This window comes from Homo sapiens, chromosome 10 (genome assembly GCF_000001405.40).
Source record: "Homo sapiens chromosome 10, GRCh38.p14 Primary Assembly".
Taxonomy (NCBI): Eukaryota; Metazoa; Chordata; class Mammalia; order Primates; family Hominidae; genus Homo; species Homo sapiens.
The window spans coordinates 1132806-2270854 of NC_000010.11; the positions used below are offsets into that span (position 1 = coordinate 1132806).

Sequence of the window (1138049 nt, forward strand, 5' to 3'; positions counted from 1 at the left end):
GGCTGAGGCTGAGGCTGAGGCCCAGGCCGTGGCTGTGGCTGAGGCTGAGGCTGCTGCGGTCTCAGCAGGTGGAGAGTCTGGGAGGGTTCTTGCTTGAGCAGATAGTGGCTCCTTCACGCTGGCGAGGCCACTGCCTAAGCTGCATTGGCGCTGGGAGTATCTTCACACCCAGAAAGGCAGACCATTTCTCCACTGGTTACTTAACTTTCTCACCTTCCTCCTTAAATAGCCTGCGATTATTGTCTAAATTTCATAATGTTACATCTTCAGTGAATTTAAAAGTTCATGCTCTATTAGTATCAAGAATCCAGATAGAAATGCTTACACATTGCTGTGATTTCACCAAAACGCCAGGGCACTGGTCTCCCTTACTATCCATAGGTTTACTGTTTTTCCCTAATAACTTAGAATTTAAAAAACTATGCTAAAATTTGGGAACACCTGAATTTATTATATGTAACATATACAATTCATCTTATAGTGGGAAGAAGCTGAAAATGAAATTAGCCAAAAGTCTTGTGTGATTTTTTTTTTTTAATTAAAAAATTTTTTTTTGTGACAGGGTCTCACTGTGTTGTCTAGGCTGGTCTCGAACTTCTAAGCTAAAGCAGTTGCTCACCTTTGCCTCCCAAAGTGCTAGGATTATAGGCTTGAGCCACCGCGCCTGGCCAAAAGTCTTGTGTAATTTAAAATTAATTTTAGTAGAATATCTTTTATTAAGCAGCTTTTGGTCAAAATGAAAATGAACTAAGCAGGTCTTTGGAGATGCAGGAGCTCTGTGTGGAAGTCAAGCTAGAGTTTCCTGGGGCCTGTTGGTTTGTGGGCTGAGTGGAGAATAGTGAGGAGCTTCCTTGGGTATCTGGTCATGGAGGCTTCTCTGAGGTTAGTCAAGGCACCAGGAAGTGGTGGGGAGAGTTTCCAGTGAGCAGAGTGCCATAAGCAAAAACAAGGTGAGCTTGGCACACTTCAGGTGCTGAGATCAGAGTGACCAGAGTGCAGGTGAAATGTGGTGGCCCCGGGGGGCTGGGGTGACATGCAGGCACCGTCCCACCCAGAAGCTCTGGGGAAGAGTGTGGATTTCATCCTCTGCACCTGAAAGGGTGAAGATCAGAAGTGGGGAGACTGCCCAGTCATCCAGGTGAAGGATGTTGGTTGCCCGGGCTGTTGTTGGCAGTAGGATGGAGAAAGAGGATGGATTGAGATCTAAGGGTTAGAACAGGCAGTTCTTGCTGGAAAGAAGTGTTCTTCATTCTACAGTTCAGAATAGGAAAGGTATTGACTGTGCAGGCATTTCTTAGTGTACTCAAAAGATGTTTCAAGCACTGACAACCTAAAATATATGATCAGGATTTTCCCCTTAAAGAGTTGATGATGAGTTAGGAAATGTCAGTCACAACTTGGAGACACCATTATCTTAGCTAAGTTCATCTGTCACCCATGCTGATGAGCACCTTGCCCCCCCCCCACTCCACAGACTCTGCCTCCCTCTCACCTGGGCACCACGTCTACCTCTCACATGGATGCTGTCGGAGTGGTCATGCCCTGGTATGTGACACCCTGTCTAGGCATGATTGATTGGGGGTGGGAGGGTCTCAGGCCTTCAGACTTGGCTTGGAACACCACCACTAGCTCTCTTGGGCCTGTAGTTTGCAGATGACAGACTGCAGGACTTCTCAGCCTCCATAATCACATGAGCCAGTCCCTCATCACAAGTCTTTGTGTATCTATATACATCCTATTGGTTCTGTTTCTCTGGAGAACCCTGACTAATACAGTGACCTATTTAGTTAATGGTTCTAGTACTGTTTGTTTTCCACATGAAATGAAGTAATCTATTTGGATCCATACCTCACACCAAACAAAAATGAATTCCAGCATTAACTGTTAAATTTTAAAGGAGAAACATCAAAATTAAAATTGTTTTTATAACTTTAGATTTATTAAAGTTCTTTAAAAATGCATTAAGCATACTAGAAAAGATGGATGAATTCAGCTACATTAAAATTAAAAGATTCTGTTCATTATAAGACACCGTTAGGGTGAAATGATAAACCACAAGTGGTAGTTGCAACATATATAATTCACAAAGGACTGCTATCCAGGATAGTGAACAAAATAAGATTTTATATATCTATAGGAGAATTGGAAATTGAACAGCAGACCTGAATAGGTATGTAACAAAAGAGAAAATATGAGTAGCCAATAACAAAATACAGAAATTGAGAACTTGAAAATTAAGGCCAAAATGAAATGCCATTTCACAGTCATTAGATTGGAGGGAAAATCTGTGGAGCATATATAGACTATTGGAACTTTGCACCCTGTTGGTTGGGGCCTAAAGTAATACAGCAACTTTGGAAACATTATCTTGGAAGTCTGGCTGTGTGCATACCTCTGTGCCCAGCACACTAGGTGTGTGTTTAGAATACGGTTGATTATGCTGTAATGTCTAGAGCATTTGCATTAGAATCGTCTTGAGTGTTTGTTAAAATGGAGACCTCTGGGTCTCTAGAAGCTACTGACTCAGAATCTCTGGGGAATGGTGACCTGCCTTTTATAATAAACATGCTCTCACGTGGGATTCTGCTGTCCAGTTTGAGAACCACTCTTCTAAAGAACTTGAACATGTGTTGGGAGACTGTGCAGGGTGATAGCATCAAACTAGAAACAACACAAACATCCACAGGGGTAAACTGGCAAATCTACACAGAGTTAGCACAGAGCGGTAAAATCGGAGAACACCACGCTACACTCAATCCTTGATCTTAGGAACATAATGTGGAATGAAAACATAGGCACTGAAGACCACAGACATATGAAACCATTTTCATAAAGTACAAAAACAAGCAAAACCAAACCACGTCTGCCAGTCCGTCTATCTAATCCGTGGTCACCTATTTTGGGGGCAGAGGGTAGGATTGGGAAGAGCTCAGAATTGGCAGTGTTTGGTTCTCAATTTGGATGGTGGGAACATGTTTTTTTGTTTTTTGTTTCTTTTTTTTTTTGAGACAGTGTCTCACTGTGTCACCCAGGCTGGAGCGCACTGGCTCAATCATGGCTCACTGCAGCCTCGACCTCCTGGGCTCAATCGATCCTCCCACATCAGCCTCCCTAGTAGCTGGGACTACAGATGCATGCCACCACACCTGGGTAATTTTTGTATGTTTTTGTAGAGTCAGGGTTTCGCCATGTTGCCCAGGCTGGTCTTGAACTCCTGGGCTCAAGCAATCTGAGTATTCATACTTTATAATACTTTACAATTAGAAGGAATTTTTTATACTATTCCTTCAGTGTACCTAATATTATATAATTAAAAGAGTAAGAAATTCTAAAGAGAAAGTGTGTGTTATTCCAAAGATGGATAAAGTGAGTGCTGATAAGATGGGGGATTTATACCAATATTTTTTGATAGCATCAGTTTTAAACTCATCATTGAAGAGCCATATTTTATTCACTTCACATATTAGTACTTTTTCCATTTATAAACATGTAGTTTTATTATTCTAAGCTATCTGATATTCAGGCAGTGTGCACATTTCATAGGAGGAAACACAAAGCCAATTTTGCTCCAAGATAATGTCCTTGAGAAAATGGTCACTGAGGAAGTTGTTGAAAGGCAGTGTGTTACACTGTGTCAAAACTGGGCTGCTTTCAAATACATTTTAGAAATCCCAGCTTTAAAGTAGGAAATGTAATAAGGATTTCATTTGCCAGGTGTGATCATAAAACAATAAAAGTAGTTTTCTAATGTTGCTCATAAACTGGGACTGAAAATCATTTCAAATCCAGGAGACAGTCCAAAAATGGTTATTGAGCAATGGCCACATATTGGAATAAAAATTTTTATTTTCAGTCTGTGTTTTGGGAAAACAGCATTTCATTGCATAGGTGGATAAGTTCTAGAATATTGGCTAAACATATAATCATTTTCTATAATGCATATGCATTACAAAAGTTTTCTAGCTCCTGAAGTATTATGGAGTTTTCTAGCTCCATAATACAAAAATGTTCTACTGATAAACGTTATTTTCTTTCTTTTTCAGTAATAAAATTAATTGTATATGTTCTCTGACCACTCCCTGTCTGAAGGAGCTAATTTTAGTTTTCCTCTCTTTTGAAACAGCTTTGTTCTGGTATTCTGGTGTAACAGACAACACACCAGACATATTTAAGGTATAAAACGTGATTTCCTTTGACAGGCATTTACCATGAAATCATCCCCACAATCGAAATCATGCACAATCCCCCAAGGAAGTCACCCGGGCCCTTCCGTGTTCCCTGCACTGCCCCTCCTCACCCCCACTCCACCCTTGGGGAAGCACTGGTCTACCTTCTGTCACTAGAGATTAATTTGCATTTTCTATAATTTTGTATAAATGCAGTTATACAGTATGTATTTTTTGGTTTCTTTCACTTAGAAAAATTATTTTGAAAGATTAATTTTATTGCATATCCCAATCTATTTCTTCTCATTGTGAGTAGGATTTTGTCGTGTGGATAAACCACATTCATCTGTTTACCTGCCGATGGACATTTAGATTGTTTCCAGTTTTTGGCTATTTCAAATAAAGCTGGTATGAACACTTGTGTGCAAGTCTCTGTGGTGACATGTTTTCATTCTCCTGGGCGAATTCCTGTAAATGCTGATTTTGAACTTTGAGAGCCTGCCATACCTTTCCCAGTGTGACCATTCTAGAGACCTCTGGTTTCCATTCCAACATGTGAAAGAGCTTGGAAGTCGTTTCTCTCTCCCTCACCATAAAAAGGCAAAAAACAGAAAACAGTGATTTTTCTTAGATCACAACAGAGAGTTGTGGTCACAGGGCAAACTGGTGACCCAAAACCGGAGAAACAGGCAGATACAGAGAATGATGGCTTCCGGAAGAGCAGCTGCTGCAGCCAGAAATGGCTCGGGACCCCACATGGGGCCATGGAGGCATTGACAGAGGCTGGGGCTGGCTGCGGACGGAGGGCTCCCAGATGTCTGGTCTGCTGGCTGCCTCAGTTTCATGGGTTCTCTTTCCAGGAGCACCACCAAGTTCCTATGGTGAAGACGGGAGAAGGACCCCCTCCTGTGTGGTGAGGGGAGGGAAGGTGACTGTGGATTCAGCTAGCGCTTTCTCCCTACAGACCCACTCTGCAAGGGCAAGGCCTTCACCAGCACATCTGACCTGGGGGGAGGGAAAATCACTCGGCTGCAGCCTCTTAGCCTTCCTGTCTCAGGGGGCAGTACCTTGAGGATCATTTGTGAAGGTCACAGCCACAGACGTGTGCAGGCCCCCTGAAAACACAAGACCAAATCATGGGACTACAGACCCCTCCCCTCCCCTTTCCCTCCCCTGCCTTCCTTTTTCCTCCCCTCCCCTTCCCCTCCCCTTCCCTTTCCCTCCCCTCCCCTCCCCTCTTCTACCTGGCCTCACAACTACACAGCTCCTGAATAAGGACAGTCAAGGGGGCCACAGCTCTGACTCTACTTAAGAAGGAGTTTCAAGGGAAATCAAGACAACAGGGGAGGCAAAAGCAAAGACACCAGAGGAGATTGGAGCCTTGCAGCTACAGCAGACAATGAGCCCAGCCTCCCTCCTAGACAGAGGCATAAAACCTCACACCAAAGGCCTGCTTACCTCAGTGCCTTCTGCTGAATACATCATGTTTAGCTTTCAGCTGAAGATGAGAAGGCATGCCAAAAGTCAAAACACAAGAGACAAAATATCAGAGCAGACTCAGATATGGCAGAGACACTAGAATTAGCAGACACGAATTTAAAAACACCTATGATGAGTATGCCAAGGGCTCAAGTGGGAAAAGTGAACAACAAGCAAGAACAGTTGGGTAATGTAGGCAGATAAATGGAAATCCTAAGAATAAAAATACTAGAAATAGAAAACACTGTAATAGAAATGGAGAATGCTTTTGATTGGCTCTTAGCAGACTACACATGGCTGAGAAAAGCATCAGTGAACTTCAAGACAGGTCAATAGAAACCACTCAAACTGAAAAGCAAAGTGAAAAAAGAATGAAAAAGGCAGAATGGTATCCAAGATTTGTGGCACAATCACAAAAGATAAAATATGTGTGTTTGGGAATACCAGGAGGAGAAAGAGAAAGGATGAGGTGAAAGATGTAAAGTAATAGTTGAAACCTTTACAAAATTAATAGGAAAAACCAGACTACAAATCAAGAAAGCTCAGGGAATAAATACCAAACAGATAAATACCAAGAGACTTGGTCAACACTTAGGCACATTATATTCAAACTGCAGAAAACCAAAGACAAAAAGAAAATCTTGAAAGAATTCAGGGCAAAAATACTTTATCTATGGAGGAACGATAATAATAATGACATCAGATGTCAGGAACCAATGCAACTAAGAAGAGAATAGAGTGAAATGTTTAAAGTCTGGAAAGAAACGACCATCAATAAAGAATTTTGTGTCCAGAGAATTGTCCTGCAAAAGTGAGGGAGAAATAGTTTCCGAGACAAAAACAGAGGAAATATGTGCATTTATCTGTATCCTGCAGTTTGAAAAAAATTTACCAGTTAGTTATAATTACTTTTAGTACAAGTTCTGTCAGATTTTGTACCTTGGGATAGTAGCAGTTGGTTTATTTTCTTACTTTGATGTACTGTGATGGTGAGAACCCTTACTACAATGTATGACCAAAGTGGGGAAGGTGAACTCCATGTTGTTCCTGATCTGAAAGAGAAAGCACTCAGTATATCACCATTAATTAGGATATTAGCTCTATGTTTTCCACAGATGTTCATCAAGTTGAAGGAGTTCTCTTCACTGATTGCTGAAGAGTTATTAACAGAAAGGGATGTAGGATATTTTTTCCGATTTTTTTGGTGTTTATTGAGATAGCCATGTTGTTTTTCTTTTATAGGTTGTTAATATGATTTATATTAATGGATTTATGAATGTTAACCTTGCATTTTTGAAGATAAACCCAGTTTTGACATACTGTACTATTTTTTATATTGTTGCATTTGATTTACAATTATTTTGTTAAGGATTTTTGTGTCTATGTTCATGAGAGAGACTGGGCTGCAGTTTTCTTCTGAAGTCTCTGTCTGATTTTAGTATCAGCGTAATGCAGGCCTCATAGAGTTGGAAAGCTTTCCCTATTCTTCAGTTTTCTGAAAGAGTTTGTGTAGAATTGGTATTATTTTTACCTTAAATGTTTGGTAGAATTCATGAGTGAAGCAATATGGATATGGAGTTTTCTTTGTGAAAAGGTTTTAAACTATAAGTTAAATGTATTAGATGTGGGGATATTCAGGTTATTGATTTCTACTTGAGTTAAATGTTGACAGCTTATGTTTTTCAAGGAATTCTTTCATTTCACCTAAACTATTGAATTTATTGGCATAAAGTTGTTCATATTATTCCATTCTCATCCTTTAATATCTGTAGAATCTATAATAATGTCACCTCTCTCATTCCTGATATTGGTAATTATGTCTTCCTTTGTTTCCTGATTAATCTGGCTGAAGGTCTATCAATTTGATTGATACTGTTAATGAACAAAATGTTGGTTCATTGATTTTTCTATTTCGTTTGGTATTTTATTGTTTTCTGCCCTGATTTTTATTATTTCCTTTCTTCTCATTACTTTTGAGTTTACTTTGTTCTTCTTTTTTCACTTAAGGTGGAAGCTGAGATCTTTGATTTAAATCGAAGTTTCAAAATTACATTTCCATATCTAACTGCATAGTTGGGAACTTTTAAAATAGGTGACACATTGTGTGTTTTTTTTGTTTGTTTTTTGGTTGTTGTTATTGTTGCTATTGTTTTTAAGTGAAAACATTAGGAAAAATAGTCACAAAAACATAAAAGTCATCTTTACCAGAATGAAACCATGTTTCATAGCCCTTTATCTTTATGAAACATTGTACAGTTACTTTACAGTTATTTTCTGTTTTTTTTTCTCAAGAATGGAATGTGTATTTTTCAAATGTAAAATTGAACTTAAATTTAAAACATCATAATCTGGAGTGGTTGAAATGTGCCTCTGTTTGGGAAATGCAGGGGGATGATTAATTATCCTAATTCAGTGCCATCAGATGCAGCCGTGGGTGCTCAGACAGCTCCTATGTCAGGCTTCCCTTTTCCAGCCCATTTGAAAAAAGAGAATGGGGCTGGGTGGTGCGGGGCTTGGTACCTTTCCATGAGGCCAGGGTGTCCTGGTGGCAAGGCTCTCAGCAAACCTCTCCTCCCAGCCACCACAGATTTTCTTCTCTTTCGTGCCTTTCTGCTGTTGCTGTCTGTCCCAGGCCACATGCTGTCCTCAGCAACGGAATCATTTAACGACGCTCCCAGCCTCTGGCTTTACATTTCTCTCCTTGTAGATAAGTTTGTTTATGAAAGGTGTTATTTTCTTACCAACAGCTAAGATGTCTTGAGGGACTGATTAATGATATTCCTTGCCCAAACTAAAACAGGCTGAAGCAGCGTTGTGCTTCCATTTCTTTCTTTCTTTTCATTTTTTAGCTGAAGTCTTGTGCTTGCGTTGTTACTTTTAGCTTCACTGCATGGTTTTGCAGCATCTTTTGAAGTCACATATGGACTTGAGCCCACTGAACAAGGGAGGACCACACTGTTGCCCTTTCTGGGTTAGGCCCCTCCAGCAGGCACTGAAGGTATCTCCAGTTCTTGCATAGCTACTTCAGGAAAGGGTGAAATGCCGACCGTGGGCGACACAGCAGGCCTGCAATAGAGATTGCCCAGGAATTGTCAGTATCCACTGTAAGGAACTCACTCCACGTTTGATGTATTTGGGAAGCAGTATGTATTTCCTGTTAATTTTCTAGTTCGTGGTTATGTTCTGTATTTCAAAGATTTCCAAATGTGCCAGGAAAGAGGAACCCCACAATATTCCATCCAAGTAACGACTGCCTGTGGGATGAAGAATCCATTTAAAATGGTGTCTCTTCCAGTAGCTCTGTAAATGACTGGATGCTCTGGAGAGTGGGTTCAACGCTGTCAGAAAACAGTGCATGACTAGCGCAGCCCTCCTGAGTGAGCGACTGGTGGGGACTGTGGCAATTCTCCTGAGTGAGTGACCGGAGAGGCCCGGGCAGCTCTCCTGAGTGAGCAACTGGAGGGTCCCGGGCAGCTCTCCTGAGTTAGTGACCAGAGGGGCCGGGGCAGCTCTCCAGAGTAAGCGACTGGTGGGACCGTGGCAGTTCTCCTGAGTGAGCGACTGGTGGGGCTGGGGCAGCTCTCCTGAATGAGTGGCCAGTGAGGCGATCCTCCCTGCTGATTTTGTAAGGAAAGAGCCTTACCAGACCCCAAAGACCACTCCCAAGGGTGCCTTCAGACATAGTCTCTGGTATTTTTTTAAACTAATATTTAAATGTTACCAACATTTATGAAGCAAAAGGTTTAAAATTCAGATTTTTGACTTTTCTTGCAAATATTAGAATACCAGACAAAACTGGGCCAGCATCTCCACATTGCAACTGGTGGAGCTGCAGAGGGGCCACCCTGTCTAGTTACCTGAGCCAGGACCAGGTCAGCATCATCCTTAACCGCCGGAACTCTTGCAGGAATTTGAATTTGCACCCTATGAAATGCATGCTGGCCACTTTCTAAATTTTCTCTTTGAGCCAACTTCTGTGCAGATCCCCAGACTCTGCCACCTGGATGGCATGGATGTCCTGGATGGCAGAAACTCATGATATCAACATTTATTTTTCCACAGCATTTTATTATGAAAATTTTCAAACCTACAGAAAAACTGAAAGATTTTTTTTCAGTGAAAGCCCATATTTCCACCACTTAACTTTATGATTAACATTTTACATTCCTGTTTTATCACATATTCGTCTATTCTCTATCCCTCTACCAAACCATTTTATCTTTAGATGTTAGTTTTTAGGGCAATTTTAGGCTTACAGCAAAGTTGAGCAGAAAATGCACAGTTGTTGCATATCCCTCTGCCCCCACACATGCGTGGCCTCCTCCACTGTCAGCATCCCCCACCAGAGGGTGCACTCATTACAATTGAAGAGTCAGCATTGTCACATCATTATCACCCCAAATCCACAGTTTACATTAGGGTTCACTCTCGGTTTTGGACATTCTATGGGTTTGGACAAATGTATAATGACATGGATCCATCATTTTAGTATCATGCACAGTAGTGCTGCTGCTCCAAAGAAACCTCTGTGCTCCACCTATTCATCCCTCCCTCTCCTCAGCCTTGGCAGCCACTGATTTTTTTAAAAATTACCTTCACTTATAGTTTTGCCTTCAGAATGTCAGAGTTGGAATCCTACAGCATGTAGCCTTTTCATATTGGCTTCTTTCACTTAGCAATAAGCATTTAAGGTTCCTGCATGTCTTTTCATGGGTTGGTAACTCATTTCTTTTTGCTACTGAATCATATTCCATTGTCTGGATGTCCCAGAGTTTATCCATTCACCCACTGAAGGACATCTTGGTTGCTTCCAAGTTTTGGCAATTATGAATAAAAATGTTATAAACATCTGTGTGCAAGTCTTTGTGTAGACATAAATTTTCAACTTCTTTGGGTAAATACCAAGAACAGCAACTTTTGGATCATATGGTAAAAGTATGTTTAGTTTTTTAAGAAATTGCCATACTACCAGATATGGTTTGGCTGTGTCCTTACCTGAATGTCATCTTGAATTGTAACTCCCACAATTCCCACGTTTTGTGGGAGGAACCTGGAGGGAGGTGATTGAATTACGGGGGTGGGTCTTTCCTGCACTGTTCTCGTCATAGTGAATGAGTCTCAAGAGATCTGATGGTTTTAAAAAGAGGAGTTCCCCCTGCACAAACTCTCTCTTTGCCCACCACTATCCATGTAAGACTTGCTCCTCCTTGCGTTCTGTTATGATTGTGAGGTCTCCCCAGCTTTGTGGCACTGTAAGTCCATTAAACCTCTTTTTCTTCCCAGTCTTGGGTATGTCTTTATCAGCAGCGTGAAAACGGACTAATAAGCTACCTTTCAAAGTAGCTGCACCATTTTGCTCTCCCACCAGAAGCGAATGAAGGATCCCGTTGCTCCATATCCTTGCCAGCATTTGGTATTGTCAGTATTTTGGATTTTGGCCATTGTAATAGGTGTATGGTAGTATCTCATTATCGCATTGTTGTTTTAATTTACAATTCCTTAATGACATATGTTGATGAGTATCTTTTCATGTGCTTACTTGCCATCTGTATATCTTCTCTGGTGAAGTGTCTGTTCAGACCTTTGGCCCATTTTTAAGTTGGGTTATTTTCTTTTCTTTTTTTTTTTGAGACAGAGTCTCGCTCTGTCACCCAGGCTGGAGTGCACTGGCACGGTCTTGGCTCACTGCAAGCTCCGCCTCCCAGGTTCATGCTGTCCTCCTGCCTCAGCCTCCCGAGTAGCTTATTATTGAGTTTTAAGAGTTCTTTGTATATTTTGGATAACAGTCCTTTATCAAACGTGTCTTTTGCAAGTACTTTCTCCTATCCTGTGGCTGGCTCCAGGATCTGTAGTGATATCCTCTATTTTGTAATTTTGGTGATTTGTACCTTCTGTTTATCTTTGTCAGCCTAGCTAGAGGTCTATCAATTTTATTGATTTCCTTTTGGGGGTGTGGGGATGGAGAAGTAGCTTTTTGTCTCATTGATTTTCTCTCTTGTTTTCCTTTTAAGTTTAATTAATTTCAATTTTTATCTTTGTTATTTCCCCTTTCTGCTTGTTTTGGATTTACTTTGCCTTTTCTAATTTCTTGAGGTAAGAACTTAAATGATTGATTTCTTTCTTCTTTTCTAATATAAATGTTATGTGCTATAAATTTCCCTGTTGGAATTGCTTTAGTGATATCCCACACATTTTGGTGTGTTTATTTTAATTTGTATCCAGTTCCATGCATTTTAAATTTCTTTTAAAACTTTCCATTTGACGTATGGTTCATTTAGAAGTATGTTGTTAATTTCAAGCACTTGGATGTTTTCCTGTTCTTTCTGCTATTGATTCTAATTCTGCTATTCGTTTGTTCCACTGTGGTCAGAGAACATACTGCATGATTTCAATTATTTAACATTTCCCAAGTTTTGCTTTTATGGCCCAGGATATGTTCTATTTTGTTACAAGTTTGATGAGTGCATACAAAGAATCTGTATTCTGCTGTCATTGGATGGAGTCTTCTGTAAAATTCAATAGATCTCATTGGTCAATATTGCTTTCTTTTATATTTTTGATGAATTTTTCTTGTACTATAAATTGTTGAGAGTGGGGTGATGAAATTCTCAGTATAATTGTGGATTTGTCTATTTATTCTTTCAACCTTGTTTTGCTTCATGTATTTTGAAGCTCTGTCATTTGGTGCATACATATTTAGGATCATTATGTCTTCTCATTTATCCTTTTATCATCATGTAATGTCCCACTTTATCCCTAGTAATTTTATTTGCCCTGAAGTCTACATTTTTTTGATATTAATATAGCTACTCTGGCTTTAAATTTTTATTTATTTTATTTTATTTTATTTTATTCTATATTTTGAAACAGTGTCTCTCTCTGTCACCCAGGCTGGAGTGCAGTGGTACGATCATGGCTCACTACAGCCTTGAACCCCTGGCTCAAGCAATCCTCTTGCCTCAGTCTCCCTAGTAACTGGGACTACAGGCATGTGCCACCATACTTGGCTTGCTTTTTTAAATTAATGTTTGCATGATATATCTTTTTCCATCCTTATCCTTTTTGTTTCAAGTTAAGAAAAAAGATAAGGGTGTCTGAAGTGAGTTTCTTGTAGGCAGCATATAGTTGGGTCAGGTTTTTAAAAAATTCATCCTGCCAGTTGCTGACTTTTAATTGCTATATTTAGACTAATTACATTTAAAGTAATCATTGATATGTTAGGACTTAAGACTGTTGTCTATTTGTTTCCTTTATCATTTCTGTTTTCTTGCCTTATATGTTATTTGGACTTTTTTTTACAATTCCATTTTGATTTATTTATAGTGTTTATGAGTATACTGCTTCATATAATTTCTATTAGTTGCTTTAAGTATTACAATATACATACACAACATCACAATCTACTGGTATCAGTATCTGTCTTAGCACTTTGAGTGAAATGTACAAAACTTACTTTCAATTAGTTCAATTTGTTCTTTCTACTTTTAAAATATTGTCATGAGTATTGCTCTGACAATAAAATTGTCTCAAGTATTTGCTCTGCATACATCAACCACATCGGATGGTTTTCTCATTTTTGCTTCAACCATCAAATATGATTTTAAAAACTCATGAGGAAAAGAATAATGTGTCCTATTTATCCCTATTTTTACCTATTTATATGTTCTTCCTTCTTTTCTGAGGTCCCAAGTCTCCTCTTACTCTAATTTCCTTTCTGTTTGGAGAGCTTCCTTTAGCCACATTTTAAGTATAGGTCTACTAGCAACACATCCCTTTATATATTTTCATCTGTAAACATCTTTATTCCTCCCTCATTCCTGAGGGATATTTTTGCTGGATATAAAATTTAGGGTTGACAATCCTTTTAGCACTTGAAAACTGCTGTACCACCTTCTATTGGCCTCCATGGTTTCAGATTAGAAATCTGCTATATTTGAGTAGGTTTTCCACTGTTGGTAATATGCTGCTTCTTCTTGGCAGCTTTTTTTTTTCTTTTTCTTTTTTTGAGACGGAGTCGCGCTGTGTTGCCCAGGCTGGAGTGCAGTGGCATATCTTCGCTCACTGTAAGCTCTGCCTCCCAGGTTCACATCATTCTCCTGCCTCAGCCTCCCGCGTAGCTGGGACTACAGGTGCCTGCCACCATGCCCGGCTAATTTTTTGTATTTTTTTAGTAGAGACGGGGTTTCACCATGTTAGCCAGGATGGTCTCGATCTCCTGACCTCGTGATCGACCCACCTCGGCCTCCCAGAGTGCTGGGATTACAGGCTTGGCAGCTTTTAAACATGTTTTTATTAGTTTGTAGTCTTTAGAAGTTTAGTTACAATGTGTCTTGGCATGAATTTCTTTGGGTTTATCCTGCTTGGGACTTACCAAGATTCTTTAGTCTTTAGGTTTATGTCTTTTGCCAAATTTGGCCAATTTTCAGCTATGATTTCTTTGAATCATTTTCTCAGCCCCACACACTTTCTCCTGTCCTTCTGGGACTCTGATGGCATGAATTTTGATTTTGTTTTTGTTATTGTTACATTGGTCCTTGAAGCTCAGTTCATTTTTTTTTAAATCTATTTTTTTTCTCTGTTGGTCAGACTGTGTAGTTTCTATTGTTCTATCATGAAATTCACTGATCCTCTCTTTGGTATATTTATTCTGCCATTGAGCTCATGCATTGAGTTTTTTTTTTGTTTCAGTTGTATTTTGGGGTTCCACAATTTCTGTTTGATTCTTTTTGTATCTTCTATTTATTTGCTAAGTCTTTCTCCTTTTTCACTTTGTTCAAGAGTATTTGTAATTGTTATTGTCTTTGAGTGGGGGGTGATTCTGGTCCTGCAGGAGGGCACCTCTCAGGCCACTTGGTGTTGGCAGAATGCTCACTGTTTGCTAGTGCCACTCAGAAGGGTGGAGTGCATTTCCTCAAGTCTCCTGGTGCTTCTTAGTTTTTGGGAGGTGGGTGAGAAACCCTGAGTTGCAGGGTGGACAGTGCTTCCCCAGGCCTCACGGTGTGTGTAGGGGGAGGAGGGAGACCCTGGGCTTGTGAGGGGGAGAACATTTATCCAGGTCACCTGGTGTTGATGGGCCCTATTCATCCTTGCTGGCACCCCTGGGGGTGGGCACGGTTTGTGGTGGAAAGTCCTTCCAGCGCTGCCTGGTGGGCCCTGGGCCAGAAAGGTTTTCCTGTGCTGCCTGGTGCCTGTAGCTGTCCTGCTCAGTCCCTGTCTGTGTCACCTGATTCCTGCTGGTGTTGCCCGCTGGTGCTCTCCTGAGCCACTGGTGCCCATGGGTGTGGGGTGGGACGCTGGGCCTGTGGGTGGGGAGTGCTTTCTGGGCCACCCATGCCAGAGGGGCTCCTGGTTGTTCCAGCTGACGTGGCTGCTGAGGTGCTTCCCAGGGCCACTTGCTGGTGCTCAGTAGGAGTCAGTAGACCCCAGGACTGTGGGTGGAGACTCCACCAGACCACCCAGTGCTGCAGAGGCTCCTGGCTGACCTCTGCAGGCACCATGGACAGAGCAGAAAAGTATCCAAGAAAGATTGGGCTGGTTTCTGCCGCTTGGTGGGGTTGAGTAAGCTGGAGGTCTGGGCCTGGGCTGCCTTCTGCCCGCAGGTGGGGGTGGGAGCACTCGGATGCTGCCTTTCCTCAAGTCCTCAGGGCCTCCCCACTATCTGCTCTCCCCCTCCCACCTGTCAGACCCTTCCTTTGATTGTCACCTCATGGGGAGGAGCAGGGAGGGAGGAGTCTGTGCTGTCTCGTCAGAATCAGAAGTTGTTAAATCTTAACAGTGTCGTAGGAGGAAAAGTGGTTTTAAAGTTTGATGAAATCCAAATAATCAACTTTTTAAAAAGCCTTTAACAACTGTCTGTCTCCTGTGTAGGGGTTGTCAAACTTTCTTAAAGGGTCAGATAGTGAATATTTCAAGCTTTGCGGGCCATGTGATCTTGGCTGGAACTGTTTGAGTGCTGTGGTAGCATGAACACTACCATAGACAGTATGCAAATGAATGGGCGTGGCTGCATGAAAGCCACCATGAACAGTATGCAAATGGATGGGCGTAGCTGTGTCCCAGTAAAACTTTATTCAGATAAACACGCCGTGGGCTGGGTGTGGTGGCTCACACCTGTAATCCCAGCACTTTGGGAGGCTGAGGTGGGCAGATCACCTGAGGTCAGGAGTTCAAGACCAGCCTGGCCAACATGGCGAAACCCCGTCTCTGCTAAAAATACCAAAAAAATTAGCCGGGCATGGTGGATCTCAGCTACTCAGGAGGCTGAGGCAGGAGAACTGCTTGCTTGAACCCAGGAGGCAAAGATTGTAGTGAGCTGAGATTGGGCCACTGCACCTGAGCCGGGGCAAGAGTGAGGCTCCATCTCAAAAAAAAAAAAAAAAAAAAAAAGCCGTGGGATGGATCTGGCCCAGGGGCTGTGGTTTGCTGACCCCTGGTCTGTAGGATAAAACTGGGTGTGGCAGTTGACACCCCCATGATTGGGCCCTTGCAGTCTCTGTGGCTCTACCCAATTAGATGCTGACCTGAAGTCCTTCGTGCATTAGGCTGTGGACCACGCACCTGGAACAGGCTGTCTCCCTCTCCCTAGCCGTTCTGTGGACCATGGGCCTGGGACACGCTTTCTCCCTCTCCAGCCTCCTTCTGGAGAGAATGTGACTCACACATTAAGATTAAGCCTAAAGATCAGGCCACTATCAACCTTTTTGACCCCTCTGATGCTGGCACTCCCTCCAAATGTGTACCACAGTATCTGTGTCTGTAATATTTTACTGTCATCGTTTGTTATATTTTTACCATCATAGAGACTGTGGACCTATCGGGAACCACGTCTCTCTCCCGGCATGACACCTAACTTGTGGCAGCACTGACTGAAGAAGTGCTGACCTGTGTTCCATTCAGACTTAGTTAAAAAGAAAATGCTTGTCGGGTGACTGGAGGAGGACGGGTTCTTAAGCGAGTGGAACTTGGCCCGGTGGCGTTGCCTAAAGCTGCCGCCCTTCCTGGGCTTCTGCATCTCATGCTCATCTCCCAGGTTCCTGCCCCTCTCACCTCACCGGCCTAGGAGATAAGCGGCCTCCATCCCTTACAACTATGCACAGCATGGCAATTCCCCACAGAGACCGTCTTTTCCCCTTGATCCTAACTCAAAGCATAGGCAGTTTTCCCTGACTCCGTTTATGTTTTCTGCATAGGGTATTAGGGGCTAGTTATCTCCTCAGTACATTTCTCTATATCTTGAAAAGAAGCTTAATATACACAAAAGCAGCAACTACAATTATTCAGCTTATACATTGTCAGTAACCTGTCTTCCACCATATTATACATTGTCAGTAGCCTCTCTTCCACCATATTATACATTGTCAGTAGCCTCTCTTCCACCATATAACCTCACAGTTAGAACCATTACATTCCCATGGCGCGTCCTAGGCACAGTCTCTCTAGCCTTAGAAAGCTAACGTCATCTTAACCTTGCAGCCACAGCCAGCAGCTGTGAAGACCGGGGCCAGAGGAAGCTGAAGTGTGGTGAGCGGGTTGCTATGGCAGTTATCAGCACTTTCAAATATCACAGGGTGGAAATTGCTTCGCTCAGCAGTGTCCGTTTTAATCTGCACATTAGTCCTTTCTGCAAATCAGCGCATGGTAGGAACCTGATCTGCTGTTAGATTGAGTGGCTCCACGGTCCCTCTTTGTGGAGGGGGAGAGATAAGAGAGAGGGACAGTTCCCAACAACCTCTGCCTCTTCTGCCACCATGGATTCCGCTGACAGGAGAGGCTTTCTTGCCACTCAGGAGCCTGTGCGTCCTGGACAAGCTGGGACGAGAGCTGCTGGGCGGCGCACACCGGGGGCACAGGCCACTGGATCATGGTTGGCTTTGTCCTCAGGCTCCCTTCCCAGGGATGCTTCCCTCCTGATCCATCCTCAGACAGGTGGCCCCCTCCTGACTTCCCTCCATCACACACGTGTACACATGCACACACACGAGCACACACGAGCACACACGTGCACATGCACCACACAAAATGCACATACGCACACATGCACCACACAATACAACCATGTGAGCGTGCACATGTGAGCACACACACCACAGATATACATGCATATGAGCATGCACAGAGGTATCCACACACCACACACATACATGCACACGTGTGAGTGCACACATGTGCCCACAAACGACAGAGGCACCCTTGGCCCTGTTCTCTGCTCCAGCTGCAGAAGCCCCTGCCCCCGCTTTGATGGTGTGGTTGTGATTCACGGAAATAGTCAATCCAGTATCTGCCTCAGCCCAGGGCAGAGGGGCGTGACGGACAGACGCCCAGGCTTGAGCGAGTGTGCGTGCGGACGTCTGGGTGCGTGTGCTGCTGAGCATGGAGGGCCAACGGATCCACATGTGACAAGTGGAGCGCTGAGGTGGGCCTGGGCACTTTGTGGTGAAATTTGCAAAGGTCTATGAGACAAGAGGGAGCCCTGGAGAAGAGGCCCCGGAGCACCAGGTGTCCTAGAGGGAGGGTCAGAGATGGAGGCTGATGGTCACAGGAGAGAGGAAGAGGGCAGAGTGAGGAAGGATGGGAACGAAGAGGAGAAGATGGGGTGGACCAGCCGAGTCTGTGAAGGCCGAGGTGGGCGTGCAGCATCATTTTCTACCTTCACAAAATGTTCTCTATGAGAAGCACCAGTAGAGCAGTGAGGCTGTATCCTGAGAGCAGCATTGGGCTCTCTTAGTTATTCACAAAGGCCTGGACCCGGAGGGACTGAGTCCACGGAGTTCCTCCACGATTCCTCATTTCCTCCCGGGCGCTGGAGCCTGGTGAGCCAGGTGTGGCCACAACCCCTGGGATGAGTCAGTAAATCTGGGGCTTCCCACATCCATCTGTGGCATGGAGGGAGCCATCTCTGGACACTACCAGAATGTGGTCAAGAACCCAAAAGCCTCATGAGCAGGGGTGTGGTGGGGAGAGAAGAATTAATACTGCCTTTATCAGCCACTCCATCATGCATCAGGTAGCACCATTTACACCTCGTCCGGAGAATGCAGCCTTGTGGCTTGTTTGCAAAGAACAGTGCTTGTCCTGTAAGTCAGAGCCTCAAAGAATGAGTTGATTTCAGGTTCTGAAATATCTCTTATGTTTTGGTTCAGGAGTTTTAGTGAAATAAAAGATGGATCTAGTTTGAACTGGTTCAACAGGTAATCACAAGTTGAGCTGATTCATCTAGAAAAAAGATGACTTTCTGGGCTCTTTCATTCTTTAGTTTGGTTCACAGCCTCGTTAGACATTAACAGAGGAACCTAGTGAGGGTTAGTGTGGATAGGAGCGTGTGTAACCTGTGTGGCATGCAGCCTTCTCAGCTAAACATGGACCTCAACGCCCTTCCTACCATAGCAGCCACAAGCCAGAAACATCAGCCACTGTCTCTGGAGAGCGCCTGGCTATTTGGGTCTCATCTGTCTCCAAGATTTGATGGGTGATTCACTCAAGTACCAGTGCTGTTCACGAGAGCCTTCCAGGCGGGGGGTGTTGTGCAGCTTCTACGTGTGTTAAGAGTAGGGCCCAGGACTGCACCCAGCATTGACCTACAGTTATTTTTTGTTTTGTTTTATTTTATTTTTTTGAGACAGGGTCTCACTGTCACCCAGGCTGGAGTGCAGTGGCACAATCTCAGCTCACTGCAACCTCTGCCTCCTGGGTTCAAGCGATTCTCCTGCCTCACCCTCCCGAGTAGCTGGGATTACAGGCGCCTGCCACCAGGCCCAGCTAATTTTTGTATTTTTAGTAGAGACGGAGTTTCACCGTGTTGGCCAGGCTGGTCTGGAACTCCTGACCTCAGGTGATCTGCCCACCTGGGCCTCCCAAAGTGCTGGGATTACAGGTGTGAGCCACTGCGCCCGGCCTGACCCACAGTTGATGGTGGACCATGGGCTTTGATGCGTCAGTCTGGTGTCACCGTTGGAACTGCAGAAACTTTTATCTGGAGATGTGAACGGAAAAGGGGTTGAGTGTTCTGAGAGCCTTCTGCACGGGAGCAGCTCCAGTCTCAGTCCATATTCCACGGCTGACCACAGAACCTGCCAAGAGCTGTCCTCGGGAGCAGCAGGCGTCCAGCGTATCCTGCCGCCGCCTGACCCAGAAACTCCATGATTTTATGTCCTTTATCAAGCAGACAGAATTCTCCATGGTTGCTGTTGTTTAAAAGCTATGGCTCCTGATTAAAAAGTCATGAGCATGCCGTTAGCAGAGCTGAGCCCTCAGTTTAGGGAGCTGAGGATCGAGCATCTGATGTCCTTGCAGGAGGCAGGGCGTTCCCCAGATCCGAGGGGTTCAGATGCAGGACGGCCCAGCAGAGCAAGAGGATGTGTGCCCCACGGCACACAGGAGGCAGGGGGTTCCCCAGATCCGAGGGGTTCAGACGCTGGACGGCCCAGCAGAGAGGATGTGTGCCCCACGGCACACAGGAGGCAGGGGGTTCCCCAGATCCGAGGGGTTCAGACGCTGGACGGCCCAGCAGAGCCAGACAACATGTGCCCCACGGCACACCGAAGTGAACCACAGAGCAATGACTCTGAGACAGAACTATGAGGAAGAGGCAGAAGCTTTCTAACTCAGTCTCTCCTGGAATCCAACTTAAGAAGAGCCCTGCCCGGCCTGCACTCACCGTCAGCGCACTCCCACGCGTGCACACAGGGGTAGACAGTCACGGCTTCTGCACTGGATAACTGACGCCTTGCAGAGAAGTGACTGAGCTCACAGACCCACTTGGAGACATTAAACGTTGGCTTGGGCAGAGAATGGATCAGGAGCTCCTGACCACCCCAGTTCGATTCTCCAAACCTGAGAGTAGGCATTTGTGCTGACTGGCAGTACCCAGAGGGCCGACATCTGTTGCCTGCAAGGATTGACTAGGAAGCTGGACAGCTTTCAAGTACATCTAACAGTCATGGCAAGTCTAATGCTGGTAAATGGTGCAGAATCAATCATGCAGTCCAGTTTTGATACAGTTCTAAAACCTCATATTCCTGACTAAGGAAGCCAGAGGTAAAGGGACAATGGTCTCTTTCTTCCCCTGAAGTTATTTCTGTTAGCTGGTAAACCAGAGACCACATGAGAAAGAGAAGAAACAGGTTTTCTCGGAGGTCTTTCCGGTGTGCAAGGCCTGCCTAGACAAAATATGGTTCAAACTCCGCCAAAAATGTTCATAGAAGACACATTTGAGATCATTTGTTTTCTTCCTGCCTTTCTGGGAAAAAAAGAATTGCTTTGTTTTGTGAATATATGTACACATCAGGTATAAAAAAACACGTAGGCTTTGGTTTGTATTCAAAGACTTCCAGTGAAACTGCGATAGTCCAAATTGCACCGTGTTGTTTTTCAAGGAAACACTCAGTACAGCCACGCAGCCTGTGCAGGGCGACATCGTAGGGGCCTGGGGTGGGAAAGGGCAACACCACCGCACACCCCCACCCCACTGGTGTCTCTGTCCCTCCCACGGGCCCTGCCCGCCTGACTCAGACAAGGGCCAGCCTCAGTTCTGGCTGGAAAGAAGTCAGCCGTTCCCTCCCCATGTCTCCAGGTGCCTTCTCAGTCCTCCTGCACAACTTCGTTCTGTCTTTTCTCTCTTCTGTGCTGATCTGTTTCCCGTTGTTCTAATCGCTCCCCTTTTCTCTTCCCCAGGGCTCTGGCTCTCCAGGTCCCCCTCCGGCCTCTGTTACTCTCATTTGTCTCCCTTGCCTGCACTCGCTGGATTCTCACAATTCATCCCACACGGAGCACCTGATGGCCTTCCTGCCAGCGTCAGGGAGCAGGGCAGGGGCGTGAAACCCTGGGAAAGTGAATGGAAGCTCCCGGGGGGCTGCCCAACATGCGCCTTTGCAGATCTTCAAAGACGCTCGCCAGTGATGCCAGGACGAAACACTTTGCAAACTTCTCTTCTAAGAACAAACCTTCACCAGACATTATCTTTAGTTAAAAAGCCAGTATTTTAACTTTTTCTACCTATTGATTTTCTATCTATCGATAGCTTCTTATCAGGACAGTGTCCTGAGCAGTACAGGAAAATATGTACTTATACAGGATATTATAGAATTTTCTGAGAAATAGGAAAATCTATTTATTGGCGAAAGCTGCTGTGTGAGTTTCCTGGGGCTGCTGTCACGAACACAGACTCAGAGGCTGAACACAGGTTTGTTATTTCACAGTCTGTGGGTTAGAGTCCGACGCGGTGTCCGCTCAGTGATAGCCGGGCCCCTTCTGGCAGCTCTGGGGAGATGCCATTTCCCTTCCAGCCTCCGGGACCCCCTTGGAGGTCCCTCCCATCCTCACAGCCACAGATGGCCCCACCTACCCCATCCTTCCCTTGTCCAGTCTCCCTCTGCCTCTTCTGCCAGCTTCCATGTAAGGGCCCTTGAGGTTACATGGGGTACACCCAGATGATCCAGGACAGCCTCCCTATTTCAAGGTCAGCTGGGTAGCTACCTCCTTTCCCTGAAGCTTTAATCCCTCACCATGGAGTGTTACGCAGTTGCAGGGCCTGGGATGGGGATGAGGATGTTTTTGAGGGACTATGACTGCCTACCACAGCTGGTATAAATCTTAGATTACACTGAAATAAATTCCTTTTCATGACCAGCATATGAACCAAACTAATCATATAATGTTTGAAAAGATCACTGTAGCTTTAAATTCTTTTATGTACTTATAACATGTTAACATCTGCTAGGCTTTGTAATAACTCTTTCATCTTCAACCATTCTCTAAAAATGTGTTTTCTAGCCTGTATTAGCTCTCTTTTTCTCTCCAAACCAGATAACAGTTGTTTAGCAGGAGAAGCCTTTCTCTGGGTCTCAATTTCCGTCTCTAAAATGAGATTTTTAGACTTCCTACCAATTTGTCATAAACATCAGAGTGATAAAATATGGTCTCTGTTGCAAAAAAATTTGCAATATTTAAGGGGAGATAAGAGATCTCCCCAAATGTTGAGAAATTTTGCAAGATTGCTTATATTTTTATTTGACCTTCTCTTTATAGAAATATCAGTGTTGAAGGGCGTGTAGTTCATATCCAAGAATTTACCTACAAGTGTTAGCCTAGGTCAGGACCTGCCTTTTCTAGGAAGGCCTGAGCTGTCTTTGGAGTGGGTGTCAGTGCAGGCTGGGGAGCCGGAGGAAGTGGGCCTTTCACCTGGCTGTGTTCATACTTTGCTGCAGCAGCTGCGTGGTTATCGGGTTGTTTGGGAGTTTCGCAGTTTCTAGTTCTTCCTGAGGCACTGTGTGGGATTCCATCTCATCCCCACGCAGTGTGACATTTGGGAACCAGACAAGCGGTCTGTTGCGTTAGAAGGTGCCCAGGGGAAGATCCATGGACAACCCTTCACCTGGAGATTTAAAATCTACAATAAAGAAAGCATCTTGAGACCCCTGAGATGCGTACCTGGTTTTATGGCCAGAGCAGCGTCCGCATCTTCATCTCTCTCCATTGGCTCTCCCGCGATGAGTGCCTCCTCATCTCATGGGGGCCCTCCCCTCTGCCCCCAGCCGCATGGCCTCTTTTCGATTCTTCTCTGTAACCTGCTATGGTTTCTGCAGAGGCGCCCCACCTGCCTGCCATGGAGGGCCCTTCCTGCCTCCCCTCTGATCCTGTCAGGACAGGCCTGGAGCTTGTCAGTCACTTATGTCCTTTCCTGTCCTGCGTCCGAGTCATCAGCTTGGGTCTCCAGCTACCCTGGGGATGTGGAGTGTTGGGGACGAGGACAGGGCTGCCTGACCCCAGCCACCCTCAGGCTCCGCCCCATGTCCCAGGGCAGGCTGGGTTCTGTGGCTGTGCACCCTGGGCCCTGTATCCCCAGTGCAGGCTAGGCTCTGTGGCTGTGGCCCCTCGGTCCCGTGTCCCCAGGGCTGGGCTCTGTGGCTCTGCCCCCCCACCCAGGTCCCGTGTCCCCAGGGCTGGGCTCTGTGGCTGTGCCTCCCGGGCCCCCCCCGGCACTGCACGGTGCTGTCATTGGCCTGTCAGGGCCCTGATGCTGTTTGCTTTGAAACATGCCCATCAACAGCCTCTGTTAAAACTTCCCAGGCTTTCGATGCCCCGATTGAAGGAGCCCACAGGCCTGCCTGGGCCTCATTCATTAACCTTGTCCACACTGTTCAGAAGCACAGAGACACTCATCAGCTCAGTGGCGAGGGTTTTGTTTCTGAGCCTGAGAAGCATGTTTGCTGCTGCATCTGATTTCCTTCAATAAACTTGAGATCACGTGATGGTGAGACGGGTCAGGGACTCCAAGCAGGGTCTGGAGAAGAGGTGACTGTCACGCAGCACTGATGGCAATGCTCACGCTGCACACGTGTGTCCTCAGTGGGTCCGTGTGGTTGAGTGTTCTCCTGTGCGAAGGGAGCCACCTTTAGAGGGCCCCATGGCTGTTTGTGTGGACACCTTCTAGAGGAAAAGGCCCCTGGGGTCTGTGATGCGCATCTGAGGAACAGGGCTTCCCTGGGGCAGGGGTCCTAGGAGGTCATCTTCTCGCTCCTCTTTTTCTTTCTCTTCTCACTTTGCTCTCAAGGTCAGGGGCACTGGGGGGTGCAGCCACGTCTTCACAGCCCTGTTGTGGGGGCGGCCTTGGGTGGAAGAGGCCGCGTGGGTGCTGGAGCCGGCCGAGGGTCCCATCCCATCACCGCCCTCGAGTGACCACAGCAATCAGCACACACCCCAAAAGCACCCTGACAGTCACTACCAGCAAAACACACTCGAGAGAGGGTTTTGCATCACGACACGCTCACCACGGAGGCGAACAGCTCCCGAGTGATCCCGTGTGTGTGTGTGCAGCATGTGTGCACCTGAGAGAAACAGACAGGGAGAGAGACAGAGACAGGCAGGGAGAGACAGAGATAGGGAGAGACAGAGACGACAGGAAAGACAGAGAGACAGAGTGAGATAATAAGATACAGAGAGAGAGATGGACAGGGAGAGGCAGGTAGGGAAGGACAGAGAGACAGGGAGATACAGAGAGAGACAGGGACAGAGAGAGGTGGGGAGAGACAGAGAGGCAGGAGACAGACAGGGAGAGACACAGAGAGAGACAGGGACAGTAAGAAATAGAGATAGAGACAGGGAGAGACATCTAACTCTAAATGTGGCAGAGGCTGGTGGGTGTGATCAGGGTCAGGGGGCATGTAGGGGGTGGCGAGCAGAGGTGCTGGGGTCTGTGTGGGAAGTGAACGACTTACCAAGCTCAAAGGCAGGAATGGAAGATCCCCTGTATGGAGAGGCCGCTGTTGACTTGCAGGTTGACAGCTGACTCCTTCTTTTTCACCTGCCACAGCCCCTGTATAGGGACCAATCATAATTTTTTCACTGAAACATGTGCAGGCAATCATGGGGAGAGGAAATGGCCATTTGGGGGTGGGGGGAGACTTGGAGAAAACCAGGCAGAGCTCTTGGGTTTTGAAGCATAGGGGAGCTTCCTAGGCTTTTGAGAGGGGGACCAGTGCGTTGCAGTTATTTCTGAGGAAGAACCATCTTCACCGGCTCATCCAGGATGGAGGGTGGAGGAGGAGCTGTCACGGCCAAGGGACTGAGGAGATGCTCGTGATGCCACCTCAGGATTCTGCAGAACCTGGCCTCGAACTGAACTCTGGAGAGAAAGAATCAATGATGACTGCAAAATTTTGAGAGTGGAGAACCGAGGAAGAAGGAATTGAAAAGTAAAAAAGGGAAAAAAAAGATGATTGAGTTCAGTTTTCCAAATGTCAGATTTCCAATCTATGAGGGACGTGGCTAACGTTTCCTCCAACAGTCATCGAAAGCAGGGTCGCCTTTGGCTGGCGCGGCGTGAGGGCCGCACCAGGGCAACAGAGAGTGGCCCGCTCAATGCCACGTGACCTGCACAGCCACAGGGTTCCATTTCCTTCACGTTTTTTTTCCTTTCTTTCCTTCCTTCCTTATCTCCCTCCCTCCCTCCCTCCCTCCCTTTCTCTCTTTTCCTCCCCTTCCTTTCCTTTTCCTTCCTTCCTCTCCTCCCCTCTCTTCTTTTCTTTCTTGGAGTCTCACTCTATTGCCCAGGCTGGAGTGCAATGACACAATCTCCGCTCATTGCAACCTCCACCTCCTGGGGTCAAGCGATTCTCCTACCTCAGCCTCCTGAGTAGCTGGGATCACAGGTGCATGCCACCATGCCCGGCTAATTTTTGTATTTTTAATAGAGATGGGGTTTCACCATGCTGGCCAGGCTGGTCTGGAGCTCCGGACCTCGTGATCCGCCTGCCTCAGCCTCCTAAAGTGCTGTGATTACAGGTGTGAGCCACCGCGCCCAGCCTCCTTCACTTTTTTTCAAAAGCGAGAGCACCCTCATGTACACTGGGAGCTCACTTGAGCACCTTGGTGCTTCACCAGTGAAGGAGGGCTTGGGAGCCGCTTTGACCGTCATTAAAATAGCATTTCAATGATAATACATCAAAAATGTAGTAATATGAAAACTGAAAAACTCCAGTGATGTTTCAAAGCAATGCAGTTTAAAAAAACCAATTCAATCCATTAACCAAAATAAACTTGGGGGAAACAACGCATTTTCTATGCTGGCAAGCAGATGGCCAAGACTGCGTCTGTCTGGGGTGAAAATGCAGGTTGCATCCTGTAGGAAGCCAGCATAGGGACGGGCTGCTCACCTCCCAGGGCGGCAAGGCAGCCGCTGACTCCAGCAGGCCTTGAAACCTCCCCTGCAGACGTAAGAGCATCGTCTCAGGCAGCGCGGCCGCCAAGGTCTCACTGTATCATTCCAAAGCGGGCGAATTTCGAAACATCCAGCTGCTGGCAGCAATAGCAGAACCCACCATGAGGCTCCAGGCATTCGGATGCCGCCAGCGAGGCCAGCAAGCCCACCTCTCCCTGAGCTGCAGTTCGGCTTTCTTCCTCCACAAGCAGGGACGTGGCTTCAGGAACCCGCTGGAGGAGACAAGGGGCCTCCGTGGTCTCAGCCCTCGCTTTGCGCATGGGCTCTGGCCTCGGCACCTGGGCATCTCCATCCTCCCGAGGGCAGTCGGAGGCTGAATGTCTTCAACAGGAGCACAGGCAGGAGAGAGAGAGCTCAGATGTGCTCGAGGCCGGGGTCCACCCCTGTTCTCCTGTGAGAGGGAGGCTGTGAAAATCCAGGAGACAACATCAAAGCGTTGTTTTCCAACACACTGGCCTGCGCGCCCTACGCTTTATGCAGATGAGGGATGGCGCAAGCACAGGCCTGCGCGCAGGGCTTTAGGCAGATGAGGGATGACGCAGGCACAGGCCTGAGCGTCGCACGCTTTGCGTAGATGAGGGATGGCGCCGGCGCAGGCCTGAGCGTCGCACGCTTTGCGTAGATGAGGGATGACGCAGGCACAGGCCTGAGCGTCGCACGCTTTGCGTAGATGAGGGATGGCGCCGGCGCAGGCCTGCGCGCCACGCGCTTTAGGTGGATGAGGGATGGCGCAGGTGCAGGCCTGCGCGCCTCACGCTTTATGTACATGAGGGATGAGGCAGCACAGGAATTGGCACAACCTGAAGTCAGCTCTGCAGCTTTCCAAGGTATGAATGCCCGGGGAGCCAGCGCAGACCCCAGCACACCCCCTGGGCCCAGTGTCCCTGGAAAAGGACATTTCAGCTGAGCTAGGAAGGCTGAGAACAGTTTCCAAAGATACCTGTGATTCAGGTCTCCATTTGTGTCCCAAATGAAAGCGAGTGAAATGAAATATATATATATATAGTTTTTGAGGTTTTGACAGACCCTAAGTCATAGTAGTTTAAAGTAGACAAAAACTATTTTCCTCCCCAATGTGAAACTGTTTTAATTAGTGAGGATTAGTTTCAATGGTGAATGATAGAAAACCCCAAATAATAGAGGCCAAAACCCTTGCCATTTGGAGTGTCGTCAGCATTTCAGCAGGAGATGATGTAAGTCACAAGCCCGGGCTCTCTGGTCAGAGCTTGCATTTTGACAAGATCTGCAGGTGACTTATAGGCATGCTAAGCTTTGAAATAAAAGGGGGGTTTACTTCTCTCTCATATTTAAGTCTGGAAATGATCTCCCAACACTCAGTATTTGCCCCAGGAAGTCAGCAAGCCAGGATTTTTTTTTTTCATTTTCCAGCTTCGTTCTGCGTGTCCTGTACTCAACAGTCATCTCATGCTGCAGGGTGGCTGCGTGTGCTCCGTACATCACACCCATATTTCAGGTAGGGACGGTTCCCGGAGGGTGCTCAGCACCATGCCGACTACTGCTGGCTGGCACGTTCGCACGTGGCCATGTCAGCTCCAAGGAGGATGCTGACATCCTGCTGGCTGGCACGTTCGCACGTGTCCATGTTAGCTGCGAGGGCCATGCCGACATCCTGCTGGCTGGCACTTCCACAGGTAGCCATGTTAGCTGAGAGGGCGATGCCAACATCTTGCTGGCTGGCACGTTTGCACGCGGCCATGTTAGCTGCGAGGACAATGCTTCTGCAACTTTTGGTTTCTTCCCTTTCATCCTCCCACCCCTGACCGTTTTTGCCTGGGAGCAAGTGCCTAATAAATTACCTGCACTCAAATCTTTGGCTCAGAGACTTTCCGAGAGAACCCAAGCTGAGGCAGACAATGAAATCAACACTACCAGCCACTTAGCTGCCAGCTGGGTGGAGAGTGGGCTGCTCTTCCAAGACGCTTTTCAGCCTCTGAAGGCTCATTTCCAGAAGGTCCTGTCTATCTGGGCTACTTGCTTCCAGAGCAGTTGCATCTGGCTGGATAGCTAATGAGCGATAAGGCCTGCAAACCTCAAGCCACATCTTTAAAGATGAGGGCCCTGATGTTCCACAGTGTGCGACGTTACTGGGGTCCAGCCAGTTATGTTCTGGGAGCTGCCTGAATGAAAATCAATTTGTTATTTTAGTTGGTTGGCTTGTTTAAAAAAAAATTAAATAACAAGAAATAAGAAAAAACGTGCAATGGCTTTGAGGTAGAACAGAAAATCCAGTGAGCCCTCTCTGTGCCTCTGGCAGAAGAAACTGTGAAGATTTGCATTTAGAAAAACGCCTCCTCAACTTTGGCGGCACCTGATGGTTCATGGTTCCTAAAATTAGAAAATGCTAGAGCCTTGGTTCTTTTTTTTTTTTTTTTGACGGAGTCTCACTCTGTCACCAGGCTGGAGTGCAGTGGTGTGATCTTGGCTCACTGCAACCTCCACCTCCTGGATTCAAGTGATTCTCCTGCCTCAGCCTCCCGAGTAGCTGGGACTACAGGCGCCCGCCACCATGCCTGGCTGATTTTTGCATTTTTAGTAGAGATGGGGTTTCACCATGTTGGCCAGGATGGTCTCGATCTCTTGACCTCGTGATCCACCCGCCTTGGCCTCCCAAAGTGCTGGGATTACAGGCGTGAGCCACTGCGGGAGCCTTGCTTCTATGCGAGTATTTCGGAGACAATTAGACAAACATCCCACAGCCCCATTTTGAAGCCTGGCATTGTGTTGGCTGCAGTGAATTCTGGGGGTGGAGGTGGCTGGAGGGAAAGAGTTGGGAGTCTTGTTTTGTTTTGTGTTTCCTGGAGAGTTTTGGGTTCTGCGGGATAATATGTGCTTGCAGGTGCAGCAGGAGTAGCATTCTCATTTCTCACGGCAGTTCAGTCCCTGAGCAGACGGGAGAGGTGAAATAGAAACACACATTACAGAAGGGACATGCTTTCTTAAGGGCACGGGGACCGTGACACATTGCTTTGATGAACGGTGATGGAGTCACACATGGGGAAATTCAACATGGACACACCAGTCTCGCTATGGAGACATCTGTGTTGTATGGGAGCTAATGGCTTTGAATGAGCCCATATTCATTTTTCTAGCAGTTTTGATACTAACATAAAGAGAGAATGTGTGTGGACAGAGGAGGCTGTCCTGCACGGACTCTGGGTGTACTTTGTGCCAGTGACATTTTGTTCCAGAGTGATTTTGCTTGTTCCAGTTTTTCTGAAAGGAAAGCTTCCCCACAGTTTTGGGGACTGCTGTTTGTCTCATGCCACATGTGAGGATTTGTGGGGTCCACAGTCTGCGACTGTGCTGTCCAGCATCGATTCCATTCACACTGGTTCTTACTTTCAAAGTCTATTCTGTTACAGGGAGAAGACTGCACATATAACACAGCTCTGCATGGAAAACCTTCCGCCTGGAGGGGTGGCTTCCTAGAGGTGTGGCGTTGCCCTCTGTCTTGAACAGGCTGTGAGCCGTTTTGTCATTTGGGGTTTCTAGATGCAAACAGCAGAAGCTGCTGGCCAATTACCAAAGGGAACGTGCTGTTAGGATATCAGGGCCTGGGAGCTGCAGCAATGTGGGCTGACAGCAGAGAGCTAAGGCACTTTCCGAGGTGACGAGCTGGGCTGCTATGCTGGAGACGGCTGGGCAGAAGCAGTTAGCAGGGCATTTCCTTGTGTCCTTATCTCAAGAGTCACAGTTTCAGGAGTGAGCATCTCAGAGGTCAGGGTTCATTCACATGCCACCTCCCTTCTCACTGTGTCATTGGGGAGGGGCCGTCTGGACCCTCTGGCTCCTGTGGCAAGAAATGGTCCCATCAAGTCATCCAAGGGCCTGGAAGCCTCCCAAGGAAAGCAGGAGGGCTGGGTGCTGAGCAGCGTCCAGCAGCAAAGGTAGGCTCCAGCCCCGCAGGTGTGGCTGCGCCATCCCAGGGAACGTGCCCCAGCAAGTGCTGGTGCTGCTCTCACTACAGGTGGGGTTGGTTTCACTGGACAGGTGGCACTTCCTCACCTCTTGCCCTCTGGACCCACGGCAGGCACTTTCCAGGGCACATCACGTGGGTGTGCGGTCTGGCTGCTGGGTCCACGCGGGTTCTCAATCATGACCTGGCTTGCAAGCTCTTTCCACAGTTGGATAAATGAAGCCGTTGGGGAAGTATCCGCAAACTCTTACAGTGAGTATGTGATAATGACACACGCGTGGCCCTTCTAAGACCTCCGCTAGGCATTATCAGTGACTGTGCTCGTGAGCGCTGACCTCCGCTAGGCGTTATCAGGGACTGTGCTCGTGAGCGCCGACCTCCGCTAGGCGTTATCAGGGACTGTGCTCGTGAGCGCGGACCTCCGCTAGGCGATATCAGGGACTGTGCTCATGAGGGCGGACTTTCACCAGCCACGCTTCCGAGGAGTGGAGTCTTTCTCAGCTCTGCCTCTCCAAGATGACCATCTTGTGAAGACGATGCGTTCTTTATACACAAGTTCTGTGTGTGTGTGTGTGTGTTCCACACACAGGACCAAAGTTGAGATAGGCGCACATTTTCTTGGTCCCACTTGTGGCCCCAGTCGGCTGTCAGAAGTGGGTGTGCTCCACATGTACCCACCATGTCAGGGCACAGTGCTCACATTTCACACCTCAGCAGGTGCCTTGATGTTGACCAGAGGCCCCAAAATCATCTCTTTCTATGACTTCTAGATCTTAGATTCCCAGGAACTGGGAAATGCAGTCAGTATCTTTTGGGTCCAAGAAACTTTGTCAGAGCCCTTGTGGGAGAACCATAGATTCTCACCAGATAAACAGAAGAGCTTCGTGTTAGAGAAACCCGCCTGTCTCCCCACATTCTCAGTTTTCTGGAGAGCAGCTGAAAGCCATCTGGGTGGAGATTAAGAGCTCCAACCGTGTAGCTTTGATGTATCGGGCAAGTTGCTTAAGCTCTTTAATGCTGTTTCCTCATTTATTGTGTGAGGCCAAAAATACCCATTCCTTAAAGTTGTGAGGATTAAAAACAGTAATGAAAAGTGAGTGGCAAGTGCCGAGTACACAGTCAAGTACCTGATACTTTTTAGTGTAAGGTAAGTAGCAAGAAAGCATGAAATTTATTTTCATTTACTCTTACTACATGTGGTAAACCATCTATGCACAGAGCACTGCATTGGGTGCCATGAATGACAGAATAAGAGTACCAGGTGCATGAAAAGCTTAAAAGACAAATGAGACAGAGCTAGGCTGCAGAAGACTTAAAAAGTTGATGTATTTAACTTTTAATGGACACACTGTACATGTTTATGGGGTACGATTTGTTGTTTCCATGCATATCTGTGTTGTGTAATGATCCAATCAGGGTAGTGTGTGTGCCCATTTCCTCAAGGGTGGATCATTATGTGTATCATCGTGCATCATCATGTATCATGCATGTACCATCATCATGCATCATTGTGCATCATCATGCCTGTATCATTATGTATCACCTCATGCATATATTATAATGTATCACCTCATGCGTGTATTATCATGTATCACCATGCATGTATTGTGCATGTGCCATCATCATGCATCATTGTGCATCATCATGCCTGTATCATTAATCACCTCATGCATATATTATAATGTGTCACCTCATGCGTGTTTTATCATGTATCACCATGCATGTATTGTGCATGTACCATCATCATGCATCATTGTGCATCATCATGTCTGTATCATTAATCACCTCATGCATATATTATAATGTGTCACCTCATGCGTGTATTATCATGTATCACCATGCATGTATTGTGCATGTACCATCATCATGCATCATTAGGCATCATTGTGCATGTATCATCACCTCATGCATGTATTATGTATCACCTCATGCATGTATCATGCATGTACCATCATCATGTATCATTATGCATCATTGTGCATGTATCACTGTGTATCATGCATGTGTCATCATGCATCGCCCCATGCGTGTATCATTTCTTTGTGGTGAGAACACTCAGAAGCCTCTCATCTCGCTATCTTGTCATATATGCTATTTTATTGTTAACCAAAGTCAGCCTATTGTGCAGTAGAACAATCTCTCCTCATCCCCTGTCCTCATCCTCCCCTCCCAAGCTTCCATAACCACTGTTTACTCTCTGCTCCTAGGAGATCAACTTAAAATTTTGTGTTATTTTTGGATTTCACATACAAGAAATCCATACAAGAGCTCCATATGAGATCGCTCAGTACCTGTTTCTCTGTACCTGGCTTATTTCGCTTAACATGATGTCCAAGCTCATCCATATTGTCACAGATGCTGGGATATCATTTTTTTCATGGGAGAATGGTATTCCATTGTGTATCTACACCACATTTTCTTTATTCATTCTCCGTTGTTGGGCACCAAGGGCGATTCCATACCTTGGTGATTATGAACAGTGCTGCGATAAGTGTGGGGGTGCCGATGTCTCCTCAACCCATGGATTTCCTGTCACCTGGGTCTTTACCCAGCAATGGGTTGCTGAGTCCCATGGTAGTTCTATTTGTGTTTTTTTGAGGAACCTCTCTGCTGTTTTCCTGAGTGGCTGTAGAGAGCTATAGAACTTTAGGTCTGTGAGAGATAAGTCCTCCAGTACACATGCCATTTTCAGAAGGGCAAACTGTAGCCCAGGAAGGTCAGGTGCCTTGACCAAGGCAGGCACAGTGAGAAAGAGGCAGTGTTAGGACCGCAACTGATTTTCCTCTCCAGTCTCTTTTGTGAAGATTGGATGCTAAGGTCATATAGGAAGCACTATGGAATATGTAGGAGGTGCTCAGTCTGTTTTGTGAAGATTGTATGCCAAGGTCATATGGGAAGCACTATGCATTATGTAGTAGGTGCTGTGTGCCATACATTAAGATTACATTGTAAATAGCAGGCACTATGTATTGTATATTAGCATGATGCACTGGGTCCTGTTGTCTGGGAGCCTGGCACCTGGCAGCTTCAAAGAACTTACAAGGTCCACAGGAAGGAACCTGGGACAGCCCAGGGAGCATCACTGAAAGAATTGGCCTGGAACAGAAGCCCCACAGCTCACCTGGGGGGAGCAGGGGGAGGATAGGGGTGAGGAGGGAGAGGACCAGGGGAGCAGCGGGAGGACCAGGGGTGCAGGACGAGCACTGGGGGTGCACGGGAGAGCAGGGTGCAAGGACCTTGCTGGCTGAGAAGACAGCGGGAATGGCGGGTCCTGGGAGAGGGGAGGAGGGGAGGCAGGCCACCAGCCACCCTGACTTCAGCCAGGAGACCCATTTCAGAGGCTCAAAGGGTGGAGATGGTGCAGCCATAGTGGGAAGCTGAGCCCCATGCTGGATGCTCAGATTGAGGGGGCTCCTGAGGGGCTGCGTTCCTCTCTCCAGGGGCCGTGGGACGGTGGCTGCTCATCTCACAGGTATTTATTGGGTTTTTCACCACCTGCCAGGACTTTGCTGCCCACGTCACACATTTCATGTAACCTGTAGGTGTAGAGGCCTCATTTTCAGACAAAGATGAACTAAGAAAGTGTCTTCTCGGAGGTCACGGCTGGAGCCAGATGGTCAGGCTCAGGCTGGGGCTGGCTTCCCTCGATGTGATGCACGGCTCCCATGTCACGTTTCCCTGACTATCAGGAGCTCCCAGAGGCCAAGGATGGGGTGGCCGCCTGGACAATTCAGACCTAAGGAAGGGCTCCTGGCCTCTTCCCTGAGAGCCTCTAAGCTGACTGCTCTCTTCCTGCTCAGCAGCTCATGATCCCCGGTGGCTTCCTTGAGCTGGGACTTGACTGAAACCCCTGGGACTGGCCCTCCAGCCACCCTGACTTCAGGGGGTCGAGGTGCTCACTGGGCCAGTGCTCAGGAGGCTCCGTGCCAGCTGGAACACCGGGAAACCCTCTATCTGAATCTTTGACCCAGGGAGGAGCCTGGAGAGGTGACGTCCCGGCAGGCCTCTCCCGCAAAACCCAGAATCAGAAGTGGCCACACCAGGTCCGGCACCCACGGCAGCAGCAGGAGCCATTTCTGGGACAACTTTGGGGATATACTTGTCCTTCCAAGTGAAAGGAGCTTAAAAAGACCCCTGAGCAGGAGAGAAAAAGTATCTTCAAAGAGAACTCCCTTCATCTTGAAGAAAGTGTCTGCGCTAGCCTCTTGGCCATTGCGCCGCAGTAGAATCTTAGGCTCCGTCACTCCTGTGACTTAATTCAATTGGCATCGGTATTTTGAAAATAATGATTTTTCCTAATTGTAAATGTGAAATGTATTATAGAAACGTCGTCCACAAGCCTCTCACTCAGAGAGAGACACCGATAACTGTTTCTTTCCATGGAGTACATTCCACCGTCCCGTTTTCCCACCACACCGCGTGGCCTGACGCTTTCCTCTGTCATGAACGGCTCTGATACAACGTGAGATGAAATTCCATCTCAGACATGCACTGTGATCACTCACCCCTCACTCCTCAATGCCTGTGTGTCATTGAGCACCTCACCTGTGCTATATATTTCTCTTTAGGGTCACAAAAGAATTGCTCTGTAATCTCTGTGGGCAAGGAGATTTCTCCCGAGTTTGATTGGTTTTTCTGTTTTCTTAGGATAGAAATTTTTCTAGCAGTCATTGGTCTATTGAAAACACAAATAAGCTTCACTTCATACACTAGAAAACTTCATAATATAAGGTTTATATTTGCCATGAGAGGAAACAAAATGTTGTCTTAAATGCATTCACGTACCCTAAGAAAAATGGTATGAAACGGTCAAGGAAAAGTTCCTTCTGATAGTAAAAAATTCACCCCCTTATTAAACCAACAATGAAGTTGCACTAGATTAGAGTTTAGTTCCGAAACTCTGTGCTTTTAGATATTTGGTCCGTTAGGATTTCCTGGTGGGGGGCACACGCGCGTAAGTCTCTTGATGGTGGGGCTCTGGTTCTCTGGCCGAGACCACAGATGTGTCTCCAGGCAGGTACTTCCTCTGCAAGTGTCTGATGACCACAGTGAGGTGGGTGTGTTGATAATAATCTACTGTCATAGACACCTTACCTTATTAATACTGCTAAACCAGGAAGGGCACAATTGATATTCTCAGGTTTTTTAATCCTTTAAGAAGAAAAGATAATTAAAAAAATCTTTTCACTCAAGAAGCATACGATAGAATATGGTGATACAGACAAAGGGTAGGCCCACTGATTCGAAAATTACAGATTGAATCCCTGAGACAAATATCTCCCCTGCTTTCAGGTAGATTACTGTCTACAGGTGGGATAACCATGTATAAAATTATGTCAAATTGTGTTGTGGTATGTTTTGATTCCTTTGAAATAAGGGCTTCTCCTTTATCCACACCACTATCAATGAAGAGTTATTGACACTCTATTAGCCAATCATAACAACCATTATTTATTAGTGACTATTACATATCAGATATTTTACACACTTTATTTCTAGTCTTCCAAAAACCCTGCATGAGAGCTGCTGTATTTTTTTTTTTTTGAGAAGGAGTTTCTCTCTTATTGCCCAGGCTGCAGTAAAATGGCGCAATCTGAGCTCACTGCAACCTCTACCTCCTGGGTTCAAGCGATTCTCCTGCCTCAGTCTCCCAAGTAGCTGGGATTACAGGTGCCACCACACCTGGCTAATTTTGTATTTTTAGTGGAGACGGGGTTGCACCGTGTTGGCCAGGCTGTTCTCGAACTTCCGACCTCAGGTGATCCACCCGCCTCGGTCTCCCAAAGTTCTGGGATTACAGGTGTGAGCCACTGCACCCGGCCTGAGCTGCTGCTGTTCTTACCTGATAGACAGGAAAGCACATTGGAGGTATTAGTTGGCCAGGTGGTGGGGCTAGGCTGCACATCCAGGCCGACTTTTCTCCACACGGCTGTAAGAATCCCACCGCCAGCAGCACCTCCCAGAGGATCGCACTGTCCAGGCGCTAATGAGTGCTTTTAGGTACAACTTGCTGTGTTCTGTCTCCGTATGGCCAAATTAAGCATTCAGTTTTAATTAAACTAATAAGAGGTGTCATTGGATATGATTAGAAAGGTGTGGCATGTTCTGACACCCAGTAGTTTTAAGTATCTTCATCTGCTGCGTGGCTTACGTGCACCATAATGCCAGGACCCAGTGAGTTAGGTTCCCGCCGGGCACAGGGCTGGCTCACAGGGTCCCAGCGGGGGTGGAGGTGTGCACGGGTGGCCTTGGCATGTCCTCAGCCTCCCCTGTGGGCTGTGGGCTGCAGGCTGGGCTGTGCCTGTATCCGGGCAGCTTACCGAGGGCTCCCTGGTATGACTTCCTTTGAAGCCCATAGCGCCTCGTGGGGCCGCTAGAAGTTTGTGTTGCAGGAGGAACCGATGCACCTTCCTTTCCTTTTGGCTTTGTAGTGCTTTCCTCGTTCATTCATGAGCCCCAAGAATAGAATTTGAAGGCTTACTTTTTACGAGGCAAATCACATCTCCCGGCTCGGAAGGGCCAGGGCAGCAGGGGAAAGAAAGTTGTGCAGATTCGAGTCTTGAGTGACCCATGGTGGGGTGCGGGGGGAGGCGTTCCCTGGATGCAGCTGAGCAGCCCTCGGTACCTGGCCACGCCCTACAGTGGCCACCCCACACCCCCCCAGTGCCTTCACCACCACAGCCCCATGCCCCTCTCCCGCCTTCACCACCACAGCCCCGTGCCCCTCTCCCACCTTCACCACCACAGCCCCATGCCCTGATGTACTCCCAGCACAACCTTGGGAGGCTGAGTAAGCACCTGAGTGGGAAGAGGGGGCTTCCGAGACCATGTATGTCCCACAGCTCCAGGGACGTGTCCGGCATTTCCATGGGGGTGTCGTGTTTTCTTGTGTTGTCTAAGCCACTGCTGTTTCATCGTCTGCTAAAGCAGCTGAAATGGTTCCCCAAACGGAGAGAACACTTGGCTAAATGTGCTTTGCTGAGGAATTCCTGCCCCTCTTACACCCCCACTCTCCGATGACACCTGGAATTGAGCTGGGGCCCCAGAGCCGCCCCTTGGCTGGTCAGGGTGGGTTGTTCACTGCCCGTAAGCAGCAGCCATGCCCCTGTCCTTGGCCTCTGAGCTGTGTGAGGACGGCTCACACCAGCAATGCCGAGATTGGCTCAGGGTGTCCAAGTGCACATTCTATTTTGGGGAATTCTATCCACCGAAATTTATTGGCTTGTATGAGAAGCCATGATCTTCGCTGTCTTTTATTTAATGATACATAATGTCCACGTGAACCAGGCAGCTTCCGGCAGCTCCAGAAGAGAGCAGCAGAGTTCGAATCTTCTGTTTCATCCTGAGCCAGCAGCAAGGGACTCCCAGGAGGAGTCGAGTTTGATGCCTGCACTCCTCCCTCGGCGGCCAAGCTCGCCCCTTCCCCAAAAGTGCAGGGCCCTGAGGTCTCTTGCCTCACGACACGTCCAGGTGGCAGGCACCATTGGGGCTGCCATTATCCACAGATGAACTAGCAAACTTGAGGGAGTCTAATGCTTTTCTGAAATGACAGCCAGAAAGTGGCAGAGCTCTCTCATTCCAAAGCCCTCTCCCCTCCACACAGAGCTGGCTGCATGCGGGGCTGGGAGTTCCAGGAGACAGGGAGGAGGCACCAACGTCTTCACTTGCAAAAAACTCATGCTCAGCATAAAAGTCTTAACGTGGGAAGCCACCAGGCATGGCGAGGTGGTGTGTCCCCTTGTGCACATCTGTGTGCTGTAGGGGACACCATTCGGGGGCATCGCCAAGAAAAACGAGCAGGGCCAGGGCCGATGGAGGCCAGGGTTAGGAGGGCCCTGGAGGGATGGGCAAGCACACGCGAGTGGTGATCAAGGAGTGGTGATCAAGCCGCCCTCAGGAAGCCATGACAAGGGTTCAGGGAAGTTGATGAAAGGCCCAGATCTGGGCATCACCCGCGCACGGAGGGCTGAGTGGGCAGGAGAGGCCTGAAGACCAAAGAGCACTCAGAGCCTGGAGAGCAACCGCCCAGGGGATGTCCAGGAGGCTGGCACGGAAGGGGCTGGTACCCACGCCTGATCACACAGCTCCTGCCCCTGCTCCCTTCTGAGCCTCTTGTGTGCTAAATCTAGCACACACACACATATGCACACAGACGTACACATGCATGCATGTGCAACACGGCACACACATGCACACACATGCACACAGCACACACATACACATGCATACACACAATACCTGTGCACACAACACACACATGCACAGAACACATGCACAGCACATGTCCATGAGTGCAAAGCACACACATGCACACACATGTCCAATGCACACACATCATATGCTCACACACATGCATACACATGCACACAATGCAACACGTGTACACATGTGCAAAGCACACACATGCACACTCGTGAGTACACACTCCCCACAGAGTTCTGACTGGAAATGCTCAGGCAGGAGCAGCATTGGAAGGAGGCCCCTGGCGGGCACAGAGACAGGACATAACCCACACTAGCCCAGGACACCATCAGCTCCTCTATCCCAGGCTGTTGCCCTCGGAAGAGCAGTGGCCCCTACCCCGTGGGATCCCTCATGCCCTCCTGCTCCCCTCTGTCTGAGACCCACCAGCCCACCGTTGCATCTCTGGGGTCTCTTCCCTTTCCTCTCATGCGGAGCCATGCGCTGTCCCCCGGCCCAGACATCCGTGTCCACACTGCTGACTGCCCCACCAGTGGCGAGAGCCTGCCTGGGATCTTCCCTTTACAAGAAAGAAGAAAAGGGATAAATACTTATTTTTCCTTCTCAGGGACAGTAATAGTGGTCATTTTCCTTTCCTTTTCTTCTTAAACATCTCATTATGGAAATGTTCAAACACCTGCAAAGTAGGACAGAATGAGCCCCAGTGCCGTCATCTCTGGGCCGTGTCCTTTGATCTGGTCCCCACCCAGCCTCCCACATCCCACGCTGATTCCTTTGAGGCAAACATCGATGACATCTGGGCATTGGATTCTGAAACGTGAGTGTGAAGGAGATGGGGCCTGTGGCTACTAAGTCTGCTCAGAAATCGTAGACTTCGGGGAATTGATCACTATTTTGAAATGTCAGAACATGCTGACAGGGAAGAACGTAGTCGAAGTTTTGCTGTGACGAGGGTGCGTCTTCAGGAAGAGGCTTCTGCAGCATCATCCTCAGCTTCTCATAAGGCGACATTGGTCACGCTATTCTTGGTTATTCCATAAAATCTTGGCATCTTGTGATGTGTTGGTTGTTTTTTTATATGTATGACTAAGCCTAGCATGCCAGGCCCCCGGGACGCTGATTTACAGGCTGTGTCCTCTCAGTGACAGTGCGCAGCTCCCGTTTTCTCCATTCTGCAGTAAGAGCTGTTAACCACACAGAACTCACTGCACACAGCGGCAGAGGGAGCAGCTCCCCTCCAGCCTCTTGGGCTCTCCTCGCCTGTTTTCTGCACCAGAGAGTGAGCTACGGGGCAGCCTGGCCTTGTCCTTTCGTTCCCTCAGCCACTAGCACAGTGCCTCGTAGGTAGTAGGTGCTTAATAGATGTTCAACTAAACTCCTTTCAAGCTACATAAAGTACCTGTATTTGGCTTCATGAAATTGCATGAGAGATTTGGCTTGTGTTGGTTGAGTGAGAAAAAGCAGCTCCCGGGGCCTCTGGTGATCAGCTTCAGCCTTGTGCATATCTGCTCCTCCCTCTCCGGCCTCCCCCCACACCTGTGAGACCCTAGGTCATGCTTGGCCAGGCCTGGCAAGGAATTTCTGAATCTACTTTACATTCTTTTGAAAAATGATCTGGTGTGGAGTTAGCTGCCAAGGGAGGCCAGGAGGTTTGTGTGAGGTGCTGGAGGGATCGGGAGGGCTGGGCAGCCCTAGGGTGACGTGGGGCCCTGAGTCCCAGGCCCTGAGCCTGTGGGCACGAGTGGCAGGTCGACTGGGAGCAGTTGCATTGCACCGGGTGCTGTGACTCTTAGATGCCCATGTGCCCTCGAGCCCTGTTTAATTCCTCCTCCATCAGAGGGCACGGGGCAGGACGCAGAAGCTTCGACATGGACTGGCTGTGTGCAGGGGCCTGGAGAACAGAACGTGTCGCTGGAGCAGTGTGTGCAGGACCCGCCGGGGCGCAGCACCCCTGTAGAACCGCACGGGAGCCGCTCGCAGGTGGAACACGTGCTTGCTGCGGTGCTAACTTTGTGTCCAGGCACAGAATCGAGCCCGTTCCCAACCCGTGAGTGGGTCCCTGCTGTGTTCATCTGAATAAGATGAAATGAAGCACTGGTGGAGGTAGCATCCCGGGTCTCAGCAGTCATAGGTGCGCGTGAACACAGGGCATGCGCTCCACCCGCCGTCCTCAGCGGCGCACACGCACAGGTGGTGTTCAGAGTGTGACGACAGCTGGGGTTTGTTTGTTCGTTTGTTTTATGGAGACGCAAGGTCTCAAGGTCTCACTCCATTGCCCAGGCTGGAGTGCAGTAGCATGATCACAGCTCACTGCAGCTTCAGCCTCCCAGGCCCAAGCAATCCTCCCAGGCCCAAGTGATCCTCCCACCTCAACCTCCTGAGTAGCTGAGACCACAGGCTGCTACCACCACACCTGGCTAATTTTTGTAGTTTTCTTTTGTAGAGATGCAGTCTTGCTGTGTTGCTCAGGCTGGCCTCAAACTCCTGGCCTCAAGTGATCCTCCCACCTTGGCCACCCAAAGTGTTGGGATTGCAGGTGTGAGCCACCACCCCAGGCCCTGATATTTTTGATATTGACTAAATACTGAAAGGATAAAAAGCTCCTACCGAGCTGACCATGAGGTTGTCTCTTTCACTGTCCAGAGAGGAGTGCTGGGGGCCCGCAATGCTTAGGGGCTGTGGATGAGAATGTGGACAATCACTTTTCCCTGTGCTTGGCTTCTCAAGCAACCATCTCGTACCTCAGGGATAGAGCTGTGGGCTCATGGTCTATGGAGAAGCCATGTCTTCAGGACAGAGATGGGTGTATGTGGTCTATGGAGAGACCACATCCTCAGGACAGAGCTGTGTGCTCCTGGTCTACAAAGGGGCCACGCCCTCAAGACAGAGCTGTGTGCTCATGGTCTATGGAGGGGCCACGTCCTCAGGACAGAGATGGGTGAATGTGGTCTATGGAGGGGCCACGTCCTCAGGACAGAGATGGGTGAATGTGGTCTAGGGAGGGGCCATGTCCTCAGGACAGAGCTGTGTGCTCGTGGTCCTCTCCCTACCACTCTACTCCAGCCCCCTGACTCCACACAGCTTCCCCTTCCCATCACTCCATACCAAGCCCACTCCTTGACCGAGCCAAATGTTCCATCCATGAAGATTCATGAGGTTATTTCCTTCGGTGTGTGAGGCACATTCTCCTGTGGTCCTGAGCTCTGAGCAGTGGGAACATGCAGAGGTTCTCAGCCACCTCAGTTTTGGGTTTTGTCAAGCAATGTGTAATCCTCACAGGCCAGCAGATGGAGGCCAACTGCTCTGGGGTCCTCTGTATTTGTGCTCATGATTTTCCTCGGTCTCCTCCCGGCTTCATCTCTGTTGATGAAAGGCTTTCTTTTGGGAAAGCTGGCCCTTTAAGGGCAGTGGCTTTCTGAAACCCTCCAGGGAGAGTGCATTTCCGTCATCAAGTTTAACCCAACTAACGGAACTGGATTTAATAGATTCAAAGCAGGCTGGGTGTGGTGGCCCACACCTCTAATCCCAGCACTTTGGGAGGCTGAGGCAGGTGGATCACGAGGTCAGCAGATTGAGACCATCCTGGCTAACACGGTGAAACCCTGTCTCTACTAAAAATACAAAAGATTAGCTGGGTGTGGTGGTGGTGCCTGTAATCTCAGCTACTCGGGAGGCTGAGGCAGGAGAATGGCGTGAACCTGGGAGGCGGAGCTTGCAGTGAGCCAAGATCTCACCACTGCACTCCAGCCTGGGCCACAGAGCGAGACTCTGTCTCAAAAAAAAAAAAAAAAAAAGATTCAAAGCAGACGAAGGCGTGTCAATCACAGAGCGGTGTGTCAATCACAGAGCATAAGGACCACTGCTGTGGCCACTTTGTCCTTCAACCCCACACACACCTATCAGATTTTGAGAATCAGAGTGGATGGTGGTTACTTCCTTTGGGAACATGCACTTAGCTGAAACCTCTCACTAAGATGATTTATCATCAACTTCAGGTTTCATGCTTTAAAAAAATTCTCAACAAGAAAGAAAAATGACATAGGAGACGAGGCTGTCTGGGGTGAGGGCAGGCGTGAAGAAAGACTGGGCAGATGTGTGAAGCCGTTATGTTTGGAGGGGTTACCAAGAGGCAGACCCCCCCACTGGCAAGAACGAGGGCCTTTTTGGGTAGGAGGGGCTCCTCTGTGAGTGACAGCAAAGACCAACCCCAGGAGCCACTTCTGGGCCACTAAGAGATGAGGCTGGAGACCTTTCTGTCCCTGAGCCATTAAACCATCCCTCCCAACACTCTGATTCTCCATGCTCAGTGACTCTGGCCAGGGACCACTGAGCCACCTTGCAACTCTGACGCCTTTGAGGTTCATCTTGAACCCTCTTTACACCTGCAGGTCTTCTTCATTCTCTGCCCATAACCCTGACCCCTTGTTTTGCTGTCTATGGGGTAATTTATCATAAGGCCCAAGAAATGAGATGCTCTTTAGGGCGCTGACAGCCCACCCGGAGGAATGGCCCCCACCTGTGGATGAGGGGGAGGCATCAGAATCTTCTGGGGTGTTTTCAGAGCCCCCCCACCTCCACCTCTGCCCCCATCTGAGACCCCCTGCACCCTCCCTTGAGTGGAGAATCACTGTGGTTAATGTGAAACACACAGACAAAAAAAAAAAAATGCAGGCACCCACGGCCTGGCCTGAAGGGAGGTAGGGTGGGACTGGAGACGCGGGGTGGACGAGAGCAACACCTCCAAACGCAGGCACCCGCAGCCTGGCCTGAAGGGAGGTAGGGTGGGACTGGAGACGCGGGGTGGGTGAGAGCAACACCTCCAAATGCAGGCACCCGCAGCCTGGCCTGAAGGGAGGTAGGGTGGGACTGGAGACGCGAGGTGGACAAGAGCAACAACTCCAAACAAGACGTCTTATCCCGGCCCCTCCGGCTGCAGCATTGGAGCCCCGTACTCAGCATGGCTGTAATTTTAGTCTATTTCCTGGGTGACAGTGAGAAATCAAAGTCCCTTCAGCCAGCACAGGGATGTCCCTTTCTGGGCCTGCCATGCCCACAGTTAGGTCCCTGGAAAGCAGCAAGATGTGTCACGGGGAAAACACTCTACTGGATTCTGGGGTGCTCAGTCCACGCAGACTGACATGGAGCTGTGGCGCAAGCCCCCGAGACGTTTAGGAATCCCTTACACCCCAGTTCCCACCTGGCTTAGTATTCTACATAAAATTACCAGCCACACCCGTGCTCCGTGTGTTATGGCAAAGCTACGGCAAATCTGGGAGAGGACTCAGAACATCGAACATCTCAGATTTCATAACCCTTCAACCCCTCAAGCCTCCCTCAGCAGCCCTGGGAAGTAGGAGGCTAAGGCTGTGTTCACACACTGGTGAGAAAACTGAGGCGCAAAGTCACGCACGCAGTGATTAATTCATTTTATGCAGTTAATGGGAAGCGGGCTCAAGGCTCGGAGGGAGCTCTTTACACGTCCGGCCCTGTGCTATTATAATGAGTTCATTTACAGTAAATCTGTAAGGCTAATGTCGGGCTAGTAACTGCTGCTCAGGCAGAGGCCACTAGTCGATGTGACCATTAGAAAAAGGAAAAGGGTTTGTTTGTTTGTTTTGAGACAGAGTCTCACTCTGTCACCAGGCTGGAGTGCAGTGGCCTGATCTCAGCTCACTGAAACCTCCGCCTCCCAGTTTCAAGCGATTCCCCTGCCTCAGCTTCCCGAGTAGCTGGGATTACAGGCATGCGCCACCATGCCTGGCTAATTTTTTGTATTTTAGTATAGATGGGGTTTCACCGTGTTGGCCAGGCTGGTCTCGATCTCCTGACCTCGTGATCCGCCGGCCTCTGCCTCCCAAAGTGCTGGGATTCCAGGCGTGAGCCACCGCGCCTGGCCAGGAAAAGGTTTTAGAGCTGATTGTGTCCCTTCTTTGGGGTGGGTGGACACATTGTACAGTCTTGAGACCCCCAGAACTTTGCTTGATGAAAAAGGCCCAACAACCCAGGAAAGAACAATTTTACTGAATATTTTTATTTACTTAACAGAAACATTCACTTATTAGATATCACTGAAGTGCAATTTATAGAACTTAGAGGCAAATTAACATGTAAATTCATATTTTAAGGTTTTGGATTTTTTTTTACAAATATTACAAATGTACATCCATTGATACAATATTGCCATTCTATCATGCTTTTTATGTACATACCTTCAATTAGAATTACTATGTGTTAAGTTCATTTTGCTTACAAAATGCTGAAAACTAACGGGGCACACTGGGAGAGATTTTTTTTTTTTTACCGATGCATAAACTGCAGAGAGATAGAAATCTAGGGCCTGTGTGAAAAGAGGCACTGGGACCAGGTGATCTCGCCTTGGTGTTTAGGGAATGCTCATCCCTCCAACCTTGGCTTAGGATGATGAGTTGGGAAATAAAGTGTTCCTCTCACCAGGGTTTGATCTGTCTGCGGTTCCCGCAGGAGTGATATTGTTTGGTGTGAATCTCTAGAGGCCAGCGCGGTGGCTCATGCCTGTAATCCCAGCACTCTGGGAGGCCGAGGTGGGCAGATCACTTGAGGCCAGGAGTTCGAGACTAGCCTGGGCAACATGGTGAGACCCCATCTCTACCAAAAATACAAAAATTAGCCAATCTCATAAGCCGGTCTCAAAAAAGTAAATAGATCTCTAGAGATGTGGCCACCAGCGTTCCTTCTGGTGGGAGGTCAGAACATGTGGACACATTCAGGAGAGTCCAAAAATGACTGCAGCAACTCCCTGTGCACAAGGCATCAGGAACCCAGCGGGGCTCCCCCAGCCCCAGCATGAACCTGTTGTGTGGATCCCTCGTGGGGGGATGGTGCCTGAGACCTCCTCCTGGGTGGGGGCCACGGCAGCAGAACAAAGGAGCCAGGAGTTTTGGGACAGGGACTAACAAGACAGCAAGAAAGGGAAGAGGCGAGGAGGAGAGAAAGGGTTGAGAAGGGAAGCGAAGAGGCTGAGGGGAGAGTGAGCGGAGGGTGGTGCTGGCCGCCTCTCAGGCTTCCCAGAAACAGCCTGAGAAGGAAGCTCCTCTGTCTCCACCGCATCTCTGGTTGGTCCCTGTGGCCTCTGCTCCTGCCTCCTCACTTCCCCACCATCCTTCCTTCACTTTCTCGGATTCAGAATTTGTGGGAGAAGTTTGACGGGTCACCAGCAGCCCAGTGTTTCCAGAAACAGCCCTGCTCCTGCAGTGGCGAGGAACCCAGACAGCGGCAAGGCCTACACCGTGTCCTCCAGCCACCCGCCTAGCCCCACACAGTGGCAAAATACCAAAAGACCCTAAAATACCAGCGAGGCGGGGGGTGGTCTGTCCCTGCTAAGAGCTGCCTGGGGGTGCTACTGCCTCTCCTGCAACACAGGGCTTCTAAATTTCCACCTCCAACCGCGAGCTCTGCAAAAACTGCAGGCGAGGACAGGCTTTGGAGGTATGTGGGATGGCGGCTCCCTGACATGGACTAGGGGACTCTGCAGCCTCCCTGAGGGCCGCGGGAAGCCCACAGAGCCTCACCGGGTTCTGTTGGGTGTTATGAGAGGCGGCTGCAGCGATCCAACGGTAGTACATAAAAGGAAAGCCTCTCAGCTTCCCTTTGGTCTCTGTTAGAAAGTGATACTTATTGTATTTTGGGCCAATTAGTCAGATTATTTTATTAGAATGGCTTCTTAAAAAAGGGCATATAAGTTTCCCTAAATTAAAAATGTCTACTTTATGTACGTCTCAAATGTCTTCAGTTGTTTTAAACAATACACTATAGACACATCTTGAAATTTATTATCTAAAAATAGGATTTCATCAAAATAACTATTCTGGGCATTGATATCCTCTGTATTTACTGTTTATGGCTCTCCAGACGTGATAAACATTATATCCAAAAAAAAAAGCATGCGACTTTGTTGATAAGAAAAGCTCCCTGTGAAAACAAAATGAGATGGAGAAATATGATCTGTGTGTTTCTTTGAAAAGGAACCCAGCTTGATGTTTCTGAGGAACAGGACTCATCACAAAGTCAGCATGGTGTGATAGATATATACAGATGTAAAGAGAATCACAGGAATGGAAAGGAAACAATAGCTATCGACCTGCACATCCTTTCCTCAGCAAAAACAAAACCCACAGAAACCCTAACTCTATCCCTTGATATCACACACGGCTGCAAAACCGGGGCTGGAGGTGGACAGCGGAGGCTGCCTGGCCGCGCAGCCGTTCCCTGCGCCCCGTCCTGCAAAAAGGCCAGAAACCACCAGACACTAACTTTTTGACTAAGAACCAGGCCGGAAACCACATTGCTGATCTTCCTGATGGGAAAGCAGTGTGTGTTTTGGAGGCAGATAAAGGTGGTGCTGGTTTTATGAGGACTTTTGTAGGGGCCTAAGCAGGCATGAATATAGACTACAGAAAATCTGAAGCAAGGGTATGAATACAGACCACAGAAAATCTGAAGCAAGGGGCTTGGCGGTGTCAGGTGGTGGGAAGTGCGAGGAAGCCAGACGGTGATTTCGAGGTGGACTTGGAGGGGCGGGCCTGACTTCATCAGCCCCCCTTGTGTCGTGCCCAGCGTATTTTCAGGGTGACAGAAAGTGACCCATCCCCTACTTGTGTCGTGCCCAGCGTATTTTCAGGGTGACAGAAAGTGACCCGTCCCCTACTTGTGTCTTGCCCCCTCACTTGGAGGGGAATGGGTGGCCACTCTTAAGACCAATTCAGTGGTCAAAACTGCAGGGCAGACATGGCCTGAAAGTGGTGCTGGGATGTTCTGACCTGGACCTGAGGGCGAAATCCTCAGGCTTCAACACGAGCCCTTCCATCTCTGCAGAGGTGGCACAGCCCCTCCAGGCACATCCAGGGCTGTGGGAATCCTGGGACCTGGGTCTTCCAGGCACACCTGGGGCTGTGGGAATCCTGGGACCCGGCCCCCCCAAGCATAGCTGGGGCTGTGGGAATCCTGGGACCCAGCTCTTCCGGGAACTCTTGGGGCTGTGGGAATCCTGGGACCCGGGTCTTCCAGGCACACCTGGGGCTGTGGGAATCCTGGGACTCGGCCCCCCCAAGCATAGCTGGGGCTGTGGGAATCCTGGGACCCGGGTCTTCCAGGCACACCTGGGGCTGTGGGAATCCTGGGACCTGGCCCCTTCGGGCACTCCTGGCACTGTGGAATCCTAGGACCTGGCCCTTCCTGGCTGGGTCAGGCCCTGCCAGTTGGGAGCAGCCTGCGTGTGGCGTGATCTGGTGTGGCGTGCCTCCTGCGTGTAGGGTCACCCTTGACTGCCTCGACTACCTTCTCCTTTCACTACCCAGGGCCTGGGACCCTCCTTTCCTTACGTGGGGTCCCCTCTGCAGCCCACATCCCCTCTGACAGATCCCTCCACGGAAAGGCTCCGGCACCTCAACCTCACTCTGGCTGCATTGGAAACTCTTCTGTCGCTATCGGCCTTCTCTGAAGAGCTTTAATCTCTCCTTCCATGGAGTCTCCTGTGGACTTAATACACGAATCCATACACTTGTACTAATGGGTAGCATGGAATTAATGTGTGGCTTTCTCCAGATGTGGATGTTGATATTTCAGTAAAGTCTGAGTTGTTTCTGGAAGGTCAATGCCTGAGACAAAACGAATCCCAACCCCCCAGCTGTGGCTTCATGATGCTGGCCACTGGGTGGCCGAGCGCTTTCCGAGTCCCGTGAATCAGACCCTGCGTCTTCCCTGTGACAGTGAAATCTGCTTACAACACAGGCCCCCTCGCTGCAGAAACAGCGTGATTTGGAGCCCACTGGGACAAAGCATTATATGCTTCTCTAGCCAACATCTCAGATGAAGGTGATTTGAGGCCTGGGTGGGAGACTTCAGCCAGGAGCTGGCCGTGCTCCCACGCATTCAGGGGAGCGCTCACTTCTGACTGCTGCGAATGTCTGAGCCACCCATCACCTCTCGACTCTAAGTTCTCTAAGCTTCATCCTAGTGATGTCAAGTTACCAGAACTTAATAGAAACTGGTCGTTTGAGCTTAGCTTTTGCACTGAATTAAGATTTCATTTATTTTTGTGATTTTTATAAAAGATTAATGTGAGTCCTTTATTTGAAAAAATGTTCTCGTATCTTTTGAAACTTTATCTGGAAGAAGTTGTCTACTCCAGTACCTGTTTTCTTTTCTAAAAGAACTCGAGTGATAAATTTGGCCTGATTTTAAATCCCAGGAAAAGTTTCTTTTTCCATACTAATATCTCTACTTCTTATTATCTTGTAACAAATAGCTACAACTCAGTTTCATTTCTGCCTTCTCATTATGATAACTGTAATTTATAGCACTTGACTATGTACAGCACAATGTTATTCTTGCACTTTCTGGGGTGGTCAGCTGGGATTCTTTCCGGGAAGCCCACACCCCAGAGGTGGACACCACCATGCTTTGCCGTCTGCCATCACTGTCATGAATTTCAGAGATGGATTTTTTAAGTTGGAGAAATGAGAGACTGGCTATCTAGCATGATGAATGTTAGAAATGAGTTCTCGGAGGTGAGATGACAGCAGCTCGAGGTACATGGATTACGTAAAGATACTTGGAAAAGAGCCTGACCCCGTATGAATACAGCGCCTTGGCTCTCAGGGATGATGCTGTGGGCTAAAGCCCCCATGTCCCATCTCCACTGTGAGCTGAAGGTCTCTGGTGTTGGAAGCCTGCTCTGAGGGTCACAGAATCCTGCCTCTTACATTTTTTGACAGCTGAACTTTTTTGGGGTCTTGTCCTGCAAGGTGTTGATTGGAGAATCTGAAAGAATAGAGAGCTGGTAGCCTCTCAAGCTGAAGGTAAAGGTTGTTTTGATTTTATTTTGTGCTTGCTTTCTAATGAAAATTTAGTTAAAAAATCAGAATTTGATCAAAGACTTGGTCTCCTTATTACCTGGTAGGGAGGTTATAGGGTGGTAGCTAACCCTTACACAACCCAGACCTCAGTGGCTCTTAGTATCGGCCACCATAAACCAAACGCCATGACGGACTGAACAGGCATGGGCCAGGTGTTTCCGGGCTCCCCACATCTGCAGCACGCGTGGGCCGGGTGTTTCCAGACTCCCCACATCTGCAGCACGCGTGGGCCGGGTGTTTCCAGGCTCCCCACATCTGCAGCACGCGTGGGCCGGGTGTTTCCAGGCTCCCCACATCTGCAGCACGCGTGGGCCGGGTGTTTCCAGGCTCCCCACGTCACAGGTCTTAACTCTGCCTCGCAGGGGTTTTGGAAACTGTTCCTTCACTTTGTGGGAATGGCTTTCGTTTCTCTGGTTCTATTTTAGGTGTTCGGTAATGTCGTACATCTTAAATCTTTTTTGAAAGGAGGTGGAGTATAAAAACCTAAATGAATAGTGAAAATAATAGAGGATTCTTATTGGTTTCTCTGGGGCTGGGGTGGGCATGGCTTTTCTCTTCATTTGTGGCTTATCTTCATGTGCCCCCTCAAGCTAGTGAGACCCCAGCATCACCAAGAGGCGCACGCAGGGGTGGGGTGCAGGGACGGGGCCTGAGGCTCACTCCTGCCTGGTGTCGTGTCGGTGCCTCCTTCCAAGGCTGCAGCTAAAACCCCTTTGCCTGAATGGAGCCCCTCCCTCAGACTCCACAGGAAGAGTCGGCGCTAACTCAACAGTGCATGTGCCCCTGGGTGTGGGGGACAGGGTTCTGGGGCCAGCGATCTGGAAAGAGGCACGTTCTGAATTTGTGTTGTTGCTCGTCCAAACATTGCACACTCGCGTGTTTCTGGGACACCAAAGTAAAACGAATGCAGGGAACCGGCCGACCCGCCACGTCGCCCCCCAGACACGGTCCCATCCCTCCAGCGTCCCGCTCAGCTCCAGCAGCCAGGAGCCCGCAGCCTAGAGAGTCAGTAGAAACTGCTGCTGCTCCGGTGGTTTCCTCACCCAGGTGCCCAGGCCAGCCTTCTGAAAGGCCTTGAACAGCTGCTGTTTCACAGACTGGTAGGTGTGCGCCCCCAGCTTGGCCTCACAGTACATGGAGGGCGTGTCTCCAGGGCTGGGTGTCCGTGTGCTCAGCTGCGGACAAGAAGGAGAAAGAGCCAATCAGACACCAGCAGAAAAGGAGCTTCTGCTAGGTGAGTTTTACATGCCAGGCATCAGCTCCTGGCCTTGGCCTTCTGCCTTTCTTTCTCCCACTATTACAGAGAGCAACTGTGACCAGGTCCTCTGGCAATTCCACAGGAAACCTAGTCATCAAGGAAACCCGCTTCATCTGAGGTGTGAATGATGAATGAGCGGATAAACTTGACTGCTACTAAAAGTATGAACACTGTGCAGGGGCTCCAGGCAGGGTTGGGGACAGAGGGGGACAGTGGGAGCTAAAACAGCATCACAGTGGGCAGGGAGCAGGCTGGTGAGAGTCATGTTGTCGGCTGAGCAGGAGGATGATGGAGCTGGGGCGTTTCCTCTGTTAGCTTTCTGAGGTCTGCCAGGCAAAGCTTTGCAGCAACACAAGACAGGGATCAAATGCAGCTCTGATACCCCCACCACGGGGCAGGGAGGCCAGGAGGGAAGAGGATGGGGCCATGGGGGAGCTCCAAATCCCACAGCGGGTCTTCCAGGGAGGCACTCACCGGGGGGTCACCTCGAGCATGTGCAAGAGGAGAGGGCCCTTTTGCTCAGCAGGACAGCATCGACGCTTCCCTGACCTTCCAAGTCTCCAGGAGAAGGGAGACCCCGGCAGTGCCCTTGAGCGGACAGGACAGAGGCTGAGAGCTGCAGGATGCTGGGCGTCTCGGCCAAGCTCAGAGCTAATATGTGCAATTCTGAGTGTCCTCTAAGTTGGCTAAAACGTTTATTTTAGGCATTAGTATGCCTGCCCTCCTCTACCAGTTGACAAATCAACACTATTATTCCTGCTTGGATTAAAAAGTGTGGAAAAATGAGAGAGGCATTTTTTATGTGTTGGCTGGTTTTTCTGTTATTTGTTGTTTTTGGTTACAGTCTATGCTTTGGAAATGCATACAGATACAGATTTTGATTTAAAATCCAGAAATATTGCTGTTATCCCTACTTGTGAAGGAGAAATTTGCTCCTAATTGTGGATGTCGTGGAAATGCTTGGGCTTTGGGGTTGGGGAGAAATTCGAATTCTGAAATTCATTACCTGTGAAATTTTGGGGAAATTACACAATTTTTCTGAGTGTCGGTTTCCTGATATCTAAACCGGGAATAGTATCGACTTCAAAAGTCCCCAGGAGCTGCTTCTGGGACACCCCGAACAAAGCAGGTGGTGCCGTGCCGGCTCCGTCAGGGGTTCAGCAATGAGCTCCTTTCCTGCTTCTGCAGCTCCAGCCTGGTCTGGGGGCGGTGCCTGGGGTAGCAGGGTCTCAAGCCTACAGGGGAAACGCTGCTGGCCTGGGCAGCTGGGAAAAGGACATGTGATGGGCGCTGTGTCGTGCATCTCCCTCCCTGCAGACCAAGTGTTGGCCTCTCCCAAGAGCTTGCTCAGGGCTGGAGCCAGGGTCTGGCTGGGTCCAGTTTCCCTGCAAGGATGGGTGCGACCTACCCTGCCATACAGCCGCGCCCACCGTGCAGACAGCACGTGCTTGCAGAGCCGGGATGGGCCCCCACAGCTCCTCCGCCCAGTGGTGGCGTTGATAATCTCCAGGTCCGCGCTGCCCACGACCCAGTTCATGCTGAAGGGGGGCGACTTCCCCGGCTGGCGCGCCTCGGCGTCACTCACGCCTGTCGGGGAGATGGGGAAAGGCGGGCGTTAATATTCCTGGCCTCACACGGGGCTCCCCCAAGGGCAGCTGCGGGGAAATGGAGCCTGTATGTGAGTGGGAATGGTCCTCCCTTTTCATCCTCAGGACTGGCCAGTTCACGTGTCACCCGCAGGGCGGAGGCTGCAAATTGGGCAGGATCGTGGTGGCCGCCTCGGGTCCACGGCGTCGCTGCACCTGCGTCAACCTTCTAATCGAAGATTTTAATAGTCTGGTGATAATATAGCTCCGTCCAGATTCCCCCCCCTTCTGTAAATATTAGTTGAGTGAATGAATGAACAGAGCCACGTGGAAGTGATCTGAGAGTGTGTTTATCAGGCACCTTTGCAGGCCCCGCTCTGCTGGAGGCAAAACACCGGGGCTAGTAAGCAACATGCAGCTCCCTGGCTCCCTCGGGTTTACAGTTTAGCTGATGAGAAAAACAAAACAAAACAAAACAATAAAAACCAGGCAGAAATGAGTGTAGGATCAATTGATCCGCAATGTGATCCTGAAACCGCACTGGCTACAGAGTGTTTGAGACTCAGTGCACAGCGGAAATATGGGGCCTTTTGTTCGAAAGTTACGAAGAATTTCATGATGACAGTGGGGCGTTAAACCAAGCATGGGTTCGTCTAAGCTCAGGTGCCTGTGTGAGCTGCAGGGCTGCATGCCCACGATGCTGGTCCTGTCCAGAGAGAGCCGGCATCTTCAGGGAAGCCCTCGTTTCAAAAGTGTTGCCTCTTGTGTGCTTGGACTTTTAACCCGGACCATACAGTCCTTGCAGCCCAGCTCACAGTGCAGAAGGGTGGATGAGGAGGTCTCCACTCTGGGGTGGCAGCTGCTTTGCAGCTGGGGGTGGTGCACTTTCTGGCTTCTAACTGTGGCCCCAGCCCTGACTCCTTGAGGTGCTCCTGTGCTGATTGGGGCTTCTGGACATGCTGCCACAAGATGTCTGGAAACTCCAGGGGGCACCTGCCGAGACCCTGCCCTGTGACGGCCTGAGGATTCCAAAACATGAGATTCCGGTGCAGCTGAGCCCCGCCAATTCATTGTCTCTTTCAGTCCCTTCTGAAGGCTGCATTTGGCAATGTGACCCTCGGGGTGGGGAAGGCATCAGAGGAATACAGGCTATGGGACGCCAGAGGCAGCGTCCTGGGGACAAAGCCCACTTCTTCCCATGCCCAGGGCTTCCTCATGGACCCAGCATGGTGGACGTGGCCCTCAGACGTCCATGGGTGGTGGGGGAGGCACGTGCTGTTTGGCCCTGTCTCTGCTCAGAGTCTCATAGGAAGATGCATGGTCCACACAACAGTGAGTCGGCAGGGAGTCCAGGCTCCCACTCACAGCAGTGGTGTTGAGACGCTTGGTTTATAACCCAAGATCCCTTGTCCCATTGGTGCCTCCTGAATCTCCCACCTCCCGCGGCACCTGCATGGCCTCTACCTGACGCGTTCCCCAAGCCCAGCTGGCCGGGTGTCTCCCTCTCATTCATGCCTCCTCGCAGATCAGCTCTGCCTCTCCAGCCCTTCCTGCCTTCCTGGCCTGCTGTCCTGTGGTGCTTGGAGGCGAGCGGGGCCCCTGAGTTCTCGGGGGCCCGTCATGCATCACGTGAGATGGCGGTGCCTGCAGAGAAGAACTTGGCGTCTTGGCCAGGGCATTGCATATAGGCCAGCCAAGTGCCTGCTCAGGTCCCTGGGAAGCCACTGGCTATTGGTGGAGAGGCCCAGGTGTCAGCATTGGTCTGAGAGCAAAGACCTGGTGGGCTGAGCTGGTGCGAGTGGGTTCCCGCCATAGCAGACTCCCGGGAGGAAGCTGTCCCCACGTCACGTGGTAGCACAGCTCATAACACCTTCCTGGAAGCAGGCTTCATTTAAATTCGGGGAAGACCCACTGACTACAGAGTTGCACAGCCACAGACCCCAGATCCTCTGCTGCTCCCAGCTTCATCCACGAGCCTGAGCTCTGTGGACAGACTGAGCACATGGCCCATTTGCCAACCACTTCGAAAGTCACCTGGTGAGCTTCTGCTGGCCACAGACAGGTGATGTGGGACACCCAAGCGAATCCCGTTCATGTCAGCTCTTCCTTTTTCCTTCAAGTGATTCACGGTGGCAGCTGCCACCCCGAGAGCCGGGAGGGACAATCTGGCCCGTTGGCCGCTGTGGCTGTCCTACTAGGCAGGGGCCGCCTGGGCAGGAGGAGCCAGCCACCAAGGCCAGGGATGACCGGGCACTGGGAGAGGCAGTCACTACCCTGATCTGCGTGCACTGGGCAGCCTCCCCTCCTCCTCCCACTCCCGTCACCAGGCGGCCTCCCCTCCTCCTCCCGCTCCCATCGCCAGGCGGCCTCCCCTCCTCCTCCTGCTCCCATCCTTCTGGTCTCCATGACCATCAGGGCCAACCACTGAGGTGCCAAGCTGCAAAGTCTGAACTCAGAGGAAAGCCTTGGGAGCCTGAGGTCTACACAGGACCTCCTGGTTCCTTGTCAGGATGCCCTGGCTCCGGCCTGTGCCCCTCTCCTTTCTCTTTGCGGAGGACGTTGTGGGCAAGTTGCTGCTAGCCCTTGGCCAGCTGCCGTCTGACGGGGTTTCCTCCCAACGCTCCTGGCTGCCAGGCATGACGAGGCCCAAACACCACCGGGAAGGCAGCTGTGAGGACGTGGGTGTGAACCCAGCACGTGCACTGCTCCACACTCCGGGGACAGAAGGAAGGAGCTGGTGGGGCAGCGAGGGAGGCGCTGGCGGGTGGGCTGCGGGGTCGTCCAGCCTTGCATGGGGGCTTCTTCTCACCAGGGTGTGGTCCCATGTGTCCATATGTGCACAGGGAGGACAGTGTCTGCTGTAAATAACATCTCAGCTCACCTGTGATGACGTAAATCACACTGTAAATCATTCAGTTCTAACTACAACAGCCCCGCAGGCTACTGTTTAACATAGAAAGTGGTGTAAACCCAGGAGCAATCTTCAATATCCAAGCCTGTCCATGACCCCGGAGGTGGAAAATGCACCCCAGGGGCCTCTCCCACTGACCAGGAACCAGGTGGCTGGAGTTCCAGGCAGTTTGAGTTCTGTGGCCCGAGGTCATCCTCCACTTACCGCTCTGTGACAGGTGACTTCTCTACTTCACGAGGTGATGTGAAGATCAAACCAGGCAAATAAGAGCACTTTTGGAGCACCCAGGCTATGAATGCTGCTGTTTTCATCTGAAGGAGGATTTGAAGGCCAACTGCAGTTTGTTTCGTGTTCTCCAAGTCACACAGATCAAAAATGTTTCTAGTTAGATCACAGGGAACATTTCCAACTTAGTTACAATCACCTAATTGTGTCCAGGGAACGGAGGAACCGACCAACAAGCAAAGGTCAGTTCCTTGTTCCTTTCACGGAAAACACATTCTGTTCCCTTTATTTGTCCTCTGCAGGGGACAGGACCATGTGCTTACGCTTTGAGCTTCTAGGGAAGGGTCTGCTCCCCTCTGTGTTCTGCTGGCAAAAGAAAAACTTCCCAAGGCAGCCTGGAAGAATAGCAGTCCTTTTTTTTTTTTTCTTCTACCTTCTTGTCTTTTTTTTTTTTAATAAACCTTCCATAGAGAGATAGTGTTGGGATGTTTCCTGAATACTCACACAGGCAGTAGTTTCTGACATCGCTGTGACTAATATCTGCAGCTGATCATGCCCGTGGAGCGGGAACCACGGCCCAGATCCCTGGAGTCTAATGTGCAGAGAAACGGATGCTCATGGATGCTCATGTCAGTCTCACTATTAGGTTTGCCGTTAATGACTCTTTCCATGGAACAGATCCCTTATGGTGAGAGGAAGTGCAGTCAGGAGCGGGCTGCTTGCTCTGAGGAACCAGAAGTTTCCTTCTCCAGTGCGGCCAGCAGCCAGGCCCTCTTCCCACGCTGGGGCCCAGCCCTCCCGCACCAGGTGCCCAGGCTCCAGGAGGGCCATCTCTTCCTCACCGACATGGAAGGGCCATGGCCTCGTGCGCTTTCACTCTCTTTCCATTTCCCCGCAGCCTGAGTCACCCTCAAGGAGGTAACTCCCTGTCCTGGGATGTCTCCTGAGGACACTCCAGCATTGGGACATCAGGTCACTCCAGGCTCTTCCTTTCTTTGTTTTATTTATTTTGGCCTGGGGGAGCCACTTGGTTTCTCAGGAGCCTTCTGCTCATGTGTGAATGATCTCTCATGGTGCACTGATTTTATAATTTTCCACCAGTTTCCCAGGTGCCGTACAAAGACATGCAGAGCCTTCTGGGAGCTGGTCCAGTTGCTTGCTCATGGTGTTCCTGTCGAGCACCTTCCTGGCCGTGGAGAAGTGGGTTTCGAAAGGGTTGAAGGTGTTAGGGCTAAACTTTAACTCAGCTGGATTGCATTGCTAGCGGTAGTTGTGGATAGAGCCAGACAAGGTGAAGACACATGTGCTCAGGCCTAGAAATGAAAGCCTGGCTTGTGTTTAATTTTAACTCCTGTGGCTGGAAATGTGAAAATGCATTAACTCCTGGCTCATTCCTCCTGAAGTGGGCATCGGCTGATTGAAGACGGAACTCGAGTCCCAAGGACAGAGGGTGTCTGCAGCTGCAGGGGCACCTACTCAGGCCTGTCCCACCCTGTTCCTCAAGATAACACAGCAGCACATACCTGGTGACCCAGTCCACCCAGAACACATGGCCCTACCTCCTTCCCCAGAACACGTGGCGCTACCTCCTTCCCCAGAACACGTGGCGCTACCTCCTTCCCCAGAACACGTGGCGCTACCTCCTTCCCCAGAACACGTGGCGCTACCTCCTTCCCCAGAACACGTGGCGCTACCTCCTTCCCCAGAACACGTGGCGCTACCTCCTTCCCCAGAACACGTGGCGCTACCTCCTTCCCCCGAACACGTGGCGCTACCTCCTTCCCCAGTTCACAGCACAAAATGTCTCCTGGAGGGGATTCAGGGAATCTCCAGCAGTGAAAGGTGCCAACAGACCTGTGGCGATTGAGGGACAGAGCCTGTGTCGTCTGAACTCAGAAAACGTGAGCATCAGGCCAGCTGAGCTCCAAGGAGAAATGCGTCCTCCTGAGAAATTGCACGCAGGAGTCTGAACTCAGAAAACATGAGCATCAGCAGCTGAGCTCCGAGGAGAAACGCGTCCTCCCAAGAAATTGCACACAGATACCCCAGTGCTGTGGACAAACACGTACACGTGCTTGCACAGGGGTCCCACGCTTCTCACTCTGCAGGCCGCCCTGTGAGGCCAAAATTCCTGTGAACCTCTGGCATCCAGAAGCTACAACAAATCCAAATTAACCCTGTGGAACACTTCTGTGATGCACCTCCTGCCTTCGGTGTATGGCAACACAGGAACGATACTGTGTATTCTAATGTGGTTTCCACATGCACAGAAAATTGTACTTTTGTAGGCTGTATTTGTTTTAGGTGATTGCTGTAACACATTGCTACATGTGTTGGCTTAAAAGAGCAGAAATCTGTCCTGTCGTAGCTCTGGAGGCTGGAAGTCTGAAGGTGTGGGCAGGGCTGTACCTCCTTCAGAGGCTCTGGAGAGACCCCTTCTTGACTCTCCCAGCCTCTGCTCAATCCCAGGCTTCCTGGCTTGTAGCGGCTTCACTCCCATCTCTGCCTGCATCCTCACCGGCTTCTCTGCATGTGCCATATCTCCCCCGCCTCCCTCTTCTAAGGACAGAGGTGGCTGCAGGCAGGACCCACTGAGATAATTCAGATCATCTTCCATCTCACGATCCTTAGTTTACTCACATCTGCAAAGACCCCTTTTTTCAGACAAGGTAATTTACAGGTCAGGGATTAGGACTTGGCATCGGTGGGGGCCATTATCCAGCCCACTGGGAGTGAACTTCGGGACTGGTCTAAGGACGGAGTGAGCAGCGCTCTTCCGGAGGAGGGGCAGCCCCACGCTCTGGGCCCCACACTTCGCAGAACAGGGGTTTGCACGCTCTGGGCCCCACACTCTGCAGAATGGGGGTTTGCACACTCTGGGCCCCACACTGAGTAGAATGGGGGTTTGCACGCTCTGGGCCCCACACTCCGCAGAATGGGGGTTTGCACACTCTGGGCCCCACACGGCGTAGAACAGGGGTTTGCAGGTGGCAGCTCATGGGCTACTTCTCCCCGCATCTGTTTCTTTCCCTCTGGACCTTCTGTGTGTGATGAGGACCAGCGGGGCTCACGGTCCAGGAGGGTGGGGGGCCAGGGCTGCCCAGAGAGCAGTTCTGTGCCACTGGCTGGATGTGCAGAGCAACCTGGGGATGCACGGGGCACCCGGCACGTGCACCTGCTGAGTGAGGGTGGCCTCCGTTGGGTAGGACCTTGGATTTGAAAATCTGTGTAGGAAGCCCAAGGAAGGGTGAGGAAAAAAGGTGTCCCTGAAACACTGTGTAGCCTGGTGGTGAGCAGGGTCGGGCCCCACGTTTTTTTAGTAATTGCTCCCAAGCGGCCTTGGGAATAACGCCCTCGCTACCTGAGCAGCTTCTCCCTGAGCCGTCTGTAATGGAACCACGCTCACAGACGCTTGTTAAACCTGGTACGTAACTCAGGGATGTGTTGCATTTATTAATTTGTAAATATACCATGCAGCATATGGGCCATTCATCTCTGAGAACATTTTTTAGGGAGCTGTCTTATTTCAGAGTAGATCTGTATAGGAATAAGCTGGTCTCCCGGAGCCTTTGACATGAATATTCTGCCAGGTTGTCTGGTGTACAGAGATCAGCCTGATGAGATTGTGTGACCTTTTTGCTAAACACACACAATCGTGTTAACAGTGGGCTCTGGCAGCAGAGCAAAGCTGGACTCACTTCTGTGACATACTGGCAGTGTGGCTTCCGACAAGTGAATTAACCACTCCTACCAGCACTGCTTCAACTACCACCGTGATCAGCACAACCACTGCTGTTACATCACCATTACTAGGACCGGTGGGGGTGAATCCACAACTCATCTATGAAAGTGAGTTTTACTGTGGCTCGCGGAGCTATAAAAAGATGCCTGACTTGAAGAAAATCCTTATTTACCTTTTTAAAAAGGCATTATGTAAGTGAGACGTTACAGCATTTCTTCAAAGTGAGCCTACTATATTTACAAGGTAACTTACTTTCCCAAAATTAAATTTACACAAGACATCTCAGGAGTATAATTTTTACATGCAGTGAGGCAAGTCTGTGTCACTGGGTAGCACTGCATTTAATTTTGCAGAGTGAATGAAATAGCATGGCATCTGGGCCTGCACAGATTCATAAAGCTAAAGGAATCAGAGAGATCTCCTGAGTTTTCTATATGGCCAGACACGCTGCGGGGTCTTTCTCTCTCTCACGCACACCCACACACCCTTAATGGAAGAGCTGGTAAATTTAATGTGGACTTATGGATTTGGGGTAACTAACTTCTAAGGCTGTATTAATGCCGTTTTATTCATTATCATTGATATGAATGTCTTTATAATTGCCAGTAATTTTATAGCTGCTGTCTTGCTTTGATACAGCACATTTATAAGAAACATAAAAAGTACTATGGAGGCTGGAGATGGTAGGGTTAACTGAGGATGGACAGCTGGTTCTTTCTGCTGTGAGATAGTCCTAAAAACTTCTGTGGGTTCGGCCTGGCACGGTGGCTTACGCCTGTAATCCAGCACTTTGGGAGGCCAAGGCAGGTGGATCATGAGCCATGACCACCCTGGCTAACACGGTGAAATCCTGTCTCTATTAAAAATACAAAAAAAAATTAGCCAGCCTGGTGGCGGGTGCCTGTAGTCCCAGCTACTTGGGAGTCTGAGGCAGGAGAATGGCGTGAACCCGGGAGGCAGAGGTTGCAGTGAGCCGAGATCGCGCCACTGCATTCCCGCCTGGGTGACAGAGCGAGACTCCGTCTCAAAAGAAAGAAAATTCTGTGGATTCCTGCAAGCCAGAAGGGAATATGAATGTTGAAAACACAGAGGCCATGGTGGCTTTTCCTCGCCTTCCCTCATGTGACTGGTTTGAGGTGGAGGTGTTGAGGGTGGAAGGCAGGCATCTGCAGGGTGTGGAACGGGCCACGCTGGCTGCACCGTCTGTGAATGTCCCGGGTGCAAGTTCTGCTGGGACAGCAGTGATGTCCGGGGATGCCAAGGCCTGGGCGGTGTCCTCTCAGGAGGGTTTGTGCCTCCACTGATCTCCAGGAACTTTATTCCTAAGAGACCACCGAGGAGTCGGGAGGATGGACGACCGCTCAGGTTCCCCCGAGGTTAAAGTGCAGAGGCTCACAGGAGGCTTCAGAAGATGTGAAATTTCCATGGCAGAGGAAAGAATCTGCATTTTTCATTTTTCAGCCTGATAATGACATGACTTTTGGCTTCTGTAAGGATTGTCATTATTTCAAAAGATATGGGACAAAGGGACTTTGGGGGAATGGGGTCTTTTGCTGTTCCAAATTATGTATTTTTGTGCCCTAGTACTCAAAATGTAGTAATATGCCAGGTTTCAAACTGGATAAAAGTGTGGCTGGTTTTCATTGCTCTTCAGTCGGCATTACTCATTTGAGATTGTTTTTCTTAAGCCCAGATAACACATGGAGTGTTTTCTGGAGAGTGAGTCCACCATAGTTAGACTCTGTCAGTGTTTGTCTGCAAACGCTGTCTCACCTTCGTTTTTGAAGGATGCTTTTTCTTGATATCAGATCGTAAGTTGAGATTGTTTTTCTATCAGCATTTTAAAGATGCCATTTCATTGTTTTTTTGTCTTCTGAGAATCAGTTACCAGTCTGATTTAGCTCCTTTGAAGTGAGTTTGTCTTTCATTTCCTGACTGCTTTTAAGATTTTTTTGGTCTCTGTTTTTCAGCAATTTAACCACTGAGATGAGAATTAAAAAAAGTTATTCTTGGGGTACAATGTGCTTTTCAAATCTGCATTTGGATGCTTTTTGTTTGTCTTGGAAATTCTTAGTTGTGATCTCTTTAAATATCTCTCCTGTTCCATTACTTTTTCTGGAACTCTTATTACATGCATTCAGACTTTCCTGCTCTCTTCACTCTCTTTTGTACTTTCTGTGTGTGATGGTTCATTTTATGTGTCCCCTTGGCTAGGCTGTAGCACCCAACTAGATTAACTGCGAGATTAACCAGCAGTCCCAGGTATTGCTGGGAAGGCACATTCAACGCGATTAACATTTAACTCATTCGACTTTGAATAGAGCAGGTTATGCTCTGCAACATGGCTGGGCTTCGTCCAATCTGCTGAAGGCCTGAAGAGCAAAGACTCAGGTTCTGTGAAGAGAAATAAATTGTGCCTCCACATGGCTTGTGGACTCTAGACGTGCCACTGCCACTCCTGCTGAAACTTCCAGCTTGCCGGCCTGCCCTGTGCATTTTAGACTTGCCAGCCTACACGATTGCATGAGCTGATTTCTTAAAATAAATATCTATCAATCTCTATCTGTCATCTATCTATCATCTATCATCTATCTATTATCTATCTATCTAATCTATCTATCTGTCTGTCTGTCAGTCTATCATCTATCTATTCATCCATCCTCCATATATCATTTCTGCCTTCTGTGCTGCATTCTGGATGTTTTCTTCAGAACTGTGCTCCCATTTATTAATTCTCTCATGTGCTGTGTTTATTTGGTATTGAACCATCCTCTGTTAAACAAATTATTTTATTTTCTGTATTTCTGAAATTCCTATTTGGTTCTGTTTTTTTCTGAGCTTTCATCTCTCCCCCTAAGTGTTCCATCTTGCTTTAGAAAATGTCCTTTCTCCTATTGAGCGTGGTCATATTAGGGTCTGTGTCTGAAACTCCAACTGGAGTGTCTGTCCTGCTGCCTGTTGTTTCTTCTGCATTTGGGTTTTATCTCCTGTGTCTGCTTGTTTTTTGTGTGTGGCAATATTCTATTTATAATTTTTTGTAGAGTTATTTTGATCTAATGAGTAAGAGGACCATCTTAATTTAAGTCAGGAGTGGAGACCATTTCAAGCTATAAACACTGTAAGGGGCTGTTTGCCTTGAGCCCACCTTGGCCCTGGGAGGCAGGCCGACCCGCCCCCTTAGCCTCCCGTGGGTGCTGAAGCACCTCTCAGCCCTTCAGCTTCTCAGGGACTCTTACAGGAAAATCTCCCCTCCCATCCCTGTCCTTCCCCAGGTCCTGGCTTGGCAACTCTTCCCTCTCCTGTTCACTCTTGTGGCACTCTCCTTGGTGCCACCAAGGAGAATTGCAGGTGCCCCTGCCAACATCTCCCACCATCCTCAGGGTTTGTGGTGCAGTCCCATGGGGAGTGGGATTCTCCAGCTTTACAGAACCTTCAGGGAACCATCATTCAGTATCTGTCAATGCTGTACACAGTTTTTTTTTTGTTTTTTTTTTTTTTAAGATAAGGGTCTTTAGTCCCTTGTTAAGTTTTATGACTGGCAAACATTTCTCTCTCAGAATGGCAGAGTTTTGCAGGCCTGGGTGGGAGAGCACATCTAGGCAGAGACGACGTTGAAAGGTTTTCATGCCAGAGAAAGCTCAGAGTTTTGACTCCAGGGGTGTGGCTGTGAGCAATGAGGGATGTCCATGGAGAGGCTGATCCTGGTTCAGAAGAATTGGGATGGTGCTATCAGCCTGAGGCTTCTGAATCCATGGAGAGGCTGATCCTGGTTCAGAAGAAGAGGGATGGTGCTCTTAGCCCGAGGCTTCTGAAGGGAGGTATGGCTCACTGCAGCAGGGTGAGGCTTTCTAGCCCCCGAGCCAGCAAAGCACAGTGGGGAGAGTCTGGCATCCTAAGATGATGGTGGGGGCCAGTTGGCTTTTATGGCACCGTCCTAGTCTGTGCTTTTCCCGTTAGCCCTGTGACCACCTTCGTAACCCCACTGAATCGAGGCCCATGTGATTGTTTCAGGTCTGGGGAACCAAACAGCAGCCTGAAACCAGCTGGAATCTTCCCTTGGTGAGAAGGGAGAGGAAGCCCGCTGCAGCCTTTCCAGAGTGCCTCTCTCTCCCGTCCGCTTACCTCACACTCTCAGCCCAACCCTGCCTGTTTCCCAAAACCCTGTGGGAGCCCTTCTCCCAGCTCCATTCCCTCATTCCTCTAGGACTCTGCGCAGTGTCACCGCCACACTGAGAGTGCTCCTGATCCTTTTATTAGGGCTGAGGGTCACTTTTTAATCCTTCTTTTGCCTTTTTTTTTTTTTTTTTTTGACAAAGCACTCATATTTTGTTTGTCCGTCTCCCCTACTGGAATGCAATCACCCTGAGGTATGGATTTTTGACTATTTTGTTCACTGCTCTATTCTCAATGTAGGATTGTGCCCGGCACTTTGTAAATCATCAATACACATTTGCTGAATGATTAAGCAAATGCCTGGATTATGCTGATCAATTTCTCGATGTTGGATACATTTAATGTATTGACAATGGAAGTATTTTCCTGGAGTTAATGATACAATTCTCAGGAGCAATGTAATTAAGTTCGTTGCTTAAATTCTACTGGGAAACAATTCCTTAAGATCATGGTGGAAATTAAATGAAAATTAATTATTATACAAAATATTTTTAAAAGGATTCTCCAGAAAATGAAAACAAAGTTTTTCAATAATTTTATATTTATCATAAGCTATGTGCCATCTAATTTGCCTAGAAAGTTCTGTGCTAATCTATAAAAATGTCTTATTAAGTAGTTCTTTGTTGAATTTAACTTTTTTAGTTTTCATGAAAAGATATTAGGATTTCTTTTCTTTCTTTCTTTTTTCTTTCTGTAGACATGGGGTCTGGCTATGTTGGCCAGGCTGGTCTCAAACTCCTGGCCTCAAGTGATCCTCCCACCTCAGCCTTCCAAAGTGCTCGGATTACAGGCATGAGCCACCACGCTTAGCTAAGACTGCCTTTTAGATTGTTCTAGCAAGATTTATAATTTTTTCCACCAAAAATTCCTGCAAGGGCATGGGAAGATAAATTTCTAGCTCTAGTGACTGTAAGAAACAGCAGGCTGCTAAAATATTTCTGTAATGCTTATGTGTTTATTACTAAACATTTGTAAAAATTTTGTAGGTTACTCCAAAATAGACCTCTGTTTAATGTAAAAATAATATTGCAAATCACTTACCATCTGGATAAAATATTTGCTACTGCTTCACTATGTTATTTTGCAAAATACTCTTAATTATCATTAATTTCAGAAATTTCTCCTGAATTAAAGAGGTCTGATACTCCATAGAATTTTCCTCAACTTAGTGTGACAACATTTTGAAAATCTGGACTCATAAAAAAAATGGACATAAATGGCAACAGAGAGAGACTTTGAATGCCAAAAATAGGTGGCATTGGGAAATTTCAGAAGCTATTAGTATTGGTACACATTTCAGTACATATGTGACTTCACATTTCAGTACGTATCTAACTTCTTTTCTGACAAATGGTTTTGCTGTGAAACATGGATGCCTGAAAGGGCTTCAGACGCCCCAGCTGGCCCTTTTCACACTCCAGGAAATTGTGTGCTGTGGAGGAAGACAGCCCGTGCTCTCCTCTATTTTATCACCAGCACTGCAATGTTCATCACGTGAACATAAACCAAGAGTCTTAAACAAGTCATGGTTCTAACAATCAATTCTCTGGGTCCATCTCTCAGATTTCATGTTCGTTGCCAAGACCTTGAGGTGGGCTGTAAAAATAATCACAGTTTTATCTTCAGTGTGGACTAAGAAATTAATCATTGACAACATATCTGTTTAACATGCTGTTAACACAAACAGCGAATTTATCCTACCCAGATTTCTTTTTTTCTTGATGAAGAGAAATAAAAATTTAGCCTTGATGTTGAAAGCTCAGAGAAGCATATATCCTCAGCTTGGTGGAACAGCCTGTCAAAGTGGCTATTTCATCTCACTTTTTCCTAAAAGGATGATTATTCAAAGCATAGAGTTTTATTAATTACTATCCCCATCATTTTGTTCATCTTACTGAATTCACTGAGAAGGACCAAGGGCAAACTCCTTTAGGCTATCTGTACTCAGGAAATAATGCAACTTTTGCTGAAGGATTCAGCGTTTGAGACATCCTCGAAATGGGCTTCTGGTCCTGAAGTTTTGCCATAGATTTAGACTGGAAAGTGCAGAATTTTTCAAGTATATCCTTCAAGAACATTACTATGCATCCCGTGACTGTGTGAGTAAGGGTATCTTTTTCAGCTTGGTTGCTTCTTTTTAACTCAGAGCTGATTTAGCCATATCTAAATTGCTGGGCCTCATTCTGCTAATACATAATCTTCATCTTCTAAGGCAGTTCTGCAAACTGACCTTGAGGGAAGCTTCAAGCAAACTTCATTTGCTTATTTGAGGGTGCTTTTTATTATTATCCCTGTGCAAGATCTCTCTCTCTCTTTCTTTTGGTGCAAGAAATTCTGATGATTTCTTTTCAAAATTTGCATGATTGGTTTTTAAATGTCCATCAGGAACAATGCAGGGACAGCTTAGGGGTTGCATGCAGGCAAGGTACCAAGATTTAGGCTCATTTGCATCTGCAAAATAATGAAAACCAGATTCCCAATAAGCATGTAAATGGAGGCTGAAATATTTAGTCAGGCTGCACCGGCCGTGGTGTGGCAGGTGCCACCTGGGATCGGAAGCAGACAGGTGTCTCTCGGGCTTGGCTATTATCTGTGCCACTCAATGATGTCAGGTGGATCTGAATTTCTCTAATTGCGTTTTCTAAAATTCACTGTGTTCACACTTAGGATTGGACATTCCTGTTTTTATTTATGTTGACATGTTCCCAGATGGACACATGATTGAAAATCAGCACTGGGAGACTGGCTGCTGAGGGTGACATGCCAGTGCCCAGGGAGGGCAAAACCTGCTCCGTTGACGGTGGCTTGGGGAGGGCGTGGTTGCATTTGTACTCCATATTTCCTTGTGCTGCGCAAGCTTAAATAAGCCCTTCAGTAGGTGCTGGACAAAGAGCGGGGATGGCCTAAGGAAAACGCGCAGAAAAAGAGTGCAGGAGCCACTTGGCAAACAGGTGAAAATCCTCTCCTTTCTGGGGCAGAGGTTTTCTCCGTTTCCCCCACATATCTGCCTGATTCTGCCACAGGCAGGCCCTTCAGAGAGCTCTCCCACTCCAGCAAGGGAGGCTGACTCAAAGACCTGGTGTTCTGCAGGCCCAGCATGAGGCTGGCGGTGATTCGGAAACCCACCCCCCCGCTTCCCGCTGTTCCTGTGAAAGGCCAGGAGTCGCCTCCTGTCAGTGTGTCCTTCACAAAACCCTCCCAAGACCACTCCCGGGGCTTTCTAGGGCACCTCGCAGCTGCCAAGGGACTCTTCATCCTTGCAGCTGGCTGTGTGCCAGGCAGCCCGGGCAGGCCCCAGGTAACGTGGGGAAGTAGAGGCTTGGGGAGGCTCGGGTCTCTGAGGACATCTGGGCTGTGGGGAATCCTGGTGCGAAGCCGGCCCAGTACTCGCGGAGTAACCTGGCAGCCTCTGGAGGGTGTGGAGGGCCCGGGGCCCTGGGTTCCGAAGACCCGCTCTGGCCACGTGACCTTGGCGCCCCCCGCCCCTCCTCGCCCACCTGGCTCTTCCTCAGCATCGCCTCCTGTGGGCGGCCAGGTGGGCAGGTGGGCAGGTGGGCGGCCAGGTGGGCAGGTGGGGCCTCTTGGGTGAGCCCAACACTAGTGATTCTGTTTTCAGAACTCCTTCAGACACCGCTGTGAAAACAGCACCATCACACAATCACGAATTCACATCAGGACCTGGCCTATTGCTATATGCAGAGAGATGCTGAAACCTTTCATTTTTTCTTTTTAAAATCGTAGGACTTTGCCCATTAAATCCTAAATTGCCACTAGCCAACATGGATGAAGTCTGCGAGGGATGGCACCGCCGGGCACACCTGTGTCTGGCCTGGTGGTGGGAAGGAGGTGGAGGGCCCCCGGGAAGGGGGTTCTTACCGCTGAGGAGAGGCCGGTTGTGCCGGTAGGAGGCGGGCAGCTGGCCGACACCCTCCATGCGGTGGCTCATGACGCGTGCGAGGTGGCCCGTGTGGTGCAGGCTGCCCACCACGATGCTCTGCAGGTACACGGGCTCCACGAAGTGGGACAGGAGCGCGCCCTGCAGCCCCAGGACGTTCCACCTGTGGGGAGAGCCAGCAGTCAGCGGAGCCCCACCCAGGAGCCCAGGGAGCCTGGTCCTCTCTGTCCGTCTGCGGCCTGGTCCTGAGGACCTGTCAGTCTTCCCATCGTGCGGACCTTGGGGAGCTCCCTGGGAGTGCCCCAGACCCAACCCAGCCATCACTGGGGCTCTGGGGACACTGTTGCCTGGGACTGGGCTCCACAGGCCCATGTGTGCTAACAAATGCTGCTCTCTTTTCTGAAAATGAGTCGTTAGAGTGGAAACTGTTATGTTCTCTGTGGGACTTAGAATTAGATTTTTTTAAAAAGATACTCTGTCCCAAAAGTGAATCTGAATTTTTCTTTATATTAGCTGGGAAATACTATAAATGGAATTTGTTTATTTTAGTTTAGGGAAAAATACTTAGTACTCCCTTTGTCCTTAGCAGTCAAAATGACCTATTGTGTTGAAATTACATTAACAAATGACCTTGTTTTGGTCTGGGCATGATTTTGGTTTCAGAAGCCCAGATTGGAGATGAACAACAAGGCCATTTTGTTTGAAATAAATATAGCTCTGGGTGAATGTTTTTGCTTCCTCAAGCAAAAATGCCAAGAGCACTGACATTTTTTCCCCTTAAATTTGGGTGGCAAGAGGTTCCATGTGTGTGTTTTTTGAAGCAACATTCTATGGTTTCCACTCTAAATAATGTGCTTAAAATCCTACCTCCTTCAGCAGCAAGCGTTACGTAGCTAATTTCTTACATCATTGTTCTTTTCATTAATTAACATTTCTCCACTGTTAGAGCAATTACTGCCATCCCCGCATGCAGCGTCTCTTTTCATGATTAATAAGGAGTCATTACATTTCCCTTCCCGAAGCAGTCAATTAACACAGGATTCTTTCCATTAATTACCGAATCTACCTGGAGAGTAATCTTCTCCGAGAACCCGTGATACCAATTGCTTTAAAAAGTTCTCTTTAAATTTTATTCCAAAAACACAAGCAATTTAGCCAGCGATATTAATTTGCCTCAGAAGCATCTCCATGAATGAGAAACATCTTTTAATCTCATGCAAGAAAAGGCAGCCATCTGGCTGGTGGGGGTTTCGGGGAGCCGCTCTCCCTCTCTCCCTCTGCAAATGCAGGTCATTAAAGTAATGTGCTCATCTACATAAAACTCAAATGGAATATAAAAGGTAATATTTATATACAAACAATTTAGTCCTACAATTTAAACAGTCATTGATTTTATGAAACATTTACTTCAGTCTATCAGATTTGCATAACTTCATTTAAAAAAATATTGTGGTCATTTCTACAAGTCACGGTGCTTCTCCCAGAAAGCAAGGGAAGGGCTGGCCACTGGATGTGCGAGCTTCTACCAGAGGGGTGAGGTCGGGCGCTCTGAAGGGTAGGATGAGATGGAGGCCACAGAGCGCCTGTCACCGAGGACCTTCATTCCACAGAGTGTCTGCCTGGATCTCGGATGGTCGTAAGCCACAGAGCACCTGTCACTGAGGACCTTCATTCCACAGCATGTCTGCCTGGATGTCGGATGGTCGGAGGACACACAGCGCCTGTCACCGAGGACCTTCATTCCACAGCGTGTCTGCCTGGATCTCGGATGGTGGGAGGACACACAGCGCCTGTCACTGAGGACCTTCATTCCACAGCGTGTCTGCCTGGATCTCGGATGGTGGGAGGACACACAGCGCCTGTCACTGAGGACCCTTCATTCCACAGCGTGTCTGCCTGGATCTCGGATGGTGGGAGGACACACAGCGCCTGTCACCGAGGACCTTCATTCCACAGATTCCACAGTGTGTCTCCCTGGATCTTGGATGGTGGCTCTTCAGAGTCAATCTTTTCCTTGATGTTCACCGATAAGTCAGAGAATGGCAACAAATCCTGGGAAAGGAGATTTTTTGTAACTGAGCTTTTCCTTCAGGGAACAATGGGAAGTGTTTTCTGTTTGTTTGTTTTGTTTTTTTTTCAATAGAGACATGGTTTTGCCATATTGCCCAGGTTGGTCTTGAACTCCTGGGCTCAAGCGATCCTCCCACCTCAGCCTCCTTAAGTGCTGGGATTACAAGTGTGAGCCACTGCACCTGGTCTTTGTGTGTGTGTGTGTTTTTTTTAGACAGGGTCTCACTCTGTCACCCAGGCTGGAGTATGGTGGTGCAAGTGGTGCAGCCATAGCTCACCGCAGCCTAATTATTTTGTATTTTTTCATAGAGGCAGAGTCTTCCTATGTTGCCCAGGCTGGTCTCGAACTCCTGGGCTCAAGCCATCCACTGAACTTGGCCTCCCACCGTGCTGGAACCACAGGTGTGAGTCACCGTGTCCGGCCAAGGCTGACATTTTTGAGGAGCGGTTGAGGGATTTGGCTTCTTCCCTTGACTCTGAGACCAGAGGACAGACCAAAGGCTGGGAGGAAATTCAGCAGTGTGGCCCTCCTCGGGACGTAAGATGCCCGTTCTCAGATTTGGAGATGCCAGAAAACAAGGCCCAGGAAAGGACCCCGTGCAGGGCCCAGGGCTCCGGGTACTGTGGTCCCAGTGGGCCTGTTAATTCTCAGACTGTTAGTGCGTCTTAAAATGTCTTATAAAGCAGGGAAAGGTACATTTCCGCCATCTGTAACAAAGCACCTTCGTGAAATAAGCCACGAGTTAAAAAGTAAAATTGGGATTCCTGGAAGAGACGCCTCCGTGTTAGAGGCCGTCAGAGCACGGGCTTTGAACAAAACTTCCGGAACGTATGTGAGTGGCTGTGATGCTGCAGGACCGTCGGAAGACAAATAACTTCTCTATCTGGTTCCTACCTAATAACCTTTACAATAAAGAGGAAATCAACCTTCTCTTTGCCTGGCTACCAGAGATTAAACTTACTCTGCTAAGATGATCAATAAAACCAAATGTCTTTCTGAATATGAGCTGGAGAATTTTCAGCATTCAGGATTGAATGGAAAAATGCCTCTCCTTTTGTTCAAACAGCTGATATTACTGCAATGTTGACAGAAAAAAAACCCATGTCTAGTTTTCAATATAGATAATCCCTAAATAAATATATTTTTGTCTCTTTGTCAGTCATTGAAATACCACAGATAAGTGGGGAAGGTCTTGGAAAAAGGCTGCCATTCTTTAGCCAGGAGATGCAACCTGCTCACTGAGTCCAGGCTGCAGCCTCCAGGCCACAATGGAAGGAAAGACAGGTCTCCGGTGGGTTGACGACACCTCAGGCTGTCCCTGCAGGTGCGCCGGCATCAGGCAGGGAACAGGACCGCCCTTGCCTGTTTTGGACGCTTTGGTTTTCCGCCGTGACGCGGCCCTGTGAGGAGAAGTAACTCTCTAAAGTTACATGAAGCCTGCAGCAAAGTCCTCAGCTGCCACCCGTCCCGGCGTCTGCAGCTCTGCAGGGCTGGCTGTCAGGCCTGCTGCTGGGATCATCTGGGAGCTTTGAGGATCTCCAGAGGTCTGGCTCCCCCAAGGATTTTGGTGTGACTGGGGAGTCAGTGCGGCCATCAGCTTTCTCGGTGCCGCCCACGTGATTCTCCTGTGAGCCAGGGTTGAAGACTTCTGCAGCAAAGCGGCACATTTGGAGCCAACACAGTCAGGTACCAGTTAGGTCGTGATGCTGGTCAGTGGGGCCTCCCTTGACCGTTCTCTTGCTGCTCTGAGCGACTGTCTTCTCAGTGGACCTCAAAGTGGGATGTCTGGGCCAGCCATGGAGCATCACCTGAGAAGTTGATAGAAATGCAGATTCCTGGCTGCACCCCGGAGCTGCTGGCTCTTGAACTCTGGGGTGAGGCCCGGCAGTGCAAGTTCTAAGGAGGCTCCAGGTGGCTCTGAGGCTGCTCAGTTCGAGAACCACCGTCTCCGTGTTGGTTCTGGGGTCACAGTAACTGTATCTACCTTTCACGGCATTGGAAGAGCACAGGGGACAGTTGAATCTCTGGCCAGTCTGGGGGTGACATTTCCCTTCCTCCACACCCTACCTCCAAACCCTGTCTCACACCTTCTTCCTCCCACCTTTTGACAAGACAGGTAATAAGTCTGAGACGTCTCTGCATACAGGCCCCACCCCATTTCCAGGCCACTCAGACCTATTCTGGGGGCCTTTCAAGGTGAAATAGAAGCCAACAGCCTTTTGACTCAATAACACACCTGCTAGGAATTCACCCAGCATCTGCATTCTCAATGGAACGCCTGATATATGGATGGGGCCAGTCTTGAAGGGGCTGTTTGTAATTGCAAAGCAGACAAAGCACGGCAAAGCAGAAATGGGAAATCACCTGAGTGCGTCTTAACAGGGAACTGGTTACATAAATGATGGTGCATTATTGACACCCTGGCCTGCCTGACCATGGGTCCCACAGCTCTCGTGCCTCTGAAGCGGGCCTGGCTTGCTGGGACACCCTCAGGGCCAGGAGGCCACAGCTGCCCCACCTGCACCTTCTGTCGCGTGGACGCTCCGCCCCTCACTGGCTCCTGCCGGCCTCACCCGTCACATTGTGTAGGACGCTTGTGACTGCTCTAAAACCACAGGGCTTTCAAGCTGTCCCCTCCAAGGTCCCCTCCTGTGTCCAGCACCATCGTGACTGCCTCCTGCCGGGCTGCCCCTGCCTGGCCCTCAGGTGCCTGTGGTTTAAATCTCCTGGCATTGCTGAGCACGGGTCTGGTGTGCAGATGGAGGTGACTGATGCGTAGGAGGAAGCTGATGGACAGTTCGTCCCTTCGCCAGCAGCTGTGTTGTGTTCAAAGGTGGAAACAAACCAGCTAGGCTCTCAGTGACCCCACCCAACAGGCATTTCCTCAACGTGACTGTGACATCCACAGGGTGGGCCTGCACCTGCCTTGAGCCTCTGCAGCTTGGGATGCCTCAGCCTGAGGTGCTGGGATGATGCCACCTGGGACTGGGTCCCCTGACCTCCTGGGTTCTCCCTTAGGTCCCGGCCGCCATTCTGCAGAGACTCCTGAGTCCGTGAAGTGGATCCAGGGCCTCCAACCGCCCCAGCTGATCTGCCAGGAAAGGGGTCCCTGCTGCCCGGGGGCTGCCTCGGCTGGCGCCACGTGGAGATGAAGTGAGCCAACCCCCGAGCTCAAAGGGAGGGCTTGGGAGTACACGAGGGCCTTGTTGTTTTAGGGCCACCTAAAACAACAGGTTTTAGGTGGCCCTAGGGTTCTGAGGTGCTTTGCTTCACAGCAGGAGACAACTCACTGGAGCCCGTGGCACAGCCTGAGGGAGACAACTCACGGGAGCCCGTGGCACAGCCTGAGGGAGACAACTCACTGGAGCCCGTGGCACAGCCTGAGGGAGACAACTCACGGGAGCCCGTGGCACAGCCTGAGGGGTCTCTGGGTTGCCCACAGCTTCCCCAGGAGCTCACACAGGTCAGGCCAAGGGGAAGGGAGCCCAGTGCACACCCCCAGGCTCTGCGGTCCGAATGCTTGTGTTCCCAAAAATTCACATGGAATCCTCACCTCCCAGAGTGCTCCCCAGCCCCTTCCACCATGGGAGGACGCGGCACAGGGTGCCGTTACCACCTGGGAAGCACAGCCTCACCAGACGCGGAAACTGCTGGAGCAGAGACCTTGGCTTCCAGCCTCCAGCGCCAAGAGGAGCGGATTCCTGTCGTGGGCCAGCGTGTTCTGCGTGGTGGCCGGGATGGACCGAGACTGGGTAGATGCCATCCTGACTGCTGACGTTTGGGACGTGAGACATCTGGGGGCATGGGGCAGCCCGCTGCGGCCAGGTGGGGTCATGGGGCAGCCCACTGGGGTCAGGTGGAGGTCACGGGGCAGCCCGCTGGGGTCAGGTGGGGTCACGGGGCAGCCCGTTGGGGTCAGGTGGGTGTCACGGGGCAGCCCGCTGGGGTCAGGTGGTTCACGGGGCAGCTGGGCTCAGGTGGGGTGGGTGGGATATTCAGCCGCTTCCGATTATTTTCAGTAAATTACTTCCAGGCCACACATATCTCATTTCTCTTCTGAAAAACCCGTCTCAAAAACTCCCTTTCTCTTGATATTTCTCTGGCCAAGTCTACCCTGCAACACGCTGGTAAAATGTAAAATTCCTTCGCACGAGAGTGAAGAGGATGATCCCCAGGTGCGTCTCTCCATTCCCGGGTCCTAACGATTCCTCCTTAAGCCGGCTACCTGCGCGGGGGCCACGCTCTCCCACTGGGAGGATGGTTTCTGGGACATGCGGCGTCTCCTCCTTGTGCCTGTGCGTCTGAGAGAACTGGGGCGTCTCCTTGAACTGGGACGTCTCCTCCTCGTGCCTGTGTGGTCTGAGAGAACTGGGGCGTCTCCTCCAACTGGGGCGTCTCCTCCTCGTGCCTGTGCGTCTGAGAGAACTGCGGGGTCTCCTCCTCGTGCCTGTGTGGTCTGAGAGAACTGCGGGGTCTCCTCCTCGTGCCTGTGCGGTCTGAGAGAACTGCGGTGGCCCCTTGTGGGCCTCTTGGTTCTGGGGACAGAGGACACTTTTCACTCAGCCCGGGGACCTTTGGTTCTTTCTGTGAAGATGGCGCCCATGAGATGACGCCTTGTGACTCAGGTACCTCAGCCCTGCGCCTCCGTCTCTGCGTCTCTGTATTGGGTTGGTGGCGTCCACACTGTCTGCGTCGTTGCTGAGCATCCCAGGTCCCCACTCAGCCCGGCCTCGTGTTTTCTCTTGTCCTCCTGACTGGAGTTCCAGTTCTTACCTTGCAGATGGTGCGCTTGTCACCCTCTGCCGTCTCCACAGCATCTGGGCCGGGTCCCCCCAGGAACTGGGCTCTGGTCTCAGGAGCTGTGGCCGAGGTCGGTGGTGCTGGTGCAGGAGGGCAGAGCCGCGAAGGCAGCGGGGCTGCTGATTGTTTCATTATTACTTTTTATATTTGATAAGTGTTAGTGAATTGATCACTGCTTCTTTCCTCACTAGAGGTGTTATGTCACTTAAGGCCGGGCGCGGTGGCTCACCCCTGTAATCCCAGCACTTTGGGAGGCTGAGGCGGGTGGATCACTTGAGGTCAGGAGTTTGAGACCAGCCTGGCCAACGTGGCGAAACCCTGTCTCTACTAAAAATACAAAAATTAGCCGGGAATGGTGGTGTACGCCTGTAATCCCAGCTACTCGGGAGGCTAAGGCAGAGAATTGCTTGAACCTGGGAGGCAGAGGCTGCAGTGAGCCGGGATCACGCCATGCACTCTAGCCTGGGTGACAAGAGCAAGACTTCATCTCAATCTGTACAATTTTACTCTTTTAAAAGGAGTAAAAATATTTTTAAACCAGACTGGGGGAACTTGGGGTTCGGTGTTTAAAAGCAGTTCTGTTAGGAAGGACCTACACTCTGAGATTAGAACAATGAACATCACTCATTTGACCTCAGTGGAGTCAACAAATCATGGAGGAAGGCGTCAGAATTGTTCCCAGGTGGGCTGCGTGGCCAAGAGGAGGCACGAGAAGCTGTTGTTGAGGGAACATTGAGCAGCTGATCTCTAGGTGGGGGGAGACGGCACTCTGCACAGGCTAAAATTTAGGTTTAGAAATCAGCCAGTGCCGTATTCCCCAGAGAGCAGCTGTAATTTCTTATGGTTCATTTTCATGGAGAAAGTTTTAATCTGTTCATTTAAAGACACATTGTGATCAATAATCAAGCTCAGGTACTTAAAATTAGAAACCATATCTGAAGGAACATTAGTTCCAGGAGATTTAGATTTTTTATATGCCGCTCAATGTTTGATTAATCTTAGAGACAAAAGCTAAAAGCACCTCTGCAGTTTTCCTCATTCTTTTAGGAGCCTGGGGTTTGGCTGTTGGTGAGAGTCTAGCCTGGCTCCATAGAGCTGGAAAAACAGGCCGCGTCCACAGGCCTTCAGGATGGGACTGTTAGGCCTGCGGTGTCCGACCCTCTTCCCATGCAGGGGCAGGGTTTGGTCTCCAGGGCACTCCTAACCTTACCTTGTGGCTTTGCAGGTCAATTCTTATTGACCTGTGACTACCACTTTCTGCAGTTCCATCCCATCTTCCCAGGGCTATGGTGGTGGTAGGATTTTAGGAATCGAGTTTACTGTGACTTTATCTGTTCTCTGATTTCCTGAAGACCGGATAGGTGATTTCTCTCACCTGCCAGTGCCAGCCTCCTAGGGCTGCTGTGGGACAACCACAGTGGGGTGGCTTGAAACAGGGATGTTCCCCCAGTTCTGGAGGCCAGAGTCTGAAAAGGTGTCTGCAGGGTCGTGCTTTCCCTGGGTGCGTGTGGCTGGTGCCACCCCCCGGGGTCCCTGTCCTCCAAGCACCCACTGGCTCTGAGGTCACAGAGGAGGCCAAGGACACCTGGGTGTGTCTGTCCCTGGCCCCAGCACTCAGGTGCAGGCAGCCGGGCCCCATGCTGGGCTCTGTCCCTGCCTCCCATTCTCTCACCTCCCTGCTTCCCCAGCCCCTTTGCATCAGCACGAGGCCCTGGGCGGACTGAGGTGCCTCAGGGACATGGGACTCTAGAGCGTCCTCTCATGGCCTGGACCCCCAGTGGGCCTGGCTGCACATCAGGCCGTTTCCTCTGGGCTGGTCTTAGCCACCAGGCAGCACCCATGGGCTCTTAAGTGGTCATGTAATTATCAAGTCAGTCGTGTTTGCTGAGCCCCTGAGATGTGAGGACACAGTTCTAAGTGCCACAGGGAGGGCCTGGTTCCTGCCCTCTGGGAGGGCCTGATTTGTCGGGGGAGACAAGATGGTCACAGACCATTGGCCCAGGAAGAGGGGCTTCTGAGCAGGGGCTTGGCCCACAGCTTTCTCTGCTGGGGCGCCCGGAGCCTGATGAGTGGTCGGTGCTGTCAGGGCACTGAGGCAGGTGGGGTGGGGGTTCTGCCCAGTAAACAGGCTCAGGGTATCCTCTTGTGGTTCATCGTGGGTCCCCAGATACCACGGTGGATTTCAGATGCAGTGAGGGGCGTGTGGCTGCCAATACCCCCAGATCCTTCTGAATGGCGGAGAACATTAGGTGTGCATTGTGGGAGACACACAGGATGGAGACAAACGACTCGTTCAGTGATCCCCAGAGCAACGCTGAGGGCGCCTGAGAGGGAATCACAACCCCATCAGCACAGGGTGACCTGCCTCAGCCCTTAGGTGTGGGGATGGCTGCACTATCACTGACACCCACACCCATGCCCACGCCTACACCATCACCCATGCCCACACCTACAGCCTCGCCCACACCCACGCCATCACCCACACCCATGCCCATGCCTACACCGTCACCCATGCCCACACCTACAGCCTCACCCACACCCACACTATCACCTACAGCAACACCGTCACCCATGCCCACACCTACAGCCTGGCCCACACCCACACCATCACCCACACCCATGCCCATGCCTACACTGTCGCCCATGCCTACACTGTCACCCATGCCCACACCTACAGCCTCGCCCACACCCATGCCATCACCCACACCCACATCATCACCCACACTCTCACCATCACCCACACCCATGACCACGCCTACACCATCACCCACACCCACATCCACACTCATGCCCATGCCTGCACCGTCACCCACACTCACATCCACACCCACACCATCACCCATGCCCACACCTACAGCTTGGCCCACACCCACACACCCACACCACACTGTCATCCACACCCTTTCCCAACTTGAGTGCTCTCCTGTGCCCTGGTGCACTGAATGACTGTGGCCACAGGAGGCCAGAAGCCCACACAGAGGACGGAGGGGACATCAGATGATGTGTAAGGAAATGTGACAAAAGGTTTCTCCACAATGTTTTACGGCTCATTCTAAGCCACTGGAAAAATTTCAAGATTTCTATCACACACTTTCATATTTTGCTGTAAACTGATCTTACCACTGACATTGTGAAGTGAAATCTATTATTATTCATGGAATTCCGTACCCAGAAGAAGGTCTGCTGTCACCCAAGAATATCACTATGGGTATTATTGGTCCTAAAGGTGATGCCTGTGCATTACTTTTGATCTGTAGGTGGGAAGTAATGTAGCTGTGTTGTTTGTTTGGATCTTTTGATACAAAAGATCATTTTTCATTGATATCAAAGGGAAATTGCAAAGAGAATGACCTATTTGTCTGGCGGACACACTTTCTGTACCTTAATGATACATACAATTCTATCCATTTATTCTCATTTTAATACATGAAAGTGGCACGAAGTCGGAGATCAAAAGCCAGCCAGACATTAATCTCATGGCTGCTCAAACAGAACTGCGTCTATTCCCAGAGAAATTTCTAAACGAAGAAGCAAATATGACCACGGGTTCCCGGCCTCGTGTGGGATGAGACTCGTGCTGTCTAGGAGAGAAAATCTGTAGGTTTCACTGGTTTTAGCACATCCCTAAAATGTATGAGCAGCACACATACCTCTGGAGCCCTGGCCAAAGTTAGTGGCTGAGCAGAAGACACGTGCTTCGCCTCCATAAAGTCGTCTGCGTGGCACGTCAGAAGCCTGCAGTCCTTTCAACTTCCAGTTCCCAGGGCATCATCAATCACGTCGCAGCGATTCCTATTTCACGTCATGGCCATTCTGACAAAACAGCAGGTTTCCTTCGCTCATGAGTGCAGTGAGCGGTTCCTGGATGCTGACCGTGTGGAGCACTTTGTACCTCGTGGGGGTGTAAAGAAGCCTGGCAGGAAGCCTGGCAGGTGGGCCTCAGGCAGATGGAAAGGTGGGGACAGTTGGAAGCAGCCCCTTCCCGCGCTGGGGCCTCCCCGTGGTGTAGACGTCTCCTCGGGACGAGTCTCAGTGGAGCCATCATAGCCAAGTCAGCCGGTGCTTGAAGGCTGCTGCAGCTAGCACCTGGGCAACGCGGAGGCTGTACTTGCCAGCCTGTGCCAGGGAGGCTCTGGGCACTCTCCCTGCCAGCCCACCAAGGTGTTGCCAATGGCGCTGTGAGGGGTTCAAAACCCTTGTCCTCTCCTGCTGTGGCTCAGCCTCCCATCGCTCCCTCCCTCCCTCCCTCCTATCTATCTTCTATCATCTGTCGATCAGTCATCTAATCTATAATCTATCATCTATCTAATCTATGATCTATCATCTAATTTTCATCTATCATCTATCATTATCATCTATCATCTACCTATCATCTGTCATCTATTATCTGTCATCTGTTATCATCTATCATCTATTAACTATCATCTGATCTATAATCTATGTATCATCTGTCATCTTCATCTATCTGTCATTTATTGTTCTATGTATGCCTGCTATGTGCTGTATCATCTATCTGTCATCTCTATCCATCTATCTGTCTGTCATCTATCGATCTATGTATGCCTGCTATGTTCCTGCACCCACTGTGCCAGACACTGAATGCATGACGTGGAATGAGACAAGGTCCCCACCTGCCAGAAGCTTAGAGTTTGGTGGGAAGCATGGATTCTAAGGAGGGTGAGGGCCTCCCGGGTTCAGACAGTGGACTCCCAGCAGCCTCAAATATGTTATTTCTGGACGAGACCATGGTATGCTGCTCACAGTCAGCTCTCGAAAGAAAGAAACAATCACGTGTGTAGCTTTCCAATTTCCATGGTGTAAGCACCATCACTGTGGCCAATTTCAAGGGCCCAGTGTGAGGTCACTGAGCAGGTTTGGGCAGCGATGAAGGGGTTTGGAAAACAGCAGGATTTTGTGGTATTTCCACCACACAGATATAAGAGGTGTAAATAATTTCAAGAGCACAAATAACAGTAAAATAATTTGGAGTGGTGAGTTTTGAGTACCTGTTACCTTTGTTTTACTATATTTAGTTCTAAGTTTATGTAATTTAGTTTTTAATAATGACTTATTTGACAACCACCTTTCAAAACTGCCTGCACATCTCACCATGGCCCTCAGGATGACGCTGGCTCCTGTGCATCCTGCGCCGGGCATGGTGCCTCACGTGAGGTCATTTCCACGGCCACGTGTGTCCTCCTGCCGCTTCACAGACGGTGACTTCCACCTCCATGTCCTCAGACTCCACTCTCCACAGAGCCCTGACTGTCATTAACTCCCTGACTTAGAATATTTCATCCGTATTTGTGTATGAAGGGTCCTTTATGTTGAATGTTATTTAAGCCCTAGGTTTAATTTTTGTTTTTGTGCAGGATAGAAAACAGATGAACACATACGTTATCAGATGGTCTCTCTGTACAAATAATGCACGGCCCAGATGCTTATGGTCTGGAATCATTAGCATAACATATGCTGCTGCTCAGAAACGGCAAGTGCGGCGCAATTCTGAAACAGCTCCTGCCTTAGCAGGTACATCCTGGTCTATGCTCAGGTCTGATTTTGGCAGATACACAAGTACCTTCTTGCCAAAGGCTGTGTCCCCATGTCACTGCTTGTGCCTGGCCCAGAGCAGAGGCTCCGAGTGGTGGCACCACTTCTGTCATTGTCGGGACCATGGCTGCCCCTCCTCCCCCTCCTGCTAAACCAACAAGGGCTGTTGACTGAGGGCCCCCGAGGGCCACTGAGTGCACCCCACAGTGGCAGGCACCCTGCAACCAAGTGTCCCTGAGTCCACCCCACCATGGCAGACACCCTGCAGCTGAGAGGCCCTGAGTGCACCTCACTGTGGCAGGCACCCTGCAGCCAAGTGGCCCTGAGTCCACCTCACCGTGGCAGGCACCCTGCAGCCAAGTGGCCCTGAGTCCACCCCACCGTGGCAGGCACCCTGCAGCTGAGAGGCCCTGAGTGCACCTCACTGTGGCAGGCACCCTGCAGCCAAGCGGCCCTGAGTCCAACCCACCGTGGCAGGCACCCTGCAGCCAAGCGGCACTGATGAGCCCTTGGAGGTCAGAACTCAGACGCAGAAGCAGACAGTACCTGGAACTGAACCCCTGCAAGCTCCATGCAGAGAACAGCGTGGCAGCACTCGAGGAGGGAAAGGCTTTGGGGAAGAGGGAGGGAGGCAGAAGGAGCAGCTCAGGGAGCTCATCAATGAGGGAGGGTGAGTGGAGCAGAGATGAAGAGATGAGATACACACAGCCAGGGAGGAGGATGAGATGGAGAGGGAGAGACAGAGACACAGAAAGACAGAGACAAGCAGACAAGGACAGAGATAAAAAGACAAAGAGAGACAGAGATGGGCACACAGAGAAAGAGACAGAGAGACAAGGACAGAGATGGAGACAAAGCTAGAGACAGACAGGGAGAGAGATACAGAGAGACAGAGGGAGAGACATAGAGACAGACGCAGAGACAGAGAGAGGCCGAGAGCGAGAGGAGGAGGGAGAAGAGATGATGGGGACAAGGGGAAGCCAAGTCTAAGACAGGAGAGAACCAGTACCAGAACCAGAAGGTGGCTGGGCTTCGAGGGGCCTGGGCCAGTGGCTAGGGGCATTTCAAGCCTTGCCTGTGCCCCCACACCTGGGCACCCCCCTGTCCACTGCACCCCTGTCCTGTCACCAGACTCGGGGATGAAGCACTTGTGAATGGAGAGAGAGGACGCAACTCTGTTCTAACCCGGCAGGTGCTTAGGATTAATTCCTGGACAAATTCAGGAATTCTCACTCTAGCTGCCCAGAGCCACGGGTGTGACAATTTCCACAAACTTGTATTCTGTTTTCAAAAGGAGTCTAGAATCACCCCCAAATCCCGGACACTGAAAGCCCCTGGCCAGGAAGCAGTGTAGACCTTTGTTTTTCAAGGAGATTTTGTTACAGAGAGACAACCCTGCCCCTTGAGTGGCCACTGAGTGCTTGGACCTGCCAGCGTTGTGTGGGTTTGCATCTGTGTCCAGCATCTCGTGGGTTTGCACCTGTGCCCGGACCTGCCAGTGTTGCGTGGGTTTGCACCTGTGCCCAGACCTGCTGGCATCGCGTGGGTTTGCACGTGTCCAGCATCATGTAGGTTTGTACCTGTGCCCAGACCTGGCATTGCGTGGGTTCGCACCTGTGTCCAGCGTTGTGTAGCTTTGCACCTGTACCCGGACCTGCCGGTGACACATAGGTTTGCACCTGTGTCCAGCATCGTGTAGGTTTGCACCTGTGTCCAGCGTCATGTAGGTTTGCACCTGTGTCCAGCGTAGTGTAGGTTTGCACCTGTGCCCGGACCTGCTGGCGTTGCATGGGTTTGCACCTGTGTCCAGCATCGTGTAGGTTTGCACCTGTGCCTGGACCTGCCAGCGTTGCATGGGTTTGCCCCTGTGCCTGGACCTTCTGGCGTTGTGTAGGTTTGCACCTGTACCCAGCGTCACGTGGGTTTGCACCTGTGCCTGGACCTGCCGGCGTCGCATGGGTTTGCACCTGTGCCTGGACCTGCCAGCGTTGCGTGGGTTTGCCCCTGTGCCTGGACCTTCTGGCGTTGTGTAGGTTTGCACCTGTACCCAGCGTTGCGTGGGTTTGCCCCTGTGCCTGGACCTTCTGGCGTTGTGTAGGTTTGCACCTGTACCCAGCGTCGCGTGGGTTTGCACCTGTGCCTGGACCTGCCGGCGTCGCGTGGGTTCGCACCTGTGTTTAGTCCACCATCTATGGATGTTGAAGATCCCAGGGACGGCCAAGTTTCAATTCTGTAGGTGCTAATTTACTTCATTTTTCTGGGGCACCAGAGAGTAAATTTAGAAACCCAATGCTATCTTAGGGCACCAAGAGAATTTCAGTTGAGGTGAAAATTACTGCTTTTTCCTCATCATGAATAGATGAAAACATTGTAAAGGAAGAATACATTTTCTTTTGAAGAATGAGCTATTTGTCGACAATGGGCTGTTCCCTTTGATGCAGAAACCACGGCTTTGGTCCACTGTCATTAGGCTGACCCTGTGGCTCCCCAGCCAGGAGTGCCCAGAGCCAGGAAGGAAAGGGCACCATTTTCCCCAGCTCTCCCACGATTTCCATGAGAAGGTGGAACCATTGTTGTTAGGGCTGGGGTTTCATCTGCCTGGAGTCCAGAAGCCGGTCTGTGTAGATCCCGGGGAGCAGAGCTGTAGGGGCCTGCAGGGGCGGGGGCAGGTGCGGCGGGGGTCTCCCGTTTTCTCCTGGGCCCTGTGTCCCCTGATGTCACCCCCCTGACCTCCAGCCCCTTGGGTTTTGTGGACGGGCCAGGGCCCAGCACTCGGGCTTAGGATGGGTAAACAGTTGTCCTGTTATCTGTTGGGCATATGGCAGGTGCCTGTCCCATGCAGGCACTGCCTGCCCCATGGGCATCTGTCTGTGCTAGAACCCCTGGGTGGCTGCGTTTTGAAGAGGATTTTACGGGGGCTGGCTGTGCGCACCCTCTCCCTTCTCTCCGTTCTCTCCCCAGATCGTGCTGTGGTTGTAGGGAGCCCAGGACCCCATGGGCACAAAAGCCTCCATGCAAGCATCAGAGGTGATGCCCCGGGTCCTGCTCAGGCCTTCGGCTTCCTGGCCCTCCCCACTCAGCCTCCTTCCTGCACATCCTGGGGACCAACCTTTGCATCTCCTGCCTGGCTCCACCACAAAACGTCCTTACAGAGGGTCTCAGGGCCACAGCCTCGTTGGGAGTTGGGGGTGGCACCCGGAGACCACATTTGCACCAAATGCGCTGTTTTCACTCCAGCTGCAGATGACAGAGGAACAGGACGACCAGAGTGTCCAAGGGTGTTCTGGGTCCCTCAACCCAGACTTCCTGTGACCACATTGTTGTTAGTTTATCAGGCTTGTGGGGAATTCATGGCTCTTTTAGGGAAACTCATGCTGTCCCCACACCTGTGACCCCTATTTTCCAAACCAAAGTTACAGAAATGTCCTGCATTGGGGATGGCGCTTTCAGGGCGTCAGACCAATGTGGGGGAGGTCTAGGGGCTTCAGATCAACGTTGGGGAGGTCTTAGGGCCTCAGATCCACGTTGGGGAGGCCTCAGGGCCTCAAATCCACGTTGGGGAGGCCTCAGGGCATCAGAGCAACGTGGGGGAGGCCTCGGGGCCTCAGAGCAACGTGGGGGAGGTCTCAGGGTGTCACCAACGTGGGGGTGTCACCAACGTGGGGGAGGTCTCGGGGTCAGATCGAGGACGGAGAGGTCTTGGGACATTAGACCAAGGTTGGGGGAAGTCTCAGGGCATCAGACTAACCTGGGGGAGGTCTTGGGGCATCAGACTGAGGTTGGGGGAGGTCTTAGGGTATCAGACTGAGGTCAAGGAGGTCTCGGGGCATCAGACCGAGGTTGGGGGAGGTCTCGGGGCATCAGGCCAAGGTAGGGGGAGGTCTCAACGCGTCAGACCAAGGTTGGGGGAGGTCTTGGGCAGAGCAGCTCAGGAGCTTGGGGCGTGGCAGCGACTGGAGGTGCTGGGAGGGAGGCGGGTGCCCATTCTGCAGCTTCCTGCTCCTCTGCACAGAGCTCAGCCGAGGCCTCTCATCCCGAGACCTCCACATGGAGGCTTTGAAAACTCCATCCAAGAAGACAATATCTCGGGATGGTAGGGGAAAGGTGTTCCACCCAGCTGACCTCAAGGCCTTTGGCTGTCCCTGGACATTAGTCAGGTTTTTGTGGAAAGCCCAGTGGGGAGGGAGGCCCTGGCTTCTCGTTAGCCTATGGCCACCCCGACTGGCCGGCAGCCTCAGGCCAGGCTGTGTTTGCCCCATGCAGCCACAGCCTGGGGTTGCCGGGCCTTGCTCGGGGCTGTTTGCCTCTGCAGCGGCAGCCTCGGGTGGCAGGGCCTTGCTCCCTCAGGGACTCGGGGTGCCTTGGCCTCAGGGTGTGGGACTGAACATGTGGAATGGCTGTGGAGTTCCACGGCTCAGGCACAGGGCCCTGACCGCATGTGCCCAGCATCACTGACCTCACCAGAAGTGGGATGCAGGGAGCCTGGGGCTTGGCACTCCCCACCGGCCGCAGCCAACATCCTCGAGAGGAAGCCGTGGGCCTCACCTGGCGATCTTGTCCGTGCAGGACATGGTGATCAGCTGCTCCCCCAGCAGGACGCCGTCCCAGGTCTGCACTGCGCTGGGGCCACGCACGGGGACCGTCCCTTCCCCGGACTCGATCTTGGTGCGCAGGTGCCCGCGGAACTTCCTGACGAGGTGTTTGCTGCTGTGCACTAGGAGATAAAAGGGCGGGGAGGGGTGAGAAGAGGGAAGCCGCCTTGGTTTTGGGAGGTGGGAGAAGAGGAAGGACTGCAACAGAGGTCAAAGGGCCCCTCACCATGGCTGGGCGTTTGGCACGAGGAAGGGGCTTCAGAAATAAGCGCCATGTGGGGTTGGGCTCCAGAGCCACACCATCCCGCCTGGGCCGGGCCAACTTCCCAGTCAAGGGTCAGGGAGTAAAAACCCCAGGCTTCATGGGCCAGACTCTCTTTTCACCAACACCCGCCTCTGTTGCGTGAGTGCAGCCACGGCCTGGACCGTGCTCAGGCCAGTAAGGGGCCACCGCGTCCTCAATGCTTCATTTACAGATGCAGACTTGAACACGCAGTTGGACGTGTCGTTTTCAGAGGTTGTGAAACACCGTTTTTCTCACTTTTCAGCCATTAAAAATGTAAATATTTATGCTTAGCTGGAGGGCTGTGCAGAAATAGGTGGTGAGTGGGACTCAGCTCTTACCCTGGTCCAGGTGTCAGTCCCGGCTCCATGGTAAGCTGGCTGTGTAACCTTGGGAAAGTGTCTCAAAGTCACTGTGACCCGGTTACTTCCTCTAATGACGAGGGTAATAGCAGTGCTTGCCGCCCAGGCTGTGAGGAGTCGGTGAGGTGGCTCCTGTGAAGGTGCTGGGGTTGCCTGGGCACCTCCACTCTTGCTGTGTCCCCTAATTACCAAGGGTCGCCATGGGCAGGAGCTCCGCCAGGCCCAGAAGTGACGGAGCGTCTGGTGGGTCTCTGTGGGTCCCTCAGGTGTTCTGTGTTCTCCTTTCTAGGGTCCCCTTGACACCCCCCGCCCCCCTATACCACATTCCCCACAATTACTTGGAGAACTAGCATGAGCAAGAGGAAGCTTAAATTTATGTTTCTCTTTCTTTGAAAAAATTTTGTATGTTTTTGTTTTGTTTTGTTTGAGATGGAGTCTCGCTCTCTTACCCAGGCTGGAGTGCAGTGGCGCAATCTCAGCTCACTGCAACCTCCGCCTCCCAGGTTCAAGAGATTCTCCTGCCTCAGCCTCCTGAGTAGCTGGGATTACAAGTGCTCATCACCACACCCAGCTAATTTTTGTATTTTCAGTAGAGATGGGGTTTCGCCATGTTGGCTAGGCTGGTCTCGAACTCCTGACCTCAGGTGATCCGCCCACCTCCGCCTCCCAAAGTGCTGGGATTACAGGCCTGAGCCACTGCACCCAGCCAAAATCTTGTACATTAAATCTGGATTATATTGTAATATGGAAATGGCCCACTGCTTTGCATTTGAATTATATATAAAATAGTATAGTGATTATATCATTTACATACATATGATAACGTAAGTGAATATTAAATGCTTTCTTTAGAAAGTTCCTATTGAAGTTTTAGAAGCTGTGGAAATGCAATTTCCCCCTCACTTTCCCCCACTGACAGTGCTTGATATGGCTGGGATCCGTGTCCCCACTGAAATCCATGTTGACATGTAATCCCCAGTGTCGGAGGTGGAATTTGGTGGGAGATGACTGGATCATGGGGCGGATTTCTCATGCCCAGTTTACTACCGTCCCCTTGGTGCTGTCCTCGTGGCAGTGAATTGTTCTCATGAGACCTGGTCATTTAAAAGTGTGTGGCATCAGCCGGGCACGGTGGCTCACGCCTGTAATCCCAGCACTTTGGGAGGCAGAGGCGGGCGGATCACGAGGTCAGGAGATTGAGATCATCTTGGCTAACACAGTGAAACCCCATCTCTACTAAAAATACAAAAAAAAAAAATTAGCCGGGCGTGGTGGCGGGCGCCTGTAGTCCCAGCTACTCGGGAGGCTGAGGCAGGAGAATGGCCTGAACCCAGGAGGTGGAGCTTGCAGTGAGCCGAGATTGTGCCACTGTACTCCAGCCTGGGCGACAGAGCAAGACTACGTCTCAAAAAAAAAAAAAAAAAAAAGAGTGTGTGGCATCTCCCCCGCCCTCTCACTCCTGCTCTGGCCATGTCACTTTCTGCCATGATTGTGAGCTTCCTGAGGCCTCCCCAGAAGCCAAGCAGATGCCAGTATCATGCTTCCTGTATAGCCTGTGGAACCTCAAGCCAATTAAACCTCTTTTCTTTATAAATTACCCAGTCTCAGGTGTTTCTCTAGAGCAATGTGAGAATGGACTAATACAGTGCTGAATGGTAACTAATGCTTGGGTTTATATAGGAACTTTCTCCTAAAGATCCCAAGTAATTTCCAGTGTATTTTCTAATTGTCTGTAAGAGCTGACATTCTTTCACTATACATTCATAGTACTTAAGGCTATGCCTTGGGAAGAAAGATCGCTGCATTCTTTGGAGAAAAAACCCTTTGAGAGGCTTCAGATGGCTTTTCACTTTGTAACCAACTAGATACTTGATGAGATAAAATTTGGACCGGTCTTTGAGTCATTCACGGAAAAAAGAGCGAATGAGAGGTATTGAGCCTGGGCAGGCACAGCAAATAATGCCCAGCTCTTCCCCAGATAAAGCACAAATCTCTTCTTTGCAGCTTTAATGGTGATGGTGATGATAATGGTGGTGGTGATGGTGATAATGGAGGTAATGGTGGTGGTGATGGTGTTAATGGAGGTGATGGTGATGGTGAAGATAATGGTGATGATGGTGGCGGTGGAGACGGTGATATGATGGTGAAGATAATGATGGCAATGGTGATGATGGTGATGGTAATGATGGTGGTGATGATGATGGTGATGGTGATGATGATGGTAATGGTGGTGGTGATGATGGTGATGGTGATAATGATGGTAATGGTGGTGGCGATGATGGTGATGGTGATGATGGTGGTGATAATGGTGATGGTGGTGGTGATGGATGATGGTGATGGTGGTGATGATGGTGATGATGATGGTAATGGTGATGGTGATGATGGTGGTGATGATGGTAATGGTGATGGTGGTGGTGGTGATGATGGTGATGGTGATGATGGTGGTAATGGTGATGGTGGTGGTGGTGATGATGGTGATGATGGTGAAGATAATGATGGCAATGGTGATGATGGTGATGGTAATGATGGTGGTGATGATGGTGGTGATGATGATGATGGTAATGGTGGTGATGATGGTGATGGTGATGATGGTGGTGATAATGGTGGTGGTGGTGATGATGGTGGTGATGATGGTAATGGTGATGGTGGTGGTGATGGTGGTGATGGTGGTAATGGTGATGGTGGTGGTGATGGATGATGGTGATTGTGGTGATGATGGTGATGATGATGGTGATGGTGGTGGTGATGATGGTGATTGTGGTGGTGATGATGGTCGTGATGGTGATGATGGTGGTGATGATAAATTGAACATAAAATAGTTCGTATGACTCAAAACACTTGGTTTAAACTGACTTTTTGCAGGTGGGGTCTTTATGAACATCAACTTTCTGCGGAAGGCAACATTGAAAGCATGGAGGAGCCATCACACCTAACAGTTTCCACAACATTACCACAATATTAGGGACTTTACTCTTTCATTTGGGGGATATTTTCTCAGGGAATGTGGTTGTTGCTGTCCCTCCATTTCTGTTATAGTATTCTTATATTCTCCCAACGTTTTAACTATTGTGGTCTTTTTCGAGATCTTGAAAGTTGCCTATTATATTGTAAGGCCTTTCTAAATTTTTACCAGTTGCTACTGCACAACTAACTTTCCATGAAGTACACTTGATAGCCTGTTAATGCCATGACAACAGGGAGGCCCTGCTTTAATTAACAGCTAGTTCCTAGGAGTTAACCCAAAGCTTTCAGGTTAGACTAATTTTGCCTGAGGAGCCAGGTGCATGAGTTGCTCCTGAGTGTTTATTTTTGGAGGTGTTCAGTCTTGGGATGCCTTCTCCACAGGCTCCCTGATGAGTTTGAGCAGCCCCAGGGTGGCTTGAATGTCGGTGATCCTGCAGAGCCCATTTCCTCTGGCTCTTTCCTGGCTAATTGTGAGAGGTGGGAAGGAGTTGAAGATGCCACTTAAGGCTGACAAAATGCCAGTCCAACCAGCAATTGCAGTGAGCTGGCCATAAATGATCTGTAGTGGATTTAGAGTGTGCCTGAGACAGTGAAAGTGTAGAACCTCAAACTCCTGACTGCTGTGTCTACATAGATGCTCACAAATCCATCCAAACATTCTGGTCCAATTCTGACAGTCCAAGTCATCAGACTCTTCATTACAGTGCTTATTAACCTATATAAAACCCTAGATAAAACCCTTGTCTTTTGAGGTCAATATCAAGGTAAATAAGGATAGTTTTTAGATGCTCATTTCTTTTTTTTTTTTAATTTTATTATTATTATTATACTTTAAGTTTTAGGGTACATGTGCACAACGTGCAGGTTTGTTACATATGTATACATGTGCCATGTTGGTGTGCTGCACCCAGTAACTCATCATTTAGCATTAGGTATATCTCCTAATGCTATCCCTCCCCCCTCACCCCACCCCACCACAGTCCCCAGTGTGTGATGTTCCCCTTCCTGTGTCCATGTGTTCTCATTGTTCAATTCCCATCTATGAGTGAGAACATGCGGTGTTTGGTTTTTTGTCCTTGCGATAGTTTGCTGAGAATGATGGTTTCCAGTTTCATCCATGTCCCTACAAAGGACATGAACTCATCTTTTTTTTATGGCTGCATAGTATTCCATGGTGTATATGTGCCACATTTTCTTAATCCAGTCTATCATTGTTGGACATTTAGGTTGGTTCCAAGTCTTTGCTATTGTGAACAGTGCCACAATAAACATGTGTGCATATGTCTTTATAGCAGCATGATTTATAATCCCTTGGGTATATACCCAGTAATGGGATTGCTGGGTCAAATGGTATTTCCAGTTCTAGATCCCTGAGGAATGACCACACTGACTTCCACAATGGTTGAACTAGTTTACAGTCCCACCAACAGTGTAAAAGTGTTCCTATTTCTCCACATCCTCTCCAGCACCTGTTGTTTCCTGACATTTTACTGATTGCCATTCTAACTGGTGTGAGATGGTATCTCATTGTGGCTTTGATTTGCATTTCTCTGATGGCCAGTGATGATGAGCATTTTTTCATGTGTCTTTTGGCTGCATAAATGTCTTTTTTTGAGAAGTGTTTGTTCATATCCTTCGCCCACTTTTTGAATGGGGTTGTTTTTTTCTTGTAAATTTGTTTGAGTTCATTGTAGATTCTGGATATTAGCCCTTTGTCAGATGAGTAGGTTGCAAAAAATTTTCTCCCATTTTGTAGTTTGCCTGTTCACTCTGATGTTAGTTTCTTTTGCTGTGCAGAAGCTCTTTAGTTTAATTAGATCCCATTTGTCAATCTTGGCTTTTGTTGCCATTGCTTTTGGTGTTTTAGACATGAAGTCCTTGCCCATGCCAATGTCCTGAATGGTATTGCCTAGATTTTCTTCTAGGGTTTTTATGGTTTTAGGTCTAACATGTAAGTCTTTAATCCATCTTGAATTAATTTTTGTATAAAGTGTAAGGAAGGGATCCAGTTTCAGCTTTCTACATATGGCTAGCCAGTTTTCCCAGCACCATTTATTAAATAGGGAATCCTTTCCCCATTGCTTGTTTTTGTCAGGTTTGTCAAAGATCAGATGGTTGTAGATATGCGGCATTATTTCTGAGGGCTCTGTTCTGTTCCATTGGTCTATATCTCTGTTTTGGTACCAGTACCATGCTGTTTTGGTTACTGTAGCCTTGTAGTATAGTTTGAAGTCAGGTAGCATGATGCCTCCAGCTTTGTTCTTTTGGCTTAGGATTGACTTGGTGATGTGGGCTCTTTTTTGGTTCCATATGAACTTTAAAGTAGTTTTTTCCAATTCTGTGAAGAAAGTCATTGGTAGCTTGATGGGGATGGTATTGAGTCTATAAATTACCTTGGGCAATATGGCCTTTTTCACGATATTGATTCTTCCTGCCCATGAGCATGTATTGTTCTTCGATTTGTTTGTGTCCTCTTTTATTTCATTGAGCTGTGGTTTGTAGTTCTCCTTGAAGAGGTCCTTCACATCCCTTGTAAGTTGGATTCCTAGGTATTTTATTCTCTTTGAAGCAATTGTGAATGGGAGTTCACTCATGATTTGGCTCTCTGTTTGTCTGTTATTGGTGTATAAGAATGCTTGTGATTTTTGTACATTGATTTTGTATCCTGAGACTTTGCTGAAGTTGCTTATCAGCTTGAGGGAATTTTGGGCTGAGACGATGGGGTTTTCTAGATATACAGTCATGTCATCTGCAAACAGGGACAATTTGACTTCCTCTTTTTCTAATTGAATAACCTTTATTTCCTTCTCCTGCCTGATTGCCCTGGCCAGAACTTCCAACACTATGTTGAATAGGAGTGGTGAGAGAGGGCATCCCTCTCACTGTCTTGTGCCAGTTTTCAAAGGGAATGCTTCCAGTTTTTGCCCATTCAGTATGATATTGGCTGTGGGTTTGTCATAGATAGCTCTTATTATTTTCAGATACGTCCCATCAATACCTAATTTATTGAGAGTTTTTACCATGAAGGGTTGTTGAATTTTGTCAAAGGCCTTTTCTGCATCTATTGAGATAATCATGTGGTTTTTGTCTTTGGCTCTGTTTATATGCTGGATTACGTTTATTGATTTTCGTATGTTGAACCAGCCTTGCATCCCAGGGATGAAGCCCACTTGATCATGGTGGATGAGCTTTTTGATGTGCTGCTGGATTCGTTTTGCCCGTATTTTATTGAGAATTTTTGCATCAATGCTCATCAAGGATATTGGTCTAAAATTCTCTTTTTTGGTTGTGTCTCTGCCAGGCTTTGGTTTCAGGATGATGCTGGCCTCGTAAAATGCGTTAGGGAGGATTCCCTCTTTTTCTATTGATTGGAATAGTTTCAGAAGGAATGGTACCAGCTCCTCTTTGTACCTCTGGTAGAATTCGGCTGTGAACCCCATCTGGTCCTGGACTTTTTTTGGTTGGTAAGCTGTTGATCATTGCCTCAATTTCAGAGCCTGTTATTGGTATATTCAGAGATTCAGCTTCTTCCTTGTTTAGTCTTGGGAGGATGTATGTGTCGAGGAATTTATCCATTTCTTCTAGATTTTCTAGTTTATTTGCATAGAGGTGTTTGTAGTATTCTCTGATGGTAGTTTGTATTTCTGTGGGATCGGTGGTGATATCCCCTTTATCATTTTTTATTGCATCTCTTTGATTCTTCTCTCTTTTCTTCTTTATTAGTCTTGCTAGTGGTCTATCACATTTTGTTGATCTTTTCAAAAAAACAGCTCCTGGATTCATTAATTTTTTGAAGGGTTTTTTGTGTCTCTATTTCCTTCAGTTCTGCTCTGATTTTAGTTATTTCTTGCCTTCTGCTAGCTTTTGAATGTGTTTGCTCTTGCTTTTCTAGTTCTTTTAATTGTGATGTTAGGGTGTCAATTTTGGATCTTTCCTGCTTTCTCTTGTGGGCATTTAGTGCTATAAATTTCCCTCTACACACTGCTTCGAATGTGTCCCAGAGATTCTGGTATGTTGTGTCTTTGTTCTTATTGGTTTCAAAGAACATCTTTATTTCTGCCTTCATTTCATTATGTACCCAGTAGTCATTCAGGAGCAGGTTGTTCAGTTTCCACGTAGTTGAGTGGTTTTGAGTGAGTTTCTTTCTAGTTTGATTGCACTGTGGTCTGAGAGACAGTTTGTTATAATTTCGGTTCTTTTACATTTGCTGAGGAGAGCTTTACTTCCAATTATGTGGTCAGTTTTGGAGTAGGTGTGGTGTGGTGCTGAAAAAAATGTATATTCTGTTGATTTGGGGTGGAGAGTTCTGTAGATGTCTATTAGGTCCACTTGGTGCAGAGCTGAGTTTAATTCCTGGGTATCCTTGTTAACTTTCTGTCTTGTTGATCTGTCTAATTTTGACAGTGGGGTGTTAAAGTCTCCCATTATTATTGTGTGGGAGTCTAAGTGTCTTTGTAGGTCTCTAAGGACTTGCTTTATGAATCTGGGTGCTCCTGTATTGGGTGCATATATATTTAGGATAGTTAGCTCTTCTTGTTGAATTGATCCCTTTACCATTATGTAATGGCCTTCTTTGTCTCTTTTGATCTTCGTTGGTTTAAAGGCTGTTTTATTAGAGACTAGGATTGCAACCCCTGCCTTTTTTTGTTTTCCATTTGCTTGGTAGATCTTCCTCCATCCCTTTGAGCCTATGTGTGTCTCTGCAGCTGAGATGGGTTTCCTGAATACAGCACACTGATGGGTCTTGACTCTTTTTCCAATTTGCCAGTCTGTGCCTTTTAATTGGAGCATTTAGCCCATTTACATTTAAGGTTAGTATTGTTATGTGTGAATTTGATCCTGTCATTATGATGTTAGCTGGTTATTTTGCTCATTAGTTGATGCAGTTTCTTCCTAGCCTTGATGGTGTTTACAATTTGGCATGTTTTTGCAGTGGCTGGTACCGGTTGTTCCTTTCCATGTTTAGTGCTTCCTTCAGGAGTTCTTGTAGGGCAGGCCTGGTGGTGACAAAATCTCTCAGCATTTGCTTGTCTGTAAAGTATTTTATTTCTCCTTCACTTATGAAGCTTAGTTTGGCTGGATATGAAATTCTGGGTTAAAATTCTTTTCTTTAAGAATGTCGAATGTTGGTCCCCACTCTCTTCTGGCTTGTAGAGTTTCTGCCGAGAGATCAGCTGTTAGTCTGATGGGGTCCCTTTGTGGGTAACCCGACCTTTCTCTCTGGCTGCCCTTAACATTTTTTCCTTCATTTCAACTTTGGTGAATCTGACAATTATGTGTCTTGGAGCTGCTCTTCTCGAGGAGTATCTTTGTGGCGTTCTCTGTATTTCCTGAATATGAATGTTGGCCTGCTTTGCTAGATTGGGGAAGTTCTCCTGGATAATATCCTGCAGAGTGTTTTCCAACTTGGTTCCATTCTCCCCATCACTTTCAGGTACACCAATCAGACGTAGATTTGGTCTTTCCACATAGTCCCATATTTCTTGGAGGCTTTCTTCATTTCTTTTTATTCTTTTTTCTCTAAACTTCTCTTCTTGATTCATTTCATTCATTTGATCTTCCATCACTGATACCCTTTCTTCCAGTTGATCGCATTGGCTACTGAGGCTTCTGCATTTGTCATGTAGCTCTCGTGCCTTGATTTTCAGCTCCATCAGGTCCTTTAAGGACTTCTCTGCATTGGTTATTCAGTTATCCATTCATCTAATTTTTTTTCAAAACTTTTAACTTCTTTGCCATTGGTTCGAATTTCCTCCTGTAGCTCAGAGTAGTTTGATCGTCTGAAGCCTTCTTCTCTGAACTCATCAAAGTCATTCTCCATCCAGCTTTGTTCCATTGCTGGTGAGGCACTCCATTCCTTTGGAGGAGGAGAGGTGCTCTGATTTTTAGAGTTTCCAGTTTTTCTGCTCTGTTTTCTTCCCCATCTTTGTACTTTTATCTACCTTTGGTCTTTGATGATGGTGATGTACAGATGGGTTTTTGGTGTGGATGTCCTTTCTGTTTGTTAGTTTTCCTTCTAACAGTCAGGACCCTCAGCTGCAGGTCTGTTGGAGTTTGTTAGAGGTCCACTCCAGACCCTGTTTGCCTGGGTATCTGCAGCGGTGGCTGTAGAACAGCAGATATTGGTGAACCGCAGATGCTTCTGCCTGATCGTTCCTCTGGAAGTTTTGTCTTAGAGGAGTACCCGGCTGTGTGAGGTGTCAGTCTGCCTCTATTGGGGGGGTGCCTCCCAGTTAGGCTACTCGGGGGTCAGGTGGAGGCAGTCCACCCGATCTCAGCTCTCAAGCTGCATGATGGGAGAACCACTACTCTCTTCAAAGCTGTCAGAGAGGGACATTTAAGTCTGCAGAGGTTACTGCTGTCTTTTTGTTTGTCTGTTCCCTGCCCCCAGAGGTGGAGCCTATAGAGGCAGGCAGGCCTCCTTAAGCTGTGGTGGGCTCCACCCAGTTTGAGCTTCCAGGCTGCTTTGTTTATCTAATCAAACAACTAACTCGGCAATGGCGGGCGCCCCTCCCCCAGCCTCACTGCCGCCTTGCAGTTTGATCTGGACTGCTGTGCTAGCAATCAGCGAGACTCCGTGGGTGTAGGACCCTCCGAGCCAGGTGTGGAATATAATCTCCTGGTATGCCATTTTTTAAGCCTGTTGGAAAAGTGCAGAATTAGGGTGGGAGTGACCCGATTTTCCAGGTGCTGTCTGTCACCCCTTTCTTTGACTAGGAAAGGGAATTCCATGACCCCTTGCGCTTCCCGGGTGAGGCGATGCCTCGCCCTGTTTCAGCTCAAGCACGGTGCACTGCACCCAGTGTCCTGCACCTACTGTCTGGCACTCCCCAGTGAGATGAACCCGGTACCTCAGTTGGAAATGCAGAAATCACCTGTCTTCTGCGTCGCTCACGCTGGGAGCTGTAGACCGGAGCTGTTCCTATTCGGCCATCTTGGCTCCTCCCCCTAGATCCTCATTTCTAAATGAGGATGTGCTTTAGAAAATTGTTCAAGTGAATCTTTTATTTTTAGGGGAGAATCAAAAGGAATTGGAGACAAACAACAAGAGGTTTGTCCCCTGGGGAGCTAAAGATTTATCTAAAAAGCGATGCATGGTTGCTACCATCACAAGGGGGAGAGAGAGCACCAAAAATGAAACAAACCACAGGCATGAGAAAAGAAGAAAATATTTTTAAACACCAAATAAATTTTAGATTTTCAAACTGTCTTCAAAAGGCATATCCCAGAAAGTCTGCCTGTGAAGCAACCTAGTATTCATTGTAATAATAATATCCACAGAAGTTACCATGTGTCCACGTGGGTGCACTTTGCCATATTTGATTGATGATGATGATGATAGTGATGATGCTGGATTATAAGGCCATTAAAATTCATTATCCTGCAATGCACGGATATTATCATATTTTGCATATTTCTGTAACTCAATGGGAAAATCTGAAGCAGGAATTTAAGGAACTGTATTTTATATTCCCTGACTTCCTATGGGATTTTCGTTAAATCTCTTCAACTACCTTTCTAGTCGTTGAATGGAATTGGCTTAGAACAAACGTACTAGGCTCATAGCATGTACTTGTAGGTAAATATATGACATCATCTATTTTTCTTGGCATTTTCTGGACACAGACTGGAGAATTTAAGCTGCTAAGTTCTCAGAAAATGGCTGTAAGAACTGAGTTTACCAGGTTATTTAAAAACCATGCCAAGAAAGAAGAATTTGCAGGCAGGTCGTTGGTGGGTTGGGAGGAGAGGAGCTGCTCAACCACAGTGAAGTACAGAGATCCTCATCTTCTGCTCCATCTGGGCTCTTTCAGAACTGCCTGAGTTCTATCCCAGGCCTCCCAGGGCCACTAAAGGACCCGTCGCCCTCGTGAGTCTGTGCTGACAGCAGTCATTGGAACCCTGACTCTAACATAGACACACACAGCATGTTCTCCTGGTGTGGGAATAAATGTCTTTCAGGCATTTGTCCCTGCCTTAACTGACCTGGCCCCTCTAGGTCCAGGGGAAAGCCACAGATGTGGCAGTTTTGAGTCGCTTGAGATGAATGGAGTAGCCCTGGGTCACATGACATTGAAGACTGAGTCTGCGGTCTCTGTCGCGAAAGCAGCTTTCCCCTCGGTCGCATGCGATGCACCACGAACACTTTTCATTCCTGCCTGTGATGCCACAGAGCGGGGAGTCCAGCCATAAGCTCTGCCTGGCCTCTGCAGACAGGCAGGCTACCAGGCCGTCCATGCCTCCAAGCCCTTTCTACAAAGCCAGCAAGGAAACAAATGCCCAGTCTGAAGAGATGATTTAAGGAGTTCAAACCTGCTGGCTCAAAACCCGACCTGTGCTCAGAAAACTAGAGTCTTGGATGCCCCTCTGCCCCGAATGCATCAGAATCTCGGCCAGAGTGCATGGGGTGAGCTGCATTGGTAAACACTGGCCTGGGACCCTGATAGATAAGCCAGAGCTGGAAACAACAAACTTGAATGCCTTCCGAAGCTAGCAGGTGACACAGCTCCCAAAATACCTGAGACCAATTGGCATTGATACCATGTCTGAGGCCTCCAGGAATGGGGAATTTATGATCTAGACAAATGTTTTTGAGGGGAAAAATAAAATAGGGCCATCTAGAATTTCTCGAGCCACATGCATCCCAGGAAAGTGGGGCTGGATGGCAACCCCAGGGCCCTTGTGTTGTGTCTAAGACTTGGAGCCCCTGAGCCTGGGCCTCGGGTGGCTGGGGCTTGGGGAATTCCTGGTCCTGCTGAGCTGTTGGAGCAGGTTGCTGCCGGGAGCCAGCTGCTCAGCAGCCACCAGAGAGTCAGAAGTGTGCTCCTAGAAACCCCAAGTCAGACTCACTTCTCTCCTGGGCCTTTACATGATACTTACTATCATGATTATTTAAACCTATCTACAGAAATTTTTTCTTATGCCCTACTCTGTGTTCCTTCATTTTTAAAAGAAGGGGGAACAATCTTGGGCACCAAACTTCTTTTTGACTTAATCACGTCATAGTTATATTGATAGATCTGATGCATCAGATACGTGTCGTGTGCTTGTGTGTGCACATATGCTTATGTATGTGTTTGTGTGTGCACATGTGCTTATGTATGCGTGTTCATGTGTGCACTTGTGCTTGTTTGTATGTGCACGTGATTACATGTGTGCACATATGTGCTTCTGTGTACATGTGTTTATGTGTGTGCGTGTACATGTACTTATGTATGTTTTTGTGCACATGTGCTTACGTGTGTGTGTGTGTGTGTGTGTGGGTATATATGTGTGAGAAAGGGAGAAGTCTGGCACAGTTGAGAGAGGGGCTAGCAGGCGTGGCCACTGTGGAGATGCACAATCGCTCGATGCAGGCCAAAGGGGAGACTGAGGAAGGGATGAGCTCAAGTGACCAGGACCAAGCACTGTGCTGGTGAGAGGAGACATGGCAGGTCCAGAAGGGGCCAGAGGCAGAGAGCACTCGAGAAGACTGAAACCTCTGTGCAGAGTCTCCTTCGGTTTCAGATGAGCTCCTCTGGCCCCCAGCAAAGGTCTCGGTGGAGGGGACTGAGCTCTCTGCACTCTGCGGCCTCTGCATTTGTGAGAATAACATCATGGCCCTCAGGGCTTCCTTTGTTCCCTGGGCTTCTTTTGGGAATGTGGTCCTCTGAATTGGAGGGGCAGTGCCGCTGGGTTTCTGCAGGGTTAATCCATAGGAGGGAGGCAGTGCCAGCTGCAGACCTCTGGGAACAGTGCAAACTGGATGTGTCCAGCTCCCGCCGCCAGCCTTTCCTTTGGGGGCTTGTCACCATCGACACTGCCCTTGGCTAGCCCTGGAGGAGCCCCTCACAGCAAAAGCCTGGCCACTGGCATCCCCTTATCCATGGTCCAACCCTCTTTAAAGGGTAACAAAGACATACACCGCCTGAGTTAGCAACGTGGAGACCCCTGCCTCTTATTGTAAAGGAGCTTAAAGCATCTCTCTGCAGGGGAAATGGCAGGAGTTGTTCCTGAAGGTCTCTGCCTTCCTCAGGCAGTTCAAAGGATGCAGAGCCAGCTCTCTGAAGGGTCCTTCCAAGCAGAGAACAGCAGGAACTTGAGTTCTCCTGCCTTTACTGAGTGACTTTGGCAGATGAGTCCCTGTTATAGGAGAGTTCACCAAGTACCTTCCTTCTCCACGCTCTCCAGATGGGAGAGCGGAGGAGTGGCACCAGCCCAATGCAGAGGCACAGCACAGGCAGGAGTTTCTCAATTTTGCCTGGCATATCTGCTGCAAAAATGTGAGAAAAATGCTTTATTTTTTCTCCTACCAGCACCTGCCACTTCTTAAAAGCACCATGAAATAAAAGACATCTGTGTCTGGAAGTGAACCTCAGGGTGCCTCGGAGAACGTATTTGTTTTTCTAAAGCACAGACATTGCAGTAGAAAGTGAGGGCTGGCTGGAGAGGCTGCAGTTGGTGATCGATGTACAGAGATGTGGGAGGCCCAGTGGACTAGAACTGTCCCCTGGGGAGACCACGGGGTCTCAGGCGTGGACAAGGCTCCTGCTGTTCTCACTCAGCCCTCTCCCAACTCCCACCAGGGACATATTAGCCAAGGAAGAGGCTGGATAACTCAGCACCAACCCCAAGCATTTGGCGGGACTTTTCCTCTCAATTCTGAGGGTTCCTAGCTGGGTCTTTACGATGCCAACCCTTTAAAGAAGAATGGAAAGATAATTCCCAGTAGCTGTCCAATGGACCAGATTTCACAAAATTCCCAATAGCTGTGCAGTGTACCAGATTTCACAGTTTTATAGGGTGAGCTGGTATCATGTAGCTCTGGCTTGCTGAATATGTCCAGTGAAAATGAAGCCACTCCTGGTGGTTTTTCTGTCTCTCTCTTCCTGAGTTGGCCTGGTAGTGGGGGGTGCCCTGTGTGATCTTGTGGGGCCACACTGGGCTCCCTTCCCTCTGGGGAGGGCTGTGTCCACTTCTCAGGTACTCAGGCTGCCCCTGCCTCTCTCTCCCTACTGCAGGAAGTTCCTTTAAAAGTCCCTGAGGTTGAACAGGCTTCCTTTTCTTCATTCCCAGTTTGACGGGATTCTCTCATTTAATTTCCAAAGGGTGTGGAAATACTACCCAAATTCAAATTCACTTACAGAGAACCCTATCCAGCCATGCCAGAGGATCCACTTACAGAGAACCGTATCCAGCCATCCCAAAGGGAAAGCAGTGGGGCTGGAGGGAAGTCCGCAAAAAGGAGGAGGAATGTTTCTGGGCCAGCATCCCATGTGAGGACTGCAGAATCAGGCTAAGCTCGTGTGAGATTAAAGACACCATTATCCCCACACCTTCTTGTCTTTGGTGGAGGCTGCATGACAAGCCTGACAACAGCAGGGCATAACAAAAATGCTTAATTTTCCTTACCTTGGTAATTAAACCACCATGTAGCCTTCCACCGGAGGAGAGTCAGGCCAAAGCCAAGCCTTAATAGCTGTGTGCTGTCCATGTATGTCTGCCAGAGATTTCCTCCCTCATCAGGACTGGACTCCTCATCATACACATATCACATACACCACACACACCACACACATAGCACACACACCGCACACACACCGCACACATAGCACACACACCACATACACCACTGCATTGCCTGCATTGAAAGATCTGCCTGGAGCTGCTTCTGGAAAGGGTGTGGGAGCATGTGAATGTGTGTGCGGTGTATGTGATATGCACGTGGTGTATGTCGTATACATGTGTGTTGTATATGCTGTGTGTGGTGTGTGTGGTCTGTGTGTGGTGTGTGTGGTATGCGTGGTATGCATGTGCTTGTGGCATGTGTGTGGTATATGTGGTGTGTGTTTGCAGTGTATGTGGTATGCATGTATGGCATATATGGCATGCGTGTAGTGTACATGCTATGCATGTGTATGTGGTATGTGCTGTGTGTGATGTGTGGTATATGTGGTATGTGTGTGTGGTGTATGTGCTATGTGTGTGGTGTGTGGTATGCATGTGGTATATGTGGTATGTGTTTGTGGTATATGATGTGTGTGGTGTATGTGGTCTGTGTGTGGTATATGTGGTATGCATGTGGTGCTTGTGACGTGTGTGGTATATGTGGTGTGTGCAGTGTATGTGGTATGTGTGTAGTGTATGTGACATGAGTAGTGTATGTGGTATGTGGTGTGTGTGGTATATATGGTATGTGTGTGGTGTATGTGGTTTGTGTGTAGTGATATGCATGTGCTATATGTGGTATGTGTGTGGTATATGTGGTATGCGTGTAGTGTATGTGGTGTGTGTGTTGTATGTGTGTGGTGTGTGTGGTATACATGTGTGGTATATGTGGTGTGTGTGTGGTGTATGTGGTATATACATATATGTGTGTGACATATGCAGATAGCACTAAGCAATAGGATTTCATCATTAAAATGAAAGAGAGGAGTTTCCCTGAAGCACCTTTTCTTTTATCATGGAGTTGCTGATGTCAAGGGTGGCTTCAAGGGAGAGCCCCACCCTGCCCCACGCCCTGCCCTCCGACCCTGGCAATCGCAGCATCACTGCCCTTTGCTGATGGAGAGGACAGAGGGGCAGGGGCTGCGTGGATGCGTTCTGTCTCACCTCCATCGATAAATGCTCACAGGGCGGGTTTGCAGTGGAACTTTATAGTTCACCTGGGGAAACCCCTTTGCAGGGAATCACTCATCCCTGGCTTGGTTGCAAAAGCTGAGCTTTTTTCCTCCCCAACGCTGTGAGCAAAGGCAAGCAGAGCCAGTGAGAATTTGCTCCCAGCCTGCGTAACTCTCACTGGCCTTCCCTTCATTCCATTTTCCCAGCCCAGGACACAGGGATTGTCTGAGTTATTAAAGCAGAGAACTATGGCAATTAGGTAGCTAATTTTAGGCCTCAGACTACTCTTCTGCCAATCACTTGAGCATTTCAGACTAAGATTTTGGAGGCATGGTTATCCCACTAATTGTAGACTCAATCCCCTTCCAGTACCCAAGGGCCCCACACACCGCGCCCCTGCCCTGGGCTGTGAAAGCCCAGGACAGAGTCCCAGATAGAGGGAGCTGGGGGCTGTTGGCCTACAGAAGGTAAAAGCATGGTCTCTTACGGTCTGTGGTGATCTCGTAGGGAGAGTGGAGTCTTGCGTCTCCACAGGGGGAGGTGCTCACGTAGAGATGGAAGAGGATGTTCTCTCGCAGCCGGTAGCCACCTTCTTTTAACCGCACGAATATCGATCGCTCTGAGTCCTCGCGCCGCTTGCTAGGGTCACAAAGAGGTTTGGGGTCATTTATCACAAACCAAACCAGAAATGTTCCAACCAGGTGAACGCTTGAGTCCTGTTTTGTAGAGTTGTTCCCCAAGTTTTCCTTTATATTTTTCCTTTTTTTTTTCCTTTTTTTTTTGAGACGGAGTCTTGTTCTGTCACCCAGGCTGGAGTGCAATGGTGCCATATTTGCTCACTGCAACCTCCACCCACTGAGTTCAAGCAATTCTTCTGCCTTGAGTATCAAGTGATACTCAGCCTCCCGAGTAGCTGGGATTACAGGCATGCGCCACCACGCCTAGTTCATTTTTGTATTTTTAGTAGATACAGGGTTTCACCATGTTGGCCAGGTTTGTCTTGAACTCCCAGCCTCAGGTGATCCACCCACCTCAGTCTCCCGAAGTGCTGGGATTACAGGTGTGAGCCGCTGCGCCTGGCCCCCAAGTTTCTCCTTCTTCACACCCCATAGTGTGTCTTTCCCCTGTACCAACACTTCTAGAACAGGCAGCAATGAAACTACGTGAATGCGAACATGACTGGCAGAAACCCTGCTTTCTTACCCCCGCCTTGACATTTACCTGTCAGGGTTATTATTATTCTTTTCTAAAGATAAGGTCTTGCTCTGTTGCTGCTCATGCTGGAGTGCAGTAGCGTGATCACGGCTCACTGTAGCCTCAGCTTCCTGGGCTCAAGTGATCCTCCTGCCTCAGCCTCCCGAGTAGCTGGGACTACAGGTGCACACCACCATGCGAGGCTAATTTATTTACTTTTTTTTAGAGACAGGGTCTTGCTTTGTTGCCCCGAGTGGTCTGGAACTTCTGAGCTCAAGCGATCCACTTGCCCCAGGCTCCGAAAGTGCTGGGATTACAGGTGCGAGCGACCATGATCTTTTTTTTTTTTTTTTTTTTTTTTTTTTTTTGTGACGGAGTCTTGCTTTGTCCCAGGCTGCAGTGCAGTGGTGCAATCTTGGCTCACTGCAACCTCTGCCTCCTGGGTTCAAACGATTCTCCTGCCTCAGCCTCCTGAGTAGTTGGGATTACAGGTGCATGCCACCATACCCAGCTAATTTTTGTATTTTTAGTAGAGATGGTTTTGCCATGTTGGCCAGGCTGGTTTTGAACTCCTGACTTCAGGTGATCCACCCGCCTTGGCCCCCCAAAGAGCTGGGATTACAGGCGAGAGCCACCACACTGGGCCCCACCATGATCTTTTACCAAGCCATTTTTTCCCACTGCTGTTCGCCCACATCTATCTGTCTACACACCTGTGATTCTGTGGATTTGCCAGTGCTGCTCATGGCCATACCTCACAGTGGACTGTGGGTTTGACGTAGCCTGAGTGGGCAGCTTGTGTGTGATTAAAAGGAGGAAAAGAGCTGTAGGAAGGCCTGGGCTCCGTCACCAGCACAGGTGGGAGTGGAGAACCGTGGCGAAACGGCTTTCCTTCTGCATCCAGCCATGACCCAGGTGGGGCGGGAGAGTTCCCAGCCTCTCTGATGGTGAATGATTTGCCTGTTGCAAAACTCCCACCAGCTGTGAAGCTGGAGCTGAGCAGCCCCACCTCTGCCCCATCGGAGTGGGCGCTGAACGAACATGCCTGCATTTCCTTCTTCGGTGTTTACCCTCTGTCTCCCGGTGTTTACTCCCCTCTCCCTCCCGGTGTTTACTCCCCTCTGCCTCCCGGTGTTTACTCCCCTCTCCCTCCCGGTGTTTACTCCCCCCTGCCTCCCGGTGTTTACTCCCCTCTGCCTCCCGGTGTTTACTCCCCTCTGCCTCCCGGTGTTTACTCCCCTCTGCCTCCCGGTGTTTACTCCCCTCTCCCTCCCGGTGTTTACTCCCCTCTGCCTCCCGGTGTTTACTCCCTGTGTCCTGGTGTTACTCCCCTGCTTTCAGGTGATCCACCCGCCTGGGCCCCCCAAAGAGCTGGGATTACAGGCGAGAGCCACCACACTGGGCCCCACCATGATCTTTTAACAAGCCAATTTTTCCCACTGCTGTTCGCCCACATCTATCTGTCTACACACCTGTGATTCTGTGGATTTGCCAGTGCTGCTCATGGCCATACCTCACAGTGGACTGTGGGTTTGACGTAGCCTGAGTGGGCAGCTTGTGTGTGATTAAAAGGAGGAAAAGAGCTGTAGGAAGGCCTGGGCTCCGTCACCAGCACAGGTGGGAGTGGAGAACCGTGGCGAAACGGCTTTCCTTCTGCATCCAGCCATGACCCAGGTGGGGCGGGAGAGTTCCCAGCCTCTCTGATGGTGAATGATTTGCCTGTTGCAAAACTCCCACCAGCTGTGAAGCTGGAGCTGAGCAGCCCCACCTCTGCCCCATCGGAGTGGGCGCTGAACGAACATGCCTGCATTTCCTTCTTCGGTGTTTACCCTCTGTCTCCCGGTGTTTACTCCCCTCTCCCTCCCGGTGTTTACTCCCCTCTGCCTCCCGGTGTTTACTCCCCTCTCCCTCCCGGTGTTTACTCCCCTCTGCCTCCCGGTGTTCACTCCCCCCTGCCTCCCGGTGTTCACTCCCCTCTGCCTCCCGGTGTTTACTCCCCCTCTGCCTCCCGGTGTTTACTCCCCCCTGCCTCCAGCCATGACCCAGGTGGGGCGGGAGAGTTCCCAGCCTCTCTGATGGTGAATGATTTGCCTGTTGCAAAACTCCCACCAGCTGTGAAGCTGGAGCTGAGCAGCCCCACCTCTGCCCCATCGGAGTGGGCGCTGAACGAACATGCCTGCATTTCCTTCTTCGGTGTTTACCCTCTGTCTCCCGGTGTTTACTCCCCTCTCCCTCCCGGTGTTTACTCCCCTCTGCCTCCCGGTGTTTACTCCCCTCTCCCTCCCGGTGTTTACTCCCCTCTCCCTCCCGGTGTTTACTCCCCTCTCCCTCCCGGTGTTTACTCCCCTCTGCCTCCCGGTGTTTACTCCCCTCTGCCTCCCGGTGTTTACTCCCCCCCTGCCTCCCGGTGTTTACTCCCCTCTCCCTCCCGGTGTTTACTCCCCTCTCCCTCCCGGTGTTTACTCCCCTCTGCCTCCCGGTGTTTACTCCCCTCTCCCTCCCGGTGTTTACTCCCCCCTGCCTCCCGGTGTTTACTCCCCTCTGCCTCCCGGTGTTTACTCCCCTCTCCCTCCCGGTGTTTACTCCCCTCTGCCTCCCGGTGTTTACTCCCCTCTGCCTCCCGGTGTTCACTCCCCTCTGCCTCCCGGTGTTTACTCCCCTCTGCCTCCGGTGGTTAATTCCCTCTTGCCTCCGGTGGTTAACTCCCCCCTGCCTCCGGTTGTTAACTCCCCCCTGCCTCCGGGTGTTAACTCCCCTCTCCCTCCGGGTGTTAACTCCCCCCTGCCTCCGGGTGTTAACTCCCCTCTCCCTCCGGTGTTTACTCCCCTCTGCCTCCCGGTGTTTACTCCCCTCTGCCCTCCCGGTGTTTACTCCCCCCTGCCTCCCGGTGTTTACTCCCCTCTCCCTCCCGGTGTTTACTCCCCCCTGCCTCCCGGTGTTTACTCCCCTCTCCCTCCCGGTGTTTACTCCCCTCTGCCTCCCGGTGTTTACTCCCCTCTCCCTCCCGGTGTTTACTCCCCTCTCCCTCCCGGTGTTTACTCCCCTCTGCCTCCCGGTGTTCACTCCCCTCTGCCTCCCGGTGTTTACTCCCCTCTGCCTCCCGGTGTTTACTCCCCTCTGCCTCCCGGTGTTCACTCCCCCCTGCCTCCCGGTGTTTACTCCCCTCTGCCTCCCGGTGTTTACTCCCCCCTGCCTCCCGGTGTTTACTCCCATCTCCCTCCCGGTGTTTACTCCCCTCTGCCTCCCGGTGTTTACTCCCCCCTGCCTCCCGGTGTTTACTCCCCCCTGCCTCCCGGTGTTTACTCCCCTCTCCCTCCCGGTGTTCACTCCCCTCTGCCTCCCGGTGTTTACTCCCCTCTCCCTCCCGGTGTTTACTCCCCTCTCCCTCCCGGTGTTTACTCCCCCCTGCCTCCCGGTGTTTACTCCCCTCTCCCTCCCGGTGTTTACTCCCCTCTGCCTCCCGGTGTTTACTCCCCTCTCCCTCCCGGTGTTTACTCCCCTCTCCCTCCCGGTGTTTACTCCCCTCTCCCTCCCGGTGTTTACTCCCCTCTGCCTCCCGGTGTTTACTCCCCTCTGCCTCCCGGTGTTTACTCCCCCCCTGCCTCCCGGTGTTTACTCCCCTCTCCCTCCCGGTGTTTACTCCCCTCTGCCTCCCGGTGTTTACTCCCTGCATCCCGGTGTTTACTCCCCTCTCCCTCCCGGTGTTTACTCCCCCCTCCCTCCCGGTGTTTACTCCCCTCTCCCTCCCGGTGTTTACTCCCCTCTGCCTCCCGGTGTTTACTCCCTGCATCCCGGTGTTTACTCCCCTCTGCCTCCCGGTGTTTACTCCCCTCTGCCTCCCGGTGTTTACTCCCCTCTCCCTCCCGGTGTTTACTCCCCTCTCCCTCCCGGTGTTTACTCCCCCCTGCCTCCCGGTGTTTACTCCCCTCTCCCTCCCGGTGTTTACTCCCCTCTGCCTCCCGGTGTTTACTCCCTGCATCCCGGTGTTTACTCCCCTCTCCCTCCCGGTGTTTACTCCCCTCTCCCTCCCGGTGTTTACTCCCCTCTTCCTCCCGGTGTTTACTCCCCTCTGCCTCCCGGTGTTCACTCCCCCTCTCCCTCCCGGTGTTTACTCCCCTCTGCCTCCCGGTGTTCACTCCCCCCTCCCTCCCGGTGTTCACTCCCCTCTCCCTCCCGGTGTTCACTCCCCTCTGCCTCCCGGTGTTTACTCCCCTCTGCCTCCCGGTGTTCACTCCCCTCTGTCTCCCGGTGTTTACTCCCCTCTCCCTCCCGGTGTTTACTCCCCCCTGCCTCCCGGTGTTTACTCCCTGCATCCCGGTGTTTACTCCCCTCTGCCTCCCGGTGTTTACTCCCCTCTGCCTCCCGGTGTTTACTCCCCTCTCCCTCCCGGTGTTTACTCCCCTCTCCCTCCCGGTGTTTACTCCCCCCTGCCTCCCGGTGTTTACTCCCCTCTCCCTCCCGGTGTTTACTCCCCTCTGCCTCCCGGTGTTTACTCCCTGCATCCCGGTGTTTACTCCCCTCTCCCTCCCTCTGGCGATACTCCCCTCTCCCTCCCGGTGTTTACTCCCCTCTTCCTCCCGGTGTTTACTCCCCTCTGCCTCCCGGTGTTCACTCCCCTCTCCCTCCCGGTGTTTACTCCCCTCTGCCTCCCGGTGTTCACTCCCCTCTGCCTCCCGGTGTTTACTCCCCTCTGCCTCCCGGTGTTTACTCCCCTCTGCCTCCCGGTGTTTACTCCCCTCTCCCTCCCGGTGTTTACTCCCCTCTCCCTCCCGGTGTTTACTCCCCCCTGCCTCCCGGAGTTTACTCCCCTCTCCCTCTCCCTCCCGGTGTTTACTCCCCCCTGCCTCCCGGTGTTTACTCCCCTCTCCCTCCCGGTGTTTACTCCCCTCTGCCTCCCGGTGTTTACTCCCCTCTCCCTCCCGGTGTTTACTCCCCTCTGCCTCCCGGTGTTTACTCCCCCTCTCCCTCCCGGTGTTTACTCCCCCCTGCCTCCCGGTGTTTACTCCCCTCTCCCTCCCGGTGTTTACTCCCCTCTGCCTCCCGGTGTTCACTCCCCTCTGCCTCCCGGTGTTTACTCCCCTCTGCCTCCCGGTGTTCACTCCCCTCTGCCTCCCGGTGTTTACTCCCCTCTGCCTCCCGGTGTTCACTCCCCTCTGCCTCCCGGTGTTTACTCCCCCCTCCCTCCCGGTGTTTACTCCCCTCTGCCTCCCGGTGTTTACTCCCCTCTCCCTCCCGGTGTTTACTCCCCTCTCCCTCCCGGTGTTTACTCCCCTCTGCCTCCCGGTGCTTACTCCCCTCTGCCTCCCGGTGTTTACTCCCCCCTCCCTCCCGGTGTTCACTCCCCTCTGCCTCCCGGTGTTTACTCCCCCCTCCCTCCCGGTGTTTACTCCCCTCTGCCTCCCGGTGTTTACTCCCCTCTCCCTCCCGGTGTTTACTCCCCCCTGCCTCCCGGTGTTTACTCCCCTCTCCCTCCCGGTGTTTACTCCCCTCTCCCTCCCGGTGTTCACTCCCCTCTCCCTCCCGGTGTTCACTCCCCTCTGCCTCCCGGTGTTTACTCCCCTCTGCCTCCCGGTGTTCACTCCCCTCTGCCTCCCGGTGTTTACTCCCCTCTGCCTCCCGGTGTTTACTCCCCCCTCCCTCCCGGTGTTTACTCCCCTCTGCCTCCCGGTGTTTACTCCCCCTCTGCCTCCCGGTGTTTACTCCCCTCTGCCTCCCGGTGTTTACTCCCCTCTCCCTCCCGGTGTTTACTCCCCCTCTGCCTCCCGGTGTTTACTCCCCTCTGCCTCCCGGTGTTTACTCCCCCCTCCCTCCCGGTGTTTACTCCCCTCTGCCTCCCGGTGTTTACTCCCCTCTGCCTCCCGGTGTTTACTCCCCTCTGCCTCCCGGTGTTTACTCCCCTCTCCCTCCCGGTGTTTACTCCCCTCTGCCTCCCGGTGTTTACTCCCTGTGTCCTGGTGTTTACTCCCCTGCTTCCTGGCCATCTACCTTCTGCCGGTCTTGCTGTTTTCACACGTTCTGCCCCATGGGTGATGGATTGTGTTCTGTGGGGCCCTGAGATCACACAGGCAACAGAACAGACATTTTCTCCACAGGAAGTCCTTGCGGCATCCAGCAGTCTTCCTGCCTCTGTGCCTGCACTCTGCCCACAGCCACCATCCCCCACTGCCCCGGCTGCCTCCCCCAGGACCCTTGGCAAATGTATCCCAAGCCTGGGCCCCGGCACAGGGCCTGTCAGCCACGTGGCTGCCCTGGACTCCCCCTCCCCTGTGCTGGTTCCCCATGCAGGGCAGGCGTCGGGTGCACCTGTCTGTGGACCCCCCCAGCTGGTGGCACAGCACCAAGCATGTAACCAGCTCCTGGTAAATATTGGTCCAGTTGCCTTCTCTGACACAAACAAGAGTGAGGGATCTTGGTGATAGTCCCAGTTGAGCAGGTGGACATTTAGGAGAAATCCTTCCCTACATTCTGAGATATTTCTGTTCCCCCATATCCAACTCCTGCTGCACCCCGCAGGCCTCAGGGAACTGAGGGATGGGTTCAACCTGTGGCTCCCTGCTCAGAGGCTCAGATAAGAATGAGCTGAGTGTGGGCTGAGCACAGTGGCTCATGCCTGTAATCTCAGCACTTTGGGAGGCCGAGATAGGGTGACCACTTGAGGTTAGGAGTTTGACAACGTGATGAAACCCCGTCTCTACTAAAAATACAAAAATTAGCCAGGCGTGGTGGTGAACGCCTGTAGACCCAGCTACTCAGGAGGTTGAGGTGGGAGAATTGCTTCAACCCGGGAGGCAGAGGTTGCAGTGGGCCAAGATAATGCCATTGCACTCCAGCCTGGGCGACAGAGCAAGACTCCATCTCAAAAAAAAAGAATGAGCTGAGTGTGTTAAGGTGTTGTTTTCAGCAGCGTCTGCTTAGGGCTACACGTGGGCCTTTCTCCTTTTGTGTGGCTTTTGCACAGCTAATGGGCATGGAGATGACCCTTGCCAAAGCCCCCCAAGGTCCCATTACTCGTAGATTTGAGGAACGCAGATGGCTTCAAGGGATGTGAAAGAGTAGACAGCAGACACAGGAGGGAGCGTTTCAGGAGAGGAGCCCACAGTGAGCCCTTGGGACTGAATGGCCCAGCCTGGGGGTGTGTCGCGGAGGCCACGTGCTGCAAACCACCTGGGTTTTGCTCCTCTCTAAAGTGTCTCAGGGACAGGAGGCTGCCCCATGACAGCCACCAATGCCTGATGGCCAGAGCAGGCCAGGGAACCCTGGGAATCCCAATACTGGGGCACAGTTCTCAAGGCCTCAGCGGCCTCTTCACATGTACTTGGCACAGGAGGCAAGAAGACAGCGCGTCTCCAAGCCACCCCTTGGGCACTGCACTCACGTTCTCTGAGGGCAACGGCGGAAAAGGGGGCAGTGCAGGAATGTGGGGGGCATGGGGAACCGAGGCCAGGAGAGGGTGGCCTTGCCCGGAAGGACGAGGGCTGCAAAGGTGTTTTCTGGAGGGAAACGTGGAGTAAGGAGGAAGCCTGGAATTTTAGCATCTTCCCAGCGCACACGGCGGCTTTATTGGTGTGCCAGGGATGTCTCTAGTCTGAATAAAAAGGGATGCTTTCTGGCTCACCCTGTGCCAGGATAGAGGGAAGCGTGTTCTGAGCCAGGCATGGGGCCCCATCTGCTCCCTGGCAGCCCCCAGCCGCGGCGTCCGCCTTCCCTGGAGCCCGTCCCCAGCCGCTCACCTCAGGTGCAGCTCCAGCTGCGTGTAGAGGAAGTGCAGGAACGCCCGCCGGGCCACGACCTCCGCGTGGCAGTCATTCACCACCAGCCCCTGGTCACTGAGGTGCTCGCCGCTGATGCACTTGGTCCCCGAGGACAGGGCCACGACCTGCGCCTGCCGAGCATCCAGGCCTGGGGACACAGATAGCATCAGAGCAGCGTGGCCCACGGCCCCCGTCTCCCTCCTCCTCGGTCTTTTCAGGGTCTCACAACAGCGGTTTCCCTGGGTTAGGAAACCTTGGAAACACTGCGTTTTGAGAGCTGGGAAGCGAGGCTTCTGTGTGCTCCAGGCTGTCACGGGTGACCGCCCGCCTGAGGGATTCCCATCTACTTCATGGTGGCCTGAGACAGCGCTCAGAGTGCCTCTGCTATCCTTAAGGTTGCTGAAATGCTCCTTAGGCACCATAGGAGCAGAGTTTTGAGGTCAAACTTACTACCAGGACAGTTTTCTCCACCTGAGTCCCAGGTCCCCTGTGAGTGGGAGCAGTGCTAGCTGCGGCCTGGGCTTCCTGCCCAACCTCTAACCACCTTTGTGCTTTCTCCTGTCCTCCAACGGGATCAGGGCAGGACAGGAGCTGATGAACCCTTCACCCTAACACAGAAACACAGGACAGGAGCTGATGAACCTGTCATACTAACACAGAAAGGAGGCTGGATGTGTCATTTTAACCATAGTCAAAGGAACCCCATCCACAAAAATGATACTCTCTTCAGGGACTGAAAACAAACAACAAAGAAACCTCAAAAACAACCCCCAACGTAATGTCCTTAAAGTATAATATTCATCACTTTGTTTAAGGAGGAGAAGCTGGAAGACACAAGCCAATGTTTGCTGTGCTCTAACAGGTCTGTGTGGATGTGTATTTTCTCTGCACTTAGATGGTGAATTCCTTGAGGACACGAGTCAGAATTTCCACCAAATACTCCAAGCAAGGGCTCCCTAGGGAGTCCGTGTCATTAGACGGGTCAGTGTTGCCGATCCAATAACAAATCCATCATCCAGGCCCTTCGGCTGGAGGTGGCAGGAATGTTGCGGGTGCCCAGGAGCCTTGGGATGTGACAGCCACTGGCTGGGCCCGGATCGCAGGCCAAGGGAGGGCAGCACGGAGACGCGTTAGCCGCTGACCGCGGCCACGTCCACAGAGTTACCTGTAAATACACGTCCGGACCATTTCTTGGAAGAGGTGACACACAAATTAATGTCACGCCAGAAGCAGGCCTCCCTCCCATCTTAAATAAAATCGACTAATTAATGTCACGCCAGAAGCAGGCTTCCCTCCCATCTTAAATAAAAACAGTGCTGGCTGGTCATGAGCGCTTCTCGCTTCTCACACACTTGTTCCTCTGATGTGACTTTTTCTCCCCTGAGAACTTAGTTCTTGAGCCCTGAGGGCATCTGCCCTCTCTGGGCCTCACCGTGGGATCTTTCTTCGTGAGATAAAAGGGTGGTGTCAGCAGCTACCAGTGACAGCCAGGGAGAATTCGGGGCCGGGAGGGACCGAGCACTGGGGAAGTAACCTGCAGAGGCCCAGCAGCATCCTTGCCCCCATGGCTCTGCAGCTGGGGTCTGTCTGTCCAGCCTCCTTCCTTCCAGGCAAAGCGGTCTAGCACAGCCCCCGCCTCCTGCCCATGTCCACTGCTCTCTCCGCTCATCCCAGCTTCTCCCAGCAGCCCCCGTTTCTGTGCCCGAAGAGAACTCCATGGTCCTGGTCCTGTTGTCTACCCACTGCCCCCTCCCTGGTGGGACGGGACTGCTCCTGAGCTCAGGAAGTGACCAGACTTCCCCACGCCGCTTTAATCAGAACAGGACACGACCAGCCGCCCTGAGGTTCCTCCCCCAGGAAAGCTCGTGAGCAGCTGCCGGGTTCCAGGTCCAGGCCTCCTCCTCTCTCAGCCATCCTGGGTGCGGGGGCTGCCCCCTAGCGGGGGTCCCAGAAGTTGACGAGCAGATGGGACCAGGATCTAAGGCTACAGGGAGCTGGGGTGGGCAGCTGCTACTGACTCTGCCAGGGGTGGGAGCCACCATCTCACTCAGGCCGTCAGTGACATGTGGACTGTTGAGAAATGGTTCACAAGGATGACATCGTGATGCAGAAACCACCCCTCAGGTTCCAGCTTCGTTAAAGCTGGTATTTAGAGAAATGGGAAACACATTGATAACGATTCCTAACCAGTTTCAGTGTTCACGACCGGTGCGCATGCAGTCTCTGGTGGAAACGGACAGCTCTTCAGGAATAGGTGCTGTGGCCTGTGAGGCCCCGGCCTGCTCCTTCTCTTTGGATTCCGTGGAAATTGGAGCTGTAGAAAAAAGCAACTGCTTTCCCTTTACCCCTCATTGATTCCCAGCTCCGTTTGGCTCCAGACTCTGCCACACTCAGCACAATTACGTGGCCCAAGAAGTGTTTGCATATTCAGTTTTCATGATTCTCACCCCCACCGCCAGCACCACGTTCCCAACACAGGAGACGCGAAGCCTGGACCGAGGGAGATGACGCGGTCAGAAACGGCTGCAGCATGAGATGTCGTATGAGAAATGTCGCGGAAGTGCTGTACATGGAATGTCACCAGCATGACAGTGAGGGAGGAAAAGGGAGAGACGGACTCACACCCAGGGAGCTTCTGCACAGGTGGCAGGAGGAGGCGTCCTAGGCAGAGTGGGCATGGTGGTCAGAGGCACGGATAGGAAAGGGCACAGGCATATTCTGCATAATCTGCGTATTCTACGGGCCGTTGGAGCCCGTAGGAGATGTGTGTGGGAAAGTGGCGAAGCTTCAAAGGTGGGTGGAAATCAGTCACAGACGCCTTGAGTACCACCCTGAAGATCTAGCTCTTCACCAATAGACAATGGGAGCTGTGAAAGGGTTTTCCGGAAGGACAGCAGTACTGTTGCCCATGAGTGAGTGCTGGGTTGCACAGGAGGAGAGAAGGGGCCAGGACACTGGGTGGGAGGCTGGGGCTGGACATGGTGCATGAGGACTTAGGAAGCACCCTCAGGAGTGGATTGGTGGGAGGGACCCAGAGAGCACAGCAAGGACCGAATCCACAGGATTTGGGAAATTTACACAGAAGATGAGGGAGAGGAAGAAGCCAGAAAATGTGCTTGAGTACCACACATTACAAATGAGAAATAGGAAGATTTTTATTTATTTACTTATTTTTTGTTTTTTCTTTTTCTTTTTTATTATACTTTAAGTTTTAGGGTGCACATGTGCACAACGTGCAGGTTAGTTACATATGTATACATGTGCCATGTTGGTGTGCTGCACCTGTTAACTTGTCATTTAACATTAGGTATATCTCCTAATGCTATTCCTCCCCCCTCCCCCCACCCCACAACAGGCCCCGGTGTGTGATGTTCCCCTTCCTGTGTGCATGTGTTCTCATTCTTCAATTCCCACCTATGAGTGAGGACATGCGGTGTTTGGTTTTTTGTCCTTGTGATAGTTTGCTGAGAATGATGGTTTCTAGCTTCATCCATGTCCCTACAAAGGACATGAACTCATCCTTTTTTATGGCTGCATAGTATTCCATGGTGTATATGTGCCACATTTTCTGAAACCAGTCTATCACTGATGGACATTTTGGTTGGTTCCAAGTCTTTGCTATCATGAATAGTGCCACAATAAACATATGTGTGCATGTGTCTTTATAGCAGCATGATTTATAATCCCTTGGGTATATACCCAGTAATGGGATGGCTGGATCAAATGGTATTTCTAGTTCTAGATCCCTGAGGAATCACCATACTGACTTCCACAATGGTTGAACTAGTTTACAGTCACACCAACAGGGTAAAAGTGTTCCTATTTCTCCACATCCTCTCCAGCACCTGTTGTTTCCTGACTTTTTAATGATTGCCATTCTAACTGGTGTGAGATGGTATCTCATTGTGGTTTTGATTTGCATTTTTCTGATGGCCAGTGATGATGAGCATTTTTTCATGTGTCTTTTGGCTGCATAAATGTCTTCTTTTGAGAAGTGTCTGTTCATATCCTTCACCCACTTTTTCATGGGGTTGTTTGATTTTTCTTGTAAATTTGTTTGAGTTCATTGTAGATTCTGGATATTAGCCCTTTGTCAGATGAGTAGATTGCAAACATTTTCTCCCATTCTGTAGGTTGCCTGTTCACTCTGATGGTAGTTTCTTTTGCTGTGCAGAAGCTCTTTAGTTTAGTTAGATCCCATTTGTCAATTTTGTCTTTTGTTGCCATTGCTGTTGGTGTTTTGGACATGAAGTCCTTGCCCATGCCTATGTCCTGAATGGTGATGCCCAGGTTTTCTTCTAGGGTTTTTATGGTTTTAGGTCTAACGTTTAAGTCTTTAATCCATCTTGAATTGATTTTTGTATAAGGTGTAAGGAAGGGATCCAGTTTCAGCTTTCTACATATGGCTAGCCAGTTTTCCCAGCACCATTTATTAAATAGGGAATCCTTTCCCCATTGCTTGTTTTTCTCAGGTTTGTCAAAGATCAGATAGTTGTAGATATGCGGCGTTATTTCTGAGGGCTCTGTTCTGTTCCATTGATCTATATCTCTGTTTTGGTACCAGTACCATGCTGTTTTGGTTACTGTAGCCTTGTAATATAGTTTGAAGTCAGGTAGTGTGATGCCTCCAGCCTTGTTCTTTTGGCTTAGGATTGACTTGGTGATGCGGGCTCTTTTTTGGTTCCATATGAACTTTAGTTTTTTCCAGTTCTGTGAAGAAAGTCATTGGTAGCTTGATGGGGATGGCATTGAATCTATAAATTACCTTGGGCAGTATGGCCATTTTCACGATATTGATTCTTCCCACCCATGAGCATGGAATGTTCTTCCATTTGTTTGTATCCTCCTTTATTTCATTGAGCAGTGGTTTGTAGTTCTCCTTGAAGAGGTCCTTCACATCCCTTGTAAGTTGGATTCCTAGGTATTTTATTCTCTTTGAAGCAATTGTGAAAGGGAGTTCACTCATGATTTGGCTGTTTGTCTGTTATTGGTGTATAAGAATGCTTGTGATTTTTGTACATTGATTTTGTATCCTGAGACTTTGCTGAAGTTGCCTGTCAGCTTAAGGAGATTTTGGGCTGAGACAATGGGGTTTTCTAGATATACAATCATGTCATCTGCAAACAGAGACAATTTGACTTTCTCTTTTCCTAATTGAATAACCTTTATTTCCTTCTCCTGCCTGATTGCCCTGGCCAAAACTTCCAACACTATGTTGAATAGGAGTGGTGAGAGAGGGCATCCCTGTCTTGTGCCAGTTTTCAAAGGGAATGCTTCCAGTTTTTGCCCATTCAGTATGATATTGGCTGTGGGTTTGTCATAGATAGCTCTTATTATTTTGAGATACGTCCCATTAATGAAGAATGGCCAAATTTGGGGCTGACCGATTTAATTTGGGGGAAAGGAGAGGGCGGGCGTCATCATCTCTCCCCTCGGTGCCATGAGGGTGATGAGGCATCAGGCAGCATAGTGAGGTGGAGAACAGAGCTCAGTAGCAGTTGAAGACTGCGAGCAAAAACGTGTCAAAAACAGAAACGGCACCAACCAGCATTCAGATAAACACGCTTTTCTTAACACCCCCATCACAGGGGACAGCGCGAGGGTGCTGCCACCATGGCGGGACCACAGGCAGGTCTAGGGCCCTCATACCTATGGGGAGAAATGGGGTCCTTGGTTTATGGGCATCACCCTCCAGGTATAAACCAGTGGTATTTGGGGCTGTGTCAACCCTGCACAGAGGTGTCTAACATTCTCCTTTTTCGGTGCTCTGGTTCCCCACATGGAGATCCTTGATTGCTGGGATGGGGGTGAGGCCATGCCAAGCCGTATGGACACCAAAAATGCTCTGCACTCAATGAGCAATGCTTTGTGTAAAAATGTGCCCAAAGCCAGGCCGCCTTGCAGCAGAGGCTGGGTCGGGGATGCTCCAGTAGGGGCTTATTAAGTCAGGAAGACAGGATGGGGCAGCAAAGACGCCAGGCGAGGGGAGGCTGTACTGAGGTCCCGTCTCCAGCTGACCAAACAGGAAGCTCTGGAGTGTGAGGCAAAGGTGTGCGACGTGTCAGTCATGAGCTGTGGGCACTCCCAGGCGTGCAGGAGGTGCAGGAAGACTTAGGAAGTCCTCCTGAGGTCCCGTCTCCAGCTGACCAAACAGGAAGCTCTGGAGTGTGAGGCAAGGGCGTGCAACGTGTCAGTCATGAGCTGTGGGCACTCACAGGCGTGCAGGAGGTGCAGGAAGACTTAGGAAGTCCTCCTGAGGTCCCGTCTCCAGCTGACCAAACAGGAAGCTCTGGAGTGTGAGGCAAGGGCGTGCGACGTGTCAGTCATGAGCTGTGGACGTTCCCAGGCGTGTAGGCTTCTGGTGGCTAGGGCCATTCTCAGGAGGAGGCTGCAGCTGTGAGCTGCTCCTGGCCGGTACTCGGAGCCAGGAGAAGATCAGGAAGCCCAGGATGGGGCGGCTGTGGTGCCAACAGCATTTACTCCAATCCTTCCAATGATGCTGTTAAGCCAATAAAATGCAAGTTTGTATAGAAGCATCACTCCATACATAGTGGCTATTGGTGATCTCTTTTCCTATAAATGGCTATTGAGAGTAAAACTACTACTCTGTAAGACAACATGAGAAGTAGTCACAGAAAATATACGAATTTCTATAGAATAAGTGGAAAAGCTGGCCAAACAGCAGGGCTCCTGCACCCCCGCCAAAGCACCAAGCACAGTGAGTTTTGTAGAATTCGACTGAACCTTCAAGTAGCAGATGGTTTCAAGGCAATTGTAAGTGTTCTGGAGCATATAAAGACAAGAGAAGCCTTCGGGTTGTGTGTTATCATGGAATGCCTAAATCATTGCCATACTGACGTAGCCTGCACAACAAAGCAGACAACAGAGGACCCTCAGTTAGACAAAATACTAGCCATCAAGTAGCAGAGGAAAAGAGCACTACAGTACGTCCCTGCAACATGGGCTTATTTCTGAAATGTGATAATCAGTTATATTAAAAAATTAAGGCCAGGCACACAGTGGTTCACACCTGTAATCCCAGCACTTTGGGAGGCTGAGGACAGTGGATTGCTTAAGGCCAGGTGTTTGAGACCAGCCTGGGCAACATAGCCAGACCCCAAGTCTACAAAAAATACAAAAAGTAGCTGGGTGTGGAGGCGTGAGCCTGTAGTCCCGGGTACTTGAGAGACTGAGGTGGGAGGATCACTTGAGCCCTGGAGGCGGAGGTTGGAGTGAGCTGAGATTGCGCCACTGCTCTCCAGCCTGGGTAACAGAGCAAGACCCTGTCTCAAAAAAAAAAAAAAAAAATGGATTTATATGCAACACAAAAATAGGCATAATTACAGACACTGATAAGGCATCTGACAAAATACAACAAATGCTTTTGATAAAACACTGAGTTTTTATCAAAACTCAACTCTGTCAAGTGGAACAGAGGGATTTTTTTCCTGAATGTGATTTTATGCACACACACACACACACACACACATACACACGAGTATCATGCTCTATGGGGAAGCACTCCAGGCATTTTTATGACCATTCAGGAACATCTGCTGCAGCCATTGACGAGCACAACAAGAGAAAGAAATTAGCTCTGTAGTAATTGGAGAGGGGCAGGTAACACAAGCACTGTCTGAACATGTTATGATTCTGTGTCTGGAAACCTCCAGAGAATCCAGTTGACATACTGCTAGAAACAATGAGAGAGCTTAATATGGTGAAAGCGTTCCAAGTTAATATACAGAAGTCAATAACTTTCATAGAGACACACAGCAACTAGAGAGACACTGTAAAGGAAAAATGACTCCATTTATAATGGCAGCAAACGAGATAATAGGAATAAGTTTAACGAGAAATGACCAAGGACTATAGTGAATAAAACTTAAAAATCCTATTGAAGGACACAACAAAATTTAAACAAACAGAAAGACTTGCCACATTTTTGGATAGGGAGGTTTAACATAATGAATCCTCTCTAAATTGATTCATAAATTTAACAGGATTCCCAAAGAAACAGCAATGGTGCTTTGTTTTGGACAAGACACCTGGTTAAAAAGTATAATTTTGTTTTGCTTTGCCATTGCTATGGCTTGGGTATGGTTTATTTGTAGCCAAAACTCCTGTTGAGATTTGGTCCTCAGTGTGGCGGTGTTGGGGGGTGATGGGACCTAGTGGGAGGTGTTTGGGTCATGGGGTGGATTCCTTATGAAGGGCTTGGTGCTGTCCTCAAGGCGGTGAGTTCTTGCTCTGGCAAGATGGATTAGTCTTCAAGGAAATGGGTTCGTTCCTGTGAGAGTTGGCTGTAATGAAGCCACGATGTCCCTTAGTCTTCAAGGAAATGCATTAGTTCCCATGAGCGTGGGCTGTAATGAAGCCATGATGCCCCTCTGGTTTTCTCTTTACAAGTGTCTGCTTCCCCCTTGACCTTCTCCATCATGTTATGATGCAGAAAAAAAGCTCTCACCAGAATCCACTGCCATACCCTTAAACTTCCCAGCCTGCAGAAGCATGAGCTAGATAAACCACTATTTTTTATAAAGTACCCAGTCTCATGTATTCTGTTATAGCAACACAAAATGAACTAAGATAGTTATTTGTTTTTAACTGGGCAAGCTGATTCTAAAAGGAAACCCAGAAAATTCTGAAAAAGAAGGCTAATGCTGGAGACAAGCCCTAGTGTACATCAAGCAGGTTATAGAGGCTCCATGCCAGGTCACTGTGGGGATGGGGTGTGAAGTGAAACAGGTGGAACAAAGTGGGGAGTCCAGAAATTGACCCAACACGTGCAGGAATTTAGTATAGGACAAAGGTAATCACATCTCAAACCACTGAGGCAAAGAGAGACTATCCAATTAATGGTATCTAACAACTGCATAGTCATCTGAGAAATAAAATTGCATCTTTATCTGACACCATGTACCAGAGTAAATTCCAAATTGATCAATGTTTAGATGTAAGAAATGAAGAACTGTATTTGAATGTTTACAGCATCTTTACCCATAATTGCCAAAACTTGGAAACAAGCAAGATATCTTTCAGCAGGTGAATGGATAAATCATGGTACATTCAGACAATGGAATATTACTCAGCACTAAAAATAAATCAGTTATCAAGCCATGAAAAGACATGGAGGAAAGTTAAATAAAAGTTAAGTAAAAGAAGCTGATCTGAAAAGTCTACATATTATATGATTTCAACTACAGGGCATTCTGGAAAAGGCAAAACTATGGAGATATGTAAAAAGGTCAGTGGTTGCCAGGGGATGAGGCGGGGAAGGGATGAATAGATGGAGAACAGAGGATTTTTAGGGCAGTGAAACTACTCTGTTTGATGGTACAATGGTGGATCCATGTCATTATACATTTGTCCAAACCCATAGAATGTCCAACACCGGGAGCGAACCCTAACACAAAGAATGGTTTTTGGGTGATTAAAGAAATAAAGATGCATATGTCATAAATAAAATAAGGGATAATGTATAAACTTGGTGGGTGCTATGGTTTAAATGTGGTGTTTTCTCCAAAATTTATATTGAAACTTAATCCTCATTGTGGTGGTATTAAAAGGTGGGGCCTTTAGGAGGTGATTAGGGGATGAGGGCTCCACCTTCATGAATGGATTAATACCCCTATAAAAGAGACTTCAGACAGAGTCCAGCCCTCTTATGCCATCCATCCCATCTGCCATGTGAGGATACAGTGTTCCTCCCCTCCAAACGATGTAGCAACAAGGCACCATCCTGGAGGCAGAGTGCAGCCCTCTCGACACCAAGCCTGCTGACGTCTGGATTGTGGACTTCCCAGCCCCCAGAACTGTGAGCAATGAACTTCTGTTGTTTATAAATGGCTCAGTCTGAGGTACTTTGTTGCAGCAGCACAAATGGATGCAGACACAGGGCTTCTCCCCAGCACATTACCCATCTCTAGACAATGTCTGGGAATGGGCTTTTATTATTTACTTGGAACTAAGTCATTCTCAGCCTGTTCCAATGTTTTAAAGGTAAATTTCTTATACTGTATCTGGTTTTGGAGGAAAAGGATTACCAAATTTCTAAGAAGAAAACTGAAAGTAAAATATACCAAATAGCATCAAAGAAATACATTTCAAAATTATAGAAGATATAGAGAGAAAGGAATAATTTTTACTCCACATGTAGACTGCCCCAAGGGTGTCATGTGTAATTAACTCTGCCTCCCTATTTCCTAGAACTGTGCCCACTGAATTTAATGACTCAACAACAGGGTTTCCACAGCTTGCCTTGAGAAAGACTCTTCCACAGTTTATCAGTGCTCAGTGTTAGGAAACCTTCTTCAGTGTTCAGCCTAACTGATCTTCTGTACAATTTCAGTCCACTTCCCAGACTTCATCTTTAAAGCTCCCAGTCTCCTTGTGGTTGGTATTCTCTGAATACTCGCAGTGAATATCATGATCGGCCTGCAATCCCACATCTAGTCATTATTTGGTCAAAGTCTATGTTTTATTTTCAATCTTTTCCTGCAAGCCAATTTTTTTTTTTTTAAATCTTCTGGTGTTTCTGCTTCCATTCTCTATATTTCCTCTAATTAGTTCGAAATCAGGTAGATTTTAAAATGTCTGGCTTGGGGACATCTTGTCTGTTGGGGACATGATTGGACTGAGACTGAAAGGAAACAGCTTTGCTTTTGACAGGGGAGATTTTTCTTCCACTAGGGTCTTGATTTATGGCTTTCCTCAGGAATCAGAAGACACCAGTGTCTCCTGGGCTTTTATTCTCTAAACATTTCAAATGCATTGATTTTGGAAGGAAAACAAGTTATGTGTAAATGTTTTGTGCTCTCCTCTATGAATGACAATACATCTGGGGAATATCAGATAACAAAGCACTGTAGTCAGAGTTTAACAGGCTCTAGGGCACAGGTAGCCCTGTTTCTGCTGCTTACTTGAGGCAAGAATTTAATTGTGTTCAGTTATCTTGTTTGGAAAAAGTTTTTAAAGATTAAAGAAAATAATGCGAAGTTCTTAACATGTGCCTGATACACAGCAAAAATGCCGCCATCTTTAGCTATTATGATACATATATTTCTGTTCTCTTGTAATCATATTTGTTTTTCCATCTGCAACCAGGATGTTTCTGTGACTTCCCTTGCTAGAATAACACACAAAAAACCATGTGTTCCATTATTAACTTCTACTGACTATGAAGCACATGTTCTTGCAATGAGAACAAGAGGGCTGGTGTGGGAAAGCTTAAAGACAAGACACGTTCAAGAACACCTTTCAACTAAATCTGACCATGGCATTGCACCATGGGCCAAATAACAATTCCAGGATGAGCACTCGCTTGCTTTAAAGTATCAAGGGCATATTTTAATGTATTTCCATTTGTTTATCCATCCATTCATTCAGTGGGCATTAAACACCTACCTTATTCAAGGGAAAGAGGATAAAAAACTGTGCAGTCTCAAAGCTCCTTTCACAGCACATGCTCACAGGCAGGGAGAAGGCAGCATGGCAGGAGAGCAGAAACTGTCTGTGGTTGGGCTACACCAGCTGTAGGGACACCTTCTCAGAGGATGGGGCAACCATGGACATCAAAGCCAGTGTTAAGAGAGGGAGAAAGAAGAGACCTGTGTCCTGGACTAGAAGGTGTGTAACCACTGGCCACGTAAAGGAGGAAGAGTAGCTGAAGACTGGGAGCAGCCTGCATGAAAACAAGGAGCTCTGTGGTGAGGATGTGGTGGCATCTGTGGTTAGGATGCGGTGGGCTCTGTGGGTAAAATGTGGGATCTGGTTAAGATGCGATGGGCTCTGGGTTAGGATACGGTGGGTTCTGTGTTTAGGATGAGGTGGGCTCTGTGGTTAGGTTAGAATACGGTGGGCTATGGTTAGGATGCAGAGGGCTCGGTGGTTAGGGTGAGGTCGGCTCTGTGGTTAGGATGTGGTTAGGATGCCGCGGTCTCTGGTTAGGATGCAGTTGACTCTGGTTAGGATGCAGTGGATTCCGTGGTTAGAATGCAGTGGGCTCTGTGGTTAGGACATGGTGGGCTCTGTGGTTAGGATGTGGTGGGCTCTGTGGTTAGGATGTGGAGGGCTCTGTGTGGTTACTGGTGTAGAACTCCAGTGCCTGTGAGGCAGTAGTAGTTTCTGGAGGGCCTCCTGTTGTATGGGTGACATCACCAGAACCGTCTACCTTCTTCCCAGGTACTCCTGAGTGGAGATGATGGGTAGAAGCCTTGCTCACCATGTTGTCTTCACCAGAACTGGGAGAATTGCTCTCTGCATAAAAGATGTCAAGCAAGTTTTGGCCATTCTTTCTTATACTTGTGTGATCAGAGGAATCTTTTGGTCACTGTTGAAATCACAGATGTGGCTCCAGTCTCCTACAAATCGAGAACCCCAAAACTATTGAATGAGCATCTCCTTGTGAGGTTCCTGAAAATCTGTTTTTAGGCAATGTTTTCAGGTTATTCTTATGGTCAGGTGAATTTGGGGAGCAGAAGTATGTGAAAAAAAGCAGATGCAGAATATTCACTTTTTCACCTGGCTGTGTGATGTCATTGGATGCAGTTTGGGAATAGGTGCTCTTCACTGAGGCAGATTCTTTGGTTTGGCAATTTGAAAGAGAAACCATTGAATCAAGGGGCAGTTTCTCTTGAGCGTTGCACACATATGGTGCTCAATAGATTGTAGGCATCTACAAAGAAAACCCACTCTGTGGGCATCCACAGATGCCATGGTCCCCATTTGCTGTACCTGAGCTTCAAAGAATGGTGGGCAACTGATTAGTGAATCCCAAATGCTGACTCTGTCCAACTGTGTGAACACGCTGTGAAAGCCAGGGTTTCTCAGCCTCAGCACTTAGTTGTCAGGATAAGCACAGTAATCACATACTCATTAATTTCCTTATAAAATGCTCCCAGAGGACATGCCACCCTCACTTTCAGGTGCTGAGACTGCCAGTCATGCCGGGGCTCAGCCCCAGTGAGGGAGCAAGCGGGGCCAATGCTCTGAGCTCCTCATGGGGCCAAAACATGAGGGAGTGCTTGGATCCAGGAATGTCAGAAATGAATAACTCTGCTGTTTTAACACTCATTCTTTTTCCTTCCAAAATGGCTGGGGCTTGCTTTGTCAACACAGATTCACATGTTGCTCTGACAGGAAATGAGGCAATCACTGGCCCTGGGTGCCACGTCACGTAGCTTGTCCTCGTCAGTGCAGCTGACGCTCACCAAGCCTTCTGTGCCAGGCACATGTGAGCGCTGGGTCTACACACTAATCAAACATGCTGCTCACTCCACATAACATACAACACGACAAAGGCATTGAGAGAGCCCAGAAACCATGCCAGGCTGACGCTGGCTGCTGTCCACCTGTGATGGCCTCGGGCACTGTGGCCCCCACTACAACCCAAAGAGGGTCAGGCCATGGACAGGGATGTGACCAGATGTCAGCTGGTCAACGCTCTTTGCTGTTCCCCATCAGGGAATGGAACTTCTCCAAACCTGATGGGCTGTCGGTGAGGTTAGAGGTAAGAGGGAGGAAACTGAGGAGATGCCAGTGACCTTTCTGTGGGCCTTGGGCAGGGAGCTGGCTGCATGGTTCGCTAGACAGTGTGACCTCATGAGAGTGGAGGGGATCCCTCCCAAACAGGTCACACGTGTGTCTGTGACTCATGGTGGGTCAAACACACTATAGCCCCATCAGCGGGCAGGACAAGTTGGGCCCTGACACAGGCAGCATCCAGGCAGGCAAGCACATTGACAACCACATGTCAGCCCTGGGAGCTAACGGTGTTTACATGACAGTGGCACATCTGGCACATTCTCCTACTGAATTAACTTGACTTTTCCAAAGTATACTTGCGGGGCATGAGAATGGACAGGCAGATGCAGCAGTATTTGCTGCTGCACAGACCTCTCCACACTCGTCCCAGCACAGTGCTCAACTTGGAGTATTGCCCAGTATTACAGCTCAGTAACGAAGAGGGACTTGAAGCTCCAGGAGATGTGAGCAGGCACTGTGGATGCCTGCACCAGTGTTGGTTTTTGAACATCCAGCTCCAAGCTGTCCTCCCTCACTGGCTCTGCTGTGGAGACTGAGATGCAAAACTCTCCCTTTCCAACTCTCCCCGCTACTTCCTGCACAGCTGAGTGGCCAGCAGCAAAATCCTGACCAAAAGAAGTCTGTGGGATGGAACATGTCCTCCTCCTGCCCTGATGGGGTCTGGGAGCATGACCTGCAGCAGCGGGTGGGATGAGGAGAGGTCAGGGGGCCACACACCCTGAAACCACAGGGGCCTGAATGGCGCCTGCCACCACTGTCTGGCATGTGGGCCACTGTTGGTTACTGAGACAATAAAAAGGTGCGTGTTTGCAACACTGCTAATCAGCTATCTCACTTCCTGCAGCCAGTGGCATTCTGAGTGCATAAAACCTCAAAATACATAGAATTTGGGGTAGGATACCACATATATCAAAAGATGGGGCCAGGCGAGCTTATGAGAAGGTTATTAGTTACGATCCTCAACATCAACACTGCAAGGGTTTCACTGGATATAAATATGGTAATTACACATTTAGTAAATATATTTAATGCCCTGTTCCTACCCCCAAGAAAGAGGTAGAATGACAACAAACGCTTTGCAATTAATAGATTGAAAAGTCTATTAAAAGTCTATTTATCTCCTCATTTGCATTGGGCTGAGCAAGCTCTTCACCCCATATCAAAGGAACAAATAGGAAACACCTGGTATGATCGATGAACGGTCTCTTCTCCTACCGAGGATGGCTGACAAGGTCTCCTCACTGGCACTAAAACCAGAAATAATGAGAGCATGAAGCCCGCGCTCATAAATAATTCATGGACTAAATATTGTAAGTGACAGTGCTTTCTTCATTTTTAAGCAACCACTTGGTATGCTTTTGTTCTGTTTTTAAGAAGATCATATTTGAATCAGCTCAGAGGCGAGCTGTGTTCAGGCCCTGTGAGCTCCACGCCCTCTCTGCTGACCTCTAATACTTTCTATTCTTTTCTTGACTGAGGTGTGAGTTCCCCTGGGCTCAAATCTGGCTGGTTAGTTAGAGCACCCATTCTTGGGTAATGACCCAACCACACAGGGAGGCACTGACCTAAGTTGGGGAGGCCGCCCTGAACCCACTGTCGATTGTAGCTTCATACTCTCCTCCCCTTCTCTGCCCTCCACTGAGCTTGTCATGGACTGGCTCCTCCCTGAGCCACCTGTTGCCAGGATGGCCCCAAAGCTGAGACTGCTTTCCTCCATCGGGAGCTCCTCCTCAGCCCGAGACCCCACTTCCCTTCCTCTTCAGGGTCAGCACTCAGGGATCAGATGCCCATCCCCTCTCTAACCTGGGAGCCTGCCTCCATGCACACCTCTTCCTGTCATCAGTGTGATGAAGCTGCTGCAGGGGCTGGGTCCAGAGCGCTGTGCATGAGGACTTCAAAAGTCCAACGGAGCAGCAGAAGGAGACACAGACACACTGTGCAGTGAGGGTGTGTGGGAAAGAGAGGTGCGGAGAGAGGAAAGTTTGGTTATAACAGCATAGGGCAGGAAGCCAGGAGACCCTGTGTTTCTTGGTGTGAATTACCCCCAGGTTCCAACGTGGATGTGTCTGGAACAGCACCAAAGGTTCCTCCAGTGTTTCCGCAGGGAAGTCCTTTCAATATCACCTAATGCAGATGGACACATCTTGAAAATTTAAATATGGGGTCTACTGGGGAAGCAGGGAGTGTAAACCATGACCCCAGGTGCACACATTTGAAAGTCCACACTTACTTCAGAGGGTTACAGCTTCACTCAGTTTCACATTTGTTCACTAATTAGCCTGAATCCTTTAGAATATCTTTATTATATCTCCATCCACACAGTGGGGACCCTGTCAACGATGATTAACTCCTGCTCACAGATAATGCACAGTCATTTCCTGAAGCTTCTTTCTTCCTTCTCCTTCCCTTTCCTAGCTCTCTCTTTTTCTCTTTCTCTCTCCCTCCCTCCCTAACTCTTTTTCTTTCTTGCCCTCTTTCTTAAGTGTGCTTAACCATAGCATGGTTAAGGTAAATATAAGAATATTTTAGCTTGTTAGGAAGAAACTGCATCAACTAATGAGCAAAATAACCAGCTAACATCATAATGACAGGATCAAATTCACACATAACAATACTAACCTTAAATGTAAATGGGCTAAATGCTCCAATTAAAAGGCACAGACTGGCAAATTGGAAAAAGAGTCAAGACCCATCAGTGTGCTGTATTCAGGAAACCCATCTCAGCTGCAGAGACACACATAGGCTCAAAGGGATGGAGGAAGATCTACCAAGCAAATGGCAAACAAAGGCAGGGGTTGCAATCCTAGTCTCTAATAAAACAGTCTTTAAACCAACAAAGATCAAAAGAGACAAAGAAGGCCATTACATAATGGTAAAGGGATCAATTCAACAAGAAGAACTAACTATTCTAAATATATATGCATCCAATACAGGAGCACCCAGATTCATAAAGCAAATCCTTAGTGACCTACAAAGAGACTTAGACTCCCCACAATAATAATGGGAGACTTTAACACCCCACTGTCAACATTAGACAGATCAACGAGACATAAAGTTAACAAGGATATCCAGGAATTGAACTCAGCTCTGCACCAAGCAGACCTAATAGACATCTACAGAAGTCTCCACCCCAAATCAACAGAATATACATTGTTTTCAGCATCACACCACACCTATTCCAAAATTGACCACATAGTTGGAAGTAAAGCACTCCTCAGCAAATGTAAAAGAACAGAAATTATAACAAACTGTCTCTGAGACCACAGTGCAATCAAACTGGAACTCAGGATTAAGAAACTCAGTCAAAACTGCTCAACTACATGGAAACTGAACAACCTGCTCCTGAATGACTACTGGGTAAATAACGAAATGAAGGCAGAAATAAAGATGTTCTTTGAAACCAAGGAGAACAAAGACACAACATACCAGAATCTCTGGGACACATTCAAAGCAGTGTGTAGAGGGAAATTTATAGTGCTAAATGCCCACAAGAGAAAGCAGGAAAGATCTGAAATTGGCACCCTAACATCACAGTGAAAAGAACTAGACAAGCAAGAGCAAACACATTCAAAAGCTAGCAGAAGGCAAGAAATAACTAAGATCAGAGCAGAACTGAAGGAAATAGAGACACAAAAAACCTTCAAAAAATTAATGAATCCAGGAGCTGGTTTTTTGAAAAGATCAACAAAATTGATAGACCTCTAGCAAGACTAATAAAGAAGAAAAGAGAGAAGAATCAAATAGATGCAATAAAAAATGATAAAGGGGATATCACCACCAGTCCCACAGAAATACAAACTACCATTAGAGAATACTATAAACACTTCTACGCAAATAAACTAGAAAATCTAGAAGAAATGGATAAATTCCTCGACACATACACTCTCCCAAGACTAAACCAAGGAAGAAGTTGAATCTCTGAATAGACCAATAACAGGCTGTGAAATTGAGGCAATAATTAATAGCTTACCAACCAAAAAAAGTCCAGGACCAGATGGATTCACAGCCGAATTCTACCAGAGGTACAAGGAGGAACTGGTACCATTCCTTCTGAAACTATTCCAATCAATAGAAAAAGAGGGACTCCTCCCTAACTCATTTTAGGAGGCCAGCATCATCCTGATACCAAAGCCTGGCAGAGACACAACAAAAAAAGAGAATTTTAGACCAATATCCTTGATGAGCATTGATGCAAAAATCCTCAATAAAATATGGGCAAACCGAATCCAGCAACACATCAAAAAGCTCATCCACCATGATCAAGTGGGCTTCATCCCTGGGATGCAAGGCTGGTTCAACATACGAAAATCAATAAATGTAATCCAGCATATAAACAGAACCAAAGGCAAAAACCACATGATTATCTCAATAGATGCAGAAAAGGCCTTTGACAAAATTAAACAACCCTTCATGCTAAAAAAACCTCAATAAATTAGTTATTGATGGGACGTATCTGAAAATAATAAGAGCTATCTATGACAAACCCACAGCCAATATCATACTGAATGGACAAAAACTGGAAGCATTCCCTTTGAAAACTGGCACAAGACAGGGATGCCCTCTCTCACCACTCCTATTCAACATAGTGTTGGAAGTTTTGGCCAGGGCAATCAGGCAGGAGAAGGAAATAAAGGGCATTCAGTTAGGAAAAGAGGAAGTCAAATTGTCCCTGTTTGCAGACGACATGATTGTATATCTAGAAAACCCCATTGTCTCAGCCCAAAATCTCCTTAAGCTGATAAGCAACTTCAGCAAAGTCTCAGGATATAAAATCAATGTACAAAAATCACAAGCATTCTTATACACCAATAACAGACGAACAGAGAGCCAAATCATGAGTGAACTCCCATTCACAATTGCTTCAAAGACAATAAAATACCTAGGAATCCAACTTATAAGGGATGTGAAGGACCTCTTCAAGGAGAAATACAAACCACTGATCAAGGAAATAAAAGAGGATACAAACAAATGGAAGAACATTCCATGCTCATGGGTAGGAAGAATCAATATTGTGAAAATGGCCATACTGCCCAAGGTAATTTACAGATTCAATGCCATCCCCATCAAGCTACCAATGACTTTCTTCACAGAATTGGAAAAAACTACTTTAAAGTTCATATGGAACCAAAAAAGAGCCCGCATCACCAAGTCAATCCTAAGCCAAAAGAACAAAGCTGGAGGCATCACACTACCTGACTTCAAACTATATTACAAGGCTACAGTAACCAAAACAGCATGGTACTGGTACCAAAACAGAGATATAGATCAATGGAACAGAACAGAGCCCTCAGAAATAACGCCGCATATCTACAACTATCTGATCTTTGACAAACCTGAGAAAAACAAGCAATGGGGAAAGGATTCCCTATTTAATAAATGGTGCTGGGAAAACTGGCTAGCCATATGTAGAAAGCTGAAACTGGATCCCTTCCTTACACCTTATACAAAAATCAATTCAAGATGGATTAAAGACTTAAACGTTAGACCTAAAACCATAAAAACCCTAGAAGAAAACCTGGGCATCACCATTCAGGACATAGGCATGGGCAAGGACTTCATGTCCAAAACACCAACAGCAATGGCAACAAAAGACAAAATTGACAAATGGGATCTAATTAAACTAAAGAGCTTCTGCACAGCAAAAGAAACTACCATCAGAGTGAACAGGCAACCTACAAAATGGGAGAAAATTTTCGCAACCTACTCATCTGACAAAGGGCTAATACCCAGAATCTACAATGAACTCAAACAAATTTACAAGAAAAAAACAACCCCATAAAAAAGTGGGCAAAGGACATGAACAGACACTTCTCAAAAGAAGACATTTATGCAGCCAAAAGACACATGAAAAAATGCTCATTATCACTGGCCATCAGAGAAATGCAAATCAAAACCACAATGAGATACCATCTCACACCAGGCAATCATTAAAAAGTCAGGAAACAACAGGTGCTGGAGAGGATGTGGAGAAATAGGAACACTTTTACACTGTTGGTGGGACTGTCAACTAGTTCAACCATTGTGGAAGTCAGTGTGGCGATTCCTCAGGGATCTAGAACTAGAAATACCATTTGACCCAGCCATTCCATTACTGGGTATATACCCAAAGGACTATAAATCTTGCTGCTATAAAGACACATGCACACGTATGTTTATTGTGGCATTATTCACAATAGCAAAGACTTGGAACCAAGCCAAATGTCCAACAATGATAGACTGGATTAAGAAAATGTGGCACATATACACCATGGAATACTATGCAGCCATAAAAAATGATGAGTTCATGTCCTTTGTAGGGACATGGATGAAATTGGAAATCATCATTCTCAGTAAACTATCGCAAGAACAAACAACCAAACACCGCATATTCTCACTCATAGGTGGGAATTGAACAATGAGATCCCATGGACACAGGAAGGGGAATATCACACTCTGGGGACTGTGGTGGGGTGGGGGGAGGGGGGAGGGATAGCATTGGGAGATATACCTAATGCTAGATGACGAGTTAGTGGGTGCAGTACACCAGCATGGCACATGTATGCATATGTAACTAACCTGCACAATGTGCACATGTACCCTAAAACTTAAAGTATAATAATAATAATAATAATAATAATAATAATAAAAGAAACCACCATCAGAGTGAACAGGCAGCCTACAGAATGGGAGAAAATTTTTGCAACCCACTCATGTGACAAAGGGCTAATATCCAGAATCTACAATGAACTCAAACAAATTTACAAGAAAAATCAAACAACCCCATGAAAAAGTGGGCGAAGGTATGAACAGACACTTCTCAAAAGAAGACATTTATGCAGCCAAAAAACACACAAAAAAATGCTCATCATCACTGGCTATCAGAGAAATACAAATCAAAACCACAGATACCATCTCACACCAGTTAGAATGGTGATCATTAAAAAGTCAGGAAACAACAGGTGCTGGAGAGGATGTGGAGAAATAGGAACACTTTTACCCTGTTGGTGGGACTGTAAACTAGTTCAACCATTGTGGAAGTCAGTGTGGCGATTCCTCAGGGATCTAGAACTAGAAATACCATTTGACCCAGTCATCCCATTACTGGGTATATACCCAAAGGATTATAAATCATGCTGCTGTAAAGACATATGCACACATATGTTTATTTTGGCACTATTCACAATAGCAAAGACTTGGAACCAAGCCATATGTCCAACAATGATAGACTGGTTTAAGAAAATGTGGCACATGTACACCATGGAATACTATGCAGCCATAAAAAATGATAAGTCTATGTCCTTTGTAGGGACATGGATGAAACTGGAAACCATCATTCTCAGCAAACTATCACAAGGACAAAAAACCAAACACTGCATGTTCTCACTCATAGGTGGGAATTGAACAATGAGATCACATGGACACAGGAAGGGGAACATCACACACCGGGGCCTGTTGTGGGGTGGGGGGAGGGGGGAGGGATAGCATTAGGAGATATACCTAATGCTAAATGATGAGTTACTGGGTGCAGCACACCAACATGGCACATGTATACATATGTAACAAACCTGCACGTTGTGCACATGTACCCTAAAACTTAAAGTATAATAATAGTAATAATAAAGAATATTTTAGCTTGTTGAATAATAGGAGAATGTGGCTTTACACACCCCAAACATTGCCTGGCATGCAGGTAAACACTGGATGCTAGTGTCCTTTATTTTTTCACCAACAAAGTTAGTGTTATGCTTCCAGTAAAAAAAGACTCATAGTCAAAGAGACCAGAATAAAATGAGTTTAGTTGTGTTGCTTTGAGATATAATATGGCGTTGGATTTTCTTTTCCTGGTGAAGCCTTTTGGACAATTAGATTGAAGATAGAATTGAATGCTCAGTTATGAGTTAATAATCAGAAAAGTGAAGAAGTGTTTGAACAGCTTTGATTGGAGTACTAGACCTTGAGAGTGTAGCAAAAATATTTATTTTCTCCTCCATTTCTCATGTATTTCCATCTACCCATTTCCTTACTTGGGATAAATGAAGGCATTTGGTGAGGATTTAACTCACGGCCAGGGCTGCCAGTCCTCTCCTTAGTTAATTCAGCCTTGAGGGTTTTCATCCGCACCCTGTGAATTATTCCAGGCTAAACTATTTAAATGAGCCAGGCTAAACTATTTAAATGTTCGGGTGGAACAAATGTCCAGTCATTGATTTTCTTTTCCTCTCCATTTTGAGGAGGGATGTTTAGTAGAAATGTGTCAGCATTCACACTACGCAAGGGTCAGCACCGGTTTAGTGAAATCTGTCCTGCATTTTATAGTTTAAACCTAACAGTTTAAACCAAAGATTTAAAATCAATTGCCCATCAGCGCTCCTTATTGTACTCAGCCGTCGGCCTCCGTGAATCTTAATGTGCCTGAACAGACCCACAGAGACACAGCATCAGCTTCACATTTCTCGGTATCCACTTAGTAATCATTAAGATCAATTCCTTGAAATACAGATGATAATTCACCATCTTTCATCGCAGCATGAGGTTTCTGTTTAGGGATTTTTGTCCAGTTCATTTGTTTCAGCTTATCTTCCTCATGCCCGACTGGATGCAAATAAAAAGACCTTGCTTTTAATTTTAAGATCAAAGTGACTGCCAGTCATTCAGGGGAGACAACGGAAGGAAAGGTTTTGAAAAATTGGGGGAATAAACTCCTTATACTCCGCTTCTCTTAGGTCCTTGTGAAGATGAACTTACACAGATGCTCTTTGTATGATGGAAAGAGAAGTTTTAACTGTATTTAAACTGTCATGGTTTCTAAAGTGCAAATGGGAAAATCATGTTTGATAACCAGCTTTATCTGGTACAACACAATAACACAATTCTTTATTCAAGCCGAAAGCGTGGCACAGACAGTACGGACACATTTCTTTACCTTATGTGCTCATTTTAGGTTCAAAGCCAAGCATATGCAGCAAAACATAGTCTACATTTCAAAACTTGGAAAACTTATGCTCCATCGTGGAATTAATTGGCACTTTTGTATTTTTCCTAATAAGAGAGGCCGGACCACTTCCCTCAGAAGGGTTTCCTAGTTGTCCTGGGCTGTTTTTACAAAGTTGAACTCTACCAGGCTGTTTTCAAGAAATGTGCATTTTTCCAGGGCAGTTGTAAGTCAGTCCAAGAAAATTGTGGAGCGATAAAGCTGGACCTTAGTTTAAATGGGAAAGAATATTTATAAAAGCCATATTTTCAGAATATGTTTTGTAGGCTAGACTAGCAAAAATTTAAACATGACCCCCTAATGTACTCTAGAAAACTCCTTTTTTCTAGTTATTAATAAACTCGAAAAATAATTTCCCATAAAGAGGTAATGCATGGTCACCACCGGGCCTTGATGCCTGCTTCCAAAAGGAACCTGGAACTGGGAAGGATAAAGGACCATCAGCTCTACATTTCAGCTCTGCCCCGCCCTCAGGGCATCAGGAAAGCCACTTGGCCTCTTCATCTTCGTGTCTGCATTTCCTGAAGTGTTAATAAGAATTCCTGCCTTCCCCACTTATCGGGGTTATGTCAATCAAACTGATTAGTGTATGTAAAAATGCTGTCAAAATTATAAATCTGCATATTAAATGCAAGGCATCACCATCAACAGCCCCTTTAAGAATCATTCGCTCATGAAACACAAGAGTTTCTAAATAAAGCGGTGCCCTGACAGTTTGGCTAGTAAGTATTGTAGGGGTTCAAGAGGATGGGGGAGAACATTTGCTTCTCTTTTTCCAGTGAAACGAGAGGATTCGGGAGGGAACAACGCTGAACTACTGTGTGATGGAGAGAAGGGGTGAGTGGGACCCATGCCCTCCCAGAAGACGCCCTGAGCGGGGGCCCAGGCTCTCCCGGAAGACGGCCTGAGTCAGGTCCACGCTCTCCCGGAAGACGGCCTGAGAGGGGGGCCCAGGCTCTCCCGGAAGACGGCCTGAGCCAGGTCCACGCTCTCCCGGAAGACGGCCTGAGAGGGGGGCCCAGGCTCTCCCGGAAGACGGCCTGAGCCAGGTCCACGCTCCCCCGGAAGACGGCCTGAGAGGGGGGCCCAGGCTCTCCCGGAAGACGGCCTGAGCCAGGTCCACGCTCCCCCGGAAGACGGCCTGAGAGGGGGGCCCAGGGTCCCCCGGAAGACGGCCTGAGCCAGGTCCACGCTCCCCCGGAAGACGGCCTGAGAGGGGGGCCCAGGGTCCCCCGGAAGACGGCCTGAGCCAGGTCCACGCTCCCCCGGAAGACGGCCTGAGAGGGGGGCCCAGACTCTCCCGGAAGACGGCCTGAGTCAGGTCCACGCTCCCCCGGAAGACGGCCTGAGAGGGGGGCCCAGGGTCCCCCGGAAGACGGCCTGAGCCAGGTCCACGCTCCCCCGGAAGACGGCCTGAGAGGGGGCCCAGGCTCTCCCGGAAGACGGCCTGAGCCAGGTCCACGCTCTCCCGGAAGACACGGTCCACGCCCTCTGAGAAGATGGCGTGTGGGTCGGCGCCGAGAAGGAGTGGTGAGAATGAGAACAAAGCTTCCCAGTGGAAGAGAGAGCAGCTGTCTTCGAGGTCAGGCCTGGGAGGGCCCAGCCTCGTGCCTGTAGGTCCGGTGCAACAGCGCATGTGCTCCTGGCATAGGGCTCACTGGATTATTTTAAGTAAATGGCTGTGGTAGTTGGCCAAGCATCCTGCTCTCTGGGGAGAATGCCTGAGGGTGGAAGCATTTGTTCAGCATGAAAGATGGAGTCCCACCCTACAGGGAGGAAAGGACCGCCTGAGAAGGGTCCAGGGCCGGCTGGGACCCCACCTCATTGGCGCTGTGGTGGGGGGTGGGGGGGGGGCCGTGCCCACAAATCCTAAGGAGACCTGAGCTGATGGAAATGGGCCCTGGGCCGCCTTCCCATCTGGGCGGGAGCCTGTGGGAGAAGGACCAGCCGGCCACCACCGCAGAAGACACCAGGCCAACGCCTACAATACCAGTCTAACGTCTCGTTCACAAGTGTGTGTATTCAGACGAGAGCCATCAGCAGGACACGGGAGAAAGACCACGCGAAACAGAAAGCCACTGCCCCTGGCCTGGAGGACACGGGCCAGGGCGTCTCCTCAGAGGAGTTGAGCAGAAGTTACAGCTACAGAACAAGAGGCTCCCTTGAAAAAGGAAGAATGGAGGATAAGGGAAAGATTTAAATAATGAAAATAGGTTGCAAAAATTAGGAGGGAAAGGCAGTTTATGAGCTGTAGGATAAATTTAAGAAATCTCCAAAAACATCGAGTAAAAGAATGAAGAGACAAATTTTAAAAGTAAAAGCAGAAAATTAATAGAGTGTTGCAAATTTAACAAAAATGCGTGTAAATGAAGGAATTCATAAAACAAATGACATAAAACTATACAAATAGCTTAAATATGTCAAGAGAAGTGAATGGCTCACACCTAAACATATTCTTAAATCCAAGTTAAAAAAAAAAAAAAAACCTTTCCCCCTCCCGGGTAGGTGTGGGTGCTGGTCACTGCAGAGAAAATGTGAGGCAGGTCAGAAATATTGGATAAAAGATAATGGAAACATTACTTCAAAATACTGAGGGAAAATAATTGAAAGCTTAGAATTCCCCCCTGGGAATCTATTGAGACGGATGACAAGCAAATCAAGGAATTTTGAGATGTGGGAATATTCACAAAGTTGATCTCCCATCGTTTTAGATGATGCTTCTTGAGGAAGCTCTCTATGAGGGGAGACAAAGCAAGGAGGAAGACAATGATTCCGGAGATGGTGTCCCACTGGAAGAGCAGGACGCCGGGTCTGCAGAGCACGTGCCTCGATGGGCCTGGCCTGGGAGTTCTCTGGGAGAGAGGCAGGTACCCTCTGTGAGATGCTTCCATAGAAGCCTCGTGACTTAGCACGTATGGTAAAGGCACAATCTTCCTCTTTCTTTTTTTTCAATAAGAGAAAAAAGAAGACATTCCAGAAAAAAACACGCACAATATTTCAAAAGCGATATAAGCAAGTCTAGCAACACAAGTGAATCAAACTTAAACACAACACAACTTGGAGCTGGGGGTGGAGGCGGAGCCTCTGCGTGTCCTGACGCCAGGCAGCCAGGCTCCCTTCCCAGCGGAACTGTGCTGGGAGGGTTGAAGGTGGTTCTGCTTGGCTCTGTAGTGGGAATATCTGCAACACTCTCATCAGATAGATGCTGTTCAGCTGTTACAATCACTCAAAAGACAAAGTAGAGAAGACTTAATTATGGGCATAAGAAAGGATATAAATACCAGTGATGATGGTGTAAAGATGTAACACGTATAATTGAGAGAGGCTGGCTAGTGGGGAAGGGGCTGAGGGCTGCCACCCTCAACGCACAGAACAGGGAGTGAAACCACACCCAAATTTGATGCAATAAGAAATAAAGGTTTATCTATAATTGCACATTACAAACATAATAATGGAAAATGAAAAAAGTATCAAATGTTAATAGCATGAGTCAATAGATGTTATCTAGAACTGAAAATCTAGAAATATAGAAGTATGTAGTACTTAGAATCACAAGAAAAAAATTTGAAATGGTTAGAGGTGGCTTCTGAGAGTGAAGGGGAGTGAGGGGTGGAGTGGGAGAATACGGCTTTTCATTCAGAAGTTCTTTAGAATCTTTACCATATGACTGCATTAATTTGATAAAAATAAAAACTTCTGTTCATAAGTATATATTTCTGTGATTATATTTCTCATAATGGCTAAGAAATGGTCTCTGATTCATAAACAGAACTTTCAGGAGCTAATAAATGTGAATGAGTTGGCATCCCATCCACAGGAGGGGCAAATCAAATTGTGTTTTATTTCAAAATAAGTTTAATTTTAAAACATTGTGACATATACAGCAACTAGAACAAGACATATTACTCTGAGAATTTCTTAGGTATTTGCTTGAATAACTGAACTAGAATTAAGATCAAATGGCACATCAACTTTAAGTAAATGAGTATCTAAAAATGTTTGTATTAGTAATTTTGCACATTTCTAATTTTTTAAAATCAGTGTTTGTCTCTTTACAATAGGAAAGTAAATTTAAGCAAGTTATTCTTCAGCATTCAGAAGTCACTAATTAGTGAAGCTCTACCTTATGAAGTCTCATTTTCATGTAGTAAATTTAATTCATATAGATAAATTGCCTACACATAAAGCATTGTATTCACTGGCAACTTAGAAGTATCATTTCCCCACAAGCCTCTAAAACATTACTATTTTCCACATGAAGTTTGACAGTAGCTTCCAAAACTTGCCAGATTTGTTTCCCAGAAAGATGGAAAGATATTGAGTTCCAGCGCTGAGAAATGCTACAAACTTACTTTCCAGGTCATACTGACTTATGCCTCTGGGGCTGGAAGTGCATTGCACAATAAGGAAGCCAGGGTGGCTGGTGCCCCTCCCCTCCCCTTTCTACTCCCTCCCCCTACCCTTCCTCCTTTCCTTTTCATACCAAGACACTAATTTAACCTGAGTTATTCAGAAATCTGTAGCAGAAATCTGTGTAACACTCCACATTTTAAAATTTACCAAAGTTTTGTTTATATGGACCAGCAACCCTGTGTGTATGTAATTCTTTTATAGTTCTTTTATATTGGATTTAAATTGTTCTGTATGAACCATTCCCCACTAGAATATAAGAGCCACAAGGGTAGGCATTTGGTCTCTTGTTCTGCTGATTCCCCAGAACTTTGTATGCCAGGCACTGACTAAATAATTTGTAAATAGTGCCATTACCAATAATTAACTAACACTTACATGGTACTTGCCATGGGCTAGGTAACTTTCTAAGAGCTGGAAATACATGAACACATTTAGCCTTCAAAATAACCTGATCAGGTAGGTGTTGCTGTTATCCCCATTTTAAAGGTGAGAGAACAGAGTCCCAGCGAGGCTCAGTGGCTGGTCATGGGTCGCAGAGCTCTGTGCAGGTGGGGCTGGATTCTGTGCTAGGATGATGCTCTTGGCCTGCCAAACTCACTGCTCCCTCAGTGAGACTGCTGTACCCTGAGTGGGGGCTGTGTCTCTTCCTCACAGCCCCGTGGGCCTACAGAGCAGTGCCCAGTGTATGGCGGTGCCCAATTGATGGCTGCATGCTGGAGGATGAAGGAATGGTCACCTCCAGCAGGGATGAGCTTGGTGGAGGTGAACTCTTAGCCCTCAATTTAGAACATTCCTAATTCCACAAAGAGGCAGGTGTCATCTGTGTCTGAAAGGGGGCCAGTTGCTGGTGGCCAGGGTGGGGCTGGTATATTTATATACTGGATGATGTGTTTATAAAGCAACTTTACCTTTCAAAGAATCTCATATTCTAGATCTTACCCAGCTACATTGTAAGAAAGCAGCTTCATTTTCATTTTACCAGGAGGCCCACATTGGGAAGATCACACAGCCAAGACATGGTGCTGGGTTCCAGTGTTCCCACACCCAGCAAGATTGGAGAGGACCCTGCTGGCCCAGCGTGGCTGAGAACCATGCCAGTCATTTGGTCCTTTATTTTGTAACATAAATATGTTTGTATGTCAGCTCGATGGTCTTTTTCCGCCTTAGATTTTGCCGGCACATGCAGAGCAAGTGTGTGTGTGAAACTTAATCCAAAGGTCAGTTACTATTTCACAGTAATGACTCCCAAGTGTGTGAGAGTGTAGTGAGTGTGACGAGGAGGTCATTACACACTCGTGAAAAACTCTGGAAATGGAAATGGTTGAATTCAAATAACCAGCTGGCTTGTTATTAATGGGTTGGTGGCTCGTTGTTTCCACAGGGCCGATTGATCAAATTTAGCCCTCATTCATCTTCCCCCATCCTGGCTGACTGGAGAGGACGCCTTCTTGGCTCTCAGCATGCCCCTCGCGGCTGGGTCACCCTTGTTTCTCAGAGTGGAATTCCCTCCCTGAGTTTGAGATGGGGAATCTTGGCAGAAAGGAGAGCGTTCGGGGTGGGTTACACCCCAACCAGAGGAACTTAGGACTCTCAGGAGACGTGGGTCCTCCGGAAGGGGCTGGCCAGGCCCCCCAGAGACGGGGGATGCCCAAGCAGAGCTGGGCCCCGGCAGCCTAATCACAGCACCATGGTCAGGATGGCTTTTCCTGCTAATATGCTCTGGCCACTGATCTCTGTATATGCTATAATATTTTGTCTTTCTTTGTCACAGCCTGTTGTGGAAGAGAGAGCCTTTTGGCCTCCAAGATCAGGTAGATGCTAATGCTCCTTTCTTTAGAGATGAAAATGCCCACAGGAAAAGAGGAGGTGGCTACCTTTGGTCATGACGATTCCTGCCAGCGCTTTATGGCGGGCGTGCATGGGCGTGAGGTCCGTCGTCACCTCGCGGAACTTCTGTGTGACCAGCTGGGATATGGAGTCTGCGAATTCCTGAAAGACACAAGCACAGGCCTCCACGTTGGGCTGAGCAGGTGCCGTGGAGGATGATGGGGCACTGTCCTCCCCGTCCTCACAGCCTCATCCCCATGTGGCCACACATGGGCCTGCTCTCCTCCCCTCCTCACAGCCTTGTCACCACGTGACCACACACGGCCTCTCCCTGGCTGTGCCCCCAAAACTCAGAATCATATTGAGTGGCTTATGAGTGGTTAACCCCAGCATTGCTCTCAGCAGAAACCCTGAGCTCTGCCAACCTCCCCATGGAAACAGTGTCTACTTCCTCTCCCTGCCTCTCAGAGCAGTGACTGGAGGAGTCTTTCGGCGGGGAGGGAATTTTTATAGGGATGATGGGCCACCGCAGTCTTCTGAGTATTCCAGAGCCAGTGTCTACACAGCCAGCAGTCTCAGGGTGCTCTTCTGGCAAAATGGCTGGCGCTGTGGCTCTCTCCACAACTTCTTCTCACCTTCCTGCACATGCACACAGATGCACACATTCACATGCAACACACAACACACCTAGGGCACACGTGCACACACGAATATGCACACACATGCACACACACAGACACACACATACACATACACGTGTGCCCCTGCACACCCCTTAACATAATCTGATTAGTGATAAGGTGACTCCTGGTCTCTGGGAAGACAGCACACACAGTGTGGCTCTGTGGCCGCCCTTTCCCCGGCTCCTCTGGGCCCAAGGCTGCAGCACTGCCCTTTCCTTGACATGGGGCCCCAAGCTTTTCTTCGGGGGCAGTTTGGCTGGCATAGCCGTTGCAGGCCTTGGAGTAGGGAAGCCTGGTTGGACCCTCAGTTCTGCCACTCAGGAGCCTGGGTGAGTCGTTAACTCCTCGGAGCCCATTTTCCTAATTTACAAGTGAATCATCTTCATTTCCACCTTATGGTGTTTTCGTAAGGATTAAATGCAATACGGTGTCTTAAGTGCTCAGCACAGTGCCCCACACTTGGTAGGAAGTGCTCAGAGATGACGGCTGTGACTATTACTCTTATTATTTTCATCATTATCATCATCTCCCCCAGTCACCACAGGCATTGCCTGAGCCTCTGAGCAGCCAAATCAATTCATCATCTCATCCAGGAGGCAGGAAACAGTCCCTTTTCCTGGTGGACTGGGCTTCCCCATTACCACCAGGCATGTGTTGATGTTGATACTGTGCAGCATTGGGCCTGGTTTCCACATTTCCACCGGGCGTGTGTGGACGCTGATGCTGCGCAGGCATTGCTGCTGATAAGGACAGCTCTCTGATTAATAACGCTAAGAAAGATAGACAGTTTTTAAAAATCCCACTTGTAGGCAATAAAACATGTTTGTGTGAAAACAGCCCTGCCTGCCAGAAGCAAAAAACATGCCACAAAACAACCTAGCACCTCTCCCTCTTAATTCTTCTGCAGTCAAGGGCAGAAGTGCAGGGCCCGGCGCAGTCTCCTCTGCTCACCCCGGGGTTTGAGGGCCTCAAGCCGCTGTAGCCTGTAAATGATGTCAGCTACTTTTCCCACTGTGTCGTGAATCAATATGGAAGCCCCACATAGGACAGATTGCAGATGAAAGGCACCCCGACCTTTCAGGGACTGCTGTGAGCCTGGAGTCTTCCTGGGTGCTCCCAGTCCAGGCTGCTCCCAGCTGTCCTGTCTTTCGTGTCTGGAATCAGGTCCAGAGAGGGAAACCTGTGTCCTGGACACCCCGTGTGCTGTGTCCTGGGGCTGCTGGAAAAATACCCTTAACTGGGGGTCTTTAAACAACAGGGATTCATCCCCCCGAAGCTCTGGAGGCAGAGATCTGAGACTGAGGTGTCCAGGGGCGGTGCTGCCTCCTGAGGCTCTGGGGAGCCTTCCTGCCTCTCCTGGCTCCAGGCCTCCGGGCGTCCCTGGGTGGTGGCCGCATCACTGCAGTCTCCGCCTCTATCCCCACGTGGCCTTCTCCTCTGTGTCTGTGTCTGCTCTTCTGCCTCTTGTAGGGACAATTGTCATTGAATTTAGGGCCCACTTGGGCAATCCAGGATGAGGCCATCTCAAAGTCCTTAACTTGAGGATATCTGCAGAGAACGTTTTCTCAGTCACCGTCATGGGGTTGGACGTGTCTTTCTGGGGCTGTTCAACCTGCTGCACCCTCGTTTACTCTTTCAATGCATGCTGTCAAGGGAGAGCGTGATTCTTAATTTTTTTATTTTTCTTTGAGACAGGGTTTCTCTCTGCTGCCCACGCTGGAGTGCAGTGGCACTATCACGGCTCACTGCAACCTTGAATTTTTGGGCTCAAATGATCCTCTCACCTCAGCCTCCCAAAGCGCTAGGATTACAGGCTCCAGCCACTGGGCCAGGCCCCTGTGATAACCTGGTCTTCCTTGGTGCCCAAATCACACACAGTTGCCATGAACGACGTCCACAAGGTGGGTGGCAGGCGGGAGCCTTCGTGATGGTCCTTGGTTCTCCCCTAGAAGGCTGGCTGCCCACATCTAAAGGTCAGGCCTGGCTGTGAGGTTGTCCGGCCCCGCCTGTGCCCCCCACGACCTTGCACGCTGAGAGCTCTGAGCTGGGGTGGAGAAGAAGATGCAGGGGGACAGAGGCCCACAGAGTCCTGGAGCCCCAACAGGCCTCAGCTATCACCTCAGGCCTCGAGAAGTCAGCTTCTCAGCACCATGACAGACGGTGAAGGTGACATAAGCAGCCCCACCACAGGCTCCTGCAGGGCGTGTGCTGCAAGCCCCATCCTGCCAGGACCTCCCGCATCTCCCAGGGAAAGCATCCGGGCACAGGGTTGATGGGGCAGCCCTGGCTCTGGGACCGGGTGACGGGTGGGACCTCTGCCAGGCCCGGGGCTCGTGGGTTGCCAGCAGGTCTGGGAGGTGGGGAGGCTTGTGCTGGGCCTTGACTTGCAGTGCTCATCCTCACCGGCCCTGCAGAGGGGACAGGGCACTGAAGGGCTTCCCACTGGGAAGAGGGTCTAGAAAGCCTTGTCCAAAGCTGATGTCTGAGATAAACCTTGAAGGATGAGTAGGAGAGCTTCCCTTTCTCAGGTGACAGAATGCAGACTGCTCTCCCGCCGGTCCGCCCCACGGCACATGGGCAGGCGAGGGCAGCACCGATCAGCATTGCTGCACAGGCGTCCTGGACTCCAGCCACGGGGACACTTCCCCAGCTCAGGCAGTGGCCATGGCAGCCTGGGGGCCACATCTGTCCCACGGGGTTCACTGTCGTTGCCAGCTCTGGTATCCGATTCTGGGTGATTCATGGGTGTTAATGTTGATTCAAGGACAAAACTACATCTTTTGCTTCTAAAACAGCTTTTCTGGTGCCAGGCATCTGATTCCAGCACACGCTGTGCTCCAGAGTTATTCCCAATGACGTGTGTAGCTCTTTGTTTTTTTTTTAGGATGAAGTTTCAAATGTCTAAGAAGTGATAGCTTGTCCAGCACAGGAGGCCTCTCTGTGTCACTTTGTGTCTGCTTGAGAGGCTCCAGCACAGGACATCAGGATGGTCTCAGACCACTGAGTCATAACAGTGCATGCAAACACAGATTTCACTGTGGAAACCTAGGGAGTGCTCTGTCCCCTTAGAGATGGGAAGACACACAAACAGTGACAACAGGGACTCATTCTGAGCAGGCGCGGTACCTGCCCAGGAAGGTGCCAATATTATCCTTTTTAGCTATTGAAGCAACGCAACCAGTCATACAGCAGGGGGTGGCAGAGACGGGACGTACCCCAGCTGCCTTGACCTTGACCCTTGCACTGAACTGGTGACCAGATTGCTCTGAGGAAAAGCAGGATCTGAACTCAAGGATGGCTGCAGGCTTCACTGCCTCTGGGTGCAGGCTGGAGCAGCTGCGGCCGGGACACGGGTGAAGGCGGCTGGCACCCCAAGAAGGCAGTGGCCCTTGGAGGGGGGCCCGTGGTGGAGCCTGGCCACCCACTCTCCGCACCCTGCAGGCCTGTACCCCTGCCCTAGGCTCCCACTATGAACCAAGCAGCGTGAGCCCTGGCCGCTCCCTTGTGGGGTCATTTGAGGAACAGCTGGGGTGGAATGAATCACATTTGGTTTGGGCCTCAGCATTTCCACAGATGAAGGCCTCCTTGACTCACTGGGGAGGGCTTGCATGGCCAGCAGATGCCAGGTGGAGAGTGATGCTCAGCTTTCTTCTAGAGTGACAAGGGCCCCTGGCTGGTAGAGATGGCCTTGAACTGACAGAGCAGAATGGAGATATTGCTGGCCGGACAGTTCCACCCACCCCAGCTGGAGGAGGTGGGAGGTGCAGCTGACAGCCAGGAGGCCATGGCACCCAGGTGTGCACATTCAGTCCTGCAGGGCGGCTCCAGGCAGCAGCCATGGCGCCCTCAAGGGCAGGGCACTTCCTCTCCCCAGGTCCACACATTCCCGACTCCACAGCCAGTCTTTCTTTCTTTCCTTCTTTTCTTTTTTTTTAATTTAAGTTTTAGGGTACATGTGCACAATGTGCAGGTTAGTTACATATGTATACATGTGCCATGTTGGTGTGCTGCACACATCAACTCATCATTTAACATTAGGTATATCTCCTAATGCTATCCCTCCCCCCTCCCCCCACCCCACAACAGGCCCCGGTTGTGATGTTCCCCTTCCTGTGTCCATGTGTTCTCATTGTTCAGTTCCCACCTATGAGTGAGAACATGCAGTGTTTGGTCTTTTGACTTTGCAATAGTTTGCTGAGAATGATGGTTTCCAGCTTCAACCATGTCCCTACAAAGGACACGAACTCATCATTTTTTATGGCTGCATAGTATTCCATGGTGTATATGTGCCACATTTTCTTAATCCAGTCTATCATTGTTGGACATTTGGCTTGGTTCCAAGTCTTCGCTATTGTGAATAGTGCCGCAATAAACATACGTGTGCATGTGTCTTTATAGCAGCATGATTTATAATCCTTTGGGTATATACCTGGTAATGGGATGGCTAGGTCAAATGGTATTTCTAGTTCTAGATCCCTGAGGAATCGCCACACTGACTTCCACAATGGTTGAACTAGTTTACAGTCCCACCAACAGTGTAAAAGTGTTCCTATTTCTCCACATCCTCTCCAGCACCTGTTGTTTCCTGACTTTTTAATGATCACCATTCTAACTGGTGTGAGATGGTGTCTCATTGTGGCTTTGATTTGCATTTCTCTGATAGCCAGTGATGATGAGCATTTTTTCATGTGTCTTTTGGCTGCATAAATGTCTTCTTTTGAGAAGTGTCTGTTCATATCCTTCGCCCACTTTTTGATGGGGCTGTTTGTTTTTTTTCTTGTAGATTTGTTTGAGTTCATTGTAGATTCTGGATATTAGTCCTTTGTCAGATGAGTAGATTGCAAAAATTTTCTTCCATTTTGTAGTTTGCCTGTTCACTCTGATGGTAGTTTCTTTTGCTGTGCAGAAGCTCTTTAGTTTAATTAGATCCCATTTGTCAATTTTGGCTTTCGTTGCTTTAGACATGAAGTCCTTGCCCATATTCACCCAATACAGGAGCACCCAGATTCATAAAGCAAGTCCTTAGAGACCTACGAAAAGACTTAGACTCCCAAACAATAATAACGGGAGACTTTAACACCCCACTGTCAACATTAGACAGATCAACGAGACATAAAGTTAACAAGGATATCCAGGAATTGAACTCAGCTCTGCACCAAGCAGACCTAATAGACATCTACAGAACTCTCCACCCCAAATCAAGAGAATATACATTCTTCTCAGCACCACACCGCACTTATTCCAAAATTGACCACTTAGTTGGAAGTAAAGCACTCCTCAGCAAATGTAAAAGAACAGAAGTTATAACAAACTGTCTTTCAGACCACAGTGCAATCAAACTGGAACTCAGGATTAAGAAACTCACTCAAAACTGCTCAACTACATGGAAACTGAACAACCTGCTCCTGAATGACTACTGGGTACATAATGAAATGAAGGCAGAAATAAAGATGTTCTTTGAAACCAAGGAGAACAAAGACACAACATACCAGAATCTCTGGGACACATTCAAAGCAGTGTGTAGAGGGAAATTTATAGCACTAAATGCCCACAAGAGAAAGCAGGAAAGATCTGAAATTGACACCCTAACATCACAATGAAAAGAACTAGAGACACAAGAGCAAACACATTCAAAAGCTAGCAGAAGGCAAGAAATAACTAAGATCAGAGCAGAACTGAAGGAAATAGAGACACAAAAAACCCTTCAAAAAATTAATGAATCCTGGAGCTGGTTTTTTGAAAGGATCAACAAAATTGATAGACCGCTAGCAAGACTAATAAAGAAGAAAGAGAAGAATCAAATAGATGCAATAAAAAATGATAAAGGGGATATCACCACCAGTCCCACAGAAATACAAACTACCATTAGAGAATACTATAAACACCTCTACGCAAATAAACTAGAAAATCTAGAAGAAATGGATAAATTCCTCGACACATACACCCTCCCAAGACTAAACCAGGAAGAAGTGGAATCTCTGAATAGACCAAAAACAGGCTCTGAAATTGAGGCAATAATTAATAGCTTACCAACCAAAAAAAGTCCAGAACCAGATGGATTCACAGCCGAATTCTACCAGAGGTAGAAGGAGGAGCTGGTACCATTCCTTCTGAAACTATTCCAATCAATAGAAAAAGAGGGACTCCTCCCTAACTCATTTTATGAGGCCAGCATCATCCTGATACCAAAGCCTGGCAGAGACACAACAAAAAAAGAGAATTTTAGACCAATATCCCTGATGAACATTGATGCAGAAATCCTCAATAAAATACTGGCAAACCGAATCCACCAGCACATCAAGAAGCTTATCCACCGTGATCAAGTGGGCTTCTTTCTTTCTGCTTCCTTCCTTCCTTCCTTCCCCTCTTTCTCTCTCTCTTTCTTTTTTTCCTTTTTGAGACAGAGTCTAGTTCTGTCACCCAGGCTGGACCTCAGTGGCATGATCTCGGCTCACTGCAACCTCCGCCTCCCAGGTTCAAGCAATTCTAGTGCCTCAGCCTCCCAAGTAGCTGGGACTACAGGCGCGCGCCACTATGCCTGGCTAATTTTAGTTTATTTTGTACTTTTTAGTAGAGATGGAGTTTTGCCATGTTGGTCAGGTTGGTCTAGCACTCCTGACCTCAGGTGATCCTCCCGCCTTGGCCTCCCAAAAGTGCTGGGATTACAGGTGTGAGCCACCACACCCGGTCCTTTTTTTCTTTTTTTTTTTTTAAGTTTCAACTTATATTTTGGGTTCAGTGGGTACATGTGCAGGTTTGAGTGATGCTGAAGTTTGGTGTACAAGTGACCCAGGTAGTGAGCACAGTACTTGGTAGTTAGTTTCTCAACCCCCTCCCTCCCCACCAGTATTCCCCAGTGTCTGCTCTTCCCATCTTGATGTCTGTGAGTACTCTTATGTTTATCTTCCACTCATAAGTGAGAACATGTGGTATTTGGCTTTTTCTGTTAATTCGTTTAGGATGACGGCCTCCAGCTGCATCCATGTAGCTGCAAAGAACATGATTTCATTCTTTTTTTTTTTTTATGGCATAGCCTGTTTCTCAATCCATTATGTCCTGCCCTGCCTCAGTCTCTAAAACTCCTTCCTAGGCCCGAAAGGTTTCCTATTCCCCTGTTTGGAGGTCCTCTCCCTCATCTGCAATCCACTGCCTTTAGAACTCCAGCAACATTCATGTAGGGGTCGACTCATGTTTTTTCCTGCATGATTACCTAGCAGTTCATGTTTTATGGTGTGACTCCTATGCAGTGCTGCATCTGTGGCTGGGAGCATGGCTTGGATGCGTTTTGCATTTTCGTGGTCCTGCCATAGCACCATGAGTGATCATGGCTGTCATCAACCTCTCGAATGAATGACTGCGTGTATGGATAAGTGAAACTCTCAAGGATGAATTATCTAAAAAGTAAAATTTCAGAAAAAAGTTGGTTATTTTTCCCACCAGTTATTATCAGCATTTTTTTCCCCAACCTTTTCACACTGTCTTCATCTGCTGGGGCTGCCGTAAAAGAATACCATAGACTAGGCAGCTTAAGCAACGGAAATTAACGTTCTTAATGGTTCTGAAAGCTGAAGCCCAAGATGATGGTGTCGGCCAGGTCAGTTTCTTTCTGAGGCCTTTTCTCTTGGCGCGTGGGTGCTGCCATCTTGTCATGTGCTACATGAACTCTCCTTTGTGTATGCATGAAGACAGAGCAGGACCAGACTCCATGGCATCATTTGTTTGTTTGTTTGTCTGTTTGATTTTGAGACATAGTCTCCCTCTGTTGCTCAGGCTGGAGCGCAGTGGCGTGATCATAGCTCACTGCAGCCTCAACTTCCAGGGCCCAAGTCATCCTCTTAGCTCAGCCTGCCAAGTAGTTGGGACCGCAGACACAGGGTGCCATACCTGGCTAATTTTTCAGTATTTTGTAGAGGCAGGGTCTCAATGTGTTGCTCAGGCTGGTCTCAAACTCCTGGGCTCAAGCAGTCCTCCTGCCTTGGCCTCCCAAAGTGCTGGGATTACAGGTGTGAGTCACCGTTCCTGGCCTGTGGGGTCATCTTTAATAAGGACACTAATCCACTGGATAAGCTGCCTCAACTCCATGACCTCATTTTGCCGTAAGTACTTCCTTAGGGTTTTGGACTTGCTTGGGCCCTGCCATCCTTTCCTTGTTGCCTCTTTCTCTCTCTTGGAAAGGGACGTCTACTCCATGCTTGGCTCACTGTTATATTTTGGGAACATGGAACTTGTTTGGGTTCCGTGGTTCACGGCTGGAGGGGAGAGCTCAGCTTCAGGGTGGGCAAATTGCACCCCGAGTCCCACCCATTCCTGATTCAGGTGAAGTTTTGTTGAGGCTCAGGACTTCACACCTTAGTGCTGATGCTGGAATGAGCTAAGACTTCTGGGGCTGTTGGGATGGGATGAGTGCATTTGCCATGCAAGAAGGATGTGAATTTGGGGGAGGTCAGGGACAGGATGTTCTCAACTGAATGTCTGTGGCAGCATCACCTTGTTGGCTCAGAGTGAGTGAGCTCACTCTCCGGTGTCACCTCTTACAAGAACACTAATCCCATCAGATCAGGACCCCACTCTCATGGCCTCACTTAACCTGAACTACTTCCTTAGAGGCCCCATCTCCAAATACAGCCACACTGGGAATTAGGGCTTCAACATATGAATTTCGGGGGACACAAACATTAGTTCCATCAAACAAAACATGATGTCACCTGAGCGGCTCCCTTTCTGAACCCATGTCATGTGTTAGCCTGGTGGGTACACCTTAGGGGCAGGCACCACTTGCTCTCTGCCCCTCATAGGCTTTATCTAGAAACATGTGGACATGCAGGTGTGGACTATCCCTCCTTCCTTGACACATGACATCTCCTTGCTTCCAGCATCTAGGAGGGCTGTGTGACCAGGGCTGCCTGTTGAGTGCTGGAGAAAATTGTGTTTGCCATTTTTAGGTGTGGATCCTGAAATTCCTAAGTGATGCTCCGTGAAATTCCTAAGTGACGCTCCGTGAAATTCCTGAGTGATGCTCCGTGAAATTCCTGAGTGATGCTCCGTGAAATTCCTGAGTGATGCTCCGTGATATTCCTGAGTGATGCTCTATGAAATTCCTAAGTGATGCTCTGTGATATTCCTGAGTGATGCTCTATGATATTCCTAAGTGATGCTCCGTGAAATTCCTAAGTGACGCTCCGTGAAATTCCTGAGTGATGCTCCGTGTTTGCCTCCTAGGCTCTTTTCCTCCTCTTTCTCAATCCCCCGTTTCTCTCTTCCCTCCCTACAAGCTGGATTCAGAGAACCCCAGGATGGAGCCACGAGAGGGTTGGGGCCAGGGTGAAGGAATTAGCTACAGGCTGAGCACGCACGGCTTATTTATAGTGCGCCACTGGCTTTGGGGGCCGTGGGTTACGGCAACAATGTTATTTACTCTGAGTCATAGAAGAGAGAAATCCATGAGAAAAAGACAAAGAAAACGTGGCAATCAAATTGAAGACTTATGCAAATAGTGCATGAAATCTTACAACTTATAAATAGAAAATGTCTCTGCACCATAACTCATGATTGATTTGACATGTGTGGTGGATCCATGATGAGTTGGTCTATTGCTGATGTCACACGTTTGGTGGGTCCAGATGATGACCTCATCTCCACTTAGGGGCTCTTCAGGCCTGGAGGCAGGTCTTGAGCATGTGCTGGGGGGTCCCCAGGCCTCAGGAACTAGCTCCTCCTCACTGTTCTGCTGGCCAGTAGAAAACATTTTTGTTATGAAAGTAGCCATTATTAGGGCCTCACCTATGGAATGCTAGATTTCTGTGTGTTGGTGGTTTGTGGATTCAGGTATGCAATAGGAGGCCCAGGCAAAGCACCATGCGCTTATATGCTTTGTGCTGGTCGATCCTGGTCCAATGGAAAGATATGGATTGGATAGCTCCAGCACTTGTTTCTGAGAATCTGTCCAGCTCTCGTGCAAGTCCAGCCTTGGTGAAAGACAATTTGCGTGATTTCTCAGCACGGTGCCAGCAGGGCTCAGGAGCAGCACCGAGGGGTGCACAGAGACTGTCACCCCAGAGTGCCCCAGCATCCTGCCCCTCAGGGACCGCAGGGCTGCATGGGGAGGATGTGGCACTAGGTTCCTGGGTGACTGCTCTCGCTACACTCCTAAGCCCAGGAAACTTCCATGAGAACTTTTTTTTCCGTTTAAAAAGCCAACCCCATCTCCTCCTCTATAATCCTTTTTTCTTTATTCTTTACATTTTAAATTGAGGGGCGCTTGACATTTATATGAAGCATATTTTTCAACTAACATTTTATAAAGGCAAATGTAAAAAGAGAAAAGCAAAAATTTAAAAAACTTTCCTTACTTTGGGTGGTGAACTAATTAAAATGTAGAGAGATTTGTAGTAAGCTGGTTAAATTTTCTCTCTTTGATATTTAACCAGCGTGATTTCCCATGACGGCTTCAGCAAGTCTCACCTCCTGGCTGGGGTCCCCACAGGTTGGCACAGCTCAGCTCCAGTGATAACCTCACTGCCTGAGTAATTAATCTCTTTCTCCAGGAAGTGGAGTTAGAATGGGTTGTGTTGGGGTCCCATTTACTAACTGCAGATCTTCCTCCCCTCCCTGTCCTTTCGAGACCACCTTGGTGTTTACGTGGTGCTCAGAGACCTGAAATATTTCTGTGCTTGGCCACAAACCCGTCTTACTGATAACCAACACAGCTTTCAACACAGATCTTGCTTTTTTGCACTGCGTCCTTCCATTTCCCCAGTGAAGCCCTTTCCGGGTCTCTCCACAGAACTGTGTCTACTGTGCCACAGGTATTTTAAGTGATTGGTTTTTAATTAAATCACATACATGATTGCAGCTCTATGTAGTTTTCCATAGTTGAATTACTGTATGTAAATGATACTGCCATTGATGACATAGGGTGTTAGAAGCTAGACAGCAGCTTAGAATTCAGATAGGGAGACATACTTCTTTAACACTAGGGATGTTTAATGTTTTAATCACTTGGGATATAATATATACAGTCAACTTTGGTTACTGCAAACCCAACTAATCAGACTTTGCAATAATGTGATTTTCTTCCCCACCTGGCACTTGGTTTACAGGAGAAGCAGCTAAAGTGCTCAAAAATAAGCTTGTGCCTGATTAATTTTTTGCATGCAAATTACAGAATATGCTCATGGGCCTGCAAGGGGTTCATTTCATCTCCTAGGATGGATAAATGCATTCAGATTTAGTGTTCTGAGCACATGGGCCAAGTTATATTGCATGGTCCCTTTCTAAAATAAGGGAAGACACTTTCCCATAACCCAGAGAACTGAGTTATCTCATTGTGTATTATGACCAATCCGCACCTTCCCATCATATCTTTCAATTCGGTGCCTACGTCAGAAGCTCTACAGAGGCTCCTAGGGTGCTCAAAAACCATGTGCTTACTAGTTCCGTCCACTTGAACTTGCATCACAGAAGGTAGACAAACCTGTGTTTCTCTATGGAGGTCAAATGCCAGCTCCTTTATAAAGGCTTCCCAGCATGGGAACCCTTGGTGTCTTACAGCACTTTCAAGCTGTGTCCTTTCCTGGCATAATTTGTATGCTTGTCTTTCTTTCTCCTGTACATGTCATACATGTGTAATATACCACAGACCTTGTGGACAAGTGGTTACTGTTTCTACTGACTTTCTATTGGTTAATAGGAGTTCTAGCTAAGGTCATTGAAATCGTGCTACTTGCCAGACACTTTCTAAATGCTTTAGGTGCATGTTTTCAATTAATCCTCATAAACCACTTTATAATTAAGGGGCTGCAATGATCTCTATATTTGTTAACAATCCTGTGAATTAATGGTAGTGTGCACAGCTTAGGACACGTGTCCTACAAGTGGCTCATTGGTGGGGTGTTGTCCATCATGAGAATAACTGGTGTGGACAGCCTATGGCACATGCCCTCCATGTGGTTCATCAGAGGAGTGTTGACGATCTTGAGAATGACTTCTGTAGACAGCCTATATGGCCTGTGTCCTTCATGTGGCTTATTGGTGGAGTGTTGATGATCGTGAGAATAACTAGTGTAGACAGCCTATAACACATGCCTGAGCAGTGGAGTGTTGTCCATCATGAGAATAACCAGTGTAGACAGCCTATGGCCTGTGTCCTTCATGTGGCTCACTGGACTTGTACAGATACTTGCAGGAGGAAGAGGCCACTTCTGGGTAGGGACTGGGAGTGGGGTAGTCAGGGAAGCCTCCCTGGAAGAGATAGTTTATGTGATTCCTTCAAAGCCCAGAAAGAATCTAAATTGTCAGGGATTAAATGATCATAAAAACTTAGTAGAAGCCATAGCCTGAAGCAGTTCAGAGGTGGAAACATTTGTTTTTGGGATAAGAACAAAGAGTAGATCAGTCTGGCCTGAGTAAGAATTTGTGCAGAGTAGTTATGAGAAATTAAACTGAAAGGGCCACTCACTACAGGAGAGTGTAGGGTCTCGATTCCAGGCCAAGGAGTTCATCTGTTAATTCATCAAATATTTATGGAATGCTTCTCAGGGTCAGACACGATTATACCTGCCAGGGATACATCAGCACAGAAACAGGCAGAGATCGCTCCCACGTGAAGCTCAGACGTTACCCAGGCACATGGATGTCCTTTGAGGGACCCTGACCGGCAGGGTGACAGGGCTGGGTCTGCAGCTGTGTGAGGGGCCACATGTCTTGGTGAGGACAGTGATCCAGGGCCTGGCACCGAGGGCACGTCTCAGTCATGGTAAGGTCAGCAGTTTGTTGTTTTGCTTTGCTTCAAGCACCCTAGATGTAAGGTGAATTATGAGGATGCTCTCAGGGCTAGGAAGGTTAAACTGTTGCACTGGACCTGCACTATAGCTGTTACTACCGATGGCTGCCTCCACCCACAGCACGGGTAGCACCCTGCGAGGCTCTCGATTGAGATCCCTGCTGGGAACTGTTAACACATTATTTAATCCACCCAACAACTATGTGAAGAACCGTCCCATTTTATAACTGTAGCAAAAGAGTTTTAGGGAGATTTGGTAGCTCGGCCAAAGATCTAAAGCAAGCAAGTAGTTGAGGCAGAAATGGGGTTGTTTCAGGTCTGAATCTGAGCTGTGGCAGCCTATCTTCATGGACACTACCTGATGCTCTTTTGAGGTGGATTCCCAGAAGGTCTCGGAAAACAAATCCAACCATACACTGTAAATCCTCGAGATATAGAACTCAGCACATCTGTGGGGTCCAACTCCAGTCCTTGAGTGGGAGAGGAAGGTGGGCCTTAGAGACCCTCATGGTCTGGCCCACCTTCAGTCCTTGAGGGGTGACTTCCCCTCCAGACAATATCAGGAAGGCATAGGTTGCCATCCAGATGCCCCAGCTCCTGCAGAGGACAGGTGAGTGGCTGGGGAGGGGACGAGAGAGGCTGGACTGGGGGCAGGTGAGATAGTGCTTTGCAATATAGAAAGCCCTGCACAGAGAGACTCTAAAACCTGTTCAAAAAAGCCTGAATAATCAACAGAAAAGTCATCTGCAGCATAAATTCTTTTTTATATATGAAAAAGAGAGACATCCAGCTGTCCCCATTATTGTTGGTGATTTAGCCATTTAGAAAATGCCTGCTGAAGGGTCTCTTGGCAGCGGGGCAGGGTTAATGTGTCTTGCACCAGTCTTTCATGCCTCCCAGGAAAGAGCTCACACCGTGGGGAAACGCGCCCTCCTGTGAACCCTTACAAAGCAGCTCGGCTTCTCGCAGGGACGATGGTGGTAGGTGGGACTGGGTGGGTGGGGGTTCTGGAGAATCCTTGGTGATGCCCTGAGGCTTTGCCTGGCACCCTCAGAGCAGAGGTTTAAGATACCCAGCCTTGAAGCTATGAATGCACAAATGGGCACCGGCTGCACGTTGGACCAGCAATGGTCAGAGGAGAGGGTGTGTGGTTTCTCGTTACACAATAGTGATAACCAGGTGCTTCCAGCTCCAGGGTTAAGTGGGGAGTTGGCCCCATATTTGATGAGCTGTGCATTCCCGTGCTTAACGGAAAAGCAAAGCAAAAGGCTGCTCTGTTAGCTCCCACTTTTTGTTGCCCACATTTTGCCTATTGGCTCCGATTACCATGGCAAATTACCAGCATTATTCACATTGGAAAATGAACTTTAAATGGGAACATTGCAAGACTCAAACTTTACTCATTTCCAACACTAATATTTTGAATGGCATGAATAAATAAAATGTGCTCAAATTTGCAGCAGTAGTCCTCAGGGTAAAATTGACATTCAGCCAAAGTGGTGGGATACTAAAATCCATAGATTATAAAGGAGAAAGCCTTTAGTAAATATTTTCCTGTTGAAATCCTGTCTTTGGGTTTATACGGCTGAAAAATCAGAAAGGTTAGATTTGCACGTGGGTGGGGCAATGCGGAATCCAGGACCGTTGCCCCGAGTCCCCAGGCTCCTTTCCCCTTTGAACTTTGTTTCACAGCGGGGGCGGGTGGTGGGGCAGTGGGGGCGGGTGGTGCCTCACTGGAGAGAGCCAAGAGGGGGCTTGGGAGTGCAGATGGCAGAGGGACGCAGGGCCAGAGTCCACATGGAGGTGGGACACACCTCGAAGCCCCCTCTCAAACAACACACCCCGTCTAGACCCGGGAAGTAGGAGAAACACTGCCAGGAGAGTCCAGCCAAACACAAACCGAAGCCTCCGGGATAATCAGAGAAAATGGAAGATGATCTTCCCTGACTTCCATCTTCATATCCCTTTGTGTTTCTGTGGAAGAGGCAGTCTCTATGTCATGTAATGAGCCCTGTTTTCTGACAATTACAATAAAGCTTCATTAATTTCAAAATCAGGGACTGGTAAAAACCGATGTCCAACCAAATAGTTCAAATTATCTGACTATTTAATTATTCTAAATCTCAAATTACCTAAAGGCGGATGGCAAATTTGAGTGAAGGCATGAAAAGGAAAAATCCCTTATTGTAGCCATTGTATGGTGGGAAAAGCCCTAAACTTGGGATCAGAAGAACCAGAGTTGAGTTCTGCCACCACCTTCCCCCAGCTGCATGACCACTACGGGGCAATTGGGGTCTCTGAGCCACGGGTTCCTCTTCTGCAAGAGGCATCATCATAATCACTCCTCAAGGCCAAGGCTCTGCATCTTGGCACAGAGATGTACGCCTGCAGCATCCTGCACTCGTCTCTTCCGTAGGAACAGTGCTGGTGTCATAGGGGTGTTAGGAGGTTGGATGACAGTGGATGGAGGTGCTTAGCCTGGTACCCGGCACTGTTAAGCTCAGCATCCAGCACTCAAATACCAGCTGCTGTTGTTATTGCCATTATCATCCAACTGTGTGCAAACATAACATTTTTTTAGAAAAAATACAGAAATAACTCACCCCCACGTGCCTCATCCTTCAAATTAAAGTAACCTGTTTAAAGGGTACATTTTGATACAATTAAGTATGCAGGCAATGCAGTTTTGAGGAGGCGTATGTTGGGGTGACCTTTCCTGTGACTCACTTGAAGTTGGCCTCTGTCTTGGCTAACTCTCTGACTTTGCTGCTGCTGGTGAGGCCTGTCCCCCACGACTGTGCTCACAGGATGGTCCCCTTAAAAGAACCTGAATAACGAGTTGAATCATAAGGAAATCAAAGCTACATAGTTAGCCTTTTAGAGTTTTATTCTTAATTCACAAATAATAATTGTATATATGTATTGGGTGCAATGTGATGTCTTGATACATATACACATTGTGGGATGATCATATCAGGCTGACATAGCCACCACCTCAAAGACTTACTGTAATGAGAGCATTTAGAGTCCTTTCTTTTGGCTGTCCTGAAATACATGATACATTATCATTAACTATGATCACCATGCTGTGTGACAGATCCCCAGAACCTGTCCCTCCTGTCTACCTGAAACCTCGCGTGCTCTGACGGACATCCTAGCCCCTGGTAACTGCCTTTCTCCTCTCCATTTCCGTGAGAGTTCTGCAGCCATGCACATAGATGCTGGGTAGATTTTGGACCCAAAGCCAACCTTAGGAGGAAATTACACATATATCAGCTGTTCCATTTAGTCACTTTTAGTGAAATCATCAGTCTATTTTTGGTGAGGAAATGCTCATCAGTGAAACTGCCTGCTCACTCTTTAATTACATGTACCTTTATTTCTGTTTAAATTGGAAGCTAGAGTCTGAGGCAACAGCACATTCAAAGGTTAAGTTAGTGTGCTTTGGAGTTATGCCGTCGGCTGTGTGGCCCTCTAAGCATTGTTTTCTGATCTAAGCGTTCCTTCCTCTCTGATTTCACAGCTTGGGTGTGTTATTTTGTGACTGCTGACACAAACATTGTCCTCGTCAGACTGGATGCCCAAGGACAAGGACTCAGTGTCACTCCTCATTGCAATCACAACATCCACTGAGTGTGCATGGTGGGCCCCCACCCCAAAGCACGCTTGCCTCTGGGTCAGCTCGTGCACTGCTGTCTCTGAAGCCCTACCCTAAAGGGAAGCCTGAAAGGAGCTGAGGGGGTGTCTGTCAGAGCCCTGACTGCAGACAGGCTCGGCCATGCCCAGAACGTCACAGACACCAGTTCTCAAGCATTTCTGCTTTTATTTCACCCCCATCCCTGTCCCTCGGGGAAAAGAATCAATCAGAATTTATTGTGCAAGGCACTGATGAAATACAGGGCAAAATAAGACAAGGTCCTCTACATAAAGCAGCCTAGAATACGAAACAGGAAACACAAAATACCATGTGATAAATGGCAGCTGACATTTCTCAAGGGCTGACTGCATAGCAGGTGCTCTTCCAAGTAACAGCGAGTGTCATTTCTGTTCATCCCCGTTGTATCCCTAAGAGGCAGTTACGATTATTGTCCTGTTTTACAGATGAACAAGCCAAGGCTGAGGAAAAGAAAACTCCTTGCCCAGCACACAGGCAGTAAGTTGTGGGTCTGGAAGTCACACTAGTTCCATGAGGCCCCACAATGCGTGCTGCCTCTGAGACGCTGAGGAGAGAGAAGAGATGCCTTGGTCACAGCTCCCACCCTCAGATGAGATGAGCCTGCAGGTAGGAGGCCTGCCATGGCAAATGCTGCCTCTTAGATGAATTGGGGTAGGAGAATGACCCCCAAACTCCTGGAGCAGGCAGGCAGCCACCTGCATCAAGACCACGGGGTACTTCTGTGGGTCTTAAGCCCTTTCCCCACTCCCTGAATAGGGGTTTCTGACAGAGGATGCCGAGGCACTCTGACATGTGACGCGGTTGTCTAAACGCTGGTGTAAGCCAAAAATAAAATTCTAAGGCCCCCCAACCATCCAAATGGACCCCTCTTCTCAGCCAAGGGCATTCCAGAGTTAACCTGAAAAACTGGTTCAGACATGATGGAAGAGGGGGTCGGACATGCCTCATGATACCTCCCTCCATTGTGGAATTCAGGAAAAGCCAACCAGCCTTAACATCAACAAAGACCTGAGTCCGATGAGAAACAGTGACCATCTGTTCCCTCCAAAGCCTGCTACCCAGAGATCTGCATGGTCAAACCCTGGTCTCCACACCCCTTATCCTAACCCAGACCTTCCTTTCTACTGATCATAACTCTTTCAACCAATTGCCAATCAGAAAAATGTTATGACCTGGAAGCCGCTGCTTTGAGTTGTCCCGTCTTTCCAGACTGAACCAATGTCAATCCTACACGTATTGAATGATGCCTCAATTCTCTCTAAAATGTATAAAACCAAGCTGTGCTCCGACCACACTGGGCACATGGCGTCAGGACCTCCTGAGGCTGTGTCACAGGTGTGTCCTTAACCTCGGCAAAATAAACTTTCTAAATTGGTTGAGGCTTGTCTCAGATACTTTTGGGTTCACGTTGGGGACCTGGAAGAGGGAGGAGGAGGCCTTCAGGGGGAGGCCTCTGCCCACGGCACCGTCAGGAAGCCCGAGTCTGCCACGGCTGCTGGGTGGGACAGACCAGGGTGCTCCTGACGGGCAGACCCATCCCACTTTCTGAGGTGGAAAACCAGGCCTGGGCCTCCCACTGCCCACCTCCTGCTTCCTCTCACTGGCTCCGTGGCCAGGACCCGTTCTCTCTGCCCCTCGCTTTGGTCTATGCAGGCCTCATACCACGCATTGCTGCTGGGTGACAAGACAGCCCACAGGATCCAGCCCCTGGGGGGACCGCCCGACCTTCACTCCACGGTGGGTGTGCCACAGCCAGCACGCAGGAGCAGGCGTGTTCCACACCAGGGAGGGGCAGGTAGGCGTTCGCCAAACAATAGCCTCTGGCCTGCGGCAGGAAGGCCCTCCCACGTGTGCAAGGAGATGCGTTAGAGCAGGCACGGCATACATAGGCACATACACGGCATACATAGGCTGGTGGCTGAGCACAGCTGTAACTTCCAGGGTTACAGACATTGAGGCATTTCAGTCTTGTGTTGTTAGCATGTTTTAATCCGACATAATTAGTTACAGTAAAGAATCCATCTAGGGAAAATGAAGAAAATACGGCTTTAAAATGAAGGATCTGTATAGAGCAAAAGCAGGGACTGAGTCATACGAGGCTGAGTCTCTCTTGGTGCCTGAGGCTTTGCAAGGTCAGGAGCTGACTACCTTTTCCCCCATGTCTGACAAGTGGATTCTGTCCTCTGCATGTTGTTGTTTATTTTATGAATCAGCCCCAGCCATTGTCCAGCTCACGGGCACCTCCAGCAGAGAGTGGAGGCCTGCAGGGACTCACAGGTGACCCACGCCTGCAGCAGAGTGGAGAAGGGCCTCCCTCCTGGTCGGCGGAAGGACATCGACATTGAAGCCAGATGCTGGGGTCCCCAGGACCAGGTGTCCACACCCCCACTGCACGGATGAGACAATCAGCACAGGGAGGTGGGCTGGCTCGCTGACACAGGCTCAGGCAGTTGGTGGGATGCTTGGAATGAAATCCCTATCCCTATGTTTAAATTCTAGCTCCAAAATCTGGGCTCCTGACCACAATGTTAGAGGTGCCTTCCAAGGGCTTTTCACTAATTGAGGATTTCAAACAAGCCTGAGATGAGAGATCCCACATTCAGCCTTGAGCAACTGAGGGTTGACGGTTGTGTGTGCTGACATCTGTCTGTCTACCTGTTGATTATGTAAAGTAGTCGTCCACAGTTTCCTAAATCGTTAAATATCCACAAATCTGTTTACACACATTAACGGTAGTTACTGCTTTAGCAATCAACTTCAAATTTGAATACCATTAAAACACAGAAAATAAACTAAAAACCACATTGGGAAGATGCATATTTCTGTTTTTTTGTGAAACTGGTGCTTTCTGGTCTACTCAGGAAGATATTTTGAGCCCGGGTTTAATTAGGATCTTTAAATTCTCATTTGTGTGCTGACATGAGGGTGCAAACAGATGAGGTCCTCCGTTTGGGGCTGATTCATGGTTATTTGCATTCATCTGGATTTAAAAAGATAAAAACCAGAAGAATCATTTCAGGCCATCTAGAGAAAGAGATTCCCTTGGAAAAAGTAGTTGTTTCATAAAGAAAGTAATATTTACTTCCCAGCTTCTGTTAAATTCAAGAAAAGCCTTTAAGTGAGCATCTAAGGAACGCCAACCCCTCTTCTGCAAAATCACCAGGGAGGCTGATGTTACACAGGCCTCCAGTGCCACAGAGGTGGGGGCCCTCAGACCTCTTTGTCCCATGACTTTGCCCCTGAGTCTTTCCCTATCCTGAAAGCAGGATCTGGAGAACAGAAATCAGTGGATGAAAATTGCCAAGTTGTTCCCAATGCACCTGGGTCCCTGAGGCAGCCTGGGTGCCGCTGCTGAGCATCCTGCAGGCTCCCAGAGGAGCGGGGTCGGAGCTCCTTCACAGCTCAGTGTGTGTAGAAAACGCAGTCCTCTGGTCCATGTTCCCTCCTCACAGCAAAACCACCAGCACCTCTGTAATGCTGTGTTCCCTGCACAATCCTGCAATATTTTTGTTTATTTACATACCCGATGTCCCTGGTGGAGTGAAAGCAACTGCATGGAGTGAGCGCCCCACCAGGTCCCAGAGCTCCAAGAAAATCCTGCGAAAAGTAAGCATCTCAGACGAAGCCACAGATGGCCCACCTCGGCCGGGTGAAGTTTTAAATTTGGACAAACATGCAACCAAGACGGCTCCTGTGGTGTCCTGGAGGAAGCCGAGCTCAGCCCTGCAGAATGCATGGTGTGTGGGTTCCATTAGATTTCCATCTGGTGTCTGGAGGGCCTAGAGAAAGCCAGGAGAGGAGAAGGAGCCTGTGTTTCCCTAGAGAGGACCCCGAGGCCTGGCTGGGCAGAGGCTTCATGCCTGGCACTGCGGCAGGTCAGGGGCTGTGTGGCGGCAGAAGGCATATCGTGGCTGTGTCCGTGGAGCTGCGCCTTCCAAGTTACCAATTCCAGTGGGGCTGTTCGCGTCTGCCACCAACTTTCCTAAGACTGACCTCGCCAGCCGCTCAGAAAGCAGCGTTCACCACTATCGGCGTGCGTGTGTTAAGCTGACTTGACCTTGTCTGCACTGGGTGTTTCCAGATAGTCTGGGAGTGGGTAGGGGAGGGCACCTCACTCTGTGACCCAGGCTGGTCTCGAACTCCTTGGCCTCAAGCCATCCTCCCGCCTCAGCCTCCCACAGTGCTGAGATTACAGGCGTGAGCCACCGCACCTGGCTAGAATCTTGTTTTTCACTCCCAGGGAGCATTGAAACAGAGTAGTCACAAAATAAATGTTTAGAAAAAAATTTAAAAGTTGCATATATTACTGTCGCAGGATTAGTAATTGTCACTCTACTGTGAAGCCTTTTTATCCCCCTCACTTAGACAAAAGGCTTGTGACCTGAGGCCCTTCTCTACTGAGTGATTTTCTTTCAAATCACAGCATGCATAGACACTCAGTATATCTTTTCCGATAAAATTAGGTATGTGTTTTCTTCATACCCTGTTGCACCAGGAATCAAAATGTCTGTATCACTCTCAGGTTCCGTCGCCCTGAAACCTTCAAGTTCTGTCGCCATGAAATCTTGCTGGGTCTTGTCACTGCTCCACGGGACAAAATGTGATGAACAGAGGTGGTTCGGGTGCCGCGCTTCTGAGAGGAGTGACTTGGGTCTCCCGGCTGAGGCTGCGATGCCACTGCCCGCTGACGGCCCACTTGCCAGGATGTCCTGGCCTGAGGACACCCCAACGGGGAACAGAGGTCGAATGACGTGTGGCTGCTCGGAGCCTGTTCTCCAGAGAAAGCTCCTTGTTCGAGGAAGGTTTCTGACACCAGAAATCATTCTGGTTTCTTGTCAGTAACTGGAGGGGAAAATCCAAAGCCTTTGTTGCTAAGATACATAACATCCTTCCATGGAGAGAGGGAAGGAGAGAGAGGGAGAGGGAGGGAAGGAGAGAGAGAGGGAGAGGGAGGGAAGGAGAGAGGGAGGGGAGAGAGAGGGACACAGGAAGAGATGCAGAGGGAGGGAGGGAAAGGGGGGAGAGGAGGGAGAGAAAGGGAGGAAAGGAGGGAAGGGGGGAGAGAGAAAGAGAAAGGGACATAGGGAAGGAAAGAGAGAGGGAGAGGGAGGGTAAGAAGGGGGGAGAGGGGGAGAGAAAGACAGGAATAGAAAAAAGAGGGAGGGAGGGAGAGAGGGACGGGGAGGGAGAGAGGGACGGGGGGAGAGGGACAGAGGGAGGGAAGGAGGGAGGGAAAGAGCAGGGAGAGAAGGGGGAAGAGAGAGGGGAGGGAGGTGGGGGAAGAGGGCAGAGAGGGAGAAAGAGAAGGGAGGGAGGAAGGGAAGGAGAGAGAGATTTCAAAGCAGTTTTACTCTTCATGTGGTCTGTTTTAGCCCCGTCCTCCTCTGCCTTTCTTCTTGTGTGTGTTTAAAAGCTATTAATCAGTTTTAGAAAGCAAATCTCTGCCTCTGTTGTGAGCATCTCGATTTTTCTTTTGCATTTTCAGGGCATTCTCGCTGGAAAGGCTCAGTCATGCTGGACAAACTATTATACCAGTGGAAGTCTGTCCAGTTTCTGATAAAACCAAAACTAATTTATTTTTTGTTTATCCTCCACTACCTTTGACAAAGCTTCCTCTGGAGATGTGTATCTTCATTCCCCACTCCTTTCTATGTCATCTCTTTTTGTTTTGTTTTGCAACTGACAAGGGGAAATAAATCTGACACCAACCTCGGAAGATGGTAATGCATTCAAGGCTTTTCTTCCCTCTCAGATGTGATAAAAATCTTGCCTAAAACCATGTCCAACCTTTTCAGCAGAAAGTCCAGATGGCTTTGCAGCCTGTAAAACAGACTTTACTCACTGATGCCTCTCGGAGTGTCGGCAGGGCAATGTCTTTCTCGCAGCAGAAATGCAAAACAAAAGACAGCATCTGTGGCTTGCAGGGGGGCGGGGGCATGGGGGAGCTGTTGGTCATCTGGAAGTGCAAACAAAGAAAAAACTTAGAGCAAGCTCAGAAGAGAACTTCCCATGAATGGGAATTCCATCAGGTGGGCTGCAGGGTGAGGAGGAGATGGATGAAAATCAGCTGCAGTGGGTACGAGAATAGATCATTTGAGATGAGGAAGAATTCAACTTTTCCACCATTGAAGATGAGTGACTGCCGATAGAATCAGCTCTGTGGTGGCCACATCTCTCCATCGGGGTGTGCTTGCAGTTCTGTTGGAGAAATTCCATTTCTGATGCCAGCCATGTGCAGATGGCTGAGGCTCACATGAGCAGTGTGTGTGCAAGAACAGAGGCCCAGGAAGACTTGTGATGCCTGGGACCTGGCGGGGTGACGTGGCTCCTCACTTACCCATCTTCAGTGTGAGGATGAATTCCTCATTTCTGTCAGCCACAGCTGCACACTCTGAGTGTGTGCTGATGGGCCCTTGACTCACCTGATGGCGTTTCACCTTACAGCTGGGGAAACTGATTCTCGAAGAAGGCAGCAGCCCCTCGCGTTGTTTGACTGATAACCAAGCAGAGGGTTCCAGTGATGTCGACCCTAGGACTTCTCCGGCTCTGACATGACTGTCTCGCTTCCCCCATCCAGCGATGGTAACCGCTGGGTCACACTGCCTTGCCTTTCTGTTATCTTGCCCCCAACGTCAAAGCTTTGCTGAGCTCATTATTACACCTGTGATGGAATTCCAGTCAAGCCATCTCCTTCCCTGAGTTGAAAATTGCTTCTCCCCTGATGCCAGCCCTAATTAGCGCTACCCAATTCTGACAACCCATGTGCCCACAGCATGGAGTGGTGGCTCTCAGCCCTGCCTGCAAATTGTATTCTCCTGGGGAGATTTAAAAACTGTCCCCTGCCAAGGCCCCGACCTAGACCAATTGTGATAGGATGCCTGGGCTGGGGCCAGGATGTCTCTGTTTGTCAAAGCAGATTTCTGTGTGCAGCTGGAGTGCGGAGTCACTGGCAGCAGGTAAGCAGCTGGCTTCTGCGGGAACGGCCCACATCCTTTCCTGGTGAAACATGTTGAATATCTTCATTACGTGTGTTCCTCTCACTTCAGGTGTGGAAATGCCGGTGTTCCAGGAAGGCCAGGACAAGGCCTTTCTGTTTGAGGTCATGGCGTTATGTCTGGTGCAGAGCTCGACATATGACGTTTGTCGCTGTTGGTTGGCTGATTGATGGGGCCTGGGGAGTGTGAATGTGACATGGGATGTGGGAGAGAAACATCAGAGGAGCTAAAAGCCAAGAAATGACCTTCAAGGTGCTGCAAAATCTTGGGAAGAGTGTGAGAGTTCGGTGCAGGAAGATATGCTGGGGTTACAGGTATTTACATCCCAGGCATGTGTTGAAGTGGATTGCTGTGCACTTTTGACCTCTTTAAGTCATTTAGGTGATAATCAGATAGAACATAACAATTTCACCAGGAAATGTTGGGGACAACATCAGAGATGTCCGATGCAATTTAGGAGAAAGAGTACAACGGACAGGGAGGACAAGAGGACCCTGAGTGCCGCTCTCTCTGGTGGTGGGAGTCTGGGCTCTGAGCTGACGTGTGCGCCTCTGTTTCTTCAATGACCTCTCTTGATACGATTTTGGATCTGCCTCTAGAATCCTGACTTATTTAGAGATCAGAAATAGCAGAATGCATGAAGGGTCTCATTAAGAATTTTTGCTTTTTAGAATTACCTAAGTTTAAAATACAGAATAATGATAAATGGTTTTATTTTATTCTTTCAAAATATTTTTCAGAAAATAATCTCTAATATCATTGAATATGGGAGAAGTACAGCTTCTTTAAGACCCTGTTGATTCACAGACTGTAGTAGGAAAAGGTGGCCTATGTGTGGTGCAGCAGTAAGCTCTTGCTGTGTAATGACCATCCCCAAGCGCAACGGCTCAGTCAGCAAGCATTTGCTCCTCACTCAGGAGCCTGTGGTTGGACTGGGGTGGGGTGATATTGACTGGCCTGTGCAGCTTGGCTTCCAGCTGTGCTGTGGGGTCAGGCCCGCTCCATGTGCAACTCCCTTTGGATCAGCCCCTCTGGAGACCCCTTCCTGTCATGGTGCTGGCAGATGTGCCAGGGTCCAAGTCCACCTGCTCAAGTGAACTTCAAACCTCTGCTTATTGGGACCCTCCAGTCCCACTGGCCTAAGCAGGATCCACGTGTAAGACAAACATGAATGGGAGGGGAAAGTATGTTCCCTCCACAGAGGAGGGAGAGAAGGCGAATATTTACTGACCTGTAATCTAACCCATCTCAACAGCTTAGTGTGTGCAGACTGTAGAAAAATGTGAAGGCTCCAGGAAGTCTGTACTAAAGCTTTCATTCCCCACTGCTGGTCTCTCACAGTAGAGATGCTGCTTAACCCCATTATCGGAGGACAGGACTGAAATGGTTATTGGCTACTGATGATTCCATAACGTATTCTATGCTTTTCCAGACAACTGCCACATTGAGACACCTAACTGGCGGCAGAGAATTGAGGGACAGGCCTGGTGCATGGGAGTCTTCCTGTGGTGCTGTGGAGTACAGAAGGCCAAGTGCTCCATCACAAACGTTGGGGGAGGGCAGGGGGAAGGGGTCAGGATGGTTGTCTGCAGCTTTGCCTGGGACTCTCTGCATTTAGCATCTTTCTATCCACAACATATGTAATGACCCCAAAACTCCTGGGACACAATCAAGTGTGGAAAGGAGGAGGCCCTGCTGTCTGTGTTCTAAGCTCAACAACATAATTGGAAAATGGGAGAGTAGTTTTTAGCCACCCTCATTTCTACTGCAAAATTCCTTTTTCACTCATCCCTTTCTCCTTCCTTACTGCCAGAAAAAATACACTCCTTCTCTGCTCCCAGCCTGGCTCCTTGCTAAGATGCTCGGTGCTGTCCTGCCCGCTGCCTTCAGGGCAGTAACAGTCTGTCTTTTCTAACTCCCATCTCTCCAGTATTTTATTTGTGTAATCTTTCGTGTTTTCCTTTTCTTTTCCTCCTATACAAAATACCTATCTAAACACAAACAAAAATAAGTATCCTGGATTCAATAGTATCCTCCAAATTTAGGTCTACCCAGAACCTCAGAGCATAATGTTATTTGGAAATAGGGTGTTTGCAGATGTGATTAGTAAAGGATTTAGAAACGAAATTATCCTGGCCTTAGAGGAAGCCCTAAATCCAGGGACTGGTGTCTTTATCGCAGGGAGGAAGGGAGGTGTAGCCCCCGTCGGCCTTGGGTATGGAGGGAGGCGTAGCCCCCGTCAGCCGTGGTTATGGACCCGCAGGTGTTATGTTTCTTCACTGCAACTGAGCCCCATTAGCTCAAAGCTTGCCAGAGCCAAACTCAAGTTTTTACACATCCAGTTATTTTAAAAATAGCCCAAACAAGCAGATTTTTAGCCGTTGAAATGGTACCTGCTTGGCATTCCCTGTGAAACCTTACCATAGAGCTGTTCCCCACTGATAAGGTGGGGCCTTGTGGTTATAAGACCACTGGCCGTTCAGACCCCGAAGAGCCCTCTGACCCAGAGACCCCCGAGGGTGGCTGCGTGGCATCGCCTGGACAAGGAGCCCCCTCTGAACCCCTCTTCCCAGCAGCTCCCTTGCCCTCCTCTCCTCTTGGAACAGTCTTAGGCCATGACAGATGCCCCTGCATGCAAATCTGTCCAAGCGCCAGCCTCATACAGCCTGTGTGCGCTCCTGCCACCGGGGGGCACACCTTTTTCCTCGGTAAGCCCTGAAACTCCCCCAGTCTAGAGACGCGGGCACAGCCAGGACAGCAGCAGCCATGGAGGCAGGGGCTGGAGGGATGCAGCCGCAGCCCGGGGCAGAGGATCCCCAGCCATGGCTGGAGGCCAGGAGAGAGGGTGGGACAGATGCCCCTTAGAATCAGAAGGAACCAGCCCTGCCCACACCTGGAGGTCAGCTCTGGTTCCAGAGCTTTGAGAGAATAAACTTCTGTCATTTCAGCCACCTGGGTGTGCTCACTTGCTGTAGCGGCTGAGGAGCTCTCACAAACACAGCCTTGCTTTCCACTTCCCTCCCTCCTATTTGAGATAGCAAAAAATGGACCATTCTGTCATTTATTCATTTCAGAAACACACACATTGTCTCCATTGTGCCTCCCACATGCCAGGCAGCAAACGAAACGGACAGAGATCTGTCATTCCGGGAGACTAAAATGTAGGGAGTAGATGCTATTGAAAAAAATAACACAAGTTTATAAAGACAAAATGAAGTTTCTCACAATGGCTTTGTAAACACAGCTTGGGGAAAACAGCCGGCTATGTTTTTATGTTTTTTTGCCAAGGAAGGTTTTTTGGAGTGGCTGGACTTAAGGGTTTCCATGGAGTCTGCTCTGGGTGATCCCGGGGGCACATCCCAGGGCTGAGCAGATGTTGTCTATTGAAAGTGAGGTTTTCCCTTCACCTAATTTACAGCCTATATTTGAGATGCTATTGCGCTTAAAACCTAGGCAGGATGGTATGCACAAAATTCACCTTGAGGGAGCCCAGAGAAGACTTCATAGAGACAGGCAGTAGCCAAACTGAGGCAAGGAAGGGCCTCTTTTTTGGAAGAAACAGGACACACGTGGATGGAGAAGACACATACTGGGCTCAAGCAGGAGCTCCCCTCAAGGGCACGTGCCCCACTGCAGAGTGCAGTGCAATGCTGCCGACTATCCCATGTGCGACGGGAATTTTTTTTTTTTTTTTTTTTTTTTTTTTTTTTTTTTTTTTTTTTTTTTTTTTAGATTTGCCCAGGCTGGAGTGCAGTGGCACACTCTTGGCTCACTGCAGCCTCCACCTCTGGGGCTCAAGTGATCCTCTCACTTTAGCCTCCCGAGAAGCTAGGACCACTGACGTGCATCACCATGCCCGGTTAAGTTTTTATTTTTATTTTTTGTAGAGATGGGGTTTCACTATGGTGCCCAGGTTGGTCTTGAACTTCTGGGCTCAAGTGATCCACCTGCCTTGGCCTCCCAAACTGCTGGGATGACAGGTGTGAGCCACAGTGCCCAGCCACAATGCCATTTTTATTTGATGTTGGATAATGATTCTCCCTTATGATGATAGTGAAGCCAGCTGGAAGACACATGCTCTTAAATGTCTTGTGTGTTAAGAAGGAAAGCGTAAGTGACTAGGAGACCAGATCACAGGGACCCCAGCTAATCTGGGGAGTCACGAAGGGGCCCCAGATGGGGAAACCCACAAGCAGAGCCCGGAAGGCATCAGGAGCCTGCCTGCAAAAGCCAGGAAGTGCAGAACCAGTGTGCGTAGAGTGTGAGGGGCACCTGCCTCACTGGGGGACGTGGACGTGGCCACAGCCCCAGCCTGGACTGCCCCTCACATGTCAGCAGGGGTGTCCTTCCCCTGCCCCTGGTGAAGATCTAGCAGACTCCAGGCATTAGAAAATTCTAGAGTCACTTTAAGTCGCAAGCAGTGACTCCTTTGGTGATTTTAAGTGTGCAGCCCCGTATGTCATCCACTAGTTTGGACGGTATGCAAATGAGAACTCTGCCCTGGCTGATCGCCTGTGTGAGATTCTCAGCCCTGACCACAGGAGGATGAGGCTGTGTCCTGCAGACCTCATGGGGAAGCTGCCCTCCCATCCCACACTGGTGCACGGCTTGGTGCAGCAGCTTTCTGTAGGACGTGGAGCTAAGGACATTTCATCCATCAGACTAGGGACTCTTCTGCCCCTGGGCTTCGCCTCCTTCTGCTTCCTGACCTCCTGGGTTACGATGCAGCAGCAGCCTTTGGTTTGGGCTCCTGGGCAAAGAGAGGGTCCCACAGTCTGGTCCCCTGTGCTTCCGGAGGCCATGCGGACACCCTGGCCTCTTCCCTGCTCTGTGTCTCCAAGTGAATAAAGTGCAGTTGCTACTTGAATGTGGCTCATTGTCCTAACGGCCACTTCACGCCTGGCCATCAACCACATGCTGGAGTTACCTACCTCACCAGGGGGGCCCGGTGGAGGACCCTGGAGGCAGAGGTCCTTTTCCTTGGTTCCCCACCATCCTGGCCGTACCCACCACACTTGTCTCATCTCGCAGGGATGAGATTTTCCCACTCTGCCCTCCAGCTGTTTAAAGATCCTTCCCTGTTTTGGTGCTTTTGGGATTTTTAAAAATAAAAACTATCATAGTTGCCTCTTAAGTAGTCTCTCTGCTTCTCATCTGTCTTCCTTCCAAACCCTTTTAGCCTTGCTGGTGGCTTAAGTTTTCTCACATGCAGGTATAATGGCATCTACAGATGGATGCCCATTGAAGGCTGCCCTCGCAGCAGGGATGGTTCTTCCACATCCCCTCCTGTTCCTACAGTGACGGCTGCTCCCAGCCTCTCACACCACACCACACAGCCAGGCTGATGCCAGCTCCACGCCCCCCACACCACCTCTCCTTGGGGCACCCCCACGCCTCTCCTCCTGACATTGCTGGGCTCACACAGACACCTCCTCCTCCACTAATCAATTCCCCCCATGTGTGCTCCTATAACACTTAAAAATATCTTTCCTATGTTACTCATGACACGGTATAATTTGTTCATTCGTTCAATGAATATTTACTGAAGACCTGTTCAAAATGCTTCTTTAGCTGCCTCCCTGAGCATAGCAATTGTATCTTCCTCATTTTAAAATTCCTCGTGGGCTTCATAGATGCTCAGTAAATATTCACTGAAAAGGGATTTGGATTTAAAATCAAAACATACAGATGTGAATCTGCTGCCATGCACTGTCTGGCTGTGGGCAATCATTTACCCTGCTCTTGGAGGCTTGTTTTTCTCATCCATGAGATATTACAACCCCACTTGTTCTTTCACCTTGATGTGGTCACTATGCCAAAAGAGAGGACATGTAGGCCAAGGTGCTTAGAAGATAAAGCAATATGCAATGTAAGATGCTGCTGTGATTGTCAGGGTTGTGACATGCTTCTGGGATCAGTGATCAAGGAGCTGAATTGGCCCTGGTGTCCACTCTATTGCCGGACCGTGGTGTCATCTCCCACTTAAAAACCACTGGTTCTGAGAGGAATTGACCAAATACAGGGCACATAAGCACTGGTCAGAAAGCTCACTCCTCTTGGTAAAATACTGAGGAATTACGGAACGCTTTCTTGTCTCTTCAGTTATGGTACTGATGATAAAATCGTGGCACAGGGATTTAACAGGTCCACACGGTTATGGACTCTGTGCGTGCTAATTTTAAAGATAACAAGATAAAATGTTTACTTAATTCCGTTAAAAATAAAATACAGAAGTGACTTAACTGCTGAATGTTCATAGAGATGAGAAAAATTAAGTGGCCAAGCAAAAGTCATCAACTCTGGTTACCACCAACAGAGGGGGATAGCAGCCTTTGATATGGGGATAGGCTTGAACAGGTGAATTTTAGAACCTAAATAGATTATAAATGGAAGTGCTTACATACATTATTGAAAATGAAACCCATCAAAATATTGAATATCAATCAATGCCCAATATAAAACCGTTAAGAAAATCAACCTTAAACAGAAAACTTTCTTTTCTTGATGCTTCTCTCTTCTCTCTCTCTCTCTGTCCCTCCATTCCTCCCTCCTTCCCTCCCTCTTCAGGGTTCATTAATTTGGCTGATTAAATACTAGGGTGACTGCTTAGGATTTAGAGTAAAGACCAGGCATCCCTGAGAAATCATTATGGATTTCTTGTGGTTTATTTCCTGTCATTGAATTTTGTGCTAACACCTCTGGTATAATCCTGCCAAGTAGCTAATTTTTAACAAATAGACTATATTTTAAAGCAGTTTTAAGTTCAAAGCAAAACTGGGCAGAAGCTACAGAGATGTTCCCTGTACCTGCTGCCTCCACACATGCACCTGCTCCTCTATTATCAAAGTCCCCACAATTGGTGACCTTACAGTGACACATCACTACCACCTGGAGCCCACGGTTCACAGGAGGGCTCACTCTGGTGTTGTGCACTGCATGGGTTTGACAAATGTATAAAATGTATCTCCCATCTAGGGAGGAGCCAAGATGGCCGAATAGGAACAGCTCCAGTCTACAGCTCCCAGCCTGAGCGACGCAGAAGACGGGTGATTTCTGCATTTCCATCTGAGGTACCAGGTTCATCTCACTAGGGAGTGCCAGACAGTGGGTGCAGGTCAGTGGGTGCGCACACCGTGCGCGAGCCGAAGCAGGGCGAGGCATTGCCTCACTTGGGAAGCGCAAGGGGTCAGGGAGTTCCCTTTCCTAATCAAAGAAAGGGGTGACGGACGGCACCTGGAAAATCCGGTCACTCCCACCTGAATACTGCGCTTTTCCGACGGGCTTAAAAAACGGCGCACCACGAGATTATATCCCACACCTGGCTCGGAGGGTCCTACCCCACGGAGTCTCGCTGATTGCTAGCACAGCAGTCTGAGATCAAACTGCAAGGCGGCAGCGAGCCTGGGGGAGGGGCGCCCACCATTGGCCAGGCTTGCTTAGGTAAACAAAGCAGCCGGGAAGCTCGAACTGGGTGGAGCCCACCACAGCTCAAGGAGGCCTGCGTGCCTCTGTAGGCTCCACCTCTGGGGGCAGGGCACAGACAAACAAAAAGACAGCAGTAACCTCTGCAGACTTAAATGTCCCTGTCTGACAGCTTTGAAGAGAGCAGGGGTTCTCCCAGTATGCAGCTGGAGATCTGAGAACGGGCAGACTGCCTCCTCAAGTGGGTCCCTGACCCCTGACCCCTGAGCAGCCTAACTGGGAGGCACCCTCCAGCAGGGGCACACTGACACCTCACACTACAGGGTACTCCAACAGACCTGCAGCTGAGGGTCCTGTCTGTTAGAAGGAAAACTAACAAACAGAAAGGACATCCACACCAAAAACCCATCTGTACATCACCATCATCAAAGACCAAAAGTAGATAAAACCACAAAGATGGGGAAAAAACAGAACAGAAAAACTGGAAACTCTAAAAATCAGAGCGCCTCTCCTCCTCCAAAGGAACACAGCTCCTCACCAGCAACGGAACAAAGCTGGACGGAGAATGACTTTGACTAGCTGAGAGAAGAAGGCTTCAGACGATCAAATTACTCTGAGCTACGGGAGGACATTCAAACCAAAGGCAAAGAAGTTGAAAACTTTGAAAAAAATTTAGAAGAATTTGTAACTAGAATAACCAATACAGAGAAGTGCTTAAAGGAGCTGATAGAGCTGAAAACCAAGGCTCGAGAACTACGTGAAGAATGCAGAAGCCTCAGGAGCCGATGCGATCAACTGGAAGAAAGGGTATCAGCAATGGAAGATGAAATGAATGAAATGAAGCGAGAAGGAAAGTTTAGAGAAAAAAGAATAAAAAGAAATGAGCAAAGCCTCCAAGAAATATGGGACTATGTGAAAAGACCAAATCTACATCTGATTGGTGTACCTGAAAGTGATGGGGAGAATGGAACCAAGTTGGAAAACACTCTGCAGGATATTATCCAGGAGAATTTCCCCAATCTAGCAAGGCAGGCCAACGTTCAGATTCGGGAAATACAGAGAATGCCACAAAGATACTCCTCAAGAAGAGCAACTCCAAGACACATAATTGTCAGATTCACCAAAGTTGAAATGAAGGAAAAAATGTTAAGGGCAGCCAGAGAGAAGGGTCGGGTTACCCTCAAAGGGAAGCCCATCAGACTAACAGCTGATCTCTCGGCAGAAACCCTACAAGCCAGAAGAGAGTGGGGACCAATATTCAACATTCTTAAAAGAATTTTCAACCCAGAATTTCATATCCAGCCAAACTAAGCTTCATAAGTGAAGGAGAAATAAAATACTTTACAGACAAGCAAATGCTGAGAGATTTTGTCACCACCAGGCCTGCCCTAAAAGAGCTCCTGGAGGAAGCACTAAACATGGAAAGGAACAACCGGTACCAGCCACTGCAAAATCATGCCAAAATGTAAAGACCATTGAGACTAGGAAGAAACTGCATCAACTAATGAGCAAAATAACCAGCTAACATCATAATGACAGGATCAAATTCACACATAACACTATTAACTTTAAATGTAAATGGACTAAATGCTCCAATTAAAAGACACAGACTGGCAAATTGGATAAAGAGTCAAGACCCATCAGTGTGCTGTATTCAGGAAACCCATCTCATGTGCAGAGACACACATAGGCTCAAAATAAAGGGATGGAGGAAGATCTACCAAGCAAATGGAAAACAAAAAAAGGCAAGGGTTGCAATCCTAGTCTCTGATAAAACAGCCTTTAAACCAACAAAGATCAAAAGAGACAAAGAAGGCCATTACATAATGGTAAAGGGATCAATTCAACAAGAAGAGCTAACTATCCTAAATATATATGCACCCAATACAGGAGCACCCAGATTCATAAAGCAAGTCCTGAGTGACCTACAAAGAGACTTAGACTCCCACACATTAATAATGGGAGACTTTAACACCCCACTGTCAACATTAGACAGATCAAGGAGACAGAAAGTCAACAAGGATACCCAGGAATTAAACTCAGCTCTGCAACAAGCAGACCTAATAGACATCTACAGAACTCTCCACCCCAAATCAACAGAATATACATTTTTTTTCAGCACCACACCACACCTATTCCAAAATTGACCACATACTTGGAAGTAAAGCTCTCCTCAGCAAATGTAAAAGAACAGACATTATAACAAACTATCTCTCAGACCACAGTGCAATCAAACTAGAACTCAGGATTAAGAATCTCACTCAAAACCGCTCAACTACATGGAAACTGAACAACCTGCTCCTGAATGACTACTGGGTACATAACGAAATGAAGGCAGAAATAAAGATGTTCTTTGAAACCAATGAGAACAAAGACCCAACATACCAGAATCTCTGGGACGCATTCAAAGCAGTGTGTAGAGGGAAATTTATAGCACTAAATGCCCACAAGAGAAAGCAGGAAAGATCCAAAATTGACACCCTAACATCACAATTAAAAGAACTAGAAAAGCAAGAGCAAACACATTCAAAAGCTAGCAGAAGGCAAGAAATAACAAGCTAGCAGAAGGCAAGAAATAACTAAAATCAGAGCAGAACTGAAGGAAAGAGAGACACAAAAAACCCTTCAAAAAATTAATGAATCCAGGAGCTGGTTTTTTGAAAGGATCAACAAAATTGATAGACCACTAGCAAGACTAATAAAGAAAAAAAGAGAGAAGAATCAAATAGACGCAATAAAAAATGATAAAGGGGATATCACCACTGATCCCACAGAAATACAAACTACCATCAGAGAATAATACAAACACCTCTACGCAAATAAACTAGAAAATCTAGAAGAAATGGATAAATTCCTCGACACATACATCCTCCCAAGACTAAACCAGGAAGAAGTTGAATCTCTGAATAGACCAGTAACAGGATCTGAAATTGGGGCAATAATCAATAGTTTACCAACCAAAAAGAGTCCAGGACCAGATGGATTCACAGCCGAATTCTACCAGAGGTACAAGGAGGAACTGGTACCATTCCTTCTGAAACTATTCCAATCAATAGAAAAAGAGAGAATCCTCCCTAACTCATTTTAGGAGGCCAGCATCATTCTGATACCAAAGCCTGGCAGAGACACAACCAAAAAAGAGAATTTTAGACCAATATCCTTGATGAACATTGATGCAAAAATCCTCAATAAAATACTGGCAAACCGAATCCAGCAGCACATCAAAAAGCTTATCCACCATGATCAAGTGGGCTTCATCCCTGGGATGCAAGGCTGGTTCAACATACGAAAATCAATAAATGTAATCCAGCATATAAACAGAGCCAAAGACAAACACCACATGATTATCTCAATAGATGCAGAAAAGGCCTTTGACAAAATTCAACAACCCTTCATGCTAAAAACTCTCAATAAATTAGGTATTGATGGGACATATTTCAAAATAATAAGAGCTATCTATGACAAACCCACAGCCAATATCCTACTGAATGGGCAAAAACTGGAAGCATTCCCTTTGAAAACTGGCACAAGACAGTGAGAGGGATGCCCTATCTCACCACTCCTATTCAACATAGTGTTGGAAGTTCTGGCCAGTGCAATTAGGCAGGAGAAGGAAATAAAGGGTATTCAATTAGGAAAAGAGGAAGTCAAATTGTCCCTGTTTGCAGATGACATGATTGTATATCTAGAAAACCCCATTGTCTCAGCCCAAAATCTCCTTAAGCTGATAAGCAACTTCAGCAAAGTCTCAGGATACAAAATCAATGTACAAAAATCACAAGCATTCCTATACACCAACAACAGACAAACAGAGAGCCAAATCATGAGTGAACTCCCATTCACAATTGCTTCAAAGACAATAAAATACCTAGGAATCCAACTTACAAGGGATGTGAAGGACCTCTTCAAGGAGAACTACAAACCACTGCTCAAGGAAATGAAAGAGGATACAAACAAATGGAAGAACATTCCATGCTCATGGGTAGGAAGAATCAATATCGTGAAAATGGCCATACTGCCCAAGGTAATTTGCAGATTCAATGCCATCCCCATCAAGCTACCAATGCCTGTCTTCACAGAATTGGAAAAAACTACTTTAAAGTTCATATGGAACCAAAAAAGAGCCCGCATCGCTAAGTCAATCCTAAGCCAAAAGAACAAAGCTGGAGGCATCACACTACCTGACTTCAAACTATACTACAAAGCTACAGTAACCAAAACAGCATGGTACTGGTACCAAAACAGCATGGTACTGGTACCAAAACAGAGATATAGATCAATGGAACAGAACAGAGCCGTCAGAAATAACGCCGCATATCTACAACTATCTGATCTTTGACAAACCTGACAAAAACAGGCAATGGGGAAAGGATTCCCTATTTAATAAATGGTGCTGGGAAAACTAGCTAGCCATATGTAGAAAGCTGAAACTGGATCCCTTCCTTACACCTTATACAAAAATCAATTCAAGATGGATTAAAGACTTAAACGTTAGACCTAAAACCATAAAAACCCTAGAAGAAAACCTAGGCATTACCATTCAGGACATAGGCATGGGCAAGGACTTCATGTCTAAAACACCAAAAGCAATGGCAACAAAAGACAAAATTGACAAATGGGATCTAATTAAACTAAAGAGCTTCTGCACAGCAAAAGAAACTACCATCAGAGTGAACAGGCAACCTACAAAATGGGAGAAAATTTTCGCAACCTACGCATCTGACAAAGGGCTAATATCCAGAATCTACAATGAACTCAAACAAATTTACAAGAAAAAAACAACCCCATTCAAAAAGTGGGCGAAGGATATGAACAAACACTTCTCAAAAGAAGACATTTATGCAGCCAAAAAACACATGAAAAAATGCTCACCATCACTGGCTATCAGAGAAATGCAAATCAAAGCCACAATGAGATACCATCTCACACCAGTTAGAATGGCAATCATTAAAAAGTCAGGAAACAACAGGTGCTGGAGAGGATGTGGAGAAATAGGAACACTTTTACACTGTTGGTGGGACTGTAAACTAGTTCAACCATTGTGGAAGTCAGTGTGGTCATTCCTCAGGGATCTAGAACTAGAAATACCATTTGACCCAGCCATCCCATTACTGGGTATATACCCAAAGGACTATAAATCATGCTGCTATAAAGACACCTGCACACGTATGTTTATTGTGGCATTATTCACAATAGCAAAGACTTGGAACCAACCCAAATGTCCAATAATGATAGACTGGATTAAGAAAATGTGGCACATATATACCATGGAATACTATGCAGCCATGAAAAATGACGAGTTCATGTCCTTTGTAGGGACATGGATGAAATTGGAAATCATCATTCTCAGTAAACTATCGCAAGAACAAAAAACCAAACACCGCATATTCTCACTCATAGGTGGGAATTGAACAATGAGATCACATGGACACAGGAAGGGGAACATCACACTCTGGGGACTGTCGTGGGGTGGGGGGAGGGGGGAGGGATAGCATTGGGAGATATACCTAATGCTAGATGACAAGTTAGTGGGTGCAGCACACCAGCATGGCACATGTATACATATGTAACTAACCTGCACAATGTGCACATGTACCCTAAAACTTAAAGTATAATAAAAAAAATAAATTAAAAAAAAAAAGTATCTCCCACTGTAGTACACACAGAGCAGTTTCCCTGCCCTAAAATCCCCTGTGCTCCACCTACTCAGCCCTCCTTCCTCCAGCTCCTGGTAGCCCCTGATCATTCCACTGTCTCCATGGTCTTGCCTTTTCCAGAATGTCCTGTAGATGGAATCATACAACATGTATGCTTTCTGGATGGACTTATTTCACTCAGCAATATGCATTTATGTTTCCTCCCTGTCTTCCTTCTTTGTAATGCTGACTCATATTCCATTTTCTGGATGGATGAGAGTTTGTGTATCCACTGGCTTACTGAAGGGCGTTTTCGTTGCTTTCATGTTTTGGCAACTATGATAAAGCTACTATAAACATCCATGTGCCTTTTTTCTGTGTGGACACAAATTTTCAATTCATCTGGGTAAAGACCAAGGAGTGTGATTGCTGAACCATATGGTCAGAGTATGTTTAGTTTCATAAGAAAATGCCACGCTGTCTTCCACAGTGGGTGCACCATTTTGCACTCCCACCAGCAGCGACTGAATTTCCTGTTGCTCCACACCCTCACTGGCATTTGGTGGTGTCAGTGTTCTGGGTTTTGGTACTGGTATCTTAGCATTGCTTTAATTTGCATTTCCAGGTAGCTAATTTTCCATCATATAATTTATTTTTGTGGGTGATTAGCAGGTCAGGGAGCTCTTTAACACAGACTACCTCTATTTCTATTTTTTTTAGAAAGGACAGGATAAATAGAGCATGGAATGCACATTTTTCTCTAGCACTTTATTTTCTCAGCTGGAAAAGTGTTGGAGAAGTGGTTTTCTAGGATAAACAGATGCAGTTTCTTATAAAGTTGATTTTGGCAATGATCAAATTCCATCAGATTCCTAAGATTTCCTACAGGGGAAAAGTCCCCAAAAAGGCAATGATTTTTTTATAAAATTCAGTTCTTTAACTGATGGATATTTAGACTAACCGAAGTCCATGCCTCTGACAGCAAACCACACAGACATTTTTGTGTGTTGGGTTGTAGGAATTTGCACTTGAAGGAATGATATTTGGGACATGTCTGAGGTTGCCTCTAGGGGGTTCAAGACTCCATACCCAGAGGGTGACTGATAAACATTGCCTGTCATGTTGGGTATTGAGCACCAAACTTCATCCAGAAAGAAATGTGCCATTGCTGGACAGTGTAAGATTGCCTCTCAGCGGATCCTGACTCTTTGGTCTGAATCTCACCCCATGCCTATAGACCAAAATCCTCCATGCCGACTGTGGCCTTGTCATTGTGGAAAGTGCCTTTTCAGCCGGGCATGCACTGGCAGCGCTCCCTGGGATACACGAGGCCTGTCTAGTGGGCCAGGGCTGGCTCCTAGGTTGGGGATTCTGCAAGACCTGTGAGTGGTCCTGGGAAGTCCGGTGGCTACCACTGGGATGTTTGTTTCTGGCTTAGGTTTAATATTTGAAAAGTTTTGTGAAATGTGCCAGGACGGATTATTATCATTCCAACAACAGAAATTTCAGCATAATTACATGTTAACATTTCCCCTAAGCACAAGCCTCCCTGGTTCAGGGCCTGGCAAGGCAGGATGAGCCACTAGGCTCTGGTCTTCAGATCCTAGAATCCAGGCTGGTGGGGCTGGAGAAGTCAGCCCTGGATTTTGATGGGAGGGAGGGGCTCTCTGGGGTGTGGCCCATCTCCCTCATGAAGCACTGCAACCTCTCCACTTCCCATTTGCTGCTCTCCCGGCCCCTATTTTAATTCAGGACATTACTGAGATTCCCTTCAGTTCCCAGCCTCTGCAGCTGTGTGGACTGCCACCTGCGGGCACACCTGGGGCCGCATCATTCCACCTGGAATCTCCGTCTTCAGCGTCTTCCATCCCTGAGATTCCAGTTTCATTTCATCCTTTGTTTCCATGCTCTCTGGGTCTTCATGTGTTTCCTTTAACTTCTATCCTTCATTCTCCAATTTCATCTGCTTCTCAGTGCTTGATTTCACCAAAGTCTCTATGATTTCCTGCTGCTTTGTTTATTAAGTCACTCATCAGATGTTGAATGGGGCCTATTTTGGACCGAGCACTGTGCCAGGTGCTGCTGTCACACTGAGTGAGCAGTCTGAAGGTGTTTGCATTTACGCAGAGGTACAACTTCTGACTTCCACCATGCCTGGCACTGAGAGACACTCCCAGATGTTAAAATATTCACCAGTCCTGGAGAAGCAGCTGGCACTGAGGCTCAGCACTCCTGCTAACCTACGAAGATGTTGGAATCAATGAGAAAAACTTCATTGACTCTGAATAACATTCCTTCATTGACTCTGAATAACATTCCTTCATTGACTCTGAATAACATTCCTTGGATGAAAGAAAAACAGAGGAAGAAGAGATAAGAATCCATCTAAACCTACTTTCTAAGCCCTGGAGGCCCCAGAAGTGAAAGTCCTCAAACACAAATTATTTTACTAATTTACTGAGCAGACATTTCTGGAGAGCCCACTCGGTGCTGGGCACTGTTGCAGGCATGGGGGTAGTGATGGGGTGACAGTGGAGGCTGCTGCGCTCCAGTCGGGACTAGGTCCTCACGGTACCTCTGGAGGGGATCTCTGTGGTTGGGACGGGGATAAGTGGAGAGGGGAGGAGGCTCTCCAGGCCCCTGGCGCCTCAATCTCCTGTCCCGTTTCACTCTGACTCTCGTTTCCCCAAGGAAGAGGCAGGGAAAGAGGAGACAGGATTGTAAAGACAAGGAGTAGTTTTCAGTAACTTGGATTAAAAATAAGTTGAGGTTAAAGGTTGAACTTAGTGACAATATTTTGACCTACAAGAATGCAAATTACGTATATTTCAACTTAATAGCTAAAATGTGTGTTTTGGAGTAAATGTGGATTTCGATTATTCACATGATGTTGCCACTGGTCTGCCACAATCTAGATCTGGCTATAGGCAAATGAAGACTGAGACAGCCTCAGTAGCTCCAGAGCTGGGCAGCATGGAGCCGTGAAGACCAATGCTCATGGGGGTCACTCAGGAGACCTGACTATAGATCCAAGTGTTGCCTTTAAACAGTTGTGTGATCTCAAGCAAACCTCATTTCTCCTTCCATGGGGAATGGTGGGCACACCAGCTCCATGCTGGTGCCGGTCCTGTCCCCTGCCACACATGACTGAGTGCCCACACCAGGCACTTGTGGTGCTGCTGATGGCATTACTTTTGTTTCTGGTGTCAGTTTTGTTTAGGCTTTTGGGGAGGAAAAAGCCTAACAAAAGGCTTTCCAGGAGCAGGGAATGGCTGGGGCCCATGTGAAGCGTCTCCTGGTTTGGTAACAGGTGCGATCCTTCAGATGCTCCCCAAACATCTCTAATAAATGCTTAGTGGGTTCTTCCGGGAAATGAAAAAAAAAGACACCTGACGTTGTTGTTTAATATCTGAGTACACCTGCATCTTCCATGTTCAGATACTCTGAACTCAGAGGATAGGTGAAGACCTGGCCAAGGCGCCTAGAGTGTCCCCCTGCCTGCTCCATAGAGACCCCACCACACAGATGAAGACCCTGAGTGAGGAGAAAGCCTGCAAAGCTCCTCAACCCTCCCCTCAGCTCTGTCAGCCCTGGGTTCCAGCAAAGACCTTGCTTCTTCTGTCTCCCACTGGGACCCCTGTCACTGCTACCTGGATGCTTGTTCCTCAAGCTGGCACCCGAGCTACCATCTCCGCCCTATGATGATGGAAGCTTAGTTAAATGAAGCTCTTTCTGGAGCCAATGGGCTGGATCTTAAGCCTCCCGGAGAATGTGAGTGTAATTTAGGAAAGTGGAAGGAATGATTGAGTCTGTGTCCTAATCCCTGAGAGTCTGTACTCACTGAAGTGAGCAGCCTAATCCTCCTGGTACCTGCGGACTCAGGATGGAATCTTTAATTACCAGAGTCTCATTTCTGCTTCACGAGCACTACCGGAGTAGCATCTGTCGCTCAAATAAACTCATGTGAAAATAAAGTATTAAAATCAATAATTCAGCTTGGAGGTGAAATGGAACAGAAAAATAACTTTCTGGCTTGCAGTGTCCTGGATTTGCAGGCGGCAAGTTTCACTGACTCTTGCTTCTCCCTCTCCTTGGAGCATGCGAACCTTGGTGGGTGCTGGCTGGCCTGCACCAGAGATGCAGTGGGGGATGCAGCTTCCACCAGGGTGTGGGGGATGCACTTTCTGGAAGAAAGGGCAACAGCCATACCTTCTTCCAGCAGCTCCTGTGGCCACCTCCAGGTCAGAGTGAGCCCCCGGCAGGCCCCAGGCTGGCTCTGAGGCTGATGCAGCAGGTTCAGTTATTCTGCTGTGGCCTGAATGTGAGTTTCTCTTCACTTCATCACATTTTGGCTTCAACACTGAACAGATTTCAAAGACCACCTGAAGTTCCCTGTCTCCAGGACGTCTCTCCTGATTTCTCATTTCTGGAGTGATTGTGAAGAGAGCCAAGTTTACCAGTTGTTTATAATTTCACTCCAGGTGCGGTGATAAGCATGCACATCTCCCTTTGGCTGTCACAGTAACCCTTTGAGGTAGGCGCTGCCACGTTTCCCATTTAGAGGGGAGGAAAAAGACGCAGGGAGGTGAGGCACCTGCCCAACCCGCATGGGCAGGTGGGAACCAGGGTCCAAACCTGGCCTTCCTTTCCTGCCTATCTTTCCTCTGCGGAGGTGTCACTGCCATGCTGCACACAGCTGCCATGCAGTGCTCTGTTCCAGATGCCTGTGCCTGTGACCCCTCTGCCCATGAGGCTGGGCACAGCCACTGCTGCACTGAGCTTTTGTGTCTTCCATTTTGTGTGTTTCGCCATCTTTTTATAGATGGTGGGGGATGGAGTGGACACAAGAGGGCGGCAGGAGAGGGGTGGGAAGATGTGATCTTGGGGTTTTCTCACCATTTCACCTGACCAGAGGCCAGAACGTCATTTGGAATTCTTCGGCCTTTACATCCAATGATACAGTTGGGGCCGTTCATCCATTCCTCAACAAGCATCTGCTGAAGGCCTGGTGAGAGCCAGGAACCAGCCGTGGAGTGGGGTGGGAGTGCCCAGGTGAGTCCAGGGTCTCAGGGTCTTATCTGTGTGGGGGAGGGCCCATTGGGGGACAGCTTTGGGGAGAAGGGTGAAGGGGGATGGGCCCTGAGTGCCTCTGAAGTGACTCAGAGCTGTGGCCTGAACTTCTGAAAGATGCCCCTTCCACCTGTCCCCCATCGCCACTCCTTGGGCCTTCCACAGCCAGGGGTGTCCTGCTGCCTGCCAGGGGGTCCCCACAGTGGATGACAGATGGCAGAATGTTCATGAGGCCTCACTGAGTGCCAGGCACTGGGAACTAAGTGGTGGAACTGGGACTGCCCATTCCAAAATGTGTCTCTGCCATTCACGAGCGACTGTCCCTTTCAAGTGTGGGCCAATTGTAGTGACAAGAGTCCCTGCTCACAGAAAGCACCAATGCTTCCACAGCAGAGCCAGCCACTGTGAGGCACCACCTCCTGGGATAACAGGGGAAACACAACTAAAACAGGGCACAGGGTTACCTCTGCCCAGCCAAGATGGTTTCCTGCCCTTGGTTAGAGGGAGGGTGGGAGAACGACAGTGGCCCCACACACCACAGAGATGACACCTGCACACCCATCCGAGTTAATCGAGGGGCCTTGCTTGCACAGTGCAAACTTCCATTGTGCAGAGGTTTCACAGAAACATGCTTGCATCAACCTTCCTTCTGAGGTTGTATGGACTCCCAAATTCCTGTGGCTGTGGGTCCTGCCTCCCAGCGTCCTCCTGCAGCCAGCTGGCAATGCCAAACACCCACACCATGTCTTTTGCTAACTAGTAATATTTCTGAAACTCGCTATGTCTGAAAACCAGTCACTTGGAACATTCTGCAGGGCAATCTCCAGCCTCCACTCTTGAGGAAGGAGAGGCAGTTGTGGAAGCCACACAGCCCGTGCCACAGCTCAGGAGCCCTGTGGACCTGAGGCTCGGAGACATCGGCCCTGGCCTTAGGACCTACTCACTTAGGAATCTCACATTCTGGATTCTTATTTTGAACTCTGTCTTCCCATTGCTCTAGGAACCATCATAATCATTTTGAAAACCACCAAGAGGAGAGCTGCCAACCATCAACACCTGCTCCCCAGCAGAGCTGAGGTTTCTCTGCAGCCGCCTCCCTTTCAGTAAGGACATCTCCCCTCGCAGGTCACCAGCCCTGCCCACAGCTGGACTCTACTTGCCCCGTCCTCCTAGGAAGTCCCTTATGAGAAGCAAAGCCAGACAGACTATAGCTGGGGGCCCTAAGTCAGCAGACGGGCCCTGCCCTCCCTGGTCTGCCCCTGCAGCCAGTCCTTCCTCCTCCTCCTCCTCCTCCTCCTGGTCCACCTCTTCCTTCCCACATCGGCCCTTCCACGGCCAGTGCCCCTCCATCCTCCCCACTGCCCGGCCTCCAGGGAGACCTCTTCCCACACTTGCCCTGGCCTTCCGGCCGCTTCTGACCCACGTGACAGACCTGAGCTTAGGGTTTCGCAGGAGGGTCTCAAATACGGCATGCGAAGGTGCAGAGCTGAGTCTGAGGTGCCCAAGATGTGATGATAGTCTGCCAACCACCTGACGGGAGAGGGGCCCCTGAGAGCATCTCTGTTAGACACGACCCAAACAGAAGCAACAAAAGTGCTCCCGGATGTCTGAAAGCTTCAGCGGCTCTCCAGGAGGAACATGGCCTCGGATGCCTGCACCTGGGCTGCTCTGAACACTGTGGGGTTCAGAGTGAACTCAAGGCCCTGTCTGGCCTTAGATATTTCACTGTTGGTGCAAAATTCCCCAGAATTTATTTTATTATCCTAATGGGAACAGGGAAGTTCACGCAGAGGGTGTCAGCCGCACTCTCCACCCCTTCCTGATCATCACCCTTCTCACGGAGAGAAGCCGCCCCGAGGTTCCAACATGACGAAGTAGCGTACAGTTAAGGGGTCCTGGGCAGGGAGCCCTGAGTTCCTCTCCCCACCGAGTCTCTCTGGGAGTTTGGGAAAGTGGTCAGGAGGGGAGGCCAGGGATGATTTGAGTTGGTGCAGACTCTTCTTCCCCTCAGCGGGGTGGGGGCTTGCAGGGAGAGATCAGGAGGCAGCTCCGGAAGAGCCGAGCCAGGCACCAGGTGCTGCAGGTGACAGGGTGAGGGTCTGCAGGGGCTCCTGGGCCTCTGCATCAGCCCCAGCCAGCGCACATGGCTTCCAAGGTTTCCGCCTTCATTGATTGCTGCTGGGGCACCCAGCACGGCTGAGTGAGCGCAAAGCGTCCTGAGCGTGGCGTTTGGCATGGCTGATGTTTCCAAGCCTCCCAGCAAGCCATACATCATGAAATATTGATATGGTTCCACTAGACTGCTGCACCTGACATTTGATTTATAGCTTTAGGTGTTCTTTTTTAATTCTAAACAGTCAATGAGGGATCAAAGGAAATGTCATATTTGTAGGGCTCAAGCTCAGAGGGGCTCCTCGGAAGCCAGGAAGGGAGGTGCCGTGGTTGCTCCCACAATGGGCCCTACCCTGGCCTCCCAGGGAGGGGCTTTGAGGGGCCCCTATGCAGGTGAAGACGCCCCTTCCCTATGCCCCAGCATCTCAAATATTTACCACGTTAAATATCAGCCTCCAGAATATTGCCTTCATTTAAGCTTTTCACGTTCCAATGATTTTTTATTATTTCCATCGACCAAAATAAATGAAGAAAATGTTTTAGACTACACTTGAAAGCATGTAAAAATCAATAACTGGATTTTAAAAGATTTAAAATGTCTTGAATACATTCATTTTCAAACATTTTCCTCTGATCTTTAAATAGCTTTTCTTGGAGCATAACAGTTTTTTGAAAAGTCAAATATGGAGCATTAAGGGTATAATTACCATTTTAATTATAACTCAATCATCCTATCTGCTTTGCATAGAAATTAAGGCTTTTATGTCAGGATTTTGGGCACTCACAAATGTTCAGGAGCAATTAATGTTAAAAGTTTAATTTTTTTAAAGACTGAGTGTGAACTTTGCAGTTCTTAATTTCCTTCTTGCTCAGATGGGGCAGCAGAGATGCTCCCACTTGCCGTTTAATTTTTGAAGCGAGTTCATTTCCCCTTCCGAGTCAGCTCCCACATCCCTGTGACAGGCGGCGTCACACAGCAGGGAAGGGAGTGGATGGTGCCAGGCTGCTGGGCTTGGGCCCTGCTCTGCCGTGGTGATGGCGGCTTCCCTGAGTCCAGGCTCGCCTCACCCAGCTTCCTCACCCATAACGTGGCCTTGTCGCAGCCCTTGCCTTGTGGGGTTGCTGCAGGACTCCTGTGAGTGGCAACGTGCAAGGTGCTGATGGCAGTGTCGGCCACGGTGCATGCCCTGTGCTGGCCTCATTATTTTCCAGAGTCCCCTTTTTGGTTTGATCTAAAATAATCCCAGTCATTCTGGGAGTCATTGGTTTTCCTCCTACCCGGAATAGGATTGTTTAAAAAATGGTACAACCGTAAATCTTATGTATTCAGAGCAGTACTTATTAGATCACAAAACAGCACAAAGCCCTGAGAATCTCGCAGAAGCAGGGCCCTCTATTGCTGTGCCCTCCCCACACCCCATGTGCACTGGCCTGGCTATAAAGTGACAAGGCTGCTTTCAAAGTCTTTATTTTGCATTAATGAAAATGCCATTTGGCTAAAACTTAACTAGATTTTCATTGAATTTTGCCCTGAGAAGGAAATACTAAAATGATAGATTTTCCCATTGTTTTTCCGCGAATGAGTAATGTGCTTAGCTCCTCACTCCGGAGGCATAAGGTTGCAGTTTTGTGTGCGTGTGTCTGTGCATGCTTGTATGCAAAACGCAGCCTGGACATTTTTCTCCCAGTTAAAGCCCCGGTCTAAGATCTGGTCCATTTCCTCTTGAGCTGCCACTGCTCAGGCTGGAAGGAAAAATCATTTTTATGGGCACTGCCGTGGCAAAATAAAATAATTCCATTTTTAGAAAGGCTGTGGCGTAGGCCCCTCCCTTCCTGTATGTTTTTGCTGACAGCCTTGCTCTGCTTCACTTTTAGCCGATTTTTATGTTTTTTAGTTCCCTCACTTGTGCTTAAAGTCTTACTTATATTAGAAAAAAATGAATGGAGGCAGGCAGACATAATTTAAAAATAATTATTATGCCGTATCTTCTATACCTTGTACCAGATAATGTTCCCTGAGACTTAATCACTGAATATCACTTACATAATCAGGCATAATCCCAAGTGTAATTACAAAACATCCCATAATCTCCACGAGCCTGACAGGCATAGTCGATTGTCTTCGTAAGTTGTTGTACGGATTTTTCTAGAACACTGAGGGTTTCACATAATTTTTTAATTTTTGGTGAAGGGAAATTATTAAACATTTAAGTGAACATGATTTAGTTTTGATGGCTCTGGGAGAGTCTTATATAAACAAGATCACTTCTGGGAAGACATCCCTTTCTTAGGCGCTATCTTCTGGTTTGGGTTTGGTGCAGGAGTTGGCAATGTTTTTGGGGTAAGTCCAATTCCCTGATGTTGCTGGTGCATCCATCTGCCTCTCTCACTCCTTGGGCAGTACTGAGGGCTCCGTGCCCCTGGGTCCCCCAAAAGCCCATCAGCAGGGGGCACAGGCAGGGGTAGGCCTGGGGGGGGGTGGGTCAGTTTGTGTGGCTCTGGTCTCTGTGGGCCGGCCACGCCCCTCCATTGGGGGCCCAGCTTGTAGGGGTGGCTGGACACATGGCTGCCTCTCTGCACCCCAGCCTTCCCGTCTTGAGCTTGGTACCCATCCCGTCACTTCCCTAAAGCCTGCCTACTCCCTACCAGTGCCCCTTTACTCGACCCTCCCTCAATCCCCGGTGTGAGTGCCAGGTAACTGCTGGACCCTGATCTATAAAAACACTAACATTAGGAGAAGGCCCTGTCTCCTCTGACTGGGTGTGAAGTGTTGGCCACTCATAAACCTGCATTCTGCATAGCTGGGCAATTTAAGATGGTGAAGAATATACTATACTTTTGTTAGACACTGTAAAATCTATGTCAGTTTCTGCTACTTATTATTAGTTTCACAGTAACACAATCAATCAAATAAAACAGCAAAAAATCCACCCACAGAGAAGCGTGTAGTCACAGGTGACGGATCCTGTAACAGGAACGTGGTAAAGCCCATCATGGTATGATTTGGTACCATTTGTTTATTTTTGCAACCTCTTACAGCCCATAAGATACTAGAAGCTCCCTTTAAATTCAAACACTGACAGCTCCCTGCAGAATTTGAGAACCATGCAGGAGTGAGAGAGATCATGGGCTGGGCCGGAGGGATGTGGGAAAGCCAGACCATTTGCTAGAAACAAGCAGTACCATTTGCACTCCTGGTGTGGGGAGTGGTTTGGATTCATTTACTTATTATTCATCCATGCCTTTGTGGATTTCTCAGTGCACACATCATCGCAGAGTGCTGGGGTTCAGATTCCACCTGATCTCTCTGGGCACTGCTGTCCTCGTGTACAAGTGGGGCAACAATACTTGCTCATTCAACTCAGCATTGATACAAAGGCTGCTCGAGACTGTGTTTGGGAATGCCTTCTGTGACCTCTAAAGTGTTGTCAAAGTATAATTTGTCCCTGTCAGAAGGAATATCGGGGAGTGTGGGAATCTCTCGTTACTGTGTTGGCCACAGTTGGAATAATCTAGTTCCCACATCTCCACTGGAGAAAGCATCTCTCAGATCACACCCCACAAATTCCCGTGGTGGGTAAAGGGTCTGCCAGCCTCCAGACAGGCATCTGTTCCAGCAGAAAATGACCCAGGGTAGATGGACCGTGCTCCAAAGGCTTATGAATGTGGCCAGCGGCCTTAATTTCTGTCGTCTGCTTATAACTCCATCCAAAATCCTGGCTGGAGATGATAAAAAAAGATTCAAGGAGCTCAGAGTAAGTGGGACATGTGACCTGCTCAGATGCTGACCCATGCCACATTGTGACAGTGACGAAAACAGAGTGAAGAATAAGGCCAGATCTATAGGATGGGGCTGGTGTCTTAGGAACAGACTTCCTTACACACAGAGATACAGCATATAGTATAAGAGCAGGGACACCCCAAAACAATGAGGAAGTAAGTTCAGTAAAGGTTTCTAGGCCGACTGTCACAAGAAAGCATGATCTTGCCTGTGGATCATACCTCAAGATGTATTATGGGTAGGTAGAATAAAACAGAAAAATAGCACAGAAGAGCAAACATGAATGTTTACCAAACTTCCTGGGGGTGGGTGGAGAAGATCTTTCAAAGCATAAAAGCAGAAGGATAAGTCATACAGCTGACAGATAGATCACCTGGAAATTAAAATTTTCTCTGTATCAAAAACCCTCCATCATAATCAAAATAAAAAGCAAAATAAAAGACATATTCAGATAATAGCTATGGATTAGCAAGATCTCAAACAAAATGATTATAATCACATCTTGGTTGATAAGAACTCATTGCACAAATTCCTCTTATATCAGAACTTGAAAAGAGTCTATTCCATGACGAATGGATAGCTGGCATTTTTCCTTCTACAGAGTGTTGGGGACTATGCAATGCATGTTTCCCTCTTTGTCTTGAATGCCAAGGCATTCTGTGCCCTGTCCGAGTACCTACCTTAGCTTGTACTTACTTCCTGGAACATGACTTCTGGGAATTAGACAGTATAAATGTAATGATGTAGCTGAATGCCTGGCTAGTTAGAGAGTCGCCATGTTGTCTTTTCCTTATGAATATAAATATTTCCTTTGTATGGATTCCCAGCAGTGGGACTACTGGACCAATATGTGTAAACGTTTCTAAAGTTTTTGGTGTGTATTGCCAAATTGTTTTGTGCAAGGTGCAGCCCACCAGCAGTGTGTGCACATAACACTATCCTCACCCTCTACAGCATTGGGGCTATGCTCATGTAGACCAGGCCTCAGCTCACCTCTTACTACTCCCTTCCCATTCCTCATTCCAGCATCTTCACATCTTGCCTCCATCCTCAGACTCACAGTGGCCTCCAGCCGCCCAACCACTCCCATTCAAATGGAAAGCATGCATTGAAGTTGAGTCCCTCCCATGAGGCTGGTAGGATGCTTCTTGCCATTCTGGTGTCCCATGATGTGCTATGGAGAATGGAGTGAGTCTCAATAAACATCATTGTCTTTAACATAGCAAAGTAGGGCTCCCCAAAAGTATGTGAATTTTAAAAGGGTGAAGGCAGTGATTTGTCCAACTAGATCATCCAGATTTAGGGTCTGGTATCTAGCATCTTTCAAATCACACCATGTAGATGTCACTTTGATTTTAGGGGTGTTGGGCTTACTGAGGAGGCCAGTATCTGAGCTCAGGCAAGACCTCAATTTCACGTCTTAGGGTATCTCCTTGGTGAAGGCAAAGTGCCCCCTCTCAGGCTAAGAAAAACCATTGGACCATGGTGTATCAGATAGTTCTTAGTCATAATATATACAAATTTAACAACTATCTGCAAAGTGAGAATTTTTCCACAATGAATTATTTGGTAGCTTTGGTGTTGATTTTATAGCTGTCCTTCTGCCAGAGAACAGCGATGCTGAGATTTGCTGTCAGTCTGTTGGTCCTATTTTTCTATAATGAGAGATGATGTGGTGAGCTACAAAATAAGAGACAGATGATAAAATAATTCCTTAAGAAAAAAATATTAGAATACAATGGGCCGGCAGGCAAATGATAAAATGCCTCTTTCCTGTTTTTTAAGCACTGTAATAAAACATTTTGGAGGTGGGGCATTGTGGATGTGCAGTGCCGTATTGTAATTGTAAACAGAAATGAACTGGCCCAGATTCAGAGCCTGTGGCAGCACAGGGTCATTGGGATTCATTGTTCAGTGGGAACATATTTTACTGTGAAATGTTCTGATGACATTAGAATGTAAAGTTCCTACAACCTAAACAACAGGTTTCATTCTGACTTCCATCTGTCATACTGAGGTACCATATGACTCTGTAGTTAAAAACCAGTATAAATAATTTGGAACCCAAATCCATCCCATTGGCTCTTTATAGTTCTCCCCATATGATGGTGTCATACAGATCTCTCCTCCTACACACTTTGCAGAAGCACTGTCCAAATCTTGCCTCATGGAAATCACCTCTTCTCTCTTGCAGAGAGCAAGCCCATGATGTTGTCCTCATCCGGAAGATCCCTGCCTATCCTGCCTGAAAACAGCCCATTGAGAGCAAAGGTGACTGCACTGCCTGCCATCCTCAGATACAGAAGTATGCTACTAACTTTTAATTTTAATTTTTTAGAGACAGGGTCTTCCTGTCTCCCAGGCTGGAGTGCAGTGACACGATCCTAGCTCACAGCAGCTTTGAACTCCTGGGCTCAAGTGATCCTCCCGCCTCAGCCTCCTGACTAGCTGGGACTAAAAGTGCTCATCACTGCGCCCTGCTAATATTTTCAAATTTTTTTGTAGAGATGGGGGTCTCATTATGTTGCCCAGGCTGGTCTCAAATTCCCTGCCTTAAACAATCCTCTCATCTCAGCCTCCCAAAGCGCTGGGATTAGAGGTGTGAGCCACCGTGCTACTGATGCTACTATTTTAATATCCTCCTTCTCTTAAACAAATCATCATACTCTGTTCCAGGGAGAATTTCCCAGCTACGAGGGCTTTTGTCTAGGTTGAAAATGGCATGGGTTGGTAAGCCCTGTACTCTAATGTAGAAGGAAGGAGGCTAAGTAGGTTCCATGGACATCATTCCTGCCTGTGGGCATGTGTGTCCCACAGCTGATTGGGAAGGGGAAGAGAGAGGAAGGGAGCATGAATGAGAAGGGGAGGAGAGAGGCTCTGGGGGAGGACTTTGGGTTCTCGGTGAGGGATGAGAGCCACAGAAGACACAGAAATGCTCCCTCTGCATTGTTTCCATCCTGCCTCCTCCTCCCTCCTCTGACCACCCAGCCCTGGACTCAGGAGACACCAGTTGGTACCTGGTGATATTTCTAAATAACTCAGGGCAGAGAAACTGCAGGATTCAACATTCCTGGCTGTGTTTTTAATGAAGCCCTTGAAGCTTGGTGAGAGGTGATGGGAGAGATGGATATAATTTCGGATGGGCACTTTCTGTTGGTAGAAAGGACTCAGCCCATTTGTTAAGAACCTTGTCTTGGGAACTATTTTGTCTTTTTCAAAAAACTCAGTATAGGATGGAAGAAAAAGCCCAGGCTTCAGAGCAAGGTGGACTCTAGTTTAAATTCAAATGCTGCTCTGACCTTCTGTCTCTCTCCTTGTACTTCTTCTAATTCTCCAAACTGAGTATTTGAGTTAGATTTCTTCATGACTTACTACAGAGGTCTTTGGTTTAGGCAATGTGGCAATTAATCTAGGTAGTTTAGGGAGATTTACCAGATTGGAGAATGATGAGAAAAGAAGAGATGATACCTATGAGGCTAATATTGAGGAAGGAGAATACAATATTAACAAAACAGGCAAGGGAATTTAAGCCATTTGGTCATTTGGAGCCATTAAGTGAAGGAAAAATGGAAAATTGACAGATCATAAGAGCCACTGGCACATCACCCACTGTAATACAATATTATCTTCTATGTCCAGAAGAATGGAAAGTCTAGAAAAAAATGTTATACTCGATACACTCTATTCAAGAAGAAAAGGTATGGCATTTATAATTATTTCTACCCAAGTTACTTAAGGAAAAAACATTTGGCATTAAGTGTATAATTTTAAATTATTTCAAAATTCAAGTTAATGTAATTGCTCTCTTTTTCATGATGTACATAAATAAGATGGCATCAGTAGCCCATACTTGGAACAGATTTGATTCAACTTTCTGTACCACATTTGGCACCAGGAGAAAGCTGACACTACCCTGATACACTTACTACAATGGTGTTATTAGAATCAGGAAAACAGTACCCTTCTTTGGTTGGTTAGTGGAAAGTTTTTAAAAAGTATATCAGAATTTCAAAAAGTATTGAAGGTTAATAAAGGAGGAAAGCCCTTTTTGTTTTGTGAAATGAATTAACACAGTAATACATTCAGAACTGCATCTGAATCTGAGGAAGTCTATCTAAATTTTAGTTAATATTGTCATCATCCTCTTTATCATACTTCACAGATTCTATGGGATACTTTGAAATTGTAAAAAAAAAAAAAAAAAACACTGTTAGGATATGTATGACGAAAATTACAAAATGCTGACAAAAAAATCAAAGAAGACCTAAATTAATAGAGAGACATGCCGTATTCACAGATTGGAAGACTGAAATAGAAGAAATGTCAATTATTCCAAAATTGACCTATAGTGTGGTGCAATTCTTAACAAAATACCAGCAAATATTTTGTAGACATAGACAAGCTTATTCTAAAATATGTATATAAATGTTTAAGTCCTAGAATAACTGAAATGCCAACTTTAAGAAAAAGGAGAATAAAGTGGAAGGAATCACTCTACTGAATATTAAGGTTTACTCTATAGCTATAGTAATTGATCATGTGATGTTGGTGGATGGACGGATGCATGGGTCCATAGAGCAGAATAGAGAACCCAGTAAAGGTACAAAGGTAATTCAGTGGAGGAAACACAGCCTTAAAAAAAAAAGTAAACTGTAAATCCCACATCTCCATGTCTTATACAAAATCTTACACAAAAGTAACTCAAAGTAGACCACAGACGTAAACTATAAAACTTTTAGGAAAAAATAAAGGAGAAAATCTTTGGGATCTAGAGCAAGATGAAGATATCTTAGATTCAATACCAAAAGCACCATCCATAAAAGGAAAAATGGAAGAAATGGATTTCATCAAAATGGAAAGCTTTCATTCTGTGAAAGATTGCCTTAAAGGGATGAACAACAAGCCATAAACTGCGAGGAAATATCTGCAACTCACTTGCCTGACAAAGAACTAGTGTCTAGACTACACAAAGAACTCTCAAAACTTATCAGCAAAAACAAACAATTAAATCAGAAATGGGCAAAAGACACAAAGACTTTTCAGAGAAGACGATACATGGATATATGGATAGGCACATGATAAGATGCTAAACTATATTAGTCATTCAGGAAATGCAAATGAAAACCACACGAGGTACCATATGAGTCCACACATCACGGAATGGCTGTTGTGAAAAGCAGTGGCCACAATAAAGGCTGAGAAGGGCCCGGGTGGGTCCCTCATGCCTTGTCTGAGAGGTGGAACAGTGCAGCCACTCTGGAGGGATGTTTATTATTAAACTAAACGTGATTACAATGCAAACCACCAATTAAACTCTTGGGCATTTACCCCAGAGGGCATGGAAATTTATGTTCACACAGAAAATTTGTAGTGATGTTTATAGCAGCTGCGTTCATATGAGCCCCAAACTGGAATCCGCCCAGATGTTCTTTCACAGGTTAATGCTTAGACGAATTGCAATGTGGCTTATTGTGGAATACTACTCAGCAATGAAAAGGAACGAAATATGAATGAATGCAAGACCTGGATGAGTGTGTGAAGAATTATGCTGAGTGAAAAGACATGATTCCAAATACATACTGCATGATTGCATTTATATAATATTTATGAAATATCAACATTATAGAAATGGAGAACAGACCAGTGGCCACCAGATATTAAAGTTATGGGGAGTGGGGTTGGAAGGTGGCTGCATGGTCATCAAGGGGCCCTGTGGGATGGGTGATCTGTGTCCTGACAGTGCAGGTGGGCACACAACCTACACCTGGGATAAAATTACATGGAGCTAAACAAACGCAAGTACAATTAAAACTGGGGAAACGTGAGCGAGCCAGGGGATTGTCAATGCCTGTCTGTCTGTGAGGCGTTGTGCTCCGGCTCTTCAAGGTATAACTACTGAGGGACACTGGGCACAGGTACATGGGCTCTTTCTGTACTATGTCCTAGAACGCTGTGAATCTACAATTGTCAGAACTAAAAGCTTAAACATGCACTTACACTCACACGAAGTTCTGGGCCTCACGCCAAACCTACAAATCTGTACTCTTGGGAAGGGAAGCTACAGTGTCTGCTCCACATGCTGCTCAGGGGTTCTGCAAAGGACCCAGCCTGACATGTCACAGATAGTGTCCATGAACCTCCGTGGACACAGAGTCCTCTACCGGGGGGTCCCTCCTCATGAGAACATCCCGAACGCTGGGGCCATGACAACTTCATGCCGCACCTCTCTTCACCTCTTCATGAGGACTTCCGACTGCACGCCTAACACTTTGCTTCCGCTCCTGCACCCCAAGTGTATTCTATGCTCTCACCTCCTATGTTTTAGCTGTTTGGGGCGAGGGTTCATATCCTCACGTTCCAGCAGCACTCCTGCATGTACTGGATAATTCTGATGTTTTCCTAGGGAGGGACTGAGTAGCACTCCCGCATGTAACTCACTGCAAACAGTTTGGGTGAAATGTAAAGTGGAATTGGAAGCTGACTTCCTCCATATTTAAATATTTCTGTCACTCAGGAAAAGAAATAAGAAAAGTATTCAAAACGGGACAAGACCCCGGGACCCCATCTGTTTTTCCAGCTCCGCCTTCCTCCTCCATGGAGACTGTTCACCAGGCGGTTGTGAGACAGCCCCTGAAGTCCTCCCACATCTTTCTTGTACTAGAGACTCAAGCTTCCTTCTCAGTCCTGGGAGAAGGAAGACCATGTGGGACGGAGGAAAGCACTGGGCACCTGCACTTCTGAAAACAGATGCCTAAGAGCCATCGACTGCCATTAGAATATCCGCACCTGAGAACAAGCTGTTCATTCTGGAGGTGAATTAATCATCCCAAAGCCCGGGACATAGTGATTCTCCTGTTTAAACTCCTAACGCCTCAGAATATAGTTTCTCTAAGTTTACAATACTTGCTTTGCTGAGATAGTTTACTAATCAACTCTCTCACAGGAAACCATTCGAATCGAAGAGAGAAGGCAATAAAAAGTTAAAACAGTAGATATGTAAACAGTAAGATACTCTTATCTTGGAAAACTGAATGCAAGTGAATTTGACCATTCCCCCCATACTTGGTAAAACTTACCCATTTTGGTGTCTTGTCCACAGAGTGAAACACACAGAGAACAGGAAGTCACTATCTTCAGCTTTACTGTGCTGCTAGGAACTTTGCAGCACACAAGGCTGAGCCGATTTTAACTCACTAATTATGATGCTCTGGGGAAGTGCCTTGGTAACTGACTGAGTCCCTCACTAGGAAAACATCAGAACTATCCAATAACTCCAGGTGGGCACCCATGGAGGGGCAAAAGTGTAACTGCTGAACTATCTGAACCATTCTGTGACGTGGGCAAACTGAGAAGGGTGATCTGGCAGGAAAGGCGAGACCCCACGAGGGAGATGACCCTGTGCTAATTCCGTTTCTGTCACTGTCTTTCTATGAACTCTGAAAAGTAACCATTTCTGTCACTGTTTTTATATGAACTTGGGAAAGTAACTTTTCTCTGGATCCCAACATGAAATTTGACTATTTTTATAAAAGCCGAGGAAGATGGAGGAGGAAATGAGCAGAAGAAAAAGAAGAAAAACAGGAAGCACAAGAATGTTAAACCCATAGGGCTCCTTCCCACAACACAGTGCCTCCTCACAGCTCAGCGTCTCCTCACAGCGCCTCCCCATGGCACGGCGCCTCCCGACGGCACGGCGCCTCTGGTAGCACAGCCCCTCCTCACTGCCCAGCGCCTCCCCACGGCCCAGCGCCTCCCCACGGCCCAGCGCCTCCCCACGGCCCAGCGCCTCCCCACTGCCCAGCGCCTCCCCACGGCACAGCGCCTCCCCACTGCCCAGCGCCTCCCCACTGCCCAGCGCCTCCCCACTGCCCAGCGCCTCCCCACGGCACAGCGCCTCCCCACGGCCCAGCGCCTCCCCACGGCCCAGCGCCTCCCCACTGCCCAGCGCCTCCCCACGGCACAGCGCCTCCCCACTGCCCAGCGCCTCCCCACTGCCCAGCGCCTCCCCACTGCACAGCGCCTCCTCACTGCACAGCGCCTCCCCACGGCACAGCGCCTCACTGCACAGCGCCTCCTCACTGCACAGTGCCTCGTCACAGTTTAGTGCCTGCCCACAGTTCAGCGCCTCCCCAAGGCACAGCGCCTCCTCACAGTTCAGCGCCTCCCCACGGCACAGCACCTCCTCACTGCCCAGCGCCTCCTCACTGCACAGCGCCTCCTCACTGCCCAGCGCCTCCCCACGGCACAGCACCTCCTCACTGCACAGCGCCTCCTCACTGCACAGCGCCTCCTCACGGCCCAGCGCCTCCCCACGGCACAGCGCCTCCCCACTGCACAGCGCCTCCCCACTGCCCAGCGCCTCCCCACTGCCCAGCGCCTCCCCACGGCCCAGCGCCTCCTCACTGCACAGCGCCTCCTCACTGCACAGCGCCTCCTCACTGCCCAGCGCCTCCCCATGGCACAGCGCCTCCTCACTGCCCAGCGCCTCCTCACGGCCCAGCGCCTCCTCACTGCACAGCGCCTCCTCACTGCACAGCGCCTCCTCACTGCCCAGCGCCTCCCCACGGCACAGCGCCTCCTCACTGCCCAGCGCCTCCGCACTGCACAGCGCCTCCTCACTGCACAGCGCCTCGTCACAGTTTAGTGCCTACCCACAGTTCAGCACCTCCCACGGCACAGCGCCTCACTGCACAGCGCCTCCTCACAGCTCAGCGCCTCCCCACAGCACAGCGCCTCCTCACAGTTCAGCATCTCCTCACAGCTCAGCACCTCACAGCTCAGTGCCTCCTCACAGCTCAGCGCCTCCTCACAGCTCAGCGCCTCCTCACAGCTCAGCGCCTCCTCACAGTTCAGCATCTCCTCACAGCACAGCACCTCCTCACAGTTCAGTGTCTCACCAGTACTCAGCGCCTCCTCACAGCGCCTCCCCACAGCAAGGCGCCTCCGCATTCTGGGGGCACGGATTGCAGGGAAGTTGCACTGGAGGAAATGACATGCGAGGAAGCCTTACAGTAACCCAGTCGGGAAATGGTGGGACCCACATGAAGCAGCTCAGCAGGCGTGGAGAGGCAGCGCAGGCTCCGGAAATGTTGAAATAGAGGAGTCAGTGTGTGTTGGAAGGACAACACCCATGACGTGGAGATGAGCGATTGTGGCGGCACAGGGACCCCTCTATGGGAGGCAAGGAGGGATTCTGGAACCCCTGACTGTAGTCAACGAAGGGCAGCATCCAGGAAATTGGCAGTTAACAGCAGTGGAGGGTGGAAGGGATAGGACTGCAAAATGGCATTGGCCTCGAAGAAAGGCTCTTAAGGGTGGAAAAGTGGGTTTAGAAGTTGTGTTAGGGAATTGGTAGACACCACGCCAATGTGATGAAATGAGCAGACACTACCTGAAAATCAACCACGTAACGTTCAGTTATTCCATTCAAACCCGCGTCCTGTTTTTTTTTCTTGAACAGTGCAAACATTATTACATACTTCAATTATTCTTATCATCATATTTTGCAGACATTCCTGGAGCGGGACAGCCTCCTGGGAGTGTTTACAGAACAGAGGGGATGGGATTATGCCAGCGTAAAAATCCCCCTCCAGAGCTTGGCATGTAAAACTTCGATTTCATTTTGCTTACCAAGAAGCAGTACAAGGCCAAGCGTAGTGGCTCATATCTGTAACCCCAGCACTTTGAGATGTATGAGGCAGGAGGATTACTTGGGCCCAGGGATTTGAGACCAGGCTGGGCAACATAGTGAGACACCCGACTCTACAAAAATAGAAAAAATAACTGGTCATGGTGGTGTGTGTCTGCAGTCCCAGCCACTTGGGAGGCTGAGGTGGGAGAATCACCTGAACACAGGTGGGAAAGTCAAGGCTGCAGTGAGCCATGATTGCACCACTGCACTCCAGCTGGGGTGACAGAACAAGACCCTGTCTTAAAAAAAAAAAAAAAAAAAAAAAAAGCAGGTCTGCAGAAGTTAGTTGCTGTGCTAATTTATGACATATCTGGTTCAGACACACTGCTCTGATTAAATATGAAGTTCACACCCCAGTGTGGGCAGCCTGTGGCAGGTATGCAGATAAAGGATTTAACAAAGCACTGCGATATTACATTTCAGCACGACAGAGAGCATCTCGGCAGCTGTCTGCATTCTGTGCCTGCTGCCAGTTGAGATGTGAAAATTGTCAGACTATTTCTAAATGGAAATCTAGGCATTCACAGTAATGAACATGTGAATAAAAAAATAAAAACCTCTACTGTTAAATTTGTTCCAGTGATTCTTAAGAGTTTAAATGATTAAATCTCTAAAAATGTATCCCTTGTTTAAGCTCTTTCAGACCAGAAGCAGGATGCCCTGACCTTTTGAAATTCTGAACCCACTGTCCATGTGCGAAGGCTGTGGCCTGACCTGGCTGGGTGCCTGAGTCACACCCAGGGCGCCTGGGTTCTGTAGAAAATGTCTTTAGGCTGAGTGTCTTGGTCTCCTGACCCTTGCTGGGATCCAGGTGGTGGTTTCTGCCCCATCAGCTCCCCTGCACTTGGCTGCTCCATCTGGGTCCTCTAGTGGGTGTTGGTCTAGAGGGTTCATTAATCCCTCCGCCTCCCTGATGGCTGCTTTTAAGATCTGTTTATTCGATGGTGTGGGACAAACAACATCCCTGCCAGGCACTGGTCCCTGATTCTGGAGCCGCGAACCACCTGGGGGCTTGGTTTGTTCTGGGAAATAGGACTGGACAGAAGCGTTTGTAAGAGTGGGCGGGACCAGGCAGGGGTGGTTATCCCGATTTGCTGATGCTCCTCATGAAGGCTCCGGACCAGGGGCTGTGAATCAGGGCCTCAGAACTACTAAAGCCAGGTAGAAGAAGTGCCTTTTTTTTTTTTTTTTTTTTTTTTTCTCTTAAACACATTTAGATAGGACGGGAATGTTTTCCAGGGCTGGATGACCTGTTCAATGATGCATTATCTCTTCCCTTGCATGGTATTTTATGATTTTGGATATTTCTATGACAGTAGGGAATACCTGGATAATCAGTGAATTTTGCCCACGTTCTTTTGTGTGTAAGGGTGGTAATAGAGACTTCTTCCCAAGGAGGGCTGAGTCAGGGTCGATTCAGCCATGGGCCGTCCTAGGGTGTTGGCAGGCATCTGAGAGGCAGCAGGTAGAGGATGTGCAGCTGTGAGCCTTTCCCGGCTTAGGCTGGCCATGGTCATGGCCTCAGGGCACCATGCTTGGAGCTGGTGACCTTCGATTGCATGATATGCACCCCAAGTACTTTAGAGCATTCTCTCCACATTTGCATGCTCACTCATTTATAGAGGATCTATAAATCACTCTATTAATTTGTAAAACATATACAAAAATATAAATTTAAAATGATGAGATATGCTCAGACAGGAATAAAGATGAATTTCCTCAACCTGATAAACAGCATCTACAAAACTCCCACAGTCAACACCATGTGAAATGGGGAAATGCTGGGCTTGTCCCCTGAGAGCAGAACTGGGGCAAAGATGTTGGCTCTCACCAGTGCTGATGGTTCTACTCAACGTTGCACTGAAGGTTCCAGATGAAATGCTTAAACCCTTAGAAGAAAGCACAGAAGTAAATCTTTGTGCTCTTGCTTTAGGCAACGATTCATTAGCTAGGACACCAAAAGCACAAGTCATGAAAAGAAAAAATAGATAAATTGGGCTTCATCAGAATAAAAAAGTTTGGTACTTTAAAGGACACCATTAAGAAAATGAAAAGACAACCCACAGAATGGGAGAAAATATTTGTAAGTCATATATCTGATGAGGCACTGATAAGACATTCTCCTATGTCTGATAATGGTATGATATACCCGAATACATAATAACATTTTATAACTCAGCAATAAGTAGGCCCAAATAAAAATAGATCAAGGATTAGAATACATATTTCTCCAAAGAAGACATAGAAATGGCAAATGGTACATTAAAAGATGCTCAATATCATTAATACTTAGAGAAATTAAAATCAAAACTACAATGAGACACCATTTCACACCCACTAGGATGGCTACAATCAGAAAGATAATAACAAGTGTTGACAAGGATGTGGAGAAATTGGAACCCTCATACATTTCTGATGGGATTCAAAATGATGCAACCAGCTTGGAAATTTCTCAAAATGTTAAATACATTTTAACTCATCAATCCTACTGCCAAGTATATACCCAAGAGAAATAAAAACATATATCTACATAAAACCACATATTCAAGTGTTCACAGTGGCAATATTCATAATAGACAAAAAGTAGAAATGACCCAAATGTTGGATGGATCAGCTGACAAATGGATAAATGAGATTCTGGACATCCATACAGTGGAATATTACTCAGCTATAAAAAGAAATGAAGTTCTGACGTATGCCACACCCTAAAGACACCAAACTTAGAGAAGCCAGACACAAATGCTCACTTATGTGTGATTCTATTTACCTGAAATGTCCAGAATAGGCAAATCATAGAGACAGAAAGATCAGTGGTTGCTAGGGGCCAGGGGAGGGGAAAATGCTAACAGGTTTGTTGTGAGGTCAGAAAAATGTTCCAAAATTCCTATCCAAAGATAAGAATGATGGTTGCAGAACACTGTGAATATAGTAAAGACCTTTGAATTGTACTTTAAAGGGTGATTTTTATGGTATCTGATTTATAGCCCAATTAAGTTGTTATAAAAATGCTGAGATCAAAGTATCAGTAAAAGTTCTAGATTTTTTTCCTTTACCTCAGTGAATCATCTACATATCGCACACTTTGAAGACTTTAACACACTACACTAGTGAATTCTGGACCCATGTATTTGGAATTATTCAGAGAGCTTTTAGGGTTTTTCAGAGATTTCCTTCCCCATGGTATGGTGGTGGCTATTTGAACAGTTTGGGAAATTTTCAGAAAAGATACTCCTGCAGTTGTCAGATTGGCTGCAACACTTGGCTTTGGTTGACAGGGCTCAGGGTGCCATCTGCCATTTTCTTCAGTCATATTCATCCGAAGAAGTCGAAGTCTTAAATCTGCAAAGCAGGCAAGAATGGACACACTTGCTGGGTGTGGTGGCTCACGCCTGTAATCCCAACACTTTGAGAAGCTGAAGCAGGCAGACTGCCTGAGCCCAGGAATTTTAGAGTGGCCTGGACAACATAATGAGACCTCATCTCCACAAAACAATAAAAAATTAGCCAGGTGCGGTGGTGGACGTCTATAGTCCCAGCTACATGGGGGGCTGAAGTAGGGACAGAAGTGGGAGGTTTGCTTGAGCCCGGGAGGTTGAGGCTGCAGTGAGCTGGTGTTGCACCACTGCATTCCAGTCTGGGTGATGGAGTGAGACCTTGTCTCAGAAAAAAAAAAAAAATAAATAAAAAATAAAAGAGTAGATAGACTGGCTAACTAGCATCAGTTTTGTTTTTTTTTTTTTTGCCATCGAACAGGTGTTAAATATCTTTTGTTGATTAAAAATATTACAGTAAAGAATGGCATATTTTTGATATTTTGAGTTGAGAATTCAAAAGTCTTCCAGAAAGCACAAGACGTTGGCCCCCTGACCTCAGAGGAGAGACACATCAAAGAGAATTCCCCATGTGCAGGACTGGAGACTTCCAATGTCCCTCCCACTCTAAGTTGTAATTCTGATCTGTGATGGCATCTGTCCAATAGAGACACCACTACTGGTTAATTTGATTAATTCAGATGAGATATATCAATTTATTTGAGGAAAAACCCCAAAGCTTCATGTGATTTGTTTGACTAAATTGTCTAATTGATTAAGTTGTAAGAATTTCTCTGATTACATTGGAAGCAGAGTTACCGTTTTCCCTCTCTCTAGATTTTGAGTTGTCCATTTTTCCCCATCCCCGCAATCAATGGGAGAGACAACTTGTGTTGATGGTGGCAGAGCCAGCGATCTGACAACCTTCCTCTGTTAGCCCAGATTTCTGGTCTCCAGCCCTCTCCTGCTATTGAGTTTTGACTCCAATTGCAAGTGGCCATCTCAGAACACAAATCCCTCAGCTCATAAGAGAAAAGTGCTTGATCCGTTTCTTATTCAATTGCCAAGATCATTTCATGTGCCCCAGACTTGGCTGAGTTAACTCGATTTCTACTAGCTTTTCTCCTGGTTTTGATTAACTTTGATGCCATAATTGCTTAGTTTGGAGTCATCTGATGTTACACAATCTTTAGGCACCTAGTGATGCTTTGCTGGGAAGAAGCTGTGGTCTCAATGTGTGCCAGACCCTCTACCTTTGTCTACCATGGCCCTGTGAGCTGGGTGCCCTTACCATCCAAATTTTCTGCAGCACAGTGGGTCACTTGCTGAAAGAAGGCCTCACAGGGAGAGCCAGGGTTCAGATCCTGAGTTGGGCTCCCAGGTCCAGGACCTCAACCACCACATGAAACTGCCTCTCTGTGCTCAGATGGGCCCCACTTAATTTTGAGGGTATTTTTTAGTCTCTAGAGGTAATTTTCCTTACACCTCAGCACACTGTTTTTCTCATCATATTAATACATGATACCTGTAATAGGCAAAGTGTGTATGTGTAACAGAAAATTTTGTACAGAAAAAGCATGCAGAAAGGAGGCTGGGGAAAGAGACGATGATGATTTATCAACTGCAGACCTCAAAGTCCAATAAAATGAAAAGGAAGCAGCAGCCCGTGAGCTACTATCTGTGGGGCCGATGGTGAGAGGAGCCGTCTGAGGTGGGATTGCCTGTGCCCTCGGTTCATCCAACTTACCTGTAATGCCACAGGGATGCTAATTCCTAGGGACAAAAAGGCAGCCCAAACCTAAAACACAATTCCTGCTTCCTTTGCTACCCAGACTGATGAAATACAAACCTCTCAAAGAAAACAGACATCAAGCACCCCAGTGGTCTTTTTACAAACGCCCGTAGCCCCATTATAGAAATGCTTACACGGCAGGTTACTCAGACAGGCCGGAACAACTAGACTGGACACACAATGAAGGTTATTTCTGCCAAGGTGTGTCTTTAACTTTTCAGGTAGGCAGTAGGCAGGGGCCATGGCAAGACGCAGACTCATGGGCAGAGGCCGGAGGCTGTTTTGTGTTTCCTGGAGCAGCGGTACGGCGGGAAACATGGAAGAAGCGGCGGGGTGGCCTAGGTGAGTGTTTAGTAATCTCCAGAAAGTGGAATAATTAATTTGTTAACTAATGACATTCGTATGGAAGAGATCAGGCCGCGGCTTTTGGTCGAATACATTTGAAAATATTTTATCAAACGCCCTGCTTGCTGTGACTGTCAAGTGCCATGAGCAGCGATGTCTAAAGCTGTCATTGTGAGGCTCGTGGACTCCTCACTGTGCTTCCTACAGAGAAATATGCTTCCAGAGAGTAGGAATATTTCTCCACACGTGGGTGCACACACATGTGCAAGTGTTTGTATATAATAAATACATTTATAGTGTATTGCATGTTTATATGTGTACATATATATAAATGCATTTATTATCATTCGTATCTGCAAATCTGGCTACTCACATGTAGGTTCCTTGGTCAAGATTTATAACTTTAATAGATGAATCTTTAAGATTGCAAGGCCGATTATTTTCTGTGTTATTTGAAGTTTTCCTTTTACAAATAAAGTTTCTTCAAGAAGTCAACAATATTTGTATAGAGTTAAAATTAGCCTCTTATTTTAATGTTTGATTTTTTTAAAGGGTGTGTAACGTCTTTGTGAAGCACCTGTGTGTAGCTGGGCCATTGCTGCAAAGGGTCCTCACTTCTGGGACTGGAGCTGGTCCTCATTCCTCAGTGCTTTGACAAAACCCTCAGTGCATCTCCAGAATGGCACCAGAAGATTAACTGTCATTATTTGTCCTCACTTCAAACTCTTCCCAGAGCTTAATTCTAACATTTTATCATGACTAAAAATCATGTGGGGCCCTTGTTAAAAGTGCAGCCCAAGATAGTATGGTTTGGTAGCTCTGGGTTAAGTGCCCAGGAGCTACATTTTAAACATGACACCCAGCCAAGTCTTACGTGTGTGCGTTACAATTCAAACTGTGAGGTCTTCTCAGGGGCAATGGGTTTGTCTTATTTGTCTCTGTGTGTTCCAGCTACCTGCGCCTGGGGCAGATAGTACTTATTGAGGATGTCTGTGAGATGAATGGATGGATGGAGGGAGGGAATGATGGAAGGAGGGATGGAGGGTGGGAGGGATGGATAGAAGGATGGAGGAAAGAATGGAGGAATGGATGGAGGGAGATATGCAGGGATGGAGGGAGGGATGAAGGGAGAGATGGAAGAAAGGATGAAGGGAAGGCTGGAAGGAGGGATGAAGGGAGAAAAGGATAGAGGGGTGGATGACGGAAGGGATGGAGGGAAGGATGGAGGGAGAAATAGAGGAAGGGATGGGTAAACAGGGAAGAAGGGTGGGGGGTGAAGGAATGGGGGAAGGGTAGAAGGACAGATGGATGGATGGATGGATGGAGGGTTGGAGGGAGGAAATGATGGAGAGAGGGGTGGAAAGATGGATAAGGGATGGAAACCTGTCTCCTGGCAGGAAGGCTTGACTGCTTGCAAGCCACTGGTTGGGCTATAACAAACTTGGGCCATCATTTATATCTTTTCTAAAACCTGAGGAACATTTTGACATGTCTTAAATAAGGATAAGTGAGTCCCATCCTAAATAGGAAATACTCTGTCACTTTTCTCTGATTTCAAAAGCCATCAAAGCAGAATGTGCACATCCCGATTACCTCATTGTTTCTGCACCAGCTCACTGCCAGGCTTATCCTGCTTGGCACATGCAAATTAGAGAGATGCCTGCGTTACAGACCCGCTGCAATCCCCGTGTCTTCACACTGAATTTGGAATTGAATAGTGCTAAATGGGTCTTCACATTTGGCTTTGGTGGTTAATTTGACCATGCATAGCATGTTTTCATATTTCTTCATGACAAATGTAAACATAATTAGCTCTTATTCAAAAATAATTTGGTTGTAGAATGCAGTGATTTCTAAACATGTCCTCCATTTTAAGAAACTCTAATATGCAAACATTCGAATTCATGGAGTGCATAAATTCAGCATCTATTCTTCTCACAGTGATTCTTGGCTTTGGGCTTCACTGCAGGAGGCCTACAAACAATGGGATCCTGTAACGCATTTAAGATGTTACCCACTTGGCAATAATTGGATGACTCTTTAAGGAATGTAGTAGCACCTCCATTAAAGCAATTATCTTGTTATTGTGTGGCTATTTCCATATCTGTTTCTCTGGTTCACTGTTTCTTAATAAATGTTATCCTGTTTATCTTTGTTTCCTCAGTGTCTTAAATACCCGGTTCCTAATCAATGCTTTAGGCATTTAAGGGTATTCTCACACATCTCTGTATCTCTCAACACTTCTGAAGCATCATGGGAAACCCACCCCTCATATTTAGGAAATGAACATCCTTACAGTTAGGCAGATCATCCTGTATTATGATGTACGAGTACCACATAGCCATGGGAGGAAAATGAAGGGTTTAAAGACTCCTTGGATATTTCTTCATATTATAAAATAAGAATGACCTTTGCAACTCTACTTAGGTTCAGCTGCTTGTGAATTATGAGGGGTTCCTCAAGGAATAGACATTTCCTAGAGCCTCCTCACCCTCAGAAGACCACAAAACTTCTCTGCAGAAAGTGTTACGCTTTCTTAGTCCACTGAGGACTCCCTGTGTCAGGTGAAGTTTTATTATTGTCCTTAGCATTGAAAGAATTGCTTGCAGGATGTTTCAGCTCATTTCTTTCCATCGTCGTTGGTGATTCTCAGTGGTGGTAACCTTTACAGTGCATGTGTGGTCTCCCCCTCTGCTCCGATTCCTGACTCTTTTCTTCTTTTCCATCTAAACAGAGTACACAGCTCTGCCACAGATAATGAGTCCAGATAGCCAAAAATCAACGGACAGGAGATTAATGGACTGGGTTATTTTATAACTAATCCAAATAAAGATTTTTCCCTTTTTTACTTAAAGATTTCTGTGTGTGTGTGTGTGTGTGTGTGTGTGTGTTTTAGATATAACCAAGAATGAACTTTTCCAAAGGTCACTTAATTACTAGGGGAAAATAGAAAGTGGTCCAGATAGTGCATGTTTATAAGCATGTGGTGTATGTGTGCACTTGCCTCCATATTAAATTTTTGGGCCAAATAATCAAGTATTAGGAAACACAAAATACCCAGAGTGATTCTCACTCAGGATTTAGACTCTAACGGCAAGCTCTAATGGCTCACCTGCATGGACTGCAATCAGAGAAGGTGCACACTCACCTTAGATGGCAGGCTGGGCTCAACTACACCAAATGCTGGGCATCCCACTGAGTAGTCCAGCTTTTCAGAGTGGTTGGTGTCAGTGATGCCATTGAAATGCTCAAGAAATGAGCTGAAACATCCTGCAAACAATTCTTCCATGGTAAGGACTACAATAAAACTTCAGCTGACACAGGGAGGCCTCAGCAGACCGAGAAAGTGTAATTTTTTCTGGAGAGAAGTTTTGTGGTCTTCTGAGGGTAAGCAGGTGCATGCGCCGGGGTTACCCATCCCTCCCACCGAGGCCTCATATCACCTCAACTTTACCCTGGGGCTGGAGTGCAGGGATTAGAATAAAATTTCTGATACCCATTGTTTCATTTAGCCACTCCAATTATTGATACGATTTTACTATATTGATTTTATTGCATTTAATTCCCATTTCAAATACCAGGAGAAAAGGAATTGGGTCATAAAATCTTTAAGATATTTGGTCAGACTATAAAAGGGGGTGCCATTAATTCACAAAGAGGAGAAGTCATAGGATTTGCTTCCCAGGTCTTGGCCCAGCCCAGCCTTCTTCACCTCGTGCACACTATACACACTGGATGCTCTGCTGAAGTTGTGTTGTCACCTGGGACTGACACGTGCTTCTCATGGCATCATTTAATACTGTCATGGTGCTTTGCAAAATGGGGTAGAATCATTGGAGAAAATCATCATGGCTGAAAATAAAAGCATCTATTTTACATGAGAAACATTCACTGAAGCTAGTCCATGTGGAAGGAACTTTGAGGAAGAACTACATTGCCCAAACTCTACAGACAGTTCGTTAAAAATAGGGAGTGTCTTAAGGAATGTGGCAGGCATTTCTCCTTTTATTCATGCTGGCAGACTGATAAGTGTTTAACCGAACATAGCTTCAGAGCTTCAGCCCAAATGCTTAAATTCACTCAACCAAAAGCTCAACTGTCTTGGGCCGCACAGTTTCAGTGGACTGTTCCCAGTTCACTGAGTCTGGTCCATAATAACTACATTGCAGATAAACTTCATTTTTGAAACCATTTTTCCCCATTTCCAATTTCTCTTCTTCAGATCCCTATCATATAAAATTCTCAGTTTTAACTATTTCCTCAAAAACAATCCTGTAGAGGCAAAATGCTGAAACAAGAAAACCAGGCCACCTAGTCAAGTGAGGTGTTGTTTAGAATGACGCAGGGTTTTAAAATGGCAAGAATTCTCTATTTAGGTTGGCCTCAAACATGGACCAGCTAGTTCTCAATTAGGCAATTTCTGTCTGTTTCATAAATGAATCTAAAACATGAATGGAAATGGTGGCTCCTACGTGGGCCAGCTCACAGCCCCAGCCTTAGGTCACCCCCCGACATTTTGGCATGGTGGATAGAGAGGTGGAGGAAGGATTTCTAGGCTGAAAGAAGACAAATCTGCCCCTTCTTCTCCATCAGCCACCAGGTTCCAGGTTCTGGAAACAGGGCGGTGGGTGGGCTGTCTGCTTCCTTGCATGGGCTGGAGGGCAGGGTGGCTGTGAGCTCACTCACCCCAACATTTGTCTCATTCCCAGCAGCTCCGGACCTTGAGGGCTGATCTTCCCAACTCTTCTCCACATTCCAACACCAGCAGCCTCGGCTGGGTCTCATACTCTGGATTCAAAGCATCGCTTCTCTTGAGAGGCTTTCCTTATTTTGGTTGGATAGGATGTATCTTTCCAAGTTTCAGACAGTGTTTCCTGTCTGTTGGGTTTCTCCTCCCTGGACCCCACACTAGCCGGGTTGCTCGGCCACGCCCTGTGCTGAGCCGAGATGTCTTCCTGCCACGCCTGTAGCTGAGCATGGACCCCACAGCCCAGCATAGCCTCTTCTCAGGTTAACCCTGCCCCATGGAAAGGGTGGGTCAAATCTGCAGTTTTCAGAGCTGGCAACATGGTGACCACGATTCACACATGGCTAAGTGCATCCTGCACCTTGCATTGACCCGAAGTCTACGGGACTAAGGAGAAGCCATTTTGTTTTGGGTCCCATTCCTGCCAACTGCACTTTTAGGGGAGGAGTCACTCAGAGCCTTCGTTTCATTCATGTAATAGGTTGTGAGGAGGTGGAGACAAACTCTGGCTGTATTTTTACTGTTTTCACTTTCATCTTGCCTCTCACATCCCTACGTTTGCTCTGATTACAGAAGGGATTAAAAACAGATAAACAAAATCAAACAACACCAAACACAGCATAAATATCAACCCATCCAGGCTGCAGTGGATTCTTGCCAAACTTTGAAAATTCTCCAAGTCAATACTCCCATTAGAAAAGAGCTTTTCTGGCCATGAAAAGCTGAGCAGCAGCGATCTGCAGAGGGAGCGGGTGTGGGGCTGCTCTGGCCCCTGCTCTGAAGCCCCACTGGGAGCTCAGAGGATGAAGAAACATCCATCGATAGCAGGTGCCAGCCCACCCGTGACCAAGTGCAGACTTTCAAAAAGGAATGCATTCCCAACAATATGACACAGAAGGTTTGGAATAACTGCTTTTGATAGAAGTTTTGACGGTTTTGAAGCTACTCTCACAGCAGCACTCCTGCATTCTGGCTTGGTGTCTCCAGAGGGGCAGGGGTGGGCTCACAGCTGGGGGTGGGCAGTGGAGAGGGAACATGCCACACCTGTGATTATCAACTTTCCTGTATGCTGTGGCCCCAGACAGCCTAGAGCCACGTGGGTCCGGAATTGAATCAGCACCCACCAGAGAACCACGTGCCCCACAGCGGCAATAACCGGCATCCACCAGAGAACCACGCGCCCCACAGTGGCAATAACCAGCATCCACCAGAGAACCACACACCCCACAGCGGCAATAACCGGCATCCACCAGAGAACCACGCGCCCCACAGCGGCAATAACCAGCATCCACCAGAGAACCACACACCCCACAGCGGCAATAACCGGCATCCACCAGAGAACCACACACCCCACAGCGGCAATAACCGGCATCCACCAGAGAACCACGCGCCCCACAGCGGCAATAACCGGCATCCACCAGAGAACCACACGCCCCACAGTGGCAATAACCGGCATCCACCAGAGAACCACGTGCCCCACAGCGGCAATAACCGGCATCCACCAGAGAACCACACGCCCCACAGCGGCAATAACCGGCATCCACCAGAGAACCACGTGCCCCACAGCGGCAATAACCGGCATCCACCAGAGAACCACACGCCCCACAGCGGCAATAACCGGCATCCACCAGAGAACCACGTGCCCCACAGCGGCAATAACCGGCATCCACCAGAGAACCACACACCCCACAGCGGCAATAACCGGCATCCACCAGAGAACCACGTGCCCCACAGTGGCAATAACCGGCATCCACCAGAGAACCACGCGCCCCACAGCGGCAATAACCAGCATCCACCAGAGAACCACGTGCCCCACAGCGGCGATAACCAGCATCCACCAGAGAACCACGCGCCCCACAGCGGCAATAACCAGCATCCACCAGAGAACCACACACCCCACAGTGGCAATAACCAGCATCCACCAGAGAACCACGCGCCCCACAGCGGCAATAACCAGCATCCACCAGAGAACAAAGTGTCCCGCAGTGGTGATAATCAGCATCAGGCAGAGAACCACATGCCCCAAAGCAGTGATAACCAGCATCCACCAGAGAACCCTGTGCCCCACATCGGCAATAACCAGCATCCACCAGAGAACCACGTGCCCCACAGCGGCGATAACTGGCATCCACCACAGAACAAAGTGTCCTACAGTGGTGATAATCATCATCAGGCAGAGAACCACATGCCCCAAAGCAGTGATAACCAGCATCCACCAGAGAACCATGTGCCCCACAGCGGCAATAACCAGCATCCACCAGAGAACCACGTGCCCCACAGTGGCAATAACCAGCATCCACCAGAGAACCACATGCCCCACAGCGGCAATAACCAGCATCCACCAGAGAACCACGTGCCCCACAGTGGCAATAACCAGCATCCACCAGAGAACAACGTGCCCTGCAACGGCGATAATCAGCATCAGCCAGAGAACCACATGCCCCACAGCGGCAATAACCAGCATCCACCAGAGAACGACGCACCCCACAGCGGCAATAACCGGCATCCACCAGAGAACCACGTGCCCCACAGTGGCAATAACCAGCATCCACCAGAGAACCACATGCCCCACAGCGGCAATAACAAGCATCCACCAGAGAACCACGTGCCCCACAGTGGCAATAACCAGCATCCACCAGAGAACCACGCGCCCCACAGCGGCAATAACCAGCATCCACCAGAGAACAACGTGCCCTGCAACGGCGATAATCAGCATCAGCTAGAGAACCACATGCCCCACAGCGGGGATAACCAGCATCCACCAGGGAACCACGTGCCCCACAGCGGCGATAACCAGCATCCACCAGAGAACAAAGTGTCCCTCAGTGGTGATAATCAGCATCAGCCAGAGAACCACGTGCCCCAAAGCAGTGATAACCAGCATCCACCAGAGAACCAACTGCCCCACAGCAGCGATAACCAGCATCCACCAGAGAACAAAGTGCCCCGCAGTGGCGATTTCCTTCAGGCGGAATGGGGCTCTTTTGTGATAACTTTTTCCTGAGCCACTTTCACCCTCTCACTCTTCTTTCTGATGTGTGCACCCCAGGCTCATTGATCATGGTATTGCTACATTTTCTTTCAGCCAGGTTTTGTCTGGAATTTAGTCAGAACTATGCTGCAGCTGTGCAGGAATGTGTGGTTGGCTGGCAGTGCCCACATCTTGGGGTGTCCCAACCTCCTGCTCACTCTCAAAGATGGGCAGTTACAGTGAAGACAGTGAGAGTCAAATCCAGCTTTTCATGAATTTTTAACCCTCTGCCTGGATGTCCCATTTTATCATTAAAACCACCCTGTGATAGACCCCCTTCCTCAGCTTCCCCATGCCATGGAGAAGGCTGAGGCAAGTCCCTCAAACACACACATGGCCCCACAGAACCAGGACTGACACCAACAGGGCCTTGACTCTGAGGCCTCTGCCCAACTACCATGCACGCCGCTTGGTTGTCTGCTCACATTAAACATTACAGCATCGAGAAACATTCAGGGAACAGTGACTCCTGACTCCTGCAGTCTTCTTCAGGTGGCCATTCCTAGGGAGAAGGAGGAGCTTTGGGAAGCCAGTCTTTCCCTCTCTCCTCCTCTTGGAGATCGCAGACCCATGGGAGGAGAGTACCCTGAGATGCTCTCAGACATGGGTGGGGTGGGGGTGGAAAGTCTCAGCCTCATCCAGCCCTGCCTGTGATGGGCTAGCACTTGAGGACATCAGCAGCACTCTGGCTCTGAGTTAGGAAACCTACCGCCCCAATCGTTCAGCCACCTTTTCTGCATCTTTGTCCACCTGACTGTATTGCAATGGGGTGACAAGCTGATTAGGAAAAGAGGTCTTTTGCTGTGATCAGTTCTCATCTTCTCTCCCACATTTATTACTCTTTTTAGTTAGTCCTTTTTTTGAACACAAGTCTCCTCCCTGCATCTCAAAAACAAGAGCCTTGTTTGTGAATCACATAAGAAAGTGATCTCCAAATTGGGGAATGCACAAAAGTTGGAGAAAAATGTTGGAACTTCAACTTAAGAGACTTGTATGATAAAAAATGCTTTTGCAGACACAAGAACAGGGTGTGGTCATGACCTGCTGGTTCCCAACAACACAAGGAGAAAGAATGGAGCATAAAAGACAGATCTAGGGTGAAGAGAAATGAGATCTATACACAAGACATGAAGTTAGTCAGGGCTTTTCTGACATTGGAAGTCATAGGAAGCCTGTACATAAAAACCAGGTTTTCAAACAACCCCATAAAAAAGTGGGCAAAGGACATGCACAGACACCTCTCAAAAGAAGACATCCATGCAGTCAATAAGCATATGAAAAAAAGCTCAACATCACTGATCATTAGAGAAATGCAAATCAAAACCACAATGAGATACCATCTCACAGCCGTCAGAATGGCTAGTACTAAAAAGTCCAAAAATAACAGATGCTGGCGAGAAAAAAGAATGGAATGTAAATTAGCTCAGTGGGAATGAGCTAGTGGGAATGTAGATTAGCTCGGCCATTGTGGAAAGCAATTTGGCAAATTCTCAAAGAACTTAAAACAGAACTACCATCTGACCCAGCAACCCCATTACTGGGTATATACCCAAAGGAATATAAATTGTTCTACCATAGACACACAGGCACGCGCATGTCCATCGCAGCACTATTCACAATTGCAAAGTCATGGAATCAACCTAAATGCCCATCCATTGTGGACTGGATACAGAAAATATGCTACATATACACCATGGAATACTATGCAGCCATAAAGAAGAACCAGATCATGTCTTCTGCAGGAACATGGATGGAGCTGGAAGCCCTTATCCTAAGCAAACTAATGCAGGAAAAGAAAGCCAAATATCCATGTTCTCACTTATATGTGGGAGCGAAACACTGGGCACCTATGGCCACAAATGGGGGAGCAACAGATACTGGGAACTACTTGAGGGTGAAGGGTGGGAGGAGGGTGAGGACTGAAAATCCACCTCTCGGGCACTGTGCTAATCACATGGGTAACAAAACAATCTGTACACCAAACCCCCACAACACACAATTTACCCATATAGCAAACCTGCACATGTACCCTTGAACCTAAAATAAGAGTTAAAAAAACTCAGGTTGTGCAGGAGGCATCTGTGTGATTGAGCAGGGCTGGGTCCTCCTAATCATGGCTCTCCCACCTGTGGCCGTGAGTCCTCACCCAAGCCACCTGCCTCACAGGATTTGGGTCCCATTTCTGTAAGATAACGGACAGGGTCAATGTTTCTAAAATTCTACCGGCATCCGATTTACTCATCAAACCATCAGACCAAGCTACAAGGCAGGGAAATAGGTTCCTTTGTTCAGCAGCGAGAGGACTCAGTCAAGGTCATGTGTGAACTCTTGGAGCCTGCGTGGCCGTCGCGGCAATGACCTGGTGAGAAGGTGATGCCTCAGCATGCCCAAAGCTGCATGGCAGGAGAAGGAAGGGCTCAGAATATTTTTCCTGGTGTTGTTTGGGAATAACCCTGCCTTTAGTAAAGAATTAAAGTTACACTTACAGAGGGAAGGTAAAAGGCAAGAATTGTCACAAAGCATAAATGGGCGCTGAACGCTGAGTATAAGAGGGGAGACGCCTGGGCAGGTGACCTGACCCGCCAGGCCGCTGCAGGAGGCCGACCCCAGCACCCTTCTGGCAGCCACAGGGAGTCGCACACGGACCCCATGCCTTTCACAGACTGTTTCCCAGGAGGCAAAATGTCAGCAACTGGTGCTAGGAGGGTGGTCAGAGTGAAAGCCGTGGACATGGCTGTGACTTCTGGGACGGGCACGGCGAGGCACTCTCACACACACTGTACTGTGGGGCCCCAAATAAACCAGGAGGTTGGCGTCAGCACCCACATTCTATGAATGGGCAGGAGAGGAGCCCTCAGCCTGGCTGTGCTGGGGGTTGGGCCAGGCCCACACCCGTGTGCCCGCTGTTTCTCCATGTGGCCTTCATTGTGTTTCCGAGCTCCGTGCATAATGTCCTCCCCGGCCAAGAAATAAAACAGACTGTGGGACTTGGTGGCACCAAAGAGGCAGGTGGCCCCCTCAGGGAACACAGCTGCCCAGAAGGGCACATGGAGGAAACCGCCGCAGCCTGGCAGGTGAGCCAGGAGGGCACGTGGAGGGAACCGCCGCAGCCTCGGGTGTGAGCCAGGAGGGCACGTGGAGGAAACCGCCGCAGCCTGGGGGGTGAGGATGCTTCACTCTTATGCCAGACCCACCTGTCACGGTGGTCCCCCCTCACGAGGCCTCGTCAGACCCAGAATGGTGTCAGCATGGGCTGGACTGCACAGTCCAGGGACTCTTTCATGGGCCAATGCCCTCTGACCTTAGAGGTGCTCAGAGAAGCTCCCTCCTTTGGAAACCCTGGCTGCTCCGCAGGTGAGGTTGCTCAGAGTCTGCATATGTTGCTCCGGACACCCAGCTGGCAAGAGGCAGAGCCAGGCTCAAGTCCACATCCTCCAGCTTCCCAGAAGGCTTTCCTTTGGTTCCATCAGAATGGACACACCAGGACCTTTTCGGCACCCTGTGGACACTCCTGTGACCACAGTTGTCAGAGCTCAACTGACCCCATGTCCTCCTGCCCTTGGGAACTGAGCCAGCCCAGCCTCATGCACACGGCTCTGCTGGTGACCTGGATTCCCATCTGGGGAGCTGGCTGGACAGAAGGGCTGCTGCTGTGTTTCCCCCCGTGACTCTGATAGTGAGGACAGCACCCCTTCTTTTTTGAGGGACAGGACAAGAATTGTAGGGTCATGTACAGAATCCACATGGACGCATGACTCTGCCCCTTTCAGTCTATTCTTAGCATTTGAATTCCTGTTTCTTGGCATTGAAATCCAGAACAACTTTGCATGGATGCTGCAGGCCGACACGTGTGCTTGATGGAAGGATATTCACTTAGATTTCTCAGTTTAGATAACTGAATAAAGCCTCCACACCAAACCCTGCAACCTGAGAGCCATTTTACTAAACACTTTTCATTTTACTAAAATCATCACAAATGAACCGTGGTTAAGGCAAAAGAGAGACTGCCGGCAGAGGATGCCTTCCACCACTGTGTGTATTATCATCATGATCAGAAGGAAAATGCCCTGTATTTTTTTAAAGACCCATTCACACTTAGTGTTTGTATAGTAACTGTTGTTCTGTTCGCCTTTAATTTTGAATACTTGAGTGAATTCACAATTCCACCGTGTGCATTAATTTAGAAAAATGCATTTTAAAAACCTTTAATCGTGGTGCCGTTGTTACAAACTCTCATTCCACTTTATTACTCCCCATGCACCGACAGGGTCTCAGATGTATGGGTGAGAGAGTGGCCAGAATGTGGCAGTGAAGGAGATGGGGCTTGAGATTGGGAATAACGAGTTCGTCTCTCACCAACCGCGAGAACCCCTCAGCCCCTCAGTTCCTGCCCCTCTTGTGGGTGCTGTGAACACAGGTGCCCTCCAACTCTGGGGACCTGAGGTTGTCACCGCGCTTTACTTAAAAATGCAGCATATGAGACAGTTGTTGTTGACAGGGGCATGAACTGGCTTTCAGTGTTACTGAGTCTTGCTCTTCAGAATGATCTGGGAGCATTTGTGGGGAGGAAGACATAAAATGCCTCGAGATGTGGCATATTTAAACAGATTTGACCCCCAGCCATGCTGCAGGCTCCAGCCTTTACAGAGGCACTTGGTACTAGGGAACTAAAGGCAAGAGCAAGGCCATCAGAGGCAGAGATGCCAGGGGTGCCCCACCCCGTCTCCTGCTCCAGACACTACCTGGGGCAGCAGGCCGGGAGCCAGGCCCATGTCAGGCGAGGGCACGTGGGTCCTTGCCTTCTCCCATCTGCCCAGGGTCCTCTGTTTCCCATTGGTTTGGAAAGCTAGAATTTAATGGAAAATACTACAGGAGTGAGAAAATATAAGCTCCAGTTTTGGGCAAAATGCTGCAGATTGCATGTCAATGGGGACGTGTGCCTGTTTGCTGCTCTTCAAATGTTACCAAGAAAGCAGCCCCCAGCATATGTGCCCATATTGGATACATCATGTTGACCTATGGACATCTTAACACGGGTTCTATTTTCTCAGGATGTGAGAACTGCATGTGAACATTCCATCACAGATCCTTATTTTCAAGATGAGGAAGTGCAGGCCCAGAGGGGCCCAGGACTGGCCCATTCCCTTCGGTTCTGCTCTGACTTCCCAGCCCCGCACGCCAGCCCTCAACGTGTTACTCCAGAAATGGGATTAGAGGAGCTCGTCTGGATTTTCCCTGAAATCCCTTCTCCCTTTCCCGCCTTCCTGATCATAAAGTTGCAGTGAGTCGTGTCAGAGGACCGAGGCCTTGTCTCCCCAGCCGGCGTCCCTGGGACAAGAATGAGATTGCCAAATGCCACTCTGAGCATGGTTCATGCATCTGCCCGTTTCATTCTCCCAGCTGCTCTGTGAGCGACTGCTTTTGGTATCATCTCATTTAGGAATGAGAAGAAACCAGGGCACGGGTACTTGGCACTCAAGGGCTTAGGTCCCACAGCTGGTAAGCAGATGCAGGAGACTGGCTCTGGAGACTAAGCTCACCACCTTCTCCAGGGCTGTGGATGGCAGCCGTGTGACCTGTCCCCTGCCCAGGAGACCACTGAAGAGCACACAGATCAGGAGCCAGGAGGCCTCAGCCCTCACCTCAGCTCTTCACGCCCATCGGCTACGAGACCCTCAGTAAGACCACGGGTGCCTCGACCCGGCTGGTGCACAAGGAGCACAGCCATCAACGCCTCCCGACAGCGCTCACAGGTAACGCCCTCCTCTGGACCCCACGTACGCAGTGCACCGAAGGCACCCCCAGTGGACACCAGGATTGCTGAGAAGGGAGCTGAAATAGGCTCAGGGTAATTGGGAGATGAATGGGAAGAGAGAGGCAGTAAGAGATGGAGGGAGGTAGAGAGATACAGGAACAGAGAGGGATACGGAGACAGAGACAGACACAGAGACAGAGATAGAGAGAGATAGGGGTGGAGAGAGACAGACAGAGACGGAGACAGAGAGATACTGAGAGAGAGAGACAGAGACAAACAGAGACAGGGACCGAGAGAGACAGAGACAGAAGAGGGAGACAGAGACAGAGCGAAACAGAGACAGTGGGAATGTGAATCCCGGGCCCCTGCAGGGCTATCTCGGTCCTGTGGTGCAGTGATTTGCTGAGCACGGGGTGTGCCCTGCATTGCTGGGGGCTGGGGTGGGAGTGGCTACAAAGTCATTTCTCATGGGAGGAACATTTCCCTGTTGTTTCTAAACTCTCAGGAAACTGTCTGATGTCTCTAAAGAAACCACTGTTGCCTGTGCTCGTGGAAAGCTGATTCAGGAAGGGGTCTGGGGAGTCTGGGATGTGGGTTTCCTGGGTGAGCGGTTGAGGGGCCTCTGTGGTGACTCTGAGCCTACAGGTCTTGCTGCTGCTGCCACTCCTGGGCTGTCAGGCGACGCCTGAGCCCTGGAGCCTGTGACTCTTGCCAGCCTGAGCAGTGCTTGCTCCCTGCGGCGTTGGCCCAGACTCTGTCTGGAGTGGGTGGTCTGGGGCCCTTGGCCGGGAGGTGCCTCCCTCGGCTGCCTCCATCTGAGGCCCTCCCTGCAGCTCTGCCCCCTACCCCTTGTGCCCTGCTCTCCTCCTCCCACCCCCTCTGCTCTGTCTGCTGTCTGTTTCCAAGGGAACCTGAGTTGACATGGGGAGAAGCAGAATTAAGGGCTGTGAAGGCCCCGAGATGGGGTCCAGGTCCCGACTGCTGGCTTTGGGCTCTATCTGGGCACCCTGAGACTGTGTGAGGATGGCCGGGCTGCTGCTGAGGCCAACGCTGGGAGCTGAGTGCCCATGCACCCCAGGGCTGTCCCCTCAGTGAGCCCAGCACCCATCCACCTCAGCTCTGGGGCTCATGGGAGGCACAGGCAGGCATGCAAGCGACAGCGGCCCAGGAAGTCACCAGGTGCTGCGAGAACGATGGAAAGAGGCCTGTGTGACAATGGGGGAAGGAGAGAGGGCTCAGGGGAGAGGGCTCAGGGGATGGGACTATGGACTCAGGGGAGGTGTCAGGCCTCTGAGCCCAAGCTAAGCCATCATATCCCCTGTGACCTGCAGGTACACATCCAGATGGCCAGTTTCTGCCTTAACTGATGACATTCCACCACAAAAGAAGTGAAAATGGCCTGTTCCTGCCTTAACTGATGATGACATTACCTTATGAACGTCCTTCTCCTGGCTCATCCTGGCTCAAAAGCTCCCCTGCTGAGCACCTTGTGACTCCCACCCCTGCCTGCCAGAGAACAACCCCCCTTCTTCCTTTACCTACCCAAATCTTATAAAACAGCCCCACCCCTACCTCCCTTCGCTGACTCTCTTTTTGGACTCAGCCCGCCTGCAACCAGGTGAAATAAACAGCCATGTTGCTCCCACAAAGCCTGTTTGGTGGTCCTTTCACACGAACGTGCATGAAATTTGGTGCCGTGACTCAGATCAGGGGACCTCCCTTAGGAGATCAATCCCCTGTCCTCCTGCTCTTTGCTCTGTGAGAAAGATCCACCTACAACCTCGGGTCCTCAGACCGACCAGCCCAAGGAACATCTCACCAATTTTAAATCCAGTAAGTGGCCTCTTTTTTACTCTCTTCTCCAACCTCCCTCACTATCCCTCAACCTCTTTCTCCTTTCAATCTTGGCGCCACCCTTCAATCTCTCCCTTCTCTTAATTTCAATTCCTTTCATTTCTTGTAGAGACAAAGGAGACACATTTTATCCATTGACCCAAAACTCCGGCGCTGGTCACGGACTTGGGAAGGCAGCCTTCCCTTGGTGTTTAATCATTTATGGGGACGCCTCTCTGATTATTCATCCATGTTCCACTGATGTCTGATCTCCGTGGGGAAGCCTGCCTTGGTCATTCACCCACGTTCCCTTGGTGGCAGGTCAATTGTGGGGACGCCTGCCTTGGCTGCTCCCCACAACCAATTCTCCATGCCTCTACCCTTCCCTTTAAACTTGCCTCCTTCACTATGGGCAACTTTCCACCCTCCATTCCTCCTTCTTCTCCCTTAGCCTATGTTCTCAGGAACTTAAAACCTCTTCAACTCTCGCCTGACCTAAAATCTAAGCGTCTTATTTTCTTCTGCAACACCACTTGGCCCCAGTACAAACTTGACAATGGCTCTAAATGACCAGAAAACGGCACTTTCGATTTCTCCATCCTACAAGATCTAAATAATTCTTGTCGTAAAATAGGCAAACGGTCTGAAGTGCCTGACGTCCAGGCTTTCTTTCATACATCCCTAGTCTGTTCCCAATGCAACTCATCCCAAATCTTCCTTCTTTCCCTCCCCTCAGTCCCAATCCCAAGCGTTGCTGAGTCTTTCCTCTTTCCAATCTTCCTTTTCTACAGACCCATCTGACCCCTCCGCTCCTCCCCAGGCTGCTCCTCGCCAGACCGAGCTAGGTCCCAATTCTTCATCAGCCTCCGCTCCTCTACCCAATAATCCTTTTATCACCTCCCCTCCTCACACCTGGTCTGACTTACAGTTTCGTTCCGTGACTAGCTCTCCCCCACCTGCCCAGCAATTTCCTCTTAAAAAGGTGGCTGGAGCTAAAGGCATAGTCAGGGTTAATGCTCCTTTTCTTTACCCGACCTCTCCCAAATCAGTTAGCGTTTAGGCTCTTTTTCATCAAATATAAAAATCCAGCCCAGTTCATGGCTCGTTCGGCAGCAACCCTGAGATGCTTTACAGCCCTAGACCCTGAAAGGTCAAAAGGTCATCTTATTCTCAATATACATTTTATTACCCAATCCGCTCCCGACATTAAATAAAACTCCAAAAATTAAATTCCGGCCCTCAAACCCCACAGCAGGACTTAATTGTACACCTCGCCTTCAAGGTGTACAATAATAAAGTAGAGGCAGCCAAGTAGCAATGTATTTCTGAGTTGCAATTCCTTGCATCCACTGTGAGACAAACCCCCGCCATATCTCCAGCACGCAAGAACTGGAACGCCTGAACCGCAGCTGCCAGGGTTTCCTCCAGGCCCGTTTACCCGAGAAGCTTGCTACAAGTGCCAGAAATCTGGCCACCGGGCCAAGGAATGCCCGCAACCCAGGATTCCTCCTAAGCCGTGTCCCATCTGTGCAGGACCCCACTGAAAATCAGACTGTTCAACTCACCTGGCTGCCACTCCCAGAGCCCCTGGAACTCTGGCCCAAGGCTCTCTGACTCCTTCCCAAATCTTCTCGGCTTAGCGCTTGAAGACTGACGCTGCCCGATCACCTCAGAAGCCTCCTGGACCATCACGGATGCTGAGCTTCGGGTAACTCACAGTGGAAGGTAAGTCCGTCCCCTTCTTCATCAATACGGAGGCTACCCACTCCACATTACCTTCTTTTCAAAGGCCTGTTTCCCTTGCCTCCATAACTGTTGTAGGTATTGACGGCCAGGCTTCTAAACCTCTTAAAACTCCCCAACTCTGGTGCCAACTTAGACAATACTCTTTTAAGTACTCCTTTTAGTTATCCCCACCTGCCCAGTTCCCTTATTAGGCCGAGACACTTTAAATTATCTGCTTCCCTGACTATTCCCTGACTATTCATTGCCGCCTTTTCCCCCAGTTCAAAGCCTCCTTCACATCCTCCCCTTGTATCTCCCCACCTTAACCCACAAGTATAAGATACCTCTACTCCCTCCTTAGTGACCGATCATGCACCCCTCACCATCCCATTAAAACCTAATCACCGTTACCCCACTCAATGCCAATATCTCATCCCACAGCATGCTTTAAAAGGATTAAAGTCTGTTATCACTCGCCTGCTACAGCATGGCCTTTTAAAGCCTATAACCTCCCCTTACAATTCCCCCATTTTACCTGTCCTAAAACCAGACAAGGCTTACAGGTTAGTTCAGGATCTGTGCCTTATCAACCAAATTGTTTTGCCTATCCACCCCTTGGTGCCAAACCCATATACTCTCCTATCTTCAACACCTCCCTCCACAACCCATTATTCTGTTCTGTATCTCAAACATGCTTTCTTTACTATTCCTTTGCACCCTTCATCCCAGCCTCTCTTCGCTTTCACTTGGACTGACCCTGACACCCATCAGGCTCAGCAAATTACCTGGGCTGTACTGCCGCAAAGCTTCACAGACAGCCCCCATTACTTCAGTCAAGCCCAAATTTCTTCCTCATCTGTTACCTATCTTGTCATAATTCTCATAAAAACACACGTGCTCTCCCTGCCAATTGTGTCCAACTGATCTCTCAAACCCAAGCACCTTCTACAAAACAACTCCTTTCCTTCCTAGGCATGGTTAGATACTTTCAACTTTAGATACCTGGTTTTGCCATCCTAACAAAACCGTTATATAAACTCACAAAAGGAAACCTAGCTGACCCCGTAGATCCTAAATCCTTTCCCCACTCCTCTTCCACTTCCTTGAAGACAGCTTTAGAGACTGCCGCCACCCTAGCTCTCCCTGACTCATCCTGACCCTTTTCATTACCCACAGCTGAAGTGCAGGGCTGTGCAGTCGGAATTCTTACACAAGAGCCAGGACCGCGTCCTGTAGCCTTTCTGTCCAAACAACTTGACCTTACTGTTTTAGCCCAGCCCTCATGTCTGCATGCAGCGGCTGCCACTGCCTTAATACTTTTAGAGGCCCTCAAAATCACAAACTATGCTCAACTCATTCTCTGCAGTTCTCATAACTTCCAAAATCTACTTTCTTCCTCATACCTGACGCATATACTTTCTGCTCCCCGGCTTCTTCAGCTATACTTACTCTTTGTTGAGTCTCCCACAATTACCATTGTTCCTGGCCTGGACTTCAATCCAGCCTCCCACATTATTCCAGATACCACACCTGACCCTCATGACTGTATCTCTCTGATCCACCTGACATTCACCCCATTTCCCCATATTTCCTTCTTCCCTGTTCCTCACCTTGATCACATTTAGTTTATTGATGGCAGTTCCACCAGGCCTAATCCCCACACACCAGGAAAGGCAGGCTATACTATAGTACAAGCCACCAGCCCTCCTCTTAGAACCTCTCATTTCCTTTCCGTTGTAGAAATCTATCCTCAAGGAAATCACCTCTCAGTGTTCCATCTGCTATTCTACTACTCCTCAGGGATTATTCAGGCCCCCTCCCTTCCCTACACATCAAGCACGGGGATTGGCCCCCGCCTAGGACTGGCAACTCTTAAGTCCCTCTTAGAGTGGATAGATGATCTTTGCTGGCAGAAGACCCTTCAATACTTTCACCCTGATGAAGTTCTATTCTTTCCCATTCTTAGGGCACCCTCTACCTCTCCCCAGCTATCTCCACCACACTATCAACCTTACCCATTCTCTCCTAGCCGCTTCTAATCCCTCCTTAGCGAACATCCGCTGGCTTTGCATTTCCCTTTCTTCCAGCGCCTACACAGCTGTACCCGCTTACATGCAGACCGGGCAACATCTCTTGTCTCCCTACACTTCTGAACTTCCTTTAACAGCCCTCACCTTTACCCTCCTGAAGAACTCATTTACTTTCTAGACAGGTCCAGCAAGACCTCCCCAGACATTTCACATCAGCAAGCCACCGCCCTCCTCCGCACTTACTTAAAAAACCCTTCTCATTATATCAACTCTACTCCGCCCATATTTGGACCTCTCACGACACAAACTACTATTCCTGTGGCCACTCCGTTATGTATCTCTCAGCAAAGACCCACTGGAATTCCCCTGGGTAACCTTTCACCTTCTCGATGTTCCTTTCCTCCTCATCTCCAAAGCCCAACTACACACATCACAGAAACAATTAGAGCCTTCCAGTTCCGTATAACAGACAAGCCCTCTATCAATACTGGCACACTTAAAAACCAGTAGTTATTGCTAGGAAGACACCCTGTATTTCACTCCATCCTTGGCTACCTTCCCCTTGCTCATCAGACTCTCCTCCCATGCCCTCTTCTTGTTTACTTATACACAGCCCCGTAAATAACAGAGGTTGCTCGTAGACACTCGAACAAAACCGTATCCAGGCCATCACCAATAATTCTACAGGACTATTCCACAATATCACCCCTTACCACAAAATCATCCTTCAGCTTAATCTCTCCCACTCTAGGTTTCCACGCCACCCCTAATCCTGCTTGAAGCAGCCCTGAGAAACATCGCCCATTATCTCTCCATACCACCCCCAAAAATTTTCGCCGCCCCAATACTTTACCACTATTTCGTTCTATTTTTCTTATTAATATAAGAAGACAGGAATGTCAGGCCTCTGAGCCCAAGCTAAGCCATCATATTCGCTGTGACCTGCAGGTACACATCCATCTGGCCGGTTTCTGCCTTAACTGATGACATTACTTTGTGAAATTCCTTCTCCTGGCTCATCCTGGCTCAAAAGCTCCCCTGCTGAGCACCTTGTGACCCCCACCCCTGCCCACCAGAGAACAGCCCCCCTTTTTCCTTTACCTACCCAAATCCTATAAAACGGCCCCACCCCCATCTCCCTTCGCTGATTCTCTTTTTGGACTCAGCCCACCTGCACCCAGGTGAAATAAACGGCCTTGTTGCTCACACAAAGCCTGTTTGGTGTCCCTTCACAGGTACGTGCATGAAAAGAGGAGCCTCAGGGGATGTGACAATGGGCGAAGGAGAGGGGGCTCAGGGGAGAGGGATCGGGGAGCAGGGCCCTCCTGGGCATCCTTGGGATGGGGAAGGTGGCACCCCATGTGCTCTCCCACATCCCCTCTCCTCTCTCGGATGCACCTCTTTCCTTTCTCTGGTTCATTTAAACGTTGGCTTTTCCCAGTTGCCATCTCCTTTAGCTGACCCTGTCCTTTTTGGTGTAATGATGAGTCCCAAAGGAAGGGGGCTCAGCCATCCTAATGGAGCCATTGTCTACCCCAGGGAGGCTGTAGGCTCTCTGCTTACAGAGCCACCTTCCCATGGGGAGCAAGACCCTCTAGCCTCTGAGCTCCATGGAGGTACCCAAGGCGGCACCAGCCCAGGAGGGCAGTGGAGCCCCTGCAGGCAGGTGACCCGATCCTCTCCAGCTTGCACCTCCCTGAGGGCTCCCACGAGGCTCCCATGTGTTCAGGAGTCTCCAACCACCAGGACATGATGCCCAGGTATGTGTCCCTCCCCTGGCTGCCCACCTCCTCCCACACAGTCGGGCTCTGCAGTCTTTCAATCAACTCTTCCCTGCCAGTCAGCCCACCGTGGTTTCTCCCTGTTTGGAACTAATAACAAACACTCTTGTCACTCTTGCTGTGCTAAATCATAGACCTCTATTTTAATGAACAGTGTTCTGTGTCCTCCATCAGCCTAAAGCCCTTGGGGGCTGGGAGGATGGAGCAGGCTGGAGTCTTGAGGATGAGCCCCAGCCCCACAGAAGCTGAGCTCTGCTGTCTGTAACTGTCCTCCCTGCTCCACCCCTCAGTGACTAGACTTTGGACGTGGGACTCAGGTCTCCGGAAACTCAACGTCCTTCTCTGTAAAACAGACCTCAAAAATTTTAAATGAGCGTTACTGTGCATGTAAAGCACGTAGAATAATGTGTGACCCAGATTAAGTGCCTGGGAAATATTAGCTGCTAATGGCACTGTTGTTATCATCAGTAATCATGGCTGTGGAATAGAGACAAGTGGTGAAGCTTGGCTCACAGGCCCTGCTTAACTAATGGACAGTCATATTAACCATATTTGAAAATTCCAAACATGGTATTGGGAACCTATAGGCTTAAATACTTATCAGTTACATATTACAATTTCACCTAACATGTTTTAGTAGGAAGTAGGGTGGCAGAAGCTATTATATAAATGTATATCGTACATTGCATACATTGTATAAACATACATTGTGATTGCATGTACATTGCATAATGTATGCTGTACATTGTATATATGTTGTGTAAACATATCACAATTGTATATACATTTTATACATATGTTATAGAAATATATAGCATACATTGTATATACATTGTATACATGTATAGTGTATAAATGTATATCATACATTGTATTTACATTGTATAAATGCATAAATGTATTGTTAAGCATCTACAAAGCCTCTAGTGCCTCATTAAGGAAGGATTTTCTGAAAGTTTTTTTTTCCATGTGTAATGACAATGAGTGACCTCTCGCTCTTTTTCTGGCCGTCAGCACCTCTTTCACAGACCCAGGACACGAAGAAAGCCAGAAGGTTTGGGGATGGCTGGATCTGCAGGACTGTTTTTCCTTCCCTAAAAGAGCACCTTGCCTTCCTGCATGGACCACAGGATGGTGTGTGTGGCCACAAAACCCAGAAGGTGAGGTGCTGAAAGAAAGCAAGCTGCTGGGATCATTCCTGCTTCAAAGCAGGTGATGTGGCCACAGGCGCATGGGAAGAATGGTCCCAGAGACACAGGCAGCCAGCTGGGGTGGAAGGGCGTCCTGGGGACCCACCCCCTGGAGGGCTTCACAGAGAACAGAACCGCCTGGGGTGAGCTGGTGGAAAACAACAGAACTTCACACAGCCCCAACGATCCATTACCAGGACCCAGAACCTCAGCTTCAACGAGGCTCTGCTTGTCCCCAGTGACTGAAGCCTCCCAGGGCACTTAGCTGACCTGGGGATGATGGAGGGGAGTTGGGGCTTTCATGCTGGCCTTCCAGGGAAGCCTTAGGGCTGGCCCAAGTCTGGAGGAAAAGCTGCATGTAGGAGTGACACCATCTTAAAGCCCATTCTTTGGAAGCCATCATGATGAAAAATGGCACACACTGTTCTTCAATCTCACCTCCCTCCAGCCTTCTCAAGCAAAGCAACAACAACACACTCATCACCACTTCTAAGACACGAGAACTAACTTCAAACAAGCCAATTGTGAAATCCTGATTTTTCTCCTTAAGTAAGTTATGGAATTATTGAAAACCATTAGGAAGGAAGGGCTGATTCCTACCTAACTGGTCTCTCTTCAGTCTTCTCCCTGAGTTACACACTGAGACCTTTGCCACGACAGAAATGACGTTCGTTTTAACCCCGGATTCCTGGGCTTTATGGTCAGGAGGGTTCTTCTAGGGCCCCCACTCACAGCAAGCCCTTTGTAATTTTACACGTAAGTGAAATCAACAGTGACTGTCTGCACAGGGGGTTAAAAGAGTTCCTGTCAGCAAAAGGGCAGAGACGTGAAACCGAACTCAGGACACTGCAAAGATGCTTGGCTCCTGGCCCACTTGTGATTATCCCTCCTCCATTCGATTTATTCACAAAGTGAGTGAGACTGAATGGCTGGTTTCTAGCCAGAGGGGACTTCAATATTTGAGTGAGGGAGACAGGAAAAGACCCAAAAATCGTTAGTGTCCCCACCCTAGGACACTGGCATATCCGTGACCTCTCTGAGTGCTCTGAGAAAAATGAGGGAGGTTGGTGGGCACAGTGGCAGACAGGTGGCTGCTGGAGTCTCCCTCTTCCCACGGGACCCTCCTGTCCCTGGCACCACAATCTCACCTCCTTTCTCACTTTTCAGTTGCAAGGAGGGATGCATGGTTTTTTTAGCAAATAAAATATAAGACATCTGGTTAAATTTGAATTTCAGATAAATAATTACAATTTTTAAATGTAAGCTTGTCACTGTATTTTATCTGGTAACCCCTTGCAAGGAGCCTGCAGACCCCAAGCAAATGTCTTCCCTTAATCTAGAAAACACCTTCACCCAGGATGGGAGCGACATGAGCCATCAGGCCTTTTATTTGCTTTTAATATACTTTGGTGTGGGCATAAGTATCTTAAATAATTGAACCTGTAATTGCACCATAAAAACAATGATGCTAATACAAATAACAGCCAACAAGCATGGAGCGCGTACTCTATTGTTGTAGACACACGAGCCCCAGAAAAACTCTGTGCAGAGGAGAAAACTGAGCCACAGACATGTTAGCAACTTGCTGAATTAAAGACCTTTTGGTAGGTCTCTGAAACGCTCACACAGGACAAGCAGGTTTTTCCTACGTTTGCACAAAGCTCTGCTGACTGTAAGTCTTTCTCTCTGGTGTAGATCTATATACACACATATGTGCATGTGCATCCTGCACAAATAGTGTGTGTGAGAGAGGAAGTAACAGAGAGAGAGACAGACAGAGAGAGAAGGAGAAAAAAATCACCCTGGACTTAGCTCTGGGCATCAAAGAAGTGGCTTCATCTTGACTTGCTGCCTCAACTGATTGAAGCAATCCCAATAATTGGTCATGATTTTTCTGCAAGGATTCAGCTGCGTATTTCTTGGTGTGGGGACAGAGGATGAACCCCTCAGGCTTTCCTCTCACTATGGTGTCTCTGGTGGGAACAGCTGGGGATGCAAAGCCATTATGATGTCGGATAGGAGAGAAACCTGCTGTGCCCTCAGCCCTTGAGGATTGCTTGGTGAGAATGCGGAGCCAGGTCCATCCCAGGAGGAAAAGGCCCAAACTCTAGGCAGCTTCTCCCAGGGACTTCACAGACACTTTTTATGTCTTGAATACCTGCATTCCCAGACCCAAACCCACAGTTCCCAGTTCAAACACCTGGTTCTAGTGCCTTTTCCGCTGCCCAGGGATGCCCCAGGTGCCACCGCTCCCAGTCTCTCCAAGTCTTTACGCAAATATAAAGAACTTCTCACTGGCAGGGAATAATTCTTACAAGGCTGTGTGGCAAATGGAAAGTTTTTTTTTTTCAGCAAAACAAAGATTCTTTTAACATTTGTAGAAAGTCATTCAAGGAACTGTTTCTGAAGGCACTACTTTGGAGTTTGGACTGAGTGTGGGAGAGTGCGGGGTGAGGGTGTGTGGACAACAGGGTGTCTTTGCCTGACATGAAAATTTAAAAAACAAAGAAATAAAGGGGGTACTTGAGGGTGAAAGATAAACTCACAAACAAGTCAATAAACTTCCTTTTCAGAGTTACTGAGCACACAGGTGACTTTTACTGATTTATTTATTTTTACTGGCATTATAGTTTACTTTATTCTCCTTTCTAAATAGTTTTCACAGAAAGAAAATGCTGAAAAGCATTCCTTTATGGTTGCGTTTTTGCTTAGGAATTCTTTTGATGCTAGGGGTGGGGAGCAAACTGAAGAGAGATGTAGGTTTTGTGATTTTATCATTTTTTATGATGATGCCTCCAGGTAGCACATATTTATATCCTGACACAGTCTTGTTCTTACTTCTGAGTACCCAGTTAACCTAGAGGAGTCTTGAGTGGACTGCAGATGAGGAGAGCATGAGGGGTTTGCAATGAGCCAGGCAGGTGCACCTGAGCAGGCACTGCCCCTATCAGCTGATACTCATGGAGAGGAGACTGGCCTGCAAACCCTCTGCCAGTACTGTAAACCCTACATGTTTAGGTCTGGTGTGAGTTCTAAGGAATCTGATAAATGCCTGCCTTTGTCACTCTGGCTGACTCGGATCCCATGAAGCTGATGGGTTAGATGAGTCTGATCCTGAGAAACACCCCCGGGTGCAGGAAATAGTGAAAATCAGATACGAAGAAGCCACACCTGTGATTTTAATCTTTATGAAAATATCATGCTTCTGAACTTCCTCTTTCAAAATTCGGATGACACACAAGTCTATCGTACGTCATCTTTACCACTGGAGGGTGGCTTCACGTGTTTATAAGGAAGCTGATATTGTGAATCCCAACCTCCACCACAACGCTCACCCTTACAGACACACTATTGCAGGTCTCCGAGGGCCTTTGGGAGGCCCTGCTTCCTGCGAGCTGTCCCGGCAGGACAGAGACTCTTCCCGCCGCGGCCCTGCCATTCCAGGCTGAGGCTGTGAGCAGCACCATGACAAGCTCCAGCCGCAGTGGCTCTCAACAGTGTGGGTCTCTGACCACCCGACGAGCTGGAAGTGCAGACCGCTGACCTCCCTTGAGAACCTACTGGGTTCTTGCAGTAGGCTCCTCAGCGGTGTCTAAACACGCCACTCAGATGATTCTATGCACCATCACATTGGAAACTTTTTTCATTGACTGTTACTTAATGAGAAGACTTCCCTCCGGGATGGTTCTGAAGCTTCCTTCATAGGAGCAAGCCTTTGGCGGAGAGCACTGAGCAGACGTGCAGCATCTTTGCTGGCTTCTACCGAAACACCATGGATCCAGACGTGGTTTTGTGGTCCTGCACGTGGAAGCCAGCCCTGCGTGGGGTGAGCCTGGGACTGTGGGCAGAGAACCTCAAGCACCGGGCCGGCACCCAAGTGCAGAGACTGCATCGTCCCAGCAGGAGGCGCTGCTTCCAGGCTCCCTGGACGGACTCCGGGAGGGCGGCCTTTCCCCCCAGCCCCAGAGGTGGGCCTGCCCTTTTCCGAGCGTGGGACACAGCCCAGGAAAACGCATGGCTTGTCCTCCAGACACAGGTGCTAACAGGGCCGTCAGACAAGGGCCAGGGACTCAGGCTTTTAGGAATTTCAGCTCCAGAGCCACCATGCAGTGGGACCAGGGGTCTGCGTGGACAGGAAGCAAGCTGTGTAGACGGGGGTCCATGAAGTAGAGACAGGGTTTTGGGGAAGGTTGGGGCAGGGCAAGGAGGAAAAGCCACATTTACAGCAATTTCTGAAGTCTTTTCATTTTTTCCCCCTGAATCACATCCATAATAGGATTTGAATTTAATAAACTGCTGAAGGTTCCTGGCCCTGAGTCCCAGTGTCCTCCCAGCCCCCGCCCAGCTGTGGGTGTGCATGGGGAGCGGTACGAGGGAGGGTAAAATGGGCCCCTTGGACGCCGCGTGCAGAGCAGAGATGAATGGCCCGAAACCCTCGCGCTGCTCTGCGCCCTTCGTCATCCAGTCGGGGTGGTTAGGGACTGTCAGAGAAAAATAATTTAGCGGCCATGGCTCTAACTGATGTGCTGCATTCTGGGGTCAAATGACTTTTACAAAGTAGTAGTGCTGCCTGGTTTCTCCATCGTGAGAGCTCAGGGCTGACAACATGAAAGAAAAAGGCACTGCAGCCAGAATTCACTGACATTCTTCACATTTCACATGAGTGGGACGCAGGAGGGGGGCTGGGGAGGGTGGAGGGATGTTTCCTGCTTAACAGATTCAACAGAAGAGTGGCAGGCTCAGCTGGGTGAGCAAGGTATCCCAGCGACGGGGGACACGCCCCAGACCATGGGTGGTGGGGCTTCTCAGAGGAGGTGGCAGGAGACCCGAGCCTGCCAAGGTTGCACCTAAGGTCACGGGCAGCATTAGGAGGGCTCTCTCCCAGTCTCCCCACCCCCCCATCCCCCCTCCCCCAGGCTGCAGGGGTGAAGTGGCTTCCAGGACGGTCACTGGCAAGTTTAAGCTACAGAGAGTGTAGAAACAGGGTGAAAAAGGAAGAGAGAAGGGAGTAAATAAGAAGGAGGTGTAAGAAAAGACCAAGCCAGGCCCCAGCGCCCTTGTGAGGAAGTGCCCAGGGACTTATGTGGAAGCCATCCTTGCTGTCTGCCACCTTGTTTTTACTTACATTGTGTTTTTATTTGAGGGCGAGTTTGGACGGCAAGACTGATGGAGATTGTGGTCTAAATGCCTCTAACCCACTCCTTAAAATGACCACCGGATGTTCCACAAGTACTTGAAAATGAATGAATGGCTTCCCGAGAGGCAGAAGGCAGGGGTGTGCCCTACCCCACGCCGGCCAAGAGTTCAACAAGCATTGGTTGACAAGTGAATAGTGAGCACTTGAACCCAGTCACAATTCAAGATGAGGGCTCTGCCATGACGCATGTGGTCTGTGTCACCCTGCAGTCTCCCTGAGCAGTGTCTGAGGTTCGAGTGGGACCCTACATTCGTGAAGAGATTTATCATCTCCCCAGGCAAAATAACAGATTCTGTCCTAGGTGTTGTGATGTAACAATGGTAGCGATCACAGCCATAACTTACAATTATTGCATACTTACGACGAGTCCCGCACTGGGCTAAGTGCTTTTTAACTATGTGAAATGTTTCTTTCCTTGATTGATGCCAAAATGAATAAAGATAATTTTCTGTATCTGCTACATTAGTGATGCCCACAGATAATTCTGAACATGATAAGAGAAAAGATAATTTGCATAAATCAGCCATTGCAAGACTTGGCAGGATAAGATTGTTTTAAAATGGTATCAGAATAGTTTCTGACAGATAGGAGGCAGGAAAATAGGGTCTGGAGGCAGGAACATAAGGCCGGTGCACACTGACTTCCTAGAGCTGAATCAAATGGAAATACTTCAGCGATGACAGGAAATGTCCTCTCCATTTACACAGGGCCTACGCCGAGTAACCAATGGAAATCTCTAGAGGGTATTTAAACCCCAGAAACTTCAGTAACGGGCTCTTGGGCCCCTGTGCTCAGGTGCTCCCACCCCGTGGAGTGTGCTTTCATTTCCCAGAAATATCTGCTTTTGTTGCTTCGTTCTTTCCTTGCTGTGTGGGTTTTGTCCAGTTCTTTGCTCAAGGCGCCAAGAACCTGGACACCTCCAACCGGTAACGCCCAGACAGTTGAGAACATGTCTGGAGTGAGTGAAGGTAATCGCAGGTTAGAAGGCGGACCCACAGCTGCGCAGGAAGGAACCGGAGGGGTCCTGCCGGGCAGAGTGAGGCCCAGCTCCCCACTCTCGCTCCGGCCTCCTCGGCCTCCCAGCGCGATTCTCCCTTGGACCAGGGACCCCGTCTGGATCCTGCCGGGCTGGCGGCCTCTCCGGCTGCTCCCAGGCACAGGGCGCCTCCCTGGTGGAAAACTTGACCCCAATTTTACCCGGCACGACCATCCGACCCTACGCGTGGAGACCCAGTCACGGACGAAACCTGGCACGGGGGACCCGTCCCTCCCCCTGCAGACAGAGGCGCCCTGGCCGCTCCCCACCCGGCCTCGCTGTCTCCTCCCGGGCAGCCGCATTGTCACCCTCAAAACCGCCGGCAGCACCTGTTCTCCCATCAATCACCTCACCAGGCCGGGAGACATTCTTTCCCCTCCCGCTCCACGCGGCCTCTCCTTCTCCGAGAAGCCTGGACGCCACTCCCAACAGGGAAAGGTCGGGGTCTCCCCCGCGCCCCCAGCGCCGCCCGTTCCCCCTGCACCCGCCGCGCCCCTCACCTGCGGCATTGGCGTCCTCCTGGCCCTGCCGGGCGCGTGGCCGGGCATCTGGATGTCGAACAGCTCCTGCAGTGCGGCCTGCGCGGCCTGACCCCGGGCCAGCTTCTTGCTGCGCCCCGAGCCCTCGAACGTCCTGCCGTCCACGCTCACGGCCATCACGAAGCTCCGCGCGCGCCGCTCGGCCGGTTCTGCCAGACACACGTAGCGCAGCCCGGCGCGCAGGCGGTTCAGCAGCACCACGGGGTTGCGCTCGCCCGGGGCCGCGGGGGTGGCGGGGGTCGGGCCCACCAGGTCCAGCGCGCGGCACAGCAGCCGCCGTCGCCCGTAGGCCGCGGACAGAAGCGCGGCGTCCCCGGGGCGGCCTCCCGCGAGTCCGGGGCGCGGCGCCGGGGGCTCGAACTCCTGGAAGAGCGTGTCGGGGAAATCGGCCTGGTCGGAGGTGAAGTCCGTGCCGGGGCCCGGGCCCCCGCCCATGGCCAGGTGCGCCTGGCAGGCGTTGGGGAACTGCACGAAGGACCTGAGTGCCAGCTCCGCCGCGCGCATCTTGGCCTTCTTCTTGGTGGGGCCTGTGCCCTCGAACGTGAGCCCGTTCACCTCCACCGCTACCGCGAAGACCGGGGCATGCACCGGGCCCGTCTGCGACACTGTCCGGTACTGCAGGCCCGGCCTCAGCTCGTGCAGCTGCACCAGCGCGTTCTTGGGCGCCACCGACCACGACAGCTTCTTCCAGACCAGCTGCAGTTTGCACAAGTGGCCCCCATTCCCCTCCTCCAGCGGCCGCTTCCTCTTCGCGCCGGGCGCGCCGCCCCGGGCCCGGTCCCCGGAGGGCGGTGGCCGCGCGGCCAGGTTGCCCACGTTGCGGTTCTCCTTCACCTCCGCGCTGCTGGTACCTGGAGGGGAGAACAGACCAGTCAGGAGCCTGGGCGGGCGCCGGCAGGTCGATGGGCACAGCAGGCACTCCCTGAGGGTCCCCGTCCCAGCGACCTCGCCGCCCGCGCCCCCAGGTCAGGCCTGAGAAATGACTGTGGCCGCCAGAGAGAGGGAGCCCCTGGGAGCCTATGGCCCATGCGGGGAAGTAGCGTCCTTGGTCCCTTGCTGAGGGCCTGTGGCTAGGAGCTGTCGTCTTCTGGGCTGGCTCCTGTTTTAAGTGAGGCTGTGTCTCACAAACAGACAAGCGCCCCTGACTTTGTACAAGTTTTGGGCAATGTCAAAGGTCAGAGAGGCCTTTCCCGGGGTGGTGTGGTCTAGTGTCCCCCTTCCCACCTGCTACAGGGACCTCCAGGCCCGGTGCCCAATGCCCCCCCAATACTGAGGGTCAGGGGGTCCGGCCCCCAAACTCTACTTCCTCACTCACAGCTAGAGGCAGACAGGTGGTGTCTCCTGAGAACTCCCTGGAGGAAACCCTAGGAGCTGGCCCAGGTGAGGCACTGCGGCCTTGGGGTGAGTCCCTGGCCTTTCTCCTGGAGAAGGGGCACACCTATTCAGTAAATACGGTTGGTCCTCTGTATTCCTGAGTTCCCCATCTAGGGATTCAACTAACTGTGGAGAGAAAGTATTCGGGAAAAAATGGATGAATCACTACGGAACGTGTACAGACATTTTTCTTGTTATTAGTCCCTAAACAATACAGTATAACAATGATTTGCATAGCGTTTACACTGTATTAGGCAGTATGCGTCATCCAGAGATGATTTAAAGTACAGGCATGCCTCCTTGTTCGGCTTCCCAGGTATCGTGTTATTCACTAATCCAAGGTTTGTGGCAACCCTGAGTTGAGCAACTCTATCAGCCCACTGATCCCACACCATGCGCTCACCTTATGCCTCTGTGTCACATTTTGGTAATTTTTTTTTTTTTTTTTTTGCGACGGAATCTCACTCTGTTGCCCAGGCTGGAGGGCAGTGGCGCGATCTTGGCCCACTGCAACCTCCGCCTCCCAGATTCAAGCGATTCTTCTGCCTCAGCCTCCTGAGTAGCTGGGATTACAGGCACCCACCACCACGCCTGGCTAATTTTTGTATTTTTTTAGAGATGGGATTTCACCGTGTTGGCTAGGCTGGTCTCGAACTCCTGACCTCAGGTGATCTGCCTGCCTCCGTCTCCCAAAGTGCTGGGATTACGGATGAGAGCCACCGCGCCTGGCCACATTTTGGTAATTCTCAAAATATTTCAAACTTTCCCATTATTATATCTGTTATGGTGCCCTCTGATGCCTGATCTTTGATGTTACTATGGTGATTGTCTTGGAGTGTCATGGATCGCACCCACTTAAGACGGCAAACTTAGGAACTGTTGTGAGTGTTCCCACCGCTCCACGGACCGGCCGTTCCCTCATCTCTCTCCCTCTGCTCAGGCCTCCCTGAGAAGCCCCAATATTGAAATTAGGCCACTGAATAACCCTGCAGTTGCCCCTAAGTGTTTAGTGAAAGGAAGAGTCACTCCTCTCTCACTTTAAATCAAATGTAGGGAGAAGGCATGATGATGGCCAAGATGGGTCAAAATCTGGTCCCTTGCAGGAACCCAGGCCACTTGCTTGGTTTCTGCCCCTGGGAGTCTTACCACCTTCATCAGACTGGCAAGCACTTTAAAAAGACCTGTAATGTCGCAGTGTTTTCAGGTAGGTACCATAGGTCGGTGGTCAGGAGCACAAGCACAGCTCCTTTGGAAAGCATTTTGGGAGCTTCGGGCAAGAATAAAGAAACACACACCTTACTCAGCAATTCTGCCACTGGAGATGCATCCTAGAGAAACCTTCATACACAGAGGCAGAACTGAACAAAGGTGTGCACTGCAGCATGCTTTCACAAAACTGAAAACTTTGAAAATGCCCAAGTTTCTATGGTTAGAGGAATGATGAGTCATCAGTGAAATAATCACACTACAGAATACTATATAGCAGTTGCATGTAATGGACTATGTCTGTATGCTTCAATGTAGATGAATCTCAAGAAATAGGATGCCAGATAATAAAATTGACTTGCAAAGTAACCCATAGGATAGGATATTATTATAAGAACACCGACGTTCTATATTCTTCATGCAGCCATGCGTCTGTGACAAGGCTGCTGATGCGTGGGTAATAAAGATCCAGTCCAGTCTCCCCTGGAGAGTGTAGGAGGGAAGTGCAATGAGGGGCTGGGGGGTGACTTCACGTGTGACTTCAGTGCTTTATTTCTTTTGCAGAAAATGCTCTGAAGTCCATTTAGCAAAATCATCATTTGCCAGCTGGGGTGATGAATGCATTTGATGATGATTTAATTTTTCTGGACTGACCATCCTGGACCACTGTTTTCTGGCAAAGCTGTTCCATTAGGGAATCTCAGCCATGGATGGCCCCACGACCTGCTGGGTCCATACTACCCTCGCTGGTGAATGTGCTTCTGGAAGGCTCCATGAGGGTTTACTACAAAATACTCTGAGAATTATGGTAGTGAGCTGTGCCCTTGCCCCACCCTGAGGCTTGGCTCATGCAGAACCTGGACTTTGCTGCTTCCCATTGCCCCAGTCAGCCCTGGGGAGGGTATTAATGTCCGATTTTCTCAGTGGGGAAGTTCCTTTACTGAGGTTGCAGAGTTTATTAGTTGGTCGCAGTGCAGTTCAGTCCTAGGCATCGGATCACCCTCGTCTGTGTTGTTGCTGTAAAGGTGATTTTATGGAAACTGATTACTTCCATCATTGTCTTGGCCTATGTACAGTAACACCCTTTTCTGGGCCCTCTGGAAGAGGAAGATGAAGCTGAGCCCACAGGCTGCCCCACGTGTGACCGGATGGTGAGCTGTCCCAGGCAAGAACACACAGGCTTCCCTTCACTCATTGGCTTTGTCCGTGGGGACAGGCTCTTCTGCCAGGTGTGGATGAGTTTTTTCTCATTAAGCAAGTGGAAACTTGAGGCAATTTTTACAGCTAACCCACAACTTAGAAATAGAGGTTGAGTGCGGCTGGATGTTGACACGTGCATCTGCTGGCCATGTGGCCCGAAAGTCAAGCAGGAATGAGGCCTGGCTGGCCCAGCCCCACGCTCCCCGCCCCTCAGCTTATGACATCGTTGTTGGAGAATAATAAAAACATACATTTCATAGGCACAAAAGATGCCCTTGAAAATCAGGCACCTTTGCGAGGTATCCTGACATTGGAGAATGTTCTTCTCACGTTGCGCGCTGCCTGCCCGTTCAGCTCGGGGTGAAAACATCCGGCTCTTGGCCTCAGCTATCACCACCACCTGGGTTCTCCTGCCGAAGGCTCTGGGCTCTGCTTTGAAAGTGCTCTCTGTTTGCTAAAATCTCTATTTCTCATTTGAATTTTTTGAATTGTGAGGTGGCTCTGTTGTTTTCTCTGGCAATTATGTCTAAAAAAGTATTAGGTTTGGGGAGGTAATTTTGTTCAAAATGTGGATCTGAGAGCTTGATTAGTTATAGGTGCACAACATTCATTTACAGTTGATGGCGGCAGAAACCGTTACCTTCTGAGGAGAAAGGGCTGAGTGCAAATGCTTTTGTTAATCATTATGCACTTTGGGTATACATATAGCACTGCTCTACTGTTGAGTGTGTTTCAGGCCAAGGGTAAGCAGATGAGATTAACCATGGGATTTTCCAAATTGAACTTAAAGATGGAGCAAAAAACCCAACAAGATCAACCCCCCAACCCCATACCAGATTGCATAGAGATTTGCCTGGTACTCTGTAATTTCTTATTGATTTCTCGCAAGGTGGGGATGGACGAGACTGTCAGTGTGATTACAGTGGCTGGCGTTATTGCATGACCTTTGCTGGATCTCAGATCAGAACTCACAGCAACGCTTTGCCGCTAGCTGCGCTGAATGCCTCTTCCTGACTCAATGTCCTACGACTCTCAGAATTAAAGTTTTCCATGGTATAAACCATGAATGTCAGATTGTGGTATAAGAGCCTCTTTCATAATAATCAATAATTGATAATAAGAGCATACTTCAGGGGCCTGTCCTGGACACACCAGCTGGGCCCTCTGGGGGGTGATATCACCTGATTAGGGTTTGGAATCCTCTGCACAGGCCCCGATTCCCATTTCCCTGACGTGGGAGCCCAGCACAGAGGCCACAGCCCAGCGGTGGCCTCTGCATGGAGCTGTGGGGAACGGGGGCGCAGGGGACACTCGGGCTCTGCTCCATCGTCCAGGGGTACGTGACCCTGGGCAAGTCACTCAGTCTGGCCAACTGATTTTTTAAGGCAGAAAATGAAGATTTAAAAAATATTTGCCTTACAAGTTTCTTACAGGGACAAACGGAGGCAGCACATCAATGGGCTGAGTGAGAGTCGGCCGTGAGGGAACATGGGACGCATTTTGAAAACACAGCAGGGAAATGGTGGGGCAGACACTTCTCATCCTCCTCTCAGCCGCATCTCGCCCACCTTGCTTCTCTCTGTCCGGGCCCTACTTCTCTCCCTGCTCATCTTTTTCCCTGAGCTTCTCCGTGCACTTTGCAGGAATTCCAGGGAACCTGAAAGAAGGGTTTCCAGGGCCTCATGTCTGCGAGTCGCGAGCTGTGGCTGGGGTTGCGTCTCCCTCCTTGAGAGGAGTTTTTGAGGGAGTTTTGCTCCCTCAGAAGGGCCGAGAGCAGCATTAGCTTTTCCACACACAACAAAGCCTCCTCTCTCTCTCTGGTTGGCAAGGCAAGAATTCGTTCTCACAAAACCTTCCAGAACCTACTGAGTCAGGTAACAGTGCAGGTGCCTGAGGCATACGAAGGGAAAAACAGGCTTTGCCTCTTTGGTCCCTCAGGCCCAAGTGGGAGAAGCCTTGACACTATGACCCTGTGACAGTCCTGGGGCCGGGCTGGGTGAGGGTGGGAGCCGAGCTCGCCCTGTGGCAGTCGTGGGGCCGGGCTGGGTGAGGGTGGGGGCCGAGCTTGCCCTGTGGTCCTGTGGCAGTCGTGGGGCTGGGCTGGGTGAGGGTGGGAGCTGGTCCTAGGGGAGTGGCGCTCTGGGCTCTGAGGCTGTTGGAAAATGGAGGAGCTCACGTCCAGGTGCCGCCCCTGGCGGCCTCTTGCTGTAGTGACTGCATGTGAACCACTCACAGCTTTAACGCCGACTTTACAAATTAACTTTTTTTCCTTCCACACGGAAGGTATTAAATGTGTTAGACTCCCCTCCCCGACCCAGGAAATTGGTCTCATTTTTTTCTCCATATAATCAACAGGTTTCTCACACTCAGTCATCGTATATAAAAACCTAGAGATAAAACATCAGGAGACCAGGAAAACACCTGCCTCTAAGTAGAAAGCTATTGATGGAAAGCTATTGTTGACGCACCTGCTTGGTGGGTCTTAGATCCGAATTCCTGCACTCACCAGGGTCTCTACTCAATAGGCCACACCCTGGGGGTGAGGGGACCTGGGGGACTATCGGCCTCCCCTCTTCATGCTGCCCTGTGGAAGTTACCCCCTGGATTGTGTCCCAAACCCCTCACTCTTTCTCTGTGCGCCCCAAGTCTGGGTGTTCCCGCTGGCCAGCAGGGAAGATGATAGCGGCTGTTACCCACACAAAAGGCAGTGGAAGGTGCAGGTGATCATTTGCTTGACTGTGGTAACTACTTCACTAAGTGTAAGTGTAACGAAACATCATGATGTACGCCTGAAATATACACAATAAAATACATTTTAAAAAGTCAGCCTGACTTAGGCTCACAAAGCCTGATTAGCCCACCAATGGCAGCTCTGCCCTTTTTCCGAGAGGGTGGGCATGGCCACGCCCCTCCTGAGTCATCCCCTCTGTCTCTGATCCCTAGAGCAGGCACACTGAGCTTTTCCCTGGCTCCCACTTTTTGTACTTTGTCCCTGTCTTCTCTCAGGAAGCTGTCTCCAAAGCTCGAGGCACAGATTGGTGAATGGACTCGTTGTCTCTGGGGCACAGAGGTGGATTCCAGTGGCTGGGTGCTGGCAGTGTGACCTGGCCCATCACGCGGTTCACAAATGGAACCTACCACATGGGCCTTGTTAGATCAATGGAGACAGTGCGTGTAACAGTTTTAGCATTCTCTGTCAAATGTTGCAGACACTCAGAATGCGTGATTTCAGCAACACATCAAAAAGATAATTCATCATGATCAAGGGGGTTTTATTCTAGAGATGCAAGGATGAATCCGCATCTACAAATCCATAAATGTGATTTACCACACAAACAGAACTAAAAACAAAAAACATAGGGTCATCTCGACAGATGTATAAAAGGCATTTGATAAAATCCAACATCCCTTCATGATAAAAACTGTCAACAAACTAGGCATTGTAGACACATACCTCAAAATAATAAAAGCCATCTATGACAAACCCACAGCCAACGTCACACTTAATGGGGAAAAGTTGAAAGCATTTCCCTAAGGACTGGAACAAGATGATGTCCACTCTCACTACTTCTACTTAAAATAGTACTGGAAGTCCTAACCAGAGAAATCAGGCAAGAGAAAGAAATAAAAGACATCCAAATTGGAAAAGAGGAAGTGAAACTATCTCTGTTCCCTGATGACATAAATGTGTGTATACCTAGGAAACCCTAAAGACTCCTCTAAAAGACTCCTAGACTTGATAAATGGCTTCAGTAAAGTTTCAGGATACAAAATCAATGTATAAAAATTAGTAGCATTTCTATACATCAATAATGTTTAAGCTGAGAAACAAATCAAGAACTCAATCCCATTTACAATAGCCACACACACAAAATAAAATACCTAGGAATACATTTAACCAAGGAGATGGAAGATAGCTACAAGGAGAGCTACAAAACACTGATGAAAGAAATTGTAGACACAAACCAATGGAAAACCATCCCATGCTCATGGATTGGAAGAATCAGTGTTGTTAAAATGTCCACATTGCCTAAAGCAGTCGGCAGATTCAATGCAATCTCTATCAAATTCCAACATTATTTTTCACAGAATTAGAAAAAACAATCCTAAAGTTCATATAAAACCAAAAACAGACCCTGAATAGCTAAAGCAGTCCTGAGAAAAAGAACAGATCCAGATGTATCACATTGCCTGACTTTAAATTATACTACAAGTCTATAGTAAGAACAGGATGGTATTGGTACGAAGATAGACACATAGACCCACGGAACAGAGAACCCGGAAAGAAAGTGGTCCGTCTCCAGCCATCTGGTCCTCAACAAAGCTGACAAAAATAAACAATGGGGAAAGGACATCCTAGTCAGTAAATGGTGCTGGGAAATTGGCTATCCATATGCAGAAGAATGAAACTGGACCCCTATCTCTCACCATATACAAAAATTAATTCGACGATGGATTAAAGACTTAAACATAGGACCTGAAACTATAAAAATCCTACAAGAAAACCTAGGAAAAACTTCTGGACATTGGCCTAGGCAAAAGATTTATGATGAAGGCCCCAAAAGGAAATGCACAAATCCAGAAACAGACAAAGTGGACTTAATTAAACTAACAAGCTTCTGCACAGCAAAAAATAAAATAAAGTAAAATAAAAAAGTAAACAGACAACCTACAAAATGGGATGAAATATTTGCAAATTATGCCTCTGACAAACGGCTAATATCCGGAATCTGCATGGAATTCAAATAACTTAGCAAGAAAAAACCAAACAACTCCACAAAAAATTGGGCAAAGGGCATGAACAGACATTTCTCAAAAGAAAAAATATAAGCAGCCAACAAACATATGATAAAATGCTCAACGTCACAGGGGAAATGCAAATTAAAATCACACTGAGATGTCATCTTACCCCAGTCAGAATGGCTATTATTAAAAAGTAAAAAAAAAAAAAAAAAAAAAAATCCAACATGTTTGTGTGGATGCAGAGAAAAGGGGATGCTTGTGCACTGTTGGTGGAAATGTAAACTAATTCCACTTCTATGGAAAACGGTACAGAGATTTCTTAAGGAACTAAGAATAGAACCACCATTTGACCCAGCAATTTTACTGCTGGGCATCTACCCAAAGGAAAAGAAAATCATTACATAAAAAAGACGCCTGTACGTGTATGTTCACCTCAGCACTATTGACAATAGCAAAGACATGTAACCAACCTAAATATCCATCAACAGTGGATGAATAAAGAAAATGTAGTACATATACACCATGGAATACCATGTATCCATAAAAAAGGGTAAAATTATGTCCTTTGCAGCAACATGAATGGAGCTGGAGGCCATTATCCTAAATGAACTAACTCAGAAACAGAAAAGCAAATACTGCATGTTCTCACTTATGAGTGGGGGCTAAACGATGGGTACACATGGACATAAAGAAGAAAACAACAGACACTGAGGACTTGAGAAGGGGGAGGGAGGAATGGGTAAGATTCGAACAATCAGCTATCAGTACAATGTTCACTATTTGGGTAATGGGTACACTAGCAGCCCAATCCCCACCAGGGTGCAGTATACCCACGGGACAAACACGCACATGTATCCCTAAGCCTAAAATAAAATTAAATTAAATTAAAAAAAAGTTTTGAAATGACCTATCAAATGTTGCAGGCCCTCAGAACACATTAATTGTGACCATGAAAGACACTGTAAGCTGCCAACACCTTTTGAGGGCATGAAGAGGGAGGTGTGGGGCCCATCTCACAGGGTGGTGCCAGGGATTTGGGATCAAGAGGTTTGAAGGGCCTGCATTATAAAAATGATGTGATTTGGAAAATGCATTTATTTGCACTTGGAACAATTCAAATAGACAGTTCAAAATAGAGTATAAGAATTGGTGATTCCTTTAGTCCACTCCGAAATTTATTATCCCAAATAATTATTATTCTTGCCGGTCATAATTGCATACTCATAGTATATTAGAGCTGGGAGTAGGTCTGCAAGAAACTCATATGCTTACACCAGGGCAGACGGGGAACACTTGCTATGTTAGCTGCACGTCAGGATTCTTAGAAAGGTTTAGCATCTAACCAAGGAGATGAAAGATAGCTACAAGGAGAGCTACAAAACACTGAGAAAAGAAATTGAGACACAAACAAATGGAAAACCATCCCATGCTCATGGAATAGAAGAATCAATATTACTAAAATGTCCATATTGCCCCAAACACTCAGCAGATTCAATGCCATCCCTCTGTCAAATTGCCAGTTATTTTTCACAGTTAGAAAAAACAATCCTAAAGTTCATATGGAATCAAAACAGATCCCGACTTGACAAAGCAGTCTTGAGAAAAAGAACAGAGGAGGAGAGTACCACTCTCTGTCTGTCTCCGTGTCTCTCTCTGTCTCTGTGTCTCTCTCGGTCTTTGTCTCACTGTGTCTCTCTGTCTCTACCCCTGTTTCTGTCTCTGACACACACACACACACCCACCCACACACACACACACGCGCGTCTTGTTGGTAAAGGCTCCTCAGAGTCACTCACTCAGACTGGAAACTGATTCTTACCAACCCCTGGAGGGCTCCAGCTGGTAAACAGTGCCTGAGTGTGTAACATAACCAGTGCGTGTACGAGTGTGTGCCCGAGCATGTGCCTGTGTGTGCACATGTAATTGTGCATGTGTGACTGTGTGACTGTGTGCATGCGTGTGTGTGTGCATTATGTATACTTTGTGTGGATGTGTGTGTGTGCATTTGTGTGTACACCTACATCAGCTGGGTGGGAAATGGCAGGGGAACTGAGCAGAAAGCAGGATGGCATGGTGGCCCTGGGAGACAGCACAGCTCCCCTGCCCTCTTGCCCTCACTGGGGCTCACACCACACTTCTTCTCCCTGGAAAATTCCTGATGTGGACTCCATGCACCTTTCCTAATGAGACCACGTGGACTCCGCGCACCTTTCCTAGTGAGACCGCGTGGACTCCGCGCACCCTTCCTAGTGAAACCGCGTGGGCTCCGCGCACCCTTCCTAGTGAAACCGCGTGGGCTCCGCGCACCCTTCCTAGTGAAACCGCGTGGGCTCCGCGCACCCTTCCTAGTGAAACCGCGTGGGCTCCGCGCACCTTTCCTAGTGAAACCGCGTGGACTCCGTGCACCTTTCCTAGTGAAACCCGCTTCCAGTGAGACTCCGTGGGTGGCATCCCGGCCACCCACGCCCTGGCATGTCCTCCTGCCTCTGCACCCCAGCCAAGCACCTCATTCTGGAGACCTCTTAGAATGAGGCATCTGTGAACTGTGGCTTCTCTGAGGTCTTTGTGGGCGGCACCAGGTTTTCAGAGAGCTGCACGTATCCTTCCACTGTAGAAATTAGAGAAAAGCAGGCAAATAATTTGGAACTATTGATAAATACCACAAGCCAGGGTCATAGGACGATCATGAGCAATTTGAAAACTCAGGGAGGCATCTGCATGGGAAAATGCAAAATGAAATGATTTCCATCCACTTCTCCCACGGGCACCCTCCAGAGCCTCATACGCACGTGACCTTGTTTGATACGGTGTCCGGAATGTGGTGCTAAGTCTAAAGTTTTAACGCATTAAAGGACAGCATCTGGGGGAGAAAGGCCAACGCTTTATATTGTCATGACTGTGGTGAAACTTTTGCTTTCCAAGTGGAAGCTGTTCCGGTTGTGCAAAGCCGGATGGCCTAGGCTGCTGTCTTTCAAAGGTGGAGAGCATGTGCGGGTGGGGCCAGGCCGGGTGGGTCTGCCCTCCCTCTGCCCGCCGTATGCAGCGCTGCGCTTGCTCCAGAGCTCAGGCATCCTCTCCTCTGGCTCCCGCCGTCCGTCCTCTGCTGGGCCGTTTGCACGCCCGGCTTCCCCTGTGCGGTATCATTGGGACCGCATGCATCACTAATGACGCTGCGTGCCTGCGGGTCAGACGGGCTCCCGGGAGTTAGTCAGGCAGCGCGCCACGCTACATTGGAAGAGATAATGTTGCTTCTGGTGAAGGTTATTCTGCGGCCGAGCAGCCCTTTCCCTCCATGAAGCCCCACTTAGGGAGGGGAAGGCAGGTGCCTGGGTTCTCCAGGGCAAGGCAGAGGGTCTGGAAGCGACAGGAGGCAGGCTGGGGCCGGGGGTGGGAGGCAGTGGCTCCTGGCATTTGTGGAGTGGACACTGGCAGGCTGGGCAGCTGCAGAAGGGCCTCCTTCAAAGACTCGTCACGCAGGACCCCATGGGGCTGGGCCTGTGGTGCATGGGACTCAGGAAGGAGCAGGTGCGGCTGTCAGGAAACCTCTTTTCAGCACAACTCCAGGGCCCAGGGCCGCCTTTGTGCCGGGCAGCCTTGGGCTCAGCTGGTCCTCGCAGAACTGGGTCGGATCCCAACCTCTGGGCGGTGGTCAGCAGAGAGGTTACAGTGGCCAGATGGCAGGGACTCATGGCTGCTCAGTGTTGGAAGAGAAAACTCCTCAGAATTAACTGCCCCAGGGCAGACACGCCTTACAAACGTGGAGTTGTTCGGTCCACTCAGCCCAGACCAGCCTGTGGGTGATGGGCTTCCAGATGCGGCTCCCAGGCCCACTTCCCGCAGGTATAGGCATGGTGTGTGCCCTGTGAGCCTGTTCCCCGCTCTGCACCCTTAGATGAAGGGCACTCAGTCCCAGACAAAAGCCATGACCCTGTGAGGTTGTGGGCATCCAGCATCCACAGGGAAGCACATGGTATTCCCCAAAGGTGCAATACACGCCAGGTGGGATGAGAACTGTCCTCGTATTGGAGCCCTTAGACACACAGACTCACAGGGTGTGAAACACGGGAGACCGGAGGAGGCAGGGCAAGGTCATGTGTGCTCCTACCACCCACCCTTGCTCCTGACATATGTGCGTGCACACATGTGCACAGATTCACACGCCACACACATGCACACACGCACACATGTGCACACACATGCACACACGCACACACACACCACACACATGCACACACACACGTGCACACACCGCACACATGCACACACATGCACATGACACACATGCATGTGAACTCCCACACCACACACGTGCACATACCACACTTGCCACACATGCACACACGTGCACAGACACACACCACACACATGCACACACACACATGTGCACACACACGCACACACACGCACATGACACATATACACGTGAACTCACACACCCCACACACGTGCACGTACCACACACCACACATACCACATGCATGAACACACATCACGACACACACACACACACGCACATCTTTTTCTACCTTCCCGTGCATCTGGATTACAAATGGATAAGGCCGCGCTGGCAATGCCACAGGGATCTAGGAAGGGAGGGCTGATTCATTTGCCGGTTTGTCTTTGAACAATCTATGAAAATAAAGTAAATAAACAGCATCTACACAAAGGGGAGCAACTAGTACATTGGTTGAAAATGAGACTCCTCAAGCATTTCAAGAGCATTTTAACTACCATAAATAACTTAAAGTTATTGTTACCTCTAAGTTTCTACCCATTAGCATGGAGGCTCTGAGAGTTACATAATGTTCACAGCCCAAGGCAGCTTGGCTGCCAGGACAGAGCCTGAAAGGCTTCCAGAAAGTCCAGAAAGTCTTGGCCTCATCAGGCCCTCTCCTCTCCTCACTGCCCAGTGTGGGGGTTCTTATGGGAGGGCAGGGGGAAGGAGAAGCTCCTACGTGGGGTGGGCACGTCCCTCTCTCAGGAATCTCACGGGCAGAGCAGTAACTTTCCCATGTAGTCAGGTGGTTTATTTCTCCAGGTCTTGGCCTCTAGTTGCTACAGAAAGGCGGCTGCTGCACCTCTGTAAGTTTGAAACCATTCGCTCCGCACCCCAAATGTCCTCTGGCCCTTGCTGAAGCTTCATTTCTTTTTCTCCTGAGGGAGACCAGCTCCAGCCGGGATCCCAGCAGCTCCAGGTGTGGAAGAGGAGGAAACAGTGAACTTCCCCTTCCCACGTGTTTCCAGGTCCACACGTCAGGCTCAGCTTTGGTGGGGCAGGGGGGTGGGTGGGGGGGGTTGTGTGCTCCTGGGGTGTGTGTGTGCGCATGTGCTTGTGTGCTCCTGGGGTGTGTGTGCGCTCCTGGGGTGTGTTTGTGTGCACCCCTGGGGTGTGTGTGTGTGGTGCGTCCCTGGGGTGTGTGTGTTTGTGTGTGCTCCTGGGGTGTGTGTGTGCGCATGTGCTTGTGTGCTCCTGGGGTGTGTGTGCGCTCCTGGGGTGTGTGTGTTTGTGTGCACCCCTGGGATGTGTGTGTGCGGTGCGTCCCTGGGGTGTGTGTGTTTGTGTGTGCTCCTGGGGTGTGTGTGTGCGCCTCTGGGGTGTGTGCTCCTGGGGTGTGTGCGTTTGTGTGCGCCCCTGGGGTGTGTTTGTGTGCGCCCCTGGGGTGTGTGTGTTTGTGTGTGCCCCTGGGGTGTGTGTATGTGCGTGTGCTCCTGGGGTGTGTGTGCACACATGCACATGCCTGGTGTGTGCTCCTGGGGTGTGTGTGTTTGTGCTCCTGGGGTGTGTGTGCACATGTGCATGTGCGCTCCTGGGTTGTGTGTGCACACATGCACATGCCTGGTGTATGCTCCTGGGGTGTGCATATGTGTGTGTGTGCTCCTGGGGTGTGTGTGCGCATGTGTGTGTGCGCTCCTGGGGTGTGTGTTTGTGTGTGCTCCTGGGGTGTGTGTGCACACGTGCACATGTCTGGTGTGTGCTTTTCACTTTCTCTATCCCAGATTTCAGAAGTAGTGATCAATAAATGGACTCATCTGGAAATTTTCCAGTTTGGGTCACCAGAGAACAGAAGCAACCTGTGTCAAAGCTTAGCTTGAATCTCAAGCTGTGCTAGAGAGGGAGCACAGAGTCTGGGCCCAGCCCTCTCTAGTGCCGGCACACCCTCCTCCTAACCCCCTCCTTCCACGTCTAGAAGAGAAGGGGTCCAAAAGAGGGCATTGACCTTCGCTCTGGTCCTGACACTCAAAGGCTGTGATGCTACTTTTGCAGAACAACCTCCATTTCCAGTATAGTTAATTATTATGCTGTCTGGGAAGGGCTGTGTTTCCCACGCTGATGGCAAAGTACACGGCTCCCCTTGCAGACCCCTCCCACTGCCTCTTGTTGGTCTGACCAGCAATCCCAGGGTCACCTCGCCTCCTCCCCATCCCGTGACAACAGGCGTGTGCTGACCTCTTCCTGGTTGAAAAAGGAGCCATTTGCCAGGTGGTGTTAAAATTTGAGGAGCTGTTCACATGGTGTGGAATGTCTCGTCTTCTTTGTTAAATGCCTGACAATTTGCTGTGAACCAGAGGCCAGCTCCTGCAGCCACACACTCCTGGATCCTCACCCCTGCAGTCTGCTCCCGAGATGCCGCTCAGATCCCTTTCCTAAACCAGCCTGGTGCCATCCTGAGGACACTGCTTGGCCCCTTTCCAGTTTCATGTGCCAGAAATATTTGCACGGTGTAGGGGGGCTCCTACCCAGCCCTTTCCTTGTTAAATACTTGTACAAACCGCGCTCTAAGACACCGTGACCATTTTTCTTTCTGGTCTGATGGAAAAACAAAGGAAGGAGAGGAGAGAATAGTCCAAGAAAACTGGTTAATTTCTTGGAATAATTTCTCAGTCCCAGAGACATTACTGACACTTTCCTGCCCTTTAGGTAAGGAAGGGATGCCAGGTGAGGATGGGACTGCAGGTGCGGGTAAGGTTCCAGGTGAGGATAAGATTCCAGGTTAGGATGGAACTGCAGGTGAGGATGGGACTGAAGATGAGAATGGGACCACAGGTGAGGATGAGACTGCAGGTGTGGGTAAGACTCCAGGTGCGGGTGGGACCACAGGTGAGGATGACACTGAAAGTGAGGATGGGACCACAGGTGAGGATGAGACTGCAGGCAAGGGTGGGACTGCAGGTTACAGTAGGACTCCAGGTAAGGATAGGACCTCAGATGAAGACAGGATTGTAGGTGGAGATAGGATTCTGGGTGAGGACAGGACCTCAAATAAGAAAAGGATTCCAGCTGAGGACAGAATTGCAGGTGTGGGTGGGGTTGCATGGAAGATGGGGATTCTGTGGAGGAATGAGAGCAGATACTGTCTCTCCAGGTAAGACCAAACAGACCCTCCCAGATGACCCCAGGTATCTCAGGTTTTGGGGACTGCAGGGGACCCCTGCACAAAGGATACAGGGGCCTTTGTGTACTTCGGGGAAGGGAAGTTGCTTACTGAGGGTGTCGTCATCCTCCGTGTTTGTGATGCCAGGACTCAGGTGCTTGAAAGGAGCGAGGAAGGTTGACAATATGCTTACTTTATCTGGAAAGAAAAGAACAGGAAATGCACTTTTGACATGGAGTTGCGGAAAAACTCAATGCTTTTATAAGTTCTTATTACTGAATGTTGGACAAGGGAGGTGGAGAGGTCACTTTGGTTTCAGCCATTTCATTCTGGTTCAGTCTTTTATTGAATATCTGACAGCATTTTATCAAATTCCTCTCTCCACTCAATTTAAAACTCTACGATTTCCTTCTTTCTCCTTCTCTTATTTTGGCATCCCCCTTCATCTTGCCCATGTCCCTTAAAACTTGCTATCTCCAGGGCGACAACCTTGCATCTGTTTACAAAATCCTGGGTAGGGCAGAGCCTTCTGTCGAGATCATTTCACAGAGATGGGCTAAAACAAGTAAAACAATCTCACAATTAAAAGAGAATGGTGCCAATAAAGCCAAGACTATCTTTTCCTATTAGTGCAGAATTTGCTTTCTGGGCTTGACATGCATTAAAAATAAAGGACCTGTCACTTAGCGGGTGTTTGGCAGAAGTAGAGGAGGGGAGGAGGGAGCTAGCGGTGTGGGGCAGAGCATGCACAGTCCTCCCGGAAACGGCCAAGCGTCCTCAACGCGGTGGCTGGAATTCCAGGGACTGCCTCTGCCTGAAGCCTGTGGCCAGGTAAGCAAAGGCCAAGCAGGTCCTGCCTCCTGGGTCCCTACCACAGTGAGTGCAGCACAGCTGTGGAAATAGATCCAACCAGGAGATGCCGCTCTTCACCAATAAAGTATGCTTTTTTACTCCCATGGTCTCAGCAATTTATTTCATCAATAGCGAGATTAAGGAATGGTGGGTTTGAGGTATGATTGAGAGAAATAAAAATGACTAATAAAGGGATCCAAAAGAAAAGCTCCTTAATTTGGAGATTTCCACCACCTAAATGAAGCCACCGCACTTGGGAGTATTGGTTCACACGGCAGAACTCACTGCACTGCAGAGGAGACGCCAACAGAGACACAGCACAGGGATCCCCTGGCTCCCAGACATCCTCCAGCCCGCACGGTTCACATGTGCCATTATGAACCTGGACCACACTGATTAAGACGCCCCAGGTGGAAATGTCAGCGTTGCTCATCCAACACGGTGCAGAGCGCGACAGAAGCATGTCCTAGCATCCCTGCTAAGTTCCAGGGCACTGGCTGTGGTATTGGCTACTTTGCTAAGTGGGATTCTTCCCTCTGTTTTGGAAGCTGTGGATATCCGCGGACGGGATTTCCCAGGAGGTCACTGAGTTTACATCACCCTGTAACAAGGACGGCTGTCCACAGGTGCCCCACCGTGGCACTGTATACCTCCTTCAGTGTGATTTCTCAAGAAAACATGAACTGCTGGTTTCATCTGCCCTTGGCCTTCAGGCGTCCAGACTCAGCCTGAAACTGGCTCTTTTTCTTTTGAGGCTGAGCCTGTTTTCTCCTTAGCCAAGATTTCCAGAGTCCAGGAGAGTTCCCATTGAAATTCATTCGGGAGCCTGTTAACAGCTGTTGTTTCCAGTAGGGACGGGCAACAGAGAGAACAATAAATAACTCAAATATAAAATGCCTTTACCTTCTTTGTTCTACCGAACAAGAATAAACCAGGGAAGGGTTTGCTCTCCTAAACCCTTGCAGCCGAAGCTAATTTACTACCAGAGAATGAAATATCTTGCTTGAATTATAATTTCATTAAGGGAGTCCAATAATGTTACACTAAGAGTGTGAAGCTCAAATGATTCAGTCTGGAGGATCTCAAGATGAAATTACATTTTTAATAAAGTAGGGCTACCAGCCAAACACTCACAAAAATGCACTAAACTATTTCAGACTTTACTTTAGCAAAATTGTAAGATATTTAAGGATTGTTTTAGATCCATCAAAGTTGTTACTTTCTGATGTTGTTAGATTTATCAAATAAAAATTCAGGACATCCAGTTAAAATTGAGTTTTAGATAAACAATAGACAATTTTTTCATATATAGTCATTTCTAATATTGTGTGGGACACACACATATATATTTGTGCATATACACACACACACACACACACACATATATACTTAAAAACCTTATTCATGGTTTGTCTGAAATTCAGTGGAAGGCAAAGGACTTCAATAGACATTTCTCCAAGGAAGATGTACTAATGTCAATAAGCACATGGAAATGTAATCAACATCACTAATCATTAGGGAAGTGCAAATCCAAACCACAATGAAATACCTCCTCACACCCATTAGGATGTTTATTAGAAAAACAAAGCAAAGCCAGAAGATAATGTGTTGGTGAGGACATGGGGAAATGAGAGCCCTCCGGGAATGTAAAATGGGGGAACTGGCAGTTCTGCCTGCTGGCGGGTCAATGCCCAAATAATGGAAACTCAAGGAGAGATCTGCATCCTCATATCCTCGGCAGCATCGTGCACCAGAGCCCAGAGGTGGAAGCAACTCAAGTGTCCTTCAGTGGATGAGTGGATAAGTGAAATGCGGTACAGCCAAGCAACAGATTAGGCAGCCTTAAAAAAAGGGAAATCCTGCCATTTGCAACCAGTGTGCATGAAACTGGAGGACCTCATCCTAAGTGAAATGTCAGGCATAGAAAGACAAATACTAGTGCATGGTCTCACTCACACGTGGAATCTAAAAAAGTTGAATTCACCGAAGCAGAGAGCAGCATGGTGCTGCCAGGGTCCATGGGGTGAGGGGAGAAAGGAGAGAGTGAGGAGGTGTTGGTCTAGGGTACAAACTTCCAGTGATAGGATGAATGAGTTTTGGAGTCTTAATGTGCAGCATGGGGACTCTGGCTAATAACATGTATTGCCCACTTGAAATGGGATAAAAGAGTGGATTTTAAGCATCCTCATCCCCCACAATGGTAACTATGGCTGGTGACAGATGTGTTAATTAATTTTTGGTGATCGTTACCCAATGTATATATCAATTCATCGCATTGTACACCTTGAATATATTCAACTTTTATTTGTCAAATAAACATTTTAAAATTAAAATAAATATGGAAAAAACAATGGCAAAACAAAATCAAATGTAACTGGGCATCCTGTATTTTCTCTGACACTCCTAGTTATGCCTAACCAACTTCTCTTTCCACGAGTGCAGTGGACTTCAGATTTCATGGGACAGCTTGAGCAACCAAACTGAAGCAAAGGAAACAGAAGGCCAGCAGAATTGCTAACACTTATTTATTGCTAACAAGTACACCTGAAATTCCAACTATGATCTGCAATCACCGTGAAGGCACATAAGCTCTGGGAGAGAAGCAATTATTTCCAAGAAAGGGCAGACCGCATCTTTAGAGTGTTCTTAGAAAAGAGGTGAAGAATTACATTTTTAATATAGAAAAAGTACAACAGAAGTTCTTTGGCATCAGGGCCTCTCTTTGTGGTTTCCTCGGAACTCATTGTCCATTTGGGATCTGATGTATATTCTGTTAGTTCAATACGAGTGGAACTCTGATATTCAGCTAATTCGATTTTTTGCATGTTTCTCATTGTCATCTTTTGGAAATCTGGTTTTACTCAAGCTTCTGATGAAAAAAGGATGCCATACTTTTTTTTTTTTTTTGCCTCAGTTCTGGACCTTCGGAGTGTGCCAGGAGAAGCTGCATCACAGGGCTCCCCACGCTACCGCCGCCTCCCCACCCTCTGGGTAATGCCTAGAAGAGGCGGCTGGGCTGGCCAGGTGTTACTCTAGAAACGTCAGGGGTCGGCTGGGCACTCCCCACTCCTCAGCTGCTCACATCCTGGGTTCTTGAGCTCGGGCTCCCATCATCGAATATGGACCAGCTGGAAACTGACCTGGGGGACGCAGTGGCCTGGGGCCGGCCCTGGTCTAAGAGTCAAGAGTCTTTTTCAGGAAAGGTCTGATGGCCGTTTTTAATGTACGACTTGTAAGTTCCAGGACACTTGCTTTATAAACCTTGTTACTCACTGTGGAATAAATGGCATTTACCTGAAGCAATTTTATGTATTTTAGGGGGCATCTGGGTGCACATCTGGAGGGCACAGCAGCCCTTGCCTGGAACCACGTGCAGCCATGAAGTGCAGTTGGCATCTGCAACACTGAGGTTCTGAGGTTATTGTCGGTTTTTCATATTACGACCGTTTGGGAGAATTACTACACTGTCAGGGCTGAGGGAAAGAGATACTCACTGGAATAATTTTTAGGTATTTTCAGATTTCCTAATCATCTTGTTTAGAAACAAAATGTCCTGAGTTAATAGTTTACTTATTGTTTCTTGTTAACATCTTGGGGTGAGGATTTTCCTTGAGTATGATTAAAAAAAAAAAAGCGATGGCTTATTTTCCCTGAAAGGCACATGTGGATATGCCAGCAGTTTTTCATGCAATATCAGGAATTCATGAGTCCCCTGAATTCATCGCCTTCCCCAGAATGCTTGATATGAATTATCAGGCTTTAAGAACATGTGGTTGAAGTATTAGGTGTTAGTGTACTTTGAAAATCAAAATAACTGCACATACTGAGGATACCTGGTTACTTGGTTATTAGTCACACTGCATAGTCACTGGGACACGTCTTAGCTTTCTTGATGTATTTATTCTGCAAAGAATCTGAGACATTGAGAAGTTAGCGGATGTGCCCAGGACTATCTATAAGGTCCTCAGCACGTCCCAGGCTTCCAGCCTACAGTTGCCTTCCACACTGAGCAAAGGCTGCTTAAGGAGATCCTCATTTTCCTATCTTTTTCTGCCCGAGTAAAGTTTATCCTTGTAGTGGCTGCTGAATTTTCTGGATTTTTCTTCCTTGCCTTTGCCTTTGTTAAATTTTATTGAACCTTCTATGTTTCATTTATCCTATCTTTAAGATCAGAACAGCATCTTTGTTTCTCGGGCCACAAAAGGAAGAATAGTGCAATAAATAGTTTTTAATTCAAGTATGAAAAGCATTTAAATTTAGGGTCTGGTTAATATTTTGTAGAAAAATCAGATGGACTCTCCTCTCTGCAGAAGTAATCACATACGATGTGTTCATAAACAAGTTACTGGGGTTGGCTAAAAGCCCCAGGGATAGACGGTGCAGAGGAACATTCCCTCATTGTGAAGAAGGAGAGCCAGTTCTCTACGCTTCCCGGTCCAAGGACCGTGACTCAACACCATTAGCAGAGTGGGGCACAGTGAGTTTTCAGTTCTGTCTTACCAAATTCTTTCTGATCTATTGAAACCAAAAAGGGAAATGGTAAGTGCATTATAGCCTCCTCCAAAGTGAGTCTGGAGAAGACAGGAGTGTGTGAAGTGATCTTGAGCCCACATCACAGTCCTAGAAAGGGCAGGAAGGAAGGCTTTGCTGGCCGTGAATGGACAAGCCTCTGGCCAGGATGAGGGAGTTGCAGCTCACCAGCTGTCTCATTGTAAACAACAGCAAAACTGGACAAAGTCTATGAAACAACCGTTTTCAGAGTTTGGATGCCAGGCAGTGCGTGACCATTGTTCCTGAGAAAAGGAAAGCATGAGAGTGCACCCCACAGCTCCACAACTTCCCACCTGGAAGCTCTTTTCAGCAGTAGAAAAGTGGACCTGGAGAAGAACACAGCAGCACTGATAAGTTGAGAAGGCAAAAACCAAAGTTTGCACTGCTGAGACAACTAGAATTTGAGGGCAGAAGGAAGCTGCTTCAGAGATCTGGTGGGGCCACTGCTGGATTTGGTTGAGACTCAGCCCCACATGAGAAGGAGAGACTCAGATTTCACAGAGAGCAGTGGCTGGGGACCTGCGAGCTGAATGAAAATTCAAATGATGGCACAATGCTGAAAGTCTGGCATTCTGATCAGGCGGAGTCATAGATCACTGAAGAGCTAGGATTCAGCTGGGATTGTAAAAAGGTCATGTTTTAGGACTAGGAATACTCTAGTCCTAGATTAAGAACTGCCGTGAACATGCGCTAACAAAGACTTAAAACAAGCTTTGAAATCATCTAGTTGATCATTTCAACTAGAAACTGGTCAGTAATAAACTACCCTTGGTCAGTAATAATCTACCTGCTAGAAGAAAACTCAAGGAACACCGTGAAATCCATATTCTGAACAACATGGTATCCACAAAGCCCAGCAAATAATGATAGAGTAATAGTAATGACATTGCTAGAAGTGAGAAGCAGCAGGAGAATATGACCAATCATCAGAAAAAAATATAGTCGAAGTAAAAAGATCTAATGATGCTGAAATTAGCAGATAAGGACATTAAATAGATGTTAGAAATATTTTTAAGAATTTAAAAATAAAGGGGATATGATAAGTAAATAGATGGGGAATCTTGGTAGAGAAATGGAAACTATATAAATAAAACAAAAATTCTCAAGCTCAAAAACATAACATTTGAAATGAAAAAATTTACTGGATGGGTTTCACATTGGATATGTCACTTTGCAAAACATATCAGTAAATTTGAAGGCAGATCAATAGAAACAATCAAAACTAAGCACAGGGAGAAATAGAAAAGGTGAAAAAAGTGACAGACTCAACGATCTGTTGGACAATATAAAGCAGTCTAACTTATGTATAATTGGAATTCAAGAAAAAAATGGAAAAACTGTTAAGGTAGAAAATATACTTTAAATAATAGTTTAAAAGTTTTCAATTCTTTTAGACACATCAAATCACAGATCCAAGTATCTCAATCAAACTTACATAGAATAAATCTGAAGAAGACTGTACCAATCAGCACAGCCAGATTCCTGAAAACAAAAGATAGGGAAAGTATTTTCAAAGTAGCCAGAGAAACAGGACATCTTACATACAGAGCAACTGCAATGAGAATGACAGAATACAAATCAAAAATTTGCTAAAAGACTATTAACTCTTTAAATACAAGATAATGACAGTGTACTGTAATGTTTATTGTATATTTAGAAAATATATAAAAAGAGCAGCACACACCTTGGGATGGGGTAAATATAATTATTCTGTTGCAAGTTTCTTCCTTTGATCATGAGGTAGTTGGCTATGATAAGTTAAACATGCATGCTTTAATCTCTAGATCAGTCACTAAAAATAATACAAAGAGGTATAGCTAAAAAGTCAACAGAGAAGATAAAATAGAATACTAAAAAAGATTGATTTGTTGAAAAAGGCAAAGAAAGAGAAACAAAAAAATTGAATAAACAGAAAAAAATTAGCAATATGGTACACTTAAATCCAAATATATCAGTAATTACATTAAATGTAAATGGACTGAGTACTCCAATTAAAATGCAGAGATATTCAAATTGTATTTAAAAAACAAAACTTATATTTTTTATTGCTACAAAAACTTACTTCAAGTATAAAAATATAGACAGGTTAAAAGTCAAATGACTGAAAAAGATACATCATGTAAATGCTTATTTTAAGAAAGATGGAATGGCTATGTTAACAATAGACACAGTAGTTTTCAAAATATGAAATATTGCCAGGGATTAAGAAAGACATATCACAATGATCAAGTCATCAAGATAATATAATACTTGTTGGTGTTTATGCACTCAACAGAGTTTTAAACAACATGAATAAAAAACTAGCAAAATGAAGGAGGGTAGAAACATACATAATGCTAGTTTGAGATTTTAACATTCCTCCCCTAGTTACTGATAGAACAAGTAGTGAGAAAAAGGTGGTATAGAACAAAAAATTAGAAGAACTCTAACAGCTAACTTGACCTAAGTTACATTTATAGAACACTGTATAGAGTATTTGCTGAGATGGACTGTACACTACAAAATAAAAAAGGTCTCAATAAATTTTATAGGTTTGAGATCATAAAAGTATATTTTCTGGCCACAATATAGTTATGTTAAATATATGTAACAAAAAGATATATGGAAAATCTGTATATACTCAGAAATTAAGTATCACCATTGTAAGTGACCCAAGAGTTAAAAGAGAAATCACAGGAAAATTAAAGCCTCTTTATTCTCAGTGATAATGAAAGTATAACATAACACAATTTGTGAAACATAGTTAAAGCAATGCTGAGAGACATATTTTAGCTCTAAGTTTATGCTTATATTAGAAACAAAGAAACGTCCAACATTATCTAAGCTTCCACTGTCAGAAGCTAAAAAAAGAGAGTACATCAAACCAAAGTTGTTAGAGGAAGAAACTACTAAAATTAATAGTAGGAGTCAAAATAGGAAGTGGAAAAAAATAGGGAAAAAACCCTAATGAAGCAAAAAAATTGGCTCCTTGAATAGGTTTGATAAATCTCAAGTTAGATTAATCATGAAAAAGGAGAAAAAAACTTCCATGTTTTCTAATTAGAAATAAATGAGGGGATCTTACTATAGTTCCTGCAGTCATTAAATAAGAATATGGGAATAATGTAAACTATTGTATGCTAGTCAGTGAAAAACATATTTGCAATGGGAACATTCTTTGAAAGGCAAAAACTGTCAAAGTTCACTGATGGAGAAGCAGAAAACCAGAAGAGTGCAATATATATTAAGTAAATTTAATTCATAGTAAAAACAACCTCACATGTAAACTAGGCTCAGAGAGCTCCCTCTGGTGAACTGCAAGAAATATTTAAAGAAGAAATTATACCAATTCTGTGCAAAATTTTCTAGAAAAATGGAAGGGGGTGGACTATCAAAATTATTTGATGAGGCCAATGTTAATCTAAAGCCAAAACCAATCAATGATGTTATAAGAAAAAAAACCTACAGACCCATGGTCCTCACGAGCAGATGAGTTTTTAACAAGATATTAGCAAATCAAGTTCATCCCTATATAAAAATGTTAATGTATCATGAACCAGTGTGGTTCATCCTGGAATGCAAGATTGGTTTACAGTTTGAAAATCAATCAATGTAATTCACAACCTTAACATAATAAAGGGGGAAAAATAATAGTATCTTAAAAGATGCAGAAAAAACATTTGAGAAAGACATGCCAAACCTCCACACTCATATTTACAAGCTATTGCTAAAATAAGTTAAAGATAAATAAATAGAAAGATACACCATTTTCACAGAATTCAAGATTCAATATTGTTGTAATATCAATTGTCTCCTAATTTATCTATAGATACAAAACCCATTCTTCATGAAAATTCTCACCACACAAAGGACTAGAAGAAAATTTCCTCAAATTGATACAGGACATATCCAAAAGTTATAACTAGTATTATATTTAATGACGAAAGAGTGAATGATTTCCTTGTGGTACTGGGAACAAGGCAGGGATGTCTGCCTTCACCACTTCTATTCAACATTGGACAGAGGTCTTAGTTAGTGTCATAAGGCCAGAAAATAAAAGTCATAGAGATTGGAAAGGAAGTAGAACTGACTTTATCCTCATGGCATGATCATATATGTAGAAATTCCTAAGGAAAGATGAAAACAACTACCAGAAATAATAAGTGAATTCAGCAAGGTCACAGGACAGAACTCCAATACACAAAAGTCTACATGCTTCTATGTACCAGTAATGAAAAAGTGGAAAATTAAATTAATAAACAATACTGTTTGGACAAAAAGGTATAAAATACTTAGGTATAATCTGAAGAAAAAAAAAGACATGCCAAACCTCTACACTCACATTTACAAACAATTGCTAAAATAAGTTTAAAAAGACCTCAATAAATAGAAATGTATGCCATTTTCATAGAATCTAAGGTTCCATATTGTTACAATATCAACTGTCCCCTAATTTTTCTATAGATATGATTCGATCTCAATCAGTACTCTTGTTGAAATTGAAAGATAATTTTGAAGTTTATATGGAAATGCAAAAGACCCAGAATAGTCGAAACAATATTGATACTGCAGAACAAATACAATGTAGTAATGGCGTAAGGCTAGATAAATACCAGTGGAACAAAAGGGGAAGTCTAGGAATAGAATCAAGTCTGTATGATCAACTGATTTTCAACAAAGGTACCAAAGCAAGTTGATGAAGAAAGTCTTTTTAATAAATAGTTCTAAGAAACTAGACAACATATTGAAAAAAATGATTCTGAGCCCTACCTCACATCATATGTGAAAATGATCACAAGATGGATCACAGACCTAAATGAAAAAGCTAAAACTATAAATTTTTAAGAAGAAAATTGAGGAGATTACTTTCATGGTTTTCATTTAGGCAAGGATTTCTTAGCTAGGAGATAGAAAGCACTAACTACAAAAGAAAAAAATGACAAATTAGTTTTCATCAAATTGGAAAAATTCAGCTTGTTGAAATACACTGTTGATTAAGCTAAAAGGAATGGATAGATTGGGATGATATATTTACAATCAAGATGACTGTTTTGTATCCAGAATATAAAAACTCTTGCAACTTAATAATAAAGGATAACAAATCTCCACTTATAAAAAGTGGGCAACATACTTGAACAGAAACTTCACTGTGGAAGACACTACAAAGACATACAAATAGCCAATAAGCACTTCCAAAAGACCAGCCTGGGCCACATGGTAAAACCCCATCTCTACAAAAAATACAAAAATTAGCTGGGTGTGGTGGTGGGTACCTATAATCCCTGCTACTTGGGAGGCTAAGGTTCAAGAATCGATTGAACCGGGGAGGCAGAGGTTGCAGTGAGCTGAGATCGTGCCACCGCACTCCAGCCTGGGTGACAGGCAGAGTGAGACTCTGACTCAAAAATAAATAAATAAATAAATAAATAAATAAATAAATAATAAATAAAAAATAAAGGCTGACGGCGCTACATGTTTACATGTCAGTAACCATGTGGAAAATCAGAGCTCATCCCCTGGTATAGTAACTTCAAGAAACTTTGGAAAATGTCTTGGTTGTTAAACATACACCTTTCCTACGAATTACCACCTCCACTTCTAGATATTTAACCAAGATAAATGAAATGTATATGTTCACAAAAAGACTCACATAGGGATATTTATTCAAACTATTCGTCACAGCTTAAAATGGGAGATATTCCAAATGCCCATCAAGAGAAGAATGGATACATTAATTGTGGTGCATTTATACAATGAATTACTCTTCAGTAAAACAAAACAAAATGAGTGAAATATTAAAATTTTACATTATGATATAGATGGATTTCAAAAGCATTATGCTGAGCAAAAAAGTCTGGGCACAAAAAGGAATATGCAGTGTGGTTCCATTTACATAAAGTTCCAGGAGGCTTTCAGCACTCCGTGGAGAAAGCAGAGCATGGGCATCTCTGAAGGGTGCTTGTAGATTGTGGGGAAGAGGCGGAAGTGGGCTTCTGCTGCTGAAATGAAAAGATGCTGTATTTAGATGGGGCATGTGCTACATGTGTGTCTGCATTTGTCATTGGACTGTAACATGTGCGGTTTGTACATTTTGCTGTATGTAAATTATACTTCCATTATTAAAAACAATTAAAAACCAAAAATCATGACTGGACAAGAAAATAAATGATGTAAAGCAAGCCTCAAAGAATTGTTGAATCTATAAAGAAGAAAATTGAGGATGATAGATATTAAATGAAGATCTCTGCTAGGAAAGCATATCTGCTTATGCCTCTACTTATCGGACTTTGGGTTTCCGTTTTCTTTTTTATTCCCCCTATTTTATAGATGTGAAAGCTCAAATATATTAAAAAGCCTTAGACATTGCAATAAGAAAAATTACAGTCTCAAAGACAAAGTCCTTCAGAGCCAACTTTGGATTTGCAGATCCTCTGCATCTACATAAAGTGAAGGGGGAGTAACCAGTGAGGGGCAAACAAGAGCTCCAGAAAGCTGCAAGCTGGGATCAGAACTGTGAGCCTCAGGCCTGAAGGAAATAATGTATACAGTGGTCCATTTCCAAGACAACGTGCCTTAAATCGGCTTAGGTCAGCAAACTACAGAAAAAACAGGATATACTAGGCCCTTGCTTGGATAGCCAACACCTGCTTTTTGGCTCACCCCCTGCCCCCTTAGTTGCCCTCACCTGAACCAAAGAAGTTTAGTCTAAGATGAAAGTTTACTAGCCTGCGAAATAGCTCATTTTGTCTGTTCTTTTCAGCCTGCCCAGCTACTTAGGTCACAAGTCAAATACCTGAAGAGCCCCTGAGCTGACTGGGATTGCAATGCATTGTGGGTTGCAATAAAATGCAGTAAGACAACCCTAAAGAAAACACCTAAAGCTCCTGCCCAACAACCAATAGGCGATGTCTGGGAAGACTGTGACCCCCCCATAGTGCTCAGCCTATGAGGGACTGGGGGAGGGACCTGTGCACTAGGGGATAAATTGCTTGTTGAAACTGTGCTAGGTGTGCCTGCCCATCAGACACCTGATCTTGCAAGCCCATCATTAAAAGACTCACTATCGCTGTTCTCCGGGTCTCTAAGTCCATTCTTTGGGTTTGGACAAGTGAGTTTGTTTCTCACAGGCCCAACCACACATGCCTTGGTGGTCTCTGAGGCCTCAGTTTACCCACGATGATTTGAGGGACTGTGAAAAGATCAATGTTTTTGGAGTCCACTTTGTGGATTGAAACTCTGTTTCATTTACAAACAGTTTATCAAACAATTTTTAGCAAGTATGATGAAAACTTAAAAACATCTTTTGGTGCGTGATGTTATGTCAGTTATCTGGAAACTTATTCATGTGAAATAACACATTGGCTGGAAGTTTCAATAAAAATGATAATAAAATGATAACTGCCAGGATGTCTAAGAATTGGATTTTTTTTTTTTTTTTTTTTTTTTGTGAGACACAGTTTCACTCTGTCACCCAGGCTGGAGTGCAGTGGTGTGATCTTGGTTCACTGCAGCCTCAACCTCCTGGGCTCAAGCGATCATCCCACCTCAGCCTCCTGAATAGCTGGTGCCCACCACCATGCCTGGTTAATTTTTATATTTTTTGTAGAGATGAGGTTTTGACATGTTGCCCAAGCTGGTCTCAAACTCCTGAGCTCAAGCAATCTGCCTGCCTCACCCTCCCAAAGTGCTGGGATTACAGGTGTGAGCCCCCGTGCCTGGTCAGAATTTGATCTAATACTCTACCTCCTAAAAAGCACTAAATATTTCATAGGATAGGCTATTAAAAATACATAAATCGAGCACTTTGAGTCTGTCCTTATTTCAAAAATTGAAAGTGAGGTTTGCACTTCTGCCTTTCCCTTTTGTGGGCCATGTCCATTCCACATCTTGCAAAGCTCTGCACTCCTGAACAGTTACATAACCGGGATTGGGGCTGACAGTTGGAGTCCACAGAACTCTCTTGGTGCCCTCAGGCTACAATACTTCAGCCTCTGTTACAAGTTTCCTTCTCATGTTTTCCTTTTGCCAAAACACGCTCTGACAGATGGCCTCCCTCAGGCTTGACCCACTTTCTCCATAGCTGTATATTCGAACAGAATACAGGTATGTCTTCAAATGGATGCACTTCTATCTAAACACAAAAGCAAATCAGTGTGGACAGGTGGAATGCCCTGAGAAGCAAGGGGATGATTAACCTCCACGCAGGCAGGAGGAGGAGTAACATTGCAGACGAAAGGCAAGGAGTTCGTCTCACAGGTTTTTAGGAGGAACATGGGTTTTACAACGCCATCTCCAAGCTCCCGTCCTATGAACAACACAGGGAGCTCAGGCAACTTTTAAAGAGATTCTGGGTCTGCACTGTGTTTTGTAAAACACGAGAAGGTTTGATTCTTTTGGTGAATGTTTCCTGGCAATTTCAGAGATGGATTCATAGGTTTGGTCCTGAAAGCGTCCAGTTAAAACGGAGGTGGCCTGCGGTGTCAGCCACATGTTCACTGTCATGGGCTGAATGATATCCTACAAGAATTCATGCTGAAGTCTAACCCCCCAGTCCCTCAGAATGTGACCGTATTTGGAGAGAGTTTCTTTAAAGAGGTAATTGTGTTCAAAAAAAAACATACAACTCCTAATTTCCTTCTCAAAGTCCCCACATTTGTAGGAAGTAGTCTCTCTGTGAAAGTGGCAGTGAGCCTCTGGCAGTGACAGGAGCTCCTAGTAGCTGTGCATGTAGAAACATCACTTCCAACTCATAGGGCTCAAAGCAGGGCTAGCAACTAGTCGCACAGCCAAATTTGAGCTATTGGTGGAATGTGTCCATTTTTCATGGTTTAATTTCTTCTTCTCTCTGTTGGTTAAAATGTTTCTAGTATTTTTTAGTTTTAATTTTTGTGGGTACATAGTAGGTGCATCTATTTATGGGACACATGAGATGTTTTGATACAGGCGTGCAATGCATAACAATCATATCATGGAAAACGTGGTATCCATCCCCTCAAGCATTTATCCTTTGTGTTACAAATAATCCGATTATACTCAGTTATTTTAAAATGCACAATTACATTATTATTGGCTCTATTCATCCTGTTGTGCTATCAAAAACTAGGTCTTTTTCATTCTTCCCAGTTATTTTTTGTGGGTACGCATTAGCCATCACCACCTTCCCCATCTCATGGTTTAATTTCTAAGGCATTTTGTTCTCTTACCAGGTAGCTTTCCTCAAAGCCAGGGCACTGGGACATTCCTGTGTCAACACTGGGACCTGTGACAGGGCACGGTTTTCACAGCGACTATGGTACTGTGCACAGTCTCAAAGACCACCCAGGCCACGCGTTATGCACCACGCTCCAGCTAACCTTGGAAAAAGCTGAAACGCCAACACAGACACACACCAGATTGTTCTGTGTGCCCTTCCAGATGTGAGCGGTGGGCACAGATACAGGTGGTCCTTCAAATGATTGATGGGAAAAGGTGACTCCTTGCAAGAAAGTATATTTAAATTAGGAAAATAGTCTAAAGGTGTGTGTTCACACTTCACAAGGAGAAACTCACAGCTTTCCAAAGGATTAGCCAAGGCTCAGCCAAATTTGCAAAGTTCTAGACATGAGTGCTTCTCCTGGGGGTGGAGGCTGCAGAAGTTGCCTGACATCATCCTCGTCCTTTCAGGGTGGTGTCCTCCGTGAACTCTGCCTTAGGGTGTAATCATTAATAGCACTTGCTCCACTCACTCGTCCCAGGTTTAGAAGAGAAAGCGCAGAGCCATCCCACGTATGAAAGAAGCTCCTTTGGGAGGCAGGTGGCCTGAAGGCAACCACACTCTAATCCCCAATCAGCTTCTGATTCCAAGGCCAAATTCCTCACGTCCTACTGGAAGCTTATCTGATTGTTCTGTAAGATTTCTGAGTCCATCTACTCAAAACTGGACAAGTATGTCCTGTGAAGATGCAGTGTGTCCTTGTTCCTCTGATCCACTTAACGCCATCCACCCGGGGCCCAGCCTCAAGGCCCGCGGGTCACCTCTGCCTACCTGTTGCCCTCACTGCACCTGTTAAGTGCCTCAGCTTCTCTAGAGGGTCCCTCCTGGTGTTTCTCTGCTCCACAGCCTGCTCCTGCTGCTTCGGTTCTCATCTGGGCTTTGCAATAATCTCCTATTCATCATGTTCACCAATCTATTTGTTAACTGGTTGCCAAAGTCATTTTTCTTGAGTGGATGTTGTGCAAAGGCCCAGGAGGGGAGAGGGAGTGACCTCGTGGAATTTCACGGAGGTTCGTGTGACCAGTGCTGGGGGGTCAAAGGTGGGTCACGAGCCACAGAGGAGCAAGTCAGGCCCACTGGGCTCCCTGCACTGCATGAAGTCACTGACAACCTGCCTGGGGCCTGAGGAACGTCAAAGGGTCTGAAGCCAGGGCCTGAGATGAGACTTGCATTCTGCAAAGACCTGGTAGGAGCGTCTAAGGGGAGGAGCTGCTTCCCCTCCCTGCTAAGGAAGAGGGTCACCCCATATACCAGGACTCGCTGTGCACAGGTCATTTTTTCTTTTCTTTTCTTTTCTTCCTCCCTCCTCCTCCTTCTTCTTCCTCTCTCTCTTTCTTTCTTTCGACAAGATCTTGCTCTGTCCCCAGGCTGGAGTGCAGTGGCACAATCACAGCTCCCTGCAGCCTCGAACTCCTGGGCTCAGTTGATCCTGCCTCGGCCTCCCAAGTAGCTGGGACTACAGATGCGTGCCACCATAACTGGCTATTGTTTTATATTCACTAGAGCTGAGGGCTTGCTATATTGCCTGGGACCTCGGCCTCCCAAAGTGTTGGGATTACAGATGTGAGCCACCGTGCCTGGCCAAGATTTTTTATTCTCCAAGCCTAATCTGTTCTTTCTGAATTCACTGCTCAGAGCTCCGGCCCGACAGCTGATGACACCGTCTTGAATCGAAGCCTAATGCACAAGTCAGGCTTTAAGCCCCATGGTGAGTGGGTGAGCCAGGGACCTTGGCCACCTCCCTCCTGTCTCCAACCTGGGACTCTCCGACGGTCCTGGGAGGAGCTCGCTGAAGGCCTCAGCTTCACAGAGGTCCTGACAGTTCCTTGATAAGAGAATGGCAAGGTCCTTCCTGCCCTCCTCTAACTCCTCCAGCCCTGATGACCGCAGCCTCATACTTGCTGTTACTGCCCAGCCCAGGGGGCAGTGATGGGCCGCCAGGCACTTCTCCCCAGCGGGGCGTCTGCTCCCTGAGGGCCCAGGCTGCCTCCTCGGCGCCTCCAGGTTCCAGTGCAGGGGCTGTGAGACTCTTCTGAGTGCTGGACCTCCCTATAGCTGTTGTCCTCATCCCTGCGACGCAGACCATCCCGGCGTCGCAGACCATCCCTATCTGCGTCCTGGGCAGCTGCGGGAATCCAATGAGACAAGGACCGGGAGTGCAGCAGGGTGGGGGGCTGCCCTCCTGTGATGGCCAGGCTCGGCTCACTGTGTCTCATAGCGGCTGCCTTCAGCGCCCCCGGCTTCCCCAGGCCTTGCTGACGCTTGCCCTTCTGAAGCCAGTCATGACCAGCACTTTGCTTTATTTTCTACTGAGCTTCTTTGAATCTGGAAGTGCGGCATCGTGAACCCTCCTAGCAGGGTGCCCTGTCCTCCGCTGACCGGACTGAGCCACATTGTCTGCTCTGAGTCCATGTTTCTTCAGCACTGGTCCAAATGCGGGCCATTTCTCACCTTTTCTACGCATTAGACATTCTAGTTAACTGGAAAGCGAGCAATGATCGCGTAAGTAATTTGTTTAGAGAGCAGGTCAAAGAGTTAATAGCTGAGCTTGCAAGTCTAAATCTAATTATTTCCTCAGCACTGAGCTCCTGGCTGGTACACGGGATGGGTTTTATTATTTTGAGCCTCCCGACTCTTCTCCTCGTGCGACTCTCTCCAGCCTTGAGAGTGCTGCCGGACTGAACTTCCCATCCCTGTCCCCACCCCCTCGGTGACCCATCGCAGCTGCACGGGTGGGCGCCCACGCCTCGGCCGACGCAGCCTTCACGCCCGTCTCTGGTGAGTTTGGGCTATTTGAACAAAGGATAGAAAAGCCTGTCATTCATTACTTCCATCATTCATTTGTTCAACAAAAAGTTGCCAGGCACGTGCTGTGTCCCAGGATCGAAGAATCCGGCCCTGAGCTCCTGTCCTGCTCCATTTCCTCCCTGCCATCCCCGCCTGCAGTGTCCCTGTGACGCCTACTAACCGCCCGCCTCTCCCCTCCCGAGTGCAGGCTTCCTGGGTCACCGTCCTCCTCTCCCCTCCCGAGTGCAGGCTTCCTGGGTCACTGTCCTCCTCTCCCCTCCCGAGTGCAGGCTTCCTGGGTCACCGTCCGTCTCTCCCCTCCCGAGCGGAGGCTTCCTGGGTCACCGTCCTCCTCTCCCCTCCCGAGTGCAGGCTTCCTGGGTCACTGTCCTCCTCTCCCCTCCCGAGTGGAGGCTTCCTGGGTCACCGTCCTCCTCTCCCCTCCCGAGTGGAGGCTTCCTGGGTCACCATCAGCCTCTCCCCTCCCGAGTGCAGGCTTCCTGGGTCACCGTCCGTCTCTCCCCTCCCGAGTGCAGGCTTCCTGGGTCACCGTCCGTCTCTCCCCTCCCGAGTGGAGGCTTCCTGGGTCACCATCAGCCTCTCCCCTCCCGAGTGGAGGCTTCCTGGGTCACCATCAGCCTCTCCCCTCCCGAGTGGAGGCTTCCTGGGTCACCGTCCGTCTCTCCCCTCCCGAGCGCAGGCTTCCTGGGTCACCATCAGCCTCTCCCCTCCCGAGTGGAGGCTTCCTGGGTCACCGTCCGTCTCTCCCCTCCCGAGCGCAGGCTTCCTGGGTCACCATCAGTCTCTCCCCTCCCGAGTGGAGGCTTCCTGGGTCACCGTCCGTCTCTCCCCTCCCGAGCGCAGGCTTCCTGGGTCACCATCAGCCTCTCCCCTCCCGAGTGCAGGCTTCCTGGGTCACCATCAGTCTCTCCCCTCCCGAGTGGAGGCTTCCTGGGTCACCATCAGCCTCTCCCCTCCCGAGTGGAGGCTTCCTGGGTCACCATCAGCCTCTCCCCTCCCGAGTGGAGGCTTCCTGGGTCACCGTCCGTCTCTCCCCTCCCGAGCGCAGGCTTCCTGGGTCACCATCAGCCTCTCCCCTCCCGAGTGGAGGCTTCCTGGGTCACCGTCCTCCTCTCCCCTCCCGAGTGGAGGCTTCCTGGGTCACCGTCCGTCTCTCCCCTCCCGAGCGCAGGCTTCCTGGGTCACCATCAGCCTCTCCCCTCCCGAGTGGAGGCTTCCTGGGTCACCGTCCGTCTCTTCCCTCCCGAGCGCAGGCTTCCTGGGTCACCATCAGCCTCTCCCCTCCCGAGTGGAGGCTTCCTGGGTCACCGTCCTCCTCTCCCCTCCCGAGTGGAGGCTTCCTGGGTCACCGTCCGTCTCTCCCCTCCCGAGTGGAGGCTTCCTGGGTCACCGTCCGTCTCTCCCCTCCCGAGCGCAGGCTTCCTGGGTCACCATCAGCCTCTCCCCTCCCGAGTGGAGGCTTCCTGGGTCACCGTCCTCCTCTCCCCTCCCGAGTGGAGGCTTCCTGGGTCACCGTCCTCCTCTCCCCTCCCGAGTGCAGGCTTCCTGGGTCACCGTCCGTCTCTCCCCTCCCGAGTGCAGGCTTCCTGGGTCACCGTCCTCCTCTCCCCTCCCGAGTGCAGGCTTCCTGGGTCACCGTCCTCCTCTCCCCTCCCGAGTGCAGGCTTCCTGGGTCACCGCCCTCCTCTCCCCTCCCGAGTGCAGGCTTCCTGGGTCACCATCAGTCTCTCCCCTCCCGAGTGCAGGCTTCCTGGGTCACCGTCCTCCTCTCCCGTCCCGAGTGCAGGCTTCCTGGGTCACCATCAGTCTCTCCCCTCCCGAGTGCAGGCTTCCTGGGTCACCGTCCGTCTCTCCCCTCCCGAGTGCAGGCTTCCTGGGGCAGGGCTTCGCCTGCTTCCTGCAATTGTGTCCAGGGCGCAGGAAGCTGCCCAGCACAGGCAGTGGCACTGACACGGGGTGAAAGACCATGAGCGCTCCTCGGGACATCTGGCCTTTCACCTGTGCATGGTTGGGAGGGAGACGGGTTTCTTCCTTGGTCCTCCCACTCGCTCCTGTTTTTCAGGGCCCCTCCTCTCCCTGTGGAGCTCCAGTGAAGACCCCTCTCCAGGAGCCCCTAACCCCAGTTCCAGATAAACCTTCTGTTTTTCCTAAAACTGTCAGAACCCAGTTCTGGTGCGGAGGTAAGACAACTCAAAAACGTGTATTTGCCGTTTCTTTCTTTGAGAAATCTGTAATAGGCTAAGGAACAATTGATCAATATAAATAAAGTTTTAACGGTGGAATTTCAGGTATCAGCATAGATGGAGAAGAGACTTTCGTGCCTCTGACCCTCAAATTACCCAGCTCTCGGCTCTGCGTGGATTGGCGTGCCCGTTTACCTGAGAGGCCAGGTTCACATTTGGGAAGAAGAGATTTTCTCCCTCCGCAGCAGCAGCGCAGCCTGCACGAGGTTGCTGGGGGAAACAGACCGCTCTGTCTTTGGGGTCTTGATGGGTAGAGTGGTTTGCCAGAGAACCACCGAAGAGCCTTCCAGGGACTTCTAAGAGTGGGCACTTACTTCAGCCCTGGGAAATCTCTCCTCAGAGCCTGGCACAGGTTTTGGTATCAGCGGGGCCACGACAAATGTTCACTGAATGAGTAAATGAATGACATGGAATGTAGGAAACACGAAATAAAATGAACTGAGAAGATTTGCAGGGACTGGTTATTTTGTCCATCTCCAAACACAGAGGAAACACCCTGACTCCCCCTGGCCGCCTACAGGGGCCAATGGCAGTCAGTCCCCTGTGCTGAAGTGCCGGCTGTTTTCTAAGAGGCTGAAGGAGGGTATTTATAGTTCATGGGTAACAAGGAGAAACCACCTCTGGAGATCTCCTCCTCTCTCAGAAATCTTTGCGATGATATGAAGAGGGATGGTGTTTTGGGCCCGTGATGGGTGACGCCACCCCAGATTTGCAGATGAGACCCTTTTATGGGACAGGTGGGCACTGGTCAAATGACATTTATAAAGAATCTGGCCAATCATATCTTTTTTTTTTTGGCTCCTGGTTTTCATTACCACTCAGCATTTCCCACCTTTCCGACTGAAGCTCAGTCAATTAGCAGGGTCTAGCAGGGTCCCCGGCCTGGTGCCTGGGGTCCCTCTGCCTCTCAGCTTCCCGGGAAGTGGCTAATGAGTGCTGAGATACAAGAGGGGGAGTGTGACAGATGCTCTGTGGGGGTCGTCCTGCTGTGTGATGATCACGCCCTGAGACGCATTCGTAAATGTGGTCTTTCCTACGTTCAGGGTTTTTGTAATATTATTTGAAGGATGTACCAGCTTGTCACTGAGTGTGCCAGGGAACCACTGACCAGGGAAGTTTATTTGTGCTGTGTCACTAGGACTATGAGTAATAATAACAACAATAATAATGAAACAAAGGGAAGAAAACCCAGCAGGGGGCTGCCCTTGAGAGTGCCCTGAGGGACACACAGGAGGCCCTGGTGGGAGGCTGCCCCAAGGAAGCCTTGCATTCTAGGATGTCACAGCCTGCATCTGGCCTGTGCTTGGGAGGTGCCAGTGCAGCCACACTTTCCATTTCTGTCTCTTATTTTGGAGGTTGGCTTTGAGGGATGAGGACAAACGTGAGGAGCGAGAATTAGCAGGTTCAGATCAGGGGAAAAGCATGAACCGCAGATGGAATGGGGTGTGTGGTGGGCAGGGTTGGAGGCACCGCTGAGCGTGGGCAGAGAGGGGACAGGCTCCAGGGCTCTGCCTGCCACGTGGAGCCAGCACCTGCAGCTGTCCTGCGTCTGTCTCTCCTGCGTGGGTCGGCAGAGCAGCGTGGGCTCCCCCAGGCCAATTCCACCGCAGGGCTGAGCCCTGGGCCTCCCTGAGTCCGAGTCCGGGCAGCAGTTTTACCATAAAAGGCGCATTTAGCAAACACACCTCAGGGCCTGGACTCTGTGTCACAACTTCCTGAAGTGCACAGAGTGAGACACATCGTGGTGAATCGCTGGCCTCTCACTGCTCCCAGCAACCAGCAAAGCAAGTCACGGCAGCACATGGAGATGGATTTTCTGGGAGAAAGGCAGCCGCAGTGCTCTCTACTAGATGCCCTGAAAATCAATCTGCAGCCCACTCCAGCCTGGTAAAATTAGATCTAAAACTGGTTAATTTAGTTTCAGGAGTGTTTTCCCACCTGATGCCAGGCCTGAAGACACCATGCAGTAAAGCACCCTGAGCTACTGCCAGCCCGTGCTCCTCCTCTGGGTGGGGACAACGCAGTGCTCCATGGCACTGAGGGGCTGGTGCCCGGGACGAGATGGCACTGCTCCCCTCCCCACCTGGTCACTGAGAGCCTCCTTTTCATGCTGTTCTTCTGCGTTCCACACGGTTTGTAAAAAGGCGTGGCATGTGGATGGTTTTAATTTGCTTGAGTGGGAGGGCTTATGGCTTTGGAGTTGGAGCCCTGGGACAGCTGAATGTTCTAGAAAGCAGCTGTTTTGCAGCTAAGGCCTCAGCGACGGCTGAGTCAGGGAGGGCCGGGAACGACCTCAAGGCAGGAGGGAAGAAGGCCTGAGAATCATCACTGTCTCCACCGGAACCTTAACCGCTGGGGCCCCTGACCACGATTGGAAAACTGGAAAGAGCAAGCGCAGTATCAGAGAGTCCCAGGACCCCTCGCCAGGGCCCCAGCCTGGCATGAAATGGGATTACATGCCTCCCATTGTGTGTCCCGGCAGCCACAAACACCGTCAGGCCCAGCGTCACCCTCCCCACCTCCCGGATGAGAAGGAGCCTCCGGAGCAGCTGAGGGACCCACTGTGGAGGCAGCCGGGTGGGGGACGGCCCGGTGTGTGTGGTCTGGTCGTGACTTTCCCACAAGGCATCACCCATGGGAAGGAGGCGTGATGATGGTAAGCAGCACAGAGCCCTGCGGGGACCAGGGTTTTGGAACACCCCGGCCTTCGGTCATGCTGCGGGAAGCCTGGGTCCTCTCCCTGTCAGAGAAGACAGCTGGGTTCTGGGGTTTCACAGCACACGGGTACCCCCGGTTCCAGGACTGACCATGGAGGGCAGGTGCCAGCGCTGTTCGGGGCCTCCGGTGATGGTCCCAGCTCCCTTCCCACAAAGGCCAGGTGCAGCCTTGGAATCCTCTGACACTTGGATCCCCATGGATTCAATGGGAGCTCGCATGCTGTGAAGACCGCGGTGCATTTTAAACGGCACCAGCAAGGAGGCTACACTGTGTATCCCGTGTCCCCATTTCTACCGAAGAGCGGCGGCTTCACGGCGGTTTGGGAGTGGGGTCCAGGCTCTGTTCTGCAGAGTCCCTGTTTTTCTGTGAGCCTCACGCTCTCTAGAGGAGAATGAGCCACTGAGCAAGCAGTTTCTTGCTTGTCTTTAGAAAACTGCAGCGAGGCCTGGGGAGCGGTTCCCAAAGTGTGTTCTGCCAAACACAAACAGGTGCTAGTGCCCAGAGCATTTCCACGAGCGTGTACTTGTGGAGGGCTGAGTTCTACAGAATTAAGCAGATTTCTTTATGGAAGGGCTTCCCGGGGCTTGTAATGCACATTGTGCTGATACAATTTGAAAATCTCCAAAATGGAGTAAACACACAGCCTCTCTCATGACCTTGGAACTCGATTTTCATGAGCATCTCACGGAACTTCTGTTCCACGAGACAGACTGGAGAAGTGCTGACATCTGGGGTGTCATGAGGCCTGGCTAATGTCTTGGGAACTGCCCTGCAGACATTTCCTAAGTGAAGCAGCAGACAGACCTCATTTAGCCTGTGCTGAGCCCCAGGATGAGGGGTAGGGAAGGAAGGCTGTCTCATTCTGCTCTGGTCCAAAGTCAGTGTTTACGCGTGCGCGCGCCGGTCTGGCCAGGGGTAGGGCGCCTTCTAAAATCTACTTCTGAGCGATTTGCTCATCAACCGCTATTCTGCACACACACGTGGGGAGCCTGCCACGTGCCCACTCTGCTTTGCCTGGTGGGGTCGGGGGAGAATAGAACAGAGGGAGTTTCACTGAGAAAAAATGCTGTGTGGAATTGGTGCGTGGTTAGCATAAAGGAAGCCACTTAGCTCACACAGGCCTGGAAATGCGGGCTGGTGCAGTATGTCATTTACATCAAACTGTGAATTCTCAAATATGTGAATCAATCAAAGACGGCTGATGGAGGGGCTCAGCCAATGGCGCACACTGTCATCGAGTCGGAGGCGGCCCCACTTCAGTGGAGAGTCATCCTGCCTTCCTCGCCATCAGCTCCCATCTCCTTCTGGTCAGAGGAAGCCTCCTCCCTGGGGCCACCCCTCCTGCCCCGCAGCTTCCTGAGTGGATGAGGCTGACCCCTCAGCTCCAACGGGGGCTCTGATTAACCTGATCAGCATAAACCTACTCTCCTGGCAAAAAGGGACTCCACAATTTGCAGTGTCCAGTGTAAAACAGAAATGTTCGAAAATCACTAAGAATTTCAAGATGGCGCCAGCAGAGCATGAAGCTGAGGCCGGGACCTTCCAAGTGGAACTGGGCCGGCTCCTGCCCCACGCCCAGATGCCACCCTCCTCCCTGGTGTTTGTTCCGTGAGGGGCACAGGACTCAGCTCAGGGCGGCGGAAGTCCGTCTTCCTGCTGGGGCAGGTGCGCTCGTGCGCCTGGAGCTCTGCTGGGTCCTGCAGGCACCGTGTGCGGCTCTCGTGGAAGCAGCCGGAGGTGGGGATGGAGAAAGGCCGGCTGCTGCCTCCACTGGACCCTGACCCCAGCCGCTGCTCAACTCGTTTTTTCTTTTCTGAGCCAGCCGCTGCTCAACTTTTCAGTTCCAAGAGCCAAGATTGTGCCTTCTAACACTTGCAACCAAAGAGGTCCTGATTCGTACAACCCTTGTGACCAAATATCTCAAGCGTCTTCTCTGGGCTTGGAGTCCCCCATGTGTAAAGGGGCAATCACGATGTCTCTTTCAGTCATTGCGGGGGCCCTATCTGGGTCGTCACTCACACCCCGATGCAGGAGCAAGGCTAAGCTTGGTCCTGGTCAGGTGTGGACTGTGCTCCTTGAAATTATATATACGTTTTTTAAGGGCTTTTGCTACTTTTGTCAGTGAGAGCCATTCTCATTTATTCCTGCCTTATTCATGCCAGAATGAACCAACTTAGGCAGCAGCTCTGGGTGAGCTAACGGGGAAGCCACTTCGACAAGCTCAGAGCTTGCACTCCACGTGAGGGGCCCGGCAGCTGCCCACTCTGAGGGAGGGCACCGTGGCCCCGGGCGTAGCTGATCTGCAGACCCCCTAGCTGTCATTCTCAGAGCTGCAGCCTGGGACCCACTCGGCCTGCAGCAAGGACAAGTTCCTCTGTAACCCACAGGCTTTCTCATGCAATGCAGTATTGGAGGCACGTCCCTCCCAGTCTCCTGTTGCCCCTAAATCTGCTTTCATTCATCATTGTAGTGCTCCTACAGTCCCCACGTCCTAGCCTCCCCTGCTCCTGCCTCCCCGATTGGAGGCAGTTAGAGCACACCTGTGTCATCTGGGTGTGTCTGCAGGGCACTGTCCTGTGAATATCAACCAGGCCAGTAGTTGTGGGGAGCGACATTGCACCCCAGGGTCACCAGCCACCCCCCATCCACTCTCAGCAAGCCAGGGTCAGGGGCTTCCTGTGGTGCAGGGGCTTCTGTGTCCCCACAGCTGGAAAGCTCTAGGCCAACAAAGATGAAACAGCTCCCAGCGCAGGGCCCCTGCCACCTAGGTGCTTTCCTAAAGATGAGCTCTAGAGGCCAAGCTGCTTACTTAGTTAAAACAAGCGTTTTGGCTCAGAAGGAGCAGGAGAAGCTGCTGCCAGGAGCTCTATGCTTGGCCATGAGAGCAGGACACAGGGAAGGGCATGGAACGGCTCACGGGGGACCTCGGGAGATGCCCAGGCTGGTCTCGCAGGCCCTACCACTGGGGACCTGATGGGGCTAAGCATCTCCCCTTGGCAGGTGCTGAGATGCCCCTCAGTGCCCAGCACAAATAATTCTGCAGAGATGCTGCCCATTTGCCGGCTGCCATCCAGCAGACGCCAGGGAGACGCTGCGTGGTGATGAGTGCGCAAGAACCAGCGTGGGCTCCACTCCTCCCGCCTGTGCCCTGAAAAAAGTGTGTCATTGTGTCACTTGATTTTCTCAGTGACAACCATGTGGGGCTCTGCAGGTAGAAAAGTGACCACTTGTGTCAGGCACTGAGCTGAGCTGAATCCAAATTCAGCAAAACCTCTCCTCTCTGGTGCCTGGCGAGTCTCTTAAAGCTGCTCAGAGACCTGTAAGCTCGCCGGCTTCGGGGCAAGTTCCTTCCGTTTGACCGGCCAACAGTGACATTCGTGGACCCAAAGGACCCTGGACAGACCCCTGAGGGAAAGTGATGGGCAATTGTTTTGAACTCTCCAAAAGGGAGCTGGAACAGAATATATTAGGAGCAACTTTCCCATCCCAGCGAGACTTGGGTGAATTCCCCGGGAGCTCACGCTTTCTACATTGGTCCTTTTCGTTAGATTGTTTAAGGACACGCAGCTTGTTAAAGCAGCAGGACCCTGTGTCCCTTTATGTGCAAATTAAATCTCAGGTCGATGCCTCCTACATACAATTCCCGGCGCCTGCGTGGAGGATCGTTGCGTCTTCAGAAACTGCTCCCAGCTCCGAGGGCTCCCAGAGCCTGTGGGGTCATGCGGGGGCCCAGCTGACAAACCACAGAGGTAACGGGGCAGAGGTAACGCTGCCCAGGCCCCATTATGCATGTTGATCCTGTGCCAGATGCAGTAAGAGGCTCAGTGCTAAGGAGAATTCACATTTACCACACCTTGACTGTGTTCCAAAAACTCATGAAGCATTCATTGATTTAGACATGTTCCCTCAACCACTGCTCGTGGGGTCTTCTGAGCTACCTACAATTACTCTCCTTCCAATCTTGAGCTTCAATTTGCTGAAACTCAGGCTGGCTCTAGCGCCTCCACAAAATGAGAGATCTCCAGAAATAAGGGTTCAAGATTCAATGTGGTCAGGAGTTCGGGACCAGCCTGGCCAACGTGGCAAAACCCTGTCTCTACTAAAAATACAAAAATTAGCCAGAGGTGATGGTAGGGGCCTGTAATCCCAGCTACTCAGGAGGCTGAGGCAGGAGAAACACTTGAACCTGGGAGGCAGAGAGGTTGCAGTGAGCAGAGATCGCACCACTGCACTCCAGCCTGGAAGAGTGTGAGATTCAGTCTCAAAAAAAAAAAAAAAAAAAAAAAATTTAAGATGTTTCTTGGGAAATGTACCAGAATCCACCCACATCTTTACAATGTATGTTGAAGCCTCTAAGAAGCTGTGCACCAAGATACACCCATTTATTAAACCCCCTAGATACACCTGTTTATTAAACCCTTCGCCAAGATGCACCCATTTATTAAATCCTTCTCCAAGATACACCTGTTTATTAAACCTTCCGCCAAGATACACCCATTTATGAAACCCTTCGCCATGATGCACCTGTTTATTAAACCCTTCCCCTAGATACACCCGTTTATTAAACCCTTCGCCAAGATACACCTGTTTATTAAACCCTTCTCCAAGGTACACCCATTTCTTAAATCCTTCCCCTGGATACACCCATTTATTAAACCCTTCGCCAAGATACACCCATTTATTAAACCATTTGCCTAGATACACCTGTTTATTACACCCTTCACCTGTAGACTTGGGCTATGTGTTATTCTTTTTAAAATCTCCAGCCATGGTGGAGGTGTGGATTTTCACTGCGATGAGCTTGCTGAAGGATCTGTGGATTGCAATGTCACCCTGGCCCTCACCCAGCTGCTCTCCTTGCAGGTCTGGTTAGCCCAGGGCCTGCTTCCTTCTGTGTGTGGGCCCTCCCCAGGGGCTCAGGCAGGGAGCTGAAGGACACACCTCACTCTCAGGACACTTGCTGTCTGTGATCACCTTGCCAAGGTACCTGCTTTCCATCCAGCTCTAAAGCCGTGTGGGCTCGGTACCCGGGAAGGAGAGAGTGGCCTGGGGGACCTCGTGGAAGGCTGGAGGGGTCACTGAAGCCCACAGAGGATCACCTCCTAAAGTGTCTCCTTTCTTCTTCATCTCTGTGGCTTCCCTACCTGGGGACCACTGGTCGCTAGAAATAAACTTGGCCTTGACTTTCCCTCCTATGGGTTGATGGGTCTTTCAAACTTTGGTGGAACTCCCAGACAATTTAATTTTGGGCTGTGTTGGCTAGGGATGTTCCCTTTTCCCAGGTTGTCTGAAATAAAGAAGGCTTTGGCGGGGGAGCCCTGGCACCCCTTGTGACTGCTGTGAAGGTGAGTGCCAGGGTGGATCTGGGGCTGCCCACGGGTTCGATGACACCAACGCCCTTTCCCCCATTGTCAACCCCCTGGCCCTGCAGTTGGGGCCCTGATTCCTGCACGTCCCAGGACTGGACGAGGATTGCCGGCTTTCCTACTTCACAGATGATGAATGGGGGGAGTGGCCACAGCTTGCAGGAAAAGAGGAGGAGCTTATGCCCCCCTCGCCAGAAGCAGCCCATCCCCATCCTCCCCAGAAGCAGCCTTCCTTGGGATGGCCAGGGACGCTGGTGATCTGGGCCCTGGGGGATGCGTCTCCTCCTTTGGCTGTGCGGCTGCATAAAGCAGGCATCCATAAAGCCCACTTATTTTTACGACCTTGCATTAAATTAAATGTGTTATTTTATGCAGGTGCTTACAAAGTCCACTGAGTAGCCTCTGATGGCTCCCTGGTTCCCTGACACAGTGGCAGGACTGGCACAGACCGAGCGGACCCCATACTGATTTGCTGTTCTCGGGACAGCACAGGAACAGCCGGGCAGCACCACTGACTCCTGGGAAGCAGGACGATGACCTGCAGTCACCTGCAGCTCCTGTGCTGTCCTCTGTCTTCTACAAGTGCCATTGGAAGGGGTCCCGGGTCCGACGTCTCCGGCGTCCTTCTGAGCCACTGCTACTCCTGAAGAGGGTACAACGGCCGGGGTGGGGTCTCTGGCTTAACCCCTGGCGGTGGTCCCATTGGTGACCCACTGGCCTTTTTCTCTGCAGGGCTAGGCTGCCCTTAAAAAATGGTTTCAGGTTGAGAGAGACTCAGAGGCTTGGGGAAGTTGACGGTAGGGGGCAGGGAGTCATTGCTTCCTGGGGCCTCAGCCTGCATTCTGTTGGATTATGCCTCAGCCCAGGAGTCCCGGCTGCCCTTCCTCGGGGCATAGTCCTAGCCCAGCACTGGCAGAGACGATCTTCCTGGGGCTTCTGAGAATTCAAGATCCTGGCATCAGATGAGTGACGGTGTTCTGAGAGAGCTCAACCTGCTTCCCAAGGTGGTGCCCTCCCCCACCTCCAGGATGGAAGATTCTCCCGAGCATGTCCTGGGGGTTGCTCTCGCCCGGCCTCCATCCCCAGGCCCTCCTTCCCCTCTGCATGACTGTTCTGTGGGGGGAACTGGGCAGACAGACCCAAAGCCTCCCAGCAGAAGAGAGAAGTGAGGAGGCTGGAGGCCAATGCTTTCTTTGACTCTAAAATGAATTATCTCAGTATTATAGAAAATATAAAAATATACAATAATATTTAAAAAGGAAATTGCATTGTCACACACCCCACCTTCCAAGGGCTCACACTGTTAATTATTTTGCAGAATATTTTATACTGTCTTAGCTTGAGAGGCAAGATATTAGACGAATAGAAATTGGATTTAATTTGTAAATATGGGTGCATGCATCCTTCTTAATGAAGCTGAGATCATGCTTTACATGGTTTGGCAATCCCCTTTCCCATTTAATATTACATTGTGAACATTTTTCATTATCTAAAATATTCTTTAAAACACGAGTTAAAATGTCTACATAACACATTCCAATGAAAATATATCCCACAGCATGGTCGACCATTCCCAGATTGCTGGATATACAGGGAGCATCAGTGTTTTTAGATATTGTGTAGATACGTGCTCACATGTGATATGCATATTATTAAGGATGCTGCACTGAACATCTTTACACATGAGTCTTGAACCACATCTATGATGATCTTTCAGTTCACACTCTTAGAAATGCAATAGCTGAGCGAAAGGGAGTCAAGAATGTCAGGGCTCTCGATTTCCAAAATCAAATTAGTTTTACAGTCACACCGAGTCCCAGGGCCACCCGTCCAGCATGAATATGCCCATCTCACTCAACCCTTGCCAGCCGTGAGTGCAATTTTAAAAGCTTGCTGCCCGTCGGAAACCAGAAAGTCACCCTATGGCTTTGACCTGTCCTTGTTGGTAACCAGGGAGGCTCGGCTGTTGTGTGTCTTGGTGAGCCTGTGTGAATCCTTTGTTCACTGGGCTCTGGATTTCACTTGCCTCCCAGCCTCTGTGGACTGAGAGAGACCACGGCCACACACTGGTAGCTGGGAATTGTGTCTGCACCAGCACACAGGGAGTGGCCTGGGTCTTGCTCTGTCTGCCTGGGACCCAACGCCTGCTGCAGGCTCAGAGGATGAGGGTGGCCGCGGCTCCTCACCCACTGTGGCTGCAGCTGGGCTGGCCGGGTTGTGTTCCAGAGCTGCTGGCTCCGTGGTGGTGGCGTCAGTGATTGCAGAGGAGGCTGGGCCGGCTGTGCTGCTCTCTGGGGAGACCTAATGAGCTCCTGCTCACTCCTCAGGCTGATGCCCATGTCTCAGTCTACCCTGGACCCTTGGACATGCTCTGTTCACACCACATACCCCTGAAGCACGCTTGGCCCACGGAGCCCCCGCATCCAGCCCGGGGCAGGTATCTCTGCCTTCCTCGACCCGCCCTGCCTGACAGCGGGCTCCCACCTTCGTCGCCCCGCCCTGCCTGACAGCGGGCTCCCACCTTCGTCGCCCCGCCCTGCCTGACGGCGGGCTCCCACTTCGTCAGTGCATTCTGCAAACTTGACTTGACCTGCAGCCAAACAGAGAATTTTTCTCTTTTCAGATGTTTCATCTCTGTGGCCACCTGAACCCCATCTGCGTGGGGCGTGTGGCTTGGCCATCGCTGTGGCAACGGATTCTCAGTGGTGCTGAGGCCTGGTCGTGGTCATGGTGCTAAGGCCTGGCCGTGGTCATGGGGAAGGATTCTCAGTGGTGCCGAGGCCTGGCCGTGGTCATGAGGAAGGATTCTCAGTGGTGCCGAGGCCTGGCCGTGGTCATAGGGAAGGATTCTCAGTGTGCCGAGGCCTGGCTGTGGTCATAGGGAATGATTGTCAGTGGTGCCGAGGCCTGGCTGTGGTCATGGTGCCGAGGCCTGGCCACGGTCATGGGGAAGGATTCTCAGTGGTGCTGAGGCGTGGCTGTGGTCATGAGGAAGGATTCTCAGTGGTGCCGAGGCCTGGTCGTGGTCATAGGGAATGACTGACAGTGGTGCTGAGGCCTGGCCGTGGTCATAGGGAAGGATTCTCAGTGGTGCTGAGGCCTGGCCGTGGTCACAGGGAATGATCCTCATTGGTGCTGAGGCCTGGCTGTGGTCATAGGGAAGGATTCTCAGTGGTGCCGAGGCCTGGCTGTGGTCATAGGGAAGGATTCTCAGTGGTGCCGAGGCCTGGCTGTGGTCATAGGGAAGGATTCTCAGTGGTGCTGAGGCCTGGCTGTGGTCATAGGGAAGGATTCTCAGTGGTGCCGAGGCCTGGCTGTGGTCATAGGGAAGGATTCTCAGTGGTGCTGAGGCCTGGCTGTGGTCATGGTGCTGAGGCCTGGCCGTGGTCATAGGGAATGATTGTCAGTGGTGCCAAGGCCTGGCTGTGGTCATGGTGCCGAGGCCTGGTCGTGGTCATGGGGAAGGATTCCCAGTGGTGCCGGGGCCTGGCCGTGGTCATGGGGAAGGATTGTCAGTGGTGCCGAGGCCTGGCCGTGGTCATGGGGAAGGATTCTCAGTGGTGCTGAGGCCTGGCCGTGGTCATAGGGAAGGATTGTCAGTGGTGCTGAGGCCTGGCTGTGGTCATGGGGAAGGATTCTCCTCGCTGCTGCCACGAGCACAGTATCAGGGATGGAAAGGTTTGGGCCAGAGGACTTCTCAGGCTGAGATAATGTAATCTCATTTCCTGAGAGCAAAATAACAAAACAAGGAGTGATGTATTCCCTTCTCCAGGCGGGCAGACAACAGAGATGTCAATTAAATCTAAAGGCCTGCTCCTATTCAGCAGAAAATGGCTGCTGCTCTAGAAATATTACGACGTTAAAAGGAGATCACTGGAGTCTACATAACTGTTGATGGTGTAGCATCTGCTCCAACTGCCTCTCCTCGGTGTCTGCCACAGCGGCTGCGGTGGTTTTCCTGTTTGAAGACCCCCTGTCCTCCTTCACTTTCAGGGTCAGCCAGTCTGTGCTTTGATTCACCACGGGGATGAGCAGGAATCGTCGGTGCAATTTTACCTGCGTAAACAAGCGAACCTTCTTCCACTGAGCTTCTGCCTTGAGACGTCTGTGAGTGCCGCCTGATCACTTGGTGAGCAGCTGTTTCAGCTGCCCGGATGGAGGGCAGTCCAGTCAGTTACGGCCTCTCCCTCTCCCGAGCTGCGCCCTGTCCTCCTGGAGGCGAAGGGCTGAGTCTCAGATCCCGGACTTTGGTGCAGAGCAGGAAGACCTGTCCTTGGTCTGCTCCATGCTGTGCTGGTGTCTGCGCTCCTCCCTCAGGGCGCCTGCAGGGAAACTGCATCCTGCTCTCCTCTCTGCAGCCTTTGGGACCAGGGCACGGCCATCCAGACACGGCCTTAGCTTCCTTGTCTCTCCTGGGCCAGGTGGGCAGGTGAGATGCCTCCCCAGCCTCCGTGGGCCTAGAGAATCTCAGGGGCCTGGTTCAGGCCTTCTGCACCTGTCTGCTCCAGGCTGCATGGTGGCTGAGGCACAGGTGCGTCCGTGAGGCTGCGGGGCAACCCTGGCTTCGGGGGAACACAGTGCTGCTCCTTCAAGTGCACCGGAGGCTCCGTCGTTAGCCCACCCGTCCCCACCAGCCCAGGGCGGGACCAGCCCACAGCACCACGTCCTCTCCAGGCCACCAGTGGGAGGTTCAGGAGAAACCAGGGCTTCCAGAAGCAATGTTCTCCTAACTCTTACCCAAGTTACTGCTGGACCCAAGATTCTGTGAACCCAAAGCGGGAATTTGAAGCTTTTTCCTCCTCAGGTGACTTTCTGACTGTATCCCTGGGCCAGGTTAGCTTCACTAAAGCGACAGGCACCACAGATGTGGTCCTGGGTGGGTGGTGGGGACGGGCGGTCCGTGCTGAGTGGACACGTTGCAGCAACACCACAGAGACCCCACAGTGTGTCGGGTGTGAGCTCCGCCGGCAAGAAGCGGATCGAACCATCCGTGCAAGGCCACTGTAGGTGCTTCCTGAAACGCCATTTACGAAGGTCGTAGACGCAAGTGCCTGACCTACAGCAAGTGCCCCTCAGCGCTTGATAAATACACACAGTTCTGCAGCAAAAGCTATTTTGTTTCTCTGCATTTTCAACCAAAATTTGAAAGACATTGCTTTCAGCTAGCAGTATAGATTTCTATACATAAAGACCTGAAAACTGCTATTTAAAACAGCCTTTACTCAGAGTGGACTTAGAAACGACGCATCAGGCTGAGAGGAGCAGAGAGGCCTGATGTGTTCATTCCCTTCTTGCCCCGGTCAAGTTATCAGGAATTTGAGGAGAGTGCTTGTCTTCCGAGAAATTCTCAGACTTCAGGGCATGCGTTGGGGAAGGATGTGGTCAAGATGTCTGTGCCTTGTCAAGGGCCCTTTTCTCCGCTGAGCTGAGGCTCGGGACGATGCTGGACGGGTTCGGAGCGTGCTGCATCCTGCGAGCCCGGAGACCTCGGGGCTGGTTAGAGGATGGCTCAGTTCCCAGGAAACCCTCGGGTCTTTAAAAGGAAGTCGCAAACCCTGTTAAAGAGCTGGACTTCTTTTGTCTGTTTACTGTATCGCCTTGAAGTCTTTACTGAACAGTTGATTAAAAGATGTGTTTTTTTTTTGAACAAATAATTTAAAAAATTTATAAATCCATGTTTAAATGAAACCTGGGCTTTAGCTATGTGAGGTTGTGACTTTATTATTATTATTATTTTTGCTTTTAAAATAGTTCTCTATTTTATTTTAAAGCAATTATATCCATACATTCAAAAAAGTCCAAAACAGCAGAAAATATTTCCTTTGAGCCAACGCATAAAGCACAAAATAATCCTCATATCTGCCAGAGGATGGGCCGGACCGCGTTTCAGGTAATCAACTCAGGAGCAACTGAAGGCTTCCGAGGGTAATGGACCACGTAATGAGTCAATTTGTGGTTGCCAGGTGCATCCCTGCTCAGACCTGGGCGGGGCAGGTGGGTGTGGGGGCACGGCTTTCGGGGCTCATCCTCCCGCACCACCTGTGGGAAGCTACGTTGCTTCTCTACGTCTCAATTTTCTCCTCTTTACTATAAAAATAGCAGCTACCTCATAGAATTGTCTTGAATATCAAATAAGGAAATCCACCCGCAGTGTTTTTGTGACTTTAACGTAGGTTCCTTTTCCTTGGTTCATTTCCCTGCTGGTCCCCAGCCGCCCACCCTAATGGAGAGGGGTCTTGCCCACTGCCTCAGGGCTGGCGGGAGGGTGGATGGGCCCTCGGGCTGTGGGCTCCATGGGGATTTGGGCATGGCTGCTTCTCAGCAGAGGAGCCACAGGAGCTTGGCAGAGCCCAGCCATGCATACTCTAGAATGGTCTAGAACGGTCTGCAGGCAGGAGACGGGTGTTAGAATCCACCCAGGTGGCTGACAGCCTAGGAACCACTTGAGCAGTTGTTGTATGGTGAGGGCGCAGGGCCCAGCCAGGGCAGCAGGGGTCCCAGTGAGAACATGAGTGGGAGATGGTGCAGGAAGGGGGTCCCCAGCCAATGTCCCAGCCCCAATCCCGACACTGACACAGCACTGGGGAAGGGGGTGCTCTGTGGTTAGAAACGGCGTCGGGTCTCGCAGAATGGAGGCAGAGTTCCAGAGCAGGAAAGTCTATTTCATCATGCCCAAGCTCTCGGTCTTGAATTCACACAAAAAACATGTGGGTCCTAACAGTGACCCAGCCAATGTCAGCAATGGCTTGTGTAACTGGAATACCATAAATTACAGCTGAAGTGCACACAGCCTGTGTCGTGCACCTGCTCGGGTCTAACCATCTTATGAAAGGGTCCTCCTATCGGCCCTGTTTTGCAGAGAAGAAACCTGGACACAGGAAGCGCAGCCGTGAACCCTAGGGCAGGGAAGCCAAGATTCTCACTCAGGCCCTGCCCCTGGGGCCGGGCCTTCTGTTCTGCCCAGCGACCTCTCAGCCTCACCTTGAGAATCTTACAGACTGAGCGCTGATGATGCTCCCGGGCACAATGACAAATTCATCGTTTTAATTTTTTGGTCAAAACCCAAATAATCTTTAGTAAAAACCGATTTGTAAATTATGCATCCATTCTGCCATGATGGATAGAAAAGTTTTGCGATACCCAGTGAACACTGGGGATGAGTTCAGTTAAGCAGGTAAAGAAATCCTTGTCTTGCAATTGCAGGTCTCACGGTGATGTCCTCTCAGTGAAGCCCAAAAAACAATGTGTGCTCGCTGGGTGCCAGACCCACATCAGGGGCTCTATTCGTTCTTCAGACGCTGTTCAGGTCCCACTCCCTGGAAGCCTCCCTGATACTCCTTTCCTCACCAGCTCGGCTCAGGGGGCTGCCCTGCACAGCCATGGCCTCCAGCCAGTTATCCTCACTGTCCTGGAATTGCTCAACCTACCCCCAACCCAGGCTTCGTTTCCTTGATGGGGGGAATACAGTAAGCACTTAGCTGATGGGCAGATTATTGGGAAAAGCTGAGTGTCGGGAGAAGCTGAGGCAGTGCTTGCATGTCTGACATAATGTAAAAGAGTCTTAGAACATGTCTGGTGGCCAGGGTCTAAAACCCCTTGTGGTCTTTGGAACACCAAGCTCTGTGCTAAAGGGTGGAAGGCTACCCTGACGTACCGTAATCTAAGCCCAGGGCATAAAATCCCTCGTGGCTTGGATAGAATCCAGGGCTCGTGGCTCTGGAATGTGTCTAGACTTGCTGACTCCTTGCTCCTTGCTCTCCCAGGATCGATTATATCTTGAGTGAAAAGAACCTGCTCTCCATTATCTCAGGTAGCAGAGCAAATGCTAAACTGTCACAGCTGTAAATCACGTGCTTAATGCAACATGCCCTTTCAACCTCCACATTCTCATCACCTGTTTCTTTGTTGGATTACCAATAAATAGCATGTGCTCCCAGAGCTTGGGGCCTTTGCAGCCTCCATGATCACGATGGCCCCTGGTCCCACCTTTACTTCTCAAACTGTCTTTTTCTCAATCCTTTGACTCCACTGGACTTTGTCACCCCCATGACCTGGTGTTGGGTCTGATCACCCCAACACAGATGGACAGAAGGATGGATAGAGAGACAGCTGGCTAGGTGGATGATGGGGGCTGGATGAGTGGCTCATGGATGGTTAGATAGATGGATAAAGGAATGGTGAATGAATGGATAGATAGGTGGATGGATGGATGGTGGATGGGTGGGTGGCTATATGGTGAATGGATAGGATGATAGAAGGTGGATGGATGGATGGATGGATGGATAGATGGATGATAGATGGATGGATGGATTGGGGAATGTTTGGGTGGATCATGGGTGGGTGGATGGATGGTGGACCAATGGATGGATGGTGAATGGATGGGCAGAGGGATGATGGGTAGATGGGTGGATGTATGGTGGATGGATATAAGGATGGGTATATGTATAGATGGGTGGGTGAACAGATGGTGGATGGATGGGTGGATGGGTGGATGGATGGGAAGATAGATGGGTACAAGGGTACATGAGTGGTTAGATGCTGGATGGCTGGGTGGGTATATGACGATAGAATGGGCAGATAAATGGTGAAATGGATGGATGGATGGATGGTGGGATGGATGGGTGGATCATGGATAGATGGGTGGATATAAGAAAGGGTATATGGAGAGATGCATAGATGAGTGGATGAATAGATGGTGGATGAATGGATGACAGATGAGTTGATGAGTGGATGGATGAATGGATGATTGATACATGAGTTGGCCAGATAAACACGACACCTCTTCCGCATGGTAAGAAATATTTGGGAATAGGGTGACTCTCTCTAATTAAGACTTCAATTACTTTTTTGTTTGAGTATGTGTCATGAAATGATAATTTGATTGGCTATTTCTTAGTCATTTCATCAAGTCAATTCTATGCAAATAAGAAAACTGCCATAATGAAGCAGATTAGCTATTTATTAAAATTAAAAATAATTTAATTTACATTAAGGCTAAAACTAAATTAGAAAAGTTATTTGTTTGATTCTATTGATCATAGAGTCAAAATAAAATTATCATCTTATGTGAAAAATTATCACTTTCTCAATTGCCACCTCTTCCATGCAGCCCTATTTATTGCCCCTAAAGCAGTAGTGTCTCTCTTCTCTGAGCATTGATGGAACTCCTAGGGTAGTCATATTATAGAGCCTGGATATGAGGCTGATTCTACCACTCACCAGCCGTGTGATCACAGCCTACTGGGTGAATATCTCTAGACCACTCCATAAATGGGAAATAACAATAGGACCAAACTCAAGACCCGCCATGGGGCTTAACAAGCAGTACACATGACATCACTGTGCCATCCGTGAAGATCTAAGTAGACATTACTTCTTGTGATTGCCTGTCTTATTTCCCTCCTGCAGGTTCTTAGATGGACTGGTCTGTGAATCACATGAACATATGCGGTTCATATTCATAAACACTTATTCACACACACACAGATATGTACACACATGTACATTTGCATGTAAGACAGGATTTGGCAAATAGAAGATATTTTTGAATAAATGAATTATTGGGCAACTCATGCTGCCAAAAGTTGAGAGATGAAACTAAATGAAGGCCCAACTGGGGTGAGTGTGCCTGTGGGTGTTTGTTAAGGGGACGCCAATCATTCTATTGCACTTCAGTTATAGCTGGTTCCTCCTCTAACCTACTCTGGGGTCCAAAGTCAGCACAGGAGGCCCAGAGGAGTGAGCGCCTGGCCATTGGCAGGCCCCTGTGGGTCTCTCTCCCTCTGTTGATTCACAGCCTCCCTGTGGATGGGCCGTGGGGAGAGCTAGAGCAGGTAACTGGCTGGGATCCAGGAAAGGCCCTTGTGAGGCTGCACAGGCAGGGGCCCTGGAGTTTCTCACCCAGGCTGCCCTGATGCACACAGGTCCGTACCATGCACCTGGCTCCATCACCACCCTTGTGGGGTCTGGGATGATGGCAGTCAACCAGGTGCTCCACTCCAGAGAATGGGGCCCATGAACTCACTCAGTCTCCATGAGAGCCAGATCCCTGCCAGTAAGTCACGTGGTGAAACCCCATTAGGTCAGCCAACCTTTTCACATTGGCAGCGCCCAGCTTGCTGATGTGGGAGAGAGAAGGTGTCGGCCTGGGGCATGACCATCCACAGCTGAGAAGGGAGGTGGGTGCAGCACGGGTCCCCCTGAAACATTCCATGTGGAGACATCAGACCCCCCGGCTTAGGAGTTGTTACTGCAGGAGTGTTTGAGAAACTGTGTGGATGGTGGCCTGCAGTGTAGACCAGATAGTCAGGAAGCATAGATCAGATGGCCAGAAAGTGTGGGATATAATAGATGGGCAGGAAGTATAGACCAGATGGCCAGGAAGTGTAGATCAGATGGTGTGGAAGTATAGACCAGATGGCCAGGAAGTGTTGACTAGATGGGCAGGAAGTGTAGATTAAGACAGTCAAGAAGTGTAGACCAAGACAGTCAAGAAGTGTAGACCAAGACAGTCAAGAAGTATAGACTAGATGGTCAGGATATGCAAACTAGATAGGAAGTGCAGAACAGACAGTCAGAAAGTATAGAACAGTCGGTCAGGAAGTATAGACTAGATGGTCAGGAAGTCGGTCAGGGTAGATGACCAGGGAGTGCAGCCCAGAGGGTCGGGAAGAGATCTGATGAGCGATTTCTAAGGCACTCTGCTAATTGCCCTGCATTAATTATCTTACTGACTCAAAAGAAGGATGAAGGGTTGTGGAAGGATGGATTTTATTATCATTCCTATTTTACACGTGAACGAACACAGTGGAGTAAGTGATATTCCTAAAATCACATCAAAACAGGCAGGTGTGGAGTTTGCACCGTTTGCCTGACACATGGACAGGAGTCTGTGCTCTCTTTTGTCTGGGTTCTGTATTGGTGGCTGGGTGGTTTTTGCCTCCCCACTCTTCACTCCTGTGCTATGGGCCGGCGTTGCACCTCCTGGGGTGGGCCTCACTCCTCTGGACTCAGCGCCCTGCCTGGCCTGGGCTCTGCGTGCTTCTTAGGGTGTGCCATGGCTGCCCCTCCAGGGCTCACAGTAGATGCCTGCATGGCAAGTGGCAGCCATGTGCGTTGAGGCCACGCGCTGTGGGCCCCAAGGCACCTCAAAGTTTAGGCAGGAAGAGCAGACGCCAGGGTGCATGGGGAAAATGGCGGACAGAGATCTGCATATTTGTTTACAGATCACAATGTTTAGAAGTTTTAAAGAATAAGCCCCTTGCAGTACATTTAAAAGCCGATGAAGGTCACTCCACATCCTTTGCTGAGATGTCTGGGGAGACTTGACTTTGGAGCAGACGGCCCAGGCAAGGAGGTTCACAATTGCACCTCCTCTGTCGGTGGAGGGACGTTTCCGTAAACCAAAGGGAGTCGCCCATCTAGGATCAACTTCATCGTGTTAGTTATGGTGTTTTGTTAAAGTGTCCACAGAAACCAAGCAGCCTAGTCCTGGTGTGGGGAAGTGTCTCCTTAGAATTTCAAGTCGGCTATGAGCACCCCTGGAGTTCCCGGGAAAGACGGTGGGCTCAGGGTCAGGCCTCGAGCTTTAAGATGCAGCGGGGACCTGCCCTGTGGCTTTGCTCTGTCCCGGGCAGTCCCATCTCCTTTCTCCAGGGCTGCTCTGGCAGATCCCCTGCCGAGACGCCACGGGGGAGCCTTGTTGTATGTGGGTTCTGGCTAGAGGCAGACGAGGCCCAAGGTACCAAGGAGAAGCTCTGATACTCAAATGTCACTTAACTAATTTCCTTCCACGCACCAACAAAATAATTGGAATGGCATTGACAAGGGGAAAAACAGCCCGCAGTAAAAAGCAGTTGTCCGAAGCTTCTGGTGTCTTGAGGAAATTATTTCCGCTATTATCTTTCACACAGGGCTCTAGACTGGCCAGAGTAGTCCGTATTATTATGTGACTATCCAGACTATTTCCTCCTCAGTGCCCTAGCTAGTTTTGGGCCGAGCAACACTGATACAATAGTGATTTTAAACTCAGTGAGCATTCCAAAGTTCAGCAAATACATCAAGCCTTTCAAAGTTTCTGCAGGATAACTGAGAAAAAAAAAAATCTATGTCTTGATTTTTGTCAGTTGTCTTGGAAAATTTCCCTTTTCTGTTTTGTGCGTGCTGTCGGAAACCAGCCAAGTGTGTCCTGCGCCCCTTTGGTATGTAGGCTGCATGGTCGAGGAAAGAAAAGGGTTCACTTGGAACCCTGGATCTTGGTTGCATAGTGTGGCTAAGAAAAGGGATGTTTAGACAACACTGGTTTTCAGAAAAATGAAACTAAAGCAGGAGCCTAAATATACACAAAAATGTACAGTGATGTGTCTTTTTTTTCTTTTTGAGACAGAGTTTTGTTCTTGTTGCCCAGGCTGGAGCACAATGGCATGATCTTGGCTCACTGCAACCTCCACCTCCCAGGTTCAAGTGATTCTCCTGCCTCAGCCTCCCAAGTAGCTGGGATTACAGGCACCCGCCACCACGCCCGTCTAATTTTTGTATTTTTTTAGTAGAGATGGGGTTTCACCATGTTGATCAGGCTGGTCTCGAACTCCTGACCTCATTTTATTGATCATTTTATCTTTTTGGTGTCTAAGAATCTACTCCCAATTTAATATATAATTTTAGCTTAGAATTTAATGTATGGACAGTGGAAACTTACTATCAAACACTTTAAAAAAATCCAGCAGAATCCATATGAGAAGTTTATCTTGGCTCATGCATATGCTCCCCTATGTAAACCGAGTTATAGCAAAACCACGGGCCACTTTATGGAGGGCACAGCCTCACTGGGCGGAACCGGTACCCAGAGGGACGGTAAGCCCAGATGGTTGGTGCTGCAGTAAATTAAGCCTGATATAGAGATGTTTGTGGGTTTTATTAAAGTCTCATGATGTCTCTAAGCAGTTCTTGTTATATAACAGAATGAATTATATCGTCCAAGGTTATTGCTCAGATAACCTACTGGAAATGATAGTTTTCCTCCTTCATCACATGAATCTAAATGTTAACTAAGCGCTTGTTAGCTTTTCACATCACATCGGAGGGATTCGTTAGCTCTCACATCTCTGCATATGTGTTTTAAGAGTCTTTAGATAAAAGATGAATCAAAGTGATTCAGTTCTGTAAGTTTTGGACTAGAAATCAGAGTCTCTCTGGACATCATCCGAGTGTAAAATGTAGCACAAATTGCCTTTAAAAATTAATAATTTACCAAATCTATCAGCTATGCCCAGTCTGGCTTGAGAAGATAAGTAAAATAAATATTGTAAAGTCAATTTTTAATAATCTGTGGCATGAAATTTAAGCACAAGAGAAAACATTTAGCAATTAAGCAGGAACATTCGGTGCATGATTAAATGTGAATAATAATACATATTTAAAGGCCTCATAACTTACCTGCTAGCAGGAAATATTTAAAGTTCTAATCTACTACACAGCACAGCTCATGCCGTTTCTTTGTTTAATGAGCTCTTGCCTTGTGATTTTCATGTTTGAGCAGTTACTTTGTAAGTATTTTTACATGGACAGCTACGTGTAAGGCTGACAAAGAGTAGCACAGACAGATATGTGGTGGGGGATTGTCAGGCCAGCGCAGCCACGGAAAATAATATGATCAGATCCTTCATCATGCTGGTAACCAGTGGTTGGCTGTATTCATCTAATTATTGAGACAGCACATTCACATCCGAGGGATTTTATTATAAGAGGTTTATAAAATTTAGAGTTGAAGCTGATCTGTCTCTATCTACCAAATAGAAGCTGGACTCAGGACCATGGTTTTTCATGATGAAGAATCAAATCCTTGATAAATGATGGCAGGTCCTCATCTTCCAGAAAGAGGGAAAAAAAAAAAAAAAAAAGGCAGAGGAAAGGAAATAGCTCGGCTGAGAAACAGAGAGCGAGTGAGCACAGCGCTGACAGAGAGGGAGCCGCTGCCTGCCGCTGAGAACACAGGCTCTGCACCCAGGGCACAGAAGCAGGAGAAGATGTAATTCTCGAGGACCACATTGATTAACGCCCGCCCAGGGCTAGCCACAAATTAGAGCCCCGTCCTGAAAGAAGCAGTGCTATGTCTTGTAAGGCATGCTTCCAAAGGAGCTTGCATTGCACACACCCCGGAGCAAACCGGCAAGTAGAGAAGACGGACACTTCCCAATGAAAGCGAAATGTTCCTGCCTGCCCTGCGCCGCTCGGTTCTCCTTCCTCTCTCTGCTCTCACAGGGTGGTGTTACACCTCCACTGCTCTCCATCTAGTGTGTTTGTGCAACACTCGCCTCCAGGGGGAGCTCGAAGCTCTCCCGCCCTTCACCTCTGATCAGAGCACTGATGTGAGTCAGGTCCCCAGGATGGTGGGGGCACCGGCTGGAGGAGGGCGGGGGCTCCTTCAGACCTGCCTTGATTAACCCGGACCAAAGGGGCCCTCTGCACTGGAGCGTTACAGTCAAAGCACAGCCTGTGCACCTGCCCGTCGGTTCCATAGTGTTTGTCTGCTGCTTGGTTTGTGGGACAGGTGGCTGGTCAGGATCTGCAGGACCTAACCCCACCCACGCTCAGCTGTGAGGAGATTAAAGGGTCTCAGTGTCTCAGGGTCAGGTTCCAGGCTGGCTTCTTGCGATTTCACAGAAGTCACTAAATCTTTTTGGGTAACAATGGGCTTACTCCTAAAAGCAGTGGGAGGTTGGGGGTCAGGGAGCAATTTGAACTTATTCTTCTCTAGATTCTCTTTCATTACAGAGTCTTATTCACATTGAATAAATGTTTATTCATACCTACTGTGGGCCAGACACTATCCTGGGCCCTGGGACTATAGCAGTGAACAAAGTGGACAAAAATCCTGCCTTTATAAAATGCACATGCTGAGAGTTAAGACTCACGATGCTCAGATGGGGCTGCTGTTGTGGAAGTCAGGAGAGTCCACGCTGTTAGTGTTGACTGTTTGTTTTGTCCTTTCCATTGTAAGATTCACCCCATTGCCTCCTAAAGTGAACCCCAGGGCAGGGAACATGTTGACAGGGAGGTGGTCTAATCTAAATCCAGTTAGAACACTCGGAGAGCTCCTAGACTGAAACAGGGAGAAGGAAGCACATTTTGGATGATTGTATTTGTTCCTTGATGGGTCTGCTGAGGAAGAGCTATGTACCCATTGCATGTGCTATTTCCATCTCAGGTTATTTGAAGAGAATACAGAGGAGAAGCAGCCCCAGGTACCTACTCTAGTGGCAGAGTGGCAGGCTTGAGGTGCCTGCATCTGAAAGCTGCTGTGAGTTAGGGAAGCCCCCACCAAAAGGCCCAACAATGGGCAACATCCCCCATCAAAGCCATGGACATATCCCTGGCAACAGACTTGGCTCTTAACTTCCACGAGTTTTTAAGCCAAGGTTGGCAAGAGGAATAGAACGGGGACGTCAAGGTACATCAAAGGAAAGATTCAAAATATATGGAATCCATGAGGCCACATAGGATATTTCACAGCTTTATGCTTTTCTGATAAATCCTGGAAGACTTAATATAAGGTCAGGAGTTTTCAGTGCTCTGATTCGGTAAATTTATTTACAGAGACAGCTGTCCGAGGGTGGAATAAGGACTCGGGAGTGAGAGGGAGGCACTGTCAACACTTTCAGGCCAGACCAGCGGCTCACGCTTTGGAGACCGGGGCTGCAGGTGAGGGCACAGGTGGACCTCAACCCACCTGGACACTCCACCAGAGGGGAAGGCACAGTGAGAGGCAGTGCCCTGTGGCTGAGCTGACGGCACTGGTCTTGGGGCAGGGAGAGGAGCCCGTAGGTCACAATGGCCTTGGTGACCCCAGCCTGCAGGTCACATGTCCCTTACCTGGGAGCCATCTACTCTGGAAACCATGGATACCTACACATCTGTGCAAAATTGACACAGTGCCTCAGTTATTTGGGTAAGGCTGACCAGTGAATTCTGATAAATTGCTGTAACAATGACCACCCATCTGTCAATGTGTCACCAAGCATAGGCTGTATACACTGTGCAGACTGTAAGGATCCACTGGGCTTTCGGCCTGCGGCACCCAGGTATGAAGGGCATTAGCGTACCTCCTATGGCCACACGCAAACTCCGCCTGGGGTCTACCCCATCACTCTCCACTCCATTTTGCAGATGGAGCCCACCGAGTCTCCCTAGAAACAATGGCTTGGATCCTGGGAGCAGTGGCACCCACCTGTCTGGTTCTTATGGCCGAGAGCCCTGCAGCTAGATGTTCTGTGAGCCTGTGTTCCCATTTTATGGAGACTCAGAGAGGTATTTGCCTTGTGCATTTCTCCTGGAGCTTACATCACTGAAGGGGACCCTTGGCCAGCAGTCTCTCTGCTCCGAGTCCCCGAGTCTCCACAGGTGGCCATGGCCATTGGGTTCCAGCTCAGCTCCCACCTTTGCCACCGCCTTCCCAGCCCTCGCTAAGCTGGAGTCCTGGCCCGGGCCCTTGTCCCAGCTTCACGCCATTGCTTACACCCTTGGCCCCCTCCCTTCCTGAAATCACTGTCCTTCTTTTCCCCTCTAATCTGAGTCCTGTTTATTCCTTAAAACTCAGCTCAACTCCCCTGTTCTCACTGAGGGATTCTGCAAGCCTCCTAGAAACCCCTCCGGCCTCCTGGCTCCTGAGCACCCGGCCTTGAGCCTGCAGCCACCTTGCCCAGCACTGCTTGGTCCTGGCAGTGTGGCTGCTGCGTGTTCATGGTGCTAGGGGGACTCAAAGGTTCTAGGGGAGGCAGGGACTACTCTTCCTAGGCCTAGTTGTCTTTGCTACCTTCCTAGGGCCTAGTGAGTTCCATGCCACTGTGTATGCAGTAGGTCCACTATGTATGCAGTAAGATCACTGTGTATGCAGTAGGTCCACTATGTATGCAGTAAGATCACTGTGTATGCAGTAGGTCCACTATGTATGCAGTAAGACCACTGTGTATGCAGTAGGTCCACTATGTATGCAGTAAGATCACTGTGTATGCAGTAGGTCCACTATGTATGCAGTAAGACCACTGTGTATGCAGTAGGTCCACTATGCATGCAGTAAGATCACTATGTATACAGTAAATCCACTACGTATGCAGCAGGACCACTATGTATGCAGTAAGACCACTATGTATGCAGTAGGTCCACTATGTATGCAGTAAGATCACTGTGTATGCAGTAGGTCCACCATGTATGCAGTAGATCCACTATGTATGCAGTAGGACCACTATGTATGCAGTATGACCATTATGTATGCAGTAGGTCTACTATGTATGCAGTAGGTCCAACACATATGCAGTAGGTCTACTATGTATGCAGTGGGACCACTATGTATGCAGTAGGTCCACTGTGTATGCAGAAGGTCCAACACATATGCAGTGGGTCTACTACGTATACAGTGGGACCACTATGTATGCAGTAGGTCCACTATGTATGCAGTAGGTCCATTATGTATGTAGTAGGTCTGCAAAGACTTTGCTGATTGATCTGAGGAAGGATAAGAGGATATGAATGTTTTTCCTGTGGCTCTGGGAGTAAGAAGCGTTTAGGGCTACACACCTAACTACCTCCTGGCCTAATGGATGCTCTGTGGGCCTGTGTGAGAGCAAGAAGAAAGGCTGAACACCCCTGTGAGAACCATGTCAGAGCCGTGGCTCCAAAAACCACGCGAGATGGCATGCTCTGAGGCCTCTTCCTCGTGTTTAATGACTCGTGGCAAAGTGTGGATTCTCGCGGATATTTACAAATGACTTCCGTTTACCACCGGACAGTTCTATTGCTGAGTGGTCTGATTTCCTGGATTATGTCCTAAGAAAGTTTAGGACAATGCCCCTAAAGTGGTCATTTAGTGCCCACGGAAGCTTGGTGCTTTGTGTGTCATGATGGTGCATCAGGAGTTTGCAAAAAAAAAAGAGAGAGATAAATAAAAAGTAAAAGGCACAGATGGGGCATGGACAGCTTCTCATTGCTTGTTCCATGTGATGGAACTCAACACATCTGCTCTGCTGCGGAAAGCATCTTTGCACTAATTTGTTTGTCAGTGTCCATTGAGAGGACGATCTGTCATCCTGTCGCATTTTGGTTGCCCCGAGATGTTTGAAGACAAGGCTAGCCACAAATTGGAACTGTGGCCACTGGGGAGTAAGTGGTGGAAACCACCAGCTGTTCTAAGTAACATCAATTGTGATTTTTTTGTAAAGATGAAATTTCAACCTAAGGTCTCCAAAAGCATTTATCAGCTGCATGAAAAAAAGCTAATCACCGTAACAGAAGAGTGAGTCTCTTCTAACGCACGTCCTGGGGTGCGTGCGTGGAAGCCTTGTTACAGCTGGAAAAGCAAGAGAAGGGGGTGGTCAGAATTCAATGAGCCTGGAGCCTCTGTTTTGCTCCATGGTATTTTAAGTCTTTCTGGTCAAAGGTAACAAGCATTATCCTGTAATTGGACTACGGTTTCAGGAACAAGAATTGAGATTTCATTGTGCTACTGCATTTGATTTCCTGATCAAATGCTGTGATCTGGTCATGGTTCTCCTGCCCTATATACCACCTGTTTCTCAGGATACTTTACGCTGAATGGCATTCATTTATTTGGGTTTTTGTTTCCCTGAATCCATTTTAATCTTCCCGGAGCATAGAGACTATGCTTTGTCCTAGAACACAATAGATGCTCAACAAATGTTGCTTTGATTGAATCAATTCAAGTTTGTATCCTTCAAGCAATACCTGAAGTATCTAATCTTTTATACTGAATGTGTTGCTGTCCAGGATTCCAGGGATTTGCTTGCATACTCCCAGTCCTCTGTCACTGGGCAGGTCTCTGTGGAGCACCGCGGTGTGGGAGCCTGGGCTCGCTCACTCCGCTTAGATCTTGTAGAAGATGGTTGGATCTAAGCAGAACCTTCCATCTACAGCCTCTCAAGTTGCCAACCCATAAAAACCAGCTGTGCTCCTGGCTCAGTAACCCTTCAGTCCTTGCCTTTCTCTGACTTCTCTTCCTTGTCAGCAGGTTAGTTTGTAGCCTGAACTGCATGATGGAGATTGAGCTGGATCTATTTTAATTGCCATGAAGACATCATGGGCAGGAAGCATGCATGCTGGAATAGATTAGCAAACATTGACTCCTCACGAAAGCCACAGCCTTCCAACTGCAACTCAGTGGTCAGAGGAGGATGAGCAAAAGTGGAGGACAGAGAATGACCCGACGTGGAGCTGAGCGGGTGAGGGCTAATCTCACAGAGGCATGTTACTCAAAAATGCGGAAACAGGTTCTTTCAGGAGGTTAGAGTTTCCTTCCTCGACTCAAGCAGTCATTCTGAGCATGTGGCATTTGTCAGAAGGTTGTGTTTATGTTTTATGCTTGATCTATAATGACACAACAAAACTCATATAGAGAAGGGGAATCAAGATCTGATGTGTAAAAGAGCCTGTGGTTTAAAATATGGAGGTATTTTGGGCTCCCTGGTGAGAGGTGAGGCCAAGCAATGCAGCACACAGATGAGCTCTGCAGTGCCAGCCTCATTAGGTCGGCCTGCGTGGTCCTCTGAAATGTACAGTTCTGTTGTCGTCACTGTGTATAAACAGAACAAGGAGAGAACTGCCTTATTCCTGGGCACTGGCCTTTTTAAATCCTTTCTTTTTCTCTTTAAATTTCATGTTCCCTTGTCATTGTTGCTGTAAAACCGAAGCCCTCTTCTGCGTGGCGATTTGGAGAACACAGTCAGCATGCACACACATCATTCTTCAGGTGCAGTTATGACAGAAGGATGGTCCTGTCTCATCCCTACACCTGTGAGGCCTCAGTTCTGCCTCTCTCCCCTGTTGTGGCCTTGGAAGGAAAAGCCTCCAGCTCTGAGTCTGCTGCCAGGTGGAGGTTCTTCCATTTGATAAGGTGAGGAGCGTGAATGGATGGAGCTGAGCTTCTGAGACTCGGAGACCAGTGAACCTGCTTGCCACCCTGGGCAAGAGAGCCCAGGGGCTGGCCCAGGAGAGGCGGCAAGGCTGTGTGCAGACACTTTGCCCCTGGTTGACTCCTGACGGCGCTTACTCCACCACTGCATCCCTTCTATACCCTGCTTCTCCCTTCAGACAAGGGGCAGACTCCTAAGAAGGCAGCTTTGTGTTGGACAAAACACAGTGGGGACAGGAACCTAAAGCAGTTGTGAAAGAGCCGGAGGACCCCTGTCCCCAAACCCTGCCCATCGGGAAGAGGCCACAGAGCTATGTGTCGGCCCCACGCTTGGGCAGACCACTGCAGGCACGTGTGTACTCCGCTGGGCTCCAGGGGCCTGATTTTTTAACTTATCCCTGAGATTGAGTTATAAAATTTAGATCCTCCATAAGTAGACTCACATGGAGTCCCAGCTGATTTCTGATAAGGGTGGAAAAGGAATTCAGTGGAGGACAGGTCACCTTTTTAGAACATGGTGTGGGAGTTCTCAGATGTGATGCTGAGTACAATTCATAAAAGAGAAAATGCAGACATCAGACCTCATCAGAATTAAAAGCTGTTCTGTTCTGCAGAAGACTCTGTTAAGAGGGTATGAGAAGCTCAAGATTAAGATAAAGTATTTGCAAACCACATGTCTGGCAAAGGACTTATGTCTAAAAAAATATAAAGAACTCTCAAAACTTAGTAACAAAGTCGGCAATACCATTAGAAACGGGCAAAAGACAAGAAAAGATGTTTCACTGAAGATGATATACAGTTGGCAAATAGGCATATGAAAAGATGTTCAATGTCATTAGCCATTAAGGAGATGCAAATTAAAACTACAGTGAGATGTTACCATATACCTGGCAGAATGGCTTGATTGAAAAGTGGTGACCACACCAAATGCTGGTGAAGATGTAGGGAAACTGGATCATTCATACGTTGCTGGTGGGAAAGTAAAATGTTACAGCCACTCTGGAAAACAGTTTGGCAGTTTCTTATAAAACTAAACATGCAACTACCACATGACCCAGAGGTCACATTTTTGGGCATTAATCCTGGAGGAATGGAAATTTATGTTTGCATAAAAAACTGTACATGGATGTTTATAGCAGCTTTATTTATAATAGCTCCACACTGGAATTAGTCCAGACCAGGTGTTCATCAGTGGTGAATGGTTAAACACACCATGGTCATACACACTGCTCAACAATAAGAGGAAATGAACTATCTGTATACACAACTTAGATAAATCTCCTGGGAATCATGCTGAATGAAAAAAGCCAGTCCCATTTTTTTTTTTTTTTTGAGACAGAGTCTCATTCTGTCACCCAGGCTGGAGTGCAGTGATGCAATCTTGATCTCGGCTCACTGCAACCTCTGCCTCCCAGGTTCAAGTGATTCTTGTGCCTCAGCCTCCAGAGTAGCTAGGATTACAGGCATGCACCACCACACCCGACTAATTTTTTTGTATTTTTAGTAGATATGAGGTTTCACCATATTGGCCAGGCTGGTCTCGAACTCCTAACCTCAAGAAATCTACCTGCCTCAGCCTCCCAAAGTGCTGGGATTATAGGAGTGAGCCACCACACCTGCCTCCAAAATGTTTTTATGCCTATTTTTTTTTTTTTTGACAGAGTCTTGTTTTGTCACCCAGGCTGGAGTGCAGTGGTGCTATCTCGGCTCACTGCAAGCTCCGCCTCCCAGGTTCACGCCATTCTCTTGCCTCAGCCTCCAGAGTAGCTGGGACTACAGGCACCCATCACCACGCCCAGCTAATTTTTTTGTATTTTTAGTAGAGATGGAGTTTCACCATGTTAGCCAGGATGGTCTCGATCTCCTGACCTCGTGATCCGCCCGCCTCTGCCTCCTAAAGTGCTGGGATTACAGGCATGAACCACCACGCCCAGCCTTTTATTCCTTTTATATGACATTTTTGAAATGACTAAACTATGGAAATGGAGAACAGATTAGTGGTTGTCATGGGTTAGAGATTGGGGGCTGGGGATGGGAGGGAGGGGGGTGTGCTTATGAAAGGGACAACATGGGGACCTTGTGGTGACCGGATGTTCTGTGTTCTTCACAGTGATGGTGGACGTACAAGCCTCCACCTGTGATAAAATTACACAGATTTAAACACATGCACTTACACACACACACACGCAATCCCACACACACATACACACACGGACACACACACACACACGGACACACACACACACACGGACAAGGAAACAAGTCAAACAGGAAATCTGAATAAGGTGGGTGGAGGGCACCAGTGTCTATATTCTGGTCTGAATCAGGTGGGTGGAGGGCACCAGTGTCTATATTCTGGTCTGAATCAGGTGGGTGGGGGCACCAGTGTCTATATTCTGGTCTGAATAAGGTGGGTGGAGGGCACCAGTGTCTATATTCTGGTTGTGATGGTGTGCTCTAGTTTTGCTAGTTGTTATCATGGAGGGAAGCCGGGTATGAGGTATGTGGGCACTTCTGTAATGCCTCTTACAATGGCATGTGCGTCCATAAACTTAAAAGTCTAATTAAAAATTGTTAAATGCTTACAGGGTTATATGAGTTTTATGTTTGCACAAATCTCATAATCAAAATCTTAAATCATGATCATGAACTGCAGTGGTGCTCCTGGTGCTGTTTTAGCTGATGAAATTACATTAACTTGCCTTCCGTAGGATAAAACGCTCATCACTCAAAAGTGTACCTAACAGCCTGCAAACAACATAAACTGAAACCTTTAGTATGCAGATGGAAATTCTCATTCTCAATAAGAAGACTCCGTAAAGAGAATATGGTAAAATATTAGCCTATAGATTTGGGCCCAACCCACATGGATGCTGCAGACGTGAATGCAGGACAAAGGTTATTGCTCTCTCTGGTACACACATGAAGCCTGTCTTTCCATGAGAAGCAGTCTCTGTGAGCTCTAGGCCTTGCAAGAAGCATCATTCAGCTTCTATATTCTGCTGATATGTTTGCTTAAATGAAGATGCATTAGATATGAATCCTGCTGGGCTGGTCTGCACCATACTTATTAAGACAGTCACTTTGAATACCTGATTTTAGGAATCCTGCTAAAGATTAGATACAATCTTTCTCTTCCTTATCTAACTGCTTTTTTCTATAACTGCTATTTTTGCTTTTCCTCTTCTCTTTCCCTCCTCTCTCCTTTTTCCTCCCCTGTCTTACTCCTCTCTCCTCCCCTCATCTCCTTTCCTTGTTGCTAGCAAAACCACTCTTAAATAACAGCTAAGGGAATTTCTCTAAACAGAAATGAAATAATAACAGAAGAAGGCTTAGGGCTTCAAAATGGAAAGAACAACATTGAAATGAGTAAAAATCGTGCTAAGTATCCTTTTCCTCATGTGGCGCTCTCTATATATAGAGGATACTTACGACAATTGGATTTAGAAAGTATGGAGTGTAAGAGAACTAAGTGAAAGTGAACTTTCTATGCTTTACTCGAAGTGGCAAGGCACTGATGTCAGTAGACCATGGTGCAGTGTAGTTGCATACTGAGATACAAAGAGCAACTGATAAGAAAACTGTAAAAGGCAAATACTAAAAAATTGTGAATAAATCAAGGTAGAATCCTTAAGAATATTCAAGTAAGCCACAGTAATGCAAAAAGGAAATAAGCAGAATGAGAGGCAGAGGAACAAACAAAACAAATAATAAAATGGAAGATTTAAGCCTTGATATGTCAATAATTATGCTAATTGTAAATGGCTTATAACACTAATTAAAGACAGAGATTGGCTGAGTGGATTTTTAAAAAACCCACAAAAACATGATTCAACAATATGCTGTCTATGTAAAACTCACTTAAATTACAATGACATATATGGATTGAAATTAAAAGGATGGGAAAAGATATACTGTATAAGTAGTAATTAAAAAATCAGTAGCCAGGTGTGGCGGCATGCATCTGTAATAGCAGCTACTTGGGAGGCTGAGGCAGGAGAATCACTTGAATCTGGGAGGCGGAGGTTGCAGTGAGCTGAGATCATGCCTCTGCACTCCAACCTGGGTGACAGAGTGAGACTCCGTCTCAAAAAAAAAAAATCAGGAGTGTCTATATGAAATTATATAAAGTAGACTCATAGCCAAGAAAATCACTGAAGGCCAAGAGGGAAATTATATAATGATAAAAGGATCAATCCACTGGGAAGACATAACTATCCTAAATTTAGTGCATGTTCCAAACAACAAAACATCAAAATATATAAAGCAAAAAGTGACAGACCTGAAATGAGAAGTAGGCAAATCAATAGTTACCTTGGGGTCTGTCAACACCCTACTGTCAGTAATTGATAGAACTCCTAGACTAAAAGTCAGCAAGGATATAGAAGACTTGAACAACACCATCAACTAACAGGATCTAATTGACATTTTAGAATATTGTCACAGGATATGTCACAGAATTGCCATCAGCAACATAGAATACACATATTTTTCAATTTCTTCTGAAACACTCATCAATATATACCATATACTGAGCTACTAAACAAATCTCAACAAATTTAAAATAATAAAAATCATATAGTGTGTTCCTTGACCATAAAGGAATTAAACCAGAAATCAATAATAGAAAGACAACAGAAAAGTCTTCAAACATTTGGAAATTAAACAACACACTTCTAAATAACCCATGTATCAGAGAAAAAATCTCAAAGGTAATACAAATGCATTGAACCAAATGAAAATGAAAATACAAAAGCCACAGTGTTAAGACGCAGCTAAAGCAGTACTGAGAGGGAAATTCATAGCACATTTAGCACTTATACATATTTATAATTGATCTAGACTGCTTACATTAGAAATGAAGAAAGGTCTCAAATCAATGGTGCAAGTTTCTATTTTATAAAACTATAAAAAACAAGAAAAATAAACCCAAAGCAAGCAGAATTAAAGAATAAAGATGAGAGAAGAAATCAATCAAATTGAAAACAAGAAAATAGAAAATCAGTGAAATGAAACTAGTTCTTCCAAAAAATCTATAAAACTAAAAAATGTCTTGCAAGACTGAGAAAGATACACAAAGAGAGAAATACAAATCTCTGGTATTAGGAATGAAATAGGTGCTATTACTACAGAACGTGTAGTTTTTAAAAGAATAAGGGAAAACTATGAACAATTTTAAGTTCACAAATTCCATACTTAGAAGAAATGGCTTGTAGAAAACCATAAACTGCAAAAACTCAACCAAGATGGAATAGCTAACCTGAATAGTCTTATAACCATTAAGTGAACTCATAATTTAAAATCTCCCAGGAAAGAAATATTCAGGTTCAGCTCCCCGCCACACTTCAGATTAGGTCAGGCACCCACTTCTGCTTTAGTTCCTGTTCTTTTCCTTCATGCCATGCATCACAGTTCATTATAATATATTAATATGATTATCTTATTAAGCCACTCTCCCAGAATCCTATAAATTCCATGACTATGTTACTTATTTTATGTCTCCAGCATAAAGCCTGACACCTCATGGAAAATGCAGAGATAGTAACTGAATGAATGAATGAATGAATGATATCTTTGAATGATAGAAACATAGCTCTCAGGGTGTCTTATTTAACTTGTGATATATTGAGAAATTGCCCTAGAATATCAAGATGGAATTTGTTTGGCTTGGCAATGTCTTCATCATTGACAAATATTAGCTCATGAGGTCAGTCAAGGGCTGGCTGGCTAGAGGAAAAAGTAAATATAGGTATGAAGGAAGCTCACGCCCCTAATTCTCTGAAGTTTTACACAATAGAGTTTGTCTTCCATTTCATGAAGTCTCAGCCCGTGACTGTGACCTTTACCTTTTTACTTTTGCTAGAAATATTTTTTCATGAGGGTATTTTAATCTAGGATGCACGTTCACTTATCTAAGTGAAAAGTCCCAAGTCGAAAAGTTCCAAATCTCTTTAATGGAGGTTGCAATTATGACTTATTTCCTTTGTCTGGGAACATAACCTTGCTGTCTGGCTGTGGTACAGATTGCCATTCAATATACTTATATGAGTATGCTTAATATGAATATGCTTATTCAAAGCTTATTCAAAGAATCAATGCAAAGGTCCCCAGGGCTCCACTTTCTCTTTTGCTTTGCATTGTTATTGATTATTGTCCTTGGGGAGATGGTCACCTTGGGCAGGGAAGGCCCAGGCATCCCCCAAGGGCAAGGGTGGTTCTGCTCAGCTGGAAGCCAGAATCTCGCACAGCCATAGCCTCTTCCTAAATATCTCCTGAACAATGAATACGTGGTTCAATGGATCCTCAGTTTTAAAGGAGATCCCAGGTGAAGATGAACCTGGCTGATATACATCCTTAAAAAGAAAAAACTAACAAGCCAAAAAAATCTCCCATTTTCTAAAAAAATCCTGGTCTGGAAAGAATTCAAGCCATGTCAACTCCGATGTAAGCTTTGGGAATGGAATTATCATAATCAAAGAGAAAATGAAGTGAAGAGAGTAGGAAGAGGAGTCATGCAAGGAAAGGCGAAGCTTGAGAAAGAACACGGTGGGATAGCCAGGACCACAGCATTCTCCGAATTGTGGCAGCTGGTGTGAAATGAGGGCTGGGGTCTCTCGTGTGTGCCCAGGACATCTTGCATGCATGGAAGTGCTGCACTGGCCAATGTCATTCTCACTGCCCCACAAGCCTGCAGGGAGGACGTATGGTTTGCTCTGTGACTGATTTTAAAGTGATCTCAGGGAAGAATAGGAAAAGGCAGAGAGTATTGTCACCAGGGAAGTGGATTAAAACGTGTGGATAAGCTGCTGGGTCGAAGTCTCCTGCAACCCTCATCACCTCCTTACAAAAGGAATCAGTCCGGCTTCCCAGATGCGGACGTTCAGGTGGTGAGGTTGTCGGTGTTGAGGTTGTTGTTTGGCCAAGATCACATCCATAGATGACTGAGGGGTGGAGCAGGGATTCGATCCACTTTGTCCAACCCTGAGCCTGAGTGTCTCTCCCAGGCCCACCTCCCACCAACCCTGAGTTGGGATGAGGACTGCTGCCCTGCCCCACTGACAGGAAATTGTGGGGAGAACAATACAGGAAGTTGGAAATGCAGCGCGGAGATAATTTAAAGGATCAGTAGCAAGAAGTTCCATTTATGTGTATAGAATGTCTAAAAAATTTAAATGATTCCTTCAGAAATGTAATAATTTTATAAATATAGGTCTAAAATGAATCAAAGTTTCCGCTAAGATACACCTCGGTGGACCCTATATGGTGGCATTACCATTATGCTGTTGACTGTAAATGTAACTGAATGTGCAATTATGGTATCATTTGACAAGTTGGTGCATATTGAACACATACTATAGAACACGGAGGCTATTTTAATATTTAGGTGCTGATTTTTTTGTAATCAGAAAGAAAACAACTATATTTTCAAGTATACGTTAAAAAAGGGTTTGAGTTTCAGGTGAAGCTATTAGATTCCGAGAAGGCTGATAACGAGAGATTTAAAATAACACGAAGATTCAGGTGAAGCTATTAGATTCCGAGAAGGCTGATAACGAGAGATTTAAAATAACACGAAGAGGTGATGTACACAGAGGCCGGTATGAGAAATTCCACATTAACTGTAATTTGAAAATGTTTTGCCTCTCACCGCTTTCTGCGTTTTAAATGGAGGTGTCTGGCCCTCACTCTCCAAGGCCTGCTGTCTTTGTGTCAGGTTTCAGCTCCCGCTGGGGCCTCAGATGTGTGGGTGTGGCAGGCCAGGTCTCACTAACGCAGGCCTCCGTAGCAACTGTTTCAGTATTGACTGGGTGGTGAAGTTGAACATCAGAAGCCAGTGCCCTTATACAACGGCTGGAATAGGACAAAAGCCCACCAAGAGTTTTGCCCGGGCCTTTCCTGGGCCTTGAAGCATGACAAAACAACGAAGGCATTCTTAACAGGACCCATTTAGAATTAAACAAGTTTTACTGGGGGTCTGAAGAAACCCCCCAAACCTCCATGATTTAGCAGCAGACAAGATAAGGGTAATCACCCCGGCACCTGGACCATTTAGATGACGTAAACTCACTGAGGCTCCAGAGGAAGGTCTTCAGGACTCGACCTTAGTTATAGACTAGAAGAAGTTCATCACTTATGTCTTTAGGGGAATGAACACTTACACGTAGACATAGAGCTTAGAAGGTACAGAAGCTCTGGAAAACTTTGTCATTCTGAGTTGGTCTGGCGATAGTTTCTGCTCCTTCTCCCTGTAACCAGTTACAGAAATAAAAACTCCTTCCTCCTCAGTTCATCTGCATCTCGTTATTGGGCAGAGAGAAATAGCAGCCCAACCCTCAGTTTGGTCCGGGAACAAGGGCACTTGGGCTCACAGCTTCGTTGGGGGAAGATTCAGATCCTCAAAAAATTGAAGCACAGCACGGACCTGGGTCCCCTGGGAGGCCGTGGAGCACGAGGGAGGGCACAGAACCCACCCTGGCCCGAGGCCGGCTGTGCCTCCAATGAGAGGTGTCCCCGGGCTGTGGATGCCCAGGTTACGGGGAAGGTGGTGCTGGCTGGGGGGCTGGGAGCAGATGAACGGCAGGAGCTCAGACAGGTGTTGGTGAGACAAGAGCGGGGCTCAGGCCTGCTTCCAAGCCGATGCTTTTGCATAAAATGAACTCAAGGGAGGGTGTGAAGCTTTCCTCCCCTCAGTGTTACTCCTGGTGGAGAAAGCTTGTTAAAGATGTTCTAATCTCTGCTGTGGTAAAAGACAGGACCATTAACTCAGGGGGCCTGTGTTCCTTCCGCTTGAGGGCAGAGCCTTTGCTGCCCCGGGCTGAGCCTCCTTCTGCGCAAGGACCATTAACGAGGGGGCCTGTGTTCCTTCTGTCTGAGGGCGGAGCCTTCACAGCCCTGGACTGAGCCTGCCTCTGCACCATCCTGCAGTGTCCTCTCATCCAAACTGTGGCCGCCCTGCCAGGCCCCTCTCTCTCCTTCCACTTCCTGGGCGAGACTTCAGGGTTCACAGCATCGTTCCAAAACCTGCACGGGAGAATTTAAACTCAGGCCTGCCTGCGTCCAGCTCGGGTCCTGTCTTGTCCCTGGCTGCCACCTGCCTCCCTGCTGGCCACCCCAGCAGGCAACGTGAGGCTGGAAGGATGTGGCCTCCGGGAAGGTTTTAGTCCACATGTCACTCATAATACGACATTCAGCAAAATGAGTAAAAACGTTTCGAAGGGAAAATGATTTTATAGAAAGGGATGGGTAACCTTTATGATAAAATTGCTTTGCTAGAGCGTGTTGCTTGTGACAGCACCACCTTTCTGTTCTTGACAATGTTTGTCTTCTTAACTAAACAAACGTTAGCTGAGTTGAATGAAATTATGTACGAACCAGAGAAGTCGGGAGGATGTTTGAGGCTCGAGCCCCCGTCATCACCTTTTGTAATATAACTTCATTTTGTAATGGAAGTGGCTCTTGCGAGGCTGTGTGTGTGTGTACGTGATATGTGTTTGCATGTGCGTGTGTGCATGCTTGTGTGTGGGTGTACAATGAACACCTCTATTCAAATAGAGCAGCTCTTCAGAAGCCACTTGGATTGATCTGTTAATTTTCCAGAATTTTACAATATGGAGAATCATCACAAGGGAAACCTATACTACCCTAGCAGCTACTTTTTAAAAATTCTTTTTGTAATTAGCCTAGGTCTCTTTTTGTTTTAAAGAAAGTCTTCACTGATTTTTAACGATCACACTTACTTCTCGTGAGCAAAAGCCGATAATGTCTGCAGTTTGAAAGGTAATTATGCCTGGCTTCTCATCCAGCAGCTACTCTGATATTCCAAAATAATAATGTTACCATTGGAACTGGGTTATTCTTCATACGATACTTTGTAGTATTGTAACCATCTTTATAATAATAAAAAGGCATTTATATTATGAACACTTAATTTTTTGTTTTCTAAGATTTCCCACCTCTCAAAGCTTTTAGGAAAGAGAACATTAAAAGATGTTAATGCACACAGATACATCTCAATTTCCCTCGGGGAGAAGCTACCTTAACTGCCATTTCAAGTTTTACATTTTTGCTTTAAACGAGTGATTTCATTTAAATAAAAAAGTCTTATTTTCTGTGATGAAAATTCAGCTGCTCCTTGTAACCCTGAAGCATCTTGATTTATTATTGACTATATCCTCTTTCAAGGAGAATATTCTTCTCAAAGACATTATGCAGGAATTCTTATATTGCTTACTGTTTGGCATTTTCTATTAATCTCACCACATCTGTTTTCATGCTATTTGGATAAAAAAATCAGAAAAGTATAGTAGTTACATGTTTTGATAAATACAATTGCAAGAATCAACACATTCTGTTCACCTGAAGGAGCCTGTCTAATGTATGCTGTTAGTTGCATTAAGGAACTCTTAGAAATTTAAAAAGCATTTTTAACAGGGCAAAGGTTTTCTTCAGTTCTTTTGTAAAAAAATGTACAAACTTCACTAAAATAAATTTTAGAAATTACTTTGTAAAAGACGTAAATGGGAAAAAACATTTTATATGAATTTGTCTTCCAAAAATAATTTGGTATACATATATATATATACACACACACACATATATATACACACACACACACATGCACATATATATATATAGCTAACTTTCCATATGTGTGTGTGTGTATATATGTGGATGAACGTAAAGTTAGTTGTAGCTTATTATGTCGTTTCTATGTATAGTTGCAATTCATACATATTTATAGTACATATCCATAGAGTCACAGGACACACATGCTTATGGTACAAAGACTAAGAAGCGACTCCAGCCAGGACGCTTACAGCAGACACGCAGCCACGGGTTTATTAGGAGCCCGAGTCAGGTCTCTTATTTGCACAGCAGTTGTGTGCCTGGCTGTGCGCTGATCTAAAAGGCATCTCCTGCCCTAAGAGAGTTGAGTGACTCACCTGAGCCGATTGGGAAATTATTAAGGCAAGAAATATGGGAAGAAGGGAGGGATCCAAGTGCATCTGAGCCCTGATGAGGATCCTGGCCTTGGAAGAGCGTCCTGGGCAGGAGTGGGGTTTGGACAGCGATAGCGGGTCCTGTGGGGAAGGAAGCCAGCATTTCAGGCTGGAGCGAAGCTTCTTTGGAGGTGAAAAGTGACACGGAATGTGCAGGAAACAGTAAAACTTAAAATGGGCAGAGGATATGGGACGTGTAGGGCAGATGGAATAAACAGGAGCAGAATAACTCCAGTTAAGCTGAGCAGATCTGCTATCTTTAATCTTCAACGCGAGGCTCCCCACCTGGGGTCTCACTTCTTAGGAACATTATGCCAGCTGGCATGACCCCGTTTACTCATGAGAACCGCTTCGTCCCCTTCCCTTCCTGCCACCTCTCACTCCCTCCTCTCCTTTGGGCAGAGTGGCTGAAGCAGGGTGGGCAGACAAAGGCCCTGAAGAACACTAGCTCTGGCCTTGGGAGTGAGACGCACCTTCCTTCCCCTCAGTGGACAGAGCAGGTCCTTCACTATGGGGCTCCTGAGTCTCTCCCAGGATGGAGGCAGGCCCTTCACGACAGGGCTCCTGAGTCTCCTCAGTGGACGGAAGCAGGTTCTTCACTATGGGGCTCCTGAGTCTCCCCCAAGACAGAGGCAGGTCCTTCATCATGGGGCTCCTGAGTCTCCTTAGCAGATGGAGGCAGGCCCTTCATGATGGGGCTCCTGAGTCTCCTCAGCAGATGGAAGGAGGTCCTTCATCATGGGGCTCCTGAGTCTCCTCAGCAGATGGAGGCAGGCCCTTCACTATGGGGCTCCTGAGTCTCCTCGGTGGACAGAAGCAGGTTCTTCACTATGGGGCTCCTGAGTCTCCCCAGGACAGAGGCAGGTCCTTCATGATGGGGCTCCTGAGTCTCCTCAGCAGATGGAGGCAGGCCCTTCATGATGGGGCTCCTGAGTCTCCTCAGCAGATGGAGGCAGGCCCTTCACTATGGGGCTCCTGAGTCTCCCCCAAAACAGAGGCAGATCCTTCACTATGGGGCTCCTGAGTCTCCCCCCGGATAGAGGCAGGTACTTCACGATGGGGCTCCTGAGTCTCCTCAGCAGATGGAGGCAGGTTCTTCACTATGGGGCTCCTGAGTCTCTCCCAGGATGGAGGCAGGCCCTTCATGATGGGGCTCCTGAGTCTCCTCAGCAGATGGAGGCAGGTCCTTCACTGTGGGGCTTCTGAGTCTCCCCCAGGATGGAGGCAGGTTCTTCACTATGGGGCTCCTGAGTCTCTGCCAGGATGGAGGCAGGCCCTTCATGATGGGGCTCCTGAATCTCCTCAGCAGATGGAGGCAGGTCCTTCACTGTGGGGCTTCTGAGTCTCCCCCAGGATGGAGGCAGGTTCTTCACTATGGGGCTCCTGAGTCTCTGCCAGGATGGAGGCAGGCCCTTCATGATGGGGCTCCTGAATCTCCTCAGCAGATGGAGGCAGGTCCTTCACTACGGGGCTTCTGAGTCTCTCCCAGGATGGAGGCAGGCCCTTCACGATGGGGCTCCTGAGTCTCCTCAGCAGATGGAGGCAGGTTCTTCACTATGGGACTCCTGAGTCTCTCCCAGGATGGAGGCAGACTCTTCATGATGGGGCTCCTGAGTCTCCTCAGCAGATGGAGGCAGGTCCTTCACTATGGGGCTTCTGAGTCTCTCCCAGGATGGAGGCAGGCCCTTCATGATGGGGCTCCTGAGTCTCCTCAGCAGGTGGAGGCAGGCCCTTCACTATGGGGCTCCTGAGTCTCCCCCAGGACAGAGGCAGGCTCCTCAGGATGGGGCTCCTGAGTCTCCTCAGCAGATGGAGGCAGGTCCTTCACTACGGGGCTTCTGAGTCTCTCCCAGGATGGAGGCAGGCCCTTCACGATGGGGCTCCTGAGTCTCCTCAGCAGATGGAGGCAGGTCCTTCACTATGGGGCTCCTGAGTCTCTCCCAGGATGGAGGCAGGCCCTTCATGATGGGGCTCCTGAGTCTCCTCAGCAGATGGAGGCAGGTCCTTCACTATGGGGCTCCTGAGTCTCCTCAGCAGATGGAGGCAGGTCCTTCACTATGGGGCTCCTGAGTCTCCTCAGCAGATGGAGGCAGGTCCTTCATCATGGGGCTCCTGAGTGTCCCCCAGGACAGAGGCAGTCTCCTCATGATGGGGCTCCTGAGTCTCCTCAGCAGATGGAGGCAGGTCCTTCACTGTGGGGCTTCTGAGTCTCCCCTAGGATGGAGGCAGGTCCTTCACTATGGGGCTCCTGAGTCTCCTCAGTGGACGGAGGCAGGTCCTTCACTATGGGGCTCCTGAGTCTCCTCGGTGGACAGAAGCAGTTTCTTCACTATGGGGCTCCTGAGTCTCCCCCAGGACTGAGGCAGGTCCTTCATGATGGGGCTCCTGAGTCTCCTCAGCAGATGGAGGCAGGTTCTTCACTATGGGGCTCCTGAGTCTCCTCAGCAGATGGAGGCAGGCTCCTCATGATGGGGCTCCTGAGTCTCCCCCAGGACAGAGGCAGGTCCTTCACTATGGGGCTTCTGAGTCTCCCCCAGGATGGAGGCAGGCCCTTCACTATGGGTCTCCTGAGTCTCCGCTGCACATTAGTGCTGACAAGCTGAGCAGCACCTGGGCTCCGAGACAGCCTGGATTCCAAACTGAACATGGCCACTGATGAGCTAGGTGACCGTGGGACAGTCAATCTGATCCTCATGGTGTGGACCGTGTCTAATATTAAATCTAATATTATATCTCCAGTCCTTAATATTCCACACCTTTGCTACAAACGCCTTTTTTTTTTTTTTCTTACCATCTTTAAAACTGGTAGCATCTGGCTCAGAGATTGCTTTTTGGAGCCAGAGCCCACGATATACCCCCACATTGTGACAAAATTTCAATGTCATGATAATGAATGACATCAGCTACACATAATATTTTCAATTTTAATTCTTAGTTTTGCACAACCTAATTTATCTGTAGCCTGTCCTGGGGGCAGGTCTGTACCGGTTTCCTGAAAAATGTCTAAAGTCTAACATAAATTAAACAAGATTATGAACACTCTGGTCCAAGATAAGCTATGAGCCAAGTGTTAACTGTAAAGTGGTTCCTAATGTGTTTCCAAAGTCCAACAGAACAAATGCATGAAATGCCAGGAGATGAAACTGTTTTAAGTAATGAAATGGGGTCCTCAAGAGAACATGAGCACAGACTTCAGGTGAGTTTTACAGCCATTTTTGTGCCTTAGCCAAGGTGCTCACAGACATGACAACGAAAATTCATGTGTTCAAGCCTCACTCCAGCCTTTGCTAGACCTAGAGGAATGAATAGCTAGCACTATTCATTCACAACACTGCAGGATATTTTGTGATTACACTTTATGGGTTCACTGGTGGACCAGTTTCTCAGCTCACTTGGTAGTGTCAGCTGAATCATTTCCCTAAGTAGGACTGTCAGGTAGACCAGATGTCAGCTTTTGCATCTGTGCAGTAGACGACTAGTTTCACTTGCTGTTGGGTAGTTAATAACATCTGCCTCCTGAATTGCCTTTCATTATGCATTTAGAGAAGAATATCCTAGATTCCTTGGGAAAAAAATAGAAAAAATATGTCTAGCAAAATCTTTTACCTGCAACTTATCTAAAAAAAATTGTTTTTTGGAAAAGCAATATTCCTATCTGCTGTTTTTATTGTTTTTGCTTCAGATGCACTGTTTTTAACATAAGCTTTCTAACATCTGAAAGAAAGAAGAGTTAGTGTGGTTAATCTTTCAGAATAAAGAGACAACTTCTCAGAGGAAAGAAGATTTGATGCAGAAAACCCATTGTTTACATATGATTATTTGTTTTGGAAGACACTCAATAATAAATAATAACAGTTAAAGATATTTTCCAAGTCCTTTAGACATATTATGTCATTAAACTCACATTCAATCCTTCCTATGAAGTAGGTATTACTCTTCACTTACACAAAATCACACAGGAAGTAAATCAATCATTTTTACTTATTCTCATGACATATTTGTCTTTTTTTCTGTGACAATCTATTAATGTTGTAAAATCAAAAGAAATTTTAAAATTTGTTGAAATGTTGACGCTTCCCATGCTTAATAATGTATAGAATCTCCTTTAATTTTCAAAATTGACATTGATAATAGGATATTCATCTCTGTATTTTACGCAGATGAGGGAATTGAGCTTAGAGAAATTAAGAAACTTGTGCTAATTCTGTTATTCTGAATTCTCTCCTTATACTGTGGAAATAAATATTCATTTGATTTTATATTACAAGTCAATTCCCAAGTAAATGTGTGGATATTCAACACCCTGGTCCCAATTAACAATGAAGAAACAAAACAAAACAAAATTCAGTTTCAGTCTGATTTTTAACCAATGCATGATAAAACATCCTTGAAATAGGATCTTTCTCTAACTTGCCCATAACTATAAAGTTAAATACCCCATGGGGTATATTACGCTAATAAAATTTAAACAATATAACTGTGTAAGATCTGGATTATTCAAAATTTCTGCAACAGCTTATCTCCTTATTACCCTGTCCCAATAAATAGTTTCCCTTTTTCCAAGAACCCCTTCTGGGGAAGATCAGAAGACAGCTCAGGTTTCCCTCCTTGGTAGGTGTGGTTTCCTAATGTCTTTGTCAAATTTCTCCCTGGTTAGGTCTTGTCTGTGTCCCCACCACTAAGCATCACCCTGTGGAATTCATGTCTTCACATTTTAATCTAAATTTTAAGTTTCCTCTGTGTTAGTATATGTTAATGTTTCATGTTTTCAGTGTGGAGCTCAAACCACAGGCCTGCTAGAGATGGCCATGCTGTGCTTGAAGCCAAACTGAAAAAACAAAAACATCCACACACAAAATAGAAAACCAGACATTTTCACTTAATAGCTACTCTCTCAGTTCAAATAATGACAGTGTTATTCCAGGCTCACCCAAGTGCTACCCCGACAATAAACATTCTTATAAAATGAAAGGACCAGCAGTCGTACTCTTGAGAGTGAGACACTGTTCTTATGAGATTAAATGAAAAGATCAATAAGAACCAAGCTACCTGTTATACTGTATATGGTAAAAGCACAGAAGATAGAAAAGTTCAGTTTAACACTTTGCCGTTTTGATTTTTTTTCTTGGAAAACTTGGGAGAGAAACAGAGAATTCTGACCCAGTATAAAATAAACAGACCAAGAGATGCTCGAGGGGTATGACCACCTGAGCTGAATGGACAAGAGGAAAAACAAAAACAAGGAAGATGGGGAAATGCAATGAGCCAGTCTGAAAAGCGAGTTGACTGTACTTAAACTGATAGAAGACAGTAAAGTAAATGAGATGGGACAAGAGCAAAGAGGGATGAAAACTACTTCAGCACAAAAGACTAAATTGAAATAACACCTACAATGGGTTGGGAAGGCCTGGAGAGAAGTGAATGAATAAAAACAACAAACAAACAAACAAACAAACAACGGAAACTTCTAGGATGACACCAAGTACAAAGTGATGTAAATTTTTCCTCTAAGTAGGCATAGGCCAAGGGGGAAAAACACCCAAATTCAAAGCTTATTTTTCTGTCCTGTGCTTGGGACTCATTTTTCCTTAGGAGAGCTTTTGCCCCATTTCATGTGGGAGAATGTGAGAAACCTGGAACCTACATCTGGTTCTTGCTGAAGACCTTTCTTTGCCATTTATGCTCCCTCAAAACTAACTGTCTTCAGTTTCCTTTCTTATTATGCAGGCGAATTAATTCTTTAATGTTAATAATATATTCCATTTGTTAAATATTATACAGTTTTTGGTCTGCCATTCCTAACAACTTCTTTGATTCCCCTTGCAAATTGAATTAGTATTTTTATTTAACCATGTCCTTCAGTTTTCAAGTTCTTCAGCTATTGAAGGAATCGCCTCTGTGTGTGGGACCAGAGGACAATGAAAAATTCAACACCTTTCTAGTCACCATTTTAATGTTTTAAGACTATTAAGACATTAATAGAAACCTCCTTTTTTTCAGATATCAGTATGAGTTTAGCTGATTTCGCAGCTAATTCCTAATAGCTTGGACTTAAGTGAGAATAAAAGGTTCAAGAGTAAAAATCGATTAAATGAGAGTTATCTAAGAATATTGAGAAAGCCATTGCAAGAGATGATAAAAACTAAATAAAAGGAAGACTCGAAGTCAGTAGATTATCTTTTTCTGGAGAGTATTAGAAAAAAAGGAAGGTAAAGAAATGTTTCCTTATTCAGCATGGGGGAGTACAAATCTACCACTATTGCAGGTTAACACAAATGCTATTCACCCATCCACCTATCTATCTGTCTGTCCATCTATCCATCCATCCATCCACCCACTCATTCATCCATCTGTCCATCCACCCATCCATCCATCCATCCATCCATCCATCTATCCATCCATGCACCCACACACCACTCTATCCATTCACCATCCATCTACATCCATTCTTCTATCCATCTATTCATCCATCTATCCATCTACCCACCCACTCACTCATTCATCCATCCATCCACCCACCCACTTACTCATTCATCCATCCATCCACTCACCCACTCATCCATCCATCTATCCATCCATCCACCCACCCATCTATCCATCCATTCACCATCCATCTATTTCCATCTATCTACATCCATCCATCCATCCATCCATCCATCCACTCATTCATCCTTCCATCCACCCAGCCATCCACTCACCCATCCACTCACCCATCCCATCCATCCATTCACCATCCATCTATCTACATCCATCCATCTATCCATCCTCTATCCATCCACCCACCCATCCATCCATTGATCATCCATCTATCTACATTCTCCTTCCATCTAACCATCCATCCACCCACACATCCATTCATCCACCCACTCATCCATCCACTCACAATCCATCCATCTACATTCATCCATCCATCCATCCACCCACCACTCTATCTATTCACCATCTTTCTATCTACCTCCATTCTCCCATCCATCTATTCATCTGTCTATCCATCCACCCACCCATTCACTCATTCATCCATCCATCCATCCACCCACTCACTCATTCATCCATTCATCCACCCACCCACTCATCCATCTATCTATCCATCCATCCATCCACCCATCTATCCATCCATTCACCATCCATTTCCATCCATCCACCCACTCATTCATTCTTCCATACACCCAGCCATCCACCCACCCACCCCATCCATCCATTCACCATCCATCTACATCCATCCATCTATCCATCCACCCACCCATCCATCCACTGACCATCCGTCTACATTCTCCTTCCATCTATCAATCCATCCACCCACCCATCCATTCATCCACCCACTCATCCATCCACTCACAATCCATCCATCTACATTCATCCGTCCATCCACTCACCCATCCATTCACTCATTCACCATCCATCCATCTACATTAATCCTTCCCTCCATTCATCCATCCACCCACCCACCCATCTATCCATCCATCCATCCATCCATCCATTTACCATCCATTCACTCACCATCTATCTATCTACATTCATGTTTTCATTCATCCATCCACCCACCAACCCATCCATCCATCCACACACCCATCCATTCATTCACCACCCATCCATCTACATCCATTCTTCCATCCATCCATCCATCCACCCACCCACCCATCTATTCATTCACCATCCGCCTACATCCATCCTTTCATCTGTCCATTCGTTATTCATCCCTCTACATCAATTTATCCTTCCATCCATCCATTCATCCACCCATTCATCATCCATCTACATCCATCCATCCTTCCATCTATCCACGCATCTATCCATCCATCCACCCACCCATCCACCCACCCATCCATTCACCACCCATCCACCCATTCTTCCATCCATCCATCTGTCCACTCATCCTTCTGTCCATACATCTAAACTCATCCATCCATCTGTCCTTCCATTATTTACATGTTGCATGTACTCACTAGTAAATCACATGCTGTGAGGAAATCAGAAATTTAATATAGAACCATGCTCTTAAAAACTTATTTTTTAGTTGAGAAAATTAAAAATTGCCAGTTAAGTAGGAGAATACGCTTTCAGTGGTGCAAATAAGAACAGTAGTGGTCAAAGAAAAGGAAAGTTAAAAGGTGACTGGAGAGGCCAGGGAATGAGCTAATGGGCTAATAAGCTGACCTGTGTGATGGAAGGAGGTTTGTTAAGAGTGAGACATACGGTTGATGATTTGGATAAGATAGTTATGCAATGTAAATGACAAAACTCTATAGTGGGTCATTCAATATTTTAGGGGAAGGAAAAGCAGGTGAAAAATCCGTAGCTTTTCTTTCGATATTATAGTCCAAAGTGAGACTACATAAACTCTCTCTCACCATGTAAAGCTCCTACTCCCTAGAGTAAGGTTCTATCTTTAACACTGTAGGACGAGGAATGGAAGGGAGGGGGTGAAGGAAACATGAGGTCATTAAGTTAATGCTTTGCGTTGTCATGGACCAGGACAAGAAGGCTGAAATAAGGTTGTGTTTTTGTTCTTCCACTTTCTGGACAAAATTCTTTGGGCAAGTCATTTAGTCTTTCTGAACCTGTGCGTCTCCATTTCTGGAATGGAAATATTATTATTTTTATGACTACGACTACCTCAGATGATTATTGTGAAGATGGGAAAGAATTCTGTGAACTACCCAAATGGTACCCCCAATACACAAATCGTCATAGTAAGAAAAATAGCACCCCAGCTTTCTGGACATTTGTACAAATGTACAAGCTATGTTACATGCACCTGTTTATTCAGTCTTCACAATGACTTTATGACACAGTTGTTACTATTTTTCCCACTTAACAAATGGGCAAACTGAGGCAGAGCTTTTCAGTGGCACAGTGGGTAAGTATGAGTGCTGAGGTCAGGGCTTAGGCGGGGGCGAAGGCATGCAGGGAGGCGGTGCTGAAGCAGGAGACACGCTGGGCACAGAGGCAGAAAGCCTGGGCTCCCATTCCTGTTTGTCAGTGAATAGCTGTGCTCCTCAGGGCAGTCACTTGAACTCTGTGTGCCAGTTTTCATACTTTTTAAAGGAATAATTTTTCATCTCTCTTACAGTGTTCTCGTGACAGTTAAAACGTTCTTGTATGCAAGTTCGCCTATTATAGTGCTTGGTTCAGAGTGGACTTTGATAAGTTTTGCTTTCTTGTGAACATATTCAACGATTTCTCACTTATTGATACTCCTGCCAAAGTGCCTGACTTAGGCCCCGGGAGGGTTGATGGCCTCAGAGGGTTTCGACCTACGCAATTGTCAAGGGTTTATTTCATTCTTCTTAATTGAATTATAGCGCTTGGGTTCTTGAAGCTCATGACTTCATTTAGGAAATATTTGAAAATTGATTATTTAATCACTTAATTGTAAAACACGAATGAAATTTCTTAGTTAATTAAAGCTGTGGATAATAATTTAATTATAACTTTATATGCCAGATTTACTCAAAGCATCTTAAGGATGAGGATTCAATTAGCAGCCTTCGGATGCACGGGTCAGTGGGATACTACCTACAGCAACGCGTGGAATGGCTTAGAGCAGCATAGCTAGCAGCGCTTTATAACAGAAGCTTGGAGAGCAGGACACAGCTTCTGGCTCCACAGGTATCTGAGATTATCCTGGAAAAATTATTTAACCTCTTTAGGTTTCAGTTTTCTCATCTGTAAAATGGGATTTTTATATCTCTTTCCAAAAGATATTGTAAGGATCAAGTTATTTTCCCCTGTGGCTCATGGCAGGTAACAACCAACCTGGCTCTCAGGTGTGGGGAGAAAGGAGATGGCTGTAAAGGATGTCACTGTCATTCCACCAGGCAGAACACAATGGGAAGAGAGTACAGAAGTCCAGCCATACAGCTTCTGCATTTTTGAGTGAAGACAGATCATATGTAATTTTTTTTTTGTGTTTGTTTTGTTTGGTTGCTTTTTAAAATGTGATTGCAGCTTCAGGGGTACATGTGCAGGTTTGTTATACAGGTAAACTTGTGTCACGGGGGTTTGCTGTACGGATTGTAATGGCACCAGGTAATAAGCATAGTACCTGATTGGTAGTTTTTTGATCTCCATCCTCCTTTCACCTCCAACCTCAAGCAGGCCCTGGTGTCTATTGTTTCCTTTTTCATGTCCCTGTGTTTTCATCATTTAGCTCCTGCTTACAAGTGAGAGCTTGTGGTATTTGGTTTTCTGTTGCTGTGTTAGTTTGCTTAAGATCATGGCCTCCAGCTTCACCCACGTTGCTGCAAAAGACATGATCTTGTTCTTTTTTATAGCTGCATAGTATTGCATGGTATCTGTGTAGCACATTTTCTGTATCCAGTCTACCACTGATGGGCATTCAGGTTGATTCCATGTATTTGCTATTGTGAATAGTGCTGCAATGAACATATGTGTGCATGTGTCTTTATGGTATAGAAAAACAGTATTACAAACCTATAGGCTAAATTGATGTTCTTTAGTTATCGAGGGGGAAAGATAATTATATCCTTGGTGGTGTTTGATTTGTGTAATACAGATGTTTGAAACAAACATGTTAGTGGTGTTGGAAAACATATAAGACAGTATCTATGAAGAGGCGAGGGGAAGATTAGGTTTTGGGCTGACAGGCTCTCTCTACCTCCATGAAACAAATGTGAATGAGACACAGGGTATGGCTCCCTTTGATATTTAAATGTTAAGTGTCTACTCCAAAGTGAACATGGGTTTTATGTATATGCATGTGTCAGGACTCCCTTCATGAATATCCACAGCTCCTTCTGTCACCTGTTGACTATGTATGTTTAGCCAACCTATTCAGCATAGAGCTGCTGCCCAAATCCCTCCTCCTTGGAAGTGCCCATTTCTGGTCTTGGCAGGAAGCTCTTCTTCCCAGCCTGTGAGATTGCCATGCTTCTCTCAGGTGCTTTCTTATGAAAGTTTTCACAGATCATTTGCATGGTAATAGGGTGCATGGACAAGCCCATCTCACATAGCTTCTTATGTTAACATCTTTATTTCCTGCAGATTGAACCTAGAAAGACTGGTTGGGCCAGACATGTAAGTTTCCCTCAGTCCAGCAGCTAAGCAGGAACTCTGTGCCTTATATGGCCTTGGAAAGGAAACCGTGCTTGGTCTAAATCAACAGCTTTCCTTTGTCGACCTAGCACTGCTGGACTGTAATACTAACTTTAAATCAAAGGAGCCATACCCCCCCAGAAGCCACCGCCTTCCCACCAACAGCCAGAGCCTCAGCCTGCCGACCCCATGACTGACATCTCAGGGGTCCCCAGCTCATCTTGTAAGCATGACCACCCTGTGCACACTGCACCACAGGACACACATGCAGCCTGATCCTGCCCATACACTCTGGAGAAGCGAGTTCGGGGAGAAAAGGGTTCTGGGTAATTGTGTCCTGCACACCGGGATTCAAGAATGAATGGTTGCGGTCACTGGTGGTCCTGCCTCCATCCTCGGTCTTTCCATGAGTCTGGATGAGACCAGGTCCCCCTCACCCGAGTGACCCCCACTCCTTTTCTTTATTGCCAGGAACAGTCAGCCCCACATGCTATTATCAACAACTGTCACTTTCCCACATTTGCCCAAGACTCTGCCTCGGTCAGGGCTGCCCTTTGGCCAGTATCCCTTAGTTTTGTATTAGGATCTGGTGAGATCTCCCAGCTGGACCCCGTGCCCCTTCACTTCCCCGTGACCCATCCTGTATCAGCCTATATCATTCAGCTGCCCCCTCCACTGTGCTGAGTGTGTGCAATGCATCCCCATGGTAAAAGTTCTTCAGAAGTCCCATATCCATTGGTCCTGTGTGTTTTCTCCCCTTTTATCCCAGGTGTCTCCTGTGACTTCTGCTTCCTCTCCCCTAATTCCTTTCAGGACCCTCTGCACTAGCACATCAGATAGCTTCATAAAGTCTCCTGGAGCAGAAATTAGATGCTCATCCAGAGAGAATTCCCAGAGGAGAAGCCGAAGAGAACATGTCTGAAATCTCATGCAAATCCCTGAGAGTCAGGACCTCATGGGAAGAAATTCAATGTATTCCTTTAAAGGCGGGGACACAGTGAGGCTCATCCTCAGGGCTTTGTGCAAAGTGCTTCCCTCCAGATTGAAATATAGGCCGTATCTCCAGGTCCAATTTAATCTCTATTAGGCACTCAATGGCTAAATTAAGGACTTTACGGATACCTAATTTAGATAAACCCTTAACTATTAACCTCCAATAATGTCATCATTTCACTGAGTAGAAAAGAAAACATCTGGGTGAGTTCAATTAGCCAAGGGCATGGAGGAGAGGCCTGCACAGTGCCTGTGCATGCTAATTTTGTCTCGCTGACCCTGACGGAGGGGCTGGCTGCAAGGAGGCCGTGGCCAGCATGACGCTTGAATGGAAGGAGGCTGCCGCCAGTATGACGCTTGAAGGTGGCCACCCTGCCCTCCTGGGAAGAGCTTCCCGAGAGTCTCCACACTGAGAGCACAGGTGGAGGCTCCCGTCGAGAGGGAGCTCCCCACGCTCCCGTCGAGAGGGAGGGAGGAATTCCTCCTGCATAGCCCTGGTCCTCAGTTACAAGCCTGCTTCTTTTCCTGCCCTCTGAAAATGAGGACAACTCATCTTATTTTATGCAATTATAGTCTGTTACATAAAAGACACTAATAATCTTTGGAAAATCATTATGGGTGTGTCTGTCCACTTCGTTTCCTGCTGCTGGAAGGGTGCTTTTTCTTTAGCCGCTGTGGCTGCATTTTGGTTGCTGTAGGAGGCATGCAGAGCTGCCCCTGCCTCCCACTCTCGTGGCTTCGGTGATGATTCAGCACCGGACTCTGATGTCGGATGCCCGGATGGTGCCTCCTGCACCTGCAAATGCCTCCCTCGCCCCCTTGGATCTGTCACTTATTGTGTTCACATCTACCGTTTGCTGGCTCCTTTTGTTGAGGATGTCTGGTTCTTCCCCAGGGGAAACTGATCACAAAGAGGACTGAACAAGAACAGGCTGCCTAAAGCTATTTGACGAGGATCTGAGTGCAGGTGGATTTATTCTGAAGGTCATGGCAGGGAACATGGGTGAGTGGCGAGGAAGGGAGGTGAGGGGAGACAGAAGCCCCTGCTTGCATGGGGCCCCTGGGGCTTTGGGGGCTGCAGGAGCATGCCTTGGTGTTGTTCCAGCCTGAAAACCCAAGATTTGGGGTGTTATCTGCCACCTGACCCTCCACGAGCTGAAGGCTGCTGCTGAGGGGTGGGAAAGTGGTGACTTTTGGGTGACCCCACTGGCCCTCACCATAGCTGGGCACAGCACACAGTCAGATGTGCTGTCAGGGAGCTCCTGCGAATAGGCACAGCAGCCTTGAGAAAAGCAGAGGGAGCTGATGGTGTCTGCTGTGTGCAAGCCAGAAACACAGAGAGATGTGTGTGCCAACAAAACCTGGAAAATAACCATGTCCTCATAGCCTGGGGACTCTGGGAAGTCCTACAGCAAAGAAGAAGCCTGGTCTGCCCATCTTTGTGTGACAAGTGTTTGCAGGAAATAGTTCATCAAAAAACACTTTTTCTCAGGAGACAACTAGGAATCACCTAGGACACACTATGAAATGGTGAACCAGCGATACAGGTGAAAGTGCCCTCCCAGTATGGGAAAGACGGCAGAGTATTCAACAGGGACACAGGAGCGGTGTTTATCCTCTGGAGGGAGCAAACAGTGGAGTGTGCACCTCACTCAGCCACCAACTTTGCACCTGGCGGTGCTGCCCTGACACCTGAGGACTCATAGGGCCAAGTGAGGCTCAGAGTCTGAGGCAACTTGGACTGATCCTTAGGTGGACAGCAGGATGACAGCCACCTGTGCAGGAAGAGGGAACACAGCTGCAGAGAAGGGGACACACCTGTATGAGGAGGGGACACACCTGTTTGAAGAGGGGACACACCTGTATGAGGAGGGGACACACCTGTATGAGGAGGGGCTCACCTGTATAAGGAGGGGACACACCTTCCTGAGAAGGGGACACACCTGTATGAGAAGGGGACACACCTGTATAACAGGGGACACACCTGTATGAGGAGGAATTACACCCATATGAGGAGGGACACACCCATATGAGGAGGAAGTATACCCGTATGAGGAGGAAGTACACCCATATGAGGAGGAAGTACACCGAACATACTTGCAGAGGAAGGGAGCCCCCACCATGTGCCAGGGCCCCATGGACATGAGATCATGAGAGACATCTGGTCTGTCTTCTCGCCCACATGTGAGACAGATGGGAAGTTCCAGCATTTTGTTTATAGACTTAGAGAAGGGAATGAGTGGATATTTTTTTTTAGAGAGGTCACAGGACATCTCAGTGGCTTGTTAAAGGACAGCCTTATGAACGGTACCTAGGAATCACGGATGTGGAGTTGGAGGCAGTGTGGGAGCTGAGGGGAGGCCTGCTGCCATGCACCCCTGCTGGTCAGAGCAGATGCCTGGCCAGGAGGCTGACACACCACCTTCAGATTTGGCCGCTGCCACCATCACACCTCTGGGTGTAGTTTGATCCGAGACAGCAGCTTTCCAGCTGCGGGAATTCAGTGGCATGATGACAGCATACACAGGGAGACGGCAAATGTGAAAGCACTGGTCAACTGTCGCACATGTAAATCTAAGTCCATGGCCCACAAAAATCAGCTCTGTGTCTTGGGTTTGAATAATTGTGGGAAAAATAGTAATAATAATAATAACAATAATAAAAAAACTTCTTGGTTTTCTCTCTCTCCATGACTTTCTAGTTCTTTTACTCAGCTCAAAAACTTTCTTAGAAATACAGGTGATGCCATGGAATACTATGCAGCCATAAAAAAGGTTGAGTTCATGTCCTTTGCAGAGACATGGATGAAGCTGGAAACCATCATTTTCAGCAAACTAACACAAGAACAGAAAACCAAACACTGCATGTTCTCACTCGTAAGTGGGAGCTGAACAATGAGAACTCATGGACACGGGGGTTGGGGGGGGGAATATCACACACTGGGGCCTGTTGGGGGGTTGGGGGATAGGGGAGGGACAGCACTAGGAGAACTACCTAATGTAGGTGACAGGTTGATGGGTGCAGCAAACCACCATGGCACGTGTATACTGTGTAACAAATCTGCATGTTCTGCACATGTACCCCAGAACTTAAAGTATAATAAAAAAAGAAGACATGAAAAAAAACCTTTTGTATTTTTAGTGAGCTTATGCAGCTAATAAATTCATTTAAAAAAGAAATACAGGCAACAGCAGTGGCTCTCCACATCAGTGTGTGACAGTCACCAGGCTTTGTCACAATGCATCCTGGTGGGCCGCGCAGAGCCTGGGCCTCAGTGGGGTTGGGCCGGGCCTGACAATCTGCATTTCCAGCACGTCCCAGGTGCCACTGCTGCTGTCATTGGGGCCACACTTTGAGGACCCTGGGTCTGTGACGCCTAGTCCCTTACCTAGAATTTAATTCCACATCCTCTCTTCCCTCCCCCACGTCTGCAAAACGTGGCCTTGAAGGAGTTGTATCAGCAAGACGTTAGACAAGGCAGCTCTTCCCTGTCTCCCCATGGAAAAACCAAGTAAATCATGGGCTTTTCCCTTTGCTGATTGTGCCCTTTGATGCTCAAGACATTTTTAATGTGATGACGTTCAATTTCTTTCTGCCTTTTGTTTCTTGAGCTTTTGGTGTCACATCCGAGAAATTCATTTGCCAAATCCAATGTCATGACGCTTCCCCTATGTTTTCTTCTAAGAAGGTTTTAGCTCTTACATTTAGATCTTTGATCCATGTTGAATTGATTTTTGTATATGGTGTAATGTAAGGGTTTAACGTCATTCCTTTGGATGTGAATATCCAGGTTTCTTAGCACTGTTTCTTGAGAACACTGTCCTCTCTCCACTGAATGGTCTCGGTACCCTTTTCGAAAAGGCAACCCACAGAATGGGAGAAAATACTTGCAAATCATAGATCTGATACGAATTGGTTTCTAGACAATATTAAAAATTCCTACTACTGAACACACACACAAAACAAAGAATCTAATTAAAAAATAGGCACAAGACTTGAACAGACGTTTCTCCAAAGAAGGTAAACAAACAGCCAGTACGCACACGGAAAGAAGCTCAACGTCACTAATCATTAGGGAAATGCAAACCAAAACTGCGAGTTACCGCCTCATACCCACTGGAATGGCTACTGCAAGGGTTAGTGAGAATGTGGGAAAAAATGGAACGCTGTGCACTGATGGTGGGAATGTAAGATGGTGCAGCTGCTCTAGAAAATGGTGTGGCTATTTTCAGAAAATTAAAAATAAAATTGCCATATAGTCAAGCAATTCTTCTAGTTATATAGTGTATTGGTCTGCTCTCATGCTGCTAATAAAGACATACTTGAGACTGGGTAATTTATAAAGGAAAGAGGTTTAATGGACTCACAGTTCCACATGGCTTGGGAGGCCTCACAGTCATGGCAGAAGGGGAATGAGGAGCAAAGTCACATCTTACATGGCGGCAGGTAGGAGAGCGTGTGCAGGGGAACTGCCCTTTATTAAACCATCAGATCTCGTGAGATATTTTCACTGTCATGAGAACAGCATGGGAAAGACCCACCCCCATGATTCAGTTACCTCCCACTGGGTTGCTCCTATGACACTGGGAATTGTGGGAGCTACAATTCAAGATGAGATTTGGGTGGGAACACAGAGCCAAACCATATCATAGACCCAACGAAATTGAAAGCAGGGACTTGAAGAGAATTTATACATCCATATTAATGGCAGCACAATTTATGATGGGCAAAATTTGGAAGCATCTATCCATTGACAGATGAATGTGCAAAGAAAATGTGGAATATCTACTATTCAGCTGAAAAAGGAAGAACATTCTGACACATGTTACAACATGGATGAACCCTAGGGACCATCTACAATGGAAACTAAGCCAGTCACAAAAGGACAAACAATGAACAATGTCACCTGCATGAGGTCCCTAGAGTCCTCACACCCACAGAGACAGGAAGCAGAGGGTGGTTGCTGGGGCCGGGGAGGGTAACGGGCTTAATGTTTCGTGGAGACAGTTTCAGTTCTGGAAGATGAAACTTTCTGTAGACGGATGGTGGTGATTGCTCACGACTGTGTGAATGTACTTAGTGCCACCGACCTATACACTCAAAAGTGGATCAGAGGGTACATTTTGTGTTATGTATATTTTACCATAATTTAAAAAAAGAACAGAAAAAAGAAGACCCTTGCTGAGCTTTACAAGCAACTCAGTCTTGTCTTCAAATATTCTTCATGAATTGAGATGGTGCCAGGTTGCTGTTTAATACCAACAAGCGACAGAGGAAATTCTAAATAAGTTTAGTCACGTTGTAGAAATTTGCTTACGAAACACGAGACTGGAATCAAACTCCTTTAGGGCTTTTCCCCCTCAGTGGAAAGAGTGGATACCTTGTCACTGAACAACGTGATTTTCCCAGGTACAGTTTATTTACAGGCAAAGCCACATCCTGCTTACACTTATGAATAGTTGGCAGCTGGCTTTAGTGAGGATGGATTGCAGGTGAGAGGAGGAACTTTGTTAAGGACCAGATGCTTCCCTGTTCTTTTGCCAGGTGCAAATCAAGCGCCACCTGGAAGAAATGTAATCATTTGAAATGTCTTTAAAAATAGTCACTCTCTGAATTTAAAATGTTAATTTAAAACAATTATGATGAGCAAAATAATTAGGAAATACAGACTTCCTAAGTTAGGGAGCCAGGCTATTCAGACTATGATGATATTGAATTACTTATGTATCATGGATGAAGCAGCTAGATCTAAATGAACAAAAATAAAAAAAAAGAGAAAACAGAAGATTAAAAAGATTAAAAAGAAAACAATTTGATGTGTCTTTATGGAAAGTTAAGCTCTGGCCAGAGCTAAGTTGGAGGTATTGCTGTTTCTTTCTCTAAAAAAGTTTAATGTGTTCGATCCAGTTTTTTCATAGCATTAGAAAAACTCTTTTTGGGATTGTTACTTTTTTAAAAATTAATATTCTTACTACTACTATATTTGAGGGAACTGAGCCATTTACGATTGTCAATTTCCAAATTTCTTCATGGATACAGATTCATTTCTGATTCATTGAACTGCAAACTTATTTTTTATAGGGAAGAACTGACCAAAAGCAAGCGATTTTTATATCTAGAAACTATTCCCCCCTTCTGTCTATTTCTCACCTATCACCACACAAATACGTCTTCCATGAACGCAAGCAAAATAACAAATAATATTAAACAAAAGGGATTCGTTTTTCTTTAATGTATGTCACTTAAAGGATTGTACTAGTTCAGAACTTGGCGAACTCATGCATAGAAGAGTGGTTGAAAAGTTTCACTTATAATAGCACATTCAGAATAGATCATATGGCTATAATTATTTGTATGCTTTTCCAGGCACATTAACTAAGCTAAACTCAATACATCATTTCATGCATAATTAAAGATTTAAGATCAATGAAACTTACTCTCTTTATCTAGTTTCACCTAGGGACCCGGCGAGGGAAAAAGCTTAGAAAACTTTTTAGACGTTATCTACTAGTAAGAACGGAAACCACTGTAATTCCTTGTCCCTGTGTTAAACAATACTGGGACCAGCAAAAGGATCTTCCCTGATTTCTCCAGGAAGTACCTGCCCGTGAGAGCTAAGCCTAGGAACCAACCAACCAAGTCACTTCCTTCTCAACACCAGCAACGGCTCCTGGAGGCTCCTGCCCGGAAGACGTCTGCTCTTCCTACCAACCTAAAGTTTCCTCATTAACTTTGCTCCATACAAGCCAGTTCTTGGCTCTCATGCCTCCCGTCCCCGGCCCAAAACCTATGAACACCCCACACTAATTTTCTGCTCTTAGCTCTTGCCAGGCTGCAACCCCCACCTCTCTCCAGGGGGTCTCGTGAACCCAGCTCTGCCTCAGCAACGATCCTGCAAGGGACCATTTTGGGGACTTGAAGGTTGATGGAATTAATCATCAAGGTGTGCTCGAGACGCGCGGGGCGTGGTAAAAAGGGTCACTAGTGGCCCTTTCTTGCCCTTTCCCCTTAAACATATTTCTCTTTTACTTTGGGTAAAATAAATAGTTGAGACTTCTGTAAGAAAATAGGATCTTCTGACTGCCCGAGAAAGATCAATTTGTGTTTTTCTTTTGAGACAGAGTCTCGCACTGTTGCTGGGGCTGGAGCGCAATGGCACGATCTTGGCTCACTGCAGCCTCCCCATCCCAGGTTCAAGCGATTCTCCTGCCTCAACCTCCCGAGTAGCTGAGATTACAGGCAAGCGCCACCACGCCTGGCTAATTTTTTGTATTTTTAGTAGAGACGGGGGTTTCACCATCTCTGCCCGCCTCGGCCTCCCAAAGTGCTGGGATTACAGGTGTGAACCACTGTGCTGGCAGAAAGATCAATTTCTTTTCTTGGAAAGAGATGACATGGCACAATCTCCTGGGACAGGTTTTCATCCTAAATGATACATTTTGCCTGAACAAAATAAAACCACTCAAAACTACAAAGGAAATCTTCAGAGAATAATTTTCTGGACAACTGGAATAAGAAATAAATTTAGACATAAGGCTCAGCTTGCTGCAGAGGAGTGGTGAGCATGAGGGCTGGCCAGGGCGCTGGACACGACCATTGAGACACACCAGTGTCCACCTCTAACCCTGATTCCAGGAGGGTTCCGAGTTCGCTGGGACAAGCCATCCTCACTTTAAGGTGCCTTCTCATCTCAGGGTCTTTGTCTTCTGATGCTCCTGGGGCCAGGCTTCTCCCAGCTGTGGGTGGAAGGTGCACCCCATTAACCCACACACATAAAAGCGTATTGCTGCAGCTTAGGAGTCTCTGCTATGACTCGGGAAATAAAATGGAATCTTGGGACCCCACACTCACTCTGCCAAAAAGAAAGTTACGCTTCAGAGCTGAGCCACGCAATACTGCTTTCCTTTTGTTCCTGGACACAGAGCTACAATTCCACAGCCTCATCTCTAAGCCAGGTTCCCACAGTGACAGAAGGCCACATAGCTCCCTGATGGCCTCCCTCACAAACTGCTCACAACGAAATTCCTGGTGAACTCCTAAATCCCTCAGCCTTTCAGGATAGATATCCCCCTGTTTCTAGCCCTAAGACTGAGTTCTGTGGAATCTCACCCTGACAATGTCAATGACCAGCTCGTCTTCATAGGTAGAGGGCAAAGACTGGAACAAAAATCATCCCTCCACCCAACCCGAGGCGAATGCATCATTGGCCTTTTCCTGCACCCCTTCTCTTTGCACGTAAAATGTAGATTCACATCAAAGCCTCCAAGAACGTAACCATTTGCCTCATTGCTTACCCTCCCTCCTTTCTCTCCTGCTCTTTCCCCTTTAAATATCGAAGTTCCCCAAACGCTCTTTAGAAAAGTCGCAGGTGATGGACACTCATGTGACTTTTGGTTCTTTTCCCAGACGCATCGTCACACTCAGGCCAAACAAACCTCTCTCAATGGAGGTGTCACTGTGGTGAACCCTCTCTAGGCACGTGTCCATCTGTCTGAACCTCTGGAGGTCTCCGCAGGAAGAACAGCGTGCACCCACATTTAAATTTCTTGCGAATACTTCCCATCTGCAAAATAGGATCTTCTGAAGCTTGCAGTTGCTGTCAATCTCCTGGCCCTAATGAGCTGCCAGGAGAAGAAGGAAAGGTCCCACTTGAGAGTGAAAACTTGGGGTCTCACAGCTTCTCTTTCTCTGATGAAACAATTGAGGCTTTTCTATGAAATTAAGCTTCTTTGCATTTTAATATATATTATAAGTTTTATTGATCACTAAAAACAATGAAAAAAAGAAAGTCAAGAAGCCCTGCTCAAGAACTGACAATGCCCCTCTTAGCCCTATCCTGGGAGAGGCTCACCTATGCAGAGGGAGGCCCCGCAGACCCCTTCTTCCTTCTCCACTTGGGGGTCCACCGCTATGGCTTCCACGGTGCCCTCTGGTCTGGCCTCTTTGCTTTTACATTTTTCTGCCTGCCCCTCACTCCAGGAGCTAAAAATCAATTAGTTCTTAAATAACGAGGGCGGTAGCCACCTACATGAACCTCATGGGGAAGGCTTCTGTAAAATGAAGACCCATCCAGCAGCGAACGTAGTTTTTTCCTCATGTGTACATTTCTAAGTTTAACACTAGATTTGCTACAAGTGTGACGGAACAAACACTCGACGGAACAAACACTCAAAGAACAAACATATTTAAAAAGGTACTTTTCAAAAGAAGACACTTATGCAGGCAACAATCATATGAAAAAAAGCTCAACATCACTGATCATTAGAGAAATGCAAATAAAAACTGTAATGAGGTACCATCTCACACAAGTCAGAATGGCTATTATTAAAAAGTCAAAAAATAACAGATGCTGGTGAGGTTGTGGAGAAAAAGGAACATTTAAACACTGTGGGTGGGAGTGCAAATTAGCTCAACCATTGTGGAAAGCAGTGTGGTAATTCCTCAAAGAACCATTTGACCCAGCAATCTCATTATTAATTATATACCCAAAGGAGTATAAATCATCTATCATAAAGACGTACGCACGTGTATGTTCACTGCAGCACTACTCACAATAGCAAGACATGGAATCAACATAAATGTCCATCAACGACAGACTGGATACGGAACATGTGGTACATATACACCATGGCGTACTATGCAGCCCTAAACAAAACTGAGATCATGTCCTTTGCTGGGACATGGATGGAGCTGGAGCCATTCTCCTTAGCAAATTAACATGGGGTCAGAAAACCAAACACCTCATGTTCTCACAAGTGAGAGCTAAATGGTGAGGACACAAGGGCCAGGCGCAGTGGCTTGTGCCTGTAATCTCAGCATTTTGGGAGGCCAAGGGGGGGTGGATCACCTGAGGTCAGGAGTTTGAGACCAGCCCGGCCAACATGGCCAAACCCCGTCTCTACTAAAAATACAAAATTAGCTGGGCGTGTGGCACATGCCTGTAATCCCAGGTACTCGGGAGGGTGAGGCAGGAGAATGACTTGAATCCAGGAGGCTGAGTTTGCACTGAGCCGGATTGGGCCATTACACTCCAGCCTGGGTGACAAGATTGAAACTCTGTCTCAAAAAAAAAGAATGATGAAGCCACATGGACTCAGAGAGGGGAACAACACACACTGGGGTTGTTGGAGGGTGGAGGCGGGAGGAGGGAGAGGATCAGGAAAAATAACGAATGTGCATGAGGCTTAACACCTGGCTGACATAATCTGTGCAGCAAACCTGCCTGTGACCTGAGTTTACCTGCGTTACGAACCTGCCTGTGACCTGAGTTTACCTGTGTAGCAAACCTGCCTGTGACCTGAGTTTACCTGCGTAACAAACCTGCCTGTGACCTGAGTTTACCTGTGTAGCAAACCTGCCTGTGACCTGAGTTTACCTGCGTAACGAACCTGCCTGTGACCTGAGTTTACCTGCGTTACGAACCTGCCTGTGACCTGAGTTTACCTGTGTAACGAACCTGCCTGTGACCTGAGTTTACCTGTGTAACAAACCTGCCTGTGACCTGAATTTACCTGCGTAACGAACCTGCCTGTGACCTGAGTTTACCTGCGTAACAAACCTGCCTGTGACCTGAGTTTACCTGTGTAACGAACCTGCCTGTGACCTGAGTTTACCTGCATAACAAACCTGCCTGTGACCTGAGTTTACCTGTGTAACGAACCTGCCTGTGACCTGAGTTTACCTGTGTAACAAACCTGCCTGTGACCTGAATTTACCTGCGTAACAAACCTGCCTGTGACCTGAGTTTACCTGCGTAACGAACCTGCCTGTGACCTGAGTTTACCTGCGTTACGAACCTGCCTGTGACCTGAGTTTACCTGCGTAACGAACCTGCCTGTGACCTGAGTTTACCTGCGTAACGAACCTGCCTGTGACCTGAGTTTACCTGCGTTACGAACCTGCCTGTGACCTGAGTTTACCTGCGTAGCAAACCTGCCTGTGACCTGAGTTTACCTGTGTAACGAACCTGCCTGTGACCTGAGTTTACCTGTGTAACAAACCTGCCTGTGACCTGAATTTACCTGTGTAGCAAACCTGCCTGTGACCTGAGTTTACCTGCGTAACAAACCTGCCTGTGACCTGAGTTTACCTGTGTAGCAAACCTGTCTGTGACCTGAGTTTACCTGTGTAGCAAACCTGCCTGTGACCTGAGTTTACCTGTGTAACGAACCTGCCTGTGACCTGAGTTTACCTGCGTTACGAACCTGCCTGTGACCTGAGTTTACCTGCGTAACAAACCTGCACATGGACCCCTGAACTTAAAAGTTAAAAAAAACAATTTTATGTGCAATACCGTGACAGGTTTTGTGGCTAAATTTAAATGTTAATTTGGACATTATATATTCTGTTGTTTTTGATTGTCTACTCAGATGAGAAAAGTAGTCAACGCAATCAACTTCCTTAAAATCAGTATCTGCTGCACGCCAGGGACAGCAACAGAAGAAATCATTTCAGCAACAACGTGACACTTCGAACCTCCAGAAGAAGTGCCATATCAATGACATCATGACAAACGCCCCAGACCGAATTATTTCTGTGTCAGAGTCACTCATTATGGCTCTGGCTCTTGCAGGTCATCTCCCATTTAGGAGAACTTGTCCTATTGTCTTCATCAGAACACGTGTACTTGTCAGGCCTGCAGTCCTGATGTTTGGTTCAGAAAATATGGTCACTGTAATTATAGCCCTTCCCGGGTGAGGAAATGAGAATCTGACTCGTAATCCTTTTATCATTGACTTGGATGACTTATTTCTCACCAAATGAGAATGGAGAAATTTCAAGGGCAATTTATCTAATTCTTTCCCTGTGCATATATATTTTTTTTTTTAAAGAAATTTGCCCTGGTCAGAAAAAGCACATTTTCCAGAGGGATTCTTTAATGATATTGATCTCTTGTGCATTACCTGGCCTCTGGTAGACCTTACATGATTGTCCCAATTAAGCTGCCAGGTGAGTTTCTTAATCTTTTTTTTTTCCTTTTTTTCTTGAAGCATCACAGATGATTTTAAAGTTGTTTTTAGGCCAGGTGCAGTGGTTCATGCCTGAAATCCCAGCACTTTGGGAGGCCGAGGCGGGCACATCACCTGAGACCAGGAGTTTAAGACCATCCTGGCCAACATGGTGAAACACCCTCTCTACTAAAAATATGAAAAAATTAGCCAGGCGTGGTGGCATGCACCTGTGATTTCAGCTACCGGGGAGGCTGAGGCAGGAGAATCGCTTGAACTGGGGAGGCGGAGGTTGCAATGAGCTGAGATCACACCACTGCACTCCAGCCTGGGCAACAGAGTGAGACTCCATCTCAAAAAAATATTTTAGTTGTTAATTATTAAAAGTTGTTTTAATAATTACTTTGCCATCAGGTTCTATTTTCCCAAGCAAAATGCTCACGGTGTGTGTTCAGCTTCTCTGCCCCTCTTGGCAGGATATAGCCATTCCCCGCTCAGCCCTGCCCACTTCCCACCACCCCCAGGCCCCCTGAGCACCCAGCAGCAACCCTCAGCCAGAGCCTGCCTCGGCCACAGCTCAGGGCTCTGCCAGCTCCACTGTTGAAGCCCTTATGTCACCTGTGTGTGTGTTCTCTTGGCCAAGTGTCCCCAGCAAGCCCTTTAGTGAAAGAGAGCTTCAAGGGGAGAGGCAAAATAGTGGCAAAAAGCAAATTATTACAGCCTGTGACAAAAGGTACTCCACACAAGCCTCTACCTGCCGCCAGGGCTGCGTCCTAACCAAAGACAGCCAGGCAATGATGGTGACTTTCAGAATGGGATGAGGCTGGGGGCTTGAGAGTTGCCCAGTTAGGGCGTGTGCATGAGTGTAGTGTGCCTGTATGTGCCTGTGTGTATGTACATGAGTGTATGTGCCTGTGTGTATGTGCCTGTGTGTATGTACATGAGTGTATGTGCATGTGTGTATGTGCCTGTGTGTATGTACATGAGTGTATGTGCCTGTGTGTATGTACATGAGTGTATGTGCCTGTGTGTATGTGTGCATGTGTGTGTGCCTGTGTGTATGTGCATGACTGTATGTGCATGTGTGTATGTGCCTGTGTGTATGTATGCATGTGTGTGCATGTGTTTATGTGTGCACGTGTGTGCATGTGTATGTACATGTGTGTGTCTGTGTGTAGTGTGCATGTGTGTATGTACATGTGTGTATGCATGTGTATGTGAATGTATGTGCATGAGTGTAGGCATAGGCATTTATATACCATTGTGAAGGAGATAACTGATAAATAGAAATGTTATTTAAAACAAGAAACAGCCTCAAAACACGTCCTCCACTCCGGATGCAGTAGGGAAAGTACGTTTCTGGGGTTGGGTGGGGTGGGACGCAGCTGGTGGGGCAGGTGGGATGTGTGTCCATTTAGGGATGCCTAAGTGAGCGGAGCATAGTAACCAGGGTCATGGTGGGTTTGTGGGCCATTGAGAAGGACGTGCTCTCCACGTGATGAGTGGGATTGGGGGCTGCAGCGGGGGCACAGGAAGTCAGCCCACGGTGCCTGGGTGGTGTGTGGGGGCAGATGCCTGTGGTGTTCAGCAGTGTTTCCTCTCTGGGGCGTTCACAGCATTTGGTGGAGGCCGCTATTCCAGCACTTGTCACACAGAATCCCTGCGTGTGGCCCTCGCTGATGAAGCTGCCTCCCGCCCTCCTGTGTCCCTGGTCCCTGCTCAGAAACCTCCGTGTGTCGTTGGCAAAGAGGAGCGTGTCCTGGTCCATGATGCAGATGCAGACACGGGTAGAAGAGGCAGCAGGTTTGATGCCGTCAGCTTTTCCGCTAAAGTGGTTAACCCGGGCTTAAGAAGCGCGCGTATTCATCTCAGAATGAGAGTCTATTTACGTCTCATAAATAAAATACCTTCATTTTTTCTAGTGTGTACAACAAACAAAAGCTCTATTTTATTTTTCATAATAGACCCAGACATGATTCTGTCTCAACTTGTGCTACTGAAAGGATTTCTGGCACAAGCGTAGCTTAAGATTCAACTTAAATAGTTTGGGCCTTACTAAGAACTTGTGCTCTTTGAAATGCACTAAGAATGAAAAGAGAAGCCACAGACAGGGAGAAAATATTTGCAAATCACACAGCCAATGCTGGACCAGTATCCAGAATAGGGAAAGCACTCTCAAAATTCAAAATTAAGAGGATAAATAACCCAACAAAAAATGGTAAAGGGATTTGAGCAGACACTTTGCCGAAGAAGACATATGAGAGACAGAAGAACACAAAGGACAGCCAGCACCATCAGTCATTAGGAAAGCGCAAACGCAAACCCCCATAAGACGCCTGGACACACCTGCGAGAGTGGCTGCAATAAAACAACCACAGAGAAGCTGATGACAGTGAATGCTGACAAGGATGTGGAGGGGCCAGGACCGCCACACACATGCGCTGGGGGCAGTCACAGCGGGCAGTGTGCCGGAGAAGAGGGTGGACACACACTCCCCCACACACGCGCGGGGGGCAGTCACAGCGGGCAGTGCGCCGGAGAAGAGGGTGGACACACACTCCCCCACACACGCGCTGGGGACAGTCACAGCGGGCAGTGCGCCGGAGAAGAGGGTGGACACACACTCCCCCACACACGCGCTGGGGACAGTCACAGCAGGCAGCGCGCCGGAGAAGAGGGTGGACACACACTCCCCCACACACGCGCGGGGGCCAGTCACAGCGGGCAGCGTGCTGGAGAAGAGGGTGGACACACACTCCCCCACACACGCGCGGGGGCCAGTCACAGCGGGCAGTGCACCGGAGAAGAGGGTGGACACACACTCCCCCACACACGTGCTGGGGGCAGTCACAGCAGGCAGCGCGCCGGAGAAGAGGGTGGACACACACTCCCCCACACACGCGCTGGGGGCAGTCACAGCGGGCAGTGCACTGGAGAAGAGGGTGGACACACACTCCCCCACACACGCGCTGGGGGCAGTCACAGCGGGCAGCACGCTGGAGAAGAGGGTGGACACACACTCCCCCACACACGCGCTGGGGGCAGTCACAGCGGGCAGTGCACTGGAGAAGAGGGTGGACACACACTCCCCCACACACGCGCTGGGGGCAGTCACAGCGGGCAGCGTGCTGGAGAAGAGGGTGGACACACACTCCCCCACACACGCACTGGGGGCAGTCACAGCGGGCAGTGCACTGGAGAAGAGGGTGGACACACACTCGGCGGAGGCCCCGGTGACACCAGCCTCAGTCACCTCCCGCAGGGTGAGGACGCTCACACCCCCTCCAAGACCCACACGGGACTGCCCACAGTGGCTTGGTTCATCGTCACCCTGAACTGGAAACAGTGACATGTTTTCCTATCAGGAGAATGGAGGAGTTAACACGGCTCCTCCCTGGGATGAAACACGACCCAGCCATGCCCAGGAAGGAGCTGCCGACAGTGAAACTCAAGACACGTCCTGCTCGGTGACAGGCACGGGCTCAGGCGACTGAGGACGGCTCCGTTTATGTGTCCTTCTCAAAATGGCAAAGTTACAGGGTCGGGAGGTGAAGCCATGGTCTGTAGAGGCTGGGGTGGGAACAGGAATGGGCCACAGAGGGTGCGAGAGGGTTCCAGGTGGTGGACCTATTTTACATTTGATGGTGCTTTTCAGCCATGTGTGCTTGTCAAAACCCAGCACCGTGCACCAAAGGACTGAATTTTCCTGTGTGTTAACGATACCTCAGTGAAACCTCAGCCAAGGTGAAGGAAGCAGCCAGGGCTTCTCTTAGTTGGAAAACATCGAAGGAGTGCTTGCAGCTGCCTGCCCCTCCGAGGCACCAGGGGGTCGGGGACGTCACTGTGTCCTTGGGGACCGTGACGACCGCAGTGCCGACACAGTGAGCCCCAGAATCGCCCTGTAGACCAGCTCACTCAAGCAAAGCTGCCTCTGGCAGGGCAATTCCCCTGTAGAGAGTGTGCCTTTTGACTTTACCTGTCCTCAGACTGACCTTTGCTCATGAGAATAGTGAAAAACGCAACTTGGGTGGAGGTTTAAGATGCTAATGAGGCACGTGATGTATGGACAAGCATGGACAGCTACTGCATGTGCACCCAGAGGGCCACCCAGAATGTGCGTACCAGCAACACCTCTCCCACCCCCGCCCGAAGAGTGGTGTGGGGCCCCCAGAGCTAGAGCCTCCCTCGGGCGGTCCTGGCTGACTCACTCTCCATCAGCCGCGCTGACTCGTCTTTCAGAGTGTACTTTTGCTTTTGCATTTAGTTTGCAGAGGGTTCTTTCTCTGTTGCAATAAACTGCTTTCTACTTCTGTGTGTCTCTTTAAATTCTTAACTGCTTTCTACTGCTGTGTGTCTCTTTAAATTCTTTTAAACTAAGAAGACAAGAACCGAAGGCTCTCAGTTGCCATCAACAATGGGAGCAGCTAAACACGACCCAGGCAAGACCTCCCGTCCATCGGGTTAAACCCGTAGTCCACTGCTGACTCCACAACTCTGCCCTTGTTCTTACACCAAAGCTCCCTGCAGAGAGCCCATGGGTGACATGAAGCTGGCCTCGGACACCACATCTTCTGGCTTCCCTGGCCTCTGGCCCTGTTGTTTCCTGGACCTTGGCCACGGCTGAAGTTCAGGCTCCTCGTGATAACAGGCTGCTGATGGCTTCTGATGAATGAAAACCCGGGCAAAGACGGTGCTTCTCCTCCCTCCTGGCCCCTTGCATGTTAGGGAAATTTGAGTAGCACAAAGAGAGATGGTCTCCCTGAGGGTCTTCACAAGGCCCCATCCAAGTATCTCCAGGATGTGGGCAGCTCTCTGAGCACACGGAGGTCCTTGCGACGGCCGCACACATGGTGGGGGATGAAAAACGTTTCTTTCTCTGGGAATCCTGGGGTGGGAACCTCACCTAGTGGCTAGGCGGACACACAGCACAGGGTGGATTCAGGCCCGCCTCACCCTATGAGAGAGGAGGGGCCCCTCTCAGGAACACTGGAGGTGGTTGATTGCGACCAAAGGCTCTGCCGTGGGGACTAATTCCCACCCTTGGAATTCAGTAGACTTTTCTGTTGTTGGATCCCCAGAAAGCCCCAAATCAAGTTTGAATTTCTCTATGGAAGACTGTGGCACCTGGAACCACAGAGCACGTTCCCCGTGACATGGGATGTGACACTGCTTATCAGAAGCCGCCTGGGTCTTCGGGACAGAGTCTACTTTAATGTAAACTGGAACCCAGGGAAGGTAAACTGAGACACAGCCCTGCGTGTTGACTTCAGGGTGGTTGGAGAGTTCTATGGAGAGGAAGGAACGTGGTGAGTGGTGGAGACAGGATTCAGGGCGCCATTCTGAAGGACCGGCCTTCAGCAGGGGACTCCGTATTCTGGTTTCCGGTCTATTTACAGCATCTCTCTCTCTCTCTCTCGCTTTCTCTCCCCTTTCCTGCCACACTTTGATCCATTCTCGTAAAGCAGGAGAGAGACTCCTTGGTTTATAGCCACTGTCTAAACATTGCGATGCTTTCTATGTGAGCATGGCAGTCACTCTGTTTCTATCTTTAATACTGTAACTGCTCATCGGTTTAGCTCTTCTCTACCAATTGGAGAAATGCACAAGATTCAGGGAGATCATTTGTGAGAAAAGGCATCGCTGTTCTTCAAGCCCCCATCTTCAAAGCAAACATCTCTCTGGCAGAACCCAAGAAAAATTCCAGTTGGGTTTTCAAGAGCTAATTAAGCCACTGCACGGCTTCATGCGAAACCCTTCTCCCTCCCCATCTCCTTCTCAGTTTCTTCAAGATTAGGCTGAGGTTGGAAAGCAAACCCGAAAGCATCTCCAACCGCGTTATTTCTGGGCTGTGTTGATGCATGAAGCCACATCTGGCTCAGGATGGAGACTCAGGGTCTGGGCAAGTTGACAAATCCAAAGGCACCTGCTGTCGAGCGAGGACTGAAGCCACCGCTGACACTGTGCCCAGCAAAACCAGCACACACGGACTATTAACTGGTCGACTTTGCTCCTGGGGGCGTGGAAGGCAGAATCAAAGTGAATAATGTAAGCATTCCCCAGGCAGGGCCGGCACACCCTGCTCTGGGAAAATAAAAATAAATGTTGATGCTGGTGGATTGTAAAATCCCCTACCACTTCCGTTATTCCATCCTGTGCTTTTGAGTCGAACACATTAAGCTCACCAGGGGAGACTGGCTCTGACATAGCGCTGTGTCCCTCTTCCTGAAACGAAAGCCGTCTGTCTGACGAGGACATTGAGGACCCGTAATTTACTACCTCTGCTACAATTCTAAATGCTCCCCCACCGCAGGGATTGAAACGTTCTTCCTATAATTATAGTGGAATCAAAAGTCTAGCCGGCTAATGCGTGGAGCTTCTGTGCCAGCTATTTATAATAGGGGCTTCTCAGCCAATATGTTGTTTTTAATATGTCATCTATATGACATTGTCAGGATCAACCTGTCCTTATTTTCTGTGTTTCTCCCCTAAAATAATATTATTACTTAAACATATAAATATTTGTGAGACTAAAAAGAAAAAGAAAAATACCTGAAAATGTAAAACCCAGCCAAGCCCGGTTGCCTCTTGGTTGGCCATGGAAGGATTCTTTGGGAGGGAGGCCCAGGGTGGGGTGTTGCTGGCTGCCTGAGGCCAAGGGGGCTCTCTGGGAAAGCAGTCTCCACACTCTGGGCCTGTTAGTCCGGGTCCCTGATGAGAATGGCCTTCTCTCTTTGGGAAACACTCCTGCTCCCTGGTAGTGTGGCGTCAACGGGGAGATGCTACCTAGTGTGGCCCAAGATGCGCTTTTGTCCAACTCATCCCACTCACAGATCCGGCTGTGGTGCAGCTTCGTGGCTATCTCACAGGTCACAGTGTTATTCTGGCATCGGAATCCCCCAGCGCTGCTATCCAAATTCTCTCCAACAGAGAAGGCGGCAGGCAGTGGCTGGTGCTGGAGAAGCCTCTAGGTCTGCCAAAGTCTGGTTTTGGCAGTCGGGGCTGGGGGCTCCCCCAGCAAGCAGCAGCGCTGTCCAACCCATTCTGGTCCAAGGACAAGTGGTGCCTTCCTTCTTCTGACTCAGACCCCCGGCTACCTTTCCCTTTCGCCTGCGGAAGCGACGGGGCGTGCATGGCAAAGCTGCCACGGAACAGGTGTGGAGGTGATGGTGAGTGGCAAACCTCCGTGCCCAAGTGGGACACAGCTTGTACTTTCTTGAATTGTTGAATTTGAAAGCTTGAAGAAGCCTGCAGGATCCACACCAACACTTTTGTTATTTTGCACATGAGAACACTGCAGCTTAGAACGTCGGGGTGTCTTGCCCAAGTGGCCCCGCTGGGCTGATGGGGTCCCCTGATTGCTACCACGTGTTCTTTCCAACACAGCAACGCTTTCTCGCTACCCAGTCTGTTCAGATTGCCCTCTAGGAATTGGAAACGGCCCCCAGATGCATCCATTTCTTCTCTTTCTGCATAAAGTGCTGATCACAGACACTGAAAGAGTCGTTTCTATTAGAGATGGGAACGTTGGACTGGGTTTAATGTGGATGTTTCTACAGCAGAACTAACAGAGCAGCACCTCCCCAGTGCCCCCTGCAAAGCACCGCGGTCTGCGCACGGCTCCGGGAGGTCACGGCCTTCCCTTTATTGGCAAACACAAAGCTGGCAGATGATACTTAGGAGTCACATCTCTAAGTCCACCGTCTTTATTCTCTTCCCTATTTGGATTTCTTTTTCAGTATTCTGATCTTAGAATTTGTACTGAAAAAGTGAAAAAAAATTGAAAACCGTTGGATTCTCCAGATTTCACTGGAGCTGATGATAATTATCACATTCTTAATACCAAACTTTTACACTTTTACACAAGTTCTTGAGAAGTCCCAAATTATGAAAACCTCTAGAATAGATTGGTGGGAGAATAATTGTCTCAACCATCCAGAAATCAGTTTATTGAATTGGTTGATTTGATGTTAGTTGTCGTAATTGATGACTGGTGCCTTCTGAGGAGAGAACAAAAAAGAAAACAGTGCTTTATCCTCAAGGCACCTGTGGGCTAAGAGGAGCCAGTAACACCTGGAGCTGTGATACTAGAAAAAGGTAACATGAGAGGAATCTGTAAAGTGCTATGAAAATCCACAAAAGGATGACAACTGCTAGAGAGATGGTAAAAGGGCTCCATGGCAGGTGCATTGCACAGGGGAAGTGGATTTCAAAATCATAGAATGAATCCAACCAGATGGAAAAAACAATCAGGTCTTGGAGACAAGAATAAACAGGGCTCTCCTAGGGAATGATGGGAGTTCAGTTTGGATGAAGCAAAGTGTCATTCCAGGGGGCATGAGGCCGGCGTGCCTGGGAGCCCGGGTAGGCTGGACTTTGTCAAGGGAACAACAGAGAACTGGAGACTCCCGGCCCTGGAGCGACCTTCCAAGGTCATCCAGCCTGACCCTCTCCCAGGGTCATCTGACCTGACCCTCTCCCAGCTGCGTCCATCCCGTCTCACACCTTCCTAGCCATGGTCCTGGGCAAATGATTCCCCTAGCCACTTACACACCCATTTCTGCTCAGCTGTAGCAAAATCAGTCAGATTAAAAAATAAGTTTTCAATACAAGTGCCTTCGAGGTCATGATGTGCTTATGTACTTTATCAAAATGTGTATCACCTACTCCTAGTCCAACTGCAGTACACACGTCTTTCCATATCCACGCACAGCATATCCTTCGCTAAGATGCTGCTGATGCAAATACACATCACTCTGCACTGTAGGCCCTGTGGGGCTAACAATGGCATCCCACGAAATCGCTGAAAATGTCAAATTAACAGAACTTTATACTTAGCAAAATGAAAATTGGCAACTCAAAACCATGACTAACTCAAAATAACAAGGGCTCTTCCCCTGACTGCAGGAATTCTGGGAGCCCTTTCACAGCCAGAACTTACTGTAAATGCATAATTTCAGTCTTTATTAACTCAAGAACACCAATTTTTAGCAAATTTTATGACTCATGTAGTGTAACGTGTAAATGATCATTAGATGTAAAAATAGATAAAAATCTATGGCATCAATTTCCTGTAAGAACCAGAGAAAAGAGAACCTATAAAAACACCTCCTGGCCAGGGGCGGTGGCTCACGCCTATAATCCCAGCACTTTGGGAGGCTAATCCCAGCACTTTGGGAGGCTGAGGCGGGTGGATCACAAAGTCAGGAGATCGAGACCATCCTGGCTAACACGGTGAAACCCCGTCTCTACTAAAAATACAAAAATTAGCCGGGCATGGTGGCAGGTGCCTGTAGTCTCAGCTATTCGGGAGGCTGAGGCAGGAGAATGGCGTGAACCCGGGAGGCGGAGCTTGCAGTGAGCCAAGATGGCGCCACTGCACTCCAGCCTGGGCAACAGAGTGAGACTCCGTCTAAAAAAAACAAAAACAAACCCAAAAAACACCTCCCATTTCTTAACAGCCTGGCAACCTACTGGAATGATCCCACAGGGGTGGTTTTTTCAACCTCAAAAGAATGGAAACTCACGATTCCACAAAGGATTTCATTCCGCAGAACACTCCAGAGAGGTTTTCTTCTGTTAGTACCAGCATTCTCCTTGTAAAACCTTCCCACCGTTCTCCTTCTGAAGCTCCACAGAGCAAGTAGAACTCTGTCTCCGTGTGTCCACTATGGGACGGCAGCTAATTGCCCTTCTTCAGTTTTATTTGGTGGGGGGCCGGGAGTAAAACTAAGAGCAGACCTTTGTACAATTTTTTTTTTTTTGAGATGGAGTTTCGCTCTTGTTGCCCAGGCTGGAGTGCAATGGCGAGGTCTCGGCTTACCGCAACCTCTGCCTCCCAGGTTCAAGCGCTTCTCCTGCCTCAGCCTTGTGGGTGGCTGGGATTACAGGCATACGCCACCATGCCTGGCTAATTTTTTTGTATTTTTAGTAAAGACAGTGTTTCTCCATGTTGGTCAGGCTGGTCTTGAACTCCTGACCTCAGGTGATCCTCCCGCCTTGGCCTCCCAAAGTGCTGGGATTATAGGCATGAGCCACCATGCCTGGCCTGTATAATTTCTTGTTAAACTTTATGTTGCTTAGTTGCTTATATTATTGTAATTTGGTGAAATACTTTTGCATCCTAATTCTGATATTTGCTACTTTATGTGTGCTTCCCAGGTCCCTGTGCCTTCACGAATTTATGGCCGTGTACACATGTTAGACATTGAATAACACAGGACCAAGGAGAGAACCTTGTCTCACCCTCCACATCCCCCTTCCTATGAACAGCGGTCTCTGGGTACCGTCATTTGACCAAAAAAGTACTTTAATTTTTGGTTGTGGTCATTTAACTACTTACACATCAAGTTTATTTATGCTATAATTCAATCCACACTATACCATCTTGCCCTCAGAGGAGACCCTAAAGTCTAAGAGTTCAACAAGCACATTGAGCCTCTACTGAGTGCCAGTGAGACGGCTGAGATGAGAGGGACGTGGCACCCACACGAGAAGGGCTTGTCTTGCTGCTTCTTTACAGCAAACTCATGTTGATGCTAAGCACAATGGCCGTGTGTAGGGTCTCAGGAGGAGGTGCTATGGCTGTGGCATCACCCAGGGAATACTTTTCTCCAGCTGACCATGCATGAGGGGCAAGGGTGGCCACAGGAGGAACTGCCCAAGCAGAGACCAAGGGCCATGCGGCTCAGGGGTCAGCCAGGTGTGACGAGCTCTGTGCCATAGGGGCGAGGGCCACGCGGCTCAGGGGTCAGCCAGGTGTGAGGAGGTCTGGGCCATAGGGGCGAGTGCCATGCGGCTCGGGGTTCAGCCAGGTGTGACGAGCTCTGGACCGTGGGGGTGTACCCAAGTGGACACCGGGCCAGGAGAGTCTTCCTCACCATGCTGGGGACTTGGAGGTATGCTGGGAGAAGGACCAGTTAGAGGAGAGAAATGTCATGCCTTCAAGAAAGATGGTGGCCATGGCCCAGCAGCCTCCTGGTCTCACAATCTAGAAACATCTGAAAAGGAAATCGGTCCGGCACAACCTCTTGATCGCTCTGTGCAATCACTTTTTGCCTGTGTTAAGTATTAATAAGTGATTTATTGAGTAATTTTAGCGATGGGAGGGCCCTGCCTGGGGATCTGCAGGGTGGGGGCAGGGCCACGCTCCTCACACTGACTTGAGGAGGCATGAACAGGGCAGGAGAGGGCTCCCACACACAGCAGGAGTGTCGGGTGCCATCAGGTGGCTGTCAGGCAGCCGTCACACTGTCTCTCTACGGTAATAGTTGGTCACAGCCGGCACCAGGAAAAAGCATCTCCCAATAGATAGAAATGCTTGGGACTGGTGATCAGCAGCTTCCCGATAGGATCTCAGGAACTGGGCTAGTGGGCTCAGGCGTGCACATGTGGACAGCCCACTCCAAGCGAAGAATCATGGGGGAAGGAACGTGGGGCCCTGGAAGCATGACAATGGATAAAACCCCAAGTCACAGGTCAAACCACGCACCCGTCCTTTGGAAGAGGCTTGGGCCTCTTCCAAATATACTTTCCTTCCCCTCATTTCTGCTCTGAAGATTTTAAATAAACTCTCACTCCTGCTCTAAAACTTGCCTCGGTCTCTTCTTCTGCCTTATGCCCCTCAGGCGAATTCTTTCTTCTGAGGAGGCAAGAATTGAGGTTGCCTGCCACAGACCCTAATGGATACAAATTTGCTGCTGGGATGATTGGATATATTTTGTTGTTGTTGTTGTTGTTTTGTTTTGTTTTTTTTTCCTGACAGGGCCTCACTCTGTTGCTCGGGCTGGAGTGCAGTGGTGTGATGTCTCACTGAAACCTTCACTTCCCGGGCTCAAGGGATTCTCCTGCCTCAGCCTCCTGAGAAGCTGGGACTACAGACGTGCCACCACCCTTGGCTAATTGTTTTGGTATTTTTTGTAGAGATGGGGGTCTCACCATGTTACCTAGGCTGCTCTTGAATTCCTGGGCTCAAGCTATCCACCTGCCTTGGCCTCCCAAAGTGTTGGGATTACAGGCATGAGCTACTGCACCTGGCCTCGGATCTGCATTTTAAAGAGTCACTCTGTCCCCAGAGCCACAGCTGTCTATAGAGGTCTATAGACATTAGGGAAATTTATTGGACTCATGGACTGGAAATCTGGGATAAGGAGAGAAGGGTTTTTGGGCAATTTGGGTGGCTTCTGGGGTGTTCACCAGGATGGAAAGTGTAAGAAGAGAACAAACCTTTGTGGTGGGGACAGGTGTCAAGTTCCACCCTAGAGCTGAAGCGTGGCCGATTACGGAGGAGCCCTTGGCAGGGGACCGGGTAGTTTCTAGTGCAGGAGATGTGCCTTTCCTTGCTGAGCCCCCGGATCACGGGGGAGCCCTTGACAGGGGGCTGGGTAGTTTCTAGTGCAGGAGACATGCCTTTCCTTGCTGAGCCCCCATCCCACTGAGCACCTGCTCTTCGGTTGCTGGCATCCTCTCCACTTTGTGTGAATGTCTCAGGCTTGATTCCTGCATGGCCTTCGCGTGTATCTCACAGTACACGTCACATCTGTAAATTAAAAGGCATCTTCTCCATGGACACCCTGCTCCTTCCTCCTGAGCTCCCAGCATCCTTGTGTAAATTCCAGGGAAATCGAGGGTAAAACTCGTTCCCGGCCCTCTGGGACGGCATGGCCCTGGGGAGGGTGAGAGGACACCAGCTGCAGTTTGGGGATGAGCTTCCATGATGGAAATGTCTGGGACACACGGAGCTCAGAGCAGGGGCAGCCCGGTCTACATTGGGGGTCAGTGGGTCTTCAGAAAGACTGATGGACACACAGGCCTCTTCTGCGGGCTAGGAGGAGGGGGATGCATCCCAGGAGGCTGGTGGCACCCAAGCAGGACTGTGAACTGAGTGACACAGCCGGAGCGGACGGGCAAGGCGATGCTGTGTCCACACACGCAAACATGACCCAGGCCACCTCCGTGTCCCAAGCACCTGGGAGAGGCTCTCAGCCTCCATTTGCTGAGTGAGACTGTCCGCCCACCAGGAGGCAGACCCAGTTCACCTGCACCCAGGATACAGGGGAGAGAATGCGTGGGAATGGATGAGCCCCAGGCAGCGGGTGGGTCGACTGGGTGGGGCATCCAAGCCTTGGGGAGATGAGATTTACGTGTGCAAAGTCGGGATGGAAACGCCTGTGTAAGAGTGCTGAGCAGGACTCCGGGAGGAGGCGGCTTCAGAAAGGCAAGGATGCTCGCAGGACTGCGTGTCACGGGGGGTCACGCACCACACGGCTGGACCGAGCCCGGGGCCTCAGTGACCGAGGCGGCGGCTGCCGGTCGTCCTGGAGGGAGAGCTGCCTGTGAATCTATTGCACAGTGGGTGGGACCCTGGTCTAATGGTGCCACGCCCACGGGGACCCCCACGGGCCGCTGCTACAGAGCAGCGGGTGCCAGCAGGTCAGGCGCTCAGGAAGAGGTGAAGAGAAATCAACGCGGCGTCGTCAAGCTCAGTCAGCAGGAGGACCCCCGGGGAGGGTCCGGCACTCAGGAGCCCCCCCGGGGCAGGAGGGGCCTCTTCCTCCCAGACTGAAGCCAGAGGCAGGTCTCCCGCTGCTGCTCTAGGGGCTTAGGTGGTTTTGAATAACTACTGTGGAGAAAGGAAACTTGACCGCAGGCTGGGTTTGACAGTGTATCTGCGCACCTTTTCCCCTTGGGCTTCCTGGTTGGTTTAGTGATGAGTCTGTTTCAGGTGCTGTGACGGGAAGGCAGGGGCCTTCACTCTCTTGCTTTCTGTCCCTGAGCAGCACATTACCCATCCCGGGCCCCAGCGGCCTCCTCTGTGGGGAGGGGACAGCAGGGGAGGGGCCTGGAGTCTCCAGAGTCGTGCTGTGCGGACAGGGAAATCCTTGAAATACCCTCAGGATTGCCCCAGATGAATTTGAAAATTGGAAGAGAAGGAGACACACGTCAGGAAGACAAACAAAAGATGTGACACCTTGTTTTTTCACCTGGCACATTCTGGCATATTTTTTAAAGTTCAGCCATTTGAGCCAGACCTTATTATGAGAATTCTATGAACGCTTGATGTGTGATGGATATTTTGCATAAATTTGGATGGAACTGAAGTTTGAAGAGAGATAGGGCTGCCCAATGGAAAGAAAATGTGGAAATCAATTACCCTTTGCATGGAGCCTTATCTCAGGATGCAAAGGCCACCGGCAATGAGGAGGGAAATGCCCCCACAACTGGAGGTAATTGTGTGAATTTTCTAGGCCACAGAGGATGGTTTCTTCACTACAAAACACGAACATTTTTGTTTCACCGAGTCTAGATGGCAGTCTTTTGTCTTGGAGACAGTTAAGTGTTACTGTGAGAAAATTCTCAGCTGCTTTGAAAACAGTGAAAACTCTTTGCATTTTTAACAAAAGAAATGCATTTTGAAGGTGGGAAATTGTCACTAGTGATTAAAGAGAAAGCTCTGCAGAAGTAAAACATCCTTTGAAGGGGTGAGAGAAGGAGAAGGAGAGAAAAAAGGAAGAGAGAGAGACAGAAAAAGAGAGTGGGAGGGAGAGAGAGGCAGAGAGAGAAAGGGAGAGATGAGGGCTGCAGGAAGGAGCCTGGAGTGGAGCCAGGGGGGCCTGCCTCAGGTGGGGGCCAGTGTGGAGGTCGAGGTCCAGCCCAGGGTGCCCAACTGCAGGTCTCTGGCAAGGGCCCTTGGCAGGGAGAAGCCCCAGGCCCTGCAGGGCAGAGCTGGGCTGAGTGGGAAGAAGGCCACACCTGGGGCTCAGGTGGTTGCTTTCAGTGTCCTGCGTGGTGACTGTGCTCGTAAAAGTCCAGTTCTTGGGGGATAAATTCCAGGCTCCTGAAGACGCCTGGGCTGCCTGATTGACAGCCCAGAAGCTGAGGCCTGAACGCATCTGCCAGGTGGTTATTGCTCTGCTTCCATGGAAACGCACACAGGACGGGGGAGCTGAGGTGAGGTTTTAAAGACAGCCTTCTTTTTATAACTTCCCTACCTTATCCTCTTCCATCTGACCGCCGTTTCCATGGCAACCAGATCAGAAAGGCCATCGGCCTCACGAACTCTGATTTGCACGGTGGATTTGCCAAGTGCCAGGCACCGCCATGCATCCAGGGAGGCAGAGGCGTCCCCGTGCATCCAAGTCACCCGAGGCCAGCTGGATGGAAAGGGCCAGGAGGTTGCAGGTGCCACGGCCCTCTGGGGTGTGGAGGGAACTCTAATTTCTGAACCCAGCCTGGGTGCCACAAGTGAGGGTGGCCGCATGATATTCACATGCTCGGGAACACTCCTGGCCCACAGGGACTTCCTTTCTTAACAATCAGAGACACAAGTGCTGGGCTGCCCACGGGTTCCGGATGCTGACCTTGTGGCAAATCATGATGACTCTCCCCAGATCCCCACCTGGCCTACGATCCAACCCCTAGAGCACCTTCACAGCCACGCAAGGGCACCCTCCCACTGCGCAGCACTGCCTCTCACTCATGGCTGTGAAACTTGGGTTGCCCGATCCTGCAAACGCTGGCTTTCTCCTCTGACCCATGGCTAACACCACTTCCTTACAGGAGAAGTGACTGCACTGATCAGAAGTGTGGAGTCCTGATAAGATTAGTAAGTAACGTTGAGGAAGGCGCTACAGGTCGGGGAGAACAGTTGTTCTGAGAGACGGCCAATCACAGGCAACTGCTGGCATGACATGCTGTTCCCAAATACCTCACTCCACAAGTAGCCCCAGCAGCATGACCTTATCTGCCCATGGCCCCCTCCAGCATGACCCTATACAGCTTCCTTCCAGCCCTGCTTCTTTGCAGACGGCCCCTTTTCTGCTGTGCTGCCCATTGCTTTCTTGCAACGTATCTTCGTGCTTTCTCTAATAAATCTGCCTTCTTTACCCACGACTGTCTTGGTAAATTCTTTTACCACCCGTGACACCAGCCCCAGCCATTGCACCCACAACAACACGGTGATGTGCCAGAAGCAATGAAAAGCCATCCATACATAGATAAAAATATGGGGACCAACATGAAGCGTCAGCCTGTGCGCCTCTTTCCAGACGATAGGCGGGGTGCTTAATTTTCAGAGAATGCCTTCGTGACTATTTCCCTTAGACATAAATAGAGACCACAGCCACGTGTTATTTCATGCTATGTTTAAATCTAACTTGGGACTTCTGTGGGCCACACATGTCTTTAACAATCCTGTGGCGGGCAGGTGCCTCCCCAGAACGCTTCTCACAGGTGCACTGGGAGGTTCCCTCCTGCCCTGACATGCATCCCAGGGAAGAGCCCCTCTGCTGGAGGACTAAGAGGGTCCATGTGGGATCCTGTGATGCCCAGGTAAACTGTCCCACTGTGTGCCTGTGCTTGGGTTCTCTCCCTGTGAAAAACCCGACTGCAGCAAACCTCCCCGAGCCTTTACTGAGCTGTGAGTGAGGATCTGGGCCTGCAAAGCCAAAGGAGACGCCAGTGCTGCCCTAACAGGCAGAGACTCCAGTCATGGGAGCTCTGCTGGGCCTTTCTAGTCCTAGAACAGTGTGCAGTGTCTTAGGAAGTACATAGCATTCAGGCGTGATGTTATTCTCTTTCATGTCTCAGTAAAACTCTGAGCTGCACAGATGTGATGGAAGCCCTGGGAACAGCGTCACGGACATCAGAGGGGGTGGGTCTTCTGTGTCTCAACCTGGCGTTGGCACACGGCATGGAGGTTTCCATGGCTGGATATAAGTAGAGTCATGAGAATGCCTCTGTCATCTGCTCTACACTTCCTTAGTATCTCCGTTTAAGTAACTTAGTACCCTGGGTCCAACTCTTAAATTTGTTGGGGAAAATGTCCTAAATCTAGACACAGACATTGTTGTTTGAAAGAGTTCAGCTTCTCAAAATGATGATGAGCACCGTCACTAACTGCTGACCATCAGGAGAATGTCAAAATAAGGACCCTCAGACGGGAGAGCACCAAAACAAGGACCCTCAGATGGGAGTGCGCCAAAACAAGGACCCTCGGACGGGAGAGCACCAAAACAAGGACCCTCGGACGGGAGAGCACCAAAACAAGGACCCTCGGACGGGAGAGCGCCAAAACAAGGACCCTCGGACGGGAGAGCGCCAAAACAAGGACCCTCGGATGGGAGAGCGCCAAAATAAGGACCCTTGGACGGGAGAGCACCAAAATAAGGACCTTCGGACGGGAGAGCACCAAAATAAGGACCCTCCGACAGGAGTGCCAAAATAAGGACCCTCAGATGGGAGAGTGCCAAAATGGGAACCCTCAGGTGGGAGAGAACCAAGATGGGGACCCTTGGAGGAGGAGGGGCCTGCAAACAGATGGGTCTTCACCAACGAATCCAATAGCTGGTAGCACCCTCCCAAAAGGTAAGCCAGCAGTCTATGGCATAACAGCCAAGAGGGGAGTGGGGCTGCAGCTGTCTTGGGCAGGGGCAGCATAGGTTGTGTATGTGTGGCCGCATCTCAGCCTCTCAGCTACAGGGTGACCTCTCTGGGTCAACCAGGATCCCAGTTAGTAGCTGCAGTACAGAGTCCAATTCTTAAGGCAGGAGTTAGGCTGAAGGCTGGGACTCCATTCAGAGGGACTGTTTGGAGTGAGGACCGGGGGTACAGACCAGAACCCAGGCAAGGCAGCAGCCACGTGGAGCAGGAAGAAGCCCTGATGTGTGACAGGTTTGCTGGGGCCCAGGCAGTAGCAGATCACCCATGACACGTGAATGACAAGTTAGGGATAGCAGATTCCTTTCAGACCCTCGGCCTCACACGGCGGGTTTGTGTGGCTTCAGGGCCCGGACAGCAGAGGCTGGGAGATGGAGTTTTGGTAGAGCAGCTTGGAGTAGAGTAGGTAGGATCTCACAGCCTAGCTTTTGATTGAAAACCTGTTTCTGAGAGGAACCCAGGACAGCCTGCTGAGGAAAGCAGGAAATCCAGAGTCGGGTTCTGCCTCCTAAACCATGGGTGGCATTTGGGCGTATGGAGGGCAGAGCCCTATAGGGAGGGGAGAGGCTGAAGAGGGGTGGCGGCTCCAACATGTAACTGGTTTCCACCAATAACACCAGGCCGGAGGTCAATTTACTTAGTTATTTGAGGGATTCATTTTACTATTGATTTATGTTGATCAAAGCTGAGAACAATGATTTACAGGGAAGTGTATTTGAAGGACACACACTTCATTCATTTGTCAAGAGAAGGTTTAGCTTCTCTCAATATCAAGACAAAACATCGAAGGACTCCGTGCTTAAGCCAGGTTCTTTGGGGCCCTCCATAGACGTGCTTTACTCCATAGACGTGCTTTACTCCATTGCATTTTGGATTATGCACCCAAATGACACACAGAAGAGATGGAAGGAGCTGTCTTTAAAAACTCAACAAACTGGAAATAGAAATAAATGCTCTCAATATGATAAAAACCATATACAAAACAAAAAAAAACCTACAGCGAAAATTGTACTCAATGGTAAAAGACAGAAAGCTTTTCCTCTAGAACAGGACAAAGAGAAAGATACTTTACCACTTTTATTTAATACAGTATTGGAAATTTTGGCCAGAGCAATTAGGCAAGATGAAAGAAGTAAAAGGCATCCTACTTGGAAAAAAAGAATTAAAATTATCTGTTTGCAGGTGACCTGATATCATATGTAGAAAAACTAAAAGCATTGTTAGAACTAATAAATGAATTCAACAAAGTTGCAGAATATAAAATCAACACTTAAAATTAGTTGCATTTCTATGTACAAACAATGATCAATCTGAAAAGGAAATTAAGAAAAAGTTCTGGCCGGGCGTGGTGGCTCACGCCTGTAATCCCAGCACTTTGGGAGGCCAAGGCGGGCGGGTCACTAGGTCAGGAGATTGAGACCATCCTGGCTAACATGGTGAAACCCCATCTCTACTAAAAATACAAAAAATTAGCTGGCCGTGGTGGCTGGCACCTGTAGTCCCCGCTACTCAGGAGGCTGAGGTAGGAGAATGGTGTGAACCTGGGAGGCGGAGCTTGCAGTGAGCTGAGATTGTGCCCCTGCACTCCAACCTGGGTGAAAGAGTGAGTGAGACTCTGTTTCAAAAAAAAAAAAGTTCCATTTATGGTCTCATCTAAAAGAATAAAATACTTAGGGATAAACTTAACCAAGAAGGTAAAAGCCTTGGATACTGAAAACTACAAAACATTGTTGAAAGAAATAAAAGACATAAATAAATGGAAAGACATCTTATGATTGGAAGGCTTAATATTATTAAGTGGATAACACTACCCAGTGTAATCCACAGATTCAATGTAATCTCTATCAACATCCCAAGGACTTTTTTTCAGAAATAGAAAAACCCATCCTAAAATTCATGGAATCTCGAAGGGCCTTGAATGGTCAAAATAATCTTTAAGAAAAGGAGAACAAAGTTGGAGAATCCTGACTTCACTTCCTGACTTCAAAACGTACTACAAAGCTACAAATCAAAACAGAGTGGTGTTAGCATACCACACACAGACCAATGAAAGAGAACAGAGGGCTCAGAAATAAACCTTTGCATATGTAGTCAAATGAATTTTGACAAAGGTGCTGCAACTAGTCAATGCAGAAAGGATAGTCTTTTCAACAAGTGGTGCTGGGAAAACTGAATATTCACATGTAAAAAAGAGTGAAGTAACACCAGCTGCAAAAACAAACTCAAAATTGATCAAAGACCTAAATATATGACCTAAAACTATAGAACTCGTAGAAAAGCTCATCAGGGAAAAGCCTCATGACACTGGGTTTGGCACTGATTTCTTGGAATGACACCAAAAGCATAGGTGATGAAAGAAGAAGTAGATAAATTCTACTTCACATTTAAAAGCTTTTATTCCTCAAAGGACACCATCAAGGGAGTGAAATAGAAACCCACAGAGTGGGAGAAAATATTTGCAAATCATATATTTGATGAGAGATTAATATCCAGAATATACAAAGAAATATGGGCTGGGCACAGTGGCTCACGCATCATCCCAGCTGAAGTGTGCGGATCACGAGGTCAGGAGTTCAAGACCAGCCTGGCCAACATGGTGAAACCCCATCTCTACTAAAAATACAAAAATTAGCTGGGTATGGGGGCGGGTGCCTGTAATCCCAGCTACTCAGGAGGCTGAGGCAGGAGAATGGCTTGAACCCAGGAGGTGAAGTTTGCAGTGAGCTGAGATTGTGCCACTGCACTCCAGCCTGGACGACAGAGTGAGACTCCATCTCAAAAAAAAAAAAAAAGAGAATAGAAAAGAAATACAAGTCAACAACACTTAACCCATCCAACTTAAAAACTGGCAAAAGATTTGAAGAGAGATTTATCCAGAGAAAGTGTACACATGGCCACTAAACATATGAAAAGATGCTCAACATGACAAATTATTAGAGAAATAAAAATCAAAACCATGAGAGACCACTTCATACCCATGAGGATGGCTATTACTAAAACACACCACAGGAAATGTAATTATTGGTGAGAATGTGGAGAAACTGAAACTTGTAAATTGCCAGTGTGAATATAACGTGGTGCAGCCACTTGGGAAGAACAGTATGGCGGTTCCTTGGGAAAAGTAAGCATGATTCCTAACTTGCACTTGTGGGTATACGTCCCAGATAATTGAAAGTGGGGCTAGAATGGATATTCAATACCCATGTACACAATAGCGTTATTCACAACAGCCAAAAGGTAGAAACAACCCAAGTGTCCATCAGTGCACGAATGGATATCCATACAATGGACTGGAATTCTGGTTTGTGCATAATGGAGGCATTAGGCTAAGTGAGATGAGCCGGCCATGAAAGGACAAATCCTGTGTGATTCCACTTGCATGAGGGACTGAGAGTTGTCAAATTCGTAGAGACCAAAAGCAAAATAGAGGTTACCAGGAGGAGAAGTGGGAGTTCGTGTTTAATGGGGACAGAGTTTCAGTTTGGAAGATGAAATGGTTCTATGGGTGGATGGTGAGGTGTTGGCACAACACTGAGAAGGTGCTTAACATGATGGAACTGTACACTAAAAAGTGGTAAATTTTGTATTATGTGTATTTTACCACAAAAAAGATGAAACACCCACATACCCAGCAAAGCTGTCTCACGATATTCTTGTTGTCTGCATTGGAATGCAGTGAGGATGACAACCCTTGTCAGGACTGCTTATGTGGACACTCGTGCAGGACCCTTCTTCCATCTGTGTTCTAGGTTTCTCGGGGGCCATGGACAGACATTGTTCCCTATGAATAGCAAGTTCACAAAACTGTGAAGCTGTCAAAATTTTCTTTATACTTGGGCTGCAAGGAAGCCCCATGCTAAATTTGTAGCTCAACTTGTAAATTGCCCATGTATGTGTTCTAACTTTCCAGTGAAATTATGTTTTTATTTTTCCTGTTTCTGGACATGATTTTATTTCATTTCCTGTTTAGTTACACTAAAAGCATCCTAGTAACTGAGTTCAATGTTCCTGTACACTGTGTTGTGCTAATTATTATAACTAGAGCTTTGAACCTATGGTAAACATTTTTATTTCTCCTTGGTTTCCCTTTTTTTCTAAAAGTCCCGTAAGATTTAAATTGCAGATTCAAATGATGCTAAAAGTAAAAGCTGAGAATAATAGTACATTTCAAAATGGCATATTTCAACACGTTTCTGTTTCAAACAAAGTAGTTATTTTGTTAGTCATTTTTCTGAACACGTGAGCTCCAGGTCTTTTGGGATCTAGGAAACCCCGTTACTGAAACCACACTGTTCTAACGGTGTAAGAAGTCACAGAATCCTGAACGACAACTTTACAGTTCGATGGTAATTCCAAGACAATGGTACAGTCGTTTCGTCCTAGCTATGCAGATGTTCACGGAAAACAATACTTAGCTCCCTAGAGAGCGAATACTTTTCAAGAGCATTTTTTTTTCCTTGAGAAGAAACACAGCTCTCTGTGGAAAAGTCAGAAATCTCTTTGTCCTTTCTATCCCAGAGTATTATTTTTCTGGTCTTTCAGTGGTGCTCTTTACCTGATAATACCCAGAAAGTCAGTTTGATTATTATGTGATGCCAACAAAAGTGTTTGAAAATGACGAAGCAACTAATGATTTAGCATTTACAGGTTTAAAAAGACAGCACCTGCAGGAGAGACTGTAATACGACGTTGTTTAGTCAAGTTAGTGTTGAGCTTGCCATAACCATTTCAACTTTCAAAGTATTTACGAATCAACAGTGCTGGAATTATCCCTCCAGTTTCAAATATGACACGGAAGTAACTTAAATGAAAAATTCCTTTCTTATTCCGCCATGCGCCAGGGGATTTTTCTTCCCCTGAATGAAAGTGTCAGCATCTCATTTATTAACAATGCAGATACACATCAAAGCCACTATTGAATCTGTCTCTCCCCATTGACTTTGCCTTCCTATTTCTACACCCTATACTTCTTGTTCAACGAATTGTTCTTGATGTGACGTCTTCACAATAAGCCCATAAGCACAACTGAAACACAATTTCCTGCTAGCTTCAGTCAAGATACATTAATCCTCTCGATATTTCCCAGGACAATACTATCTCTCTTCTGCAGACTTTATTTCTCTCATTTGGCTGAGAAGGAGAAAAATCCTTGAAAATTGGTTTGAAAAGTGGTGTGCAAAAACAGTCAGAGCTAAAATTTCTTGGGCACACAATTTTCTTTAAATGCTCGCATGTTCATCATGCACCCTCACGTTAAACACTCGCGTGTGAGAAACTGAGAAGGAGAAGTTGCCGGACAGCTGAGCGTCCCTGTGCCGCTGCCACCCCAGGCTGCCGCCCACCGCTCAAGCTCAGAGCTAGAGCCCTGTCCACGCTGTCGTCCCTTCCTGTGGCTCCAAGTCTGTTCTGTCCAAGTCACTTCTCCATGAAAATGCTGGGTGGAACGTAAGGAATGGGAAGAAGCTTAAGCCATTCCTCTTATAGACCTGGGCAACCACATGGCGTTTATTCTCCAGAATATTCATTTGATGGGGACCTCTGGGAAATGCTATGGCAGCTACACTCATTGCCTTTCTGCATAGGTAGGTGTGCATGCATGTATGCAGGTGAGGAGGCACATGTGTAAGTGCGTGTGTCTGTGGGTGTGGAGGTGTGTATGTAGGCGTGCATATAGGTACATATACAGGGAGGGATGGATGTAGGTACAAATGCAGGTACCCATGTAGACATCCACCTATGTTGGCATGCAGGTGTGTATGTAGGCACCTATGTAGATATGTATGTAGGTACATATGTGGCTATGTAGGTGGATTTGTAGGTGCACTTGTAGGTAGGTGTGCAGGTATCTATGCAGGTAGGTATGGAAATGGGTACAGATGTAGGTATGCATGTAGGTATGTGTCTATGTCGGCATTCAGGTATGTATACAGGTACATATATAAGTATGTAGGTGGATTTGTAGGTGCGCTTGCAGGAAGGTACCTATGTAGGTATGTAGGTGGATTTCTATGTGCACTTATAGGTAGGTATGCATGTAGATACCTGTGTAGGTATGTAGGTGGATTAGTAGGTGCATTTGTAGGTAGCTATGCATGTAGATACCTATGTAGGTATGTAGGTGGATCTGTAGGTGTACTTGGAGGTAAGTGTGCAGGTAGGTATTTATGTAGGTATGTAGGTGGATTTGTAGGTGTACTTGGAGGTAGGTACCTATGTAGGTATGCAGGTAGATATGTAGGTGCACTTGTGAGCATGTGTGTACATATACAGATGTGTAGGTAGATTTGTAAGTGCACTAATAGATAGATCTCTACCTAAGAGGCATGGATATAGGTGCAGATGCAGGCAGACATGTAGACATGTACCTATGGCAGCATGTGGGGGGATATGTAGGCACCACGCAGCTCCGCACGCAGCCTGCATCAACAACTCTCACCCGCCAGTCTCTGGCCGCTGCCCACTTGCAGTGGGTGGGGGCAGAAGAGTCCACCAAGCGTCCCAGGTCTCGTCAGCATAGTTGATGACTCTCCTGGTCTGATCCACAAGGCTGAAACACTAACTTGTTCATTGCTGTCCTGTCACCTTGTCACAACACGTGCCCCGGTGGGATGGAATAATAACGCTCCGTCTATGGCGAAGGCTTAGGCTTTGCAGAATTGTTTGGGGTGAGAATGAGGCAGCCCTGATCCCCCATGTTCATTCCTCTGTCTCACCCACCTTGAGTGTTTGAAACCAGAAACGATTCTAATTCAGACTTGCAATGTGATTGTAATGGACAAAATATTGGCCTTGGCTTGGAGTGTTCAAGTTACGTCCAATGAGAAATAAAATATATGACTCTCCCTCTCTCTTCTAACTTCATCATTGGATTCCAGCAATTGAATGTTTGTGAAGGCTTGGCAGGGAATTAAAATCTATTTCAGCTGGCAGAAGCTCTGAGGTGCTGTATTTCTGGCCTATGTATGGTTGTATTGAAGGGAGAAGATGCACAGTTCCTAGAGGTGCCACATCGGCTACTCATTCATCTTTGAGTTTTGTGGTTGGGCCAATTATCTCAAGCTCTACTGTAAACCTCGTTAGAGGAAAAACACAATGAAAATGTGTGTGTGCATGTGTATGTGTGTGGACGCCTGTGTGTGTGTGTGTGTGTGTGTGTGTGTGTGTGTGTTGTTAAGCACATCTCAGAGATGCTTTCTAGATGGCATCTATTCCAGGTTTATCTGTTTGGGAGATGATAAATAGAATTCTTAATTATTGCATTATTCTCTCTAAATTCCAGATCATTAATATATTCTACAGAGGTAACTCTAGATGGATAATTAAGTAAATCATCTGGAGAGTCGAACAATATAGACACAAAGTCTGCACATTTCAGGTGGAGCTATTAAAAACACCAAGGTCTTTAGGGACTGGCTGTGTCTGGCCAGAGTTAATCAAGCTAGGTTTATAACAGATTTGCTTTGGCTGTATATTAAGCAGTTAGGGCTGCTTTCATACAAATATATTCTACTGTGTCTTCCTTGGACTGTGTTTTATTTTCTTATTTTTGACAGAAATATGGGTATACAGACCTCAAGAAAAAGCAGGGGTGCAAAAGAAACGACGGCCAGCCATCAGCATCAGCCTCAGAACTGAGGGTGACCAGGGTTGGTGGGGACTGACCAGAGACACCATGACTCATTGCTACCACATGGGAAGGTATCCAGGACTGCCAGATATTTCAGGAGGAGCCAGAAATCTCGATTTACTGGTGTAAGAGAGTCCCACATTTAAAATGCAAGAGGAGTGAACGTCACTGGAATTGAGATAGATGAAGTACATGTAACTGGTTTAGGGTTGGAAGAGGAAAGAAGAGAGAACACGCGAATCTCTGTTCTAAGTCTCCCACTCAGACCTCCCACACAGACCTCTGTGCTCTCAGTGCTCATTGTGTGTGAGAATTATCTGCAAGAACTCTAGAAAGTCGTGGAGCCCTGGGCCCCACCAGAGAGGCTCATCAGCTGCACGCGTGGGTGCCGTGGGAGCCCGGATGCTGGGGAGGCCGGATTTCAGCCCTGCTCCCCTTGGCCAAGGCCTTGGATAGCAAACCTGGAAAGTCAAACCAAATCCATCTACGACTGGGTGAGACTCAGGTGAAGGGTTGTCAAGTTATCTGGTGATTCTGATGCAGCATTAGGGTTGGGAACCCCAGTAACATTTAAATTACTTGAGCTCTTCAGTTGCAAGTTATTGAAAACAAGTGAAAACAAAAAGACTAAATAAACATTCTCCACACACACACTCACACTTCTCGTAAACAGAATTTGGCAAGATAAGCTCTTGCTGGTCTGGGAGCTGGACTTCTTTATAGCTCTTGAGGGGAAGGAGAGGAGGTGCCTGCTGCTGAGTGGAGACCCTGTGGGCTCACCCATGCCCTGCCCTGACCTGCTCCCGGCCCTGGGTTGTGGGCGAAGCTATAGCCTCACACTTCATTTTGGGCCAAGGGTTAGGTGGGGTAAATAAAGGTCATGGAACATGACTTGGGATATCTGACTTATTCCTAAAGTGTAGTTGGAATAAAGCAGGAAGAAAAGAATATAGACATTTGGGAACGGACATGGTTTAGGGAAAAAGTTTAGGTATTACAAAATGTGCAAAAAGATGTTTGTTTTGCAATTTATGTTTTCAGGCTGGTGTGAACTAAATACAGATTGACAGCTCTGAAGAACCAAGAGTGGTCAGAAAAACAAAAGTGTGGTGGTAGCTCTTCACCTACTGGGAGTTAAAAACACGTGCCGCGGGTGTGAGGAGAGCTTGGCATGATTCCACAGAGGAGGAAGAAAAAAGGAAACAAACAAACAAACAAACAGATGAAAGGGAATTTGTTGAATTTACAATGAATTAGAGTCTTTCCATTGTACTAATTTAAAAGTTAATATATCAGCTTCAAATTTTTCATAAATTGTGGTAATTTCCAAGAAGGTCATCTACATGTTTCTTGGTTTGCTTTGAGAAAGCACTCAATATAAAGAATCCATTCCATTACTTTTTATGTATTAAAATCTCTCTTAAGCATCTGACTATTTCATAATTTATAAGCTAGTGTAGACTTTTGAGGCAAGCATTTTCTTTGAAAAGATACAGACATTATCTCAGATTTGGCAAAGAAAAAAAAAAAGGATGTACAAACATCCTACAGTTGGCACTGCCTTTTAAAGCACATCCAAAAATGACCCACAGCAAAGTGACAATGGTAATATTTGCTCACATCACATGAGCAGGTCTGAGTAGCCAATGACCTGTGTCTGGGTTGCTGGTGTGATGTATTACAGTTTCTACAATTTGCTGCAGGCAGAAATCTTAATTAAGGCCTTTCCTAAAGAGTGACCTTCAGGGAGGGCATTACTGAATTGGTGTGAAAATAGACAAGTGGCCAAATTGCCCTGGTGGGACGGTGGAGAACTTGGATATCTCTCTCCCACCAAAGAATGGGCTGTGCTGGATATAGGCCAGGCTGCAGGATCAATGATCAATGATCAATGAGCCCTGCACCCCATGAAATAGCCTAACACTGGGGAGACGTGAAAGGGAGGACTTTTCTTTTTGGCGAATGCACGTCCGCTCCTCACACTGGAATATTCTGCATCTCCCTGCATGCATGTCTTCTCTGTGAATTCTGGGCCTGCGCGAGTCTGAGAAGAGCAATGCTCCCTAACAGCATACGTGTATCTGTGTTTCCTCGGGGGAAAACGCTCGCATATCTGCGGTCCTTGACGATATCGTCTGACAGGTTTTAGAAGGAGATGGTTTCTTCTTGGTCAGCAAACCAGGATGAGATGGGAACACATTCCGATCTGATCAGGGAGACCTTATACAGTGTTTGCCCTCCTTTTTGAGAGAAATTGGAAGGCATCCTCCACTAAGGTGAAGATGGATTGTGCAGCTTCAGGGGGCACAGGCTCCTGGCCGGGTGCCAGCAAGCGCGACTGCGCACCTCGGATCAGTGAGGCTTGCTTCTGCCAGATTTCTCGCGGCTGTGTGAAGTATTGCAGCCAAATGTCTCTCAATTTGCTCATTTCTTGGCCAAAGTTACTCCCTGATACTTAAACTCTAAGACATTGATCAACTTCTCATGCACTTGTGGAGGCCCACGGATGCATCTGACCTTCCCTTTCAGCAAGGCGTGACCGTGCCTCTCTGGGAGCTTCTGCACCGGATGCACCTGACCTTCCCTTTCAGCAAGGCGTGACAGTGCCTCTCTGGGAGCTTCTGCACCGGATGCACCTGACCTTCCCTTTCAGCAAGGCGTGACCGTGCCTTTCTGGGAGCTTCTGCAATCAGGGCAGTGGATCTACCCAAGTCGTCTGGTCACAGTTCTCAGTATCCTCTGATCTAACATTTTCCTGTGAGTCCAGAGGAACAAATACCTTCACAGCCGCCACTTAATGTGTTGCCCATTAGTAGCGGATCCGCAAGTCTCGAGCTTTCTGTTTGCATTAGCGGAAGAAAAACAACAAAGTCAATCTCAGAGTTTTTTAAACCACTGGGAAAACTATAAAGATGGCAAATGCTTTTGAGTAACAATTATTAGGCAGAAGACACCACGGTTATTTCAACCTGCCTGGTCTTTAGGTAAGACGAACTCTGAACTTCTCAAACCAGCACTTTCTGAAGCCTAGAAGAAGAATATGTAAGGAAGAAGAGACTCCAACACAATTGTATACAAGAAATGCTGGATGAGGGATCCTAATAATTAGCATATTAGGATCAAACACTCTTGGGTGTCTCTCTTGGGTGAAATATCTGGTGAGCCTGAATGAGAGGGGGTCAAAATACTGTGGGATATTTAAATTAAAATGTCTCCATACACCACATACTTTCATATCATGAGGGTCTGTCTAGGCAAGCTGCTGCTACAGGTGCACGGACAACAAAGACCTCAGCCTTGCAGCTGACTGACAATTTTGTGATAAACAGAAGCACACGTTAGCTGTCAGGTAAGTGAGCCTGTGCAAGATGCTGTCATCAGAGAATACATGAAAAACCAGGAGGCCCAGGAGAAGAAGCAACACTAACAACGGCCTAGGAGAAGAAGCAAGCCTAACGCCAGCCCCTTTAGTGGAAGGCTTCACCCAGGACTTGCCTTGGGAACTTGCCCTGGAGGAAGAGTAGGATTCCACCACTCAGAAAGGCAATAATGGGATGATAATAGCAGGCAATAGTATACTATAGATTATATGGAAATAATAATTAAGAATAGTAGGTTAAATGTTAAGATAACCTTATATCTGAAAGCACTTAACTGTTTACAAGGTAAGTTCCAATATATTAATTCAAATGACCACTGAAAAAATCCTCTGAGGTTTCTTTTACTACTGCTTTTAATTTTTATTTTAATTTAATTTTGTTTTTCTGAGACAGAGTCTCGCTCTGTGGCCCAGGCTGGAGTGCAGTGAGACAATCAGGGCTTACTGCAACCTCTGCCTCCTGGGTTCAAATGATTCTCCTGCCTCAGCTTCCCCAGTAGCTGGGATTACAGGTGTGTGCCATCCTGCCCAGCTAATTTTTGTATTTTTAGTAGAGATGGGGTTTCTCCATGTTGTCCAGGCTGGTCTTGAACTCCTGACCTCAAGTGATCTGCTCTCTTTGGCTTCCCAAAGTGCTGGAATCACCCGCCTGAGCCAAGACAGCCAGCCTGCTATTGTTTTTTTAAATAAGCCGTTAAATGGCTCACCCAAGACAATATACACATGAAAGTAAGAATCCAGAGCTGAACTTGGTTCTCTGTTTCCAAGGACCATACCCCAGTTGTCTCATGAACTACATACGTCAGCAGATAGGATGCCATGTCTAAGCCTTACAGGATTACCATGCTGAAGGAAGAGGACCTTGAAGTCCACATCATGGCAGGTGCTTCATATCTCTTAGGAACAATGAAAAAGTAACTGGCCAGAGGAAATGCCTTCTGCAGTCCTCACAATTTTATAATTTCTTTTTGTTTATGTATTTATTTAATTGTTATTATTTTTTAAGAGACAGACTCTTGCTCTGTGGCCCAGGTTGAAGGGCAGTGGCATGATCATGGCTCACACAAGCCTCAACCAGGCTTAAGCAATCCTCCCACCTCAGCCTCCCAAGTAGTTGGGATTACAGGTGTAAGCCACCACACCCGGCTAATTGTTTTTATTTTTTGTAGAGACAGGGTTGTGCCACGTTGCCCAGGCTGGTCTGGAACTCCTGGGCTCAAGCAATCCTCCCATCTTGGCCTCCTAAAGTGCTAGGATTACAGGCATGAGCCACCGTGCCTGGCTTATTATTTCTTTTTAGGAACCATTTTGAAACCTTTTATTTAACTGGAGTTTTACAATCTTACTGACACCTAGCATTTGTGTGCCTACAGAATGTTAAGAAATCCTGATAACTCAAAAAAGCCCATTCTTTGTTTCACCATTTTGTCAGCTCTAGAGTCATCCTGCCTGACAATTAGCAGGGCCAATTCATAAGGAGTCCCAAAACCAACACACACTGTTTTTGTGGAAATTAAAAATGGAATAAACAAAGTCAGATGTAATGAGACCCACAGTCTGGAGAAAATCCTACCCCTAGACTTGACAATGAGCCTGCCATAACCTACCTTTCTTTATGTTTTTGTGTATACATGCTACCCCTCAACAAGGCAAGGAGCTTGTCTGTAGCAAGATTTCAGAAAAAAAGAAAAAGAAATCAGAGTGGAAAGACCTTTCTGTCTCCGCTGTTCATGGCTGAGTGATTCGCCTCTTTGAGTTGTAGTTTCTCCTGTTAAAAAGTAGATAAATTTCCCTTGCTTGTCTAACTGGATTGTTGTAAAAATCAAAGGAGATAAGACAGCAGAAAGCTACTTCTAATTTGTAAATTGCTACAAAATGAGAGTTATTGTTATGTATCTCTCTTGGCCTTTAATAGTTGTTGATAAGATCATTTTTGTGATATAAGCATCACTCATTTGTTCTATAACTCTTCATTGAGTTTCTGCTTTTTGATTTAGGGAACTGAGTAGCTGGCAAGACAGGGAAGCATATAGTTTAGTGGCAGAAGGCAGAGTGAACCATCAATAAGTGAACAATAAGCGCCACACAGAGAAGTAAAACTAAGTAATGGGATGAGAATGAGAATGGCTGGGGGAGGGGCTTCAGAGATAGGGATTGTTATGTGTTCAACGGTGTCCCACCCAGAAAATACATGTTGGTGTCCTAACCCATGGGACCTCAGGATGTGACTGTGTTTGGATATTGGGTCCTAGCTCGTTAAGAGGAGACCCCACTGCGGTAGAGTGGGTCCATGGTCCAGTATGTTGGTGTCCTTATCAAAGAGAGTCGTGAGGGAACACAGGAGAGTACCACGTGACGCTAAGGCAGAGATTGAAGGAGCAGGAAGGATCATCCCCTGCGGCCTTCAGAGGGAGTGCAGTCCTGCTGACACCTTGATTCTGGACTTCTGGCTTCCAGAACTATGAGAGGATGGATTTCAGTTGCTTTAAGAGCCCAGGTTTGCAGGACTTTGTGTTGGCAGCCCTAGAAGGCTAATAGGTGGTCCAAGAACACCTGTCTACAGGTGCAGCATTTCACCTGGGACTCGACTAAGGAGGGAGGCAGGGATGCAAGTCAGGGAGTGTCCCGGGTGCTGGGGGACCCCGGCCTTCTGAGTCTCACAATCAGAAGGTGGGCAAGACAGCTGGAGGGGAGCAGGTAGGGAAGGAGGTGGGAGACGAGGCCAGGAGGGAGAGCAGGGCTTTGTAGGGGGAGGTGATGTGCTTGGACTTCATGCCAAGTACCATGAGAGGCCTGGGAGAGCTTTAAACACAGGTCGCTGCTGACACGGAGCTCAGGCCTTGATGCCAGCATCTAATCCCCACGCACTTGCCGAGCAAGGCCACACGAAATGCTCCCAAGAAGGACTGTGACTTTAAAACCCTAAAAGGGACAGGTCACAGCACATTTTTAAAGTTTGTGACATGACATTTTCTGTTGCTATTCAATAGTTGTAAAAATGCTTCATCAGAACTTTTAAAGCATGCAACAGCCACCACCTAATGTACACTTCGATTAAGTCAGTGAAATTGGCTCCAGACTCAGAAATCAAATCAGGATTCCAATTTTTGGCAACATAGTATCTATCATAGTATTTTATTTTTGCTATTGGATAATGGAAGTATTTATGCTATTTATAAAGTATTAGGTGGTGCAGGTTACAGAAAAATTTAAATTCCTAATTTTTAAGTGCTAATTTGCAGTCAGTAGCTTTGTTCCATCTTTTTGTTTATTTCTTTGGGTATATTTTTGTATTAAGTAGATATAGTTTAGTTTCAGACCATGATAGATTCAGGTCACAATAATGAATACATAAAGATTCAGAGGATAAAATAGTGGCAAATTGGTCTGTTTCTCTGTGTGCTACAAAGAATGAACTAAGGAATCAGAAAGTGCAAGTTCACACTTGATTCATGGTCCTCTTGCTGATCTCTCCGAACCTATTTCCTCAATTAATTAATTCTTTCCTTAATTTACCAAGTGTTTGTCCATTGTTCAGTGCTGAGAGGACCATACTATAAGACTGGTGTGATCCTGTCTTTAATGTGCAAAGTAGAGATGGAATCCAAGCATTATTATTCTAGGCACAGCATAATATGGCATTCTTTTTTTTTTTTTTTTTTTTTTTTTTTTTTTTTTTTTTTTTTTTTTTGAGATAGGGTCTCGCTCTTTCACCCAGGCTGGAGTGCAATGGCACGATCTCAGCTCACTGCAACCTCCGCCTCCTGGGTTGAAGCGGTTCTCCCGCCTCAGCCTCCTGAGCTGGGATTACAGGCGTGCGCCACTACGCCTGGCTATTTTTTGTATTTTTAGTAGAGATGGGGTTTCTCCATGTTGTCCAGGCTGGTCTTCAACTCCTGACCTTGTGATCCACCTGCCTCGGCCTCCCAAAGTGCTGGGATTACATGTGAGCCACCGCACCTGGCCCATAATAGGGCATTCTTATGCCAAGTATAGTACCTGGTTTACAAGAGACCAGAATGATCCATTTGCATGGTTTCTTACTCAGGACGCTAATTTTAGGTATTCAATAGAAAATTTAGCAAAATCACACACAGGAATAAATGTTAAGTATATTTTCCTCCATTTTTTCTCCTATAAATAGACTTTAAAATTATGAAGGAATGAGCCCATAGACAATATCCATGTCTCCTGAGAGGCAGCTTTGGGTCTGAGGTCAATCAACTACTTTTGATTGAATAGTGTCCTGTCTGGATTTCTGTTCTTTATTTACTTTGAAATATGTAAATATTTGCATAGATGGTAAATGGAAATGGTGTACTTGTTGGTGAACCTGTTTGATTACTAAAGCCATAATAATAACACCACCAGCTATGAATGCTAAGCAAAAATGACCCTTTGTTCTACTTTTTCAAATCTGTGGACTACAACAGCACTCTTGGGGACAATAACCCACACAATAGATTAAAAGCCTGTTAAATGTTATTTTCAGCTTGGCAGAACATCAACTGCTGAGTACCCTTTAGCTCCACTTTTTTTTTGAAGTATGGCAAACTTACTATATCCAGGTGACAACAGTAACATGTCATTTTAGAGTGATTAAATAATTGTACAAATAAATGGAATTAGGCTTACTCTCTGACTCCGAAATACAAAATTCAGGTGGAGCCAAGGGGTGAGTTGTGGGGGTCTTTGACCTCCCAAACGTTTACCATGTGCTCCAAACCTCCCTCCACAAATGTATAATCTAGTAGAAGTACACCTGGTGGATTATTGCAGCTTCAGGATGAACCATCACCCATTCTCCAAACTACAGTCTCTCCTACTTTGAAAATCTGGAGCTATCTCTTGCTAAAAACATAAAAGATTTAAAGATTTTTCTAGGTTTTCTCTTTTTTTCTACTTTAAATTCTCAACCAAAACAGAGGCATAATTTATATATATGTTTTAGTAGGAAGTCTTGGATTATCTCCTAATTTTAAATAGTTTGATTCTGGTTAAAATAATTTTTAGACCACAGTTTACATGATTTAGCTGATTGGAAAATTGCTTTTTATCATAATTAGTAGAAATTGGTGAACTGAACTCCTTTAAGTCTGCTACAAAACCAACCTTGCAAGAATATTTCTTCCATTAAAGCACATGGCTTTAAGAGAATTGCCAATAAAAAGCAACCAGTTAGAAGATTCATGCTGGAGGAAACATTCAAGTTGTATATCAAATACATGCAAGGTATATCAAGTAGTTCACGTTCACATTTATTTACAAAACTCCTCGGAGGGTTTCTGCTGTGCTAAGGACAAAAGGAGATCTCATAAGTTCTGAATTTAATAAAAAATATCATAGAGGTTATTTTGCCAAATGAAAATAAATCCAATACAACACTACTATGCAATGGGTTTAAACATTTATACCCAGGTTGATGAATAGAATTCCAGCCCAATGCTACATTTTGGCAGAACATAGTCTTAGAAAAGATTTGGAGCTGCCTCCAGTCTTTAAGGTGGTAAGCTTTAGAGGAGCCTTAGAAATATTCCATTCCATTAGTTAGAATATGATGAAAAGTACAAACTTTTCTAGTCATCATGGTTGTCATTATTAACATGATTGTCACCATACTTATTAATATAATCATCACCATCATCATAGTCATCATCACCATCATCATCATCATTATCATTGTTATCATCATCATCATTGGTATAAACATCATCACCATCATCATCACTGTCATCATCACCACCATTATCATTGTCATCAACATTACCATCATCTTCATCACCATCATTATTATCATAATCACCTTCATTAGTATCAACATTATCACCACCATCATCATCATTGTCATCACCATCACCATCATTATTGTGATCATCACCATCATTGCCATGATTATCATTTCTATTGTCATCATCATAGTCATCATCATCACCATCATTAGTATCAACCTCATCACTGACATCATTATCTTCATCATCACCATCACTATTATCATCGTCATCACCATCATCATCGTCATCACCATCATCATCATTATCGTTATCTTAGTCATCATAATCACCATCATTATTAACATAATCATCACCATCATCATCATAGTCATCATCACCATAATAAGTATCAACATCATCACTATCATCATCATTGTCATTATCACCATCATCATTGTCATCAGCACCATCATCATCAACTTTATCATCATCATAGTCACCATCATCAGTATCAACATCATCATTAGTATCAACATCGTCACCTCCATTATCATCATTGTCATCAGCACCACCATCATCGTCATCATCACCATCATTATTACCAACATTATCATCCTATCTTCATCATCATTTAGTATCAACATTATCATTAGTATCAACATTATCACCACCATCATCATCATTGTCATCACCATCACCATATCATTGTCATGATCACCAACATCACCATGATCTTCATTGCTATCATCATCATCATAGTCATCATCATAACCATCATTAGTGTCAACATTGATGATACTAATCAATCTACCATTATCATCATTTCATCATCATCATCATCATCGTATGGTTATCATAATAATCATATTCATCATAATCACCATCATTATCAACTTAATTATCATCACCATTGTCATCATCACCATAATTAGCATCAACATAATCACTGTTATCATCATTGTCATTATCACCAGCATCATCATCACCGTCATCATCATCATCACCAACATTGTCATCATTATCATTATGTAACTTAACTTTCCTCATACGGAGAGCAACGCACACTGGGCTATGAACAATAGGGAAATTACTGTGTACTTTGGCTTCTTAGGCTGAGACATTAAGTAGAAACAACCACATATTAAGAGGTCTTAGATACATATTTATAGCACCATGACCCAGTGGTAAGGACCTGGAATGCAGACTCAGAGGACCTTAGTCCAGCCCTGCCTCTAGCTGGACCTGTGACAGTGACAGTGACCCTGTCACTGGCTTTTGAATCTCAGGTATGCCCCTTAAGTTCTATAAGCCTAAGTCGTCACATCAATGAAATGGGATAATAATAATAACACTTGACTAAGAAGTTATTGTGAATGTCACACAATATCCTTACTAACATCTTCATTTTGCAAGGAGAAAACCAAGCTTATGAAGATTAAGTAATGTATACAAGGAAGCACAGGTGTTAACTGATGGAGTCTGAGTATGAACTAGGGTCTTTTTGATTAGACAATTCGTGCCCCAAACCACTTGTATATACTGCCTTCATCATATGAAATATTGCACATTTAATAGTGTTCCTCTCCATTTTTAGAGACTCACCAAAAATTTCTAAATAAGTTTGTGGAAATATGCAGAAAACACATGTTCATTTGAGACAAATTTTAGAGAAAGAGCTTTTTGAAATAAAGGCTAATTTAGAAACCATTTTCTAATTCATCAGTTCCTCTCAGTTGTATTAAACACTTATTGTTCTCCTTTCTCTTATAAATAATTGATTCAAAACTATTTATAAATTACATATATATGTACACACACACAGGCACAAGCATCAGTTATGCTTTTTATACACTAATCCTAAATCTCTTCAATCTGAAATTATATTTCATAAAGAACTTGTTCTGAGGAAATAAAATTATATATAAATGTCACTTCTATTTTCCAATCATTTATAAGTTAATTGAGGGGATCTCACATACATTCCTGAGATATCTGCAGAAGTAACCACTTTAAGTATAAATTCCATAGAATTTGAAGGGGGTGGAGTTTAATGTTGGTTGATGAGGTGGAGATGACTTCCTGGAGGGCATGGAAGTTGAGGCATGGAAGAGAATGTGTCTGGGTGGGATGGGAGAGAATAACTCAGTTTTAGAGGTAGAGAAAATGAACATTTCTGGGTGGCAAAGATAAAAAAATCTCATTAAATCAAATATTTGTGTGTATATGGAAAAGCAGAAACTCTCATTCAGTGCTTGTGGTGGTATAAGTCAGTAGATGCCTTGGAAAACTGTTTGGGCTGGGCATGGTGGCTCACGCTTGTAATCCCGGCACTTTGGGAGGCTGAGGCAGGTGGATCACCTGGGGTCAGGAGTTCGAAGACCAACCTGGCCAACATGGTGAAACCCATTTTTACTAAAAATATAAAAAATTGGCCAGGCATGGTGGCAGATGCCTGTAATCCCAGCTACTTTGGGAGGCTGAGGCTGGAGAATCACTTGAACCCAGGAGGCAGAGGTTGCAGTAAGCCAAGATTACACCATTGCACTCCAGCCTAGGCAACAAGAGTGAAACTCTGTCTCAAATAAATAAATAAATAAATAAATAAATAAATAAGTAATTTTTTTAAAAACAAAGGAAAAGAAAAGAAAACTATTTGGAGTGATCTCATATGTGTGAAAATACACATGGCCTATGACCAGGTAATCTCACTGATACATTTATAAACAAGAGAAATTCCTAGGATACAAAAAAAAATTACTGTTTATAAAAACCAAAAGTGGAAATCATCCATCTATGTTAGAATGAATAATTTTATGTGTTCAAAATTTTAATGTGTTCAAAATATAATAAACATGACACATGCAGTAACATGGATGAATTTCACCAATACAATGGTGAATGAAAGACGTAAAACACAAGTTACAGACATATACTTTTGTATAAATTTCAGAAATGACCAAAATCAAAAAATGTTGTTTAGAAATACATCACTGACTCATCACTTACTCATCATTCATTCATTATTCACTCATCACTCACTCATTATTCACCTCTTACTCACTCATCATTTATCATTCAGTCATTACTCATTCATCACTCAACACTCACTCATCACTCAACACTCATTCATCATTCATCGCTCACTCATTACTCATTTATTACTCATCATTCAGTGTTCATTCATCGCTCACTAATCACTCACTCAATACTCATTACTCAACACTCATTCATTACTCATCATTCACTCATTACTCGTCATTCACTCATTACTCTTCATTAATCATTCAGTCATTACTCACTCATCACTCACTCATCCCTCAACACTTATTCATCACTCATCACTCACTCATTACTCATTTATTACTCATCATTCATCATTCACTCATCACTAATCACTTATCATTACTTAACACTCATTCATTACTCATCATTCGCTCATTACTCATGCATCATTCATCATTCCTCACTGCTCACTCACACTCACTTATCACTCAACATTCATTCATTACTCATCACGCATTCATTACTCACTGAATTAACCATTCAGTCATTACTCACTCATTACTCATCACTCACTTATTACTTACCCATGTATCAGTCATTACTCATTCATCACTCACTCAACACTCTATTACTTATTACTCACTAATCGCTCACTCATTACTCACTCATCATTCAGTTGTCAGCTACTCATCACTCACCTATCACTCACTCATTACTCACTCAAACTTATTCATCACTCGCTCATGTCTCACTCATCACTCATCACTCACTCATCATTCATCACCCACCACTCATTTTTACTCAACACTCACTCATCATTCACCACTCACCACTCATTCATCACCCACCACTCACTCATTACTCGTCACTCACCCATTAGCCATCATTCACTCATTACTCACTCATAATTCATTCATCACTCATATGCATCACTCACTGCTCACTCATCACTCACTTATTACTTGTTACTCACTCATTACTCACTCATCATCATTCCCTTGTTACTCACACATCACTCACTCATCACTTAACACTCATTCATTACTCATTGCTCACTCATCATTCATCATTTAGTCATTACTCACTTATCTCTCATCACTCATTCATTACTCATCACTCACTCAACACTCAGTCACCAATATAGGTACCTCTCTGACTACATGAAGAAGTGATTTTGATATCTTTTAACCCTTAATCAGCTATAAAATGGTAGCCCACAGGTTGCATATGAACTGCACAACGTATTTTATTAGGTATCACTTGCTTTGTGAATTTTTTGTATAGTTCTACACAGAAAAGCTAGATTCAAGAGTTCTTTTGAAGAGTTGGAGTTGTTTGTCAGGCCTGGGTCCCTGCTTCTGAGCAGTGCCTCCCACTGAACCCAGCACGGAAGTGCCCTGTTCCCATCATCCCACCCGTGTTCTTGTTTAGGCACTTACCGTCTCACCCCATGTGTAATGACCTGTCTGTTCTCTGTTGTTATTTCAGTTTTCTCCCTGAACTCTAAGGACATTTAACCTAAGTGTTACATGAATCAAAGTGCTGGTGTGTTTTTCTCTGTCTTTGGAAAGTTATAGAAGGTAGAATCGGCATGACTTTGAAGCAATTATTCCAGTAGAAATTCTGTTTTCATAGCTGCCAAAAAGGCCGCATGACAAAAACAGTGGCAATTCCCAAATGCATCTTGATACTTCTAGGTTGATTCTAAATGACAACTTATTTACTAACATAAAATAATAATTTAGTCAATTATATTTTTAGTTCTTCATAAACACCTACAGCACAAAAGGGTAAAAATAATTTTGGGGTGAATTGTAGCAAAGAAAATTTTGATTAGGGCGATAAAAGAGAGGTAAAATAGATACACAGCAAAAACATTTAATCTTGCCCAGCTGTTATAGGTGGGCTGCATATTTAGACAGGAGCTTCCTAGCTGCCAATGCAAGGAAATTATTCTGACCTTTGCAAGATTCACAACAATCATGGGATAAAAACAAAACACTTGTTCTGGAAAAGCACTGTTGTGCTGTCCCTGAAACCTAGAGTCATATTCTCTAGTGCACCTTTTAAAATTTTACTTTATTTTTATTTTTGAGAAAGAGTCTTGCTCTGTCTCCCAGCCTGGAGTGCAGAAGCCCAATCTGTGCTCACTGCAACCTCCATCTCCCAGGTTCAAGCGATTCTCCTGCCTTAGCCTCCCAAGTAGATGGGATTACAGACATGCACCACCACGCCCAGCTAATTTTTGTATTTTTAGTAGAGACGGGGTTTCATCATGTTGGTCAGGCTGGTCTTGAACTTCTGACCTCGTGATCTGCCTGCCTCAGCCTCCCAAAGTGCTGGGATTATAGGCGTGAGTCACCACGCCTGGCCTCTAGTGTACCTTTTTAAAGAAGTGATGGGTAGTGTGTTTGGGCAGCTTAAACATTCCTGCAGTAAAAGGGGGAGTTTAACTTGCTAGCTATGTAGGGAAACAGTTTTGAGTCTCCTGGAATTGTACACAGAATTTGGTGTGCATGTATACATGATTTTTCTAGAGTTAAATATCCAGAACTTTCTCCGATTTCTCAAAGGCAGCATTCTCCTCAATGTGCCACACAGCCCAGTTGTATCAGAAGCCCTCAGGGAGTTTGGTAAATTGCAGAGTACTGGGCCCTACATGAATCAGAGTCACTGGAGGTGGAACTCAAGAATCTGCATTAGAATGGCTCTTTCTCTCTCTTCCCCCACAACATGTACACAAACCAATTCATGTGTCTGTTTATTACCATTATCTTTAATTCAATTAAAAATGAAAAATAGCAAAAATCAATTTAGCAGAAAGCAATTCCACAGAGGGGCCCAATCAAAACAGCTCGAATATATTGCTCGCCAGTAGCCTGTTTTGATCCAAGGGTAAAATGTAAACTAGCCAGGGGAATTTATGGACTTCATGTCCTTCAGCCAATCCTCCATAAATATCATTTCTCCCCACTGGGCATTTCAGGAGGATTAGAAAACAGAATTCTTTTTTTATTCACTGACAAGAACCTGGAGGGCAGAAATTCAGTGTTTCAACTAAGGACAAAGCCATTTGATTCATTAATCAACTGGGCAGAGGACAGGATTAAGGTTTTATTCTCTTCTTTCGAAGAACTCTGCCTGGCTGAAGGGTCACCACTGCACCCGGTACCAAAGCAGGTCCATGGATGTTACCTGTGGGAATAGCCTGGTGAGATCTGCAATAAAAACTGCAATCGTGAGGAAACTTCCAGAACATTGAGGCTGATCACTGACCACCAGGTAAACTGGCAAGGAAGGATGCCACACAGTGTCCACCTGGGTGCCATCAAGAACGGACACAATAGCTGTTGCTTTCACAGCGAAAGGAGACTTCTCGTTCACCAGCCTCAGTGGGGGCCCGGCCCCTCCTGCACCTGCTGCCCCCAGCGGGGCTCTGTGATGCTGCATCTCCCACAACTGTCCAGCCAGTCATGCTGAAGACCCCTTACTTCCTGGAGCATTTCTAATTTTAAGTTTTGTGCACCCACACCAGGAAAGAAGGTTTAGTTCTATACTCTGGAGAGGTATATGACCGTGTGCTCACAGGCAGACCCACACATCCTTGGTCTCTCAAAAGCAATAAAAGGTGCTTTTGCAAACTATAGGCCTCCTTCAAAATCCTGAGATTCCCAGCAAGGTTTTGGGTCACCCCTCCCAGGCTTGAATCAGTGACACGGCAACCCATGGAAGAAGCAAATCTACTAAATTTACTTGTGTTTGAAGAGGAGTTAAGCTGCAATAAAGGAACTGTCACCCGCTTGCAGGGGCCTCAGTCCTGCCTCTGTCAGGGCCTCTGGCCTGTGGACGGAAGTCTGAGTGGGTGTCACTCGGGTGCATGAGCTGGGCCTCAGGGTGAAGTCCAGGTTGTGTAGTTTAAAACATCCATTTTCTAACCTGTGTTACTTTAATCTTTATTTGTTTTCTCACAACACTTAGATGGAAAAAGAAACGGGATCATGTTGTCTGGTTATTGCATTAAAAATCTTTAAGCATGCAAGAAAGAATTATTTTTCAATAAATTTTGGTAAGATGTCTGCATTTCAGAGAGATCTTGGTAATAGCATGAGCATATGGTGCCATTTATTTTCTGTCACCATCTTATTCATTTCCTTATTTTTTGCGGCAATCTAGCATATTATCTTAATTATGTTTTAAATAACTTTTGGAGAAAGCATTAAGGAATAGCAATGAGATTAACCCTAAACACACGTATCATATGCACATCCAAGGAAAAATCTAAAAGAATACAGCAGCTATCTCCACTATTTAGAGCTTTACTCAGTAAATTATTTTCCTCAAAATAACACATACATATTTAATTTTTAGGAAGAGAACCATGGATTATGCAATATCAGGCTTTCGTGAAGGGATTTTTTTGTTGTTGTTGTTCAGTCTGTAGCCCAGGCTGGAGTGCAGCTCATTTCAACGTCTGCCTCCCAGGCTCAAGCAATCCTCCTGGCTCAGCTTCCTGAGTAGCTAGGAAAACAGGCACACGCCACCATACCCAGCTATTTTTTTTTTTTTTTTAGAGATGGGGTTTTGCCATGTTGCCCAGGCTGGTCTCATACTTCTGGTCTCCAGAGACCTCCTTGTGCCCCCAAAGACCTTGATAAGTCACAGGGAAGCACAAAAGCAGTCAATTCCCTTTCAGCCCCCCTTTTAGCACCTGTGAGCCCTTCACATTCATTGTATCATTTCCTTTATACAGCACGATATAGATCTTGGTCAGCAAATATTTTCCATAAAGGGCCGTGATATGGTTCTGATCTGTGTCCCCATCCACATCTCATGTTAAAATGTAATCCTCAGTGTTAGAGGTGGGGCTTGGTGGGAGGTGACTGGATCATGTAGGCGGATTTCTCATGAATGGTTTAGCACCATCCTCTTGGTGCTGACCTCGTGATAGTAAGTGAGCTCTGGCTAGATGTGGTCTCTAACAGTGTAGCCCTGCCCACGCCCCGCCCCCTTGCTCCTACTCTGCCATGTGACATGCCTGCCCTGTCTTCACCTTCTGCCATGATTGGAAGCTTCCTGAGGCCTCCCCAGAAGTCAAGCAGATGCCAGCTTCACGCTTCTTGTACAGCCTGCAGAACCGTGAGCCATTTAAACCTCTTTTCTTTATACATGGCCCAATCTCAGGTATTTCTTGATAGCAATGCAAGAATGGCTTAATACAGGCCAGAGAGTAGGAGTTTTTGATCATTCAGCCTCTTTCCCAATCCTTCACTCTGCCAGTATTTCATGAAGCAGGCACAAATGACATGGAAGTGGCATGTTCAGTGAACTTGGATTCCGTTGCTTAAACTGGCTCCTTCACTTCCATGCTGAGGTCCTGGATCTGCAGCTCCAACCCCCTTTAAATCCCTCAACACGGAGCCCATCGCTTCCAGCAGCAGCTCTCACACTGTGAGCGGGCATGCTCTGTCCCAGGCAACACTTGCACACCTTTCTTCACAGCCCACAAGCCAGTCCTACTGTTTTCTCCCATGAAGCCAACACTTTCATTTTTCCAACACTCAGCCCACCCCTTACTTTTTCCCCTCTTTAATGGGAAATAATGCATCTGGCGCTGGACATTCTGAGTGTGTCTGAGTACACGTCTCATTGCAGACACGTGTGTACGCGGGCATTATGTAGCCAGCCCGGCCCTGTTAGGGAGTTCTGCTGCAGACCCCTGACTCGGCTGGCTGTGCACTGCGTGGAGCCCCACGTGCGTGGGCCTGGACGTTCACATGGAGCTCCTGCCGTGGTGGTGAAATATTGTGGACTGCTTGGCTGACTACACGGGTCAGTTGCTGCAAAAAGCCAGTCTGCAGGTGGGGCAGTCCAGGACCGTTTCCGTGACAAAAGGAGAAAAACAATGACCTTGAAGTAAAATTTGTATAAAGCTACATTTTTTTCAATATTTAAAAAATTCTTAAAAAGTATTCTTACTATTCATTTTTTGCTATTAATATACAAGGGGGTAGTTGTTGCCGGCTTCATGCTGTGCCTGGCACTCTTTTTTGAAATTACTCTGGACTGAAATCCCTGAATCTGGGACCCAGGTTCTAGGAATGCAAACACACACACATGCGTGTGCGTGCACACACACGTACATATACACAGAGACACACATGACACACACAGACACACATACACATGCAATGCACACACATGCACACATGATGCACAAACACACAGACACAGCCACACATGCACGACACACAGACACATGCATACAGACACACACGGATGCACACAGGACACACACACACATGCACACACAGACACACACAACATAGACATGCACACATACAGACACACTGATACACGCAAAACACACATGAACACAAACACACAGGCACCGACACACACACAGAGACACACATGCACACACAGAAACACACACACCAATGACAAATCAGCCTCACTGTGTGCCTCGCATTGCCCCATTTAACCCGCATCCTGCGTTGTTGGAAAGTGTGTATGTGATGATGACGCTGAGGAAGATGACAGCACAGAGGGAAGATGGCACCTGCAAGGGATCGGAGGGTTTTTGTTTTTTTTTTTTTTGCAACAAATAACTCAGATGCCAGTTTTCCTTTCCAGGGAAGTTTTATGGTTGAGTTAGCTGTCTTAGGGAGGCGAAATGATTTCTCTAAGGTGTCGTCTGACTCACATCCACACACATCTTCCCTCGGAAAACACTCGTTCTGCCTGAATTGAAACCAGTGTGTCTAGCCCTGAGCCAGTTAGCCTCACCATGCCCCAGCCAGGCGCGTCAGCCGCCTCCCCACACCTGTGGTTATGCCACTCCCATCCCCACCATGGCAGCCACCTCCCCATGCCCGTGGTTCTGCCACTTCCGTCCCCACCGTGGCAGCCGCCTCCCCATGCCCGTGGTTCTGCCACTCCCGTCCCCACCATGGCAGCCGCCTCCCCATGCCCGTGGTTCTGCCACTCCCGTCCCCACCGTCTGCACTCCAGACATCTTCTTGAATTAGGAGGACTCCAAGCCAGAAGCTCCATCGTGTTCTATTTCTGTGTGAGTGAGTGCATGACATCTCACAAAAAAGTAATAAATAATCTTTCAATGTATCCTTTTCCTTGACTTTTTCCATTCTTGGTATCAAAATCAGAGCACACTTTAATAATCATCTAATCGTTTCTGGTTGTTTCTCTTAAAATCTGATCATCTATGATCTGATTATTATTTTATCTGATAATCTATTATCAGATTTTAAGAGAAACAGTGCATGTGACTGTGTCTTTGGGAAGATGATGTGCATGTCACCTATTGGACTTTTTACTGTCTGTCATGACGGTCCTTTGGAATGGTTTTCAGGTAGAAATGAATAATATTATGGTATTGGTCAGGAAGAAATTTAACGACAACTGAATTTGTTTATAAAAGTTTGAATTTTGTCGTGCGGCTCATTTCAACTTCTCCTCCTGCAACCCTTCTGAAATAGAGAAATTCTGCCCATAATATTTATTATTTATGGGGGGGAAATGCTGGAATGCCTAATGGAAGCTTCCAGATGATAAAAGTCCCAGGTCTAGCAGGAAGCCCACAGGCTGTTCAATTCCCCCACTACGGTATTTGCATATTTGAGGCTCATGTTCCCAAGCACCAGACACCAGCAAAACTCTGCAGCGCTTTTCTGTTAGTTTCAGCGACAGCCTGTCTAGGCATGCCCTTCTAGAAAGAAAACTGTAGTAATGCTAAGAACGGTAGCTCTATTTACTGAGGACCATGTGGGCTCCAGGCGTCCTGCCGACCCACTGTGCAGGGTCTCATGTGGCTGTCCACACAGCCCTGGGAGATGGAGATTCCTACTCTGTTCATCTCGTAAAAGAGGAAAATTAAATGTAGGGGAGAAACTTGCTATAAGTACCCGCTGTGGACTGGCTGTGGGGTCCCCCAAATTCCTATGTTGGTACCCCAACCCCAAAGGGATGGCATTAGGAGGTGGAGTCTTTGGGAGGTGATTGGGTCATGGGGGTGGGGCCCGGTGATGGGATCAGTGCCCTTCTAAGGAAAAACGTGAGGGCCCTGGTTTCGTCCCTCTCCGATCCCTGCCGTGTGAGGACGCAGTGAGCAGGTGGCTGGCTGCAGGTCGGAGGCCAGGATGTCAGGAGGCAGGTCTTCCCCACAATCCGGATCTGCTGCCTGGACAGTGGGCTCCCAGCCTGTGGCACTCAGGGACCAACGTCCACTGCCTAAGCCACCCAGTCTGTGCCCCGCTGCTATGGCTGCCCAAGACGGTGGCCGAGACAGAAGCACTTCTGAGTCCTAGGGTGTTACTCACTGATTCTTCCAGTGGCTGTCGAGTGACTTCCCTATAGGAGGGCAGAGCTGTGATCAATAAATACGGAAGCCAGGAAGACAGGAGTTGACGCTGCTACAGAGGAAGGAAACAGAGTGGGCTCAGATGTGCTGGCTGTAGAAGAGGAGCTCGTTTTATGTGAGGGAACCTCAGGAGGCCCTGGAGTCAGGAGGGAGCAAGACCAGACCCACTGGAGAGGCTGGCATGAGCCTTGGCACCGGACAGGAAGGCTGCACCTGCCCCCTTCACCAGGCTGCATCCGGAGCTCCCTGCTATCCACACACCCCAGCTTCTGCTCACACTGCCCTTCAAGGCCCCTCGTGAGCACACATGGCAGTCCCTTCTGAGTGCTTCCTTTACTACGTGAATCTGACGACTGCCTAGAGGGAAACGTGAGCTCCGTCTGGAGATGTTTACCCTCGACCAGGTGGCAGCTTTGAATGGCAGGGACTGGAATCTACCAGTGTAGCTCCTGTGTGGGCACCGGCTCAGGACGAGAGACAGGCCGAGTTCCAATGTCTTCCAGGACTCGATGGAGGGGCAGGGTGCTGTCTGAAGGGGTTTCCCCCGCTTGTTGTGAGTCCTAAGTGCCAGATAGCGGGTGTACAGTGACTTCATTAGGCATACGCAGCTTTCCTGGCACGTACACGGGGAGAACTGGAGGAGAAGAGCTGGGAGCAGCCAGCCCTCCCAGTCCTGGATTTGACCATGGTGCCCTTCTTGCCGTCTTCTCCAGGGTGGGACAGGCAGCGATGGCTCTTCCACTGGCCTCTGGGTCCTTCAGAACTAGTAACGTGGTCAGGGCTGTTCTTTAATTTTAGGGATGTCTGGTCCAAGGTTCCACAATTGACGACTGTGTGACCTTGGGGAAACCTCACCTTTCTAAATCTCACAAGGGAGATCACACAATTCCCGAGTGGTGCGTTCATCAGGAAGGTCAAGTGAGGTCGCGTGTGAACGTGAATTATCCAGCAGCACACGGCCAGCGAGACCTTGACACTGGTGTTGGCGTTGGATGAATAGGATGCGTTTGAGGGCCCCTTGGTGGTTGAGAGCCCTCACTGTCACCGACCTCCATCCATCCCCAGGACAGGCATCTTGCAGAACCTCAATGGACGTCAGTGCTGTCCCCGCAGCTGGTGAAGACACACGCTATGGTCAGAGGCTGCGTCTGGACCTCGGCTTGGCCAAGCTATGTGTGAGCATGAAGCTTGTTTCCTTCTCTCAAACATGGGGAGAACCCAGTAAACCTGCCTGGCAGAGTCGTTGGGAGACTCCCAGGAGGCCCTTGGAGTCACTTGCCTACATTATTGTTTTCACGCTGGCTTCTAAAGAAGTCGTGTTAGCTGGGCACAGTGGCTCACGCCTGTAATCCCAGCACTTCGGGAGACCAAGGCCGGCTGATTGTCTGAGGTCAGGAGTTCGAGACCAGCCCAGCCAACATGGTGAAACCCGTCTCCACAGAAAGTACAAAAATTAGCCGGATGTGGTGGTGGGCACCTGTATTTCCAGCTACTCAGGAGGCTGAGGTGGGAGAATCGCTTGAATCCGGGAGGCGGAGGTTGCAGTGAGATAGCTGAGATCACACCACTACACTCCAGCCTGGGTGACAGAGCGAGACTCCATCTCAAAACAAATAAAGAAGGAAAGAAGTCGTGCTTATTCTGTCAGTCCCTAAGAAATCAACCTTGATTTTAGTAGACATTGGAAGGCTGCAGAGCTCCTGAAAGCCCAGCCGTGAACCCAGGCTCTGCGGAGGCCTTTCCTTCTCCTCTGGCTTCAGGTGAGAAGTCGTCTGGCCCAGCGGTCCCTGGGCCTCAGCATGAAGGCTGGGGAGCTAAGCGAGGAGTTTGGTGCCTTTCTTGAAGAGGAGTCTATGAATAGATCCTATTTTGTAGCATCCGGGAGGAGCCGGTCCATCTATAAAAACCTCGATAATCGTGCCTCGTTTCCTGCTTTCACTGCGTGCCATGCCCTCGGTGATTAGCGTGTTTTTCAGACTAACAGCAACAGTATGTTGAACTGAATGCCACCTCCTGGGTAAAATGATCAATCTCTTTGACTTCTGCAGTAAACACGTTCCATCAGGGGGTCACTAATATGCTTTTATGACCTCACTGTCGGAGATGATACCATTACCAAGCTTGATAAACCATTCTTCAGAGGCTTGCTTTTAATTTTATTTTTTATGCAATCATGGGGACTATAACCAATAAATTTAGCTCGATGCTTTCTCACTATTAACTAATTCTGAAGAAGCCCTCGGGGGTTCGTCAGGCACAAATCCTTCAAAGAATTTGTACAGGATATTGGAAATGATATTCACCCGGGGACAGAGGTTTAAGCCCGAGCTGCTACTGTTTTCTTTGCCATTAGAGTTACAACTTGGCTAAATGTCATTTAGTCAAAATGCTGGATTCTGCAGGATTTGCAGATAGGCTTGACTATTTGTCTTTAATAAATTCATTGACTCACAGAAGAGGTATTAGATTATTTGTTTGAGAAAAGGATGTGTAAGTGGCACCAGACTGCTGATGTGCAGTTTCTCATTAGGTCCGTGCAGGCTCAAAAGTGCTCAAATCCAAATTAAGCTCCAGAGCCTTTTTGGAAAACATTGTAACAGCTGCGAAATGGAAAGGGGAATTCAGATGAGAGCCTGGCTAGGGATCTTATCTTAAAGGGGCATCAGCTAAAGCCATGTCTGTGGTACAAAACCATGGGCCTGGCTATTTTCTTCTTTCTTTATGTCAAGGAGGGAGCTTCTTAAAATTATGCTTTAATGCTTGCATTGCTTCTGAGGTTCTGACGTCTTAAAATCCCATTTGCTTCCCTTTCTTTTTCTCTTTCTTTCTTTTCTTTCTTCTTTCTTTTTTCTCTTTCTTTCTTTTCTCTCTCTTCTCTCTCTCTCACTCTTTCTTTCTTTCTCTTTCTCTCTCTCTCTCTTTTCTTTCTTTCTCTCTTTCTTTCTTTCTTTCTTTCTTTCTTTCTTTCTTTCTTTCTTTCTTTCTTTCTTTCTTTTTCTTTCTTTCTTTTTCTTTCTTTCTTTCAACAAGATCTCGCTCTGTTGCCCAGGCTGGAGTGCAGTGGCACAATCTCGGCTCACTGCAGCCTTGAGCTCCTGGGCTTAAGTGATTCTCCTGTCTCAGCTTCATGAGTAGCTGGAATGACAGCTGCGTGCCATGATATTCAGCAAATTTTTTGACATTTCTTTAGAGTTGGGGTCTCACTATGTTGCCCAGGCTTGTCTCGAACTCCTGAGCTCAAGCAATCCTCCCTCCTCAGCATCCCAAAGTGTTGGGATGACAAGGGTGAGCCACTGTGCAGGCACCAGAAGTGATTTCTGGCTGTTGTTTTCAACCACTGAGGACACCCATTGCCGAATGATTATTTTCAAACCAAAGCTAAAATTTGAAAGGTGTCTTAAACTAACTGTGGGAATCATTTCTTGGTTGAATTTCATATGCATACATCTATCTGGAGACCTTGGAGATGAAGGATAGAATCAATGACACCTTAGAGTCCTTTGTGATTCTATTGTAATTATCGTAATTACTGTGAATCTCAGACTAATGACTCCCCCACCCCCTACAGTCCCTTCTTCACTGGAATCTAGCCCAAAGCCAGGCTAGAACACTGAAAGCTTTTGCCACAAAACCAGTAATCATCAAATACCATTATAGATGGAACTCTCAATTCCAAAGCTCTCTCTGTCTCTCTCTCTTTCTTTCTTGACGCTGTCACCCAGGCTGGAGTGCACTGGAATGATCATGGCTCACTGCAGCCTCAACCTTCTGGCTCGAGTGATCCTACCACCTCAGCCTCCTGAGTAGCTGGGACTATAGGTGCATGCTACCATGTCCGGCTAATTTTTTAAATTATTTCGTAGAGATGGGGTTTTGCCACATGGGCCAGGCTGGTCTTGAACTCCTGGGCTCAAGCCTTGGCCTCCTAAAATGCTGGGATTACAGATGTGGCCACCGGGCCTGGCTCCTGTTCTATTGCTTGTTTTGATCCATTTATTTTTGTGCTGCTGGGGTGGGTGGGCGTATCGGGTGGATGCACTTATAATATTGTTAAAAGCTAAGGTGAAGTGCTATGTTCAACGGATAGATTATGTATCAGAATGCCTTTTTTGTTAAAGCAATACATATTTATTGAACACCTACCCCATGGTGGGCTTTGATCTCATGCCTGGAATTCAACAGTAAACAGAAAAGGGGGACTCTCTTTCTTCAGGTAGCTCCTATTCCAGTGAGGGGAGACATGTGTGGGATGTGCCAAGGGGAGAGAAGTTACATGGAGAACAGAAAAGCAAAGTCAACGAGGTAGGGATTCCTGTGGAATGGGGGGTGGGGGCAGTGTCAACATTTGATGCTACATCTGTGAGCCCGGTCTGAAAGGAGTGAAGAATCAGCCGAGGAAGGATTGGCTGAGCACACATATGAGCCATTAATGCCACTACACTGGATACCAAGACATGGAGCTGTCTACACTGGATACCAAGATCTTGATGGTGTCTACACTGGACACCAAGACGTCGATACTGTCCACACTAGATACCAAGACTTTGATACTGTCTACACTGGATACCAAGACATGGATGCTGTCTACATTGCATACCAAGATGTTAATGCTGTCTACACTGGACACCAAGACGTCAATGCTGTCTACACTGGATACTAAGACATCGATGCTGTCTACATTAGATACCAAGACTTTGATACTGTCTACACTGGATACCAAGACATGGATGCTGTCTACACTGGATACCAAGAAGTTTATGCTGTCTATACTAGATACCAAGACTTTGATGCTGTCTACATTGGATACTAAGACATGGATGCTGTCTACATTGGATACCAAGAGGTCAATGCTGTCTACACTGGATGTCAAGACATGGATGCTGTCTACACTGTATACCAAGATGTTGATGCTGTCTACACTGGACACCAAGATGTCAATGCTGTCTACACTGGACAACAAGACATCGATGCTGTCCACACTAGATACCAAGACTTTGATACTGTCTACACTGGATACCAACATATGGATGGTGTCTACACTGCATACCAAGGTGTTGATGCTGTCTACACTGGACACCAAGACGTTGATGCTTCTACACTGGATACTAAGATGTCAATGCTGTCTACACTGGATACCAAGACATTGATGCTGCTATGCTGGATACCAAGATGCTGATACTGTCTACACTGGATACCAAGATGCTGATGCTGCTACACTGGATACCAATACATCAATTAAGTCTACACTGGATACCAAGACTTTGATGCTGTCTACACTGGATACCAAGATGGGTGTTTCACGTTGGCCATCTAATCCTCAAAGCAACAGAATGAGGTCAGTATCATCATATGCATTTCCTAGATGAGAAGGCTGAAGTCCAAAGAGTGGAAGCTATTTCCAAATAAATCCAAGTCTCATGACATGGAGAAGAGCTGGGATGCAAATTCAAGAGCACATGATTCTGAAGCAAATTATTTCCCTCCAAGTTTCTGCTCTCATTGCCAGACAACACCTTCTCAGGGGTCATAGCTTCAGCCACAAGCAAGGTGTGTGGACATTGGAAGAGTTGTTTGTCCCCCAGGGATGTGGAGCAGGTGCTCTTACGTGTCCCAGTGAGATGCAGGAGCTGTGTGCTGATCTTGTCATGCCAGGGACACATCTGGAGTCTGTGCTGGGCTCACCCCACGTCTGCCACCAGCCTTTCGCACAGCAGGAAATCAACAACGACTTGGTAAAGACAATGGGCTCTGCCAAGCTGCTTACTTTAAAGTTCACCTGACACATTTACACTCAGGGAGAGTGACGATGTCTGGAGAGCGAACGTGAAGAATGAAGACTACAGCTGATGACATTGCATACTGAAAATCTGCCAAGAGAGTAGATTCTAGTGCTCCTACCACATCCACACTGAATGGTAACTTTGGAAGGTGATGGGCATGTTGATTTGTTTGACTGTAGTGTTCATTTCACTATTTGTATGTATATCAAAACATCGTGTTGTACACCTTAGATATATACAATAACAGTAAATAAAAAAATTACCAGAATGTTCACTAGTTCCAAGAAACCTATTTTAATCTTGAGCTGCCAGAAACCCATAGCCCATACATTAATGACAAAGCGTAACTAGAAACGCTCCTTGAAGACCCTCAGTGACAAGGCTGGCTATGACGGGATGACCGCCACCATCAGGCCTGTTTCCTGAAGCCGGCAGCGCCCTGCAGCCGACTCTGGCAGGAGGGCACTCTGGAGTGTGTGGCTAGCGATGACGGCCGTCCTCCGTGGCTCAGGATCCTCTTCTTGCCTGTGTGGAGTTCATGGCTCTGTTCTGGCTCTGGTGCTCCCACCATGGTTCTAGCCAGGAGTCTCTCATGATGGAGCGCGCTGGGAAGGGCTACTCTGGGGTGGAATTATCCAGACACACGGCAGTGCTGGGGTTCCAGGGCAGCCCTGAGGAGAGGGGCAGGGGTTCTGCAACCCCTCTGCCCAGGTGCATGCTCAGAAGCTCAGCGCCTGTGTGGAGGGACTCAGTGTCAGGAACAACCAGGGATTTGCTGGAGAAGGAGAAGCTCTGGGCCGGTAGAGTTGGATCACAGCTAATCATGCTGGCTTGAAGTGATAGCCGGTGAATGCTTGTCTATCACCTTTCTGGCGCCTCTTACTGTTCAACTCTCCATTTTCTGAGCTCTGTTTACCCTGTTCTATCTAAAACACTTAAATTTGTTCTAAATGAAGCTGTGTATAAACAAAATAACAAAAATACAGCCGGGGGCAATGGCTCATGCTTGTAATCCCAGCATTGTGGGATGCTGAGGCAGGAGGATCACTTGAGCTCAGGAGTTAGAGACCAGTCTGGGCAACATAGCGAGACCCTGTCTCTACTAAAAACAAACAAAAAATTAGCCAGGCAAATCGCTTGAGCCTGTGAGATCGAGGCAGCAGTGAGCTAGATAGCTCTCTGCACTCCAGAGTTGGGTGACAGTGTGAGACGCTGTCTCAAAATATATATATATATATATGTATATTATATAAAATAACAAAAATACATAAATATATAAAAATATACTTGATATTGCTGATACAGAGGACTCCTGAATGTTCAGAAGGACGGCTCTGACGCTTTGGGACAGTAGTCGGGGAATCAGTAAACCACACACTTCCACGGCCCTCAATTTCAGGGTAACAGCCGTCAGTTCTCCACTGCTTCTCAATTATTTGAACAATAAATGAATTTTGAATTTTAATGTTTCTCAGTGACCATGTGGTACTGAGTATGTTTTTTGATGCCCATTATCTGGGATGTATTTTCCTCCTACCTCCTCCCTCAGTGGGGCTCGTTTCTGGCTGCCCCCACACAGTCTGATAGAACTTGGTTCCCTCCAGATGTGTCCAGATCTGGGATGTCCTGCACAGCGGCCCCTGGCCTCCTATGGCCTTGGAGTGCTTGAAATGTGGCTGCCGAGACAGAGGAACTGAATTTTAAGTTGTATTTAATTTTGATTGAATTAGAGTTGTCACCTGTGGCAGATGGCTACTGCACTGGACCGCCACCCAAGAAGCTTAAAATCCCAGGACACTCAAATGTGGGTGGGTTTTGTGTTGTGAGAACAAGAAATCCTTTATGAAGAGGTTTTTACACCTTGCCAAGTACATGGAAAATTATGCAATTTGGCCACGTTGCAGGATGGAGTGGAGCCCTCTGTGCTCACGGCAAGACCAGCAGTGGAGCGTAGGGTTTGAGCACTCTGTGAATTCTCGTCATGACCACAGTAGAGAAAGGACACAGAAAAGGGGCGAAAGAGACAGTAAAATGGAAAGGCACACTGTGAACAGGCGTTTACACTGGAAGGCCTTTGTTTTATAGCTGAAAACGAAATCTACTGGCCAAGTTCAATTTAAATTTTAGCTGGAGGCTTTGCAGAAGACCTGTTGCAGCAGCGATAGTGCAACATCATTAACAAAAAAAGAACAAAATTGGAGAGGAAAACTATGGAATAGCCAGGAAGCAGACTGAATGTCAGCCTCAATGAGGCCAGAAGAAGCCTCAACGAGGCCACAGCAGCACAGAGCAGGGGCAGGCGGGCACACAGTGTGGCTCGTGCCTGGATCCCCCGCTGGGAACCTGGTGCCCGTTGGCTGGTGCACTGGGCCCTGACCCCCTGAGCCGACAGAGTCCAGGTGAGCACAGCACGTCTGTTTCCAGGTGGGAAACCCTCTGCCTGGCTGCCGCCGTGACCCAGTAGATCTGAGATCACAACCATTACAGCTTTCTGGGTGATGAGGGGGACATTCACACTGCAGAAGAGTAAGGACATCCCAGCAAGGTCATCCTGCAGCCAAGACCCAGGTCAGTTCTGGAGAAGCTGAAGGCGTGGGAAAACCCGCCAGCCTTGGGAGGCTCCCCAGGCCCCAGAGTGACCCCGTTCTTGGAGCACTGGTCCTTTGTCCCCACAGTGAGAGGGTGGACCCCATCACCTTCCACAGCTGTGCTGACACCTGCCCACCCACCCCTCAGCCAGAGTCACTTAGGTGGCCAAGGAAAAAGTAACTTCAGATCCCAAAGTGTTTCTTCCAGGCCCGGAAGGTGCAGGAAGCGGCCAGCCACTGATTGCCCGGCTGGCACCTGCAGCAATGATGCTATTCTCACTCAGCCGATTTGTGAGCAGATTTTTCTGATTCTTTGATTCTTCTTTGTGAGATTTAAGGAAAGCCTATGTGACAGTGCCACTATCACCTCTCCAAATTCTTGCTGTCTCCTCATGTCAACATGGAGTGTGCAGTGCTAAGATGTCTTCCACGGCTGGGCTTTGCCTCCATATCTGTGGGCAGGAGATCTGAGCCAGTGCCAGATGTGGACAAAACTCAAGTCAGAGCCCAGAGGACGGCCCTACTGTCAATCAGACCAGGGGTGCCCTGACCACACCCTCTTCCCAGAGGACGACCCTGCTGTGATACAGACCGGGGTGCTCTGACCCTCTGGCAGGCTCAAGGCCGGCCTCATTGCGGGCTGACCTTCCTTCCTCGTGTCCTGCAGCTGCGTCCCTTACCCTTACCCCAAATAAACCACCTTCCCTCCATCCTGACCCGAGGCCCTCTCCTTTCCCAGGACAATGGAGGCCGGCAGGTGAGCTCTGACAGGTGTGTTTAACAACCATGGGTGCAACAGAGGCGGCTTTCCCTGCTCCCTTTCCCGAGGTGCAGCTGGATTCAGAGCTTCCCACCTGCTTGTGACCAGCGTGCATTCTCGACATACACGCTTCAGACCAAATGTCTGCTTGTTCACCTGTGCGGGCTTTGTGTGGGCTGCTCTGTGCTATGCGGGCTGCTCTGTGCGGGCTGCTCTGTGCTGTGTGGGCTGCTCTGCTCTGTGCGGGCTGCTGTGTGCTGTGCGGGCTGCTCTGTGCTTGGGAAAATGAAGGTTGGCATGATTTCCTGCGGCAATGCCCTCCCGTTTTATGCCTTAATAAGGGCTAGAAAGAAAACATTTTCCTCGAGCTGCATGCGAATATCGCCCAAAGTGCAGCTCCCCGCGGAGGCCCCGTGCACCCTTCCAACTGTGATGCGACAGAGATGGGGGAAAATGAGTTAAAGTATGAGGATAATCGGTAAAGTGACACAAAAAGGTTGCAAATGGCCTCACTTGAAGCGTTTGTATTTTAAAGGTCTCAGGCAATGACAGCGCATGGAAGTTGGCTGGGTAGTTTATTCTAGACACGTGTGTTTGTGACTCAGCCTTTCACGTGCTGGGTTTTAGGAGTCATTATTCATCTGAAGTAGCAGAAAAGGGATGGCGTTTCCCCCACGCCGGCCAGTCCCTTCCCGGTTTTTCATCCGAGCACTTGCTGTGGGAGGAACATTTGATCCCAGCGGTCGTGGCGTCAGGCCGCCTGCTCACTGGAGGGAGGATTTCCATTAGAAAATTTCAAATTCAAAGTTGGAGGCAGCTGCACCGAGAGTGTGAGAGATAATGTCACCCAGACGTGGCCCCTGAAAGTAACTCTTGCATCGTGCCTTCCTTTTTTGGAAAAGGGCACTACCGTATGTGCTTAAATGGTGAATTGGACAGGAAGTGATTCAAATTCATTTTTTTCTCCTTCAGATCATTTAGGCAAATTAATATCCAATAGCACATATTTCTTGTCCTTCTTTATATTCTCACTAAAAGCAAAGCAAGGTAGAGACATCCTGGAATGCTGTAATCTTCTCTGGGGTAAAAGCAATTATGGAAACTGGTATTATCAGGAAAAAAGCTCTACTAGGTAGTAAGCCTAGAATTCCACTTGGAGGTTCAGTAAGTCAGCTCTTGATATGGCTGGGAAAGGATGGGAAAACTTGCTCTCTTTCGTATATTGGAACTTAAGTTTTTAAATTTCCTCTTTCCTTTTCTTATTTTCCTGGTCTGCCCCCACCAATGCCCACCAAGTGAATTTGCTAATGCCATGTGTCACCTCGCTTAATAATGAGGATTTTGTCAGAATACTTACACACGCAGCTTTCTGGGACACCATCCCAAGGTGGGGTGGACCCAGCGACTGTGAGAGTCCATTTTCATGAAGAATCCTGAAAAGAGCCTGCCCTGAGAATCACGAGATGGGATTTTGTCTTCGGTCGTATGATCAGCTAGCCAGGAAGTTACTTAATTTTACTAGTCTCTGCTTCCTCCTGTGAATCCCCAGGATAGGCACTCTGTGAGGAAAGGGGTTCCCAAGCCAGCCTTTCCCCGCAGCTCAGCCCCAAAGCACGGGACAGAGCCTTTGCATGGCAGGCGCTCACTAAAGATTCCTTGAGTGAATGAAAGGGGGCAAAATTCACATCCCTATCAGTCCCACATCACTCTGAAATAGGCCTTCTTAGTGGGGAGGTAAAAAGAATTTAAGCATAGAAAGACAGATGAGACAAAACAGGCGATATTTGTTACTTTGTACGTGAGAGGCCAACCCGTTAGAAAAGCAAGTGCTCCAGCAGCGAGAGCGATGGATCCGAAACTCCCCGATCAGATCAGAAGATACTGTGTTGGCCGCATGAGCTTCGGTCTCAGCCCTCTAAGTAGAAGCAGTGAAGTCAGAAAAAGTGAACTCAGAGCTGATCCACTCTACCACGTTCTCATGCCAGAACCCCCTGGATGACCTGTTCAATTCCCACACAAGCGATGACTTCTAGAGTTTCCAGGTGAATGCTCCCAATTTCCCTTCACAACTGTACCTGTTTGCCTTGGAATGCGTCTGCTTCATCTGTGGAAACGTAGCCTGTGAGGACGGAGCTCTGCACTCCAAGCTCCTGGAAACAATAACGTCCCTGGACCTCCCCAAGGGGTGTCAGATGGAGCCTTCCATGTAACATCTGCATGTAGTGTTGTCATACGCCTGCATTTCGTGTAATGTCTGCATGTGGTGTGGTCATATGCCTGCATTCCGTGTAACATCTGCACATGGTATTGTCATACACATGCATTCCGTGTAACATGTGCATGTGGTATTGCCATATGCAAGTATTCCGTGTAAAGTCTGTACACAAAGTGGTCATACGCATTCATTCCGTGTAATGTCTGCATGTGATATTGTCATACGCATGCATTCCTTGTAATGTCTGCATGTGGTGTGGTCATACGCCTATATTCCATGTAATGTCTGCATGTGGTGTGGTCATATGCATGCATTCCATGTAACGTCTGCCTGTGGTGTGGTCATACACATGCATTCCATGTAACATCTGCATGTGGTATTGTCATATGCATGTATTCCATGTAACATCTGTATATGGTGTGGTCATACGCATGCATTCCACGTAACGTCTGCATGTGGTGTGGTCATATGCCTGCATTCCATGTAACGTCTGCACATGGTATGGTCATACACACGCATTCTGTGTAATGTGTGCATGTGGTATTGCCATATGCATGTATTCCATGTAACGTCTGTACACGGTGTGGTCATACGCATTCATTCCGTGTAATGTCTGCATGTGATATTGTCATACGCATGCATTCCTTATAACGTCTGCATGTGGTGTGGTCATACGCCTATATTCCATGTAACGTCTGCATGTGGTGTGGTCACATGCATGCATTCCATGTAACGTCTGCATGTGGTGTGGTCATACACATGCATTCCATGTAACATCTGCATGTGGTATTGTCATATGCATGTATTCCGTGTAACATCTGTACATGGTGTGGTCATACACATGCATTCTGTGTAACGACTGCAGGTGGTGTGGTCATATGCATGCGTTTGTGTAGTGTCTGTATGTTGGTATTGTCATATGAATGCATTCTGTGTAACATCCACATGTGGTGTCATATGCTTGCATCGTAGGGGCCTACTTTTGTGTCTGAGGAGCTCCCTGAAGGACCCTGCAGCTGGGCCAGCAGAGAGCCATCATCCCCGGTGCCCTACTGTGGTTCAGGTGGTGTGGAACGGAGGTGTGGTGCTCTCTGTCAGCCCCGGGCCCTACCTTTGGGTCCGTTTGACTTCTCTGTTGCTGTGATGCCCATATTATCAGAACATGAAAAAGTCATTCCACTCAGGATTTGGGACTGGCCATGGCACAGTTAGCAAAACCAATGGCCTGAGGGTTTTTCACCCTGCATCATGGATCTTGTAACTCTTACCTCCCTTCGCCCTGCATGGATCTTGTAACTCTTACCTCCCTTTGCCCTGCATGGATCTTGTAACTCTTACCTCCCTCTGATTCCTTGAAACAGTAACCATAGAGTATTCAAATAATTGCCATGTAGGCTGCCTTCTGCCAACTGGAAATGTCTTTTCAGAAGCTCACACACCCTGGGCAAATCCTTTCCTCTAGAATGAGTCCCTTGCTGTCCCTACCTGGGAATTCCACTTCAGAAGAGGCTCTACTGAGCACTTGGGAAAAGCTCGCATTGGCATATTTGCTAGTGTTTTCCATAAAACCAAAACGTTTAAGTAGAATAAATATCCAACAAAAACTAAATTAAGTGTATCCATACACAGGAGCATATGCGGTTTTAACTTGGTAGCACATTTGCTTACAGATTTTCATATAATACATTGTTAGGTTAAAAATCCAGTTTCTGACTGAACCATATGCATCATATGACCCTGTTTTTGTAATAAAACTGTATTTATATTTACAGTTTGCAAATGTCTATGTATGTATGTGTATAAAAATATATCTGGAAGGACACAAATCAAAATTGAAGAAGCACTTATATCTGGCTGGTGGGGTTATGAGTGACTTTTCACTTTCATTTTTAATATCTGTCTGAATTCTCTAGACTTTTACCATGGCCATACTTTATATTTTTTAAAACACACACATGAAAAGCTAAACTTAGGGAAGAAAGAACAATGAGTCAGACTTTCCCATCTGACATCTGATGATAACTAAATCATTTAGGCCAATTAATTAATAGATGTAGGGAACATTTGCTAATCACCAAACTTGCATTACTTTTTGACATTTCAATACAAAGTGGCAAGAACCACATTGCTTAGTTTGTCTGCTGTTTGGCCAAAATGGCTAGACTAAAAATCTGAGTTAAGGTCATTCTGTGTGCATTTTTGGCTAATATGTATCACCTCCTATGATAAGAAAATTATGGAAAAATTACTTCACACATTTCCTGGGTGGTGGGCACTGAGGCTTCTCAGAGAACACTATTTTCTACACATGTTGATATCAAATGATATTTGAATATTTACTACATATGTAGCATTGAGATGCAAGCTTTTCAGATGGTTCCTGGACCTTTTTCATTTCTGAGAATAAGACCTCGATTTACGCAGAAATGTTTAATTTGACAGAATACATTTCAGAAACGTCAAATGGGTTAGTCTAGGTCCAGCCCCACTGTCATCCTGAAGTTTTCTTCTTTGAGTTCAGGATCACTTGGAATAGACCCTGAGGCTGCCCTTCAGGGACTCGGAATTAATACTCCCATGTGCTCAGCAAGTACAGGCGGCCCGGAGTCGGGTGAGGTGGCTGTAAAAACTCTGTATTAGTCGTAGAAACTGCATGTTTAAAAGCTGCCACAAGTTCTGTTTATGACGGGCATGGCATTACTCCCCCAACCATAGATGAGTTGGGTCCCAGGCATCTCGGGTGACAATAGAATGTAGTGGTTAAAAGCAAGTCTTTGAAGCCCAATGGACTCAGGTGTGGATTCGGACTCAGCTCCTAACCACCTGTACTGTCTTAGACATTTAAAACCTCGCTTCAGTCTTTTATATACATATTCCCTATGTAAACCAAAAATAACATTCTAAGGCCCCCTAAGCTTCTGAATGCACTTCCTCCCCAGCCAGGGCTCTTTTAAAATTTAACCTGAGAGACTGTTTGAGGCAATGTTGGGAAGTCGGGGTCAGACATGCCTCATGATGCCTCTCCGGCATTAACAGCAACACAGACCTTAAGTCTGATAAGAAACATTTACAGCCTCTTCTCTCTGAAGCCTGCTACCTGGAGGCTTCATCTGCATGATAAAACTTCGATCTCCACCAACTCTTATTGCAACCCAGATGTTTCTTTCTGTTGATTCCAGGACTTTGGACAAATTCAACCAATTGTCAAACAGAAAATGCTTAAATCTATCTATAAGCTGGAAGGGGCACCCCCCCATCCACCCCCCACTACCCCCAACCCCTTCCCTGCTTCAAGTTTTTCCACCTTTCTGGACCAAATCAATGTATTTCTTAAATGTATTTGATTGAAGTCTCATAGCTCCCTAGAATATATAAAACCAAGCTGCGCCCCGACCACCTTGGACACATGTTCTCAGGATCTCCTGAGGGCTGTGTCGTGGGCCGGGTCACCCATATTTGGCTCGGAATAAATCTCTTCAAATATTTTACAGAGTTGGACTCTTTTCATTGACACTTAGTTAAACATGTCTACTCCACAAGATTGTTACGAAAAATGAAAGGAATTTCTGATAACCACACAATTGTCAGGAGCAAGGGAAACATTCTGTGAATGGTAATCATCATTATTTTAGTGTTGAGACCCTGCCTTTGTGATATTGTCAGAGTTGCTAAAATACATGGCTACCTCTCAGTTCTCAGAGAGCCTCACGTTTGAAGTAGCTGCTAGTAACAGAGGTTGTCTTCATATAACCAGATAGACAGGGATCAGAGACAATTGATCTCTGGCCTCACAAACTATAGGAATCTGAGAGAAAAAGCCACAGGACACTGCCTCTAAGAGGGGGAGGTGGAAGGCAGGAAAATTCGCTGTGGGGTGTCTGATGCCTGAGAGTCAGAGGGCAGTAAAACAAAGGGTGGCTGAAGGCCTTTCCTGCAAACCAGAAACCAGTGTCCCCAGCTAGCCATGGTGTAAACCCCGACTCCCAGGAAGGTCCAGGCCCAGATGCCACCTTCTGTCTGTGATGAGGACGAGGACAACGTCTCCACTTTTGCATGTTCCAGCTCCTTCTGTCACTCAGTGTGTGTGTCAGGTGGTCCAGTATGTACTAGGGACTCTTACAGACACATGCCAACCCTACACATGTCCCTCTTCTCAGCAATCATTCCTCTCCTTCTTCCTTTGCCCGTTTATACGTTAGTTATTGAACTCGTGGATCTTAGCCCCATTTTTCAGTAGCCTCTAAAGACTGTTGCACTTCTACTTCTCAGAATACTTCCGAGGTCCTCAGAGGACAGCGTGCCTGCAGCTCAGGCCAGGCCCCTTCATGCTGGGCTCCAAGCTCACCATGGCTCCTAACCAGACACCTTGTTTGTGCCGCTCCAGTCCCCATGGCAGGAGCGACTCCTCTCTCTCACCAGTGCGAGGATCACAATGTTATTGCTTATAAAGCCCTTAAGCTCTCTTTCAGGTGAGTTTCAAATCGTTATCTCCTTACACCCAGCAGACAGATGTGAGTCCGCTGCTTGGTGACATCATCCTTTTGTTAGAAGAGCACCGACTCACGTTTCTATAGCAAATCGATAACACTATGTGACAAATCCAAAATCGACAATGGCTATTTCTTAGCTTTAGGTTTTATTTTTCTTCAGAGAGAAACAAGTATGGCAAATATCTGTGAATTTCTGTTTAATCTGATGACAAATTAATTAATAATGATAACAAATGGTTATCTACTTAGATATGTAACGTAGGCAGTGGAAGTAATATTTTATCCGAACATTAGAACCAAGATTTTGTGTAAGTGCAAGAGGACATAGTCTCCACCCCACTGTGTTACAGATCAGGAAGTTGGAGGTGGCTCGGTTACAGGGTTAAGTTACATGCACGTCACGCAGCCCTGAGCTGGGGAAACCAAGAACAAAGCCCCTATGCTTGCTGGGCCATCCCACCCCCTCACATTAGATTTGCTTAAAGAACCTGCCAGAGGCTTCGTCTGGAATAGCACCTCGGTCTCATTCATCTCTATCACGAGTTTCTGCATTTTGACCATGAGCCTGTTCCAACATTTCAGATTCTCCACTCATCATTAAAATAACTTTATTCCAACCTTGCAGCTTCCAAATTAATACTGACTCTTTCCTTATCAGAAACAAGCAATGATTTAGAGTATCACTGAAATAAAATCAAAATGTTTTACCTTGAGGCTTAATTCTCTCTAAAATCTAGTCAGATGCTCCCCATCCCAGTTTCACCATTATATCAGCACAAATCTTGAACATTTCATTTTCTAATCTGTCATCCTTTTAATCTCCTATTTTATAAATGCTCTTTTCTGTATAAATGGCCTGCATATTATAAACAGTATTGAATAGCTTGTTTCTTTCTCTAATCAACCTGATCTGTCTACTCAATATCCACCCATGCATCCATCCATCCATCCATCCATCTACTCATTCATTCACCTATTCATTTTTTAATTAAGCATTTCATTAATTTATTCAGCACTTACTATATTCTAGACAGTATCCTGGGGATATGAAGATAGATAGATAGATAGATAGATAGATAGATAGATAGATAGATTAGAGAGAGAGAGAATAGATGATAGGTAGATAATTCTTTGTCACTATCTTTAAGGTACACAAAATTTTGTAGGAGAGTCTGAGACATACAAACTTCTTATAATACAATGAATGTATTTGGTGCAATAGAGCAAAAATAGGGTCAGGACTTTATGACTACTAAGCCTCACAGGTGTTTTGATGCCTATGGAATCACCACATATAAGTCCCACTAATTCAGTCGCCATTTGTGACTAACGTGTCCAATACTCAGTAGGAAAGATATAAAAGAAAATAATTAGAGTTCCTTAATATCTCTTTGGTCCACCAGCAGGCATCCATGTTTGTGATCTTCTGGGCAATTTTCAGACCTGCTGGCATCACAAGTTCCTCCAACCAGACTTGGATAATGGGTCAATCAGCAAGAAGCACTTTTCCTGAGCCCAAGTTCTAAAACCTCCACAGCAACAGCCCTAATGAAAAATGTAGTATCTCCCACTTCTCCTTTCTATTGCCTTTTTGTTTGGTTTTCACAGGAATCTATTTCTGAGTGTTTGCTGTAGGCAGACACTTTCCTCATCTCCACCTTTGATTACGAGAACAGCACAGCCCGGTGGCTGCCCGGGGGGAGGTGGTAGGCAGGGTCAGAGTGCACACGCGCGTGTGTTCATGTGTGCTGTGTACAGGTGCTGTGAGGGTCCAGGAACTGCTGGCTATCACAGTGAGCGGTGACACAAAGGCCTGTAATTCTATGTTGAGAATAATATTTCCAGCCTAGAACTAGCAGTCTGGCTGGAATGAAATACACAGAAAATAGTCAGGATAGTCCAATCTATGTCTGAGCCTCCAGATTTAAAGATAGTTTATATCCACAAATACATACTGCTATGTCTTTTTACCTTTCCATTTTCACAGCTAGCTGCCAATTTAAGTAAGCATCCTTGCTTTAGTTAAGGGCTTTAGTAATAAAATAATAATAATAACTTCACGAACAGGAAGAGATTCTATAAATCCTGAGTTTCATGCCAGGAAACCACCCCAGAAAACACTTTTTGTACTAATAGCTGTAAAAAAAGGTCAGGTACCTGACTTAAATAATTGCTTTCCTTTTTGTATGTTTGGGGGAGGAGGAATTTCTGGTTCTACTTGTAACACGTGCATATGAGGTTACACAAAGATTTCTTTCCTGGAAAACTGGAAATAAGCATAATCAAAACTGTAAAATGATCAAATACTGGTGCAATTATTTTCTTCAGGAATCTCACGATTTCATCTGCGGGAGTGGATCTGAAATCTAAAATCTGAAAACATTTATTTCACTTTATGATTCTTTTTATTCCACATTCTTCTCTAATTTTTTCCTTGACTGAAACATTGGTATCTCTGTTTCTCATGGTCTCTCTTCGCCTCAGCCGTGCAGTTCTGTGGGTATCTAGGGGGCCTTTTCAGTTCAAAGTACATCAGCAGCCCGACGCTGGTGGTCCACGTTTTCCTGTCGGCTCTGTGGGTTGCATCTGTGTCCTGTTACCTCGGAGGGGTTGTATGTGCGTCCTGAGAGGAAGACAGCCTGGGAAGACAGGGTGGCTTGCAGAAGACGCCCACCATTTGCACAGAGCTAGCCGAGGCAGCTGGCCTGAACATGTGTGCATGCGTGTGCGTGCATGTATGGGTGTGTATGTGTATGCTCATGTGCTTGTGTGTTTATGTGTGTGTATGTGCGTATGTGAGCATGTACGTGTGTGCGCATGTGTATGTTCATGTGCTTGTGTGTGTGCGCGTGTCTGCGTGCGTTTATGTGCGTGTATGTGCATGTGTGTGAGCGTGTATGCTCATGTGCACGTGTGTCTGTGTGTGAGCACGTATGGGTGTGTGTGCGTGTGTGCTTATGTGCGTGTGTGCATGCATATATGTGCATGTGCATGTATGCACGTGTTTGTGTATGTGTGTATGCGTGCATGTGCATCTGTGTTGAGGGGCTGTTGCTCAGGAAGCGAGGGACAGGGCATGTCCTAGGTAGAGACAGCTTTCTGGGGAAAGCCTTGTTCTAAGGCAGCAGGGCGGTCTTGCACTTGCGCGGCTGCTCCTGGGATTTGGAAAGGACACAGGTGGGAAGTTGGAGAGATGGCCTGGGGCAGGTGGGGTAGGTGGGGCAGGTGGGGCAGATGGGGCAGGTGGTGCAGATGGGGCAGTCATTAACGAGCATGCCTGGAACCCCATCCCTAGTCTTGTAGAGGAGGCAAGGAGCTGTCCAACTGTCTCTTAAGAGTGGCACAGTCAGTGCTATGGTTTGGAGGTTTGTCCCCTCCAGATCTCATGTTGAAACGTGATCCCCAGTGTTGGAGGTGGGGCCTGGTGGGGGATGCTGGGGTCAGGGGTGGATCCCTCACGATTATCTTGGTGCTGTCCTCCTGGTTATGAATGAGTTCTTGCTCTGTGTGTTGCAGTGAGAGCTGATTGGTAGGAAGAGCCTGGCCCCTCCCACCGCCTCTCCCACCACGTGATCTCTGCACAGGCCGCTCCCCTCCCCATCGGCCACGAGTGAAGCTTCCTGGGGCCTCACCAGATGCAGATGCTGGTGCCACGCTTCCTGTACAGCCTGCAGAGCCATGGCTGCACAAACCTTTCTTCCTCATAAATCACCCAGCCTCGGGTGTTCCTTTCTAGCAACACACACGGACTGAGCCGGATGACATGAAGCAGCTGTTCCCGCCTCCTCCTGGCACCTCCCTGACTCACGCACTTGGTGCGTGGAGGGGTCGTGAGCGGGCACAGGCAGCCACTTCGCTGCTTGCCTCATCAGCCTCACAGTTCCCCACAGGTGAGTCCTGGCATAGAAACATCCCCTGCATCTTAATTTGCATTTGTTAATAATTATGTGAAATAGAGAAAATAACTTATTTGTGCACAGCTCTGACTTCCAAACGAAACCACTCCAGCTTTTTGGAAGCTTCCGCATTTGGGGATGATATTAACCAAGTGACCACAGACGAGAGAGGCACTGCCCTTCTCTTTAACCCAGAAACTGGTCAGGAGCCTGAGGAGAATGACAAAGGGAAAGAATTCTTACAGGAACTTCTCCCTCCGCTTCCCTCAGTTTAAAACTACAGTGCTCGCCACAGAATCTCACTTCCAATTCCTTGTGGAGAACTGCTTCTTGTACTTATCGCATCCTCATTTACGATATGACTCTGCTAGTATTTTAAATACATGTCTAGCGTTCCTTATAGAGACATTCTCATCCCCACATAGATCGGTGGTTATGAGGGAGTTTTCTTTCCTATGCCTAGGATTCTGTTTTGATGATTTTTACGGGGTTTGCTTACAGTAGTAACTCAGCAAACTGCCTGATGATATTTAAAAACTTCTTCCTCCTTGATTTTCATTTTAAATCAAGCAAACACAATAATCCACAAAAACTAAATTAAAATCAATGCCCTTAACATGACTGGCAAGAAGAATGCTGTTTCTGTTGTAAGAAGACTTGCTATACATAACAGGATGATTAGAAAGACTTGCTGTAAAAAGACTTGATATACATAACAGGATGATATACATAACAGGATGATTAGAAAGTTAAAAATATAATATTGTGAGATGCTATTTGGTTTGGTAAGACGGGGGTCAGATAGTCTATCAGAATAATTTTCTTCCGTTTGATCACACATCTCATCAGAGGAGCAGGAGAGCCGTCCAGCGTGAGATATTTGAAGGGGTGTTGGCAAGAACATCAGATGGACGACAGGGGAGAGGGGCCCAGCTGCACGGGGAGAAGCCGATGAGGGATGGGTCTTTGCTGTCATCAACATTCATAAATTTATCATTCTGGATGCACAAATTAAAATTATTCACTAAGCAAGAATGCCATTGAACTGAACGTTATAAAAATCCTGGAGTAAGTAGAAAAATGCCAGGCTGATATATCTGTGCAGTAAGAGGCATATAATTCTGCCTCCATCAATAACAGCCCCCACACTTTATGGACTCCCCTCTTGGAGGTGGCTGTGAATAACCCGAATGCATGTGCAGCCTCTCGACAAACTCGTGTCCGCGGCTGTGGGCTACGTTCTCGCCAATGGCTGTGTCTTCGGCCAACACACCTGAGCTTACTGCATTAATGTTACTGTGCGATACAGCAGCTCCGCGCCTCCTGTGAGTGCCCGTGTTCACTTCCTAAACTGCTGGTCTACCCAGATTTTTAAAGGGACATATCAAATACTGTTCCTCCATTTCTGGTTCCTTTCAAGCTGCGTTGGTATCGATGTTTGGAACCCCTGGCCACATTTCATATTTATGTAACTGATCTGACAGTGCACGTGAATCTATGAGCAGTTACTTATTGAGTCCCTGCTGTATGTGAGGCTCTCAGGAAGGACTTATGGATGCGCCAAAGTACTGCTGATGATAATGGTGTGAGGAACACACTTTTACTCCTGTTTTATAGAGGTAAACCGTGGTATAGAATTTCACGTTACTTGTCTGAGGTCTTTGGTCATCCCAGCAGCGCCCGGTGTGAGCCCTCTCAAGTTCTCCATGGTTTTCCCATCACCCACACCCCTCCTGTCATGCTGGTTGATGGCACTCTTGCCCGTTGGGTGAGAAAGCCCTTTCCTGGACAGGTGATGCCCTTTGTAGTGAAAACAGTTAGATGCTGTCATGTTTGGTCAGAAGCTGAACCACAGATTTTAGAATGAGGCAATGATGGCCTGAGAGGGAAGTGGATTCTGTTGACACCAGCAGAATGTGTGGAATTGGGATTTTGAAAGTGTATTTACCCAGTGGCATGTGGTCCCAAGCGGGATCTGCCCTCTATGAGCTCCAGACTGGACTCGTCCTGCCCCTGTGGTCTGTCCCTTCCTAGGTTCCCACGGTTCTCTCTTTCCCCACAATGTAGCTTTGCTTTGGACTAGTTTTTGGGACAAGATGTTGCTTGTGAGGTGGGTCTGACTGCAGGAGCCAAGCAGCACCACCCCAACAAATCCTCCAATCAGTCCACCCACCATGCCCAACACCAATCCTCCAATCAGTCCACGCACCATCCCCAACACAAATCCTCCAATCAGTCCACGCACCATCCCCAACACAAATCCTCCAATCAGTCCACGCACCATGCCCAACACCAATCCTCCAATCAGTCCACGCACCATCCCCAACACAAATCCTCCAATCAGTCCACGCACCATGCCCAACACCAATCCTCCAATCAGTCCATGCACCATCCCCAACACAAATCCTCCAATAAGTCCATGCACCATCCCCAACACAAATCCTCCAATCAGTCCATGCACCATGCCCAACACTGCGAGTCCCCCACAGATTGAGGGGGAAGATTAGGGAAGGCGAGGACCTGAGAAATCTGACTCCCTGGGGTCATCAGCACCCACGAGACATCTGCCTGAATCCGCCCCTGCACAGTAGCTATGGCCATCCTTGGCCCTGGGCCCCACACCCTTCCACTCTTCCGATGCAACGTCACCTCTCCTGTGACCCCTTCCATAGTTTTCCCCTCACCGACACCCTTATCACCAGATTCTAAACATTTTCAAATCTCCCCCATTTAAAAAATAGCCCTTGTTGGAGCCCCTCTGCCCCTGCAACTCAGTAGCTTCCACGGGAGGGGGAGGCTTCCCCAGGAGACAGAATGATGTCAGCAGAAACTATTGGTTGTGAGACTTGCGGGCAGTGCTGCTGCATGTAGAGGGCAGAGTTCAGGGGCACGCGCAGGGCAAAGGACAGGGTATCTCCACCACCAGTGCATGGCTGGGAAGCCGCTCTCTGCTCCCCTGTGACTGCGGGCACACGTCCACTGCCCCCTGCCACCACGGACACCCATCCACTGAACCCTGCCACTGCAGGGACCCATTCACTGCCCCTGCCACTGTGGGCACCCATCCACTGCTCCTGCCACTGTGGGCACCCGTCAACTGTCCCTGTCAATGTGGGCACCTGTCCACTACCTCATGCCACCATGGGCGCCTATCCACTGCTTCTGCCAGTGCTGGTACCTGTCCACTGCCCCTGCCAATGCGGGCACCCACCCACTGCTCCTGCCACCTTGGGCACCCGTCCACTGCCTCGTGCCTTTCTCCTCTGCTCACCTGTTGCCCCTGCTATGGGATGTGGAGCATGCAGCCGAGTTGCCCGACCGAAACGCCCCTCTCAGAGCTCAGTGAGGGTCTCCCTCCTGGCACCCAGGTGAAGGGACATTGTTCAGACCTCATCCTGCATGGCCTCTGCCCCAAGGCCTCCCACACCCACAACATTCCCTCCTCCTGAAACACTTGCGTCCTGGGTTTCCTCATCCAGTTTCCAAACCCAGCACCCGGGCCACAGTCACTTCGTCCTCCTTTCTCCAGCCTGCCAGGTCCTCGTGAGTGCGTCTCACTGAATTCTCTCTCTGCACGGCCACTGCTTCAGCCAGGGTCACGTGGCCTCTGTGGGAGCCACAGGACGAGACTCCTTGCGGCCTGCTCTTCATGCGGAGCCTGAGTGGGCTTTTCTGTTCATCAGCCTCGTCCGCCCCTGCGCCCAAAGCCCTCCATGCACACCGACCGCTTGTCGGTTTCTAGACAAGATCCGTTTAGAAACAGTATGTGGGCACCCCATACTCTCCAAACTCCTCTCAAGTCATGGCCCACACTCTCCCTGCTCACGGCATCTCTGGGTTCTCTCTCCAGCTCACTGAACTTGTTTCGCATGTATGCCTTTGCCTTGAGGCTTGCTCCCCTTCAACTCTGGAAACCCACTTGTCACTCAGCACTCAGGTCTCAGCACTCAGCACTCAGGTCTCAGCACTCAGCACCCAGCACTCAGGTCTCAGCACTCAGCACTCAGGTCTCAGCACTCAGCACCCAGCACTCAGGTCTCAGTACTCAGCACGCAGGTCTCAGCACTCAGCACTCAGGTCAGTCGTTGCTTCTTCGGCAAGGTCGGCCCTGAGCATTTCTGCCTCCCATTAGGTTAGATCCTCGAATGAGGCTTTTGGACAAGCCCTGCGCCATGATAGCTGGCGATCCACAGCCTACCATGTGCTCCAGGATGTCCTGCCCGTGGGCCACCCATAGGTTCGCTGAGTGCCTCCCCCTCTACTATGTCCCACGCAGGCAGTGGGCAGAGTAACCACGGAATGATCTAGTAAATTAGTGAGTGGCCGAACAGGTCTTGCCTTTTTGGGAGTGCAGGATCATTTCACAAGTCGATCCCATCAGGACAAAGCGAGTGTGCAGGCTGCTGCATGCCAAGGGCTCCTCCTCCAGGCAGCCCTTCGCGAGAGGCATGGCCAATTCTCCAAAGATTCAAATCTTTCTGGGCCTCTGGCTGTTGACAGTTCCTTAATTAAAAATCCTCCTTCCAGCCCCCAAATGGATACCAATCTACAATATTCCACACCAACTGCAGCTCAGTCAAGCATTTTACTCATTGCAGTGATAACTGTGCAGGCTGATCATTGTTACAGCCACACAGTAATAGTGCTCTAGAGACTGGGTGCGGTGGCTCACGCCTGTAATCCTAGCACTTTGGGAGGCCGAGTGGGTGGATCACAAGGTTTGGAGTTTGAGACCATCCTGGCCAACATGATGAAACCCTGACTCTACTAAAAATACAAAAATTAGCTGGATGTGGTGTCAAATGCCTGTAATCCTAGCTACTCGGGAGGCTGAGGCAGGAGAATCACTTGAACCCCGGAGGCGGAGGTTGCAGTAAGCTGAGATTGTGCCACTGCACTCCAGCCTGGGTGACAGAGCGAGACTTCATCTCAAAAAAAAAGAAAAAAAAAATAGTGCCCTAGAATTCCAGCTTTCCTCCTAACAACACACGTGGTCCACATCCGGTGTCTGATTCCCATCCCCACTGGAAGTTCCTCCGGCATTCTGTGTATTTTCTGTGTGTTGTTTTCAAAAAAACACCATCCGGTATTGTAGGCTGCAAACTTACATCAAATAGTTTCCTGCCTGTGATTTGAATCAGAGCAAAACATCCCTGGGCACCCAGGCACTGTCCCCGAAGAGGTAATTATTGGTGCTCCCACTGCGTGCTGCCTGCAGGTGTTTTCCTGTATCAGCCCGCACCATTCCCTGAAGACAGACGGTTCTGTGATGCTTTCTGGATGGCGTTTTCCTGTATCAGCCCGCACCATTCCCTGAAGACAGACCGTTCTGTGATGCTTTCCCCCTTGAAGACATAATGTCTATCTCTAATTCCCACACTGATTTTCTTTCTTTTAAGAAACCAACAAAACCAGCACCAAAAACAGCTGTTGACCCTCATCATCTGAAAGCGTGGGAACCAACTTTCCCCCGTGATCTCCCGCTCTGATCTTCATGACACCTGGCTCCCCGTGTCTGTTCATGGGGCCTTCGGTGTGGGCTCCTGTTTGTGGAGCCTCAGTGGCCCGTCCCTGTGTCCTTCTGCTGTGGGCCTGTAGCTGGGAAATTCACCCCCTGGCATTGACCAGGGGAAGGTGCGATTCCCTGTGGAGTTGGGAAGTGGCTCTCAGGGGTCAGGCATTGGGTGCTGCCCCAGTGCATGTTATGGGCAGCTGTCCACTGCGTGCAGGGCCAGTGAGACACCAAGAGGTCATCACGGGCCTCTTCTCATCTCAGTGCCAGCCGTGATGATCAGAAACATTTCTTTAGGGGGATGTGACCGCTGGCTATGGCGCCGGGACTCTTCTCCCAGTGGGTCAATCGCACCTTCACTCTGGGCAGGTGAGGGCACAGGCAGGAGCCTGAATGTGCAGGTGCCCGCAGGCGAGGTGGAGAATGGGCGCTTCTCCAGGAACTTAAATCTTGATAATGAGGCCCATCTGAACCCCTCAGGCTGCCCCAGGAGCCTCGCCTCACCTGCGGGCATCCAGCGGTGTCTGTAATGACCCTGCCCTGAAATGAAGGGGAGGAACCGCATCCTGTGTGTTACTCCAGGGGAAGGACAGGGTAGGGGCCGGCCTCCACCCTCCTCGAAGCAAACTCTCATTAGATGTTCCTACTGGGCCCTGGAGAGTAACGAGCCAGCTGATTACTGTCTCTAGTGTAAACATCACCTTTTTTTTTTTTTTTCTGAGATGGAGCCTCGCTCCATTGCCCAGGCTGGAGTGCAGTGGGGTGATCTCGGCTCACTGCAACCTCTGCCTCCCTGGTTCGAGCGATTCTCCTGACTCAGCCTCCCGAGTAGCTGGGACTACAGGCGTGCGCCACCATGCCTGGCTCATTCTTTTTTTTTTTTTGTATTTTTAGTAGAGATGGGGTTTCACTATGTTGGCCAGGCTGGTCTCAAACTCCTGACCTCGTGATCTGCCTGCCTTGGCCTCCCAAAGTCCTGGGATTACAGGAGTGAGCCACTACCACCTTTTAATCACGACCAAACATCACCTTTTAATCACAATCCTGAGAGGTGTGACCCTGGCATTGCCACGTGCGAGTCCCCCTAGGAAACCAAGGCTACGCTGGGAGCACTGTGGGGCTGTTTAGGGACTCAAGGCCATGCCACGTCCTGACTCTGCGATGCCTCCCAAGGGTGAGCAGTGGGTTCTTGCCTTTGCCACAAAAGATGCTGCCCTTGGGAATACCAGGATGAGTTAATGATTTCTGAGCATATTTCCTAAACTATGTTCCAAAGAGCACCACAGCTAGAGGTTTGAAAGGAATTTAGGAAAGATCTTACGCATATTCCATTTCCTCCTCGGAGTAACATCAGCGTATGAAATGCCCAGACAAGTCCTGTGCGGAAGAGAAGCACCCACCCTCCCCCTCTGTCAGCGGACGGGACCCTCATGGCCCCAAGGGAGGCTAGTCCACGTTCACCACACACGCATTCCTAGAAGTGGTTTTTAACGTAATCATTTAGGAATATTTTTGTAAATAATTTTCTGATTATCAAAACCATAATTACAGGATTTTAATTATTTTATGGATATGCAGGTTGAAGAGACTGGGTTTTGATGACTTTGATGGGGGAGGGAGGGAGGGAGAGAGAGAGAGAGAGAGAGATTGATTTAGTTTCTGAGGAGACAAACACTAGGGTTAAGAAGGATTAGAAGGCGATTTTCCTGCATTGAAATAGTTTTTTTTTTTTTTTTTGAGAAGGAGTTTCACTTTGTCGCCCAGGCTGGAGTGTAAGGGCATGATCTTGGCTCACTGAAACCTCTGTCTCCCGGGTTCAACCGATTCTCCTGCCTCAGCCTCCCAAGTAGCTGGGATTATAGGCACCCACCACCATGCCTGGCTAATTTTTGTATTTTTAATAGAGACGGGGGCTTCACCGTGTTGGCCAGGCTTGTCTTGACCTCCTGACCTCAGGTGATCCACCCAACTTAGCCTCCCAAAGTGCTGGGATTACAGGCATGAGCCACCGCTCCCGGCCTCTTGCACTGAAGTCCAAAGGCCAGAAGAACCCGGAGGCTTTCGGCGTTTCCGCCTTTGCCTTCCGATGTCCATTCCCATCTGAGCAGTCATTTCTGCTTAATTCCGCCATTACTTCCTCCCTTGATGCTTCTGAAACTGTCTCCTCAGCAGATGATCCCTGCATTAGTTGGCGGAGCTGATGGTGTTCCCTGTTTTACCCTGTGGTCTCATTTCCGGATGCTGCTACCAATGCCCGTCTCTATGGCTCCCTGCCCACGTGTGCAGCCCCGTCACTGAGAGGGAAGTGGCTGGAGAGGTGTCCAGATCATTGTGAATGAAGTCATCTGTGAAACCATGGGAGAGAGATTTGATATCTGCTTCCCTTTCAAATGAAAGGAAAAGAGTGGGGTGAGAGAGGGCGGCACTCCCCAGACAGGCCCTGACCACACCCTGGCCCCACGCCTCAGCAGAACAACTCTGAACCTCTATGGACTCACAGGGGCGAGGTCGGGGCAAGGAGACTCAGGGCCTGCGCTGCTCACCGGGTGAGAAGTCACAGCTGGTTAGGAGGCCACAGGTAAGCAGAGGTGCGAGCCACCAGGGACGGGGTGAGTTATTCACAGGTGAATGAGCTAGGACGAGGCAACAGCACGCAGGCCACGCCTCGCCAACCCATGGGTCCTCAACAGGATTTTGGTGACACGCAACACCCCTCTGGCTCCTGCTCTGATCCATGATGGTGAGGGAGGTTCCCACGGTCACGCGTGTGCTGGGATTCTGCTCTTTACGCCGTCCCCGGGCAACACAGACATCAGCTCTTCTCTCCTCCAGCTGAGCAAATGTAAGCTGTCCAGGAGAATCCATCCCAGCTGCTAACAAAATCTTCAGACGAGAGTCAGTCTGATTCGGAGTGGAATGAAATGAGCATTCGGCAATACCTCCGTGTGCCAGTGCAGCTGAGTTCTCGGTAAACACAATATTCCGAGGTGATACTGAGCTCTGCGTCCTCAGATTAAATGTATCTCCTTCTTAGATTTGCTCGTGCACTTTACGGCTTCTGCAAATGACAGCCTCGGCGCTGCAAAGTAATTCCACACTGTCATATTTGTCTTTGGAAATTGTAACAAATTATGGTGATTTATAACATCAAACTCAACTCCCATTTTTCCCCAGACGGCAATGTCGCTGATGGCGAGATTCCGGGCCATCCATTTATCCTGTGTGGAGGCTGACAGGGACGCATGCCTCATCTGCTGCCAAGACACTGGGTTCCCTTGAGGGGACTCTGTCGACATAACTCACCCTGTCCCGGGTGGCTCGCACCTCTGCTTACCTGTGGCCTCCTAACCAGCTGTGACTTCTCACCTGGTGAGCAGTGCAGGCCCTGAGTTCCCTTGCCCCGACCTCGCCCCTGTGAGTCCATAGAAGTTCAGAGTTGTTCTGCTGAGGCGTGGGGGCCAGGGTGTGGTCAGGGCCTGTCTGGGGAGTGCCGCCCTCTCTCGTCCCAGTCTTTTCCTTTCATTTGAAAGGGAGGCAGACATCAAATCTCTCTCCCATGGTTTCACAGATGACTTGGAATCCTGGCCTTTTAGGATAGAAAGAGAACACAGAGATCCCGGCCCATCAAGCAGGCCCCAGAAACATGGGCAGCAGCAGGAGAGTGCCCAAGCTCCTGGCAGGGTGGGTCCAACCCTGTGTCGTGCCCCTGATTCAGGCGTTGAAGCCTCAACTCCAGATGCTGGCATGAGGAGGTGGTTCCTGGGGAGGTGATTTGGGTTAGATGGGGTCCTGAGGGTGAGGCCCTCACGATTAGAAGAGAAAGAGACCGGGCTCTTGCTCTCTGCCACACGAGGACACAGAAAGCGCCATCTACAAGCCAGGAAGGGGCCTTCATGGCAATCCTAGTGGGCTGGATCTTGGTCTTTGGTTTCCAGCCTTGAGAACTGAGAAATAAACATTTATTGTTTAAACTAAACCACCAAATCTATGGTATTTTGTGATAGCAGCTGAGTGGGCTAAGACACCTTCCTCCCAGCACAGTGTCACCCAAAAACCTTGAGGCTTCTCCATCAGCAACGGACTGGGAAGGCAGGTCTGCACCTGCGTCTCCACGTTCCACTTCACATGTGGCATCTGGCACCGGACGGTGGCCGCCTCCTTTCAGATTACTCACGGCTCTAGAATCTAGCTTATATGTTTATTTTCTGAATGTTGTAACTAGGACTCTGGCTCTAGACAGGCAAAATGTTCCCAAGAAAAATGAGAAAATAAAAATTGCTCTTTTTCAATGGGGAAATTGTTCCCTATCTAATAAATGGTGCTGGGAAAACTGGCCAGCCGCAAGCAGAAAACTGAAATTGGACTCCTTCCTTTTACTTATACAAAAATTAACTTAAGATGGATTAAAGACTTAAATGTAAAACCCCAAACCATAAAAACCCTAGAAGAAAACCTAGGCAATGCCATTCAGGACATAGTCATGGGCAAAGACTTCATGACGAAAATGCCAAAAGCAATTGCAACAAAAGCCAAAATTGATAAATGGGATTGAATTAAACTAAAGAGCTTCTGCACAGCAAAAGAAACTATCCTCAGAGTGAACAGACAGCCTACAGAATGGGAGAAAAATTTTGCAAGCTACCCATCTGACAAAGGTCTAATATCCAGCCTCTATAAGGAACTTAAACAAATTTACAAGAAAAAAACAAACAACCCCGTCAAAAAGTCGGCCAAGGATATGAACAGACACTTCTCAAAAGAAGACATTTATGAGGCCAACAAACATATGAAAAAAGCTCACCATCACTGGTCATTAGAGAAATGCAAATCAAAACCACACTGAGATGCCATCTCATGCCAGTCAGAATGGCAATGATTAAAAAGTCAAGAAACAATAAATGCCAGTGAGGATGTGGAGAAATTGGAACACTTTTACACTGTTGGTGGGAATGTAAATTAGTTCAACAATTGCAGAAGACAGTGCAACAATTCCTCAAGGATCAAGAACCACAAATACCATTTGGCCCAGCAATCCCATTACTGGGTATATACCCAAAGGATTATAAATTATTCTACTATAAAGACACATGCACACGTATGTTTATTGCAGCACTGTTCACAATAGCAAAGACTTAGAACCAACCCAAATGCCCATCAATGATAGACTGAACAAAGAAAACATGGCATATATACAGCATGGAATACTATGCAGCCATAAAAAGGAAGGAGCTCATGTCCTTTGCAGGGAGATGGATGAAGCTGGAAACCATCATCCTCAGCAAACTAACACAGGAACAGAAAACCAAACACAGCATGTTCTCACTCAAAAGTGGGAGTTGAACAATGAGAACACATGGACACAGGGAGGGGAACATCACACACCGGGACCTGTCAGGGGGTGAGGGGTGAGGGGAGGGACAGCATTAGGACAAATACCTAATGCATGCCGGTCTTAAAACCTAGATGACAGGTCGACAGGTGCAGCAAACCCCCATGGCACATGTATACCTATGTAACAAACCTGCACGTTCTGCACATGTATCCTGGAACTTAGAGTAAAAAAGAAAAAGAATTGCTTTTTTTAAAAAATTGAAAGTTCAGAACTGCAAGCAGTAGCTCCTCCTAGAGCAAGGTGGTGAAGGGCTCAAGTTGGAGTGCTTCTGAGACACACACAGATGACACAGAGGCCTGGGGGATCTCCTTTAGAGGCTGGATGTACTGAGCACCTGCCTGCCTCCCTTCCCTTCCCTGTCAGGGCCAATGCCGTGTTCTTGCATGTGTCCAGAGAGCCTGGCAGTCTCTCCAGTGCCTGCGTTTGTGGCTGTGGCTGCAGGGGTCGCAGACCTCTGGGAAGGAGGGAGCCCGTGGGTCTGTGCCGGCTGGTGGGTGTCCCACAGGGGTCTTGATCTGGGACTGGCCAGACTGCGAAGCCCCTTCCAGAGCACAAGCCGGAGGGGTCTCCTCTGATCCCTCCTTCACCCTCTCCTCAATTTGCATTAGACACAGGGGATCCAGGAGTGAGACAGGACATCCCCAAGCATCTGGTAGACGAGAGAGAAGTGGGCAGCTGTGGCAGAGCCCAGTGTGAGTTATCTCAGAGGATCACGCGGCCCCCAGAGGACATGCTGGACGCACACCTGACCCAGACCTGCGGGAAGAGTGAGAGGCATGGAGGCCACAGGGCACTTGGAGGATGGGCATCACGTGGTGGACGGGGAGCGTTCTGCCCATGGACGTGGCCTGGGTGAGGGTATAGTAGGCTGAGGCCAGGCATGCCGAGGGGCTCGAGGTCCTTTAGTGCCACTAGAGGACGTCACAACGTCGGGGCCATGGGAGTCGAGGACAGGAACTCAGCAGAAATCAGGGCAGGAGAAGCCTCTGCTGCCCATGCCGCCTGACCCTGGCTGCTGCCGCATGCAGTGGACACTCAGTTCCACCCCTAGAGGGAGAGTGACAGGCTCTGCCTGCCCAGAAGTTCACACTGCACGGCATCCCATCCACCCTCACCGAGGCCTCTCTGCAGTCCTGTGGGTCTCAGAGGGTGCAGGCGTCATTCTCACGACAGGTGAGGGGTCTCAGGCCAGAGAGGGCAGAGACCTGCCTGGCTCCACACAGCATGCACGTCGGCCCTGGGATGTGAGTCTCTGCATCCTACAGCCAGAGTTTCCTCTAGGAGACTGTAGCGGAGGGGAGGCAAGGCCAGAGCGGGTATAACAGAAACTCCAGGGGCAGCACTCTGGGTTCAAAGCCGGCCTTAGGATGTAGCTGCTCTGGGATTATGCACCTTACTTAACATTTCCTGAATGCCTTGTCTCTCGTTTATTTATTTTTTGGTTCAGCAGTGCAACAGATGTGCTACCCACTTGCTAGTGAGCATGAAGGGGCCTGGAGTCCTTCTCTGCCTAAGCCTTGCAGGTGTTAGGCACTCACTCCACAGCGGCTGGTGCCATTTTCTCCATGCCATGGTCTGGTCTGATGCAAACCCATCGACCAGTGCTGTGTGCCTGGCTTCCAAGGCTACAGAAAGGGGACATTGGGCCTGTTGGTGTTGAAGTGCAAGTAACCTCTCCGGGACTAGGCTACCTATGGTGGTCTCATTTCTCTCAAACAGGAAATGAAACACAACTGGCAAGGTAGAGGGTACACCGGAAATTGGGGAGGCCCACCCATGGTGTTTGGAACCCTGAAGTTGCCCAGGAGAGCTAGTTATTGCCTTCACTTTGCGAGGGAATTTAAAGCGGCATGCTCCTGTTTGACAATTTTGCTTTTATTTACAGGGGCTGGATCAAACGTATATTTTATGTGATAAGTGGAAAGTGTCAAAATGAGCCACACATAAAGTGGTGACAAAATAATTCACTTCAATGAAATTACATAATGTAAAACAAAATCTTAGAAACAGCCCCCGTTAAATATGATTTGCATGCAACATAACATTATACAATTTTTGACACTCTGCAAAGAGGTATTGGGTCGGAAGTAGCTATGTTTAGAAGGCAATTTGCAGAATTTCTGTTCTTTTAGTGGTTTGAAAGCAGTGATAATTTTTTTTTTCTTTTGGTGGTTGACAAGTGAACAAAAACCAATAATTGAATAGCACCATTTTACCCAGAAGGCAAGCTGATAATTAGAGGTGTAAGAGACAGTTTGGATTTTATCTGAATCGTGGCAGCTCTGACTTGTTTTTAAAATCTGGGAACCAAATCAAGGCCCCGATTCTCAACAATATAAGAAGAAAACAGGATTTTATTTGCAGTTGCTCGTTCTTGGCTGACACATGTGTTTTGGTCCCTAAAGGGCAGCCCGTGGGTCCTGAGATGAGCAAGTCCACATCTGATTTAGGAAATGAAGAGTTTCTCGGTGGCCAACGTGGTCAGGAGGAGAATGAAAATAAACTCAGTCTATGCCACCGAGGGCACGTCAGGCAACAGCCCCCGCCCTCCTGGTCTGGCTGCCTCAAGGAATGTTCCAGGGCACGTGAGTCTCACCTGCGGCCTTAGAAGGTAGCACCCCACTCAGACGCAATTTGAACCCCATGATCACAGCCGCCCAGACCCCACTCAGACGTAGTTCAGACCCTGGATCACAGCCGCCCAGACCCCACTCAGACGTAGTTCAGACCCTGGATCACAGCCGTCCAGACCCCACTCAGATGTAGTTCAGACCCTGGATCCGTCCAGACCCCACTCAGACGCAGTTCGGACCCTGGATCACAGCCGTCCAGACCCCACTCAGACGCAGTTTGGACCCTGGATCACAGCCGTCCAGACCCCACTCAGACGCAGTTCGGACTCTGGATCCGTCCAGATCCCACTCAGACGTAGTTCAGACCCTGGATCACAGCCATCCAGACCCCACTCAGATGTAGTTCAGACCCTGGATCACAGCCATCCAGACCCCACTCAGATGTAGTTCAGACCCTGGATCCGTCCAGACCCCACTCAGACGTAGTTCAGACCCTGGATCACAGCCGTCCAGACCCCACTCAGATGTAGTTCAGACCCTGGATCCGTCCAGACCCCACTCAGACGCAGTTCAGACCCTGGATCACAGCCGTCCAGACTCCACTCAGACTCAGTTCAGACCCTGGATCACAGCCGTCCAGACCCCACTCAGACGCAGTTCAGACCCTGGATCACAGCCGCCCAGACCCCACTCAGATGTAGTTCAGACCCTGGATCACAGCCGTCCAGACCCCACTCAGACGCAGTTCAGACCCTGGATCACAGCCGTCCAGACCCCACTCACACTCAGTTCAGACCCTGGATCACAGCCGCCCAGACCCCACTCAGACGCAGTTCAGACCCTGGATCACAGCCGCCCAGACCCCACTCAGACGCAGTTCAGACCCTGGATCACAGCCGCCCAGACCCCACTCAGACGCAGTTCAGACCCTGGATCACAGCCGTCCAGACCCCACTCAGACGCAGTTCGGACCCTGGATCACAGCCGCCCAGACCCCACTCAGACGCAGTTCAGACCCTGGATCCGTCCAGACCCCACTCAGACGCAGTTCGGACCCTGGATCACAGCCGTCCAGACCCCACTCAGACGCAGTTCAGACCCTGGATCACAGCCGTCCAGACCCCACTCAGACGCAGTTCGGACCCTGGATCACAGCCGTCCAGACCCCACTCAGACGCAGTTCGGACCCTGGATCACAGCCGCCCAGACCCCACTCAGACGCAGTTCAGACCCTGGATCCGTCCAGACCCCACTCAGACGCAGTTCGGACCCTGGATCACAGCCGCCCAGACCCCACTCAGACGCAGTTCAGACCCTGGATCCGTCCAGACCCCACTCAGACGTAGTTCAGACCCTGGATCACAGCCGTCCAGACCCCACTCAGACGCAGTTCGGACCCTGGATCACAGCCGCCCAGACCGCACTCAGATGTAGTTCAGACCCTGGATCACAGCCGTCCAGACCCCACTCAGACGCAGTTCAGACCCTGGATCACAGCCGCCCAGACCGCACTCAGATGTAGTTCAGACCCTGGATCACAGCCGTCCAGACCCCACTCAGACGCAGTTCAGACCCTGGATCACAGCCGTCCAGACTCCACTCAGACGTAGTTCAGACCCTGGATCACAGCCGTCCAGACCCCACTCAGACTCAGTTCAGACCCTGGATCCGTCCAGACCCCACTCACACTCAGTTCAGACCCTGGATCACAGCCGCCCAGACCCCACTCAGACGCAGTTCAGACCCTGGATCACAGCCGTCCAGACCCCACTCAGACGTAGTTCAGACCCTGGATCACAGCCGCCCAGACCACACTCAGATATAGTTCAGACCCTGGATCACAGCCGTCCAGACCCCACTCAGACGCAGTTCAGACCCTGGATCACAGCCGCCCAGACCGCACTCAGATGTAGTTCAGACCCTGGATCACAGCCGTCCAGACCCCACTCAGACGCAGTTCAGACCCTGGATCACAGCCGTCCAGACTCCACTCAGACTCAGTTCAGACCCTGGATCACAGCCGTCCAGACCCCACTCAGACGCAGTTCAGACCCTGGATCACAGCCGCCCAGACCGCACTCAGATGTAGTTCAGACCCTGGATCACAGCCGTCCAGACCCCACTCAGACGCAGTTCAGACCCTGGATCACAGCCGTCCAGACCCCACTCAGACGCAGTTCGGACCCTGGATCACAGCCGTCCAGACCCCACTCAGACGCAGTTCGGACCCTGGATCACAGCCGCCCAGACCCCACTCAGACGCAGTTCAGACCCTGGATCACAGCCGTCCAGACCCCACTCAGACGCAGTTCGGACCCTGGATCACAGCCGTCCAGACCCCACTCAGACGCAGTTCGGACCCCGGATCACAGCCGCCCAGACCCCACTCAGACGCAGTTCAGACCCTGGATCACAGCCGCCCAGACCCCACTCAGACGCAGTTCAGACCCTGGATCACAGCCGCCCAGACCCCACTCAGATGTAGTTCAGACCCTGGATCACAGCCGCCCAGACCCCACTCAGATGTAGTTCAGACCCTGGATCACAGCCGTCCAGACCCCACTCAGACGCAGTTGGGACCCTGGATCACAGCTGTCCGTCCGCCCGAGCAGATTCTTGTCCAGGTGTTTTTCCACTTGCAGCTCCGCGCTGGGCAGCTTCAGGCCTGTTACAGCGACGGTGCGGCTTCCCTGCCTGGGTTGTTGGGACGGAAGGGATTCCACCCTGGGGCGGTGTGGGGTGGCTTCCCTGCTCTCCCTGCTCTCTGCGTTCCCACGGTGCAGGATGGCGGCGTTGAGAGCCAGAAACGAAACCCTGAGAAGCAGAAGCCGGGCGTCCTGCCCGCCCTCCTCTACCAGGCCTCATCTGGAGGGCTGCGCCAGGTCCTTCCAACTTCAAAGAGTTGCCTGTGAAGGGCGTCCTCCAGGTGGGTCTGCAGTGCAGTCAAGGCCTCCTGCAATTAATATGCTGGGAACACATTTTAAATAGCTCCCTCCTCCCTTGAATAGCAGACGGGGACAACAAGCCTGTTATTCAGTATTCCATTTTTGATAGCTCATTGTATCTAAAAAGAGATCAATTAAAGCTCTCAGAAAGCTCTCCAGCTTAATTGAAGGACAATTTAGACATTGCAGTAACGGCAGATCTGCCGTCCATTGCCGCATTTATTCGGGCTGGGAGCTATTGGCGTCTCCCACACACCCTCGCAGATGAAGAGATTTCAACTGGAAAGGAAACGCTACCATCAGAGGAAAGATAAATTGTCACCAACTTCATTCTTCAACGGATAAAGGGAGCTTTGGAAATAAAAAATAGACCCGAACCATGATGTGGTGGAATTATCTGTGCCTGTGCTCTCCTGAGCAGCCGGGCCTGCGTTCCTTCTTCTTCCCTGTGAAGGGGCAGCGCTGGGCCCGCTTATTAGTGCAACAGCAAAGACTCATTAAGTTTACAGCCCGCCCGTGACGTGAGGCAGCTCTGGCCAGAAATCTCAAGTTCATCCCATCAAGTCAATTTTGTCTGTATTTTAAGAACTTATCTCTTGCAAAATGGGACCTTAACATGTTTGTGATGGTCCACAGATAGCTCTTACTGAAAGCGAGAATGGCAGGTGACCAAAAAAAAAAAAAAACAAACAAAAAAAAAAACACACAAAATGGTGACCTCAGGGACGTGATGAAAGGGCAATGATGACTTCACTGTGTGTTTTCCTGACCGTGGAGTAGAGCCGTCCCAGGCAGACTCTCTGGGCCCTGCTCAGGACGGTCATGAAACCCCATGCTCTTGTTATGTGAATATTGAAAGCAACGCCAGGGTCTGGGAGGGCAGTGGGATGAGCCTGGCCTGGGGCAGGTGGCACCAGGGCTGCTGAGTTTCCAGGGGCACTGGCTGGTGAGTGGCCACAGCCCCTCCCGTTGGTCACCACCTGGTGGGCAGCAGCATGAAGCCCCCGGGGGTGCGGAGTGTTGGGCTGTGTGCCACCTTCGGGGGCTCTGATGAGCAGCTCCACTCCTTGGCCCAGGGCAGGCTTCTCAGGAGCAGGCTTGGGGGTCTGTGGCTTTTCACACGGGACGTGGACTAGCTGCTTGCCTGAGAGACCACCCTTCTGGATTCCAGAGGACCCAGCCAGAGTCGTCACGGCAGGGTCTGCAGGGTTGGAGAAGGCTCTGTTGGGGCCGGGCACAGCAGGTGGTGGCAGGAGGATAATGCCGGGGCCTGGACAGGGGGTACAGGGGCGGGAATGGATGCACAGGTACAGACCCTGCTCTTACGTCTAGGAGGCGGGTATAGTCAATGCGATGTGTAATGTGTACATACAGTGTGAAATGTATGTAGCATGTAAAGTACACATAATAAAGTTTATATGATTTGTAAAGTACAAATGCTATGTCAAGTGTACATACCACATAAAGTCTATATAACATGTAGGGTGTATATGATATGTAAAGAGTATGTAATATGTCAAGTAAACAAAATACGTATGGTCTATATAATTCAAAGTGTCTACATTATATATAAAGTCTACATATTAGGTAAAGTCTATATAATATGTGAAGTCTATAATAGCAAAGTATACACACACACACACACACACACACACACAATGTCCCTTGCAGCAGGAATGTGGATGGTCCCTGGGAAGTCTGGTAGGCTTGGTGAACTGACTTTTGCTGAGCACCCAGTAACAGGAGTTGAAATACCAGCTCCATCTCTCCACTTGTCTCACAGCTGCTGGCCTTGGCATTCTGAGCCTCTGTGTCATGCGGTGCCACTTCATTCTGAAGAGTGTGTAGCACAGTGCAGCCATGGCTCCATGCTTCCTAACGAGTATTGATCCCACTAGGGAATATTTTCAGAACCAGATACAGTGGGTGCAATTCACACCAGCATCCTTCTCTGGAAGACTAGCTACATCTTGCACTTTTCTTCCATTTTCTATCTTTCTTATGTTTAAAGATAGTTCAAAATAATTAAAATCAGTGTGATCTGAACATTTGGGGGATGTTTGTAACAGTAAACCATAGATTCTCTGGGATATAAGATAAAGGAAAACAAGTAGAACAGAAATGAGAATGGATTTCCTTGTACACAAAGTTAGAAGAGAGTTTCAGTGAGCTCCCGCGGGCAGTGACCTTGACTGCGAATTTTGTCTCTTCCCTGACTTTTTCCTCCCCTTCCTCCCCTTCCCTTAAGGAAGATGGCCTCGGTTAGCCAGGAAGGGTCCTCGTGGAGCTCTGGGAATGCTGTGGCCTTAGCAGCCAAGGGGTATTACCTGTTCGTGGGTGTGGGCAGCCTTGGCAGGGATGGCAAAGGGGCCTATGGTGACTGTGCTGCACTCCATGAAAAGCAACAAGGAAGCCCCAAGGTCAGCAGAGGCAGAAGCGCAGTGAGGGCGCACGGGGCATGTAGTCAGTGCCCTGCACTCTCTAGTGTTGGGAGCAGTCAGCAGAACGGCCAGTGCTAGTGGGCAGGATGAGGGAGGCTGCAGGGAGCACAGATTTCAAACTGACCCAACAGTCCCATAGCTTTTTGAAATGAACAGAGAAATGGACCCTTCTGGTCTTAAAGCTTGAAAATTACATTTGCTTTATCTGAGTTTCTTCCTCAGGAAATGACCCTTAGTCCTTTAAAAAAAAAAAGAAAGCACCAAGGAGCTGAAACTCACCAGATCACTGCATCGGAAGAGCAAGACACCAGCCCCTTGCCTGCCTTGACTGCCTTTGTGACCACCTGCTGCCTGTTGACTGATGGCTCCCCCTAACTCTCCCTGGTTCCTGTTTTCCCACACATGGTTACATTTCTTCCCTGCTACGTGAACTCCCGATTTTAGTCGGTCCAGGAGATGGATTTGAGACTGAGCTCTCCTCTCCTCTGCGTCAGCAGTACTCGTGGTCCCAGTGATTGGCTTTCCGTGCAGAGAGCAGCAGGATGTAGGTCAAAACCCTGGTGTTTCGGCAACAGGTTCCTGCACTTACAGACCGGCCTCCACGGGGTGGGAAGGCTCTCCCGTGCTTCCGTTACCACTGTTGACCAGCTCTAAAATTACCACCTGCAACTCGCAGTGAAAAATTCTGCCTGTCTGTCCTGCTCCTGACTTTGAGGAGAAATGGTGAGGAGATGGGGACACAGCCTGGGGACACTGTGGCTCTCCAATCACAACACTGCCACCACAAGTCACTGGAGAAGGGGCAGCAACTCTCCGTGTCCTGGGTCTCATCTGAGACAAGAGTGCCACCCTGTACCAGGCATCTCTTGCCCCTTAAGGCAGATGCTAAAGCCTTTGCAGAAAGGCCACGTCCCGGCTGGAGGATGGTAATGATGTTTAGGAGATCACAGCTGGGCAAAGGGTGAAAACAACGCTGGGAGGTCGAAAGGCTGCAGAACCCATTACCCATCTCCCGATAGCCATTCCGATGGAAGGCCCTGACAAACGACTCCCTGCAAAGCCGGATAAGCCCTCTGCATCCATCGGCTAATGCCAGGCAAGGCGGGAATGCGATGAGGGCTGGCTGGAGGCAGGGCTGCCAGGAAGGGAGGGTCTGTGAAGTGCGAACACACTCACTGGTTTTGGGGAAAGGGTGAACAACCCAGTGAGCACTGCATGTTAGGAACAGGTCAGTAAACACAGCCTGGCAGGAGCAGACAGAAGCCATTCGTCGAGAGCGGGACGCGGGTGGGAGGCCTTGGCTACACAGACACAGGACCTGAAGATAAGATACTGTGGCCTGTCGGTCACCACTCTGTGTGCATAGCAGTGCAGGTGACATCATTACCTTTGGGGAAACTGGGAGAGATGCTGCGCAGGTGTATACACTGTGGGGAGGGGGAGAGAGGCTGTGCAAGTCTATGCACTGTGTTGGGGGCAGAGGCTGCACTGGCGTATGCACTGTGGGGAGGGGGAGAGAGGCTGTGCAAATCTATGTACTGTGTTGGGGGAGAGAGAGGCTGTGCAGGTGTATACACTGTGGGGAGGGAGAGAGGCTGTGCAGGTCTATGTACTGTGTTGGGGGGAGAGGCTGCACTGGCGTATGCACTATGGGGAGGGGGAGAGAGGCTGTGCAAGTCTATGCACTGTGTTGGGGGGAGAGGCTGCACTGGCGTATGCACTGTGGGGAGGGGGAGAGAGGCTGTGCAAGTCTATGTACTGTGTTGTGGGGGAGTGGCTGCACTGGTGTATACACTGTGGGGAGGGGGAGAGAGGCTGTGCAAGTCTATGCACTGTGTTGAGGGGAGAGGCTGCACTGGCGTATGCACTGTGGGGAGGGGGAGAGAGGCTGTGCAAGTCTATGCACTGTGTTGGGGGCAGAGGCTGCACTGGCGTATGCACTGTGGGGAGGGGGAGAGAGGCTGTGCAAGTCTACGCACTGTGTTGGGGGGAGAGGCTGCACTGGTGTATACACTGTGGGGAGGGGGCAAGAGGCTGCACAGGTGTATACACTGTGGGGAGGGGGAGATAGGCATTGGTTTGTCATTGCAGGACTGATCTGAAGGCCAGAGCCAAGACTCAGGGCAGGGCTGTTGGGAGGCCCCTGACAGGCCTGGGAAGGCCTTGCCTGGTCACAGTGTTTTGTGGGCCTGAGGATTCAGGACACGTGGTACTTGCTTGACCATATAGTTTATTTTAATAATGGAATTATAGAGAATTTCTGTTTTCCCTCTGGGAGGCTGGAGTCTGAGCTGCTGTGGTCTGTCACACAGACACTGCCTCCCTAAGTGACTGACCCTCAATAAAAACCTTGGACGCCGAAGCTCAGGTGAACTTTCCCAGCTGAACCTTGGACCCGGAGGCTCAGGTGAGTTTTCCAGCTGGTGTCATTGCACACATTATCACCATCATTTCTGGGGGAACTAAGCCCATTCCCGCAACTCACTGGGCAAGGATGTCTGGAGGCAAATGCCTGGATTCTCCTTGTTGTCACCCAGGCTCCCCTCCCTTCGCTGGTGACAATTTGTGGACTTTCACAATGTTAAACAATGGCTGCTGGTGCGCCAGCCCTACCCAGTGAGTACCAGTGAGTACAGAGCCTGAGGGGGGTTTCGGGGACCCCCGGCATAGCCAAAGACCCCTTCACTGACATGGTGAATACACTGTGTAGGTCCAGAGACAGTGATGACAAACTAAGTTTCACAGACTTTGAATTTGGGAAGGCCAGTGAGATATCGCAGCCAAGATACCCCAGAGGCAGTGGAGCAGGGTGAATAAAGTCTCACTAGAGGGTCAGATTTGGCAAATGCGTGGGTTGCAGTTGAAGCCACAGATGTGAATTGCCGTCCAGTAAGTGTAGGGGGAGTAAAGATCTAGGATAAGGAGAGAAAGAGAAACTGGCACTGACAGAAAGAAACAGGAAGAGAAAAAGCTGACAGAAACTACATGGAACCTACCACACTCAAGGGAGGTTGGCTAATGGTGTCACGTGATGCCAGGACACCTGGCGAGTTAGGAACCTGGGAAGAGTTATTTTGTGACCTGGGCTGACAGTTTTATTAAAAGGGACAAGTGAGTGGCCAGAGTGTGAGGGGCCGAGGCAGGCCTGGCAGGAATGAGGGTGGGCTGTTAAGGTGATCTGGCTGGGCCACAGGGGCGGGGGAGAGAGGCGTTGGTTTGTCATTGTTCTTGAATTAAGCATGTTGAGTTGCCAACTACAAGATGCTAAAAGAGAGGGAGAATCTGAAGACGTCTGAGGGGAACTGCAGCCGGGTTTCAGTACAGGGTGGGAGCAGAGGCTGGCGTCCGGTACACGGAGTTCGAAACACTAGGGGGGAATCACTTTAGCTGGGGGGTCCCCTCCTCTCTCACTGAAAGGTGGAGTGGGGTGGGGCGTGGAGCTGGGGGGGTCCCCTCCTCTCATTGAAAGGCGGAGTGGGGTGAGGCATGGAGCAGACATGGCTGAGTGTGTAAGTTGGAACTCAGCAGGCAAACAAGTTTCCTCAAAAAAATTCGACTGTCTCTGTTTAGCAGGGACACAAGGCGCTCTTTTTGAAAGCCCTGGGAGTGGATGGATTGTGATTCATCTTTGTTATTTGATTATTCCAAAGGTATATTTGTGGGAGAAATGCAGGAAGGAAGGAGGGAGACGGGAGGAGGGTGCAGGGGTGAGCAGGGTGCCCGGGGTTGGTGTTTCCACCCAGTGGCATGGATTTGTCCTGATTGTGCTAAGAGAAGACGCTGCCTCCTTTTCTTCCTCCGAGACCCACGCATGGTCAAACAGTTTAAATAAGAGGCGAACGCAATGCAGAGCACGGCACTGAGAGAGCTGCGTAAGAGAGAACGCAATGCACTCTTCCTCCTCATTGTCACAGAGTTGGCCAAACCCATTGTCCCCATCCTCTAGACTCCAAAACCGATGCCCTGGAAAGGCAGGAGATATCACAGGGTGCCCAGCGGGACAACCCGATCCCTGTTCAAGCGTGGGAACCACCCCAGACCCTTCCTTCCAGCCAACTGCGATCCCGGAGAGACGGCAGCCAGGAGAGCCTCTCACCCCCTCTCCTGGGTGCTGGGTCTGCAGCGTGAGATTAGATGGAGCTCTCTGTGCCCATCCAGGAAGCCTTGAGTTTCTGTTAATATGCAATACAAGCTTACAATAGAGGGAATCCCTCCAAAACACAACACACCATATTGTTTATAAGAGGCTACCAGGGACTGAAAAGTAAACACAAAAAGACAAACAAAGTCTTCCCTACACCCAGCAGGGCCAAAGAGATTTTTCCCTCTTTCCAATAAGCTCTGAGAAATGGGGTCCCTGCTCCCCACACCACAGCCCACACCTGGAACCCCTCCCCGCTGCAGGCTGCCCGGCCACCTGCTCCACTGTACTCGGAAAACACACAACTACATTTTGTTTGTTTTCCTCTCTGGGCCTCTGATCGAATTTTTAAGCACCTCCTTGTTGCTTTATTCTCCCTGAATTTCCTGGAAGTGCTAACCTCAAAGTACCACGGAAAATGCCTTCCTAGAGTACCTTTGGCCTGACACGGCGAACAGCAGCTATTTTCTGAGAAAGCTCATTCTTTGGAGAGTCTCAGTGTAATTGCACTGATTGTGCTGGCTCTGGAAACCTCAGAGCCACCATAGGTCTTTGAAAACCAACGAATATGAGTCAACACATTTTTGCAGCTAATGACGCTCTCTAGTTGATGAAAGCCGATGGCCCACATGGCCCAATTTACCACGATTTACTGGAGATATAAATGGCATGAACCTCAGGCCCCTTCAGGGAGGTTGCAGCCACACAGACCGACACTGGAGAGGTTTTAGTGTAATGCAGTCTCATGGCTTTGGAGTGAAAGGAACTGATTTTGGAATTTGTTAGGGTCGTGGGAGCTAGAAGAGATTTGGAGACCAGTAGATACCTCTGTTGTACAGACAAGAAAGCCACAACCCCGAGTGCTTAGTCATTTGGCAAGAGTGAAGGTGAAGAGATGGTAGATCTAGAATGCAGAGTCTCCGCCTAACGGTCCCCGCGCTTCCCAGGCCGCCGTGCGAGCCCTGTTTGTGCCGCAACAGGAAGAATGGTGTGGAGTTCGGAGACTAAAGGTGCACTGTGCTTTTAAAATAAAAAGGACGGCAGAAAAGGGGCTGTTCTGGGCTGTATTCGGCCCTGTCAAAATTCACACGTGGAAACCCTGACTCCCAGGACCTCAGAAGGTGACAGTGTTTGGAGATGGTGTCCTTACAGAGCTGATGAAGATAAATGAAGTCATATGACTGGACCCTGGTCCAACCTGCCTGGTGTCCTTATAAGAAGAGGAGATGAGGACACAGACACACACAGAAGGAGGACCCTGTGAGGACACAGAGAGAAGACGCCATCTGCAAGCCATGGAGAGGCCTCAGGAGGAACCAGGCCCCTGGACACCTTGATCTCGGGTTTCCAGCCTCTCTGACTGTGACAACGTGAATGTCTATTATTGAAGCCACCTGGGCTGTGGTCTTATGACAGCCCCAGGAAACTTATAGGAGCCAGCTAAATTATTCTCCACTTGCTTAAGAGAGGAAAACCTGTTGTCCGGGCTGCCACAGTGGTAAAGTCCTTCTCACCTTCACCCAGACAGTTTCTCAATGATCCAGAAGATGCAAAAGAGGCAGGCTCGAGCAGGACTGCACTGCCAGGAGCAGGCCTCACACTTTCCCTTCCTGGGCGGCTGTCCCTCTGCCCGCCCTTCCTGCCATCCCTCTATTGTAGAACTGGTAAAACTTCCATTATTATTTTTAAAGCAAAAATAAAATAATTTTAAGGTCTTTCTTCCAATGACATCTCACCTGGTAACCCAGAAATGAAACAAGAAAACAGAGGGAGCACCTGAGGCGCCAGGGCCTGGGATTGGCTCCAAAATCCCCTTCCTGCCCCTCTGGTGGCCGATGGGCCCCAGGTCCAGCGATGGCCAAATCGAAGGTCCTGCCGGGCTTCCGGCTCTGAATGTCTCCGGGACACAATGTACCAAATAGACAGGTGCTCTGAGAAGTGAGGGCTGAGCTGGGCTTGTCAGAATGTGCTGGGAAAGGCAGACAGAATGGGACTGACTGGCCTTTATACTGCAGACATGGAGTCCTGGCCTCAGGAGGGGCAGCGTGGCCACCCCAGGGGGGCGGAGTGAGGTGAGTGAGGCTGAGCGGCTCCAGGTGGCCTCCTGCGTGGAGGCCAAGCCCTCCTCCCGCATGTGGCCTGAGCCTCCTCCCTCGCAGCCGATCACAGAACCATACAGTCCCAATCCTGCCACCAAGTCATTATCAATCAGGGGTTAAAGGCTGCTCCTGGCCACTCCCACTCCGAGCAGGTGGCTCTGCAGCCCCCAGGATGCCCATGGGGGGAGCTGGCCTGGGGCCAGGAGCCTTTCCTTTGCAGCTCATGGACTGCACTCCAGGGCAGCTGTGGCCTGTGCCGTGTAAGTGGATACAGCCTCGGGTTTCACTGCACGCTCCCTCCTCTCTGGCTAGTTTGGGGCCCTGTCCTTGGGGCATTAGGGGCATGAAATGCCTGCAGACCCACGGGTGATGCCTTTTAGAGAGTGGGTGAAGAGAAGTGGGAGGCACAGCCCCAGTGCTCACCCCAGGGGGCCGGAGGGAGCAGGATCTGTGTGTTCACCCCACAGTGGCTCCAGAGAACATGGGCGGCTGTCCTGCCTGGCACTCAGTGAGGGGCTGCCAAGGTCGGCTTCAGGGAACAGTCAATCAACACATCTACTGGGGACAGGAGGAGGGAGGGAAGGGGAGAAGAGGGCGTGAAGAGCCTTTTTCTGGCCTGGTCCTGCCCGGCACTCAGCGAGGGGCTGCCAAGGTCGGCTTCAGGGAACAGTCAATCAACACATCTATTGGCGACAGGAGGAGGGAGGGAAGGGGAGAGGAGGGAGGGAAGGGGAGAGAAGGGCTTGAAGAGTGGCCCTGGAGTCAGAGAGCACCTTCCTCTGGCCTGGTCCTGCCGGACACTCACCCCTGGCGGAAATGGAATGGATCCTTGTGGTCTTGGCAGGTATTTTATTGGCCTAGATTTTCTGTATGTTTTGGTTTTTACCTCCTGTGGAACGGAACCCTTAATTAATTCGTTTAGTCACTCATTCAGCAAATGTTTGTCAGGATCTTTGAGGCAGAAACTGTATGTCACCCCCATGGTCTGTGCCCAGTCACTGTGGGAACATCCTGGGACATGGGGGGAGAGCAGTGTCACCCGCAGCTCCCTGCCGGAGACCCTGCCCCATTGCTGGGAGCACCGCGTCCTCGCAGCCCAGGCCAGCACCATCTCTGAATGCTACCAGACACCAGGTGGCTCATAACATTGGGAAATGACTGTTTTAATCGTTAATTACCAAAAAAATGTCACTGTGCTGGTACAATATATGCGGTGATTTCTGTCATAAATTGACATCTGTAAGTCATAAATTGCTTAGTTTTAGCTGCTTTTAATGGCTGAATTTTCCCAAGCTACATGGTGCACACATTTTGGATCAAGTTCAAACTCTTCTGGCACCGGGCGCCTTCTGGGAACTGGCATGGACGAGGCAGGCAGCGGATTCTGACGGCGTCAGCAGCGCGAGAGGCACCCGACCTCTCACTAAAACGTTTGGCCTGCTCCCAGGAAGAGGCTTCCATGGAAAGCCAGAAGACCCTTTAATCAGAGAAGATTCTAGCCGGTCTCAAAGGAAGGATGCAGTTTGCGCCGTCGAAAATGGAAATCAAAGGAACGCGATGCTCTAACGGACTCGAGGAGGCCGGCTCCGTCTTGGCATTGTTCAGAAACATCCCGGCTTCTTCTCTGTTTGATTTCCAACAGGTTATTCCCAGAGGAACCACAGTCCTTTCTACCCAGAAGCCTAAAAATACATGCTTTTGAGAGCACTGCCAGAGTAGGTTAAGAATAAAGAAGGCGTTTGGAGCGCAGGCAGAAGACACTTGTGCTCTTCTAAGCGCAGCGACCGTGGCAGGAATAACGAGCTACAGAGGCCACACCCGCACACGGGAAACGCATTTCCCATCGCCCCAAACACAAACCCTGCACCTCTGGCCTGTAAAGGAAGTCCAGGCTCACTTAGAACCGGTAGAATTCTAAAATTACACAAATCAGCAGAGGAGGCCTGTAAACCGGAGTCCAGAAAGTCGGCTGGTGGAGGCTGTGCAGGGTTGGAACCTGCCCCCAGCGCTCAGCTCTGCTCCGTCCTCTCAGGGGGCCTGGGTCCCACAGCCCAGGGCAGAGACAGAATCTGGGGTCTGAGTCCCCCTGGGTCCCCCAGGCTCATCTCAGCGGCCCTATTTCTCTTTCCCCACCCATCTGCAGGGCAGGCCCTGGTTCTGTCTCCGGGTGGCCTGTGCCCTAGGCTCTGGGCTTCTTACTCAGCTACTCAGCTCTCCAGCATCCACCCAGCCAGGGGCAGGGGTGGGCCTGTGGCTTCCTCATCCCTGGCTGTTTTCGTGGGGCTCCCAGTCCTTCCCTGGCCCATGGAATCATCTCCTAGGATTAAATTCCCTCTGGTTTAAACGCAGAGAGTCATTTTGTTCTCACGGTTGGGCTGTCACAGAACCATCAATGAATGCTGTCTCTTCCCTGGTGTATGCTGGAGATTAAAACTTCACTTAAAAACACACCAAGAACCTCTGCCCCGGTCTCCACTGTCCCCCAGCCAGCATCCCCCCAAGTTCTGCTGGTGACGCTGAAGCACAACTTTCTTCCCCCGGGGGAGGTGACTTCAGGGCACAGATGGCTTCCCTTCATTCTCCTGCTTTCCCCACAGCCCCCAACGGTACTTCAGTTATTGTGGGCATCAGTAGGTCCTTTCCGATTTCAAGCAACATGTGTGTCCTGGGCCTGTTTTGCCTCTTATTTCTAGGATAGCTTTGTTTACACTACTAAAAAGGTATTTTTAAACATTTAACTTCAACTTTTCTTGTGGGTTCAGGAGGTACGTGTGCAGGTTGTTACCGGGGTATACTGTGTGACGCTGAGGTTTGGGATATGAACGATCTCGTGCCCCAGGTAGTGAGCATAGAACCCAATAGTTTTTCAACCCTGTCCCCCTGCCCCCTCCCAGGGTCCATTGCTCCCATCTTTATATCCGTGAGTATCCAATGTTTACCTCCCACTTACGGATCAGAACATGCACTATTTGTTTTTCTGTTTCTGCATTAATTTTCTTAGGATAATGGCCTCTAGAGGCATCCATGTTTTGGCAAAGGACACGATTTCATTCTTTTTGTATGGCTGCATAGTGTTCCATGGTGTCAATGTGCCACATTTTCTTTATCCAGTTCACCGCTCATGGACACCTAGGCTGATTCCATATCTTTGCTGTTGTGAATGAACACGGGACTGCATGTTGCCTTTGTGGTAGGATGATTTACTTTCTTTCGGATATATATCCCAGTAATCGGACAGCTGACTCAAATGGCAGTTGTCTTAAGTTCCTTGAGAAATCTCCAAATTGCTTCCCACAGTGGCTGAGCGAATTTACATTTCTACCAACAGCGAATAAGTGTTCCCTTTTCTCTGCAACCTCACAAGCATCTTATTTTTTGACTTTTTAATAATTGAAAAGGCATATATCTTAAATACAATTTGAAGCTCAATCATCCTTCGTAAGAGAAGTGGGGGCTAATGAAGTTTCAGGGAACTCATGTCCTGTGGTTTCTTGAAGTGTGAGAAGTTTGACTGCAGGGACCGTGAGTGAGTGTGCTCTTGATAAAAATGAAGGATGGACCGGGGCTTCATTAAGAAACTGTGTCCCTGTGTCAGGTATGCGAGACTACAAGGCAGAGCTGAGGGCCTTATGAAAACATATATGGGCCGGGCGCGGTGGCTCATGCCTGTAATCCCAGCACTTTGGAAGGCCGAGGTGGTTGGATCACCTGAGGTCAGGAGTTCGAGATCAGCCTGGCCAACATGGTGAAACCCTGTCTCTACTAAAAATACAAAAATTAGCCAGGTGTGATGGCGTGCGCCTGTAACCCCAGCTACTCGGCAGGCTGAGGCAAGAGAATTGCTTGAACATGGGAGATGGAGGTTGCAGTGAGCCGAGATCACACCACTGCACTCCAGCCTGGGTGACAGAGTGAGAATCTGTCTCAAAAAACAAAACAAAACAAAAAACTGAAAACATACATGTTGTGCATGTTAATGAAAGAATGGGGAAACATTTGAACATAAGAAATTGTGTTTTTCTTTGTCTGTCTTTCATATATTCTGAATTATCAGCTCTTAGAGATTAGGGTCTGGAATCCTTCAATTCCTCACACTGTTTAATATGATGCTCAAGTGACGAAATTCCCAGGATGAGGGGGCACCTTCCCGTGGCTGGGAAACGAGGACACGGCTTCAGGGCTCCATGGCTTCCTTTCCTCTTCACCCCACCAAGAGCACCTTCAAAGAAAGCCTTCCTCTCAAACAAAAAGTCTTTTTTTTTTTTTTTAAATTTCTTTACTGGGGGACAAATCCCTTTGCTTGAGGGGGTTCTATAAGAGGAAGGGGATAGATGCATTGTGTAGGAAATCTTGGATTTGTGTTTCCACTTTTCTTGGTGAAGCAATTCCCAACTCTACCCTGTGCCGATTCCAGAGTCCTGCCAGCAAAAATGCTCTACGTCTTCCTCCTTGTCTCTAAATATTCCCTTCCCTCTTACTCCCTGCTGGTGCTTCGCAAACTTTGCTGTGCATTCGAATCACCTGGGATCTTATTAACTGGAGATTTCGACTCCATGGTCTGGGGAGGGCCTGAGCATTTGCTTTTTTCTGTCTCTTTTGCAGCTGTCGAGGATGCCCTGATGTCTGTTCTCACATCACATTGCGCTCCAAGTACCCCGGCTGCAACCAGAGCTCAGCAAACCGGGACCAGAGGGCACATCCACCCTGCCTGCCCATGTCAACAGAGTTGTGTGGGAGCCAGCCGGCCCCCAGGAAGACCCCAGATCTTCCTGCCCCTGACCACAGCTCTGTCCCTGGAAGCATATGCTGCAGACACTTGCTCTGCTGCAGATTTTCTGCACAACCCCTCCTCATGGGGGAAGGTTTGGTACCTGAATGAGGCCTCTTTTGACCTCTATTCCTATCACTATTTTTGGTGACCTCAATATTTATGAAGGTAATAACTTGGTCTTTAATCCAGACAATTTTCACCTCCAGGAATCTTGTCCTGCATCTCACTTTTCTTCTTGAGTCCTGTGGTCATCACCAAAACCTGTCCCTCCTTGGAAACCTCAGTTTAAGCATCCCACTGTCCGAGGGTACCTCTTTCCTTCCATTGCCTCAGTTTCAGGTGTCCAGTCCATGGCGCCCCCCGTCTTTGCCCAGTCACCATGTCCAGTCGACTGTGCTCCCATCTTTACCCAGCCACTGTGTCCAGTCCATGGTGCCCCCATCTTTGCCCAGCCACCACCTCGTCTGACTCCCCGTCCTCCCCTTGGTGCTGGGCTCCTGCCTGTCCCTCCTCTGTCAAGTGCACCTGGACCTGGGAGTGACCTTGGAGTGACCTTGACCCTGGCAGCTCCAACTCTCAACCCGTCAGCCAGGCTCCTTGAAACCTGGCTGGAGGGAAACGGCAAACCCTGCCACCTGGAGTCGCCTAAAATTCGCAGCCACGGTCCTCCAACAGGCCCCACGCTTCCCGCCAGTCCAGCACATTTCCTGGTTAATTTATAATTCTGTTTTCCCAGGCAGCTATTTTGCAATTTCCAGGCTCAACAAAGCCTCCAACAGTTCTTCACCTTCCTAATTCCGAGCTGTTGCCCACATTTGTTTATTTTATCAAAAGAACTTCCGGGCCGGGTGCAGTGGCTCACACCTGTAATCCCAGCACTTTGGGAGACCCAGGCGGGTGGATCACCTGAGGCCAGGTGTTCGAGACCAGCCTGACCAACATGGTGAAACCCCATCTCTAATACAAAATACACACACAAAAAATTAGCTGGGGGTAGTGGTGGGCATCTGTAATCCCAGGTACTCTGGAGCCTGAGACATGAGAATCGTTTGAACCCGGGAGGCGGAGGTTGCGGTGAGCTGAGGTTGCGGTGAGCTGAGGTTGCGCCACTGCACTCCAGCCTGCACAGCAGAGGGAGACCCTATCTAAAAACAAAACAAAACAAAACAAAATCCATGTTCTTCCAGCATCTGTGGCTGCCACATTCCCTGCCCTCCTTTTAAAGCAGCTGCAAGCAGCTGAGTTCCCAGCCTCAGTGGCATCACCCCAGGCCCAGCAGTGAGCGTGGCTTCCATGCTTTTCATGGAGCAAAGAAGAAAGGAGCTTCCTGGACCCCGTGACTCTGGAACCCTCACGTCTCCATCCTTCCCACCCCCAGGCTGTGCCTGGGCACCGTCTCCCCGGAGAGACCCCGCGTGCCCCATCTAAATCTTCATCCCACCTCTGCCCCCCTCCATGGGTGCTCAGACCCCGCATGCTCCATCTAAATCCACATCCCACCTCTGTCCCCCCTCCGTGGGTGCTCAGCCCCCACGCACCCCATCTAAATCCGCATCCCACCTCTGTCCCATTCTGTGGGTGCTCAGCCCCCGCATGCTCCATCTAAACTCGAATCCCACCTCTGCCCCCCTCCGTGGGTGCTCAGCACCCCCATGCCCCATCTAAATCCACATCCCACCTCTGCCCCCCTCCGTGGGTGCTCAGCCCCCACACACCCCATCTAAATCTGCATCCCACCTCTGTCCCCTTCTGTGGGTGCTCAGCCCCCACGCACCCCATCTAAATCTGCATCCCACCTCTGTCCCCTTCTGTGGGTGCTCAGCCCCTGCATGCTCCATCTAAACTCGAATCCCACCTCTGCCCCCCTCCGTGGGTGCTCAGCACCCCCATGCCCCATCTAAATCCACATCCCACCTCTGCCCCCTTCTGTGGGTGCTCAGCCCCCGCATGCTCCATCTAAACTCGAATCCCACCTCCGCCCCACTCCGTGGGTGCTCAGCCCCCGCATGCTCCATCTAAACTCGAATCCCACCTCTGCGCCCCTCCATGGGTGCTCAGCTTGCCTTATTTTTCTTCAGAGCCATGACCACTTCCCAGCATAACATGCATGTGTTTCTGTTTTATGCGTGGATGTTTATGTTCCATGAGAACCAACAGTGGGCTGGTTTGTTCACGTTTGGACTCAAAGCCTGGCACATGTACATCTGGTGTCTGTGTCTGGCACTGCTTTTGAGGCTTGGGAAAGGCGGATAAAGTCTCTCAATCGCATCCCCAGTGCTGAGACAGTCCACGTACACATCCACATGAGGCTTTAAGACACTGATGCACTTCAGCTGCAGGGCCTGTCAAATCCAAGCTCAAGAGAGAATGATGTGGTTTCCAAGATAAATGCCAGATACTTGCTTCTCCCCACCCAGGACTCTGCTGCTTTTATGGAAATACACATTGCTGTGGGAGAGGAAAGAGGGCTGAACAGATCATGTTGCAGTGTGGATATGGGTTTTGGCTGATAAGGGCTGTGATCACTGGCTCTTGGAGCTGTCCCCGACAAGGTGTCAAGGGTCCTGAGATGCTAACGTGCGTGGTGAGGTCGGAGTCTCTCTAAGATCCTGCAAGTGACACGGGTCACATTCCCTGGGGAGGGTCCTCCAGAGGCTGGTCCACTGGGTGGACGCCTGTGCCCCCGAGATAGGGGACTTCTCTTCCACCACTGGCCTGGCTCAAAGGACAGATGCCCTCTGGAGATGTGGCACTTAAGCTACCGTGACAGGGGATGGGTGCTGACAAGCAGATCCTAGTTCAGATTTTGACACAAGACGGTCAGGAGGAGCCTGGGCCGGTGGGGGGTGGTGCTGAGGTCAGCGGTGGAGGAACAGGGCGAGAATCACACCAGAAAACAAATGCCTCGCTTAGCGACTCCACAGTCCTGCCCTCGGTTGACTGATGATTTTACACATTTTAAGAAATTTCATAGGGTTTTCTGTAGATTTGACAGGTCTTTTCTTGTTGGAGCAGGAAGTAAAAATGATAGGACTAAGCAAGCAAAAACAGTTTATAAAGAGGAGCCCATGTTGCGGTGACATTCTCATCATCGCTAGAGATGGGCGGCTTCTCAGAAGCGTGTCCTCACCCTCGGGGGAGCAGCGGGCTTCTGATTGTTAAAGAACCCTGGGCTCCGCATCAGATCTGAGTGAGGAATCCCACTGCGTGGACGGCAGGTGAAAACTGTCAGTGTAAACAACCTATTTTCATATCTAGGACAAAGGTTAAGATGTGAGATTTTCGTCTTCCAAGGCCAACTTGGATTACTTATCTAACAAATCCTAAGATTCCCAGACTAGTCGGCTCCCTAATGCATTTCTCTAAAAATTCCTGAAAAGAAAAGAGAGCCAAATGTTTGTGTTTTTCTGGACCCCCCAACTGAAGCCTGTTCCTGAAATGCAGCCTTGAAAAGAATAGGATCTACTTTCTCCCTTGTTCCTGCCAAGAGGTCAGGAGTGATTAATTAGAAACATTATTTGATCAAAACCACATTCGTTTTAGTAAAAAGCAGCAAGAGTTTAACAACTTCTTTCACCCATCACATGCAGCAGAAAATCAGACGAGAAGGATGCATTTCAATGACCCTGGTGCACCCTGGGTCATCACGAGGCGCACCCTGGGTCGTCACACACGCGTGAACACACGGGGGGCACCCTGGGTCGTCACACACGCGTGAACACACGGGGGGCACCCTGGGTCGTCACACACGCGTGAACACACGGGGGGCACCCTGGGTCGTCACACACGCGTGAACACACGGGGGGTGGGTTGGATTGGAGAGTTCTCCAGCAAAGCTGGAGAGTCTGGCAGTCCTGGAAAGTCCAGGCAATTGTAAGACTGCAGTCAGGGAAGTCAGGACAGGCAGAAAAAGCCACACTCTCGCCCAGGCAGGCAAGCAGGGTCAGGAGCCGAGGATGTCGGAGCAGACGCAGCCTCCCAGGGACTTGTGGACGGTCATCTGTCTACACCGAGCCCCAGACTGGGCAGCTGGCTGTTGCAGGGAGTTTGAAGACCTGCAGGAAACCCTTGCCTTTGAATAAGGTACACAGAGAGAAAATGTCCTCTCTTCCAAATACGTCTTGCCAAAATGCAGGGCAACCTTGCCTCTCTTTCTCCAGTGAGGGCCTCGTGTACTACAGACTTGGGTTTCTAAATACCTGACCTAGAGTTTCAGATCCTCACTCACCGTCCAACAGAAACGTAACGTGAGCCACAGGGGTACCACTAAATTTTCTAGATGCTCAGTAAAAAACACAAGTGAAACTAATTTTAATAATAAATTTTATCATCCCAGTATGTCCAAAACATGATTATATCAACTTGTAATCAATATAAAGACATCAAGGAGATACTTGAAATTCATTTTTTCTTTGAAATGTGTTGTGTGTGGGTCACTGGCAGCCCCTCTCTCTCCAGACCTGCCCAGCTCTGAGTGTGTAATTGGCACGTGTGCCCTGGCTGCGGGACTGGATGTCATAGACCCAGACAACTTGTGCTTCAAATGCAAGGTACAGATACATGAATTTATTTTCATCAGTCCCAAACTTGCTCATTTCCTTGACTGCCTAGTTTTTTGGAATTGACTTCATACAGCATTCAACATATTCTTCAACAACTATTTCCTGAGGGTTTATGATGGGCTCACCACTGTTTCAAGCACTGAAGATTTAACAAGACAAAACAAAATGAACAAAAGACCAAATTAGACCCCTTCTCTGTTCACCCAGGCTGAGAACCATATGATCATTTCGGAGCCTTTTCTTAATCCCAGATTTGGGGGAGTTGCCGGAACCTGCCAGTCCACCCCTCTCTCCACCTGGTCCCCCATGCAGCTGCTGGGCCTGATCCTGGATGCTGATAAGAGCTTCCTAAATGAATCTCATGCACCGTACCCTAGAACTCCCCCCAGGTGGAGGTCTGAGAGGCTCCTCCTGCCCGAAGACCTTCAGGGGCTCCTTGGCACTCAGGATCCTCCCGATGTGGCCTAGAGCCGCTTTCCCCAGCACCGCCGCTCCCTCGGCAGCCACTTCATGCTCACTCCACTTCCCCTCTCCCACTCTTGCCCATGCAACCAGGATTGCCACATCGTGTCTTTGCTCCTGATGCCTAGAAGCCCTGGAAATATGCAAATCAGATCCTGCTAAAATGCTTCTGTGAACTGCAGTCACCTCTGGGTGCAGCCCCAGCTTCCGAGCTCATCGCCTCCCAGGAGTGGTCCTGCCTCAGCCGGAACCCGTCTCCCTCTGGCCATTCACAGTGCGGTTCTCAGGGGCCCCCGCCACGTGTCCTCTCTTCTCAGGGACCCTTGGTTCTTCTGCCTGGAGCAGCCCCTCTCACCCCGCCCAACCCCCTCCCAAGCCCAGTCAGCTTTTGTTCACCTTGAGCATTCACCTCCGGGCCCCTAGATCTGGCCATTCTCCTGTGAGCGTGTTCGGCTCATGCTGCCAATCCATGTCCCTCCCAGCCCTCATCACATGAGGCCCTCATCACTTGTGCAGCTGCCGTTTCTTTCTGGCAGGGTCAAAAGTCGCAGGACAAAGAGGTTAGGATCGGGGCTCTGCCATCAGACCCTCCTAGTTACGAGCCTCACTCCATCACTGGGAGAAAAGGTTCCCAGCATTTCTGAACCTGCTCCTCAAGTGTCAGACAACAAAATCTAGCCTGTCAGGTATATGCGGTGCAGTCATGAGCTGTCTCCCTGGAACTGGCTCAGTACATGCCAGTTACGATCTGTAATCGCTCATTTATCTCCAGCACCTGTGATAAGGCCTAGCATATAGTAGGTGCTATTGAATATTCCTAAAAAGGAGAATGACACCCCCCTGGTTGGAATACTTCCTGGAGGCTGGCCCTCGGCATTGGGCTAGACCTGAATTCAAATCATGGTTCTGCCAGTTACCAGCCTGCCATGATGGGCAGGCCACTTCACTTCTTTGCCTCACGTTCTTCAGTAGGACAGCCAAGGTCAGGCCTTTGCCCTTGCAGGGGTGTGGGGAGGCCACTGCATGGGCTGGAGACAATGCAGGTGACAGTGGTGTCCCTCATGGCAGAGACTCAAGAAATATGATTGAAGTTGTTATTACTATTCTTCCTCTTCTTCAATTGCTCCTTCAACAAATGTTTCCTTAATCTCTCAGCCAGAAAGAAGCACTTCTCATGCTGAGCTCCCGCACCCTGTGGCACTGTCTGTGGTGAGAACGTCATTCACTTAAGGTGCTGACTTGAGTCCCTGTGTCCTCCGCACGTGACCTCCTGAACCCTTTGAGCTGTCCAGGGTGAGAACGTGGTCTCCCTAAGGTGCTGACGTGAGTCCCTGTGTCCTCCACATGTGACCTCCCGCACCCTTTGAGCTGTCCAGGGTGAGAACGTGGTCCCTCTAAGGTGCTGACCTCTGTCCCTGCGACTCCCCAGGTGACCTCCCGCTCCCTTTAGAGCTGTCCATGGTGAGAACGTGGTCCCCCTAAGGTGCGGACGTGTATCCCTGCATCCTCCCCACAAGATCTCCCACACCCTTTAGATCTGCCTATGGTGAGAACGTGGTTGCTCTAAGGTGCTCATGTGTGTCCCTGCGTCCCCCTCATATGACCTCCTGCATCCATCTCCCACATCAGATGCTTGCTGCTGGCTATAGCTTAGCTTAATCATCTTATCCTCCTTGGCCACTTAATTATTAAGAGGCCACTGATGAAATTTTGTTGAATGAATATAAGGCCACTACTATAATCGCGCCAGTTTATGGAACAAACAGAAGGCTGACTTGAGGAAGAGAGAGCACTCCCTGTCTCTATAGGACATTTCATTTTACTTTTTTTTTTATTATTATTATACTTTAAGTTTTAGGGTACATGTGCACAATGTGCAGGTCAGTTACATATGTATACATGTGCCATGCTGGTGCACTGCACCCACTAACTCGTCATCTAGCATTAGGTATATCTCCCAGTGCTATCCCTCCCCCCTCCCCCCACCCCACAACAGTCCTCAGAGTGTGATGTTCCCCTTCCTGTGTCCATGTGTTCTCATTGTTCAATTCCTACCTATGAGTGAGAATATGCGGTGTTTGGTTTTTTGTTCTTGCGATAGTTTACTGAGAATGATGATTTCCAATTTCATCCATGTCCCTACAAAGGACATGAACTCATCATTTTTTATGGCTGCATAGTATTCCATGGTGTATATGTGCCACATTTTCTTAATCCAGTCTATCATTGTTGGACATTTGGGTTGGTTCCAAGTCTTTGCTATTGTGAATAATGCCGCAATAAACATACGTGTGCAGGTGTCTTTATAGCAACATGATTTATAGTCCATTGGGTATATACCCAGTAATAGGATGGCTGGGTCAAATGGTATTTCTAGTTCTAGATCCCTGAGGAATCGCCACACTGACTTCCACAATGGTTGAACTAGCTTACAGTCCCACCAACAGTGTAAAAGTGTTCCTATTTCTCCACATCCAACGTTAGACCTAAAACCATAAAAACCCTAGAAGAAAACCTAGGCATTACCATTCAGGACATATGCATGGGCAAGGACTTCATGTCTAAAACACCAAAAGCAATGGCAACAAAAGCCAGAATTGACAAATGGGATCTAATTAAACTAAAGAGCTTCTGCACAGCAAAAGAAACTACCATCAGAGTGAACAGGCAACCTACAAAATGGGAGAAAATTTTTGCAACCTACTCATCTGACAAAGGGCTAATATCCAGAATCTACAATGAACTCAAACAAATTTACAAGAAAAAAACAAACAACCCCATCAAAAAGTGGGCAAAGGTCATGAACAGACACTTCTCAAAAGAAGACATTTATGCAGCCAAAAAACACATGAAAAAATGCTCACCATCACTGGCCATCAGAGAAATGCAAATCAAAACCACAGCGAGATACCATCTCACACCAGTTAGAATGGCAATCATTAAAAAGTCAGGAAACAACAGGTGATTTTACTTTTATTACCTTTTTTTTTTTTTTAATTTCTGCCTTTAAAACAAACCCAGAGCTTTGTAATAATAGCAATGCCTTTTGCCTTAACAGCTCTTAGGGTCAGTGGGCCGCAGGGTGAATTCAAGATTCCTGTGATCTCAATTCATCTAATTTCTAGAGAATTTGAGCAATGGCTCCTCCAGCGATTCAGGCCTGGCCTCGGCCGTAGACCTGCATCCCACCTGGCCTGGGGGCCGACGTGCAGCAGCACCGGTGCCTTCCCCTCCCTCCCGTGCAGGGCTCTCCGCTCTCCTCGCCTGGAATGATACCATTCCTGTCCTTCTGATTACGCTGGCACCAGGTCTTCTGTGAAATTTGCTTGATAACATTTTAGGTTCTGGACCTCTCATTGTGCTCTGGCCTGTAATTTGCCCCATGATCATCTGTATGTCTCTCAGTCTACAACTTTGGATATATTTATGTGCATTATTCTGGTTTCTTTATACAAAAGACACAAGAAACCTCTTATTGTGTCTTTTTCTGTTTTAATCTAATTCCAGGAAAAATCATTGCCTGCAACACAGATCGAATGCGTCTTCATGAACCACTATAAATACATGGGTATGCATGTAATGTTATGCCTCCCCTCCCCCTTCTCTAAGCACGCTGTCTTCTCCGGTGCTGTCTATCTTTTTAGATCCATGGATATACTTGGAATTTCTGAAATGGAACTGAAAGTGTCCACAAGAGGAGAAGAGGCTGAGGGGAGGCAGCAGGGAAAGGGGCCAATCTCTTGGGGGCCTTAGAAACAATTAGGGAGCATTTTTGAAAGGCGTCTGACTTCTGCCACCCAGGAAAAGAGAGATTTGAATACTAGAATTTGGCCACCTAGAATAATTTACCTTACTCTGTCGAGTGAGGGCAAGCAGCTTTTTCCTCCTGTTTTCCACAATTTGTCCCGGCTGACTATACACTGTGTTTGTGGTATGCCAAAGACACTTATTTCATCAAAGTATTAGGAATGAGTATTTTATCCGAAGAAGATTCCTGGAAAGAAGGGACATTTCGGTCATCTGTCTTGGAGGTTCGGTGTGTTCACGCGCTTCTCCGTGGTGGGCAGCATTGCCTGCTCTGGTCCTGCCTGTAACTCTGCACCCCACCCTATCAGCCATCACCGTCTCAGCTTAACTCTGCAAGCAAAGGAAGCCAGGATTGCAGAGCCCTCCATGTAGGCTGGTCTGAGAAGGACAGAGTTAAAAGATCTTAATACTTTTCTCATCGTTACTTCTCCTCTAGGTTGAGCTCAGTCTAGCAAAAAAAAAAAAAAAAAAAAAAAAAAAAAAAAAAAAAAAAAAAAAAACTCCCCTGTGTACAGTGAGTGTGTGTGTATCTAGTTGAGAATATTTTGTAATTGTTTGTAAGATGGTTTACTTCCTGTGAAGCTTTCACTGTCATGTCACATACCCAGGGTTAGCAGTTGTTGGATTTGCCAGGGACAGACCCAGCTTTTGTCCCCGTACCATGTAATTTCTGCTAGCACCCCTTGCCCACTTAACAGCATCCTGGTTTAGAAAAGGATTCATATTTTCAGTCTACACATGTGTCTCCTTTAAAGAACGGTACTAAGAAATTGTTTTTTCTCTTTCGTTAGCAATTCTAATTTGTTTTCCCAAGTTGCTACTCTAAAGACCAGGTACCATGAAATCCTAATTGCTTTCCCTCAATAGCTGTGCACACGAGAAAGTAATTTGGAAATAATGGACAGCGTTTTAGTGGTTACTGTGGGGAAAAAGAAGTGCCTTCATTTTTCAGTAGAACAATTGTATGTGATTCAGTGATGTATATTTTCTAATAGCAGATGGCAGATTCAATGAGAGAAATTGCAACTCAAATCATTAGTTAAAAAATTTGTGTCACTTTGTTAGATGTGGTGATTGCATTCTAAACTGGAGGCTGAATTATACACTATTTAGTTTTACATATCCTGTTTAACTCTTCTATATATTGTTTATCTACATATAACGATTTTAACTGCAAAATTCCATGCATGTATATGTTCCTTTCTTAAATGTGTGCTTCCATATAACTACATTCTTTAAAATTCTAACATCTGGCTAAAGCAATTTTTATGAACAGAAAATAATGTCACTATAATTGACTTAAAATTAATAGGAAGATCAGAAATGAAGAAGTATAAATATACAACACACCTGTCAGGAAAGAAAATAAAAACCCTGGGGTTTTAGAAATACAATGTAAGTAAGAATTCTTAATTGTATTCTCTTTAGTTTAGACTTCAGAGCAGACTTAGAATTGTGGAAGTTTAGAGAGCGAAGGACGAACAGTAGGAAGGCCAGTGGGCACCCATGTGGGTGAGGCTGAGGGTGACTGGGGGTCCCTGTGATGCTCAGAGGAAGTCTGTGGGTCCTCCCCCCACCGAGAAGCAGACCTGCTCACACTGATGCCTGTGCATTTGGAAGATTGGAGTCTGGTCTTTTGAAAACCTGCCCGTCCACTTCAAATCCTTTTCCAAGAAGCCTGAGATGACCCAGTACTTTCTAGATGCTCTTTCTCCCAACGTGCTTTGAGCTCGCAGGCGTGAACCCAGTGCGGTGGGATGGGTGGTGCCTGGATGTGGCTGTGGGTGTTGGCTTTAGCATGGGTCTCTGCACCTTGCCCAAGGTTCACATCCCAGGTCTGTCCCTCCCACTCTCCCAGGCCAGGGGACCCTCACTGGCCACAATCCTTCCATCAATCTGTCGGGACCCAAAGCAAACTGCCCCCACTCTGAAGAGAAAATGAAAGGACGGTCAGCCCCTGCCAGGGGACTTCATGCCAGGACACAGGACGTGGCCAGGCATGGAGGCTTCGTGCTTGTGCCTCTTAGCTCTGCCCAGGTGCCTCCACAGCCCTACCAGGGCACTGCTGACTTCGAGGCTGCTGATGCTCGATGTCTTGGAGGCAGACCTTCTTTTATCCTCTCTTCCTCACCACTATCTTCCTCACAAGGATTCGTCCACTACCATGCGCACAGCAGGGGCTCAAAGAGCGTTTGTTGAAGGAATGGGAAACTGAGGAATGGATGGTTATGTGCCTCACTCGAGGCCAAGGTGTTTAGCAGCCAGACAGGCCCGGGATCTGATCCTGACTCCTCGGAGTGCCCTTTGCCTCCTGCCTGCGGGAGCAGCTCAGAGACACCGTTGATGGCACGGCATCACCCCATCTGGAGCAGCTCGATCCTTGGGAACCTGTGTCACACAGCAGCAGCTGCCATTCTCTCTAACTCACAGGAAACTTAAACAGGTTCACAGGAAACACAACTGAAGAATACTGAATCATCTCAGTGACCAGTGAGAGACGGCGCAGTGCAAACCACCCGGGGAACAGTGTCACCTCGCAGGGCCTGAGCCGCCACTGGGGAACCCTTGACATAGCTGAGGAGTTTCAACAGAGGCTTGGCCAGGCCTCCGCTGTCCTGACTCTGCCCTGGTGTCCTATATTGGTCTAGATGGAGCTTGGGACCACGGCTGCCAGGAAACGCTCAGCGGGGAGGCGGAGGGAAGGAAGGGCTCCTGCACCAGCAGCACAGAAAAGCAGCACCGATGGTCCAGCCGGAGGGGCCTCAGCGAACACACGGTCCAGCTGCGGGGCCGTCTCCGCAGACACTGGCTCCCCGCAACCAAACTTCTCACCAGTCAACCTGCCCACGTGAACCCAGAAGTCTGTGGTTTTAGTAAAAGGCTATTTGCCAAGTTAATAGTTTAAAAAATACCAAAAAGATGAAAGAAGAAAGAAAAGAAAGAAAGAAAAGAAGGAAGGAAGAAAGAAAAAAGAGAGGAAGGAGGAAAGGAGGGAGGGAGGGAGGAAGGAAGGAAGGAAAGAAAGCTGGAGGTCTTCACATGGAGTTAAAATGTCACTGTTTCCTAAGGAGTTTGGAGACCAGGCCCTTGGACAGGTAAGCAGATCTGATTTACTGACACTGGGCCCAACTCCTGAAATGCTGACTTTTGAATCTAAACTTCTGTGTGCATATATCTATATGTCTCTATCTCTATCTATCTATCTATCTATCTATCTATCTATCTATCTATCTATGAGCTAAATGGACAAAGCACACACGGCAGAATCCCCCATTTGTCTTGAGCCTCTGTGGCTAGTTCAGTTCCCCAAGTGAATAAGTTACGATTTGTATGATGACCTGGAAGGATCTGAGACAGGAGATGCGCCCATTAGAAGGCGAGGCGAGATGGTGAGAGAGAGACACAGAGAGACAGAGACAGAGCGGGACAGAGATAGAGAGACAGAGAGAAAGAGAGACAGAGACAGACACACAGAGACAGACAGAGAGAGACAGGGATATAAAGAAAGAGACAGAGACAAAGAGAGAGACAGAGAGTCAGAGAGAGACAGAGATATATAAGGAGAGGGACAGAGAGAGAGAGAGGCAGAGACAGAGGCAGAGAGAGAGACAGTGACCAAAAGAGAAGGTGGTGGCGGGGGAGAGACAGAGAGCGAGAGAGAGAGACAGAGAGAGAGAACTGGATCCAGAATGTACCCAGTGGCCTCCAGCAGCGGCTGCTTCTTTGCTGTTTCTTGCCCATCGTGTGGCACCAGACACACAGCCTGTGTCATGAACCCCCAGCCTGCAGAACGTGAGCAGCAGGAGGCATGTAGAGAGGATGGGCAGTTGGGGAGCAATCCTCTCTCATTCCCAGAGGGAGCGTGGCTGGTTTACCCAACACCTAACGAGGTCAGCAAAGGTTGCCTCTGGGTTCTGACTCCGTCTATTTTTCAGCTTCTGATTTTATTCTTAAATTCTGTTCTGATGAGCTGCAGAGGAGGAGGCCTTTGGAAGTAAGCATTTCTATATTCGCACCTGTCTCCTTTTTAGAAATTAAATGCAACCATTTGTCATATCTTAAAATCAGTTTAGGGTTTAATTGGCCATAAATTTGATCATATTTTGCCTTCATACTCTAGACACATAGAAATTATTTTCTAAAGTATCATTTTTTTTTAAAAAAATGTAATACTGCTCAAAATACTATGATATTATGCTCAAGACTTTCTTATAAATGACGTCCTAAAAGAATGGCAGCATTTGGCACTGCTTGTTTTTTATCCCTACATTTTTATACTGCCTTGGGACATTGACAATTATTATTTAAATCAAAAAGGAAACCAAAAATAATTCACATTGTTGGTCACTGTTTTCTTCCTTGAATATATTACTAAACCATGTCTGGGAACTCCATTTTGAAAGTAGCAGTTTCTCCTGACATGAAAACTACATATATTGATTTTTGGCACCGAGAACAAGATTTGTTGTCTCATTCACATACAAACGTATATACGTTAAAATTACCTTAAAACTTCAGTATAATTTAGAAGATGTTAAATGCATCCACTTATGACATATCGATTTGTGCGGTTTTATTTTTTAACAGTATATGTTGAAGTTGAGTGTGCCACTATTTAAAAATGTTTGCGGTATGGTGAATATACACTAGGATTTAGCTCGAGACTGCTTTTTTTTAAGATGTACTAAACACATGTGTTTGCTTTGCTGTCTCTCCCCCTTGGCGGTTGCTACCTGGGCTGATTAACCACGGCTTTCTCCCTTTTGGGTCCCCCAGCACCTGCACCTGCGAGGTGCTGGGTAGAATGCCCAGTGACAGTGGAGGGGAAGCAGGACGGGCAGGCACCATGCTCACCGCACGGCAGGAAAGGCCTCCCTCCCGAGTGTGTCTCTAAGCCTGGTGGCTTCAGGATTTGCTGATTTCTTGGTGAAGCCTCAGCTGAAGCACAGACCTTTTGCCTCAGATCATGTGGCAGTCTTACATCATTTCTCTCACCAGAGAGTCTCATGCCCCCTGGCCTGTCACAGCAGTGGGTGAGTCAGGAGGGCACAACTATGGGAGAAGATGGGGATTCTGACAGGCAAAAGACCAAAGTGAGTCCTGCTAGTGCTTCGGAAAGGCATGGGGGCTGGTTATTGTAGTGGCTGGGAGGACGGGGCAGATAGGAACCCACAGGGACAGGGGGGCGCTGGACCTGAGTGGGGACACAGAGAGAACACCGCATGCTGGAAACTTCCAGGAGGATGGGAGCCCGCATCCTGGAAACCGGAGGACTTGAGTGACAGGTGCAGGAGAGGCTGCTGCTCCAATCATCTGAGAGCACAGTCTGGCCAATGGGGAACTCAGGGCAAACACCTGCTGGGCTTTAGGGTCTCCTGCCTCCCAGACAAAACCTGTCATTGGGTCTTCCAGTTTCATGGAATTGAATTGATTCCATTTATTTATTCCAATAAATAAATATCGAATGATGTGAAAGAATCAGCATTTCTAAGAATAATTTTTAATGCACTCAGAATTAAGGTGGAGTTAAAAGAAAGCCCACTCTAAAGTCTTTTCTTGAAGGCCCTCGCATTTGAACATCTGCCATCCAGCAAAGGAGACACACACTTTACTGCAGAGCAAAACTGGGATCATACTGTATACTTTTAGAAGTGTAACTTTTGATCTATTTTTACTTTTTTTTTTTTAAAAAAAGCCTGTATGACAGGTTTTGTTTACAATTTCATGAAAATATTTGCTTGGTGCTTGATACTGATACTATAGTTTATTTCAATCATGTTTGTGTTCTGTGATATTTTCTCATTATAAATTTAGGAAGTAAAACAGATAAATGGTGTGGAGTTGTTCAAAGCAAAATCACCACTGGGATTTGAAATGTTTTTCTGCTGCAAATGAGTAAGAATTGTGGATATTGTGGCAGCTGCAGTTCCTGAGGAGCTATGAAGCCAGATACGTGGGTATCAGGACTCCCTCTTTCATCTCCCCTTTCATTTAGTTGCAGAGGTGAGAGTGCAGGCGAGCAGGCAGGTGAGTATGCAGGTGAGTGGACAGGTGAGTGTGCAGGTGAGTGTGCAGGTGAGTGGACAGGTGAGTGGACAGGTGAGTGTGCTGGTGAGTGTGCAGGTGAATGGACAGGTGAGTGTGCAGGTGAGTGGACAGGTGAGTAGGCAGGTGATATGCTGGTGAGTGGACAGGTGAGTGGACAGGTGAGTATGCAGGTGATATGCTGGTGAGTGGGCAGGTGAGTATGCAGGTGAGTGTGCAGGCGAGTAGGCAGGTGAGTGTGCTGGTGAGTGGAAAGGTGAGTAGGCAGGTGATATGCTGGTGAGCGGACAGGTGAGTAGGCAGGTGAGTGTGCAGGTGAGTGTGCTGGTGAGTGTGCAGGTGAGTGTGCTGCTGAGTGGAAAGGTGAGTAGGCAAGTGAGTGTGCAGGTGAGTGGACAGGGGAGTGTGCAGGTGAGTGGACAGGTGAGTGTGCTGGTGAGTGTGCAGGTGAGTGGACAGGTGAGTAGGCAGGTGAGTGTGCAGGTGAGTGGACAGGTGAGTGTGCAGGTGAGTGTGCAGGCGAGTAGGCAGGTGAGTGTGCTGGTGAGTGTGCAGGTGAGTGTACAAGTGAGTAGGCAGGTGAGTATGCAGGTGAGTGTGCTGGTGAGAAGGCAGGTGAGTGTGAAGATGAGTGAACAGGTGAGCTTGCAGGTGCGTGTGCAGGTGAGTGGGCACCTGTTTATCTCAGGTCTCTACAGGGCTGAGCCAGGCAGGCATCAGGCAGCTATGCTGTGACGCCACCAGCATATAGAAGAGGGAAGATAAAAATGGCTGCAGGAGGCTCTTCAGGAACTGACGGTGGGTGCCCTTTCTCGTCCATCTGAATGACTGTGAGGGTGTTTGTTTTGTTTTGTAGCATGTTGGTTTGTATAGAAGAGACAAGTGCCCAAGTCTTGTCATTCTCACTTATAAAATGGAAGGACCACCTCTGCGCCATGCTGGGCTGAGTACTGACTGGGTAGGATGTGGGCAGAACTTGGCATAATACTGAGCCCTCAGTAAATAGTAGATAAAGAAGAAAATAAACACAAAGCTTTGTTAAGAGAGAGGGCTGGGGAAGAAGGGCAGTGAAGAGGAGGTCACTGAGTGGGAGGATCCAGAGAGCAGGTGCTGCAGCCTGGGCTCCCCAGGGGCCATCCTGAGCCAGGACTTCCCCTGCGTGGACATTTGCTGCTGGTGCTTCTGGGCCCCCAAATGCTCCTAGTGCTCTTCTGCACCCACGTACAGCGTTTCCCTGCTTGGCTCACTCACACACCCTACTGCAGCACTGTAGGCAGGTCTTTTCCTGCAGCGGTGACCTTTCTCCACATCCACTGCCCCCGAGTGCTCATTTACATGGCCAGAGTGGCCCCAGCCTGTGAGAGGGTTGGCTTCAGCAGCCCAGGCTCCTGCAGGCCAGCGAGCTCTCAGCAGAGGTGGAGCTCAGAACAGGGCTTTGGGCTTCAGTTCAGGAGGCCAGTAAATGAACAGAGGATGCATCTGCTGACGTTTGTTTGGAGGCAGACAGTGGCTCTGTGTGCTTGTCTGGGGTGGGCCTGTCCCTGTCACTGATGGGGATGAGGGGCTCAGTGAGCCAGGGGACCAGGGCTCTCAGCTGGGAAAGGACAGCTTGGATGAGCCCCGGTGGGGCTGTCACCGGCACTCAACTGTGCTCAGGTTGCAACTCCCCACCCCATGTGCACCAGCTGTCAATGGCTGCTGCCTGGGATAAAAGGGCCTTCCCCCATTTCTCCTCATGTCACAGAAGAGCTTGGGGATGTGTTGAGTGTGGAGCGGAAACTGGTGAGGCCGAAGTACACAGCAGAAAGTAAAGGTGCCATCAGCAGAGAGCCAGGCCGGTGCCTCCAACACCCCACCCTCACTCTCATTCCGTCCCCTGATGTCCATTTCTTAGAGAAGGTGAATAAAATGGATCATGCAGTGGCCACGGCGGCCTCCCCCTTCCCCTCCCAGGCCCAGGCGCACTCTGCACCTCCTTGCTTAGGCCTGAGGAAGAGCTCAGTGTCCTTGGGAGGTTGAGGAGGAAAATGCTGGGGTTCTCGTTATGAGGTTTTCCATGCAGCAGGCACCCAGCAGGACGGTGCTCTACCCAGCCCCTCAAGGCAAGATGATGGGGGCCAGGACTGGGGCACCCTGGGCTGCAAGCTCAACGGGGTCTTGTGAGGCCCTCCTGCCGCCCAGTGAGCCCGCTGCAGCCAGCTCCTCAACTGGCCATAGAGGTCAGTGACACCCAGTAAGATGGCCGCTGGGCAGGACACAAGACACGTCCTGCTAACCCTCCATCTGTCATGAACTACATCTCTTAACCTTTTGGGGCCTTTGTTTCTTACATTAAAACAATGACAAGACCTCCGTGATGTCCCTGGCATTTTTTGAAGATCAAAGTGTCTTATATCTGAAAGACCTTTAGGAAAAAAATTAGATACCCACACAGGGAATCCTGAGGCTGCAAATCATGGAAGGTGGCGTCCTTCCCTCCCGCCTCCCAGCTGAGCCGTCTGCTGAGCGAGGAGGAGCCACAAGTGATGTGGGCCGAGAGCACGGAACGGACAGCCTCTTACACATGCACAGCATGAAGGAAACAGCCGGTTTGAGGGCATTTTCTCAGAGGACATGAGTCGAACCTGCATAGATGATGAGGTGTCAGGCTGGGACAAGGGCTTTGAGTTGAAGATTGAGAAACCGGTGCTGAAAGCAGAGGGGACATGGCGAAAGGTGGAGTTTTAGGAAAGAGAATTGGGCAGACGACGGGAGCCAGAGGACGGGTTAGAAGTGGCACAAGTCTTCTTAGACTTTCCTGGAAAGCACCACAGAGAACAGACACTCCTGTTCCCAGCGTTTTGGAGGCTGGGTGAACAGACACTCCTGTTCCCAGCGTTTTGGAGGCTGGGTGTCCAAGGTCAAGGTGTCGGCAGGGCTGGTTCCTCCTAAGGTCCCTGTCCTTATAGACCCTGCTGTCTCCCTGTGTCCTCACGGGGTCCTCCCTCTGTGCATGTCTGTGTCCTAACGTCTGCTTTTATAAGGACACCATGCAGATTGGAGTAGGGTCCACCCTAAAGACCTCATTTTATCTTAATTATCTCTGTAAAGACCCCACCTCCAAACCCAGTCAACTGAGGTCCTGGGGGTCAGACTTCAACCTGTGAATTCGGGGGACACATACAGCCTGGAAGAGGCAGCTATTTCAGTTACCTGACATAAGGCAGGAGGGGCTATGTTGGCAGAGTGGAGAGGAAAGAGGATTTGAGGGGTGATCTCAGGATGTTGAGTGGCACTGCCAGGAGATCCAGGGGCAGCGATTCAGGGGCTGAGTTGACAGAAAAACAGAAGTCAAAAGAGAAACCATGGGCAGCAACATTGTAACAGGTAACAGGGCTGCAACATTGTAATAGGTAACTCAACTTCCTGACTCCCTTGTACAGGTTATTAAGCTGAATTGGTTTTGTGGGTGAATTAAGATTATTGATGGACCAGAATGAATCAATAGAAGTAAAACCTTAATAAGTAGTGCTAATTAATTCACCCCTCATGGAACGGCTTGCTTGTGATTGGATTTTATGAACAGAGCAATTCTACTGTTTTTGTTTCTTAAAAAAAAATTAAAACTAATATATTCCCCTGGCTGCTAAGAAGCTGCTATAAATTAAAAGCCAGTCTGCTCAGCTCATTAAAAAGGTAGTGGCTGGATTCTGTAGTCTCAGTGCTGATTATTTTTCTGGGAGGGAAATGCATGCTTGTTCTGGCAACTCACAGGTGGTGATCGTGGAGAATAATGGGTCTTAAAGATGCCAAAGCAGCACATTTCATAGCAGAGACATGGGAGAAAAGTAAGCAGATGGGCATGCAGCACTCAGCACCAGCACTGCCGGGTCAGAGGGGCCCTGGAGCCCCTTCCTGTTTGCACACACTGGAGACACATGCGTGCAGACGCTGCTCTGAGGGGCTCTGTGCACAGCCACCCTCTCTCTCCCTCAGTCCTCAGCCTCCTCCCCACCTGCTCCTGCGCCTCTCTGGCCCTGGGGTGGAGGAGGGTGGGAGGTTCAGCTGGGGGACTCTGTGGGATCCCCCTGTGGTCAAGCTCCATGGTTTCCAGATGGGGTCACAGAGACCGAGAGAGCCTGGCGGTTTGGCTCTGGCCTTGGGGCAGTGCCAGGGTCGTTTCTGAATCAGCTCAACCCAGTCCACCTGCATCCCTCCTCCACTGCACATTGCTCAGGAAACCCTTCCTGTCAGAGAGCCCATGAAGCCCCTCAAGTCAGAGAGGGGCACCTATAGCTGCAGAGCACAAAGCGCATGGGAGGGGTACTCCGGGGCCATGGGAGGGGGCTCAGGGTCACTAAAGGGAAGTTCAGGATCCATGGGAGGGGGCCCAGGGCCACTCGGCGGGGGGGTCAGGGTCACAGGAGGGGGCCCAGGGTCACAGGAGGGGGCTCAGGGCCACGGGAGGGGGCTCAGAGTCACAGGAGGGGGCCCAGGGTCACAAGAGGGGGGTCCACGGTCACAGGAGGGGGGTTCAGGGTCACAGGACAGGTCTCAGGGTCACTGGAGGAGCTCAGGGTCACAGGACAGGTCTCAGGGTCACAGGAGGTGGCTTAGGGTCACTGTAGGGCTCAGGGTCAAAGGAGGGGGCTCAGGATCACTGGAGGGGCTCAGGGTCACAGGATGGGTCTCAGGGTCACAGGATGGGTCTCAGGGTCACAGGAAGTGGCTTAGGGTCACAGGAGGGGGCTCAGAGTCACAGGAGGGGGCTCAGGATCACTGGAGGGGCTCAGGGGCCATTGCAGGAGGGCTCTCCCTGCTGGACTTCCTGCAAATACGGTAGCAGCAGTTCATGCTATGGTTCTGTGGTGCTGGCAGGAGCCGAGAGGACTGAGGGTCCCGTGAACTGCAGGTGGGACCCCAGGGATAAGCAGTGCTAGGTCTGTGTCTCCATCCAGCGATCTTCGGTCTCAAGTGGGTGAGGGGCACTGTGCAACCCCCGTTTGGAGACAGGTGATCATCAGTCTGTAGTGAGCGGAGGGGCGCTGTGCACCCTCCAGTTGGAGATGGAGCAGCTGTGTTTCCTGAAGCTTTGAGCCCTGAAACCCACATCCCCAGGGTCTCTCAAGGAAAGGCCCTTGGGGACAATGGCTGCAAAACACATTGAAGGTGGAGGATGAGGAGGGGCGTGTGGACTTCGTCAAGTGCGATTCAGTCTGCTGTGTGGCCCTGGGGCAGCAGCTGCTTGCCCTCTCCAAGCCTCAGTTCCCCTTCTGGTCTTGGAGGCAGTGAGGTGTCTCCAAGGGGCTGGGGCTGGGTGACAGCGGGCCTCAGGCTCTGGGTAGGTTGCTGGCCCGGGGAGGCTCAGCAGGTGCAGTGGTTGCTGTCCCCTTGGGTTCCCATGGCTGATTGAACAGATTCAGTGCAGTTCTCACGAAGGACCCTCCAACTTTCTCCACCTTGTAGAGCCCTAGGCCTGGGGTGGCTCAGACACAGCAAGGAAAGAAGCCCAGGTGCGCTCTGGTGTAAGGCCATCCAGAAGCTGCAGTGATACCCTCATGCACACAGGTGGTGGGTGGAAAGAAGCTCAGGTGCATCCTGGTGCAAAGCTGTCCCGGAAACTGCAGTAATACCCTCATGCACACAGAAGGTGGATGGAAAGAAGCTCAGGTGCATCCTGGTGTAAGGCCATCCAGAAGCTGCAGTGATACCCTCATGCACACAGGAGGTGGATGGAAAGAAGCTCAGGTGCATCCTGGTGTAAGGCCATCCAGAAGCTGCAGTGATACCCTCATGCACACAGAAGGTGGATGTTGTTTATTGAAATTAGAATCTGATCAGGTCTCCTTTATTTGGTCTGGTGACTCTATCCAAAAGCAGTGGGGCTTGTCCCCAGACTAGCACTGACGTCATTGAGACCAGGGCCTCCGACCAGGGCTGGCAGCTGTGAACGTGCCAGGCTGTACGAAGGCCTTGTGGCTGTGGCTGGTGAGGGTGGTGCCCAGGGGACGGTGGGAAAGGACGGTGGGTGGAGCGAATGTGCAGCCCCACCATCCCTGCCGCACACGACACACAGGGAGCAGCCCAATGTGCTGCATGTGAGCTGTGTCCCCCAAAGTCCCATGCTGAAGCCCTAACCCCCAGGACATCAGACGGTGACTGTATTTGGAGATCGGGATCTTCAAACAGGTAATTAAGATAAAATGAGATCATTAGGATGGGCACAAATCCGATCTGCCTGGTGTCCTTATAAAAAGAGGAGATGAGGACACAGACACAACCAGAGGGACAACCCTGTGAGGACACAGGGAGAAGACAGTGGCTGCAAGCCATGAAGAGAAGCCTTAGGCAGAGCCAGCCCTGTGGACACGCTGATCTCAGACTCCAGCCTCCAGGACTGTGGAAGCAGGAAAGTCAGTTGCTCCAGCCACCCCATCTGCGGGGCTTCTTTCAGCAGACCCAGCAAAGCAAGGCGGTGTGTGCTGTATATCATTTATACCTCTTCACCACCCCATAGGATGGAAATTTGAACGAGGTGAACTTAAGGGGTTCCCAGCACTTCCCGCAGCGGAACAGATGGCACGTGCAGAGGCAGGAGGGCCAGGCAGCAAAAAAGAGCAGGTGACAAAGCATGAAGTCACACTCATCCCTGTTTTGAATACACATTTAAAAATATTGCGTTACTAAAATTTTCTTATTTTTCTTTAATGAGTTCATGTTAATTGTGACATTTTTAAATTAAAAATATAAACAACTTAGTTTCATTTTATCACTGCAAGCGACTTTGAAACCTGCGTGAGGCTTTATTTCTAGGACAGACTTGAGCTTGAACAAGTCACTGGCAGTAGTGAGCTGGGAGCTGTGCTGGTGCAAAGGCAGCCCCGCCTGTGAGTGCTCGGCTTCCTGGGGCCCTTGGCGTGGGTCTGGAGGCTCCCCTGGCAGCCGTGGGTGCTGTCGGGCCGGGTACCCAAATCCTTGGCTGAACCACTGTTCTCCATGAGCTCACACTGTGTACCATGTTACCCCAAACACACACACACACAGAGAGAAGTGTGTGCACACACATGCTCATGCACACTCACACAGACTCAGGCACACATTCACGCCGCACACAGGTACCTATGTTTATACACACAGGTACTCGTTTACAGACATGTCCCCCCCATATATGCACACACACGCATATACACACACCTACAAACACCACCAGCACCCACAGGCCCACACTCATGCATTCTCCCTGGGGCCCTGGGAGAGCTTCCCCATGCGCCTGGTGAGGCTGGGCGCTGGGGTCTGGGGTGGGACACAGAGGAAGGATGCCGCAGCCAGGGGCAGAGGTGGGCAGGGACCAGCAAGCCTGGCCCATCAGGGCAGGAGGCAGGTGGATAGCGAGCGGGATGGATCAGGATACCACGAGGTGGGAGAGCCCCAGGTGCCCACACTGCCTCAGTTTACCCTGCCTTCCAGCTCTGATAGGCTGGCATCCTCCTAGCACACCGCTTTATATCAAGTACTTAGAGTCAGGCAGGTGAAGATGCTCAGCGGTCACAGACCTGTCATCTGGGAATGTCGGTCACCTGTTCGAGGGCAAATACACTGTTTCCCATGAGGCTTAGAGCCCTGGCAAAACCACACAATGAATAGAAGGCACAATTTACATCCTCCTACGATTGCCTGCGTTAGACTCAGCCACATGGTTATGTGTGCCGCTGAATCATGTAATTTCTGCATTTTTTAAAGAAAGATGAAAATGGAGAAATTATAGTATGCACATAACAGCAAGTTAATCATCAGTTGGTCGGAATCAAGAGAATTGTTGACTATGATTTGAGAGATTGTGACTCAGCTGTAAAGAGTACATGAGGAAACAGGCGCTCAATGAAAGCGATCCCTTTCTGATTTGACAGTCAAGGGGTGGAAGGGACTCTAAAATACTCTCCAGTGAGGCAGCATGTCACAGACACAGAGCATCTCACTTTTCTAAGTGAAGCAGAAATACTTCCTAAAAAATAAAATAAAGACTCCAAATCTGAGCTAGTTGATTTAAATATGCTAGTTTATCATGTGAGAAAGAGGAAGGACGAACTTCTCAACAGAAGGCGAATTCCTTGGCCCCAACTGACACCTCTGAGGTTACCGCTGGTGACTTCTCATCCCAAACCCTCATCACACTTGGTCTGACTTCTGAGTGGTCCAGACATCCTGCACAGGCTGGCCATGGATGCCCAGGTGGCATTCTCTCCCCGAATCTCCCCAGACATGCCTGGTGTCTCTAGCAGCCGCTCACCTTTCAGGACTCAGGGGCTCCCTTTTGAAGTCTTGTCTGTTCACCCAGTAAACATTAGTTATCCCTGTTCACGAAAACAGTCTCCACTCCCCCAGGAATGTACAACTTGGACGAGGCAGACGAGCGAGTCACCAGTTGCTGAACAGTGCCCCCGAATTGTCTATGCTGTGTGCCAGATTTCTTTCTTATTTTTAAAAAACCTTTATCATGGTTTCAGGAGTACATGTACGTGTTTGTTGCACAGGTAAATCGCGTGTTGCCAGGGTACATTGGTGTACAGATTATTTCACCACCCAGCTCATATGCAAAGTGGCTGATAGATGGTTTTTCAATCCTTGCCCTCCTCCTGCCCTCCACCATCAAGCAGGGTGTGTATTGGTCCTTCTTTGTGTTCATGAAGTCTCAACATCTAGCCCCCACTTATAAGTGAGAAAATGTGGTGTTTGGTTTTCTGTCCTGCATTAGTTCGCTTAGGATAATGCTATGCCATATTTCTAAAATTGTGTATATATGTTGGTCTGGCATTGTAACTTATCTCTTCACGGGTCTTTCTTTCTGAGATGAGAAAATTTGTCTTAAGGCTTTTTTTTTTTTAGAGATTTCATTTTATTTAGAGCAGTTTGTGGTTCTCAGCAAAGAAGGTAGAGAGAGCTCCCCTGTACCTCCTCCCCACAAATGCACAACCACCCCGTTATCAAGTCCACAGATTAAGCTGGGGCTTACGCTTGGTGTTGAACCTTCTATGGGCTTGGACCGGTGGAGAGTGTCTTGGATCCACATTGGAACATCACACAGAGCAGCGTCCCTGCCCTAAAAATCCGCCATGCTCCTTCTGTTCCTCCCTCCTTCCCCACAAGCCCTGGCCACCACTGGTATGTTTTCATAGCTTTATGTTTTCAGAATATACACCTTATAACCATTTCAGACTGCCTCATTCACGTAGCAACGTGCACTTAAGATTCCTCCAGGTTCTTCCATGGCTTGATCGCTCATTTCTCTCTGTGCTGAATCATGCACCATCGTGCGGATGAAGCCCAGTGCTTATTCCCTCACCCACTGAAGGGCATCTTGGTTGCCTCCTATTCTGAATAAAGCCGCTATAAGCATCTGTGTGCAGGATTTTGTGTGGACATGTTTCCAGCTCCTTTGGGTAAATACTCAGCGTGGAGCTGCTGGAATACGTGGTGAAAATGTTTACGGCCCTCTATATCCTCGCCAATACACTGACTAGAAGCAGGGATAGAACCTGGTCTGGGAGAAGACTGCTGTGGGGCCAGCAGTCCTCAAACGATGTTCAAGGTGCGGGGAAGAAGCCTGGAACTGTTGTGAGGCTTAAACCCATCAGACGTTCCGCTCGTGGGAGCTTTCCCTGTGACAGCTACCTGGAAGCATACACCCAGTTCCACTGGAGCTGGGTTTCTAGGAAGGTGCTGCCTCTGCTGGTAGAGAAATGTCACCATCTCCCCCGAGGACAGGAGCTCAGGCGGCCACGTGGCCTCTTCACTCCCAGAGCAGGAGGCGCAACAGTGGAGCCTGGGCCCTGGAGCCACCTCCTGAGTTCCCAGCCTGGCTCTACTCCTTGTTAGCTGCCACCGTGACCAGGTAATGAGCCTGTACGTAAACCTGTAGAATGGAACAACAGTAACTACCACAGGGGTAGGTCTAGAGTATCTGATACTACTCACCTCATGGATAATTTTTGAGTATTAAGTGTGTGTGTGTATACCTATATACATACATGTGTGTGAACATACATCTGGATAGAGCTAGATATAGACAGAGAATGTATACACAGCACATACAGATGAGAGAACACACTCAGAGTCACCTGCACATACATAGACATAGTGCATAGAGAGAGACACAGATGCACCCAGATAGGCATAGAGATGACTTAGAAATAGATGTGTGTGTGTGTGTGTGTGTGTGTGTGTGTGTGTGTGTGTGTGCAGAGAGGCCAAGATCTCAGCACGCTGCCCACACATGCTAAGTACACAGTGGCTGTTTTCTCTGCCCTGGAACAGGAAACCATCTCCTCCCCCAGAGGCCACTTCCCTACTCACTGCGGTCCACTGAGCTTGGTTGACACTCGAGCTGCATAAACAGCACTTGACTTGAGGTCCGAGCAGACCTTCTTAATCTAATCAGCTCTAAAATACTTGCTGTCGAGGGCTAACAGCCTCTTGAAGAAACTTGGGACCATTCCACGTTTCATTTACATGATGGATGAGAGGCAGAAATGGATTAAGTGGTAGATGAGCACCTTGGGACACAGGAAACCATTTGGAGTTGGAGTTGTCTCTGGCCCAGCTACTTCGGCAGCAGTGGGAAGTGACGTGACCCTGCGTTACCTGCTGGTGGCAGAGGGAGGGCCTCGCTGCCTCCCATGCTCAGTCTCAGGGCCCCTATCAGCAGCAGCCCTCACTGGGGTCTGCCCAGCACTGACCCACAGCTGGTAGATCCCTGCGTTTGACTCCACATTTTATGCCTTAGGAAGCAAAATCCATCCTCGTGCTGCCCTGGTTTCCCTGGCAGTGTCAGAAGACCAGAAATGGCCTTCGAAGAATAAATCCATGCATTTTTTTCTTGATATATTTTCCACCTTTACTGGAGATGAATGACAGTCATAGCTACAGAACGATGACCACTTCCATTGCAATTGCCACCATGTTTGAATGCAATGGGTGCACCAAGCAGCACCCTCAGCCAAACAGTCAGTGCCAGTGCATGAACTCAAGCCACATCTGCTGGTGTCTGTGGCTCGACCCTAACACTAGTGCAAATGCTACTCTTCTCAGGCTGCTCAAGCTCCTCTCACCCTCCATAAATTCCCATGAGTTCCATGTCACAGGGAAGCATGGTTTTCAGGAAGATCAATGTCAGCCAGGCCCCATTCAGCACCCTCCTCGTAGTGCCCTTCAGCACTGATTTCATAATCATGGTGCCTCTGCTCAGACCCAGGGGCTATAAGAGCCCCCAGCTCTGATGAGCGTGTTAATGACACTACAGAGCAGTCATGGGCCTGTCTTGGAAAGCCCTCCCTGGTGCATGGGCTGAGCCACTTGTGTCTCTGTATTCCCAGATGCATCCACTTTGTACTTGTTGTCACCAATATTGCTCTTTCTCCTGGTGACTGCGATTTCATCTATCATCACAAAGTAATTGTTGGATTAAGGACGAACAATTTTTCAGGATTTCAGCCATTGGGACTTCATGCCATAGATCAACACTTGACCTATTCTGCCTCCACAGAGGTCACATTTCAATATGCAGTGTTCAAAATTTCACCTTCCCAGAGAAAAGTAAAAAATGCCACATGATAAGAGGATGGCAAGGGGTCACTGTCATAAAAACAGTTGTAGAATTGTATATACTGACAGGGCCCTTAATGCAAATATGATCTTGAGAATCTACAGAGCTTTGCATTTTACAGATAGCTTTCAAGTCTGATTTATCATTTGGTCTTTGCAACAGCCCTGTGCAGTGTATAAAGCAGAATTTTTAAGATGAAGTGATGCAGGCCTAAAGGAGATGAATGGCTTACTAAAATAGATAATTAGGTCAACAAAGAACTCAGCCCACCCCCAAGTCAGATGCTTAGGTATGAATCTAACGAATCATGTACAAGATATGAGGAAAACTACGAAACTCGAAAGAAAGAAATTCAAGAACCAAATGAGAGAAATTCCATGTTCATGGATAGGAAGACTCAGTATTTTTAAGATGTCACTTCTTCCTCACTTGATTTGTAGATTCAATATATTCTCAATCAAAATCTGAGCAAGTGATGTTGTGGATATCACCAAACTCATTCTAAAGTTTATGTGGAGAGGCAAAAGGCCCAGAGTAGCCAATACAATGCTGAAGGAGAAGCACCAACTGGTGAAAGAAAGGACAAATAGATCAGTGGAACAGAATAGAGAACCCAGAAATAGACCCACACAAATACAGGGTTAGGGTTAAGGGTTGATTGTTGACAGAGCAGCAAAGGTGCTATAATAATTAGACATCCGCAAGCCAAAAAATGAGTCCAGACACAAATCTAACAGCTTTTGTAAAAATTAATTCAAAATGAATCACAGACCTAAATGTAAAATGCAAAGCTATAAAACTCCTACAAGATGACATAGGAGAAAATGTAGATGACCTTAGGTATGATGCTGACTTTTTAGATACGACACCCAAGAAACAATCCATAAAAACAAAATCAATAAATGGGACTTAATTTAAAAACTTGTGCACGGTAGAACCCAACATCAAGAAAATGAGAATGCATACCATAGATTAGGAGAAAATATATAAAGGACAGTTAAAACTCAACAATAGAAAAACAAACAACCCAATTAAAAAATGCACCTAAGACCTTAACTGATACCACGCCAAAGAAGAGATACAGATGGCAAATCAACCTATGAAAAGTCGCCCCGTATCATATGTCACTAGAGAACGCAGATAAAAACACCAATGAGATGCCACTACACCCCTAATAGCATGGCCAAAATCCAGAACATGGACACCCTGGATGCTGGTGAGGATGTGGAGCAGCAGGAACTCCCATCATTGCTGGTGGGAATGCAAAATAGCACAGCTTCTGTGGATGACAGTTCCATGGTTTCTAACAAAAGTAAACATTGTTTGGTCATATGATCCAGCAATCGTGCTTCTTGGCATTTACTCAAAGGAGTTTAAAACTTATGTCCACGCAAAAACCTGCACTTGGATGGTTGTAGGAGCTTTATCCATAACTGCCAAAACTTGGAGCGACCAAGAGGCCCTTCAGTGGGTGAATGGATACATCGTCTGTGGTTCATCCAGATCATGGCATATTATCCAGCTATTCAGTGCTTGAAAGAAATGAGCTACAAAGCCACAAAAAGACACGGGGGAAATGTAAGTGCATATTGCTAACTGAAAGAAGAAAGACCATCTGAAAAGGCTACATCCTGTAGGAGTCCATCTCTAGGACATTCTGGAAAAGGTGAAAATTTGCAGACAATGAAAAGATCAGGGGTTGCCAGGGTTTGGAGGAGGGGGAGGTAAACAAGTGGAGTACATGGGATTTGGGACAGAAAAATCACCCTGTATGGTGCTGTATACTGTAATGGTGGATACATGCCATTGTACATTTGTCTACACCCACAGAATGTACAATACATTCTGCTATGGTGAACCCTAATGTAAACTGTGAACTCTGGGTGGGTGGTGGTGATTGTCAATGTAGGTTCATCGACTACAACAAAAACCCCCTTTGATGGGCAGTGCGGACAGTGGGGGAGGCTGCGACTATACTGGGGACAGGGGCATGGGGTAACTCTGTACTCACCACTCAATTATGCTGTGAACCCCATGAAAGGAAAATAAATCTCAGGATCCCCAAATCGCTAAGCCAAAGGGAAAAGTCGAGTTGGGAACTGCATCGGACAAACCTGTTTTCCATTTGGTTCCTAAATAAGATCGCTACAAAGATAAAAAAAAGCTACATGCTTCCCTCGTGATTTGCCCACAAGGAAATTCCCTGTGGACAAAGGACAGACAGAATTCAAAGTCATCCCCCTGTGCACCTGAGACAAACATATATCTAATTGCTTCCTCTGCCCTATTGCTTATGTAACAATGCAGAGTCACTGAGCCAGACCAAGGCTTACGTGATGATTCCTGCTCTACCCTCCTCTCACATGGGAATTGTGTATTCGGTGAAAAGCTACCTATGACCTGGAAGCCCCTGCTGACCTCAAGTTGTCCTACCTTTCTAGACCAACTGATGTACATTTTACGCAGACTGATATTGATTGATGTCTCAGGTCTCCCTGAAATCTATAAAACCAAACTGTGTCTGGGTGCGGTGTCTCACACCTGTAATCTCAGCACTTTGGGAGGCCAAGGTGGGCAGATCACGAGGTCAGGAGATCGAGACCATCCTGGCTAACACGGTGAAACCCCGTCTCTACTAAAAATACAAAAAACTGGCTGGGTGGGGTGGCGGGCGGCTGTAGTCCCAGCTACTTGGGAGGCTGAGGCAGGAGAATGGTGTGAACCTGGGAGGCGGAGCTTGCAGTGAGCCAAGATAGCGCCACTGCACTCCAGCCTGGGTGACAGAGCGAGACTCCATCTCAAACAAACAAACGAACAAAAAACAAAAAACACCCCAAAACCAAACTGTGACCTGACCACCTTGGGCACACGTCATCAGGACCTACTGAGGCTGTGTCATGGGTGCATCCTTAACCTTGGCAAAATAAATTTTCTAAATTGATTGAGACCTGTCTCAGGTATTTTCTGTTCACAACCCCCAAATTATTAAAGTCTATTAACAACAAACAGCCACAAAAAGTCCAACCCAGTTCTTCTGACCCCAGTCTTTGGCTTTCTACTCCTGCAGCAACTACAAGAATTATGAGGCAGCAAAGGGTATTGGCTGAAGGACCCCGAGTGCTTGATCTGAAAGCCACCAAATCCAGAAGATGAGGCACCTGAGAGCAGCTGGCGGGATGGTCGGGAATGGCTCAGCCCACATTTTCAGATGCATTTGACTTCACTTCCGGAATAGAGTGAAGCCTTTCTTGTGGGAAGATCAATGCAGGCTGGCATTTCAACATGGTGCCAAGGTCAGGATCTCACTTTCCTAAGTGATTACCTGCATCTCTGCCCCGAGGGGATCTGCTCACCTTACTCAATCAGGTGATGGTTAGATCTTTCTCAACACCTTTTTCTTTCAAGTAAATCTCAAGTTGCTTTGCCCAGAAAACAAGGAAAACCGACTCCTTCCTACACAGAGAATAGATTCCTGGATTCTCTGCGATTATTTAATGTCAGTGGAAAAACATTCTCATTACTGTAGCTGGGAAGAAAAAAATGTGTTGCACAAGTGTGATTTCTATTCAGGACGTAGTGTGGGTTTGTGAGTAGCATAAAGAAATATATAAAACGCCTCCTTTATTAACTCGTTAAAATATGAAACAATAAACAGAAATGAAATACAATGTAATGAAATCAATATATAAGTTAGGGTTGTTTTTAATTATAACTTAAATTAACCAGGGTATCTCCATTGTGCAAGAATTTATTTCCAAAACTAAAATGAAGTCTATAAACGTGCACTCAATTACACCGGGGAATTGCAAATTTTCTGTCTTCTGGCATTCAAAAGATTTTTGTTTCATTAATGGCTAAAATGATTATAACCGCTTGTATACTCATTTCCTTTACCAAAGGTGCTTATCTCCTTTCCTGAGTACACATAGTTTGAGAGTAAAATTAATTTGTCCCTAAAGAATTATTTTGACCTCAAAAACAAAACAACAAAACAAAACAAAAAGAACAATGATTTCTGACATGAAGGCTCCAGAGATGTAAGTCGGGTTCTGGGCGTCCGGGGGCCCTTTAGAGACCCTCAGGGGTTCCTCCAGCAAAGGGGAACGGCTGAGGTTCCAGTCCTCATCCAGACAGAAGAACTCAGCTTTGTTTTAAATATAGGACTTTCTTGCTTCCCTTGAAAAATGAAAAAATGTTTGAAAATCACTCCTTCAGCAGGGTGTATGATCATGGTGTAGGTTCGGTTTCAGACAGAAGAAGGTGGTTCTGTGTGAATATGGTTATGCATTTGGTCTATTTGTTGTTTTGATTTTTTTTTTCATAAGCACTTACAAAGCAATATAGGTAAGTGTGGGGAGATAGCGTGGGTTCCCGTGAGAAATAATACTGATCTCTTTCTTGTGCCTCAGCTGAACAATTTGAAACCAAGCATTTTATTTTTTTCTGTGCTAAACAATTGATATGGTTTGTTGTGTTCCCACCCAAATCTCATCTTGAATTGTAGCTCCCATAATTCCCACGTGTTGTGGGAGCGACCTGGTGGGAGGTAATTGAATCATGGGGGCGGTTCCCCCTGTACTATTCTCACGGTAGTGAGCCTTATGAGATCTAATGATTTTATAAGGGGTTTCCCCTTTCTCTTGGCTCTCATTCTCTCTTGACTGCCGCCATGTAAGATGTGCCTTTCATCCTCTGCCATGATTGTGAGGCCTCCCTAGTCTCATGGAACTGTGAGTCCATTAAGTGTCTTTTTCTTTATAAATTACCCAGTCTCGGTTGCGTCTTTATCAACAGCTGAAAGCGGACTAATGCAACAATACTATGACAAGGGGAAAATGACTTGGCTCCAGTAAATCTTTGTTTGACCCAATCACAGGCTACACACTGAGGCCACCCTGGCTCAAGGCTCACTTCAAGACCCACCTTGCAGGACAAGCAGTTCTAAGCTCACAGGTCACACCCTCTCCCCAATCCCTCCAGTTGCTGCCCTGAAACACTCACCTTAAAGCTGCCCAGCCCAGGCCTGAAACCCTGAACGTATCTTCCTCTATTCCCATTTTGAGATACCCCGGATGCTATGTCAAGGTGGTTTTTTATCTGCAGCGGGTCCAACAAGCCTGGATTTGGTGATCAACAAAGCCCTTCCTTGGGTTTTTGGAGCATGAGCAACCAATATAAGGAACTTGATAGGCCAAATGATGGGAATTTAATGTGCAGATTGTCTTAAACAGATTCCCCCTTGGTAGACAGAGCTAGGTAGGCCAGACGGTGCTGCTGTTGGGAGGATTTGCTGGTGAACAATCAAACGCAGAAAGATGGCACCAAGAGTCACCCTTCTGCGGCTGGAACATCGCCTGGATGAAGGCAGAGAAAACCTTTCTATGCCTGATACCGAGCTCGGAATTTTGGCCTAAGGAGGAGAAAGTGGGTTCGACAGCCAGAAGTCAGGGAACAAAGGCAGGAAGACAGCCCGACCCTGGATGGACGCCAGCCCCTGCCTTGGGGTTCACACTCAATTCTGGAGGCAATGGGGTGTGGGATCTGCTTTGACACAAATTCATGAGAAAAAGATGTGGAGAGCTTCGCAGATGACAAGATCGATACAGATCAAGACAGAGCTCCTGACAGAGGCAGCATGGCCTCCGATGCTTGGAGGAGTCGGCTTGAGGCCTGGCTGGCTTTGTTCTGATCAGGCCTATCCAGCCCAGAACCACAGCACAGCACCCTCATCCACATTTTAAAAAGCTCCCAAATCTAAAACCCTGTGGCTGGGAGACGTAACCTGAAGCGACCTAAGGCTCTTTGTCTTCTTGTGTACCCCTCTTCCTCTGAATATTCCTGTGTTCTCATGCACAAGTTACTGGCATGGCTCCATCAGTCCACTGGTTATTATTTATGTGCACCGAATTCCTTCCTTTCACATCGGAAAGACCCTGGTTCTGAATTCTGCCACATTTGTGGCGAACAGATGGTGGGCATTTTTAGGACTGATACTTTCATATGGGAACCTACCCACCTTCAGCCTGACCGCCAGCCTCCAGGGGAGAACGTATGGTGGAAAGGTGCGGACCCTGCCACGGTCAGGGCATCCATGGTCGGGGCATCCACGATCAGGGCATCCATGGTAGGGTGTCCACTGTTGGGGCATCCATGGTCAAGGCATCCACGGAGGGGCGTCTGCGGTCAGGGCATCCATGGTCGGGGTGTCCATGGTCGGGGTGTCCATGGTTGGGGTGTCCACAGTGGGGCATCCATGGTCAGGACATCCACGGTCGGGGCGTCCATGGTCCAGGCGTCCACAGTCTGGGCATCCAGCTCCATCAGAACCATGGGCCCCGCCTCTTTGGCCTATGCTTGTCCATGGCCACCCCTGAGTTAGAAGCCTGCTGGCTTCTGTCCTCGGCTGCTTGTCCCCCATCCCATGTTTCAGGAGGTTTTTATTTTTATTTTTCATGTATGAGATGGAGTCTCGCTCTGTCGCCCAGTCTGGAGTGCAATGGCATGATCTCAGCTCACCACAACCTCCGCTTCCTGAGTTCAAGCAATTCTCCAGTCTCAGCCTCCTGAGTAGCTGGGATTACAGGTGCCTGCCACCATACCCGGCTAATTTTTTTGTTTGTAGGAGACAGGATTTCACCATATTAGCCAGGCTGGTCTCAAACTCCTGACCTCAGGTGATGCACCCGCCTTGGCCTCCCAAAGTGTCAAGTGGTTTTTAAATGGTCCTTCTGGCTTCAGCAGGTGCTCCTCTGGGAGCCAGGCTGTGAGCTGTGGGCTGGCCTTGCTGGATTTGGGGAATGGGCCTGAGAGAGTGTCCAGGCCCCTGTGGGCTGTGTGAGGTTGGCCTGGCTTGCTGGCAGCATCGCCTCCATGGTTGCTCCCAGCACCTCCATGTCTTGGGTGCCCATGTGGTATCATCGCAAGGCATAGTGGCGCTGAGCCTGCACAGGTCAGTGGCCTTGGTGACTTCCATCTGTGCTCATTTTCACATTTTGGTTGTGGCACCCAGCCCATTAGGAGCCTCAGATTGCTTGGCCAGACTGGGATCAGCTATTAATACCAGGAATTCAGGTTTTAATTAAGCATGGGTGAATCAGGCTCAAGATAATAGCTCCATATGACGAAGTTCATTCCATAACGTTGCTGGTTCTAATGTGAATGGGTTCTCGTTGATTTTTATTCTAAATTTCATTTTTATGAATAATATATCCACATGGTTAAATAAAAAGTGGAAAACACATAAAAATAAGGCAGCAGTTCCCCCTCCTGCCCAGAGGCATTTTCTCTGGACCTGGTTCCTCATGGAGGCAGCACCAGTGTCTGTCATCGTGGTTCCCCTCTGGCCGTTAGACGAGAGGCTCTGCAATGCTGACCGGAAAAAACCATGTGCTTTTGTCAGGCTTGGAGATTTGCAGCAGTCTTTTCATGTATTTCATGTAGAGGTTGTAAAAGTTGGTAGCATAGTCAAACTCATAGAAACAGAGAGCAGAAGGGTGGTTGCCAGAGCCGGAGAGTCGTGCAGGGGGTTGCTGGTGTGAGGTGGACGGTGGACGGTTTCAGGGATGGGAGGAGTGCCTTCTGGAGACCTGATGCTCAGCACGGGAAACGCAGTCAGTAACCGTGCGTCGTCTGCTGCAGGAGCTGTGATGAGAGAGTCTCCAGGGTGCTCAGGTTACTCAGTAAAAGGGGAACTGACCACCTGAGGCCACAGGCGTGCTACTGAGCACAGATGTGGAAATCGTTTCACAATGTACCTGTCCATCTAATGCCACGCTGGGCTCCGCAAACAGGTGCAATTTCTATGTGTCGATTATACCTCAGTGAAACTGTTCTAAGAATCTGTGTCCGAAGCCTTTTTAATTCATCCTTTGTGGTTCCTCAGAAGAGGATTCCTCAACCTTGCCTGGGCTGGGGCCTCACCGGGAGCCTGGTCCCCAGGTTATGGACTCCGCCTGAGTTTGATGGGTGTGGGTGGGAGAAGCCACCCTGAATCCAGACGCAGCACCAGAGGCAGGGCTGCTGCTGTCCCTGCCTCGGCCACACTGCAGGGCTGCTCGGAGGCTCCGCGAGGGCGTGCCATCCCCTTCCTTCTTTCCTCCCTCTCAAAAATGCCCCTTCGTACCCCCACCCACAGCTCATTCCCACTAAGCACTGTTAAAAGGGTTCGCTGCTGAGGGTCTACAGCTGCATTATTGGCGAATGCCTGGACCCAAAGGCATCGAGACAGTGGGGCTGCATTTGGGGGCAGGGGTCTTCATGGGAGCCCCTGAGTTCATTCTGTGCCCTTTTGGGGGTTGGGGGACTGCTCCCTGTCTTCAGTGTCTGTGCAATTCAGAAAGTGCTCTCTGGGTGCCACTTCCCTCCACATTAAATGGATCTCTAGTTTCCCTGTCTCTGAATCTCTCTTACACACAGAGGCGTGCACGCACACACACACACACACACGCACACACTCACCAGGACCCCCCCACCTGCCGCCGTCTTGTTGGACGAGGTGGCAGATTGTGTTATGCTTGTCTGACATGATTCCACTTATGCCTCCCATGGAAAACTCCTTAGGGCAGGGACTTGGTTCAGCACAATTTCATCTATTATTCAGCAATCTCTGTGTAGCGCTGGTATCTTGTAAGTGATAAATTATTATAATGAAAGAAAATCTTCTTGCCAGTTCATCTTGGAAAACACAAGATCGACCTCCGGCCGGCATCCTTCACCTCACCCACCAGCCTGTGGACAGCGGCTCTCAGGCCCTCCTGGGCAGGGGTTCCGGCTCTACGGCTGACCCTGGTACATGGGCTTTTTACAACCCTGGTTTTCCCCGGATTCTCCTGTCAGGGTGGGATCCCTTTAGAGTGAATTCAAGATCTTGTTTAGGAAGGTTTGGAAGAAGATGCTGAGAGCACCAGACACCCAGGATGGGATAAAATGCTTTTGATGACAATAATAAGCTCAGATGCCCTCGCAAGTATAACAAAGCCCAGCTCCTCCTCCGTGCCACATGATCCCCTCTGTCACCCAGCTCCCCTGGCCCAAGCCACACTCTGTAGGTCTCCTCTCTGGCATGGTCCCCTCTGTCACCCAGCTTCCCTCGCCCAAGCCACCCTCCATAGGTCTCCTCTCTGGCATGGTCCCCTCTGTCACCCAGCTCCCTTCGCCCAAGCCACCCTCCATAGGTCTCCTCTCTGGCATGGTCCCCTCTGTCACCCAGCTACCCTCGCCCAAGCCACCCTCCATAGGTCTCCTCTCTGGCATGGTCCCCTCTGTCACCCAGCTTCCCTCGCCCAAGCCACCCTCCATAGGTCTCCTCTCTGGCATGGTCCCCTCTGTCACCCAGCTCCCTTCGCCAAAGCCACCCTCCATAGGTCTCCTCTCTGGCATGGTCCCCTCTGTCACCCAGCTACCCTCGCCCAAGCCACCCTCCATAGGTCTCCTCTCTGGCATGGTCCCCTCTGTCACCCAGCTTCCCTCGCCCAAGCCACCCTCCATAGGTCTCCTCTCTGGCATGGTCCCCTCTGTCACCCAGATTCACTCACCCAAGCCACCCTCCATAGGTCTCTTCTCTGGCATGGTCCCCTCTGTCACCCAGCTTCCCTCGCCCAAGCCACCCTCCATAGGTTTCCTCTCTGGCATGGTCCCCTCTGTCACCCAGCTTCCCTCACCCAAGCCACCCTCCATAGGTCTCCTCTCTGGCATGGTCCCCTCTGTCACCCAGCTTCCCTCGCCCAAGCCACCCTCCATAGGTCTCCTCTCTGGCATGGTCCCCTCTGTCACCCAGCTTCCCTCACCCAAGCCACCCTCCATAGGTCTCCTCTCTGGCATGGTCCCCTCTGTCACCCAGCTTCCCTCGCCCACGCCACCCTCCATAGGTCTCCTCTCTGGCATGGTCCCCTCTGTCACCCAGCTCCCTTCACCCAAGCCACGCTCCATCGGTCTCCTCTCTGGCATGGTCCCCTCTGTCACCCAGCTCCCTTCGCCCAAGCCACCCTCCATAGGTCTCCTCTCTGGCATGGTCCCCTCTGTCACCCAGCTTCCCTCACCCAAGCCACCCTCCATAGGTCTCCTCTCTGGCATGGTCCCCTCTGTCACCCAGCTCCCCTGGCCCAAACCACACTCTGTAGGTCTCCTCTCTGGCATGGTCCCCTCTGTCACCCAGCTCCCCTTGCCCTAGCCATGCTCCATAGGTCGCCTCTCTGGTCCAACAGTGTCAGGTGACCATGAGTGCCCAATACTCTTGAGTTTATTTAAATCATATGAAACATCCTTTAGGTGACTGGTAATTAGAAATACAAGCAATGACAATTTTTTAAAATTTAAATTCCTCAAGTATGGTCCACTGTACACCATTTCTGCGAAGTAGTAATAAGTGCGGGCTTAAAGAAGCAGAGAGTTCTGTAGTCTCAAGAGTTTAGAAAAGTCTTCTTTGAATTAATTAATTTATGATTTGGTTTGTTTTTGCTTATAACTGTGGCTCCTCAGCAATATTACTTCTAACGTGACTGCATGGACAAGGTTGATGATGGGCAACTTTTTCCAAGTTTATTTGACTTTTACCCTTCTCTCTCTTTTTTCCTAATACAGTGCTTGGTAGAATGGTTTGGGGGAATTTTATAAGAATGAGCCCTTGAGAGTAGAATTTGATGATATGTGAAGTGCTTCTACATGACATCTTCTGCCCGGCCCATCTCATGGGATTCGGAGAGCTGCAGGACCCATAAGAGCCATCCAGTCAGCTGCGGCTTGTCCTCCTGATGTACTGACTTAAAAACAAGTCTGTGAGGCCGGGTGCAGTGGCTCATGCTTGTAATCCCAGCACTTTGGGAGGCCGAGGCTGGTAGATCACGAGGTCAGGAGTTCGGGACCAGCCTGGCCAACATAGTGAAACCCTGTCTCTACTAAAAATACAAAAATTAGCCAGGCATGGTGGCGGGCGCCTGTAATCCCAGCTACTCGGGAGGCTGAGGCAGGAGAATCGCTTAAAATCCAGGAGGCAGAGGTTGCAGGGACCTGAGATCGTGCCACTGCACTCCAGCCTGGGTGATAGAGCAAGACTCCATCTCAAAAGAAAATCAAAAAACAAACAAAACAACAACAACAACAAAAACCACGTCTGCGTGACTGCCTCCCGGGGCGAGGTAGCATGCCTCCTGTCCACATAGCTGTAGGTTTCTCTCTCCATTTTTCTCCTCAGGTCTTCTGTGGTGGGGCCATTTTCACCTCAAGTCTCCAAGAGCAGGGCCTTTCCACCCAGTCTGTTGGAAAGGATTTTGGCGTGGGTGTTTGCCGTGAGCAGATGTTGCTAACTCACCATCAAGCGGCCCAATCTCTCTGAGTGGGCTGAGCAAACACCCTGGCTCCAGCACAGGGCCTCAGACAGACCCTTTGCAGTGGCCTTAGCACTGAGAGAAACGCCCACTCCTCGTTTTCTTGGCTAAGCAAGGGGCTCCTTTTCAGAATTAACAGTTAAAGCAGCTTAGGCTGCTGGAGCAAGATCAAGAGCCTGTGCTGGAGGACGCTTAAAGAGCCTCCAGTTTTTCAGCCAGTGGCATGATATCAGGTCCTGTAAGTGGAGACTCGCAGAATTGCACAATCCGGGCTCCCTTCCTCCCACCACTTCGTTGTATCGGGGCAGAGCAAGGCTTGAAGATGTGTGGCATACCTGTGGTGGGGTGCCATCCACGCATCCAGCACACAGCCGCTGAGCGCCCACTGCCTCCCCCATCTCTGCTGGGGACCAGGGCTGTGCTGCAGGATCTGAGGAAGTGCAGGAAGCGGTCTTTCCTCAGGGGCTTGGTGGCTCATTCCTAGACCTGCCCGCCCAGCACAGACAATGCAGGGAGCCAGGTGGCACCTGGGGCGTGGCCTGAATGTCATACGGAAGCTGAGGCTTGGGAACGGTGCACTTATAACATAGCCGAGGTTCCTCCGCATGGATAATCTTTGAGCTGGCTTTTGGAAAATAAGTAAACATTTGCAAGGCACAGAAAAAGATAAAAACTTTGCCCTCAGAGAACAGATGATGATTAAATTCAAGAAATGCGCTGAAGAACAGCTTGCCTGCATGGAATTCCTGTGTTGAGAAGAGAGGGTCTCAGAGTACAGCAACAGGGAGACCAGAAAGACCAACTGAGCACCCGGCAGTGGCATCAGACAGTATGGTATGGAGGCTAGGCCTCACCCCAGGGCACTGGCTAAGGACGTTCAGAAGGATCAACACATCAATACAGTCAGATTTGTATTAGAAAAAATAGTGTGGAGGGCGGATGTGGCAGGGGCATCTGCTGGTCGGAACCATGGCTGCCATCAGGGTCAGAGGCTGAGGGCCGAGGCTCAGCTGTCACCATGAGGCCAGACCCTGGGATTCTTCCCTGTCCTCCCAGTCCAATGCCTTTTCCCTGGAGCCCCATGCAGGCACTGCTTGTTCTGCACAGACCCCAGAGAGACCAGAGAGAAGTATTCTGCATGGTGCCTGTCTTCACAATTTCTACAATTCAGCCGAGAGACAAAATCCTCCCAGGTGAACCATTTTAAAAACATTTGTGCCGGTCATAATGGACTTCAAAGTTGGTTTGTGGGGATCCACAGAGATCAGAGCAGCCCTAGGCCCAGCAGCTTTGGACATCTACATGTTGGAGCCTATGGGGAGAATGAGCTCACTTCCAGGAAAGTAAATGTGCTGTGTTCCACAGCCCGCTGGCCTCGCTCATGCCTTCTGCACTCTCCAGGTGTGTGCTTCACAGACAGGCTGCTCTGCCTACGGCTTTGTGGTCTGTTTCCACTTGTGGCCAGGTCTCATGGACACCCCTTCATGACTTGTTCACAGAAAGAGTGAAGGGGGCTCTCTTCATGCTGGTAACCAGCCAGGTGCAAGAGCTGGATGACTGGATTTTGTGGACTGCTGGGTTGCATATATCTTTAGGATGATTGTCTTCTAAGAACTCATATTCAAAAATGACAATAACATAGTTTGAAGTGGTACTCAATGGCAATGACATTTTTGACAAGGAAAACAGTGATGGGCATCAATTGGAACATCATGATTGTTTTTCTTATATCCCATTTACTTGTGGGGAAAAACCAACAAGTTTATCTTGTTTAGGAGTAAAATGGCTCAAGTATAAAGAAAATCTTCCATGAAGAGGGATCCTTTTGGCCTCCCTGTAAGCATTACTGCTCTATAAATGATTTAATAACACTGATAATGACCATCGGCAGCTAGGAGAATAAAGTCCGGCACCGGGAGAGAAATGTCACTTAACAAATATTCACGTGCAACCCCCTGCACTAAGAGCTGAGTGAAGCCCCCTGGAGAGGCCCCATCAGGACAGAGGCTTGCAGGAGAGATGCTTCCTGGCACAGGCCCTGATCCCTGCAGGGGCTGGGGAGGTGCCGAGGATGGACCCGCTGGCTGAGTGGCTGAGACCAGGGGAGCACTGCTCAGAATAGGATGAGGGAATCGGTGTCACCCGGCCATGAGCCCCGGGACACAGAGCACAACCGGACAGAAGCACCTCCGGGAAGGCCTGTGGGGTCCGTGGGGTCTAGTGGGGAAGATGGCAATGTTGACGAAGTGGCAAAGCAAGGGTGTCCCGCAGCAGGAGGGAGAGTGGGAGCAAGCCAGGATTTACTGGCACCCGGAGGGTTTAGTCTTTTATTCCATTTCCCGTCACTGGTGCCCAGAGTCTTCTTGGGCAAAAGGGAATGGGGGGGCTTCATCGCCGACTTCTCTCCACGGTGGGTGGCAGTGTGTGATTGTTAAAGGGAAAGTGAGCCTCCTGCCCAGGAGCCACGAGACTCAAGAAAGTTCACTAGAACTACCGACCACAGTATTAAGGAATTATGATTATATAGGCACAGAGCATGGAATAATTATACATTATGCTGATGGTGCCTTTCTTTTGAAGAGTTGTAAGCCTTCATTAAAATCTTGCAAATGACAGTAATGAAATGAAAATAAAGCCTTTCAAGTGAAGCCCTCTGGGTGTTTTTCTTTTCTCTTTTGGGGGAGGGGGATATGTGTATATAGCAAAAATGAAGCAGATATTTAGGTGACTATGATTTTTATCATCTTTAAGGCAATTCCCAATTGACAGAGTAAACAGACAACCTACAGAATAGGAGAAATATTTGCAAACTTTGCATCTGACATAGGGTCAATACCCAGAATCTACAAGGAGCTCAAACAACTCAACAGAAAAAAAATAACCTCATTAAAAAGTGGGCACAGGACATGAGCAGACATTTTCAAAAAGAGACATATGAGGGGCCAAGAAACATATGAAAAAATGCTTAACCATCATCACTAACCATCAGAGAAATGCAAATTAAAACCACAATGGGACATCGTCTCACACCAGTCAGAATGGCAGTTATTAAAAAGTCAATGAACAACAGATGCTGGTGAGCTTGTGAAGCAAAGGGAATGCTACTATGCTCTTGGTGAGAATGTAAATTAGTATAGCTTCTATTGAAAACAGCTTGGAGATTTTGCAAAGAACTAAAAATAGAACTACCATTCAGTCCAGCAATCCCACTACTGGATATCTACCCAAAGGGAAAGAAATCATTGTATAAAAAAGATGCTTGCCTTCCTTTGTTTATTGCAGCACTACTCATAATAGCAGAGCATGGAATCAACCTAAGTGTCCATCAGCAATGCACTGAATAAAGACAATGTGGTACATATACACTGTGGAATACTATGCAGCCATGAAAAAGAAAGAAGTCATATCTTTTACAGCAACATGGATAGAGCTGGAGACCATTGTCCTAAGAAAAATAACTCAGAGCATGTATCAAATGCCACATGTTCTGACTTGTAAGTAAGAGCTAAACAGTGAGTACCCATGGATACACTGAGTGGAAAAGTAGACACTGGAGGCTCCACAAGGCAGAGGGCAGAGGTGGGGGCATGAGCTGAAATGTCACCTGCTGGGTGCCCTGTTTACAATTCCGGTGGTGGGTGCACCGAGACATTCCCTGCTGGGTGCCCTGCTCACAATTCCAGAGGTGGGTGCACTGGGACATCCCCTGCTGGGTGCCCTGCTCACAATTCCAGAGGTGGGTGCACTGAGACATCCCCTGCTGGGTGCCCTGCTCACAATTCCAGAGGTGGGTGCACTAAACCCAGACTCCACCACTATCCAATATATGCATGGAAGAAATCTGCAGCTATAGCCCCCAAATCTATAGAAATAAAATAAATGAGGATCATAACTTAAAATAACAAAAGCAAGTCCCCACCACCCAGCCTTGCTCAGATGCCCACAGTAGACAAATATCCGTGGAGAAACGGGTGGCGATGTGGCCCATTGCTTGGACCGAAACGGGTCGGGGATGTGGCCCATTGCTTGGAGTCCTGATGCTGAGCTACACACAATTCCGGAAGATCCTGACAGCAAGCCCCTGAGAGGAGAGGAGGAAGGATCCCTGGGCAGGAGGAGCCCACAGAAGATGCAGAAGGCCCCAGGAGAGCTGGCGTGGGGACACGAAGGAGCTGGCTGTCTGGGGAGCTCTGGGTCAAAGCTTAAGCAAGCCAGGGAGAGCCCTGGCCCTCTGGTCAGGAGGCAGACTGGAATCCGCAGACAGAAGCGAAGGGATCTCCCAGGCAGGGATCTCACAGCCTGCGGCACCCAGGCAGGAAGGAGTGAAGCCCAGGGGAGGGAGCGGATGCCCATGAGGTTCCCAACCGGAAGCCCAGGGCCGCGGTGCACACCTGCTGTGTGGCTGGACAGAGGCGCAGCTGCCGGTGTGTGGTGGCCCCAGGCCCTCAGCTGTTACCATGCAGCCCAGTATTGTAGCTCACAACCAAGAGTGCCATGTTAACGGGAGGACTCAAAAGAAATCTTAATTGATAAATTGAGAAAGTGTGTATGTGTTTTGTGAGCTACCAGTGTATCTCAGACGTAAAATTCCAGCTTCCCAGTTTATGATTGGCACGGGCCATCCTCCCTGCAGCGTTGACTCGCTTGACAAAGAGTTTCAGGGGCTGAGGGGGTGGAAACAAAGATGGAAAGGCCGTGGAGAATCTCACTGTTCTATGACCAGGGACTGACCCAGAGGCTTCTGTTTGCTGAGCTGCAAAATGAGGATGATGACGGGTGAAATTCATACAAGAACTGTACAGATTAAGTGAGAAACATGTAAAGTGTGTGTCACTTTGACCTGCAAGCATGCAGTGACGACCGGTAGCTGTGAATACTGCCACTGTCATCACTATCATCATTTCCACGACCATCTCACATTATGATCCTGTGTACAGGGAAGCACGTATTGGAAATATGGGTTTGGGGAGGGTGTAGTCCTGAAGAGCCGTTAATTAATATTTTAATACACATTCATGGTACCAGAAAGGACACTAAATTTATGTGGAAGATGCAACCCTCCCAGTTGGACTTTAAATCACAACAGAAAGACAGATTGTGAAGTGGGTCAGTGAGGGGTTTAGGAAAAAATTCGCACCTGGCCTCTTAAGTATCCCTTCCTCTGTCTGGAAGCCTTTGTGAAACTTTGTTTTTTTTCTCTTTTTGAGACAGGGTGCTGCTCTGTTGCCGAGGCTGGAGTAGAGTACAGTGGTGCTATCACAGCTCACTGGAACCTCTGCCTCCCTAGGCTCAAGTGATTCTCCTACCTCAGCCTCCCAAGTAGCTAGGACTCCAGGCATGCATCACCACACCTAATTTTTGTATTTTTTTTCTAGAAATGGAGTTTCACCATGTTGCCCTGGCTGGTCTCAAACACTTGGGCTCCAGAGATCTGAGCACCTAGGCCTCCCAAAGTGCTGGGATTACAGACATGTGCCACTGTGCCCGGCCTGTGAAATAATTTGATGACAACAATTGCTTCTACTTTTTAAAAAGTCATGAGGACTCCACGTGACAATGCCAGGTTCACCTGAGGGTAGGCCACATGTGGTATAAATAGTGCAGAAATGGGAGTGGTGGGAAAAGCAAATCTGCTGGCAGGGAGAAGCTGCAGCCTCAGATGGGCCCATTAGGTGTTTGCCTGGGATGGGGTGCTGAGGCCTGGCTACACTTAGGGAAACTGGCATTGGCAATACCTTATCCCAGAAACTGCTGGCCTTCATTGCCCGGGTCCAATCCTATTGTTAACACCTGATAGAGGATGGATATTAAGATTCAAGCAGGAGGCCGGGCACAGTGGCTCACGCCTATAATCCCAACACTTTGGGAAGCTGAGATGGGGGGATCATCTGAGGTCAGGAGTTTGAGACCAGCCTGGTCAACATGGCGAAAGCCCCGTCTCTACTAAAAATACAAAAAGTAGCTGGGCGTGGTGGTGCGCCCCTGTAATCCCAGCTACTCCGAAGTCCGAGTCATGAGGATCACTTGAACTCAGGAGGCGGAGGCTGCAATGAGCCGAAATTGCATCACTGCACCCCAGCCTGGGCAACAGAGTGAGACTCTGTCTCAAAAAAAAAAAAAAAAAAAAAAAGATTCAGTGTTACCAGAAAGGACACTAATTTATTATGTAATAGCTGCTCCGACTAGAAGGAGTCCCATTGATTTCCACTCTCCCATTCTTCCTATTTGGCAGGGAACTTAACAACAGCACATGTTTGGGCAAATCTATGATTCTCTGAGGCCCCTGTTCCATGGTGATGCTAAATCCCTCCTCCCAGGTGCATGTGAAAATGGCATTCTATGGTGGAGAGGAAGCAGCCAGCACGCAGCTCCTCAAGGCAGATTAGCTGGTGGGAGCGATGATGACGGCGGCCGCAGAAGCAGTGACTCTTGCAGCAGGGCCTTGCTCAGTCTCAGAGGCTGATGCTACGTCTAATTCATGAGAGGAAGTGAGCTCTGAGTGTGAAGAGCCTGCAGTACTCAGACACAAGTTCAGACAGGTTTGCATTGGCCACAGACCGGCTGCTCAGAACAGAAAGCCAGTTTGCCTGTTCCCGTCCTCTTTGGAACACCCAACTCATAAAGTCACAGAGACACCACGTGTGGCTCAGAGACTCAGTGGGAGCTTCCCTAGGTTTTTGTGAAGCCTGTGAGTGGTCACTGGAGCCCAGGCGTCAATGACCAAGTGGAAGATAGGCCAGGTGGGCCCCCACTGGTGGCCATCGGACAGAATCCAGGTTCGGCTCTGCAGTGTGGGTCTAAGTTAACTTTAGTCCAGTTTTCTTGCCAGCATGCCCTTCTCACAGTAAACGGTTTCCTGTGCCCTGAAGGAATCTCCCCATCTCAGCCTTGCCAAATGCATTCAATTTTCCTGTAACAACATGATTTAAAGCCTACTTTAAAAAATAAACACCGATCTTAGCTATTGTGTCTTAGCCAGAGAGCTGGCCTCACAGGAAAAAGGCTCATGTCTGTTCCTTTTGCATGAAACTTGGCATGCTGTACACACGTTAGAAACATGTGCTGAGCTGATGAGCAGCTCACCAAAAAGAACCACAAAGCTGATCGGTGTCCAAGGAACGTTGGTGGGAGAGACGATGTGCTCCTGACGACAGCCACCTGCTCCCCCGAAAGCCAGCATCAGCCGCTGCGGTCTGTGCTCCGGGGTACTTCCATGCATCTTTCAAAGAAATCTTTAGGAACAGTTGTCACTGCAATCCTTGTGGGTCACAGTGAGAAAAGTTCAGTTTCAATAGAAAACTAAGCCACAGATAAAACAAAGCAAAAGCAAAAGCATTGAATGTGAGGGGGTCCCATTCCCTTTGTGGAAACCCAGGACTCAGCAGAATTCATGGACGTTCTTAGTAGAGTCAGCCATCACTACAGCAAGTTCTCCCTCAGAGATGGACTCTTGGAAGCCACTGGCAGGAGGGCTCATGGGAACCGGTGCGTGTTGGGTGCTGTGTGCAAACGGAGCAGGGACAGGCTCAGAGGGCCTGAAGCTGGCGGGGAAGTCGCTACCCTACCACCCAGCGATGGCTGGCTGTCCTGCAGTGGGTTCTGCTGACTCCACACGGGGGACTGACTCCCAGAGACCCTGATGTGGACTTTCAAACTGGCACCTGCTGAATGCACACCACGGGTGGTCAGGCCAGTAGGGTGGAGGAGCCGCTTCCCGAGGTTCCTTCTGTGCCTGCAGAGGCCTGAGAGCCAGGTCCACTCTGCTTTCAATGCCACTTTTGAGCGCGTTGTGTTTTCCCAGCGTCTCCCTCCCCACATCAGCAATTCCTCACACCACGCTGAGGGAAGAATGGCTCCCGATGACAGGCCTCCCAAGGAATGGAGGAGGGGAAGCGTGATTTTTCTCCTTTCCTCATCCCTCCGGCATCCATCGACTCTCCATGATAAATGAGGAGGGCACGACTTCTTTTGTCATTGGAGAAACTGACTCCACATTGCACAGCCAGGGAGAGGCTATCCTGGCTATTTCCTCAAGAATGAACCTTGATGGTGGCTGTGCAGATACACACACACATCCACATACATATGCACACACACCTGTACATACACATCCACACACATATGCACACACACCTGTACATACACACATCCACACACATATGCACACACACCTGTACATACAGACACACAACACACACACACCTGTACATACACACACATCCACATACATCCACACACATATGCATACACACCTGTACATCCACACACATATGCACATCTGTACATACACACACCTCTACATACACACATACACATATCAACACACACACACTTGTACATACACATATGAACACACACCTGTATATACATAGATGCACATCATGCGCACACCTGTACACACATGCACACACAGACACACATCAACACGTGCACACACACCAACACACACAACTGTACACACACATACACACATCAATATAAACACACACGCACACACACCTATACATACACACAACACAGACACCTGTACACACATACACACATCAACACACACACCTATACACACACACCTATACACACATAAACACACACACACCTGTACACACATTAACACACACACACCTGTACACACATTCACACATGTGGCCGGGGTGGAGCTGGGATGAGGAAGATGGATTCTTCGGACAATTGGTAGGCAGCACCCCCGGATGACAGCAGGGCTGTGTCAGGGACGGCCATGGCTATGGCTCTTCCTGGTGCCGCATTGACAAGGGCCAGGAAGCAGCACCGGCTTGGAGCCCGACCCTGGTAGTCGCTCCGCTCTAAGGACCTTTGCACCTCGAGGTCCTGAGTAGGGCCAGCCCTGCTACCTGGACAGAGATGAGGATCACAGGACTGAAGATTTCTGCTTGTGAAAAGGATGTCCCCTAACCTCCTACCCATAGCGTCTGAAATCACCCTGATTAGAACGATTTCCTTGGCCGAAGGAAGGCCTGAGTGTCACCGAGAGAGCACGAGGTGCCCAGTGCCATGGAGGTTCTCTCTACGCTGCCAGTTGCACTTTTGTGGTTTATGTGACAGCTCACAGTATGTACAGTGGTCATAAGTCACAGTCACATACAATTTTAGAGCTGTGATCTTTTTTTTTTTTTTACCATTTTCAAATTTTATCGTAAAAAATGGAGTCCTAAAAATTTGATAATTTGCTTAGGCACAAACTGTAGTATTAATATACAGTCATATATATTTTATTTATTTATTTATTTTGAGACAGAGTTTTACTCTGTCTCCAGGCTGTAATGCAGTGGTGTGATCTCAGCTCACTGCAACCTCTCTGCCTCCTGGGTTCAAGCGATTCTCCTGCCTCAGCCTCCTGAGTAGCTGGGATTACAGGTGCACACCATCATGCCTGACTAATTTTTGTATTTTTAGTAAAGATGGGGTTTCACTATGTTGGCCAGGCTGGTCTCAAACTCCTGACCTCAAGTGATCCACCCACCTCGGCCTCCCAAAGTGCTGGGATTACAGGCATGAGCCACTGCCTCTGGCCAATATTTTATATCTATCTATCTATCTAGTCAATACTCAGTCATCAATCAGCATTTACTATGAATTTTTCAGAAAAATATATTTTTTTCAGCTACTACAGAACCCAGATAAATTCTAGCTCTCAAGGAATGGCCTTATAAAGTATAAACAATAAACAGTATTTTCTCCAGAAGTTAGTGAATGTCAGAGCCTTTTTTGCATTATCTCATTTTAATCTTTACAAGAATTATTTGATGTCGACCCGACGTTGACTGTTTCTAGAAGAAACTGATGTTGAAGGCGTGGGTGTGGCTTCCCTGTGATCTCCAGGCTGGGAACAGGCAGGAAGATTCGACCCAGATCCCTAGAGCCCTGGGTCAGCCCTTCCTGGAAAGGGAGAGGGAGTGGATGGAGAATTACTCCAGGGAGAGGCCAGGCACTGTTTTGTTTGCACTGCCACGGTTTACGTTTTCACACCACAATCAGAAATACTGTAGCACAATTTAGGGGTAAAATACAAAGAGCCTGGTTTTGTAGTGTTTTGAATCTTACATCTGCTGTATATTCTCTTTACTGTTAACACCAAAAGGAAAGAGCTGCTGTGAATCTATTACCTGTAACCGGTCCTTGTCTCCTCTAAGCCTGTTCCTCCTCAACGCATGAGAACGTTACAATGAGTTCATGCATCAACTATAGTGTCTGGTGTATTTTATTTGGTTCTAGATTCAAGGGGCACCCAACCACTTCTCGTGGTAAGTTTGGTGAGGACGTCTGTGTGCATGAAGCTCTGAGCAATACTACAAGTGTCTCCCAATTTTATCATTTCTGCTATGACGGAGATGCATACTATAGCCAAAACTCAGAAAAGAGATAAAAAGGGCAAACTCTTATGGTCAGAGAACTCAAAAGGCACATTTTCCATGCAATTATTTTTGTAACAGCAGAATAAACCCATTTATCTAATAGAGTTATAGTAATAAATAGTATATTCAATTTTTCGTAGGGATGATGGAAATGTCATCTACATAAAGCCAGACCGAAAAAGCTGTTTTCAAACAGACCCTCAGGGCAGAATCCATGGTTCAGGTGAGTCCTCCCTTCCTTCTCTTCTTCTGGCTGGCAAGCCATGCCTTCTCTTTGTGGCCTCAGTGGGTCCCTGAGCGCCTCGTTCCTTCAGCCTGGGGTTTACAGGGAACCCCTGAGGGTTTGCTGGTCACTGATGCAATCAGGTTCTTGTGATTCCACGCAGCTCTTACTGTGACAATGTCACCTTCCCGTCTCTCAGAGGCATTGCCCAGGGAGCGAGGTGGGCCTGGAGACCACTGGTGCCCTTCTTTCCTTGCCAATCTCTGATTCTGGATTGAATGGGTATGAATGGTCTCCTCTGAGAAGCCTGGATTTAGGATTCAGTAAAAAGTCCAGGGTGACCATTTCCTACTGCACTTGCACTTATAATTCTACTTGTAACTTATTTTTAATATATGTAGTTTCTATTGGGATAAGGAAAATGCACTTACTTATTCAAGTCCTAGTAAGTTGCTTTTTATAACTATTTTCTTAAAAAGTAAGTACCCAACCTACAGCTACTATTGCCTGAGGAGGCAAAACATTTTGGATATATAAAGAGGGCCCTTACCTTTGAAAAGAAATGAAATTTCTGCTTTAGATGTCTCAATAACAGGAAGAGTGATGCAAAAGGGCTTCAACGTATATTGGCTTAGAATATGAATTTATGGACAACTTAGAGAACGTTAAGAGGACTAGCAGCCCATTATCTGGCAAATGAATGTCTAAAGTCAATGATTGGAATGAAATAAAATATTGATTTTCATGACAAAATGTCCATAGAACAATCAGTTTGGGTGAACAGCTGCACAGTTCTGGAATTTAAACATTCAAACAGTCTAGTGATCACGATGTTTACCAATCAATTTGTTAGTGATTTAGTTTAAAGGATGGCATTTACAATATGTATATTTCTTTCACGTGAAAATTACACGCAATTCAAGATCATTCCCGTTGGTGATTCCTGGGCTGGGTTTCAGGTTCTCCATGTCTCTTCCCCCGCTCCTTCCTTTCCTGTTGCCCAAGTTTGGGCATGCAGCTGGTGTCCCAGCACCTTTCTGGGGGCCTACAGTCTTCACCCTATGGCACTAGTTCTCGAAGTTCTCCTCACATGGGGCTTAGAAGTGCAAAGTCAAGCCCCAGCCCAGACTCTCTGAGCTGGAAACCTGAGCGGGGGGGAGCATCCTGGCTGTGCCTGGCAAGCTCCCAGGTAACCCTGGACACACCTGGTGAGGAGTGTGAAAGAATGCTCTCTACGCAAGCAGGTGAGAGCCCTGCTTCACAGCCCAAGGAAGGGACGTGGGAAAGGTTTAGGGCCTGCAAGAGACAATATGCCTTTCAGACAGAGGCTGATTGGCAAAACATGCAATGAGATGAATCCATCAAGCCTGTGTCCATCCCAAGTCCGAAGGAGACCACGAGAGAGCCAGCTAGAGTCCCACAGGTGGTCAAGAGGGAAGAAAAGGTGCAGGGAAGGGATGATTTCTTTCTGGCCGGAAGTTCTTTCTCTAAGCAAGCAGGTTTAGCGGTAGTAGAAGGGACTCTATGGGAGTGTGGGTTGGGGCACTTGGAGAGCTGACAGGCTCCTGCACAGACTGAACAGGAGACACACTGGGCTGGTACCTGCTTCCTGCACGGGGAACAGAAGCCATTGAAGCCAGGGCCCATTGAGTCAACAACAAGTGTGTGTCAGGCAAACTAAACCTGAGGTTCACATTACCCCAGTGAAACGGCCTGTGCTGTTGTGCCATTTTGTACTGATTTTGTCCATCCATGACAGAATGTGGGGCAAATAGACCAGTAATTCAGGCAAAGAATGAAGAATTCCACCATCTACTTAAACTGCCAAAAGGAGTGAGGATTTTTAACAACAACAAAAACAAAGCAAAAAATATAATGTCTAATCTGGACAGGTAACAATATACACGTTTTGAAATGTCTATAATTCAACAACAAATATGAAATGTAATCCATTTCAGTTAGGCCTTTTAACTTTGATAAATAAAATGAAACTTTGAATTTTCTTCTCGCAAGTGGCTGATCCCTAACTCTGGTGGGCAGAAGTTGGGCTTCCCCTGGCCGAGGTCTCCGAGGGCTGAGCTGCCCCTCTTCCTCCATTCATGAACGATTCACCACGTCCATCAGAGGCTAGAGAGGACCCGGTTCTCTGTCACTTGTTAGTAATGCTAGGCCATTTAGGCTGGGACAGAGGTCTGAAGGACCCTGAAACTCTGGAGTCACAGAAATATAGTCCACGCTCTGTGTCCCAAGACCTAACCTCGGCTCTGAAGTTTCTCATCACCTAATGCTGTGATCTGCAGCTGAGACACACGTTTGAGCCACAGGCTGCTGTCCTGCTTGAGAAATGATGATGACCACATCCCAGACACCAGGCACCAGCTACCGAAGCCCTATTCACCTGCAGACATGGAGGGACGCCCTGACCCAGGAGCTCTGCATCAGTGCCATTCACTCCTCCAGTAAAGTACGAGAGCTCGTTGATGCTGACACGATGGGAACCCTAGGGACCCTGCCCGCAGCGACATGCATAGAATCATGACTCCAGGCAGGGGACGTCACACGGCTGACTTCTGACTCCAGGAGGCATCCGCCCAGTGCCTCTGGACCTGCCTGGGGCTCCAGCCATCACCCACACTGGACATGACGCGGCTGACCTCTGTGGGCTTAGGGCATGGTCCTCCAGGCCTCGCATGAACTTTAAGTGGAAAAGTGGCTTCTAATAGGTAAGTAGTGGTTGTTTTTAACATGGCTCCCAGCTTGATAATTTCAGAGACTGCTGTCTACCCATCACACCCCACACAACAGTGTGCAAGGGCAATGCAATATAGCCCTGTCCCATGGGGGGCCAAGACCACAGCATCCACTGGAAACTGACGTAGGTTTCAGGGGGATTCTGAAAGAAGGGTAAAACACAACTTCTGGCATCATCTATTTATCATCTTGTTCATGAAACAAGATCCATGCAAATGGAAAGTGATTTGACATAGTATAAAAGTCTGTGCCAACGTCTGGAGCGGGGTTTGGAAAGTCCATAAGATATTAAAGGAGGAAAAGGTATTTTGAGATGACCTTTTGCATTTGCCTCACAGTTTATTTCCTGGATTTATGCTCACCGGGTCCCTCAGTCCCAGAGGTCATGGAGACGCAGCGTGCCTGTGCTGCTGCTGAGATGTTTGTCCAAGAGAATTTAAATCGTCACCAGCGGCAGGAAATAGTGAGTGTGCAGTGCATGAAAGAACTCTACCACTCTATCTTCGGGGACCATTGACAGACGGGAGGAAGGAAGGGGATGAGAGGAGGGAAGGAAGGAAAAAAGGAAGAAAAGGGGAAAAGAAGGGAGAAAGAGAAGGAAGGAGAATGGAGGAAGGAAAGTGGGAAGGAAGAGAAAGAAAGACAGAAGGAGGGAAGGAGAGAGGAAGGAAAAAAGGAATGAGGAAGGAAGAAAGGAAGAAAAAAGAGAAATGAAGGGAGGGAGGGAAGGAGGGAGGACGAGAAGGAAGAAAAAATGGAAGGAGGAGGAAAAAGTAAGAAAGAAAAAGGAAGGAAGGAAAGAAAAAAGTAAGAAAGAAAGAGAAGAAAGAAGGAAGGAAGGAAAGAAAGAGAAAGAGAAAGAAAGAAAGAAAGAAAGAAAAGCAAGGGAGGGAGGAGGAAGGAAGGAGAGAAGGAAGTCTGGGAGGGAGGGGAGATGGGGGTAGGGACAGCATTTCCCTCCGCATTGCCGGCCCTCTGTCTTGAGCCCCTGCAGGGTGCCGGATGGCCATGCCCTATTGTGCGTCCCTCTTGCAGCAACACCACATTAAACCGTGGCATCCTCTTGAGGCTGCCCCTGCGGATTGCACGGCTAATGCAGAAGGCTAGAAAGAAGGACCCGAAACGCCCACCAAACTATAAATTAAGGCGAAGATCTCAGGAGCAATGTGCCTGGTGCCCGGCGTCGCTGGCCTTTGGTCCCCTTTCAGGGAGCCTGACCCTGCTCCCAGAGACGCTTTTCGGATTCGCTCAGCTCACAGGCGGGATGGGAATGTGCCGCAGGGCTGCTGCCTCACACGTCCGGGTTTAATAGACTTTTTTCCACTGATAAAAGACCACTAATGAGTTCATTTTCAAGCTATTAAACGGGCTATAATAGCTAGTTCTCCTGATGATTGCACAGAGACCCGCTGGTCACAGCGGGTTTGTCTCCCTGATTAACTCTTTGCTGCCCTGGTGCCAGGAGGCTGCGTGCCTGGGAAGGCGGCACCCCCACCTGCCAGCCCTGTCTGCCCCTGTCTCCTGCTTTCAGGTTCTCAGGGCCAAGAAGCCTCCTGGCCCGAGGACCCACAAATCTGCTCTCCTGCATGCATCCAACAGCTGCCATCTCTTCCCTTATGAGAAACCTTCGGTCCTAAGCCAGGGCATCAGCTGACTGGTTGCACAGAGGGTGTTTCAATATTCACATTTCACATGAGGGACTGCGTGCTCTCTTAACTGTGTGTCTGTAATCCTGAAAGAACACCCTAGGAAGACGCTTCCCTTGGGGACACTCTTTTATCAACACAGGGAGCACATGGGCGGGGCTTTAACCCACACACTGGGCTCTACTGGGCCCGGGTGAGCTGTGTGGCTGCAAAGAGTGTGTCGCCCTGTGTCTGTGGTCATGACCACGCGTAGCGTTAGCAAATCACCTCTCCAGGTGTCTGGTTTAAACACCCTTCTCCAGCATCGGAGGGCAGGTGATGAATAGCAGGGCGCTGACAGTCCCCGTCTGCCCTCTTCATTAGGATTGCAGCAGGCCGACTTCAGATGCTTCTGCTTAGCATAATTTTGTTTTCAGCTATTTAAGCAAAGGTGCCCAGAGACCTTCAAGCTTGGGCAGCCACCAGCTGAATTGGATTGCTGCATTTTTTTTTTTATTATTACTGCCTGTTTTCCTTTTTAAGATTGTTTTATTATGAGAGGCCCAATAGGTCAGAGATGTTAAATTGCACAGTGATAAATGCTCCTAGGCCCCCTCCAGCCTGTTCTCAGGATCCTTCCAGAATCACCGTGGGCTCCCTGCCTCCCTGCAGCCCCAGGGCCCCTACACGGGCAGTTCTGCTGCTCGCCTCCAGCCTCTGCACAAGGTGCTGGCTGGGAACCCAGGTGCAGTCTCAACGATACGATATGTCCACAGGCCCCTTTCTCCTAGCCCAGACCCCAAGTTAAGGGCCAGAAACAGGCTTTGCTCCCCTCTGTCCCCACACTCAGTGATGAACATTGCATCTATGTCTTTGCAAAGACAGAAAAAGGGATAATTTTCAGTAACTAGCACTACTTTTCTGGGTAAAACAAGTGGACAGAAAGAAAAGCACTAGGCACTGGGGCCTGTAAACCTGAGTCATTGATGTGGGGTCGGGACAGGTGCCTGCCGGGGTCCTCATCCAGCACCAGCTGCTGAGCCGGGAATAAGGGGCTTCCTCGTCAGAGCCCTCGTCTAGGGACTTGCTGGGCCACAGATGCCTCTCCATCCGGGGTCTTTTAGTTTGTGTCCCGGCATTTCACAAGGTCATAAGGCCAAGCAAGAATGCTTTAAGCAGGACTGTTCATGGAGATGGGCAGGCGCACACACACACACACACACACATGCACAGACACACATGTGCACAGGCACATGCACACATACAGACACATACAGACACAGACATGCACACACAAAGACTCGCAGACACACCCATACATACACATACAAACACACATAGACATGTAAATGCACACACACAGACTCACACACACACATGAGGTGGGGGCTTTAACTCATGAATTTTGGGGACCTATTCAGCCCATAAAATGTCCACCAAATTGTACATTAGTGGTAGGAAATACATATGGTCCATACGACGACATCAACGTTACAAGCCTTTACTTTCCAGTCACTGGTGCCGCGTGTCTGCAAGTAGTCCTAAACCTCCCCAAACATACAAAGGGCAAGGGAGGGGGAGGAAACCTTCCCCGTGGACCCGGCTTTCCCCAGAAAGGCTGAGGAGTGTCACAGGCTGAGGGCTGGGGGCTCTCTCAGGCCCGTTTTGGAGGCGCGGAGTGAATGCATCTTCCAGCGGCCGATCTTTCTTCTTCTCCTGGACCTTCAGTGTGCCCAAGGCCCATAAATCAGCGTGTGCTGCTGAAATCTGTAATACTCAGTTCCTCTCTCAACTTACTCTCAGAACAAATAATTTAAGACACTAAGACAGTGGCAGTATATCTGATCCAAGGGGGAAATTCACTCTCATTTCGTTGGAAAGCAGCTGCCTGGATGAAATTCTCTCTCCAATAATTGATTTTCTCCCTCTTGCTGCTTCACTCGCTGGAGCTCCCCATTCCCCAAATGCTGGGGAGGTGGGGGGTCTCGTGGGATGAGAACTCGGCTCTCCCCCTCCACTCACATCCTTAATGCATCTTGGCCTCTTCCTCCCTCCTTGGGAACAGGGCACGGTGCCCCCATTGATGTTCCTAATACGGGAACATGACACATACATTAGGCTGAAGGAAAGGAGGAAAAAACATTTTTGCCTTGTTGTAATTTCAGCCCAGAAGTAGCGGATTCATTTCACACGACCTTAGCTCAAGGTGACTTGATATATCGTCCCAGCGATGAGATTTTTTTTGTGTCTCTCTTATCCACCCATCTCCTTCTGAAGGAAACTCTTGCAGCAGTGAAAAAAGATGGACAGACAGAGCCCTGGGCAACCCTGGACCATGCACCCCAGATGCGTGGTGCCTGGGGGTGCAGCTGGGGCCTCTTCCCGCCCCCACCTGCCCTTGTCTGTTTCTTTCTGTTTCACCCCGTGTGAGCAAGGAGACCGGTCTTCAGAATCACAAGGAATTAGGCAGAACTCATCTCCCAGCGCTGGGGGGCACGATGAGGTGGGTTCGGGCCGACCAGGGAGATTGGAGGGGATCTTTCCAGCTGGCAGGTCCTGTGACTCGGTTCCTCCCCAGGGCTGAGCCGAGGGGGCCGCCTCTCCCACAGCTCATCAGCCATTAAGAGAAATTCAGAAGAGGCTGGGGTCCTCGTCTTTTTCTGAGTTGTGAGGAGGGGCCGCGTCCTTGTGCTTCTGCACCAAGCACGAATCTGCCCTGCAGGAGGGAATGGGCGTGTTCCTCAAATAGAACACGGGAAGCCAGGAGGAAAGAGCAGAGCGGCCATGGCCGCCCTCCCCAGCCAGGACCCGAGGCCTGAGCTCCAGAGGGAGGGGCTGGACATAAGGAGGCGGTCACAACGCCGGTGGGTCAAGCCTATTAGAAAGCAGCAGGTGGTCATGAAATGTTGTTGAAACAGAGGCTAAGACAGGGCTAGCAATTGTTCTGTAGATAGTACACATTCCTAATATTACTCATCTTCCCAACTCTGAGGCAGCCTCTATTATTGTCCTTGTTTATAGGTGAGAAAATTAGGGTTGAAAGTCATTAAATAACGTGTCCAAATCACCTGCCAGTGATAGAGCCAATATCGCAGCCCTGTGTGTTGCCTGAGGCTCTTCTCTTGAACCAGAGGTCAGCAAACTATGGCCCTTGAGCTGGATCCAGCCAGCAGCCTGCATATCTTGTTATTTATTTGTTTATTTGGCATCCATGAGGTAACAATGGTTTTTATTTATAAGGGCTACGTTGTATAAGCAGGTACATAATATCCTCGTTTTGCCTCTTGCTCTGCAAAACCTAAGCTACTCACTATCTGATCTTGAGGATAAGTGTGCAGAGCCCTATCTTAAACTATTGGGTTGTAGTGATTAGTAGCTGAAATAAATGTTATTTTAAATTATAGTGTCTGAAGTTTTGATGAAAGCTGTTGATAATGGGTTGTGAACAAGTTAACACTTCCGTTTACTTCTAGAGTTACAGCCCACATGAATTGAATGACTTCTAGTGGGCGTAACAGAGCTTCAGAATTGTAAAGGCTCTGATGGACAGCTCCCCGGCATCTGTCTGACAGAGATAAAAGTAAACTTTACTGTTACCCTAACGTCTCCAGAGTAAGATCTGTGGAAGGAGAAATGTACAAAGAAAGGCGTTTACTTACAGGAAGCAACATGGTTCTCAGAATGCCTTTGGGGCAAAACAAGCATTAGCCATGCCTGAAATGTGTGTCTTGTGTGGTCAGTTGAATGTCTTCAAACCCATTCCATGAAAAGATTTTTTTTAAGCAAAAATATAAATATCATGATTCTTCAATGGCATGTCTTTATAATTTTTCCTACTACTTCTTGTCGTTACCATTTCAAGGACAACATCCATGAGACATTCTTCAGTCCTCAGGATTACCTGTGATTTCAAAGCGAATTTGAAAATCCACCCCAGCAGCAGGGTGGGGTAACTGTGCAGAGTTTCCAGCAACTCATGCAGCCACCCAAAACAAAAGGAGTATACAGCAGATGCTCATTTTCGTGAATGCAGAGCTGAGTAAACTATTAGCACGTCAGTGTATCCAGGTTTACATGCTGTAATCGTGTTCACCCATGAGCTGGGATTTTCCTGGAAGTTATCTTTTGGTAGAGTCTTCAAAGGTGGAGTTGAATAGACATGTTTCTTATTAGCTGGTTTCTGCTACTTTATGATTAGAACACGATGCCTTTATGTACAAAGCTAATAATGGAGATAAGGCTGGATGGTGAGCCGAAAGCCCGCAGCTCTGCACCTGAGAGCAGCAAGCCAGTGGTTAAATGTGCGCGGGAAGCACGGGGAAATTCAAGGAGTTTATTTCTCCAGGCTTTCCAATTTGATTACTATAGAGTACAAAGCTATTAAAAATATGACCTTTGTATTTTTTATACCTTGGCAAAAAGCCAGATAATAACTTTGTTTGACTTGGTTAGTGTGATAGAGTGCTTATTCAGATGGAAATAAAATGACTTTTCTTTACTGGAAATTATACCTTGAAGTCTAAATGTCCATCACTGATACAACACACAGACAGCCTGAAAACCACCGAGGCTGTTAAAGAGAAGAATGCAGCATTTCCATTTTCTCAAAGGAAAAATTTATATTTTTGTACAGATGTCATCAACTTAACATGGTAAAAGGTAAATCTATTGTTTCAATACAAAAGTTAAAAAAATTGATTACATTAACAGAACATCAATGTTTATTACAGCTTTAAAAAGCAAAATAGATACTGTTCTCTCCTTAAAACATTGTTTTCTCATTGGAACTTTTAAACTAGGCAAAGCAAAAACATTTGGCTACATCAGCCTGGGTTTTAATTTGAATTTTAAAGAATACAGAAAAAGCAATGATTTTATTTATCTAAATTAAGGATCAATTTCTGAAAGTTCACCAAACATGGGAGATGTTGCTCTCAGGGTTTATAACGAGTGAAATAAAAAGCAGATTTTGTTGATGAGTTCCCATCCCATACAGAAAAATAGGTTCCCTCAATGAGTATTAGCAGAGAGAGGGTGTGTCTGTTTCAGGACTTAGTAAGAATTTTAGAAAAAAATGCCCTTTTTGGCTGGGCATGGTGGCTTACGCCTGTCATCCCAGCACTTTGGGAGGCCGAGGCGGGCGGATCACGAGTTCAGGAGATTGAGACCATCCTGGCTAACACGGTGAAACCCCGTCTCTACTAAAGATACAAAAAATTAGCCGGGTGTGGTGGCGGGCACCTGTAGTCCCAGCTACTCGGGAGGCTGAGGCAGGAGAATGGCGTGAACCTGGGAGGCGGAGCTTGCAGTGAGCTGAGATCGCGCCAGTGCACTCCAGTATGGGTGACAGAGCGAGACTCTGACTCAAAAAAAAATAATAAAATGCCCTTTTTGTTTTGGGTTTAGGAACATAAACTGGTCTCAGGGGTTTATGGCTCTTTCTTCTCATTGTTGGGGAGGAGCTCATGGGCCCTGGGTACACCTCGGTCTACTGAGAAGTGTATGTGTTGGATTGGTAAAAAACAGCAAACAAAGTTACTTCTGTCTGAGGCCTGAAGTTTTAAATTTTTATTTTTTTGCTATTAGAAAATAATGACAAAAATTACAATAGTGAGAACAGGGTATGAAGGAAAGTTCTAGAATGGTCAGCAGGTGCACTGCTTAGTGGTCTGTCTGCCTCCAGGTTCACTCTCCACTGCCTGCCCCACCTTGGAGCCAATGCCATGGCCTTGCCTTCCCGCCCTGCCATGCTGTGCTCACAGCAGCCTTCCAGATTGAAGTGTGCCTGCCCCTCCCCAGAGAAGCTGGGCATCCCCTCCAGCCCATGCTGGGGAGGCAGCACAGCCCTGGATGTGGCCCAGGACTCACTGCCATCGCCAGTTACCCACCACCCAGAGGCCCAGGATGCGCGGTATGGTGGATGTGTCAGGGTGCACAGCTGTCCGGGTGGGGCATTGTCCACCCGGGAGAGTGTGTCTTACACCAAGTCCGATGCATGCCATTTCCCTCAGTCAGAAGGCACAGAACGCACAGACTCGAATGGGAATTGGGCTCTCCCACTGACAACCTCACTGGAAGGATGTGTTTCTTCCACCCCCAGGACTTGGGTATGCTGGATTTGGAGATGTAGTGAGCAAAGGAGGTTTTCCTCTACTGGAGAAGATGGCCATGCTTCTGTAAGAAGGAGGCTGAGGCTGTTCCCAGGACACTTTCACCTCTCCAGTGTTGACACCACTTGGCAGGGCAGGGACTGTTGTCCTGAATACCACAGTCCCTCCCTTCGGAAAGTGGGTGCTCCTACCCAGTGGGGCAGCAACACTGTGTTGTAAACACGCCGAATTCACCAGCCTATGATGTTCATTGCATTTGTCAATGGGAAACTGTGACCCCTAAATAAGGAGAAAGCCACTGAAAATTGGATTCTACTAGAAGGCAGATTCAGATCACCCCACCTGTCAAACCAGCAGAGGAGATGGCAAAGTGGATCATCCATTTTACAATGCTGGTGGCAGGGGGAGGCTGGAATTCTATATTTAGGCTTTGTGCCCTCCTTCAGAAGTGAGGAATATGGCAGCTGTGTTTTATGTTGACTAATTATACTTTTTCTCCCATTTTTCTTGCCACCACATAGGAAGGGCATTGATGGTGGCTTGCATTTCTATAGAGGGTCCCAGTGGGAGTGTAACTGGATTGAAATCATCATTCAAAACTACTGCTGCTAGAACTTTGTATTTCTCTTCTGTTGGGAACTTGAATGTTTCATCGAGAAAAAAAAGAAAAACGAGGATCAGAACCAGCAAGTAGTGCTAGATGTCTGTGTGCCCCTCCAGACACACTCTACCCTGAGCTGCTGAGCTCTGCATCCTGGGAACTGGCCTCAGAGGGTTGCATTCTGTCGCTAGATGTTTGTGTGCCCGTCCAGACACACTCCACACCACCCTGCTGAGCTCTGCATCCTGGGAACTGGCCTCAGAGGGTTGCATTCTGTCGCTAGATGTTTGTGTGCCCGTCCAGACACACTCCGCACCACCCTGCTGTGCTCTGCATCCTGGGAACTGGCCTCAGAGGGTTGCATTCTGTCGCTAGATGTTTGTGTGCCCGTCCAGACACACTCCGCACCACCCTGCTGAGCTCTGCATCCTGGGAACTGGCCTCAGAGGGCTGCATTCTGTTGCTAGATGTTTGTGTGCCCGTCCAGACACACTCCACACTGCCCTGCTGAGCTCTGCATCCTGGGAACTGGCCTCAGAGGGCTGCATTCTGTTGCTAGATGTTTGTGTGCCTCTCCAGACACACTCCACACCGCCCTGCTGTGCTCTGCATCCTGGGAACTGGCCTCAGACGGTTGCATTCTGTTGCTAGATGTTTGTGTGCCCGTCCAGACACACTCCGCACCACCCTGCTGTGCTCTGCATCCTGGGAACTGACCTCAGAGGGTTACATTCTGTCGCTAGATGTTTGTGTGCCCGTCCAGACACACTCCACACCGCCCTGCTGTGCTCTGCCTCCTGGGAACTGACCTCAGAGGGTTACATTCTGTCGCTAGATGTTTGTGTGCCCGTCCTGCCCGTCCAGACACACTCTGCACTGCCCTGCTGAGCTCTGCATCCTGGGAACTGGCCTCAGAGGGCTGCATTCTGTTGCTAGATGTTTGTGTGCCCGTCCAGACACACTCCACACCGCCCTGCTGTGCTCTGCATCCTGGGAACTGGCCTCAGAGGGCTGCATTCTGTTGCTAGATGTTTGTGTGCCCGTCCAGACACACTCCACACCGCCCTGCTGAGCTCTGCATCCTGGGAACCGGCCTCAGAGGGCTGCATTCTGTCGCTAGATGTTTGTGTGCCCGTCCAGACACACTCCGCACCACCCTGCTGAGCTCTGCCTCATGGGAACTGACCTCAGAGGGTTGCATTCTGTCGCTAGATGTTTGTGTGCCCGTCCAGACACACTCCACACCGCCCTGCTGTGCTCTGCCTCCTGGGAACTGACCTCAGAGGGTTACATTCTGTCGCTAGATGTTTGTGTGCCTCTCCAGACACACTCTGCACTGCCCTGCTGAGCTCTGCATCCTGGGAACTGGCGTCAGAGGGCTGCATTCTGTTGCTAGATGTTTGTGTGCCCGTCCAGACACACTCCACACCGCCCTGCTGTGCTCTGCATCCTGGGAACTGGCCTCAGAGGGTTGCATTCTGTCGCTAGATGTTTGTTTGCCTGTGCAGACACACTCCACACCACCCTGCTGAGCTCTGCATCCTGGGAACTGGCCTCAGAGGGTTTTGCATTCTGTTGGTTTCAGTGATAGGGAGGGAGGCTCAAGGGTTAGTTTTCCTTCCAGTCTGTTTGACAGTTGCTGTGTTTCTCTTAAGCTCAAAACTTTTGTTGGACGGCTCTTCCCCTCCAACTACAGATTTCCCTGAGTTCAGTGAATTGCTGTCCACTTTTTTCCCCTAAGGCTGCATCTCCCCGGGAGCTTCATCATGCCCTTTAGTTTCTGTGACATTCTCTGCACCTTTAAGACGACTTCCTTTATTAAATTTCTTACTTAACCCTCTGAGTGTGCCATCTGCTGCCTGCCCAAACAGGTGTACCTAAGTTCCAGCCTTTACTCTAACAGAATGCCTTTAGGTGAGTCACAGAATTGCTCTGTAAATTAGAAGAGCAGGCTTGTTTATGAACTTTTCTTATTTAAGATCCTATAAGTCCAGCTTTACTTTAAAAAATCCACCACCATGACTATAACCTCTTTACTGCCATTCAACAACCCCAAATTATAACTGTTTAGTGGATATTGTAAAAGTATGTATAGCTTATCACCTTTTTAATAAGTCCAATAATGCTTCAAACTTAAGATGAATGAGAAGATTCTACCAACCCTGAAAATTCACATACCTATAGAAAATTCTGATTATTCAACCATAAGACACTTCATAATAATTTGCAAAAGTAATTTTTACTTTCAACAAGTCATTTTTTTTGTTCAAGTACAGTGTCACTAGGTTTAAAAATCAGATTTTTTTTTGAGAGAGGGTCTTGCACTTCACATATGCTGGAGTGCAGTGGCCCAATATTGGCTGACTGCAACCTCCATCCCTGGGGCTCAGGTGATGCTCCCCTCTCAGGCTCCCAAAAGTCAGATCTTAAGTGGTGCCACCTAGCAAGTTTGAGGTAGTTAAAAATCTGTGACGTGGTAATCGACAGTTTCTCAATGAATTAAATACAAATAAAAGAGTATTGTTTTGTTGGAGAGATCATTGTGGCAGGCTCAACAACAAAAACATTAAAGCCACTAAAAACAAATCACAGGCGAGATTTCCAGCAATGGCCATTTGAAGAGAAAATTAAACCCTCTCCTCCAAAAGCAACTATACAGCTGAAACCCCTGCCCCCTGCAGCTTGTAGAAGTTCTGTCAGATTAAGGCAGGCTGCGAAGGAACTGTAGCTTCTTGGCTGCAATTAATGGATCACCTGGCTTGGAGGAATGAATGGTGTAAAATAATCAACAGAGGAGTTAAAGTGATACACTCAGTTATTCAGGAAGAGATTGAGAAGGCGAGAGACATGTGGAAAATAAATTGCAAAATGGTAAATGTAAATCCAGCCATATCATTAGTTGCATTAAATATGAATGGTCTAAACACCCAAATAAAAAGAGCAGAGATCATCAGATTAGATAAATAAGTAAGATTTAGCTACATGCTGTCTACAAGATACATTTTAGAATCAAAGACACAAATACATTGAAAGTAAAAAAAAAAAAAAAAAAAGAAAAAATACGCACCATACAATGACTCTAAAAAAACTACATTTGCTGTATTATTTATTGATAGAACAATTAGGTGGAAAATTAAATGACAGTATTAATCAACTCAATCTATTTAACAAAAATAAGCACTTCATGTAATAACTGCAGAACATGTATTTTTGTTTTTTCAGAGTCTCGCTCTGTCACCAGGCTGGAGTGCAGTGGTGCGATCTTGGCTCACTGCAACCTCCACCTCCCAGGTTCAAGCAATTCTCCTGTCTCAGCCTCCCAAGTAGCTGGGATTACAGGGGTATGCCACCATGCCCAGCTAATTTTTATATTTTTAGTAGAGATGGGGTTTCACCATGTTGGCCAGGAGGGTCTCAATATCTTGACCTAGAGATCTGCCCATATTGGCCTCCCAAAGTGCTGGGATTACAGGCATGAGCCACCATTCCCTGCCCACATATTGTTTTTAAGGACAAGAAACATTTTACGAATAGATAATATGCTAGATTAGAAAAAAAATCAATACATTTAATAGAACTGGCATCATATAATGATGTTTTTGACCACAATGAAAGTAAATCAGAATTGAACAACAGAAAGAAATCTGGAAAATCTGCAAATATTTAGAAATTAAACAATATACTTCTAAATAACCCATGGATCAATAAAGGAAAAACAAGAAAAATAAGAAAAAAATTTAACTGCACTAAAACAAAATTATATTAAAATTTATGGGGTGCAACTAAGACAGTAGAGGGAAATTTATAGCTTTAAACACCTATATCAGAAAGAAAGGAAGATCTCAAATCAATATTCTAAGCTTCCATGTGAATATAGTAGAAAAATAAGAGCAAACTAAAATCAAAGTAAGACATAATAAAGATTAGAGCAAAAATCCATGAAATAGAAAACCAAAAAAATCAACAAATTGACATATTTAGATTGACCGACCAGTAATAAAAGACAGAAGACACAAATTATGAAAATTAGAAATGAAAGAAGAAACATTATCACCAATCTACAAAAATTAAAGGGGTCATAAGCACATGTTATGGGCAACTTTATGGCCCAAATGAGGCAACTTAGATGAGATGGGGGAAATTACTGGAAATGCGCAGATTTCCAAAAATGACTAAAGAGGAAATAAAAAAACTACAAAAATAACAATTAAGAAAATTAAACTAACAATTAGAGATCCCTTTACACAAGAAAAGGCCCAGGCCCAAATGGTGTCACTGGTGAATTTGTTAAATAAAGAAAAAATACTAACAATCTTTTACAAACTGTTCTAGAAAATGCAGAAGGGGAGACGACTCTCCATTCATTCAGTTGTTCTAATATTATATTGATAGCAAGCACAAAAATATCACAAAAAGTATAGCCCAAGATTTCTTATGAATATGGATGTGAAACTATTAACACAACATCACCTAACTGAATCAAGCACCATATGAAAAGGGTGTATGTAAAGACCAAGTTAGATTTACGCCTACAGTGAAAAGTTGGCCTAAAATGTAAAAATCACCTAGTGTAATATACTATATTAATCAAATAAAGATCAGACACCTGATTATCACAATACATGCAGAAAAAAGTATTGGAAAAATCCAGTACTCATTCATGACAAACTCCCTTAACAACTCTGAGTACAATGGAACTTCTGCAAGCTATAAAAGGGCATATATGAATCACTCATGCCCAGCTCCATCCTTAGTCATGAGTGGCTGAGTGCTTTCCTGTAGATCAGGGACAAGGGAAGGATGTCTACTTTCACACTTGAATTCAACAGTATACTGCTGGTCCTTGCAAGTATGAGAACAAAACAAACAAAATAAACAAACATGCCAATCATTCAAGGCATCCAGCATAGGAAATATTAAAATGTATTCATTTGTAGATGACATGAACATCTATGTAGAAAATCTGATAGAATCAACAAAAAATATATTAGAACTAGTAGGTATTTTAGCAAGATTGCAGGACATATGATTAGTATAAACATATCAATCGTCTTTTTATATATTACTAACAATCTGAAAAGAAAAACAAGAACATTGTTACATTTACAAGAGCCTCAAAAATAAATAACTAGGAATAGTTTCTTCTTTTTCTTTTTCTTTCTTTCTTTTTTTTTTTTTGAGACAGGGTCTCACTCTGCCACTTGGGCTGGAGAGCAGTGGCATGATCACAGCTCACTGCAGCCTCGGCCTCCCAGGCTCGAGTGGTTCTCCTGCCTCAGCCTCTGGAATTGCTGGGACAGCAGGCACATGCCACCACATCCAGCTAGTTTTTGTATTACTTGTAGAGATGAGTTTTCACTGTGTTAGGAACACACTTAACAGCAACAACAACAACAGTGAAATGCAAGACTTGTGTACTGAAAACTACAAAACATTACTGAAAGAAATCAAAGGAGACCTAAGTAAATAGGGAGAAATTCCATGTTTCTGGATTTAAAGACTCAGTAATGTCAAGATGTCAAGATAACAATTCATCCCAAATTATCCATGGATTCAATGCAATCTCTGCCAAATCTCAAATCCCAGGATTTTTTTTGTAGAGAATGTCAAGCTCCTCTTAAAATATGTATGAAAATAAAATGCAAAGGATCTAATAGTAAAAAACAATTTTGCAAAAAAATAAAGAAAGAAAAAGGTTGGAAAACTTATACTAGCTGATTTCAAAATTTACTACCAAGGTAAGGTAATCTAGATAAATTGAACAGAGTTGAGGGTTCATGAATTAATGCTTACATCCATGGGCAACTAATTCCTCCAAAGGTACTAAGAAATTTCAATGGGGAAAGGATACTCTTTTCAAGAAATGGTTCTGGTTCTACTGTATACTCACATTCAAAGAAATGAATATACACCATTACCTTACACTATACACAAAACGCACAATGAACCACAGACCTAAAGACCCTAGCTAAAATTTTAAAACTCCTAGAAGAAAACAGGAAAAAATCTTTATTAGCTTGAATTTGGCAAATAATTCTTAGACACAACATAAAAGGCACAATTCATTAAGGAAATATCAAAAAGTTGGACTTCATCAACTTTTAAAACTTTGAGCTTCAAAACACATCTTTAATGAAAAAATAAATCTTATACAGGTTGAAAATATTTGCAAGTTATATATCTGATAAAGAACTTTTATCTAGAATATATATATAAAGAATCCTACAACTCAGTAATGACAAGAATCCAGTAAAAAGGAGTAAAATTTTGAACAGTCATGCCACTAAAGAGGACATGTAGAAAACAAAAACTTAAAAAGATGTATACCGTCATTAGTAATTAGGGAAATGTAAATGAAACCACAATGAGATACAGCTATATACCCTCTAGAATAGCTCTAATTAAAAAGACAGAAAATACCAAGTGTTGGATGAACTATGAAAAGAGGCGATTCCTCATGCGTGGCTGCTCAGCATTTAGAATGCAACAGCTACTTTGGAAAATTGTTTGTTTGTTTCTTAAATAGCTAAACATATACCCGCCATATAACAGAGTACTTCAGCACCTAGGCACCCACCTCGGAGGAATGAAAACACGTCCACGCAAAGGCATGTCAGGGAATGCTCACGTGGCTTCATTCATAACAAGCAAGAGCTGATGACACCACAAACGTCCATCAACAGAGAGGGGGAGAAACAACAGGAACTCTATCCAAACCTTAGAATAGCATTCCGTAGGCCAAAGGTGCAAACTACGGACACGCGCCCCAACACAGATGAGCCTCAAAAACATTGTGCTGAGCAGGAGTTGGAAGGAAGACGTGACGTATGGCATGATTCTATTTATACAAAATCTCCAAAAGAGGAAAATATTTAGAGATGGGGCATCCATTAGTGGTTGCCCAGGGCTGGGGGTGGGATTGGATTGTTGCAAAAACATCATTAAATAAATGAAAAAATAAGCTTCCTTCTGCACACACATCCATGAAGCCCACATTCTCAAGAGGACGTGAGGCGCATCCCAGGTGGTCATGCAGCTCAACACTGTAGATGTGTGAAAATGATTGAATTGTGCACGGGCAAAGTCTATTGAATGGAAGCATGTCAGTAATGCTGCAACAAATACATGAACTGCAAACTACAGTAGTTTCTACTGTATAGCTAGAATGGCACTTACTTGATTACACTTGAGTAAGAATATAAACTGTTGTTTTGGGAAAATTTTTGTTAGAAAACTAGATTTCACACAGCCCATAGAATTTTTGTCACTACCCATAGAATTCCATTGTCAGCGCCTACACCCGCCTCTGGCCGCCTTCCCAGGCATGGTCCACCGTGAGCCGTAACTGCTTTGAACTCCTTGTCTGTCCCGTTGTACCGTCATCACCTTCTCTGTCATCAGTGCGATTGCACACGCATGGATTCCCTGCCTTATTGAAGACATTGGAGACCTCCCTCCCGCCTACAGGACCAGGGGCCTTCACCCTCAGGAATGCCCAGTACGAGGGCTGAGTTTGCAGTCAAATAGTTAATGTTCATAGAGCTTATTAGAGACCCACAGCATTTAATCCTCAAACAGCCCCTTCAGTAGGCACTATTATTATCATCATTTGTTCATGGGGCCACTGAGGCACAGCAAGATGAAATGATTTGGCCAAGGTAGCTCAGCTGGTGAAAGAGATTCAGGGTAAGAATCAAGGCTGGTGCAGTGACTCACACGTATGATCTAGCGATTTGGGAGGCTGAGGCGGATCGATCACTTAAGCCCAAGAGTTTGAGACCAGCCTGGGCAACATGGCAAAACCCCATCTCTACTAAAAACATGAAAAATTAGCCTGGCATGGTGGCACGCACCTGTGGTCCCAGCTATTTGGGAGGCTGAGGTGGGGGTATCACCTGAGCCCAGGAGGCTGAGACCCCAGTGGGCTTTGAAGGCATCACTCCACTCCTGCCTGGGTGACAGAGTGAAATCCTGTCTCGGAAAAAACAAAACAAAACAAAACAAAAACAAACAAAAACCAAAGAAAAAAAGAAAGAGAATAAGAATCCAGACTGCCTCCATTTTAAACCACTAAAGACGATTTGGGGTTCTCCTCGTATTATCTGATGCAACTCCAGGCTCCAGCGAGCATGCCGTCCTGCCTGGTCTCCTACCCGTGGCTCCGAGCACAGCCCCACAGCTGGGAGCCGAGCACGCCCTCCCACCTTGCCTCCCCACCGGCTGGGGACCATGGTGTGCACTTCCAGATGCTACTGTCATTTCCTGCGACAACAGAACACACACATCTGTGAAGTCTATAATCACAAACTGAGCGAAACTCACGAGGTTATGACAATTTCCCACCTCTGAAAATAACATTGATGGATATGTTTTTAAGAGACTGACACATGTAACTCTTTATTAAAAAAATTATTAAATAACTCCTTGAAATAAAAAGGCAGTCATGTAATTAATAGTTATGTACTACTTGACAGCATAATTACTCATTACCAATATGCAGGAACAAAATGACTTCTAATTTTATCTTCAGAGTCTTTAAAGGTAAAAAAGTACTTGAAAGGAAGTAAACTAGAAAGAGAAGATGGCTTTTGTGAGTGCTTGAGATTCTTCTTGACTTGGAATTAAAAAAAACTAAAGGTTAAATTACAGATGATGTTATGCTGCATTTACTGAAGCAGGTGAATCATGAAAACCACTTGTATATCTCAATAAAAATAAATTAAACATATATATATATGTAGAAGGCAGTCTAACACAGGTTTCTCCTACTGTTGTGTTAGCTAAAGATTTTTCTTTTAACTGTCTGGGGAAATGTGAATTTATCTGCATCTGTTCAGAATTGGCCAAACACCTCCACAAGTTGTTCAGAATTATTGACGAGTCCTGAGAGCTAAACCCCAAGAGACATTTTTCCAGCCTGTTTTCTGTGGTGCAGAAAGGAGCGTGGTGTGCGGGAGCAGAGGCTGCTCTCAGCTCATGTGCTGAGTCCAGGCCTGTGCGGAGCCTGAGGCTGAACTCGCCATCTTTACACTCCTTTAAGGGAAAATACCCCTTTTTCCAGGGAAAACTGGGAGACAGACAGTCGACGTGGGTTGCAATCCCAATGCCGGTTGCAGTGCTGAGGGCTGGCCCATCAGGGGCAGCTTACAGGGACTGAGGTTTGCACCTTGGCGCTGGTGGGGTGTTTAGTGCCCTGGATGGAAACAATGCTGGGATCCCAGTGAACAGACGGCAGGGAATGTTCCTCGGAGGGAAAAACAGGCCTCTGGAGGTGCAGGGCTTGGTTTTGGAATCTAAGCTCCACAGGTGGAGGCCACAGAACAGCTTTCTCGGGAGTCCCCACTGGCTTTGTGAAGAGCAGGGAAGGCATGGTGAGTGTCCAAGTGTCATCACATTAATACAGAATTGACACATGTCCACTGACCATCAGACAGCAGACATGCCCTGGAATGACAGCCTCCACAGATCCAGCCCGTGGGACCCAGCCCCAGGTTGCTAAGTGTCCCCAGCGAGGCCTGCCCGACCCCTCTCACCCTTCTCCTGCTGAGCTGTGGCCTTCCCATGTCCTCATCACCCAGCACAGCCATGCCTCCTGCTCCTGCCCTCTGTGTGCACCTGCCTGGCTGCCCCACTTCTCACGCCTCTGCCTGACCCTGCGCTCTCTCCTGCATGGACACAGGCCTCCAGTGGACCTCGGATGCTAACCCCACGTCTGCCCACGCTCGCTCCAGCATGGACACAGGCCTCCACTGGACCTCAGCTCCTGCATGGACACAGGCCTCCACTGGACCTCGGACACTAACCCCACATCTGCCCACGCTCTCTCTTGCATAGACACAGGCCTCCACTGGACCTCAGACACTAACCCCACGTCTGCCCATGCTCTCTCCTGCATGGACACAGGCCTCCACTGGACCTCGGACGCTAACCCCACATCTGCCCACGCTCGCTCCTGCATGGACACAGGCCTCCACTGGACCTCAGACGCTAACCCCACATCTGCCCATGCTCTCTCCTGCATGGACACAGGCCTCCACTGGACCTCGGACGCTAACCCCACGTCTGCCCATGCTCTCTCCTGCATGGACACAGGCCTCCACTGGACCTCGGATGCTAACCCCATGTCTGCCCACGCTCTCTCCTGCATGGACACAGGCCTCCACTGGATCTCGGACGCTAACCCCACGTCTGCCCACGCCTCAGGCACCTCTTGAACTCCGGGGCTTCCTCTGCTCAGCAGCCGAGGTCTTTTCCGCAGGTGCTGCCTGGCCCTCCTCCCGTGGCTGTGAACTCCCCTGCACGTGTCATGGGAGTTCCCAGGCCATCCGTGAGGCAGACTGGCTCCTCTCAAACTCCCACGACGGCCTGTCCTCAGTGATATTTCCGGGCTGCCCCCACACTCGACATGGAAGAACGTGAATGACTTGCCAGGGCCATGGGCAGAGGGAAGGTGGCTACACACGTCCCGGCTTGTCGCTCACCACCTGTTAACAGCCACGCACAAAGCAACCCGCACGGTCTGAAGTGGCCCGATTGTTACATGTTGTATTATATATAGTTTACTATATATTTAAAAAATGCAAAAACCACAGTTACTTTTGCACCAACCTAATATAAACATGTATCGGTTTCTGCTGTGGTTATGCATCTCCTGCCTTCCCTCATCAGCACCCACCCTGTGCCTTCCTCCTAAGAATCCCTCTCTGTGGGGTCCTGCTGCCCTCTCCTTGCCTGACCCACTCAGGTCCCACCTTTTCCCCGGGCCCCGGCGCACCCGCTAGCACCGCTTTCTGCCCACCCTGGCCTGGACGCCTCTCCCTCCCCACAGGCTCACACATCAGTCACCCACTCGAACTGGAGCCGGGCCCTCGGGTGAATCGTTAGCTCCTCGAGCACCGAGACTGAGACTTATACATTTTAATAACTTGGGACGTGCACAAGAAGGGGCTTGACGAGCCTCGGATTGATTTATTGATTTAGAGGTTGCTTTTCTAGCCAAGGCAACTGAAGATTAGACTCCTGATCACGGACACTTGACTCCATTCGGAGAGCAGGGCCCATCTGTGCATGCAAGATCGCCTCCCACAAAGGAGAGAAATTCTCCTCCATTCTTTCTCTTGATTGCCTTTCTATCTTAATTTTTTTTCTCTCTCTCTCATCACCTTCTTACATCTGTTGCAGGTTAAAGGGCACAGTTCAATGTCTATCAGGTGAACTTTGACTTTAAACTTAAATCTCAGTCCTTGCACAGACCCCATAATCAAAGTAGAAAACCATAAGCTGTGAAAACTTCATGTAGAAGTTTGCCCACAGCTACACAGCCATGGCCATGACATCTAACGTTCCTAGATTTCTAATGGAATTAACTTCTACTGGTTTGTCATAAGAAATGGAGATGCAGAAGCACTGGCTGTTTTACAGATTACACTAGAAAGAGACATAGGGGTTTTCTCTGGCTTTTCTCTCTCTACAGCAGCTGTCTGTACTGCTCTCTCCCAGAGTGATTTCTTTCCTTTTAATTGATCACCCATTCTCTAATATACAAAATCAAATAAAACCGAGACACAGCCTCGTAGAGATCACCTGTCTCTTTGGTCATGTTTGTCCTCAAGGTGCCAGCACTTGAAGAGGTGGAGCTGGAGGGCATCAGCCATGGAGAAGGTGTGACTCCCCCCAGCATCACCCCTCCTCCACTCACACTGCAGACAGGTCTGCCCCGTCTGAAATCAGCTTGACCCTCCATCCTGGAAAACTGCCGGCTGATGTGGGCTTTCGCCCATCCCTCTGTGACTGGCCTGAGCTCTGCCCTTGTCCACGCGTGGGTAGATCAGAGGCAGGAAAGACACATCTACCCTGGAGCACCCTGGCAGCAGGTGCCTGAGGGGCTGAGAGCAAACGGGCGGCGATGCATTGCCTGCAGCCTCCTCTGGCCTCCCTGGCATGCTTAGGGGGAAAAGTCGCTTCTGTGCACATTGTCAAGGAGCGAGGGGGCCTCATCAGTACTTTATGATAACAGCACACAACCCTGCTAGCCGTGGGTAGTGCCTGTGATTACTTGCTTTCTACCGATGTTAGGCTGCGTTACGATCGGCATTCACTGTTCAGCGCTTGCTAGGCTGTTAATTATTGTTGTGTGGCTCTAAGTGATGCTTTCAAAACATTTTAGAATTTTGTTACTGTGAAGGCACCGGGAGGAACTTAATAAGCCAAGATTCTACATGAGAATGACACAGATATTAAAACAATGAAAATAGTTTAATCACGGCCTTTTCTTCCACAGCTATGGCTGATAAAAATGTGTTTCTGACACTTGGCCGAATGTCACTAGAGACTCAGCTGTCTAGGGTCCCTGTTTCATTCTGTACAAGAAACCTCCATGGGTGTGGAAGTAAGTCAGTTTCAAGGAAAAGAATTTGAATCCTGAGCTATTTTAGCATGGATCTCTACGTTTTAAATGAAATCCTTCTTTTCAGCGAACTGGGAGAAATACAAAGACTTTCCTGGTGTGTCTTTCTCTTCTGGAAACTATGGAGAAAAATGAAACCAGTCCCGCCATTTGCTCACGGCGGCCTCCGGCCAGGCCCTGGTCCCACTTCCAGGCCAGCGAATCACGGCTGCCCAGTGTCGTGACCACTGGAGGGGCCTCCCTGGTGTCCGTTGGGTTCTGACTCAAGATCGGTCTGTGCTTCTTCCCTGTAGCTCCTGCGAGGGCTGGACAGCTGGCCGGGTTTCATTTGCCTCATGAGGGGCTTGGAGACATTGATGAGAAGACAGAGAGAGGGGAGTGCTGAGACCCTCAGTGAGGACAGGCGTGAAACTGGCTCAAGCTGTTCGCCAGGGTGTCCCCTAGCAACACAGAGTCCACGAGTAACATGTTCCTTGGAAGTTTAGGTTATTATTTTTTAATTTTGAGAGGTTTGTGGTTACTTGATTTACTCTTTCTCCTTTGTTTAGACAAGAAAACTAAGGCCCAGGGAATTGGACTCCCTGGTGAGTGATGAGCCAGGGCACAGTTTCTACCTGCCAGTTTGCAGTTGGTAAAAATCAGTTTCTGAGACAAGTGTGGGTTTACTCCTAGCCATGCTGTCCCCTGGGATTGGTGGAGACCTCCTCATCGTGATGGTCAGGACTTCACAGTGACATTCTAATTCACTTCCCCCATTACCTCCTGCTCCCATGGAGCTAAAGCCTCAGCGCTCAAGCACCCCGCCAGCGCCCAACCCCGCCCTGCGCCCAACCTCCCCACTGCGCCCAACACCACCCAGTGCCCAAGTCCCCCCAGTACTCAAACCCCCCCAGCACCCAACCCCCCCAGCACTCAAGCCCCTCAGGTCGTCACAAAGGCCGGGTGCTTCCGCTCTGGGTCTGTCCCCATTGCCTGGGCACCTGCAGATCCTGCAAGTCCAGCTCACCCCCGGCCCTTCACAAACTCCCCCAAACTGCCATCCCTGACAAGACACGTTGTCTCTCTTCACTAAACCCCTACAGCTTGTAACCTGAGACAAAATTTGCCTGTGACCCTTGTGTGGCCTCTAGGGGTTACACAACAGCCTTGCACATGCCATTCCGAGAATGGCTGCTAAGTAAAACAGCATTAACACAAAGTGACCTGGACACAAAGACAGGGAGCGAGACACAGAGAATGCGGGGGAAGGGAGCGTGAGGAGGGAGGAACCTGACAAAACCAACCCCCGTCATTCCTTCATCTACTTGCCCAACACCATCTGCCGAGCCCTTGCTCACCCCAGCAGTCACCCAGCCACACCCACTTGGCACTTCATGGCCACCTAGACAGGAGCCTCTAGCCTTGCTTGCTAGAGCTGCAGTTGATTTATGAGATAACCCAGCAATGGCACCAGGTCCTTTGGCTTTGAGTGTTTCATCTTAGAAATAGGAGATAATTATTTCTTTATACATTTAGCAAACATTCATGAAGGGTCCACTGTGGCCAGAGACCATTCTGGGTCCATGAATGGGACAGACTAGAGCTTGGCCCTCCCGACACTTATGTTCTCGTGAGGATGGGAGAAGATGACACTCGTGCAGGTAACAGGATAATTTCAGATGGTGATCAACGCAGTACAGAAGCAAGGCAGGGCATAAAGGGGTGGGGAGGGCTTCCTACCCAGCGGTGACACCCTTCCCTGGGTACCAGCCTGTTCTCAGGGAGGGGGCGGAGGAAAGTGGCTTACCCTGTGCCCTGGTTACAGTAAACTCTCTATCAGAAGCCACGAGTCATTTACATTTCAGTCTCTACCCTCGCTCAGCTCTTGGGTCTCCCATGGTGACAGTGACTCTGGGCAGGGCAGAGGGGGTGTGTGCTGGATCCAGAGGCTGAAGTTTCAGGCAGAGAAATGGCGACTCTATGAATGCCTCAGTGCATTTTTCCACATGGTGGTTTATTAAAGGTCTATGTGCATTTTAGATTTCTGGATTACAGAAATATGAAGGAACACTTTGGGAGGCCGAGGTGGGCAGATCATGAGGTCAAGAGATTGAGACCAGCCTGGTCAACATGGTGGAACCCCGTCTCTACTAAAAGTACCAAAATTAGCCAGGTGTGGTGGTGGGCGTCTGTAGTCCCAGATACTCAGGAGGCTGAGGCAGGGGAATCACTTGAACCCAGGAGATGGAGGTTGCAGTGAGCCGAGATCATGCCATTGCACTCCAGCCTGGGTGACAGAGCGAGACTCCTTCTCAAAAACAAACAAACAAACAAACAAACAAACAAACAAACAAATAAATGAAAGAAAGAAAAAAAGAAAAGAATTATGAGGGAAATACTTATTTCTCAGTAGAGCCACCACCCGCGGTGAAGTGTGGGAAGAGTGGCCTGTGAACCAGTGCCCCAACAGTGAGTTCCTAGCTTCCCTGGAACAAGAAAAAAGGGTGTGCAACACGTTCGATGTGCCAGGTGCCTCCACGTGGGGTCCCGACGCCATCCATGAACGTCCACCTCCACCCTTTCTACCCTGTCTTCCTTCTTTACTTTCTTCCTTCCTCCATTCCATTCAATGAGGCCTGTAGAGCACCCACCACTACCTGGCACCGAGACAGGCTGGACGCGGCAGGGAACAGCTCACCCAGCTTTAGCCAGCGGGGACCTGACAAAGGCTGCCTCGGGTTCCACTGTGAGGTCCCGTTCCTGGTGACTGGGCAGGCTCGGGCTCAGGGCCAGCTGGTGTCATGCCAGGGCGTATCACCTTCCCATGCCCGATGTCAGAGCGCAAAAAATATGCTTAACAGGAAACCCAAATGAACAGCAGTGCTTCCGTCACTCTTTGATGCCTGGGAAGGACTTCTACATCCAGGAAGTGCTAGGTCACCCTTTGAACGTCAGTTACAGTTGCAGTGAGGTGGCTGGCAGATGAATGGGTCTGGTGATTTGATGGTGTCTGTCTACTGGAGATCTTGGGTAAAGGACGACGCTGTGTGGGCTGCAGTGCAGGACCAAGCTTCCATTCTCCTCCTGCTGCCAGATCTAGGAAAATGTGGCTCGGTTCACAGTTAGGAAGGAAAATATGTATTTTTTAAATGGTAATTTGTAAAAACAATGTGAGAATTTTATCAGATTATTGTAGTTATTCTGGAAATGTATAGTGTCATAGAAATTCTAAACAACAACTTTTCTCTCTGTTAAAATTCTCACCTTCTTCTTCTGAAACTGCTACCCAGAGGTGTGGATAAGCGTGATCTTAGAGAGGAGCTTGCCATGCACTGCCTTAGGAGAATGTGTCCGCTCTTCACAGGGAAAAACAACATGGCAGTGGGAGGACTGAGACATTTTAATAAAATGCTGTTGATTTTCAAAGGTATACATCTTAGAAACATCCTTGTTTTTAGCTAATATTTAAGCTGTTCCTAGGGCCATAAAATAATCTAAACTGGATAAATTCATCATTATACTAAATATCTCATGAAGAAAAACAACATAGATCTTAAACATCCAACTTCATAAACACACTTGTGCAGGCATGTGCACATTACACACACATGCCACATGCATGCATACACTACACACACATATGCACACACTACACACATGCGCACACACACAGGCACACAATACTCACGTGCACACACATGCACACACAGTACACGTATACTCACACAGGCTTGCAAACACAAGCATGCACAATATGCATCTGCATACACATTATACATGGGCACACAAGTGCTTGCACACACATGCACACTACACATGTGCACACACATGCACACACACTGGATACTCACAGCACTAGCCTTGTGACCATGCACCTGCCCATGTGGCTGGGCCTATGGCGAGGCTGTGGGCTGAGTTGTGGCCCTCACCCCAGAGACAGTGTCCATGACGGTTCTCCAAGTCTGGTGAGACTAGAGGGGAAATAACTGCCCTAAAGCCCTGAGAAGTCAAGGACTGATGGCAGATCCTCACACCAGTGTCCTCCTCCCACTCACTGTGGGACTGCATGAAGTGGCATTGAATAGACAGAGACCTCACAGCCCAGCAGTCACGAAGAACCACTCCCATCTGCACACTCGTTCCAAGTTAGCGTGACATGCTGTAAAGGCTCATCTTATGTGGCAACTTGACTGGGCTTGGGGCTGCCCAGGGGGCTGGTCAACTGTTATTTCTGGGTGTATCTGGGAGGATGTTTCTGGAAGAGACCAGCATTTGAAATGGTAAACTGAGTCAAGAAGCTCTGCCCTTGTCCATGTGGGTGGGTGCATCCAGTCCACAGAGGGCCAAATGGAATGGAAGCTGGGGGCAGGGTGGATCGCCTCTGCTGGAGTGGGCCTCCCTCTCCCCAGGGCCTCAGACTCCCGTGCTCCTGCTTCCTCTCCTGCTTTTCCTGCTTCTCCTCCTGCTTCTCCTGCTTCTTCTGCCTCTGGACTCAGGCTAGGGCTACACTGTTGGCTCCCCTGGTTCTGAGCCCTTTGGGCTTGGACTGAACTATGTCACTGATTTCCTGGTTCACCAGTGCCCAAGCAGGGATTGAGGGACGTCTTAGCCTCCATGATCACATGAGCCAGTTCCCATAATAAACCTCCCCATACACAGGTTGAGTGTCCCTAATCAAAAAATCCAAAATCCGCAATGCTCCATAGTTCAAAACTTTTTCAGTGCCAACAGGAATTTCAAAGGAAATGCTCACCAGAATATTTCAGATCTTGGATTTTCAGAGTGTGGACGCTGAACTGATGAGTGTATTGAAAATATTCCAAAATCTGAAAAAACCCAAATCCCAAGTGAACATCTCAGGTAAGGGATACTCAATGAGTGAGTCTGTCTGTCTGTCTGTCTATCTATCATCTATCTATCTATCTATCTATCTATCTATCTATCTATCTATCTATCTATCTATCTATCTATCCCTCTATGTAATCTATCTATCCATCCATCTATCATACTGGTTCTGTTTCTCTGGAGAACCCTGGCTAGTGCACACACTATCTTATATTGAATAATGCTGAGTAGTTTCCAAAATATTTTCACATGAAATTTTGTCAGTTGACTCTCCGAGCTGGTGTTCAGGGGACAGGCTGTCCTGGGCTCTCCCTGAGGGTTTGAGCAGGCCCAGGGACTCAGTCCAGGCCCCCGACTCTGACCCCTCCTCTAGTGTGGAGCAGCCTGAAGCCCGAGGGAGTGTCCTGTGCCAGCACCATGTGAACCCGCATGTCCAGGCGACCCGCCATCCTACATGGCACCTCACGAGCCCCATGGAGCTCCTTGCCAGCACAGAGGGACACAGAGCTCCTCGTCTCCACCCTCTCTTCACACCTCCCTTGATCTGCACATTTCTGCTGCCGGCTGTGCTGTGGCTCCTGGGGCCCCTCTCCCACCCTCGCCTGCTCCCACCTGCCCTCTGCGCCTGTCCCCACGGGTGTGTTTCCTCCTCCCTCAACACCGGGAGGACCCTGGGGCCACACCCGCTCCAGAGTCAGATTCAAGTAAGCAGGTCCTTCAGCCGAAAGTGGACTCAATGGCCCAAGACCTAACCCATCTGTGAGAACACTGGACATGGGCATTTGTATTTTGCAATCAGGCCACAGACACAGCACACAGAGGTGATGTTTCCTAAAGAAAACCACAGCGGTTGTTTTCCCAGGACTCTCCAGGTGTCCAGCCTAGGCAAGGGCAAGGTGACCTCAGAACTGGCTGTTCTCAACGCTGCTCCTTGGAAACGTGGACCCCCAGGGACCATCTGAGCTGAGAGGAGGGGCGGCCGGCTGGCCCTGGGCTCTGGAAGCTCCTTCCTCCAGGCACTCCTTCCTACCTGGAAGGATGTGTTTCTTCTGGAGTTTGCAGGTTAGGGTCACTCCAGGTGTACAAGTGTTTGGAAATGAACCTGCCAAGTATTGTCATATACTTGGCAAGATTCCTGCACTGAATTCATGTTTATTATAATATGTCGCATGACCTCAAAACTTTAGAAGCACACAATATCCATATAATCTTTCCAGTTGATACACTCTGAAGAGTTATATGTATGTGTAATAAAAATATTTTAATTGAATTCAATTCATTACCAGAACAACCAACACTGGTTAACTGAAAGCAATATAAAAGTGCAAATATTCATTAATAGTCCATTTTTAACAAGCTCTAATAAGCTTTTCATAAAACCAGTAGTTACTTTCCAGAACAAACATTTTTTAATTTTTCTGATCTATTCTCATTCTAGTCGATTCTTGGTCACAGCTGGATGTGGTTAAGCAAACCAATCTGTATTTGTAAAAGCTGGTTTTCATTTCAACCCTGGAAAGCTGGCATAAACTTAAATATTTCTCTGGATCCAATACATATTAACTAAAGTAAGTGTATTTGTGAAATTGAAAAGATTATAATGTACACTGAAAGAGTCTATGGCATTTTTACAATTCCAAATGTATCTTACGTAGAGGAGTGCCTTTAAAAAATATCAACCATGGGTGCCACAGTTTAAAAACACACAATTTTAATAGGTTACCTTGAGAATGATCACCTTCCTTCATTATTTAGATCATTTCTAGAGTGAAATGTTCCCATGTTAATTTATTCAATAGAGTTTTTGGAGTCAAGCTCTGTGCAAAGTGCTGGGCCTGGAGTGGTGAACTCGGCAGGCTGAGCAGTCCTGGCAGGTGCACGTCCTATGTAACTTAGAATACGTCTGCAAGATCTTCATCTAAGACGGTATGAGCCTTGAGACCACAGCGCTGTGCTTGCTGAAAGCATTAGTGTCAAATTTTCCCTTGGAGAAGACCAAACCCAACAGGTCCCCTTGAGATGTGGCTCTGCCTAGTGTTGCGTTGAAATCTCCGGATGATGAAACCTCCCTGCTTTGTGGGTGATTGCCCCGCCCACTCTGAGCTTCCCTCCGTCGGGACAGCCTCACGTTGGATTAGGTTCAAAGCTCTCCCACTGTCTTCATCTCCCTTCCCTCCCTGTGAACGGAACTGGCTGGCCACATTTCTCTTAGAGAATTTTAAATCATTACTCAGTTACTCTTCATTTATCTCAGACACATGTTGAGCGATTCTGGTCCCTTTTATCTTCACTCATTTCGTTCCTTGCAATAGGCTTTGGCTATCTCTGGACACCTCCTCACTCTATCCCTGGACAGTTGCTGGTGTGGCTGTCAAAGCCCCTCCACTGACCCAGAGGCCTCTTATCTAGCAACAGGGCTCTCTGGAACACTGTGCAGAAAACCTGATGTTAAAACAAACTAACAAAGAAACGAAGAGACATAAACCACGGCTGGATAGGTAAACCCAGCCGTGACGAAGTCCACATGGGACATCAGTGTTGGGCTCCCAGGTGTGGCTCTGAGGCACGTTTTTGGAGGTCGGGTGCTCCCTTGTTAAAGCTGACTTTATACCGGGAACTGGTTTCCAGTACACAGAAGATGAGAAATAGCTCAACGGAGCGAGTTGAGGGGGGTGCAAGACATAAAGCAAGGCTGGGAGAAAAACCAAAACTGGTCTAGGCAGACTGACTTTCTTAAAAAGTACTAAAGAGCCAGGTGCAGTGGCTCACGCCTGTAATCCCAATACTTTGGGAGGCTGAAGCAGGCGGATCACTTGAGCCCAGGAGTTTGAGACCAGCCTGGGCTACAAAGAAAAGTCCCATCTCTATAAAAAATATAAAAATTAACCAGACATGGTAGTGTGAGCCTGTAGTCCCAGCTACTCAGGAGGCTGAGGCAGGAGGATTGTTTGAGCCTCAGAGGTTGAGGCTGCAGTGAGCTGTGATTGCACCATTGCACTCTAGCCTGGGGGACAGTGAGAAACCCTGTAAAAAACCAAAAGAAATGGTGCCTATGTAATGTGGGGGGAGGCTCCGCACAGACCAGCAGTTGCAAGAGATACCACAGTTCATGCCACCAGTAATGCCAACAAGAATGTTGGTAAGAACACTTTGTTGATATAAATCTTGTACTTATTCAATTTTTATATATATGTAGATAGATATCTATCTATCTACATATATCAATATATAGATATTTGATATATACCGATATGATGTATAATATACATCATATCAATATACAATATATGAAATATATCAATATTATATGACATATATAATATTGTTATATATGTCATATATTATATAACATATATCACAAATTATAAAACATATAATATTGATATGTAATATATATAATATTGATATATATATCTATTTCTATGTAGAATATATATAATATCTCTCTCTATATATAAAATTTCCAACCAACACTTTTGGGTCACCTTTGTTTAACTTTTGGCACTTACAATAACAGTCTTTCTTTTTTTTCTGAAAAGTGCCCTCATGATTTAATACTCATTCATGATTGAAAGGCTGTTGCTTAAATCTTACAGAATTAAAGGTGTCCGCAACACAACAGATGTAGACACACTGAAGGAATACTTCTGCCTGAGCCATTTTATTTTAAATTACTGAGATTTCTTTTACCACAAGTGGCTCTGCTCTAGCTAACATCAGATACTTGGCAGTTTATATTTCTGCCGTGATGATGTAAATCCTGTTTCCACAGAATCCTTTAAATTCCACACCTTGCCAGCTCGGAGTGGGAAGGAAGGAGCAGCGTTGCCTGTCACCAGCTTCATTCTTTAATTATGGCATTCTTCCTTGATTAGAGCTATAATCACATAGCAATCCCCAAATCTTGATTACTGGTGGAAAATGCAAGTCTAATGAAACCCATTATACTCTTGAAAAGCAAATACACTTTCTTTTAGAAGATGGCAAGGGTTTTTGTCTTAAATGATTACCCTCAATGCAGAATTTCAGGGTGTTGAGGTTTTCAAATAATTTTCCCTAAAATAACGTATTTGTTCCTTGATCCTAAGAAGTTACAATCCATGGCAACATGTAGGGAAAGTATTGTAAGGTGAATTCTTGTCCTCTAACAGTATGATTCTTCTGATTAGATTTCTATCCCATCCCTATAAAATATCAATAACTTAAATGTGTTGCCACTCTTAAACTGCAGTTTCATACGATGATGTATTAATCGCTCGCAATAATTTGCCTCGTCACCAAGTTAATGTGTCTGCGTGGCTCCTGTTTATGAGCAAAGCAAACCTCCTACTGCTCCGGGCTGCCTCCTAACGCCACTTCTGCGATTTCCCTACAGACACTAGTATCAGGGGTGCTGAATGGAAAAGTAGAAATTAAAATGGAAAAGTTCTTTGTCTGGCATTGAAAGAAACCGCCAATATTTTTATGTGAGAATGAACAGTTGGAGCTGCTTCCACCAGAAGACAGAAAAGAGAGGTTTGGGGGAAAATGGGTCTTGGGTGGCTGGGAGGAGATGCTCCAGGCTGTTTTCCACATGGAGGAAACTTGGCAATAATGAAAGTTCCTTTTCTAGCTCTCATTAGTTGCCTCTGTATTTCCTGAATTACCCTGTCACATTCAATACCCAATATAAATGAAGCAACTTTTAATCATTCCAGGAGAGATGGAGGACAGATGCAGATATTACACTTCAATATATGGAAGTAGTCTCAAAATGTCATTAACTCGTGAATTAACAATGAGCTTTGATTGTTGAAAAAAGATGACATATTTCCCCATTTAGAGTTTGGGACAAGAAGTTAATTTAAATGCTAAAAGTACATATATTTGACTAACTTGATGTCACATATATCTCTTAGCATTAATACAGAAATGGCATTTATAAAAGCCATAATGCATGTAGCTCAAGGCAAGCTTTCTTAAACAGTTTGACTCAATTGAGACCTTATAAAGCTTTGGTCTATTGTTCCACTTTCATGAGGTTTTTTTTTTTGGTCAGGCCAATTATAGCGAAGGATACATATTTCAGGTGAACCTTTATTGAGTGCTGACTGCTAGCCAGACATCGTTCTCTGAGCCTCGTGTGCATTACACAGTTTCTTACAACAAGCCGATGAGGCAGATAATTTTATCACCATCATTTTCCAGGTGAGTAGAATGAGATTTAGGATTAAGTGTTTTTTTTGTAAGGTTGCTCATCTAATAAATGGTGGTTCCCACTGCAGCCAGTCCTCTCCATGTCTGCGAGATGACACAGCTGGACCCGACGAGCTGGGAGAAAAGGCAAAATCACCACTCATCACTCATCTTCTATTTGCTTAAAATGGTGTGTCGGGGGCTCACATACTTCTCATCCGTGCTCCCTCCATGCAGGTGACACAAGTCACACAGGTCTTTTTCTTAAAGGAGGTGGAGAGGCTGCCTTGCCTGCACTCACACGGACTTCCAGTGGGGAAGAAGCCGTCTTGGCGAGTGTCTTGGTTTGAGATCATCAGGGCCATACCCTCATCATGGTACAAGTGTTTGTGCAGTCAGGGTGGAAACAGCAGGGAGCAGACATGCTGTGGCCATCTCCTAAAGCTGGAGCACTTCAGGAGAATGGGAGGGCCATGGTCCCATGGGCATGAGTGCTCTCCTGCTGCCTGCCAAGCCTGTCCTGGAACTGAGCCAGGAGGCTGACTGCATCCAGGAAGCTGACCGCATCCAGGAGGCTGACCGCATCCAGGAGGTTGACCGCATCCAGGAGGCTGACTGCATGGTTCTTCCTAGAGCAGGGCTTAGAGCCTGCTCTGTGGTCAGTCATGTGGCCCTGGAAGAGAAGTCCCCAGAGCCTTCAGGAATGTCCCAGGGTCTTGGAATCAGAGAAGACCAAGAAACGCCACCAGCTTTGGAACTGGGTGAGCTTTATCTGGGTGTTTCTCCCTGGCTGGCCCACAGTACCAGACCATTCACGAGCAGCCTGATGATCACAGCTGATCCTTACCCTAAGAAAGCTTTGGGCTCCAACATGACTTCCCGTTCTTATAAAACACAAAGAGGGCCGGGCGCAGTGGCTCACGCCTGTCATCCCAGCACTTTGGGAGGCCAAGGCGAGAAGATCATGAGGTCAGGAGTTCGAGACCATCCTGACCAACATGGTGAAACCTGTCTCTACTAAAATACAAAAAATTAGCTGGGTGTGGTGGCGGGCGCCTGTAGTCCCAGCTACTCAGGAGGCTGAGGCAGGGGAATCACTTGAACCCAGGAGGCGGAGGTTGCAGCGAGCGGAGATCATGCCACTGCACTCCAGCCTGGATGACAGAGTGAGACTCCTCTGTCTCAAACAAAACAAAACAAAGCAAAACAAAACAAACAAACAAACAAACAAACAAAAACATGAAGAGGGCTCAGGCCAAGCCGCAAAGCCATGACCTGCCCTTCTAACAGGCACAGTGGTTCTTTGTGGAACCACTCAGAAAAAAACTTCAGGCCTTAATGGGGTGTTGGCGGGAAGATCTGAAGTGTGTTTTAATCCCACAGCCCGTAAACACTGGATGCCATCGATGAGGGAGCATGGCGGCTATACTTACATACCTCTAGTGATGGGGAACTCACTATCTCCTGAGGGTGTTTTTCTGTTTCTCCCAAGGAAATTTACTCCATCCTTAGCCAGTTTGTTAGAGATTGTACCGTTGTAAAATTCAGTTTAGAAGTCTCGTTTTCCTTGGACAATTATAGTCTTACTCCTTAAGTGGAAGGGGTTGAGTTCAAGCTCTCCTTCTGAACGCCTGCTTCTTTAATAGGGACACACTAGGGAGGGAGGGGTAGATATCATGGTTCCTGTCCAGTATGAGAATCACTAGTGTTGTTGAAAGAAAGTGACAAATAAACAGAACTAATTCTACCTTTTTTAAAGCAGGTTAAAAGCAAGTGTCAGAGCTTGCAGTTTGCTGCCATTAGAGGGGCTCCAGGGGCCCATTTACATTTTGACATAAAATATGAGGAAAACACAATTGAGACAGAAATCATAAAAATGGCGGATGCTCTAAACTAAACCCACAAGTTAAGCTGAACATCTTAAGCATTTTCCAGATAACAAACTACGTAGGTGAATCCTGTTGTTGCCTGGGAGACACACACACACACAAAAACACACACACAGACACAAAAACATGCACACACATAAATGTCTATACACTATAAATATTTTTATGGACAATCTTCTGAAACACTATTAAACTATGAAGTATTTTGTTTGTTTTGTATATCATTTGAAAAATATATTAGTGAGAAGATAGACGTCTCAAAAGGAGACCAATGGTAAATGGTGAATTTTAGTAACAGAAAGTAAAGGATATAAGAAGAAAGCTTAGGGTGAGATGGTGAGGTGAATGTAACGCATCCCGGCTGGACAAAGCTGCCCTGTGGTCTCACTTGGCTACAATTGCAAGATCCGAAATTCACTCTTAGCTAACGTCAGTGAACCCATGAAAAGCTTAGATTCTAGCGAAAAAGTATTCATTGTTTTGTCTTCATTCTTAGTTATCTTTGCTAAAAGGAAAGGTTAGCTAAATCTAAAAAACATTTTCATAAACTACAAATATATATTAAAAATATCTGTAATGGATATGAACACCATGTGTTACCAAGGGTGGATCTCATTATATTATTTAGCACCCGATATAAAATAATTCAATAAAAAGTCTCTGGGCATTTAAATCTGAATCTAGCATTGACAAAGCATGGATTAGCTCCAAAAGGGTCTAAAAGCTGATAAGCTCCAATCAAAGCAACAGCACGAAGTGGTGTGTTTCCACTTTGACCTGCCACGTGCTGACCTATCATAACTGAAGTCAGCTGCTTTATTATAATTTCATAAAAACAAATGATGTGAACAACCCAATATCAGGTCTAAAAACCACATAGGCTGTTGTTTAAACCACAGCATTTTTTGAAGGAAATAAAAGGTCTGTATTTATTTCTAGAACACAGAAGCTACTGGGGTTTTAGCCAGAAACTCATCTGTAGTTAAAAGAGCAGCAGAAAGCTGATTCTTTAAGGTCTTAGGGAGCACCTGTTTCACTGCGTCTTTGCTGCGAGAGTGTGGCTGGGAGACTCTGGCCCCTCCTCCATCTGCACGTCTTACCAGCATCTGCTAGCGTTCTGCTTTCCAAGTTAGTCCGTTAAGATTATTTCCTTATAAATCTTTTTTAAAAAATGTGTTCCTGGCTGGGCGTGGCGGCTCACACCTGTCATCCCAGCACTTTAGGAGGCCAAGGTGGGTGGATCACCTGAGGTCAGGAGTTTGAGACCAGCCTGGCCAACACGATGAAACCCTGTCTCTACTAAAAATACAAAAATTAGTCAGGTGTGGTGGCGGGCGCCTGTAATCCCAGCTACCTGGGAGGCTGAGGCAGGAGAATCACTTGAAACCAGGAGCTGGAGGTTGAAGTGAGCCGAGATGGTGCCACTGCACTCCAGCCTGGGCTACAGAGCGAGACTCCATTTAAAAAAAAAAGTGTTCCTGTTATAACTAATTTACATTTTACCTCAGTGCAAATATTTGACATTTATTATGATTTCTTTTTATTTTTTAGACCAAAAAGTCTCATTCTGTGTATTTGTGCCATTAATGACTTCTTTTGAAAATTTGACCCAAAAGCTCAGAAATCAAAACCAGAACTTGTGTGAGGTCATAAACTTCAAAAGCACACGGATTTTGGCTACCTTATATCAAAAATACTCAAAGCATTGCTTGCCACATTGTCGGTGCTCAATGATTACTTGTTGAATGAACAATCCACCCAAATCCTTTAACTTCAAATCTTCCTGAAACCCGTGAACTTGGCCCTGCAGAAAGGGATGCAGGCACTTCAGTTCCCCTATCTTCCTGGGATGAGTTAAGTATTAGTAAACATCGTCAACAGCAGAGGCAGCCACATGCACGTTTTGGAAAATTTATGTCAGTATTTATTACAATTAAGTATTTCCCAGTTGTTATGGCTCAAATAACATATTATAGCCAATCAGATCATTTGATCAGAAAAAACCACCACATTGGTATAATTTATATAAAATAAAAGCAAGATAAAGAAGGAGCTACTAGAGTTGACCTGCTACCAATAAGTATCACTCACCACAGGGCTTTCAAAATAGCGAATTAGCTCAAGGCCATCTCACCATAGACACTCACACACTCACACACTCACACTCACACATTTACCCACAAACTCACATCCACACTCACATGCACACACACTCACACTCCCTCACTCACACACCCACTCACACTCAGTATTCAGACACACATCCACACTCACACTCACACACACTCGCCCCTTGGCTGTGAACTGCAGGCAGGTATGTTCTGGGTGAAGCGGGAGAGGCAGACGGCCTGCACACTGACCCCTCTAAGTCTAGGAAACCTCCACCCCGCGGCCCCCTCCTAATTAGCAATGACATCAGCATGAACGGATTCCCACTGTGTGCAAGCGCAGGGCCAAGAGGCCTGGGTGTTTATTCAGGTAATGCAACTAATAAACAGGAGGTAGGCACACATCTCCACTTTACACCTGGGGAAACTGAGGCACAGACACCCAAAGGCCATGGGACTGGTGAGCAGCAAAACTGGAATTTAAAACTCATCTCTAATGGACTCTACTCTGCCTTCCCTATTTACGGTGCTACATTAAATAAGACATGCCATCAAACACAGAAAAAACAGATTTCTGCCTAAAGGGTGTTAATGATGTTTTACATGAAAGGGCTGGAATTTCCCTTTTGCAGCGTTTTCAGTACAAAGTCTCTGCACCTATAAACTTAGCCACCTGCAGATGGAAGGTGAATGACTCATTTTTCCCCGCACTCACTTTCATACCAGATGAGGCAACTTCCAGTTACACTTGACGTGTTACATTTTCCCAGACTGGAGGGCTAGAGGCCACTCTTAGGTCAGGGTCACCTGGAGGGTGGCTGATGGTGGGGGGCTAGGGTTACTTCATGATTTCATCCCCCAAAAAACAAAAGCAACAGTGACGTCAGCTTCACCAGTATGGGGAAGTGAGTGAATAAGGTGGAAGAGGGAGCTGCCATGACCTGGGAGAGGCCAGGAAGAACTCAAGTCCTGCTGCGAAGCGCGTCAGAACCACGGACAGCTCCTGGTTCCCTATCCCTTAGGGTGCCTGGGCTTCATGACCACAAAGGTCCCTTCCAGCCTCCGCATGCAGCTCCAAAATCAAGTTTTTTTCTTTTTTTTCTGTACAGAGGCATTGGGGCTAATTTGCTGTCTCTGCAGAAACCCAATCCCAGATCTCTAATTCCAATCCTGAGAATGATTGGAGCCTGCGGAGTGACAGTGACAAGGTGCCTGGTGGATTAGGCTGGTCCCTAGAAAAGTGGATGCTACATTAGGTCAGTAATGTGAAAGTAGGGCGGTGTGATCTCCTCTCCCCAGGCTTCCTCATGGAGAGCTTCATTACCGAATCGCACGCAGCCCACACGGCTGTCTCCCGGCCCCACTCGGCCCAAGGTAAATAAAACTCCAGGTTATCTCAAAGGCAGGAGTGGAAGCAGCTAATGCGGGGAGATGGGGCATTCATTATGCCATTTACACGAGCTGAGGATAAATGATCAAATTCCCTCTGTCAACCACAAAGAGCTCAAGGATAATTTTTAAATGCAGGAAGTATTCCTCCAGGGCTTTTGTATTTTCTTCCTCCAGGCTGCAGCCGCATTTGCGAGTGTGCCAAGCTACGCCACTACTGATTTACTGCGCTGGGAACAGCACTCCATCAATGTCCCCGAGCTGCCATTGCCACCAAGCTCCCCCTGTCCCCGGGCGTCTTTCTTACAGAAGAAAATTATTCACTTGCTTGTATGTTACATGCAAAACAAACTATTTTTAGCTGCCTACATCTGTCACCTCCCTTTGCTATCCAAGCTCGGTCGGGGGAGCAGGGAGAAGGAGAAGGACAAAGGAGAGGGGAATTCTCAAATGTTCTTTAAAAAAGCAAAACGTGCACATGCTGGTGGTGACACAGGTTATCATCGGTGGTGACAGAGAAATGTGCAGGCTGTTCCCATTGCTGTCACATGAGCTTTGTCTTGTCCTGCCAGGCGCCTACGCGGAGTGGACAGTCAATGATGCTGGCGGAGCACAAGCAATTTTTCTTGTCTGTACAAGAAAGGCTCCATGGAGTCTCCTGCTGCTGATGCCTCTCACACTTGTAAGGAGGGTGGGAAGCCTTTCAAATGACTTTTCTGACCGAATGAGAGATTGCATTGGCACTGAATTCCTCTTCTTGAGGTTCTGGATTTTCACTTTGTTTTGTTAATGTTTAAATTTATGACTCGAGATTTCACTCTCAAATAGTGATGGCTAGGGGCTCTTCCAGTGTGACTTTGTCACACTAATTTTCGCAAGCAGTTTTAAGAGTGCGTGTCACGCCTATACAAACACACAAAAAAGAGGTCAAGGTAGACTGTAGAATGCCAGCGTTTGGCTAAGGAGGGTGTTTATGTGGTCAGTGTATATAAAAGGAATGTTATTTTGCAAAAATGCCAACGCATGGAAAACTGGTGTCAGAGAGGAGAATCAGTGGGTCCTGGGATTCTGGCAGGGGATCTGGCCCCCTTTGCAGGCGATGTGGGATGACACAGGGACCAAGGTTCTGAGCACTTAAGACGCTTCAGTCAGATTAGCCAATAGCACGATTCGCTCCATGCTCATTGTTGCATTGCTTACGCATGCATGGCTATGGTACAGCCCACTGGATGGGCTCTAAAGCCTTAGGTGTGGCAGAATCCAAAAAGACTGATTCTATATGTCCCTACTGGGAGGTTAGATGGACCAGGGTAGAGATGCATGCCAGCCCATCGACCTGGAGCCTGCACAGCTATGGAACTCCCACTGCCCCTGCAGTGCCATTGCCTAGCAGAAGTAAGGGGGATGCAACCACTTTGTTACTTCCACATAAAGCCTCTAACTTGACTTCTTGAAGTTTGCAAGAAGCAGCATCCACTTAAAGTCCAACTCTGATTGTGACAGCTTCCTCACCTGGTCTAAGGATGCCTCAGTCACACAAAACCAAAACTCACACCGTCAGTGTATTTAAACGTACATCTAAGCACTCCTCAGACCGGTTGGAGACTCTGTCACATCTAACCCAGCTCTGAGTCCATCCCTGGCACTTGACTGCCTCCCACCTCCCTGCCATCTACACCTCATCTCCATCACGAAACTCTGCAATGTTGAGCTGCCCCCTCTGCCTCTCCTCCTGGAGTTCACTTTAACGCCTATACTCCAATGCTTGGGATCTCTTCTTTTGCTCAAGACATCCCTTTTTCATCCGTCATTCTTCTTCATTTATCAGGTTTATTCATTCATAAACTCAATCAGTCATTCCAGCACAGGGAAGGTGCGCTGTGAGGTGCTGTCTGTCCCTGCCTGGTGGAGCTCACCATCCTGCAGACATGAAACAGATAATGACAAATCACAACCAGAGTGGTGTTAGGAGACGTGTCCCAGGGACACATGAGGATGGCACCCAGTCTGATGCAGAGAGGTCCAGGAAAGGCTCCCAGAGGGAAGATCCCCATGTGGACTCTACAAGGTGCACACAGGTGAGTTAGGGGCAGCTTAAAACCCCTGAGGGATTTCCATTAGGACACACCCAGGTCTATCCACATGGCCCAAGTGCTCTGAAAACGATGTGTCCTGGGGTCCAGCCTAGCTCGTGACAGTTCCCTTTACTGCTGCCATCTTAGCCATGCTGGGCTTTGTCAAGCAGCAAAATGGCATGAAAGCTCAAGCCCCCATGCACACCCAGACCATGTGCATCTTGAGGGACTATTTTCTAGCCTGGGCTCTCTCTCTCTGCATGTTCTTGGCATCCTTTGAATCCACAAACAATGAACAGTGGTCTCATTGAATAGGAAGAGAGCAAATCAGACATTGAAAGAAAAACTAATGGTGTGTGGGTCTTGATGACTATTGGGAAGGGCAGCGGCTTTAGCCGCTGGTGGGCGTGGCTGCACGGTGAACTCACACTGCTGCCAATGCAGTCACAGAAGACAGTCAGGTTGACCCCACTGGCAGCAAAATGCCAGTCTTTCCATCAAGATGAGAGCAGGGCTCTGGACTCAAATCCGAACTTGCAACAGTCCCTTCTAGTCCTAAATTCTCTGCTCTTCACCATTTTGCTATAGCTCAGACAACTCTCTCCCTTTTTGTTCATTTGTTTTCACATGTGGGAGGGGGTGTGTGATGTGCTATTTGAGGTGCTGATGAACTCAGCAAAGACCCTGGAGATACACTGAGTGTGATTGCTGTGTGCTCACCACAAGACACCAGCAACTGAGCATGCACCCTTGGTGCAGTCTTGCCAGTGCCTGCGTGCCTGCGACCAGCATGCAAGAGTTCCTCTGGATCCTAGAAATAAGGTGGCTGTCAGTGAGGGAGGCCAGTGTAAAAATGGAAAGGCCCCACCATTTTTGGGAGGATAAAATCCAAAGGAGAAAACTGTGTGCCGTGTTGCCACCAACACTCGCACGAGTTCCGTCCTCACTGCCAGTGTTATTCATTACAGTGCCTGCTGCTCTGGAGGCATAATTTAAAAAGATGCATTACTGCAGAGACCCTCCCCAAGATAAGTCAGTACTCTGAGGCTCTTTCACTTCAAAGTCTTTTTCCAGGAACGTTAGAAAGAAGAAAGTGCTTTAGAGTTCTTTGTAGAAACATAGACAATTGCAGGATTGCATGAGTCACTATTTTCTGTTAGCTGTGATTTCTTCTACCATTGGCTCCTTATGAAAAAAAAGTGTGTGTGCATATATGTGTGCATGTATATATGTGTGTGTGCACACGTGTGTCTATATATGTATGCGTATACATGTGCATACATGTGTGTGCATATATGTGTATACATATGTGTATACCTGTGTATATACATTTAAATATGTGTATATGTACGTGTGTATACTTGTGTATATACATGTGTATATATATGCCTGCATATATGCATGCATGTGTGTTTATGTGAGTATACATGTGTATATATATATCTGCATGTATGTGTGTGTATAGTGTGTGTATATATGTCTGTGTGGGGATATGTATTTATATGTGTGTGGATATATATGTGTGGGGGTATATGAGTATATATGTGTATGTGTGTATACATGTGTGTATGTGTGCATATATGTGTGTATATGCATGTATGTGCATGCATATGTGTATATATGTATGTGTGTATATGTTGTGTATGTGTGGTGTGTGTATATATGTGTATGCATGTGTATATGTGTGTGTGTATGCATGTGTGTATATGTGTATATATGCATGTGTGTATATGTGTATGTGTGTGTATGTGTGGTGTGTCTATATATGTATGTGTGTATGTATTATATATACAATTTTTAAATTTAGGGTATATCTCGAACTGGAGGCTCCAGTTTATGAGCCTGAAATGCCATTAAACTGGTGTGATAAATTCTAATTGAGTGGATACATGTCTTCTCTGAGAGGGATAATTTAGGGAAATCCAAGAAGACTGCAGTTTAAAGCCACATAGACATGTTAGCAGAAAGTTTAGGAAACTGAAAACACATTTTTATAGTTTTAAAAAGCTTCTGTTTTCTTTTTTCTGAAGTGTAACATTTCTCTGGCTTCTGAACTTCTGCAGGTGATTACATGAAGTTTACACTGTATCTGTGCTGCACTTTCCCCTTTGCTTCCTAAAATAATTCATCTTCCATAGTAACAGTCTCTTCAAAGCAGGATTTATCTCGAACCCTTTCACACACAACCAGGCACAAAGTCACGTTCTTTACCTTGAAGCTGGGACACAGGAAGAGCCGTGGGCTTGATTTCCAGCCTCCTCCTCAAGCATCCCCAGGACCCTTCATAAACGGAATGAACTCGAGCTGGCTCAACTGCTTGTTTTAAAAGTGTGTTTTTTAGGAAATACTTGTTCTGCCATCTCCCCCATAGTTTTACAAAGTAAATCACGTTGTGCTTGGAATCGTCCCTGCCTACGCTCGAGAACTGTTCACTTAGAAAATAAACATGTGGGTAAGCATTGGTCCATACGTATAAGCGATCAAGAGACCCTGGCCCCCGTGGAAACATGTTTTCAGGCAATCCAGCTCTGGTACTCTTTGAGCTGCCTTTCTATTTTACGGCATGTTCAGAAGATGAATCTACCATTACGCTGACTAACGAAGTCTAGTCATAGCGATAGCGGTGTCTTAGCAGCAGAAGTGATGGTTGGTTAACTGAGCGTGTTTTAGACGCCATCTGCATTACAAAGTATCTTCCATGGGGTAGGCCATGGAGTCAGCACCACTGTTCTCGAGGGGCAGTCTCTAGCTCCTCATCTTACAAGGGCAACTGACGCTGACATTCAACAACTGGTGCAATGTCAGCTGCAGGCGAGTAGGTGGAGCAGGACCTACTCAGCACCAGGCGGGCTGCCCCTCCACAGTTTGCGGTGATAATAAGGCACTTTACAGAGGATGCTACCATACTTGGTATAGAAATCTTGAAAAAGTGGATGCTCCGGTGAAGCTCAGAGAGGCTGTGTGGGGTACCCGGGGTGCACAGGCACGGACCTCAGACGCAAACTCAACACATTCATGCCCATCTTTCCATTTATGTTTGGTTGGATCAGCCTAATTTGCTTGTATGGAATGAAATTCAGAAAAAAAAGAAGGATGATTTATTTTTACAGCCTTTGAAATGTCCTTAGTCATGTACTTGTACTTGGTTTGAAATCGTATCATAAATTGGAATCAGGGAATTTGAAGGGAATTTTCAAAGTCCCTTGTGACTCTACATGTGCAATCTTCAGCATCGAGTATTCCCCAATTTTCCACAGGGGATACACTTTTCTATCATGATCTGGGCCCCTGTCCTGCCCTTCAGCCACAGTTCATCTTTCCTGACCATTCTGTCCTATGATAACGTCTCCCTTTAATTTTCTCCGTGGCTCATTTGACAGCTAACCTGTGTCCACTTTTCTGTTTTAACAGCTAGCTTCTTTACACAAGGTATGGGTGTCTCAAATGTTTAGGCACATATGTGAAATTCTAATTGGTTGATTGCTTTGCCAGAAATGACCCTATAACCTGGGCCAGATTACCAGATGTGCCAGAGTGTGCTCCAGTCGGTGGGATATGCCCCTGGGCCAGCCAGGGTGTATCTCAGCCAGACAGCCACAAGATGCAGTGCTGGACACCCCAGTCCTGAGTTGATGGAGCTGCTGACTTTCTGGGTTTCAGCTGTATCATCAGTAAGAGTGCTGTATCTATTCAGGCAGAGGAGATGGTCTCTCCAGCTCCACTAGAGATCTTAGATCTGTGATGCACAGGTAATTACTCCTAAAATTACCTGAGACGATTTCTGAAATCATGAGGGAGTGGCTTCCTGAGGAGCGATGATTACACAAACCCGGGAGGACCTGGAGGTCCTGCTTCTGTCACTGGCTGGGCTGCGTATCATACCTTTTCATAACTACAAACCCTCCCTGAAGGTCTTCCCAAGGTGAAATATCCAAGAACAAGTAGACTGTATTTGCTCTTGCTGTTGTTCCCCATGGTGGACGCTTGCCATAAATATGGTGGTGGTGTCTGCAAGACTGGCTACGTTCATGACTGCTCTCACATGCTTTTCTGAAGCATAGATTAAGTGGCAGCTCTACAAAGAGTGAGATTTATAGCCTAGTTTATGTTTTTTGGGGGTAAGAAATTCTTCAGTGTTTCTAGAAGCTACTTAACCTTGGTTGATGTCACTTAAAGGAGAGGAAAATTCTGGGTTTGCAAGGGGAGCCTCCTGGTGTTTTGAGTAGGTCAGCATCCACATTACCAGATGGTAAAGACACTTTGCTAGGACCTTTGACAAGCTAAGTACTCGAGGGGCTGTGATACTGAAGGGGGTGGAGAATGGAGGTGGCTCATAAATAATGTGGTGCTGGTAGGCTGCAGCCCAGACATGACCACAGCGCAGGGAAACGCACCTCCGCCAGTCTTGGCGAACTTCACAGCACCTTCCCATACAAAAGTGGCAGATACTGATCTAACTGCATCAGAAGTCCTTGCTATCGGTCCGTGAAAGGTCTAAGTTAATCTGTCCCTTACTATCTTAAATTAAACGGGCACATGACTCCACCGACCGTCCACGAGGTCTTTCCTGGAGTGAAGCTTTAATTCTCTGTCCGCCCACTGCAGTCCCGGATAGGGGAGTAAGAAGGTCTGACAGTTAATGACACTTGAGGAAGATGTGCGTGCCTGGAGCTTCTCAGCAGTGGGACATTTGCCCCTAGCAGAGGGTCGAGGGACACTGGCAAATGCTGACGTGGATGTAGCACGGTCACCAAAACCCCGCGTGTCCGAGATGGTGGAGCAGCTTTTCCCGGCTCATGTGAGGGCTGGCCAGCCACACAGCACCAGGCTGACTTTAGCAGCTTGGTCTCCCAAGCCGAGGCTATCTGAAGGACACCAGAGAGCTGCGTTTCTCCTTCTGTGCCAAGGTGAACACACAACGCTTCAGATGTTCCGCTCTCCCCTCGTGAGACAGACGGCCCGGCTTCTGTGTGGCTTTGGGGATGGGAGTGCCAGTCACTGGCCACAGAATGACAAATTGCCTCCCTGCCAATATCAGAGCAGGGACAGTTCTCGCCACAGCGTCCTCCAGATGGGCCCAATTAAACTATTAGCCAATGAGCAAGGTCTGATGGCTCCATTAGGAACCACCCTGTGCTTAAATAAACAGCTCAGAATACATAGTTTCTCCATCGAGCCCTGGCTCGGCGAAGGCCCCATCTGGGCAAGGTCTCCAAGGTTGGCCCTGGCGAGCCCCAGGGGGTGTTGGGGTGGCTGGGGCAGGCCGCCCTCCCTGGTTCTCAGGGTCCTGCAAGCCACACCGCAGTGGGTGATGTGAGAGAGGGGGCAGCACCCCCACCTGCCATGGCCAGGGCCAAGTTCTCCACCAGCTGCACCCCTTTGCTTGTGCACGCCTAGACAACCACACTCCCTGACTGGATGGAACTTCCAGAACCAGCCCCTGACCTCAGCACACTAGTCCCTTGCCAGCTGTCTTTCCCACATACAGAAATTTCAGGCCCGTGCTGTTTGGCTGTTCATCATTTGTAATTACTGCCAAGCAAGGGGCACATTTCGTGCAGAATAAATGAAGACAGCAGACAGCGAAGCGGGGCCTTACTGCCTGAGCGTGGTGGGCGTGACTCTCGGGGGGAGCGGGGGCTGCCTGCTTATGGGTGCTGCTTTCTCTCTGCCCGTGAAGGTGACCATCACACAGGCCCAGGGCCCCTCAGGGCTCTTCTCACCCCCACACGACCCAGGGTTGGTTCCCAGTGGGAGCAGAGCCTGCCCAGGAGAGACCGCTATCTCCACTGGTCCAGCTTACACAAAGATCCATCGAAAAGCATCAGTTCTTGAGAAAAACGACACTATAAATAAAATGGTTTTCAATACAGAGAGCTGGGCTCCATCAACCCTGCTGAGATCCTTGGGGACGGGGCTGCGCCTTTCTCTTTGTGATTATGGTCACTGTATTCCAGTAATTTGGGTGAACTCTGATTGGCCATCCAATATCTTTGATGTTCTAGGAGGTCACACACTGCAAAAAGCAAAGCGGGTCTGTCCCCTGCTTGCTTCTATTGGGAGGGGCCACCTCACGCCCTGCAGCACAGCCCTGGCCAGTGACAGCTCAGCATGGCTGCCCAGTCTCAGCTTTTAACTGGGGCATCTGTTCTGCAAATGCTCCTGAGCACCCACTGTGCACCGGCCCTGCTAGGGACGTAGCAGTGACCAGGACTGCCAAGGCCCCTACTGGGTTTAATTCATTCCGTGTAATCTCAGGCTGCTGCCAGCTCCCGGGAAGACCAAGCCATCTGTGCTCCTCCCGGGAGCATCCCACTTCCTTTCCAGAGCTCGGGGCTCACCTTTTGGATTCTGTCCTCCTACCACTGACATCTGCTCTTAGGGGAGGAAGAGAAACTTCCTCGGGGGGCAAATGAGAAATAGCTAATTTGTGCGGTGTGCAAAAGAAAGTCATTGCTTGCTAGAATTGTTGCTATGATTTTTCCTTATTCATTAATTTCCTTTTGCTACTGGGTAGCATATTGTTGTTCTTGGTTTGTGTTGACCTTTTCAGTCCTCATGAAAACAAGCCGTCCTGAGGCAGGCCTTCTTTGCACAGGTCAGCATCAGCAAGGAAGGCTCATTACCCATTTTTAATGCAGTTAGATGGTGCTGAACTTGACTGTGTGCTTTCACTCCAAGATTTGCCCTCTTATCACCCCCCAAGACTAAGGTCTTGGCCTAGGACTGATAAACAAACCAGCCGATCCGTGACAGTGATGGAAGGGTGCGTGTGTGCAGAGTTGGGGGGCATGCACGCTTTCTCTGCTCTACTCCTCTTCTGCCAAGGCCAGTGTCCTCCCTGAGATGCCAAGCCCCTCAGACGATGGAGGCCTCCTCCCCCCTGGGATCCTGATGACAACCATCTCAGGCACCCAATCACAGAGTGCTTGGAAATGGCCACTTAGAGCTTCCCTGCAAAAGGGTGGCTGATCCCAATGTGAGGCTGTTGTTGTCTCCAAGGGCCACCTTCCCACGGAGGTGACTTGCACGAGGGTGTCAGCGTCCAGGGGAAATATGGGGCTGCTGCCACAGCCTAGAGACAGACAGGAGATGGCGAGGAGGGAGACTGGTGCCCAGGCGCTGGCTTGCCTGGGGTCCCAGTCATGGCAGAAGGACTTGGGGAGACAGCATGGAACAGGAATCCCTGCTCAGAGCTGCTGTTGAGACACAGAAAGAACCTCCCTTGCTGGTGTCTGGCAGAGGGTGTTGATGACAGTCCAGGGGCATGAAGAGGCTGGGGTTTGAGGCTGCTGTAGGCTCTGTGGGGTCCCAGGAATGTTGGGGGGCCCAGGAATGTGCCCACTTTCAATCTTGGTCAGCGCTCTCCACCCGACGCCTTGTGTGCCTGCAGAGCCGCAGTCTCCACCAGACGCCTCGTGTGCCTGCAGAGCCACAGTCTCCACCCCACGCCTCATGTGCCTGCAGAGCCACAGTCTCCACCCAACGCCTTCTGTGCCTGCAGAGCCGCAGTGTCCACCCAACACCTTCTGTGCCTGCAGAGCCGCAGGGTCTGGGTTTTGTGGCACCACATGTTCGGTCTCATCTCCTCCCAAATCCTGTTAAATTTCCCTGAATTTAGGACCAGGCCCAATGCCATGGACACAGTAGACCCTCAATAAATGAGTAATCAAATTGATGGTGAAGAACTGATTTTTTTTCCTGTTAACCCTCCCTAGCAGGGTTTTTATTAATGGGGTTTTCAGCAGCTTGCGATTGAAAGGCCGCCTTGCCCCAGGGTACAATGAAGTCAGGACCCCCAGGAGGGAGGCTCCGTGTGGCTGGGGGAGGGGAGTAACAGAATGAGCATAAAATCGCAGGGAGATGCCCCACAGCTGCCCCGGGGGTCCTGGGGGCTGGCTCTGTGGAGGTAGAGGAGCAGAGGTGCCTTCAGCATCCGATGCTCCTGCCTGTGTCTGGGTCTCCTCTCCACGCCTGCTCCTTCCCCATCACCCTGTTCTCTGTGGCCATTGCAGGTGTTGTAAGCCACATCAAATCCACTTGAAATGGGGTGAAATGAATCTACCAATACCTGAATCAGTCAGTAGCAACCTGAGGTGATCATGTAGTTTTCTGGTTGCCTGAGGCTTGCATTTCAGGCTCAGCTTCAACAGGTTCCAGTGGCCATGGGGACAGGAAGTGCACGCCTCCCCCGAGGGTCTTAGCTCACCCAAGGCTGCAGTGTGAGGGCCACATTTCCTGGGGGCCACCCCATGGCACTGGCTACCCCAGGGGTGCTGAGACAGGCCTGTTCCTGGAGACCACCTAGACCCTCCAATATCACCTGCTTCTGTCTAAGCTCTGAAATCCCCTTCCGGCGTGGTGGTGCCTCCCCTGTGCAGCCCCACCCAGAACCCCTCTTTCCACCTGTGCAGTGTGCCCCAGCTTCCCCGCAGGGTGGCAGTTCAGGGCTCACTCCCCAGCTTCCCACTTACTGCCCACCTACCCCTCTAGACAGAGGTTCTGCCAGGGCGGGGCTTTCCTGTTTCCTTTGGTTCTGTCAGATCCCAGCATGGACCGATCCCGAAGTGCAGTCCCTCAGAGGGTGGAGTGGGCATTTATGTGGGCTATTTGGTAATGGCAGCAATGTCGCCTCTCCCTGACGACTCTACCAGGTTGGCCCTGCATGCTTCTGTGTGCTGCAGGTGAGCTTGGCTCATGGCTGCTGATCACTGCAGCCCCTTCCCAGCCACACGCCAGGCCCAAGGTGATGCATGCTGGGCCATGCCAGGCACCTGTGATGAAATGCTCAGTTGTGTGAAGGTGCTGGCCAGCCCACGAGAGCTGGAATGCCAGAGTCACATTCAGTTACAAGGTGGAGCCATCAGCACAGCAGGCAGGCGTGAGGGTGAGGACGCGGTCGGGAGGAATCTCACTTCCCCTGCAGACCCTTGGGAGAGATGCAGGGGACACAGGGCGAGGACTGGGAGGTGAGGTTCCAGCAGGGGCAGGGTTAGCCCTGCATGGGGCCTTTCCTTGAGGTTTCTCTGTAGGGTGTCCCCTGAGCCCTGAGGCCACACCCCTTGGCTGCTGAACCTGCCTGTGCTATGACAGTTCATTGTCCTGGACAATAAGGCACTAGAACAGAGGGGGTGTTGATAATTAAGCCAAGCTCCATGCTGTGGAAAGCGGGTGCCCACTCAACACCCCAGGGTCTAAGGGGACGTGGCAGGTTTCACTCCCAGACTGGCCCTAATGCAGAAGAGAAGGGAGAAACCACCAGGTTCCCACATTGCCATCCAGGCATCTTTTCCGGGCTGAGTTTTCTGCAAGGCTTGTCGGGTCCATCAGAGGTAAAAACTGCAACGCACACCTAATTATACCTAATTTGCTATTGATTAACTATTTATTCTAACAGAACCACTGTAAAACTGTCCTGTGTGTTTAACTATCAAAATAAAGGAGTGCTGGCACCTTCTGCATTTTCAAACATTCTATGCTCTAGGTCAAAGTTCAGCATTTTTATTGACTCTAAACAGGAGATGGAAAACCACATTAGAAAAAGTGGAATTAAAAAAAAAAAGAAAACTGGAAATGCCTTTTTATTAGAAAATGGCCTCATGGGCATGGCTGGCTTTCAGGAGTAAGTTCATGGAGGATCCCTTTTGATGTGTCAGTACTGGAACAAGCGAGGTTTTGAGTATTTTCAGTAGCATCTTTGTTCAAAGTTAATCTTGTGGATATCAAACCACCTCTTGGAAGGAGGAAGAATATCTATTTTCATGTTTACATTACAAAAGAGCTTATAAATTAGTGGGTTTCACTAAAAGTTGTATTGAAGTAAGCTGTGGGTTTTGTGTGAGGTGTGAGGTGTGCCCACACACCTATATATCTCGTTTATCTAGCTTCATCCAGACAAAACAGTGTTCACATTTAATTTTTCAGATAACTGAAATAAAGCTGTCTAAGAGTAAAGTCTTTATAAAATTGTAAGCACTTTTATTAATGCACTTCTGGGATATTTTTCTTACTCCCCCTGCTTTTGAAAACAGAAACTACATCATAACGTAATCTTTTAAAGGTACTACATCGCCAAAATGGGCATCAATTAAAACCCTGGAAAGTAACTTTGAAATAATCCCCCTTGTGTTAGTAGAACAATGTATGCTCATCTGGGGCCTCAGATGACGTCGAACCTAGGGACTCATGGCGTCTCCTCCACCAGGAATCCCTGCCAGCCTCCCAGGGTCCACGTGTAATTCTACTTTTCTCTTCTGCCATGACTCCTAGCCCAAAGACAAATACTTCTTTGCAATCTCATATTGTGCTAATTTTACAACATCTGATATTTTTGGGGTGGTATTAGATAGCTTCACTTTCATACTGGTTGAGAGGTTGGGGGAAAGAGAGAGAGGGAAAGAGAGAAAAAGGGAGAGAGAGAGAGAGAGAGCTGCTAATAATATACAACTCTATTCCTCTAGTGCGTGGTCTTGTGAATGACGCACACTTGTTGCATAAAAGGCCTTTCTCTTCATATTGGGGTGTTGGCTATGACTTGAGATTTGGGACTCTCACGCGTCTTCATGTGGGATGTGCCAGCTTTGACTCTGTGACTAGAACTGACTTCTTTAGGCCAATGTGCTCAAAGATAATAATGGTAATTAATCTTTTTTTAATGTGCCTATTATATATGGGAAGGTTATCTTAAAATTAAAATTATCTTCAAGGCTTATTTATCCTGTTGCCCAGAGAATGCTGTGGATTTTTTTTCCATGCCATGAAGTAGAGGCATTAGGATGGGCCAGAAAAAAACAAAGCAAATTCCTTCAAAGATAAGATACTTTAAGTTGAAAAATCAAGGAACTCTCTCTTCCTAAAGCAGTGGTACCCATCTAGTGTTTTGTGTGTGTGTGTGTGTGTGTGTGTGTGGTGTTTAACAAAAGTTCTCATAAAACTTAGGGTTTCTGATTAACTCAGTGATGCCAAATTCTATTTTTTTTTTCCACAACGTACACCATAGAAAGCATGCAGCCTTGTGAAAAGTTCGAAAAGAGGTCTTCAGATTCAGAGTCTCCAGGTGGCCAATTTCTTCTGATCTAGATTTTCAAAAAAGTATGAAAGCAGCAAAAAGTTATTAAGCAAAGCTCAATGGCACAGCTCAACTTCAGTACGTTGCTTCTTGTAGTACTGCAAATTCTAATTAATGGCTTGCTCATTGCACACAGGAAGTGAGATTTAGCCTAGGGAAAAGAAAGCAAGGAGTAACTCAAGGAATTTGATAAATCATATTTTTTTATGTTTAAAATTCCTTCTTTTTAAAAGCGGTGAAAATGTAACACTTTCTCTTCCTCTTACTGGAAATTTTCAAATAATTTTGTCTTTCCTCCTCTCTTGGCCTCAGACAGATTATGGAGATAATGCACTCACCATCTCTCTCCCCTCTGAAGCCACGGTTTCCTGAAGGTCTCCCATTTCTGGAGTCTCTCGAGGCCTCCAACAGAAGGCAGCATCTCCTGTGCTGCAGGCGGTTACCAAGTAACAGACCTCAGAAGCCTTCCAAGGTCCAAGGATGTAAATGCAGTATGTCCTCTAAGCCGAGCGCAGGGTGCTGGAATCCGAGAGCCAGGGGCCATGGTGAGAGCTTCCTTTGCTGGGAGGCATGGATGGGATGAACTCCCTGGAGGTGGAAGGGCAGCCTCCCTCCCGGTCTTTCTCTCCTGTCTCTCCCTCTCTATCTCTGTCTCTGATTCTCTCTCTTTCTCTCTGCTCTCAGTTTCTCTCTGGTTCTGTTTCTCCCCGTCTCTGTCTCTCTTTATCTGATTCTCTGTCTCTCTTTATCTGATTCTCTGTCTGTGTCTGCCTCAGTCTCTCTCTATCTCAGTCTCTCTCTCTCTTTCTGTGTCTCTCTGTCTCTTATCTGATCCTGTGTGTGTCTGTGTATCTCTTCTGTCTCTACTGTCTCTCTCTGTGTCTCTGTGTCTCTCTGTCTGATTCTCTCTCTCTGTCTCTATCTGATTCTGTCTGATGCTGTCTCTCTCTCTCTCTGTATCTTATTCTCCCTGTCTCTCTCTGTGTCTCTCTATCTCTATCTGATTGTCTTTTTCTGTCTCTCTCTGTCTCTATCTGATTCTCTCTCTCTCTGTATGTCTCTCTGTCTGATTCTCTCTGTTTTTCTCTGTCTCTCTCTCTATGTAGCTCTTCTGTCTCTCTCTATCTGATTCTGTCTCTCTCTGTCTCTATCTGATTCTCTGATTCTCTCTGTTTTTCTCTGTCTCTCTGTGTATCTCTTGTCTTTCTCTGTCTCTATCTGATACTGTCTCTGTCTGATTCTCTCTGTTTTTCTCTCTCTGTGTATCTCTTTTCTCTCTCTGTCTCTGTCTGATTCTGTCTGTCTCTTTTTCTGTCTCTATCTGATTCTGCCTGATTCGCGTCTCTCTCTGTCTCTGATTCTCTCTGTCTCTCTATCTCTCTCTCACTCCATTGGCATCAGCACAGGACCCAGTGGTGCAGGGGAAGCTCCCAGCCATACAGGACAAGCCTCTGTCACGACAGCCCTTGCTGGTGTCTGCATCAGGAGGTCTCCTTGGCGATGAGGTCTAAGGAGCAACTGGCATCAGAACAGAGCCTCCAACCTGCCTTAGGTCGTCAAGACTTTGAAGCAAGAGCCTCAGATGCAATTAGCAGGACCTGCCTTTGTGTCGTGTGCTCTGAGCTAGTCTCGCGGAGGCTGCTATTGTTTGGGGTTCAGCTGTCAGTATTGTTATCCTGCAAAATCTCTGAATTTCCACTTCTCTGTCCAAGTGCCATGAAGCCAGCCAAGTGGGGAGAAAGGGTTCTTCTGAGATTGATTTTTTCCCAGACACTGTGGTTCTGTTCAATTGAATTCACTCAAGTTGTGGTTAACATAAGCACTACGGAGAGTATGACATGTCAAATTAGCAGCTTTGCAAATCTCCTGTTAATTGTCAGCCTAATTAAAAAATTGCTAATTATAATGTTTATAACTTCAAATAACTGCTCAGCTATAAAGTAGGCCTGTCAGGTGTAACACAGGGGACTGGAGGGAAAAAGTCAATCGACATCTGTTAATTTATCAGCGGCAGTATACCAAATTGAAAAATAGATTGCCTATTGCACTGTAAATCTGCATTACAATGAAAAGACCGAATCATTCCACACCTGCTAAATAAACGGGGATGGGAGTCCTTCCTGGCCTGCCCCGGGCTCCTCTGCTGCTCACATCCCCGTCCTGTCTATGAGCTGGGGGAAGGCCGGAGCCAGGCACAGGGACAGAAAATGGGGGTCCCCACGCGACATCTAAAAAACGAAAAAACCAAACTGACTAAAACGTGCACAGAAACACGATTCAGACAGTGGGAGCGGGGTGATCCCTCTTCCCTGGAAGGAGCCTGGAGCCCCACTGCCGGCCCCGGTCACTTTAGTCTGAATTCTCAGCGCGTCTCCAGCTGCAGAACGATGAGGCTGGAATACAACGCCTTTGTCTCTAAGATCCGGGCAATCCCAGCCCAACTTTCAGAGCCTGGTGAACTCGCCTATGCCCACATCTGCAGGGGTAGCTCCTGCTGGGCCCTGCCCCATCTGGGCAACCCATCATGCTGCTTCCAGTAGTTCCTCCGCCTGCCTTCCCTCCTCTCCTCCAGTGTCCTGTGAGACTCCGGGGCAGGGGCTGTCTCCACCCTCTTCCTCCATTGCCTGCCCTGCCTGGGCGACCCATCATGCTGCTTCTGGGTTCATCTGCCTGCCTTCCCTCCTCTCCTCCAGTGTCCTGTGAGACTCCGGGGCAGGGGCTGTCTCCACCCTCTTCCTCCATTGCCTGCCCTGCCTGGGCGACCCATCATGCTGCTTCTGGGTTCATCTGCCTGCCTTCCTTCCTCTCCTCCACTGTCCTGTGAGACCCCGGGGCAGGGGCTGTCTCCACCCTCTTCCTCCATTGCCTGCCCTGCCTGGGCAACCCATCATGCAGCTTCCTGGTTCATCCGCCTGCCTTCCTTGCTCTCCTCCAGTATCCTGTGTCCACCCTCCTCCTCCATCGCCCCCTTCCAGTCTGGGGAGTGGAGCATGCAGAATAGAAGCTCCCTGTGACCGAGCCTGTGCTCACAAAGCACTGGCTACTTCCTGGAGGATAATCATCAATCCCCTTCTGCAGGTGCACTAACAGCACTTGGGTGTTGTTTAGTTTGGTTCAACAAACATTTATTGAGCATTTCACTCTGTGTCAGAAATTATTAATTATTAATATATTCAGATGAGGGAAGCAAAGTCGGTCGTAAGGTCCCACCTTTGGGAAGTTTACAGATGAGTGTGACTATGTATGTTGGATTAAACTGGGGTGGAATGGTGGCCAGTCATGTCAGCCACAGGTAACTGCATGTAATGAGGGGTAAAGAAGGAACGAATAGCTCCAGTATCTGGGGCTCCAGAGCCCCTGGGATTTTGCCCTGTCAACCAGAACACGTAAGGCCCAAGACCCCAGAAAAAGGGTGGATTTGTCTTATAATTGTGCCCCTCTGATGTTTCCTGTTGGGACCCCGTGTATCAGGTGAGCAGTAGCAGAGTTGGATCCAGTGTCGGGGTATCCATGGACACCTGCCCATCCCCAGCCCTGCACCTTGGCCCCAAAGTCTCTGAACTTTTGATCCGCACTGTGTCAGTATACGTCTGGCCTTGCCTTCATTCCACTGCATGTTTAACCACATTCTGATAGAGCAGGAGCATCACCATCTTGGACAAACGCCACCATTTTAAGTTCTCCTTGATTAAAAACCACCTAAATCCAGCCCCAAAACATCAGCCTAATGGCTAATGTCAGCATGACCAGAAACATTCCAACCCTGAGATAAACCCCCCCTCTGACCAGAAACATGCCAACCCTGAGATAACCTCGTCTCCAAACAGAGGCATTCCAACCCTGCAATAAACTTTCCCTCACACAGAAACATTCCGAGCCTGCGATAAGCTCCCCTCCCTAAACCCTTAAATACCCTTAGTCTGTAAGAGAGTGCTCCTGACCGAAATCAGCCAGAAGCCCCTCTCAGGTTTATTTTCCAAAATAAACCTGTCTTTGACTGTGAAGCCACTTTTCATGTTTCCTTTCTTCTTTCTTTAACTCTTACACATTCCCCAGGCCCTGTCCCCGTCGTCACTTTCTCTGGGTCATAATTGGGTACATTCCCAGTGGTTTTGTGTACCTTAGCTAGAGGGAGGGTGGGTTTCCACGGTTTCCTGAGTCACAGATGGCCTATGTCTCACAGGTTATCCCTTTCTTCCCCACCCAAACGTCCTCTCATCTCATCTCCCAATAGAGGAGAAAGAGAATTAGAAAGCTTCACTGCCTTGGGCCAGGTTTCTTTCCTTCATGGTCTTTATTTTACAGGATGCCTTGGAAGTTGTCTGTCTGAAGAGGCAGCTAGGGTTGGGGGAGGGCCCCGGCAAGCACCTAGAGTGCAGACAAGTTAAGCAGAGGGTGGGCTTTAGCCAGGGAAGCAGAGCCAGGGTGGGGAGTACAGAACCAGCCCAGAGCAGAGACAGAGGGAGGGCACCATGTGAGGGTCGGCATTCACCGAGCAGACAGGAACCAGCAGTCACACTGCCCAGGATCCTCTTCCAAACCTGCCTCAGATAATGTCACAATCACTCCCATTGCACAGACAGATACTTCAGGCACTGACTTTCACACACTTGCCCTAAATTTCCCAAGTGCAAAGGGACGGGGAGAATCAGGCACTCAAGTCTCTGGGCAGCTTCACCGTCTTCCCTCTACGGAACCGCACTGCTGCTGGGGAGGGAAAGGGGCTAGGAGCTATAAATCAGGCTGAAGAAAGGGAAATGCAGGCACTGAGGCAGCGGCAGACGCTCTGACAGATGAACCTGCACTGCAGCTGCTCCTCTCAGGGCATGTGCATTGAGCCCAGGAGTCCCCAGGGAGGTCCACACCCTAAGCCCGGGACCCAGACATGTTACTTTTCAGCGTTGAAGGTGCTTTAAGGATGTGGTTAAGGTTACTGACCCTGCAGTGGGAGGATGTCCCAGACTATTCTTGGAAGGGTTATTGGCCCAATCCAATAACCCTTCAAAGCAGAGAACTTTCTCCCACTAAAATCAGAGAGGTTTGGAGGTGAGGGGAGCCCGGTCCACGGGTTTGAGGAGGAATTCATCCAGGCAGCCTCCAGGAGCCCAGGCTGGCCCCAGCGGAGAGGAGATGGGCCTCCATCCTCGGCCTCAGGAACTGAATTCAGCCAGCGCCCTGATTGAACCGGGGCAGGGCCCTCGGAGCCCCCTGCAGAGCTTCCCCATGGACCCCTTCCCCCACCCAGAGCCTGACCTGCCTGCTCTTGGTTCCGGCCTTGCAAGGGTTTTTCAGAGGACTCAGTGCAGCCACGTGGGCCCAGACTTCTGACTCACGGAACCATGAGGTAACAAATGGCATGGTTTTATGCTGCTTAGTTTGTGGTAATTTTACCACAGCTATTAAAAACTAGAGCGAGTTTATTTCCTGTTCCAGAACTGTCAAATCTGGGTGAGGCTAGGGTCTGCAGTGAACTACGGCCCCTCGAAACCCATGGCTTCCAGCAGGCCAGAGACAGAGGACAGCAGGGAGGAGTCCGCAGGCTCCGGTTGCAACAATTCACATCATTTCCGCTCCTGCTGTGACCACGCCGGGTGCCCAGGGTGCTGGGCAGGAAGTTGGGGCGACGTCTCCCAGCAGTGCCCCTCTAGGGGAAGAAGCACTGGCTCCTGACGGGCAGCGGCCACCTCTGCTCTGGTTTCTACGGACCAGACATTTGTACACATGTGGCCTGGGAGCATCAGCAGAACGCCAGGGTGTGACCCAGAGAACTGCCAATCAACCAGACGCGGAACACGACATCACCAGGCAGACACAGGACAAAGCTAAATTTAAGTCCAGTGGATGTGATTAGCTGCAATGTTCAATTGAATTATTTGGTAAACTCAGTTAATAAATTTTATAAATTCAATATATTTTATAGTGTGCAATTAAAGTATTTTAAAAGTGATCAACTATTTTAGAGCAGTTTTCGGTTTACAGAAAAGTTGAGCAGAAAGTACAGAGACTTCCCATACATGCCGCCTCCTTGTACACAGTTTGTCCTACTATTAACATCTTGCATCCATGTGCGCATTGATTACGACTGATGAAGCAGTATTGATGCATTATTATTGGCTCTATTTACATCTGGGTTACTCTGCGTGGTGCGGCTCTGAGAATTGCGACAAGTGCATCTCCCCGCCGTGGCTGCTACAGAGCGCTGCTACAGAGCGCTGCCACTCCCGAAACGCCCTCCGTGCTCCGCCTGCTCATCCCTCCCTCCCCGCCACCCCTGGAAACCATGAATCTTTTTACTGTCCGCGTAGTTTCGCTCTTTTCAGAACATCATAGAGTTGAAATCACATAGTTTGTAACCTTTGCAGATGGGCTTCTTTCACTTAATAATGTGCATTTAAGCTTTCTCTATGTGTCTTCATGACTTGACAAATGAATTTTTTTTTTTTTCTTTGAGACAGAGTCTCGCTCTGTCACCCAGGCTAGAGTGCAGTGACGTGATCTCGGCTCACTGCAATCTCTGCCTCCTGGGTTCAAGTGATTCTTCTGCCTTAGCCTCCCAAGTATCTGGGACTACAGGCACATGCTACCATGCCTGGCTAATTTTTGTATTTTTAGTAGACAGGGTTTCGCCATCTTGACCAGGCTGGTCTGGAACTCCTGGCTTCAGGTGATCTGCTTGCCTCGGACTCCCAAAGTGCTGGGATTGCAGGTGTGAGCCACCACGCCTGGCCAGGTCATTTCTTTTTAGCATGAAATATCATTCCCTGGTCTGAACGTGCTACTGTTTATCCATTCACCCACTGAAGGACATCTGGCTGCTGCCGAGTTTTGGCAATGATGAATAGTGTGGCTGTAAACAGCTGTTTCTGTGCAGTTTCTGTGTGCCTGTGTTTTCACGCCTGTGGGTCAGTGTGCGGGTTTGTGTGTGTCCGCGTTTCCATGCCTGTTGGTCAGTATGTGGGTTTCTGTGTGCCCGTGTTTCTGTGCCTGTGGGTCAGTATGTGGGTTTCTGTGTGTCCGTGTTTCCATGCCTGTTGGTCAGTGTGTGGGTTTCTGTGTGCCCGTGTTTCCATGCCTGCTGGTCAGTGTGTGGGTTTCTGTGTGCCTGTGTTTCCATGCCTGTGGGTCAGTATCAAGGTATGCACTTGCTGAATCGTATGAACAGAGTGTGTTCAGCTTTGCAGGAAACTTCCAGACCACTCTCCACAGTGGCTGCACCATCCTGCACTCCCACCAGCAATGAATGAGGGTTTCTGTTGCTCCACATCCTTCAAAGACCTGACCTAACGACCCACAAATGCTGCTGTCACGGCTTCTTTCTAAGAGGCTTCACGGTCCAGAGAAATGCATTTCACGAATGGCCTTTAGCAGTTGGTAAGAAGAATTGCTGTTTACGGCGAGCAGGCTGTGTGCTGGGCATCTCTCATGTTCATCATCTCATTTCATCATCTCGGTCGTCTGGTAGGAGTGCACTAGCCTCCCTCAATTTCTGACAAGTAGCTGAAGACTGGGGAGATGAAGTAACTTCTCAAAGATCACAGTCAGCAGACGGCAAGGGGAACGTGGGACTCCCATGCGGCTGACTCTGGGGGCCCTGCCATCCCCAGCCTAGGGCGCTGTGTGCTGCATCCTCATCGCTCTGTTGCCAAATGGCTCCTCAAGACTGCCAGAGTTCTTCTGTGCCCCACTGAGTTGCGTGGGCTTAATTGCTTAGAATGAGATGGCAGAAGAAATGTTGAGAAGGGAAATCAAGAAAACAGATGGCATTCAGGAGGCCACAGAACCGAAAGAAAGAACACCAGGGACCCATGAGATTCAAGGTGAGTCATGCCGACACCTTGACCAGGGGCAAGGGGGAAGGAGCCCCCGTATTTTGTCATTAAAATCTCTAGAGTTGCCAGAACTTCTTGTATTAAGTTTCACTTTTCCCACAGGAAGTACTGGAATCATAATTAAAGGAAAAAAAAGCTTAGGTCACTGCTAACTTCCAACTTCAACATCTTTAATTTTAGTTATTTCCCCTGGCTCCCTGGCTTATTGCCCTAGATCTTTCCTTAATATTTAAGACTTCATATAACAATTAATATAAAAGCTTCACCGCCGTTTCCAGCTCATTGGAAATGCACGTGAGTGGGCGTTGTGCGCAGACACTGAGCGTGGCTGGGGGAGACGCCACAGAAACAGAGGACGCACCCCGACGTGGGGAACTCGCATCCACCCAGGGAACGGCACACATCTGCCTCCACTGCCAATGCAGGAGCACTGGGCCCACCCGAGAGGACCTCCACGAATGCCTTCTGCATGCGGGGCACCCGAGGCCCAGAGAGGGAATCCCCAGGCACCCCACCCAGGCGGTGCATAGACAGTGCTAGGCCCTGCATGCCGGGGTCCAGCCCAGGGCTGTGGCCTGTGCCAAATGCCAAGAAGCAATCGTCTACTGGGAGGGGAAATGTCAGCCATTCTGAGGCAGCTCAGGGAAATCCAACTCCTCGGTCCTGAGGACATCAAGAGAAAAAGGAGTGATGGCACAGGCCGGGGTCCGGGGGAAGGGAGGGGCATTTCTCTGGGAAGCCCCTGGAGATGACACTTCCCTGGGGGCCTTGTGTCCCCCAGAGAAGGCCTCAGGCCAGTGGCATGGATGCTTCGAAGGCTTCTTGGGTTTGCAGCATCTCAGGGCTCACCAGAGGCCTCCAGGCCCACAGTAAATGAGGGTGCGGCACGGGGGCGTCAGAGGACGGACAAGGATAGCACAGCAACGAAGCACTCCAAGGGCTTAGCCCGACATTCAGGGACCCACAGAGTGGCCTGCAGGGAGCTGGGGCCCAGCCACAGTCCTGCCAGGTGGAAGGACCGGGCATGGAGGCTCCAGGCTGAGACCAGCATTGGATAGGGTGGGTGGGCAGGGATTACTTAGGTGCCAATAACCCAGGAGTAGAGGAGATGGCACCGCTATAAAATGCCACGAGAGGTGCGCACAAGGGTTCAGGGCTGCATAGAACCGGGAGGGAGAGGAAGACCCCGCTGGAGCAAGTGCCAGGGTGACAGAGCCAGAGGACTTTCTGAGATAGCACAGCCCCGAGGGTCGGCAGGGCACTGAGGGCCACCTGCCCTGCCTGCCCCGCCAGGGCGAGCATCTGAATCCACATTCTCCTGGGCCGCAGCTCATCTGCGAGTCGGAGCCTCCGAAGGGGGGCCAGTAGCACATGTCCCAGCCTCTCTCGCCCAGGTGATCCTCATGACCAGACGCGGCTTTGCTACAAGACAGCTCAGACTGTGTTCCCCCAATCGTGTTCCCGCAGGAAAGCTGCCCGAGGATTTTTGTCATGCACACGCCGCTGCCAGCCCATTAGCTCTCCCTGCTTCCCATGGTCTGCCGCATCTGGGGTATCCAGCGTCCTCCTGCAGCCGAGGGGGAATTCTGAATGTTTTGCTAGAAACCGTCTCATCAACATTCAGTTTCCTAACATTGGTTCCAATCCTGATTTTTAGCTTCATTTTTTTTGAGGGGCGAGGGCATCTGGGCACTGGAAATGCGGGAACCCACACGCAGCTCATCCACCCATAGGCTCTGACATGTTTAACTTATATCTGAAAGACTCTGAGACTCGAGATGGCCAATGTTTAACGGCATCAGCTTTGACCAGCACAGTTGCAATTATTTGACATGATGTGTTCAACCCATCAAAGTTGACCAAGGGTTTTGTAGACCCATTTGCTCAGGGTAACATAAGATCTTTTGACAAACATGTCTGTTTACGTACTTTCAGAATTTGTGTAGACTCTGAAAAGACCCCTGATGTAATCTACTAAAAACATAGAGGGTTTTTAAGTTATTGTTATGTAATTAACATCTGTAACGGCAGTTGACTTAAGGAAATGTCTTTGCACTTACAGTAAGTACATTTGTGTGAGGAATTATTTGCGTAAATTGTCCCAAATAGAATTTAATTTAAAAGCATAGATTTTATGATCTTGCTCATGAAAAGCTGAGAATGATGAATCAAACATTAAGTTAAATGTCACATGATAATTAGTCAGATATTGCGAGCTTACAACTAGGATCTTTCTGATTCTCTGTCTCTTCTTTAGGCATCAGGACTGAATCATATGTTTTATGAGGCCTATAAAACATGCAAACCTCTGATTTAGCTATTTTTAAGGACTGTAGAGACACTCAAATTTGGTGTATTTAAGTTGAACTCACATATAGGATATGTAAAATTGCATACAAAATTGCAAATGGGGTTCTCTGTAAATATGTTTGCTAATGAGAATATTTTAATTTCATAGATCATACCAGGAAGATAAATCATCCATTTACAAACAGCAGTTGCTTAAAAGATGTGGACTAGGCAATTTTTCCATCTCCAGTGGAACTGAGAGGTCCTTGTTTTCACAGCTGAATATTCAAAGGGGTGTTTACCATAATTGGAGGATGCTTGACAGTTTATGCAGCCCACACTTAGCAGGCTTCAAAATACATCCTGAATTATTTGTTGCAAACCCCTAGATAAACAAGCAAGAAATGCTGCTCAATTGTCCTAAAAAGCCACAAATTAGAGGTATTTTGGGTTACTCATAGTGATTTCTGAATGCAGTGGTAAAATTCTGATTTCCATTTGTATTAATTCTCTTTGTGAACTTTAAAAGAACTATCTTTCAAGTTTAATAACCTTTCTGAAAAAAATCATAACTGTAGATATTAACCTGAAACACAAGAAAATGGATCAGGTGGGGCATCACCTGTGAAGCCTTGTTGGGAATATGTTGGGTGAGAACATTAGGTCACTTCTCTCTGACAAGGACACCCTCCTTGGCTAAAGGCTGGTTGGGTCCTGTGAGCCCTCCCTGGATGAGGCGTTAGCAGGAATCCCGCTGAGATAGTGGGCTGGACGCTCACCCTCACCCTTAGTGATATTAACCGAGGGCCTCTGTGATTTTCTCTCCAGGCCCTCGCCCCACCACTCGGCTGTCATCCCCACTGGCCGCTGGTGCATTTGGACTTGGGTTCAGTCTCTCTCTCCGGTTGCAATAGTTTTGAGTGAAGTCTTCCTTCTTTGCTTAACTGGTGTCATACAATTTTTCTTTTGCATGTGTTACAACTCATTAGAACCCAGTCATGTGACATACTGCTCCCTCTAGGAATGAGGCACAAAGGACATTGGAACAGTCAAAATACACTTCTCAAACTTTAGGCACTGACATGTGTGCTGTTAGTGCAGTGGAAAACCCCTCAGATATGAATTCAGAGACAGTTTGCCAATATTTTAGTTAAGCATCTACAAAGCTTGGATTCGTGTGTGGTTTTCCAAGTCCCAGGGCATGCAAATGAGCCAATTAGAAGCAGTGGTGGGGCTGATCGGCTCACTGGAGGTCAGGAAAAGTGGTGTGAATCACCCACGTTCAGGTCAAGAACTCAAACAGCAAATAGCAATTAGGGCTGAACACTGAAGGGACCAACACTGTCACCATCTCAAGAGGCCCCGTGTGCACTGTTCTGCGGCACTTTATGAGAACCAATTTTCATAATGATAAGCCCTGGTCCCCAAGGAAAGATTGATTTATGTTTCACATATTTATTAATGGAAGGAGAAGGGCATTCTAATCTGTTCGAGAGCTTTCTTTCTAAATAAAACAGTCCTCCCGTTGTGCTGCTCACAGGCTGCTTCTGTTACATCCAGGAGGACCATCTTCTGTGAGCTCCTGGTGGCAAAGGTGTTATTATGTGTGACAGAGCCTGGTTAGGTGGCACCAGCCCTGTAGGAAGGACCAGTGCAGTAGCTAGTTTATTTTCACCTTGGGCTGGTTGGCCGTGACCGTCTCCCCTTGGCCCCTGGGGCTGGCCTGAGGACAACACTGGGGAATTACAAATGGAGAGGACATTTTATGCAGCAAGCCAAGCCCTAGCCTACTGCCTGCCTAATGTCACAGTGAGATGAGAAGCCCAGGTCTGCAGGGTGAGGTGGTACCTCCCAGGTGCCCTACAGGTGAGAGTCCTCATCAGGGCTTCACCAGGATCCCTCAGCTCCACGAAGAGCTGTGCAGGGCTAGTGAGGCCTGAGGAGATGATACCACGCGTGTCTCCCAGGGGGGTTGACACCAACCCCTAGAAGGGAACAGAGGTCTCAGAGTCAGCCGATCCCGAGGACTTGAAAGTCAGGCTCCCTGGAAGCTACCACCACCCACCTGCCTTGTGTGAAAGCAGCACACACATAACACATAGAGACACACACAGACACACACACAGACACATGCAGACACACAAACAGGGAGACACAAACACAGACACAGACACACACACACTCACAGGGAGACACAGCTAGACACACAGACACACTCACAGAGAAAAACACAGGCACACTCAGAGAGACACACACAGACACAAACACACAGACTCACTCACAAACACAGACACACTCATACAGAGACACACAGACACAAACACACACAGACACATGCAGATACACACACAGGGAGACACAAACACACACAGACACATGCAGACACACACACCCACAGGGAGACACACCTAGACACACACAGACACACAGAGACAAACACAGACACACTCATAGAGAAAAACACACAGACACAAACACACAGACACAGTCACAGAGACAAACACAGACACATAGACTCACAGACACACAAACAGACACACTCATAGAGACACACAGACACAAATACACACAGACACACTCACCAAGACAAACACAGACACACCCATAGAGAGATGCACACAGACACAAACACACACAGACACATGCAGACACACAGACACATGCAGACTTGCACATGGGAAGAAACCATTCACGTGTGGGTACAGGGCGTCTGTGAGTCTCACACTTGACCGTGTCTCCAGTCTGGAGCCTCAGGCCTTCATGAAGCCTCCCAGGTTCCTAGGGGGAAGACATAGCCTCTGTGGAACCCTACACTAAACATTTTGAATATTTGGAAAGATATCTTTATAATCCAGCCAATATCAAACCTTCACTTTCCTTCTGTTAGCAGCCAATATGTTTGCGTATAATTTTCATACTAGTTTGTGTCATAGTAAGTTAAAGAGATAGTATTTGGAAGGTTTTGCATCAAGATTTCCTTCCTAGCACATGGAATTTCAGAAATAATATTTATTACATTTCCCAAAGTTTGAACAGGGGTCCTTAGAGGACTGAACCCAGCAGCAGATGGATTTTACTTAGGGCACATTATTTCAAAACATTCAGATGATTCATCAGCTTATAAACTGAGATTTGTTCCAGTAAGATTTTGGCTATTGGCTTCCCTTGAAACACCAGGAGCTCCTGCTTCCTTGAAACTGAGTTACCACTGGGAGCAGTTGTCAGATGCTGACCGGCAGCCACCCCTCTCCCAGTGGCCCCGGCCCTGCCACACATACCAGCAGCCCTGCCACACTTGACTCATTCCTGGAAGGAACCTGGTGCCTGGACACCTGAGTGTGCAGCGCCACTGAAGCTCAACGCTTACTGTCGCTCAGGGCCTCGAGGCTCAGAAAGTGTGTGACTTAAACACGTCACGGAGGCCGGGCACACAGTGGGGCCAACACTACGGCTTCCTGAGCTGTCCAGCAGGTTTCTGCTTCTCAACGCGGCCCTGCCTGGTTCTGTAAGAGCAGGAGCAGGAGCAGGTGATTAGGACGTCTGCGCAGGAGCCGTGGCAAAAACGCTTCCAGACAATGGGGAACTCAGACGTCTGGAAGGGACGGGGGCAGAACGTCAGCGCCACAGACAAATGTGAATCAGGCTTATTACACATCTATTGAGTGAGTCAGCTGCACACCTCAAGCCTTTTCCTGATTCTGATTTTTAAATGGAATTTCAAATTCTTTCTTTGAAAAGAAAAGGAAAGGTCAAATACAGGTAATTTCATCTCCGTGCCGCGCATGCACATTTCAAATACAATCTTCCAGCTTGCTGCCTGTTCTCACACCTCCCGGTTACTTCTCCTCTTCCCAGGGACCCAGACGGGGAGAGGGTGCTGGGCGCCGGCAAGCCACAGCGTCTGCTCTCATGATCTCGCCCCCACCCGCCTTGGGCCCCCAGAGGTCTGTGCTCCGCTCCTCTTCCTCCTCAGAACTTTCTATTCATTACATCCCAGCAGAGCACCTCACCACGGTTGCCCCAGGAAAGGATGCATGTGTGGTTTTGCTGTGCTTTTTGTTTACAAAACTGATCATGTTGGTTAACTCCAGCCCAGATGTTGCAGAGGTTAAGTCTGCTATCAACCTGGAGATGTTCGGAAGGAGACAGCCATCACCACCCGTCACACCTGCTTTGCTGCTTCTGGTAACATGCATTTGCCTGCAGGCTCAGGGCACGTGGAAGGAGGTGTGAGATAGAATCGGGACAGGGCCAACTTGCCCATGGAGGTGGCATCTCCCTCGTGCTTCTCTGGATTCTGTCACCTGTTCCAGTCCTGGGAATGGGCTGACAATTCATCTCCTCGTTCTGTGCCTATAACATTGCATTCCCAGAGCATCGGTGCCACCTTTCCAGCTGCGACAGTGTACCCTGTGTACCACATCCAGTAACCTGCAATAAGAGACGCTCCATACGCTGCGTCAAATTGAGGAACATGCAGCGAATCTGCCACAGACACTGACACCACGTCGCACCGAGATGCCCAGGAAATCAGGAGTTAAGGAGACGTCGCTGCTTCCCTTTTCCCTTCTCACTTGCACTGGGGGGGAGTGGGGTGTCTGTACCTAAAAGCCCTTTCTCACTGGCTGTCTTTCGGCAACATACTTGCTCTTGATTCACATGCCCCTGTTCATGCACACTTCGGGGGGCGGAGGGGCAGAGCCCTACCCCATCCCCGAGAGTCAGTGTGTGAGGTGGGCATCAAGCAGAGCCCTACCCCATCCCCGAGAGTCAGTGTGTGAGGTGGGCATCAAGCAGAGCCCTACCCCATCCCCGAGAGTCAGTATGTGGGGTGGGTGTGGACAGCGGGTGTGGACAGCCTGCCATCGTTTTCCTCTCTCTCTGTCTCCACGGGCACTGCCAACGCCCCGTCTTTCAACCTCCTTTGCAGCTTGGGGCTCCTGTGGACTGCGGGCTGCCCAGGGATGTGCTGTGGGTTCCTGGGAAGGGCGCTGGGGTGTCGAGCACCTTGGCCATCCTAAACTTAAACACCACGCGGGCTCGTAATTAATCCTTCTTGAAGGAACGCTGCTGATTCCCTCGACATTACCAACAATCTGCGGTTGAACTACAGACATACACCCAAGCGGGCATACTGAGAAGGAAAACAAAATCCCTCCGCCAGGAAGGTCCACCTCTGACGGATGCCGCCTCCAGGCCGCACTTCTCCAAGAGCCCGCCTTTTCCTCTCTGCAGGCCTCGCGCAGCTCCTGCCTCCCCCCATGCACGCGCTTCGCCTTCCTCCCTCCAAGCCCCGCGCCTGCCTCCCTCCATGGACACACTTTCCCCTCCTCCTTGCAGGCCCCGCAAGGCTCCTGCCTCCCTCCACGCACGCACTTCCCTTTCCTCCTTCCAGGCCCCCCGCCTGCCTCCTCCACGCACCGCAAGGCTCCTGCCTCCCTCCCTCCACGCACACACTTCCCCTTCCTCCCTCCCTCTAACACATATCCAGCAACCTCCACGTCTGGTTTTCCTGATGGAGTAAGTTACTGAGGACAAATCATTTTACAAATGAGACAACTAAGAGCTAGAAATGGAGAGTAATTACTCAGGGTACTGCACAAATCCATAGGAGGGAAACACACTTTTAACCTACGGGTTTCATCCAGGGCTTCTCAAATGCCACTGCACTTAGTTTCCAGAGACACCAACAGCCCGGAGGGGACCAGGGGGATGAACTGAGGCGTCTGTTTCTGCCTCAGACACACAGTTGTCGGCTGGACCAAATGGGCTTCACCTCATTCCTTTTGGTGTAGCCTCTCCCAGGGCCAGTAATACTGACCTGAGAGTTGATGGATAACTTGAAAAGTCTGTTATTCTGGCATTGGGAAGACTTCCAACTCACATTGTAAAAACATGAATTTTATTATAATAAAAAGTAAATATCGTTCAGTGAATATACATGTATATGTATAATAGATCATATATATTTCAGATGCGTAACAAGTGATTTGTAGATTTCATTTTATGTGTGTGTGTGTGTGTGTGTGTGTGTGTATGTGTGTGTATTTAGAGGCACTTTGTAAGTGGGCAACTTATGGTCAAAGTCTGGGACTTAAAATATCCTAAATGAACGTTCATAATTTTTTTTAAGGGAAATATTGATGAAGCCCTGTCGTTGAAACAAAAAGTTTGTAAGGATAAATCTTGCAAAATGATTTCTTTACTTTCTAGTAGTAGTCACAGAAACAAAGAAACACGTCGCTTAGACCTTATTGAAGTAGCTGCGTGGGAGACACTTGATTATTCCAGGAAAGACACATGGCAGGATGAGAGTGTGAAAAATGAACACTGAGCACTACGGGAACGTCGGATCATAACGATGACGAAGGAAAGGGCGAATCCCTCCAATGGAGTCTGCTGCATGGACAGGGCTCAGGACGGGGAACAGGAGCCTTCAGGGCTGAGGCCGTGCAGCCACTGCCACCGCTCACTGCCAGGCAGGCCTTGCTGGGCATACCAGGAGGGGCAGCTGGGCTGTGTGCCCACTCAGCCACTTCCGGGATGGGATCCTAGGCCGGTTACCGACTTCTCCCTGCCTTCATCCTTTCATAAAATAGAAGCAGCAATCATATCTGCTTCATATTAAAGAAAGGTTATTGGGCAGATGTTAGAACAGCCAACATAAATGTGTTAAATGTGCAAAACTGAGAATAACAACCAAATAATGTGTTAATAATCAGAGAGAGGTTCTACAGGAGAAGGTTTAGCTGCTGCAATCCCCTGAAGTCGATGTCAGACCTGAGGGCTGCAAGGAGGCCACTGGGAACGGCCCCGTCGGCCGGGGGCCCAGGAATCAGCCCTGTGCAGAGTGCATTCCGTAATGTGTGCACCTTCTCTACTTCAGAAAAAAATATTCTTTGAAAGATCCATTTTTTAAAGCCTCCAACCCCCTTGTGAGAAAATTGGCAACTGTGGGGGCCCCCGCAGCCTCAAATTTACCAGTCCTACGGGTGTGACTTGAGAGGGAGTTTCCTGCTGGATTTCAATGAATGGCTGCGTATGTTGGCACTGGCTGCACTTGGCTTCCTGGACTTCCTTGGTCGGCATTTTGGAAGCTTTGGGTGGCACTGAGATTTTCAATAGGAGCTATTTGTTATAATATGGGCTTGACCAATATTGATCTGGCTTGTAGTAAAAAGTCAGAATAAAAAGCGTATACAGCCTAGCATGAAGTAGTCACGATCGTGATTTGATAAACTGTGCAGATATCGTTGGCCAAAAACCTCAAGTTACTCCTGTCAAGCCCTTTGGTTGTGTTGCGGTTGGGAGGTCACAGGGTCCGGTTTTGATTTCTAGCCTTTAGATCACCGTGTGATGCATCTCCTCTACCTGACCGGTCCCGGAGGTCACCTTCCACTCACTCATCAACTGTAAGTGAGTAAAAGTGGCGAAAATCATCATGGGGAAGTCCAAAACCTAAAATAAAAAAACTGGGGAAAGTTTAAGTCATTCAAGTCGGAAAGCCCCTGAAGACCTTTTCTGCTGTCTGCAAGATTTCAGAAGCAATGGGCCTTGTTCAGGAGGTTTGGGTTCAAGGATGCATGGATGTTCTGGAGGTTTGGGTTCAGGGATGCATGGATGTTCTGGAGGTTTGGGTTTGGGGGTACACGGATATTCTGGAGGTTTGGGTTTGGGGGGTACATGGATATTCTGGAGGTTTGGGTTTGGGGGTACATGGATGTTCTGGAGGTTTGGGTTTGGGGGTACATGGATGTTCTGGAGGTTTGGGTTAAGGGATGTGTGGATGTTCTGGAGGTTTGGGTTGCGGGGTACATGGATGTTCTGGAGGTTTAGGTTCAGGGATGCATGGAAGTTCTGGAGGTTTGGGTTCAGGGATGCATGGAAGTTCTGGAGGTTTGGGTTCAGGGATGCATGGATGTTCTGGAGGTTTGGGTTCAGGGATGCATGGATGTTCTGGAGGTTTGGGTTCAGGGATGCATGGATGTTCTGGAGGTTTGGGTTCGGGGATGCATGAATGTTCTGGAGGTTTGGGTTTGGGGGTGCATGGATGTTCTGGAGGTTTGGGTTCAGGGATGCATGGATGTTCTGGAGGTTTGGGTTAAGGGATCCGTGGATGTTCTGGAGGTTTGGGTTGGAGGTGCATGGATGTTCTGGAGGTTTGGGTTTGGGGGTACATGGATGTTCTGGAGGTTTGGGTTTGGGGATGCGTGGATGTTCAGGAGGTTTGGGTTTGGGGGTACATGGATGTTCTGGAGGTTTGGGTTCAGGGATGCACGGAAGTTCTGGAGGCTTGGGTTGGGGGGTACATGGATGTTCTGGAGGTTTGGGTTCAGGGATGCGTGAATGTTCTGGAGGTTTGGGTTTGGGGGTTCATGGATGTTCTGGAGGTTTGGGTTCAGGGATGCATGGATGTTCTGGCTGACAGCCTGGAGACCTAGGGCTAGTTACTCAGTCTCTGAGCTGGTGATGTCTCATCTGTAACAGGTGAGATAACAAGGGAGGCCTTTGCAGGGAGTGAAGGGAAGCCGTGTCTCTGATCCCTGCAGGAGGGCAGAGGCCAGCCTCAGCTCTGAGTGGCAGCTCAGAGGAAGGGGCTGCAGAGGTCCGCGTGGGTCAGAGTTGAATCTGCTCAGACTTGGAGCCCAGTTAGATGAAGATGTGGAGTAAGGGCTGCATCCCACCCACCCCCGACTTTGGTAAGAGGCTGTGAGTCAGGGCGCGTTTCTAACTCTTGACCTGAGCCCCTGTGCACAGGTGCTTCTGAGTCCAGGATCCATCCCTGAAGGTTTGCAGGCATATTAGGACAAAATTGCCATTTTGGGTCTTGGCAAATGTGCAATATGAAATTAAGTGAGTTAATCGGTAGTTGGGAAATTATTAGAGAGGCTCAAAGTCCCACTTCTGCTGCAGAAGAAAATAAGAGTCCCTGTTTTCTCAGATCTGTCCAAAACTTTCTGTGAGTGCAGCTCACAGACCCAAGGGCCTCTAGACGCCCCCACCCAGAACTGCTGAGTGAATGGTCAAGGCTTCCTTAGATAGTCCTGGCTTGTGAACCATTGACTTGTATAGACTTAGATATTTTATACATTATTTAAAGTTCATGAAGGCACCATGTTTGAAGCATATTTAGACATTGCTTTTAAAGAAAAATAGCTTTAATGGTGCACCTGAGAGTGACATAAGCATAACCATATTATCTTTTAAATGGAATTTTCCCCCTTCATTTTTATTTTTGAGATAGGATCTTGCAATATTCTCCAGACTGGGGACCTCTGGGCTCAAGCAATCCTCCTACCTCGGCCTCTGGAGTAGCTGGGACTACAGGCACCACCATGCCTGGCTTCCCTGTCATTTTTATCTCAATTGTTTAGAAGTTTAATGGGAATGAAAGAAGAGGGTCTTAGAAATATTTAGGTGATTGTTTAAAAACTTCCAAAGACCCTACTTCCACGGACACTCGTATTATTCATTTTAATTTTTTTTAAGATGGAAAGAGTGTTTCAAGGAAGTGAAGTGATGGTCACAGGGGAAGCATGAAGAGGATGGAGAGAAGGTGGGTGAGGCCCAGTGAGTGTCAGAAACTCAGACCTCATGGGTCACTGTGGAGTGGAGGGCCCACACATTTCTTCAGCACCAATCCTGTTTTCAGGGAGACCCTCTATCTGGGGAGGAGCCCCCCTGACCTGCCTGTTCTGGAAAACAAGGACCCTTCACACTTATCAGGCAGCTTACACATCCGCTTCACCCCAGCACTAAGGAGCAAGGCTCAGGGCCTGAGGCCATTTCATCAACATGCTTAGTTTAATTTAAAGAATAATAAAGGAGCAGGCTTGGAGTGGAAAACCTGCACATGAAGGTTCAGACCAAGATAACTGTTTCCTTCCGAAGGCTCAATTTCTGTTTGTAGCTGTGTTTGTTTAGTGCCTTTGGAGGAATTCCTCACTAGAGTCCTTAAACTGAAGCTGCCGACTCGGACCACTCTATGCTTCAGCAGCAGGACTTGTTTTAGGCTTGCAAGATGGAAACAGGTGCAAAAGGTTTGTTTAAAGGGAGCCTCCCCTAAATGATAGAACATGCTGGTACTGGGTGGGGCTGGGCTGGTGCTGCCTGGTTGGGCGGAGGTGAACATCTGCCCAGGAAGGGGTGTGCAGGGCTGTCAGCCACACTGAAGGGGGTCCCAGATGAGAGGAGCCCTGGGGAGGGGCAACAATGGGACCTCCTAGGAAGAAGGCAGGAGTGTCCTAGCCGGGACCCAAAGCCACATTCCTGCCAGGTGGAGCTCCTCCTGGCCTGCTGGTGCATCATGGATTTGGAGCTCAAGAAGGCGGCTGTCTACCTGTTGTTGGATTCACTTTTTACCTTTTAGATCCACACTACAGCTATGTATTTGCATAACTCAGCTTTGGCTGTCACAGAGGGGAGCAGCTGTGCCCATGGCTCCTGCACCTGCCCTGGTCGCAACACACACAGGCTGAACTCGGCAAGGCTGCTCTGTCTCTGCAGATCCAGGCTCTGTCCCACCTCCTGCTGAGGGACAGCCGGCAGGCCAGGCTTCCCTCACTCTCCCTAGGAAGCCAGGTCAGTTGCTCTTTTAGCATGTATTTTGTATTCAGTAAATAAGGCTTTATGTCTTTTCACAGATAGCAGAGAACGACCACATGGTTACAAGCATGCTTTTTCCTCCAATTCTTCCCTGTAAACTTGGATTCTGACATCCAGGAGACACCAAGGGAACAAACTGGATAATTGGAACTACACCACAGGCCTAGTGGTTTTAAAGGCCAATTTCTGTGGCTTCAAATTCCAAAGGAATGGGTGAGTGCAGATGGCAGGGGCTTGGCTGAGGGGTCGGTCACCCAGCAAATGCCCAGGGCAATGCCACAGGACCTCAGGGTGAGTGGCCTCAGGGTGAGCGACCTCAGGGTGAGTGTCCTCGGGGTGAGCATCCTCAGGGTGAGGGACCTCGGGGTGAGCGTCCTCGGGGTGAGCATCCTCAGGGTGAGCGTCTTCAGGGTGAACATCCTCGGGGTGAGGGACCTCGGAGTGAGTGACCTCGGGGTGAGCATCCTCGGGCTGAGTGTCCTTGGGGTGAGCGTCTGCGCACCTTCCCTTTCAGCACTCAGGACAGTAACGAACACAGGGTCACACTCAAGGTCACCGAGAACTTTGGGGCATGCAGGGGGGCTGCCTGGGCTTGCATCTCCTTCTCACCTGCTGGCTCTCTCCTTTTCAAGTCGCTTTTTATCCTCTACAATATCTTGAAAGCTCAGAGCTTGAAAAGACTTGGGGGTGCTTTACCCTCCCTGGAGTCCCTTTTACGGGTCTGGTATGGTTAGCAAGCTGCCGTAGTTCACAGCCAGGGGCCCAGTTCTTTTTAGGAGAGCACCTTTGCTTGCAGGTAACTCCACTGTGGAGTTTGCCCGAGGTGCAGCTGGGCAGTAAGTGTGGCCCCTTCCCTTCCACATCTCGGCTGTTCCAACACCGAGAAGCTGCTTTCGTTTCTCCACCAAGCCCCCTCTCCCGGGCACTTGTCCCTCCTGGACCCTGCTGCCTGGGGTTGTCTTGCCCACCAGGTAAGACATGTCCTAGCACAGAGGAGGAGAGAGTACAGGTGCCCACGTGGCTAGAGGTGGTGCTGGCTCCCTCACGGGCATTCAGGCCAATGCCCACTGGATGCAGACATGAGCGAGTGAGTTCTCCTGTCCTTTCCCATCAGCTTCCATCAGTCACGATTTGGGGCAATTCTCACAATAAGAAGTGCAGGCCCTGGGCCCCATTTCCAGAGAGGCAGCTTTAAACAGCAAATATGGGGCAGTTGGTGTTTCATCTTTCCGAAGATAACCCAGCTGTGGAGAGAGAAAAGGCATCGAGGAGCTGCCCTCTCCTTCATCCTTGGAGGGGCGACCACACATTCCAGCAGCTGGGGACTATCCTGGCCTCATTATTAATAGTGCCCTCTCTCACTTTTCCGAGTGTCCTGGTTTGGGTGATAAATAATGTGGGCACCCTATTTAGAGGAGATCCTGTGCCGGGCACCACAATAGCCAAGGAGTCTCTATTTCCCTCCCTGAATTGTCTCATCAGACACATATCTTTCCAAGCAGAGCTAATTAGAATTTTGCATAAATGGAATTAGTAATGAGAGATTTACCCTTGTGCTATTATTTTGGCTTGAAATCTGTCCTGGACCGAATGGCTGATTTCAGTCAAGGTGATCGGGTGCCACTTGGTGCAACTCCTGGGCCCTTAAAATCTCATTTCATGTGACCTGGCTAATTGAGGTGTTTTTATGTTAATGCCTCATTATGGCCATGGTGGGAAGAGCTCCAGTTACAGGATGAAGAGCACTGTCCCCCAGGAGCACTCCGGTTTCCAGAGTGTACAGCTGCAGACTGTTCTGACACACACGCGGCGTCTAAGCCACTGTGCCACGATCTGTCGTTGAATGAGGAGATGTTCCAACGACTGGATCGCTTGGGCTCAACACGGAAACTGAGTGCAGGGGATGCCTGCTGCCTGGACGACTGGAAAAGCCCGTTCCTCCTTAGTCTGTGGGTTGTCACTCTTAACATTGCTGACATTCCTTTGGCACGCTGCACTTTCTCCCCCTTAGAAATGTTCAAAGGCAGGAAGCTCCCTTCCCACAGACTCCAGTCAACAGCAGGCCCAGAGCAGCCTTAGCCACTTAACCTGCCAGGCAGTGCTCCAGTGCCGTGGCCAGCGACCCCACTCCCCCAGGCCTCCCCAGCCTGTTTGCTTGGCACCCATTCCCCTACATATTCTTTCCTGTGTAACCCGCCACTCATACAAACTGCCCTACATATTCTTTCCTGTGTAACCCGCCACTCATACAAACTGCCCTACATATTCTTTCCTGTGTAATCCGCCACTCATACAAACTGCCCTACCTATTCTTTCCTGTGTAATCCACCACTCATACAAACTGCTTGGTGTTCTGGCCAATTCTGAAGCATTCTCTCATCATCCATACTCTGTTCCTGAGCTCCTCCTTTTCCTCTCCTGCTTGAAATAACCTTTGGGTCCTCCCTCATCTGCTTCCATCTTTGCCCATCAACACCCTTCTCCACCCACATACATACAGGGGGCAGTACAGTGTCCTCCGTAAAGACTGCTGATCGTCTTAGCCAGGGCTGGTCCCCATCACCTGCCAGGACTCCCGGGCCATGCACTTCCCACAGGCTGCATTATCTGTGTGTGTGGGCGCTTTTGGAAGTGGAGACAGAGCCTAGGGTATTTTCCCACAGTGTTCTCCACCAAAGAGTCCCAAGAACAGGGCATCCACTGAGGGACTGAAGGAGCGAGTGAAGATATTTACAGCTTTATTAGAGAAAGGCTCATCTGTCATTTATTACCTCCTCCCAAATCTTCAGGACAGTTTTGCTTTAATAATTCACTGTGAGTGTGCTTGGGGAAAATGTCTGATGCTGGCTTCTGGCTAGAGGTAACTCAACGTAACAGGCATGTTTGGGTCATGCCAGACCCTGGGGTGAGTTTTCAGGACACACACATACACTTGAAAAATAAAAACTCTCCTTTTATAGTCTACGAAGGCTGCAGCAGGGGACTGAATCCTCATCAGATCCCATAATAATCTTAATTGTTCTGGCCAGAAATGGGCAACTCCGTAGTAGAACACAGTATTCTCACGCCAATAGTGACGGATGTGTGTCTATAAACAAGGGGTTAGGGACCCCCCTGGAGTCATGACTTAAATGGGCCTGAGAGAAGTGGGAAGCGTCAGGTTTGAAGGCAGCCCCTGGACAGGAATAATGTAAGGACGCAGCAACCTCATCTTAGGAATGAAGTGTAGTCTTCTCGTTACAGAAGCTACCTCCGCCTGCAGACACACCTCCAACTCTTTTTTAGCTGATTTATTTTGCTCAGGGAGAAAAAGTTTACCTTGTAGTAGCAATGAAATAATTTTTATGTCCAAGCCATGCAGAGCAGAATGCATTTCTCTCAAATTCATTTCCTCGAAGCAGTCTATTCTAAACCAGAACACATGTGGTATGGTTCTTAATGTCCTTTTTCCCAACAACTTGTGGAAGAAAGTTCTCAAAGAAAATATTGTTAGGCCTGTTATGACTCCATTTCTTCCTGTGACGAGAAAGTCTAGAACTTAAAGAGGCAAACTAATATAGCTTAAAAAATATTAAAAAAAAAAACCCTAAACCAGGAATTAGGCCACCTAGATTCTGGTCCTGGCTCTGCAATGAATTATCCATGTGACTCTGGCAAATTGTTTGGCCTCAGGGTCATGGTTTTCCCACCTGTAAAATGAGGTGATCGCAGGGCATGGTCCTGTGGTTTCTAAGAGCTCCACTATTCTGCAATCCTCCAGTGAGCAGAGCTCTCAGAGACCCTGTGGCTGCACACAGGGCTACTGCTACTCTCAAGCAGCCCAGTCCAACTTCACAATGGGGCCTGATAACATGCATTTTACATGCAATCAAATACCGTCACCCAGTGAGGCCCGGGTGTTTGGTGTGGCTCCCTGCGAGCAATCCTCCCAGCCACAGAGTCGTAGGTGAAAGTGCAGCACACTCCGCAGAGACTCAAGGGTGTGAGGGTGCATCTATGCAGGGAGTGAGGGCACCTGAGTGTGGACAGGTGGGGCAACAGCAGGGCATGGCAAAATGAAATTCCCGAGCTTCGGTGCTGTCAGCCAGAATACAACATTCTTTCTTTAACAGACGCATATTTATGTGCCATGCAGACCCTGGGTGCTGGCACAAAGAGATATTTAAAATTGCTTTGAAATCTATTTTCTTAAACAGAATCACTTAACCTGACTCATGAAGGGAAGAGTTGCAGTCAGTCAGGTGCAAAAATCATGAATGAGAGCTCCACAAAGATGGAAGAACATGGAGGAATAAGAGAGCACTGGGCGTCGAAGACCCAGAGGCCTCAGCACGAAGCCAGCAGCTCATCCACAAGCTCAGATGCAAAGGAAGGACCAGTGTCTGTGCCCCTCCCGGGTTTCCTCCCATGCTTCTGCAGAGCCACTGAGGGTCTCGCCTAGAGGAATGGCAGCCAGATGATCTGCCAAATGAAGAAAGCTGCCTGGGAAGCCATTTGCACTTTAAGGAAACCAGTATCCCCTGAAAGTCGGTCTTAGAAACCAACCAACCAAGCAAAAATGACCCCAAACCAGAGACCCGAAAGGACCACGGGTATTGGGTAGTCTCTTTGCTTCATCCCCTCGGTTGGCCATTCTTTTCTGTGCAACCTGGGATTAAGCCGGGTTCAGGGTGTAATTTCCGAATGGCAACTGCATCTCCCACTGCAGTTAGCGTCACTCAACTGCTTCTCAGGGTTCAAACGCATTGTGTCACTCACAGCCTCCGTTAGCAAGACCAGAGAGCAGAGGGGTCCCCCAACACCGTGGCCAGGCGTGTCCTGGGAAGGGGTTGAGAACATTACGGTGACTGTAAGAAATTTAAATTGCACATATTTACAGAAACAGAATAATATTTAAATCAGTATGTAATGCAGACGGCCAGGGGCAGATGGGTTCTCATGGCATTCAGTACCATTGTGGCAAGGGCTGCAGATGAGAGAGTGAGAGGCCGCAAAGCCCATGAGGCCAACACCTGATACAGCTCTTTAAACACAGCCCGAATGCCGGCGGTAACACAGCACCGCGGAGGTGGGCTAAGAAGCACGTGGTTATCGAACGTTGTCATTCATCACAGCTTCATTTGCGTGGAAGCAGAGATGACTATGCTGCTGCAGACAATGTTTTGTGTGCTTTTCATGCTTTACTTATGGGATAGACATGATTTCTCATTCACAGAGGAGAACAGTGGGATATTTGTGTGAGTTCACATAGGGAGAAACAAATAGCGCTAGCATTCCTACCGAGATAGGTCTGACCCCAGATGCAATTCACTTTTCCGAGGATTTGGGCATCTCTTGGTTCTAAATTAAATCTTATTTCTGAGAACTTTAAAAATGTGCTTCATAAGGAATCCAACTGACCTGATTGAGCACATTTCGGGGAACATGACTCTAGAAGGATGAAGCGAGGTATGGAAAGAAGAAAACCAAACAAACTCACATGAAAAACTTCTTAATTTATTCGAAAGGCAGAAGAAGTAGTGAGCTCGAAAGATTTTGCAGTGATGAAAAGTTCAGAAACTCCCAGTTTCTGGGTGAACTCCTTGAAGGCTGCAATGCACAGGGTCAAGGGGTCCGAAGCAGGGAGTGGAGTCTGTTTGCCCTCAGATCCGCTTGGGTCTTTGTGCCCAGAATGGATGCTGGTGGAGAAACACTTGGTGTTTTTGTACCAGACTCACCAGGTAACTGTCGCCGAGTCAGAGCGGGTCATGGCAAATGTTTAGTGGGTCAGCCTTACACACAGATCTTATTTTGAGATACCAAGATGGATAGAAAGGAGAGAAAAAGACATCATGACTGTTTCTGAAGAAATTGTAGCTTGGAAATGATAGCTTGGTTTGGATGAGCAGAGAAACGCAGGCAAGGAAAAGAATCACATAAGAAGGCGGTGGGGCTGAGTCCGAGGCCGGATGTGAGGGGTGGACTCTGTAAACGGAGCCTCCCTGAGTCAGAGGAGACTGCACCGAAAGGTGCCCTCTCAAAAGGACTGTGCAAAGGGTGGCTCCGGTGTGCGTGAAAGACCACCGCCAAAGAGCCGGGATCCCACACTAGTGTGGATGCCTGTGCGCTGTGATCACAATGAGACAATGATAAGACCCTCTTCAGGGAGTGAAGTGCGTTTCAAAAGCACATCTTAACGAATTTAAATAGGAGAAGCAAACTATGGAGTGATCCTTCAAAGCACAGAAGAAAACTCCATCTATAGACTCCAAGGTGTTAAGTCCAAAATAACGTTCCTCTGAAATCCATGACAGAAAAACAGACTTCTTTCTTAGAGAAGTTTTCTGAGAAGATGGTGGAAAAACTAAAGACATCTTTCTTAGCTACTAAATGTTTTCTTAATGCATTCAAACTTCCAGGGCCTGTACGAAAACCTAAAAACACTTTTTTTTCAGAACTCAGAGAAACATAGAATGTGAAGTGTTTGTTATAAGATTCAAAGTTAAAACTTTGTGGTGAAAAATGTATTTCTGTATGCACACACACACATATATATTCTCTATATCTGGAATAACATAATAATAGTCCCTGGAACTTTTCAAACAGAAAGAATGAATGGGGCACTTTTCTTAAGATATTTCTGTCTAACTGGATTGTAGAAAGTTCTAGATTTCCTTTTTCTCTTGTCCCTTAACTAAAGGTTTATATGTCTCACCAAATGGCAATAGTGTTTTAACCACTTTTTAGCCACTCTGAGCCCTTCATTTTGATTATTTTGTAAACCCCAAACTGTTGTTTTATTTTTAATTATTAAATGGTGCTGAGACAGGTCAGGTTCTGGCAAACGGGAAAAGCTGATTTCACCAAAAGATTTTGCAGTTTGAAAAGTTGCGATGGAAATGCTTCATAAATGGGCAGCAGAGCAAACCCAGAAGCTCAGGAATGCGTGAGTTCTGAGTGTGGGTTCTTATCCTTGTCTGTGCTCACAGGTGGGAAGTCAGAGAGGACCTGGAAGCCAAGGATAGTGCAAGTTCCGAGTGGGGGCCTCATCCATGCTCATGAGTGGGTGGTCAGAGTGGACCCAGAAGCCAAGGATAGTGTGAGTTCTGAGTGTGGGTTGTCATCCTTGCTCATGGGTGGGTGGGGACTGTGGGATGAGGAGGAGGGAGAAGACCGGACAGGACCATGTCGAGTCTGGAGGGCCAGCAGTAATGCAGTTTAAGGAATGAAGCCAGATTCTCTTTCTATGAGCAGGGCATGTCTGCCAGCCAGCAGCCCGGGGTGCGAGCTGTGTGAGCATGTGTGTTGGTGAGTGCGTGAGTGTGTGTGTGAGTTTGTGTGAATGTGTGCCTGTGAGGAAGATAGAGACAGAGAAAGAAGGACAGAGACACAGCGGCCACCTGAATGAGCACACCAAGATCAACTTGACTCCCTGGGTGACAAAGTCAATCCTCAGCACCGAGCAACACGAATGACTCCATACATGCGATTTCATGGGTACAGCTTCACCTTTCCCCCTTCTTCTCTTTCCTGTGCCTTGTACCTGACACATGGAATTCTAAATAACAGGCAGGTACCGAATCCATCACAGAGTGAAATAATATATTTGTAAAGGTGCTGAATCCTTGGGAAAATTTAGAATTTTCTCTGGAACAAAATTCTATAAATTCTCATTCCCTCATAAAATGGAATGTAAGAAATAACTCAAAGCCATTGTTAGGTTTTTGCTTACTACATTAAAATGTGGACTGACCTTTCTCACTTTGCATACAGCACAAAGTCAACAGAGAAAAGGGAGGCGACGCAGGAGGGACTCAGATGTTTCTCAGCACGTCTTTAAAGAAATGAAGACACCCCAAGGGTCCTGCCCAGACCTCTCCTGGCTGGAATCAAGGTCCTGATGGAGATCATCATGGAAAATGCAGCCAGCACTTGTGCCCCATGGGGCTGGGCTGGGGGAACAAGGACTTCAGCCCTCCAGTGGGGGAGGCTGAGTATGTGCAGGGCGGACGTGGCTGGGTGGCCTCTGCCCGGGACGGATGGGCTGCAATGTGGACTCTGCCTGGCTTGGACACTCCCACACCCACTCCAGTGGCTCAGCCTTCCCGGACTGGCTTCTGTTAATCTGTTTCCCATTCTTTTCCTTTTAAATTGAATCAGGCCTGAGAGGATAAACACTTCCAAGTGAAATAAATCTTGGTATTTGAGGGCTATTAGGCTTTTCACCTGCTTCTTCAAAAAGTCTCTACAAAAACAAAAACAGAAACCCATGGAGGCTGGTTAGGGGAAGCAGCACTTTAATTTCAGGGCGGTGCTGATAGCTGGGCCATCGATCTGCAGGGGCAGGGGATGGGCCAAGGCCTCGGCGGGGGTTCTCTGTGGCTTGGGCCGGCGGTTAAATGAAATGAATGGCTCGGTCATAAACTGGTTGGAATGAATCAATTGAGTCGAACAAGGACAGGATCATGTGCTGGGAGAGTGAGAACCAAATAGGTTTGAAGGAAGCATACCTTGAAAACTACAGCTGCCGCAAGCTCTTGCAATCAGGAAACTGATGAGCAGTTAATTTGTGTGAAAGTAGGGGAAGGTCTAATGGTGGTTGCGTGATAAGAAACAAGGCTGTGGATTGCTGATGGAGCCCATCAATCTTCCAGGAGTAGCCGAACGTTCCCTCGTCACATGAGTAAGGAAACGTACGGGACTGTGAACCCGCTGGGCTTCCGGCACACAATTAGCTGATGCCATGGTGCACCCTGGCTTGTCTCTCTCTGCAAGCATTATTTTGCTAATTAAGTTGTAGACACTTTAAGGTCAAAGGCTCTGTCTTAGACCGTTTTATGTGGTGGGCACAAGAATAATATGATATCACTTATGTTAATTAAGGATACTATTATAAGTATCATATTAACATTAACAAATGTTTATTGTTGATTTCTCTAGCAAATGATCATTCCAAACAATAAATATGTTGAACTTTGACACGTGAAAGTTTCAGCTAACTAATTGTGATCAAAGTCTAAAATGAAGAAATTACATTTTTTTTAACACGTTATTTGTATCCTATGGCCTACTTCCCAGCTGCAGTCAGCACACTGAGAGCCTGAGTCCCTCTTGCCTCCCATGGGTCATGACATTGCCTTTTTTTTTTTTTTTTTTGACAAGTCTCGCTCTGTCACCCAGGCTGGAGTGCAGTGGCATGATCTCCTCTCATTGCAACCTCTGCCTCCTGGGTTCAAGCGATTCTCCTGCCTCAGCCTCCCTAGTAGCTGGGATTCAGGTATGTGCCAACACACCTAGCTGATTTTTGTATTTTTAGCAGAAACGGAGTTTCACCATGTTGTCCAGGCTGGTCTCAAACTCCTGAACTCAAGTGATCCACCCACCTCAGCCTCCCAAAGTGCTGGGATTACAGCTGTGAGCCACCACGCCCAGGCGTGACATTTCTGTCACAGGGACTCCAGAGGTGGCTTCTCCTCCCTGCCTAAGTAAAGGAAGAGTTTCCTGAATTGTGAGTCATCTCGTAAATATGGCCACTATTTGCATATTCTTACACAGCTATCTTTGGGACTTGATTGGATCTCAAAGCTAACATAATAATAAAGCTGCGATCCAAAATTCTCAGACTTAAACTTTGGCACCACCAAGACAGCCTCATTATTCTCTTTGATTGATTTTATAAGAGATTAAAGTTATGCATTAGATTCAAAAATAAATTTTTAATAGTGCAAACGCATTAAATTATTTAAATAATCATATTTTTTTCTGCAAAAAAAAAAAATTGAGGACAAGGATTTTCCTGCCAAGAGTATAAAGACCCCCGGGTCCAAGGCTGGAGACAGCTCAGCCGTGAATTGTGATGAGGATTCAGGGCCGGGCAGGAGGGGGCTCAGGTGCCACAGGAGTCACACCCTTGCTGGCCGGGGGGGAAAACCACCCACCATGTGCCTCCACTCCTTTCCAGATTAATGAAGCTTGAAGAGGAAAATATTAAAGTTGCCAGTGCGTATACAGTGACAGTTCTAAACGGAGCAGTTGAAATGTTTGCTTGTCACATATGCCGTTGGATTCACAGCCTACTTTTAAAGGCTCTGAGCAGATGGCACTTTGCTTATAATATCATTTCTCCTCAAATATAGGGTAAAGGAATGCCTCAAAACACAATTATTTTAAGTAAAACAATATAACCAAAAAGAAGCCTTCGTGTTGTCCCATTGTCTGGGCAGCAGGATGTGAGGGAGTCACTGTGCTGATTCGTATTTTTGGACATAAACAGCCAGTGGGGACCTGGGGGGTTGAGTCCCAGTGAAGCCTGTGGGCTCTTCTGACCACCCTGTCCCACTGTCAGCCTCACACCTCATGGTGCACTCAGCCTGGCTGCACCCTTGGCCAGGGCTGGGACCCCAGTGGGAGCTGCAGCCTTGGGCATGGGTGGGCAGAGTTGGGGACATCCTCGTTGCTGCCCTGACCTCCCCTGCTGTTCCCTGACCCGGTTCATGTGGGTCCCATTCCAAGCTCCAGACCTTGGGATGGGCAGTGAAGGGCTGGAGACCCTGAGCTGCCATATTCCCCCAGACAACACTCAGGGATGGCTCCGAGGGCAGGTGCATTTCTCACTGAGATCTGCACCAATGGAAATGGAAGGTACATTGGTGGCTTGAAAACATCACTGTGGCAGGAAAGCAGCAGCCCAGCGGGGTCCCTCCCCGCCCCCCGCCTGGCCTTCTGACTGTCATGTCACACACACTCAACATCTCATCCAACCCCCTCCTGCAAAAAATAAAAAGATAACTGAGGGTGATTGCTCATTAAACGTAAAGGGAACTCCTACTGTACTGGCTCAGTTTGAGAGGGGAATGGTGACTTACGTTAGCGCTGACTCAACCCTGACCCTGTCTCATCACTGACATCACAAAGCCTTTTTATACACCTTCTTGGTTTTTCTACTTCTGTTACCTAAGCTGAGAGACAGAGAGCTCTTTCCAAACATTTTAACGTAAAAAAGTAGTAATGATTACAAACCAAAAAACATTTTCACAAAGAATACAATTATATATATTGGAAAATAAGTCATGTTACTTCCTCAGTACATTTTGCAGGTGATCAGTGACTATCTGAGGCTGGTGATGCAGGGGTAAGAAGAATTTCCCAAGACAGGTGCCAGCAAAGAAAGGCAGATTTGTTAGAGAAAGTAGGAAAATATGCTGCAAGAAAGCAATGGGCAGGGCAGCAAGAGAGGAACTGGCTGCCAGGAGATGAAGGCTTGCTGGGGATTTTATAGGATGGTGCTTGTGCTGGAGAGGGAAGTACTGATAATGCCCAGGTTGCAGTGAGCTAACTTGCATTTTTCTATCAGCTGAGGCATTTGATGAGACGTTGAATTGTTTGATGATAAATTAGGCACAGGAAGATTGTAGGTGAGTTACCTGCACAGGAGGGCTACGTGCCCTGGACCATGAAGAGAGGCAGACTTAGAGCTTATCTGCTTCCTCTGTTTCTTTTCCTTGGTCCTGCCAACCTGACTTGTTTTCCCTAATTAGGACTCCACAGTACCCCTTCACCCAGACCCAAGTTCAATAATGTCTGTGTGTCCCTCTCTGGGGTTCTTTACACACATAGGGGCATCTGTATTCATGCGATATTTGAATAAACAGACATCACCACAATACCCTCAACAACACTTCCTAGAGAGCATCCCACCTCATAGACCTGCCTATTGTTTTGTGTGGACATAAAATATTCCATTGTGATGGTGCCCTGCAGTTCACCTAACTTGATGGGTGTTCAGGCTGTCCACAGCAGGCTTTTGCTCTCAAGAAATACTGCAATAAACATCCTTATTCAAAATCTAATTTGCTGCCTATACGCATATGTGTGCAAATATATGAGCCATTTGCTAAGATGGACTTGTTGGGCTAGAGATACATGGATTTCAGATTTTGATGATGTTAGATTGCTCGCCAAATAACAGTCCCCTCTACAGTTACGTAGGGGTCTCTATTTTCATCTCTGAGAAATTTAAAAAATCGTACAATTGATGACTCCACTATTAAAGAAACAATGATTTCAGAAAGAAAGAAATGTGGGGTTTTTTTGTTTTTGTTTTTTGTTTGTTTTTGTTTGTTTTTGCCAAGACTGCTCACCGAAGTCTTTGCTAACATCAATAAATTGCTATGGGAAGAAAAGAAAGCATTGCACATTAAGGTGATAGCTATTCTTGGTCAAAAGCCACTATAAAAAAGCCAAGTGAAATGAGAGATTAATTTCCATTGCGAATTTGCAGCTAATGCCACAGGGCTGTGCAGCTTGTTTCTCAGCTCGTAGGAGCACATGCTCAGCTGAAGTTTAATGATATTTTCTTGCACAAGACACAGTACCAGAAAGTATTGTTTTGATACCTAATTAAATGTGAACAAGCCGTTTTGGATGTTAGCAACTTATGACATATCTGCTTCCAGATATTAAATACAAGTTGTCGTGTGTGGGTGTAGAATTGCTGATCCAAAGCTTTTGTGTTAAGAAATAAAAACTCTGCATTTGGTCAGACAGGGTGGTGAGTGTGGGGTCCCAAGCAGAGAGCCGTGGAGCTCTGAATACTTGTAATGATGCAGTGACAGGCATCAGAATTCCAGAGGTGATTACTCGTTGCCAGTCCTTCTACAGTGCAAGGGGTTCTTGAGGGCTGGTGAAAAATAACTGGAAGGAGAGAAAGGCAGATAGGAGGGAAAGGAAGGCAGCCCCTGCTCTCCTCCTTGCTCCTTCCTGTCCCCATGCTCAGTGGAGCACTGCCCTGCTTTGCACACCCCACGTCGAGGAAGCCCAAGGCCTGCTGACTGCACCCCGTGGATGTCTTCCATGATCCGATCCCTCTGGGCCGGCCCTTCCTGTCACCCCCTCCCCAGCCTGCATGCACACTGTCATTCGGCTTGGCCGGGTCTCCCCGATCCTCCTCCCTACTCTTGCACCTTGACAGTCCTTTCTCCGGGGACCACCGCGGGTCTCATCAAAACGCGCATCTATCCCTGTGCCCGGCAGTCTGATGACGCCAGGCAGGTTTGCCCCTGCCTGCCTCTCAACCCCACGCTGTGCCCCTTTCCTTCTGGGTGCGGGTGACCCAACCCCTCTGCTATTATGGGCTGAATGGTGTCCCCCCAAATTCCCATGCTGAATCCCTAATCCCCAGGACCTCAGAAGGGACTGTATTTGGACATACCACCTTCAAAGAGGCAATTAAGTTAAACTGAGGTGGCTGAGGTGGGGCTTCATCCAATAGGACTTGGGTCCTGATAAGAAGAGGAGATTGGGGCACAGACATGCACAGAGGGATGATCCTGTGAGGACACAGGGAGAAGACACCCTCTACAAGCCAAGGAGAGAGGCCTCAGGAGAAACCAACCCTGATGACATTTTGACCTTGGACTTCCAGCCTCCAGGACTGTGAGAAAATGCATTTGCATTGGTTAAGCTGCCTGGTCTGTGGTCTTTTGTTATGACAGCCCCAGAAAATGAATACAATGGTTTTTTACTCCTGGAACTCATTTCTTGTGTCTCAGAGTCTATGTCCTTCTTCTCTGCACTTGGACCTATGACATCCAAGCAGAGACTGCTGGCTACAGGCTAGGACACACTCCATGACATGCACAGCACATCTCACCTGTGATGTTTAATGCTGACTACATGTTGAAGGGGTAACAATTGCATCTACTGTTTACTGGGCTAAATAGAATGTACTGTTCACACCAACTTCACGTACTTTTCCTTTTCACTGTGGCTCCTAGAATCATTTCAGGCCACACATGGCTCCCTGTGTGCTCACTGGGGCTGGCTCAACTGCTTGCTCTGGTTCGTCCCGCACCACCTCCCACCACATCCCACTCAGAGCCATAATCATCCCTCTGTCTTGCTCAGATATTAGCCCTGATTCCACTTCTGTCCCCTCCAGATAGGGCAGCTGTTGCTGCTGCCTGATCTCAGTCACCTGTGCTCTCTCAGCCTCCAGGTCATTACTAAATGTGTGTGTGTGTGTGTGTGTGCACGCATGCATGTATCTACTACTGGATTAATGTCCACCATTTTAAAAAACATTAAGTTTCAAAGGAAAGTGTGTCTTCAGCGCTCGCTGCTGTCTCCTGATGCACAGCACAGTGCCTGGCATACCTTTAGGGCTCAATAAACAGAATTTTCTTACTGAACGGGTCTGAATCCCATTGTGTGTTCAGTAGTAAAACTGCAGTGAACATTTCTGTCATCAGGAGCAACAGCAAGTGTCTGAGGATTAGAGGTTAGAATTCAGAGCTATCACCTAAAAGCATCACATGGACATTTAAAATTCTCAGTAGAGCATTTTTTCCTTCTAATGAAGCTTTCCTAAACCTGTGACATTGGTTTAATTTGTGCAGGAGTTTCCTCCTTGTATTTGTTTAAATGCCCCCAGAAGCTCGGAAAGCAGGAAGTGGTTTGAAGGGGATTCAGACAAGGTTAGCTGGGGAGGCCGTCACCGGGAGCCTGAGTCCATGGAGTCATCTGTTCTTGGGCCACTTTTAGATTCAGCCTTTGTGGACAAGCAGGGGTTTCCATAGGATTGAGTCCACTGTCCCAAATTCAGCAGGGATAGTTTTTGCTCAAGGCATAGAATGTTAGGAAAAGGCTGGCAGACTACGGAGCAGGAGTGTTTCCTCATTCAGTAGTGACAGCCAGTGAAGGGGAGGAATTGGAGGTCCAATCCACCTGTCAGATGCTTTATACGTTCATAATTAACTGGACTGCTAACAAGGCCTGTCTAAAGTAAACACCTTCTCTGCTTGGCTCCTGAAGGGCTACAAACATTTTTTTTAAAAACAATAAATACATTAATGAATGAATGAATGCCATGGATAACAAAACAGTGGACTGTCAGAATAAGAACGGTCAAAATATGTGCTAAGGTGCAGCCAGGACAGAATTGAAGTCTTTTGATCTCAAGGTTCTATGTTAGACTATTTTAGTTAGCATGTTTGATAAGACTTGCAGAGTTATTCATCCACAAACTTCTGGGCTCACAGAGCTGGCTTTCATAACTCCTGTTCCTCATGCAGCCTCTAACCTATACTGGACCTCCCCACCCTCCAGGTGCTAGTCCTGAAGCCTGGAGTTTTTGGAAGTCTCTTCCCTCTCCAGAAGGAAGGATTTGATGTCATCACTTATACGTGGTGGAACTCATCAGCACCCGTGAGCCAACTCCCTCAGGTGTTTCTAAGCCTTTTATCTCTAATTATGGAACAAATGGCTTTGTCTACTGTTGAAGGCTGTGAGGGCTCCGGGGAGAGTAAAAGCCTGGGGTTTCTGACCTGCAAGGGGCCTTGGCAACAATCCCTACTCAGCGCTTCATTTTCCACATGAACAATCTGAGTCTGGGGAGATTAGGGCTTGTCAAGGCCGCCATGTCTAGCCTTGAGGGCAAACCACTAGGCTGTTGTGTGATGGTCAATGTGGGTAAGAAGACCTGGAGACTGCAAAACAGGACCCCAAGCCACCACCTGGAGCGCTGTCATCTTCTCCTCTCTCGTTTTTGTCATCGTCCTCATATAGTAAAAGGATAAAAATATAACTCAAAATAATAATCTGAGATACAAAATAAATTATTTTTCCTATTGGATATAATTTAGAATTACTTCTTTTCAAAACGACCTGTGATATTGTTTTCCAAAAGAAGTTAATGGCAAACTCACAGATGATAAAATTCTTATAAAGGATACTGAAATTCATTCATTCTTTAATATATTTGACTCTTCCAACCATGGCTACAAATGTGTCAGCTTCAATATAGTGATATTGCCTTGTTTATAATACTAACCTAAGACTGTCACTGCAGAAGCAAACTAGAGAAAAGGTTAAATTAAAAGAAAAATTACTTCAAATTTCTATGGTAGTTATATTGAGGAAACATAAGAAAAATAATGATTTATTGAAATTTCCTTTAAATAATCAATTAGGGCATTGTATAGTGTCTCTTGCAGATGGGCAGGCTGGTCATACAGGAATCCTGGTCCACCCCACAGGGTTTCCCAAAGTGTGTACCACGGAACACTAGTTCCTTGGAATGGCAGGGGACATTGCACAGAGAAATGATTCTTTAGCCAAAAAGCCTCAGTAAAACTTAAATCTTTCTCTAGTAATCGACTTCTTGGAGCCTTTAATATTTTAATCTGATGTTATGTATCTTGTTTGGGTTTTCATCATGTAATTTTTCTGGTTCTTTTGATTATTATTAGAGCAGTTATTATTTTGTTCAGATTTAATTCCAAAGAGTATTTCTCAAACCATATTCTGTACGGTTTTACTACAAGCATTCTCTACACAGAAATATTGATTAAGCATCACATCTTGCTGTGAAATTCAAAGTTTTTGAAATTCATGCTTAAAATAGCAAATTGTTTCATATATTAATTGGAGTAATGTGCTATTTAGCTAATCCATTGCCTTGCAAACTGTCAGGTAGAAGACAATCTCTTCTGAGGGTCACTGGTGTGTATACAATGTGTATGCCTATTCTATAAGCTGGACACTGATTTTTCACTCTTACTTAGTCTTAATTGAACACAAATCAGGGCTTTTAAACTGTACATGCACGACCCACAACCGGTGGCACTTCCTTCCACTAACAATGTGTCTGAGTGAAGTGTGTGGGAAATAAATGCAATGGCCCCATTCAGGGGAATGGTGGGGTCTGACTCACCTTATTCTTGGTCAGTCCCTAGAATAATTAACAATCAACACTCAAATCGATCAATCCTATTGAAGAGATTTTGAAATGAAACTAAAAGTAAGGTACATTTGGACAATTAGAGAAATAGGACAAGCACATTTACGTTTTTTCAGTCCGGGTTTTGGAAGCAGCAGGAGCTGGACAGGCTCAGAGCCGAGGGAGGGAGGGTTATGGGGTTAGGATGAGCAGATGTCTGGGAGTGGGGTCTTCATGACTCACAGCAAAGGTGAGGCCTGTGGGTGGGAAGCAGAGGGGGCACCTGAGCCACGTGCATCCTGGGGCTCCTTTTCACGTGAAGCCTCTGCATGGAAGGTTACACAGCTCCACGCCTGCACCGGGAGGGAGACCTTGCGACTCGCCATGGTTCTCAGGGGCAGCGAGATGAACAGGGATGTGTGGGTCATGGGCCCCCCGTGCCAGATATGACTCCTCTTGGGTTTTGTGCAGCGAGGAGAATGGAAGCCTGAAAACAGCGCATCTGTTCAGCAGACGGTTCACTCACCACCAGCAGCCTCAGATGGTCAGGTCACTTCTTGGAACCTCTGATTCTGAACCCACAAAAACAGACACCAGCTGCCCTGCATGGTGAAGTGAGGATACTCTTCTTCCTGGCAAGAATGGGCTCTGCAGAACCGACCAGGCCCACCGTGTACTTTGAGAACCCCCTTACCAGCGGTGCAGCTCAGAGCAGACAGAGTGACCCCCGAGCCTCAGCTGTTCTCAGCATTAACAGGCTCACACAGCAAGGAGCAGAGCTCACATCAGATGCTCAGTAGTGACGGTTTTCTTCCTTTTACCTCAAGCTATCCACTTTAGGGGTCGTTACCATTGATTCAGTCACTCATTTATTCATTAAGAGCTTATTAAACAATCTCATATATAGACGGTGAGAGTGCTATGGAGATAAAGAGGCAGAGGCAAAGGGCAGGAGCAAAGATCCATGTGTAGGTCTGTGTGTGCATGTATACACAGAAACATGCATGTTTGTGAGAGTGTGTGCATGTATACACATAAACATGCATGCGAGAGCGTATGTGCATGTATGCAAGAAACATGAATGTGTGTGCATGTATGCAAACATACATGTATGTGAGACCATGCATGTGTATGTATACATGGAAACATGCATGTGTAGGTGTGTCTGTGCATACACATGGGTGCATGTGTGTATATATGTACATGTGTTTGTGAGAGTGCATGCATGTGTGTGTACATGTGTGCATCCATGTACACACACATGCATGAGGACACACACATGCATGAGGGCACACACGTGCAGATGTAATTGTGAAAGTGTGCATATGTGTATGCCTGTGTGTGGGATGCACATGTGTATGTGAGAGAATATGTGCATGCATGTGTGTGGGGTGTGCCTGTGTGTATGCCTGCGTGTGTATGTGTGCATGCACATATACATGCACACACATGCATTGTGTATATGTGCATCCATGCATGTCTGTGTGCATATATGCACACACATGTCCATGTTTGCATGTAGTATCACACATGTATATTGTGTGTATGTGTTTGCATGTGTCTGTGTATGCACACATGCATATATGTGTCACGTTTATATGCCTGTGTATATGTGCGTATATGCATGTTTGTGTGTGCACATGTGCATTGTGTATGTGCCTGTTTGTGTGTATGCACGTGTGTTGTGCTTTGCGTTTATATGTGTGCACGTGTGTTTTGTGTTCATGTGCATTGTGTGTGCATGTGTAGAGGCAGTGAGTGAGGTCGTGACAGATTTTATATGGAAATACACACATATTTATGTCTTTTAAAATGGTGGAAATTATATATGATTTCTCCTGTTTTTTTACTTTGGTAGTGATAATATTTATGCTTTAAGCAGCCTTTTATTTCAACCCCCATTCCTAACATTGTGATTAAAGGCCCTTTCCAATTGCTTTGTCCTCTGAGGGTATGTTATCAGAGGTGGTAGACATTTAGGCCTGGCAGCTGCATCCTGTTGAACTCCCAGTGTCCAGCGGACCTGCCCACCTGGACAGGCTGTGCCTCCGCTGAGAGATGAATGCTTCTCAGGCCTGCCCAGGGTCTGGAGCCTGGGTGGTAGCCTCCTCCTGTAGGGCATTCTGCTCAGGACCTGGGACCTGGGGCTGAACTGCAAAGAGGCTAGAGGCTGTGACAAGGTGGATGCAGGTGACCCTTGGCACTTCTGACCCTGTACTCCCTTCCTTGGTCCCAGCCTCCACCAGCTTCTAGAGCAAGTTTGTCCAACCTGCAGCCTATGGGCCACATGCAGCCCATGATGGCTTTGAATGCCCAACACAAATTTGTAAGCTTTCTTAAAACATGATGAGATTATTTTGTGATTTTTTTTTTTTAGCTTATTAGCTATCGTTAATGTTAGTGTATTTTATGTGTGGCCCAAGACAGTTCTTCTTCTGATGTGGCCCAGGGAAGCCAAAAGATTGGACACCCCTGATCTAAAGGTTTTCATTTCTGTTTCTTCTCTTGAATCCACCTCCCTGCTCATCTGGGTGGGGGCTGCTCGGGCCTCTGTGTGCGAACACTGCTGTGGGTCTGGTTATTTGCCCACCCACACACCTAAACACACACATTCCCCACAGCCCTGTGGCAAGAGGGTCAGCCTCTCTTCCGAAAGGAAAATCAAACAAAATCCAGGGAAACTGATGAGATTTCCTTGAAAGCAACATGTTCCAGGTCTTCTCCCCTCTTGTCTTCCTTGTTGCTCAGTTTTCAGATGCCAGCAAGTCAGTAGTGTGAACATTGACTGAACACTGAGCGAGACAGACACAGAGAACACGTGGCTCAAACCTGCCCCATCACTGGAGGCATCGATGCACAAGACGGTGAGAAGAAACTTGGTGAGAAAGAAAAACTAGGAAGACATTGAGAAAGTGAGAAAAGATTCATCTACACAGATCAGCAAAACTCCAAAAGAAGCCCCACAGTTGATACTGAAATGCTGTCTTCTCTAATGAGAAATTGGCTGCTTTGTGTGTCCATCCTGAACCCCAGACAAGGGTGGGTGGGAAGAGAAACCCCACAGGCTCCCTCTGCATGCTCCCAGGATGTGCTGCAGTGTGAGTCCCCGGCGGGCTGACGGAAAAGCCCGGAACCAGTTGGGGCCCGTGACCTGAGCACGGTGTATTGAAGCCCTGATGGAATTCTTCAGTGGATCCTGTCATCCCCCAAATGCCCCGACTCCCTGCAACTTCTCTTTCGACTTGCTTACTCCGTAACCGTGAATTCATCCCTATTTGAAGGTTCCTCTCAAGAAGTACAGCAAGGCAGAAGTCAGGTTACTGGGCTGTGAGGAGCGGTTGGGAATGGATAGTTTCTTATGCAGTTCTCTAAACATTAAACAATAATACGCGACTTTCACCTGTCAGAAAAACTACACACCTTTGTTAGAATGATGGGTTTCCAATGGTTACATATTAATAAATCAACATCTCTACCTCTCCCACTGCCCTCTCTGGCTTCCCTCTTTAGTAGTTACTCACATGCTCCCTGTCCCACGTACCAACATGTTTAATCAGATGGTAAAGACTTAAAACTCCTTTTCTTTTAAAATTGTAGGTGTTGCTTTTTCTCTTTCTTATGAACAGCCTTAATCAAGTTTTCCCCTACACTGAAGATGCCACCCATTAGCAGGTGCGGGACACGGAACATTGCCACCCGTGGAATGAGGAATAGAGCTTGGAGGCCACTCTGACCTTTGAGAGCCACCTTCAACAAAGGCGGTCTCCACAGCCACTGGAGGGGGCTCTGCGACCTCCGATGTCATGCACAGAGCATGGGGGAGAGACATACGCTTCCTCTTCCTGCCTTCCAGACAGCTGAAGATCCCCTTTCTTGTTGGAATAACAATATGTTGCTCATGGAAGAAAAAATTCGAACATCCTCATCCATAATTCCCAGAACATCCCTGGGCTGACACTGCAGCTGGGTATGAGAGACGCATAGGAGTAAAAACTTGATGGAAAAAGCAACTTCTAATGTTGGAAAAAGGCACATCTGTGTGTTGTGTAAAAGGGTAGTTAAAGGTGGAGCAGAACATTCAAAAATAGACTTAATTGTAATAAAAACAGTGAAGGTAGAAAGAGTTGAAGGGGCAAATGACTTTTAAAAAATTTATTATTATTATTTTTTAAATGGCATCTTGCTCTGTCGCTCAGGCTGGAATGCAATGGCATTATCTTGGGTCACTGCAACTTCTGCCTCCCAAGTTCAAGCAGTTCTCCCTGCCTCAGCCTCCTGAGTAGCTGGGATTACAGGCACCCACCACCAGGCTGAGCTAACTTTTGTATTTTTAGTAGAGATTGGGTTTCGCCATGTTGGCCAGGCTGGTCTCAAGCTCCTGACCTCAACTTATACATCCACCTCGGCCTCCCGAAGTGCTGGGATTACAGGCATGAGCCACCATGCCTGGCTGCAAATGACTTTTTTTAAACCTCATTTGGTCAAGGCTGACACTGCAGTGATTTTAAGCGTTATCAAATTAAAGATGCATCCACTGCCAGCTGCAGCATACTGCAATCCCACTCCACCTGGAGACCAGGCGCTCACCAATACACGCAATCCCACTCTACCAGGAGACCAGGCGCTCGCCAATACACTCAATCCCACTCCACCGGGAGACCGGGCACTCGCCAATACACGCAATCCCACTCCACCGGGAGACCAGGTGCTCACCAGTACACGCAATCCCACTCCACCGGGAGACCAGGCGCTCGCCAATACACGCAATCCCACTCCACCGGGAGACCAGGCGCTCGCCAATACACTCAATCCCACTCCACCGGGAGACCGGGCACTCGCCAATACACGCAATCCCACTCCACCGGGAGACCAGGTGCTCACCAGTACACGCAATCCCACTCCACCGGGAGACCAGGCGCTCGCCAATACACGCAATCCCACTCCACCGGGAGACCAGGCGCTCGCCAATACACTCAATCCCACTCCACCGGGAGACCAGGCGCTCGCCAATACACTCAATCCCACTCCACCGGGAGACCAGGCGCTAGTCAATACACTCAATCCCACTCCACCGGGAGACCAGGCGCTAGTCAATACACGCAAACCCACTTCCACCAGGGAGACCGGGGCACTCGCCAATACACACAATCCCACTCCACCGGGGAGACCAGGCGCTCGTCAATACACTCAATCCCACTCCACCGGGGAGACCAGGCACTCACCAATACACGCAATCCCACTCCACCGGGAGACCAGGCGCTAGTCAATACACGCAATCCCACTCCACCGGGAGACCAGACGCTAGTCAATACACGCAATCCCACTCCACCAGGAGACCGGGCACTCGCCAATACACGCAATCCCACTCCACCGGGAGACCAGGCGCTAGTCAATACACGCAATCCCACTCCACCAGGAGACCGGGCACTCGCCAACACACACAATCCCACTCCACCGGGAGACCAGGCGCTCGTCAATACACTCAATCCCACTCCACCGGGAGACCAGGCGCTCGCCAATACACTCAATCCCACTCCACCGGGAGACCAGGCACTCGCCAACACACACAATCCCACTCCACCAGGAGACCAGGCGCTCGCCAATACACGCAATCCCACTCCACCAGGAGACCAGGCGCTCGCCAATACACTCAATCCCACTCCACCGGGAGACCAGGCGCTAGTCAATACACGCAATCCCACTCTACCAGGAGACCGGGCACTCGCCAACACACACAATCCCACTCCACCGGGAGACCAGGCGCTCGCCAATACACTCAATCCCACTCCACCGGGAGACCAGGCGCTAGTCAATACACGCAATCCCACTCCACCAGGAGACCGGGCACTCGCCAACACACACAATCCCACTCCACCGGGAGACCAGGCGCTCGTCAATACACTCAATCCCACTCCACCGGGAGACCAGGCGCTCGCCAATACACTCAATCCCACTCCACCGGGAGACCAGGCACTCGCCAACACACACAATCCCACTCCACCGGGAGACCAGACGCTAGTCAATACACGCAATCCCACTCCACCGGGAGACCGGGCGCTCGCCAATACATGCAATCCCACTCCACCGGGAGACCAGGCGCTAGTCAATACACGCAATCCCACTCCACCAGGAGACCGGGCACTCGCCAACACACACAATCCCACTCCACCGGGAGACCAGGCGCTCGTCAATACACTCAATCCCACTCCACCGGGAGACCAGGCGCTCGCCAATACACTCAATCCCACTCCACCGGGAGACCAGGCACTCGCCAACACACACAATCCCACTCCACCAGGAGACCAGGCGCTCGCCAATACACGCAATCCCACTCCACCGGGAGACCAGGCGCTCGCCAATACACTCAATCCCACTCCACCGGGAGACCAGGCACTCGCCAACACACACAATCCCACTCCACCAGGAGACCAGGCGCTCGCCAATACACTCAATCCCACTCCACCGGGAGACCAGGCGCTAGTCAATACACGCAATCCCACTCTACCAGGAGACCGGGCACTCGCCAATACACACAATCCCACTCCACCGGGAGACCAGGCGCTCGTCAATACACTCAATCCCACTCCACCGGGAGACCAGGCACTCACCAATACACGCAATCCCACTCCACCGGGAGACCAGGCGCTAGTCAATACACGCAATCCCACTCCACCGGGAGACCAGACGCTAGTCAATACACGCAATCCCACTCCACCAGGAGACCGGGCACTCGCCAATACACGCAATCCCACTCCACCGGGAGACCAGGCGCTAGTCAATACACGCAATCCCACTCCACCAGGAGACCAGGCGCTCGCCAATACACGCAATCCCACTCCACCGGGAGACCAGGCGCTCGCCAATACACTCAATCCCACTCCACCGGGAGACCAGGCATTCTCGCCAACACACACAATCCCACTCCACCAGGAGACCAGGCGCTCGCCAATACACTCAATCCCACTCCACCAGGAGACCAGGCGCTAGTCAATACACGCAATCCCACTCTACCAGGAGACCGGGCACTCGCCAACACACACAATCCCACTCCACCGGGAGACCAGGCGCTCGTCAATACACTCAATCCCACTCCACCGGGAGACCAGGCACTCGCCAATACACGCAATCCCACTCCACCGGGAGACCAGGCGCTAGTCAATACACGCAATCCCACTCCACCGGGAGACCGGGCACTCGCCAATACACGCAATCCCACTCCACAGGGAGACCAGGCGCTCACCAGTACACGCAATCCCACTCCACCGGGAGACCAGGCGCTCGCCAATACACTCAATCCCACTCCACCGGGAGACCAGGCGCTCGTCAATACATTCCATGGTATAGAGGCGTGTGTATGCTTGGCTTGAGGGAAATGAAGAAAGACTGTGAAATTTAAAGAAAGACAAAGAGAAAGAAGTGGGAGAGAGAGTCATGCTCAGAGTTCACCTGCTGATGTAGAAGCCCTGATTGGCCATTCCCTGAAGATGAGGTGGAGGCTCCTTTCTGTATGTGACCAGGACAGAGAATGCTGCATCCCACAGGGTGAATCTACCAATGACTGATAATGGAATTGTTCATCCACCTTCAAATGCATAAGGCAAATATACAGACTTAAGTATGAGAACAACTCATCATTGTAGCACTCTGTATAAAAGCACAATTTTTGAATTAAACTCAATTTTGACAGTAGTGGATAACCATAACCCATTCATTAGATGGAATTACCATGCAGTCACCATGTTTTAGAGACGACCCTCAAACCCCTCTTGAATACAAAGGCTGAGGAGGGAAGATGAAGGAAGAGGGTGAGGGTCTGGGGCCCTTGACTCTTCCTCTCTCTTGAGGTCTCTCTGTCCCAGCACCTGGGCAGGTAGGGAATCCCGAAAATCTGGGGATTTTCCTCCATGTCCATCACTCTCTTCCCTTTTCTCTCCACCTGTCTTGATTAAAATCCAGATTGTCCAAGCGATGGCTGCTAATCCACAAAAGTCACCCCTCTATTCTCAGACTCACTGAACTCCAGTGACCCTGCTTTGCTTGAGCACTGTAAGACCTTCTGCCCCCATTCCCCAGGGTACATGCTCCTGCCGGCCTCTCTGGGCCCCACATTTGAGAATGAATGCCTCACTGGCAGTGCTCTCGCTGATTTTCTCCCACAAGTTCAGACAAGATCTCAGACTGGCCCTCCTTTAGAGGAATGTTTCACCACATGCGATGATGAGTATGGGTTATTTTTAAAAGCAGATTGCAATGCAAGATTCAAGGTATGAACCACTTGCTACAGTTATAAGCAGTAAAGAATTAGCTACTGTTATCTTCAGATGGTAGGGACTCATTTTCATTGTCTTACTAACACTTTTCAGTATTTTCAGAAGTTTCTGCAATGAATCTTCAGTAATTGTATTATCAGAAAAAAGACACAAACACAATGAATACAGAATGATTTTGAGTGTGGGATAGCGAGTTGCATGGAGAAGCAGACCCGTTCACTGATTCACTGCACATGTAAGCACGTGCTACACCAGGGGCTCATCTGAGTTCTCCAGATACAGCAATTAAAAGGAAAAAAGGATGAGGGCTTCAGTCCTAGTGGAACTGAGCATTTTCATGGGTGGAGGGCATGGGCATAAATAGCAAGGGGGTGGGGGCTGCAGGTTGAAGGGGCATCCAGGGAACACCTGATGAGGAGGGTGACATTTTAGCGTACTTCTAAGGGAATAGAGGATGGGGCCTGTGGGGACCTGGAGGAGTGGAGCTCCACCCCGAGGCACAGCAGGTGCAAAGGCTTGGAGCCTGGATGCTGGTGAGCAGTGAGGAGGCTGAGGGGTGGGGGGAGACTTTTTTAAGACAAGAGAAATAGTAGTGTGTGTTTGAGTAGGCAGGGATGATCCAGCAGAGAGGGGAGAGTTGATGGTGCAGGAGACGATGCAAGAACTGGAAAGTGAGGTATGTGGAGTCACATCTCCCTTAAAAATAGAATGGGGAGATTTTGCATCAAATAGGATAAAACAGATTATTAGCTGTTTAGCATAATAATCTTAAAATGATTAATTGATGATTTTGCCTGAATCCTCAGATGAATTTTTCATCTTGCAGCCTTGTGTGCTTTTTAGGTAAGAGAACCCAATGGTCATTGTATCTGGGAGCGTTTCTTTGAAAGCAAGGTGTTTTTTGAAAGTAGCATTTGGCCATATTAAGTCCACCAAATCTTTTGACCACTGTTCACTATACACTGGCTTTCAACTGGATTCACCTTTTGTTAAATGCGGTCAACCACGGGAATGAGTGACCTTGCGACTTTCACAGGGGACTCACTCCTAAGAGGTGGTGTTCAGCCAGGGGGAAGACCTAGCAAGCCGTGATTGATTTTAGTTTGTTTATTGGATGCTACATTAGCTATCTATTGCTTTGTGACAAGTTACCTCAAGAGTTAGTATCTTAAAAGAACAAACACTATATCTAACTTCCTGTGGGTCAGGAATCCAGGAGCAGCCTCACTCTTGCTGTAAGACAGCGGTCCTGTCCCCAACCTTTCTGGCACCAGGGATGGCTGGTTTTGTGGAAGACAATTTTTCCATGGACTGGGGGCTGCAGGGATGGTTTCAGGATGATTCAAGCACATTATATTTATTGTGCACTTTATTTCTATTAATATTACATTGTAATATATAATGAAATAATTATATAACTCAGCATAATGTAGAATCAGTGGGAGTCCTGAGCTTGTTTTCCTGCAACTCGATGGCCCCACCTGGGGATGATGGGAGACAGTGACAGATCATCAGGCATTAGATTTTCATAAGGAGTCTGCAACCTGGATCCCTTACAAGCACAGTTAGCAATAGGATCCCCACTCCTATAGGAATCTAATGCCACTGTGACCTGACAGAAGGCAGAGCTCAGACATAATGTGAGTGGCAGAGAGTGGCTGTAAATATAGATGAAGCCTTGCTCACTAACCTCCTGCTGTGCAGCCCAGCTCCTAACAGGTCCTGGACCAGTACCAGTCCTTGGCCCGGGGGCTGGAGACGTCTGAGTTAAAGCATCTAACTCTGGGGTTTTGTGAGGGGTACATATAAAGTGGTTTGGAATCATGTGGGATTATTGATATTATTACAAAGAATAAATCTGATAGGGTCTCAGAGAGCCTGGAAGCACAGAATGATAAAAAAGCTAGTGTGGGTCAAGATGTTAAAGGGGCAGGGAGTATTGAGAACGGTGAGCTTGCATATGCCAGCCTGAGCCTCCACTCTCTCACTGAGGAGCCCAGCAGTTTATCATTTGAGCAGGAAAAGGGTGCAGGGGAGACCATGAGGGCGTGGGCACCACCCAGCCATGAGTCTCAGAGGCAATAACCCCATGAGCACAGACCCACAGGCAAAGCCCTGGGAGAAGTCCTTTCAAAGCTTTTCAATATGTGTGAAAAAAATTGCAGCTGAAATCCCATAATTTCATTAAAAAAATAAAGAAACAAATGTAGGTTGATTTTTAAAATTATTTAATTAAAGTGGCATTTCTTCACATTTTCCAAACCTCTGTAGCCTCAGAATGGCTTAGACCCTAAAGTCCTCTTGATCTAATGACGAAACCACTTTGACACTTTGAGGACACAGGTGGATGGGCCAAGGCGGCTGTGCTTGGCAGGGTTGCAGGGGCTGCATTCTACATGGTGCCTCTGCCCACTCTATGCCGGTTTTGTGGCTGGGGAGGGTAGTGTGGTCTGGAAGAGTGGCCGGTATGATGGACAAGGCAGCTGACGTGGATGGCACCAGGGGTCCTGGGGGACCGGAGAGGACGGACTGGGTCACTTGATCACAGTGTCACCGGAGCCCCAGGGCAGCAGCAGGAGGAGAGGCGGCAGATGGGGTGAGAAGGGCTGCAAGGCCAGGTAGGTTCTCAGGATGTTAGGCAGGCAGCTGAGCGGGGGTTAATGAACAGAATGCAATGGAGATTGTTTACAGACAGTTTTGTAGAGAACAAGCTTAATCTGAAAATTTCAGACATAACTGTCCTGAAATGCAGGGTGCGGCAATTAAGGTGAAGCAATCTATTTATTCCCATCATTCACCATCAGATGATTTTACTGTCTCCACCTAAAGCTGTTCTTACAAAGAAGCGTGTGAGGCCTCTCAATATTGTGCTGCTCTGAGGGTTCCAGGGATAGCTGCCGTCCGCCTCTGTGGATAATGACTCACAGGGACAATGAGAGGTATACTTGGGAAGTTATTTGAATTTGGAGATCAAATTTTGCTTTGATTGATTTTTTTTTTCTCTTAAGTATTGCTTCCCTAGCTATTCTAGGATCAGAAAGTGACAAAACACTTCACGGTGAATTACAGTGGTTTAATGCCTTATTTTAAATTTATGTTTACCATTTTATCTTCTTGTTTTTTGTTCTTTAGCTGAGGTTCTAGTACACATGAATGCTTTACCAGCCATTAGCTGTGATTAGTGGAGCTGCAGTGAATGACGGTAATGTGAGCAGCATCAAATGTTGACTTGCTTTTATCAGAGAGCAGAGAATGTACAGAATCAGCTGTGTGCTCAAATTCACTTTGCTAAAACGCTAGTGTTTTCGCTCCCTACCCTGGAAGCATAGGTGATGCTTTTTCTCTCCTGAGTAGAGCTTGACTAGGGTCAAGGCCATACTTATCGACATGGCTGACCATGTTTCTTGCCTTTCAGAAGCAGAACATTCCATGCATGAAAAATGGTGAGAAATGGGTACAAAGAGAACTGGGGAATAGGAACAGCTTGGGAGTAGAAGAGGTGAGCACCCCTAGGCTTCAAAAATCTCCTCTCCTTTGCTGTTTTTCCTGTGGGCTGGCCTTTGTCCCAGAAGCCAGAAGGCCAGCCACAGGTATTTACATATTCAGGCAACACATTTTGTGCTGCAGTGATTTCTTCTTCTCAAGGCAACAAATCCAAATGGTGTTCCAGGAGAGTATTTTCGGTACCTTTTGATTCCTCCAAGTATTTTTATTTCAAAGGAAAACAGTCCTACTTTTCAACAAACAGAGGGCCTGGCGCTGGACTAGAATCTGCAGGATGATGTTGCTTTCTGCAGTAATTGAGAATCAGAAGCCTGGTTTCTCAGGTATTTTTATCTTCTGCCTGTGTGTGAAGTCAAAAATCTTACTCCATTAAATAAACACACATTGACGTGCTAATCAGAAAGACAACACTGGCCTTATAACAGGAGGAGACTGATGGGGAACAAAAGAATCACACCCTCCACTGAGGACAACCTCTCCAGGGACACCAGAGTGGTGAACGGCAGGAAGTGGGGTTTTTGTTGGGCAGGAAGTAGGGTTTCATTGGGCAGGAAGTGGGATTTTCTTTGGGCAAAGGGTTTCCCCGGGGCCTCCTGACATGGCTTCATGCGTTCCTCTCTTCAGGTACCCGGTCCAGAGTGAAGAGGGAGATACACCCCACAGAAAAAGTTTAGGATTTTTATTTCATCAAATGGATATCAAAATTATTTCGATCACAACAAACATTGTTTCCAGAAAATATGCCCTTTTCCCCTGGATTCCTTTACAGGTGCTTCCTTCACGCGGTGTCCCGGATTCCTGCACCGGCGCACAGCTCAGCACCGCGGCCCCGATCTGCCCAGGACCTGCCCATAGGCGCCTCCTTTCACTGATGCCACCTCAGATCCACCTCGTCAGAGGAGGCAGAGGGAAGACTCCGAAGGAGGAATAGAGGGGTGTGTCCCACGGGGCTTCAAATCCTCATGCACCCCGTTTTCCAGAATTTTCTGTGAACGTTTGTCTGCCCCAGTGAGAGCTCATCTTAATCTTGATTTGTAGCGTCTTTGGCCAGTGGTCTTCTCACAAGCAGGCATTTTCTCCACATTGTCTTTTGAATCCGGTTTCCTAATGTAGCCTTTGAGACGTCCTGATGCGGAAAATTAATCTTGTTACTTGATGAAGATGGTGTTTGAAAATCGATCCCGTGGCCTGGTCTGTTAGGTGGAGAGTGGTTCCTGTGCAGAACTGTGCCTCACCTGAGGACGGGCAGACTCGGGCTGTCTGGAGAGTGTGGGTTAACCACTATACAGGGATGCCTTCCTGGGCTTGGTTCGGCACAGTTAGACTTCTCCAAATGTATACATTTCATCTCCTTTCTTTATAAACTAGACATTTGGCTCAGAAGACTGTGAAGATGAAGCTTGGTTAAAGCTGTTTCCTGCAGGCAGCACAGAATTCAGACCTTTGTCTGATTGGTCCTCTGCTTGTTGGGGGACCAGCCCGGTCCACACACAGCAGAGTCAGCACTGGTCAGTGGGAGAGGTTGCAGGGGGCTCTAAAAAGAGTTTCTGGCCTCCATTTTTTCTCATCATGAAAAATACTGTATTCAGAGTTGTTAACATTCTACAATGTGTTAAAGCCTAAGACCCAGGTCCCTTCAGGAAAATGACACGGTAGCTTGTGCTCACATGAGGGTGGAAATGACAGGTATGCAATGCTGGAAGGCAGAGGCAAGCCGCAGCTCTGTCTGGGGCTCTGCTCCGTGCGGGCTGCCTTCTGTCCCTTGGGGTTCCAGTTTCTCCATAGCAGAGATTCTAGTTTAACTCGTATCTTTTGATGCCTGTTCAAAGTGGAAGATTATAGGAACTCAGGGGAGTTTTCTATGTTGCAGGAGAGGTGAGAAGATCAAAGGGGATGAAGAAAAGGGACCCTGGGCTCCCAACGCCAGGGTGCCTACCTGCAGTTTAACCAGGGCAGACCCCACACCAAGCCTTGGTCTGAGAAGCCCAATCTGCTCCTCAAAGGAAAGAATGCATTTACTTGGGAAAATCTGCCCTGACTAAATATGTATTAATTTTCAATGGAAAGGGAAGTATGAATATGTTTGCCTCCTTCCTGGTCAGAATCTTTCAGCCAGGGTCTGTGCTGGCAGACAACAAGACACAAGGCCCTTTAGTCAAGACGCCAATCAAGAATTTGCAGGAAAAGCTACAAGAAGAAGAATGTTCAAGGAGAGGCATGGGCTTTGGGGGCAGCCGGGGTCCTGGGAGACATTCAGGTTCAAGTCCTAGTTTTGCTAAATTCAATATCATTTTAGGGCAAGATTTTCCTTTTCTGTAAAATGGGAATAGTAGCATCTCCCTCCTGGGGTCACAGTGAGGATTTGACGAGGATGTACACACAGAAGCACTTGGCACACACCACGTCACCATCACATATGAAATCCTTTTTCCTTCTTTCTACAGTCACTGCAGAATCCATCCTCCAGCCTGCAAGCCACACCTGTGAACATGCAACCCTTGCTGTATGTGAGCAGAGGGCTGAGGGCATGGGTGGAAATCCATAGGAGAGGACTGTGGTGGTGGACGCAAGACACACCTGAGGTAAGGAAAGGAGGAGGCCACGCAGGGAACATTTTAAATATGGAGGGAGGAGGGGAGGTCACGTCGGGTCCTGAGAAACCTTCTCAGCCTCCATGCTGACCCCATTGATCTAAACTAAGAATGACTGTTTCATAGGTATTTCCTGCTCTAGTGCTGAATGAGTCTCTCTATGGAAGTCGCTAAGTGGAGACCTACTTATGTTGCCTTTTATAATAAAGCTAGTACAGTGTTTGTGCTAAGTCTCTTAAGGGGATGGTTTAGACTTTCTGCAAATTGCTACAATGTACACAGCTAATTAATAACACAAGTTCCCTCTGATGAGGGGGAAAGTATTTCTTGCCTAAAGAGGGATGTTGTTTAGTCTTGTAAAACTGTAGTTATGTCTTCTCTACGTCCTGCCAAGCATGTCTTCATAAAAATTAGAAAGAATCCATCTGTTTTCTTGCCACAGACTCTAATTTCTTTGTGAATCTTATTTGGATTTGAATTCCAATGAGCAAGCAGCAAGGTTTGTGCAATGTTTGTTAGCTGCTGACTATGATGTGGAAGCCGGGCTTTCTTTTCCATTTTTCCTTTTCATATTGTCTTTACTTTGGAGAGACTTTTGATCTGAAGGAAGCTGAATTATGTGTCATTAGAAAGAGTGACCCTAAGCACAGGTGGTGACTTGAGCTTCCAAGGGGGGAACATTCTGAAAGTATCTTCAAAGAGTGCTAGTGGGAGAGTTCCAATGATGCTTCCCATGCTTTCTCTCTGTATAGATGACCCCATGCCTAGCTCTTCTTACAGGAAGCCCTTGGCACGTCAACACACCCCTCTCCTTCCCTTACCTCAACCAGACAACTACCTTAGCAGCTCAGCTGTGTTATTGAGACATTTCAGCATGAAATTTGTTTTTCCTCACTGAACTTTAAGCAGAATTTCAAGTGCCAAGTCTCTAAAGCCAAGTGGGGCTATTAAGAGATAATTACTAATTATGCTAATTTGAGAAGTTGCTGCTATTTCCTTCCTGGTCATTTTATGTGCAGCTCTCCTGAGAGCACAGTCCCCTCGCAGGGCTAATAACCTTCTCTGCAAAGTGCTCAGTCGAGGACGGTTTGTCCTAAACTTCCACGCCTCAAAACCGGGAAGGTTCACAGTTGAGCGGAAAGGGTGGCTTTAGGGGAGTCTATGTCCTCATTGTTAATGATTTATACTAGTTATTACAGCTTCTCACAGGCCAGCAGTAGCTATTCCTTTATACTCAGCCCAGAAGAGTATATTTAATTTCTAACCTGGCTGTGGTTTCCCCCTCATCATCTCTGAGTCTTAATAATGGATCCCAAGCATTGGAACTGTCCTCAGGGCCCTGCAGCACTAAATCAGAGGCTGGGGCCTTGTGTGACATTGATAATTACCATCCTTTCTCCAAAAAAGTTACTATTTAGGAGAAATATAATGGATAAGCAAAAGCAATTGCCGAAACTCCCTGGGTTTGAGTTGATCCTGCCACTGGGACACATGCACCCAGAAGATAAGCTGGAGGGATAAGGATGAGATGCCTGGGAATCCAGCCTGCACTTGGGTGCTGGGGGCACCTTCCCCTCCTTCCCACTGTCCTTGCCACTTATTCACGGCACTCACAGGGCAGGGGATAGATGAGGCTGGCTGGTAAATCTGGTGTGCTGATCAGTTTATCTGGGTTCACACCACACTACCATCAGCGTGGACTGCAGAGAGGCACGAGGAATGCCGTTGGGCACCTGACTGTGAGCTCCCGCAGACTCTCAGGCTCTTGCAGCCTCTCAGCTTTCACACCATGCTCCTACCTTCAGCTTCGTCTTTACTGGCCAGAAAGACCACCCTGGGGCTTCACCTTCACTCCTTGTCTCATTTCTCAGCTTGTTCAGGCCAGTGTGAGGAGGAGGACAGCTTTGATACCTCCACAGATGCTTCCCAGGCCTGTCCGGTGGTCCTGCAGGGTCAAATGTAACCAACCTAGAGGATCTAATTTTTGGCCCAACCCCCTGTGCTCTGCATTTCCATGTTTGAAAGTTAGTTCTTGCAAACTCTCAGGGCACCATCAGCCAGTGACGTGTGTTACTCTGAGGCCTGGCCCACCCCGAGCTTGCCAGGCCCCAAAATAGGCTCACAATGGCCAGGGACACGGGTACCTAACCTCAGCATCATCTGGGATGCCAGGCAGCCCCATCTGGAAGCTCAGGGCTGGATCTCAGGTGTTAGTCCTTCCTGTTTGGCCAGTGGGGAGCTGACTTACACTTAAAACATGAGAAGCTGAGAACAAACTCAAGGTCTCCTATCTGTGAGAACAAACTCAAGGTCTCCTGTCTGTGAGAACGAACTCAAGGTCTCCTATCTGGAGGGGAACCCGCTGGACACCCGGTGCCATGCTGAGGTCACAGCTCTGAAGGACGCACCTGGGAAACTCCTACCCCTGGCGGAGACCAGCATGGATCCTAGGAACACCACCATAGCTGATGGGAGCACTGAGAATGTTGATAATTGGCACTGATTTTGTTCTTCTGCTCTTTGATATAGAACATAGTCTCATAGAGGATTCCTTACTAAGGTGTTTTCCTCCACTTGACAAAGAAGAAAACGTGAGAATAACAAGAGAGCTGGAGACCTTTAGAGCTGATTTCCAGCTGTGTGATCTGAGGCAATTCCTCATTTCTCAGGAACACAGTTGTGTCTTGTATGATAGCTTCCAACAAATAGGAGTTACAGGCATTGCCAAAGCTCTCGAGGCTAAAGATTTATTTCTCTTTCCCATGAAAATAAGTAATGAAAGAGTTTCCCTCCTGCCCAGGCTCTTATAGATTTACATGCACAGCTTCCTCCTTTATAAGGACTAGGATAAGAAGAGGCTCTGACATTTCCAGGCTATTCCAGGTTCTAGTAGAATTCTCATAGCTGCCTAGAATTTCATACAACTCTGAACCATGCTATCAAGCCCCCCAAAGCATCCTGATAAGAAATTAAAACCTAGACAAATTCTCTGGGTAGCTTATTCATTTAATGTTAGATGGATGTTGACTTTGGATTTTCCAGCCTTCTCCAAATGCTCATAATTTTAGTTACTCAAAATACACCCAGTAAAAATACATTTACAAATTATAAATTTGTAAGATGTATTAAGAAAATACAACAGTTGATAATGTTCGAAGCTGTATTTAAAACAGATATTCTCAAATTCGTGCAGGAAACTTCCTCCAGGACAAAGACCTCAGTGACAATGACTATTTTCTTTTTATGACTCAATATTTGCTTATCTCCTGACACACAGTAATTGCTCAAAACACGTTTTATACAACCTAGCCTAGCAGAAATGCAACAGTTTATTATGTAAAAATTAATATTTTTTGAAAGATTTCACACAGCTCTAGCAGGCAAAAATTACCTGGTTTCATGGCCTCAGTTTTATACAAAGGTAAGAAGTTATGAGGTGTATTGCAGAATATACTGCTTTTTTTTTTCTTTGCGTGCCTTCTGCATGAGGAGAGGCTGTGTGGAAGCACAGGGGGCAGGCACACTGTGTGTTCTCAAAGCTGGACTGGCTGTGGTCTGTGGGAAGCAACCCGGGAGGATTGGGAAAGCCCCCCTTATCCTACCCAGAAAGCTCTTCCAGTTACTGAAACCACCATTACTTTTTTTTTTTTTGAAACGGAGTCTCCCTCTGTCCCCCAGGGAAGGAGGGCACTGGGCGGGATCTCGGTTCACTGCAAGCTCTGCCTCCCGGGTTCACGCCATTCTCCTGCCTCAGCCTCCCGAGTAGCTGGGACTACAGGCTCCCACCACGACGCCCAACTAATTTTTTTGTATTTTTAGTAGAGACAGGGTTTCACCGTGTTAGTCAGGATGGTCTTAATCTCCTGACCTCATGATCTGCCTGTCTTGGCCTCCCAAAGTGCTGGGATTACAGGCGTGAGCCACAGCACCCGGCCACCACCATTACTTTCACTGCATTGGTCAAAAATGATTTTTCCTACTAACACGAAGCTCCTTAGTCCCGACAGCAGGGTTTTCATCAGTCATGTGTACTTCCCTGTGAAATAGTCTATCAAATCATTTCCACTTGTCAACTAGCTGACATCAGATTTTAATAGTGGCCAGTTTGAGAAAAAAAGCATAGTTGTTAGGAGTCAGGCGATGGAGGCTGCAGACATGGGGCGCCTGGAGGGTACCGCTCACACCTGGGTGCCGGCGAGGGGACCGCACATACCTGGGGAGGTGTGGGTGATGGGAGGCGAAGGCAGAACCTGCAAAGTCCCATTCAGTTGATCTGTTTCAAGAAAGCTTAAGTGGATCCTACAGCGCTTGGGATGAAATTCTCTCTTCCCCGGACCGGCATCCAACCACCTTACCACAGAACTGTCTCGCCATGTGGAGAGTTAGAGAAGAACATTAGAACATTAATCCGGGCAGTGCTGCTCCCAGCATATTACAGTAGGATGGGCAGGGGGCGAAGCTTGGTGAAGGAGGTGGGAAAGGAGCCCAGTGCACTCTTGATAAATACAAACAGAGCTGCCATGGCTCCGTGGGTGTAAATGGCCACAGCAGGACGGTGCTGCAAGACTTTCTCACGTGGGTTCCAGGGGGTTCAAAGAGCATTGGCAAAGCCACAATACTCTTCTATTTGGTCAAAAAGCAATGGGAAGAGAGTGTAGTGAACCTCAGCACCTGGGCTGCAGAAGCCTGTTAAACAAGCGCCATGGCCAGAATTCCTCCTGCTGCAGTACCTGGATACCTCCATGGGTGAAGTGCCATGCTCCGGTCCCGTGGGGAACATGGAAAGATCAAAGTCACCCTTGACACTTTAAAGCAAATTGTCAATGTATTGCATGTCCTCACTTCCTTGAGGACACAGAGAGCGCCAAGTTGGAGGACTCCGGTTACAGACGTACATAAAATGATATCTGCCATACAAGCATGGGCCAGGGTCAGATGCCTGGGGACCCAGTGGTCTACTGAACGTGCTTCCTGGAGCTCTGAGGGCAAAGCTTAGTTCCTTGTTTTGCATAAAGAGACTCTGTGTGTGATTTCACTTAAAAGATATTTCATTGCTTCAAAAAACATTTGATGGGAAAACGTGTCTAGAAAATTTCAGAGGAAGGTACTCTTTGGACTGGATTGGTACTAAAACCAACCAAACAAAAACCAATGGACATTTCAGCAGTTTCTATTTAAAAATTGACGCCAGGATTTGAAATATTACAGTCAGTGTTCCACATGAATTTTGCACTGGGTGGAGGAAGGTTGGACGATTTAGATTGCGTTCGCAGCTGTCATTGTGAAGCACCTCCGTAAACGACGTGTGAGTGTCGCTATCTAGAACCGGCATGAGGACCAAACGGAATTTAGGCACCATGTATTTTTTAAGGCTAATTGCCAATCTCTCTTTCATTTATTAAAAACCAAAGCTAAAATAATTCACTTACTGAGCATGTCTAATCTGCATGAAGCCTTTACTTCATTGGTCAAAGCTGCCTCTAGGCACGCATCTGAACCAGCCAACGCCCATTTAATGCCTTTTTGAATCTGTGCACACTTTCAGAATGTGGAAACAGTCTTCTCTGTATTCAGCCTGAAGTGGTAAAAGCTACGCCTGGGTCCTAACTCCCTTCTTATGTTTCTTATTTAAGTAACTTTACTTGTCTTTCATTCTTTTAGATACATACCCTCCTCCCACAGAAGGCAGGAAGATCAATACCTGCCTTTGCAGACCTGACACATCCGTGCCCATCTGAACCTTAGAAAGTGGCTCCACGAAGCCTGTGAGGGCTTTCATTTACCCAGGGGTGTATTTTATAGCTGATTCTCACTGGACAGCCCATTGGAACCAGCTACTCAAAAGCCAGATGCTTCAGTGAAGCCTTAACAAGGGGCTATTTTTTAAAATTATTATACTTTAAGTTTTAGGGTACATGTGCACAACGTGCAGGTTTGTTACATACGTATACATGTGCCATGTTGGTGTGCTGCACCCATTAACTGGTCATTTAGCATTAGGTATATCTCCTAATGCTATCCCTCCCCCCTCCCCCCACCCCACAACAGTCCCCGGTGTGTGATGTTCCCAACAAGGGGCTTTTATCATCATCATAGCCAATTAGTGATATCTGCTCTCATTCTTTCCTAAGTCAAATAACCTAATTCTTTTCTCTCTGTGGTGTGACATCCTGGTTTGGTTGCTTTTATTAGAAAGCAAGAAGTCTCTAAATCATTCTGTTTCCCTTTTTGCCTTGACTGCCAGGAAGCCCAGCATTTCATTCGATGCTCAGTTGCAATAGTCTTATTATCCCCAGATTTTTCCAGTCTACGTGGAAGTGTATTTCCATTGGCAGAACTTTATCTATGCCTTTTATGGCAATCCTGTGAAATTCTTTTTGGAAATAAGTAGGGTTTGAAAATGAAATAAAAGTCACTAAGTGTGTTTTTAATATTTGTTTTTTACTGTACAAATAGATTTTGATTGAGAAACTTTCAAGGTTGTTTAATATTAAATGTGATTTAAAAAAATTGTAGATGAAAATTGACCCCCAAATCTAGGAAATGTAGGAAAGCTTAAGTATCCTGAAGCAGAAACCCAGCCAGTGGTTCCACATCTGCTTCTCACCAGTGTTTCCTCATCTGGCCTTCTTCTATCATCTTACAAAGGTCCTGAGAAGAAAATCATATGCTAGTTCTTATTTTCAAGCAGTTGAAACTAAACCCATTAATTTTATGCAAAAAAACAAAAACAAAAACAGGTATTAGAAGTACACAGAGCACTCCTGGAGCGACCAGCTGGTGCCGCTGAGGAAGCCAGGAGGCTCCGGAAGGTTCCAGAGCTGCCTTGCAGCACAGTTAGGCAATGGCCTCCAACACCGCTGCTCACCCCTCTGCCTCAGTGGCTGGCGCAAGCTCTGCACACCCTTCCGAACAGCAGCAGGGCTGCAGGGAATGCTGCCTGCAGGTGGTGCTGTGCACACTTCTCGCCCGACTGCTAACTTGGTGCACCCTGTTCATTCCACAACTCACGCCCAGCTGCTGTATGCACACTCCCCTCCCGCCCGCTGAGTCAGTGTGCCCTGCGCGTTCCATCACGACTCATGCACACCTCCTGTGCACACTCCTCTCCCGATTGCTAACTGGGTGCACCGTGCGCGTTCCACAATGACTCATGCACACCTGCTGTGCATACTCCTCGCCCGACTGCTTACTCAGTTCTCCCTGTACATTCCATCACGACTCATGCACACCTGCTGAGCTCCAAAAACACACTGGGCAGCCTCTGTAACTGCCCCAGGCAGAAAGATGCTTTAGACTCTGAAGAGCCAGAAAATGATAAACATTTGTCCAATACAGCTGGAGACAGTCAGGAAGAAGGTGTGAAAGATCTAAAAAGAGCATGATCCTTGGAAAGACAATAGACATTTCAGACAAAGTAAAAATTGTAGATTACTTGGTAGACAGCTCCATTATGAAGCAGCCAGTGAAAGTTCTTGATATTGTGAATTAATCATTTGAGCATTTCCTAATTTTATTGCATTGATTGCTAATATTAAGTGAGGCATTAATGTATCATTCCCTCCAAAACAGTTGTTTAAAGTTGAGATAAGTTTAGAAAACATGGCATGTGTCTCTTTTCCTTGGGGGTTCTCAATGTGCGTTACCTCTAAGAAGTCTTACAGCAAAACAACCTGATACATTTATATAAAGCAAAATACCCCAAACTTTAAAAAATAAATATATATTACATGAAAGTTGATTTGGAAATTTTACTTTACTCCATTACACAGTTGAAGTGGCATGCCATGGATGCTTTGGCAGATTTAGGATTCTGAGATCTCTGAGTATATATCCCTTATGACTATCAAGGAGCTATACTGTAGAGAAGATCTACAAGAAAAAAGTCTACAAAATAACCGTAAAGTTTACATATACCTTGAATAACAATAAACCACATGCAGGCCTTTTGAATTCACTGGGATTGGAAGGGCTAAAGGCACTCCTAAAATTCCTAGAGAGCATTAGAGAGCATGCTTCATTGCACACATTCATGTTATTCTGATCACGTTATTCTGATCACATTATTCTGATCACAAGTTATTCTGATCACATGTTATTCTGATCACATGTTATTCTGATCACGTGTTTCACAACCAAGATGGGAAGCGGCTCCTCTGTCTCTGCTTGGGTTTGTAGTGTGCTTTTTTTTTTTTTTTTTTTTGCTTTTTGTTTTTAAATCTCTGAGCTCTTCCCATTTGCAGACACAGATTGGCCCATGTATTTCTCAAAGCAATTTTGGGGCAGAAACATTGTCCAGGGCCCTGTGTATTTGGTTGCACAGGGATCTGAGTCGGGGAAGCCCTGGGGACCCCAGGGCAGCTGGGCCTGTGTCAGTGACAAGTCCATCCTGACAGAGCCGCAGGTCTGAACCTCCCTCTGCACCCACTCCTCAGACGGGTCCTCACTCTCAGACCCTGCGCGAGAAGGGACTCCAGTCTCTTTCTTTCTTTTCTTTTCTGTTCTTTTCTTTCTTCCTTCCTTTCCTTTCTTTCTTTCTCTCTCTCTTTCCTTTCTTTCCTTCCTTCCTTTCCTTTTTCCTTCCTTCGTTTTTCTTTCCTTCCTTCTTTCTTTCTTCTTTTTTTGAGACAGTCTCGTTCTGTCACCAAGTCTGGAGTGCAATGGCATGATCTCAGCCCACTGCAACCTCCTCCTCCCGGGTTCAGGAGATTCTCCCGCCCCAGACTCCCGAGTAGCTGGGACTACAAGCACACACCACCACGCTGGACTAACTTTTGTATTTTTAGTAGAGATGGGGTTTCGTCATGTAGGCTAGGCTGGTCTTGAACTCTTGACCTCAAGTGATCCACCTGCCTGGGCCTCCCAAAGTGCTGGGATTATAGGTGTGAGCCCCCACACCCAGACACCAGTCTTTCAATATGTATGGCTAAGGGTGGCTTGCAAGCTGATTTTGGGTGGCATATGAAAAACTTTTAAACATGTATTAAATGCCATCTTATATTTTAATGGGAATTAGAACACTATAATGCAGGCACATCAAACTCACAAGCCTATGAATAATATAGTTAGAAAAATGCTAAGGAAGAAAGGAAGGGAGGGAAGGAGGGAGGGAGGAGGAGGAAACCAAGAGGCACAAACACAGCAGCAACAGAAAGTCGCTGTTTCCATCATGCTGAGAAAACCTAACACACATCATAGGAAGGTGATGGCCGGGGCAGAAACTGAAAATATGGAATTCAAATAACTACAACTGGGGGAAACTTATATTTGGTCGTACTTTTTTGATTCTGGAGCTTAGCTCTTCCCACTCTCCATGTTCCTTGCCTGTGACTTGGAGGAATCATCCAGAACGTGGTCCCACCCACATGCATGGACGGTCAGGCTTCTGCTGGTAGGGAGGCTGCTTCCTCCCAGTGTTCTTGGGCACCTGTGGCCCCACTGCCCTGGGAACACGGTGGGGAATGAACATGCTAGCCCCCAGGGCTGACCCGAAATGTCACCCTTGCCCTTTTGTGTGTGTGCATGCCTCCGTGTGAGTCCACAATCGAGTCTCTCTGCAAATGCTGGGCTGTCCTGTACCTCCTGCCCCGCCTCCATGTCTGAGCATTGCCCCTGTGGGAGGAATGAGACAGGGAGCGGCGTTTAGAGATTGCAGCTGGCAACACGGCTCTGAGCATCCCTAAAGCAGGGGCCAGGGTCTTCACGGCTGCTTTACCTAGGGGGGCAGCACGACCCAGTTGACAGGCAGAGGCCAGGCCCCCAGGTTGTGTTTCTGACTCTGCCCTCCCAGGAGGGGGCTCCAGGCTCTGGCTTCCAGCTCCCAGGCAGGTTCTTGTGGCTGGGACTGTCCCTGAGCCTCTCGGCAAGATGAGAGACTTTGCCTTTCCATCTCAATTGATTGTGAATTAAGGAACTTTGGAAATTTACCTCGATTGTAGTGGTCAGATTTTCCTATTTTTCTTAGCTGTATAATCTGCCTAAAAGTTTATCTTTACCTTCTTTTTGTTGTTGTTGTTGTTGTTTTTTGAGACGGCTGGAGTGCAGTGGCGTGATGTCAGCTCGCTGCAACCTCTGCCTCCCAGGTTCAAGCAATTCTCCCACCTCAGCCTCCCAAGTAGTAGCTGGGATTACAGGTGTGTGTTACCATACCTGGCTAGTTTTTGTATTTTCAGTAGAAACAGGGTTTCACCATGTTGGCCAGGCTGGTCTTGAACTCCTGACCTCAGGTGATTGGCTCACCTCAGCCTCCCAAAGTGCTGGGATTACAGGTGTGAACCACCATGCCTGGCCCACCTTTACCTTCTACAATGCCCAGGGCACTACAGTCTCACACACTCCTCTATTCTCTTGCTCTCCAAATTGGGATCCCATCATTTTACACCACTGATTCTTCTCTCATGAAGTGCAACATTTCAAATCTTTGGATTTCAGAAAAAACAATGCCTTCTAAATTGAATATATGATATCTATAGAATAAACTAATTTGTTCCCTAGCTCCATTGAATCAGAAGCATTTTATACAGTGGCCTTTTGATAAAAAATTGCTAAAAGAAACAAAACCAAAAATTGGCAAATGGGACCTAATTAAACTAAAGAGCTTCTGCGCAGCAAAAGAAGCCATCAACAGAGCAACAGACAACCTACGGATTGGGAGAAAATATTTGCAAACCATGTATCTGACAAAGGTTCAGAATCTATAAGGAACCTAAATAAATCAACAAGCAAAAAACAAACAACCCTATTAAAAAATGGGCAAAGGACATGATCAAACACGTTCTCTAAAGAAGACAAACATGCGATCCACAAGCATGTGAAAAACATTGAACGTGACTAATCATTAGAGAAATGCAAATCAAAATCACCATGCAATACCATCTCATACCAGTCAGAATGGCTATGACAAAAAGTCAGAAGGTATCAGATGCTGGCAAAGCTATGGAAAAAAGAGAATGCTTATACACTGTTAGTGGGAATGTAAATTAGCTCAGCCAACTTTTCCAAAGACCTAAAACAGAACTACCATTCAACCCAGCAGTCACATTCCTGGGGGTATACCCACCCCCCACCAAATAAATTGTTCTGCTTAAAAGACACATGCACTTATATGTTCATCGCAGCACTATTCACAATAGCAAAGGCATGGAATCAATCTAGTGCCTATTGATGGTGGATTGGATAAAGAAAATGAGGTCCACATACACTGTGGAATATAATGCAGCCATGAAAAAGAATAAAATCATGTTCTTTGCAGCAACATGGATGCAGCTAGAGGCTGTTACCCTGAGAAAATTAACAGAGGAATAGAAAACCAAATACCACATGTTCTCACTTATAAGTGGGAGGTAAACACTGAGTATTCATGGACACAGGTATGGGAACAACACACACTGGGAACACTAGAAGGGTCCGGAGAAGAACAAGGATTGAAAAACTGCCAGGTACTATGCTCACTCCCTGGCTGAGAAGATCCTATACCAAACCTCAGCGACACCCAATTTATTCAGGGAAGAAACTCACACATGTTAACTGAATCTGAAATAAAAGTTGAGTATCCCCTGAATCTAAAATAAAAGTGGAAAAAAATAGGTTAACTTGTAGATGGCAAAAAAAATTGCCAAAAGAGAAATCTAGGGGCAGTCTTTATTTGAATATTTAGCAGAGTAATCGGTATTGTCTCATGGATGATGGGGTGAAATGGGACATTATTTCTACTTTGGCCCACACTGCAGGAGCATGCGGGGGCCTCTGGGCCCCTGGACACGTGGAAACCCTGTGGCAAAACATTTGGAGGAGCAGGAAGCTCACTCAAGGCAAATTTGGGGGCAGCAACTAATATCATATGGAAAAAGAAGAGGAGCTGGTATAAAAGACGTTTATTAACGTGTGTGCCCGATGTCCTGGCGCCACTGGCTCGCTGCAGTGCTTCTGTCTGGAAGGTTTTCAGAAAGCAAAGGCACCCACCTCCTCTCCCTGCACAAAGCCGCTTTGAATGTGCATCTTCCCACTGCTCGGATGAAGATGATTTCAAAAATGGGAATTCAATTGTGGAACTTTATGAGGAAGAATACAGTTAACATAACTGAAAACAAGGCCAGCACTCGCTTGAAGGAAATGCAGGAAGAGATTAATTTGACAAACCTGCATCTCCAGCTCAAGTTTGGCCTTCCTCTGCTTGAGGGGATGTCAGCAGAAAGAAGGGCCCTGGCCCCAGCAGAGAAGTTAATTCATCATCATCAAAATTATGTAAATAATTCAAGTCACTTTTTAAAAATAAAGCTATAAAGAGAAGAATACAAACCAAAATATTGCAAGAGGTGACATTTTGCTGTATGTGTTCAGATAAGACCAAACGAATGTTGACGTTGACATAAAATAATTCAGAAAGAACAAGTATCAAACACAGACTTTAAAAGTACCACCTTACTGTCAGCGTGTTTTCTATATTTTCCCAAGTAGCTTTCACCTAGTGGGATTCTATTTATACTGAATTAGGTGGGCTTGCTGTGTGCATACACATCACAGGGAGTGCAAAGACACACACACGCTGGACACATTAGTGTTAGGTACACAGATTGCAAGTGATTTCTGTTGGAAGTCAATTGGGACTTTGCACAGGAAGGTATTTTACACATAAAGAATTTTATGCATTATTGCAACGGCAGCAAAGCTCACAAAAGCCCATTTAAGCCAAATGTACAGAGGGCCTTGTGTGGCCTCAGTGTCACATACAATATTATCTCAATGATGTGTCTGTTCTGGACTGAGCTCTGGATCTCAGGGACACAGCATTTGTGCTTTCATCTACCCTCAGCCTTGGCCTCATCCCAGCCCTTGGTCAGTGCTCCTGGGGTCCACAGGACTGACTGGAGAGGGGTCCAGAGAAATCGTCTCCATCTGCCCCCTTGTCGAAGTTCAGCGGCATGAGAGCACCCCTCATTCCTGGTGATCAGAGATTGATACTTACTGGCTCATTGCTAATAAAATGCCACCAAGAATCGGGGATTTGTTTACTATATTTAAAGGTTTAAAATGTTTAACTATCAGAAGTCCTACCTGTGAGTGTTTATGTAAAACGACTTTATAAGTAAGATTGGGAACAGATGGGAAGAGCTATTTTAGTCAGTTGGTGTGTCATGAAATTGTGTAGACTCTATTTCACTGTAAACCCTTCGTTACACTGTGGGGGTGCTACAACGTTACAACATGTTTTCTTGGGAGGGTCGCACTTATTTAACCTTTAAATTGACATTTGGGGCACTGGTCACTTAGAGTGAGTTCAAATGTCCTGGCTATTATTGTGCATGCAGATTTATTTCTGTAATCTACTTTTCATTCACTGACTTACTGAGGTTAAAATAGAACATGCACATTTACCTGTGGCTTCAATTCCACTTTGTTTTACCAGCACTGACTCTGAATCAGTTAATCTAAGAAGTGACTTCTTGTTTATGCAGGCAAGTGGATGAAAGTATCCTCTACACAAACACACAGGGGCACACAAGGGAACGCAGTAGGTCCTCATTGTAAATCTACATGCCCGGTAACCCAAAGCATGAGTATCAACCTGATAAGCACACTTTGTAATTTTCAAATTTAGTTCCGGGTTTTATCGAATGAATAATGTGCTGTATTTCATTCCGTTTCTTGGTAGCACATCAACTTCCTATTTTTTCTATTCTTCTCTTGGGAAATAGAATGAAAAATTCCCTCACCCCTCGTCTTAATTCATTGCATTCCTTAAAGATTTTTACCTTGTGCTGTGATTAATAATTATTTTGGAATTCAATGTACTTATTATATAGATATCTGAAAAATGAAGACGTTTGCCTATCTGAATCTAGTTCAACGACCTCTGCAGTTTCCTTTAACCCTCAAATCAAAAACGTGTATTACTTAAGCAAGCAAAAGCACAGTGGAGTGTGCCTATACATACGTGTATATTTACCCATATTCATATACATGTGTACACACACACATACACGCACACACAGGTGTGCACATACACACTAAGGTGTCCTATATTCATATTCATGTGTACACATGCACATACACACACATGCACACACAGGTGTGGACAACACATGTCACTAAGGTGTGAGCTGGGCTGCACGCTATTCAGTATCTCCCTGGAAACGGGAGCGCATGCCCCTTCTCAGAAGGCCCTTGTGTGTCATGGTCCTATGATGTAGCTTTTACGGCCACTGCTAACACACTGTTTCTGAGACTTCTGTTTTAACAGCAACATGGAAGAGCTTCCAGCAGTGTCTTTTCTAAGTGGCGATTCGCTCTACATTGCCCAGAGAACATCTGCTCCTGAGTTTTGTGCTCCTGTCCTCTGGGGACCTGAGCTCTCCCCGTGGCCTTTCTGAACCCACCTGTTCAATCCTGCTCCAGGGCCTTGGTCCCTTCTTAAGCAAAGAACAGCCGGTGGGGCCGGAGGGACCAGGCTCTGATTCAGGCTTGCTCTCACCATCTCGCTTTCTTCGGTAGCCACTTGCATTCTTTGGGCCTCACTTCCCTCATCCAGGAGATAGAGACACAGTTTAGTTGATGGTGTCTTAGGTCCTTTTTACCTCCCCATAAGAGAGTTATGAAGCAGACCTTATCAAACCTGGGAAAAGAACTGTCAGCGAGAAGTGAGAACGGTCCGCTTGCCACCTGCACAGGGGACAGCAGCCCTTCTTAGAATCACCACGGTTCTCTCCATCTTTAATGAGAAATGGGCACCTTCCAAAGGGCCAGGAAGGGAGAAATCAAAAGGTGGAATGAAATAAAACTACTTACCTTCTAACCACCCTGTTAGAGGGCACCACGTGGCAAAGACATCAAGGGGAACCTAATCAGAGGTTAGTTCAATTCCAAAAGTATTTCTCACCCTGGAGACGTGATGGTTTTCTAGCAGTGATGCTACAGGGATGAAGGTGGGATTTATGAATTTTCTGGCCCTTATTGAGGTAGAGATAATGTTTCTGGGAAAAGGGCACTGATACCCTAACCGTAAGCTTTAGTTTTCAGAAAATGTTTCCGAAGGTGAATTTCTGTGGTTTTCTCTCTGTCATGGGCTGAATGGTGTTCCCCCAAAATTCATGCATTTAAGTCCTGACCTGTGGTGCCTCACAGTGTGACCATATTTGAAGATGGGGTCTTTAAAGAGGTGCGCAAGGTAAAATGAAGCTGAAAACATACAGCTGAAAAGCGTGCAGCCAAGATTAAAAGCACATGCATGTGCCTGTGTGTCCTCAGGACTGGGGCTTTTTCTGCTGCTGGCTTTTCAGCTGCACCCATCTCTGCATCTGGCCCATACAGAACCATGAGGTGCACAATTCTTGCCTGGCTAATTATTCTAACTGTAAAGAGCTGTTATCTGTGTCCTGGTGGTGTCGAAGGACACTCTCACAGGATCAGGTGAAAGCACTCTTCTCCCTGAGAGGTCAGGGCACATAGCCTGCCTGGTTTATCTTCGTTCCCAAGGGACAGATGCACCAAGCCCCCAAAAGCATCTCCATCAGAGCCAGTCCCCCAAACCCCAGCAGCCTCGGAGGCTCCTTGTGTGCGCAGCAGCAGGAGGGCCTGCCTGTCATCCTGGGTCCCCGACAGAAAGTGATGATGCTCCTCATTTCCATGGCCAGGGTCCCACTGTGCTCTCTGCCTCAGTGAGCCACAGCCTGGTGGGGTCCTGGAAGAGCTTCAGGTCCCATAGAGCAATAAAAGAAGAACCAGAGGAAAGAATAAATTGGTCTGGAAGTTCCATATTCAAAATGGGGGACCCTAGCCACGTCTACCCTTTGTGGGAGAGAGGATGTAACCTAGGGTGGGGGCCACAGAACTTTAATAAGCAGGGGTGTCGTAGGGAGAATGTGGACAGCCACAATGCCTGATGAGGGGCCACAGGTACTTGCTCTAACCTCTCCACGCCAACGCTGTAAAATGAAGACAATAAATGTCACTGCCTTGTAGTGTTGTTGGGAGGATTAAATGAGGCAATGCACATGAAGCTGTTAGGACAGGATAAGGGCTCAGTAAATATTAGTTATTAATCTTTAGTTCCTATTGCCTAAGGGCCAAACGGACAATCAGTTAAACAGACGCACTGCACTGATTCACACCTGACTGAGCGCATGGACCCTGCAGAGAAGGAAAGTCCCAACCAGATGAACCTGCCAGGACATGTCCTCCCTGCATCGTGCTAACCTCAGGGGCCGCGTTAACGTGCTGTAAAATAGATACATCCAATCTCATGAATTTTTAGTGAATATATTTTGCCTGGAATGTGAGTAAAGGGGCACGTCCCTGACTCCTGAACCGGAGTGGTCTCGCGATGTCACATGGCTGTGGCACACACGCGGTTCTATTTATTTCTTCTCCATCATGGGTAGGGGGGCCTCTTTCTGACATGAGCCCAGACTAGAATGTCATTCCTTCTTGCAAAAATACATCAGAATAAATCACATGTCACCGCTTCAGAGTCACATGAAAAACACTCGCAAGTGAGTCCTGCAGCCCAGAGGAAGAGACGCCCAGGACTCTGCGGTGGGGGAAGACCCCCTCCCCGCGCCGGGAAGAGACGTCCAGGACCCTGAAGCAGGGAAAGCCCCCCACCACCCAGAAGAGACGCCCAGGACCCCACAGCGGGGGAATTACCCACCCACCCGGGGCAACACCCGAGAGAGCAGGGAGCAAAGACATTCACTTCCAGGACAGAAGGCCACGCTGCCGCACTCGTATCCGAAGTTTGAATGTCCTCAGCCGCAGATGCGTTTTTTGTTATGAGTGACAAGAACGCTGACACAAGACACTAACCTTTCTAGAGGTGCGGGTGAAGCTATCCTGGGAAACACTAAGGAATCAGCTCATCCCGAACCGAAGGAAGGTGAGAAGTCCCAGGGAGAGAGGCATGAAGGCCATTTCTTCAGCCACACTGGACTACGGATAAAATGTTTTCATAGTCAAGAGTACAGGGGCTAACCCCAGAATTCTACTGTGTTTATCAGTGATTACGCATAAATATGTACAAACAGTATACAGCATTCAATCTGTTGACTGATTTCCATTTTAGCAACTCGCATTTTTAGTTTCCCTGATGTTCAAGTTTTGAGGTATTACTAAATACTATTACGGGTAAGGATCTCTGCCCAACTGCTGCAGCCAATATTCCTGTGGCCAAAAATGAGCAGAGCCTAGGCAAGTAGCACATATGACAGAATTTTATTTATTCTCTACAGTGCGGTTGGGTGTAGCCTCTACATATGTCTCCTGCTTACTTAGTGTGTATGAGAGAAAAGGAACAGACGATAGATTGTTTAGATTCTAGGTGATAGATGACAGATCAGTAAGGTAGATGGTAGATAGTTGGATGATGGGTGATTGATATGATTCCAAAGTTATCTAATAAGATAAGACCAAGAGACATGCTGTCTACATAGAAACAAGGGACCATTCACTCTCGGTGACTGTCGCCTTTTCCGTTCCCTATCCGATATCCACAGTATTGAGTGGACGTGGTGCTGCCAGCACCTTCTGTGACTCTATGGATGACTCTGTAAATCGTGTGAGACAGATGAGTGTGTATCCTGCTTCACATGACCGACCTCCAGGCAAAGAGATGCCGTCCTTGGTCACGAACGAGGCCATGCTCTGTTGAGAGTCAGAGTCCTCGGTTTCCCCAGCTGCCTGGATTTTTCATGAGATAGGCAGGCAGCACTTGCCCTGAGCTGCAAGAAGCCAGAGGGTCCTGGGCCCTGGGCAGTGCCTGGCTCTCCGTAGATGGGGAGCTGGGGACCTGCTTGCAGGTGAGGGAGACTGGAGAGCAGCTGTGCATTCAGGAGGGAGGAGTGTGGGGAGGAGTGTGTGCATCCCAGTGAGACCTCAGGGGCTCACGCTGGAAGCACAGCAGAGGGGCCAGGGAGAGGGCCCGGGGAAGGACAGCGAGGGCGCCCATCTTCAACAGAGACCACGGAGAAGGCAAACCACATTCAGACTTGCTCTCTGGCGTTTTTAGAACATGTTCTAGAGCTTCTGTTCCTGCTTAATCTCTACCATGTAGCACAGTGACTGACAACGAAAGGTGTTCAGTAAATGTTTGCTGAATGGACAGACTCCAATTTACATAACTGTGGCTTAAAAATAAACCCGACAGGGCGCTTTGTAAATGTACAATGTAAATCTGATAATAAATTCTACAACAAGCATGTATTCGTGGTATGCGGCGAGACAATCTCTATGCTGGTTTCTGGGAGCCCAGAGATGTGGATTTTGGCCCCCATTCTTGAGAAATCCCAACAAAGGAGGAAGCACCACCAGCACCCACACCTGCGGGGAGCCCCGCAGAGCAAAACCAAGGAAGATGTCTTCTCTGCTCGTCTCGTCACCCCAAAGGTGGTCATGGAAGCCACCTCCAAACCCTACTCCACGCTGAGTGCTGCCCTGTGTAAAAGACGACAGCTCAGCCCATCTCTCCACAGCCTCCCCCGAAAATGTTCCCCTCTCCCAGAGAGTTCCGATTATTTAAGAAATTCTTATTACAAAAACGCAATCAGTTTTCTCAGTGGGTTTTAATTGAGTAGCTATTATGTTTTGATATTGTAGAAAGAATAGAAATGTTCAAACTTAAAGGGGTTTACATTTTAACGGTTTAGTTTTACAAAGAACTTTCATTTGATATAATAAAGGAAATACAATAGAAATCTATTTTTGTAAGCCCATCTGATGATAATTTATATATATATATAGTGTTGAGATCACGGAAGGTTATTTTTGTTCCCTGTTCGGATTTCATGTGTGTGCCTCTGTATCTCCATAAACAATAGAAGCTCAGGAGGAAGGGCCGCGTCCACTCCTTTTGCTCATGTCATTGTGATGCCTCACTCTTTGCCTGTCTCACGGTAGGCACTGGAGATAGATTTACACATGAATAAATAAATAAATAAGACTCATGCCCAATACAGTTTTTGTCTAAAGACACATATAATGTTTAAGGCAAAATTGCAAACAGAGCAGAATTGGATAGCACGCACCATACTTTAAAATCAAGTGTTCTTTCTGTATTGGTAGCCACATAAAGCAAAATGCAAGAAAGATGAACTTTAATCAGGCACAGGAAGAGACTTGGAAGTTATTCTTTGTCTCTCTTTCCATTAAAATCCCTTCCTTCACACCAATGTGGTTGTTGTTTCTCTTTTATGATGTAAGAAGATAGATTTTTTTTATTAGTGGCAATGACAAAAAGATTTATTTCAGTTGGTGTAAAATATGCACAAAGGGAGACTTTAAACAATGATGTTTTGCAATTTTTACAATTAAGCAATTAGTGTTTCTCTCCATACTCTAAAACACAGTCACAAACCAACATTCTTTTTCATTGCCTCCCAAAGAATTTGTGCTCTCAGAGGTTTAGTGAAGATTTCTTTCTCTACATGATTTTTGTAATGTTTATATTAGACTGCTGCTGTTCTAGAGCTGGGGAGTCTTTTAATATTTCAACTTTCTCTATTTGAATAAACGCTTTTGTGCTTTACCTCTTGAGTCTGTCATCCCTCTACGTCGTGTGCATATATTAGACATCTGCACAAACACACAAGTGCACATGTTAACGGCATGCCTTCTATTCATTACCCACATACAAGAGCCCCTGTCATGATTTAACTTCCCTGAAGCAAAAATTTGATTAAAAACTCAGGTGATTACATAAAATTATATGAACTCTCACATTTGTTATACTTAAAAACAAAGAACCTTAACTTCCTAAATGGCTAATAAATATTTCCCTGCAGGTCAGTCAGTGCTGAATATATACCCATCTTTAGTTCCTGAGAGTGAAACAGTATAAGGATGTTGGAATAATGCTTTGCTACACATCAAAGCTATTATACTTCTAGAGGCAACAGCTTTTGCTCTCAGTTCAGTATCACTCAGGGCTGTCAAAGTTTCTACATTCCTCATGCTACTGTCTTGGAGTTTTTTCAAAAGCTACTGCTTATCCTAGTACTTTTCCTAGAACTCCAACAATGATGTTTATCTCAAAATTATTTCTTCTTCAGAAAAAATTGGCATAGAATTCTGAGAATTTTCAAAATTTCTCCTTGAGCCATGTATTTTGGATTGAAAACTCTGTTAGAATTCTTTGAGAGCCTGGATAGTCCTTTAAAAAGGTTATCTGTAGTAGTAACATTTAGAATTGAAGCATGAATAAAATATCTTTGTGTCTGTGGTTAAATTAGGCTACCTATGTTTTTCTTTACCTAAGGAATAGTAAAAGGTATTGTTTTTTAATAAAACAAATCATTTGTAGATCCCCAAATTTATAAAAACAATGTCCTTTTTAATTGTACACATCAGATAGTGTCTGAGCTTGTATATACTTTACATTTCTGTCCTCAGTCCTGAACACAGTCTAACACAAAGAGGGCAGGTACTTCCTTAAAGAATGTGGCTATTTTCACAGCTATAAGCCCAATGCAAGCACAGCATCTGCTCCAGACAGGGATGAGTGAACCCAGCCAGACTTGGGGTTTGGAGGAGGTCAGAATCTATTCTACTGATGTTTCTGTCATGTTTATTAAATTGCATTTTTTTCCCAAATGCAATTACACTTTTAGGAAATATTGCAATTATTTTAAAGAGAGGACATTTTTATACTTCCGGTGGACTTAAACTAATAAAACCTGCTTTTTGTTTAATCATTATCAGCGCCCTAGGTATATGCTTTGAGCTCTCCTGCTATGGGTCTCAAGTCCTGCTTCTTAGCAACAGTAAGGACCCTCTACTCGTTTGTTTTTAGCCATAAGAAGAGATTTGACTTGGGTTAGCATTTTCAGGTAGGAGGAGGCTCCAGTTTCTGAGAACTGAGCTCCCCATCCTATTTTAATACCACCTTTGAGAAGACGTATTTGAGAAATCACATCAGACATTAGGGAAATGATGAGGCAGAGCTTCTGTCTGTCGGCAGTGGGAAACAAGAATCAAAGACTTCATCTCAAATAAATGGAGCAGCACAGATTAATTAAATCGATAAATTCTCCAAAGCACATCCTGGTTAAGGGGTTTAAAGGAATTCTTTCCATTATGTGCAAATCACCTGAAGGTGTTGAGCTATCATTTGGGCATAAGATTCACTCCATCTATTAGAGGCCCTAGAGAAGTGGGTTTACAAATAGATTCTGAGCAATGTTCATTTTATTTATGATCCAAATGGCAAAACAACAGCCACAGAGAGAAACCTGGATCTGTTTTGCAAATGAGTGATCTGTTGCTGGCACCGTTAAAAAGACGTGCAGTGATGAACGTGGCCAGATTTGAGTTAGAGATCCGTAGGAGTGAGACGGTACTTAACACCAAAAATAATAACTGCCCCCTTTCACCTTTGCATCCCCACTGCTGGGTTTCTCTTTCTGATCCGTGGGAGATTTTGCTTGTACACAGTGTGGCCCTCTTCCGCGTGAGGCTTCAGCTGGTGTGACCATTTGCATCAGAACTGAATTAGCTGTTTAGTTACACAAACACGAGGGTCCTAGTTGCCCTCTGCCTTGGAAGCAGCTCAACGAAGCCACCTGAATGCCACAATTTTAAGTGTACACAGCTGAAAAAACTTTCAAAAATTTCACCTCTTAGAGAGTTGAAATAAATTTCCTTAAAATCTAAGTCACCTGAGCATTTATATCATCTTTCTCTTCGAACTTAAGCACACATGTTACTCTTCTTTTTTTATAGGAATGCATGATTTATTGGACACTATTTCTTAAGTATAAAATCCCCTCCTTAATATAAATATGGAATTTAGATGATCTGTTCTGCTATGTTTTCAGATTAAAAAACTGAACGTTAACTATTGATCATTTTTGTAATTTAAAACAGATGATACTAAATTCCAATATATATGTATTTTATAACCCAAAGAGGACTTACCAGACATTTTCCTGCCAGAAACTAGATACTAACTGTATTCATTCACCATCAATAAAATAATACAATGTAATTATTTTGCTGCTCTTCCTACTCAATACCTATGACTAGAATAAAAGGTGATTAAATATCCACAGTGCATATGGAGGGCCTGGGAAATTCAGATTAACTCTTTATTTCCAAATATAGATCGTTCTTCAGAAAAGTCTGCTATCTTTGCAAATGACCAAATTTTAGGGGCTGGAGGGAGATTGTGGATCTCTTGAAAAGCAAACATGTCAGTTTCTAAGTTGCTAATATTTGGATGTGGTTTCCGGGAAAATGGATTCACTCATAAACTTGCAGATGGAGATTCAGGGCCTACGAGCCCTGTTTGCTAGGGCGTTGCTTAAACAATGTCAGGCAAGCAATCAGATAAAATAGCCCCGTCCTCCATTCCTTTTAAATCAAATAAACGAGTAAATAAAAGCCCAATTTTAATTGCTGAACAGGGATGTCTTGATACTAAGACAGTAACATATGCAAGCAGAGAGGAGTTCTGGCTCCAAGGTCCTAAATTTCTCAATGTTCCCTTCCCTTCCTGTTTTCTAAAGTCTCACCAGAGCACGTTAGCTGTCCCTGTGAACCAAAAATTTTATAAGCATTGTTTCTTCTCTTTTTGAATGTAATGTCTCTATTTGATATTGGTATGTTCTTAATTGAGTTATATCAAAAGCTAGGAATAAACAATCGCCTTTGAAAAATCAAGTATTAAGCAGCCTCTGTTTCTCTGAGTGGAGAAAAAACTTTTAATTGTACAGATAGAGGTTAATTTAGTTTCATTCTATTTGCAAATACTTAACAACACGAATCAGGTTCTCGGCCACACACCAGGCAGAGTGCAGCCCCTGCTGCTTTTCTTGAGCTATCCTAACCACAGAGACGGCATCAACACACAGTAGTTTGAATATTCTGTGAAGGGCAGCCAGGCTTTTCATAGTTCACTTGGCATTCATTCACCTTTATTCGTATATTCGGTTTCAAAATGGCAATAAGCACTTATAAAGTCTTGCTTACAATGTGGAAAATTATCCTTTTAGAAATCTTGTGAGCTAGTAATTAAGAACCAAATTTAAAACTGCAATATCTGTTTTGATATAATATTTTTAAATGATGAGAAACAGAGTATTACAATAATTTTGGTTTTAGGAGTTGTTCAAAATTGTTCATATTGCAAAAATACTGACATTCATTTTCTACTATTTTGGAAAAAGAAGTAGGGGGTATAAAAATTGCTCAAATGTTTCAGCTGCTTTTACCGTGTATATACATATACATACATACATAGTAATATACATGTATATATATAATATGTATGTGTGTATATATATCATACTATACAGATGTATAGTTTTAAAATTGAACATTAAATGCTTTTAGGGCATAAGTTATCTTTTCATGCCTCAAAAAAAAAAAAAAAATTTCCTTTTCTATGTTTCCTTACGTAATGCGCTTCTGAGATGGTTCTTCTGCAGGAACCGAGTCACCCCTGTTTAGATATGGATACACGAATCCCATATTTTTATTCTACATTCAAACTCGCACGTCATATCTAATGCCCTTGAAGCAATCTCCAATTACTGTTATTACATGGGTCACTAGAAACCAGAGGCACTGATACAAAATTTTTAAAAAGAGAAAGGGGGAAAAAAAGCACCACACAATTAGGTGCTGGTTAACGGTTGAATCAATTTGATTTTATCAGTAAATCCAGCCCTTCCTCTTGAGCTGTCAGTGAGCGAGATAAGCGGAGGATGTGGGGCTCCGGCCGGCGGTGCAGGACTGTGTCCCTGGCCAGCCAGGGTGACACCGGCGGGGACGACTGTAGCATTGCAGGGGCTGCGGAGCCCACGGCCGCTCTGCCCTCATCCTCAGCACAATCTTTCTATTTCATTAATTTTTCATGGATTTTCATTTCACAGCAAGCCGGCGTCTGCCATCCATCTGCTCGACTTATTTTGTTCCTTTTGCCAACTTTTTATTTGCATTTCACAACATTCAGCAACCTGCCCGTTCTCCACACCTTCCCATGAGTCATGGCTTTACTTTTATAGAGCTACCTCGTGCTCAAAATGTATTTTCAAGTTTCTAAAACTCTGTATAACCAACCACTCTAGAACAATACCTAAATTTCAAGATAACTTATTTTGCTGTCAAATGCCTCAAAGAGGTGTCCTGTGCCAAAGCTCAAATGCAACCCGACCGGCCCCGGATGATTGCGGATCCTGCATGGCCAGTCACCCCTGAAGCCCCTTCCCCTTTCCACTCTGTGAAGATTGACACGCCGCTTCTAAAACCCCAGCCTCCAATGTACCTTGTGGAATCAGCTGATTTTGGATTGGCCCTCAATCTATTTCCAAATATGTTTGCCTTGAAACAGCCTTTTTCAAAGAAAAATTCTGGAAACTTCAGTCATTTTACACATTGTACACAGTAATGGGTAGAAGATTAAAAATATTTCATTTGCAAAATGCCTTTCATGCCAATGCATAGCTTCTTTTAGAAAAAAAAATACATTCACAAAAGAGAGAAAAACAGATAGACAAAGCAGAATATATGCACTGTTTTAATAACTAAAAACATTTAAGAAATTCCTCATACATACTACCCTGAAGTTATTCCAGGGTTCAGAGAATTATTGGCATATTTTAAAGTGATTTATTTTTATATACTCTACTGTTTTGTTGAGTTCTGCCTCTTAATCTACCTGGTTGAACGGATATTAACAAAAAAAACCCTTTTTCTTTATTATTTTTTGGTTAAAGTGTATCCTTTTTTAATACGTACACATTGAGCTATTTTCTAATACAGGCAGATATTACTCTATATAACCACATAATATGGATTTTGTTGTACATAATTACCAAGAACTATAAAATAAAGTGCAATCTCCTGGTACTGTGTGAGAAATGAACTCCAGGGGTATTTAGTGATGGCAGGTAACAGTCTCCATAACCTCCAAGTGCTACTATTTTCCGAACGCCTCTGAGTGAGGCAGGCGCGGGACACACTGACGTGTCTGGCATGTGTCATGGGATATGAACGTTGCTTTGCCGCGATGTAAAAATGAGAGAGATTTTCCCTGTCCTTCTCATAGTTTTTTTTTTTTCAGCAGCTTGTTTTTCTCTTATATGAGAGTCAAATTTTGGCATTTTTCATTTACATAAAAAATTTAAACCATTTATGAATAATTTCTAAAAGAAAGTCCCTGCTGAAAAATAACACAGAAAACACAAAATTGTACAACACTAGGTCCCAGTAAAATAACAGAAGTAGGATTGATGTGTGGGGAGACATATTCTGAGAACCTTCTTTAAAGTTTATTTGAGAGAGAAATACAGGTTCCTGCCAAATAATACCTGAAAGTCATATTCTGTGACGAAGGTGTTTTTTTTTTTTTTTTTTTTAAAGATACATACAGCTGCCTTTGTGGCATAGTAACTAAAATATAACTTCTACAGAAAAAAATATCATTTCCAAGACTATGGATTATACTTAATGAAAGTATTGTGTCCTGACCACCCTTCAGTGGTAGCCCCGGCATGCTTTATTTCAGAGCTCACAGATCATTTTGATAAGAAGCATATCATGCCAAAGTCACTCTCAGAGTCACACATAGAAAAGGAGCCAGATGTCACCACACTGGGAAATTAAAGTTATCATGCATCTTCAAAAATGATTCTTGTCCCTTAGACTAGGTAGAAATACGCATCTGACAGGCAACAGGGTCAGCATGTATCTTAATTGTCTTTATTCCCCCATAAGAACAGCCCTTACCTTGTGCTTCTGTCAGTGTCTTCAGTTAGCACCTAATAGAGCCACACTAAATTCCTTAACAGTCTCTCATACACACGTGGATTTTAAATTGTGGCAAGTATAGAGTTTTAATATCAGATAAGCTTAAAATTGAGGTTATTCTATTCATTTATGGTTGTTAAGATTCATGACAATTAGAACATAATTTAAACTCACCATTGTTTTTATAAAATAAAAAATATCAGCATCTGTAATAACTAGGTATCATAGATGAAGTAATCAATTCCCAGGAAAATGCAAATAATTATTTAATGTGTCTCTTAGCTGGTTACTTTACCTTTTAATTTGATCAGTTACATCTACATGGTTAACGTTTCCCCAAAAATTGAATCTTTAGCCGTTTGATTTGACTTTCCTATCAAGATAGCTGCCGGCAGGTGCCCTGGGAAATTCTCCCGCACGCCAGAAATCTCTTCGTAACAGAAATCAGTGTACAAAACCTGAATGCCCTTTCCCGCTTCAATTTTTGGCTATGAAAATTAAGGGACTTGACATATTCAAAATAACCAAGGTATGGAAATATTTGCTATAGGAGTTTTATTTTGAATTGCTAAAGTTAAGTTTATAGCAAATGAAGTCTTTCCCCAGATTTCCTTTTTCCCCCTAAATTGAATACTTTCTAAGCTAGCATGACTGACGCTTCCTGGCAAGGCAAGTGAATTTGGAGAAAGGCAACACTTTCCTCCTGTTTATATTTATAAAATGCATTATTGCGAACTATTACTCCACATTCTTCAACTCTAAATATTTAAATAGACTAATCAAAAAATATTGGGAAATGTGAACATTTCAAGTGTAAAGATGATGCTTCCTTTTTCCTCTTTTAAAAGTCATATTCATTATTCAATCCGGTGACTTTCTCAATATCAATGCCACTTTGTGTTGGCATTATCTTTGGAGGACACTAACAGGTCTGTTTCAAAATGATAATTTCAAACAACAAAGTGAATCGCAAGCGCACACTTAGCAGCTGAGAGGTAAATGAGAACCACAACATCACCTCCCTTCTGAAACCAAAGGCTCCAAAACCTTTTGAGGAAGTTGTGGGGGCCAATCCCTCCCAGTGGTCCTGACGTTCGGTCATAATGAATGACTGTTTGCTATTGACATTTATGCCTGCTGACTGTCTGGATAATTTCTATTATTGGAAGAGGCAATAAAGGACCTGGTGACGGTTCGAGGGCACACAGGAAACGGTCTGGTAGAAACTTATCTTAGGCCAATGCAAAGATGAAAATTCTTCAGGAAAGATGGACAACCCCAAACACACCTAACGTTGCCTCCTGCTTTCAAACAACTGGCAAAGCTGATCAATTCTAGCTGTGTTTTTCCAACCGTTCTTTATACTTCTACCTCACTTAAAAAAAATCAGCACATTTCAAATCATGATTAGAACTGAACTTTCTCCTGCAGGCTCACTAGGAACTGACAATAACACAGGTTCCTCTAGGAGAGAAGGGTCGGCATGAGAAGAATCTTTTAATTCTTCCTGGCATGCACACAGGCTACGATGGCACTGGGGGCATTGCTCTCATATTGGAGCGATTGCTAATTTTGCAAAATCCCCAGTGTGAAAGCCCTCCCTTGCTGTAGCATTGACTAACTTCAGCGCGGCCCAGCCCCAGGAATATCAGTAACAAGGCACAGCTGAGTTTGTCAGTGGCCGCTGTCAGCCGGCTGCTTTTCCTGCTTTCCTGGTTTGCGGTTTTTTTCTACCACTAACAAAATATGATGCTTCTTTCTGTTTTCCTGTATTCATTTCTGCTTATTTCTCCAAGGACGAGCCCTGTGTTCTCTTTACGACCCAATGTTTACAAATCGACGGGCACCACATTGAGTAAAAACTGCCAGCCAATTTGGAGAGGCGATCGCAGGGCTTCGCCTATCCCTTCCTCCGGGACAGTTTGGATGGGAGTAGCTGGCGCGAGGGCTCGTTCCCCCGTTTTTGGGTAATTCCTTTGGCACTGGGAGACGAGATGGCCTCCGGAGGGTGGAAGGCAGTGCCAGCCCGGCCGGCCACTGGGGACTGCGGGGCCCGGAGACGCGCGGGGTCCCCGGGGAGCTCCTCGCCGCCCTCGCCCCACTTCGTCCGGGTCCCTCAAACATGTCGCAGCGTGGCTGCTCACTGTCCCCTCTGGGCAAGAGGAGGCCCCAGACATTTCCACGGGATCTGAACTCCCGAGCGCCCTGCACGGAGCAGCCATCCCGCCAGCACCCCAAAGTGAAGCTGCTCACAACGGACAAGCCCGGAGACCCCATGAGAGGCCGGGGTGGAGAAGCCGGGGGTGAAGGGGGGCAGGGGCCGGCGCGCCACGCGGTCCTTACCTTTCCGCTTGGACCTCCGCCTCCTCCTCCTCTTGGACTTGCATTTGAGTTGACTGCTCAGCCCTCCAGACCCTCTGCCGCTCCCCAGGACCGAGGCCATGGCCGAGACCCAGGCGCGGAGCCCAGAGCCGCCTCCCTCCTGCACCTGCACCTGCCTCCTTCCCGGCAGCCGCCGCCGCCGCTGCTGCGAAGCTTGAGGTTGCAAACCCGGGAGCGGCTCACTTTTCAGGACTGAGCAGGAAAGCGCGCTCCGTCTCTCTGTCTCTCGAATTGTTCTCTATGACTTGCTCCCACTGGGCTGGGGGCCTCGGCTGGGCGCCTGGAGCGAGCTGCTCCCTGGTCAGGGAGGGCGGGGAAGGGCGCGCGGCGTCCTGAGTGCTCCGAGCTTCCCGCGGGCTCTGCCTCCTGCTCTGGGCTCCCAGCGCAGGGAGGCTACTTTTGCGCCTCTGCTAGTTGTTTGGCACCAGCCACTTTGAAGCCAATCACGCAGGGAGCTTGTCTATTTGCTGCAGCAGCGTCTAATTAGATCCAATCACAACTGCTTTCTGGCTCTGACATCAGCAGCAGCACCAGCCGCACCGCCGCCTGGCCGCTTGCAAACTCAGCTCCCGTTTGGACGGTGAAGCTCCCAGGACCGGCGGCTGGAGGGAGGCTGCTCCCGGGGAACAAGGACGCGGCGCGGGTGCGTCTGGGAGAGACCGGGGGAGCCTCCAGGAGGGACCCTGCCCGGGAGGACGAGGCCTCCTGCCGCAGCCTCGCGGACAGCTCAGCTCGCCCTGCTCAGAAAGACACAGGGACGGGTTTTTCCAACCAACAGTTTTTAACTAGTCAATTCATTACCATGCTCCTTGTGTCAAGGGGGGGAAATACCTCTTTCAGAAATGCAGAGACCGCACTTCCTCAGAAACGGACTGAGGTTTGCAATTCCCCAGGAGACAGCGTCCTGAGGGGCATTTATTCCTCAGAGCCTGCATGCTTGTCTGTTTGCCTCTTCTTTCCCCTCTTCATATTCCTTGGCCGTTTCCAATGCAAAAGATAAATCTTGCATAAAGACAGAGGTTTTGGGATCTGAGTCTGATTTTTGCCGTCAGGAATTTCATGTGTTGCTTTATTTAGGGAACAATGACACAAAAGGAAGAGAAAGCTCTCAGCGGAGAGTTTTGTTGCCAAATGTAATATTTGGATGGAAGAAAGTAACATTTACAAAGAGGTGGATTGCACACTGAAATAGTTTTAAGCAATTTTTTTTTCCAGGAATGTCCTATGTTTCAAGATTATACTTATGGAACCCTGGAAGTCTTATGTAAAATATAAAGAGGAATAGAATCTGGTAATCATCATTGCATCTTGTATTTAAATCACATAAGCTTTTAATTACAATAGTCATGTTTTTAAAAAAATCCACTCTAAAATTCATTAGCACACATTAACATGTTGATATAAAAATGGCACACAAATATTTCTGCTATTCATTGCCTCACATGCAACCTTTTCAGCTGCTTATGTGCCTAGAAATTTCCAGATAATTTTTATCATAAGAAAAAAGAATCACTCTGGGGGACATTGGAAATAATTAGGATGATCCTGTGTTGTTATGTGCTGAGCTGATAGATCGTAGCTCAGTTTTCATTGATGAGAGAGAGTAAGACATTTGATTTCAAATCTTAACTCTACTGCTATGACCTCGGGTAAGTTAAACCGTGCCTCAGTTTCCTCATCTGTAAACTGGGGATAACAACGTCACCCACCTCATAAGTTCATTCATACTCGTTGAATCAGTATCAACCAGTATAGACAGGAACTGGAACATGTTAATTACTCTATGATTATTTATTAAATTTTTTCCAGCAAATAATTTGGAAGGAATGAGCGTATGTTGCAGACAAGCCTCAGAAAGACAGGGCTTCTGCGTTTTCCTTTTAGAATGTTGAACCTTCTAGTCCAACTCAGACTGAGGACCACAATCAAACCAACATCCCTCTTCAGGGCTGGCTTCAACAACCCTGTTCCCATGACAGCACAGCTCAGCTCTGCTGATAATTCCCAGCGAGGGTTGAGAAGGCACATAGCTCTCTCACTTCCTCTCTGCAATACCCGAGATATTTGAGTGCTTAAACTATATCGAGAAACACAGCTCTAGGACTCTGCCTGTGAAACTTCTGAGCTTCACACAATGTGCTGCACTAATCCAGAGTTGCCCTATTTCTGTATCTGCAGAAAACCCATCAGGGGGTGGAGTCACCGAAGGAAGGTGCTTCAGAAGAGCTTCACACACACACACAGCCCCCACAAGGTGGTCAGCATTTATTAATGGCCCCAATAGCTCCATCATCACACGGAGCAACCGTGCTGTCTGGGAGACTCGTATACATGAACCCTTGTTTCACTCCAAGGGCAGGTATGGTGGCCGGAAAGTAACGTGTCTGTTAAATGTTCTTCTGATGTTGGTGGAGTGGGGAAACAAAACTGAAAACTGTCTTTGAACACTTCATTTAGACCCTAATTTGAAAGTTACGATCGAAATTTTGGCAAACCTTTTTCTTGAAGTTCCTCCAATTGGTTCTTTTTTGTATAATTTATGAAAATGCTGTTTTCACAGATACTTGCTGTTTTCTGTATTTTATTTATTTTGCATAAGACGATGCATAATAGATGATGCTAGGGCGACGGCTAGGCGAGAAAGCCTTTGTTTCTCATCACAGAGGGGCTTTAAAGAAGAGGCTCGCAGCGACAAGTGCGTTAACTCCAGCGTGGTTTCCAGCACGTCTCACTCTGCTGTTGCAAGCAGGGCTGCGAGTGAGCAGTGCTGGTAAGCTGCCATTCCCCGATGAGCCTCCTCACCTCCTGCCTGTTTCCCACAGTGCCTCAGCGCAGCTTTGCAACGTGGTGGGATGAGCAGCAGTTGGAAGAGGCTTCAGGAGCAGGAGCCAATCTCGCCCGGTGCCCATCAGGAGATGTCGCTGTGGTGTCCCCAGCTACTTCATGCTCAGTCCCTGCTCTTCCCACAAAACAAAGCACCAGCAGAGAGGTTGCAAGGAGGAACAGGCAGCTACAAAGCCAACTGCAGCCCGGCATGAACCTATAGGGGTCGGGGGGAGACGGGTGAGGCATAGAAAGGAGCCCTTGGCTGGATAGAAGGGGCAGTGCTGCCTCCGCAGTGAGTCCCCACACCCAAATGGCATGTGTGTGCCAGGAGGAAGAGTTTTCTCAATCAAGGCCAGAAAGGGTCCTCTTGTTGGAGTTGCTTAAAGCTCCCCCAACTCACTGTTGCTCTCATCAGTCCTACAATGTTACAGGTCTCCTGTGTGATATTTTGCTTGTTTCTTCAATGTCTGTCTCTCCATAGATCACAAGCACCACAGGAGGCAAAACCACGTCTCTCTGTGGCTTTGCGGCTGTGCGGGCACTGACCTGGGACACAAGTGTCCTTGCAGGGCAGAGGCTGATATTTACCACTGGGGCAGTGCTTGCTCTGCTCAAGGTATGGTTCTGAGCTTAAATGTTATAGTGACTCTCAGTTAATGCACAAGACCTCGATGGCGGCAGGACTGAAACAATATTCATTTCAGAGGCTCAGACAACTTAGGTAACTTGCTAGAAGTCACACGGGTTACTAGTCAGGATTCACATTCAGCACATCCTAACTTCACAGTCTGGGGTTGTTACCACTACGCCCTGCTGGTATTTTATCCTGCAGCCTGAAATTGGTAGATTTTGTGAACTTCTACAAGCCTTCTTGAGATAAGCAAAAAATACATTAAATAGTGACTCAAAGCTTCAGTAAGCCTATGTGTGTGCATAATATACACACATATAAACATATCAGAATTTTTCTTTCCTCAGAATGAACATACAATGTGGACAGAAAGACCTTATCATCCTCATTTTTCCCCTGAGGTTACGAAGGTGAAGTGTGAGGTCTGGATTCGTGTCATGTTGCCAGATAGCAGCAGAGCCATGACCCGAATGTAAGGTTCCAATACATTCCCGAAATAACAGCCATGAGAAATTTCATAGATTCACATAACTGCCCTGATCTTTTATTTCTGCAAAAGAGAGACCTAAGGCATCCTTCCTGCGGCTGACCACACAGCTTGCATCTTTTAACCCATATTCAGATCATCTTGTGCCCACTCCCGAATGTTTTCCTCTCAACTCCTTGACCTGTCTGAAGACATGGACAACTATTCTTTGCTTCAAAGTCCTGATGGTCAATACTGACTTACAATACTTCAGTTCTTAATGCATTGCAATGTCTTTCCAGATAGTTAAAGGGTTGGCTGACTTGATTTCTTATTGGTTTCCCGAAACAAATAACACTGACAAACAAACATGGTTTCTTTAGAATCAGAATTCTAGTTAATATCCCCTTCCCTCCATCAGACAATTTCACTAGGTGGAAAATAGCAGAATAAAGGATTCTCTGGAGATATTTGTGTTTGCTGACTCACTTTATCATCACATATGACACACAATTATGACTTTTTACAAGAAATAGCACAAGGGGACTTTTTTACTCTTTCATCTTCAGCCGTTGCTCTTAAGTCTAAATAACACACATCAAAGAACTTGGGCATGAGACCTGAAAGTATTTCCAAATAATATTGTGCAATATACCTGCTATGCCACATGCACGTGTATTCACATTCTCTTCAAAGGGCATGGAAGGAGGCTGGTGAAGGGGAGGGGGCAGCAGAGAAGTCCCAGGATGCAGAGGAGCATCTTGAATATGAAATGCTCTTTATCCTACACTTTTACCAGAGTAGTTTTTCCCTTTGTTCATTCTTTTTCTTGGAGGCATGCTTATGGTTTGAGAACAGCAAATGCACACTTAGCAATTTCCTGAATGAACTTGGTGTAAAGCAGGCGGGTGGATCACCTGAGGTCAGGAGTTCGAGACCATCCTGGCCAACATGGTGAAACCCCGTCACTCCTAAAAATACAAAAATTAGCGAGGTGTGGTGGTGCACACCTGTAGTCTCAGCTACTGGGGAGGCTGAGGCATGAGAATCACTTGAACCCAGGAGGCAGACATTGCAGAGAGCCAAGATTGCACCACTGCACTCCAGCCTGGGTGACAGAGTGAGACTCCATCTCAAAAAAATAATAAAAAATAAAATAAAATAAAAAGACAGTGCTTGGAAAATACAAGTGAAAAAAAAATCCTACATGCATAATCACAAGAACAGACTCCAAATTCTGCTTCTGTTGGTGCTATGGGTCTAACACATTGGGGAAGACATAACCCTTTCTGAACATCATCTGTAAAAGGAGGGAAAATGATGGCACAGAACTGCTATGAAGATAAAGAAAAAGGATGCAAATTTCTTTGTGAATGATCCTGAAATGCCAAGGTCACGTAAGATGTTTATGTGTCTTCTTTTAACACAGTTGATTTTAATCACGAATGTACCTGTGCCCAGGTGAAAGCACTGAAAATCAAGATCGTCTTTAAGATCAAGGGAACTCAGGGATGGAGGCTTCCACCCCACAAGCCCAGGAGACTCCCAGGCCCATTTATTATGCAGCGCAGGTGACCTCAAGTAATCAATCTTTCCTCAGGGCTAATTGTAACAGCTGATTCCATTTCTTCCTGAAGGTCCAGGTCGTTTGTGAGATGGCTCTACCAGCTGCAGGGAGAATGTGCTGATCAGTTGTTTTATGATATCCGTGGCCTTTGGATAGAGTAAAGTATGGTATTTTACTACTAAATATTTGTGCAGGATATGAGAAATAATGGCCTGAAATAATCCTCTTCAATATTCTAGATAGGTTCAATTACTTACATTTACATTGACAATGCCCTTGGTTGCTAGTTTCTGAAATGGGAAACCTTAATATTTTATGGAATCATAAAAATTACCATTATTTAAAGCTACATTAATGCATGGCCTACCCTCGGTGTTTCTTTGTGTCTTAAACGAGTATGGTTCAAAGAGTTATTTTTTTCACACTTTCCAAATCTTCTCTTTGAACCAGTGATTTTCAAAACGAACGATGTCATATCCCCAGAGCACTGTGTGACAGCAGGAAGAGAGGAGGAAAACAAAACACAGATGGAATTAATGGTTTGGGGTGTTAATCAATGTAATAAATTGAAAGGAAAGGATGAAAGCTTGTCGAGAATACATTTCTGTTATTTAAACTAGGGTAGGCTGATGTAATGAATTTATTTCAATTTTCCACTCTGATGTTTAAAGTCTAAACACTTCATTTCCTCCTCCGGCTTCCTCCTTTCTCTCGATATCTGAGGCGCAGGTGGTGCCCATCTGTGAGACTCCAATTCTTCATTTTCCGGCTCTCTCCCTGGTCTTGGCCTTCGGGGACCACATGCAGAGGCCTGAGTGGACGGCTGCTTGTCACGTGGTTTTGATGCTTGAACTGGCATCTCCGGCCATTGATAGCATTAATTTAAAAACCCTAGATTTTAATTCCGTACATTTGGTTCCAGCAGGGAGAGGAAGAGCAAGGGAAACTCTTATTGGGTTCCAAGCAAGGATGAAGCCTGGGGAGCTGGGCAGCCTTGGGTTTCTGCTTCCCCGAGACCCCAGCCTGACTGGGATCCAGGTGAGGGTCACTGAGAAGTCCCCGATGCAGGCCCTGCCACCTGTCTCATTTTTTTGAGTCAACAAATGAGTAAAATGGACAATCGCAGAGGGGATGTGTGGCTACCCTGAGGGTCAAAACCACGTAATATTATCCCTTAACAGAATGAGCGTGGGCTTCATGAAAGGTAACTGCTCACACGAGCAGAAAATGTTGCTGAACTAGAATGGATGTGTGCAAACAGCAGGTGATGAAGGACCTCACTTTGCTACTATTGTATCCACTCGGTACTCAAAGGCTGGCCAGACAGCCAAATCCCCCAAAACGCAGTGACATCCTCTTATTCCTCAAAATCCTGGGTCCATGCAGAACAGCCCTTGCTCTGAGGGCAAATAAATATTAGGAGAGAAACCCTGTCCCACTCATGTCTGTGAAAAACAGCAGCACCTTCTGCCACAATTGCGAAAGAAATAAGGAACCTGAACAGGAGGCAGAGGAAGGGGTCCCTCCAGGACAGTGGCCGAGAGCAGAGTCCATCAGCTGTGTTCCCAGGGTGGATGGCAAAGCGGAGGCACCCCTGCAGCCATGGCAGATAAGTTCACGGGGTCTTGCTCCTGGCGGGGAGGAAAAGAGGGAAATGAAATTCATCCATGTCTCCTTCCCGCGAAGCTGCTCTTCTCAGCCTCACCCAAGCAATTTTGGTCATAATTCTGGGTTTTCATCTTGATAATTGTCCTAGAGACATTGGGGTTCCACTAACATTTTCTGAAAATGAAGCCAGTTTTCCACTTCCATGCTTCCTTTTTCATATTTCCAGTGCTCAGAAAAATTATTTATACGGCCATCCATGACTTCGAAACCCTGTCCCTGGGGAAAGCTCCCACTGATGAGCTCCAACCCTGGCCTGGCCTGTGCCAGGGGAAGCATTACTTCCTCCAGACATTTTGGTGAAGATTAAACCAGTTAACACTTGTAAGAGTTATCGGAACAGTGGAAATCTGTGAGTGCAGGTACAGGAAAATAACTCGAGCCAGCTGTTGTCTTGCAGAGCACCCTTCATGTCCGCAGGCAGCAGACGGGCTCGTGCCCTTCAGCCCCAGGAAGGGTCCCAGCACCGCGGTCGTTGCCCAGAGGGCAGAGCCGCTGGACTCCCAGTTTTGGCCCTACCAGCCACATGGGCTGTGGCTTCACGTCCCCGATCTGCAGAAGGCACCGGGTTGTTATGTGGTTGAAGAATGTCAGCATTTGTGAGGCTCAGAACACTGCTGGGCACACAGAGTGCTGTGCAGATATTTGTTATATCATGGCAGAAAAATAAAAAAAATGCAGGGAACTCACGCCATTGCTTTAGACAGCAGTGTTGAGGGTCTATTTTCACACCTGGAGTGCACCTTGGGAATGTATTATACATGTGCCTGTGGGTGGGTTTTCTCCTTATACTGTCTAACTACAGATATTAACTAAATGGACATATTTTATTTTGTTAGATTTTACACTGGGATGGGGTGGGGCTTTAGAGAATACAACTAACTTTCTTAGTGCAGGTCTCTATTTTCATAGATCTTTGGTTCACCACAAAATATTGTTAAAATATATTTGGGAAAAGTCATGGGAGAGACCATTGCAGTCTTTGAAGAAGAAAGAATGCAGAAAGATGGAGACTAAAACACATTCCAAGAGAAATGAATAAGTACAAGGAAAACATGAAGCAGGTGGAATAGGAGAGTGGGTCCCTCTGAGCCGTGCACGCAGGGGTGTGTAGACACTGACCACAGGGAGGGAGTGGGTTTGGAGCCAAGCAGACCTCAGCCCAAGCTTAGTTGAGTCACCTGTTACCTACATGACAGCTGTGCTGTCCTCATCTGTGGGGTGTCCACATAAATATTCATCTCACGGTGTTGTGAGGATCAGGCGAGGTTGCTTATGTGAAATGCCATGTTCCCAGGCACTCACAAACATCAGTAGAGTGTCACTGATAGCCTGTCGGACTGGGACATTGGTTTCCCTGCAATACTTAGGTTAATATGATCACTGCACACAGCAGTTTCCACACTGATGCTTCAAAGCTTTGCTGGAATCCAACTGTCTGAGGTGGCATCCCAGAGTCATGGCACCGAGGCGTCCATGAAGCCTGGAGCAGCCTGGCTGTGGGTGAAAGGGACGCAGGGCTGTGGAAAGTCACCTTGGTTTTCCTCCTGGTCCTCCACAGCTGCCAACACATCAGAGGGAGATCCGATTTCCAGGACAGTGGCAGTGATCCATGTAGATTGCAGTTCCAGTGCAATCAATGGATGTGACACATGGTCAGTGCTGGACCTAGTGGAGGTGGGGCTGTGAGAGCACTCAGATGGCAGTGCAGGGCATGGCGGGGCAGCAGTGTGTGGGTGCCTGGGAAGGTGGGAGTGTGAGAGCTCACAGGTAATGGTGGGAGGCATGGCAGGGCAGCAGTGTGCTGGGTGGGTGCCTGTGAAGGTGGGGCTGTGTGAGTGCTCACAGATGGCAGTGGAGGGCATGGCAGGGCAGCAGTGTGTTTGTGTCTGTGTAGCCTCTGGGGCAGGTCTGTGCTGTTGTTCTCCATAATTGCTGGTGGCAGTGGAGCCCGCTGGGCGCGGAGGGCAAGCATGCAGCCTGCATCTGCTCTGCACTGCAATCTGTTCTGGGTGTCACCAGCTGACCCACAGTGTCAGTGACCACCTCCTGGCGGATCTGACAGCCCTGAAGACACTCCTCCTCTTGGCCGGGAGTCCAGAGGCTGGTCATTAAAGCAATAATTAATCCCAGGCTCTCCTACAAAACGATGGGAAGGGAAAAATCACTTTGGGCTGTTATTAAAATGTTTTCAATTTCTTTCGTATCCAGGAAACAGTTTCTGATAAATAAAGGAAATATGCTAATATGATCTTTCTTTTAAAAAAGGGAAAATTGAAAGATGCCGTTTGAAAAAATCTAATCTTATATCTGCAACCTACATGTACAATAATATTTCAGTAATTTTAGTGTTGGACTTTAATAATTTTGATGTGTAAGTTTTCATGATTTGTATCATTTGTACATGTATTTCAATTTTCTTAAAAGAATATTTTCTAGCTGGGCACTTTGGGAGGCTGAGGCAGGAGGATTGCTAGAGCCCAGGAGTCAAGACAACCCCAGGCAACATAGTGAAACCCCACCTCTACAAGAAATGAAAAAAAAAATTAGGTGGGCCTGGTGGTACAAACTTGTAGTCCCAGCTTCTCAGGAAGCTAAGGCAGGAGGATCACTTGAGCCCAGGAGGTCCAGGTCAAGTGTCACATGAATCACGTGACATGTATGCGAGTGTCACATGAATCGCCTGACGTGTACACGAGTGTCACATGAATCACCTGACGTGTACGCAAGTGTCACATGAATCGCGTGACGTGTATGCGAGTGTCACATGAATCGCCTGATGTGTACGTGTCACATGGATTGCGTGACATGAACGTGACTGTCACATGGATCGCCTGATGTGTATGTGTCACATGGATTGCGTGACGTGTATGCGAGTGTCACATGGATCGCGTGATGTGTATGCGAGTGTCACATGGATCGCGTGATGTGTATGCGAGTGTCACATGGATCGCGTGATGTGTATGCGAGTGTCACATGGATTGCGTGATGTGTACACGAGTGTCATATGAATCACGTGACGTGTACGTGAGTGCTTCCACCTCCGGCTCACATGTTATTTTCCCCTGCAAAGCTGCAGGATCTGAACTCTGGAGGGTAAGGTGGTGAGGGATGGGCGTGTCCTCCAGGTGCCCACATGGGGCCAGCTGACTGAGTCAGCCCCAGTTTCCTGAGGAAGGACTCAAAAGGATTTTCTGGTTCATCCAGGTGAGTAAGTTCAAGTAAAGCCACCCAGAGTTGGGGAAAGGACCGCCCAGATTTATCAGCACAGCCTACCTCGGACACAATTCTAAAGGGAACTTGGATTTAGACTCTTAAGTGAGCTTTTGTTTCTCTCACTTTTCTCTAAATAATTTGATCTTCCTCATAGCATTGCATGGATTTTATAGGATGAAAGGAAGCCTCGAATGATCAACTGTAATAATGAATTTCCAAAGCTTTCATAGCCGCAGAGGCTCCTCTTCAAATGAATGTGCATGTTGAAGGCTGATGACTTAATTCTCTGTGGCTGAGCCACTGTATGGGAAGCAGAGTGGGAACCCCTTGCTGTTCATGGCCTCTGGGGCCATGAAGCGTTTCTCATCTAACACTAAGCAAGTCATTTAAGAAGCTCTATCTGATAATCTTGTTTAGAAATGTTTTATCCAGTTTTCTACCAAAATTAAAGTGAAACCTCTTTTACCAAGCTTCATTTCATTTCCTTTCCAACCAGGTGGCTTCAGCTTGTTTCAGTCATGGACAGTGGACGTCTTGCTTCATTTGTTGATCACAGGGTTTTCTGCTCTCTCCGCCCATGTGAAACAGAAAAATCATAGGTGGTTATTATTTTAAAACCCCTTTGTTTTCAGAAATTAGAATTAGGATTGGATCCCTGGTAACAGAGCAAACAATATTGATTTTCTGTTTGAATGATAGGACTTTTGATTTTCAGCTCAGTGTATAAGGGTCTTGAAAGTCTTTCCCTCTTCCTTAGGAAAAACTTTAAAAAATCCCTGAAAGTCAACAACTCTTCCTAGATTCTTCTGAGAAGTGAGGTCACAGGGAAAACTAGTACCCTAAAAGTTGTGGAGGCAGGTGTGTGGATAGAGAACCAACTTAGCAGAGCAGCTGTCCAGGAGGAGACACTTCTGTGGGAACAAGTGCCAGCAGAAAACCTAAGCTGCGATTGAGGTGTGGCTGCGCGCTCAGTGCAGAGGAGTCAGAGGCACAAAAGCTCTGGAGGACTCAGTCACAGACAGCGGGGAGGGCATACATTTCCAAGTGTTACCTCCAGGAACTCAACCAGTTCTCACAGAGAAGGTCAGAGAAAAGGCTCCTCCTGCCTCTAGCAGTGGGAGGAGAAGGTGAAAGTGGGTCTTTTTGAAATAGGCTAGGGCATTTATTTCACCTTAGAAAAGCCTGCTCTTGAGAGAAGTGGTTTTATCAAAGTCCAACCTACTGGGGTTTTATCTGGGTCTAACCCACCTAGGAGAGGGGAAATGCCAAATCTCCACCCTGACCTTTCTGAACCATCTAAGGCGTGTTGTCTTGGGCCACACAAAATACACTAGTGACAGCTGATGAGCTTAAATAAAAGTCAATGCATAATTTTCATGATATCTGCCACCACAGATAGGCAAAAAAAGTCATTGCATTCAAAGGTTTGAACATGGCTGATCCAAGGGCGAGTAAAACAAACAAATAAAAATCAAACAATGCAAACACATCTGTGAAGGTCACAGGCCAGGGGACACAGGCTCACTAAAGACCAAGACCTAATCATAGGACTCTGGGACTTGTCCCCCTCCTAACTCCTCACCACCACTTCAACAAGTCTCTTGTATAACAGCAGAAGAAAAAGACTGACAGAACTGTTTGTCTCAGACCTATTTAAGAAGATGTCTCCAGGGAAACCCAAAGACAACAAGAGAAACAAAAACACAGGACATCAGCTAGCTATGGCAAGCAGGAAATGTGACCTAACTCGTAGCTAGACAAATATCAGACCTCACACTGAAGGTCTATTCGCTGCTATCCCTTTTACCCAGCACATCATATCTGATTTTCAACACAAAATTACAAGGCACCCTAAAGTCAATAAAACATAATTGGAAGAGGCAGAATCAGAATCACAACCATACTCAGGTATGGCAGAGATGTTGGAGTTATGAGACTGGGAACTTAGAACAGCTATGATGAATGTGCAAGGGCTTTAATGGAAAAAGTAGATAACCTACAAGGACAGATGGGTAATGTAAGCAGAGAGATGAAAACACTAAGAAAGAATAAAAAGGAAATGCTGGAAACAAAAACTGTAACAGAAATGAATTTATGGGCCATTCAGTAAACCAGACAGGGCTGAGGAAAGAATTAGTAAGCCCAAAGAAATGTTAAGAGAAACATCTGGAAGTGAAATGCAGAGAGAAAGAGGAAGGAAAAAAGACACACCAGCCGATGCAAGACCTGTGGGACAATTATAAAAATTGTAATGAGAAATGCCAGAAAGAAAGTAGATAAAAAGAAGTATTTGTAGTAAAAATGACTGAAAATTATTCCACAACTAATGATAGATATCAAACCATAGATCCCAGAAGCTCAGAGAACACCAGGAAGGATAAATACCAAAAAAATCTACACCTAAGCCTGTCATGTTTAGACTGTAGAAGATCAAAGGAAAGGGAGTTTTAAAAGAAGTCCTTTAAAAGAGAGAGAGGGGTGGAAAAGAAACACCTTGCCTCTAGAGGAACTAGGATAAGAATTATGTTAGACTTCTCTTCAGAAACCATGCAAGCAAGAAGAGAGTGGAGTGAAATATTTAAAGTATTACAAGAAAAAAAAGAAATACAAATGTAAAATTCTGTGTCCAGCAAAATCATCCTTCAAAAGTGAAGAAGACAAGCGTGTGACTGAGATAAAATATTTACAAAAGACATATCTTATAAACGACTGGTATCTAAAATATACATACAAAGCACTCTTAAAGCCGAGGCGGGCGGATCACGAGGTCAGGAGATCGAGACCATCCTGGCTAACACGGTGAAACCCCGTCTCTACTAAAAATACAAAAAATTAGCCGGGCGTGGTGGCGGGTGCCTGTAGTCCCAGCTACTCGGGAGGCTGAGGCAGGAGAATGGCGTGAACCCGGGAGGCGGAGCTTGCAGTGAGCCGAGATCGCGCCACTGCACTCCAGCCTGGGCGACAGAGCGAGACTCCGTCTCAAAAAAAAAAAAAAAAAAAAAAAAAAAAAAAAAAAAAAATTCCACAATTATAAAAAAGCCTATATTAAAAAGTGTGCAAAATATCTGAAGAGGCATCTAACAAACATGATATACAGATAGCAAGTAAAGACATGTAAAGATATTCAGCATCATATGTCATTAGGAAATTGCAAATTAAAACAATAATAAGATATTACGACACACTTATTAGAATGATCAAAATCCAAAACACTGACGTCATCAGATGTTGGTGAGAATGTGGAGCAACAGGAACTCTCATTCACTGCTGATGGAAATGCAAAATAGCACAGCCACTGTGGAAGCCAATTTGGCAGTTTCATGCAAAACTAAACATACACTTAATATAACATGAAGCAATCATGCTCCTTGATATTTACCAAAATTAGTCAAAACATAAGTCTACACAAAACCTGCACACAAGTATTTACAGGAACTTTATTCATAGTTGCCAAAACTTGGATATAACCAAGATATTTTTCACTAGGTGAATGGATAACCAAACAGGTACATCCATAAGTGAAATACTATCCAGTGATAAAAAATAATATATCAGACCAAGAAAAGATATGGAGGAAGGAATCTTAACTGCATCTTAAGTGAAAGAAGCCAATCCGAGAAAGTTGCATACTGTACAATTCCAACTCTATGACATTCTGGAAAAGGAAAAACTACAGAGGCAGTAAAAAGATCAGTGGCTGTCAGAGCTTGGAAGAGGAAGGGATGAACAGGAGGAGCACAGAAGATATTTAGGGCAGGGAAACTGCTCTGTGTGATGCTCTAATAATGTGGATATGTCTTGTTATAGATTTGTCAAAACACATAAAATGTATAGCAAGAGTAAACCCTAATGTCAGCTACAGGCTCTGGGTGATAATGATGTCCCAATGTAGGTTTGTCAATTGAAAATGCACCATATTCATTCAAGATATTAACAGGAAAGTGAGGAAGAAAGAATTGATTTAGCAAGAATTTGGTTTACAGAAAAACTGAGTGGTGGAGATTAACAAAAAGCTACTAATTACAAAATTAAAAATTTAGACGAAAGATCTGTGGTTTTAGAGGTATTAGAGAGAAGGAAAAATATGTGCAAAAAGTATAAGGATCCATAGATATATCAGTGGAAATGGACATTTTACCACATGCTCATGTTTTACGACAAGGGACAAAATTCTCTAAGCTTTCCTTATAATGAGAATCATTCTGCTTAGGTGAGGCATATTATTTTATATTACTGGACATAGAGTCTCTTTGAATAGTAAAGTATTGCTAAATTAGGCACATATTTTGATAAATTATGTAATACTAATTATCTTGATTGCTGGTAGATTACATGAGCTACTCAAAAATAGATGCCTGGTACAGCTTAATACAGTTCATTGATTTATTCCATCTCAATTTCATTTTAAAGGAGCTCAAAACAAAATGCCCTTCAGCTAGATACAACAATTTTCAGTACTTAGCTATGAGAACCCACAAAAAAATGACAAAAAATAGGTACCAAATATACTAAAATAAAAATGTTTGAGAGAATTTCATAGTGTCAGTACAGAGTCAATTCCATCTTATCATCAGTGATTCTCAACTTTATTTATTTATTAGAAAAGTTGGGGGAAAGTCGAGACATTGAAAAGCAATCCAAGGACTCCCAACTGCCTCTGAGATTGGAATCCAAATATTAGCACCTTTTAAAGCTCCACAGGCAACCTGAACCCACAGCCAAGTTTAATCACCACTGCTCTGCTCCATGCAAAGAGGAAGGTTGGGGACACTACTCTGCTCCACACACACAGTAAGGTTGGAGACACCACTCTGCTCCATCACACAGGAAGGCTGGGGACACAGCTCTGCTCCATGTATGCAGAAATGTTGGGGACCCCTGCTCTGCTCCATCACACAGGAAGGTTGGGGACACAGCTCTGCACCATTCACACAGGAAGGCTAGGGACACAGCTCTGCTCCATCACACAGGAAGGCTGGGGGCACTGCTTTGCTCTGTCACACTGGAAGTTTGGGAACACCACTCTGCACCATCCACACAGGAAGGATGGGGACACTACTCTGCTCCACACACACAGGAATGCTGGGGACCAGTGTTCTGCACCATCTACGTTGGAAGGTTTAGCAGAGCATTTTGCTCTAGCTAGGTAGGGCAATTTATTTCTCAACAAGAGCTGAAGGGCACGTACTTATCAAGTAAGAAAGGGAAGTGCACTAGGAATTGAGCATACTCATGCAGGAAAGCTGACTAGCAGTTTAATGTTATTTTCTCTTGCAATCAGCTGAAATACCCTAATAATGCTATTCTTCAACTTCAATTGCTTATTAAATAGCTAGGATAACAATTGCAAGTACATTCTCATTATTTAAGCTTTTTGGAATTGACCACACTCCTAATGAGGGTCTCATCTAAGAGTTATGATGTGAACACAAGGAATAGCAGAAATTATCCTTTCAAATATGGGCAATAATAGTGACCATGGCAGAAAAACACTGCTGTCGTGGTCTTCCTCCCATAGGATTACTCACTCATTCACGCATTCATTCATTGGCCAGATCTGTAGTTAGCAAGCCTTAGAGCTAGGTATTCTCCAAAGCATTGGGGAAATTGGTAAGAAATGATTGACTTGAGGCAATGGCCTTCAAGACAAAGTGAGGAGTGAAGGCACCTGTGAGAATGTGTTAAGTGCGAGCAGTGCTGTCCATGGTCCACAGAAGTAGGCAGGGTAGGGTGGGAGGGATAAGTTCTTTCTGTACACCCTGTCTGTGCAACTGGGCTGCAAAGTATTTGTGTGTTTGGAGGCATGGGGGGATGTTCAAATTATTGATATAAAAGAGAAACAACTGTATTTATTTAGACTGTCCATCAAGCAAACTTGGGAAGATATGGTGTCATCAAGCTTCCCCTTGGGACATAGATGGTTAAAAAGAGAGGCTCACCCTCCTCCGCAGGTGGCTTGAATCTATCTGTCTCCTGGCTGTGATTTCAAACACACTGGAGCCTGTCCCTGATGACAAGGTTCATGATGACAGCCACAATACTGCTCAACCTGATGTCTCAGAGGACCCAGGAAGGAGGCAGCTTTCTGAAAATGGCTATGAGAAAAAACAGTAAATCCACATCTCTCTAAGTCTAAATACTTCCTGCTAAGAGTGTTATAGATTACAGTTTCTACAATCATGAGAAACACTCACCTGGGGTTTGCTACCCACTGTATCTGGGTGTGGATATTAAAGACATTGTTCTAAATACTCTTCTCTACAACTCAAGACAGAAATTTTCATCATCCTCACGCCTCAGAGGAAATGGCTTATTTTTGAAGCTCTATTAGTACATGTGCTCAAAACCCAAGTGTTTTTTTTCTTATGTATGTTATGCCTTTGTTTTTATCTACGTTGTCTTTAAAAGTTTTTTGGTGCACATGGAAAAAAATAAATGAAAGAGAATTTTCACATCTCTCTAGGTGTACTATAAATTCAAATTTTCAAGCTTAAGAAATTTCAACAAATTTTGCTCTGGGTTTCATAAGTAATTACTTTAGGTTTATATTTTTTTTTTCTAATTTGTTTCTGTTGTTTTAGTTTTCCTTGCCAATTATCAAAATGTTCTCTAGAAAACAAAAATGTTAAAAATGAAATTCAGATGTCCGGCTAGAGACTTCTTGTTATACAAGGATTTTGCCTATCTCGGTCATGAAGGCTGCAACAAACTAAGATCAAACCCAAAAGGCCCATCTATGTACATTTCTACATGTGTCAAAGTCAACGTATTCTGATATAGTTTCCAATTATTTCCCCTCATAAGAATGGTGACTGAAGTTTTTTTTTTGTTGTGATTTCTTGTATCATCTGTGTCTCTTGAAATGAATCATAAGGTAAATTGGCTGGACTCGGGCTCTTTTACAGAAGATAAATGATTTTGTGATATTTTAAACGTCTCTGTTTGTTGGGAGAGCATGCGCAAGGTGATCCATCTCAGCTCCACTTCCCTGTGAGAAACAAAGTCGCAGTGTAAAGCGATTTAGTCTTTTCTGTGTCGCAGAAGCATGGTCAGCATTGATGCTATTTAGCATTTTATCAGCTGAGCACGAGAGGAGACAGGAGCTCTTTGAGCGCCGGGCGAAGGCCCTGTGGCTGATGCTGACCCCCGCTCGCTGTGCTGCAGGGTGCAGGAAGCAGCGGCAATTACGGCTCCACTGCATTTTGCCAGACACGGGGCTCAGAACAATAGGATTGTTGTGCGGCCGGAGAGCAATCATTCAAGTCCTGCTTGTCTGTGCTGAGCTCCAGCCAGCCGCTCAGGCCAAGTGGCTGAGCTGTCAGGACCGGCTGGAAAGTGAGGGACGGCCTTGGGCAGCTGCAGAGCACACTTTGGGTCACCTGGGGGGCTTGGGGTGGAGACACCTTGCACAGAAGCTGCCCCACTCTCCGAGTTCCCACTTCTCCTCACTCTTGGAAGAGGGAGATGAATCCATCTTTTACCTCTGAAACAGATTTCTCTGGAAGCCCTGAGTAGCTGGAGAGAAGCAAAGGCCCCTCTCTCTGTAGCTCTTCCTGCCCTCTCTTTCCCTCACCCCACACTCTTCAGCGCTGGGCCTCTGGGGAAGGGCCGTTACACTGGGTTCCTTCCCACAGGTGCTGCCCTGCTTGGGAGAACCTGGCATGGGGCGAGGACGCTGCAGGCCTCCAGTTTGCTCAGATGCCAGTGTGTGAGGAGAGGGAGGGAGCAAAACAAACCCCACAGCTGAAAACAACACGACAGGGAAACACCGGAACCAAAGGTCCCACTGGAATGTAGAGAAATCACCTCTGCAGCTCCAGGCCTGTGGCTACCTGTAATAGGCTTTGTCTTTTTACCAGCATTTCGTAATAAATTAGTTCTCATTATGTAAAACATACTTTCCTCTCCTTTGTTCTTGGAATAATACCAGGGAGTTCTTTCTTCTCTTGGTCACAAATGTGCTTCCCCAGTAGAGCTCACGGCCTCACTCACATAAGACGGAGCCTGCTGGCCACACCCTCGACTCTAAGGCCATCCTGAGACTCACGCCTGCAGGTCTCTATTGCTGGGTTCTAGGAAGGTGCAGTACTATCAATGCTTATCAATGCTTCAAGTGCCGTATTTTCAGGCTAATGCAACTAACCAGAACCCTGTTTTCTCCCGAACACACACACACACACACACACACACACACACACACACACACACACACACACACCCCCCAGTAACTGTAACAAATGACGCCAGAGAGACAGACTTTGTCCCGTGTGGCCACAGGGGGTCGCTGGAGAGCGCCGGTCTGGTCTTGCAGGCTCAGGGAGGTCTTCCTCCTGCCTTTCTTTTATCAGCAAAAGCATCCTCTAAGTCGTCAGAAACAACCTTGCTTTGCTTCATAAAAAAATGGAGCAAGAAAATGTAAGAAAAAATCTATTGCTAAGTATTGAATAAAAGGGGATGCGGTGTGCAGATGAATCAACTGGTTTGTGAAGACAGCCCCCTGCAAAGGCTGCTGTGGGACAGTCAGCGGGCAGCCAGATGCCCAGGTGCTGAACTCCCAGAATAGACCTGTGGAACTGTGCCAGCAAAACTGGCCTTAGAATAATTTAGGAAAGAAAATTTTATGATATGCCAAGATAATTAATTATTAAAAACAGAAGAGAAAAAGTCCACACAAATGAACAGAAGGAACACAGTCATGTTTAGAGAATATGTTTGAAAAACATAATAATTACTGTGCTTTACCTGGCAAAAATAAATTGAAAATTGAAATGCTGAATCTAAAATAGAAAGTGTAAAGGAAAATATTTATTTTATTTTTTTGGTGTAACCTGCTGTATCGGAATGAATGGTTAGAGTTCATTCAGCACTTTGATAAGTATATCTACCTATATTTTAGTAAGTAAATTGCTAAGGTAGTTTAAAAAACTCTAAGTGCATACACACATGTTCGTGGAAATAAAGTTTTAAAATAAGACACAAAAAATTCACTTTGGGCTAGAAAAGTGAAAAAGATTTCTGAGAATTTTCAGTTACCAAGATTGAGTTATCAATCATGTAAATCTGAATGAGTAAAGGAAAGAATCATAGCCGATCAAAAAATATCTGAATACCTGCCACAGATAAGGCACACACAAGATATTCTGCAGGAAATGTGTACATCATAATTCTTCAACTGTGTAGTATCAAAGGAATAGATGCCAAGGTATGAAAAGTTAACTAGTAATTCATATAGTCTTATAACAAGTTCTGCTAATTTTGATATATACATACACACACATATACATATACATGCATTTACATATATGTATATGAAAATGCACATATATATTTTCATATATATAGAAAATACGTATATATGTGTATATGTATATGTGTATGTGTATACATATATATATATATATAAATATGAATTAAGAGCAGATAAGGCTGGGGCATTCTGAGAATTCTTCATTTAGCAGGTGAGTTTTCATTAATCCAGTAAACAATTTTTGAGTATCTAATAACCTTGAAATAGAAAAATGGCTTTGCTTCATGTTGCAGATTTGTATGTTTGGAAGCAGGAGAGAGATTTCAGGCTGAAAGGCAGAAGGAAGGGAATAGTCTACTTTGTTTCAGGGGTTCTGAGGAAGTCATTCTGGGGGAGTTATTGAAAGGCTTTTAATGGAAGCATGGAGATTTGAATTTTATTTTGTAAAGAAGCCATAGAAAATGTTTCAGTAGAAGAGTGGTTGGCTGATATCAACACAAAGACAAGATCCACCTCAAAATGCTTTTCTTGTACTCCTTCTATGCTAGGGAATATATTCCTTCCCACCTCCAATTTTTCTAATTCTGATTTGCCCCCTGAATGAAAAATTCTTAGGAGCCATGAGGGTTTGAAGCATATACACTTGGACCAGGCCCATAACCAACTGTATTAGTCATCACCTGCCAGGTGCTGCTGCAGTAACAAATACTCCTGGCATCTGAAAGGCTTACAACAGCAAAGGCTCATTTCCAATACCATTGCCTATCAGCTGTGGCCTTGCTCCACAAGGTCCTCCTCATCCTCAAATCCAGGGTGATGACAACCTTCATCTAGGGCTTTGCTGTGCTCAAAGTAGAAGGAAAAGAACAGTGACTGAACCATGAGATGGCTTTCAAAGCTCCTGCTCAGCCATGATCAACATCACTTCCAGTCTCCTCTCATTGACCAAAGCAAGTAACATGGGCAGCCTGGAGTTGATGGGATGAGGCAGATGAGCCCATCGTGGGAAAGGGCTGGAATCATGGGAGTGGAGTGCAGTGATGCACGTTCATTCACACGTGTCCACGTGACCCATGGACACACAAAGGAAAGGACTCAGAATCTTTCCCCAAGTGTTTTCTTTATCTTCTTTTTCTTTACTTTTGGCTTGAGCAGTGGAAGAGGGTGTGAGGAGGGAAGAGCCTCTCTCTGTTAGGAACCTGGAAATATGTGGTGTCAGAGCCCATGGAAGCCATGGCAGCTGGTAAGTCAAAGAAAATAGACTTGAGAAAATAAAGCCTCCATGAAGAAGGAGCAAGGAGAAAATAAAAAAATGAGGAGTGTGGCGGTTCAATCACACCTGCTTTTCCTGTAAGCTGGTTCTTTGAAAAACAGTAATTAAGTTGATAAGCTCCTAAAAGAACCCATCAAGAAAAAAGAGAAAAATACACACTTCCAATAGCAGTAATGAAAAAAAAAATCACCACACATCCTGATAACATCAGAAAGGCAATAAGGAAATATTATGAATCAACTTCATACCAATAAAATAGCTAGATTAAATGGACAACTTCCTCAAAACACGATTTGCCAATATGGATGGAAATGAAATATGAAATCTGAGTATGACATTTATTAAGCAATTCTAATTTGTTATAAAAAACATCTTCATTAAAAAAAGAAATTCTTGACACTTAGTCACACTAAATTTTGTGTAACATTAACAAAATAAATAATTCCAATCTTACCCCCAAATCCTTCAGAAAATAGAGGGGAAAAGAACATTTTCTCACTCAATTTATAAGGATAGCATATTGCTGATACTAAAATGCAGCAAACTGAGAATTCAAGGCTACTTGCTTGATTCAAGGAGGTGAACCTATGGAAAAGTCAATAGCAAACATCACAGTTAAGAGTATAATACTGAACATTTTCCACAAGGCCAGGAACATGGCAAGTGTATCCACTCTTGTTATTTCTATTAAACTTTGTACTTGAATTCCTAGCTAGTGCAATAAGGCATGAAAAAGAAATCAAGATATAGATATGAGAGAGAGGTTAAACTGTGCTTATTCACAACACAAGTGTAGAAAAATCCTAAGTAATTTACAATAAAGAATTCTACTGAATCTAGTAATGAATTTAGTACAAAGGACACTAAGTTGACATATAAAAATCCACTGAATTTTATATGCTAGCAGCAAACTATGGAAAGGCAATTAAATAATTCCATCTTCAATAACCATTAGAACACATACTACTTTGAGAAACAAATTTATCAAAGAAGCATAAGAACTATTGATATGGTTTGGTTGTGTCCTCACCCAAATCTCATCTTGAACTTTAACTCCCATGGTTCCCACATGTTGTGGGAGGAACCTGGTGGGAGGTGATTGAGTTATGGGGGTGGGTCTTTCCTGTGCTGTTCTTGTGATAGTCAATGAGTCTCATGAGATTTAATGGTTTTAAAAATGGGAGTTCCCCTGCACAAACTCTCTTTTTGCCTGCTGCCATCCATGTAAGATGTAACTTGCTCCTCCTTGCCTTCTGCCATGATTGTGAGGCCTCCCCAGCCAGGTGGAGCTGTAAGTCCATTAAACCTCTTTTCTTTTGTAAATTGTCCAGTCTTGGGTATGCTTTTATCAGCAGCATGTAAACAGACTAGTACAAATATTCTCTAAAAACTACAAAAGATTCCTGAAGGAAATTAAGGAAGTCCTGAATAAATAGACATGTTAAGCATATGGATTTAAAAAATCAAAATTGTTAAAATGTAAACTGTTCCCAAACTATTCTACATTCTCTGCTATCCCAATAATAATGTAGGTGGCTTTTGGTGAAAGTTGATAGTCATCTCTTAAACTTATGGACTTGCGAAGGATCTAGAATAGTCAAATTGATCTTGAAAATTAAGTACAAGGCTGGAGGACCTGTAATACCTAACACCAAGACCTAAGGCTGCAGCAATCAAGAAACCGAATATTGGTCTATAGATAGGAAAGGTGAATCCTCATAGTTCTACACATAGATCAACACTAATGCTGTCAATGGAATGTTTAGTTCCCACCACTTAACGATCTACTTACCAATGGTGCTGGTGGTGCACGAGAAGCCAGGGGTCCCTAAACCTCTGCCTGGGCCTCAATCTTCCTCTCTTGCCACTGTCAGGCTGGTGGTCAAAGTGTAGTAGCATGCAAAGTCCATGTTCAAGTCAGGGATGAGCTCAGCCAAGTGTTCCTTGAAGGCAGGGTCAGCCCAGCCACACAGGTGAAGAGGTGGGTGGTACTGGCAAAACAGCAGGAGATAGCAGGGTGTTTGTCACAGCCAAGCTGCCCTTGGGAGCCTCTGACCAGCACCTGCCTCCCACCTTCTCATAGCCATCGCACAGGGCAGCTTCTGCGGGCTGCAGGGTGGCCTTGGGAGAGACACATTGAGATGGGGACACAAAATGACAGGCCCTAGAGCTTCCCATTCATGATGGCAAACTGATTTTTTTTTCTTTTAAGATGGAATTTCACCCTTGTCACGCAGGCTGGAGTGCAGTAGTGCGATCTCGGCTCACCGCAACCTCCGCCTCCTAGGTTCAAGCAATTCTCCTGCCCCAGCCTCCAGAGTACCTGGGATTACAGTGGCGCACCACCATGCCCATCTAATTGTTTTGTATTTTTAGTAGAGACAGGGTTTCCCCATGTTGGCCAGGCTGGTCCCGAACTCCTGACCTCAGTGATCCACCTGCCTTAGCCTCCCAAAGTGCTGGGATTACAGGCGTGAGCCACTGCTCTTGGCTGGCAAACTAACTTTTAAATGCAACATCAAAGCAATTAAATGGTTAAACGAAGTCTCCTTAATAAATACAAAAAAACAAAACCATCCTGAGCACTACCCCACATCATATGTTAAAATAGAAAACACAACCCCCAAGTCACACGGTACACAAAACTTAATTCAAGGTGGATCTTATATTTAACAACGAAAATGAAAACATAAAACTTATAGCAGAAAATATAAGAGGATATTTTCACAAACCCAAGGATAAACATTTCTTACACAGGACCCAGAAATCACAGTCATTAAAAAAGAAGTATATTAGACTTCATAAAAGTTAATAAAACTTCTCATCAAAATGCACTATTAAAATTTGTGAATGAGCAAAACAATGATTGGGAAAAATATTTCCAAAATATGTATCTGTCAGGGGATATATATTGAGACTATAAAAAGAATCCCTGCAACTAAACAACAATAAAAAGCAAGAAAAAGGCTTGAACAACCACTTTACAAGAATACATGTGAATGGTCAATAAGGAGATAAAAGAATGTTCAACATCACTTGTGTTCAGAGAAATCCACGTTGAAACCTCTGTGTTAGAGAAGTTTTGGTCAGGCCTGGGTTATGGGGTGTGAGCCTCAGGTCCAATGTCAATGAGTCCGCAATGGTTATTAAACACGGCATCTTTAAACAGAAGCACACACCCAACAAGGTTAGCTATTGACTATTTGACGAAAATGTGTGACCAGTGGCTTTCAGGAACCTAACCTTGTGTTTTCCAGGGGAGCAATGGTTGAGGCTGATTCAGGGTCAAGTTGACTTCAGAGAACATGAGAATCTGTGTTTAAATCTGCACAGTACTCTTGGTTCACTTACTCCCTTCCAGGCCCTTTTTCATGCCTATCCCTGTGCTGGATGATGGATTATAGTCAGGACCCGGGGCAGACACAGCCCTTTTCTTGCCTTCTTTACAGTGAAGACCGACATAACACAATCAACCAGGTGGTTCCCCAGCTGAGGGGTCCGTTCCCAAGACAGGCCCACAGGCTCCGGGAGCACCGACCTGGCCATTGCTCTCTCGGGAGGGTGGGAGGAGGGAGAGCACCAGGAAGAATAACTCCTGGGTCCCAGGCTCAGTACCTGGGTGACTAAATAATCTGTACAACACACCTCCTAACTAGGGACATGAGTTTACCTAGATTACAAAGCTGCATATGTACCCTGGAACCTAAAATAGAAGTTTTTTTTTTTCTTTTTAAGGTTTCCACTAAAAAAGCGACAACTGAGATGAGACCTGCTCAGTGATTGCGACTGAGTGAATATGAATGTGGGGTGCAAAGAGTACCCCCCAAAGAAGGGGAAGGTTTTACTGAAAAAGCCCTGAGGCCAAAGAAGCAGTACCTTATCTAAAGCCTTTGTTCATAGAATGCCCTGATGCTGCAGGGTATTGGAGGTGGTCCCTCTCCACATCTAAAGATGAGCGACTCCAGGCTGAGAAAGAAAGCCTCTTGCTGCAGATCACTCTTTCACGCAGGTCATGGCTGCCCCTCCTGGGTAAAGTAGACAGCTTTTTGGTTGAAACCCTTGGTGATATTTACTTAATTCCCCCAGTCTCTCACTCTACAGCCCTCCCCAACTTTCAGCTCCATCGTCCTGTCCTTTGAATCCCGTTGTCTCTATCTTACAGGAGAGAGTGAAGGGCTCTCCTTTTGCAAGGCTGTCCTGAAGTCTTAATTCCTCCCTTCCAAGAAAACCAGCAGCTGATCATCATCTTAAGCAGATCAGCACCAGCAGCCAGATGCCGTTCAGGCTTAAGTGCCCAGAAAGCCTCACGGATTAATTGCACACTCTGTGTCATTAACCTCCAGGTCGGATTAGGTCACCTCGATTAAAAGCTGATGCTGGAAAGATTGAAAAGGGTGAGAAAGTCCTGGATACGAAGGCAAAAACTTAAAGCATGAATGTCCCAATCCTCGGGGCTTTAAAACAATAGTCCAGCAGTCTGATTCATTCAGAAATCTCTTCGTCTGTTTTTGTTCGCACACTCACACACACTCACACACATACATTTCCATCCTTTGCACGCATAAAGTTACTTTCAGAAGTTCAATCTACTGCCATGACGAGATTCTTTTGCTGTCATTATTGATGTTGCTGGTTGTTTTGTTGTTGTTGTTGTTTTGTGGGATAATAGTATGTTACAAACATTTGTAAATTCCATTAAATTATAACACAAAACCCCCCAATGGCCAATTCTTTGTATAAAATTTGAGCCCGATTGGTTGCCCTCAGAGCCTGCAGTAATGTGGTCATTTGCCGTGGAAGTGGGGTTTCCTGTGTTGCTTTGGTAATAGAGTCCTGTTATGGGCTAATTACCCGTGAGGACTGGTCACGTCCAGGTCTGTGAGCGCTTATGCCAATTTCAATCCCAAAGGAAATGGCCTGACTTACTTCTACTGATTGGTCTGTAGAGGAGTAAGATGTCTAAGTAGAGAGGAACAACTGCTGCAGAGCAGAACTTTCTATGCCTCCTGTCCCTTTATGGAAGCCTCGTGAATCCTTCTGATGAACAAATGGATGAAGTTTCACAAGTATGCCTTGGATTTGCAACAGTTCTGTCATGAACAGGACTTTCATTGACAAAGTTTAGCCCCAAGACAACTTTTTAAAAAACCATCTTGTTTTCTTAAACCATGTCTTCCTTGCTGTGATTGCATAGCAAGGTTACTGACGTAGGACGGCCACTCTCACACTCTGTTATTTTATCGCATTTTATGTTTAACAGATTGTAATTACATAAAATACTGTACGTTCTCCCGAATGCTAATAATGACTGAGGATATATGAATGTATAAGTATTATTAATTTATTGTGCTGTTAAAAATGCAGTTTTATGACAGTTTTAACTGGGTTAACCCTGTGTGTGTGTGTGTGTGAGAGAGAGTGAGTGAGAGAGGGAATTTTAATAGAGGGCAGTACCATTATTTAATCTTCTTTTTATCAAGTGAGTTTTCAAAATATATTTAAAATTCTCACCTCTCCACTTTCTTGATGGCATATTTGGTTTTATGCTAAACTGAATTCAGAAAATCCTGTTAATGAAGATGGTTTAATGCCTGTGCATTATTATAACGGACCCCTTTGTTCTGCAGTTTCCCTGCAACATGGACTAAGTCATTAATCAATGGGTGCCGAAAAATAATTGTCTAGTTCTTAACAATTGTCTATTGTTGAAGCATTTGGAATTTTAAGATAAAGATGTACAGGCTGCTCTAAAAAATGGTTTAAGATTACCCTTCATGGAATTGTGGACATATTGTTGGAAGCAGGAAGCAGCTGATCCGGTTTTAATGCATTTTTGAGTCTCGCTGTTCAATTGCCTATTCAAATTGTGCTGGAAAAGTTGACTTCATTAATGTCAGGAAATAATGATTTCATATTTTGTATTGAGCTGGCATGGTTGTTAAATGCAGAAATATCATAGAATTCTTCAGCATTTTGAAATCGAGTGAAGCATGTGAATAATCACAATAACTTTTTGTCTATTTAACAACAGTTTTTGTACGTGGCACTCCCATCTTAGATACCTGCTATAAATAAGAACCCTGTATCTGAATGATTACTAGTCAGCAAGAAATATATGACTACAGCATGCTGCTTTAGTGGCTCAAAATTAGACATCTTTCTCACTGAAAATGCTGTAATTTGAAATGTCAATAAATACATTTCATGCCATCTTATACTGTAAAAAATTACCCCTTAAATCTGTCAAGATCGAAGTCTAACTCATGGCCTGAAAAAAAAAAAGTAAATTCTAACTTGGGGAACGATGTGTGCCCCGATTTTTAAGTGTGCCTCCCCTTCTAAATTCGCTGATATGACTAAGTCTCCCTAGACGGCATTCCCAGGGACTGTCTTAAGACATGCTTATTTTTGGTATAGCAGTAACCTGTTACAGACTTTTTTATTTATTTATTTATTTTATTTTATTTTTTTTTTGAGACGGAGTCTCGCTCTGTCGCCCAGGCTGCAGTGCAGTGGCGCGATCTCGGCTCACTGCAGGCTCCGCCTCCCGGGTTCACGCATTCTCCTGCCTCAGCCTCCCGAGTAGCTGGGACCACAGGCGCCCGCCACCACGCCCGGCTAATTTTTTCTATTTTTAGTAGAGACGGGGTTTCACCGTGTTAGTCAGGATGGTCTCGATCTCCTGACCTCGTGATCTGCCTGCCTCAGCCTCCCAAAGTGCTGGGATTACAGACGTGAGCCACAGCGCCAGGCCCAGACTTTAATTAATAATTATTATTGAGTGATTTTTATTTGGTGAGTACCTGGAATAAATACCGTTTCTTAATTGGAGAAAAAAGATAGTTGTGTTTGTCTCAATACCCCTTCCCCAGTGGGACCAATTGCAATTATTCTTTTTTCTCTTGTCTCTAACAAGGCACTGAAAAATGATCAGGCTTCTGTCTCTTACATGTATTCAGTGAGTCTTCAGGGTACGTTAAGGCAGGAAGGGGAAGCTGGCCCCTCCCGCCACTTTAAAGTCTAGGAGGGTGAGGCTATGGAGAGCACCCGGCTTATTTCAATGAGAACCATCTTTGGGGAGCTTCTCTGGGCAGAACATGACACACACACATTATCCTGTTGAGCCTTCACCTTCACCCAGCCAGAATGAGGAGATGCATTGCCATGGTTGTACAGGTGAGGAAATGGGCGGATGGGCCACCCAAGCCACGCAGCTCGAATCCCAGAGCCGTGATCAGAAACCGGTCTGCCTCACTCCAGAGCCCCCAGTTCTCCCTTCACGCTGCTTTCCATTCTCAGTCTCATGCTCCTGAGGGAAGACAGAGATCCTGACCCCAGGGCCCAGGTGATTTCCAAGGCATCAACTATGGTTTGACAGTGTCAGCTTTGGGGGCATTCAGGGCTCATGGCACCAAAGCACACACACTATTCGCTGGAGTAGTCCCACGGGAAAAAATAGTGAATACATGTGTATGTATACATTTATACACATTAGTTCATTATATTACATTGTATATACGCATGCAGATGCCTGTATTACATTACATGATGTATATTTAAACATATACATATGTCACATACACTATATTACATTGTGTATATATGTATACGAATACATATATATGCATTCTGGCCTCTTTAGTAAGCAGTATGTGTGTTGGGGTGAATCAGAAACCACTCACATTTTTGCCTCTCCCGCTTCCCTTTTCAAAAATGTTGATGGAAAAACAAAACAAAACAAAACAAAGCAAAACCAAACAAAACACTTTCTACCTCTGAAAACCTGGCCTGAACTCCTGATATTTGCTGTGGTTTAAGTGTGTCCCCCAAATTTCATGTGTTGGAGACTTAATCCCCAGTTTGGTCGTATTGAAAGTTGGGGCCTTTACGAGGTGATTGGATCGTGAAGGCTCTGACTTCATGAATAGATTAATCTATTGGCGGACTCATGGATCAATAAATTAATGGGTTAATAGATTAATGGGTAATCATGGGAGTGGAACTGGTGGCCTTATAAAGAGAGGTCCTGGGAGTGACCACTGGTCGGAGTTCTCCTGTGGCCTCTGCACTCCAGCCAGTCCTCCTGCATGGCCAGCCCTGGGAGTGACCACTGGTCCAAGCTCTCCTGTGGCCTTTGCATTCTGGCCAGTCCTCCTGCATGGACAGCCGTGGGGGTGACCACTGGTTGGAGCTCTCCCGAGGCCTCTGCACTCCTGGCCAGTCCTCCTGCATGGACAGCCGTGGAGGTGACCACTGGTTGGAGCTCTCCTGTGGTGTCTGCACTCTGGCCAGCTCTCCTGCATGGACAACTGTGGGGTGGCTGACCACTGGTCGGAGCTCTCCTGTGGCCTCTGCACTCCCGGCCAGTCCTCCCGCATGGACAGCTGTGGAGGTGACAACTGGTCGGAGCTCTCCCTAGGCCTCTGCACTCCGGCAAGTCCGAATGGGTCTCGTCCTTTGCAGATACACGCTGGGCTCTCTGAGCAGTTCCTCCCTGGCTCCTCCTTGGGCTGGCATGAGCTGCCTCATCTTCTCACTGGAATATGGCACATAAGGTTACCCAGAATGTTTCTTCTAGATAAGCACTGATCTTCTCAAGCTCTGCGTGTTTTCATACGCAAGGTTGAATGAGAGCCAGTTCTAGACCTAAACAGAAATACCTTTCCCGAGGAAATAGAATTTTAAATTCTTCTGCTTAATGACATATAAGGAAGAAAATGAATTTTTTTTTTTTTTGAGATGGAGTTTCACTGTGTCACCCAGGCTGGAGTACAATGCCATGATCTCAACTCACTGCAACCTCTGCCTTCTGGATTCAAACAATTCTCCTGCCTCAGCCTTCCCAAGTAGCTGGGATTACACGCATGCACCACTACGCCCGGCTAATTTTGTAGTTTTAGTAGAGACAGGGTTTCTCCATGTTGGTCAGGCTGGTCTCAAACTCCCGACTTCAGGTGATCCGCCTGCCTCGGCCTCCCAAAGTGCTGGGATTACAGGCGTGAGCCATCATGCCTGGCCATGAGAGAATATTTAATGTAGTTTTTATTTAAAAATCTGTTTTTATTCAAATGTATTAATGTTCATCTGCTTCTCTTCTTTGTTCTTCCATTTGTTTGTATCCTCTTTTATTTCCTTGAGCAGTGGTTTGTAGTTCTCCTTGAAGAGGTCCTTCACATCCCTTGTAAGTTGGATTCCTAGGTATTTTATTCTCTTTGAAGCAATTGTGAATGGGAGTTCACTCATGATTTGGCTCTCTGTTTGTCTGTTGTTGGTGTATAAGAATGCTTGTGATTTTTGTACATTGATTTTGTATCCTGAGACTTTGCTGAAGTTGCTTATCAGCTTAAGGAGATTTTGGGCTAAGACAATGGGGTTTTCTAGATATACAATCATGTCGTCTGCAAACAGGGACAATTTGACTTCCTCTTTTCCTAATTGAATACCCTTTATTTCCTTCTCCTGCCTAATTGCCCTGGCCAGAACTTCCAACACTATGTTGAATAGGAGTGGTGAGAGAGGGCATCCCTGTCTTGTGCCGGTTTTCAAAGGGAATGCTTCCAGTTTATGCCCATTCAGTATGATATTGGCTGTGGGTTTGTCATAGATAGCTCTTATTATTTTGAGATATGTCCTATCAATAACTAATTTATTGAGAGTTTTTAGCATGAAGGGTTGTTGAATTTTGTTGAAGGCCTTTTCTGCATCTATTGAGATGATCATGTGGTTTTTGTCTTTGGCTCTGTTTATATGCTGGATTACATTTATTGATTTTCGTATGTTGAACCAGCCTTGCATCCCAGGGATGAAGCCCACTTGATCATGGTGGATAAGCTTTTTGATGTGCTGCTGGATTCGTTTTGCCAGTATTTTATTGAGGATTTTTGCATCAATGTTCATCAAGGATATTGGTCTAAAATTCTCTTTTTTGGTTGTGTCTCTGCCTGGCTTTGGTATCAGAATGATGCTGGCCTCATAAAATGAGTTAGGGAGGATTCCCTCTTTTTCTATTGATTGGAATAGTTTCAGAAGGAATGGTACCAGTTCCTCCTTGTACCTCTGGTAGAATTCGGCTGTGAATCCATCTGGTCCTGGATTCTTTTTGGTTGGTAAACTATTGATTATTGCCACAATTTCAGCTCCTGTTATTGGTATATTCAGAGAATCAACTTCTTCCTGGTTTAGTCTTGGGAGAGAGTATGTGTCGAGGAATTTATCCATTTCTTCTAGATTTTCTAGTTTATTTGCGTAGAGGTGTTTGTAGTATTCTCTGATGGTAGTTTGTATTTCTGTGGGATCGGTGATGATATCCCCTTTATCATTTTTATTGCGTCTATTTGATTCTTCTCTCTTTTTTTCTTTATTAGTCTTGCTAGCAGTCTATCAATTTTGTTGATCCTTTCAAAAAACCAGCTCCTGGATTCATTAATTTTTTGAAGGGTTTTTTGTGTCTCTATTTCCTTCAGTTCTGCTCTGATTTTAGTTATTTCTTGTCTTCTGCTAGCTTTTGAATGTGTTTGCTCTTGCTTTTCTAGTTCTTTTAATTGTGATGTTAGGGTGTCAATTTTGGATCTTTCCTGCTTTCTCTTGTGGGCATTTAGTGCTATAAATTTCCCTCTACACACTGCTTTGAATGCGTCCCAGAGATTCTGGCATGTTGTGTCTTTGTTCTCGTTGGTTTCAAAGAACATCTTTATTTCTGCCTTCATTTCATTATGTAACCAGTAGTCATTCAGGAGCAGGTTGTTCAGTTTCCATGTAGTTGAGCGGTTTTGAGTGAGATTCTTCATCCTGAGTTCTAGTTTGATTGCACTATGGTCTGAGAGATAGTTTGTTATAATCTCTGTTCTTTTACATTTGCTGAGGAGAGCTTTACTTCCAAGTATGTGGTCAATTTTGGAATAGGTGTGGTGTGGTGCTGAAAAAAATGTATATTCTGCTGATTTGGGGTGCAGAGTTCTGTAGATGTCTATTAGGTCCGCTTGGTGCAGAGCTGAGTTCAATTCCTGGGTATCCTTGTTGACTTTCTGTCTCGTTGATCTGTCTAATGTTGACAGTGGGGTGTTAAAGTCTCCCATTATTAATGTCTGGGAGTCTAAGTCTCTTTGTAGGTCACTCAGGACTTGCTTTATGAATCTGGGTGCTCCTGTATTGGGTGCATATATATTTAGGATAGTTAGCTCTTCTTGTTGAATTGATCCCTTTACCATTATGTAATGGCCTTCTTTGTCTCTTTTGATCTTTGTTGGTATAAAGTCTGTTTTATCAGAGACTAGGATTGCAACCCCTGCCTTTTTTTGTTTTCCATTTGCTTGGTAGATCTTCCTCCATCCTTTTATTTTGAGCCTATGTGTGTCTCTGCACATGAGATGGGTTTCCTGAATACAGCACACTGATGGGTCTTGACTCTTTATCCAATTTGCCAAAACTACTTTAAAGTTCATATGGAACCAAAAAAGAGCCCGCATTGCCAAGGCAATCCTAAGCCAAAAGAACAAAGCTGGAGGCATCATGCTACCTGACTTCAAACTGTACTACAAGGCTACAGTAACCAAAACAGCATGGTACTGGTACCAAAACAGAGATATAGATCAATGGAACAGGACAGAGCCCTCAGAAATAATGCCGCCTATCTACAACTATCTGATCTTTGACAAACCTGAGAAAAACAAGCAATGGGGAAAGGATTCCCTATTTAATAAATGGTGCTGGGAAAACTGGCTAGCCATATGTAGAAAGCTGAAACTGGATCCCTTCCTTACACCTTATACAAAAATCAATTCAAGATGGATTAAAGACTTAAACATTAGACCTAAAACCATAAAAACCCTAGAAGAAAACCTAGGCATTACCATTCAGGACATAGGCACGGGCAAGGACTTCATGTCTAAAACACCAAAAGCAATGGCAACAAAAGACAAAATTGACAAATGGGATCTCATTAAACTAAAGAGCTTCTGCACAGCAAAAGAAACTACCATCAGAGTGAACAGGCAACCTACAGAATGGGAGAAAATTTTCGCAACCTACTCATCTGACAAAGGGCTAATATCCAGAATCTACAATGAACTCAAACAAATTTACAAGAAAAAAACAAACAACCCCATCAAAAAGTGGGCGAAGGACATGAACAGACACTTCTCAAAAGAAGACATTTATGCAGCCAAAAAACACATGAAAAAATGCTCACCATCACTGGCCATCAGAGAAATGCAAATCAAAACCACAATGAGATACCATCTCACACTAGTTAGAATGGCAATCATTAAAAAGTCAGGAAACAACAGGTGCTGGAGAGGATGTGGAGAAATAGGAACACTTTTACACTGTTGGTGGGACTGTAAACTAGTTCAACCATTGTGGAAGTCAGTGTGGCGATTCCTCAGGGATCTAGAACTAGAAATACCATTTGACCCAGCCATCCCATTACTGGGTACATACCCAAAGGACTATAAATCATGCTGCTATAAAGACACATGCACACGTATGTTTATTGCGGCATTATTCACAATAGCAAAGACTTGGAACCAAGCCAAATGCCCAACAATGATAGACTGGATTAAGAAAATGTGGCACATATACACCATGGAATAATATGCAGCCATAAAAAATGATGAGTTCACGTCCTTTGTAGGGACATGGATGAAATTGGAAATCATCATTCTCAGTAAACTATCGCAAGAACAAAAAACCAAACACTGCATATTCTCACTCATAGGTGGGAATTGAACAATGAGATCACATGGACACAGGAAGGGGAATATCACACTCTGGGGACTGTGGTGGGGTGGGGGGATGGGGGAGTGATAGCATTGGGAGATATACCTAATGCTAGATGACGAGTTAGTGGGTGCAGCGCACCAGCATGGCACATGTATACATATGTAACTAACCTGCACAATGTGCACATGTACCCTAAAACTTAAAGTATAATAAAAAAAAAATAAAAAAATAAAAAAAAGAAAAGAAAAAAAAATCAGATTCACACACACAAAAAATCTAATAATTTTTAGTCCATTTAATTCTTTTAAGGAATTTTATGTACTTTGCCCTCTGTTACCAGATGCATGTCATAAATAAAGGTGATGATAGGACAGCTGGGAATATGTGGAAACATAATTCAGTTTTAGTGTTTGATATGGGACAGGGAACACAGTTAAGTCAGGTTATTTTTATGTTCCCATCTACTTGACCGGCATCTCTAAAGCTACTGAAAATCCATATTGGAGACAGGACAGAGAAAAATGCTTTGCTGAGAGATGTCCTGCTTTTCACAGCACGTGTTTCTGATGAGGGGTATTTAGCTTTTCACGAGGCGCATTTCCACGTGAATGCGGCTCCCCTTACATCTGGACAGAGGTGGAAGGAAATGGCACCCCGTGCCCTAACCATTGTCTAGTATTATGTGACTTATACCCTTGGCCCTGCCCCTGAAGTTTATTATTCTTCCTGATTATGTTGAGACCTCTTTATTTTGAATTTATTTCATTTTGGACTTATAGTCATCCTTATAGTTTGTACTGTCATCTTCCTTTCTTCGCCTATCTCAGTCACCTTGACCAGGTACAATGCTGGACCAAGGCCGAGAAAAGCAAATTTAACAGGGCCATCTGTGAAGTCTCACCTTTAGAAGAAACAACCAAAAAAACATTAGCTGCCGAAGTATAGATTTGGAGGGCCTGCTGGGCCCAGACAGCCAGGCATGGAGCTAGGAGTTTTAGTTGGCAATAAGCTTATAATGAGCCAACAGTGTGAGTTCCGCGGACGGATTCAGAGCTAGAAAGAGTGAAATAGGAAGTATGGTCTGGGGCATGAGAGGGAGACGACACTGATAATCTGTAATTTACCTAGAGAAGCGTAATCAAGATCACCTGGATTATCAATCACTAGATAACGCTCACCGTGAGTGCTGTTGGGAGACACCGCTCAGTCTGCGGAGGACGGCAGAGCCAGTTTGCTCTGGCTTGGCCTGAAGAAGACGCTGAGAGTCGTCGAAGCTGTCCTCGGTTATTGAAACTCTGTTCTGAGGGAGGTGGAGTGCTTTCCTCCACATGGCTCCAGGAGATTGGACGATGATGAGTGTCTGAGCATTGAAAAAAAACCCATTTGTTATACAAAGCAGGAATTTCTTAATGAAGAGGGCCAGGTCTCAGTGAAGAGGGTTTCTCGGCAGGACGTGAAAACTTTCCACAGACTGGATGACTCTCCATCAGAAATACCGTGCGAGTTGGCTCTGTGCATGAGAGGTAGCAGCAGAGGTGAGGTGGGTTTTTGTTGTTGTTGTTGCTATTTTTGTTGTTTCGTTTTTTTTTTGAGATGGAGTCTCGCTCTGTCACACAGACTGGAGTGCAGTGGTGTGATCTCGGCTGACTGCAACCTCCACCTCCTGGGTTCAAGCGATTCTCCTGCCTCAGCCTCCCGAGTAGCTGGGACTACAGGAGTGTGCCACCATGCCCAGCTAATTTTTGTATTGTTAGTAGAGATGAAGTTTCACCATGCTGGCCAGGATGGTCTTGATCTCTTGACATTGTGATCTGCCTGCCTCGGCCTCGCAAAGTGCTGGGATGACAGGCGTGAGCCACTGCGCCTGGCCAGGTGAACTTTACTGATGAGACGCTGCTGGGCCATCGGGACACCTGCAGTAGAAATGTTTACAAGGCAATAAAATGTGCAGTTCATGCAGTTCATGCTCCAGACCCTCTCCCGGGTCTGCTTTTCCTCCTTTTTCTGTTCCCAGGAAGGGCTTTGGAATCAGACCTGGGCTCAGGTCCCAGCCCTGGCAAGTTCATGTGACATTGGTAGTCTGTGACACTGAGCAAGAGTGTCCTGGGATTTGGGCTGGGAATCTAAGCATGGTGAGCCCTGAAAGAGTTGATGTGTGTGGTAAGGAGTCTGCCTGTGCTGGGTGCCCTGGAGAGAAAGGGGGTCAGTGATCACCATTGTTATCCAGGTCTCCTCCTTACCTGGATGCCTGTCTCGCGTCTAATTCTTACCTGTTCTTCATACTGAGAGGTATATGCTTCAATCTAGCATCTCCGTATCCTACTCCTCTATCCACACTGACCCTCCACGGAAACGCCCTGGTGGTCTTGTTAAGAGTAGGGAGCTCAGCAGACATGAGCAGGGAAGCAGAGGCCCCGCCCCAGGACTGCCACGTGACCATCCGGTGATGGTCAGGCAGTTGTTAAACTTTCTCTCTAAAATAGTAATTGATCACAGTCAGTGCCAGGGAAAGGCAGTCTCCGCATAGATAGAAAACACCTGAAGCTGGTGATCAGCAGCTTCCCGATAAGACCTCCGGAGCTGGGCGAGCAGGCTCAAGCATACGCACTAAGAGGCAAGGTGGCGGAGTTTAACCAGTGTATGACCTTCTAGGAAGCTCAGCTGCTAGGGGAAGAACGCCTCAAGTGAGCATGCGCACAGCTCCAATAGACACCGGGCCTGCAGACCGCACGCCTCAAGTGAGCATGCGCACAACTCCAATAAACACCGGGCCTGCAGACCGCACGCCTCAAGTGAGCATGCGCACAGCTCCAATAGACACCGGGCCTGCAGACCGCACGCCTCAAGTGAGCATGCGCACAGCTCCAATAGACACCGGGCCTGCAGACCGCACGCCTCAAGTGAGCATGCGCACAGCTCCAATAGACCCCGGGCCTGCAGACCGCATGCCTCAAGTGAGCATGCGCACAACTCCAATAAACACCGGGCCTGCGGACGGCACACCCCAAGGGAAGAACCAGAGGAGAAGAAATGCAAACCCAAGAGCCATGCCAACACAAAAAACCCCAAGTCAAGGGTGGATGGAGCACTGAGACCTCTCACATCGCCTGCTTAGCCCTCTTCCGAGTGTCCTTTACTTCTTTTTGTTGCTGCTCTAAAACTTTAATAAACGCTCACTCCTGCTCTAAAAGTCATCTTAATCTCACACTCTGCCTTATGCCCCTTGGCCAAATTCTTTCTTTTGAAGAGGCAAGAATTGAGTTGCTGCAGACTCATATATATTCACCTCTGCTAATGGTCTGTGAGGAAGTAATTCCGACCGCAGGTATGGCTGCAGCTGGGCTTTATTCTATGCTGTAACTGGCCTGGCTCATGCCTCTCCCTCCTTCCCGGATGAGTGAGGACACAACAGGGCAGTGACTACTCCTGGCACTTAAATCTCAGACTCTCGATATTTTATCTGATGAGAAAAAGTAAATAAAGTGATTTGTAAAGGGATAAATCTGGGATGCTATGAATTTTCAACATGTAGCAGAAATATGTGTCATTTTAACTTTAAGAACAGCCATCGTATCCAACCAAGAAAGGTTACCGTGTAAATAGTATCCCTGGACTAGATTGTGGCCATCATGAGCTTCTCCCTGGGCGTTTGTAATCGACCTCACAGTGGCCTGTGAATAACCCCCAAATAGGGAGTTTTCCCTCTTTGTAAGTGAGATGTACATCCTAGAGTCAAAATCAAGTGGGGGGGCGGGGAACCCAGAAAAAAACTGATGCTTACCCAAGAATGATTGTTATCATGAATTCAATTAAAAAAATTATTTTTTAAAGATCCCAAATTTTAAAAGAGGCATTTTGTAATCAAAAAGAGCTGATGGCAAAACCCATCTTGCTTGTGGAATGTATTTCTTTCTTTAATTTGTGGCCGTCAAGATAAAAGTTTAAATATCAGATATGAATGTGAAAAGCACCGTGTCTACTATATTTAATATAATTATAATTTTTCAATATTTTATTAGCAACAAAGTCATATGATAACGAGGCATATTAGCATATTTATAATTCTGCCCTTCATACCCAGCAGGTTACTTGCAGGCTCTTTAATTCGAACGATCTTTTGTGTAAATGTAAACTACCTTTCCATTGCTAACAACACCATTGACCCCATGTCAGGCAACATTATCTTTTCGGTAATTTGCACCAATAGCTGCATTGTGTTTCATTTAGCAGAACGCTTATCAGGGAAAGACAGGAAGAGAGACATCCACAGCTCTTTGTCAAATAAATGGAGGTGATAATAAAAAAACGATAGGACTTAAGGAAGCAGATTGAGGAAGTGTGCAGACAGGAGGCAGAGAAGAGTATCTGGCCATTTGAGAGCAGAGAGAGGTGGGGCCAGGAATGCAGGAGGTGGCTCCAGCTCTGAGTGGCTTTGGGGTAGGAGCAGGTAGGTTGCAATTCCTTGTTCCCAATTTCAGGTGCTTAAGAAACTCTACTTCTGGATTTGGGGGTTTGAAATACAGGATGCAATTGCAGAAATAGCCTGTAAAGATGGAAGTGGGGAGCTGGTTTCATGGTCTCTGAACCCTCCATGGAATTGGAGGTTGCAGTGAGCCGAGATCATGCCACTGCACTCCAGCCTGTGTGACAGAGTCAGACTCTGTCTCAAAAAAAATAAAAAATAAAAAATAAAAATAAATAATAAAAAATTAAAAAAGATGTGCTCAAACCTAGTTATAATGACTTAAAATTCATGGTCCAAAACTGCAATTACTTTTGCACCAACCTAATAGTCAATGCCCTAAGAAAAAACTGTCAGCTCAGCAGGCCAGGGCCAGAGTAAATAGGAAATTTTCCCAAGGAAATTCGGGAAAGGAAAGAGGACTGCTGCAGAGAGTAAGATGGGAGAGAGAAGGGATAAAAGTTAGAGCAAGAGGGGTTTTCAGAACTCTTAGGCTGTTACCACAATCATCCTGGACAGGAGCATTGGTCCAATTTTATTCACATCTTTAAGGACAGAGTGGTTCCAGTGGGCATTCAGCTACATTTAAAAATGACAGAAAGTATAAGAGAAAGGAAAACTAAGTCCTATGTGATTATCTTTCAAACTAAAATTGAAGCTTACGGTTTTTCTGCTGGGTTATGTGTGTGGATATTTAAAGTTCCAGTGGCTTCCCATCTCTGGCTATTATTTCTGTGGCATTCAGAACACAAGACTCTCCATTGACTGAATTGTCCAGTAGTATTAGGTCTTAATCAGCACAAAAGCATTAACAGTCTGAAACATTGCAATAAAAATTTTCTGCACCAATAGATAATGAAGAAGGAGATCAAAACAAACCTCTGAATACACATGTATTTATGCATGTGTACATGGGCACACACATGTACATGGAACGATCTATTAGAGTAGGGAGCTCAGTGACATGAGCAGGGCAGGAGAGGGCCCCCCGTCCAGGAATGTCAGGTGACCCTCAGGTGATGGTCAGGCAGTTATTAAACTGTCTCTCCAAAATAATAATTGGTTGCAGCTGCTGCCAGGGAAAGGCAGCCTCTCCATAGAAAACACCTGAAGCTGATGATCAGCAGCTTCCCGATAAGACCTCAGCAGTTGGACGAACAAACTCAAGCATGTGCACTAAGAGGCAAAATGGCGGAGTTTAACCAGTATATGACCTTCTTCCAGGACGCCCAACTGCTAAGGGAAGAATGCCTCAAGTGAGCATGCGCACAACTCCAGTAAACACCGTGCCTGCGGCCCTCCTGAGCACTAGCAGGCCGCTGTGCACGCGGACGGCACACCCCAAGGGAAGAACCAAGGGAGAAGAAATGCAAACCCCAGAGCCATGCCAACACAAAAAACCCCAAGTCAAGGGTGGATGGAGCACTGAGACCTCTCACATCGCCTGCTTGGCCCTCTTCCGAGTGTACTTTACCTCCTTTTGTTCCTGCTCCAAAACTTTTTTTTTTTTTTTGGAGAGGTAGCCTTGTTCTGTCGCCCAGGCTGGAGTGCAGTGGCTCGATCTCTGCTCACTGCAAGCTCCGCCTCCCGGGTTCACACCATTCTCCTGCCTCAGCGTCCCGAGTAGCTGGGACTGCAGGCACCAGCCACCATGCCTAGCTAATTTTGTTTTTTTTTTTTTTTTTGGTATTTTTAGTGAAGGTGGGGTTTCACTGTGTTAGCCAGGATGGTCTCGATCTCCTGACCTCCTGATCCGCCCACCTCGGCCTCCCAAAGTGCTGGGATTACAGGCATGAGCCACCGCGCCCGGCCACTCTAAAACTTTTTCATAAACTCTCAATTCTGCTCTAAAACTTGCTTGTCTGTCCCTCTGCCTTAAACCCACTTCTGCCCCTCAGCTGAATTCTTTCCTCCTCTGAGGGAGATGGCAAGGAGTGAGTTTGCTGCAGACCTGTTTGGATTTGCTGTTGGGGACAGAGCTATTTTACTGGTATCCTCTTGGACCCTTTGACACTTTGTTTTAGTGCCATATTTCACAGGCAGTTCTTGATATTTTAAAATCATTTTTGGAAGGAGACAACCTGCTTTGGATTATTATTTTTTTGCCGTGCACAATGAACGGAAATGTTGCAAATATGAGCTTTCAATATCATTTGTTATTTTTTCATCAGAATATAAATTGCTGAACTTAGTACTAGTTATCAGAAAATTGAGGGACAATAATTTAAGAAAAGGTCAGTGGAAGTAAAGTGTGGCTCTCAGAAACAAGGGGCTCCCCTAGTGGAAAAGGCAGGCTGAGATAGGGAAATAGCAGGGAAAAGGCTGTGAAAGGCAGGAGGATTTCACACCCATCTGCCACTTACTCAGAGGTCGTGGACTGGCCGTTTAATTTTTTGAAACTAATTTTCCTTATGAGAACAGATGTTAATAGTGACCTGTCAAAAGTCGTTTCCATCAAATACTATAATAACCTAGCTCAGTGCCTGGCACATGCAGTCACTTAAGGAGTAGAAATTTTTATCATTATCATTATTATTATTGCTAGTATCTTGCTTACTAATAGGTTGAATGCCGTTGACTTCCACTTGCCTACTGGTCCAAGCTTTAAAGCTTCTTTAGTGTTCCCTAGAATGTCTATCAATCTGATTGAGAAGAGTGTTTAGGCTTTTGAGATGGAATCATTGACTTCAAAGTGCTCAGACATTACTATTGCTTGTGTTTCTAATCTGAGAGAGAAGACAATTACAACAATTATTGATTCACAGGATTTTTGTGTTGGAAAGAACTTCAGATAATTTTGTTTCCTTTCTTTTTTTTTTTTTTTTTTTTTTGAGACGAAGTCTTGCTCGTTGCCCAGGCTGGAGTGCAGTGGCACAATCCTGGCTCGCTGCAACCTCCATCTCCCAGGTTCAAGTCATTCTCCTGCCTCAGCCTCCCAAGCTGGGATTACAGGCATGTGCCACCAGGCCTCGCTAATTTTTGTATTTTTAGCAGAGACGGAGTTTCACCATTGTTTGCCAGGCTGGTCTCAAACTCCTGACCTCAAGTGATCTGTCTGCCTTGGCCTCCCAAAGTGCTGGGATTACAGGCATGATCCACTGTGCCCAGCCAGACTTCAGATAATTCTTGAACCACTTCTCTGCAGCCACCACTGAGACTGAGGATGGCCAGGCCAACAAAAGTTCCCCTTTTCTGATCCATGCAGCTGTAGTCAAGTTAGAACAAGAATCCGTCTCCTAGACACCACTGTGGGGTTTCCACCTTTTAAAATAGAGTATAGTTGGGCTTGTTAGTATTACAGCAGCCCTCTCTGGAGTATCAAAATACATGATATGACAAAAGTTAATTATACACAACCAGCCAAGGAAAAAATCTCAAACTGAAATTCACAGTTGAATCTTTATGGTTTCCATGGTAATGGGAAGTTGAGAGTGTTCAAATAGAGGAATCTTGCACAAAAAAATGTGTTGGGTGATTTTTCCAACATCTCGTAAGTGATTAATCAGGCCAGATCCATCGTGATGTTACTGGGAGCTGCGTGTCAGAGAAAAGAGCAAGCTCCGTTTCAGTGCCATCCGCGTGCAGCACCTGTGGCTCTCGCTGTGTGCTGGCTCTCCCCAGGCAGGGAGACAATTAAATAATGAGGAAGGCATGGGCTTCCTAGTGCCCACGGGCCATTAGAAGGAATCCTCTTCTGCACCCCAGTCTGATGTTCTTCCTCATGCAAAAGTTTACCAGGGGATTCAAGATGTGGTCGAGGTCTGCGTCCAGTGACCACAGTTGTGTCATTGACTGAGCCACAAAGAGAAAGCAAAGCAAGGGATAACCAGAGGGAAGCTGGCCTACGACTTTTTAATTTTGTATTTATTTTTTTGTCTCGCTCTGTCGCTCAGGCTGGAGTACAGTGGTGCAATCTTGGCTCACTGAAACCTCTGACTCCTGGGTTCCAGTGATTCTCTTGCCTCAGCCTGCTGAGTAGCTGGGACTACAGGTGCGTGTCACCACGCCTGCCTAATTTTTGTATTTTTAGCAAAGACGGGGATTTCTCCAGGGTGGCCGGGCTGGTCTCAAACTCCCGACCTCAAATGATTTGCCGGCCTTGGCTTCCCAAAGTGCTGAGATTACAGGTACGAGCTACTGCACCCAGCCACACCCACAGCTCTTTATGATGCCGCTGACAGTGACTCCACTGCACAGCGGTGGCAGAATGGCTGCTCCTTGTTGATGCTGGGTCATAGACCTATGAGATTTATCTCACTGTTTTCTTCAGTTTTATATAAATAAGAATTCTAATAGAGGGAAAGAAAGATAACCAATACATACAACAGCTTCAAATCACAAAACACCTTTAATATAAACTGGCAAAAAGTGCATATTAGTGTGGACGCGAGAGTCAAGCTCTTTAAAACATATGAAAAGATTTATTCTGAGCCAAATATGAGTGACCATGGCCCGTGATGCAGCCCTCAGGAGACATTGAGAACATTTGCCCAAAGTCGTCCGGGCACAGTTTGGTTTTAACCCTTTTAGGGAGATGTGACGGGGGCAGGGAAGTGCTGCATAGAGAAGGGCAAGGTCCCTGGTGAAGCCTGCATCCTCTGGCCTGTGCCCATGGACCTAAGTGAGAACAGGTACTCCTGTTTTTGCACCTGAACGTTGCATTTTCCAAGCCCACTCTGGACTGCCATGCCCCTTCCCATCCTGTGCGCATAAAAACCTAAAACCATAGTGGGCAGAAACACAAGTGGCTGAACATTGAGAAGAACAGAGGCACAGAGCAGGGCAGAGTGGATCTGGACCACAGGCACAAACCCCGGCCCCGTGCAGCATGCTTGCTTGTCCAGCGGGAAAGGTGGGAGTGCTGCCCTGCGGCGGGAGGACACACAAACTGCCAGTGATTGGCCAACAGACTCCTTCCAGAACAAACTGCATGATCTGGTACAAGGACATATCCAGAAAAAGCCTCCGGGTGGACCTATGGCCCTGGCCACAAAGTATGATGACCTTGAAATTCCACGTGAATGCCCCGGAAGACATGGACTCCAGAGGAGGCTCCGAACAGTCAGGTGGGCAGGTGTATGCCCCGGGAAGACATGGACTCCAGAGGAGGCTCCGAACAGTCAGGTGGGCAGGTGTATGTCCCGGAAGACATGGAATCCAGAGGAGGCTCCGAACAGCCAGGTGGGCAGGTGTATGCCCCGGAAGACATGGACTCCAGAGGAGGCTCCGAACAGCCAGGTGGGCAGGTGTATGCCCCGGAAGACATGGACTCCAGAGGAGGCTCTAAACAGCCAGGTGGGCAGGTGTTCCTTGGACATCACAGTTCCAGGACCAGGAGGGTCCCCGTGATGGAGACGGTCCCTCTGAATTTAAATTGTCCCAACAACATGGGCTCCTTCTCATGTGCACATATCCTGCTGATGCCATGTATAGATGCAGCTCCCTTAAGGCACTGAGATGAGATTGAGCAGTGGAACGTTGGGGAAATGAGGAGCTTAAAATTATCCCCAAATAGAGAAGATAAATTAAGAAATGAAATTTTGTAGTTTGTGCCCATTCACAAACACTTTGAGATTCTCCTAAATATTTCAAATGGGATAAGGAAAGATATTTAAGCTACCTAGCAGGGGAAAACTTGTTTTCAACATTAATATTAGTATTTCAGAGGAAGAGCTTATTTTCTTCAATGTTATATAGGTTTATTAATTAATTCATCACCAATGTGCAAGCCAGCAGCTGCAGTGCTGTGTGCTTATTTTTAATGAAAACTAGAGGAAGACATTTCATTTTTAAAAAAATTCTTCAGTAAAGATAATTCATAAATATTGTTTTTGCTTTATAATAAGAAAAATAACAAAATATACTAATTCTTTTATCATTGGTTCAAGGGGTATGTAGAAGACTCTTTTAAGATTCTGATTTTTTTTTCTAGTCTATCCTGCTACCTCTATCTTCACCATGATATCAAAACTTCAGTGAAAAAATTTAAAGCTCTTAACCAGCAAGGTAAATATAAAGCATACATAGTCTTCAGACAGACTGACTTTAAGCCAGGAGGAAGCATTGGTGTTTCTTTCCACAGTCTAATCTGTATGTTGGTGAAATGATGCAGAGATCTTGGTGAAACAAAATGTATAGACAACTGTCACAGTCGATTTCATCTGCTTCTCAGAAAAAAGAAAATTCATGATGCACATCAGGGCATCTGAGACAAATGTGAGAAGCCTGTCCCAGAGCGTCTGTTCTACGGATGCGTCCCACTGTGGTCAGTGCCCTTCTGCTGCTCCATATGCAGGCGGTTTTTTTCTTTTCTTTTCTTTTTTCTTTTTTTTTTTGAGACAGAGTTTCGCTCTGTCGCCCAGGCTGGAGTGCAGTGGTGCAATCTCGGCTCACTGCAATCCCCGCCTCCCGGGTTCAAGCGATTCTCCTGCCTCAGTCTCCCGAATAGCTGGAGTTACAGGCATGTGCAACCATGCCCGGTTAATTTTTGTATTTTTAATAGAAATGGGGTTTCACCGTGTTGTCAGGCTAGTCTGGAACTTCTGATCTCAGGTGATCCGCCCGCCTTGGCCTTCCAAAGTGCTGGGATTACAGGCGTGAGCCACTGCGCCAGACCTATATTTTATTTTCTTCTCCTTTTTTTTTTAAGACAGAGCCTTGTTCTGTTGCCCAGGCTGGGGTGCAGTGTCGCGATCGTGTGCCTGAACCTCCCAAGTAGCTGGGATCACAGGCGTGAGCCTCCACGCCTGGCCATGTATGCAGTTTCTAATTTACATCCTCATAAATGATGGCATCATGAACACACTTGCACACATCTTTCACCTGAATCTTTCAGATTATGGAGGTAAAGGCGAAATTGATTCTTATCACAGAAATGTTGAGTAAAAGGACCTGAATTTTAAAGAAATGTTGATAGGCAATTGCAAGGGAATTTATGGTATTCTAACACCTGTATTCCCATAGGCAATGCGTGATAACTCTCTTTTCACTATTCTTTTGCAAAGATTTAGTATTCTTATTAGACATAGCTTATGCCTTTTGGTACATAAATTTTGGTATCTGGTATATTTTTGCATTTTATTGCTTATTCATGATATTGTTCACATCTTAATGTATTTATTGAGCTTTTTTCTCTTTAGATATTTTAATTTATTTCTATTTTGTGTTCATATTTTATTTTTTATTTGTGAGCCCTTTTGTATTAAGATTATTAACTCTTTATAATTCTTGAAGCTAATAATTTTCTGGGTTAATTGAGGTTGTTTCTGAGAGATGTGGCTGGTGGGATGACAGAGAGACAGAAGGAGAGAGAGAAAGAGAGAGAGAGAGAGAGGAGGGAGAGGAGGGAGAAGGCAATGTAATTTGCCTTACTTTGCTTAGTTGCCTAGCAGAATTATACTAAGATTGGGAGAAGGCAATGTAATTTGCCTTACTTTGCTTAGTTGCCTAGCAGAATTATACTAAGATTGAGGTCAATTGGGCCTGTTTTAAGTGTATTTATTCAGAGTGGATAATATTGCCATATTTACCCAGTATTTCAGTTTGTTCTTCAGATGTTGGCTGTTTAATTAAGGGCTGTAAATGGCTACGTGTAAAATAACACTATGATAGTGGTTACCTGTATCTAACAGTTTATTCAAAGACTCACTGTAGGTATTTTTCTTCATGCTACAAAAAGGAAAAGTTAGCATCAGTTCCATTTTTGAATGTGTAGAATGATTCACAGACAAAATCAGTTTATAAATTGCATCTACCAAAGAGATATTTAGGAAGGGAACATTATGTCACCAAGATCTATTTATTTAACCAGAACTTTGTAAACCTGTGAGATCATGTCGACACCTGCTCATTCTGCTCCTTCTCCAGGAGGCACCTGTGCTCCTGTCTGAGTAATCCCAGCAGGCCACGCCAGCTGTGGAAGGCACATGGGCTAAGGAGGTCCTGTGCTCTCAGAGCAAGTTGCCCGGGATGCAGGGCAACACACACAAGTGTGTGTCATCATGCGCCATGGAGGTCCTTGACTTCCCAGGTAATTGCGATGTCCAGAAAGGCAAAAAATAAACATAAAGCAAGTCAGAAATAAAGATTCAGAGAAGTTTTTCTTTGAAGGGAATCTAAGGTTGGGAGCAGAGGCTGAGAAGACCTATATGAGCAGTTCAAAGAAGAGGAGTTTTTTTTATTATTATCCTTTAAGTTCTGGGATACATGTGCAGAACGTGCAGTTTTGTTACATAGGTACACACGTGCCATGGTGGTTTGCTGCACCCATCAACCTGTCACCTACATTAGGTATTTCTCCTAATGTTATCCCTCCCCTAGCTCCCCATCCCCCAACAGACCCTGGTGTGTGATGTTCCCTTCCCTCTGTCTATGTGTTCTCATTGTTCTACTCCCACTTATGAGTGAGAATATGCAGTGTTTGGTTCTCTGTTCTTGTGATAGTTTGCTGAGAATGAAGGTTTCCAGCTTCATCCATGTTCCTGCAAAGGACATGAACTCATCCTTTTTTATGGCTGCGTAGTATTCCATGGTGTATATGTGCCACGTTTTCTTTATCCAGTCTATCATTGATGGACATTTGGGTTGGTTCCAAGTCTTTGTTATTGTAAATAGTGCCACAATAAACATATGTGTGCATGTGTCTTTATAGTAGAATAATTTATAATCCCTTGGGTATATGCCCAGTAATGGGATTGCTGGGTCAAATGGTATTTCTAGTTCTAGATCCTTGAGGAATTGCCACACTGTCTTCCACAATGGTTGAACTAATTTACACTCCCACCAACAGTGTAAAAGCATTCCTATTTTTCCACATCCTCTCCAGTATCTGTTGTTTCCTGACTTTTTAATGATCACCATTCTAACTGGCATGAGATGGTATCTCATTGTGGTTTTGATTTGCATTTCTCTAATGACCAGTGATGATGAGCATTTTTTCATATGTTTGTTGGCTGCATAAATTTCTCCTTTTGAGAACTGTCTGTTCGTATCCTTTGCCCACTTTTTGATGGTTTTGTTTTTTCTCTTGTGAATTTGTTTAAGTTATTTGTAGATTCTGGATATTAGCCCTTTGTCAGATGGATAGATTGCAAAAATTTTCTCCCATTCTCTAGGTTGCCTATTCACTCTGATGATAGTTTCCTTTGCTGTGTGGAAGCTCTTTAGTTTAATTAGACCCCATTTGTCAATTTTGGCTTTTGTTACCATTGCTTTTGGTGTTTTAGACATAAAGTCTTTGCCTATGCCTATGTCCTGAATGGTATTGCCCACGTTTTCTTCTGGGATTTTTATGGTTTTAGATCTTATGTTTAAGTCTTTACTCCATCTTGAGTTGATTTTTGTATGAGGTATAAGGAAGGGGTCCAGTTTCAGTTTTCTGCGTATGGCCAGCCAGCTTTCCCAACACCATTTATTAAATAGGGAAATTTTTCCCCATTGCTTGTTTGTGTCAGGTTTGTCAAAGATTAGATTGTTGTAGATGTGTGGTGTTATTTCTGAGGCCTCTGTTCTGTTCCATTGGTCTATATATCTGTTTTGGTACGAGTATCATGCTGTCTTTGTTACTGTAGCCTTGTAGTATAGTTTGAAATCAGGTAGCATGATGCCTCTGGCTTCTTTTTTTTTTTCTTGCATAGGATTGTCTTGGCTATGCGGGCCCTTTTTTGGTTCCATATAAAGTTTAAAGTAGTTTTTTTCCCAATTCTGTGAAGAAAGTCAGTGGTAGCTTGATAGGGAAAGCATTGAATCTATAACTTACTTTGGGCAGTGTGGCCATTTTAGAAGTGCTTTTGAAACAGTGAGACCCTAACACTTAAAACCTTAGCAGCACAATGTTATGTCGGATCAGAATATAATGAAATGCCTGAGGTTTGGATTTGTAGTGTGATATTTTTCTCATTTGAGTTTGTTTTGTCTCTTCATTTGTGGCAATTTTTTTCTTTTATAAAAGGGCATTTTAGGCTGGAAGTCCGTCTGTTGCAATGCTGCCCTCACGGGCACCCGTGCACCAATCTGGCCCTTAGCATGTGCTGATGGCGGGGGATTGGGTGTTGTGAGGGTTCATTTTATGTGCAGCATTACTGGGCCACAGGGTGCCCAAATATTGGGTCAGATGTCCTTCTGGGTGTTTCTGTGGGGGTGTTTTGGGATGAGATTAACATTCGTATCAATAGGTTGAGGAGAGCAGGTCCCTCTCCCAAACGCGAGTGAGCCTTATTGGATGGTGAAGGTTTGCATGGAACAAGGCTGGCCTCCCCGAGGCCAGAGCATCTCCTGCTTGGCGGCCTTTTTGCTGGGACGCTGGCTCTGCAGTTTTGGATTTGCCAGCTCCCATGATCATGTGAATCGGTTCCTACACAGATGTGTGTGTGTCTGTGTTTGTGCGTGTGCATGTGTGTGTGTCTAACAGGGTGCTCTGTTTCTCTGGAGAACCCTGGCCAACACAATTGCCTCACCATGACTAATGGAGCAGGTGAGTCTGCTCGGGCCCTAAGCTGGAGGAGGGCGGGGTGGGGGGGATGGAAGAATCTTGTGTTTGCCCGTCAGCCTCTGTGCACCTGCTGAGCTTGAGCGTGGATGACAGGAGTTTGCAATGGCCACCACAGTGTGCTCTGCAGTTGATGAGACCCCTGCTCTCCTCCTTCTCAATGAACTCTGCCCTGTCACTGGAGAGTGCCAACTTTGGGATCCTTCCGGCTGAGCTTGATAGTGGACGATAGGAGTTTGCAATGGCCACCACAGTGTGTTCTGCAGTTGATGAGACCCCTGCTGTCCTTCCTCTGAATGAGCCCTGCACTGTCACTGCAGGGTGCCAGCCTTGGGATCATTCAGGGGACACTCTGCACTTGAATGACCGTTTGCCTATTTTTAAACAATTGTGACAGAGGTGAGGTTTGTTTCCAAAAATTCAGGGTCAGAGGGCACTGACCAGTGGTTGGCACCTTGTGATGGGCACATGTAAGAACAGCAGTAACTTTCAGAAATAACTGATAATATATTCTGAAGGGGCTACTATTTAGATATAAAAACAAACTGTATTTTGTAATCACTGGGGTGAACTTGGGTGCATTTGGCTATGAATCCTATCAATGAATGCACGAAAAAGGTTTTTAAATGTTCCAAAGTTCCAGTTTCTTTACTTAAAATGGAGATATGAGGAACTACCTATCACGTAACACTTTTTACAATTAATATTTGATATAGACTTGCACTTGATATTGTTCCAGCATGGTCATTCCTCCCCTGGAAGAGCTGAGATCTATCCCATAAACATTACAGGAATCTAAAAAAATGACTTAGAACCCAGAACAGAGAGCCACTTTTTTTGATATTTGAGGGGTTGGAACATATTTAATGGAGGAGCCAACTTCGGCGCTAAACATAGGGAGACGATGATTGCGTGGTCAGTGCAGATGCAGAGGAAGCTGGGATAGTCACGGGCAGGTGCCCGGGGGCTGTGTGTCGATGAGTGTGAAGACAGGCTCTGTGTGAGTGCACGTACATGCAGGTGTGTGTATGTGCCCATGCCTGTGGACACACACACGCGCTTGCAGCCATGTATGTGTCTGCACGTGTTTCTGCATGTGTGTGTTTGCACCCGTGTGAGCTCCTTTGCCAACGCACTCATATTTGTTTCCATGTGCACGTGTGTGTATGTGCTTATGTGCATGTGTGCAGTGTGTTTAGCGCTAAAGAGAACTGTAAGGAAGTAAGTCTGGAGAGGTGGGGTGGATTTGCCACACAGAGACCAGGAAGCCTCCTTTCAAAGGTTGTCGGCTTCGCACTCGTAGGAGGGCAGTTTAAAGTAGAAGACGAAGAAATGACTTTACGCACACATCTAGAGGGAAGCACATTCACAGAGGTGCTTGGCAAAATGAAATGTTGATTAGGGTGAATTTAAAAAATGAAGCTGCCTTTTGGAAGTTATAGAGAAATTCACGCACCAGTTTTCACTCTTAAGCCTTAGAAAAATCCTCAGCAGATAAAATATAAATTAATATGTTTTGTGAATAGCCAGAGATGTACTACTGAGATTCTTTTATGTGATAAGCTTTCACAATCTGTTTCAAGTTTTCATTTTTAAAAATATTTAATCTGTGCTCAAAAATTAATTAATATCTTGAAAAATGACAAAGCTCCTCACTAAGTCATAATTGGGTTCAACAAGACAGCAGCTGAATAGATGAATAGCCTTTTTTTGCATGGTGATTACACTGAAAGCAGACATATGTTTTGCAATCTAATAATAACAAAAATTAAAATGACCTTTTATTGTTATTTCATACCAGTTTTTACAGTTGTGATTTCATTATACTTGTAGAATAGATATGTTATAAAAATCTTGCACTAAAAAATTACAGGCAATGCAATATATAGGTTGACTGCAAGAAAAGTTCCAATTAACAAGAGTAAAAAATATTTTCTATCATTCATATGTTTTTATTATGCTTCCTGATAATTATTTAACAGGAGCTACATATTGTCAGTGTAGAACTTAATCAAACATGCTGCTCTTGATAAATCATGATTAGTAACTACATGCTCATAGTTTTAAATTCAAAATCTATGATCAACAAGAGAATATGATTTTACCTTTTATGAAATTCTGAAACAACCTTTATGACCATTTTATATCTTTAAATGTCAGATATTAGGATATATTAATAGATAGGGCCCTTGACTGGCGGTCAGGTGCATAGTATGTAGCCCTGGTTCTGGTTGTCCTGTCAGCTTAGCCATTCTGAGTCTCTTTGATGTTACCTGTATAACGAGGGCGTTTGGGCCATGCATTCTCTTGAATCCCTTGCTATTGTGAAATGATCAGATTTTGCTTTGCATGTAGGATTCAAAGAATTTGTGAAGTGTTGTATAGTTTTAATGCAAATTGTATTTAAGTCCATGCAATATAGTTATTTAGGTACATATAATAGAGTTAGAAAGAAGATAATAAATATAAAAGAATTACTGTTGGTAACCACATTTCTTTTGTAGTACTTTTTTCTTGGAAGTCAGCAATTTTGAGAAGCAGCCAGGTGGTAGCATTTTAAGTCCAGCAGCCATTGCACTCTTGTCACAAAGGGGTTCACTGTCTATGCAAAAGAACTGCCTCAGGTGGTCAGCGTAAATCAAATCATATGCTTGGTTTAAAATGATATGAGAATGTCTATTGAGATAAGATAATTGAACAAATATTTTTTGACCACGTGTGTTAGTCCTGGGCCTGTTTTAGGCTCTATGAACATCTGTTTTAAGCATAAAACATACACATTCACTTCCCCGTGAACTCTCGGAAAAATCTGTAGTTTGATTTTTTGATCTGGTGCAGCTAAGGGGAGCTCGGGGGGAAGAGTACATGAGCCTAAACGGTGAGGGGAAGAACCTGTTATGAGCTGGAAATGAGATGCGGGCCTAGGGGAGCCAGGGATCCTTTCTGAATTGGCTGCTCTTTGGAGGGATTAGCGAAAGTGAGGATTAATTCGGGATTAGGTGTTGTCATGAGTTAAAGGCAGTTTAGCAATCAGGTATCCAATTTCTAGGTGGAAATAGCAAAGCAGTTCTAGGATGTTATTAGAAAGAAAGCAATTACCACTCAAAGAGGGGGTTGCGATGGCATTTCACAGCTGCTGCGTCACCCCAGAGGAAGCTCTTCCTCAAAACCTGCAGTTGGCTTTATCTACGTCTCCTCCAAGTCTGGCCAATGAGAGGGCTGTGCTTTTTCTTTTTTAAAACTAGACAAGTTTATACCATTTTGAAATGATTTAAAAAGACATCACTTAGTATGGTACCATGCTGATACGTAGTATACAATAAACTACTTTGGGGAACGACGCTAGGTAGGACTGACGGAGTGTTGAAATTTCAGAGAATTGGTTGGCTCAATCCAAGGGCAGACAGACTCTGCAGCCAGGAGCACGGTTTCTGCTGCAGCTATGGAACCCCCCTCGGGAATATGGCTTCATCTCATCAACACTAACTTCTTCATTCATGATGCCCGCAGTGATGCTAACACAGAAGTTAACGTGAGAATAAAATGAGGTAAGGTATGTGAAGTGTCCTATTCTCTCCATAACTGTACATGGTAGACACACAATGGCAAACTCATTGCTTATCCCTCCCCTTTGTTCTTTTTTTTTTTTTTTAAATCCTTCTGCCTTTATTTTCTGTTCATAGGATTCCAGATACAAATAGATATGGTGGAATGATGAAAGGGATTTATTTACTTAGTGGAATTAACTGTATCTAGTGAACATTGGTTCAAAATGGTTTATAATGTTCATAAAATTGTTATGATTTTTACTGCATCCAAATCCTAATCCTTTTCACAGCTTGTTCCCAACTGCGGCATGCACCTTGGGCATTTGTTTAATGGAGGTGCCATCGTTGTGGCTCGTATGTCTACACTGCAGGCTGTTTCAGCCTCCTGGGGATGCGGAACAGCCTTTGGCATGGCTGCAGTGGTATTCACTGTGAGCTCCACCCAGCCCAGCTCAGCTGCAACCATGGTCATTTAGCTCCCTCATCCTCGTCTTCCTTCAGCATGGCATGGCAGGTGGATTTGACCATCCTACGGTTAATGAGAGCAGCCGTGTAATAGAATCTGGGACTTAGGACCCTGTGTGGTGTCCTTTGACCAAGGAGCAACAAAAAGGGAGTGGCAGAAAAATCCCCTCCACTTCTCCCTCCAGGGTCTGTTCTGAGCTGGGCAGGCCAGCAAGACCTGTCTAAAGACAGCCTGCAAGGCTGAGCTGCCGGCCGTTACTACCGAGTGCTTCTACTTCTGTCATTTAGCATCTTGAATGTTTTTTCTTTTTCTTTCTTGACCCACTTCCTTTTTTCCCTTAGTCTTACTATGCTGGAATTGCACTTAACAAAAATCTCAGCACACACATTTTGCCTGATTCTCTGTTTTCTAGGGAGCAGAGGGAATTAAGAAAACTGCTGCTGTGGGTTACTTTACAAGGCAGATTTGTAGACTGGTCATTTGGAGGGAATGACCTCCACTGCCTCAGTTATTAGCACCCCGTGATGAGGAAAGCACGAGCCCTGTTCCAGGAAGAGGCACATGCCCAGAGCCTGGACTATCCTCAGTGGCAGAGAACACTTTCCGTTTACAGAGCACTGCCCACTGGCTGCTACCGGGTCCGCATCCGTAACTGGCCACACAGATGTGAATTAATTGTGATCTCAGTATTAGAGGCTCTTCATGTCCTACGGCTCCTGGAGGCAGCAATAATGCGTCATCATTTGATGATGATCATGACACATTTGGGAACCAGGCAGGAAGGAAAGAGTTGGTTACATCATCAGGTAGACCAGATGCCCATGCCACCTGCTTCTTTGGCCCTGATGCACTTCATCCTCAGCTCCTACCTGGCCTCATGGGAGGCTTCCAGCATCAGCCGGCAGAGCATAAAGGGACTTGAGTGACATTCACAGAATTCATACAATACGTTGCTCCTAGACCGATGTGGACTTTGGCTGCACTGCAGCCCCTCTCAGCATTGCCCCTAAAGAACACGGGTGCAGGGAAGCCCTCCAGGTGGCGAGTTGAGCAGTACATTTGGTTTTCCATTTTGTTTGTAGGGAGATACTCAGGAATATATGCCAACTCATGAAGGGTCATCAGTGCCTGAGCTGGAAACAGTGATCTCTGTCCTGGATGGCCACCTGCTTCTCCTACAGCTGCTCCCAGCCCTTGCACAGTGGACCAGTAAACACAGTGGCTCTTTTGACCACTCTGAAGGGATGAAGTCTGTGTGTGGCTCTGAAAGTATGGGCTCTCTCCTACCACTGCTGAATGTCCAACATTCCAGCAGCAGAGTCCAGTGCTGGGTTCTGGGTGCAGTACCTTGGGTGCCACACTATGCAACAGACCGCAGGCCCTGCCTGCCTGAGAGGGGCAGCTCTTATCCTTATCATGACTGATGCACGCTGCAGAGATGGGAATGCCATCCTGCTCAATAAACCTCAGGCAGGACAAGCTGCTGAGGCCAAACTGACTGATCAACAGACAGCACATCATACAAGTTTTCTCACCAAAAAGCTGTTAGGGAGGAATAGACAGGGGTGCGCCAGGGGGCTGAGGACAGGGAATGTGCTGCTCTTTCCCTGCAGCCACCGCCACCTCCTGTGGCAGCTGCAGAGTAGAGAGGTGATCACTCAGCCCGGGAGGGGCAAGCTTTTTCTTCAGCATCTTTTCCATGTTCTTGGAACTCATGCAATTCAAAGGAAAAATAATGAATATGAAAGACAATATGGAAACACCTTCAGGATAAGTGGCAGAGTGGAGAGCTCTCAGCAGAATGCAAAATGCCTCTTTTAGTAAGAAAACCATATGAGCTCACAGCCCCTTCATAGGCACTCAGTAAGATTTTCAGAAAATTTACAATGGCTGTGATTCTCTGCATATTTATTTAAAATATGATTAAATACATTTCCTACGCATTATTAAAAGGCTGCATTGAAACTGGGAAGGTAAATATATATACGTGTATATATACATATTTACATAAAATTATTATTATTATTATTTTGATATGGAGTCTTTCTCTGTTGCCCAGGCTGGAGTGCAGTGGCACAATCTCAGCTCACTGTAACCTCCACCTCCTGGGTTCAAGCAATTCTCCTGACTCAGCTTCGGGAGTAGCTGGGATTACAGGTGCGTGCCACCACGCCCGGCTAATTTTTGTATTTTTAGTAGAGATGGGGTTTCACCATGTTGGTCAGGCTGGTCTTGAACTCCTGACCTTGTGATCTACACACCTTGGCCTCCCAAAGTGCTGGGATTACAGGTGTGAGCCACCGCACCCCACCAGGTAAATATATTTTTACAAAAACATCAATTGAGATTTTTTTCATGTTGAGAAATAAATTCTATATAGTGAAAGGATTAGAAATTGCATGGTATTTAGCCCAGACAATGTCAAACTAACTTTGCATTCCTGGTATAAACATAATTTGATAATGATGTACTATATATATGAAGTATACATATGTATGATGTATATATAGATGATGTGTATATATGAATATATACACACATACATACATATTTGGTAATGAGGTATTATATATAATATTACATTCACACATAAAATATTAGAATAGTTTACTTTATCAATATTTTAGTATTTTGTTACCTTTTTAAATGAGTGATATTGGCTTGTAATGCTCCTTTATCTTTTAATCCTCAGTAACTGGATCATATGGAAAGTGCCTGTTTAATTATTTAAGAAACCACCAAATTGTTTTCCAAAGTGGCTGTATCATTTTGCATTTCCACACACAAAGAATGAGAGTTCCTGCCTCTCCACATCCTCAACAGCAACTGATTTTGCTGGTGCTTTGGAATTTGGTCATTCTGGGTGTCTAGAGGTACCTAATTGTGGTTTTCCTTTGTAATTTCCTAATGGCATATGCTATTGAACATCTTTTCATATGCTTACTTTCTTCCATACATCTTATTTGGTGAGGGATCTGTGTAGATATCTTGCTCAATTTTTTAATGATTTGTTTGTTTTCTTCTCGTAGAGTTTTAAGAGTCTCTATATATTTCAGATACCAGTTCTTTATCAAATATGTGTTTCACAAAGGTTTTCTACTAGTCTGGTTTGTCTTCTTATTCTCTTCATGATGTATTTTGTACATTGTGATTTTCAATGAAGTCCATCTAATCAATTATTTCTTTCATGGATTGTGCCTTTGGTGTCATATCTAAAAAGTTATAGCCAAATTCAAGTTTATCTAAATTTTCTGCTATGTTATCTTCTAGGAGTTTTATAATTTTGTATTTTACAGCTAGGTCTATGAATAATTTTGAGTTGATTTTTGTGAAGGGTGTAGGTATGTGTCTAGATTCTTTTCTTTTCTTTTCTTTTTTTTTTTTGTTTTTGCATGTCAATGTCCAGCTATTCTAGCATCGTTTGCTGAAAATGCTATCTTGTCCCCATTGTGTTGCCTTTATGCTTTGTCAAGACTATGTTTGTATAGGTCAACCAATACAACACAGTTTTGCGTATTGTAGCTTTATAGTAAGCTTTGATGTCAGGTAGTGTTAGTTCTCTAATTTTGTTTTATCTCTTTCAAAATTGTGCTGGCTCTCCTGGGGTTTTGGCCTCTTCATACAGATATTATATTCAGTTTGTTCATATTCACAAAATAACTTGCTAAAATTTTGATGGGAATTGTGTTGATCAAATGGGAGAAGAACTGACATCTTGATAATATTGAGGCTTTCTCTCTATGCACATGGAATATCTCTCGATTTATTTGATTTTTCTTTGATTCTTTTAATCAGGGTTTTCAAAATTTAGTTTTCCTCATACAGATACTGTACACAATTTTGCTACATTTGTACTTAAGTATTTCATTCTTGAAGTGCTGAGTAAGTGCTATTGTGTTTTTTGAATCAAATCCAATTGTTCATTGCTGGTATAAACAAAAGCGACTGGCTTTTGTATATTGACCTTAAATTCTCCAATAACTTATTAGTTCAATTTTTTGCTACAATTATTAGTTTAATTATTTGCTACAATTTTTGTTGATTCTTTGGGATTTCCCACATTAAAATTATGTAATCTGTGAACAAAGTTTTATTTTTTCTACCCAATTTGTGTGCATCTCCTTCCTTTTTTGTCTTATTGTATTAGCTAAGATTTCTAGTAAGTGTTGAAATAAAATAAGTGACAGGAGACAGCCTTGTCTTCTTCCTGATCTCAGTGAGACTGTTTTTTTATGATGAAAGGACAGAAGCCCATCTTCCTTCTTAATGATAGGAAGCCTTTATGAAACACTCAATATTTTAAATATTCAAAAAATAGTAAAAAATTGCATTTTAATTTAGAGGTTGGGAAAATAAAACCAACACATAGAATACGGTAAGCTAAATTTAGTAACATTAGTAATGTTGTAAAATAAGATACTGGTATTTTAACAAGAGCACCCTGGGGAGAAAAATTCCTATTTAACAATTAAATGTCAACTTACTTTCTAAAGATAGATACCTGCTTAGAGTTGGCTCAACTTCATCCCCAAATTAAAAAGTCACATAACGATATGTAATCACACTGCCAGCAAGCACCTCATAAACTGTTCACTTCAAATGCCTGTCTATACAAATGATAAAATCAAATGCAAATGCATTTTCTTAGAATAGTGATGCCTAAAACATTACATGTGGTTTTTTTTTTTGTTTGTTTTCTTTTTTTTGCAGAGAAGTAACCTTTGTCTGGTTGAAAGCATGTAGTGGACTGTAGTATTTAAGAAGCTGGCAGAAAGCAGAATGACACATTCAGATGATGTGAAGAATGTTCTCAAGAGGCAGTTCACATAAGTGTGGTAGAGTGGGGAAGCCGCCATGTGCTTGCAGTGACCTGGGGCTGGGAATAGGGCAAATTGATCCTCAGCATGACGATGAGGGAAGGAGAGCCCACCAGAATCTGGGGACAGGGAACTGTAGGGAGAGGCCTACCCACCCCCTTGCCCCCGTCGGATCCCTGACTGTTTGTTAAGGCACAGAGCCAGTCTTTGATACCCAAGAAAGCTAGACATAGCCATATCCAAACTTCATCCCTTCCTTTTTCCAATTATCTGCTTGTCTTTGCAGTGACCAAACCCAATTAGAAGCAGATGGCCAGAGAGCCTTGGATGCTGTTCACACAGGTGAGCTGCCCTGGACAGAAAACATAGTGAGGAAGGGTGGAGGGTGCGTCTGGTGCTACAATCCCAAGGTGACCAGCCCAGAGATCTTATAGACATGGTGTTTTAGATAAGGCAAAGGGTGGTGTCAGTTAGCTCCCATTGCTACAGGGTGGAAAGGGGTCATCTCTCCCAGTTACTTCCTGTTTATACTGCTTGATATTCACCTGTCAGACCTTCAGGACGACTGCCCAACATTCATCTCTCTATAGGGTGACACATTCATCGAAGGATATTTGCACTTTAGTTGGATTTAGCATTGGCTCCAGCTATGGTCACTGTTATGGAGCGCATGTTTGTGTTCCCTCAAAATGTGTATGTTGGAATCCAGCCTCCAGTGGATAGTATTAGGAGGTGGGCCTTTAGGAAGTGGTCAGGTCACAAGGGTGGAGTCTCATGAATGGGATTAGTTCCCTTATCCAATCCCTTATATGGGAGCTCATAAATGAGTGTCCTATATGAGAGAGCTCTCTTGCTCTTCTCCACCATGTGAGGACACAGTGAGAAACTGGCCATAGGCAGGCTGGAAGACAGCCCTCACCAGAACCTCACCTTACAGGCACCCTGATCTCAGAGTTCCACCCTTCTCAACTGTGAAAAATAAGTCTCCATTGTTTATAAGCCACTTAGTTATGATATTTGGTTAACCAAATACCATAAGCCAACAATAAGACCATAGCTGTGGTCAATTATGACAGAAATGACAGAAAATAGATGAAGCTTGGTGAGAGATGAGAGAGAAGACATGGCTCGCACAGATCTTGGGAAACAGTATCTTTGGAGGAGAAGCACGGAGAACCCATGGAAAGACATCATTTTCCTCATATTGCCCTGGTGTGGCCTTGCAGAGGGATCCTGGCTGAGCAATTCCAATCAGCAACACACAGGCAGTATCTGGGCTTCCCCTACACAAACATGCACACTCATGGGTGCAGGGGCGTCTGCTCACTCCTGCCCAGACCAGTCCCCACAACATGGAGTATGTGTGAAGTGAACCGGTTTTACGGAGTCCCAAACAATAAATGTTTCAACTGCAGTTCTGCCATATTTTTCCCTGTGATCTTGAGAAAAATCTCTTAATGTTGTTAGTTTTCAATATCCTCAACTTTGAAGTGTTGCACTAGGAATGACTCTTGCTGGCAGGTTCCCTGAAAAGCAGAGTCTGAAAATGGAGATCTGGTAGATTGTTATTAGGTCAATGAGAAGGGAGAGAAGAAAGCAGGAGAGAGAGCAGAGGGAGAAGGTGGGCTGCGGGAGCCGTGCCCCCAAACGGCCTTCAGACTTGTCCTGAATTGTGCCATTTGGGGGATCCTGTGGGGGGTGGTGGACAGCTGAGGACCCTCAGAGCACCCCCAGCTGGGGGAATAGGCCCTCCAGTCCTGTGGGAGAGGTCGGGGTGTGGCCCAGTGGCCACATCACCTACACAATGCAGCGGTGATGCAGATGGGATCTTACAGAATTATTAGTCACAATTAGCTTTTCAAATGATTCAAATAGAAAACACAGGCTTTCTTAGCCCTTTGACTGCTGAATCACCGAGAATCCCGTTTAATTATAAATAGGTTATTTTTCTTTCCATCAAAATCTCCTTGGGTCCACATCTTATTTGGATATAATTATGATCAAATATCAAATAGTGGATTCTGGGTGAGTTAGCCCAGTTTCTCAGCAACTAATTATCTCACTGGGTTGGCTTTTTTAGATATTTTCTCAGGCCTGGTTCTTTTTAATCCATTGAACATTCTCTTGGAACTGGCCAATATTATTTTCCCCAAGGTATGTCTCAACAGCTTTGAGTTGTTTTTTACTATTTGCATTCATTTTAAAACTGAAAATATGTTGAGAGTCTCAAGTACCCAATGTAGGTATCAGTAGAATCCAAGGCTAGCGTGAAAGCCATATCCCTTAGAAGGCAGTAGGAATGGGAGCTCATCTGACCTGAAGAAGAACAGGAGAGCAGAGAGAATAAAAAGATGCAGGTGGTAACACGGAAATAAAGACAAGAAAGAAGCAATGTGTGGAGGGAAACTTGCATGTGGACAGTGAGGACAGGCAAGTCAGAGAAAGCTTCTTGCCTGATTAAATAGGGGTAAGAGTTTCTCTAATGACATCTTGTTATTATAATTTTTTCACTCAGGATACAGTGTTAGGTTCCCAATGTAATTATAAGAGGCATCCTGGAAACCATTCCTAATGTTGGTTTTCTCCAATTGCACAGTGACATGAAACCCTACAGTATCAACATTGGATATATGTGGGTTTTATATCTACTGTGAATAAAATGAAAATATTTAGATTTGTATACTTGAAGTCAGAGATGAAGTGCTAAATCTTTATAATTAAACGTAATTAAATATTATTAATTATAATTAAACATTTCTCTATCATTCTTTTCTACCATACAATGAAAGTTTTTTGGTAAAGATAGATCACTTGAATTCCATTTTGTCTATGGTGAAAATAATTATTTAAATGTAGTTTGTTGTGAGATCAAGTTTTCTGTTTTGAGATAGAAAAATTGGTAATGCATATCTTAGCTAAAACATAGAAATGTGCTAAAGATTTCATGAAGTGATTTTTCAAACTTGGTTTCATTCTTGCTTGCTATATACACTCAAATATACTCATTGAATGTAAGCTTTGATAATTAGTAGTTTCTTATTTCTTATTACATTTACTGGTAAATGGTTTCTTTTCTCTACTTTTTTTGTTCTGTTATGACTTACCTTTGACATACCTCAATCTCTCCCCCATATTCACACACCTCTTTGTAATTTAGTTATCAATATTCTTATTACCGTTTTATTTTTATTTTTTAAAGTAATCCAGTAAAGCATAGCTTTTCCATTATTTTCAACAACACTGTGTTGTTTTAAATGTATGCATGCCAGAAAAAGTATGTGAATGAAAGATGTTTTAAAAATCAATCTGATTCTTTTAGCAGGAGAATATAATCCATTTACAATTTTTGTCAAAACATAAATACTCTAAATTACTTTAGCCACAATACATTACATTTTCTTTTCATTACACATTTTGTTGTTCTTTTGATTGTGTGCTAATACTGATTGATGAAATATTATTGATTTCCATATCATATTACTAATAGTACTAGTGGATTCCTCTAAAGTTTGTATATATGCATTTAAACCTTAATGACTTTATCAGCCTCCCTTGTATTGAATAATTTCTCTGGCTTGCACTGATATAAACATCCTTCCATATCTCTCCTACTTCTACTCTCACTGCCCACAGATAGCAGAAATTTATTTTTAATGACCTTTAATTTTAGGTTTATTTTAATTTTAGTTTTGTGTTTTGAAATTAAGTATCTCTAACTTTGCATTAAGTATCTTTAATTTTAAGACTGTTTTAAACCACTGCATTGACATTTATATACCACATCACCAACACTTACTTTGACCTGTATTCTGAATTGTATTGGAGTTAATGCTTATCGCAGTTCCTTGTACTTTATATTTTCTTCTTTTCAGTGATTCTTGTTCTTGTGCTTTGCTTATTTGTTTAACTAACATATGAACCTAAGCATGTATTGTAGCTATGGTGTCAGAATCCTATTACTATATTATAGAGCTTCAGCTTCATATACATTTAGTAAACTTGATTCTCATTTTTTGAGGTGCTGATTTTTCTGTTACCTAATTACATTCATAGGTCCATGTCTAAGGTAGCTGGTAAGTATCCAGTAAGTTAACAATTGAGGCCATTATATGGTTTTCCTATGGGCCCTCTCTGGTGCCTTTCAGTTCCATGGAGGGCCCCTCTCACCTGCAATGCACAATTAGGTGTTTTCCCAGGAAACAGAGATTTTCTATCCGAAGTATAGGCAGGGAATCAACCACAGCGGAGAGCCCCTTGGGGAGAGGCGAGGCTTTGCGGCTCTCCTCCGTTCCCCTCAGAGTTCTCTGCAGAAGCGTTCACACGGGACACAGGAGGTGGCAGGTGCCAGGGCACTCAGGATGTGGCCAGCTTGAGGGCAGCTTTCCCAAGCACAGCCCTGGGGAAGCCCCACCCCTCAGACCCGCTCCCCGGTGCCTGGTCTCAGCTCCTTCTATCTTCTGGTGGTCAGTTTGGGGGAAGGCAGGTGTGCAGATTTCAACGGGAAGGGGCCGAAGTTGTGGGAGCAACATGGGGAAACACATCCTGTTATAAGCAAGCTGTTTCTGGTTAGATATTGTTTTCATTATTTTTATTATATTTTTACTTTGTCTGTTGATGCCCCCAAATTGATTCTCTCAGGAAAGGGCCTACCATGGCAGAGGCTGCATAGAGCAAGACCAACTAAGCGAAGTCCACTGAGGAGTGACTTGGTCACTGCTTCGCTAGGACTCATTCCTTGTGAGCCAGCTTGCTCCACGGCTGTCCTCGTTCTCAGCTCTGAGGTTTGGGGACATTGTGACATTCCACCAGGGAGTGTGTTTCTCTGTTGGGCGTCTCCTTGACCCTCCCCATCGCTGACTCTTCACCAGTTATGGCAGTTTTCCCCACTGTCTTTTATATCTACCGAAAACTCCTTACCTTCTTTGATATCACACTTACTCCTTCAGACCAGAATTAATAGACATTTCTTTTAGTGAGTGGCACTAGGTGAGTGACATTGCTTTTCTTTAAGATGGGAAATGTGAAAAAGTGATGCGTTAAACAGGGTGGAAGTATGTTTGTGTACGTGTGTGTGTTACTTCGCTCAGTTTTGGTGTTATTATTTATATGCTTACAGGGAATGAAGTTATCCAATAGGTAATCTAGAATTTAGAGAAAATAAGGCTTTGGGAACAATCAGTATGAGGGGATGAGATCCTTCAGGGTAGCATATGATATACTGTTAGACAGATTAACTTAGCATTTCCTGATGTCAAACACACCTGCAAGTGCTTTATAAGCATTCACCAATTTAATCGTCATATTTACTATGAGATAGATACCATTAGCATATATGTTTTAAAGAAGAGGAAACTGTGGCCCAGAGAGGTTATGTGTCTGTTATGTAAGATCCCACTGGGCAGAGACAGGAAGATTCAAATGACAGAATCCTTGAAAACGTCAGTATGTAGAGACGGAAGAGAACATGAAGTCTGTAATGAGACTAAGGAGGTGCTGGAGGGCCAGGGACAGGCCAGAGAGGAGAGTTGGTGTTGGAGAGGCCAAGGGAGGAGGTTCTGGAGGAGAGGCCTGTGGCTTCCAGGGCACTTCCAGGGTGGTCACTGGAAAGCGGGAGGACCTGCAGGGGCAGTGTCCATGTTGTCACTGGGAACCTTCTCCAGGGAAGGTTCACAGTGGAAGGTCCCATTGAGGAGGGAGTGAGGGAAGGGTGAGGAGACGGCCATGGGTCTGCTCAGATGTGAGGGAGGAAGAGGATGGTGCAGCTACTATAATGCCACCCCATACGGAGACACAGGTGTGTGTGTGTGTGTGTCTGAGATGTGAGGGAGGAAGAGGATGGTGCAGCTACTATAATGCCACCCCATACGGAGACACAGGTGTGTGTGTGTGTGTCTGAGATGTGAGGGAGGAAGAGGATGGTGCAGCTACTATAATGCCACCCCATACGGAGACACAGGTGTGCGTGTGTGTGTCTGAGATGTGAGGGAGGAAGAGGACGGTGCAGCTACTATAATGCCACCCCATACGGAGACACAGGTGTGTGTGTGTGTGTCTGAGATGTGAGGGAGGAAGAGGATGGTGCAGCTACTATAATGCCACCCCATACGGAGACACAGGTGTGTGTGTGTGTGTGTGTCTGAGATGACCTGAGAGAGACCAAGTACGTGAACAAGAAGGAGAGGAGAAGCCAAACACCTGAGACCCCAATGCCACACACCTAGGAGCACACGGAATTAGGAATCAAGACCCCGGGAAGACTGGCCTTCCAAAAGAAGAATGGAGGCAGACACATGTTGAGCCGTGGGGACTGTGAGTGAACAATCAAGAAAAGACAAATTCTCTGACGAATCGCTTCCAGGACAGCAAGCAACGGCCCTGTCTTGATTCTGCGGCATTCACCTGGTGACACAAGGCCAGGCCACCAGACTTATGCATGTCAGCTGTGGTCCTTGCCAGAGGTCCCTACATATTAAAACAGAACGATTCCACATCACTCTTACAGCTCACTCATCTGGTAGAAGTAAAGTAAAATTCCCCTTAAACACCTTGCCTTATAAAATGTCATTTTATCAGCTTCCTGTCTAATGTGCATATTTTGCATTATTTCTCTCTCAAAGACATTTGGTCCTAGCATGCATGCAGAACACACACATGCATGTACACATCAGCACACACATGCACAAGCATGCATGCACACACACATACACATGCCTGCAGAACACACACATGCATGTACACATCTGCACACACATGCATAAGCATGCATGCATACACATGTATGTACACATCTACATACACATACACACACATCTGTAAATACACATGCCTGCAGAATACACACACGTACACATCCGCACACACATACACACACATGCATGTACACATCTGCACACACATACACATAGATGCAGAACAAATGCATGCATGTACACATCCACACATACATATACAGAACACACACATGTGTGTATACATCTACACACACATACATATGCATGCACGCACACACTTGCATGTACATGCACACACACACTCTCCCTCCTCCATGAACCCAAATCTCAGTTTTCTTCTCTGAGTTTCTGTAAGGAGCTCTGCTACACACCACTTACAACCTCAGAGCCCCAGTGAGGGTTTGTCTGTGGCAGTCCCAGGACTGCAATGCATTATTTGATTTTGTGTGAAAGCCATCCTTTGTATCTCATTTTTTGTCACAGGGTATCAAGTGCAGATCTTTGTACAGAACAGATTCTCAGTAATTGCTTATTGATTCATTGGTAGTAACTGATATTTTAGGAATTCTTTGCGTAGAATGATCACAGCCATGGTGCCCAGCAGAAGAAAAGGACAGTGTCATGCCCTCTGATTTACAATGACAGGTGTGGGTTTACACTTTTTCTCAGCATTCTTATATAATGCAATAAGATGCTTGCTAAAAATACAAGTTTTAGAGATTTTTTTTCCACTTGGATTGGAACCGAATTGCTTTGCACATTCTTTGGAGAAAAAGCTGAAATCCTGTTAGCTAGCATTATGAGTCAGCTGTCTATATTTATGACAAAGATTTTATAGAGTGCATATATTTATTTGCAAATGGTACCTGAGGGAAAAAGGAAATCAAGATGAATGTCTTATGGTGTCTCTATATGACACCTGAGCAACTGTTGTAATTCTACCAATTCTGTAAAAAAATCATGCAAGCATGCAAGTTAATTGTTTGGAATTTTGAGTGCAGAAAATCTGAGAGAATGAGTTTTTCAATTTCATTATTTTTGTTTAGTGTAGACACCATTCAAATACTAAGAATCATATTGCATTTTAAAATGAGATCTATGAAGAATGTTTGCCATTATTTACTGGCCTCTCTCTTGCACACTTATTTGTGATGGGGAGGCTACATTGTTTTGCCCCACAACAGGCATCAGAATACATTTTGGGGAGATAAAATCATGACTGGAAAAATATTTTCTACCCTTAGCACTGATCAAGGTAAGACCCTGGGTATTGGTGACTCCCAAGGTGTCAGAGAAAAGGGATGTTTCTTTGCATGATAAAACAAGTTGCATGTACTTATTGCTGTACAGAGAGGAAGAAGAAAAGAGCAACAGAGAGAGATGGTGAGGTTAGATAAGGAGGCCAGAAGGAACATGGGTGATGTCACATTGCTCAAGAGAAGGCAAAGAGAGAGAATGCCAAGTGGGCAACATGAGCTTTGGAAAGCAGGGATGTCTGGAAGGGAAGGGTGACTGCAAGGCAGGTGCTTCTGGGCTCTGTGATCAGTGCCAGGCATAGTTGGGCTACCGGGAACCTTGGAGAGAGTGTTCGGAAGGAGGGACTGGGGCTGTGGGGCTTTAAGGCTTGGTTTCCACTGCCCTAGAAAGGAGTAATCGGGAGGCCATTATTTAGATGGCAAGGGACAAGCTAAATTCAAGTTGTGTTTTTTGTGGCAACTGAAAGGACCACAGAATAATAAAGATATTACCAGTGCTTAAATATGTGACAAGGCTGGGCGTGGTGGCTCTTGCCTGTAATCTCAACACTTTGGGAGGCTGAAGAGGGTGGATTGCCTGAGCCCGGGACCAGCCTGCGCAACTTGGTGAAACCTGTCTCTACACAAAAACACAAATATTAGCCGGGTGAGGCGGTGTGCACCTGTGGTCCCAGCTACTCAGGAGGCTTGAGGTGGGAGGATCACTTGAGCACCAGGAAGCCAAGACTGTGGTGAGCTGTGATCGTGCTATTTATTTATACCTATTTATTACTCAGCCACCAACATCCATTTACTTAGCTGTTCAATTCCAGGGGAATGGATAGCAGTACCAGAATTTTTAACCTGCACACCCACAATAAACACATTATTAACTAGAACATCTTCCTACATAGAGAAATGTCATTTGTGAACAAAAGCAGTACTCCAGCCTGGGTAACAGAGTGAGACCCTGCCTCAAAAATAATAAATAAATAAGCAACAAGTCTGGTCATGAGGCTTCAATCACCCCAAGGAACACTTCCTATAGAAAGTACACTGTGGCACGCTCCCTGAAGCATGCCAACCCTTAGAATAGACCCACACACATGGAGGAGGGGAGGCAGCAGAGGGGATGAGAGGTAAAGAGGGAAGGAGGGTGGCAGGCACATGGGAGAGGGGCCCCTTTAGCGAGGGAGAGTGGACATGTCTTTGCAGAAGGTGAAAACAAAAGAAGGAAAGGGCTTCGATTTCTGGTGAGAAGGGATATAGACAAAGCAATGAGAGTTCTGCAACAGACACACCACAGAGATGCAATACACAACGATATTGACCAACTCTCAGCAAGCACCCTGTCATCAGAGGTCCTTCAGGCTACATGCCCAGGACCCTGCAGCGGGGCCTTCTCTCCACGCCCCCATCACTCCACCACTTTGTTCCATTCACATTTCTCCTCATTTTTTTTATTTTTTATTTTTGAGACGGAGTCTTGCTGTGTCACCCAGGCTGGAGTGCAACGGCACGATCTCGGCTCACTGCAACCTCCACCTCCTTGGTTCAAGCGATTCTCCCACCTCAGCCTTCTGGGTTCAGCTGGGATTACAGGCGCACTCTACCACACCCAGCTAATTTTTGTATTTTTAATAGAGGCAGGGTTTCACCATGTTGGCCAGGCTGGTCTCGAACTCCTGACCGCAGGTGATCCGCCTGCCTCAGTTGCCCGAAGTTTTGGTTGGGATTACACGTGTGAGCCACTGCGCCTGGCCATTCTCCTCAGTTCTTGAGGTCCTGCTATATGGGCTTCCAGACCTGTGAGCCCGTTGTCAGCACCGTCTCCCATTCTCAGCCCTGCCTTTCACCTCTTCCCTCAGGCTGACCAGAGCCTCAGGGCACAGCGGCCTTGGCTGCCCGCCTCTCCAGGGGCTGTTTTCCTCTCCCCCATCCTCCTGCCCAGCATCCCATGTGCCAGGTGGGCCCACCTTGATCCTCACTGGCGCATCCAGGCCGGGCCACTTCTGTTTCCTTTAAAACCGCAGGCCCTCATGGCACCAGGCTGTACCTGTTCGTTCCTGCACCACCTCGCCTGTGAATTTGGAGGTCACAGTTCAGCCTGTAAAGGACCTGCTTCTGTAGCCACAGAAACAACAGGGCTCCACCGTGATGCCTTTGAACGGGCCACGACTTCAGCCCAGCCTGGCCCTGGTGAGGTAGCTGACACCCCCACAGCCTCATGGGCTTGTTTATGATGAATCTGAACCAATGGGTCTTTCCTTCATTTCTTCAGTGTGTATCCAGGCTGTCAACTCTAGAATGTAGGAACCTCTGGAGGAAGAGGGAGTCCTAGCTTCTTTAACCATCCTTAGGAGCACGGTTCGTGTCGGGTAGGCAAAAAGACAGCAAGACAGATATTTTTGAAATTATGTCAATATGTAACAAGCAGGATTTTCTTGTAAAAATCATATCTTAGGTTAGTCTACAAATGATAAATATTGGTAAAAATAAGCGTTTTCTTGCAACAAACCTCAAACGGGACGGAATCACCAAATGTAATATTCAATATAAATTATCGTTTTTAGGAGATCAAATATCTTCCATTTTTAATATAAAACCAAGGCCAAGGTGCATAAGGAAATTAATTTATGGAGGAGCAGGTGACACACAGGGAGCATCTATATCTTGGAAAATGTATCTGTGAGCAGAAACATATGGACTTCTCTCTACAATCATCAGCTTCCTCAGGCCCCATTAGGCATGGATTTTTCTAAATAGTTACTCTTAAACTTCATAAACAAGCCAAACAACATATGGAATAATGAAGATCTGCATAAAATATGAGGTGGGAAATATCCCATCATTTCTTCCCAAGTGTGTTGAGCACTTCGTTTTTGGAAACAACAAACCCAAGAGCCAAAAAAAAAAAAAAAAAAAAAAAGGATGACTTCAATTTGTGATTAAATTTTAAAAAGGGCCTCTCCTCTTCCAACATTCACCTGTTTTCCTGAGGCTTTCTGTTACTCTGCTTCAGTGTGGTACAGCATTTTCTCTTTGGAGTTTAGGGAACTCTTTCTGGCCCCAGACAGATCTACTTTTCGGTAGGATGTCATCACAGAATCCCTGTCATGGACTTGCTACTTCCACCTGAACAAACACACTGACTTGAAGGGGTCGGAGACATTCACCATCATGGGCAGATGCCACAGCCAGTCCCTTTCCATCGCTTTCCTCTGGGTTCAGTGACAACAAGTAGGTTGTTCTCACACTCTTGCAAGGGACGTTAAAACACACGTGTTTGTGATGAAGTGTGTTTTGGCTGCACTGGGAGAACCAGGGCACAGCGCAGCTCTTGGCATCTTTACCTGGACCCCATCCATGTGTAGGGAAGTCGGGAATGCAGTGATTTTACACCCCTCTGCCTGCTCTGCCTCTGGGGAGAGACTGGAAGGTGTGGTGACAGGTCGGGTAGAGACGCTGAGAATGAAAATCTCGCACGTGTGGACGTTTATCCTATCGTGTCCGTCCACTCAATTCTTCCTCCTTCATCCCTCCTTCGTCACACTCATCAAGGGTCACCATGTGTCAAGCTCTGTCTGCCACAAGATGACAAAGGCGAGTTAAGCCAGAAACAGTCCAGGCCATCAAGACCCCCGGAGAGGGAACTGGGCCTACCCCAGCCCTGCTGCAGCACCCGGGACTCAGTCTCCCCGTGGCTGCAGGTGTGGCTTCCAACACTCAGTGTTCCGGCTTCAGAGAGCGGCTGCGTTTCTACATCACGTGAATTCACAGGAAAGCACTCTGGAACCTACAAACCCTGAAAAATATCAGTTCTTACTTTCTGTGATACATCCTTACCTTGATTCACAATCAGAGACCAGAAGAAACCTGCGGGGCCCTGACTTGCCCTGCCCTCCACGCAGAGCTGAAGTGAGCCCTGAGAGGTACAGCCTGTCACCTCCACTGTCGTTAGAATAGTCTGCCCAGCCTCTGCCTGCAAATGTTGTTTTGGAGAGTGGGATTCTCATATGGTTTACTGCCTCTGAGGGTTCTTCCTGGTCTCAGTGGTGTTTCAAGGATTAACTGTTGATGATGGACTCCTTACAAATGCAGCACAGAGACGCAGGTAGGTGATGACATAGCGTGACGTGGCCACCCGTCCTTTTCAGAACTTGCCTTTTCTCTCCATGCTACTTGCCTCATTTGGACACATATGAGATTGTTGCTGATGGGATATTTCCAGGGTCTAAGCAATCCTCTCTGACAGATAAGATATCTGCCACCAAAGCCAGATCTTGGCAGCAGTTAAGACAGAGTTCTGGCCGGGCGCGGTGGCTCACGCCTGTAATGCCAGCACTTTGGGAGGCTGAGGCAGGCGGATCATGAGGTCAGGAATTCGAGACCATCCTGGCCAATATGGTGAAACCCCATCTCTACTAAAAATAGAAAATCAGCCAGGCGCAGTGGCGGGCGCCTGTAGTCCCAGCTACTTGGGAGGCTGAGGCAGGAGAATCGCTTGAACCCAGGAGGCGGAGGTTGCAGTGAGTCAAGATGGTGCCACTGCACTCCCGCATGGGCAGTAGAGTGAGACCCTGTCTCAATAATAATAATAATAATAATAATAATTCTAACCTTCACCCCAGGCAGAGATGACGACAGTGTCAGATGGCAGTGTCAGATGGCAATGTCAGATGGCAGGGGCTCAGGAGAATGAACCTCCTCTATCACAGACCTCAGTGTGAGAGAGAGGAAGAAAATCTATCCTGCAGGTGCAGGTCTGGGTCCCACAGGTAACAGTGCCAGGGCGGGGCCTTCATGGGGGAGGACCCAGGCCTGCACATGTGCCACCCTTGGACTCTCTCTCAGCTCGTGCCACCCACCATGAGCTTTCCCGAGCAGAGCACGGCCCAGGCTGGCAGCGGGGGCTCTCCAGGCTGGGTACACCCAATGCCAACTCAGATGGAAACCTGGGCGCGTTGGCCGGGAGCCCTGTGCCTGGACAGGTAGGTGGGCTGGGCTGGGGGCCCCTGTAGCCAGAGAGAGGTGGTAAGCTTGGAGGTCTCCAGCAACAGAGATGGTACAGGGAACATGGCTGGGTCTCTGTCTCCTCCCAGCTGCCTCTGCAGATAACAGGTGCAGCAGTGACCCCCTCTGCGGCAGATGAGGGACGTGGCAGTGACCCCCTCTGGGAAGGAAGTCTGCCCTTGCTAAGGTTACCCCAGAAGCTGGGAGCAGAGGCAAAGGGAGAAGGAAAGATGGCAAGGAAAAGAAGAAACACACAAAAAGATGACCGGAAAGGCATCAGAGAGCCACGAAAGCGAACATTTTGAACTCCCAGATATGGTGGTTCTTGGTAAAAGGGACCAAAAGGGACCCTCAGCAGCACACACCGGGCCACTGCAACCACAGCCAGGCACAGAGGAAAACTGTGCAAAGAGTTTGAGAGTGAAGAGCTCACCTCTCTTCTTACCCAGCAATTCTACTCCTGGGAATGCATATCATGAAAACAAACGAGCCGGTGCGTTATTTCTACTCATTAAAATTAGAGTTCGCTGTGTAGGAGGTGATGTGAAAAATTTCCAATCACGTTTGAAACATGAACGGTGCGCACCGCGCCTCGTGTCCGCCTGGCGTGTGTTGCTCCGTGGTGCTCCGGGGGAAGGTTTGGGGGACCCATGCGGCAGCGTTGGCGTCTAGGCACACAGGTCAGAGCAGCTAGGGGAGGCCAGGGCGACGGGAGCGCGCGCCAGAGAACCGTGAGTGTCCTGGGAACCCAACGGTGCCACTGCCCATCCCTGTGTGGGCGCCAGGCATGAGCCACAGAATTGCCTCCAACACAGCAGAGCTGGGATATTTATAGATGAATATTTTCTTTCTTATAACTTGTTTAGGTTGTTTTACTTTATCCTATTACTAGTGTAGTCCCCCTTATGCACAGTTACTCAGTTATCCGTGGGCTACCCAAACTATGGCACAATAAAATATTTTGAAAGAGAGAGACCACATTCACATAACTTTTATTGGAGTATATTGTTATCATTGATCTATTTTTATTAGTTATCGTTGTTAATCTCTTACTGTGCTTAATTTATAGACAACACTTTATCATAGATATGTAAGTACAGGGAGACATAATACATACAAGTCTTGGTGCAAGCTGCCATCTCAGGCATCTACAGGGGTCTTGGAACGAATCTTCCATGGATACAAGGGACATACCGTTTTATTATTATTATTGCTACTTTTTACAGTAAGCATATGTTATTATATAATTACAAAAAATCAGATAAAATGAAGCCCCGTTCACTGTGGACAAAGAATGAGTATTCATAATAAGAAAAGATTTGTAATTTTCTGGAGAGGAAGAACGATGGCTTCTCTCTCACCGTATTCTCTATGTCTTGCACAGGAATTTTACAGATGCTTTTAGTAAATATTTTTTAAAAATCAATTCCAATGTTCAAGGACACTAAATATCATTCACTATAAGAAACTTTTTCTTATGAAGTATGAGTAAAATAAATAGATGCCAACGGAAAAGAAAAAGCATCAGGTTTATAGAAAATAAGTAAAGAAAATTTTTAAAAGATTCAGCATTAAACGTTTTTTGGAATATGATAAAGCAATAAGTATTCTCAAAATTCCAATTTTTAATAGAAATAAATATTTTCTCATTAAGACAATTTGAACTTATTGCTGTTTCTATATGTAATCCCTTAAAATAACTCCTGCAGATATTTCAGAGTTACTAGCGGGGACAGTGTGGAGCTTCCACATGGCTTCACTTCTGCGTGAGGTGCCAGCCTGGGCGAGGTGCTGCCGCGTGCAGGCCTGTGTGCGCATGCGCGTGTCCCCATGTTCCCCCAAACCCAGCGGTGTTGAGATGTGCGCATGCGCGTGCCCCCATGTTTCCCTAAACCCCGCGGTGTTGAGAATCACCTAGCAACACGGTGCGGAGACAGGATCAGGCCGCGAAGCAGGGTGTATGCCAGCCGTGAGGGGAGAATGCTGCAGAGCTGAGTGTCACAACTGCTGGTTTCCTTTTAAGAAAACGTATAAGATTAATTTCCAAGCTATGTCTGCTGTGTAAGGTGCAGAGCTGAAACCAGCCAACATCGTGTCTCATGTTCTAGGCGTGGGTGACACAATTTCACACCCCATTTAGTCATCCCAGATCTCCCTTGACAGACAGCAGCCGTCAAGAGACGGTTCTCACGCCAGCAAGGAGTGGAGGGTGCTGTCGGAAACCACTCCCAGAATCTCTGTGGTGTGTGTATGTGTGTGTGTGTGTGTGTGTGCGTGTGATGTGAATATTCAGATGTGTATGTTGGTAATATATATACACACATGTGCATATTAGTCTGGATGTTCCAGGGAGTAGAAGCAATAAGAGATTTTTGATAGGAACCGGACTCACAGTGTGCTGGAGGCTGAGCTGGAGACCCAGGACAGCCACTGTGGTGAGGTCCAGTCTGAGGCCAAGGTAGATCTGTGTCCCAGCTCAGACACTCAGGCAGAGAGAGAGTTTTTTTTTTTTTTTTTTTTTTTTTTTTTTTTTGAGACGGAGTCTCGCTCTGTCGCCCAGGCTGGAGTGCAGTGGCGCGATCTCGGCTCACTGCAAGCTCCGCCTCCCGGGTTTAGCCATTCTCCTGCCTCAGCCTCCCGAGTAGCTGGGACTACAGGCGCCCGCCACCACGCCCGGCTAATTTTTTGTATTTTTAGTAGAGACAAGGTTTCCCCGTGTTAGCCAGGATGGTCTCGATCTCCTGACCTTGTGATCTGCCCGCCTCGGCCTCCCAAAGTGCTGGGATTACAGGTGTGAGCCACCGCGCCCGGCCGAGAGAGAGTTCTTTATCACGCAGACTTTCTCTACTCTGCAGGACTTCAGTGGATTGGTGAGAACCATCCACCTTAGCGAGGGCAATTTATTTTCTCACTCTGCTGATTCCAGTGTTAATCATGTCCAGAAGCCTTCACGCAGACACCCCCAAAATCATGGTTAAATATCTGGGCATGCCACGCCCAGCCAAGTTGAAACATAAAATGAATTAATGCTATTAGTTATATTTCTATATAGAAGGGGAGGGACAGAGAGAGAAACACACAGAGAGGGATAGAGAGGCAGAGAAGAGAGGAGAAAAAAGAGGGAGGCTTTGAAAACGGCCCTTAAATTCTAGACACAGCTCTATTATTGACAAGAAGTGTAAAAGTTGGAAGTCTGTTAACCTTTCAAAGTTAGAGTTCTAAATTACAAAAATACTCCAAAACAAATATTTAGATTGTCATGGAAATTAGAGTGGTAAAAGAAATTGCAACCAAACTATATCCACAATAAAGCCACAAAACAGTCTCTAAGTTATGAGACAACCTTGAGGAAATATGCAGACAGTCATTTTTCTCTGGTTTGCATGACTTACAATCTGATTTTCAGCTTTTGTCTTTAATACTAGTATAATCATAATCATTCTGCATGTTAGAAAGGTATTATCACTTTCACTACATAGAAAATTAAGAATAGGCCCAGTGAATTGTCTAACTTGTCATTTAAAAAAGAGTTTATAACATTTATTAAAACACCGTATTTTCATCTCAGTATTCCATTTTTGATGACATATTTATTGAAATACCACTGTGCACACACATTTAAATTTATAGATTGAAAATTTCTTGCTATATTCTATAGGAGGAAGTCTAAGAAATTATAAAATTATATGTATCTATACATACATACAGAGATGTGTGCAGATACAATGTAATAAATCTAACATTTAAAAAACACATTTCCTTCTTTACTTCAAGTGTAAAAAATTCAAGATCAAGGGAAAAATAATACTTTAATTTGTATTCAGAGACATTGAATGTGTCCAAAACAGATAAGACCTATATATTCAACCATGGACCTATGCATATCTAATTTTGTAAATAAATATTTGGAATGATTCTTTAAGTTACAATCCAATTTGTCCTTTAAAAATGGATTACTATGGGTTCATTAAATGTGTTCATTAGGCCTCCATAAGGGGCCTGCTGTGTTAGGAGACAAAACAGGAACAATTTGGAACAAATTTGTTATGTAAATTAAGGCATGCAGACGAAAAGGAAAGCTTGAGATTCCATGGGCTTTATTTCCTTTAAAGAATGAAATGGCTCAGTCCACTTGGGTAATGGTTCCACAAGCTCCTGTCCGGTGGGTTACTGACATAGTGTGAGACCATGTCAGTGCCTAGCAAAGCCACACATTTCTGTGCTTTCTGCTTTGGAATTTTCTGGAAAGGGATATGCTAATCATTTGAACCACATGAAATTAAAGTGCATGCACATCAAAAAGCATCGATTATTTGTGGTTTTCCAGGATTCAACATAAATAGCCATTTAACAATCAGGGTCAGTGAATTTAAGGGAATATGAGAAAATACATAGATATTCACTCAGACTAAAAATCGGGATTTGGGTTTCATAATCGCTTTACTTGAAAGCAGATAACTTTGGAGGTCAGGTAGGTAATATTTGTCCTTAGAGGTTTTAAGCAATAAATTGAGCATTATTCAAATAGATGTAAATGAATGCATGAGAATAAAGATATGAACACAAATTTGGTACCACAAAGCAAAAGGTGATGACTAGATGTGCAGATTCATTAAATTATTGAATTAGCAATCACTCTCACATAATTCTCATCTGATTTCCAAATTATCTGCTTACCCTTCCTTCATTATTTTATGTTTTATTCCCATTGAGTTGTCGACTCTTTTAGTCTGTATGTCTCAAATTTGATTTATACTAACCACATGGTTTCTAAGCCCTGTCATTTTAAATGGCTTATTCCTAATCCTTTCCTTGATTATATGTCAGACAAATCCTACCCAACTTTCATGCCCAAGACTCAAGCCCCACTTCTCCTAGAATCTTCCCTGCTCCAAATATCATATTTCTCAATGTATCAGACACTTCAGAATAATTATTTTCTGTACCCATAATTTATAGCATAAATATTATATTTTATTGAACATCAATTTCTCATGTGTACTTCTCCAGTTAGATTATTCATTCCTTAAACTTTGGGGTCAGCCTTAACCGTTATATCCCCCAGGACATATAAGACCTTAATGATTAATTAGTTGTCATAACTTACTGGTTGTGAACTACGCCTAACAGCTACCTATAGAACATTCCACCCAACAAGAGAGAATAGGTATTATCCTCCAGTGCCTATAGGGCATTCTTCCGCATGGACCATAATATACCATAAAAAAGCCTTAATACATTTAAAAAATTAAAAAAATTTAAACATAATGTTTTCTAACCATAAAGGGGTTAAATTAGAAATCAACAATGGAAAGGAATTTGAAAAATTCACATGTATGTGGATATTAACACAGTCCTAAATAACCAACGAGTAAAAAAGAAATTGCAAGATACATTTTAAAATACTTCAAAATTAATGAAATGAGGACACAACATGACAGAGATTATGGGGGTGCAGCTAATGCAGTGTTTAAAGACAAATTTATGGCTGAAAATATACACATAAAGAAAGCCAGATAGATCTTTAATTGACAATCTAATCTCAAAATACGATATCAGGTCAATGAAGAGCAAGCTAAACACAAAGCCGTGAGAAGAAAGGAAATAACAAATATTAGAGCAGAATTAAATGAAATGCAGAATAGAAAAGCCACAGAGAAAGCCAATGAAACTAAAAGTTGGTTATTTGAAAAGAAGAAAATTGACAGATTTTTAGCTAGACTGACCAAAGAGAAAGGGAAGAAGAACCATTTCCCAAAGGAACAAAGAAAGAGGGACTTACTGACAATACTATAGAAATAAAAATTATTGTAAGATAATTGTTATAAGGTATATAATTGGCTAGCTGTGTAAAAGTTGGAAGTTCATTGACCCATGAACAACTGCATGACAGCAAATTAGATGGCTTAGATGAGACGGACAAGCATCCAGCAAGACAGAAACTATTCAAACTACTCAAGAGGAAATAGAAAATCTGAATGGGCCTAGTAAACAGATTAAAGGATTAAATGAGCAATCCCAAAACTACCCACCAAAACAAACCAAGACCTAGTTAGCTTTATTGTTACATTTTACCAAACACTTAATAATCAACATCAATTTTTCTCAAACACTTAAGAAAATAGAAAACACTTTGCAACTTATTCCATGAGGCTGATATTACTCTAATAGCAAAATCCAGACAAAAGACATGGTGAGAAAATCAAACCACAGATGAATATATCTTAAAAACATAGATAAGAAAATTCTTCACAAAGTAGTAGCAAACAAAACAACCATCTACCTATAAAAGGAGTATATAACATGACCAAGGGGGATTTACCTATAAAAGAAAGATGGGATTAGCATCCTAAAATCAATTAATGAACTACACCATATCAATAGAATAAAGGATAAACAAAACATAATCATCTCAATAGATAAAAAAGAGCAGTTAATTAAATCCAACATTGTCCATGATAAAAATTGTTAACAAAATAAAAATGGAAGGGGTCTTCCTGGACCTGATAAAAGTCACCTATAAAACTCTCAACGCCAATGTCATACTCAGTGGTAAAGGCTGAATGTTGTCTCAATAAAATAAGGAACAAGGCAGGATTCCACTCTTTTCACTTCTTTTCAATATTAAACTGGAAGATGTGGCAGGGACAAGTAGGGAAGCAAAAGAAATACCAGGCATCCAGATTGGAAAGGAAGAAGTGAAACCATATGTAGCTGAAGATGACATAATTGTATATAGTAAATTCTAACAAATCTATTAAAATAATTAAAACTGCTAAACGACTTCAGAAATGTTGCAGTATGCAAAATTAATATATAAAAATTACTTCTATTTCTGTGCACTAGACATGAACAATTCAAAGTTAAAATTAAGAAAAAAATTACTTATGATAGCACTGAATTAGGAATAATTATAGCAAAAGAAATGGAATGTTTATGCTCTTAAAACTACAATAAATTGTTGAAAGAAATTAAAAAAGGTCTAGATAAATAAAAAGATATCTCATATTCATGAAATGGACATCTTAATGTTGGTAATGTAGGATACTATTCCAATTGATCTACAGATTGAATATAATCCTATCAAGATCCCAGATGTCTTTGGCACAGAAATTGACAAACTGATACTAAATTTGCATGAAAATTCCAATGGCCCAAGATAAACCAAACCTTTTTGAAGGAGAAGACAAAGTTGAAGGATTTATGCTTCCTGATTTCAAACCTTACAACAAAGCTATAGGAATCAGGACAATGTGGAACTGACATGAAGATAGATATATGGACCAATGGGACAGCATGAAGAGTATGGAAATAAAGGGTGTCAAGACCACCCTATGGGGAAGCAATTGTCTTTTCAACACATGTTTCTGGGAACTGAATATCCATATGCAAGAGAATGAATTTGATCTCTGATTCACACCAAATAAAAAATTAATCAAAGAGCTAAATACATGACATAAAGCTATTAAACTCTTACAAGAATCGTAGGAGTAAATTGTTGTGCATTTGAATTAGGCAAGAGTTTCTTAGACATCAAAAGCATAAGCAATGAAACAAAAGATGATAAATTGAATTTAATCAAAATTAAAAACTATTGTTCTTCAAAGGACAATAGTTCTTCTCTTTTTTGGAAGAATTTGAAGATAATTACTATTAATTCATTATTAAGCATGTAGTAAAATTTATCAGAGAAACCTACTGTAAATGGATTTTTCTTTGTGGGTAGATTTTTTTATTACTAATTTAATATATTAGGGGTTGTAGGTCTAATCTGATTTTCCATTTCTTTTTGTGTCAGTTTTGGTAGTCCTTTTATTTCATCTAAGTTATCTAATTTGTTGCCAATTGGTTGTTTATAGTAGTTCTATTAATCCTTTTCAATTCCTTAAGGTTGATTGTAATGTATCTTCTTTCACTTCTAATTTAGTAATTTGACCTTTTTGTCTTTTATTCTTGGTCAATAGTCCAATGTGTTGTCAATTTTGTTTATATTTTTAAAGAACCAAAATTGAGGTTCATTGATTTTTCTTTCTTGTTTTATCTATTGTCTAATTCTTTTATGTCCTGATAATATTTATTATTCCTTTCCTTCCTATTTCTTTGGGTTTAGTTTGCTCTTCTATTTTTTATCCCCTTAAAATGGAAGATTAGTTTATACATCTGCAATCTTTCTTCTTTCATAGTGCTCACATTTCCAGTTACAAATTTTGATCTGAGCACTGCTTTCATTATATCTCATAAATTTTAGCATATTTTGTTTTCATTTTCATTCATATTAATGTATTTTCTTATTTTCTTGTGATTCTCCATTTTTATTGGTTTTATAAAAAGTTATTTAGTTTTCAGATATTTGTGAATTCCATTTTTTTCTAATTTTCATCCTTTAAAGTCAGAGAACATATGTTGATTTTTACATTTTTAACTTATTAAGACATATTTTATGGATTAACATGTGGCCTACCCTGGAGAATGTTCCATATACTCTTGAAAAAATTTTGTATTCTGCCATTGTTAGATGGGGTGTTCTATAGATGCCATGTCCAGTTGGTATATAATTCAAGTCTTATTTTCTTACTGATCTTCACTCTAGCGGCTCCAGCAATTACTGAAAGTGGACTACTATTAAAATCTCTATTTTTGTAAAATGTGTATTTCTTCTTTCAAATTATGTTTATAAAAGGGTTGATCCATTAAAAAATGTAACAATCACAAATACTTATTCACCTAAAAACAATGTACCAAACTGATGAAGCAAGTTAATCTTTGCTTAATTTTTACTTAAGTTATTAAGTTATTTTTTGCTTCATCAGTTTGGTACTTTTTTTTAGGTGAATACAGATTTATAATTGTTACATATTTTTGATGAATTAACCCTTTTATAAACATATAATGTCCTTCTTTGTCCTTTATAACAATTCTTAATTTAAAGTCTATTTTGACTGATATTTGTATAGCCACCGCAGCTCTCTTTTGGTTACTATTTGCATAAATTACATCCTTTTACTTTCAATCCATTTGTGTCCTTGAATTTAATGTAAGTCTCTTATATATAACATATAGTATGATAATTTTTAAAATATGTTCTGACAATCTCTGCCTTTTATCATGTAGAAGTTAGTCAATTACATTAAATGAAATTTCTGTTAAGTAAGGATTTCTGCCATTTAACTATTTATTTTATATATGTTTTATACCTTTTTTCTCTCACTCTCTCCATCATTTCTTTCTTTTGCATTAAATAAATATTTTCTAGTGTACAATTTCAATTCCTTTAACATTTCCTTTACTATATTTTTTGAGTTATTTTCATAGTGGGTGTCCTGCAGAGTACAATAAATATCTTAAATTATACCAATCCAGTTTAAATTAATGCCAATTTGGTCTCAAAAATATTAAAAATTTTGCTTCTATCTAGTTCTGCTCCATACTTTTTGCTGTGATTTTCACAATAGCTTCTTTATATAGTGTTTTACCATCAACCTAGATTTATAATTATTGTCTTATGCAATCATTTTTTAAAAATAAGATAAAGAAGGAGTTGTAAACAAAACAACTCACTTATACTGTTTTTATTTTTACTTATAAGGTTATCACCCCCTGAGTCCTTCATTATTTCAGGTGGATTTGAGATATTGTTGATTGTCCTTCTGTTTCAGCCTTAAGGACTCCCTTTAGCATTCCTTGTAAGTTAGAACTAACAACAACAGATTCTGAGCTTTTGTTTATCTGGTAACGTCTTAATTTTCCTTTCATTTTTGAAGGCATAGCTTTTCTGGAAATAATATTCTTGGTTGACAGTGTTTTCTTCAACACTAAATATATCATCCCATTGCTTTCTGAACTTAATTGTTTTTAATGGGAAATGTGTTGTTAATTTTGCCAAGCATCCCTTGTGTGTTATAAGTTGTTTTCCTCCTACTGTTTTCAAGATTGTCTTTGAATTCCAACAATTCAGTTTTAACATATCCTAGTTTGGATATCCTGATTTTATCCTGATTGAGGTTTGTTGAACATTTTTATGTGTAGATTAAAACTTTTCTTCACATTAGGGAAAGTGTGGTTATCATTTTTTGAAATATTACCTGTGCCTCTTTCTCTCTCTGTTCTTTTTCTGAGGCCCATTTTGTGTATGCTTGTACATTTGTGGTCTCTTGCAGGTCTACACAACTCTACATTTAAAGAAAATATTTTTTCTTTTTATTCCTCAGACTGTGTCATCTCAATTGACCTACCCTCAAGCTTACGGATTCTTTCTTCTGCCTGTGCAAGTCTTCTACTGAGACCCTGTAGTGTATTTTTCACTTCAGCTACAGTACTTCCCAATTGGAGAATTTTCATTTGATTCTTTTAACTCCTCTCTAGTAGGTTTCCAGGGCTACTATAACAAAGTGCCACAAACTGGATGGTTTAAACAACAGAAATGTATTGTCACACAGTTCTGGAGACCATAAGTTCAAAACCTCTGTGTCAGAAGCATTAGTTCCTTCTTAGGGCTCTGAGGGCAGGATCTGCTCCAGTCCTCTCTCCTTGGCTTGCAGCTGGCTGTCTTCTTCCTACATGGCCTCATGTCTCCATTCCTCTATACATGCCTATGTGTCCAAATGTTCCTAATACGCCAGTCATATTGGATTAAAATCCACTCAGTTACCTCATTTTAACTTGGTTATCTCTGTAAAGATGCTCCTCCTCAAGATTACACACTGAAATACTGGTGGTTAGGATTTCAACATACAAATTCCAGTGAATGTGAGCTGTTAACTTTTATGACTACCATTACACTGGGGAGGGAGAAATGGTACTGGGGTAAGTCAAATCTCTCTGGAGTTTGCTGTTCCTTCTGAGAATAAGCTCTTTTTTCTTAAAAAAGTGTCCCCCAGGATGCTGCAAGCCTTTGGTTCATTTCCTGAGTTCTAAAAATGTTGAATCTAACAATTTTGCCAGGTTTTCACAGCTTTTATGAAAAAAACAGAATTTGGAGTTGCATACTTCACAATTTTCTATTTATTTGCTCTTAAAAGGTGTGTATGTATGTGTGTGTGTGTGCAACGAAGCAAAGTTTTATAGTTTTACTTGTTTAGGACATGTGCGAAATAATTTTTAAAAACTCACTATTGTTCTTTAATAATATTTCTAATTATTTGTTTAGTTTTCACATATAGTTATGTCATTTATTTTTAATAGTGAGAAAATATTCCATTGTGTGAATATATCAACATTTATGTATTTATTATTTTATTGATAGTCATTTTCCTCAGTTTTATTACAAACACTGATATTTGAACATTCTTATATGTGTTTCTTTGGGCCCATGCTCAAGACTCTCTTTAGGGTGTACTCTAATACCAATGAGTTAAATCACAGACTCATAGATATGTACATCTTCAACACTACTAGCTAATGTCAAATTGTTTTCTTAAATATATTTCCCAATTTACACTTGCACCTACATGAAAGGAAGTCCATTTTGTTCTAGATATCCTTTCACAGTTTGTATTGCTAGGTTTAATTTGAGTGAGTGTGTGTGGATACTTATCCATTTTGATTGCTGTTCATTGTAATTCTTAAATGTGAATCTATGCTTTGGTGTCTATAAATAATTTGGAAAATTTCCGTGACATTATTTATTCAGGTATATCTTTTGCATGAGCAAATGCACTGGTCTTCTTGGGGGAAATGTATTAATGGTCTTGATAACCTAGTAAGTTTTTGTTTGAATATCTTCATGAAGATTAGTGTTGGAAATGAGTGTATGGCATTAAACAAAAATCATAAAATGTTTTTCCCCTATGGAAAGAAACAGTAGAAAAATGTTAGATCATCCATATGAACACCTCTTGAAATACATATGAACATCAGTGATAGCTGCCTGTTTTTGTTTGGGCTGTAAGTGGAAGAAAAAACCCAAAATGATAATTCAGAATTTAGAACTTTTATATCACATTGGTTTGGAGTGGGAATTTAAACAGCAAACTTTGTGTGCAAATAACACAAGCTGAAAAAACAACTAAACTTAAGGGATTTTAAATAAAAACAAATCAACATAAAAGCGCTTATAATAAAAATAGAAAACACAGGAAAACACTGTGCTTTCTATTTTTATTATAAAACTGGAAAATAGATTTTTGTGGGGACAACACGATAATCAAAGTCAAAAAACACAAGAAAAAGCGGAATTAGACACTCAAGAACTAAACGTAAGAGAGTAGTAATATTAAGATCAATTCTAAAAATACAGTTGAATTGATTAAAACCAAGCAAATAATAGAAGTCGTGATGTATGAAGAATGGGAAAATTGATATTTCTGTAAGTTAAGTGGAGCACCTATAAATTTAAAAGCATAGATATGGCAATTAAATCCAATTATTTGATTTATCTTAAGAAGGAATTAATGAACTACGTGGGTGATTGAGCTTTATAAATTTATCAGAATTGATTAGAGATGACAAAATAGAAAATATCAAATAGAAATGAAGAATTATGAAGGATGCAATGATAGACTCCAATTTCCATTAAAAGTATCAGAATAGGAAGTTGATAAGATGGAAGAGAAGAGATGATTCATTTTCCAGAAAGTGTGAACAAATACATTCCTCAAATTTTAGATTAACAAGGAACTCAAAACAGGACATATAAAAATAAATTACACTGAGATGATGTATTACAACTTCTCAATACCAAACAATGATGTTCTAAGACTGAAAACAAAAATAGATGATAAAAGGCACCAGAGCTCTATCACCAGAGAGGTTGTTACTAAATAGCATGGGAAAATAAGGATGTTTCCATCTGATGGAAGTAACCACTTACATAAAAACATCTAACAGAGGATATTTTTCAAGAAAAATAAACTCTACATGATGGGCCTAGGATTCCAAAAATGAAGATGAGTAAAGATATTAGTAAACAAGAGAGGGAATTACATAAACATAGTCTGTGTGGGAGACTAAAAAAAGATATGCCCCATCACCTCCTCCAAATTATATCCTTGAGTACCCTGAGTTCCACATCCACACATTCAACCCGTTGCTAGTTGAAAATATTTTAAAAACAATAAAAATAATAATACAACAATAAAAATACAAATAAAAATAAAGCATAGCAAGTATTTACTTATCATTTATATTGTATTAGGTGTTATAAGTAACCTATAGATTATTTAAAGTTTATGCAAGGATATGCATAGGTTATATGAAAATACTGCACCATTTATATCTGACACTTGAGCATCTGTGAATTTTGATATCAATAGGGGATCCTGGAACCATTCCCTTGTGGATACCAAGGGATGAATTTATCCATCTTCACTTTCTAATTCATGTAACATTAAAATATTACCTTACTTACAAAGAAGGGTCTTTGCATATGTAATAAAATGAAGTATCTTGAGATGCCATCATCCTGGATTATCTGAACACCCTCACAAGCATTCTTGTAAGAAAAGAGCAGAGGGAGCTTGGGCAGACACACAGGAGAAGATGTGTGTCCACAGAGACTGGAGCCATGTGGCCACAAGCCAAGGAGTGCTGGCAGTCACTAAAAGCTGGAAGAGACAGGAAGACTTCCATCTTGGGGCCTTCGGAGTGAGTGCACCTGTGCTGAAACCTCAACTTCGGACTTCGGGCCTCCAGGGCTGTGAGGAGAACAGATTTCTTGTTTGAAGCCTCCCATTTCATACCTTTTTGCCACAGTGGCAAGAAACTAACACATGGTAGGACCAATTTACTGAATGGACTGGACTCAATTGGAGTAGAGTGTCATTCATGAAATGGTACAAGAAAGGATATAATGAAGATGTGAGCAAGAATTGATAAAATAGAGAAAAACAGTTAGGCCAAATTAATAACTAAAAATCCTGGCTCTCAGTAAAAATAACAACACAGAAAAACCACCATTGAATATAATCGAGGAAAAAAAGGAGCAAGTACACTTTGGGGCTGCCCATCATCCTCCAGATGTCATATGGAAGGCTCCTCTGTGTAAGACATAGTGACAGGTGTCTGTCTTCCCATCCTACCCCATCACCTAATCAGTCTCACACACAGAAGAATTTGTATACACTTTTCTGGGTAAATAAAATGCAATATTCGTATGGATTCTGTATTCATTTTTTCTCACACTGCTATAAGGACATACCTGAGGCTGGGTAATTTATAAAAGAAAGATGTTTAATTGACTCAGTTTTGCACAGCTGGGGAGGCCTCAGGAAACATATGATCTTGGTGTAAGGGGAAGCAAACATGTCCTTCTTCATATGGCAGAAAGAGAAAGAAGAATGAGAGGAAAGGGAGGAAAAGCCCCTTATAAAACCATCAGACCTCGTGAGAACTCACTGTCACGAGAACAGTATAAGGGTAACCACCTCCATGATTCAATTACCTCCCACCATGTCCCTTCCATGACATGTGGGGATTATGGCAGCTACAATTTGAGATGAGATTTGGGTGGGGACACAGCCAAACCATATCAGACCCCTTATAAACAGACTTGCCATGTGTAAAACTCACAATAAACATGAAAGTAAATGCCTGTTAAGGAGGAGCAAGCTGGTTCTGAACTTTATGGTCCTGAATGGCAGAGGACCAGCCTCTGCCATCACCATAGATACATCTAACCAGCTGAGGCTTCTAAGAGCCCTGAGCAGGAATGGGCTGCACCTGTCCCAAACCCAGAAAAAGCTGACATCTGTGTGCAGAACTGGCTCCACTAGGGAGCAGGTATAGGAAAAAGGTGATCTCGAGGTGATTCTTAACACACTAAAGAGAAAATAATGCAATCAGTTTCTATGTCCCATGGGGGGATCCAAATGACAGACAGGTGTGTATGTAAGGTGAACCAGAACTTGAAAAACAAAAGGAACAATGTGGCAAAGAATAATCTTGGCTTTAGATCCAAGGGGGTGAAACTGTACGTGTCCAGAATATGACACAGGATGAGGGTGTCAGTTTCCCGTGGACAACTGGCCAGGCAGTGCAGCAGGGGAGGGACGTGGGGAGAAGGAGGGGAGCTCTACACGCTCTTAGGTGTCCCGGGCGATGTGGAAATTCCCAGCAACTAAAAGTCCAAAAACATCAGGGAATGTCCAGACTCCAAGGGAAATTGGTAATCTCTGGTCTTCTTTTAGCACAACTATCCTAGCACCATTGTCTATTATTGCCCTAGCACCTCGACCCTGTGTGTCTCTGTCCTCTTTCCAGGAAGAGATGGCTTAAAGAGATGACTTAAATAGGACACACACCTCTTACTTAGCCGTTTCTTCTCTCATCCCTGGCAGAGTATGCCGATCCCAAAATGCAAATCCAAAGAGACATTTTGATAGATGAACGTGCTTTTGAAAGTTTAAACCAAATCCTTGCCATTATTTATAACTTTTCATCTTAACAGTGCAGTATTTTTTTGTCTTGCATAAATACAAAAGTTATCTCTTAAACTATTCCAGATAAAATTTTTATACAGCTCTTCACCGCCTCATTCACTTTCTCTTTATAAGTTTCTCTTTTCGAATCCTATTATCCCCTCAAGCATTGCACATAATTTTTCTCTGCTTGTTAGCGTACTGGCTTGCTAACTCCAATTCTTTATTGCATGCAGGGTATTTGTTCATGCTTACGATCTAGATCTCACCAACCATCAATTGAGTTGAAAGGGTGCCTCTTTCAGCAATGAATCTCTTACTTTATTCTCATCAGCATAATCTTCCATATCATTTCATCTTCACTTTTGTTCAATGCTTTGTGTCAATTTCTCTATTCCAGCTGAAATTGTTATTTTGTCACATCATCAACTAAATATAACCATCAAGTCTCTCTCTCTCTATCTCTCTCGTTTTCAATCCTTATCTCTCTCTCCCTTTCATAAGCAACCTTGAGCTTCACCTTCAGTTGAGATGCTGGCAATTAGTTAATATCTATAATATTTCTGGCCAGGGTATTTGCATAACTTTATGGAACACCTATATGCAAGGCACATTGCCCGGAGTTGTGAAGTAGCTATCAATAAGTCAGACTTATTTTTGCTCAGAAGCAGTTTGTTGTGCACCACAGAAGTTAAGATATGCATTTGTATACATGAATACAAACAGTTTTATCACCCAACAAAACATGATGATTACCATGTTGGTGATGCTGTTGCCCTGGGAGTGGAGATTAAAGTCAGAACCACAGCTTGCTCAGGTGACTGGAGCAAGAAGTGGAAGAGGTGGCATTTGAGTTAAGATTTGAATAGCAACCAAGGTACTCAGAGAGGAAAGGCAGACAAGCTGGACCAGAGAAGTCAGTTAGACAAGATCTTTAACAATCTATGTTCATAAACATTACATTGATAGAGACTTAACATTAAAATAGGGTGGGATCAACTTTTCTGCAAGTGGAAGAGTTTTAGAGATTCTCATCTTTAATCTAGTGATCATGATTAGAATGTCCATGCATCTGCAGATATGATATTTTAAATCAAGCCAACCTCCTGGTCCTGCTGTGAAAGCATCACTGAATAATGATAGTTACACAACCTGGAATCTTCAATATGTAGGCTCGGTTCCAGAAATCTTGAGTGTTGATGCCCAGAAGACTTTCTCCTGTGAATACAAAAGAGAAAATACAGCTTAGGACCTGTGATGGAGAGCAGGCATTCCCTCTTCAGTATGCTGAGAAGAAATTTCTCAGATCCCGATTTCTAGTGCAAAACGGTTTCTTCCACGTCTCTGTTAAATGTTCTTTTGCTATTCCCTGTGAAGCATGTTGATTTTATGAAGGTATGGAAATTCTCCTAGTGACTCGAGATTGGCTTGGTTTTCATCTTTCCCAGGTCATTCTGGAACACTGGAGATTCCAGAGCTGTTATGCGTCGTTCCGGGACATGATTCAGGCTTAGGGCTTCCAGGTCTTGGCAGTGAGGAGGGAATGGGGACTCTACCATGGAGAAGACAGGATTCCTCTTTGGTCCATGACTCAAAAAGCCACAGGGATGCTCCATGACTATTACAAGACTTCAAAATTACAGTTAATTTGAAGGTAACAAAATATGTAACGTGGCTTACATATTTCCCCCAAGTAGTAACACCGTTATCTGCCATGTTTGTAAACCCAGTGTTCCTGCCTGGGATCCCCCACCCCCTTGCTTAGTGGTCAGCAGCTTTGACAGAAGTGCCTGCCCTCCCCCAACGGCATTCTTCACTGAACTCCAGGAGCCTCCTTCTCTCGGTTTCCCTTCCACGCCACTGGTGCTCATTTTCTCCCAGTCTGGGTCCTCGTCCTCTCCATCTTCTGATAAGCACTCAGTCCTCTAGCCTCCGTGGATTTCTCTCCTCACTCGGCTCTGTGGTGATTCCATCCATTCTCCTGGCACCTGTACAACTCGGTTCATCAGTGGCCTCCTGAACTGAAGACGTCCACCACCAAATCCATCTTCATCTTTCCTCCACCCACAGACCTAAGCTTGATCTTGCAAATTCTTCACGTCTGTAAACGGCAATTTGGTTCTTCCAACTTTTTGAGCAAAAACTCCCACATACTCTTGATTTTTCTCTTTTTCTTAGTTCCCGTGCTCAATTGCTAGCATATGCTGTTGAATTTGCCCTCCAAACCTGCAGTATCCAATGGCTGCTTATTCACCCTGTGTCCAGTCTAGGCGGAGGCAAAGCATCCCTCACTGGGTTGATGGCAGCTGCTGGTTTCAGATTTACTTCCTCTTTTTATCACCCTGCACCCCCACCCAGCTTTCTTCTCTCCACAGCCATCAGCATGATCCACTTAATGTAGGAACATGACACTTTCTGCTCAAATACACCCGAAGTGAAAGCCATAGTCCCTCAGGGCCCCAGGCCTGACACAGGCCAGTCTTCATTATCTCCAGTGGTGCTTCTTGGAGACTTCTCACTTCAATGATCTTCTCTAAAAGCCTTGACTTCCTTGCTGCCCCTCAAACAGATGGAGAGCATCACAACAGATTCTACAACATTAAAAGGGTTACAAGGTAATCTAATGGTCAACAAATTGATGGGAACAGACAGGTTTTTCTAAAGCCAGCAGTCACCTTATTCCCACCTCCACATCCTTCCTTCCTCGCATCTCTCTGACTGAGCCTCTGCCTTCCTCTTTCCCTCCCAAGGACTCTGATGATTGCAGAGGAGTCACCTAGAAAATCCAGGAACACCTCCCACCTCAAGGCCCTAACTTAAATGACACCTGCAAAATCCCTTTTGCCACATAAGGTAATGTAATATCTTCACAAGTTCTGGAGATGAAGATGTGGATATCTTTGGGGGTCATTATTCTGCCCACCACCAGATAACAGACCTAAATGTAAAAGCTGAAAATGTAAAGTGTATATAAAAAATTGAATATTTTTGAGACTTTGAGGCCAACTATTTCTTATATATTACACAAAAACAATAAACAAAAAGGAAATAAATATTTAAAATATCCCTTTTTCAATAGATAATAATAAGAATATGAAAAGTCAAATCACAGATTCAGAGAACATATTTGTAAAACACACATTTGATACAGGATTTGTATCCAGATATATGAAGAATTCCCATGGGAGGGATGAAAATTCAAACAACCCAATGACATTGGGCAGCAGATGTAAATTTATAAGAGAGGGTCTTGGCATGGCCATGAGTGATGGAGACAGGGGCACGGCCCATGTGGAGACACTGGCGTGGACTCCCTGAGGAAGGACGTGCCACCACTTTCTAGAAGAGTGGTTAGCGGGCAGCCCCTGGGCATCGGGTTTGCCAAGCTGCGAGGAGCTGCCCTGCCTGAGGCCATGGCCATCCAAGGCTCAAGGGGACACAGCTTATCGTCCATGTTTACTTTGGAAGTCCCTGCTAGGTCCACTGAGACCTCGTCAAGCCTGCACCTCAATTCAACTTCTCCCTCTGCTTAATTCACTTTCTCCACATTCCTTTCACTGTTGTTGATCCCTTAAAAAGTATACTTCTCATACTCCATCAGAGTTTACATTTAGACAATGTATCTGTGACATGTGACAGTCACACGAGCAATAATCTTTGATACTCCTAAGCACTGTTTATCTGAAAACTGTGAATTAAAACCACCAGGAGACACCACTTTACATCCATTAGACTGGCTGAAATGGAAAGACTGCCCACATCAAGTGCTGGCAATGTTTTCAGAAAGTGGAACTCTGTCCATTGCTTGGGGGACTGAAAAACGGCAAAACTATTTGAAAGCAATTTGACAAATTCTTATACAGTTAAATCAATCCAATTGCTTGATAATTTCACTCCTATTTCCTACCACAAATAAAAACATGTCCACAGAACGAGTCAGTGAAAATGAGCAACAGATTTGGACATCCCTGGGTGTCACGGCTTCAGCAGGTCCCTCCATTCAGGGTCTCTGACTTCTGGCAACACCCCAATTTATGTTCAGAGATTGCAGTAAAGACAGGTGTAAGAAATTATAAAAGTATTAATTTGGAGAACTAGCAAATGTCCATGAAATCTTCACAATTTATATTCTTCTGTCACGGCTTCAGCAGGTCCCTCTGTTCGGGGTCTCTGACTTCCTGCAACATCTGGGGTGGATTGTATTTTCTAATGTGGCCACAGCAATACTTCCAGTCCTCTTCCAGAATCGTGCTGCTCCCCCACCAAGAGGCTGATTCTCTTGCCCTTTTCATAGAAATGTGGCTGTCCTTTTTTGGCTGCCTTGACTGATAGAAGGTGGTAGAAGTGAGACTGAGTCATAGACAGCAAAATGTCTCTGCCAGGTCTTTCTCTCTCAGGACAACTGCCCTTTGTACCCAGCCTCCATGTTGGGAGGAAGCTCAGGCCATGTGTGGAGGCATCAGGGCCAACAGTTCCCACTAAGAGCTTGAAGCTACCACCAGCCTCAACTACCACAAACACCGAACAGTGAGCCTCAAGAAGATCCCAGTCCACAGCCTGTTCCACTCCAGTGGTGTCAGGCAGCTGAGATAAGCTCTCCCTGCTAAGAATTAACTGATTTGCTGATTAATGAGCCAAATAAATGTTGTAATAATTTCCCTAAATTCTACACAAGACACTTCGCACTATTTGCAATAGCAAAGACATGGAATCAACCTAGATACCCATCAGTAGTAGACTGGATAAAGAAATGTGGTACATGTATACCATGGAATACTACACAGCCATAAGAAAGAACAAAATCACATCTTTTGCAACAATACTGATGCAGCTGGAGGTCATTATTCTAAGTGTATTAATGCAGGAACAGAAAACCAAATCCTACACATTCTTACTTAGAAGCGGGAGCTAAATATCGAGTACACATAGAAACAAAGAGGGAACAATAGATGCCGGAGCATACTTGATGGTGGAGGGAGGGTGGAAGGCAAGGCTAGAAAAACTGCTTATTGGTTCCCATGCTGGCTACCTGGGCAATAAAATCATTTGAAAACTGCTTATTGGTTCCCGTGCTGACTACCTTGGTGATAAAACCATTTGTACACCAAACCCCAGTGACACTCAATTTACCCATGTAACAAACCTGCAAACGTACCCTCGAACTTAAAATAAAAGTTAAAAAAGAGAAAAGAAAGGTCTACGAATGGTCAAAAAGCACTTAAAAATTCCCCAAATCAGAAATCATTCTGGAATTGCAGATTAAAATCACAATGAGACACCACTATGCACTCATTAGGAGAAGTAAAATCAAAATGGTGACAATGGCAGTGTTGGGGGGGCATAGAGCAACTGAGACCCTCACTATTCAGCCACTCTGGAAAATATTTTCACATGAAAATAAAGAAGTTAAACATGTACTTACAAAAAACCAGCAATTCAGCTCATGGGTATTTATGCAAAATAAAATTTTTAAAAGCTTATACAAAAACCTGTACATGAATGTTCATAGAAATTTTATTCATAATAGCCCCAAATTGGAACAAATAAATATACCTATCAACTGGTGAATGAATGGGTGAGAAAACTGTTATATTCCTACAGTGGACGGCCGGATGGTTCTTGGAGATTGAAGATGCAGGGAGGGACCTACTTCAAATGGTGGTAAGAAAACTTTGGGGGTGATAGGGAGGGTCTGTTTATTAATCATGATGCCCACTCCACGGGAGCACACACCTCTGAAAATCAATAGATTGTGACTTTAAATGAGAGCATTTTATTCTAAGTGAATGATACATCAACGAATTTTCTATTAAAAACATGTTCACAGAAATACATGTGCAAGAATCTTTGTAGCTTCATTATTCACACTCTAAATAAGGCCTTTTGCTTTTTCTGCTGCTCTATGATTAAAAAAATGTAGAAAAAATGAATATTTCTCAGGCATATTTCAGTTTGTTATGCTTTTCTTTTTGTAAAACCAACATGTTTAATTTAAAATATCTGGGAAATAAAATAATATACAAAAAATAATTAAGTGTAAGACTATTCTAATCACTATTAACTTTATGTGTGTCTTCTTCCAGTTTTACAAACATTATTTTTAACGTAATTTAGACTATTGCATTAGTTTGTCATTAATGTTATTAATAATAATTATTTATAAATATGTTTCCCGGTTGTTCACATCATGTACTTTAATAGACCCTTTGTTATGTCATTAAATTCATAACTGATTTAAAGTTAGCATAGAAATCTCCTTTTGAGCAAATGAAGGTTAGAGCAAAAGAAATGGATCTTTCCTGTATGAGATCACACATCTCATGGATTGGGCTTTCCAAACCTGGTCTTGGCTGATAAAAGGAAATTTGAGAAACAGTAGCTCAGACCTGCCTATTCTAAACAACTGTTGTGAAAAAGATTATTCAAAATATTCTTTTAGTGAAAATAATCCTGAGCTATATATGACATACATCTAAGTGTGTCTATACTAACTGGTACATTTCATTGTATAATCCCTGGACAATTAACATTTAATGAAAAGCTTTGAAATAAATAAATTTGTGCCATCTTAAATTAAATTGTGATGATTTGATTTCCACTGGAAATCTCATAAGAAAACAAGAAGACATTTCTTAGGAAACAAATGCACTATTAATTCAATAGAGAATAGAAAGTGATGTCTCTAGTTTACTATAAAAGATAAGACAATTTTTTCATATTTGGATAAAAAGCATTATAATTAGGGCACTTATTGGGGGCCAGGGACTTTAAGTGGAGTTATGTTACAATTTTGTTTAAACCATTAAAATAGTTATTTTTTTTCTTTAAACACATCACAAGAGTACAATGAATTAACTGAAAGTTGTGATTAATATGTAAAAATTGACTTTGCAATTGGTGATAAGAATTTGAAATCTAAAAAAACTGAAAATGTGTTAAAATTGATATGTATAGGTGTCAACAATTTTCCGGAAACTCTCTTGCTTTCCAAGAGGGTATTTTGAGCACTTGAGAGGAGCGATGGCTTCCTTTCATGACTGATGTGCTGTGCGTTACTATAATGTGCTCTGTTAGCATGGTAATTACAGCCCGCACAGGCAGGGTGCAGGATAATCACCACCTGTAAGTGTTTACAAGAGAAAAGACATGCTGCAAGAAATGGAACTGTATTACTTTAGACCTAACTATTAGCATTCTCTCACAATCATCTCATGGTCTTAGAAATACATGATACTTCTCATTTCCCTATCATTTTTAACGTCTGACACCAAAATTAGGATATTGAGAAGGTCACAGAGTACTGAATTCTGTAATGATCCTTCATTACTCAGTGTTCTCACTGATTTTTTCTTACCTTGGCTATTTTTTACTAGTTAATGTGGGATTTTTTTACCCGTTGAGTATTTCTTATCCCTGAATTATTCACCAAAGGTCCACATGACATTTTCTCAACTCGATGTTTCCTTCATAAACCCTCTTGCAGCTATAGTTTCCTCCTTTCCATTCTCAGAGTTGAGATTTCCATGGCTTCAAACATGGACTACTTGAATGGCAGATACAGTCCCTGATGAACATGTATTGGTGTAGAGATATAAGGGGTAAAAGTCTCCTCCAGGCTTCAAGAAGCTCACAAGTTAGTAGATACGGTGAGTAAATAAACACACATATGTGCACATGTGCACATGCATGCACACAAGTGCAATACACAACTCACACACATATGCACTCATGAACAGCTGCACATATACACACATACATATGCACATGCAAGTACAGTGTGATCTGCACCTTTTCAACCACCTAATCACCAGGCAAGGGATACAGAAGGCTGCCTCTGGTGTGAATAGAGGAGACCACATGCAAAGCATAGTCATAGTTACTTACACATGCTTGAAGTATTTGTAGTGTGTCACGGCCTTAGAAAAGGGTGCACACAGGTTGCGGGCCCTTGGCTGGCACTGTCTTTGCTCAACAACATGTGCGACTCTTCGATGAGCCAGAGGTTTAACCACTGGCTTCACCATGGGTGAAAAGTGGAGCTTTGGCTTTTCATAAGAGGCTGGATTGGGACACCTGGAATAAGAAAATTACTCACCATTTTCGGAGGGACAGAGGCCCTGGAAATGCCATCAATAGACCTCAGTGCTTATGAAATGGTGACACTGGACTGGTGGCAGCCAGCTTGCAGATATGGGCAGGGAGATCCCAAACCTAATGTCACCAGCCCAGTGGACAACACCATGGTGCAGAAACATGTGGATATCAAACTGATAGACCAGCAACCAGATAATCCACACCCAGCACCCCACCTGTCCTGCAGCTTCAGGAACCTCCTTAAATTCCACAGGAGTTTTGTTAAGAAAACAGGTTTCACTATGAAGGCATCTAAATACCTGAGGGTCCTCAAAACCAAAGCTTAGGCAAGAAGGAACTCGGCAGGAATGCAGGTGTGGGATTTAGAGAGATGCTCTTGCCATGGCTCACCTTGGAGGGGTGGCCTCTCACCTCCAGGCTAGGTTTGGAGAGATGATCTTGCCATGGCTCACCTTGGAGGGGCGACCTCTGACCTCCAGGCTGGGTAGGGGCCACGTGCAGGTAGGTTTCTTCTCATCCTGGCACGTCCCCCTGCTCCTGGCCCCAGCCACACACCCAGAATTCTTGACCTTAATGGCCTTCGTGATTTTTATAAGAAGTTTTTCTTTGTTGACTTCTATAAGAAGTTGTGATTATATATTTTTATTTTCTCACTCATTTGACTGCAAGTTCTTTGAAGACAGGTAAAATTCACTCCTGCCTTATCTCCACCCCGAGCGCAGTGTTCAGCAAACATTTGTCAAATTGTGCTAAAAAGGGAGGGGAGTTAAAATATTTAATAAGAACTGTGCAAACATTTTTCTGTTCATGTGTCAATAAAATTCCAAAGGATTGGATTTGAAAGATTCAACAGAGAAATAACCTGTTGAAATTGTTCTCACCACATACACACACACGCATGCACACACACACACACGGTAACTATGTGAGTAATGGTAATTAACTTGATCGTGGTGACTGTTTCACAAAGTATAGCAACGCATTGAGTAGTGTACCTTGAACGTATGCGATTTTTGTCAGGTATATTTCAAAAAAGTTGAAACAAAAGAAAGTTCTTAATCCTACCAGGAATGAAAGGCCTTTTACAGCTTAAAATACACAACACCTCAAAGAAAATCAAAAGATAAAAGCTGTAGGAATTTTACAGCTTTCCGTTTTATGGCAAGTAAATATCTTATGTGATAATCAAATTTTCACCTCTAAATGTAAAAGTTAGCAAGAAACATCATTAGCTAGCTCATCCAAATCATAAAATAACATATTTTTCTTTAAAGTTCAGTTGAGAATACCTGAAATTGGTACTCATATGTAATATTTGCCAGAAATTCAAGGAGAACACACACACAGATATTCCGCACAGAAATTTATTCAGGTGTTTATTAAATTTTTCTGTTGGTCAGACATCATAGAACTCCTTTTCTCATGGAGTTTCTATTTACTCTATGACAAAATAAGTAAAATATTAGCAAAATAGCCATTGTGTGAAGAAGGAGGCATGAGTACTCTTGAGAAAGAGAAAACAAGCAAGTGGGTAAGCAGGCCAGGCATGCAGGACCTGCTGTTTGCAGCAATATGGTCCTGGGAGGCCTTCCTAGAAAAGCCGGATTTCAGTGTTGTCCGGAAAATGGCAAGGAAGCGATCTAATGCAGAGATCTAGTGAGAGGCATTGTCAAGTAGAGGGATGGGGCAGTGCAAAGACCCTGGGGCAGGGACACTGTGGTGCTGGAGGGACCAGGTGCCAATGTGGTGAGAGCTGACTTCCGCAGGAGTGAGGTGGGGTCCCCTCTGCAGGGCTTGGCTGGCCAGTGGAATGTCAGGTCTTTCCAAACCTAGAGGGGGCCAAGTGTGTTTCAGAACTTGAACTTACCCAGACTTTCAGAAAGGTAATTAGAAATCAAAATTTTCTAACTAGAAATCATGTTCAGAAATACATTTAAAAGGCCAGGCCTGGTGGCTCACACCTGTAATCCCAGCACTTTGGAAGGCTGAGGCGGGCAGATCATTTGAGGTCAGGAGTTCAAGACCGGCCTGACCAACATTGTGAAACCCCATCTCTACTAAAATACAAAAATTATCCAGGCGTGGTGGTGGGTGTCTGTAATCCCAGCTACTTGGGAGGCTGAGGCAGCAGAATCACTTTTAAACCTGGGAGGTGGAGGTTGCGGTGAGCCGAGATGGTACCACTGCACTTCAGCCTGGGCGACAGAGTGAGACTCCCTCTCAAAAAAAAAAAAAAAAAAAAAAAAAAGGCTCACTTCTCTAATCCCAGCACTTTGGGAGGCTGAGGTGGGTGGATCACATGAGGTCAGGAGTTTGAGATCAGCCTGCCCAACATGGAGAAACCCCATCTCTACTAAAAATACAAAATTAGCCTGGCGTGATGGCGCATGCCTGTAATCCCGGTTACTTGGGAGGCTGAGGCAGAATTGCTTGAACGTGGGAGGCAGAGGTGGTGGTGAGCTGAGATCGCGCCGTTGCACTCTAGCCTGGGCAACAAGAAACTCCGTCTTAAAAAAAAAAAAAAAGCCCGGAAACCCTGTCTTAAAAAAAAAAAAAAACACGTAATTTTCTGCATATTACCATGAACACACAATCTCCCGCGGGGTCTGGGCATTCCCCTGTGATCGTTTATGGGTACAGTACAGCAGAGAAAAGGTGAAAAGAACAAAGGTGAGAGGCAGCTCTCATTTCAGACCAGAACACCTTCTGTTGTACTGGAAGTTTCAGCTTTCAACTCTGACTATTTGGTCTTGAGGAACTCAGAATTGCTGAAAGGGGATTGGGACCTTGGCCTTTTGTTTTGATTCTGAATAAGATGTGGTACAAGGAGAAGGGAAGGAAGACTGATGCTTTTAACACATCCCTGGTAGCTGTGTGGAGATGGTGACCAGAACAATCTAGAACCAGTTGTTAGCTGCACTCGATTATATGAGGCGCGATATGTGTCTTACTTTTTTTACATGTATTGTGTAACTGAGACACCATGCGATGGGTTTTAGTATGTCCAATTTGCTCAGTATCCATGCCTTAAAATGTTTAAGTTCATGTTCTCCATTAGCTCTTTTTCCTAGGTCTTTCCTTTGTAGCGTTTCTGTAAAGTAGACCTACAAACTGTATGGATGAAATTATTGATTGATTGATTGATTGATTGATTGAGACAGAGCTTCGCTTTTGTTGCCCAGGCTAGAGTGCAATGGCGCAATCCCGGCTCACCGCAACCTCTGCCTTCCAGATTCAAGTGGTTCTCCTGTCTCAGCCTCCCAAATAGCTGGGATGACAGGCACGCACCACCGTAACAGGCTAAGTTTGTATTTTTAGTAGAGACGGGGTTTCTCCATGTAGGTCAGGCTGGTCTCGAACTCCCGACCTCAGGTGATCTGCCCACTTCGGCCTCCCAAAGTGCTGGGGTTACAGGCATGAGCCACCAAGCCCGGCCGAAATATATTTTTTTACTTTTCTGTTTATCTTGCATTTTCTGGAAATTCCTTTTATTGTTTATATCACACCCTGGTGTGCTGCCATTCTATCATCTGCAAACTGTTAAGTCTGTTTTGAGCACGGACAATAATTGTTTCCACTGAGCTCTCATTGCAACAGCTGATAAAGAAGTGAGACCCATAGCTACGTGATAATATCTGGATGTCACAAATGCCTGAATCCTGGTTTCCTCTATCCACATTTAAACATGTCTTATACACATCACACTGCTACATCGTCTTTGGTGTCCTGAATAGAAATTAAATGACTTGATTCATGGTGGGTTTTCTCTTGTCTCTCATTTTCCTTGTTGTCAAGTTAATAATTTCGACATTTATCCTAAAATGCAACATGAGGGACCGACCTCATTTCTAGCCTAGGGAAGAAACACCCCTGATAAGTACATGTACATGTCTGTCAGGGTCTGGATTGTCACTGAGCCGAGGGAAGAGGGTGGTGCCTGGTGGGCTTCCCGCTGCCCGGGATGGGGCTGTCCGTGTGTTTGTTTGTTGACTTGAAGCCATATGACTGGAACTGCCTCCTTTTCTTTTCTATTTTTTCTTTTTTTTCTTTCTTTTTTCTTTTTTTAAACAATTCAGTGGGTTTCTGTGTACGCTGACTCTTGTGGCTGCACCAGTGATGGGCTGGAGGAGGCGTTCCGAGGGGCCAGAGCCTACCTTTGTTTACTCTGGGATCTGAAGCAGAAACGCATCCCTGGGGTGAATCCTTACTTCTCCAGAGGGGCTGTTCTTCGTGCACAGGATTCTGGCCAGCGGAGGACATGTGCTTGAAGCTGCTTTGGTCTCCTTCGTGAGGAAGAGGCAACCTGCGCACACCTGGGTGTAACATGCCCCTGCCTGGCTGCCTGGCATGGTGATCGGCCCCTGTTCCAGGGAACCTGCTCGCTTCTCCCCGTCTGTTCCTCTAGGACAGTTCTCCTGAGCCTAGGGCAGTGCCTGGCACACAGTGAGTCTTACTGACCTGCATGTCAAATGAACAAACGCTCAACAGTATTTCCGAGACCACCGTAACTTCAAAAATGCCAGAATCTCCCTTCGGTCTGGGGACCTTGTAATTGCAGAATCACCTTGGAAATGCGCACTGGATCTATTCAGCCCAGTTGGTCGGTCACAGTGTAACTGGAGTCGTTCCCTTGGCTCAGAGGGTGCTCTTGAAGCCATGCACAGCCAGGGCCCCGAGGAGGGAAGATCATTCTGTTTTTGTGTTTTTCTGATTTCTTTTTATAAAACTTTCCCCCAGTAATTACCATTTCAAAGAGAACGGGAGCATATTAACCAGATATATGCTCTACAGCAGGATCTCTGTCTTGAAAAGATGATAATTAAAAATAATAACAGAAGAGAGGTCACACCATCACTTATCTCAACATTTGTCTAGTTATTTCTGAATAATTTATCCAAGCTTGTATGATATTCAGGTATTTTGAAATAATATATAATTTTAAGTTGATTTTAATACCCTATAAGCCTGTTTTTTTCTGTAATTTAAACAGATAACATATTTTTAAAATGAAAACAAGTAACTGAACATAATTCCTTTTGAATGGCTACCTTTGTCATAAAATTCTTAGGTGAATTCCTCTTTTACTGAAATTCTTACTGGGCTGGAAAGCTGGAAAGCTGCCCCTAAGCTTTTGTGTCAGATAAATCCAGTGGCATCTCTTGACTTCTATTTTTCTATATACACATCTTTAAAAAATTAAATAATATTATCTGTAGTGTCTCTTACAGCTGGAAGATCTCATATGCTTTCCCTGCCATTTCTCTGTGTGGCACTATAGTTGCTATTACTAAGATACAAAGCAATTAGAATAGAAGCTGCTGGATATTGAAATATTGGTCAGCAGTTATATTATACTCAGGTGTGGGTTGTAGTTTTGAAAAATAATGTAAGATGCAATTGTACCCTCTAGGAACTCTTTTGATAAATAAGACAAAAATAAACGAAAGAACTAAAAGACAGAGATGGACAGTGTGAAACTGGATGTCAAAGACGTGGTGTGGAGAAGGGGAGTCAGGAGCAAGGGCTGGAGGAGAGTCAGGAGGTCCGAGGCTCCTGGGAGGCAGTGGCAGTGGAGACCCGAGCCTGGGTGAGGCCAGGGATCTGGGGCCTTCTCTAAACGCTGCTTAAATGGCTCAATACTGGACAGAGTGCTGTGGGTGGACGGGGGAGGAGGGCAAGGGAGGAGAACAACTTTGCGTCCCTCAGTCTGGGAGGACTCAGCAGAGCCTCGGTTACAGGTGATGGAAGAGGCTGACGAAGCAGACAGGATGTGGAGGTTACCTGGACCTGCCTGCCCAGGCTCACGGCAGAGGGAGGAGGCCATGCCAACCGAGCCCCAGAACTGGGCACCCATCCCGAGGCCCCACAGGGCAGGCTGGGGTGCGAGAAGCTCAGCTTCCCGCCTGCCGCCCCCTCTCCCACCTGCACCTCTGTCGTGGAACCAGCTGTCTCCTGAGGCTGTGGGACAAGGGCCAGGGACCTGAAGAGAGGAACTGGCCAATGGAGGTGCCCACGTCCATCCAACACCTGAGATGTGCTGGCCACGTGGCAGGGTTCTGTGCCATGAATTTTAGAGACCAGGAAATGAAGGTATAGAAAGATTTGATAACGTACTCTTCCCATCTAACTGACATTTTGTATCCCTTGACCAACATGTCCCCACCGCACAGCCCCAGCCCCTGGTGATAATCATTCCTTTCTCTACTTCTACAGGTTCAACATCTTCAGCCTCCACATACAAGTGAGTCTGTGCAGCATTCATCTTTCTGTCCTTGGCTTACTGCACAGAACACGATGTCCTCCAGGTTCAAGATCTATCGGACAACGTGATGACTTAGTGGGTAACTGTGATGGTTAATATTAAGTGTCAACTTGATTAGATTGAAGGATGCAAAGTATTGATCCTGGATGTGTCTGTGAGGGAGCTGCCAAAGGAGATTAACATTTGAGTCAGTGGACTGGGAGACGCAGACCCACCTTTAATTTGGGTGGGCACCATCTAATCAGCTGCCAGCATGGCTAGAATAAAGCAGGCAGGAGAAGGTGGAATGAACAGACTTGCGAGTCTCCAGCCTGCATCTTTCTCCTGTGCTGGATGCTTCCTGCTGTAGAACTTCAGACTCCAAGTTCTTTGGCTTTTGGACCTTGAATTTACATCAGTGGTTTACCAGGGGCTCTCGGGTCTTTGGCCACAGACTCTCGGCTGCACTGTCGGCTTCCCTAGTGCAGGAAAGGTTTTGGGACTTGGACTGATCCATCACTGGCCTCCTTGCTCCTCAACTTGCAGACAGACTATTGTGGGACTTCACCTAGTGATCCTGTGAGTCAACTCTTCTTAATAAGCTCCCTTCCATATATACATCTATCCTATTAGTTCTGTCCCTCTAGAGAACCCTAATACAATAACAATATAATATATGTTTGAAAATTGCTAAAAGAGTAATTTTAAGTGTTCTCACCATATAAGAATATGAGGTGACATATGTTAATTAGCTCAATTTAGTCATTTCACAAGGCAGACAAATTTCGAAACGTTGTACATGATGGATTGAATATAGACAATTTTTATGTGTCAGTTATAAAAATGAAAAACAAAGAACCTGGGAATTTCTCACCAGGGAAGGGTCTTTTAGAATCAACAAAGACTTTCAGATTCCTTCTCATGTCGCTCAGCATGGAAGATGTTTTTATATCTATATGAACACAAAAGGCCTGCAGTTGTTAATTACTTGTCGTATTAAAGCCCACAGGCTACACTGTAGAACTACAACTTAGAAATTAAAACAAAGATTTACAATTTTTTAAAAAAGTAAATAATGCTAATAGGGTTGCAAAACTATTAAACAGAAGGAAATTGTGAGTTTCTGATTGTGTTGATGAGTCCTTGCTTTTCTCACTGTAGGTACAAGAAATGCTCGAATGAGTGGGTTCCAACACACTCTGGTAAATACTGGCCGGCTATTATGTGATGGGTTGGACTATTTATTGTTATATGGTACACAGTAGGATATGGGGGTGGGGACGTTTAATAAAGGGCTTTGGGCTTCAGTATGAACCAAAGTGGATCCTCTAGGAGCTCCTGAAGCCATCATGGGTCTTCAGCGATGCTTCCTCCAGGAGCCAGATGGCTGCAGCCCAGGCTGAAAGGATCCAGGTGCTGCACACAAAGTTCTGATGGAATATTTCAGAGAGAGAAAAACCAATCAACAGGAAAAGGAGGGTTTGTGAAAATGATTTATCGTGTGGTTGACATGCAACATTCTTACAGTGACTTCCGTAAAGGATTTGGAATGGTATTATCAAACTCAATTGCAATGAAAATGATCAATATCAGTGAATTTTTATAGATCAATCCCACTTTTCACAATACTTGGTAAGATTTTGGTTAGTTTTGAAACAATGCCCAGTTCAAAGTCTGATGCACACCGAAGGCTGAGTGGTTCTAAGTATTGTACATTTCAGGCCTGTTTTCCCTTTTTTGAGGTTGGCATCTGAAGTACATAATGAAGAACATGAAGAATATGTTTATTATTCAGAGTACACTGGAAAAATGCCAGGAAAAATACTAGGAATTTCTAGTCCAGTATTCCTTTTCTGCATCCATGTATCAACCACAAGTACAAGATATATTTTAAATATGTATCATGTTCTTTTTGCCGCAGGTCTCATGATTTCCATCCTGAACCTGAGTGCAGAGTGCTGGGTTCCTGCTTGCCAGGGAGGGGAAATTGGAGAAGGCAGATATCAATTAATTTCCCAAAGATTGTAGGAGATGCTGATGGTATCAAGGAATTATCGTGAACACCTAAATTTACACCATCTATACATCTATGTATCTATATATCTGTGTATGTATGTATGTGTGTATGTACCTATGTATCGATCAATCATCCATTTATCTATCTCTATATCTAGATATGTCTACATATGTAGATATATCTATATAGATATCTATAGATACTGATACATTGATACATCTATAGATGCATAGCAGACATAGATATCTATATATCTATATTTAGATATGTAGGCATATCTAGATATATCTATATAGATATCTATAGATATTGATACATTGATACATCTATAGATACATAATGGATATTGATATCCATATATCTATATCTATTTATCTATATATCTATATCTATCTACATCTGGATTTAGATATATAGATACACAGATTTAGATTGGCAGATATACATCACAGTCTATCTGTAAAGTAGGTTTTGGTGCAAGGCTGAACATTAGGGAGCATTAGATCAGAGCACCTAATTGTTATAGGACAGAAAAGACAGAATAAAATAGATGGACTGGAACACTCAGGTGCAAAAGGAGCTGTTTCCCACCCTGCTTTCCCTCAAGCAATTCTGCACAAGCATGTCTTTATATACATCCTTTAAGACATTTAGGTTCTTGAGTTTTGCAGCTAGATCTCATATATGAGGATGCTTTTTGTATATTTCTCTTCAACTGCTTTTTAAAACCAATAATGATCATTTCAAAGACAAGGTTTGCATATAAACCAGATGGATGTGTTCATGTATATGAGGTATAGTACTAAATTTAGGGACTATTTTTAGCTTCTTAAAAATACTCTCATTAAAAATAAGATCATGACATGAGTCAACTCATCAAAAGGACACATTTTTCACTAGGAGTTTTTGCATTCCTGTTCTCTTCACACAAAGAACAGATAATCACAGGCTTATTAGCTGAAGAATGATCAGGGGAAGTTCATGTGTTGGATTACAAAATGTTTTGTGGTTAAAAAAGAGCTCTCGTGTTTCAAAAAGGTCTACAGATGTTCACAAAATTATAAGCTGGCCAACTGGAATCCAGAGTTAAACTGATGAACTGTTTCCTACTGATAATTTTATAAAAGAGATGAACTGATAGAGCAATGACTCCATTTAATATGAATGTTTAAGATGATTAAATGTCAAGGAGCGTCCTGTCGTCAATAAGTGAAGAACTTGGTACTTTAATATGTCTCTTTAATGCAGCTCTACAAAGTGAGGAGATGATGAAGTTGAGGTGACATATAATCACCAAGCATCAGACACATTTTATTTTCTCACATGGAAATCAGAACCCTTAGAAATATTTTCCTCAAGAAGACATGCATTTGTCCTGGAGCATGGAGACCTCTGGACTCTAATCTTAGCTTTTCAACCAGTGACCAAAATAAACCCAGGCAATTGTCCTTAAATATCTGTGACACAGTATTGTCAACAGTAAAATAAAATGTTTAATGAACATTTAAGATTGCTCTTCAACCTATCACGTCTTTCTTCTTTAAGGGCCAGCTACTCTTCCTTCAGGGAAGTGAGTGTTTGCTTTGGCCATCTGGCTTAAAAGGGAGCTACCATCATTTGGGAACCCCTTCACCATAGCCACAGATGGTAGTGTGAGGGTGGGGATTTGATCCAGGTGTGGTCTAATTCATTTTCTGGCCAGACATGGTGGCTCATGCCTGTAACCCCAGCACTTTGGGAGGTGGAGGCACGCAGATCACCTGAGGTTAGGAGTTCAAGAGTAGCCTGGCCAACATGGTGAAACCCTGTTTGTACTAAAAATACAATAACAACAAAAAAATTAGCTAGGCTTGGTGGTGCGTGCCTATAATTCCACCTACTAGGGAGACTGAGGCAGGAGAATTGCTTGAACCTGGGAGGTGGAGGCTGTAGTAAGCAGAGATTGCACCATTGCACTCCAGTCTGGGCAACAAGAGTGAAACTTCATCTCAAAAATAAAAAATGAAAGTAAAATAATAAATTCATTTTCTTAGATTTTCCCAAACTACAGGCGGGAAAAGAAAGATACTTTCTCTTATGGTCATGAGATTTTAACATTAAAAGGAATTTAAGTGTCCATCAAACAGGAAAGGTATCACGTTTTCCACAATGCACACTGTGCGCAGACAGCACGAACAAAGTCCTGCCATGCACTCCCTGGCGTGAACCTCAAAGCCACAACACTGAGCAAGAGAAGCCAGTTCGAGAGGATGCATACTGGGTATGTCCATTTATATAAAGCTGTTTTAAAGGCAACCACAATCCGTGCTGTTAGCCATAGGGTGGCTAGTTTCTGTTAGGGTCAGTGAGCAGAAGCAGCCACAGAAAGGGGCCTGGGGGCACTGGCTATGACCTGGGAGCTGATGATAGAGGTTCACTTTGTAAAGTCAACTTAGTGTGCACTTATGATTTTCACACGTTTGAATTTCTCTACTTTAAATAAGCTTTTCTAAAATAAGTAACTACTATATAGCCATTAAGAATACAGAAAGTCTACAGGTACTGGCATAAAACAATTTGCAAAATATGTGGATAAGTGGAAAGAATCAAGAAGGAGAGTGCTGAGAATGGAACACATCAACAAAAGGATCCCCACACATGCATACATATGTGCATACATATACATATACATGGGCACACACATGCACACACATGTGCACACACATCCACACAAGGACCCCACACATGCACACATGTGTGCACACACAGACATGAAACACATGCAAAGACCCACATACATGCACACATGTGAACACACACGTGCACACACATCCACACAAGGACCCCCACACATGCACACATGTGTGCATGCGCAGACATGAACACATATGCAAAGACCCACATACATGCACACACGTGCACACACATCCATACAAGGACCCCCACACATGCACATACAGACAGGCACACACATGCACACAAAGACCCACATATATGCACACAAGTGTGCACACACATGCTCACAAAGGAGATATACCTAATGTAAATAATGAGTTAATGGGTACAGCACACCAACACGGCACATGTATACATATGTAACAAACCTGCACGTTGTGCACATGTACCCTAGAACTTAAAGTATAATAAAAAAGACCCACATACATGCATACACCTGCAAAGACCCACATACATGCACATACATGTGCTCACATACACATGCATACACATGTGCACACATGGATACACATATGTACACACAGTGTGCACACAGGATACCTCTACAGTGGTACACAATATATTAAAAACTCCAGCTTCAGTGGGTTATGATGCTTATTTCCACTTTTGAAGTGAGTTCCCCTCGTATGTATTCCCTATTACAAAATAATATTTAAGGATAATACAATCCTGCTTTTATAAAAAGTAACAGTGATGCCAAACCAGGTATGAACAGATGAAAGCAATCATGCTAGAAAGACGTAAAGACACACGTTGAGATGTGGTTCCCAGAAACATGCCGGCCGAAGACCAGGAGCTACCCCTAAGGGGTCAAGAGGTCAGTTTTGCGTCCTCCCTCCTGGGCAGCTGACCGCTGCTGCTTGGGGCCTGGGGATGCTTAGTGCCCAGGGGTGTGGGGAGGGTGTTTATTGCCCAGGGGTGTGGGGAGGGCAAGCAAAGGCTTTAAAGTGAATGGCCTGGGTCCAGGTACCGTAATGGTGCTTTCAACCACAACTGAGTGTTTTAACTGTGAATAATGAACCTGAGGAAATTTCGATTACAAAAAATAAAATCTAGAGTGTACATTTTGAAGGGAGCTCAATTTTCAGAGAAATCGGCGGGCTTCAGATCTCTTATATATTTTCATCCAAATAGTTTAAAACTGGAATTTGAAATTCAGGACGATAATCTAAAGGCCACAAAGAAACTTTGAAAAATACATTTAATGGTTTTCATTAGACTCTACAATGTTTTGGTGGGAGCATAGCTTAGCAGTTAAAAAGCCCAACTGTTACAGCAATATATGAGAAACTGTAAGTACCAGAAGTCAAGCCCAAAAACCTTGTTAGTGATAGTATTTGGACTCAAACCCTGCTCTCCTGACTGTAATCTCTGAGTGTTTTCAGCTACATATCCAAGGCAAATTGGTTGCAATGCCATTTACTGGAACCTGTTCATTAGATCTTCAATTAACCATTGACTGGATGTGGGAGCTGGAACAGGTTTTGTCCTTTCTCCTGGGCCCCACCGTCTTCTTATTTGCAGAGTCGGGATAACAATAATGCCTACATCACAGGGTTGTGTTGCAATCTATGTGAATGGAACACACATAAACCCACTTGCACAGTACCTGGCATACCTCCTTTTATCTGTTGTTATGGAAAATAGCAGTAGTCAATGAGAAACTTGCATTAATGCCTGACACCTGAGTAAATAGCTGGGATACGAGCACACATATATGTGATTTCATAATTAAGTCAATTTAGCCTTGAGTGTATTATACCATTTAGACTGATACCATCTGGAGACTTTTCATCAGTCCATTTATACAAATTCCCACTGAATTCCTCTAAATATAAAATGCTTTCATCCCAGAAAAACTTGAAACTCACGAAGCACTAAAGGGAAGGTAATAGGACTCCATGGCCAAAAATGTCCGAGGTGGTTTATAAATCAAGAGAAACAATAAAATGGAACATCCATGAAGGCTTGAAGGAACAAATCATTGTTATAAATTCTCATAAGGGTATTTTAGGTTCTGTGGCAATGCCTCAAACAAGTTGAAATTTATTGGATTTGTTTTATGGGTTGAACAATCTCTCATTGTCACCTCAACTCTTTTTGATTTAGGTTAATGAAGATAAAAAGGTTGGAAATATCTGAGATTGAAAGACCCTGTTGGATGTATAACCAGGGAGTCGCAAGTTATTTAGCTTACTGTGCACCAACATAATTTAAAATATAGGAATGTTCGAGCACTTCTGTCTGATTTGAAAAGCTTGAAATGAATATCACAATAGTAACTTTTGTGTACAAGTGATTGTAAACATCATCTGGCAGATTCTTCTCGAATTAATTTACTATATAAAGCATGAAGAAAACTCCCAGGAACATGAATTTACTAATAACCCTCTGATATATTCAATATATTGTCAAGAATTTGGAGGTATCTACACAGATGTACCATGAAATTCTCTTTGCTTAAAATTAATCAGAAATTAAAATAACATCTTTCCTTATTTATATATGAAACCACTTTTATTTGGTTCAGAATACAGGTACCAGAGACAAGAAAGCAGGCAAATCGGGAAGACAGAATCTAAAAAAATTTCAGTATGTACCATGCCAAATTTTGATAAAATTATCTACCACAGTACTGAAGTGTCTTACCCATCCTTCATATTCCAGTGAGAAATCAAGAGGAAAATGCTTGATAAACAAAGTGGCATCCACGTGATGTAATAAACGGAAATAGGCATTAACATCATTGCTGTGAGCACATTTTGCTGTAGGTTACCTGTACTCCACCGGTTTGTTTCTGAATAACCAACTTAAAACAGTTGAAGAGTTAGGACTTGATCAAGGTAGGATGTGATTGTCGCCTTTTAACTGTAAAACAAGATTTCACGCATTTCAAATCCAATTAGTTCATTTGGTAAAATTGACCTTCTCAATAACCTTTTTTCAAATACAGGATGCTGGTCTCTGTTTGTCATTAGCAGAAACAGCTATGTCAAATGCTACTTTTAAACCTATGTTCTGATTCAAATTTAGTAGATCTAATAAAAAAATACCTTAGGCTTTGCAGCTGCATCCATTTGTACATGCAAATTCAGTAATTGCTTATATAAATTGGGTAAACTGTACGTGAAAACAAGCTGTTAAATGTTCAATTAATCAGTTTGCAAAAAAATCTCTCGATGTTCTTGCTACCAGCAAACTCTTCCCCAGATCATTCATATGAGCTGAAAACAATCTAATATTTCATCTGCACATGCACCAACGTTCCTTTATTTCCTGTGACTTGCCTCTGGTTCCCTCATTCACTCAGCACCATTCTCTATACACATCCTGAGTGTCAGCGCAGAGACTGTGGTATACAAGGCAGGTGCAAGTCCCATCCAACTCAACAACAGTGATGTGAATAAAATTACTTATCCTCTAGTTTTGGTTCTATGATCTTTTTTCCATGTGGCTCGAAAGGTACACAGAATGATATTATGAATATAATGCAATATTGAGATCCAGTTCTGACTCACCACAATTAGAATTTGTAGAAAATAACTTCTGTGTTTTGATGAATTCCTCCTGTGTGCAATTATGGGGTTCAGCAGGGTCTCACTCACGTCACCCTGTGTTCTGTGAGTCCACACTGTGCCTGTGTTTATCCTCTTTCTCATTCGCCTTGTGGTGGTCTCGAGTGGGGCTCCTCAGAGCCTGTGACTCCTTGGGGAAATGTGTTAAACTGTGGATTTCAACATGGGGGTCTGCGCTGGAGGTGGAGAATCAGAACATCTGACAAGCTCTAGGCAAGGCTGATGCTCTGGGTCACCGAGCTGCGTGGTTGGTGGCCAAGGTGGAGCAGAGGCTGCACTCTGTGTTTGCTCCACTGGCTTCTACTTCTAGATTGGTTTCCCCAAATCAGAGTCTCGTTAGAGCAAGAGAAAGGTGTTTTTAACGAAGGTAATCATGCAGGAATGGGCAATAGCCTTATGCATATAAATCGAGGAGCGCAGGAATTAACAAACCATCCTCCGTACGTCCCAGGTTTTCCTAACTTATTTTCTGGATGACAAGCATGAGAATGCAACCCATAGTCTTCATGACAGGAAACAGGAGTAGCTGTTCACGGGGAAGGAGATGGTCCCTGGTACCTCTCAGCATCCTCACCACCACCCTTTCCATGACCCGTGTCTGCTGCATACGATAACTCATCTTAGGGTGGTTAAGTAATTTTCCCAATTTCACACTCCCTGTAAGTGGTGGAGCTGCAATTCTCAGCCAATTGTGTGATGCCAGAACTTACGCTAGGCAAAATCTCTCTGGCTGTCACTCAGCGATCACGGCTGTTTGCATCTTGATACAATTGCTGGGGTAGGCGGTAGAGGGCACATTATGCAGGGAAGTGGAAGAACATTGATTTTACCAGCCCATATGATTTAAATCATCAAAATGTGACACCACTCATGTTTCTTGAAATGATGACCTATTCAAGAACTTGGATTTCTATGTTTCTCAGATTTAACGAAGATATAGTTCGGTGGCATTCCATGGAAGTTCCTATTAATATGTATGAGCAACAGAAAAAAAAGCCACTTCTCAAGATGTGCATTTGGATATGCAGTTTAAAAAATCCTTTCTAAAGTGAAAAGACAACCTGATCATAGCATTTAGGCCAAGAAGTTCTAAAGAATTATTTTGTTATCTAGTTCTTTTAAGAATTGAAGAAACTTTCTTTTTTTAAAAAGTCAAATACATGAGTATAAAAATAAAATGTTCTTCTCATTTTGGGGTATTTTCTTCCTCTCCTTTGCGCATAACCTTCCGTAAACATGAAAACTTTGTCTCTGGCTTTCTTTTGGAAAGACAGGAGGATTCAATCCTGTTTCTCGCCGGGTGTGACGTGATGCCGCGACCTGAGACCCCAGGTAAAGGCGAAAGCTGCAATTCTGAGAGCATGGTTTGAGAAGAAGCATATTCCCCTTTATTCTGACTTTTTGGACAATATATGAAGACGTTTGTGTAGTTTTGAACCTCACGCATTAATAACGGCATAGGGGAAGTGGAGTTTTTAAAAAAACAGTGGCGAGGATGATAGGACGTCCTTGGAGTAACTGTTGAAATTCTAGCCCGGGGAGGCGGAGAGTCAGAGGCACAACACGTTTTCCAGGAATATGAAGGGGAATATGAAGGGTGGACCTCTGGATTCAGCTAAATCCAATGTGTGAAATTTAAAGGAGGCAGCTTTGGGCTCAGTAAGAAGAAGCTGCTGATCTGCAGTACTTTGGTTTTTTGAGTTGTGGGTGCAGGGGACAGGCAGAGGCCGGGCATCCGCAGAGTCCAGTGCTGTGGGAAGGATTTAAGCATCGGAAGAGGGAGGCAGAGGGGTCATCCATGAGGCCCTCTCATTGGAGGCGCTGTCCAGGTGGGGGCCCTGTCCTTTGAGGCCACCCACCTGCAGGCAGGCACTGGTAAGAGTCAGGTTGGGTTAGACAGGGAACCGTGGGCAAACCCATGAGCCACCTGGGCTTTATTCTCCTTCTTCTCAAGTATTAATATCTCTCTCCCTCACGTGTCCGCGCCCTTCCCATTTCTCTCTGGCTCAATGGCCAAGTTCCTGCTTCCCCACCCTGCGCCGACACATCGCCATGCACCTGCACAGAGGCCCCTGCAGGCCCGAGGGACCGTGCGGAGGTGGGCCCCAGCGGTGAAGGAAGGGGCTCCGCCAGGGTGGGAGTGGCCTATTAACTTCCCAGGTGACAAGCCAGGGGGATAGTTTACATTATGGTCCTTTCTTAGAAACCCTCGAGCCATGCCTGCAACGGGACTCACTTCCCTGTCCAAATCGATTGCTGTGCCCGAGCGTAAGCACCGGGAAAACGGCAGCACTGAGGCCTCAGCAGGCTGGGCTGCGTGGACGGGCAGTGTGCAGCAGAGCCTGGGGCGGGGGTGAAGGAGCATCCAGCCCCACCCTGTCCATAACGGGAGATTGGCGTGCTTCCCTTCGCAGGGGTGGAGAGAGCTGCACCCCTTAATCCCTGGAATGGGACGACATAAGAGTCAAGAAGAACGTCAATATCGTTAAAGGAAAAGGAAATATAAATTTCGAATTCATCTTCTGACGGAAATGAAGGCAGTTTTCTAAGTTTCACAGGGAGCATAAATCTAAGGACATTTCCTAATTAATATTCAAGTCGACTAAATAACAATCGAATCGGGTGCCCTCATCCCACGGGCATATTCAGGATTCAGATTTCTTTGACCCTCTGCTGATTAATTCCTACCTCTTTTCAGGTCTAGCACCGCCAATCTGACTTTTAACTTCTCTAATCAATTTCTCAAATAACTATAGGGCAGAAACCATTTTTCTTTGTTGATACATGACCTGGTTTGGGCACAAGAAGCTAAAACACTTGTTAAGAGGAGCCAAGCAGAGGCGTATTTCATCTAAATGTGAACTTTGATATAGCCCTCACTTGAGTCACACTTGTCAGTTTTATATTCATGTCAGAAAGGGCTTGAAAATCACATTAAATTTACGTGTTTGCATATATATTTGTATTATATGTCACGTACTTATGCATGTGAAGACTGTATTAAAATTAAGAACTATTTTTTAAAAGCTTAGATAAGTTATGTGTAAATGTGTAAGGATGTGTGTGTGTATGTGGTGTTTATGTAAAAAAAAGAGGAGAGAAAGAAAAAAGAGATGAAGTGAAATATAGGCCTAGTACCAAGTAGATGATCAAAGATTCTAATTGATATTTAGACAACAGAGAGAACAGAGGAGGATTTGTGGTGGAAGGGATATGTTCCCAATGTAGAATGAAACATTTGGAGAAAAATCCAGTTATTTATTTATTCATGGACTTATTTTCTGATTCAGTAAGTATTTACTCTCTAGTGCCTTAACACGCTGTCATGTGCCTGATGCTGCATGTGGACATGGGAAATAGAATAGCACAGATCTGTCTCCTGTCTTCTTGGAGCATAGATTATATTAGAAGGTGCATTCATCAAGTCATCATTCAGAAAAAAGTATATAAGATAGCAACTGTGACAACAGCCTTGAGAGGGGTCCCATGGAGCGCTTAAGGGCTGTGATGGAGCACTGAAATAACCGTGCATGTCAGGGAGGGTGACGGGGATAATTGACTTGTCTAATGACAATCACAGATATGTTCTGATAAATTAAATTAAATGTGCACATGCAGATCTTAGAAAAAATTAAAAATTTCAGGCCAGGCACAGTGGCTCACACCTGTAATTCCAGCACTTTGGGAGGCTAAGACAGGAGGATCGCTTGAGCCCAGGAGTTTGAGACCACTCTGGGCAACACTCTGAGACCCCATCTCTACAGACTAGACTAGACTAGACTAAAATTGGCTGGGTGTGGTGCACACCTGTGATCTCAGCTACTCAGGAGGCAGTGGCAAGAGGATGACTTGAGCCCAGGAGGTCGGGACTGCAGTGAGCTGTGATCATGCCACTGCACTCCAGCCTGGGTGACAGAGCAAGACCTTGTCTCAGAAAAATAAAATAAAATAAATAAATAAATAGGTTAAACATTTTAAAGCACAGCTGATAAGCCAATAGTAAAATAAAATGGAATAATAATAATACTCAACAGAAGGCAATACATAGAAAGAGGATAAAATGAATAAAGAACAGATGGAGAAATGGAAAACAACTAATGAACTACTGCATTTAACACAACCACGTTAATAATTATATTAAATGTAAATGATATTAACAGAGATTCTCACTTTAGATAAAAAGCAAGATGTGAAAGGATGTCTATTTAAACCCTCTTTAAGTATAAAGACATAAAATTATAAGACAAAATTCAAAGCATGTTAAGCAAACACTATCCCAAAGTAAGCTTAAGTAGCTAATTAATATCAAATTAGACTGCCTAAGGAGAAGTATTACCAGGTATAAAGAGACACATATAATATTGAAGAAGTTAATTTGTGTAGAAAAAAATGTTATTCTTAAATGTCTATGCAACTAATAACAAAGATTCAAGGTAAATCTGACAGAACTGAAAAAGGAAATAGATAAATCCAAAATTGTTGGATTCATCTACTTGTTTTTGGAGTGTTTAACACCCCTCTCTTATCAATTGATGGAATTATTAGACACAGTGAAATGAGAGTCCGGAAGCCCTGAAGAGCCCTGCCATCCCAACTTGAGCTTATTGACATTTGCTGATTACTGCACCCAACTGCAGAGGGGTACGGATAATGTTCTAGTGCCCATACAGTAGTGATCAAGACTGTACTCCTGGCCATAAAACACATATTAACAGGTATAAAGTCACTGAAATAATACTAAGTGTGTTCTCTGAACACACCAGAATTAAATTAAAATTAAAATTGAGGAACACAAAGGTATCTTGACAATGTCCAGCTATTTGAAAATTAAACAACAGTATTTTACATACAATGGTCAAAGAAGAAATATCAGAAAATTTATACTTTATTATAATTGAGTAAAAATGTAGTAGAATTCATAAAATTGGGTAAGATGCAGCTAAAGCAGTACCTAGAGGAGAATTTATAGGCTTAAAATGTTTATATTAGAAAAGAAAAGAAAGTTTCAATTCCATGATATAAGTTCCAGGATTATGAAACTAAAAAAAGAAAAGCTAATTAAATGCAAAGAAGGTGGAAAGGAAAATGATAAAGACAAAAAAAATAGAAAACAGAAAAATGTAGAGAAAATCAGTGACACCAAAACTAATCCTTTGAAGAGATGAATAAGATTTCTAAAACTCTAACTAGTGTGATTATGGAAAAAAAAATGAAATACACAAATTTCCAATATTAGGAATGAAATTAACAATTTATTACAAACTCTAGTGGTAACAAAAGCATAAGAGATATTAAAATAAAGGTAAGGCAATATATTTGAGGGATTAAAAAGAAAGTTTCCAATCTCAACCAAGAAGTAGATCAACAAAATCATAATTAATTCACTACAGAAATAAAATTACAAGCCTGTATATTTTCCCTGATAAAATTTACAAAATAATTTATGAAAAAAATACTCATAATTCAGCACAATGTCTTCCAAAAAATAAAAGAGGACAGATCACATTCTCAACTTATTTGATGAGACTAGAACTACTGTGAAAGCAAAACCATACAAAGACATTACAAGAAAAACATACTACAGAACAATACTCCACATGCACAGGGACAAATAAAATCGCTAACACAATTTTGAGAAGTGAAATCCAGCAAAATGAGAAAATGTAGGATGACTCATTGAAATTCATCCCAGGAATGTAAGGCTGTTTTGACATTTGAAAACAAGTAAGTGTAGTTCTCAATATCAATATGTTAAACAAGGGCCCGGGAGTGGCGGCTCACATCTGCAATACCAGCTCTTCGGGAGGCCAAAACAGGTGGATCACTTGGGGTTAGCAGTTCAAGACCAGCCTGGGCAACATGGTAAAACCCCCATCTCTACTAGAAATTCAAAAATTAGCCGGACATCATGGTGGGTGCTTGTAATCCTAGCACTTTAGGAAATTAAAATTAGCAAAATACATTAACAATCACATAAAAACTTTGGAATTGTTAGGGATAAAACTAAAATATATGTGTAAAAATTCTTTGCTGAAAACTACTACCAGCTGGGTGTGGTGGCTCACGCCTGTGATCCTAGCACTTTGGGAGGCTGAGGCGGGTGGGTCATTTGAGGTCAGGCGTTTGAGACCAGCCTGGCCAACATGGCGAAATCCCGTCTCTACTAAAAATTAGCTGAGTGTGGTGGTGGGTTCCTGTAATCCCAGCTACTCGGGAGGCTAAGGCAGGAGAATTGCTTGAACCCGGGGTGGGGCAGAGGTTGCAGTGAGCTGAGATTGTGCCATTGCATTCCAGCCTGGGTGAATTTTACCATTTGCCAATTACTCATCTAACAAGGTGATTAGAGAGAAAATAAAAATTCTCACCTTACTGTGGTAAATGGATTGCAAAACAAGTAAGAATCCCTGCAGTGGGAACCAGTGAGGTCGCCTGGTACCACGACTGTCTAGAATCACTTTGCCGTCTAGTTTGATGAAATGAGTTGAGACACGCAATACCGTTGCGACACTCTCTGGCACTCAATAAATATCAGTTATTGTCATATGCACTTAGTGACAACCCTCAAATATTTTACCAATGTCACATTTTAGTAAGATGAGCTGTACAATATTATCTCCGCTTAGGCAAGATCGTTGTTCTGTCTCCTCCCACACCTGAACTAATCATCCTATTAAGAGCAGCTGAACATGGGGCTGCAGGTTCTGCTCCCTGCTAATAACAGCAGTGCTCACCCTGGGAGGCCGTAAGACCTCTCTTCTCTAATTTTATAGATAAAAAGTTTTCCTGGGCTGATGCTGGCACTGTCTGCAGGGGCAAAGGAATAGATGGGCTGACCTCCTCCTGCTCCCTGGGATTTTAGATACCTTCGGAATTGGATTTAAAACAATGACTTGACCAGGCACGGTGGCTGACATCTGTAATCCCAGCACTTTGGGAGGCTGAGGCGGGTGGATCAGCAGGTCAAGAGATTGAGACCATTCTGGCCAACATGGTGAAACCTCCTCTCTACTAAAAATACAAAAATTAGGCAGGTGTGGTGGCAGTTGCCTGTAGTCCCAGCTACTCGGGAGGCTGAGGAAGAAAAATCGCTTGAACCTGGGAGGCAGAGATTGCAGTGAGCCGAGATCGCGCCACTGCACTCCAGCCTGGGTGACAGAGTGAGACTCTGTCTACAAAAAAATAAAAATAAAAATAAAAAATAAATAAATAAATAAGAGGCTTTACTCATACATTCCAGTAAGAGTAACTCGACTTTCACTCTTGTCTCAATTTTATTCACATTTATTCACATTCCTTTGGCATAAAATATTCTCCACGAGCTATTGTCTTTTACCAAAGTTTGTGATTTATTCATTTTCAACTGTCTTGGACTCTTTGATTTTTCACTCTTATCTTAAACAACAAGTTAGCATGCACTGTACGGGGGGCTTTCTCTTGATACCTAACTGAATGCTGTACTGGATCCTGTGCCCAGGAGATCACTTGAGAGCCTGCTTGCATTTAGTATGTTTAATGGAAATTTAATGTTCTCACAATTGTTTTCGCCCTCCCAGTAGCACTGAATTATTTATGAATAACCTCAAATCTCTCTAAGTAAAACACGGTGCTTTTAATGAGCCAGCGATCACAGTTCAGTCAGGGAGATGGTGGCTAAGGATGCCAGGCCTGACACTTGAGTGCTGCGTTTTCCTTGTGTACCAATTATGGTTACTGTAACTTGGGCAGCATCAGAGAAGGGCTGCCCCCTACCACCTCACCTCGCAAAAATGTGTTTCTTATATTAAAACTCTCACGCACGCACACACACACACACACACACACTCTCTCTCCTTTGTAAAGGTATCTCTCCATTCGTACTTTGTCTGATGGTGAAGCCACAGGGGCCGTGAGCCCTGTGAGTGCCGTCCCCACCCCAGGGTGACATCAGCAGAGTGCGTGTGTGAGGCCCAGAGGTACACCACTCCTTCAGTCTGCCAGTGTGCCTCCTGCCTGCCTTGGAGGTAGCCTTACTCCCTGGGACGCGTCCAAGAAACTGAAAGCAATAGGCAGATTTGGATTTCAGCTCCTCACCTGACGGATGACCCCAGCCTGCTCTGCTATGAGATGGAGCACACCAGTGATTACTGTAAAAGGCTGTTGTGAAGGTTCCAGGAAGTATTCCTGAAGTTCCTGGCCACTGGCTCACATGTACAAGATACTGAGTAAGTAATGGCTGTTTCTGGCATTATTGTATTGGACCCTTTGGAATAACATTTGTGTAAATGCCCTTTATTTTGTCCCAAACAATGGAACGATAAGAAAAAGGGCAATGAAGTTTTTGAGGGGAGAATTCTACTGGACAATTCCTCATTTTTCTTTGTTTGGGTAGGGGTGGCATCAAAAGGGTCATGTAGATTTTGCTCAGGTATTCAAGTTTATGTATTAGTTCCATAATCTGATGAATGTTTACTGGGCACGTCTCAGGTGTGCTGTGACCATGACGTCCCTCTCCGTGGCCCTCTCATGTGCTATGGACTAGACGGGACATGAGTACGGGGAACTCCAGCCATGATGACTGCGGTACTCAGAACCGTTCTCTGTTCTTGTATCAAGTGCTGGTTGGTTTCTTCTATGAAGGAGATTGTGTTATAAGCTAGGAAGATATCGGAGACGGTGAGTCTCTGTATTGAAAGAGACATTACAGGATTTCAAGAATGGGGCCGAACCTTGACCAAGAGATGTTTCCGAAAGCGAGTTAGAATAAAAAGTCATGAGGAAATTGTCTTAGGTTTTTGTTTTAAAAATGTTTCTGTGCTCCTTTTTAACGTCAGCAACTTTGAAAAATAAAACAAAATAAATGCTCAGCCTACCCTTGCTATTCTTTGTGGGAGACTGGAGTGACTTCTCCTTTCTTCCTTCTTCTCATTTGGACAGAGCCGCTCAGAGCTGAGGAGGCAACAACACAGAACCCACGTTCCAGGTGCTATGTTCTGGGAGTACAGGCATGAGTCCCCGCACTCACCCCTTCTTCTATTAATATCCCCCGGTGGCGGGCTCTGATGGCATCAGCTTGTGTGTGGAAGCTTCCTGCTGTAATGTAATCAGCAAATGGAAGCCGTGTCCCTTTAAACCCTTGCCGTCACTTCTGCATGTGGCAAAATCAGGGTGGAAACCTGGCCCATTCCATTCCTTGTGCTGAGAGTGAAAATGACCCTGCATGTCAATCAGAAACCATGTAACAAACCTGCACTTTCTGCACATGTATCCCAGAACTTAAAGTAAAATTTAAAAAAAGAAAAAAGGAAAGAAATCTCGCCTAGGTAGCATGATCACGCGTCCTCTCTTCTGCTTGATGAATTTTTATATACTTTTGTGTGTGGAATATCTGAACATGCCCACAGCTAGCATGCTGCAGATTTTCAGCCCTCAGTCAAGGAAAAAAAAACAGATGAATAATTTGAAGGGGCCCAGCACAGTGGCTCATGCCTATAATCCTAGCACTTTGGGAGGCTGAGGTGGGCAGATTGCCTGAGCTGAGGAAATCGAGACCAGCCAGGGCAAAATGGTGAAACCCCATCTCTACTAAATACAAAAAATCAGCCGGGCATGGTGACATGTGCCTGTAGTCCCAACTACTTTGGAGGCTGAGGCAGTAGAATTGCTTGAACTCAGGAGGTGGAGGTTGCAGGAACTCAGGAGCCAAGATTGCGCCACTGCACTCCAGCCTGGGTGACAGAGCGAGACTCTGTCTCCCAAAATAGATAGATAAATAAATAAATAATTTGAAGGAAGCCTTTCCTGTCAGAGTTCATCTTCTTGGAAAACAAGGAAATTCACATTATTTTCATCAGTTGCATTTTCTATGTGAGTATAATCTACATGAGTGACATAGATGCCATTCCTAATTTCAAAGAAGATACCACAGGCACATTGAAAACGTCGCAGACATAAAGTCAATTTAAGCCAGGGGATGCATCCAAAAATTTACTATAAACCTTTCCTGTACCCTGAAATGTAGGCATTGTGTGGAGCTTTAGGGCAGGTGGCAGCAGATTTAAAAGTTTGCAGTTGTGCTGGAGGAACAACCATCTAAACAGCGTAGTCAGAAACGTAAATAAATACCCCGAGAAAAGGATGTGCTAATGGGGATATGTTTATCAAATATAATGGAAATAAGCAATTGACTTTTTCTTTGGTAAAATTTGGATCAGTTTATCACATAGGTAATATTTGAATTGGATCCCGAAGAGTTAGCAGGAATTTGACGAGTGAAGACGAGTTGGTCTGTGAAGAGGAGGCAGCCTGTGGCAGGTGAATGCCATTCACGTCCACCAGGGCCTGACAGCACCAGGGGGAGTGGGTGCCAGTGTGCCCCTGTCCTGAGAGCTGAGCTTCAGGGCCAACAGGGCAAGTGGCTCAGGACCCACTCAAGGTGCCTGTGGTGGGAGGACAGCCCAGCCCTCCAAGGTGAACTGAAAAAACACATGCCAGTGAGTTTTAAAGCTGAAGGCTGGAAAGCTCTTCTCCATTGCACGGCTCTGATATACCGGCTTGGCTTTCACAGGAAAATCAGCTGTGCGTGGGGTGTCCTCTGAGATTCTCCTAATTGCTTTGCAGGTCTAAACATACCGCACAATGCTGTCAGGGATTGCTATGGATAGCCAACTCCATTCTGCTAAACAAAACCAGTAATTTGGAAAAATTACAGCCCTGGATGCCATCGTTGGCACCACAAGGACGACCTCCCTGCTAACTGTTAAAAAAAGAAAAAAAAAAAATTGGCGGCACACCAGGCCAAGGAAGGCCTCTGTGTAAGTGTGGAATACGACAATCCTTTAGGAAAAAAAGCAAAATAGAAAACTGAATGAATTTTTGATGATTTAACCTAGGACAGTGGGGTCTTAGAGGGCTGTGGCTGTTTCATTTGGAATAGTTATTTTGTAACAAAAAGGGCATATCCTGCTTCCCAGCCTTAACCATATGCAAGCACTGTTTAGCAACTTGCTCCTAATGACACCTTCCTCTGAAAAGCTAGTTCGCCATGAAACAGATATTTATGAGGCCTGTGGTTCATCTTCCTAGAGATTCCCATAAACACAGGTGTGTGGACACATCTGAGCTCTACAAGCCGAACGCCCGTACCCAGCGCCACTTTGTTTTTCTATTCAACCTCCTCCCCAGAATTCTGCAGTCTCAGAGAGGAGGCATCTTCACTCAAAAGTTCTTCTACTTGCCCCATTCTTAATATTCTGTATTGAAGGAAAGGATTATTCTGGCTCAAGGCTTTTCTCCCTCAGACAAAATGATGTGGCGTAAGATTCATTACCAGGTGAGTGAACTTCCTAGGGGCACAGACAGGACAGCTGTCCCCATCAGAGGCAGAGAAGAGTGAGGAGGACTTTTATTTTCCTTTCAGAGTCAGCAAGCTTTAACATAAGCTGCCTCCTGTCGTCCTCTTATTCTCTAAAAGGGCATAGCTGTGGCTGTGCAGTCTCTTCATATTAACTCAGTCTCTGGGGCCGCTGCATAGGCAAACATGCTTGTGTGTATCTGCCGAGCAGGATTTTAGTAAAAAGCACAAGCCAGGAAAACGCCAGACTGAGTCTTCGTCATGGGTGCAGGTCAAGTCTGCTCCATGGCCACATAGACCAGGCCTGGTTTCCCATTTCCGTGATTGTCTTTCGAATATGTCACATCAAGAGTCATGTTCCACCTGACATTTCTAAATTTTTTTTTTTCATGTTGTTCATCTCATGTGGTCTTACATTCAGAGATTGAGCTGTTGTATCATATTCTGGAAGCATTCCAGGTCACTATCGCTCCTCTTTTCAAAAGGTTGTGGGAAAACAAAATATAATTTCAGGCTAAATACTCGTGAGGATCTAACCTTTCTATACCATAATGCCTGTGAGCCCACACTCAGGCTGTGGCTTGTTTTCCCACCATTTCCAAAGGTGCTTTCTCATTTTGAAATCTTAATGCTTAGGTAAGAAAGACAGCAGTTTTGGAGGAGAAAAGAGGTGGACCCTGAAACTCAACAGCATATTTTGTTGGGGGATTGTCCACTCATTGCCATGAATTCAGAACTTGCTGTTTTGAATTCCTCATTATGTCTGCTTAGTCATAAAATAGAGGCTTTCCTCCTTCCTGTCCATTTGCTGATTATATTACAATGGGAAGCTTCCACACACAAGCTGATGCTGTAAGAACCCCCCCATCACCAGGAGATATGAATAGGAAAGGGGTTGGGTGCAGTGGCTCATGCCTGTAATCCCAGAATTTTGGGAGGCCAAGGTGGCAGGATTGCTTGAGGTCTGGAGTTCAAGAGCAGCCTGGGCAACATAGCAAGACCTGTCTCTACAAAAAATAAAAATGAAAATTAGCCAGATGTGGTGGCACACATCTGTAGTCTCAGCTATTAGGGAGGTTAAGGTGGGAGGATGGCTTGAGCCCAGGAGTTAGAGGCTGCAGTGAGCTGTGATCCCACCACTGCACTCCAGCCTGGGGGAGAGAATGAGACCCTGTCTGAAAACAGAAAAGAAAAGAAATGAAAAGGTTTGTGAAATATCTGAGGGTTTAAGATGAAACGTTAACTTCTTGAATATAGTGTTCTATCCTTCCTATTAAGGGGAAATTAGTTGCCACATTTGAAAGCCTCAATCTGAGCGGGAAATATGCAGTTTAGTGTGTGAACAAAAAGAGTAAATACACTCGTTTATCACAGGGCTTGGCCCCAGCTCCCAGCTTCCTGCTGTCCAAGTCCCCCCGCTGCCTGGCCTGAACAGAGCATTCGCATGATGCTGCGTTTTCCCCTGGGAGCTCTTCCCCTCTGCCACTCCGGAGGCTCCTTCCCTTGTGATTTTGTTCTCCCGGTTACACACAGGAAGAACACTGCCATGACCACTGCTTACACAACCATTTTTGCTGCTGCAATGCCCAAACGTTAACACATATTGGATTTTTATTACTACATGTCAGGCACCATGCTAAGGACTTGCAGGAGAACATAACCATGCGTGGTGGAGAATATTACCCTACTCATTTTGCAGGTGAGAAAACTGAGGCTGGGAGGCATAAGCTAGTTGCCAGAGGCACCTATTTTTCGAGTGTGACTCCAGATGCCATGTCTGACTCCAGAACCCCAATTGCTCTGCCTTTCTGATGGAAGTATCCCCTGCCACCTAGAAACAGCCACATATCTGAACAAAATGAAACAATCAATCAAACAGAAAGGCCACGTTGCATATTCCAGGATGGTTGGTGTCATCAATAATGAATGTGTCTGTGCATGCGTGAGGCTTGCGGTTGGGCAAAGCGCTCGGCCACCCTCCTGCAGAACCTGATTCTCCAATGTTTGGTGTTTACTAATGAAGCTGGGAGCTGCAGCGTCTGTGGGGGAAAATGTCTACAACTGCAGTGAACAAGTGAGAATTTATCTGATTCATAAAATTGGCACCTGCAGCCTTAGTACCCTGGGCCAATGTTAAACAAACGTTTTCAAAACAGTAAAATCCAGGAAGCTCTGAAGCACTCTAGTGAATTGAAGCCCATTTCCTGCACCGTCTTTCTAGGTCCAAGTTGGTTTATTGCTCAGTCTCTTGGGCAGGGTCACAGCAGAGACAGCTGTGCAGTCAGGGCACAGAGGGGCGGGCTGGGGTCTCGGGCGATGCCACAAGCTGATGAGCCAGTGGCCAGAGGACAGCGCCGGGCACCTCTCAGGGTCTCTCCTTCCTCCAAGACAGAACCAAGGAATTTATATGGGTGTGCTCTCAGCCTCAGACCAGACTTCAATCAGACGCTAGACGCGTGGAGGCTGTGGCTTCTCTGAAACCGAGCCTCCTCTTTATCCTTTCCCACACCCTTCACTGCCGTGGAGACTTTTCCTCCTAAAGTGCTTGAAGCGGGGAGCTTTCTGGTGGAAAACTCATATGGCTGGGAAGGAAAGCTCTCTACAAATGTCCTTCCTAGAAAAGCTCTTCCTTTATGTACAGCAGAAGAAACTACCTTAACCACTAGCAGATGTGAAAAGTTAAATTGGGAAAATCATTAAATTTGTTTAAAAATTGTAAAATGGTAGGTAACTACAATTGTAAAAGGGGAGAAAAAGAGATAATGCCATAAACAGCCAAATGCCTCCCTCCCTGAAACCACAATTATTAATATTATGTCATATTGGCCTTACAATTTTAATAAAATAAGTAAAATATTACAGATAAAATTAGAATCTTCAGTATAGTGATAGTTCACCCTCAAAAACAAGAAAGAATCATTCTAATCTCTGATCTACATGTAAGCTATGTATGTCACATTTATCTGTCTTCTCTCTAATCTGTAACCTATAAGTCTATCATATCTATCTATCTATTGCCTATCATCTATCTATCTATCATCTCTATCCATATATCTATAATCTATCAATCATCTATTATCTATCATTTCTATTTATCTATCTATCTAGCCTAACATCTATCTATCCATCATTTTCTATCTATTCATCTGTCATCCATCTAACCTATCATCTTTCCATCTACTTAACATCTATTTATCTATCTCATCTATGTATCTATGTAGCTATCTATGATCTATTTATCTATCATCTGTGTCATCTAAGCAATCTAATGTCTATCCATCTACCTAACACCTATCTCATCTCTCTATGTATCTATCTGTCTACTATTTAGATATCGTCTATCTATCTATGTATCAATCTATGCCTCTATCCTTCATCTCTTTATCATCTATATATCCATTGACCTACCTGTCTCTGAACTGTGGCTCATATTTATTGGCTGTATTGAGATAGCTTGAATCAGGGAAGAACACCTGACTTGGCTGCTGAGATGTTCCAAATCAAAACACCTCAGACTTTGTAAAATGTCACCCCTGCCCAGCAGAACATGTGGAATTGTATCACATCCAGAAAGTGTTTAATGAGCTGGTTAGTGATGAGCCTGGCCTGCTTCAGCTGCGTATCCCATCCCTTGACAACAGCAAACACTGAGCAATGGCACTCTTCATTTCTTAACTGTTGCTTTTTAGACAACGGTGTGTATGGAAACAGGGTTGTGGGAAGCCAAAAGCCCTGTAAAAATGTGGTCTAGCATCCCAGTCACCTCCTCCTGGGAGGGTTTGGCTTCCTGCCATTTCTATTCAGAGGCAGGCACTGCACGCTTGTTTCTGAACCTGGCTGGCCAGTGGCAGAGGGCATTCCAGTTATTATGGAAATTCACTGAGAGGAGAGGCACCTTGCCACTTCATCTCCACCTTGCACGGCACCTTCACAGTCCCATGCCGAGGAGGGTTGTTCAATAAATATTGTGGATTGAGCCAAGAGGGGATGGCAGATAACTGGAATTAACATGAGGCAGATGACACATGGTGCCAGAGTCATTTTATTCAATTATTGAATCAGAAAGTTCTCAGAAATAGTATTTACATATAGTCCATGGGACAATAAAAATTCCACAAAATTTTATTTTTAAAGATAGAGGGTCTTAGGTTCCTTTGCCACACCCTTCCGTCTTATCTCAAATAGCTTTGCGGGTCCTTCTGTGCCCTCTGTTCCAAGTAGAAATTTCTTCCCCACAATGAGCCGTCCCCTTAATCTCCTCCACTTCAAAGGATGCGTAATAGTTTCACACACCTCTGTGAGCAGCTGGGAAGATCTCGGAATATCAGCTTCCCTCCTGCTTCCCTCTTCAGTACACAATCCATTTCTTTAATACCAACTTAAAGTGAGTTATATTTGACAGCATTGCACAAGCCATGACTGCACGGCTATTGCTATCTGTGAAAAGATTCATTTGGATCTTTGGCATGTATACTTCAGAATCCTGTACACTCTTGGTTTCCATTGATTCTGTAGCTTCTACTTTTGCACGGCTCCATAGTTTCATGTTTAGTGTTGCTGAACAAAAGAAGAGGCTTTCTCTTTGCTTCGTCTTCTGTTTTCATGTGGTTGCTTCTTGTTCCCCCCACATAGCAGCAGGAATACTGCATGGTTCTTGTCCAGGAACACATAAATTATGCAAGATAAACCAAAGTACACAAGAAAATATGGGGCCTTCTTGCTTTTTTTGTAGGTAATACAATTGGTGTCTGAATCATTTGATTTACAAGGAGAAGTAAAAAAGTTTTGTGTGTGTCTGTGTGTGTATTAATCAATAGTTAACAAATTAATACATATTCTAAACATAGCAGGAATGGTGGTTGTTTTGCATGCAATTAGTTGTTTTCTATTTAATAACTTTCTTTTGGCCTGCTACATTTAATCATGACATAAGGTGTCTCCATCATATTAACTGTTGAATCCTTGCTAGGATGATTGGATTAGTTATCTGATTAGTTTATCCTGTAACTGTTTAATGCCTTTACTGAGTTTCATTGCATTATGATTCAGTTACATGAAAACTGCAATTTACCTGTAACTGACTCATGCAGGCTCAATTTCATTTCTGAATTTGGCTTTTTAGAACAAACAATTCAAGACTAAATTTATAACAGAGGTGCACTCATAAAAACAAATTACTAGGGTTTCTGAAGTTAAATCTAAAGAACTCTGCCCTGAGAAATCACATCTACTTCAAATAATCAAATATACATTTAGTTTCAGCCACCAATCACTTTCTAAGGAGGAACAATCTACAGACACTATTTTAGGAATACAAAAACTATTTATGTTATGTAGAAACTTCACTCCTTCTAAACCACTAATTACTAAGCATAGAGAGGTTTGCAAAATAAGCAGTATATTATTAGTAACTGGGCATAATTGATCATCATTTATTGGTGTAAATAATAAAGACAACAACGTGGTCCATCTTTGATCAAGGGTAGAGTATTATGCAAGAGGAGCATGGACTCCTGGACTGCACCTGTGATGCCACAGAAATGCGCAGCCCCACCTGCTCAATGCGTTCTGGTCACATTGGCCCACGTCTTCCCTGCCTGTCCTTACCCTGGGAAACAGTTTGACAGAGGCACAGACTGCACAGAACCCATGTCCACTCATATTTCATAGGTGGAAGCACTGAGACATGGTGAGGAGCTTTGATACAACCGTCTCAATGTTCAGAGAGCTAGAATACTTAACAAGCAGCACCAGGGATGAGGCAGGATTGGATCCAAGGTGATTTCCTGCTGTGCAAATTGGGATTTTTTTTTTTGCCTTAATTGTCCTGTATTCCATTTTCTTTATCCTTTACAATGGAGATGATAATGCCCGTCTCAAGAATGGTCGGAACTTAGTGAGAGAGTGGAAAGCACCTGGCATAAGGCAGTCTACACAAGATCATCAGTCAATAGCTCTGCTGGTAGTTAATGCATTGTACTGACAATTTTGATTGTGTAGGGAGTTTGACTTGAATTACCCTATTTAATGTTTATACTGACAAATAATAGTATAAACTCCATTTTACAAATGAGGAAACTAAAGTTTGAAGACACCTGATAATTTGAAGCTGTGCAGGAATTTGACCAAGGCCAGATTAAACTAAATAGAGAAGCTGGCATTGGCCCAGATCCCTCCACCCAACAGCTGAGGCTTTTCCCCCCAGTGACACACCAAGGACATCGTTGCTGTCAGGAGCACAGAGGCCTCAGAGATCCCCTGTCTCTCACTATCCCATCTGGATGGGGAGTTTCCCAGGTCCTCCATCCACCGTGATGCCAGCAAAGTCTTTCAATCTGGATAAAGACCTTGATGTTTCATATCAGAGAAAGACCCTGTTGTGGTCTTTGTCTCATAAAAGAACGTTCATGTTGAGGAGGTGAATTCAGCAAAAGGTTGTACAATCAGGACGATGTGACAAGTACGGACACACCTTGATTTATGGAGCTTTACTTCACGGCACTTCACAGATCATGTGTTTCTTACAAATTGAAGGTTCATGGCAACCCTGCACTGTGCAAGTTTATCAGTGCCATTTTCCCACAGTGTGTGCTCACTTCGGGTCTCCATGTCACGTTTTGATAATTCTCCCAATGTTCTGAAGTTTTTCATTATTATTATATCTGGTTTAGTGCTCTGTGGTCAGTGATGTTTGATGCCACTGCTGTAATTGTTTTGGGGCACCACAGACCATGTCCATAGAAGGTGGCAAACTCCATGGATAGATGTGTCTTCTGACTGCTCCACTGACCCGCCATTCTCCCGTCTTCCTCTGTCTCTTCAGGCCTCCTTATTCCCTGAAATACAACAATATTAAAAGTCGACCCCAGTCAGTAACCCTACAATGAACTCTAACTGCACAAGTAAAAGAAAAATTTACACTTCTCTTCCTTTAAATGCAAAGCTAGAAATGATTAATCTTAGTGAGGAAGGCATGTTGAAAATTGAGACAGAGCAAGAGCTAGGCCTCTTGTGCCAAACAGCCAAGCGGCCAATGCAAAGAACAAGTTCTTGAAGAAGTTAGAAGTACTACACCAGCGAACATACAGATGATAAGAAGTGAAACAACCTCATTGCTGAGATGGAGATCTAATACAAGATCAAACCAGCCACAGCATTCCTTTAAGTGGAAGCCTAATTCAGAGCAAGGCCGTGACTCTCTTCGATTCTGCAGAGGCTGAGAAAGGTGAGGAAACTGCAGAAGAGAAGTTTGAAGCTGTGAGGTTGAAGGAAAGAAGCCACAGTGTAACGTAAAAGTGCAAACGGAAGCTGCATGGGCTGATGGAGAAGCTGCAGCAAGTCCTCCAGATCTAGCTAAGATCATTGATAAAAGTGGCTACTCTAAACAACAGGTTTTAAATGTAGATGAAATAGCCTTCTATTGGAAAGAAAATGCCATCTCGAACTTTCAGAGCTAGAGATGAGAAGTCAATGTCTTGCTTCAAAACTTCAAAGGACAGGCTGACCCTCTTGTTAGGGGCTAATATAGCTGGTGACTTTAACTTGAAGCCAATATTTATTTACGACTCCGAAAGTCATAGGGCCCTTAAAAATTATGCTAAATCTACTCTGCCTGTGCTCTAGAAATGGAACAACAAAGTTTGGATGACAGCACATCAGTTTACAGCATGGTTTACCCAATATTTTAAGCCCACTGTTGAGACCTACTGCTCAGAAAAAAGCTTCCATTCAAATTGTTACTGCTCATTGACAAGGCACCTGGTCACCCAGGAGCCCTGATGGAGATGTGCAAGGAGATAATGCTGTTTGCATTCATGTGCCTGGTAACACAACTTCCATTCTGCAGCCCAGGGATCAAGGAGTCATTTTGACTTTCAAGTCTTATGAGTTAAGAAATACATTTCAGGCTGGGCGTGGTGGCTCATGTCTGTAATCCCAGCACATGGGGATGCCAAGGTGGGTGGATCACCTGAGGTCAGGAGTTCAAGACCAGCTTGACCAATATGGTGAAACCCCATCTCTACTAACAATACAAAAATTAGACAGGCGTGGTGGTGGGCACCTGCAATTCCAGCTACTCAGGCAACTGAGGCAGGAGAATTGCTTGAATACGGGAGTGGAGGTTGCAGTGAGCTGAGACTACGCCAGTGCACTCTAGCCTGGGAGACAGAGTGAGACTGTCTCAAAAAAAAAAATGGGGGGGAATACATTTCGAAAGGCTATAGTAGCCATAGACAGTGAGTCCTCTGATGGATCTAGGCAAAGTAAATTGAAAACTTTCTGGAAAGGACTCATTCTCCTAGGTGCCATTAGTAACACTAGTTATTTATAGAACAAAGTCCAAATATCAACATTATCAGAAGTTTTGAAGAAGCTAATTTTCAACCCTCGTAGATGAGTGTGAGGGATTGAACACTTTGGTGGAGGGAATAACTGCAGAAGTGGTGGAAATAGCAAGAGAACTGGAATTAGAAGTGGAGCCTGAAGATGGGACTGAATTGCAATCTCATGAGGAAACTTGAATGGACACAGAATTGCTTCTTAAGGATGAGGAAAGAAAGTGGTTTTTTGAGTAGGAATGTACCCCTGGTGAAGATGCTGTAAACATTGTTGAAATGAGAACAAAGGATTGAGAATATTACATACCCTTAGTTGATAAAGAAGCAGCAGAGATAGAGAGGATTAACTGCAATTTTGAAAGAAGTCCTACTGTGGGTAAAAGGATATCAACAGCATCACATGCCACAGGAAATGTCTCATGAAAGGAAGAGTCAGTTGATGCCCCTAACTTCACTGTCTTATTTTAAGAAATTGCCACAGCCACGCCACCCTTCATAACCGCCACCCTGTTCAGTCAGCTGTCATCACCATAGAGGCAGGACCCTTCACCAGTGAGTGATCATGGCTCGTGAAGGCTCAGATGATCCTTAGCATTTTGGGGGCAATAAAGTATTTTTTAGTGAAGATATGCACTTTTTCTAGACATAATGTTCTTGCATACTTAATAGACTACGGTATGGTGTAAACATAACTTTTAGATGCACAAGAAATCCAAAAAAATTATGTGACTTGCTTTGTTGTGATGTTCGCTTTCTTGTGATGTTCTGGAACCAAACCCATCATATCTCTGAGGTTCGTCTGTGTACAGCCGACCTTCAATATTCATGGGCTCCATATCTGTGGCTTCAACTAACCACAAATCAAAAATGTTTGGGAAAAAAAAAACTGAGTCTGTACTGAACATGTACAGATGTGTTTTTGGTCATTATTTCCTAAACTATATGATATGACAACTTTTTACATAGCTCTTACATTGTATTCAATATCATAGATAATCTAGAAATGATTTACAGTATGTGGGAGGATGTTTGTAGGTTATCTGCAAATACTCCATAATGTTCAATAAGGGACTTGAGCATCCGAGGGTTTTGGTATCTGTGGGAGGTCCTGGAACCAGTTCTTCATGGATATTGTGGGACGACTGTGCAATGATATGGACAGGTAATGAAGAGGGAAGTAAAGATTTAGAGACTGAATCACTGATGTTTATTTAGTGTTTTATATACAAGCCCTGTGCATGATGAGTTTCTCCACACGCAACTTCATTTAATTCCCAGGATGGCCATATGAAGGCGGCTTCATCTTCTCTGGTTTGAAAATAAGGAACCAAGCCCAGAACACTTCAGGAACTTGCCCGCATTTGTCCAGTGGATTCAGGAACTAGTTAGACTTTCAACTCCAATTTCCACTCCGCCTTTGGCGTTTTTTCAATTTCACCCAGCTAATTTTAACAATAACCCTTCCCAAAATACATCCACACTTGCCTGGATGCATGCAAAGCCAGTTGAATGTGGAAATACACTTCTTTCTCCGAGGTTTTTGTTGTTTTTTTTCTGTCTGCTTTGGGGCTTCCTCAGGTCTTCCTCTCCCCAGGATGCCTGGGTAGCTTGCTGAAGAGTTACTCATGCTCTGAGCCATTCTGCATCCATGAAGTGGTAGGAAGTGCCAGTGCTTTTTTCTATTTTTACTTTTAGCTAGGACTCTAGTAGAAGATTGATTAGTTTATTTAATAATCCATCCACTACATAATCCATCAATATAACCAAATTGCACATGTAGTCCATAAATTTTTACAAACAAAAAATGTGTAAATAAAATAAAATGTTTCATGAGAAAGTATTTTTTCCTCTCTTGTATCATCTCTTTCCAAATTTCTTGTTTGAAATTCCTCAACAGTGGATATAGGGAAATACCAATATAACTAACTAAATATAATATGTATGCATGCACATAAACATATATATATATATATAATTATGCACTTACATAAATTATATACCTATAATTTCAGAGAATACTTTTTGACTCCTCTCTTTATTCATTGTCTATATCATAAAGTGAATGGGATGTGGTGCTTGACTTTTTGCAAAGATAAATGTTTCCTTTTCGGTTTAATGGTTGTTTCTAAAAGTGAGATGAGATTGATTTGACTTATATGACATCAAGTCCAAACATGGCTATTATTTAATAACCTCCTGTAATTGTGAAAGTTCTCTAGTGAAGGACAAACAGTTAAAACCAGCTTAATGAAAAAAATATTCATTGTAATCAGCCTACTTCATTTTATTTATAAAGAAATATTCCAACTGCAATATATGCATGTAAATCCACACCATATAATGCTTTTAAATGAAAAAAAAAAAAGCTCTGGCAGTTGTTAAAATGGTAAGGAAGACTTTATTGTAGACTACTGCAATGGGAAAAATATCAAACTAAATTCCAAACACACTAAGAACAAGTGGGGATTTACAGTCAAGAAGCAGAGTGTGGGCTCTGGGCATGAAAAATTACCAAGAGGAGGCTTCCAGAATAGGGTGATTCTCCCTACACAGACCTAGCAGAATTGTTGCCAAAACTGGGCTCAGTAAGGACACACAAGAAGGTCCAAGGTCAAAGTCACAATGAGAAGAGAACACAGAGGATCCAGACTAAAGTTTGGTCGAGGAGAGAGCCTTTGTCAATGTACATAAATAAATACTAAAATGTACATAAATACTGCAGTGCACATAAATACTACAGTGTACATAAATACTACATAAACAGTGCAATGTATGTAAATACTACATAAATACTGCAATGTACATAAATACCACATAAATACTGCAATGTGCATAAATACTACATAAATACTGCAATGTACATAAATGCTACAATGTACATAAATACTACATAAATGCTCCATCAATACTACAATGTACTTACTATGTAAATACTACAATGTACATGAATACTGCATCAATACTACCATGTACATAAATACTTCACTGTACATAAATACTACACCATAGCATGGTAAAATTTCCATTCATTTAAAGTTCATCCCCTATATGCAATTACACAATTTACATTTTACTTTTCCCTGCTGTACTGAGAGGTCTTTTTACATTTAGTCAGCTCAAGCTTCTTATCCTAGACTTTTAGCAAGTGTGATAAAAACAAGACCAAAATCCTCAGAAATGTCTCTCCTCAAAGGTCTTTGTCCTGAGTTTCTAGAATGCATTAAGTTATTATGTATCACTAATGTATTCTTGTCAGGGGATGATTTTTGAGACATTTGACATTTAAGATAGATGCTAATGAAAACATAAGTTTATTTTTACCTTTCCTATTAAAAATCCGTTTTGGTAAATGAACATGACCTTTTCTTCTTTTCACAGAAATTCATCCCAATGCCAACCAAGGTGCCACCTGACCACCCAAAATGCTCCTCCTTGCCACCTCATTTTTGTTCACCAGGAGCAGCAGAGACACCCACTGTTGTTGACAGTGGACATACGACTTACATTTTCAGGAATTTAACTCAGGCTGTCCCCAATCCTTGGGAGAACAAAGTCCCTCTTGGTGCATTCATCTTTAATCAGATGGCATAAAATTTTTCTACCTCAATCTGCGCCTCCTCAATTATTTCCAAGTATTTCCACAAGGCACCCACTTCTCCCAAGATATTTTAATGCCGTTCGTGTCGAAATATGGGCAATGGCTCTTGTAGAATCCATGGACACATAGGCCAACTGTCCAGATTCCTGGACTCCATCAGAGACCTGCTGCGTGGCCTCTCAAGGACCAGGGCGTGTTTCTCTCTTGCAGCCCAACCACAGACACTTCCTGAGATGGAGGTATGGCTCATGCAGTGACAGGTCCATCACTGCAGGGTGTGGGAAGTGGGATGCCCGACGACATCACCCCAGTCCCTGCGATCTGCACGTGCTGTCGCCTTGTGTGGCAAAAGGGTCTTTGCAGCTGTCCATAGGACTATGGAACCTGAAAATAGATTGTCTTGGGTTATTCAGGTGGGCCCTATTTAACCACAGGGGCCTTTGAAAGCAGACAGTTTCCCTGGGCCAAAGGCAGGGAAAGGGGCACAGAGAGTCCACATGGGAGAGGCTCTTGACCTGACATTGCAGCAGGGGCCACGTGGAAACTGATGGGGAATGTGGGGGCCTCTAGAGGAAAAGACCAGTCCTGGCTGAGGAAATGGTGCCTGTATCAGAGGACAGGACACACTGGAGAAAGCAGTACCCGGCTGAGGACACGGAGGATACCCAAATCAGAGGATGGGATGGACCAGAGGAGGCAGGGACTCAGTCCCACTGCTACAAGAACTGAATTCAGCCAGCACCCTGGGGAGCGCCTCCTTCCCTGGAGTCTCTGGTAAATAATGCAGCCCTGCAGGAGACTTGAGCTCAGCCCATGAGATCCTGTGCCGAGGACACAGCGGAGCCCACACTGACTTCCAATCTATAGAACAGTGAGAGACGATAAAGCTCTGCGGTTTGAAGCTGACAAGTTGGTGGTGATTGGTTAAGGCAGCAGAAGAAAATGAGATTAAACAGTAACGTTCTATGGACTAATGGTGAGAATCAACCTGCAGAGAGGACTCAGGGGCCCAGGCTCACCTCCTCCCAGTCACCAAGGAGCAGGCACTTAGGTCAAATTCCTTCCCGAGTTAATCCTGGTAAAATGAAGAGGCCACCCCAGGAATACAGCTCTTAACGGGTAGAAGTCAGAGAAAAGAAATCTTCCCATCCGAACAGTCATCCCCACCGTGAGCATGTGCACCCGCAGGACTCCCAGGTTGCAATCCTCTTCTGAAAGTCCCCGAGGGGTTCCGGTCTGTAGTCGGCCCCATCCTCGATTTGGGGCACCTGAGTCGACACTGGGCTTGTGTCTGGAACTGGATTTGTCAAATACTCACCAGCCCTTCCCAGGGACCCTTTTCCTCCAGTCTCTGGCTGGTGTATGAAGTGCCTGAGAAGCAAATGTGGACAGTAGAGCGTGCCTAGCACCAGAGCCCAGATATGACTGATCTCCAGCTTTGATGATGCCAAGAATTCTTGCATTCGTCCTCATGTGCTAGATCTCAACGCCATTCGGAGTGGATCCTGCATCCATGTGAGATGTGGGTGTTGAGCGTGGGCCATCATCCTGGGGCCCACGGTGGCTGTGCTTCCTGAGCCCTATTCCTCTGCCTCGGTCTGGGTGCTTCCCACTTCAGGCTGTGCTGCGGATATCTCCTTGTGCTTCTGCACAAGGCCCCACTAGGTTTTGATGACTTAAGGGAACACAGTATCTTGGATCAATAATAAGACATTCGGGGGTATTTTAAGTCCATCAGATCTTGCTCATGGGTACAGTTCCTGGCGTGAAGCCCAGGACTCTGTGGATGTAACAAGTGTCTCCAGGTGGCTCTGGACAGTGAGGGGATATTTGAGAACCTCTGCCCAAGGGATCCGTGACTACTCCAGGGATCTGTGGCTGTCATGAGCGTCTCCAGGTGGTCCTGGGCCATGGGGGGATCACTGAGGACCACTGCTCAAGGGATCCGTGACTACTCCAGGACTCTGTGTCTGTCATAAGCAACTCCAGGTGGCCCTGAGCAGTGGGGAGATCATTGAGGACCACTGCTCAAGGGATCTGCTCCAGGGATCTGTGGCTGTCACAAGCATCTCCAGGTGGCCCTGGGCCCTGGGGGGATCACTGAGGACTACTGCTCAAGGGATGCTTTCTTATTCCCTCGGCCCCAGCCAGAATATCCCACGCAAGCTGGGTGATTCTGATAAACACAGTTCTCACTCCAGTACAAATGACTGATGACTTGTGAAAACTTGTCACACTCCTGACCTCAGAGAGTGAACAAATGGGCCTTTTCCACAAGAAAGAAAGCAGGGAAAGTGGCAGAGAGAGTCCACGTGGGATAGGCTCATAGCAGAGCCTCAGTGGTCCTGGCCAACCCCTGTCCTGGGCTCCCCCCAGCATCTTCGCTCACTGGCCTGTACCACCTGCTCACAGCCCACATGTTAGCAGAGTCTGATGCACGGGCAGGCAGGAAACACACCACTGGGGCTGAACCCTGTGATTTTATGCTCTGAAGAGCTTGCCTGTGGGAACCAATCCCCTAAAATTGGATGTTTTCTTTTATATTGAAAAACAATAAAAAGGACAGTTAAAAATCAATTGAGTGTTTGACCCACATGTAAATGAAAGAAACTTCAGTTCTGTCCCATGGGAACAGTGCCCCCAGATTAGGGTGGAAATTGCGTTGTCATAACGTTGTCAACAACCTCCTGTGATAACATCTCATTCCAATTCTCCAAAGAGACAACGAGTGTTATTAGTTTGTACTCTTCTGTAGGATTGATCTCAATTTGTTTTTCCCCTTCAGCCTAGATATTATTCCATTTCATGATTTACAGCTCAGAAGCCAAGAGTACTTTAGAGTCTGCAGTTGATAACCAGGGTAAACAATGGATGGGCTGGGCTGCTCAGGGCAGTGGGCACCCTAGCCTGCATGCTATCATGCTGAGTGATGGTGGGATCCAGGAGCTGGGCTGCTAGAACAGGATCCGAATTGCTCAGTCTATAATAATTAGATCTGCACATAGGGTGCAAGTGATGAGAGAGAGAAGAGAGGGGCAAGAGAGAGGAAAGGGAGGAAGAGGAAAAGGGAGAAAGAGAAAGAGAGAGAGAGAGGGAAGGCTCCAGGAGCTGGGATCCTAAAACAGGACCTGTGTTGCTCAGTCTATAATAATTAGATATGCGCATAGGGCATGGAGTGATGTGAGAGAGAGAAGAGAGGGACAAGAGAGAGGAGAGGGAGGAAGAGGAAAAGAGAGACAGAGAAAGAGAGAGGAAGAGGAAGAGAGAAAGAGAAAGAGAGGGAGAGGGAGAGAAATAGGGTCCAGGAGCTGGGATCCTAAAAGGAGGACCTGTGTTCCTCAATTTATAATAATTAGATCTGCATATAAGGGCATGGAGGGATGAGACACAGAAAGGGAGGGAAAGACAAGGGAGGGATGAGAGAGGAGAGAAAAAGAGTGAAAGAAAAAGAGAGAAAGAGAAACAGGGAAAGGGAGATAGAAAGGGGTTAGGGGTCAGGAAGGGAGAGATAGATAAGGACAGGGTGAAGGAAGAAGAAAGCATATTCATTTGAAGTTTTCAAATACTCCAACTAACTTGCCCACTCAACATATGTTGACTGGCAAATTATGAAACCCACCCACACTTTGATTTGCATTTTTTGGATCACAGTGACAAAAGCGAAGTGATTCCCACATCCATTGAAACACACACGTACTGGAAAATGTTCACTTAAGTCTCTCACCCAGAAAGAAACTAAAAGCTGTAGCTGTGAGGTGGGTAACTGGCGTGTGCCGTGTGTGCTGAGGTGACGTTTCTGCATTCATGCAGGGGGCGTCCCCAGTGGGCTGCCCTTTGTGGGGCTGCCAGGATCAGCCTAGAAATGACCAAAGGGCTGTGGGATGTTAGGATCAATGGGAAGTCTTCTGTCCCCTTAGAGCTCAGCGTCCAGGTGAGAAAACAAACCCAGGACAGAACAGGAGGGATTCTGTCAGTCCAGGCTGTGTGAGCTGAAGCCCCTCTCTCATGTTTCTTCTGGGAGAAAGGAGTGGGTTCACAGGAAGTTGTGTTGGATGGCTGATCCCTGTAGACACAGGAGATGCGGTGCTGTGGTGCTGTTAGGCTGGTGAAAAAAGGGGTTCTCTCCCAAAAATGTTTCTAAGGGAGGCCCCCTCTGTGGGTACAACTGTCAAAAGGAACATCTTATTATGTTATTTTACTTTTTGAGATAGAGTCTTGCTCTGTTGCCCAGGCTGGAGTGCAGTGGCATGATCTCAGTTCACTGCAACCTCCACTGCTTGGGTTCAAGCAGTTCTCCTGCCTCAGCCTCCCGAGTAGCTGGGATTAGAGGAGCCTGCCACCACGCCTGGCTAACTTTTGTATTTTTAGTAGAGACGGATTTCACCATATTGGTCAGGCTGGTCTTGAACTCCTGGCCTTGTGATCAGGAGGTCACTATTCCCTCGTGATTGGGAGACCCGCCTTGGCCTCTGAAAGTGCTGGGATTACAGGCATCAGCCACTGTGCCCGGCCAGAACATATTTAATGATAGTATCAAACTTCCTAGTCTGATTGTCTACAGAGGAGCGGAGATCTTCTCAGTGAGGCCCTGCAAGGAATGGTGAGCACGGGTGAGTGGAGCCTGGGTGGGCAGAGCTGTAAGATGGATTCATGTGTTTCTGTTCCAAGTTCATAGTTTTGTGTCCTCTAATTTGTAGCTAAGAACTTTCTTTTTCAAAATACATTTTCTTTAGAAATTGTGGAGTAATTATAAACATAAAAATTTGCACTCTAGGAAAAACATAAATGCTTTTTATTTGGATTTATAGAAGAGTGACCTGTTTCTTAGTAGAGCTGTAAACTGAGGTCTCGATTTGAAATCCTCAGGAGGACAACTACATTTGGAATTCTTAGGAAGACAACTAAATCTTTAACATGTTTAAAGTTGAAAAGTGACCACTCATTGTGAATAAAACAAAGGACCAAGAACACATTACTCAAAAGAAAAAAGGCCACCTCTTTAAAAAAATATACAGACAAAAAAAACCTTGTTTTTACTGCTCTTCTCCATGAGCTGTGTCCAGTTGCTTTGCACACTCTGAGGCAACAGCACTTGCTCCTCCTGGAAGCAGTGATGGGTTAGTGATGGATGAGGTGCATTTTTTCAGGCACAGAATAAGCTTGGGCCATTCCACGCTGAGCAGAGCTATAGCAGTGGAAGGTCACCAGCACTTCCACTAGGGAGGAAAGAGTGTCGAGCCATAACAACCTTTAACTTCGGTTGTTGCTGCAGTCAAGACGGTTAAAAAGGACATTGAAAGAGCCAATGTAACATGCTCCTTATTCATGGACTCGGTCCCCTTCCCCGCCCACACGGTGCTTTCATGTTGGTGCCTCCCATGGGGTGGGGAGAGAGGAGGTAGCAGGACCCAGACAGCAATTAGTCAGGTGCTAAAGTCCAAGCAGCTGTGACATCTCCTTAGAGGGACACTTCTGTTGAACCTTTTTTTTTTTCAGCAAACTTTGAGTGGTTGGGTTTGTTGGCCTTTTTTCTCACCTCTTCTCAGTCTATATTTATGAAATAGAAGTAACTTGAAGACACAGGAGGAAGCTGAGTGTAGGGCCAGGTGCGGGGAGCCCCCTTCAAGCCCTCTGGATCCAGCCCCTGTGGCCTGCCTTTGGTTTATCTGAGGACTCTCGTACTTACAGACATTTTAACAGGTTAAAACCAAACACTGACTCTTTCCTTTCCCAGGAAGGCAAACATAGTAGAAATATGAAATAAGAGCTGTACAAAGGTATTTAATAAACTCTTTCTTTGCGCATGGGGCTAAGGACAAAGTGAAAGTCCCTCACTCTTTAGTTGGATGAAAATTTCATGATGAATGGAACTTCAATGGCATGAAGAAGATGAAATAACAAAGAAATTAAATAATCACTGATCCCAACACAAGTGTGACTCAAACCGAAATATGTTTTGGGGAAACCCTCAACCCACCTGCTGGTCTCAGATGCAGCAGCAGAGGTACCGGATGGAGGAGAGAGGGCCGCCTGACACCACCATCAGCTATGGGGGGCCCCAGCAGCCCCAAGGAGGGGCTCCCCACCTCCTCCCCCGGAGGCTCCTCCCAAGGGCCCATGCTCTTGGTGGCGAGGGAGCAGTGTGGGGGACTTGGACGTTAAGAAGCCTGAGAATTCATAGGCAGAAGCTGCTCAGATGAAAAATTGATGCTGTCAATTTGAGTTTTTTGTTTTCCTTTTAATCTATTGTCCTTTTAAAAATAGCAGTTTTGGTTTTCAGAAAAGTTGAGAGAAATATGTAGAAAGTTCCCATATGAACGCTTCCCAACATTCTCCCCTTACTAACATCTCGCCTCAGTGTGGTACATTTGTTACTATTGATTGGGCAATGATAACACACAATATTGTTCACCAAAGTCCATGGTTCCATTGAGGTTTGCGCCTAGTGTTGTACATTCTATGGGTTTCGGCAGATGGATAACAGGTACCCGCCACTGTGGCATCATACAGAGTCATTTCCCTGCCCTAAAAATCCTCTGCACTCCGCCTGTTCATCCCTCCTCCCCAACTCCTGATCTTTTTACTGTCTCCATAGTTTTGCCTTTTCTAGAACGTCCCCCAGTCAGAATCGTGATGTCTGTAGCCTTTTCAGATTGGATCCTTTCCCTTAGTGATATGCATTTAAGATTTTTCTGTGCCTTTTATTGCTTGATAGCTCATTTTTTAGCACCGAATAACACCGCATTGCCCGGACGCTCCACGGCTTGTCCCTTCACCCACTGAAGGACACCTTGGTTGCTTCCAAGTTTGGGCAATTGTGAATAAAGCTGCTGTAAACAGGCATGTGCAGGTTTCTGTGTGGACATATGTTTGTAACTTATTTGAGTAAATACCAAGGAGAGTGATGGCTGGATCATATGGTACAAGTTTTGCAAAACACAACTTTTCAAAAAGTTTTTAAAGAAACTGCCAATTTGTCTTCCAAAGCAGCAGCCCCATTTTGCATTCTCACTAAGAACGACTGAGAGTTCCTGTTGCTCCACATCCTTGTCAGCATTTGGTGTTGTCAATGTTTTGGATTTGGACCATGCTAGTAGGGATGCAGTGGGATCTCATTGCCATTTAATTTGCATTTCCCTTGATGACATATGATGTGGAGTATCTTTTTGTATGCCTACATGCCATTTATATATATTTTTTGGTACTAGATGTCTGTTCAGATATTTTGCCCATTTTTTAATTGAGTTACTTTGTTTCCTCATGGATAAGTTTTAAGAGTTCTCAGTCATTTGTCAGTTTTTAAATTTGGAAATACTTTCTCCCAGTCTCTGAGTTATCTTTTTGTTCTCTTACTAGTGTCTTTTGCAGAATAAGTTTTTAAATTTGAATAAAGTCTAAGTTATCATTTTTTTCATGGAATATATTTTTAGTGTTGTGTCTAAAAAGTCATTCCCAAATCCAAGGTTACCTAGATCTTCTCTGATGTTATCTTCTAGGAGTTTTAGAGTTTTGTGTTTTACATATAGCTCCATGATCTACTTTGAGTTAATTTTTGTGAAATTACCTATAGTCTGCGTCTAGAATTCATTTCTGCAGGTGGATAGCTATGTGTTCTGGCACCGTTGGTTGAAGACACCATCTGCCCTCCTCTGAATTCCGTTGATCCTTTTTCAGAGTTCAATGGACTATATTTGTGTGGGTCTATTTCTGGGCTCTCTGTTCTGCTCCATTGATCTTTGTGCCCCCTCTCTTGCTAATGCCACCCTGCCTTGATTCCTGTATCTTCATAGTAAGCCTCCATGCTGGATAGTGTCTGTCCTCTGACTTTGCTCTTTCCCTTCAGTATTGTGCTTGTTTTTTCTGGATCTTTTAAATTTATAGATAAACTTTAGAATCAGAATTGTTGTCAATAAAATAACTTGCTGAAATTTTAATTGAGATTGCACCAAATCTATCCATCAATCTGGGAAAAACTGACACCTTGAGAATACTGAATTGCTGCCTATTAAAAAATTTATAAAGAAGCAAATGTAAGGCTTATAACTGAAATTGTATATTTTAGAATTTCAAATTCCCTCCATGAATTCTATACAATTATTTTAAACTTGACTACTTCAGGGTTATTTTAGCTTCTGAAATATATCAAATTAATGTTTGAAGTTAATTCTGAAATCACATGATTTGTACTATCAGTTGATTGTCATTCTTAAGCACCCATTTATTTTTCTGCAGAGAATGTTTGAGATACATACAAGAGGAGCTTTTAATGGGAAAAATTATCAACTGAAACTGTGATTGTCTAAGAAATACCTTTTCATTCCTGGAAAAATATAGCATTGTGTTATATTGAACGAGATTCTGTATTTTCTGTACAGAAGTAAGGTACAGATATTTAACTGTCACTGAGATCACCCCAATGCTAAAGTGTCTTTTATAAAGAAAATAAATAATCCACTTTCAAAATAAAGGGCTGCTGATAACAACAAAATTTTGTTTTAAATCTATTTTCTAAGAGACCTGCATGTACATTATAGCAACAGTTATCTTTTAGTGGAAGTAATTTATGTGTAATTGGAATTTAAAGATGGAATGATCTGGATGATTGTGTTATGTTATGCTGTGGTTACTGAGGTTAGCAGCTTGGGGCATGGAGGTCATGAGACTAAGGTCGTGACCCAGGACCTATGAGGCCGGGGTAGATATACTCAGTGCCTCCAACACAGTCTCTCTCAAGGCATGACCAGCTATCTTGCAAGGTTGATGGTCAGAGGAAAACTGTGGGCGTGCCTGGAGTAATCTTGGCAAACCCTACTGGGCCATGGGAGGGGGGGTGGCAGGTTCAGAGCACAAGACTTTGTGAATTGAAACAGAAGCAGCACTGTATGTAGATAGAATAAAGCATGAATTCTCCAAAGTAAAACTCACATAAACGTGGGATTCAGCGTTCTACCTTATCTTAATATTATTGCATCCTCTTCTTTTTTATTTTTTAAATATGGCTTTTAGAATCATTTTTTAAATTTAAATTTAATTTAATTTTTAATTGGTAGATACTAACTGTTCGTAATATATTTATGGGATAAGATGCGATGTTTCGATGTGTTTACATTGTAGAATAATTAAATCAAGTTATTTAGCAAATTCATCACCGCAAATACTTATCATTTTTTTTGTGGTAAAAACAGTTAACATCTACTGCTTTAGTAATTTTGAAATATACAATGCATTATTATTAATGATAGTCACCATTCTGTGCAATCAATCGCTAAACCTATTCCTCCTGTATAACTGAAACTTTGCACCCTTGGACCAAGGTCTCACCCTGCCCTGCAAACCCCAACCCTGGCCCTGGTCATGGGAATTCTACTCTGCTTCTGTGAGTTCCTCTTTTGTAGGTTCTAAACATAACTGAGATCAGACAACATTTGTCTTTCTGTGCCTGGCTTATTTCTCTTCCTTTTCTTCATTTTATTGTCATCGATTTAGTTAATTTGGTGTTTTCAGACATATCGTGAGATGCCAGTAAGCATTCGTGGCCATTTAAACATTGAATCATTTGCTACATAAAGTCAAAAGATTAATAAGCCTGGCAAGACCAGGCAGAAATAATTCAGTAAAATGTACGGGAGAAGTTTTACTTTTTATTTTCTGTCACATTTAATGTAATCATTCTACATTTTTCCTTTTTATGTCACCAAACTGGTGCATTTTTGATGCTGTGAACTAAAAAAAAAGAAAAATCCGGGCACGGTGACTCATGCCTGTAATCCCAGCACTTTGAAAGGCTGAGGTGGGAGGATTGCTTGAGCCCAGGAGTTCAAGACCAGCCTGGGAAACATGGTGAAATCTGTTTCTACGAACAATACAAAAAAGAAAAAAAATTAGCCGGACATGGTGGCCCATGCCTGTAGTCCCAGTTACTCGGGAGGCTGAGGTAGGAGGATCACTTGAGTCTGGGAGATCGAGGCTGCAGTCAGCTGTGATTGCACCACTACACTCCAGCCTGGCAGACAGTGAGACCCTGTCAAAAAAAAAAAAAAAAGCCATATTGCTACACTGTATTTTTAAGGCTTCAGCTGTCCAAGTTTTTAAAGTGTTGCATGTGTAAAAGCCAGACCATTTTGCAACCTGATCAGTGACAAAAATTAGTATGACTGTGGACTGTGAATCAGAGAAGAGTGTGAGGGGAAAGACAGGGGGCTACACTTAGGGCTTGCTCTTCCCTGTTGCCAATAATGGATGTTCATTTCTCTTGGTGATGTCAGTGGGAAGCTGGAAATGCACTCAAGTCAAACATCATTTTTGTCCAAAAAGTCTGAGTTGAAGAGGATGTTGTTGTAGAAACAAAAGAGAGAGATATATACACCCATACATATCTCTCTCTTTATGCACACGTATGTACACAGATATCAATGTCTATATCTATATCTATGTATATATGATGAACACTGGAAAAACAGACAAGAAGAAACGAAGCACGCAGCTCATGTGAATGTGTCAGCAGCTATCCTGTATCCTGAGCTACCCACTTGTCAACTGAACTGCCCAAAATATTCATGGAAGCTTCGCTTGTCCCAAAGGCCATTATTATTTGTGAGCTAACATGTAAAGTTTGTCATTATAATTTTGACAGCCATTGAAAACAAAACCATCTTAACATCAAATTAATACTTTCACCTGATTCAGGATACCTCCTATAAATATATCAAGGTGCGAACATCTCCAACACCATCATTAAACATGCTAACTCTGTTACCAGGCAACACTTTCCTTAATCTCTTCATTCAAACAGAGGCGAGAATGTCAAGTTTTAGTATCTCATAGAAGTTGACTCAGGGAAAATCACCAGCATCATGCAGGGATTTGCTTAGGACAAGAAGATACATTTTGATTTTCAAGTGAAGGATGTGTTGCTTTAAGTTCTATGACATTTTAAAGCATTTCAGTATTTGGACAGATGCCATTTTAAAATAAATGCGCTTGTGCCCTGAGTCATAATACTCTTTTTTTTTTTTCTTTTTTATTTATCAAGACTGGGTCTGGCTTTGTTGTCCAGGCTGGAGTGTGGTGATGCAATCATGACTCACTGCAGCCTTGAGTAGCTGGGACCACAGGCACACACCACCATGCTCAGCTAATTTTCTATATATATATGTATTTTTTTTTTTTTTTTTGTAGAGATGGGGTTTAGCCATGTTGCCCAGGCTGGTCTCGAACTCCTGAGCTCAAGTGATCCTCCTGCCTTGGCATCCCAAAGTGTTGGAATTACAGACATGAGCCACCATGCCTGGCTGATACTCTTCTATAGATGGCACAGTTGAGATTTTCTTAGGGATTCAAGTGGGAGAAACAGGATGCCTATAAATTTGTATTCTTGCTCTACCACGTTGATTATGCCAATTCCTCAAAATTTTTCCACCTGTGGTGTTGCAAGAAGAGGGAGTAGGAAGAAAGAAGGGAGAAAATCGAAGTGGTGGGAGAGATGTGGAGAGATCTGCGAGCATCTGTTGAAAGGGGTTTCTACAAGGAACTCAAAACAGGCCATTCTTTCCCATTTCTGTCAACATCTTTGTTTCTTATTCATACATAACCCGTCCAACCCAAGTCCTGTGCTCAAGGACTTGTTGTGGGAGAAGGGTGCAGATTACAGACATGGACAGGTGCTTTGCAACCTCCAGCAGCAAGAACTGGGAGTTTCCCCAGTCCTTGAACCTGGGCTTGACTTTGACTTGCCTCTGCCAATTGACTGTGGTGGAGGCTTTGTTGGAGGCTCTGGGTCTTGTTCTCAGGAGGTCTAACGGTTTATTCTGTTGCCCACGGATCTCTGCCAGCCTGTGGGAAAGATGGGACAGCCTTGCTGGGGAGAGAGACACTAGGTGGAGAGGAGCTGCCCAGTCCCTGGTGACATTTCCCTTGGCCGGCTGGGCCCTGACAGACTTTGTAGTGTGACCACAGACACTGTATGATCCCTGTTGAGAAAAACTGTCCAGCTCATCTCAAGCCCAATTGAACACCTGGTTGTTGTTTTAAACCACGAAGTTTGGAAGTGGTTTGTTACTTAGAAGCTTGTGGATGGAAAAATCACTACCTGGAAGAGGAAGGCTGAAAACAACAGCAATAACAACAGAACAAACTAAAACATGTGACGTCGGCTTTGGGATGAGGTAGGGAGCAGAGGCTGGGGAAAAGAACTGAAAAAAGAATGAGCAGGTTTTCAGTGGAGGTTGTTTAGAAAACTACACGAAAAACTGGAAAAATGCTGGCCCATGTTATGTTGAAGCCAGAGAATTAGCACGTCTTCAGCGGTCTCTCGGGTGAGAGAAAATGGGTACTATCAATGTGTGGACCTTGTGGAGGTGATTTCCAGGCAAAACGTTGAAAGTGTAAGTTGGTTCCTTTTTGCTATTTACGAGAGGACATTAAAAAAAGGGAGGTGAACTCAAGAAATGATTGTTCAGCTTGGATGCAGTATTTTGCAGGAACCTACAGTAGGCAGGTCTTGCTAGTTTGAAAAACAAACCTGCTTCTCCTCCATGGGATCCACAGCTGGTAAAAGGCCCTCAATGTGCCATGAGGCCCGGAGCCAAAGGTTACATCTAGGGGGTGGTAGGACTGTTTGTTAGGACTTCTGATATGATTAAAGTGCTACAGAGAGAAGACCCTTCAGCTCTAAGGAAGGGCTAAGAATCAAGGAGTGCTGTCTCTTAGAAGCTTAATCACAAAGTATCTGGAAGCGAGGTTGAGAAAGAAACATGTCTCAAAAACATCTGAGGGTGTGGCTTTGGTTGACCATAGAGGGCTAGCTTGCAATATATGAAAAGCTCATGACACTTTTAAGAGTGCTGTGCAAGAAAATGTCACCTGATGTTGTGCTGGGAGGGCCTGAGGTGGATGAAAGGGCAAAGAGTCCTCCGGTTTTCCACAGGCAGGAAGCAAGGTGAGGGAGGCCCTATCTGCAAAGCCAGAGGTTTCTGTGGAAAAGGAAGAGGGCCTTGGAGGAGGATGATAAGAGCCCAGTGGGTGAAACCAAGAGCTGGAGGGAGCAACAGAGAAGGGAGCCCCTTGCAGGGCACGGCAGGACCGAAGCGCCAGGGCTTCTGAGAGAGGACGGTCTGAAGGGAGGCTCCCGAGGGGCAGAGCTGAGACCTGATGTGGGCACGGCCAGCGCCGCTAACAGGGAAACGGCAGCTGCCTGGGCAGAATCTCAGAGGTGTTTCGGAACAAGAACTACATCACACCTTGCCTTCCTTCACCGTCCCAGTGGCCGCACCTGTCACATGTATGCTGTCCCCAGAACACCAGTGTGTTTTGTGTGTGTGAAAGACAGAAACTGACATTCTAACTCAAAGGTTTCTGCATCACTAGGGGTTGACTTTGAGGAGTCATGTCTGGACACGATGTGAATGAGGAGATGCTGGACTTTGGGCTGAATTCTACGGTAGGATGAGGCATAGGGGGCTGTGGGTAGGGTGATAGCCCTGGGCATGTGGGAGGGGTGCAGCTTAGTCATGCCAGAGAGTGAACTGTTGATAATCGATTGACGCAGTGTGGTCCCACGTGAATCACACCGATCTCAGAGTAACCCACCTGAGGCAGGGCTCAGGCCTTCGGCTTGCTTTGGCTGATGAGACAAGAGCCCTTGTGGTTTCAACCCAGCCGTGCACGGTGCTCGCCCCACAGGGCTTGCTCATGCCTGTGCCGGAGTGCAGCCACCTGGCAGCCTGATTGATTACAAACAACCTGTGGGCTGGGGCCTCCACTGTCCCTGCTGACCGCCAGCCAACGTGCACATGTGTGAGAGAGGCTGTGCAGACTCGTAAATGCTACTTCATTGCCACCAGCAAAATATATCCTGTGTCAGGGACAGAACTCTAGAGTAAAATGGTCTGGGTCACCTCACGATTCCCATTCTTGGGCTATTTTTTTACAGCTTCTTGCTCAGAAATAAATGTGTCATATTTTCAATTTGTAATGTGGTGAGAAATGCGGTTTCTTTTCTTTGATTCTAGAATTTGTTTGGATAAATGTGCCTTTGACGTAGATGATATGCAAGATACAGAATTTGACAAATGTGTATACCAGTTCTCCTTGGGCAGAATTCCCATCGGAGCCTGTGTTCATTGTTTTACTCGTAAGGTTAGGCTCAGCGTTTGTGATGAACAAGTACTTTAATTCTATTCCAGTTCTTACTGATGATGCAATATTTTTCTACCTTTATCTACATGAAGATAAGATCAATATGGTTGAATAAAGTCTGCTGTTTATTGCTGGTATGACCAGTTTATTGCTAGTGTAACTGTAAGTATGAGCAGATATTTACAACTAAGTTTGCTTGTTTGCTTGTTTGTTTGTTTAAGTAGGTCTGACTCCCAGATTCTGCAAACCCTGAATTAAAGCATTGACAATGGGAATCTCACCTGTCTATCAACAACCCCTTCCACATGGACTCACTTTTCCTCAGCCTCTCCGTGGCTTGTCCTTTGAATGCTATCATTCTGGTGTTATTACTGTCATTTTTGAAACAGGGCAGTATATGTTGCTGACATTACTAGCTGTAAGTATCCCTGAAATGTATAATTTTAGATGTTCCCAGGCTACAGTGGCTGACACTGGCTCCCCTCAAGCTGTCAGAGCAGTGGGGTGGCGCCCCTTGTGCCCCTTGGAACAGACGATCCTGGGAGTCTTCTCCACATGAGCTGTGAAAGCTGCACTGCAAGGGATGTGTGTGTTGGTCATATTTGTTTGTGTGTGTGTGTTACCACTTAATACAGAAGCACCATGCATACTGAGAGAAAACAGCCTCTCTCTTATGAATGCATCCCTGTACTTTAAATACTTTAAAAGGCGTGCAAGGGGGCTTTCTACTTCTGCTTCCAGCTATGAAGAAATGACTGCTGCAAGACGAGATCCTCCTGTAACAACCAGGAAAATGGAAAAAAAATTATAAGGAGTGATTGTTTTCAGACTTTGGACAAAGACAGTACCATGCTGTCATCACTTGATGGACGGTATTTATTGCAGAAAAAGGAGGCTAATGAGGTGAGTTCCACATTCATGCTGGTTCTTGGTCTGGGGACAGTTTTCTACCTCAAGGCAAACTCTGGAGCTCAGTGGAGTGCGGTGACCCCACAGAGCGGAGGACGAGGCAGGGCTCAGAGCCTGGCAGCTGTGGGTCTTCTATCTGTGTGGCTCAGCCCAGAGGAGAAGGCACTGTGCAGAGCGGGGCACAGAGTTCCAGGCAGAACGTGTGCAGCAGCAGTGGAAATCACGCGGATTGTTATTTTGAAGGCAAAGTAGTAGAGCCATTTTGGAACATAATTTGGCAGTTTCTTTTCAGCTTAAACATACTTTTACTGTATGGGTCAATTAGTAAATGAAAACAAGAGAAATCAAAATGTACCTTGACAAAAGTCTTGTATCTGTATATTCATAAAAAGCTTTATTTAAATAGTCAACATTTGCAGAGAAACCCAAAGTCCATCAAACCAATAGAGATGAATACATTGTAGTTCTATCTACATAACAGAATACTATTCAGCCAAAAAAAGACACAGACGGCTTATCCATGCAACAACCTGGGAGATTCTCAAAAGCATGATGCTGAGTGAAAGGACAAAACATAAAAGATTACATATTGTATAATTTAGGTCCATAAAGTTTTAAATTTCATACAATGCAACACTATAGTGGTAAAAAGCAAATAAGTCATTGCTTAGACCAGGTAGCATGGGAGAGATTAACTGCAAAGGAGTGGTAGGAAAATTTGGAGGTGACAAACATTTACGGTATGATTGTGTTGCTGATTACAAGGCTGGACATGGTGCCCAACCTCAATTTATAAACTTGAAGAATTTTATTAAAATATATCATGCCTCAATAAAGCTGCTATAAACATGAATAGAAATAGTCTTTGTCAGACAAACAGAAGCTGAGAGAAAATGTTGCCAGCAGCCCTGCACTGCAAGAAATGTTAAAATAAGTTATTTATGCAGAAGAAAAATTACACCAGATGGAAACTTGTATAACAGAAAGAAATGAAGAGCACCAGAAATTGTAAATACAGGCAGACGTATCAAAGACGTATTTTCTCACTTGTTAAACTTTTTAACAGATCTTTGACCCTTTAATAAGAAAAATGACAGAAATGTATTGTTGGATTTATAACAAATCTAGATTTAAAGTGCCTGACAGCAAAACAAAAACCAAATGGTAGTAGGGGAGTGGAACTATGGTGTTTACATGTACCTACACTGCACGTGAAGGTTCGCTGAGATCGGTTACAGTGATATGCTGCAGACCCAAGTGCTACCACTGAAAAATAAAGAGATACACCTGTTACGCCATCTTGGAGGTCAGACTGAATCTTAAAATCCTTCCACTAATTCCTATGCAGATAGGGAAAAATAAGCAATGGTCACGTGAGACAAAAGGGAAGCTCAGAGCAAGATAGTAGATTTAAACTTAGATATTTTTAGAGTACATCCGTTATATAGTAAGCTTACCAATTAGTAGGTGGAGTGCTTTGTCAAGAAAACAAACCACCAAAGATTACTTAAGAAAGGAATATGACGCACTTTGGGAGGCCGAGGCAGGCAGATCATGAGGTCAGGAGTTTGAGACCAGCCTGGCTGACATGGTGAGACCCTATCTGTACTAAAAATACAAAAATTAACTGGGTGTGGTGGTGGGCACCTGTAACCCCAGCTACTCAGGAGGCTGAGGCAGAAGAATCACTTGAACCCAGGAGGTAGAGTTTGCAGTGAGCTGAGATCATGCCATTGCACTCCAGCCTGGGTGACAAGACCAAGACTCCGTCAAAAATAAAAAAGGAGTGTGACTTGTTCTAGATCTAGTAAATAAATAAAATCATAAATTACAGTCATCACTAAAATCATTTTCTTAAAGAATATTCTAGTCCCAGTGGCTTTACTGATGATTAGTGTGAAATAAATAAAGGATATGTAATACCATTTTACATATTCTTTTCCAGAAAATAGAAGACTTAAGAAGTAGTCAATCCATTTAATGAGGCCGGTATTACCCAAAAATCACAAACACATGTAACAATAAAAGCAAAGTTCGTGCCAATATTTTCATGAACATAGATACAATAATCCTTAATAAAAATTTAGATCAGCAAATCCAGCTATATTAAAAATTACACATTATGAGCAAGTTTATCTAAAGAATGTAATTTTAATTTAACATTTGAAAATTCCTCAACCTGTATCTTAACGGACTTTTAAATAAGAGCTGCACGATGTTCTCAATAGATGCAAAAAGGGCACTTGAGAAAATCAAAATTTGTTTAGATGAAACCTACCAACAAACAAGGAAGAGAAGCTTACTTTTTCAATATGATAAGTGACATCCATGAGTTATCTATAGCTAAGATTTGGTAGAGTTAAATTTCTTGCAAGTTATGGTATAGGGCATGAGTGTCCGTTCTCACTACTTTGCTTCAGTATGGGATAAAAGTTTCTAGCCCATGCAATATGGCAAGAAAAATAAATAAAGATCATAAATATTAAAATTTCTGTTTGCATGATGCTTAGTTGGATATGCAAAAAAATGCAATCTACTGGAATTAATGTGAATTTAGCAAAGTTTCAGGATATCAATTTATGATACAAACACCAATTGCATTTTCTCATATTAACAATGAATAATGAAAAATGTCTTTTAGAAAAGCATTTATAGTAGCATAAAGACACTAAATACTTTCAAAACTCTTTAATAACAACTAAAATATATTACACAAAAGACTGCAAAATAAAGCTAAAGGGAAATTTAAAAGATCTTAAAGATTTGAGTGTTATATAATGTTCATGAATTGGAAGACCCAGCATTGCTGTTATTCTCTACCAATTAATCTGCAGGTTTCATGCAATCCAAACAAAAGTCCCAGGATGCTTTATTTTGTAGAAATTGACAAGCAGAGTCTATAATTTTATATGGAAATTCAAAGCACTCAGAATAGCCAAGAGAAGCTTAGGTAAAAATAAAAGAATGGGAGGACTTACTCGGTCTTATTTCATGACTTACCATAAATTTGTAGTCAATAATAGAGTATCTTGTTTGTATACCATTAGAAAATTAGACGAATATAGCAAATGAGGAGTCCAAAAATGTATTCATGCTCATTTGGCCATTTGATTACCAACAAAGGCTCCGCCATAATTTAGTAACAAATGGAAGTTCTCACAATCAATTGTTGCTGAAAAGATATTGATTTCAAATAAAATTAACTTTGACTGCTACCACATAGATAAGTAATTTAAATTGGAATTAAGACATTTAACAGTATAAATATTGTAGAAGACAACACTAAATAGTATTTTCACAGGTTTTAGATTGGCACAAGTTTTTGAATGAACAGCACAGAAGAAAAGCATGCAACATATAGCAAGAAAGATAAATTTAGCTTCATCACAAATGAACATTCCTGCTTATCAAAAGAAACTGTAAGAACTGGAAAGAGAAGCCACAAATATTTTATATATATATATATATCTGTCAAAAGACTTTCATCTATAATATATATAAAGAAATCCCTCAAGAGCAAAACTCCGTCTCAAAATAAAACCAAGAAATCCCTTTAATAAGAATTCCCTTTAATCATAAATTAAAAGATAACCAAATAAATAGAAAATAGAGAAAAGACTTAATTGGTTACCTCCCATAAATAGACACATAAATGGCTAATAAGCAAATAAAAGGTGCTCAACACCATTAGTCATCAGAAAATTGCAAGTTAAAACCACAATGAGATATTCCCATTTTTATACTACAGAGTGACATTAAAATGATTGAAAATACTAATAATAAATCTTGGCAAAAATGTAGATCAACTGGAACTTACAAATATTGCTACCTGAAGAGTAAAATGATACAAATTTGTTGGAAAACTGTCCACAAATTTCTAATAAAGTTAAACATTTATGTTCATGAGACCCACTGAAAAAATATGTCCATTTCTTTTCTACCTGTAAGTAAAAAAAAAAAAAAAAAACTTTACCTTACCAGGTGCCTGCTTACCAGACTACCTACTTACAGGGGGAAAAGAAATGAAAAAAACCTATAATAATTCTCTAGGCATGTTTTTATTAATATCAAAAAACAAAATAAAAATAAAAAAACAAAAACTTGTAAAAAATTTTTTATTTTTATAGGTTTTTGGGGAACAGGTGGTGTTTGGTTACATGAGTAAGTTCTTTAGTGGTGATTTTTGAGATTTTGGTGCACCCGTCACCTGAACAGTATGCACTGAACCCAATTTGTAGTCTTTTATCCCTCACCCCTTTCTCACCCTTTCCCCCCAAGTCCTTAAAATCCATTGTATCATTCTTATGCCTTTGCATATTCATAGTTTAGCTCCTACTCATGAGTGAGAACATACAATATTTGGTTTTCCCTTCCTGAATTACTTTGCTTAGGATAGTATTCTCCAATCCCATCTAGGCTGCTGCGAATGCCATTAATTCATTCCTTTTTATGGCTAAGTAGTATTCCATTGTGTATACATACCACAGTTTCTTTATCCGTTTGTTGATTGATGGGCAATTGGGTTGGTTCCACATTTTTGCAATTGAGAATCGTGCTGCTATAAACATGCGTGTGCAAGTATCTTTTTCAAATAATGACTTCTTTTCCTCTGGGTAGATACCCAGGAGTGGGATTGCTGGATCAAATGGTAGTTCTACTTTTAGTTCTTTAAGGAATCTCCATACTGTTTTCCATAGTGGCTGTGCTACTTTACATTCCCACCAGCAGTGTAGAAGTGTTCCCTTTTCACTGCATCCATGCCAACATCTGTTATTTTCTGATTTTTTGATTATGGCCATCCTTGTGGGAGTAAGGTGGTATCACACTGCAATTTTGATTTGCATTTCCCTGATCATTAGTAATGTTGAGCATTTTTTCATATGTTTGTTGGCCACTTGTATATCTTCTTTTGAGAATTGTCTTTGCATGTCCTTAGCTCACTTTTTGATAAGATTGCTCATCTTTATCTTGCTAATTTGTTTGAGTTTGTTATAGATTCTGTATATTAGTCCTTCATCAGATGTGTAGATTGTGAAGATTTTCTCCCACTCTGTGGGTTGTCTGTTCACTCTTCTGACTATTCCTTTTGCCGTGCAAAAGCTCTTTAGTTTAATTAGGTCCCAACTATTTATCTTTGCTTTTATTGCATTTGCTTTTGGGTGCTTGGTTATGAAATCCTTGCCTAAGCCAATGTCTGGGAGAGAGTTTCCAATGTTATCTTCTAGAATTTTTATAGTTTCAGGTCTCAGATTTAGTTCCTTGAGTTAATTTTTGTATAAGGTAGAGATGAGGATCCAGTTTCATTCCCCTGCATGTGGCTTGCTAATGCAGGAGAATGAATAACCAAATTATGGTCTTATTCATATGATGGGGTACTATCAGCAATAGAGCAGAACAACCTTCTGATACAACACAGAGGACATGAAAAGTGGATGCCAAGCAAAAGAAGTCAGATGGAAAAGAGTCTATCCTGTATTATTTCACTGACTTAAAGTTTTTGAACAGGCAAAACCAATCTTTGAATTGAGTGTGAGAATATATAGATAGAAAGAGGCATGAGAGAAAATGCAATGATGATAAAAATATTCTGAATCTATCAGGCGGTACCTACATTGGTATACACACATGTAGAAATTCATTGAGATGGGTAATTGTGACTTATACTTGTATTATATGTAAATATAAAGCAATAAGCTATCATTTCAATATCTATCAAATATGGTTTCATTTTAATATTTGTGGGGTTTTTTTAGCTAGAATCTTGAGCTATTTACAATCATCCCTAGTGAATAGTTTTGGATAACATGGGATGAAAAGGAGTAAATTTTAGCGCAAAAAGCAATACGACCTTAAAGCTAATTTAATTAATGTCCAAATCTGACCTCTTTTGGTTTTCTATTAGCAAGTTAACTTTTTTTTTTTTCTTTTTTTTTGAGACGGAGTCTCGCTCTGTCGCCCAGGCCAGAGTACAGTAGTGCAATCTCGGCTCACTGCAACCTCCGCCTCCCGGGTTCACGCCATTCTCCTGCCTCAGCCTCCTGACTAGCTGGGACTACAGTCGCCCGCCACCACGCCCAGCTAATTTTTTGTATTTTTAGTAGAGACGGGGTTTCACCGTGTTAGCCAGGATGGTCTTGATCTCCCGACCTTGTGACCTGCCCGCCTCGACCTCCCAAAGTGCTGGGATTACAGGCGTGAGCCACTGCGACTGGCCAGCAAGTTAGCTTCTTACCTTACAAGGCTCAAAACAAACGCCAGAATAGCATAATATGCCCGGGAGGAGGCGGGAAGGGCCTCCCGAGGTCACTAAGTAAGAATGCTCTGGCCTTCAGCTTGTTCATTTCCTGATTGACTACAGGACTGACTTGCAGGCCTAAAATGTTGAAAGATCAAAAACACCAGGGATTGTGAATTAATCTGAGGACAGCATTTTATATTTTATACAATATATTTTTATACAATAAAATAATCTTTATTCAGTTGAATCCATTTCATCAAAATTTATCGATTAAAATCAGTCCTATCAGTAGCTCACTTTTTTCTTTGGTGGATGGTTTACTAGGAAGGCATCGAATAGAGGATAATGGGGTGTCCTTTTCTTGTATTTTCCCTGCTGCCATTGGCTGGCTGTGTGCCTGGGTTTACATCTAACCAGCCCACCTCAGGATCTTTCCATATTGACCTTTCCATAGCCAGTAATCGACCTTCCCTTTGGTGTTGGATACAGCATTTATTCTAGTACATCTTTTATTGTAATTGCTCATTAGATGATATTTTCCCTGTTGAGGATTAAGTTTTGTCCCAGAATGACTTACTCTCTCCCCAAAGAACTGACAAAAGAGGTGAAACAATCACGCAGATGAACAGTCATTTGACAGCTTTTCCTCGGACAGCTCCCCAATCCTCCCTTGCCCACCCAGGAGGGGCTGTGGTTCTCCTGGTCCTCCTCAGCGCAGCTCTCAGCCTGCTCACTGTCCCTCAGTGGATTCTGCTCCTCTTCCTCTATTCTCAGGTTGTGGGATTTTAATGTTTGTATGACAGTGGGCTGAATGATAGATATTCTCTGCAAAATCTTATCTTTTTCTACATTTTTTCCGTCTCTTAAAAAGATAATATTTTCCTCCACATTTTATATGTTTCTCAAAATATTTGCCGTTTCAAAAATTTATCATATAATCTCAGGGGAAAGATAGGGGATAAAGCATAATATTTACTGTACCAGACACATCCACCTCCAGTTAGAGCTCCATGACTACCTCTGCTTCTGCTCCTCGACCTTTGCCATCAGATTTTCCCAACAACCCATTCAAGGATACTGTTTCCTCTCATTTTCTTCCTTCCTTCCTTCCTTTCTTCCTTCCTTCCTTCCTTCTTCCTTCCTTCCTTCCTTCCTGTTGTACTTCCCTTTCTATTCTTAAACTTCCCATCTGTTTATATTTATTGTGCAGTTCTTTTATTCATTTACTAAAATAATTTTCCATAGATTTTTGTTGTTATTGATTTAAGTCCCAATCTAGAATTCCTGCATTTGCCTGTCTCTGGGTTTTGCTCAGTCCTGTCTTGGTAGATGTCAAATTTCCTTGCTTCTTCAAGTATCAACTAATTTTTTTATTGGATTTCAGGTATATTGTGTAAAACGTCCAGAAGATAATTAGATGCATCATTTTTACACCCAGAAAGCTCCATGCCTCTTGTGTCAGGAGGCCAATTTGGGTCTTGGGTCAATCTACTCTGTGGCTGAGTTCAATCTGGGATTTATTTTTCCTAACTAGAGTCAATTCGCTCTGAGGTGCTAATAATTTGAGAGCAGTGTGAGAAGAGTTTTTGAGGAGGTGAGTGCCTAGGAGTCTTTGTTCTTCTCAATGTCTTAGTCTTTCCCCCAGACTTGAGCAGGACCAGCCCTGGGGTTCTCTGCTCCCCTGCTCCGCCTGAAGCTTTTTATGAGCATAAAGGTGAGACCCATCGGTAAGGACAGGCAGGTGAAAGCCAACCCTTCATGGGGTTCCTCGCGGCTTTCACCCACCATTCCAGTGGGTACTTGGCCCTAAAGTCCATGGAAATTCAGCTGCCATGTTCTTACCTGCCCCTTCCTCCACGGAGGGCAGCTCCCTCCCTGATCTGTGATTCCAGTGAAGATAAAAGTCACTGAGCATCTCCTCTTCCAAGGAGGAGACTCATCTTCCCGGCCCACTGGGTTTCTCTGCCTCCTCCACTCTCGGATGGGCATCGAGGCCTTCTCACTCTGGAGAGTCTTTGAGTGGTGTCTGTTGTCATGGCAATGTGATGCTTTATTTCAACTTTCTGTGTCTTGAGCAGAAATAAAGAATTTAATACATTTGTAAAGAATTATCAAACAAAAAGGAAATAACCAATAACAACTAGCCACATGTCTACCAATATGTCACTGTCAAGTACCCCTCTTGAGTTTTAAATAGCAGGTAAGTGTAGAAACTTTTTTTTTGAGATGGAGTCTCACTCTGTCACCCAGGCTGGAGTGCAGTGGCACAATCTGGGCTCACTGCAACCTCTGCCTCCTGAGTTCAAGAGATTCTCCTGCCTCAGCCTCCCAAGTAGCTGGGATTACAGGCATGTGCCACCACACCCAGCTAATTTTTGTATTTTTGTAGAGACGGGTTTCACCATGTTGGCCAGGCTGGTCTTGAACTCCTGACCTCAGGCGATCCACCCACCTCAACCTCCCAAAGTGCTGGGATTACAGGAGTGAGCCAGAGTGCCCAGCTAGAACTTACATCGAAGAGCAGCTGGCCTGTCCCTGGCACCTGCTCTCTGATCGCTACTCTTCGACCTCTCTCTTCTTGCATTTTGGTCACCACCATAGGGACGAGCCCATCTCTTGGTTTCAGGGTGCTCTGCAGCTTATTGCAGTCTTAGGTGGAATGCCACATTTGAGTATGACATGAGTTGCTATCTCACCCTCCTCTTGAACTCCGCCTCCCCACATTTCTCCAGAAAAGTAGATCCACACACGCAGGGTTTTTGGATAGAATATCAACATTACCTGAGGACCAGAGCAGGCGCTTTATAAAGGATGCTGCACAGGCAACGGAGGCTCCTTCAGGCGTGCTGCTGTCCTTGGAGGACTTGCTTTGCCCATCACTGGCCTCCTGTCCCCATGTGCAGCACTCAGCTTCATTGCCAACACTCTCCCTCCTGTGAATTTCCCCCAAGAATTCTCTATTCTAATCCATTAATTATGCAGAATTGCTTCTTTCTGTTCTATGAAATATAGCTGTAGCCTAAACAAAATATCTCTCCAACACAGAAATGACCTTACCAGAGGCTTAGAAAGTAAGACTACCTCGAAGTTGTTACATTTAAAATGTACTAGTGTTGCTTTCATTAATATACTTATGCTTTTTGATCTATTTTCTCATATCTCTATGTACACATGTCCTCAATGCAGGATATTCAGACATGATGATGATGTTTGTGGATATAGAATAGATTAGAATGCCTTACAAATCTTTTTAAAATTGTTGTTTGTATAATTTTAGGGGGTACAGGTACAATTTTGTTGCAAGCACAGATTGCATAGTGGTGATGTCAGGGTGTTTACGATATCCATCATCCAAATAACATATATTGTACCTATTAAGTCATTTCTCTTGGAATTCTCACTGAACCACAACTATACTGGATGGTTATGAAAGGCCGCCCCCAGTGGCTAGATAATGTTGAGAGAATCACACCAAATATCAAAAGAATTAGAACTCTTTTATGTTAAAAGTTAATCTAAATGTAGCATTCTACTCCCTGTTTTAAACTTAATTTTACATGAAATGTTAATTTTATATATATATGTGTATATATACACATATATGTATGTGTGTATGCATGTGTATCCCATTTATGCATACAATATGTGTTGTCCTGTGGGCTCCAGAATCTTCTGAAACATAATTGCATATATTTACAATTTTCGGAGAAACACAGGGACATGTTTTTCACGTCTTCCCTGACTTACCGCGTTGCATGTAACGATTCAAGACTGCAGCCTACAGTGCCTCTCCTCCACATTCCTCTGGAATTTTGTATTTTATTAAATCCTACCCTTGAACACTCAGCAAGTGGCCCCCTTACCAATGTTTTGCCCATCCTATCCAGAGATCACAGATGGAGATTTCAATCCAGGTCTTATTTTCGCTGTGCTTGCCGTGTTTAGTGCCCTCCCTAAGCGGCTGCCAGCGAGGCACCTGGCCCAGCTGAGATGGATGTCCTCTCCCCAGCACGAGGTTGCATGGGACGCCTCTGCCCACCTGACCTCAGACTAATTGTACAATTAGTGCTGTAATATAAAGTCTCTGAGTGAACACAAGTTCCCTCTTGCCATGATTAACTCCTGGGCTCCGAGGCAGCAGGAACCATTCACAAAGTGCAAACTAATTAATGTTGGAGGACACAAGTGAGGACAAGGGAGGTCATGGAGCTGGAGGCTCGCGACAGAGCCGATGGCAACAGAAATCAAAGTGCAGCTACAGCAGTCGCAATGGAAATTTTTTCAAACTGAATTTTATTATTTTCTCTTCATTTCTCTTATTATTTTCTCTTGACTTTGCATACAGGAGGCTGGGGGATATAGAAAAGAAAGACATTGTTATAATGATGCAGCTCTGAACAGCTTATCTGCTGTATGTTTCAATATACTTAATAAAAATTAATACTTAATTTAATTAATAATATTAAAAAATAAGCATTTTGAAACATACAGCAGATAAGCTGTTCAGAGGGCCACAGCCTCAATGGCTGGAGGAATCCTGTGACCGGGAAAGTCTATGTTTTCACCAATCTTCGTTAGCCAGTCGTAGGAAGCACGGCTGATATGGGCTTGGGGATTAAAAGTTACTGTTCTGGCCATGTTGCCATCAACTCCCAATATATGACACATGGGAAGATTAAAACATAAACACAAGCAGCAAAAGTGAAATAAAAATACCAGTAAAAAACAATGATGCTTTTCCTATAGTTTATGAAACTGAGTGAAGACAAAGATCTCTCTAGAATCAAAAAGTGGTACCTTAAAATTCTCCTATTTAATCCTACCATAGGCAAATCTGAAAAAAAAATTGCTCCTTGATCTTTGTGACTTTTTACTGATAAGAATTATTGCTAAGTGGCAAAAATCAAAAACAAACAAAAAATCACCATAGTATACGCCATAGTATACACCGTAGTATACACTGTAGTATACACCATAGTATACACCACAATATACACCACAGTATACACCATAGTATACACCGTAGTACACACCCTAGAATACACCATAGTATACACTGTAGTATATACACCACAGTATACATCATAGTATATACCATGGTATTCACCATAGTGTACACCATAGTATACACAGTATACACTGTAGTACACACCATAGTACACACCATAGTATGCAACACAGTATACATCACAGTATACACCATAGTATACACCATAGTACACACCATAGTATACACAGTAGTATACACCATAGTATACACCATAGTATACACCATAGTATGCACCGTAGTAGACAACATAGTACACACCATAGTATACACCACAATATACACCACAGTATACACCATAGTTTACACCATACTATACACCATAGTATATACCATAGCATCCACCATAGTATCCACCATCCTTAGCAGGATGTGTTCCAGAAATTTAAAAATCCATCCTGACATTTTGGTGGAAATCTGTAAGGTGATCTATATTAGGGATAAATCCTAATGATTTGACAGACCAGCTAGAGGAACTTACAGGACACATGGAATGTAATGACCCATGCAGTGGTGAGTGTGACAGTGAAGAATATGAGGATGAAAATCATCCCCACCCCAGGTTGTTGGAGACACTGATCCAAACCGGTGGTGATCGTGATGCATTCGAAGGCTTGCTAGTAAGTCAATGCCTTTGAACCCGGGCATGAGATATCCAGTGATCGAATACTATGTTTTGGATAACAGTTGAATATTTGACATCCAAATTAAATCCACTTTGAGCACGTAAGACTCTCGTGAAGTAGCCAAAGGCAGCACTTGAACCGTTTATAGCACACACACATTAATTTAATCCGTTCTGCAGATCGTAAGGCTCATTAGTATATTACAGGATCCTGGAATCCCTGGGGTGAAGAAATCTCTCATACCTTGTTAAATCCAAAGCTTCCTGCTTTTTTTTTCAATCCACAGGACCCCATTTCAAACGGCATTTTAAAATGGAAAACACTTTAAGGTATGCTGGTTTATGGTGTGCTTATTTACGGGAAAAAAATGCAGCCCTTCAAACAGGGCCAAGGAGTGGCAATGAGTGGTTTTCTCCTCGCAGTATTCTCAAGTTTGGGTTAAGCTGTACTAAGTGAGTTGGACTCTGTCAAGGATTCAGTAAATTCTGCAAGGACATTTTAAAAAAGATTATTCATATGAACCCTCCTCCACTCTAACTTTCCCATGAGAAAGACTAATTCGAAAGGTCAGCTGAGCGCCCCTTCTTATGATAGAACAGACATCTGCAAAGTGGTCACTGACTGTCCCTGGCTCCTGTCCACTCCAGGGCAGAGCAGCTGGACGGAAGTGTGCAGTCTTGGGCAGCAATTTGTTTGTAATCTTTCGATTTATTTGTAATCTTTGGATCATTGTGAGTGCATTAAAAGGCAGCTCAGGGGGTCACAGCCAGATTCAGACATGTGTCTGCTTTACCAACCTTGGGTGGGAAATAAAAGCAGCGCTTTGCTAAATTAAGTTGTAAATGATTCACTGATCCAAAGAGATTATTGTGACAGTCAGACTAAATTTTCCTTCTGGGGAATAAAAACTGACATTGAACAACTTTCCGATGCAGCAGGGAAAATAATCCTGTTCCTACAAGTCCTAAAGTGATAAACTGGGAAGTGTTTTCAAATTTCAGTGTTGTTATTTCGTTGTACCTATATTTTGATTTATTTTTCTTTTAGCTTTTCCTATTTGTAATAATCCCATTTACCTAGCTCAATATGCCCTCAGAGCCCATAAAAACACCCTATGCATTTCATCTGTATTTTAGTTGATAAATTACATATACCTAATGTATCAACTAAAATTAGAATGCATGCACGTAGAAGTATATCTATACGTGTATATACACGTGTGTAAATATGTGTATATATACACACATATAGATACATGTGCATAGATTCTAATATATTGTCTATAATTGTCTATAATTCTTTTGTATTTATATTAAAAGATTGGAGCAAACCTGATTTTATGATTGTCTCAGTTTTTACTTTTTTATTTACTTTCCATTCCATGTGCTGATATCATTTCCCGCCGCCTCAGCACAGTTACATCAATGCAGCCTGCAAGAAGACACACTCCAGGGGTCAGATCATTAGAGGGGCTTTAATCTTGTAGAACAATGTTTCAATACTGTTTACACCAGGGGCTTTCTTGTACAAACCGTCTTTACACAAGACAAGAATAACATAGGAAAGAACTATTTGTCTCTGATCTGTGCAAAGAAGGAGAGCAAACGGGAATCCTCAGGGGCTTTTTCGTCTTTTAAACCTACCAGGAGGAGATTAATCAAAGGTATCTATGCTGTCTGATGTACAATCAGTTACATAGCCGCAGTGCCATTGATCAAGTTATGGTGGAATAACGGAATCCCAGCATCCGAAGCAGCGACATGGTGGGGGCAGAAACCAGCCCCAGCACCGCACGCTGTTCACAGAGCAACATCGGTGAGGAAGCGTGAGTTCACGTGAGTTCACTGCTTCTTCCAGGAAGTCTCCGTTGCCGGCCTTTTATCTATGCAGAGTCTCAGTCTTTTTTTTTTTTTTTTTTTTTTTTTTTGAGACTGAGTCTCGCTCTGTCTCCCAGGTTGGAGTGCAGTGGCGCGATCTCGGCTCACTGCAACCTCCGCATCCCGGGTTCAAGCCATTCTCCTGCCTCAGCCTCTGAGTAGCTGGGAGTACAGGTGCCCACCACCACGCCCGGCTAATTTTTTGTATTTTTAGTAGAGATGGGGTTTCTCAGTCTCATCAGCATTGGTTTGCTTATGATTTAATCCATGTTTTATTGTACATTTCACACATACCAAGCGCTTTTTTATTTAATTAAATGTGATCTTATTTAATACTCACCATGATGAGTGAAATAAGCCTGAGAGTATTTAAAGAGTATTGTGAGCTCTTGCCCTGTCCCAGGCCCCTGTAATAGACATGTCAAAATAGAAGATACTGTATTGTAGGTACTTCCTTCAGCTCTCATAGTAATCAAAGTTCAAGATGTCTTTCTACATAATTCAGTCTATTAAACATGCAGCAAACATTCCGTGGGTAGGGGGCTTAGGAAATGATAGAGATCAACAGTCAGGCTATCCTACTAACTAGTTTGCGTAAGTTTCTTTTGTATTTCTGGTGTCTGCTCCTTCAATTAAAATGTGTTTGTCTTTATGGTTGTGTACCTCCTTATTTTTGGTTCTGTTGTTCTCACTTAAAGATATAGTCACATTTTTTTTTGAGATAAATGTGAAACATAAGAACTCTATTTTTTTTTTTTCAGACACCGTCTGGCTCTCTCACTGAAGCTGGAGTGGCGCGATCTTGGCTCACTGCAACCTCCGCCTCCTGGGTTCAAGCAATTTTTCTGCCTCAGCCTACAGAGTAGCTGGGACTACAGGTGCGTGCCACTACCTCTGGCTAATTTTCGTATTCTCAGTAGAGATGGGGTTTCACCATATTGGCCAGGCTGATCTCGAATTGCTGACATCATGATCCACCAGCCTTGGCCTCCCAAAGTGCTGGGATTACATATCAACTCTATTTTTATGAAAAATAATTGTTCTTGAGATGGTTTCACCCTCTGTCAGTGCAGTGGTGCAATCACAGCTCACTGCAGCCTTGACCTCTCAAGCCCAAGTGATTCTCCTGCCTCAGCCTCTCAAGTAGCTGGGACCACAGGCACACACCACCACACCCAGCTAATTAATTTTTAAATTTAATTATATTTTCTTGTAGAGGCAGGGCCTCATTATGTTACCCAGGCTGGTCTGGAACTCCTGGGCTCAAGGAATCCTCTCAGTTTGGCCTTGCAAAGTTCTGGGATTACAGGCATGAGCCACTGCACCCAGCCTGAAAAGTAATTTCTATATTTAAAAAACATGCAATATCAAATTGAGAGTAATGCATTTTAAATTAGATGCCTTGGATTAGCTGCAAAGGGAATGCATATATCTTATTGGGATTTTTTTTTAATGAAGAGAGAGTAGTTGAGAGAGTGAAAACACATTTCCTGGATTTAATGAAAGAAGAAAAAAACCCCAAAAATAATAATAATAAAAAAAAGTAAGTAGATCTAATTAAAAAAAACCCAGGCCAGGCATGGTGGCTCATGCCTGTAATCCCAGCACTTTGGGAGGCTGAGGCGGGTGGATCACCTGAGGTTGGGAGTAGAGACAGGTCTCTACTAAATATATGAAAAATTAGCTGGGTGTGGTGGTGCATGCCTGTGATCTCAGCTACTCAGGAGGCTGAGGCAGGAGAATTGCTTGAACCCGGGAGGCAGAGGTTATGGTGAGCCGAGATCACACCACTGCACTCCAGCCTGGGTGACAAGAGCGAAACTCTATCTCAAAAACAAACAAACAAACAAAACAAACAAACAAAAAATCCCCGAAGAACAAAAAGTAACAGAGGGTGATCAAGTAATGTCTCAGAGGAATTTGAACCAGAGAAAGTAAAACATGACTTTAATCAGGCAGAAAAACAAAGCAAACAAATAAAGTTATGTCTTAGATATTGAGGCTTTGGTGAGTTGAAGAACAGGTGGGGCTCGTGAACAGTAGCAGACTCAAGGGATGACAAGCACATAAAATAACCCATGGTAGCTGAAGAAGTGGAAACCGCTCAGAGCATCCTAGAATATTTGATGCATTTTTTTCTGGCATTACTGCAGAATACATCCCAATAAGGAAGTATTCAAAGAAAACAAATTTGTAGTATGGTCAACTGTGATACAAATGGATTTTGCCAAAACATGGTCAGTGTGTTTGAAGTTTCTTGCAAGAGAAAAATATAAGAGGCAAAGCCACCCAAAATATTTCTGGTCAGCAGGTGAGTTATGTGGTCCACTGACATGCAGGGAACTCGGGAAACCCTGAAGGATCTCCTGGGATTATGCAGAGGAGAAATGGGGAGAGAAGCTCAGCCAAGACACTCTGCTGGTTAACTTCTGGGTGTGCACGCAAGGGAGGAAGCACAGCTAGCATTTAATCCAGTCTCAAATGAGGCCAAAGGCAGAGGGGAAGGAAGGAAAGTCCAGAAACCAGGGCAGAAGAGTCAGGGTCTCAATACAATGGTTAGAAATGGCAGATCAATAACAGCCATGACTGTGGAGTCCTAATAAGGGAACAGGAGCCAGGCTGGGGGGAGATGGGGAAAGCAAAAAGCAGAAGCAGATATGCTGTAAGCCTGCCTTTCTTCACGGTGCAGGACACACAGCCCTCCTGTGCAAATAACTCACAATCTTCCTGGGCCCAGCTATCCCCAGACCCTGTGCTGATAGAAAAATGCCAGTTAGCTCACTGCAACCTTGGTGTTATTAGTACTGCAAGTGGCTCTCTCCAGCACAAGCACCTTCCTATAAAATCCCCAGCAAGTCTCTGTCCCCTTGCAGCCAGCTCCTCTCTTGCCGACTTGCCCATTGCTTTCTTGCAACGTATTTTCCTACTTTCTCTAATAAATCTGTATTTCTTTACCTACAACTGTCTTGCTAAGTTCTTTTTACTGCCTGAGTCACACTGATCCCAGATAGTCACTACTCATGACAATGCCCCTTATTAATAAGCATATGGAGTTTAAAACTGATTGATTCCATATATTCATTCAAATATATTACAAATACATTCAAATATATTATAAATGCACATGATTTGCATATGGTTATTCATACAATTCTGTATTATATAAACTGTTTTATAATATTTTTTCCTCTTCATATTATATTGTGACAGCATCCTATAATGTCTGAATTATTTCTAAAATGCATTTTTATAGCTACATAATATTCCACTGTGTGGAGGTAATAATGATTTAATTGATATAAATTATTAAATACTGAAAGATTTTTAAAAATATATTTTCTTATTTATAAAAATGTTGCTATACATGATTGTTTGCTTTGGATAACAGACTTGAAAGAAAATGAGCAGTCTGAAAGAAATGATATTTAAAATTTTTGATCCATATTATAAATAATTATTTAAAAATATTTGACCCATTTATAATTAAACCAGAAATATTTTCTTACATCCTCATTTTATGATTAATACAGATTCTATTACAACAATGTTAAGTTTACAGCAAAATGTAGTGGGAAGTACAGAGTGTTCGTGTATACCCCTTCCTAACACAAGGCAAAAGCGACCTCATTAACAGCATCTCCCCCATGGGTTGCTGTGCATGCTACAATTTTGTTATTCCACCATAGCTTGATCAATAGCAGTGCAACTCTGTAACTGATTGTACACCAGGCAGCATAGACATCTTAACAGTACATTTGTTACAATTGATGAAACTACACTGATACATAATTATCATGCAAAACCCATAGTTTATGCTGGGATTTCCTCCTGGTGTTATAAATTACATGCGTTTAGACAAATGTGTAATGACATGTGTCCACTATTACAGTGTCTTACGGGGTAGTTTCACTGCCCTAAGCATCCCCTATGCCCTGTTCCTCCCTCCCTTCCTCAACCACTGATCTTTTCACCATCTCCATTGTTTTTCGTTTTTCAGAATGTCACATAGATGGGTTTATACAGGATGTAGCTTTTTCAGATTGACTTCTTTCTCTTAGTAACATACATTTAAGTTTCTTCCATGTCTTTTCATGACTTCATAGTTCATTTATTTTAAGTGTTGAATGACATTCCACTCTCTGGATGGAGCACAGTTGATTTATCCATTCACTCACTGAAGGGCATCTTAGTTTCTTCCAAGGTTTGGCAATTATGAATAAAGCTGTTATATACTTCTGTATGCAGGCTTTTGTGTAGACAAAAGTTTTTAACTCTTTTGAATAAATAGCAAGAAACACAATTGCTGAATTCCATGGTCAGAGTATGTTTAGTTTTTAAAGAAACTGTCAAACTGTCTTCCACAGTGGAGCACCATTTTGCATTTTGCACCATTTCCACCAGCAATGAATGAGAATTCCTGTTGCTCCACATCCTCACCAGCATTTGGTGGTGTCAGCGTTTTGCATTTTGTTCATGCTAATAGGTATATAGTAGCAGTTCACTGTGAACTTGCCAATTCCTAGTAACATAGGGTTTTTCAATTTTTTCATGGACCTATTTTTCATCTTTATATCTTCTTTGGTGAAGTGTCTGTTCATATCTTTTGCCCATTTCTTAACTGGATTGTTTGTTTTCTTATTGTTGAATTTTAAGGTCTTTGTATATTTTGAATACCAATCCTTCATGAGATATGTCTCTTGAAAATATTTTTTTCTCAGTCTGTGGCTTATTTTTTCATTACCTTAACAGTATCTTTTGCAGAACAGAAATTTTTTATTTTAACCAAGTCCAGCTTACTATTTTTTTTCATGGGTCATACTTTCAGTGTTGTATCTAAAAAGTCATTGCTAAATCCAGGGTCACCTAGATTTTCATATGTTATCTTCTTGGGGATTCATACTTTTGCATTTTACACTCAGTTCTAGTATCCATTCTGAGTTAATTTTTGCGAACGTATATAAGGTCAATGTTACAGTTCATTTTTTTTTTTGGCATGTGGATGTCCAGTTGTTCCAGCACCATTTGTCAAAAAGATTCTTTTCTCCAATGAGTTGCCTTTGCTTCTTTGTCAATGATCAGGTGACTAAATTCATGTGATCCCATTTCTGGGGTCTCTATCCTACCGCACTGATCTATTTGTCTAGTCTTTACCAGCACTGCATGGTCTAGATTAATATATCCTTATAAAAAGTCTCAAAGTTGAGTAATACTAGTTCTGTGTTTTCCTACCCATACATACCTATGATGATGTTCATTTTATGAATTAAGCACAGTAAGAAATTAACAAGAATAACTAATAATAAAACATAACAATCATAGCAATATACTGAATATACTGTTACAAAAGTGATATGAAGGTGTTCTCTCTCTTTCTCAAAATATCTTCCTGTACTGTACTCACCTATTTTAGAACCACAGTTGACCACTGGTAACTGAACCTGTGGAAAACTAACATGCAGTTGGGGGGACTTCTGTTCTGCATGGAATTCTCTATCAAACTCCTATTTTAACTGACTTTCATACACAGGTGGAATGCTTGCTTTTTCAGATATTCTGGCATAGGAGAAGGCTGATAAAAGTTGATTTTGGTGGAAATAGTTCCCCATTATCTCTCCAGGCTCTGCTCAAAGGAAACCATGCCTCTGTTAGCTGCATGGGCTAGAGATGGCAAGACAGCAAGACGAGATTTTCCTAGAGAAATCTTTCCTAGTTGATAGAGGATAGCATTGACCCTTAAGTATGGTCCCTGGGTAGCTCTTATTCTTCTTCTATTTTCTCCCGATTCTAAACAATGTCTCTGAATTTCAAGTAGAAAATCTGAAATCATCATTCACACAATAATGCTGAATTAATTAAAGCTGTGTGTAAAAAATGGGTATGTGTTGGGATTTATGATTTGAAATTTTGAAGTTGATGACTATTTACTGGATCGATGATTGACAATTCCTTCTGTTATTGGCATCTGTGGTCCATGAGCACTAGGGTGAAAATCCCATGCCTCTTGAGAAAATCAATCCAAACAATTTCTTTTGTGTATGTTAACATTTTGGAAATGATTCAACCACTTGAGCCACTTAAGCGTCTCTTGAATCAGAAAGCATCTTTTGGGGATAGAAGAAGGACTCTCTGTACTGGAGGGAAACATGGCACTCCAGGTGGCCCCAAAATCCTTGCTTCCTCAGGTGTCAACATGTCTAGTGATGCATTGCAAACAAGCCTTCATGGATATTTCTCCTCCAGTCAACTTCTCGTTCCAAACTCATTCTACATACACTTCGAAGGGTGAGCTAATGCCATTCCTACTCAGTTCCTCTACTCCACACTGTATAATTCAAAAATAATAACCCAAGATGATCTGTTTTCAACAGAAGGTTTCAGAGACAGGCCAGTATACTTTTATCCACAATCATGACACTCCATCTAAATCTTATGACCATGGCCAGAAGGCAGAGAAATAAGCCTACCATTGATATCCATACTGTAGACACACAAAAAGGGAAGGAGGAAGCTGAAGTACTAAAGAATATGGGTGCATACACACACACACACAGGCACACACACAGGCACATGCACACAGGCACACAGGCATGTGCACATGCACATACACACATGCACACACGGACACACACACGTGCACACACGCATGCACAGGTGCACACACATACAGAGGAACTAATTCAAAAACAGAGCGATCATCCATTCAAATCTGCACACCTGCAATTTCCTCCAAATGATTCTTTTCCTAAGCAACAACTTGTGGATAATGAATCATTTTTAAAATCACAGAGCTTTGTTTTTGGGGTGCAGACACTTTGCACAGATAGTAAACACAGTTAAATCATGCAAAAAAAAGTTTACTCTGAAGGTGTCAATTTGAATGCAATTATAGTCCATTCACAAGAAACAGCAAAGAGATGCAGAGCTCAACCCCCCCCGACCTTTGGATAGAAAAATTGCATAATGATGATGAAGACTCTGATTGGATTTATTTTTTATTTTGTAGGAGGCTGAAGAAGCTGAAGGCGATGTCTGTACAGCTACTTATTTATTTGATGCTTACTTAATTTGTACTTATTTTACATGGGGTAGCAAAAATTATGCTGCAATGCCATTGTGAGTGCCCCATTCACACAGGTAGTGTCTATAGAAAAACGCTAAGGATAAAATCAGTGAATCAAAGTTGTTGGCATATATGCATTTCTAGATATTGTCAAATTACTTCCCAATGGATTCTTCTGACATCCTTTATGGACAATATATGAAACAATCTGTTTTTCTCTGCCTATGTTAGATATCTCTATTTATCAATCTATTGATCTATCAACCTATTGAGCTACTCATCTATCTGTCTGTCTATCTATCTATCTATCTATCTATCTATCTATCTATCTATCTGCCTATATGTCTGTCTGTCATCATCTTTATCACTCAAATAGGTGAAAAATTGTGTCTCTATTGGCTTTTCATTTTTATTTCTATTATTAAAAGAGAATTTGGACATCTTTTCATATGTTTAAAAAACAATGAGTTTTCCTTTCTATAAAATATGTATAGTGTAACATAGTTTTTTATATACACACACAATCTGAGTATCAACTAGTTTTTAGGACTTCAATATATGTTACAATAGATCAACAGCTACAATTCTTGATATAATAAAAGTTACATTTTTTTTCCTAATTTGTAATTGATCTTTGAACTCATTTGGTGTCTTTTTTTTTTTGGTTGCAAAGGTGTGTGTGTGTGTGTGTGTGTATGCATGTGTGTGATCTAGCTTTTCACTTATTTCTTCTCAACTGTGACATAGTTTTAGGGAGACATTTCCTACTTTGAGATTCCATCACATTTTATGCTAGTTCTTTTATGATTTTTATTGATTTATGTTATACTTTCTTGTTCAAATCAAAATTACTGTGGTTTAAGTTATAAAGTAATGATTCAAATGATTACTTTCCAGTTGGCTATCCAGCAATATTTATGGATCATTCCCAGGGATGAAAGCACCTGTCATCAATCCTATGCACTAACATGGACGGGTCTCCACTGGACTCTGAGCTGCGCCCCAGCCATGACCTTCCTCTCTGTAAGGTGACACTGCGGAGGGTGCCTCAGAGCAGCATCACTGCTTTGGACACAGCTTGTGCGCCCCAGGATGGGGTCTACCCAACCTCTCTCTTGGATCTTGATTTCCTTCCAGATTGAGAGCACAGTGGCCACAGCAGTCCCAGCATTTCTTAAATCCCGGACTGTCTTGCTTTTTTCAAGGCGAGATCTGGGGCCCTGCTTAGTCCTTATTCCCATTTCCCAGGGCTTTACCGCAGGTCCCTTGAGTTTGGTGCCATGAGGATTCCAGGGCCGATTTCCAACCTGGCAGCATCTGAAGGGGCTCTGGACCCTTCTGTCATATGACCTGAGGCGGATTTCAGGCAACAGTGGAGTCTGAGAGGGTTGACTCTCTCTAAGACAAGGCAGAACTGGGCACACCCACGGTTAATCCAAGACAGTGTGGCCCTGTACCTCCTGGGCCCTCCCAATTACAGCTAAAACATTGCAGCATCTCAGAAGCATGGGGAGTCCCTGAAAGGAAGAAAGAAGGAGGTGGGCACCCTGGAGGCCTCTGCTCAGCACCTTCCATGATCAATCTCTCAGCATCAGTATAGTGTGATGTCCCCAGCACACATGTGGCATAGAAGGAAGATGGTGGGTGCCTCCGCTCAGCACCCTCCATGATCAAGCTGTGAGCATCAGTATAGTGTGATGTCCCCAGCACACATGTGGCACAGAAGGAAGATGGTGGGTGCCCTGGAGGCCTCCGCTCAGCATCTTCCATGATCAAGCTCTCAGCATCAGTATAGTGTGATGTCCCAGCACACATGTGGCACAGAAGGAAGATGGTGGGTGCCCTGGAGGCTTCTGCTCAGCACCTTCCATGATCAAGCTCTCAGCATCAGTATAGTGTGATGTCCCAGCACACATGTGGCACAGAAGGACACATGGCAGCCCCACAGCCAGATCACACTCAATAGTGAAGGGCTGAGAGCTTTCCCTCTAACATCGAGAGCAAGGGTAGGCTGCCCTCCACCAAACACACACTTCTATTCAGCATCAAAGTGGAAGAGCTGGCCAGAGCAATCAGGCAAGAAAAGGAAATAAAAGGCATCCAAAGACAAAAAGAAGTAGTTAAATTGTCTGTTTTCTGATGACATGATCTAATGTATAGAAAACCCGAAAGACTCCACCAAAAAACTATTAGAACCGACAAATATCTTATAACATTTGTTTCTCTTTAGTAATAGTATTTAAATTTCATAATTTTCATATTAAACTTTTAATAACATTTCTGTATATTCTATTGGACTTTTAATACAGAATTATATGCACTGGATAATGAGGGTGTTATTCCTTTTTGCAAAAGCTGATAGATTTCATTATTTTTTTCTTCCTTTATTAAATGGGTTAGCACTTCAGCAATGTACAGAATAAATGTGAGCAGAGAAGGCATCCTCATCTTGATTGAGTGAGAAAGATTTCAACATTTCTCCAACAAATATCATGATTCCATTATTTTGTATATACCCTTTCCTTAAGATGAAGGGTATTTAATTAGATTTTTAGAATGCTATTTTAAAATTAATTATGAATGACTTTTTAACTATATCAATTTCATTGTTTAAGGATATTTGAATTTATATTCATGAATGAGTTTGGTCTGTATTTTATTATTATCACTTCTCTGTCAAGATCTGGCATCAGTTTTTTTTTCTGGCATGTTAAATTGGTTAGAGTGTATTTAATAATTCTCTGTTGTCTGAAAAATTTTGTAAAAAATTGGTATTATTCCTTCATTAAATATTTGGTAAAATTCACTAATATAGTTTCTATGGTCTGCAGTTTTCATAATAGTTTCATTTTATTTACAAATTTTATGATGATTTAAATTTCTATATCTATTTGGTCAGGCTTTGTGAAGTATGTTTTTTGAGGATTAATCTATTTAATATGTACTTCAAAATCATGGGCATTATATTTTCCCTTATATATTTCTATTATATGGAAATATATATTTATATATTTACTCTACATTATTATATAGTTACACTATACTCATTATATATATATATATATTTCTCTGTTAAAAACTTTGAAAGTGGTAATGATATATATTTGTTATTTCTAATATTGGTTATTTCCACTGCCTTTTTTTCTCCATCAATGTTCTCAGGGGCTTATCAACATTACACATTTTTTTAAAAAGCTAATTCTAGGTTTTGTTGACCTGTCTAGAGCATATTTATATGTTGCTTGCTGTTCCTTTGATTTCTACTATTATTGCTAATATTTGATCCTTTGTACTTTCTTCTAAAAAGTAAATTATGTAAGCATCCGTCTCATTAAGTCTAAAAAGAACAATAAATTATTTTTAAAATTCCATATCAAAATTTATAGTAGGTAAATTTTTAGTTCTGAATTTTTTCTAATATCTTTTATCACAGATTATTCTTTATCATATGGGCAAGTGAGATGTCCTGTCCTCAATTTCCAAATTTATATGGATGCTATAGAAGTATTGTTTGAGATTTGCAGGATGAAGAGCGTACCCTTTGTATGGCTTTAAACCTTTGCAGTGTGTTGGGCCTTGTATGGCATTATTGAAACCAGAAAGCTCTAGTAACAATTTCGTAGATTATTTATTTGTTAAAAATTTAAGTAATAAATATTGCGAAGTAAACATATGAAAAATATATCTCTGGTGTCTGTCCAGGCAAGGTGGCTCATGCCTGTAATCCCAGCACTTTGGGAGGCTGGAGCAGGAGAATCACTTAGATCCAGGAGTGTGAAAGCAGCTGGCAACGAAGTGAGACCGTGTCTCTACAAAAAAAAGAAAAAAATAAAAATTAGCAGATGTGGTGGCTCACGCCTATAGTCCCAGTTACTTGGGAGACTGAGGCGGGAGGATGGCGTCAGCCCCGGGGAGGTTGAGGCTGCAGTGGGCACTCTAGCCTAAGTGACAGAGACCCTGTCTCAAAAAAACAAACAAAACCCCCTAAACCCCAAAACAAACCAACAGAAAAAATACATTTCTGACATCTAAAAGTTTATGGATATTAGAGAAACAGGGAATAAACAAGTAAAAACATGGTTAAATAATTAAAAGTCTAACAAAATCATAGTAAGAGAGGTAAAGTAAAATATGGCTACAGTTTGGCTAAGTATGGAATTTCCTGTGGGATGTACACACATTTTCTGCGCGGCTGACATCTAATGTTTTTCTGTAGGTAAAGTGTATATGTTCAAGCAAGGCTGAAGCATTTGTGATTCGTTGTGGGGACGTAGGTCATGTCTTCTGAGTAGATCCGGTATCTTCTGCTTCTAAAAAGTGTGGGAAATGGTGCACAGCGTGTACAGAACACACTCTTTTATGTTTTGATTAAGTTTTGTTATGTCAAAGTAAACACCAATCCCTCCATTCCTGATAAATCACCTAGAAAAATGTGGCTGGCAGCAGGCCATTCTTGGCCCATTCTGAGCACGAAGGAGGCAGGGATGAAAACGCGATAGCAAGAGGCAATTTGACAGAGAGTGACCATGAATCCCACAGTTCAGGACTCCAAGGAGGGAGAGGAAGGAAAATAACAGAGGGAAAGTGGGCACTGGGAGATGAGACTCTAGTCTCGCCACCTCTGTCTATCCTGCATGGGAGAGCCATGGAAAATACTTGGTGAAACACTTTTCCTCATTTCTACATATCATTAAAAACAAAATTTAGTTTTTTTTACTCACACTTTCTTTAACACATTATAACCAATGTGATACAAAAACCTAACTGCTGGAATGAAAGATGAACAGGTTAATATATATATTATACATATATAATACGTATATAATAATATATAATACAGAGAAGAAAACATTCCTGAAGCCTAGAAAACTAATTCAATCGAACACATTATTGAACACACTATGTCCTCCCAATAGGAAATGTTGAAAGTCACAGAGACAGATAACACCCCGCTGCACAACAGAAATTAATAAACTTTAAACAAGGCATAATTTTAAAACGGTGTCTTCCTATTCTGCCCTTTTTGCAAAACAGAAAAATAAAATATCTCATCAATGTAAAAAAAAAAAGTACTAAATTTTGTTGGCTTTACATTTCTAAGAACAGAAATACAAGAAATATTAACACATTTAAAGGCCCAGTGTACTTCCTCATTCTAGAAAAACAAATTTAAAAACCAGAGGAAGAACTATTAAGAATCAGATGACATCATGTTACATTAGACAAGTGGAAAAATAAAGTCCAAGGATAGCAAATATTTTCCTATAATTAGAAAAGGCAAAATCAAATTCAAGCTTTGCAAATGCAATTGTTCTTTATGAGAAGAAATACAAATATCTGGATTTGTATAGGATCCAGGATATTTTCCTTATGATTCTACCAGAAGTAAATCTAACCCCACATGTTTTTCAGATCAGTCTTGATATTATTGGTCTCTCCCCATAAGGCTGAAAAGAAAGTCATTACCCAATGTAATAAGAAACATAGATTTATTCATCGACCTGTTCCAAATGGTGCCTAATCACTTGTTATTCTGTCCTTTGGCAACATTCTTTGAATGTCAAAGAATTTTAGTGTTTGAAATTATCATTAAATACAAACATCATGCTGAAATTTTCAAACATGGTAGCATTTGTGATTCTCCCCATCAGCACGAATGTCTCAGTGATCATAATTATTCTCACCATCATTGAACTTCTTAGTTACTGCATACTTAATGTATAGTGACAAGCTCACCCAGGCCATTTGCCTGATTTTCTATTAATCTTACAACAACTCTGAAGTTGATGGAGTTTAAAACGATATGCAGAAAGAAAGTGAAATGCTGTTCCCCTTCCTGTGCCCATGTGTTCTCATTGTTCAATTCCCACCTATGAGTGAGAACATGCGGTGTTTGGTTTTTTGTCCTTGCGATAGATAGTTTGCTGAGAATGATGGTTTCCAGCTTCATCCATGTCCCTACAAAGGACATGAATTCATCCTTTTTTATGGCTGCATAGTATTCCATGGTGTATATGTGCCACATTTTCTTAATCCAGTCTATCATTGTTGGACATTTGGGACGGTTCCAAGTCTTTGCTATTGTGAATAGTGCCGCAATAAACATATGTGTGCATGTGTCTTCATCACATACCGGGGACTGTTGTGGGGTGGGGGGAGGGGGGAGGGATAGCATTAGGAGATATACCTAATGCTAAATGATGAGTTAATGGGTGCAGCATACCAGCATGGCACATGTATACATACATATGTAACAAACCTGCACATTGTGCACACGTATCCTAAAACTTAAAGTATAATAATAATAAAATAAAATAAAATAAAAAATAAATGTGAGAAGCATAAAAAAAGAAAAGAAAGCGAAATGCTGGTAGTTTGAGACGGCCTCACTCTGGTATCCAGTTGCAGTCTCTTTACTGAGTATACAGTTTTACTCTTAGTCATGAGTGGATGCCTTACCCAGGAGTGGACAACAGGAATTGGAGTGATTCTTAGAGGGCAGTAGGCAGACATTGCACATGGTGGACAAGGATGGATATGGAAACGACTTTCTGATAATAGAGGTGGAAGACAATGGTCTCTGGTTTTCGTTGTTGTTTTTGAAATTTTGTCTGAGAGTTTTGCAAAGATCAGAAGGGACGTGATTATATGGTAAAAGGGGATAATGAACAGATTCAAATTAATTGGAGCAAATCTCAGCTAATTAACTGGAATCCTTAGGCCCTTATTTAGTGAGAATATAGTCAGTACTTTGCCACAACTCCCAAAATACATGAACATTTGCTATGCATGTATGAGTATGGAGATTCTAATGAATACTTCATGGGAAAGTGGAAGCAAAGAATGCCTTGCACAAGACATGGAGATCTTGAGTTATTTTCTCTTTAAACATCTCTGCAATTGTCCCCAAATCACTCCTCAGTTGCCCGTGGCCTGGTTTCTTTCTCTTTAGTCCACATGACATTTGTATTCCAAGTGTTCTCAAGAGATAGTTAGCTCTGAATATTCAGGTAAAACCCAAAACCTAGTAACTTAGCAGATTCAAAAAAGTCCTGTGGAAAGTATTTTAAGAGTATATATCTTGCTCTGTCATGCCCTGGGGGCCTCACCCATGAATCTGAGGATATTATCAGGTATTAATTCAGGAGGACCAGTGGCCTCTACTGGAGAGTGGGGAGTGAGATCTGCCTCTAATAAAAGATTTTCTCCATAGCCTTGGGTCGTTTATCACATTTGCTTATTTTACTTTGTTTGCTGACTTACCCTGCTTCACAAGCTCGAGCAGCAGGATAAAAACCAATTTTTTTTCTGTGTAGAAGAAAACAATGACAGTCAGGAACAGAATATAAATCAGATGATCTAATAAAGGGTGGGTCAGGGTAATATCCCAATGCCTCAAATCACTCTTTCTTTGACTACAAGTTGCATGCATTTGTAAGGCCTGAGAACTACAACTACATTTCAAACTGATCATAATAGAGCTATAAAAATCAGACAACAAGCACCACTCACCACATAACAAGCACCACTCACCACGCATGAGATGCAGGAATAGCATTTGCTATAGAGATAGGTCTTCTGCCGATAAATTTGCGAAAGAACAGCATTGGATTAGCTAAAGTTATTAAGATTTTTAAAGCTGGTGAAATTTTTTGCCTCCTCAAATAGGAGGTGCAGCTTTTCATGAACACATGTACACCTCAGGGTGAGGTCCTTGTATTTTTCATTATATAAGTCATATGTTATATGTTACATTACATATTACTGGGACAATTTCATGCAACCATATAGCTGGAGATTGCATAAACTCTGGTGTTGCTGTTTATATGAACTATGAGACTGGTGCCTCCTGAGGAATATTGCACATGTTAATTCCTGGAGACCTGCAGTGCATTGTCGTATGTATACATGGTATGTAACATATATCATACTTATCGGCACATTGTCATATACATATAATGTCATATATATTTTATATATATCATACTATATCCCACCCTCTCTTTCCTCTCTCTCACATTTGTGAATATTTGATGATGTTTAGTAAAACAACAACAGTAAGAGAAAACTGTGCCCCTGGTTCACAGTGGACATACATGAATGTTACAAAATGTGACAGTTCTACCATTTCAATCATGAGATTCTATTTTTCAGCTTACAAAGTAGGATATGAGGATGGCCCAGTAAGACTTAGTGGGGAGGGACCTTCTCTGTGTGTTACCACCCATGAATGATGTGCTGTGGATACCGAAGGAGTCGTGTTATACAAGTCATTTTGTACAAATTCTTTTATTGTTATCTAGAAAAAATACGCAAATGCATCTTCTTACAAAAGGTAAGAGGAAACTCAAATAATACGAACACTGCTAATATTAATGAGAGTAGTAATAACATAATTAACAACTATCCAGAGACACAGAATAGTGAACTAGATTAGTCTTCAAAATTGAGATAAGTCGGAGCTATTTTCAGTTGGGATACTTAATTATATTTAAGTACAAAACTCTGGAGAATCTATATTGTTTTATAGGATAATTAATTTTTATTTCTTTTATTAAAATTGTGTTTGAATATATTTCCTCATGGGAAAGAACCCTATAACTGGGGTAAATTCTTCCCAACCCACTCTCCACTGGACTCAGGTGGATTCAGGGGGAACAGTTTCTCAGGATGACCTTCCCATAATCCCCTCCCCAGTTTCTCACGATGACCTTCCCATAATTCCCTCCCCATTGGCTTCGATGTTCTCTGAGAGATGCTCCTTGAATAATGGTGCCCAGGGGAATGCAGCTGTTAGACTTGGATTCGCTAATGCTCAAACATTTAGTCTGTTTACTAAACAATCACACATGATGCCATGAGACCCTTTGGAATTCAATGGTGACATACAATTGAAAGATGGTCACATTTAGTTTTGATTTATTAAAAGGCTAACACTTTGATTAGTCAATACAAGTACATTGATCATATTAATAATGATTTATCTTACCTTACCTACTGGGTAGCTGAGGCATGTGCTTCTTCCTACGAGAATCTGTTTTGGTCTTGTGCATTGCATTTTACAGGGCTCATGTCAAAAGCCACATGAGATTACTCAAATTTGGACTATTTATTTATTTTCAGGTTTCCCCCCTTTTAATTAGATCAGGTCTTTTCAATACCACACTCTGCCTTGAAACATAGCCCCTGGCATCTCGCCCTTTCTGAGTTCAGTTGAGTAAGGAAACAAGTTGAGAACGTCATCTACTGCATTGATCAATCACGCTCAGGTGGAGACAAATGCGTGTTTAAAAACATTTCCTCTGAATCTTTGCCTGAAAGGGTTTTTTTTTTCCAATGAATTAATATGCTTTTATAATTTTATGCTAAAATATGACAAATGAAAGATATTTTTCTTTTTTAACTTTTACTCTTACGAAAGAAAGGGCTTCAGAATCACGCCTTCAAGGAAATTGTCCCCTTTTCCAGATAGTGCCCATTTATTATGCCATGACATCATTTTGTTTCCTCCAGACCACATAGTTTTTAAAGGTACATTCATCATATAATTATTTAACTTCCATTTAGCCAGCCACAGTGTAACCTATAAAGGCTCACATATGTGTTTCTAAATACCATTTATTTTCTAGCGGCCATAAAAGCTTTGGAGCACAGGTAGAATTTAAAGAAGTAAACATTGTCAAAGTAATCAATACAGCAAAAGATATACTTTTAGAATTAATAGCTTCCCTGGACTATTTTTCAAATACATAATTCTTACCCTTAACGTTCATCTATTTTTCTCTTTGGCTTTATTTTTTTTTGAGAAAAAGTCATTTCAAAAACTGATATTTCCTTTTTCCAAAATTATTCTTTATCTATCTGTCTATCTATCTATTATCTATCTATCTATCTATCTATCTATCTATCTATCTATCTATCATCTATCTATCTATCTATCATCTATCTATCCATTTATCCACATATTTATCTATCATCTATATAATTAGTAAAACTGTTTACTGAATTTTAAAAGTGGTAGTATTAAAAGTATTGATCAAGCTGGGCACTGTGGCTTACACCTGTAATCACAGCACTTTGGGAGGTCAAGGCTGGCTTGACGCCGGGAGTTTGAGACCATCCTGGCCAACATGACGAAACACCATCACTACTAAAAATATAAAAATTAGCCAGGCATGGTAGTGAATGCCTATAATTCCAGCTACTAGGGAGGCTGAATCAGGAGAATCACTTGAACCCAGGGGGTGGAGGTTGCCGTGAGCTGAGATCCTGCCACTGTACTCCAGCCTGGGCAACAGATCGAGACTCTGTCTCAGAAAAAATTGTTTTGATCAAGTCATTCTAATAATTTCCAGTTATTTGCTATTTATTGAGAAAATTAGCATATTTTTAAGAAAAATAGCAAATTTTGCCTGTAAATTGCATTTGGGTTGGTTATTTTAGCTGAACTATTCTTTCTGACACATGGTCTGCCATGAGCAGTGACTTCAAACTTTTCCATTACTTTCCACGTAGTTCAACGTCCAAGGCATTACGTGTGAGTTGAATTCTGTTTTAGCTTATGAGAATCTAAGAGAAATCACATTACATTTTCCTCACATTTCTAATAACATTGACATTATAAAACTTGTTTGTGTCATGGATCAATTTTTTAAAAATTCAATGATGAGATATTTTTATTTTTTTATTTTTATTTTTATGGATACATTATAGTTGTACATATTTATTGGGGTACATGTGATATTTTGATACAAACATATAATGTATACCAATCAAATCTGGGTAGTCGAATATCTATTACTTCAAACATTTATCATTTCTTGTGCTAGGAACATTCCCCATATATTCTAGTCATTTTGAGATAATATAATAAATTATTGTTAACTATAGTTGCCTTACTGTGCTACCAAACTCTAGATCTTACTTCTTCTATTTAATGGGAGATCTTAAAATTTAAATAGTTAGCTTATTATTAATTTCTGTTTAGTTTTTATCCATAGAACATTGTTAAAGTCATTTGTCAGTGTCTCAATATTTCGTAAATTATAAAAAGAATAAATGTTCTGTTTTATTTTATATCATATGACTTAATTTCTCTGTGATTTCTATATCTTTGCCAGTTTCCTTCATTTAATTAAATAGAATCTTCAACAAATCAATAATCATGGTTTAACAACTGAACTATTTCTTTTGAAACAAAATTGGTGTGTCTGGTAGGATGCATTTTATGAAAACCAAATAACTCTAGTAAATACATTTTAAAATTATTATTATTTGTTCATTAACTTTCATCAGAGTAAATTTAGAAGATTCCATAAGAATTTCAAACCGTTTCATATCCTCTGGCCTCAAGGCTAACCAACAAAGTTTAAATTTTCTTCCACAGTACATTGTTTAAATTTCCTTCCATAGTTCATTGTTTCAATCCTTGGTGCTTAATTTTCTGTGAAAATTATTTGGCATATAGTAGAAAACATTTAAAATATTTTATTTTTTGTTGTATCAGTCAGAGAAAATTTCATGTGGCAAATCAGTGCCAAAATAAAACCTTCAGAAACTTTTCCAAGATTTTGACTAAAACCATCTATTTTTTTCTATAAATTTAATAATATGATGTCTACTAAAATCCAATAATTTTTCACTCATAGTTTTTTACCAGATGGAAATTTTGAAGCACAAACAAATCTTTGATACATAATTTCATATGCTGATGCTTCTGGTTCCATGAGATTAAAAATTGAAATTATCTTAAGGTCTGAATTTTACATTTTAAGGAAACGATTTAAACACATTTATTTATAAGAAGTAAATATTCATAGATTATTATTGAAAATGCATTATCTTAATTGTTGATTTTTAAAATTTAATTTTCTCATGAAAATAGATACCTATTTTTAAAGCAGGTAAAGCATATATCTATCTATTAATATTGTTTTCAAGCCTTAGTAAATCATAAGTGTCTGAAAGTGCATGGTTATTTTTAACTATTAAGTACATATGGTTAAAAATTGTCATCTTAGTTTCTGTGTTATTTGTTTGCTTTTTTAACATTCTTGAAAAACATTTGCTTTTTAGCATAGTGTTTTAATTAAAAATTTAATTTGTTTACATCATTTCTTCATTAATGATTGCACATTTTGCCCATTAAAATCTGTACCTTAAATCAAATACAATTCTATTCTGATGAAATATCTAAGTATCAGCACTTTTAGGTTTTATTGATATAACTTTTGAGCACCATTTGCCTTCAACATTATGTCACCAGCAGTACAACTTCACTCACATATAGTTTTGAAATATATTTGTTCAATTTTACTGATTCTTATAGACAAAATATAGTCCTGCCTATTCTGATTTCTATGATGTCATAAATTTTCCAGACTATTTTTGTTACTAATATCATTGCTTTTCCCCCAAGCCATTTTAAAGATGTAAATTTTTTCTTAATGTTTTATTAAAGATTCTCCAATTTATAAATATATGCATTGCATAGTGAGTACTTACACAAGTGCTGTCCATGTGGATATTAAAAGCAATGAAAAAGATATTTTATCCAGGAGTAGTAGAAACAACTAAATAATATGAGTATAATAAAACTGATAATTCTAATAATACTACAGTTTAGAACATATTACAAAGAATGTGTAGTTCAATCATTCTGTCTATGTGATCTCAGATCAAATAGATCAGAAGATTTGCTCATGATTTTACCGCTGACCTCAGTAACTATTTACCAAGTGGTACAGAAATACGTTAAACAAAAGCCATACCAGTGCTTACTGGCTGAAAACAAATCATGGCATGGTCTGTCATTTCCATGACTCCCTCCTCGAAATCATTCACTGTTGAATCCATTGATATCCCAGGTAAACAATCCCAACAATCTGTCATCTAACTTTGTTATATGAACTCTTTGAGAGAATGTTTGTTTCTTAAACATTGGGATAACTGTCAAAATTAGAATAACCTTCCCTGATATTTTTATTCTCTTCCTCTAACTCTGTTAGTTTTTCTTTCTTTCTTTTTTTTTAACAGCCTTATCATTTGGAAGTTTGATTTTCAGTTTTTTTTTGTATATTTTGGAAAATAGGCTTCCAAGAAAAATCTCCTCAACATTCTTTTCAGCTGCAACCCGTATGTTTTGATTTCTTCTTATACTTATGACTATCCAGTTAAATATTTTCTTCTTTCTGCTGTAATGTTCTTTTGTGGCGCATGAATTATTCAATAGTGTAGTCTTTATTTCCATGCAATTGAGAATTTTCTAGTTATCTTTCTGTTATTAATATCCACCTTAATTCCATTTTAGTCCAATATATTCTTGACAATTTCGATCTTCTGAGATTTTCTGATTGATGACTGAAGATATGGTCAGTTCCAAGAAATAGCTCAGATATACCTCATAATAATGTATGTCTCAGTTGTTTGTGACTTCTGAATACTCCCTGATACATTCACCTGCCTATTTTATTAGTAATTATGAGTGTTAAAATCTCTTACTATGATCGTGTACTTGCTTATATCTCCTCTCAATTCTGTCAATTTTTGCTGTATATATTTGAAGCCTTGTTATTGGCTACATATAGATTTAAAATTACAACAGCTCCTGGTGAATCATCTACTAATCATAAAGCGTCCCTTTTTGTTTTAGGTAATCCTTCTTTAATTGAACTATTCTTTATATGCTGTTCATACAAGTAACCTAGATTTCTTTTGTTAGTGTTTTTGTGGTATACCTTTTCTTATGTTTTTACTGTCAACATTACCAACTCCTATATTTAAGTTTTGTGTCTTATAATGTGCAACATTATTCTTCTTTTCTCGATCTCTCTTGATTCTTAGTTAGAATACTTAATTCAGCAAAATTTTAAAATAGTTTTTTCCACCAAAATATTTATTTCATAATACTGGGAGCATTTGTATCTTTTGTATATTTTAGTCAAATATTTATTTTCTCGCATTAATTTTTTACTTATGGACTCACTCTACTATTTTAGCAAAAATTTTAACATGGAATCTCACCTTACAGAATCTTACATGTAGATTCATACAGAATCTCATTTTATATTCTTAACATTTCCGAAGATGGTGATTCTTTATCTCAACTTACCACCCTGTACCTTTTGCATTTTTTTTTGCCCTGCACTGAAACACCATAGGGCCACTAATAATATTAATTTTGCAGGTCAATATTTAGCCAGTGGTCAATTTTATGTAGTTACATAATAACCCTCACTGTTGATCTTTGTTCTTTCCTATAATTTTATCTTAACTCTTAGCTCATTTTCTTTCTGCTTGAAGAACTACTTTTAGTATTTCTCTTAGTGTAGGTTTTCTGGTAAAAAAAATTCTGAGTTTTTCTTCATCATAAAATCATTATTTCATTTTCACTCTTGAAAGGTGTTATTGATTCTGGTTTGGTAATTACTTTCTTTCAGGACATTGAGATGCCTTTTCATTTTCTTCTGGATTCCAAAATTTTTGTTCAGTATTAAGTTTTAGTTTTAATGATACTCCCTTAAAATTTATTTTTTATTATTCCTTTTTTTTCTGGCTGCTGCTTTTTTTCCATCAATCTATTTTACACCCACGTGTTTCCCTTGCACTGATCCTATTGGAGATTTGCAGAACACTGTGCATTGCAGAATCTATCAAGTTCCTTGGTTTTGTAAAGTCGCCAGCTATTTTTTTTCAAATAGTACTTCTGCCTCATTTACTTGTTTTTCTTCTTGTGTATGATAATTGCATGTATGTTAGATCTTTTTCAAACATGTCCATGTATCTTTATTGTTCCCTTCTTCTTACCCATTCTTTATTTCCTGTGTTTAACTCTAATATGTTCTGTTGTCCCAAATTTCCTTTCACCATTGTCTCATCTACTGTTGAATACATTATTACCAGGGCCTTTATTTTTGTTATTGTACTTTTAGTTCTAAAATTTGACTTTTATTTTTAGATTCCAATTCCCTGGAGAAGTTCTCCACATTTTTATCTGTTTCATTTGCTGTAATTCTCCAACTTGTTGAACAATTTGATTATCATAATTCCATAGAACTTTTCAGAATACTTCACTCCAGCAGGTGACTGCATAATTGTGGGCACAGGCCCTGTGCTCATTACATGGAACGTGGTGGTAAGTGAAGTATAGACATGGTCTTAGTCCTAATGGATATTCTGGTATAGTGGGAGAAGGTAACATGTTCTGTGTACTTTTTATTATACAGATTGTTTGAGTAACACCACATTATTAATACTCAAATGTCATCTTTACAACATGAAGAGAAACCATTACAAATAAAAAAACTAATATACACAGTAAGAGGAATAAACTAAGTAAAATATATCAGTTATTGGAATATAATTAGAAATATAAAGATTACTTTTAAACTTTTATACCTCCATTAGTTTTCTTAATTAAAAAAATGTCCAAACTTACTGAGGTATAATTGAGAAATAAAATTATATGATTTTAAGATCTATGACATGATGATTTTTTGTGTATATATGGTAATGTATATACTGAAAAGATCACCATCATCAATGTAGTTAATAACACAACTATCACCTTACCCGGTTACCTTTTTGTTTTGTTTTGCCTTGCCTTGTGGTTAAGACATTTAAGTGAATTTCAAGTACATAATTCAGAGTTGTTAGCTACAGTCACCATGCCGTATGTTAGATTCCCAGAACTTATTCATCTCGGAAGTGAAAGCTTGTGCTCATCCACCAACAACTCCCCATTCTCCACCCCTGCTCTCTGCTTCTATGAGTTCTTTTGTAGATCCACATACGGGAGGGTATTTGTCCTTCTGTGCCTGGCTTATTTCACTTAACATAATGTGCCTAGGTTAATCCACATTGTAACAAATAAATACAATTTATTTAGCTCTGAATATCATAAAATATCATAAATACAATTTTAGTTTTGACAATACCTTAACAATATTTCTAACTCTGTTATTGTTTATAATATTGGGTAGAAACTGAGAACAATTTTAAACTTTCTTAGTTTTATGTGTCTTTTAGTGTTACATGACTCCAATTATTTCTGAAAAGGAGAAGAGCTGAGAATGCAAAGTCCAAATTTACACTTGTAAGTATATGCTTGTGATATATTAAAAATAAAGGGCTTCCTATCCATTTTTAAGCCCTAGCCCAAATGTCACTTCCTTCAAAATGTTTTCTATAATGTTTTTCACCAAAATTTGCCTTTCTCCACCTAAAACCGTACTTTTGATAATACAGTTGTCAGCATATAGTCCGGCATTTATTTATTCTCGACTTGTGTGGACTTATGTTGTTTGAAACTTTTTTGAGTGCTGAACACATTTTCATCTTTTTCCCTAATCATATTTCTTGATAAGTTCCACTGACCTTCTGCTGTGCTGTGTGTTGCTAACCGGCACTCTCAGTGCATGCCAGCTGCTCATTGTGTGTTTGGAGTCCACACACAGGCACCACAACAAGCCTTTAGATTTATCCAGCTGTTCTAGCTCACACAACTTTAAAAAAACATTTTCCTGCATGTTTTACATCCAATATCGTGAAATCCCTGCTGTGGGTCTCCATTTATAGGCATATGGGACTCTTCTTCTATCACTACTGGGGTTGGCGTCTATGTATATATTACATAAATAAGGGCAAGAGACTGCCTGGATGCAGTTAGAAAATGGGAGTGGATAAATAACTGGGTAAGAAGCAGTCGAGTGGGCTCCATCCACAACTTTCTCCCTACAGCGTCTTCCCAAAGTGTGTGCTTATTCTCTCAATTTTTTTTTATTTCCTCTATATAGGGACCTCAGATATTGTCACAAATCTCAGTGTAATTTTGTGTTGCATGTTTTTGAAATTTTTGGAAAAAAATAAGAATGGTTCCACTATTTGAAAAGAAATCCGTCAGGAAAAGTTGTCTATAAAAAACTCAAAAGGCACATTGAGATTGTATGTGTTATGTATATATTAGGTATATGTTTTTATTTTATTTGAGTTCTTTACCTGTCAATTTTAAGAAAACTGGAAGTACAGTGAAGCAGTCAAAAGTTAAATTATATGGAAATTCACTTAAGATGATTTCCTTGTTTTAAGCACTTGCATCTCTTTCTGGGTGGGCATGAGAAAGAGGGTGTGGAAATTAGCTTTTGGATGGCATGGGATTGAACAAGATCAGCTTAGTGAGGAAAGTGCTGAAAAGCAAACTTGCATCTGCCAGAACATTCCCGTTAATGGATGTAGCCTTTTCTAATCCTTTATCCTGGATGTGCAATAATGCAATGCCCACCCGGAAATTAAAGCTTTAAAATGACAGCTATGAATTATATTGATGGATAGTAAAGAAGATGACAAAAATGCATTTCTAAAAATTATTTTGCAAAGACTCTCCATCAGGTTCTATGGAAGACAATTTGCAAGGGGTAATTACAGTTGCGTGAACGCCCTGGTCCTGTGCTTTGGTACAAGCAAAGCATTGAACTAATTAAAGAGATACACTGTGGGAGCTGCCAATACTGAGGAAAATGTCAAGGTTCAAATTTTAAGACCAAATGAATATATTCAAATTCTTAGACTACATCATCGTGGAACTCAGTGTCGATGCAGTTTTCAAAATTAAAGTTGCATAAAGTTGTCATGTTTAAGGAGATAACAAAATAATTTGGTCAGTCACTAAAATGCTATACAATTAAAATGAAAAGTAAGACAGTGTGTGAAAGCTGTTACCTAGCTCATATTCTCACACTTTCCCCAATTTGTTACTGCCTGAAGGAAAATTCATGTTAGGGAGCATGACATTTTAATGATTTGCCTTCAGACTGATGAGTCACATGTACATTGAACACTTTCATCAAAATTCATGAACTTGGCAACATTAGTGTCATTTTTAATACAGCGAATAAAATGTGACCTACCCTAATTATAAAAAAAAATTGTGACTCTGATAGATACCCTGCAAAATCAACCTTATTAAATGCCACTTGTTGCTAATTGTGTTTTTACAGACAATGACCTGTTAGCTCTTCTTAATTCAGCAGCTTGACATTGTTGTTTAATAAAATTATACGTGAAGATAGTGATTTTTACAATTGTGCTTTGGTTGTCAAAGTGCATTTTCCCCTACTCCCAGTCCCACAAGACATATGATTGAATCAACTTTCCATTTGATCAACATGTTGTTGCTCCATTGCTAACATAAATTTACTATAGTTGGGAACCACAGTCTTCCTGTTCATCTATCAGAGACCAGTGCAGTGATAGAAGAAGCATTAAGTTATCACTTTAAGGTATAAAAAAAGCTATATAGACTGAACAACCAAGTTGATTATGCTAAGACAGGAATTTAATAAAATCGTTCTTCTCACCTTTACATAGACATACATGAAACATATTTATGAGTATAATAAAATCCATGCATGTATACAAAAGACTCATCTACCTTACGAAAACAAAGATGGCAAGTTTTCAGAATTAAGTACAGCAATTGGTCAGTTAGTGAATATTTTATTTTCATGTTTAATCAGAGGGCACCATAAAATAAGACCTATTTATATGTATAGTTCTGAACTTCAAATTACAAATTGCAGCAAGATTATCTAATTGACTGTATATACCTTTTTGTCTCTTGGGATTTAAATTCTTTCTCTAACATCTCCATGCAAATAACTACTTTCTCCTTAAATGGCTGATGCTGGCTGGTGAGAAACCAGGCTGGACTGGGGTGAGTCCTTTGTGTAAACTCCTCATTGGCTTCTAGGCCGTCTGCTCTCTCCCTTGCCACACTCCCTGTGCCCTGCCCTGCTCTGAGGTTTAAAATGCCCTTACTCTCTGGGTGCAGGCCGACACCCTTCCTGACGCCCACCTTATTTCTCAATGAATGCATAGGAGCAATCACATACATGCCTTCTTTTCATTGTATTTATTTTCTAATGGATATGGTTCTTTAAGTCAGATTTAAAAAATTGCTGGAGGGCTGAGACTTTATGTGTTTTTATTTGTAGCACTTGCCAAAACGGTTGGTGCCCCCTTGGGAATTAATATATTTCATCTCTTAAAAACACTACTAAATAGGCTTGCAATGACAAACAAAATCTCTGCTTTGTCGAGGAGTCTGAATTGACTTCCTGCAGAGAGAAATCCCCGCACCCCGTTTCAAATAACGTTGGTTCCTCTGGGGAGAGCTGTGGGTCTGTCTGTTCTCACCGCCTGCCTCTGCTTCTGGCAAAATCTCTGAGCCACTTCTCCCAAGCTGGTGCAGGGACGGTGGCCACTTCTCTCAAAGTGACACCTGCTTTATGGGCGGAGCATGGGCCAGGTGAAGCAGCTTCAAGTTTTCTAATTTGGATTTCTGTGTGCAACCTCCATCATCCAGGCCCACCAGGGTGCAGGGGACCTGAGTTCCGATGTTCCTGGCTTGTCTTCCCTGGAGTCGAGTCTCTGTCCTCTGAGAGGGCCCTGGGGGGACAAGGCAGCCCCAAACTCTCGAGGAACTTGTCCTCTGCATCACGTAGTTGTGGGGGATGAGAAAGGCTGGAGACCTAACCTCCCACGGAGGCACCAGACCCTTGTTTAGGCTCTGCAGGGTGTGTTCTGTCCCATCTACTCTGCGCGCAGTCCCAAGGAGGGGCTCACCTCACTGAGCTGAGGGCTGCAGGGAAGAGTGAAGCCGACTCTCGCTGCTGTTGCAAACTGCAGCCAATTTCATCAATAGATGTTTCTTTATTAGCCATACACTCGGATAATTTCTGGACACCTAAGAATTTTTTAAGGCCGGGCGCAGTGGCTCACTCCTGTAATCTTAGCTCTTCGGGAGGCTGAGGTGGGTGGATCACCTGAGGTCAAGAGTTCAAGACCAGCCTGGGCAACATGGTGAAACCCTGTCTCTACTAAAAATACAAAAATTAGCTGGGCGCAGTGGTGCCTGACTGTAATTCTAGCTACTTGGGAGGCTGAGGCAGGAGAATTGCTTGAGGAAGAGGTTGCAGTGAGCTGACATTGCGCCATTGCACTCCAGCCTGGGTGACAGAGCAAGACTCTGTCTCAGAAAAAAAAAAATATTAATTAAATATTTTTTACTAGTGTGGTTGTTTTTCTGGAGCTTGGTTCCCTGAAACTCTATATACTGCCTTCGGGAATGCATGCCCACCAGTCTTACTTGGAAGCAGTGTTTGCTTTGTCTTCTCTTTACTGATGGGGTTCCTCTAAAATTCCCGATATATATTTTTTCTTAATTCAGGAGTGCTTTGGCTTGTTTCAGTTTGAAATCTAAAGATTCACATTTGTATTGCTTTGTTTCAGTCATTAGAGTGTCTGTCCCAAGGTGGTCATGTTCATATTTATAAAAACTTGAAGCAATCTTCATTAGTTTCCAGGATAAAAATATTGTCTAATTGAAAAGGAAGTTAAAGAGAATTGTAAGGAAAAAGTAGAAATATAAATGAGCAAGGATTATGTTAACAATTTTCTATTTAAAACTAGTTGCTATTAAGTCAAATGAGTAATGGAGATTGGGTATTTAGGTGTAATAAATATTATCATTTTTAATGTAAGTCTATTTAATATAAAAAATAAAATGCCCAATTTTATAAATCTATAAGTTCAAATTTGCTGAGTTAAGAATCAACTACTTTAGTTGTAGCCTTATCTGTGTATAACAAATTTATATGTATCTGGACATTAAATTTATTGAGACATTAAATTTACTGAGACATTTCCTTGTCTTGATCTTTGATACTCATTGCGCATTACAGAGAGCTTCATACACAATAGCTTTGCAGGGGCTTAATTTTTTGTATAAATAGCTCTTCAGGAAAAAAAAAGTAACTTTCTTACCAACATTTATGTTGAGTCAAGATTAACTAAAATATATTTAATTATCATCTAACTCCAACAATTTACTTAGAGCCACGATAATATTCTCTAGGGAATAAAGAGATGTGCACTTTTAGATGGTACAAAATATTCCGTTTCAGAAAAGGATCCTCCCTGTGAAGGTGCACTCTCTCCACTCCACCGTGGCTGCTCAAAATCTCTCAGCGCAATTTCTGGGCCAGAGCCCCACATTCTGGAAATTTCCTGGCCTGCATACACTTCCTTGCCTCTTTTTTTTTTTTTTTTTTTTTTGTCCTTGTCAGGGGCGTAATCTACTTTAGATGTTTAGCCAATCTTATAATTAATCTGACCTGTTATGTTACCAGAATGCTATATTTTACTTCTTTTTTTTCTTTTCTGCCAGGTGAGACTTTTTATTTTAATTTGCTATTCCAATCTCAAACCAGAGACCAACTTGATCATGAGGACATTAAGAACAACCTTAGAAGCAGAATATTTTTAAAGAATTGCCTGGAATATTATAAAGAGTTATATAATTATATTATGAAGTCTTATACTCCTTCCAACCCCGTGTTTTCAGCTAACACACAATAATTGAGCTTTTATTAAGTTCAAAGCCTTGCAAATTAAATGAATAAATAAATGAAAGAATAAATCTCTAACAGGATGTACTCATGGGCTTTCAGAGTCTAGTAAAGTCAACCCTATATAAATCTATGGAAGAAACTGTGTTGCATAACAGATGCTTATGTTTGATTGATTTAAATTAAATACTTGTACAACTGATGTTTGTTTAAGGCTGTTTATAAAAAAGAAGAAACATAAACCAAGTTAACTAGAATCTGAGTTTCTTGTTCATCTTTGAATGCCATTCTCCTAGTACAGTTGATAAAAATAATGAGTTTAATTCATGTTTGAAACATGAATAAATGACTAAACCAATTGTGATAAGCAAAAACACTTGTATTGAAATCAGAACAGCTATATGTGATTATATACACGGTTTTGTGTATATGTATACACACAAATGTTAAAAGTTAAATTTTATCATTTCAGTCTCATTAGAAGGCTTTTTCTTCAAATGGTATAACTCAGTTCACCTTTCTTGCTTATTTCTAGATATATTAAAAGAGGTATTAGGAATGGGTGCAGTGGCTCACGCCTGTAATCCCAGCACTTTGGGAGGCCCAGCCTGGAGGATCACTTGAGCCCAAGAGTGCCAGATTAGCCTGGGAAATATAGGTAGACCCTATCTCTACAAAAATTTTCAAAATCAGCTGGGGATGGTGCTTACCTGAGGTCCCAGCCACTCAGAAGAATGAGGTGGGAGGATCGCTTGAGCCCAGGAGGCCGAGGCTACAGTGAGCCACGATTGCACCATTGCACTCCAGCATAGATGACAGAGCAAGAAATTGTCTCAAGAAATAAATGAGGGGAGGGGTTTTTTCTAATGGCTCAAAAGAGAAGATTTAACATGTGTCAGAATATATTTTCAATAACAATTTGTTATTTGGAAGAAAATGTTTCATTTTCTTTCATTTTCAAGAGGTTTCATTACTTATGAAACCTCTCATTTGGATTAACCACTGGAGCAGCTTGCAAAACCTTGGTCATGGATATCCATTCAGGAAAGAATGTAAGAGCGTCTAACTTTTTATCCTCGTTTCCTTTTGATTCCACTTAAATTATACCACATGAATTATAAAGGAAATGGCATGGTAAACTCACTGCGACCCTGCAAACTGTGATGGGACCATCAGCATATAGAATTTTTCAACAGATTTCTGAATTGAAGAAAGTTAATGTGCCCGCCTTGAATAGCACAGTGGAGTAAACTACAGGTAAATATAGGCCTAGAGGGCGTGCACATGGGAGCTGACCTCCAGCAGAACAAAGACACAGAGACCCTGATCTCTGAAACTGTCAGCAGAATGAGACGCGGGGTGAAAATAGAAGGGTTATTTAAACGTATATCAATATGACTTTCTGTCTACATCCCTGTTCTAAATTCATAAATAATGTGGCTACCCACGAAGGGTTCACAGCCATCATTCCTACCTCAGCAACACAGTGGAGGCACATTTATTAAAATATGGACAGAAGTATCCAGAAAAAATCATGGAGGAAAGCTAATGAGAGTCGTTGACCTCTTAGAACTATGCTGCAAGCTGGAGTGTGGTGTCACCTCCTCCAAACGGTCTGCTCCCAAATGACTTACCCGCATGCACACACTCATCACAAACCCTCCTGTTATAAGACATAAATGCAAGATCGAGTAGAAACGTACATGCAAGGAAAATCTTTAACATTGAATTTAAAATTCCAGTTAAACAGAAAACTATTTCTAAATGAAACAAAGGAAGAAAACCTTAGAAGAGTTAGACTTAAATTAGAAGAATTAAACTTAGAATTTAGAAGAATTCAAGAAGATGTTTTATCCATAAAAGAAGAACTGGATTTTATGGATAAGAAATAATTAGAAAATGTAAAGATTTTTTTAGAAGACAATTGTGTTTGCTGAAATTGAGAAAAAAAAGCTTGGAAAATAAGGCTATGGAAGTCTCACAAAATATGAAACTAAATTACAAGGTTCAGAGTATGTGAGAAAAACATTAAGAGAGAGGAACCCAAGCGATGGGTCCAACATCTGACTAATAGGGATTTCAAGAAAGAGAACATAGAGAAAGTGAAGGATAGAAAATTAACAAATCGGAGAAGGGATCTCTTAGTGACAAAAGGCATGCGTGTTCTAAGAGGAAGCCTTACTAAGTGTTAAACAGCATGTTTTAAAAATACACCCATCTGTCCAACACTGTGAGCTTGTAGAACTACAATGATAAAGCAAAGATCATGGAAATCCTCATTTCTCATGAATTTCTTCATTGGAAATGAAGATCGCGCTCGTTGGTATTCCACGTCTACAAGTTAAATTGGACTATTATATAAAATGAGACAACTTCATCAAAGTGTTTTCAGGAAATGCTTATGATACTTTTATATCCTCATCTAAAATATGAAGAGCAGAGTCTACCAAGGCAGGCTAGACTGGGAAACATTCAAGCACTGGTGGGTTGATCCTCCCATGCAGATACTCTGGAAGCGTTGTTTGAGGTCATTCTCCTGGGAAGCGGCGCTAAGCCCAGGCCAAGAGAAAGGGAACCTGGGACGGGAAGAGAAGAGGATCCCGCATGGAGGAGTGATCGGGGCACATTGCAGGCTGACAGCTGTGGGCACAGACCCAGTACTTTCCATTAGAGCAAAGGGAGGAGGGCCCAGGAAGGAGAGCTCTGTGTAGGGAGAATTCTTGAGGCTAGACAGTGTGACGAAATGTTGGAAGAAATCAGTCATATGACGAAAGCAGAGAATTCAAGGACATTCTTTAAAATCATGTCAGTGTGAACGCCAAGAAGCATTTAAGGAAGTTGTCGAAGAAAAGAAATTTCCTCCTAGGAAACTGTTGAATCATTATCTTAGTCTGTAGCAACACTTACACATAATGCTATGAAGCCCTGTATTGTCAATTAGAATCAATGGGCAGATAAAACAGGAGAGAGTGACGTTTAATAGTGTAATGGAAATGTTACTGAACCAAACATTGAAAAATATAGTCAACAAAGAGAGACAAGGTGAACGCAGGTGGGGGCACATTGACATCCTTATTGTACAAAGTGCAGAATCTAAATATGGACTCCAAATCTGATGAAAAATCAAAAGTAGTTTAACTATAGATCCTTAAAAATCACCCAGTTAATCGACAGGTGTTGAATTGCACTGAGAAGGTAGACAGGCAGACAGGTGGTGGGCAGTGTGAACTAACGGAACCACCACCTGTAATGCTAAACAGATAATCATAAAGTAGCCACTTGTTTCTCCTCTTTACTGCCATATATGGAGGCAACTTCCAGAACAACTTAAAACAGGTGTATAAATGTTAAACATTTTGAAACTGGTGTTTTGGGATCTACTGGGGATGAGGAGATTCAGGGTTATGGAGTAAACAAAAGTCTGTTTAATCAGTAATCCCATAACAATTTGATTTGGCAACTATCTATTATTTCCAAAATAATTCAATTTACAAGTTAAATACGGTAGTGGAGGTGTGATTTTTAATTTGTAGATAAGAACATTGAATCTTATAATGCAAGGTAGCTTTGCCCCACATCTGGCTAGTGGAGAAGAAAGGGCTGGACAGCCTGTCTTGGTCTCATGCTCTTTGCCCCAAAATACAGTAAAGGAGGTTGTGAGGTGGAAGTTTCCAGGAAGGCTGGTGATTCTGTCAGACTCATATTCTGGGAAAACAACGTTCAACCCAAGCCGACATTGATATTGTCCAGAGGTTGGGCTAAAGAGGGTGAGGAGAGCCCCACAAGACTTCCTTCACACGTAGAGTGGGGATGGTTCCCACTGAGAAAGAACTATGCCATTTGCTGCTTGCTTAGAACTGAGAGTTATTATTTTTTCCTTTCCTGCTAGAATGAAGGAAAAATGGGCTCTGGATAAGAGTCTGCTACTCATTTTAAATACCTAATAAAAGTCCTGCATATGCACTTGAAGTGCCATCCCTGCGGGGAGGAAAGGAGAAGCCCAGGAAATATTTGAACGCAGGTTTGAGGTTATTTGAATGACTAACGAAACTACTAACAACATTTATTCCTAATGAAAATGAAGATATGATTAGAGTTTCTTTTTAAGCAAGCACAGCATCTCCTGGCAACCACTGATTTTATTTGAAAAGAAGTGCCTTTACCATATCATAAGGTGTTTACCTGACTCTGGGACTCAATTGTTAAAATATTGAAGTATTGTGACTTATAGTAATCAAGTCTGCATGCAATTTTCTCTATAAAATAATTGTAAGCTTCCACTGTATTGAAGTGGAAAGCTTCCACTGTATTTCTTTCTAATAAAAAACCCATGTGAAAGAGGGGAAATTTTCATTAAATTCTAAAAGAATTGTTTGTTTGATTACCATCTAACATGTAGAAAATTTTGCAAGAATTTAAATCTGAGAGATGTCATAATTAATCACTGTTTCTTATTCTAACAGACAGCATAATACACATAAATTAGTACTGATGGGGAAAATAATTCAGTAATATGTGGTTTATAGGTAGATTTTTTTTTCTGAATATCTTTGGAAAATGTACAATTTTCAGAAGAGGGCCAAGTCCATAAATGTGTGAACTGTGAGGTCCTGTGTCACCTTCTTTTGTCCTGTGTCACATACTTCAAACTTCTGCTTGTACAGTTTCTAATCATAAATTTTTATACATAAAACTGAAGATTGGTGATAAGATGATGAAGTATAAACAAATTGCTTTATAGTATTTAAAGTATAATAGACATTCTTTTAGTACAAAAATATATTTTTAAAAAAATCAGGCCAGGTGTGGTGGCTCACGCCTGTAATCCCAGTACTTTGGGCGGCCAAGGCAGGTGGATCTCTTGAGGTCAAGAGTTTGAGACCAGCCTGGCCAACACGGTGAAGCCCCCTCTCTACTAAAAATACAAAAATTAGCCAGGCGTGGTGGTGGATGCCTGTAATCCCAGCTACTTGGGAGGCTGAGGCAGGAGAATCTCTTGAACCCTGGGAGGCAGAGGTTCCAGTGAGCCAAGACCGTGCCACTGCACTCCAGCCTGGGTGGAAAAGCGAGACTCCATCTCAAATAATAATAATAATAAAATAACATCAGTGTTTAACGTGAAGAGGAGAAAGATTGAGATATCTGTTCATTATATGTAGGTAAATTAAATGTTTTATCATCTCTACTCCTTTTGTCAATATAAAAGTTACACATTTTTAATAAACATACAATGATCACAGAGATGGTTGAAGGTGTCTGTACCCGCTTTCCACCTTAGCAACAGTTAATCACTGCTGTCGTTTGCTGCATAATTTTCCAGATGAGTTTTCTTTGTTACAGTAAAATGCTTTATATTTCCAGTAGATGTGCCTTTTTGTGACTATAGCTTTCCCACTTATCAGCATATTGTATATTTGGCATCTTTTCAACTGTTCTTTAAAGACACATTGCCATCAGAGAGGCTTAAACTGCTTTCAATAAGATCTTTTTTTAGACTTAAAAAGTTCTTAAGATTAGTCTAAACAGTATTACTATACTGTTCAACATATAAATATACTATTTAAATGTGGCTGTAGTCTTGGGGATTATAGGAAAACAGAACATGAATGATATATTAAGAAAAAGGTAACATGAGATGGCAAGTAGTAATGAGAAAAAACAAAGACTTTGAAGACTGCCATAGTTAATGTCCCCGCTGTTAGTCTCTATGTATTTAAAGAAAAAAAAAAAGCTAACTACTTCTTTTATTAAAATACCCAGTCTGTTAGCAACCATGTGACGTATATAGTATATGAAATACCAATATCCATTCAAGGAAATTTATTTATTTATTTAGCTATTTATTTATTTATTTATTTTTGAGACAGGGTCTTGCTCTGTCGCCCAGGCTGGAGTGCAGTGGTGCAATCTTGGTTCACTGCAACCTCTTCCTCCTAGGTTCAGGTGACTCTGTGCCTCAGCTTCCCAAGTAGCTGGGATTAGAGGCATGTGCCACCACGCCCAGCTAATTCTTGTATTTTTGGTGCAGATGGGGTTTTACCCTGTTAGGCAGGCTGGTATTGAACTCCTGGCGTCAAGTGATAAGTCTGCGTCGGCCTCCCAAAGGGGTGGGATTACAGGTGTGAGACACCGCGCCTGGCCTCATTTCAGTAATTTTAACAGTGCAGTTGTCTTCCCTCATTGCCCCTTGATCCCAGAAAGCCTGATGGATAGAATGGCTATCTGTAGAGAGGGAGGGAGGAGGAGAAAGAGAGAGAGAAAGAAGAGAGAGGGAGGACAGAGAGAGAGACTGGGGCATAAAGAAGGAGAGAAGGAGGGAGGGAGAGGGGGAGAAGAGAGAGGGAGGAGGAGTGGAAGAGAGAGAGAGAAAGAGAAAGAGAGAGAAAGAGGGAGGTAGAGAGCAAGAGAGGGTAGAGAGAGGAGGAGGGAGGGAAGGAGAGACACATAGGGAGAGAGAGAAGGAGCTAGGGAGAGTGGGGGAAAGAGGGGGAGGGAAGAAGAAGGAGAATAGGAGAAGTAAAAATTAACCAGGGAAATGAAATCACATTTGTTTTTAAAGAAGGGAAGAATAGCAACATTTTTAAAGTGGATGGAATTAAACCTGGAAAATGAAACTGAATAATATTAGAAGAGTTGGTGGGGTAGGGGAACCAGAGGCCCGCCGGGTAACGCCCTCTAGAAGGCTAAGGGCTTTTCTGGAGAAGCAGGGCCAGCCCCTCCCTGCTGCCTGGGAAGGTGGAACTCGGGGTGCTGGGGAAGGCTGAGGCCTGGAAGTGCTGCTGGTCTGGGCGATGTCTCATCTGACTACTGCAAAGGGAAGCAGGAACACCGCAGCTACGGGGGAAGATGCGCTGGGGCTGTAGTGAGTGCAGAGACGGGGTACTGGGTGAAATGATGGGCTAGGGATGGCGGCCCTGAGTGCACCCGGAACGTCTGGCGACTGCGCAGATCCACTCGGGGCTGGGGGGGTTCTCACCGTTGCAGTAAATGGCTGTGCATTCCCCCCATTTTTAATTACAGAGAAAGGAAGTGTTACTTTGCAGCAGACTTGCATCTCTTCAAAAACTCCTCTATTACAGGCAGCAAAATGCCCCGCCAGGCAGACAGAAGTGAAATCCCCTGGCAGTGATGCACATGAAGCTCTGGGTATCAGTAGTTCACATTTAATAATATGCCCGTCATAAAACTCATAACCTAAATTCAAAAGCCTTTCAAAAACACTCAGTAAGGTGGAATACAAGGGCAGTACTAATTATAAACTCTGGGGAGTTATGTAGGGAGATTAACGCACCTCAGCAAATATGTTTTCCTGAGACCCAGTGCGGGCTGGAGCTCTAGTCCACGGATTGTCCGAGGCCTCTTTATTGCCGCTTCGAGGCGCGTGTGGTCGGGGGTTTACATATTCATTAAGCAGCCAGCTCGGAGCCGCACTTCAACAGGTCATGAGCGCCCACGGAGATGAATCAGCTACTGGCACCAACCACCACCACAGCCATATGCAGCGGAGTTTATTTTATTTTATTTTATTTTATGTGTATTTCTCCAGACCACCCACTAAATTTTATTTCTTTTTCCAGGCTGCGTCCCTACGCTTAGTTCAGAAACAAGACACGATATTGCACTCCTGTTTTCACACTTAGAACATAGTATAGGGACAGGTACGGTGGCTCACGCCTATAATCCCAGCACTTTGGGAGGCCGAGGTGGGTGGATCACCTGAGGTCAGAAGTTCAAGACCAGCCTGGTCAACACGGTGAAACCCCGTCTTTACTAAAAATACAAAAATTAGCTGGGCTTGGTGGCGCGTGCCTGTGATCCCAGCTACTCCAGAGGCTGAGGCAGGAGAGTTGCTTGAACCCAGGAGGCGGAGGCTGCAGTGAGCCAAGATCACACCATTGTGCTCCAGTCTGGGCAACAAGAGAGAAACTTCGTCTCAAAAAAAAAAAAAAGTATAATAACATTGATTTCTGATCTGTCTTCATTTGGGATTATATGTTTAGAGGCCAGTGACTTGAAAATGGGATGGGCCTGAAAGAAGGAGATAATAGAATTATCCAAATGGATTTGTTCAAGTCTGCAATATTGGATGAGAATGCAAATGTATGCAGCTGAAAAATGCATCTCCCTTTTTTCCAGATTAAAGCATCTTTCAGTGTGTGAGTGCTGGGTATTCTTGTGATCTTTCACCGTGTAAGTGCTGTGTGTTCTTGTGAGTAGGAAACTTTCACTGCACTTATCTCCAGGCAACGTTTAATATTACAGTTCTTACATTTTCATCCACTGAGGCAGGTGTGTGCTGGTTATGTCTCTGCAGATTTAATTTGCATTTTTTGAGGGATAGTGTGTTTGAGTACTTTTATATACACTTACTGACCACTTGAAAACAGTCTTTTGTGCAGTACTCTTTATGAATTTCCCCTAAATTATAATGGGTTATTTATCTTTGTATTGCTCTGTAAAAATACTTTGTCTATTTTGAATGCTATTCATTGTTGATTCTAAGTGTTGAAAAATCTTCTAGGCTATGGCTTGACATTTGACTTTCTTAATACTGTCTTTTGATAAATGGAAATGCTTAATGCCTTGGCTTCTCTTTATAAATTGTACCTACGCTGATGTCATGGACATATTTTATTTTGTTAACTTTATTAACTTCCACAGGTAGATTTAAAGACAACCTGTTACTTACTTTTCTGTTACGTTTTGTGTCAGAGGTGAAGAGACCCTTCTTTCCGTACAGCACCACGTGTCCATCATTTACTGCTAAAATAGTGCTGCACAGGGAGCCACACTGAAGCCCAGTGACTTGAGAGAATGAGAGCTTACCCAGCGTGCCAGGCGGAGGGTCAGCGGTTGAGGCTGGACGGGCCTCAGGCGCTCCAGCACCTGCTTGTGGGTCAGCTGAAATACGGCAGAAGAGACTAGACTATGCCACTTGGGTCTCATTTTCTTCTCTGCATCTATTGATCTAAAGATATGACTATGTCATTTTATTTCTAGTTTGTTAATTGAAATGTAACAAAATCATTTTTTAGCTTGAATCATCATTGCATCGCTACAGTAATTCTAAGCTGGATTTGATGCATTGCTCTTAATTTTTACATTTCTTTCTTTCTTTATTTTTGAGACAGGGTCCCACTCTGTTGCCCAGGCGGGAGTGCAGTGGTGCAATCATGGTTCAGTGAAGCCTCGACCTCTTGGGTTCAAGTGATCCTCCCACCTCAGCCTCCCATGTAGCTGGGACTACAGGCATGGACTACAGCCATTTCCAATTTTTTTTTTCTTTTTTGTAGAGATGGCCCAGGCTGCTCTCAAACTCCAGAGCTCAAGTGATCCGCCTACCTTGGCCTCTCAAAGTGCTGGGATTATAGGCATGAACCACTGTGCCTGGCCAATTTTGGCATTTCTGAATTAGATTTGTGTGACAGCTAATTTTATATGTCAACTGGGCTGAGCTATGGTGTCCAGCCATTTGGTCCAACAACAGTCTAGACGTGGCCTTGAAGACATTTTGTGATATGATTGACACTTGCATCCATGGACTTCAAGCAAAGCAGATTATTCTTCACAATGTGTCCTTCTCTAAATAGCTGCAGTTCTTGAGTGCAGACTGAGCTCTCCTGGGAAGGAAGGACTTTGTCTCCCTAGACCTCTCTTCGTGTGTGTGTGTGTGTGTGTGTGTGTGTGCATGTGTGTGTACGTTCTGGGGCCCAGAACAATCAGAAAGTCTGTAGCAAATCCAGCTTCGTGCAAGCTGATGTGCTGCTTGATCTGCTGCTTAGGCCATGTGATCCAGCAGACCCAACGGAGCCTGAAGTGTCTGTGGCAGAGAGGGATGCTGCATGGGGCCTTTGCTGAATTGTAGTGAAGGCCTTTAGGATTTTGGAGGAAGGCCTTGCCATCATCCCAGATGACTACTCTCCTGTTGAGAGAAAGCTCAGTGTTGTCCTGTTACTGGGTTTTAATAGAAGCTGGCCACCTGACCATGGACCACCTACTTGCTGTGTGACCTGAGCTGCCCAGCATAAGCTGGGGACGCTGACCCACCACTCTACAACACTGGGGGTGCACAGCTACCCTCCATCCTCAAACAGAAGCAACAGAGCGTGACCAGTGCTGAGCAGGTCCTGGAGACACAAGTAAGTCACACGAGGCAGTGGCCTAAGAGCCCATGGGCCCCACTGCAGCCTCACTGCCTTCTTTCCCCAAACCTGCACCTGTGGCCTCATGGGGAGATCCCTAGGATCCGTTGACAGAGGAAGAGAAGACCTGGGCCTGAGTTACAGATGGTTCTGCACGGCATGCAGGCAGCACACAGGAGTGGATGCTGGCAGCACCAAGCCCCTGTGAGGTGTCCCCAAAGGACAACGGACAACGGAAATCCCCCCAGGGCAGAACTCCAGCAGTGCCCATGGATGTTCTTTTTTATTCTTCTTGTTTTTTCATGTGTGTGTGTGTGTGTGTGTGTGCGCGCGCACATGTACGTGTGTGTGTGCGCATGTACGTGTGTGTGTAGAGAGAGAGAGATGATAATTATCGTCTTCTATTTAGAATATATTGCCTTTAATGTTTTATTTCCTAGTCATGTCAAATATTTGTGTTGTAAGCAAACAGTATCTGAATTTGCCCCATAAATGCATATTTATTTATTCAAATATTAATACAGGTAAAATAATCTTTGTGTATCTATTATGATAACTTGAACTCGTCAGGGTGGTAATGACACAATAGGGGTGCAGCCGTTAGAACAGATATGTGTGAAGAAGAAACACAGAAGTAAGGATTCTAACTTCCCAGGACCCATGTGCCCTTTTCTAAAACTTATTTTATTTTTGTACATATATATACTTTTAGTAGAGATGGGGTTTCACCATGCTGTCCAGGCTGGTCTCAAATTCGTGGACTCAAATGATCCATCCACTTTAGTCTCCCGAAGTGCTGGGATTATAAAGCATGGGCCACTAAGTCTGCCCCGTACTTATTTTTTAAATGAATAGTCTTTGCTTTGAGGAGCCCCTCCTGTGTTCATGGGCCCCACCTCCATGTGTCATCATGGGATAGGCTGGATCCGCTGACATGAAGAAGGTGGTTATTCAAAACACACAGCAACGATAAGCAACAAAATTTAGACCCTGAAAAATCAAGACGAATACCAAAGCACCTGATAAAATTATTGCATTTGGCAGGGTGTGGTGGGTCACACCTGTAATCCCAGCACTTTGGGAGGCTGAGGTGGGCAGATCTCTTGAGCCCAGAAGTCCAAGACTAGCCTGGGCAACATAGCAAGACCCCATCTCTACAAAAAAATACAAAAATGAGCCAGGCATGGTGGCACACACCAGTGGTCCCAGCTACTCGGGAGGCTGAGGTGGGAGGATCACCTGAGCATGGGGAGGGTGAGGCTGCAGTGAGCCAAGACAACACCACTGCACTCTAGCCTGGGCAACAGAGTGAGCCCTTGTCTCAAAAAATAATAATAAAAAATAATAACTGCATTTGTCTATGACTACAGATTGTATATACTACACAAATAAGTGATGAAAAGAGAGGGTAAATCTGTTGCAGGATCATGAGGGTACACATGATACAAGCAGAAACCCCTGGATAGAAGGAGGGGAAGCAGAGTTGGGCCCCATCACATTTTGCATTTGAGCTCTTCTATTAATAGCCTGAGATTATTATGGCTTTCCAAAAAATTTAAGTCATTTGAATCCATTATTGATCATTGTGTCTGTGAACAAGCTCCTCATATAGCTAACAATCTTCTTTTTTTAATTGGTGGTTTGAGAGTCATATAATTTAATGACCAACATAGGATTGATAAATTGATTAAATGCCTAAAAACAAAACTAAACTCAGACAATCTTCTGCATTTTGACCCAATGTCTACAGTGAGTACAATGTGATACTTAAAAGAATAACTTGATAGCATTCCATTATAATCATTACTGCCTAACTTATTCAATGCAGATTCCATAGAAACACACACATGAAATGGTGATTTAATAAAATCACCTGAATTCCTAAAAATTTTTAAATCTGTTTGAAATGTTAATTCTATAATTAGTTTTATTTCTTATTGTTCTGTTTAACATGTCACATAAACATATTTGTATACTATTTATACTCACTGAGTTTTTGAAATAAAAATGAAAAATAATAAAACTGTCAAACATATTTGACAGTTTTATTATTTTTCATTTTTATTCTTCCAAAACTCAGTGAGTATACATGGTACAGGGAAAATTTGAAATAGAAAAACTCGGTTGAATATCTACAATTTTAAATTATTCTTTGGGTAATAATTTTGTTCATTTTTATTCAAGAAAATACAAATCCTTGTTTGTGGGGCTCAGCATCATGATACGTTACACTGTTGGCTTCGTCTTCTCATGTATGACAATCGAGGCCCAAGCAGGAAACAGTTGTTTATAAAACTGGGTAACTGAAAAATGAAATTAACGAAGGGAGTGGTACCAAGTTATGTGGGCAGATGGCAGGAAACCCCCACGTGACCTGGAACACAGAGGCAGTAAATATCAATGCCACAGAGAATGCTGTCATTTTCTGCGAGTGAGGCCTGCTTCCAGGAAAACCGCAGAAAGGAACAGCTTCATTTTTTATAAACTTCATACTAATATTTTGCTTTGAGAGTCATTCCTTAGAAAGTAAATTGCACAATGAACCCAAATTATTTTGTTAGAATGTTGAATCCGTTCAGGCATTTCCCAAAGAACCTGGAGAAAACTGGCTTCGTAAGGGATTGAGTTCGAAGTTACATCACTAGATCATTTTAAAGCCAATCCTACAGCCATTGTATTGTCAGTTTTGGAACCCTAAGCTTACTGGTAAGTTCAGAAAATTGCAAGTCATATTCCAGTCTTCTGGAATTCAGGCATATTTTTGCTTTCTGCATTCAGGTATATTTTTATTAGTACATTTATGACACAAATCTAATGTTTCGGCTTAAAGCAATACAAATGAGGACAGAACTGAAAGTATGCATTTGAATCTTGAATCCCCTTCTGTTTCTCGCCCAGTTAATTTTTTTCCTGTGGTGTCTACTTTACAACACAGGGTGCACAGCACACTCAGGGCCCCATCATAACACCCACTCCTGTGAGCCTCTCTTCCCCCTCCACGGGAAGGATTCAGGCACAGACCTTCGAAGTAATCATTTCCTCAAAAATATTCGCGTCAGCCCCACCGCCCACTTGATGAAAGCCGTCATAGCAGTGAGTAACATCGGAGCATAACATCGCGTCCTCCGGAAGGCCGAGCACCTGCCAGGTGCTAGCACACATCATAAAAGGGCCGACGGCAACATAAATAAATGTCTCTCGGTGGCGGAGCCGAAAAACCTGAAATGCACTTCTGAAGTGAAATGGCCACTTCTGCAAAGAGCGGAAAGGTAGCTGGTAAACGCAGTAGGAATACAGGCACAAAGCGTGGTGAGAGACTCGCCCAGCGCTTTCCTCGGTTTCTCCCAGGGCTTCCGCGTCACCAGCTTCTGCCTGCTCTCCTCCCCAACCCCAGAGTAACATCTTTCACGCAGAGAAAATGAGGGGAGGCAAACTGAGATTGATAAGTGAATGACGATCCTTATGACTATGACTTTAGGCCTAAAAATAAGGAAGGCCAAGCTTTTCTTCCCATCCAGTCCTAATGGTTCCTTTTGGCCAGCAGTGAACACTTTCTCTGTAGCATTAATGTTCAGTTGACAGAAGGGCTCCACGGAGGATGTGTCCTTTAGATCACAGAGATTGGAGAGTGCAAGAGAGGAGGCAAGATGCCTCCCCCAACAAGAAGACACCCATGGCAGATCCTTAAGGTTGGATGTATCCGCATAAAGTTAGAACCTTCGGACGTAGGCACCCCACGCAGGCCCAGGCCCCGATGGTGAGTGCTGCCTCGGCCTCCAGAGCTTCCCAGGCTCCAAAGAATTCAGTCAACGGTCCCATTAGCAGTGCATGGAGGCAGCTTATGCTATTTATGGTCAACACCAGCTTAGGTTTGCTCTGTACCCGTGCCTGTGGCAAAACAGGATGTAGGAAAACTTTATTTTATTTAATCAGAGGTGATGAGCAACTAACCAAAGCATAGTTAAGATCATCCCAACATCGTCCACTCAGACCCCCTCCAGGGGCCCATCGTGTTGATTTTCCGAGTTCTCCCCGGGACATGGGCTCTGGGGAGGAGGAGGCCTCATGGGAAAAGTTCCGTTTTCAGCTGAGCCTTCTGAATAGCAGGAGATGAGCAGACTCAAAGTCACAAAGATGTTCATCTCCAAATACCGTAAGTTTATTATACCACTGATGAGGAGTCCATTTCTCTCGTGACTAATGTGGATGGCTTTTGCTGAAGTAATTCAAGTTGATCTTTAGAGTTGAGTGTAATCCATTATTTTTTAATGGAAAAGGGTCTCATTAAATATTTATTCACTGCCTTATGCAGCAGTGCGTCTTGGAGGTGCTGACGACTCCTGCCTGCTGACCAATGGCTTTTCCACACGTGTCATTAACACGGCCATTATGTCACCAAAAATAACACATGGTCAAACTACTGCCTCAGGGAAAGCTGGGGACACTCAGTATCATTGAACTCCCCCAAGTTTAACGAAGGTGGAGATTAATATCATAATTTCCACAGAAAGGTGGAAAGAAATGCAAAACAAGATGGACAGGGACAGTTCTGGCTTCAGTCAATATTCTAGAACTTGGTTCTACTCTTTCTAGGACTTGTTTTGTTCTAGCTTAAAGATGACATCAAATATTAGTCAACCAATATTTGGGATATAAGCAGAGTGTCTCAAGCTTCACCAGCTAATGGGTGTGAACATGTTGTTTTATGTTTTCAATTATGTTAATATTTCAAATATTACTTTTCCTGAGTTTCTTTCAATTTGATTAAAGTCCAGTCATTTTCTGGGATTATATTCAGAATTGACTTCCATGAATATCCTTGCTGGATGGGCCTGGCTGCCTCCCCACTGTAGCCGCCATTCTCAGGGAAAACGTGAAGTCCACCAATTCATATTCTCTGAGTCCTCACACCGGTCCCTAATGTTCCCGCCACATCATCATCATCAAGTCCAGGATTTATCTTTATTTATCTCTTCACTGAGGCAATCGGGAAGCCACTTTTTAAGTCAGGCGGAGGTGGGTGGCTCTGTCTTCTATTTATATTCATTCCAAGAGAAACCCAGAGCTAAGCCCTAAAGAGTTAAAAGATGAAAACAAAGCAAGCGCATATATACACAACTCACTTTGCACTCAAGGAGGACTGGCCCATGCTGTCAGTTATATATTATACAGAGAATCTCCCATTCCCCTGGAATCTCCAGGGCATGATGTTGCATCAGAACCAGTTGAGACACCTAATCCCTTTAGAATTTTCTGCAAGCAATCCTTTACTGCAAGCTGCACTTGGAAGGGCTCTGTTCCTGACCATCAGGCATGCATTTATTGCTCTGAACATCAGTGATGGCCCAAATCTGAATTCTATTTTTATTTTTTGGTGGGAATCAGATAGTAATGTGATTAAACGTGTGGGAGAGAGCTTGGGTGAGGCTTTGGGGTCCTCATCCAAACCCCAAGTCAGATGCAGGAAACAGTGAGCCTTAACCCATGGAGAATCAGCATCTGATAGGCCCCACATGACTTCTGTGTGTACCATGCTGAGCTTTTATTTTTCTTGCTGTTATTAAGGTACGACACTACTTTTTTGTAATTTATAGTTTAAGAAAAGTATTTCATTGCATACGACTGTTGTCTAAGACTTTGAATCAGTATTATTAAAAAAGTGACTTAGTACCGTGAGTGGTAACCTAATTGTCTTGGGAAGCTGAGAAAAGAACAGAGGTGAAACAAATATGTAAAATATGCCCTCTTTGGGGTGCACAAGAAAACCAAAGAATGCCATGACATACTCTCTATATAAAGGTTTCAAAGTAGTTCAAATACAGACAAGTGGTGTGAGAACTGAGTGGTCAATAGCGGGGTGCTCTCCCGTGGGACTCCAGAACAAGCTGGTAACCCAGGGTCCTCCCTAAGCAGGGGGTCCCATTGCTGGGCTCATCTTGGCACTCACACAGGGGCAACAGCTTGTTAGCATTAAGCCTAGCGGAAAAAATACCAGAAAAATGTTGTTGTCAATATGTTTGGTATATTAGGTTGGATAGCAATATCAAATAATTGCATTGCATGAATTAAATCAAGTAACTAGAGGACATTAAATAAAACTACATAATGTAGGTCAACTCTGATGGGAATTAGGTGATTTTTTTCCATCCCTTTATGAGTGGTTGCTCTATCAATTTGTGCTAGCCTGACCTGGTGTAAAGTTATGTCTCTAATCTCCAACTTGCTGATCCAAACTAAAACTTGCGAAGGCTGCAGAGCCAACTCTGCTGACATCATACCTCCAGGGAGAGATGAGGGGGACATTGTTTTCATTGTGTCTTCCTTAACAGATACGTAAAGCAAAGACAATTAGAACACCTCCCAGGAGGAGCCAAAGGATGTTGTTCATGAAATCGTTCTCAAGATGACCTCTCAGCCATAGGTGAAACCCAGCATGCGCGCCCCATGAACTCTAATACCAACAGGAAGTGATGACCTCTCAGCCATAGGTGAAACCCAGCATGCCCACCCCACGAACTCTAATACCAACAGGAAGTGATGACCTCTCAGCCATAGGTGAAACCCAGCATGCACATCCCACGAACTCTAATACCAACAGGAAGTGATGACCTCTCAGCCACAGGTGAAACCCAGCATGCCCACCCCACGAACTCTAATACCAACAGGAAGTATGTTCTGAGTTCCCTTCTTCCATGGTTGTTTAAGCATAGACTTATATACCAATAAATCATTTCCTTAAAGTCTGTTTCTAAAGTGATCTATTATTGTGATTCTACTCCATAACCTCATTAAAACTATGCAAAATATTCCTTGTTAGATTTAGGTCACAGGTATCCCAATTATATGAAAACATTCTCAATAAAATTTCTGGTATCCATTTTTCTAGTTAAATAGCCTTCATTTCACCAAATTACTCCAATGTTGACTGTATGTAGCAATTACGTTTGTGTTGTATATTCAAACATGTGTAGTACCTCACGGTAGCAATTACCCATTTCTTTTTAGAGCTCGTAGTTCTTTGTTCTTCACGCATTTCAAGATTATTCCTTCTTCTTCACTTCAAGTAGTTAATTCACTTTTCTTAGAAACCAGTGAGTACTGAAGATACTGTTTTTCATGCTCACAGCCATTCCACATCTACTTGGAGCTCTATTTGTAAAGTTTAATTAATTCTTTAATCCTGCTGCTGCTTTTGTTTCATGAGCTAGTATCTCGAACGGTTTTTAAATGGGTGTAAATGTACTCTGCTTTGCTGACACACTTAAGTACCTCTTCTTGGCTGCTCTATGTGCTACTGACAAATTGAAGACATTACTAGACGAGAAAAAGTAAATAATCATACTTTTCCTGGGAAATCCAAACACATTTTAACATAGCTCTAAAATGTTCATACATCTTGTGTGAAGAGAGTGTAGGAAAAACAATATCCATAATTTATGGGTAAAGTATTTGTGTGACGAGATGGTAAAGCATGTTTTCAAAAGGCAGAATTTTTTTCTTTATTCCAGGTTTTTGTTGTTGTTGTCTTAGGTAAACCTCACACCGTTTTCCCATTACGTGTGAAGATAACCTAGTGGTCTCCCGAGGAATGGGGCTGGGGATTCTGCGGCTGTAGTCAGGACATAGAAGGTGGAGATTTCAGGCACGTGACGCGTGAACCCAGCCAGAGTCAACCTGTGTCTGTGCCCTTTCTGCAAGGGTCTCTACAGCCACCATCCAAACTACAGCTTCCAGTGGCTGCATGGCCAATCCCACAGACATCATATCTCTAGGGAAGAGACCAGGGGAAAGTTAGGGGATCCTTCTAAACAAGGGCTTAACTCCACTTCTGTGGTTTTTAGCCATATAATTTACTCTTTTTCTCCCTTTGCTCCCTGCAGGTCCCCCCTTTTATTCAGAAGTCCCCTCGCCAAGCAGCTTACAAAACTCTCTCTTCGTCTCAGTCACCACAGAACAACATGATTCTGTTGGTTTATTTATTTATTTTATTTTATTTTTGTGTGTGTGTGATGGAGTCTCACTCTGTCACCCAGGCTAGAGTGCAGTGGTATGATCTTGGCTCACCACAACCTCCGTCTCCCAGGTTCAGGCGATTCTCCTGCCTCAGCCTCCCAAGTAGGTGGGACTACAGGCATGTGCCACCATGCCTGGCTAATTTTTGTATTTTTAGTAGAGATGGCGTTTCACCATGTTGGCCAGGCTGGTCTCGAACTCCTGACCTCGTGATCTGCCTGCCTCTGCCTCCCAAAGTGTTGGGATTACAGGCGTGAGCCACTGCACCTGGCCCGTGATTCTGTTCTTATGCCTGACGCCTTCCGTCGGGGGAGCACTCCCACACTCAGTGCTCCTTGCCTTGCCCTGACGCCTTCTGTCTCGGGAGCCCTCCCACACCTGGTGCTCCTTGCCTTGCCCTGACACCTTCTGTCCCAGGAGCATTCCCACACCCGGTGCTCCTTGTCTTGATGACTTCTGTCTCAGGAGCCCTCCCACACTCAGTGCTCCTTGTCTTGCCCTGATGCCTTCTGTCGGGGGAGCACTCCCACACCCGGTGCTCTTTGTCTTGTCCTGACGCCTTCTGTCCGGGGAGCACTCCCACACCTGGTGCTCCTTGTCTTGTCCTGACGCCTTCTGTCCGGGGAGCACTCCCACACCCGGTGCTCCTTGTCTTGCCCCTTCTTCTCAGCAGTACCTCACCCAGCACATATCCTTTCTGTACTAAAAACGTATGATTTTTCTGCCATTCTTTATTCCTCCTTTCTTGAATAATTAACAAATTGACCACATATGTACTATTGTTGGAAAGTAGTAAAATTGGACACATCTAACCTCTCCTTTTTTGCCTTTTAAAATTTTCCTACTGGCTGGTTGGGAATTCATTCATTCACTTATTTGTTCATTTATTAATCAATCAATCAATACTTATTGATCACTTTTTCTGCACCAGCCACTGTGCTAAGTGAGCAGGAACTCAACATCTAAGCCTATCAAGGGGGAAGAATGTAAGCTACAGACAGATGACTGTGTGTTTTCTGGGTATGTGTCCAGGATCACAGACTTTTCTCAAATCTACTCTATAGGGATTGTCAAGGGATATATGCTTCCTTTGTTTTTTTTCTTTAGAGCTCCAAACTGTAGACACAGTTTCATGGAACACTTAGCTATTTTTGGTGAATGTGGAGGAAATGGGCCCCCAGGGAATGAGAGCAGGTAAGAAGGGGGGTGGGGCTTAGTCCCAAGGGACAGAGATTAGAGTGCAGCCTACTTTGCTCTAAGCACCAAACAAATTGGGGAGCTCTAGACATCTATGGATTCTCTGTGGGCCAAAACAAAGCCCACCTGTTATGTTTCTAGGGCCCAGGATCCAGATGCGTGCAGGTGACTGTCAGTCACAGAAGCTGAGGCATGAAGAGGAGGAGTGGGAGTGGATTCAATGGTTACAAAGTAAAGTAAAGACGTTTATAAACAACCTTTAAGCCAGGTGCGGTGGCTCACGCCTGTAATCTCAGCACTCTGAGAGGCCGAGGCAGGCGGATCACTTGAGGTCAGGAATTTGAGACCAGACTGTACGATATGGTGAAACCCTGTCTCTACTAAAAAATACAAAAAAAAAAAAAAATAGCTGGGCATAGTGGCACATGCCTGTAATCCCAGCTACTTAGGAGGCTGAGGCAGGAGAATTGCTTGAACCTAGCAGGTAGAGGTTCCCATGAGCCAAGATTGTGCCACTGCACTCCAGCCTGGGTGTTGCAGCGAGACTCCATCTCAAAAATAAGTAAGTAAATAAATAAATAAACAATCTTTAATACTGACTATGGGTATAATAGTGATGAACAACAAGTGAGACAATAAAACAAATGCAAAAACATCAATCCCAGGTGCTTTTCCAGTGCCAGCTTCCGGGATTTGGGATCCAAGAGAAGCAACTTATAAAATGAGGATGGCAGACAGGTATGGAGGGGCTTAGAAAACTAAACTCATGCTGATGTGTTTGATTTGTTACCTTCTGACTTGAAAACAATCCCAGGTCAAGCTCTGAATTAACGGACGTTTTGGACTTCAGGGTTTTTCCGTGTTTTCCTGGTGGGAATTGCCCAGAGTTGCCTCTTTAGGGATTTCACACATTTCAAAACGGTTTAACCTACCTTTTAACAAGTAATGCTTGTGTGCCCTGACTTATTTTTAAACAATGGCTTTGACATAAGCTTTATAGGATAATTCTGCTCAACAAAGGGTTCAGGAGCTGGCGCTCTTGGAGCAGGCTGTGGGGTGCTCACCGAAGACCCTGGGCCCCTCAGCGATGGTTACAGTGTACAGCAGCCTGGCCTGCCAGGGCCCAGGTGCAGCGCAGAAGCCAGAAGCCCTTGAGAATTAACAGCCTAACCCGAAGGGAGCTGGTGCATAATGCTCCCAGCTCCCACAAGCCCCGGAGTGGGCAGATCCCAGCCAAGGGGTCCAAACTGACGTCCGTGGATCTCCAGCCTGGACTGAGGTCCACTTACTCACAGTGAATACTGGCTTTGGACTGAAGCCAATACTGGCTGTCTCTACTTTCCTGAATAACTCCCTAACTTTTACCAGGATGTCCCAGGGTCACTTCCCAATAAAAGCCATACCTCACATCTTTGTCTGGGTGTCCTCTTTTGGGGTGAACCTGAACTAAGAGAGCCTTCATACTTTATATGAAAGCATATTTCTATTAACTTATTGTGTACTGGTCTAAAAAGATAGCCTTCTGTGAATGTTTAGTTTGCTCTATCATTGTCTCATAAATCAACATCACAGGAACCTTAATCCTGTCTGCTGTTCTCTCTAAATTCCCTTCATCACAGATTCGTATTTTCTGGATGGACTTCTATTAGGCGATACATTGCTGGCTGGATAGGAATTATCCTCTTCTATCCCAAGGCACATGATACCAGAAACAGGGAAATCCACCTCTTAGCAGAGTAGGATTCCATTAAAATAGATAAAATATTGACCAAGGTTAGATAAGAAGGAAGTCAGGGAAGAAAAATGGAAAGAACCAGTTAGATCTGGGAATTGAGAAGAAAGTGGGGGAGTCCCCCATGTCAATGAGAGAAAAATTCTCCAAGGATGTGTCTTCTTTGATAAGTTGCTCTGTTGACATTACCAAAGCACGTGAATTTCTGCATAATGTTCTTATCTTAGGCAGGTGGAATGAAGGAAGCTGGAGTAAATGAGACCAGTGAAGAAGGCACAATTTGCATAGTACATTTTTGTCCAGTGCTCCCCCTTTGCTAGAGAGATATATCACAAAAGTAAGCTGACTGAATTAGAAAGAGATGGCTTCAAAGCAGAAGGCAATGTCTTCAAGATTAATTAACTAACAATAAAGAAACCTTGTCCACTCCAAAGAATTAATCAATATTAATCCCTTTTCCTCTTTTTCTTCATTTGCATGATGATACATCCCGATACATCAGGACTCTGTAACAAAGTATCACAAACTGGGTGGCTTGAAACCACAGAAATGTATCATGTCCCAGTTCTGAGGCAGAAGCCCAGCATCAAAGGGTCCACAGGGACATCCTTCCTTTGAAACGCTGGGGAAATCCTTCCTTGCCTCTCCCAAGCTTCTGGTGGTTTTCTTGCCATCTTTGAAGTTCCTTGGTTTGCAGTTGTATAATTTCAACCTGAGCTTTATTGTCACCTGGGGCTTTCCCATCTGTCTCTGACTTTCTGTGACTGTCTTTCTTTCTTTTCTCTTTTTTTTTTTTTTTTTTTTTTTGAGATGGAGTCTTGCTCTGTCACCCAGGCTGGAGAGCAGTGGTGTGATCTCAGCTCACTGCAAGCTCCGCCTCCCATGTTCACGCCATTCTCCTGCTTCAGCCTCCCGAGTTGCTGTGATTACAGGTGCCCGCCACCATGCCTGGCTAATTTTTTGTATTTTTAGTAGAGACGAGGTTTCACCATGTTAGCCAGGATGGTCTCGATCTCCTGACCTTGTGATCCACCCGCCTCGGCCTCCCAAAGTGCTGGGATTACAGGCGTGAGCCACCGCGCCCAGCCTCTGTGGCTGTCTTTCTATGAGACACCAGGCACCTTGGCTTGGGGCCCACCCTGCTCCAACATGAACTCAACTTAACCCATCACAACTACCAAGACTCTGTTTCCAAATAAGGTCACACCTGAGGTGCTGGGAGCTGGGACTTCTCAATATCATCTTTGGAGGGATGCAATTTACCCCATGACAGGTGGTGAAGTAGAAGAAATAGATTAGTTTTTTTTGCAAGAGTCATTAACAAGACTCCTGCATTAAATATATGTTTTGACTATGACTATTTCTCTATTACTTGAACTTCAAGCCTGTTTTGTCCCATACAATATTTTGACAAATCATTCAAAAATTATTTATCCATTTACATTTGAAATAAAGCATATTTTAGGTATTTGAATGGAGTTAGAGTTCACATTTTAATAGCATTTTTTCTATACATTTCTGCACTAATAGATATAAATTATGGTTTATAAAATGGTTTGGGACATGGGGCTACTTTGTACTTCCAAAGACAATGTTGTTTGGCTATTTCTTATTAGATTATTTTCTCCTAAATTTGCTTTTCCCAAAGTCAAGTTGAAAAGCAATTTCAATTACTTCTTTTTTGCCTTTCTTTCTTCTTTCTTCATCCTTCCTGTTTTCCTTCCTTCCCTCTTTTACTTCTTTTTTTATTTGTTTTAATCAGATACTTGTTAGTGAAGACATTGTTGTAAGAGTTATCACTGTTATTTTTTAAGCAATAGCTTAGAATTCTTAGAGTATTTCACATTAAGGAATGCCAGTTCTGCTTTTTCAATAGAAAGTTCTTCACCCTTTCCAAGAAAAATTTGAGGATGTAGAATAAGAACTTACAAGTTATGAAATTTATATAGATGAGTTTATCTTGGGAATATTTAAAAAGCATTCACTAAACTGTGTGCTATATGCAGGCAGACACAGAGTCCATTTGGTTTTTGTAGTTTTCTATATTTATTACAAAGAAGATATGACACTTCTGTGATTAAAACAATTAAATCTCTTTTAATATTCTCTGGTAAATATTTAGCTCAGAAACCTTAACTTTTCAACTAATTTAATTTTTCAACTAATATTAAAATTAATTAATTTTTCAACCAATATTATTTTTTCAACTAATATTAACCTTAATTTTTCAACTAATATTAAAAAATGTTTATAATTAGAGAGCTGTGTCTTTTATTATTTGAAAATCCCAATTTATTATTTTTTTTGCTTCCTTGTAATTAAATTATCAGGTAAATGCTAGTCCTTAAATGTCTGTCCTGATTCCCTGCCTTATTGAATTGAACTAAATGGACTCATTTTTTGCTTCCGTCGGCTGTAGTGATGATTTCCTGATATTTGCAGATGACACAACTCAGGAAGATTTGCAAGGGGCATTCCTTGTTGCTTATGACCAAGTAAGTGATGTTCCACAGGAAGCAGTGTTGTTTTCTATTTGTTGTACATCTAAACTTTTGCTAGAGCGTGGCTGCCTCATGTCTGGCACAGGTGTGTTGTGACGGCTGAGAAGGTGGCTCTGGAGCCAAGAGGATGGGGCTGGAATCCTAGTTCTACCATTTACTCATGGAAGGACTTTCAGCCAGGCACCCAACCTCCGTGCCTCAGCTCCCTGCTCTGAAAATGAGGCTGCAGACATGTGGATTCATGAGGCTTTCATGAGAATTCAGTCAGGATACAACATATCATGGAAAACACTGCCACAAAATTGTTAGATATTAGTATTTGCTGTCACTGAGTCATGTTAGAGTGTAGCCGACAGAAAGAAACACCCCATTCCTAGATTCTGTTCACCTTGGCTGATAAAGAATGAGTGAAGTCATCTGAACAAGAGGAACTTAAGATGTTAGTTGCATATTTCTGAAGTCAATGAATTCCTTAAATAAGAACAGCTCTTCCCCAGTTGTAGAAGGCAGTAGGTTGGATTCTCTGAGTTTTTTTAAACATTTCATTTTACACAGTGCTCTTTCACTGGCGTGAAGTCTGTCAGAAATAACAGAGATGATGATAGATTTCTGTTGACATATGTTGATTGGATTGTTGTGTGTAAAAACCCGGAAAGAAATGCACAATCTAAATATTTTTAGTTAAAAGCATTCATGTTTGTTGCAGTGTTGTTGTGGTAAAAACAGCAGGCAAATGTAAAAATAAAATAGTGACAATTTGACAAAACCTTATACTTTGCAGCATTTCTAAAGTATTATTTTGGTCGAAATAGAGTTGAAATAATAAAGTCCCATGCTGGAAATGTGGTAAGGTTGAGTTTATAATAGTTGACATCCACCCATAAGGAAAGAAATTCAGGTTCAATAACCCAGAAGTGTTCATTCCATAAGCCGGAGTCCTGACTGAAGCTCTGTTGTTCAACCAGGTTGAAGGATGCAGACAGCTCTGGATGTTTGGAGTGGGTCAAGAGTTTGGAAGGCCAGGAGGAAGTCTCATATGACTGGTGTAATCCAACACAATTAGAGTAGGAGTTGGAACGGAGTGCTCACACCCTCCAGCAAATATTCTTTGTTAGAGCTGGGGTAGTAGCAGATGGACATGAGACCTGTGCTATATCCAACAGGCAATGCTGCCTAGAACCTGTGGATGGTTGAGAAACACGTGGTGTGGCCATAGCACAAAAGCAAGATGGGAACACACATAGATATTTAGTACCAAGGTCAAGGTGAGCTTGGCAAGTGAGGAAGATGTTGGAAATATTTTTATCCTCCTAGCTCAGGGAGCAATCCAGCTCTCTATGGCTCTGTTGGACGAGGAAGGTGAAAACGATTTGTAGCTCTTTCAAGAGCGGCTGCTCTGTGTGCAGGCCCTCCAGATGTGGCCACTGATTAGCCTGCAGCTGATCCAGCAACCTCACCGAAGATGGGATCAGCTAAATGCACAACTTCACATTCCAGAGAAAATCAGAGGCAGAAAAAAAGAATGAAAGCTTCCCACTCATTTTTTTTTAACCTTTCATGTTGTCTCAACATGAGATAATTACAGGAGAATTGAGGTGATTTGTTATTTATAGAAGTATTCATGGTTTTATTCACCGCTCTTGGGACTGAAAGTATTATGCCCAAGTGAACAGTCCTTTAAAAACACTCAGCAACAATAACAAGTCTCTCAAGGTTATGCCCTAGCCTGTTTTTTACCCTTTATGTCATTTGTAACAACTATGGTCTCTGACATTTAGTTAATTAAATTTGCCCACAGTGTCTGACTTGGTTGTGCAGCTCCTCTAAGAATGTAATTTTTGAAGGTGGCAAGAAGAATGGTTAACCTTGATGAGTCGGTTAGCCACGGTAGCATGCTATTCAAGATGAGGGGAAAAATTAGAATCCTCGTACAACCTACAAATAAAAAGCCTCTGGAGAAAGCACAGATGTGGAATACTTATGATCTAGGCGAGGCTTAAAAAACAAGATAGCAAAAGAAATCAAACGCCTGCACAATTGCAAAACGTGCCCTATGCCAGTCAGGGATCGCTATTCACATTAGTTTAATGTACCACCTTTTTCTCTGAATAAGTTTTGCATACATGATTTTTAAATTATGGCTGTTTGAAAGATTTCCTTTGACTTGTGTTTAAGAAGTGTTCAATTTGTGTTGGAAGTTTTTATAAAAAGAAGGTGGTGACCTGCATCGGGGGCCCGTGCAGTTGGTGAGGACTGAGATGATCATGGGAAAGGTTTAAATATTGAATAACTAGGATGTCCTGATGGATTGGGAATGCGTAAGGGAACAAGAGAAAATTCATGAATTTTCTGAAGCCATCAAAGATGTTGGCTTGAACAATTGGAAGAATGGGCGTATCAACAACTGGAATGGGGAGGAGGGTAGGGGCACCGGATTCGAGCAGCAGGGTCTCATTTTTGAGCACATTCAGCTTGGGGTATCTAGGACACATCAGAATGAAGAACCAAGCAGGCCGCTGGATATATAAGGATGGACTGGGAAGTCTTTCAATATCTGGATGAAAAGCCTGGCTCTTGGTTAAAAACCTATGTGTGGTTTTCAGCCCTAACCCTGTGTGATGACAAAGGTTTTCCTGGAAGACTTCTTGGAGATGCTACCGTCCCCACAACAGACTCGGGGCACAGCCAAGCCCTGGGGTCCACCGCGGATGGAGCCGGCAGGTAAGGATCAGGCCCGCTGGCGGCCGCGCTCCTATCCGCACCCCTTATCCGCACCCCTTATCCGCGCCCCTTATCCACACCCGTTATCCGCACCCCTTATCTGCACTCCTTATCCGCATCCCCTATCCGCACCCCCTATCCGCACCCCTGGCCCAACACCTCCACTCCGAGGCCTCTTCAGGGGGTCCTTTCCCAGCGCGTCTCCTCTCCCTCCCTGGGACTCCCAGAGCCATAAAATCAGGCCCCGTCCTTAGGGCTCCGTCCCCAGTTCCGTGACCGGCCCTCTGCTCTGTGCTGACACCCAGCACCCTCCCCGGCCTCTGCTCCGAGGGGAAAATAAAACAGGGGCCTTCAGGCCTCACCGCTGGCTCACTCCATCGCAGCAAATCGACCGAGGGTCCTCTGCTGCGTCCTTGCGGCCTGTTGTCTTACTCAGCGGCCCTGACACCCGGCATTTATTTAAAGCCTCGAGGCTGGATGCGGTTGCGACAGCAGGGCGTGTTCAGAGGAAAGAAGGGGCTGGAGCCCGGGCACTCGGGTTAGGCAACGTCAAGGGGCTCGGGAGGAGAGTGGGCTCCGCCAAGGCGGTGGCTGCAGGGGCCACGTGTGGCCTCTTGGAACACGGAGGAAGGAAGCGCTGAAGGACGTAAGGACTGTCTGTAAAATCCTCCCTGACAAGGGAGGTCAGGGTCGGGATGTCCCCTTGGACGTGGCGATGCGGAGGCCTGAGTGACCTCAGGAGAGGGGCTAGGTGGAGATGACGCTCACGGAGGGTGACTCGGGAGACAAACCGCAGACAGTAGGTGCAGGTGGCCCTGAGAGGCGTCCTGCACAGCACAGCAAAAGCCAGGGTCCTAGTTAGTGGGCGAAGTGAGTTCCAGACTTTGGGAAAATAATCGCGTTTTGTACTGCTGTAAATGAGCGGAAGAAAGGGAGAGGCCGGGCGCGGTGGCTGAGGCCTGTACTCCCAGCACTTTGGGAGGCCGTGGCGGGTGGATCTCGAGGTCAGGAGATCAAGACCAGCCTGGCCAAGATGGCGAAACCCCTTCTCTAGTAAAAACACAAAATTAGTTAGGCATGGCGGCATGCACCTGTAATCCCAGCTACTCGGGAGGCTGAGGCGGGAGAACTGCTTGAACCCGGGAAGCGGAGGTTGCAGTGAGCTGAGATCGCGCCACTGCACTCCAGCCTGGGAGACAGAGTGAGACTCCTTCTCAAAAAAAAAAAAAAAAAAAAAAAAAGTTGGGGTGAAACGGTGATGAATAAGATGGCGCGTCGCAGGACGACGTGCTGGAGAAACTAGAGCTGCTGGGAGGAGAGGAGGATGTGGTCTGGGTCATCCCAGGTGATTTCATTTTCAGAACAATCCTGCTCGCACACTCTCAATCATCTGGATGGCCATCATTGAAAATGACTGATTCCAAATGTGTTTTTTAGTTTCTATTAACAACTGCATATAAATGATGCGCTAAAATGATCCTTTAAATCTGTCAGCTCTTCAAGGTCAAATCTCGCCCTGAAATTATTTTCTAGTGTTCAGGGCAATTAATAGATCATTAACAGAACTGTTGCTTAATACATATTTCTTGAATTTTATCATTTATTCTCCTGAAAGAAACATCACCTGACAATCGTAATTTTGTACAATGAATTTGGAATCTGGTGAGTTATTAAAAATAAATTTTAGATGGGCAATGTTGAGTCCTGGTGTACATGGGGGCAGCTGAGTTGCTGGAACACAAGAGCCACTGAAGGAAGAGGTGTCCCAGCCAAAGATAGGAGTAGGCGAGAAGCCTCGGTGCAGCCTAAATGTGAGGGGTGAGATGAGCTACCCAGACCAGCTATGATGCTAATAGGAGATGATGTCTGAATTTTAAATTCCTAGCCCTAGCCAAATATGTTGGCATTTTTAACCAACAGCTTTGAATTGGAATCTTACTGGAGAATAAGAATGAGAGGGCATTCACTGTCTGATGCAGAGTGTTGAAGTGGGATTATCACAGAGGGGAAGGTGAAACTCAAGTTAATGAAACTGCTATGTTGGTTTTTAAAGCAATTAGGAAAGATTTCCATTTCTAGAAATAAGGCAGGGCAAATATTTTGAAAAGAATACCTGCTACAGTTACTCCTTTCTGTAGATAACGCAACTCAATAAACGTCATCTAAAATTGGAGCAAGAAATGAAATCGGAAGCTGGCATTGCCAGAGGGTAAATGTTTATTACAGGCATTTGAGATATCTGATATGGAGGAGAAAGGAATGCTAAGCTGTGGGCCTGACTTGAACTGGGCAGGGAGGGAGGAGGTGAATCCATGATTCTTACTTTAATCTGGGACATTCAGAATATTTATATCCTTACTGAAAAGATCAACTAGAAATAATGTGTTGAGACAAAATGAACCTGAAAAGAAATAAGTTGTCCTTTGCAAGCTGTGAAAAATTAGTAGTGATAGCAATAGTACAGCTATGTCCTCATAAAGTGTATTTTTTGTTATAGAGCCAATATTTATTCCTGAAAAGGTGAGATTCTGCATGAATATGTTGAGGGGCTTTTTCCTATCATTTTAAATGTGAAATTATGATACATTGCATATAAACCTAAACCCCTAATGACTGACGTACAGTATAAATGAAATTCAATAAACCAGCCATACATAACCAGCAATTATTTTAGGAGATAAGATGCTTAAAATATCTTCTTAATCATTTAAAACATATATTTTGCTAACAAACAGTTGCTTGTTGTGCAAGAACATGGTCTCTCAGCATCACCAAAATTCAAGAGACATAATCCTTAGTGGACATTTAACTAGCTTCTCCAAATGTAAAAGCATGATTGCAATGTTCGGCCAATTTTATTTTTAATATACCTCAAGATATTTCTCACATTTCATCATGTTAGTAATGTACTGAGTTTAGGAGATGTAAATATATTTTTTCTATAAAACAGGCCAAAATAATTTATTAAGAGGAATTTTTTTCATAAAGTTTTGAAATTAACATAGTGATATTCTACCAATATTATATTCACTAGGAAGATAATCTGCAAGACATGTTTGTTATATGAATACATAACTTTATGCTGGGCGTGGTGGCTCACGCCTGTAATCCCAGCACTTTGGGAGGCCGAGGCTGGCAGATCACCTGAGGTCAGGAGTTCGAGACCAGCCTGACCAGTGTGATGAAACCCCGTCTCTACTAAAAATGCAAAAATTAGCCAGGAGTGGGGGCATGCGCCTGTAATCCCAGCTACTCAGGAGGCTGAGACAGGAGAATTGCTTGAACCCTGGAGGCAGAGGTTGCAATGACCTGAGATAGTGCCATTGCACTATAGCCTGGGCAACAAGAGCAAAACTCCATCTTATAAAAAAAAAAAAAAGAAAGAAATACATAACTTTAGGACAACTCTGACTTGGGTCAGCAGCTCCAATTTATATGATCTACACAGGACCAGCCAGTGGATGATTCCGTGAAACAGAAACCACCACTTTGGGAGTTGAAAGAAGAAATCTAATGTATCCTGCTGTTCTGAAACCATCACTTCCTATTGACAGGTTTTTGGATTTAGCTGACGGTAGGTATGGAGTTTTTTTTTATTTTAATTTGGAATGACATGAAAACGAATACTGTGGACTGCATTTTATGTGCTCATTTGCCCCCTGTTTATCCTCCCCAGTGAGGTGTTTGTTCAGAACTTTTGCCCATTTTTAATTGAGTTGTTTGTCTTCTTATTGCTCAGTTTGGATTGCTATTTGTATCGTGTGGATTCCAGTCCTTTATCAGATATGTGTTTTACAAATATTTTTCCAGTCAGTGGCTTGTCTTTTCATTCTCTTGGCAGTGTTTTTACTGAGCAGAAGTTTACGATTTTAGAAAAGGACAGTTTGTCATTTTTTTTCTTTTGTGGATCACGCCTTTGGTGTTGGATCTAGAAACTCATGACCAAAGCAAGATCTTATGGATACTCTGTTAAGTTTTCTTTTGAATGTTTTATTGTTCTGTATTTTATTTTTAGGCCTATAACACATTTTGATATTATTTTGAAATATGAATGTTCTAGTTTTGCATTTTTCTCATATGAACATTCAATTTTCCCAGGACCATTTTGTTGAAAGACGAACCATTCTCTGTTGAATTACCTGTGCTCTTTGCTCTTTTGTCAAAGAGCTCTTGACTGTGTTAGCGTGATTTACTTCTGGGCTCTGAGTTCTGTTCTGTTGGTCAATTTGTCTGTTCTTTCACCAATGCCAAGCTGTCTTGATTACTGCAGGTTTACTCTAAGTCTTAAAGTTGGTTGCTTGGTGTTGTTTCTCTGACTTTGTTCTTTTCCTTCAATATTCTGTTCGCGATTATGGGCCTTTTGATTTTCTATGTAAACTTCAGAATCAGTTTGATGATATCCAAAAAATAACTCACTTGGACTTTGATTGAGATTGCACTGAGTCTATCCATCAAATTTGGAAGAACTGACATCTTAACAAAAAATCTTCCTGTCCATGAAAATAGAGTATCTCTCCATTTATTTAGATTTTCTTTATTGTTTTCTATCAGAGTTTTATAGTTTTTAGATACAGATCTTGTACATAATCCATTCGATTTATACATGTGTATCTCATTTTTCTGCTATTGTAATTGATATTGTGATTTTAATTTCAAATTGCAAATGCTCATATTGATGATAGACGGAAGAGCAAGTGACTTATGTATGTTAACCTTGTATCCTATAACATTATTATATTATTTATTAGACCAGGAATTGTTATTGTTTTGGTCAGTTCTTTGGGAGTTCCTACATAAACCATCGTATAATCTGTGAACAAATACAGTTTAATTTCTTTTTTACAGTGTGTGTGGCTTTCTTTTCTTGAGGCCCTAGACAGGACGTTCAGTAGGATGTTGAGTAATAACCACAGGAAGAAACCCCTTTGCCTGGGTCCCCGTCATAAGGGGAAGATGGTCCATTTCTCAGCTCCTGATGCGATGCTGGCTGTAGGTGTTTGTAGCTGTTCTTCATCAAGTTGATGAAGTATCCCTCTGTTTCTAGTTGGCTCAGAGTTGTTTCATTCAGGGTGTTGAATTTTGTCAAATGCTTTTTCTGCATTTATTGGTATGACTGTATAGTTATTCTTATTTAGCCTGTTGGTGTGGTGGATTACAATAAGTGAGGTTTTTTGTTTCATTGTTTGTTTGTTTTTGAGCCAGAGTCTTACTCTGTCTCCTAGGCTGGAGTGCAGTGGTGTGATCTCAGCTCACTGCAACTTCTGCCCCCTGGGCCCAAGCAATTCTCCCACATCGACCTTCCCACATCAGCCTCCAGAGTAACTAGGGCTACAGACACATATCACAGCACCCGGCTAATTTTTTTTTTTTTTTCTAGAGACTGGGTTTCCCCATGTTGCCCAGGCTGGCCTTGTACTCCTGGCCTCAAGCGATCTTCCTGCCTTGGCCTCCCAAAGTGCTGGGATTACAGGTGTGAGCCACTGCGTAAGCCACATTAAGTGAGTCTTAAGTGTGGAATGTGCCTGCATATGTGGAAAAGAGTCTCACTTGGCTGTGGTTTGTAATTCATTTTATTTATTGTTGGGTTTTATTTGCTGTCACTGTGTTTGAGGACTTTCATACCTATGTTCATAATAGATTTTGGTTTGTATTTTTCCTCACTTTCAACCTCTTTACCTGGTTTTCACTTTTGAGTAATGCTGGACTCATGAAATTAGTTAGGACGTGTTCTTCAGTTCCTATTTTTTGGAACATATCATAGAGAATTGGTATCATTTTTTCTTAAACATGTGGTAGTGTTCTGTTTTGGAAAGTTATTGCTTATTGATTCAATTTCTGAAATAGATATAGTCTCATTCATTTTATTCAGTTCTCCTTGTGTGAGTTTTGGCAGTTTGCCTTTTTTTTAGGAATTGATCCATTTTATTTGTTGCTAAATTTGTGGGCATACGGCGATTCATAATATTCCTTTATTTCCTTTTATTGTTCATTCGTAGTAATGTCCCTTCTTTCATTCTGGCATTTGTAATTTGAGTATTTTTTTTTCTTTTACTTGGTTAGCCAGGTTAGAAGTATATCATTTTAAAAATCATTTCAGAGAACCTGCTTTTGGTTTTCTTAATTTTTGCTATTAATTTCCTGGCTTCAGTTTCATTGATTTCTAATCTGATTTTTATTTTTTTCTTTTCTTCTCGTTATTTTAAGCTTTAATTGTTTTTTCTCTAGTTTCTTGAAGTGCAAGCTTAGATTTCAGATCTTTTTGTTTCTAATCATGCTTTTCTAATACATGTATTTCTTTGTAGGTATCACTTTACCTTATCCCATAAAATTTGATTAGAAAGTTGTGTTTTGACTTTTATTTAGTTCAAAATGTTTTTAAAACTTTCCTCAGACTTTTTTTTGACACATGCATCAGTGAGAAATATGCTTTTTAATTTTGAACTGGTGGGGGTGGTTCAAGTATCTTGTTGTTATTGATTTATAGTGTAATTTCATTGTGGTCTGAGAATGCATTTTGTCTGTTTTCTTTCTGCAAGTTTGCTAAGGTGTGTCTCATCACCCAAAATGTGCATAGTCTTGGTAAATGTTCCAGGTGACCTTGAGAAGAATGTATTTTCTGCTATTTGTTGAGTGGAGTGTTCTATCTTCTGCCTAGAAGTGTCATATAGGTCAAGTTAATCCCCATTGTTGTTCAGATTAACTATATTTCTATTAATGTTCTGCTTGTTAGATCCACCAAGTCCTGAAAAGCAGGCATTGAAGTCTCCAGCTGTAACTGGTTATTTTTTGTTTCTCCTTGCAGTTCTACTAGGTTGCCTGTTTTATGATACTTTGTTGTTAAAGACATGCTTGTTAAAGATTGTTATATCTTCTTGGAGAATTAACCACTTTATTACTCTGTAATGTCCATCTTTGTCCCTGATAATTTTCCTTGCTCTGAAGTCTGTTTTGAATGGAATTACTAAAGTTGTTTGAGCTTTGTTTTGATTATTGTTAGCATTGCTATATCTTTCTTCATCCCTTTAATTTTAATGTGTTAGTGTCTTTATGTTTAAATTGAGTTTCCTATAGAAAACTATCCTTTTGTTGTTGTTTAAAATCCATTTTCCTTTGTAGGGACATGGATGAAACTGGAAACCATCATTCTCAGCAAACTATCGCAAGGACAAAAAACCAAACACTGCATGTTCTCACTCATAGGTGGGAATCGAACAATGAGAACACATGGACACAGGAAGGGGAACATCACACACCGGGAACTGTTGTGGGGTGGGGGGAGGGGGGAGGGACAGCATTAGGAGATATACCTAATGTTAAATGACGAGTTAATGGGTACAGCACACCAACATGGCACATGTATACATATGTAACTAACCTGCACATTGTGCACATGTACCCTAAAACTTAAAGTATAATAATAATAAAATTAAAAAAAAATCATTGCCTTTAATTGGTATAGTTAGAACATTTACATTTAAAGCAAATATTTATGGCACTGCATTAATATTAATATCAATCATGATTTTATTATTTTGTATTTATTGCACTTACTCGTTTTTTCTTCCTCTTCATTTTTTCATTCTCTGATTTAAATTTTGCATACAATTTAATATTATTTCTTCTCTTAAGAAATAAACTCTGCTTTCTAAAGAAGAAAATATCGATTATCTTAGAGTTTGTAATATACATTTATAGGAATCTGGGTCCACTTTCAGATGGCTCCTTAAAAGGGAATATTTCCAACTCTTGCTTCTGTTTCTTTATAAATTTGCTGTGATTTAATTCACTTATCTGTATGCTGTAATCAAACAATACATTGTTACTCTTATTACTGTGAACAAAAAATTAAATAGTAGATAAAGTAAGAATTATATACATTTAGTTTCATGCCTTGATCACTTTCTTTAGCTCTGAAGAACTTTCAGCATTTCTCACAGGGCTGGGCTTCTTGCAACTAATATCCTTAGCTTTTGTCTGAAAAGGTCTTCAGTTCTCTTCCAATTCTGAAGGACAATTTCTCTGGATATAGAACTCTGGGTCAGTGGTGTCCTTCTTTCAACACTTAAATACTTCATTTAACTCTTCTAGCTTACATAGAATCTGTGAAGACGTCTGGTGGGATTGTTATTCTTTTCGTTTATGGATGAGGCATTTTTTTTCTTTTTTTCTTTGGCTACTTTCCAGATTTTTCTGTTGGGCTGTAGTTTTGGGGTGACTTGAATACTTTATGCCCACCTGTAGCCTTTTTTGTTTGTTTTTCATTTGGCTTGGTGTCCTCTAAACTTCCTGAATCTCTGTTTTTGTGTCTGTCATAGATTTTTTAAAAATTCTTGCTCATTTTACTGCAGATATTTCTTCTACTCCTCTCTCTTATTTTTTTATCTTCCTTCTGATATTTTAAATATCCATATATTGTATCTTTTGAGATTGCCCTACAGTTTTTGAAAATTTTGTTCTGTTTTATTTTCCTCTTTTTGTTTCAGAAGTTTCTATTGATGTTTCTCCAAGCTTGTTGATCTTTGTCTTGGTCATGTCTAGTTAATTATAAGCCCATAAAAGGCATTCTGTATTTCTGTTTTGGTGTTTTCATTTCTAGCATTTTATTTTGATCCCTTTTTAGAACTTTTGTCTCTCTGCTTACATGACACACAAGTCCTTACATGACATTTACTTCTTCCATTTGAACCCATAATGTACCAATCACAGTTATTTTAAGTGTCCAGTCTCATAATTGCCAAATCTGTGTTCTGTCTGAGTCTGGATGTGAGGCTTGTTTTGTCTCTTCAGATTATGGAGGATCCTTGCCTTCAGGATGCCTCATGGTTTTTTGTTCATATCTGGGCAATATGGGGTTACGTAATAGAAACTAAGCTTCAGTGTGAAGTGTGACGTGGATCTACTGCAAACTGGGCTGTGCTTAATGTTTTCTGTAGCTGTAGGTTTCAGGGCTTCCAACTCCTCTCTAATGTACAGGTTTCTGTCTCTCTTACTGTCTTTGTGTTTCCCTACAAACTCCTTCTCAAATAGAGTTTGAGCTGTGCAGCTGTTTCAGCTGTGACCTGCTGTTATTTCATCAGAACCTAGTGCGGTGGCAAGGATGGTGGGGAGACGATGTGTTCTATCCTCTTATGATCAAATCCAAGTCTGTAGTGGGCCTGTGTCCCCGGCTGATACCTGCTCAGGTGTCTCCTGGCTTTCTTAGGTAAGAGAGGGACGCTGGAGGAGGGGCTGGGAATTGGCTGCTGGAGGAGGAGAACTGCCCTTCCGTCTGGGCAGGAAAGCACTGGCCAAGCATTTCCTCTGGGGAGCAGGTCTGTGTTCAACACAGCAGCTTTCTTCTTCCTCCTCGCAGAGACGTGAGGTGATTTGTTTGACTGTCCGCTATGAAAATCTAGTGGGGTTCCAGGGTGCAAACACACAGAAGTGTGGGGTCCTTCTAAGACTGCAGCCCCACGCGCTCCTCATTTTTGTGTCAGTCCATGACCCACCTCAAGAAATTTGTCATAAAACATCCACGCATTCTGGCAAATTTGTGGCTCTGTGGCTCTGGCTTCAGGTCAGCTGCCGTGGCCTGTCCCTCCAGATCCAGGGTAGCCCCCTGTCCTTTTGGGGGTTCTGGAATGGGCAACAATGTTCAATAGGTTTAGTTTTTCTCTTGGGTTCAGGATAGGAGTGACAGCCTTCCAGTCCATGTCAGAGCTGAGAGCAGAAATCCTCCGCCAGTTTTACAGCTTATTCTTGGCATGACAGCATGACCCAAGTTCACTTTTAGTTTCTCCAGTGCAGCCCTGAATTCCACCCTTTCTCCAGGCATTCTGAGTCCTCTTATTGAGGCAACCAATAGAGGCAAAAAGCCAGGATCTTGGAAAGAGGTGTGCTCATTGTTGCTGGTCTGCCATGATTCCAGGCCATTCCAGTGGGTGGAGTTAGAGAGCAAAAGTGTGCATGCGACTCCACATAGACACACAGGTGCACAGGTATTTCTGTCTTTAAATAGCCAAAATAAATATATAAGCATAAATATATGTGGACATATAAATATTGACATACATATATTTGCTGAGGCTTATAGGTAAAATACATTATTTACATATAATATGTAAGGTGTATTATTATATGTAATATATAATTTTTAACTATGAGTTTGTACTGATTTCTCCTATTTCAATCCAAAACCACAGGATTCATCTAGGGATCACCTTCCTCTCTGTGAATTGACTCTAAGCTTGGTGACTTCCACCGTTACTCACCTGCTCAACCCAAGTTTATGCTAGAGTAGTTTCAAAACTAATTTTACTGATTAGCAAATAGTGTTTGCACATATTTCTTTTTGTATTTAGCTTCATTCTTTTTGTCTTTAGCTTTTTTGCTTCAATTATTTTAGTCTTTAGCTTTTTGTCTTTAGTATTCAGTCAAAATATTGTTTTCCAACATTGCATTCTTTCTTTTCTACCTCGAGAGTTGGTTCTGCTTTTCACCAGTAATTCATTCATTATAGTTTTAATTCAATGTTGGAATTCCTCATAGCCTCGTTGAGTTTTGATCAAATTATATACAGTAAAATTTATTCACCTTGGAATATAGTTCTATGGGTATTGATAATTATATAAAGTCACGAATTTCCCACTATAATCGAGAAATGGAAAAATTCCATCGTTTAAAAATTTTATCATGCTGACCTTTGCAATAAACCCCTTCTCCATTTGTCTCATTTAGATTTCACCAGCGGAAGCGCGTGTGTAGCTTTTGGCGATGACTTCTTTTGCTCAGCAAGACGCACTTGTTTTATCTTATGATGCTGCATGAATCGATAGTTCATATATTTTTTGCTGATGGGCATTGTGTTGTGTGCAAGGGCTGTGGATAGTTTATCCATTTACTTGTGGAAGGATAGCTTGTTTGTTTTCATTTGAGAGCTGTGTGTGTGTGTTTTTATCAGTATAAAATACTGTGTACTCTCCTAATGAATTTGGAAAAAAATAGCAGTTGGGTAATTTTTTTAAGACAATGAAGAACTGAAAGTTCTGACTGAACGTATTGAATGCCACAGGAATGGCTGAGGGAGAAACGAAAACAAGCTATTTTCCACGCCCCCCTGTGAAAGGCAGGTCCCCACTCATGCCCATGACATCTCGCACTCACGTGACTGAGTTTTCCTTTCTCGCCACCTCACTCGAGCCCAGCTGAGTTCACGGGACTCCTTGGGCCCCCGCGTTTCCTGACCTGTCTTCCCGGGCTTCCTCCCTCCGCGCTCTCTGCCGGGCCACCATGTCCCACTCCTGCATGTGAGGGATCTGCTCAGACATCAGCATATAGATCGGCCTTTCATGACTACACTCGGGAAAACATCTGCGTCTACCCCGGCCTGGCCTGTGTGTTTTCTCCGCAGCACGGCTCTCCACGCGTGATGTGACATGAGGGCACCCGTGACCCCACATGCGACAGGGTTGTCCACTGTGGAATGTAAGTCCCGTGAGGGAAAGGACTTGTATTCATTTTTATTGTTATTTGCTCTGTTTTTTTTTTTAAATACTCCAAGCTTAGAACTTTAAGTAGTATCTGCCAGACAGTTGTTGAATGAATGGACAAACCAAGAATTGATTTGCTCAGTTCCAAGACTCAGGGAGATTTGTGGGATGACTATTACGAAATTACCAGGAGCGGGTAATTTTCTGGCGTTTATAAATGATTTTGGAGCATATAAATTTATATAAAAGTTTTTAATTCACTTTAAAATAATAGGAATAATGCATAAAAGGAGATAATTCACATAGAGCAAGTAAAAATGATCTTTAAACATGTAAAATATATGCAACCTCATTAACAAGTGGTAATTTGAAACAGAAGATCCCTTTTTTAACCTAACAAATGGACAGATATTTGAATAAATTAACTATGTTATTTCTTCTTTAAAAATAATCTTCATGTGGAACAGATTTTGCTACGCTGTCCTTTTTACAGGAATGTCAGTCAAACCCCAGTAGAGTTTTCTTCATTTTTCTTATTTTTTGCGTACTTACAGATTTCTTCAACCCTTTTTGGAATTGTTTGGGGTATTTCCTTTCTCTCCATTCACTCACGTCTTCATTTAACAAATGAAGCTCGAATATAGGATGACAGCGTAATTGGCCACAGGAAAAAGTTAGGTGGGTTTTTAAAATGCAGATAATCCAGTATCAACGCGGGGCGGACTGGAGACCCAGGAAACGCCTGAAAGGAGGGCCGTGCAGGACGAAGCCCCCAGGACACGCGAGGAGACCCGGCCGCGCGCCGCGTGGGGCTTGGGAGCCTCCGAGGGGCCATGCCCAGCCTGGAATAACCATTTCGGTTTTTGCTAGATGGCTGCGGAGACAATGGATGAATGACAGAAATAAAACAAGTAAAGGAAAACCCAGCCATGCGAGAGGCTGCTGTCGGAACCTGGCGAGCAGGACGTGGCTGCTGCTGGAGAGGAGCCGAGGGTGACGGCTCGGTGTGGGGTGGACACTGGTCCAGGGCCAGCTCCTGAAGTGCAGCAAAGTCTAAGGCTCCTTAAGGATGAAGAGGGCACCCACCGGACAGAAAGATGGGTTCAGGGGAGTAGATCTTTAATGAGCGCTGGACGTGCGGTGGGGAATGCTGGGTTCCTTAGAGCTGCAGGGCCTGCGTGTCAGCGGGAGCTCTGCAAAGAACTCACAGGTGGTGTTGGGAGCCAAGGAAGCACTCTCCTCCCTCTAAGGTCCACGGATGTAGGCCTGGGAGACAGCAAGCATGAAGACTGAAATGCGCTTTGGGGGAAGACGTGTGTATACTCCGGGGGAAAGAGTTCAAGTTAAGGAACAAAATAGAGAAAATATTTTGTTAAAAAAATAAGATTGTAGGAATTTTTAGGGTTTCCAAAGCTGCAAAAACACAGGATGGAAGGTCCATCAAGAAGAAACCTAAAACAGCACAGAGAGGAATGCAGGAGGCTTCAGAATGCCCGTGGGGTAAATGGAAAGAGTGAGTGTGTATGTATGTCTGTGTGCATACGTGTGTGCATATGTGTGCGTGTGTGTGCATACATGTGTACATATGTGTGCACTTAGTGAACACAGCATGGATAGGAAGCTTGGAGAAATTCTTTGAAATTTGGGCACAGTATAGGAGACAGGACTCATTCTGCCTGCTTCCTGGATGAATCTGAACAGTTTTGGGGATAATTCTCTGGAAGAGGTCAATCAAGGATGTTGGTGTTTTGGAAGACATTCAGCTCCCTTGTCATTGGCTTGAGGGTTGTTGATGCTCCTTCTAACAGCTCCTGAGCAAAGGTGCTGGGGCGCATGGTGGAGGACGCAGCACAGCGAAGAAACTCACTTTACTCAGGGTCGGAGCCCCTGGCGCTGTTCCCAGGGATCTGTGAGGTGCTGAGAGCAGAGGAATCTACTTCTAGGTCAGCAGAGAGGAGTTAAAGTGACGACCTTAAGTAGCAAGGGCTCACAGTGAAGAATAGAGCTAAAATCCAGTTGCCTCTTTCAGCATTTCATTTAGAAACATTCCCCCCAAAATAGTGTTTATTCTCTCCTGTTGTCATATAGTGAGAAGCAGATGTCTGGGAAAATGGAATGCAAGGAAATTAGCTTTGATATAGGAAAAGAGGAGTTGAGAGCTGCTGTATTTTTTTTTTCTTCTAGGCCTAGATAGAGCAGAGCAAAAAAAAAAAAAAAAAAAAAAAAAAAATCAGCTTGCTATTCTGTCAGTTCTTTGTTATAAAAATTATTAGAACACAATTAATAGGAGTGGGACAGAAAAGGATACAGAGCCATTGAAAGAAGATTTGGAGAATCACCAGAGTTAACCTGCAGATCACCATTGGGTCCATCCAATTACTGTACGAATGAAGATGTCAGAAAACACACACATCGCTGAGTACATCTCAGAGACCCTTGTTCCTAGGGAAGTGCAGGAATTATGAAATGCACAAAAAAAATCTGAATAGTTTGAAGAAAATTGGAAAATATTTAAAGAAGAGAAGAGGAAAAGAAGGAAGGATAGAAATGGATGAACATATGTTTGTAAAGGAAAGTGACTTTTGAAAGACAGAAGGTCATACAGGAAAGATGTATTTGAAAGAGAAGTTGTAAAATCCCTTTGGCTACAGGGGGAAGTCAGGGAAATTGTAAGTATAATAACTTGTCTGAACATGTTTTCATTTTAAGGAGTCGGCTTCATTTTTAGATAAGGTTGTATTTTATTATCTTCAATCTGGGAGTGACCAGAGATTTTACTAAATTAAGAAAGACGGTGGCCCACATGAAAATTCACATTATCTTTAACCATATGTCTGTGGCTTTCTGAATTAAGAATATGCAATAACTCATAAACTAGACCAGCTCTAACTCTGATTGTTACCCTATATGATCTCACCTTTCTATTTTTAAAACTTCCTTATTATCCAAGTAGTTTGCTGGCACTCTCCGGTGACTTTTCCTTTTGGATTAAATATATCCTAAGGAGATCAGTCAGAAGCCAGTCTTTTAACTCCATAAGCTGATTTTATCGAAAAGCTCGTCATGCCCTGATCTCTGAATCATTGTTCTCAGCTGGAACTCCGGGATATGTGGGTTGTGCTTTTCACGTGGCCAAGGCATGTCATCCGCACGGGAAGGAGCAGGGGAGTGGATCCCCTGGGACACACTCTTCAACGTTGTCCATGGACTTCACCTGCTTTAAGCCTTTGGGGATCGTTCAGCTGCGTTTCACAATGTGCATTTTTAGATGTTCATAATTAAATCTCTTTCTAATGCAACTCCATAAGAAAATAAATCCATGTCCACAATATGAGAAGAGATGGGTGTTCTTGGGGGAGGTGGGAGGATCCAATTCTAACCGCGTGCAGCTGCGTCGAGGACATGATTTCAGTGGGCAGGTCAGTGGGGAATAAATTTTCTCCATGGTTATGGAGAACAGCACATTCTGCTTCTGTGCTATGAATCAGGAGAAACAAGGATGTCCAAATGTCCTTTAAATGGTTTACTAAAGATAAGAATCATATACCAAAATAGTATCAGATTTATTTGGACAAAAGATACAAAGAGTTGTACATTCTAAACAATGCAAAATCTAATTGTTTTATGCATGGGGATATTTAGCTCATTGAAAATTTTGCAGTAAGCCACTGTAGCCTGAACTTGGCATTATGCTGAGTCAAAAGCTACACCAGGCATCTATGAACTGATAAGACTATATAAATATGCAAAAATCCAATAAGCAGTTGCAGTATAGATTCCTTAATGGATACCAAAAGATGTGCGGATTTCAGAACAGGGCCTGAGGTTCCATTTGGACTAGGGTAACGGTTTGTTTCAAGGAGAGTAATGTTTGATATTTAGTGACTAGTTACTCTGCCATGCGGAACAGTATACATCATTTCTCTCATAATTTGGCATTTCCAGAAGATTTGCTATGTAACATTTATTGGCTGCTCAGTATTGTAACATTTCTGAATTGCATTGTACCTAGAGACCTCAGCTATCCTTCCCTTTTATAAGGAAATAATTGTATGTATCACAATTAATAGCAAGACTGACAAGCCATTTTTGCATAGCATTTACTATTTTCCAGCACATTTACTAATATTTGGAAATATTAGTTTATTCTGACCGTAAGACAGCCTTGTGAAGTAGGTATTTCCATTACTCTCATTTTATAAATGGAGAAAGGGGAAGCATCAAGAGATGAATTCACTTGTGAGATGGGAGGTGGCCTGAGCAGGAATACGGACAGGGAGCTCAGATCCGAGGCCGGAGCTTCAATCAACGCAAGCCACTCCCTCTCCCCAGGTCACTACCTGTGTCCAAAGATACTGAAGAGCTGCCCAAGGTCTAGTAGCTTTTTTTAAAGCAAAGACGAGAAAAGCTACCATCTCTGCCTCAGACCTACTTGCATTGTTTCTAAAGTGCTACTAATTAAAGTCCTACCCCCAATTCTGAAAAACCTATTGCTGAGTAGCTGAATATTTCTCAACCCAATCCCCAGTGTTTATTTACATATTTATTAGACATTGTGTTGGTAATTTTCCTGCTTCAATTTCTTTTGTTGACACTTCTGTTTCCTAAAGGAACACTGGGTTATCCCAGAGCCTCAGAGAAAGGAAGTCCATCTCAGATTCTCACTAACTCTTCCTTCCTTTCCCATCCCTTTTCTTGGCGGTACAGAGGGAAGCTTGGCCACTTTTTCTATGTCCTGTGGGTCAAATTTTTGTTTTGCAAAGGTTTTCAAAGTATCTTTTCAGAAAAGACAGCATTTTACAAGTCCCATATCTATTCAGAAAACCCACTTCCACTTTAATCACTTCCTATAAAAATTGTAATGACCACACATCAGTGGAGCTATAGGAGAGTTATTAAAACAGTTGCCAAGAGTCATCCCCAAGGCCCTTTCTACTTCCTGAGAGCCATTGATGGTAACGGATGAGAGTAATTTAACACATCTCTCGGTGTTAGCTGGCTCAGTTGGAAGCAGTCCACTTGGCATGCGATCGCATCTTGAATCACACTTGGTAGGAAAACACGCAGAGCCAGCTCAGCGTCAGCCCATGTCTTAGTACGTCAGCTGCAGGGGGTCAGACGTGTAAGGGACATAACAGGTGAGCAATCCTCACCGTGCTGTGAACCCCATTGCGTAAATACCCGTTCGAGCTGATGCGGTGATTAGGTAAGTAAAACAGGACTCAATAGGTGTTATTCAACTTGTGTCTCTTAATTTCTACAACTAAAAGTAATGGACTAGTTGAAGACACACTAGTTCTTTGGGTCTTATATGAAAAGCATTGTTTTTTACTTTTACTGTTATGGCATGTTGATGGTGTGAGGGCTTAAGGAGTGGAAAGGAACACGGAATCAGAACGTTAACTCTCACAAGGCTGTCAGGCTCTGTGTAATCAACCTTTGTGATCATAGAGGCAGATTAAGGTAACGACTTCCGGCAGAGGATCTTAGAGGTATTATATTTTTCCTCCAAGGGTTTACAATTCTGTGGGGGAACATATTTCCACAAATGTGGAAATGAGCCTTCCATGGTGCCAGTCTACAATGGCGGTTCAGCTGTTCCATCATGGCAAGTCTAAAGAGTGTCAATCACACCCCATGGGTCTGTAGACACAGCCCAGGACAACTTGACATTTGAAAAAAAAAAAAGAACAAAATAAAACCTTAAGTTCTTATGTTTAATTTACTTGACTAGTAATACGCCTATTTTCTGTCATTATCTGTAGAGGAACATCCCACACTTACTTAACATCCCTCAGTTTCCATCTCAGAGGGAACAACTCTGATTGGTTTTTACCTGTAATTCTGGGGATGTTTTATGTATATCTATGTGTGTGTACGTGTATGTGTGTGTGTGTGTGTCTTTCTCTTTAAACATTTGGTCAGATACTAGACACATTTATGACACCTTGTATTTTGTTTTGCTTTACGTGGTAATGAACCTTGGTTATCATTTCCTATTATGATGTCCTGAGCTGCCTGATCATGGTCAGGCTGCCCTGCATGAGATTTGGGTCATATGCATTTAAGGCTGCCCTGCATGAGATTTCCTAGCTGTGCCATAATTCATCGTCCAGCATGCCAGCGACGGGCACAAATGTCTCCGTTTTATTTTTACCCCGACAACATAGCATGTCCGATATAGCATAGAACTGTCCATACCTCTCTAGGTATTGTGAGAGTCTTTAAGCCTCATAGATTTCCAGAAGGGGCAGGTGGGGTGTGCAAGTCCAGTTACAAACATCCTAACTGAGCTCCAAGCCTCGTTCCCGTGTATGCTCCAGGGGGGTCGAGAACGCCTCTTTCCTCCTCCCCGACATTGCATGCGGCTTCCTGGGGCTGTCCTGCAAGACTACCCCTCTGCCTGGTCTGACCTCCTATCTCCCAGAAACCGTTGCATACCCTTCCATTTCCAACATCCTGTCTTTGTGAAGCAGGATTTTCTGCAGCGACAGCCACCAAAATGAGATTATGGAGTAGACTGGGCATAAGCAACATTCTTCTGCTGTCACTGTCTCCTGTCACCAGCCCCAGCCTCCCACTCTCCTCTTTCCTGGCCAGTTATTACAAGATAATGTCTAACACCCAACACACATCTGCCATCTGACTGCACCTGCGTCTGTCTCTGCCTGACTTTGTGAGGCCTGGGACAATCGGTGTCCTAAGAAACCCAGCTCCTCTGGGTGTGCTAGAGCCTGTGTTGCCTCACCTGCTCAATGATGTGCCCAGGACTTATCCCATCATTTCTCCCTTGTCACTCCCACATTCTCCTCTGTACACACATGCTGTAATTTTGACCATTTTACAATGGAAACGTCTTGTCCTCACATTACCTTCCAGCACTGCCATGGCTTTTGTCCTTCTTAACAGCAAAACTCCTTGAAAGACTTTGTGCCATCTTCCCATCTCTTGTTTCTCTTCTCCATTTTCCTCTTGAAACTGTTCCGGCCAGGCACCTCTTTTCCCTGGAAACTCTTCTGCCCATGTCAAATATGACTCTTACCTTGCTAAGTTCAGTACTTAGAAAAAAATATGGCCAAGGTGCCCACTCTATAAATATTTTTGAATACATGAGTGCAAGAAATATTCAACGAGTGCATTTGTTAGTCACATGAATTGTTCAAGCACTTTGTTCGGTTGGTTTCCTCCGATGGCTCCATTCCTTAAGGCCCACGAAGTCACGGAAGTTCCTTCTGCACATCGCACAGTGTCATACACACAGATTGCATTTGAGCAGGTGGTCTCGTTGACTGAGCTAGTCGTGTGGACCTGTCGCAACCTGGTATTACCTCATCCACCCTGCCCCCTGGGTGACTGCATTTGTCCTCTGAGCCAGGGGTCTTGGAAGGGAGGCACACCTGTCTCATATAACAAGTGGCCAGGACGTGTATTTGGCAGAGCAAGAGGTTTAGAGGGTATTTGCTGCATAAGACCCTCCTCCTCTCCACTATAAAAGGAAACTGGTGGGAAAAGTAAAGTCCTTTCCTTCCACATGGGATTCTAGCTCCATGGTAAAACACATTTTATGTATAGGAAACTTTGCAAGAATTTTGCTTATAATCACGGAGACATGGCTGTGCGGTGGTTTTAGCTGGCATTTCTGCATGGAGACGTGGTATGGTGTTAATGGTCGAGGAACTGCATGGTCCATTGTGATGTGCACATTACTCCGACAATCAGCAGAGGCAGGTATAGGAGTCTGCATGGTCCATTGTGATGTGCACATTACTCCGACAATCAGCAGAGGCAGGTATAGGCGTCTGCATGGTCCATTGTGATGTGCACATTACTCCGACAATCAGCAGAGGCAGGTATAGGCGTCTGCATGGTCCATTGTGATGTGCACATTACTCCGACAATCAGCAGAGGCAGGTATAGGCGTCTGCATGGTCCATTGTGATGTGCACATTACTCCGACAATCAGCAGAGGCAGGTATAGGCGTCTGCTTGGCATTTGCAGGAAAAGTAGCCCACTGGCTGAAACAGTGTTCAGCAGCAGAGGATCTGGTTATGGTTCCCCACTCCCCCAACAGTTTATCATGATGTCAGTTTTGGAGCCGGTGAGGCCAGGTTGAATCCAAGGACGTGGATGTGTGGACCTGGTTCTTCTGCTTTCTTGTGGCATACATGGCTCTTCTTCTGTTACATGGGGACAAAATTACATGCTGCTCCAGGCAGTTAAATGAGAAAAAAATGCCTGGCCAAGAACCTAACATTGGGGATGATCAATACCTGTCAGTTTTCTGTTTGAGTCTTGGTTTCCTCACCTGTAAATAGAGATGTTCTGCATATTTACCAGTGCATCACAAAGCTTCCACTTTTTGTATTGCGTCTTGGGACACGAGAAGACTCTGGTGATGCTCCTAGTGATGCTCGCTACCTTCTGCCTGGATGCAGCTTAGCCAGGTTTGAATGTTCATTGCATACCCTTTTTATCGGTTATTACTGCAGCCCACATATAGGTTTGCTAATTGCTCTTTCAGAGAACTCTGAACCCTTTCTTCTCCAGCCTCGTACAGCCACTTCACCCCTGTCCTGCAGACCTCCACCACCAACCTCTGCAAAGTCTTCCCTCTCTTGCCTGCCTGTTGGAATCAAGGCCAGTGTCAATTGTTCTGGGTTTTCATTTTCACAGCACCCATTGAAAATACCAAATTATTTTCCACTTATCTATTGTTACCCACAAGCCACTCCAAAACCCAGTGGTTTAAAACAGCTGTTTATTGTTACCACCAGTGGTTCTTTGGGTGGACTGGGCTCAGCAGGGTGGTTTTTGCTGAGGGCTCCGGTGGTTGCAGTCAGATGGCAGCTGGAGGTGGAGCAACCTGATGTCGTGGTTTTGCATCCACGACAGCTTCTCTCAGACAAGTGATCCTAGCCATTACTCAAAGCACAGCCTCCTGGAAGAGCTTGTTCTTCTCACACCATGGCTTCTGGCTTCCAAAAGGAATTATTCCTAGACCAATCTTTCCAAGAGGGAGGGGCTTCTAGAAGGTTAGTGGCAAAGTTACTTCTACCATCTTCTAAGTCACCAAATCAGTGTAGGACTCCCACAGGCTAAAGGAGATTAAAAAAAATGAACTCTAAATCTTGATGGATGTCTAGAAAGATCATATTACACATGAGAATGTGGGTTAGAAAATGAGTTTCATTGTATGTGTAGAGTACAGTCTGCTGTGGGGGAAGAATAATGGCAGATACATGCTGATTTGTTGCTGTGAGGATTCTGTGCCCAGGACTTGGGCTCAGTGAGTCCTCAGGAATTATCAGCTACTATTGATGCTATTGCCTACCTTTGCCTCATTTTGGAACTGAGTATTATGAATGCTTTTGGACCCTAGAAGAGAGCTGTAGCTGTTAGTGACTTCGGCTTTAAGACCACTGCCCCTCAGCCCTAAACCGTACACAGGTAGGCTCTTCATAAACCCAAACAACATTTATTGAGTAATGATAAGAAAACCATAAAGCCTCCATTCCAGTTAGGAAAACATTATAAAAATGAACATCAGTGATTTCTCATAAGGAAAATTGCTATGAAGAAAAATCTAACAGGGAACTGGAGATTAAGAGGCTAGGTGGTCAGCAAGGACTTTCATGAGAATGCACCTCTGAGGTCAGCTCAAGGTGACTAGATGAGAGGAAAAGGCGGCCAGGTGTAAGATCTAAGAACAAGATCTCATAAAAGTTCTGGGGATGAGATTCAGGCAGCAGAAAACAGAAACAAAAAATATTCATTACAGTATGGGAAAGAACAAAATATTCTCCAATAGGGAACAAAAATAAAACCCTGTTTATATAGTAGAATGTTCTGTGGTTACAAAGAAAAAAAAAACAAAAAGAAAAAGAAAAATGTGCCAACAGAAAACCTTGCAGTGATGTAATAGTGCATACAGTGTGAATAAATTTAGTAAAAAATTGCTCTCTGTCACACACACAACATATGCACAGGATTGTGCTTTTATATGTTTTCTATATTTATTTTTTAAATAAGTTTTTTTTTGTAGACTATCACGTAAAATCAGTGGGTCAGTCAATTGTTACTTTTAAAAAAAAATCATCCTTTTCCATGTTTCTTGCCCACTGCCCAGTACTGAGAAGATAATTGGCATCTGGTTTAAGAAACATGTGGAGCCACTAAGAGGTGAATTGTCCAGCTGGTGGACCTTTGTCTGGGCATTAGAATAAGGTCTGATGTCCCATATTTGCTGTATTTGTCTTTATCTTGGAGGTTAATGTAAACCATGTATGCAAGTATTAATGAGGTTATTTCCAGTACATATGCTACTGAAAGGTATGCTGCTTTAGTGTGCTAACCATGTGACTAGTTCTAGGTAAAGCAATGGAAAAGGTAGCAACAGAGACATGCAATTTAAAATGTCCCATATTACAAAGCATGACAAATCAGAGTGAATGCTTTCTATGTGGAGATATATTTTATAATTACATGGTTAAACTAAATGTAGAACTGATGATGTGCACAAATGTTTAGCTAAAAAAAAGATACATCTAAAATAAGTCAGATAAAATGTGAACTTTTACATCAGCGTGAAACCTTCATCACTTTGCTTTCCTGTGGATTTTCTTAGATCCTCCACAAACTGTTTTTTTTTTTTTTTATGAAAAGGGGTCATGATGAAGAATAATCCAGGCATTGCAGTAGGATAGTAGGCTTATGAGTTTGTTCTCACACTGCTGTAAATGTACTCTCTGAGTAATTTATAAAGAAGGGAGGTTTAACTGACTCACAGTTCCACATGTCTGGGAGGCCTCAGGAAACTTCCAATCATGGTGGAAGGCAAAGGGAAAGCAAGGCATGTCTTCTATGGTGGAAGAGAGAGTGCCACACTTTAAAACCATTAGTTCTCCTGAGAACTCACTCACTATCATAAGAATAGCATCAGGGAAACTGTGCCATAATCTAATCACCTCCCTCCAGGTGCCTCCGAGGCATAGGGGGATTACAATTTGAGATGAGTTTTGGGTGGAAACACAGAGCCAAGTCGTTTCAGTAGGTAATGTTAACTCTGTAGCATAAGATGATGGGGAAGAAATGATGTTTGATATATTTAATGGCTAAGTATTATAAAATGACTATACGTAGCTTGGAAAATACAGAAACAGTCAAAAAAGAAATTCCAGATAGTCTGCCTCACAAAACCTAGAGGCAAGTGTTGCTGGGGACAGAGTACTTACTCCAGTTGTTTATTTATTTTTTCTTTTCTGAGACAGGGCCTCAGTGGGTTACCCAGGCTGCAGTGCAGTGGTGCAACCACGGCTCAGTGCAGCCTCCATCTCCCAGGCTCAAGCAATCCTCTCACCTCAGCATCCCACGTAGCTGAGGTTACAGGCAGGGGACACCATTCCCGGCCTCCCCAGCTATTATAATACATTGGCTCCTCCAGTTGCACAATTGCCTTCATAATGAGTGATGTGTAATGAGCATCGCTAAACCCACCAAATAATCTTCCACAACTTTACCAATGGAGAAGCATCCCCTTTTCTGTTTATGTCATGATTCATTCATTATCTTCCTTCTCTGGGACTTGTAGGCAACTGCTTTAAATGGAGTTGGTGAAAGGACCACGTTTGGGTTGTTGGCCAGTGTGTTTGCATTGGTCATTGTGATTCTGTGCAGCTCTCCGAGTTGGCCCTATTTCCATACACAGATGCAGGAAGGAAATCGGCCACAGAACAACAAAACGAAGAAGAATTCTTTGTAATCTTTTGAGATTCAGAGTTGCATTTTGAAGTTCTCAGGAGAGCTGTAGATAAAAAGGACCATTGAGTCTCAAAACCTCAAAATCTTATTTTTTTAATTGTCACTATCACAGTTTTTGTCATAAACAAACAAACAAACAAAAAAACACAAAAATTTGGGCCAAATGCCTGATATAGCTGACCATCAGTTTTTTCCATCCTAGGGCTAAATTAATTAGGAGTTGATTAGAAAAAAGAAATAAATTTTAGAGGAAAATGTAGTATGCCTGAGGAAAAGTGAGTTGGGATGGTAATTCCAAACTAGGAAAACCACAAATTGATTCAGACATTTCTGAATTAATTAAGATTAAAATCTGCAAGATCAGGGGAATGGGAGTTAATGTACACATTATATTCAGTATAAAAATTATGTTTTGCATACTTGAGTTTGTAACTTGAAAGACTCATATGCGTTTAAAAATCATTTCACATCTCTGTAGTTACTACATTACAATAATAAGTTCTTAGTTCTTAATGGTCAAATAATCTAATTAAGTGCACAAATATTTGAATAGAGAATCACACACATGTATATAACAAATTCAGTCTACTCAAAGATGTGTAAGCAGAGACACACATACACTCACACACACATGCACACGTGTGCACACACACACTCCTTGCAGTGGAGTTAATACTCTAATTTCTAGTTTATTTTTCACTGCCCATATTTTACTATAAACAGGATGAAATCAGAGACTCGATTTCTCTTGCTGAATTTGAAGCCTATTGTCAAACCAGTGATTGGCAAACAATAGGTATTCACTAAATGCTATACATTAATAAATCAATTAATCGATTATTATTATATATCTTTATCTATTATGAAGAACAAACCATTTCTTCATGCCAGTTTCTGGATGTGATTGGGTAGGCAAACAAGAATTATAGTAAAATAAAATACAAATTATTTTATGAATCAGGTAGATCATGGTGGTTTTTTTTTAATCAAAAAATAATATCCTAATATATCCTACAATTTAGGGGTCAAATTAGTTGCATTTCACTTTTTGTACATATTAATCTAATAATATTCCTAATTCAATGTATTAACGTATTATACATGTATTAATGCCATTTTTATGCTTCATGAGACTTGATAATCTTTTTTTTTTTTTTTTGAGGTGGAGTCTTGCTCTATTACCCAGGCTGGAGTGCAGTGGCATGATTTCGGCTCACTGCAGCTTCCGCTTCCCAGGTTCAAGCGATTCTCCTGCCTCAGCCTCCTGAATAGCTGGGATTACAGGTGCCCGCCATCACGCCAGGCTAATTTTGTATTTTTAGTAAAGATAGAGTTTCACCATGTTGGCCAGCCTGGTCTTGAACTCCTGACCTTGAGATTCACCCACCTGGCCCTTCCAAAGTGCTGGGATTACAGGCGTGAGCCAGCTTGCCTGGCCAAGGCTTGATCATCTTTGAAGGTAGTTAAATTTCATGAGCAGGGGTTGGTTGGCTTCCTGAGGCTGCAGTTCCTCTGCCATCTTTCTGGAGTCTCCTAAGTGTGTGTTATGCTAAAATCAGGGCAGGTTCGATGTGCTCACTTCCTCAAGCTTCTTCTTTTGAATGGTGACTGAATTCAATGGTCAGTTTATCGGTGTATTAAACCATGATATGGAGACAGTATCTGTTCAACTTTTCAGCCATGCTTCAGTTCTTCCCAGCACTCTGATGCCTCTTATAAATATAAATGCAGACGAAAAGAGAAGTAAGCTCAGAGTGGAATTTTCTCTCTAGGAAGCAATTCAATCTCCGATCACTTACCCCAGAGTGAGAAAAACATCTGAAATTTATAGGACGTCTTTTGAAATGACCCTCCCCTCCTCTCCTGCACTGGGTGAGTTTCTAAACATCCTCTTCCCTTTTAAACATTTCCGTCTTTATACTGTATGCCCTGTACTGCTCCTTTGTGGAAGGAATATGGCTAAAAGACAGCATGTTTTTCCAGCAGGTTTGCATCAGGTGGGGCTGTTCTTATCACTGGAAATAAATTGGCCAATCCTATTGGGTGGGATTTGTGTTAATATGAGCCCCACCAGATGGATGAAGCAGATTTGTTTATCCCAAGCAGAGGACGATTGCTCTTCTCTCTTTTTTAACTGGATTTGGCCTTGTGCTCTTATAAGCCAGAGGGGCACATTAATCCATAATACTCTAATCTCACAGCCCTGTTTTAAGCCTAGAAAGTCTATGTATTTGTGATTTTGTTTCATTTCAAGTAACAAGATCATGAATAAAAACAACAAGCATAGCCCTTCTGTTCTGGAGGGTGGCTGACATATCACATCTCTGGGAGACTCCTGGCAGCTGTGCTCTGTCTTTTTGGTGAATTCACAGACTCCTTCCTCAGGACAAATATTTTGGAGCACAGTTAAATGGATGCATCTGTAATCAATTGCTTGTCATATTAAAGATTTTATTGTTGAAACAAGCCCATCTAATTCTTCATATAAATGTTTCTGTGTGTGTATTTGAAATAATCCTGCTGGGTTCGAGTATTATATAAGGAGAGGCTGACATGCATAGAACTATCTATTTCCTGAAGCCATGATTGCATTTTTGTGGGGCTGAAGAGTACAGGCTGTGCTTCTACAGCAAGTGCACTTATATGAGCTCATAGATATAGTAAGTTTGAGGTAAGGCAGACACTGTGAGGTATAACTGAAATGATTTCGCCTGGCCAGCAAGTGAAGATATAATAACTCTCTTTGAGGCTGACACCTATAAAAAGCTGCTGCAATGGGGAAAAAAGAAAAAACAAGCAACAACAACAAAAAGCCTGGTACACAAGGGCAGGATCACATGTCTGTCCTGTCTACATGTGTGAGTGTGAGAAATCCCTGAGTGCTATAGGAAAGTTTTCTCCAGCCTATTATTTTTAAACTCACATGTCTACTACCACCTTAGTTTTGCTACTTTCACATAAACGTTTGATCACCCACAAGAGTTTGCAGAGTTGGAAAGAGGAACCCATTAAACTATTAGAAAAAAAATCAACTCTGAAATAAATAGGAGACATAGACATTTGGCTATTTGAGATTAGCTAACTGCATCTTTTTAGGCTTCACTTATTAGTCCTCAGCATATTATCCTCAAAATGAGGTGCTTGGGCGGGGCAGCAAGGCCTCTGCATGGCCTTGATGATGCCTCACTCTGGAATTCATGCCCTTCTGCAACCCCTCCCTTCAAGTCGGATCTGTGCCTGCTCCTGACAAGTATGGCAAAGGTGATAGTTTATTTAAGATTGCAACACATAAAATTGCAGTTTCCATGCTGCTAGCAACCCTCTTTACTGCCTTCTCACCTTACATCCTCTTTGGGGATGGCCTCCAGCCAAGAGCCGCTAGGAATTAAGGCCCTCAGTTCCCAGCCTGCAGCAGCTGCATCCTGCCAACAACCAATCTGCTTATCCACAGGTCCATCCCCAGGCAAACCTTCAGATGAGACCTCAGCCCTGGTCTACATCTTACCACAGCTGTGAAGAACCCTGGGTCCATCTCAGCTGTGCCTGGATTTCTGACCCACACAAATTCCAGCATAATAAATGCATGTTTTTAACTTTATATTTACAGGCTGTCCAATCTCTCATTTTAACTATTCTTTATTTCTAAGGCATACAATCCAGAAACACAGGGTCTGGAGCTATGATACTTGCATTTGAATCTTACCTCCCCCAGTTACTAGCTAGCTTGCCTTGGGTTTATTACTTAATCTGTGTTTTGTCTTAATTTTCTCTTCTTTATGATAGTATAATGTTTGCCTTAGGGTATCATTGTGAAGATAAATTGTTGTTAAGATAAATGAGTAAAATGCTCAGAAAAGTTCCTGGCACAATAAAATTTAAAAGTGAATGACCTGTGATCAGGATTATGCATCAAGATGTGAGAAAATCCTTCCTAAGGATGTTAAATATAAATTCACAAGACTCGGGCACTTTGGAGCAGAGGCCAGGTGGATGGGAAGAAGTGGGCACTTCGGAGCAGAGTCCAGGCAGATGGGGGGAAGCGGGTGCTTCGGAGCAGAGGCAGGCAGATAGGGTTCATGCAGGTGCAGGATTCTTCACTTGCCTGCAAAGGGGATTGCTGTCAGAAGCACCCATGCCTCTTGCCTTCAGATTTTCATAAGCAAAGATACTTCAGGATGCAAGAGGAAATGCACACTGCTAATGCTGTAGATTTGTTACTCAGTAAATGCCCAGCATCAGAGCTCCTGGGTTTTACCTGGTGAAGAAATATCTACATGCCAAACAGAATCATTACTGCCTTCATTTCAGAGGTTTTCCGAGGGACCTGGGAAAGTTGTCAGTGCTGGCAGTAGAGATGCCACACCAGCAGTGTTCAAACACTTTACAAGTGCTGATTCAATACATGAGCAAATGGATGAAAATAGAAACCTCACATTTGTCTGTGGTTTTTAAGCCTCTTTCCACTGCCTTAAGGAGGTTTTGGGCATGGCAGCGAGTTTCCCATCTACCTTTTAGGGGATGGGATGACCACACAGGCAAGGGCAGAACATGACGTTTCAATTTTTGCACTAGCTTAAAAATAGGTAATCTCGTTTTACACTCTTCCCATCCTTCTCCAGTTGATAGTGCAGTTTTATATTACCTTAACTTTACAGACATGGTAATGGGTTCAGAGATTATATGCAAAGACGCTGAAGACTTAAACCAAGTCCTTCACTCAATTGACAAACACAAGTATTTGTATTTTTAAAAATGCATTTAGTGTTACTGAGCATTCTGTAGATATCAGGGTCTCTTATATTTTAAAACCTCTATATAAGGTCCACTTTTACTACAAGTCAATGACCCAGGGCAAATAATTTAGAAATCAGGATTCTATTTTCTCATCTGTGAAGCATTTAAATACCCATTTTATTGAATTTTGATGAGAATTATACAAAAATCATGTGTCTCATAGGTTTGACTATTGTACACAATTTTATCCACGCATATTTAAAATATTTTTGAAAAACAGAAAAATGATATGGCTGTTAACATAATACAGTTTTGAAAGTGAACTATTATTGCAGATGCAAGCTGTCTCATGCTGCCTCCGTGTCACTCCCACACCCTGCACTGATCTCCAGAGTCAAAGCCGTTCAAAAGTCTTACTTGTGCTTTTTTTTGGCACAAAACACACTTCCAGATTTCTCAGTGGTTTGCTTATACTGTCAGGTACTGAGGCACTCATAGACCACAGCTATAGAATCCATTCTGTGGAAGAAGACAGAAGCACTTGGAATTCCTCCTCCTGCCTAAACATACACACTTCAATAGCTTCTTTTCCCATATTCTCAAGTTAGCCGTGTCATAAGTTTTGGTTAAATCCTTCGTGACGTTTACATTAGCGTGACTGTGTACCACTATGCGTTGTCAATCCCCTTTTTTCCTGGCATATTTTAATTGCTTCTTTTTTTTCCTTTTATCTCATATTTTGTGTGTGAGACAAATCTGCCATTAAATCTCAGCATTTTAGACAAATCTATATTTTTAAATGTTTTTCAATACGATGAAAACGGTAAGGTAATCTGTCAGTTCCCAGTCTCTCATTCAGGAGAAGACACTCCTGGGAACGCGAACCCCCTGGCTCCAGTTTGCTAGTTCTCTGGTCCCGAGGCACAGAACTTCCTGCAGCCCTCTGTGTCTTCCTGGGATGCTTTTTGTCTCTGTGTAAGCTCCAACACTTGCAGGATCCAATGTCTTTCGTCTTATTGATTTGCTCCTCCGTTCTGTGATCCACATTTGCTTCTAGTGGAAGAAGAAATGGAAGATAATTATTGATACCTTTCATGTATAAAGAAGTCTTCCTTTACTTATCAATTCTGTTAATTTATCAAACACTAAAAAGTCCTTGTTTCATGTCAGGCATGGTTCTAATTACAGATATTAACTTAATAATTTCTTACTAGTTTGCCGACATAAAATTTTAACTTGAGAATAAGCTGCCCTGAGAATTGTGAACCCCATTCTGCATTTTCTTTCTAGATTACAGTATTGTTAAGAAATTGGATGTCATTCTTATTCCAAATTTTTTTGCCTATTAAGTCTTGTTTTTGTTTTTCTTTTCACTCTCTATCAGCTTAATCCCTAGTATTTGGGTATAATGATAATGCCCTTCGTGTAAGTAGTCTTTAAATGCATTTGCCTTAATACATTAAATCTGAAAATCCATCGACTCCATCTTTTTAATTATTTTTCATCTGATATCATTGGTGATTCCCTTTCCTCTCTTTATTATTTCTTTCTCCAATATTATTAGTTATATTTTCCAGACTAATTAAATAGATCTTTTCAGTTCTTTAAAATAGTTTTAACATCTCCTTGCTACATCTTTAATGTTTTCTTCGATTTTGGGATATGGCCCCAACTCTACCTTCCAAATCTTTATTTGTTTCTTTAAATTCCCACTAACGTATTTTTAACTTCCAAGACCTTTTGTTTGTTCTCTGCCTTCCTTTATCAAAGTATTCTGATTCTGCGGGGATTAGAGTTTTGAAGTGTTATTCTGTCATCTACATTCATTCCCTTTACTCTGAGTTCTGCTATTTTCTGCTTCTTTATTTGGATCTCTGTGTTTCTTGCTGGAAGTTTGCCTCCAATGGCTGGTGATCCTTCACGGTTCTTCCATATTCATGAGAGAGACATAAAATTAGATACAACATGTGCATTCTGGTTAATTGTTCAGAGGTATGCATTTCCAATTGCAGAACTTTAAAGATTCTTTGGATGCTACAAATCCACAACTTTAAGAATAAGCCAGAACACCTATTTCCTGTTTTATTGCCTGTTAAGAAGAAGGTGTACTTTGTTATACTGGATTTTGATAGAATGTGCTGTGGGTGGATACATGGGAAGGTACTTCTACACAACATCAGTCCATCGGGCTAAAAATTAAGTCAATCAATTAGCTCTTAACTTACTTATCTATCACTGAATACTCCTATTTTAATGAAAAATTTTTGTTTTATGGAAAATTCATGGGATGGACTTTGTAGCCTGTTAGAATGAAAAGGAGAGCACTAGTAAATACAGGAAGAAATGTGTGCCATCCCTTCATAAATACTTAACTTTCAGCAGGTGCTGAGTTCTAAGTATATGGCCAGGCATTGTGCTAAGTGTATTACAGTTATTAAAGTATTTAATTTCCACAGGAGAATTACATGGCATTCTAATTTTACAGATGAGAAAATGGTCTTTATAAGATCAATAATTCACTCCGAATAATAATTCCTCCAGTTAAGTGGAAAAATAAAGATTAGAACACAGGTCTTTAATTTAATCTCTAAGGTCTTCCACTTCTCTCCACAAATTCAATCTAATTATTTATGATTCTAGGTATACTTCAAACACTTTCTAGACCTTCACAGTCATTATTAAGAGCATAAACTATCATCGATTTTACAATTATTATATTGCTTTAAACCAATTATTAGTAAATTCTGCACAATAGAATTCACTTAATAAAGAAGAGAGTGACATAAATTTTATCTAATTTACGTTTTATATTATGTAATGTAAACATTGCCTTTTTTGAGACACTTTACAAGCCATCCAATTTATCTATTCTAGTCTTAGAGTAAATATTTATCTATTCTGGTCTTAGAGTAAATATTTATCTTCAATGTTTTTCTTATCTTAAAATTGTAATTAAGTTAGCAAGTAGTTGCCGAAGAACGAGGTCAGAACTCCTATGTGGTGGAATATCACCAGTTTATTTTTTGTGTCTATTTTCGTTTCCATTTTGAAAGAAAAATTCTATCTTTATCAACAATGATCCCGATACGCTCTGCCCAAAAGAAGGTTATTAGGCTAGTGCAAAAATAATTGTGTTTTTTGTCATTATTTAATTATTTAATGGTAAAAAGTGCAATTACTTTTGCAGCAACCTAATAGCTGTATTTTGAGAAGTAGTGATCAAGATCAACTTTAGAATCTCTATCCATCAACTGATTGGTAAATACATTTTTTATTATACTTTAAGTTCTGGGATACATGTGCAGAACGTGCAGGTTTGTTACATAGGTATACACGTGCCATGGTGGTTTGCTGCACCCATCAACCTGTCATCTACATTAGGTATTTCTCCTAATTGTATCCCTTCCCCTAGTCCCCCATCCCACAACGGGCCCCAGTGTGTGATGTTCCTTTCCCTGTGTCCATGTGTTCTCATTGTTCAACTCCCATTTATGAGTGAGAACACAAGGTGTTTGCTTTTTCTGTTCTTGTGTTAGTTTGCTGAGAATTATGGTTTCCAGCTTCATCCATGTCCCTGCAAAGGACATGAACTCATCCTTTTATATGGCTGCATAGTATTCCATGGTGTCTATATCCATGATGGACATTTGGGTTGGTTCCAAGTCTTTGCTATTGTGAACAGTGCCACAATAAACATACGTGTGCATGTGTCTTTATAGTAGAATAATTTATAATCCTTTGGGCATATACCCAGTAATGGGATTGCTGGGTCAAATGGTATTTCTAGTTCTAGATCCTTGAGGAATCACCACACTGTCTTTTGAAGATTGACAATGTTTCTAATGAAGGCTTAATATAATGGGGAAAAAGGAATCTTAATGACATTCTTTTGTTTTTCACAATAATAGCAATACATTACAACAATATATCCTTTCAATCAAAAATCTTTGAAATGTGTTTTGCATGTGTAATCTCCAACCTTCTAGAGAGACACATGGATATGTGCACTGGAACTCCAGTCCCCAGCCCTGGGATCCAGGCTATGTTTTGCATGTGTGATCTCCTAGCTTCCATAGAGATATGTGGATGTGTGCACTGGAACTCCAGTCCCCAGCCCTGGGATCCAGGCTATGTTTTGCATGTGTGATCTCCTAGCTTCCATAGAGATACGTGGATGTGTGCACTGGAACTCCAGTCCCCAGCCCTGGGATCCAGGCTGTGTTTTGCATGTGTGATCTCCTGGCTTCCATAGAGATATGTGGATGTGTGCACTGGAACTCCAGTCCCCAGCCCTGGGATCCAGGCTATGTTTTGCATGTGCAATCTCCTCCCTTCCATAGAGATATGTGGATGTGTGCACTGGAACTCCAGTCCCCAGCCCTGGGATCCAGGCTACATTTTGCATGTGCGATCTCCTCCCTTCCATAGAGATACATGGATGTGTGCACAGGAACTCCAGTCCCCAGCTCTGGGATCCAGGCTATGTTTTGCATGTGTGATCTCCTAGCTTCCATAGAGATATGTGGATGTGTGCACTGGAACTCCAGTCCCCAGCCCTGGGATCCAGGCAGTGTTTTGCATGTGTGATCTCCTCCCTTCCATAGAGACACACGGATGTGTGCACTGGAACTCCAGTCCCCAGCCCTGGGATCAAGGCTATGTTTTCCATGTGTGATCTCCTAGCTTCCATAGAGATACGTGGATGTGTGCACTGGAACTATTCCAATCCCCAGCCCTGGGCTCCAGGCTACGTTTTGTCACATGCTAGAGATGTAAGCTGGGGAAGTTGATCCAAAATTGATCAGACTGGGCCTCAGTTTTCTCAAGGATAAAAAGAGAGTACTTTATTAAATTGTTACAGAAATTAAACAATATAAATATTTCAATGATAAATAATTACATCAATAAAATGTCAGTTATCCATGGCAATATTATAGTTGTAAATGTGGACAGGTTAAGCCCCAGAGATTGAGTCCATTCATGTTAGAAGTATTTCTCTACATTAATGCATAAACACTATAAGGTAGAAGCAGTCATTTAACAAATTCAAGCTAAGAAAAAAAGTAAAAATAATTATTCCTATTTCTTAGTGCCTGTGACAACATTACTCATTTCACATATGTTATTTCTATACTCTTTATAAATTACTTCCTAAGACTATGGAAGTCTGGTTTCTTATGTTTTCCTTCTGAATTTTACAGTTAGACAGATCTGAGAGGTGGGTGTGTTGAAATGCGTATGTGAATTAAATGCAATGCAAAAGTAAAGCTTAACCCCATAAGACAGCAACGACGAGTAGAAAGTGTGTGAGATTATTTCCTTTTACCTCGTCTGTTTATAGACTCTTACTAAAATATTTGTAGCCTAACAAACTGAAAGGAATTAAGAAAACTTGATGTGATTCTGAGAGTCACTTTGATGTTGGAATGATAAGAAAATCGTGTGTTTGAGGGAAGACTGGATAAGAATATTGATAATACCTGTGAGAAATAATGGAGACATTATTTGCACTTTATAGAGAAGGAAACTTGGAACAAAACCAAGTGTCTCTCTGTAGCATGTTCAAATGATGTTGTATGGAGTTCATGTATGTATACATAGAATCAGACAGAGAAGAACAGATGCTGAAGGTGAACACCCTAAGTTTGTGTTTCCTGGTACAAAGCTTATTCTAGATTATATCTGTCAACTCCAAAGAAGAATTCTTACACCTCAAGGGAAAAACAAATAGATGAAGGATAAGTGGAAAATGATGATCTTCTTTTTTTCTTTTTCCTTTACTGTTTCTCCTTCATGGTTTTTCTTCATTGTTTCTGGAATCTTACTGAAATATTTGTGGCCATGCATTGCTGGTGGGAAGGTAAAATGGCACAGCTGCTATGGAAAACAGTTTAGAAGTTTCAAAAATTTAAACATAGAACTACCATATCACACAAGAGTTTCACTACTAGGCATATTCCCCAAAATAATGGCAACCAAGACTCAAAAAGATACTTGTACATCAAAGTACACTGCAGCATGATTCACAATAACCAAAAGGTGCACAGAACCCAAACGTCCATCAATGGATGAATGGATAAAGAAAATGTGGCCTGGATACTCCATGGAATATTATTCAGTCATGAAAGAGATGGCATTCTAACACACACCACAGCATGGTGAAGCTTGGAAACATTATGCTACGTGAAATAAGCTGGACACAGAAGGACAGATGAGACACTGCCATGAAATATCTGGAATAGACAAGTTCGCAGAGAAATAAAGTCAGCCAGAAGATGATTGATTAGTGGGAACAGAATTTCCATCTGGGGCAATAAAAATATTTTGGAAATAGATGGTGGTGTTGGCCGCACCTATAGTGAATGAAATTAAGGCCACTGATGTGTACACTTATGCTGGTCAAAATGGCAAATTTTGTGCTGTGTGTATTTTACTACAATAAAAATATTTTTTAAAGTACCTATGGTAAATTTTATGCTATGTATATTTTACTACAATAAAAGTTTTTTTTTTTTTTTTTTTTGACGGAGTCCCACTCTGTCTCCCAGGCTGGAGTGCTCTTCACCCATCCACTGTGCTATTTCTCTTTGAAGTCAGTCAGTCTTGCGGTTCTTTTCCTCTATTTTATAATTTTTTGACTAACTTTTCAAGGACTATAAACAGTTTATTTTTGCTCTTTTTTTTTTTTTTTTTTTTTTGAGACAGAGTCTCGCTCTGTCGCCCAGGCTGGAGTGCAGTGGCGTGATCTCGGCTCACTGCAAGCTCCGCCTCCCGGGTTCACACCATTCTCCTGTCTCAGCCTCCTGAGTAGCTGGGAGTACAGGGGCCCACCACCATTCCTGGCTGATTTTTTGTATTTTTAGTAGAAACGGGGTTTCACCGTGTTGGTCAGGATGGTCTTGAACTCCTGACCTCGTGATCCATGGTGCTCGACCTCTCAAGGTGCTGGGATTACAGGCGTGAGCCACTGCATCCGGCACTATAAACAGTTTTAATGCCTCTACCATCTTGGGTAAAGCTTACCTATCATGAGTTCTACCAGCTTATGTACTTAAACATTTACCTTCCCCACTTCATGGAGTCCACATCCACCACCAGACTTACCTGAAACCATGCTGATCACTCGTTATTTAGTTCTTACAGCTCCACTGAAATGCTCTGGGGAGAAAAAAAGAATGTCTTCCTCACCTCAAAACTCACACACTCTTTTTTTAAACATCTTCTTGTAGCCATTGACATCAGATTCCCTGGTACTTGGTCCACATGGCTCCATGAGTCCCTGATTCTCACAGCCATGCGGCACACAGAGCGAGGGACCTCTCATGAATGAACGCCCTAGATGCCCACCCCTGTCAAGCGAGGGACCTCTCATGAATGAACGCCCTAGATACCCACCCCTGTCAAGTTCAGCACGGCAAAGACACAGTGGGGACAAGGGCACTGAGGTGGAGCTGAGGCTTTACTGACGAGATATTTTGAATCTGTTCATTGCAAGGCCTCTTCTGTCTATGCTGTCATGAAAGGAATAAATAAGGTGTGTTTATAAGTTTTCACAATGGGGACATGTCTTCCCTTAGTTTTTTTTTTTTTTTTTTTTTTTAAGAAATACTTCTAAAACTTGGCTGCGGTAATTGAGGCTGCATCACAACACATGAGTACTCTCCAATAATTATACCTCACCTGTTGGGTGTCATACTGTATTATTATGCTTTGGGATTCCCTGGAATACCATTTATGCAATGATGGTGATGACATCGGTAATAATGGCTAGAGCACTGACTTCATGCCAGAACAACCTAGGGGCTTCAGACGTGTGTTTAGCTTCTCAACAGCCCCATGAGGTAGGACCCATTTTCCCTTTTTGTGGATGAGAAAATCGAGAAGCGGAAGGTAAGAATTTAGTTCAAGCTCTTACATCTAGTGAAAACCAGAATTGGGATTTGAACCCACTCAGTCTGGCTCCAGAGCCTGCGCTCAACCGTGTTGTACACCGACTTGGCTCTAACAGATCCACTGCAGTTTCTTCATCAACCTTAGTTTCCCCTTGTTGACTCCTTGTAAATCAGGCACTTGGCAAAATACCTCGATTCACCTGGTGCAGCCACATCATTGAAATACATATGTTCTTTCATTCTACTAAACACAGTAAAAGAGTAATGGTGCTCAACTTCTATGAATTTGCTAATAAAGATATTATAGTCACATAAAACTTGTTCTTTGGGTTTCATTTAGAAATAATATTTACACATTCATTCATCTTATCAGTTATTTGCATAGGTATTAAGCACAGAAAATGTGGGTATATAAATAGTGATAAAGTTAATCTTTGCTTTAAAATAAATTATCGTTTAGTAGAGTTCTTCATTTTTAACATTTTATTTTGTTTTATTTTCATGAGGTTCTCTTTTCCTGTTACTGAAAGGAATTTCTGGAGGTCAGACAGAAGTAGTTCATTACATAGACAAAGAGACTACAAATCAATACCCCTCAAGAAAGATTAAGGTGCTATGAGACTGTCTTGGTATTTGTAGAGAATCATATGAAAGTCAGTTTTTTAGCTAGTGGCTGAATCAAAATTTGCTTCATTTATAGATAGGTACAGATATGGATAGCATTTTTAAAACTACCACTAGACACTATATTATATTTATTTTACTGTCTTTCCCACTAACTAGGCTAAAGTTGTAAAGGCCTGTCTCAATTAAAAAGAAATAGATTGGGTTCTAACAAAAGCAAGTGTGTTTTATCAACATATTCTTCCTATTAATTTTATTACCAGAAGTAGAAGGCATATGGGAGGCATGGTTTTATTTCAGGATGCTTGGAAGATTACATTGCATAGAATTATATTATGCTAAACAAATTGACATAAAATGTGACAGAAAAGGAAAATATGTGCTAATAGTCTGCAGACAGGCAGGGTCTGTGTGACCTGAGGATGCATTTGGTTCAGGGGCAGAGAGAGCGGGACCCCCAGTATGTGGGACCCCCAATGTGCAGAGCCACACCATGGAGGTAGCGGTCACAGCCCTGGGACGGGAAGGATGAATAGGGCACAACGTCAGCTAAAGCAACGGGTTTCAAACATGGATCTCAGCCCCATCTGGAGGGATTCTGATTCAGTAATGGGCTGAAAACCCCAAGATGCTTGCTTTTACAAAGCTCTCCAGAAGGTTCTGAAAGGTAGGTTCAGGAAGGATCAAACTGAATCTTAAGGAAAATCCACACTTAGGAAACAAGAGGAAGAAATAAACTCAGAAGGAAATATCTATGTGTCTGTCACTATCATCATCCTATTTTGCCACTTGAGGAAATTAGTTTTTTAAAGAGGTTAACTAAGTTTCTCAAGAGGGCTGAAGAGGGAAGGAGCAGGACAGTCACTGGAATTCCAGTGTGTCTGTTACAAAGTGTCCATTTTAGCCTCTTTGCCTACTGCATCCTTTGAACAAGATAAAGTGGAAGAAATCAGACAGGAGTCCAGGGAAGGGGTTAATGGCTGGAGTCATGAGCTCCATCACTTGCGTAAGGCCAGGAAAGCCCAGGTCAGACTCTCTAGAGAGACAGCCTGGGCATTGCAGAATTCAGAAGTTGAGTAGAAACAGGCAAATCTCACTGGAGATTTCTGGGAATTGATTAGTAGTGACTTTCTGGTATTATTAACAAAATGTGGAGGTTTTTAATGAGGAAATGAGAAAGATAAAATCCAATGCAAGGTGGGGATATGATTTTAAAAAATTAACTGTTTGTCTAACAGCACAGAGAAGAACAAGAGGATGGGGGTTAGTTCATTATCCCTGCATGAAATCCTGCAAATGAGTGTTCTCATTCCAGCTTCCAATTTAATATCTGAAAACCTAAGGGCAGATTTCAAGAGAATTATGTCCTTTTTCTAAGAAAGTCTATTTCATAACCGAGTGTCTGAAATATCTTACCTTTTGATTTTAAAGTATTAAAAAACTGATTTAATTATGTGCATGGTGCCTTGGCCCACAGACAATAAATTTGAACTAACAGTGTGCTTCTGTGTCTGTAGGTGGCCAAGGCTAAACGTGGAACAAGATACAGGATTCTCATTGTGTGTAGGAAGGAGGCCACAAGGTGTTTATGGCAACTGGGGTCTGGAATATATTTGGAGGGAGAACTTGGCAAGTTATTGATGATTAATGTCTACTTTCACCATAGACGATGAATGTTCAAGTTGGCGGTGGCTCATCCCAACAGGAAGAACATGTCCACAGCAGTTCCTTCCTTCCCGGCGGGTGCAGTTACTTTGCCCCATCCACTGCGTAGTGCAGTTACTTCTCTCCATCCACTGTGAACACTGTCCCTGCGTCTCTTCCAAACCCCCCACATCAGAAGGGGGACTTCTTCTCATGGGTGGTTTATTTCCAAGGTGTGCTCAGAGGCAGAGTAGATAACTACTGTTGGCTCTACTCTTTCTCCTCACCTAGGGAAGCACATTGTCCTGCTGAAAATTATAAAATTATCATTAATATTGTTTAAATAATACATTATATTTTAAAGTGTGCCTATTACATAAACCAAAAATATTTTAGGTTCTTAAGATGAGAACATAAGAATATTCTGAAGGAAAGTCCACAACAATAATGTATGTTTTGATAAATGTACCCAAAGATTTAGAGAATTTCACTTTGAGTAAGAATATGAAGTAGGAATTTAAATATAGGCAGCCATAGAGGCATCTAAATGCGATCGTTGTGCATGGCACTAGAAGAAAGGATTTACAAACCACCCAGTGGAATTTTGATCTTATCAGAACATACTTTAAACTTTTTCTCAATAGCTCTTTTAGCCACTCATCTCTGGACAAAACCATTGTAGCAGACTATGGGGGGTAAATAAATCTGCTTTTCACTGTAGTATTACGTATAGTATGTAGTAGTATTACATTTGCAAGTTGAGTTTCCAGAATCAAAACAAACTAGAAAACTGAGATTCTAAATTTTCTGGGTAACAGTTCCAATTATTTTAGTTTACTTTTAGAGATTTAGACTGGGCCATATCTTGAGCTCCATTGCTAAGCAGGGGGAGGTAATGTAAAGAAGAAATATGTAGGGCTTATAGATGATAGATAGATAGATAGACAGAGATTAGATAGATGATAGCTAAATAGTAATAGCTAGCTTGTTAGATGATGGTGATAGAGGATAGGTAAATAGTGATAGATAGATACATAGATAGATAGCTACATAGATGGACAGATGATAGGGATAGGTGATAGGTAAACAGTGATAGATAGATAGATAGATAGATAGATACATAGGTAGATGACAGAGATAGATAGATGATAGGTAAATTGTGATAGACAGATGATAGAGATAGATAGGAGAGAGATAATAAAGATAGATAGATGATAGCTAAATAGTGATAGCTACTTTGCTAGATACATGATAGTGATAGATGATAGGTAAACAGTGATAGATAGACGATAGATAGATAATTGATAGACATAGATGATAGGTAACTAGTGATGATAGATAGATATGAATAATAGGTAAGTAGTGATAGATTAGATGATAGAAAGAGATAGATCATAGGTAAATAGTGATAGATTATAGATAGAGATAGGTTGGTAGATGATAGAGATATATGGTAGGTAAACAGAGATAGCTAGCTAGATGATAGATGGATAAGACAGATAGATGATAGATAAATAGATAGATATAGATAGATAAATAGATATGATAGGGAAATAGTGATAGCTAGATAGATGATAGGTAAACAATGATAGATGGATAGACAGATGATAGAGATAGATGATAGGTAAAGAGTGATAGCTAGATAGAAAAATAGATAGATGATAGATAGATAGATGATGGAGATGATAAACATATATATGCCTAAAAGAATCCTGAGCTAAGTGCTACATAATAAGGTAATATTTAATAATAGCTCATAGTTCAAAGGCTACAGATATTAGAAATACAAATATTTGAAACAGCGTGCAGTGTCTCACACCTGTAATCCCAGTGCTTTGGGAGGTTAAGATGGGAGGATCACTTGAGGCCAGGAGTTTGAGACCAGCCTTGGCAACACAGTGAAATTCCCATCTTTACAAAAAATTTTAAAAATTAGCCAGACATGGTGGTATACGCCTTCTGTCCCAGCTACTAAGGAGGCTGAGGTGGGAGGATCTCTTGAGCCCAAGAGGTGGAGGCTGCAGTCAGCTATGATCGCACACCACTGCACTCTAGCCTGGGAGACAGAGTGAGACCTTGTCTCGAATTAAATAAACAAGTAAATAAAAAATAAAATTCCAAACTAGCTTTCATATTAATGCTGTTTCCAAATATGCTTAGTTGTGAACGACGAACCTCTAATACGAGCGCGTAATAGCATGAAGAGACACGGTGCACTCAGCGCACATGCATGGGTGTTTCTCATGAACTCATCTGTAACATGCTGCCCCACAGCAGCTTGACTCCCTCCAAAAGGCCTGTCTGCGGTGGGGATTATCACACACTTTATGAAAATCATTTCTGGGGTTGTGCAGGGGAAGCATCGGAATGTATAACTCGGAAAATGTCTTGTCATTGTTGGGACATGATGAGCCGTAGTTTTCTAAAAAGTGGGAAAACAGCGAAACTGTTTAGAAACAAATGAAACACGTCATTATTCCATTTCAGAATTGCTGGTTTAGCAGTCATTATCCTTAATGGTTCCCTTGAACAGCTGAACAAAAACCTAAAGGGGCATATTTAAGAGATCTGAAATGATCACTTCTTCATCTGTCTGTTGCATAAGATGCACGGCCTTCAAATCAAAACAGAAGAGTTTGTCCTCATTAAGCGACAGGGCGCAGCCAGTAGGCAGCCGCGGGAGGGGTGTCCTCGTGTCTGGCACGGTGGAGCGGAGCATTGCATCCGCTCATAAACACCGCAGAGTGTATGACAAGAACAGCAAAGATAAAGAAAAATCATGTTCAGATTTAATTATTATCAACAAATTGACTGTTCTTCTTCATTTTTAATGACTTGTTTTGTTGCAGAGATGCTGCTTTATTCTGGAGAACTGCCCTGATATCTGACACCACCCCAATATTTCTTGAGGTGGGAAGAAAGACTATGGGCATTTTCGCTGGATGGCCCTTCATCTTGAGGGATAGTCCCACACCCTGAGGGACATTAGAACCCTGTTTCTTGTCCTAAATGCCACTGGCATTGCTCAGTAATATCAAAACAAAACAAAACAAAACAAAACAAACAAACAAAAACAAAGCAGAACCAACCCCCACACAGTCCTCCACACAGATGATAGAGATAGATAGATAGATGATAGATAGATAGATAGATAGATAGATAGATAGATAGATAGATAGATAGAGATAGGCTGCATTTCCATCCACCATGCAGCTGTGGGACCACAGATTCCTCCAGGGAAGAAAGGATCTCCACTGGTATGCCTGCAAACAAGCCAGCAGCAACGCACTTCAGCAAGAAATGCTTGTAAGTTGTCCTTGTTTCTACAAACCCAGAGACTTCGTGACCTGTAGATGTCTAACAGTTTCTTCGTTATACCTGAGTTATGCAAGTGCAAACCAACCAATGCCTGGGTTTCACATACATGCCAATGTGTGTCCATCCAGTCCCAGAGGCATCTGTCCCTCCTACATTTCTATACGGAGTCTCTCTCTACTCTTCTTTGCTTTAATGTCTACGTATCTAATCCTTCCCTCATATTGCTCTGATTACCCTTCCATATAAATCTATTTTCCATCCTCCCTTTTTTTTTTTTACTTCCGTCTTTTCTTCCAAAAAGTAGTAGCTGCTGTGTAAGGATAACCCTGGACTCTTTGGAACTCAGGATACAGGCATTAAACATGGGTCCATGTATACACACACACACACACACACACACACACACACACAATCTTCAGTTTGAGTTGAGATGGGGGTCAGAGTTCCAGGCAGCAGAGCATGCTCAAATGCACTGTGGAAAAAGGAAGGTGAACTCAGTTCAGAATCTAAAGTGGGTCCTCTGGGCGCAGAGGAGAGCAAGAGCCAGCAGGGAAGACACATGGTCACTGCAGCTGGACCAGGAGAGACCTCAAGCCATATTCAAGTGTTCACAATTCATCTAAGCTCCTGGAGTCGCTTCCTGGCCTTTCCACACTTACACTAGCTCTTTGCACATTTCAAAGCCCACTTCTGGTCATTGCTCTGCTCAAAGAAATCACAGGTGAATCCATTTCCTTCTTCTCCTGAATCCTTGGCATTTCTGGTCTGTGATGCATGTTTTGAGTGTGTGCTGGGTTGAGCAGGTTTGCTATTTGTTTATCTCACTTACTTAAGTGTCCTTTGGTCTTAGCATGGATTTCCTAGAAGCAGAGCCGGATGGGGGCTATTTTTGTGCAGGTGATTTGTTGAGGGAGGATGCTTGGATGAGCCTGAATGGGAGTGAGGGGCAGGGGCTGGGCCGGGGAGCAGCAGAGCACTCTTCAGGGAGATGGGTGGGATCTCTGGCCATGGAGGAGTGGGTTGTTTCCCCTTGGAGCAGGAGCCTGGGCTTGTATACCATATTCTGGCAGCCACCGGTGGGCACCCCAGGAGCGTGCAGTCTCCTGCACTCCCCCAACAAGACGGCCCCCATTAGGCCGTGGTGATTTTCAGAAGAGCATAACTGTGAGCTGCTAACAACCAACTCCGGAATACTTGCCAGCTACCTGCCCGGGCTTCATGTTGTCCTCTGGGCCATTGGCTTGCTGGGATCCCAGGGCATGACTATTATCTTTGTAATTGTGTAATTTCTCACCTAATATGCAAAGCCAAATCACTCGCAGTTATGCAGCAAATGAGCATAAATGTTGGCATTTGAAAGGAACTTAATACCAAGGAATCGTTTTCATGACAGTAGACTTGTTAGATTATATATCTTATTTAACATCATTATGTAACAATGTAGATCCTATATAGAGTAGTGATATTATTCAGATATTGCATTGTATTTAATATAATTGATATCACTATAATTATAGAAAATTACATCTTATATATTATATAGACTTGTTAGATTATATATCTTATTTAACATTATATAACAATATAGATCATATATAGTTATATTATCCACATATTGCATTTTATTTAATATAATTGATATCACTATAATTATAGAACATTGCATATTATATATTAAATAGACTTGTTACATTACACGTTACATTATTTTAAGATACTTATGTTAGTAAAATTATATAGTAATATGTTATATTTTATTATACATTATACTATGTAGGCTTGTTAAATATATTGTATATTGCTCTTTTATTCTGTACTTTTCTTTGTATGAGTATTTGCTTAAATGATTTTCTCAACTGTTTAGAGATCTGCAACTTTATCCATAAGAGACCCTGTTCATATCCATGAAGCCTCTGCTAACGCCCATCAGGATTCACCCCCGTTCCTCCTTTGCCCTAAACTTTTACTCTGGGCCTCTGCTTTGACTCTGCCCCTAACCTCCTCCTTATGTACCCTGTGCTTTTGTGTGGACTCACATCCATCCTCACAGTCTCCTAGCTAAATGACTGATAAGGTTGACTCTGTGTCCCCATCCAAATGTCATCCTGAATTGTAATCCAGGTGTGTTGAGGGAGGGACCTGGTGGGAGGTGATTGGATCTTGAAGGTGGTCTCCCCCGATGCTGTTCTTGTAATAGTGAATGAGTTCTCACAAGGTTTGATGCTTTAGTAGTGTTTGGCAGTTCCTCCCTCGCTCCTGCTGCCATGTAAGATGTGCCTTGCTTCCCCTTCCACCGTGATTATAAGTTTCCTGAGGCCTCCCAGCCATGTGAAACTGTGAGCCAATTAAACCTCTTTCCTTTATAAATTACCTAGTCTTAGGTAGTTCTTCATAGCAGTGTGAAAATGGACTAACACAATGATGTTGAGTAACTTGATGTCATCATGCTTTAGTTCCTGTCTCTAAAATGAGATAATAATGGTGCCTATTTCAGGTGGTTTTGTGAGAACTGAATGAAATAAACTTAGTGAATCACTTCAAAGCATGTCTCACTCTGAGCCACCAGCCAATGCATGATAGTTATATTTAGTTCTCTTGACTTATCATTGAATTTCCCCTGGGGGCTGAACCAGCATTTTCTGCAGAGTAGTCCCTTTATCAGTTTGTGGGAAGAGTGAACTTTTCTTGTCTTCCTCTTTGTTTCTGGGCTCAGGGTATCTTCCTCTGACAGTATTTGTCCAAACCCTATTTTTAAAGACATAGCTCAAATCCTTCTATGCATTGCCTTTCCCAGCTATTTCAGTTCTCACTAATTTGTCTCCTTCCAACTTTGACAGTACATGGACTATGTTCTACACAATTTAGCACTCAATTACATGCTGTCTTATATTCACATTTGTGTCATGTATTATAATCATCTTCTTAAATACATTGTTAACTCCTTGAGGGTATCACATTGAAAGCCATTAAAACTGTCACAAAGCTTAGCTCAACTCTGAGATCAGAGTAGTCTTCAAGAGAAATTTTGCTGATTCTTCTATTTGTCAAATATTTATTGAGCATGTACTTGATGCACTATGTGGGTGAGGTAGTATCTTAGAAGACAGGAAGGATGCTCACATAGAAATCTTTTCAAAGAGACCAGGCATGGTGGCTCACACCTGTAATCACAGCACTTTGGGAGGTCAAGGCGGACGGATCACTTGAGATCAGGAGTTCGAAACCAGCCTGCCCAACATGGTGAAACCCTGTTTCTACTAAAAATACAAAAATTAGTTGGGTGTGCGGTGGTGGTGGGCACCTGTAATTCCAGCTACTCAGGAGGCTGAGATAGGAGAATCACTTGAACCCGGGAGGCGAGGTTGCAGTGAGCCGAGATTGCGCCACTGCCCTCCAGCCTGGGCAACAGAGTGAGAATCCGACTCAAAAAAAAAAAAAAAAAAAAGCAAATCTTGTCAAAGAAAATGATGACTGCATTAAACAGGAAGGGTGCATTCTCAGAAAACATGCCAAGAGCTCCAAGGCTGGAGGTGCCCAGGGGCTTTCTCAGGTCCCCTCTGGTCTTCACGGACACTGCACTGGGATGAAGGGTGATGGTCTTGCTCCTGTCCCAGGTGAGATCCGGCCAGGCTTTGGAAGCTGGAGGCTCTCACACCCCACCCAGCCCAGCGCACTCTTGGGCTCACAGTTCAGGCTGCCTGGCTCAGTCCTCCAGGTGGTGAGTGCTCTTCCCTGCCACTGGCATCCTGGGGGAACTGTGCTTATGCATGATCATGAGGAGAGCCGTCTGCACACTGTTCTTCCTGCAGGAAGCAGCGATTGAGTGAGCAGGCTGGGCTGCAGAGTCCAGGAGTGAGGGATGTTTTAGAGATCAGGAGCATCTGCAGTGATGGAATCGAATGCTCCAAGTGATCAGTGGCACATTTTAAATGCTTTCTCTCTAGGAAGTTGAAATATTGGAAATAGGATATGTGATGATCCCACATCTCAAATAATGACAAGCATGCCCTGGTTTTAGAAATCTTTTCTATATATGATTTTTGGATACACATCCAAAGCATGTTTTTGAGATACACAAATTTATTTTCAGCCTGAGTGCCCGGTACTTACCTCATGCACACACAAGTCATGTTAGAAAAAAATACATATTATTTCCTTCACTGGAAACTTCTATCAAAATAATCTCCCAAATCACTGTCAGAAAAAAAATAACGAAAACTTAGTTCACCAAACTATTATTGATAGCAATGTAATTATCTTGCTAACAGAAGTGCACTTTAGAATGACATCTTATTTGTAGTGCTGATTACAAAACATTTAATTATGACAGGTTGAAACGCATTTTGTTAAATTACATGAAAAAGTTTGAGTAGTGAAGGGTTGGCTTGTTGACCTATAAAATTCAATATGATATTTCACCATTGAGTGACACATTCAGGAGAAAGAGAATTGCGTTCAATATAGTTTTACCTTCCTTATTAGCTAAATTTTATTTGTAGTTTCAACTGTATTGTCTGCTATGGGATATGAATATACTTCTTTCTAACACAGAAATATTTGAATCCCTACATTCCTAAAAATATTAGAAATGTTTTACTTTAAAGAGGTAGCTTTTTGCCCAGAGGGCAAAGTATATTTGTATACATCAAAGTTTGCTTTAAACATAACTCTAAAAGTTAAGTAATATTTAGTCTTAGCAATTATAAACCACAGTTGTTGAAAGTATAATTTTAAGAGTATGAAAATTATTTGGGATTTATTGGATATATCAATTTTTGCTATGTCACCTTATGTTATTGGGGCTCATTATTTAATTTTATTAAATATTATTATTTATATAATATGATTATATAAATATTGTTATATTAAATGAATATTATTTATTATCATTGTTAACTACAACCTAATGGTAACAATTGAAAACTATGATTGAAGTTTTGATAATTATGATACTTAGAACAGTTTTAATAAATTCCAACTTCAGCAGAGAGTCTCTTCATACTATTTTTATTGTAATCTGTACAACATAGTATTTTATGTAGAGTGCCCCATGTGAGAAGCAGCTACAGTGAAAAGTAATCCCAGGAATTTCCAGCATCTGCGCTTTTATTTTACTGATATTTGTGATGAAACAGATGTCAAAATGGAACTGCAAGCACTTGATAGAAAGCGGAAGTCTGAAGGAATCCATAGGATTTTCGAGGGTCCTGATGATTTCTCTTTATTTCACCTCACTCAAGTGTTGTTAAGATTCTTTAGGCTTGTTATGAGTCCCTAAGTTACGATTTTAGCTGCTGTAGGGACTCAACAATTGGCATTGAAGTAGTATTACTTTTTTTCAGCATTTGTTTGCACACATTTTCATGTCAGTGTTCAACTATAATAAATTTCAGTCAAAATTTGATTATTAGCACATTTAATCTTAGGCTCAAATTTATTTATTTTTTAATTTTAGAAAATCTTAAAACTGTTGTGGGTACATAATAGGTGTCTATATTTCTGGGGTACATGGGATGCTTTGATGCAGGCGTGCAGGCAGAATAATCATGTCATACAGAATGGGGTGTCCATCCCCAAGCATTTATCCTTTGAGTTACAAACAATCCAATTATGCTTTTTAGGTTATTTTAAAATGTAGGTACAACTAACTTTTTATTGGCTATAGTCACTCTGTTGTGCTAGCCAATAGTAAGTCTTCTTCATTTTTTCTATTTTTTTTGTACCAATTAACCATCCCCACCTGCCCCCCAACCCCGCCCCCTCCCAAGTCCTCTACTGCCCTTCCGAGCCTCTGGTAACCATCCTTCCACTCTCTATGTCCATGAGTTCAACGGTTTTGATTTCTAGATTCCACAAATAAGTGAGAACATGTGCTGTGTCTCTTTCTGCGCCTGGCTTATTTCACTTAACATAATGATCTCTAGTTGTTTCCATGTTGTTGCAAATGACTGGATCTCATTCTTTTTTACAGTAAATACTAGAGTACGATACTGTACTTTTACTATGGTACCATAGTAATAGTACTCCATTGTGTATAGGTACCCCATTTTCTTTATCCATTCATCTGTTGATGGCCACTTGGGTGACATCCACATCTCAGCTATTGTGAATAGTGCCTCAGCCTGAAAATTTAAAACTCTTTTTGCTTCCTCTCTCACTAAACCCGAAATATGGCATCTTCCTTCCAAATTGCAGTGGGCAATTATCATGGTGCTTTGTCGCTCTTTGACCTAAATGATTTTTTTCTCATTCACTGCCCTAGTGACCAACACCCTGTCTTTTGCCTTCTGCATAGTCTATAGTGCTAAAGAAGATGATATTTTTTCCTTGTTATTATAACAGTGCTTTTCTATGAGAGTCAGACTTTCAAGCACTCCTTTAAGTGGGAGTGCTCATGCATTTTTCTGGCATTCTCTGTGAAACATCATTAAGCATCTTCTCTGGAAGCTGTTGATCAATATTTTATTCATTTACCATTTCACATCTTTTGTTAAATTTAGCAGTTAACAATAGCTGGGACATGGGCTAGTTGGTCCTAAGAGACCAGAAATGTGTTTTCACTAGCTGATCTAGTCAGACCAGAAATAATTCCTATTTTCAAGCCTCAAAACTTTTTATAAGAAACTGGAGTCATCACATTCCTCCTTTCTCATCCTTTCTCAAACAGGGCCCACAGAATATTAAAGCAGAGCCCTGTGCTGGAATCTGTCTGGCATACGTCGTATTAACATTGAACTTGTTTCTCTGGAGCAGGGCTTTGCAGAAACTGCATGCATTGAACATTATCAAGAAGTAAACTTAGTGTAAAGAATTTCCATAGATTGGTTCACCAAGGACCTGTTTTAACAGAAGATTTTGGGAGTTTAAGAATGGAAGCGGAACAAACCAATCAGAGAGCAAACTAAAACCCCAAAGATAGTACAAGACAAGGAGTAAAAGGATTAGCAAGGTACAGGTGGTGCTGGTGATGTCTGAAATAGTTTATTACTCTAGTTACAAACCATGAGAGGTTGTCAATATTTATGTAACCCTCTTTAAAATGTCAGAGGTTATTCTGTGCTGGTTAAGGACTTTGGCTTCATAATTTTTAGATAAACATAAAGATTACAGAGTATCAGCAGAGATTTATTCTCTCTAATTCTCACCATCTACTTGCTGAAATATAAGACATGGACCACAGGTTTCTAATTAGGGTTGTGAAATGGGATAAACAAGCATGGATTTTTAAAAAGTTATTTATCTCTAGATACTAATATACATATAATGCAAATAAAAAGTCTTAACAATAGAAGAAAATGTTATCTTGATCTACATTTATTAAAAGTGTATGAAAATTTTGATTTTGACAGATTTTACTTTTTTTCCCTTTCCAATCAGGGAGGAGGGAATGGTATGCCCAAAATATGCCTATAGTAGAAAAACATAGAGGTGAGATGTATTATTCATGTAGGTATCAAACATACTAGAGGTTAAAAATTAGAGTGCAATTTGAAGCTTAATATTCAGTTTCAGTTTAATTTTTCTATTTCAGTTTGCAGAATCATCTAACCATCAGCTCTAGGTAAAATATGGCTAAGATAAAATATTTAGCTTTTTCAAGCTTTAGGTAGAGACTTTAAATGTAATTAAAATTGCATCCATATAAAAAAATTAGGTTGGTGCCAAAGTAATTGTGGTTTTTGCTATTGAGTGATGGCAAAAGCCGCAATTACTTTTGCACTGAACCATTTCTTTAAAAAAAAAAACTTTTATTTAAATTCAATAATCCTTCCCCAAACCCTCAATAAAGTTCACTTTATTGAAAGTTTGTGTTGCTGTTCTCATGTTTATGAGGCTCAGCACAGCAGTACAGATGAATATCCACACAGCATACATCTAAATATTTGTGTCATAACTTGAGCTAACGATTCTTATATGACATAAGTTGCTCTTACCTACAACTTAGCAAATCAAAGTAACTCTACTTTAGACTTCATAGTCTTCTTCAAGTTCTGCACCCCTGATCCTTACTCTAGGGGTACATTGCAAATTGTTTATCTCAGGCTGCCATTTGTTTTTCGACTTTGCTTGAAGTGTTTTTCTTTTTTTCTAGGTGAAAATATTTGAGTTTTATGTAGTTGAATTTTTCAGTATTCTTTCTTGCTTTCTGGATATTTTGTCAGTCTTCAAACATTCTTTTCTAACTTCATATTAGTTTAAAAATCTCTAATATCAATGCAGTGTAATGTTAATGACTTTACAGGAATCCTGTCTTCCATCTGGAAGTAATTTGATATCAGGTGTGAGATATTTCCCTCACATAGCAGAAAAAGTGTTAACATCCACAGCACCCTAAATGCATTTTGCTTCTCATTACTGAACCGAACAGCCTTTGCTAGTCGCCCCTGGGTAAAACTGGGGCCATGAGTTTGAGGCCTCCTCAAAGGAAGACAGACAAGACAACGTGTCAGAATTCCAGATTTGAGTCCCACATTTCCTGCAGAATCCCATCTTCCCAGCCTCCTGGCTTGATGTGTTCTTCCAGGGCTGTTGGGGGCCTAACTTGGTGGGCCTCCAGCAGGCTCCATCCCTGAGTGACTCTGTGGATCCAGCATGCTCATATCTCCTGCTTGTTGTGTTACATCCTGAGATTTGGAGGTTGTTTATGATAATTATCTTACCCTAATGTATGCCAATTCATATTTATTTTCAATATCCCAACTTACAAGTTTCAATGTTATTTAATAAATAATCCCTTTTCCACACTGATTTGAAGTAGAATGGTAAAAATATAAAGGCTGATAAACTTGTCTACACATATAATTTTTTAAAGTAATTCACCAATTTAGCATATAGGGATGTGTGCATCTTAGGGTATTAATCTTGGTGTATTTGATTCTCTGATATTAATAGTTCATATATAATAAATGTATGTGCTGTTCTGAATATCATTTAAAGAAAGTATAAATGTTATATTTTTGTATGAGTCAGCACTGTGTCTTATTGGGGTCTAATGAGGGCATAGAAAGAAGATAATTGAGCTGGATGTGGTGGCTCACGCCTGTAATCCCAGCACTTTGAGAAGCCAAGGGGGTGGGCAGATCGCTTGAGGTCAGGAGTTCAAGACCACACTGGCCAACATGTAGAAAAACCGTCTCTACTGAAAATACAAAAAACAGCTGAGCACAGTGGCTCAAGTCTGTAATCCCGGCACTTTGGGAGGCCGAGGCAGGTGGATCACCTGAGGTCAGGAGTTCAAGACCAACCTGGCCAACATGGTGAAACCCTGTCTCTACTAAAAATACAAAAAAAAAAAAAAAATAGCTAGGCGTGGCGGCATGCACCTGTAATCCCAGCTACTCGGGAAGCTGAGGCAGGAGAATTGCTTGAACCCAGGAGGCAGAGGCTGCAGTGAGCTAAGACTGTGCCATTACACTCCAGCCTGGGTGACAGAGCGAGACCCCATCTTAAAAACATAAACAAATAAATAAAAATAATTAATAAATAAACTTAAATTTCAATAGCTATTTATATGGGCAGTATAGCCCCAAATGATACCACTGTCTGTATAAATGATGGCTGTAAATATAGGGGAGAATTTCTACCCATACTCAACCCCAGCACCCACATTCTGAATGTGAGGAGCCCAAGGGGGAAGCTCACCACTCCCAGCCACAGCACCAAAGCCTCACGTCTTCTGTAGCTAAGGTCGTCCTGTTGCTCATATGCAAATCTTTATGACAATATGCATTGAATTAAAAAATAAAACTTTGCTACAACCCTATTGCTGCAAAACTCTTTCCCATGGGTTTTCATCCTACGTGAGATTTTATGTTTTATTCTTCTTGTTCTTAATCATTTTCATTCAATACTGAATTTGACAAACATGCTGCAGAAAATTTCAGTAACAGCACCTGTATTTGATGAGATGGAGGAAGGGAACAGCCTGCTTTTTTGGTGTTGTAAAAAACAATGCAAAACAGAAAACAAAATAACAAAACAATAAACACAGGAAAACTCAAAGGAACTTGTGGCAGCATGATGACTAAGTGAAAATCTTTATCTCTGTGGAACATGTCAATGCGTTCTGTTTGACAATTCATTCTATTTGAAAAGATGCTGGCCGCAATGGCAGGGCTGTGAGGGATTCCATGAGACCTCAGCATTCATGGCTTCTTATATATGGAAGAAGCAGGCAGGCATTTGGAGGGTGAGGAGGTAGCATCATCTTTTGTTAGACAATCTCTATCTTAATACAACTATTCCCAACAGCATGCCCTTCGTTTTATGAGAGGTAGCTTTATTTCCTCCTTATATGGGAGTTTCTCATCCATCGTTATTGCAGCAAGAATTAATTTCGCCAAGTTCAATAGTGCTAAAAGGACTGAAATATGCTCCAAATGGTAACTTTCATTCCTCATCTGTAAAATAAGCCACGCACAATCGCTAATTCACCTCCACTCTCATACCCAGACTTCCAGGATTTAGAAGCACCATCACCAAACAGTTCTGGGGAGGCCGGCCTGAGATTTGGGTTTGCCTGCCAGGAGTTTATTGGGAGCGTCTTCAAGACGGACGTCTTCGGGGAAGTGGAGGGAGCAGGATTGGGTAGAGGGAGAAGCTGAACAGTGATGGAGTCTCAAGAAAGGCCCAGACCCTCCTTCGAGGAGCTCTCAAGCTGGCGTGGAACTCAAAGTTGTCCTCTGAGGAGAGGAGACCTGGGCATGTGGCCCACACAGGGGAGTCGGCGTAGGGGCTGCCCAGGGAGTGGGCATGACGGGGAGCTGGCTCTCCTCAGCCGAGGGGAGGCGAAGGGTCCAGCCCAAAGCTGTCTCAGCAACACTTCCAGAAGTTGTGGAATGAGTGTTCCCATGAGACTAGCCCATGTCCCAGCTATTGTTAACTGCTAAATTTAGCAAAAGATGTGAAATGGCAAATGAGTGCTCTGGAGCTGAAGAGAAAATCTGCAGATGCATTACATATTTCACTTCAGGCAGGAGAATGTACAGAGACCGAAGCAGGTCTTAGCAGGTCCTTGGCACTGACTGCTCAGGGCCTGGGCGGCTGTGGAATAAGGGCAGAACTCGAAAATGACAAACGAATGGCTGCTGGAGTCAGAAACTAGCAGCTCAGTTTGAAAAACAAAATCTATTAAAATGATTCTTGTTCATACAAAAAGTAAGGAAACCAAAATGACAGGGCTTAAACAAATAGAACAGCCTGGAAATAGACGCCATCCATGTTTCTTGATGATATGATGTTAAAATCGTAATGTTTTGGCTCAAACCGATAGTACTAGTTATTTTGATTTCAGAATGAAATGGGAAACACCGCTGTGGTGATGTCACTTGTATTAACATAGGAAAGTTCCTGAGAAAGAAGGTTATTGCATCGAATGAGAATCTGTAACTGACAGATACATTTCCTTCCTTGAGAAAACATCCCACCAGATCCTTGCAGGGTATGAACTACTCAAAAGGAGCATGGAGTGTTGATAGGTTGATGACGTTTAGAGCATCATGATATTTGACTTAGTTCCAATTATGCTGTTAGGTTAGGTTGTCACCTAATATGATTCTGACTTTAAGCATTTAAGGACTTTTTCTGATGTGAAAGTATAAAACTTCAAATGGTGCTGAGATAGTTTGAAAAAAATTAAAAATAAAACTTTTATTGAGAATAAAATATATATGGAATGGAACTTAAAAAAGACAGGAAGAATGTATACAAAATGAAGAAATTAATAATTTTATTGGAGAATGAATGTGTTGGTATTGCTTGGTAAGTTCTCTCTTCTGTGTGATGGCAGTTTTATGGCAAAGAAAGGGACATTCAGTATTGACTTCCATATTTTCACCAGCAGAGGCTTCCGATTGTAAATCTGGGATTGAGTATGCAGCAGTGAGTAATAGGGTGACTTTGTCGTAGGTCGGATATGCAGCGGTAATACCATGACTTTCTTATAGGTCGAGTGTGTAGCAGTGAGTAATAGTGTGACTGCGTTATAGGTTGGTTGGGCAGTGGTAATAGTGTGACTTTGTCATAGGTCAAGTATGTAGTAGTGAGTATTAGCATGACTTTGTACCGAGTATGTAGTAGTTAGTATTAGCGTGACTTTGTTATACCAAGTATGTAGTAGTGAGTATTACCATGACTTTGTTATACTGAGTATGTAGTAGTGAGTATTAGAGTGAGTTTGTTATACTGAGTATGTAGTAGTGAGTTAATAGTGTAACTTCGTTATAGGTCGAGTATGTAATAGCAATAGCATGACTTTGTCATAGGTTGAATTTTGTCTGAATTTGGAATTTTTATCTAAAACAGATATGTAGAAAGCCTAACCCCCACTACCTCAAAATGTGATCTTAAGCAAACAATTCAAAGTGAAATCACTAGGGTGAGCCTTAATGAAATGCCTAAAGAAGTGCCCTTATGAAATGGGGACATTTGGAGACAGATGCACACACAGGAAGAATCCACGTGAAGTCAGAGGCAGAGATTAGGACCCGTCAACAGGGTGAGTAATGCCTGGGGTGACCAGGAGGAGGAAGAGGCAAGGGAGGGCCCCCTTTACAGCACGAGGTGTAGGTTGGCCCTGACAACACTCTGATTTTGGACTTCTAGACCTCACAACTCTACGACAGTGGGTTTCTTTGGCTTTAAGTCCCCTGGTGTGTGTTCCTGTGCTCTGGAAGCCTGAGCAGGCTAAGAGAGATTTTGGTTCTGAGAAAGGAAGTGCTGTGACCAATACCTGACAATGCCGGGGTGGCTTTGGAACTGGGTAACGGTTAGAGGCAGAGAGAGTTTTAACATTTATGTCAGAAGAAGACTCAATTGTTCTGAAGATACAGTTGGTAGACATATGGATGTTAAAGGTGATTCTGGGGAGGGCTCAGACGGAAATAGGAACATGCTATTGGAAAACGCAGGAGATGATCTTTGCCACAACATGGTAGAGAAGTTGGTGCAATTGTGTCTTGTTGTGTCGAAAGTATAACCTGTAGGGGACAAACTTGGATATTTAGCTGAGGAGATCTCTAAGGAAAATGTTGAAGGAAGAGCCTGGTTTCTTCTTGCTGCTCATAGTAAAATGTGAGAGTTGGAAAAAGTATATTGAAGAAAAGATTGCTAAGAAAAAGGAAACCAGGGCCAGGCACGGTGGCTCACGCCTGTAATCCCAGCACTTTGGGAGGCTGGGGTAGGTGGATCACAAGGTCAAGAGATCGAGACCATCCTGGCCAACGTGGTGAAACCCTGTCTCTACTAAAAATACAAAAATTAGCTGGACATGGTGGCACATGCCTGTAGTCCCAGCTACTGGGGAGGCTGAGGCTGGAGAATTACTTGAACTTGGGCGGCGGAGGTTGTGGTGAGCCGAGATCAGCCTGGTGACACAGCAAGACTCTGTAAAAAGAAAAAACAAAAACAAAAACAGAACTTGAAGATTTGGAAAATTCTCAGTTTACCTATCCTGCAAAAACTCAGAAAATATACTCTGGAGAGAAAACCAAGATTGTGGCTGGACAATTGTCAAGATTCCCTAGGCAGGGCTCATGGAGCAATTTGCTGCAAACATGTGCTATGCTTCACGAAAAGGGAAGACCTCAAGGGTGGTTCAGAGGCTGGCGAAGCTGCTGCCTCCACTTCAGGCCCAGAGAGTGTGGACCGGGGTTGAACCCACTCCCTCCTCTGCTTCAGGAGGCTGTGCTTCCAGCCTGTGCAGGCTCAGGGTAGCGCATCAAGAGCATCAGGACAGTGAGGGTTGTTCTCAAGTCTTAAAATCTCAGGGGCTTTTCTCTGCTGCATTTCAGATGTGCTTGGAACCTGTGGCCCTTTTCTCCTTCTGATGCCTCTTTTTGGAGTGGGGACTTGTCCTGCACTGCCCGGAAACCAATATGTGACATCTGGTTTCACAGGTTCACAGATGGGAAAAATATTTGCCCCAGCACAGATCATACCCTGCCACTCACTCATAACCACTTTGGATAATTTAAATAATAAGATTGAGACTTTGAGTAGACACTGGAATGAGGAAAATCTTAGGGATGTTGGGAGGGGCAGGTGTATTTCTCACGTGGGAAGGGCATGAGTTGGTGGGTGTGTTATGCATTGAATTGAATCCCCCAAAATAGTATTTTGAAGTCCTAACCGCTGCACCTCAGAGTGTGACCTCACTTGGAAATAGAGCATTTACATGGTAAATCAGGTTAAAACAGGTTCGTTATGGTGGCTGTAATTCAATATGACTGGTGTCCTTATGAAAACGGGAAATTTAGACACAAAGACCACATGGAGGAAAGAAGACGTGAAGACACACAGGGGAACACAAGGAACACAACCTAAAGGTGAGGGCAGACATTGGATGGGACGGGTGCAACCACAAGCCAGGAATACCAGGGACAGCAGAGTGTGGAAGAGGCAAGGAGGCTCATCCCTTGGAGGCTTTGGAGGGAGCTTGGCTCCCAAACACCTCGATCTTGGACTTTGAGTCTCCAGAACACAGAGAAAATCAATGTCTGGGAGTGCAAGCCCTCCACCTTGCGGCGCTTCTTGATGGCAGCCCTGGGAAATGTGTGGGCTCTCAGGGGCAGACACGTGGGCATGGACTATGATTCTGCAACTTTCTAGGGATGCTAATTTAGGCAACTTAGTTAATCTTTCTAAACCTCATTTTCATCAAATGTAAAGTGGATATGGAGAGACTGCTTAAGTCACATGGCTATTTTAAGAGTTTCATCAAACATTTGAAATACTTCACCTAGTGTCTAGCCTTTTATTGTACTAGGAATTCTAGGAGCAAAGGAAAAACTATCTCAACAGTTTCCAAATCAGGTGCTCCAAAAATTCAAAATATGAAGCAATACAGAAGATGACCATGGCCCAGTGTTGCCAATTGTCCTCTGTCCTCTTCTGTTAGCATAGCTCATGTCTTGCCCTTAACCCTCCCTTCAGTCGGCCAGTGCACAGCACTTCTCCACTAATTACACAGGACACATAAACTAATAGCACAGAGAGGAGACTCGAGTGACCCTAACCCCCAAGGAGCAAGGGCTTTGCTACAGCTCAAGCAGCTTCATTTCCCCTTGGAACACGCATTTTTGTTTCTCTATCATTTACAAGAGCACCCTCTGAAGTAGGCTGTGTTTTACTGCTATACAATCACCTCTGTTTCCAAACCAGACTTGGCACGATCTGGGTTTCTCCATATTGTTATTGAACTGATGGTGGTCTTCAGGAAGTGCGCAGGCTTCTGAGCCTTTTTTCTAAATATCTGCATCTACAGGCAAAACTTATAGGCTTTATTTCAAGTAAATTTAACTTATATAACTACTGATAAATTCTTTTCTATTGAATCCTCAGCTATAAGCTTTAAAGTACTCTATAATGATTAGCTGCTGTTTCTGCTGTTGCTTCTCTTACGGTTAGAACAGTGGCCTTGAAGAGAACCACCACATTCCACTCTTACACTTGGGATTATCTAAGTTTAGATCAGATCATGAAAAATAATCATTAAATTATTATATTTAGATGAACTTGCTTGTTCTCTAACCAGGCACACCCCTTGCTGGGCTCCTGTGTTCCTCCTAGACTGGAACACCTTTGAGCTTCTTCCTAATAAGTGCTGTATTAGTCTGTTCTCACGCTGCTGACAAAGACATATCCAAGACTGGGCAATTTACAAAAGAAAGAGACTTAATGGACTCACAGTTCCACATGGCTGGGGAGGCCTCACAATCATGGTGGAAGGCCAGAAGGAGCAAGTCACGTCTTACATGGATGGCAGCAGGCAAACAGAGAGAGATTGTGCAGGGAACTCCTCTTTATAAAACAATCAGATCTCATGAGACTTCTTCACTACCCTGAGAACAGCATGGGAAAGACCTGCCCCCATGATTCAATCATCTCCCTTGGGGTCTCTCCCATAACACATGGGAATTCAAGATGAGATTTTGGTGGAGACACAGCCAAACCATATCAGATACATATCGACACACTACAAAAAGTTGTGTCAAAGTTTCTGCCAGGCCCTCCCAGGACTGCCTGTTCCTCTGAGTGTGACCCAGCCAATTCCTGAGCCCTGCTTCTTCCTGGTGGGAGTACCTATCAGATGCCCTGCTCTGGTTGCTGAGTGGTGATTTTTATCCTTTCACCAATCTGACCCAGACGTAAGATGATGACCAATGTGAAAGCATTGTGTGTGGAAGTTCTATTTCTTTCTCTCTCTTTTTTTTTTTTTGAGACAGTCTCACACTCTGTCACCAGGCTGGAGTGCAATGGCACAATCTTGGCTCACTGCAACCTCTGCCTCCCAGGTTCAAGCCATTCACCTGCCTCCACCTCCCGAGTAGCTGGGACTACAGGCATGTGCCACCACACCAAGCTAATTTTTGTATTTTTAGTAGAGATGGAATTTCACCATGTTGGCCAGCATGGTCTCGATCTCTTGACCTTGTGATCTGCCTGCCTCGGCCTCTCAAAGAGCTGGGATTACAGGCATGAGCCACCGTGCTCAGCCCTATTTCTTAATTGCTATTACAAGTTCGAGTCATTTCATTACCAATTGATTCAAATCAGTCCATAATAAGATGTCGTGGGAGACACTGTATGAAACAATCTGTGAATTTTAATGACTTCATAAATACACTTAAAAGCAACCAAAGTGTCTCTCTTTTCAATCACTTATTTTTCTGAGGAAAGTTTATGTTTTTTTTTATTTGCAGGTTTATAATTGCAATGAGCTGGCTTTAATTAATTGAATATATTTTAATATAATTAATAAGTTGAATTCTTACTGGAATACTCAGGTGATTATGTAGTTTGAGTTCTAAAGATGCAATTTGCATATTATTAGAATAATCAGAAGTACTTCAGCATTAGAAGGAAGGTAACATTTAATTTTAGCACACTTAATCATGTGGTTACCAAAGCAAAATGAGGTAGGTAATCATATGATTTATTAAGAGGTTACGACAACTGCAACCTGCCACTGGGAATTTTTACATGGTTTTCTTGAGATAAACCAGAAAGACATTCTGGGACCATTTTTCTCCTCAGATGTTTACAAAGCTCTGAATTGATCTTTCTGATTGCACACTTGTCCCTTTGCCCAAATCATCCTCCATTTTTACTTTTTAAAAATCATGGTGTGGACACATTTTTGGGGAGGCCAAGTTCGGGTGGCTGTGATGACAATGTGGCCCCAAATGGCAGAAGTGGGAAGGCTCCCGGCCCCGAGCAGAGAGCTGTGAAGACTCTCCCATTCCCTGACTTGGTGTGGATGGAACGTTCCCTGTGCCGACATGAGGCCTGGGCTCTTGTCAGCAGTGAAGGGTTCCACTGGCTGTCAGGGGCCTGGTAAGATAAGCTTTGTAAGACTGGGGACAATAGGTTCTGGTTAAGAAGCAAACAGATGGAACTGTGGAGTGAGCACAGGTGGGGCTCGGTGTCCCTGCCTGGGTGTCCACCATGGCCAGGGCCCTGAACAGCCAGGTGCGTGGGGTGGCCCTCACGTGGGCTGGAGCAGGCACAGCGTGGCCCCTGTGGCTGGGCAAGGGTGCTGAGCAGAGCAGCCTGGACGGTGCTGTCCATTGTCAGGTGCTGACCAGGACTCTCAGGAGGGCCCTCCACTGTGTGTGAGCTGGGGGATTCTCCGCCTGCTCTCCTGGCTTTGTTCCCTTTGATAACAGCTGGTGGTTGGCGGAAAAGCAGGGCAGCCTGGGCTCAGACCCATGGAGGAGGAGAACCAGCTCCCCGACCTTGCAACACCTTGGGTCAGCAGAAACGCGGCCACTCGAGCTCAGTGCGGCTTTCAGATGGATGGCAGTCGCAGGTGGCTGTTTTGTTGTCACTGTCTGTTTTATGCTTTTATTTTTAAGCTGGAATGGCCACTCTTCTGAATGCTCAGTACAAGAACACAGGGAACTTTTGGGCGTCTCAGCCTGGACAGAAATGCAGGAAATGAACCCCCCAACACACAATGCCATGTCCCCCATCTCCCCTCAGCCTTCCAGTAACCACTACCAGGACTCAGGTGACAGCTGTCCCTGAAAGGAAAGAAGCCTGCAGTTTCAGTTTCCTGGAGGCCGCATCTCCTCCCTATACAGTGGAGGTGACTTGATAACGCACCTGTGAGCTCCTATCTGCTGCCCCACTTCTGTCTTCATTCTCTGCTCCCTGCCCAAGTTCTTCCTGCTCCCAAAGAAGCTGCAGACACTCCTGACCTCGTGTCAGGTCTGTTTACCCCAAGAGAGGCAGCTACCACTGTCACGTGCTGACATGGGTTTAAAGCAAGGCTCCAGGCAGGAAAGAGGGAGAAGCTTCTAGGCCGAGCATGAGGAGAAAGGACCCAGTCTCACCCCAGGCCAGTGGCCGAGGATGTGAAAGAGAAGACAGCATGGCTGCAGGGGGTAGCCAGAGGCAGCAACGGGTGCCTGTGAGGATACAAGGAGGGAAGAAGTTGGCCCAGAGGGGTTTGCTGAGGACCAGACCACAGGCCGTCTGAGATGGCAGTAGGAACTGGCCAGGCTCAGACAGCAAGGATGAGAGCATTACAGGACTGGTGTCCAGACAGGAAGCGGTCAGTCCTAGAGGTCCCAAAGCTGGCAGGCAGAGGAGCTGCACCTGCTGTTCCTGCCTGCAGGGAATGGAGGGTGTTTCTGGGCATGCATGGCCCTGGGGTGGCCATGGCCCTGGGGATGGAGTCCTGGAGTCCTGCTGGGGGACGGTCTCATCCTTGTGCAGGTTTCTTCCCGACTTCCCCCGGAGGCCCCATGTGGCAAGTGGCACTTTACCCTCAGTCCTCAGCCTGGGGTCATGGTCCTGAGCCCTGCTGGAAATATGGGCTTATTCTAAGCAATAGCTTCCCCCTCACTTCATATCACTTGCAAATAAACATAATTTCTCCCTTTTAAAATTTGCATTATTGGATCTGTTACTTTATTTGTGCATTGCATTATCTAGCAGCAACGTGATTCTAGCAGAGGTTGGCCAGCGTCCCTGTCCTGGGCTGCCTTTGCTGGTATTTGCGAAGGGCCTCCTTCACAACTAAATGGCTTTCTTCCTTCTCTGTTTTACACAGAGCATCAAATCCCCCATGAATTGTCTTCACCAGCTTTTCTCACACGTTGGATTCGTTAGGCACTTCCATTTCTCCTTACTTACCCAGATTATATTTTAACCACTCTGGAGCTAGAAAACCATTTGTCCTCTTCAAATCACACTTCTGGTGCACTCTAGACACATTTCAGAAAATACTGATAGGCTCGAAGTAAAATGGAATTTAAAGTTCTGTTTTAAAAATGTGAATTCCATTTTTAAGTTGTATTTCTGCTGGAAAAATAATATTTACTGTTCTTTATGAATAATACAGTGCTATATAATTTTTCATTAAAACTATAAGAATTACTTCATAAGGCAATATTTTTCAAAATAGATTTATGGTATTTAATGATTTCATTAATTTTGTGTATAATGTGACTTTTAAACTTTGCTATTAATATAATCTCACCTTTAAAGTGAATGCACGTCTGAAATTCTCGAGACTCTAAATGGACTCACCCTGCCCTTCGGTTGTTGTGGGTGGTGGTCAGGTGACAGCCTGTTCTTTTGTGTCTGATTAAAGTTCGGTTGTTGTGGGTGGTGGTCAGGTGAGGACAGCCTGTTCTTTTGTGTCCGATTAAAATGGTTGGTGTATCCTTCAGTTGGATCTGCTGCAACAATCTATGAACAATGAAGATGATTTTGCCAATGTTTCTGTAGAAAAAGACCTTTTTAGAACATACATATTAGGTATATTTTTAGCACAGTAAAATGATTTTTCAAAATCAATGCACAGCAGGAAATGGTAGCTTGTAATATTTCAGTATAGTCATATGAACAGAGAATTCCTTAAAGTGCAAATGCAATTTTAGTCCATGGGGCTAATTTTGATCATGTTAAGCTCTGTAAAATCGCAGGAGCCCAGTTCATATCTCACTAAATAAGGGATTTCTTGAAAGAGTCATAGGCAGATGTCTCTATTGGTATGAAATGCATGGGAGAGGCATAAGACCTTATTTGTGTTTGTTTAGTAGTTCAGCCTCTGGTTTATAGGACTTTTGGGTTTTTAATTTTAATAACAAACCCTATTTAAACTCAGGTGAACACTCTCTTATCGTTGGGGCCTACTGTGATCTGAGTGTGTGCGCTCCCCCAAATTCCCATGTTGAAGTCCTCACCCCCAACACGAGTGTATTAGGAGGTGGGGCCTTTAGAAGGTGATTAGGCTCTGAAGGCAGATCCCCTGTGAATGGAATTCCTGTCTGCATGTAGGAGGCCCTGCCGAACTCCTTGGCCCTTCCACCATATGAGGACACAGCAGGAAGGCACCGTCTGTGAACCAGACAGCAGTTCTTACCAGACACGGAATCTGCGGGACCCTCCATCTTGGACTTCCGGCCTCCAGAACGGAAGTCAATGTCTGTGGTTTAGAAGCTGCCTGTTCTGTGCTTTTGTGTTGCAGGCTGAGTGGACTAAGGGGCATATTTCATGCACTTGTTTAACTGGATTCTCATTTTGTCTGGTCTGCGGCCATTCATGTTGCCCACTCAGGGTTTATTTACAGGCACTTTGCCTGTGTCTTCAGGGCATGGCCCTTCCTACAGCCATGTGCCCCGTGATCATTATGACGAGAGGCAGAGACAAAATGCCTCTTACCTCTTACACCATGCTGTTCAGAAAGTCCGGCAAGCTATTTTGTTGTAAAAGAAAATAGCATTAACTACCAAACGAAATCATACTGCCTGTGGATTTTATCATTCAAGATGTTCTGAGTAAAGCTGTCCTTCGTAAATAAAGAGCTGTCCTTCATAAATAAAGGAGTCCTGTTTATTTGAAGTGTTTTATTTTTGTTGTTGTTGTTGTTACAAATAGACTCACTCTAAACCAGTGAGCAAATATAAGAGCATATATGCCAGGCGGGAAAATCGTGACTCAGCCCATCCACACAGGCGCGTTTCCTGCGGGCTCCGTCCTGACCCTGCTTCCAGCGGCATTTCCAGTAAGGTCCAGTCATCAGTCTCTCAGATCCACCTAACTCACGCTTCAATAGCCCTGTTCAAAACTCTCCTTCTTCACTGTTTTACATATTCAGGTGAGGTTCTGCTCGGCGCACTGGTGAGTGCATGCTTTCTCCCCACAGCGCTTCTCTACCTCAAGAAAGAATTCACGAAACCTCTCTTAAGGTGCCTCCACCCAGCGAATGTTCCTTCTTTCTCTGCATCTCCATTGGGAGGCAGGTTCTATGCAGCGAGTCTTTTTCTTTCTTTCTCTGTCTTTCTTTCTTCTTTCTTTTCTTTTCTTTTCTTTCTTTCTTTCTTTCTTTCTTTCTTTCTTTCTTTCTTTCTTTCTTTCTCTTTCTTTCTTTCTTTCTTTCTTTCTTTCTTTCTCTCCCTCTCTCTTTCTCATTCTTCTTTCTTTTTCCTTCTCTCTTTTCTCTGTTTCTCTCTTTCTCTTTCTTTCTTTCTTTCTTTCTTTCTTTCTTTCTTTCTTTCTTTCTTTCTTTCTTTCTTTCTTTCCTTCTTTCTCTTTCTTCTTTTCTTTCTTTCCCTCTTTCTTTCTTTCTCAGGTCTCGCTCCGTGGCCCAGGCTGGAGTACACTCGTGGCAGGATCTCGTCTCACTGCAATCTGTGCCTCCCAGTTTCAAGCGATTCTCCTGCTTCAGCCTCCCAAGGTGTTGGGATTACAGGCACCGGCCACCACGCACAGATAATTGTTGCATTTTTTGTAGAGACGGGGTTTCTCCACGTTGGCCAGGCTGGTCTTGAACTCCTGACCTCAAGTGATCCACCCACCTCGGCCTTCCAAAGTGCTGGGATTACAGGCGTAAGCCCCCGCACCCGGCCCACACGGCAAGTGCTCCTATGATCCTGCTTTTTGTTGGGTCACATTGTGAAGGCTGGAGGTGATCACTGAAGCTGATCGTCTATTTGCTGTGTAGAGAAAATTATATTGATACCAAAATCAACAACCAAAATGCTTGCTTTTATCTGTTAAGAATTAAGTGATCTCTTTAAGTTTTATATACGTCTATGGCATTCTCTGCTGGTAGGCATTAGCCTCTCTCTAGGTCCCTGGAATATTCTGAGATACAGAGATCATTGATGGTAGAAATGAGTTCTATTGAAGATAGTAGTTGATTTTCCTTTCCAGTATAGTCTAACAAATTATACGTGCAAATTTAATGGGATCAGGATAGAAAATAACTGCTGAAAAAAAGGAAGGATGTACTTACTTCAAAGGACGCCACTGCCACACAGCATGGCAGCAATAACACCTGGGCTAACATCTGAAAACACAGCACCGATACTTTCAGTGGTTAGTAATAGAAGGATTGTTTATAACCCTCCTGAACTGGGAAAATGATGTATGTTCTGATGGAATCAGAGTTCACTCTATGACGTGCAGAGGAGAGATGCAGAGACTGAGAACAAAATAAATTCTGAAATCCAAAGCAAGGGTTTTATAACAACGTTGAGTTGTTTTGTATTCAAATAATTTCCCCCGCATTATAATAAACTAAGCACATTGTTGAGCAGGGCAAGAATACAGTGGATAAAAATGGAATTAAATAATCAGTTTAGTAATTCTGTCTTGAGTACCTACTGTGTGTTAGTTTGCTCTGCAAACTGTCAATTTTAGTTGAACTTATAAGCAAATACAGATGCATGGACCTTTGCCTGTGAATCTGAGAACAGTTTGGTCTAACAGGGGATGAAGGGATGGCAAAAAGCCCTCTCTAAACCATAGATCATATAATTAGAGTGAAGCTTTTCTCTAGGCTGAAAAGTAATTGTTGGCAGGTGCACATATCAAAACCAATGCCAAGATGCATAATGTTGAAGAATTATTATTCTAGTTATCACAACTTCCCTCAGTAATTCTAACTGTCAAGTTTTGCTGACCGATTATACCGAAATAGATAATAATATGGACTTGTGCTGAATTGTGCCTCTGGATAATTGCATTGTCATACTAAACCATTAAAACTGCTGAATTATTATTTGCACATCTTCTTGGACACAAAAAAGATAATCCCGTCACAGAACCAGGACAGAAGCAGGCTGGTGTTGACATGCTTTGAGTTTCTGTCATACGCGGAGCCTGTCATGGGCAAAGCAGCCACTGTACACCTCACAGGCACTCACACCTCATAGAGCGCCCAAGTTAACAAGGCCAACACAGTGCTGAAACCTCAAAACAGAATAAAGTGTAATTTAACATGAAAAATATATTCAAACATATAATTTAAGAAACACTGAAGATCATGTTTACATTAAAAACTGTTTTTCTATGCAAATTGCATTTTACAGGTCCCAAAGAGATTGTGCTGTGTAGAATCTGAAAAAGCTCATGATAACTTTTTAAAAATACAATCATTCATTCATTCATGCAAAATATTTAGCAGACATGACAGAAATATCGGCAGAAGGCTGTGAATGCAGAAATGTTCTGCTATTGATCTGTTTAAAAAGCCAAGTGTTTTCTTCTTTTATTTTTATTTTTTTGCATTTCTTCCTGCAGCCTCTGTCACTGTGTGTATGCATGTGTTATCTGTATACATGTGTATGTTTGTGTGTGCACATTTGCATATGTCTATATTTGTCTGTATGTGGTGTATTTGGTAGGGTGTTTGTATATGTATGTGCATGTTTATGTGTGTGAGTTTCTGTGTACATACACATGTGTTGTGTTTGCAGTGTGGTGTGTGTATGTGTAGTCTAGTGTGTGTGGGTGGTATGGTGTGTGTATGCATATGAATGTGAGTCTGTGTGCATGTATGTGTATGTCTGTATATGTTTGTGTGTTTCTGTGTGTGCTGTGTGTGCTATGTATGTGTAGGGGCTTGTGTGTGATGGAGTGCCCCATGAGGTGAATATTCATAGGTGAGCCTGACTGTAAACATCTCCTTCCTTGCAGCCAGCTGCTCTGGGGCTGACCTCCTGCACATCCTCTGAGGCAGGTGCCTGGGCTTTTCACCTGGACAACAGGGCGAGACTGGGGAGTCGCTTGCACCCATTTTCATAAAATTATGACCAAGAAAACAGCGGCTGCAATCTGATTGTTGCTGATGTCTTAGAGATCATCCTCAGACTTACTGGACTAAACAGCCATTCTCAACACCCGATGATACCCTCCAAGGGCCCATTCCTCCTCCTTAAGAAATGCCTGAAGTCAGGTAGTATGATGCCTCCAGCTTTGTATTTTTTGCTTAGGATTTCTTTGGCTATATGGGTTCCTCTTTGATTCCTTATGAAATTTAAAATAGTTTTTTCTAACTCTGTGAAGAATGTCAATGGTAGTTTGATGGGAATAACACTGAATCTATAAATTACTTTGGGCAGTATAACTATTTTCATGATATTGATTTTTCTTATCCATGAGGATGGAATGTTTTTCCATTTGTTTGTGTCTTCTCTTATTTCCTTGAGAAGTAGTTTCTAGTTCTCCTTGAAAAGGTCCTTTATATCCCTTGTTAGCTGTATTCCTAGGCATTGTATTCCCTTTTTGACGATTTTGAATGGGAGTTCATTCATGATTTGGCTCTCCGCTTTTCTATTGTTGGTGTAAAGGAATGCTTGTGGTTTTTGCACATTGATTTTGTATCCTGACACTTTGTTGAAGTTGCTTATCAGTTTAAAGAGTTTTTAGGCTGAGATGATGGGGTTTTCTAAATATAAAATCGTGTCATCTGCAAATACAGACAATCTGACTTCCTCTCTTCCTATTTGAATACCTTTTATTTCTTTCTCTTGTCTGATTGCCCAACCAGAACTGCCAATACTACGTTGAATAGCAGTGATGAGAGAGGGCATCCTGGTCTTGTACCGGTTTTCAAAGGGAATGTTTCCAGCTTTTGCCCATTCAATATGATATTGGCTGTGGATTTGTCATAAATAGCTCTTATTATTTTGAGATATGTTCCATCAATACCTAGTTTATTCAGGGTTTTTAACATGAAGGGATGTTGAATTTTATCAAAGGTCTTTTCTGCATCTGTTGACATAATTCTATGGTTTTTCTGTTAGTTCTGTTTATGTCATAGATTATGCTTGTTGATTTGCACATGTTGAACCAGCCTTGCATCCCAGGGATGAAGCCGACTTGATCGCGGTCGATAAGTTTTTTGATGTGCTGCTGGATTCAGTTTGCCAGTATTTTATTGAGGATTTTCACATAGATGTTCATTAGGGTTATTGGCCTAAAATTTTCTTTTTTGGTTGTGTCTCTTACCGGTTTTGGTATCAGGATGATGCTGGCTTCATAAAATGAGTTAGGGAAGAGTTCTTCCTTTTCAAATGTTTGGAATAGTTTCAGAAGGAATGGTACCAGCTCTTCTTTTTATTTCTGGTAGAATTCAGCTGTGAATCCATCTGGTCCTGGGCATGTTGTGCACATGGACGGCATTTTTTTTTTTAGTAGAAAGAAAGAAAGAAGGAAAGAAAGAGAGAGAGAGGGAGGGAGGGAGGGAGGAAGAAAGGAAGGAAGGAAGGAAGGAAGGAAGGAAGGAAGGAAGGAAGGAAGGAAGGAAGGAAGGAAGGAAGGGAGAGAGAAATGCCTGGTGTATGGCTCTCCCTGTCAGCTGCCTCCTCCTATAAGAAGTTGTGGTTTCTACAACATCTGTTCATGTTTGTCCATGCTGGCACATTTCCCTGATTCCCTGAAAACTTTGTCTTGTAGAACAGCAAGGGGCTGCCTTGGGCAAAATCCAGAGCTGGGCTCTTCCAGACAAGCTCTTCTCTTCTTCCTGGGGACAGCTGAGCCGCTGCGCCCCAACACTCCCGCAAGCCCTGAATTTTAGAGGAGGGGTTGGAGGCACATGCAGCCTCTTGTCTGGCTCTGATCTTGTCTAGAAGCATCCATGAGGGAGAATGTGGGTAGATTTCCAGGAACACCCTCCCCACATCTTCACCTGAGGCCCCATTTTCCAGGATTTGTTCTGTGCCCCCTGGTACTTTTTTTCCTTGAGGCAGAGACTGGGGATGAGAAATGGTTTGATTTTTAGACAAAGCAAACCCTGGCTCATTTGTATTTCTAGAAAATTCTGCCTGAAAATGGAATAGATCATTATTTAGCTCACGGTGGTCCCTTGTCACTCGGCCCCGGTCTCCTAACCTGATCATCATTGCCCCTGTGCCCTCTGAGGGCCGCTGCCAGCGTCCTGATGTGGCACCAGGAGGGTCAGCCTCCTCCAGCACCAGCGCCGCCTTCGCCACCAGCCTTGCAAGGAGCCTCAGGGCCTTGCTGGAGCCTTTGGGGATCCCCTGGCACCCCGGTTCTCATTAACACCCGCGCATGGCCCTTCTAGCTCTGCCCCACCTGGGACCAAGCCAAAGCCCTCTGTCTAAGGTTTGGGGGCTGGAATTACGTGAGTTTTCCTTTTCACTTACACTTCTGGAGCCTGGCCATGGTGAAGCAAGACTATGGTTCACCAGGACGTCCCCCAAGGCTCCTCCTGTCACTATCCAACAGGATGTCCCCAGGGGCTCCTCCTGTCACAAACCATCAGATGTCCATGCAAGGCTCCTCCTGTCACCATCCATCAGGATGTTCACAGGGGATCCCTCCCATCACCGTCCATCAGGACGTTCACCCAGGGCTCCTCCCCTCACCGTCCATCAGGAAGTCCCCCGGGGCTCCTCCCATCACCGTCCTTCAGGAAGTTCACCCAGGGCTCCTCCCATCACCATCCATCAGGACATCCCCCGGGGTTGTTCATGTCCTGGCCTGCTCTGCACACCCTGCGGCAGGCAACAAGTGTAGGGACTTCCCGGACGGTGGCTCGGGTCAGCTAGTGTTGCTATTCTTCTTGTGACCCAGCGTCAAAAGTCACATCGCGTTGCTTCTGCTATGTGCTATGGGAGGAAAGGTCCCAGGCCTACCTGGGCTCAAGGAGGGAACCATCTTTCATGGAAAGGGGCAAGGTCTCATTGTTGAAGAAGCTGGGATGGAAGAAATGGTTGCTGTCGATGTTGAACGATGAAGTCGCTCAAAGCTACTATGCCAAATATGTTGCTTCTGTGGGCTTAGTTGAGTGACCCCCAAATTCACATCAAAGTGCTAATGTTCAATATTGCAAAACGTCACTCTGTATGGAAACAAAGCCTTTAAAGAGATAATCAAATTAAATGAGACTATTATAGTGGCTCTAATCCATTCTGCCTGGTGTCCCCAGAAGCAGAAGTATTAGAACACAGACATGCACGGAGAGATGACCCTGTGAGGACACAGAGGGGAAGAGGCCCAGCTGCAGGCCACAGAGAGAAGCCTCAGGAGGAACCACCCTGACCACACCGTCATCTCCCACTTCCAGCCTCCAGGACTGTGAAAGAATAAGTGTCTGTTTTCTAAGTCGCTGGTCTGTGCTATTTTGTGCTGGAAGCCCCAGCAAACAAACAGTACTGCTTCTCCTCTTACTTCAGAAAGTTGTAAATAAAATATTGTTATCTCAGAACTGTAATCTAGGCATGTAGGACATTCCATGAGAAAACAAACAAACAAACAAAACCTAATTAGAAGCATGGAAAATGCAAAAATAGAGCTCAGGTCAACAATTAATAAATATTTAGTTGGGTAATAAAATATCGCTGTTGCCTCAAACTGGTAGCAATTTAGTGGAAAACCAGAGTCAACCCCCGGAGCACAGACCTAGGGGGTTCCAATACAGTCTTTTCTGCAAAACACCAGTGTCACTTCCACCTGGTATCGTGTCACCTGTCTCTGTCTTTCTACGCCCTTTCCTCCCTCTGTGTGCTTCTCCAGGTGCTCACATCTCCCTCTTTCGTGAGGGGTTAAGTGATGTTGAGAGCTGCCCAACGCAGAGGCAGAAAAATGTATGTTTGAAAACTTACTCTAAGGATTCCTCCAACCACCAGCCTCAGACCTACTTCACAACTACCGATTATATTTCCAGGTCAATTGGCTAACTGAAGTGTATCTCTGTCTGCCAGCTTAAATATTATTATTTATTCTTGAAACAACAACAACAAAAAAAGGAAACCATATGTCTAAATGCTTCAGAAATGGTCCCTTTTTCAATCAGCGCATCTTGAACAACATATGTGTGTATCATCTTTATTAAGTGAGAACTAGGGAGCCACATTTTTTATGGTGCCTTCACAGATTGGTGTTTTCCAAATAGGAACAATTTACATCATCACGATACATCTCTTTTGGTGTAGGAAATATTTCTGCTCAGAAAATACAGGGTTAGCACTTGGCTTGCTTTAGTCCGGATATCCCATAAATGTGTTCTGAAGAAACATGTAGATGGGAGAAAATGAATAACTATTATTCAAATGTCTGGAATAAAACAAATTCACAAACACACGTATATACAAACAGTAATCTGACTTGAGAAAGTTCTTAGGGGTGCACTTGTATCAAGATCTCTAATGAGGGTGTGGCTTTATGAAATCAAATACATGGAAGTACAGCATAAAATTATAAATCAAAATTCATTTTTTGTGCTTACCCAGGGAAGACTATAAACCAGTTTACATTAGTATTAATTTCTTCAATTTTTAAATTTCTTAAGTAGTATATATTCCTTTAAAAATAGTATCTTGGATTGCATAACCATATTTGACTTTGCAGTCACACTTCTGCCTCCTGGCTGCCAAAAAATCCTTCAAGCAGGGAACCCCTTATTTTTAAACATGTAAAATGACCACTCCCCTCATCACAAAAGAAGTGTGACATAGGCAAGCCTTGAAATTCACATTCATAAAGAAACTACAAGAGCGCATATGATCACACGGAATTGTGACATAGACAGGCCTTGAAATCTACTTCCATAAGAAAACTACATGATCGCATATGATTACACAGAAGTGTGAATGCGTGGAAATGAACAGATGGAGAAACCATCTCCCGGTCGGCAGGCTTCCTTCTAGAGGGGCAGAGTGGGTGTGGGGGGACCACATTACCTTCCTGTGTTGGGATTTCTTTTATTGTTCTCTGGTGGGAAACCATAGTGTGTTACCTTTATAATTAAAATCAGTAAGTGCACCTGCTATGCAAAGCCTGCAGTGGGGCTCACCCACATGTCTTTGGGACCCTGTCTCACTTGTGGAAGGCATGGTGTGAGGCTTCAGGAGATAGAGAAATGCTATGTAATATGCTCGGGCCTTACATGGCCACCATGGACTTATTTTGACCATAGCCTCCAGGACGTATCCATGTCCTCCTGCTTGGAGGGGCAACGTAGTTTTTTAATTTTATTTTATTTTATTTTTTGAGACAAAGTCTTGTTTTGTCACCAGAATAGAATGCAGTGGCCAGATCTCAGCTCACGGCAACCTCCGCCTCCTGAGTTCAAGCAATTCTCCTGTCTCAGCCTCCTGAGTAGCTGGGACTACAGGCATGCACCACCATGCCTGGCTAATTTTTGTATTTTCAGTAGAAACAGGGTTTCACCATGTTGACCAGGCTGGTCTTGAACTGCTGACCTCAAGTGATCCATGCACCTCGGCCTCCCAAAGTGCTGGGATTACAGGTGTGAGCCACCCTACCCAGCTGAGACTTAGTTTTTCAGATGTTTCTAACATCGTGTGTGTGTGTGTGTATGTGTGTGTGAGTTAAACTATTCAGTACTATGAAAGCCAAAGACATGAAAAAGCCTCATTATTCAGAAATGGTAGAGAAAAGACTTGGTGTGAAATAGAGCACTGCAGGCAATGGGGCCACTCCTTACAGTGGCTTGGCAGCTGCTGAGCAATGGCCCTGCAGCACGAGGTCCTTCTGGGGCCAGCACAGCAGCCTGACATGCTGCAGAGCCACCACGCCTGGTCCCCTTCTCTTTAACCATGTTTCCGATGTGTGAAGAGTGGAGGTCCTGTTGATTTAACCTGTGTAAAACAGCATATATTTTTTTAAATAGTGCACATGATATTTGGCAGAATACGTGTTCATAATGGGTTTGACAGTCCAGAACCGTGAGCTGAGTCAATAGTATATTTAATATTTTCTAGAAAGAATTATTAATAACATTATTAGTCAGAGTTCCCTAGAGAAACAGAGCCAATAGGATATAAATAGATATGTAACAGGAGATGTCTTATGTGAGTTGACAGAAGCAGTTTTGGAAATGGAAAAGTCCCCCAGTCTGCCTTCTGCAAGCCGGAGGCCCAGGAAAGCCAAACTGTCATCCAGCCTCTGTCCAGATGCCTGAGAGCCAGGAGAGCTCACGGCATGACTCCCAGTCCTATTCCCGAGGCCTGAGGACTGGGAGCTTAGGTGTCCCAGGGCAGGAGAAGGTGCGTCAGCTTCAGAGGAGAGAGAGAATTCCCCTTTTCCACATGTTTGTTTGACTCAGGCCCTCAGTGGATTGGATGCTGCCCACCTGCTGGGTGGATCTGCTCTCCCAGCCTACGGGTTCAGATGCTCATCTCATCTGGAGACAGCTGCTGTCTACCCAGCCTAAGGGTTCAAATGCTCATCTCATCTGGAGACAGCTGATTTATACCCAGACTATGGGTTCCAGTGCTCATCTTGTCTGCAGGCACCTGCCCTCTACCCAGCCTATGGGTTCAAATACTCATCTCATCTGGAGACAGCTGCTCTCTACCCAGCCTATGAGTTCAAACACTCATCTCATCTGGTGGCACCTGCTCTCTACCCAGCCCTATGGGTTCAAACACTCATCTCATCTGGAGGCACCCGCTCTCTACCCAGCCTACGAGTTCAAACGCTCATCTCATCTGGAGACAAATGCTCTCTACCTAGCCTATGGGTTCAAATTCTCATCTCATTCATCTGGAGACACCTGCACAGACACACCCAGAACAATGAGTCACCAGCTATCTTGGTGTCTCTTAGCCCAGTCAATTTGACACATACAATCAACCATCATAACGAGATATTTTTAAACATTAAAATGTGATGGTGTAAAGGCATGTCCAGAGAAGGTCCATTAGGAAGGGCAGGAGACCCCAGGGCATCCCATACATGCACACATCACACTGAGAACTGAAAAAAAAATGTGTGTGGATTATTTTGCCCAGATAAGAGAAGGTGTGGATGCCAGAACAGCTACTGTACATGGACTACATCGTGAGTTATCAATAGATTTTATTTCCGTGGTTTCACAAGAGCAGGGTACTCTATAGTCAGCACATACAAGCCCACAGCAATAAAAGCTGTTGAATACACACAGCATACTCTAAATGTGAGGTGTGGCCCTTTGAATACACACAGCATACTCTAAATGTGAGGTGTGGCCCTTTGAATACACACAGCATACTCCAAATGTGAGGTGTGGCCCTTGGAATACACACAATATACTCTAAATGTGAGGTGTGGCCCTTTGAATACACACAGCATACTCCAAATGTGAGGTGTGGCCCTTTGAAAACTTTGCAGAGATGGAAGGTCCTTGTAGATGGGATTTAAGGATTGACTTAGTCATCAGGACACATGGAGTTGGTCATTACTCTTTCAATCCGTTTTAACCCTGAAAGATGCCCGTTTGAAGCATCTTAAACGTAACTGCATACAAAGGGATCTTCATTGCTCCACCAGTGGTCTCAAGGCTGTGGCCACCATCGCGCTGGACGACCTGCTTCTAAGATTAGGTCAATGTTGAGTACTCTATTTGGAGCACACGATAATTTTAAACACATGTGAAAATGTACTTTGACCATTAGTGGGAGTTCATTTACACATATTTGGATGATTAGAGAAATCATTATTCACCAAGTTCCAACTTCTGAGAGTTCCCTGTTCCAAGCCTAAATCATGAAGTGAAACCAAATTGCAATATTATTTTCTTTAACTTTTAGTTACTTGTAAATGGAATTTTAAAAACCCTAAACATCTGTTCGAGTTATATATGTGAATTATACTTATCTCACATGGCAGTAAAGTAAAAATCATCAGTCAAGTCTCAGGGTACTTCTCTCCATTCCAAAAGCAGGAGAAATTTTAATTGATTTCCATTGTGCCTCTGACGTGAAACAAAGAATTAAAATTCCGAGGCTTTAGAATAAAACTACAAACAGTGTCAAAACATAACAAAACATTGTCAAAGCAAACCTATGGAGACGTATTAAGATGTCAAAATTAGAATGATGTCATTGTAAATTACAGTAGCACTTTTAAAAATGAAGTTTGAAGACCTCTATTTATGTGAGTGTACGTTGCCACTCATCTCAAACTAATCGCTCACCCCAGATGTGTAGGAGGTGTGATAAATGTTCCAAAGCACAGAAAATACACATTCCAAAAATAGTTTGGGCATTTTAAAAGTGAGCTAGAAGATTTCTGTGAGTTTTGATTGTTACTTGGAATCAACATTACTCTTTTTCTTACTTGAAATCAACTTTATTCTTCCAAGTGGCATCCTGTTTTTTCTTAGCCTACATATGTGCTCTGTACATTATGCTACTAAGCATTGTAAATATATAGATTTTTGTATTCTCACACCCTGTACACAGCGTGGAATGAAGAGTGAGATCAGAGCGAATTGCTTATTAAGGAAATAAACTAGTCAATGGAGTCATTGTCTGCATCGTTCTTCCTTTTTCGAAGGAAAGGGTCTCTTTTGCAGCTTAGAGGCTTCCTCAGCCTATAGAAGGTTGAGGCGAGGCTCCTCCTTTCATTTTAAACTGGCTTTTTCTTAGACCAGGTGCATCCCTCTGTTTAAGATAGCAATTTTCTCTCCACTAAAAATTCCTACAAGACCCTTTGTCCAGGAGAGAGGGCACACAGTCCCAGCTTTCACCTTTCTTTTTTTTTTGAGATGGAGTCTTGCTCTGTCACCCAGGCTGGAGTGCAGTGGCATGATCTCAGCTCACTGCAACCTCTGCCTCCTGGGTTCAAGTGAGTCTCCCTCCTAAGCCTCCCAAGTAGCTGGGATTACAGACACGTGCCATCATGCCTAGCTAATTTTTGTATTTTTAGTAGAGATGGGGTTTCACCACGTTGGCCAGGCTGGTCTCAAACTCCTGATCTCAGGTGATCTGCCCTCCTCGGCCTCCCAAAGTGCTGGGATTACAGGCATGGAACACAGAGCCCCACCCAGCTTTCACCTTGTTAAGGTTGCCACAAAGGCCTTAGAGCTGTTCTGGGATCTCTGTCTAAATACCAAAGCCATATGCCCTGGGGGAGTTCTGGATTTGATCTTTGCCTTCATGTTATTTCTAACATTGAGAGCCTCATACAAGCTAAGAAGAATGGAAATGAGAAAAAAAAAAATAGTTTTTATGCCCAGAAGTCTTGCATTGAAACTGTTTTTCTCTAATTCTGCCTGGAAAGTGAACTGTAGCATCTTTGAGACATTTTCTCCTCCTGTGCTTCCTCCTAAGAAGCTAAGAGGAACCAGCTGTCACTTTCAACATTTGGCCTGGATGTCTCCTTGGCACAATCCAGGGGCGCTTAAGTCAGCTCTGCCTTCCCCACGGCCACATGTGAGCGTGCTGGCAGCAGGGGTTGGCTCTCTCCACCTTCCCAGGACCCCTTCTGGCTGCTCTTCCTGAATCTTCTAGCACTCTTGCTTCTACCCCTTCAGAACTCTGCCTGGCCCCAAACCCAGGCTCATGGGACAGGTAAGGTGTTTGTTGCTGCAGCTACTCTGTCTGACACCCACTGATGGGGGGTGCAGAACAGTCATGAGTGTTGGAAAGTGCAGGATTATTACAGCAATTAGACCTCAGATGATGGTGGGAGGGCTTGGGGAAACAAGGTTTGGCTATAGACATCATAGGTCAAAGGAGACTCACCCGTCAGTCTTCCTGAGTCACGGACAGGCATGCAGGGTTCATTTGGAGCTTGTGAAAATCTGGGAAGCCAGGCCACGGCTACGTGGGGTGCAGGCAGTGGAGAGAATGGAGCCTATGGCTGGTTGTTGGTAAACTGGTCTTGAGTTCAGAAAAGAGCTGAGGGCTGAGCAGAGTGGACCCTAGACCGACCAGAGCTCTGTGTTCATCTCTTACAGACTCCCATCACGGTAGCTGCCGGAGATGCCTTCACCTCTGCTGCGGCCAGTCCTAAACCAGAATCCCACAGGGAAAGGGTTCCAGGAGACCCGATTGCCTGTTCTGGTTAATACACCCCAAAATCACCGCAACAACTTAACAATGTACATTGAAGTGTTAAAAATGGTGCTGGGAAAACTGGCTAGCCATATGCAGAAAGCTGAAACTGGATCCCTTCCTTACACCTTATACAAAAATTAATTCAAGATGGATTAAAGACTTACATGTTAGACCTAAAACCATAAAAACCCTAGAAGAAAACCTAGGCAATACCATTCAGGACATAGGCATGGGCAAGGACTTCATGTCTAAAACACCAAAAGCAATGGCATCAAAAGCCAAAATTGACAAATGGGATCTAATTAAACTAAAGAGCTTCTGCACAGCAAAAGAAACTACCATCAGAGTGAAGAGGCAATCTACAGAATGGGAAAAAAATTTTGCAATCTACTCATCTGACAAAGGGCTAATATCCAGAATCTACAAAGAATTCAAACAAATTTACAAGAAAACAAACGAACAACCCCATCAAAAAGTGGGCAAAGGATATGAACAGATGCTTCTCAAAAGAAGACATTTGTGCAGCCAACAGACACATGAAAAAATGCTCATCATCACTGGCCATCAGAGAAATGCAAATCAAAACCACAATGAGATACCATCTCACACCAGTTAGAATGGTGATCATTAAAAAGTCAGGAAACAACAGGTGCTGGAGAGGATGTGGAGAAATAGGAACACTTTTACACTGTTGGTGGGACTGTAAACTAGTTCAACCATTGTGGAAGTTAGTGTGGTGATTCCTCAGGGATGTAGAACTGGAAATACCATTTGACCTAGCCATCCCATTACTGGGTATATACCCAAAGGATTATAAATCATGCTTCTATAAAGACACATGCACACATATGTTTATTGCAGCACTATTCACAAAAGCAAAGACTTGGAATCAACCCAAATGTCCAACAATGATAGACTGGTTTAAGAAAATGTGGCACATATACACCATAGAATACTATGCAGCCATAAAAAATGATGAGTTCATGTCCTTTGTAGGGACATGGATGAAGCTGGAAACCATCATTCTCAGCAAACTATCACAAGGACAAAAAACCAAACACTGCATGTTCTCACTCATAGGTGGGAATTGAACAATGAGAACACTTGGACACAGGAAGGGGAACATCACACACCCACACACCGGGGCCTGTTGTGGGGTGGCGGGGTGGGGGAGGGATAGCCTTAGGAGATATACCTAATGTAAATGATGAGTTAATGGGTGCAGCACACCAACATGACACATGCATACATATGTAACAAACCTGCACGTTGTGCACATGTACCCTAGAACTTAAATAAAAAAAAATATATATATATATATATAAACTACACCTGCTCAATGGACTCCCTGGAGTCTAAATTAGATATTTATCCTACAGAAATAACCAGGAAGGTGCAGAGACATATTCAGGGCTGACAAAGTCATCATTATTCACAATAGACCAAAAAGAGAGGCAGTATCATTGTCCAAGAATTGCAAATTTTCTAGTTAAAATTTAATACTTTCAAATTATATGATGAAAGAATGTAGCTCTATTTTTATAAAATGCAATTTTTGTTATACCTTTAAATGAGTATGGGGTAATATTCATCAAATGTCTGTGCATTAAAATGATAAATTTATTTTATTTTTTCTACTGTATTTCTATTATACCTGTTACTTTCATATTACAAAATATTGAGAAAATAATAAAAAGAATAGCAATGAATTAAAGATTAAACCATTCAGTAATGTACTTAAAATTTTATTGTAATTCTCAATATTATCTGATATAATAAACTTAACAACAATTGTTTAACAAAACTTGATATCTCATCCCTTTTGGTATTTACTCAAAAACCTATTGAAAGGCATATTCTATTTTTACTCCTGACCACAGTGTCTTGATTCTATGACGTATACTCCCAAGTCAGAGTATGAGCCATTGTGTATCTTTTGAGCTGATGGATGTCAGATAACATATATTAACTTTATTTGGAACAATTTACCAAAGACAAATACATCATCATATGTCTGGGTATCACTGTGAATAAAGCACAAATGGCCCACATTTTTAGCTGAATAAATTAGATGAGAGATCTCTTTTAAGTGAATTTGCACTTGAATAATTTTGTAAAAGTCCAAACACAGTATCATTCAGTAGGGAATTTTGCTGATAAGGTAATGAATTAGTTTACTTACTGAATGTTTCAAAGAGTCAAATAGAGAAACTTAGACATTTACTGCTTTGCAGAAAGATATGAACATTTAAATACAGACTTATAATTACTAGTTGATCAACCTGATCAGAGGCCAACACTGAAGCCTGATATTGTAATAAGATGCAAAATAAAAAGAAATGAGAATTGAGCATCTGCAGCTATAATTCCATTTTAGTCCATTTGCTTAATGCATTTTGTTATTATTGAAACAACAGATTGTAGCTAGATTTAGCCTCAGTATCATTATGTAATGTAGCATAGCATGCTGTGAGAGTGATAGAAACTACACTTTCATAAGCTAGATCTTTTAACACATAACTCATGCTAGAAAGGCATGAAAAACAAGAAAAAAATCAAAGTCAGATACTTATCAAATTGGGATTTTAGTCCTGAAAAACAGCTGTTATCAAAACGTATTGCTTTCCTATCAGTTCAATATAGTCTAATTATGATTATAAATGTGTGTTTTGTTCATTGTTCAAAAAAGCAGCTAGACTTACTGAAGCTTTGTACTTTAGCTTCTGTTTTTAAAATAGCCTCAATTTTTTACAGCAGTGTTAGGTTCACAGAATAATTGAAAGTACAGGGAGCTCTGACATACACCCTTCCCAGCTATACACACACACACCCCCTCACCATCAACATCTCCCTCCAGAAAGGTAGAGTTGTGACAATCCTTGAAACAATAATGATGCAGCATCATCACCTAAAGTCCATAGTTTACATCAGGGTTTAATCCTGGTGTTGTATATTCTATGTGTTTGAACAAATGTATAACGACATGTATTTGTCATTGCAGTATCATAAAAAGTTGTTTCACTGCCCTGAAAAATCCTATATTCCACCTATGCATTCCTCCCTCCCTCAGCCTCAGGCAACCACTGACCTTTCTCTTGTCTCTATAGTTTTGCCTTTTCCAGAATGTCTTAGAGTTGGAATCACACAATTTGCAGCCCTCCAGACTGGCTTCTTTCACTTAGCAATGTGCATTTAAGTTTCCTCCATCTCTTCTCAGGGCTTCATAACTCCTTTCTTTTTGGTGAGACTGGCTTCTTTCACTTAGCAATGTGCATTTAAGATTCCTTCATCTCTTCTCAGGGCTTCATAACTCCTTTCTTTTTAGCCCAGATTCCATAGCTCATTGTATGGACACAGCACAGCTTGTTCAGCCATTTACCAAGTGAAGCATCTCCTACTTGATAACAGCCTTTGGCAATGACAAATAAAGCTGTTATAAGCATCTTTTGTACAGGTTTTTCTGTAAATTATAAGTTGTCAACTCATTTGGACAAATAGTGAAGAGTGTATGGAATGCATGGCTAGAGTATGTTTAGTTTTGCAGGAAACTGCTGAACTGTCTTCCTCAGTGGCTATACTATTTTTCATTTCTAGCAACAATGAATGACAGTTCTTGTTATACCACATCCTTGTCAGCATTTGGTTTTGTCAGTATTTTGGGCTTTCCTCATTCTAATATACACATAATGATGTCTCGTTTGAATTTGCAATTCCCTCATGACTTAGATGTGGAGCGTCTTTACATATGCTGGTCATTTGTATATCACATGTGCTGCAGGGTCTGTTGAGATGTTTTGCCCATTTTAAAATTGGGTGTTCATTTTCTTATTGTTGAGATTTAAGGTTCTGTTTATAGTTTGGATAAGTCTTTTTATCAGATATGTGATTTGCAAACACCTTCTCTCAATTTGTGGCTTCTCTTCGCATTCTCTAGACTGTGCCTTTCTCAAATCAGAAGTTTTTAATTTCAACTAAATCCAGTTTATGCGACTTTTTTTCCTTCCTGAATGTTCCTTTAATGTTGTTCTATTAGAAAAGTCATCACGTGGCCGGGCACGGTGGCTCATGCCTGTAATCCCAACACTTTGAGAGGCTGAGGTGGGTGGATCACAAGGTCAGGAGTTCAAGACCAGCCTGGCCAAGATGGTAAAACCCCATCTGTACTAAAAATACAAAAAATTAGCTGGGCGTGGTGGTGGCCACATATAATCCCAGGTGCTTGGGAGGCTGAGACAAAGAATTGCTTGAACCCAGGAGGTGGAGGTTGCAGTGAGCCTAGATCATGCCACTGCACTCCAGTCTGTGCAACAGAGCGAGACTCCGTCTCAAAAAAAAAAAAAAAGTCACCAAACCCAAAGTCATTTGGATTTTCTCTTATGTTATCTTCTAGGAGTTTTACATTTTTGTGTTTTACATTTAGACTTACAGTCTGTTTTGACTTAATTTATGTGGTGATATTAAATCTATGTCTAGATTCATATTTTTGAATGTTGATGCTCACTTTTCCTGGCACCATTTGTTGAAAAGACTACCCTTGCTCTCTTGAATTTTCTTGCTATCTCTTCAACATTCGTTGACTACATTTGTGTGAATTGATTTGTGGGCTCTCTATTCTGTTCTATGGTTTTATCCATCTCTTCTTTTGCCAGTATAGCACCATCTTGATTGCTGAAGCTTTACAGTTTGCCTTGAAGTTTAATGGTATCAGTTCTCTGACTTTGTTCCTCTTTTTCAATATTGTGTTGCCAATTCTGGATCTTTGCTCCTCCATGTAAACTTTAGAATTAGCTTGTTGACGTCCACTTTCTGAGATTTTGATTGGGATTGCGTTGAATCTATAGACCAAGATAGGAGGAACTAACATCTTAACAATATTGAGTCTTCCTATCCATGCACCTAAAACACCACTTCCATTCATTTAGTACTTTTTGATTTTTGTCACAGTTTTATAATTTTCCTTATATAGATCTTAGACATATTTTGTTGGATTTATACCTAAGTATTTCATTTTGGGAGGTGTTAATATAAATAGCATTGTGTTTTTAATTTTACATTCTGCTTGTTCATTGCACATATATAGGAAAATGATTGGCTTTTGTATATTAACCTGTATCTTGCAGCTTTGTTTGTTCCATGATGTTTTTTTCTTAATTCTTTGTGATTTTCTACGTGGACAATTATGTCATTTGTGAAAAAAGGCAGTTTCATTTTTTCCTTCTCAATCTGGGATACCTTTCATTTCTTTTTGCTTTTTTTGTTTGTTTGTGTGTTTTTCTGTTTTTTTTCTTTTGCTTTGCCGCATTAGGACTTCCTAAATAATGTAGAAAAAATGATGAGAGAGAGCATCTTTGCCTTGTTTCTGAACTTCACAGAAAAAATGTCTAGTTTCTCACCATTATGTGTGAGTTAGTTACAGGTTTTTTGCAGATATTCTTTATCACATTTAGGAAGTTTTTCTCTGCTTTTCATTAACTGCACTTTTTTTTCATGAATGGATATTGGGTTTTATCAAATGGGTTTTTTGACCTATTGATATGACCACCTAATTTTTCTTTTTTAACCTGTTGATGTGATGGATTAGATTAGTTTTTGAATATTGAGGATGAATTGCATACCTACAATAAACTCCATTTAGTTGTTGTGTGTAATTGTCTTTATACTAATATAAAATTTAGTGTTTTATGCTCGTTTGTTAATATCCTGTTAAGAATTTTTACATCTATGCTCATAAGAGATATTTGTCAGTAGTTTTCTTTTTTTGTAACGTCTTTGTCCACTTTTTGTATTAGACTAATGCTGTCCTCACAGAATGAGTTAAAATGTACTTCCTCTGCTTCTAGCCTCTAAAGAACATTGTACAGAATTGGAATAATTTGTTCTTTACATGTTTAGTAGAATTCACCATGAACCCGTCTGGGCCTGAAGCTTTCCTTTTGGGTAGGATGCTTATTATTGTGTCAATCTCTTTAATAGATACTATTTAGATTGTGTTTAATATATTTAGATTGTCCATTTTTTTCTTGTGTGAGTTTTAGAAGATTATGTCTTTCAATCAGTTGGTCCAAATTTTATCGAAGTTATCAAATTTGTGTGCATAGAGTTTTTAAAAAAATATTCCTTTATGATATATTTAATAATAATGGGAATAGCATATTGGTACATATTTAATTTATGATATTAGTAATTTGTATCTTCTCTCCTTTTTTAAAGATAACCTAGCTAGAGGTTAATCAATTTTGTTTATCATTTCGGAGACAAATTTTGGTTTTGTTGATTTGCTTAATGCTTTCAATATCATTGATTTTTAATTTCATTTTTATTATTTTCTTCTTTTTGTGTATTTAAATTGCTCTACTTTTTATGTTTTTTTAAATGGAAGTTTAGACTAATTTTAGATATTTTTTCCAATACATGCATTTAATACTATACATTTCTCTCTAAGCATTACTTTTGCTGCATCTTACAAATTTTGATAGGTTTTATCTTCATTTTCATTTAGTCCAAATATTTTTAGTTTCTTTTGAGACTTCCTGTTTAATCTGTGTGTTATTTACCACTTCTTTGGTTTTTGTTTTTGGGGTTTTTCTTTAATTCTTTCCTTTCTCTTTTTTTAAGGAAGACTCTCACTCTGTTGCCTGGGCTGGAGTGCAGTGGTGTGATCTCAGCTCACTGCAACCTCCACCTCCTGGGTTCAAACAATTCTCCTGCCTCAGCCTCCCAAGTAGCTGAGATTACAAGCATGCACCACCACATCAGGCTAATTTTTGTATTTTTAGTAGAGATGGGGTTTCACCATGTTGGCCAGGCTGATATTGAACTCCTGACCTCAAGTGATCTGCCCGCCTTGGCCTCCCAAATTGTTGGGATTATGAGCCTGAGCCACTGTGCTGGCCTAGAACTTTGTTTTTTAATCTCCAAGTGTTAGGGGATTTTCCAGCTTTCTATGATAGATTTCTCATTTAATAGTTTGGTTTTTGAGAGAATACATTTTATAATTTTTATTGATTTGAAATTTTAAGGAGTGTTGTATAACCTAAAAGGTGATTAATCTTGGTAAATGATCCATGTGAACCTGAGAACAATGTGTATTCTGTTCTTATTGGGTGAAATATTCTGTAAATGTCAAGTAGATCAAGTTGATTGATCATGCTGTTCAGCTTAAGTATGTCATTACTAATTTTTGGCCCCCTGAATTGATGTATCTATTACTGATAGATAGATGTTGAATTCTTCAACTAAAATTGTGGGTCCATCTATTTCTCCTTGAGGTTCTATCTGATTTTTTTCTCACATATTTCACCCATTTTTTCAGTCGTTTTTTCTCTGCTTTTCAGTTTTGGAAGTTTGTATTGACATTTCTTCAAGTCACTGATTCTATTCTCAGTCATGTCTAATCTACTACTGAGCCCATAAAAGATAGTCTTCATTTCTATTGCCATGTTTTTCTTTCTGACATTGCATCTTTTACTTTTTCTTATAATTTCCATCTGTGTGCCTACATTGACCATCTGTTCTCACATTGCGTCTACTTTTTCCATTAGAAATTTCAGCATTTTAATCATTTTAAATTCCCAGTCTGATAATTCCACCATTCCTGCCACATCTGAGATTGGTTCTGATACTCTTTCTTCTAACTATGCTTTTTGCCTTTTAGTATGCCTTGTAATTTTTTGTTGAAAGCTGGATATGGTGGACTGGATAAAAGAAAGTGCTGCAGGTGCTTAGTGACATGGTAGTGAAGTGTGAGTGTTGAGACAGAAGAGCTCAATGGACCCATGATTAGGTTTTAGTCTTTCAGTGAGCTGGTGCCCCTGAGATGGGATCTTTACAGAGGCTTCCTCTCCCCCTCACCCTAAGGTGTGATAGGAAGGGTTGGGGGAATGGAGTAAGGAGTGGCCCTCTGCCCAGGTGATAAGGCTTTCATAGAATCCCAATAGGCCAGGCTAAAATAGTTTATCCTGGGGGCGACCATGTTAAGAAGCTGCTCTGGCTTATTCCAAAATGGCTACTTTCCCCTCTCCCTGCTAGAAACATGAGGGAATTTTTTTTTCCAATCTTCAACCTGAACATGGTAGAACTCCTGGAAGAAAAATTCATGAAAGTGCAGGCTCCCTTCTTTTTTTGGAGTTTGATTTCTTTTTCTTTCCTTTTAGATCTGTCCCCACTGAGCTTCCAGCAATTTATCAGTTACAGTTTAAACTTTCCTCCCTAAGCCCCATGGAGATTTCTGCTCTTGGACTTCTGCTCCAATAACTTTGGATTCCCTGTATCTACCTGTCTCTTTCTCCAATTGTGGGGGCAGCCATTTGCACTGTGACCTCAGTTCTCTGACAGATCTAAGACGAGTTATTAATTTTCAGCTTGTCCAGCTCTTTTCTTGCTGTGAGGATGGGAGGGATGACTTCCCATTTCCTCACATGCTGGAAGGGAACCCAGAAGTCTCCTGGTTTTCTTTTCCACACATGAAAATCAGATGTCTAAAATGCTGGAAAGTATGACAAACATATTGTTTGGGTAGCATAGATGGTAGACAAGGAGCTCTGAAAAATGAATGAAACTCAGGAGATGTCATTTTATATGTAACTTTCTGCAGGATATTTGCTTAGTCATTCAAAATATTTGCATCTCAGTTTCCCTTTCTTTCAAATAAATACTTAATAGATTTGTTTGAGATATTATTTGGGATAGAGTAAAAAATAATAATGCTTGTGATAATTGCAATAACAGAAAGGAAATTATGAATAAAAAATTAAATGGGAATAATTAGGTTTTCCCAAATAAACTACTACTTGTAATAATGAGTGGCCTCTCCTCTGAAAGCAAGGTCAAGATGGCTTTTGCTACAGGTAGAATAATGCTTGACTAATAGGGACATAAGTGACAAGATTACTCATAATTTACTTAAGAAGTTTGGATGTGGGCACACAAACACTTTTCTCTTGCAAGTTTAATACGTTTGAGTTTACTATTCACTCACACAAAATCTCCTGTAGGTCCAGTGGTTCTCCTCAGTAATGCCTTTCTAAACTGTAACTCAGAATTCAGACTATGCCCATTTTTGTCTCAGAGATCTAAATAGATAACACTAGGGTATGCTGTAACTATGGAAGAAGAGCCAGACTGTGCACTGGATGCCTTTATCTTAGGAATGGCACTCATCTTTTCTGCTCTAAGAGCAGTTCAAACATGTGGTCTTGCTTAACTGCACAGACTGAAAAATTTGGTGATATTAATATTTCTACATGACTATTCTAAGATTAATAAATAATAAGGGAAGAGGGGAGACTACAATGATTTGACAAATGCAGTATAATTTTTCATTGGGGCTAGAGTTATTACAAAACAGGGGAGTAGCAATAAAGGTGTGGGACTGTCTGTACAGATTTGCCTTTAGTACGAGCAATAATGATGATGATGATGCTGCTGGTGGTGGTGATTGTGAAGATAAGGATAATGAGGTTGTATCATCATAATTATGGTGGTGATGATGATGGTATTGATGATGATGGTGACATGATATTGATGGGGATAGTGATGATGAGGGTGATGACGATGGTGTTGGTGATGATGATGGTGATGAGGATGATAGTGAATGATGGTTATGTGATGATGAGAATGATGATGGTGATGATATTATGGTGATGTGATTATGATGATAGTCATGGTGATGATGATGTTGATGGTGATGAGGATGATGAGGGTGATGGTGACAGTGATGATGGTGATGATGATGGCAATGATGTTGATGGTGACAGTGATGATGGTGGTGATGATGGTGATAGTGATGAAGATGATTATGATAATGGTAATGATGATGGTGGTGATGATGATAATCACTATGGTTAGCATGAATGTATATGTGTGTTGTTATTTTAATTCAAATTTGACCCAGAATGTGAAACTGAAGACAAAAGTAGAGTCTATAAGGAAGACTCCATAAATTATCCAACAGGATCTCTACAAGAATAATTATTGACAATTTCCATTTTGCTTCATTTTTTGGTTTGATATCTAGGAAGATGCCCACTGTGGGAGATTTGCTAGGGAAAATTTAAAAAAAACCCTTAAGATAAAATTATCTCCTGTACAATTACCTTAATTATCATTTTCAAGAAGGTTTTCCGTACTTTAGAAACAACTGAAGTTGTTTCTGCATGGTTTCTGTTTCTGAATGTTATTCAGAAAACAATTCCAAGTAATATCAAATGTTAGATAAAAGTCAGAACAGTATCATGAATCTTGATATTTCTTAAGAAAAAGCATTCAGGTCTTAAATTGGGGAGGTGTGGAGGAGAGAGAAAAAAGTAAAGCTATGAGCTTAGTCATAGTGTGGAAAGATGTGTGGCCTCCGGTGTGTGGTTTTCTTTGGGCTGTGGCTTGCTTTTACGAGGCCAAGGCATCTTGATCATTAACATGCTGCTTGTGCTTCATGGTTGACTTTTACATTATTGCTCCAGCTATTACCTTGCATGCATTATTTATATGGTTGGCTATCATGGAAAAAAGGCAAGCAATTTACTTGTCAAAACACATTAGAATGCATGACTTTAAATCAGAGTTGCATGGGTTGGTAAAAAGCTATAATAAATGCACTTTGGCTAATATGTTAGTGTCATGCAGTTTGAGATGGTCACTGTATTGACTGAGGAACCTATAATCATCTCTGGGGCTCTTTCAGTAAAATAGCACTCCAAATTATTTGCACTATGATTTTAATCGCATAATGGTAAACTGTATTATTACAACTTTTCATTATTTAGATGAGTTTTAATATTAGAATAACAAGTGAGTACAAATTAAATTTGTCTTTATAGAAGGCTTGGAATTAAATGTATCATTTATTTATGTTCTAAATATCATTTTAAATGCTTAAATATTAGAATTGTGTCATATAGCTATGTGTGTCTTTGCTTTTTGTACTCAGTTAAGCATTCCCATTGTTACTTGACTTTTCACGGCCTCACTAAAGTCCCACTTTGTACCATTGGAAATGTTTAAGTAAATGCCAGCCACCTTGTCTGTTCTGTTAAGTGCCAGCCTCAGAGTTCCATGATATTTATTTGATGACTGCCATGTCTAAAACAGCTGAGAGAGCTCAAAGCAGAGTATTGGTTCAAGAAATTTATTTTTCTTAAAAATAATTCAACTACAAACAAGTTATAGGAGAGGACAGTGATTCTGGAAAGGTCAGCATTCTTGGGGGATGTTATCTTGTGAGAGAGGATAGTCAAGTTTATGCTCAGTGTAATCTTCTGTCTGCTCCTAACCCAACACTTTCCAGCATCTTGAAAAGCTAATAGGAGTCCAGAGAATGTGACTCCATAATGCTGTGCAGTTGCAGAAGACACTGGGTGAGCCCAAAATGGTCAATGCGGCATTTTAAATTAGTATCACAGCAGGGATACCCTGAGTCCTCTTTACCTGGGTATTATGAGTAATCTAGAGGTGAATTAAAGTATAGGAGAGGCTGTGCATAGGTTGTATGCAAATGCCACACCATTATATATCAGAGACTTGAGCATTAGAGAATTTTGGTATCCACAGGGAGTCATGGAACCAATTCCTCATGGATACAGAAGGGTAACAGTATATACACAAATGCAGAACCTATATACGTAGATTATATTAAAATATACTAAATATATATCCTTAAATATGAAAATCAATTATATGTGATATGCCTTTATAAGAGTAAGTAGATTTCTTGTAAAGTTCATGTTGATGCATAGATTATATGATGTAGATTTAATATTTGGGGAAAAATACTATGGTTGAAATGATCAAATCTAATATAACAGACTAACTTTAACCTCTTTCATGTTTAATATTTTGCATTAATAAACAGTATCTTTTTGGGCATGCTATAAATGTAATAATAATTATTAATGGCAAGGGGTATAGACAATTGCAAACTCACTAACATGTAATATTCCTGTAGTAACTGTTATTTCATTTACATTGAAAATTGGCTGAATCTTAAGTTATTTATTTATTGTACAGTTATGTTATTCTAAGCAATTATAAAAATTGTTTCCCATGGTGACTATGAATTTCATGTTTAGGAGTTTTGGCTGTATCTTCTATGCAAAGATATCTGAAGGTCAAAATGAAACAGCATAAGCATTTTATTTGTAGATTTCAGAGTATACCACTGAATACATGAAGTAAAGTCAGAGCTTGAAATTAATATATGACATAAGATTTGAATTGGTTTATTTAAGTTTTCCAGTATAATATCAATTATTTTTTTCAAAAATAGCATCACCAGTAAATATTTCCTGCAAAGTTATGGTTAGCACCACACGGTGCATATACTTAGAAGTTCTAAATGGAAATGTTTGTTAGGGAGACACGTGTTACATATTTGTTCTCAGGTAGCATGCAGAACTATCCTCATTATTTTCACCCAAGGAAAAGATAAAATATTCATTGAGTATCAAGGATATGTTAAATACTTTAAAGTTGCATCAGTTTTGTTTTCTTATTTAGTGTTACCCAAATTCCATCACCGTTCTTCGCCGTGCTGCCTGGGTCACTGCTACCAAATTCATGCCACTAACATTTTATAGCACTTTAGAGCAGGCAATGAATTGCTTTGAAACCAAAATGGAGCACCAAAATGCTTCTTCGACTAGAATTCGGGAATGGGCTGAAGCCTCAGAAGCTTCAGGGAGGCAGGAGCACATTAATCGAAAAACATTACCTGATGCAAAATGTGAGTCTTTTCCTCATCACAAATGTGAGATCTTGTAGATCATAAAGATGCGGAAAACCCTTTGCAGTTGACGACAGTTAAAAAGGAATAGGGGAAAAGAAGGGATATTACCTATGGAAGGAGGAAATTAGATTATCTACAAGGAGGTTGGGAAAAGTGTGGTTTTAACTCAGAAGCTGCCCAGGGATATGTTTGAGTAGTACAAGAATTCAGGAGACCCTGGACCCTTAGACTTAGGAGAAATAAACTCTGTAGGGTAGAACAGGGCCAAACCAGGCCATGAGAAGTCAGAGGCACTGCATGTGTGGGTGGAAGGCAGAAGAAGACACAGCCATCAAAGATCAATGACGTCCACTTTGAAAACGTGCCCAGTGAGCGTTTGCTTGGCATTGTGTTAGGTACACAAAATAACTCTAAATAGGCATCAGGTCAGTCATTTTCTTAATGGAAAGATAAATAGAAGCTCCTTGGAATAATTTAGGGATGATGTAAGACAATCCAGTCATTAATAATACGTACACAAGTCATCCAAGTTCATGCCACCTGGGCACTGGCTGATGAGGTAGATGGGCACAGTTATATGGAGACTGAAGAGAGTGAGAAGCTACTCAGGGTCTTGCATCAACTCAAGGAGAGGTGAAGAGATGAAGGCTGGCATGGTGTCCACAGGGGACAGTGGCAGGCCGAACCAAGGCTGGGCACTGTCTGGAAAGCAGGAGGGGGAACAGTTGACTGTCCGGGCAGTGGTTCCCACCTGTCTAGCCTAGGAGGAAAAGCATGCAGTGGATGGCTGTGCGGTGAGGGGCAGGGCTGGGGCTATGGAATTCGACAGGTGTGGGCTCATCTATGAGCTCTGAGAGTCAGGAGCCCGCTTGGCAACAAAGGTAAGACAAACTCTCAGCCTCTCTTCTTCATCTGAAAAGGGAGAGGTTGAGATACAAGGTGTCATGAGGGCTGAATTAAACGAGCAGCTCACACTGTTCAGGATCACCCTTGGTACTCACATACAGGGGTGTGGTTTAGGGACCCTTGCGCCGAAATTCTAGCATGGGACAGGAGGGTACCACCTCTTCTAGTTCCATGGCTCAGGTTCTGTGGGTTCTTTCTTCATTTTTCATTTCTCTACCCATATCCAGTGTGGTAGACATTGTTTTATGAAATTCAACAAAAAGAGGCATTTATTCTTTATGTTATCCCTCCAAAGAAAAGATATTTAAATACCATTGTTTTGGTATTTGCTTATTATGTACAGTAAGACATCAAATAAAATAATCTTTCTCAAATTTCCCATGGTAGAAAGTTACCGTGGCAACTTCAGTGCAAAGGAAGTTGCTGTGTATTTGACCTCTCATCTGTTACTTTCAGAAATATTGAAGGATTCTATATACTGCCTCTAGAGACTTACAGAAGGAGAACATCCTGCCCCAAGATGAGCATATTTAGCTCAAGTAGTTTATTAGATCCAGGAAGACCTCTCTAAATCCCACAAAGCAGCCGATTGAGTTTTGAAACTCTTTTTTTTTTTTTTTCTTTTTGAGACAGAATGTTGCTGTGTCACCCAAGCTGGAGTGCAGTGGCGTGATCTCAGCTCATTCAAACCTCCGCCTCCTGGGTTCAAGTGATTCTCCTGCCTCAGCCTCCTGAGTAGCTGGGACTACAGGCACGTGCCACCATGCCCAGCTAATTTTTGTATTTTTAGTAGAGACAGGGTTTCACCATGTTGGCCAAGCTGGTCTCGAACTCCTGACCTCAGGTATCCACCTACCTCAGCCACCCAAAGTGCTAGGATTACAGGCGTGAGCCATTGCGCCTGGCCAGTTTTGAAACCCTTGACAGGATTTCACCATTATATTTGCCAATATTTATTTAGGAAAATTTATACTAAAATCTTATTTTCACCGAATTGTGTATCTTTTAAAACCAATCTTTGCTAAAATAGTACCTAATGGAAGTTTTATTTTACTTTTTTTTTTTTTAAGTCACAAAGGAGACAGGGCTGTGTCCTCACATGGAAATAACTGAGCTGCTCAAGCCTTTCCTTCCTGGTGGGATCCCCAACCGCCACCCTGTTTCCAAGCTGGGTTTTTACGGAGCAGCTGACAGTCACGGGAAATAATCTATGGTTGAAATCAGGTTTCATTTATTTAAGCTCAGCAGGCTCTCCACATCTAGAAATCAGATAAATATTAATCAACATTTCCTTCTCTTTTTATGGTTTGATTTTTCCTTTATCTCTCTAACCCACCTAGAATTATATGATGAATAGTGTTAGTACATATTTTTTCATAAAAATAATATTCTAGTCACATTTATTAAATAATTCAAGTCCTGTCCTGTTTTGTGCTGTTTCCTTTTATATATACAATGCAGAATCTGCTTTAGATAAGTTTTATACAGAAGGTGAGTCACTACAGAACAACAATGATGAGATTGTACATATTAAAATAATTTGTATTCAATTTATTTATGCATGTTTTAGAACGATATTATTTTAGGGTTTTTTTCCCCTTGTTTTCTTGTTTTACTTTGCCTTGTCAGGACAAGTTCTTCTTTTTAAAATACATATAATTTGAGAGAATTGTCCTCTTAAAAATAATTGCTCTTTCTGAACTAAATCATTGCATGACACTTGAGTATTATTTTAAAAATTCCAGTAAAGCCACGTTTTATGATATTTTCCACAGTTCACTTGCATAGTTCAATGAGGTTATTCAAGCTGAGGTCCTTATTTTGTTTATTTTGTAAATGGGTTCTCATGCGTTTTACTTTAGGCAATTTATTTTCTCTGTGTAGAAAAACTATTGAATTATTTTATATTTGCGAAATCCTAAATAATTTTTAAAGCAACACAAGACACAAGAATAAGGGGGAAAGCAACAGATTTGAAGAAGAAAAGCAAGAAACCAAAATCCATGGCTTGTGTATTAGCTTGACCTGGCGATCCTTTGAGAGCGTTGCTTGCCATGAACACAGAAGCCCCATGATCAGCTATGAAGCGATTTGAAAGGAAGAGAGAGAAAAAACGGTCATTATATGCTGATTATGTGATTTTATAGAAACTATGTAACTCAAACTTCATATTATTAATGTGGGAAGCAGAGAGGCCCCAGGGAACTGAACCAGTCCTGGCCTCTCCTTGCTAGGGCGCTCCACATGGGGGTCCTGCCCCTGCCCTCCCTCTCCTGCAGACGTTATCTGGCTCATGCGGTAACTTAACGAAGACCCTTGCCAGGGCAACTGCACTTCACCAGTGAGGTGTGAGAGCCAGCACTCTTCAAGGGGTCTCCTTCCCCCTTGACACTGTCCTCTAATGACCTAGATGCCTCTTCCCAGTGGCACGATCTGCTTGGTGTTGGTGGCAGGTGGTGTGAGCAGGGCACCTCATGGATCACCAGGGTGAGGCTGGGCCGGCGGGGAGACGCAGCAGCCTCTCATCCTCCAGGCACCAAGCAAGGTGGCTGCAAGTGGTCCACAGGTGAGCCCAGAGAACACCTTGGACACCTGAGATTTAAGTGGCATCTCACAGGCCAACAGCTGTGTACCTCCATTCATACGTCGCCACTTGTATTATGAAAGCGTTTCTCACATTGACAGGACTTGAGATAAAGACTTTCATGAAAATGATTGAGCAATTTTAATTTCAAAAAGACTCAGATATTTTTTTCAAGCTGCAAGTCTCTACTTCAGACATATGTTTCTACCTGATAAATAAGATATATCACTTCATGTAATAATGAATTGAAACAAAAATTTTATGTCGGTGGTTTTTAAATTATTAATATTTAAGATATTAGAAAACAATAGCATACACTTGTCTCTCTATCCATGCTAACTAAACATATTTGTATTATGCAATTTATTTTATTATTCTAATTCAAGAGTCACCTCAATAGTCTAAAATTCAAAATGAATAACTTTTGGTTAATTAGTTTGATTATGTTTATTTACATGTTTGATTTTTGAGAATTCTCCAAAGTTCAGTACAGTGGTCATTAGCTACTTGTGGTTATTTAAAGTTGTGTAAATAAATTAAAATGAAATAATTCAAAAAATAATGACACCTACCCCACTTCCAGGGCTCAATGGTCATATGAGGCCAGTTCCTACTTCAGGGTTCAGCGCATCTATAGAATAATCTATAATTCTGAAAATTGCTACTGAGCAGCTCTGGTTTAGATAATAAGCAGTGTGGGAGATTGTAGTAAAGAAACAAAGTTTTATAACATTGCAACATTTGAAAAAATCTTTAAATTTGGTATAAAATTTATTTTCAATGTAATAAAGATTTCAATGTAATATTAGATTGCTAAGAGAAGAGACAATGATTTTCAAATAGAATTAAGCTTAAAGAAAGTGGTAACATAAATAGAGAAGGCCTAAGGTCACCATGTCAAGAAGGAAAAAGAATACCCAAACTTGGAGTCTTTAAAAAGACGACAGATGGAACATTTGAAAAACTAGATGCAAGTGCATTAAAAACAATTTCTATTCAAAAGGCATTTCAAAGTATGACTTAGCAAAATTAACATCAGAAAAACTAGAAAATTGCAAAACTACTTACAAAATTAAATCCGCAATTTAAAGTTAGCTCATGAGAAGGGAGGGGGAAATTCCACAAAAATTTCCAAGTGCAGATGGCTTCACCAGGCAATGGAACCAAATATTTCAGTGGGGAAAAAAGTCCATCTCAGACAAATACACTGAGTGAATAAACAAAAAGCAAGTGAGGTGTCTGGACAGATTTTAACAAGGCCGGTTCGTTCGTCATGCTGGATCCTCTGAAGAGGAGCAGAGGAAAGGAAATTTATCTCACTCATGAAAGAGATGCAAAAACATGCACAGAATTCACACACGTAATATGACCACAGGAAAGAGGATAACTCATCATGACAAGTTGGATCATAAGTGCAAGATCGGTTTATTAATTAAAAATGAATTGAGATAATTCACATTGTCACAATAAATAAGTATAATCATATGAACATCTCGAGAGTTGCAGAAAAATTATTTATTCATGTATTTATATGCATTTTATAGCAGCATTGAAGACATAATGAGAATTACAAAAATTTAAGAATATTAAAGAAATTCAGAAAAATATATTTATGGCATAGAGATGAAAAGAATTTCTAGACAAAGATACAAAAGCATAAGTAATGAAGGAAAGAGTAGTAACTTATCCCTGTCAAAACTAGTTAATTGATAACAGACAACAGGAACAAAGTTGAAGGATATCATACATAGCCAGAATCTTCAGTATCAATAACAAGTTAAAATTCCATCAACTCAGTAAGGAAAGAAGAGTAACTAGTCAAGTTGCCCAGGCTGGAGTGCAGTGGCACGATCTCGGCTCACTGCAACCTGTCTCCCAGGTTCAAGTGATTCTCCTGCCTCAGTCTCCCGAGTAGCTGGGATTACAGGCGCCTGCCACCACCAGCAGCTAATTTTTGTATTTTTAGTAGAGACAGGGTTCCACCATGTTGGCCAAGCTGGTCCAAACTCCTGACCTCAGGTGATCCACCCACCTCGGCCTCCCAAAGTTCTGGGATTACAGGCGTGAACTGCCACGCCCGGCCCAAGGCCAAGCTCTTTTCTCACATTGCACACACTTCTTTCTCATAGAACTTTCCAAATATAATTATTTACATATGTATAATTATCTAAGAGACTCCTACTAGACAGGAAGTCATCAATTAGTGACTTCCTGTCATGTTACATGCAGAGATGATCCTATTCTGTTACAGCACTGTTCAACCATTATCCAGGGAATCATTTGCCAAATAAAGTCTGGGAAAACCAAATCCACCTGTAAACATTTACACGACACCCTTGAATATGTGACTCTTACACCAAGAGTACCAGGAATGAAAAGATAGGTCAATATTATATATAATTCCTAATAATACAAAAGGTTAAAAAGGAAAAATATAGTCATATATATGAATTTTCAAGACATTTATTATTTTCGCTTTCAACACTATTGCCATAGAGATACTCTTACAGTATCTATTGATGTAATATCATTAAAATTTAGGGGAAAAAGTATAATATAGCTTGTAATTATTTCTGAGCTCACTAACTGTGCTCCTAAGAATAGTCATTGAATGGAGAGAGAGAGAGAGAGAGCAAAAGGGAGATTGGAGCTTACCATCAACAACACTGATGATGTTGGCCAGTAAAATAAATAGAATAATTACTTAAATTCTAGTAAAAGAAAAGAAATAAAAGAAATTTGCTGATATGAAGCACTGAGGAGTTCTACATAAAAGAAATTTCTAATAAAAAAGAGGTACCATGCTTCAGGATGGGAAAATTTAATACTGCAAGTGTGGGAATACTTTTCAGTTTTATACTATAGTTTAAATGTCATTTCAATTCAAATTCAAATGGGATTATTTTTGGGAACCTGGCAAAATAATTTTAATTTCACCTATACTTTTTATGAGATTGTTCTTCATGACATTATTTAAAATCATTATTAACAACTTTTGCTCCAAGTTAGGTTTAAATAATTCACGTGTTTATAAGATGAAATGTTATGTGGCTATTAAATTTAGATTTAGGCAATACAATATATTTAGTGGTAATGAAATCTTTTTACATACATAAACACTTACTCATTTTTACACCTAAATATGTTAACAGTTTTTACTTCCTGATGTCCTGTGTAGAGGCGAGGTTATTTTTTTTCTCATTTGATGTTTCTCAATTTTTGTTAGCAATAAACATAGATAACTAATGTATTGAGATGAATCAATAACACATCAAGAAGAGAAGAAAAATATCAAAAATATAATATACTTTCTTGAGCTCCTAGTTAAATGGATTAAGTAAAAAAAAAGAGGAAAAAACAAGTAAGCCTTAAATGATAGTATTACAGATGCTGTACATAAGATTATATTATATAAACAATTTTATGTTGATATGTTCAAAAATTTACACAATATGTAAAGAAATACATATTTCCATGCTTATGTAAGAAGTTTAATCTGTGCAAACTACCATTATACTTTATATTGGAAAAAAAAAGTTCCTATTATCAGAAAGAGAAAAACCAGAGAGGTTTGAATAAATGAAAAATAGATGACCCCTACACTTAAATAAAAAGCTGAATATCCAAAACATTGAATAAATCCTATTTCCATAAAATAAAATAATTCTAACTATTTTTTTAAAAAGTGCTTCCTTAGAAATACAGTTAAGTATAAGGGCTTGTTACAATCGTTAAGTGTATAGAATCTTCGCTTTCATTTTCTGACATGGACTAAGAGAAATTCCTTTGCTAAACAGTAATCCACTCCATCTCTGTTTTCCTGCTGGCCAGTTCTTGCGTTAATCTTGACCTATTTTATTGCTAAGCAGCCACAGACAGTGAAAACAAAAATGTAGATTGATTTTTCTGCTCTCTCCCTCAGTGCTGCAGGCTCAATAGAGAAGAATTCTGCCTTCCAAGGGTTTGCAGGCTACAATTAGAAAACAAAAAAAACAAAACAAAACAAAAAAACAAACAAAAAAGTTTCATATGGCATAACCATTATAATCAATTTTCTAGAGTAAAAGTTTTGTCTATTCTGGCTTAACACGACATGTATTTTAAGTTTTGTAATGTCAATGCCACACTTTCAGATACCGATTTATGCATTATGTATAGGCTAATATATATGCATATATACTCATATTATATGGATACAAAATCCCTCAATCCTCAACACTATACATTTACTTTGTTTTCCCCTTCAGAGCCCAGAAGAAGGGCCATTCAGAGCAGGCACCACCTCTGATCCCCTGATATAATCTGGCCCAGGGTCTTCTGTCATACTCCCTTGCCATCTCTTAATGAATGACTTTTGTCCTCTGTTTAAAGTGAGCATCATCACCATGTCTGTTTTCCAAGGGGTGAGAGGCCAGAGGAGGGCAAGCAGCTTTGTTGTAGGAAATAGACTCAGAATAGTATAGGGCTATGAGTCATTGATATAAGGATAAGACCCCAAATCATATAGGGATATGACCCATTGTTATAGGGACATGACACATTGTTACAAGGAAATGACACATTGTTACAAGGATATGACACATCGTTATAAGGATATGACCCATGGTTATAGGGATGCAACACGTTGTTACAGGGATAGGATACATTGTTACAGAGATATGACCCATTGTTACAGGTATGCACATTGTTATAAGTATATGACCAATGGTTATAGGGATGCCACACGTTGTTACAGGAATAGGATACATTGTTATAGAGATATGACCCACTGTTACAGGTATGCACACTGTTATAGGGATACGACCCATGGTTATAGAGATGCAACGTGCTGTTACAGGGATAGGATACATTGTTATGGAGATATGACCCATTGTTACAAGTATACACATTGTTATAATGATATGACACATGGTTATAGGGAGGCAACATGTTGTTACAGTGATAGGATACATTGTTACAGAGATATGACCCATTGTTACAGGTATGAACATTGTTATAGGGATGTGGCCCATTCTTATAGGGATATAAACCATTGTTATAGGGATATAACCCAGAATTATATAGTGATACAGCCCATTGTTATGGGGATATGATCCATAATTATGTAGGGATATCACCCATTTTTATAGGGACAACCCATTGTTATTGGGATATGACCATGAATTATATAGGCATGTGAACCTTTATTACAGTGATAGTACCCATTATTATAAGGCTGTTACCCAGAATTACATAAAGATATGACTGATTGTTTTAGAGATATGACCCAGAATCGTATAGAGATACGAACCATTGTTATAGGAATATGGCCTAGAATAACATAAGGATATGGCCCATTGTTATATGGGCATATACCCCTTTATTATAGTGATATTACCCATTGTTATAGGGATACGCCCCATTATTAGAAGGTTATTACCCAGAATTACATAAGAATATGACTGATTGTTTTAGGGATAAGACCTATTTTTGTAGGGATATGACCCAGAATCATACAGGAATATGACCCATTCGTGTAGGGTTATGACCTAGAATCATATAGGGGTGTGACTCTTTCTTATAGAGATATGACCCAGAATCATATAGGGATATGACCCATTGTTATAGGGATATGACTCAGAATCATATAAGGATATAGCCCATTGCTATAGGGATATGACTCAGAATCATACAGGGATATAGCCCATTGTTATAGGGATATGACTCAGAATCATATAGGGATATAGCCCATTGCTATAGGGATATGACTCAGAATCATATGGGGATATGACCCATTGTTATAGGGCTATGACAGAATCATATAGGGATATGACTCAGAATCATATAGGGATCTGACCCATTGTTATAGGAATGTGATCCTTCCATTTAGTTATTCATCCCAGAAATCACACACATCACTTCTGTTCATAACTTATCAACCAGGACCTAACTGCAAGGAAACCCAGATGTGTAGACTCCATGCGTAGGGAAGTTCCAGAAGTGTTAATATAATATGAAATAAAGGAGGGAACTGAGTAGATTTGTCAAAGTAACACTGCAGATCAGCAGGTAAAATATCATGCCGTAAATATTTGGTACAATTTGGTGGCTAAAGGCAAAATTAAGTAAAATTTTACATTTCTGACTTATACTTTATACCAAAATAAATTCAAAGATGATCAAAGGTGTAAAAAAAAAAGGCCCGATACATTTAGTGGAAGTAAAAAGAGGAATAATCCTTTTCATAATATTAATGTAACAAAAAAAATCTATAAATGGTAAGGCGGTTAAATTTGGCTGCACACAAATTTGGAATTTCAACATAGAAACACACATATATGCACATAGAGAGGGAAAAACAAGTGACACCTTATAGAGAAACATTTGTAATATTCTTCAGAGATAGAAGATTCATTTCCTTAACAGATAGAAGGTTCTTCCATGGCAATATATTCAACTGTGCGCATAACTCAACTCACTACAGAGGAATGAATGAGAAGCTTAAAAATCTTAAAGAAGAAAAAAAGAAAATGTCTCTAAAACACATAAACTGAAAATATTGCCTGTTTTTACAATCCAGTTTGCCAAGATCAAAACATTTTATTTTGTATTGTGTTTTCCACAGGTGGGGACACATGCGTTCTCTTCCATCATTAGTGGGGTTATAAATGGTGCCCTCTTTATAGGACATTTTGGCGGGTACCCTAATAACACACACTCTTGATTGAACAAATTTAGTATAGTAAGTTATCCTACTGACATATTTACATATATTAAAAAAAAGTAAATTACCCAAAGCCTGTGCACCATATCAAAATATTAGGAACTATGTACATTCTAGGATACTACACACTTCTCGTTTATCTCTCCTTCATCTCGGGTTTCTCCTTTCAATCTGATTTATTAATTCCTCGTCATCTTCTCAATGGTAAACTGTGCCAAAATCCAGCCCCAAGACTTCTTGTCTTCTTTCTTTCCTCCCATTCTTTTGAGGAGTCACCTACTATCATAAATAGTATGTAATGCTGATAAGTCTCCAAATTATATGTTCATCCTGGATTCTTCCCTGTACTCAAGGTTCATATATCCAACTGATTTCTCTTAATTTCCTGACGGGTCCCTCCATGATAGTTAGTCCTAAGTGAATTGCTGATATTTCCAACTCTGAAATATTTTTCAGTCTCAGAAAAATAGAACAATCTGGTCATGTACTTCCACATGAATGGATATTGTGCTGAGTGCAATAAAGCCAGCCACAAAAGAGCAAATAGCATATGGTCCCACTCTACGAACCACCTAAAGTCGTCAAAATCATAGAAATGGAAAGCAGTGAGGTGGTTGCCAAGGCCTGGGGGAAGTAGGGGGAATTATGGTTTACTGCAAGCCAAGTTTTGGTTGTGCAGGATGAAAAGGATCTGAAGCTCTGCTGTGCAGAGAGGGGAATGTACTGCACGCTGCTGATCGGTGCACTTAAAAACGGTTAAGATGGTATAAAGTGTGTCGTGCCTCTGCTCGATTTTAGTGATACAAAGATCACAAGGAATACATGCTCCCTTTTTATACGGCGTCCATAGAAAGATGGAGTAGGAGATAAATTGAACAAAGAAAAGTTAAGTGATTGCAATTCAGATAAGAACTATGGAGATGCAGAGAGTGTTATGAAAATTATCAACAGGGCACTTGACTTTGTGGCAAGTAGTCTGTATACACAATTACTTTATAAAGGCTTAAATGTATGAATTATTTATAAATGTCCAATATAGCTTTCTACTGTAATTGTTCAACAATATACTACATCATTACCTGCGCAGTTTGTATCAGATTGTGCTGCCATAAGAATTTGGTGAGGAAAGACATACAGAAAGACAATCGCAGTGCCTGACATGGGCTAGATCAGTAAAGAGTAGCTGTGATGTCTGGTACTATTGGTGGTTGCAGCCAGATGGTAGCAGCATATATTAAAATTATAATTTGTCTGGATGTTGAGAGCTGCAAAAACAACTATAACTCTTTTCCTAATCATGAACTATTTAATGAATTTTTCCCTGTGAAGAGCTTGGAACAGTGGCTGGCACATGACAACTATTACACTTATTACCCATGCTATTAACATTGTTACAATTATTATTACTATTGTTACAGGCATTCTTTAGGGAGAGACGTGTTTCTTGCCATTTCCAAACAACCAATAATTGCTTGTGGCTCTTTTTTAAGCAGTTTATCACAGGAAAATTCTGCATATGCTTCTGGTTTGCCCTGGCCGCGTCTCCATCTGTTACTCAGTTTCTCTCATGGATTCGCAACCCACATTCAACTGCCTTTTCAACTTGCAAAAGGGTCTTGTTTTTTGCATGACTCTTTATTTTTAATCATAAAAAGTAACCATTTTGTGTGCTCGTTTTTCTTTGTCCTACAAGGATATAGCGTACTAACCTTTATTCAGTGCTGAGTCATTTGACATTTGATTATTTTATTTATGGAACATCTCTCTTTTCGGGCACGGGACCACCAGCTGCTTAAAATCTTTGATATTGTCTTTGCCTCTGTCACCCTCACTAGAGGTTGAGTTCTTTGTGCCATTTTCTTTTACACAGACAGCAGGATGTTGTTTATCCAGTAGGCGTAAATATGCATGTGACATGGCCTGGGGTGGCGGGGGTCTCACCAGAATGCAGACCCTGGATGGTGAGTGAGGTTGGTTAACCACCAAAGAACGTATGCATTCAGACATCAACATAATTGTCCCTCCTATACCTGTGGTTTCTTGAGAATAGTCAAATTTGGAGATATGAATTTTTGAATCCCACGTACTTGTTTACTACTAAAGTACAGTAATGTTTATTCTAAATACTCAGCAAAATATGGCTTCCTTTTAACGCACATTTTGAGTTTCTGGGTCAAATCTCAGAAACCATTGATGTATTAGAGTTTAAGTTAGAAAATGCCACAACAAACAATAAATCAACTAATTAGAAATCACAGTCATGGCAAGAATGGCCAGAACATAGACAGGATGTTGCTATTTCTCCAACTGGGACAGAACATCTTGTTCGTCATCTTCCAACCTTTATGTCAGTTGGAAAATATTGATTTATGTTTCATCACTTTGTTTAATGATGTAAAAATAGAAAATATTTTAGATAAAAGATTATTTATGCATTATTTTTAGATTTTCTTCTTTCCCAAACATTAGAACATGTGATCGCTGAGGAACCCCATCCCCTAGAGAAAGCTTTGCCATGCATGAGATGAGATATATGCATTCAATAAGCAAATGAGCAAATGGCTAATTATCATTCATGGATCTATTTATCTCCATCAGAAAGTTGGGCCCTAAGAAACAGGTAGGATTGGTCGACAGGATGGTGGAGCTATGCCAGGTGGCAGAAAGAAGACGGTGTATGGCAGGGTGAGAAAGGTGTGTGCGTTTCTGGGAGAGAAGAGAAGAAGACAAGGTATCCCTGGATGATCAGAGTGAGGGAGCTGGCGGAATAGAGCATTTCCAAAAGCCTTTTCATTGCTTTTTTCTCACTATATGCAACATTTTACAACTTTTTAGGTGGCTTATGTTTATGGCCCAAATTGAAATGAACATGAGTAATAGCAAAATCCAACAAGAATTTCAAATTTAGTAATGTAGGAGGCAGAATAATTTTATTAGAAATTAAACACACACCAAAATAAAATATCTTGGCATGCGACAATGTTACTATGCATCACCAACATTAAAATCTGCCTTCTGCATTGTTGCTCTGAAGGTCTATATGACTCTTGAAAAATAGTTTATGCTTAATTCTGTGTTAATCTGAGAGAACGCCATTGCATTGATTTGCGACACCATCCATAAGGAACATAGATGTTTGCCTGACTCCAGCTTCCCAGAAGAATGGATTTGAGTACGACAGTCACATTTCTGAACAAAAATGATCTGTTGGGCTACATACATCATGACAAATAGTTCCTATACACCAGGTTGCAGATTTAAAATAAATTGACTGCTCGGTGATAAATTCCTGGAGTAGGAGAAGAGGTCAGTGCACATGAAAACACTGGCATAACCTCACCTACAGAGATACGGATGGTTCTCTACAGCTACAATTATTTCATAATGGGCAGGAGGGTTTATCAGGCTAAACAGACCATATGGTGAAATGAATCCTTAAATTGAAAACAGAAAGACATTTTTAAATTGTCAAAGAGGAGGTAAAGTCATCGACACATTTCTATAAAGCACAAGAGCAAAAAAATCTGAAAAGCTAAAATATGGCAAGGTAAAAAGCACACACGCACACACAGTTCAGGACCCTGCTGATGATAAAATTTGAAATTTAAAAAAGTACTTAACTTTTGACCTCCGTGGATTTAGCGCATGAGAAAATTAGAGAAATATGATTTCTGTGATGTTTTAAACCACGGTTCTGTCTAATTATGCATAGTGTTTTGGTCATGTTTTGATCGCCCCAAAGAAGAAAAAAAAATAGCTCGCTTGATTGGCAGACAGCACAAATAGATAAGAAAACTCGGTCGTTGCCACTAGACAAGGTTTGTTGCCAACGTGGGCGCCCCTCTGTAAGGACAATGGACTTTAAAAGACCATGTAAAAGTCGCATTAGGCTGTTGGTGAAGTTCAATCTAAAAGGGGATAAACATTCTAAATTCCTCGATTTTCTTTTTACTCTTAACTTCTTTTACTCTTAACTTAGAATACGAAGAGGAGAGCTCACTTGTTCATGATGTTGCCTTTACTCCTCTAATAAACACCTTACCTGCTGAGGGAAAGGACAGGTGTTTGTCAATCTTTTGTTTATTAGGAAATAAAAGACCCACGAGCCCCAACTGCATGAAAAATAGGGAACTGGCTTGAATATGGCATCTGCTCTCCTCTAATGTAATTTCTCCAGCTTAATTGCTTTCCGACAGCAATCTCTGGATTTTTCAGAAGCCTTCTGTCCAATATTTAGCCACAGAAGATTCTCCTAGACCTCTTTCTTGGTGACAAAAACAGAACATTTAAATTATATGGCTATACATAACATTTTTTATTTAAGCATTTACTATTTTATATGTGTGTGTCTCTGTCGACTTTAGGTATATTAATCATAACAGGCTGATGGTGGAAGGCCCAGAAATATCTTTGAATGTGCATCAGAAGTGAATCCCATTATCTTATCTAGAGCTTCATTAAATATACAAACCCATACAAAAGCAAACAACTCTGCTATTCCATCTCGATTTATGGAATTTGAAGTTTTTCTCTAGTACAAAGACTGCTTCCCATTAGAGTTTAGAAACTCAGAGAAATTGCAGAGAAAATTATAGTCATTTGGAGCCAAAACACGTGCCCATGTAATTAATTTGATGAAGAAATATATAGGGACTTTACTTCTATTTTTTTTTCTGTGAAGAGAGTAAAAAATATTAGATTAGAAAATAGCACTTCTTTTTCTTTAAAAAAAAGATTATACTTTAAGTTCTGAGGTACATGTGCAGAACCTGTAGGTATGTTACATAGGTATACATGTGCCATGGTGGCTTGCTGCACCCATGAACACGTCACCCACATTAGGTATTTCTCCTAATGTTATCCCTCCCGTAGCCCCCCACCCCCCGACAGGCCCCGGTGTGTGATGTTTCCTTCCTTACGTCCATGAAAAATTATACTTAGATCACATATGAAAATGGTACTATTTTTGACATGCTAGGTAAATAAAATATATTATTTGAAAAAAAAGAAAGAACAGCACTTCTGTGGGCACAGAAGAATTTAGATTAAAATCACATCTGCTTTTAGAAGGAGCTGGGCTCTTCTCAGAATTTAAATCTCTGTAAACAATCAAATCACTGTAGAGTTTTATCTTAGTCCTTTTTATTCTGTCCCAGATTTTATTTTTGAGTCAACTCAGCTGTATGCTGGATCATGCCTGTCCATTTCAGAATGTCGGAGAACAAAAAATCCGTGTTCCGAATTCCCTCTGATTTCAGGAACATTTGTACCCAATTATATTGGTTAGTTGACATTCTGTTTAATATTTTGATTTCAGGGAAAATCTCTCTCTTTGATAGTGTAGAACCAGTGATGTGGTAATTCATTTAGTCTCTTATAGTATCATCTCATATGATATGGGTAAAAATACTATCAAGAGTGATATTTTTAGGGCTAAATTATATTCCATTGTTTGTGTGTGTGTGTGTGCTATGCAAACATATGTGTGTATATGTATATATATCACAATTCATTTATCCATTCCTCTGCCAACAGACACTTTGGTAAGCACAACGTCTTGCCTATTACGAATAATGCTGCAATGAAAATGAAGGCGCAGATATATTTATTATTATTGTTATATTATTATTATATCTTATTATCAAGGTAGTGATTTTTGGGTAGACCAAAGGAAGGCAGTATTCTAAATAAAAAAAGCAACACAGAAGGAAAAGTACTGCATGATTTTACTTACGTGTGAAATCTAAAACAAAAGATAAAACTTAGGTATGTAGAAACAGGGAGTAGAATGGTGCTTACCAGATGCTGGGGCTGGGATATGAGCACAGATATATGTCAAAGCATAGAAAATGTAAACTATGTAGGATGAATATGTTTTAGGAACATAACGTACAGTGTGAGGACTACAGTTAATAATATTGTAGTCTGGACATTTGCTGAGAGTAGATTTTAGGTGTTTTTATGACACGTGTAAAAGGTAACTGTAGCAATCATTTCACAATGTACCTGTGTATCAAAGCAGCGTGATATGCACCTTAAAGAGATACAATATAAACTAGTGATAATTGCACCTTTGTACTGCTGGGAAACACACAAATACCCTCATAATCATAAAACTTGGAAACGTTGAAATAGAAGAATTTGTGGCTTTGTACGTGATAAAATGTCTTAAATGAGCCGTTGATGACTTCCATTGATTTATCTTGGTAATCTGGATGGTTCTTCCCAACACCTTCAGCTTAAATTTCTCTACCTCTAAACAGAGAGTTGATTGGTTTGAGCTTATGGTCAGGCATGGTTATACAATTGTGCTGTCATCTTACTTTTGCAATTACTATTACATTTGTGGTGGTTAATGCTGAGTGTCAACTTGATTGGATTGAATGATGCAAAGTATTGACGGTGGGTGTGTCTGTGAGGGTGTGTCCAAAGGAGATTAACATTTGAGTCAGTGGACTGGGAGAGGCAGACCCACCTCAATCTGGGTGGGTATCATCTAACTGCCAGTGCAGCTAGAATAAAGCAGGCAGGAGAAGATGGAAGAGCAGACTTGCTGAGTCTTCTGGCGTTCATCTTTCTCCCGTGCTGGATGCTTCCTGCTATAGAACATCATGCTCCAAGTTCTTCGGCTTTTGGACTCTCGGACTCACGCTAGTGATTTGCCAGGGGCTCTCGGGCCTTCGGCCACAGACAAGGCTGCACTGTTGGCTTCCCTAATTTTGGGGTTTTGGGACTTGGACTGATCCACCTACTGGCCTCCTTGCTCCTCAGCTTGCACACAGACTGTTTTGGGTCTTCACCCTGTGACCCTGTGAGCTTTTTTGTGAGTGCATAGGGAAAGCCCCACACACTTTAGGCAGAGGGTGCAGCTGCCTAATGTGTGAGCCGCAGGAACTGGAACGCTATCGACTTATGAATCTCTATAGTTTAAACTTAAATGTCAAGAGCAAGAACTGTGGAGTCAAACAATCCCAGGGTTAGATACCATCTCTGTTCTTTGCTACATATATATTCTCAAACCATTTCCTCCTCTTCTCCAATCTTCCCTCTCATTATCTTAAAATGGGCTAACATCCATTGCGCAGGGAAGATGCACAGACTCCAGCAGTGAACGTGGTGCAGGGAGCCCCTGGGGTGTCAGCAGAGCAGAGCTGGGGTGTCAGCAGAGGCAGTTATGCAGGTGCTGAGGGTAGCTGCAGAGCAGAACAGGAGGTTCCACCTACGTTTTCCCCTCAGTTGCATTTGGTCATTGATTTCCTGCACTGCCTCACAGTGGAAAGAGGAAACACTTTTGTTTGAAGAATATGTGTGCCTTTATCTTAAAGGACTGTAGTGGAGAGGTCTTAGACAATTCTATTCATCTATATGGCCTTGTTTTCTTATCTGCAGAAACTATTACTAGTATCTGTACCTCATGGAGTCTATTGGTATCAAGAGACTGTATTGAAAACTGCATAAACTAACGTAAGTGAAAATGAATTACAAAATCCTGAAGACCTTCAATTATTTATTTTGTTCAAATGTTTAATTAGATTCTGGACTTGTGATTAAATGAAGCAAGTAATCACCACCTGAGAAGTTGTTAATATGTAGATTTTTTTTACTCCTTGATCCAAAAGGTAGCTTTGGAGAAGAAATTTTATGGTAAATATACCTTCACCTTTTAAAACACCCCAAATCACGTCACGTTGGTGATCAGAGGACCGCATTTTGGAAATATATAAACTAGATAAGAACCCGAAGCCATGTAGGAAAACAAAAAAGTGCTGCAGGGATGGAGCGGAGAGAGGTCTAAGATTGGCAGGAGACCATGAGCTTAAATTATGGTAAATAGTAGTTAATCTCAAGCAGTTATTTCTGTCCTACACGGTTGATTTTTTTCTATAGGAATAAAGTTGATTTATTGTGTAACTTAAAATATACCCAATGGATAAACTCATTCCAGACCAAAATAAACAAATAAATTAATAGCAGCAATAAATAAACAAATATCAGCCAAAATAAACAAACAAATAAAAGTTACAAATAACACATAGATGTGAGGTCCCAACTATAAGTTGAAGCACTTATATTAGAAGACCTCAGAATCTCCCAAACAGTTTAAAATCCATCAGGTAAGAAGCCAAAATCAAGTTAGAATTTAAACTTTCACATCTAAACCATTGGTTTTACTTTTCTTTCCCCCTGTAGGATTGAAGCTTCAAGTCCTAGTAAATTAAGAGTAGTTTGGTTCAGGATGAGTTGCACCTAATTGACACCATTGCTGAAAAAAAATTTGTCAACTATATTTAACATCTAATTATTTAAAAGACTGTTTATTAAGTAATATAATTAGTATTTCAAGCAGACTCCTTAACATTTATTTTCAAGAACAGGAATATTTTACTGTAAAGTTTGGCCACTTGTACCATCCATAACAGCACTTGGATTCCCGATGATAACTTTCTGAAAAACAGGAGGTTAAATATTATAAACATGCCCGTAATATTTTAGATAAAATGATCTAACTTGTTTTTTAAAGCTACTGTAAAGCATGACCTATAAAAACAGATACACGTACATACCATGAGATTATTGCCCCCGTTCCTTCCATTTTATAGTCCTCATTCGTCACACTGAGTTCAGAAGACCCAGAGAGAGACCCTCTTAAGCTGAGAAAGGAGAGGATGTGGAGGATGTCAACAGGCTCCGTGTGGTTGCAAATCACAGCAGCACCAGGAATCCAGTGGTCCTGCGGTAGCTCTAACACTCAGAAAACAGGACGCAGGGCAGAGCTTACGCAGGGTGATTGACAGAGCTGCACCAGTGAGAAACCAGGTTTGAAAACCAGGATAAACTATGGCCTTAGAACAAAAGCAGAGAGGGTAGGGAAGGGATTTCAATCAAAGAGAGGGGCAGTAAGAGGAAAGAAACAGAGACAGGTCCTGCCCTGAATTCCTCCACTTTAACGACAAACATTGACAGCTCTCAGGCTGCTCATGGCTGAACTGCCCTTACGGAATTACAGCAGCAGACTCTGCAGCATAATATCTCAACATAAAAAGGAAAATTTCAGGAGAAATGAACCTATCAAGAAATCGAAAATCCAAAGCATTGAATAAGTCATTCATGCAAATGATAAAGGAATCAACATTTGAGATGTGAAATTGGAGTTAGGGAAAACTGAATGTATGTTAGTCTAATCCCTAGGGAAAATGACAGGTATCAGTAAAGAGAAGAAAACATCAAAGAAAGAATAAACAAGGCGGTGTGAAATAGTCCAAATGTATTTACCACTGAATATTTTCTTAAGCAGCATCTCTAGGGACCAGAGATTTAAGAAATAATGTTTGGAAAGTACTGCGCTAGAAGCATTTCCATTACAATCAGGAAATATAATTTTTCAAAATGTTTTCTATAGTACAAATTTTAACTTTGATTTGAAAATACTGGACAATGCAAATGGGAGACAAAATAAAATAAAGTAGTAAATATTGGTAGGGTTGAAGTACTGTCATTATTATATGTAGACAAATTGATTTTCTAATGTATAAACTCAATAGATTTTATAACATTTCCCCTTGTTTTTTTTATTGTATGGATGGTATATGTCAAAACACAAAAGGATTAATGATGATGTTGAAGGTCAAAACACTTTACATAATAATAAAAGACAATTTTAATTTTTATACATATGCTAAATACTAGGCCAGTAAGAAAGTATAAAATAAAACTCTAGTCACATTGATCATAGTTAAATTAATTATATATTAAGAACAAAGGCTGGATGTGGTGGCTCATGCCTGCAATTCCAGCACTTTGGGAGGCCGAGGCAGGCAGATTGCCTGAGCTCAGGAATTCAAGACCACCCTGGGCAACATGGTGAAACCCCGTCTCCACTAAAATACAAAACATTAGCCAGGCATGGTGGTGGGTGCCTGTAGTACCAGCTACGTGGGAGGCTGAGGCACAAGAATCACTTGAGCCTCGAAGATGGAGGTCACAGTGGAGCTAAGATCATGCCACTGCACTCCAGCTTGGGCCACAGAGTGAGACTCTGTCTCAAAAAAAGAAAAAAAAGCAATAAAACAAATAATACTCTGATTTTATTTTAATAACAGTATTTTTAGAAAGCTTTATATATAAGAAAAATACAGAGACTTAGAAATGACAGATAAGAAATACTTAAAATAATAAGAAAAGGATCTGACACAAGAACTTAGATAATGTTCTTCTTTGAAAAAATGTACAATTTTCTGGAAATCAATTTTGAAATATAGAAAAATATAAATAAATATTAATAGTAATGTAGTGGGGGATACAACCACAAATTTTAAAATTCAAACTGGAAGAGGCACCTATGAACAAATCACATTAGTATATTGGAAAATCTAAATAAAATGAACACCATTTTTTCAAAACTTTTCCATATTACTTCACATATAATTATAAATGTTGGATAAATCAAAAATTATCAAAATATTTGAAAAGTATTAAAACCTTGTAACCCAAATTGACCCTTAATTGAGATTATTTTATGTAGAAATTGTACTCAATTTCAAGGAAAAATAATCTTAAATTATTTATACCTGTGCAGAATATGCAGAGAGGGAAACATTGCAGGTTTTTAAAAGTGGTTTATCAAGCTCTAATACCCATATTGGATGCTGTGCCCCCAGATGTGAATAAATGTGTGCATGTGTGTGTGTGTGGTGTGTGTGGATGTGTAACGTTCTAATAAAACATGGAGTATCCAAAGTAAAATAATAGCCAAATGAATCACCATACACATAACAACATGTGCCAGGAAGGGAAAAATGGGTCAACATTTGGAAACCTAATAATAAAATAAATTCTAATCCTTAGTAAGCTAAGAGAAGAACTACATTAACTTGATTATATGAAACAGAGCCATGAAAATATTATTAAGTATAAAATAATTGAGATAGTCCATTAAAGTCAGGGCAAGGCAAATATATGCACCCTTTTTTTATAAATATTGTGGAGGAAGTCCTTGCCAAAAAATCTCTGAATAATAATAATAATAATAATAATTATATGCATGCCTATTTTAGATAAGAGATTATTTTTATTTTATTATTAAAGAACAATTGATTTTCTGCTTACAATATCCAAGTACATCAATTGAAAAAATACTAGATTTAATATTAATATTGAATAATTATTAATTTGCAAAGTAAAAAAGCAATAAAAGTTTTAGAAATTTCACAAATACTCAATTCAAAATTGTTAGGCGAAATGTAGCTTTCATAGCAGTAGAAGGAATAATTCAAACAGAAACATATTAGGCATTTTATATTGCTGTTCCTCAAGGAAGAAATGTTTTAACTGAGAAAATCAATTTAGGTAATTGAACACATGGGTATTGGGGATTGAAAAGACAAAACTAAAACACTGTGCTAAAACAGAGACAGTGACTTCAGAGAGGAGTCCGAGGGGAATGAAAGGAAAGCGGAAAAGCTGGGATGATTAGAATGTAGAAAGTCTAAGGTGTTTCCCCGAGACTGGGACCAGACACCTGCAAAGGGCCAGTGGGCATCTTACGGGGTCAGATGAGGACTTCACAGGGACGGGCCTCGGACTTCTGAAGAGGAGGCACCATGCAGCTGGTGCTATTTGGGGATAATTCTAGCAAATTTAAGATTCACAAAGTTATTTTGCATTGCAGGAATTTATACTGAAAATGATTTGTAGCTGACAACCTTGACATTACTGCGGAACAACAGAAATAAAATAACAATGAAAATCGGCTGAGCGTGGTGGCTCACATCTGCAATCCCAGCACTTTGGGAGGCCAAGGTGGGCAGATTGCCTGAGCTCAGGAGTTTGAGACCAGCCTGGCCAACATGGTGAAACCCCATCTCTACTGAAATAGGAAAACATTAGCCGGGCATGGTGGTGCACGCCTGTAGTCCCAGCTAGCCTGGAGGCTGAGGTAGGAGAATTGCTTAAACCCAGGAGGCAGAGGTTGCAGTGAGCCAAGATAGAACCACTGCGTGGAGACAGAGTGAGACTCTGTCTCAACAACAAGAAAAAAAAGAGAGAAACAAATACAATATCAATGAAAACCAATGTATTTTCTAATAATAAAAAGCGTGGAGACAGAGTGAGACTCTGTCTCAGCAACAACAAGAAAAAAAAAGAGAAACAAATACAATATCAATGAAAATCAATGTATTTTATAATAACAAAAATAATCTCTCCTTTAAAATAGGCACACATACAATTATCATTATGTGATTTTTTGGCTAGGACTTCTTCCACAATATTTTAAAAAGAGTGCATATCCTTGCCTTGTTCTGACTTTGATGGACTATCTCAATTATATTATAATTTATTATATTCTCACAGCACTGTTACATACAATTAAGGTAATGTAGTTTTTCTCTTAGCTTACTAAGAACTATAATATTAATAATACAATATAAATTTTGTAATTTTCAATCTTCATATTGTGCGTATATACTACACTAGTAGAGAAATGGGGAGAGAGAGAAAGAGAGAGAGAGGGAGAACGAAGATATGTAGTAAAACTGTTGAAAAGCAAATAAAAAATAAAACAACTTTAGGTGATTTATTAGTCCATTTTCATGCTGCTGATAAAGACATACCTGAGGAGACTGGACAATTTACAAGAGAAAGTGGTTTAATGGACTTACAGTTCCACGTGGCTGGGGAGGCCTCACAATCATGGTGGAAGGCAAGGAGGAGCGAGTCACATCTTACGTGGATGGCAGAAGGAAAACAGAGGGCTTGTGCAGAGAAACTTTCCCTTACAGTACCATCAGATCTCATGAGACTTATTCACTATCATTAGAACAGCACAGGAAAGACCTGCCACCATGATTCAATTACCTCCCACTGGGTCCCTCCCAGAACACATTGGAATTCAAGATGAGATTTGGATGGGGACACAGCCAAACCATATTATTCCATGCTTGCCCCTCCCAAATCTCATGTCCTCACATTTCAAAACAAATCATGCCTTCCGAACAGTCCCCTAAAGTCTTAACTCTTTTCAGCATTAACTCAAAAGTCCACAGTCCAAAGTGCAAAGTCTCATCCAAGACGAGGTAAGTCCCTTCTGCCTATAAGCCTGTAAAATCAAGAGCAAGTTAGTTACTTCCTAGATAAAATAGGAGTACAGGCCAATGCCTGTAAATACAGCTGTTCCAAATGGGAGAAATTGGCCAAAACAAAGGGGCTACAGGCACCATGCAAGTCTGAAATGCAGTGGAGCAGTCAAATCTTATAGCTCCAAAATGATCTCCTTTGACTGCGTGTCTCATATTCGGGTCATGCTGAGGCAAGAGGTGGGCTCCCATGGCCTTGGGCAGCTCTGCCCCTGTGGGTATGCAGGGTTTTCAGGGAGGGGGTTTGCACCCCCTCTGGCTGCTTTTACAAGCAGGCTTTGAGTGTCTGTGGCTTTTCCAGATGCATGGAGCAAGCTGTCAGTGGATCTATCATTCTGGGTTCTGGAGGATGGTGGCCCTCTTCTCACAGCTCCAGTAGGCAGTGCCCCAGTAGGGACCCTGTTTGGGGGCTCCAACCACACATTTCCCTTCTGCACTGCCCTAGCAATTGTTCCCCATGAGGCCTCCACCCCTGCAGCAAACTTCCATACATCATCTGAAATGTAGGTGAATGTTCCCAAACCTCAATTCTTGACTTCTGTGAACCTGAAGGCTCAACACATTGTAGAAGCTGCCAAGGTTTGGGGCTTCCACCCTCTGAAGCAACATCATAAGCTGTACCTTGGCCCCTTTTAGTCACAGCTAGAGCAGCTGGGCGGCAGGATATCATCTCGTCCCTAGACTGCGCATGGCAGAGGGACTCCCTGGCCCACAAAACCATTTTTTCTTCGTAAACCTCCAGGCCTGTAATGGAAGGGGCTGTCCCAAAGGTCTCTGACATACCCTGGAGACATTTCCCCATTGTCTTGGGGATTAACATTTGGCTCCTAGTTACTTATGCAAATTTCTGCAATTGGCTTTAATTTCTCCTCAGAAAATTGGATTTCCTTTTTTATTGCATTGTCAGACTGTAAAGTTTCCAAACTTTTATGTTCTGTTTCTCTTTTAAAACTGCACACCTTTACCAGCACCCAAGTCACCTCTTGAATGCTTTGCTGCTTAGAAATTTCTTCCACCATATACCCTAAATCATTCCTCTTACTTCAAAGTTCCACAAATCCCTAGGGCAAGGGCAAAACACTGCCAGTCTCTGCTAAAACATAATAAGAGTCACCTTTGCTCCAGTTCCCAACAAGTTCCTCATTCTCCATCTGAGATCACCTCAGCCTGGATTTCATTGTCCACATCATTATCAGCATTTTGGTCAAAGCATTCAACTTGTCTCTAGGGAGTTCCAAACTTTCCCACATTTTCCTGTCTTCTTCTGAACCCCCCAAACTGTTCCAAACTCTGCCTGTTACACAGTTCCAAATTTGCCTTCACATTTTCAGGTATCTTTTCAGCAGCACCCCACTCTACTGGTACCAATTTACTGTATTAGTTCATTTTCAGACTGCTGATAAAGACATACCTGAGATTGGGCAATTTACACAATAAAGAGGTTTAATGGACTTACAGTTCCATGTGGCTAGGGAGGCCTCACAATCATGGTGGAAGACAAGGAGGAGCAAGTCACGTCTTACATGGATGGCAGCAGGCAAAGAGAGCTTGTGTAGGCAAACTCCCCCTTACAATACCATCAGATCTCATGAGACTTATTCACTATCACAAGAACAGCATGGGAAAGACCTGCCCACATGATTCATTTACCTCGCACTGGTTCTTTCCCACAACACATAGGAATTTAAGATGAGATTTGGGTGGGGACAGAGCCAAACCAAATCAGGTAACCAGAGAAAAGATACATTACATTTTCAAAGCAGTATAATAAGATTGATAGATTACTTCTTACCAAAAGGGTGGACAGTGTGGCAAAACCCCATCTCTACCAAAAGCAACAATAACAACAAATGAAAATTAGCCAGGCATGGTGGTGTGCACCTATAGTCCCAGCTACTCAGAAGGCTGAGGCAAGAGGATTGATAGAGCTGGGAAGGTTGAGGCTTCAGTGAGCTACAATCATGCCACTGCCCTCTAATCTGGGTGACAGAGAAAGATCCTGTCTCAAAAAATAAAAATAGAAACAAACAAATAAACAAAAACGCCAAAAAAAGTGGAAGCCAGACTATAGAATTTAACTATATGGAGCTAAAAGAAAATAAGTAGGTACGTTTTTCAAACTGAAGACTAAAGTACAACATCCTCAAGCAAGCAAGCAAGCAAGTAAAATAGAAAAAATTGTTACTCAATTTATTAATTACTCAAAACGAAACACATTAATGCATTATTCCAAGAGCTCTAAAATGTTCTTGGATAGCAAGAAGAGGATGCATGAATATATGGAAAAATATAAAAAATCTGTGAAAAAGAAAATGTGTGAATTAATGGAATTGGATATTTACCTATTGACCACTTAAAACAACAATATAATGTTTTGTGGGTTATAAACATATATAGTAAAATACATGAACACCATAGTTCAAAAACCAGGAAGAGAATAAATGGAGTTGAAATGTACTGTGGTCACTGAATTATTCTGGTATCAGCAAGAATACTACTTTTTTCATTAGATTTTACTGAAGCAAGAATACATATTGTAATAACCAAGGTAACCACTAAAAAAAACCCGTCAAAATATACCAAATAAGCCAATAGAGAGAAGAAAATTAAAATTAATACAACAATTAATCCAAAAATGGAAGGAATAAAAGAAAAGGAAATACTGACAATATGATGTCAATAGAAAGAAAATACAGGCCGGGCGCAGTGGCTCACGCCTGTAATCCCAGCACTTTGGGAGGCCAAGGAGGGTGGATCACAGGGGGTCAGAAGTTCGAGACCAGCCTGATCAATGTGGTGAAAACCCATATCTACTAAAAATACAAATATTAGCTGGGTGTGGTGGTGTGTGCCTATATAGTCCCAGCTACTCAGGAGACCGAAGCAAGAGCTTCTTGAACCCTGGAGGTGGATGTTGCAGTGAGCCAAGATTGCACCACTACACTCCAGCCTGGGCAACATGAGTGAAACTCCATTAAAAAAAAAAAGAAAGAAAGAAAGAAAGAAAGAAAGAAAGTAAGAGAAAATACTAGCATGATAGATTTAAACTCAGTAATTATATATTATCAGAACGAATCCAAGAGGAATATTGTATGGTCTTTATATTGAGTGAAAGGAAGGGAAAGGATACACTATATGTGTCTGATAATTTTGTTGCCCTTCTGGCTTCCCTATCTACCTTTGCGTTTGACAGCTGACCTGTACAAACCCATATAAACTGTTTCTATCTTTTGTTAGATTGATACCTAGATATTTTATTTTTGTGTGATTGTAACTGCAGTGTGTTTTTAAATTCAGTTCCCACGTGCTCATTGCTAGTAGTATATAGAAATGCAATACTCCATTTAGTTGGATGTAATTTTTAGAAATAAAGTTTAGAGTGTTTTTTCTTCAATAAGTCTATTTATCTCATTTACATTTATTGTAATACTAAAAATATCTGGCTATAATTTGTAAACTTATTTCATATTTTAATATCTTCCTATTTTGCTTATTTTTTACCTGACATATTGTCTTTCTTTGTACTATTGTTTTCCTCCAGTCATTTTGCAAGTGTAATATCTCAGCATTTAAATATAATAGATATCTGTTAACATTTATATGGCTGTAATTTTCGATGTAAGAAATAAAATTGCAGTTGTTTTCTAAAAATTATTAATAGACTTTCATATTAATACTTCCTAATATCTACTGCCTGCAGATATGTGATTTCCCTTCATTGCTTTAGTGTGAAATTGATAGTGATATTATGCATGTAAATTTAAAATTTTTTTAAAAGCATGCATATGGTCATATTGAGTTGGTTTGAAGAGTAAATGAGTTAATCTTCATCAAATGCTTTCAATCACAATTTGATCACAGCAGATCCTCAAAAGAGGTTGATGATAATTTTATTTATTTATTTATTTATTTATTTATTTATTTATTTATTTATTTTGAGACGGAGTCTCACTCTGTCTCCCAGGCTGGAGTGCAGTGGCGTGATCTAGGCTCACTACAACCTCCGCCTCCCAGGTTCACGCCATTCTCCTGCCTCAGCCTCCTGAGTAGCTTGGGACTACAGGCACCCGCCACCACACCCGACTAATTTTTTGTATTTTTAGTAGAGGCAGGGTTTCACCATGTTAGCCAGGACGGTCTCGATCTCCTGACCTCATGACCTGCCCACCTCATCCTCCCAAAGTGCTGGGATTACAGGCGTCAGCAACGGAGCCCAGCCAACAAGAATTATTATTAAACTTACATAGAAATTTCTCACAGTGTTCACCACCAATAATTTAATATAATAATGCCACTGAAAATCAACTAATCAACTCACAAAGAAACGTTAAGAACAACAATAGTCTTCCAATTTATACCTCGTGTAGCTAGAGTATAACTTCAGATTAAATGGTCAGAGTGAGTCTAGGCTTAGCACACATGTGAAGCCCTAGAATATCTGAATTAATGTTATTTTTACTGGACTGCTTCTGTTTTTTATATATATAATACATATTTATGAGGTACATGGGTATTCTGTTACATGCATAGAATATGTACGGATTAAGTCAGGGTATTTTGGGTATGACGTTATGTTATTTTAAATCAGGCTATGAGCTATGTCGTTGCTCATATGTAGTTGCTTATATAATTTAGGGGTCAAAATTATTTTCCTTGTAATTCTGCAGATCTTATTCTGTATCTTGTCATGCAATAATGTAGAAAATCTTTAAGCCAAACTGTGCCCCCACCCCCACACAATTTTAGAGATTTGATAATTATCTCAAAGTCTTTAATTAGTAGAGGTAAAGAAAAGGTATCTCTTTTGGTTTGGTAATACAGGCTTTTACTGGAGACAGTAAAATTTCATAATATGGACTGAATATATTGTCGTCTGTCACTTAATTAGGGAATGAGATTTGTATCATATGAACTGCTATTAGTAAAACTGCAATTGAAATCAGTAATTAATACTCCCATCTGGAACTAGCCCCAATTAGCATGGAACAAAAGCTGCAGCATGCTGGACAGCTGCTAGGTTTGAGTGGATTTGTGCTGTGTCCTAATAAAGGGTGCAACATTTTTAAAGAAAATATTAAAAAGCACCGTTTTGGTGATCGGGTAGTGAGGAGAATCGAGGAGGTGCAACGTGAGCTAAGCCTTGCTGTGTGGAAAGACAGAGCTTCTGCAGTAATGCCAAGGTTATTAGCTCCAAATCATTTTTAGTAGAAATTCTTGCAGTGCAAAATAACTTTGTGAATCTTAAATTTGCTAGAATTAACCCCAATTTTACCAATGAAACCATCATTTTTACAGAACAATTTTTTTGGTTGAAAACTTCTTTATAAAACATAATCTTCATAATTTAATGGAGTGTTTGTGTGTGTGTCCACACATTCTTCTTCTTCGTTTATTTTGCCTTGGGGAGAGGCCAACTTTCCTATGAATGCAGTCTCCACCATTCAGAAGGAGGTCTGTTTTTTAGGGTTTTTTGCTTTATAGAGTCAGGCTGTTTTCCAGTTCAAGAAAGTTTTCTTTCATTATGTACGTTTTATTTCTAAAATTCCTTCTTTGCTTCATTCTAGTAAAAGAAAAAAGTTATGACTGTCATTATTCACATCACACTGATATGAGCTTCTGCAGTAGGGATTAATCTCCTTTCAGTTTCTATTGTCATTTTGATTTATGCTATATCGTTTTTTCCTCATTCTTTTCTTAACACAATCAACTTTCTTTTCATCTCTGCCTGTTTCTTGTAGCTACCTTATCCTTTCCTATTTAAAAAAGCCCACAATACCTTTCTTACTTCTGAGAGTGTAAAGAGATGTGGTCAAAATGTTCTCAGGGTAAACACGGAGCAACAGATTTGGTGTATTTCATGATGCTGTTTTTGGTGTATTATCTCGTAATACTTTATACTTAATAGTTTTGGAATTCTCTTTATTATGGCTGTCTTCTCTCATTCTTGAATTGAGAAAAGTTTAACAAGCATTGACGTTTGTCTCAAAATGATACTGGTGAATTCTTATTTCTCATATTTCCTTAGATGCTGTTAAAACTTTCTTAGATTTTATGCTTTATTCTGGTTTACATAAAGGTACACATTTCACAAAGGATATGGTTTGAAAAGAAGTATGGGCTTAGTTTCTTTCTGGAGAATTTTTTTGTCTCTGTCTATATATTAATATATATATGTATATGGTATATGTGTCTTAATAAATATATATATTCTTTATTGAGAATATTAATAAATAGGAGAAAGTAGTCACAGAAATAATGGCTGTGCACTTCCAAACTTTGGTGATAAACATTAATCCACACATCCAAGAAGCTTGCTAGTCTCCAAGTGGGATAAGCACAAAGATACCCCACTCAGAGGCAGATCTTGGAACGTGTTCTGACCTCAGGAAAGCCCTGCTCAGCCCCTTACCGTGTTCTCCTTGCGAATTAGCTGGCCTGAAGGTGACACTGCTGCTGTCACAGAGTTCTCTGTGCCCTCCTAATTGCTCGCCACCACCATCTCCATTGTGATGGGGAATGCTGCCCGGCCTGAATGTTCCAACTGTCTGTTCTAAATACAGTCAGCTCTCCCAGAGAGTTCTGGAGCCTCGGTTCTTACTGCCTGCCTCTCCCTGGGCAAAATCTGAACCACTGACTTGGATCTGGGATGGGGTGAAGACAAGGGGGACTGTCTCTCAGGGGTGCCCTGCCTCAAAAGCTGGGTGCCTGGTGTCAAAGCCATCTCTGGTCTTCTGGGTTTGCTGCTATCAGTGTGAAACCCACCAGCAAGCTGGGTCAGGGCCACCTGCCTAGGAAGCTCAGCCCTCAGCCTGGGAGGAGCTTCTGCCCTACAAAGCGGGGCTGGCTGAGGGAAAGAGCTGCATCCTGCGATGGAAGTCGCCTGGGACTTAGCTCAGGGACATCCAGCCAGGGGGAGTAAGGAAGCTGGTGCCCTGCTCCTCCCAGAAAATCACCAGGACCCGAAAGACCATGAGGAGAGGGAGCCTCCTCCTGACCCTGCGGCCGCCCAGAGTGGAGCTGTGTCCTGCTGAGCAGGGCTGGGAGGGCCACACGCCCTTCTTAGCTCTACAGAGACCTGGTAGACTTTCTTGAGGAGACACTTTTCAGTTGCTATATACCTGTAGGATGTTTCCAAAGACTTTAAAGCACACTTTTTAAAAATTCCTTTTACGAGTCATGGTTTGTTTCTCTGGGAAGTGGGTTCACTGCCCTCAAATCACTTTTCCTGATATGACCGCTGTTGATTGTTAGGAAGAGTGGAGGGCTGTGCATTTTTATTACGATTTTCAGAGAAGTTCCCAGATACTATTTTTTTAAATCAACCCTCCTTTTAAGTCTTGGAAACTTTCTAGATATAGAAGATACTAGAGGAAGTTTGAATGTGAAGAATCACATGGTTATGGCTCTGTGGGCAGGGGGTTGTTTTCTTATTTTCGTAATTGCTTTTTTTTTTTTTTTTTTTTTTTTTTGAGATGGAGTCTCGCTCTGTCGCCCACGCTGGAGTGCAGTGGCGCGATCTCGGTTCACTGAAAGCTCCACCTCCCGGGTTCATGCCATTCTCCTGCCTCAGCTTCCTGAGTAGCTGGGACTACAGGCACCCGCCACCATGCCCGGCTAATTTTTTTGTATTTTTAGTAGAGACGGGGTTTCTCCATGTTAGCCAGGATGGTCTCGATCTCCTGACCTCTTGATGCGCCCACCTCAGCCTCCCAAAGCCCTGGGATTACAGATATGAGCCGCTGCACCTGGCCATAATTACTTCTTTAAATAAAATTGGATTCTAAATGAAAATTGAAAGCCGTGGGCTGTGTCTTTCCCTTTCAGTCCTCAGGCTGATTTCCTCACCCCCGGGAGCAATCCCTTAAATGGTGATTGTTTTCATCATTGTTACACAACCGTGATTGTTTAGTCAGCTGTGACTAGAAGATCAATGTATCATTTTTTCTCTGTCTTACTTTCTCTTTCCCAAATGTTTTTGTTATTTTCTTATTTTTAGTTTTATCTTTGTTACCTCTTTAATCATAAATGCTCTTTCATAATCAACTTTTTAATTTCCCTCTCTATGCTTCGTGTTAGACTTAATCACATCATTGCTTTTGTTACCCAAAATGGCGGCATACAGGCAAGTTCCAACCATTCAATGTATGTGTATGATGATTCTAAACACGAAAATTGAATAAGCAATATTAACAGTATTATAGTTATCTGAATGTTATTTGTCACATACGTAACAAATTCTCGTGACACTAAAATGAAAGAAAATTTCTTGTCAAAGTTAAAAATATTTGTGTTCATTACACTCTTTTATTGGATCCAATTGCCCACGTTTAATCTCTCACTTTTGTGCCATGTTTTTATTTTATAGAAGTGGTTTTCACCTGCACTTGTAACTGGCGTTTGAGTATTGTTGGCACACTCACCGGAAGAATGTTCCCCTCCCCTGCCCCAAACCTCACATCTTCATCCTGATTAGATTGAGTTTCAGTTCTGCCAAGGACCACCCTGAATTTATTTTTTCTTGAAAGATGGTTAGAAAGACACTTTTTCTTTGTCTGAAACTGTGTTTATTATTGAGCAATAATTTGGTTTGATATGGGATTTGATCTTAAAAAGTACCTTCCTTTGAAATTGATATGACACTCCATTGCCTTTAAGAACGAAAGTGGTCAAGGCTGGTCTACTTCTGAGGCTTTTGAAGGGAACCCGCTCTTCATTTCTTCCTGGGCAGCTCTTGAGAGCATCCTTCTATCACTGCGTTCCATGGTAGCTCATCCATTCTGGTTGTGTTGCTCCGTGTACCCTTCTGCATGAAAAGTCATCCTTCTTCAGCTTGTAACAGTGCAGCTTTTATTTGAAATAAAAGTTTATCCTCCGTGGCATGGTCTCCACTCTTTCTTTCTGCCCCTCCTATAAAGTGTACATTACCAGTCTTGAATCATTGGCTTTGCCTGAATGAATTGTCTTGCTCACCTGTTTTCTAGATTTGTTGTTGTATTCTAATTATCTGAGTGTTTTTAGATTTGTACTATAAATATCCTATTGGTTTTTTTACATTGTAATAATTATATTTCAAATGACTTGTTTTGTTTTGTTTTTTTGAGATGGAGCTTCGCTCTGTCACCCAGGCTGGAGTGCAGTGTCGTGATCTTGGCTCACTGCAACCTCCGCCCCCCAGGTTCAAGCGATTCTACTGCTTCAGCCTCCTGATTAGCTGGGACTACAAGCGTGTGCCACCACGCCTGGCTAATTTATGATTATACTTCAAATGACAAGACTAATTTTTAAAATCTCTGCATAGTTCCTTTATTAGAACAGCCTATTCTTGTATTGTAATTGGCTTCCCTCAAGTTTTCTATAAGGTGTTTAATGAAAATTAAATGTGCTAATTTTGTATATTTTGTGCTCTTCAGTTCTCCACTGTCTGTACTGATGGCCAGCAGCTTCTGTTGTGATTGTTCCTATTCATGACTTTCTTTCATAGTGCTTCACATGTATGTTCATTGATGTGTATTTGTACGTCAAAATCACATTTTTTTGGTTAATATAAAATGGTGATGTATTTATTTTCCTTTTCTACCCACAGTCTGGTAAATCAGACGTTTATAATCTATAGGGCAGTGTTGGGGAAGCGCTTTGCAGATGGGCTGGGAAGTGAATAGCTAAGCTTCAGTTCAACGTGGCTGCACAGTGGGCTGTTGAATTGGTTGAGACTCCCTCAGGTGCCACACTCAGCTGCATTCCCCCCTGGAAACATCGCCCAGCACAGCAGATCAACTGGAAGATTTGGGATATCATTTGTCTTTGTGCAGGAACTTGGGCTTGAACTTGAGGAAAGAAATTGCATGAGGACCTTACAGGTCATCTGCAAATAGCCATTAATTAATTAATTAATTAACCACCTTGACTCCATACCCACATCTGCCCTCTCTAAATGCCAAACAATAAATTGGGAGCTTTGCCAGGATATCTTCCTCTCACTTTGAATTTGTGTTTGAGACGAGTCCTTTCTTCTGTGATGTATCTATTAGATAAACCTTATCTATTTTCTATCTTATACAAATTTGCCAAAATAGCTCATCTACCAGAGCCCATATTCCTACTCTTAAAACCACAATCATTGCATCCCTTTGGTGTTCTTTATGTTTATTCCAGTCAAATTTGGGAAACAATAGAATTAAATACATATGGTAAATTGTTGTTTTTGACCTGTTGTGTGTTTACTGCCTAAGGCCAGTAGGGACTGTGAAAACAAACAAACAAACAAACAAACAAACAAAACTTATCATGGCAACAACAATCCAATCCTGTATTCTGAACTTGGGTTTCCTGTATCAGGTATCCTATATCCTGAATCTTAATGAATGTTTTCTGTTTATGTTGTCCTTGCTCACATTTCAAAGCTAAGCCTAACCTTGGTCAGTGTGTCCATCGCCTAATATTTTCCCTTTATTTCACTGACAAAGACAATTTAGTAAGACTTATGTCACTAAGCAAATTTCCATTTGTAGACACTGAATTGTTTTTTTTTTTTGTCTTTTTTTAATATACTTTAAGTTTTAGGGTACATGTGCACATTGTGCAGGTTAGTTACATATGTATACATGTGCCATGCTGGTGTGCTGCACCCACTAACTCATCATCTAGCATTAGGTATATCTCCCATTGCTATCCCTCCCCCCTCCCTCCACCCCACAACAGTCCCCAGAGTGTGATATTCCCCTTCCTGACACTGAATTGTTATACAGAAATAACTTATCAAGGAAGATATATGCAGCTTGCATAAAATGTGATTTTTAAAAAGTGTATGATTTTTTGTTTGTTTGTTTTGTTTTGCAGAGACAGGGTCCTGCTATGTTGCCCAGGCTGGTCTCAACCTCTTGGCCTTAAGTAATCCTTCCTGGTTGACTTCTCAAAGTTCTGGGATTATAGGCGTCAGCCACCATGCCTAGTATTGGGTGTCTTTAATTTCAGAGGGTTAGAATTATTCAAATCATAATGATCATACATACCATGGAGATACCCAAACTTTCACAGTTCCTAACCTCTTATCTTCACAGCCTCTCTGGCAATACCCTGAGATAGATAGAAACTGTACCTCTTTCTGTTGTATAAAAGTGGGCACCACCAGCTCTGGGAGTTACATTCCTGCAACTGAGCAGAATCGCCCATCCAGCTCCATTGAGCAGAATCGCCCATCCAGCTCCATTGAGCAGAATCGCCCATCCAGCTCCATTGAGCAGAATTGCCCATCCAGCTCCATTGAGCAGAATTGCCCATCCAGCTCCATTGAGCAGAACCGCCCATCCAGCTCCATCCTGCCACCTGGACACAGTGCAACCTGAGTGTGATATCGCAAACTAACAGCTCTGCACTGGGGCAGTAGGGTCAGCAGTGTGAATTTTATTTAAACTCACAAGATGTAAATATCATACCACGTTCAGAATGGAGCTTTTTGGATGCCTATTCTTCTGTCTCATTTCATAAATTCCTGAAGACAGTGAAAGGCAATGCAGATGGGCTTAATTATTATCTTCTTCTGCCTGAGCATGCTGTGAGAAAAGATTAACGGGAGGGAGAGAAAGAAGAGATAAAATATCCATGACACAAATTAGTATTTAGCATACATTTTGAAATCATGCTGTTTCTGCCAGCTTCATGCGTCTTGCCTCATGCTTCTCAACATACAGCAGACCACGACTCCTAATTTCTAGCTTGATCATATTACTATCTATGTTTCAAGCACATTTTCTCCTAGGTTTCTGATATCTCCAAATGTCTTGCACTATATAATTCTGCAGAGAAAGTATGAAAGTTGATCAGGATAAAACATAGAGAATCCTGTTTTAAAGGAGGGCAAACAGACCCTTGGTACCATTCTCGCCATTGTTCTTGAAGCTTGAGAAATTCTAGGTTGTGTGCTGAGCAGTTACAGGAGCTGTGGTATTAACGAACTGCCACATTAAATAAAAATAGGTTCGTACATTATGCACAATGAGTTGCCATGTTTAGCGTCTATTTCAATACTCATGGAAATAAGTTGAAGCACCTTGTTTAGTGCTATAATTTAAGAACTACTCTATGTAATGCAAACCAAAGATGAAATATGTTCATTTCAGCAGCAGCAAGCATATCTGAATGGAACCATCCTCTCGTTAGTAAGTGACTTCCAGGCAGCAGCTAAGGTGCAGTGTGATGAGGAGCAGTAGCAAAGCCCATCCCTGCACCAGCCCCCACCCTGCACCCCCAATTCCTGCCGCTGAACTTCTTCCTTGAAATTACCCAAGGGGAACGTTTTCCTCTGTGCCCTGCCGAAATTGTGCCCAGTCCTGTGCATCTCCCTAGTGGGTCCAGGACTCAGGACTCTGAACGGGCTGACAAGGGCACCTGGCCTCGGGCCTTGAAGGCAACCCCAGGAGTTCGAGTTTAGAACTCGGGAAGCAGGAACAGCTAAGGGCTACTTTGGAGGGGGCTTGTGTGTCTATGACCCGGCCTGAAGAAACAATGATCAGTGAAAACGTTCTTGGCTCATGACAATCCGTGCTTCCGGCTTTGTCAAGGATGTTCAAATGGAGAAGATGAATCATTGGAAAAATTGTGAAGAGGAAGAAATGAGTGTTCCTTTTGCACCTTCTTTATTGCTTCTGTCCTCCACCAAATATCCCCCAAAACCCTCCACTCAGGGCTCCTTGCACTAATGAGAGAGAACACAGTCTGCGGAAAACATTGTGCAGGGAAAACCCTCGGCATCCAGTATGAGGGACAGACTTCTAGGATGTCCAGCTCCATGTGCCAGGCCCCAGGGCACCCCAGCAATGACATAGGACTTCCACCTTCCCAGGTGCCCGGAGCTTTGGAGATGGTGTTGTCAAGAGCAGTGAGACGCATAGCACAGTCTCCACTGCCCCCATTGTCCCGGAATGAAAACGACACCCGCAACAGTCTGAGCAGCAGGGACACCCTGATCTTCCCGGGACTCGGCTTGCTTTGCAGCCTGGGCCACTGTCTTCTGTACCGCAGTCACTGCATAGCCAGCCCCGCAGGTGCCCCCACTGTATTTCCTAGAGAGAGCTGACTTCAGTCACTTGCCATATCAAGGAGAAAATGGTGAACATAGTGGCCGTCTATTTCATCAAAAGAGCAGGCCTACAGGTTCGTTTATTACTCATCCAACCCAAAGAAGAATCCTCTCTTCCTGGTTATGATCGCAGGCCAACCTCTGCCCAAGTGCCCCTCAAGTGAGGGACACACACAGTTGAATGGGCCCGCACCTGCTCATGGCACAGACTCAGCTGCTCTGTCTCTGTTGTGAGTCCCGGCACATGGGAAAAGCCAGTGGATGTTTAAGTCAATGAAGATCTAGAGAGAGAGAGATCAAACGATTTTGTCTCCTCCACTGACATGAACCATAAAGAAGAACCTTGAATGCATATTTTCCATTGCATAAAAAGGATTGGTACCGTTAAAACTATAAGAAGCTACTTTGAAAAAATGGAGAACTCTGAAACATGAATAACTGGAAACAAAGACGACAGTAACTATATCAAGTCTCTGAATACTGTGACTCACACAGGACCCTAGTGAGACTTTATGCGGTGACTCAGGAGTTTGTGCTGGGAAACTAGTCTATGACATAGAGAAAATTTTTTAATAAAATGAATATTATGAGAGAAAACCTACGAGCCATGAAAGAAAATAGAACCAGCACTTGTCAACTCTCCATAGGAAGTCCAGATGAGAAAGGAATAATAAAGAGGGAGTGATCAAAGACGTCACAAAAGAACATTCTCCTGAAATAAAAATACACTCAGTTTTCCATCTCGAAAGGGATCACTGAGTCTAGGGGAGATTCAAAAAGTAAAAAGATACACACGTGCTAGTAAAGATCTTAAGTTAAAAAATGAAGAATTCAATAAGTTTCCAAATAGAGAAAATAAATTGTCTGCCAGGAAATGACCACATTAGCATCAGACACACTAACTTTGATAACAACAACATCAACCCCACAGTCTTGTGAAGGTTGAATCAGTGTAAAGATTTTAGTTCAATGACTTGTAAACATAAGGTCCTATATACATTTTGTGTTTATTATTATTGAACATAGTTATTGCTACGGGGAGTAAACTCATTTTTGTACCACTATGAGATTGCAGAATTCTACTCTTAGAATTTTAGAATAGGTTAAAGTGTTCTTCATAGTTTTCACAGGACAAAGGACATTTTCAAACAAGTGTGGAATAAGAAACACTTTCAGAAGAGTAGATACTTGTGAAATAAGCGTCTGAAATCTGTCAAATTAAAATCTGAATCGGGAATATAAGTGGAAGAGTGGGGCTAAAGTGACAGGATAAAGAATGTCCATGCGAATGATAAGAGTATCTTCTGGTGCCAGATTTAGAAAAGATTGAAAATGATAATTTAAATCTAAAGAAAGTATTAAGAATGTAGTCCTACATTTTGTAACAAATATTTTATTACAAATTAGCAATGACTTAGAGCTAAAAGTCTGCATAAGTTTAATAGAGTCATGGGTATAGGAGAATAAAAGCTAAAATTTTGTTGAAAGTCTCGTGATGGGTTAGGATGCTGGTCTGAATTATTACATACTTCTTGAATCATGTTTAATTATGTTTTTCTCATAAATGAAAACAGCCAGTAGAAACACTGAAAAAGTAGAAAACATTTATGGAGAAATTTTACAACTCAGAGCAAGGGAAAGAATAATGAAAACACAAAAGAAATGATTAAAAGAAAAATATAGAACACGTTGTGAACAAGACTTAATCTAAAAATGATATGAGTGAAAAATTTGAAAATAAAGGAATAGGAAGATTTATAACATAAGAAAGCATATTATATAAGGATGTGATTATTTCATAATGTGTGTTTCAAAGGCAAAAATGTAAAATTTATAAATATGTTTTTATATCACTAGTTTTCGATACAAAATAAAATGCATTTTATTTCTATATTATTGAAGTCCAATTGAAGCCATTATACTATACATAGTTAAACTGTGTAATTTAATCAGCATCAGATATTTCTATAAAATCAACAACACAGCTGAGATTACAAAGTCTATTATTTATTTATTTATTTAGTACAGACAGGGTCTTGCTGTGTTGCCCAGGCTGGTCTGAAACTCCTGGCCTCGAGCAGTCCTCCTGCCTTGGCCTCCCAAAGTGCTGGGATTACATGCATGAGCCACCATGCCCATACTATTTTATTTTAACATGTAAACTGTTCACACATGTAACTTATTTACATATTTTAATATGTAAATATGCTTAATACTTTAGCCATAAATTTTCTCTGACAAGCTATATATTCTGTCTTCATGTTTCTTAAGCATCATGGGTGTATTAGTTTTCTAGGGTTGCTGTATGAGCCTACCATAAGCCTTCAACAACAGAAATGTGTGTCCTCACAGCTCTGGAGGCTGGACGTCCAGGGTCGAGGTTCGGGCACAGTTGGTTCCTCCTGAGGCCTCTCTCCATGGCTTACGCATGGCCCCCTTCCTTCTGTGTCTTCATGAGGTCTTTCCTCTGTGTGTGTCTGTGTCCTAATCTCATTTTATTGCAAGAATACAAGTCCTATTGGATTAGGGCCCACCCATATGACCTCATTTTAACATAATTATTTTTTTAAATAAAGACCCTACCTCCAAATACAGGCCCATTATGAAGTACAGGGGTTAAGACTTCAAGATGAATTTTTGTAGTTCACAGTTCAGTCCATAATCAGAGTTACTCCAGGTCCCCAAATTCATCTGGTGATCATCCATTTCCACCAGCTGTCAGTCAGCATACCTCATTCATTAACAATTAACTACCGCTAGTACCTAATCACTCACTCATTTCTACCATGTGCTTACTGCTTCAGAAAACGTACTGTTTCACCAAAGGCTATTGAATGTTTGTGAACAACGAAAACACAACAGAGAGAGGTCTATAGTTAGAGGGAACATCTGGAGTCCTGAACACCCTGACTGCAAAGTCAAAGCTGCTTTGTTGCAAAGGCAGGAGGGGGAGGAGGTGGACACGGCTCACCTGGGACACTGTGGCATTTCTTGGTGATTGATTACCTGAAGTCAGAGTCCAAAGTCTCAAGCTCTTTGAAGCTCACAAGTAAAACATGACCTTTAATATCAGCTGTTCCCAGCCCAGAGGGACAGAGTCACAAAGCCCAACTCCTACACTTGTGAGACAACATGGATGTTTATTGTTTATGCTAGTGAGGGCTTGTGGCTCATGACCTTAGTAAAGGGATACAGAGGTTGGGTCTAAAGAACCTAGATCTGACATAACAAGACCCTTTTCTGTGTAGCACTGGCCTTTGGACTGGAGATGGGGATGTGAGAAAATTGTGCACAAATCATTGAAAATTGTTGAGGAAAAATACTGAGAAAATTGTCCCTGGAGGCCAAAAAAATGTGAACCACGTGAGGTGACTGAGAAATGATCACAATTCTCTCACCTGCAAAATACCTGATGAACTTTCAGATGTGACCAACGGGATCTCCAGCCAAAATATTGAAAGTGCCAGCTACCTGATCTCGGCTGTTTATTGGAAGCTTTCAAAAGTAAAAAAGATGAGTGAAATAAAACATTGCCCAGTCTGTACAAGAATTTAGAAGGGATAGAGAGAGCCTGGTCTTGTGGGAATGGAAAATAAAGCCATTTCTGATCTTTCATCTCTTTCCAGCCAGCAAAAGACTCTCAAAATAATCTATAGCCTGGGGGCACGGACAAAATCAGTGGTGTGGCAGCATGACCCTTGGTGAGGGGCTCTGTCAGGTTTGAGGCTGTGCCTAATAGACACTTTCAGCTACACACAAAAAATCTTCAAACAGAAGTCCCCAGAAGCCTGACATAGCCAAAGGAGCACAGATAAGACTAGAGAGAGAAGTCTGTCTAGAAATTAATTATGAGTTTGTCTTTTTTCAGGTGGATTGAAATGGAATCAAATACAAAGAAGTCTGCAGGATTTTCATGGGAGTTGCACAGGCTCTAGGGACAACAGCATGGACTAAAAGGCACTGAAATTACCCCAAACACAAAGAGATCTGCAGGCTTCCAGATTATCTTGGGGTAGGGGCAGACTGGGAAATCTACCCAGCCACTGAAATGGCTCCTTTCTTCAGAAATCCAGATGCCACATAAGGTGATGGAGAAGAAAGGACATCTCAGAGTGTGAACCCAGGAGCCATGCAGACCAGTGGACTGAGGAATGACTCTGGGGGTCAATGAGGCCCAAATCAAAGTGCAATGCTCTCTCCTGGAGGTGCCAGCATTTGCCCTGTGGATTTCAGAATTACTAAAGACCAGTGACTGCTCTGTGCTTCTGTGCTCCATCCTTGCAAGTGTTTCTTTCTGTGGAGGTCCTTATTGTGGTTATTCTCTCTCACCATTGTACGTTCAAGGTGACTACAACACAGAGATCACCCACTGCTAAGATCAGCTTGTTCTGTCCCCCAGAGAGGTGGCTGATGGTGATGGTAGGATCTTGAAGCTTCATCATGATATGGTAATTAAATGGGACTTTTGAAGGTCTTGGAAGCATATGATTACAACACAGAAACTGAATAGTTAAAGCCAGAGGTGGGTGACAGTGGATCAATCGCATTGACAGCCATAATCGATGAACCCTTTTCAATGGGAGCATCTCCTCCAGTCCCAAGGGGGATTCTATTTTCTCACCTGTGAATCAGGCTTGAACTTGCTTTGACAGCAGAATGGTTGAGTGTCTCTGTGTCACTTCCCCGCCTGGCCCCTGGAGGTCGTTCTCTTCTGCTTGCTGTCTTGCAGGTTTCATTTGCTGTCTTGTGGGCCTTGCTTCTGCTGATAACCCTTCCTTCTGGTTAGTTGGCCGCAGGAGGAGAGACCACAGGCAGCCCAGCTGGATCAGCTCAGAGCAGGTCATCCTAGAACACTCATGCAGATGACAGGCAGCTGGACAAGGGTGTATGCCTGAGCCTGGCCTGGGGAACAGAGCAAAATAGCTGATGCAGAGACCTAAATATTCATAGAACAAAAAGTGAAAATTATTTGAATGCTGCATTAGTCAATTCATAACAGGAAAATTGCAAGTGCATTATAATTTTTCTATTTTGAAACACAGGAACTTTTTGCGGGGATTTACAAGTGGTTTCATAAGCCATCGTGTGTGTGTGTGTGTGTGTGGATGTGTAGCACAATGAGTAAATAACATCAGTTTTTATGTATTTGTAAATGTTAGTTAATTAGTGAATTAAACCTTTTTAAAACCCACCCGTACAATTTGTATGTAGCAAATAAAAGGAGAGAAATATAAAACACAATTTATAAATTTATATACAAAGTATAATTTGAGCAAGTTGTGTAAAGATTATGAAATATGAAGATTTTGTTCTTCATAGTTATGAAATTAATGATTTCATACTATCTTTAGAGTAATTTAAGAATGTGTAAAAAATGGCTCCATTATGGAATTTTGTATATTTATTTAATCTATTTCTTGTCCCAATGTGAAATTTTACATTCTAAAATGTGTGTTAAGTTGGTGTCATTATGACAATAACATTTTCTTATTTTTAGTTTTAAATTTGAGTCATGAAACAAACAACTATTTATATTAAAAAGTTCAATTCAAGTTCTGCCACATGGAATCGTTATTTTAATAAATGGAGTATTGCTATTACTATTATAAATAACATTAGTATCAGTATTCTGCTAACACTACCCTTCATTACCTGAGCAAGAAAACAACTTTATTGCATCCACTAGAAATTCTTCCTATGTACAATAGAAAGCACCATATATTTAAATTTCATTTTTTCAGAGAGAATGTTCTTAATGTTGTGTTTAAGTTCAGAAGTTTCAGGATAACATAGTAGCCAGGTTTTTATTTTTTTTCATTTACCTCATGATTTTCTTTGAGTAAGTTATGGAAAATCCACAAGGCTTATTTTTATTTGGTAAATCGAAATAATAATAATAATATCTATAAAATATGATCATTGTGAGGAATAAGTGGTATGTATAAACAGGATAGAATATAGTAGTTTATTTGCTTCCCAGAATGGAGTTGAAATAAAGGTACAAAACAGACGTTTTCTCCAAAACTCACTAATGAAATTAAGACTGGTCCAAACCAAAGAAAAAATAAAAGCCCATGTAGTCCCTAGACAGTAAAAATAATCTGAGAATTTATGTAGATGGACCCAAATCTGAGAAGAAGACTCAAGCGTCCTGCCTTCCTCTCTCCGGATGAGTTGAGTTGTAGGGGAAACAGTGACCGAGGGAGATGGACCCAGAGGGTGAGGACCCGTGGGAGTGGCGCTCTGTGGCTGAACTGAAGAGTCCACGGCTTCCGACTAAACCGGACAAATGGCTCAAGCCAAGGGCAACCCACTTCAATCCCTTGGGAACTTTAGACAGCGTTGCCTACGTGAAATGAGTCCTGAAGCAGGAGGGTGAAGAACGGTCTGAACAGAGCTGCCCAAGCTTGGAAATATGAAAATTGTCTTTTGACAATTACATAAGCGCACTGTAAGAAAAGAATCAAAGACAGTCAAAGAAAAAAATGAAAGCAGGCAAAATAAAATTAATTCATTACATAAAATAGAAAAAATAAAACAAGAATTTGAATGAAATCCACAAGGACAGTTCATGGTAGATAAAAATGTAAGCGTAGTATGGAGTTAGGTAACGAAGAGATTTTTTAAATGACATGATGAAACAACGTAGAGATTCACATGCACGACCTAAAGATCACCATGGCAGATCTGATCAACACAATAGCAAAGAATGGGAGATGCTGCCAGCAAGGAGAAAGACAGACACCCTGGGCGCACGGGTGCCTGGCCGTGGAGGAATCCGTCCTGGGCGCGCAGGTGCCTGGGAGTGGAGGAATCCGCCCTGGGCGCGCAGGTGCCTGGGTGTGGAGGAATCTGCCCTGGGAGTTCAGGTGCCTGGATGTGGAGGAATGTGCTCTGGGCGAGCAGGTGTCTGGGTGTGGAGGACTCTGCTGTAAGCTCCAACCACATGCTGCAGTAGATGGATCAGACAAGGCTCGGCCCAGACAAACTCATCGCACAAGACGTCCTTCTCCGCTGGCTAAATTCAGGACCCTTTGGAAATTGCATGCGCTGCTTGGTACAGGTGGAACTGTGTCCCCCCCCACCCCAACGTGTATATGTTGAAGCTCTAACCTCTAGCATCTCAGAATGTGACTGCATTCAAAAACTGTGTGCAGAGCTAATGTCTTGAAAGAGGAAGTAAAGTAAAATGAGGCTGTCGAGGTGGCCTAATCCAAGGTGACTGGTGTCCTTATAAAAAACAGGAGATTAGGACACAGACAAATGCGGAAGGGTGACCCTGTGAGGATACAGGGACAAGATGCCATCTGGAAGCCAAGGAGAGACCCTGGGAGGAGCCAGTCCTGGCCACCCCTTGATCTTAGACTTCCAGCCTCCAGGACTGTGAGACAATATATTTCTGCTGTTTAAGCTGCTGAGACTGTCTTCTTCTTCTCCTTCTCCTCCTTCTTCTTCTTCTTCTTCTTCTTCTTCTTCTTCTTCTTCTTCTTCTTCTTCTTCTTCTTCTTCTTCTTCTTCTTCTTTCTTCTTCTTCTTCTCCTCCTCCTCCTCCTTCTTCTTCTTCTTCTTCTTCTTCTTCTTCTTCTTCTTCTTCTTCTTCTTTCTTCTTCTTTTTTTTTTTGGCTAACCTAGTAAATGATTGAATGGTCTAAGTTTCCGTTGAGCTGTGGTGTTGGCATGTGAGAGGGCGGGTTGGTTTAGGTCCGACGTTTCCCAGCAGCAGTCCATGCCAGAAGACACGATCAGCCCCCATGTAATTCTGAGGAATAAACATGACTGTGCAGGGATATTGCATCCAGCTGGGTTTTCATCCAGGTTCAAAGTTTCAGCAAAGCAGGCAGCCCCTCTCAACCACAAAGAATCACAGGAAAAGGCACACTGATTCCATCAGAAGCTCCAACCCAATGACAAACCCCAGCCAATTAAACGCAGTGAAAAACTCAAGTTCAGATTAGAGAAACTGTGATAAAGAGATGAATACTGAGCACGTAAACATAAAGCTGTCCTGGATAATTAAGGGCATTTTGGTCACAGAAATAACAGAGATATCATACATGTCGGCAGTGGAAAAAAAATAATAGAACCAAGAATTCAGGAATTACAGAGAAGGGGAGAAAGATTTAGGGGTTCAATGTCCTGAATTTCCCTTACAACAATCACATATGTAGAGAAACCGATAACTACAATGTATATAATTCACACTTCTTCTTTTTTTAATTTTTAATTTTCTTTTTTTTTGAGTTGGGGTCTTGCTCTGTCACCCAGGCTGGAGTGCAGCGGCGTGATCTCGGCACATTACAGCCTCAACCTCTTGGGCTCAAGCCATTCTCTCATCTTGGCCTCCTAAGCAGCTTGGACTACAGGTGCACACCACAATATCAGGCTAATTTTTTAATTTTTTGTACAGACAAAATCTCCCTTTGTTGCCCAAGCTGGCCTCGAACTCCTGTGCTCAAGTAATCCGCCTGCCTTGGTCTTTCAAAGTTCTGGGATTACAGTTACCCACCAGCCTGGCCATAATCTTTATGTTTTTCCTTACACTTCCTTCTATCTTGAGATTGGTAACTTAGGAAATATCTTGTTAGAAAGAAACATTTCCTTAAAGTTCAATTATGCTTTCGGTTTAAGTTAATTTTTGTCATAATACAGAATTCGAGTAAGATTAAAATCAAATATTAAAATACCATGTAGACTCCAATTCCTTTTATTATTGAAGAATGGCTCTTCCTTTGTCTCTCACATCATTTATCTACCTGACTTTAAATTTTGATTTACACAAACTCAAGCACGCAAACACACACACACACACAGACACACACACACACAGTGATATTTTCTTGATTAATAATTACCTAATAAAAATTACTTAATACAAATTCTGGTGTTAAAATTGGGGATAATGTATCGTGTCTTGCTTGTGTTATTTGTCTTGCTTGAATATCTACAGTGGGTTTATGCCATTTAAAAAATAAAATAAAATTACTATTCTACTAAAAATTAGGTAGCAGTTGTTAAGTTACAGACATAAAGTTAGGTTGTTTCAGGATAAATTTTTCTCTCTCCTTGCATCATCTGTGTGCCATGGTCTTCCTTTTCTTCTCTTCTTCTATTTTATGTTGTTTGTTCTTCCTCCTGTGACAGCATCTGTGTGGGAGGATGGTGCCGCTATCGGGAGGTGCAGGAAATATGCGTGGTGAAATGAAGATGGCTGTGTTAGTGACCTGCACCCTTTCTAGCCTAATCATTCTACCATTTTCAAGAGGAGTTTCCAACTCTTTCTTTTCTTAAGTTCTGTTTCTATGGCAACATCTCCTCCTAGCTTGCCATCTATACACATTTATTATCCTATCACTGGCATTTACTTATTACCTCTTATTTTTTAACATGAGTCCATTACATCCTCTTATGTTCTGTCTTGCCTGCATTCTGGTTTCGGGGCTTGCAGAATTTGGCTCCCATACACACACCTGTAGCTCTGGCGTCAGTATTTATGCTTACAGGACACACACTCAACCTCCTTTCCATTCTTTTCCACTTTCTCCCCCAAGATCTTCATTAACAAAAAAATGCATTATATCCTTTCAATCTCACTCAAGTGAATCTAACTTGCTTCTAGCTCACTTTATTCTTAGTGGTTTTCGAAAGAGTACCTGTATTGACACATAACACCAGCACAACCTTCCTAGTCACTGTTACTAAGAAACAGAACTCTGGAAGTCACAGGTTCAGTTTTTGACTCTTAGAGAAATTATTTTCTGCTGAGCACTCTTCTCTTTTCTAGGACTCAAATTTTTCAAAATTGTTTTTCCTCTAAGAGTTTGAAAAAAAACAGCTCTTCATCTCTGACATTTTCCTCTTTCCCAGTGGAGGCATGGGATGCCATCAGTTTATTGCTAATTAACCTCCCACAGTCTGCATCTGAGTAAATGACTTAGTGAGACTCGTAGTCTTGAACATTTACAGGGTTAGATTGTCTTAAACCATAACCACATATTCTAAAGATAGTTAAGCGGTTTTGCACAGCCATTGCAGATTCAAATAAAAACAGTTTTTATACTCTTATCAGATAGTAAATGGAGGCTTTGAACATGAACGAGAACCTGGTTCTGAAAGACCTGGACAGGACACACAGTGGTGCTTGTGGGACATATAGGCTTGCAGAGGGCGTGGTGAGCACAGCAATGATGGGGCAGCTGTGGCCACAGAGCCTTCCAGAATAGGAGTGACAAAAATGAGGGTGATGCCAAAATCAGCTCCCCAAATAAATGGATTACAGAATCCAATCAATAGCAAGAAATATTTACAGGCGGTCCCTGAAATAATCTTTTAGGGCTAAGTAACTGGATGTTTTTTCTTTTCAGATTCAGATCTCACAATCACAGCTGGAGAAAACAGTAAAGGATGCACTCAGTAAACCTTGCCCTCAGGACAGACTTGGGTAAGGAGAGGGCATCTGCATCCAGGACACTGTCTATTCTATTACAAATGATTTCAGTTTTTCTATTTACATTCTAACTTTTATATTTTGGCTTTTAAAAGTGGTCTTCTTTGTAGCTTGAAAGGGAAGGAGGAAATGGAGAAGGAGAGAAGGAAGGGAGGGGAGAGGAATGGAGGAGAGCAGGGGAGGGAAGAGGAAGGGAGGAGGATAGGGGAAGGGAGAGCCCTCTGCAGTTGACTTAGAAACCAATGTTGGCATCTCTTACTTGTTTGGGCTGCTGACAACTTTACGTCTACTCTGCCACCTCTGAATTTGGGTGCAGCCATGTGACTTGCTTTGCCAATTAAATGTGAGCAAGCATAAGAGATGTTTTTTCCAAAGGGTCACTTTAAGTGCTAGGGAAGATCTTCCATATTTCTTTTTTTCTCCTGCTGGACAATGGAAAACATGCCTTGAGATGGTCCCCAGCCAGGGTCCCTAAGTGTCCTTAGTGAGCTAAACGTCTCCATCAATCCACATGGACAAGCACCAAAACAGGGAAATACACCTCTGTCATGAGTCCACTGAGACGTGGGGATTTTTGTCACTGTAGCTGACGTCCCTCTTCTTGACTAAGCCATCCCATTAGTTCCTTCAGGAACAGATGGTGCCTTTTGTTAATGTTTATGTCCCAAACCTAGGGATTTGATGATCCTCTTGCATTGAATGAATGTTCTGCACAAAATATGATAAAAGGAGACTTGGAATTCAACTCATCAAACATACAATTTCTGTCTCACAAATTCTCATCTTACATAGGACATGCACCATCTTGACAGACTTTCTCAGTCTTTGACAAGGATATTAACTGTGCCCTAAAGACATTTTTTCCCATTCTGAAAATGTTGAAATGGGCAAGTGTGTTAGGATAGGAGACTGTGGAGCCCTCCCAAGGTGCTTGTGTTCTATGGTCTGTTCCTTTGATGACAATTTCCTTAGGTGTACCAGTGCATTGCTGAAGCAATGAAATTTGGAGTGTTTTCATTCTATGTTCCCAGGAGAATATTTATGGCGGGGTGAATTAGTCTGTTTTCACATTGCTATAAAGAACTACCTGAGACTTGGTAATTTATGAAGAAATGAGGTTTAATTGACTCACAGTTCCACAGACCATACAGAAGCCATGGCAGGAAAGGCCTCAGGAAACTTACGATCATGGCGGACTGCAAAAGGGAAACAAACACATCTTCACATGGCCAGCAGGAGAGAGAGAGCAAAGGGGAACGTGACACATATTTTAAACAACCAGATCTCATGACAAATTGTGAGAAAGAGATAGCACTAGGAGGATGGTGCTAAACCATTAGAAACCACCCCTGTGAGCCAATCACCTCCCACCAATTCCCACCTCTAACACTGGGGATTACAATTCAACATGAGATTTGGATGGAGACACAGATCCAAACCATATCACAGGGCATAGGGTTTCCTGTTCTAAGACTGAATGTGTTGTCAGCATTTCTACCGTCCTCCCCATATTGAGATTACACACCCTTGGTTTGATGGCTCATAGTGTTTTTCTGGCATTCTTACACACAGTGATTTTTTAAAAATTTCATTGATTGCAGTTTGGGGAAATAGAGGGAAAGAGAAAATACAAGATATACTTGCAATTATTCGAGTGAGTGAAATTATTTTATTATTTAAAATCTGTGTGTCCTTTTGAAATTCATACATAGATGAGCAAACTACAAAATTAAAGGTTGAACTGTTAATACAGATACATTATCTATGATATTTCATTTGGTTGGACATATGTGGTCTGTAACTCAATTTTAGGAGGTGCAGTTTATAAAGTATACAATCCTCTACTATTTGGGAAAACTTTATCAGGTGACTATTAATGTCATTTGCTCTGTAATGACACCTTCAGATCTGGTGCAACATAGCTTTTCTGTGTGTATGAACAGTAATGAGGAATAGGCGTGATCGTGGTGCTACATTAGGGATGATAAAATGCCCCACTGGGCTTTAGAAAGCCTCGTTTTACAAATGTGACATTTGCTTAACTATAGGGGCATGGATAGTAAGGCTACAATTATGTGAAGAGCTGGAGCAGTATTATTAAAATCTTTTTAAACAACCAATCTCCCCACCCTTTGAATGCTTGTTTTGTCCTTGTAGAAATTGTTTCTGTTTTAGAGTTGTAATCTTTGGCTGTAGCAGCCAATCCCAGGCCAGGTGCTATTAGGAAAATGATAGAATCTGGGGATGGTTGGCTGGAATCTGGTGCATTTGGCCCAAATCATTTCCCATGGGAAAAATAAAGCTCCCTCGAATTATGTGTTCACTAACCATACATCTCTGTGACTGGTTATGCAGCGTTCCTACCTGGTCTGCAGCTAGGATTTGTGGGATTTTTTTTTTCTGTTATGTTTTCTTTTATTTCTGTTTGGTTTTGCTTTGGGAATGTCTTTTGTTTGCTTTTTGTATCAGCCACACGCAATTTTATAACACAGAAGATAAGCAAGGGTTTGCTCTTATTTTGAAAATGGCATTTAATGGAGACTGGACAAATGGTGAATGTCTTCTCCTGAAGTGTCACCAAAATGATCAAAAGATATAAGCCAGGCCGGGCGCGGTGGCTCACGCCTGTAATCCCAGTGCTTTGGGAGGCCAAGACGGGCGGATCACGAGGTCAGGAGCTCGAGACCATCCTGGCTAACATGGTGAAACCCCATCTGTACTAAAAGTACAAAAGAATTAGCTGGGCGTGGTGGCACGCACCTGTAGTCCCAGCTACTCGGGAGGCTGAGGCAGGAGAATGGCGTGAACCCGGGAGGCACAGCTTGCAGTGAGCAGAGATTGTGCCACTGCACTCTAGCCTGGGCGACAGAGCCAGACTCTGTCTAAAAAAAATAAAAATAAAAAAAAAGGCAGACCCCTTTCTTTCCACCTATTGCTAGAAATTATTATCTTTTTTGAGAATTTTTCAGTAAGTGAATATTGGAAACAATAAGTCTTGGAGTGTATAGCCTTTATGTATACCTACAATGCAAGAACTCCAAACTCTTTAAATTAAAATGTATAATCATTGGTCGAAACAAATTTTTTAATTACTATGGAGGTTTAGTTTTGTATTTTGCTTTTACTGAGGATTAGGTTCATTTTGAAATAAGGTTCTTCTCATAGTTCTGTCTTATTTGGTCCATTTAAGCAATTATACTTTGTGTTTGCATCAGTGAGATTTCAGGATAATTTATTTTTTATAGCAACACTGAGAAAAAAGTCACTAGTACTGTACATTTTCTTGGCCTTCTACACTGATAGGAAGAAAATTTACAACATTAAATTGATATAATTAGTTTTAGATGTAAAGAAGAAACAATAGAATACACACATACATGCATATAGCTTATATATGTATTTTTTTAATTGCAATTTACTCAAGAAGTACATATTCTGGGGTAATGTTTTGTTAACTCTAAAATTTTCTTAAAGTAAATAACGATTTACAATCATCATTGTAAACCTTAATAATGAAAAACATAAAACATCATAGGAAATAAATATATGAACATTGCCCTAAGCCATTTCTAGACATTAAAAATTTTATATCTCATATTAATATCATTAATAAAGTGTTTCATTAAACTGTAATAGTAAGAGTAACTCCAATCATTTTAACTTTTTGAAAAGAATTTTGTCCTTAATATTTTATGTATGGTCTGTGAGACACTTAAAAATAATGAAGTTTTGGCTGGGTGTGGTGGCTCACCCCTGTAATCCTAGCACTTTGGGAGGCCGAGAAGGTCAGATCACCTGAGATCAGGAATTCAAGACCAGACTGGCCAACATGGTGAAACCCCATGTCTACAAAAATACAACAATTATCTGGGAACGATGGCGGGTGTCTGTAATCCCAGTTACTCGGGAGGCTGAGGCAGGAGAATTGCTTGAACCCAGGAGGCGGAAGTTGTAGTGAGCTGAAATCATGCCACTGCACTCCAGCCTGGGCGACAGAGCAAGACCCCATCTCAAAAAAAAAAAAAAAAAAAAGGAATAATGAAGTTTTGATCTCAAAGCAAGCTAAAAATTATAAATGTATGTGACATTTCCTGTCATTTACAGTTACTACTAACTGGTGGTAATTTCAGCATCTTAAAGTATGACATATTAAAGTAATCTATTTTCTACTCATCAGTTTCTTCTTTTATTTTCACAAGGAACAGATAGCATTAAGGTTTTGAAATTTAGCAAAGCAACTAGTTAAATGCATTTTAACCCCTGACTTTTTAAAGCTAATGCTTCATTTACATATGAGATTCTCTTTCTGATCTCTGAGTAGCTCTCGAATAGGAAAGGGAGCTATGAGTAGGTCTTCATCAGCTGGGAGAAGCCACACAGCTCACTTGGGGAAGTGTTTATTGACCGCTCACTGTGAAAAAGCATTTTGCTAAACATGCAACTTTATAAAAGAAATGAAGTACTTTATCTTTTTCCTTGAGAAGCAAGATTTATTTCCATAAAGCCACATATGGAAATTGTTTTGGAGTAGGGTTCATTCTGCATGAGAGACTGTAAGAGGCGGTAGTAGGGCAAGCAGAATATAGAGCTGGCATGCCCTCCTGGGTCTTTCTTCAGATCTCCTTTCATGGTTTTGTTAATTTAGCTAAAATGTCATAAGTTCATAAGCTGTCATAATCTGAAACCCAGATAAGTTAGCGAACAATAATTATGATCTCATTACTAGAACTGTACCATGCATGTGTGTACACACTTTATATGCACACACTTTTTATATATGGAAACATTTAGATGTTTAAAGAGTCCGAAAATGCACACACTGTCTTTCACTAGCTCTGTTATAAGAGGACTTTCTTTTCACAATGTCTTGATGAGTCTTGAGTTAGTGATCTCCATAACTCTAAATAATAGACAGACAGGTAGGATCACCCTATATCCCCGTTACCGATCTCCATAACCCTAAATAATAGACGGACAGGCGGGATCACCTTATATCTCTGTTACTGATCTCCATAACCCTAAATAATAGATAGACACATGGGATAACTCTATGTCCTTGTTGCCGATCTCCATAATCCTAAAAAATGAATGGCTATGTAGGATAACCATACATCCTTATTTCTGCCTATTGCCTTACATCTTTTCTGGTTTGGGATTTGCTCCATTTTTAAATTATTATTAATTTTAACCAAGTGGTGTTTTAAATAAGGCAGGATAGAGGCAGTAGATTTCCACTTGCTGGTTCCAGTTTCCCCTGAGAAGAGAGGTGCCACTCTCATACCTGCCTGCATCTGGAAAATCGGCGTTAGTAGTTCTTCCCTCCCTTCCCCAGTGTAACCAACCCCACACCTCCAGGAGCAGCAACTCACTATTCAGTAACGGGAGAAAGAGCAAGCGACACTGGGTGTGTCAGGTCCCTGGTGATCTGGTTGGGCTGTGTCCCCACCCAAATCTCATCTTGAACTGTAGCTCCCATAATCCCCACGTGTTGTGGGAGGAACCCAGTCAAAGGTAATTGAATCATGGAGGCGGGTCTTTCCCATGCTGTTCTCGTGATAGTGAATAAGTCTCATGAGATCTGATGGTTTTAAAAAGGGGAGTTCCCCTGCACATATTGTCTGGCCTGCTACCTTGTAAGGGGCAACTTTGCCCCTCATTCACCTTCTGCCATGACTGTGAGACCTTCCCAGCCACATGGAACTGTGACTCCATTAAACCTCTTTCCTTTATAATTTACCCAGTCTTGCATATGTCTTTATTAGCAGTGTGAGAACAGACTAATACACCTGGTGTCGGACACTGCCTGCCTACAGTGACTGTTGGAGCTGCTGCTGGTCACACGTATGCTTGGTCCATATGAAGCCTGTGAAATGCATCCAGCAAGTTGCAGGAAACCAGGAAATTATAGGTGTGCTGTATTTAAAAGACAGGTGAGAAGAAGCTCAGCTCCTCTTGCCATCAAGAGTTTATGGAGTCATTGATATTCCCAACCAGCAGTGCTGCTGTTTGTCACATGGTTTAAATCTACAATGATTTCCTTAATAAGCCCTTTGGGAAGCAATGAACTAAAAATTAAAGCATATGTTTGTTGAAAAATTAAGCATTAAATTTCCTCTGCTCAAAAGAAAAAAAAAACAATAAATATCTACCCTGCACAAAGTGTTTGTTGAGAACTGCCATCTATTGCTGTGTGCAATGACCACAGGGAGCTCAAAAGCCACGTTTCTGCTGAAGGTGACTGGGGTTGCCTTCAGAAGTCAGCCATCCTTTTAAGAACTCTGCATCTAGGATGGATGACACTGTGGCCTACCCAGCCCAGTGACCTCTCACCATGAAGCCCTACTCCCTTCATTGGTGACCATTCTTCAGCCAGCGAGTAAACCTTCTGATATGGCCCTAGGTTGCTGACTACTAACATTTCTTCCGCCTTTCTCCATTGTTCTTGAGCAGGATCAGGGACCCCCCCACTGAAGATCTTTCAAAACAGATTTGGAGCGATCTGCTCCTCTCCTCCTGAATCTCATCCTCCACTGAGTCCCAGCCACCACCTGATGCCAGAACTGAATTTCCACTTTATTTCTCCTTATATTATAAAGGTGCCCCTTTATTTTCCATGCATTTATTTCCACAGGATTCTGTGTACATTGTGGGAATAGTCTTTGGGTTTATTCAATTTCTGTATTATGAATTAGAATCCTATGTATATTTTTAAAATTTAAAATGATTGAGTATAACATACACACAGAAAGCTGCAAAAATATTCATTGTAGAGCTCAATGAATTGTGCCCCACGAGTCTGCTCAAGCAGCCACCATCCGGATCATGATACAGGTTGCTTCAGAGCCCTGGGGCGCTCCTGCATGGCCCCTCGCATCGGTTAATAACCCCCAGAGGTAAGGACTCTCGTGACTTACTGTAGGAGCAAGGGAGTGGAAGTGATTTTCTATTAAGTTCCATCTGTCATTTGTGAGGGCTGCATCTTGGGGCTGTAGCTCTCTGGGACTTTTGGCAGGCCAAGGATTTCCTGCAGCCAGAGATATCCCTCCGGCAGGACTGCAGGTCCCAGTGCAGAGGGTAGAAGCCAATAGGTGCACAGAGCAATGAGGTCTGCAGGTGGAGAGGCTCTTGCCCTACATTATATTCAATCTGTCTTGCTACTGATTGTTTAAAGAGGCAGAAAGTTACAATTACTTTAGCTAAAAAGGCAATGAAAGAGGCTGATTCACAGAATAAAAATGATCCTTCCCACGGCCCTGGCCCTGGCTCCATACTTGCAATTCACTTTCATCCTCAGTCCCATCTGCTGCTCCAGGTCCCTCAACCCCAGCAGCAGGTTCATTGGTCTTTATTGTTTGCCAGGGGGGTCAGTAAGATCAGCATATCTCAGGAGGAGTGAGGCTCTGGTTACGGTGCCTGGGTCAGACAGCAGCCATTGCAATCCCCTGTTGACAGGGGTCATTGTGAGTGAAGCAGCCAATGCAAAGATCCTAGAGGACCCCTTGAGTTTCAGACACAGAATTTCCTTCCTGTCCCCACAAAGTAGCAAGAAACCAATTTCTGCATGATGATCAGTCTTCATCACCCTTCCTGACATAGCAACGCTTTTCTGCCCATAAGGGTGTTCATAATTTTGGGAACTCTGTGGTCTCTGAATTGCAATCAAGTGGAAGTAAGAACAAGAGGCCACAAGTAACCCCTGCCCTGTTATCCTGAGGACTAAAGAGAGATGTCCTTAAAACACTGTGTGTGTTCTCCTTCCTGAGCCCAGTGGCTTCCTGCAGCTAGAGGAAGCCTCTGGCAGAAGCACAGCAATGGCTGCCACTGGCATTTTGGGATAACGGCTCTGGAAGAGAGGTTGGGGGACGGCAAGGTCAGGCTGTCCACATGGGAAATTCAACCAGAAGAATGACTTTCAGCCATAGTGTTATGCTTTCAGAATTTCTGATAAAGATGTGAAAACAGATAAAGTAGATGAAAGAGAAGCATGCTTTCCATAGCATGCAATAATTCCTTTTCTATATTAATATTATTTCCTCAGTGTGATAGTTTACCCAGAAATACATATATGCTTTAAAAATCAAAATATAAAAAGGTAAGAATTTAGAAGTCATATTTTCATCTCCACTGTTGTGACTGAATTATGCCCCCCAAAATTCATAAGTCGAAGTCCTAACACGACCCAGAATGTGACTGTGTTTGGAGACAGGGTCTTTACAGCAGTGATTAACGTAAAATGAAATAATATGGGTAGGTCCCAATCCAACATAACCAACCTGTGTCTTATATTAAGGGGAAATTAGAACACAGGCGGCTGCAAAGGAAGAATCCCACGTGGAGGGACAGAGAGAGGATGGCTGCCTGCAAGCCCCGAGAGGTCAGGGAGGGACTGGGACCCACCCTGGGATACCTTGCTTTTAGACTTCCAGCTTCTAGAACCTAGAAAGAAAAAATTCATGTTGTTTGAGTGCCCCATGTTGCAGTGTTTGGTTACACAGCCTGAGCAAATGACCACCCTCAAGCCCTGTGCCCTGTCCTCTGTTAATTTTTTGTGTGTTTGTTTGTTTTGTTTTTGAGGTGGAGCCTCACTCTGTCTCCCAGGCTGGAGTGCAGTGGTGCGATCTTGGCTCACTGCAACCTCGGTCTCCTGGGTTCAAGCAATTCTCCAGCCTCAGCCTCATGAGTAGCTGGGATTACAGGCATGTACCACCACACCTGGCTAGTTTTCATATTTTTAGTAGAGACAGGGTTTCACCAGGTTGGCCAGGTTTGTCTCAAACTCCTGATGTCATGTGATCCGCCCGCCTCGGCCTCCCAAAGTGCTGGGATTACAGTTGTGAGCCAACGTGCCCAGCCACTCCTCTGTTAGTTTCTTACACACACTTTCCAAGTTTCCTCAAGCAGCTCCAGAAGAGTACAACAGCGTAAGTGGACACGTTTCTTCCCAAACAGCACATTTGTCCTGGGTTGGGCATTTCTTTTTTTCACTGAAAAATATACCCACATCTGCACACAGAGAGCTCCCCAATCCTTTTAAACCATTCCATGATGTCTTATATGGGTTCTCAGGGAAGCAAAGTTGGAGACAAGACTGGATGCCCAGGCTGTATCTGGGAGGAATCTGAGAGAAGGGCAGGAAGGGGTAAGTCACTAAAACTCCGCAGTATGAGCCAATTGCCAGCATAGACCCTAGAAAGCAGCCCCAGGTGTCCCGCTGCAAACCCAGCAGCACGAACCTCAGCTATGGCCCCAAAGGGCAGGAGCTGGACCCTGTTTCCCAGAGTCCTGTTCCCTCTTGATGGAAGGCTATCCTTCAGAAAGGGGATACGTGTCCCCCACCTCTCCATGTGCCTGTGCCTGGGCGGAGCTGCCTTCCAAGGTTCAGGAGAAAGCCCCAGCAGGTGCTTGTGCTGGGAGCCTCCAGCCTCCTCCAACCCCTCCAGCACAGCACAGCCAGCCAGACAGAAGCACAGGGAGGCAGCAGTACCTGCTGGACCCCAGGGCCTCTGCTGCACAGGCTGGGCCACCGGGCTTGCCAGGGGCTGACTATACAGACCCCTGCTGATGGCATTCGGTTATTTCTAATAGAATCCAGCAATATGCAATCCTGTACATCTGCCGTTTAATGTGTGTTAATTTGTATTTCTCTGAGAAACAGAACCAAAATAATGCACATGAATAGATAGAGGATAGATAGATGACAGGTAGAGAGATGTAGATGATAGATGGTGGATGATCGGTAGATAGACAGATGACAGGTGGATAGATGACAGGAAGATAGAAAGCTAAATGATAGACCGATAGTAGATAGAGGATAGATAGATAGATAGATAGATAGATAGATAGATAGATAGATAGATAAATAGATAATTGATGGATAATCAAAGGATGATAGAGATAGATGGCAGGTGTATAGATGATAGGTAGATAGAAAGCTAAATAATAGCGAGTAGATAGACGATAGATGGATAGACAGATAGATATATGTTTGATGGATGATAGAGATAGATGACAGGTGGATAGATGATAGGTAGATAGAAAGCTAAATGATAGGTAGTAGATAGATGATAGATAGATAGATAGAAGGATAGAAAATAGATGGATAATCAATGGATGATAGAGACAGATAGCAGGCGGATAGACGATAGGTAGATAGAAAGGTAAGTAATATACAGGTAGTAGAGAGATAGATGATAGATAGATAGATAGATAATTGATGGATGATAGAGATGGATGACAGGAGGGTAGATGATAGGTAGATAGAAAGCTAAATGATACACAGGTGGTAGATAGGTAGATGACAGATGGATAGATACATAATCATTGGATGACAGAGATGGATGGCGGGTGGATAGATGGTAGGTAGATAGAAAGCTAAATGGTAGACAGGTAGTAGATAGATAGATAGATAGATAGATAGATAGATAGATAGATAGATGATGGATAATCAATGGATGATAGGGTGGGTGACAGGTGGATAGATGGTGGGTAGATAGAAAGCTAAGTAATAGACAGGTAGTAGATAGGTAGATGATAGGTAGATAGATAGGTGACAGAGATGACAAGGAATTGGCTCATGTGATTGTGGAACCTGGGGAGTTGGCAATATCCAGCTTGGGCTGCAGGGGAGCCTGGGCTGCGGTGTCCTCTGAGTGCCTTCTGCTGGGGAAGTTTTCTTGCTCCGGGGATGTCAGTCTTCGTTCTATTCAAGATTTTAACTGATAGGATGAGGCCCACCCCCATTAGTGGAGCAATCTGCTGACTCAGCGTTCACTGATTTAAACGTTCATCTCGGGTTGGCTTCAGCAGCATATGCAGTAAGGTCAAAAGAACACAAAGAACATTAACATGGCCCCTGCACAAGGACGACACGCAAATTTGCCATGAGCCTGTATCTCTCCATCACACACAGGGGAGGATTGCACGTAGGAGCTCTTTGACTTCCTGGATGCAAGGGACGATTGTGCGGCCCCAAAGCTCTTTAACAACTTGAAATAAAATGTTCAGACGTACTCACCCCAGCCTTCATCGCTTGGGCATGAGGATATCCTCTTACAGCTTTGAATATGGCATTTGATTCTTATTTGTATGAACCTCATTGATTTTGGCTTTGGCTAGTAGCTTCTATGTAATTAGTAGTGATCTGCAAAAATAAAATAAAATAAATAAATAAATAAATAAATAAATGCTAATCCCATTCAAAAATAGCCTTCAAGTTGACGCCTAAAAAGAACTGTCACAGTGCAGGTGCAAGAATTTCTACATGATAAATTCCCTTAAATGGGAATTACTACATCATGCTTTTTCTCCTGTCTGCTTCTCTTATTTCATTAAATAATGATAATACTGGAAATGTCTGTTTTGTCTATGATTTTAGAAGAAATGTTTTAAATTTTAATTCATAAAGCTTGATGATATTATTTGGGGGCAAAACAAATGTATTTAATTCCATTTCTATTATATCCACAGCCTTCTATGTTGAGCACTTTCTCTAAGTATAGTCATGAATTGTTATTAATTGCATGATAAGCATCATGCTGTATTTCTTCTTAGTTCTATTAATATGAGGAATGTATTAACATCACATTATCTTTCCACTGCTGGACTAAATCTCACATGGTTGTGATGTATTGTTACTTTAATGCTGGGTCCTGTTTGCTCATATTTTATATAGGATTTAAGTAGTGATATTTATTATTAAAATCATTATAATTTTACATTATTGTACAGTATTTGTTGTGTTTCGTGTGATTGCATTGTTACTGCATGAGAATAATTATTTTCAGAATAAGAAATACGTGAACTAACTCATCTTAAAAAATCTCTCTTTACCTCTTCTCCCAATTTTTGTTGCCTAATTGCACCGCTGGAAAATACAATGAAATGGTCGTAATTCCACTCATTTTCTCCTTTGCTTTTGTTTGAGGCTGACCTTAGGCCTATTTAGTGCTCATTGGCAGTATTTTATTTTCTTAAAAACTCCTGTCCTCACTTGGTGGTTTCAGTTCTTTCTCTAGCAATTTTCTCAAAAAGGCTTGTGTGAGCAATGCTCGATAGTCCTGGGAGCAACGTTCGGTACTCCTGGGAGCAAACTTTGGTATTCCTGGGAGCAATATTCGGTATTCCTGGGAGCAACGTTCGGTATTCCTGGGAGCAACGTTCCGTATTCCTGGGAGCAATGCTCGGTATTCCTGGGAGCAACGTTTTGTATTCTTGTTTGCAACGCTTGTTATTCCTATGAGCAAAGTTCGGTATCCCTGCGAGCAAAGTTCGGTATTCCTACGAGCAATGTTTGGTATTCCCGAGCAATGCTTGGTATTCCTGAGAACAATGTTCAATTTCCTGTTTGATGATCACTCTATGGGCGTAGCCTTTAGAGCTGAAAGGTACTTACCTGTGTATGAGATCCTCACTGCAACCTCTTTTCCACAAGCACCTGTGCAGTTGTCATCAAAGGTGGTTGTCAACACTTGACGAAAGATGTATTTTCCCTCCCTCAAATTCTATGTGAGCTTTTTGTCTGCTCCTCAAAAGTCTTTTTCTTAATTGTCACATAGTTTTTCTACTTTGTACATCCATAAGCTCAATGGTCATATTTATTTTGCTCAGTTCTCAGTAGACCACGGTGTGCTCTTTCAGGAAGCAGATTTAAGCCTTCTATCTTAAGAATATATTTTGAATTTTACATTAAATCGTTATTCTGTTTCCCTGCACTGGTTGTCTTTTTGAATAACTTAAATTAGTTGTCCATTGCACCAGCTTGCTTTCTTGTATATCTGTTGTCTGGGATCCCTACTGTTTGGGTCCATCCACCGTTCCCATCCCAGCCCCCAGGACTTACTGTGAGGCTGAGGTTGGTAGTGGTGGTGACGGTTCACCCCCTCCCTGAGCTTCTCAGGTCCAGCCTTCATTCCTGAAATGATGTTGCCTTTATCCACACTTTTTCTAAGACCATCAGCCCTTATTTCACCTTTCCACATTGTGCAGACATCAAATCCTGTTGTCAAACTGTCCTTTCTTAGATCTTACATTTCTACATTGTGCTGTATTTGTCTGACTTTTACTGTGTTATAATAACGTTTTTCTCAATTCACGTTGGAGTGTTGGATTGTAATTTTATTTTCTCTGTGGATTTTTTTTGCATGTTTCTAATATATAAAGGAGCATTACTCCTCTTTCTTACAGAATGTCCTAACCCAGACGTGTCCAATCTTTTGGCTTCCCTAGGCCGCACCAGAAGAAGAAGAATCGTCTTGGGCCACACATAAAATATATTAACACCAACAATAGCTGATGAGCTAATAAAAAATCACAGTAAAATCTCATAATGTTTTCAGAAAGTTTATGAATTTGTGTTGGGCCACATTTAAAGTCGTCCTGGGCTGCATGTGGCCTGCAGATTGAACAAGCCTGTCCTAGACCACGTTTGTAGAAGTTACGTTTATTTATTTTTAAAATTCACACATAAATAAGTTTCATTTTCCTAAACTTGCTCTGAGAAGCACAGTCATGGAGAGACAGTGATGGAAAGAACTTCCAGATTTCTCAGCTCATCAGCTTCCTTAGATATTTACTCCTGTTGCAAAAACTCATTTATGTAACCGGGGGCTTCTCTGTCCGGGGGCTTCTGTTTCCAGAGACACTGTTTCTCGTAGCCACACCCGATTCATGAGGGTTTCTGCATCCGGCCCTAGTATCTCCTCCAAGGTGGCTGCTGCCCTCCAGTCATGTTCTGGAGAGAAGGTTGCTGTGCCTGAGGGTCTCCCTCTAGCCTCCTTGATTCTGGAAATATCCATTCTCTAATCAGCCTCCTTTCTCTAATCAGCATATCCGCAGTGTACCACAATACCCAGCAGTTCCTCCAGGAAGTGGGATCCTTGCCTCTGGGAATGAACACTTCCTGATGCTGAGATATGAGGCAGGACCAACTCCAGAGGTGGGGTTCGGACACAGGACCAAACTGAGGACCATCTAACACAGGGCTGAGACAAAAACAGCTTTCCAACAGCACGTCCACCAGCGCACCCTGTCAGTTCACCATCACCAGGGCAATACTCGGGATGACCCAGGGACCCCAAAAGGACTACCCCTTCCCTAGAGATTTCTGCCTAAACCAGCCCCGATCTGCACGTTATCGAAAGTGGGTATAAATAGGACTGTGGCCCTGCCCTGAGCTGCTGCTCTCTGTCCGTGGGGTAGCCTTGCAGGAGCAGTCACTAGCTGTACTGTCATCAGAGCTGTAACGCTGCCTCTTTAAGAAAGCTGTACTCTACCTTTCACTCTACCACCAGTTTGCCCCTGCATTCTTTCCTGAAGGAAGCCCAGAACCCTCCCAGGCTCTGCCCACTTTGGGGCTCCCCTGCCCTATACCAGAACTGTGTAGGATTGGGCACCACTGCCCCGTCCCAGGTCTCGTTCCCCTCCAGGCGTCCCTCTCCGTTACTGCATGTGTCCTGCCAGCTTTGCTCTTTGGGAAACAATTACACACACACAGAGGTTTGAGCTTCCTCCCTCTCTCACTCAGTTGAATACACAGGTTTGTTTTGCTGTCACTGTTATTCTCATTTGTATGTGTACTTTCCAGGAGAAAAATTAAAATGATTTGTAAAAAAGCTACCCTGTTTATGTCAGGATATGCAATTGTATTCTTATGATTTGATAATCATTCATTCGTAGGAACTCAGATAATTAATTTGCAGTTTGAAATGATTTTTTGTTATTGTTTTCTGAGGACACGAAAAACATTCCTTCCAGGTGTCATTCCATTTTGTGGTCTTTCTAATACAAATGTTGTGTGTCTAATTACAATTGAATTATTTACTGATACCAATGCCATTGACAAATAGGAAAAGTTTATTGTAAATTATTAAGCACATTTTCTTCTCATTTATCTGTTCATTAATTATTATTAAAATAAGATGTGATACAGCCAGCATGGAACACAAATCTTCAGAGTACAGACAAATCCATTTTTATGTGCACACTCATGTACACCATGCAGAGCAATATACATTCAATTTCTAGCACCCCCGAGAGCTTCAGGGCACCCTTGACACAATGAACTCCACCTTAGAGAAAGACTCTATTTTAAATGCTATTTCATAGGGCACTTTGCCAAAAAGAATAACATGTTTTGTTTAATAAACAAATAAGAAAAAGGTATCTTGGCCTCCCAAAGTGCTGGGATGACAGGCCTGAGCCAAATCTGAGAATGGCCTATGACACAGCCCACAGGAGATCCTGAGAAGATGTCCCCAAAGTGATCAGGGTACAGCCTCATTTTATTTTAGACATTTTGGGAGACATGAGATATCAGTCAAATACATGGAAGATGTACATTGGTTCCATCTGGAAGGGTAGAACAACTTGAAGTGGGGGAACTTCCAGGTCATGATTGGATTTTAAAATTTTCTGATTGACAATTGCTTGGAAGAGTTATTATCAGTAGAAAGGAATGTCTGGGTTATAAGGGGTTGTGGAGACCCAGGTTTTATCAGGCAGACAGATGAAGCCTCCAGGTAGCAGGCTTCAGAGAGAATAGGTTGTAAATGTTTCTTACCAGACTTAATATCCGTATTGATGTTAATGCTGGTCAGCTTTTCCTGGATTTCAAAAGGGAGTATAATGAGGCATGTCTGACCCTCTCTTCCTTCATGGCTAAACTATTTTTTCAGATTAACTTTGGAATGCCCTTGGCCAAGCGGAGGGGTCCACTCAGATGGTTAGGGGGCCTTAGAATTTTATTTTTGGTTTTCATACTAGATGCGGAAAGAAACAGTTAACAGGGAAAGACTTAAAAATAACTATGATTAAAATTTTGAGAAGAAACAATTGATAAAAAGATAAAAAGTTGGTATATTTCAATACGAATGCATTTACTTCATTGGAATTCCTCATATTATATTCAAATTCAGTAATTTCTCTTTTGATGTCATTTATTGAGTTAATGTTGTTTTCCATCTATACTTTCTAGTTTCCAGATTTATAAAAGACTACTTTTCATGCTCTTCTGCATTTATGTCTGCCCTTTTGTTCTGTGTGATTATTTCCTGTTTGTGTAGTTTAAAGTGTTTTACCTATTTTAGTATGCTAAGCACTTTTTAAAGTAATTTTGAATTTATTCAATATTATTTGTTGATTTTTGTAACCACAGTGGCATTATTTCTCTTCTAAGTCTTGTCCCCTTGCTTCAACTTCCTTTGCTTTATCTTTTGTGTTTCTTCTTTCCCTAGCAGTTTGTTTGTGTTTAAATCTCTCACTCAGCCCTCTCATGTTCAAGCTCAAAACCTGGTCTTAGAAATGCACTTCACAGTCTGTGGAGGTTTGAGGGATATTCCAAATCCAGCTCCCAGATCCTGACAAAGTCTCTGCCCACTTTCTTTCACCTCTCAAAGTATAATGCTTCTTTAAGACAAGTTTATTTTAATGTCAACGTGTAATGTTTGTTTGGAACAGGCAGTGACCTTGCTTATGGACCTACAATGACATTTCAACTGGAAGTTACAGAAATTTTTTTAAGTTAAAAACAAAAATAGAGAACAGGTAGAAAATGCTGTAATTTTCAGAAAAAATAGAGTCTGTAAAACTAAAGGTGAAAAGTACACAGAATAAGCGTACTCTAGTTGATAATGTTGTGCGACATGAGATTGCTCATCACAGCGGGTTTAACTGGAACTGAGGAATTCAATGATGGGACGGTGGGTGGGGAAGGCAGGTTTCTCACTGCAGGAATGAGGATGAGGCAGGAGAGCAATCCATGGGGTGATGGAGCAGAGCTGGAGACACCAGGATGGACCTACCTGTGCTTAATATAGACACTCACAGGTACAGAGAGAAATGTTCACTCGTTTGTGTGTGACTTATAATATGATCAATGTACATACATGAACCTTTGCTCTGTTGGCTGAGAAGGCCTAGAAGCAAAGACACTCAAGGGAGACAAGCACACCCAGTGCCCAGATCTTGGTTTCTAATACCAATCCCCAGTAAAGTAGGCAGGAAGTTTTAGGGTAATGGCTGATTCTAGAACCAGGACAAGAAATATGCAGGCTTAACCTAGAGCATCTTGTAGTGCCAGAAGGAAAGATAGGGCTGAACACATACACACACACACATAATCAGACACACTTAGACACACACACATGCATACACATGCGTAACACATACATGCACATGCACACATACACAAACACACAGAAATACATGCTCATCCACAGGCATGCACACATGTGCACATATATGCATGTGCACACACACACACACACTGATGGGGATGTCAAAGGATAAAGAGTCAGCTAGAAGAGCTCCTGATGGCCAAAGCTGAGCCACTTTGAGCAACAGGATGAGGTAGTATTGGTTTATAACCCAAAGTATAAAATAGTGTTTATATGTTCACACTGATATAATTGAATAAATAAATAAATAGGGGACAAGAGATATAGCCCCCATGCATAAGAAAATCCAAGTTATTTCCGCAGAGGCTCTGTCCTCCAGAAGGGCAATCGTAACCCGGCTCCCGAGCATGGGCCCTTCACAGTGACTTTCTTCCCGGGGCACAGGGCAGCCGGAGGCGGGAGGGGAGGAACAGCCTTGGGTGAGAGCCTGAGAGGTGCTGCTCGTCCGGGCGATGGAGGTCAGCAAAAACAGTGATGAACGCGTGAGCACGTGGCCTCTGCTATGTGAGGAGAATGGCCCCTTTTCTATGTGCTGTTCCTACAGTGCCCCATAACCCAAGTCAAATCATGAAGAAAACATAAATTCCATTTCAGCAAAGAGGCATCGGACAAAATATACAACCAGTCCCGCTCAAAACTGTCAAGATTACCAAAATCAAGTCAAGTCTGAGAAACTGTCACAGCCAAGAGCAGCCTAAGGGGACATGACAACTAAATGTCATGTGGGATCCTGAATGGGACCCTGGAGCCGCAAAAGTGTTCCGGATGGTGAATCCTCACGAGTCTGCAGCAACCTCAATTCTTGCCTCCTCAGAAGAAAGAATTCGACTGGGGGCATAAGGCAGAAGGAGAGACCAAGGCAAGTTTTAGAGCAGGAGTGAGAGTCTATTTAAAAGCTTTAGAGCAGGAACGAAGGGAAGAAAAGTACATTTGGAAGAGGCCCAAATAGGTGGCTTGAAGGACAAGTGCGCGGTTTGACCTCTGACTTGGGGTTTTATACGTTGGGATATTTCCAGGGTCTTGCGTCCCTTCTCCCCTGATTCTTCCGTTGGGGTGGGCTGTCCACATGCGCAGAGGCTGCCAGCACCACAGAGCAGCGCATGTGCAGTGTGTTTACTTGAGTCACGCACATGTGCATTTGAGGCGTTCTTCCCTCAGCACCCAAATGCCCCTGGAAGGTCATCCTCCGCCACGTTGCCTCTTAATGCACACGCTTGAGCCCACTGGCTGCACTCCTGAGATGTTATCTGGCAGCTGCTGATCACCAGTTTCAGGTGTTTCCTGTCCATAGGGAGACCACCATTCTCTGACACTGGCTGTGACCTATTATTATGTTAAAAGGGCAGTGTGACAACCACCTGACCGTCACCTGATGGTCACCTGACTTTCCTGGTGGGCTGTCTGGACCCTCCTTCTGCCCCGTTCGTGTCTGATTAGCTACAAACGCTTAACAAAAGGACAGTAGGGGAAATTCACATACCTGTGAATAAAGTGTAGACTTTGGTCAACATTAATGTCTCAATATTGGTTCATTGAGACGAATGCACCTCACTCATGAGAGATGCGGGTCATGGGAGAGCCTAGGTGCAGGGGACCGGGAGCTCTGGTCCCACTTTCTCAATTTCTCTGTAAATCTAAAACTGTTATAAAAATGAATTAGATTAGCATAAATAAAAATGAACAAACTCACTCTCGGACTTTACAAATAATTTTATAATTCTGAACCAGATATTTCTGTCCTCTATCCTCTACCACCAATATCTAGGAAATTGAGAATGTAATAACTGCACTTTTTGAGCAACATGGTTTTTTTATTTGTAAATAATTTGTATAGAATTCATTTATTTAACTTACATTTAAAAATTATAGAATAATACTGTTTCATAAAATTTTATTTTGCCTGAAATAATTAAATTGTTTGTTTCTGAGAAGCTGTATTTAGCTGATCCAACTAACAATCACGTTTGTTTTTAGTAACATTGAAAAAAAATACTCCATTTCAAAGCGGGGTTAAACATTTGATACTCAATTTCACTGCTAAACAGGTCTCTTTGTTATATCTCTTATTATACACAATGGCTAAATGGGTCAAGTTTGAAATCCATAAAATGGAGTTGTTAACATTGCATTTTTATTCCTTTTTTCTGAGGAATTTTTTTCCTACACAAAGTGATTTGCTTTTACTTCCATACAATGTAAAGCTTTGCTTTTCTTCAAAAAGCACAGTGTCAGACCCCTCAGTAGTAAAAGCGTTTATTTCTCTGCCTTTGGCAGCTCATGAAGGATGTCAGCTTGAGTGACTTAGAAAGTTGTGCTCCTGAGAATTCAAAGAAAGTGCCCAGAGGTGCAGACAGAAGAACAAAATGTCAAGGGAATAAGAACGCTCCTCAAGGAATAAATTAATTCCAGGCCCTTTGTTGACAAGTAGCTACAAGCCTACATAGGGTGGTGTTATGAGATACACCTCTCAGTTAATGACAAATGTGGGCCATTGCTACATTTGCATTTTCTTTTTTGGAAGAACATCGCTTTGCTTTAAACTATTAATGAAGGAGAAAACACAAATCCGCCATTGAATTGGGAAAATGATAGAAATAAACACATGGATGAGGATTCAGCCTGTCATGAGTGAATCTTCATTCTGCTGTTAATTAGGTCTGTCCCCTTGAACCAGTTTATTCTAAGCCAAAGTTTTCATATTTGCACAGTAGAGATGATAGCATGGGGGTTAAAAGTTAAAGAAAACAGAAATTTCATCTCCCCTTCTGAGCAGAGATGACTGACCAAACTTGGCCAATCCTATGTGTTTCAGGGAGAATTCCAGGCATGGACCAAGTGATGTGGCATCAGCAGGTCCCCATCAGAGCTGTGGAGGTGGCTTCTGTCTCACGACGGTTCTTGTCTTCTTTGCTCACAAACCCCGGAATGCTCTTGATCTCTGCGTCTTCCACTCCTGTTCCTCAGGTTTCATCAAAGTGTGAGTCCCCAGGTGTCCAATAAAAGCATTTTCCCATCTAATTAGTTAAAGTGAGTCTGGATTATTGTGTGGTCTTGGGTAACCTCTCTGTGACTTGAAATTTTGATATGTACAATTGGAATCATAATAACACAGATTTGTAGGCTTTTGATAATTTATGTAAAGCATTCATAAGTTAGAGAATATGGTTATTAGTCAACATTATTACAACTGATTATTTATATGATGATATGGCTGGGAGCAGTGGCTCATGCCTGTAATCCCAGCACTTTGGGAGGCCGAGGTGGGCATACCATCTGAAGTCAGGTGTTCAAGACCAGCCTAGTCAACATGGTGAAACCCTGTCTCTACTAAAAATACAAAAATTAGCTGGGTGTGGTGGTGCACACCTGTAATCCCAGCTACTAGGGTGGCTGAGGCAGGAGAATTGCTTTAACCTGGGAGGTGGAGGTTGCAGTGAGCTGAGATCACGCCACTGCCCTCCAGCCTGGGTGACAGAGCGAGACTCCATTTCAAAAAATATATATATGATGATGATACTTTGAGAGTGATTTTGATAAATACATTTTAAGACCAACGGAAGGAAATAAAACTTTGAGTTAGCAGGAACAGTTTTTAGAACAAGTATTATACCTAAAACAAAAGCTTTCATAGTACTCTTTTTGGCCGTGGCTACATGTTCTTAAGTCCTTAAATTCTAAATACCCAGCCTGAATCCAATTGCTGTCCAGCAAATGGGTCTCCCTGAGGCTGTGCCTGCTTGGCATCAGGTACTTTTGCAGTTCTAGGAAACTTGAGTTTAAGAAATACCCAAAATATAAAATGCACCTTCATCCAATGCAAGCTGAGACAGTTACAAACAGGGGTGATGAGGCTGGCATGAGACTCCACCGGCTACCTGCTGGGTGCCACGAAGGCTCTGGGATCCTCGAATGCTCAGGTATGACATGGAAAAAGGCAGATGCTGTGAGCGTCATAACCTTAGATGTCCCTCCTAGGGATAAAAGAAAGCAAAACTTATCCGCCATCTTTGACCCATTTTTCTTGTCTTTCCAGCCTGGGAGGCATCCACTTAACACTTCATCCAAAGTGATCTTCAGCCTCCTTGGGAGAAATAACCTCCTGTCAGTGACATCAGCTTCTCAGAGCATCATATGGAGATGCCTCCAGGGACATAGAAACTCAATTTGAAAGTGACAACAAAAATGTCAGGGTTATTATATTGTAAGAGAAAAAGGACAATGTGTTGTCAAATGAATTTTATTAAACCTTTGCTATCAACTTTGTAAAAACATATGCAGGCAGCTCTGAAAATGTATTTAGAGTGAATACCTACTATTGCCATCCAAATACAATCTTATAGTGTTCTTCAATATAATTACACAGCTTTCAAACAAGGAATCTTGTCTAATATTTATAATTCGATATAAGGAAACTAAGGATGATGCCTACATATAAATTAGCTTACTTTTTAAAGTCATCTTTGTGAAGAACTAGTAACTCTGTACAAGACTCCACACATACAAAAGAGAAGCCTAATTGTAAAATAATTACAAAAGGGATATAATGACAAATTGTTGAGAAGCGTGCAGAAATATCTGAACCATTGGACAGAAGTAACATCGGGAGAAAGGACAGACGTTGTGATTCCCCACAAAAGTTATTGTTTGAAGTGGTTCCATAGTCATTGCAGGTTGGACAAAAGCTGTTAAGAAGTAGACATAGTACATCAAAGGAGTGCTGAAGAATAATTTCAAAGAATAATGGTCTATGATACTGTGTTCCTTGTGCCGCTTTTTCCATTTATCTTTAGGGAGATGCTGTATTCATTCATGGGCCAAAAGCAAAGTCCAAATTCTCTGAATAGTGCAGGGAACTTCCTTCCACCACAACTTTTTCCTCCGTGGCAATAAAGATACACCTTTATCCAATTATTTTCTCCACTATTCCCTACTCATACAAAGTTCTTTCCATTATTATTTTAGCTTAATCCTTACAAAAATAAATTTTAATACTCACTTGGACATATTTTTAGGGATGTTTATAGAACCATCTGCAATTGGTTTATTGATTAGACTAATAACATTAAGATATTTCCTTGGAGACATCTTTCCATTTATGGGAAGAAACCTCACATAATTTTGGTAGAATATTTACATTTAGATTTGCTAAGATATTATGATCTTAAGTGATACTGTATTTTTATTTATTTAAAAATCAGTTTCTTAAATCAGAATTATATTTGTTTTTCACAGCAGTTTCAACCTGTGCATTTTAACCTTGGGCAAAACACATATTTTTGCCTTGAAAACTTGCAAATATTTATGTCTCTGATAATACTTCTGATTTCTAACTTCCTAATTGGTTATCTAAATAAAATTTTTGTTCTCACCACAATTTTCAACGATTGCATTAATAACTACATGGATATGGCTTTTTTGATATATGAAATATTGGAAACTGATGAGCTGGGGAAAGCACATGGATATACTTTGAATTTATTAATTCACCTCTAAATATTGCTTTTGCCATATTCCAACTTTTCTGTAATGGTCTGACCTTTATTGCTTCTGCCATCTAAAATTTGCAGACGCAAAAGGAAGTCTCAAATGTACTGACTTTTTTAGTATATTATCTGACTACATTGCCTGTCTTTTAAGCAATTCTTCCTTATTCAAGAAATAGTCTGTGGAATTAGTTGCCAATTGTGATAGTTATCTTAAATTTGGAATGAAATTACTTTTTATATTTTATCCATGTCTATTTCATTTTGGCCTTCGTTTTTACAATTCACGTTTTTTTTTGTTAGCCTGCTATTGGGGCATTGATAGAGATATTCAGAAGCATTTGCTGAAGTTACCATAAATAAGACAGATTAGAGCAGTAATTGCAGGCCAGGAGTTAGGGTCTGACCTTGGTCGAGATATTAGTATTGCAAAACTGTCTTTGACAGCATGGGCAAGTAGTTTAACTCTCTTGCTTCAAATTCTTCATCTGTTAAATGAGGATGTTTATCTCATAGAGTCGTTGGAAAGAATAAATGAGAGAATAAATATAAAACACTGGGAATAGTGCCTGGTGCAAATAAACAATAAATAAACCCTAGCTATCATTATCTTCCAAGACAATTATTTGAAATATGATTAAGTTTGAAAACAATTAAAGATATAAGACTCAGTTTCTATAAAAAGACTTCAAAACCATATTTTTTTTCCTAGAAAATAAAGCTGCTCTTGCAGAACTAAAATGTAAAAAGTTCTCAGCATTAGAGGTAAATTAAGGACATATATTGATATTAAAATCTCAAGAAAAAGCCTACAAAAACAAATTATTGGCTTTTTCCATTACATTCACTGAGTTGGAACTTCTGCTTTCATGAATAAGCTCATTTCCTTACACAGTACTTTTTTTAAAGCCAGAAATTAGAAAAACAAATGATTCAGGTTCTTCCAGTTAATCTCATAAGCAAATTTTATAAAGTAACTTCTAAATGAATGCAAATTCCTTGTCCCATAAACATGCAGTTGTGTTTGTAAGAAGGTGTGCATATTATCAAAGGGGGTATTAGTGTTTTTTTTCAGGTGCTTTAAAATGCTTTATTGGATTTTGAGTCAATATTATATAATATTAGTAATGCGAACAATAGAATAACTCCTCTTAGCCAGATTTGATTTCTATTGATTTTAAAATTCTAAGCTGAATGCCCTCTTAAAATTATAAAGGAGCAACTCGGAGGTCATCTCTGAGTGCTAATCTGCTGACTTCAGGAGCAAATAAGCGTGAAGTATTGATTTCAACATTAGTATTTGACCAAACCACTGAGGAAACCAGAGCTGGGAGGCAGGAGGATTCCTATCAGCCATGAAGGGACTCCCAGTTCCTAGGCGCTCTGCTCTGTCATCATCTCCTTTGTAAGCTCTATGATAGGGCAGCTTAAATGTCTGAATTTTGCAATTCAGGATTTTGACTTCTGATCCGAAATTTGTCCTGATGGCCTAACTTAGATAGAACAGCTTCCGGATTGGCTCCTTTAGATATATTTGTTACTTTCAAATCCTGACCTCTATAATTCCAACTCCAGGCAACCTGTTCCTTTCTTCTAATTTCTTCTATTGCTTGAAAAGTTACTTAGTAGGCAATGTCATAAATATAATTAGCATAGAAATGTCTAGAAACTTTGACAACGTTTAAATTCCTCTGGTCATATTCATAATGTTTTTGATATTTATAGTCAAATAAATAAAAGTGAATCTTTACGATCTGGATAATTCTTATCTTTTATATTTTTGTATAGATGCATTTCTGTTTTATTTATGCACAAACGTGTTAAGTCTGAAACTGTAGTGGGTCTGAGGTTTTACCTACTTGCAAACTAACAGGCTGCCTATCTCAATTTCCCACATGTATCCTGACAGAAGACAAAAGATCCCTGGGTCAGAGACAGAAATTGAACATGACTCACAGCAAAAGCAGCAGCCTGAACAATTATCCGCATTGTTTACCATGCCCCAGTTCCCAAAGGACAGTGTGATGAGGGTGAGATGTTTACCCACGAGTTCTGTGGATTGAACTGCAGGAACCGCAAAACTAAGACACTCTGAATTCTTCATCGACTGCTGTCACATTCACCTGACACTTCCTCTGCTGGGAGAGATGACTTGCCCTCCTGGAATGTAAGCCAAGCCTTCCGTGGCGGTTAGGGAGTATCTCAGCTTCATTACCCTGGGGCATCTCCACCACAGGAGAGGTCAACGTTTCATAAGAGATTGCCCTAACATCCTGGTGCTTCATGGAAGTCTGAAGGGTGCACCACCAAACTGTGATCGACATAATAAAGGAATGTTTTGCTACATCCCATGATGCATGCTGATATTAAGTAGAAAAGTTAATCGATTCTGCAAGGTCCCATGAGAAAGTAAAGAGATTACAGTCCATGTAGGAACTTTGTTATATTTTTATCCAAGAAACCAGCATGTTACACTGTGATAAAGGGTGCAATACTAAGGATGTCTTTCAGACGGTACATGTTATGGAGTTTATTATAGTGTAGTCATTGTTGACCTATTTTGAGTTATTCGAAGTCTTCGAATTAATGTATTCAAGAGTCTGCTGAAGTTAAAAATTAAGGAATGTCCTTTGAGGGGAAGAGTTTGAGAGTTTGAGCATGCGACTGTAAAACAATTATGGTCTATGCTTTAGCAGGATACTGTGCCCCTGTCTCCCAGATTAATGTTCCGAAATCATACAGGTGTCTTTAAAACATGATTGTGTATGAATAGAGATTACTAGTGATTTTATTAAACTAAGCTATGTATGTTTAATGCAGTATGTTTGAAGTTTTGGTCAATTATTCAGTTAACCATTGCCAAATATGAAATGATGTTGCTCATGACAGAAGAAATAAGATGAAAAACTGTAACAAGACAGCTTTTAAGAAAGAGAATCATAACATTTCTTACTGGAAAAGTAGGCAATTTTTTAAATAAAATTTCTACATCTAGAAATTTTATTATACTATTATACTACTATTATGTTATACTTATTGTTGACTTATTTTGAGTTAATATGAGTCTTCATAATTAATCTATTTCAGAGGATGCTGATGTTAAAAATTGTTCAAAATACCATGTTCAAAATTAGAGAATATAAAGATAGAGTAATTATTTTTACACAATCAAATGGAAGCAAAATGTAGAAAAATATGTGACATGTTGAGTATAAAAAAACTGGCATCGATTTTATTATTTCAAATATAAAATAAGTAAATTTTGTAAGCTATGTGGCTTTACAGATCATAAAACCAGTCATTTTTGGCCAACATTATTTATACCTTACTCATTACCTTTTTATTATTTATTTATTTATTTTCAAGCAAGAGTCTCTCTTTGTCACCCAGGCTGGAGTGCAGAGGCACGATCTCGGCTCATCACAACCTCCACCTCCCAGGTTGAAGCAATTCTCCTGCCTCAGCCTCCTGAGTAGCTGGGATTACAGGTGTGTGCCACCATGCCCAGCTAATTTTTGTATTTTTTGTGGAGACGGGGTTTCACCATGTTGGCCAGGAAGGTCTCGAAACTCCTGACCTCAGGTGATCTGCCTGCCTCAGCCTCTCAACATGCTGGGATTTCAGTCATTACCTTTTGGAAGAAGGGCAACCTGTGGAAATTTTCAACTGAGAAATAAAAGTTTAACAGAATAACAAACATTGGATCCCTTTAATCTCTTAAAGGTTAAATTAAAAAGAGATAAACATTATTAAATGTCTTCTCTTGATACAAAGAGATCAAGTTCAAAATGATAAGCCATTACGCTGTTTAGAAAAGGTTACGCTTTTCATTAAAATCCCTAACCACAGAAGATCTGGTAGGATATTTTGGGATTCCTTTGAGGGCACAATGGTAACCATTACCATTTACAGGCCATTTCCCAAAGAGTCAGAAGATTGCCCCATTCCTCCACTGTACAAACTGCAGTAAATCACCAAGAATAGAAAACCGGGAGATAATTCAGCATACTTTTCATTATTTACCTCCCCAACCTCCATCACTCTGAATCTCTCTGGTGACGGGAAACCTGTAGCTCATCCAAGAACATGGCTTTCCTGGATTGCGTTAATGTCACTCAACGTCTTTTCCTGTTGGGTGATCAATGATGGTAGCTTTCTCCAGACATCTTTTCACTCTTAACACATCAGCTACTTGTCCACCCCGTGAACCAGTCACCAAATGTTAAGAGAACACAAGGATTGGCTTTTGCATTGGGTAGACATGACCCCAGCACAGTGCCCAGCAGGGATTTGGAGCCCAGCGTGCATTTGCTGAGTGAATGTGCGTGTCCACGGGTCAGGGGTTGCTATCAGATTCCAACAGAACTGTTCTCTGTTTCACTTCAATCAGTGCAAGACTGGGAAACAGCAACAAGGCCAAGGGCTTCGGAAACTACGTAACCAAGTTGCATCCAGGTAAAGCCCCCTGCGAAGGGAACACAGGCCTGCCCCCCTTTCCTGCAGCCCGCTGAGCTTGCCTGAATTGTCTGAATTGGCTCAAAATTCATTTTCAGACTACATGGCTTTCCTATTGGGTTGACAAAACCCAAACGATAATCTACCAGTGGCTGCATGCTACGGCAGAAACCGGGCTTACAGCCGGGCACGGGGGTTCACGCCTGTAATCCCAGCACTTTGGGAGGCCCAGGCAGGCGGATCACGAGGTCAGGAGATCAAGACATCCTGGCTAACACGGTGAAACCCCGTCTCTACTAAAAAAATATAAAAAATTAGCTGGGCATCGTGATGGGCGCCTGTAGTCCCAGCTACCTGGGAGGCTGAGGCAGGAGAATGGTGTGAACCCGGGAGGCAGAGCTTGCAGTGAGCCCAGATCGCGCCACTGCACTCCAGCCTGGGCGACAGAGCGAGACTCCATCTCAAAAAAAAAATAATAAGAAATAAAGAAATCGGGCTTACTTCCTTTTCACACCTCTCAGAACAATGGAAACCAAGTTTGTCAAGGTGAATGCCTCAGTGGTAAGTTCCGTTTTTTTCCCCTTATATTTTTATTTGAACTGAAGAGTTTGCCTAAATCTGCATTATTTAGGAACTAACTTTTTACATGTTCTGATATCGATAGTACTATCCAGTTCCAGAAGAGTGTTTGCTCATAGACATGCCATTCTAAGATATTTTTAATAACATTTTCCATTACATTGTAATAGTTTAATGCCTTAAACAGCTTAATGTCATCTGTCCTCGTCCACAAACATAATGATTATGTTTCCTTTGTTTCTTCTTGAGTTAAGCAATGCTCTAACTAAAACGCAACATCCATGTTCAGGCCGGAAAATCCTGCCCCTGCAACATTAAAGAGAAATACGATGTTCCACAGTCCCTATCTCTCTCTTTTCTTTATTTCCTTCGTCTCTTCTATTTTCATTATTCCTTCTGCTACTTTTATATGAAGCATCATCAATTTATTGAATTTCTTATTAAAAATAAAAAATAAAATATTTTTCCACGTAATACTTTAATTTTAGGCAAAAATATTTTCAAGAAATCAAGGAGTTTGTTCCCTTTTCTGAGAAAGAAGATTTAGGGAGGGAAAAAAGAGGCTTTGCTTCAGATCACTCACAATTAGTTATTTGTGAATTTGTGATTAGAATAGTTTTCTTTCCACTAATAACTCTAGAGTCATCTATTCAGAAATTGAATGTTAAGGGCATATTCTGCTGTTTCAGACTCCTGTAGCTTCCCTCCCTGTAGTACATAAAGATGTACTTTAAATTTAATGAAAGGAGCAGAGGATTTTGGAACCATTGTCTTCATTCCCGCGGTGGAGCTTCTCTCCAGGTTGTGGTCAGAGTCAGTCCGTATCAGGGCATCTTGGGAAAGGTGCCAGTAGCTTTAGGGGGACATATTGACTGCAGGAGGCTTTTCAAAAGCTGCCTACATCTCTCAAAAGCAGAGGTGACTTTTCTAAGGACCATGAAGCAGAAATAACAACCTCTCTGACAACATGAAGGGGGTAATTTTCAGCTCAGCTAAGTGAATGCCCCAAGCATTCAGCCAGGCCCACCTTGCTGGGGTGATTGGTGTCTGCACAGAGCCTGTGTTTTTCCTGCTGCTGCACTCATCTCTCAAACTGCACATCTGCGGGGAGGTCCATTATCTTAAAAAGAGGAGAGGGGACTTTGCGTGGTTCCTGCCTTGATTTCACAGTCAGCCTAAAGGTTTCCTGTTCTTAGTCTAATAATTCAACACATCACTATGTATAATCTCAGAAAGATCCTCTCTCTACAGTAAGAGTATTTATGCTAACGATGCAAATAAAAGGTGAATTAAAGGTGTTCTGAACTTTTAACCATGTCTTGCAGACATAAATTTGGGTATTAAACCAGTACCACTCAAATAAAAATGGGAAAAATGACATTTCATTTGGAATTTAAACACTGCAGATGGTATCCATAGTTTGTAATTCTGTATGTTTGAAGAGGGCGGTGTGTCCTCCAGCCTGTGTGTGCAGAAGATGTGGATTTTCTTCAGTCAAACGTGTGCCTACTTCCACAGCTGTTAGAGCTGCCTTCCATTTTGTGACCCAGGAGCTGACAGCAAATGGCAAAGAATAGCAGCTTTTGTTTAAAATAATCTTAAAACATGCATTTTCCATGGGTTTCTTATCTCTGGCCCATGTGGGTTTACCATAGAGTGTCAACTTCCCACCCCTGTGAGTTCTTCACACAGAGTCATCTCAAGGAGCTTTTCCACATTGTTTGATGTTGGCCGACTGGCTTTCCAACATCAACCTGGCTTTGCCACTGGTTTAAAAATAAAGTAAATGTGCTGAAGCAGTCACGTGTGATTTGATGTTTTCTTCATGACTCTGATTAAGAAAATTGACCACACACAGTGTGCTATATGCACGATTGGGCCCCCTTCTCCGTTTCCCTACCTCCACCCCCTTTTCTGTGTGTTTGCACTTCCTCTCACCAATGGGTGTGAAATGGGAGAGTTCCCTGATCCCCCTCACAGGATGTGTGACAGGGGTGTGGCTTGACTGTTCAGTGGCAGCTGCTGCTCTAGCCCCTGATGTTGGGGGGAGCAGACAGATGGACAGGTGCAGGAGCTCAAGTGGGCATGCCCTTTTAGCCCTGCCATCCTGGGATGGCGTGAGTGTTAGCCAGCTCAGCAGACCCTCTGCCTTTCTGCAAGGACAGAGGACCAGTATGACAGCTTTCTGTATCCCGAGCTCTTGTCCAGCATCCCAGAAGAATCAGATCACACATGGACGGGAAGGACGATGAGGGAGTTTTATTGAGTGGTTGGAGGTGGCTCCCAGAGGGATGGATGGGGAGCTGGAAGGGGGAATGGAGTGGGAAGATGATCTTCCCCTGGAGAATGGCCATCTAGCGGCTGGACTCCTCTCCAACCGCTCACAGCCAGACTCCTCTCTATGTTCAGACAGTCCTCCTCTTCTCTCTTTCTCTGCCACGTTGTTTCGCTGTCTGCCTGCTTGTCTTCTCATCTCCTCACCTGCTCATCTGCCTCTGGAGCCAGGGGTTTGGGGTTTATATGGGTATAGAATGGGGGGCATGGTGGGCCAAAAGGCAACTTCTTGGGCACAAAAACGGAAATGCCTGTTCCCACTTAGGGCTGCAGGTCTCCAGGCTTGAGGGTGGGGCCTTTGCCGGTGAACTGCTCTCTTCTACCCAGTATTTCCCTGTCTTCTGTTGGTATCAGTAGGGTGTGTTTCTGCATCAAGGCCTGCATCAGCTATGTGACTGCATTTGGTGGAAAGAATGAGGAAAGCCAGACATGCCACTCCCAGCCCAGCCTCATAGGTTCCTATTGGCACATCCCCCATAACCATGAGAAGAACATGCCTAGGCTAGCCCAAAATGCTAGGCCCAGGGTGAGAGACTGCAGAACTCAGCTGCCCCAGACAAACCATGTCCTCCATCCACCTGAGCCCAACCAAGATGTCTGGGAACAATGAGTGGTTATTGCTGTATACCCCTGAGATCTTGTTATACAGCAAACACACACTGTTGCAAATAATATGAATTTTTAAATTAGACCATTTAATTTTGCACTTTGTAACTGTCTGACTCCTCACCTGCATGACGCCTCCATACAGCCTTCAACTGCTATGCAGAAGTGCTCCTTGAAGTGTTGGCCATGTGGGCCCCTGTGTTAACTGAAGGCACAGATGGTGGCTGATCTTCCTATGTCTAGCACTGATATATTCATTCTGGGGCTTCCCAAATGCTCCCTGAAGGAATAAATGATAGGGTCCCATCAGGTGTAATAATCGTACCTAGGCAAACAAAGCGTAGTGAGGGAAAGAGAATTTGCATATGTTAAGAAAACAATTCTTCATGTTTACTGCTCTTTAGAAACTCTGGGATGGGAAGGCTCCCTGCCTCTGCCTGTGCACACTGCTGTGGAAATGTCAATTCCCCAATTAAGTGCTGAAGATGGAGCCCTGCTCAATTCTCCAGAGGAGCCCTGAGCTGCGCTGCCCTGGGAAGGATCATTTTCCTTCTCTGGCCCTCCCCATTTGGTCTTGTTAACATGTTTACAGCTTCAGTGCTCTGTATGTGATGGTATAGACAAATGTCTTTCCTCAAAGCCTGGGATAAAGGATTTAGAATATTGTAGAATAAACATGGGGTGATTTCTAAGGGTCATCTTTTTAGAGCTTTCTCCCTTGATTTGGAGATGTTGGATGTTTTGACTTGCGAAAGGTAAATAAATCTTGGGACCCTAAAATCACTAAGGCAAAGGCAAAAGTCAAACTGGGAACTTCTTAGGGCAAACCTGCTTCCCATTCTATTCCTATAAGAGATAGCTACTAAGATAAGAAAGCTACATACCTCCCTCACGAGGAATTTCCCTGTAGACAAGGATGGACAGAACTCAAAGTCACTTCTCTGCTCACTAAGATAAATGCATATCTGATTGTCTCCTTTGGAAAGGTTAATCAGAAACTCAAAAGAATGCAACTGTTTGCCTCTTACCTACCTATGACCTGGAAGCCCCCTCTCCGCTTTGAGTCGTCCCTCCTTTCTGGATGGAACCAGTGTACGTCTTACACATATTGATTGATGTCTCATGTCTCCCTTCAATGTATAAAACCAAGCTGTTACCTGACCACTTTGGGCACGTGTCATCAGGACCTCCTGAGGCTGTGTCATGGGCGTGCATCCTTAACTTTGGCACAATAAATTTTCTAAATTGACTGAGATCTGTCTTAGATATTTGGGGTTCACAGGCTGATGGCATTGCACCTGGCTTGGGTATTCCTTATGGCCTGGTTTTAAATCCCATGATGCTGGGCAGCTACGCAGAATAGCTTGCACTGACAAACCCTTCTTTTTGCTTTAAGTTTTTGGAAAACTTAACAATGGAAAGATGCTCATGTCTACGTTCTCTGTGAAAATCCCCTGACTCTGCTGAACTGGGCTGGCCTGCAAATCTGTATATGGTGAATGAATCATCGTGGTATCCTAGAACTTGCTGTACTCTCAGTGAAGAGGCATCTTTGCCTGGGGTAATATCAGAGGTTCGTTGCAGCTTGCCAAGGAAATCAAGGACACGTACACGCACAAGGAGTGAGTTTAGGAATGGAGGTTGCATAGGCAAAAGAAAGAGAAAGGAGAATAGCTCTCTCTCCTGCAGAGAGAGAGGTGCCTGAGTGGGTCTTCCAACCCACAGAGAAGTGCATGGGACTTTATAGACTGGCTTGAGGAGGTGGTGTCTGATTTCCATAGGGCCCAAAGATTGGTTGGACCACGTGTGACCTCTACATAGCGTGAGAGGAAGCTGGTGCCCCACCTTAATCTTTTCTTATGCAAATGAAGAAATGGGGTCTTTGATTGGCCAATGCCCTGTTGTCTTCTCCTTACTGTGCACGCGATTGGCCAAAAAAAGGGAAGATGGAGCTGCCATGTTGAACATGCCTGGCTCCCAGGGAGCCCCTTTCTTATCAGCATAGCTGCCGGCATTCACCCTTCAAGTGTCCAGCTTGCTTATCTATGTTTACAGCTCGATTTTACAGGTTGTTTTTTGTTAGAAAAGAAATTATTTGGGGGCTGCTTTTTATTGAAAAGGAAACCTTACTGAGGGACTCCCTTGCCCTCACTATTTGCCTAAGTCATTTCTTTTTATCTCCTGTATGATGAGTATTATGTCCGCGTGTTCACCTTTTTCCCCTAAATTTGTCTGTAAGCACCTTGTGGAGAGAACTTTACACATCTCATTTTCCCCATTTTGTCCCACACAAGACTCAATAAATATTCATTAATTACCCCACAGGCCTGTGCCCTATTTCCCTCTGTTAACTTTGTTTTAATGTTACTGGAAATTGAATGATGCTTTTTGGTATTTCATGTTCAAGAATATTTCTACAATAGTTACTAGGATAATTCTTTGCTGAAGAACGTGACTTTAAAAAAATTAATTAATTGCCTTTTTAATCAATAATTTTTAAGCATAAAGTAAAAACTCAGAAACCTTTTTCCAGATAAAGAAGAATCAACTCCTACGCTAAAATGTAGAGAGAAAAAAGCTGACTTTTGACGGCATCGTAAAGTTGGTATTTCCTTGAGTGCAGGAGAAGCGCAGTGGCCACGGCAGGTGATAATTTTCTTTTCTGGTCCTGCAGGCTACTCTCCCTTGCCTGGAAAAGCCTGGATTTTCACTTAATTTCTTTTGAAGGGCAGACAAATTATTTCTCAGGTCAGCTAATGGTGGCAAAGCATATTTGACAAGTAACCACCTGGTGGGATCAGAGGCTCCAAGCATGTTTTTAAGCTAAACTTTAAAAACCTCTCTCAGCTGGAACCTTCCCTCCTGCTCAGAGAAGTCTGGCCAGCACCACTGGCTGCAGGAGGCCCTCGAGGCTCAAGTGGACCGAGCGTTTTAATTACTGAGGTCGCCCAGCCCTCTCGCTTAATGACCAAGACCAAGCATGCGCTTTAGAGCCTTCAGCGGTAATCACTCAGCTTCCAGAAAGACAGGAGCCCTCTGAAAAGACATTGAGAAGCAGTGACTGCCTCCGACTCACAAAACGTTCCATTCTCTTCTCACAGCTGAATGGCAGTGATGAAAAGTTTGAAAAAAACATCTGTCATGTTAAGATAACATCACTCGGGGCAGTGGATAAGCTGAGATTCCTCTTTCTGTCCAAATCTGTTCACCTTAGTACTGAAAAGGTGGTTGTCCTCGTTAATTTTTGGTTTTAATTCTCCTCCTCCAAATTGAGAAAAAGAAATGAAAGAGCAAAAGATTGCCTTAATTGAGATGGAGTGACAGTGATAAACATATTTACCCAGCATTAAATAGCTGCCAGTGGCCAGGCGTGATGGCTCAGACCTGTAATCCCAGCACTTTGGAAGGCTGAGGCAGGAGGACTCTTTGAGGCCAAGAGCTCAAGACCAGTCTGGGCAACATAGTGAGACTCTGTTCTGTCTCTACTAATAAATAAATAAATAAATAAATAAATAAATAAATAAATAAATAAATAAATATTAGCTGGTCATGGTGTCATGAGCCTGTAGTCCCAGCTACCTGGGAGGGTGAGGAAGTAGGACAGCTTGAACCCAGGAGATTGAGGCTGCAGTGAGTTAAGATCACACTCCTGAATTCCAGCTTGGGTGACAGAGCAAGACCCTGTCTCAGTAAAGAAACAAAAGAAAAAGCTATCCCTGATTTTTCTTTTCTGTCATACAAAAGTGAAGAAATGTTTCCACAAATGAAAATGCAGTTTCTTTCAATGTAAGTCAGTAAGTATTTATATAGCATTAACTATACTATATTCATTTTGTCAGGTTCCAAGTAAAACATTTAGAAAAGAAATAAAATATAATACAAGTCTTAAGAAACTGGTGATGAAAGACCTAACAGGTAGGTTCTCTCAAATAAATACACATTTTCAAAGAATATGCACTTAAGTTATATATATTTCATTTTCAAGATGTGGCATTATAAATATAACTAATGCCACATCTTGAAAATAATTATAAGAACGTTTACTTGAGCTTTTCCATCTTGGATGTACCCCAAATGGCCAACTGCCCTGCTCTCCCATTTGGCCTTTGTCATTGATATTGCTGCAAACTGACGTCTGTGCTGCTCTCGGTCCAGCAGCCTTCACACCACACAGTCTCCTCTTTGGCAAATGCCGCCCTGCTAAGCCTGAGGAGAAAGGCATTCATGGTAGCAATAAATATGTTCAATATTTCATTGCAGTTACTCCCTAATCTTTATTTGATATATTGCCTGCGTGTATCAGGTCCAAATATTTTGAAGTTTCTGTTGAATCAAGTTTAGCCTAAAGGGGCTTCTATACATATTTTAAGTTTGGCCTGAAAGTTTCTCTGTACCTTGTGAACCACAGCCTAAATGGATATGTAGACAGACCACAGCCTATGCTTATGCCAATCACTGAATTTTTGCCAATTAAAGGGGGCTGACCATTCAAATAAGGTAAAGGCTGAGCTGTAACCCGTGTGGCTGTCTCTGTGCCTCGCTGCCGTTTTCCGTACGTTCCTTTCCTTTCCTTTTTCTGTCCAAAAATCTTCTTCCACCCTGTGGCTGCACTGGAGTCTCTGAGCCCAGTCTGGCTGGGAAGGCTGCCTGATTCATGAATCACTCATTGTTCAGTTATACTCTTTTAAATTTAATTTGGCTAAAGTTTCCCTTTTAACCATTCTAAATCTGGGATCTTAAGCTTACTTGAAGCTTATATAGTTATCTTTTAATATCTTTATGTGTTTACAGTTTATGAATCTCTTTCATACAAGTTATCCCATTTGGAGACCATACATCAATGCTGGAAGTTAAGGAGAACAAATAGCATGCTTAAAAATAATCAGGTAAATGACTCAGAGAGGCTAATGCATTCATCCAGGGTGATACAGTTGATGGTCCTGAACTCCGGGGAATTAAACATTCCATTCCAACTTACCTTACTGACCACTGCACATGCTGTGGGACCTACCTCAGTCCCCCATCTCAGGAGGCGTGCCTTACTGCAGACCAGGATGAAAAAGAATTTGAGATCTTGTTTATTACATATAAATGCAACTAGGATTCGTGATCACATTGATCCCAACAGCACCTCTAGTTCATTTCAACTCTTCCCAAATGTGCACTTGCATTGCTTTAATGCTTTAAGCAATTTGTCTTGACGGGATATGTTTGCATATCATTTTAAACCTAACCTAAATACATAACATCACAGTGATCAAAGCACCTTATAATTTGAGGCTTTTAAGTCACTGATTCACATCTGTCTTCCAAAAGTAATACCTAAATAATGGAGTGATTCTTATAACCCAAGCTCTGCTGGGAAATTCACATTCATTATCTCATTGGTTTTCAAACTTTTATTTTATTTTTAGGAGAAACGGAATTCTATTCTCAAGCAAATTCTTAGGCCAACCCCAACATTAAAAAAAAATTTTAAAAAAAACAAAGCTAATATGATTAAAGCGAGACACCTTGAATCATAAAAGGAAGACCTGGCCTCTCTCACCTTACCTGGCTTTGTTCTTTCTAACAAGACACGGGACCCCTCACCCAGGCTGCCCTGGAAATCAGAATCCACACAGAACCATCATCTCTGGGGCCAGGCCCAATAATTCACATTTCAACACAGCCTTTGTGTTTTCTCAAATTCAATTTTATTATGATAGAACATTTAATATGAGATCTACCCTCTTAAAAAATAAATATACAATAGGCTATTGTTGACCATAGGTGCAGTGCTATACAGCAAATTCCTAGAGGTTATTAATTCTGCTTAATGAAACTTTATGCCTATTAGTGATTTTTATGTACACATAAGATTCAGCACCTCTTTTCTAAAGTGTTTTCTGTAATTTATTGCATATTTCAAAACAGGTTGAAGAGAAGAATTTTAATTTTCCCAACACAAAGAAATGATACATGTTTGAGGTGGTGGAGAATTCCAATCACAGTGATTTGGTCATGACATATATTGTCTACACATATACAAATACTACACATATCCCCCATATATGTACGTATGTACAACTATGATAAATCAACTAAAAATACACACAAGTCATTTCTGCATAATCTCTGAGAAAGAAAACAAAGCAGATTGGAAAACACTGATTTAATGTAAAAATAATTTATTTTATACATAAACAAGCTGAGGAGCAGAGGAATCAATTTACTTGTCCAAGATCCTAATGTTGGTTAGCGACTGACATGGGCTGAGAACCGCATGCCCTGTGGGTAACTCCACACCCCTTTGTGTTTCTCCTGAACCGAGGTAACAAGCGTGCCACAGTGACGGTGTCAGGTGAGGTGAACGTCTGAGACATAAATACAGCGTGTCATCGGGTGCTGCTGCATTGATCTTCCACGGCTTTGGGAAGTGCAACCTCAAAGAGGATGGATGGATTTCTAGACACTTCCGTTTGACAGAAAACATTTAAAATTGCAACTTAAGTTCCAGAAACCCGAGCAAAGATTTCTGTGAGAATGGACATTTAAACCCTCACTAGTCGATAAAAGATTATGTAAAGAGGCAGTGTTTTATTGAATTAATATTTTAAGCAAAGATAAAGTCTTGTGAGGTCTTCATCTCCTACAGTACACTTTATTCAAATTTTAAGTAATTCAACAACATTTGCACACTTTTGTGGTGCAAAGCATCGTGTCATAAAATGTTTATGTTTAAGGAACATAAACTGAGGATACAAGACAATTACAATCCCCATTAGTGGGAACAGCCATGTGACTAACATAATAGCAAACATAACCTAAACGTATAACACCATAACATACCATAACGTAATATAATCACATACCACAAATAGCAAGCCTGTATCCAGTGCCTACCGTGTGCCAGGCACTCCTAATAAATTAAACCACCTTCTCTTCGTTTCATTATTATAAGCTTGGTGCCATCAATCCCATTTTATAGATGAAAAACAATGAAAAAAGAGAAAGAAAAAAATTTCTTTTCGCAGAGATCACCCAGAAATAACTTATTTTTATTTTTAATTGATATATCATAGTTTAAGGGTACATATTTTGGGGGTATGTGTGATATTTACATACGTGTATACAATGTGTAATGATCAAATCAGTGTGGGATTATTTGTCACCTCAAACATTTATTTTTTCTTTGTGTTGGGAATATTAAAAGTCTTCTTTTTGATTTATTTTAAAGTATACAACAAATTACAGAAAATCAGTGGGAATTGAACAATGAGAACACTTGGACACAAGAAGGGGAACATCACACAATGGGGCCTGTCGTGGGGTGGGGGGAGGGGGGAGGGATAGCATTAGGAGATATACCTAATGTAAATGATGAGTTAATGGGTGCAGCACACCAACATGGTGCATGTGTACGTATGTAACAAACCTGCACGTTGTGCACATGTACCCTAGAACTTAAAATATAATAAAAAAAAGAAAAAAAAAGAAAAGAAAAGAGGTGCTGAATCTTATTTGGACCTGAAAATCATTAATTGGTATAAAGTTTCATTTAGGCAGGATGTATGAGCTCTAGGAATTTGCCGTACAACACCGCACCTGTGGTCAAGAATAATGTATTGTGAAGTATTTTAAGAGGGTAGATCTCATGTTAAATGTTCCCATCACAATAAAACAGTATCACTGGGCCATAATCCATGTTTCAGTGGGGTTGTTCCTCTAGAGGCTGTAGGGGAAAATCAGATCTTCTCTTCTTCCAGCTTCTGGTGACAACCAGCACTCCGTGGCTGTGACCACATCACTGCCATCTTCAAGGCCAGCATCTTCCAATCTCTCTGTTCTGGATGCATGTCACAGTCTCCTCTGTGGGAGGGACTTCCCTCTGCCTCTTTCCTCTAAGGATACATGTAATTGCATTTGGAGCCCACCCAGATAATACAGAATAATGTCCCCTTTGAAGATCCGTAACTCAATCTCATCTGCAAAGACCGTTTGCTGCCACATAAAGTAACATTTCAAGTTTGAGGAGTTAGGATGCATGCATCTTTGGGTGGAATAGGGGATTGTGGGGCTGAACTCAAGACCTACTACAAAGCTACAGTAATGAAGATATGTGGTATTGGCAAGTGAATAGACAAACAGATCATTGGAACAAAATAGAGAACCTATAAATAGACCCCCACAAATACATCAAATGATCTTTAACAAAGGAATTTAGGCAATGGAATGGAGAAACCATAGCGTGATCATTTTTGCATTATACTAAGTTTGAAATTGGATGATGTGCATCCTTCAACTTGGTTCTTTTCAGTATTGTGTTGGCCGCTTTACATCTTTTCCCTTTTCATATAAACTTTAGCATTACTTCTTCAACAGCTACAAAAAGCTTGCTGAGATTTTGATTGTGTGGAATCCATAGACCAAGTTGCAAATAATTGATATCTCAGTAATAATGTCTTCCAACCCACAAACAGAGATTGCATCTCTATTTATGTCTTCATTGATTTTTTAACCAGAGTTTTTGATTTTCCACATATAGATCCTGAGCATATTTTTTTAGATTATGCAAAAGTATTTCATTGTTTGGGGTTTTTGCAAACGTATCATTTTTAAATTTTAAATTTCCACCTTTATTGGTGGTATGTAGTGAAGTAATTCACTTTTGTAGACTAACCTTGTGTCTTATGAATTTGTGATATTCTCTTATTAGTGCCACAAGCTCTTTTGTAAGTTCTCCGAGAGTTTCTATAAGCACAAGGATGGTATTTGTGAGTAAAGACAGTTTGGTTTCTTTCTCCCCAATGTGTGTAATTTTTACTTCCTTCCTTGTGTTACTGGGGAGTGTGGGACTGGTGGTCTGATACTAATAAGATTGGGGAGAGGGGCCACTGCTTGTTCCTGGCCATAGGCAGGTGACTCACGCACCTGCTGCTTCCTTTGCAGGGGAACCTGAATGGCCCGGGTAATGGTCATATTCAGAGTACATTGGGGCTCTTCACCCTGATGCAAGAACTCCTTCTTTGGGAATCAGGAGGAGTCTGGAGTTGTGGGGTGCAGGAATCACATGTTTCCCAGATGTGTTTCTGGGAGTTATGATGAGTAGGCCACCCTCTCTGTTTGCATAATGTAAATGCTTTGGATGTAGCAGCATCTAGGGGTCACTGATTTGGGTGCGTCCTACATCTTCATGCTTCCTCCCGCATCATCTTGGAGCTGGCCTCTTCACTGTGCCTCTTATACCTTCATCAATTCAATACCCAGGCACCCCTGTACCACGCAGTAACTGGTGGGCCCAAGCGACCCATGCCCATCTGCCTCCTGCCACATCTCTTTCATAGTAAAGGGGGCTTCCTATTCCAGTGAAATAACTGATGGGATTCTGTGGAGGTGTTTCCAGCATTCTGAAAGCTCTTCAGAAGTGATATAGGCTGAGGCCTCAGGGAAAGAAGGCAGACCCATTTCTAAGACATCTGCCAATTTCAGTCAAATGCATGTTACTGCCTCTTCTCTGTGGAAGGAGCTTAACTTGACCCTTGGTCGTCTCTCATGGGACGATGCTATAGGAAGAACTAAGCGCAGGTCTCGTTGCTGGAAGTTTGAACGTTTGGCAGCAGGTGCAGGTAGAGGCCCCTGGCAAGTGACAGCTGATGCTTTTGGACTCATGAGCAGTCTCCCTCCCTCCCTGTGGCCATGACTACTCCATCACACCGTTTTTGTAGCAGCTCCCAAGTGGACAATGACAGAGGCTGGTTGAATTCAACCGCTTGGTTACTTAGTGTCTCTTCCAAAATAGATGCTCTCTGTGGTGTTAAAGCTTGTTACAAAGATCTCCGAAGGCAGTGCCCACCCTTCCAGGCCCACCCACCTACCTGTTTTCCTTGTATCTTACACTCCAATCTTTCTTCTTGCTGGCTCCGATCAACTGGTCAAACATTCACCGCTGACCGTTAGTGGGCATCTATTATCTCTACTGGCTTTGAGTCTTTCCATAGAAACTGGATGCACAACATCTTTGCCCTTTGTGAAGACTCCTCCCACTGTTGCATTTCAAGATTTTCTGTGAGTAGGGGCACGGTGCAGTGACAGCCTGTATTCAGCTTGCACCAATGACCAAACTACGTAATCCCTTAACCACACTCAGGCGTTTTTCTCCTGTGTCTGCCAGGTTTCATGGGTTCTCCATGCAGCTGCAGGTGTGGGCTGAGCAAAGCAAGGTGCCCCAGTGGTGGGCAGCATGGATGAGTGAGAAGCAGATGGCACCCCTGCTGTTGCGGTTATGTTCCTATCAATACATGGCACTGGATTCACCATTCTCCCCTTATGCTGGACTCCTGCTGGGTCCATCTGGCCTTGCAACATGATGGGTCTGACAGAGTCAGCTTGGAGAGGGCAACACTCACTGCGTGGCCACCTGAGGACTCACAGTCAGGTGCTCTGACCAGCCAAGGCCCACTAGAGCACCAGGAGCTGTCTTCTGAGAGGTGCATAATTCTCCACCGCACATGGCATGGGCTTCCTCCAGAATGTATGGCTCTGTACTGCAGTTCCCTTACTGGAGCTTATCAGAAATGGCCCTGGCCAAGTTTTACTTTGATGTAACTGGGGTTAGGGCCTGGGGGCAGGAGGAACATTAGGAGCAGGTCCTGATGGAAGCATGCATTGTCTTGTTGGGGAATTGCACCTTCTCTTCAAGCAACAAGAAAACCTTGAGACGTAGGGTCTGGGGCCTCCAGTGTTGAACAAGTGAACCCTAATAATTTCATGTAGGGCCCTGGAATATGTGAAAAAAAAAACCTTTTTGTTTTATTAAGACTAAATTCAAAATGATGTTTTTATTGTCATTTTGTTTTGTTTTGTTTTGTTTGTTTTAGCAGCTAGTGTGGCCTGCCTTACACAGTAATAAAAACTTCTAGCCTGTGGTATACACTCAATTGAAGTTTGCTGAATGCATATATAAATAAATGAATAGAAAAGGATATAGGAGCTGCTCTCCATATAAAGAAATGCATAATTGCATATTTGGTCTTCCTTAGAAAATAATCGGCAAGAGTTATATTTACCCTCTGCTTACCTACTTTTATCATCATATATTCTAAAAATTATCATTCTTTTTAGCACTCACAAATGGGCATTTCCAAATGAAATGAAAAGCACGGCCAACTCAGCAGTCTGCTGTTAGGCCTTGTTGCCAAGCGCTCAGCTTAAAAACAGTATGTAATTACACAGTGTTTTTATTATCTCACTAAAAATATTGTTCATCATAGAGAATCCTGCATTTCCCAATTTCTGAAATTAAAGAAACTAGGGGCTGGCTCCAATGTGATAAGAAAAAATCCATGTTCTTCAGCATTCATCTTTGTATTTAATTAACTGAAAAGCTATAATGTGATCATTTTCTCATATTTCTTTTCAATGTTCTACTAAATCTATATTGTGTGTGTGTGAGCACACTTTTATTATAATGTCCTAGAATATAAGATCATGGAAAAGCATCATTATTTGGGAGCTTTGTGATGAAAATATATCCACACTACCAGTTGGCCAGCAGTTGACCCTAATGCTACGACTTTTCCCCGGAATTCCAGATAATTTCTCACAGTTGCATAAAAAGTTAATAAATTTGTCAGAGAATAGTGCTATTTAAAACGTTAGTGAATTTATTTTGTGATGTTTTTGAAACTGTGACTGACTTAGACCTTCAACTATTTCCAACAGCCATATTAAAGTTAAGTTTTTATTTAAAGATTTGCACAATTTTATGGATGATTGAAATGTTTAGAGTAGTTATTTCTCCCTTCTCAGAAAACTACATTATTTCTTAGGCAGATAAGCACTGGTTCTTTTTCAGGTGATGAGGTTTCAAGACAAATTAAGATGTATGTCAGAAGAAACAGATACAGGACAAAAAAACCACTAGAAAGATAACTCATTATGAAATCTATAAATACATAATTCCCAGCAAGAATGAAATGTACATAACACTGTTATTGCTTGCATTTGCTTCAAGAATAGGTGTTCATTTTTCTTGCAATAATAAAATCTATGAACACTTGTGAATTAAAATACACATTTCAAAATATGCTGTAGAGGTGTTTTTGAGAATGAACATCATTGGTTATCACTTCATGACAACTAATTCTTATTGCTGACTCTCAGAATAATATTCTTATGCTTGTGATTATAGAATATTATTAGGCTATATGAATGAGAGAAAAATATATCTTTGATATAATGATAGATTTATTCTTATATCTTCTCAGCATTTCAAAATTTTGACTTCTCTTTTAGTGAAGCTCAATTTCTCTTTCTCTTTTTTTACTGGTATATACATCAAACTACCTTTTTTTAAACTAAAACCGCTTTGTAATCTTCCACAAACAAAGGCATTTTCGAATAAATATCTTTAAGAGGTTTAATAATAAAAGACATAATGATAAAATTAATATGATATTTTCTTACAGAAAAGTAGGTTTAGACAGTATCACAGAACAGAGCATTTTGGGTTTTAGAATAATGTTAAAAGCAAAATTTGATGGATTAAAAATCTAGTATTTTTCGTAGTTCTAAACCATGATCAAACTGTCAAATTTGATCCCAAGTTTCCTAAATCCCTCACATATCACATTCACATCCCTAAGTATCTAATGCATATGAAAGGTAGTTCCAGAAATGCTTCAGGTTCCCCGAAATCTCTTGTCGTTTCTGTTTCTCTTCTGGTCTAAAACTGTCATTGAGAAAATTAAAACTGTCAGTGCTGTAGGGTAATGACTACACTATCAAACAGTCAATAATGCCCAGCTGATGACTAAATTAGTTAAACAGATCATTCTTGTCTCCAAGACGCTGTAACGTGGGCATAGTATAGTGTTCCAGTCTTTCTGCTGCTGCCCTCCTGTATCTGACTTCTGCTCCAATCTACGTGAATTATGTTCCGTCATCAAGCACAGTCCTGAATAACTTCCTCTGTGAATTACGGATCACTCTCTCTGCCTGAAACATTCTCAATACTGTTGTGCCCTTTGGTCTGATGAAATTTCATGATCCTGAAAGTTCTTTTAATAGAGTCTCCCCAGGTCCCTCCATCCTGTACCAGCTGCATCCTGTGGTACTTAGAGTTCCTCCAGCAGGTGTCAGCTAACGAGGTAAGGGATTGTTTTCTAAACTTGCGGTAAAGGTAAAATTTCATTCTTGTTTTATCTTCCTCGAAGAAGCTGGTGGATGGCATTTGTCTAGTCGGCGCTCAATGGATATTTGCTTTTCTAATTGAAATATATTTATGTAAATATGTATATTATATATTAATAATTGCTTCACCATGTGAAAACATATATCTCAACCCAACATTTATCTTTATTCTTAAAGAGTAATCTCACCCATACTCATTACAATAAGAATACAATATTGCTTACTAAGACCTATATTATTTTGAAAATTCTAAGCAACACATTATGAAAAGAGAAAAAAACAAGAAATATCAGAAAGGAAAACACAAATTACAATTATTCAATTATTTTAACACAAACAAGTTCTAGATGTAATGTCCAGCGTAAATGCCTGGAAAACCTTTTAAAACGATGCAAGACATAAGGTAAACAGACCACACACTCAAGTATTCTTGTAATCTCCATATCTAATTTAAAAGTGTAACAAAGTAAGTGTTTCCTTTCATAATAGCAATTAAGAAAACTAAAATTCTTATCACCAAAGCTTTCTTTTAATGGTGTTTCTGTACACATGTTGAGTATTTCTTATCTAAAGTCCATGGGACCAGATGTGATTTGGATTTTTTAAAATGTTAGAATATTTGCATTATATTGATTGTCCCAAATGTGAAAAGCTGAAATGTAACAATGAGCATTATGTTTTCACTCAAAAAAGATTTGGAAGCATTTTGGATTTCAGATTTTTACAACTGAGATGCTTCACCTAAAAATACAAATGTAAAAATTGACATGGAAGATAGAAATGTAAAGAAAAAAGCAGAAACAATATGTCCCTGTATAGAAAACTAAAATATTGCAGGTATACCAAATCACTCCAAATTAACTACATTTATTTAGTGTTATTAGAATTATTTGGAAATTAAAATATATTCTGATGATTTTTCAAGGCATGTAGAAATAGCCCGGGTCATTCTGAAAAGTAAAGAGTCATAAAGTGTGATGTCCCAATCAGGTGTGAAAGTGCGTGGCCCTGGTCAGACAGCAAACATGTGGAGAGCCTGGAAGGAAATAGAGGAGTTGATCATAAGCACTGTAACATGGGATGTGTGAAATGATAAATATTTTAGTTCAAATAAGTGCCAGAAGGTTGAGTTTTTGAATAAATGTGGTTGCAACAACTGACTAGCAGTTTGGGAAAAATATATAAATGGTTTCTTTTTTATTATCCACAAGAATACAGAAATGTGCTGGACGTGGTGGTGCGTGTTTGTAGTCCCAGCTACTTGGTCCGGGGTGGGGGGGGGGGGCGGCAAAGTGAGAGCATCACTTGAGCTGGGGAGGTTAAGGCTGCAGTGAGCCATAATCACACCACTGCTCACCAGCCTGGGCGACAGAGCAAGACCCTGTCAAAAAAAAAAAAAAAAAAAGACAAACTACAGACTGGGAGTATTTACAAAAAATACACGTAATAAAAGAATGTTATCCAAATGTGTAAAGAACTCCTAAAACTCAACAATAAGAAAAGAAACAATCAGATTTTTAGAAATGGGCCAAGGACCAAAAAAAAGGTGCTTCAACACAGAAGTTTTACAGACAGCACTAGCACATGAAAAGAAGCTTCACGTTTTATGTCATCAGGAAAATGGAAATCAAGACAATAATGAGATGCCAGTACACACCTATCAGAATGGCCAAAACCAGAACACTGACAACACCAAATGCTGGTGAGGATGTGGAGCAACAGGAACGCTCATTCACTGCTGATGAGAAGGAAAAATGGTACAGCCACTGTGGAAGAGAGTGTGCAGCTTTTTCAAAATCTTAACATATGTTTACCATAGGCTACGGTTTGAATGTGTCCCTTACAATTCATGTCTTGGAAACTGAATCCCCAGTGCAACACTGTTGAGAGGTGGGGCTTAATGAGGGTCTTTAACTCATGAGGGTTCTGCTCTCATATACGGATTGACCTCATGATTGTGGGAGCCGGTTTGTTATCAGGAGAGTAGGTTCATTTATCAAAATGAGTTTGGTGCCATCTTGCTCCATTGCTCTCCCAGCTCTTGTTGTTTTGCCCTCCACCATGTGATGAGGCAGCATGAAGCCCTTTTCAGATATTGGAGCCATGCTCATGGACTTCCCAGCCTCCAAACTGAGCAAATAAATTTGTGTTCATTATAAATTACCTAGTCTATGGTATTCTGTTATAGCAATATGAAAAAGACTAAGATACCACATATTGAGTGAATCCTCCCATTGGTATTTACCGAAAGGACTTCAAAACTTACATTCACACAAAAACAGCACATGGATGTTTATAACATCTTTAATCATGATGACCCAAACTTGGAAGCAATCAAGATGTCTTTCAGTCGGAGAGTGGATAAATAAAGTGTGGAACATCCAGACAGTGGAATATCACTCAGCACTGAAGAGAAATGTGCTGCTAAGTCATGAAAAGACATCGAGGAGCCCTTAAATGTATGTTACTAAGTGAAAGAAGTCAATCTGAAAAGGTTGCATGCTATATGATTCCAAATATATGACATTCTGGAAAAGGCAAAATCATGAAGATGGTGAAAAGATCAGTGGCTGCCAGGGGTTGGTGGAGAGAGTGATGAATAACTGAAGCACAGGTGCTTTTTAGCATAGTGAACCTACTCTCCATGAGGCTACAATAGTGGATCCATGTCATTACAAAAGTGTTCAAACCCACATAATGCACAACACCAGGAGTGAGCCCTCATGTACATGATGGTCTAAGTAATGATGACCTGTCTAGGTGGGTTCATCAATTGTAACAAACGCACCCTCTGGTGGGGATAACGACTGGGGAGGCTGTGCGTGTGGGGGGATGGAGGCCATACAGGAACTCTCTGTACCTGCTTCTTGATTTTACTGTGAACCTAAAGCACTTAAACAACGTCTTTTTTTATGAAGTTAAAGGTAGAATAAAGACTTTAATTTTGATGAGTAATGATTAAAATTACTAAAATAAGACATGGACGATGCATTTTATGATTTTTGCAAAAGGTTGGGCTTTCTAAATATTTTGTACAATATGATATACAGAAGAAAATAGTTACATCTGTCTACAAAAATTAAAGAAGAAAAAAAGTAGGAACAACTACATTTAGCAAACAAAAAACCTAGCAACTACAATCAGAAAAATGTCAATTGGAAGATGGTCTAAAACATATCAATGAACGAATAATGAGGCTGCAGAAAACATCCTAAGCCTTAGTTTACCCACACAAGAGTCTGTATATTTAGGCATTAATGTGAGAATATGAAGGGTGGCAGAGGAGCAGAAAACATTGTCTTTACTGACGGAGTGTTCGACAATACTGAGAACATTGTCCGGTTGTCACCACTTATCCATGGGAGGTAAGTTCCAAGATCCCCAGTGGATGCCTGAAACCATGCCTCATAGGAAACCCCACATATACTATGTTCTCCCCTCTATGTAAATGTCTAAGATAAAGTTTAATTTATGCATTAGGCATAGTAAGAGTATAACAACTAATAAAGTGAAGGGTATCATCAGGTATCAACAGCGCAGCTGGAGCAAGGCAGGTAGAGGGAGGAGATAAGTTTGTTTGCTGGGTCTTCTGGCTGAACTTCCGGTGCCTGACCCTTGCTTCCACTCCTCCTGCCCGTGGACATCACACTCCAGATTCTTCCACCTTTGGACTCTGGGACTTACACCAGTGGGTTCCTGGGGGCTCTTGGGCCATCAGTCTCACTGAGGGCTGCACTGTCAGCTTCCCTGGTTTTGAGGCTTTCAGATTTGGACTGCGCCACTGCTGGCTTCTCTCTTTCCCTAGCTTGCAGACAGCCTAGGGTAGGACTTTGCCTTGTAATCACCTGAATCAATTCTCCCTATTAAGCTGCCTTTTATATATGCATAGCTTCTACTGGGCCTATCCCTCTGGAGAGACCTGACCAATACAACTAATAACAAAATAGAACAACTATAACAATATGTCAACATCACTTCTCTTGTGCTTTGGGGCCATTATTAAGTAAAATAAGGGTTGTCTGTACAAAAGCACTACAGTATTTCAATGTTCTATCTGATAACTGAGACAACTCCTAGGTGATTAACAGGCATGAGGTGTAGACAGGGTGGAGGCACTGGACGGAGGGCTGATTCCCATCCTGAGTAAGATGGAGTGGGACGCTGTGAGATTTCATCACACGGTGTGGAACTGAACACAATTTAAAACGTATGCATTGTTTATATCTGGAATTTTGCATTTAATATTTTTGGACCATGGCTGGCCACAGGTAACTGAAACTGTGGAAGGTGAAATGGAGAATAAGGGGGTTGCTATATTACTTTCTTCAGGCCTAGAAAAGCCTTGTGATGAATAAATTGTTGTTATCTTTAGACATGCCTATGTGTGGGTAAGATGACAGAGGATTGAAGATTTGCTTTACACTGCTTTAAAAATTATAAAAACAAGATAAGTGAAGCAAGTATGGCAAAATTATGATAATTATTGAATTTATACGATGGGTGCATGACAGTTTTAAGTACTTTTTTCTCTACTTCATAATAAATAAATCCTAAAACATCTTCACTCCAGTACATTTTCTGGCCACAATCTCTTTTCTCTCTTTCAGGCCCAGGACTTGACTGTGCACATCGGCTTTCGTCCGTCTTCTTCTGCTCTTTTTGAAGCCTCCTTTAAACATGTCTCCTCAATGATCTACCGAAACTCCTCTTAAAATCGTCACGAGGGATTTCCACACTGTTAAATTCAAGGGTTAATTCTCAATGCTTTCTTCATTTAAACGAAAGCAGCATTGAACACTCGCTCATTCTTGGGACATAATGTTTGTGAAGACATCTTCCTTCCCCCTGTCTGGACCTCATCTGTTGGTGCTCATGGACCCTGGGATGCTGGAGATCTCAGGACTTGGTTGTCAGATGACTTTTTTTTTTTTTCTGATGATATTCACTTTCTAATTCAGCCCCTTATTCTAGATCATCTACATATCCATGGCTTCCCCACTGGTGTCAATGACCTGGGCCTCTGCCGTTCATTACAGATCTATACATCCAACTACCTACTTCCCATCTCCACCTGGATATCAAATAATTATCAGAGCATAGGTATGCTAAGCACTGAATTCCCCATGTTCCTCAACTCCCTCCACCTGGAATCTCCATCTACACTCTTGGAAGATTGACCCTATCAGGCCCTCGGATCTTTGAATTTCTCCTTTGCTCATGCGTGACCTCCAAACTCTCATAAGAGTCTCAAAGCAGTTTTTCAAACCATGTGCAGATTTTTTGAAAATGCAGAATAATTTCCACTGTTACCCAAGCCCAAACAGTCACAGTCTCTCATGTTGCTGTTGGAATAGCCTTTGCCTGGCCTTCCCGTTTGTGCCTTGTTTCCTTCATTCTGGTCCTGGGCTGATGGATGCCAGCCTCTGAGCCAGGCCCAGCCTCCCCTATGTGTGTTTAGCTGTTGAGCTAGTAATGTTTTCTATATTTTTAGAGAAGAATATTTTATGACCCATGTATTTTATATTAAATTTAAATTGTAGGGTCCCAAAATACAGTTTTCCTGGGACACAGCCACACCCAATTGTTGACGTATGACCTATAGCTGCTTTTCCTGCTACAAAAGAGAGTTGAGTTGCTGTGACAGAGATGGTACAGCCTGCTGAGTTTATTTGCATATTTATTTGTATTTTATTTATTTATTTATCTTGAGGTGGAGTCTTGCTCTTTCGCCCAGGCTGGAGTGCAGTGACACTATCTCGACTCACTGCAACCTAGGTTCAAGCAATTCTCGTGCCTCAGCCTCCTGAGTAGCTGGGATTACAGGCATGTGCCGCCACACCCACCTAATTTTTGTATTTTTTGGTAGAGATGGGATTTCACCATTTTGGCCAGGCTGATCTCGAACTCCTGACTTCAACTGATCTGCCCACCTCGGCCTCCCAAAGTGCTGGGATTAGAGGAGTGAACCTCCCCACCCAGCCAGCCCCCTGAGTTTAAAATGATTATTACTCAGCTGTGGTACAGAGCACAAAGAGTCAAAGTTTGCCAACCCCTGTTCTAGTTTTAACACATCACCTGGAATGATCCTGCTCAAACAAAGTAAAAAATTATGACACTTCTGACACCCACTCATCACCCACCTCAAGAAAGAGACTGTTCTTACAGTGGCCTAGAAGTGAGATGACAGCATGCTTTTCTGTTCACCTTGGTTCATTTCTGAGGGCAAAAATGCAGATTTATCCATAGTTACTATTGAATAAGGCCATTATTCCCAGGCATGAACTGGGAATATGATCACCTTAACTCTACACTCCACATAATCTGGCACCACTAACTCTCAGATCTAGAATTAGCCTGCCTGGGCTGGTGTGACAACATACCACAGACTGGGTGGCTCAAGCAACAGGCATTAAGGCTCTCATGCTTCTAGAGTCTGGAAGTCCAAGATCAAGGTTCCTGCCTTTTCCTCTCCCTGGTGAGGGCTACATTCTTGACTTGCAAAAGGCCACCTGCTGGCTGTCAACTCACAGATGGCAGACAGAGGGAGCTCTCTGCTGACTCCTCTAATAAGGTACTCATGCATTCATGGTGCACAGCCTCATAACCTTATCAAAACCTAATCACCTCCCAAGGTCTCACCTCCTGATACATTCCCATGGTGGTTGGTTAGGGCTTCCACAAAGGAATCTGAGGACTCACTTTGTCCATGGCAGGTCTCATCTCTGACCACTCTCCTCATTCACCACCTCAGTCTCACAGCCGTTTGTCTTCCCAAAACACCCTTGACATGCACCCTGCCAGAGCCAGCCGCTCCAAGTGCCTGCCCCATCCTGCGCCATGTGAGCCTCACTCCCTGGGGGCCTTCTCAAGTGCCAGCCTTCCTGGCCTTTTCTGTTCACCTCTACTCCACGGTGTGGACTCAGCTACACATTTCTAATAGTCCTTAGTCTTTTTCTTTTTTCCTGTAGCAATTATCACCCCTAACATACAATTTCCAGGCTGTCATAGCTGATTTTTCGCATATTTTCCTGAATGCTGTACACCCAGTCTTTAGAATAGCATCTAGAGCTATGTGGCTGCTCAAAATATATTTACCAAAGAAGAAAATTAACAGATGAATGAATGGGCCATGTTCAGGTCATTTTGGCAGAAGGAAAATAGCTGTTTATTAACTGCTCCTGTAGGATAGCTTACAAAGAAGCTATACCAGGAACATAATTGACTTTTCAATATTTATGTGTGTGGGTGGGGGAATAGCAGTGAGAAATGGGGAAAGAAAAAGGTGTTAGAAACAAAAAGAATTGATAGTTTACATCTTCTAACATTTCAATAAATGTTGAGTTTAATTGTTAGCTGGACAGCTTTAAATAAAATTAGATCATTTTAGATATGCATGCTGTATTGTGATCATCTTTTTCATTCTTTTCATTATATTCAAAAAATATTTCCATGTAAACCATCAACCCTAAAGCAACACTTTAAAAGGAGAGTGACCGCACCTTAATTCATTTATATCCTCTTCCAACATGCATGCTTATTATAAATAGTCCCAAATATATATACACAAAAATAAAATTAAAATGTGTCTGGGATAACAACAAATACATTCAGCCTTTCTCTTTATGTCGTCTTTAATTCAGAATCTCAGTTCTCTCCCTCTATAATTTCATGAGCATTTTGTTTATTTGGAAAAAATTATCAGTACATTTTATTTAGGAATGTAGATGAGAAATAATATGTCTTATCTACATAGGGCTTATTCCAAGAACTTAAGCATGTTTTAACATAAAAAGTATAGCAAACATAGTTATTATGTTAAAAGATTAATGGAAAATAGAGCTAGATTTTTCTTCATTTAATTTTTCCATGAATATATATGACATTTGTTTTACAAACATTGTATTGACTGAAAACTGATAATATCACATTAGCAAAATAACTTGCAATGTTCTGGATCCATTTCCCTTAAATCAGTTGCAGAATTAAGCAAAATTCTTCAGTGAAATGATGAATTCTTAATACAACTGAGTGTTGGCGGTTACAACTCTCAATGGAGCCCTAACTCTATGGTTGAAAAATTCAGTGAACTTTCGATTTCAGGTGGGTAGGGTCACAAAAGGCTCTTTATGCTTGATATTGAGGCTGGAAAATCATTCCTGCTTTTAGGGAAAATCTGATTATTTGTCTTATAATGTAGAGTTCTGTAACAAAATATAAATTTTAGGGTCAGGTCCTCATCAACATGCAGGCAAGGAATCTAAACTTCTCCATGTAGACAAGGGATGTGTCTGTTCATCATGGTGTTCCTGCCAATTGGAATAGTGCCTGGGACACGGAATCGTGTTATCATACGTGTTGAATGCATAGATAACCATACATGTTGAATGCACTGTTGGACATCCATGAAATTCATGTTCTAGCATAATTTTCTATTGCTATGGTCTCAGGAGCATTACGTGGGGCTCATACTGAAGGGTCTCAGAGATTTTGAGCAGATTTCAGAGTAAGAGGGTGAAGGCCGGGTTTTTTAGAGAAGCAAAACAGTCTTCTGCAAATTGGGAGGAGATTCCTCACCAGATGCTGGGTCTGCTGGCACCTTGACCTTGGGCTTCCCACCTCCAGAATTGTGAAAAGTAAGTGTTTGTTGTTTTAAGCCACTCAGTTCATGGTAATGTTTTTACAGCAGCCTGAACTGACTTCTCTCCTTAACTGAACTATGAACATCTTGAGGGAAGGCATTGCTTGTCATAACATTCAACGCCAAGCAAATGCCTGCTTTGCAAGTTTGTAAATAGCTTTGTTGATGACTACAAATGATATCAGAAGAATTTTGGAAGGGGAGAAGCTAATGAACAATAAATCATGGGACTATCACCTTTAACCTTTTAAATGAGCCAGTAGGTAGGGTTGGTAACATTGTAATGCACAAAACAAATGCATTTCAATATGTCATGATGAAGAAAAGATTACTTAGATAATTGAAAAGAAAAATAAAGCAAGATAATCAAGGCTACATTAGGTACCATGATTATGTGCAAACAACACATAGAGAAGTTGGCAGTATCTGTTAAATATAAATTTAATTAATCCAGATGGCTAATTTCATAGACTGAAAGATCTAAGTATTTTTCTTTTCTTCTTGACCAAAATTATCTGATAGCTTGTGCTCTGAAAGCTCAATAAAATAACACATTAATATTAAATTCGCTGAGTGCAGTGGCTCATGCTTGTAATTCCAGAATTTTGGGAGGTCAATGTGGGATGATAACTTGAGCCCAGGAGTTTGCGACCAGCCTTGGCAACAGAGTGAAACCCCGTCTCTACAAAACGCAAAAATAACACAGTGAGACCCCATTTCTACAAAAAGCAAAAATAAAAAAGTAGCCAGGACTGTGTTTCCAGTTACTTGGGAGGCTGAGCTGGAAGGTTTGCTTAAGCCCAGGAGGTCCAGGCTGCAGTAAGCCCTGATTGTACCACTGCAACAGAGCAATACCCTTTCTCAAAAAATATACTAGGTTCTAGTTTATATTAACATGCTGTGAAAAACAAACACATGCAATACTATAAGTAGACTTTAAAACAATTCATCCCTCGGATACATTTATTTTGATAGAAATGAGTTATTGACAGAAAACAGCTAGAGTAGAAAATGTCATTCTAGACTTCGTAGGTGACTGGTTTGATAGTAGCCAGATTTGGAGAGGTAAGAAAATTGATGAAAATCCATGAACAGATATGATTAAATTGTTCAAAACATTAAAAAAATTTGAGTTATTTCCATGGGGCTTTTTGGGTAGACAAGCATAAAAGGGGTAGAGTAGAAATTCTTCTCTCCCCATGACTACATGGATTTGTGCTTTTTGCTTCCTCTCTGTCTCAGCAGCACTTTGAAGACACATGACCTGCTTTCCGAGATTAGAGACATGTGATGATAATATGTGTGATTACTCTTTTACGACAGAGCTTCAAAGTCATAGGAAGGCTTAGAAATAAGAGTAAAACAGCCGTGCTAATTTTACTTGGCAGAATTATTTAACCACTTATGGAGTAATCTGATGTCCAATAAGTATGAGAAAGTGAATGGAAAGGCCGGGCTCACACCTGTAATCTCCCAGCAGTTTGGGAGGCCAAGGCAGGTGGATCACTTGAGGTCAGGAGTTCGTGACCAGCCTGGCCAAAACAGTGAAACCCCATTTCTACCAAAAATACGAAAATTAGCTGGGCACAGTGGTGTATGCCTGTAATCCCAGCTACTTGGGTGGCTGAGGCAGGAGAATTGCTTGAACCTGGGAGGTGGAGGTTGCAGTGAGCTGAGATTGTGCCACTGCACTCCAGCCTGGGTGATAGAGGAAACTCTGTCTAAAAAAAAAAAAAAAAGAAAGAAAGAAAAGAAAGTGAACCGAAGGAGGGTTTAACCCCACTGTGAGGCACTAGCTGTGCCCTCTGAGGTCACGGGTGGTGGCCACCATCACAAGCACCCAGAACCACTGAGCCCTATGACTGTAGCACCAGGGAGTCTCACCTGTGCCTCCTTCCATTTCCACAGCGCTTCTTGTCATTCTGTGTCTGTTCCTCATTCTTTTCTTAATACAAACACCTACAGACTATTGTAATGCACGTTGCTATTTTCTTTCTCTGACATCTTTCATACTGTTATCAAAATTAATTTTCCAAAAAATAGTTTTTTTTTCTCTTCCTCACCAAATCTGCTATTGCACTTATATTGCAAGAGGAGGTCTAATGCATTCAGTGTGTTGTTGAAGACCCCATGTGAGCTGGTCCCAGAGGACTTTCTCTCCAGGAATACTGGGCCCCGCACCTTTCCTGTTCCTACGATTTTCACACTCCTTCCCCCTGTCTCGAATGCCTTTGTTATACATTCTCCTTCTCACACTTCAGATGTTCTTTGTAAATTGAAAACCTTCTCATTCAGCTACATGTGAACAATGAGTTACAGAGAAAGCATGAGATGTAATTCTACACACTGAGAGTTGTATACAACTAAAGCCAATCATCTTCTACTTCACTCTGAAGTGGTAAAATGTAACCCCTTCCTGACCTTCCTTTATTATATGTAGTATGTAAGTGCTCTGAAACTCATTATATAAAAATTATTATTATGGCTATATTTATCCTGAGAATTACCATTTTCTCTGGTTTTCTCTCTTGCAGTTCAGAAGCCAATTACTGTTAAACAATTAAAAGCAATTAATGAGTTTTGGGACGAAGTGACTATCACTGAAATGCTGCAGAATTTTACCCACTGTTCCAGAAAATGCAGGGCCTGGCAGACCAGGGGCAAAAGCTGCTGCAATGACTGTAGAAAAGAGATTCTGGGATGGGACCCACTGAATCTAGTCATACAAAGAGATTGCTTTTCACCCTTCATTGTGGAAAAGTGAATGCCACAGCACACTGCAAAGAATAGAGCTTATTATCTCCAAATACCATTTGAAAATAAGTGATCAGTGCTGGAGAGTCATTAAATATACACAGTTGGAATATTGAGCTTTTAATCTATGGGAGCGACTTGGAATATATTGCCTCATTATTTTATTTTATGGCTCAAGACATAACTTGCATTATGTTTCAGTGAACAATGAGTATCAAACCCTGAAAAAATTACCTCATTTCTTTTTTATGCTTTCTCACTATAGGCAAATGCATTACAAACTCTAATTTATTCTGACCCAGAAATTGCTCTGTGGCACATTTCTGCAGGCTGCTGTGTGCATAAAACAGGGAGTCACTCAGCATAGGATTATTATTATTTTCTTATTTTTTTCAAATTGTTTATATTTCCAAAAGTCAAAGTCAGATTAGCTATTATAGGCAACTTTCAATATAATGTTTTCCAGAAGATAACACCATTACCTAGGATTAGTGCCATTCTATAACGCCTGAGAATAAGAACAACTAGCACCCACATTATCAAGAAAACAACTACGAAATACATGTACCTTAGTCATAGAATTTGATCCTGCATATCCGGATTTGTTCTGAGGTGCACAGTGTGTGAAATACAGTAGCAGAGAGAGATCTCTATTTCCTAACAGGATGGAGGGCCGGGGGGAAGCGGAAATGAAATGCAGTGAATGAGTGACAGCTGGGGAAGTGGAAATGAAGTGCAGTGAATGAGTGACAGCCGGGGAAGTGGAAATGAAGTGCAGTGAATGAGTGACAGCCGGGGAAGCGGAAATGAAGTGTAGTGAATGAGTGACAGCCGGGGAAGCGGAAATGAAGTGTAGTGAATGAGTGACAGCAGGAGTTACTTTCTTTGATCATCAGCACCTGCACATTTGTCTCCATTCATGAAACACTTTGCTCCTGTCGTTGGATATTAGATTGCAGCTCCTAGTTAAGCATTTCTTAATATGAAAGATCCAAGGCTTTGTCATTTTTATATTAAAACACTCGAATCATTAACTGTCGAGTGAAGAAGCCCAGCCCTATCAAGAGCACATGCTGAAGGCTCCGCTTGGATAAGGTTCAGACCACATGGAACGAACCCTGTGAGACAGAAATCCTAACAGAGGGCCGGGCGCAGTGACTCATGCCTGCAATCCCAGCACTCTGGGAGGCCGAGGCAGGTGGGTCACCAGAGATCAGGAGTTCGAGACCAGCCTGGTCAGCCTGGTGAAACTCCATCTCTACTAAAAATACAAAAATTAGCTGGGTATGGTGGCAGGCGCCTGTAATCCTAGCTACTCGGGAGGCTGAGGCAGGAGAATCCCTTGAACATGGGAGGAGGTTGCAGTGAGCTGAGATTGCGCCACTGCACTCCAGCCTGGGCAACAGAGCGAGACTCCATATCAAAAAAAAAAAAAAAAGAAAAGAAAAATCCTAACAGAGGTTACCAATGGGAGTGGGAGAGGCTCTGTCAAGTGGAAGGGGTCCCTGGGGAAGCTGTAAGGATGCTGGAAGTTTCTTATGCCTTGATAATTATAAAGGTATGTACCTCGGTAAAAATTCATTGAGATGCACACTTAAGATGAGTGCTCTTATGTTATAATAAAATAAAAATAAAAAGAAGTAAAAAAAGACTGGTTTGAAAATAAACAGTTTATAATCACCCCCCTGCCCCCACCCCAGACACACACGTTCATTCTCTCCGTCCCCAACACACACATGAAGAAGGGAGACCGACACCAACTGCCAGGACCCAGAAGAAGACAAAGGCCCATCTGCCAATCTTCTTCTTCTTCTCTTGAATTTTTCTCATCCTTCCTAGGTCTCCTCTGTGGTGCAAACAAAAGCGACACACACATTTCCACTGTAGTTCTCAAATTATGCTCCTGTGGCTCATGGATTTCTAAGAGCTAGTCTGAGAGTGTCCTGCTACTGAATTGAATAACAGTCCTCTTTTTCACATTGCACAGAATATTTAATGGGGGATATTTTCTTCATTCTATATTTCTTTCTTCTTGTAAAATTTTCTTCATCTCTATTATCTTTGAGCTTTTACCAAAAAATAAAATTAGCGAGCACATAGGAAATTCATAGTAGAGAAAAACAACTGAACTGCCAGTCACGTAGAGGTTGGTGGCTCTCTTGTTTACAGGTAAACCTGTTAGTCATTGATTAATGGTTACCAAGATATCATGACAGACTGCCACAGTGCAGGGTGCTCTTTACAGGGTGGAATGTTCTAACAAGTCTTTGGGGTTTAGTTTCCTGGGAATCTGAGCAGTTTGAAACCTTTGGCCCCAGGAAATGGCTGCGTTCTGTAAAATGGGAAAAACTACGTTGTGACAATTGTGTATTCCAGACCACAGCAAATTGGGTATATTTCATTTCTTCAGCAGAAGGTATTTTGATCACTAACCCCAAGTGCTCTGCAGGAAAGAGAGACTGTGCTGGTCTGCTTTCGATGAGGGGATCTCACCCTAAGGCTTTTTACTGTGGGCTGAGGGATGCTGAGTGGAATAAAACAGACTAGCAGACAAAATGAAGGGGCTGGCTGTCTTTTATTTACTTCTTGCTTTAATTTTTCAAAATACCTTAACATTTTAATATTCTGGAACAGTTTCATACCAACCCTGTTTTATAGACCAGGAAATGAACATCAAGAATAATTAGACAAACAGCCCAAATATATCCATGTATTTAGCTTTGGGCCAACACTATGCCTCCAAACTAAAACTTCTGATCGATCACAGCCTCAAGACTTATAATCCATTCTCTAAATTAAAAGAAAAAAAATCATTGAACAACATCTGTTCAATGCCACACACCTAGGACTAAGCATATAATTTTGACGAAGGCTAAGAGATGCCTTCTGCCTTGAATCATGGGATGTTAAGCAGTTATTTATGATAAAAGTATTTAATGATTTTACCAAAAGAATTTTACCTGGGAGTTTTCATAGGTCTTGGTGGGTTTATCCTTCTTTCTGAACCCAGGAGACATGAGTTACTTGACCTGCTACCAACGCAGAGAGGCAAATACATCCGGGCATCCTCACTGGGAGCTCATTAGGATGGAAGTGATTAATGCGGACGGAAACAGACAGAAAAAAGGAAGGGGAGGTGGACAGCAGGGGTTGACGGGGGAGGGGTGAGCTAGTAAGGCGTGGGGCTGCTCATTGCAGAAAGGAAATTTCATCTCGGTGACACAGTGTATGTCTATATCTGTATATCTATATACATAGATATAGATGTAGATATATATACAGATATAGATAGATACAGATATAGAGATAAATAGATAGATAAGCAAAAAAGAAAAGGCAGGTTATTAAAAATCCAAAGCCTGCTGCTCCCAAAGGAGCCTTGAAATCGTCAAAACTAGTTTTTAATTTTGAGTTTAGGTGAGTGAGAATCAGACGAAAGGCCCGTGTGGGGTGACTTCAAAGCGGCTATCTTCTCTGTCGAGGAGGAAAATGTGATCTCATCCCTTATTTACAGGATCAGCATCAACTGGGCCTGGCTTCTGGTGTTATCAGTGCAACTCTCTGCCTCCTCTCCGTTCCTGAGCTCTGTGAGGCCGCCTCCTGCTCCTTTCATCTCTCCCTGCGCCCTCCTCATCTGTATCCGATTTTGCCGTCTGAGGGTATGAAAAGGGATTTGTGAAGTGATACTGAAAGTTGAAACCACAGCCCACAGAGCCTCCTTGTCACCGGACGTGTGTTTGGCCATTGAAGATACGGATGCCACCCTCGGGCTGCAAAGGCACAGCTGTCGTGCGGGCCCAGCTCAGGCCGGGTTTTCTAGAATCTAAATCTTGCCTCAAATTTGGTAAATGTCACTTCGACATTTAAGTCAGATACCTAAATTCTTTGTATTTTTTTCTCCCTGTGGAGGTTCTCTCATTAAGCAAACTTTTAAACTTTCCATTTTGTGTGTGTGTGTGTGATTTCACAATTGCAGGGAACCCTGCCTGCTTCCTGATGTCTGCTGTGTACATGGGGGCTGAGATGTGGGCATTGCCCGAGGTCTGCCTGGGACAAACGCAGGGAAACTGTGCATGGCACCTCCTGGGTAAATGGACACTCACCCAGCTCCTGAGGTCTGCTGTCCCGAGGGATACTGCCCGGCCACTTAAGACCTGGCATCCCATGTCCATGTCAGAGCCATGGGCAAGCACCTGTGTGAGTCAGACTACCCAGCCAAAGCCCTGCTCCATGACCTGCCCTCCAGGTGATGGAGGGTGTCTGCTCCACCTGTCTGTGGGTGTCTCCTCAACAGCACAAATATGTCTACAGATAGGACCCCCTTGTAGCACCGATTTTAGGTTTAAATGAGAGAATGTCGAGTCTCATCTAGTCTAGCGCCACAGCCCACGTGAATCCTGAAAAACTGACAGGTGTCCTTATGTGATCCTGAGAAGACCCTAGGACCGAATCATTATGTTCCTTATAGAGCACCAGACCACATCCATCCATGGTCCTCATGCCACACTGAAGGCTTGGGACTGGACTGGTGATATGCTTTGGCTGTGTCTCCACCCAGACCCTATGTTGAACTGTAGCTTCCATATTCCTCACGTGTTGTGAGAGGGACCTGGTGGAAGGTCACTGAATCATGGGGGCGGTTACCCTCATGCTGTTCTTGGGATAGTGAGTAAGTTCTTAGGAGATTTGATTCCTTTTTAAGGGGCTTTCCCTGCTTTTGCTCATTCTTCCCCTTCCTGCCACCACGTAAGATGTGCCTTTACTCCTTCTTTGCCTTCCGCCATGATTGTGAGGCCTCTCTAGCCATGTAAGACTGTGAGATTATTAAACATCTTTTTAATAAACATCTTTTTCTTCATAAAGTACCCAATCTGGGTATTTCTTCAAGGCAGTGTGAAAATGGACTAATACCATGGGTAGACAGATTGCAGGTGAGCCCCACTCTAAAGATGACAGTCTGTGGCTATCTTGTACTTTAAGCAAGGGTGGCACACACAGACCTGATGCTGCCACTGTGATGAGAGCTGGAGGGAGGCCTCCTGGAAGGAGGATTCTGCCTGAGCCAGGAGCTACGGGTGCCACCCCTCATGCCTGTCCCCAGCACCGCCTCAGTCACAAAGCTATGCAGTAGCATCTTCTGGGCCTGACTCTGGTCTCCTGACTCCTACCTCGGCACTTCTCTAACCATGCCAGTGTCAGGGGTAATCCTCCGGGAAATGGTAACTTTCATGAGATGCAATGCTGAAGCGAGTGTTCTGAAAACCCTATCTGCATGGCAGAAGCACCCTCTGCTCCCAGATATTTTTCCTGCACTGTGTCCCCCGCAAAGCAGCTGCACAATGATGCCTGTGTGAATTCCCTTCTTCTTAGGATGCTGACTCTTAACCATTTTAATAAGGTATAGTTTATCCTATCAAATTTACCATAGTAAGTGTACAATTCAACGATTCTTTAGAAAACTTGCAAAATTGTCCAGCTACCACCAAAATCCAGTTTTGAAACATTTCTATTATCCCCCTAATCCCTTCAAGCCCATTTATAGCCCATCTCCCCTCCCTTCTCCAGCCCCATGCGAGCACTGAGTGGTGTTTTGTGTCTCAATTTATCCATATCTATTCTGTGTCTAGTCTATAGGAGGAATTGTATAATGTGTAGCCATGTGTGTCTGGCTTCTTTTACTTAGCATATTTCTGAGATTTATCCACGTTATAGCTGTATCAGTATTTCATTCCTTTTTATTGTTTAATAGTTTTCCACTGCAAGAAAATATCACACTTTGTCTATCTAGTCATCAGTGTATGAACATTTGGGTTATCTGAAGGATTTGGCCATTGTGAATATTGGTGCTTTCAACATCTGCAGACCTCTGTGTGGACAGATTTTGTAAAACTTCAGTTTGGTAGATACTTAAGAGTAGAACTTCGGATTGTATGTTGAGCTAATGTTTAACTCTTTAAGTAGCTGGGAAGCCCCTTTCTGAGTGGCTGTACCGCCCAGATTCCCACCACCCACAGGTGAGATTCCTGCTCCTCCACATTCTCACCCACAATTGGCGTTTTGTGTCTTTTCAATGATTCTGCCAGGCATATGGCATTCTTCCTTATGGTTTTAGTTTGCTCACTGAATTTTCACATGCAGCCCTTTTCTACTTTGGAAATCTGTAGGTGAAACAGCTCTAAATTATTCCTTGATTTAAAGTAAGTTGGTTGTCCTCAAAACTTCAGCTCTTGAATAGGTTCGAGAAAATTCAGAAACTCACCACTCAGCCCTCTTTCACTGTAGGCTTCCAAAGGGTGCTCCTCCTAGCTCTCTGCATCCCCAAGCAGAAACCGGAAACATTTGTCATCTGTTTGTACCTCAAAAACATTCATTGCTTCACTGCAAAAAGATCTTGAAAGGATTTATCATGAAGAACAAAAAACCCAGTAAAATAGTATTAATTTTAATATTGACAACAACATTTTAGTTGACTACTTAATATTGATTTAGCATTTTCTCTTACTAGACACTGTGCAAGATACTTTACATATCTAATGTTTATTTTTATTTTTTGAGATGGAGTCTGTCTATCACCCAGGCTGGAGTGCAGTGGCACGATCTCAGCTCACTGAAACCTCTGTCTCCCAGGTTCAAGCAATTCTACTGTCTCAGCCTCCCAAGTAGCTGGGATTACAGGCGTGTGCCACCATGCCCAGCTAATTTTTATATTTTTAGTAGAGAGGGGATTTCACTATGTTGGCCAGGCTGGGCTCAAACTCCTGACCTCAAATGATCCACTCGCCTTGGCCTCCCAAAGTGCTGGGATTAGAGGTGTGAGCCACTCTGCCTGGCCTACATAGCTAATTTTAAAAAAACACAATGAGATAGGTGACGTTATTATTTTTTATTTTTGCAACTTATAAAATTAAGAGCCAGAGTCTTCAGTTCATCAGGTTAGAAACCAAAATAAATAAAACATATGGTACTATAAATTATTAAATATTATTTCAATTGATGTAGGCTATATAATTGAATGTATATCTTTACACAAAATGAATTTGTTTAATCTACTCTGTGATTCTAATATTTGTGGGACACAGTTTAGAATAACTTCAGACCCTTATGGATGAAACAAAGGGGGTTACACTTATCATAGTACCAGATGCCTAGTTACAAGTTTCCTAAATAAAAGCTTCTAAGGAAAGATAACCAAGAATGCCATTATTTTAAGAAACCAATGTAAATGATTATTATGCAAATAAATAATATGTTTGCTCTAAGAGAATACCTATAACAATACCTTATTAATTAAAATATGACAACATCCCAAATACAAGTTTCTGAAAATTATATTATTTAAGTTATTAATGAGAGCTAAGATTATATTGGGAGAAGCGCACTAAAAGCTACAACCTAATCCTAGCAAATGCAAACATTTAGAAAGAAAAGAAAGTCTGTATTTCAGTATTGAAAGTATTGAGAGAGTGTAAACTTTGAGTGTTGCAGTGACAATTGCGTTTTACATAATTTAAACATGTAACTCATTTATTAGAGGAGCCTAGAGACCAAACCCAGCTTATTCAAAACAAACAACTTAATTAGGGGCTAGTAATAATTTACTATAATTGGCATATAAACACCCCCCTGACAAATGTTGACTTTTATCAGTTTGATCACAAGATAAAATTAAGTACCAAGCACTGGTGATTAATTAAGTTTGTTACTTCTTAGCATAATTGAAGAGAAGGGATCTATTTGATGCTTACTTTTAGCAAGAAAATTCAGTTTCTTCAATATGTCAAAATAGGCATTTGGGTGAGTCAACAGACTATTTCCTGATTTGTATTCAGCTGTTCTGTTCCAACCCAAAAGAGGAATATTTGCAGGAGGTGACATACTATGGGATGCCATGACATGAATTTCGAAAGCCTTGTTGCAGCAGACAGAGGGCCCCTCTACACACTTGCACCGTCCTTCCTGGCTACTACGATCCACCCTGCTTCAAGGTAGTAAGTAGTGCCTGTGTGTGTGAATGGGTGAGTGTTCTCTCCAATTTTGCCTCTTTTCGGATGGAAACTATTTCTCAGATTGCCTTGCTTGCCTCTAGATCTAGTGATCCATTCTAGCTGAAAACTGCAAGGAGTTGTGCTCCCAAGGAGCTGCCACATAACCTCTGCTTGCCTGAGTGTAGGCATGCCCAGTGTTCTCGAAATGTTTTCAAAGAAACAACTTTTGGGTTCATTAGTTTTTTCCCACTGTTTTTCTATACTTACTTTCATCAGTTTTGCTCTAACCTCTGTTACTCCCTTTCATTTGCTTGCTTTGAGTTTAGTTACCTCTGCTTTTTCTAGTTTCTTAAAGTGAAAAACTAGCGTAATTTGAGATGATCTTTTATCGCTGTTTTATTGTTTCATTGACAGGTCTTAACTTCTCTCCAAGCACGGTGCTGCTGCATGCAGTAAGTGTTCGTGAGTTGTACTTTCATTTATCTCAAATTATTTTCTAATTTCCTTTCCTATTTATTCTTTGATCCGTTGATTACTTAGAAATGTGTGGTTTAATTTTTGCATATTTGAATTTGAATTTTGCGTATTTGAATATTGATTTTTTTCTGTTATTGGTATCTAATTTAATTCCATTGTGATCAGAGAACACACTTTGTAGGAATTTAATATTTTTAAAGTTATTTAAAAAACCTTCCACAAAATAACAGCAGATAAAATTAAACAATGTATAAAAATAATTATATACAGCAGTGAGGTGATATTTTATTTCAAGTAGGTAAGTTTGGATCAACATATGAAAATTATTTCAGAAATTCAGTACATCAACAGACTAAACAAGTAAAATCATATCATAAAAAGTATTTGACAAAACACAACACCAATTCATGATAAAATAAGAGGGAAATTGTTTAACTTAATAAAGAACATGTGCATAAAACCTACAGCAATTTCAAAATGTATGGTGGAAAGCTAGATTTCCTCCTGAGGTTAAGAAAAAGGCAAGGCTGGAGCCTATCACCACTCTTCTTCAATACTGCACTACAAGTCCCAGCCAGTGCTGTGTAGAATGAAAATAAAACAAAAAGTAGACCAACAAGAAAGGAAGAAAGTGAATTGTCTTTGCTCACAGATAAAGTGGAGGTCTATTTTTTAAATCTCAAAAAATCAAAAAAATCTGAAATTAATAAATAAGGTTTTTGAATATGCAACACACCAACAATGAACAAGTGAAATTTAAAATTAAAAAAACAACAACCTTAAATCACATCAAAATAAATGAAAAACATAGGTATAAATCTAACAAAATATAATATGAACAGGAAGTGTATGCAGGAAACTAGACAGAAATCCCAGATCTAAATAAATAAATGGGAGAGTTTACGCATTCATAGGATAGAAGACTCCACGTTGTTAAAATGTCAGTTATTTCCAACTTGATCCACACATTGAATGAAATCACAGTCAAATCTCAGCAAGCTACTGTGTAGATACCAACAAGCATTCTGAAGTCCACATGCAAGAGGGAAAGACCTAGAACAGCCAACGTAATAATAAAGAACAAAGTTGGGGGACTCACATTACTTGATTTTGAGATTTATTATGAAGCTACAATGATCAATATAGCATGGTAATGTTGACAGAATACACAAATAGATCCATGAAACAGGACAGAGACCTCAGAAAGAGAGCCACACAAATATAAACTGTATTTGCAAAGGGAGCAAAGACAATTCAATAGAGGAAAGATATAACATCTTCAACAAATGGTGCTGGAACTATTGGAGATCTATGTTTAAAAATGAATCTATATCATCACAAAAGTTAACTCAAGGTGAACCAAAGACCAAAATATAAAATGTAAAATTCTAAAAGTTCTCAAAGAAAATATAGAAGAAAATCTATGTGAGCTTGGATTTGGTGATAAATTATTAGATACAACATCAATTGCTCAATGTGTGAAAGAAAAAAATGATTAATCGTATTGTATTAAAATTGAAAGCTTCTGCCCTGTGGAAGAAACAGTTGACAGAATGAAAAACAAACCAAAACACAACAAAAACAGTTAAAGACTGGGAGGAAATATTTGCCAAAACACATATGTTAAAGAGCTTGTATCCAAATTATACAAAGAACATGTTAATTTTCACAGTAAGAAAATAATCCAACTAAAAATAGATAAAACCTTTTTAAGTATCTAACAGAAACCTTAGTAAAGGGATACACAAATGAAAAACAAGCTTATCAATGCTAATTATTATTCTTCTTCACTAGAAAATGCCAAATGAAAACAATAATGACTTGCCTATCAGAAAGGTACATGTCTATTAGAGATGCTAAAATCCAAAAAATTGATAATACCAACTCTTGGCCAGGACATGAAGCAACAAGAATTCTCATTTATTTCTGATGGCATGAAAAATAGTTCAGCAACTTTGGAAGAAATTTGGCAGTTGCATATACAATTAAAAACAGTCTTATATGATTCAACAATTGTGCTTGTAGGTATTTGTCCAACTTATTTAAAAACAAATGCCATCACAAAAACCCACTCTAAAGTTTACAGCAGCTTATTTTATAGGAGCTGAAAACTTGAAGAAAATGAAATTTAATAGATGTGCTGATTTCAGTCTGTGTCACATCTGTAAAATACACGGTTGTTCAGTAATGAAAAGAAATGAGCTATTAAGCCACAAAGAAGATGATGAAACATAAACGTGTACTAGTGAAAGAAGTCAGTCTTTTAAAAGGTCCATATTGATGTTTCCAATTACATGCATTTCTCAAAGGCAAAACTATTGTAATGATAGAAAATATTCATCTAGGCCAGTCATGGTGGCTCACACCTGTAATCCCAGAACTTTGTGAGGCCGAGGTGAAAGGATTGTTTGAGCCGGGGAGTTTGAGGCCAGCCTGGGCAACGTAACGGAACCATGTCTCTACAAAAAAAGTAAAATAAAAAAATAGGCAGGCACAGTGGTGTGCACTTGTGGCCCCAGCTACTTGGGAGGCTGAGGCAGGAGGATCACTTGAGCCTGGGAGGCCAAGGCTTCAGGTCATGACACCACACTCCAGCCTGGGCAACAGAATGAAACCCTATCTCAACAAAAAGGAGAAAAAAAATGTTTAAAAATGTAAACATAAGAAAATATCCCTTTTTTTCCAGGGTAGCAGGAAGGTGAGGAGAGTTGAAGAGGTGGAGCAGGTCAGGGAACTGTGGCTGATGAATGAATCTGTTCTGCAGGACAGTGTAAGGACGGTTACACTGAGCATTTGACATAGTTCGTAGAACTTCACAATAGAAATAGTGAACCTTAATGTATGCAAATAAAAATAAATCATTGAAGAAGTTGTGGATACCAGGTTTGAATGTATAACATGACAAATACATCTAAGTTTACTGAAATATATAAAATTATCTCACTTAAAGGAGTGGAGGAAATGGGTGCTGACCTAAGTAACTTTGGAAAAGCTTTTGTAGTAATAGTGAAAAAAGGAGCTATGAATAAGCACGGCTATCTTTGATAACGTTCTTCCCCAGGAGGATAAGGATTCACTATTCCAGAAACTTCTATATGCCTACTGGAATTAAACAATGTCATGAATGGGCAGCAGGTGGTGGGAGTTAGGCTTCTCTCTGCAGAGTGAGTGGTTCCTGAGGAGGGAAGAAGCCAGAGGACACACGCGGTGATGGGTAAATGTTGACATAAGTATGGCTGATCTGGCTCAGCTTAATATAGGTAAAGATGTTTACATAAAAATTATTTAGATATATGTATGTATATGCGTTTGTATAAATACATATCTCACAGTTCTGTCAGTTACAAGGGCCAAGAAATAACAACAAAATACCTTATCAGTGTTCCATAAAGCTGCCAAAGTCATCAAAACAAGGAAATTCTGAGGAACTGTGTCAGCCAAGAGAAGCTAGGGAGATAGGACTTCTAAAGAGAATGTGATATCCCAGGTAAGAGAGTGGAACTGAAAAAGGCCACTAAGCATAAACAGGGACTCTAAATAAATGATTGACTGGATTTAATCATCATATATTAATTTTAGTTTGTTAATTGTGGCAAATGTGTTATATTAATAAGTAATAAAGAAAGCTGAGTGCAGGGTACTGGAGGACTCTGTAATATCTTCACAATAATTCTGTAAATACAAAGCTGTTTTAAAATAAAAACTATTTAAAAACATCCTTGAATGAATGTTACTATTATCTGAATGTTTGTGTCATTCCCAAACTCATATATTGAGACCTAATCATCAAGGTGTTACCAAATGGTGTTACCAAATGGGGCCTTGGGAGGTAATGAGGTCAAGAGGGTAGAGCCCCATGAATAGAATCAGTGCCCCTATAGTAGGACTCCAGAGAGCTCCTTCTCCCCTTCCACCATGTGGGGACACAGCTCACAGGAACCCCCATGAATAGGATCAGTGGCCCCAGAGGAGGGACCCCAGATAGCTCCTTCTCCCCTTCCACCATGTGAAGACACAGCTCACAGGAGCCCCCATAGGAGGGACCCCAGAGAGCTCCTTCTCCCCTTCCACTGCGTGAAGACACAGCCAGAAGGCACCGTCTATGAACCTTCAGGGAGCAGGCCCTCACCAAACACCAAATCTGCCTTGATTTTGAACTTTTCAGCCTCCAGACTGCAGGAAATAAATGTCTGTTGTTTATAAGCCACCCGGTACATGATACTCTATTATTACAGCAAGAACAGACTGAGAAAAAAACAACAACATAAAATGGTAGATTGTTGGTAGAAGTGACCACAGCTGTGGGTATTTGCTGGTTCGGGATTTAGAGGCATTGCTGAATTCTGAGATCGTTGGCACAGTTGTTATAGTTAAGTTTGGTTCTTCCATGTAGCTTAGCCAAGATGCCTCATAAAGCCCTAATCCCACCAGAAGTTTTCCTTATGGTCTCTCCCTGACGTTTCTCAACTTCAATTAACACAACTTGTAAGTGGATGACAGTATTGGAAGTGAGGATGGCATTAACTTAAAGACATAACCTTCAACATTGTTGAATTTTACTTACGTTTTTGAAATAATTTATACTATTGTTATTTTATGTGTTATGCTTGTGTATTTCGAGTTAGTTATACTTACTGTTTATTGTTTTCTACGGAAGAAAGAACATGATCTGTCTATAGTCACACAGGTAATTTGTGACAAATCAATTTATTCATTAATTTATTCAACCCTCTTCTGAAACACAGTTTTTCTGCACTTCCAATGTGCTCAACCTTGTCTTAAGCAATTGGAAATTTTCATAAAATTACAACAAAACCCTGAGCTTTCCTGGATGCTCCATTATTGCAGAGGAGACACACAGTGAATACTAAACATGATAAATAAGTCATTTATAAAGTACATCAGAGACTAGTTAGAGTGATTTTAAAAACTAAAGCAGAGTGAACATGCAGGATTGCAGTTGTGGGTCTGAGAGAAGGGGCATATTCCGTATTAAATAGGGTGCTTAGCACAGCCCTTTTCAAAGTGGAGACTTGAGGGAAGCCTAAGGAGGGATGGGGCTTGGTCAGGTGGCCCCTGGGAACTGAGTCTCCAGGACCAGGACACAGCTATGCAGAGACACCCAGTCGGGGGAATGCTTTGGTTTGCTGAAGGTATAGCGAGGAGGCTGGAAAGACAGCAGCAGGTAAGCACATTGGAGAGATATAGGAAAGAAGGCCAGAGGGAGGCTGGAGGTCCCCGGGAGGCCAGCAGAGAGCATGAAGGACCCTGAGCAGAGGAGAGTCATGGTCTGATACCTCAGGTTTCTGTCTTGATAAGACAGACTGCCCGGGGAGAGGTGGTTGCTAGGAAACTCGAGAGGAGCCTTAGGTAGCCACCCAAGAGATGGGCATGGTGGCTTTGGGTTCTGACAATACGTGTAAGATTGGCCCAGAAGAGTTTTTTGAAAGATAAATGTGATATAAAAAAGTAAAAGAAAAATAGAGAAAAGAGAGAAAGAAAAAGGAAGGAAGGGAGGGAAAAGAAAGAGAAATAGAGAAAGGAAGAAAGGAAAAGAAAGAGAAATAGAGAAAAGAGAGAAAGAAAAGGAAAGAAAGAAAAAGAAAGAGAGAGAAAAGGAAGGAAGGAAGGAAGGGAGGGAGGGAGGCTTTTTGTCTGGGAGGAAAGGATGCTCAGGTAGATGGTGAAACGTTTGAGAATTGAGATGTGAAAGACTGAGTGGAAGAGATCTGGGGAGGCCAGGAACACATTCTGGAGCATGCTGATTCTGAAAGTTCTGTTCAAGTTCAAGTGGAAATAGCAAATTTGTAGTTGGATATGGAAGTCCAGACTTCTGTGTAGATGCATTGGAAGGAGACAAGAACTTGGGGGCCCTAATGGACAGAGGACAAACTTAGCAAAGACTGATTGGGGCCAACATCTACCTTCTTTTCCTATTCGGGGTTCTGTCGATGAATCTCTTTGCACAAGCAGCGACTTAAAATATTTTGCTTCAGATACCAAAATGATCATATTGTATAGATTTAAAAAGTTTCATATTGATTTCTATTATTAATAAAAATTGGTTTTGTAGGTTTTGATAAATTCTGTCCTCATGGAAGTCCTAGCAAGATTCTTCATAAAACATCATCACAATGAGTTATCCTTGTAAAAATTGCTTTTTGTTGTTAAGAAAATTAGAAAATATAATCTAAATGAACGTAAATTATTATAATCTGAGGAACAAGGAGTGCATTGCAAATTTAATCAATAGCTTAACATATTATTGTGCTTTAAAATTAAAGTTTCAGAACTGAAAAAAAAAGCTCCATGAAACTTAGGAAGCAATGAAACTGACTAAGCTTCATTTCATTGTTTCTTTGCAAATCTTCAATGAAGTGTGTATGTTAAATGGATTAGCTGGCCATTTCATGCTCAGTAACGTTTGTGATATTAGCTTTGCATTTGTTTTTAATTCATGTAATGAGTTTAGATTTTTATGTTACAAGGCAATCATGCTAGCCTTGTAACTGTGAGGCACCCCATGTATTTTCTATGGAATCATTTCAACCAAACTCTGTTGGCATTATTTCCATTTGTTTTAACTCTATGACTCTGAACTCTACTTCCTACACTGAGGATGAAACCATAGTCAAAGCTGTCACTATGCCTGTTTAATTCACGACACAGATCTCTTCCCTATCTCAGTTGGGCAAGCCCCAAATAAGAAAGCTTCATCTAGGGCATCCAAATGCCCTGGTCTACCTGGTATCTGCCCATGTTACCCTGGTTGCCCTGGCATGCCACTCAGTCTAACATATTTCACAGGTATTTCAACTTTAACTACTTTGGATACTGGTAGTTGCATTAGGATAATCAGAATGGGTTTGGAGGACCTCCTCCATGCTCTTCCCAAATCTATCATTGACATCCATATGCAAGAAGCATTTTCACTTGTTATGGACTGAATGCTTGTGCCCCCAGATTCATATGTTGAATTCCTAATCTCCCTTGGAACGGTTTTAGGAAGTGGAATGGTCGAGGCCTCTGGCAGGTAGCTGTGGATGAGGTCATGATGGTGGATTTTCTTGTAAAAAGAGGCCAGAGCTCTCTCTCTACCATATGAAGATATGGCAAGAAAGCATCTTCTGTGAACCAGAAAGAAGGCCCTCACTAAGAACTCAATCTGCTGGCACTTTGATTTTGGACTTCCCAGACTCCAGAATGGTGAGAAATCAGCGTTTGTTGTTTCTGCCAGGCAGTCTGTGGAATTTTGCTATAGCAGCTCGACCCAGTGGAGACATCACTTGGCACATGATAAATCCAGTGCAGGCATTCACGACCACGTTCTCTTGTCTACGTCATCTGCTGGTACAGCAGAAACAGCACCAGCCTTTGAGCAGAGTGAGCAGGATGTTTGCTGATAGAACACAGTGGCTTTCACGTAAGCAGCCTAGCTACCGTGGCCTGGGGAAGTGCCTCTTGCCCATACCTGTGCTGTACACTTGAGCCAAACAAGATGCACAAATGTTTCAGGTCAATGCAGGAGTGGACAGCATCAGGGGGCCTGAGAAATTATAAGTTAGGTGTTGTTATTGTTTATTTGTTTTCATCAGATATCAAGTTGCGATTTGTTCCCACTGTGGGCAGTGTTCGAGGAGTGTCTAGTAGGACATGTCTGGATCATAGGGACAAATTCCTCATGAATGGCTTGGGGCTATTGTCCTGGTAGGAAGTTCTCACTCTCCTGAAGTTGGAGTAGTCCTGAGGGGACTCCTCCTGAGAATGGGTTGTTGTAAAGAGAGGGTACTCCTGCTGTTTGGTCACTCTTTGCATGTGCCCACTTCCTCTTCAAACATTTTTGCTATGTCTTGACTCAGAACAGAAGTCCTCACCAGAAGCCTAGCAGAAGCTAACATCATGCTCCATGTACAGCCTGCAGAACTGTGAGCCAAATAAACCTCTTTTTTAAAAATATAAATTGCTAAACCTCAGATAATTATTTATAGCAACACAAAATGGACTAAGATTGTGTGTATGACCTACAGGTGGAAGGCAGTGTGGGAAATATGTGTGAGGAAATGCTATCGCTTTCTAAGTTTCCTATGTGGCATTGTTTGTCTTATGATCATAATTACTATTAATTCTTATTTAGAAACAAGTATTCCAATTTTTGTCGCATTTTGGTCAAAAAAATTAAAATTGTTTAATCAAAGTATTCAATGAATTAACTCCAAAATACTTCTGTTGGAAGCTTTAAACTAATTGCAATACTAAAGGCAAAGCTTTCAAAAAGGAAAGTATTGTAGTTTATACAGATAAAAGCAAAATATGGACTCAAATAATGGAAGCTCAAATGTGTATAATATTTAAGTTTAAAATTCAGTTTTGTGATCCCTCAGTCATGGGAAAAAGCTTTAGTCAGAACTACTACTTTTAATTAAATAAATGAATATATTTTAGTTGTATATCCTTTCCTGGAATGGAATAATATTGGGAAGTCCTGTTAGTTCTCAATGGCTAAATCATATGAGCCATTCAATATAATCATAAATGGAATACACTATTTGACTAGTTTTCCCCTGTTAAAATAGTCTATTAATGGAAGGTAATGTAACAAAATGCAAAAGCAGATACTTTTCAAAAAGTTTTGCTGATACTTCAAGTATTTTCAATAAAAATAATTTAGGATTGAGAGTATTTCTTTTTAGCCCTCAGCATTGTGAGAATATTTTCTCAGTTAAAATTATCTTCTACAAAGAGGGCTAAACTGATGGTATAAACAGCTTCATATGACATTTAAAAGATGACTACAGGCAATTTTATGAAAACATAAAAATAACAAGGCTATATTAAAAAAATAAATTATTCAGACTGTTATCACGACACTATTAAAGAGAGATGTAACCAAGAAAGTAATTCAAGCATGTGGATACTTAGCAGGAAAAATGTGTTTTTGTTTCTCATTTTAGTATTTATTTAATTAAACTAAAGAAGTTTCACATACATTCATCGTACAAGAATATATTTTAGAAAGAATTTCATTTGAAAAAATAGGTTTCCATATATCCACCAATATAAACAGAAAAATGTATTGGTCCATGTATTTTTAAAATATAATTTTGTTTATTGATCTTTTACACTCAACAGTACACACTTTGGACAGTAAGTTCAATGATCACTCTGCCCAAACCCACACCTCTGTTGGGTGCTTGTGGAGGTATGTTAGGGGAGGAGTCCATGAAAGTGTATGCCCACAGACACAAGGGACTTTCCTTAGCTAAACACTAGAAATAATGTGTCTTACACCTTTGGAATAAGTATCCTTTGTTAGAAATTCATTTTAGCAAATATGGCTTGGCAGTCTTTCATAGGCAAGCTATTATTCACTTTGTGTGAGGGAATACTGTAAGTTTTGGACGGAAGCTACATATGTTACACAAAACTGAAAGGTAACTCTCTCCTTTGGCATAAGAATGAACTTGGGGAGAATTAGAATTATTGGGCTGGTGCAAAAGAAATTGCGGTTTTTGGTGCAATTACTTTTGCACCAATCTAATGAAAAAGAGGCCGGTGTGGTGGCTCATGCTTATACTCCCAGCACTTTGGGAGGCTGATGTGGGCTGATCCCTTGAGCTCACGAGTTTAAGATCAGCCTGGGCAACAAGGTGAAACCCTCTGTCTACAAAAATACAAAAATCTGCTGGGTGTGGCGGTGCACACTTGTGGTCCCAGCTACTCTGGAGGTTGAGGTGGGAGGATTGCGTGAGCCTGGGTGGTGAAGGTTGTAGTGAGCCAAGATTGCACCACTGCACTACAGCCTGAGAGATAGAGCAAGACTCTATGCATTAGTCCATTCTCAAATTGCTATAAAGAACTACCTGATACTGGGTAATTCATGAAGAAAAGAGGCTTTATTGACTCACAGTTCCACAGGCGGTACAGGAAGCATGGCTGGGAGGCCTCAGGAAACTTACAATCATGGCGGAAGGAGAAGGGGAAACAAGCACATCTTCACATGTCAAAGCAGGAGAGAGAGCTAAGGGGGAAATGTTACATACTTTCAAACAACCAGATCTTTGATAACTCTATCAAGAGAACAGCAAGCAGAAATCTTCCCCCATGATTCAATCACCTCCCACCAGGCCACTCCCATAACTCATAGGGATTACATTTCAGCATGAGATTTGGGTGAGGACATAGAGCTAAACCATATCGCCCTATCTCAAAAAATAAAAATAAAAAATAAATAAATAAAAATAAAAATAAAGAGAGCAAGCATTTTGTGAGCTTGGGTTCTCTCTTATGTAAGGAAGGTAATTTGCAGAAATATGTCTGTAGTTATCTACTTTAAATACAATGCAAATTGATAAAATACAGTAAAAGAAACATATATTTTTGAAAATATATTGAAAGTGTTGAAGGGACTTGATAGAAGTGAGTTTCTAAAAAGTATTTGCTATTAAATTGAATGAGGGAGAATGGAAACTATAGAATATTGGAGAAAACATTGGGAAACCAAAACTGAATCTAATAGTCAATAAGCATGGCTGTAGATGCAATACTAGTAATAATCATCGTTATTTGTTCCTATTCATATCGTTTACTTTTAAAACCTATAAATTAGGGAGTGACTGTATGATTTCAGATCCATCTTTCTCTTTCTCTTCTTCAGCATCTTACTAAACTTTAAACCCAGATAAATTTCCCCAGTGATTTGCCTTATAATGTTTCTGTTCTAAACCTTGCGTTTAGAAGCTTCCATATAATTTGTGCAGCCATATCTAGTAATGGGCCAATCAATATCCCCCCACCCTGACCCTGTTCCTGTCATAATCACAACTAGATCCTTACTCGAGAAGCTCCGTTAATCCCTAAGCATCCTCCACACCCTGGGCAGTACCGTATTTTGCTATTTCACTAAGTCTCAGCAGAATTGCCAACTACCTGAGTTAGCACCCCTTGTAAATAGATCAATCTCTTTTGCAGTTAAACCCTTTAGAAAAACAAAATCATCTCAAAGACAAATACCCCAAAGTGTCTGCTGCTCTTTTTTTTCCTCAAAGATAAAATTCTATGTGCATTTTTTCCTAGAATGATTTCCTGTCAAACAGCCGCACCCATAAATATTGATTTGACGTTGACTTTTTATTTAAAATCCACCAGAAATACACTCCAGCAACATGTACTCAGGCAGGTGCCCATGCATGCACTCGTGAGACCTTTCTCTGTGCTCCTCTTGTCCCTAGTTTAAGTCACTGCACACCTGAATTTTTACCATCCTATTTCTCTCCCTAATGTTTCCTGAGGGTGAGGGTCATGGGAACTGTTTTGAAGCCCTCATCCTTGATGGAACGTGCACCGTTCACCTAGGAGAAAACTCTTTCCTTATTTGGAAGTTGTCTTGTTGAAGACAAGGATGGCTGGCTCCGTGGATAGGGTTCCATGTTTTAGGATTCACATTCACCATTTTCCACTGGCTGAACTTTCAACATCATGGCTCACACCCCTCAACTTTCTGCCCCTCCGAGATGCTTTCTCTCACTCTGCACAGGTGGTTTGAGAATCCTGCTTTGTCCTCCCTTAGCTTTTGTTGAATTTCTTTGTCTTCAAATGCTTGTCTTTCTTAATTGTAGACAATTGCTTATTTTTCTCTGTCCTGATATACTGCTAACTACCTTGATTTGAGGATTTTCATCTTCCTCAATTTTGTAAGCCAAACTCGAAAGGGCAACCTGCAAGTGACATACCATCGGCATCAACAAACACCAAAGGGGCCCCTTGAATTTATGCCTTCATTTGTGCAGAGTGGCTCTATGATGCAAAGGTAGAAATATCACTTAAATAGTGTTAAAGTGGATGCATGGTGTTTTATGCCTTTCCAACAGCCATAGTTACTAACAACGGTGATATAGAAGAAAATTGTCTGGAGAAGAAGGAAACTTAAGAAAAAGATAAAAGGAGAAAAAGAACATTTTCAAGTTAGTTGCTTTCACAAATAACATTAACTAGCATTTTCACCTTCCACCTCTACAACTTCCACAGACACTGAGACGAGTCACCTCTGACCCACCTACATGCTACTTCTAGAACATAACATTCATTCTAGGAAAGGCAACTAAGGGATGCTATATCAGTGAAGAGTGTGAAAAAAATATGCATCTTCTGTATTCATACTTGGGAATGCATCTAGTAAACACCCCACTGACTTTTTATAATTTCTGCATGTAACAAGTTTACATTCCCTATAAACATAGCCTTACAAATAATATCATCTGCAGGAAGGTAATATACCTAATATATCACACCTAAAGAGTTGGGAGAGGTATACGTCTTTAATCTTCAATCTGTTAAAGTATTTTAAATAATAGCATTGCCAAAAATCACACTTTGATGAGACAGGTGAAGGACCGTGGAAGCCTGGGACATCCAGCAGTCTCGCTTAGGTACAAATGTCTGCCTGCACCAAGTTTATTGATAAGCTGAAGCACAGGAGCAAAACATTGGCACAAAGAGAGCCCCCCTTTCTGGAAGGGCCTTGGACTTTCCAGTGATGCCTCCCGAGGGTGCTTTCACTACACTGGGATGTGCTTGGTTTGGGAGAATCTGGAATGTGTGAGTTAGAATTTAGAAAAAAGAGGTGTTTGGTTCTGGGGGGGTCACAGCTTTTTACTTGGTTAATCACTCGGATAATGTCTCTGAGAGTCTCTGAACTCTGACCTCCAGCCAGCTGAATCCCGTAAATCCGTATGTTCGATATTTATTTGCAATGAGCAATGAAGATAGGTGCAAGTATATTGATACAGTTTGGATGTGCATGGCTCCCAAATCTCATGTTGAAGTGTGATCCCCAGTGTTGGAGGTGGGGCATGGTGGAGGTGTTTGGATCATGGGGTGGATCCCCCATGAATGGCTTGGGCCATGCCCTTGGTGATGAGTTCTCACACAGTTCACAGGAGATCTGGTTGTTTAACAGAATGTGGCACCTCCCCCACTCTTTCTCATGCTCCCACTCTCCTCATGTGATGTTCCTGCCCCTGCATCTCCTCCTGCCATGATTGTAAGCTGAGCTGGTGCCAGTACCATGCTTGTTCAGCATTCAGAACCCAGAGCCAATTAAACCTTTTTTTCTTTATACATTACCCAGTCTCAGGTATTTCTTTATAACAACACAGGAATGGCCTGGAACATATATCAGCTAAACATATCAATTTTTGAGAAATTGCCCCCTCATCTTGCAGCTGGTAAACCACTGCCCCCCATTGGAATTTTGCAAGGAGGTATGGTCAAGGTCAACATTTCCTCACTGGTGTTCACTTGGAGGGAAGGAGGAAGTCCATGAGGTATCATCTCACTCCAGTCAAAAGAGCTACTATCAAGAAATCAGGCCAGGTGAGGTGACTTGCACCTGTAATCCCAGCACTTTGGGAGGACGAAGTGGGCAGATCACTTGAGGTCAGGAGTTCGAGACCAGCCTGGCCAACATGGTGAAACCCATCTGTACCAAAAATGTAAAAAAAAAAAAAAAAAGCCAGGTGTGGTGGCATGTGCCTGTAATCCTAGCTACTCGGGTGGCTGAGGCAGGAGAATCACTTGAACCCAGGAGGCGGAGGTTGCAGTGAGCCAAGATTGTGCCACTGCACTCCAGCCTTGGTGACAGAGTGAGACTCCGTCTCAAAAAATAGAAATCAAAAGAGAACAAGTGTTGGCAAGGATATGGATAAAAGGGAACCCTTACACACTGCTGGTGGGAATGTGAGTTATTACACCCATTATGGAAAACAGTAAGGAGGTTCCCAAAAATAAAAAAAATAGAACTATCATTCGATCCAGCAATCTAACTACTATGTACCTACCCAAAGGAAAAAAAATCCGTGTGTCAAAGAGCCTTCACACCCCCTTGTTTTTTGCAGTACTATTCACAACAGCCAAAGTGCGGAATGGATTTCAGCGTCTATCAGTGGATGCATGGATAAATAACATGTGGTACGTATACACCATGGAATGTGATTATTTGGCTATAAGAAGAATGAAATCCTATTGTTTGCAGCCATAGTTTCTGGGGTGAAACTAGAGAACCTTAAGTGAAATAAGCGAGGAACAGAAAGACCAATATTGCATGCTTTTGCTCATATGTGGAGTCTAAAAAGTTGATCTCGTACAAGTAGAAAGTAGAATAATGGTTTCAGGGGATGAGGAGGATTGAGGAGAGGAGAGAATAGGGAGAAATTGGTCAAAGGGGACAAAGTTCCCATTAGATCGAAAGAGGAGGAACAAGTCCTGGTGTTCTAGTGCACAGCAGGGTGACTGGTTAACAATAGCGTATTTTATATTTCAAAATAACTGGAAAAGAGGTTTTTGAATGTTGTCATCACAAAGAAATGATAAAGGTTTAAGAAGATAGGCTGATTTGATCCTTAAACAGCTTACACATGTGTCAGGACATTAACTTGTAACCCATAAATGTGTATGATTATTATGTAACCCATTATAAATAAATAAAAAGTAAAATACAATTTAAAAATTTTTTAAAATCCAGAAAAATCAACTGTTTTTACAAAACATAAAAAGAATGGAAGGCAAAGGCTGAGGGTATTTATGGGAGACATGTGAATACAGCGGGGAAGATTTTAGAAGCTGTTTTCCCGTGGACACCTTGAGTTGAGTCCACACCCTGATGGGAATGAGACATCCCAGGCCTCGGAGGTGCTGGACACGATCCGTGCAGGTTGTGAGAAACCCCCCACCCCCAACACACACACACAGCTCCTGCTGCTGTCTCCTGTAGCCTTCTCTCCCCGAATCGGTTCTGTGGAGGAAGCCACGTGTGGCCGGCTGTGCCTGTAAGCTGTTTGGACAACAATTTCTGGGCTGTTCCATCCCTGGTCACTGCTTGACCTAACAGCCGACTCAATCCTTTTGGTTAAACAGCAAGTTAAGCCTCTTTGTTTGGGCCAGAGCCATGCGTGCTCGGACGTCTGCTGGGAGATCTCTGAAACAGCACAGCTCTTGCCTGTAGCTGTACAATCTCCTCTCTTCCCCGTTCCTTTCAGGATTATGTGTGTACTAGCAGCGTTTTCACAGTGAAAACTGCACAGACCCTCTCCCAGGGCTCCCCGCGAGCCCACTGATCCACACCGGAGCCCAGGGCCAGCCATTTCTGTATGGCTTTTGACTGGCTGCAGGCTCTGCAGACCCATGCTTGTTGGTGTGAGTGCTGCTGAGTCCGGCCCAGATCCTACAGAAATGACTGTGAGAATGATGAATAACGTGGCATGTTCAGACAGAATCAATCCACAGGACGTTAAAAACACCCTGTCTGCCATTTGGACAGGAAAGTTCCAGGCTTCAGCTCCCAGAAACCACCTTCCTTCATGTGGAGGGACGCAGCCTCATAAGGTCAGAATGAGGGCCTGGAAAGTCAGGGTGTCCGGCCAGGCCTCTGGGGGTCTGAGGTTATTTTGGGGGGTGACAAATGAGGACACACATAGAGCATGTAATGTCTCTGGGAATTTAAAATATATAGATGTGTTTTCTTTCCGCTTTTGCACAGAAGACCAGATTTCATTAATGTTTTGTGTCATGTTATTTCACATTTTTGGGTACTGTTATTTCATTAATGTTTTGGGTCCTGTTATTTCATGTGTAAAATCTGCATAAATGGCAAAAATGTATTCCCTTTTCTTTTGATATCATACTGATATTACTCTGGATGAAACACCTATATTCTTTGAATACACAGAGTTCACAAAGAAAGATACATTTTACACAAATCCCTTTATTTTTAGAATTGCACGTAACTGTTCCATCCTTTCCAGTGCTTGACAAATATTAGAACTGTGGACAGATACAGTCCGAGGCCTGTTTCCCTTTGAATGATGACATTCCCTTGTCATTTTGATTTTGGAAATAATTGCATCTTTTGGATGGATGAATTAACTTTACCAGAGAGGTAAGTATTCAAATATCATGCAAAATTAAATAAAAGAAGAAGTGCTGTTCAAAATAGAAACACACATACCCAATGAACTGATCAGAAAATACTTACAGGAGGAGAAGCTTGGATAGTAGCTGGCTGAAAGCCATTTTATTTTCCCAAACCACGCCTTTACTCTCTTAACTTAAAGAATGTGCCTTTTAGAAACTTTGTGGTTTTTTTGTTTGTTTTTTTATTTTATTTGAGACAGTGTCCTTCTCTGTCACCCAGGGCTGGAGTGCTGTGGTGCCATCATGGTTCACTGCAGCCTTGACCTCCAGGGCTCAAATGATCCTCCCATCTCGGCCTCCCAAAGTGCTGGGATTACAGATGTGAGCCACTGCACCTGGCAAGAAACTTTTCCATTAAAACACAATGCTCCGAAAGGTTTGTTGCAGGTAACGCGTTCCTTGTATTCAGCAAGGGCGGTATATCTGCAGTGTCTTCTTCCTGGGCCTACACTCTGTGAAGGTCAATCTCATACTCAACCCAGTGTGCTGAGAAACAGGAGAGTGACTGATACAAACAACTTATTTGAGCATATTTACCTGAAACAGTATTTAAAAAACTGAGCATATCTTATGACAAGAATCTCATGCTTTAAAACTCTAAACTATATCCCTATGCAAATTACTGACAATATACGTTTTAACATCAGCATTGTACTTTTAACCTTAGGTCTAGGGTTACCAAGTGCTGTGGCACTGCTTTGATACCTTATAGTTTCCAGTTCTAGTTTACAAACATAACATGCCTTTATAGTTCTCAGCGCTCCTTAAATATGTGGATTGGAATTCTAATTCCTTTAAATTTCATGTTGAGTTCTCAGTTTCTCTGCAGCTACTATAGCTGCTCTGAGTTGATGTAATTCAAAGTCTCTTTAAAAGAAGCTAGGGCATTTCTCTGTTATGCAATTCCTTCTGTTGCATTGGAGAAACACCGAGTAATGCAGCCACGTTGGGAAATGCTGTCATTCCCAAATCTAAGTATCCTTTAATGGGACCTACTGAAAAAAGAAGAAGAAGAAGAAGAAATGCCAGTACCTTTCTTCCACTGAATTGCTTTGGACACATGCTGCTGCTGTTGTTGAACTCACTGCTTTTGTATACGAATAATAAGTTTCCAAGCTGTGGGGAGGAAGACCCCCCTGATGACTTACAACCCCTCTCAGATCCCATGACCCTACTGCCTCCACCATCAGATCCCACAGCAGCGGACTTCGGGGATGCCGTGAGATCCAGGGGTGCCTGGGAACGGTTTGCCTCTCCCTCTGTGCCCTGCCCAGCCCTGCGGCCCACGCGTGTGCGTGTAGCACAGTTTGTTCTTCTAAGGACACGTTCCAGAATTACTGGAGTCTCCTGAATGCTGAGATGAATAGACTGGGTGAGCTTTAGGTGCTGCACCTGTCCTTCAAAATGAAACTGAACGGAGGCCCGCAGAGTCTCCCCGGGAAATAGGGACTGAGGATGCGTTCCATCTGGGTTATGCTTTCATCCCTGCAGCCCCTGGTCTGCCCCCCTGTCCTCAGAAACAGCTCAGTCCTTTCGGTGAAATCGGTGAAATCGGTGGTTCTCATCTTCTGTTTCTTGAACACACGTCTTGTTCCCACCCATCGGTTATGGTTGGAGAAGCATTTCAAGAAAACACCTGTTAGGGCTTTTTGTGTGTGTTAAGCCGCTGTGCTGGTGTGCTTTAGAATCATCCGGAAGGTTTGTTAAAACCAGAGTGCTGGGTCTCTTCCCTGGAGTTTCTGAGTGTGCAGGTGTGGAATAGAGCTCAAGATCTGCGTTTCTAACATGTTCTGAGCTGCTGGTCCCAGTACTACGCTCAGCCAACCAGCCCTCCAGACTTATATGCAATGAGCCCTGTGGCTTTACACGGTATCTTGATGAAGAAAATGTTATGTAAATCATGCTCTAAAACAACGATTGGATTTCAGTGCAATTACAGAAAACCTTTTCATCAAGATGTCTATGAATGAAATACTGATTTTAACAGGCTGCCCATTTTCAACAGCATAAAATCACGCATTCAAAACCATGATGAGCCCCTTAAATTTTAGGATTGAGTTTCACTTCCTCACTGACATTTTGTGAAAAATAACACCCGCAAGAGGCCTAAACAGGGCGATCGGAACCAAGAAAACTTAAGGAAGTATTTGCACGTTTTGATGTGTTTATTTATTTGGGATGCGCGGAGGCTCTGAATGGAGAAAGTCGTCGATGCCTGCACTGGTCTTGGCCTGTTCTTTATGTTCCGCGCGGTGACAGCTTTAAGATGAAGGAGGAACATAAAGGGTTTCATCACAGGAAATAGAACTATTGCTTTATTCAAACATTTAAAAAATAAATACAATAAATCAGGGATTTTTCCCCTTTCCGAGTATTAAATACAGATGTACTGTATGCATATGAAATTTTTGATTAAAATGTCTTTCACCAGTCTGTCTCTTTAATTAAATAAAGCCTGTTTGGTATTAATCAAGGCACAAAGAATTTATACCCCAAATCCAGATTAATTAAAAGCCTGGGAGCTTGATGAACAGGCAGTATAAAGACAAAAATAAATCAATCCAAACATGATATTTATGAATATGGACGGTTTGTGAGCAAAATATAAATAATTTAGACAGAATAATATACATCAGTTATAGGATAGGATTATTTTACATTCTAGAATGAGTTCAAATGTAAATTTGAACCCACATTTTGGATTAAGGTTTCTGTTTCTAACATTTATTGTTCATTACTGAGTGATGATAGCTCTTAGTCGTTAATCTCTCACAAATCCTGAAGCTTTTAAGTACCTGCTCAACTGTGCCAGGAAAGGAGTCTAATGTGGCATTTTCTCTCTTTTGTGCAGAGTTTGGTTTAATTTTGCTTCAAATTACTAATATATCCCCCAATGGAGCAGTCTTAGTGCCTTAGCAAGGGTCATGAGGCCCAGTTATACAGAATTTAAAATAGATATGTTTGACTCGTTAGTGGTTTTCAAATATATTCAAATATATATACACATATATATTAGTCCTTAGCTACTTTTTAAAGGACAATGATATCAATATATTTGATCACCTTTAAAACTAAAATATACAATTTCTGCTAATGCACATATAGAAATGGCCTCATGCTGTACATCACCTGATTCTCACTAAAGCTCTGCAAATGAGCAAGGCCAAATTTTGAACTAGGATATTCTGACTATAAATCTAATATTTTCCCTATTAGAGCCATATGTCATATATCTAATCAGGGAAAAATAATCTTATTCAATTGCTGATCTCAATTAGAATGGAGGAAGACCCCTAACTATTTGAAATTCTGTTTCCCTTGGAAAACATTCTGGCTGAGAATAAACTCCCATTAAATTTACATCCTTCACCTCCTCTTTTCCATTCCCTTTTTCCCCTCTGTTTCTTGTCTTCCCCCCTTTTATCCTCACCACCCCCATCTTTCTGCTTATTTCTATTTTTCAGTCATATTTGCAGAGGAGACTAGTGATGCAACCTTGGTATATAAATGGAAATGAGACTTAATAAGGTGGTGATTCTAATCAGCTGGGGACAAGATGGGTTATTCAGAAAAGATTGTGGGTCTCCATTTAGGCAAGAATGGGAGACCTTGCTAAATACAATGTTCAAAATAAATTTCAGGTTCATTAGTTAATACCATAAACACTGTAGAGGAAAATATTAAAGAATATTCTACAACACTGTGCCTTGGAAGGCCTTATTAAGTCAGGTACCCTAGAACAGATGACTCACAGATTTGATCTTGGCCAATAATCACAAACCAATTGCACCCACAAGCACACCTTAACACATGCATATAGCCAACTTTGTGTCAAAAAATACACAGCAACAGGTAGTGCTTGGAAGAGACCCTGACACATGCGGTGTTAGTTATTTTATTGTCATCATGGTCATCATCATTTTTATTACTATAAAAAGGTAGGTGAATTACTTTAAGAGATTTAATGGTATTAGTCTGTTCTCACACCACTAATAAAGAAATACCAGAGACTGGGTAATTTATAAAGGAAAGAGGTTTAATTGACTGACAGTTCCACAGGGCTGGGGCGGCCTCACAATCATGGTGGAAGAGCAAGGGACGTCTTACATGGTTGCAGGCAAGAGAGCCTGTGCAGGGGAACTTCCCTTTATAAAACCATCAGATCTCATGAGACTTATTCATGATCATGAGAACGGCACAGGAAAGACCCACCCCCATGATTCAATTACCTCCCACCGGGTCCCCCCCATGACATGTGGGAATTGTGGGAGCTACAATTCAAGATGAGATTTGGGTGGGGACACAGCCAAACCATATCAAATAATAACATCAAAATCAACTTAATATTTGTAGTACTTTTCACCATTTGTTACTGATGTCCTTACTGATCTCAGTTTTAAAGAGTTCTAAATGATTTAGTCAAACGGTATTACTGTGAAATGTATGGAACTAAACACTTTTCTGTTTAGCTACAGTACAATTTAGCAATATTTGAGATTTTTGAAAAATTATATATCAATAATTATTGTTATGGTATACTAATTACCAATTACTCATAGTTTATAAAAATAATGGATTTGACAACGTGATAATCCTCTCTGTTGAAATGGTTGAAATGATAATAATTGCATGTCCAGATTTAAGCAAAAAGCGTAATCAATGTTGCTAAAAGTTTCTCAAATTCGCATGGCAAAGCCCTCATCAGAATGTTGAAATTGCTTTTCTCCAAAAAATAGCCGAAAACCCTGGAGAAGCCACAGTTTCAATTTAACCCTTGATCAATGACATGCACTAAAACTAATTGGCATGAGATTTACAGCATTTAAAAAGTGAAAAATGTATCATAGCAGGAAAAAAGATTCTGCCCCTTTTTTGTTTGTTAATATGTACAAAACAAGATCCATTGATTGATAGCAATGAGTTTGTAGAAGCATTTGGGGGTTGTATTGGTTTTTATTCCTAATTTTGCTGAATGGCTGTTTTCAGGTTTTCCTTTAGCTTTTAGGGATGTAGTGTTAGAAAGGGGATTTTTGGGGATCATATTGTTTATCTTCTAGTGGGAAAGACTCATCATCAACCAGCTGTAAACAAAAGAAACATTTATCTGGCTTCAGAAAGTGATGAGGATGAGGGAGGAAATTAAACAGAGCAAGAGAAATAGTGATGGTGAGGAGGGAGAAGTTTGCTCTTAAATGAGGCAACCAGGGAAGGCTTCCCAGAAGAGGCAGTTCCTCAAACATAAGCCATCAGGAAGAAAAGCAATATTTTCAGCTTCTCTAAGTCCTTGCATTGTTAACATTTCTGGTTTTTTTCCCCCATGAGCATTTTGGTCAATAACTCTTCACTTCTAAATACTGTTGTTTTGTGTTTTCACTTTTCCTGTAAAATAGACATTTAAAGAATTAACTAATTATAATAGGCTATCTATATAATCACTATGATCTGGTATCATCATTCTGATGGTTTAAAGACTTTTGGAGCAAGACTTTGTGTCTTGTTCTACACCGAATAAAAACTATGCAGTTGCAGGTGCACCCACACAATGCACACATAGTTTCTAATATTGGTGATCCTTCACTTCTGAAACCATATGGAATAAGAACAAAATTACTCCTCTCATAAAAAAGTGTCTAACATATTAAAAGTATTTTTTAAAAGATTTCCAATTTGTAAAGAATGGAAAGGTTTGTGGTTGACCCATGCGCTCTCATTCGATCCTCTGCCCTTTCCCCTCCATAGTTCTCACCTTCCACGTCTCCCGGGAACAGAGCCTGTAACGTTATTCAGCACACCTTCTGTTGAGCAGAGCACCTGACTTCAAGGAATGTACAACGGCTTGCCCTGGCGAAAACCCAATTGTGAGCTGCAAAGGAGGACTATTTGATAGCATTCCCTTCTGTCTGTCTTTGAAGGCTGTTCTCAGTTGAGAACATATTGAAACGTGAATGATAGATACGTTTGTGAGTATTTTTAACACAGCCTTAATACTCACATATGCCATTATTTCTGCAGATAATGTGCGCCATTCCTCACAGCTAGGAAGATCATGAGTGTCATTAACGCTGTTTTTACACACTAAATTGGTCTGTTCCCGGACCCCTATCAAAGATGGGATGCTAAAAATTGTTTATCTCTAGAGACTGGATCAGGAATACAAAAAGGTTCCTGAAATAGGAAAAGCCTTGATTTGCACAGATCAATTTGCTTTATAAATGTTCCTTCTCTCACTCCAGAAGAAAGTAGACGCTTGCACGTTGAACATAAAATCATCTTGGCTCCAACACGATGGAGCAAAAAAGGTTCTGAACTTGCAACGCACATATTTGCAGGTTATAGTAAATCCAGGTTTCCCACCTCAATGACATTTGTTTAGACATCTGCATGTACCAGCTGGTAATGGTTAGTTTACTTCCTATCAATTCTGATTTTGAATTAGGCTTGTTAATAAGGATGGATGGAAAGCAGGTGTGGTAGTCTCTGAGCGGTTATTGGCATGTAATTGCTTCAGGCTATTGTTTTAAGCAGTTTCCATTTGTACATTGTTCCAAAGACAGCTGCCAGTAGCAGCTCAGCGAGGATTGCACAACTATTCCATGTAGGATCCAGTGACAGATCTAAACTAGTCATGAAAATCCTCCAGATCTGGCTTTTAAAACAGAAATGTTAATAGTAAACACAGACATGATAACAGCTGAACTGATGAAAAGGAAAAAAAAAATTGTCTTTTCAGGCATTTGAAGGACGTAGCTCTACATTTGTAGGCCAACTGCTTAGATTAAAAGTCTCAAAGTTTCACTATCTTTTGCAGCAAAATCAAAAGTAAAATGCAGCTGGGCACAGTGGCTGACTCCTGTAATCCCAGCACTTTGGGAGGCCGGGGTGGGTGTATCACTTGAGGTCAGGGGGTCTAGACCAGCCTGGCCAACATAGTGAAACCCTGTCTCTACTAAAAATATTAAAATTAGCCGAGCGTGGTGGCGCATACCTGTAATCCCAGCTCCTCGGGAGGCTGAGGCAGGAAAATCGCTTGAACCCGGGAGGTGGAGGTTGCAGTGAGCCGAGATCATGTCACTGCACTCCAACTTGGGCAACAGAGCAAGACTCTGTCTCAAAAAAAAAAAAAAAAAAAAAAAAAAAAAAAAAAAAAAAAAAAAAAAGAGAGAGAGAGTAAAGCGTAACCAAGATTAAAACGTATCTTAGAACATTGCTTCTGAAATGTTTTTTAAATTATTACAAATTTTAACTCGCTGATGAAACAGTGGTATACCAAGGTCGCCAAGGATCACAACAATCACGTGTTCTTCTAAGTCAACACAAATTAGTAAAATATGTGGAGATGCTGTTAAATGAAATTTTCAACACGAAATTTATGCCTGCTGTATATTATTTGGAAAAAAAAATGTAGCAGGATAATCAGTTTGGGGTTTGTGAACATGTTGAGTATCCAGATATTTTATCACCTGCTTGAAAATAGCACAATGGGCAATAATTGCATTTTAGGCGTTAAAAAGGAATAGGTTGAAGGCTTGGTGCTGTTGCCTTGATTTTCAAGGACAATTTTGAACATGGAGTTATAAGAGAAGGCTTTTCTGAAGTCCCTTTTTGGCTGCAAGGAACCCAGAAGTCAGAGTTAGCTTGCTTTATTCTAGCACCCCTGGCCACAAATGTGTCTCTCTGTTTCCGCCAAGTTAATGTCTTTATTATGGGATTCCAAAACACATCCTAGTGCCTTCAAGGTTATGCTGGTTGAGTTTGAGTGTGAGTTTTAGAAATGAAGGTGTGGAATGAAGGTGTGAGTTTTAGAAATGAAGTTCCTTGGCCAGCAGATCCTATATTTGTCAAGGGCTGTAATAATTGCTTTAAAAACACTGGGAAATGCCAGACTTGCAAGGATGAAGGTGGTCGCAGCTTGGCCAGTCAGAGAGCTGCAGATATGGCACAGATTGGCATCTGTATATACTTCACATCCAAGAGTGCAGTTGACCAGGGTGCTCTGACGCTGGGTGCAGACCACCGACTATCCAAGTATTTGCACCTGTTCTCTGCAACAGGCTACTATATGGGGCGATTTCCAATGCTTAAAAATCACTTCTAGTGTGGTATATTTGCTTCCAATATTATCAAAATATTCAAAGAGTATCTTAAGAAGTACTGTCTGCAGCACTGAGATGTTTGAATTTTTTGATGTTAAATTATTCTGTCACATATATTAACTTATAATTAAAACTATAGGGAAAACATTTTTTAGCAAAAAATATCAAAGCAAAAGTAAATATTCTTTCTTTTTATGAAAGAAACTATATACCAGATTACCATTGGAACTTGCAGGCTATTTCAAACATTCTTGGATGGAATCCTTGAATGCTTATGAGAACCACTGAGGTATGGTGTAGAGAACAGAGGCTGTGCAGGTGCATAGACCTCGATTGGATTTTAGGTGTCATATTCTACATGTTGGACTTTAAATAACTCAATTTGCTTCCCTAAGCCACTATTCCATACTTGTAAAGGTAACATGCATATCAATTTTTGTGAGATGATTTATGAGTTTATTAAAACATGCTGGAAACTTACCTTATATTAGATATTTTGCTAAGCACTTCACGTTTCTCCATGCAATTCATACAAAATCTATGATTCCCATACTATGCTTCCTTTTCATTTAGCAGGTAAGGATCTAGAAAGTGAGGCTTCAAGACATTAGGTGTTTTGCCTAGTCCTGAAGCCAGTCTGCAGATGCCTGTACCGGGTCACCTCACCTGATTGTTAAGACAAGCTGGTAAGCAAAGCACATGCTACCTAATGCCACATGCCACACAGTGTCTGTTCCGTGAAACCTACATATTTACCTTTCAGAAATGGCTATTTCTAATGTATTAGATTGGTACAAAAGTCATTGCAGTTTTTGTCATTAAAAGTAATGGCCGGCTGGGTGTGGTGGCTCACGCCTGTCATCCCAGCACTTTGGGAGGCTGAGGCGGGAGGATCACGAGGTCAGGAGATCGAGACCATCCTGGCTAACACAGTGAAACCCCATCTCTATTAAAAATACAAAAAAAAAAAATAAAAAAATTAGCCAGGCGTGGTGGCAGGTGCCTGTAGTCCCAGCTACTTGGGAGGCTGAGGCAGGAGAATGGTGTGAACCAAGGAGGCAGAGCTTGCAGTGAGCTGAGATCGTGCCACTGCACTCCAGCCTGGGTGACAGAGTGAGACTCTGTGTCAAAAAAGGAAAAAAAAAAAAAAAAAGCCAAAACCGCAATGACTTTTGCACCAATCTATTTCTGCAGACCATTAGTGGCTAGTGAACTAGATTAAGGTGTTTACCAATAAACAAAATAAATAGTATTACCTTCAAACCAGTGTGTAAAAGTTTTGTATGCTTTCTCCATCTTCATCCACGTTTTTCTTATTTGGTACCTTCTAAAAATGCTGCAGGGAGCTAACAGATGATGGAATAAACAAAACACTAATAAACTTGAAGTAACACAATCTTAGGAACAGAGTAAGACATTTCAGTGAATGCTTGAACCTGTGGCTATAATTTGATATTATGTGAACATTATTTCCTCGTATTCTTCAGTATTAAATTGTTGTTAGTTCATGAGGTGACATGAACCCTGTGGAACCCTCAGTATTGGGCAAAATGGCAGGAGTGCCAGTGAATTTGAGTGACAGCTTTCTGACGAGACCACTGAGTCACTGATGTCTGCCTTTCTGATGAGATAAGTTGGGTCAAAGCTGTCCTTACTCAGAACACACTGGTGGTTTTCCTGTTTCTTAGTTTTAAAACTTCAATTTGTGCTACTGAAGAATATGTCAGAATATTTATTCTGCAAAAAGGACATTAAAATTGAATTCACGTTGGGTTTTGGTTAATACAATTTCATCAAAACTCCGCTTTTAGACTGTGGTGAAGTTGGTCTTGGAACTGGATGGGCAGAGACTACAGATGCCATAAAGCAGGGTCCTCGTGGAACCTGCAAATAGCTGCCTCAACCACGCCCTAGCTGTCGGTCGGTCAGCAACGACCCCAGACCTTCTGCTCCGACAGGGGCTCCTCGGGTGCTAGAATTCGGTGAAAGAATTGAGCATGGTACGGATTACAGAGGGCTTGCCAGAGGTCAGCAAGTTCCAAACCTGTCTTTTTAAGGCAGTCCTGAGGCTTTAATGCGATGCTGTATAGAAAACAACTTATGAGTCAGATCTCCACTTCTTCAAAAGATAGTCTTTAAATAGAATTCCCAAATAATTATCTTAGCGACTTGTTTTCTGTCGTTTTGTTGCTATTCAAAGAAAATAATACAGAAACACATTTTCATACTGAAATGAAAGTTTATGATGCATCACATATATTACAAATTACAAAAAAGTTGAAGAAATTAATGATATGTCTTATTTCATAAACTGCCTTTATTCTATGAGTGAAAATGCAATTTCAGGAGAAGTAAGAGTCAGCACGAGCCTTCCTAGTTCTTCGAATGAATCATGTGTAAATATTAATTTTCTAGACTAATGGGCTCAGTTTTCTTCATTCCCCTGGGCTAGTTGACTTCTGAATTGGATCTCTTAAATTTACCATGTCCAAAACTAAAGTATTGATCCCAGGCACCAACTTTCTTCTCCCTAGCTCTCCTGTGTCTTAGGAAATGGCAAAAACGTTGTTGTTCAGAGAATGGCGGAGGTTCATGCCCTTTTTCTCACATACCCTGCTTCAAACATTGGCAAATTGGAGCGTGTCTTGGTCTGTTGAGATGCTAGAACCGAGTATCGCAGACGGGAAGCTACAACAGCAGAGGCCTGTTGTTCACAGCTCTGGAGGCTGGAGGTCCAAGATCAAGATGCAGGCGGATTCAGGGTCCGTGCAGGGCTGGCTTCTTGGTTCATGGATGGCACCTTCTCCCTGTGTCCCTCACATGGCAGAATAGGGGAGAGAACTCTCTGGGGCATCTTTTCATGGAGGCACCAATCCCTTGAGTTTTCTGCAATCACAACCTCATCTAATCCTCGTTACCCCACAAAGTCTCCATCTCCAAAATGCCATCGTATCGGGGATTAGGATTCAACACACAGACTTGGCAGGAAGAAAAGCCTCCGGTCCACCGAGTGCATAGCAGAGCGACTCTGTGGTAAGAAGCCATCCAGATCCCTAACCATTCTCATGACTGCTCCAGGACCACCCAATTCAAACCAGCACCCAGCCTCTCTGACTGCCACACTGTCCTAACCTCTAACCTTATTCCCCAGTCAGTTCTCTCTAGGGTGCTTTTAAAGGCAAGTCAGACTATGTCATTCCTCAGCTCCTAATCTGGAGGTTCCCATCACACGCAGAATAAAAATGAAATACTACAGCCTAAGCGGCAGTGATTCATGAATCTCACCCCAGCCACAATTTAGAATCAGTCTAGGGAAGCCTGTGAAAAATATAGATGCTAATTACCAAGCACGAATGAATTCAATCAGAACCCCGAGTCATGGCACCTGGACACTGATATTTTTAAAAGCTCCTCGGGAGATGCAAATACAGAGCGAAAGATGGAGTCCTCTGCCCTGGGTGATTCACACAAGGTTCCGGCAGTCCCTGCCCTCTGCTTTTCTTCCCACTTCTCCTTCCTTCCTTCCTTCCCTCCTTCCTTCCTTCCTTCCCTCCTTCCTTCCCTCCCTCCCTTCGCTTCCTCCTTCCTTCAATCCTCCTTTCCTCTCTTCTTCTCTCCTTCCTTCCTTTCTCCATCCCTCCCTCCCTCCCTTCCTCCTTTCCTTCCTCTTTTCCTCCCTCTCTTCCTCCCCTTCCCTCCCTCCCTTCCTTCTTTCCTTCCTTCCTCCCTCCTTCCCTTTCCTTCCTTCCTTCCTTCCCTCCCTCACCTTCCTCCTTCCTTCAATCCTCCCTTCCTTCCTTTCCTTCCTTCCTTCCTTTCCTTCCTTCCTTCCTTTCCTTCCTCCCTCCCCTCCCCTCCCTTTCCCCTTCCTTCCTTCCTTCCTTCCTTCCTTCCTTCCTTCCTTCCTTCACCTTAACACAAAGCAAAACATGCTTACTCTCTATGTCTTTCCTCTGCCTGGGATACTCTTGCCCCACAAGTCTTCATATTTTGCTCACAATCTCTATTTTTACCAAGATTTTATCAGTGAGTGTTCCTTATCCATCACACACACAAAAATTGAATTTTTTGCACCGATTGTCTATCTCCTTGCCATAGTATATCTTTCTTTTAAGAAATCATTACCGTTAGAAACTCTATAAATATTCCTCTATGTGATTGATTTCTGTCACTGTCTGCTGGAATGTAAACTCCAGTAGAAGCAGGAACCTTGTCAATGCTGTTCACTGTTCTATGCTGAGAGCTTAGAAAAAGGCCTGGCATGTTATAAGAGCTCATGATAATTTATTTAATGAATGGACTAATTCCAGGAGCCTCAGAGCAGAGCACAGAGCAATTCCTGGGCTCCAAAAGCTTTTGTGCAAATTAGGAAATGGGGCCATTTTGGGGATGAAAGTCCCAGAGCTTGACACACTGGTTGTGTGCTCAATTTGTTTTCCTCTCATATAATTTGTTATTAACTTTTATTTATATTTTTAGGGTTTCAAACATAGACAGAAAGTCTGAGAATACCAAAAGGAACTAGAGCATGTATTTTACCCAAATCCATCAATTTTTATCTTTTTCCTCACTTGTTCTCTCTCCATCTCTGCTCTATCTATCTATCTCTGTCTCTCCCCTCTCATCATACACACACACACGTGACTGATATATTTGATTTTATATATATATATATATATATGATTTTTTGTCTGAGTTATTTGATATGAAGTTGGAGGCATGCTTCCTCTTTATTCCATTAATAAAATAAAAGATACTCTCTTTTATTACCCAAAGCATCATCAAAATAAAGCATGTTCACTTCGATTGAATATTATTATGTAAATCACAGCTCCTTATCACGCCCCACTCATGGTCCCAGTACCACACTTTATGGAAAGTTTTCCTGGTTTGTGGTGCTCTCTGGCTCAGGCTGGTGTGGCCCTGCTTCCTCTCCTCCTTTCTCTTTTTGGGCTGTGACCCGTTTGGAGTGCATGTGTGACTTTATAAGACATTCCTCCATTTGGGTTTGCCTGGTGTTGCTTTACAATCGGATATTTTTGGCAGAAAGTCTGCTGTCGTGGGGTGAACCCCTTAGTCTCCTGCTCAGGGGGTGTTCATGGCTGGAGGCCCCCACCCTGGTGATGTGGACTTCAGATATCTGATCGTGCCATTGTCTGCCAGGCTTCTCCACTGGAAACTCGCTCTTCTTGTATCTTGAAATCCATGCATAATCCATGGGAAGATACACTAAGACTGCAATAGCTATGGTCAAAGTGCACCTCTCAGCCTTTGGGCCTCCCTAAAGTAGACGAGGGTCGTCCACTTTCGCACCCACCTGGACTTGGCGTGTTGAGTACCCACCGTGATGTGGTGGAGATGCAACTGGCAGCAGAGGCCGAGAGCTTTGAGAAGGAGTTTAGAATTGAAAACTAATCAATGCAGAAGCTGGAGCAGCCCACTTAACTCTTCTGTGTCTCCTCGTTTATCATCTGTCAAAGAGTTCATGGGCAATAATCTAAGGTGTTCATTTGAAAATAAAATCGATGATGTTCAAAAACAATGCAACCAAAAATAACACTCTGAAAGTGTTCCTACTATGAAACACCTCAAAGTGTCAGATAAAAGATTTTTTAAAGTCTGTCAAGTACAATCCTCAACTTGGACTGAACAGGGAAGTTCCCAAGGGCAAGAATCTCACAGGAAGCAAAGACAGAACACAATTTTTGGCACTTTGCCACCTTGGGGCATTGGCTGCTCTTGGTGTCTTAGAGGTCTGGCTTTCAACCTACAGAAAGAGCACACAGGAAAAGACACAGAGATGGTACAAGTGTGGAATGAAAGTGAGACCCAAAATACAGCCAAGGTCACAGTGAAAACCTCCTCGAGAAAGGGCCGGTGGGCCTGTTCCGCCCAGACAGAACAGAAACATCTCTGGGTTCTGCATGTAAGAATGTTTTTTTTCTCAACTTCAAATAAACAAACAAAAGACCCCCAAAAACTGTCTCAAGGGTTTCAAAGTCAAATTTTACTGATGTTTTTGGTTCAGAAAAGCTCAAGTAGAGACATGAGGTTGACTCTGGGTCTACGATGCCCCTAGGCTCACATCATGGAAGTCAATTCATATTCTCCCCAGGACGATGGATCTCTCCAGGCCACTTAAGCTTCTGACTCCAGGGAGCCAGCCACCAAGATTAAAAAAAGAAATCAAGATCAGCAGAAACAAGTGCAGCCCTGTAGTTCAGATAAATGAATTATCAGAAAATATTATAAAACGCATTTAAAACAGAAAATAACATGCAAGAGGAACTAAAATTATTGGGGGAAAACAAGCAAGACTGTATTAAAGTAAATGGCTGGACTAAGAAAAACATAACCAAATATGACTGTTAAGCACAAAACTAAGATGTCTTTGATAGAAAAAATAGAAGAGATCTGGCTATCCCTCTACGTGGCAGACTAGAAATCCTGAAGGTCCTGGCTGCAGGAGATCTAAATTAATTCAAATAATGTGAAAGCCATCTCTTAGACACAGAGGCCTCTGACAAACTGAGCAGAATTTTTTAGATCCAGCAATAAGGCATAGCCTCAGATCCCACGAGGAAGGCACATTGATGCTGTCTACACTCTGCAATGTCAGCTTCAGAGCCAAGACAAAGGTGCACTGATGCTGTCTACACTCTGGAGTGTCAGCCTCAGAACCCAAGAGTAAGATGCATTGATGCTGTCTACACTCTCGAGTGTCCGAGCAGCTGGATAGCCAGAGCTCCAAAGGCTGCTTTTCGTGTGATGCCCGTCCCAGTCATGGAGCAGATTCCAGGGGGCAGATTCCGGCCACAGTAACGGGAATGCTCTCAGGAGCTCTTTTCTAAAAGCGAGTCATCTGTCTATATCTATTCCTGGAATTCTGTTTGTCGGTGAAAGCCTTGGAGGTCGAGTCTTTGCTACTCGCATGCTTAGAGACGCAATGTTTCCACCTCACCTTTTCCTTCTGAAGTGGCTTCATGCACACACGCTGGGTCTCCCAGTCATTGGAGCTGTCTACGGAAGGTGTTGCCTGTAAATGCTGCTATGGGGTTTTCTCCACTTGGGCCTGATTTATAACTTGGCCTCCTCATTACGTAATATAATGTACTTTTAAATATCCTACAGTTACATATGTAGGTGGAGGTCTGTTCTCTTGCTATAAAGGAAAACTTTGCTCAGACGTTATAAGGGGAGCCCAGCATGGTGGATCGTGCCTGTAATCCCAGCACTTTAGAAGGCTGAAGCAGGGGAATTGCTTGAGGCCAGGAGTTCAAGACTAGCATGGGCAACAAAGTGAGATGCCATCTCTATACAAAAATAATAACAAAAGAATTAGCTGGGGGTAGTGGCACACACCTGTAGTCCTAGCTACCTGGGAAGCTAATGCAGAAGGATGCCTTAAGCCCAGGAGGCTGAAGCTGCAGTGAGCCATGATTATGCCACTGCACTCTAGCCTGTGAGACAGAGTGAGACTCTGTCTCAAAAAAAAAAAAAAAAAAGCTATAAAAATTAAATTAGAATGCACTCCTAAATCCCAGTAATTATGCCTATCATACGTCATATTTTTGAGTAGTGTTAAATAAAGGGAGGTCTCCTGATACTAGTTCTACATAAAAACAAAGCAAAATGATGAAAAGTAAATGTCGTGTCACAGCTTCCTAGGTTCTAGGGATATGAAACTTCCTGCTGCCCTACGATGACGTCTCCGCTTACATACAAGTGCTCCTTGTCTGGAATGAGCCACTTAGAGCTTGTTCTCAGAGACGTTGTAGGAGACCAGTTCTTTGTCATTTGACCCTTTTGGGCCTTTGAGTCAATTCCAAGGATTCGTTGCATTTATTTGATTCCCTTTAGCAAAAACATCAGACTAAAATAAAAGCATTTTATCAAATCAAACTTTCTGAATCACAGTGAAAGAGATTTTCAAATCACTAAATTTGGCTAAGGGCCCCCCCCCTCCAAAAAGAATTAACTTACAACAATCATTAATATGGCATAGAAAATAGAGTTTTAGAATTGTAGGCTGTGATATTCTTCTTCATATTACTGTGATAATGGATTTGTGATGCTATGCCCTTCTCAGAGCCTGGAGAAACTTATGGCACAAAGAATGAAACTTATTGAGTAAAAATTAAAAGCAAATAATGTATGAGGTTGAGAAAACCCTTGAAAGAATGTAGATGGGGACAAAACCTTCTACAACTGTACATTACAAACAACCTCACTGGAAGGGGACAGAGGTGCTGACCTAAAGACATTGAAAATGAGTAGATTCTGAAGACTGAAGGCAAAGGGAACTGCACACAAGCACTGTGCTCTGATTGATAAAGAGGTTTCCCACAGGGGTGCCAGCCAACACACTAAAACCACATTGCGTGTGCATGGGAGGGAAGTAATTAATGAATGGATGGTGGGTGATGGGCATGGGAGGGAGGTAATTAATGAATGGATGGCGGGTGATGAGAGCAGGTTTCCAGCTGAAGAGTGGGAGCTCACAGACAAAGGCACGAGCATAGTGCATGGGGCAATGGAATGGAGTGGGGACAGCAGGAGTCTCATATTTTCTTTGATACATGTAAAATATTTGGAGGTATTTATAGGTACATGGATTAGAACACACACATACATTTACTTGTTCTGCAGGATGAGAATGCTCCAGTAACAAGGAGCACAACTGGAACGCTGATCATGAATTTTTTTTAACACATTTCTCTTTTTTTATTTTTTCAAGACTCTGTTGCTTAGGATGGAGTGCAGGGGTGCAATCTTGGCTCACTGCAACCTCCGTCTTCCAAGTAGCTCAGCCCACAGATGTGCACCACCACACCAGGCTAATTTTGGTATTTTTAGTAGAGACAGGGTCTTGCCATGTTGGCCAGGCTGATCTTGAACTCCTGGCCTCAAGTGATCCACCTGCCTTGGCCTCCCAAAGTGCTGGGATTATAGGCATGAGCCACTGCGCCCAGCCATAATCATGGATTTGAATACTGTTCTCCAATAAAAGAAACCAGGATCCTTCGAGAAGTGGCTGACCCTAGGACTGGGGCAGGGAACAAACCACATGAGCCTGGCACAACTTGTAGTGCCAAAAAGTAGTGTGAAGCCCCCAAAACAAAACAAAACAAAAAAATTCCCAGACACAAAACAACAATGAGATTATATCAAAGGGACATAGGCCCCGGTCATAAAAGCTCTCAGTGGTCAAATCTGGAAAATTTGAACAACAAAATAAATAAAATAGTATTGGAATATAACCCAAAGTCTAACATCAGTATTCACAAGTCCACAGTGATATACATAAATGATTGACCATATAAATAAATAAACAAGATCAACTTATAGGTCTCTATTTATTGATTGAAAAATAAGTCTCCCATACAAAATAATTCTAAGTAGTTCCCAAAGATATTTCACCCTCAAGGAGGCAGAGGACAACTCTCCATTCCTGAAGTGTGAGATTCTCACATCAACTTTCTTTTAAAGAGCAAAAGGTGGACAAGGAGAAAGAGAAACAAAAAGAACCACTTTAAGTGGAGAAATGTGACAAACACAACCCGAGGCCAGGATCAAGATAAACCCCAACAACACTAAGTCGCCTTGGTGTGCCCTTGATGTGCCATGATGAGAACAGCGCTTTGCCTCTGTGGTCTTCCTCCCAAATGTCTTTAGCTCCTGCCTAATTATGAGAAAGACATCAGAAAAGCTCCATTTGAGTGACAATCCACCAAGCACCTGACCAGTCTCCCTTGAAACTGTCAACGTCATCGAAAGCAAGGAAAGTCTGAGAATCTGTGATAGCCAAGAACAGCCTCAGAAACATGACAGCTCAAAGTCACCCAGTGTCCTTCATGGGATCCCGAGACAGAGAGGTGACATGGGGGACAAAAATGAGGAAACAAGAATACAATATGAGCTTTAGTAAAGATGAACACATCCATATTGGTTCCCTTGTGCAAATATACCCTAAAAACACACTGTCAATAACACAAACTGGATACAGAGTGCATGGGAACCCTCTGGAGTATCTTAAACATTTTCTATGAATTGAAAACTATTCTAAAATTAAAGGTTACTGAAAAACATGGGTCATATAAATTCATAGTAGACAGAGAACTTTTTTTAAATAATTTCAACTTTTATTTTATATTCAGAGGGTACATGTGCAGGTTGTTACATGGGTATATTGTGTGATGCTGAGAGTTGGGGTGCAACCCCAGGTAGAGAGTATAGTGCCCAATAACTAGTTTTGTTTTTTTATATATATATACTTTAAGTTCTAGGGTACATGTGTACAACGTGCAGGTTTGTTACACGTGTATACATGTGCCATGTTGGTGTGGACAGAGCACATTTTTGTATAAACAAACCTGAGTCAGACCATGTCTTATGAATTAACCCATACTGCACATTAAAAACTTTACTGGGTATGCTGGGATCATTAATTCATGACAGGTCACCACAGAGAAGAAATTCCCTTGTCCTATACAGATGATCAGGTAGAAAAACACAAAAATGTCAGGGTGGCAGCAACATATTTGGTTTCCCTGATGGAGCTGTATCTGAACAGTCAATCCCAGGCAGCAATAACCAACACTCCAAGATATTTCTTATGCTGCACTTTGAGTCCCAGAGAAAGACTGAATGCCTTTGAGGGATGAAAACCTAACACACGGGCACACAGCAGAAGATGAAGGATGACAGCCCAACCTCGGAGCACGATGGGTCTTCAGAATGACTCCCTCCCGACGCCGGGTGAAGCAGAGTCAATTACTTTTATAATTGCTGCCCCACTAATGCCGATGTCCTAATGAGATCAAAACCATTACACTTTCCTTTCATCTGTTCCCGCATTCTCGGAAGTGGGGGGTAAGAGGTATTTGTTTGCCATAAGAAACTCTTAGCAAATTAAAAGGATCTTGATAATGAGATAAATAAAAGCTTCTCCTAAATGCAGGCGGCTGTGGTTTGCTTTTTTCCATTTACGTTCCATTGGAAGGGAGAGAAGCCTGGTTGTTCATATTTTGTCTACAAGGATTGAGGAACCCCTCTGCCATTTCAGGTCACTGTTTTTCTGGAAGTCTGATGGAAATAAAGGATTGAGTCTCTCAAATTCAAAGCAGTTTGACCTTCTCTTCTGTGGAATTGGTGTGCCACATTTAAAGACCAGGACCAGCCCAGTGGCAAATATGTGCATTTAGCAGGCTCCTCTGTTTTAGCTATGTGTTCTATGTGCAATGGAGTTTACAACGTGAAATGATGAGCTATGTAGATTTCAGCAAATTATGAGCAGGTAGTTTCTGGCTGGATGCCATCAAAGTTTTTTTTAAAAAGGGTATGATTCTTTTAACTAACATGTTGCATTTGGGGGAAGTTGATTTTATGCTTTAAAGCAGAATGAATTATTCTCACTTACAAATACCTTCAAAATCATCCAGGGGTATTTAAAGTATTGTTTCAGAGTTCATCTTGACTTGATCCACAACTGATTTTGAACGCTGCTTCAAAACTGAAATGCAGAAAGGAAGTAGGAAAGACTGCCTGTCATTTCAGATTATTTTCTGTAAAAATGCTAATTAAAGCAGTGGGTCAGATCTTGCAATGTCAAAGAGATGTGCCATTTCCTTTCCTTGGAAACAATAATGTACTCCTGGCTGCTACGTAAGTACAAATCTGACAACTGCCAGGAAAGGGCAGAAAAACCACATGCTTACAAGATCCCACTTGCTTGGTATTAGGATGAAAACCAGGGGAGAATACACCTGTTACTGATGAGAGTGGCTCCACTGCAGTGGCCTCGAATGCTGTTCAATGCTGAGTAGCTCAGGACCTGCCCAGGATTCACATAATCCCTGTGAACCTTATTCACTATTCGGTCGTAGGCGGGAGAAGTGTACATCCCGAAAGAACAACGTAATTTGCGTTCACATTTTTTCCTATGGTAAAACATAAATTTCCCACCAATCTCATATTGCATTTTTTGTTTCCATTTCCAATCATGTTTTCCCACAATTAGTAGATATTAATAGGATTGTGGTTGTATATTAATGATACCCTGTTTTTTTGAATGGTGATAATATTCACCATTCAAATTCACCATTGAATTGGTGATTTTTTTTCTCCTTGAATTGTTCTCTAATATATCCAAAAGGGCATTTTTCTCATTGATCTTTAAGATGTTTGCTTACATATTTTCAGAACTATAAGCATAGAACCATCATGAAACTTATAATATTTATGAGAAATCTGCCTTTCTTACTATTTTCTTTCTTACATCCTATGAATTTTTATGGTCTGATATTCCATTTGTTCAAACTGAATTTATTTTGATAACTACAAATTACTAAAACCTAATTTTCAGTAATAAGTTATTTCACAAATATGTATTAGTTACACATTAGGGATAGTTGTGCACTTGGAAGAAGACATGATTCGTCTGAATTGGCTTTAACGACTGAGCCGTCAATGGTCCATTTTCTATGAGAATAATCCTGTTGCTGGCTCATTTTGCGGGCATTGAGAGCTTGGGCTTTGTGATAGAATGAGCTAAAGGCAGGAATAACTTACAGCAGAATGTAACCGACCAGGGCACCAGACTGGGTGTGGGCTCTGCCAGCCTCCCTGGCAAGTGGGCTGGGTTTTGCGCTCCCTCGTGTCGTTGGTGGCCACAGTTTCAAATCTGCTTCCTGTTTTCTCCTTAGGTGATTTCTCTGTTTACTCGTGTTCCTCACACCTTAGAAGGAATTTGCTTGTTTTTGTTTTCTTCTCTTTCATTTACAAGTAGGAGTACTGATCTTACTCTCCTCTTACAGAGCTTGCATGATGATGCCGCACACTGAAATGCTGAAATTCAGGAATGTTTTTTAATATGATGTCAAATAAATAGATATGAAAATACAGGCGGGAGTGGGTATGAACATCTTCAAGTCATTTCTAGATGTTTACTTTGGTCTTGGCTTGTGAGTGTGCCCTTCTGCACATTTCAAAAGAGTCCAAAACTTTTGTAAGTTTTAGCGTAAATACCAGATCCCAATGATTTTGTGCATATCTGTAATACAATACTTCAAAATACATTATCATTAATTGTCTATAAATATATCTTTCTTACTATAGTGCCCTCCTTAAAGGTACTCCTACTTCGTATGTATGTATGTATGTATGTATGTATGTATGTATTCCATAGCCCAGCACCTTGCAACATAGCTGATAATCAACACATTAAATGTTGCTCAGTTGGGGATTGTCTTAGAAAGCACTCTGGAAGAGATAAAATACACTGCTTATTTCACATCATTAATAAATATGTTCACTCTGCTTAACACATTGTTTTGATTGTAGATATGGTTTTCCATGGATTCAACACTGTGGATATTAACTGGATTTCTAACATTTTCAAAAGACTTTTGATTATTAAAAATATTGTTTATGCAATTTGGTGAACTTTTCTCACGCCCACAGGCCATGACTAATTGTACATTTTAAAACAATGACCAAGAGAAGTGGAAGATGCCTGGGAGCAGAAGATGAGTACTTCGTGCACACGGTTCCTGCCACCAGCTCCCAAAGACTTGACCACAAATTTAATAGTGTTTTTTAATTTTTATCTCATACACGCAAACATGCACACAAGTGACAAGTCATGCAGAAAGTCAACCAACTCTAATTAACCATAATTTTATGATAAAGAAACGTAAAGTAAAATAAACATAATAGAAACGAATTAATCAAGAAAAAGGACATCCATAATATTCCAGCAAGACTTTCTGTAAAATCAACAGTATCTCAAAATACTATACAAAATGGTGAATGATTTCCAAACAATTAAATTTCTAAAATGATAATTAGTCTCCCCTTTAGTCTAAAAGATTTTCATTTATGTATAGATCATTCTTCTGTACAGTGCTGTTCTGACACTATGCCATTCCTGCACTCAACACCATCTTTGCAACAGGAATATCAGCCTTATTTTTAATGACGTCCTTACATATTTCCCATGCCCCAGTCATCCTGGGACATGGTCCATAGGTTCTCTATATCCATGTATTTATTCAGCTTTTTTTCTCTGCCTGAAAGTTTTAATCCTGACCACTTTCTCCCTTTCATTTTGTAAAAAGTAAAGTAGAGGTTCCTCTTCAAAGACTTTCCTCCCCATCTAATTAGGAATAAATAGTAACTTCTCTTAGAAGCAAAATTTATTCAAACACCTGTGCTGACATTCTTAAATATCTGCTAGCTGTAATAAAGAAATCAATGTACTTTATGTTCTTAGTTTCCAAAATGTAGCCCAAATATTTGCCCTGGCATGCTTATACTGGTCCAAGCAAGCATTAGGTCATAGCCTGTTCCTCTTCCTTATTTGAAGGTGTTTTTACCTTTCTCAGCATTCCACCAGTTACTTCCTCCTTCCTTTGTTCTCCTCTGCCTTTGCCTCCTTTAAAAGTTCTAAGCTGCTAGCCAATCGGGACAAATACAGAATGTGAGGTCCCATTCCAGCCAATGGAAACCCGACACAGCAGTAGGGTGGCTGCGTCAGGTTATAAATGACCCTGTCTCCTTTGTTTGGTGTACTCTCGTGGCAAAACTGCTGGTGAGTGTTCCCTTCCTGCAGAAAGTATAAAAATGGGCTTGCTGAGGAAGTTAAATTTATGTACAAGTGCTATTTCTTTACGGCACCGGGGAACAAGCATTTCAAACAATTTTCATCTATATTCTTCCAGAACAACATTTATCCATCAAGATTGCCTTAAATACCGCTGCAACATTTCCTTTTATAAAGCTATCTTGAAAAATTCTCTATATGATCTGTTCTTTCTTGGGTCACCTATCTTCATATGGTTTCTCATATGCTTCCCACATCCAGTATTTTCCTTGACCTTTTCTAATGAAGCATTAATGTTTGAATGAGTTATATATCCACATGTTCAAAATATAAAAGATACAAATAAATATGCACTGAAAATCCTCATGAGAACACATGCCCCCTGCCAGAAAGTCTCTTCTCCAGATAAAATTGATGTTTTTAATGACCTCATATTCTTCCACATGCTTTGTACTTTATGCACATCTAACAAAACATGAAAAGTTAGTATTTCTCTTGTGTCTTTACACAAATGGTAGCATATTATACTTTAACTTTGCTTTTGGTTCATTTAACAATGCACATCAGAAAATGTTCTATGTTGGCTAGGCACAGTGGCTCAGTCCTGTAATCTCATCATTTTGGGATGCCGAGGTGCGGGGGAGGGTCACCTGATGTCAGGCGGGGTAGAGGGCACCTGTAATCCCAGCTACTCAGGAGGCTGAGGCAGGAGAATCACTTGAACATGGGAGGTGGAGGTTGCAGTGAGCCGCGATCATGCCACTGCACTCCAGCCTGGGTGACAGAGTGAGACTCTATCTCAAAAAATAAAGAAAAAAAAAAGAAGAAGGAAGAAAAAGAAAAAAAAAGTTCTGTGTTGATAACTTTTTTCTTCATATTTTTGCCACTGAAGAATGTTGTAGCTGTCTGCCTGCCTACAACTATCTATCTATCTATCTATCATCTATCTACCTATCTCTATCAGTCATCTATCTATCCATCTATCTATGAATTCATCCATACTTCAATTTAACCATCCATCTATTCATCCATCCGTTTATCTCATCTCTCTTTCTATTACCTATTTATTTCTTTATTAGTCTCTTGATTGTCTGCATTTGTTTTATTTCCAATATTTTTCTAGCACAATGTTGCAATGAAAATTCTTCTATAAAAATATTTCCATGTAGATGATTGATATATGTGTAAATATATAAGACAAATGCTTAGAAGTCAAGTTGCTGGTTCAAATGGTATTTTCATTTTTCATTAATTTGTTTTTTATTAAATTTAAATAAAATGTGTATATGGTGAAAAATTCAAAAGAAATAAGATAAAATAGTGAAAATATAAATCTAATTTATAAAGTATTTCTTCAGCCATCTAATTTTGCTTTGTAATACAATTAATGCTAACAGATTATCCTATCCTGTCATAAATATTGTATGCATATATAAACGTATATATCTATAAGAGAGTTTATTTTATCTGAACATCCCTTTGTTTTCTTCTATATTCTACAGAGATCAGAATGTTTTTGCCACAAAGTTGATTCAGAAATAACCCCAAGTTTCATGGTAAGCACTGAAATTCATAGGCATCCAACAGAAGAATTCTGAGATTGAAATAATGGTCCTATTTGTTTTCATCATGACTCTCAGTTGTCTTGGGAGGAAGCACAGTTAGGATACAGGTTTCTGCACTGTTCGTGGCCAACAATTTCCATACTTATTCCAGTTTGGACTGGTCGCCCACTGCCTGCTGCCTATGGTAGCCATTTTCAAATCCCCTGCATCGCCATCTTGGGTTTCCTCTCTTCTCCTTCCTGTGAGAATCTTCTGTTTTCCCTGTACCTTATATATATATATTTTTCATGATTTATGCCTTCATTTCTGTGAAGGACATCCTCAGGTAGTTTCTGGTAATAGATGTACGGGGATTTTTTATTTTTAATTCATTAATAATGGTAGTGTCTTCACTGTATCTTCTCATTTGACTAGGAGTTTGTCTGAATTCTAACTTAGAAATATTTTTTCTTCAGTGTTATGAAATCATTTCTTCAATGTTTTCTAATCTCTAGTGTTGTTTTTGAGAAATCTAAAGGTATTCTAATGCCTATTTCCTGAGGTAAGAACCTCTTCTTTTTGGACTACTTAATTGAATCCCTCCTTCCCATCTTCTCTCTTATTTTTTTTCTGTCTGAGACTCCTGTTATTACTGTAGTAAGACTTTTAGGATTAGTCCTTGTTCCCTCTCCCTGTGTTCCTGTGTTTTTGCTCTGTCTTCTGGGAGAATTTCCTAACTATGTCTTCCAAGTTTTTTTTTTTTTTTTTTTTTGAGATGGAGTCTCACTCTGTCGCCCAGGCTGGAGTGCAGTGGCGCAATCTCGGCTCACTGCAAGCTCCGCCTCCCGGGTTCACGCCATTCTCCTGACTCAGCCTCCCGAGTAGCTGGGACTACAGGCGTCCGCTGCCACGCCCGGCTAATTTTTGTATTTTTAGTGGAGATGGGGTTTCACCGTGTTAGCCAGGATGGTTCAATCTCCTGACCTCGTGATCCGCCCACCTTGGCCTCCCAATCACAGCTGGGATTACAGGCGTGAGCCACTGCGCCTGGCCTGTGTCTTCCAAGTTTTTAATTGAGGTTCCCTGTAATTCTCAGAAGCATGTCCTTATGAGTCACACACTATTCTTACCTCATGTGTACAGTAACTTCTCTTGTTTTTCTGAGAATCTTATGATAATATGCTTGACATTCTCTCTCTCTCTCTCTCTCTCTCTAGTTGTCCAGGCTGAAGTGCAGTGGCATGATCATGGATCACTGCAGCCTCGACCTCCTGGGCTCATGCAATTCTCCCTCCTCAGCCTCCCGAATAGATGGGACCACAGGCACACACCATACCTGGCTCCTGGCTTTTTTTCTTCCTCCTTTAAGTTGTTTACTGGTTTTCTGATTTGTATAAACTTTCTATTTCGCATCATAGACTTTCCTCAGGCATCAGGACATCCATAATTCTTTATTTATAAATAAAAAAGATGAAATCAGCTGCTATTTGGAAGTTCTGAGCCAGAGATGGGTTTTCTGAACATTGAGCTTGGTCATGAGATGGATTGTTTGCTGTGGAGGACACAATGTCATGTCTTTATTTTTTCTCTTTGGCAGTTGAGATTTTTCATAAAACTGTCATCTCATCTTTGTCTGAAAAGTAGGAATTCATCTAACTGTGCCCTGGGACTAGCTCTGGAAAGACCACTAGCAGCCAGCATCTGGTGTGCAGAGGTTGGTCTGCTTCTCATTTGCAAAATGGCAGCTGTGCCCTCAGCCTCGGTGGCTTCTGCCTGTCTGAGAACCTCCGTGACTCCCTCTCACAGAGTCAACCTGAGCATATTGGAGTGAAACAGAACAGGTGCAGCCACTGGATACCTGGAGATGGCGAAAACAATCTGGGGGCTGAACGGCTTCACAGGAAGAGTCCATGTTCTTGTCCTAGTCAGGGTTCTGCAGAGAAGCAGAAGCCATATGATGTGTCTGTGCGGGCATGCGTGTGAGTGTGTATATGTAATAAGGGATTGGCTCTCATGACCATGGAGGAGACCATGTCATCTGCAGTCAGCAACGTGAAGACCCAGGAGAGCCAATGATTTAGGTCCAGTCTGAGTCTGAAGGCCCAAAGACCAGGAGAGCTGATGGTTTTGTTCTAGTCCAAAGGCTGGCAAACTCAAGACATAAGATCCAGTATTTCAGTTCAAGTCAAAGGCTGAAAAGTGCTGACATCCCAGTTTAAAGGCCATCAGTTAACAGAGATCGCCCTTAATTGCGGAGATGTCAGCCCTTTATTCATATTTAGGTATTCAGCTGGTTAGATGAGGCCCACCTGCATCAGGGAGGCCAGCATGCTTTACTCGGTCCGCCAACTTAAATGTTAACCGCATCTAAAAACACCCACCCTGGCACCTCCAGAATAATGAACGTTTGACCAAATATCTGGGCATCCTGTGGCCCAGCCAAGCTGACACATAATTAACCCTCACAGTCTACCTCTTCGATGCAGTCCTATTTTTCATCCCGAATTCCAACAGCACTGGGGGTCCCTGCACCTTTTGAGAATCTGCATGTATTTATTTATGTATGTATTTGTTTGTTTTTTTGTTTTCTGAGACAGAGTCTCACTCTGTCACCCCAGCTGGAGTGCAGTGGTGCATGGCTTACTGCAGCCTGACCTCTCAGGCTCAAGCTATGCTCCCACTTCAGCTTCCTAAGTAGCTGGGACCAAAGGCATGCATCACCATGCCCACCTAATTTTTTTATAATTTTTGTAGAGACAGGGTCTTGCCATGTTGCCTACGCTGGTCTTGAATTCCTGGGCTTGAGCGATCCACCCACCTTGGCCTCCCAAAGTCCCTGGATTACAGGTGTGAGCCAACGTGCCCAGGCTTGAGGATCTGCATTTAAATCACATTGTTTTCCATCTTCCCTCACCATGAGCTTGTGGTGCCTATTTGGATCTGCTAGATGAATTTCTACTCAACTGTTTTATTTCCAGATTACAATATTGTTGAATGGCTTTCTGCTCCCCTGATGGTCACCTCTTTGTGGGTTTGCATATTTATTTTTAAATGCCTTTGCCATGGTACTGAGGACTTGGAAGAAGGATCTATTAGACACATTCAATCTATTTCCACTTTCTGAACTCTAAAGTGTCTTTACTTAATAAACATAGTAACTTGCTCATTCAACGTATGAAGGTTAAATTAAGATGTAATATTATTTTATCTCTGCTGTATGTGCTCAAGAGATATTTAATTAATGGAATTTTGTGTATGCACGTATCTTAATTAACACAGGTATGAATTATGTGTGCTTACCTCTACCTATAAATATCAATGCATTTGAGTATATGTGTAATATGTGGTAATATTCTTTTACATAAGTTGGTAAGTGTACCTACCATCATTCCCTTGGAAAACTGATGGCTAAAATACTATAAAAGATAAGTATGTTTAAGTAGTTATAAGCAAAGTACATATGTATATATATGTAGAATAAATATTGTATTTTTCTGTTAGAATTGAAAATCTTAGGTTGTACTAGAGTCCTTCAATTTTTATGCTAAGTATTGGTTGTAACCTGAATATGATAGTAGTTAGCATGAACGCTGAAATCATAGTTTTGCCATTTGAAATATGACTGAGTGAGGTAATAGTGTTCTTTGGTGAGCATTTTGAGTTTTGTGCTTCACATCTGTAAACTGATAAAATCCTATTATGCCTTCCAGCTGTGATGCTTATACCGTGGGCTGCAGAATTATAAGATTAAACATTCTACATAAGCATTAAGAATCGTCTGCACCTCTGCAGGGCTATCCTAAGTTGTTATTAACTTCAGACATCTTTTCTCACCCAAAGCAAGCTCACACATCTTGGAAAGTGCTTGTCATTTTCATTTGTCTTATTTTTACTGTCCACCTTCTTTGTACCTCTGTACCTCCCTATGTGAAACTATTTCTGGTTATGGATCCTCTTCTAGAATTAGTTGATTAAATTATAGACTCTTATTCTGAATTCCTTGACTACTGTCAAAACATATTTGTGTCAAGGTTTCAATCCCTGTCATCATCTGAGAAGCCTTGATTAGTTCACGTTGCAGACTTTCTGTTTATAATGAGAGCATTTCTTAGCATCTTGACCTTTCAGATCATTTATATCAAAACTAATATTCCAGGGCTTTATGTTTTAATGAATATACAGTTGTCAACACTTTTCATCTTCTTTTTATACTCTAAATCATGCTACTTTCAGTAAGCTATTTCTTTCTAATTATTTTTTATGTTCAGATGGTAAAAAATAATGGAATTACTTACAGTTTTATTATTGATACATAGGATTTGGTTTGCAAATGTATAATATGCAATGACAATGTATGGTAATATAAACTATATGTAAGTTACGAAGCATAATGATGGAAGATGTATTCATGAACTCATCATACAAATTAAGAAATAAAATATTTGTTATATCACTAAACTACCCACGTGCTCCTTTTCAAATCCTATCCTCTCGTCTTAACTGGAGAAGACAGCATGATCTTGGATTTTGTTGTTGTTGTTTTTTTTCTCTTTGTTATTCTTTAGCTTTATCACAGAATATATCCCTACACATTCTACCATTTGGTTCTTGTATCTTTGATTTTATATAAATGGTATGCAGCCTTCTGCTATAGATGTAAAGTAACTTTTGATTAGTATTAGAAAGTGCCTGCTTTAATTTTAATCACATATTCAGTGAGATAAAAGGTAAAATGTAGAATCTCAATGGAGAATTGGAAAGTATCAAAAGCAAACTAGATCGGAAAATGCAAACAAACAAACAAAAACAAAACAAAAAACAAACAAACAAAAAGCCATATTCGAGATTTAGACTTTGGTGTTTGATTTAAAGTTAGATTAGAGATCATTAGGAAAAGTGGAGCAAGGACCTCCAAAAACACTTCTTTCCATAAAAACAACAAGAACATTTCCCCAAAATTACCAAAATAAACTTTATTAAAACTCCAGAACATAACCAAAGGCTTATACTCATCTGGAAGTACTTATATTGAAGAAAACCAGCTAACTCTGGGTAGAAGAGTGAGTTTTGTGATATTTTTACTTGCTCTATTCACATCACCCTCTGCTAGCTCCATGACAGCCTTGAAAATCAAATGCTGTGATCACAACTAGCAGCAAAGCAGCCACTCAAAGGCTTAGAACGGAACTTGGCCTTTTTCAAAGTCCCAATCTCAGACGACTGTCATCATCTGACCTGTCTGGACTTGCTGTAGAAAGTCTCATTTGTAAGGCTTGTCTTCCGTTCACCTGGTGCAGACATTGCCCAGGGTGAACAGCCTTTTCTCAGAGGGTGTTTGTCAAAAACACAAACAAACAAAAGTAACTGTTCAATAACATAGCTGCCTGAGATTGGGAGAACCCTTGAAACAAAAACAAGCTAAGTCGAAACCTTGAAAGTGAAATCTGGGGAAGAAGGTATTCCTGGGAGCTTTCAGAAGCTGCATTGGCTCCTGGGCATCCATAAGCCCAAGCACAAGCTTGGGTCTCTGCACATGGCCAGGGCTGTGCGATCTTCAGGGCAGGACAGAGAAGGACATACACACTCACTTCTGCTGAACCTGAAGGCTCTGCACAAACACGAAGTGAGGGCTGAGGCAGAGTTGTAAAGTAATGCACACCATGGCATGCCATAAAAACTTGTAAAAAGCCAAAGACAGAGAAAATACATTGAAAACAGCAAGAGAGAATCAACTCATTGCATACAACGAAGCCTCAATGAGATTACAGTTTATTTATCTTCAGAAACTATGGTGTCCAGAAGTCAGTAGGTTGATGTATTGAAAGCACAGAAGGAAAGAAAGAAAGAAAGAAAGAGGCCATTAACCAATAATTATCTGTGCAGCACAACTCTTTTCACAAATGGAGAAAACACATTGCAAGATAAAAGCAAAAACAAAAACAAAACAAAACGTAAATAATTAGTCATTTTATTAGTCTTGCAAGTAATAGTGAAGGTAGCTCTTCAGGCAGAAATAAAATGACCCTAGACAGTAACTCAAATCTACATGAAGAAACAAAGGGCACTGATGAAAGGAATTGCATAGTTAAGTAAAAAAGACAATATAAATATATTTTTTGTTAATGACATTATCTCTCTTGTTTGATTTGAAAAAAATTAGATAAAGTAATAATTATAAGACTGCACTGATGGGGTACAAAAGATAAAATATATATTATTTTTATGGAAAATAATAAAAATAAATTTAAGGGAAAGGAGCCTTATGAAGAGAGACTAAAATAATCTCAATAAAACACTGGTAAATAGAATTCGGCAGCATATTTAAAAGACTATAGAGCATGATAGCTATGGTTTCAACTTTTAAGTTTCCTTAAAAGTTTATGTGTTGAAAACCTAATCCCCAATGCAGCAGTGTTGATATCTGTGGTCTTTAAGAGGTGATTAGGTCATGAAAGCCAAGTCCTCATGAATGACTTAAAGCCATTATTACAGCCATGGGTTAGTGATTGTGAGAGTGGGTTTGTAATAAAAGCAGCCCCCTATTGTTCTTTCTGTCCCATGTCTTGCTTCTGCCTTTCCACCTTCCACCATGTAACTAGGCAACAAGAAGACCCTCACCAGATGTCTGGGCAGATGCTGGTGCCATGCTGTTGGACTTCACAGCCTCCAGAAGCCAAATAAATCTCTATTCTCTATAAATTACCCAGTCTATGGTATTCTGTTATAGTATCAGAAAACAGTCTAAGAAAATGACCAAGTGAGACTTTCCCCAAAACTGCAAGGTTGGTTTCCTGTTAGAAAATTAATTGAAGTAATGTATTTTATCAAGAAAACAAAAGCCCAAAATTACATAATCATCTCTATAGACACAGAAAAAAAATCTGTTAAAATCCAACACCCATTTATGATGAAAATACTCAACAACCAAGAATGGAATAGAGCCCCTCAAACTGATAAAGGGTATCTCAAAATACCCATATCTAATGTTATTCTTAGTCATGAGAGCCCCTTGGGGGTCAACAATAAGACAGAAATGCCCTGTCTTACAATTTATACTCAAATTCTACTTGATTTCTAGCAAGGGCAAGTAGTCAAGTAAAGCATCCAGATTGACAGTAAAGAAGTAAATCCATGTCTATTTGCAAGGACAATCTAATTTATAAAACATCATAATGAATCCACAAAAAAAACCTTTAAAGTTAATAAATACAACCAGCAGGATTGTAGCCTACAAGATCAGTATAAAAAATCAATTGTAACTTTATTTAAAATAGCATCCAAAATGAAACATTTTAAAATAAATTTAACAAAAGAAGTGAATATGTGTACAGTGAAGGCTGCAAAGCATCACTGAAATAAATTAAAAACCCAATTGAATGGAATCTAGTCTATGCTCACTGATTGGAATTTCTATATTGTTTAGATGACAATATGCTCCAAGATGATGTACAGATTGAATACAATTACTATTGAAACCTACCTTTGTTTTTGCATTAAGTAATAAAATGATCCTAAAATTCACATGGAAAATTGAGGTACCCCAAAACCAAAAAAAAAAAGAAAACTTAAAAAATAATAATTTTGGAGAACTTCTAAGTTCTTATTTCAATACTTACTATGAAGATAAAGGTAGACAGAATAAACAATAAAAGAGGAAGATAATCTTGATTGTCTCTAAGCTAATATTTTGAATTTAAATGAAATGTTCAAGTACCCAGAAAAAATGGAAAATCAGCAAAGCTGACTGAGAAATAGAAAATCTGAAAGGCCTAAAAATTGCAGTGCAATTTAAGCTTTATTTAAAAACATTCCAATGAAGAAATTCCCCCAAACTGTAATTCAACATGGTTTACAAAATATTAAGTAATTCCAAATTTAGAAAACTCTTTCCAAAATTAAAATACAGAATACTAATGATCTTGTCATGAGACCAGTATTGCCTTCATATGAAAATCAAAGCAATGAAAATATAAAAATATTATCCTCCCCAAATAGATTACTTACAACTCTAATGCAAATCTCAGTAGATTACCCTGTACAATTTGATAAGAAAATGCTAAAATTTCCACGAGGATGAAAAGGTCAGAAATAGACAAATTTTAAAGAAGGAGCAAATTGTGGAATAATTTGTTTTACTGGATACCAAGATTTTTATAGTTATAGCAATTAAGATAATATGGTGTTTTGATATAGAGAAGATTAGCATGGCCCCAACGCAAGGATGACATGCAAATTTGTGAAGCGTTCCATGTTTTTGAGTCATCATGAACAGATGAATAAAGGGCTCTTTTTGTCTTTTTCTGAAAAATAATAAAAAATATTTTCCTTTCTTCAAGGAAGTGAATATTTTGTAGCTGAAGGAATGGCTTCCAAAGAGTATGAATAAGTTCAGTTATAAAAGATACCAGTAAAGAAAAATAAAACAAAATAAATAAAATGGAGGAAGCATACCCCCCGGTTTAAGACAAAAAAAGAAAAGATAATATGGTGTTTCTACAATGATAGAGAAATACTACAATAAAATTGAATGGAAAACCCAGAATCATACCCATTCATAAAAACCATAGACTCAAAACAAAACTGTCACTGCAGTCAATGGAAAAATTATGGCCTTTTCAATAAGCAGAACTTGGTTAATTGTATAGTCATAGTAAAAAATATATATATTTGCATTTTTTATGTATTTTGTATATACACACACACACACACACACACACACACACACACACATATACTTAAATCTCTAAGACATAGCTTCCTACTTCACATCGTATAAATATAGGAAGTATTATAGATGTAAGTAAGAAAGATAGGATAAATATATCTTTTAGATTCTAAAATATTTTCATTTTTGATTAAAAAAGTCACCTTGAATAGGACTTAAAAGCATTAACTGTAAGTGCAAATGCTGATAAATTTAACAATGCTACAATTAAGAACTTTTACTTACCAAAGGACAAATGGATAGAATAAAAAGGCACACCACAGCGGGTAAAATATATTTACAGGCCAGGGGCGGTGGCTCATGCCTGTAGTCCCAGCACTTTGGGAGGCTGAGGCAGGTGGATCACCTGGGGTCAGGAGTTTGAGACCAGGCTGACCAACAGGATGAAACCCATCTCTACTACAAATACAAAAAATTAGCTGGGTGTGGTGGCAGGAGCCTGCAATCCCAGCTATCAGGAGGCTGAGGCAGAAGAATCGCTTGAATCCAGGAGGCAGAAGTTGCAGTGAGCTGAGATCACTCCATTGCACTCCAGCCTGGGCAACAAGAGTGAAACTCCATCTTAAAATTTTTTTTTTTACAAAATATATGACTGGCAATGGCTTTGAATGCAGAAAATATGCAATGTGAAACATTTACAAGCACTCCTGAAAACAAATTTGCGTAATTTACTAAACATGAATAAATTCATGTTCTAAGACTCAGAGATACTATTTTCAAATCTATTTCCCAACAGAAATATGTTCACATATGCTTGAAGATACATGTATAAGAATGCTTAAGACAGTATTTTTTATTCAAGCCATAAACTGGAAAAATTACCTCAAAAGTGATTACAGACAAATATATTGTGGTACGTTCATTTAGTGGAGTACAGCAATCACAACAAATAAAATACCACTCATGCAACAAAATAGGTGATTCTCACAAAAATAAAGAACACCTAGAATTCTGCCTTTATAAAAGAAAAATAAATAGAAAAAAATGAAACTCCAGTGTTGAGGAACAAATGTGAGAGTGTAATATTACAAGGAAAAGTAAGTCAGTAATTTTCATAAGTCAGGAGAGAAGAGATGGGGAGTGAGCCCTCGAAGAGGTTCTAGAGTGGAGTGCTAGCACGTTGGGTTTCCTGACTTGTGTGGTGCTGTGTTTGTTATAATGCATTGAGTTTTATTCTGTTTATCTATCTATCTATCTATCTATCTATCTATCTATCTATCTATCTGGCTATCTGTCTATCTCTTTATTTTTGAGACAGGGTCTGGCTATGACCCAAGGTGGAGTGCAGTGGTGCAATCTTGGCTCACTGCAGCCTCGACCTCCCCAGGCTCGGGACCTCCCAGGCTCAGGTCATTCTCCCACCTTAGCATCCCAAGTAGCTGGGACTACAGGTGCACACCACCAAGCAGCTGATTTGTGTATTTTTTAATAGAGATGGGATTTCACCATGTTGCCCAGGCTGGTCTAGGAAGATGAAGATTCACATGGTACTGACATTTTTGTAAGGCAACATCTGATATATAATACCTGCTTTGAATTCCTTACTTATAAATTGGAATAAAAATAGCCCTGTTCACAAAAAAAAGCCAAACTCTGTAAAATATTTGAAGAGGTTTATTCTGAGTCAGATTAGAGAAACATGGCCCGGGACACAGCTTCAGGAGGTCCGAAGAATATGTGCCCTGGGTGGTTGGGTTATAGATTGGTTTTACACATTTTAGCGGACAGGCGTTACAGGCAAAGACATAGATCAATACACGCAAGTTACACATTGGCTCAGCCTGGAAAGGCAGGACATCTCAAAGCAGGGATCTTCCAGGTTCTAGGTAGATTCAAAGATTTTCTGATGGGCAGTTGGTTGAAAGAGTGAAGCCCTGCTTAGAGAGTTAAAGTCAGCATAAAGAAATGCTTGAGTTAAGACAAGGGGGTGGGGGTGGTGGAAGCCCAGGCTCTTGTCATGTAGATGAAGCCTCCAGGTAACAGGCTTCAGAGAGAATAGAAGGTAAACAAACACCGCATGTTCTCACTCATAGGTGGGAATTGAACAATGAGAACACATGGACACAGGAAGGGGAACATCACACACCAGGGACTGTTGTGGGGTGGGGGGAGGGGGGGAGGGACAGCATTAGGAGATATACCTAATGCTAAATGAGGAGTTAATGGGTGCAGCACACCAACATGGCACATGTATACATATGTAACAAACCTGCACATTGTGCACATGTACCCTAAAACTTAAAGTGTAATAATAATAAAATTTTTTTAAAAATGTCTCTTATTGGACCTTAGAAGGTGTCGGCTCTCTGGAAAAGACCTAGGGAGGGACCAGCATCCTTTTTACACTTGTACTTTTACTTGCGCTTTTTACAGACTGCAAATTTCCCCCATAAGAGATGGCTTTGCAGGCCATTCCAAAATTGCCAAATAAATATTTTTTGTGGTAAAATACTTGGATTTGCTTTAGGGTCTGCGATGTGTCATGTGGTGCTATACCAGAGTCAGTTTGGGATTTGGTGTCTTACTGCTACAAAGAGCCTGCTTTGTCAGTCTCCAGATCTCTGTTTTAACGTGAATGCTGGTCAGTTGTGCCTGAATTCCAGAGGGAGCAGGGTGTAATGAGGCATGTCTGCCTCTCCCTTCCTGTCATGGCCTGAACTAGTTTTCAGGTCTCTTTGCAATTCCTTCGGCCAAGAAGGCGGGGCCGTTCAGTCCATCGGCGGACTAACAATTTTATTTTTGCTTTACAGTCTGTACCTCATGAAGTTGTTGGTATGTACTTTTAAATGGATTCGAACAGGAAAAAGCACTTGGAATTGTGTCTGACACATAACAAGCACTCAATAAATGTCAGCTTTTGTTGCCATTAGCCTAATTTTCAGTGTCATCCCTGTTATAAAAGGATTTATATCTCTTCTTGTAGCATAAACGCAGGCAGATTTGGCACTTAACTAATGATGAGTAAAGTAATCAACAATAGCTAATGTACACTGAAAAAAATAACATTAGATTTTGTCTCTGGTCAACTTTCCCTATTATATTTTTGCAGAAGCAAACAAACATGTTCTGAATTCTATCAAATGGTATAAAATACAGTGCTCCTTTGAGCACAATAGGGCTTTAAGTGCAAATATACAACGAGTTAGTAACACTGAAACTTTGGCAATGGCTAATCAATATTTTACTTGCTTCAGGGTCCAAGACTACTTGATTTTTTTTTCTTTCTTTCTTTCTTTCTTTTTTTTTTTGAGACATAGTTTCCCTCTTTTTGCTGAGGCTGGAATGCAATGGCACGATTTCGGCTCACTGCAACCTCCGCCTCCTGGGTTCAAGTGATTCTCCTGCCTCAGCGTCCCAAGTAGCTGGGATTTCAGTCTTGTGCTACCATGCTCAGCTAATTTTTTAATATTTTTAGTAGAGATGAGGTTTCACCATGTTAGCCAGGCTGGTCTTGAACTCCTGACCTCAGGTGATCCACCTACCTTGGCCTCCCAAAGTGCTGGGATTACGGGCATGAGCCACCGCGCCCGGCTGGCTGCTCTTTAAGATAAGAAAAATGGAGCATTTGGGGTCAATAAAAAGTAGAAAAAATTACATCTATGAATGTATGGAAAAAAAGATAATATTTCAACCACCATTAATGTGGCAGTTTTTTCTTGTAAATTTCTTTATGGGTCATGGATTTTATAATTTTGTAACACTATCTGAAGCTATTCTCTCAATGTTTTCTCATTATTTATATGACCATTGTCAAACATTTATGTGCCATTTATCAAAAAAAAAAAAAACCAACTCCATTTACATTTCAACATGCAGTTTTTTAAGATCTTCCCCCAACACCTGTAATTGACTTATTGACACTTCATATATGCTGTGCTCTAATTTATTTCCACCTAATCATCATCAATATTTTCAAAGGATAAACACAGGACACTTTGGTTTTCCTATGAATTTTTCATTTTGTTTTCTTTTATCTCAGTTATAGGAAAGAAGGGAAGATGTGGTAGGATGAGATGATGACTACATCATGGGAATTCATCTGGGGAAAGAACATTTAAAAAGTGACATGCCATCTACTTTGAAGAGTCAAGGAAAATATACTTCAAACTGGGTGTGAAGGAAGAGAACAGTAATAGCTCAGAGCTGACCAATGATCAGACCCACATGAGGTGCAAGGAACACACTTTACTTACTTGCACGACCACACAGAGCTGGAAATCCTTCTGCTTCACGTAATGGTCTTGTTATATTCTTTCTTTTAGCAATAGCATTTTGAGTGAGATTTCCTAGGTTGATTCATAGATATGGTTTTCTGCCATAAAACTGTCAGAGGCATGTGAACCAGAGCAATTCCATCTTGAATAGGGACTGGGTAAAATAAGGCTGAGACCTGCTGGGCTGCATTCCCAGATGGTTAAGGCATTCTAAGTCACAGGATAAGACAGGAGGTCAGCACAGGATACAGATCATAAAGACCTTTGCTGAGAAAACCGGTTGCAGTAAAGAAGCCAGCTCTAATCCACCCAAACCAAGATGGCAACAAGAGTGACGTCTGGTTGTCCTCACTGTTACAGTCTCATTAGCCCCATGATAATTTACAAATGCTATGGTAACATCAGGAAGTTACCCTATATGGTCTAAAGAGGAGAGGCAGGAATAATCCACCCCTTGTTTAGCATATCATCAAGAAATAACCATAAAAATGGGCAACCAGCAGCCCTTGGGGCTGCTCCATGGAGTAGCCATTCTTTTATTCCTTTATCTTCTTAATAAACTTGTTTTCACTTTATGGACTCGCCCTGAATTCTTTCTTGCACGAGATCCTGTAACAAAAGGGCTGAAAGACATAACCTACTTTTACATGAAATATTCTTAATACCACTTCAAGTAAAACTTTTCAGAAATCTCCAAACACCCTGTTTCTTAGTGAATTCTTAACCTTGTATCTTCCTTTTTCCTCCTTCGTTGAGACCTAGCAAAATTATTTTTAATCGCATGTGTATACAGACCCACCCTTATATTCATTATCACATTATTTATTAAATGTGCATTCTTAATGTAAATGCCAAATAGTATTCTTGGAATCAGATCTCAAAAAAAAAAAATAAAATCCCAAAGAAATTGTGAGAATGTAAAGTATTGTTGGAGAAAGTACATATCTTTGATCTTCATTGAATTTCCACACTATCCTAGAATGTGATTTATTTTTATCTCACGCCTGAAGTAAGGAAATTATTTTGTTGTGGATTCACTGAGATAAGAGTTGGAGGTGTGTGGCCCCAACTTGAGGAGAAAAACTTGTGATTGCAGCTCAGAACAGAGACCTCGCCCAAGGATCTGCTTCTCTTTACACAGGACTGTTTTCCTTTTGAGGCTACACCTCCCTTCTGTGAATTCCCTGATGATATTAGAGATGTTTTCATGCTAAGAGCTTCATGCCACACAGAGATGGTTGTGATCAGAGCTTTGTGAAGCCATCGTCCTCACACAGTCCTGGGAGTGAAATCCAGAGTGAAGCTTGGCTTATCCATCAGCAAAGGTATCCTTTGTTCTATGACTGGGAGAGGATGGCTTCTGTGAAAATACTGCTTTTCATTTCACCAGACCTCAAAGTGATGCAGAAAAATATTTTGCCCTGTCATCTGTGCTTCTTTACCTTTCATGGCAGGGCTAATTTTTCAGTTCTAATGACAACTTCACTGTAACATCAATCAAGTATAAAAGCTGTCTCTGTCAGAGAGGAAAGACCCTTTATGCAAAAAAAATTTGATGCGGAAAAAAAAGTTAAGCCATACAGCAATTAGAAACACATTTTGGATGTATTTTTTTCCCTCCCTTTTCAAGGGCAAAAACAAAGAAAAATTACTTTTAGGGCAACGGTATGTGTGTTCTCAGACTATGCCAAATGTGTCATATGTTTGCAAAGTGCCTCCTCCGTTTAAAGGTATACTCTTTCATTTAGAAATACTTTACCTAAACAAACTCTTAAGGAATTTGGGTGGGAAATGTAAAAGTTAGAAACATTTAAATTATTAAAATTAAGTATTTAAAATTCAACATGTATATGTTTTATTACATGTTGATATCACAGAAAGGAAAACAGTCCTGTGTAAAGAGAAGCAGATCCTTGGGCGACGTCTCTGAGATTTTATCATGATAGATACATCTAAGAAATAGATTTGTTAGATAAATATTTACGATTAACTCAATGCTTTTAATTTTAAAAATACAAAGTGAATTTCAATCTATAAAAATATTTTTATCGAATGAGAAAGTAAGTCTGTATGAATTAGAAATCAGAAGAACTAATTTTTATACAATAAGTAGGCATGAGACAAATTAACTACATTAAAGCTTGCAAGAATCTCAGGAAATAAGTGTACGGAGAAAAAACAGCAACATTTTATTTTAGTATGAAGATTGACTTATTTGCCCTAATAATGAGCTTCTGTATTTTTTCCCGTTTTTCTAGATATTTATTATCATATAATGAGGCACAGTTAATATAAAACATGTGTTATTTTAAAACATTAACAGCAGACTCTCAAACTGTGACCTTACAGATCTGAAGGACCATATGTAGATATTGACCCAGACCAAGTAGCAGTGTTGTTGGTTTTTTTTTTTTTTTTTTTTTCTGTGAAGGGCAAAAGAGTAAATAGCTTAGGCTTTGAGACCGTAAGGTCTACACTGGTTCAACTCTGTAGCGGTCATAGACCATATGAAAATGAATGGGCACAGCTGTATTCCAATCAAACTTTTTTTCATAAATGTAGGCAGTGGGCTAGCTTTGTTCTGCAAGCCATAGTTTGCTGACCCCTCTTCTGTAGCATGTTTTTCAAATAGTCATGCACAACGTGCTTTAAAATCATCTGGATTTTCTTCAGGGGTGAATTTAGTTTTTATAGTGACTGAACATTATAAATTAGAGAAGATTTTCTTTAAGAAAAAAGAACAAAATTGTGAATATAAATTAGGAAGGTAGCTACTTAGTGTTAGAAATGAAATCATACTGAATATCATAAAATTATAAAATCCAGAAAATATTATAGTATTTGTATCAATTGTCTGAAATATCTCACTAACACATCTTTCCTATATTTTTTGGCTCATACTTTTTCATCTCTTTTTGATTTGTAACGTCACTTACTACACAAGTAGTAGAAAGTTCACGTCCACTTTTCTAACACACTTATTAAAGTTTGTTAGTAATAGGTACAAATAAATTGTTTTCCATATAACATAGATGTGATATTGGTCATGTCCTGCAAATAATCCAGGACTACTATCAATTTTGAAAAAAAATAAAAAAAGAAACAAGAAAAAACCCCTCCACCAAATGTCCGGTGTAGACCCATGAGGTTTGAGTGTGTTTTCCACGGACCTGTCCTGGCTCTGCACATTTCTAACCCCGTTTCCTCTGCATCCTCTACGTGTTGTCTTGCCTGTGCCCCAGCACGGAAAGCCACTGAGCTCCGCACGTGTGTGACAGGTGGTTGGACTGGCTGAGAGGGGCAGGAGACGGCTCTCCCCCACCCACGAGAAACATCGGGTGATGGTTCAGCAATAATTGCATTGCCTCTCTGAGGGTGATAATCCAGCAGTGCCGGGGAGGCGCCCTTTCCTGATGGTCCACACCTATTAACATCAAAATGTTCATTGAATGCGGGCCTCAGGGAGAAGAAACTTTCTGTGGATGCGCACTAAGAGACGAAAATGGCGATGTAGGATCTTGAGGGTACACAGCACCGGAAACGGGAAGGAAACCTCAGCGGGACCTGTGTTGTCCGTCCCTAAGCACACTGCGCATGCGCATTTCCCAGGGCAAGGAGGGCTCTGCGCATGCGGACAGTGCACCCTGAGGGAAGAATCATGGAAAAGGGGTGAGTCTATCAAAATCTTAAGATCACGGTTAAACCGGACACTTGACCTCTCTTTAACCTTCATGTGCCAGGGCACCTTTCGTTCTTTCCTGTTATAAGCCCTCTTTAAGTAGACTTCCATTCCTGCCATAGAACTTGCCTCCGTCTCTTTTCCTGCTTTATGCCCCTCAGTCAAATTAGTCAAATTCTTTTTTCTGAGGAGACAAGGGCTGAAGTTGCTACGAACCCATTGGGATTTGAGCTGGTAACTCAGGTCTCTGCCACCGGTAATACGTGGGTGCTGCCAGGGTCCTGGTGCTGTGAATCAACCTAGAGAGGAACAGGCCAGAGCTATCCCTATAGGCAGAAACTATCCCTATAGACAGCAGGAAGCGGCTTCACCAAACTGAACTCAGAAGTGACCCCAGATAAGTCACAGACCGACGTCTCACTCAAAAGAAATGTATTACCAAGTCAGTTTCCCATAACGAATTCTCCCAAACAGCCACGCCCATTACAAAAGGAAGTGTGATGGTGGGAAAGTCATGGCCAAAGGAAGGTCTTTAGTAAGAACAGAAACATCCTACGTTTGCAGAGTTCACAAAGACATTTGACCATGTGTGTGTGCCTGGTCATCTCCCAGACCCTTGGATGCAGCTGTTGTCAGAAAAGGTCACCAGAGCTTTAGCCCCATTCACATCCTAAGAGTCACGTCCAGATTTCCTTCAAATGGAGACCTCGACCCCCATCCCGGATCAGGGGACTGTGAATCTCTGGGCACATGGTCTGGAGGGGCTATGTAATGATCAGAACAACGTTCTGATAGCCCGCAGCAGCCTGGGCCTCCCCTAACATCCAGGGTCGATAAAGATGTTTGGAAAACCAGAGATGTACCTCATTCCAGAATATTGCACAAAGCCCTCTAGTTATAGAAAATCCTCCCTTGTTTGAATCAAAATAAACTATTAAATTTGGGTGTAAGTGATACATGCTTGTATTTTATCAGAGGGTGTATTCGTAGATGCTGAGGAGTTGTTACATCTATAAGTTTATATTGACAATTTCATAATTATTTTAGTTCACAGTTTAAATTTCATAGAGATTTCATACCTTTTGAATACTTATAATAATGCACAGATACAAAATATTTTTTCTTTTTTATATATATAGCTAATTTAGTAGATACATAGGTGAGTAAGTAGATAGATGTATAGATATTCACAGTAGCTCTTAAGAACATACTTTGTACATGTGCCTTGCAATAAATATTGTTGAATAAATAAATGAGTATATAGGTTATCTTATTAGAGCATCAAAAAAGCCTTTGATGTAACTTGGGCTCGAAATGAAAGAAAATTTGCCAGTGTTGATGCAAGAAACATATTGCCAAATTTGGACTTGTCCCCAGATCTGTGCACTCCTAATTCTGGTCAACTATTCATCCTTTCAATTACCTGAAAAAAAGAAATTCCGTGTCTGCTTTCAAATGGGTAAGTGCAAATTAAACATTCATCCTGGACACTAAGCCATTTTTGAAGCCTTGAAAATAGCAATCACGTGGCTAGTCATTGCTATTATTAAAGATTTATTACAACCTACTTCACATATTCCAAGCAGTCTCCTAACCCCTTTATAAATATTAACTTAACAAATTCCTCATCAAAGTGCCATCGAGAACCCCTGTTATTATCCGTATTACAGGTGAGGATCCTGAAGCACAGGTGGTTAGGCAGCTTCCCAAACCCATTCAGGAGAATCTAGAGAGGCTTAGGTTCACATCAGTACCTCTGGGTTCTGATTTCATATTTTCTGTCATGTACTATGACAATCTGATTCTCAAACACACAGACCTTGTGGAAAATGCAAATCCTAGAGTTTGAATTACCTAGATAAAAACGAATCTTTGTTTGAACCATGGTCGCTTAAACTATCCAATAACCAATATATATCAATATCTAAAATGGCCTTACAAGTCTTCCTAAGAAATCAGCTTTTTTAACATGGTGGCAGTTTGTATTTTATTAATCAACATAAGGCTGGCCTGTCTTGGCTATTAACTATGACTTAAAGGAAATTTCCTATTCCTCCTGGACATCGGCAAGTTCATCTCTAAATCATGTGGAAAATAGAATATAATTCATAAGTGGCCAGGGAGATGAAATGGCTGCTGTATAAGCATCTCCAGTATATGGTCGATATTCTCAGCATTCACTCAGTGCGTTTTCTTCACTTATCATGGAGCTATGTTTGTAAGTTCTCAAGTCATCACAGGGCTATTTTTAAACGCCCCCATCACTTTCGAATTGTTTCCCAGTCAGTGACTTGTGAGCTCTCCTTTAACTTTTAATCTTCTTTGACATTTCTTCACCCTGCCTTTGTTTGTGTTTTCTCACCATAAATCATCTCTGTCTAGGAGAAGCCACTCATCAGTCAAGGTCTCATCACATCTTCGCTCCCCCGAGGCTCCTCCTGTTTGGTAGGATTAGAGCTAGGATCGCCTGAGACCATGTAGATAGTTCAATAAACTGCTTAAGAAAACAGCCCTGCCCTTCTTTTACAAGCCGATCTCCGGCCCTCATTTCCAGCAGTTGCTATCCCAATCAATACTGGTATCTGAGTAATTAAAGGCTTCCAGGTTTAGAGTTCTTGCCTTCTTGCAGGCTCTCCTTATCTACAAAAACACTGCCTTACATATTTGCTTCCACTGTCCTTGACTTTTCCAGCCGCAATCCACAATTACGTTGCTATTTTTTATTCCAAATTGACTGCTGTGTCAGGTGAGCTATTTAAAAGATTTTTGCTCATACGATTCCTACTGTGGCCCACCCTGATAATATTTGACAGAGCCATTTAGTTTGTATCTGTTATCTTAGTGCCAAAGTAAATTCCACTCCCCTCCTCATGCATCTTTCCTGGATAAATAAATCCATCTCCATTGGATTATGCTCACCCCTTCATTAGCTCTCTGAAAAAGTGACTCCAGAAAACACCCTTTACAGTCTCAGGAGCTCTCTCTCTAACTGCCTTTCTGATGATCAATATCTGCACAAGAAATGAAAAATTCAGTCAAGCCCAGCCATGACTGCAATGATGTGAATATGTGATATTACATAGATCACCAAATGTTATACAAAATTTTAAAAATCTGAGAAATGCTTCAGATGTTTTTCCTCAGACATCACTCATTGAGGCTGGAAGGCTTTCTATAAATTATGCAAGATGGCAGTCACATTATTCTGAATTTACAGAAGCCTAGATGTCGTTTTTACAAAACTGAGAGTCTATGGGCAGGACAAGTGAGGGAGAAGACATTAAGGAGAAAATGATGGAGAAAAATAAAAACGGAGCTGAGTAGTGAGAGGATGTGGTTTTAGTCAAGGCTACTCTGTGAAATGGCTCATAAGAACCTTGCCAACAACTGTAAACATCCCCACTAACTGTAAAGAACCATCACCACCCACCACAAGCAACAGCCATCACCACTACCACCAACAACAGCCATCACCACTGCCACCCACCACCAGCAACAGCCATCACCACCCACCACCAGCAACAGCCATCACCACCCACCACCAGCAACAGCCATCACCACTACCAGCAGCAACAACCATCACCACCCAACAGCAACAGCCATCACCACCCATGACCAGCTACAGCCTCAACCACTACCACCAGCAACAGCCATCAGCCACTAACACCTACCAGCAAAAGCCATCACCCCCACCGGCAAAAGCCATCACCACCCGCCAGTCGCAGCCATCACCACTAACCACCTCCTCAAATATAGGAGCCCATGGAAGATGGTGCCGGTCAGGGAAGAGCCACGGAGCAATAAAAAGACAAGTCAGTGGTTAAAAAAAGTTCCAAGTGTTAACCATCAGAGGTCAATCCTTTGCTTACAAAGAAAATAAAACCTAAAGTGGGAAGTTCATGCCACTAGGAAAGACAAGGAGTCTGTAGATATATCTCTTGAAGACAAAGTCATTTCAGGAAGAGCATAAGGAAAAGTTTATAACCATGGTCGAAAATAACACATTAAAAGTAGAATCGGTCTGTTTTTGCTATGATAGTTTGCTTTACTCACATTCACAAGTAAAGACAGGGAGGTTCATGCATCAGATCATGCCACCTTCACAAAGTCACACAACAGCTAAAGTCAGTAGATACACCCAGGCAGCCCAGAGTCAAAACCAAAAGTCTTTCACCGTGCTCTCTATCATGGCTTTAATTTTCAACAAAAATAACTGTATTCAGCAAAGAGTTAAAACATTCCGCTTCAGTGAATCTTTGTAAATTTTCCACTTCCAGCTTTAACACTCTAAAAACTGCCCAGGTAATTGTACATAATACTAAGGGGGAGCAAAAGAAAAAAAAAATCAATAAAAGATTATATAATTGTATTTCTTATCTTCCAGTGCTGAAGCTATCCATAGAAAATCTAGTTATCAGAAGACACCCAACCTTGACAAGGTGAGCCTGGATTTGCCGCGGAGCAGCTTGTGATTTTTGAAGTGTTATTATGACAATTGCCATTACGGAGTTGTAGCTGTACCTTTTAATTTGGTTGTCAAGGGAGACAGGGAGCAATAATTAAGGCTAAAAGATGGAGAGTGGAAGGCTTATTAAAGGATATGTTGAAGACGGGAATTTGATCTGAGAATTAGATTCTGATGAGCGCTGTTACTGCCGCCTGGGCACTCCTGAGTGACGGAGGCGCCGCACAGGCAATTACAGCAACAGACGTCTCCCTAATCTTTACAAGCCCAAACTCACTGCCACATCCATTTAAATTAATTTTTCTGAAGCCTGAAAGTTTATAGCTTCACCAAATTGGAGATTTGTTTGTTTATTGTTCATAGGAAATATTTTAGGGGAGCAAATAATGCTGAAAGCCATCACGTCTGTCTTGCTTGTCTTTTTAACTTGTAAAATTAATGCTATGAGATGAATCTGAAGGCTGCTGACTTTATGAAGCTGATGGGTACTTGGCAGCCAAACATTATTATGATTATCAGTGGAAGGTCACAGCAAAGCATGTAAAAGTCACAGCTGATTCAGGAGCTCCCTACATTGAGCAAAGGATTGGGGAAAAAAACTAAATCACAGGCTTGTGCTGTTTGGTGTTATAAGTGAGAAATCAGTCTTCCTTGCCTTGCTGAAACTGAAATTTTCAGGAACGGATTTTAAACAACTTTGGACATAGTTATTTCAAGATGTCTGTTCCATAGAGATAGCAATAGTTCATTACCATCCACACTGAAAACCTATTTTAAGGAGTACTTTGCTGCACAAAGATTAATTTACTACATCATTTTTTTTCCTCCCAGTAACAGTAATGTAAGTAATTGTTGTACCTTAAATTGGCATTATATTTTGATAGCCTAGTTTTTAATATACAAAGAACTGTTCAGTGTAACTGTTCAGAAACACAGAAATAGAGACAGAAAATAGGAATCTTTGGGAACAGCTCTCCATTTAAATCCCATTTATTGTTCTGATAGAGAGTGCTGGCTAAAGATGTTTCACCATAATAATAATGACTGAACCATGATTGTTTTGCAAGGAAGCTTCAAAAACTATCAGACATTTTTGTTGGTGATTTGGATATGGCAAAATCTGAAAACCCACCCTGACTAAAAGTATTCCGTTCTTTCCCATCTGTTAAGACACGGTTATTTCCTGTGAAATTTCTATAATAGGGCTTTTATACATATATAAAGTTGAGCAACACTCTGTGATATTAACTGGTGATAATTTTATAAGCTTGCCTAGTAATAAAAGAGCATTAATATCACAAAATAAAAATCAGTAGATAGTACCTATAGATAATGGAAGAAGAAATAACATGTGGTCTTAATAATGAATGTGGAAAATACTAAAAAGAGTAACATTTCTATATATTGGAGAGGAACTGGGGAAAATGGGGAGTAGCTGAGTCCTCAGTACATGGGGATATTGGTTATAATTTCTCATATTAAGCAGCATAAAGCTATTACTTAGGGACATGGTGATTTAATATCAGAAATGATTAAATGATTTTAGTAGTTATCTTTGGGGGCACAGAAATGGGGATAAGGATGCTTCAGAGGGGGTGGAAGACAGAAGTTTTCATTTATTATTTTTTTAATGATGTTCAAATATTTCTGTGATAAAACATTTAAAAGTACATTTAAAATTATATATGTACATTATATGTAGAGTGTGTGCCATAAGCTACTAATTACTATGTCAAATGATTCAGCTTATCTTTTTTTGTGAAGCTAGATATTCTGCAAAGAAACGCTGCTAACACATTGTCTTACTTTTTGTCAATTTTAGTATGATGATGAGTAACTTATGAGTCAATATTACCGCACTTCCTGCAGATAAAACTTGAGTGGTAATACCTAAGGTATCAGTGTGTTGAGTTTCCAATTAGCGTAGGCATTTAGGAATGCGCACACGCTACTTGATCTGGGGGCCCTGCTGTGATGACGTGTGCATGTGGTGCCTTGTTGGAGAAAGGCGCCGTCTTCTCTACCTGTTGCACGATAGCTCGGGGTAAACAGCCCTGTGTTACGTCTTTCCTATCACTGTGGCTGCAGCCCAGTATAGACTAAAGGCAGAGACAGCAAGAGGTTACAACGGGGATCCAACCATACCCTCTGCTCCTGAAGCAGGGAGGGCATACTGACTTGTTCCCTGTGGAAGCCCTGAGGCTCCTGTCCTAGTGGATCACGCGTCCCTTGCACCCTTGTGAATGCGCACCCGGCTCTTTTGCAAGATGAGCAGTCCTCCAGGATACCAGCAGACCACCAGGTGGTTACAAGTTCCTGTCACCTGGGACAACCCATGAAAGAGAACAAAGATCCCTTATTTTGGATAGAATCCCCTCCCCAATCTCCCAACAATCAGCACCAAAAGCCCAAGAAGCTGTTAGCTACAAACTCCTGCCTTGGGTGTGGTCGGGGCCTCTCTGGGGTCCTGCATGTGCAGCTGGGCTTAAGGTTTAGCTTACAGTGGAAAAAGCTGATGGAGGAATAAGCCACTACTTTTTTCCTCATATTAATAGTAAAAAACACACCTCTAAGTGGAGATTTTCTACACTAATGACACATGTGGTGCGTGTTGGAGCTGGCAGACACTGAGCACGTGCGCCAACCACAGGTTCACCTTTGCCTCCCGGACCTCACCAGTATTTTATGAAGATGGATGTGCAGTTCCCATGAAAGGAATTCCCCTCGAGGCACCAGGGGCCGCCTCTGCCTCTGAGCAGCCCGTTCTGCCTCAGAGCGGGCTTTCACTTCACAATACATTTCTGTGCCTCCTCTTGGACTCGCTCTCAAATTCTTTTGTGCAGCAAAGTCAAAAAATCAGAACTAGCCCACCCACCTACCTCACTCTCGGGCTGCCCTCTGCCTCTAGAACTTTCTCCTGAAAGCCATGAGGAGGGAATGAGTGTCCTCAGTCTGGGTCAGGGTTGAGCCGGTAACGTTCTATAACCTCAGGGGCTGTGCGTTTGCTCGAAAGTATTACATGCATTTTGGGCTGAGGCTTTACTAGATTGTTGTTTATCAGTCCTTGCAGTGGCAGCGTATCGAATCAATTGAAGGAAGAGTCAGGCTTTGTAAAATGTGATGGAAAAAATTCGATGTTGGGAAGGTCTTAGTTTACGACGCGAAGTCTTCTATCCTATTATTTCTCACGAGCTCGCGCTTGCTGCGCGTTTACAGAGGTAGTGAGCACTAATCGAGGATCCAGAGACAAGCGTGTTATCTCAGCTCAGCCAGTGAGCAGCCTGAGATCTTGGCAAAATTACTCAAAGGAGTGTGTGCTTCTTCCTCAGTTATATATGGTCACTGCTACCTTCCCTACGTGACACTTCTTTCTGTTTGTTCAACCAACACCGATGGTGTGCGCAGGCAGTAAGACATGGTCTTCATTCCCTAGCTCCATAAAACTTAAAATCTGGGGGAGAAAATAAAGACGCCAAGCCAGCCCTGCATAAATGAAAAGATAGATCATCTTCCTGATTGAAAATACTTAACGTCATAAAGGTATTTTAAATCACCCCTCTAGAAAATCTAGAATACAGAAATTCAGCTATGTTATTTGTAATGGAACTTAGTAAGCAAACTCTAATATTAGAGAGAAAGAATATGTACAACATTACTCCAGAAAATGTTGAAAAAGAACAGTAAAAGGGATTTGAAATACTAAATATGAAAACATCCTATTAAAATACAGTAATTAAAGTAGTAAAAAAAAAATAAAGAGAAAAATCAGTCAATGAAGAAAGGAAGGACTCTGCCAGCCTGGTGTTAGGATAATAACAACATACTTATCAAAGTTTTAAAATAAAAAACACATGCCAACATAATACACACATATAAATATATACATGGAACAAAAAGAGAAGATAAACATAGACTGTTGGGTTTTTGAAAGGGAATTCCCGATGTTTACAGAGATTACTCAAATATAAATTAATGCAGATGAGAGAGTGGCAATTTAATGTTCAAATTAGACTTAAAAATATATACTCCAATAGCAAGTATAAAAATTATTGCAAATGGCTGACTTCAACAACCCCTTCCCAAGCATAAATTCCAGATGCTGTCAGCACTTTCATGAAACTGATTATATAAGCAAGATATTTAAGTTTTTTTCTTGAGCTTAAAAAATGGGATACATAGGCATGTGTGTGTGTCTGTGTGTATATTATATGTGTATATGGTATCTACAGTTATATATACATACATAGTTTTTATTAGAGATACTGCATAACTCTGATGCTAACACAGCAAAAGGTATGATATTTGCTGAAGAAAAGTAAACATCTCTCTATGAAATGAAGACAAATGCTTAATTAAATTATTAGAAATTCTATCTTGCAGTATATTAAAATGATACCTGAATATGAAAAATGAAGATGGCTTCACACTGGAATCTTATAAATAATGTTAGCAGTAAGTTAAGTAGAAACATACATCATCATCTCAATAGATTTATAAAACATATGAAAAAGTAGACAATTTTAAATGTGTATCTGATATAATAATTACTAAACTGAAAGCATAGAAATTTTATACTATTTAATTTTATATTCATTGCTTTTTCCTGAAATTTTTAATAATCTTATTTTGTCTACATATATATGGTCAAAATTTTATTGAAGAAATCAAAGTATGATAAGAAGTCATCATGAAGTGGATTTGTTCATCAAAATTTCTTTAGGGCTTTTCTTTCTGAGGACATGGTGTCACCATGCATTAAAAGACTTTGTAATCCTCAAGTTTATTAACTTAAAATGTTATACGCACACACATACACATGTGTAAACACACACACATGAGACTTTCCCTTTCTCCCAGGAGCTGGTTGTTTACATGAAATATTAAACAAGTTCTTTCTGAGCTCACAGATAATAAGATAGTGAAATGTTTGCTTGGAACAAGGGTAACAGTCTCTAGAGAAGACACTTTACCTGCAGTTATATTCCGCACCCATTATAAATCAGAGCTGCTTTTCTAAAACCAGCTTCTGTGAAGTATTCTCTGTAAGTCACCACCAAGCATAATAAAAAGATGTTTCAATTAGGAGAAACAACATGACCTAATTGTTTAAAAGAACACTGACAAGAAAGACAATATCTTTTTCATTGGACAGTAAGTATAAAACAAAGGAATCCTATTTTAAACAAACCGTGCTTCTAAAGCATGGATAGTCTGTGATTGCTGGATTCCTAAGGAGCCTCCTGGCCGTATGTGTGCATATGTTCAACGTCTGTTTCCGTGCATTGCCGTTTTACAGATGTTTCGCCAGTTGTCTCATTACTGTAGGTGCACTTGGGAAACAGGATACAAGAAGGAATGTTTACCCATGGTGTTTTGTTCACCGCCCAAATGTCTCAGAAAGTGAGGACAGTGCTGACTGTCAGGCAGAGGAGAGAAGGCAGAGATGTCCATCAGTGCCTGAAGCAGCCCATTCACTGGTCCTGCCTCCCGAATGCCTCCAGCATCTTCTTCAAGCAGCTGCACGCTGTGCAGGAGCCCTAGTCCGGGATGCACTTGCCCCCGGGGTTGGGTGAACACCCTTGGTGCCCCTCCATTATGGACTCTCCTGTTACTGCTTCCCTGTCTGATGAAGTTGAGCAATTTCCTCCAGACCACTATCTGCTCACCCTGTTATTTCCATGCACATTGAAAAAAAAAAAAAAAAAAAAAAAACCTTAGGAAAATCATCAGTTTGTGACATTTGTCTATCATTTTTCTTGTTTCAGCATTGGAACAAGACATGCTGGCATTGACATTGTTGCCTTATAAATAGCACAGAATGATTTTATTTAAGCAAGCATACATTTTCCAATGGCTTCTAAAGGTTTGTCTAGCCTACAAATTAAGTCAGCTTACATTAATATTGATTACATATAAAACACTATTTATCATTACATCTACTCTCATTGAACGTATAATAGACAATTATGGCTTATAACATGTCTTCCGTGTTACATATAAAATTTTAACTTACAAATTTCCCTTTTATTCAAACTTATTTTTATTTATATAACTCAAATGTATAGGATACATTTATATTCAATGTACAAACATTAGCCACAATTAGCTTTCCTTAACTTCTTGTCTCTCTTATGTGATAATGCCAGTATATCTCTTATTGTATCAAAATATATTCAGTTTTTCAAAAAATGGGTATATATTGTAAAGAAGTTCTGCATAATTCTAAGAGTAATTCTAATAGAGTCCAGGCCAACCTCAGACTCATGAAATTATTTTACTGTAGAATTTGCAACAAATGAATAAGAAAAAGTTGAAATAAATGAAGTATGATAAGTCTTTTTGGTAAGGAATGCAATATTTCAGAAGAGTCTGTACATATTAATGTGATCAATACAGAAAGAGAAGAGATATTCTAAACTTGAGTCCAGGGCAATTCAATATTTAGAACAAATTTTGGATTTATTCCAACTGATAGAAGTTTATTGGTTCATCTAATATAGTTAAAAACAAAACAAAGAAGAACAACAACCTGTCCAGCTGTGAGGAGTTAATACTTAAGAGAATATCAACCTTGAGACCCGATGGATGAAAATGTTCCTAAAGAAAAGCAGACGTGAATGACAATGGTTCAGTTACTGTTAAGAGACTGACTTCACACTATGAGCCTCGAGCAGACTACATATATGTACATTTTATGATCAAGGAAGGTTATGTGAACGATAATGAAGTCGGGAGAAATTCACAGGAGGATATTATGTCCATATGTAGTTTGTGTGTAAGTAGAAGTTATGAAGTGTCCAAATCATGGTGATCAGCCCTTCCATCTTTAGAAAGTGGAGACACTTCTGGTTGGAACACAAAGCATCCTGGGAAATCACGAGCCCATGAAACACACAGGATCTCTGAAGCTTAACGGTGCATTTTAATGCTCAGAGTAATGATTTTCATTAGACTGCCTCTTAATTCCTTCCCACCTGGGAAAATGTTTCTCATCTCAAGAAATTGCAAACCTGTTAGAAAGTTCTGATTAAGTCACCTTATAGAAATAGAATTTTCATTCACTGGAACATTTCTAAATGTATCCTGATATAAGTTTTAGATAGCAGGAAGTTGTAAACATGAGCTTCGTAGGCAAGATAAATGGATCAAACCCTGGCCCTTTACATTGAATATTTAGATGACTGTGGACAATTAATTCAATGTTATGCTCAGTATGGTATAAGCAACACACATAGCAGTCCCGGTGAAGAATACAAATCCCATGTCTCAATTTTCTAGAATAAAATAAGATTAAAATGTGTTTTATATATCTGTGTGAAAGCTAAAAAATGTTGTACATAAATTACAGTAATTTTTCAGGTTACTTACTTTCAAAATCAAAAAATTATTTCAATAGATAGAAGATAATGAATATAATGTTTCTGTATAATTCAGTCATTTAATAGTTAAATTTTATGAATGCGTATTTGTTTTATTTTGGATCGTCTTAACTAGATTCTGTTAATTAATCTCTTAAGATATTTTTCACCTACTGAAATCATTAAACATTGTCTCCGTTCATGATCTCTTTGACACCTTAAAGAACATCTTCACTTTGACAATACGTATAAACTAGTTTCTGTCATTAATGCTGTATCTTTTTAAAATTAAATTGTATTGCGTATATTTAAGGTATATAAATGATGTTATAGGATACATATATATATATATATATATAGTAAAAAGGTTACTGTAGTGAAGGAAATTAACATGTATGATCTCACAGTTACCCATTTTTTTCTGTATTTTTTTTGGGGGGCAATACCAGCTAAACTCTACTTATTCAGCATGAATTCCATACAGTACAACTGTATGACCTGTGGTCCTCACACAACACATTAGCCCTCCAGGCCACCTGATGTCCTCTGTCCTGGTCTCCCCATGCCCTCCCCATGCAGGATTTTCAGTACACCTGCTTTGTTTATTATACTATTTATTTCCAATGCGCAATACCTGTGTTGTTTTAAATTTAAGATTACAAAGTTACAAAATTCTTGTCACAATTTCTAAAGAAAAGATGGATTTTTAGGATTTAACAAATTGACTTTATATATATGTATATGTGTGTGTGTGTATGTGTATGTGTGTATTTGTGTGTATGTATGGGTGTGTGTATGTGTGTGTAGTGTCCATAGGTGTATGTGTATGTGTGTGTTGTTGACAGGTTGACAGAATCTACAGCTTAATTTGTGAAGGACGGAAAAGAAGCTAGTTCTTTTAAAAAATCAATAAGAATTGATTGTCAAGTAAAATAACATATATCTAGGAAATACAGGGATTTTTAGAAATGTAATCTGATAAATTTCATTTTATGCTATGTTCAGAATTTAATATGCTGTGGAAAAAAACACCCAGGAGCAGATTATGCCCCACAAGCCTCTGGATGATTTAGACAGAGCCTTTTTAACTTCACATCCTCAAAAACTCTCTCCCAACCTAGGTTGCTGGGTAAACTTGCTTATATTCTTAAAATCATGGTCCCACAGGGAACTGTAGTCCCTGGTGATGAATCAGAGTCTCTCCTAGTTGTTTGACAGCCAGGGTAAAATTTAAGTTTCCAAATAGAAGCCTGTACAATAGAAGGAGCAGAAGATTTGGAGTCAGAATTTCAAATTCAAATCTTTGAATTTGCTGCAAATGGACTCTATGATCATTAGCAATTGGCTTTGACTTCCTGAAATTTGTCAACTCATCCATTAAAAACGTATGAAAATAATACTATCACTTAGAATTGTTTTGGAAATTTAATGAGCAATGGCACAAGAAAGTGCTTTGTATAATTTAAACTACTATTTATGGTTTTTCTTTTACAAGCTCCAGCTGGTGTAAGGCATACTCTTAATAATATCTTTACTGTTTTTATTCAGCCCTATCTTAAATAAAGCACCAGAGACAGAGGTGCCTCTGTATCCGTTTTTCTTCTTTCCTTATCAGGAAAGGGTATTTATACCTTCCCAGAGGGATATATAAATTTATGTATATCATCTTTAAATGATTTGGTATTTAGTAAATTGTAAGAAATGGTATACTCCATGCATTACTCACTGTTAAACTTATGTTGAAATCTACCCATGCTTATAATTTTAAATCTGGCTAGACAAAATGACTCTATTTAGTGAGCTTTTACTTTCACTTTGTGGTGCAATAGCAAGCCCTAAGTTTAAGGTCTAATTCTCTGGACTCTGTGGTGTTCTTTTATTCAGTAACAGTTTCTAAAATTTATAATTTTAATGAGCAAACAAACATAAACTTTACTGAGCATCAACAGTGTGCCGTGAGCATAGCATAGATCAGGACTGTAAAGGTTCATATGCCATGAACCTGTCTTCAAGGTGCTCACTAAGGGGGGAGAGAAGCGTGTGTGTGTGTGTATGTGTGTGTGTGTGTGTGTGTGTGTGTGTGTGTGTGTTACCACTAGAGGGTAGTTTCCAAACTCATAATTGTTAAAGTAATGCATGTTATCCCAACTTCCATTTCTAATCTCCTCTCAACCCACAGGTCAGGGATGACTATGTTGACATAATCTTTCACTTTCTCAACTATGATAATCACAAGAAGCTCTGGCATTGTCTTTTAAAGATGTGTCGATGAAGACATTGTCATCATTGTGAATTACTTCAAGCATCAAGGAAGTCCTTCCACGTATTCTTTCTGGCAGAGAGCAGGTTCTTACCTCTGGAACTAAAAGCAGGTGCAATGGATTGAATAATTCATAGATAGACAGTCTCACTCAGCCTCACATACACCGGCAGTTCTGCAGTGGGGGCGATTTTGCCCTCCAGGAGACATTTGGTGGCATATGATCAAAATTTTATTGTCACACTGCGGAGTGTCCCTGGCATCTAGGAGGTAGCATCTGAGGATGCTACTGACCAGCCTGCAGTGCACAGGATGGTCCCTGCAACAGCTGATGCAGCCCAGGATGTCCGAGTGTTGAGGCTGAGAGCCCACGGTTAACCATCAGTCAGAGGCTGGAGGTATCTCGGCAGAACATTCACACCAGACGTCTCCTTCACAGCCATGCCCAAGCACGTCTACTGCTATGACAGCAAAGTGACAGTGAAACCCGCCTCTGCCTTCCCATCCTTTTCAGGTATCAAGTCAGCAAAGTGAGCTTAGAAATTAAGAACTGCAAATATTCTTACAGTTTATTAAGCTTTTATCCTTTTACTTGCGTATGAGGAGAACTCAAATATTCAAAGTTAATCAGCAACTTAGCAGTGAAGTCAGAACAGAAATTCCTGTGTCTAGAACCCAAATTCCTTGAGTATGAAATTTACAATGAACTGGCAGAGAGGGAAGCCTGGCAAACCAGCCGTCTGGAGGGACCTGTTTGCCTGGGTGACATTTGCAGGCCACACTGTCCTGGTTTCTGGATTCAGAAGGTTTGGTGTCTGTCTACAGGGACACACAGCACTCTGGTGCTGGCGTGGAGCCTGAACGCGAGCGGATTCAAGACACCAAGAGTTAGAGGTAAGTGTGCATTCCTTTGTGTTTTATCACTTCTGTACAAAATACGGAGGAGGCCTGATGCAAGATGATGTTAATGTAGTTTCATCTTTTTTTTTTTACTCTAATTGTTTCATTTATTTATTTACTTATTCATTTTTCCACTCATCTATTTTTAGCTGCTTCAATAAAGATGTCCTTGTCTGAACATCCCAAACAATTCTTTCTTCAATCTGTATTGACCCAATTAGTTGCTTCTCAGCAATATTTGTCTAGTTATGTACTAGCTTAAGCCTCCCCCCAAGTAGCTGATTTAATCAGCGATATTCACAATTAGAATTGTTTCCTTCTAGAAGCTGAAAGTCTGTGGTTAATTTAACCTAGAGGGCGACTTATTTTGATGGCCTGAACCTTCTGCCTTGGTTCAAATGAGTATTCTGAGTCTTTGGACCATGGCTGCTACTTTCCCCCGACAATGTGAAGTGGAAAGAGATTTTCCTATTTTACATTAAATGAAGGATGTGCTGAATATAATTTCCTCACCTGTAAAGAAAAACTTTCTCAAACACAGTCTCTTCGTGATCCTAGAAATCACCAGCCCAGGTCAATGCATCTTAGGTGAGTATCTTTGAATCATTCTCAGTATCACGTGGGCTACTCTGCCATGCCACGTTCCTGATGTCTCAAAGCCTTTACATTAGAGAGTTTATTACCATTTTTTTAAAAAGCCAACCAATGCATTCTTGATCTATAATGTCTTTATTTAATAATATAATTTGATAATAGACTCCATCTCTTGGGATGGAAATTGAATTTCTCCAGAAGCAGAACATAGAGACCTTTATGTGGGAATGTTGCAGACCTGCAGATACTTCTCCCTCATGAAGCTGATCCCTATGAGTCTGCAGATATTTCTCGCTCGTGAATCTGATCCCTGCACTTCTTTGACAGCAACAAATCCTGTCTTAATTCAGGTGCTAGAGAGGCCAACAGAATTGCCTGACTTTAAACCACTGTTCCCACGTTCCCAGCTGCCTTTACTGGTCTCATCTTCCTATTGCCCACTACACATGGAATTATCCTGTTCTATGATTGCTTAATTGAATTCAGCTCATTTTAAAAATTACAATTATTTCGACAATGATACTTCAACTTATAATAATTGACTGTTGAGGTCAAGCGAATAATAATATCGGAAAGCCCCTGGGATTGAGGATTATAGCATAAATAATTCACATGAGACCTTTACGTGTCTGCAGATGTCATTATATCACTATGAATTTTCCTTTTTTTTTTTCCTGTCACTCAGACTGGAGTGCAGTGGTGTGATCATGGCTTACTACAGCCTCCACCTCTGAGCTCAGGTGATCCTCCCACATCATCCTCTTGAGTAACTGGGACTGTAGGAGTGCACCACAAGTCCCGGCTAATTTTTGTATTTTTTTGTAGAGGTGGGTTTTGCCATGTTGCCCAGGCTGGTCTCAAATTCCTGAGCTCAAGCAATCAGCTTACTATGAATCTTCATAGATGGTAGGATCCTGAAAAAGTAATCATTATAAATGTGGATCTTTATGATTGATCAGGTTCTGAATCTGCCCAGACCCTCTAAGGGAATGTTTTCAATTGTGTTTTTTTCACAACTAAACTGAAGTATTTGATTTGAACTAGTTCTTAAATACCACTTTAGAAGAATCGAATTCACACTTTAAACAACATGAGGCAGGACGGAGAGTGTAAATTACATTTAAAGTAGCTAAATGTGAAACACTCACAGTTTTGTTTTTTTTTTTTGTTTGTTTGTTTTTTTTTTGGTCATAGGTGTTAGGAACTTGTTACCAAAATATATAAAAATTTATTTTTTAAAAAAGCTTTTCATTGTGGATGTCTAAAATCCATCAAATTTCCCCACTGAGTTTGTTTTATTTACTTCTATTACCACATTGTTCTTAAGAAATGATTGAAATGGGAAAATAATAGACAAACTTAAAATATCGGAAATACAAAGTCTCATAATTTGGACGATAGGAGTCCGTGACCGCTCAAAATGCAGAGATGACCTCTTGTCTCTTTGTCTTCTGCCGCCCTCTTCCTCCATGTCCACGTCTGTCTTCTGCTTCTGTCTGCCCTCCCACCCAGCCTTGCCTTTGCCTGCCCCTACTCCAGGGCTCCCTTTGATTTAAGGCTCTTATTCCAGGCGACCCGTCAGTGTCTCTCCCAGTGCTGACCTGCTTTGCGGCTCGTCACATGCAACACGAGGTGGCCAATACAGGGATGTGGCAGCAAATGAGCAGCGATTTGCAGAGGGCAACACTTAGGGTGGTTTTAGCCGATTGTAACGTGGAGAGCTATTTAATAATTACTATTAGATTATAGCCATTTCCCTGTAGCAAAAATCAAAAATGTCGAGGACATGCACTTCTGGACAAGTAGAGTCACAGGCCCTGGGTTTACTCTCTTGCCTGAAACAATGAATATGTAAAACCAGAAAAAGTCTCTAAAACCATGTTTTTCAAGACGCCGGATATTCAGCAACGAAGCACAGCGATGCTGAAGGGACAGGAAAGGAAGAACGGCGCTGATTTCCTTCCCTGGCGACCTCAGGGGGTCTTCTGGCCATGGCACAGGGAGTGGGAACCCAGGAAGGTGCTGCAGTCCCGGCAAGGCAGGGAGGAGTCGGCTCAGGAGAAGTCAGGGCAGTGCAGGTTCCAGGTCACGGTGCTGGAGGGACGAGGGACGCACAGAAGGGTTACAGGACTTTTCCTAAGTTCAGTTAAAGACAGGGTCCTTCTCACACGGCCCCCAAAATTTAGGCTTGCAGACGATTTGAAAAGTCAGAATAATGAGATTTATTGGGCAAAAAGGAAAAAGAGGGGAACAGGGACTCCACACGAGGCAGAGCTCGTGATCCTGCAGACTTCCTGCCTCACAGATTGAATCCCAGTTTCCACACAGGAACAGGGGGGCGGGCTCCAGGAAGAGGAAGGACCACGCTCCTCCTCACTGCATAGGATGCGAACTTCCCGAGGCTCCGCCCTAGTTGCCAGTCGGTTGGAGTTTTGCCCAGGAGCCCTTCCAACCTGGCTGTCTCAGAAAGACAGCTCAGGACAGCTGCAGGAACCCCCCTCCAGGGTTTCAGGGTACAGCAGGGTCCTGTCACTGCTTCTGAGGATACTTGCCAGGACATGGGAGGATAACCCGAGAGAATGGGCCAGAACTCACTCAGGACTGAAAACCGGGGCTGTGCCATCCTGACAGACAAGAACATCCTGTAATTCATGGGGCCCTGGGCAAAGTCGTGAGCAGCCTTGCTTCTGTTTTGCTGCATGATCAGCCTAGACTAATATCACATGCTCTGGTTGTGCCTAAAATTCTTTAAAGCAAGATTCAAAGGAATCACACTCTTGCCAAGTAGCTTAACTGTGTCCTAGCAAAAAGCACAATCACATTTCCAATAAAACAGTAACCTCCAGCCCCCAACAAGAGAAAAATTCACAATGCCTGGCAGCTGATTACAGACAACCAGACACAGCAGAAAAGCAGACAAACAGGCTCACATTTAGAAAAATTATCAATTAATCAACATTGAACTAGATCAGACACGTAAGTTAAAATTAGCAGTCACTGATGCAATTATTATGATTGAATTTAATATATTGAAAAGTTGAATAAAGACCTGGAAGACAGGAATAAAATAACTCAAATCGAAGAAAAATTAAGTCAAAGGGATAAAATATTTCATTTTAAAACCTAAATTTATAAAATTTATAGAAAACATAGAAAAATACCTTTTTAATCATGGGTTAATTAAAGATTTCTTAATATAACACGAAAGGCATGATTCATTAAATTAAAAAATCATAAATTAGACTTCATCTATATTGAGAACTGTTATTTGAAAGATGTTGTAAGAAGAACAACAAAAATACCACCTGAAATTATCTTTGCAAGATGTGTATCTGATAAAGGACTTGTATCCAAGATATATAAAGATCTATAAAAACTCTCCAAGTTCAAAAACAAGGAAACAAAACAGTTAATACAACTAATAAGTTTGAAAAAGTTTTAAAGATAAACTTAATCAGATATGAGATGACAAATATGCATGAATATTTAAAATAAGCTCAAATTCATTAGCTATTCGGGAAAACCCAAGTGAAAGCCAGCATAGTATCTTCTAAGATAGCTACCTTTACGCCGGGAGCGGTGGCTCAGGCCTGTAATCCCAGCTCTTTGAGAGGGTGAGGCGGGTGGATCACAAGGTCAGGAGTTCAAGACAAGCCTGACCAAAATGGAGAAACCCCGTCTCTACTAAAAATACAAAATTAGCCAGGCATGGTGGTGCATGCCTGTAACCCCAGCTACTCGGGAGGCTGAGACAGGAGAATTGTTTGAACCCAGAAGGCGGAGGTTGTGGTGAGCTGAGATCGAGCCATTCACTCCAGCCTGGGCAACAAGAGCGAAACTCCTCTTGTTGAGCCAAAAAAGATGGCTACCTTTTACAAGGGCTGACAGCACAAATGGCTGCGTGAAGGTGGAGCAAGTGGCTCTCTTACACATTACTGCTGGGAATGCATTATTGCACAACTGCTTTGCAAAGCAATTTGGCAATTTCTTTAAAATTAAAATATATACTTACTATATGTCCTTACAAAGGACATGGATGTCTATAAGAGCTTTATTTGCAACAGTAGAAAACTGAAAATAACAAAAACTGCCATGAAGAGGTGAAGGGAATAAACAACATTTGGTATATCCTTATAAGGGAATATTATTTAGCAATTAAAAGGAATAAGGATGCCTGCAGAAACATGGATTACTCTTAAAAGAAGTATGTGGAGTAAAAAAGTTAGAAAAAAGCAGTGTGTACTTTATGCTCTCATTTATAAAGATTTCTTGAAAGTGTAAACTGAGCTGCCGGGACGGGCAGTAGATCAGCGTGTGCTGAGGGTGGCTCACTGGCAGTGGTAGGAGGAAGGGGCCTCACAGCCACACAAGGGAACATGCGGATGTTTTTCTCCCTTTCCTGGTTGAGGCGACTGTGCCAGGAATGAATACACAAATCACAGCTCACCAAATTGCGCCCCTTAAATAAATGCACCTTATTATATGCAAATGTACCTCAATACAAATGAATTATGTAAATTTGTGGATTACAGGCATAGATTTTTATTTCCTGAAATGCTGTCAATGAGGATCGTTGGGCTTTGATTTTCTTATCTGCTAATGACAGTATTAGAGATAGGTGTTTAAAAAGCCCTCCAAAAACATGCTGATTTTGAGGCATTTTGTCCTTTTTTTTCCCTAGAACCATTTTGATGGCCTTTGATTCACAATAAGGGGTTGTTATCTTTAAATTGTGAAATAGAGACTTAGTTCATACTGTAATCATTCCCTAGCCCCTACAATTCCCCAAATCCGTTGAACTCTTTTTCCCCCAAAGAAGCTTCACCAAATTTAGCACATATATATCCAAAGGAGGCTGATAAAATGGAAAATCACATTCTTATGTTACCCATTTGAAAAACCATCTTTAAATAATAATGCTCAATCTGCCACTTGACAAATCAGTGCAAGGGAGGGCTGATAATATTTCTAGATGACAGTTCAGTTTTTTTTTTAGAAAAAAATCTCTAAATTGCCCTTTAATCAGAATAATACTCAGGGAGACTGAGTATCCAGGCAACCGTGCTGAGACTGCTGAAACTGATAAGAAGGCTTCCTCGGAACCTGGTGAGAAAAATCCATCAATTCTCCCTTTTGTAATAAAAGTGTGTTACATTTGATAGCATGTATTTTGGGGGGTGGATATAAATGATGGAAATTGTCTTTTAAACATCATATAACCATTCAGTGTGCTGAGACGTGGCACAGACATCTCCATGTGCAAATGTACTTTGCAGCTCATATGACCCCCTTTATAACACGAATCACTGTCAAGGGAATGCCTGACTGTACAAAAACTGCCCACAATTGAGCATCTATCACTGAAGATCTCTCAGTAGGGCTCCTCTCTAGGTTATGCCAGATCACTGGTGGTAATGTAGAGGACCACAGAGGTGTGGGCAGAGCTTATGTCCCAAAATACAGGAAACGATGGGGCTGGGGAGCTGGTGGTGAAGGACATATCGTCTGTCTGTTGTGAATGGATGAACTTCAGCCCTATCCCTTAATAGCAAAATTTCCTAACAAAAGCAAAATTATCTGTGTTGCACAAAAAAAAAAAAAAAAAAATCTAGGACAAAGGGAATTATTGATAGATGATGAGGCAAGGTGCCTCAAAGCTGTTCTATGGTATTAGCCAACTCTTCCCTCTGGCAAAGCTAAACAGAAGAGGAATTTCATTATCAGGGTGGGGGCATCAGAGGTCCCCCGGCAGAGATTCCCGCAGAGACTGCCATGTATGGACACCTGGGCAAGATTCACACAGTTACAAGTCTCAGCTTCTTTTTTTTTTTTTTTTTTTTTTTTTTTTGAGACAGAGTCTCACTCTGTCGCCTAGGCTGGAGTGCAGTGGCGCAATCTCGGCTCACTGCAAGCTCCGCCTCCCAGGTTCACGCCATTCTCCTGCCTCAGCCTCCCGAGTAGCTGGGACTACAGGCGCCCGCCACCACGCCCGGCTAATTTTTTTTGTATTTTTAGTAGAGACGGGGTTTCACCATGTTAGCCAGGATGGTCTCGATCTCCTGACCTCGTGATCCGCCCGCCTCGGCCTCCCAAAGTGCTGGGATTACAGGCGTGAGCCACCGCGCCCGGCCTTCTTTTTTTTTTTTAGGATAAATATATATCGTCTTAAGAGTCAGTGTGAAGACTCAATGGGACAAACCCATAGTACCTCCTTCATCTGCATTTTATTAGAAATTTTACTTATTTATTCACTTTTATTTAATTAGTTTATTTATTTTGAGACAGAGTCTCACTCTATTGCCCAGGCTGGAGTGCAGTGGCAGGATCTCAGCTCACTGCAGTCCCAACCTCCCAGGCTCAAGCCATCCTCCTACCTCAGCTTCCCAAGTAGCTGGGACCATAGGCATGTGCCACCATACCTGGCTAATTCAGGGCTTCATCATGTTTCCAAGGCTGGTCTCAAACTCCTGGGCTCAAGAGACTCACCTGCCTTGGCCACCCATCTTCTGCATTTTAATTGTTCAAGAAAGATGTTTTCTATCACCCCTTCTAATTATGCATTGCAACTGACAAAACGTTTTGACTTGGACAAAATGTTAATTTAGTTTTGAAAAAAAGTATTTATCTCCTATAGAGGAACAAACCCTGCACTTCCGCAAGGAAGAAACCAGCATTTCCTCCTAGCATAGGAGGAAAAATAAAAACTGAAGTCTAAATGTGTAAACTTCAGTAAGGATATTAAAATGCCTCAGTGTCAGCTTCTAGCAGATGGGGATGTTCAATCAGATTGACAAATGCCATAGATAGTTGTGAGTATAACGGGCATCAAAAATATTTCAAAGAATTAAATGATATCTTCTAGTATAACATAATCAAAGTATCATGATTATCAATAGTAATTTCTTCTGCCTTTTTGTTTTTCTTGGATAAATGTTGATATTCAAATGAGAAAACAATTATCGTTTGTCTTACTATTGTAATTGTATCTTAATTTTTTTCAGAACTTTTAATTTTCATAACTTTTATTGAATTTTGAATTTACTTAACTAAATTGGACAAAATTATAAAAATTAAAGTGCTTTACCTTTGAACTTCCTCTTGGACTGTTCTCTGCTTTACAATACTTACCCCCATTTAGGTATTCATTTATTAAATAATTAAGTTCTACTCTGCACTATGCTAGTTGCAAGAAACTCAGATTTGGTTCAGGCGTTACATCATTTACAGTCTAATGGAAAACACAGCTATTGTGCAATAATAATAAGCATAAAAGCAAATAATTGAGTGATAATTAGGATTAATGCAGTGTTATCAGAACACATAATAAGCAGATTTAATCTAGTCTGAGGCTGCTGAAGGACAATTAGGAAAATAGCTTTGGCAAAAATGACAGTAAGGACTTTGGTCTCACCTCTAGGGGTATTAGGAAACTATTGAAGGGCTTTAGGCAGATTCTCTTTGGGCAGATTACTCTTATTCATGCAATATTATATTTTCTTCATGAATAAGTGTACTTTGACTGTTTTGTGTGACAGAAAGGTGCATATGTGATTTCAGGTGAATTTAAAAATTGATGTGCTTGAGTGTCAGCTTAGAATGAGTTAAAACAGAGAATGAAGTAAATAGATGTAAAGGAATATAATGTAAATGCAACTTGCTGATATACTGAATACAGAAGTTGAAATTTTCAACTGGAAGATGACAACCTAAGCCATAAATATATATGACACAGTTTGATTCTGTGTCCCCACCGAAATCCCATGTTGAATATGCTATATATATGCTATATATACTTGTAGTATACCTATATATGCTATAATATGCTATATATACTTGTAGTATACTTATATACTATGTTAATATATTAATATATAAGTACTAATATGCTTATATAAGTACTATATTAATACATAAGCTTATTAGTACTTATATATTGATATAGTACTTATTACTATATATGTATATCTGTATATTGTAATCAAAGGAGCTTAAATTTGAAGACTGCAGTTAATTTATTTTCCCTGCTGCATTATATTTCATTACATACACATACCAGAAAATGTCATCCATTCTTGAGTTGATAAAAATTGGGTAATTAAAAACACACAACACAGTAGAAGCCTCGAACAGCAGTTTGTTTTGTTTGTATGTTTTTTTCCTTCAGAAGAGTGTAAGAATAATGATTTACTACTAGGTGGGTTCCATCCTGGACAATTTCCACTGCACTCTCAGTCCCGATGCATATGAGGTGTGACTGTGTAAACGAGGCCAACAGTCAGGTTTCAGGAGGGCCCAGGATGGTTGGAAAGAGTGGTCATGCAGGTAGGATGGGGGGACTGTGGGACTGAATGGGGTGGTTGGAAAGAGTGGTCATGCAGGTAGGATGGGGGGACTGTGGGACTGAATGGGGTGGTTGGGAAGAGTGGTCATGCAGGTAGGATGGGGGAACTGTGGGACTGAATGGGGTGGTTGGAAAGAGTGGTCATGCAGGTAGGATGGGGGGACCGTGGGACTGAATGGGGTGGTTGGAAAGAGTGGTCATGCAGGTAGGATGGGGGGACCGTGGGACTGAATGGGGTGGTTGGAAAGAGTGGTCATGCAGGTAGGATGGGGGGACCGTGAGATTGAATGGGGTGGTTGGAAAGAGTGGTCATGCAGGTAGGATGGGGGGACCGTGGGACTGAATGGGGTGGTTGGAAAGAGTGGTCGTGCGGGTAGGATGGGGGGACCGTGAGATTGAATGGGGTGGTTGGAAAGAGTGGTCATGCAGGTAGGATGGGGGGACTGTGGGACTGAATGGGGTGGTTGGAAAGAGTGGTCATGCAGGTAGGATGGGGGGACCGTGGGACTGAATGGGGTGGTTGGAAAGAGTGGTCATGCAGGTAGGATGGGGGGACCGTGAGATTGAATGGGGTGGTTGGAAAGAGTGGTCATGCAGGTAGGATGGGGGGACCGTGGGACTGAATGGGGTGGTTGGAAAGAGTGGTCGTGCGGGTAGGATGGGGGGACCGTGAGATTGAATGGGGTGGTTGGAAAGAGTGGTCGTGCGGGTAGGATGGGGGGACCGTGAGATTGAATGGGGTGGTTGGAAAGAGTGGTCGTGCGGGTAGGATGAGGGGACCGTGGGATTGCATGGGGTGGTTGGAAAGACTGGTCGTGCAGGTAGGATGGGGGGACCGTGAGATTGAATGGCGTGGTTGGAAAGAGTGGTCATGCTTGAAGATTAGAGTGGTTACTGTATGTACCATGGACAGCACCCACTTCGAAAAGATCAGCCTGTAATTTAGGAAGATTTACCGTGCTGAGATCAAATTTGTTTTGGCATAATACATTTATGTTGCAGCCACACCGGCTTTTGCGTGTTAATCTCTGAGGTTCAGGGAAAGATTAAACCTTCCCATAGGATGTAACAGCTGCAAGTGTCTTTTTTTTTTTTTTTTTTTTTTTTTTTTTTTTTAAGACAGAGTCTCGCTTTGTCGCCCAGCCTGGAGTGCAGTGGGACAATCTCGGCTCACTGTAAGCTTCGCCTTCCGGGTTCACGCCATTCTCCTGCCTCAGCCTCCCGAGTAGCTGGGACTACAGGTGCCAGCCACCACGCCCGGCTAATTTGTTGTATTTTTAGTAGAGACAGTTTCACCGTGTTAGCCAGGATGGTCTTGATCTCCTGACCTCGTGATCTGTCCATCTCGGCCTCCTAAAGTGCTGGGATTACAGACGTGAACCACCACACCCAGCAGCAAGTGTCTTTATAACAGTATACAAACACACATATATTGTCTTACATCTTCGTTTACAACCACGGATCTCTGTTAGCTAATTTTTATTTATTTTTCTGTCCAAGTAGCACGAGTGTGTTATTTAGAAATATGGGCACAAAAAACGATAGAAACTACCCAGAAGTTAAAGTACTTTCCTTAATTTCTAATGTGAGGGGGCAGGAGAAAGGGGTGTGTGGATGAGTGGAAAAGACCATGACTCTGTAATCATGTGACTTCAGCTATACTTTAAAATCTGTCTCTGCATACAGTGTAGATAAAAATCAATAAACAAAATGTAGTAAAGTAACAGCAAGCAAGAGAGAAACAGAGAATTATGCTCTGTTTATAAAGTGTATGAAATGAGTAATTTTGGGCACATGGAAGACAGGTCATATGTGGGCTCAGAAACAGCTGCTGGTGACATAAATATAAACCTGTCAGTTGGTTCCTGACCTTAAGGAAATTAACATTTAAGAAAACTGAAGAAAACATTTCTGCTTTCATCTATATTATCATAGCTTGTATTATTCACTCATTAAAGTCAACGAAAAATAGCTGAATAAACTGCACAAGAGCTCAAACTGCTTGAAGTCATTGGAAAGCAATCAATACACATAGGAATTGAGGAGAAACAACCCTGAAGAAAAGGAAATTACAAAGAACTGAGCCTGAAATTCTGCCTGGAATTTCCTCTCTGAGCACTTGTTAAATTCTAAACTGATAAGGGGTGAGAAGCCTAGAAATCAAAAGAAAATAGCTTCTAAGAGGCTCAACCCCAAGCAGAGCTGAACAGACAAACACTCTGGTACGTATCACAGGTTTCCAAGAGAAAAATCTTAAAGAGCCCCACTTCAAGAGTAGACAGTGACATTAAAAATGAAGCAGCTATCACAAAGTCACTTCAGTCTCTGCTTGCATCAAAGCGAGCTTTTGTCATTGTAACTATGGGCCAGAATAAAATAAAGTCTGATGTGGAAAAAGAAAACAAGACAGATCATTTACTATTTTTAATGCCTAATGTGCCATCTTCAATAAAAACCACTTAATGTCTAAGAAGCAGACCGGTAGGTAAACCAGATACTATCAGTCTCAAATTCTAAACTAGGATCAATATGTTTAATAAATTAGAAAATAAGATAAAAATTTCACCAGAGGAATAGAACCTATAAGATAGAAAGTATAGTACATAATTAACTATTATTAAATGTATTAATCCAGTAGAAGTGCTTGCTAAGACATTAGAAATAGTAGAAGAGAGTACTAATAAACCGGAATATAGATCAGGAGAAAGTATTTAGAACAAATCATAAAATGAAGAAGTAATGAAGAAAACAGATAAAAGTTTAAAAGATATATCTAGCCCTTGGTGAAAAGGTCTAAATACATGTAATTTTTTTTCTCAAAATGATAAGGAAGACAAGGGCAGAAAGAGGGGCTGGGGGAGATCTCTCTCTCTCTATATATATATAGATATCTATATAATCTCTATATAGCAAAATTTGAATATATATTTCTCTCTATGTATAGATCTATTTCTCTATATCTATATAGAGATATAGATAGATAATTGATAGATCTATTAGATTTTTTTGTGTGTTTAAATTTTTTACTCTCCACATATAAAACAATTCTTCAGCTAAAACAGGAATAATGAGACAAGAGGATTGTGAAAAGTACAATAGAAAAATATTGTTCACTGGTTTATTCTTCCAAATGAGCAACAGGTTATTTACCAATAAGTAGATCTCCAACGATGTGTATTAAAATGGCAAGTCTATCACTGCTTGAAATCTAAATGAAAAAAATGTTTTAAGGCACATTTGATCTGAGGATTTAAAACAAACTAACTTCCTGGTATAATGACAGATTTATTTTACTTTTGTCCCCAAAACACATGAACACTAAAATTGTCAAGGAACACTTAATATTTAGTAAAACAGTAAGGAATATAAAAATTAGGGAGGGGAAAAATCATTTTCAGAAGGAAATCTTTGGAGGTCGGCTTACTGCAATTAAAACATACTAAACACACTCCTGATACACAAATAATAATAACTAATAGGTACTCAAGTAATGGCAAAGCTCTGAACAATGGATATTAAATATATCAAAGATACAAAGGATAAAACAAAATAGTCATAAAAGAATAAAAACCATCTCCACCCACATAACACAGACAAGAAGAAGGGAACAAAACCAAATCTATCTATCTATCTATCTATCTATCTATCTATCTATCTATATTAGGTTGGTGCAAAAGTAATTGTGGTTTCTGCCATTTGAAAGCAATTGCAAAACCTGCAATTACTTTTACACAAACCACATACATATGTATATATATGTATATAGTAATCAAAGGAGCTTAAATTTGAAGCTGCAGTTAATTTATTTTCCCTGCTGCATTATATTTCATTACATACACATACCAGAAAATGTCATCCATTCTGGAGTTGATAAAAATTGGGTAATTAAAAACACCCAACACAGTAGAAGCCTCAAATAGCAGTTTGGTCTCCACCCCTGACTTCCCTCGGCTATAGAAGGCCCAACCCCAGTTTCAGCCCTACTCCACTCCAGCACTATAGTTGTGGCAGAAGTTTTCCTACTCATCCTCTTCCACTCCTTGATAGAAAATAATCTGCCAATTCAAAGCCTCACGCTATCTTAGGTGCTATATATATATATGTCTCTGTCTCTCTCTCTATATATATATACATATATATCTATATCTATATCTATATAGGTATGGGCAATGTTTGTGCTGCCTTTCTTCAAATATTGCTTTTGTCCTATTTATTATCTCTCTCTCTCTCTCTCTCTCTCTCTATATATATATATATATACACACACACACAAATATATATATACATATATATACATATATATCTATATATATCTCTATATCTCTATATCTCTATATCTCTATATCTCTATATATATCTCTATCTCTATACTCTCTCTCTCTCTATATATATATACATATACTCTCTCTATATATATATTCTCTCTCTCTCTCTCTCTCTATATATATATATATATAGAGAGAGAGAGAGAGAGAGAGATAATAAATAGGACAAAAGCAATATTTGAAGAAAGGCAGCACAAACAGTGCCCATACATGACTAAAAAAAATCAAATTAAAGATTCAAGAAGCCATTTCACCCCAAGTTGGATAAATATTACAAAAAACACTCCTTGAGACATAATACAACAAAGTTAAAGAAGAAACAACAGCTTAAAATCATCTGGAGATATAATTACTAAATCATTCTGAAATATTAGCAGAGATTATTTTTTAAGCAAAGAGCACAGAAATGATGAGAATCTACAGAAAATGGAATAACATATTTACATTGATGATGATGGTGATGAAGGCCAAATAAAGACATCTGCAGTCAAATATAATACAATCTGGAAGGATTAATCACCTATAGACCTGAACTAGTAAACATATCAAAGTGAGTTCTTTGGCAGAAGTGGAAGGATTCCAGAGCCTTGGCTGTGCAAGAAGTAAGAAGTCGGGAAGGACCACATGTGGCTAATACTAAATATATATTAATTATTTAAAATGAAAATAACACTCATGCCAATGGCATTTTTTCTTTCCCTCTGTCACTGAGGAAGGGGAGGTGAGACCGGGTCTCATGGAAGCCATTGTCCTGTCAATGTCCTGTCTTCCTGACCATGGATGCACTCTCCTTCTGCTAGAATGTGCTTAGAACGGGTATCCTCAGGACTGTGACATAGCTGTTCTTTTTTGATAAATCAAACTTGCTGAAATACTTGAAAGAAATACAAAGACTTGAGGAGTCACAGTGAAAGTATAAAATGCCTAAGCTCCCTCTAGCTTGCGTTCCGGGCTCCACTCCCTGCCTTTCCTCCTCTGAGGGATGAAATTTTGCTCTTGAGCCAAACTTCTGCTCCAAGCTCATGTTGGTGAATTTCTTTATTTCTAGTCCCCGAGCTGCCTCAGCATGAAAAGGAGACAATACTCAAGAGCAATCCCTTTATCCCAAGTGTCTTGCTTTCCTGACATTGTCTCTCAGCAGATTGATAGGCATAGGACCGGAATAAAGGTCTCAAACTAGAATATGTGTGTAATTAATGGTCTCTCTGCTCAATGTTTTCTTTTGTGATTCCCATTAAATTTTGCCTTGAGATATCTTTGTATATGCCAAATAATTATGGCAACTTGACTGCTGGTTCTGGACATGATGGAGTAAACATATTTCACTCCATTCAGATGATTACAGTTTAAAAATCTCAGACATACAGAAAACTAGATCAGGAAACTCTTTTTTTTTTTTTTTTTTTTTTTTTTTGAGACGGAGCCTAGCTCTGTCACTCAGGCTGGAGTGCAGTGGCACGATCTCGACTCAGTGCAAGCTCCGCCTCCCGGGTTCACGCCATTCTCCTGCCTCAGCCTCCCCAGACAACTTAAAGAAAAGAAGTCAGATTGTCTAAAGAGTCATGGGAAAGGATACAGTCGTGACTTCCTTTTTTCTCCCCTCCAGAAATGCCCAGTCTGGAGAGGCCCTTAACCTGGAAATAATGATGGAGATTTTATAAAATGTCTAAGAAAAACCCATTCTGTCTAGCCACAGGCACCTGAAAGGGGTGGCCCAGCAGGATGGAATTCTGTGGCAATGCTCTCCCTGCCCCGCTGAACACCATGAAATGGCACTTGTGTCCTCTCACAGTGGGCATTCTGCCTGGCTGGGGTGTGGGGGGAGGGTAAGCAGATGGACCCACTGCATTCTTTCCAGGGCTGTGTAACCTCCAAGGCTGCTCCTGAGCGACTCACATGTGGACCTGACAAGAACCAGCACAGCAAAAGGCATGAGAACTGAACCAGAGTGCCCAGTGCTGCCCAGGTGTCAGAGCTGCCTGTGGGAAGTGCGCCAGCAGTACCGCCAGGTGACCCCACAGAGACTTTGAAAATTGACATTCGAACCGCAGTCAGCAAAGTGGCCAGGACACATGGGCTAGACCTATGTATTAGTCCCTCCTCTGCTGCTACGAAGAAAATACCCGAGACTGGGTAACCTTTAAAGAAAAGAGGTTTAATTGACTCACAGTTCCACATGACTGGGGAGGCTTCAGGATACTTACAATCATGGCAGAAGGCACCTCTTTACAGGGTGGCAAGAATGAGAATGAGTGCCAGCAGGTGAAATGCCAGACGCTTATAAAACCATCAGATCTCGTGAGAACTCACTCACTATCACAAGAACAGCATGGGGAAACTGCCCCCATGATTCAGTTACCTCCCACCAGGGCTCTCCCATGACATGTGAGGATTATGGGAACTACAGTTCAAGATGAGATTTGGGTGGGGACAGGGCCAAACAATATCAAGCTTTTAGCATGTTCACCTGCTAAAATAAGATTTAAGTAGGAAACAGTGTCTCAAAACACAACACCCACAATGTTCAGGATGCATTAGAAAACTACTCACCTACCAAGATCAGAATATCACAACCCTAATGAGTTAAGACAAACAACAGACACCAACAACAGGATAAACAGATGACTCTATGTGACAGGATTTGCTGTCCTCAGGCTGTGGCTGGATGACTAAAAACCTATGAATGAAATATGTTCCCTTTTACTATGGAGAGAGCATCTGCATTTATAAATAACCTTTTGGGCCTTTAATTGGACATCAGGCAAATAAACTGAGAGGCTCTTGGAGACTGAATCCTGGTTTAAAGCATCGGGCCCACAGAGATGCTTTATTCAACAAATATGCCTCATAGATGCCAGCTGGTGAGGTTAAATCAGAGTCTCTGCCTTCTAGAAACTTGTAATTAGTCAGAAGATATGAGGCACATTCATAGATGGCCACTGTTTAGGCACACTCTGGATCATGTATGCCCAATTACATGCTCTTATGCATGAGTGAGTGGCCAGGGGAATCCATCCTCACGTCTTTCTGCAGAGTGCATTGGACCCAGGTATACACATGATGGATTTTTATACTTGTAATTTCAAATGTACACAAACATCTCTCCTCTCTCATAACTCCGTAACTGTCAGAGGAAGGAAAGTTAGTGAGGAACATCTGCATCCAGTTATGACAGTACACCACCCAAAAATCAGGGCATGGTTAGACATTATTGTTTAGGAAAAACAATGGTTTTTCTATATAAATAGGTGCATGATCACTAAAACCAATCTGGAATATGCAGAGTTTCTTTTAAAGAAGAAAATAAATACTTTCAAGCTAACACACTCACAGTCAACCTGTTGACATTTTATTCTTGGAGCCTATTTTTTTTTCTAAGTAATTTTTCTGTCCTATGTTGACATCACTTAATTAACCAGAACCCTGGGAGATATTATTTTGCATTTCACAGAAAATGTCAGAGTGCAGTGAAGCAGAGGTTACCGTATTAATTTTAATTAACAGTGAAAAGGACCCCACAGCACCTCTGCCTCTGGCCACACCCTCACCCATACACAAAGACAGAATAAAGGCTCAGATTCTAAGGTGGTCATAAGCTGGTTTCCCCACCTCCCCAGTTCATATGTTAAAATCCTAACCACGTAGATGAAATGTTGGTAGTAAGAGGTAGTGTGGGGCTTTGGGAGAAGATGAGGTCATCAGGGTAAAGTGGGATTAATGGGTCTCTAAAAAGTGGGTCTCTTACAAAGAGACCCCAGAGAGATCCCTCACCCCTTCCACCATGTAAGGACACAGGGAGAAGGTGGCCACTTGGCAGCTGGGAAGAAAGCCTTCATCAGAGCCTGACCATGCCTGCACCCTGATCACAGTCTCCCAGCCTCCAGAACTTGAGGAATAAAATCCTGTTGTGTACAAGCCACCCAGTCTATGGTCTTTTGTTAAAGCAGCCAAAGGAACTCAGATACTTCCATCACTGCAACCTTACAAAGATGATGCTCTTTCAAAGTTTGGGACCAATAATGTTCAAAGCATCTTGGGATTTTCCTAAAGTTCCTGGTTAAAGAGTGTTTCAAGCCTTGGTAAACAGAGCTGATAACCCAGTGTCCCATGTGGGCAGAAAATGAAAGAAATGCATTGTGCTTTGTCGCATTATTTTATTTTTTAATTTATTTTTTTGTAAATATAGGGCAAATTTATTAGAAAAAATATGAAAATCCATTGCAAAAACAAACAAACAAACAAAAACAAAACAAGCAGACCAGCAAAACGGAGGTGACTGCAAGAAAACAAAGACTTGCTGGGGATTTTATAGAATAGTGTTTATGTTGTGTGCTATAGAGGGCTTTGTGCAGTACTAACAACGCCAAGGTTGCAGTGAACTAACTTGCAGGTAGGTGTCTGGGAAGAATTGGGCACAGCAAAATTGTGAGTTATTTGTGCAGGAGGGCTCTGTATCCTGGACCATGAAGAAAGGCAGAGTTATAGCTTATCTGCCTTCTCGTTTTGCTTTCCTCTGTCCCACTAGCCTAACTCCCTTTCCCCCGTTAGGACTCCACACGCATGTTGAATTCTTTTCTAAAACCGTTATTGCTTTGCAGGCGTCTGACGTGTGGTCAGGAAGTGCGCTGGAGCAGTGCCGCTTCCAGAACAGGGTAGGCCCAGAGGGTCTTAATCAAGGATTCTCCAGTGTCCCAGGGGATGCGTGAAACTCTCCGCTGTCTTTCTGGTGTCCGCTTGTCCCTCAGAGCCCCTGATGCTCGAGGTTCCCAGGACACTCAGCTCCATGGGTCATTTGCTCCCCATCTGCCACTAGATCTTTCTCTTGCTCTCCCTGTTAGCTCTGTGGGAACACAGGTACAGCCAATTTTCAAAGTACTACATAGTAAGTAAGCATCATAGAATAAGTATGTTTCATGTTGTAACTCTTTTTTATTGACATCTTTCTTGGTGGTTACATTATATTCTGTCAGTGTAGCTGCAGGAGTCTTTACTTCATTAAAACCGTATTGTAGCCTATTTGTTTTAAAATTTTCACAAATATAAATGATGATGCTATTAGCATATTTGTGCTAAACACTTTTGTTTACATATTATTATTATTATTTTCCAAGACAAGCTTTCTATCAATAAAATTATTGGACCAAATGGATTTTAAATACTTAGGGCTTCTGATTTTTTTTTTTAACCACCATTTCCTTCTAAAAAAATTACCAATTAATCCTTCCGGCAAAATTGTGCTAATTTTATTCTATCATGAACAGGAGTATTAAAATTTAAACAAATTTCACAATTTAGCAGACAAGAAATGTTTTGATTTTAAATGTGTATTATGGTGTAAAGGCATAGATAACACAATAACTATGAAGTTGTGACATGATTTGCTTTATAACATTTTATAAAATTGAACTAGTTTTACTAAATCTGGAATTTATTTGAATTGTGCATATGAGCAAGTTAGAGGAACTAATGGAATAAAAATTGCTGAAAAAAATCAACAATTGTAATGAATATGTGCTCTGTTTGCTGGCTTGTTTTAATATCACAAGGAGCCAAAAGTTTACCTCTACTGTCTGTGATTCTTGATATTAATGGATCAGCTAGGCTACTGGAAGGAGAATAACTATACTCACATTTAATTTTACATTTCATGTCTACAAAATCAGATTTATTAGTCAATTCTCTCTTGAATCTCTACATTGCTTCAAAGGAGTCAAGCTCAGCAGATAAGGGTAGAGAGAGATTTGCCTCAGAGACAGTATGCAAAAAATGTAATAGAGAAAATTAAATATATAATGTATTATATTATATATAATACATAAATAAAATAAAATTATATATAATTTATATATAATTAAATTGTATATAATTTATATATAATAATTATATATAATTAAAACATAATTATAAATTAAATTATATATAAAAATATATATATATGAAGAGAGCATAAAGTGCCATCAGGGGAAAATAAAATTACAAGTAAGATAAAGGAAATGAGTGCTAGGGAAAGAAATATTTTAGTCTGTTGGTCACAGCAAAAGGGCATCTGAGACCTTGGTGATCTCTTTTGTATCAATCTTTTTTTTTTTTTTTTAAAAAGGTCCACAACTAACATATGATGGCTGTTTCTGAGGAACAACTCAAACTCTAGATGTGGGGGTGACACTATCGTTATCTGAATTGAAAAGAGAAACTTAAAGCCCTTTCCTACAGGTTCTGGCCAAGGCTTTAGATTCTCCTCTATTTGTTTCTTTAGACACCATTTTCAGACTTTTGTTGAGACCGCAAATCTAATATGAATGGAGTTGTGGCAGTGTAACATTCATTGCCGAAGCCCTGACCCCCACCATCACAGTACGTAGAGACACTGCCTCTAAGGAGGTGGCTAGGGCTCAGTGGGGCCATAAGGGTGGCATAAGATAGAGTTAGTGTCCTTACAACAGGAGGAAGAGGCCAGAGCTCAATCTCCCTGCACACGCAGAGGAAAGGCCTTGTGAGGACACTGTGAGAAGGCTGCAGTCCGCAATCCAGGAAGGGAGCCCCTCGCTGGAAACTGAATCAGTAGGCACCCAGATCTGGGACTCCCAGCCTTCAGGGTTTTGAGAAATAAAGTTCTGTTATTTAAGCCATCCAGCCTGTGGTGCTTTGCATGGCACCGTGAGCCACCCAAGACAACATCTTCAGCCTAATGCCCTTTCTTTTTCCAGGTGTGGTGTTTTCATGTGTGCTTTCATTCATTTCCTCTGGGACCCTCACGTACAGACACGCTGCTCGGATGTTGAAGAAGCACGCACTGGAAGCTCTAGTTGAACACGTTGCTCTGTTGCTCAGGCTGTGCCTCCTAACTGTGAATTGGGGAGTTTGTTGCTATGAGCTGGAATTGACACTGGTTATTTGTGGAACTGCCTAATTCCTCATCAGAAAAATGCACATCAAAACCTTTCCTGTGGATTTCCTTTTTCTGATGCATTTGAGCAGAATTATCCTTCACTTCCCTTTTTAATATTGAATTCTTCATTTTATTTCCCACTCTCTCATAGCAGCCTGAGCCTCTCTATATTATGGCATTAATATACTGCCTTTTAATTACTTCAGACAGAGAGCTGACATTCTGTAGTAAAGCAAGTAAATATATATGATTGAAAAGGTAGAAGGAGGCCAATAGTGCCAGCCGTTATATCGAAGTCACTGAATAATGTGGAGAGGTAGCTTTGAGCCTCCCAGACATCTTGAAGAGAAGACGCCTTTAATGGAAACAATGTAAATTTTACATCTGTTATCATAGTTCATGAAGGCCACTTATCATTTTGTTGGCCTGTTAAACGTATTAATTGCTTTATAAAAAATTCACTGGCGTATCTAAATCATTGGAAGTTCTTAATATTCATTCCATAATTCTCTGACAAAGGATTATTAACATCACTTACCAGACTTTGTTTTAGGTGCTGGGAATACAGCCATTACAAAGAAAAGAAAGAAAATGTGTCTGCTATCCCAGGAATTGTATTTTAGTTGGGTAGCCCGGAACGATCCCCAAATAGGCCAGTGCGTATGTGCACAGGGATTGTCACAGAGGTCCACGCTCAGAGCCATCGTGGGAAATCATCAGAGCCCAAGCCACCTTGGAGAGCGAGTGCGGGGCTTCCAGCATGGTGTGTCAATGCCAGGCCTTCTCCTCTGTATGGCAGAGTAAGCACAGCCCTAAAGGAGCATGTGAGCAAATGCCACAGGTGTTCCAGAGACAGGCGCTAAAATTAGTAGAAAAGGCAAGTGACAGTCCCTGAGGTGGACTAACTAAGGCAGAGAAAAGAGGCCACTGTTGGGTTAGAACGAATGAGTGAGGAAGCGAAGCAAACGGAATGGAGGTGAGCAGGTCGGGCCATGGAGACCCTGAGGAAGGAGGCTTGTTGTATTCTGGGCTGTGAAGCCATTGAGAAGCCTGGAGCAAGAAAGTGGCGTCAGCTCCTCTCCATAAAGTTTGCTCTAGATGCTGCATAGAGCATGGACCTGGGTGGGGTCAGGGGTCAGGTGGCTTTGCCAGGTGAGAGATGAGGGTGGCTCAGATTACAGTCTGGGGCTAGCAGTGATGGATTCACCTGTTTTAGAGTAGATAGCCACCATATGCCCTGATGTTTGGATTTGTAGGTATCAACAAACAAACACAAATAAGGTGTAGCTAGAATTCTTAAAAGTGTCTTGACTGAAAACTGAAACGAATGATTTAGCCATTGACCATGCGGGCAGCAGAACAGAAGCAGCATGTTTGGGTGAAGCAGTGGGAAGAAAGTGCGTGTTTATCAACAAGGCACCAGTATCCACACGAGCCCTACGAACCATGAGCCGATGGGCCTTTCAAATCACTGGAAACCTGGAATTGCGTCCAGGACACACACTCGGCCACATTCTGAATCTATGAGTCGAATCGCACCTGGGCCTGGCTCGCTCCTGTTTCTTCACGTCACGGAGTGCAGATTTTCTCTCCAGGATAGCGCTTCTATTATTGCTCTGTTTCCCACGTGCAAGTTTTCTTCTCATGCTCAGCCAGGCTTGTTGCTTGAACAAACAGCAAACTGTGATGTTCCGACACCATCTGGGCCAAGGAGGCAGCAGACCATGTTGCAATGTGACACTTGGCACAGGATGACGCCATCGCCACCAAAGCCCCTGTGCTCTGGTGGAAGCAAAGAGACTGAGGTCAACCACAGCCACTCCTGAACACCAAGCTCAGCACACAAGCAATGTCCCCCTGGAGCTGATCCTGCAGGCTTCCCACCCCACATTCCCACAGTGCCTGATCTGTTGCCAGAGAGACGTCAAAGCCACTGAGTCCACGCTTCTTGTAAAACATGAACATTACAGGCCAGATTACGCCAGTGCCCTCCAAAATGAAATGCAGAGATCCCGAAACCACAACTAGTCCCTGTCATTGTAACCAGCTTGGCCTCAGATGCACAACCCATGTGGACCCAGCCCCACTTGTGTTTAAATGACAAAGAAATCGAGGTGCACAGCCAGTTGTCTCCACCTGAGATGTGGATTTAAGACTTGACTTGTTCCTGCTCGGTCATTGTTCTGTGGATTCCAGCCTCACAGCCCCTGCCTACATCTCATGAAAGAGCCTGCCCACCGGGCATGAACCTGGCTTACCTGAGTCCTTCCAAATAACCTATGTATTTCTCCTCATTTAACTTTCCAGCTTTTTCATCACTGCACAATGCTGCCTTCAAGCTCCCATGTCTAGGAATGATGTGGACCCACCACCTGTAATGAGAGTGTGACAAGCACAGAGCCACACGCAAATTACCAGGTTCTTTAGTTATAATACAGTATCCTCGATGAAAATGTTAAGTTCACTGAAGAATTGCTTGACCACAACTTAAAGAATAGGTTTGGTTAAAAAGTGTAAGTGCACACTTGCTCCAGTGTGTCTCTCTAGTCCCCGTCCTGTAGACTTCACATTGCACAGTGTTGCTCGACGTCTAATACATACTGTGAGCTAGGTGTGAGCTAGATCATTACCGCCTTGCCTGGAACTATTAGTGGTGGTCTTACCTATTAGGCTTTCTGTGCATAAGTGTATGTACCTATGTGTGCATGTGCACATGTATTCCTGAGTGTATGTGCATGTGTGTATATGTGTATGTGCATATGGGTGCATGTGTACATGCGTGTGCATGTGTTCATGTGTGTATGTGCATATGGGTGCACGTGTGTGCATATGTGTGTGCTCGTGTGCATGTGCATGCATGCATGTGTGTGCATATTTGTTCATGTATGCATGTGCATGTATGCACATATGCATATGTATGCATCTGTGTATGTACATATGCATGCATCTGTGTATGTGCATATGTGTTCGTGTGTGCATGTGCATGTGTGTGTGTGTGCATTTGAATATGTGTGCATGCTCAGACTGTGATCATGGGAAATGATCTTTTCTGGAAATAGCATTTAATCTAAAGACAAAAAGAAGAAACATGGAGGAATCCCAGCACTTTGGGAGGCTGGTGGGGGTGGGGGGTGTGGATCATGAGGTCAGGAGTTCAAGACCAGCCTGGCCAACATGGTGAAAAATCTCTACTAAAAATACAAAAATTAGGCAGGCATGGTGGCACGTGCCTGTAGTCCCAGCTACTCAGGAGGCTGAGGCAGGAGAATCACTTGAACCCAGGAGGTAGAGGTTGCAGCAAGCCAAAATTGCGCCACTGCACTCCAGCCCGGGCGACAGTGAGAGACTCTGTCTCAAAAAAAAAAAAAAAAAAAAGAAGAAACATATAGGTATGGTGTGTTTTATTTTTCTCCAGAAACATTTTTAAATTTTTCTTTTAAAGAAAATGTATCATTTTCTTTACTTAACACAAACTACAATTGTGATAATTAATCTGAAACATGCCTTTATTAATGACAATTTAGAAAATATAGAAAGACACAAAGAAGAAAATGAAAATCATTCGTCCCAATGATTACAAATAAGTTTTATGGACACACTAGCATAGAGCTTTCAGCAATCTTCTAGCCATATGTATATTTAAACGACGCATGGATTAACAATATGTTGTGTATCATGACCCATTTTTATAATTTAAAATATTTGTTAAATAATTCATGTCATTAAACAGTGCTTTACAAATTTCAACATTAATAATGTTACTATTCAGTTGAGGAATTAGTGGCTTAACACCATGAAAGTTAAGTACAAGAATATCCGGGAAGAGTGTGGGGCAGGGCTCTGTTCCACACAGACACTCATGGATCTAGGTTGAGAGAGGCCCTGGGTTGACATTGTAACAGCAGAAGGCACGGTTAAAGCACACACACTCACACAGGAGGTTTTCATGACTCAGGTCTGGAAGGGTTGGCCTCCTTCTGAGTACCTTTTTTTTAACAAGAAGTGAATCACACCAGCACACCGAATTGACAGGCACCTGGGAAGTAAAGTCTTGTAGGTACAGGAGTCCCTATTTTCGTCTGATCTCGGGCACCTGGCTTCACCCACACCATTTGCTTAAAACCTTTCTTAATTTCATCTTTGGCTGCTTGGGGTCTCAAAGCAATCACCGTTTCTAACCCTGCAAACCCCCCAAAATTTAGTTTGCCTGTTTTCTTGATTCTGCTGGTCAGTTGCTGACTCACGTCTGTATGCATCTCTTTCTCCAACAGCATGCTAAATGCTGCTGGTGCCAACAGCACCCCTAATTGAGTGTGCTTTTCCACCCTCCTTCCTGGGAGTTTCACGTCTGGCTAGCCTCTAGGTTGCCTTCCACATTATCCCAGCTGTGCTGTTCCACTGAACGTGTTTGCCACCGCGTCAGACAGATCTTAATTTCTCAGCTTCTGAAAAGTGCAGGGCCCCAGGACTAACCAACATCACATATGTTAGGTTGTCTTACAGTAGCACCCTACTTCCAGGACCAGTTTCATATGAATTAATGTAATTGACCTGCTGTCATAAAGAAACCCTGAAATATAAAGTTGTTAATATCGGTTAGTAAAGTCCTACTGATGGCTTTGGGCAAGGGGTGTGTGCTCCATGGAGCCATCGGGAAGCCCCTGCTGAGGGCAGTTCTGTGATTTTACTGCAGGGTTGAGGCTCATCTGGTCAACCACATTCAGCCAGCAGAGGAGGAAAAGAGAGCACTGAGGAATCCAATAAGCCAGACCTAGAGAAGGTTCTCATCCCTTCGCTCCTCCAGGAGCACTGCGCAGGCTCCTAGCCAGGAGTGGCGGGAGCCATGCCACCCCCCAGGGGCAACCTCAGCTCAGCAAGAATTCTCTGGATGGAAAAGAATGATAGAATTCTGGTGGCCAGCCAGCCGTTTCTCCCACATAGGCATTGAAAAATAAAGAGGTAATTATTTGGAATGAAAATGGTATGGATTACGATTTTATGTTGGGTCAATTATTTCCTGGTGAATTATGCCGGCATCTCCCTCTCCTCACAGAACTCTCTCTATGTCGCTGTGTGAAATGGATCCCTGGGAGGTGTCCCGCAAGGCTCTTCCAGAGCAGCCCACACTGGTGTGGGGGATTTTCCGGCTTCACTCACAAAGCAGGCCTGCCCTGTGGCCTTCCTGACTTTTGGGTCTATTATTTTTTTATAAATCTTAAGTTCCAATGGTCATGTATTATTTGACCTAATATTCCTTTTTTTCTACTGAATACTACAGGTAGAATAAAGTCATTTTGATTTCATCCAATTATGACCTTTCCAGTAAATATCTCTAAGTTATAGGGGTTTATCTTGTAGTAATATAGAAGTCAGATTCCAATAATAAATGCGGGCATGTAATTAACATACCTAGGTTTATAATCCCAGTTTACCATTTTATAACCAGAGTCACAAAATTATAAAACATGTATGATGTCAGAAACGCTTTCAAAAGTATTCCCAGCAAAAAACTTAATGCAAAACCTAAAGAAACTCACACATACTGGATCCTTTAAAAAAGAATGTGCTGACTGTATTAATATAACATTAAAATTTAAATAATCTAAATTATCTTGGAATTCTGTACATCTTAGGAAGATTATATTCATTAAGAAATGATATGCTGTTGTAGCATTAGAGGCTTACTCTAAATCCACAGTTTCAATGTTTATATATAAATGTTTTTCCATTAACATAATTATTCCTATATGTCCATAACTATATGTTATTTATACAATGAATGTATATGCACATTTTATATCAATAAAAGAGCATTTTATCTTTAAAGATTTTATAAAAGAACATTATAGAATAACATTTTATATGTAAAAATGTGTGTGTATATATATGTATATAAAATTATTATTTTCCCTGATTATTAAAAGCATAGCTATTGTGGGAAGTACCCAAAATAATAAAATAAAATATATTAAATGTAAAAGAATGACAATAAATGCCTAAATCATCTATAATCTCTATCCATCTTTTAATCCTTTATTTTTCTTTTCAAATAGATTTACAAACTCTGACTTTCATCATAGTCACAATTTCTCAGGTTAAAAAAATTATTTTTATCCTCAATTGTGAGGAGTCTGCGCCCACACACCTAAGTCTTCACTCATCATTCTCCCCTCAAAGGCATCTAAAAAACAGTTATGAAGTTGGGAAAATTTATCCTCCTGCTGTTTGGGGAATATGCCAACACGTACTGTATCCTAGGTGGTCATTCCTGTAGCACGTCATGGTAGCGTTCTAGCTAATGGAAAGAGGATTCGCAAGTGCGATTCCCAACCACCTGCACCCACATGTAGCTTCTGTCTGCATCTCACCTCAGGCAAACATGCTTTGGAGAAATTGAGGAGAGGCCAGCGTTCCTGACAGTTTTTCCCAGGAGAGGCCTAAAGCAGTTCAGCCAGTGATTTACAGCCTGGAAGTCATGGTGCTTTAAGGGTACGATCTGGTAGCTCAAGGCATTTCTCCAGTTTTTGTTCCATTACTAATCAGGTGCCATGCAGTTCTAAAATCGGATTCACCCTCTAGGCAACCTCCCTGGGTAGTGAGAACACTGGTTCTCAGGGGCAGGTGTTGTTAGCGCCTGTTCCGGAGAAACTCTGCTCCAGCCTGCCTAGAGGTCTCCTGTCCAGTAAAGACTAGATGAAGAAAGTAAGAACTGAAAAGGGATAAAATAATGAACTTTATGTTTTCTACTTGTTTTTCTGTTTGTTTAGGTATGGTGTCTTGCTCTGCTGCCCAAGCTGGAGTTCAGTGGTGCAATCATAGCTATGTATATTACCTTTTCTTTAAAAAAGTTTAACTTTTAGAACAGTTTTCAATTCCCAGCAAAATTGAGAAAAAGGTACAGGAAGTTCTCATATATTCCCCAGCTCCCACACATGGACATGCTCCCGCCATCAGCACCTCCCCTGGAGGGTGCATTTGTTACAATGGATGAACCTACATGGACATATCACTGTTACATAGAGTCCACAGTGCAACTGAGGGCTCGCTCTGGGTATTGTACACTTTGTGGGTTTGAACAGATGTATAATGACATGGAGTCACCATTGCAGCATCATAGAGTAGTTTCACCAGCCCCCAGATCCCCCAAATCCGCTGTGCTCAGCTTGCTCATCCCTGGCTTCCCCTAACCCAGGGCGACCACTGGTCTTTTTACTACCTTTATAGTTTTGCCATTTCCAAAATGTTGCTGAGTTGAATGACACAGTATATAGCCTTTTCAGATTGGCTTCTTTAACCTGGCAATATGCATTGAATGTTACTCCATGTTTTTGCATGATGATAGTTCACTTCCTTTTTTCAGCAGTGTATAATATTCCATCATCTGGATGTACCGCCGTTTATTTATCCATGTCACTGAAGGACATCTTGGTTGCTCCCAAGTTTTGGAAGTTATGAGTAAGGCTGCTATAAACATCTGTGGATAGGTTTTTATCTGGACATATTTTAACGCTGATAAATACCAAGGAGTGTGATTACTGGATAGTATGGTAAGCATATGTTTAATTGGGTAGGAAATTGCAAGCTGTCTCCACAGTGGCTGTACCATTTTGCAATTCCACCAGTAAAAGATGAGAGTCCCTGTTGCTCCACATCCTCTCCAGCATGTTGGTGTTGTCAGTGGGTTTCGGCCATTCCACTGAGTGTGCAGTCGAGTCTTATTGTTTTAACTTCCATTTCCCTGAGGACCTATGACGTGGAGCATCTTCTCCTATGCGTGTTTGCCAGCTGTAGATGTTCTTTGATGAGGTGTCTGTTCAGGTCCTTGGCGCATTTTTTAATCCGGTTGTTTGTTTTCTTATTGTTGAGTTTTAGGACTTCTTTGTATATATTTTGGATAACAGTCCTTTATCAGATGTGTATTTTGCAAATATATCCTCCCAGTGAGTGGCTTGTCTTGGCAGTGTTTTTCACAGAGCAGAAGTTGTTAATTTGTTTGAAGTTCAGCTAATCAGTCCTTTCACGGACTGTGCCTTTGGTGTTTTATCTAAAACATCATGGTTGTGCCCAAGGTGGCCAAGATTTTCCCCTCTGATATCTTCCAGTTTAGAGTTTGCCTTTTGTGGTTATGTCTAGGATCCATTTTGAGTAAAGTTTTGTGATGGGTGTAAGGTCTGTGTCTAGATCCTGCCCCCCCCCACACACTTTCTTTGCCTGTGGATGTCTGGTTGTTCCAGCACCATTTGTTGAAAAATGATCTTTTCTCTACTGAGTTGCCTTTGCCCCTTTGTCAAAGATGGGTTGACTGCATCTGGGTGGGTCTGTTTCTGAGCTCTGTGTTCTGTTCCCTTGATCCATTTGTTCTTTCTTTCACTAATGTCACACTGTATTGATTACCATGGTTGGCAGTAACTCTTCAATGTTTACTACTTTTAATACACTAAATACAGTTCCAAGACTATGGGTTTTTAAAGCTCTAAAATATCTTTTATTCTAAATAGTTTAAACTGTATCCTTTTTGTTCCAGTTTTGGCATTTTTCTTCTTGAGAAAGCTAAAATATGATGGGTGTCTCCTCTATGGCACTGGTGCCAGGGACTGGACAAAGTACACATTATAGCCGAGACCCTGGGGGCCGGGGCACTGATCAGAGGGTGCAGAAAACAGGAAATGACCCAGCGTTCATAAATGTCTGTGCTTTAAGTTGTTACAAAGGCCGTGGTATTTGTTTTACTCGATGGATTGATGGATGCGGTAAACGTGGATTGGGATTTTATTTCTCAGCAATGCAAGCAGCTAGGAAAGGCAGAGACTTTGAATGCTGCTCAAATGAAATACAGGAGTGTGCCTTAAGCGCTACGCTCTGCACAATGCCAGGAATTTTGAGGAAATTCAAAGCCGATACTTCTCAAGCCCAGATATCCTCACATTATTCACATATGCACTACATTTTTCTAGACACTATGTAATCATGTAACTCTGGATGGTATTTCAGGTAATGGCATAAGAAAATGATTTTCAACTTCTTTTCTTTAAAAAAAAAAAAGCTTAGAAGTAGTTTCTCTTACCAGTAGGCGAGACAGAAAAAAATCTAATATTCCTTTCCTTTTAGAAAAGATTTATTGACCTGCTAACATTTCTGAACTTCTAAAACATAAAGTGACAAATATGAGACTCATAAAATATCCTGGTTCTGATGTGCGAGACAGCGGAACTCGATAACAAATACTGACTGGGAACCACAGTAGCAGAACCGCTCAGCCAGAAACTCAAACCTGCCAAGAAACTGTTTAAAGACGAAGGTGGAGAAACCTTCTCTAGCAAGGGTCTTTTAACACTGTCAGAGGCCGTTCTGTTGCTCTGCAGAAACACAAGAAAGACAGATTGTATTCTCATGCTTGGATGTGCCAACATTTCTGCCCAGAGCACTGCTAACTATGTATTATTTCCAGGATGACTTGTTTCTTTATTTTTAAAGGTAACCAACATTTTTAATGCAAATATAATTAGTGTGAAACAGTAATTGGTATGGGTACTTCTTACATATTCATTTGCATTGTCTCAAAACCTCAGAAAAAAGAGTCTATTTATTTTAAAGAAAGAGGAACATTCACTTCTCTTTAAATGCATTTTACCTGTTAAATTTTCTGTCAAAAATGCCTCCCTCTTTCTTTAGAAGAAAAATAAAATGCTAATTTCTATACCTACATATAACACTCAATCAACGATCTTTTCTCCTGAGCACATTCGCCAATTGCCCACCTACCCCCAAGTGACTTATGGTGACACATAATATAGAAATGACATTTCACACCATGACTTCCAGAGGCCTGTTTTATTAGGAATTTGTCCTGTGTGTAGATTTCTGGGCAGACAAAAACTTGCTCTTTCTATCACCAAGATCACCTTTTTTAAGGTTTCCTACTTATTTCCTAAAAGCAATTGTTTCTTCTTTCACCCTTACCAAGTCTTTCCTTTCCTAACACACTGTTTATTTACAACCTTTGTTCGAGAGGGTCCCAAACACTCACATGGCCTTGTGGATATTAAATAGTTACGGCTTGCTCTAGTTTCATAATTGACTTTTCTAACACTGCAGAAATTTCAGATAGAGGGATAACCTGACCAACATATCTTTTGTGTAGCATGCCCTTTTATTTGAATTTCTTGTAAAGAAGTAACGTTATAGAAATTGCGACATTTTAAAGCAGCATGTGACTTAAGTACCTATGGATAAAGATTCCACTGGTGCCCTTCAGGCCGCAGGTAAAGCGTCTCCCAGAACTCACAATGATAACCTGCCTGGCTTTACTAGGGTGTTCTGTTTATCCACCAAGTGCAGGACTGGGGCTTCCTGCGTTTTCATCTACTCCACCCATTAAAAGTAGTCCATCACACCACTTCAAGTGGCCTCTTAACTTTAACCTTTTGTCTCCAATGGCGAAACTGAAGTATTTGAGATAAATCTCAGTAACATGGATTTCAGGAAGTTGAAATCAGGATTCTTCTCATCTGCAGTCACAAACCGTGAATCCAGTAGCTTCCTTCTAGCTGGAAGGATAAACAGTTCCATGTCATTGCCTGAGATTGCCTCTGAACAGTTTATGGATCGTGGATGTGGATCTCCCAGGGACCTCACCTCCTCCTCTCTCTGTGCTTCCCACTTAGCACTGAGGGGCCAGCAGGTGCCTTCTCCAGGCCCTGCCCTACCATCCCAGAGGGCCCTTTTGTGTTCATTCCTAAGTGCATTCGCTGTCATCTAGTTACTAGTGATATTTCAAGGCATCTGCATTATCAGGCACTTCCAGAGGCCCCTGGACTTCCTCTCTCCAACGTTAATATATTCTTTCCACCTGTCCTCTATGGAAACAAATGTTGGTGGGACATTTGTACACCTGTTTTTCCAAATTTCTTTTTATGCCCCTTCGTATAATAGTAGAGCACAAATAACATCCACCCACAGGCCTCTTTGGGCTCATTATTGTCTAGTCCTTTTGATTTCAGACTATTCGCTTTTCAGGGGAAAGATGCTATTTCCTGGAGTTACTCCATACTGTCCATTGCCAAACGTTGTGCTATATATAAAAAAATTGCTGACAAATGGATCTAATTAAACTAAAGAGCTTCTGCACAGCAAAAGAAACTACCATCAGAGTGAACAGGCAACCTACAAAATGGGAGAAAATTTTCGCAACCTACTCATCTGACAAAGGGCTAATATCCAGAATCTACAATGAACTCAAACAAATTTACAAGAAAAAAACAAACAACTCCATCAAAAAGTGGGCAAAGGACATGAACAGACACTTCTCAAAAGAAGACATTTATGCAGCCAAAAAACACATGAAAAAATGCTCATCATCACTGGCCATCAGAGAAATGCAAATCAAAACCACAATGAGATACCATCTCACAGCAGTTAGAATGGCAATCATTAAAAAGTCAGGAAACAACAGGTGCTGGAGAGGATGTGGAGAAATAGGAACACTTTTACACTGTTGGTGGGACTGTAAACTAGTTCAATCATTGTGGAAGTCAGTGTGGCGATTCCTCAGGGATCTAGAACTAGAAATACCATTTGACCCAGCCATCCCATTACTGGGTATATACCCAAAGAACTCTAAATCATGCTGCTATAAAGACACATGCACACGTATGTTTATTGCGGCATTATTCACAATAGCAAAGACTTGGAACCAACCCAAATGTCCAACAATGATAGACTGGATTAAGAAAATGTGGCACATATACACCATGGAATACTATGCAGCCATAAAAAATGATGAGTTCATGTCCTTTGTAGGGACATGGATGAAATTGGAAAGCATCATTCTCAGTAAACTATCGCAAGAACAAAAAACCAAACACCGCATATTCTCACTCATAGGTGGGAATTGAACAATGAGATCACATGGACACAGGAAGGGGAATATCACACTCTGGGGACTGTTGTGGGGTGGGGGGAGGGGGGAGGGATAGCATTGGGAGATATACCTAATGCTAGATGACGAGTTAGTGGGTGCAGTGCACCAGCATGGCACATGTATACATATGTAACTAACCTGCACAATGTGCACATGTAGCCTAAAACTTAAAGTATAATAAAAAAAAAAAAAGCAAAAACTATGGTAAGAAGCAAAACACACACACACACACACAAAAATTGCAAGTACAATGATGGAAACAATGCAACCCGTGGTAATCACCCAAATCTACAACATTCAGCTTTCCTTAAATGATGAGCTACTAGTGGAAAATGGCAATGGATACGAGCTCAACCTCAACTGGTATATAGCTGTCTGCAAACAAAAGCCAAACTTGGAGAAGTGAGCTTTGTTTCCTGATAAGACAAGTTATTTAATGATTGCTAATCTGAATATCTGGACCCGTTGTCGAACTGCGCCAAGGACAGCTTAATGGAAACAGCGACATATATTCCCAAATATATTGCAGTTACAAACCTGTGGCAGGTCTTTAGCAAAGTAGTGAAGCCAGTTCCATCCCAACCTTCCAACCCAAAGTTACTCTGCTTTGCTTTCTCTTCCTTTCTTTTATAAAGTCAGGGGGTTTTTGCTCCTTGAAGGTGCTATAGGCCCCTGGCGAGCCTTCCCTCCCCTGCCCTCTTTGCCTTCAGTTAAATCTTACGGCTTTTGAGAACAAGTTGCTGATGGTTCTCTTCTCAGCAAGGTACCAAGAAGTGGTCAACAAAATAATCAGAGAAGTCTGCCTCAGCTAATGTCTTCATTTACTATTTGCACTTTATTTACCTCAAACTTCTCATCCATTGATTAATTCAGATATCAAATGGATCCTCTGTACTTGAAAAGGACAAATAATAAAAAGGACAATAAAAAGGACAAATAATAAAGTCATCATGGCTAAGGAATTTACATCTTTCCTTGAAAAACAGCCTAATACAATGGAAATAATAGAAATGGAATTCTGTCATTTAGGTTTGCATTTTTCTAATTATGGTATTAAAGGTGAGAACAACTAAGTAAGAGTTGGAAGAAGGAAAACTAATAAGAGCTGGGAAAATTCACATGGAGAAGCAAACAGAGGATCCTGTTTAACTTCACACAATTTGGGGACAAAGATCCCAAACGCTGGTGAAACTGTCCCAAGGTAGAATGGAGAATTAGACTCCAACCCTGGCCCTGGAATCTTAATCAAGTTCTTTTTCTTTTAAATTACAAACGGGCAGAGAACTTTGCCTGGGAGCATGGGACTTGAGCTGAGGTTTGATCATGGGAAGGATTCAAAGTGGAGGATCTTCTAACATCATCAGAAAGCAAGCCCTCTGGAAGAAGTCATGATGGGCTCTGTACCTGCAGGTGGGACCACAGAAAAGAGAAGCAGGCATTTCTGAAGGCTTTTGGACAAGATCAGTCAGCTTCGCCAAGGTCAGAAACCATCCCCACATCTTCGTGGCTTACCACAGGTGATAGGCACGTCTGACTCACATCACCCATGGCTACAGGTCAGCGACCCTGCAGCTTTGCTCCAGGTGGCCATTCTGCCCTGAGGGCTGTCTCATCCTAGAGCACGTGCGGAGCACCCTTTTTTCAGAACACACTGTTCTCATGGCAAAGGGCAAAGGCAAAAGGTCAAGCCAAAGCAGACATCTCTACTTAGAGCTCCTGCTCCGATAAGAAGACTGTCACAATGACTCAAATCAGTCACTCACCAGGCTGACGATGGAAGAGGCAGACTCCCTCCACCTAGCAGGGGCAGCTGCACATCCAAGGATGGTGGTGGGTGCAGAATCTTGTCACAGGGATGGAGCAAACAGTCACATCAGCCAACGCCAGTTTAGCTTTGAATGTGAGAATGCATTATTTTTGCAGAAATATTTCCTAGTGACTTTGTTACATTATTGGAAATTTTGCAACATAATTCTCCAAAGATTGCTTATCTTTAATACTATCCACCTGATTTATTTTGCATCTCCCCCAAATAAAACACACATGTGATGTCCATCCTTTCTACTGCTGCCTGCTCATTGGAGGTCAGTGGGCGCTGACTTTGTCTTTCTGACAGTCAAATTTAAGAACTATCAGAGAAGAGTTTGAACAGGAATTGACTCAAGCATGACTGAATTTACAATGGCAGTGTGAAAATCTTTAGTCCAAGTTTACAAAAAATTTTTTGAGCCAATGAAACAAAAAAGAAAAAGAAAATTCTTTGACAAGTGCCTGACATTTTTCTTAAGAGTTTTGTTTTTACAGATGCTTTCCTATGTCAAGAGATGCAAAGGCCTGACAACCACCATGCTCATGGTAACCTAGGAAACATAACCAACGGTAGCCTGTTTGGCAATCATAAAAATGAATTTATATTAAAAATAAATACTTCTGATCCTCTTGTCTAGCCAATTATCCTAATTAGATTGAAAAATCCTGACATTTCCAATTAGCATTTATGACAAAATATATATCTGCAAATACAGCAGAAGATAAATACTGATTTGTGAAACTAGAATGAATTGCAGAGACAGTACAATGTGTTAACATTATTATCTAACTTCTACTACTTTTGAATGGAAACAATCATTTGTAAATTATAAGTGTCAGTAAAAACGTAAGTGAAACATTTGGAAATGAAATATGTCAAGTTGGTCTCAAAGCAAACAGAAAGCAAAAAAAAAATGGTTTTTTCACTGAAAAGTCTGCTGAAGCCTATAAAGCATTCTAACTATCTGTCAGTGGTTGCTCAGTGGAGACTAGAAAATAGGTCTCCATAGCTAGTCTACTGCAATGTATTGGGATAATCTGAAGAGCATAAAGTTCAATGGAATGTCTATTGACTTTATAAACTTCCTACAAAGATTGCAGCTCACAGTCACTTCAACAATGACAATCATCGCTAAGGGGTATTGAACTGTGGCCCCATCCTAGATTTAGGAGAAACCTAAATATGGATTTTAACTCTGTAGAGATCCATAGAGTCTACAGAAACACTCTGTTGAGTTTTCTTTTCACTTTTTGTGCTGAAACTCTGAGTTTTTTGTTTGTTTGTTTGTTTTGTTTTTTTTTTAACTAAGTTGGTCATTGAGAGACAAATCATATCACAGCCAGGTGGAGCTATAAGAAATTTTAACACCTACTTTTTCTGTGAACGCCTCCATGACATTGGCCTACAATGCTCCCCTGGTTCCTCTGACGCTGCCTGACCATGCGTGGTATTTGTACACCCTTCCTGGGACTGTGAACTATCAATATATGTGTATCCTGTAACTTGCAAAGTGTTGAAAAACTGGGACCTGAACCCTGGCTCACCTGCTCTCACCTACAACATTTTGCTAGTTATAGAGAAAGAGAATTAAATAAAATAAATTACATTTTAAAAACTCTGTTTATTTGGCTAAATAATCAGATATTTGCTGTAATAAAGACTATGTTTGTTCCAATAACTCTTTTTTTTTTTTTTTTTTTTTTTGAGACAGGGTCTTGCTCTGTCACCCAGGCTGGAGTCCAGTGGCACTATCTTGGTTCACTGTAACCTCTGCCTCCGGGTCTTAGGTCATCCTCCCACCTTAGCCTTCTGTGTAGCTGGTAGCACAGGCAAGAGCCACCACACCCGGCTAATTTATTTATTTATTTATATTTTTTGTAGAGACAGATGTCTTGCCATGTTGCCCAGACTGGTTTCCTACTCCTTAGCTCAAAACGATCTGCCCACCTCGGCCTCCCAAAGTTTTGGGATTACAGGCACGAGACACTGCACTCTGCCCTATAATTAACTATTATAAAGAGCTTTTAAACATATCTTTTATTAAAATTTTTTAACTTAAGAAACCATAGTAACAAGTGGCCAAAAAGCTGTGAAAACCATTCCAATGAACCATTCCAATGGATATAATCTCTATCTGTCGAGTGGGTTGCAGAGAGGTTGATTCTTGGTGTAACCCTTCAACTTTGAACCTTCAACCCTGCAACCTAGAGATGTTTGTCTGCACCCCCACCCCCAACACACACAGGCACACATGCACGGCCACACAGATACACACAGACTCACAGACACCTACCCGTACACAATGGATGTGTCAGGTAAGACTAGGTTAAGCTGCAGTGACAAATGAATGCCTGGCCATCATGGCTGCACACAGTGGAGGCGTGCACCTCACTCAGACACGGCTCATGTGTGTCCACCAGACAGGCTGCTCCACAAGTCTTTGAGGGACCCAGGCTAACAGACACTCCACTTTCTTTGGCTGCAAATTGGTCATCAAAACATGGAAAGATAGTTGGGAAGAACACGTAGTGCTATGTCTACCATCCACTGGATAAAACTAGTCAAATGGCCTCGTCTAATCCAGTAAAGCTGGGAAATATGCAGAAGGAGATGGGACATTAGAAGAACAGCCTGGCTGTGTCACTTGTTATAACTTCCTGCCAATATAAGAGTAGAAAAGGGAAGCATCACCAAGAAGTAAGCAAGCCAGGATGACAGTCAGAAGAGTAAAATTCCAATCCTAAGTGTCAAAAAAATTTCAAATTAGTGAAAATTACTTACATTTTTTGTGACTCAGTTTTTTTTTTCATTTGTAGAGTAATGGGGTAATACAAGATATTTACAAATATGTCATGCTTCTATGCAACCATAAGCCTAACGTAAACTCTGTATCCACCAGGATAACTTTGGATGGGTTGCAATAAGTACACTAAAGTCTCACTGCATGGAAGCCCAAAGGTTTATTTTCACTTACTCTACATGTCCCTCACAGGCACCTACTAGACACCCAACTGTACACTGCTCCTCAATTTTCCAACTCTTCCATATTTTCCCAGATGAGAAAAGTCATATGACTGCACATGTCTCTAACAGAGCAGACAAATCCCATCTTAACAAGCACTCAGAAGGAGAGCTGCCTGTATTTCGTGTTACCTTAAAAGACATAAAAAATATAATAAGCAATATAATTGGGATAACATAGTGGTTATATAAATGTATATACAACTATATACCCTGTGAGGGTGGGCTACATCTATTAGTCATCACTATTTCCAGTGCTTAATACCATGCTAGCACAGATAGTAATTGTACATTTTTGTGTGGAAAATAAAATGGAAGAAAAAATTAGACTGTATAAGTATGCTATATTAATATCTTCACAACGTTTGTTTAATATGCTCTTGAAACACAGAAAAATAAACAATAGCTTTGGCCATAGAAACCTTCTGGACTCCCTTGGGTCTGTCTTACTGCTTGTGCAAAATGTCATTTAAAATATTTGTTTTTTCTACAAAACTTTTTTAAACTACTTCTTCAAATCTTTTTTTTTCCATTTAACACATCCTCCTCTTCTATCTTTTGCTTTATTGTTTCTTTTTTCTTAAGTTTTGAGAAATGTTTCATAAATTGAGAAAATGTGACACATTCCTATCTCAGAAATAAAGAAGACTCAACCCTATGCTGACTACAAGAGACTCACTTCACCAGGAAGGATACAGGTAGAATGAAAGTGAAGGAAAGGAAGAAGATATTCCACAAAAATGGAAACCCACAGAGAGCAGGAGTAGCTATTCTTATCGCAGAAAAAGTAAACTTTAAATTAAAAGCTCTAAAAGGAGACAAAGAAAGTCATCACATAAGGATAAAGGTGTCAATGCAGCAACAGAATATAGTAATAAATATATTTGCAGCCAATAATAAAGCACCTAAATTCATAAAGCTAATATCAATAGATATTAATATTAATAAATATTAATAGATCTAAAAGGGAAGACTGCAATACAATCATAGTAAGGGGCTCAACACCTTACTCATAGCAATCAACAGATCATCTAAACAGAAAATGCACAAAGAAATACTGGATTCAAACTGCATTCTAGACCAAATTAATCTAACGGATATTTACAGAATATTCCATCCAATGGCTGCATAATACACATTCTTCTCAACTGCACATAGCATATTCTCCAGGATAGATCATATATTAGGCCATAAAATAAGTCTTAACAAATTTAAGAACATTGAAAGAATATTGAATATCTTTTCTGACCACAATAATATAAAGCTAGAAAACAATTAACAGGAGAAATTCCTAAAACTTTGTTTCTTATTTTGTTGCCGAATAATATTTAATTGCATGGATATACCATTGTTTGTTTATATATTCAACCATTCAATAACATTTGGTTTGGGGAGACCTTTATTAAAGCTGGTTTAGACCTTTAGATATTGGGTTTGTGTGGACCTACATTCTCAAATCAGTTGGATAAACACCTCCGTGGTACAATTGTCTTGGTTTGTAAGAAACTACCAGACTGCCTTCTATAATGGCTGTGACCATTTTAATTCCTGCCTGCAATTATTGGTCATTTCCTGTGGTTTGTCATCCTCACAAGCAATTGGCATTTTCCATCTTGAGATTTTAGCTGTCCAAATAGGTGTGTAGTAGTATCTTGTTTTGATTTGAAATTCCCTAATGAAAATGATGTGAAACACCTTTCCACATAGTTACTTCCCACTCTTATATTTTCTTTTCGTGAGCTTTGGGTCCAGACCGTTGGTCTACTGTTTAATTGTAATTCTGACTCTTATTCCTCTATGGATAAGTGGTTTTTGTCCTCTGTTTTTTTTTTTGAGACAGAGTCTTGCTCTGTCACCCAGGCTGGAGTGCAGTGGTTCACTGCAACCTCCGCCTCCCAGGTTCAAGTCATTGTCCTGCCTCAGCTTCCCAAGTAGCTGGGATTGTAGGCGCCTGTCACCATGCCCCGCTACTTTTTTTGTATTTTTAGTAGAGACGGGGTTTCGCCATGTTGGCCAGGCTGGTCTTAAATGCTTGACTTCCGGTGATCCATCCGCCTTGGCCTCCCAAAGTGCTGCGATTGCAGGCATGAAGCACCATGCCCTGCCTGTCCTCTGATATTTCTTAAAGATTTTCTCTTTTTTTTTTCAGTTCAAATATGATATGATTAGGTAAAATATTTTTCCTGCTTTTTTATTTATTTTTTGTTTTTTTTTGTCTTAGTTTTCTCTGAGCTTCTTGGATAAGTGGTTTGTGTCTGCCATTAATTTGAGAAGTTATCTGCCATCAGTATTCAAACATATGTCTTTTGCTGTCTTCTCTCTTTCTGATAAATCAATTATGTGTACATTAAGTATTTTGAAATTGTTTTACATTTTTGGGACATTTCCTTCTTTTTCTTTAGTTATTATTTTCCTTTTGCTTACTGCATTTCAGCTTGGGAAGTTTCATTTGACCTATAATCAACTTCGCTGATTCTTGCCTTCATTGTATTTAATCTACTAATGAATCAGTTTAAGGCATTTGTTGTTTCTGTTACAGAGTTTTCTATTTCTACAGTTCCTTGATTCTTTCTTTTTGTTTCCAGTTCTCTGTTTACATTAGCTTTTGGTCCTTGCATGTCGTCTACTTTTTTCATTTCACTCTTTAGAACATTAATCATATTTATTTTAAATTCATTTATAGTTCAAAAAACTGTGTCATACCTGAGTCTGGTTCTGATCATTGTTTTGTCTCTTTGGAACATGTTTTTTCTTGCTTTGTGGCATGCCTGACTTTTTTTTTTTAATTTTTGGTTGTGCAAAGGCAAACATGTTGTATCATGAAACAGGAATTGGCAGTTAGTGTGAAAATGCCTGTTAAGAGTTAAGCTGCATTTATTGTTGGCTGCAGGTGGCAGAGGCTTGGAATTCTCCCTGTGCCCTTGACTTTGTCTCTCTTCTTTGCCTTGGGCTTCCCTACTTGCTTCTCCACAGAGACGTCTGTTTTTCTTAGATCTTTCAGCTGTAAGTCACATTATTACATTGAAATCCTGTTAGTGTGATGTTAAGGTGTGACTTGGTGTAGAGGATTTTATATTCCTTTTATTAAATCTTGGTGTTTTGTTGCGGCTATGTCTCTGAGATGTGGCCTTCATAAATGCGTCTCTGGTGGTGTGGCTCACCTCCTGGGTGATAAGATGGCCAGAGGGGGCTGGGTGGGAAGAATGACCTTCTTCTGCAGCTCTGGGAAAAGGGTCTGGTAAGTAGAACCTTTGGAAAGTAGAACTTTCTTCTGAAGATTTCTCTCTCTATCATCACTGTATTTCTTCCACCATCAAGGTGTTCTAGCACGTCATCAACGCCCAGGTGTTGACGTCATTATTCACGACTATTGTGATTTATAATGATGATGAAGATGATGATGATGATGATGGCATTCCTGCCACTTATTATCATTATTTTCACTTTAGCTTCCATTTACCTATGTGACATTTAGTACTAATTGCTGTATGACAGTATTTCACTTTATAAGCCTCAGCTTTAGCATAGGATGCTATTTTTGGTTTTAAAAGTCATGAGTTTGAAAAGCCTGTGAAACAGTTGCTACACTTGTCTGAATTCAGGAAAGACTTCTGGCCTAGAGCTGTGGGAATTAAAGGATGAAGATTATCATCCATAGGGCAGGTGTCTCCCTGCCCTTTGAGGTCTGGGCATACCCTTTGGAAACATCCTTCATTGCCTTGGCCTCTGAGGAAGTAAAAATCAATCTCAGAGTCCATGATCCTTTTCCCCACACTAAACTGAGAGTATGTGGATGTTGTTTTATCATAGACCTTGACTTTAGCAGACACTTGAAAAAGAGTTTGGCAAAAGGGGAACATGGAAAGTTGACTTATAAAAAAAATGCCCTTGTATGATACAGATTCATAACTGTACAGATAGAACAGAGGAACCAGTGTATAAAAATAGTTCATTTACTACTTACAAAGATCATCATTTTATTTTCCTAAGTGTTAATGAGCTTCCTTTAAGCCTTACCAAAAGAGGAAGTAATGTGGGGCTCTGTTGTCATTACTGTGGAGACAGAGGCAAACCAGCAACTCAACTGAAACAAGACTGTTGCAATTAAATAGTAAGGAAATAATTAACAGAGAGTAAGAGGGAACACTTTGTGAACAAAATAATATCAAATACATTTTTAAAAGGATAAAATGAAATATGTTCTCCTGAAGGCAGCCCTTGGTACTTCACTTTTTCATGAACCTGACTAATATGTCACAAAAGTCAAAAATCAATATTTTCACAGGAGATCACTGTATTTTCAAGCACAATGAGATTGTTTAGTAATTATGTAGAATTTCAGAAGTTTAAAATGATCAGGGAATTGTATTCTCCCAAACTACTGTTTAGATTGCTTTCTAAAGCATCTGGAGAGATTTTCAGAAGAACGCAAGATGTTTCACTCTACAAAGGCACGGGGGTCAGGACTCATTGGCTGCTGTGTGTGCCTATGTGTTGGGCAACAATGATATTTTTTGAGATTCTGAGTATTCAGTTTAGTTTCCACATGGGTGAAGATGATGAAACATTTCTTCTAATTTCAAAAAGTTTTAAATTAATTAATAATCTGTGAGATGTCATCCCCAGGATCATGTAAACCAGGCATCTTGTAGATAGTAAGTGAGTGAGTGGTTGAACCTCTGCAAGTCTCTCTCAATAATTAATTGAAGATTAAACAGATTTAGGGAAATATTGCTTTTTAAATGAAAATGTGGCATGAGATTGACTTGGCATGCAGTTTCATTACAGAAGAGAATCTGTGTCTGCTTAATTTTATTTACAAGAGAACAGTTCTCTTCCTTTCTCCTTTGAATTCTTCAAATCTTACAAAAACGTGGCAATGGATCGAGGTTGTGTTTATAGAGCAAATCACTAGACCAGACTAAAAGTAAATAAATACTTAACAGTCCTGTCACTGATAGTGAAAACAGAGTGTAAGGTAAAGCATCGAAAGAGGACCAACCGTGGCTAAGACCTTATTCTAATTCTTTCTGCACTGCAAAGAACGCTTTTACTCAGAAGGTGGTTTCAACTAGTTGTAGTCCAACAAATGTTGTCTCCTACTAATATATTGAGAAACTGTTAAAAAAGGATGTTTTTGGTTGCATACATAAAAGTATTTTAATTAAAAAATGATTAAATTTTATTCCGTGAGATCTAACAGCTTAAAAAGACAGTTCTGGTTATTTAATTATTCAGAAGAATCTAATATTAACCAGATTCAATGACCTTATTATTGGATACTCAGTTTTAAATAAGAGAAATAGCACATAATATATATTATATATGTAATATATACATATTCTATATTGTATACATAGAATATGTATAGAATTCTATATTCTATACATATTCTATACATAGAATGCATATATGCAATATACATATTCTATATTCACATATTCTATATTCTATATTCGTATATTCTATATAACATATGGATATATTAGATAATATATGCAATATGTCCATATATTATATATATTTGGAAAAATAAGTATATATTATGTATACATATACAATATATTCATATATTATATGTATTATTTATTACACCTTATACATATATAAATATATATATACATATAGCATATATCTGCATATCATATACATATAATATATGTGTATGATATGATATCTGTATATACAATATATAATACAAGTATAGACTATATGCATAGGAAATATATTTTATTATATACATATCTAATATATGCATAAGATATAACACATGATATATGTATATATCATATATGCAATATTTACATATAATCTATATATGTATTATACATATATATTATATACATGTATTATATATATTATTGTATATTGTAATATATAATATGTAAAATAATATAGTTTATAATATAGTATATATTTTGGACACCTATTGTGTATGCATAGGATAAAATAAATTATATGTATATATCATATATAAACACACAATATATAATATAAATTTAGTATATATACTATACACATATAAGTGTATATTCATATTTATTTAATCTTTTAAATGATTGTAAGCACCTAGTGCATGGGTGTGATAGGTTCATGAGTATTTCTCATTAGCTACTTTGAAGTAATCATTTAATTATGAATTTTTGTGTGTGTTTTGTGCTCTTAGGTAAATTTAGATGCCAATCGAATAGTAATTCATTGTATTAGCATCTATATCTGTAAATGTGAGCTGCTATGGGACCACGATTCCATGTCTTTAATGCCCAACTCTAACCGTCCTTGATAACGGAAATATTTATCATAATTTGAGAGCAGCAAGGTGCTGGACTAACATGAAGCTATTTATGAAAGCCTTTTCCCACTGAGCACACATACCTGCATATTTCCTGGCAGAAATGTTACTGTGTTTGATTCCGTGCCTTTTTTCCAGACCTTTTGGAGGCATCTTATATCACCTGTTTTGGTCACTGTGTCATTGCTCTAAAATCCAAACATTCGGAGCTTTGCAGGGGTCCGTAGAAAATATTGTGGACATGCATCAGGTTCTTCACCAACACCTATGTTCTCTCTTTAATATTTGAAGAAACAGAATATGTAATTATTTCCAATTTATTTATTATAAAGGAAGAAAAATAATTGCCACAAGGGTGTGAAGAGGCTGTAGGGCAGTGACGGAGGGAGTGAGGCCAGGATCGTTCACGGCTTCACTGGAGCCCACCTGGTTCTCAGCAGTGGCTGACACCACAGAAAGGACAGGGCTGTGCTCTGAGGCCAGCATCGAGGGCACCTAGAGGAGCAGAGCCCCAGAGCCTCTGATCACCAGGGAAAGGTGGCCACAGGGAGGGCTGACCGGAGCGGGCAGCACACTTGGCCACTCGGAATAAGATCAAGTATGAGGAACACCCAGTGGGGAAGGAGCTCGGGGGATCCCAGCAGAGAAAGGTTTTCCGTGGGAGAGCCCCGAGGAGGAGTGACTAAATCGACGCATCAATTCTGTACGTCGTGGGCACTCACCCCGCGCCACGTGCAAGCCACCCATATGATCGGCTGTTTCCCTTAACAATCCCCAGATATGCAAGAATTCCGTAGTGTTCACTTCACATTCGAGATGAGAAGGTTGAAGTCCCAGGTTAACTTGCTTGTACAACATCACGAGCCAGCAGGTGCCAGAATCAACCTCCAAGTTCCAGCCTGACGGAGCAAGAACTTTTGCTCCCTCCACAATGTTTGTGGGTTTAAGAGATTTATGAATTGTAAAAAGAGGAACACATTTTCCTGATAAGTCAGAAAGAAAATATCCTACTGAATTTATAAAAATAAATGAAAGATAAGTAAAAAGCAACGATGCAATGGCAGTGATTCAACAAAATACTTGAGAAATGCCTGGAAATACCGACCTTCCAGAGTGTTCTATGTGAGAAAATGATTTGTCTTCGACAGAGCTGAGCTTAACTACCACTTCTGTTTCTTACTATCCTACTTCATCTCTCTGACTTCTCTTTCTGGAAATGACGTATTGTTTGTAAGCTTTATTGCCTTAAGAAAAAGTAAGATGAGATTTGTAGAGTACCTGGCATAGTACATAGCACCTAAAACAAAGCTATTATCGGTTTTCTTCATATTTTTATTAATATCATTATAAAGAGGAGAAGGAGGAAGGTGACTGAATAGTAAGAGAGTAAATCTTTTAAGCTAAGGAGGAGACACAGGTCAGGAACTGAAAGGATGCTTTAAGGAACAGGGGGTGCTATGATCGGAACATTTGTGCTCCCCAGATTCCTATGCTGAATGCTAACTCTCGATGGTATTGGGAGTGGGGGCTTTGGGGGGTGATTAGATCAATGAAATTAGTGCTCTTATAAAAGAAACCCAAGGGGAGCTCCTCGGCACCTTCCAGCTTGTGGGGACCCAGTGAGAAGACATCGTCTGCAACGAGGAGGAGGCCCCACCGGACACTGAAGCTGCCAGTGCCTTGGTCTCGGACCTCTGAGCGTCCAGAACTGTAAGAAGTAAAATTCTGTTGTTTCTAAGCCACCCAGTTTAGAATCTTATCACAGGAGCCTGAACAAGCTGAGATAACCAGGTTTAGAAGAAAACTAAAATGTGGAAGTTTAATAAGGAAGAATGAATGATCACAGATTCTTATGAGTGATATTATTAGAATAGTTTGCTTCATATTTTATTAATATTTAGGAAATCTGCATATCCAATGTAATTTTGGCTTATTTAAATTAACTCCTGTTCCCTAAGCTCACAGGTAAGGATTCTGTTCCAGGGCCAGTAAAGGCTCTGGGAAAAGCTTAAGCCCTCGACTTTTTGCCTTAGTTTGTAGCATTCAACTGAAGCAAGGAAGGAAATAGAATTAAAGACACTCACAGCCCATCAAACCCTCCATGCCGTCTTTCAGGCTCCTTCAGAGCAACACTTCTGGAAAGAGTTTCCTGTGGTTATTGGAGCCCCTTCCTAATACCTTGTCTCTCAGTCCACTCCAGAAAGGCCTCTGCATGGACCTGACATAGAGTCTGCATGAGACTGCAGCCACTGTTGACAAATGAAGCCCTTGGTTTTTGTTCTCATCTGTGCCACCTCTCAAAATTCCTCGCAGACGCAGCTCCGCCCTTTCCATCGCTTTGTCAACACTCTTCATCTCCTGCACCCTCTTCCTCGCTGGCCCCTTCTTTTCTACTCTATTTATCTTCTCATCTCTTTTCTTCTCTCCTCTTCTTTTTTCCCTTCTCCTCTGCTGCAATAGCATAATGCCTCAAGATTCTGCCCTGGCCCTTCACTCTGTGCACCCTAACAAAGCCTTAGGATGCATTCTATTCTAAGACTTTAAATATCATTGATGGGCTGATGACAACAAATGCATCAATCTGTCCTTGTTTGGTAAGTTTTGGGTTAACATATCCACTGCCTGCTTCGTATTTCTGAGTAGTAGAGACAGAGCTCTGATTCCCTTGTATTCACTACCACCAGCTATTTGCTTCACATTCCTAGTCTCAGAAAAATGAGCCACAGAGAACCCATGACTCAAGCAAGTAGGATCTAGGAGGCATCTCTCCCCCAAGCATTCATTTCATCAACATGTCTTATCACATTTAAATTCCAGCCTTTCCCTCTCTCTTGCTATCCCCTGCTGCCACACCAGTACAAAGGTCTCTTTCTACCCTAGTGCAATAGTCTCCTAGTTGGTCTTCCTCTTTCTATTCCGAACTATCTACAGTTCCTTTTTCATACCACAGCCAGTCATTTTTTAATAATGTAAACCCTAGCACACTTTCCAGCAATGATGGGATAACTGGTACTAGACTTACTTGTCCTCCATAAACTGCTCTACAATTAGACACATTCTATGAGACCATGACTGTCATGTATTGGATAACATGCAATGCAGGATTTTGATATTCAAGAAAAGGGATGTGCCCAACATGAGCATCATTTTTGCCCTGAATTTCTGACTAGTGGCATTTTTTAAACCACTGAACAGGGAGATGAGCCCCATGCAGATCTAAGAGTTTTCCTGAGCTGCGGAGGCAGAGATCATGCCCAGGGATGCTGAGGCAGCTGAAATGTGCAGGGCAGGGGCTGAAGAGGAAGAAGCCATGTGGTAGGTGTGAGTGGACCAGAGGTGGGTGTCTCCCATTGGCCCTTCACTAAGAGGGAGCTCAGAAACATGCAGAAGGAACTGGAGGCATGAGGGGAGCAGCCTCATGGAACTGAATCAACTGGAGTTGGAAAACCTTGTTCATTTGGGACACAGTCTAACAAGGCTGCTCTTTAACAGTGGTACCCATGCCCTGGGTTAGCAGCGGTGTCTGAGGCTAAAGGCCAAGAGATACATTGAACAGCTGTAACAGATTCAACTGAGCTGGACTAGATCAGTGTAATCCTCTAGTAATTTAAAGGCATGCCACAGCAAACCTTGACATCATAGCTAAAACTTATTATTCACGATCTCTACCATATGATAATAAAATATGTATTCAAAGAAACAAAAATATGTAACTCATAAGCCAAAATTTTTAAAAAAATATTAATAGAAGCAAACTCTTAAAAGATCAGGTACTGAATGGAGAGAAGAACTTTATTATAAATATATTCAAAGACTTAAAAAAAAGATGGACATAATAAGTGAACAGATACAGAATATAAGCAGAAAAAATGTTTACAAAAGGAAATTGAGAGTTGTGCTTTCACCTAGGTCTACAATTCCAGTAAGAATATTACTTTCACCATAACAGCAAGAAAAAGACACATAAACCACAAAATCATAACTTTTTGGAACATATCAGAAAAGCTGAGTGCACAGAGCAATCAAGTATCATGCAGTACAAGGAATGGCATTCCTCATACTATGGAGAAATGATACCTGACCAGCAGCTCACTTCTCTCTGATGGGAGAAAGAGACTTCAGGTGCCTTACAAGTCAGGGAGAAGAATTCAGATGAGCATGATGATGGATTGCTGATGACAGGTGTGGGCAAGCTGAATTCACACCTACTCAAAACTCTCCTCCATGAACCTCCACCAAGTACTCACAGGAAGGATCAGAGACAGGGTGGGAGACTGGAGAGAGTCTAATGATGGTGCAGGCCTGGAAGCCTGGTGCAGTTGCTGATGAAAAGTAGGCACAAATCTCCACTCAGATTCTTCTTGACTGCAGAGCAAAAGCTGTGAGCCATTGGGAGAAGATGGTGAACTCTGCTGCCTGAGAACATAGAGGAAGGCACACTGTGGCTGGAAGTAGCATGAGAATAAAGAATACTGTATCCCCGAAGGATGGAGAGAAAACAGCTTAGGCTCCAGCATCAAATACTAAGACCATCAGAGGTCTCCTGTCTCTGGGGGAGGCCAGGAACTTCCTTACACAAGACACAACAATAGAAGCAAGCTTAGGCTCTTCAGAGAGGAGGGGCAGAATTAATGAGTCCCACACTTGCAATACTAGAGACGGAGGGCCTGATTACAGTGGAGGCAAAACCAGAGCAAGAGAAAATCCTGTGACCTCCATCACCATGCCAGGAAACACAAAATAACAAGCAACAGCAAAACCGTCCACTGCTGGGGAAGGGACAAGACGGAAAAGTTTCCCTTTATTGCACCAATGCATAGGGATGGCCC

The 1138049-nt window shown here is 44.3% G+C and overlaps 1 protein-coding gene, 10 long non-coding RNA genes, 1 other non-coding gene and 2 pseudogenes across 22 annotated transcripts, besides 80 other annotated features; 8 read left to right on the forward strand and 6 right to left on the reverse strand.

The window, feature by feature from the left end:
- Positions 17742-18241: an enhancer, noted in NCBI's record as "H3K4me1 hESC enhancer chr10:1196487-1196986 (GRCh37/hg19 assembly coordinates)". NCBI's record gives its function as "activates a minimal SCP1, AML or CMV promoter by ChIP-STARR-seq in primed H9 embryonic stem cells {active_cell/tissue: H9 hESC(primed)}" and the evidence as "EXISTENCE:reporter gene assay evidence [ECO:0000049][PMID:30033119]".
- Positions 20758-21259: an enhancer, noted in NCBI's record as "H3K4me1 hESC enhancer chr10:1199503-1200004 (GRCh37/hg19 assembly coordinates)". NCBI's record gives its function as "activates a minimal SCP1, AML or CMV promoter by ChIP-STARR-seq in primed H9 embryonic stem cells {active_cell/tissue: H9 hESC(primed)}" and the evidence as "EXISTENCE:reporter gene assay evidence [ECO:0000049][PMID:30033119]".
- Positions 21260-21759: an enhancer, noted in NCBI's record as "H3K4me1 hESC enhancer chr10:1200005-1200504 (GRCh37/hg19 assembly coordinates)". NCBI's record gives its function as "activates a minimal SCP1, AML or CMV promoter by ChIP-STARR-seq in primed H9 embryonic stem cells {active_cell/tissue: H9 hESC(primed)}" and the evidence as "EXISTENCE:reporter gene assay evidence [ECO:0000049][PMID:30033119]".
- On the reverse strand, positions 22624-26957 carry LOC105376344 (uncharacterized). Of its 4 annotated transcripts, none has more exons than XR_930535.3 (3): positions 26459-26957; positions 24857-25263; positions 22624-24247 (listed from the first exon to the last, which is right to left on the reverse strand). It is a non-coding gene; the product is annotated as an uncharacterized LOC105376344 (long non-coding RNA). The 4 variants fall into 4 exon arrangements; XR_930533.3 differs by having other exon boundaries at positions 22624-24013; positions 26294-26957; XR_930532.3 differs by having other exon boundaries at positions 26294-26957.
- Positions 22999-23889: an enhancer, noted in NCBI's record as "H3K4me1 hESC enhancer chr10:1201744-1202634 (GRCh37/hg19 assembly coordinates)". NCBI's record gives its function as "activates a minimal SCP1, AML or CMV promoter by ChIP-STARR-seq in primed H9 embryonic stem cells {active_cell/tissue: H9 hESC(primed)}" and the evidence as "EXISTENCE:reporter gene assay evidence [ECO:0000049][PMID:30033119]".
- A 5-nt stretch (positions 26958-26962) lies between the features above and the next one.
- LINC00200 (long intergenic non-protein coding RNA 200) lies at positions 26963-31867 on the forward strand. The gene is made up of 3 exons (NR_015376.2): positions 26963-27185; positions 27748-27832; positions 29742-31867. It is a non-coding gene; the product is annotated as a long intergenic non-protein coding RNA 200 (long non-coding RNA).
- Positions 40361-40863: an enhancer, noted in NCBI's record as "H3K4me1 hESC enhancer chr10:1219106-1219608 (GRCh37/hg19 assembly coordinates)". NCBI's record gives its function as "activates a minimal SCP1, AML or CMV promoter by ChIP-STARR-seq in naive and primed H9 embryonic stem cells {active_cell/tissue: H9 hESC(naive and primed)}" and the evidence as "EXISTENCE:reporter gene assay evidence [ECO:0000049][PMID:30033119]".
- Positions 44508-604720, reverse strand: ADARB2 (adenosine deaminase RNA specific B2 (inactive)). Its single transcript, NM_018702.4, has 10 exons — positions 604246-604720; positions 246269-246355; positions 230223-231112; positions 138150-138264; positions 109326-109494; positions 100889-101040; positions 84146-84314; positions 67161-67342; positions 52056-52234; positions 44508-50564 (listed from the first exon to the last, which is right to left on the reverse strand). The coding sequence occupies exons 1-10, from the start codon at positions 604343-604345 to the stop codon at positions 50388-50390; spliced, it is 2220 nt and encodes a 739-aa protein (NP_061172.1). The 5' UTR covers positions 604346-604720; the 3' UTR covers positions 44508-50387.
- Positions 51651-52251: an enhancer, noted in NCBI's record as "H3K4me1 hESC enhancer chr10:1230396-1230996 (GRCh37/hg19 assembly coordinates)". NCBI's record gives its function as "activates a minimal SCP1, AML or CMV promoter by ChIP-STARR-seq in naive H9 embryonic stem cells {active_cell/tissue: H9 hESC(naive)}" and the evidence as "EXISTENCE:reporter gene assay evidence [ECO:0000049][PMID:30033119]".
- Positions 56239-57438: an enhancer, noted in NCBI's record as "CDK7 strongly-dependent group 2 enhancer chr10:1234984-1236183 (GRCh37/hg19 assembly coordinates)". NCBI's record gives its function as "activates an origin of replication core promoter dependent on BRD2, BRD4, P300/CBP, MED14 and CDK7 cofactors, with strong dependence on CDK7, by STARR-seq in HCT116 cells {active_cell/tissue: HCT116}" and the evidence as "EXISTENCE:reporter gene assay evidence [ECO:0000049][PMID:35650434]".
- Positions 58284-58783: an enhancer, noted in NCBI's record as "H3K4me1 hESC enhancer chr10:1237029-1237528 (GRCh37/hg19 assembly coordinates)". NCBI's record gives its function as "activates a minimal SCP1, AML or CMV promoter by ChIP-STARR-seq in primed H9 embryonic stem cells {active_cell/tissue: H9 hESC(primed)}" and the evidence as "EXISTENCE:reporter gene assay evidence [ECO:0000049][PMID:30033119]".
- Positions 77569-78069: an enhancer, noted in NCBI's record as "H3K4me1 hESC enhancer chr10:1256314-1256814 (GRCh37/hg19 assembly coordinates)". NCBI's record gives its function as "activates a minimal SCP1, AML or CMV promoter by ChIP-STARR-seq in naive and primed H9 embryonic stem cells {active_cell/tissue: H9 hESC(naive and primed)}" and the evidence as "EXISTENCE:reporter gene assay evidence [ECO:0000049][PMID:30033119]".
- Positions 79427-79957: an enhancer, noted in NCBI's record as "H3K4me1 hESC enhancer chr10:1258172-1258702 (GRCh37/hg19 assembly coordinates)". NCBI's record gives its function as "activates a minimal SCP1, AML or CMV promoter by ChIP-STARR-seq in primed H9 embryonic stem cells {active_cell/tissue: H9 hESC(primed)}" and the evidence as "EXISTENCE:reporter gene assay evidence [ECO:0000049][PMID:30033119]".
- Positions 108805-109316: an enhancer, noted in NCBI's record as "H3K27ac-H3K4me1 hESC enhancer chr10:1283673-1284184 (GRCh37/hg19 assembly coordinates)". NCBI's record gives its function as "activates a minimal SCP1, AML or CMV promoter by ChIP-STARR-seq in naive H9 embryonic stem cells {active_cell/tissue: H9 hESC(naive)}" and the evidence as "EXISTENCE:reporter gene assay evidence [ECO:0000049][PMID:30033119]".
- Positions 109317-109827: an enhancer, noted in NCBI's record as "H3K27ac-H3K4me1 hESC enhancer chr10:1284185-1284695 (GRCh37/hg19 assembly coordinates)". NCBI's record gives its function as "activates a minimal SCP1, AML or CMV promoter by ChIP-STARR-seq in naive H9 embryonic stem cells {active_cell/tissue: H9 hESC(naive)}" and the evidence as "EXISTENCE:reporter gene assay evidence [ECO:0000049][PMID:30033119]".
- Positions 122310-122810: an enhancer, noted in NCBI's record as "H3K27ac hESC enhancer chr10:1297166-1297666 (GRCh37/hg19 assembly coordinates)". NCBI's record gives its function as "activates a minimal SCP1, AML or CMV promoter by ChIP-STARR-seq in primed H9 embryonic stem cells {active_cell/tissue: H9 hESC(primed)}" and the evidence as "EXISTENCE:reporter gene assay evidence [ECO:0000049][PMID:30033119]".
- Positions 122811-123311: an enhancer, noted in NCBI's record as "H3K27ac hESC enhancer chr10:1297667-1298167 (GRCh37/hg19 assembly coordinates)". NCBI's record gives its function as "activates a minimal SCP1, AML or CMV promoter by ChIP-STARR-seq in naive H9 embryonic stem cells {active_cell/tissue: H9 hESC(naive)}" and the evidence as "EXISTENCE:reporter gene assay evidence [ECO:0000049][PMID:30033119]".
- Positions 137697-138582: an enhancer, noted in NCBI's record as "H3K4me1 hESC enhancer chr10:1312697-1313582 (GRCh37/hg19 assembly coordinates)". NCBI's record gives its function as "activates a minimal SCP1, AML or CMV promoter by ChIP-STARR-seq in naive H9 embryonic stem cells {active_cell/tissue: H9 hESC(naive)}" and the evidence as "EXISTENCE:reporter gene assay evidence [ECO:0000049][PMID:30033119]".
- Positions 138583-139467: an enhancer, noted in NCBI's record as "H3K4me1 hESC enhancer chr10:1313583-1314467 (GRCh37/hg19 assembly coordinates)". NCBI's record gives its function as "activates a minimal SCP1, AML or CMV promoter by ChIP-STARR-seq in naive H9 embryonic stem cells {active_cell/tissue: H9 hESC(naive)}" and the evidence as "EXISTENCE:reporter gene assay evidence [ECO:0000049][PMID:30033119]".
- Positions 139560-139760: a silencer, noted in NCBI's record as "peak840 fragment used in MPRA reporter construct". NCBI's record gives its function as "represses an SCP1 promoter by STARR-seq MPRAs in K562 erythroleukemia cells {active_cell/tissue: K562}" and the evidence as "EXISTENCE:reporter gene assay evidence [ECO:0000049][PMID:32103011]".
- Positions 140089-140589: an enhancer, noted in NCBI's record as "H3K4me1 hESC enhancer chr10:1315089-1315589 (GRCh37/hg19 assembly coordinates)". NCBI's record gives its function as "activates a minimal SCP1, AML or CMV promoter by ChIP-STARR-seq in naive H9 embryonic stem cells {active_cell/tissue: H9 hESC(naive)}" and the evidence as "EXISTENCE:reporter gene assay evidence [ECO:0000049][PMID:30033119]".
- Positions 159566-160464: an enhancer, noted in NCBI's record as "H3K27ac-H3K4me1 hESC enhancer chr10:1334566-1335464 (GRCh37/hg19 assembly coordinates)". NCBI's record gives its function as "activates a minimal SCP1, AML or CMV promoter by ChIP-STARR-seq in primed H9 embryonic stem cells {active_cell/tissue: H9 hESC(primed)}" and the evidence as "EXISTENCE:reporter gene assay evidence [ECO:0000049][PMID:30033119]".
- Positions 160779-161688: an enhancer, noted in NCBI's record as "H3K27ac-H3K4me1 hESC enhancer chr10:1335779-1336688 (GRCh37/hg19 assembly coordinates)". NCBI's record gives its function as "activates a minimal SCP1, AML or CMV promoter by ChIP-STARR-seq in naive H9 embryonic stem cells {active_cell/tissue: H9 hESC(naive)}" and the evidence as "EXISTENCE:reporter gene assay evidence [ECO:0000049][PMID:30033119]".
- Positions 176707-177350: an enhancer, noted in NCBI's record as "OCT4-NANOG-H3K27ac-H3K4me1 hESC enhancer chr10:1351707-1352350 (GRCh37/hg19 assembly coordinates)". NCBI's record gives its function as "activates a minimal SCP1, AML or CMV promoter by ChIP-STARR-seq in primed H9 embryonic stem cells {active_cell/tissue: H9 hESC(primed)}" and the evidence as "EXISTENCE:reporter gene assay evidence [ECO:0000049][PMID:30033119]".
- Positions 177351-177995: an enhancer, noted in NCBI's record as "OCT4-NANOG-H3K27ac-H3K4me1 hESC enhancer chr10:1352351-1352995 (GRCh37/hg19 assembly coordinates)". NCBI's record gives its function as "activates a minimal SCP1, AML or CMV promoter by ChIP-STARR-seq in naive H9 embryonic stem cells {active_cell/tissue: H9 hESC(naive)}" and the evidence as "EXISTENCE:reporter gene assay evidence [ECO:0000049][PMID:30033119]".
- Positions 177996-178639: an enhancer, noted in NCBI's record as "NANOG-H3K27ac-H3K4me1 hESC enhancer chr10:1352996-1353639 (GRCh37/hg19 assembly coordinates)". NCBI's record gives its function as "activates a minimal SCP1, AML or CMV promoter by ChIP-STARR-seq in naive H9 embryonic stem cells {active_cell/tissue: H9 hESC(naive)}" and the evidence as "EXISTENCE:reporter gene assay evidence [ECO:0000049][PMID:30033119]".
- Positions 179285-179928: an enhancer, noted in NCBI's record as "H3K27ac-H3K4me1 hESC enhancer chr10:1354285-1354928 (GRCh37/hg19 assembly coordinates)". NCBI's record gives its function as "activates a minimal SCP1, AML or CMV promoter by ChIP-STARR-seq in primed H9 embryonic stem cells {active_cell/tissue: H9 hESC(primed)}" and the evidence as "EXISTENCE:reporter gene assay evidence [ECO:0000049][PMID:30033119]".
- Positions 179929-180573: an enhancer, noted in NCBI's record as "H3K27ac-H3K4me1 hESC enhancer chr10:1354929-1355573 (GRCh37/hg19 assembly coordinates)". NCBI's record gives its function as "activates a minimal SCP1, AML or CMV promoter by ChIP-STARR-seq in primed H9 embryonic stem cells {active_cell/tissue: H9 hESC(primed)}" and the evidence as "EXISTENCE:reporter gene assay evidence [ECO:0000049][PMID:30033119]".
- Positions 211449-212132: an enhancer, noted in NCBI's record as "H3K4me1 hESC enhancer chr10:1386449-1387132 (GRCh37/hg19 assembly coordinates)". NCBI's record gives its function as "activates a minimal SCP1, AML or CMV promoter by ChIP-STARR-seq in naive H9 embryonic stem cells {active_cell/tissue: H9 hESC(naive)}" and the evidence as "EXISTENCE:reporter gene assay evidence [ECO:0000049][PMID:30033119]".
- Positions 226640-226719: an enhancer, noted in NCBI's record as "active region_2901". NCBI's record gives its function as "activates an Ori minimal core promoter by ATAC-STARR-seq in GM12878 lymphoblastoid cells {active_cell/tissue: GM12878}" and the evidence as "EXISTENCE:reporter gene assay evidence [ECO:0000049][PMID:35858748]".
- LOC105376342 (uncharacterized) lies at positions 226804-229146 on the forward strand. The gene is made up of 2 exons (XR_930528.3): positions 226804-227525; positions 228633-229146. It is a non-coding gene; the product is annotated as an uncharacterized LOC105376342 (long non-coding RNA).
- Positions 236969-237263: a silencer, noted in NCBI's record as "tiled region #10920; K562 Repressive non-DNase unmatched - State 21:Repr". NCBI's record gives its function as "represses a minimal TATA promoter and a strong SV40 promoter by Sharpr-MPRA in K562 cells {active_cell/tissue: K562}" and the evidence as "EXISTENCE:reporter gene assay evidence [ECO:0000049][PMID:27701403]".
- Positions 246674-247378: an enhancer, noted in NCBI's record as "H3K27ac-H3K4me1 hESC enhancer chr10:1421674-1422378 (GRCh37/hg19 assembly coordinates)". NCBI's record gives its function as "activates a minimal SCP1, AML or CMV promoter by ChIP-STARR-seq in naive H9 embryonic stem cells {active_cell/tissue: H9 hESC(naive)}" and the evidence as "EXISTENCE:reporter gene assay evidence [ECO:0000049][PMID:30033119]".
- Positions 247379-248081: an enhancer, noted in NCBI's record as "NANOG-H3K27ac-H3K4me1 hESC enhancer chr10:1422379-1423081 (GRCh37/hg19 assembly coordinates)". NCBI's record gives its function as "activates a minimal SCP1, AML or CMV promoter by ChIP-STARR-seq in naive H9 embryonic stem cells {active_cell/tissue: H9 hESC(naive)}" and the evidence as "EXISTENCE:reporter gene assay evidence [ECO:0000049][PMID:30033119]".
- Positions 248311-248822: an enhancer, noted in NCBI's record as "NANOG hESC enhancer chr10:1423311-1423822 (GRCh37/hg19 assembly coordinates)". NCBI's record gives its function as "activates a minimal SCP1, AML or CMV promoter by ChIP-STARR-seq in primed H9 embryonic stem cells {active_cell/tissue: H9 hESC(primed)}" and the evidence as "EXISTENCE:reporter gene assay evidence [ECO:0000049][PMID:30033119]".
- LOC124902364 (uncharacterized) lies at positions 273677-278407 on the forward strand. The gene is made up of 3 exons (XR_007062032.1): positions 273677-273906; positions 274303-274579; positions 277921-278407. It is a non-coding gene; the product is annotated as an uncharacterized LOC124902364 (long non-coding RNA).
- Positions 274419-275003: an enhancer, noted in NCBI's record as "H3K4me1 hESC enhancer chr10:1449419-1450003 (GRCh37/hg19 assembly coordinates)". NCBI's record gives its function as "activates a minimal SCP1, AML or CMV promoter by ChIP-STARR-seq in primed H9 embryonic stem cells {active_cell/tissue: H9 hESC(primed)}" and the evidence as "EXISTENCE:reporter gene assay evidence [ECO:0000049][PMID:30033119]".
- Positions 276683-277882: an enhancer, noted in NCBI's record as "MED14-independent group 3 enhancer chr10:1451683-1452882 (GRCh37/hg19 assembly coordinates)". NCBI's record gives its function as "activates an origin of replication core promoter dependent on BRD2, BRD4, P300/CBP and CDK7 cofactors, and independent of MED14, by STARR-seq in HCT116 cells {active_cell/tissue: HCT116}" and the evidence as "EXISTENCE:reporter gene assay evidence [ECO:0000049][PMID:35650434]".
- Positions 276861-277810: an enhancer, noted in NCBI's record as "H3K4me1 hESC enhancer chr10:1451861-1452810 (GRCh37/hg19 assembly coordinates)". NCBI's record gives its function as "activates a minimal SCP1, AML or CMV promoter by ChIP-STARR-seq in naive H9 embryonic stem cells {active_cell/tissue: H9 hESC(naive)}" and the evidence as "EXISTENCE:reporter gene assay evidence [ECO:0000049][PMID:30033119]".
- Positions 301825-302620: an enhancer, noted in NCBI's record as "H3K4me1 hESC enhancer chr10:1476825-1477620 (GRCh37/hg19 assembly coordinates)". NCBI's record gives its function as "activates a minimal SCP1, AML or CMV promoter by ChIP-STARR-seq in primed H9 embryonic stem cells {active_cell/tissue: H9 hESC(primed)}" and the evidence as "EXISTENCE:reporter gene assay evidence [ECO:0000049][PMID:30033119]".
- Positions 302621-303414: an enhancer, noted in NCBI's record as "H3K4me1 hESC enhancer chr10:1477621-1478414 (GRCh37/hg19 assembly coordinates)". NCBI's record gives its function as "activates a minimal SCP1, AML or CMV promoter by ChIP-STARR-seq in primed H9 embryonic stem cells {active_cell/tissue: H9 hESC(primed)}" and the evidence as "EXISTENCE:reporter gene assay evidence [ECO:0000049][PMID:30033119]".
- Positions 326805-328004: an enhancer, noted in NCBI's record as "BRD4-independent group 4 enhancer chr10:1501805-1503004 (GRCh37/hg19 assembly coordinates)". NCBI's record gives its function as "activates an origin of replication core promoter dependent on BRD2, P300/CBP, MED14 and CDK7 cofactors, and independent of BRD4, by STARR-seq in HCT116 cells {active_cell/tissue: HCT116}" and the evidence as "EXISTENCE:reporter gene assay evidence [ECO:0000049][PMID:35650434]".
- Positions 332617-333326: an enhancer, noted in NCBI's record as "H3K4me1 hESC enhancer chr10:1507617-1508326 (GRCh37/hg19 assembly coordinates)". NCBI's record gives its function as "activates a minimal SCP1, AML or CMV promoter by ChIP-STARR-seq in naive H9 embryonic stem cells {active_cell/tissue: H9 hESC(naive)}" and the evidence as "EXISTENCE:reporter gene assay evidence [ECO:0000049][PMID:30033119]".
- Positions 341725-342244: an enhancer, noted in NCBI's record as "H3K4me1 hESC enhancer chr10:1516725-1517244 (GRCh37/hg19 assembly coordinates)". NCBI's record gives its function as "activates a minimal SCP1, AML or CMV promoter by ChIP-STARR-seq in primed H9 embryonic stem cells {active_cell/tissue: H9 hESC(primed)}" and the evidence as "EXISTENCE:reporter gene assay evidence [ECO:0000049][PMID:30033119]".
- Positions 342245-342763: an enhancer, noted in NCBI's record as "H3K4me1 hESC enhancer chr10:1517245-1517763 (GRCh37/hg19 assembly coordinates)". NCBI's record gives its function as "activates a minimal SCP1, AML or CMV promoter by ChIP-STARR-seq in primed H9 embryonic stem cells {active_cell/tissue: H9 hESC(primed)}" and the evidence as "EXISTENCE:reporter gene assay evidence [ECO:0000049][PMID:30033119]".
- Positions 356274-356323: an enhancer, noted in NCBI's record as "active region_2902". NCBI's record gives its function as "activates an Ori minimal core promoter by ATAC-STARR-seq in GM12878 lymphoblastoid cells {active_cell/tissue: GM12878}" and the evidence as "EXISTENCE:reporter gene assay evidence [ECO:0000049][PMID:35858748]".
- Positions 356466-356632: a silencer, noted in NCBI's record as "fragment chr10:1531466-1531632 (GRCh37/hg19 assembly coordinates)". NCBI's record gives its function as "represses an EF-1alpha promoter that drives an FKBP-Casp9 reporter gene in an ReSE screen in K562 erythroleukemia cells {active_cell/tissue: K562}" and the evidence as "EXISTENCE:reporter gene assay evidence [ECO:0000049][PMID:32094911]".
- Positions 366598-367797: an enhancer, noted in NCBI's record as "P300/CBP strongly-dependent group 1 enhancer chr10:1541598-1542797 (GRCh37/hg19 assembly coordinates)". NCBI's record gives its function as "activates an origin of replication core promoter dependent on BRD2, BRD4, P300/CBP, MED14 and CDK7 cofactors, with strong dependence on P300/CBP, by STARR-seq in HCT116 cells {active_cell/tissue: HCT116}" and the evidence as "EXISTENCE:reporter gene assay evidence [ECO:0000049][PMID:35650434]".
- Positions 389309-389810: an enhancer, noted in NCBI's record as "H3K4me1 hESC enhancer chr10:1564309-1564810 (GRCh37/hg19 assembly coordinates)". NCBI's record gives its function as "activates a minimal SCP1, AML or CMV promoter by ChIP-STARR-seq in primed H9 embryonic stem cells {active_cell/tissue: H9 hESC(primed)}" and the evidence as "EXISTENCE:reporter gene assay evidence [ECO:0000049][PMID:30033119]".
- Positions 393825-424203, forward strand: ADARB2-AS1 (ADARB2 antisense RNA 1). Of its 2 annotated transcripts, NR_152792.1 has the most exons (3): positions 413955-414059; positions 415276-415370; positions 423806-424203. It is a non-coding gene; the product is annotated as an ADARB2 antisense RNA 1 (long non-coding RNA). The 2 variants fall into 2 exon arrangements; NR_033387.2 differs by lacking the exons at positions 413955-414059; positions 415276-415370 and adding an exon at positions 393825-394094.
- Positions 396713-397712: an enhancer, noted in NCBI's record as "H3K4me1 hESC enhancer chr10:1571713-1572712 (GRCh37/hg19 assembly coordinates)". NCBI's record gives its function as "activates a minimal SCP1, AML or CMV promoter by ChIP-STARR-seq in primed H9 embryonic stem cells {active_cell/tissue: H9 hESC(primed)}" and the evidence as "EXISTENCE:reporter gene assay evidence [ECO:0000049][PMID:30033119]".
- Positions 401761-402960: an enhancer, noted in NCBI's record as "P300/CBP strongly-dependent group 1 enhancer chr10:1576761-1577960 (GRCh37/hg19 assembly coordinates)". NCBI's record gives its function as "activates an origin of replication core promoter dependent on BRD2, BRD4, P300/CBP, MED14 and CDK7 cofactors, with strong dependence on P300/CBP, by STARR-seq in HCT116 cells {active_cell/tissue: HCT116}" and the evidence as "EXISTENCE:reporter gene assay evidence [ECO:0000049][PMID:35650434]".
- Positions 419399-419926: an enhancer, noted in NCBI's record as "H3K4me1 hESC enhancer chr10:1594399-1594926 (GRCh37/hg19 assembly coordinates)". NCBI's record gives its function as "activates a minimal SCP1, AML or CMV promoter by ChIP-STARR-seq in naive H9 embryonic stem cells {active_cell/tissue: H9 hESC(naive)}" and the evidence as "EXISTENCE:reporter gene assay evidence [ECO:0000049][PMID:30033119]".
- Positions 426202-426702: an enhancer, noted in NCBI's record as "H3K4me1 hESC enhancer chr10:1601202-1601702 (GRCh37/hg19 assembly coordinates)". NCBI's record gives its function as "activates a minimal SCP1, AML or CMV promoter by ChIP-STARR-seq in primed H9 embryonic stem cells {active_cell/tissue: H9 hESC(primed)}" and the evidence as "EXISTENCE:reporter gene assay evidence [ECO:0000049][PMID:30033119]".
- Positions 461869-462163: a silencer, noted in NCBI's record as "tiled region #9114; HepG2 Repressive non-DNase unmatched - State 10:DNaseD, and K562 Repressive non-DNase unmatched - State 22:ReprW". NCBI's record gives its function as "represses a minimal TATA promoter and a strong SV40 promoter by Sharpr-MPRA in HepG2 and K562 cells {active_cell/tissue: HepG2 | K562}" and the evidence as "EXISTENCE:reporter gene assay evidence [ECO:0000049][PMID:27701403]".
- Positions 469395-469901: an enhancer, noted in NCBI's record as "H3K4me1 hESC enhancer chr10:1644395-1644901 (GRCh37/hg19 assembly coordinates)". NCBI's record gives its function as "activates a minimal SCP1, AML or CMV promoter by ChIP-STARR-seq in primed H9 embryonic stem cells {active_cell/tissue: H9 hESC(primed)}" and the evidence as "EXISTENCE:reporter gene assay evidence [ECO:0000049][PMID:30033119]".
- Positions 476053-476582: an enhancer, noted in NCBI's record as "H3K4me1 hESC enhancer chr10:1651053-1651582 (GRCh37/hg19 assembly coordinates)". NCBI's record gives its function as "activates a minimal SCP1, AML or CMV promoter by ChIP-STARR-seq in primed H9 embryonic stem cells {active_cell/tissue: H9 hESC(primed)}" and the evidence as "EXISTENCE:reporter gene assay evidence [ECO:0000049][PMID:30033119]".
- Positions 476583-477110: an enhancer, noted in NCBI's record as "H3K4me1 hESC enhancer chr10:1651583-1652110 (GRCh37/hg19 assembly coordinates)". NCBI's record gives its function as "activates a minimal SCP1, AML or CMV promoter by ChIP-STARR-seq in primed H9 embryonic stem cells {active_cell/tissue: H9 hESC(primed)}" and the evidence as "EXISTENCE:reporter gene assay evidence [ECO:0000049][PMID:30033119]".
- Positions 477312-477473: a silencer, noted in NCBI's record as "fragment chr10:1652312-1652473 (GRCh37/hg19 assembly coordinates)". NCBI's record gives its function as "represses an EF-1alpha promoter that drives an FKBP-Casp9 reporter gene in an ReSE screen in HepG2 liver carcinoma cells {active_cell/tissue: HepG2}" and the evidence as "EXISTENCE:reporter gene assay evidence [ECO:0000049][PMID:32094911]".
- Positions 494763-495264: an enhancer, noted in NCBI's record as "H3K4me1 hESC enhancer chr10:1669763-1670264 (GRCh37/hg19 assembly coordinates)". NCBI's record gives its function as "activates a minimal SCP1, AML or CMV promoter by ChIP-STARR-seq in naive H9 embryonic stem cells {active_cell/tissue: H9 hESC(naive)}" and the evidence as "EXISTENCE:reporter gene assay evidence [ECO:0000049][PMID:30033119]".
- Positions 495265-495764: an enhancer, noted in NCBI's record as "H3K4me1 hESC enhancer chr10:1670265-1670764 (GRCh37/hg19 assembly coordinates)". NCBI's record gives its function as "activates a minimal SCP1, AML or CMV promoter by ChIP-STARR-seq in naive H9 embryonic stem cells {active_cell/tissue: H9 hESC(naive)}" and the evidence as "EXISTENCE:reporter gene assay evidence [ECO:0000049][PMID:30033119]".
- Positions 526310-526863: an enhancer, noted in NCBI's record as "H3K27ac-H3K4me1 hESC enhancer chr10:1701309-1701862 (GRCh37/hg19 assembly coordinates)". NCBI's record gives its function as "activates a minimal SCP1, AML or CMV promoter by ChIP-STARR-seq in naive H9 embryonic stem cells {active_cell/tissue: H9 hESC(naive)}" and the evidence as "EXISTENCE:reporter gene assay evidence [ECO:0000049][PMID:30033119]".
- Positions 526864-527415: an enhancer, noted in NCBI's record as "H3K27ac-H3K4me1 hESC enhancer chr10:1701863-1702414 (GRCh37/hg19 assembly coordinates)". NCBI's record gives its function as "activates a minimal SCP1, AML or CMV promoter by ChIP-STARR-seq in naive H9 embryonic stem cells {active_cell/tissue: H9 hESC(naive)}" and the evidence as "EXISTENCE:reporter gene assay evidence [ECO:0000049][PMID:30033119]".
- Positions 529842-530341: an enhancer, noted in NCBI's record as "H3K4me1 hESC enhancer chr10:1704841-1705340 (GRCh37/hg19 assembly coordinates)". NCBI's record gives its function as "activates a minimal SCP1, AML or CMV promoter by ChIP-STARR-seq in naive H9 embryonic stem cells {active_cell/tissue: H9 hESC(naive)}" and the evidence as "EXISTENCE:reporter gene assay evidence [ECO:0000049][PMID:30033119]".
- Positions 537438-537939: an enhancer, noted in NCBI's record as "H3K4me1 hESC enhancer chr10:1712437-1712938 (GRCh37/hg19 assembly coordinates)". NCBI's record gives its function as "activates a minimal SCP1, AML or CMV promoter by ChIP-STARR-seq in naive H9 embryonic stem cells {active_cell/tissue: H9 hESC(naive)}" and the evidence as "EXISTENCE:reporter gene assay evidence [ECO:0000049][PMID:30033119]".
- Positions 537940-538439: an enhancer, noted in NCBI's record as "H3K4me1 hESC enhancer chr10:1712939-1713438 (GRCh37/hg19 assembly coordinates)". NCBI's record gives its function as "activates a minimal SCP1, AML or CMV promoter by ChIP-STARR-seq in naive H9 embryonic stem cells {active_cell/tissue: H9 hESC(naive)}" and the evidence as "EXISTENCE:reporter gene assay evidence [ECO:0000049][PMID:30033119]".
- Positions 541946-542085: an enhancer, noted in NCBI's record as "active region_2903". NCBI's record gives its function as "activates an Ori minimal core promoter by ATAC-STARR-seq in GM12878 lymphoblastoid cells {active_cell/tissue: GM12878}" and the evidence as "EXISTENCE:reporter gene assay evidence [ECO:0000049][PMID:35858748]".
- Positions 546607-547107: an enhancer, noted in NCBI's record as "H3K4me1 hESC enhancer chr10:1721606-1722106 (GRCh37/hg19 assembly coordinates)". NCBI's record gives its function as "activates a minimal SCP1, AML or CMV promoter by ChIP-STARR-seq in naive H9 embryonic stem cells {active_cell/tissue: H9 hESC(naive)}" and the evidence as "EXISTENCE:reporter gene assay evidence [ECO:0000049][PMID:30033119]".
- Positions 547108-547608: an enhancer, noted in NCBI's record as "H3K4me1 hESC enhancer chr10:1722107-1722607 (GRCh37/hg19 assembly coordinates)". NCBI's record gives its function as "activates a minimal SCP1, AML or CMV promoter by ChIP-STARR-seq in naive H9 embryonic stem cells {active_cell/tissue: H9 hESC(naive)}" and the evidence as "EXISTENCE:reporter gene assay evidence [ECO:0000049][PMID:30033119]".
- Positions 562451-562615: a silencer, noted in NCBI's record as "fragment chr10:1737450-1737614 (GRCh37/hg19 assembly coordinates)". NCBI's record gives its function as "represses an EF-1alpha promoter that drives an FKBP-Casp9 reporter gene in an ReSE screen in phorbol 12-myristate 13-acetate-treated (for megakaryocytic differentiation) K562 erythroleukemia cells {active_cell/tissue: K562(+PMA)}" and the evidence as "EXISTENCE:reporter gene assay evidence [ECO:0000049][PMID:32094911]".
- Positions 583200-583479: an enhancer, noted in NCBI's record as "active region_2904". NCBI's record gives its function as "activates an Ori minimal core promoter by ATAC-STARR-seq in GM12878 lymphoblastoid cells {active_cell/tissue: GM12878}" and the evidence as "EXISTENCE:reporter gene assay evidence [ECO:0000049][PMID:35858748]".
- Positions 604052-604648: an enhancer, noted in NCBI's record as "H3K4me1 hESC enhancer chr10:1779051-1779647 (GRCh37/hg19 assembly coordinates)". NCBI's record gives its function as "activates a minimal SCP1, AML or CMV promoter by ChIP-STARR-seq in naive H9 embryonic stem cells {active_cell/tissue: H9 hESC(naive)}" and the evidence as "EXISTENCE:reporter gene assay evidence [ECO:0000049][PMID:30033119]".
- Positions 604052-604669: a biological region, named in NCBI's record as "H3K4me1 hESC enhancer GRCh37_chr10:1779051-1779647".
- Positions 604610-604669: a silencer, noted in NCBI's record as "silent region_2068". NCBI's record gives its function as "represses an Ori minimal core promoter by ATAC-STARR-seq in GM12878 lymphoblastoid cells {active_cell/tissue: GM12878}" and the evidence as "EXISTENCE:reporter gene assay evidence [ECO:0000049][PMID:35858748]".
- Positions 610808-639484, reverse strand: LOC105376345 (uncharacterized). Of its 2 annotated transcripts, none has more exons than XR_930537.3 (5): positions 639074-639484; positions 626968-627166; positions 620595-620750; positions 615122-615217; positions 610808-611405 (listed from the first exon to the last, which is right to left on the reverse strand). It is a non-coding gene; the product is annotated as an uncharacterized LOC105376345 (long non-coding RNA). The 2 variants fall into 2 exon arrangements; XR_007062033.1 differs by lacking the exon at positions 610808-611405 and adding an exon at positions 613249-613578.
- Positions 614245-615444: an enhancer, noted in NCBI's record as "BRD4-independent group 4 enhancer chr10:1789244-1790443 (GRCh37/hg19 assembly coordinates)". NCBI's record gives its function as "activates an origin of replication core promoter dependent on BRD2, P300/CBP, MED14 and CDK7 cofactors, and independent of BRD4, by STARR-seq in HCT116 cells {active_cell/tissue: HCT116}" and the evidence as "EXISTENCE:reporter gene assay evidence [ECO:0000049][PMID:35650434]".
- Positions 641737-642446: an enhancer, noted in NCBI's record as "OCT4-NANOG hESC enhancer chr10:1816736-1817445 (GRCh37/hg19 assembly coordinates)". NCBI's record gives its function as "activates a minimal SCP1, AML or CMV promoter by ChIP-STARR-seq in naive and primed H9 embryonic stem cells {active_cell/tissue: H9 hESC(naive and primed)}" and the evidence as "EXISTENCE:reporter gene assay evidence [ECO:0000049][PMID:30033119]".
- Positions 805920-807119: an enhancer, noted in NCBI's record as "CDK7 strongly-dependent group 2 enhancer chr10:1980919-1982118 (GRCh37/hg19 assembly coordinates)". NCBI's record gives its function as "activates an origin of replication core promoter dependent on BRD2, BRD4, P300/CBP, MED14 and CDK7 cofactors, with strong dependence on CDK7, by STARR-seq in HCT116 cells {active_cell/tissue: HCT116}" and the evidence as "EXISTENCE:reporter gene assay evidence [ECO:0000049][PMID:35650434]".
- Positions 809231-810430: an enhancer, noted in NCBI's record as "BRD4-independent group 4 enhancer chr10:1984230-1985429 (GRCh37/hg19 assembly coordinates)". NCBI's record gives its function as "activates an origin of replication core promoter dependent on BRD2, P300/CBP, MED14 and CDK7 cofactors, and independent of BRD4, by STARR-seq in HCT116 cells {active_cell/tissue: HCT116}" and the evidence as "EXISTENCE:reporter gene assay evidence [ECO:0000049][PMID:35650434]".
- Positions 833581-834780: an enhancer, noted in NCBI's record as "MED14-independent group 3 enhancer chr10:2008580-2009779 (GRCh37/hg19 assembly coordinates)". NCBI's record gives its function as "activates an origin of replication core promoter dependent on BRD2, BRD4, P300/CBP and CDK7 cofactors, and independent of MED14, by STARR-seq in HCT116 cells {active_cell/tissue: HCT116}" and the evidence as "EXISTENCE:reporter gene assay evidence [ECO:0000049][PMID:35650434]".
- LOC105376346 (uncharacterized) lies at positions 838977-857575 on the forward strand. 3 transcript variants are annotated; one of them, XR_930539.2, is made up of 3 exons: positions 838977-839430; positions 844516-844615; positions 857511-857575. It is a non-coding gene; the product is annotated as an uncharacterized LOC105376346 (long non-coding RNA). The 3 variants fall into 3 exon arrangements; XR_930538.3 differs by lacking the exon at positions 857511-857575 and adding an exon at positions 844998-845209; XR_007062034.1 differs by lacking the exon at positions 857511-857575 and having other exon boundaries at positions 844516-845209.
- Positions 857576-872667: 15092 nt separating this feature from the next.
- LINC00700 (long intergenic non-protein coding RNA 700) lies at positions 872668-881543 on the reverse strand. Its single transcript, NR_040253.2, has 3 exons — positions 881330-881543; positions 880442-880653; positions 872668-874338 (listed from the first exon to the last, which is right to left on the reverse strand). It is a non-coding gene; the product is annotated as a long intergenic non-protein coding RNA 700 (long non-coding RNA).
- Positions 937488-937989: an enhancer, noted in NCBI's record as "H3K4me1 hESC enhancer chr10:2112487-2112988 (GRCh37/hg19 assembly coordinates)". NCBI's record gives its function as "activates a minimal SCP1, AML or CMV promoter by ChIP-STARR-seq in naive H9 embryonic stem cells {active_cell/tissue: H9 hESC(naive)}" and the evidence as "EXISTENCE:reporter gene assay evidence [ECO:0000049][PMID:30033119]".
- Positions 937990-938489: an enhancer, noted in NCBI's record as "H3K4me1 hESC enhancer chr10:2112989-2113488 (GRCh37/hg19 assembly coordinates)". NCBI's record gives its function as "activates a minimal SCP1, AML or CMV promoter by ChIP-STARR-seq in naive H9 embryonic stem cells {active_cell/tissue: H9 hESC(naive)}" and the evidence as "EXISTENCE:reporter gene assay evidence [ECO:0000049][PMID:30033119]".
- On the reverse strand, positions 943214-943284 carry MIR6072 (microRNA 6072). The gene has a single exon (NR_106720.1). It is a non-coding gene; the product is annotated as a microRNA 6072 (primary transcript).
- Positions 965362-965464, forward strand: RNU6-889P (RNA, U6 small nuclear 889, pseudogene; annotated as a pseudogene).
- Positions 1004632-1005133: an enhancer, noted in NCBI's record as "NANOG hESC enhancer chr10:2179631-2180132 (GRCh37/hg19 assembly coordinates)". NCBI's record gives its function as "activates a minimal SCP1, AML or CMV promoter by ChIP-STARR-seq in naive H9 embryonic stem cells {active_cell/tissue: H9 hESC(naive)}" and the evidence as "EXISTENCE:reporter gene assay evidence [ECO:0000049][PMID:30033119]".
- LINC02662 (long intergenic non-protein coding RNA 2662) lies at positions 1036335-1056739 on the reverse strand. 4 transcript variants are annotated; one of them, NR_184092.1, is made up of 5 exons: positions 1056657-1056739; positions 1054852-1055127; positions 1053707-1053793; positions 1043538-1043627; positions 1036335-1036447 (listed from the first exon to the last, which is right to left on the reverse strand). It is a non-coding gene; the product is annotated as a long intergenic non-protein coding RNA 2662 (long non-coding RNA). The 4 variants fall into 4 exon arrangements; NR_184091.1 differs by lacking the exon at positions 1053707-1053793; NR_184093.1 differs by lacking the exons at positions 1036335-1036447; positions 1043538-1043627 and having other exon boundaries at positions 1052402-1053793; positions 1056541-1056739.
- On the forward strand, positions 1066582-1066683 carry RNU6-576P (RNA, U6 small nuclear 576, pseudogene; annotated as a pseudogene).
- Positions 1068782-1069350: an enhancer, noted in NCBI's record as "OCT4-NANOG-H3K27ac hESC enhancer chr10:2243781-2244349 (GRCh37/hg19 assembly coordinates)". NCBI's record gives its function as "activates a minimal SCP1, AML or CMV promoter by ChIP-STARR-seq in naive H9 embryonic stem cells {active_cell/tissue: H9 hESC(naive)}" and the evidence as "EXISTENCE:reporter gene assay evidence [ECO:0000049][PMID:30033119]".
- Positions 1074821-1076020: an enhancer, noted in NCBI's record as "BRD4-independent group 4 enhancer chr10:2249820-2251019 (GRCh37/hg19 assembly coordinates)". NCBI's record gives its function as "activates an origin of replication core promoter dependent on BRD2, P300/CBP, MED14 and CDK7 cofactors, and independent of BRD4, by STARR-seq in HCT116 cells {active_cell/tissue: HCT116}" and the evidence as "EXISTENCE:reporter gene assay evidence [ECO:0000049][PMID:35650434]".
- LOC107984168 (uncharacterized) lies at positions 1076422-1092665 on the forward strand. The gene is made up of 4 exons (XR_001747270.2): positions 1076422-1076504; positions 1079430-1079484; positions 1089048-1090022; positions 1092193-1092665. It is a non-coding gene; the product is annotated as an uncharacterized LOC107984168 (long non-coding RNA).
- Positions 1077477-1077677: a silencer, noted in NCBI's record as "peak841 fragment used in MPRA reporter construct". NCBI's record gives its function as "represses an SCP1 promoter by STARR-seq MPRAs in K562 erythroleukemia cells {active_cell/tissue: K562}" and the evidence as "EXISTENCE:reporter gene assay evidence [ECO:0000049][PMID:32103011]".
- Positions 1080845-1082044: an enhancer, noted in NCBI's record as "P300/CBP strongly-dependent group 1 enhancer chr10:2255844-2257043 (GRCh37/hg19 assembly coordinates)". NCBI's record gives its function as "activates an origin of replication core promoter dependent on BRD2, BRD4, P300/CBP, MED14 and CDK7 cofactors, with strong dependence on P300/CBP, by STARR-seq in HCT116 cells {active_cell/tissue: HCT116}" and the evidence as "EXISTENCE:reporter gene assay evidence [ECO:0000049][PMID:35650434]".
- Positions 1092666-1138049: the final 45384 nt, after the last annotated feature.

Coding starts and splice junctions, on each gene's coding strand:
- ADARB2 (NM_018702.4), bottom strand. CDS start 604,345: ATGGCCTCGGTCCTGGGGAGCGGCAGAGGGTCTGGAGGGCTGAGCAGT. Junction 84,315..100,888: donor CTACGAGATCACCACAGACC/GTAAGAGACCAT, acceptor TTTATCTCCTAG/TGCACAGCAGCAAACACCTC. Junction 67,343..84,145: donor TGCACGGACAAGATCGCCAG/GTGAGGCCCACG, acceptor CTCTCCCCACAG/GTGGAACGTCCTGGGGCTGC.